Raw genomic sequence first — 1,153,433 nt, forward strand, 5'->3', positions numbered from 1 at the left:
TTGATAATGGTAAACAGTAATTTTATTGGTACGTAAAGTGGCAAAATAATGTATGTAAAACATCAGTTATATGTATGCACTCTAGTTCAAAAAAGTTACTGGGATAGAAAAGGCATCAATACATTAGTGCAGGCGGTGATGGATTGGGGGTCTCTGAATCTGTATACAAAATGCTACGATGCAGCGGCCATGGAGCCAAGTTATGTTGTACACAGACTCAGTTGCGCACAGATATACAAGTGTCACTTACCAAATTAATCCGCAAAGTCTCCTGGTGCATCCTAGGTCGCATCACATTGCGACTAAGGCGCAGTCTCCGCAAAAAAAGACATCCCAAAAACTAAAAGAGTCTTGCGGGACCTGGCGTGCTGAAAGTGTCCATTTGGTACGACTGCAGAGCAATGATTTATGAGGACACATCTGTACGTAGTTCAAATGAACTTCATTTAAAAGATTAACTATATAGTAGTATATTATGCAGTGTATTCAATTAGACTGCACAGTGTGCGCATTGCGACTAAGACACATTTTTGTCAAAAAAGACACCCAATGCTAACAGAGTCTCATAGATGATCTGGTGGCTCATCCACACCAGGACCTAGCGTGTGCGTGATGTAGATGTATGAATACACATCTGTGTTGCAAGCAAACAAATGTGAAAGCCACCTGCGCCTCTGGATTTCAGCTTAGTACACACTCAGGAGCACTACCCCTTCAGTACAGAACAATACGTATGAGTGGTCCAAAATTAAGCGCAATTTCCTCAAGAGAATCTCATTCCTGCTTTCTTCCATGATGAGATCTTCACCCTCTCAGGAAACCGATTCTTAGGTTGACCCTGTTAGTCGGCCATAGTCCACAATAACTCATCTAGTAAACAGTGCGATGCATGCCCATAAAGGTCAGGTCACATAAAGGTCACGTTCCCCTGCATTTTTATCTTTGGACAATTTTTACCTTTTTGGATTGTCTGTGATACATGTGGCATAAACTACTTTTAAAGTTAACGTGGATCTTGTGGACATTTGCTGATTTATCCATGACAATCCCCAGCTAGTATTGGAACTTAAGACCTGATGTAAAGATACCTTTTATATGAATGGCTATACCAGTTACCAGGTGAGTTGTCTCTAAATGGAAATACACAAGTCAAGTGTGATACCTACCTGAGGGGTTGATACTGATCAAAAACTGGAGGACCCAAAGAAACCTTTGTGCATGCATCTCACTGTTGCTAGGCGAGTCATTGTGGAATATGGCCGACTAACAGGGTCATCCTAGGAATCGATGTAACCAGTTGTTTTGTTTTCTCCTCTCTGTTCCCTGAGAGTGTGAAGATCTCGTCAGGGAAGAAAGTAGGAATAAGAGTCTTTTGAGGACATTGCGCTTAACTTTGGACCATTCATACGTACTGTTTTATGTGTGCTTTGCAGTCATTGCTTTATCAATCTCCAAAATGCTATGGCATAGGTTCTCGAACGCAATCCTCAAGGCACCCCAACGGTCCAGGTTTTTAAGTATATCCATGCTTGGCCACGGGTGACTAAATTAACACCTCAGTCAATTTGATTAACCATCTGTGCTGAGCCATGAATATACCTAAAACGTGGACTGTTGGGATGCCTTGAGGACTGTGTTTAAGAACCTCTGTGCTATGGGGATGATTATATGACCCAGGCACAAAGTAGCTGTATTTGTTTTATGGTGTAGAAGTCAGATTTACTACCTTATGATAATGCAAGGATCCATATGGCTACAAGCGGGAAGCTGTACTGCAAGCATCATCATTAGTAATGGCAGCTGCACCTGCCCTGTGCCAGAGTCGGCATTTACTGTATAGGCTTCCTTTCACAGTATTTGTGACTTTGTTCATCAATTGCTGGAGTAAGGGGCATCCTGCATATACACTCATCAGGAGAATAATGTGCTACCTAACTACTGGTGTGCTGAGAACCGACTGATGTTTCTTTGGAGTTCTTCAATTACCATTGTAACATTTGCACCCTATACTGTTGCTTTTAATATTTGTTAAAACCAACATCAACTTCAGAATAATCCATTGATTTAATATCCTCTTTAGATCAATTAGATTGACCTAGTGGCTTGACCTTATTAGCTATTTGTTACAGATTTGATCATCTAATTGCTATAGGTGTGAATTTTTACTGTATAGAATGTTTGGAGTCTGTTCCTTTTTATATATTCTGTGTGTATTTTAGAAGTGCATTTTTGAAGTTATAATCTTATTGCATGCTATGCTTCTAAATAAATAATGATATATTTCAATTGTGACAATTCCTGTGCTCTTTGGAGATGTACTAAGCCATGGAGAGTGATAAAGTGGAGAGAGATAAACTACCAGCCAATCGGCTCCTAACTCATTTTTTTAAACACTGCCTGTAACATGGCATTTAGGGGATGGTTGGCTGGTACTTTATCTCTCTCCGCTTTATCACTATGCAAGGCTTAGTATATCTCCCCATATATAAGGTCTTAACTACATTATATTGTTTTCTTGCCCCATAATAGTCCTTTGTAGGCTGTTTTATGGGATAAGAAACACAGAAGGTGTTGGAATGTGCACTGCTTATATTCTTTATATTGCACATACTCTGTGTTTATACTTTTGCTGCAAGAAATGTGTACACAGTTGATGCCTTATTAATAAACTGCTCAGGGCCTTGTCACTAAATGAAGACTAGCGCTCCTCCTCAGTTTGTTGTGGTTGTGTTAAAACTTCCCCTTTGCAATATTTAGTAGTTTCCAAGGGGATTTTCTTTGTGTCTCGGGATTCCTTTCAGTTTTGATTAGTTATATGGGTTTATGGAATGACTGGTGGTAAAGCTTTCAGTAGGTTTTGTTATTTTGAGCTGCATAAGGACTTAATTATTGAAGTTATGATTCTCCTCCAGATGACTGAAAAGCTGCTAGATTTGGAGAATGAGAACATGATGCGGGTGGCAGAACTTGAGAAAACCCTATTACAGCGAGAAAAGGAGCTGGAGATCATTAGGGTGAGATACATGGAGAATTATTGTGATGCCTCTTACTACAGAGATACATGCGGCCTAATGGGCCCTACTCACTTGGCGATGTGCCGCCGAGGTGCCCGACGGCCGATACGGCCGACGAGCGACCCGGCGGCGGGGGGGCAGTGACGGGGGGAGTGAAGTTTCTTCACTCCCCCCGTCACCCGGCTGCATTGAAGTGCAGGCAAATATGGACGAGATCGTCCATATTGGCCTGCATGCACAGCCGACGGGAGACCAGCGATGAACGAGCGCGGGGACGCGCATCGTTCATCGCTTAAGTCTCCACACTGAAAGATATGAACGAGTTCTCGTTCATTTATGAACGAGATCGTTCATATCTTTCAGAATATCGCCAAGTGTGTAGGGCCTATTAGAGATTCCTGGCTGTGTTCTGTCACACCTGATATCACTATACATTCACACAGAGATTCCTGGCTGTGTTCTGTCACACCTGATATCACTATACATTCACACAGAGAGTCCTGGCTGTGTTCTGTCACACCTGATATCACTATACATTCACACAGAGATTCCTGGCTGTGTTCTGTCACACCTGATATCACTATACATTCACACAGAGATTCCTGGCTGTGTTCTGTCACACCTGATATCACTATACATTCACACAGAGATTCCTGGCTGTGTTCTGTCACACCTGATATCACTATACATTCACACAGAGAGTCCTGGCTGTGTTCTGTCACACCTGATATCACTATACATTCACACAGAGATTCCTGGCTGTGTTCTGTCACACCTGATATCACTATACATTCACACAGAGATTCCTGGCTGTGTTCTGTCACACCTGATATCACTATACATTCACACAGAGATTCCTGGCTGTGTTCTGTCACACCTGATATCACTATACATTCACACAGAGAGTCCTGGCTGTGTTCTGTCACACCTGATAATCACTATACATTCACACAGAGATTCCTGGCTGTGTTCTGTCACACCTGATATCACTATACATTCACACAGAGATTCCTGGCTGTGTTCTGTCACACCTGATATCACTATACATTCACACAGAGATTCCTGGCTGTGTTCTGTCACACCTGATATCACTATACATTCACACAGAGAGTCCTGGCTGTGTTCTGTCACACCTGATATCACTATACATTCACACAGAGATTCCTGGCTGTGTTCTGTCACACCTGATATCACTATACATTCACACAGAGATTCCTGGCTGTGTTCTGTCACACCTGATATCACTATACATTCACACAGAGATTCCTGGCTGTGTTCTGTCACACCTGATATCACTATACATTCACACAGAGATTCCTGGCTGTGTTCTGTCACACCTGATATCACTATACATTCACACAGAGAGTCCTGGCTGTGTTCTGTCACACCTGATATCACTATACATTCACACAGAGATTCCTGGCTGTGTTCTGTCACACCTGATATCACTATACATTCACACAGACAGGGCCGGTGCAAGGTCTCTATGCACCCTAGGCAAATCTCCAGCCTAGCGCCCCCTAACCTGCAAACCCCCCCCCCCCCCACCACCTTTCAGACGGAAGATGCAGGTAGCCACTAGGTGGACTAAGCCTTAGGGTATGTTGCATTATTATACATATACAGAAAGAAGAAACAACACTCATGGACTTTTAAAGTGATAAAAAGTATATTTTTGTGAGTTTGTTCACAATATACAGTACTTTTACGTTCAAATCCTTGAGTGATGACCGTTCTCTCTGCCTATGTATACATGCTAGCTGGCATGTTGGCAATTGTATAGGATACTGAGGCCAATTTAATGTTTTTTGCTGAGTGCTGGAATAATCTGTCTGTCTGTCTGTCTGTCTGTCTTGTATACACTGCATCTGTATAAGGGGTCTGGTGGGAATGGTGGGAAATTTAATTGTATGTGTATACATACATACAGTATTATATACATATATACATATATTATATATATATATATGTATGCTCCTTATTGTGTTCCATCCCCCCTCTGTAAGTTAATTACTGCCCCCCCCCCTCCTCCATATGTACTGTATTGTACCCCAGTGCCTGTGTTTCCCAATTATGCTGTTTACAAGAGCAACCCACCCACCAGGCTGTAAGATGTGTACTGTCTGTGGTCCTGCAGAAAACCCCATGGGTTACTTACCTAATAGTGGGGGTAATTCCAAGTTGATCGCAGCAGGATTTTTGATAGCAATTGGGCAAAACCATGTGCACTGCAGGGGGGGCAGATATAACATGTGCAGAGAGAGTTAGATTTGGGTGGGTTATTTTATTCTGTGCAGGGTAAATACTGGCTGCTTTATTTTTACACTGCAAATTAGATTGCAGATTGAACACACCCCACCCAAATCTAACTCTCTCTGCACATGTTATATCTGCCTCCCCTGCAGTGCACATGGTTTTGCCCAATTGCTATAAAAAATCCTGCTGCGATCAACTTGGAATTACCCCCAGTGTTTTCTTGTTTTCCCTCATAATTGGTATGGCCCCTCTTACAGGCGGCAGCAGCATTACAGCGACGCTGCAGGTGCAGACATGTAGTCAGGTGCTGCTTGCTGCTGGAGAGTCGGGATCCAGGGTCCTGCATCAGGACTATGAGGAGTGGCCGTGGAGGTGCCCCTTGGGGAGCCATTGTTACATCCGCCTCCTATGTGCCTTCATATGACATGATGTTACACTTGTTAGCACGGAGGAAGCGCTGAAGCACTCTGTGGTACAGCCTGATAGCGACGGCTGCACCTGATTAGACCCACAGCAGCAGCCAGCGCAGTGTAAAGAGGAGGCCGCACACAGAGTCATCCTTCAGTTTTCTGCTAGATGAATTTAGTGGCGCCCTCCAGGAGCCGGTGCCCCTAGGCAGCCGCCTAAAGCTGCCTAATGGTAGAGCCGGCCCTGCACACAGAGATTCCTGGCTGTGTTCTGTCACACCTGATATCACTATACATTCACACAGAGAGTCCTGGCTGTGTTCTGTCACACCTGATATCACTATACATTCACACAGAGAGTCCTGGCTGTGTTCTGTCACACCTGATATCACTATACATTCACACAGAGATTCCTGGCTGTGTTCTGTCACACCTGATATCACTATACATTCACACAGAGATTCCTGGCTGTGTTCTGTCACACCTGATATCACTATACATTCACACAGAGAGTCCTGGCTGTGTTCCGTCACACCTGATATCACTATACATTCACACAGAGAGTCCTGGCTGTGTTCCGTCACACCTGATATCACTATACATTCACACAGAGATTCCTGGCTGTGTTCTGTCACACCTGATATCACTATACATTCACACAGAGAGTCCTGGCTGTGTTCCGTCACACCTGATATCACTATACATTCACACAGAGAGTCCTGGCTGTGTTCTGTCACACCTGATATCACTATACATTCACACAGAGAGTCCTGGCTGTGTTCTGTCACACCTGATATCACTATACATTCACACAGAGATTCCTGGCTGTGTTCTGTCACACCTGATATCACTATACATTCACACAGAGATTCCTGGCTGTGTTCTGTCACACCTGATATCACTATACATTCACACACAGATTCCTGGCTGTGTTCTGTCACACCTGATATCACTATACATTCACACACAGATTCCTGGCTGTGTTCTGTCACACCTGATATCACTATACATTCACACAGAGAGTCCTGGCTGTGTTCTGTCACACCTGATATCACTATACATTCACACAGAGAGTCCTGGCTGTGTTCTGTCACACCTGATATCACTATACATTCACACAGAGAGTCCTGGCTGTGTTCTGTCACACCTGATATCACTATACATTCACACAGAGAGTCCTGGCTGTATTCTGTCACACCTGATATCACTATACATTCACACAGAGAGTCCTGGCTGTGTTCTGTCACACCTGATATCACTATACATTCACACAGAGTGTCCTGGCTGTGTTCTGTCACACCTGATATCACTATACATTCACACAGAGATTCCTGGCTGTGTTCTGTCACACCTGATATCACTATACATTCACACAGAGATTCCTGGCTGTGTTCTGTCACACCTGATATCACTATACATTCACACAGAGATTCCTGGCTGTGTTCTGTCACACCTGATATCACTATACATTCACACAGAGATTCCTGGCTGTGTTCTGTCACACCTGATATCACTATACATTCACACAGAGATTCCTGGCTGTGTTCTGTCACACCTGATATCACTATACATTCACACAGAGATTCCTGGCTGTGTTCTGTCACACCTGATATCACTATACATTCACACAGAGATTCCTGGCTGTGTTCTGTCACACCTGATATCACTATACATTCACACAGAGATTCCTGGCTGTGTTCTGTCACACCTGATATCACTATACATTCACACAGAGATTCCTGGCTGTGTTCTGTCACACCTGATATCACTATACATTCACACAGAGATTCCTGGCTGTGTTCTGTCACACCTGATATCACTATACATTCACACAGAGATTCCTGGCTGTGTTCGGTCACACCTGATATCACTATACATTCACACAGAGATTCCTGGCTGTGTTCTGTCACACCTGATATCACTATACATTCACACAGAGATTCCTGGCTGTGTTCTGTCACACCTGATATCACTATACATTCACACAGAGAGTCCTGGCTGTGTTCTGTCACACCTGATATCACTATACATTCACACCTTGGCTGGGATGTGATGGGAGCTGATATCACTATACATTCACACCTTGGCTGGGATGTGATGGGAGCTGATATCACTACACCAGGCATGTCCAAACTGCGGCCGTCCAGCTGTTGTGAAACTACATATCCCAGCATGCCCTGACACAGTTTTGCTGTCAGAGAATGCTAAAGCTGTGTCAGGGCATGCTGGGAAATGTAGTTTCTCAACAGCTGGAGGGCCGCAGTTTGGACATACCTGCACTACACAGTCACACAGAGTCCTGGCTGTGTTCTGTCACACCTGATATCACTATACATTCACACAGGGGCTGGGATGTGATGGGACCTGATATCACTACACAGTCACAGAGTCCTGGCTGTGTTCTGTCACACCTGATATCACTATACATTCACACAGAGGCTGGGATGTGATGGGACCTGATATCACTACACAGTCACAGAGTCCTGGCTGTGTTCTGTCACACCTGATATCACTATACATTCACACAGGGGGGGGTAATTCTGAGTTGATCACAGCAGCATGTTTGTTAGCAGTTGGGCAAAACCATGTGCACTGCAGGGGGGGGCAGATATAACATGTGCAGAGAGAGTTAGATTTGGGTGTGGTGAGTTCAATCTGCAATCTAAATTGCAGTGTAAAAATAAAGCAGCCAGTATTCACCCTGCACAGAAACAAAATAACCCACCCAAATCTAACTCTCTTTACAAATGTTATATCTGCCCCCCTGCAGTGCACATGGTTTTGCCCAACTGCTAAAAATTTTTCCTGCTGCTATCAACTTGGAATTACCCCCAGGGGCTGGGATATGATGGGAGCTGATATCACTACACAGTCACACAGAGTCCTGGCTGTGTTCTGTCACACCTGATATCACTATGTAGTAACACAGAGGGGCTTATTCAGAGATGGACGCAAATTTGCTCCCGCAGCAAAATCTGCATCCATATACTAACATGCTGGGCGCTGCGAAGTACAGGACAAGGCCGCCCAGCATGGTGGCGCTGCCCCACAATGAGTTTGCAATTTAATTGTGACTGCATTGAGTAGAGGTCAACCCCTGCCTGCGCAAACTGGCTGCATAGGCAGGAATACCACCGCCATGTTTCCATACGCAAGAAACGCAGACGTTGTCATAGGCTTGCCCCAAACACGGCCATGACACGCTTGTGTTTCCTGGTCTCCTCCTAGCCAAACGACGTGTCACCGCCCATGAATGCCCGTCGCCTGTCAATCAACTTCCGAGATGCAATCTCATGGTGAATGGTCGTGCATGCGCGCTATGGCCGGTGTGTGCACAGGCCGTATGGCGCGGCATATGAACGTAATGGCTGCGTCCAACCCTGAATAAGGCGCAAAGTCCTGGCTGTTTGCTGTCACACATGAGATCACTATACAGTCACATTCAGATTATTGGCCGTAGGGAAACTCTTACTTCTGAGAACAGTCACATACTGTAGCTATTGGAGGGAGTTTCAGTATATCCAAGTTTATTTGTTATTTTACTGTCTTACTGTTATGTCATTAATTTAGTCATTGCAGAACTAGAAAGTTCCCATTTTCAGCAAAAGCTGTTTTGTTGGATTTTCCCAAAGGGCACAATACTGAATAGTTGTCATGTGCATGTTTATATTACACGTACACTCTGCATGTAGCAATGCTATGCTCTATAGTTAATACATTTTATTTAATGTGATATTTGACCAAAAAATAATGTTGGAATCTCACCCATGTAAATCTTGGTATTACCCTTGTAATTGATCCCATTTAACATACAAATCTACCTCTTAAACTAAGGCATTTCCCTCAGAGGGCCAGCCCCTGGAACGTCTGATTCTCCTTAGCTGGTAGGAAAACTGTGTGCCAGAAGGTTATACTGATATACAGTATTTTGTGTTAGATTGTATTTCTTTTCTTTATAACATATGCACCAAAGAACTTTCAGTTAGGTAAACTCTTCTTGTTGATGGTAACACTTTGCGTCTCTCTGCCTCTTCAGGAGACTTATGAGAACACAAGCCACCAGGTGAACACACTAAGAAAAATCATTAAAGAAAAGGAGGAAGCATTTCAGCATCTCCGTCAGCTTGAGCAAGCTAATGCCTTCCAGCAGCACAAACAGGGACCTCCTGGGACTGCTCTTCCATCTGTTGGAGTCCCCTGTGGAGATATTTCTTTGATCGCAGACTTCCCACCACCCCCGCCTCCACCTACTCCAGCTCCCGCACCTGCAGCACCGCCTCCACCTCCTCCTCCACCTCCGCCGCCACCCCCTCCACCCATGCCAAGTAAGGGTACTATATTAATAAAATGACAAAAAGTAGATTCTTCTTCTTCTTCTAATTGTGCCTATGATATTTATTTGTTTCCAGCATAATAGCTGTAAACGTTAACATAAACAATACCTCATTTATTAATTTCTTAGAATACGAGACGAACAGTTTTTAAGGATTGGAGCTGTATTTAATTAAAGTGTTGCAAGTGGCCAAGGGTTGCAAATTAGGAGGTAGAAGCCAACTGCTCAATCTGCACAAAGATCAAATAATGTAAAACAAAATAGCAAGTTATTTATGGTCTATCAGCAGAACAGTGCCATCTGCAGATATATCTGTTCTTGAGGGCATTGGCCAATATACTTTTCCTCCGTACACGCTGGCAGATCATTGACCCAAAATGTGTTGAATATTCATGTAATTAAGATAATTGGCTGGCCTTCTACAGAGCACACAGGAAAAGGAAGTAATCCCTCTAGTCTCCTGTGGTGCTCTGCAGCTGTAACCACATCTGTCTCTCACCACATACGCACTCTGCTCCTACATTCGCTCCCGGCGCCCTTCACTACATACGCTCCCGGCGCCCTTCACTACATACGCTCCCGGCGCCCATCACTACATACGCTCCCGGCGCCCTTCACTACATACGCTCCCGGCGCCCTTCACTACATACGCTCCCGGCGCCCTTCACTACATACGCTCCCGGCGCCCATCACTACATACACTCCCGGCGCCCTTCACTACATACGCTCCCGGCGCCCTTCACTACATACGCTCCCGGCGCCCTTCACTACATACGCTCCCGGCGCCCTTCACTACATACGCTCCCGGCGCCCTTCACTACATACGCTCCCGGCGCCCTTCACTACATACGCTCCCGGCGCCCTTCACTACATACGCTCCCGGCGCCCTTCACTACATACGCTCCCGGCGCCCTTCACTACATACGCTCCCGGCGCCCTTCACTACATACGCTCCCGGCGCCCTTCACTACATACGCTCCCGGCGCCCTTCACTACATACGCTCCCGGCGCCCTTCACTACATACGCTCCCGGCGCCCTTCACTACATACGCTCCCGGCGCCCTTCACTACATACGCTCCCGGCGCCCTTCACTACATACGCTCCCGGCGCCCTTCACTGCATACGCTCCCGGCGCCCTTCACTGCATACGCTCCCGGCGCCCTTCACTGCATACGCTCCCGGCGCCCTTCACTGCATACGCTCCCGGCGCCCTTCACTGCATACGCTCCCGGCGCCCATCACTGCATACCCACCCAGCGCCCATCACTATATAAGCACCCAGGGCCCATCAATATATAAACACCCAGTGCTATCACTACATACCCACCCAGCGCCCATCACTATATAAGCACCCAGTGCCCATCACTATATAAGCACCCAGTGCCCATCACTATATAAGCACCCAGTGCCCATCACTACATAAGCACCCAGTGCCCATCATTGCATAATAAATAAATAATGGGGCAGTATTTTATACTCTCCCGGCCCCCACCACACTTACTATAAGTTAAAAAGCACTGCCGCTTCCATCCGTGCTTTTCTCGCCATGAGTGAGGAGGATGCTGGCAGCTGGAGGCAGAGCCATGAGCCGTCACTCATGAGTGCCGCAAAGACCCATGGGAGGAGTCTGTGCAGCTGGACATGCGCAGCAGCCCTCCTGCGGCCATTTGGACTTCTGGACACTGTGCCCAGTTGCGCATGTGCAGAAGGTCCCGCTTCCTGCTGCGATTGCTATAACCGCGGCCCAGCCAGCAGTGAGAGTCAGCCGGGAGGGCCGGATAGTGGAGACACAGAACCCCCGACCGGGTCTGCCCCGGCATACCAATCTGCCGCAAACTGGGACAAACACTGGTTGACATCACCCGCACCACTACACAGTGTTGCAGCTCCTGCGGCTCCCCCTGGCTGTAGATCGCTATACTCACCATACCTCTGTCCCACGCAGAAGCCAGGCGGCTGCTGCTGCTGCTGCTCCCACGCGGACACCAGGGATAATCTACATAGCCCCGCCCATGCAAGGTGACACGTGTTGCGGTTGACCTATCGCGTACCAGCGGGTTTGTCCATACAAACACAACGATGTGCCAATATATGTAACGATATATTGGCCGTCGATATGTCTGTGAACGATGGAGTTCACAGACATATTGCTCGTACACACTGGCCGACGGAACCGCTATAATGTGCGTTCAATAGAACGGACGATCTATCGGCCAGTGTGTACGCACCTTAAGTCTATGGACAAATATATATGTTATTTATATAAAGTAATGTAACTTAGAGGTCTATTTACTAAGCCTTGTACAGAGATAAAGTGGATGGAGATAAAGTACTTAGTAAATAGACTCAATAGTTTTCACTCCTTTTTTGACATGTTTATTTTAATGTATTCTAATTCTGTGTTCCTATTCAACATATACGTATTGCATTTCTTTCCTTTTGACAGACAAATGTCCTCCCCCACCTCCTTTTCCATTCTCTTCTCCTTCGGTCATCCTCACCAGTGGTTTATCGGGTAAGCATCATGCTGTGAGTGCTGTACAGTGAGTAAGTAATACAGGCCTGACTGATACTTGCAGTCTTCAATTTCTGTCTTTTACCATTTATCTCCATTTTCAGCAATCCGAATCAAGAAGCCGATAAAAACAAAGTTCCGCTTGCCTGTGTTTAATTGGACGCCATTAAAGCCCAATCAGATTAGTGGCACCGTGTTTAGTGATCTAGATGATGAGCGGATCTTGCAGGTAAAAAGGGGTCATGATGTTACCGCAGTCTTGCAATTGCACCCACATTTTTTTTTCTTTGCTGCCACATGCTAGAACACCCCATCTCGGAGGCATTGTATTATCTCTTATTTTAGTACTACACAGAAAAAGCGGTCAGGCTTGCCTACATTTAAAGAATTGTCCGATTTTATGGAAAATTGATTGCTGCTGTTTGAAAATGTGTTAGGCAGTTTCGAATGAGACTTCTTTCAAAGCTGGGCTTAGTGTGTTGTCCCTGGTCTATTCTAACCTTTCCCCAAGGACTGAATGGTATTGGAAGTTGTATAAAGTCATTTCCTTTATTAAATATAGTTTGTTTTATTCCTATCATTGTCCTTCTAAAAAATTTGTGGCAAAAGATATGTAAGTCGTAGTTTGTAGAGCAGCAAATATGTTGGTTTGTTTGTTAACAGTGTTTTATTTTCATGTCTCCTGCAGGATCTGGAGATGGATAAATTTGAAGAACTGTTTAAAACCAAAGCCCAGGGAACTGCCATTGACCTGACCTGCCCTAAGACCAAATCTTCCCAAAAGTCTATCAGCAAAGTTACTCTTCTAGAGGCAAATCGAGCCAAGAACCTAGCCATCACTCTGAGAAAAGCCAGCAGGACCACAGAGGAGATCTGTAAAGCCATCCAAACGTAAGGCTCACTAATCAGCCATATTCCACTCTGTCTGTTCCCCAACATTTTAAGCTTCTAATTTCCTGAAACAGAGAGCAGCCTGGCGACTCTAAAGCTTATGGTGTCATCCACAGCATACAAATACTTGTTTTTCTTCAAGATAATTTTTACTAGGGTTAATTGGTTGCTATATCTGATTAGTATATTAATAAGTGATAATTCTAATAATGGTTGCTGAAAATTTCATTACATCTGGTCTCCAAGGCATGTGCTCTCTTGTGACCCATGAAACATTTGACTCTCTCTACAGCTTTGACTTGCGGACGTTACCAGTGGATTTTGTGGAGTGCCTGGTGCGTTTCCTTCCTACAGATGCAGAACTTAAGTTGCTGAGACAGTATGAGAAGGAGAGAAAGCCACTTGAAGACCTCTCTGATGAAGACAGATTTATGATGCACTTCAGTAAAGTGGAACGTCTCTCCCAGAGGATGTCCATCATGACGTTCATGGGCAACTTCAGTGAGAACCTACAGCTGCTAACGCCGGTATGCACTCACACAGTTTGTGGTCATGAGTACTACAGCGACAATGTCGCCAGTCTCTACAGTTGTGACTTCCCTCATCCTTGCCGCGATCCGTTCTCACGTGTGAACAGATTGTGGCAGCGACTATTCGCACCAGCTTGCAACTGGTTGCAGATGCGTACGCAGTACGCACCAATGCATTCCTAATGGAGCAGGTTTGTACGCATGTGCCTGTCACAGCCACGGACACACAGATCACGACAGATGACCTGTAATTGAGAATAATCGCAGGTCTGATGACCTCAAGCACATGTATATATCGGCCTCCGTATGCTGGCGCCAGTATCCTGACATGGCTGAAGGGCTACTTTTCAGTCGTGTTGGAATCCTGGTGCCAGTATACTGAAGTCGATATAGTGACTGGTGACATAGTCACTTTAGACCTCCCCTAAACAACCCTTCCACACCGCATACTATTGTGCTTCTGACCACTGGACCTCTCAGCACAGTTTTGGATCTCAGCAATTAATGGACCAAACCAAATCAGCCATGTTACTGTTTTATTACATTACCCCATAAGGTCCCTTTGGTTTCTCTGATTGGTTTTGTTTGTAAAGGATCTTAAAAAGAATCTTAAAACTGTGTCTGTATTATTCATTGTAATGTAGGTGTACAGTGTGTAAGTGTTCTAAGAACATGGATACAGAAGTAGAGATCCCATGGACCATTCCATGTAAGGTTTCTTTATATTAAAAGATGCTCTATTTATTCATCATCAAAGTGAGGGCAGTACTTTCCCTTAATTTCTGACTAATACAAATGATGCAAATAGCAACGATGGTTGTCAATCTAGTTCAATACCTTTTAAGTGAATTTGATTATTGTGCATTTAGGGTCTAATTAAGATTTGTAGGCAAACCCAATGGTTTACGTACAATCTGATGGTTGCGGAGCTGCGCAGGCTCAAGACCCGATCTGCTTATGTGCAGAGTGGGTCTTGCAATATCTCGTGCAGCCCCATGTCAGTTGCTGCATGATTGACTTGCCGCACCATTTGGGGCACGAAGTGGGAGCAGCTCCTGGCACTGTTCTTCAAAATGAGAGGGGTCTCCACCATTTTGAAGGTGCGACGGGTCCAGGGTCTGTGTTGTTGGACACAGACTTACTGGACCTGGGTGTCCGGAACCAATGACCAGCCTGAGTAAGCTGTAACCATCTTGGCGGTTACATCCTCAGACACAGTACTCAGATCTCTCAAATGCATGCAGGAGGCATCTGTCTCCTACAGACGCCTCCTGCTCTATCTGAATTTTAATTACCCAAAATTGCACAGCGGCTGTGCCGTTCCGTACAATCTTGAATTAGGCCCTTAGCGTCTAGTATCTCAAGTACTTGCGTAATACTGTATGCACATTTTTGCATTTATATTTGTGATGGCCTTTGGATACCTTATAGGAATAAGCTGTATTTTAGTTGTAATAAATCTTACATTAAAAGAAAGTGACAGATTCTCAATTGTTTCTTCCCAGCAACTGAATGCAGTCATTGCAGCCTCTGCTTCTGTCAAGTCCTCTCCGAAGCTGAAGCAAATGCTGGAGGTGAGTGCTAAGGGGAGAAATCTACTTCTATACATTGACATGTACTGGATGTTATACAAACTGCTATTCTGTATTTCTTTTTTATCAGATTATCCTTGCCTTAGGCAATTACATGAACAGCAGCAAAAGAGGGTCTGTGTATGGGTTCAAACTGCAGAGCTTGGACTTGGTAAGTTAAACGTTACAGCCAGAGAAAGGGACCTTTTTGTCCAGATGAGCATCATCACCTACAGTAAAACCAGAGAGTCCATCGCTGGGAGAAATTGTTATCCCACTAAATAATTTACCGTCTTTATTTAGCTCCAAGACACCAAGTCAACAGACAGGAAGCTGACCCTGTTAAACTACATTGCATTGATTGCCAAGGAAAAGTATCCCGAAGTGGCCAATTTTTACAACGAGCTACACTTTGTGGAGAAGGCAGCAGCAGGTGAGACCATCAGTCTGATCCTGTGTGTATAAGCTCTTCCTACATAATACTTTGACAAGTTGGTATAGATGGGGTAGGAAACCAGTAATGAACAATATTGTAGCCTCTCGTTGAAAAAAAAAAACATACTATAAATACACAAAGGGCATCAAAGGGCATGTCTACGTTGCTGCAGTTTTCTCCGCTTCCCAGCTGGACTCTGCTTTTGATGATTGTCACCAGTCACCAACTGTTGTCAGCGTGCCTAGCTTTCTTACTGTGCTCTGATTTGCTGTAGCAGCTGTTTGTCATGAGTTGACCGTAATCTGACACCTACACCATGGCAACATTTGTCAAGGTAATTTCGAGTAAAACAAACTTTATAACATTGTTTTACAAAGATTTTACATATTGTAAGGGAATTTAAATCATGTAAATAAAGTTTGTGCTTTAGTGTTTAATATTACTTAGGTGAAAGAATACAAAGAATACCCCCCTAGTACTGGGAATGGAAGTACTGTGTTGTGTTCTTTTTACTTGGTATTACTTGCCATTTTGGGTGAATGACAGGTTGGCAAGGCACTGTCATGTGAAATGTGACCGTTGTGTTTTATAATGAAATGATGTACTTTTCTGCACGAGAGTAATGTATACAAGCTGTACAATACAGATATCTGCTCATAGCAGGCTGAAGTGATGTTCTCTCACGTCACATGTCCCTTTCATCACGGTGGGAAGACCTGCCTGTATAGCACAGCAGTCGTAGCTGTAATCCTAGGATCATGTACTGAGACACCAATGCAGTTTTCATCACTTGGCCCCTCCACCCCTGTATGTGACCTGACCAGTCATTGTTTCTGCCGGCAGTGTCTTTAGAAAATGTTCTGTTGGATGTAAAGGAGTTGGGGAAGGGGATGGACCTGATTCGGAAGGAAAGCAGTCACCATGACAACAGCGTCCTGAGGAACTTTGTGAGCACAAATGAAGGGAAGCTAGACAAGCTTCAGAAGGATGCCAGGACCGCAGAGGTAAGTAAATCAGATAAGCAAAGGATTGTCTCCAAGTGTTGGCTGTGTAGGAGAGGAAACCTATCCAAATATGATGTTCTCCTACTTAACTGTGCACCTTGTATGTGTAATAAATAGAAAACTGGTACTATGGAGACCAATCCTATTTTGTCATTTCTTCTTGACCCTGTGGGTTACTAACTAGTGATTGACAGGCATTAGCTGGGCTTACACATCCCTAGTAAATTAAATTGTGAATGCTAGGAACCATAAAATGTGTTTTCTTACATCTTGTCATTTATACTTATGTGAGTGCTGTTTAATATCAAGGGCCAAATGTACTAGACTGTGATTTGCGGGAGCCGCTGAAATTCCAACAAAATAGTCACTAGATTTATAGCCAGGTTGGTTTTGACTTTAAACTAATCGCTGCTTTAAATCTACTGACTATCTGGCAATAAAATGTGCTGGCTCCTGCAAATTACAGGCTAGTACACTTGCCCCCAAATTACTAATACTGTTGGACTGCAAGCTGAAGATAACAGTATAAGTTATCTGCTTACACTATTATTCTGTGACTCTGATATTGGTGGTCATTCCGAGTTGTTCGCTCGCTAGCAGTTTTTAGCAGCTGTGCAAACGCTATGCCGCCTCCCACTGGGAGTGTATTTTAGCTTAGCAGAAGTGCGAACGAAAGAATCGCAGAGCGGCGGCAAAGTATTATTGTGCAGTTTTAGAGTAGGTCAATACCTACTCAGCGCTTGCGAACACTTCAGACTGTTCAGTTCCTCTCTTGACGTCACAAACACGCCCTGCGTTTGCCCAGCCACGCCTGCATTTTTCTTGGCACGCCTGCGTTTTTTCGAACACTCCCTGAAAACGGTCAGTTTACACCCAGAAACGCCCACTTCATGTCAATCACTCTGCGGCCACCATTGCGACTGAAAAGCTTTGCTAGATCTTGTGTGAAACTACATCGTTCGTTGTAATAGTACGTCGCATGTGCGCATTGCGCCGCATACTCATGCGCAGAAGTGAAGTTTTTTTGCCTCATCGCTGCACAGCGAGCGATCAACTCGGAATGACCACCATTGTGTAAAATGTTGTTAAATAAAATGAACACAAAAAATGAAAGGGATTGCATTTATTTTACCCCAGGAGAGTGCATGGGGTTGGTGTGCACAGTATGCTCGTAGCAGAACTGACATCTGTCAGCCTCTTCTGTAATCCCTTACTACATCACGTCATGGCATCAGCACTAGAAAATATATGCGAGTTGCAGATATAAATATTAGCTTATGGCAGTCGCTGCTGGTCAGTGCAGTGTCTGCCCATTGCTGATTCCATATGACAGCGGTGCCATGTAAGGCGAGAGGAGGTGCTGGATAGACAGTGAGTGACTCCGTTTTGCAGTTCTCTACTTTGGTGCCTTCTCCTGGGTCTGGGCTTAAGTCATTGATCACCTAATATATTATATAAAACAATGTCACACAGATCAGACTTCCTAAACTAGTCTGGCTCTACAAGTGAAGCTTTTTCCAGAGCTACAACTGAAAATGTTTCAGCCACAGAGTAGCCATATTGCCGGGGGGTTGTGGTATGGAAGGTCGACAGTAACTAGGTCAACCACTATTGGTTGACAGTAACTAGGTCAAAAGGTCGACATGAGTTTTTGATGTTTCTCTATCGTCCTAGTGGATGCTGGGGTTCCTGAAAGGACCATGGGGAATAGCGGCTCCGCAGGAGACAGGGCACAAAAAGTAAAGCTTTAGTATCAGGTGGTGTGCACTGGCTCCTCCCCCTATGACCCTCCTCCAAGCCAGTTAGATTTTTGTGCCCGGCCGAGAAGGGTGCAATCTAGGTGGCTCTCCTAAAGAGCTGCTTAGAAAAGTTTAGCTTAGGTTTTTTATTTTACAGTGAGTCCTGCTGGCAACAGGATCAATGCAACGAGGGACTTAGGGGAGAAGAAGTGAACTCACCTGCGTGCAGGATGGATTGGCTTCTTGGCTACTGGACATCAGCTCCAGAGGGACGATCACAGGTACAGCCTGGATGGTCACCGGAGCCTTGCCGCCGGCCCCCTTGCAGATGCTGAAGTAAGAAGAGGTCCAGAATCGGCGGCAGAAGACTCCTCAGTCTTCTAAAGGTAGCGCACAGCACTGCAGCTGTGCGCCATTTTCCTCTCAGCACACTTCACACGGCAGTCACTGAGGGTGCAGGGCGCTGGGAGGGGGGCGCCCTGGGAGGCAAATGAAAACCTATTTTGGCTAAAAATACCTCACATATAGCCTCCGGAGGCTATATGGAGATATTTAACCCCTGCCAGAATCCGTTAAAAGCGGGAGACGAGGCCGCCGAAAAAGGGGCGGGGCCTATCTCCTCAGCACACAGCGCCATTTTCCCTCACAGAAAGGCTGGAGGGAAGGCTCCCAGGCTCTCCCCTGCACTGCACTACAGAAACAGGGTTAAAACAGAGAGGGGGGGCACTAATTTGGCGTCAGAAATATATAAAACAGATGCTATAAGGGAAAACACTTATATAAGGTTGTCCCTATATAATTATAGCGTTTTTGGTGTGTGCTGGCAAACTCTCCCTCTGTCTCTCCAAAGGGCTAGTGGGTCCTGTCCTCTATCAGAGCATTCCCTGTGTGTGTGCTGTGTGTCGGTACGTGTGTGTCGACATGTATGAGGACGATGTTGGTGAGGAGGCGGAGCAATTGCCTGTAATGGTGATGTCACTCTCTAGGGAGTCGACACCGGAATGGATGGCTTATTTAGGGAATTACGTGATAATGTCAACACGCTGCAAGGTCGGTTGACGACATGAGACGGCCGACAAACAATTAGTACCGGTCCAGACGTCTCAAAAACACCGTCAGGGGTTTTAAAACGCCCGTTTACTTTAGTCGGTCGACACAGACACAGACAGGGACACTGAATCCAGTGTCGACGGTGAATAAACAAACGTATTCCTTATTAGGGCCACACGTTAAAGGCAATGAAGGAGGTGTTACATATTTCTGATACTACAAGTACCACAAAAGAGGGTATTATGTGGGATGTGAAAAAACTACAGTAGTTTTTCCTGAATCAGATAAATTAAATAAAGTGTGTGATGATGCGTGGGTTCCCCCCGATAGAAAATTATGGGCGGTATACCCTTTCCCGCCAGAAGTTATGGCGCGTTGGGAAACACCCCTTAGGGTGGATAAGGCGCTCACACGCTTATCAAAACAAGTGGCGGTACCGTCTATAGATAGGGCCGTCCTCAAGGACCAGCTGACAGGAGGCTGGAAAATATCATAAAAAGTATATACACACATACTGGTGTTATACTGCGACCAGCGATCGCCTCAGCCTGGATGTGCAGAGCTGGGTTGGCTTGGTCGGATTCCCTGACTAAAAATATTGATACCCTTGACAGGGACAGTATTTTATTGACTATAGAGCATTTAAAGGATGCATTTCTATATATGCGAGATGCACAGAGGGATATTTGCACTCTGGCATCAAGAGTAAATGCGATGTCCATATCTGCCAGAAGATGTTATGGACACGACAGTGGTCAGGTGATGCAGATTCCAAACGGCAAAAAGGTGTATTGCCGTATAAAGGAAGAGGAGTTTTTTGGGGTCGGTCCATCGGACCTGGTGGCCACGGCAACTGCTGGAAAATCCACCGTTTTTACCCTAAGTCACATCTCTGCAAAGGGAAGAAGACTGCAGCAGGCAGCCCATTCCCAGGAACAGAAGCGCTCCACCGCTTCTGACAAGTTCTCAGCATGGCGCTGAGACCGTACAGGACCCCTGGATCCTACAAGTAGTATCCCAGGGGTACAGATTGGAATGTAGAGACGTTTCCTCTTCGCAGGCTCCTGAAGTCTGCTTTACCAAGGTCTCCCTCCGACAAGGAGGCAGTATGGGAATAAATTCACAAGCTGTATTCCCAGCAGGTGATAATTAAATTACCCCTCCTACTACAAGGAAAAGGGGTATTATTCCACACTATATTGTGGTACTGAAGCCAGAAGGCTAGGTGAGACTTATTCTAAAAAATTTTTTGAACACTTACAAAGGTTCAAATCAAGATGGAGTCACTCAGAGCAGTGATAACGAACCAGGAAGAAGGGGACTATATAGTGTCCGGGGACATCAGGGATGCTTACCTCTATGTCCCAAATTTGCCCTTCTCACTAAGGGTACCTCAGGTTCGTGGTGCAGAACTGTCACTATCAGTTTTAGACGCTGCCGTTTGGATTGTCCACGGCACCCCGGGTCTTTACCAAGGTAATGGCCGAAATGATGATTCTTCTTCGAAGGAAAGGCGTCTTAATTATCCCTTACTTGGACGATCTCCTGATAAGGGCATAGTCCAGGGAACAGTTGGAGGTCGGAGTAGCACTATCTCGGATACTGCTACAACAGCACGGGTGGATTCTAAATATTCCAAAATCGCAGCTGATCCCGACGACACGTCTGCTGTGCCTAGGGATGATTCTGGACACAGTCCAGAAAAAGGTGTTTCTCCCGGAAGAGAAAGCCAGGGAGTTATCCGAGCTAGTCAGGAACCTCCTAAAAACAGTGCATCATTGCACAAGGGTCCTGGTAAAAATGGTGGCTTCCTACGAAGCAATTCCATTCGGCAGATTTCACGCAAGAACTTTTCAGTGGGATCTGCTGGAAAAATGGTCCGGATCGCATCTTCAGATGCATCAGCGGATAACCCTATATCCAAGGACAAGGGTGTCTCTCCTGTGGTGGTTATAGAGTGCCCATCTTCTAGAGGGCCGCAGATTTGGCATTCAGGATTGGATGCTGGTGACCACGGAGCCCAGCCCGAGAGGCTGGGGAGCAGTCACACAAGGAAAAAATTTCCAGGGAGTGTGATCAAGTCTGGAGACTTTTCTCCACATAAATATACTGGAGCTAAGGGTAAAATTATAATACTCTAAGCTTAGCAAGACCTCTGCTTCAAGGTCAGCCGGTATTGATCCAGTGGGAAAAACATCACGGCAGTCGCCCACGTAAACTGACAGGGCGACACAAGAAGCAGGAGGGCAATGGCAAAAACTGCAAGGACTTTTCGCTGGGCGGAAAATCATGTGATAGCACTGTCAGCAGTGTTTCATCCCGGGAATGGAAACTGGGAAGCAGACTTCCTCAGCAGGCACGACCTCCACCCGGGAGAGTGGAAACTTCATCGGGAAGTTTTTTCCACATGATTGTAAACCGTTGGGAAATACCAAAGGTGGACATGATGGCGTCCCGTCTGAACAAAAAACGGGACAGGTATTGCGCCAGGTCAAGAGACCCTCAGGCAATAGCTGTGGACGTTCTGGTAACACCGTGGGTGTACCAGTCGGTGTATGTGTTCCCTCCTCTGCTTCTCATACCTAAGGTGCTGAGAATTATAAGACGTAGAGGAGTAAGAACTATACTCATGGCTCCGGATTGGCCAAGAAGGACTTGGTACCCGGAACTTCAAGAGATGCTTACAGAGGTTTTATGGCCTCTGCCGCTAAGAAGGGACTTGCTTCAGCAAGTACCATGTCTGTTCCAAGACTTACCGCAGCTGCGTTTGTCGGCATGGCGGTGGAACGCCGGATCCTAAGGGAAAAAGGCATTCCGGAAGAGGTCATTCCTACCCTGGTCAAAGCCAGAAAGGAGGTGACCGCACAACATTATCACCACATGTGGCGAAAATATGTTGCGTGGTGTGAGGCCAGGAAGGCCCCACAAAGAAATTTCAACTCGGTCGTTTCCTGCATTTCCTGAAAACAGGAGTGTCTATGGGCCTCAAATTGGGGTCCATTAAGGTTCAAATTTCGGCCCTGTCGATTTTCTTCCAGAAAGAATTGGCTTCAGTTCCTGAAGTCCAGAATTTTGTCAAGGGAGTATTGCATATACAACCCCCTTTTGTGCCTCCAGTGGCACTGTGGGATCTCAACGTAGTTCTGGGATTCCTCAAATCACATTGGTTTAAAACCAGTCAAATCTGTGGATTTGAAGCATCTCACATGAAAAGTGACCATGATCTTGGCCCTGGCCTGGACCAGGCGAGTGTCAAATTGGTGGTTTTTTCTCAAAAAAGCCCATATCTGTTTGTCCATTCGGACAGGGCAGAGCTGCGGACTCGTCCCCAGTTCTCTCCCTAAGGTGGTGTCAGTGTTTCACCTGAACCAGCTTATTGTGGTGCCTTGCACCTACTAGGGACTTGGAGGACTCCAAGTTGCTAGATGTTGTCAGGGCCCTGAAAATATGTTCCAGGACGGCTGGAGTCAGGAAAACTGACTTGCTGTTATCCTGTATGCACCCAACAAACTGGGTGCTTTTGCTTCTAAGCAGACTATTGCTAGTTGGATGTGTAATACAATTCAGCTTGCACATTCTGTGGCAGGCCTGCCACAGCCAAAATATGTAAATGCCCATTCCACAAGGAAGGTGGGCTCATCTTGGGCGGCTGCCCGAGGGGTCTCGGCTTTTACAACTTTGCCGAGCGGTTATTTAGTCAGGGGCAAACACGTTTGTAAAATCCTACAAATTTGATACCCTGGCTAAGGAGGACCTGGAGTTCTCTCATTCCGTGCTGCAGAGTCATCCGCACTCTCCCGCCCGTTTGGGAGCTTTGGTATTATCCCCATGGTCCTTTCAGGAACCCCAGCATCCACTAGGACGATAGAGAAAATAAGAATTTACTTACCGATAATTCTATTTCTCGGAGTCCGTAGTGGATGCTGGGCGCCCATCCCAAGTGCGGATTATCTGCAATACTTGTACATAGTTACAAAAATCGGGTTATTATTGTTGTGAGCCATCTTTTCAGAGGCTCCGCTGTTATCATACTGTTAACTGGGTTCAGATCACAGGTTGTACAGTGTGATTGGTGTGGCTGGTATGAATCTTACCCGGGATTCAAAATCCTTCCTTATTATGTACGCTCGTCCGGGCACAGTATCTAACTGGCTTGGAGGAGGGTCATAGGGGGAGGAGCCAGTGCACACCACCTGATACTAAAGCTTTACTTTTTGTGCCCTGTCTCCTGCGGAGCCGCTATTCCCCATGGTCCTTTCAGGAACCCCAGCATCCACTACGGACTCCGAGAAATAGAATTATCGGTAAGTAAATTCTTATTTTTTTGATGTCGTTTTGTCTGTACAGTGACCGGGAACCCCAAATAGTGCATCTTGTCCCCTCGCATGGCGAGTGACTCGGCACAGGTTACTATTCCCAATCGTAGTCCTGTGGCAAGTGCAGCGAGCCACTTTTCCAAAAGTGTGGCGAGCGTAAATGTTACACTAATTGTGGTCACATATGGTGAAACATATAAAAATGACACCCCAAAAACGTAAGCTTGTGTCGACCTTTTGTACCTGTCCGCCTTAGACACAGTTGACCTTTTGACCCTGTCGACCATATATGGGGTCGATTTATTGACTTTCTTATTTTGTGTAGGTCTATTATACCACACCCTTATCAGCGTATATGAAAAATGTCTCTGTACGCTGTCGCTTATTTCAAATTAGAGGTCTCTGCAGTATCTACAGTGTATTCAAATTCTATGAAAAAGTTCAAAAAAGAAAAGAAAAAAAATTGTGAAAAACTCATGTCGACCCTTTGACCTGTCGATCTAGAGACCCTGTTGACCTAGTTACTGTCGACCAATAGTGGTCAACCTATTTACTGTCGACCTAGAGACCGGATCCCATTGCAGGGCTGCATGCGTGGCCAACTGTCATTTCTTTTGCTTTCTTCAATTCTGACAAAGTACTTTTTATTGAATGTATTGTTTGTCTCTTTATAACATAAAAATATATACACACAAATATCACAATAGGATACCGGCCAGTACCAATTAACTAAAATATACAACAATAAAACAATTCCACATTAAGAAATCTAAAAGGAGCACATAATACCTTATAGATAATTAATTCTACTTTCAATATCTCATATTTAGCATAATGCAATATTAGGTTGAAAGTAAATCCACAAGCAGACAACTCTAGATGTTAGTCCAGCAAATAGCAGGTAGGTATTTAGTATGTCCGCATGCAGAACAGCACAAGATATTAATCAAGCAGAATGAAGCCGGTATAGATGTTAACAGTCCAGCAGTTTTAAATAGGCTGATTTGTAGTGCAGTTAGTATATAATTAGCAATACAGCTGGCTATCTGGACTCAGCTGGTTTTCCAAATATCACTAGTAAAAGGCAATAGCAGTTACCACAGTCCAATAGTCCACCATACCCTATGGATGAGGCTGCCATGCCTACAGCCATTTAAGGAAAGGTAACAAATCTGGGTACATAGTATACTGTACTCTAGGTGGACTATTGGACTGTGGTAACTGCTATTGCCTTTTACTAGTGATATTTGGAAAACCAGCTGAGTCCAGATAGCCAGCTGTATTGCTAATTATATACTAACTGCACTACAAATCAGCCTATTTAAAACTGCTGGACTGTTAACATCTATACCGGCTTCATTCTGCTTGATTAATATCTTGTGCTGTTCTGCATGCGGACATACTAAATACCTACCTGCTATTTGCTGGACTAACATCTAGAGTTGTCTGCTTGTGGATTTACTAACAACCTAATATTGCATTATGCTAAATATGAGATATTGAAAGTATAATTAATTATCTATAAGGTATTATGTGCTCCTTTTAGATTTCTTAATATGGAATTGTTTTATTGTTGTATATTTTAGTTAATTGGTACTGGCCGGTATCCTATTGTGATATTTGTGTGTATATATTTTTATGTTATAAAGTGAAAATATTCTTATACAAAGTGAGAAGCGCTGTCTTATTCTTTGATTGATTTTTTTCTTTGTGGGGAAATTGGGATCAGTTCCCCAAGATCAGCTGCTCTCACTCTGTAGGTGACAGCGCTAAGTGTATACATCTGTATTACTTGGACAATTGTTTGTCTCTATCAGCTGTTTTTTCCTGCTTTATTTGAATGTTCTGTCTGGGTATTTATAGCAATACGCCCCACTGTGATTCCTCGCCTCCCACCCTTCCCCTCACTATGAATACAGGAAATGTAGGTTTGTGAAGTTCTGTGAGCTCTTAAAAGGGAGCAGTATCTCCAAATCTCCTCTCTCTCTCCTCCGCAGGAAGCATATGCAGCTGTGGTGCACTACTTTGGAGAAAGTCCAAAGACAACGCCGCCCTCTGTCTTCTTTCCAGTATTTGCCCGTTTCATCAAATCATATAAGGTATAGAAATGAACCCTGTGTCATAGACTGTTGTGTTGGAAGCTTGAGAAGCACCTGTGTGTTTAATCCATGTCCTCAGAGCCCAGAAGACGGGGTCTTTCCTGCGATTGTTCCAGCAGGAAAAGGTTCTTTGTAAGGGTGTGGTCACTTGCACAGTAACGTGTAGCTTGCCCAGTAAGTGGGAGAGCAGTGAGAATAAGCCAGTCCCTGTGCACAAGTAGGAACATAACAGTATACGCTGCTCTACTTTGATTTTGCACAAGAGAGGACTTAGCCTTGACAGCACGGAAACAGAGTAGGAGTGAGCGGCTGACTAGGCTACTTTTCTTGAACTGTACACAAGTTGCAGTGTACTTTCCAGTCTATATCTATCTTCCAAATGAAAGGACTGAGCTTTGTTGCACAGTTCTGACTGAATAAAGGATTTATTAAATGTAGTAATGTCTCTAGGTATATGCAATAGAACCTGCATGGGACAGCAACTCTGTGCTAGAATGTACTGTATCAGGACACCAACAATGTGATACAGATCCTTGCGTGCGATGATTTAGGTTTGTACCTTTATACTGTGAGAAACAGTCCTGTTTGAATGGATTTTGCTCCATCTTACACGTAACTATGTTTATTTAATTTGTAATATGTATTCTCTACTACCAGTGTGCAGGGGCGATGAACCTCTGCAGAACACTTAGTGATGTTCTGTATGCTATGTACTTACATTGTGCATGAACATCAAAGAGCAAACGGATGTGATATGACAAAGCAACACGACCTATACCCGTGGCTTTCAGTCAATGGATAGGCAGTGTCTAGACAGTCAACAGGTCAATGTCATATAGTCGACATGACAATGGTCGACGCAAGTTGTTGTTGTTTTGTTTTTTTAATTCAACCTTTTTCTTAATTTGCCATCCATGTGGACTAGCATTGGGAATAGTAACATGTGGCAAGTGCATCGAGCCACTTTGCCAAAAGTGTGTCGAGCGTAAACGTTACACTAATTGTGGTCACATATGGTGAAACATATAAAAACGACACCCCAAAAAAGTAAGCTTGTGTCGGCCTTTTGTACTTGTCCGCTTTAGACACAGTTGACCTTTTGACCCTGTCGTCCATATATGGGGTTGACTTATTGACTTTCTTATTTTGTGTAGATCTATTATACCACACCCTTATCAGCGTATATGAAAAATGTCTCTATACGCTGTCACTTATTTCCGCAGTATCTACAGTGTATTCAAATTCTGTTTCAGCTTTGTAGACGACAGCCTTTTTTATAATCAGCGTAAAATGGGGTGGGCTACTCTTATTGTGATGTCACGTGACTGACGTCCAATGTGCTCTTTTTCTGAATAGGAGGCCGATCAGCAAAATGAGATGCGGAAGAAGCAGGAGGAGGTTCTAAGAGAGAAGTTATTAGCTCAAGAGGCAAAGAAGATGGATCCAAAGGTACATCCTCTGTCAGCTAAAGAACTTCTTCAGCACATTGCAAGCTTGTGTCTGTATGGTGGAATGCCATCTACTCTAAGACTTTCTTGTTTGTATACAGTAGTTCTCTGCTGGGCCTTCTGGATATTCTTGAAGCCTTTCAAGTTGCCCAAAATCTGTGGCTTCCTTCTAATAGTTTGTCTCAAGTCCGATATCTTTAAGTTCTACTTTTTCTTCTAGTTTAGAAGTGTAGTCACTTATTTTATATAACCCTTCTTTGTGCAGTTACGTTTTAAGATCATTTGTAGTTGATGTTTCCCCCATCTTTTATTTTCTTACAATTCTTTTTTCTCTTACGTCCTAGAGGATGCTGGGGACTCCGTAAGGACCATGGGGAATAGACTGGCTCCACAGGAGACATGGGCACTAAAAAGAACTTTAGATATGGGTGTGCATTGGCTCCTCCCTCTATGCCCCTCCTCCAGACCTCAGTTTGATACTGTGCCCAGAGGAGACTGGGTGCATTACAGGGAGCTCTCCTGAGTTTCCTGAAAGAAATAATTTTTGTTAGGTTTTTTAATTTCAGGGAGCCTGCTGGCAACAGGCTCCCTGCATCGAGGGACTGAGGAGAGAGAAGCAGACCTTCTTAATTGCTAGGCTCTGCTTCTTAGGCTACTGGACACCATTAGCTCCAGAGGGAGTCGGAATGCAGGTCTCTCCTAGCTGTTCGTCCCGGAGCCGCGCCGCCGTCCTCCTCACAGAGCCGGAAGATAGAAGCCGGGTGAGTATGAGAAGATAAGAAGACTTCAGAGGCGGCAGAAGACTTCAAGATCTTCACTGAGGTAACGCTGCGCGCCATTGCTCCCACACAAAACACACACGGCAGGCACTGTTAGGGCGCAGGGGCGGGCGCCCTGGGCAGCAATTTAAACCTCTGGGACTGGCAAAAAAAGCTATATATATATATAGGCTCTGCACTGTATATTGGAGATCCCCCGCCAGTTTTTAAAAGGAATCAAGTGGGACCAAAGCCCGCCGCTGAGGGGGCGGAGCTTGATCCCTCAGCACTCACCAGCGCCATTTTCTCCACAGCACACCGCTGAGAAGTTGGCTCCCCGGACTCTCCCCTGCTGAACACGGTGACAGAGGGTTTTAAAGGAGGGGGGGCGCACATAATTTGGCGCAGTGAATATATATATAATAAAAGCGATATCTGGGTATTTTTTCCAGGGCCATTGGCGCTGGGTGTGTGCTGGCATACTCTCTCTCTCTCTCTGTCTCTCCAAAGGGCCTTGTGGGGGAACTGTCTCCAGATAGAGAATTCCCTGAGTGTGTGGGGTGTCGGTACGCGTGTGTCGGCATGTATGAAGCGGAAGGCTCTTCTAGGGAGGAGGTGGAGCAAATGAGTGTGGTGTCTCCGTCGGCAACGCCGACACCTGACTGGTTGGATATGTGGAATGTTTTAAATGCAAATGTGAATTTATTACACAAAAGGTTGGACAAAGCAGAGTCCAGGGAATGTACAGGGAGTCTAGCCCTGCCTTTCACTATGTCGCAGGGACCTTCTGGGTCTCAAAAGCGCCCACTATCCCAAGTAGTAGACACAGATACCGACATGGATTCTGACTCCAGTGTCGACTACGATGATGCAAAGTTGCAGCCAAAATTGGCTAAAAGTATTCATTATATGATTATTGCAATAAAAGATGTGTTGCATATCACAGATGACCCCTCTGTCCCTGACACGAGGGTGCGCATGTATAAGGAAAAGAAACCTGAGGTAACCTTTCCCCCATCTCATGAGCTGAACGAGTTATTTGAAAGGGCTTGGGAATCTCCAGACTAAAAACTGCAGATTCCCAAAAGGATTCTTATGGCGTATCCTTTCCCGGCTAAGGACAGGATACGGTGGGAATCCTCCCCAAGGGTGGACAAAGCGTTGACACGCTTATCCAAAAAGGTAGCGCTGCCATCTCAAGATACGGCAACCCTCAAGGATCCTGCTGATCGCAGGCAGGAGACTACCTTGAAGTCAATTTACACACATACTGGTACCTTACTCAGACCGGCAATAGCGTCGGCTTGGGGTTGTAGCGCTGTAGCAGCGTGGACAGATACCTTATTTGCTGATATAGATACGCTGGATAAGGAAACCATTTTATTGACCCTGGGTCATATTAAAGATGCTGTCCTATATATGAGAGATGCTCAGAGAGACGTTGGCCTACTTGGTTCCTGAGCCAACGCTATGGCGATTTCGGCTAGACGAGCCCTATGGACCCGACAATGGACGGGTGATGCCGACTCGAAGAGGCATATGGAGGTTTTACCTTACAAGGGTGAGGAATTGTTTGGGGAAGGTCTCACGGACCTAGTTTCCACAGCTACGGCAGGTAAATCAACTTTCTCTGACGTCCTAGTGGATGCTGGGAACTCCGTAAGGACCATGGGGAATAGACGGGCTCCGCAGGAGACTGGGCACTCTAAAAGAAAGATTAGGTACTATCTGGTGTGCACTGGCTCCTCCCTCTATGCCCCTCCTCCAGACCTCAGTTAGAATCTGTGCCCGGCCAGAGCTGGGTGCTCCTAGTGGGCTCTCCTGAGCTTGCTAGAAAGAAAGTATTTGTTAGGTTTTTTATTTTCAGTGAGATCTGCTGGCAACAGACTCACTGCTTCGTGGGACTGAGGGGGAGAAAAGCAAACCTACCTGCTTGCAGCTAGCTTGTGCTTCTTAGGCTACTGGACACCATTAGCTCCAGAGGGTTCGAACACAGGGCCTGACCTCGATCGTCCATTCCCGGAGCCGCGCCGCCGTCCCCCTTGCAGAGCCAGAAGATAGAAGAAGGAGATAAAATCGGCGGCAGAAGACTCCGGTCTTCATTAAGGTAGCGCACAGCACTGCAGCTGTGCGCCATTGCTCCCACTGCACACCACACACTCCTGTCACTGTAGGGGGCGCCTTGGGCAGCAATAAGAATACCTTTTGGCACATTATGCACATAATACAGTCTGGAAAACTGTATATGTGCAAAAACCCCCGCCATTAAGATATACAAAACGCGGGAGAAGCCCGCCGCTGAGGGGGCGGGGCCTTCTTCCTCAGCACACCAGCGTCATTTTCTCTTCACAGCTCCGCTGGAAGGACGCTCCCCAGGCTCTCCCCTGCAGTATCCTGTACAAGTAGGGTAAAAAAGAGAGGGGGGGCACATAAATTTAGGCGCAGATAAGATAATAAGCAGCTATTGGGAAAAATCACTCAGTATAGTGTAAATCCCTGTGTTATATAGCGCTGTGGTGTGTGCTGGCATACTCTCTCTCTGTCTCCCCAAAGGACTTTGTGGGGTCCTGTCCTCAGTCAGAGCATTCCCTGTGTGTGTGCGGTGTGTCGGTACGGCTGTGTCGACATGTTTGATGAGGAGGGTTACGTGGAGGCGGAGCAAGGGCAGATAAGTGTGGTGTCGCCCCCGACGGGGCCGACACCAGATTGGATGGATATGTGGAAGGTCTTAACTGACAGTGTCAACTCCTTACATAAAAGGTTCGATGACGCAGCAGCCTTGGGACAGCCGGGATCTCAGCCCGCGCCTGCCCAGGCGTCTCAGAGGCCATCAGGGGCTCATAAACGCCCGCTAGCTCAGATGGTAGACACAGATGTCGACACGGAGTCTGACTCCAGTGTAGATGAGGATGAGACAAATGCACAGTCTACAAAAGCCATCCGATGCATGACTACTGCAATGAAAAATGTATTGCACATTTCTGATATTAACCCGGTTACCACCAAAAAGGGTATTATGTTTGGGGAGAAAAAGCAGCCAGTGACTTTTCCCCCATCTGATGAATTAAATGAGTTGTGTGAGGAAGCGTGGAGTTCCCCCGATAAGAAACTAGTGATTTCTAAGAGGTTACTGATGGCGTACCCTTTCCCGCCAACAGACAGGTTACGTTGGGAAACATCCCCTAGGGTGGACAAGGCGCTCACACGCTTATCAAAAAAGGTGGCACTGCCGTCTCAAGATACGGCCGCCTTAAAGGAGCCTGCGGATAGAAAGCAGGAAGCTATCCTGAAGTCTGTGTATACACACTCAGGTACTATACTGAGACCTGCTATTGCTTCAGCATGGATGTGTAGTGCTGCAGCCGCATGGTCTGATTCCCTGTCAGACAACATTGATTCCCTCGACAGGGATACTATTTTGCTAACCATAGAACATATAAAAGACGTCGTCTTATATATGCGGGATGCACAGAGGGACATTTGCATGCTGGCATCTAGAATTAATGCAATGTCCATTTCTGCCAGGAGAGTATTATGTACTCGGCAGTGGACAGGTGATGCTGATTCTAAAAGGCACATGGAGGTTTTGCCTTATAAGGGTGAGGAATTGTTTGGGGACAGTCTCTCGGACCTCATATCCACGGCAACAGCCGGGAAGTCAACTTTTTTACCTCAGGTTCCCTCACAGCCTAAGAAAGCACCGTATTATCATGTACAGTCCTTTCGGCCTCAGAAAGGCAAGCGGATCAGAGGCGCATCCTTTCTGCCCAGAGGCAGGGGTAGAGGAAAGAAGCTGCACCAGGCAGCCAGTTCCCAGGAACAAAAATCCTCCCCCGCTTCCTCTAAGTCCACCGCATGACGCTGGGGCTCCACAGGCGGAGCCGGGTGCGGTGGGGGCGCGTCTCCGAAACTTCAGTAACCAGTGGATTCGCTCACAAGTGGATCTCTGGGCTGTACAAATTGTATCTCAGGGATACAAGCTGGAGTTCGAGGCGACTCCCCCTCGCCGTTACCTCAAATCAGCCTTGCCAGCTGCTCCCAGGGAAAGGGTTGTAGTACTGGCGGCAATTCACAAGCTGTACCTCCAGCAGGTGATAATCAAGGTTCCCCTCCTTCAACAGGGACGGGGTTACTATTCCACAATGTTTGTGGTACCGAAACCAGACGGTTCGGTGAGACCCATTCTGAATTTAAAATCCTTGAACACTTACATAAGGAAGTTCAAGTTCAAAATGGAATCGCTCAGGGCGGTTATTGCAAGCCTGGAAGAGGGGGATTTTATGGTGTCGCTGGACATCAAGGATGCTTACTTGCATGTCCCCGTTTACCCAACTCACCAGGAGTACCTCAGGTTTGTGGTACAGGATTGTCATTACCAATTCCAGACGTTGCCGTTTGGTCTGTCCACGGCACCGAGAGTATTTACCAAGGTAATGGCCGAAATGATGATACTCCTTCGAAAAAAGGGAGTTATAATTATCCCGTACTTGGACGATCTCCTTATAAAGGCGAGGTCCAGAGAGCAGTTGTTAGTCAGCGTAGCACTCTCTCGGGAGGTGTTGCAACAGCACGGCTGGATTCTGAATATCCCAAAGTCGCAGCTGATTCCTGCGACGCATCTGCTCTTCCTGGGCATGATTCTGGACACAGAACAGAAGAAGGTGTTTCTCCCGGTGGAGAAGGCCCAGGAATTGTCATCTCTGGTCAGGGACCTCCTGAAACCAAAACCGGTGTCGGTGCATCACTGCACGCGAGTCCTGGGAAAGATGGTGGCTTCTTACGAAGCAATTCCCTTCGGCAGGTTCCATGCAAGGATCTTTCAGTGGGATCTGTTAGACAAATGGTCCGGATCGCATCTTCAGATGCATCGGCTGATCACCCTGTCCCCAAGGGCCAGGGTGTCTCTGCTGTGGTGGCTGCAGAGTGCTCATCTTCTCGAGGGCCGCAGATTCGGCATACAGGACTGGGTCCTGGTGACCACGGACGCAAGCCTCCGAGGATGGGGGGCAGTCACTCAGGGAAGGAACTTCCAAGGACAGTGGTCAAGTCAGGAGACTTCACTACACATAAATATACTGGAACTAAGGGCCATTTACAACGCCCTGAGTCAAGCAGAGCCCCTGCTTCAAAACCAACCAGTGCTGATTCAATCAGACAACATCACGGCGGTCGCCCATGTAAACCGCCAGGGCGGCACAAGAAGCAGGATGGCGATGGCAGAAGCCACAAGGATTCTCAGATGGGCGGAAAATCACGTGCTAGCACTGTCAGCAGTGTTCATTCCGGGAGTGGAAAACTGGGAAGCAGACTTCCTCAGCAGGCACGATCTCCACCCGGGAGAGTGGGGACTTCATCCAGAAGTCTTCACGCAGATTGTAAACTGTTGGGAACGGCCACAGGTGGACATGATGGCGTCCCGCCTCAACAAAAAGCTAAAAAAATATTGCGCCAGGTCAAGGGACCCTCAGGCGATAGCTGTGGACGCACTAGTTACACCGTGGGTGTACCAGTCGGTTTATGTGTTCCCTCCTCTTCCTCTCATACCCAAGGTACTGAGGATAGTAAGAAAAAGAGGAGTAAGAACTATACTCATAGTTCCGGATTGGCCAAGAAGAACTTGGTACCCAGAACTTCAAGAAATGATCTCAGAGGACCCATGGCCTCTGCCTCTCAGACGGGACCTGTTACAGCAGGGGCCCTGTCTGTTCCAAGACTTACCGCGGCTGCGTTTGACGGCATGGCGGTTGAACGCCGGATCCTAACGGAAAAGGGCATTCCAGATGAAGTGATTCCTACGCTGATAAAGGCTAGGAAAGACGTGACAGCACAACATTATCACCGTATATGGCGAAAATATGTTGCTTGGTGTGAGGCCAGGAAGGCCCCTACAGAGGAATTCCAGCTGGGTCGATTCCTGCACTTCCTACAGTCAGGAGTGACTATGGGCCTAAAATTAGGATCCATAAAGGTCCAGATTTCGGCCCGATCTATTTTCTTTCAAAAAGAACTGGCTTCACTGCCTGAAGTTCAGACGTTTGTTAAGGGAGTGCTGCATATTTAGCCCCCTTTTGTGCCTCCAGTGGCACCTTGGGATCTTAACGTTGTGTTGGATTTCCTGAAATCCCACTGGTTTGAGCCACTTAAGACCGTAAAGCTAAAATATCTCACGTGGAAAGTGGTCATGCTATTGGCCTTAGCTTCGGCTAGGCATGTGTCAGAATTGGCGGCTTTGTCATGTAAAAGCCCTTATCTGATCTTCCATATGGACAGGGCAGAATTGAGGACTCGTCCCCAATTTCTCCCTAAGGTGGTATCAGCGTTTCATTTGAACCAACCTATTGTGGTGCCTGCGGCTACACGGGACTTGGAGGACTCCAAGTTACTAGATGTAGTCAGGGCTTTGAAAATCTATGTAGCCAGGACGGCTGGAGTCAGGAAAACTGACTCGCTGTTTATCCTGCATGCACCCAACAAGCTGGGTGCTCCTGCTTCAAAGCAAACTATTGCGCGCTGGACCTGTAACACGATTCAGCAAGCTCATTCTGCGGCAGGATTGCCGCATCCTAAATCGGTAAAAGCCCATTCCACAAGGAAGGTGGGCTCTTCTTGGGCGGCTGCCCGAGGGGTCTCGGCTTTACAGCTTTGCCGAGCTGCTACTTGGTCGGGTTCAAACACATTTGCTAAGTTCTACAAGTTTGATACCCTGGCTGAGGAGGACCTTGCCTTTGCTCATTCGGTGCTGCAGAGTCATCCGCACTCTCCCGCCCGTTTGGGAGCTTTGGTATAATCCCCATGGTCCTTACGGAGTTCCCAGCATCCACTAGGACGTCAGAGAAAATAAGAATTTACTCACCGGTAATTCTATTTCTCGTAGTCCGTAGTGGATGCTGGGCGCCCGTCCCAAGTGCGTACTCTCTGCAATACATGTATATAGTTATTGCTTAACTAAAGGGTTATTGTTATGAGCCATCTGTTACTGAGGCTCAGTTGTTGTTCATACTGTTAACTGGGTATGGTTATCACAAGTTGTACAGTGTGATTGGTGTGGCTGGTATGAGTCTTACCCTGGATTCCAAATCCTTTCCTTGTTGTGTCAGCTCTTCCGGGCACAGTTTCCTTAACTGAGGTCTGGAGGAGGGGCATAGAGGGAGGAGCCAGTGCACACCAGATAGTACCTAATCTTTCTTTTAGAGTGCCCAGTCTCCTGCGGAGCCCGTCTATTCCCCATGGTCCTTACGGAGTTAACAGCATCCACTACGGACTACGAGAAATAGAATTACCGGTTAGTAAATTCTTGTTTTTTTTGCCTTATGTTTCCTCACAGCCTAAGAAAAAGCCACATTATCAGATGCAGTCTTTTCGGTCGCATAAAACCAAGAGAGTACGGGGATCTTCCTTTCTTGCCAGAGGTAAGGGCAGGGGGAAAAAGCTGCCAACCACAGCTAGTTCCCAGGAGCAGAAGTCGTCCCCGGCCTCTACAAAATCCACCGCATGACGCTGGGGCTCCGCTGAGGGAGTCCGCCCCAGTGGGGGCACGTCTTCGACTTTTCAGCCACGTCTGGGTTCACTCACAGGTGGATCCCTGGGCAATAAAAATTGTTTCCCAGGGTTACAAGCTGGAATTCGTAGAGGTGCCTCCTCGCTGGTTTTTCAAATCGGCCCTACCGGCTTCTCCCCCAGAGAGGGAGATAGTTTTAAATGCAATTAAAAAATTGTGTCTTCAACAAGTGGTGGTAAAAGTTCCCCTGCTTCAGCAGGGGATGGGGTATTATTCAACCCTGTTTGTAGTCCCGAAACCGGACGGTTCGGTCAGACCCATTTAAAATTTAAAATCCTTAAACCTATACTTAAAAAGGTTCAAGTTCAAAATGGAATCGCTCAGAGCGGTCATCGCCAGCCTGGAAGAGGGGGATTATAAGGTGTCCCTGGACATAAAGGATGCATACCTTCATGTCCCCATATATCCGCCTCATCAGGCGTTCCTGAGATTTGCTGTACAGGATTGTCATTACCAATGTCAGTCGTTGCCGTTTGGGCTTTCCACGGCCCCGAGGATTTTCACCAAAGTAATGGCGGAAATGATGGTGCTCCTGCGCAAGCAGGGTGTCACAATTATCCCGTACTTGGACGATCTCCTAATAAAAGCGAGATCAAGAGAGCAGTTGCTGAACAGAGTATCCCTTTCCCTGAAGGTGTTGCAACAGCACGGCTGGATTCTCAATATCCCGAAGTCACAGCTGGTTCCAACGACTCGTTTGCCTTTCTTAGGCATGATTCTTGATACAGACCAGAAAAGGGTTTATCTTCCGATGAAAAAGGCCCAAGAACTCATGAATTTGGTCAGGGACCTATTGAAGCCAAAAAGGGTGTCTGTGCATCACTGCACTCGAGTTCTGGGAAAGATCGTGGCGTCTTACGAGGCCATTCCATTCAGCAGGTTCCATGTGAGGACTTTTCAATGGGACCTTCTGGACAAGTGGTCCGGGTCACATCTGCAGATTCATCAGATGATCACCCTGTCCCCCAGGGCCAGGGTATCTCTCCTGTGGTGGCTGCAGAGTGCTCACCTTCTAGAGGGTCGCAGGTTCGGCATTCAGGACTGGGTTCTGATAACCACGGACGCGAGCCTCCGAGGTTGGGGAGCAGTCACACAGGGAAGAAACTTCCAAGGTCTCTGGTCAAGCCAGGAGGCTTGTCTTCACATCAACGTACTGGAGTTGAGGGCCATATACAACGGCCTTCGTCAAGCGGAGAATTTGCTTCGTGACCTACCGGTTCTGATTCAGTCAGACAACATCACCGCAGTGGCTCATGTAAACCGCCAAGGCAGAACAAAGAGCAGAGTGGCAATGGCAGAAGCCACCAGGATTCTTCGCTGGGCGGAAAATCATGTAAGCGCTCTGACAGCAGTCTTGATTCCGGGAGTTGACAACTGGGAAGCAGACTTCCTCAGCAGACACGCTCTACATCCAGGAGAGTGGGGACTTCATCAGGAAGTCTTCGCAGAGATTGCAAGTCAGTGGGGACTGCCTCAGATAGACATGATGGCGTCACGCCTCAACAAGAAACTACCGAGGTATTGCGCCAGGTCAAGGGACCCTCAGGTGGTGGCAGTAGACGCCCTGGTGACACCTTGGTTGTTCCAGTCGGTCTATGTGTTTCCTCCTCTTCCTCTCATCTCCAAGATATTGAGAATCATAAGACGAAGAGGAGTACAGACAATTCTCATTGTTCCAGATTGGCCGCGAGGGCCTGGTATCCGGATCTGCAGGAAATGCTCACAGAAGATCCGTGGCCTCTTCCTCTCAGAGAGGACCTGTTACAACAGGGGCCCTGTCTGTTCCAAGACTTACCGCGGCTGCGTTTGACGGCATGGCGGTTGAACGCTGGATCCTAGCGGAAAAGGGCATTCCGGATGAGGTCATTCCTACTCTGATAAAGGCTAGGAAGGACGTGACAGCAAAACATCACCGTATATGGCGGAAGTATGTATCTTGGTGTGAGTCCAGGAATGCTCCTCCGGAAGAATTCCATCTGGGCCGTTTCCTTCACTTCCTAGACTGGAGTGAATTTGGGCCTAAAATTAGGCTCCATTAAGGTTCAGATTTCGGCTCTATCCATTTTCTTTCAGAAGGAATTGGCATCTCTCCCAGAAGTACAGACTTTTGTGAAGGGAGTGCTGCATATCCAGCCTCCTTTTGTACCTCCAGTGGCGCCTCACTGGTTTGAACCACTTAAAACGGTGGAATTAAAGTATCTCACTTGGAAAGTGGTCATGTTGTTGGCCTTGGCATCAGCAAGGCGAGTGTCGGAGTTGGCGGTTTTATCTCACAAAAGCCCCTATCTGATTTTCCATGTGGATAGAGCGGAGTTGCGGACTCGTCCTCAATTTTTGCCCAAGGTGGTTTCATCTTTTCATGTGAACCAACCTATTGTGGTGCCTGTGGCTACGCGGGACTTGGAGGATTCAGAGTCCCTTGATGTGGTCAGGGCATTATAAATTTATGTGGCCAGAACGGCTCGGGTTAGGAAAACAGAGGCACTGTTTGTCCTGTATGCAGCCGACAAGGTTGGCGCTCCTGCTTCGAAGCAGACTATTGCTCGCTGGATCTGTAACACGATTCAGCAGGCTCATTCTACGACTGGATTGCCGAGACCAAATTCTGTAAAGGCCCATTCCACTAGGAAGGTGGGCTCTTCTTGGGCGGCTGCCCGAGGTGTCTCGGCATTACAGCTGTGCCGAGCTGCTACTTGGGTTCAATCACCTTTGCAAAGTTCTACAAGTTTGATACCCTTGCTGATGAGGACCTCATGTTTGCTCAATCGGTGCTGCAGAGTCATCCGCACTCTCCTGCCCATTTTGGAGCTTTGGTATAATCCCCATGGTCCTTACGGAGTCCCCAGCATCCTCTAGGACGTAAGAGAAAATAAGATTTTAAACCTACTGGTAAATCTTTTTCTCCTAGTCCGTAGAGGATGCTGGGCGCCCGTCCTAGTGTGGACTACATCTGCAAGACTTGTATATAGTTTTTGCTTACTTAAGGGTTATGTTACAGTTTTGATCAGTCTAGGACTGATGCTGTTTTGTTTCATACTGTTAACTGGTTCGTATATTCCAGGTTATACGGTGTGGATGGTGTGGGCTGGTATGAATCTTGTCCTTAGATTAACAAAAATCCTTTCCTTGTACTGTCCGTCTCCTCTGGGCACAGTTTCTCTAACTGAGGTCTGGAGGAGGGGCATAGAGGGAGGAGCCAGTGCACACCCATATCTAAAGTTCTTTTTAGTGCCCATGTCTCCTGCGGAGCCCGTCTATTCCCCATGGTCCTTACGGAGTCCCCAGCATCCTCTACGGACTAGGAGAAAAAGATTTACCAGTAGGTTTAAAATCTTATTTTTCCCCCTCCACCTTCTCTGGGTCACTGCCAGGTACCAGGAAACAAAGTTTTAAAATCTGATTGTTATTTGGCTACTAGGGATAACTTTGTATTACTGTTTGTCAAGTCTGTCCATAGGAAATAACTGCTTTCATCTTTTATGACGTACAGTATGTACAGATTAATATACAGAATCTTTTTATTTGTCAGAAAAGTATTTTGTTTATAAGATAATAAATAATCATATACAATATCTAATTTCTTTAGTCCCCGATGCAGAAAAATAAGCGACAGCAACACGATTTGATAGCAGAGCTGCGGCGGCGGCAGGCCAAGGACCACCGACCGGTGTATGAAGGAAAGGATGGAACCATTGAGGACATAATCACAGGTGGGTTTCTTTACATTTTCTATGTGCTCTCTTACAACACTCTCTGCCAACATATGGAGTTATCCTCCCTTCTGCTCCAATTTGTAGAGTCCTATGTGCCAGGGCTTTCTTAATCTCCCTGTCTCAAGATGTTTTAAAGTTGCCTTATTTGACCAAGTATGTATTTCTCTGTTTCCCCAATTCACTTGATGGCTGCAGTCCTGAAGAGTGTCCCCTTCACAGCCAGAACAGCCAAGAGAGGCTCTCGGTTCTTCTGTGATACTTCCCTATTTGAGGATTCAAACTGTTAAGCCCTTTGCCTTTTAAACAGTATGTAAAGGTACCTCCATTCTCCTCATGCATGCATTGTGACCTTCCTTGTTCTACCATGGACTTACTCATGGAGAATGCTGGAATGCATGCACAGACCTTCCACTTTAACTTCACAGTTACTTACTAATAGCCTGCAATGCACCTGCCTGCATGTCCCTCTATCATACCTGAATGTCTTCACCTATGAAGATACATTCACTTGCATTTAGCTATTTAATGTAAATGTCATATTTAACGAATTTGGCATTTGTATAAATGTGTGCGTGTATATGTATGTATATATGTGTGTGTGTGTGTGTATGTATGTATATATGTGTGTGTGTGTGTGTGTGTGTGTGTATATATATATGTATATATATACTGCAACAATGGCTTGGCACTCTGGACAATATCGAAGTAAATGTGGTGCCCTCCCCAAATGCATAGATAGTTCCTCAGTTCTTATAAATAAGAATAAAGGGCGGCACTTCAATATTTTCAATATCAATGGATTCCTTTAGTGAAAATGCATATTAAATCGTCGTCAACGTTTCAAGGCCCTCCGGCCTTTTCGTCTGGACGCAATTACAAAAGTGCAAAATAGTGCTGTATATCCACTATTTTGCACTTTTGTAATTGCGTCCTGACGAAAAGGCCGGAGGGCCTTGAAACGTTGACGACGATTTAATATGCATTTTCACTAAAGGAATCCATTGATATTGAAAATATTGAAGTGCCGCCCTTTATTCTTATTTATAAGAACTGAGGAACTATCTGTGTGTATATATATATATATATATATATATATATATATACACTGCTCAAAAAAATAAAGGGAACACTAAAATAACACATCCTAGATCTGAATGAATGAAATATTCTAATTAAATACTTTGTTCTTTACATAGTTGAATGTGCTGACAACAAAATCACACAAAAATGATCAATGGAATTAAAATTGATTAACCCATGGAGGTCTGGATTTGGAGTCACCCTCAAAATTAAAGTGGAAAAACACACTACAGGCTGATCCAACTTTGATGTAATGTCTTTAAAACAAGTCAAAATGAGGCTCAGTAGTGTGTGTGGCCTCCATGTGCCTTTATGACCTCCCTACAACACCTGGGCATGCTCCTGATGAGGTGGCGGATTGTCTCCTGAGGGATTTCCTCCCAGACCTGGACTAAAGCATCCGCCAACTCCTGGACAGTCTGTGGTGCAACGTGGCATTGGTGGATGGAGCGAGACATGATGTCCCAGATGTGCTCAATTGGATTCAGGTCTGGGGAACGGGCTGGCCAGTCCATAGCATCAATGCCTTCGTCTTGCAGGAACTGCTGACACATTCCAGCCACATGAAATCTAGCATTGTCTTGCATTAGGAGGAACCCAGGGCCAACCGCACCAGCATATGGTCTCACAAGGGGTCTGAGGATCTCATCTCGGTACCTAATGGCAGTCAGGCTGCCTCTGGCGAGCACATGGAGGGCTGTGCGGCCCCCCAAAGAAATGCCACCCCACACCATTACTGACCCACTGCCAAACCGGTCATGCTGGAGGATGTTGCAGGCAGCAGAACGTTCTCCTTGGCGTCTCCAAACTCTGTCACGTCTGTCACATGTGCTCAGTGAAAACCTGCTTTCATCTGTGAAGAGCACAGGGCGCCAGTGGCGAATTTGAAATCTTGGTGTTCTCTGGCAAATTCCAAACGTCCTGCACGGTGTTGGGCTGTAAGAACAACCCCCACCTGTGGACGTCGGGCCCTCATACCACCCTCATGGAGTCTGTTTCTGATCGTTTGAGTAGACACATGCACATTTGTGGCTTGCTGGAGGTCATTTTGCAGGGCTCTGGCAGTGCTCCTCCTGTTCCTCCTTGTACAAAGGCGGAGGTAGCGGTCCTGCTGCTGGGTTGTTGCCCTCCTACGGCCTCCTCCACGTCTCCTGATGTACTGGCCTGTCTCCTGGTAGCGCCTCCATGCTCTGGACACTACGCTGACAGACACAGCAAACCTTCTTGCCACAGCTCGCATTGATGTGCCATCCTGGATGAGCTGCACTACCTGAGCCACTTGTGTGGGTTGTAGGGAGGTCATACAGGCACGTGGAGGCCAAACACACTACTGAGCCTCATTTTGACTTGTTTTAAGGACTATACATCAAAGTTGGATCAGCCTGTAGTGTGTTTTTCCACTTTAATTTTGAGGGTGACTCCAAATCCAGACCTCCATGGGTTAATAAATTTGATTTCCATTGATAATTTTTATGTGATTTTGTTGTCAGCACATTCAACTATGTAAAGAACAAAGTATTTAATAAGAATATTTCATTAATTCAGATCTAGGATGTGTTATTTTAGTGTTCCCTTTATTTTTTTGAGCAGTGTATATTCTTTACATGTCAAGCACAGGGGAGATGACTGTGGAAGTGTCATTCAATATTAATCTTATGACCTTCTAAGAACTGCCTAAACCACTCAAATTCTTAATTTCATACCAGGCAAAAATTATGATCTGATGTCTCCCAAACCATCTTACATTGGGCATAATTAGAAAGCACAAATATTGAGTATTATGATTACAACTAAAAACTTTTTGCATTGATTTGGGTGTTCAGTGGTTGGTGCTATGGCAGTAGCTACTAGTCATTCTTAAAAGACATCTCCCCTGTATAACTTGCTTCCATAAGACACTGCACGTCTTCTATTTAGACGAGGCATTGCCACTCCGTGATTTACAGCACTGTGACAAAGCTTGGCCACTCTCTGAGCTAGATTGGTGTGACTATGCATGGTAATTCTGAGCTAAAACTATGCATAGCCACTCACTGAGCTAGAGAGGTGTGATGGCACTTGGCAACTCTCTGAGCTACAGCAATGTGAGGACACATGACAACTCTCTGAGCTACAGTGGTGTGATGATGTATGGACACTCTTAGCTAGAGCGGTGTGATGACACGTGGCCACTCTTTGAGCTAGAACGGTGTGACGACGCATAGCCACTCTGTGATCTAGATCGGTGTGACTACGCATGGCAACTCTCTAAGCTAGTGCAGTGTGACAATGCGTGGTCACTCCCTGAGCTTAAGCGGTGTGACAATGCGTGACTGCTCTCTGAGCTAGAGCAGTTTGATAACACATTGTCATTCCCTGAGCTAGTGCAATATGACGATGCATGGCCACTCTTTGAGCTACTACTTACCTAACAAGCCCTGTGATATAACTGCGGTGAAAACTGTAATCATGGGGTCTTTCATTCTTCATGGTTAGACCAGGTTCAGGCTGTTCTTGAACGCTATAGTTTGATGATAATTGTATACATCAATTTTTCATTTTATCTCTCAGATTAGTCACCAGGAAGATTCATCCTTAGTTTCCTTTCTCTAGCAAAGGGTAAGAAACTGCCCAGAAACAGCTGCCCTCAGTAACGTGCCCATGCAGGCTATGCTGCTTCTGCAATAAGATAGGTCTGACTCTTATAACCAGCCTCTGCTTCCTGCATTTTATACATAGTGGATCCAGCTACAACTCAACAGCCAGTCACACACACAATAAGATCTCCATTTACTAAGCAACAAATGGAGCGTTTTGGTTAATGCAATTGTCATCGCCACCTGCTTTGGGTTTCATTTTAAGTATGTTGTTTTGTACCGTTACCCTAGAGTGGGCCTGTAACATACATTAAGGCAGCTGTTTGTGAGATTTTGTCAAGAAATAAAAATCTGCAGCTTGGACAACTTACAATAAAAATGTATTTTAACCCTGATTTGTTGGCTTTGTACAAAGTGTTACTAGAAAGCCACAATGTTCATACACAGTATAGATGCCCCTGGGTGATTACTGTTAGGGAATGAATGATGTAGTCACATGATCAGTTCAGTGTATTTCTCCCCATGCTCTGTAACTTCCTGCTTACTCTTAGCTTTGCCTTCACAGTAATCCACACTAGTGGACAGTAACTGCTTCTGCTTGCTTCTGCCACAGTACTGTCCTGCAACTCATGAATATACTTCATCTTACCTATGATTGCTTTTTCCCCTTACAGACCTCCGCAGTCAGCCCTATAGACGCGCAGATGCAGATCTCCGGAATGCCTGGCGACGGATCTAGTACTGCCCCTTTCAGAAGTTAGAATGGGCTGGCTGTGTATTGCTCCTTGGGGCAGTAGAATTATAAGACTTTGCAGATCATTCTGCACTTCTCCCTCCATTACACATTTTAAAGGAAATGAAGAAAGCCGGGATACTTTCCGAAAGAAAAAGTGCCTTATTGTTACAGTATTATAGAACTATTTTTTCTTTTACTATTTATATATTTTTTTAATATTTTATGTCAAAAGTGTAAATATTTTTGTAATTTTCTTTGCCGAACCAATGCTGGCTGCTGTAGCCGATATTTGTTGCAAATAAGTGCCTTGTAAGTGCCTTGGCCATTTGTCATGTTTTGGGATGTTATAAGGGAGGGGAAGAAAATAAGAAATGTGCCAAATTTTTCAGATTTCTGCAGAAAGTTGTAAGAAAGCCAAGTATTTGTTTAGAAAGATCCTGTTTAATGGTTTTTCTAGGAAGGGAAACAAAGCAGGTGTACAAACTAATTTAAAGGGAATGGTTATGATGTTAGTAGGACAGTCTGGTGAGGCTATGCACCAGGCATAGAGAGATGCTGCCCCTACTGGTGAGTAAGTGCACCAAGAGCAGAGAGACTATGCCCCATCTGGTGAGGATGTGCACCAGACAGAGAAATACCACCACTTCTGGATGTGCCCGGGGAACAAAGAGATACTGCCCCAATTGGTGAGGCTGTGCACCAGGCACAGAGAGATACTACCACTAATGGTGAGGATAAGCACCAAGCTTGCCGAGATGCTGCCTTACAGGTGAGGATAAGCACCTAGAGAGAGATGCTGCCCCTACTGGTGACTATGTGCACCACGCTTTGCAAGATACTGCCCCTACTGGTGAATATGTGCACAGAGTTAGGTGGCCCCTAGTGGTGAGGATAAGGACAAGTCTTGGCTAGATGCCTCCTTTACTGGTGAGGACGGTCACCAGGATTTGCGAGATGCCACTCCTACTGGTGAGGATGTTCACCAATTTCAGAGATATGCTGCCCCTAGTGGTGAGCATGAGCACCAGGCTTAGCTAGATGCATTACCTACTGGTGAGGATGATCACCAGGCTTAGCGAGATGCCACATCTATTGGTGAGGATGTGCACTAGGCGCAGAGAGATTTCATACTGAGTCAGGACACACACAGCTTCGCTCTTGCCTGCGAAGGATAGCCTAGTAGTGAATTAAGTAATAGCCTGCTCACACTGCCTTCCGTGTCATGCTATCTGTATGTTTAAAGTCTACCTTACAGCTTACTGTTAGCATTGCTTTTATTATGCTGCCATATACAGAAAAGTAAATGCAAGGACATGCCTACCTACTTGCTTTCAAGTTACAGCTAACTGTGGAGAACTGTAACAGTATATTTTCCTTTCACTTCGAGGAGGAAAGAGAACATTCATCAGGATTAGGCCAATGTCCTGTAACTGGAATCTCCCATAATCACCAGTATGACAGAGTGGTTACAGCTATGGAAGAGAAGTAGTTAGTATGCTGCTTGTGTATAGTAAGGTATAATAAAAGTAATGCTTTCAGTTTGTAATAAATTGGCCATCTATCTCCATGAATAACTATGACAGACCTTACATGGTTTTTGGTCTTAAGCAGTGATATTTCCAGGCTGCACGCAACATTTTTTTATTGTCCTATATCAAGATATGTATATGTCTTTTATCTATAGTTGAACTGAGGGTCTAACAGAGCCATCCCATTCCTACCTATACATACTTCACAGTGAAGTTTTTTCTTTATATTTCGGTAGGTTTGGGATTTGGATAATATTGTGACTTGATGTGATACCCCTACATTTCTGTCTATGAGGTGATGATGCCTCCTCCTTTTTTTTTTATTTTGCTGATAATTTATTTTTTAAATGTCCAAATGGGGAACTTAATATGTACAGTCTTATCACAGGTTACCCACCTGGTCTGTGGTTGCCTGGGCATTCTGTCTGGTAGTGGACAATCCGCTTTGTGACAGCAGTTGCCAACGTCCTATTGTCAGTTTGCTCCGTTCATAAGAAGAATTATTGTGTTCTATTGTAGAGCCAAATGAGGATTAGTTTAGTAATTGAGAAAAGAGAGTGACAATTTAATATAAATGACAGGTTTTGCATTTTTTAACAAGGAGAGTGACTGCGTTTTATCGTGGAGGACCTGTCGGTGTAATACAGTGGCCATAGCAAACTAGAAACAATGGTATTTTATGTATCGGAACCACGGCCTCTTTCTCAGACTCTCTGTGACATTCCATGTTTTCCTGATCTTGCAAAATATAACCTTGTGTCAGACGTTCCAGGGACCACGCTGCCATGTCTTTATATGGTTCTTCTCTGCCAGATTCTCAGTGCAGGAACTCTGCAGTCAGTCATGTGACATTTGGTATATCACCCAATAGAAGCAAGGCACTTATATCCTAGAGGTAGTGAGTACATGTAGTGAGGCTGGCATAAAGTGGAATGTTTCTGATAAGTGTTTTTGGAAGCGCTTGTATCCGTGAACTTGTCACTAGGTAATAACAGAAGTGAGCAAAGCTGAGCTGACTACATTTTATACTCCTTTTATGTATGCAGTGACAAGGCTGCCCCTTCACCTTTCCTGTGGCGGGCAGTAACTACATTCTGTAGACCTGCACCTTCACCTCCAGCTGGATAAAGTGCCAGCTCACAGGGTGACTTATCCAGAGCATACACTACAGCAGCAAACCCTCTCTGCTCATTCCATTGTTTTATGCAATTTGCAACCTGTTTTAAAATGTGTTTTACACACTTATAGTTTTATTTTGTGTATCAGAACATGGAAATGTCTGTGTTTGTCAGGTCTTTGTCCCAGAAATGACATTCTGTGACAATTTAACTTATTATAATTATTATTAAGCTAGCCAAGTCCAGAACAATATAAAGGCTGTAGTACATGGCCAGCATATACACAGAAGAGCATAGAGGCCAACTGCAACATATCTCTATTTTCTGGTATCACTCATGTATGAATCTGTATCTATTGTGCATGTAACATACATTCCCAGCCTCCTCCATGGCTAGAGGAAGCCCCCAGCTGCGTGGTGCATAGACTCTGGCCCTGGAGGGGGCCCCAGTGCCTATTCTCAGTGTATTACTCCTGTACAGTACATTATTTCTGATGTAAGAAGCCAGTACTTGTTTGTGACAGGTCCTTCCTTTGACTTATTGTCAGATTTCAGGAAATTGTTTAGTGCTCTCTGTAATTGTGTTTTATTTTGTCAACAATAAATGAGCAGAGCGCTATCATGCAGGCTTGGCGAGTCCTCTATCATCACCGGGAGTCTGCACCTTATCCATGAATATAGAAATCTGAACGCACTACTAAATCTATAGATGGAAGAGTTGGAGGGGCAGCATACCTAGAGATATAGGAATGTGATCAGCACTGCTGCATCCAGGTGGAAGACCTAGTCGAAGGGGCAGCTTGGTGAGTGGGGAAATGGGCAGTGGCATTGTGTGATGTAAGCCTTTGCCCTATTTCTCATTGTGGTCTTTCCTAATGCAGATATTGGTCACTGACTTTTCCCTCACTGTCATATCCTCTGTATCAGAGATTTTCAACCTTTTACAACTTGCGGCACACTGAACAAGATTTAAATATTGCCAAGGCACATTCAAATATAATGGTGATGTATGGTGCAGTTGTGTGTCCTAGGATGTCATGTCGCAGCTGCTCCATAGGTAACGCCTGAGCCACATCTGAGAAAGCCAGAAGAGCCCAACACTGCCCGGGCCCAAAATTAGAGCTGGCTCTGCAACCACTAAACCCACCAGTATTGATCGTTCCAGGGCCTCAGTTGCGGCAAAACACTGACGGGCCTGGCTCTGCTTCTATGGCGGCACACCTGGAGACTGCTCAGGGCACACTAGTGTGCCACGGAACAGTGGTTGAAAAACACTGCTCTATATACTAGTAACGTACAATATACACTGGGATTAGGGGGCTCATTGATGAAATCTCTCCCAGCTGGATACAAGTCTAATGAATATCACCCACTTATTTGGTAGTAAAAACAAATCAAATTCACCATAAACAATCTTGTTACTTAAATTTAATGTAATAAAAAAAAAAGGTTATTGTTAATACAGGTTGAGTATCCCATATCCAAATATTCCGAAATACGGAATATTCTGAAATACGGACTTTTTTGAGTGAGAGTGAGATAGTGAAACCTTTGTTTTTTGATGGCTCAATGTACACAAACTTTGTTTAATACACAAAGTTATTAAAAATATTGTATTAAATGACCTTCAGGCTGTGTGTATAAGGTGTATATGAAACATAAATTAATTGTGTGAATGTATACACACTTTGTTTAATGCACAAAGTTATAAAAAATATTGTCTAAAATAACCTTCAGGCTGTGTATATAAGGTGTATATGTCACATAAATGCATTCTGTGCTTATATTTAGGTCCCATCACCATGATATCTCATTATGGTATGCAATTATTCCAAAATCCGGAAAAATCCGATATCCAAAATACCTCTGGTCCCAAGCATTTTGGATAAGGGATACTCAACCTGTATAAAACATTTAGACCTCACAGACAGTGATCAGTTGTGTCTACAAGTAATGCAGGTCATATCTTTGTATTAGTGCATCTTGATCAGTGCTCAGGCCTCAGTAGGTGACTGTGTAATGTCTCATCAGTGTTCAAGCTAATGTACTTTAGTACCACTGCTTTCAATAAGATAAACTTTTATTACATTGCTTGGTGTGTGCATGGAACTGTGGCCCAGATTTATCAAGCCTTGGAGAGTGATAAATTGCACGGTGATAAAGTACCAGCCAATCAGCTCCCAACTGTCATTTTCAGACAGCCTGTAACATGACAGTTAGAAGCTGCTTGGCTGGTACTCTATCACCGTGCAATTTATCACTCTTCAAGGCTTGATAAATCTGGGCCTCTGCCCCTCTGCCAACGTGCAGCATGGAGTGACACAATGGATCTTCTTATATGACAAGAGTCAAACCCTGCCAACAGTAGGCAGGTGCAAAATCAAAGTCCTTTTGTGTGGAGTGCCGGACATCACCATACACCATAAAGACTAGCCCTCTCCGTCCTTTATCCCATACCAGTAATCTTGCTCTGTTAAACTAAAGGTGTGTACACACTGAGATATAGCCTTTCGATTTTAACTATATAGTCTAAATAGCAAAGAAAAGTTAGTGGTAATCGTAAGGTGTTTTACAGCTTGCGATACCGATTCGATCCCGATGCGCACTCCCAAGGGGTCGGTATCGTAAGGCTAGATAGTCCAGATTGACTTGCCTGCACAGTCTATCTAGTGTACCATCTAGTACAAAGTACAGTATAGTCAAAATTGGCACTTAGTCAAAATCGAAAGTACAGATAGTCAAAATCTGTGCTATCTGGGCTCTGGGGGAGTTCAAGGGAAATCGCATAGTGAAAATCAGGCATAGCAAGGATCTCACCGTGTGTACCCATCTTTACACATGTTTCTGCTCTGTTAGTTGCGCTTACTTCATACTTGACTAGGAACACATGCACTCTGCTCAGTGCTGCCTCCCTCCTGTGCAAGCTCCTACTTCTCGACCAATGCTGCCATCTTGTGTTGTAAACCCTTTCCCCTCACCAGAAATGTAGATAAAGAACAAACACACACATGCAGCAAGTTCAAGCAGATGAAGCGGCCTTTGCACTACCCAGCAGATGGCCTTGCCATCTCCACTGTGCATAAGTACACTTACACTAGGCGTTCCCTACTCTCCTGGAAGAGCTCCCTGAAATTTGTGAGTCTCCTGGAGTATCTGGATGATACATCTCCTGTACATTGTCTGGTTAGTTAGCTAATAGGTTGACACCATACGGTCAACAGGTAGAAAAGGTGTCCAGTTCAAAACACACACAAATGGTCGACACATTTTTGGGTTTTTCACGCTTTCCCAACATGTGCTTGATTTACTATCCACGTGGACTACAATTGGGAATAACTTCTCGCCACCTTGCCTGAAGCGTGGCGAGCGCAGCAAACCTGCGAGGGTCTAAGTTTCTAATGGTGGTTTCTAACGATAGAAGCGTGGCGAGCGAAGAAAGCTTGCGAGGGTCTACGTTTCTAATGGTGGTTTCTAACGATAGAAGTGTGGCGAGCGAAGAAAGCTTGCGAGGGTCTAAGTTTCTAATGGAGGTTTCTAACGATAGAAGCGTGGCGAGCGAAGAAAGCTTGCGAGGGTCTAAGTTTCTAATGGTGGTTTCTAACGATAGAAGTGTGGCGAGCGAAGAAAGCTTGCGAGGGTCTACGTTTCTAATGGTGGTTTCTAACGATAGAAGTGTGGCGAGCGAAGAAAGCTTGCGAGGGTCTACGTTTGTAATGATGAAATATACAATATGTGGGCAAAAAAAAAGTGTTGACCTTTTTACCTTGTCCACCATTTGTATCTGTCTACCTAATGCATGTCAACCATATGGTGTCTACATGTGACTGTAGGTCACACCTGTCTCCTGGACAATCTGGGAGAGTAAGCAAGTAAGGGAGGCAGAGGTAGTAGGGAGTGTAGAAGTGGAATTAAGCAAAGGGAGTTCCATTACAATAGAAGCATAATAATAATAATAATAATTTTATTTATATAGCGCTCTTTCTCCAAACATGACTCAAGGCGCTTTACAGACATCAAAACAATAAACAATACAGAAGATTAATACAGCAATACACAGGCCACACAGACATAAAAATAAAAACCTAGAATGCATAGAGTAATCATAATGCAGGATTGGTGTAGGCATTTTGGATAATAACTTCCCTGGGCTGTGTATTCCACCCTCAAACAGCTCCGACCAGGTCAGGGTGACGCAGAGGAGGAATCGCTGCTGGAATACACAGTGGGGTTCTCCAGTCATTATAATAACATTGGTACAGTTGTTGAGCATTATTATTCAGAAGTTATATGCAGTTTCTTGATCTCTGCAGATCTCACTGTAATCTGGTTTGAAGTAAATCTAAATAAATTTATACATGTTCATTTAGTTATACATCACTTTCATGGCTATATGGAATATCTGGATGTTCCAGTCATGTACAGGTTGCTGTAATTGGAAATAAGGGAAGAAATAAGTGGCAGAGCATCTCAGAATTGATAAAGAATAAAAATCTCCATGGGAGTATCTATATTATTACATAGTGTTCTCTCAGTCTAGCTACTGTTGCCGGGTCTTTTCCTCATTCTGTGGCATCCCCTTCATTATAGCTATATAAATGCCATCACCAAGATAACGTGTTGAGCCTTTCTGAGTCCTGGAAGTTCTACTGACCGGTATAAGCAGATCCTCCAATAATACTGTGGCCGGAGGGACCCCAGCCACGAGAAGAATGGGTGCAGAATGTACATTGTGGGACTCCACCCCCCGTCCAGTACCCAGGGGCACCGCACACCCTGCACCTATTACAGATTTGCCACTGGGTGGACTGCAGAATTAGTTAAAGAGGTGGTAAGCTAGTAAATAAAAATGAATAAAAGGAACACTTGAAGACTGGACAGCTGGATGAAAGAAAGTGTAATGGAGCAAGAGACAGCATTCATATGTTAGGAGAGGCCCATGATAAATCCTGAATGGGAAGTGGTGATTAGGGAGGTGAGGCAGCAATCAGCAGAGCAATAAATGCAGGAGGGTGGATGTGAGGGTGGAGATTTATGGAGGAGCAGAGAGGTAAAAGCTTTGTAGATGAGAGAGGCGATGCAATGTATTCTGAATGGTATAGGGAGCCAGAGGAGTGACTGACAAAGAGGAGCAGTAGACGTGGAATGAATGAGAAAAAGTTGGCGGGCAGCAGAGTTGAGGATAGACTAGAGGGGCGAGGCGGGAGTCTGGAAAGGCAGAGAGGAGCGGATTACAGTAATCAATGTGGGAATTGGTGAGGAAATTAAGTTTCCAGGATGGGGAAGGGTCTGATTCTGGAAATATTGTGGGGGGGGGAGGGGGTGTTAAGAGCAATGGAAAATTGCAGTATTGTGAAAGGGATTGTATGTGAGTAGATAAGTAAGGCGCAAAGTCAAGGATGATTTGGCCGTTTCCGACAGATCAGAAGTACAAATCGTTCATAATAGTGAAGATAGCTCAGTCTGTGAACGATAACGATCACAATGCACGGCCCCACTGGTCGTTGGTCGGAGCTTCTGATCTTCCCTGCCGCTAGGGTGCGTTTTTTGCATCCTTGTGATCAGGTAGTCACCGCCTACAGGAGGAGGAGGATTTCGCTGTGCTGGTGTGCAATTGCATGTGCAGGAGAGCTGCACAAATAGCAGTTTGTGCAGTCTCTGCACAGCCCAGGACTTACTCAGGCGCTGCGATAATCGGGGCTGGAGCTGACGTCACGAATCCTCCCACAAAATGCCGGGTCCCTCCTGCGTTTTTCTGGACACTCCCTAGAAACGGTCAGTTGCCACCCACAAACGCCTTCTTCCTGTCGCTCTCCTTGCGTTCGCCAGTGCGATCGGATATTTTGCACCATCCCGTCGCTGCCCAGCACTCCCCGTCGCTGCGGACATTGCGCCTGCGCATTGCGGTGCATGCGCAGTTCAGACCTGATCACCCGCTGTGCGAATAAGGTCTGAATTAGCTCCCTTATCCTTTAGGCCAGGGGTGGGGAACCTTTTTTCTACCAAGGGCCATTTGGATATTTATAAAATCCTTCGGGGGCCATACAAAATTATCAACTTAAAAATGACCCTGCCTCCAGTAGTTCTGCCCCTTAGAGGTACTGAGTGTGCGCGCCAAAAAATGGGTGTGGCTAATTAAAATGGGACGTGATACACATATGCCCCCAATAGTGCAGTGGCAGATACACATGCCAGTGCAGTGCCAGATCCACAAATGCCCCCCCACAGTGCCAGATCCACAAATGCCCCCACAGCGCCCCACCCCACTGTGCTGCTCACCACTGCTGCTGCTCCGTCCGGTGGCATGTCTCAGCTGTCAGGGGGTCAGGGCAGGGAGAAGCGCGCGGCTATGTCGGGTGGCGGCAGTGTGTAGGATCTCAAACCGGGTGGCGGTTGCGTGTAGGATCTCAAACCAGCTGCCGGTTCGTGAGCCAATCAGAGCTTGCGGACTGGCAGTGGCGACTCCTGATTGGCTGCCGGTCTGCGAACTCTGATTGGCTCATGAACCGGCGGCTGGTTTGAGATCTTACCCGCCGCTGCCGCCGGACATGTAGCTGCGCTCTCCTCCCTGCCCTGACAGCTGAGACACGCCGTCGCCGGACTGAGCGGCGGCGTGTCTCGCTGACACAAGTGGGTGGGCCGGAACTAACAGCTTTGCGGGCCTTTTACGGCCCGCGGGCCGGAGGTTCCCCAGCCCTGCTTTAGGCAGACGGTGGAAATATCCATGGGTGGGGATATGGAAGAGGGAGGAGTTAACACTTTAGTATATTTACTCTCTCTGTATGTCAAGGGTCCCAAAATGGAATAATACAGAAGCTTGCAGTAGTGAGATGCAGTGGAGGAAAAGGACAATGTCGCCATGTTACCTACAAATGGACAAGTGTACATATGGAAATAACCTAATGTATTGTATAGCCTTGAATGCTTGTTACCAGCAGTGATGGGTTTTGTAAGGTAAGCAAAATTTCCTGGCATAGTCTGGGCGCAGTCATTCCCCTAGCACAGAGGCTCCCAAACTTGGGGCCTAATTCAGACCTGATCGCAGCAGCAAATTCGTTAGCAAATGGGCAAAACCATGTGCAGTGCAGGTGTGGCAGATATAACATGCGCAGAGAGAGTTAGATTTGGGTGGGGTGTGTTCAAACTGAAATCTAAATTGCAGCGTAAAAAAATAAAGCAGCCAGTATTTACCCTGCACAGAAAAAATATAACCCACCCAAATCTAAATCTCTCTTCACGTGTTATATCTGCTTTCCCTGCAGTGCACATGGTTTTGCCAATCTGCTGCGATCAGGTCTGAATTAGGCCCTTGGTCCTCAAGGAGCACTAACATTCTATCCATGCTTGTGCACAGATCATATAATCAAACTGGCTGAGGTACTAATTAACTCACCTGTGCTTAAGCATGGATACTTAAAACCTGGACTGTTTGTGCACCTTGAGGACGGAGTTTGGGAACCACTGAATGAAAGGTATACTTGCCTATTTTTGAAAAAGCACATCATGGGGATTGGGTCTGGGAGTTTGACATTTAAATGTCAGCGCTTACAACGGGGACACTGTGAGGTCACGCCCAGCATACCAACATACTGATAAAGCGATTTACAATGTTGGCTTTACAACTTAAAACATGGTGGTAAATCATTATGTTTGAAGTAGTAAAGTCATAGTGAAAATGCTGTAAATCACATTATTAACATGTCAGCATCCTGGGCTCCACCCTCACAGTGTCCCTGTTGTCGGTGTCAACATTTTAACTGTCCCCTAGAGAGATGGAAATGGGGGAAGAGGGGGATGTTGTGAAGCCACGTCCATTTTTCTGACACAAGTGAGGTCCTGATTTTGAATTTAAGAATTTTAGGAGGTACGCCTTAGGGTGGAGATGAGGGTAGAACCATACTTGCCTACGCTCCTGTAACGCCCAGGAGACTCCAGAATCTCAAGGGGGCAAGCATCCTGGAATCTGCCACTGCCGTCCACTGACTGCCCACCCAGGCCTTCCAGTCAGCTTAATTACGCAATTTGCGCTGAGTTGCGTCATTAGGGCCAAGCTGAGAATTATAACTCTGAATAGTGGGCTCAGGCCACGATGATGCAATTGTAGTGCCACAATCACATATCGCCCACCTGACTTTCCACCACCTCTTGACCCTCCAGGCGATCCCTGCTAAGATATCAGTAAGTACCGACAGAGCACCTGTGGTTGCCAAATGGTTTGATGAGCATGATACTGATTATAAAGGCCTTCTCGGTTACCAGATCTCAATATAATGAAGCATTTTATTAGACAATGTTTTCCACTAGCATCAACCAGTTTATTTAGTGACTTTCTGTAGAGGAATGGCGCTGTCCTTCTGCACAGTTCCTGATCAAGGTAGTCACAGTAAGTGACTGTTTCCATTTTCCAAGTGCACAATGTATGTACTTCATAGTTCCAATGTTAAGAAAGTTGTAATAGACTAAATAAATGACTAACTAGAATAGATACATTATAGCTTGATAAGACCTGATTCTTGGTTATGAGTTCAGAATTGACCCATGTGTCTCTTCATCTACTAAAGTCTCTTAAACAACAAGTAAACTCACCGCAGTATATTAATGTACAGTATATGATAGACTGTGCGTAAGTGAGCGAACTCAAGTGTTTGTTATTGTCCCAATAAAATGCAAATAGCGGAGCTGACACAAAGTGTGTGGTACTCGTAGCGTATTCTTATTGATTTCACAATGTGCGCGAGCCTGCTGGGACCTGTAGTGTACTTGTAAGGGGAAAACTATCATGATGATGACAGGGGCGGATTGGCCCACCAGGACACCATGACAGATTCCAATGGGCCGGTCCCATACCCCCCTTAGCCAGGCTGATTCACACTCAGGCAGGGCTGGCTCACACTGCTTCCAGTACTTGTGGTTCACTGGAACGCAATCCGGGTGCCGCTGGCCGTGAAAAGTGGTGAAGCTGTTCTACCAATGGGGGACCTGGAGAAAGTTAACCAGCTCAGTAGCATCCTCTCCCTGGCCCCGGCCAAAGATCTCTTCCAGGAGCCCGGATTGGGAGCAGCAGCATAGTGAAGATCGGAGCCGGGGTCACTGCACCCACCGCTACCCTAGCTCCCGCACTCTCACTGAACTGGCCAGAGCGGCAACTAAGCACTGAAGGGGACCCGGCAGAGAGGTTATTTTTAATTACATTATTTGCATTATCATGATGGTGTAAGGGTTAGGGCGGCCCCGGTCACAGTGTATGGTATGGGGATTGGACAGGAGCAAGGATGTACCTTGTTCTCAGGATGCCAGCTGATCAGGCAGCACTCACAGCCAGCCCTGGGATAAGCTCCAATGCAAAGTCCTTCAGCCCTATAGCTGCCAATGTCTGTCCATGATTGGGTGTGGTATTGAAGGTCGACCACACTTATGTGCGATGCCCCCGCGATGAAATTGCACCTGAACTGCCAAAGGGATTACCATGCGATCATGCGATAGATCGCATGGTAATCACGTGATGGGCACGTCACCGCCGAGTGGGAGCGGCCTCAGGCTGCTCCTGGCGGGTGCCCATCGCACATCGCAGTGCGATATATTGCATGTGTATTAAAAAAACACGAGATCGTACTGTGATGCAATAACTATTAAGGGCAGCACATACTATCATGAGATGCGATATTCAAGCGGCGTGGCCGCGCATCGCACCCGCGCCGCATGGTACCTTAAATGTGCATACAATCCTTCGATTTCTCACAGATGCTGTCAAAATCGAAGGATTGTATGCCCTATCACACAAGTGTATGGGATACATTAGGTCGACAGTGTCTAGGTCGACCACTATTGGTCGACAGTAACTAGGTCGACAGGGATTCTAGGTTGACAGGTCAAAAGGTCATGAGTTTTTAAATCCTTTTTGGTGTCGTTTTCGCCCTACAGTGACCAGGAACCCCAATTAGTGCACCGCGTTCGCTCGCCATGCTTCGGGCAAGGTTACCGTTCCCAATCGTAGTCTACGTGGGTCATAAAGTATGAAAAAGTAAAAAAGAAAAGAAAAAATAGGATTTTAATTACCTACCGGTAAATCCTTTTCTCGTAGTCCGTAGAGGATGCTGGGGTCCACATTAGTACCATGGGGTATAGACTGGTCCAACAGGAGCCATTGGCACTTTAAGAGTTTGAGAGTGTGGGCTGGCTCCTCCCTCTATGCCCCTCCTACCAGACTCAGTCTAGAAACTGTGCCCGAGGAGACGGACATCTTTGAGTGAAGGATTATACACAGATATTGGCGAGATTCATACCGCTCACACATATAAGGCAAACCAAGATAACTAGCTTGAAACTCAGCAACAGCTGAAACATCACTTACCAAGTAACAAGGCAGTACGTAACTAAGAACAAAGTCGTACTGAACCAGATAACCATTGCAGGATAAACTAAGCGCTGGGCGGGCGCCCAGCATCCTCTACGGACTACGAGAAAAGGATTTACCGGTAGGTAATTAAAATCCTATTTTTTCTTACATCCTAGAGTATGCTGGGGTCCACATTAGTACCATGGGGATGTACCAAGGCTACCAGAATGGGAGGGAGAGCGCGAAGGTCCCGCAGAACTGACTGACAAAACTTTAGGTCCTCAGAGGCCAAAGTATTGAACTTGTAGAACTTAGCAAATGTGTTCGACCCTGACCAAGTAGCCGCTCGGCAAAGCTGTAAAGCCGAGACACCCCGGGCAGCCGCCCAGGAAGACCCCACCTTACGAGTAGAGTGGGCCTTAACCGATTTCAGACACGGCAATCCTGCCATAGAATATGCATGCTGGATAGTAAACCTGATCCAGCGAGAAATCGTCTGCTTAGAAGTAGGACACCCAATTTTCTTGGGATCATACAGTACAAACAGAGTCCGATTTTCTATGACGAGATTCTCAAAGCCCTCACAACATCCAAGTACTTCGATGTTGTGAGGGCTTTGCAACTGGCCCCACAATAGGTTGTCAGTAGCAACTGGCACCACAATAGGTTGGTTGATATGAAAAGCCGACACAACCTTTGGAAGGAACTGCTGACGCGTCCTGAGCTCAGCTCTATCCTCATGGAAAATTAAGTAGGGGCTTTTACAGGACAAAGCCCCCAATTCCGACACACGTCGAGCGGAAGCTAAGGCCAACAAAGTGACAGCCTTCCACGTGAGAAACTTAACCTCAGCCTCCTGTAAAGGCTCAAACCAATCTGATTGCAGAAACTGCAACACCATGTTAAGATCCCAGGGTGCCGTCGGTGCCACAAAGGGAGGCTGGATGTGCAGAACCCCTTTCAAAAAGGTCTGAACCTCAGGGAGGGCAGCCAATTGTTTCTGGAAGAAAATGGATAAGGCCGAAATCTGTACCTTTATGGATCCCAAACACAGACCCATATCCACACCTGCTTGCAGGAAGAGGAGAAAACGTCCAAGCTGAAACTCCACCGTAGGAAATTTCTTGGATTCACACCAAGACACATATTTTTTCCAAATGAGATGGTAATGTTTAGACGTTACCACTTTCCTAGCCTGTATCAGGGTAGGAATAACCTTGCTTGGAATACCCTTTCGGGCTAAGATCTGGCGTTCAATTGCCATGCCGTCAAATGTAGCCACGGTAAGTCCTGATAAGCGAACGGCCCCTGTTGCAGAAGGTCCTCGTGAAGAGGAAGAGGCCACTGTTCTTCTAGCAGTAGGTCCAGAAGATCCACGTACCAAGCTCGCCTTGGCCAGTCCAGAGCAATGAGAATTGCTTGAACCCTTGTTCTCTTTATGAGCTTCAGAATTCTTGGAATGAGTGGAAGTGGAGGGAACACGTACACTGACTTGAACACCCACGGAGTTACCAGGATATCCACCGCCACTGCTTGAGGGTCTCTCGACCTGGAACAGTACCTCCGAAGCTTCTTGTTGAGACATGAGACCATCACGTCTATTTGAGGCACGCCCCAACGACTGGTCACGTCTGCGAACACCTCCGTATGGAGGCCCCATTCTCCTGGATGGAGATCATGTCTGCTGAGGAAGTCTGCTTCCCAGTTGTACACTCCTGGGAGGAAGATCGCTGACAGCGCCAACGCGTGCCTTTCTGCCCAGAGGAAGAGTCTCGTCACCCCTGACATTGCAGATCGGCTCTTTGTACCTTCCTGTCGGTTTATGTAGGTCACAGTCGTTACATTGTCCGACTGTACTTGAATGGCCCGATCTTGTAGAAGATGAGCCGCTTCGAGAAGACCATAGTACACGGCTCTTAATTCCAGAATGTTTATTTCTCAGAATGGCTTCCTGATTTGACAATATTCCTTGGAAGGTTTCCCCCTGGGTGACCGCTCCCAAACCTCTGAGACTTGCATCTGTGGTCAGAAGGATCCAATTCTGAATTCCGAACCTGTGGCCCTCCAGAAGGTGAGGCATTTGCAGCCACCAGAGGAGCGAAATCCTTGCCCCGGTGAGAGACGTATCCTCTGGTGCATGTGAAGATGAGATCTCGACCATTTGTCTAGGAGATCCAGCTGGAAGGGTCGAGCATGGAATCTTCCGTACTGTAGAGCCTCGTAGGAGGCACCCATCTTCCCCAGAAGGTGAATGCACTGATGAACCGATACCCGGGCAGGCTTCAAGACATCCCGGACCATGGATTGTATCACTAATGCTTTCTCCAGTGGAAGGAACACCCTCTGCACTTCCGTGTCAAGGATCATCCCCAGGAAAGGTCCTTGTCGGCTCCACATGCGATTTTGGAAGGTTCAGATCCTACCGTGATTCCTGAGCAGTCGAGTCGTCAGAGCAATGGACAGCAACAACTTCTCCCTGGACACTGCCTTTATCATCAGATCGTCCAGATACGGAATTATGTTCACATCCTGCCTGCGCAAGAGTACCATCATCTCTGCCATCACCTTGGTGAACTCCCTCGGTGCCGTATAGAGACCGAATGGCAGTGCCTGGAACTGAAAGTGACTGTCTAACAGTGCGAATCGGAGATAAGCCTGATGGGGCTACCAAATTGGAATGTGGCGATACGCATCCTTGATATCCAGGGATACCATGAACTCTCCCTCCTCCAGACCTGAGATCACCGCTCTCAGAGATTCCATTTTGAATTTGAACTCCCTCAGATAGGGGTTTAACGATTTCAAATTCAAAATTGGCCTGACCGAACCATCCGGCTTCGGTACCACGAAAAGGTTCAAATAATAACCCTTGTTTTGCATATGAGGTGGAACTGGGACAATAACTTGTGACCCTACCAATTTTTGGATGGCTTCCTGTAGGATAGCCCTGTCTGCCAGCAAAGCTGGCAAGCCTGATTTGAAGAATCGGTGAGGCGGGAGGTCTTGAAACTCCAGCCTGTACCCCTGGGACACAATATCCTGCACCCAGGGGTCCAGGCCGGATGCCACCCAAACGTGGCTGAACCTTTTTAGCCTCGCCCCCACCGGTCCTTCCTCCAGGCCGTGCGGTCCACCGTCATGCAGAGGATTTTGATGTACTAGAAGTAGGCTTCTGATCATGGGAGCCTGCAGTAGCAGGTTTTTTGGATTTTGCCCGACATCCTCTAAAGAAGGTGTTGGGCTGCTTGCTCCTTTTTGTTTTAGGCGACCGAAAGGACTGTGACGTAGCTGAAGAAAAAGGTTTCTTCGTAGCAGGCGCAACTGAAGGAAGAAAAGGTTACTTACCCGCAGTTGCCGTGGAAATCCACACATCTAGCGCTTCCCCAAAAAGAGCCTGACCTGTGTAGGGTAGGTTCTCCACACCTCTCCTGGATTCCGTGTCAGCAGACAATTGGCGCAGCCACAGACCTCTACGAGCTGAGACAGACATGGAAGAAATCCCTGCAGCCATCGAACCCAAGTCTTTCATGGATTCCACTGTAAATCCCGCAGAATCCTGTATGTTACGTAAGAACAATTCAACGTCACTTTCATCCATTGTATCCCATTCCCCAAGTAACGTGCCAGACCACTTTACTATATTCTTAGAAATCCATGCACAGGCAATGGTAGGGCGTAATATCGCCCCCGAAGCCGTGTATATGGATTTGAGCGTAGTGTCAATCTTGCAATCAGCTGGTTCTTTTAACGCGGCAGAACCGGAACAGATAAAACCACCTTCTTTTGACAGTCTGGACACAGATGCGTCAACTATGGGTGGGTTTTTTCCATTTTTTCCTATCCTCCTCAGGGAAGGGGAATGCAACCAGACCCTTTCTTGGGATCTAGAATTTTTTGTCTGGATTTTCCCAAGATTTTTAAAATATAGCATTTAACTCTTTTGACGCAGGAAAGGTTAGCGAGGCTTTCTTATCCGTGGAGTAAGTCTCCTCAACCTGCTCCGGTATTGCTTCGGCAATATTTAACACATCTCTAATGGCTTCGATCATCAACTGCACCCCTTTTGCAAGAGATGCCGTCCCCATCACCGTCTACCGTGTCAGAGTCGGTATCCGTGTCATCCTGCATAATCTGGGCAAGAGCACGTTTTTGAGATTGAGTGCCAGAGGGCCCTGAAGGTGCCGACCCGGACCAAACAGCCATAGAGTTCTGCAAAACCTGAGTTGCAGTTTCATTTTGTGCTACCCTAGTAGAAATCTGAGAAATCATACTTTTAATAGAGGATAACCACTCCGGTTCTCTTACAGGAATCTGTGCTAAAACAGTGCAATCCTGATTAGATGGAATGGGATCATCGTGAGAGGACATATACTCTGCAGCATATGACACAGAGTCCCTAGATATGGTTCTTATGTGAGCAAATAAGCACTCACACACACACACAGGGAAATGCAGACAGTTTCCCCCCTAAATATGCCAAAAAAGACACAGAGTTTGGAGCCAACCCACACAGTGCTTCCAAAGATAAAGGACACCCTTTACCAGCGCCAACTGTGTACCTTAATAGGTTACACAGTCTATTACACCGCCTCCCCCCTTCTACAACCCCCTGGTACCGTACAGATAGCTGGAGTTGAAGTGGAGGGACAGCTCTCCCCTGTCAACGGCTCTGCATGCAGGAAAGATGGCGCTGAACGCTGCTGGGTCCACTCTGAGGAGAAGCTCCTCCCCCTTTTTGGCACTGGCTCCCGCTCGTTTGAAATTATACTGGTCTGAGGTATATTGCTGGCAGTGATCCAGGATCCCCGACAGGCTGTGTGACCAGTTTAGGGTGTAGGCGCTGGCTCAGGTTTCCTCACAGTGCTGCACCATGTACCGCTGAGCCCCAGAGCGCAGTTAGTACTACCCCTACCCTGTTGCCGCCATCTTCATACCAGCTCCCCGCTTGCCAGGGGGGCCAGTGACTAACTCACCACGGAAGTCTTCTGGCTCTGTAAGGGGGTTGGCGGCATGCTGCTGGGGTGACTGATCCCCTGTGGCGGCGATCGATCTGTCCCCTCAGGAGCTCAATGTCCTGTCAGCGGAGATAGTGGCTCAGACCCCTTAGGGCATACACTACTCCCCCCTTAGTCCCACAAAGCAGGGAGGCTGTTGCCAGCAGCCTCTCTCTGCCTAAACTCTTTTAAAATAAAAAAACGAAAGAAACTCCTATGGAGCTCCCCTAACTGTGACCGGCTCCTCTGGGCACATTTTCTAAACTGAGTCTGGTAGGAGGGACATAGAGGGAGGAGCCAGCCCACACTCTCAAACTCTTAAAGTGCCAATGGCTCCTGGTGGACCCGTCTATACCCCATGGTACTAATGTTGACCCCAGCATCCTCTAGGACATAAGAGAAAAAGGCATGTCGACCTTTTGACCTGTCGACCTAGTTACTGTCAACCAATAGTGGTCGACCTAGACACTGTCGACCTAAGTCTTGTTGACCTAGAGGCCGAATACCCATGATGATGGGCCTATTTATGTAATGCGGAGGCTACATATGTAATGTCGTGGCTACGTATATAATGCCGTGGCTATGTATGTAATCTAGTGGCTATGTATGTAACGTGTAGTGCTTTGCTATATATGTAATGCGGTGCGATTCGTGTAATAATGTGGTGGCTATGTATGTAATCAGGGGCAGGTTGGCCACTGGGACATTCCGCTGCGCTGGTCCCGTGTCTGTGTTTCACTACTTGTGTGTGCTCCCTCCCTGTGCTGTATGTAGTGTGTGCTCGCCCTCCCTGTACTGTGCTGTATGTAGTGTGTGCTCCATCCCTGTACTGTGCTGTATGTAGTGTGTCCTCCTTCCCTCTACTGTGCTGTATGTAGTGTGTGTTCCCTCCCTGTACTGTATGTAGTGTGTGCTTCCCCTCCCTGTACTGTATGTAGTGTGTGCTCCCTCCCTGTGCTGTATGTAGTGTGTGCTCCCTCCCTGTACTGTGCTGTATGTAGTGTGTGCTCGCCCTCCCTGTACTGTATGTAGTGTGTGCTCGCCCTCCCTGTACTGTGCTGTATGTAGTGTGTGCTCCCTGTACTGTGCTGTATGTAGTGTGTGCTCGCCCTCCCTGTACTGTGCTGTATGTAGTGTGTGCTCCATCCCTGTACTGTGCTGTATGTAGTGTGTCCTCCTTCCCTGTACTGTATGTAGTGTGTGCTCCCTCCCTGTACTGTGCTGTATGTAGTGTGTCCTCCTTCCCTGTACTGTATGTAGTGTGTGCTCCCCTCCCTGTACTGTGCTGTATGTAGTGTGTGCTCCCCTCCCTGTACTGTATGTAGTGTGTGCTCCCTCCCTGTACTGTGCTGTATGTAGTGTGTGCTCGCCCTCCCTGTACTGTGCTGTATGTAGTGTGTGCTCCCTGTACTGTATGTAGTGTGTGCTCCCCCTCCATGTACTGTGCTGTATGTAGTGTGTGCTCCATCCCTGTGCTGTATGTAGTGTGTCCTCCTTCCCTGTACTGTATGTAGTGTGTGCTCCTTCCCTGTACTGTGCTCTATGTAGTGTGTGCTCCCCTCCCTGTACTGTGCTGTATGTAGTGTGTGCTCCCCCTCCCTGTAGTGTGCTGTATGTAGTGTGTGCTCCCCCTCCCTGTAGTGTGCTGTATGTAGTGTGTGCTCCCTCCCTGTACTGTGCTGTATGTAGTGTGTGCTCCCTCCCTGTACTGTATGTACCCTCCCTGTACTGTATGTAGTGTGTGCTTCCCCTCCCTGTACTGTGCTGTATGTAGTGTGTGTGCTCCCTGTACTGTGCTGTATGTACTGTGTGCTCCCCCTCCGTGTACTGTGCTGTGTGTAGTGTGTGCTCCCTCCCTGTACTGTGTGTAGTGTGGGCTCCCCCTCCCTGTACTGTGTATAGTGTGTGCTCCCCCTCCCTGTACTGTGTGTAGTGTGTGCTCCCCCTCCCTGTACTGTGTATAGTGTGTGCTCCCTCCCTGTACTGTGCTGTATGTAGTGTGTGCTTCCCATCCCTGTACTGTGCTGTATGTAGTGTGTGCTCCCCTCCCTGTACTGTGCTGTATGTAGTGTGTGCTCCCCTCCCTGTACTGTATGTAGTGTGTGCTCCCCTCCCTGTACTGTATGTAGTGTGTGCTCCCCTCCCTGTACTGTGCTGTATGTAGTGTGTGCTCCCCTCCCTGTACTGTGCTGTATGTAGTGTGTGCTCCCCTCCCTGTACTGTATGTTGTGTTTACTCCTCTCCCTGTACTGTGTGTAGTGTGTGCTCCCCTCCCTGTACTGTATGTAGTGTGTGCTCCCCTCCCTGTACTGTGCTGTATGTAGTGTGTGCTCCCCTCCCTGTACTGTGCTGTATGTAGTGTGTGCTCCCCTCCCTGTACTGTGCTGTATGTAGTGTGTGCTCCCCTCCCTGTACTGTGCTGTATATAGTGTGTGCTCCCCTCCCTGTACTGTGCTGTATGTAGTGTGTGCTCCCCTCCCTGTACTGTATGTAGTGTGCTCCCCTCCCTGTACTGTGCTGTATGTAGTGTGTGCTCCCCTCCATGTACTGTGCTGTATGTAGTGTGTGCTCCCTCCCTGTACTGTGCTGTATGTAGTGTGTGCTCCCCTCCCTGTACTGTATGTAGCGTGTACTCCCCTCCCTGTACTGTATGTAGTGTGTGCTCCCCTCCCTGTACTGTGCTGTATGTAGTGTGTGCTCCCTCCCTGTACTGTATGTAGTGTGTGCTCCCTCCCTGTACTGTGCTGTATGTAGTGTGTGCTCGCCCTCCCTGTACTGTGCTGTATGTAGTGTGTGCTCGCCCTCCCTGTACTGTGCTGTATGTAGTGTGTGCTCCCTGTACTGTGCTGTATGTAGTGTGTGCTCGCCCTCCCTGTACTGTGCTGTATGTAGTGTGTGCTCCATCCCTGTACTGTGCTGTATGTAGTGTGTCCTCCTTCCCTGTACTGTATGTAATGTGTGCTCCCCTCCCTGTACTGTGCTGTATGTAGTGTGTGCTCCCCTCCATGTACTGTGCTGTATGTAGTGTGTGCTCCCTCCCTGTACTGTGCTGTATGTAGTGTGTGCTCGCCCTCCCTGTGCTGTATGTAGTGTGTGCTCCCTGTACTGTGCTGTATGTAGTGTGTGCTCCCCCTCCCTGTACTGTATGTAGTGTGTGCTCCATCCCTGTGCTGTATGTAGTGTGTCCTCCTTCCCTGTACTGTGCTGTATGTAGTGTGTGCTCCCCCTCCCTGTACTGTATGTAGTGTGTGCTCCATCCCTGTGCTGTATGTAGTGTGTCCTCCTTCCCTGTACTGTGCTCTATGTAGTGTGTGCTCCCCTCCCTGTAGTGTGCTGTATGTAGTGTGTGCTCCCTCCCTGTACTGTGCTGTATGTAGTGTGTGCTCCCTCCCTGTACTGTGCTGTATGTAGTGTGTCCTCCTTCCCTGTACTGTGCTGTATGTACTCTCCCTGTACTGTATGTAGTGTGTGCTCCCTCCCTGTACTGTGCTGTATGTAGTGTGTGCTCCCTGTACTGTGCTGTATGTACTGTGTGCTCCCCCTCCGTGTACTGTGCTGTGTGTAGTGTGTGCTCCCTCCCTGTACTGTGTGTAGTGTGGGCTCCCCCTCCCTGTACTGTGTATAGTGTGTGCTCCCCCTCCCTGTACTGTGTGTAGTGTGTGCTCCCCCTCCCTGTACTGTGTATAGTGTGTGCTCCCCCTCCCTGTACTGTGTGTAGTGTCTGCTCCTTCCCTGTACTGTATGTAGTGTGTGCTCCCTCCCTGTACTGTGCTGTATGTAGTGTGTGCTTCCCATCCCTGTCCTGTGCTGTATGTAGTGTGTGCTCCCCTCCCTGTACTGTGCTGTATGTAGTGTGTGCTCCCCTCCCTGTACTGTGCTGTATGTAGTGTGTGCTCCCCTCCCTGTACTGTGCTGTATGTAGTGTGTGCTCCCCTCCCTGTACTGTGCTGTATGTAGTGTGTGCTCCCCTCCCTGTACTGTATGTAGTGTGTGCTCCCTCCCTGTACTGTGCTGTATGTAGTGTGTGCTCCCCTCCCTGTACTGTGCTGTATGTAGTGTGTGCTCCCCTCCCTGTACTGTGCTGTATGTAGTGTGTGCTCCCCTCCCTGTACTGTATGTAGTGTGTGCTCCCCTCCCTGTACTGTGCTGTATGTAGTGTGTGCTCCCCTCCCTGTACTGTGCTGTATGTAGTGTGTGCTCCCCTCCCTGTACTGTATGTAGTGTGTGCTCCCCCTCCCTGTACTGTGCTGTATGTAGTGTGTGCTCGCCCTCCCTGTACTGTGCTGTATGTAGTGTGTGCTCCCCTCCCTGTACTGTGCTGTATGTAGTGTGTGCTCCCTCCCTGTACTGTGCTGTATGTAGTGTGTGCTCCCCTCCCTGTACTGTGCTGTATGTAGTGTGTGCTCCCCTCCCTGTACTGTATGTAGTGTGTGCTCCCCTCCCTGTACTGTGCTGTATGTAGTGTGTGCTCCCCTCCCTGTACTGTATGTAGTGTGTGCTCCCTCCCTGTACTGTGCTGTATGTAGTGTGTGCTCCCTCCCTGTACTGTGCTGTATGTAGTGTGTGCTCCCCTCCCTGTACTGTATGTAGTGTGTGCTCCCCTCCCTGTACTGTGCTGTATGTAGTGTGTGCTCCCCTCCCTGTACTGTGCTGTATGTAGTGTGTGCTCCCCTCCCTGTACTGTGCTGTATGTAGTGTGTGCTCCCCTCCCTGTACTGTATGTAGTGTGTGCTCCCCTCCCTGTACTGTGCTGTATGTAGTGTGTGCTCCCCTCCCTGTACTGTGCTGTATGTAGTGTGTGCTCCCCTCCCTGTACTGTATGTAGTGTGTGCTCCCCCTCCCTGTACTGTGCTGTATGTAGTGTGTGCTCCCTCCCTGTGCTGTATGTAGTGTGTGCTCCCTCCCTGTGCTGTATGTAGTGTGTGCTCCCTCCCTGTACTGTGCTGTATGTAGTGTGTGCTCCCCTCCCTGTACTGTGCTGTATGTAGTGTGTGCTCCCCTCCCTGTACTGTGCTGTATGTTTTGTCTGCTCCCTCCCTGTACTGTGCTGTATGTAATGTCTGCTCCCTCCCTGTACTGTATGTAGTGTCTGCTCCCTGTACTGTGCTGTATGTAGTATGTGCTCTCTCCCTGTAATTTGAAACATATAAGGTTAAAAAAAAGGGTTTTGTAGAATGAAAAATCAATAAAATCAGAAGTAGATTAAAGGCATGACGGCAGTGTCCGTAGACACTGAAAGTGGGCATATCAGTCCTTGTATAGTCAGACGTACAGATGTACATGAGGGAAGGGCATTGACGCAGCATATGCATAAAGTCGCAGGTAAACATTAGCATAATGTAAAGCAAAGGAGGCCCCAACTGTGCCTATCTCAGAATCAACCTCTGAGTGACCCCGCCCTCTTGACAGACCCCACCCCCATTTGGGCTAATTCCATAAATTTCCCGGGCTGGTGTTTGATCCCAATCCGCCATTGGATGAAGACAACAAGTATTTCAAAGCATGACATCTCTTACTATAACTCCCTCCAAGATGGACCAGTCTTCTCTCTCACTTAAATGTCTACTCACAGCTTTGGGTGCTAGCAACACATGAGACACTCTCAGTAATCACAGGGGAGCAATCTGTTGTCTTCTGGCATTGTTATTAAGTCGTTAATGATGTCCACAGCATTATGACGGGGCAACGCCAACACGGTTGTAATGTTATTCAAAGCATTTTAACCGTTAAAAATGCTTTCGTTAGAAGTGCCCCATCGACATAATGCTATCGACATTTTGACTCTTGACAGCATTACTGTCGACTCTGTATGTATCCCAACAGACTGCTATATTGAGATCAGTAGAATCACACATAGAGATATGCAGATCATTAAGGCAACCAGTTTGTGCTGTGGATCATAACCATGCATCTGGTATATGTGCAAATGATAATGTAACTCCACTAAACAACAAGCATCATTAAAGTTGCTGTTCAGCCGATGCTAGCAGGGCAGACTGCTGTGCTTTGCCTGTAGAAAATATCCTTACTACGATAACCCAGGGAGAGAGACCGTGTTGACTAGAAACGTCTTTTGATTTTTTTTTTTTAATAACCATTTTGCACATTACAACAAAGTGCCGGCCTGTCACTTCTCGGGTGCTGTACACTGACACTGATCGCTTCTCCAGCAGCCACACAATTGCTGGTGTGTAGGGTTACAGACTAAGCAAATAAAAAAAAAAGCACATTGAGTGCAGATTTATTAGATTTTAATTCTGATGATCATCACTTCACTCTAGTGTCATATGTCATCTCTATCTACTGATTATCATCCAGTTGCTGCAGTAAGGTACGTCGTCTCTTCTCCAGCTCTCCCTCGCTGAGCTCACTCTCTGACGTGTCCCAGCCTGTCTAAAACATAGGGAATAAAGAAAAGCAGAAAGATGGAGTTATATTAAACAGCTGAAAAATAAAAAAACAATGGATAGTAAGAATGTCAGGTAAGACACAAGTCCACAAAAATCTAATATTATATGTAGCAGCGTCATTGGCAGATCGAAACGTGGTCTTGTACTCCTGTAATTAGGAGTACTGGTTCTAATTCGGTAATCATGAGACACTGGAAGAAGTATAATTCTGTAAAAATGTTATTGATTGAAACAAGCATCTTATTAGAGCAGTGGTAAAAATATACGTTATGGTTAGAACTTACCGTTGATGACGGTATTTCTCCTAAGTCCACAGGATACATTGGGATATGGTGGAGCGACAGCGGATCTGCACCAAACGGTCAAAGCTTTCTGGCTTCCCAGCATGCAATGGGCCTGTCCATATATCCCCGCCTCCTGGCTCAGGCAAATCAGTTGTTTTCCAAAGTTCAAAGGCAGGAGCATCATATAGAGCGCTAATCAGGCGAGAAAAACACACATGAACACCCTTCCGTATAAGAAGGAAAAAGTTAGTGAGTGAAAGGATCCTCAAATCAGGTGCATCAGGGTGGGATCCCTGTGTACTTAGGAGAAATATCACTATCAACGGTAAGTTCTTACCATAACGTATATTTCTACTGCAGGGTCCACAGGATACATTGGGATGTCCCAAAGCAATTTAGTGGTGGGTATGCTCCTGATTGGACAGGAGATTCCTTCGCCCGAATTCAGCGTCCTGTAAGGCAAAGGTATCCATGGCATAATGTCTAATGAATGTGTTAATGGAAGACCATGTGGCTGCCTGACATATCTGTTCTGCTGAAGCACCACGTTGTGCTGCCCGTGATGGACCTACCTTACGAGTAGAGTGAGCAGAGACATTATCCAGAACAGGGAAATCAGCTTGAAAATGTGCTTCTGAAATCGTCATCCGAAGCCACTTCGCCAGTGTGTGCTTATCAGCAGGCCATCCTCTCTTGTGAAATCCGTAGGGAACAAAGAGAGAATCTGTCTTTCTGATGGCACTGGTACAATCTACATAGATCCTTAAGGCACGGACTACATCCAATGATGCATCTCCCGCAGAAAGTTCCGGCCCTTGGAAAGTCGGGACTACAATTTCTTTGTTAAGGTGAAATTTAGACACCACCTTAGGAAGATACCCAGATTTAGTTCTGAGAACTGCTCTATCTGGATAAAAAAAATCAGAAATGGAGGATGACATAACAATGCCCCTAAATCTGAAACTCTTATAGCTGAAGCCATGGCCAGCAGAAAAAGAACCATAGCTGTCAACCATTTAAGATCCACTTTCTTAAGTGGTTCAAATGGGGCAACTTGAAGGGCCTTTAGAACTAAACTTAAGTCCCAAGGCACTGTATGAGGAACAAAAGGAGGCTGAATGTGCAGCATTCCATGGAAAAAGGTACGCACATCCTGTAGGTTGTCAATTATCTTTTGGAACCATACAGTTAGTGCGGACACTTGCACTCTCAAGGAAGCCACCCTTAAACCCTTATCCATTCCTGTCTGAAGGAATGCTAGGATTCTGGAAACTCTGAAATATCTGGGGTCAAATTTCCGTTCACTACACCATTGAATATAGGCTTGCCATATTCTGTGATAAATGCGAGCTGAGGAGGGTTTCCTTGCTCTAAGCATTGTTTGAATAACCTGTTGTGAAAATCTTCTTGACTTCAGGATGGAGGTTTTAAGAGCCACGCTGTCATGACTGTGGTTTTTGTGAACCCGGTGTTAGTGAAGTCTGTGCAGGCGACTGGAGGACTATGTGAATATTAGGCTGGTCTGTAGGAATCAGTGAGAATAAGGAGCAATCCCTGACTGGGGATCGAACCCGGGCCTCGGCAGAGGAAGCCGTATCCTGACTACTGGATCACCAGGGACTTTGATAGCAGGATGATAAATGTATAGGTGAGACTGTACTGGATATAGTGTTACAGGAGTAGGTGCTTATGTACTCAACGTTACTGGTGAGATAGTAAGACGGACTGGTTACTGGTGAGACTGAGAACCGGGCTGTTTACCGGTGAGACTGGGATGCAACTGTAATCCGGGCTGGTACCAGATAAAACTGGAAACGCAACTGAAAGTAGAACGATGACTGTGACTTTAGGACGAGGCTGAAGAACACTGCGGCTGTGACTTTAAGATGAGACGGCAGAATACTGCAGCTGTGGTTTTAAGTTGAGACTGGAATACTGTGACTATGACTTTAAGATGAAACTATGGAATACTGCAACTGTGCCTTTAAGTTGAGACTGTGGAATACTGCGACTGTGACTTTAAGATGAAACTATGGAATACTTTAACTGTGCCTTTAAGATGAAACTGTAGAAATACTGGATATCAATGGTAACACAAATGTAATCCAAACCGGGTAGCAAAGAAACAAGAGTTTTTACAGGAACTAAAGTACAAGGGTTACCTTTAGGGAGCTCAGCTTCAAAGCTCACACAGAGCTGTGTGTGACCCAAGGAACTGGCAGAGTTTCCAACTCCAGTCTTCAGACTTGTACTTCCTGGTCCTTGGTGATTGGTGAGCAGTGTCAGGTGATTCAGAAAGTCTCAGGCTGGCACAGGATTGGACAGCTCTGGGACAGGTGAACAGTCACTGTCATGTGAGTACTCTAGACTAGGCTGTGAAGTGGAGTGAGGCCTAGCAGGCCGAAAGAACACTGAAGCCTGAACTTCTGCAAACAGAGGATGATGGCTTTTAGGCCTAAACTTCAGATTGCTGAATTCAGACTCAGACAGAAGATTAATCACCACAGGTGGAGCTCGTTAAATCTTACCTTCCAGGCAGAGAACTCAGGACTCAGGAAACTCATGGTGCTGACAAGCTGTTTATCTAAGTGAGCAAAAAGACACAGGATCCAGGACAGATGGCAGGGGTCAGTCACCAAATACGAGAACTACAGTCAGGATCATGACACACGCCGTCAAAGACAGCCAATCCAGATGTCTGTAATGACATGGCCCCCCAATCAGTAGATCTTGACGTTGAGGCAATAGGAATGGAGCATCTATCAACATCCTCTGCAGATCTGTGTACCAATGTCTTCTGGGCCAAGCCGGAGCTATCAATATCACTCCACTTTTTCCTTGTTTTACCTTTCTAACCACCCTGGGTAACAGGGCGATAGGAGGAAACACATAGGACAGATGGAAGTCTCATCTTACTGACAGGGCATCCACAAACATCGCTTTGGGATCCTTTGCTCTTGATCCGTATATGGCTAAACTTGTGGTTCTGATGAGATGTCATGAGATCTATCTCTGTCGACCAGGGTCTGGAAGACTTCCGGGTGTAGAGCCCATTCGTTTGCTTGAATGATGTGTCGACTGAGAACATCCACTTCCCAGTTTAGGACTCCTGGAATGAATACTGCGGACAAGGCTGGAAGATGAAGTTCTGCCCACTCTAAGGTGTGACTTACTTCTTCCATTGAGTTCTGGCTGCGAGTTCCTCCTTGATGGTTGGGGTACGCTACTGCCGTTGCATTGTCCGAGCGAATTTGGACTGGCTTTCCCTGAAAAATGTCCTTTGCTTGATTCAGCGCCATGTGTTTGACTCGGAGTTCCAATATATTTATTGGCAGACAGCTTTCTTCCTTGGTCCACTGCCCCTGGAAGCAATTTCTTCCTCACACCGCTCCCCAGCCCTGAAGGCTGGCATCCGTTGTCAGAATTTGCCAAAGTGATATCCAAAAGGGTCTGCCTTTGTCCAGATGAGCTGTCTGTAGCCACCAGGCTAATGACCTCCTTATTTTCTGAGTAAGGACCATAGTCTGTGTCTTTATCGTCTGATGAAAACCATTTCATTTGGTGAGGATCAGATGTTGCAGAGGCCTTGAATGGAATGGAGCATACTCTATCATGTTGAATGTTGACACCATCAACCCCATCACACGCATAGCTGTGTGAATGGATACCTTCCGACTGTGTAGAATTTCCTGAATCCTTGACTGAACCTTGGATATTTTGTTCAGAGGTAAAATTACTCTCTGAAGGCTTGAATCCAACACAGCCCCCAAGTGAGTCATCCGCTGTGTGTCACACTCGGCTTGAGTTGGGGATCTGACGACTTATCAATGACTGAGCACGAAACACTGAGGAAAGATTAGTTCAGTTTTAATGAGGCTTCAATCATACACAATGGCTAGGAGATAAGTCTGAGTGAATTCTGAAGGACGAAATGTTCGTGACTAGTAAACAATGATGAAGAACACGGAATGAAGAAGTGATTTATGATTTGTAAACGATGCTGAAGTTCACTGAATGAAGGGATGACTTGTGATTTGTAAATGATGCTGAAGAACACTAAATGGAGAGATGACTTGTGATTTGTAAACGATGCTGAAGAACACTGAATGGAGAGATGATCTGTGATTTGTAAACGATGCTGAAGAACACTGAATGGAGAGATGATCTGTGATTTGTAAACGATGCTGAAGAACACTGAATGGAGAGATGACTTGACTAGCTCTGGCCTCAGCCTCCCAGATGCTGCACTCTAGCAACAGGACACTGGGAAACAGACACCTCCGGCTGCCATGCTCCGCTCCCCAGGACCCAGATCCCAGCCTCCAGATGCCCGGCAGCCACTCCGGAGGACCTCGCTGCTGCAGCTCCTATCCGTCGCAGCCACACCAGCCACCCAACAGGAAGGCTGCAGGGACCAGAACCGGAGGTAAGACTCCGGATGCTGACAGTGCTCCCCCTTTTTAGGGTGGTCTCCAAATACCCACGCTGCTTAGTGGGATTCTTGGCATGAAAGGCACGAATCAGTCATGGAGTGTTAACATCCTCTGCAGCCACCTCCGGACCATATCCTCTCCAATCTATGAGATACTGGAGACGACCATACCTCTTGCGGAAGTCAAGAATCTTATGAACCTCAAATTCCTCATTCTGAACGGCTTGAACCTTGGGTGGTTTAGGGAAAGCTGCCCGAAAACGATTAGTACAAGAGGCTTTAGCAGAGAAATGTGAAAGGCATTGGGAATTTTCAAATAGGGAGGCAGTTTCACCTTGTAAGACACAGGATTCAACACTCTTTCAATAGGATACGGACCGATTGTAGGAACTTTGAGTCTGAGGTTTCTGGTGGATATCCAAACACGATCTCCCACTTTGAGACTAGGAACAGCCCTCCGTTTCCAATCGGCGTAGGTCTTATATTTGTGGGAAGTCTTAAGTAGCGCCTTATGAATTTCCAAATCTTAGTGAACTGACGAAGAGCGGATTCAGCAGCAGGAACCTCGAGAGCTGGGAGAGATTCGAAGGAAGGAACTCGTGGATGAAAACTAAAGTTAATGAAGAAAGGAGTGGAATTGGTGGAAGAATGATATAGGTTATTGTGTGCAAACTCCGCGAAAGGGAGGTAATCCATCCAGTCATCCTGAGCAGGGGACATGAACATCCGTAAGAAAGTTTCAAGATCTTGGTTGACTCTTTCAATCTTTCAGTCTGTCAGTCTGGGGATGATATGCTGAAGAGAAGTTCAACTTGATTCTTAGGACCGAGCTGAGAGCTTTCCAGAACTTGCCCATTAATTGAGGACCCCGATCAGAAACTATTTCCTGTGGGAGACCATGCAAACAGAAAATCTCTGAGAAAAACAATTTGGATAGCTGAAGAGCAGAGGGAAGACCATTGAGGGGTATGAAGTGAGCCATCTTCGAAAATTGGTCCACAATGACCCAAATGGTGTTGTGCCCTCTGGAGACTGGCAAATCGGTTATGAAAGCCATAGAGATGTGAGTCCAAGGCTTTTGAGGTGTTGGAAGTGGATGAAGAAGACCCGAGGGAGATGTTCGTGGACTTTTATGTTGAGCGCACTTGGAACAGGCTGCTACAAATTCAAAGACATCCATTTTAAGATGAGGCCACCAGTAGAATCGTTGAATGAACTCGAGAGTCTTAAGACCACCGGCATGACCCATGAAAGATGAAGAATGAGCCCACGTAAGCAATTTCCTGCGAAGTTTTGGTGCCACAAAAGTTCTTCCTGGAGAAGGCAGAGGAACAGTATGAGTTGAGGCAAATGAAGCTGGATTCAGAATAAATTGTTTCTCAGAGGAGTCGAGTGAATCATCCGTTTGAAAAGAACGAGAAAGTGCATCTGCTCTTCAATTCAAGGTTTCTGGGCGGTAAGAGAGTTTGAAGGAGAACCGAGAGAAGAAGAGGGTCCATCTGGCTTGCCGTGGATTCAAACAACGAGCTGTCTGAAGGTACAGAAGATTCTTGTGATCCGTGATAACAGAAATAGGGTGTTGAGCTCCCTCTAATAAATATCACCACTCTTCAAAAGCTAATTTTATGGCCAACAGTTCTTGTTCGCCAATTGGATAATTTTGTTCTGCTTGGGAGAATCTTTGAGAAAAATATGCACAAGGATGACTTTTCTTATCTTCAAAGAGCTGAAAAAGAACTGCCCCAACTCCCACCGAAGAAGCATCTACTTCCACCTGAAAGGGGCGACTGAGATCAGGTTGGCGAAGAATTGGAGTGGACATGAAGCCCTCTTTTAAGAACGTGAAGGCTTTCAGAGCCTCGGGTGGCCAAATCGAAGGATTGGCTCCTTTCCTGGTTAACATGGTAATTGGGGCGATGATAGTGGAGTAGTCTTTGATAAATTTTCTGTAGAAGTTGGCAAAGCCAAGAAATCGTTGGATCCCTTTTAGAGTGGTAGGAAGAGTCCAATCACGAATCACCTGGACCTTGGTTGAATCCATCTGTAGCTCCTGTCCAGAGATGACATAACCGAGAAAGGAGATGGATGGTACCTCACAGGTGCACTTTTCTAACTTGCAAAAGAGACGATTCTTCCTAAGACGGTTTAAGACCTCTTTGACTTGCTCACGATGGACTTTCAAATCTTTAGAGAAAATGAGAATATCGTCCAAATATACCACTAGGCAACTGTAAAGAAGATCTCTGAATATCTCGTTCACGAAGTTCTGGAAGACCACTGGAGCGTTGCAAAGACTGAAGGGCATCACTAGATACTCGTAATGCCCATCCCGGGTATTAAAGCGGTCTTCCATTCGTCTCCAGAGCGAATACGTATCAGGTTATAAGCCCCTCGAAGGTCCAACTTAGTGAAAACGGTGGCTCCTTTCACTCGATCGAATAACTCAGGAATCAGGGGCAGAGGATATCTGTTCTTCACAGTGATCTCATTCAATCCCCGGTACTCTATGCATTGCCACAAACCCCCATCCTTCTTTTTCACGAAAAAGAAACCTGCCCCGGCCGGGGAAGAAGAGGGGCGAATAAAACCCTTAGTGAGATTTTCCGAAATGTAGTCTGACATGGCCTGGGTCTCTGGAAGGGATAACGGATATATTCGACCTCTTGGAGGAGTCTTGCCAGGTATCAAATCAATAGGGCAGTCCCAACTAGATGGGGAGGCAAAGTGTCCGCTCCCTGTTTACTAAAGACATCTTGAAAGTCCTGATAGGCTACTGGGAGTTCAGAAAGATTCAAATTACGAAGAGGTTTCACAGACACCAAGCACTCATGGGAGCAAGACTCACCCCAAGCGAGCACATCCATAGTCTGCCAATTGATGCGGGGATTATGTCTTTGTAGCCAAGGGAATCTGAGAATTAATTCTTGAGAGGCTTTAGGAATTACTAGGAAAGAGATGTTTTCTGAATGAAGATCTCCAATCTTTAATTTGAGAGTAACAGTGCGGTGAGTAATGATTCCTCCAGGGATGTAACTTCCATCAACCGCCGCGATTGAAATGGGACGATCCAACCTCACCATCTGGATTCTGATTTGTTTGACTAGTGCCAAGGTGATAAAACTCTCAGCTGCTCCAGAGTCGAGTAGAGCAGAAACAAAAACTGAAGAAGAAGAGAGCTCTCGACAAGTGGTAAGCACAGATTATTTCCAAAGAGGTAATTCCGAGGAGACTCCTAACTTAACTTCTCCTGCATAAGGTAGGAGTGGGAGTTTCCTGGCCGATGACTGCAGGACTTGACAAAGTGATCAGCTGATCCACAATACATACAGAGGTTTCCTCGTCTCCGCCTTTGTCATTCTTGATCAGTGAGACGGGGCCGGTTAACTTGCATGGGAGAAGATGGTCTAGGAAGAGGAGCAACCCGAGGTCTCGGACAGTCGGAATTTGATCTTTCCAAGAAACGCTCTCTATACCTCAGATCCAACTTGTTGCATAGAGAGATTAGTTTGTTCAACTTGTCTGGAATGTCTAGGGTTGCTAGATCATCCTTAATCTTGTCTGAAAGACCATTCTAGAAAGCTGCTATGAGAGCCTCTTCGTTCCAACCAAGTTCAGAAGAGAGGGTATAAAACTGCATAATGTATTGACTGACGGTACGAGTTCCCTGTTGCAAACGCAGAATCTTCAAGTAAGCTGAGGAAGTCCTGTCTGGTTCGTCGAAAATCTTTCAGAAAGTTGATACAAATTCTGAGTAGTTTGAAAGAATGGAATCCGCTTTCTCCCACAGAGGAGATGCCCATTCCAACGCCTGACCAGTTAGCAGAGAAATAATATAAGCTATCCTGGTCCGGGCGGTTGGGAAATTCGCCAACTGTAGCTCAAACTGAATCTCACATTGGTTGAGGAATCTGCGGCATTGCTTTGGAGTACCATCAAATGTACTAGGTGAAGGTAATTGCAACAGTGGAATTGGAACAGGCACAGGAGCTGCTAGAACTGAAGTGGCAGGAACGGGAGCTGGCACTTGAGGTACGGATATAACTGCATGGATAGAGTCGAGACGAGTTGACATACTTTGCATAAAATGCATGATATGAGCTTGCGTAGCTTCCTGTTTGTTTAAACGTGACTGGATGTCTGAGGCTGCGTCACCCCCAGCCTGATCACCCGTCGGATCCATGGGGCCAGCGCTTACTGTCACGCTCAACTTGAGTTGGGGATCTGACGACTGATCAATGACTGAGAATGAAACACTGAGGAAAGATTAGTTCAGTTTTAATGAGACTTCAATCATACACAACGGCTAGGAGATAAGTCTGAGTGAATTCTGAAGGACAAAATGTTCGTGACTAGTAAGCAATGATGAATACTGAATGAAGAAGTGATTTATGATTTGTAAACAATGCTGAAGTTCACTGAATGAAGGGAGGACTTGTGATTTGTAAACGATGCTGAAGAACACTGAATGGAGAGATTACTTGTGATTTATAAACGATGCTGAAGAACACTGAATGGAGAGATGACTTATGATTTGTAAATGATACTGAAGAACACTGAATGGAGAGATGATTTGTGATTTGCAAATGATGCTGAAAAAAACTGAATGGAGAGAGGACTTGTGATTTGTAAATGATGCTGAAGAACACTGAATGGAGAGATGACTTGTGATCTGTTAACAATGCTGAAGAACACTGAATGGAGAGATGACTTGTGATTTGTAAATGATGCTGAAGAACACTGAAGGGAGAGATGACTTGTGATTTGTAAACGATGCTGAAGAGAGGATCGCTGTGAGAACTGTCAGCAAACGGAGACCCTCTACTGGATAGTGGACCCAGTGGTTAAACTGCAAGAGGCGGTGGACTTAGAGCAAAGAACTGCAATAATAGAACTGACCACCGGGCGGCCACAGCAGAACCAGGATTCCAGGGGTTAACCTGGGAGCACAGAGCTTGAGCACCTTAAGGCAGCAAGTAACTTGAAGCACTGTCACCATAGCTAAGCATCCACCCCTTTTTTTTTATTTTTTTTATCTGTTTATTGGTAAAGAGAAAATTAATACAAGTGTAACACACACATTGTACACAATTACTTTACAGCGACAGTAGTAGCTATGGCAATACAATTTTTAGGATGTAAAGGAATGTATAACATTATTTCTGCACAGAAGCAATCACATACATCGATAAAGGAAGTGATAATAATAGTAGGTTACGGATATTACTAAATACAATGCAAGGATCGGTCGTCTCTCTGTGTCATTAGCAGTGAGTATATGCCAGTCTAAGAGAGTGTTCCCGTAAACAGTAAAGTTGGGGTTAGAAGGGTGGTGATCCCCTCGTAAGTGTCTCTATATTGTACCATGTAGTATATTTAACTACTTTTCGCATGTTGTCACGAGTAGATTGTGGCAAGGTTATCACATAGGGTAGCCATATTGTAAAGAACTTGGAAGAATTGGATTCCGCTCTAAGAGAGCATTCAATCCAGTCCATTTGGTATAGATATGTCAGTCTAGGAAATAAAAGGGTTATGGGTATAGGGGTTCCGTGTATCCATTGGGATAGTATGGTCTTTTTCGAAGCTGCCGCTATCCGAGCTAATAGCAGTTTATTGCCTGTAGATAATGAGCAATGATCAGAATCATATTGATTCCAGAAAGCCCAGAGTAAAGTTGGTGTGAGAGGGATATTTAGAGTCGTTGTAATGTAGTTACATACGTCTTTCCAAAATAGTTGTATTATAGGACATGACCAAAGGCAGTGGATTATGTCAGCATCAGGTGTGGAGCACTTGAAGCAATTGGAGTTATCAGAGATGCCCGTGAGATATCTGAGACGAGGAGTATAATACGCCCTGTGTAATATTTTTAAATGCATTTCAGCATAGGAAGAGGATACTAAAGATTTATTAAGTAACAAGTGCCAGTGTATTATGGTCTGTAAGGGGATGTCTGGTAGAGTGGTCGTCCATTTAGCTAGGCCTGTGGTTTGACAATCTAAATCAATCTGGCGTCTAGTGTGTGCGTAAATAAAGGATGTTGGATAGGAAGACTGGGGGTTTAAACGTAGTTGGGTGTCCAGGGGAAAGTTATAATCTGCTGGCCTTAGGCGTGTTATCAATTGTGTTGCAAAGCTGCGTATTTGAAAATATGCGAATAGTGGTATATGTAAGTTCGGGAATTTAAGCTTTAATTGTGATAAGGTGAGCACTTCGGTACAGGTGATATTCAGGAATTGATACACTAGACGTAAGCCTTGGGAGTACCAAGTTTTGATAATTGCATCTGTGTCCCCGCCTTGAAAGTCTGGGTTATGCAGGAGTGGTTGGAATAGAGAGTGGGTAATTGTCAGTCCTTTGCGTTTTCGAAGATGTTGCCACGCTTTGCATGGAGCGAGTAGCAGCGGGTTCGAGCGGATGGACGTCAGTGTGAAGGGGTCTGGAAAATGTAACATGGTAGACAAAGTACCATGGGATAGCATACTCTGTTCCAGAGATATATTAGTGTAGCTAGAGGAACCTCTCACCCAGTCAAGGGCATATCTATAGTTAGCGGCTAAAGAATAGTCTTCCGGGCATGGTATATTCACGCCACCCAGCGTTGTCTGTTGTTTTAGTTTAAAGAGGGCTATACGTGGATGTTTGTTTGTCCATATGAAAGTATTGAGGGCCTTATTAATTGTTTGTACATCTCGTTTGGTCAGAAGAAATGGGTGCATTTGGATCGGGTATAGTAGACGAGGAAAGGAGATCATTTTATATAAGTGGCATCTACCTATATATGAGATTGGTAAGTTTTGCCAGCGTGTAAAATCTTCAATCATTTTGTTAATGACGCGAGAAAAGTTCAGTGGGTATAGCTCGGTTAGGGTGGGTGAAAAGCGTAAGCCCAGGTAGGTTATAAAACCAGTTGCCCATTTAAAGGGAAATCTGGAGCCCCAATTTCGTGTGGTCTTGGGTCCAAGAGCCAAAGCTTCTGTTTTATCGAAATTGATTAAGAAGCCCGAGATCAAGTGGAAATCATGGAACGTGGTTAGTAATGAAGGGAACGCTTTTATGGGATCACTAAAATATAATAATAGATCATCCGCAAAGGCCGAAACCTTCACTGGTTGTGTGCCAATTTTTATTCCTTCCCAGGCAACATTTTGCACGCAGGTGCGTATCAGTGGGTCTAGAGCTAGATTAAAAAGTAAGGGAGATAGGGGACATCCCTGGCGCGTACCTCTATGTAAAGAAAAGGCCGGTGTGTTCAATCCATTAATGGTTAGGTGAGCTTGTGGATTAGAGTAAAGCATACTGAAGATTTTAGTGAACCCCTCGCCGAATTGTTGAGTGTGGAAAATTCTAAGTAGGTGTGCCCATGATACACGGTCAAACGCTTTGTCGGCATCACAGCTGACCACGAGTGCCTTAGATGTTGTGGAGTCTTTGACACTATGTATTGCTGCTATCAGGGTTCGTACATTATGTACTGATGTTCTAGTTTTAACAAACCCTGTTTGGGCAGGATGTAAAATACGCATTAGTATCGGTTGGAGGCGAGTGGCCAGTAATTTGGTGAATAGTTTTAAATCTTGGTTAAGAAGGGATATGGGTCGGTAGGACTGGACATATGATGGGTCTTTTCCTGGTTTAGGGAATACTACTATTCTAGCTTCTGTGAATCTCGGGGGTGGAGGGGACCCGTTCAGCAGTGAATTAAACAACGTCAATAAATATGGTGTTATATGGGGAGCTAGCATTTTGTAATACACTGCTCCAAACCCATCTGGTCCTGGTGATTTCCCATTATGAAGTGACTTAATCAAGAACAGCAGCTCTGTGTCTGTTACAGGGCACGTCAGTGATTCTCGTTCTTCTTCCGTTAATGTAGGTAGGTTAGCTTCTTCCAAAAACTTCATACCTTCTATGGGGCTATCTAAAGGTGCCGTGTACAAATTCGAATAATATTGTAGGAAGGTGTTTGACATAATTTGTGTGTCCATAGTTGAGGAAGTTGGGTCGGTATGTAAGCTAGTTATACGGGAGGGGGCAGTAGATGATCTCACTAAGTTGGCCAATAGTTTACCCGACTTATTACCTCCTCGGAAGAATTTATTCCGCTGTACATCATAGGAGAAATTGGCTTTCTCGGTGTAAGGCGCGTCATAGAGGTGTTTCGCATCAGTGTAATTTTGTCTGCTGTCTGGGGAATCATTTAATATCATTGCATTATACGCTGCAGTTAAAGCCATGCTCAGGTCGCGCAACTGGGTATTCAGTTGTTTGCGTTTTCTAGAAACGTATTCTAATATTTGTCCTCGGACAACCGGTTTGGAAGCCGACCAAAACAGATTAATGTCACTCTCATGAATCTTATTATCTTCAATATAGTTAAGGAAGGCTCTGGTGAGAAATTGGTTAAAGTCCTCGGAGGTTTCCAGATAAGCGGGGAAACGCCAATTATAGGACCTAGGTAAGGGGGTATCTAGGGTGATTGATAACCAAATCGGAGCATGGTCCGATAATGAGATTGGTTCAATTTTAGTATCTACTATATGATGCAAGAGAGAATCAGTGATTAACCAATAATCTATTCTGGAGGAGGAGTGATGCGGGTGGGAGTAGAAGGTATATTCGCGAGCGTCTGGGTTGCGAATTCTCCAGGGGTCAGAGAGTCGTAGAGAAGAGGTGAGTAGTGCGAGTGAGGGTGGAGTGGTGATCGCAGGTGTACCGGATATAGATGTTTTATCAAGACCAGCTGACTGTACACAATTAAAGTCTCCTCCCATGATAATTTCTCCCTCTGCCCATTCTTGCAAATTTTTGTAGATATCAGAGAAGAAAGATGCGTTAGGGCCATTAGGGGCATATATGTTGGCTACCGTGTAGAGCGTATTTAGTATTTTTATTTTCAAGAACAGGAATCTACCCTCTTGGTCGACCAGACTATCTATGATAGTGGCAGGGAGTGATCTATTGAGAATAGTTAGGACGCCTCTACGTTTGGATGTGAAGGAGGCTGTTCTGTACTCTCCAACCCACACATCCCGCAGTACATTAGGATCCGAGATCCGCCAATGAGTTTCCTGCAATAATACTATATCGGGTTTCAGTCGTTTCAAATAGGTAAGGACCTTTTTCCTTTTAATGGGGGTATTAAGCCCATCTACGTTCCAGGACACTAACCGAAATCGTGACTGCACTATTGTGGGGGGATCATGGGTCGACGGCATTCAGCCGATACCAACCCTAGGCCATCCACGGGGAATTATATACCATAACTGTCGATCCCAGTCCGTCCCAGCAAGCGGACCGATGCGGATCGTTGATAAGAAATAATAAATGTAAAACAGCAGATACATTCCTATCATTATATGTAAACCATGTGTGTGTACAGTTTCAATATTATGAACCAAGTTATAGAACCATTTTAACTTTTTGCGAACCCATATGGGCGCCCAATTAAACAATGGCAATCTCCAAATGGAGAGCAGTAAAACATGTGAGGAGGATATTCTCCAACCTGGTGACCAGGGGCACCATATTCCAAAACAGTATGACAAGAGATGAGAAAAGAGGGTGAGGGGAAAGGAAGAAAACAAGCAGAAAAATGTCAGAGACAATTGTAAGGGGGAAAAGTTGTACAATGAGAAAATTAGAAGAACATAACCAATATGGCATTGTCGCACCGTAGCCCTCTTCAAGCTCCAGCTGCTACAGTAAGCCATCTCCATAGTATAGAGATATCTTCTATTCAGCTTATCAAACAAAGAGGTGTTATTTGACTTAAACATGAATGGGTCAAGCAATGGTGGCGATCAACCCATTTAAGAAGGCTATATCGAGTCAGTCAGCATCATCTGTACCCGATAGAAGAGCTGCATCTAAAGAGTTCACAAAATTTCTGGCTTCTTGTGCGGTTTCAAAAAAAATGGATTTTCCCACCATAGGAGATTCTCAATTTGGCCGGATACAGCAACGCAAACCTGTGGCCCATCTCGAAGAGGCGTTTGCAAATAGGTGAGAATTCTCGTCGTCTTGCAGCAACCAGATATGAGAAGTCTTGGAATAATAGAATTCTGGAGTCTTGGTATCGGAGATCTGTGTATTTTCTATAGGCCTCCAGCAACCGAAGTTTATCGGCATAGTTGAGAATTCTCATGATGACCGGCCTGGGTCTATCTCTGCCGGACTGACGATCAGGACCAATCCGATGGACACGTTCCACTAGGATGGAACCTGTGGCAGAGACGCATCCCAGCTTTCTGGGTAACCATTGGGAGACCAGGGCCATGAGTTCGGAGAATTTCACAGATTCTGGTAGGCCCACCAGACGTACATTATTTCTTCTATTCCGATTTTCCAAATCTTCTAATTTGTCTTGCAGAGATATCATCAGCTTGTCGTGTTCCACCTGGGTTGTTTTAGCTGCTGATAGATCATCCTCTAGATCCGAGATTCGTTGCTCTGCCTCTGAGATACGTTGATCATGGGCTGTGAGTTGTGCAAGCGCTGAATCCAGAGAGGTTTTTAGGGGTGCCAGTTTTTGATCTAGCAGAGATGATAGTATATTTGTAATTTCATTCGTGGTAAAGGATTTGGATGGATCCATAATTGGTGCGGGTTGCCCTCGAGGACTAGAGCCTTGACTATGCGTCGGGGAGACAGGGGCACTATTAGCGGAATTTTCACGATTTTTGCCTTTACCCGACTGAGCACCCCGTGGGTTACGTAATGATTTAGACATGAATTTGTCCATAGCAATAACAGACTCACTCCAATACGCACTTCTAGCCTGCAAACTGCAGGGGGCCTCAGGCTTATGTCTCCTCTGTGTGTTCCCGTTTTTCTCCTCTCCTTTTCTCTTTTCCCCCCCTTCTCCCCTTCCTTTTTGATGTTTGAAGGTACGTGGATGTATAATATCAGGGGGGGGAGGGGGTATCAGGTGATGGAGGATATATTTAATTGCTGGTGTTCCAGTATCTGGTTTTCAGCAGACAGACAAATAATGCCCCAATATGAAAGTCCCTCCGGTGGGTGAACTGCAGGTCTTGGCTGAGGGTCCAGTCACCACTGTATAGGCTAGTACACCCCTTTATTAGTAGTACACTGCACTGTGGCTTCCATGCCCCGCTGGGGTCTCTCAGATAAGTATAAAGACGTACTTACAGGGCCCAGCAGGAGAGGTGCAGTAGAGGTGCAGCAGCAGGGAGCCGTGGGCGTGTAGCTGGTGCCATCGCCGATCGTCCTGGGGCTCCGTCCCGCGTCTCTCTGCAGTGAAGGTAGGCGGCGGTTGGCGGGGTGGGTCCCGTAGCCGCGGCTAGCAGCAGCGCGGGTATCCGATGTCCTGGAGCCGTTCCCGGCATGGTCCGGAAGTCCCCGAAGCCACCACCGGTGTGAGGGGGAAATCGAGGCCCCTGCTTGTGGGTTTCTGCTAGGCCGCAATCCGCGGGAGTAGTGAAAACTACTCCCCGATTCCGCGGTTCGTATAGGAGTGTTGCAGGGGGGATAAGGGAGACAGGAGGGCCGCTAAGGGTTGATATTGAGCCCTGGAGTGGGCTATTTGATTATTTTAGAGCCCCGTTTTGCAGGAGCTCCTGTGATGCAGGTCTGTCTCCTTTTGCAGCCAGGCCACCTTCCCATCCACCCCTTTTTATAAGCAAAGACTGCACCGGATTGGCTGGACGCAAACTGGGATACCTATTGGCTAGGCTTGGTCTTCAACATGGCTGCTCCCTGCACAGAGGACACATGTGGAACCAGCACACAGCCACTACCTCTGGCCTCAGCCTCCCAGACGCCACACTCTAGCAACAGGACACCGGGAAACAGACACCTCCGGCTGCCATGCTGCCAGGACCCAGATCCCAGCCTTCAGATGCCCGTCAGCCGCACCAGAGGACCTCGCTGCCGCAGCTCCTATCCATCGCAGCCACACCAGCCAACCAACAGGAAGGCCGCAGGGACCAGAACCGGAGGTAAGACTCTGGATGCTGACACTGTGAACGATTTTGCCCAATTTATGAGCCATACATGCTTCTGCAGACACTCTATTGTCTGACACAGAAGCACTTCCTGAGACTGTGCCAGAATAAAAAGATCGTTGAGGTATGGAAAAATTCTTATCCCATGCTGGCGGAGAAAAGCTGCCATTATTACTGTAATCTTGGTGAATACTCTGGGAGCTGTGGCCAATCCGAAAGGTAGAGCCTGAAACTGAAAATGCTGTTGAAGGATAGCGAACCTGAGATAGCACTGATGGGACAGTGCTATAGAAACATGTAGGTAAGCATCCTGGATATCCAGAGACACCATAAAATCCCCTAGCTCCATTGCCAAAATAATGGAACGTAAAGTCTCCATATGAAATCGAAGTACCCAAGTGTCAGCATTTTTAGATTGAGTATGGACTAGAACGACCCATTTGGTTTCTGGATTAGAAACAGGTCGAAATAGAAACCCTGTTCTCGTTGTGTAGGAGGAACCGGAATGATTACTCCTGACTGAAGCAATTTCTGAACTGTCTCTTGCAAAGCCCTGGCCTTCGTCTCTACCAAAGACGGGCTGGTATAAAAAAAACTTTGAGGAGGGATTTTCCTGAAAGCAAACGAATAACTGCAAGATTCCGCTTTTTGCACCCAGGCATCTGTGGTGGACTGCTGACAAATCTGTGCAAAATGAAGAAGTCGGCCTCCCACCCTGGGGTCCCCCAGGTGGAGGCCCACACCATCAGGCTGATGACTTAAGACTAGGCATGTTTACACTGGAAAAGAGGAGATTAAGAGGGGACATGATCAACATTTACAAATATATAAGGGGACAATATACAGATCTTGCGCAGGACCTGTTTTTGGTTAGATCAACACAGAGAACTCGTGGACACTCGCTCAGGTTAGAGGAGAGGAGATTCTGCAAAATACGGCGTAAAGGCTTTTTTACGGTAAGGACGATACATGTTTGGAATTCCCTGCCTGAGGGAGTTGTAATGGCCGACTCAGTCAACACCTTTAAGAATGGGTTAGATAAATTCCTAATGGATAAGGATATCCAGGGTTACGGGGCATAGTCACGCACTATGGTTATTATAAAAAAGAGGGGTAAAACGTAATGGCAGTCATCAACTTCAGTCAAAATTTTATACAAAATAATCGTGCATAGGAGACCACAAATAGGTTGAACTAGATTGACAATTGTCTTTTTTCAACCTTAGATACTATGTTACTTATCTTCTGTTTTAGAAGCTGGCCCTCTGGTAGCCCAATGCTTTCTAGTCTTACCAGACTAGTTGCTTACCATCACCTTTTCCTTTTGCTTTTCCTTGAAACCGAAAAGGCAGAAAAGCTGAAATTTTAGGCTTACATTTGTAAGTAGAAGGAAACTTTACTTTCTTGGAGTCTGCTTCTGACTCCAAGATACTGGTTAGTTCTTTACCAAAGAGAATATCTCCAGTAAAAGGTAAAGACTCCAAAACCTTCTTGGATTCTGAATCACCTTTCCAAGTGCGTAGCCAAACTGCTCTGCGAGCGGCTACTGCTGAAGTTGATGACAGAGAGGCAATAGTACCCATATCCAAGGCTGCTACTTCCAAGAATATTGCAGCCTGTTTGATATGTGCTATATGGGATTTTTGCTCTCTAGAGTTTCCTCTTCCAATGCATCTGCCCAGGCAGCCACTGCTTTAGCTATCCAAGCTGAAGCCATGGCTGGTCTAATGATTGCCCCTGACGAAGAAAAAAATAAGAATTTACTTACCGATAATTCTATTTCTCATAGTCCGTAGTGGATGCTGGGGACTCCGTAAGGACCATGGGGAATAGCGGCTCCGCAGGAGACTGGGCACATCTAAAGAAAGCTTTAGGACTATGTGGTGTGCACTGGCTCCTCCCCCTATGACCCTCCTCCAAGCCTCAGTTAGGATACTGTGCCCGGACGAGCATACACAATAAGGAAGGATTTTGAATCCCGGGTAAGACTCATACCAGCCACACCAATCACACCGTATAACCTGTGATCTGAACCCAGTTAACAGCATGATAACAGAGGAGCCTCTGAAAGATGGCTCACCACAATAATAACCCGATTTTTGTAACAATAACTATGTACAAGTATTGCAGACAATCCACACTTGGGATGGGCGCCCAGCATCCACTACGGACTATGAGAAATAGAATTATCGGTAAGTAAATTCTTATTTTCTCTAACGTCCTAAGTGGATGCTGGGGACTCCGTAAGGACCATGGGGATTATACCAAAGCTCCCAAACGGGCGGGAGAGTGCGGATGACTCTGCAGCACCAAATGAGAGAACTCCAGGTCCTCCTCAGCCAAGGTATCAATTTTGTAGAATTTTACAAACGTATTTGCTCCTGACCAAGTAGCTGCTCGGCAAAGTTGTAAAGCCGAGACCCCTCGGGCAGCCGCCCAAGATGAGCCCACCTTCCTTGTGGAGTGGGCATTTACAGATTTTTGGCTGTGGCAGGCCTGCCACAGAATGTGCAAGCTGAATTGTACTACAAATCCAACGAGCAATAGTCTGCTTAGAAGCAGGAGCACCCTGCTTGTTGGGTGCATACAGGATAAACAGCGAGTCAGATTTCCTGACTCCAGCCCTCCTGGAAACATATATTTTCAGGGCCCTGACAACGTCTAGCAACTTGGAGTCCTCCAAGTCCCTATTAGCCGCAGGCACCACAAATAGGTTGGTTCAGGTGAAACGCTGAAACCACCTTAGGGAGAAACTGAGGACGAGTCCTCAATTCCGCCCTGTCCGAATGGAACATCAGATAAAGGCTATTTCAGGATAAAGCCGCCAATTCTGACACGCGCCTGGCCCAGGCCAGGGCCAACAGCATGACCACTTACCATGTGAGATATTTTAACTCCACAGATTTAAGTGGTTCAAACCAATGTGACTTTTGGAACCCAAAACTACATTGAGATCCCAAAGTGCCACTGGAGGCACAAAAGGAGGCTGTATATGCAGTACCCCTTTTACAAACGTCTGAACTTCAGGGACTGAAGCTAGTTCTTTTTGGAAGAAAATTGACAGGGCCGAAATTTGAACCTTAATGGACCCCAATTTCAGGCCCATAGACACTCCTGTTTGCAGGAAATGTAGGAATCGACCCAGTTGAATTTCCACCGTCGGGCCTTACTGGCCTCGCACCACGCAACATATTTTCGCCAATTGCGGTGATAATGTTTTTGCGGTTACATCCTTCCTGGCTTTGATCAGGATAGGGATGACTTCATCCGGAATGCCTTTTTTCCTTCAGGATCCGGCGTTCAACCGCCATGCCGTCAAACGCAGCTGCGGTAAGTCTTGGAACAGACAGGGTCCTTGCTGGAGCAGGTCCCTTCTTAGAGGTAGAGGCCACGGATCCTCCGTGAGCATCTCTTGAAGTTCCGGTTACCAAGTCCTTCTTGGCCAATCCGGAGCCACGAATATAGTGCTTACTCCTCTCCATCTTATCAATCTCAGTACCTTGGGTATGAGAGGCAGAGGAGGGAACACATACCCTGACTGGTACACCCACGGTGTTACCAGAGCGTCTACAGCTATTGCCTGAGGGTCCCTGGACCTGGCGCAATACCTGTCGAGTTTTTCCCAACGGTTTATAATCATGTGGAAGACTTCTGGGTGAAGTCCCCACTCTCCCGGGTGGAGATCGTGCTGAGGAAGTCTGCTTCCCAGATGTCCACTCCCGGAATGAATACTGCTGACAGTGCTATCACATGATTTTCCGCCCAGCGAAGAATCCTTGCAGCTTCTGCCATTGCCCTCCTGCTTCTTGTGCCACCCTGTCTGTTTACGTGGGTGACTGCCGTGATGTTGTCCGACTGGATCAACACCGGCTGACCTTGAAGCAGAGGTCTTGCTAAGCTTAGAGCATTGTAAATGTCCCTTAGCTTCAGGATATTTATGTGAAGTGATGTCTCCAGGCTTGACCATAAGTCCTGGATATTCCTTCCCTGTGTGACTGCTCCCCAGCCTCGCAGGCTGGCATCCGTGGTTACCAGGACCCAGTCCTGAATGCCGAATCTGCGGCCCTCTAGAAGATGAGCACTCTGCAACCACCACAGGAGGGACCCCTTGTCCTTGGTGACAGGGTTATCCGCTGATGCATCTGAAGATGCGACCCGGACCATTTGTCCAGCAGGTCCCACTGGAAAGTTCTTGCGTGGAATCTGCCAAATGGGATTGCTTCGTAGGAAGCCACCATTTTACCCAGAACCCTTGTGCATTGATGCACTGAGACTTGGCTCGGTTTTAGGAGGTTCCTGACTAGCTCGGATAACTCCCTGGCTTTCTCCTCCGGGAGAAACACCTTTTTCTGGACTGTGTCCAGGATCATCCCTAGGAACAGAAGACAAGTCGTCGGAACCAGCTGCGATTTTGGAATATTGAGAATCCAACCGTGCTGCAGCAACACTACCTGAGATAGTGCTACACCGACCTCCAACTGTTCCCTGGATCTTACCCTTATCAGGGAATTGTCCAAGTAAGGGATAACTAAAATTCCCTTCCTTTGAAGGAATATCATCATTTCGGCCATTACCTTGGTAAAGACCCGGGGTGCCGTGGACCATCCATACGGCAGCGTCTGAACTGATAGTGACAGTTCTGTACCATAAACCTGAGGTACCCTTGGTGAGAAGGGTAAATTTTGACATGAAGGTAAGCATCCTTGATGTCCCGAGACATCATGTAGTCCCCTTCTTCCAGGTTCGCAATCACTGCTCTGAGTGACTCAATCTTGAATTTGAACCTCTGTATGTAAGTGTTCAAAGATTTTAGATTTAGAATCGGTCTCACCGAGCCGTCCGGCTTCGGTACCACAACAGTGTGGAATAATACCCTGTTCCCTGTTGCAGGAGGGGTATCTTGATTATCACCTGCTGGGAATACAGCTTGTGAATGGCTTCCAAAACTGTCTCCCTGTCAGAAGGAGACATCGGTAAAGCCGACTTTAGGAAACGGCGAGGGGGAGACGTCTCGAATTCTAATTTGTACCCCTGAGATATCACCTGAAGGATCCAGGGGTCTACTTGCGAGTGAGCCCACTGCGCGCTGAAATTCATTGAGACGGGCCCCCCACCGTGCCTGATTCTGCTTGTAAAGCCCCAGCGTATACTGAGGGCTTGGCAGAGGCGGGAGAGGGTTTCTGTTCCTGGGAACTGGCTGATTTCTGCAGTCTTTTTCCTCTCCCTCTGTCACGGGGCAGAAATGAGGAACCTTTTGCCCGCTTATCCACGAAAAGACTGCGCCTGATAATACGGCGTCTTCTCATGTTGAGAGGCGACCTGGGGTACAAACGTGGATTTCCCAGCTGTTGCCGTGGCCACCAGGTCTGAAAGACCGACCCCAAATAACTCCTCCCCTTAATAAGGCAATACTTCCAAATGCCGTTTGGAATACGCATCACCTGACCACTGACGTGTCCATAACCCTCTAATGGTAGAAATGGACAACGCACTTAGACTTGATGCCAGTCGGCAAATATTCCGCTGTGCATCACGCATATATAGAAATGCATCTTTCAAATGCTCTATAGGCAAAAATATACTGTCCCTATCTAGGGTATCAATATTTTCAGTCAGGGAATCCTGACTGAATATACAGGGATAACCAACCCAGCACTGCACATCCAGGCTGAGGCGATTGCTGGTCGCAGTATAACACCAGTATGTGTGTAAATACATTTTAGGATACCCTCCTGCTTTTTATCAGCAGGATCCTTAAGGGCGGCCATCTCAGGAGAGGATAGAGCCCTTACAAGCGTGTGAGCGCTTTATCCACCCTAGGGGGTGTTTCCCAACGCACCCTAACCTCTGGCGGGAAAGGATATAATGCCAATAACATTTTAGAAATTATCAGTTGTTATCGGGGGAAACCCACGCATCATCACACACCTCATTTAATTTCTCAGATTCAGGAAAACTACAGGTAGTTTTTCCTCACCGAACATAATACCCCTTTTTGGTGGTACTCGTATTATCAGAAATGTGTAAAACATTTTTCATTGCCTCAATCATGTAACGTGTGGCCCTACTGGAAGTCACATTTGTCTCTTCACCGTCGACACTGGAGTCAGTATCCGTGTCGGCGTCTATATCAGCCATCTGAGGTAACGGGCGCTTTAGAGCCCCTGACGGCCTATGAGACGTCTGGACAGGCACAAGCTGAGTAGCCGGCTGTCTCATGTCAACCACTGTCTTTTATACAGAGCTGACACTGTCACGTAATTTCTTCCAACAGTTCATCCACTCAGATGTCGACCCCCTAGGGGGTGACATCACTATTACAGGCAATCTGCTCCGTCTCCACATCATTTTTCTCCTCATACATGTCGACACAAAAGTACCGACATACAGCACACACACAGGGAATGCTCTGATAGAGGACAGGACCCCACTAGCCCTTTGGGGAGACAGAGGGAGAGTTTGCCAGCACACACCAGAGCGCTATATATATACAGGGATAACCTTATATAAGTGTTTTTCCCCTTATAGCTGCTGTATAGTTAATACTGCGCCTAATTTGTGCCCCCCTCTCTTTTTTAACCCTTTCTGTAGTGTAGTGACTGCAGGGGAGAGCCAGGGAGCTTCCCTCCAACGGAGCTGTGAGGGAAAATTGCGCCAGTGTGCTGAGGAGATAGGCTCCGCCCCCTTTTCGGCGGCCTTATCTCCCGTTTTTTATGTATTTTGGCAGGGGTTAAATGCATCCATATAGCCCAGGAGCTATATGTGATGCATTTTTTTGCCATCCAAGGTGTTTATTATTGCGTCTCAGGGCGCCCCCCCCCCAGCGCCCTGCACCCTCAGTGACCGGAGTGTGAAGTGTGCTGAGAGCAATGGCGCACAGCTGCAGTGCTGTGCGCTACCTTGTTGAAGACAGGACGTCTTCTGCCGCCGATTTTCCGGACCTCTTCTGCCTTCTGGCTCTGTAAGGGGGCCGGCGGCGCGGCTCTGGGACCCATCCAAGCTGGGCCTGTGATCGTCCCTCTGGAGCTAATGTCCAGTAGCCTAAGAAGCCCAATCCACTCTGCACGCAGGTGAGTTCGCTTCTTCTCCCCTTAGTCCCTCGATGCAGTGAGCCTGTTGCCAGCAGGTCTCACTGAAAATAAAAAACCTAAACTAAAACTTTCACGAAGAAGCTCAGGAGAGCCCCTAGTGTGCACCCTTCTCGTTCGGGCACAGAGATCTAACTGAGGCTTGGAGGAGGGTCATAGGGGGAGGAGCCAGTGCACACCACATAGTCCTAAAGCTTTCTTTAGATGTGCCCAGTCTCCTGCGGAGCCGCTATTCCCCATGGTCCTTACGGAGTCCCCAGCATCCACTTAGGACGTTAGAGAAAATGGTTTGTAACAAACCATCTACTCTCCTATCAGTGACATCATTTAATGATGTTGAAGGCAGAGGTAATGTAGATTTTCGCACTAATCGAATAACATGCATATCCACTTTAGGGGCTACCTCCCTCTTTAAACAGTCCACAGCTGGAAGAGGATAACTAGAATTCCATTTCCTAGGAATTCTAAATTTCTTACTGGGCGTAACCCAAGCCTCTTCCCTAATTTCCGTCAGCTGTTCTGATCCAGGAAACTCAGTCTTAACTGTCTTGGTACGTTTAAATACAGGTGCCTTGAATTTTAACACAGGGTCTGCTGATTCCCCTAAGGACAGAATAGCCTTCATTGCATTGATCAACTCAGATATGTCCACTGAGCTGAGACCTTCTTCCTCATCTTCAAACGCAGAACCAGAGTGTAAGGAGTCTTCCTCCTCTGATGAATCCTCATCTGAAGCATGTGTAGACTCTGAAGATATAGTATTATGTCTATGTGATTTACTTACCACTGGCTTTTCAGCCTGCTTCTGTAGAGAGGCTACTGCTCCCCCTGCTGGAAATGATAAACCACAGGTGAAATGCTGCACATATGGGTTAATAGAGTAACCTATACCTGGTACAAAGGTTGGAATTATCCGCTCAGCTATACTGGATAATGTCTGTGCAAACATAGCCCATGGGGGATCAACTTGCACCTGCGTCTGCCTTGAATTTTTCAAGAGACCTTGGTGAAAGCTAAAACAATTTACACACAACCCATCCTGAACCAGATCCTGAAAGGTTAACCCGGCTTTGGAGGTCATTCCGAGTTGTTCGCTCGCAAGGCGATTTTAGCAGAGTTGCTCACGCTAAGCCGCCGCCTACTGGGAGTGAATCTTCGCATCTTAAAATTGCGAACGAAGTAATCGCAATATTGCGATTACACACCTCGTAGCAGTTTCTGAGTAGCTTCAGACTTACTCGGCATCTGCGATCAGTTCAGTGCTTGTCGTTCCTGGTTTGACGTCACAAACACACCCAGCGTTCGCCCAGACACTCCTCCGTTTCTCCGGCCACTCCTGCGTTTTTCCGGAAACGGTAGCGTTTTTTCCCACACGCCCATAAAACGGCCTGTTTCCGCCCAGTAACACCCATTTCCTGTCAATCACATTACGATCGCCAGAACGATGAAAAAGCCGTGAGTAAAATTACTAAGTGCATAGCAAATTTACTTGGCGCAGTCGCAGTGCGGACATTGCGCATGCGCATTAAGCGGAAAATCGCTGCGATGCGAAGATTTTTACCGAGCGAACAACTCGGAATGAGGGCCCTTGCACGACAAACAAGATATGAGTGTAGATGCTTCTATGAGTGTATTATCCTCACCCTTGCCGCTCTTAGACATGATAAATAATCAGACACTTCCACAGTGTACTACACAATTTGTGACTGAAACTTTAAATGTGATAGTGTTACACAATCTGACCCTACCCTGCTTAGCACCAGCATTGACGATCAGAATAGACAAAAAACTGACAAAATTTATAGCAAAGGGGCAAATTCAGTAAGGATTGCAAAAATTACAAATTAGCAAAAATTGCGAGCAAAAGCAAAATTGCAAAAGCACGTCCAAACGGAAAAACTGCAACACTAATTTAATTTAACAAAAAGAATGTGGCCTTGTGAAATGTGCAAATATTGTGAAAACCATCCTAATAATCACAATTTTTGCGTACATATTACAAATGTACCGCAATTTTTGCGTACATGTTTCTGATGTTGCATTTTTTGCTAACGACAGTGTTTTTCCCTTAAAAATTGCACAACCTACTTTCCTGCACCCAAATTAAAGAAACTACTCAACAATTATAAATCAATTCAATCATCACTTAATTGGTCAAATGATTGTGTGGTAATTTAGCAATTATTATCTTACAGACACCATAGTGTTTTTCTTCAAACAATGACTAATGCCCATAACTGTGTTGAAATATATTCAACTAGAGAGAGTGTGAATTCTAGCCGCTAAACCCTGCACAACAGCAATTATTGTTATATGTTTTAACAAATACACTTTTTTTGGAGTCAAAATATTTTAATTCGGAAACAAGAGTAACATTTTTATAAAAAAAAAATAGTGTGTTTTTGATTGTGAAGTGGTCAAACATTACATATTATTGTTTCTTTGCTTTTATTTACATACCTTACTTTAAGGAATTATGTGTCAATATTTGTTTCAATAATTATACAAATGGAGCAGAATTTGCGAAAATTGAAAATAAAAAGATGGTGTTGCTGTTCTACAACATATGTTTATGGGTGTAGTGCACAAATAAAATTTTAAAAATAAAAAAAATGTATGTGGGTATGTTTTGTTTAACAAAAAAATGTTGGTTGTTTAAAAAAAATACAAAAATGTTAGGAAGCTAAATGTCATTCAGCAGATACTACTAAGCAAAATGCTTGTAAAGGTTATTTTACATTTGCTTCTATCAAATAGTGTGGTTGTCAAACCTCGATTGTTAGTAAGTGTAAACACAAATCGGTTAGTAACATATATTTTCACAATCAACATGTGTTACAGAGTTAAACAATACCTTACATGTTTCTAAGTTCCAATACAGCTGATTGAAGTGATTTGTGTTCTGAGGTGTGAGCCTCTTCAGCTGGGTGTAATGTAGCAGTGATTGCAGTATACATGCAGTCTACAACTGAGGTCAGTTTGTGCAATGTTTAAGGTAGACCTGTAGTCACTCAGAAACTGCACATCAGAAATGTGCGATCTGTTGTAAAAATTGTGAATGCACCGACCATCGGCATACGCCCACAACACGCCCCTGATCGTAGTTTTTGCGAGTCCAGCCCTTTAATACGCCCCCTACACGCCTACTTTTCGTAGTGCATATGCAGTTTTTGCTAAGTCTCAGAAATTGTTTTTTTTTCTCCGTTTTTGCTATTTAAGTTGCAGAATTTGCGTTTTTACGCTTTTTTTTGCTAATTTTGCTGATTTGCGATCCTTGCTGAATTAGGCCCAAAGTCAGCAATAACACTAGCAGTCAGTCACAGGTTATACATTAGTATAATAAGCAATACGAGTACATATTCAACTACAGATACATTAGAAGCATGTAGGAGAAACATATTACTGCATTACTATTTAAAACAGTTTTAACCGTAGTCAGATGCATAGCGAAAGAAACCACAGTAAATATTATCAGACTCATGCATTATGCACTTATTCAACTATTCGTACTCAAAAGGTAGATAGAGACTTAAGGCCCATATAGACGGGCCGATGCGGGAGTGATGTGTGCTGAGCGAACCGCTCACCACACATCTCTCCCGCCGCTCAGCACAGAGCGATCTGTGCTGAGCGTGCGGGGGGGGGCGCTCATTTCACCCAGTGGGTGAAGTGAGCGACCCGCTAGATTGGCCTGCATGCAGGTCAATCTAGCACCAGCGATAGCGATGCTATCGCTGTAAGGGGTACACATGGAGCGATAATGCTCAAATTCTAAGCAATCTAGTCAGATTGCTTAGAATATCGCGCCGTGAGTACCCCCCATTAAGGGGACATTTACTAAGCAGTGATAAGAGTGGAGAAGTGCCCACGGCAACCAATCACCACTGAAGTAACATCTATAATTTGCATACCATAAAATTATACAGAGCTGCTGATTGGTTGATGGACCAACTTCTCCACTGGCTCACTTCTCCGCTCTTATCACTGCTTAGTAAATGTCCCCCTTAGTGCTGTATAACCCGTACTCAGTAGAGTGAGATACAGGGAGACTGACCCCGCTTCCAGGACCGATCATTACGTTTGCGTACGCTGAGTGGATCCAGGCGCTATTAGTGTACACCGCCGCTCTGCTAACCTATAGTGAACACAGATGCCCAAGTGAACACTGACGCACCAGTCAAACAGCCGCCTATACTGCGACTGGGTCCCCTTAGTACACAGCGACTCGGACGTAAGCGGGAAATCAGTTCATGGCGGGAGACTCGGTGGAAACTGGTCATGAACCAGGGGGAGGAGCAACCAGGGGAGCGTCTGACTCCCTACTGCTGACACCAACCCCTTAGGGATCGCGGCCTCATACTACCCCTGGAGCCCATGATCACTAAGGCCTAGCTCTGGTGTACTCTCGGTGGCAGCTGCGTCAGCGACTGTTTGGTAGTCTCCTCCCAAAACAGTGCGGCTGTGTCCGTGTTCCCCTTCTAAGCGGAACCGATGTCTAACCTTCACCCTGTGCTGATAACGTCTGTTGGACCTGCTAGTATATCCGACACAGACGCCCGCCGAAACAGCACTGTACTTATGGCTAAGTGTTGTCGCGACCCGGTGGAGAGTTGTTGGAGCGACTCTTTCTAAGGTACGTATAAGACGCTGTTTAGAAAGATTGCTCATAAAAAATAGTAAGACTATAAAAATAAAATAACAAAAGCTTATGGCTACTAAAACCAGCAGCCCCCTGACCATGGCCGCATCAAACAAAAAAACTGATTTGCCTGAGCCAGGAGGTGGGGATATATGGACGGGCCCATTGCATGCTGGGAGGCCAGAAAGCTTTGACTGTTTGGTGCAGATCCGCTGTCACTCCACCTTATCCCAATGTATCCTGTGGACCCTGCAGGAGAAAGGATATTTCTTCTGATGACCACATGGCCAGGTAGTTATACAGCACACACAGTATAGGGGGAAAAAATCAGTGCTTTCAAAAATGTTATACTACACCCACCATACAATTATACAAAATTCTACCAGTGTGATATACAGCACCTAGTATCAGTGTCACTGACATTCCTGCACATTGGCTCTTGTTAATACAAGCAGGATTTGCACCATCCCCTAAATAGTGCTGCGATTAGCAGAAATGCTGGCTGCCAATCCTTGATTTTCACCATCTAATCACTGGTAGGGGTAGGCCAATTGGTTCTTGGGGATCAATTGAAGAGAGGCAATCAAGTGCTGGCCACTCTCCATCACCAGTTGCCTGCTTCGGTTCATCAGTGTGGTCACCAGATTTTTCCCTGGGCTGCAGGTAATGTGGCTGCCGGTGATATTTTGTACATGTTCATCATCCTCATTCGCAGCTAGCCCTAGTTATTGTGTAGATGTGGCTGTGTGTACTTTGTCTTGTGTACAAACACTCACTTACTTTCTCCTTCTGTGTGGCTTGCTTTAGCGATCTGCGTCGACTGTCTGTAGAGTCCACGTTTTCATAATGGTCTCTGTCTTTCTCTCTCTCTTTCATCTGTTCACTGTCTTGCTCTCTCTCTCTCTTACTTTTCTCTTTTGCCCTCTCTGCTTCACTCTCAGGACTGTTCTAAAACAAGAAATGCAATTTCTTTTCTGACATCTTTCCTGGTATAGAACACTCCAAAGTACCTTAAGAAAAAGAGTGTTCTCTGCAGACTCACCGATTTGTGTCTCTTTTTCTTATTCTTCTTTTTCTGCCTCTTTGATTTCTTGGAGCTATGTTCTGGCCACAAATACAAATGGAGGAAATGATGGTCAGCTTTTATGCAGAACCTTAAGCTTTTATGCAGAACCTTAATCTTAAAAGTATTTTCTGGTACCCCGCACTAATTTTCACGTCTGGCCATGACGTAGTCACGGAAAAATGTTGTAAATGTTGTCAGATTATTCAGAATACCCACACAATACAGACTATTGGTAGATCGAGGCCAAGATTTTCTGTCTTGGCCAACCAATCAGATTATCGAAGGAGCATGTTTGTGGCTGTGATTTATCTGATTTATTGGCGACACTCTGAAACAATCGTTCATACACACTATACCTGATTATTGGCAAATTGGGCCAATAATTGTATAGTGTGTACCTAGCTTTACACATCTGTAGGACTCTAAGACACAACTTAAACAGGATCAGGACAAGCTCTACCTGAATCAACTGATGATGAAACATCAGATCCAGACTCGGAATGAGTTCTCTTTTTTCTCTTTGGTAAACGATGCTGGTTATTTTCCTCATCTGTTCCTGAAGCCTGCAAGAGCAAAGCACAGAAAGGAAACCAAAAGGAACAGCTGCTTGGTTGGAACTATCTTACTGCACACATTATATAAAGAAATAGGAAGGGACACCAAAAATCCCCTCGTAGCAGATGCTTGGGCTGGTGCTCAGAAACCTTTTACTGCATCCAAGATACTACGTACATATGAATAGAAGCATTTGTTATACACCCAGCTGTATTATTCTTGATCCCGTCATGAAACCGAGAGGTGACAGGTTCTTCCTGAGAGGTATTATCCTACTCGACTACTACTAGCGATAACTTTGGAAAACAAGTTGAGCCTTGAAATATAAGTGAAGGCTTCAGTAAATATCACATGCATTTGTGGGTAATATTGTTTTCTCTTTCATTCAAAATGTACATTTAGAGGTACAGTAGAGGTTGACATAGTATACATAGTTTCAAGCCACATAACTATAGTTTACAACAGGTTTTTACATTACAATATTTAATAAATATTAAATATTAATTTAATGTTCCATATACAGTTGTGCTCATAAGTTTACATACCCTAGCAGAATTTGTGATTTTCTGGCCATTTGTCAGAGAATATGAATGATAACTCACAAACTTTTCTTTCACTCATGGTTAGTGGTTGGGTGAAGGCCATTTATTGTCAAACAACTGTGTTTACTCTTTTTTTAAATCATAATGACAACAGAAACTATCCAAATGACCCTAATCAAAAGTTTACATACCCCAGTTCTTAATACCGTGTATTGCCCCCTTAAACATCAATGACAGCTTGAAGTCTTTTGTTGTAGTTGTGGATGAGGCTCTTTATTTTCTCAGATGGTAAAGCTGCCCATTCTTCTTGGCAAAAAGCCTCCAGTTCCTGTAAATTCTTGGGCTGTCTTGCACGAACTGCACGTTTGAGATCTTCCCAGAGTGGCTCAATGATATTGAGGTCAGGAGACTGAGATGGCCACTCCAGAACCTTCACTTTATTCTGCTGTAGCCAATGACAGGTCGACTTGGCCTTGTGTTTTGGATCATTGTCATGTTGGAACGTCCAAGTACGTACCATGCGCAACTTCCGGGCTGATGAGTGCAATTTTCCTCCAGTATTTTCTGATAACATGCTGCATTCATCTTGCCATCAATTTTGACCAAGTTTCCAGTGCCTTTGTAGCTCACACATCCCCAAAACATCAGCAATCCACCTCCGTGTTTCACAGTAGGAATGGTGTACCTTTCATCATAGGCCTTGTTGACTCCTCTCCAAATGTAACATTTATGGTTGTGGCCAAAAAGTTAAATTTTGGTCTCATCACTCCAAATGACTTTGTTCCAGAAGTTTTGAGGCTTGTCTCTGTGCTGATTGGAGTATTGTAAGCGGGATGCTTTGTGGCATTTGCGTAGTAATGGCTTTCTTCTGGCGACTCGACCATGCAGCCCATTTTTCTTCAAATGCCTCCTGATCGTGCATCTTGAAACAACCACACCACTTTTTTTCAGAGAGTCCTGTATTTCAGCTGAAGTTATTTGTGGATTTTTCTTTGCATCCCCAACAATTTTCCTGGAAGTTGTGGCTGAAATTTTTGCTGGTCTACCTGACCGTGATTTGGTTTCCAAAGAATCCCTCATTTTCCACTTCTTAATTAGAGTTTGAACACTGCTGATTGGCATTCTCAATTGCTTGGATATCTTTTTATATCCCTTTCCTGTTTTATACAGTTCAATTACCTTTTCCCGCAGATCCTTTGACAATTCTTTTGATTTCCCCATGACTCAGAATCCAGACACGTCAGGATGAAAGATGCAAGGGTCTTTCAGGAGTCCAGAAACTCACTGACCTTTTATACAAACACACTGATTACAAGCAAACAGATCACAGGTGAGGATGGCTACCTTTAGTAGCCATTCAAACCCGTTTGTGTCAACTTGTGTGCATGTTATCAGGCCAAAATCTCCAGGGTATGTAAACTTTTGATCAGGGTCATTTGGGTAGTTTCTGTTGTCATTATGATTTAAAAAGAGTAAACACAGTTGTTTGACAATAAATGGCTTCACCCAACCACTAACCATGACTGAAAGAAAAGTTTGTGAGTTATCATTCATATTCTCTGACAAATGGCCAGAAAATCACAAATTCTGCTAGGGTATGTAAACTTATGAGCACAACTGTGTATATATATAATGACATGAGACAATAGCAGCTTGATTACAAAGTTAATTGAATGTTCATTAATGTTGGTGTGATTCTGCTGGCCAGAGGGCTAATGGTCCTCAACTGGGACTAGTTGGACAATGGGATATCATATCATTTACTCAGTCACTACAGCACCACATTAGTTGTATGCCATTATATGATCAAGTTGTTCAGCCCAAGCATCAAGAGCCCAGTCTGTGACACACGTGTCTGGAAAAACGAGACATGGATCCAACCACTTAGGGGCTTTAAGTCTAACAGCCAGACCAGTAGCCTATCAGATTGCATGACAATTTTTTCATCCACCCTGGTGTTCCTGGAAATCTATTCCAGACATATAGTACTTACTGTAGCTGCACATAGTGATTGTTATGTATACATGACAATCTTTAGGCATGTAATAAATAAATTAACTGGCTGCATGTCAACTGTACATTTGTTTCATTACCAAGAGAAATGACTATGTATTGGTGTACATATATTTATCAAAATATAATACTCTAAATCCTCCATGTAAGACTAATAATTAGACAGGTACTATGTAAAGGGCATCCAGACAGAGATTATATAGATACTGTATGAAATAAAAAGGCATATGGCTGATGTGAGCTGAATGTAATCCCGTTTGTGGAGCGGTATCTTCTGAGAGATCACACAATGTGTATGCTCGGAGTCAGATAATTAGCCCACGCCGACATGAAAATGCTTGGGTTCGATGTTCATCATTACTGCTGTATCCTGGCTATAACATGGCTGGCTCATATGGTGGGAAATGAGCTGAATAAAGTTACTTATATTGTAGGATCTTTTCGGGAAGAACCCTAAGTATGTCTGTATTTGGATCCAAGAAGAATGGAATTGAAGAATTCTCTCAGTATTGGGATATGGGCTCCTGAGCATGTTGTATAGATAATAGTAAAGCACAGGCTTGGAAAAACTTTACAGTTCCTTATTTGTCAGTCTTTATATGTATAGGTTATAGATCATTTAGGAAATTGCAAAGTATAAGAAAATTCATTTCACTTAGTTTTTAACATAAGAGAATCTGGGGCTGATTCTGAGTCACATGGTTCTCTATTCAAGGACGCAAATGGCGAGTGTTTGCATACAGTGCATGCGCAGAAGGGAATTTGTACATCTTTGTGTACGTCCATCCTATTCTGAGTTGGACGCAACTTGGATAGATCTGTCATTCCATTAAATAGGGTGTTTTGGGGGTTGAACTTGGAGGTTACCATGTGATCCAACGTGTTGTGGGTGTGTATCTAGTGCTCCGTGCAGTTCTGAGTCGTGTACGGGGAGGTATATCTCCTGCATTGAGCATGGGGCTGGGGCAAGTGTAAATACTAATGATGACAGTTATGATTGCCACCGTAAAATCAATATACGGGACGTTTACGTTTACACACGCATAATCCCCCCGTTTTAGTTGATTGGATGCCTTAGTATAAATTAGTAAATCCAGCTACCGCAGCTTGCCCCAGCTACAGCCACTTTTTGCGTGTAACTGAGAAAAAGCCCCTCTGTGTTTGTGACACCACATTTTAGAGGGATGAATAGTAATTACTGAAACATTCAGTGGGTTGTTTTTTTTTTATGATTGTAAATTAAGTTGCCACCAATGTTTGTAATAAAGATTATGGGGAGAATTCATTTAGCCGTGGTAAATTCACCCCCCAGGGCTATTCAATTAGCCCTGTAGCATGGCCCTCGCCAGCACTTATCAGGGATTTTTTTTCTGAACCTCAGCAGACTCAAAAAAACAAAAACAAAAACAAAACCCAATAATGACGCAGTTTTCACGGTCACGGCCGCGATAACACATAGGTCCATGAACATGGATTCTATGAGTGAAATTCGATTGTTTTTCTGCCGACAGCAAGCAGATGCTGCCCAAACAGAGCTATTCAATTGTAGCTGCGTTCCGGCGTGATGGCGTCTGCATTTCAACTTGCACCCACCGGGGGTTGTGAGCTGATATGTGCGAAAAGTGACCTGATTGCGTTCCCTAATGTCACTTTTTGTGATTGCGCCCAGCTCATTGGTCAAGTTTAGCTGCTTTATAAAGGTAAACCCAACCTCTATGTGCGGGATAGCCAGGCTAAAAAGGATCAATTGAATATTGCCCTGTGATCTCCTGTCATTTTAGACGGGAGATTGGGAGTGATATAACAACTGAATTCTGCCCTAAGGGGGTCATTCCGAGTTGATCACTCGCTAGCAACTATTTGCAGCGCTGCGATCAGGTTAAATCGCGGCAAAACTGCGCATGCACCGCAGTGTGCAGGCGTGTCGTACGGGTACAAAGAGGATCGGTGCTGGGCGATGGATTTAACGAAGAATCCATTCGCACAGCCGATCGCAAGGTGATTGACAGAAAGAGGGCATTTGTGGGTATCAACTGACTCTTTTCTGGGAGTGTCCAAGCGTTTGCAGGGCTGGTGTCTGACATCAATTCCGGGACCAAAAAGACTGAAGTGATCCAGAACTACTCAGAAACTGCAAAAAACTTTTTGTGCCATTGGCTGCAACAGCGTACGCACACTTGCAAAGCGAAAATACACTCCCCCATAGGCGGCGACTATATGATCGCAGCGCTGCAAAAAGTTGCTAGCGAGCAATCAATTCGGAATGACCCCCTAAGTGTTTTTGCCTGAAAAAATATATTTTTTCAGGTGAAAAAAACAGGGGCTAATTGAATAGTCTGGAAAAAATGTAGCAAAAAATATCAGGGCTAATTGAATTCCCCCTTATGTGGTTATGTCTCTGTCCTCTTTTTCCATCAGATTTTATTTAGAGACATTGCAATGTCTTGTCTGTTTCCTTAGACAGAATTTGATTAATCTGACCCGAGAGTAGTCAACATGAAGTAAGTTTTGTGATGAGCGACAATTTGACCCTCCAACTTTTTCCAGGTTAACAAAAGTGTCCCGATGGTCACCTAATGAGTCTCCTATAAGATCAAAGAGGACATTTCAGAACTGCAGTGTGTGTAAAATTCTTAAATTGCTCTGCAACCTATGTGACATACAGTATTGTACTTGCCAACTCTCCCTGACTGTCAGGAAGAGTCCCTGAAATAGTAGCAATCTCCCTGACTACCTGACAAGTCTATAATCTCCCTGATTGCACCTTACCCCCATTATGTCACTGGTACGTACTTGGAAATAAAGAAATCAGAGATATATACATTCAGATGGGATAATCACACTGCCATTTCCCTGCATTGGTTTAAAAACACGGTGATATAAATGGTTACGTGTATTTTCAAATAATGGGTCTCATGGCCACTTATACCTTCCAACTGTCCTGATTTTGGCAGGACAGACCCATTTTTCATGGACTGTCCCTCTGTCCCACCCGCAGGCCACAGTGCCCCATGGTGAGGGGGCAGTTGGGAGACCTCTCTCACTTGGTTCTCTGCTTAGCCTGCACACAGTGTCTATGCACCGGAAGAGAGGCACAGGGGGCATGGCCAGCAGCTCACAGAGAGCTGTCCATGCCTCCATAGTGACGAAAACAGGGTCGTGGCTTGCGATCGGGGCACTTGCAGTTGTTGCCACACCCCTGAAAGGCAAGGCCACGCCCTCTAATTTTGCCTCTGGTGTGCGCAGATGTCCCTCTTCAACATATGAAGAAGTTGGGAGGTATGCTTAAATGGAATAACTTGTGAGCAAGACACAATACATGCACAAGTCTGAAAAGTATCCAGGCGTTTTCATAAACAAGTAGATATCACTGAGCAACTGTAACACTCATACACATAAAAGTGGGTGTGTACTGCTCCGCATGAGTGGCGTGTCATAAAGTCTACATACGTCCAAATGTAAACAAGGCACAAAGTAGTACATGTCCACTTTAAAGCCGGGTACGCACTACCCGATGTGCAAATGCCGGCGGTGACAGGAGCTGATTTGTTTGTATTTGTCCTCTCTACTTTATCTCTCTCCAAGCTTTGATAAATATCCCCCATTAACGGATAAACTCAATCAAGTTGTAGACTTAATGGTAGCATTTCTCGTAATTCTTTGTTCTTATATAGCACACACAGGTGGTATTGCAGGGGGTTTCGGTATGTTTTACCGGCGCACGGGATGCCGAATGTCAGTATACCAACATCAGCATCCCAAACGGTAGAATGCCGGCAGGGGGGTGAGCGCAATTAAACCCCTTGTGGGCTCGGTTGCGAGTCACCCTCTATGGGTGTCGTGGACACCCATAGAGGGAGAATCACCTACCTCGCTGGTATACCGGTGGCGGTATGTTAGCCCTGTCGGGACCCCGGCATCGGAATTGTGACAGCCTTGATCCCAACGAGCAGTATGCTAACCGCATACCTTGCAGGGAACGTGATGGGGATGTGTGTCATCTAACCCTTATCCCTGGCACAGTGCCTCCACCAGAGTCTTCTACTGTAACTTGTGAGGGATGTGGCTGATGAAGGCTCCCACCAGGGGATCACTAAGGCGAAGCCTTTTACACTGCACACCTGGGTAAGCTCAAGGACAGCACAAATGAACATACTGTTTACTTTAAAATCTACCTTGAATATTTATTTGTGGGCATATAGGATAAATGGCAAAGTAAATAGAAGGTAGCTGCACGTTATGGTATAAATCATATGGAAAAGGAACAACACAGTTTATAACAATAAACAATAAAATGGTATACAGATTACAAATGAACAATAAAGATAATAAAGAAGACATTCTGACAGTGTGAATCCAAGCACCTTCTCACCACATCACACTAAATCAAGCACACAAACTCACACCAGTATCCATGGCTAACTAATACAATATCAATTTTACTCAATTTATTGTTCTGTATGTGGAATGGTAACATTGGTGCTTGAAATGCATTGCTAACCCTGGTAACATTTAACTGTTTGGATGAAAAGAAGAACTTACAGTCATTAATATGACATCATAGATACTGTAGAGTTTTGGAACTTAAGCATCACTTCACAATGACAAAGTCTACAAAGCACAATTACAATTTAGTAGGCAAGTACAGTGGAGCTAAATACACCTTTTGAATGCAGTTGAATATATTAACTCAGTCTTTTGTAATTCAACTGGGCCCCACATTAAGTAGAGATACACATAACTGTCATGAAGAGGCTGCTAAGGGCCTTAGTCTAAGGCCTCCTTTTATTTGGAAACCTCTCAGCTCACTCCACATTCCCTAAGAACAAATATTTGCCTCTTTGGTCCTAGGCTAGCTTGAAAAGCCCACTGGACCAATAACTCGCAGGACTTTCCTGGAAGCCTCTTATGCTTGGCTGCAAGTAAAACACTCACCAATTCCAGAGCAAGCGTATAGTCTTCCTCTTCCAGCACGCCTATGCCTCTTTCTTCTCTCTGTGCCTGCTCTTCTATCACAGCAGTTATTCAACCCTCTATCTTTGACCTGCTTCTCTCTGCGGGCATTTCACTTCTTGCCACCCGCTCTCCACTTCAAATTCAAGACATCTCTTTACTACCACCTTCCTTCAACTTAGTGGAACCTGCGAGAGCAGTTGCATCAGACAGCACAATTTCTATATTATTTTGAAATGGGGCTACACTTATGTTATTACATCTGGAGAGATTTTCCATAACTTCCATTTGACCTTTACAGTTTACGATTTCAGAACTAATTTTCATAAACTTTTGTTCAGGGAATTCATGGAAACTGCATATTTCAACCATTCTCTTCTTCAGGGCATCCACGCGTGTTCTTAGAGCTGTGACCAGCTTTGATCTCCTTCCTCAGTGATAGATATGGCTTCTGTCTGGATGGTTGTTTGACCTGCTTAATGTCAGCCCATTTAAGTTGTGATTCCTCCAGATCTGAAGATTCTCAGCAGAGCTGCAACATTTAAGCATCTAAATGAGTTCCCCCCCCTGTTTTTGGGACATGGTGAATTGGAAAAGAAAAACACAAGGGTGGCATATAGGCTTGGTAAAATTGGTAATATGAGTGTGTAGACCCTCTCGTGAACGGTGGTAGCTAATAAAAAATGGGAATGCTGCAAAATCGCCCAGCTACAGTAGTTCATGATTAAATTGGAAATGCTTGGTTGTTTCTCTTAGTGAACCCAATAGTCTGTTGGTTACCAAAGAGATTCTACCAATGATTTAGTTAGAGCAGGCTCTAGAGGTAGATGGGAAATCTGTAGAGATTTTACCAATGATGTACTTAGAGCAGGCTCTAGAGATGACGGGAAATCTGTTGTTACTTGCTGCTCAGATTACTGGGTGGAAAGCTGCAATACAGAGTGTGGTTTCAGATAAGTGACTGTCAAAGGGTGTTTTATATGTGTTATTACTTAAACGGCTGTTATTGTATGTTTATAAGGTTGGAAGACTCTACCGTGATGGGGAGCCTACAGTATAGGCTATGTGGCTCAAGATGTGATGTGGCTCAACCCACTAGCTTTAGCTCCACATGCCAAAAGTCGATTTTTGTGGGCAAAGCTGGATGAATTCAGACTAATAGACAGATATAAAAAGACCATATAGATTATTTCTGAATACATCTATTATATCTCACATTCAAAGTCTTAATTAATATGTTTCACAAACCGCCTCAAACTCCCCAAGTATGCCGCTAAGATATTACCTGGTACTTGTCAACTTTGACGTTGTGCGTCTGTAGTCTGATCTGGCAGATGGCATTACCCCAGGATGTCAGAAGAATTTAGGATGAAATTATGAAACTCACTTTAGAGATGAAGCGAGGAGCCCAGATCAGCCACATCAGTCATCATCAGTCAAGCCATGCACCACTTTCATATGTTTTTATAAATACTATATACATGTGATTAAATGCTGAAATGTATACCTGATTTACAATTTTAACAAAAACCCCTTTCTGTTTTCAGTTTATCTGGTACTAAAGCACCTCAGGTCACTTTATTCCTAGACAGATATATTTATCAGTATAGCATCTACAGTTCAGAAAAAATTACACTGAGAAATCCAAAATTAACACAGTAAAAAACCAGGATGACCCATATATAATACAGACGGTTAGCGGCCAGTAGTCTCCTATAAAGTGTTATTAGATGCTATGAAAATACCTGATTTTTCATAATTCCAGAAAAGCAACTGCCTTTTGCATTGCACTGAGCAGTAGTACATTTCATAGAGGCCTTGATACAAGTATATTCAGTTAATTGTGACCACAATCATTTGGTTTATGGCATACGGAGATTACAAGCAGGAGAAAGGCTTGTTGGGCAAGAGCAGTCCATTCTTGTAGTAGGACCCAGATTTCAAGGACTATTCCATTTATGAATTAGCCAATGCAGACATTTAAGCACTGGCTTGTATACAGAGTGATAACAGATTCAATGTGCACTCCTCCAGTGTAACATATCTAAATGGCATGCCACCAGCCTAGGTACCTCACCTTCTCCCCTGCTCCAGCATTGTCCCATGTAGTAAATGTGTCTGGAGCTTTCTTCTTCCCCCTTTCTGCAGGGCTGGGAGACTGTGAATGAGAGTGCTTACGGTGGTGCTTCTTGGATTTCTTCGAGTGCTTCTTGCCTTTGAAGTGATGATGCTGACATTCATTCTACAAAAGGTATGAGTATGTGTTGGAGGTAATGTTTTAACTTGTAAACTGGAAATCAGCAACAGCAGATAATGAACTTTTTTCACACATCCAAATAGACATGTTAATATAAATTAGTGTACTATGGCTGAAAACAAATATAACAATATTAAGTGGAAACAATCTGCATCTCAGTAGACCTGGAGCATGTTTAGTGGTCATTATGTCTAAGCCCTTGGATAATTACTAGTGGCAGAGGACCTTGGTTGAGCTGGATTGCTTAAACCACCACGGCAGCACAGAAGAAAGGTCTCAATGTATTATCATTATATGACTTGAGTATTGCAATGTTCAGGATTTCAAGTTACAAATAGATTAAAAGAAAAACCAAAAAACATTTTCATATTGGGTAAAGTCTTAAACACCTAATAAGCTTAAATAGATGTCTAATTCTATAGTGAGGAGTGTCTGTCCTCCATTTATTGATCTATCTAAATAACAGTAAGATATGTGTTCATTACTCCATATGGGCAGCAATCAACCTGCTTTTATGTAAAATATCTGGAAGACCTACATTAGAACCAAAAGAAAACATTGCCAGCAATTACAGCACATGACACTCGTTCTATCATTCACACTAAACATGCCACCTGTGCTCTTTATCTTTTGTCACCAAGTCCAGTTCATTGACTCTGATACTGTATGCTCTATCTTATCTTGCGTACAGACTTATCAAGTGTCAAACTGCCTTCCCTCTCTGTGACTTGCCAATGCTAGCAATTACAATTATTATCACCATCTTTTATTTATATGGTGTGCGATAGAAGCACTGGTAAAGTGATAAATGGGAGATATGTTTGTCCCAGGTTTCTGGCCTATGTATGTTGAACCCCAAGAAATGTCTGTTTGGGCTTTTAGTAAAAGTCGGATAATGGGTCCTGGGAGTGTGGATGTGACAGAGAAGGGAAAGCTCCATCCACAAGGCCCATTTTGGGTCTTTAGGCTTTCGGCCTGATAGCAGGCTAATTAGTGCCTGCACCTGTAGGAGGCTGATACAAGCTGTGTCAGGGCTTCGCTCAGAGTCTCTCTACTTGGGGAAACAGGCAACTGGCCTGTTATGAGACACTGTGATTAACTGACTGTAAGTACTGTACATATGGCTGTGTTTATGGTAGGGAAATTAGGTCCTACCACCCTGAAAGGGGGAATCTATTATGTTTAGTTAGTGCCAAGACACTAGGATTTGTTTTTATGATTTATGTACTGCACAATAAAGCTAGCCATGGCTAGATTGCATGAAAACCCTGCACTGGTGTGCTGTTTTCCTGGCTGCTGTGTGTTTGGAGGTGCCCATTTACCCCACAGGTGTTACAAGGTGTTTGCAGCCCCGTACAAGGAGTCATAATACAATTGTACATCAATAAATATATGAATGGTAACAAAACTATACAAACTCAGGATGGATTTAGTAGTGGAAGTTATGAAAGGGTAGAGTAACTCATTATCGCAAATACAAGCAAGTATGGAAATTTGTGTGTGTGCATTTGTATGGAGGGGGGGCTCCAGATTAGGACCTATTTCAGCATTCAAAGATCCTGTATCTGGCAAGTGGGCGGACGCACAGAATCAGAGTTGCTGAGGGGCATGGGAGACAGGCGAAGAGGCGTGCACTGGTGACAGGGACAGTGCTAGTGGGTAAGAATGATAGACAAATACCCTGCCTGTGAGGGCTTATACTTTAAATAGGATTAAGTGTAACCAGGAGAGTGAATTGTGAAGGAGAATAGGTGGTAGGCCAGGGGTTAGAGTAATGAACTATGATGAAGTTTGATAGACTTTTATGAAGCGGTAATTCTTAAGGTCTTGTTTGAAGGTGTGGATAATGGAAAGAAGCCTGATAGGGTGATATGATGAGGTAGTGAGAAGAAATCTTGGAGTGAAAGGAGGGGCCAGAGTTTAGGTAGCAAAGCTGACAGTGGAGAGGGCAGTGGGGAGTGTTAACAGTAATTAAGTGGATTTGTTAAGTTAGGATGAGGCATTTGAATTGTGCTCTGATGTGGATGGTGAGCCACTGAAGAAGTTGACAGAGGGACTGATAGGTTAATGCAGTGGCCACCATCATTAAGGATAGACTAAAGTTATGACAAGTGGGTGAGAGGAATGCCAGAAAAGAGTAAGTTGCAGTAGTCCAGGCAGGAAATGACGAGTGCATGGCTAAGCTTTGGTGGCATGCATGGTGAGAAAGCGTCTTATAGTCTAAAGCTAATGTAAAGATGGAAGTGGCATGATAGTGAGATGAACTGGATATGAAGTAAAGGAGAAAATAGTGCTATCGACAGGTAGAGAGAGGAGTGGAGGTGAGTGGGTTCTAGATGGGGGGAGTACCATGAGTTTGGGTTTGGACATACAAGATTGGGATTTAGAAAAACCGCTGGAAGAGAGAGGACATAGAGAGAGGTCAGGGTACTAGAGGTAAATTAGGGTGTCATCAGTGTAGAGGTGGAATTGGAGGTAGAAGGAGTTGATGAGATCTCCAAGCAAAAAGCTGTAAGGGGAGAAGAGTAGGAAGCCAAAAACAGACCTTTGAGGAACACTCAAACACAGAGGGCGAGAGGTGGGAGTGGAGTTAGACGAAGAAAGAGAAATTGGAGGTGAAACATGAGAGTATAAAGTCATGGAGACTGAGAGTGAAGTCTGACAGGAGGAAATGGCAGTCCACAGTATCAAAGGCAGCAGTCAGGTAAAGGAATACAAGATATTGAGTTGCCCTACCCTTGCCCTCATCATTTGTTTCTGAAATGTAAGAGACTATTCTTATGTTACAATATGGTTGTTGTGCAATCACATCTAAACAATCAGTTTAGTGCTATATGTCTACTTGTGGTCAGATTGTTCCCTGATCTTGTTCTTAGGTCATGAAAGAGTGTTGGCAGCTTAAGCCCAAATAGTTTTGTAAGCCATGCCATATACTGTGGTAAGAAAACATTTGTAAACCCTTTGGGAATTATCTAGATTTCTGCATAAAGTAGGCATAAATGTGATCTGAACTTCATTTTAGTCACAAGAATAGACAAACATAGGGTGGTATCTTATTAGGTGCGGCGATTTAACACACGCTAATAATGGGCTTTTTAGCCCAGTAATGCTATTGGGCTATCCAATTCCAGCCCGTTTTTACCATGTGGTAAATCATCTGTTATTGGCCGATAACACATGGGATCCATGATAACATCGCGGACCCATGTATTTCCACCTAATAACGGATCTCCTGGGGCTGGTTTTCGGGGATTATGCTTCACGTGCTTGAGGCACGCAAAGCATAATCTCAGTTAACGGGGCTAATAGGATAGCCCCGTGGGAATCCGTTAGCCGCTGTAACTCACTGCAGCTAATAGGATACCGCCAATAGTCTGCTTATGCTAATAACACACAATTATACGTTTGATGTCTTTATTGAACGCACCTGTAAACATTCACATCGCAGGGTGGAAAAAGTATGTGAACCCTTGAATTTAATAACTCGTTGACTCTCCTTTTACAGCAATAATCTCAACTAGCTATCCTTAGCTGCGGATCAGATCTGCACGTCAGTCAGGAGGAGTGTTGAACCATTCCTCCTTACAAAACGTTCGGTTATGACATCTTGGGATGGCTGGTGTGAATTACTTTCTTTAGGTCATGCCCCAGTATTTCAAATAGGTTAAGACCAGAACTCTTACTGGGCCCCTCTGGAAGGCACATTTGATACCGTTAAAGCTATTTAGTTGTTGATGCACTTCTATGTTTTGGGTCTTTGTCCTGTTGCATCACCCAACTTCTATTGAGCTTCATTTGGCAGACACTTAGGAGAATATTTACTAAAGTGCAAGTTTTTACAAGTGGAGATGTTGCCCATGGAAACCAGATTATAGCTATTATCTTCTAGAAGGTGCTAGATATATGATAAGTAGAATCTGAATGGTTGCTATAGGCAACATTTTCACTTCTAAAAACCCCTACTTTCGTAACTATACCCCTTAGCCTTACATTACATAGAAACAGAGAATTTGAAAGCAGATAAAAACTACTTGGCCCATCTAGTCTGCCCCTTTTTTAACCATATTGTTACCTCAAACCCTATTTGATTCTTATTTCTTTGAAAGGATATCCTTATGTCTATCCAATGGATGTTTAAATTGCTCTACTGTCTTAGCCTCTACCACCTCTGATGGGAGGCTATTCCACTTGCCCACTACCCTTTCTGTGAAGTTATTTGTCCTCAAATTTTCCCTGAACCTACCTCCCTCCAGTTTTAGTGTATGTCTTTGTGTTCTAATACTTCTCTTCATTTGAAGAATGCTTCCCTCCAGGACCTTATTAATAACCCTTGATATATTTGAAAGTTTCTATCATGTAACCGTTTTCCTTCTCTGCACCAAACTATACATTTTGAGAATTTTTAGTCTTTCAGGGTAAGTTTTGTGCTGTAGACAATGCACCATTTTAGTTACCCTTCTTTGTACAGTCTCTGATGTATTACTATCCTTCTGAAGATATGGCCTCCAGAATTGAACACAGTATTCTAGATGAGGCCGTACCAATGATCTATACAGTGGCATTATTACTTCTTTCTTTCTGCTGCTAATTCCTCTCCCAATGCAGCCAAGCATCTGACTAGCCTTTCTCATTGCTTTGTTATATTGCTTACCTGCCTTTACCTGAAAGTTACCTGAAATAGTGACTCCTAGATCCCATTCCTCCTCAGAAGTTTCCAATATAGTGCCATTAATACTCTATTTAGCCTTTGGATTTTTGAGACCCAAGCGCATGATTTTGCATTTTTTGGCATTAAAATAAGATTTTACTTACCGGTAAATCTATTTCTCGTAGTCCGTAGAGGATGCTGGGACTCCGTAAGGACCATGGGGAATCGACGGGCTCTGCAGGAGATAGGGCACTTTAAGAAAGCTTTGGATTCTGGGTGTGCACTGGCTCCTCCCTCTATGCCCCTCCTCCAGACCTCAGTTAGGGAAACTGTGCCCAGAGGAGATGGACAGTACGAGGAAGGATTTTTGTAAATCTAAGGGCGAGATTCATACCAGCCACACCAATCACACCGTATAACTTATGATAAACTTACCCAGTTAACAGTATGAACAACAACATAGCCACGATATCAGCGAAAACTATAACATAACCCTTATGTAAGCAATAACTATATACAAGTCATGCAGAAGAAGTCCGCACTTGGGACGGGCGCCCAGCATCCTCTACGGACTACGAGAAATAGATTTACCGGTAAGTAAAATCTTATTTTCTCTAACGTCCTTGAGGATGCTGGGACTCCGTAAGGACCATGGGGATTATACCAAAGCTCCCAAACGGGCGGGAGAGTGCGGATGACTCTGCAGCACCGATTGAACAAACAGGAGGTCCTCCTCAGCCAGGGTATCAAACCTATAGAACTTTGCAAAGGTGTTTGTCCCCGACCAAGTAGCTGCTCGGCACAACTGTAATGCCGAGACCCCTCGGGCAGCCGCCCAAGAAGAGCCCACTTTCCTAGTGGAGTGGGCCTTAACCGATTTCGGTAACGGCAATCCTGCCGTAGAATGCGCCTGCTGAATCGTGTTACAGATCCAGCGAGCAATAGTCTGCTTTGAAGCCGGGGCGCCAACCTTGTTGGCCGCATACAGAACAAACAAAGCTTCAGTCTTCCTGATCCGAGCCGTTCTGGTCACAAATCTTCAAAGCCCTGACTACATCCAGGGACTCGGAATCCTCCAAGTCCCTTGTAGCCACAGGCACGACAATAGGTTGGTTCACATGAAAAGATGAGACCACTTTTGTCAGAAAGTGAGGACAAGTCCTCAACTCTGCCCTATCCACGTGAAAAACCAAGTATGGGCTTTTATGCGATAAAGCCGCCAATTCTGAAACACGTCTCGCCGAAGCTAACGCCAACAACATGACCACTTTCCACGTGAGGTATTTCAACTCCACAGTTTTAAGTGGTTCAAACCAAGGTGACTTGAGGAAACGTAACACCACGTTAAGATCCCAAGGCGCCACCGGAGGCACAAAGGGAGGCTGAATATGCAGCACCCCCTTCACAAAAGTCTGTACCTCAGGAAGAGAGGCTAATTCTCTTTGAAAGAAAATGGATAAGGCCAAAATCTGGACCTTTATGGACCCTAATTTTAGGCCCAAGGTCACTCCTGTTTGAAGGAAGTGAAGTAGACGGCCCAAATGGAACTCCTCCATAGGAGCAGCTCTGGCCTCACACCAAGAAACATATTTCCGCCATATACGGTGATAATGTTTCAACGTCACGTCTTTCCTAGCTTTGATCAGGGTAGGAATGACTTCCTCCGGAATTCCTTTTTCCGCTAGGATCCGGCGTTCAACCGCCATGCCGTCAAACGCAGCCGCGGTAAGTCTTGGAACAGACAGGGCCCCTGCTGCAGCAGGTCCTGCCTTAGAGGAAGAGGCCACGGATCTTCTGTGAGCAACTCTTGCAGATCCGGATACCAAGTCCTCCGTGGCCAATCTGGAACAATGAGGATTGTTCTGACCCTGCTTATTCTTACAATTCTCAACACCTTGGGTATGAGAGGAAGAGGAGGAAACACATAGACCGATCTGAACACCCAAGGTGTCACCAGAGCGTCTACCGCTACCGCCTGAGGGTCCCTTGACCTGGCGCAATACCGCTTTAGCTTTTTGTTGAGACGGGACGCCATCATGACGATTTTAGGCAGGCCCCACCGATCCGCGATCTGTGCAAAGACTTCTTGATGAAGTCCCCACTCCCCCGGATGCAGGTCGTGCCTGCTGAGGAAGTCCGCCTCCCAGTTGTCCACCCCCGGGATGAACACCGCTGACAGCGCGCTTACATGGCCTTCCGCCCAGCGTAGAATCCTGGTCGCTTCTGCCATGGCCACTCTGCTCCTTGTTCCGCCTTGGCGGTTTATATGAGCCACTGCCGTGACATTGTCTGACTGAATCAGAACCGGTCTTCTCCGAAGTAAGTTCTCCGCTTGACGCAGGGCGTTGTATATGGCCCTCAACTCCAGGACGTTGATGTGGAGACAAGTCTCCAGGCTTGACCAGAGACCTTGGAAATTTCTTCCCAGTGCCACTGCTCCCCAGCCTCGGAGGCTTGCGTCCGTGGTCACCAGGACCCAGTCCTGAATGCCGAACCTGCGACCCTCTAGAAGGTGAGCACTGTTCAGGCACCACAGGAGAGATACCCTGGTCCTGTGAGACAGGGTGATCCTTTGATGCATTTGTAAATGGGACCCGGACCACTTGTCCAAGAGGTCCCATTGAAAAGTCGTCGCATGGAATCTGCCGAAAGGGATGGCCTCGTATGAAGCCACCATCTTCCGCAGGACCCGCGTGCACTGATGCACTGAAACCTTCTTTGGTTTCAATAGGTTCCTGACCATGGTCATGAGTTCCTGAACCTTTTCGATCGGAAGAAAAAACTTTTTCTGGTCTGTGTCTAGGATCAGGCCCAGAAAGGTCAGACGTGTTGTAGGAACTAGCTGGGACTTCGGTATATTGAGAATCCAGCCGTGTAGCTGCAACGTCTTCATGGACAGAGACACGCTGTCCAGCAACTTCTCCCGAGATCTCGCCTTTATTAGGAGATCGTCCAAGTATGGGATAATTGTGACCCCCTGCCTGCGCAGGAGCACCATCATTTCCGCCATTACCTTGGTGAAAACCCTCGGGGCCGTGGAAAGCCCAAACGGCAACGTCTGAAATTGGTAGTGACAGTCCTGCACTGCAAATCTCAGGAACGCCTGATGGTGGGGGGGGGGGGGGGATTGGAACATGAAGGTATGCATCCTTTATGTCCAGGGACACCATCCAATCCCCCCCCATCCAGGCTGGCGATGACCGCCCGGAGTGATTCCATTTTGAACTTGAACCTTTTCAAGTACAAGTTCAGAGATTTCAGGTTTAAAATGGGCCTGACCGAACCGTCCGGTTTCGGGACCACAAACAGGGTTGAATAATATCCCTCTCCCTGCTGGAGATGAGGAACTGTGACAATCACCTGTTGAACATACAATTTTTGGATTGCTGTCAACACTGACTCCCTCTCTGACGGGGAAGTCGGCAGAGCCGATTTGAAAAACCGGCGAGGAGGCAAGTCTTCGAATTCTAGCCTGTATCCCTGAGCAACAATCTCTACTGCCCAGGGATCCACCTGCGATTAAACCCAGACGTGGCTGAAAAACCGAAGACGAGCCCCCACCAGATCTGCCTCCCCCCGGGAAGCCCCAGCGTCCTGCGGTGGACTTTGCAGACGCAGGGGAGGACTTCTGCTCTTGGGAACTAGCTGTGTGCAGCTTCTTTCCCCTGCCTTTTCCTCTGGTAACAAAGGACGATCCCCGCACCTTCTTGTTTTTATTGGAACGAAAGGACTGCATTTGATAATGAGGTGCCTTCTTAGTATGCTGCGGGGGGACATAAGGTAAGAAATTCGACTTACCAGCCGTAGCCGTAGAGACAAGGTCCGAGAGGCCGTCTCCAAACAACTCCTCCCCCTTGTACGGCAAGGACTCCATGTGCCGCTTAGAATCGGCATCTCCCGTCCACTGCCGGGTCCACAGGAGTCGCCTAGCAGAAATAGACATAGCATTTATTCTGGAGCTTAATAAACAAATGTCTCTCTGAGCATCTCTCATATACAAGGCAGCATCTCTGATATGCTCTATGGTCATTTGAATGGCATCCCTATCTAAGGTGTCAATCTCCGCAGATAAGGAATCTGCCCATGCCACAACCGCACTACAAACCCAGGCCGACGCCATAGCCGGTCTAGCAATAGTACCGGAGTGAGTGTAAATGTGCTTCAAGGTAATTTCCTGCCTGCGATCAGCCGGTTCCTTGAGGGAAGCCGTATCCTGAGAAGGCAGTGCCACCTTTTTGGACAAGCGTGTCAGCACCTTGTCCACTTTTGGTGAAGAATCCTTTTGGGAACTTGTGGTCTCCTATCTGGAGAGTCCCAAGCCTTTTCGCACAATTCACTTAATTCAAATGATGATGGAAAAGTGACTTCAGGCTTTTTCTCTTTATACATGTGTACCCTCGTGTCAGGGACAGGGGGTTCCTCAGTAATATGCAAAACCTCTTTAATGGCCATAATCATGTACCGAATACCTTTTGCCACCTTCGGCTGTAATTTTGCATCTTCATAGTCGACACTAGAGTCAGAATATGTGTCGGTATCTGTGTCATCGATCTAGGATATGGTGCGCTTCTGAGAGCCCGACGGGCCTGGCGCCACAGGGACAGGCATGGACTGGGTACCTGACTGATCCCTAGCTTCTGCCTTGTCTAACCTTTTATGCAATAGATTGACATTTGCATTCAAGACATTCAGCATATCCACCCATTCCGGTGTCGGCGTTGCCGACGGCGACCTGACATTCAAACACTCCCCCTCCACAGTAAGCGAGCCTTCCTCGTCAAACATGTCGACACACGCGTACCGACACACTTCACACACACACAGGGAACCCCTTTTCTGAAGACAGTATCCCTGTCAAGGCCCTTTGGAGAGACAGAGAGAGAGAGTATGCCAGCACACACCCCAGCGCAATAACCCTGGAGACCAACACAAAATGTTTTTCCCCAGCAGCGCTGTGTAATATGTAAACTGCCAATTATGTGCCCCCCCCCTCTCTTTTAAGCACCCCTCCACCGTGTGTAAGCAGGGGAGAGTCCGGGTAGCTTCCTCTCAGCAGTGCTGTGGAGAGAAAATGGCGCTGGTGAGTGCTGAGGGAGAAGCCCCGCCCCCTCGGCGGCGGGCTTCTGTCCCGCTCAAACTTAGTAAAATATGGTGGGGGCTCTTTTATATACATGTACAGAGCCCACCTGTACATGTATATAGTCTTTTTGCCATGCAGAGGTTTATATTGCTGCCCAGGGCGCCCCCCCCCCCCCCCCCTGTGCCCTGCACCCTTACAGTGACCGGAGTGTGTGAGGTGTATGGGAGCAATGACGCACAGCTGCAGTGCTGTGCGTTACCTCAGTGAAGCTGATGGCTTCTGCCACCTGAGACGTCTGCTGACTTCTGTACTTCTGGCTCTGTGAGGAGAACGTCGCCGCAGCTCCGGGGGTGGACGCCCAGTAAGAACCTGCGTTCACCCCCTCTGGAGCTAATGGTGTCCAGTAGCCGAGGAAGCAGAGCCTATCTTTGACAAGAAGGTCTGCTCCTCTCTCCCCAGTCCCTCGATGCAGGGAGCCTGTTGCCAGCAGTGCTCCCTGTGAAAAAGTAGTAAAAAGTAGAAAGAAAAATCCAAACAAAAATGCTTTCAGGCAGAGAACTCTGGAGAGCTCTCTGCAGTGCACCCATCTTGCTCTGGGCACAGTGTAAAACTGAGGTCTGGAGGAGGGGCATAGAGGGAGGAGCCAGTGCACACCCAGAATCCAAAGCTTTCTTAAAGTGCCCTATCTCCTGCGGAGCCCGTCTATTCCCCATGGTCCTTACGGAGTCCCAGCATCCTCAAGGACGTTAGAGAAACTGTAATTGCCACGCTCTTGACCATTCCTCTAGTCTACCTAGATCATCAATCATTTGTTTTAAACCTCCTGGTGTGTCTACCTTGTGTCCCAGTGACCTATATTCTAGCACCGGCCTTGTGACCCTATTTGGGATGCTGGTGTTGGCATTCCGAGTAGTGTTGGGATCCCGGCATCGGTACCTCGATTGCCGGGATCCCGACCGCTGGGATTTTGACCGAATCCCCACTCTGAAATATTGTTTTCCATTGAGAGCAAGCAACCTCAAACCATAATGCTCCGTCACCATTTTTTTTCTCAACACAGTGTTGTGTGTTCCTTCCAAACAACACAACTTTCATTTAATCCATACTCAGAACATTTGCCAGTAGCAAAGACAAACATTAAGATGCTATTTAGTGAAATTCAGATGTGCTGAAATATTTTTATGGACAACAGTGGCTTCTTCCGTGGTGTCCTCCGATGAACACCATTCTTGTTCAGTGTTTTACATATGGAATACATACGTGACAAGGGCGTTTCTAGAGAAGCGGAGGCCTGTGTGCCAGCTCCATCTAGGCCCCCTCCTCTCATGCCGGCGGCAGCGCTTAACTCTGGGCACTAGGGTACCTAGGGGACAATAGGGCTGTCCCAGAGTCTACAGCGCATGCGCAGATCGCTGGGAAAATGGTGCTGTGGCCATTTTCCCAGTGATTTTCCTACTGCGCATGCGCAAAATGCCATGCCATTTTCCTAGTGATTTCTGCACCGCTGCTGCTGCCCTGTGGGACTCCAGAGGGTGAGTATTAAAAATAATGGGTGCAAGATGTACGGTGTGGGCCCCCATGGTCCCCAGGGGCCCATGTGCACCGCACACACTGCATCCATTATAAATACGTCAGTGATATGGGATCCCGGCATTTGGGATGCCAGCTGTCAGAATACCGAAAGCAGCATCCTGGCGCTTAACATCCCGATAGCTGCTATCAAGTAATGTAAATCTGATCCCTTAACCCTAACCCACCTTTCCCACAGCCTAACCCTAACTCCCCCACACCACCACCTGCAACCTAACCCTAACCTTCCCCAGTGGTGCTAACCCTAAACTCCCCTACCTACAGCCTAAACCTAGCTATCCCTCCCCCGCAGCCTAACTCTGACCCTTCTTGGTGGTGTCCCCCTCCCCGAAGCCTAACCCTCCCCCTGCAGCCTAAACGTTACATATTGCACACTTGTGAACAGATGACATGTTTGCGAGATGCAGAGATTTCTGTAGTCTCTAGCTGACATTCTAAGATGATTTTTATCCTCTTTCAGCATTCCGTACTGTGCTCTTACAATCATCTTTGCAGGACAGTCACTCCTATGAGGTTGGCAATAGAGCTGGACTTTCTTAATTTACTTTGTCTTATTTACTGTTGAACATCAAGGCTTTTAGCGATGTCTTTGTAACCCTTCCAACTTTGTGTAAATCAACAATTCTTAATCTTAAATCTCCTGAAATCTCATTTGTTGAAGGCATAATTTACATCAGGCAATGTTTCCTGTGAAGGAAAAACCCAAACTTTGCCAGTGGATTTTATAGGACAGGACAACTCTAATCTGCACATACACTCTTGTCTCATTGAATGGACTTTAGATTAGCTAACTCCAGATGCCATGAATGTTAAAAAGAGATATGTAGTATGGATGAAAAAAATCCAATAATTTGTGTGTTGTTTAAGCAGACTGTGTTAGGTGAGATCAGATCACATTTTATGATCAGTTTATGCACAAATTCAGATAATTCCAAAGTGATAATTGAGGATCAGGGAAGTAAGTGATCACTTTACATAGATAGCATATGTGAATTGTACCTCACATACAGTATTTTTGAATAATGGACTAATTCTAGACCCTAACTAAAAAGTGGGACAAAGGCCATAGATTTGAAAGCACGATCAAACCTCAATAGAAAGAAGAAACTCCTTAAACAGACGGATCCTTTCCGATTCCACTGTGATCTGATCAAAAGCACTGTCACCCACAAAACGCTCCCGTACCTGCAGAAAAATAGGAATGGTCTCACATAATGAATAATCCCAGGAACACTGGAATGACAAGCATATGTTTTCTAATGTGATACAGGTTGAGTATCCCATATCCAAATATTCCGAAATACGGAATATTCCGAAATACAGAATTTTTTGAGTGAGACCGAGATAGTGAAACCTTTGTTTTCTGATGGCTCAATGTACTCAAACCTTGTTTAATACACAAAATAATTAAAAATATTGTATTAAATTACCTTCAGGCTGTGTGTATAAGGTATATGAAACATAAATGAATTGTGTGAATGTACACACACTTTGTTTAATGCACAAAGTTGTTAAAAATATTGGCTAAAATGACCTTCAGGCTGTGTGTATAAGGTGTTTATGAACCATAAATGCATTCTGTGCTTAGACTTGGGTCCCATCACCATGATATCCCATTATGGTATGCAATTATTCCAAAATACGGAATAATCCGATATCCAAAATACCTCTGGTCCCAAGCATTTTGGATAAGGGATACTCAACCTGTAGCAGCTTAAATAAAATTGATCTGAATAAAGGCTATGTAGGCCTCTAGAACGAGGGTGCTATTCAGGGTCTGATTCAGTGGACGCTAATGCTGCGCAGCTGCGACATTTGTTGCGGAGTCGCAGTGATGCTAATATGCAAATACTAGTTTCAGATTTCCCTTCTGTACTAGTCTGTGCCAACTGTGAAAGCCCTGAGACTCTCATACTGAATGCCTGGGGACAGCATGACTCCGCCAGTGGTTCTGGAAGCTTCACCATCGGCATCACCATCACGTGCACCATCGAGACTTGCACCAGCCAGTGGCAGGCACAGTGTCACCTTCTGAAACTCCTCTAAACATGGACTCTGTGGCTGCAAATCTGTGTTTTTGAACTTGGCTGCATAAACTGACACGTCCATGATGCAGTCTTTTTTTCGCTTACGTCCTAGGGGATACTGGGAATCCATTTAGTACCATGGGGTATAGACGGGTCCACTGGGAGCCATGGGCACTTTAAGAAATTGATAGTGTGCGCTGGCTCCTCCCTCTATGCCCCTCCTACCAGACTCAGTTTAGAAAATGTGCCCGGAGGAGCCGGTCACGTCTCTGGCAGCTCCTGAAGAGTTTTCTGCATTTATTTTCTCAGTTTGATATTTTCAGGCAGGATTGGATGGCACCAGCCTGCCGGCTTCGTGGGACTCTCAGTGTTAATGGTCCCATTCCCTGCTGACAGGACACTATCTCCTGAGGGAACTATTCGCAAGCCCCACCACAACGAGCGTACATTCTGCAGCACGCCGCCACCCCTAACAGAGCCGGAAGAATGAAGAGTGGTGAGTACTAAGCCGGCGTCCCGGTTAGTGGGTCGCCGGCCATTATGGCGGCATGAAGGTATGGAGACGCATGACTTCTAAATGAGGTGGACTGCATCTCCCGCTGTGTATGGGCACAGATGCTGAACAGTGGACACAGTTCCCAGACTGGCAACAAAGCCACAAAAGGAGTCTGTCTCCATTTTATGCACATAGACACATACAGCCAGTATAAAAAAGAGCGGGAAGACCGCGCGCCATTGAAGGGGGTTCACTATGAGCGGATCCAGCAGCTTACCAGCGCCATTTTCCCTCTGCAGCTGACACAGACACTGACTGGCAGGGACGCGCAGCTCCTCCGGAGAGACTACAGATTACCTCAGCGGTACCAGGGGGTCATAGCAGGGGGGGGGGGGGGGGGGGGAGCGATTATTAGTGTACTAAGTCCCTAATCTAGGTACTTAGTGTGCGACCCGGCTAAGCTTGGCATTAGCGTTAAGGGCGCCGTGTGCTGGTTCCATACTCCCTCTGTGTCTCCATGGAAGAGCTCTTTGTGGGTTAATTGTGCATTTAACCTTTTCCTGTGTGTGTGTGTGTGTGTGTGTGTGTGTGTGTGTGTGTGTGTGTGTGTGTGTGTGTGTGCTGTCACTGTTACAATATGTCAGGCAAAGAATGTGATTCATGTAAGGCACAGTGTTCCTGTTCTCCAGGGGGTTCACTAGTGTGTGCTCAGTGTAGTATCCCTTCCCAGGCTAGTGGGGCAGAACCAGCATGGCTGGACTCCATTAGGGGAATGATTTCTACAATCTCTACTAAGTTATCTCGGAATGAGAAAGAGACGCAATACTTAAGACAATCTATTACTGAGTTTATGAAAAGAGACTCAGTACCCAAACCAGCATCTCAGTCCCCTGCCATTTGTCCACAAAAACGTACTTTGGCCCATGTCCTGCAGTCTGACTCTGATGATGAGGGGTCAGACATGGAGGAGGGTGAGGTGGACTCAGAGGTGGGGGAGGGTACTCTGTCACAGGGAATAGAGGCGCTCATAGAGGCTATCAGAGTAGTTCTGAATATCCCTGATAAGGTGACAGAGGAGAGTGAGGAATCTTATTTTAATATAAAAAAAAGAAATCCTCAGCCACTTTTCCTATGTGAAAGGAACTATATACCCTATTTGAAGAACCGTGGGTTAATCCTGATAGGAAATTTCAAATCCCTAAACGGTTATCATCTTTTCCTTTTTCTCGTGGGGATAGGAAAAAATGGATGAATCCACCGATAGTGGATACATCAGTCTCCAGGCTCTCACGAAAAAATTGTATTGCCTGTCCAGGGTGGGGTGCAGCCTCCCTAAAAGACGCGGCTGATCGTAAAATTGAGACTACGCTCAAATCTTTGTATACAGCTGCTGGGGTGGCCCAGAGACCCACTACAGCATGTGGGTGGATTACAAGAGCCATTGCTAAATGGTCGGATAACCTGATTAAAGGGTTAGACACCTTGCCTCAGGAGGAGGTTATTTTATTCCTGCAACATATACAGGACTCTGCAAACTTTATGGTGGAAGCCATAAAAGAAATAGGCTTGCTTAATGCACGCACTACAGCTATGGTAGTGTCGGCACACAGGGGCTTATGGCTAAGCTAGTGGACTGCAGACACGAACTCCAGAAAAGGCGTGGAAAGCCTACCCTTCACAGGTGAGGCCTTATTTGGAGATGAACTAGACAAATGGATCACCAAAGCTACTGCGGGTGAGTCCACATACCTACCCTCTGCAGCTACCCCAGCTAGGAAGGCCTACTCAGGACCCAATTTACAGTCCTTTCGGACTGCCAAGTTTAGGGGCAAGGCCAGAGGTCCTTCTACCGCTACCAGAGGTGGTAGAGGTAAACCACGTAAACCAGCGACTGCTGGTACACAGGAACAGGGCTCAGGGTCTGCTTCCTCAAAACCTTCAGCATGACGGTGGACCGCGATGGAGGAGGTTATTTTGTTCCTGCAACATATACAGGACTCTCTTCAGTCACATCTGGCAAGATCGTGCCAGGATCCCTGGGTCATAGACATTATATCCCAGGGTTACAGACTGGAGTTCCAGGAGGTCCCACCTCACAGATTCTTCAAATCAGGCTTACCAATTTCACAAGAGGCAAGTATAACCTTACAGATGCCATTCAAAAACTGGTAGAGACCCAGGTCATTGTTCCAGTTCCACCTCACCTACTAAACAAGGGTTACTATTCCAGCTTGTATGTAGTACTTAAACCGGACGGTTCGGTAAGACCGATTTTGAACCTCAAGGTGTTAAACCCATACTTACGAGTGTTCAAATTAAAGATGGAGTCTCTGAGAGCGGTGATCTCAGGTCTGGAGGAGGGGGAAATCCTAATGTCCCTGGATATCAAGGATGCGTACCTTCACATCCCAATCTGGCTGCCTCATCAGACTTATCTACGGTTTGGTCTGCAGGACTGTTGCTACCAGTTCCAGGCCCTGCCATTTGGTCTCTCCACAGCACGAGGGTGTTCACCAAAGTGATGGCAGAGATTATGTTCCTTCTCCGCAAACGAAGAGTGAACATAATTCCGTACCTGGATGATCTTCTGATAAAGGCACAGTCCAGGGAGCAGTTGTTGGAGAGCATTGGTCTCTCAACCAGATTACTCCTGGATCACGGGTGGATTCTGAATCTACCAAAATCTCACCTAGAACCAACACAGAGGCTTCATTTCCTGTGAATGATACTGGACACAGAGTCTCAGAAAGTATTCCTTCCCTTGGAAAAGGCAGTGATAATCCAGTCGATGGTTCAGGTTGCCCTGAAGCCAACTCGGATCTCGGTGCATCTCTGCATACGCCTTCTGGAGAAAATGGTGGCCTCTTACGAGGCGATTCAGTACGGAAGGTTTCATGCGAGGCCCTTCCAATTGGATCTGTTGGACAAATGGTCCGGATCGCATTTCCACATGCACCAGAGGATTCGGCTGTCGCCAAAAGCCAGGATATCCCTCCTGTGGTGGCTACAAAATTCTCACCTACTCGAGGGTCGGAGGTTTGGAATTCAGAATTGGGTTCTACTAACCACAGACGCAAGTCTCAGAGGTTGGGGCACAGTCACCCAAGGGATACAGTTTCAGGGAATATGGTCAAATCTGGAGGTCGTCCTTCCGATAAACATCCTGGAACTCAGAGCCATCTACAATGCTCTTCTGCAGGCCTCGTATCTTCTTCAGAATCAGGCCATTCAGGTCCAGTCGGACAATGTGATGGTGGTGACGTACATAAACCGACAGGGCAGAACGAAAAGCAGAGCCACAATGTCAGAGGTGTCAAAAATTCTCCTCTAGGTGGAAAAACACGCTGTGGCGTTGTCGGCGGTCTTCATTCCGGGAGTGAACAACTGGGAAGCAGACTTCCTCAGCAGACACGACCTGCACCCAGGGAAGTGGGGCCTTCAAACGTAGGTGTTCCAGTGGCTGACGCATCGGTGGGGTTACCCACAGATCGACATGATGGCATCTCGACTCAACAAGAAGCTCAAGCGATATTGGGGGTCATTCCGAGTTGTTCGCTCATTATATTTTTCTCGCAACGGAGCGATTAGTCGCTAATGCGCATGCGCAATGTCCGCAGTGCGACTGCGCCTAGTAAATTTGCTATGCAGTTAGGTATTTTACTCACGGCATTACGAGGTTTTTTTCTTCGTTCTGGTGATCGTAATGTGATTGACAGGAAGTGGGTGTTTCTGGGCGGAAACTGGCCGTTTTATGGGTGTGTGCGAAAAAACGCTACCGTTTCTGGGAAAAACGCGGGAGTGGCTGGAGAAACGGAGGAGTGTCTGGCCGAACGCTGGGAGTGTTTGTGACGTCAAACCAGGAACGAAACTGACTGAACTGATCGCAGTTGCCGAGTAAGTGTGGAGCTACTCAGAAACTGCTAAGAAGTGTCTATTCGCAATTTTGCTGATCTTTCGTTCGCAATTTTGATAAGCTAAGATTCACTCCCAGTAGGCGGCGGCTTAGCGTGTGCAAAGCTGCTAAAAGCAGCTTGCGAGCGAACAACTCGGAATGAGGGCCATTGTTCCAGGTCAAGAGACCCTCAGGCAGTGGCGGTGGACGCCCTGATAACTCCGTGGGTTTACCAGCAGCTGTACGTGTTTCCTCCATTTCCTCTGATCCCAAGAATTCTAAAAAGAATCAAAAGGGAAAAGGTTCAAGCAATCCTCATTGCTCCGGACTGGCCACGAAGGGCCTGGTATGCGGATCTTCTCGAAATGCTGATCGAAGATCAGTGGCCTCTACCTCTTCGAGAGGATCTTCTGCAACAGGGCCCGTTCGTCTATCAAGACTTACCATGGCTACATTTAACGGCATGGAAGTTGAACGGCTGATCCTAGCCATAAGAGGGATTCCTGACAAGGTCATCCCAAGGTCATCCCTACTATGATCCAAGCCAGAAAGGAGCAACGTCTAAACATTACCATCGTATTTGGAAGAAATATGTCTCTGGGTGTGAAAGCAGACAATCTTCTGCGGGGGAATTTCATCTGGGACGTTTCCTGCCCTTTCTGCAGACGGGAGTTGATGTGGGCCTACGCCTAGGCTCCATAAAAGTCCAGATTTTGGCCTTGTCTGTTTTCTTTCGGAAACAATTGGCTTCTCTCCCTGAGGTCCAGATGTTTTTCAAAGGTGTTCTGCACATTCAACCTCCCTTTGTGCCCCCCACGGCACCTTGGGATCTCAATTTGTTGCTGCAGTTCCTCCAATTGGCTTGGTTTGAACTGATACAGGAGGTAGATGTAAAGTATCTTACATGGAAGACCGTCACACTGTTATCCTTGGCTTCAGCAAGGCGTGTGTCGGAACTGGGGGCATTGTCTCACAAGAGCCCCTACTTGATTTTCAATGAGGATAGAGCTGAATTTAGGACTCATCAGTAATTACTTCCTGGTGTCCACGTTTCACATTAACCAACCTATAGTGGTTCCGGTTGTTACGGATGCCTAGGCTACTTCCAAGTCTTTGGATGTTGTAAGGGTTTTGAAGGTATATGTGAAGCGGACTGCTCGTCTCAGGAAATCGGACTCATGGGCCCTCATTCCGAGTTGTTCGCTCGTTATTTTCCTTCGCATCGGTGCGATTTTCCGCTAACTGCGCATGCGCAATGTTCGCACTGTGGCTGCGTCAAGTAAATTTGCTAAGAAGTTTGGTATTTTACTCACGGCATTACAAGGTTTTTTCTTCGTTCTGGTGATCGGAGTGTGATTGACAGGAAGTGGGTGTTTCTGGGCGGAAACTGGCCGTTTTATGGGTGTGTGTGAAAAAACGCTGCCGTTTCTGGGGAAAACGCGGGAGTGGCTGGAGAAACGGGGGAGTGCCTGGGCGAACGCTGGGTGTGTTTGTGACGTCAAACCAGGAACGAAACTGACTGAACTGATCGCAGTGGCAGAGTAAGTCTCGAGCTACTCAGAAACTGCTAAGAAATTTCTATTCGCAATTTTGCGAATCTCTCGTTCGCAATTCTGCTAAGCTAAGATTCACTCCCAGAGGGCGGCGGCTTAGCGTGTGCACTGCTGCGAAAAGTGGCTAGCGAGCGAACAACTCGGAATGAGGGCCATTGTTCGTTCTTTATGATCCTAATAAGATTGGGTGTCCTGCTTCAAAACAGTACATTGCACACTGGATCAGGCTCACTATCCACACGCTTATTCCACGGCAGGTTTGCCGATTCCAAAATCTGTATAGGTCCACTCTACTAAGTTGGTGGGTACTTCCTGGGCAACTGCCCGGGGGGTGTCTCAGCTTTATATCTCTGCCAAGTAGCTACTTGGTCAGGTTCGAACACGTTTGCTAAGTTTTACAAGTTCAATACTTTGGCCTCTGAGGACCTTCAGTTTGGTCAGTCAGTTCTGCAGGAACCTCAGCACTCTCCCACCCGGTTTGGGAGCTTTGGTACTTCCCCATGGTACTAAATGGATTCCCAGTATCCCCTAGGACGTAAGAGAAAATAGGATTTTAATTACCTACCGGTAAATCCTTTTCTCGTAGTCCATAGGGGATACTGTGTGCCCGCCTGGTGCTTCGTTCTTCCTGCACGGTTACTAGTTAAGTATTCTGGTTGGTTCAGCTGTTGCTGTTCCTGTTTCAGGCTTGGTTAGCATGGCTTTCCTCTTGTTCTGTGTATGCTGGTTCGTAATCTCACCACTTTCCTTATCTATCCTTCTCTCAAAGTATGTCCCTCTATCCTTCTCTCAAAGTATGTCCATCTCCTTGGGCATAGTTTCCTAGACTCAGTCTGGTAGGAGGGGCATAGAGGGAGGAGCCAGCACACCTAATCACACTTCTATAGTGCCCATGGCTCCTAGTGGACCCGAGTATACCCCATGGTATTAAATGGATTATCAGTATCCCCTACGGACTACGAGAAAAGGATTTACTGGCAGGTAATTAAAATCCTATTTTTTGCAGTCAAATCAGGTCATCTCCCAGTCACTGCCCAGGAATGCCCATAATTTTGTGTTACCATCAACTCTGAACCTGATTAATATTTGTACGCAAACCCAATGGTTTGCATACAAATACAATGTTTGGGGGTCTGCGCATGTGCAATGTTGCCTGCAACCCACTGTTTCCGTTGTATGATTGACATGCTGCAGAGTTTAGGGGGGTGGAACGGGAGTGGCACTCAGCACCGTTCTTCAAAGCAGGGGTCCAGGGTCTGCGATGGTGATCCGAGGCTGCATCCTCAGACGGAGCACTCGTGTTCTCGCTACTGCTAACACAAGGCATCTATCTCCTACAGACGCCACATGCTGCATTAGAATTTTCATTAAATGTAATTGCACAGCGGCTTCCTTGCAAAATCTGCCTCCATGCAAAACACTGTCATAATGCGTGGCTCATCAGACTCAGTGGAATGAAGAATAAACAATATTGGCGAGTGATAGTCTTGCTATTAGTCATTACTAATCTTAAATGGTGCTACAGCCAATCAGTTCCTGTCATATGACAGTTAGGAGCTGATTGCTTGGACCACTATTTAAGATTAGTAATGAATAGAATATCACTCGTTGTTAAATCTGCCCCTATGTTTTTAAAATTATATTTTTAATGTAGTATATGGTTAATAAATGTGCACAAGGGCATGTGTTTAATATGACTTTTTTATGTTCTGTTTGATAGGTGAATAGCAGTCACATGGGTACTCATATAGAGATCATTGATATCTATGGAGACAGGTACACTCCACTGCTCTTCCGAAGTGACTGACGGAACAGCGAGGGAGACAAGCAGATCTTGTCCTTTTCACCTGTCCCTTTTCTGTCACCATCTTTCCTGTTTCCTTTGTCAAATAATGTAACAAGACAGAAATCATCTGCTTATTATAATACAGCAAGCAATGTAAATAGAGTAATTGTATGGCTGCTTATATCACTCATACTGTACATGATATGTACACTGCATCACTGGATAGCACTGTGCATAATGACAAGCACTGAAGAATGCAATGCAAGTTAAGCAAACAGTTCTAATTCTCCCTTGGGAACAGAACACTGTGGTACATACAGTAACATCCGTACACATGACACTAATCTACACGTGTCACATGAATTTATAAGCTGCTATAATAGTATTGGTGTGTGATGTGTAACTGTTCACAAAAGGTTAAATCAGTGGCGCAGTAATGTGCACAAATCGACCCCTTACATCCTCCCAGCTGCAGTCTGATTCCAGGGGAGGAGCTGCCTGCTTCAGCATGCTTTTAAATGCAGCTTCCTTCCTTCGAAACTTGCGAGCTTCCTCCTTTCCTCGCTCACGCTCCCGAGCCTCCGCTTTCTCCAACAACTAGGCCAAATGAAACAGGGTTATTGCTCTGTCCTGGCCCTTCTCACACTGTGCATCCTCCCTCCTCTAACACTTTCCACACATAGCAGCTGCATGGTATCACTTACGCTATTAAATGTTAACTTAATGTTTCCTGCATCGAGTGTAGCCGCCCGCTTGTCAAAGCTGATAATGTGAGCAAAGTCTTCAAAAGTAGTATTCACTTCCACACTGAAGTTACGATCCTGAGGGGGGCAAAAAGGAATGTAAAAGACAGGTAGCAGTACACTACAAAATAACAAGCGTTAAAAGAGTAGACCACACAAAATGTACCTCTAATTTAACCCTGCTTAATTCCCCCAGTAGGCTGCAAAATTTCCAAAGTCTTGTGTCCTCTGTAGTTTGGGAAATTCTAATCCCCCTCCCCCCTCAACCTAGTGCCTCCATAAAGGGTTATTCCCTCCTGGTGGATCACTAAATAATATGGCTGCTGAAGTTATTTTATCAGTGCTCAATGCGCGACGTGCTGGACAGCTCAAGGTCGTGTATATTAATGCTGAATAGAGTATTTTAATAGATGAAATAATACAAGAGGTCTATTTATCAAGGGTTTAATTTTCATAAAGTTATGTAGAAACTGCAGTTTCTGCATAATTGTATTCATTGTTACTATGGGGGTCATTCAGATCTGATCGTAGATGTGCTAAATTTAGCACATCTACGATCATTTACTCTGATATGATGGGGGGACGCCAGCACAGGGCTAGTCCGCCCCGCATGTCAGGCCCTGACACCCCCCTTCCCCCCCCTGTTCCCGCACAGGTGCAAAAGCATGGCACGGCGGCAATGCTTTTGCACCTGACGGTAGCTCCCTGCCAGCGCAGCTCCGGCTCGCTGGCAGGCCGCTACCCGCCGCGTCCCGGGTTGCATCGGCTGCGTGTGATGTCACGCAGCCGCCGCATCCCCCCCCCCCAACGGTCCGGACATGCCTGCGTTGTCCAGACCGCGCCCCTCCTACGGCGTTCTAATGCCGTTGGCACACCCCCTCCCGCCCCGGGACTGCCTCTGCCTGTCAATCATGCAGTGGTGATCGCAGGCCAGAGATGCTTTTAGCATCTGGCTAGGCTCCAAGGGTGCACGTGCGCACACCAAAAAAAAGTTCAGACTACGATCGTTGCCGCTGCAACGATCCAGTCTGAATTAGCCACTTTGTACTTATTGTTTAATGCAGAAATATACTGCAGAAGGCTTATTAGCACTGCAGATTGCGGTCCTCATTATTATTAATAGGGACTACAATCTGACCCCTATGTTCCAATTAGATGATGTACACCGCTTTAAGCCTATGGAGGAATATTGGCAGAGGAGAGATCTTCTGATCCCCCTCCTGCAGTCTACAGCCGTCTCCAGGTCCAATTCCGAAAACTGACAATGTGCGCAGGTACAGTGTCAGATTCCCTGGAGGATTCCCATACAAAATGGCGGGAAAGTAACTTGTAGGGACAGTGTTCATTGCTACTGCTGTCCCTGCGGGTTTCACATAGCGGTGATATAAAAATGACCACTGCATATCTGATTGTTAATAATTGCGGTAGTGTTGTGATTAATAATACAAAGGGTATATTTACAGTGCATTGGCTTACCTTTTCGGCAAATCTGACCTCAAAATTTAAAGTGTCACTAATATTAAGTGTAAAGCTCAACAGGTGTTGCAGTAAATATTAGCACTGCTTTAAATTTTAAGGGCAAAACTGCCGCTTTGTAAATATTCCCCTATATCAGGAATTTTTAGGCAGCTATTGTGTGCTTGAGTTCTTCCCTAGGACCCCAGGTTTTTTTTCTCTTCATTTTATTACTAACACAGGTCCCGATTCAGAGCTGATCGCTGCTGTGCATTTTCGCACAGCGGACGATTATCGATAGACTGCGCATGCATATGCACCGCAATGCGCACGCACATCGCCAAACAACAGACATCGCTGAACAGCGACAAGCTGGTGTGAAAATTTCAAGCACACAGCCATTCACATGCTGATTGACAGGAAGCGGACGTGTGTGGGTGGTAACTGACTGTTTTCAGGGAGTGTCAGGGAAAACGCAGGCGTTCACAAGCGTTTTCAGGGAGGGTGTGTGACGTCAGCTCTGGGTCTGATCAGCCTGTTCTCATCGCACTGTAGGAGTAAGTCCTGGGCCCGCACAGACTGCACACACTGGTAAAAACATTCGATGGTGAGTGTGGTGCGAACGGATTGGCAGCTGTCCGCTGGCTGAGGGATTTTTTTTAGCTCTGCGTACACATGTGATCACACACTTGCACGGCGAATATACACTCCCCTTGGGTGGCGACTATCTGAACGCAGGACAACAAATTTAGCAGCCCACCGATCAGGTCTGAATTTGGCCCACTTTGAGAAAGAAGATTGTAGTTTTATTTTTGTGATAAAATGGTATTCAGAAGTCTACTTTTATCTATATTTTCTATTTACATCTGCTATGACTGTATATATTAAATAAGAAGAGACCTCTCCCTCATATTTCCCAATTGATAATACAATTGCCAAATATTGCTGTTATTTGTTATGCTTGCTTCTGTTGGAAATAAAACTACAGAAAGATATATTATAGAAAATTCAGCTAACTTGCATTAAGTGATTTTAAAATGAAGCTAGTCTAGACCTCTATATGCTCTCCTTTCATCAATCACTGCAACAGACCTTCCAGGGATGCTGACCTACAGGTTCATTACTTTAGAAATAATGCCGTAACACTAGGGAAAACATTAACCCTTTAATTTGCAGAGCACTTAAATTGAGATTATCAACAATACAGTAGCAGAAATATGCATAAAATTATTTGCAGGTCACTATCATTATAAGCTAATGGATATATCTCAATGAATACAGCTTTGCAGTACATCAATGTGTTACCACTTTTTGCACATATATCAATATACTCAGTTGTTTGCTGGTTTGCTATCCTTACCTTCAAGATATCCTTAATAATTTTTTTCTCATCATGGAATCGAGCCTTCAGATCCTCCACATAGAACTTAAACAGATCAAGTGGTGTAGAGCCTGAGGAACACATGAGGACAAGGACAGACAGACTCTATGGAATATATGCAGTAATGCACAGGTTCTCAAACTCGGTCCTCAGGACCCCACACAGTGCATGTTTTGCAGGTCTCCTCACAGAATCACAAGTGAAATAATTAGCTCCACCTGTGGACCTTTTAAAATGTGTCAGTGAGTAATGAATACACCTGTGCACCTGTTGAGTTACCTGCAAAACATGCACTGTGTGGGGTCCTGAGGACCGAGTTTGAGAACCACTGCAGTAATGTATGTGCAGCAGCGCAGTAACTCAGAGTAACCAGCCAGCTTGGACTGGTCCAGTGCAAGTTAGGGCTCATTCAGACCATCACGTATTTGGTCACAGGTGCATTTTTTTGCATTTTTAAAATCTATTTTCATTCTCACACACTTGTGATGCCCTTATATTCACTATAGCAAATAAAGGCTGTAAGTGCACTCTAATACAAGCCATGCATTTTACTATTGACAAATGACAGGTTCTTATTAAAAGTGGGCAATGCAAAAATGTGAAACAAAACAAAAAGGGGCTGATCTGAATAAGCCCCTTAGACCAATGATGGGCAAACAATCATATGTGGGTCTTGGTCTCCAACCTCCAAAAGGCTGCATGTTGCCTTTAGTTTCACAAACAGAAAACAACAGTCCAAAACAGTTATGGCCCCCTCACATGCTGCATGATTCCGCCATCTGCCACCCCGAATCTGCCACTTGCTTCGAAACATATGCAAATTATCTCCGCCATATAACCCTCACGTCATTCAGACCACCCCACATGCCACTCAGATCTCCTCACATGCCAATAAGACTTCCTCACACGTCATTCAGACCTGCTCACATGCTCCTTGATTCCACCATCTGCCACCCCGCTCCGCCAATTGCTCCACATAAGACACTTAAAAGCTCCCCACATGGCCTCACTCAGACTACCCCACATGCCATTCAGACCTCCTCACCTGCCCCTAAACCTTGCCACGAGCCACACACACTTCCCCACATGCCTAGCCAGAGCACACTGAAGAAGGAGGGAGGGTAGAGCCATAATCAAGGGCGGCAGTCCCAGGCCCAGACCGAAAGGGGGCCCGGGTGGCAGCAGTGATGATTGGGACCACTGGCAGACAACCACGGAGGGACAGAATAGGCGTCGGTATTTTGAATTTAGCGTTTACAGCAAGCCAATCGGGGGCTCGTAGATCAGGAGTTGCCTAGTATCAGCAGCTCCTGACTGGTTACCGATCCACAAGCTCCGTTTGGCTCACGGTCAACAATAGGTTAAAAATTAACACAGCCAGCTCTGTCCCTTCCTCCATGGTTGTTCCTCCATGGTTGTCTGCCGGTGATCTTCACTGCTGTCCCCTCTTAATGCATGGACCTGCTCGATCTCCGCCTCCTGGTTGCGCAATGGTAAGCTGTGGGAGCTGCAGGGGGAGTGGAAGGTGAGGCTAGAGCTGCAAGGGGGTGGTGCAGGCAGTGTGTGTGTGGCTACAGAACAGTGAGTGTGACTATGGGGGCAGTATGTGTGTAACTATGGGGTCAGTGTGTGTGTGGCTATGGGGGCAGTGTGTGTGTGTACACCTGTGTGGTTATGCGGGCAGTGTGTGCGTGGCTATATGGCAGTGTGCGTGTGGTGGAGGGGGGCCCTGCCTATTTTGTCAGTCCTGGGCCCCAGAAATTTCTGATGGCAGGCCTGAGGGAGGGCATGTGGTATATGATGGGTTGTGCGGTGTGTGATACAGAGCAGTATTTGCACTTTTAAATCTCAATATTTCCTGGTCTCTACATATTTTTACTGATCAAAAGTCTCTTTCAAACTTTGCACTTAAAATGATGTGTTACATACATGATATGATAGCTTACAAAGTATAGAGGAAGAAAAAAAAATTGAAAAGGTAATTTTACCCAATTTGATCAAAATAGAATTTCAATGCAATCAGAATAAAACCCATTAAGTTGAAACACTATTCCTAATCATGGATCCATGTGTGCACTTAGTTTCTGACACTGTGCATGCGTACCAGTGTCATTAAGAAAAATCAAACGGAAATGGAGGCTGCGAGAGAGGGATCGCAAGATCCCTTTCCTGCAAAAAATGTCGATATAGTAGAGATGTGTGGGTTCAGTTTTTTGAAAACTGAACCCACCCAAACTTGACATTTCTGAATGAATCAGAGCCCCGGCTTGGATTTTGCTGCCAGGCTCGGATTTCAAAAGAGACAAAATATAATCTTCCCGATATCGGATCTCTCATGTTTTTAATCCTCTAAAAGTCCCTACCTCTGTGATTTGGGCGCCATTTCACACAGGGCACCTGAGGGTTAGGGTGTGGGGCTGTGGGCTGCAGCACTGTGACTGTGTCAGTGAGGGGCTGTGGGCTGCAGCGCTACTGTGACTGTGTCAGTGAGGGGCTGTGGGCTGCAGCGCTACTGTGACTGTGTCAGTGAGGGGCTGTGGGCTGCAGCGCTACTGTGACTGTGTCAGTGAGGGGCTGTGGGCTGCAGCGCTACTGTGACTGTGTCAGTGAGGGGCTGTGGGCTGCAGCGCTACTGTGACTGTGTCAGTGAGGGGCTGTGGGCTGTAGCGCTACTGTGACTGTGTCAGTGAGGGGCTGTGGGCTGCAGCACTGTGACTGTGTCAGTGAGGGGCTGTGGGCTGCAGCGCTACTGTGACTGTGTCAGTGAGGGGCTGTGGGCTGCAGCGCTACTGTGACTGTGTCAGTGAGGGGCTGTGGGCTGCAGCGCTACTGTGACTGTGTCAGTGAGGGGCTGTGGGCTGCAGCGCTACTGTGACTGTGTCAGTGAGGGGCTGTGGGCTGCAGCGCTACTGTGACTGTGTCAGTGAGGGGCTGTGGGCTGTAGCGCTACTGTGACTGTGTCAGTGAGGGGCTGTGGGCTGCAGCGCTACTGTGACTGTGTCAGTGAAGGGCTGTGGGCTGCAGCGCTACTGTGACTGTGTCAGTGAGGGGCTGTGGGCTGCAGCACTGTGACTGTGTCAGTGAAGGGCTGTGGGCTGCAGCGCTACTGTGACTGTGTCAGTGAGGGGCTGTGGGCTGCAGCACTGTGACTGTGTCAGTGAAGGGCTGTGGGCTGCAGCGCTACTGTGACTGTGTCAGTGAGGGGCTGTGGGCTGCAGCGCTACTGTGACTGTGTCAGTGAGGGGCTGTGGGCTGCAGCACTGTTGTGACGATGTCAGACTGTCAGTGAGGGGCTGTGGGGTGCAGAACTGCTGTGACTGTGTCAGTGAAGGGCTGTGGGCTGCAGTACTGCTGTGACTGTGTCAGTGAGGGGCTGTGGGGTGCAGAACTGCTGTGACTGTGTCAGTGAAGGGCGGTGGGCTGCAGTACTGCTGTGACTGTGTCAGTGAGGGGCTGTGGGGTGCAGAACTGCTGTGACTGTGTCAGTGAAGGGCGGTGGGCTGCAGTACTGCTGTGACTGTGTCAGTGAAGGGCTGTGGGCTGCAGCACTGTGACTGTGTCAGTGAAGGGCTGTGGGCTGCAGTACTACTGTGACTGTGTCAGTGAAGGGCTGTGGGCTGCAGTACTGCTGTGACTGTGTCAGTGAAGGGCTGTGGGCTGCAGTACTGCTGTGACTGTGTCAGTGAAGGGCGGTGGGCTGCAGTACTGCTGTGACTGTGTCAGTGAGGGGCTGTGGGGTGCAGTACTGCTGTGACTGTGTCAGTGAGGGGCTGTGGGCTGCAGTACTGCTGTGACTGTGTCAGTGAGGGGCTGTGGGGTGCAGTACTGCTGTGACTGTGTCAGTGAAGGGCGGTGGGCTGCAGTACTGCTGTGACTGTGTCAGTGAAGGGCGGTGGGCTGCAGTACTGCTGTGACTGTGTCAGTGAGGGGCTGTGGGGTGCAGTACTGCTGTGACTGTGTCAGTGAGGGGCTGTGGGCTGCAGTACTGCTGTGACTGTGTCAGTGAGGGGCTGTGGGGTGCAGTACTGCTGTGACTGTGTCAGTGAAGGGCGGTGGGCTGCAGTACTGCTGTGACTGTGTCAGTGAAGGGCGGTGGGCTGCAGTACTGCTGTGACTGTGTCAGTGAGGGGCTGTGGGCTGCAGAACTGCTGTGACTGTGTCAGTGAGGGGCTGTGGGCTGCAGTACTGCTGTGACTGTGTCAGTGAGGGGCTGTGGGCTGCAGAACTGCTGTGACTGTGTCAGTGAGGGGCTGTGGGCTGCAGAACTGCTGTGACTGTGTCAGTGAGGGGCTGTGGGGTGCAGTACTGCTGTGACTGTGTCAGTGAGGGGCTGTGGGCTGCAGAACTGCTGTGACTGTGTCAGTGAGGGGCTGTGGGCTGCAGTACTGCTGTGACTGTGTCAGTGAGGGGCTGTGGGCTGCAGAACTGCTGTGACTGTGTCAGTGAGGGGCTGTGGGCTGCAGAACTGCTGTGACTGTGTCAGTGAGGGGCTGTGGGCTGCAGTACTGCTGTGACTGTGTCAGTGAGGGGCTGTGGGCTGCAGAACTGCTGTGACTGTGTCAGTGAGGGTTATGGGCTAGAGTACAGCTGTGACTGTGTCAGTGAGGGTTATGGGCTAGAGTACAGCTGTGACTGTGTCAGTGAAGGGTTGTGGGCTGCAGTACTGCTGTGACTGTGTCAGTGAGGGGCTGTGGGCTGCAGAACTGCTGTGACTGTGTCAGTGAGGGGCTGTGGGCTGCAGTACTGCTGTGACTGTGTCAGTGAGGGGCTGTGGGCTGCAGAACTGCTGTGACTGTGTCAGTGAGGGTTATGGGCTAGAGTACAGCTGTGACTGTGTCAGTGAGGGTTATGGGCTAGAGTACAGCTGTGACTGTGTCAGTGAGGGTTATGGGCTAGAGTACAGCTGTGACTGTGTCAGTGAAGGGTTGTGGGCTGCAGTACTGCTGTGACTGTGTCAGTGAGGGGCTGTGGGGTGCAGAACTGCTGTGACTGTGTCAGTGAGGGGCTGTGGGCTGCAGCACTGTGACTGTGTCAGTGAAGGGCTGTGGGCTGCAGCGCTACTGTGACTGTGTCAGTGAGGGGTTGTGGGCTGCAGCGCTACTGTGACTGTGTCAGTGAGGGGCTGTGGGCTGCAGCACTGTGACTGTGTCAGTGAAGGGCTGTGGGCTGCAGCGCTACTGTGACTGTGTCAGTGAGGGGTTGTGGGCTGCAGCGCTACTGTGACTGTGTCAGTGAGGGGCTGTGGGCTGCAGTACTGCTGTGACTGTGTCAGTGAGGGGCTGTGGGGTGCAGAACTGCTGTGACTGTGTCAGAGAAGGGTTATGGGCTAGAGTACAGCTGTGACTGTGTCAGTGAAGGGTTGTGGGCTGCAGTACTGCTGTGACTGTGTCAGTGAGGGTTATGGGCTAGAGTACAGCTGTGACTGTGTCAGTGAAGGGTTGTGGGGTGCAGAACTGCTGTGACTGTGTCAGAGAAGGGTTATGGGCTAGAGTACTGCCGTGACTGTGTCAGTGAAGGGTTGTGGGCTGCAGTACTGCTGTGACTGTGTCAGTGAGGGGCTGTGGGGTGCAGAACTGCTGTGACTGTGTCAGAGAAGGGTTATGGGCTAGAGTACAGCTGTGACTGTGTCAGTGAAGGGTTGTGGGCTGCAGCACTGCTGTGACTGTGTCAATGAAGGGTTGTGGGCTGCAGCACTGTTGTGACTGTAAGTGAAGGGTTGTGGGCTGCAGTACTGCTGTGACTGTGTCAGTGAAGAGGATATATAATATAATAGCTCACTGTAATTTTATTCTATACATAGCAGCACAGAACACGGGAGGGGAGGCATCACCATATCAAAAAAAATGAGCACAGTAAAGGTGCAGTGTGTCAAAAATGTCAATCATTGTTAAAACAATAACCGATAGAGGAACTGTGGGCTGCAGCACTGTGAGGCACTGTGTTGTGTGATCAGGGCGAGCATTGTGTTAAAAAAAAAAAAATTGTCAAAAAATAATGTTCATTAGGTGCCACTAATACTAGAAGTGCTGTAAGCCGCAGTGTGTAAAAAAAATAAAAAATTACACTTGTGTGTGTTGTTCATGTTCAGGCACTGTGTTGTAATATAACATTCATTAGGTGCCAGTGTGCCACCATTACTAGATGCACTGTGAGTCGAGATGTATCAATCGATAGAAGAGCAGGAGCAGCAACCTAGCACTAGCGGTGTGGCTGCTGCCAGTCATGATAGTACAACATTTTCTAAAGGTGGTCCTGTCAGGGGGGCCTCCAGCTGGCACACACTGACATCACTAGCTCTCCATCTTGTGCGGCAGCAGAATAAGGCAGCCAGAATGTGAGCAGGATAGTATGCAGTACATGCAGAGACACAGGAGAATTAGGTTTCATAAGATACTGGCTGAGCTTCCCGACAATAGGAGAGATGGGGGGGGAAGGAACAGGGCTGAAAGTGACCCAAGGGGGGGAGAGAGAGAGCTGTAGGTGACCCAAGGATCCCAGCTTTTACTCGGGCGTCTGGGTCTTGTGTAAACTGCTATATAATGAGAACATTCAGGTCTGGAGAGAGACACACACAGAGAGTTCTCCTGAGTCCTGTCCCAGTGTGTAAGTAGCACAGAGGCTGCTGCTATTGCTTTCTTGCAAGATTAACTATAGATTGTCATTTTCTATGTGTGTTTTAAGGTTAAGTTGTCTTTGTTTCACTACAGGATATCTTTATAAAATTAGTTGTCTCTCAATTAGGTGGAGAAATGAACAGTATCCAGCCATTATTAAACTATCAGTTTAAATCTAAATACACCATTGGTGTAAATTTTATATATATAATCCATACCTCCAAACATGACCCATTCCAGGAGGGACAAAATGCTCTCTACCCGGACTTTCCTCTTAATTCCTGTTTGCAATCACCTATGTTGAAATACCTTTCTTATCAATTAAATAGTTCAACACAGGTAACGACAATCATATATTAAGAGGGAAGTCAAGGTAGAGAGCACTTTGTCCCTCCTGGAATGGGTAATGTTGGGTGCTATGCACAATATAATTTATACCCCACATTCCCCCGCCCCCCCCCCCCCCCCCCCTGTCTTAAGTGCCCTGGGTCCCCCCAATCCTTAATCCAGCCCTGGTTGCTCTCCTCTGATTTTGCTTTTGTGGAATATTATCAGATTTTATTTGTAGTCACTATTTTTTATAATTTTTAAAAATAACTTTTTATATCTGATTTTATTTTGCAGCATAACTGTTAATTAGTCCAATGAGTTTGATCAGCTGTAAAGGATGTGTGTGTGTGTGTGTATAGTGCAGGGACTGGCTTTATCAGTGACCAGCGACTGACAGAAGCTGTACGTACTGTATGCAGCTGCTCATGTGGTTCCGTACTCCAGGGAGGGTGATCGGCTGCTAAGGCTTAGCTTTGTCATTGCACAGCACTTATCTGACACCTGTCACAATCCCCAGGGTTGGGGGACCCTACTAATATCCTTCAATGTTTAGACTATTTGGCTCATATAAGAGCCACTGAGTCTGTGAGTTAATCTATGCTGTTATTTTTGGATTATGTATATATGTAAGAACAGTTTTACTCTTGGTTGGGTTCTTTTTTACTTTTCTTATCAGAGTCTGATAATATATAGCTGGAGGTATGTTCCAGCAAATGCTGTGGTTTATTTATTATTGTCATGCTTGGTTTTGTGTACTGAGGATGCACTGCTGTTATTACTTTCCTTACCACTCTCTGATATCTACTCTAAGTACTGATGATTTTAATTATTTTAATGATTTATTGGATTGCCTGTATAGAAAAATGACAATAACACTTATAAACAGATTTAAGTTCAAGAGCAAGCTTGATATTTACTGTGTTATAAATGAGAATCACCTGTCTGTCCCAGCATGTTAGCAAAGCGAGAGTCCGTGCTTACTGACGGATAAAGTTCCATCCATGTGGACATGGAGTGTAATTGACCGGTCTCATGTAGCTCATCCAGAAACACCTGAAAGATAGGCCACACAGACATTCACATTAGCTGACAGGATAACACAAGAGAATCCTAATGGGCAATGGGGGTCATTCCAAGTTGATCGCTCGCTAGCAGTTTTTGGCAGCCATGCAAATGCATAGTCGCTGCCCACGGGGGAGTGTATTTTCGCTTTGCAGGAGCGCTTGCATACACATTTTGTGCAAAACGAGACCAGCCCTGTAGTTACTTATCCTGTGTGTGATTGCTGCGACGAGTGACACGGTAATGACGTCAGATACCCGCCCAGCAAACGCCACGCCTGTGTTTTTCCAAACACTCCCATAAACGCCCTCTTTCTGTCAGTCTCCTTACGTTCGGCTGTGCGATTGGAATCGTCCCTAGGCAACTAGCGATCAACTCGGAATGACCCCCCCATGTCATTTAAGAAAGACTGTGGAGCACAGATGTTTAATAAGGTACAGACTGTGATTCCTATCCCCAAACATGTATACACTTCAAAAGTACAACAAAAAGCCATAAAATAAAGACCTAGAAATTGCACAATAATATAATATTTCTGGGGCAATGGCAATATGAGTGCGGTAAAACTCTGATAGGGTGAACTAGATCAGCATGGGGAATCAGAGGAGACCAGGAGAGGCCCAGATTATGTAGAGCAGACTATATTATCCAGGAAGGCAGCAATTCCTCCACCACAGTGTGACAAAGTGATACTGCACTCTAGGGGCGTAACCAGAACTTTGTTGGCTCCATAGCATATTATACTGCTTCAGCGGCAACCGACAGTGACATCATCGCCCAGCGCTGAGCAGCACAGGAACCAAGAGGTACAGTATGCAGCTCTAGGGACAGTCTAGCTAGCCATCCTCTCTACTAACCTGCACCGAATACCCGTCTGATACTGGAACCCCAAATATAATAACCGCTGACCGCAAAAAAAAAGAGCTTAAACATTAATTTGTCTTGTTTAACCCTTCATTTTCCATAGGTAATGCGTCTTTTATACATATTTATACATATATCTGCGCTCATTTTCATTTAACAAGCACACATTTATAAAAATTATCTTTTATTAACAGAGCAGCTAATTATATAATTAACCATAGCACAGTTTCTCCACCCTTTTCGCTTTAAGAAAATGTCAGAGTTCGGCCAGCAACCCGCACCTCCGGTCAACTCGGACGGCATTACATCCGGCATGTGTTTGGAGTTGCGATCGCTGCTACTTACAAAGAAGCAGCAGCAATAGCACTAATATGGTAATGCAGCAGGAGGCGTCTCGGATGGAAATCCTTGATCCGTCCCTCCCCTGCAACAGCAGCTACACGGATCCATTTTGAGATACAGAGGCTGTCGCCATCCCCTCTCCACCCCCAATAGGCATCATACTGTCTATCACTGATGCCGATATGCATGCTATATCGCAGACCTGTACTGCATATGCACAGTATGAATCCGGAGCATGCACAAACTACCGAACATGGGTACTTTGCGGCATGTGCTGCTACTGCAACAGAGCCTGAATCAGGCCCACCGTGTTTCCACTAGGAAATGGCATAGTAACTAGTATTGCTGCCTCACAAATCGTGAGTGGCATTTGTATGTTCTCCCCATGTCTGCCTTGCTTTCCTCCTGGAGCTCTGGGACTGGGACTGATGCTAATGATGTTATCTCTTTAAAATGCTGCGTTAATGCTAGTACCCCGTAAAGAAAAGATAATAAATAAGCGCAAGAATGCAATCCTGGGCTCACTTATTCTGTGAAGATTTTAATCAGGACAGGTTAAATTGCTTGTGAAACAAAAATTTGCCAGTGTGTTTATTCTAAGCTAGGCATACAATATGCACTTTTTTTTTGTTGAATCGACAATCGGCGAGATTTTTCAGCCAGTATATTGGTACACATCATGCAATTTTTTTCTATAAAAAAACTGCTGATTTTCTGGGAATTTCAATTTGTCTGCCCTCAGGAAAAATGTCATAGTCACAAAAAAGGTATGCGGTCAGAAAACGTGCTCATTGGGATCCCGGCTGTCGCAATACCAACACCAGGATCCTGACTGGGGTACCAAACCGACGCCGGTATACCGGTGAGGTAGGTGATTCCCCACTCTATAGGTGTCCACGACACCCATAGAGGTAGAATACAACATGTGGCGAGCATAGCTCGCCACCAAGACCGCAGCGAACCTGCAAGGGCCTTCGTTGCGCTCGCCCCCCCTGCCGGTATTCAACCGCTCGGGATGCCGATGTCGGTATACTGACATTCGGCATCCCGTGTGGTGGGATACCATACTGATCCCACAAAAAAGCTTCGGAAATATAGCCAGATTATCGAGAATGCCAAGACACTGCACCATAATGGGACCTTTTGGCCATTATCTTCTGGCAAGTCTGACCGATTCAATAATTGAAGCTGAGTATTTCTTGCCGTTTCTGGACCATTTTTTCTGCGCCATGTGTACACGCTACACCAAGAAACAGACCAATTACCCAATTATTGGCAAATCAGGGCGATAATTGTATAATGTGTACCTAATACCGAGGGGGATGATGTAAATATTAAAAAAAGTTTCTTTGTAAAGTGTTGTGTAATTAAGTTCTGCTACATAAATAAAAGATAATGAATAAATACAATAATCAGATTTAATTAATAATTTTCCATAATATAGTCTGTATTACTAGATTAATAGTTATAAAATGCATGTATGGTTGCACTTATTTATCCAAGTCATTTTGGAGTTTTAACTCAACACCTTTTCCCTGTCACCCTACCTCTTGCATGCTCTTCTGCAATAGAAGAATGCTCTATGACTGCCATCTGCTGGTAGCTATTAGTAATGTTTTCTAAATGCACAGCTCTTGTATTGATTCTACTATGCAATTACGAAATAAAAACTCTGGAATATATAAATCTATCCCCTCTACACATGTGGCCATGCAACACTACAGATGGCTCAGTACCTAAACACATGGCAGTCTACAGACAGCTTCATAAGCCATGATCTGTGAATGTAACATAATCGTACTAGGCACCAGTTGTTATATCATTGAGGCAGTTTAGGGCTTTATTGCACTTGAGTGGATTAGACAACTAATATGCTGCATTCTCATGGTTATTATTAGTATTGCCAGATAGACTTTACGTGTATGGCTAATGTTATGCAGACACTTTGGTAGAGGCTATAAGTGTGTCACACAATTCATATTAAAGCTTGTGTAATACTATAGAAAACTCATCATCTGTCCACAACCTAGCATCTCCTCCCATTCACTCTCAAGGCTGGTAACATCATGCTCTTCCCTGTTCCCCATGCCCGCTGCCTTATTGTCATCATCATTTTCACTCTACACATCCAGTGCCTTATGCAATTTTATTGACTACACCTTCATTGTTATTGCCAGAATATGCCTCTTTCTTACACAGGACATTACCAAAACCCTTAGGCCAGCCTTTCATTAACTCCTGTCTTGACTAGTACAACCTCCTCTTATCTGGAATTCCCTTGATCTATATGTCCCCTCTATAATCCCTACACTGGCTGGCCATTATCTTCTCAATGAAATTCTACAAAATCCTCAACAGGGTCTCCCTTCATGCCCCTGTGACACTGGGTTCTATTCATGGAGCAGTGAAAAGAGTGGAGAAGTGAGCCAGTGGAGAAGATGCCCATGGCAACCAATCAGTGTTGAGGTAACATTTACAAAGTGTATTCTATAACATTATATGTAGCAGCTTCATGAGGTACATTCTGGCTACTCTGCTCTCTTCTGCCAAGGAACGATGCCACTCCTACTCTCTGTTAACCACAATCGTAGCCACCCACCACCCTGCTTGACCGCACAATGCTCTGGAGTCTGCACTGAGACTGCTGCTGGACTGCTATAACTGAGGTTTGGGAGGGACTGGGAGCTCCTCTCTCTGACAGATCAGATAAGTCTTTATGTGGGGGGCAGGGGCAATTTAATGTTTTTTTTCTCTTCTTTTGTGCGGGACAATGTGTTTGTTAGTTTTTCCTGTGGGGGCCTATGTGTATGTGTTTTGTTTCCCATGGGGGCCAATCTGTTTGTGTTTTTTCCTATGGGGGCCAATGTATATGTGTTTTTTCCTGTAGTGCCAAAGTGTTTTATTATTTTGGAAGCCAATGTGTATTTTACCTTTGGAAGCCAATATTTGATTCAGCAAGACAGTGCCCACACCCTGTGAAGCTAGGCCATGCCCTTTTGACATGCCAAATTCCTTTTTTGCATGCAACACCTCCTTTTCATGACCTATGCCCACGGCGCACACAAAATTGCATGCTTTGTTGATCACAAAAGCTTTACAGCTTTTATAGTAGATCACTGAGTTACCGTACAGATGTGTCCTCTTACATCTTTGCTCCATGTGCTACACATAACGCTGCAGTGCCGTGTGACTCGGTAGTGCCAAGCATTTTTTTTGCATTCTTTTCAACAAAAATGTGTCTTAGACGCAAATCAATGTAATAGGATGCACAATTGCACAACCAGCTTCTGCTGATTAAAATGATATGCAGCATGCCTATATTCTGTGGGTGACTGCCACTGTATTTGCATACAAAATGCTATGCTACAGTGTTTTCATGGAAACACTGTAACAAGGCATTTCAAATGCAGATAGAGCTGCAATTACACACAGAATATACGCATATCATTTTAATCAGCAGAAGCTGCTTCTATGTCCTATTACATTACTTTGCATCTAAATAGCTTTTTCGCGGAAAAACATGCATAAAAGATGCCAAAGGCGTCAGACAATGAACAAAATACCCTGATCCTTGAGGATGAGAGTCATACAGATCCAAGATTCTATGGAGACAGATGGGCCCCAGCCCTAAAGGTCTCAAAAGACTGGCCTGAAACTCTCAGTCAATCCAGTTAAAAGCCTTTTCTGCATAGGTGGAAAAAAGGATCAAGTGTGAGGACAACAGAGAGGCATTATGAACCAGGTTGATAACTTTAGCAGTGTAGTATCTGGGGGTGGCAAATGATATACCGGCTGTCAGGATCCTGGCGCTCAGCATACCGGCGCCAGAATCTCGACCGCCGGTATACCTACAACTAATCTCCCTCTTGCGGTGTCCATGACACCCTTGGAGGGAGAATAAATAGCGCGGCGAGCGCAGCGATCCCTCAAGGTGCTCTTTTGTGCTCGCACCGTTGCCAGTATTCCAGCAGTCAGTATTCCAGCGGTCGGGATCCCGGCGCCGGTATACTGAGCGCCAGGATCCCAAGCGCCGGCAATTCATACTACACCCAGTATCTGGCTTCACGGCCAAGAACAAAGCCTACCTGGTCCCCATGGATCAACTTAGGTATCAATAGTTTCAAGCGATTTGCTGTAAGTTTAGCAAAGGGTCTTTGAGGCTACCCCTCTGTGCCTGCCTGACTGCGTGCAAAGGAAGCTTGGGGGGGGGGGGGGGGGGGGGGCCACCAACTAAAATCTTGCTTAGGGCACCAGATTGGTTTGTGCCAGCCCTGACCAGAGGTGCACCTTGTCTGGGGAGAAAATTAGCTGAAGGATGGAAACGTGAAGCTAGGTACACACTATACAATTATTGGACCAATTTGGTATTAATCTGGTGATCCACTTGTTTTACTGTGTGTGTACGCATATGCGTTTTGCCCATCGCAGATTAAACAGTAAAAAAAAAACTGCCAGAAATGCTCGGCTTCCATTATCTGATCTGTCTGACTTGAAAAAAAATATATTGTGCAGTGTGTTTGCATACTAGATAATGTGCCCATATTTCCTACAGTTTATTCTGATTACTTCATCCTTCTTGCGGGCAGACATATGCAAATTCACCCCAAAAAAATTCTTTATGTGTAGCGTAGAAATCGAGACATTTCAGTGGCAGAAAAAAACAGCTCTTATTTGGTTTAACAAACAAAACTGCATAGTGTGTACCTAATTTAAAACCTGGCATTACACCATAAGGGTTCTGTAATAGTCTTTGGTAAACTGGCTACATATGTTTCCATTATAATAAAGAACCACAAGAAATACTAACTACTAACAATTGTTACACTAGTCTAAGGGCTTTAACATGAAATTCAATCTCCAGTTAAGCCGGGGACACACTGGCCAATATATCGGCTGACCGATATATTACACACCCGTCGGCCAGTGTGCACCAACGATATATCTGTGAACACTGTCGCTGTCGGCCTTGCTCTCCACACGATGACCAATATATCTACAGATCTACAGATATATTGGTGCATCGTTGTGTGTGTACAGGCGGTTACACTTCCTGCAGCAGCTGGCGGTGATTAACGGTTCAACTGGGCGGGCGCATGTAAATGCCTGCCTAGTTCATGACGTTAGTCAAGACAGATCGGGCAGTGTGTATGCACAGCACACTGCCCGATCCACCTATAGATCTGCAGATATATCTACCAGTGTGTACCCAGCAGTACTCTCAGGCCTTCTACAGAATAAACACTGACTTCAATTTCCCAAACTGAGTCACCGGCTGTGGGCAGAGTTGAAATCCTGATCAGAGCCATTTCCAACCAGTGGTAACTTCTACTTACAACTGCGATAAGTATTCCACCAAAGACAAAAACAAATTGTTGAATTTCCATGCTCTATCTAAACACAATATTTCTAAGCATTATCAACAGTAATAAAATTGACTTATTGCCTCTATTAATACGTTCAAATAAAATGCATCAGAAAAAAAATCAGTATCCTGAAATAAATCTACAATATGTACAGATATAGTTACGCTCATCGTTGCTGTCATTTTGCCTTTTACACTTCCTAGTTGCGGCATAACATCAGTGCAGGTTGGTATAGTATGGCGTTGTAAGGCGTACTAAGGCGCAAGTATATCATCAGCTCAGCATGCAATATACAGTTTCAATACTGGGTGGTGATTTCTCCACTAATCAAAACTGCAGTGCTGAAAACAATAGCAGTGGATGGATACCATACTTTAGTATACTGTATAGTACAATACAATAGCAAGTCCTGACAAATAGTCTAATCACTTAGTATAAAGCTTTACACTGAATGATACTGTACGTACAGTACGCATGATGTGCGGGCGTCACACACGGTTCCGGTATGAAAGATAGATAGTGTCTAGTTAGACAGTCAATAGATAGACACCATATGTTAGATAGACATTAGGTCGACAGGGTCAAAAGGTCGACAGGGTCAAAAGGTCGACATGTCAAAAGGTTGACATGTCAAAAGGTCGACAGGGTCAAAAGGTCGACTGAAAATGGTCGACATGAAAAAGGTAGACACCATGTTTTTTGCATTTTTGTGGTTTGTGTGGATAGTTTTGTCATCTGGGACCCCCAATTGTAGAAAGGCATACCCTCGCGGGGCTCGCTTCGCTCGCCACGCTTCGGGCACGGTGGCTCGCTGCGCTCGCCACAAGGTTTATAACCAACTCTATGCCGACATGGATAGAGAAGGGGTTCACTACGATCTGCCGGCGGCCGGCCTCCCGGCGACCAGCATACCGGCGCCGAGGGAGAATAAGTGTCGGTATGCCGACTGTCGGGCTCCCGGCGCCGGTATGCTGGTCGCCGGGAGCCCGACCGCCGGCATACTGAAGACCACCCATAGAGAAGGTATGAAATAGTCCAAAAACATGTTACATAAAAAAAAACCATTTGTCTATCTTTTTCATGTCGACCTTTTGACCTGTCGGCCTTTTGACCCGTCGACCTTTTTCATGTCAACCTTTTGACCCGGTCGACCTTTTGACCCAGTCGACCTAATGTCTGTCTAATATATGGTGTCTATCTATTGACTGTCTAACTAGACACTGTCTATCTATCAAACGGATAGGGTCACACACGCATTGATACCATGCTTCACTAATGAACAGTGAAAAAGAAGATTTATGGTAAACGTACCATAGTTAAATCTCGTTCTGCGAGGTACACTGGGATCCACAGGGAATACATCGGGGTGTAGAGTTGGATCTTGATCCAGAGGCAAAAAAAAGGCTAAAGCTTTGACTGTTCCAGGATGCATTGCATAGCCTCCTCTATAACCCTGTCTCCGGACAATGGAGCTCAGTTTCGTTAACCAGACCAATGCAGTAGCAGGCAAAGAGAAGGCAGATGTTAGTCACATAGAACCACATTCTCACGACAGGAGAAGGGACCAGCGGCTAATGCCATACAAACCCAAAGAAGCTAAGTGCGTCAGGGTGGGCGCCCTGTGGAACCCAGTGTACCTCGCAGAAAGAGATTTAACTATGGTATATCTACCATAAATCTCCTTTTCTGCAGTGGGATACACTGTGTTCCACAGGGAATACATCGGGGATGTCCTAAAGCAGTTCCTCATGGGAGGGGACGCACCATAGCGGGCACAAGAACCCGGCGTCCAAAGGAAGCATCCTGGGAGGCGAAAGTATCAAAGGCATAAAACCTACTGAACGTGTTCACTGAGGACCACATAGCCGCCTTGCACAATTGTTCAGCGGACGCGCCTTGGCGGGCCACCAAAGAAGGTCCAACAGACCGAGTAGAATGGGCCTTGATAGCAGCAGGAGCTGGAAGACCAGCCTGTGCATAAGCTTGTGCAATCACCATTCTAATCCATCTGGCCAAGGTTTGCTTATTCGCAGGCCAGCCACGTTTGTGAAAACCAAAAAGTACAAAAAGGGTATCGGACCTCCTGAGAGAGGCAGTCCTCTCCATGTAAATACGGAGAGCCCTACCAGATCCAAAGACTGCTCTTTGGAGGACAAACCAGAAGAGATAAAAGCCGGAACCATGATCTCTTGGTTAGGGTGAAAAGATGACACCACCTTAGGCAAATAACCAGGGCGAGATCGAAGAACTGCCCGGTCACAGTGAAAAATCAGAAAGGGCGCACGACAGGACAAAGCTCCTAAGTCCGACACCCTCCTAGCAGAGGCAAATGCCAGTAGAAACACGACCTTAAGCGTAAGATATTTAAGGTCCACAGATTCAACAGGTTCAAATGGAGACTCTTGTAGGGCATGCAAGACAACCGACAGATCCCATGGAGCCACAGGAGGGACATATGGAGGCTGGATCCGTAAAACGCGTTGAGTGAAAGTATGAACGTCAGGAATAGACGCAATCTTACTCTGAAACCACACTGACAAGGCAGAAATATGAACCTTGAGGGAGGCTAAAGGAAGGCCTAAGTCCAGGCCTTGTTGCAGAAAAGCCAGAAGTCTGGAAATTCTAAAATTGTATGCATTGTAATTCTTAGCAGCACACCAGGTAAGAATTCCAGACCCTGTAATAAATCCGTGCAGAAGCCGATTTGCGGGCCTTCAGCATAGTTTGGATAACCACCTCAGAGAATCCTTTGGCCCTCAGGAGCGAAGCTTCAAGAACCACGCTGTCAAAGCCAGCCTGGCCAGGTCTGGATAGACACAAAGGCACTGAACGAGGAAGTCTGGGCATTGAGGAAGTAGAAGAGGACGCTCGATCGATAGGCCCTGCACGTCTGAGAACCAATGCCGCCTGGGCCACGCTGGAGCGACTAGAAGTAGTATTCCACCTTCTTGCTTGAACTTCCATAGTACCCTGGGCAGGAGTGACACTGGAGGGAACACGTATGGCAGCTGAAAGTTCCATGGAATTGCCAGTGCGTTAACGAATGCTGCTTGAGAATCCCTTGTCCTTGATCCTAAGACCGGAACCTTGTGATTGTGTCGAGACGCCATCAGGTCTACATCTGGTAGGCTCCACTTGTCCACTAGGAGAATCGAAAGACATACGGATGAAGACTCCACTCTTCAGTGTGCATGTTCTGACAACTGAGGAAATCCGCTTCCCAGTTGAGGACTCCGGGAATGAACACTGCCAATATTGCTGGCAGATGGCGTTCCGCCCAAAGAAGGATTTTTGACACTTCCATCACTGCCATGCGGCTTCGAGTGCCACCTTGATGATTTATGTATGCCACTGTGGTGGTGCTGTCTGATTGTACTTGAACAGGTCTGTTCTGTTCCAGAGGCAGGGCCAGATTCAAAGCATTGAACACTGCCCGCAATTCCAGAATGTTTATTGGGAGGAGAGATTCCTCCTTGGTCCACCGACCCTGGAGAGAGTGTTGCTCCTGCACCGCGCCCCAACCCCACAGACTGGCATCCATAGTCAGTAGGACCCAGTTGGGGATCCAGAAGGGTCGGCCCCTGCTCAACTGTTGGTCCTGTAGCCACCAGCTCAGTGACAGACGAACCTCCGGAGTCAAGGAGATCATTTGAGACCTGATCCGAAGAGGCAGGAGGTCCCATTTGGAAAGGATTAACCTCTGCAGAGGGCGGGTGTCATGTTTAAATGCAGAAGGAGGATCACAAATTATATGTCATGTAAGGTGTGGTGATTACCTGCAGAAATAATCACCAATAATGTTTTCAAGTGACTGTGTGTATATATATATATATATATATATATATATATATATATATATATATATATATAATTTTGTATTCTTTCAGCTTAGATGTGAACAAATGGCTGACAGGCAATGGTCTGCCTTTAACCTCCATGCATCTAGGTTGTGGGAGATCTACAGACCCTAATGTTAGGGATGAAAGCAATGCAATGTGCAATGACCAGACCAGAGGTTATAAACCCTGATAAGAGGGAGATGGCCGGATCAATTACCTGATGGAAAGTAAAAGAAGTCCATATGTTTAGATAACTAAGCCACTAAACTTACTGCGGATTTCCCGCCCTGTGTGGCAGACACTATAGGGATGTATCCTTTGAGCGTAACTGTACAATATAGCCAGATAAACACAACACCTGCAAATAACCCCCTGATTTATGTGACAGTAAATACAGGACACAAATAGAGGATTAAAGCGGTATGAGGTGACTGAAATACAGAGTAAAAACCACAAAACAGTATATACTGTGTAGCACTATATATATATATATATATATATATATATACAGGTTGAGTATCCCATATCCAAATATCCGAAATACGGAATATTCCGAAATACGGACTTTTTTGAGCGAGAGTGAGATAGTGAAACTTTTGTTTTTTGATGGCTCAATGTACACAAACTTTGTTTAATACACACAGTTATTAAAAATATTGTATTAAATGACCTTCAGACTGTATATAAGGTGTATATGAAACATAAATGAATTGTGTGAATGTAGACACAATTTGTTTAATGCACAAAGTTATAAAAAATATTGGCTAAAATTACCTTCAGGCTGTGTGTATAAGGTGTATATGTAACATAAATGCATTCTGTGCTTAGATTTAGCTCCCATCACCATAATATCTCATTGTGGTATGCAATTATTCCAAAATACGGAAAAATCCCATATCCAAAATACCTCTGGTCCCAAGCATTTTGGATAAGGGATACTCAACCTGTATATATATATATATATATATATATATATATATATATATATATATATATATGAGATCCTGATGCACCTAGCCCCCCAGGGTACAGAATATAGTGATAGCAATAAGTGTGATACACGAGAATGAAATCCACACAGCAGCTACAGGCACACTCAGTCACAGGTACAATGCAGAAGTTATTTTAGATAAACAATAAAACTGAACAGGACCAGTAAAACTAGATATAAATATGTATATATATATATATATATATATATATATATACAGATATAACAATGCACAGTAGATACTGGATGTATATCTCAGAATACTTGTACTAAATATTCAGGTAGAAGTACACTTGTTCTTAACTAACACTGTCTAAAACATAGGTCTGCAAACTCGGTCCTCATTACCCCACACAGTGCATGTTTTGCAGGTAACCCAGCAGGTGCACAGGTGTATTAATTACTCACAGACACATTTTAAAAGGTCCGCAGGTGGAGTTAACTATTTCACTTGTGATTCTGTGAGGAGACCTGCAAAACATGCACTGTGTGGGGTAATGAGGACCAAGTTTGCAGACCTATGGTCTAAAATGACATGTGGAGGTTCCGCCTCCACGTAACCCTCCTCATCAAACATGTCGACACAGCCGTACCGACACCCGCACACACACAGGGAATGCTCAGACTGAGGACAGGACCCCACAAAGTCCTTTGGGGAGACAGAGAGAGAGTATGCCAGCACACACCACAGCGCTATATAACACAGGGATTTTCACTGACAATAAGTGATTTACCCAATAGCTGCTTTATAAGTCTTATTTGCGCCTAAATTTATGTGCCCCCCCTCTCTTTTTAACCCGTCTTGTACCTGGATACTGCAGGGGAGAGCCTGGGGAGCTGCTTCCAGCGGAGCTGTGAAGAAAAAATGGCGCTGGTGTGCTGAGGAAGAAGGCCCCGCCCCCTCAGTGGCGGGCTTCTGTCCTGCTTTCTGTGTAAAAAAATTGGCGGGGGTTTGTACATATATACAGTGCCAGACTGTATATATGTATTTTTATGCCAAAAGGTACCACAATTACAGCCCAGGGCGCCCCCCCCCCCAGCGCCCTGCACCCTACAGTGACCGGAGTGTGTAAGTGTGCTGGGAGCAATGGCGCACAGCTGCGGTGCTGTGCGCTACCTTAATGAAGACAGGAGTCTTCAGCCGCCGATTTCGTCGTCTTCAAGCTTCTGTTCTTCTGGCTCTGCTCCGGGAACGGCGGCGCGGCTCCGGGAACGGACGATCGAGGACAGGTGCCTGTGTTCGAACCCTCTGGAGCTAATGGTGTCCAGTAGCCTAAGAAGCACAAGCTAGCTGCAAGCAGGTAGGTTTGCTTCTCTCCCCTTAGTCCCACGTAGCAGTGAGTCTGTTGCCAGCAGAAGCTCACTGAAAATAAAAAACCTAACAAATACTTTCTTTACTAGCAAGCTCAGGAGAGCCCACTAGGAGCATCCAGCTCTGGCCGGGCACAGATTCTAACTGAGGTCTGGAGGAGGGGCATAGAGGGAGGAGCCAGTGCACACCAGATAGTACCTACTCTTTTCTTTAGAGTGCCCAGTCTCCTGCGGAGCCCGTCTATTCCCCATGGTCCTTACGGAGTTCCCAGCATCCACTAGGATGTCAGAGAAATTTAAGCAACTGTAAATTCACAGCGCTGATGAAATAGGCGGATTTTACAGAAGAGACATTGCCCTGCAGTCCCGGAGATCAGCTGCAGCTACTTGTGTAAAGATGGCGCCATAATCTTTGTCAGGGAGTGAGGGAGAGTGAAATGCAGCTCCAGGGCAGGAACACCAGCAGTAGATGGCGCCTGGACCTGGGGGAGGGGCTACAGGTCAGCGCCTTATCCCCTATGCTGGTCCTCACCACCGGGTACTGTGGAGCCTATGTAAAACAGATTTTTTTAAATACGACCTCTGCTCCCTGCCCTTGTGGATATAGTGGGGTCCCTGTGCAGTACAGTGTCCACGCCAGCAGCGCGGTCCGTCTCCTGGAATCGCGACCGGACCGCGATTTACTGGCAGGTCCCACTTGGGGGACCCTCTTACCTCCACCCTGATGTGCAGCCACGCGATCCTGGAGAGCGGCAGCGGTGGTGTGCCTGTGAACCGGTGCGCCTCCGCTGCAAGTACCCGGGAACCCGGCCGCAGGAGTATGTAGCGCTGCTGGGGAGGTGAAGGAGCCGCAGCACAGCAGGTCAGACTGACATAGGAAGTGCTGCTACCTTGAAGTCTTCTAAAAAGCTCTTTTCAGGGCTGCCTAGTGCAGCACCCCCTATTAGGTGACCTGCTATGCAGGCACCAAGTTACAAACTGAGCTCCAGGCTGGGTTATAGAGGAGGCTATGCAATGCATCCTGGGAACAGTCAAAGCTTTAGCATGTTGTCATGACTAAAATTGACTAGACAAAAATGCTGTATCATTTTCGTCAGGACACCACATTTTTCAAGTGATTGATTTTTTGGATTCTTTAATTAATAATACTGTATTTTATATATGTTTTATCCATCCTCTCTGGCCCTAGATTTACTTACTTGCACTGTGGCTGTGCAACAGCTCTTTGTCATGAAAATCACTCAGTCAGTTTATGAAGCTAGCTAATTAGTTAACTTTAGCTAAATAGCTATATATTATAATATACATCCTTACAGCTTCATTTTATTTTGCAGTAGACTAGTACTGTACTACTTACTAGTATCAGGCAGGTTGTATTTTCTTTAATTATTTAAATTAAATGTTTTAATAAAAAAAACCAAAGACAATTGTATTCCTGAATTGATATTTGCAGAAAATAAATGACCTGCTGTGAAGGAAAATAAGAATTTACTTACCGATAATTCTATTTCTCGTAGTCCGTAGTGGATGCTGTGAACTCCGTAAGGACCATGGGGAATAGCGGCTCCGCAGGAGACTGGGCACAAAAGTAAAGCTTTAGGACTACCTGGTGTGCACTGGCTCCTCCCCCTATGACCCTCCTCCAAGCCTCAGTTAGGATACTGTGCCCGGACGAGCGTACACAATAAGGAAGGATTTTGAATCCCGGGTAAGACTCATACCAGCCACACCAATCACACTGTATAACCTGTGATCTGAACCCAGTTAACAGCATGATAACAGAGGAGCCTCTGGAAAGATGGCTCACAACAATAATAACCCGATTTTTGTAACAATAACTATGTACAAGTATTGCAGACAATCCGCACTTGGGATGGGCGCCCAGCATCCACTACGGACTACGAGAAATAGAATTATCGGTAAGTAAATTCTTATTTTCTCTGACGTCCTAGTGGATGCTGGGAACTCCGTAAGGACCATGGGGATTATACCAAAGCTCCCAAACGGGCGGGAGAGTGCGGATGACTCTGCAGCACCGAATGAGAGAACTCCAGGTCCTCCTCAGCTAGGGTATCAAATTTGTAGAATTTAGCAAACGTGTTTGCCCCTGACCAAGTAGCTGCTCGGCAAAGTTGTAACGCCGAGACCCCTCGGGCAGCCGCCCAAGATGAGCCCACCTTCCTTGTGGAATGGGCTTTCACAGATTTTGGCTGTGGCAGGCCTGCCACAGAATGTGCAAGCTGAATTGTACTACAAATCCAACGAGCAATAGTCTGCTTAGAAGCAGGAGCACCCAGCTTGTTGGGTGCATACAGGATAAACAGCGAGTCAGATTTCCTGACTCCAGCCGTCCTGGAAACATATATTTTCAGGGCCCTGACTACGTCCAGCAACTTGGAGTCCTCCAAGTCCCTAGTAGCCGCAGGTACCACAATAGGCTGGTTCAGGTGAAACGCTGAAACCACCTTAGGGAGAAATTGAGGACGAGTCCTCAATTCTGCCCTGTCCGTATGAAAAATTAGGTAAGGGCTTTTATAGGATAAAGCCGCCAATTCTGAGACACGCCTGGCTGAAGCCAGGGCCAACAGCATTACCACTTTCCATGTGAGATATTTTAAGTCCACAGTGGTGAGTGGTTCAAACCAATGTGATTTTAGGAACCCCAAAACTACATTGAGATCCCAAGGTGCCACTGGAGGCACAAAAGGAGGTTGTATATGCAGTACCCCCTTGACAAACGTCTGAACTTCAGGAACTGAAGCCAGTTCTTTCTGGAAGAAAATCGACAGGGCCGAAATTTGAACCTTAATGGACCCTAATTTTAGGCCCATAGACAGTCCTGTTTGCAGGAAATGCAGGAAACGACCCAGTTGAAATTCCTCTGTAGGGGCCTTCCTGGCCTCGCACCACGCAACATATTTACGCCAAATACGGTGATAATGTTGTGCGGTTACACCCTTCCTGGCTTTGATCAGGGTAGGGATGACTTCTTCCGGAATGCCTTTTTCCTTTAGGATCCGGCGTTCAACCGCCATGCCGTCAAACGCAGCCGCGGTAAGTCTTGGAACAGACAGGGTCCCTGCTGGAGCAGATCCCTTCTTAGAGGTAGAGGCCACGGTTCCTCTGTGAGCATCTCTTGAAGTTCCGGGTACCAAGTCCTTCTTGGCCAATCCGGAGCCACGAGTATAGTCCTTACTCCTCTCCTTCTTATGATTCTCAGTACCTTGGGTATGAGAGGCAGAGGAGGGAACACATACACTGACTGGTACACCCACGGTGTTACCAGAGCGTCCACAGCTATTGCCTGAGGGTCCCTTGACCTGGCGCAATACCTGTCTAGTTTTTTGTTGAGGCGGGACGCCATCATGTCCACCTTTGGATTTTTCCCAACGGTTCACAATCATGTGGAAGACTTCTGGGTGAAGTCCCCACTCTCCCGGGTGGAGGTCGTGTCTGCTGAGGAAGTCTGCTTCCCAGTTGTCCACTCCCGGAATGAACACTGCTGACAGTGCTATCACATGATTTTCCGCCCAGCGAAGAATCCTTGCAGCTTCTGCCATTGCCCTCCTGCTTCTTGTGCCGCCCTGTCTGTTTACGTGGGCGACTGCCGTGATGTTGTCTGACTGGATCAGCACCGGCTGACCTTGAAGCAGAGGTCTTGCTAGGCTTAGAGCATTGTAGATGGCCCTTAGCTCCAGGATATTTATGTGAAGTGATGTCTCCAGGCTTGACCACAAGCCCTGGAAATTTCTTCCCTGTGTGACTGCTCCCCAGCCTCTCAGGCTGGCATCCGTGGTCACCAGGACCCAGTCCTGAATGCCGAATCTGCGGCCCTCTAGAAGATGAGCACTCTGCAACCACCACAGGAGAGACACCCTTGTCCTTGGTGACAAGATTATCCGCTGATGCATCTGAAGATGCGACCCGGACCACTTGTCTAGCAGATCCCACTGGAAGGTTCTTGCGTGGAATCTGCCGAATGGGATTGCTTCGTAAGAAGCCACCATCTTTCCCAGGACCCTTGTACATTGATGCACTGAGACTTGGCCTGGTTTTAGGAGATTTCTGACTAGCTCGGATAACTCCCTGGCTTTCTCCTCCGGGAGAAATACCTTTTTCTGGACTGTGTCCAGGATCATCCCTAGGAATAGAAGGCGTGTCGTCGGGATCAGCTGCGATTTTGGAATATTGAGAATCCAACCGTGCTGCCGCAGCACTATCTGAGATAGTGCTACCCCGACTTCCAACTGTTCCCTGGATCTTGCCCTTATCAGGAGATCGTCCAAGTAAGGGATAACTAAAACTCCCTTCTTTCGAAGGAGTATCATCATTTCGGCCATTACCTTGGTAAAGACCCGGGGTGCCGTGGACAATCCAAACGGCAGCGTCTGAAACTGATAGTGACAGTTCTGTACCACAAACCTGAGGTACCCTTGGTGAGAAGGGTAAATTGGGACATGTAGGTAAGCATCTTTGATGTCCAGAGAGACCATATAGTCCCCTTCTTCCAGGTTTGCAATCACTGCTCTGAGTGACTCCATCTTGAATTTGAACCTTTGTATGTAAGTGTTCAAGGATTTTAGATTTAAAATTGGTCTCACCGAGCCGTCCGGCTTCGGTACCACAAATAGTGTGGAATAGTACCCCTTTCCCTGTTGCAGGAGGGGTACCTTGATTATCACCTGCTGGGAATACAGCTTGTGAATGGCTTGCAATACTGCCTCCCTGTCTGAGGGAGACGTCGGTAAAGCAGACTTTAGGAAACGGCGAGGGGGAGACGTCTCGAATTCCAATTTGTACCCCTGAGATACCACCTGAAGGATCCAGGGGTCCACTTGCGAGTGGGCCCACTGCGCACTGAACTTCTTGAGACGGGCCCCCACCGTGCCTGAGTCCGCTTGTGGATTTTCCAGCAGTTGCCGTGGCTACCAGGTCTGATAGACCTACCCCAAATAACTCCTCCCCCTTATAAGGCAATACTTCCATGTGCCTTTTAGAATCCGCATCACCTGACCACTGCCGCGTCCATAAACCTCTTCTTGCAGAAATGGACAGCGCGCTAACTCTTGATGCCAGTCGGCAAATATCCCTCTGTGCATCACGCATATATAAAAATGCATCTTTCAAATGCTCTATAGTCAGTAATATACTGTCCCTATCTAGGGTATCAATATTTTCAGTCAGGGAATCCGACCACGCCACGCCCGCACTGCACATCCAGGCTGAGGCGATTGCTGGTCGCAGTATAACACCCGTGTGAGTGTATATACATTTTAGGATATTCTCCTGCTTTCTATTGGCAGGTTCCTTTAGGGCGGCCCTATCAGGAGAGGGTAGTGCTACCTGTTTAGACAAGCGTGTGAGCGCTTTATCCACCCTAGGGGGTGTTTCCCAACGTGCCCTATCCTCTGGCGGGAAAGGGTATGATGCCAATAACCTTTTAGGAATTATCAGTTTTTTATCGGGGGAAACCCACGCCTCATCACACACTTCATTTAATTCCTCGGATACAGGAAAAACTACAGGCAGTTTTTTCTCACCAAACATAATACCCTTTTTAGTGGTACTTGTATTATCAGAGATATGCAATACATTTTTCATTGCTTCAATCATGTAACGTGTGGCCCTACTGGAAGTCACGTTTGTCTCCTCATCATCGACACTGGAGTCAGTATCCGTGTCTGTGTCTGCCATTTGAGGTAACGGGCGTATTAAAGCCCCTGATGGCGTTTGAGACCCCTGGACAGGCACAAGCTGAGTAGTCGGCTGTCTCATGTCGTCAACTGTCTTTCGTAAAGAACTGACACTGTCACGCAATTCCTTCCATAAGCTCAGCCACTCAGGTGTCGACTCCCTAGGGGGTGACAACTCTATAATAGGCAATTGCTCCGCCTCCATCTCATTTTCCTCCTCAAACATGACGACACAATCGTACCGACACACCGCACACACACAGGGAATGCTCTGATAGAGGACAGGACCCCACTAGCCCTTTGGGGAGACAGAGGGAGAGTATGCCAGCACACACCAGAGCGCTATATATAGACAGGAATACCACTATAAAACGTGCTTTTCCCTTTATAGCTGCTGTTATTATTAGAACTGCGCCAAATTAGTGCCCCCCTCTCTTTTTTACCCTTTTCTGTAGTGCAGGACTGCAGGGGAGAGTCAGGGAGACTTCCTTCCAGCGGAGCTGTGATGGAAAATGGCGCCCGTGTGCTGAGGAGATAGGCTCCGCCCCCTTCTCGGCGGCCTTTTCTCCCGCTTTTTGGTGAGTTCTGGCAGGGGTTAAAATACATCCATATAGCCCTGGGGGTTATATGTGGTGTATTTTCGCCAGCCAAGGTGTTTACATTGCTGCTCAGGGCGCCCCCCCCTAGCGCCCTGCACCCTCAGTGACCGAAGTGTGAAGTGTGCCTGAGTAACAATGGCGCACAGCTGCAGTGCTGTGCGCTACCTTGTTGAAGACAGATGTCTTCTGCCGCCGATTTTTCCGGACCTCTTCTTGCTTCTGGCTCTGTAAGGGGGCCGGCGGCGCGGCTCTGGGACCGGACTCCGAGGCTGGGCCTGTGTTCGGTCCCTCTGGAGCAAATGGTGTCCAGTAGCCTAAGAAGCCCAAGCTGGCTGCAAGCAGGCAGGTTCGCTTCTTCTCCCCTTAGTCCCTCGATGCAGTGAGCCTGTTGCCAGCAGGTCTCACTGAAAATAAAAAACCTAAAACTAAACTTTCACTAAGAAGTTCAGGAGAGCCCCTAGTGTGCACCCTTCTCGGCCGGGCACAAAAATCTAACTGAGGCTTGGAGGCGGGTCATAGGGGGAGGAGCCAGTGCACACCAGGTAGTCCTAAAGCTTTACTTTTGTGCCCAGTCTCCTGCGGAGCCGCTATTCCCCATGGTCCTTACGGAGTTCCCAGCATCCACTAGGACGTCAGAGAAATAGCATTTGTGTTGTACTTGTTTGATACCTACTGTAGATTGCTAAACACATAGTGAAAGTTATAGAGTATTAAAGGGAATGATAGAGACATGATCTTCAGCAAAATCCATTTCAGTATCATTAAAATGCAAAGCTATGACTAAATCAATGACTAAAATTAGACAAAAATGTTCATCAAGATCAACTAACTAAAACTTGACTAAGACGAAATAAAAAAATTTGACTAAAATGTGACATTTAATTTCGTCAAATTTTAGGAAAGTGACTAAGACTAAAACTAAATTGAAAATCCCTGACTAAATTAAAACTGATTTAGACTAAAGTAGCCCACTATCAACAATTGCACAATCATTAATTTCACTATGCATTGTCATTTTATTAATAGGGTAATAGACACACGTGATCATGAGCACGGCAAAATTTGCAGTGTGTTGAAAATTATGTTTCTCTTGATGTGTACGGTAGTTGTTTATTGTAATTTTCAGTGGGGTAATAGACGCACGCTATAAGCTATACGGTAAATTTGGAGTGTGTAATGAAACAACTGTTATCGTGGTAAGGCTTGTAAAACATACAGTACTGTTTATCCAACATAATATACCGTATACAGTGTAAATAAAAAAGACTAGGTACTCTTAAAATGGAAGCATTGTTTGACTTTACAATTGAGACTTCATGCATACGCAATGACTGTTTTCAAAAGTGACACCTGGTGGACAAATACATGTGCACCGTCTGGAAAAACAATTTATTACATTGCGACTGAATATGCTATCTCGCAGCTGATCACGCCTCACCGCGACAAGGAGCAGGAAAACGTAATGCAACTAGTTTTTCACACTACATACCACATGGAGGAAAGATGAGTATGGCTACATCTGTACAATGGGGGTCATTCCGACCCGTTCGCACGCAGCGGTTTGTTGCTGCGCTGCGAACGGGTCCGGAATGCGCATGCGCATTGTTGCCCGGTGACAGGGGTCGCCGGGTTACGATGCAGATTACGAAGAAAGCGGTTGCAGCGGTGGCCGCAAGAAGATTGACAGAAAGAAGGCGTTCCTGGGCGTCAGCAGACCGTTGGCGGCCGTTTTCGGGGAGTGGTGGAGAAAACGCAGGCGTGGTCAGAAGAACAGAGTGCGGATGTCTGACGTCAAAGCCGAGACCTGCATTGCTGGAGCCGTCGCACAGGGTAAATAGGTCTAGGGCTAGTCTTCTTTTACACAATACTTTTTCGCATCCCTGCTAAGCTAAAATACACTCCCCCATAGGCGTGGACTAGTTGATCGCACCAGCAGCAAAAAGTTGCTAGCTGCGATCAACTCGGAATGACCACCAATATGCAGGACTGGACAGGTGTACTGAGGGTCTACATTTGGCGGGAAATAGCTTTGCCTATGTGCTGTGTTGCAATACGTCTTTCTCATGTTATAAGCACTGCTCTATGTGACATAACCATATGAAGGGCCTAATTCATATCTGTACCTAAACCTGATGGTTTGCATACAAATACAATGTTAGGGGGTCTGCATAGCCCGCTGTTAGATGCAGCATGAATGACATGCTGCGGCGTTAGGGGGGCAAAGCAGAGGCGTCTATCTCCTACAGATGTTAATGACATGAAATTACACAGCCGCTTCCTTACCTATGGAGTTTTCCTTTTTATTATATAATGTTGAAATTGAAGGATATTTGTAGAATGAAATAATCTGACATCATTCTCCAGAGACAAGGTTATGAGATACCTGAAAGGATTCACGGTTTTTACGTTGCTGGCGCCTTTCCCGCAGCCTGGTTTTCTCCTTTTCTTCTGTTTCATCTTTTTCCAGAGCTCGGATGTGTTCCTCAAAGCAAATGAGAGCATCTTCCTTATCCATATCTAGGAGTGAATGCAATATAATGTGACAACAGCAACTAATAATTATACAGAATTTCTATCTTCGTAGCTTCTGTTGCAGTGTTATATTACTGGAGTGGTGTAAGTCACTCCGTGCACCAATAACTTGATTGCACATGATAGAAATAATCCTGCATACTTGCCTATAACATCATTGTCGACGTGTTTGGTTGAAATCTCTGCAGAATGATAAACAGGACTGAAGTAACAGCATACATTACAGATGTCTCGGTGTTGTGCACAGGGTCTTGCACTACACAGCATTACACAGTCTTATACGCAGGGAAACAGCACATCAGTTGCCACAGGTTGCTTAATGCTAAATTCACAGTGAAACAAGTGGCGCTGCTTTCAAACAATAAAAAAACTTAATGAAGTACAGTAGGTGTCATTTGTACCCCTGATAACCTCCTTTTTGTTCTTCTTCAATCTGACTTTACCATACTAAAATACCAAATACACTTTGAGTTATAAAAAATTAATTGGCTCCCATGCATTGGAGGTGCAGCCAGGAGATGCCTGCACAACATCTTGCCCTGGTATATTTCATCATTCATACAAATATAAAGACTCTATATGCACTGCAACTACTCCAAGGGCCTAATTCAGAATTGATAGAACACCTGTTTGTGGCATTTTGGTTATCTTACTGCACATGCTCCAGAACCAAGCATACACAAGTACAGGTGAGGCAGTCAAATGCATGCCGAAGTATATCATTTTCATCAGGCCTCAAGTGTTTAACAACTAGATAGATCTATAAATATCACACATCATAAAAAGTAATTAGTATGCATATTGTCATTCTATTGTATTTCCATTTTTTGCATAGTATTTGTTTTTATTGTATTGGTGAGAACAGACTCACTCTGCAGCTCTTCATCCTCTGCAAACATTGGATTATCCATGAGGTACTGCTGTGCCTCTGACCATGTGGTCTGGAAGCAGACATTGCTCATATTATCCAAAATATTTTTCAGTGCTTGAACATTGCGTTTCCTCAGCTGCTTTGCTTGTTCCTAAATAAACAGAAAAAAAATGTTGCTTCTAGTTTTCACCTTTACCTCACACACACTGCATTCTGTACTTTCCTTTTACTCAATGATGCTACAAGATCGAATATCAAGGCATAATGGTTGGCATAAATTAACTAGCATCACTAAATGCCACATCCCAACCACTCCGAAGTGTAAGAAGTGACCCCGCAGGAGGGGCTGCAGTATTCAGTAGCCCAGAGGTAATCATCGGATTTTACATGCTATGGCTAACCCCTATTGCACACTGTAACTGTAGCCGCTGCGGTTGCTGTAATAAATCCTTTACCTACGTACCCTGTCCCCAGTTAGCGTACACAGTCCCGTACTGTGCACGCACTTTGCGTACACACGCCGGAATAGCCCCGCAGCTTACACTCAGTGCATACACACAGACCGACACGCTGAGAGCACGAGGCAGCTCTAGGTGTGGCAATTACACTATACAAACGCTCAACAGAAACTGAATGCGACACCAGTATTTGATTGTAAGTTGTGGTCCAAAGCAGCAACAAGAAATAATATATTTGTAAATGGGGATTACAATAAGTTACAATATAAATGGTACAACACAATACAATTCAATCACAGAGAGAGAGTCACACCCAATAATACGTACGCTTTGTCGCTTGCGCCACCCGGATCCGGTCCCCAGTCGTCTGGCGAGACGACCTATGAGTCTTTAAAAAGCAGAGAGAGAGAGTGACCGGCCCAGGTGCAAGGTTTATATACCCTTGCCCAAAATACAATACAATGGGGTTGTATGCTCTCCACTGATTGGTTGGAGGGATGGTCGTTTACAGTACAGGAGAGGTCATTGGTCGGTTTGAAGAGATGGGCGATGCCTTGATCCAGGGGTGTGTACAGCTGGTCAGCTCTGGATTCCCACCGCATACCAAGTACATAATAAACACAAATATACCTTTAATCTGCCTTTGCGAATAACTATTCGCAACGACATGCAATCTTCTCCAAACCAACACCGGATTATTACTCATAATTATCCGAACACGTAGATACCATGCATGATGCTCTGATCAGTTACTGTCCCCTCGCATACTGTAAAGGTGTATAATTCCCTTGTTGTACCTTGTGAATAAGTAAAAGTTGCATGAGGGGAAAGGGGAGACTATGTGTAATGTGTGTACTAAGTTTGGGAAATATGTAATGTGTGACAGATATTTCCATGTTCATTAGGTTACTTTGTTATGTTATCTCCAGGCAACATGATCCTACACATGGAATGACCAACCATTCTCAAGATACACACACACACACACACACACACACACACACACACACACACACACACACACACACACACACATATATATAAGTGTTTCCCTGCTATTATATCAAAGGTTTTCTAGACTGCCAGCTGCCTGTAGTTAATAATTTGAAAACGCAGGCTTATGTGTATCTATTGGGATATTTGTCTCCCATTGTTCTGGCTCCCACCAAACGATGACTTGTTCGGTTTGTGTTTGTCTTTCTTCACAGACCAGGGGGTCTGTTCAAACATTGGAGTGAACAAGACATTGTGTTGGAAGGATGTGCATGTTTGGTTAGATTAGCGTGTGTGTGTGAACAGTGACTCGACACAGGCTGGGCACTGTGGCATGTGTCTAATCATTTCCATTGCAAGTAAGAATCTTTCTGTAATTGCTCATACCATGCCCATACGCGAACTCCCGTGGGAGGCGATTGTACGCAATTTGCGAGTATGCGCACGCACGGCAGACTGAGTACATACATGCATGGATACCATCTGTGTGGTGTTTGCATGTGGTGTGTGTATTGCAATATTTTTCGACTTCGACAATCCTCATACATCTAGCCTCAATACGCCATACAGCAGGAGATGCATGGCGGGAGTGGCTGACAGGTCCTGTGAAACTCCGCTAGGGCTGGGTGTCTTATTTTGCCAAAATGCTTTTAAGTGGCCACACCAGGAGACTGTGCTGATTTATTTGATATGTGACACTTTTATGTCTGTGTGCGAGTCTGTATATGAAGCACAACGTAACTTGGTATGAGAAAAAGCCACGGTCGCTGCATCTTAGCACATCATATGCAGATTCAGAGACTCAGGCACTACAGATATACAAGTGTCATATATCACATATATCACATTAATCAGCACAGTCTCCTGGTGCATCCTAGTCTAAGAAGCATTTTCAGCAAAAAAGATGCCCGGCGCTGCTTACCGCGACTGCAGCATAGATGTTTGAGGACACAATGTCCTGTCAATGTAATTCTGTTGACAACATTAATGACTAGCGGCGGCTGCTGCCCCTGGGCTGCAGCGCCGACCAAAGACTACAGGGGGGAGAACCAGCCAGCACATATATACAGTACATGTAAAGTTGTATGTAACATACGTGCTGGCAGTTGCAGCATGCACGGCAGGCACACAGTGCCCTGTATGTCTATCTTCGATAAGCCCACCCCAGACACCCATTGTCTGGCTTCACAGAAATCTGGAAGCGGGCCTATTGAATATAGACAGGCTGAGCACTGTGTGCCTGTGTCCTGTACGTACTGCGGCTGCTGATCCCCAGGTAATAAGGATAGTACATATGTTATATACAACTGTACACGTATGTTTATATGTGCTGGCTGGCTCCCCTCTGTAGTCTTTGGTCAGCAATGCAGCCCAGGGGCAGCAGCCGCCACTGGTAATGACAACAATTTGTATGTATCCCTTTTTTAAATTATAATATCTTTAGTTTTTATTATTATTATTATTATTATCCTTAATTTATATGGCACCGCAAGGGGTCTGCAGCACTTAGAGTACATAAACAGAACCATTATGAACAATAAAAGAAAAGATAACTTACAGTACAGAACACTGCAGCACACAGACATTGTTTACATTGCTGCATCAGCGGTCAAAGTACCCAAAGCAGCAGCAGGGCGGCAGAACCCAAAGGTTAGGTGACGGTATAAGTGAGGGATGGAAACGCACCTGAGGGAAGAGGGCCCTTCTTGTTGCAGATAATGGTGACTTAGGGCCTGACTCACAGTTGTATGCAAACCCAGTTCATTTATTTTTTTGCAGTTGAGCGATTTTAGGCTGCAGCGCATGTGTCTGAGTGGTAATGCGCATGCGTCTGAGTGGTGTTGCACATATGCCTGAGCGGTACTGCACATGAGAAGCGAAGGTCTTGTGACAGCGGTGGCTGCAGAGAGGATTTATTTGCAAAGTACCTGACAGTCAGGGAGCTTTTTGGGGAGGTAACGGGCAGTGGAGGCAAATACGCAGCTGTGTCCCATCCTGCATCTGTGATCCTGTACATAGTAAAAGTGGCTCCGGCGTGTCACTTCCTGTACCCATGCTGCACCACCAGAGGACTACTCTGGAGACCGATACCTGACTGATCTACCAGCGACATGGCGCCTCTGTATGCAACCGCTGAGACTCGCACAAGCTCCGGTGGGCATCTCAATACAAAACCAGGGGGTCAATCAGATCTGATCGTAGATGTGCTAAATGTAGCACATCTACGATCAGTTACTCTGACATGCGGGGGGATGCCCAGCACAGAGCTAGTCCGTTCAGCATGTCAGGCCCTACCCCCCACACAGGTACAAAAGCATCGCACGGCGGCGATGCTTTTGTACCTGGTGAGTAGCTCCCTGCCAGCGCAGCTCCTGCAGCTACCCCGCCGCGTCCCGGGTCGCAGCGGCTGCGTGTGACATTACGCAACCACTGCGGCCGGCCCCCACCCCCCAACGGTCCGGACATGCCTCCGTTGTCCGGGACACAGCCTGCCAACGGCGTTCTAACGGTGTTGGCACGCCCCCTCCGGCCCCACTACCGCCTCTGCCTGTCAATCAGGCAGAGGAGATCGCAGCCCAGAGATGCTTTTAGCTTTTCACTGGGCTCCCACAGTGCGCGTGCGCACTCCACAAAAGGATTCAGACTGCGATCGCTGCCACTGCTGCGATCCAGTGTGAATTAGGCTCCCAGGCAGCTGCAAAATGTGTACAGTGTCGCACAGTCGCTGCGTACGAATTCTCAGTTCGGTAACATTAGCGAACAGCTCTGAACAAGGCCCTCAGTAACCAATTTCCCCCCAAAACTGCTCTACTTATTCTATTCTGAAACTCCAAAGCTTGGTGACTTTCATTGTGGACGTCGCTATTTAATTGCTTTCCTTTTTATCTTTCCTTTTTTATACCAAATACGGCCCATGGGAGCCTCATATCATTATTAATAAGTCAGAAGAGATAGAGGACATTGGATCTGTATTGTGTTAAATATGTGATGTTTCGTTATTCTAATTACACTGCATACAATATGTGTGTATAAATGTGTTTTCTGTTAAGAATGTGCCTTGATACTAGTGCAAAATATATATCGGGTCATCTTGCACAGTTGGGTGAAGGTTTGGTGTAACAGAACCATCTCTCCCCCATGCTTACCAAGAAGGCACAAGTGTGTGGCATACTGCCCACAGATAAGAAACAGCTGTTACCTTTTCTTTCTTTGCAAGGAAGAATAGTACATCATCATATATTTCTTTTCGATCTCGCTCTGGTACAACTGACCAAACTTCTTGTTCCCCAAACATCTGCTCAGCTTTCCTACAGAGAACAAATAATTTGGTAGCATGTTACCAAGTACACAGATAGAATGAGTAACTTAGAATGAATATATCAATACAATACTCTGGGCCTGACTCCGATATGTACGGTATTGCAGAGCCATGGGGAAGCAGATGTGCATTACCATACGGGTTGGGATTGATATGCGGTCGGGATGCTGGCGGTCAGAATACAGACCGCGGCATCCCGATGGTGAGAATATCGACAGGGGCTAGGTAAGTATACTTACCTTTTCCCCATGCCCCCCTAACTCTAATCCTCACTTTCTGCAGCCTAAACCTAATCCTCCCCACCCGCCTCCCTGCAGCACAACCCTAACCCTCCCTGGTGGTGCCTAAACCTAATCCCCCCTTCCCGCAGCCCAAACTTACCACCCCCCTGCAACCGAACCCTCCATGGGGGTGTCTAAACCTAAACCGCCCTCCCCGCAGGATAAATGTAACTAACGCTCCCTCCCCGCAGCTTAACCCTCACCCTGCAGCGTAAACCTAATCCGCCCCACGTGGCTTACTGCTCTGGCAAACGCTTGTTCGAGATACCAGCAGTTGGGATTCCAGCGTCAGGATTGTGATCCTAGTGTGGATGCTGGCGCCAGCATTCTGAGCAGTGTCGGGATTCTGATATTGGTATTTTGATTGCTGGGATCCCGACCGACGGGATCCTGACTGGATCCATACCATACAACTATAAGCTGAATTCTGCAGAAGGCATCTGTAGGAAATACAGTAGCACTTGCATCACAGATGCTGGCAGGTGGCATCTATTTCCAAAGACTGCGTCAATCATGCTGCAGCTAAGGGGGTCTGCGAGCGATCATGCTGGACCCCAAACCTTCAGATTTGTTCATCACCCATCGGGTTTGCGTACAAATCCAAATCATGCCCACTATTCCTTAGGTCATGCTTTGTTTGGGATACTTCCAAATTTCAGTGAGCCCTCCCAGTATCCAGATATAGTAGTCAACCCTCCCACATTGATTCCACAACTGCAGTGAAGTGGTCAGGGTGTAGCTGTGATGATGTGATTCGCTATGAATAGTGTATTGTGGTCCCTCCTTCCACAACAAAATGCAGTAAAATGTGACATTTTGCAGCATGCTGAGGCTGTCATGATGCAATTCATGGTGACGCCACCAAGCAGTTGTCCCCCCCCCAACCCCCACCCATGGAGGCAGTCTAACACGTCGGCCTCTAGTCGTCTTTATATCCAAAAGTAAATATGAGCAAGCAGTACTTCCATATCTGAATTCCTTAGGTAGTTACATAAGTATACATCTAATGACATGATTCTTTATTGTGTAGTCACTGCTTTCAATCGTTCAGATATTGCCCCCTTAGCCAGCACCTCAATGTCAAAGACTGGCAGCCTAAGGAGCTCTGCATGAGTTATTTACAACACAAGGACTACTACCAACAGTCATATTAGTCATGTGTTTGTACATAAATCTCTACTTTTCATACCTTCCCCTTCCTAGTATTGTAATGCTTCAGTGATTAATGTACAGTATGTAACTAGAGGCAATCATGAGCTAATGTCTAAGTTCTCCAGGGACTGGGACTGTACAATACGTGTAATCCAGCAAAAGCAAGAGAATTGTAACACTTGAAAAAGTGGTTAATATCATAATGGATCCAAATTTGATAGAACACCGTCCTGTGGATGTCCCGCTGGCCCTCACTGGAAGCCAAAAACCTATATAAGTAATTTGTCTTGTACAACAGGACATATATAAGGAATATCCAAACAATATACAAATTATTCTGACCCTCAGAGTCTTTATATCATATTGATTTAATTTTTTTAGTGTTTTGTTAATTAACAAAATGTCAGACTATAATATTACTCCCATCTCATGGTCTGCTCATTCAGCCACCTAGGTCCATTTGGACCTAGTATTTGTTTTGTCCATTCATCCGATTTATAGCCTGGAAGACACATTGGGGCCGATTCAATTGTTTTACCCCACAGCTACCACTAGAGGGCGCAAAATGGAACAATTCAATTGCCGCTCCATTTAGACAGCTGGTAGTAGCGGGATGATATTTCTTCTTGCAGCCTCCTGAGTCGGCACTTTGGGCATCCGGATTGGAGTTTGGACACCCAAAGCAGGACTCTAGACAGGTTTAGTCATTTTACACAGCTAAAGCCTGACTGTCTGGGCGCGACATGTGCTATGTGCATGGGCGCCCAAACATTAATTGAATTGTGACAGTTGTTTGGTTATCTAAATAGTTCCGTTTAGATAGGAAAATAACACACCTAAAACAAAAGAATCGGCCCCACTGTTACTTAACATCACTTACGTCACAGAAAATTCCAGTGTTGTTTCTGCATTTTTTATTTTAATGTCGCTAGTAAAGTCTCATTGGCTACAACCTGGGAGGCCACTACTAGAAGCGGGACTTCGGCGCGGACCTCGTCTACTATGGCCGCTATATAGATGATTTATTTTTTATTTTTGATGGGGATTTTTCTCTTTTCACTGATTTCACTTCACTTCTTAATAAAAATGATTTTAATTTAGTTTTCACGAGCACTATTGATCAGACCTCTGCTTCTTTTCTCGACATCGCCCTTTCCATTGTTGACGGAAACATTGTTACCAAAACCTATAGAAAAAAGGTTGACAATTATAACTTTCTACACTATAATAGTATGCATTTAAAACCTTGGGTTAATAATATTCCGTACGGACAATTGCGTCGACTACGACGTAACTGTAGTGATTATACTGATTATGAACATCAATCTCAAGAACTCACTTCATCATTGCTCCAGAGAGGATATCCGAGACCTCTTATTGATCAAGCAATAGATAGGGTTAATAAATTAAATAGGGAGGATATTCTGGTGCATAAAACAAAAAACTCACCTTTTAAGAAAGATAACCCACATTTTATTTGCAAATTTAATAATGCAGCAAAAAAAGTAAAGAAAATATTATCTACTAATTTTCCTATCCTTCTCTCAGATAAAGTACTTAGCACTGAGATTGGACAAGTACCATCTGTGATTTTTAAGAAATCAGAGAGTCTACAACAATACATTTCGCCTAGTCTCTTTATTGACAGAAGAGCTGGTGAACTGGGAAATGAGAATCAGTCGACACAGTGGCTCCCATCTAAACCTATAGGTTGCTATAGATGTGGACAGGGGAAGTGCATTACATGCTCTTTTATTAAAAATAATACACATACTTTTGAATCTTCTACTCATGAGCAATTTGTTATTAAATCTTTTATTAATTGTAATAGCACCTATCTTGTTTACATTATGGTTTGCACCTGTGGTCTTACCTATGTTGGGAGGACCACGCGTAAATTAAGGGTAAGGTTTCTGGAACACAAGAGGAATATAGAAAAGGGTTTCCTGTTCCACAGTGTTTCCAGACACGTTTTAGAACATCATGCTAAAAATGCTAAGGACATTAAACTGATAGGTGTGGAATGTATCGGTCCCACGAAGAGGGGTGGGGATAGATATAGGAAATTGTGTATAAGGGAGAACTACTGGATACATAAGCTAAAGACTCTCGTCCCTGAAGGATTAAATGAGTCTATTGAAATAGACCTCTAGAACTCTGTACACTTAACCTTCCCTTTTGATTAAATCATTTACATCAATAACAAAATAATTAGATAATGTATATACTATGGGTTCTTTTATCAACATATAGTTTATTTTTACGTATTTTTATGTATTTTTATTCATATAATTATTATATTATTATGCTGCCTCCTGATTCTTGGAGCATATATGCTCCTTTCTTTTTTGTTCTTCTTTTTTGTTTTTTTTATGTATGTTGAGATATTATTAATTTTAGATTAATCGTCTAGTAATTTTTTTGTATTTACTTATTAAGTTAAACTTTCCTGCTAGTGAATCTATGTAAATCGAGATAGATTATTTTACAGAGCCGGTAAATCATGAACAAGTCTGTAAATCCGTTTTGAATGTTATATTCTTTGAGAGGTCCACAGCTGTAGGCACTAATTAAAGCCTTTAAAATGATCTCGCCGGGTGACGGGGCAATACTTTGAGAAAGTCACGTGGCATTCGTGACGAAACGCGCCAGTCTCCGCCCACTCTACCGTAGCTGCAGCAGTGATAGTAGCAAAGACGGGGAAACACGGCTCAGCCGAGGGGGAGTTCTATTGGACTGTGCCATCTGTCCATCCCGCCGTAAGCTGTTTTCATATATTGGACGAAGCATCGGCATCAAGTGTCCTGCTACACTTCCTCCGTGGATCAACTCACTACACACAGTTGGTGACAGAAAAGGCAACCCCCGTGGAAAGGTAATCCTATCCGAGGACGCTCGGCATTAGGGGTAAGACCACACCACTGTTTTGCTCCAGAAGGCAAACGGACACTTGTAATTAATACTCCGAGCCGCTACATTTCTACTTCAGTGCGCTACAGTTCATTCATTGACTGATACTAAGTTACCATCTGCCGTCTGAACACAGTACAGCCTAATCAGTGCACTGATTTTTTAGAAGAGATACTTTATTCAAAATACTCTTTGCCATTAAATACTGCTGGCCAGCAAGGAATTTTTTTAGCCTGATATACTTAGGATTTATTAACCGTTTATTGGCTATATTATATGGATGTGATTTGTAGTAGAATACTTATTAAATTGTTTTTATACTATTTACCGGCTCTGATTATATTATACTATTGAACATATGAGTAGCTCACTATGAGCCCATGAGCGCAATTCTCTTTCTTTTTGGTGTTTAATAATTTTCAGCTCAGGGGTGTATACAGCCCCTGGAGAGAAGCGAGCGTGGGCTCAGGTGTGTTTTGTTTTATTTTTTAAAGGAAAGTAAGATTTTTTGTATATATATATATATTTATATTTTTCATGCATATTTTTATTTATCTATTACTTATTTGCTGAAAACAGACACAGGCGCTTCATTTATTCTGTTGTCATAACTACTAGAAGCAGCTAACTCACTTCCAAGCAGTGTATCAAAGAAAATCTAATATGGCAGTCGAGAAGCTGGTGGTACAATTTTTTTGTCGCTTTGGTGAACCATAAAACACACAATTGGTGAAATGGTTAGCATTACTACGTCACACCTGAAGGGTTATTCCTGACCAAAGTACTATACGTGCGGAGTTGGTATGTTTTCCTGGTGTTTGCGTGGTTTTCTCCAGACACTTTAGTTTCCTCCCACAGTCCAAAAATATACTGATAGGTTAATTTGCTTTTAATTAAAAAAATAACATTAGTGTGTATGTGTGTTCATGTGCTACGGCTCCGCTGAGGCTGAGACTGGTGTAAATGACAATGTGCATGATGTTGTTAATAAATAAATAAAAAATGGATCATAAACCAATTTCGTCCAGAGAACAATTGAAAACTGCCAACTCTTATATGGCTCCAACTGCGGTTACAGCACAAGGGCCAATCATGTTGCGGCACGTGGGGCACTGTGAGCGACATTGCAGCCCCGGATCTGCACATGTGAGTGCGGCTTCTGCGTAGAGTCAAACCCATCAGTGATGTATGTAAACGTCAGGGTTACGTACATCTCCGAATTAGCCGCAGTGGTAATAAGGACAATTGATGCAATCCAAAATGATCCAATTGAAAGCTTCCGCCATTGAGCATTATTGCAGACACGCACCTTCTTCATTTACCAAATAGTTTTTGAATCAGACATCAACCCCCAAAAAGATATCCATTGCATTAAAGCTATGAAATCTTCGTCAGCACCTAGTACGGATGGATTTACTGCTGTTTATAGATTGTCTCAATATATTACTGGCATGGTTTATGTATTGTTTATGTGTAACTACAATGTCGTTTATATTGTTTATCAGTCACTAGAATGTTCTATGTACTGTAATTCAGTCACTACAACCTCTCCATGCTAAATGCTGCACTTGGATAACGTGGGCCCTCACTATAGTTCCTCTGATGGGTCCACAGAACCCCAGTCCAGTACCTGTAGCGAGTAGCTGAGGTCATCCTCTCGTGTTGCTCTAGGAAACGCTGCAGCTTCTCCTTAGCTTCCTTAGCCCTGAGTCTGGTTTCCTCCTTTTCCTCCTTCTCGCGCTGTGATTTGTAAGCATTGAACGCCTGCTTCTTCTCACTCAGCTTGGGTAGGGCACTACAGGGATATAAAGATGGGTTCATTGCCCATAAAGAGAGAGCAGCAGGCAGGAATAAAAGTCTGCCACATTTCCACAAGGTCATACATATCATGCGTACTGTTCTGGCAATCATGTGTAAGAGTGGACCTAGCCATTGAGTGATATCACCCTGCTGTGTTCATTCATTTCCACAGAATTAGGTTGGGAAAATAAATAAATCTACTACAATAACAACAACTATTGTAAATACATGTTTATACACCAGAGAGCGGAACAGCAGAGCGTGCGTTTTGCTTTGATTTCACCCTATACCCTGGCAGAATGTGGGTAAATAAGCTGACTGTAATATATGACGATATGACGGCATCATCAATTTGTAAACATATGTTCTTATGAGTCACCAAGCAAGCACCCTGGCACGAGCCGATCTTCCCCACCCATTATACTCTGTCATTTCACAGCTGCAGTACTTCAATTAGAAATAAAAAGGAGATTTCTGTACTTAACCTAACAAACCATGTTGTAATAAAATGATTTTTTTTACAAAATGATGCTTTTGCATGTAGCACATAAGGGGTGTAGTATGGCTGATCGGCGGTCAGGAGACCGCCGGTCAACTTACCGACGCCAGGATCCCGGCAGCATACCGACGCCGGGATCCCGGCGGGGAGGGGCGAGTGCAGCAAGCCCCTTGCGGGCTCGCTGCGCTCGCCACGCTGCGCTCGCCACGCTGCGGGTGCCACGGGTTCTATTCCCACTCTATGGGTGTCGTGGACACCCACGAGTGGGATTAGTCCCTGTTGGTCGGCATGCCGACCATCGGGATAGTGAGCGGTCGGGATGGTGGAGGAGGTCATTCCCGACCGCCGGTCACATGAATACCACCCCACACAAGGAGCTAGGATGCAACCCATCAACACTATATTGACCCACATATCTTGCTCTGACCACTTCTATGCCCCTAGTCCTGAACCAGTACTTAGGAAGACTTACCACTCTCACCATCCCTGTGGTTTTTACATTTAAAAGTCCAGAAGAGCTTTGGCTTCAATGAACCTGAGTAAACTTTGAGGAATGGTTCCATGAAATGAAAAAAAGATGAAATGGACTGTAAAACCTATTCAGTGTCAATTGTACCACCGCAATAAGGTTTCCACATTAGTCAAAGGGATTGCTTATAGCTCCTACAGTACCTCATTGTCATGCCTAATTTTACCATTTTTATCACTTCGGGAAATTGTCACCATTGAATTGGCAGAGAAGTGAAAAGTGCTTCAGGGAATGAGACACCTGCAGACTTTTAACTTTCCTTCAAAGGTTTGTAAAAAACTAAGGGGGACATTTTCTAAGCAGTGATAAGAGCGGAGAAGTGAGCCAGTGGAGAAGTTGCACATGGCAACCAATCAGTACTGAAGTAACATCTATAATTTGCATACTATAAAATTATACAGAGTTGCTGATTGGTTGATGGGGCCAATTCTCCACTGGCTCACTTCTCCGCTCTTATCACTGCTTAGTAAATGTCCCCCTAAGACCCAGATTTATTAAGCCTTGGAGAATGATAAATAGCACAGTGATAATGGGGCAGATGTATTAACCTGGAGAAGGCATAAGGAAGTGATAAACCAGTGATATGTGCAAGGTGATAAAAGCACCAGCCAAACAGATACTAACTATTAATATACACATTGGAGCTGATTGGCTGGTACCTTTATCACCTTCACATATCACTGGTTTATCACTTCCTTATGCCTTCTCCAGGTTAATACATCTGCCCCAAAGTACCAACCAACTAGCTCCTAACTGTCATTTTTCAAACACAGACAGTAACATGGCAGTTAGGAGCTGGTTGGTTGGTACTCTATCACCGTGCAATTTATCACTCTCCAAGGCTTGATAAATCTGGGCCTAAATAAGTTAACCTCATGGCCCTTACCAGGGTACTTTAGATAGATTATTAAAACAGTTTACACAATGTGCTACAGACTGGGTCAGCTCTGGCATCCCCTCCATCCCCTCAGATGTCTCAGACCCTGGAGTGCTGTTTGCAAGATAATGTAAAATTACCTGACCTGCAAATAATTATTTATTAAAACCTTATTATATAGCACAGCAAATTCCATTATGCTTTACAAATGGAAACAACAGTGATAAAACAAAACTGGTTAATGAATAATACATAATAAATAATACAGTCAGGTATACTGTAACTGTGGATCACCCTGTTTGGCAGCCCAGTAAACCTTTTTTTGGCCATGGATTTGAGATATGTGCACACTAGGAAGATAAAAAAGCAATTCCACGGCTGCTGTCAGGTCCCACAGTAGGTCGTTCCCTGATTTACAGAACCCTGCAAATGGTCCACAAGATCTTAAGGTAAGAAAATAAACCAGGGTTTCTAAAGTAGATTATATATATATATATATATATATATATATATATAAAAATCTGTACAGGTTGGCAGAGCTTGTTATCTTTTCTTTTGCTCTTTGTATTTTGTTTTTAACTTATTAAAATAAATGTCCAAAAAAAAAATGCAGAACAATGGCGAAAACTATAGGAATTGGGTAATGCAATGCCTCAAAAATACAAAAAATAGCAAAATGATTGTTCTAATCACATTAAAAAAAAGAAAATAAAGTATAAATAACGTCATCCTACTGTATATATAAGTACATTTATTTATAATATTAAAAATCTGAAATGAAAATATATAAAAAAAAAAAACCATGCATGTCAAGTGGATAAATTATAACCTAAATCTGATTGAAATGTCAAGACACAATAAATGTACAAAACTGTAACTAGCATAGTCAATTGGTGTCTACTTCTAGGTATAGACTAAAGTTCAATTTTGGGAAGCACTTTATGAATCTTCAAAATCTATTGAAATGTATTCCTTTTGGAGTTTTGAAACGTTTTGAAAAAATTCTTATTTACTAAAATCGATTTTGCATTCAATTTTCAAATCGATTTCAATGTGGTTTCATGTTTGGAAGGGATTTTGAGTTGAATTTATGAAATCTCTTCCTAAATCGAACCTCAAATCTCCATTAAAATCCCCAGCAAAACCGAATGTAAAATCGAATAGAACTTCCTCATTGCTTCCTATTGGTCCAAATGTATCACATGCACACTAATTAAAAGGAAAGCTTTCTCTTTACCCTGTTTTATACATGAAAACATAACTGATGACTTACATTTTTTTTTTATTTAAAAACAAACAAACAGATGATATAGTTGGGAATAAGCTTATTCCTTTATTCTGCCTTCTTGCCTGCATTCAACTTTATCTGCTTACATAGTCAGTTTTTAGTCAAAAAAACTCTGCCTGCTCCCTGTTTATTGCATAATTTGGGAGGGGAGTGTTTTTTTTTGTGTGTAATTATGCAATAGACAGCAGCAGAGCACAATGTTGAACATTTTTGTTAAATTATATAATAATATGCCTTTCGGAATTTAAAAAACAAACAAAACAAAAACAAAGATGCTAACTCTAAAGAATGGAAGATGGAGACTTCCCTTAGTTCCTATATAACGAGGCGATGTGCAGTCCTTCCAAGGTCCTACCCCGGACGGATCTTCTGCCGGATAAGACTCCGATGTTCCACGAATTTATATAGAAAGGAATAAAAAGAACCATATGGTGTAGTACGCAAAGGAAACAGATAATGAGTATGTAGTAGAATGCCTCGTGCCTCCTCCCAAAAGTGACACCCGAACAATGGTGTGAAGGACAGAACAAATGGCTCAATTACCAGATTGTGGACTCGAGATAACGTGTTGCTACTCTCCTTTCAATTATCCCAAGTGTTCACTCCACAAAGCCCACACCTGGTGGTTTTCAGTGCCTCATACCTCTTCCCCAAAGAATATCCATATATAAAGCACAATAGTGACAGGATTGGCTTAATTACCAGACTCAAGTGTTAATCAGCATGTGTCTATATCCTCTATGGTGGTCACGGGTAGAAGCTCTTCAAACAAATTGGCCCAGATGTATCATGGGTTTATGCAAAGAAATATATGAAAAACGCATAGCATAACACGTTTTTTATTTTTAAAACAAGGTTAAAAACCTATGGATTGATCCCTTGCTGGAATCTTAAATATATAGTATAAACAATTACCAGATAGCATGCATAAAAAACAACTTAAAAACTGAGTCCTTAACTCCTTAGACAAAACTCATTGGATGGCATGGGTGACAGCAGAATTAAATCAATTACCAGAGACCCAGAGTATATATGTATCAACACATCACCTTGAAAAAGACCCGAGTGCGGGTTGAAACGCGTTGGTGGAGGGACGGCTACGGCGACACGGTCTTTTTCTCAACTACCGGGACAGGTGAGGGGTCCAGGGAGCGATCCGGAGCGCAGACTGGGAATACACCTTTCTCCACACCCTCCAGAGTGTTGATACATATATACTCTGGGTCTCTGGTAATTGATTTAATTCTGCTGTCACCCATGCCATCCAATGAGTTTTGTCTAAGGAGTTAAGGACTCAGTTTTTAAGTTGTTTTTTTATGCATGCTATCTGGTAATTGTTTATACTATATATTTAAGATTCCAGCAAGGGATCAATCCATAGGTTTTTAACCTTGTTTTAAAAATAAAAAACGTATTATGCTATGCGTTTTTCATATATTTCTTTGCATAAACCCATGATACATCTGGGCCGATTTGTTTGAAGAGCTTCTACCCGTGACCACCATAGAGGATATAGACACATGCTGATTAACACGTGAGTCTGGTAATTAAGCCAATCCTGTCACTATTGTGCTTTATATATGGATATTCTTTGGGGAAGAGGTATGAGGCACTGAAAACCACCAGGTGTGGGCTTTGTGGAGTGAACACTTGGGATAATTGAAAGGAGAGTAGCAACACGTTATCTCGAGTCCACAATCTGGTAATTGAGCCATTTGTTCTGTCCTTTACACCATTGTTCGGGTGTCACTTTTGGGAGGAGGCACGAGGCATTCTACTACATACTCATTATCTGTTTCCTTTGCGTACTACACCATATGGTTCTTTTTATTCCTTTCTATATAAATTCGTGGAACATCGGAGTCTTATCCGGCAGAAGATCCGTCCGGGATAGGACCTTGGAAGGACTGCACATCGCCTCGTTATATAGGAACTAAGGGAAGTCTCCATCTTCCATTCTTTAGAGTTAGCGCCTGTACATTAATTGCTTACCACACACACAATTCTAGAATCAGGGGTTTTGGAGAAATTCCCCTATTAGCAAATATAGACGGGCTGTCAACAAAAAGCGCACATTAGGACACACCAACACCAGTACATACATCAAAAACAAAGATGCATTCTGGCATGGATTGGGTGTCTTTGTACTTATGCTCAGCAGGAGTTTGTGGATTTGACAATGGATTCAGAAACCAATAGCAACAGTCATAGCCTAAATAACCTTTTTTGGTGGAAGAGGAACAAATTAGAACAATATAGTGACATTTACTATTAGTTGCTTTATTAGCACATACTGGTATCTTACACAACAACCACCCCTCTGGCATTTGTTCCACAAGTTTTTTTTGCAGACAGGGATGAATTGCTGAGGATGTAGGCATCATGGGTTGAATCAGGATAGCCAGTTACTTCACTCATGATTTTAAATTTATAGATATTTTCCAACCAAATTGCCCAATATCATGGTGCTATCTATGCTATCTACTCTGTCTATCTATTCTGGTGCTATCTAGTCTTTCAATTCTGGTGCTATCTATGCACAATGGGGGTAATTCAGAGTTGATCGCAACAGAAAATTTGTTAGCAGTTGGGCAAAACCATGTGCACTGCAGGAGGGGCACATATAATATGTGCAGAGAGAGCTAGATTTGGGTGTGGTGTGTGCAAACTGAAATCTAAATTGCAGTGTAAAAATAAAGCAGACAGTATTTACCCGCACAGAAACAAAATAACCCACCCAAATCTAACTCTCTCTGCAAATGTTATATCTGCCACACCTGCAGTGCACATGGTTTTACCCAACTGCTAACAAATTTGCTGCTGCGATCAACTCAGAATTACCCCCAATATTGGAATAAGTTTGATGTCTGTAAGTATAAATATGTGCACTATTCAACTGATGTGCACTATTCAACTGATTTTTTCAAAAAGTTTCAAAACTCCAAAAGGAATCGATTTCAATCGATTTTGAAGATTCATAAAGTGCTTTTCCAAAAACGAACTTTAGTCAATATATCCCCAGAAGTAGACACCGATTGACTATGCTAGTTGCACAATATTGGAATAAGTTTTATGTCTATATGTATAAATATGTGCACTATTCAACTGATTACGCTTCTGATTGATCCTCCAGGGTTATCTCAGTCAGGTGGTGATGTGCAATGTGCAGGTAGGTGCACAACATACCATAACCTTGGGCATCCATTATTGCTACTTCCACATTGCCCTACATACTTTGGGGTACTTAAAAAGTAATCACTATCAATTTCCTACCATTAGAATGGGTTAAGAAGAAAAAAATCAAATGTCTAACATCATACTAAACATTTGGGGATTTGAGTTTCGATTTGGAGTTCGATTTAGAGTTCGATTTCAAATCGAACTTTAGTAAATGAGGGGATTTCATGTCTATGGGAAAACATCAATGTTTTTCAGAAACTCGATTTCTATTGGGATGTGAGTTGAATCTGCCTTTAGAATGGATTTGAAGCTCGATTTGGTCTTTAGTAAATCTGTTCAACCCAAATCGAATGGAAATCGAATTGAAACAGAATGCCAAATCCCATGAATCACGAAAATCGAACTTTAGTAAATTTACTTCTCCGGAATGTGATCTGGCAGCAGTAAAGATAATTACATTAGGACTGCCTCATAACAACAAAAATAAGATTTTACTTACCGATAAATCTATTTCTCATAGTCCGTAGTGGATGCTGGGGACTCCGTCAGGACCATGGGGAATAGCGGCTCCGCAGGAGACAGGGCACAAAAGCAAGCTTTTAGGATCACATGGTGTGTACTGGCTCCTCCCCCTATGACCCTCCTCCAAGCCTCAGTTAGGTACTGTGCCCGGACGAGCGTACACAATAAGGAAGGATCTTGAATCCCGGGTAAGACTCATACCAGCCACACCAATCACACCGTACAACTTGTGATTTGAACCCAGTTAACAGTATGATAACAATGAAGTAGCCTCTAAAAAAGATGGCTCACAACAATAATAACCCGATTTTTTTGTAACAATAACTATGTACAAGTAATGCAGACAATCCGCACTTGGGATGGGCGCCCAGCATCCACTACGGACTATGAGAAATAGATTTATCGGTAAGTAAAATCTTATTTTCTCTAACGTCCTAGTGGATGCTGGGGACTCCGTCAGGACCATGGGGATTATACCAAAGCTCCCAAACGGGCGGGAGAGTGCGGATGACTCTGCAGCACCGAATGAGAGAACTCCAGGTCCTCCTCAGCCAGGGTATCAAATTTGTAGAATTTAGCAAACGTGTTTGCCCCTGACCAAGTAGCTGCTCGGCAAAGTTGTAAAGCCGAGACCCCTCGGGCAGCCGCCCAAGATGAGCCCACCTTCCTTGTGGAATGGGCATTTACAGATTTTGGCTGTGGCAGGCCTGCCACAGAATGTGCAAGCTGAATTGTACTACAAATCCAACGAGCAATAGTCTGCTTAGAAGCAGGAGCACCCAGCTTTTTGGGTGCCTACAATATAAACAGCAAGTCAGACTTTCTGACTCCAGCCGTCCTGGAATTATATATATATATATATTTTCAGGGCCCTGACAACGTCTAGCAACTTGGAGTCCTCCAAGTCCCTAGTAGCCGCAGGCACCACAATAGGTTGTTTCAGGTGAAACGCTGACACCACCTTAGGAAGAAACTGGGGACGAGTCCGCAGTTCTGCCCTGTCCGAATGGAAAATCAAATATGGGCTTTTGTAAGACAAAGCCGCCAATTTTGACAATCGCCTGGCCGAGGCCAGGACCAACAGCATGGTCACTTTCCGTGTGAGATATTTCAAATCCACAGATTTGAGTGGTTCAAACCAATATGATTTGAGGAATCCCAACACTACGTTGAGATCCCACGGTGCCACTGGAGGCACACAAGGGCTGTATATGCAATACTCCCTTGACAAACGTCTGGACTTCAGGAACTGAAGCCAATTCTTTCTGGAAGAAAATCTATAGGGCCGAAACTTGAACCTTAATGGACCCCAATTTGAGGCTCATAGACACTCCTGTTTGCAGGAAGTGCAGAAATCGACCTAGTTGAAATTTTTTCGTGGGGCCTTCCTGGCCTCACCCACGCAACATATTTTTACCACATGTGGTGATAACGTTGTGCGGTCACCTCCTTCCTGGCTTTGACCAGGGTAGGTATGACCTCTTCCGGAATGCCTTTTCCCTTAGGATCCGGCTTTCAAACCGCCATGCCGTCAAACGCAGTCGCGGTAAGTCTTGGAACAGACAAGGTCCCTGCTGGAGCAGGTCCTTTCTTAAAGGCCGATGCCACGGTTCCTCTTGGAACAGACATGGTACTTGCTGAAAGCAAATCCCTTCTTAGCTCCCGAGGCCATTAGTCCTCTGTGAGCATCTCTTGAAGTTCCGGTTACCAAGTCCCTCTTGGCCAATCCGGAGCCACGAGTATAGTTCTTACTCCTCTATGTCTTATAATTCTCAATACCTTGGTTATGAGAAGCAGAGAAGGGAACACATACACCGACTGTTACACCCACGGTGTTACCAGGACGTCCACAGCTATCGCCTGAAGGTCTCGTGACCTGGCGCAATACCTGTCCCATTTTTTTGTTCGGGCGGGACGCCATCATGTCCACCTTTGGTCTTTCCCAACGGTTCACAATCATGCGGAAAACTTCCCGATGAAGTTCCCACTCTCCCGGGTGGAGGTCGTGCCTGCTGAGGAAGTCTGCTTCCCAGTCGTCCACTCCCGGAATGAACACTGCTGACAGTGCTATCACATGATTTTCCGCCTAGCGAAAAATCCTTGCAGTTTTGCCACTGCCCTCCTGCTTCTTGTGCCGCCCTTTCTGTTTACGTGGGCGACTGCCGTGATGTTATCCCACTGGATCAATACCGGCTGACCTTGAAGCAGAGGTCTTGCTAAGCTTAGAGCATTATAAATTTGCTCTTAGCTCCAGTATATTTATGTGGAGAGAATTCTCCAGACTTGATCACACTCCTTGTGTGACTGCTCCCCAGCCTCTCAGGCTGGCCTCCGTGGTCACGAGCATCCAATCCTGAATGCCGAATCTGCGGCCCTCTAGAAGATGAGCACTCTGTAATCACCACAGGAGAGACACCCTTGTCCTTGGATATAGGGTTATCCGCTGATGCATCTGAAGATGCGATCCGGACCATTTGTCCAGCAGATCCCACTGAAGAGTTCTTGCGTGAAATCTGCCGAATGGAAGCGCTTCGTAATAAGCCACCATTTTTACCAGGACTCTTGTGCAATGATGCACTGACACTTTTCCTGGTTTTAGGAGGATCCCGATTAGCTCGGATAACTCCCTGGCTTTCTCCTCTGGGAGAAACACCTTTTTCTGGACTGTGTCCAGAATCATCCCTAGGACCAGCAGACGTGTCGTCGGAACAACTGCGGTTTTGGAATATTTAGAATCCACCCGTGCTGTCGTAGAACTACTTGAGATAGTGCTACTCCGACCTCCAACTGTTCTCTGGACCTTGTTCTTATCAGGAGGTCGTCCATTTTCTTTGAAGACGAATCCTCCTTTCGGTCATTACCTTGGTAAGGACCCGGGGTGCCTTGGACAATCCAACGGCATCGTCTTGAAACTGATAGTGACAGTTCTGTACCACGAACCTGAGGTACCCTTGGTGAGAAAAGGCAAATTTTGGGACATGGAGGTAAGCATCCCTGATGTCCCGGGACACCATATAGTCCCCTTGTTCTTTGCTATCACTGCTCTGAGTGACTCCATCTGGATTTGAACCCTTGTAAGTGTTCAAATTTTTCAGATTTAGAATAGGTCTCACCTAGCCTTCAGTACCACCATATAGTGTGGAGTAATACCCCTTTCCTTGTTGTCGGAGGGGTAAATTTATTATCACCTGCTGGGAATACAGCTTGTGAATTGTTTTCAATACTGCCTCCCTGTCGGAGGGAGACATTGGTACAGCAGACTACAGGAACCTGCGAGGGGGGAAACCTCTCGACATTCCAATCTGTACCCCTTGGATACTACTTGTAGGATCCAGGGGTCCTGTACGGTTCCAGCGTCATGCTGAGAACTTGGTAGAAGCGGTGGAGGGCTTCTGTTCCTGGGAATGGGCTGCCTGCTGCAGTCTTCTTCCCTTTCCTCTATCCCTGGGCAGATATGACTCTTATAGGGACGAAAAGACTGAGGCTGAAAAGACGGTGTCTTTTTCTGCAGAGATGTGACTTAGGGTAAAAAACGGTGGATTTTCCAGCAGTTGCCCTGGCCACCAGGTCCCATGGACCGACCCCAAATAACTCCTCCCCTTTATACGGCAATACATCTTTGTGCCGTTTGGAATCTGCATCACCTGACCACTGTCGTGTCCATAAACATCTTCTTGCAGATATGGACATCGCATTTACTCTTGATGCCAGAGTGCAAATATCCCTCTGCGCATCTCGCATATATAGAAATGCATCCTTTAAATGCTCTATAGTCAATAAAATACTGTCCCTGTCAAAGGTATCAATATTTTTAGTCAGGGAATCCGACCAAGCCACCTCAGCTCTGCACATCCAGGCTGAGGCGATCGCTGGTCGCAGTATAACACCAGCATGTGTGTGTATACTTTTTAGGATATTTTTCAGCCTCCTATCAGCTGGCTCCTTAAGTACGGCCCTATCCGTAGATGGTACCGCCACTTGTTCTGATAAGCGTGTGAGCGCCTTATCCACCCTGAGGGGTGTTTCCCACCGCGCCTTAACTTCTGGCGGGAAAGGGTATACTGCCAATAATTTTCTATCGGGGGAAACCCACGCATCATCACACACTTCATTTAATTTATCTGATTCAGGAAAAACTACAGGTAGTTTTTTCACCTCACACATAATACCCTTTTTTGTGGTACTTGGAGTATCAGAAATATGTAACACCTCCTTCATTGCCCTTAACGTGTGGCCCTAAAAGAAAATACGTTTGTTTCTTCACCGTCGACACTGAAATCAGTGTCCGTGTCTGGGTCTGTGTCGACCGACTGAGGTAAATGGGCATTTTACAGCCCCTGACAGTGTTTGAGACGCCTGGACAGATACTAATTTGTTCGCCGGCCCTCTCATGTCGTCAACCGGCTTGCAGCGTGTTGACATTGTCACGTAATTTCCATAAATAAGCCATCCATTCCGGTGTCGACTCCCTAGAGAGTGACATCACCATTACAGGCAATTTGCTCCGCCTCCTCACCAATATTTTCCTCATACATGTCGACACACACGTACCGACATACAGCACACACATAGGGAATGCTCTGATAGAGGACAGGACCCACTAGCCCTTTGGGGAGACAGAGGGAGAGTTTGCCAGCACACACCAAAACGCTATAATTATCCAGGGACAACCTTTATATAAGTGTTCCTCCCTTATAGCATTTTAATATATATACATATCGCCAAATCAGTGCCCCCCCTCTCTGTTTTAACCCTGTTTCTGTAGTGCAGTGCAGGGGAGAGCATGGGAGCCTTCCCACCAGCCTTTCTGTGAGGGAAAATGGCGCTGTGTGCTGAGGAGAATAGGCCCCGCCCCCTTTTCGGCGGGCTTCTTCTCCGGAGTTTTAGATATCTGGCAGGGGTTAAATACATCCATATAGCCTCAAGGGCTATATGTGATGTATTTTTCGCCATACAGGTATTATACATTGCTGCCCAGGGCGCCCCCCCCCCAGCGCCCTGCACCCTCCGTGACCGCTGTGTGAAGTGTGCTGACAACAATGGCGCACAGCTGCAGTGCTGTGCGCTACTTGATGAAGACTGAGAGTCTTCTGCCGCCTGGTTCCGGACCTCTTCATCTTCAGCGTCTGCAAGGGGGGTCGGCGGCGCGGCTCCGGGACGAACCCCAGGGCGAGCCCTGTGTTCCGACTCCCTCTGGAGCTATGTCCAGTAGCCTAAGAATCCAATCCATCCTGCACGCAGGTGAGTTGAAAATCTCTCCCCTAAGTCCCTCGATGCAGTGAGCCTGTTGCCAGCAGGACTCACTGAAAATAAAGAACCTAAAAACTTTTTCTAAGTAACTCTTTAAGAGAGCCACCTAGATTGCACCCTTCTCGGCCGGGCACAAAAACCTAACTGAGGCTTGGAGGAGGGTCATAGGGGGAGGAGCCAGTACACACCATGTGATCCTAAAAGCTTGCTTTTGTGCCCTGTCTCCTGCGGAGCCGCTATTCCCCATGGTCCTGACGGAGTCCCCAGCATCCACTAGGACGTTAGAGAAATTAAGATTTTGCAAAGATCTATGTCCTACATGATTTATCCCATTGATATGCATCATATTTGCTCACTGGGGTCGCTGTTTAGGTTCATGTCTCTTTCACAGAATGGCTCCGACACAGTGTTTCTCATACCACGTGAACAGTTAGGCTCAGCTAATAACTTGCTGCTTTATTTTTATCCCACATGTGATTTTTTTTATCAGGGAATTTCCTAATGAACAGCTGCTAGTGATTAGCTGTGATCACCTGAGGCTTGTTTTAGAGCTAAATAAGCATTTTTCTGGGAATGACACAGTGTCATTTACTTGACCCATCACTCTGCATCCTACTGTTTGAAAGCTACCTTTCTGTGTTTCAAATTTACGAATACAAATTCTAGAAACCAAACAACTACCTTGCCAATTGCTAAACTGAGTAAGAACGACACTTGCTGCCCACAGGGCTACATAGAGAACAGAGTAGAAAGACCAAACACTTATTTAAAAAGGCGCAAGCCTGATGGTGCAGGAGACAGTCCTTGCTGGCCAGGTACCAATTGTTCCTCTAGGTAGGCAGGACCTGTTAGTGGTGGATATCTAAGCTGCTGTGGCAGATTGAAGTAAATCTGGATAGTGGAGCAATGGTAGATTGTACCAGAGGAAATTTCCAAGGGAGGCCTCCTGGACAATCACGCTTCTGCAGATTCCTTCTCTGTCACATGGGCAGAATCTTAGAAAACACAAACCAGCATTTTACTAGCCCCAAACATGGATGATGCTCTACTGGTGACAGCACCTACCCTGCAGCAAGCACTGTAGTCTCCCTGGAGGGAGCAAAGCCACCAAGCAGATGTTCCTGCCAAACACATGGAGGTGACCAGGACAGAGGACCCACAATGCTATGGGATATAGACCAAAGTGGTTAAGAATCCAGTTGACTGACCCATGTTGTAGACACAGAAGGGCTACCATACTCCATGAACTGCTGAGGCTGTCCCACAAAGAGTAAACCTAAGCCACCATCTGTATCCCTATAGTACTGACAAGGAAATCACTATTAATAACCAAATCTATGAAAGATTACCATTTTTGGAATATGAACACAAAGCTCTCACCTGTACCGTGGATCATTTATAATCATTTTCATTGCTTGCTCCCATGATGCATTAGAAGGAACACCCTGAAACAATTAACAAGTCATTTCATTTATTACATATTTCATAATACTGTAGCATGAATTCATAAATTTAAACAAATGTGACTGACAAGTAAGGATAGTGAGGCTCATTCAGGTGCGGTCACAAAGCGGCTATTGTACGCACCTTAGTCAATGTTTTCTTACTACACATGCATCTGATCCACAGTGTGGATGCGCAGATTACTCTCAAAGTGAGTGACAGGAAGACAGTGTCTGGGGTTTGGGAATGGGGAGTGGTAGGGTAAACGCAGGCAGTCATTTTGTGGAAGTGCACAAATTAGCAGTTATGCATAATGAAAATGGTCATGACACGCCTGTGTTTATCCGACCACTCCCCGTTACCACCCCCAAGAACTGTCACTCACTCTGTCACTAATTCCTAGTTGCGACCGCTATAGCAAATCAATCACTGCGCGTGCACACTGCGGCTCAAATGCATGCACAGTAAGAAAACACTGACCGATGTGCGTACAATAGCCGCTTTGTGACCACACCCGAAAGAGCCTCATTTTGCAGATTACAGTACTTTCTAATACTGTCACATGCACATCAATGCCATACTCCAGCTGAATTTTCTAGAGTATACAGCTTCATTTTATCCTGCAGCCGTATGTCTGTCATGTAGTGCATGCTACAGTCTAGCAGTCTATTGCTGTGCTTTAGTTACTGTGCTTGTTGTGCATCAGTGGCTTTCAATATGCCTTTTATGCATCTCCTCCCTTTGGTCTGTTTGGCCAAATGGTAAGCAAAATCTGGCTCCTATACATCCCACAATGACACCACTCTGGCACCATCATGATGAGTACGTAATGCAGTGGTTTTCAACCACTGTGCCCCGGCACACTGGTGTGCCGCCAGTGGCTTTCAGATGTGCCGCCAGAGATGCGCTGCATGTCATCAAGCCGGTGAACTTTAGCAACGCAGCGTGACACATCGCCTGCCCGACCAATGTGTGTTTTAATTCCCCATGTGGGCCAAAGTGTGTGGTTGTTGTCTTTTTTTTTGGGGGGGGGGATTAGAATTCTGTTCGGCGTGCGCCGAATTGAAAAAGGTTGAAAATCACTGACGTAATGTAATGGGATTTAATGAGGTGTACAATGTATTCTGTAGTAGTTTGAAAGTGGATTGACTTCATTACTGCCCATAATGTCATAGCTACCGTATCTCCTGTTTTCCTCAATGTCTAACAAAACACGACTGTGTGGTCAGTGAAGTGGCACAGACGATATATGCATATATGCATGCATGGGCTTCCAGATGCAGTATTACTTCAGTATACAGCCATCTTACACTGTGGCCATATTGGGGGTAATCAGGGTCGGACTGGCCCACAGGGGTACAGGGGAAACCACCGTTGGGTCTCACTGCCTGGGGGCCCTCCTCCTCCTCTAGGGATCAGGTTCCAGACTGCGTTCTTGAATTATACATTATACATATGTTACATTATACTGCACAAGACTATGATGTATTCTCTACAGTACATTGCCAATATTTATCTGGTACATTATCATGCACGCACTAGCAGTATTTATATATCTGTCAAGGGATCCAGCCCATGCACTCACTAATGGTTAGGCAAACCAATGTAACGGCTGGCCACACCCCCTCTGGAGACTGACCCTTAAACATGGGCCCCTACCACGGCATTCCCCGGTGGGCAAAACCATGTGCACTGCAGGTGCAGGTGTGGCAGATATAAACATTTGCAGAGAGTTAGATTTGGGTGGGTTATTTTGTTTCTGTGCAGGGTAAATACTGGCTGCTTTATTTTTACACTGCAATTTAGATTTCAGTTTGCACACACCCCACCCAACTCTAACTCTCTCTACACGTTATATCTGTCCCCCCTGCAGTGCACATGGTTTTGCCCAACTGCTAACAAATTTGCTGCTGCGATCAACTCTGAATTACCCCCATTGTCTGCAATATACCGCAATAAAAATATGGAAATGTTCTTTATTTGCGTTTCTCAGTTTTTGTAAGTATATATTAAATTACATATTGTTATTAATATCATTATTAATAATAATTGTTATTATTTTTATATGTGTATTATATATTATGTTGAATATAATTCTATATAATCATGAGTGTGTCTTCGTCGTCCCCTTCCACCTACACGCACACACACACACACCCCTCCATTTCTTTAATTGATGTTCATGTGACAATTGGACTAACAAAATTGGAAATCATATACAAGGATGCTTAATTGCTCTTGGATTATATATCTCCATGACTGTGTCGCCTGCGCACGTCTACCCAGATGAAATCTCACTACAATTCCTTGTATTTCTTTGTGACAGCAAAATCACCTTCTCAGAGCTATATTGATTGAATTAATGTAGTCATTGTTAGTTGTCTCTACTACCCATATCTAATCCTGAGTTATGGACACTCTGCTATCCCTGTGTTATACTGAGTTTCTGACCCTGCTACTATGGTGCAATCCTGATAACATCTTTTGCCTTAAAACTCCCAAACCATTGTCTATTATTGTATAGTTTCAGTGTAATGACCATTTCTGAAACTTTCATAAGTTCTCTGAGTCCACCTGTGACATTATTCTTGACAGATGTAATACATAGTGAATGTATACCTGGCATTGGGAGATAACCCGCCTTTTTATTACCCTTTGGAACAAGGCTATTCATCACCAATATCACATCAAAACAGAATTTCTGCAGCGGGGTACACTGTGTTCCACAGGGAATACATCGGGGTGTAGAGCGGGATCTTGGATCCAGAGGCACCATCAAGCAAAGCTTTGACTGTCCCAGGATGCATTGGGGCCTTCTCTATAACCACGCCTCCAGGTACTGAGAGCCCAGTTTCGAGTGGTAACTGCAAGACAGCAGGTCACCTAACAGGCGGGTTGCACTGAGCAGCCTTGAAAAAGCTGAAGACTTCAAGGGATGCAGCGCTGTTATGTCAGGGTGTGATTCAGCGCTACGTCTCCGTCACCTCCCAAGCGGCGTCGCATACTCCCGTGGCTCAGATCCCGGGTACTTGCGGCGGAGACGCTCCGGCTTAGGCACACAGTCGCAGACACTCTCCTGGTTCGCGTGGCTGCTATGAAGGGAGGAGGTAAGAGGGTCCCCCAGGCGGGACACACCACTAAATCGCGTTCCTGTTGCAGTCTAGGGAGACGGACTGCGAGGCTGGTGTGGACACTGTTACGAGGAGGGACCCCACTATATCCGCTAGGGCATAGGAGTACAGGTCGGGTGTACTAACGCCCCTATTGATAAGGCTCCATAGTACCAACGGTGAGGCCCAGCATAGGGGAGTCGGCACTTGACCTGTAGCCCTTCCCCCGGGCCAGGGTGCCATCTCCTCGCAGATTTCCTGCTCTGGAGCTGCCTCTCACTCTCCCTCAGTTCCTGACAGAGACGCTGGGTGCCATCTTCTGAGCATAGCTGCTACTGGTCTCTGGGATTGCAGGGCAAGGTCTCCGCTGTAAAGCTGCCTGTCCACAGCCCTGAGACTTTACAGACACTTCAGTATTCTACAGGTCTTATTACAGACAGTGTTAGTTAAGAAAGAGTGTACCTATTACAGAATATATTGTACGAGTATTCTAATATATACCTCCAGTCCAGGGCCGCATTGTGTTTTATATATACACTGCTCAAAAGAATAAAGGGAACACTAAAATAACACATCCTAGATCTGAATGAATGAAATATGCTTATTAAATACTTTGTTCTTTACATAGTTGAATGTGCTGACAACAAAATCACACAAAAATTATCAATGGAAATCAAATTTATTAACCCATGGAGGTCTGGATTTGGAGTCACCCTCAAAATTAAAGTGGAAAAACACACTACAGGCTGATCCAACTTTGATGTAATGTCCTTAAAACAAGTCAAAATGAGGCTCAGTAGTGTCTGTGGCCTCCTCGTGCCTGTATGACCTCCCTACAATGCCTGGGCATGCTCCTGATGGTCTCCTGAGGGATCTCCTCCCAGACCTGGACTAAAGCATCCACCAACTCCTGGACAGTCTGTGGTGCAACGTGGCATTGGTGGATGGAGTTAGACATGATGCCCCAGATGTGCTCAATTGGATTCAGGTCTGGGGAACGGGCGGGCCAGTCCATAGCATCAATTCCTTCGTCTTGCAGGAACTGCTGACACACTCCAGCTACATGAGGTCTAGCATTGTCTTGCATTAGGAGGAACCCAGGGCCAACCGCACCAGCATATGGTCTTACAAGGGGTCTGAGGATCTCATCTCGGTACCTAATGGCAATCAGGCTACCTCTGGCGAGCACATGGAGGGCTGTGCGGCCCTCCAAAGAAATGCCACCCCACACCATTACTGACCCACTGCCAAACCAGCCATGCTGGAGGATGTTGCAGGCAGCAGAACGTTCTCCTTGGCGTCTCCAGACTCTGTCACGTCTGTCACATGTGCTCAGTGAGAACCTGCTTTCATCTGTGAAGAGCACAGGGCGCCAGTGGCAAATTTGCCAATCTTGGTGTTCTCTGGCAAATGCCAAACGTCCTGCACGGTGTTGGGCTGTAAGCACAACCGCCACCTGTGGGCGTCGGGCCCTCATATCACCCTCATGGGGGTAAATTTACTAAGATTCGTATTTTCCCGTTTCAGGTCAAAGTTCAATCACGAATGACATCGAAAGTGTAAAACTGCAACTTTTTGAATTTGTTACGATGGATTTACTAAGCTGTCGTATTCGGGTTTTTCTTTTCTTCCGATGTCGATGTCATTCGTGTTTTTTTTGTGTTTTTTACGGCAGTGATTAGCAAAACACTGCCGACTTTTTTATAATTAATCTCGGCCGGATCTGTGTGATCCGTGCTGGGGTTCTATTTTTTTTTTTTTTTAAATTAAACACTGTAAAATTTAAAAAAAAAATTGCGTGGGGTCCCCCCTCCTAAGCATAACCAGCCTCGGGCTCTTTGAGCCGATCCTGGTTGCCGAAATATGGGAAAAAAAATGACAGGGGTTCCCCCATATTTAAGCAACCAGCATCGGGCTCTGCGCCTGGTCCTGGTTCCAAAAATACGGGGGACAAAAAGAGTAGGGGTCCCCCGTATTTTTAAAACCAGCACCGGGCTCCACTAGCTGGACAGATAATGCCACAGCCGGGGGTCACTTTTATATAGTGCCCTGCGGCCGTGGCATCAAAAATCCATCTAGTCACCCCTGGCCGGGGTACCCTGGGGGAGTGGGGACCCCTTCAATCAAGGGGTCCCCCCCCCCAGCCACCCAAGGGCCAGGGGTGAAGCCCGAGGCTGTCCCCCCCCATCCAATGGGCTGCGGATGGGGAGGCTGATAGCCTTTGTTGTAAAAGAAAAGATATTGTTTTTAGTAGCAGTACTACAAGGCCCAGCAAGCCTCCCCCGCATGCTGGTACTTGGAGAACCACAAGTACCAGCATGCGACGGAAAAACGGGCCCGCTGGTACCTGTAGTACTACTACTAAAAAAATACCCAAAAAAAGACAAGACACACACACCGTGAAAGTATAATTTTATTACATACATACACACATACATACATACTTACCTTAAGTTCCCACGCAGGTCGGTCCTCTTCTCCAGTAGAATCCAAGGGGTACCTGTTGAAGAAATTATACTCACGAGATCCAGGGGTCCAGGCTCCTCGGGAAATCCAGGGGTAATCCACGTACTTGAAAAAAATAACAAAACGGTGTCCCGACCACGAACTGAAAGGGGACCCATGTTTGCACATGGGTCACCTTTCCACGAATGCCAGAAACCCACTTTGACTTCTGTCTAAGTGGGTTTCTTCAGCCAATCAGGGAGCGCCACGTTGTAGCACTCTCCTGATCAGCTGTGTGCTCCTGTCCTCACTGACAGGCAGCACACGGCAGTGTTACAATGTAGCGCCTATGCGCTACATTGTAACCAATGATGGGAACTTTCTGCCCTGCGGTTGACCTAAAGTGACGTCACCGCTGAGCAGAAAGTTCCCAGCATTGGTTACAATGTAGCGCATAGGCGCTACATTGTAACACTGCCGTGTGCTGCCTGTCAGTGAGGACAGGAGCACACAGCTGATCAGGAGAGTGCTACAACGTGGCGCTCCCTGATTGGCTGAAGAAACCCACTTAGACAGAAGTCAAAGTGGGTTTCTGGCATTCGTGGAAAGGTGACCCATGTGCAAACATGGGTCCCCTTTCAGTTCGTGGTCGGGACACCGTTTTGTTATTTTTTTCAAGTACGTGGATTACCCCTGGATTTCCCGAGGAGCCTGGACCCCTGGATCTCGTGAGTATAATTTCTTCAACAGGTACCCCTTGGATTCTACTGGAGAAGAGGACCGACCTGCGTGGGAACTTAAGGTAAGTATGTATGTATGTGTGTATGTATGTAATAAAATTATACTTTCACGGTGTGTGTGTCTTGTCTTTTTTTGGGTATTTTTTTAGTAGTAGTACTACAGGTACCAGCGGGCCCGTTTTTCCGTCGCATGCTGGTACTTGTGGTTCTCCAAGTACCAGCATGCGGGGGAGGCTTGCTGGGCCTTGTAGTACTGCTACTAAAAACAATATCTTTTCTTTTACAACAAAGGCTATCAGCCTCCCCATCCGCAGCCCATTGGATGGGGGGGGACAGCCTCGGGCTTCACCCCTGGCCCTTGGGTGGCTGGGGGGGGGGGACCCCTTGATTGAAGGGGTCCCCACTCCCCCAGGGTACCCCGGCCAGGAGTGACTAGTTGGATTTTTGATGCCACGGCCGCAGGGCACTATATAAAAGTGACCCCCGGCTGTGGCATTATCTGTCCAGCTAGTGGAGCCCGGTGCTGGTTTTAAAAATACGGGGGACCCCTACTCTTTGTCCCCCGTATTTTTGGGACCAGGACCAGGCGCAGAGCCCGATGCTGGTTGCTTAAATATGGGGGAACCCCTGTCATTTTTTTCCCCATATTTCTGCAACCAGGATCGGCTCAAAGAGCCCGAGGCTGGTTATGCTTAGGAGGGGGGACCCCACGCAATTTTTTATGAAAAAATAAGCACTTTCCCACCCCTTCCCACTGATATACATGCACGGATCTCATGGATCCGTGCATGCCTATCCAATCACGAATAAAAAAAAAAAGGTCTGTTTTTTTTTAGCACTTTTTTACGAGTTGTAATTTTTCACGGCAGTGTTTGTTTTTTTTTTGCTTTGCACTTCTTAGTAAATGACCGAGATTCATACTTAAACAGCCGCGTTTTGACCGATGGTGTATTCATTCGTAATTTTTTACTTGGACTTGCAAAAAATTACGAATGCCCTCATCTCTGCCGTGATTAGTGTTTAGTAAATTACCGAGATGACACTTTGATGAAAAAACGGCATCTCGGTCAAAATCGGGAGCTTAGTAAATTTCCCCCATGGAGTCTGTTTCTGATCGTTTGAGTAGACACATGCACATTTGTGGCTTGCTGGAGGTCATTTTGCAGGGCTCTGGCAGTGCTCCTCCTGTTCCTCCTTGCACAAAGGCGGAGGTAGCGGTCCTGCTGCTGGGTTGTTGCCCTCCTACGGCCTCCTCCACGTCTCCTGATGTACTGGCCTGTCTCCTGGTAGCGCCTCCATGCTCTGGACACTACGCTGACAGACACAGCAAACCTTCTTGCCACAGCTCGCATTAATGTGCCATCCTGGATGAGCTGCACTACCTGAGCCCAGTGCCAGATTAAGGTCATGATGGGCCTGGAGCTGAAATTTATAAAAGGCCTATTGTGCGCTGCTGCAGGGGGTGTGACCAGCATGGTGGGGGGGGGGGTGTCGAGTGTTATGGGGGTGTGGTCTTTGCTATGGGGTGTGGCTAGTACCATGGAGGACATAGCTACCCACCTACCTTCAATCACATCAATCCCCCTCCACTCTGCCTATAAGAAGCGTACACCACGTGTTATATTATTGACCACTGAATAGGTTGACAACAAGTAGTTGACATGCATTAGTTCGACATTGTCAAAAGGTCGACAAGGTCATTAGGGGCCAAATTCAGACCTGATCGCTCCTCTGCAAATTTGCAGAGGGCTGCGATCAGATAGTCGCCGCACAGAGTGAAAACCTGCCCCGTGCAAGTGTGTGTATGCCGCGCGAAAATCTCTGCAAACGTCGGTCAGCTGCAAATCTGTTCGCATCACACTCACCATCCAATGATTTTTCCAGTCTGTGCGTAGCCCAGGACTTACTCCTACAGTGCGATACAAACAGGCTGATCGGGGCCAGAGCTGGCGTCACACACCCAGCCTGATAACGCTTGGGAACGCCTGTGTTTTCCTTGACACTTCCAGAAAACGGCCAGTTACCACCCCCAAACGGCAGCTTCCTCCTGTCAAACAACTTGTGTGCGCCTAGCAATCAAAAAAGTTGCTGGATTGTTTTGCAGTTTGGCCTCGTGCGTGCGCACTACGGTCCGTACACATGTGCAGGCGATCGATAATCGTCCGCCTTACGAATTTGCACAACACCGATCAGGTCTGAATTATCCCCTAGGTCGACGTGTAAATGGTCGACAGGTACATAAGGTTGACAGGTTCAAGTGGTTGACACACACATGGTTAATATGTTGTTGTTTTTTCCCCAACATATTCATACTTTACCATCCACGTGAACTACAATTGTGAATACTAACCTGCCTGAAGCAAGGGGGGGTGGGGGTGGGGGGGGGGGCGCGGTACACTAAATAGGGTTCCCTGTGCTCTGATGGCGAAAAAAACACCAAAGAAAAATAAAAAAAATGTGTTGTGCCTTTCATGTGTCGACCTTTTCACTGTCGACCTATTAAATGTAGAACATCCTACTGTAGATCCACTGAACTATATCTATATATATATATATATATATATATATATAAAAATGTCCAATGCTCGTTTCGGGGCACAGCCTGTCGTCAGGGAGAAACACAGTACATACAAAAACTATTGGCCACCAAATACTCCTGAACACACTCCAGAATGTACTCACCTGCAGGGAACATTCCTTCCGACCGCATCGTGGGACGACAAAGACCAGCCGCCCTGAGACGATGATGTCATCGGACTGCGCCACTGCAGAAAACCAATCACGGATACACTTCACGTTTCCATGGTGACTCGTATCACTAACAAATATATACAGATGTAGCCAGGCTCATCATTGCTGTGATGGGTACGTATGTGTATACACATTGCAGCAATGACTAGCTGCGCCTACTCACACCCGCAACTAGGCAATGCAATGCGTATGCATCACGGATGTGAATATTCGCACGCACACACCGACGAGAATAGGCACAGCCACAATGAGTGCAGCTACACAAACACACACATTTACTGTATATATAATATATCCTAGAGTTGTCCTTTAAAAAATAAAAATAATAATTATATATATATATATATGTTGAAAGAACGAGCGGCACTCACAGAGGACTAAAATGACGAGAATAATGACAGAGACTGCGCTCCGGATAACGGTAACGTTTCAGTAATATTATAGCTTTCGTCAGACAAAAGTTATAATATAACTGAAACGTTACCGTTATCTGGAGCGCAGTCTGTCGTTATTCTCGTCATTTTAGTCCTCTATGAGTGCCGCTCGTTCTTTCAACATATCTCTGCAAACAAGCAAGAAAGGGCACCGGGGCAGTTGTATTTGGTACCAGAGTGCCGATTATCTGGGAAACACACATATATATATATATATACACACACACACACACACACACACACACATACATACATACATACATACTACATATATATATATATATATATATATACACACAGTCACACACACTACATATATATATATATATATATTTTATCCATATATACAGTAAATCAGCAGCCACCAGCAGGTAACAGGTCTGATACCTCACCTCAGTCTGGAGGATATCAGACACCCTGCTGTTGCCGTCAGGCCGCATTCACGAGCTGCTGCTGGGCCGTCGGCTGGCGGTTTGTGTTGTGGAGTCCGGGACTCAGGGACTCCGGCTGCGGTAGCGGCAGCTTTTTGATGGCACGTGCTGTGACGTCACCCGGCGCGGAGGAGGTGCCGCTGAGTCACACTATATTTGCGGCACAGGGAATGGAGTTCCTCCATCTCAGCGGCACTGTTTAATCCACCGGCGCAGCGGCCGGAGGGGGGGATCTCGGGCATTGAGGGCGTAGCCCTCCTAGAACACCACAGGCTGCTGCGGCAGAAGGATATTTTTCCCCTGCCTACTGCAGCACAGAGATTTGTAATGCAGTGGGCCTATTTGGAGGGTGGGCCTGGAGCTGCAGCTCCATCAGCCCCATTGTTAATCCGGCCCTGCCTGAGCCACTTGTGTGGGTTGTAGGGAGGTCATACAGGCACGTGGAGGCCACACACACTACTGAGCCTCATTTTGACTTGTTTTAAGGACATTACATCAAAGTTGGATCAGCCTGTAGTGTGTTTTCCCACTTTAATTTTGAGGGTGACTCCAAATCCAGACCTCCATGGGTTAATAAATTTGATTTCCATTGATAATTTTTGTGTGATTTTGTTGTCAGCACATTCAACTATGTAAAGAACAAAGTATTTAATAAGAATATTTCATTCATTCAGATCTAGGATGTGTTATTTTAGTGTTCCCTTTATTTTTTTGAGCAGTGTATATATATATATATATATATATACTAGTCCAGTGCAGTTTTATTGTGATTATAATAATCTCTGCATTGCCATGTGACTGTGTGTGCCTGTACCTGCTGTATGGTTTCACTCTCATGTGTATCCCATCTAAGGTAGCTATCACTATATTCTATATACGAAGGGACTAGGTGCGTCAGGGTCCTCTAATATAGTGTACAGAGTACTTATCGCTATACGGATATTTTACTGTGTCTCAGTCACGTACACCGGGATTTAGTTCACAAGTGTGTGTATTCTGACGCTGTTTGTGTCCGTAAATTGTGTACTCTGTCTGGCTTCATCGTACTAATAACCTGGTTGTTGCTTTATTACGATGTCTAACAACAAGGGCAGTATAACTCTGGAAGCTCCTGTAATTTGCAAGGCATGCTCCAGAGGTTTACCTGAGGGGGAAGTATTGTGTGATGGTCTGTGTTCTAAACACATACACCTCTCAGACAGCCTGAAGCTCCTGTAACTACAATGGAGCAACCCTGGGCTATGTTCACTACCCTCCTGGGGATTCTGGTGGACCGTTTAGTCCCCACTATGGGACCTCCGGTGCCACTGCAACCACAAGTTGTCCGTATAGTAAATCCGCCTTGGGCGGAAAGTTTGTCTACACAGCTGCAACAGTTTAATCAGTCTTTGGTTAGACAGATATCTACCCCAGGACACTCTCATGTCTCTGGGTCCTCTAAGTGGGCTGCTTCCTCCTCACAATCCACTAACCTCTCTGATATTTCATCTGATGAGGAGGGGGAGCATACGGTCCTGTCAGATTCTGAATCATGTGTTACTGATGAGGACTCTGCCTTCCAGGTTGATGTCCCTGCCCTGGTGAATGCTATTAAGCAGATCCTACAACTCACTGAGGATGACGATTCCACTACAGTGGCCAAGAAAACTGATATGTTTAAGCAACAGAAGGTGGTTAAAACTGTATTACCCCATTCTGATCATCTCGTGGACATCGGGAAGGAACCCTGGTCTACCCCAGGTAAGAATTCCCACTCCCTAAACGGGCATTGGCTTGGTATCCTCTCCCTGCAGAGTTATGTAGTAAGTGGGAGAACCAACCGCCGGTGGATTCTTATATCACCCGTCTCGTGGTGTCATCTACTCTGCCTGTCACCACTGTCACCTCCCTGAAGGAACCGACAGATAAGCATGTGGAGCGATGCCTGAAATCTATATATTCCCTCGCAGGGGCCATTCATAGGCCCACTACAGCTGCCTCTTGGGCCGCAAAGGGTATTGAGGCATGGGTTCAGGCGTTAGAGGATTTCTGACAAGGCCAGACAATACCTGTCTCACATATGCACCGCCGCCTATTACATTCAGGAGGCGTCCTCTGAGGCAGGGGTAATGGAAGCCAAAGCGTCATCCACGTCTATCCTGGCTCGCTGAATATTGCGGTTACATTCGTGGAAAGTGGATCTGGACTCTAAGAAGACCTTGGAGGTACTTCCCTTCACTGTGGACATTTTATTTGGAGAGGACCTAAATAAAATAGTGTCTGAATTAGCAGCTGCTAAGACTGCTTTTCTTCGTCCTACTAATCCTTCTACACAGAAGGTGAAGACTACCACTTTTCGTGCCTTTCCGACCTCAAGGGAAAGCTAAGAGCCAGTCTTACCCCAGACAGTCTCATGCTCCCAAGACCACCAAGCAAGCCCAAGACAAAACAGTCCTGGGCAGTCCGTCATCCTGCTTCAAAACAAGACGGGCCTGTTGCATGACGGGGCGGGCCTCCCCTGGGGGATCACAGGGTGGAAGGCTGACTTCTACAGTTAGCCCAGGTCTGGTTAAAGACCACTTCATGTGCTTGGGTACTGGAAGTTGTCTCTCATGGGTACGCTGTCTCCTTCAAGAGACGTCCCCCATACCAGTTCTGCACTACGGTACTCCCTTCGGATCCGTTGAAGACGCAGGCTCTACAAATGGTGGTAGATTCCCTCCTGAGCACAGGAGTGGTTGTGCCGGTACCTCAGTCCCAGTGTGGCAGAGGCTATTACTTGACCCTGTTTCTTCTGCAGAAACCCAATCTGTCTTTTCGGCCTATTCTCAACCTCAAGTCACTGAACAAGTTTGTGAGAGTCATCAAGTTTCGTATGGAAACATTGCGCTCTATTGTGCTGGTGATGGAACCTGGAGATTACATGGTTTCCCTGGATATTCAGGAATATTCAGGCATATTCCTATTGCCCCATCGCATCAGCAGTTCCTGCTGTTTGCTATTGGCGACAGTGACTATCAATTCCAAGCTCTGCCGTTTGGACTGGCCACGGCTCCTCGGATCTTCACCAAGGTTACGGCCGTGATGACAGCACACCTCCGTCGTCAGGGAGTCAGAATCCTGTCGTACTTGGACGACTTGCTGATTCTGGCAAATTCCCACAATGTCCTCTTCAGTCATCTACAATTGACGGTGAGTTGCTTACCTAGGGACGCTCCTGGACACAGGCTGTTCCTGTCTCCAGACAAAGTCCTGAAAATCCAGGACAGGACAAGACACTTCATCCGTCACCCCAGAGTGTCGATTCACTCGGCGATGCAAGTACTTGGCCGCATAGTGTCGATGTTCGACATGGTATGCTCAATTTCATTCCCGCCCACTACACCATTAATTCTTGCCAAGTGGGACAGCCTGCCTCATCGGATCAGATACCAAAGGATTTTGCTGACTCCCGAGGTTCGTTTGTCACTGACTTGGTGATTCCAGGACCAGCACTTGAGCAGGGGCTGTCCCTTCTGGGTCCTCGACTGGGTCCTTCTGACGACGGATGCCAGTCTAAGGGGATGGGTAGCAGTGTTGGAGCAACACTTCTTTCAGGGTCGGTGGACCAAGGAAGAATCACTCCTCCCGATAAACATCCTAGGGCTGAGGGCGGTGTTCAATGCATTATGACTTGCCCTGCCTCTGCTACGGAACAGACCGGTTCAGGTACGGTCAGACAATGCCACGACAGTGGCATACATAAACTATCAAGGTGGCACTCGAAGCCGCATGGCTATGAAGGAAGTGTCAAAAATCCTTTGTTGGGCAGAAAGTCATCTGCCGAGTATATCGGCAGTGTTCATTCCGGGTGTCCTGAACTGGGAAGCAGACTACCTCAGTTGTCAGGACGTACATGCCGGAGAGTGGAGTCTTCATCCAGAAGACTTTCAACTCCTAGTGGACAGGTGTGGTCTACCGGACGTAGACCTAATGACATCTCGACAATATCACAAGGTTCCGGTCTTCGGATCAAGGAGAAGAGATCCTCAAGCAGCGTTCGTGGATGCACTGGCGATTCCATGGAACTTTCGACTGCCTTATGTGTTCCCTCCAGTGTCACTCCTGCCCAGAGTTCTATGGCCCAGAGTTCTACGGAAGTTCAAACAGGAGGGAGGAATGCTGCTTTTAGTCACTCCAGCGTGGCCCGAAAGGCATTGGTTCTCAGGGGTGGTATTCATGTGACCACCGGTCAGCTGACCGACAGTCACATGACCTCCTCCACCAGCCCGACGGGTCACTGTCCCGATGGTCGGCATGCCGACCAACAGGGACTATTTCCACTCGTGGGTGTCCACGACACCCATAGAGTGGGAATAGAACCCGTGGGCCACCGAGCCCGCAGCGTGGCGAGCGCAGCGAGCCCGCAAGGGGCTTGCTGCACTCGCCCCTCCCCGCCGGGATCCCGGCGTCGGTATGCTGCCGGGATCCCGGCGTTGGTAAGCTGACCGGCGGTCAGGAGACCGCCGGTCAGCCGTACTACACCCGGTTCTCAGACCTACAGGGTCTATCGACGGGGCATCCCCTTCTACTTCCTCAACGACCAGACCTCCTCGTACAGGGCCCTTGTCTCTACCCAGACCTGGCCAGACTGGCTTTGATGGCGCGGCTTTTGAAGCATCACTCCTGAGAGCCAAGGGATTTTCGGAGGCAGTTATTCAAATGATGTTGAAAGCCTGCAAACTGGCCTTTGCCCGGATTTACTACATGGTTTGGAATTCTTACTTTACTTGGTGTGCTGAGAAGAATTATGATGACCATGGATTCAGAACTGTCAGAATACTGGCTTTTCTGCAAAGAGGCCAGGACTTAGGTCTTCGTCTGGCCTCCCTCAAGGTTCATATATCTGCCTTGTCGGTTTGGTTTCAGAGAAAAATTGCCTCTATACCTGATGTTCAGACGTTTATTCAGGGCGTTCTTCGGATTCAGCCTCCCTATGTCCCTCCTGTGGCTCCATGGGATTTGTCTGTTGGGCTGAATGCTCTGTAAGAGTCTCCGTTTGAACCTCTTGAATCGGTGGACCTTAAATGGCTCACAACCAAGGTCCTGTTCTTGCTTGCTAATGCCTCTGCAAGACAGGTGTCGGACTTAGGCGCTTTGTCCTGTTGTCCACCCTTTCTCATATTCCACCAGGACTGGGCAGTTCTACGAACTTGCCCAGGTTATTTGCCTAAGGTTGTGTCATCTTTTCACCTTAACCAAGATATTATGGTTCCGGCCTTTGTCTCTTCGGATTTGTCTCCCAAAGAACGTTCTTTGGATGTGGATAGGGCTCTCCATATCTATGTGGAGAGGACTGCCTCTATCAGGAGGTCAGATTCCCTTTCTTGTTTTGTTTGGATTTCACAAACGTGGCTGGCCTGCGAATAAGCAAACTTTGGCAAGATGGATTAGAATGGTGATTGCACAAGCCAATTCGCAGGCTGGACTCCCAGCTCTTGCTGCAGTTAAAGTACATTCTACTCGGTCTGTTGGACCTTCTTGGGCGGCCTGCTGTGGCGCGTCCCCAGAACAATTGTGCAAGGCGGCTACGTGGTCCTCCGTGAACACGTTCATTAGGTTCTATGCCTTTGATACTTCCGCCTCTCAGGATGCTTCCTTTGGATGCCGAGTTCTCTTACCCACTAAGGCGTGTCCCCTCCCTTGAGGAACTGCTTTAGGACATCCCCAATGTATTCCCTGTGGAACACAGTGTATCCCACTGCAGAAAAGGAGAGTTATGATAGACTTACCATGGTTAACTCTCTTTCTGCGAGGTACACTGGGTTCCACAGGGCGCCCACCCTGACGCACCTAGCTTATTTGGGTTATATGGCATTAGCCGCTGGTACCCTCTCCTGTCGTGAGATTGTGGTTTTATGTGACTAACATCTGCCTTCTCTCTTACCTGCTTCTGCATTGGACTGGTTAACGAAACTGAGCTCTCAATGCCTGGAGGCGGGGTTATAGAGTAGGCCCCAATGCATCTTGGGAAGGTCAAAGCTTTGCCTGATGGTGCCTCTGGATCCAAGATCTACACCCCAATGTATTCCCTGTGTAACCTAGTGTACCGCGCAGAAAGAGAGTTAACCATGGTAAGTCTACCTTAACTCTTCTTTTTATCTATTTATTTCATCATTGAGCTTCCCTTATTTTTATTATTCACAGATGCAGAAACAAATCTAATACCCTTTAATGATGTCAATAGAGGGAAAAATAAGAATTTACTTACCGATAATTCTATTTCTCATAGTCCGTAGTGGATGCTGGGGACTCCGTAAGGACCATGGGGAATAGCGGCTCCGCAGGAGACTGGGCACATCTAAAGAAAGCTTTAGGACTAACTGGTGTGCACTGGCTCCTCCCCCTATGACCCTCCTCCAAGCCTCAGTTAGGATACTGTGCCCGGACGAGCGTACACAATAAGGAAGGATTTTGAATCCCGGGTAAGACTCATACCAGCCACACCAATCACACCGTATAACTTGTGATCTGAACCCAGTTAACAGTATGATAACAGAGGAGCCTCTGAAAAGATGGCTCCCAACAATAATAACCCGATTTTTGTAACAATAACTATGTACAAGTATTGCAGACAATCCGCACTTGGGATGGGCGCCCAGCATCCACTACGGACTATGAGAAATAGAATTATCGGTAAGTAAATTCTTATTTTCTCTAACGTCCTAAGTGGATGCTGGGGACTCCGTAAGGACCATGGGGATTATACCAAAGCTCCCAAATGGGCGGGAGAGTGCGGATGACTCTGCAGCACCGAATGAGAGAACTCCAGGTCCTCCTCAGCCAGGGTATCAAATTTGTAGAATTTAGCAAACATGTTTGCCCCTGACCAAGTAGCTGCTCGGCAAAGTTGTAAAGCCGAGACCCCTCGGGCAGCCGCCCAAGATGAGCCCACTTTCCTTGTGGAACGGGCTTTTACAGATTTTAGCTTTGGCAGGCCTGCCACAGAATGTGCAAGCTGAATTGTACTACAAATCCAACGAGCAATAGTCTGCTTAGAAGCAGGAGCACCCAGCATGTTGGGTGCATACAGGATAAACAGCGAGTCAGATTTCCTGACTCCAGCCGTCCTGGAAACATATTTTCAGGGCCCTGACAACATCCAGCAACTTGGATTCCTCCAAGTCCCTAGTAGCCGCAGGCACCACAATAGGTTGGTTCAGGTGAAAACGCTGGAACCACCTTAGGGAGAAACTGAAGACGAGTACTCAATTCCCCCTGTCCGAATGGAAAATCAGATAAGGGCTTTTACAGGATAAAGCCGCCAATTCTGACACGCGCCTGGCCCAGGCCAGGGCCAACAGCATGACCACTTTCCATGTGAGATATTTTAACTCCACAGATTTAAGTGGTTCAAACCAATGTGACTTTTGGAACCCAAACTACATTGAGATCCCAAATTGCCACTGGAGGCACAAAAGGAGGCTGTATATGCAGTACCCCTTTTACAAACGTCTAAACTTCAGGGACTGAAGCTAGTTCTTTTTTGGAAGAAAATTGACAGGGCCGAAATCTGAACCTTAATGGACCCCAATTTCAGGCCCATAGACTCTCCTGTTTGCAGGAAATGTAGGAATCGACCCAGTTGAATTTCCTCCGTCGGGCCTTACTGGCCTCGCACTATGCAACATATTTTCGCCAATTGCGGTGATAATGTTTTTGCGGTTACATCCTTCCTGGCTTTGATCAGGATAGGGATGACTTCATCCGGAATGCCTTTTTTCCTTCAGGATCCGGTGTTCAACCGCCATGCCGTCAAACGCAGCCGCGGTAAGTCCTGGAACAGACAGGGTCCTTGCTGGAGCAGGTCCCTTCTTAGAGGTAGAGGCCACGGATCCTCCGTGAGCCTCTCTTGAAGTTCCGGTTACCAAGTCCTTCTTGGCCAATCCGGAGCCACGAATATAGTGCTTTCTCCTCTCCATCTTATCAATCTCAGTACCTTGGGTATGAGAGGCAGAGGAGGGAACACATACACTGACTGGTACACCCACTGTGTTACCAGAGCGTCTACAACTATTGCCTGAGGGTCTCTTGACCTGGCGCAATACCTGTCGAGTTTTTTAATCATGTGGACGACTTCTGGGTGAAGTCCCCACTCTCCCGGGTGGAGGTCGTGCTGAGGAAGTCTGCTTCCCAGTTGTCCACTACCGGAATGAATACTGTTGACAGTGCTATCACATGATTTTCCGCCCAGCGAAGAATCCTTGCAGCTTCTGCCATTGCCCTCCTGCTTCTTGTGCCACCCTGTCTGTTTACGTGGGTGACTGCCATGATGTTGTCCGACTGGATCAACACCGGCTGACCTTGAAGCAGAGGTCTCGCTAAGCTTAGAGCATTGTAAATGGCCCTTAGCTTCAGGATATTTATGTGAAGTAATGTATCCAGGCTTGACCCTAAGCCCTGGATATTCCTTCCCTGTGTGACTGCTCCCCAGCCTCGCAGGCTGGCATCCGTGGTCACCAGGACCCAGTCCTGAATGCCGAATCTGCGGCCCTCTAGAAGATGAGCACTCTGCAACCACTACAGGATGGATACCCTTGTCCTTGGCGACAGTGTTATCCGCTGATGCATCTGAAAATGCGACCCGGACCATTTGTCCAGTAGGTTCCACTGGAAAGTTCTTGCGTGGAATCTAACGAATGGGATTGCTTCGTAGGAAGCCACCATTTTTACCCAGAACCCTTGTGCATTGATGCACTGAGACTTGGTTCGGTTTTAGGAGGTTCCTGATTAGCTCGGATAACTCCCTGGCTTTCTCTTCCGGGAAAAACACCTTTTTTCTGGACTGTGTCCAGGATCATCCCTAGGAAACAGAAGACAAGTCGTCGGAACCAGCTGCGATTTTGGAATATTGAGAATCCAATCGTGCTGCCGCAACACTACCTGAGATAGTGCTACACCGACCTCCAACTGTTCCCTGGATCTTACCCGAATCAGGGAATCGTCCAAGTAAGGGATAACTAAAATTCCCTTCCTTCGAAGGGATATCATTTCGTCCATTACCTTGGTAAAGACCCGGGGTGCCGTGGACCATCCCTACGGCAGCGTCTGAACTGATAGTGACAGTTCTGTACCATAACCTGAGGTACCCTTGGTGAGAAGGGTAAATTTTGACATGAAGGTAAGCATCCTTGATGTCCCGAGACATCATGTAGTCCCCTTCTTCCAGGTTCGCAATCACTGCTCTGAGTGACTCAATCTTGAATTTGAACCTCTGTATGTAAGTGTTCAAAGATTTTAGATTTTAGATTTAGAATCGGTCTCACCGAGCCGTCTGGCTTCGGTACCACAATAGTGTGGAATAATACCCCGTTCCCTGTTGCAGGAGGGGTACCTCGATTATCACCTGCTGGGAATACAGCTTGTGAATGGCTTCCAAAACTGCCTCCCTGTCAGAGGGAGACGTCGGTAAAGCCGACTTTTGGAAACGGCGAGGGGGAGACGTCTCGAATTCCAATATGTACCCCTGAGATATTACCTGAAGGATCCAGGGGTCTACTTGCGAGTGAGCCCACTGCGCACTGAAATTCATTGAGAACGGGCCCCCACCGTGCCTGAGCTTGTAAAGCCCTAGCGTCATACTGAGGGCTTGGCAGAGGCGGGAAAGGGTTTCTGTTCCTGGGAACTGGCTGATCTCTACAGCCTTTTTCCTCTCCCTCTGTCACGAGCAGAAAAGAGGAACCTTTTGTCCGTTTGCCAAAAAAGGACTGCGCCTGATAATACGGCGTCTTATTTTGAGAGGCGACCTGGGGTACAAACGTGGATTTCCCAGCTGTTGCCGTGGCCACCAGGTCTAAAAGACCGACCCCAAATGTCCCCTTTCAAAGGCAATACTTCCAAATGCCGTTTGGAATCCGCATCACCTGACCATTTTACTGGTAGACTTGGACAACGCACTTATACTTGATGCCAGTCGGCAATTATTCCGCTGTGCATCATGCATATATAGAAATGCATCTTTTAAATGCTCTATAGGCAATAATATACTATCCTTATCTAGGATATCAATATTTCCAGTCAGGGAATCCGACCATGCCAACCCAGCACTGCACCTCCAGGCTGAGGCGATAGCTGGTCGCAGTATAACACCAGTATGTGTGTAAATACCTTTTTGGATACCCTCCTGCTTTCTATCAGCAGGATCCTTAAGGGCGGCCATCTCATGAGAGGGTAGAGCCCTTGTTCTTACAAGCGTGTGAGCGCCTTATCCCCCCTAGGGGGTGTTTCCCAACGCACCCTAACCTCTGGCGGGAAAGGGTATGCAGCCAATACTTTTTAAGAAATTTGTTATCGGGGGGAAACCCACGCATCATCACACACCTCATTTTATTTCTCAGATTCAGGAAAACTACAGGTAGTTTTTCCCTCACCGAACATAATACCCCTTTCTGGTGGTACTCGTATTATCGGAAATGTATAAAAACATTTTCCATTGTCTCAATCATGTAACGTGTGGCCCTACTGGAAATCACGGTTGTCTCTTCACCGTCGACACAGGAGTCAGTATCCGTGTCGGCGTCTGTATCTGCCATCTGAGGTAACGGCCGCTTTAGAGCCCCTGACGGCCTATGAGACGTCTGGACAGGCACAAGCTGAGTAGCCGGCTGTCTTATGTCAACCACTGTTTTTTTATATAGAGCTGACACTGTCACGTAATTTTCAACAGTACATCCACTCCGGTGTCGACCCCCTAGGGGGTGACATCACTGTTACAGACACTCTGCTCCGTCTCCACATCATTTTTCTCCTCATACATGTCGACACAAACGTACCGACACACAGCACACACACAGGGAATGCTCTGATAGAGGACAGGACCCCACTAGCCCTTTGGGGAGACAGAGGGAGAGTATGCCAGCACACACCAGAGCGCTATATATATACAGGGATAACCTTATATAAGTGTTTTTCCCCTTATAGCTGCTGTATGTTTTAATACTGCGCCTAATTAGTGCCCCCCTCTCTTTTTTCTGTAGTGTAGTGACTGCAGGGAAGAGCAGGGAGCTTCCCTCCAACTGAGCTGTGAGGGAAAATGGCGCCAGTGTGCTGAGGAGATAGGCTCCGCCCCCTTTACGGCGGCCTTATCTCCCGGTTTTTTGTATATTCTGGCAGGGGTTAAATGCATCCATATAGCCCAGGAGCTATATGTGATGTATTTTTTGCCATGTAAGGTATTTCTGTCATGTTTTATTGCGTCTCAGGGCGCCCCCCCCAGCGCCCTGCACCCTCAGTGACCGGAGTGTGAAGTGTGCTGAGAGCAATGGCGCACAGCTGCAGTGCTGTGCGCTACCTTATGAAGACAGGAAAGTCTTCTGCCGCCGATTTATGGACCTCTTCTTGCTTCAGCATCTGTAAGGGGGCCGGCGGCGCGGCTCCGGGACCCATCCATGGCTGGGCCTGTGATCGTCCCTCTGGAGCTAATGTCCAGTAGCCAAGAAGCCCAATCCACTCTGCACGCAGGTGAGTTCGCTTCTTCTCCCCTTAGTCCCTCGATGCAGTGAGCCTGTTGCCAGCAGGTCTCACTGAAAATAACAAACCTAAACTAAAACTTTCACTAAGAAGCTCAGGAGAGCCCCTAGTGTGCACCCTTCTCGTCGGGCACAGAAATCTAACTGAGGCTTGGAGGAGGGTCATAGGGGGAGGAGCCAGTGCACACCAGTTAGTCCTAAAGCTTTCTTTAGATGTGCCCAGTCTCCTGCGGAGCCGCTATTCCCCATGGTCCTTACGGAGTCCCCAGCATCCACTTAGGACGTTAGAGAAATGTATTGTTAATACAAATTATTGTGTTTGTATTACAAAACATTGTATTTGTTGTCACCTTACATTATGTAAATTATTGTTCACAAAACTTTTTTGTTATATCACTTTAACTTGAAAATATTGAAAATAATCATTCTAATGCTAAGTACACACTAGGACAATGGATCGGCTGTCCGACTGATCTGCTGACCTACCTGACGATTGATGTGTGCATACACACTTACCAACCACCATCCCGACACTACAAATAGGCGGGCATTTACATGTGCCTGCCCAATTGGGATGCAGCCCCTGCAACAAATGTACGGGTGGCCGGCTGACCACCCGTACACACATCACGATGCGCCAATATATCGCCCATCACCTGTGCCGCAGGGCTGACACAATATTTCTATGAACTACGCCGTTTGCAGACATATGACTGGTACAAACCCGCCGACGGGCCCATGATATATCGGATAGTGTGCACCCAGCTTCACCCTTATATCTTACCTTTTCTTTCAGCAGGTCCTTAAATAACTGCTTTGCTTCTTCCTTTGTGCTCCAGTGATAAAATATTTTCTCTGGCTCCATTTTACCTTCATCCTCCATTTGGAGGCTATCACTGCAAAACATAAAATGTAATCACAAACTAGGGGACACTGAATACATTATTGAATAAGTTGCTACTGTACTACACAAATCAACATTCCAAAAATCACAGACATAAGGAAAAAACAAAAGCAAATATGTAGCTTAAGTAGGTTGTATAAAAGAAAGTTGTACAGTAAAAAAAAAAAATGTTTTTCTAAATCTTGCAATCATGTGCAGTGACAAACTAGGGGCCGGATGCAATGATGGCCGCGTAGGATGCTGGTTGAACTTGGACATTCTCTAAAGGGGCAATCACTTACAAGGCATGGTTTTGACTTGTAACTGATTGCCCCTTTAAAAGAACGTCCGAGTTGGGCTGGCTCCCCCGTACTGCCGCCGTACTCGACCGTCATTACATCGCGCCCCCTAAGTGTTTGCTTTCATTCTCTAAGACTAATAGAGCAGTAATGGTTACATATATCACTTTTTTCCAGCGCACCAGTATATATGAATGTCCCTAATGCATTGCCTTCCGTGCTTTTCAGTCATGTCATTATACTATGTTTCCGTAGGCCTGGGACATGATACAAAACTGCTGTCTGGATAGATGCAATGCAGATAACACAGTAGAGCTCAGGACAATGACAAATAAACAGCACTGCCTGACTACAAGCATCTGGTTACAAAGCACATAAGGATCTAGAATCTTCATAAAACTTGCATTAATAAGTAAATGTCATCTGAAGGTAGACAACCCCTCTAATTGACATTTATTGTAAACCTCCCTTAGTCAAAATAACACAAGAATATGCATTTCAGTCCTGAAGAAAATAATCATCTATAAATAGGACAGTAAATAAGTGTACTTATTTCTATGGAAACTTGTTGCAAACAAATGCTTGGCCAGACCTATTGATGATATCTTTCTGGTAAGCTGCAGCATCCTCCTGTGCAGCCTCTGTGTCAGCAGTGTCAATAGGCTCAGGTATGTGGGGCTGCACAACAGCTATCTCCTCACTGGGTGCCATTTCAGCATCAGAAGAAGCTGCTGTAGAATGAGGACTGGAAGCAGCAGACTGACTTTTATGGTCAATTCTGTAAAAGAAAACAGATTGTCTGGTGTAATCTCATAGTATTTTATTTACACATTTCACATATTTCTCAGTTCACATACTTCTCCAAAATTAACCCTTGAGATGTGTGTCCCGTGCATCATGGGAATTTAGATGCAGCATGTCATCAAAACATCACTTAGAAACAAATTCAATGTACCGAAATACTAACACTGATATCAGCGCTACTATGCTAAATCCATACTGACAAAAACACTGTAAATAGCTAAACCGCAAGGCTGGAAACAACCGATAACGGAAGTGCCCGTTCGCCTCAACAATGCTGTGGAATGCATCCGGCGTCACCGGAAGCGTCATGCGTTCCACAGCCTGCGTTCCACCTAGCGGGGGTAACCCGGAAGTCACGGGTAAAGCTGTACAATGTATATTTATTAACAAATCATTCTCAGCAAATAGCATAGTCATAATTGCAAAACAGCAATCATATATGACCAAAAATAGAACACATGGTTATAAGGCAGGGACACCGGGAAATGCATAAAGTACATAAAATATTAGAATCAAGTAATCCGTGACATAGACATAAGAAATCCAGCCATCGGTTACATATATGTATATATATATATATAGATTAGTGGTATAGCCTGCCGCACACAGTATTGTCCATGTTAGGAGTGCTGGATACATAATATGTTACAATAGTCCCAGAAAAAAAGAAACCAGCACCTCCAAATTACTGCATAATAAAATCTTTATCAAAAAATAAGATCTTAAAAGCACCAGAGGCAAGAAACATTAGTAGAAGCACATGGGGTGTCAAAAAACTGCATAATATCATATCACCATTTCAACGTGGTAAGTAGTGCAAGCCTCCAGCAACAAACAGGTAGGTCGACAGCTGTTTCGGTGCTCAGAGGCACCTTCCTCATGGACAGTCCAGTTAATTGAAATCTAGCAATATCGTGTCTAAATGAACTTGTCATATAGTTTATTTTCCTCTTTCTAATAACCACTCAGATCACGACCCCCTGATGAAGTCCTGTATGGACGAAACGCGTTGGGCATTCACGTGATTGTGAATTTGAACATACTTCTGAACGCATTTGTGGAAGAATTGGTATTCGATCCAATTGTGGTTACCATCAATACACAATTTGTCCAATAATTATCAGTCTGTATTGTTCATTTATGGTACAGAGTCATTTGCATGTTTTATTGATGCTTTTATATAATGTTACAGTATTTACTGTTAAATTTTAAGAATAAATACATCTGTATGTGACATCTGAGGTGGTTCAGCTCCCATGAGAATCTCTTTTTTTCTATATATATATATATATATATATATATATATATATATAAAACACTCAATACAACATCACATAAAATTACAGTACATATACTGTAATATATAAAAAATAAAGCTAATCAAAACTGGTCACCTCTGGAAGGAAAAAGATGGAATATGGCTATCTCAAAAAAATGTTATATGGATTATTTTCATTTAATCCACATGGAGAAATTGTATAGAGGACATAAATCCATCTCGCTTCCCTCTTCCTCAATTCATGGAGAGTAGTCACCCCCTCTAGCATTGGGTGGTAAGTGGTCAATTAACATACATTTAAGACTGGCAAAGGAATGACCAGCCATCGCAAAATGTTTTGCCACTGGCTTATCAGATTCACCAGTTTCAATAGCAGCTCTAATGGTAGACCTATGGTTGGTCATACGGTCTCTGACATAAACCAAGCCACAAGGGCATATCAGGATATACACGACATGGTCCATCTGACAGTGTAGCCAAAATTTAATGTGGATCTTCTTACCACTGTGTGGATGAGAGAATGAAGAGCCAATTTGCATAGACCTACAAATGGTACAATCGGCACATTTAAAACAACCCAATCTCTTACTCTGTAGCCATGTGCTTTGTTCCTTGCAAGGCTGTAAAAGAGGGCACATCAGCAGACCTTTTAGGTTAGGACCCCTCCGATAAGCACATAGAGGAGGTCCCTGCCTCATACTTGGTAAGGAGGTATCACTGGAAATAATCGACCAATGCTGGTCTATAGCTCTCTTTACCTGATGGGATGCATTGTCAAATCTACTAGTGAAGATCACCCGTTAAGAATCAATGGAACTATTTTGTACTTCACTGGTCTGGAGAAATCTGATATTGGCCTTGTCAAGACAATGTTTAATGGTGTGAGGGGAGTAACCACGCTCGAGGAAGCGAGAGGACATCTCAGCTATCTGTATGTCCGCCAATTCACTTGTTGAATTAATTCTTAATATACGAAGAAACTGTGAGATAGAAAGTCCTTCCTTGAGTTGACTCAGATGCTGGCTAGTAGAATATAATAATGTATTTCGATCCGTTTCCTTCCGGAACATGGTAGTAGATAACGTATCGCAGTCCGATATATTTTCACATCCAAAAAATTAATTTCCGAATTATGAATACAGCTGGAAAATCTTATTGGAGTGTCAAGGGAGTTGAGAAATGCCACAATTTCATTGAACTGTGTACTAGTGCCGCACCACAACAAAAACAAACCGTCAAAGTATCGCTTATAAAATAAGATCTGTGGACCAAATCAGGGGAGAATATGGGTTTGTTCATACTGGGCCATATATAAATTAGCGTAAGCAGGTGCTAAATTCGACCCCATAGCTGTGCCATTCAATTGCATGAAATAGCTACCGCCATAGAGAAAATGGTTCTTAGTTAAAAGCAAATGTATCAGCTGCAGTAGGAATTCAGAAGGGGGACCAGGTTGAGTAGATCGTGTCAAAGCTTCCGCAATAGCAGAAATACCCTCATCATGAGGGATGACAAAATTAACATCTAATGTGGCAAGCATAACATTGTGTGGAACCTTACCCACTGCTTTCAAACCGTCCAAAAAGTTTCCAGTGTCCCCCAGGTAGCTAGGTGTACTTAAAACAATGAGTTGTAAAAAGATGTCCAAAAATTGTGTTAATGGCTGCAGGAAAGAATTACGAGCCAAGATAATGGGCCTACCTGGAAGGTCCACCAGAGACTTGTGGATCTTGGGGAGTGTATATAAAATTGGGCAAACCACCTTCAAAAAACCAATAAGATCCATATCAATCCATCCTTGTGCAGGGGCCAGGTCCAACCACCTGTCCACAGAACGTTTGATCATAGGCATGGGATTGGACTGAATCTTACTGTAGATGTTACTATCAGATAGTTATCTCTGAATTTCAACATCCTACGACTCCCAATTTTGGACAACAATGGCACCGCCCTTGTCGGACTGTCTGATAACCAATTCATCATTTTTGATCAAAGACCTCAAAGCAAACTGTTGTGTCCTACTAAGGTTATAGTATCTAGGTTTTTCATCAATTTTAGTCAAATCGGCCTCTACCAACCTCAATTTTTTTTGATACTTGCACTAGAAGTCACGTAACCTTAGTTTCCTACCCAATTTGTAACAATCCACAGATGTCTCAAATTTATCATGTGCAAATGTAGGAACATAAGAAAATCCCAAAGATAAAACTTCAGTCTCAGGCTCAGTTAATACATGGTTAGATAGATTAAAAAGTGTCTAGGACCGTCCGCCTCTTCTTCTTCCCTTTGCGGGATACTTGTGCTGCGGCCTCTGCCGCGACCCGTGGCTGATCTGGTTGCGGTCCCTAAAAAAGAGGACCCGCTTGGTGGTCTAGAACCATCATGTGTAACAGAGCCAGAGCCCTAGGCTTCACCCTCAGATTGGGATATTGAAGAAGAGGAGTCAGTAGTATTAAAATTACACTGTCTAAAATGAGCCCGCCGTTGTCTATATGGCCCAGTATTACCTTTGAGCCAAGGATACACCTGATGGTTTGTGTAATCAAAATTAACTGTACCTAGTTTTTTCCGTTTGGATGTAGTTAATAAAATGAGGTAATGTGTTCAGTAATCTGTTCGCACCAGTTGTTAGTCTTATCAACAGACAATACAGGGAGAGATGAATCATTAAAGGTTAGTATCTCAGATCTAATTTTCTTAAGTTTCACGCCTACTTCTTCAATAACGAGGACCATCAGGTCAAATGAGCACTTATTAAGCACCCCGCACCATTTAGTGCAGAATGCCAAATTATTGCGACCAAAAGTCGGTATGTTCCTAACTCTGAAACCCCTAGGGATTTTTTTTGCTCTATAGTACTCGGACAAAAATTGTCCATGAAGCATTCACTCTATTTCCCTTTTACATAATCTAATGATCTTCTGAAATAAAACCCTAGGGGTTTCATCAGGTAGACGTGAAAACTCCAAGTGGTCAAACAACACTTTATTAGCATCGTCATCGGTCAAGGAAATTATATTAGACTCAATGGCATGTAATAACTCGTCATTCAACTATTCGTTTGTAACTGTGACAAGTTACAAGCTATGTTGTTAGTAATGTATGCTTGTCCTATGCGACCAACACCAGCATACTCAGTACTGTACAGTACAGTAATAATGTGCATGCACACCAATGATGAGTATGCATACTGTACATTTGAATCTAGTTATCTACTTCCACTTGCACCTCATTAAGAATTTAGGGGTAGAATGGGAAAAGGACAGGGGAGAGAAATGTAGGCAAAGAATATTAAGGACATGCTACAGTAAATGCAACATAATTAGAGGTGGACGGATCCGCAGATACGACTATTAGGATTCCTAACAGGCATATGCGCATGCTCCTGCTTTAATACAGTATGTTGCGATGATATATAAGGACATATCTGTATGTGTGAAACACCGTGCCATATACGAAAAATACTCATTTGAAATCCCTTTGTTAGAACATTCCTACTCCTAACATGACACTGAACAACAAAATAGTTTGACAGGTTTTCAGAAGTAAAACCTCTTCTGTCATTAAAATTTGCTTCAATGCAATAAAACTGCGCTCCACATCACATGAGGTAAGGGGGGCATATTTCATGGCTGCTATTTCCATAGGATTCCAGGGCAGTGTTTTTTGCACAGAGAACAAGACCCACTTTTTCAATCTTCCTGAAATTGTGATTGCTTGCCAGGACAACCTCCAACTTCTTGGCTATGGGTGCCCCAACTGGTCCAGGAGCCACTTTGTTCCTCACTTCCTACATGACCTGAAATGCATTGGGAGAGTTTCTTCTTCCAGCTTCTTGACAGTATAGTATGAGTCTGACCACACACATATACATATGTGACAGCGCCACCATGGTGGACAGCAGGTTCAATACACCTAAATCAGAAATCAAATCACACAGAGTGATGCTGGAACTACCTGCCTTCTGTTTTCACACATTTCCACAGTAACTTTATATAGTTTCAACTTAAGTAACAAAATTAGGTCTTTTTAAGTTCTAACAGTCGAAATAGGTCATTTTAGGTACTAACACCCTGATTAGGTCATTTTAGGTCCTAGAGAAATTGAGTATGTTACTCCCTGATACATAAAAAGAAACTGAAATTTTAAGTGTAATGGGAAAGGATTAGAATAGGTTAGAAGATAAGAATCCTGGGCTTAGTGATTACATATGGAGACAGAACCAGGCAGAGATGCAGGTAGGCCTGTCAGCAGGCATATCATGTGCAGTTATCACACTGATGATGATGATGATGATGGTGGTCACCAGGGGAAGCTAGCTGCTTTTCTTGCCACTGGTACAGAGCCGAGTACATCTTCAGATGTCCCAGACTCAGATAAGGGTGCAAAGTGCAGTAGTTTTGTGTGCAGCTCTTAAGAACTTATTGATTTGATGCTTCCAATTCCGCATGAGCACCAGGGGGTTTAAGGCATTATACCATACCTCCCAACTGTCAGGATTTTAGTGAGACAGTCCTGTTATTTTGGAATTGTCCCGCTGTCCCACCTGCGGGCCGCAGTGTCCCGCGGTGGGGAGGGGGGTGGGGATTTGGGTGGCTCCCTATCACTCGCTGCTCTGCTGTAGAGCATTGGTGAATAGACACTGTGTACGCATGGAGACAGAGGGACTGGGGGCAGTGACGGAGAATGGGGGCGTGGCTCGTGATCGCAGCAATACCGCCACCTTTTTCCAGCAGCCACGGCTTGGCCGCACAGGAGTCCCTCTTCATTCATCATCAAAGTTGGGAGGTATGATTATTCTAGGGGACAGCTGACAGGTAGAAACTATGTGGGGGAAGTAATATGAATCTACTCATAAAAATCATTCTATGACTGTTTGTCTTTAAGTGATCTCTTGTTCTGGGAGACCCAGTATTATGTATTATCAAGCGAGGTCTGCTACTAGTAGTGCTTTGGTATCTGGCTTGGCTCTCTTCCAGTTAACAATAATAGGCAGTACCAGGAGGGTGAAAGGATCACCTTGGGGTTAGTAAATGTGTGTCTTTAGTGCTGTATAATATGCTGCTACTACTCTTAGCTCCTGGTTACAAGTTAAAGTGTAACACTAGCCACATTTAGTTTCCCTGGTGACAGTCCGCGCTATGTGTTTCTACTTACTTGTGTGTGACAGCCAAACTGATTTGTGGCACAAAGGGGGTCATTCAGATCTGATCGCTGCTGTGCCTTTTTTGGCACAGCGGGCGATCAAATCCGAACTGTGCATGTGAATGCACCGCAATGTGCAGGCGCAACGGATGTCTGCAACGGGGATCGTCGGACAGCAAGAGGATTGTGCGAAGGATCCATTTGCACGGGCATTCGCAGGGAGATTGACAGGAAGACGCCGTTAGTGGGTGGCAACTTACTGTTTTCAGGGTGTGTCCGGGAAAACGCAGGCGGGATCAAGCGTTTTCAGGGAGGGTGTCTGACATCAAATCCGGTTGCGAACAGGCTGATGTGATTGCAGTGGCTGAGTAAGTCCTGGGCTGCATAGAGACTGCACAAAATCAGTTTGTGCAGCTCTGTTACACATGCGATCGCACACTTGGGTGGAGTTTTACCCAAAGGTTGGGATTTTGATTCGAATCGAGGTGGACATTATTTGGATTGGAGTGGGAGTCTATTTTTGCTGGATTTTGCATGTCTAATTGTTGGGAGGTATGCATAATGACGGTAATAGCCTTGTTCCTGTTTGGAATATTTGTTTATATGATTACTATGTGTAAGCTTTGCACCAGCTTCCATAGTCTCTGTATCTTGTCTCTCTGTGGTGCTTATCTACAAGCTACAAGAATCAGGGCTAGGAAGCACAATATGCACTTGGGTCAAAAACTGGTTAGATAATAGGGAGCAGCGCGTTGTGGTTAATGGATCTTTTTCAACTTGAACTGAAGTGTTAAGTGGTGTGCCGCAAGGCTCAGTATTAGGACCGCTATTGTTCAATATTTTCATTAACGACCTAACAGAAGGTCTAGAGAGCATGGTGTCAATTTTTGCAGATGATACCAAATTGTGTAAAGTTATAAATGCGGAGGGGGATGCTGAGTCGCTTTAGAACGACTTAGTTAAATTAGAAGCTTGGGCAGCGAAATGGAGAATGCGCTTCAATACAGACAAGTGTAAGGTAATGCACTGTGGTAACAAGAACAAAAATAACACCTACCTACTAAATGGGGTAAAATTAGGGGATTCTGTACTGGAAAAGGACTTAGGTGTCCTCATAGATAGCAAACTAAGCAGTAGTAGAAGGCTAATAAGATATTAGCATGCATAAAACGGGGAATTGATGCTAGGGACGAGAGTATTATACTCCCGTTATATAAATCACTTGTGAAGCCACACCTTGAATACTGTGTACAATTCTGGGCACCTTACTACAAAAAGGATATCCTGGAGCTAGAAAAGGTTCAAAGGCGGGCGACCAAACTAATTAAGGGTATGGAGACGCTGGAATACGAGGAAATGCTTGCAAGACAAGGCATGTTTACACTGGAAAAGAGGAGATTAAGAGGGGACATGATCAACATTTACAAATATATAAGGGGACATTATACAGATCTTGCGCAGGACCTCTTTTTGGTTAGATCAACACAGAGAACTCGTGGACACTCGCTCAGGTTAGAGGAGATTCCGCACAATACGGCGTAAAGGCTTTTTTACGGTAAGGACAATACGTGTTTGGAATTCCCTGCCTGAGGGAGTTGTAATGGCAGACTCAGTCAACACCTTTAAGAATGGGTTAGATAAATTCCTAATGGATAAGGATATCGGGGCATAGTCACGCACTATGGTTATTATAAAAAAGAGGGGTAAAACGTAACGGCAGTCATCAACTTCAGTCAAAATTTTCTACAAAATAATCGTGCATAGGAGACCACAAATAGGTTGAACTCGATAGACAATTGTCTTTTTTCAACCTTATATACTATGTTACTATGTTACTTTATCTGCCTGGTCCATCATTTTCTTTTTGTACTATTGCTTCTCACTCCTGGTCATGTCATCCTCACTTGTTTGGATGTAGTCCTTGCAGCATCTGAGTACCAAAGGCTCATCTTCAGGGAAAAGGTGGTAGGTTTGGGCACAAGGGCTCACATAGACTAGGAACCATAGGCATGCACAGGAGCAGACATTATGGACTACTCCCATCCCCTCTAGTACATAGACTGCTTACCCAGGTGAGCAGTCTATGTGTCAGAGCAAGGGGTGGAGGAGGCAGTCCATGACTCGGTGGAGGGGAAAGTTCCAGAGCGGTACACCTGTGTTGGCTTCTGCGCACGCCTATGCTAGGAACTCTGTGCTCCACCGGTGGTTTAGGAGTCATTAAATTCTTCACTTCATTACTAAAGATCGATTTAAACTAGATCTAAAATCAGTCAACATCAACAGCGTGTTGACTGACTAAATTCCATATTTACCGTTGATTTTAAAACTAATTGTAAAATCAATGTCAATGTTGGCTGATTTTTTAGTCTAAAGTTGGTTTTTTTTTGTTACTTGCATTCAAAATTGACCTACAATCGGACAAAAATCAACTACCACTTCCTACTGACATTCTATTGGACAAAACATACCACATGCAAGTAGCTGCTGTAGTTCCTCTAATTCTGGTCTCAGATAGAGAGTCGCCTGTGATGGTTTGCGTACATCTCCCACCGTGGAGCAACTGCGTAGGATCCATTCTGCACAAGAGCAGAACGGAATCTGAACGGTCACACTCAGTGCTCTGAGCCATTTGAGGGTGGGGAGTCCAAAGATGCAGCAGCGATGTGCACTGTGTCCATATCTGAATGAGGCCAATACTTCCTACAGCCACAGTGAACCACATGGTTAGGTCCTTTTTATTAGAGATGTGCACAGACCCTCTTTTCTTGATTTCTTTAAAAATGTATAAAAACCGCTAAAATCATGTCATTTGGACCTGTTTTATTCCTACAGTATTATTAATTTCTTGGCTGACTCATTGATGGATGCTATGGTGATTGCAGTTGCGATAGTGCAGACTGAGTATGCACAAAAATATGCAATAAACCCAGCAGCCCTGAAATGTAGAAACGCCCAATGGAGCCATCGCACAAGCACAGCAACTGCTTACACATTCCTGCGCACACACACATTCTTCAATAATCATCAGTTTGAGTAAATCAATGGCCTTGCAGCATGACAGCCTAAACAGAGATGCCGGAGACACGCTATTTGAGTACAAATTCGTAGGCACACCCAGTGACACGCCCCAAAAATGCCCATGGCATGCTAGCATTTGTGAAGCCACTTACTCGCCACCGCCCATAAACCGTGCCTATTAGGATGGGTACCCACTAGAACAAAATAGGGATAATTTGCTATATTGGAATGACAAATCGTCTACATCGTCTAGTATGTACGCATAATCGCAATATCGTCTGGTTGGCCGTGCTGTACGGTCACTCAGACGATATCGTATGCCTGGCTGATGAGTGTAAGGAAGGACGGAACATCAAGTAGTGTGTACGGCAAAGGTTGCATGGTCCAGGTCGAAGGAAACTCGGGGAAGACTGGCCGTCATATTGATGTGTAGCCAGCCTTAGATTTTGGCACATGCGTAGTGCAAAGCATATGCATTCGCAATTTACTGATAATTGCTCAATTGCAAAAACATCAGCATAGCGTCTATCATCTCATTTTTTAGGCATGATAAATGTTTAGACAAAAGAATGTGTTTTTGAAGTTAAAAACGCCTGTCATTTACTAGTCTATTGTTTGGTTGATTTTGTGTTGGATTTTTGGTTGATTGTACAAACCAAATGTTAGTAAATCTCCAATTTGCATTGAGTCTAATGAGAAAAACATAAATAGGTAGCTTTTTTCACATACAATATCCCCTTATTTTGATTCTTTTGTAAGCCCGTTTTATGTGTGCTGTTTTCCATACAGTCTATAACTGAATTCAGTGGTGCCTTAAAAGTCAGCAATACCTTTTATTGATTTTCTGGTTCTGAATTGTGATCTGTATGTCGGATACCGGCAAACTGTCAATTTCGGCAGAAGAATCCTTATTAGAGGGATATTTCCCACCATCCTGTCTGCAAATGTGCCTGTCCTGCTTTGGGAAAGATTAGAGCAATACTAGAAAGAAAAGGATTGTCTCTTTGTTGGCGCGCTTTTAGGAAAAGAGTAAGTGTATTTAAAATTTTACTTTTAATTTCATCAAATTAAAATACCTGAGAATGTGAAAAATCATGAGACAACAATCACAAACATTAAATAAAATAAAAATAATCACAAATCCTCCTATGTGTCTTGATTGTATTTATATAATTTATAGCTCTTTAAGTGTGTGCAGCAATAACTCAGACCTTGGGGTATATTTACAAAGATTCGTGTTTTGGCCGTTTTGAAGGGTGTTTGAACTCGAATGGTATCTGGTGCATTTTACTGCAACTTTTTGAATCCTGATACGATCATTCACTAAGCTGCCGAGTTTTGCGCAATCGTTTTTTCCGATGTCGATGTGATTCGTAATATCAGGCAGTGTTTTATGGGAGTGATGAGTAAAACACTGCCTGAAAAAACACAAGGAATCCCGTCCGGATCTGTGAGATCCGTGCAGGGCTTCATTGTGTACCTTAAAAAGTTGATTAAAGTCTTAAAAATTCTGGAAAAAATTGCGTGGGGTCCCACCTCCTAAGCACAACCAGCCTCGGGCTCTTTGAGCCGGTCCTGGTTGAAAAAATATGGGGGGGGAAATTACAGGGGTTCCCCCATATTTAATCAACCAGCACCGGGCTCTGCGCCTGGTCCTGGTTCCAAAAATACGGGGGGACAAAAAGCGTAGGGGTCCCCCATATTTCTGAAACCAGCACCGGGCTCCACTAGCTGGGGAGATAATGCCACAGCCGGGGGACACTTTGATATCGGTCCCTGCGGCCGTGCCATTAAAACCCCAACTAGTCACCCCTGGCCGGGGTACCCTGGAGGAGTGGGGACCCCTTCAATCAAGGGGTCCCCCCCCTCCAGCCACCCAAGGGCCAGGGGTGAAGCCCGAGGCTGTCCCCCCCATCTAAGGGCGGCGGATGGGGGGCTGATAGCCTTGTGTGAAATTGTGAATATTGTTTTTAGTAGCAGTACTACAAGTCCCAGCAAGCCTCCCCCGCAAGCTGGTACTTGGAGAACCACAAGTACCAGCATGCGGTGGAAAACCGGGCCCGCTGGTACCTGTAGTACTACTACTAAAAAAATACCCCAATAAAAACAGGACACACACACCGTGACAGTACAACTTTATTACATACATGCACACCAACATACACACATACTTACCTATGTTCCCACGAGGCTCGGTCCTCTTCTCCATGTAGAATCCTAGGGGTACCTGTGAAAAAAATTATACTCACATAATCCAGTGTAGAATCCGACCTTTGAATAATCCACGTACTTGGCAAAAAAATAAAACGGAAACCCGACCACGCACTTAAAGGGGTCCCATGTTTACACATGGGACCCCTTTCCCCGACTGCCAGGACCCCCCCTGACTCCTGTCAAAGAGGGTCCCTTCAGCCAATCAGGGAGCGCCACGTCGTGACACCCTCCTGATTGGCTGTGTGCTCCTGTAGTGTCTGTCAGGCAGCACACGGCAGTGATACAATGTAGCGCCTATGCGCTCCATTGTAGCCAATGGTGGGAACTTTGCGGTCAGCGGTGAGGTTACTTTCGGTCAACCGCTGACCGCAAAGTTCCCACCATTGGCTACAATAGAGCGCATAGGCGCTACATTGTATCACTGTGCCCGGACGAGCGTGCATAATAAGGAAGGATATTGAATCCCGGGTAAGACTCATACCAGCCACACCAATTACACCGTACAACCTGTGATCTGAACCCAGTTAACAGTATGATAACAACGAAGGAGCCTCTGACAAGATGGCTCACAACAAGAATAACCCGATTTTTGTAACAATAACTATGTACAAGTATTGCAGACAATCCGCACTTGGGATGGGCGCCCAGCATCCACTACGGACTACGAGAAATAGATTTATCGGTAAGTAAAATCTTATTTTCTCTGACGTCCTAGTGGATGCTGGGGACCCCTTTCAGTGCATGGTTGGGTTTCCGTTTTATTTTTTTGCCAAGTACGCGGATTATTCAAAGGTCGGATTCTTCACTGGATTATGTGCGTATAATTTTTTTCACAGGTACCCCTAGGATTCTACATGGAGAAGAGGACCGAGCCTCGTGGGAACATAGGTAAGTATGTGTGTATGTTGGTGTGCATGTATGTAATAAAGTTGTACTGTCACGGTGTGTGTGTCCTGTTTTTATTGGGGTATTTTTTTAGTAGTAGTACTACAGGTACCAGCGGTTTCCACCGCATGCTGGTATTAAAACACCTCTTTAAAAGCTGGCAGAGTGACATTGAAGTGGCACTAAATTCATACCCCCGCTGGCATTATTTGTTTGTAAAAGAGCGAGCTGAAGCGCGCCATGTTGGGGACGGGGCTTAGCCCTCACAGCTCTCATCAGCGCCATTTTCTCTCCAGGAGCTGCAGAGACGCTGGTCCTTCCTCACCACTGATATCACGGGGGGGGGGGGGGGGGGGGGGTTCTCTGACAGGCATTACTGTGGGTCTGTCCCTCTTTTGGCCCAGTGTGTCTGTGGGTGTCGGTACAGGTGTGTCGGCATGTCTAAGGCGGAGTGCTCTTCCCAGGAGGAGACTGCGTTGGGGGCAGAAACGGCTGTGCGAGTGACCCTGTCGGCACCGCCGACTCCTGACTGGGTAAATGTGTTGAATGCTTTGAATGCTAATGTGGCTCTTATTAATAAGAGATGTGTTATCACAGGTACAGACCCCCTCGGGGTCACATAAACGTTCGTTTGCACAGTTAGCAGACACAGATACCGACACAGACACTGACTCCAGTGTCGACTATAGTGATACCAGATTAGACCCAAAATTGGCAAAAAGCATTCAGTACATGATTGTGGAAAAAAAAGACGTGTTGCGTATCATCGAGGACCCTGCGGTTCCTGATACTAGGGTCTGTATGTTTAAGGGAAAGAAACCTGAGGTAACGTTTACTCCCTCTCATGAACTGAATGCCCTCTTTGAAAAGATGTGGGAAAATCCTGACAGAAAGTTTCTGATTCCCAAAAGGATTCAAATGGTGTATCCGTTCCCCGCTGGGGATAGAGAAAAGTGGGAGTCACCTCCCATTGTAGACAAGGCGCTGTCACGGTTGTCTAAAAAGGTGGCTTCACCGTCTCCTGACATGGCAGCCCTTAAGGATCCTGCGGATCGTAGACAGGAAAATACGCTAAAATCCATTTAGGTCACCACAGATACACTACTCAGACCAGCTATTGCATCTGCGTGGGTGAGTAGTGCTATAGAAAAGTGGGCAGATAACTTGTCATCTGATATAGATACGCTGGATAGGGAGGCCATCCTTTTAACGCTAGGTTATATCAGGGACGCTGCAGCCTACTTAAAGGAAGCGGCGAGAGATATTGGCCTCTTGGGATCGAGGGCAAATGCCATCAGCTAGGAGAGCATTGTGGATTCATCAATGGAATGCTGATGCTGACTCTAAGAAAGCTATGGAGTCTCTACCGTATAAAGGTGGTGTATTGTTTGGTGAAGGTCTCGCTGAGTTGGTATCTACGGCTACCGCGGGTAAGTCGTCTTTTTTGCCTTATGTTCCTCCACAACAAAAGAAAGCTCACCACTTGCAGATGCAGTCCTTTCGCCAAATAAATACAAAAAAGGCCGAGCTTGTTCCTTCCTTGCTAATAGAGGAAGAGGAAAAGGTAAAAGATCTCCGGCCGTGGCAGGTTCTCAGGAGCAGAAGTCCTCCCCGGCTTCCGCCAAATCCACCGCATGAAGCTGGGGCTCCTCTGCGGGAGTTCGCACCGGTGGGGGCACGTCTCAAACTTTTCAGTCATTTCTGGGCTTGTTCGGCCCTAGACCCGTGGATTCTAGAAATAGTGTCCCAGGGGTACAAACTGGAGTTTCAAGACGTGCCCCCTCGACATTTTTTCAAATCAGCCTTACCAGCTTCTCTTCCGAACAGGGAGGAGGTAGTATGTGAGGCAATACAAAAGTTATGTCGGAATCAAGTTATTGTCAGGGAGAAGGCTTTTAGTCAAGCCTGTTTGTGGTCCCGAAGCCAGACGGCTCGGTCAGACCAATTCTGAACCTAAAATCCCTCAATCTTTACCTAAGGAAATTCAAATTCAAGATGGAATCTCTCCGAGCTGTGATCTCCAGTCTTGAGGAAGGGGTTTCATGGTGTCAGTCGACATAAAGGATGCCTATTTACACATCCCCATATATCCTCCGCATCAGGCTTACCTGCGGTTTGCTACTCAGGATTGTCATTACCAATTTCAGATGCTGCCGTTTGGTCTATCCACGGCTCCGAGGATTTTCACCAAGGTAATGGCGGAAATGATGGTTCTCCTTCGCAAGCAAGGAGTCACAATTATTCCTTACCTGGACGATCTCCTGATAAAGGCGAGGTCCAAAAACAAGATGGAGCAGGACATTGCGCTCTCCCTGAAGGTTCTGCAACAACATGGTTGGCTCCTAAACCTGCTGAAGTCACAGTTGAATCCGACAAAGCGGCTGTTGTTTTTGGGAATGATTCTGGACATGGAATTACAGAGAATTTTTCTTCCAGAAGAGAAGGCTCTGGAAATTCAGAGTTTGGTCAAACAAATTCTGAAACCAGCGAGAGTTTCAATTCATCAATGCACTCGGCTGCTGGCGAAGATGGTGGCGGCCTACGAGGCCATTCAATTTGGCAGATTCCACGCCAGGGTGTTTCAGTGGGACCTGTTGGACAAGTAGTCCGGATCTCATCTGCAAATACACCGGAAAATAATCCTATCCTCCAAGACCAGAATCTCACTCCTGTGGTGGCTGCACAGCTCTCACCTCCTAGAGGGACGCAGGTTCACGATCCAGGACTGGATCCTAGTAACCACGGATGCGAGTCTCCGAGGCTGGGGAGGAGTCACTCAGGGGGAAAACTTCCAGGGAAAATGGTCAAGCCAGGAAGTTTGTCTACACATAAACGTTCTGGAGTTAAGGGCCATTTACAATGGCCTCCTTCAGGCGGAACGTCTTACTCGCAACAGGCCCGTCCTAATACAATCGGACAATATAACAGCAGTAGCGCACATAAACCGCCAGGACTGAACATAGAGCAGGGCAGCAATGGCAGAGGCCACAAAAATTCTCCGCTGGGCGGAGAGACATGCAAGCGCTCTGTCAGCAATCTTTATTCCAGGAGTGGACAACTGGGAAGAAGACTTCCTCAGCAGACACAATCTCCATCCAGGAGAGTGGGGTCTTCATCAAGAGGTTTTCACAGAAGTGACAAGTCTTTGGGGAATTCCTCAAATAGACATCATGGCGTCTCGCCTCAACAAGAAACTTCAGAGATATTTTTCCAGGTCGAGGGACACTCAAGCAATAGCGGTGGACGCGCTGGTAACACCATGGGTGTTTCAGTCGGTGTACGTGTTTCCTCCGCTGCCACTCATTCCAAAGGTGTTAAAGATCATAAGAAGAGCAAAGGTTCAGGTGATCCTCATTGCTCCGGACTGGCCAAGGAGGGTTTTATATCCAGATCTTCAGGAATTACTCATAAGAGATCCCTGGCCTCTTCCGGCTACGTTTGATGGCTTGGCGGTTGAACGCCGGATCCTAGCCCGAAAGGGTACTCCCAGTGAAGTTATTTTCACACTTCTTCAGGCTAGAAAAGGAGTAACGTCTAAACATTATCACCATATTTGGAGAAAATATGTGTCTTGGTGTGAATCCAAGAAGGCTCCTACGGAAGTTAGGGCGTTTTCTCCATTTTCTGCAAGCAAGTGTGGGTGCGGGTCTAAAGTTAGGCTTGATTAAAGTACAAATTTCGGCCTTATCTGTTTTCTTTCAGAAACAATTGGCCTCCTTCCCAGAAGTTCAGACATTCGTGAAAGGAGTTTTGCACATCCAACCTCCATTTGTGCCCCCAGTGGCACCATGGGATCTTAACGTGGTGTTGCATTTTCTTCATTCACATTGGTTTGAACCTTTAGAAAAGGTTGAATTGAAATTTCTCACTTGGAAAGTGGTCATGCTATTGGCCTTAGCATCCGCAAGGCGGGTGTCAGAGTTAGCGGCTTTGCCTCACAAGAGTCCTTATTTAATCTTCCATGAAGATAGAGCGGAGTTGAGGACTCGTCAACAATTTCTGCTGAATGTGGTTTCATCGTTCCACATGAACCAGCCTATTGTGGTACCGGTGGCTACTGACGCCTTCGAGGAGTCCAAATCTCTCGATGTGGTCAGGGCCTTGAAGATTTATGTCGCCAGAATGGCTCAACTTAGGAAAATGGAAGCTCTGTTTGTTCTGTATGCTGCCAACAAGATTGGGAACGGCTGCTTCAAAGCAGACTATTGCGCGCTGGATCTGCAATACAATTCAGCATGCTCATTCTACGGCTGGATTGCCGTTACCGAAATCAGTGAAGACCCACTCTACCAGGAAAGTGGGCTCATCCTGGGCGGCTGCCCGAGGAGTCTCTGCCGAGCAGCTACTTGGTCGGATTCAAACACTTTTGCTAAATTTTACAAGTTTGATACCTTGGCTGATGAGGACCTCATGTTTGGTCAATCGGTGCTGCAGAGATCCGCACTCTCCCGCCAATTCTAGAGCTTTGGTATAAACCCCATGGTTCTTAAAGCATCCCCAGCATCCTCTAGGACAGGCATTCCCAACCACGGTCCTCAAGGCACACCAACAGTGCAGGTTTTAGTGATATCCAGGCTGCAGCACAGATGGTTAAATCAAAATAACTGAGCAAGTAATTAAGTCACCTGTGCTGAAGCCTGGATATCACTAAAACCTGCACTGTTAGTGTGCCTTGAGGACCGTGGTTGGGAATGCCTGCTCTAGGACGTATGAGAAAATAGGATTTTAATACCTACCGGTAAATCCTTTTCTCTTAGTCCGTAGAGGATGCTGGGTGCCCGCCCAGTGCGGACTCTGTCTGCAGTTATTAGTTATTGGTTATGTTTACACACAAGGTGTATTATGTTGTAGTCAGCCTGTTGCTGACATTGTTCATGCCGTTGACTGGGTTTCTGTGAAATGCCATGTTGTACGGCGTGCTTGAGGTGTGAGCTGGTATGTATCTCACCTTAGTTAACAATAAATCCTTTCCTCGAAATGCCCGTCTCCCTGGGCACAGTTCCTATAACTGGAGTCTGGAGGAGGGGCATAGTGGGAGGAGCCAGTTCACACCCCTTTCAAAGTCTTAAAGTGCCCATGTCTCCTGCGGATCCCATCTATACCCCATGGTTCTTGAAGCGTCCCCAGCATCCTCTACGGACTAAGAGAAAGGATTTACCGGTAGGTATTAAAATCCTATTTTACCATCTCTGCTGAGCCATGGATATATCTAAAACCGGGATCATTGGGGTGCCTTGAGAACCTCTGGAATAGAGGTATCTCCCATACACTGCATAGCAACAGGAAACAGGTACCGTAAACACCTACCACTGATGCACACATGCCGCACAGCAATAAATGTGTGTTTGCAAAAATCTAAAAAAAAAACGTTTTTCACGTAATTATGGGGTATTGTGTGTAGAATTTTGAGGGGGGAAAAAATAAATGAATTCCATTTTGGAATAAGGCTGTAACATAATAAAATGTGGAAAAAGTGAAGCGCTGTGAATACTTTCCGGAAGCACTGTATATGGAAAACCAAATTTACAGATGGAATTTGATCAATGCAACAAAAAATTTATAATAACAATTTTAGGAAAAAATGTAAAGGTTACAGTTAATGAAGATGGTGTTCCTAAAGTGGCAAACTGGTAGGTGGATGAGATTTCCAGTTTTATTTTATTATTTATTAACAGTCTTCCACCATGTATATTATCAGAGTACTTTCAAAGCAAACAAAATAGGTGCAGAATTATATTTCCAAAAGCTAGGATGAGGGCCCGCACCAATGGATGCACATGGCAAATTTGTGCATTAACACAAATAGAAAATATTTGCATTACTGCATAATTTGAACTTTTAATTTGACTACTGCCTTCATCTAGTCAATATGTCTGTCTGCAAGAGTCCAATGGAATGGATAGTAAAGAGGTGTCAGAAATGGAAAGTAGATCTGCAATCAGCAGTTGATTGGTGACAGTTTGGCTTGACTATAGGCCCCCATAATTCAGCAATCAACTGGGGCAATTTGCTGATTTGCAGATGATTGTGCAAATAAATCTGTAATGTATTGGGGTTCACAGATCACAGATTCAGACCGAAAATCAATTGGGATTGTTAAAGCAGGTTGTCCAAAGGCCCTCGTACATCAGCAATCGCAAAAAGCAATCTGCAGATTTTTAGATTGTTCCCCAGATTGAAAGATTTCCCAATCCATCAATCTGCGCATACATTTCAAGTATTTTTTCAGTGATTTGCAGATGATTTTCAGTAATCTGCCAATCTTGAAAGGCTCATCAGTTTACTAGAAACTGTCTGCAAATCTGCCGATCGTTACCATACGCTAGCAATCTACAGCCCCAACTGATTTGTGTATGGAGGCCTTAAAACATAGCCGGTCAGTCAACAGCTGTATGCATTCAGGTGTGCTCATCTGTTGAAGATTAATGATTGCAATTGCAGCTTGGGAGCAAAGTGAATAAACTCTTTCCTGATTATGCATTTAACGATGTCACCAAAATATCACTATGTGAAATCAAACATGCAGGAAGCTCATCTCATTGCAGATTTATTTGCACAGTCATCTGCAAAATGCCAATTTGCCCCAATTGATTGCTGATGTATGGCGATCTTTACTTTGTGAGATGTAATCTAATTGTATTCAACTAATTAGTGAAAGTGATCCCCAGACATTGATACATCTTGGAAGTAAATCTCAAGCACGATGCTTAATAACTTATATAGGGCTCCCATGTGTCATGGTTTTCCCAGGACTGTTGATCTTTTCTTTCGGTCTAGAAACCATTAACTCACAATGCTCATTTTTTCCTTATTCAGACTCTTATAGCTGGGTACACACTATGCAATATATTGTCTTTAAGCCAATGAAGGATATATATTGCATAGTGTATCAGTGTACAGAAGATATGTCTGTGAATGATGTTGTTCACAGACATATCTGATCTGCCCTGCTGCACAGCCAATGATGATATATTGCTTCACATTCATGTGTATGCAGGCGGACCGCTGGCCCACCCATTAGATGGCAGCAGGAGCTGCAGGCAGTGACATTACAACTGGACGGACAAATGTGAATGCATGCTCACTTGTGATGTCAGCTCAGATATATCAAGAGTCCGATTGGTAATTGTGTATCGCTTACCTAATCATCTGCTGCCGGCGGGATGGGCTGTCGCAAAGATTTCAAGTGTGTACCCAGCCTTAAGTACACAGATAAATACTAGAATAATTTGGGATAAGCACCTACAGATAGGTCCTTGCCACGATGCATATGTACATGCATTGTGGCAGTGACTATTCACCCATATTTGCATCTAGTAGTGGGTGCAATTGCACCAAAGCGTTCCAATGGAAGTGGATGCATATGCATGTGTGCTAACAGCCACAGGCACACTGTTTGCCGCAAACGACCCGCGATAGGAAATAGTAGTAGGTCAAATGACTGTGGAAACATCTGTATTTTTTTTTATTGGGCACCTTAAAGGGAGTTTGGGTGTGTTTGGTGTGCGTTTTGTAGCACGAACAAACTTTAGGTTTCATTCCAAAATTATGGGAGCCCTACTTTTTTTTTATAGATTTCCAAATAGATGTGTGTTTGTAGTGCCAGGACCTAGGTCTTTTGAGAACTTGAGGATTACGATGACAATATGGTTATAGTAAGGATACTTTATATAAAGTTTTCAGTACACTCAAACACTGTACATAACAGACCACTGTACAGTATATATCTATTATATACTGTATCTGAGTAGGCCTACTGGGAAGACTTACCGGAAAAGGGCATGGTTTTAAATTAAAATTACATTTATAGTGGCTGTAAAAAAAAATGTTTCTTTTTTTACATCATGGAATAAAAATGGATTTAAAATAAGAATTTACTTACCGATAATTCTATTTCTCATAGTCCGTAGTGGATGCTGGGGACTCCGAAAGGACCATGGGGAATAGCGGCTCCGCAGGAGACTGGGCACAAAAGTAAAAGCTTTAGGACTACCTGGTGTGCACTGGCTCCTCCCCCTATGACCCTCCTCCAAGCCTCAGTTAGGATACTGTGCCCGGACGAGCGTACACAATAAGGAAGGATTTTGAATCCCGGGTAAGACTCATACCAGCCACACCAATCACACCGTATAACTTGTGATTTGAACCCAGTTAACAGCATGATAACAGAGGAGCCTCTGAAAAGATGGCTCACAACAATAATAACCCGATTTTTGTAACAATAACTATGTACAAGTATTGCAGACAATCCGCACTTGGGATGGGCGCCCAGCATCCACTACGGACTATGAGAAATAGAATTATCGATAAGTAAATTCTTATTTTCTCTAACGTCCTAGTGGATGCTGGGGACTCCGAAAGGACCATGGGGATTATACCAAAGCTCCCAAACGGGCGGGAGAGTGCGGATGACTCTGCAGCACCGAATGAGAGAACTCCAGGTCCTCCTCAGCCAGGGTATGAAATTTGTAGAATTTTGCAAACGTATTTGCCCCTGACCAAGTAGCTGCTCGGCAAAGTTGTAAAGCCGAGACCCCTCGGGCAGCCGCCCAAGATGAGCCCACTTTCCGTGTGGAATGGGCTTTTACAGATTTTGGCTGTGGCAGGCCTGCCACAGAATGTGCAAGCTGAATTGTACTACAAATCCAACGAGCAATCGTCTGCTTAGAAGCAGGGGCACCCAGCTTGTTGGGTGCATACAGGATAAACAGCGAGTCAGATTTTCTGACTCCAGCCGTCCTGGAAACATATATTTTCAGGGCCCTGACTACGTCCAGCAACTTGGAATCCTCCAAGTCCCTAGTAGCCGCAGGCACCACAATAGGCTGGTTTAAGTGAAATGCTGAAACCACCTTAGGGAGAAATTGAGGACGAGTCCTCAATTCTGCCCTGTCCGTATGAAAAATTAGGTAAGGGCTTTTATAGGATAAAGCCGCCAAGTCTGATACACGCCTGGCTGAAGCCAGGGCTAACAGCATTACCACTTTCCATGTGAGATATTTTAAGTCCACAGTGGTGAGTGGTTCAAACCAATGTGATTTTAGGAATCCCAAAACTACATTGAGATCCCAAGGTGCCACTGGAGGCACAAAAGGAGGCTGTATATGCAGTACCCCCTTGACAAACGTCTGAACTTCAGGAACTGAAGCTAGTTCTTTTTGGAAGAATATTGACAGGGCCGAAATTTGAACCTTAATGGACCCTAATTTGAGGCCCATAGACAGTCCTGTTTGCAGGAAATGCAGGAATCGACCCAGTTGAAATTCCTCTGTAGGGGCCTTCCTGGCCTCACACCACGCAACATATTTACGCCAAATACGGTGATAATGTTGCACAGTTACATCCTTCCTGGCTTTGATCAGGGTAGGGATAACTTCATCCGGAATGCCTTTTTCCTTTAGGATCCGGCGTTCAACCGCCATGCCGTCAAACGCAGCCGCGGTAAGTCTTGGAACAGACATGGTCCCTGCTGGAGCAGGTCCTTTCTTAGAGGTAGAGGCCACGGGTCTTCCGTGAGCATCTCTTGAATTTCCGGGTACCAAGTCCTTCTTGGCCAATCCGGAGCCACGAGTATAGTCTTTACACCTCTCCTTCTTATGATTCTCAGTACCTTGGGTATGAGAGGCAGAGGAGGGAACACATATACTGACTGGTACACCCACGGTGTTACCAGAGCGTCCACAGCTATTGCCTGAGGGTCCCTTGACCTGGCGCAATATCTGTCCAGTTTTTTGTTGAGGCGGGACGCCATCATGTCCACCTTTGGTTTTTCCCAACGGTTCACAATCATGTGGAAGACTTCTGGGTGAAGTCCCCACTCCCCCGGGTGAAGATCGTGTCTGCTGAGGAAGTCTGCTTCCCAGTTGTCCACTCCCGGAATGAACACTGCTGACAGTGCTATCACATGATTTTCCGCCCAGCGAAGAATCCTTGCAACTTCCGTCATTGCCCTCCTGCTTCTTGTGCCGCCCTGTCTGTTTACGTGGGCGACTGCCGTGATGTTGTCCGACTGGATCAACACCGGCTGACCCTGAAGCAGAGGCCTTGCCTGACTTAGGGCATTGTAAATGGCCCTTAGTTCCAGGATATTTATGTGAAGTGACGTTTCCATGCTTGACCACAAGCCCTGGAAATTTTTTCCCTGTGTGACTGCTCCCCAGCCTCTCAGGCTGGCATCCGTGGTCACCAGGACCCAATCCTGAATGCCGAATCTGCGGCCCTCTAGGAGATGAGCACTCTGTAACCACCACAGGAGAGACACCCTTGTCCTTGGAGACAGGGTTATCCGCTGATGCATTTGAAGATGCGATCCGGACCATTTGTCCAGCAGATCCCACTGAAAAGTTCTTGCGTGGAATCTGCCGAATGGAATCGCTTCGTAAGAAGCCACCATCTTTCCCAGGACCCTTGTGCATTGATGCACTGACACTTGGCCTGGTCTTAGGAGGTTCCTGACTAGGTCGGATAACTCCCTGGCTTTCTCCTCCGGGAGAAACACCTTTTTCTGTACTGTGTCCAGAATCATCCCTAGGAACAGCAGACGTGTCGTCGGAATCAGCTGCGATTTTGGAATATTTAGAATCCATCCGTGCTGTCGTAGTACTACTTGAGATAGTGCTACACCGACCTCTAACTGTTCTCTGGACCTTGCCCTTATCAGGAGATCGTCCAAGTAAGGGATAATTAAGACGCCTTTTCTTCGAAGAAGAATCATCATTTCGGCCATTACCTTGGTAAAGACCCGGGGTGCCGTGGACAATCCAAACGGCAGCGTCTGAAACTGATAGTGACAGTTCTGTACCACAAACCTGAGGTACCCTTGGTGAGAAGGGCAAATTGGGACATGGAGGTAAGCATCCTTGATGTCCAGAGACACCATATAGTCCCCTTCTTCCAGGTTCGCTATCACTGCTCTGAGTGACTCCATCTTGAACTTGAACCTTTTTATGTAAGTGTTCAAGGATTTCAGATTTAAAATGGGTCTCACCGAGCCGTCCGGCTTCGGTACCACAAACAGCGTGGAATAATACCCCTTTCCCTGTTGTAGGAGGGGTACCTTGATTATCACCTGCTGGGAATACAGCTTGTGAATGGCTTCCAATACCGCCTCCCTGTCGGGGGGAGACGTTGGTAAAGCAGACTTCAGGAACCGGCGAGGGGGAGACGTCTCGAATTCCAATTTGTACCCCTGAGACACTACCTGCAGGATCCAGGGGTCCACCTGCGAGTGAGCCCACTGCGCGCTGAAATTCTTGAGACGGGCCCCCACCGTGCCTGAGTCCGCTTGTAAGGCCCCAGCGTCATGCTGAGGACTTGGCAGAAGCGGGGGAGGGCTTCTGTTCGTGGGAAGAGGCTGTCTGCTGCAGTCTTTTTCCCCTTCCTCTGCCCCGGGGCAGATATGAGTGGCCTTTTGCCCGCTTGCCCTTATGGGGATGAAAGGACTGAGCCTGAAAAGACGGTATCTTTTTCTGCTGAGAGGTGACTTGGGGTAAAAAGGTGGATTTCCCAGCCGTTGCCGTGGCCACCAGGTCCGATAGACCGACCCCAAATAACTCCTCCCCTTTATACGGCAATACTTCCATATGCCGTTTGGAATCCGCATCACCTGACCACTGTCGCGTCCATAACCCTCTTCTGGCAGAAATGGACAGCGCACTTACTCTTGATGCCAGAGTGCAAATATCCCTCTGTGCATCTCGCATATATAGAAATGCATCCTTTAAATGCTCTATAGTCAATGTTTTCAGTCAGGGAATCCGACCAAGCCACCCCAGCACTGCACATCCAGGCTGAGGCGATTGCTGGTCGCAGTATAATACCAGTATGTGTGTATATACTTTTTAGGATATTTTCCAGCTTCCTATCAGCTGGTTCCTTGAGGGCGGCCGTATCAGGAGACGGTAACGCCACTTGTTTTGATAAGCGTGTGAGCGCCTTATCTACCCTAGGGGGTGTTTCCCAACGCGCCCTAACCTCTGGCGGGAAAGGGTATAATGCCAATAATTTTTTAGAAATTAGCAGTTTTTTTATCGGGGGAAACCCACGCTTCATCACACACCTCATTTAATTCATCTGATTCAGGAAAAACTACGGGTAGTTTTTTCACACCCCACATAATACCCTTTTTTGTGGTACTTGTAGTATCAGAAATGTTCAAAACCTCCTTCATTGCCGTGATCATGTAACGTGTGGCCCTACTGGAAAATACGTTTGTTTCCTCACCGTCGACACTGGAGTCAGTGTCCGTGTCTGTATCGACCTGAGGTAACGGGCGTTTTAGAGCCCCTGACGGTGTTTGAGACGCCTGTACAGGTATTAACTGATTTGCCGGCTGTCTCATGTCGTCAACAGTCTTTTGTAAAGTGCTGACACTATCACGTAATTCTTTCCATAAGACCATCCAGTCAGGTGTCGACTCCCTAGGGGGTGACATCACTAACACAGGCAATTGCTCCGCCTCCACACCATTTTCCTCCTCATACATGTCGACACAACGTACCGACACACAGCACACACACAGGGAATGCTCTGACAGAGGACAGGACCCCACTAGCCCTTTGGGGAGACAGAGGGAGAGTTTGCCAGCACACACCAGAGCGCTATATATATATAGGGATAACCTTATATAAGTGTTTTTCCCTGATATAGCTGCTGTATATATTTATCTGCCAATTAGTGCCCCCCCTCTCTTGTTTTACCCTGTTTCTGTAGTTCAGGACTGCAGGGGAGAGTCAGGGAGCCTTCCTCCAACGGAGCTGTGAGGAAAAAATGGCGCCAGTGTGCTGAGGAGATAGGCTCCGCCCCCTTCTCGGCGGCCTTTCTCCCGCTTTTTTATGGAAAAATTTGCAGGGGTTAAATGCATCCATATAGCCCAGGAGCTATATGTGATGTATTTTTTGCCAAAAAAGGTGTTTTTATTGCGTCTCAGGGCGCCCCCCCCCCCAGCGCCCTGCATCCTCAGTGACCGGAGTGTGAAGTGTGCTGAGAGCAATGGCGCACAGCTGCGGTGCTGTGCGCTACCTTATTGAAGACAGGACGTCTTCTGCCGCCGATTTTTCCGGACCTCTTCTGCTCTTCTGGCTCTGTAAGGGGGACGGCGGCGCGGCTCTGGGACCCATCCATGGCTGGGCCTGTGATCGTCCCTCTGGAGCTAATGTCCAGTAGCCTAAGAAGCCCAATCCACTCTGCACGCAGGTGAGTTCGCTTCTTCTCCCCTTAGTCCCTCGATGCAGTGAGCCTGTTGCCAGCAGGTCTCACTGAAAATAAAAAACCTAAAACTAAACTTTTTTCTAAGCAGCTCAGGAGAGCCACCTAGACTGCACCCTTCTCGTTCGGGCACAAAAATCTAACTGAGGCTTGGAGGAGGGTCATAGGGGGAGGAGCCAGTGCACACCAGGTAGTCCTAAAGCTTTTACTTTTGTGCCCAGTCTCCTGCGGAGCCGCTATTCCCCATGGTCCTTTCGGAGTCCCCAGCATCCACTAGGACGTTAGAGAAATAGGAATTAACTCAACATAAAATACACTTTAATGTCAAAATAAACAGCTGATTTACTCAAATTCCTAAAAAGGAAAATTGAAGGTGTTGTCCATAAAATCTCAGTCTATTTATCATTTATCTAGTACGCTGGTAACCCAGAAATCTAAATTAAAGAGCGCCTGACTGTGAAAACAAAAAGTACCTTTGTCTATTTCACATAGCCACCTCCTTCATGTAAGCCTTCATCATATCTGTCCACAAGCTTTAGAAGCCCCTTGTTTTACTTAGCAGCCTCCAGTTCATTGAACCAGTTGTTGACTGCAAGCTTCAACTCATCATAACTTCCAAAATGTTTTCCACCCAAGAACTCTGATCTTAGTGAAGAGGTGACAATCGCTACGAGCCAGGTCTGGACTACAGTATAGGGTGGATGACCGAGAAGCTCCCAGACAAAACTGTGGCAAGTGATGGGCATCCCGGTCAATCTTCATCATGCACGTTTCTTCATCCATTTTTGAACATTTACCACCACATCACCATACACTACCTTTTTCTCACTTTCTGTGCATTCAAGAACAAAATAACACTCACAGACAGTGGGATTTTGTATGGTAGAGTTCATTTTAACAATGCACAAAATCATCAAGAGAAACCATAAAAGCCCGCCACTCACAGAGCACTTGGAAAACATGATAGGGAGCCCACCTCACCATAAATTGGGGAGGGTAAATGACCTGCGCGGTGGGAATGTGCAAACATTCTTTACTTTATGGATTACCCTCATATAATCTAAACAATGATAGCTAGAATCTGACTGGTTGCTATGGCAACACCTCCATTTCAAATTTTTAGAAGTTTTAATAAATCTACCCCTTAATCTCTTTCATAATTACTTACAAATGAAATGTGATGTAATCAGTTCTCATCAAATGTCACAAATTATTTGTGTTCTCAAATAAAGTGTTTTAACTGATTTTCAAATAATACTCCTATCTGTGACAGATCACGCAGTTTGTTTGGTCCCATGAGGTAATACAAAATCTAAACAAATTCCAGGTAAATCATTTTTATAACCCCTGTAAATGCCTGACATTACTGCAGCGTAAGATGCTTGTGTACTCACATCTCACTTTTTATTTACTGTAAATTAGAGTGACCATACGGTCATGGATTACACAGGTTCTGTGGCTGACGGTCATGGATTACACAGGTTCTGTGGCTGACGGTCATGGATTACACAGGTTCTGTGGCTGATTAAAACCAGCTGAAATGTAGGCTTGAAGTCAGCCAGCCATAGAACCTGTGTAATCCATGAGCGTCCCAGGTAAAAGGGACAATATGGTCACTCTATGTAAATGATCATTACAATATGGATCTATTAATCCATAGTTATCCTCATAGCATTCTTTATGACTTTGGGAAAGATCAGAGCTGCAACAAGTGGTGTTTATCAGATCCAACCCTAGGCATAGGCAGTTAAGCAATTAGCAATTTCAGGCTATAGCTTTATTGCACTAGCGGTGCAATAATTTTTTATGTTGTTGTCGTTGTGGCATGAATGACATCATGCAGCACTGCTGAGACAGGCAAAGTAGAGGAGCTGTGGCGGCATGCAGCCTTAAGACATCAAAGAAGGTAAGTGTGGTGGCTGGAGAGACACGTGTGAAGACTGGGGCCAGAGTCTGCAGAGATTCATATATATTGTGTGCCCTATTTTATCAACATTCTGAAGCTGGAGAGACACTTGTGTGGGCAGAAGACACAATGGGTGGATGAGGCTGTATGGAATGGGTAACACAGCATAATGGGGCACAGCACCACGTGGCTAGGCCCTTCAATAAGGCCACCCCCTTCCTTCAGTGCACACATAAGCTCCCACATTAGAGGGTGATGGGGGCACACTAGACAAAAGCTTGCCTAGGGCAACAAATTGGTTAGGGCTGGCTCTGGTGTCTGTGGTCCATTCATTATCCATAAAAACTGCAGTGAGTATAACTCAAGTTATCAAGGTATCACTTTTTTAATGCTGCATGGACTTTCGGGGTAAAATACAGAATGTTATGTTGGGGAAAAAATACATTAAAGCTCTCGCTCGCCTCCCTCTCTCTCTTCCTCCTTCCCGTCCGCACTTTCTCTCTCTGACACCCTCTCTCTCTCCGAGGCCCTTTTTTTCTGCCTCCCCCCCTTATCTCTTTCTCCCTGACACCCTCTCTCTCACTCCTGTTTCTTTCTCTCAATCCCTCTTTTTCCATGAAACCCTTTTTCTGACCCCTCCTCTCTCACCCCAAGAGTGTCTCTCTCACTCCCCTCACTATCTCGCCCTCCTGCTCCCATAAGTGTCATTGCAGTGACAATGGGGGAGGGGCTTTCAAGATCTTGCTATGGGGCTTACAAGTTCTAGTTACGCCCCTGCACGGAACACAATAAGGCTCATTAACGACTATGCAAAGCAGTCCAAATGCAGTTTTGTGACATCATGCATGCATGTTTGCAAAATGCAAGGATATTACTGGTAGGCAGGCCATGCTGAAAAAGCTTGGACTATCTGATGAGAGGAGCTGGATGGATCATGCCATTACTTACCGAGTGATTCATGTGCATATGAGTGAATATGGATGTTTGGTCTGAGTTGCATTCATGGCTTGGGCATATAAACTTATCTGGCACGACAGAGTTCATTAAACTCCATGGGGAAAATGTGCAGTAATAGAGTCCGAATTTGCAGAGGTCCGGGTCTGCCCGTATTTTTAAAGCAGCAATCATGGGCAAAATCTCATACCTCAACAAACTCGGACCCTATAACATTTCCCCCCATATCTTAAGTACTGGCTATGGGGACCGGTGGTGAGGGGGCCTTTCGCTCTGGAGACCCCCACTCTATGTTTCTGAGGGGATGTAGTCAGGATCCCGGCTGTCAGAATACCGACGCCAGGATCCCAACCACCAGAATGCTAGCAGCGCCGTCATAGCTATTCCCACTCCTGGGTGTCCACGACACCCATGGAGTGGTAATAGAACCTGTGGCGAGCGCATCGATCCACCGAGCCCACAGCGTGGCGAGCCCGCAAGGAGCTTCGTTGTGCTTGCCCACCTGCTGGTATTCTGGTGGTCGGGATCCAGGTATCGGTATTCTGACCGGCAGGATCCCGACCACCGATATCCCATACCCAACCCTGTTCTGAGTATATGCAGGGCCAGTACATGTGCAGGGTAGCCCCATTCAGTTCCTGGATACACTAACATGCCAGTTAAGTGCCCCAATCAGGGAAGGCAGCTCAATCCAAACATAACAATGTGTGCAGGGAAACTTCACAAATGAAGAACCATTGCCAAGATAACAGGTCATACTGCATCTAACTACATCCAGCATTCACTATTAGTGCTTGTTCATAATGAGCTGATCAATAACACAAAGCTTACTAAATCGTAAGAAAGTGCTAACCTTATACACGTGTTCAGAGTGAATGCTGGGCAGAACATGGACATAAGACAAAGTATACATTAGGTGCATCTACAATTATTTTTGAGCACTCGTCCGTGAAGTCGGAATACAAGCTGACCAGCACCTCAGATAGTTATTAAACCTTATGAAGAAAGTTTGGACAACATGAGTGACATGTTGTAGTAACGTATACCCAGATTCACTCTGAAGACTCATGGACAGTCAGCAGCTTCTTATGGTTCAATAAACTCTTGCTGCAGCGCTGGATTAAGCTGGGTTTGGCACGTCATGAGTGCAGTGCATGTGCCCTGTGGTGCGTTCAGTCTATATGCCAATGCATAGAAGCAGTGAAATGGGTACTTTAAATGTAATAAAAGAATGACAATGCTGACAATGAGACAAGAGTCTAGTAATTAAATATGAAATACATTTTAATGATTCCTATAACAAAGAAATGACACCAGTTACAGCACAGATTAAATATTAGAAAAATGTACAAAAACAGCATTATCTTCTGAACTAAAAATGATGTAGTGTGTTTTAAAGTGTACATTATTTGATCTTATGAGGTTAATGTGCTGGCTGATTTCTGTCCCCATACATTTATAAATGTATGATTTCCTGCAATGTAGCCTAAGGTCCCGCTTAGGGCCCAGCGGGTCCCGAGGAAGGCCCTCACGAAATCCAGTCCAGATTAGCACCTTCGATGTTGAAAGTGGAGTCTTCCTTCCCAGAGGAGCACTGCGCTGTGTGTGCAGTGGACATCACGATGCGTCATGAAATCATGCGGGAGACCTGCCCAATGTCTGCACTGTGCGGGGAGGAACCACCGACCATTGGCGTTTCTATAATGGGTGCAATGTGTGCGGTGCACACAGGCCCCTGGGTCCAGGGGAGGCCCACATTGCACCCATATTCTAATACTCACCTTCCCAGAGTCCAGCGCCGGGTGCTGCTCTCGCGGCAAAAATTGCCACCAAAATGGCCGCTGTGCATGCACAGTAGCCAAATTGGTCTCTGGAACATGGCGGGGGCCATGTTTCCGGAGACCTGCACATGCGCAGCAGACTCCGGCATACTGCCGGAGACTACTGCGCCGTTCAGAGGAGGGGGCCCATATGGAGGTGCACACGTGCCCTCTTCTCTGTTAAGGCGCTCTGCATCTGATGTATTCCAGCCAGTTGCTGCCCGCCCCAACCCCACTGCACTGAGCGGGGAGGTGAAGTTAGAGGGTGCAAGCAAGTAGGGGTAAAATTAATGAAAGGGCTGAAGGGAAGGAAGCAAGTACATGGGGAGCAGCTAAAATAGTGATGCTGTTATAGAGGGGGAGAAAATGGATTAGAATGGAATGAGTGAGGTAAAGAAGATGGTGATGAGAAAAGGGGTGAGAGTTGTAGAGTCAGGTAAAATGGGACTAGATGGGGAATGAGGTAAAGAGGATAAAAGTAAAAATATAGAGGCTGGTATTGAGAGAGGAGAAAGTAATTTAGGCACATAATGGGAGTGGTGACGGAAAATAAGAATTTACTTACCGATAATTCTATTTCTCGTAGTCCGTAGTGGATGCTGGGAACTCCGTAAGGACCATGGGGAATAGCGGCTCCGCAGGAGACTGGGCACATCTAAAGAAAGCTTTAGGACTATCTGGTGTGCACTGGCTCCTCCCCCTATGACCCTCCTCCAAGCCTCAGTTAGGATACTGTGCCCGGACGAGCGTACACAATAAGGAAGGATTTTGAATCCCGGGTAAGACTCATACCAGCCACACCAATCACACCGTACAACTTGTGATATGAAACCCAGTTAACAGCATGATAACAGAGGAGCCTCTGAATAGATGGCTCACAACAAGAACCCGATTAGTTAACAATAACTATGTACAAGTATTGCAGACAATCCGCACTTGGGATGGGCGCCCAGCATCCACTACGGACTACGAGAAATAGAATTATCGGTAAGTAAATTCTTATTTTCTCTGACGTCCTAGTGGATGCTGGGAACTCCGTAAGGACCATGGGGATTATACCAAAGCTCCCAAACGGGCGGGAGAGTGCGGATGACTCTGCAGCACCGAATGAGAGAACTCCAGGTCCTCCTCAGCCAGGGTATCAATTCGTAGAATTTTGCAAACGTGTTTGCCCCTGACCAAGTAGCTGCTCGGCAAAGTTGTAAAGCCGAGACCCCTCGGGCAGCCGCCCAAGATGAGCCCACCATCCTTGTGGAATGGGCTTTTATTGATTTAGGCTGCGGTAATCCTACCGCAGAATGCGCCAGCTGAATAGTGCTACAAAACCAGCGCGCAATAGACTGCCTAGAAGCAGGAGCACCCAGCTTGTTGGGTGCCATCAGGATAAACAGCGAGTCAGTTTTCCTGACTCCAGCCGTCCTGGAAAAATAAAATTTACAGGGCTCTGACTACGTCCAGCAACTTGGAATCCTCCAAGTCCCCAGTAGCCGCAGGCACCACAATAGGTTGGTTCAAGTGAAAACCTGAGACCACCTTCGGGAGAAACTGAGGACGAGTCCTCAACTCTTCCCTATCCATACAGAAAATCAGATAAGGCCTTTTACATGACAAAGCCGCCAATTCTGCCACACGCCTGGCCAAGGCCAAGGCCAACAGCATGACCACTTTCCACGCGAGATACTTTAGCTCCATGGTTTTAAGTGGCTCAACCAATGCGACATTAGGAAATCCAACACCACGTTGAGATCCAAAAAGTGCCACAGGAGGCACAAAAGGAGGCTGAATATGTAGTACTCCTTTAACCAAAGTCTGAACTTCAGGCAGTGAAGTTTTTTCTGGAAGAAAATCGACAGAGCCGAAATCTGGACCTTGATGGACCCCAATTTGAGGCCCAAACGTCACCCCTGCTTGCAGGAAGTGCAGGAATCGACATAGTTGAAATTCCTCCGTCGGGGCCTTCATGGCCTCCCACCAAGCAACAAATTTTCGCCAAACGCGGCGATAATGTCTTGCGGTGACATCCTTCCTGGCTATGATCAGGGTAGGGATGACTTCCTTCGGAATACCCTTTTCCTTTAGGATCCGGTGTTCTACCGCCATGCCGTCAAACGCAGCTGCGGTAAGTCTTGGAACAGACAGGGTCCCTGCTGCAGCAGGTCTTGTCTGAGCGGCAGAGGCCAAGGGTCCTCTGCCAGCATCTCTTGAAGTTCCGGGTATCAAGCTCTTCATGGCCAATCCGGAACCCCGAGTATGGTTTTCACTCCTCGCCTTTTTATTATTCTCAGTACCTTGGGTCTGAGAGGTAGAGGAGGAGACACATAAACCGACTGGTACACCCACGGTGTCACTAGAGCGTCCCCAGTGATCGCCTGAGGGTCCCTTGACCTGGCGCAATATCTTTTCAACTTCTTGTTGAGGCGGGACGCCATCATGTCCACCCGTGGTCATTCCCAACGGTTTACCCGCATTTGGAAAACTTCTGGATGAAGTCCCCATTCTCCTGGGTGTAGGTCGCCCATCGGAGAATCCTTGTGGCTTCTGCCATCGCCATCCTGCTTCTTGTGCCGCCCTGTCTGTGTACATGGGCGACCGCCGTGATGTCGTCTGATTGGATCAGTACCGGCTGGTTCTGAAGCAGGGGCCTTGCTTGTCTTAGGGCATTGTAAATGGCCCTTAGCTGCAGAATATTTATGTGAAGCGAAATCTCCTTGGAAATTTCTTCCCTGTGTGACTGCACCCCAGCCCCGAAGGCTGGCATCCGTGGTCACCAGGACCCAGTCCTGTATTCCGAATCTGCGGCCCACTAGTAGATGAGCCCTCTGCAGCCACCACAGCAGCGACACCCTGTTTCTTGCTGACAGGGTTATCCGCTGTTGTATCTGTACATGGGACCCGGACCATTAGTCCCACAGGTCCCACTGGAACGTCCTTGCGTGGAGTCTTCCGAATGGAATTATGCTTCGTACGAAGCTACCATTTTTCCCAGGACTCGTGTGCATGGATGTACCGACACCTGTCCTGGTTTTAGGATGTCTCTGACTAGAGATGACAACTCCTCGGCTTTTTCCACTGGAAGAAACACTCTTTTCTGGTCTGCGTTCAGAAACATTCCCAGGAACAGAAGACGTGTCGTCTGGACCAGCTGTGACTTTGGAATATTGAGAATCCAGTCGTGCTGTTGTAGCACTTCCCGAGAGAGTGCTACCCCCACTACCAACTGTTCTTTGGACCTCGCCTTTATCAGGAGATCGTCCAAGTACGGGATAATAAAAACTTCCTTCTTGTGAAGGAGTATCATCACTTCGGCCATTACCTAGGTAAAGACCTTCGGTGCCGTGGACAACTCCAACGGCCGCGTCTGGAACTGATAGTGACAGTCCTGTACCACATATCTGAGGTACTCCTGGTGAGGGGGGGGGGGGACGGGGACATGCAGGTACGCATCCTTGATGTCCAGGGAGACCCTGTAATCCCCCTCGTCCAGGCTCGTAATAAGCGCTCTGAGCGATTCCATCTTGAACTTGAATCTTCTGATATAAAAGTTCAAGTATTTTAATTTCAAGATGGGTCTCACCGAACCGTTGCGGTACCACAACCACTGTGGAATAGTAACCCCTTCCTTGCTGAAGGAGGGGCACCTTGACAATCACTTGTTGTGATTATAGTGTTGAATATCCACCAACACCGTCTCCCTGGCAGAGGGAGGTGCCGGTAAGGCAGATTTTAGGAAACGGCGGGGGGAAGAACGTCTCGAACTCCAGCCTGTACCCCTGAGATACTACTTGAAGGACCCAGGGATCTATGTGAGAGAGCCCACTGTCCGCTGAAATATCTGAGACGGGCCCCCACCGTACCCGGGTCCGCCTGAGCAGCCCCAGCACCATGCTGTGGACCTACCGGACGCAGGGAGGACTTCTGCTCTTGGGAACTAGCTGTGTGTTGCAGCTTTTTTCCTCTACCTTTGCCTCTCGGCAGAAAGGATGAGCCTCTAGCCCACTTGTTTTTCTGGGGCCGAAAGGACTGTACTTGATGATACGGTGCTTTCTTTTGTTGTGGGGTAGCCTGTGGTAAAAAAAAATAATTTCCCAGCAGTAGCTGTGGAAACGAGGTCTGAAAAACTATCCCCAAACAGTTTTACCCCCTTATAGGGCAACTTCCATGTGCCGATTCGAGTCGGCATCGCCTGACCATTGCCAAGTCCATAACCCCCGTCTGGCGGCAATGGACCTAGCGCTTATTTTTGATGCCAGCCGGCAAATATCCCTCTGTGCATCACGCATGTATAAGACCACGTCTTTTATATGCTCTATTTTCAGCAAAATATTGTCCCTATCCATAGTTATTTTCCGACAGGGAATCTGACCACGCAGCGGGAGCACTGCCCATCCATGCCGAAGCAACATCTGGTCGCAATATAATGCCCTAGTGTGTGACCATATCTTATAGGGTAACCTCCTGCTTTCTATCAGCAGGTTCCTTCAGGGCGGCCGTACCCGAAGACGGTAGTGCCACCTTTTCTGATAAGCGTGTAAGCGCTGTATCTACCCTATGGGGTGTTTCCCCGCGTGACCTATCCTCTGGCGGGAAAGGGTACGCTGCCAATAACCGTTGTAGAAATTATCAATTTCTTACCGGGGGAAGACCACTCTTCCTCACACACCTCATTTAATTTCTCAGATGCAGGAAAAACTACTAATAGTTTTCTCTCACCAAACACAATACCCTTTTATGTGGTACCTGGGGTATAATCATAAATGTGTAATACATTTTTCATTGTCTCAATCCTGTAACGGGTGGACCTATTTGGAGGGTACACCAGTCTCATCGATGTCGACACTGGAGTCAGTATCCGTGTCGACATCTGTGTCTGTTATCTGAGGTAGCGGGCGATTTTAGAGCCCCCCATGACATTTGAGACGCTGGAACAGGCACAAGCTGAGTAGCCGGCTGTTCCGTGTCGTCGGCCTTTTATGTAAGGAGTTGACACTTTCACGTAATCCTTCCATAAGTTCAACCACACCGGTGTCGACCCCGCAGGGGGTGACAACATATTTACAGGCATTCGCTCCGCCTCCACCTCATTATCCTCCACATACCTGTCGACACAGCCGTACCGACACACAGCACACACACAGGGAATGCTCTGATAGAGGACAGGACCCCACAAAGCCCTTTGGGGAGAAAGAGGGAGAGCATGCCAGCACACACCAGGGCGCTATATATCACAGGGATAGCACCTATAAAAAAGTGTTTTCCCTTATAGCTGCCTATATGTTGTATACTGCGCCTAAATTGTGCCCCCTCCCCTCTCTTTTTAACCCTTTCTGTAGTGTATTAACTGCAGGGGAGAGCCAGGGAGCTTCCCTCCAACGGAGCTGTGAGGGAAAAATGGCGCCAGTGTGCTGAGGAGATAGGCTCCGCCCCTTTTTCGCGGACTTTTCTCCCGCATTTTTATGGAATCTGGCAGGGGTTAATATACATCCATATAGCCCTGGGGGTTATATGTGATGTATTTTTGCCAGCCAAGGTGTTTATATTGCTGCTCAGGGCGCCCCCCCCCAGCGCCCTGCACCCTCAGTGACCGGAGTGTGTGGTGTGCATGAGGAGCAATGGCGCACAGCTGCAGTGCTGTGCGCTACCTTGGTGAAGACTGATGTCTTCTGCCGCCGATTTTCCGGACCTCTTCTTGCTTCTGGCTCTGTAAGGGGGCCGGCGGCGCGGCTCTGGGACCGGACTCCGAGGCTGGGCCTGTGTTCGGTCCCTCTGGAGCTAATGGTGTCCAGTAGCCTAAGAAGCCCAAGCTGGCTGCAAGCAGGCAGGTTCGCTTCTTCTCCCCTTAGTCCCTCGATGCAGTGAGCCTGTTGCCAGCAGGTCTCACTGAAAATAAAAAACCTAAAACTAACTTTTTCTAAGAAGCTCAGGAGAGCTCCTAGATTGCACCCTGCTCGGTCGGGCACAAAAATCTAACTGAGGCTTGGAGGAGGGTCATAGGGGGAGGAGCCAGTGCACACCAGATAGTCCTAAAGCTTTCTTTAGATGTGCCCAGTCTCCTGCGGAGCCGCTATTCCCCATGGTCCTTACGGAGTTCCCAGCATCCACTAGGACGTCAGAGAAATTAGGTGGTTCTAGAGGGAGCAGTGAAAAGAATGAGTTGGGCATTAGGGAGTTATAAATATTGAGGTTAGTGAATAAGGAGGAGTAAAGGACATCAGGCAGGTAAAGAACATAAAACAAAGAGGCCCCCACAGCGGCTCCCTCTACTGGCAACTGCGACAGAAGAGTCATCCAATAAGAGGACAGGCGCAGCAGCTACAACAATAGCGGTATGTGCTGGGACTGTTTAACTAACACACACATATATATACAGGTTGAGTATCCCATATCCAAATATTCCGAAATACGGAATATTCCGAAATACGGACTTTTTTGAGTGAGAGTGAGATAGTGAAACCTTTGTTTTCTGATGGCTCAATGTACACAAACTTTGTTTAATACACAAAGTTATTAAAAATATTGTATTAAATGACCTTCAGGCTGTGTGTATAAGGTGTATGTAAAACATAAATGAATTGTGTGAATGTACACACACTTTGTTTAATGCACAAAGTTATAAAAAATATTGGCTAAAACTACCTTCAGGCTGTGTGTATAAGGTGTATATGTAACATAAATGCATTCTGTGCTTAGATTTAGGTCCCATCACCATGATATCTCATTATGGTATGCAATTATTCCAAAATACGGAAAAATCCCATATCCAAAATACCTCTGGTCCCAAGCATTTTGGATAAGGGATACTCAACCTGTGTATATATATATACACACACACACACACACACACACACACACACACACACACACACACACACACACACACACACAGTGTATCCGGAATTTGTTATGGTACAGCCTTATTCCAAAATGGAATAAATTCATTTTCCCCCTCAAAGTTCTACACAGAATACCCCATAACGATTTAGATTTTAGATTTTTGCAAATTTATTAAAAATAAAAAAGTAAGAAATCACATGTATATAAGTATTCACAGCCTGTGCTCAATGCTTTGTTGGTGCACCTTTGGCAGCAATTACAGCCTCACGTCTTTTTCAATATGATACCACAAGCTTGGCACATCTATCTTTGGGCAGTTTCGCCTATCCCTCTTTGCAGCACCTCTCAAGCTCCATCAGGTTGGGTGGAAAGCGTCGGTGCACAGCCATTTTCAGATCTCTCCAGAGATGTTCAATCAGATATAAGTCTGGCCTGTGGCTGGGACATTCAATGACATTCACACAGTTGTTCTGAAGCCACTACTTTGATATCTGGCAATGTGCTTAGGGTCTTTGTCCTGCTGAAAGAATAACTGTCGCCCCAGCCTGAGGTCAAGAGCGCTCTGGAGCAGGTTTTCATCCAGCATGTCTATGTACATTGCTGCATTCATCTTTCCCTCTATCCTGACTAGTCTCCCAGTTCCTGCAACTGAAAAACATCCCCATAGGATGATGCTACCACCACCATGCTTCACTGTAGGGATGGTATTGGCCTGGTGATGAGCGGTGCCTGGTTTATTCCAAACATGGCATATGGCATTCACGCCAAAGAGTTCAATCTTTGTCTTATCTGTCGAAGTCGAAAAATATTGCAGTACACACATCACGTACAAACTACACACAGATGGCCTCCGTGCGTGTACTTGTTCTGCCATGCGTGCGCATATTCGCAATTTGCGTATGGTCGCTCCCGCGGTCCTGCGCATTAGCGCGTGGTATGAGTATTTACGGTAGAGTTTGTGAATGCATGGAAAAGCCATCAAAACACATTACATATTTAATCCAAATAGTGCATAATGTACACATAGTCTCCCTGCACCACACCAGCAAGTTACAACAGTTTAAATGGTATCAGAACAAAGGGATTCACCTTTACAGGATAGGAGGGGACAGAACAAGGTTATAAGGTGGTGTTTGGTATCCAGCTGTAGGGTATTTTAAGGGCAATATTCCGGTGTTGGTTTGCAGAAGATCGCACGTTCTTGCGAATAGTTATGCGCAGGAGCAGAATATAGATATAAACTGTATTTACTGTACATTTGGTATGCGGCGGGAACCCAGAGGAGACCACCCACAAGTGCATCTGGAACAGACATCACCCACCTATTCAAACCAACCTATGACCTCTCCTGTACTGTAAATGACCATCCCTGTGTCCAATGGACAAAGAGATTACAGTATCCATGGTGTTAAGTTTGGAAGATTGTTTAAAAGAGCCAGCTGCAGGCCTGGTCACACACAGACTCAAAAGGTCATCTACCCAGATGACTGAGGACCAAACTGGGAAGCGCGGCGAAAACCAAACATGTATGTATCATTGACTGTAGCCATTATTCTTTTGTATTGTATTGCTTTGTTATTGTAACCCCCTTTCAGTAATAATATGTTGTGGTGTCGGAACCCGGCATTTTAAATACAAACTGGTGTCGTGTTTTCCTTTCCCTGCTAAGGTTATAAGTGTATTACTATCACATGTATAGCTGTTAAGGGTTCACGGAGTATATTTGGGTGTGTACGCACTGAGTGTACTTTGTACAGCCAGCGCAACGTTTGTACGCAAAGTACGTACACGGTACGGGGCTCTGTACGCTAATGGTGTAATAAGTACGTAGGTTGAGGATTAAGTATAGCGGCCGCAGCGGCTCCATTAAAAGTGTATGAAATGTCTTTTTAAAGTGTTGCTTTTAGTCCTGTATATAAATCAGCATTTACAATTGGGAGCATCGTCCGGTTTCCACATACTCACAGCCTAACAGGTCATAGCAGACTTAATCTATCAGCAAAGGGCGGACAAGTTATCCTACGTAACCTTTTCTTGGTCGATGGATACGCTGAAAACCCTACTTGTGTGCTGATTAGATGGCGTCTGCTCTGTATGGTCTGCAGAGGTGCTGGTAGAACCCGTAAAACACACAGGAAAAAAAAGCTATTTAAAAATCTGTGAATTTTTTTTGGCACCAAAAACGTACACAAAAGGGCACCGATACTTTGCATACCCTCTCACATTGTTGCAAAACAAAGTTCAAATAAGTCATATTGTGTTTGATTCAGATTGGATTGTTTATCTGTTAAGTAGATTTAAAAGTACATTTAAAAGATGCTGCATAGCCATGATATAGTTTTTTTTAAAAAACTCAGGCCTAAAATAACTTCTGGTGCTTGTATGATTTGGGATTTCTGTGTGACAAAGGAAGCCGCATGGTCTGTCCTCTATTTTAAACCACATGGCCTGTCCACCATCTTGTGTAAACCTCATGGATGTGGAAGGGGGAGGCGCAGTGGCCATTTTAGGAAGGTCATTTTCTAAATAGCTGATTTTCAGTCTGCTCAGAACAATCAGTTTCCTTTGTCCCATCAAGCACCATTTATGAGTTACCAATGCATTTATTTAACCCATGCCATAGTCAATTACAAATAGATTCAATTGGGCCTAGTGAGAGTAAATGGTGAGATAAATGCATGGCTTGGTGTAAGAAATTGCACACAGATAGAAAAAGGAAAGAAAGGGTTTTTTCTTTTTCTTTTTCCTTCCAAGACTTGTAGAATCTGCTTACTAGGGAGGATAGCCATTGAAATGCAAATTAACCTGTGTAACTGTTTTTTTTAGCAGTGAAAAGCAAATAGCTTTGATATACAAATAAGAGGTAAGGTGTCACATAGAAGGCTAGTGAATGATACATATACACTGCTCAAAAAAAATAAAGGGAACACTAAAATAACACATCCTAGATCTGAATGAATTAAATATTCTTATTAAATACTTTGTTCTTTACATAGTTGAATGTGCTGACAACAAAATCGCACAAAAATTATCAATGGAAATCAAATTTATTAACCCATGAAGGTCTGGATTTGGAGTCACCCTCAAAATTAAAGTGGAAAAACACACTACAGGCTGATCCAACTTTGATGTAATGTCCTTAAAACAAGTCAAAATGAGGCTCAGTAGTGTGTGTGGCCTCCATGTGCCTGTATGACCTCCCTACAACCCACACAAGTGGCTCAGGTAGTGCAGCTCATCCAGGATGGCACATCAATGCGAGCTGTGGCAAGAAGGTTTGCTGTGTCTGTCAGCGTAGTGTCCAGAGCATGGAGGCGCTACCAGGAGACAGGCCAGTACATCAGGAGACGTGGAGGAGGCCATAGGACGGCAACAACCCAGCAGCAGGACCGCTACCTCCGCCTTTGTGCAAGGAGGAACAGGAGGAGCACTGCCAGAGCCCTGCAAAATGACCTCCAGCAAGCCACAAATGTGCATGTGTCTACTCAAACGATCAGAAACAGACTCCATGAGGGTGGTATGAGGGCCCGACACCCACAGGTGGGGGTTGTGCTTACAGCCCAACACCGTGCAGGACGTTTGGCATTTGCCAGAGAACACCAAGATTGGCAAATTCGCCACTGGCGCCCTGTGCTCTTAACAGATGAAAGCAGGTTCTCACTGAGCACATGTGACAGAGTCTGGAGACGCCAAGGAGAACGTTCTGCTGCCTGCAACATTCTCCAGCATGACCGGTTTGGCAGTGGGTCAGTTATGGTGTGGGGTGGCATTTCTTTGGGGGGCCGCACAGCCCTCCATGTGCTCGCCAGAGGTAGCCTGACTGCCATTAGGTACCGAGATGAGATCCCCAGACCCCTTGTGAGACCATATGCTGGTGCGGTTGGTCCTGGGTTCCTCCTAATGCAAGACAATGCTAGACCTCATGTGGCTGGAATGTGTCAGCAGTTCCTGCAAGATGAAGGCATTGATGCTATGGAATGGCCCGCCCGTTCCCCAGACCTGATTCCAATTGAGCACATCTGGGACATCATGTCTCGCTCCATCCACCAATGCCACGCTGCACCACAGACTGTCCAGGAGTTGGCAGATGCTTTAGTCCAGGTCTGGGAGGTGATCCCTCAGGAGACCATCCGCCACCTCATCAGGAGCATGCCCAGGCATTGTAGGGAGGTCATACAGGCACATGGAGGCCACACACACTACTGAGCCTCATTTTGACTTGTTTTAAGGACATTACATCAAAGTTGAATCAGCCTGTAGTGTGTTTTTCCACTTTAATTTTGAGGGTGACTCCAAATCCAGACCTCCATGGGTTAATAAACTTGATTTCCATTGATAATTTTTGTGTGATTTTGTTGTCAGCACATTCAACTATGTAAAGAACAAAGGGGGTAATTCCAAGTTGATCGCAGCAGGAAATTTTTTAGCAGTTGGGCAAAACCATGTGCACTGCAGGGGGGGGCAGATTTAACATGTGCAGAGAGAGTTAGATTTGGGTGTGGTGTGTTCAATCTGCAATCTAATTTGCAGTGTAAAAATAAAGCAGCCAGTATTTACCCTGCACAGAAACAAAATAACTCACCCAAATCTAACTCTCTCTGCACATGTTATATCTGCCCCCCCCCTGCAGTGCACATGGTTTTGGCCAACTGCTAAAAATTTTCCTGCTGCGATCAACTTGGAATTACCCCCAAAGTATTTAATAAGAATATTTCAATCATTCAGATCTAGGATGTGTTATTTTAGTGTTCCCTTTATTTTTTTGAGCAGTGTATATAATATTATAATTATGTGTATATTTATATCAGTGTATGTTCTGCAAGATAGCTATCCAATCTGAATCATATCATTTAAATTATAGATTATTGCATTCATTTAGATCTGTGTGAAATCGGATACATTTGTTACTATATAGTTAAAACTAAAATAACAGTATTTTAAGGAAGTAAGTGTAAAGACACAAAAGCAGGTCTGCATAAAAGTTTATACAGAACAAGCTGTCTAGTGGGCAATAGTAATTAGTATTGTTCACATTTATAGAGCTGTGGGATTTGTTTTATTGTGGACGCACGGTTTTGTGCACGTGTCTCGGACAAAGTACAGGACTGCGCACGCAGCGTAAAAGACACGCACGGTCGCGTGTTTACGCAAAGTGCGTAAGAGTGCGGGCGCTAAGTACAAATTATACAATAGTGTCATTTAGTTAAAAGGTGGGACAGTAGCCATGCTACAATAGCACAAAACTACCCGATTTCTAAAGCAGATTAGTATAAAACTTTTGTTTAAACTGTATTGCCTCTGGGGCTAAAGCTGCCAATCAGAACGAGTGAAAATTTTCTGTACAGAAAAACAAAGTGTATTTGAGTGAGCGAACGTAGGAGTGAGTGGGTTGAACCCCGGAATTTGGGATCCCGTCGTTCGGTACACCAAGTGAGTGGAGGCTTGGCGGCGTGAGGCGGCTGACTCACGTTAGTATAGATTGAAATACGTAAGTCGTGAGGAGACTTACACAGGAGCATGGTAGGGAATTGTGAACTTTGTGACCCATATAGTTTTTTGATACGCTCCGGCTGAGGTTTCGCAGCTTGTGATTCGATTCCAGTGGTCGTACGGCAGATAGGTAACAAGTACCTATACGCTGTGCGATTGGACCGCGCGTTTGTGGGTGCGATATATAGCGCAACTTGATACCCCTTTACGAGCTTTTGCTTAAAATCGCGGTACCATTAGCGCTGTGTAGAGCATACGCAAGCGTGATTTGTGTATAAAAAGTGTAGAGGGAGTTTTCGCTGGTCTCTCTCAGTAAAATCTCCAACGACAGATATTTTACTGGAAAGGGTAAGTTACCTAAAAACTTCCAGTAAATATAGGTCAATTAGGGGCCCTAAGTTGGGTACATCGCCTTCGCTATCGACAGTGTATGGTAGTACCGGCCAATGTGGGTGGGAGTGGGTGAAAGCGCTCGGAGAACTTTCACCGTCGCCTTATATTGAGTATTATGGTGTTTGTGGGAAAAGGCCCACAATTATGGGAGCCAGTTGCTCAACTAAGGGACGTTTGGTAGCCAGGGTTCAGGTTGAAGAGCCGCGGCCCAAGGGGTCAGCGAGGTTTATTATGTGTGGAAAATATGGTCCACACGCTGAAGTTTATTGTGACGAATGGGTATGTATGACTGACAAAGATAGGGTACCATTCCCTAAGGTGGGCAGCTTTGAACCAGAGGTACTGCAGAATGTAAGCAGTAAAATATGTCTTCTTAAATCCAGAAAACAAAGGATTAGACAGAACGATTGTTTAAAATTATGGCAACAAGAGGGGGAAATGCAAAGGGAACAAACCCGCAAAGCAGGTTCCAAACCTAGCAGGAATGAGGACACAAACACACCATTATCGACACAGGTCAAGAGGGAACAGATGGCTAAAGTCAATGGTATATCTATGAATGATAGTACAATGCAAGAGAAATGTATTAACCCTAATTTTTGCAAGATGTATCCTGTTTTGGAGTCTTTTCAAGGTTATAGGTCACAGGAAGGATCCAGCCAAATCACAGCTCTCATTCAGGCAGTCGCCTTGCAGGAAACTCAGGTGGGGCCTATCCACCCAGTTAGAGCAGTAACAGTGTTCCCCACTGAAAGAACTGGCGAGGTCACAGCTACCGGTAAGTGTGAGACGGGTCATTGCACAGAGACAACAACACCCTACAGTAAACAGATTAGAAACGGAATGGTAGGATTACATCCTGTCTTGGAAATAGTAACTCCCAATGGGGGAACCGATAGTCAGGGAGTAATCCTTACCAGGAATAATGCAATGTATTGCCCGTGGTCCAGAGCTGAGCTGCGGTCAATCATTTCAGAATTCCCCGATCCCCGGAAGTCTTTAGCCAGATATCAGAAGTTTATCAGAGATCCGGGTAATGCTTATAAATCAGCTAATAAAGATTGGCGGATACTTTTAAAAGCGTGCCTACCCCCTAATATTGACACCCAAAAAATGTATCACTGATTGTAGGTTAGAGTCGGATAGTCCTATGACTGACGGAAACAATCAGGAGAATGTAGAACGAATTAATAGGCAACTAGAGTTGTGTTTCCCCATTACTGTTAAGTGGAGAAGAATTTTCTCCATAAAACAGAGGGAAAATGAAATGGCATCTGAATATTTTCATCGGGCACTGCAAATAATGGATAGATACATTGGGGTATCAGATACAGGGAATGATGCGAATCACAGGGAGGTGGCTATCTCTGTGCTAATGGACGGACTCAATAAGACAGTAAGGGACAGGGTACAAACATCTTTGCCTAATTGGAGAGGGGTCACAGTAGCTTGTCTTAGAGAGTGCGCAATTGAACATCATATGAATATTGCTAGGCACAGAAAACAACAGGAGGATAAGCTGATGACAATAAGTCTACAGGCTCTTACAGTAAAACCCCATCAGCCAAAATCCCAGACCCCTGCTGTTTGGAATAGACTTAGAATATATTACATTTGTAAAAAGGAAGGGCATTTTGCCAGAGACTGTAGGACTAGTAGAACACATAGTCAATATAGACCCCTAGACAGAGAACACAAGCCACAGTATTAAAACACATAGACGGGATCAAGGGACATATAGTAAGGAATCACGAGCCATATAGAAAACACAGATTCAGTTAATGGGAAGAACGGAATAAATGCAACTTTTGACAGAACTTGCTGGGGTTAAGAGGAGGCCTCTAAACTTTTGCTTCTTTCTCTAGAAGAAATGGCCCCTGATTAACTTAACAGGAGTTTTGTTAGAGATGGTATACACATAGTGTGCTCCCGCACAGGAAGCACAAAGTATGTTGGATACCCACGAAGACTAATGTTGCATTTCACTGTTCTAGATGCATGTCCATCACAGGTAGAGGAAATTATCTCACAGATACCGGGTTCCCTATGAACTTAGGATGGACAGGACACTGGATTGATGGCTGGGATAGTCCCAGTAGATATATGACACATAGAATTTTTTTAGGGGTATAGACAGTAGAGAATCACTTCCCCATAGTGCCCAATCCAGTTGTCAAATTTTATGAAATCCTCTTTGCCTCTATAAACGTACCTATTACAAACCTCTATGTGATTTTGCTTCAAAGGAGGGTACAACACATGGACCCGATTACAGTTCAAACGCCACAGGCCTACTCGGTCCTTCAGAGCTCTGCCCAAATCCAGTATATCTTACCAGCATAAGGACACCAGTATTAATGCAGTGTGCCTGGTCATGCACAAAGGGTGGAGAATGAGAATACTGGTGAAGGGAGACTGTGCACAGACCCCGATATGCATGATGGTGTGACAGCCTGTTGGTGAATGCCAAACCTGACATTTCCAAACCTGACATTTTCTTTTTTTTATTATTTACTATTTTTTCCCCTCTCTTCTCTCATCCAGAGACGGTTTACTTCACACAACTAATAACACACGATAGTAAATTAAAATGAAAAATTTGTGTTCCCTACAGGAAGAGGCAGTTTGGAGGACAAAGGGGTATGGCCAGGAGTCCTCAGGACTGTGGACAGGTGGACACGGTAAGCCAGTAGCCCCCAGAGCATATCTTCCAAGTCTAGCTGAGGTGGCACATGGTCTGACTCATCTAGGCAAAGAGGGTATGTGCAGGCTGATGAGAGCCTACTGGTGTGCGCCAGGATTCTATTCTCATGCAGATAAGAGAGTAATGACATGTTTTACTTGCTTGAGGAAGAATATTGGAAAGACAATACCAACAGAGCCATCCCATATCCCTCCTACAGACGGACCTTTTCAAATACATCCAACCGGAAAAGATGTCAGCCCTACCCAAAATGTTTATGTGAATGTATTTTTATATATGTGTCTTATCTTCATCTCTGCAACCTCCAGTTAATGGCACACATAGTCGACAGGTGATATCAACATATATTAGCACTCACATATGTTTCCCCCCTCTATGTATCATCAACTAAATGTGCACCCCATTTGTTGGAACAAGAAGCCGAAAAGAGCTCGGTAGTGTTTGTTGGCCCATTTACAGACCCTTAATACGGGATGAGAAGGATTTAATGTATAATTCGCAATACCTCAAAGCTTATTTAGAACATCTACGGCACGATGATACATGCCCCTCAGACATGGATTCATACATACATGCTTTTACTATCCCACTAGGTCATACATTTCCCACCTACAACTCTCCACCGACCATCGTCTGTAGATATTGTATAGATATTTTTCTGTTTATTGATTAGGTAGTGGCAGTTAGTGGTGACTGCCAAAGGGTGGACTGTCGAAGTCAAAAAATATTGCAGTACACACATCACGTACAAACTACACACAGATGGCCTCCGTGCGTGTACTTGTTCTGCCATGCGTGCGCATATTCGCAATTTGCGTATGGTCGCTCCCGTGGTCCTGCGCATTAGCGCGTGGTATGAGTATTTACGGTAGAGTTTGTGAACGCATGGAAAAGCCATCAAAACACATTACATATTTAATCCAAATAGTGCATAATGTACACATAGTCTCCCTGCACCACACCAGCAAGTTACAACAGTTTAAATGGTATTAGAACAAAAGGATTCACCTTTACAGGATAGGAGGGGACAGAACAAGGTTATAAGGTGGTGTTTGGTATCCAGCTGTAGGGTATTTTAAGGGCAATATTCCGGTGTTGGTTTGCAGAAGATTGCACGTTCCTGCGAATAGTTATGCGCAAGAGCAGAATATAGATATAAACTGTATTTACTGTACATTTGGTATGCGGCAGGAACCCAGAGGAGACCACCCACAAGTGCATCTGGAACAGACATCGCCCACCTATTCAAACCAACCTATGACCTCTCCTGTACTGTAAATGACCATCCCTGTGTCCAATGGACAAAGAGATTACAGTATCCATTGTGTTTAGTTTGGAAGATTGTTTAAAAGAGCCAGCTGCAGGCCTGGTCACACACAGACTCAAAAGGTCATCTACCCAGATGACTGAGGACCAGACTGGGAAGCGCGGCGAAAACCAAACATGTATGTACCATTGACTGTAGCCATTATTCTTTTGTATTGTATTGCTTTGTTATTGTAACCCCCTTTCAGTAATAATATGTTGTGGTGTCGGAACCCCGCATTTTAAATACAAACTGGTGTCGTGTTTTCCTTTCCCTGCTAAGGTTATAAGTGTATTACTATCACATGTATCGTTTTTAATTGTTCACAGAGTATATTTGGGTGTGTATGCACTGAGTGTACTTTGTACAGCCAGCGCGGCTTTTGTACGCAAAGTACGTACATGGTACGGGGCTCTGTACGCTAATGGTGTAATAAGTACGTAGGTTGAGGATTAAGTATAGCGGCCGCAGCAGCTCCATTAAAAGTGTATGAAATGTCTTTTTAAAGTGTTGCTTTTAGTCCTGTATGTAAATCAGCATTTACATATCAGACCAGAGAATTTTGTTTCCCATGGTCTGAGAGTCCTTCAGGTGCATTTTGGCAAACTCCAGGTGGGCTGCCATGTGCTTTTTTACTAAGGAGTGGCTTCCGTCTGACCACTCTACCATACAGGCCTGATTGGTGGATTGCTGCAGAGATAGTTGTCTTTCTGGAAGGTTCTCCTCTCTTCACAGAGGAATGCTGTAGCTCTGAAAGAGTGACCATCGTGTTCTTGGTCACATCCCTGACTAGAGCCGTTCTCCCCCGATCGCTCAGTTTAGACGGCCGGCCAGCTCTAGGAAGTGTCCTGGTGGTTATGAACTTCTTCCATTTATGGATGATGGAGGCCACTGTGCTCACTGGGACCTTCAAAACAGCAGATATTTTTCTGTACCCTTACCCAGACTTGTGCCTCGAGACAATCCTGTGTCGGAGGTCTACAGACAATTCCTTTGACTTCATGTTTGGTTTGTGCTCAGACATGTACTGTCAAGTGTGGGACCTTATATAGACAGGTGTGTGCCTTTCCAAATCATGTCAAATCAACTGAATTTACCATAGGTGGACTCCAATTAAACTGCAGGAACATCTCAAGGATGATCAGTGGAAACAGGATGCACCCGAGCTCAATTTTGAGCTTCATGACAAAGGCTGTGAATACTTATGTACATGTGATTTCTTAATTTTTTCATTTTTAATAAATGTGCAAAAGAAAAAAAAACTCTTCACGTTGTCATTATGGGATATTGGGGGTCATTCCGAGTTGATCGTAGCTGTGCTAAATTTAGCACAGCTACGATCATAAACATAGACATGCGGGGGGATGCCCAGCACAGGGCTAGTCCGCCCCGCATGTCAGTGCCGGTCCCCCTCCCCACCCCGCACAAATACAAAAGCATCGCACAGAGGCAATGCCTTTGTATTTGAGGAGTAACTCCTGGCCAGCGCAGCTCCTGCGGCTGGCCGGGAGTTGCCCGTCGCTCCCGCTGGCCGCAGCGGCTGCGTGAGAAATCATGCAGCCGCCGTGGCCCGCCCCCCCAACGAACTGGCCACGCCTGCGTTGGCCGGACCGCTCCCCCTAAACGGCGGCCTAATGCCGCCGTTCAGCCCCCTCCCGCCTAGCGACCGCCTCTGTCTCAGAGGCGATCGCTAGGTAACAAAAGCTGCCATGCGCCGGCGCATGCACAGTTCCGACCCGATCGCTGCGCGAGCGATCGGGTCGGAATGACCCCCATTGTGTGTAGAATTTTGAGGGGAAAAAAATAATTTATTCCATTTTGGAATAAGGCTGTAACATAACAAAATATGGAATAAGTGAAGCGCTGTTAATACTTTCCGGATGCACTGTATATAGGCCCTAAAACAACTATCTTGCCTAGGGCCCCATGGCTTTGACCTATTCACAGGAATAAATTAAAGGGGAAAAGCGGCCAGCGTCATCTCTCCAAATGTTTCCATATAGTGAATGGCTATCAACATTTTCATTGATGGATAGCTGCAGGCTGTTGATGCAGTTAGAGAATGCCTTACTCTGGTGGATAGCTCCATCCATACATCAATCAGCATGCTGACTACTATCCACTGTCTGCAGGCTGGGAGGCAGTTAGAGAATGCTGCCCGGCCACAATGATTGTGTGAAATTTACAATAAGAGTGGCTGGGGAGCATCTTTCTCTGCTTGCCCTATGCAATGAGCGAAAGGCTGCACACTATACTGTACATCCCCCAGCACTTTATTGTTATAGTGTTCCCTGTTTCCCCCCAGTTACACAGGGGCTTGGCTCTACATCAGCTGAGGTTGGAACAGGTATTTGGAGGAGCAGGGTATAATGAGGGGGCGAGGTTATCTTTCAGTGGTACTTCAGTACAAAGTGACCTGCAGGCATACAGTAACTTTCCTGCATACTACCAGGGGGATCTCTCTTCCGCTATCCTGCACAGCAAAGAGGAAGGCACCAGCTTTCACACAGGCACTTTCAATTCTCGAATGACCCTAGAATTATGGGGCCCTGGGCTCCTGCTCAGTGGCCCATACGTTAAGTCGGCCCTGTCAACAATACATTCAAAACTACCTACACTATAAATCATAGTAGCCATAATAAAGTAGTAATGTTATGCACTACCATCTACGACACCAGTTGTGATGCTGTGATGCTGAGATGGTAGGAGTCTGCTCCTCAATGTTCTTGGTGCCTGAAATCTATGGAGAGGAGGTGGAATAAAGGAAAGATGACAGAGACAACTTTGCCAGACCGACCAGATATTTATTATCTAAATTGTGGAGCAGAAGGTCACGCATTGGCGGGAAATATCTGAGCCCATTTCCACCATTTTGCTACCATCAGCATGGAGAATGAAATCAGACTAAAGTATGTTACCGGAGCTGCGAAGATACTATTGAAAGCAAAGCTGCCCCCACCTTGAAATTATTGAGGGGAGGGGGGAGTTTGGGGGGTGCTGCCATGCTGAGACTTGTAGTGCCACACAGGAAAAAAGGGAAAATGCAGGCGCACACCGTAACACTGCCACCTGTAACACATTTTGTACTTAAGATGCTACTTCTTACTGGTGTGATGCCTTGGGTCAGTTGGTTTGTGCTGGTCCGGGGGGCCCCATGTTCTGGACTTAAATCTTAGGAATGTTAGAGACCTACTTGATAAGGTCAACTGGCCATGGTAGGTGGGCCCATATTTTTGGGAAATTTGTTTACACCATGTTAAATTGCAGAGTTTATTACAATTGTTCTTATTACCAGTGTTCTTAGTGCTTAAAGTGTGCATCTGCATTTTCCCTTTTTCCTGTGTGACACCCACCTGGAAGGCAGCATAGTTTTAGGCTTCAACATATGTCTATAACTCTAAGTATTCTTATTTTCCACAAGAATTAATATTCAAATGAGTAAATGATCCATGGCTGAAATAACACCCTCTTTTACACTACAATTGTTCACTACAGAGAACACCTCTGGTAGAAGTCTTGTTCTCATGTTTTCTACTTAAATTCCTTCTCACCTGTTTTAATTCCAGCCATGCCCTTCCCAAGAAATAAACAACGATCACAAATTTCACCCTTGGCATCTGTTCTGGAGTTTGACTCTTCTTCCATCCGTCTATACCTCCTTACTGTCTCTTTAAGTCTTTGCAGATCACTTTATAGGTAATATAAATTGTATCCAGAGGAACGTTCCCTCTCTCTTTCTCCTGTTTGCTTCTTCTACCCAAACTTCACCAATTTTTACCTGTTTATTCAACCATAGTTTGTAACATTTCTTAAATTGTCTTATCTCTACTTGCCAAAGTGACGCAATTCTCTCTAATTTGATGTCTTCTTAACCTGCCCCGACCACAGTTCCCACTTTAGTCCCTATCCACCGCATTGCCTCGATAAGTAATAATCACACTTTTTTGTAATAAATCAAATTTCATTTGATGTCTTTTTTGGATTGCTCCCCCATTTTGTGTTTACCAGTCACTTTCAAATTATTAAAATAATGATTTTGTCGGGCATGGTTGGATTCCATTGGACTCCTTGATCCTTTGCATTTTGTACAGGACTGCCCCAGCTTAAGTAGTAAATATTGTTTAAGTTGTACATCTAAATGTTAATTTTGTAAGCTTATCCCACTGCATCTATTGGCTGTCATCAACACTGTTTACCAAACTCTTCTCACGCAAAATGTACAGTGTCTTGCCTAATCAGTGAAGAATCCTTGAACGACTGGTAGCCATATTTCCTGGGTAGCACTCAATTGGCTCAAACTTGGCACATCTAAAACTGAGCTCTTCATATTTCCTTCAACACTGGACCTGTCACTCCCCATTTCATCTGTTCTCAATGTTACACTATGGTTGTTTCTCTATTCCCTTTTTAAGTACGTAGGGGCAGATTTATCAAAGATTGGAGAGAGATAAAGTACCAACCAATCAACTCTTGTAATTTTTCAAATACAGCCTATAAAATGACAGTCAGAAGCTGATTGGTTGGTACTTTGGGGTAAATAATATGATACCGGTACATATCGTGATGGTATGGCTCTTATTGCTTTGCCTCTTTGCTGAGGCGAAGCAGGAAGTACTAGGAGAGGGAGAGGAGAGGGGAATGAAAACTCACCCCTCTGGTGATGCCTGTCCACAGGGCAACAGCCTAGTACTGATACGCTGTACATGTCCCCCCAGCTGTCTCATTGGGCATGCGCAAGATCTCGCTATTATTGCGAGATCTCCTATGCAGCCCAGAGCCAGCAGTCGCCAGAGCCATGGCTCTGGTGTATGGGTAACGACCATGCAGCTGACGAAATTGACAGCTGCAGGAGTCAGAGCAGTCAGTGCACTGCCCTGCAAATTGGCATCCTATCTTACAGATAGCAGCGCCGACATAGACAGGCAAACACCTCCAGAGTCATACATGGGGGAGAAGCGGTATAGCACACATAACGTGCGCCGATATCGCTTCTCAACCATAACGGAGGATAATACATTTACCCATTAGGGAGGCATGCATAAAATGCAGTTTTTTTGGCTAGCTGAAAAAAACCAGAACTAAGTCAACCCACCCTAGTCAATTGCAGGCATTTTCATCCATTTTTTTAATAAATTTTCACCATGCCGTTTTGCCTTTTTTTTGGGGGGGGGGGGGGTGCTGCCATGCTGAGACTTGTAGTGCCACACAGGAAAAAAGGGAAAATGCAGGCGCACACCGTAACACTGCCACCTGTAACACATTTTGTACTTAAGATGCTACTTCTTACTGGTGTGATGCCTTGGGTCAGTTGGTTTGTGCTGGTCCGGGGGGCCCCATGTTCTGGACTTAAATCTTAGGAATGTTAGAGACCTACTTGATAAGGTCAACTGGCCATGGTAGGTGGGCCCATATTTTTGGGAAATTTGTTTACACCATGTTAAATTGCAGAGTTTATTACAATTGTTCTTATTACCAGTGTTCTTAGTGCTTAAAGTGTGCATCTGCATTTTCCCTTTTTCCTGTGTGACACCCACCTGGAAGGCAGCATAGTTTTAGGCTTCAACATATGTCTATAACTCTAAGTATTCTTATTTTCCACAAGAATTAATATTCAAATGAGTAAATGATCCATGGCTGAAATAACACCCTCTTTTACACTACAATTGTTCACTACAGAGAACACCTCTGGTAGAAGTCTTGTTCTCATGTTTTCTACTTAAATTCCTTCTCACCTGTTTTAATTCCAGCCATGCCCTTCCCAAGAAATAAACAACGATCACAAATTTCACCCTTGGCATCTGTTCTGGAGTTTGACTCTTCTTCCATCCGTCTATACCTCCTTACTGTCTCTTTAAGTCTTTGCAGATCACTTTATAGGTAATATAAATTGTATCCAGAGGAACGTTCCCTCTCTCTTTCTCCTGTTTGCTTCTTCTACCCAAACTTCACCAATTTTTACCTGTTTATTCAACCATAGTTTGTAACATTTCTTAAATTGTCTTATCTCTACTTGCCAAAGTGACGCAATTCTCTCTAATTTGATGTCTTCTTAACCTGCCCCGACCACAGTTCCCACTTTAGTCCCTATCCACCGCATTGCCTCGATAAGTAATAATCACACTTTTTTGTAATAAATCAAATTTCATTTGATGTCTTTTTTGGATTGCTCCCCCATTTTGTGTTTACCAGTCACTTTCAAATTATTAAAATAATGATTTTGTCGGGCATGGTTGGATTCCATTGGACTCCTTGATCCTTTGCATTTTGTACAGGACTGCCCCAGCTTAAGTAGTAAATATTGTTTAAGTTGTACATCTAAATGTTAATTTTGTAAGCTTATCCCACTGCATCTATTGGCTGTCATCAACACTGTTTACCAAACTCTTCTCACGCAAAATGTACAGTGTCTTGCCTAATCAGTGAAGAATCCTTGAACGACTGGTAGCCATATTTCCTGGGTAGCACTCAATTGGCTCAAACTTGGCACATCTAAAACTGAGCTCTTCATATTTCCTTCAACACTGGACCTGTCACTCCCCATTTCATCTGTTCTCAATGTTACACTATGGTTGTTTCTCTATTCCCTTTTTAAGTACGTAGGGGCAGATTTATCAAAGATTGGAGAGAGATAAAGTACCAACCAATCAACTCTTGTAATTTTTCAAATACAGCCTATAAAATGACAGTCAGAAGCTGATTGGTTGGTACTTTGGGGTAAATAATATGATACCGGTACATATCGTGATGGTATGGCTCTTATTGCTTTGCCTCTTTGCTGAGGCGAAGCAGGAAGTACTAGGAGAGGGAGAGGAGAGGGGAATGAAAACTCACCCCTCTGGTGATGCCTGTCCACAGGGCAACAGCCTAGTACTGATACGCTGTACATGTCCCCCCAGCTGTCTCATTGGGCATGCGCAAGATCTCGCTATTATTGCGAGATCTCCTATGCAGCCCAGAGCCAGCAGTCGCCAGAGCCATGGCTCTGGTGTATGGGTAACGACCATGCAGCTGACGAAATTGACAGCTGCAGGAGTCAGAGCAGTCAGTGCACTGCCCTGCAAATTGGCATCCTATCTTACAGATAGCAGCGCCGACATAGACAGGCAAACACCTCCAGAGTCATACATGGGGGAGAAGCGGTATAGCACACATAACGTGCGCCGATATCGCTTCTCAACCATAACGGAGGATAATACATTTACCCATTAGGGAGGCATGCATAAAATGCAGTTTTTTTGGCTAGCTGAAAAAAACCAGAACTAAGTCAACCCACCCTAGTCAATTGCAGGCATTTTCATCCATTTTTTTAATAAATTTTCACCATGCCGTTTTGCCTTTTTTTGGGGGGGGGGGGGGGGTCGAATTGGCATGGGCGAAAACAGACCCAAAAAACGGTGAAAACCCCCTGTCAATTCGACAAAGCACGTGGATCGGCGGAGATTTCCAATCCACGTGTTTTTCCGCCAATGCCGGTATTTTCGACAAGTTGAAAAAGTGGCACTAGAATTGAATAGTGCGAATCCAAATTCGCCCTAAAAACGTTGAAAAGTGCAGTTTTTTCGACTTGCCGAAAAAAATCGGCACTAATTGCATACCCCCCTTAATCTCCTTCCAGTTTATCTCTCTCAAAGCTTTAATAAATCTGCCCCATAGTCAGTGGCGTAACTAGAAATTTTTCTCCCCCAAGCCAAAAAATTCTTCGGCGCCCCCCCCCCCCCCCCCTCATGCTCCATAATTGGGAGCAAGAAAGGGATAAATATGCGCGCGCGGAAGGCGCGCGCGACAAAAAGGGGTGTGGTTTCGTTGGAATGGGCGTGGTTTCGCATAAAGGGGCGTGGCATTGCAGGAAAAGACTACCTTATACCCCAGTTTTGCAACCTGCACGCCCATACGTTGGGCACCACAGGAAAGAAAAATAATCCTGATTCATGCCCCTTACATTATTTGTCATTTTTCCTCCTTATAGTAATGCCCAGTATACATTATGCCACATACTGCAATGGCCCTTAGACATTATGCCGCACACAATAATGCACATGACACAATATGCACACACTGTAATGCCCCCGACACATTATGCCACACACCGTAATGCCTGTGACACATTATGCCACACACCGTAATGCCTGTGACACATTATGACAGGAATCGCAATGCCCGTTATACATTATGCTACACACTGCAATGCCCCTGATACATTATAGCACATACAATGTCTGTGACACATTATGACACACACCGCAATGTCCGTGATACATTATGCCACACACTGCAATGCCCGATACATTATAGCACATACAATGCCTGTGACACATTATGCCACACACTGCAATGACCTTGAGACATTATACCACAATGCCCGTGATATAGTATACCATACACCGTAATGCCTGTGACACATACCGCAATGCCCTGCCTGTTATACCCTATGCCACACACCGCAATGCCAGTTATGTATTATGCCACACTGCAATGACCCTGAGACATTATACCACATACCACAATGCCCGTGATATAGTATACCACACACCGTAATGCCTGACACATTATGACACACACCGCAATGTCCGTGATACATTATGCCACACACTGCAATGACCCTGAGATATTATACCACATATCACAATGCCCGCGATATAGTATACCATACACCGTAATGCCTGTGACACATTATGACACACACCGCAATGTCCGTGATACATTATGCCACACACCGTAATTACACATTAAGTCCTACAGTAAGGCATCTAATTAATTTTCGATTACCTGCTCGTTGTCAGGGGTTTCATGCACTGGGTGTCATGCTCGTTGCCAGGGGTTTCATGCTCTTGGTTCCATGCACGGTGCCAGGGGTTTTCATGCTCAGGGTGTCATGCTCGTTGCCAGGGGTTTCATGCACTGGGTGTCATGCTCGTTGCCAGGTGTTTCATGCACTGGGTGTCATGCTCGTTGCCAGGTGTTTCATGAACTGGGTGTCATGCTCGTTGCTAGGAGGTAGTCCTTGTTGCTAGGGCTGTGCTCCCAGTGCCACATATGTCCCCAGTGCCAGATATTCCCCCACGGTGCCAGGTACTCACATGCCCCAGTGCCAAATATAGCCCCCCCCCATGTGCCAGGTACACATATACCCCCCCAGTGCCACATATGCCCCCAGTGCCATATATTCCCCCAGTGCCAGATATTCCCCCCAGTGCCATATATGCCCCCAGTGCCAGATATTCCCCCCCAGTGCCATATATGCCCCCAGTGCCAGATATTCCCCCCCCCAGTGCCATATATGCCCCAGTGCCAGATATTCCCCCCCAGTGCCATATATGCCCCCAGTGCCAGATATTCCCCCCCCAGTGCCATATATGCCCCAGTGCCAGATATTCCCCCAGTGCCAGATATCCCCCCCCCCCAGTGCCAGATATTCCCCCAGTGCCAGATATTCCCCCCCAGTGCCATATATGCCCCCAGTGCCAGATATTCCCCCCCCCCAGTGCCACATATGCCCCCAGTGCCATATATTCCCCCCCAGTGCCATATATGCCCCCAGTGCCATATATGCCCCAGTGCCAGATATTCCCCCCCAGTGCCATATATGCCCCCAGTGCCAGATATTCCCCCCCCCCAGTGCCAGATATTCCCCCAGTGCCAGATATTCCCCCCCCAGTGCCAGATATTCCCCCCCCAGTGCCATATATGCCCCAGTGCCAGATATTCCCCCCCCCCCCCCCCCGCGCCGCTGCTTTTTGGAGGGACACGGAGGGCACAGCTCGCCTCTCCTGTGTCCCTCCTGCTGCATCATCTCCGGCGGCCGCGGGTCTAATAGGGGGAAGTGCCGGTTCGTGAGCCAATTAGAGCTCACGGACGGCACTTCCCCCTATTAGACCCGCGGCCGCCGGAGATGATGCAGGAGGGACACAGGAGAGGCGAGCTGTGCCCTCCGTGTCCCTCCAACAAGCGGCGGAGGGAAGGAGACCGCAGACTGACATGCGGACGCTCGTCCGCATGTCAGTCTGCTGTAAATCAGTGGCGCCCCCGCAGCTTAGTTACGCCACTGCCCATAGTGAGGATCTGTCATACATGATAGCTACTGTTTATAACACTTACTTCTGTTTATAACACTTACTTCTTCATCTTCTGTCTCCAACCATAGGTGCAGGAAGTGCAGCGGCTATGGGGCCCAGAGCTGAAAGGGGCCCCCTTCCCTGTCACAGTTACATGTGTTATATACATTTTTCACCATTGGTAGATTCTCAACTTTTGCTGTGTGTAGCCTATATATAGTTATGTCCCTGGACCAGCTCATTCTAAAGTGTAGTATAATATGAACTTAAGGACCTTATAGAATTGGGGAAGTGTAATGTAGCACAATATGAAGTGAAAGCACTATAGTGTGGCATAATAAGAAATAGGGACACTAATGTGGCATAATATGAACTGGGGTCGACTGTGTTGCATAATGGGGCATTACGGATGGTGTAATGGTTAGCATTACTGCCTCACAGCACTGAGGTCATGGGTTTGATTTCCACCATGGCCCTGTGTGGAGTTTGTATATTCTCCCCATATTTGCGTGGGTTTCCTCCAGGTACTCTGGTTTCCTCCCACAATCCTAAAAAATACCAGTAGGTTAATTGGCTCCCAACAAAAATTAACCCCAGTGTGAATGTGGATGCGTGTACTTGTGGTAGGGAACATAGATTGTAAGCTCTACTGGGGCAGGGACTGATGTGAATGACCAAATATTCTCTGTAAAGCACTGCTGAATATGTTTGCGCTATATAAATAACTGGTAATAAATAAATAATGTGCACTGGCAGCCCTACAATGTGACATAACCTGAACTAGGGCACTACTATTGTTCATAAAATAAACTTGGGCATTACTAAGGGGCATAACATTAACAACTGCTGCAGACAGTGGCCCCTTCAAAATGTTGCTATGGGGCCCACAAAGTTCTGACTACGCCCCTGTCTGTCTCAATATATATCCCAAACTACCACTGGAATGTAAACTTTGTGGAGCAGATATCTTCTATCCTACTGTCTGCATCTGTTTTGTATGTATTGTATTGTACTATACTACTGTATATAGTGTCTCTTGCAAAGCGCATTGCAAAAAAAAACAACGGCCATAGTGCCTGATTGTATGTAATGCTTTGATTGAATAATACATTACTTTGCATCAGTCCGTGGAGTGCCCCCTTGTTTCTTCAACAGAGGGGACTGCTGTGTTCTACAGAAGATTCACCTTTACATATACATCTATCTCATATATTTATTGATGTATATTTATATATATATGGAAATTGGAGGGATAGGGTTCGGCGCCCAGTGTAGCTAGAAATGGTAAAAAGGCCAAAAAATATATATGTATAAAATTTATTTTTAATTTAAAAGAATTTTAATATATATGAGAGTTAAATAATTTTTACATAAAAAACATAAAAACATAAAAGTAGTAAAGTTTACAAGGATAAGGAGATCAACTTAACTTCAAGAAACAGCAGGGGATTGGTGCAGGAAACCCAACGCGTTTCGTCTCAAACAGACTTCTTCAAAGGGTAGGGACATAATGAGCTTCCCTGTCTATTTATAGCCAGAGTACCTGGTAAAGGGGTTGTGACATCACTGATGGTCACATGATGCAATTACATAATGCAGGCTTTTAAAACACTTTTTAGTACAAATGGATTGAATAGGCTAGTACTTCAGAGCAGAGTTAGTGATTTTTGGGAACAAAGAACGTATTTTTACAATGCTACAGTCCATAAAAACGTTAATTTCGATGTGTTAGGGGCATTTCCGCCACACTTCCGGTGACGGATGCCGGACCTTCGTCACTTCCGCCCCACTTCCGGTCCGTGATTGCGCATGCGCCGGCGGCGTCTCACAGCTTTCAGGGAGTTCTTTGTGTTGGTGTCCACGGCTCTCCTCGGCAGGTGTCAAAGTGTGCAGGACGGTTATGTCTCTATAAACCTCTGCGGCGGCGGCCATCTTTGCTGAGGTTTCTTCCATTGGATTTCTATAATGCGGCGGCCATCTTTTGGTAGTTCTTTTTTAGATCTAGATCGTTTTCAGCCATACCCATATCCATGGCAACGATAGCATAAATAAAAAGAGAATATATGGTAGTATCTTTGTAGCAGATATTAGCTAAACATTCAAAACGATCAAGACAATTAATTTGAATAAGGATAATAGATCATCAGCAGGAACTATGAGATAAATATATAACATTTTCACAATACATAAATTAAATAAATAAAATAAATAAAAAATAGATGAAGAATAAAAAAATAATAATAAAATATATATATATAAATATAATAAATAGTAAAGTGCTTGTGCAATGCTAATTGTGAGGTGTGTATCAGACCTCAGGGTGAAAGGTTAGTTGAAAATTGTGATAATGGTAAGATATATAAGTGTGCTTAGAGATAGTATATTATATTAGTACATTTATCTATTAATTATTTATTAATAGTGACAGTGCAAAGTATATATATTCGGATTTCAATGGTGATGAGCGCAAAATTCCGTGACTTTGAGGCGTTATTTTTAAATGGTGTTGGTATTACAAACATTATAAGTTGGTATTAGGCTGGTGTCATTTGTTAAAACACTACAGTACCCAATCTTCCCAGGTAGTCCCCTTCCCTGGTACTGATCAGGCCCAAACACTGCTTAGCTTCCAAGATCGGACGAGATTGGGCGTACCAGTGTGGTTTGACTGTACGCGAAAAAAATAGACATCATAATACCGCGTTATTTCATTTGCATTAATATTTAATGTGCAGTGGATATTTCAAATTGTGAAGTGAACACGGTATAGGGAGGAGAGAAGGGATACATGAGCTCATGGAATATTTCTATGATACTGCACCTCATAGAAATGGTGCAATTTCGTATCCCTCATTGAGGCCGACTGGGTGTAGAGTCTGCAACTGGAAAATCCAATACATTTCTCGTCTCGAAAGTTTGTTCCCTAGGTCTCCTCCTCTCTCGCCCAAGCAAACATGTTCAATTGCCTTAAACGTAAGGTCCTCTGGGTTGGAGTTATGTTCACATGCGAAGTGTCGGGAAACTGCGTGGCTAACAACCTTGTTCTTGATATTCCTTATGTGCTCTTGAATCCACTTATATATCTTACCATTATCACAATTTTCAACTAACCTTTCACCCTGAGGTCTGATACACACCTCACAATTAGCATTGCACAAGCACTTTACTATTTATTATATTTATATATATATATTTTATTATTATTTTTTTATTCTTCATCTATTTTTTATTTATTTTATTTATTTAATTTATGTATTGTGAAAATGTTATATATTTATCTCATAGTTCCTGCTGATGATCTATTATCCTTATTCAAATTAATTGTCTTGATCGTTTTGAATGTTTAGCTAATATCTGCTACAAAGATACTACCATATATTCTCTTTTTATTTATGCTATCGTTGCCATGGATATGGGTATGGCTGAAAACGATCTAGATCTAAAAAAGAACTACCAAAAGATGGCCGCCGCATTATAGAAATCCAATGGAAGAAACCTCAGCAAAGATGGCCGCCGCCGCAGAGGTTTATAGAGACATAACCGTCCTGCACACTTTGACACCTGCCGAGGAGAGCCGTGGACACCAACACAAAGAACTCCCTGAAAGCTGTGAGACGCCGCCGGCGCATGCGCAATCACGGACCGGAAGTGGGGCGGAAGTGACGAAGGTCCGGCATCCGTCACCGGAAGTGTGGCGGAAATGCCCCTAACACATCGAAATTAACGTTTTTATGGACTGTAGCATTGTAAAAATACGTTCTTTGTTCCCAAAAATCACTAACTCTGCTCTGAAGTACTAGCCTATTCAATCCATTTGTACTAAAAAGTGTTTTAAAAGCCTGCATTATGTAATTGCATCATGTGACCATCAGTGATGTCACAACCCCTTTACCAGGTACTCTGGCTATAAATAGACAGGGAAGCTCATTATGTCCCTACCCTTTGAAGAAGTCTGTTTGAGACGAAACGCGTTGGGTTTCCTGCACCAATCCCCTGCTGTTTCTTGAAGTTAAGTTGATCTCCTTATCCTTGTAAACTTTACTACTTTTATGTTTTTATGTTTTTTATGTAAAAATTATTTAACTCTCATATATATTAAAATTCTTTTAAATTAAAAATAAATTTTATACATATATATTTTTTGGCCTTTTTACCATTTCTAGCTACACTGGGCGCCGAACCCTATCCCTCCAATTTCCATAAATTCAGCAGTGCGGTACCGGCACTGCATCCTTAGGGCCCGGCAGACACCTTTTACTAAGGTTATGTGTGTTTTTTATGGTAATTTTTAGGTAATTTTAATCCTATATTTAGGTTAATTCTCTTTACTGAGATCATAGTTCGCAAGTGGCGCTGTACCTCCCCCCTTTTTATTTATATATATATATATATACATACACACACACACACACACACACACACACACACACACACACACACACACACTGTATACACAGCCGTGGCCAAAAGTTTTGAGAATGACACAAGTATTGGCTTTCACAAAGTTTGCTGTGTTACTGTGGTATACTGGAGTAAAATTACATTAAGTTTATGCAAAGAGTCAATTGCAGTGCTGACCCTTCTTTTTCAAGACCTCTGCAATTTGTCCTGGCATGCTGTCAATCAACTTCTGGGCCACATACTGACTGATGGTCGCCCATTCTTGCCTAATCAATGCTTGGAGTTTGTCAGAATTTGTGGGTTTTTGTTTGTCCACCTGCCTCTTGAGGACTGACCACAAGTTCTCAGTGGGATTAAGGTCTGGAGAGTTTCCTGGCCATGGACCCAAACTTTCCCAGAGCCATTTAGTTATTACTTTTGCCTTATGGCAAGGTACTCCATCATGCTGGAAAAGGCATTGTTCGTCACCAAACTGTTCTTGGATGGTTGGGAGAAGTTGCTCTTGGAGGATATTTTGGTACCATTTTTTATTCATGGCTGTGTTCTTAGGCAAAATTGTGAGTGAGCCCACTCTCTTGGCTGAGAAGCAATCCCCACACATGAATGGTCTCAGGATTTTTACTGTTGGCATGACACAGGACTGACGATAGCGCTCACCTCTCCGTTTCCGGACTAGGGCAGCAAAGAAGCCACTTTTCTCCAGGAAAAACATCAGGGACAGACTGATATTCTGCAATAGGCACAGGAATTGGACCGCTGAAGACTGTGGTAAAGTCATTTTCTCTGATTGCGTGGGGCATCTGAAAAAACGCTTGTCCAGAGAAGGAAAGGTGAGCGCTACCATCAGCATCTTGCATCTTTGAGTAAACAGATTTTACATAAATCTCTGTAGTACTCGGCGCTAGTGAACTTTTCTCCGCCACCTTATTCTGACCTCATTGCTTCTGTATAAATTAAAAACTACCACTAGGTTGCATACCTTAGAATTTTGGTAGAGGTCCTAAGAAGAGGATCTTTTTCAGAGAAGGAAGCCTAGGGTCTGCGTATGTGCAGCGGCCATAGTGTGCGTGCACGATCCTTCACCATTTGATCGCAATTGGCTCAAACTTGGCACATCTAAAACTGAGCTCTTCATATTTCCTTCAACACCGGATGCGATTGCATGGGGATTGACAGGTGATGGGGGTATGCGGGCAGCGCCATGACGTTGGGGGAGGAGGAGAGTGGGAAACCCAGGCATGTCATGGCCGTCTTTGGAGCTGGATTATGACGTTATCTACGTTTCCTGCATATGGAAACATGGTGGCGGTGCCCCTGCCTAGGCAGCCAGGCTGCGCAGGCAAAGGTCAACCTCTATTCAATGAGTTTGCAATTAAATTGCAAACACATTGCGGGACGGCGTCCCACATGCTGGGCGGCCCCCAGCATGTGAGTATATAGTCGCAGTTTTTACTGCGAGAGCAAAATCTGCGGCCAACTCTGAATATCCCCCACAATGCACTAGTGATATCAAAAGATAGATTCAATAGATTATTAATTAAAATTAGCTGTCCACTGTAATGACCTCTATGCATGAAAGGGTTGTTATTGATAGTATAGGTGGTTCTACAAGCTACTGAAATATTTTATACACACCTTTTACACATATATCATGTTTTTCCATAAAAATGAGAGAGAAAAATCACAAGATTACATTTACTACATTTGAACAGATGGTGAGAATTGGATTATTGTTAATTATGCTCTGTAAACATTAATTGTCCCATGACTATAACCTCTCCTCCTTCTTCAAGAAGGAGGCATTAGTCTTGGAGTGCGTTTTCAGTAAGTTCTGCTAATGACTCCGGTCAGTGGAGTTTTTTTTACAGTGAAAACTTTAGTAGCTATACTCAGTTAGGGCCAATTGATAATGATTAATTGGATAATTAGAGAACAATTTTGGTTAAATAAAACTAGCCTGCTGGAAAAGCTCAACTTGGGGAAGAATATTTGTCTATAGCCTACAATGTCTGGGAGTTATTTCTTCAATTATTAAGGAATTAAGGCATACCCTAGAAGACAGCACATGTAATAAAGTTTCTATGTATATAGATTACTATGGAACATAAAATGATAATATTACTAAAATCTTGTTTGAGGGAAAGAGCCCAATGGAGGGGGATATAACACCCAAGGAGCAGGGGTATAAATAGGCGCTGCTGTAACACCTACTGTATGCTAACACAGAGGTCCTCAAACGCGGTCCTCAAGGCACCCCAACAGTCCAGGATTTAGGTATATCCATGACTCAGCACAGATGGTTAAATCAAACTGACTTAGGTGCTAATTTAGTCACCTGTGGCCAAGCATGGATACATTTAAATCCTGGACAGTTGGGGTGCCTTGAGGACCACGTTTGGGAACCTCTGTGCTAACATATTATGTTACGAAAAAGTGTACAAGATTAAATTAAGGGGAGGAATTCAACGCATTGGCAAAGTTACAACGTGCCATTCCGGATAGCATATTGTGTCCACCGTCACCACTATAGTTAATGTCGCCTCCACTGTAAGTGGCTAATATGTGCGCAGATGGGCATTGCGCCACAGCATGTAATTTAATTCCACCAAATAAATTATGTTCTCAAGCAAGCAGTAGAGTCACAGGAAGAACGTAAAAACCCAAACCCAGCCGTCTCTCATCCTAAGCCCTCTGTGGCCCAGGCTCAATTTCTACCCCAACTGTGTCACCCCGGTCTGTGTGCCCCTCCCCTTTAGAATGTAAGCTTTCACAAGCAGGGCCCTCTTCCCTCATGTGCTTTTACGTCCCTTACCTATCCTCTTTTCATTACTCCCTTTGATGGCACCAAATACCTCGGTTTTCTGCCACCCTGATACTTATCACAGTCTTGTCTGCTGACGCAGCTATGTTTATATACCCTGTACTTGTCCTATATTGTCTTGAATTGTAATGTACTGTTTTCTTGTTTTGTTTATTTGTTTATCTACTCTGTACTTGGGGGGTCATTCAGACCCGATCGCACGCTAGCTTTTTTTGCAGTGGTGCGATCCGGTCTGAACTGCGCATGCGTATGCACCGCAATGCGCAGGCACGTTGGCCGCCGGCGACGGGCATCACCGGACAACAACGGATTTTACGTAGAAATCGATCGCACCAACGATCGCAAGAAGATTGCCAGGAAGAGGCCGTTTGTGGGCGTCAACCGACCGTGTACAGGGAGTGTCCGAAGGAACGAAGGCGTGTCCAGCTGTTTTAAGGGATGGTTCCTGATGCCAGCTCCAGGCCGGATCATCACAGCGGCTGAGTAAGTCCTGAGCTGTGCAGAGACTGCACAAACTTTTGTTTGCACAGCTCTCTGCACATCCGTTCGCACCCCTGCAAAGCGATTACCCCCTCCCCCTGTAGGCGGCAACTACCTGATTGCAGCACTGCAAAAAAACGCACCCTAGCGATCAGGTCTGAATCACTCCCTTGGGCGCTGCAGATACTATGTGGTACCATATAAATGAACTATAATAATAATAATAATAATAATAATAATAATAACAACCTAGAGGTTTGTGTTTAAATCCAAAAGAAAAAAATTATATAGATTTCAACTAAATAACCTATAAGCCTGCAATGCCTAAAACGTAGTATATTTTAAAACATAGAGGCTGAAGTAGACGTATTTCCAACTTGTCAGCACAAAAACAGGATTTTAATACCTACCGGTAAATCCTTTTCTCTTAGTCTGTAGAGGATGCTGGGGTCACCATTAGAACCATGGGGTATAGATGGGATCCGCAGGAGACATGGGCACTTTAAGACTTTGAATGGGTGTGAACTGGCTCCTCCCTCTATGCCCCTCCTCCAGACTCCAGTTATAGGAACTGTGCCCAGGGAGACGGACATTTCGAGGAAAGGATTTATTGTTAACTAAGGTGAGATTCATACCAGCTCACACCTCAAGCATGCCTCACAACGTGGCATTCAACAGAACACAAGCCAACGGCATGAACAATTTCAGCAACAGGCTGACAATAACCGTAACACAACATATGTGTAACCATAACTATTAACTGCAGATACAGTACGCACTGGGATGGGCGCCCAGCATCCTCTACAGACTAAGAGGAAAGGATTTACCGGTAGGTATTAAAATCCTATTTTCTCATACGTCCTACAGGATGCTGGGGTCACCATTAGAACCATGGGGTTATACCAAAGCTCTAGGAGATTGCGAATGACTCTGCAGCGCCGATTGACCGAACTTAAGGTCTTCATCGGCCAAAGTGTCCGAGCCCACCTTCCTAGTGGAATGGGCCTTCACTGATTCCGGTAACGGCAGTCCAGCCGTGGAATGGGCCTGCTGAATCGTGTTACAGATCCAGCGCGCAATGGTCTGCTTGGAAGCAGGACAGCCAACCTTGTTGGGAGCATACAGGACAAACAGAGCCTCTGTTTTCCTAATCTGAGCCGTTCTGGCGACATAAATCTTCAAAGCTCTGACGACATCCAGAGATTTTGATTCAACAAAGGTGTCAGTAGCCACAGGTACCAAGATAGGTTAGTTCACAGGTTCTCAAACTCGGTCCTCAGGACCCCACACGGTGCATGTTTTGCAGGTCTCCTCACAGAATCACAAGTGACATAATTAACTCCACCTGTGGACCTTTTAAAATGTGTCAGTGATTAATTAATACACCTGTGCACCTGCTGGGTTACCTGCAAAACATGCACTGTGTGGGGTCCCGAGGACCGAGTTTGAGAACCACTGGGTTAGTTTATATGGAAAGAGGAAACCAGCTTCGGTAAAAATTGCTGACGTGTCCTCAACTCAGCTTTATCTTCATGGAAGATCAAATAAGGGCTCTTGTGAGACAAGGCCGCTAACTCAGACACCCGCCTTGCAGATGCCAAGGCCAACAGGATGACCACTTTCCAAGTGAGGAATTTCAACTCCACCTTCCGCAAAGGTTCAAACCAATGTGATTGAAGAAACTGCAACACCACATTAAGGTCCCAAGGTGTCACCGGAGGCACAAATGGAGGTTGGATGTGTAATACTCCTTTCACGAAAGTCTGAACTTCTGGAAGGGAGGCCAATTGTTTCTGAAAGAAAACCGATAAGGCTGAAATCTGTACCTTAATTGAGCCTAATTTTAGGCCCGCATACACACCTGCTTGTAGAAAATGGAGAAAACGCCCCAAGCGAAACTCTTCCGTAGGAGCCCCTTTGCCTTCACACCAAGAGATAAATTTTCTCCAAATACGGTGGTAATGTTTAGCCGTTACCCCTTTTCTGGCCTGAATAAGTGTGGGAATGACTTCACTGGGAATACCCTTACGGGTTAGGATTCTGTGTTCAACCGACATGCCGTCAAACGCAGCTGCGGTAAGTCTTGATACATGCACGGCCCCTGTCGTAAACAGGTCCTCGCGCAGAGGAAGAGGCCAGGGATCTCCTATGAGTAATTCCTGAAGATCTGGATACCAAGCCCTCCTTGGCCAGTCTGCAGCAATGATGATCGCCCTGATCTTTGTTCTTCTTATGATCTTTAGAACTTTTGGAATTAGAGGAAGTGGAGGGAATACATACACAGACTGAAACACCCACGGTGTCACCAGTGCATCCACTGCTATTGCTTGAGGGTCCATTGACCTGGAACAATATCTCTGAAGCTTCTTGTTGAGACGAGATGCCATCATGTCTATTTGAGGAACTCCCCAACGACTTGTTATCTCTGCGAAGGCTTCTTGGTGGAGGATTATAAAACTCACACTAATTTTACTTAGAAAGAGGCAATCAGGCGCACTTATTACCAACTTTAAATAACCTGGATTAGGAAAATCTACAATGCTGCTCCCAATGAATAATCTGCAATTATTCAAACCGAACAAGAAATTACAATAATGTATACATACATGTGTACACAGGGAGCGCTAAGTATTCATAATTATCTAATTTATTTAGACAATAAAAAATAGAATGACAATGCACAATTTAATAATAATAAGATATATCAATTAAAAAATTAAAAACCATATCAAATGGACATCTCTCGTGGAAATAAACAACTGAGCAAGTCCAGAATCCTAGTGTATCGTTAATGTCACCAGCAAGTAGCTTTTAACTGTTAAAAGATGTACTGTAGCAGTCCAATGCCACTTAAATTTAAGCTCACCGCTGTTGGAAGTGTTTCCAAACTCCCATCTATTGCTGTTCAGCGGTGTCCCCGTCTCCCCTGCAGGCTTACCAGTGTGCGCTGATGAACCGTGGCCGCACAGCCGGATGTCTCCGGCAGTGATGTGGAGCCTGATTTTCAGACTAGGGGAGAGAGCTGGATGCAGGCAGCACGGAGCAAAGTGGTGACGGATAGATATAAGTTGATTTCCACAGAGAAATTGTAGGTTCCTTGACGCGTTTCTCCGCTATAGGTAGAGTAGCGGTTTCATCAGAAGGTATACTCAATGTCCACTTTGGAAGATATTTATACAGTGGCCATCCAATCAAAAGGCATTGTCCATTAAATAACAGGTGTAGAATAAACAGGTAATTACTTTGGTGCCTTATCCAGGATTTTGAAACACAATCAGTGTAAATAGAAATAAAACAACCTTTTTTATCATCAATCAAAAAGTCTCCTTATAAGGAGCTCCATTAAATTAAAAAAGAAAGACTATTTAAGATATTAAGAGCATAAAAATATATATTAATATTCTATATATGGCATCGATCCGGAACATTGCGCAATATACTTCAAAGGCAACCTAATATGGTCATTTTGATCCAAGAGCTCTGATAGTCTGGTGGGCTAATGCTGGAGAGCACCAATCTAGACAGATCAACCTCATAGGTTCGATTCCCATGACATTTTCTTAAAAATAAATGTGGGTAATTTTTTTTGTTTTTTTTGTTTTCTTATCTTATTATTTTGTTAACCCAAAAATTACTTCCGAGGAAAAAGAAAATATGAAAAGACTTTCTAATTGGCTACATTATTTATACCAGTTTGTGTTGTGAAGCAGACATAGCATAACTTAACATTGCACAATATAACCCAGTATATTTTCCTTATGACTAAGCATTCCAATAGCTTAATGGGCTAATTCAAGAGAGCACCAAAGTAGATGACTCAACCCCACAGGTTCGACTCGCATATATACATTTTCCCAAAAACCGATACATACAAAATTGATATTTTGTTAATACCATATATTACATAGGATATAAGGAAAAATGACAACAGGAAATTATGGGAGTAACCTCTAGTTAGATTTATTACACCATTCTAGGTTTTGATGCAGATATATCTTAAATTACATATATAGAGATATAATGAGGTAAAAAGGTTTCCCAGATTATCGGGAGCTTAAAAGACAGAGAAGGAGAAAGAGTTTACTACTACTCCAATTTTAAGGTGATGCAAGGATTATTTGTACTAAGGAGAACTAATTACATTGCATATGGTATATGAATACCATTTGTAGACATATGTACACACACACACACACACACACACATGACCATAACCAAACATGGAGGAGGAAGGTTGGCTAACTCTCGATGGAATCTAATGAAGCAAAAATAAAGGACTCTCGATTGCAAGGTGAAGATGTACGAATTAACAATTTTTCTAATGGGAGGGCCACAATGATTTGTCAATAACTGGATATATTTAAACCAGCTAAGTCGAGCCATGTAAGTGGCCAAACATCAGGGAACATTCAGATCTGATTAATTACGATACTTTCATTAGATTTAGTGGGAAGGCCACAATGATTCGGCACTAACTGGATATATTTAGACTAGCTAGGTCGAGCCATATAGGTTGCCCAACCATCAACAGGCACTCAAATCTGGTTAATTTCAATGTTTTCATTAAGACCTTGGGGGTAGAGAGTGCCCAAGGAAAATATCCAAAATGCCTCTCGTTTGCATAACATGGTAAATCTATCGCCACCCCTAGGGGTAATTTGTATATGTTCAATACCTTGGATTTTGAGAGCACTCACGTCACCCTGATGTTGATTCACTACATGTTTGGCTAAACTATGCAGACAAAGATGTTTCAAGACGTTTCTCCTATGTTCCAAAAAGCGGATATTCAGATTACGTGTGGTTCGACCCACATATTGTAGTCCGCATTTACAGGATATCAAATAAACTACATAATCCGATCTACAATTAATGTAGGAAGCAATGGTGTAAAATAATCCAGATGTAGTGGAAGTAAATTGTTTGTTTACATCAATAAACTGGGTTATACATTTAAGTCTCCCACATTTGTAGCAGCCTTTTTTATTTCGTTTCAGTTCACTCAGCCAGTCAGGCTCCTTAGTACAAATAATTTCATTCGTAGTGAAATGGCTTGGTGACAAGAGATTTTGTAAATTTCTAGCTTTTTTAAAAACTATTTTAGGTTGTCTTTCAAGGCAAGAAGATAGAATATTATCACCTTGTAATATAAAGTAGTTTTTCTTTATGATTGAGCTCAACTCACGAGAGTAATTATTGAATTTGGAAATAAAAATCGGTTTATTATTAAAGTTTCCCCTTATGTGATCAGTTTCTTTTGCTACTGGGTTTAGGAGGGTAGCACGATCATAGGTTAGGGTATCATCAAATGCATGTGCTAATATTGTTCTGGGGTAGCCTTGCTCGCTAAATGAACTCGCAAGTTCAGAGCTTTGTCGTAAAAAAGTCTCTTGATCTGAACAATTTCTACGGATTCTAAGAAATTGACTTTTCGGAATGTTGTTAATCCACGGTCTATGATGACAATGACAATCAACTTCTTTGGTAAATGTAGAGGTGTTTATCTTATTGTCTCTAATACAGAGTGCAATATCAAGAAAGGTGATGTTAGTAGAGTGAATGGTGCTAGTGAATTTTAAACCAAAAGTGTTATTGTTCAAGGAGGAAACAAACTGTGTAGCTGATGTGTAGTCCCCATCCCAAACAAAAAACATGTCATCAATATAGCGTCCATAGAACACCAGATTCGCCCCCACCGGGCTCCCCCAGACATGCATGTCCTCAAAGAGACCCATGTACAAGTTGGCATAACTGGGGGCGAACCTGGTGCCCATCGCTGTGCCGTGAATCTGTAAAAAGAATTCTCTATTAAAGGTGAAATAATTATGTTTAAGAATAAATTGAATGGCTTCAATCAAAAATTGTTGTTTAACGGCACTGAGATTGCTGTCAGATAATAAATATGTCTCAATTGACTGCAATCCTAATGTATGTGATATATTAGTGTAGAGTGACTCTACGTCACATGTCATAAACAAAAAGCTATCTTTCCATGTGATGTTGCCAATTAGATTCAAAAAATGTGTGGTGTCCTTAACATGTGATCTGAGTGATCTAACATGTGGCTGCAGAAAAAAGTCAACAAAAGCGGATAGATTCGTGGTGAGGGACCCAACACCAGAAATAATGGGACGCCCAGGAGGTGACTGAAGAGTTTTGTGAATTTTGGGTAAGTGGTAGTAAGTGGGGATAATAGGATGAGGGCAATTTAAATAATGAAATTCATTCTTGGATATTGCACCACTGTCGAGGGCGTTCTCTAACATATTCTTGAAAAGATCCTGATAATTCGACGTTGGATTACCACATAATTTGATGTAATATTTCTGATCACTGAGTGCAATGTTAAGTTATGCTATGTCTGCTTCACAACACAAACTGGTATAAATAATGTAGCCAATTAGAAAGTCTTTTCATATTTTCTTTTTCCTCGGAAGTAATTTTTTGGTTAACAAAATAATAAGATAAGAAAACAAACAAAAAAAAAATGGAAAAAAAAATTACCCACATTTATTTTTAAGAAAATGTCATGGGAATCGAACCTATGAGGTTGATCTGTCTAGATTGGTGCTCTCCAGAATTAGCCCACCAGACTATCAGAGCTCTTGGATCAAAATGATCATATTAGGTTGCCTTTGAAGTATATTGCGCAATGTTCCGGATCGATGCCATATATAGAATATTAATATATATTTTTATGCTCTTAATATCTTAAATAGTCTTTCTTTTTTAATTTAATGGAGCTCCTTATAAGGAGACTTTTGATTGATGATAAAAAAGGTTGTTTTATTTCTATTTACACTGATTGTGTTTCAAAATCCTGGATAAGGCACCAAAGTAATTACCTGTTTATTCTACACCTGTTATTTAATGGACAATGCCTTTTGATTGGATGGCCACTGTATAAATATCTTCCAAAGTGGACATTGAGTATACCTTCTGATGACACCGCTACTCTACCTATAGCGGAGAAACGCGTCAAGCAACCTACAATTTCTCTGTGGAAATCAACTTATATCTATCCGTCACCACTTTGCTCCGTGCTGCCTGCATCCAGCTCTCTCCCCTAGTCTGCAAATCAGGCTCCACATCACTGCCGGAGACGTCCGGCTGTGCGGCCACGGTTCATCAGCGCACACTGGTAAGCCTGCAGGGGAGACGGGGACACCGCTGAACAGCAATAGATGGGAGTTCTTGGTGGAGGCCCCACTCTACTGGATGGAGATCGTGTCTGCTGAGGAAGTCTGCTTCCCAGTTGTCCACTCCTGGAATGAATATCGCTGAAAGAGCGCTTGTATGTTTTTCCGCCCAGCGGAAAATCCTTGTGGCTTCTGCCATTGCCGCTCTGCTTTTTGTTCCGCCCTGACGGTTTATGTACGCTACTGCTGTTACATTGTCTGACTGGATCAGAACCGGCAGATCTCGAAGAAGATGTTCCGCTTGTAAATGGCCCTTAACTCCAGAACATTTATGTGGAGACAAGTTTCTTGACTTGACCATCTTCCTTGGAAGCTTTCTCCCAGTGTGACTGCCCTCCAACCTCAGAGGCTTGCATCCGTGGTCACCAGGATCCAATCCTGTATCCCGAACCTGCGCCCCTCTAGGAGGTGAGAGCTGTGCAGCCACCACAGGAGCGATATCCTGGCCTTGGACGACAGGATTATTCTCTGGTGCATGAGTAGATGGGACCCGGAGCACTTGCCCAACAGGTCCCACTGAAACACTCTGGCATGGAACCTGCCAAACTGAATGGCCTCGTAGGCCGCAACCATCTTCCACAGCAACCGAATGCATTGATGGATTGACACTCTAGCTGGTTTCAGAATTTGTTTGACCAGACTCTGAAGTTCCAGCGCCTTTTCCACAGGAAGAAAGACTCTCTGTAGTTCTGTGTCCAATATCATTCCCAAAAATGACAACCGCATCGTCGGAATCAACTGTGATTTTGGCAAGTTTAGGAGCCAACCATGTTGCTGGAGAACCGTCATGGAGAGTGCAACGTTTTGGACCAACTGGTCCCTGGATCTCGCTTTTATCAGGAGATCGTCCAAGTATGGGATAATCGCGACTCCTTGTTTGCGAAGGAGAACCATCATCTCCGCCATCACTTTGGTGAAAATCCTCGGAGCTGTGGAAAGACCAAACGGCAATGTTTGAAATTGGTAATGACAATCCTGAATTGCAAATCTCAGGTAAGCCTGATGCGGAGGATAAATGGGAACATGTAAGTAGGCATCTTTTATGTCCACCGACACCATATAATCCCCTTCCTCCAGACTGGAGATCACTGCTCGGAGAGACTCCATCTTGAATTTGAATCTCTTTAGGTAGAAATTCAGGGATCTCAGGTTTAGGATCGGTCTGACCGAGCCGTCCGGCTTCGGGACCACAAACAGGCTTGAATAAAACCCTTCTCCCTGTTGTGACTGGGGAACCCTGATGATAACCTGATTTAAACACAATTTTTGTATTGCGTCGCAAACTACCTCCCTGTCGGGAAGAGAAACTGGTAAGGCCGATTTGAAAAAACGGCGAGGAGGGGCGTCTTGAAACTCCAGCTTGTACCCTTGGGATACTATTTGTAATATTCAAGAATTTAGGTTCGAACGAACCCAAAACTGAGGTTCGATTCCCATGACATTTTCTTAAAAATAAATGTGGGTAATTTTTTTTGTTTTTTTTTGTTTTCTTATCTTATTATTTTGTTAACCCAAAAATTACTTCCGAGGAAAAAGAAAATATGAAAAGACTTTCTAATTGGCTACATTATTTATACCAGTTTGTGTTGTGAAGCAGACATAGCATAACTTAACATTGCACAATATAACCCAGTATATTTTCCTTATGACTAAGCATTCCAATAGCTTAATGGGCTAATTCAAGAGGGCACCAAAGTAGATGACTCAACCCCACAGGTTCGACTCGCATATATACATTTTCCCAAAAACCGATACATACAAAATTGATATTTTGTTAATACCATATATTACATAGGATATAAGGAAAAATGAAAACAGGAAATTATGGGAGTAACCTCTAGTTAGATTTATTACACCATTCTAGGTATTGATGCAGATATATCTTAAATTACATATATAGAGATATAATGAGGTAAAAAGGTTTCCCAGATTATCGGGATCTTAAAAGACAGAGAAGGAGAAAGAGCTTACTACTACTCCAATTTTAAGGTGATGCAAGGATTATTTGTACTAAGGAGAACTAATTACATTGCATATGGTATATGAATACCATTTGTAGACATATGTACACACACACACACACACACACACACACACACACACACACACACACACACACACACACATGACCATAACCAAACATGGAGGAGGAAGGTTGGCTAACTCTCGATGGAATCTAATGAAGCAAAAATAAAGGACTCTCGATTGCAAGGTGAAGATGTACGAATTAACAATTTTTCTAATGGGAGGGCCACAATGATTTGTCAATAACTGGATATATTTAAACCAGCTAAGTCGAGCCATGTAAGTGGCCAAACATCAGGGAACATTCAGATCTGATTAATTACGATACTTTCATTAGATTTAGTGGGAAGGCCACAATGATTCGGCACTAACTGGATATATTTAGACTAGCTAGGTCGAGCCATATAGGTTGCCCAACCATCAACAGGCACTCAAATCTGGTTAATTTCAATGTTTTCATTAAGACCTTGGGGGTAGAGAGTGCCCAAGGAAAATATCCAAAATGCCTCTCGTTTGCATAACATGGTAAATCTATCGCCACCCCTAGGGGTAATTTGTATATGTTCAATACCTTGGATTTTGAGAGCACTCACGTCACCCTGATGTTGATTCACTACATGTTTGGCTAAACTATGCAGACAAAGATGTTTCAAGACGTTTCTCCTATGTTCCAAAAAGCGGATATTCAGATTACGTGTGGTTCGACCCACATATTGTAGTCCGCATTTACAGGATATCAAATAAACTACATAATCCGATCTACAATTAATGTAGGAAGCAATGGTGTAAAATAATCCAGATGTAGTGGAAGTAAATTGTTTGTTTACATCAATAAACTGGGTTATACATTTAAGTCTCCCACATTTGTAGCAGCCTTTTTTATTTCGTTTCAGTTCACTCAGCCAGTCAGGCTCCTTAGTACAAATAATTTCATTCGTAGTGAAATGGCTTGGTGACAAGAGATTTTGTAAATTTCTAGCTTTTTTAAAAACTATTTTAGGTTGTCTTTCAAGGCAAGAAGATAGAATATTATCACCTTGTAATATAAAGTAGTTTTTCTTTATGATTGAGCTCAACTCACGAGAGTAATTATTGAATTTGGAAATAAAAATCGGTTTATTATTAAAGTTTCCCCTTATGTGATCAGTTTCTTTTGCTACTGGGTTTAGGAGGGTAGCACGATCATAGGTTAGGGTATCATCAAATGCATGTGCTAATATTGTTCTGGGGTAGCCTTGCTCGCTAAATGAACTCGCAAGTTCAGAGCTTTGTCGTAAAAAAGTCTCTTGATCTGAACAATTTCTACGGATTCTAAGAAATTGACTTTTCGGAATGTTGTTAATCCACGGTCTATGATGACAATGACAATCAACTTCTTTGGTAAATGTAGAGGTGTTTATCTTATTGTCTCTAATACAGAGTGCAATATCAAGAAAGGTGATGTTAGTAGAGTGAATGGTGCTAGTGAATTTTAAACCAAAAGTGTTATTGTTCAAGGAGGAAACAAACTGTGTAGCTGATGTGTAGTCCCCATCCCAAACAAAAAACATGTCATCAATATAGCGTCCATAGAACACCAGATTCGCCCCCACCGGGCTCCCCCAGACATGCATGTCCTCAAAGAGACCCATGTACAAGTTGGCATAACTGGGGGCGAACCTGGTGCCCATCGCTGTGCCGTGAATCTGTAAAAAGAATTCTCTATTAAAGGTGAAATAATTATGTTTAAGAATAAATTGAATGGCTTCAATCAAAAATTGTTGTTTAACGGCACTGAGATTGCTGTCAGATAATAAATATGTCTCAATTGACTGCAATCCTAATGTATGTGATATATTAGTGTAGAGTGACTCTACGTCACATGTCATAAACAAAAAGCTATCTTTCCATGTGATGTTGCCAATTAGATTCAAAAAATGTGTGGTGTCCTTAACATGTGATCTGAGTGATCTAACATGTGGCTGCAGAAAAAAGTCAACAAAAGCGGATAGATTCGTGGTGAGGGACCCAACACCAGAAATAATGGGACGCCCAGGAGGTGACTGAAGAGTTTTGTGAATTTTGGGTAAGTGGTAGTAAGTGGGGATAATAGGATGAGGGCAATTTAAATAATGAAATTCATTCTTGGATATTGCACCACTGTCGAGGGCGTTCTCTAACATATTCTTGAAAAGATCCTGATAATTCGACGTTGGATTACCACATAATTTGATGTAATATTTCTGATCACTGAGTGCAATGTTAAGTTATGCTATGTCTGCTTCACAACACAAACTGGTATAAATAATGTAGCCAATTAGAAAGTCTTTTCATATTTTCTTTTTCCTCGGAAGTAATTTTTTGGTTAACAAAATAATAAGATAAGAAAACAAAAACAAAAAAAAATGAAAAAAAAAAAATTACCCACATTTATTTTTAAGAAAATGTCATGGGAATCGAACCTATGAGGTTGATCTGTCTAGATTGGTGCTCTCCAGAATTAGCCCACCAGACTATCAGAGCTCTTGGATCAAAATGATCATATTAGGTTGCCTTTGAAGTATATTGCGCAATGTTCCGGATCGATGCCATATATAGAATATTAATATATATTTTTATGCTCTTAATATCTTAAATAGTCTTTCTTTTTTAATTTAATGGAGCTCCTTATAAGGAGACTTTTGATTGATGATAAAAAAGGTTGTTTTATTTCTATTTACACTGATTGTGTTTCAAAATCCTGGATAAGGCACCAAAGTAATTACCTGTTTATTCTACACCTGTTATTTAATGGACAATGCCTTTTGATTGGATGGCCACTGTATAAATATCTTCCAAAGTGGACATTGAGTATACCTTCTGATGACACCGCTACTCTACCTATAGCGGAGAAACGCGTCAAGCAACCTACAATTTCTCTGTGGAAATCAACTTATATCTATCCGTCACCACTTTGCTCCGTGCTGCCTGCATCCAGCTCTCTCCCCTAGTCTGCAAATCAGGCTCCACATCACTGCCGGAGACGTCCGGCTGTGCGGCCACGGTTCATCAGCGCACACTGGTAAGCCTGCAGGGGAGACGGGGACACCGCTGGACAGCAATAGATGGGAGTTCTTGGTGGAGGCCCCACTCTACTGGATGGAGATCGTGTCTGCTGAGGAAGTCTGCTTCCCAGTTGTCCACTCCTGGAATGAATATCGCTGAAAGAGCGCTTGTATGTTTTTCCGCCCAGCGGAAAATCCTTGTGGCTTCTGCCATTGCCGCTCTGCTTTTTGTTCTGCCCTGACGGTTTATGTACGCTACTGCTGTTACATTGTCTGACTGGATCAGAACCGGCAGATCTCGAAGAAGATGTTCCGCTTGTAAATGGCCCTTAACTCCAGAACATTTATGTGGAGACAAGTTTCTTGACTTGACCATCTTCCTTGGAAGCTTTCTCCAAGTGTGACTGCCCTCCAACCTCAGAGGCTTGCATCCGTGGTCACCAGGATCCAATCCTGTATCCCGAACCTGCGCCCCTCTAGGAGGTGAGAGCTGTGCAGCCACCACAGGAGCGATATCCTGGCCTTGGACGACAGGATTATTCTCTGGTGCATGAGTAGATGGGACCCGGAGCACTTGCCCAACAGGTCCCACTGAAACACTCTGGCATGGAACCTGCCAAACTGAATGGCCTCGTAGGCCGCAACCATCTTCCACAGCAACCGAATGCATTGATGGATTGACACTCTTGCTGGTTTCAGAATTTGTTTGACCAGACTCTGAAGTTCCAGCGCCTTTTCCACAGGAAGAAAGACTCTCTGTAGTTCTGTGTCCAATATCATTCCCAAAAATGACAACCGCATCGTCGGAATCAACTGTGATTTTGGCAAGTTTAGGAGCCAACCATGTTGCTGGAGAACCGTCATGGAGAGTGCAACGTTTTGGACCAACTGGTCCCTGGATCTCGCTTTTATCAGGAGATCGTCCAAGTATGGGATAATCGCGACTCCTTGTTTGCGAAGGAGAACCATCATCTCCGCCATCACTTTGGTGAAAATCCTCTGAGCTGTGGAAAGACCAAACGGCAATGTTTGAAATTGGTAATGACAATCCTGAATTGCAAATCTCAGGTAAGCCTGATGCGGAGGATAAATGGGAACATGTAAGTAGGCATCTTTTATGTCCACCGACACCATATAATCCCCTTCCTCCAGACTGGAGATCACTGCTCGGAGAGACTCCATCTTGAATTTGAATCTCTTTAGGTAGAAATTCAGGGATCTCAGGTTTAGGATCGGTCTGACCGAGCCGTCCGGCTTCGGGACCACAAACAGGCTTGAATAAAACCCTTCTCCCTGTTGTGACTGGGGAACCCTGATGATAACCTGATTTAAACACAATTTTTGTATTGCGTCGCAAACTACCTCCCTGTCGGGAAGAGAAACTGGTAAGGCCGATTTGAAAAAACGGCGAGGAGGGGCGTCTTGAAACTCCAGCTTGTACCCTTGGGATACTATTTGTAATATTCAAGAATTTAGGTTCGAACGAACCCAAAACTGACTGAAGAGTTTCAGACGGGCCCCCACCGGTGCGGACTCCCGCATAGGAGTCCAAACGTCATGCGGTGGAGGTGGCAGAAGCCTGGGAGGACTTCTGCTCCTTGGAGCCTGACAAGGCTGGAGATCTTTTACCTCTTCCCCTTCCTCTAGTAGCAAGGAAGGAAGAACCCCGGCCCTTTCTGAATTTATTGGGCCGAAAGGACTGCATCTGATAATGGTGCGTTTTCTTTTGTTGTGGAGGAACATAAGGTAAAAAGGATGACTTACCTGCGGTAGCCGTAGACACCAAATCATCAAGGCCGTCTCAAAATAAGGCCATACCTTTATATGGTAAAGCTTCCACACTTTTCTTGGAGACAGCATCAGCATTCCATTGGTGAATCCACAACTCACGCCTAGCTGAGACAGCCATGACATTGGCCTTTGATCCCAAAAGGCCAATATCCCTTGCAGCTTCCTTTAGATATGCTGCGGCGTCCCTGATATGACCTAGAGTCAAGAGAACGCTATCCCTATCTAGGGTATCTATATCAGATGACAAGCCATCTGCCCATTTTTCGATTGCACTACTCACCCACGCAGATGCAATGGCTGGCCTGAGCAGCGTACCTGTGGTGACATAAATGGATTTCAATGTATTTTCCTGCCTACGATCCACAGGATCCTTAAGGGCTGCTGTGTCCGGGGATGGAAGAGCCACTCTTTTGGGAATCTGAAACTTTTTGTCAGGACTTTCCCAAACCTTATCAAATAGAGCGTTCAGTTCATGAGATGGAGGAAACGTTATCTCAGGCTTCTTTCCCTTAAACATACAGACCCTTTTGTCAGGAACAGCAGGGTCCTCCGAGATCTGTAATACGTCTTTTATCGCCACAATCATGTACCGAATGCTCTTTGCCAATTTTGGATCTAATCTGGCATCACTATAGTCGACACTGGAGTCAGAGTCCGTGTCGGTATCCGTGTCTGACAACTGGGCAAACAATCTTTTTTGTAACCCCGAAGGGGTCTGGACTTGCAACAACGCATCCTCCACAGACTTCTTCCATGCCTGGTTCTGAGACTCAGATTTATCCAATCTCTTACTAATAAGAGCCACATTTGCATTCAAGGCATTCAACACATTAGCCCAATCAGGAGTCGGCGGTGCCGACAGGGTCACTCCCACAGCTGTGTGTGTCCCCAACACAGTCTCCTCCTGGGAAGAGCACTCCGCCTCAGACATGCCAACACACGTGTACCCAACACTCACAGACACACTGGGCATATAGGGGACAGACCCACAGTAAAGTCTGTCAGAGAGACACAGAGGGAGTTTGCTAGCTCACAACCCAGCGCTTCACCAACGGTTCTGAAACCCAAATTAATGCCTCAGACCTGCAGCGCTATTATAATAATAATAATATGCACCAAAATTACTGTGCCCCCCTCCCCCGTTTTGCACCGTTACTTGTACAGCAGTGTGAGGAAGGACCAGCGTCTCTGCAGCCTGTGTAGAGAAAATGGCGCTGAGCTGTGTGAGCTGAGAGGACTAAGCTCCGCCCCCGCAGTGGCGCGCTTCAGACCCGCCTTTTTTTCAGTAAATGTTTATACTGGCGGGGGTAGGACAGTGTCTCCGCACCTATGTCCCCTCTTGCCAGTCTGTTTTGAGGTATATATATATATATATATATGTCAAGAGAGAGAACAAACCGCGCCAGTATACGATTACCGATCGCCACTAGTAGTCAGACCAAAAAACAATAATAGGTGAAAACCAATCAATAAATAAATATATGTATACACCTATTTAGTCTCCCTTGGACCCCTTGATGAAGTCCAGATAGGACGAAACGCGTTGGGTGTTAAAAGACTTGACCCATCCTCTCAAGTTAAGCAAATCTATGGTTCTTTTTTATCTTGTTTTTTATCTTGTTTTTTATCTTGTTTTACCATTATTTTATGCAGACGTTGTTCCTCATATTATATATAACACACTTTTAGAGATGAATTCTCTGTATTTTTAGCCTGTTCTAAAGATTTGGATCAATTTTATCTGTGGTTTTTTAAATAAGTTTTACTGTCTTTTTCTGGTGTATTTAGTAATAAATTGTCAAAAATTTTTTTTACAAAAAAACTTTTTTGTTTAGTCTCCCAAATTTCATGTGACACCATTGGTCGCTTAAAAACACCTTATCCAACTTCCAATATATATATATATATATATATATATATATATATATATATGCTGCCCAGGGCGTCCCTCCCCGTACCCTGCACCCTGCAGTGTCTCTGTGTGTGGGAGCATGGCATGCAGCGCGATCGCTGTGCGGTACCTCAGAAGCCGTCACTGAAGTCTTCTTTACTTCTTCTACTCACCTGTCTTCTGACTTCTGGCTCTGCAAGGGGGGTGACGGCCGGCTCTGGGAACGAGCATCTAGGCGTACCTAGCGATCAGACCCTCAGGAGCTAACGGTGTCCTGTAGCCAAGAAGCAGATCCTTTAAACTCACCAGAAGTAGGTCTGGCTTCTCTCCCCTAAGTCCCACGAAGTAGGGAGACTGTTGCCAGCAGTCTCCCTGAAAATAAAAAACCTAACAAAAGTCTTTTCCCGAGAAACTCTTTAGAGCTCCTCAGTGTGCATCCAGTCTGCTGGGCACAATTCTAAAACTGGAGTCTGGAGGAGGGGCATAGAGGGAGGAGCCAGTTCACACCCATTCAAAGTCTTAAAGTGCCCATGTCTCCTGCGGATCCCATCTATATCCCATGGTTCTAATGGTGACCCCAGCTTCCTCTAGGACGTATGAGAAATACACTTTCCTGTACTGTGCATGCAAAGTAAACGTGAATATGCCATGTCTGTCTGCAAACACCTGTCTCTCGCAGACAGGTGGAATGAGGTAGCGGGAAGGTCTAGTGCAACCTGAGTACAGTAAGGATGTACCACACATCTTCTGAACTATGTAGGGCTGGACGGAAGCACAGATAAACTTTAGGAGGAGTCTCTGTTGAGGTCCCTCCCACGCATCCCAGGTGCAGGTTACATGCTTATTCTGTACATGTAGAAATAAATGAAACAAATACATTTAAAAATAAAAAAGAGCGTGTGTCACTACTCAAATACAGTTAAAGCGGCAAAACTGGGTGGGCATAAAGCATGTGGTCCCCCAAAGAATGCCATTACTAGGGTCTAATTCAGATCTGATCGCAGCAGCAAATATGTTAGCTAATGGGCAAAACCATGGGCCTAATTCAGATCTGATCGCTGCAGTGCGTTTTCGCACAGCGGGCGATCGATTCTGAACTGCGCATGTACAGGCACTGCAGTGCACAGGCGCCGCAGTGCGCCTGCGCATGCCAGAGATGCGGTCCGGGCAACGCAGGCGTGCCTGGACCGTGCGGGGGGTGGGCAGCGGCGGCTGCGTGACATCACACGCAGCCGCTGCGACCTGGAGAGCAATGGGTAGCTCCCTGCCAAAGCGCAGGAGCTGCGCTGGTAGGGAGCTACTCTTCAGGTACAAAAGCATCACCGCCGTGCGATGCTTTTGTACCTGTGCGGTGGGGGGAGGGCCAGACATGCGGGGCGGACTAGCCCTGTGTCGGGCCTCCCCCGCATGTCAGGGTGGCTGATCATTGCCGTGCTAAATTTTGCACGACTACGATCAGGTCAGAATTAGGCCACATGTGCACTGCAGGGGGGGGGGGGGGGGGGGGGGGCAGATACAACATGTGCAGAGAGAATTAGATTTGGGTGTGGTGTGTTCAAACTGAAATCTAAATTTCAGTGTAAAAATAAAGCAGCCAGTATTTACCCTGCACAGAAACAATATGACCCGCCCAAATCTAACTCTCTCTGCACATGTTATATCTGTCTTCCCTGCAGTGCACATGGTTTCGCCCATTAGCTAACAAATTTGCTGCTGAGATCAGATCTGAATTAGGGCCCTAGTGCCAGATCTTATGCCATTATAGCAATAAAACCTGCAGTCCCCTATGCCATAGTGCCCACTGGCCCCAGACTTGTCAGTATGAGGCTGTATTACTTAGAGATCAGGCCCACAAATAAAAAAAAATTCAGAGGGTCCAGCTATAAAAATAAAGCAGCAGTTGTTTAAAACACTACGGCCTCTACGCTCCTGGTGTGGGATAATATTTAAAATGTAAAGGCTTAGGGCCTATTTCAAGGTTGATTGCAAAAGCAACTCTATAACTCTCTCTCTGCACATGTTATATCTGCCCCACCTGCAGTGCACATGGTTTTGCCCATTACAGGAAGATTTTGATATCAACCTTGAATTAGGCCCTTACTGCAATAAAGTGTGGGTATGCTGGCACTTGCAGCAATACAAGCGGCAACATGCTCTGACATCGAGGCCCAGCAGAAGATGCAGTGACCATATTTCCGCTATCAGGCAAATACTCAAATCATGCCTACAATCAAAGAAAGAACTTTTTCTAGTTTTTGTTGACTTTTTCTAGTTGTATTTGACAGTGTGGACCGAGAATCTATTTGGTGTGCCCACAAGACAGAGAACTTCCCACATAACACCCTCGTGTTTAAGCTCTCTACAACGACGGATCAAACAAAGTTACATATGTTAGCCAAATGTCCCAACCATTCACAAACTCAACTGGCGTCAAGCAAGGTTGTATAATACCGCCCATGCTCTTCAACATAGCTATGGACTGGATTCTCAGAAAAACTTTTCTAAATGAAATGGACACCATTACTGGTCAACATACAGCCTTCACAGATTTAGTCTATGCCAGTGATATCGTCTTCCTAGCCGAATACACGTAGAGTGCCCAAAACCTCCTAAATAAGCAATGCACAAATACAGCAAAGCTTGGCTTACAAATAAATGCAGAAAAAAACAAGTACATTTTTACTGGAACTACGCCTGTGCAGCTAAACCTAGATGTAAACATCACTGAACAAATGGATCCTTTATATACCTGGGTTGAGCTATCACGCTCAGCCGATAGCCGCAATAAGTGACATCACAAGTCATATATGCTGTTCCACAGATGCTTTTGCAACTCTGAAAAAAGGCCTCTGGAACCAACAGGACATTTCCATTGCCACAAAAAACGAGTTTTATGGTAAAAACTTACCTTTGTTAAAACTCTTTCTGCGAGGTACACTGGGCTCCACAAGGATAGACATAGGGGTGTAGAGTAGGATCTTGATCTGAGGCACCAACAGGCTGAAAAGCTTTGACTGTTCCCAGAATGCATAGCGCCGCCTCCTCTATAACCCCGCCTCCCTGCACAGGAGCTCAGTTTTTAGTTAACCAGCCCAATGCAGTAGCAGGAAAAGAGAAGGCAACGGTTAGTAGCCACATACACCACACTCTCACGACAGGAGAAGTGTCAGCGGCTAATGCCATACCAACCCAAAGAAGCTAAGTGCGTCAGGGTGGGCGCCTTGTGGAGCCCAGTGTACCTCGCAGAAAGAGTTTTAACAAAGGTAAGTTCTTACCATAAAACTTGTTTTCTGCTGCGGGGTACACTGGGCTCCACAAGGATAGACATAGGGAATGTTCCAAAGCAGTTCCTTATGGGAGGGGACGCACTGTAGCGGGCAGAAGAACCCTGCATCCAAAGGAAGCATCCTGGGAAGTGGCAGTATCGAAGGCATAGAACCTTATGAATGTGTTCACAGATGACCACGTAGCCGCCTTGCACAATTGTTCAAGGGTCGCACCACGGCGGGCCGCCCAAGAAGGTCCCACAGACCGAGTAGAATGGGCCGTAATGTGAGCAGGAGCCGAGAGGCCAGCCCTCACATAAGCATGTGCAATCACCATTCTAATCCATCTGGCCAAAGTTTGCTTGTGAGCAGGCCAGCCCCGTTTGTGAAATCCAAACAGCACAAAGAGAGAATCAGATTTCCTAATAGAAGCAGTTCTCTTCACATAGATACGGAGAGCCCGTACCACATCCAAAGACCTCTCTTTGGAAGACAGATCAGGAGAAACAAGTGCCGGAACCACAATCTCCTGGTTAAGGTGGAACGTAGAAACCACCTTAGGTAAGTATCCGGGACGAGTCCTAAGAACCGCCCGGTCACGGTGAAATATCAGATATGGGGAACTACAGGACAAGGCACCCAAATCCGACACTCTTCTAGCTGAGGCAATAGCCAGCAGAAACACCACCTTAAGGGAAAGCCACTTAAGATCAGCTGAACCAAGAGGTTCAAACGGAGACTCTTGTAACGCCTCCAAAACCACCTACAAGTCCCAAGGAAACCACAGGTTGGATACGCAACACCCTGAGTAAAGGTATGCACATCAGGTAAGGTCGCAATTTTTCTCTGAAACCAGACCGACAAGGCAGATATTTGAACCTTGAGGGAGGCCAGACGCAGGCCTTAGTCCAGGCCCTGCTGAAGAAAAGCCAACAACTTGGCTATACTAAACTCGGAAGCGTCATAATCGTTAGATGCGCACCAAACAAAGTAAGAATGCCAGACCCTATAGTAAATCCGAGCCTAAGCCGGTTTCCGGGCCCGCAACATAGTTTGAATGACCTCCTCAGAAAATCATTTAGCCCTTAAGACGGAAGCTTCAAGAGCTACGCCGTCAAAGACAGCCGGGCTAGGTCCTGGTAGACACAGGGGCCCTGAACGAGGAGGTCTGGGCGTTGTGGAAGTAGAATTGGACGCTCTGACGATAGGCCTTGCAGGTCTGAGAACCAGTGCCGTCTGGGCCACGCTGGAGCTATGAGAAGCAGAAATCCGTTTTCTTGCTTGAACTTCCGAATTACCCTGGGCAGGAGTGACACCGGAGGGAACACGTACGGCAGCCGAAACCTTCACGGCACCGCCAGCGCATCCACGAATGCTGCTTGAGGATCCCTTGTTCTTGCTCCGAAGACCGGAACCTTGTGATTGTGTCGAGACGCCATCAGATCTACGTCTGGAAGGCCCCACTTTTCCACTAGGAGTTGAAACACTTCTGGATGGAGGTCCCACTCGCCGGCATGTACGTCCTGACGACTGAGAAAGTCCGCTTCCCATTTCAGGACTCCCGGAATGAATATTGCTGATATGGCCGGTAGATGGCGTTCCGCCCAATGTAGAATCCGTGAGACTTCCTTCATTGCCAAACGGCTTCGAGTGCCGCCTTGATGATTTATGTAAGCCACTGTGGTGGCGTTGTCCGACTGTACTTGAACAGGACGGTTCTGAATTAAATGCTGGGCCAGGTTCAATGCATTGAAGACCGCCCGCAATTCCAGAATGTTGATTGAGAGGATAGCGAGCCAGCATCTTCTTTTGAGGCACAAACTTCTTACCCGGGTTTTCCCAGGGTTCCTGACGTATATCCACTAGGTGGTCAGAGTGAGGTAAAACTTGTTTAGCCACCTTCTGATGCTTGAACCTATCTGAGGGACGGATGGCTCGGGATCATCCGTAATCTGCAAAATCAACTTAATAGCCTCCAGAAGATCAGGAACATCCACATGTGAACTACCCTCCCCATCAGCAGTATCTGTGTCAGAATCTGTGGGGTCAGTGTAAGTGCCGTCTTCATCAGACGAGGTGTCAGTGACAGCAGTGGATTGTGAGGAGATAAGAGCTCGCTTAGAGGACCCCTTGAGCTTGGCGAGCAAGGGTCAGACTTTTTAGTAGTCAGGGACTGGTTCAACTTCTTCAATTGAGCAGATAAATCGTACGCCCACGGCGGGTTAGCTGCAGGGACCACATACGGTTGTACCGGCATAGGGGGTCCCATAGGGGGTGTTAGTTTATTAACTAGCGTATGTAGAAGCGTGGAAAAAGCGGCCCACGGTGGGTCATTATGTACCTCCGTTGCCACAGTCCCACTGGGGGGCAAGGAGCCCCCAGAACCACCAGAGCCCACAACTGCTATATTCTCCTCATAGGGATCTGTGGCTTCAGCAACACCGGCAGTGTGTTCAGCCCCAGAACCGTTACCCTCAGAAGAAGACATGATATAACTTGCAGTATCAGGTAACACAGTACAATTGGCAGCAGCACAATACCTCTTACCCAAACCCCTGTGCAGTGTAGTCAGCACTAGCAGAGATAAAGGAGAGATATGGTGACTAAAATCACAGAGAAAAATACGTATTAAAGTATATCTTTGTGAAAATCCTATATAAATATAAAACCTGACGCACCAATCCCCCTCAGGTTATAGAATATAGGGATAGCAAGTTGAGTGAAAGACACGAAATGGACACCACTCAGCTATCTAATGCACACACAGATAGTCACAGTTTGTACAATGCAGAGGTTATTACTAACAATAATACTGCACTGGACTAGCTTATATATATAGCTATGTAGTCAATAGATATAACACTGCACAGTAAGAACTGGATGTATATCACAGGGTAATTGTACTAGAAAACCCTGACTAAATGCACTCTTTCTTAACTAACACTGTCTAAAAGGCAGGTAGAATACTTAAGTGTCATGTAAAATCACAGCACTGACAATCAGGCGGCTTTACACAGGAGGATTTGCCCAAGCAGTCCCAGGAACAGTGAAGCTGAGAGAGATGGCGCCCAGACACTGACAGGGAGTGAGGGAGAGACAGATATGCAGCTCCAGGGCGGGAACATTTGTGGGAAATGGCGCCCTGGGGCTGGGGCTTCAGGTCTAAGCCTTATCCCCCTGCTGGCAAAACCACAGGGTACTGTGGGCTCTTATTAAACTGGTTTAGAGAGAAAACCTGACATGCGCCCATGCCCTGGTGATTTAGTGGGATCGCCTGTACTGCCACAGTGTCCACCGCCAGCGCGCGCGGCCCGCCTCCCACGGATCGCGATAAAGTACGGGTCCCGCAAGCGGGACCCACTCACCACCTCCCGAAGCGCGGCCATGCGATCCCGGAGAGCCCCCGTCGTGTGTGCCTGACCATGAAGAAAACCGGAGCCTCCTGCTGTAGTTACCCGGCAACCAAAAAAGCTCTTCTTAGGGTAGCCTGGAGCAGCCCCTCTGTTATGTGTCTGCTATCTGCGGCACCAACTACAAAACTGAGCTCCTGTGCAGGGAGGCGGGTTTATAGAGGAGGCGGCGCTATGCATTCTGGGAACAGTCAAAGCTTGTCAGCCTGTTGGTGCCTCGGATCAAGATCCTACTCTACACCCCTATGTCTATCCTTGTGGAGCCCAGTGTACCCCGCAGCAGAAATGAAGGTATTCAACGCATCGGTTAGAACAATATTGTTTAATGGTTCAGAGTCATGAACAATACTTAAAAACGACCTAACAAGGCTGGAATGTTTCCAGTGGTGCCGGGAGGGGGGGAAGCAGGTACTCTTTACCTGGGCCCAGGCCTCTTAGAGGAATATGGGTTCTGCTGCCTCCCCTCTTCCCAGATGTAGAGAACTGTGAGAGAGGAGACACTGCTGCAGCAGCAGCCTCTCTCCTCATCGCAGCACACAAACTGCTGTGTGCTGCGCTGAGGAGAGAGGCAGCTGCAGCAGTATCCTCTCTCCCTGCGTGACGTGCGGGGGGTGCTGCCCGCTGCTGCTTATCCGGTACTCCCTCAACTCATGTGGCCGCGACGGACACCTTTTATTAAAATGTATCTAAAGGAAGGGGGCTGGCCACACCCCCTCTCCGATTACCCCTGAACGTTTCCAAATAAGATGCTTACAAAACATGCTACAAGTAAAACTGACGGAGCGCTGGAGAAATTAAAACATCCGAAAACTATGCCAAAACCAACCCACAATTGAATCTAATATTAAAACAGCGTTTAAAGTTATACATCTCTCTCCGTTTCTATGCCTTTGGAAACCAACTGACTTTTAGAGCTTTGTCTAAACCGCTTAACTGTTGCAAAATCTCTCTGCTACTACTGCTTAACAGCATGTCTCTATATTATTTTTTCTATGCTGAACTAATTCAATTTCTTGGCTCAATTTACATTTGTTTTTAAGCGTTCCTAATTAACAGGCAGGAATCTAGAACCATCTTAGCTGGATCTTATCCAGCACTGTTATTATTATTATTGTTGTTTTTTAATTGTGTTCATTTTGTGTATTTGTAATTGTCTGTAATGACAATCTGTAATATACTATGCCGGCTGGCTAATGCTTATATATAAATTCTGAATTTTCTTATTATGAAAAAAAAACTTTTTTACCTTATACCAGTGTTTTTCATATTATTTTGCTAAAATGTATTTTCTTTTTTGGGTTGAGTATACCCACTGAAAAGCAGCAGGTATTTTAGGTAACTAATAGGCGCATGGTCACTTTTTGTCTTTGTAGCGCTTAAAGTGGTTCGGACATGTCTGCAGAATGGAGCCTAAAAGAATCCCATACCAGTGCCTAAATAACACATGCCCGGATGGATGGAAAATAGCACATGAGGACCCAAAGAAAACATGGCTGTAGCAGGCTGCCTTCAACCATTGCACTTCCATACTGATGATGCCAAGCAAGCCGCCCTAAGCCGATCCCAGTGGCGTGTGGTTATTAGAGTTTCCCTGCTTTGGCTGTCACAGTGTCGGCAATGTTACCCTACCAGCACTAACGACAACTAAGTCTAAGGTCCACTGAGGGCCCGATGGGAAGTGTAGTGCTACTTAGAAAAAAGCAGTCATAAACATACTCAAGTAGACAGATTTTAAAATAATTTTATTAAAATTACAAACACAACTACACACAACCCTCGTTTACCTCTATTGCTAACCTTGTTCCTGTTGCCTAGTGTGGTTCTCCCCCTCGGTCATTGTAGGCAAGCCAATGGATAAAAATAAAGAAAACCCTCATTGAATGAGAAGATCTTGTTCCTTATGAGGATGCGACCCAATGAAGTAGTGATTTTTCTCCGGCATACTGGTCCCCACTCTGAACCCGGCATTTGTTGTTTCCACACTGGGAATCCTGCTGACTCACTGGCGGCTCCACACTCCAGCCGGGAACAGTTTGCTATCAGCACACTGTTAAACAGCGCATCCAAATTTACGGTGCTGCAGCTGGGCATCACCTACCTGCAGGGTGCATACAGTGGATAGCACTCTAGACACCTTAGAAGTGGTGTGGCTCAGACACCACTGACTTATATTATTCACGCTGCCAATAGTGTGATACAACATCCCTGAACAATCTCAGTGTGAGGCTCCCGGGAGCACTTGCAGGACTGAATTAGGGCAGCTGACTCCTGAAGCACGGGTGGGTGAGAGAGCGTTCAGTTCACTGTGCTTATTATTATATGCTAACCAAATGGGCAATTTCTTTTCTGCATGCAGTTTCTTTTAATTAGCAATATCAGCTGGCTTTCATCTGCAGCTTTTTGCCATCTGTGGCATTGGCATACTAACATTACCATCTTGATACTAATATAATGGTGTATGTGACCGCTAAGTGGAACTAAAGTGGTCCAGTTGATACTGTAGTGAAATACATTTGGCTAATGGGGCTAATAATTCAGGGGAGTTGTCCAGATGCCTGCTGCGATGGATCGGCGAAATCCAATATCTTGGAAAGCCTCTATTCGCTGATTCCAGCCAAAAAAATTATTGGTAGAGGTGAGTCTGAGATTTTTACCAATCAGTTTTTGCCAATTCCCCGGCCAATAATTGATCATCAATGTCCACTGATCTGAGTTTCCATCACTGATCTGCGTTGTCAGAACACAATTCACAAATCTTTATGCACATCTACATAACAGTGCACATCAAGGACGTGCAGTCAGGTTCATACTCCCTGTCAAACTCCTGAGATTTTATCTAAAAACGATTAGAATAATAATAAGACACTTATAACAAATATCTTCTTTGTGTATTGTAATCCTTTTCATAGTTAACACCCACCAGCTTTGTGGAGATCCCTGGAGCTTCAGGGAGACGAGAGATGAGGCAGCAACAGCTCTGCCTCGGTTCTACAGTCAGACATCGCTTCCCAGATCTGGGGGCTGGGCCACACCATGAGCAGTAAAGCTGCACCAAAATGGAGCTAATAGAGGCATGGCTCTGAGTGTGGGGGCAGGCCTTGTGCACTGATGGACACTTGGATGTGTCATGTGACCAGGAATTGCACTGTAGTCGGAGCTCAGTCAGCAGCAGCAGGAGAAGACTCAAGGATGCAGGTAGGAGACATAATGGACACTGTAGCTTAGTGTCTCTCTGCACATGTTAAATCTGCCTCCCCTGCAGTGCACATGGTTTTGCCCAACTGCTAACAAAATTCCTGCTGCGATCAACTTGGAATTACCCCCAATAAGCGAACACATCTAGGAACTATTTGCAAAGCTTGATGGAAGCCGTCCGGTTCTCTGGTTTCCGTGAAATGGCCATTTTGGGGTGGCAATTAGGCAGCTCCTGCTGATGCATGCAAGACAGCCACTTTGTGGGTATGTCACGGGAGTGTCCTGGGTATGTAGCCAGAGTTCCGTGCTATTCTGGGGCATGCGTATGGCGCAGGGACTCTTCTGTGAGATGGATGGCTTGTAAAAAGTATAGCAGGAGCAAGTGCCAATGCTACTGACGACAGTAGTAACTGCGCATAGAAAAACAGCTGGTCGAAGTGGCTGTACATATGAAGCCATGGAAATAACGGCATTAGCATATGGCACTAAATCTGGATGTCGCAGCCGCCTGGGCTTCCAGCTGCTATGTGTGCGACTCACAATCAGGCCATATATCAATAATGTTGCATGGTACTTGCAGGATTAAAAAAAATTCATTTGGATAATACCTTAATGAGAAAACCTTTCTACTCAAAGTAAAATAGAAGCAATTTATAAGAGAAGTAAAACTAGAATGTTAAGTAACGAATAGCAAATTACCGGATGAGATTATTTTGCCCTTGCACATACTATACAGCACACACTATTCATAGCATAAAACATTTGTCATTAGAATTCATTACTGCTAAACCCCAATAACGGTACTAAAGAGTTCCCCCGCCATGCACATGGAAATATTTGTTACTCACCCAGCTTCTTCCTCCTGCTTTATCAAACCTGCAGAGAAAACGCAGGCGTTAGTCCTATTGTTACATGTAAATGAAACTCTCAGTTTAAATAATTATAGTTTATCCTCTGAAAAAGTTTTAGGAAATTATAAATACAGTAATTTCCACAATATGCCTCGCAAACTGGATTATACTCTGAGCCAGATTCTAAATTGCATTTAAAGTAGCTGCAATTCAGACATTTCCAGCGCATAGAAAACCATTTGAACATCCAGCTGTATTTAGAATAGGCAGCATCACGTCTCATTGTGTGACCAACTAAAAATGCATAAAACCATAAGCAATGCTATCAATATGGAGAGATTTATTTCTATAAAAGTAATTGGCCACTATTCGTTGCAGCAGATCACTTACCCTCTAATTCGTCTAAGTCTTTGGGTTTGGTCCAGCGTGACTCCTTGGTCTGAGAGTTGTAATAATATGGTTTGCCTGTGTCGGATTTATATTCCTTCCAGCAACACTGTGACAGGAGCAGCTAAAAGGAACAATTCAAGAAAACCTTCTGTTGACTGCACATAATATCTAATCTTTCAGATACCTTGTAGCCTGGAGTGCCTCTTGTTTTACGCCCTACTACGGAACACTTTTTCCTTATACACTATTTTTTTTAATTTACAGCATAAACACAATAAAAACATAAATGAATTTGCACTTTTTTAACATTTTCCGTATGATAATCATTCTTAAAGCAGATACAATTTTTTATATTTAAATATGTAAAATAACCGAACACAAGTTGTATATCTGTATTTTAATGACGGCAGCAATTTGACATAAGAATGACACCAGTCTTGCTGGGACAACCTGCTCCTTGCACAGTGTAGCTCTTCTCATTCTGGCATGCCAGCATCCTCACATCGTTAAACTAATGATGGCCATAGACGGCGGAAATCTTATTGTTCTCCATCATCAATGGCATACAATATTATTTTTTTTCTCCAGGTGCGTACGGTGACTGGTGTAGTTTTGCCCTTGACACACCCACATCCTTATATCCAAATAGCCCGCCCATGTATACCGCATCCCACTGTGTTACAGCCTCTGCTTGCACTGTGATGGACATTGATGGGGCAATGGTTTCCTGCCATCAATGTAAAACACTGATAGCACCATCGATGGTGAACTCTTCAATAGCCATCCTTACATGACAGTTTCCCCGTCTACAACAAGATTAGCACATGAGTGTGGTATGATATACCAACATTCAGAATGTCGACATCCACTGTGTGAATATGGTCTGAACATCGACAATGAGGGTGTCGGTATTTTTTAAATGTCAACACTCACAACGTCAACACTGATATTGTAACCTAAATCTAACCCAAATCTAACCCTAATTTATTTATTAGCAGTTATTTATATAGCGCACACATATTCCGCAGCCCTTTACAGAGAATATTTGCCCATTCGCATCAGTCCCTGCCCCAGTGGAGCTTACAATCTATATTCCCTACCACATGTACACACATTCGTGCGAAGGTTAATTTTGTGGGAAGCCAATTAACTTATCAGTATATTTATGGATTGTGGGAGGAACCCGAAGTAAACGGAGGAAACCAACACAAGCAAGGGGGGAATATACAAACTCCACACAGTTAGGGCCATGGTGGAAATCAAACCCATGACCTCAGTGCTGTGAGGCAGTAATGCTAACCACTACACCATCCGTACTGCCTAATTCATCCTAACTGCAGCCTAACCATAATTGCAAACTGCAGCCTAACCCTAACTGCAAACTAATCCTAACCCTAACTGCAGCCAAACCCTAACTGCAGCCTTACACCAACTACGAGTGCTGACATTGTGACTGTCCCCATTCATAATATCAACATTTAAAAATTCTCAAAATTATGCTAGTGTCAACATTGAGAATGTCGACTTTTCATCATGATGATGACATTTTGAATGTCGGCATCCTGACTGCATCCCCTGTACATTTGTCTCCTGAAATACTATGTACTGCTTATAAACATTCTGCTGATTTCATTAGCTACAGGTTGCTGTAGCCCAGCCAATATCTCAGATTTCCACTACTTATTTTTAAGTTTAGCATACTTTAAGGAGAAATTAAATAAACACATATGACTTAGTAATGTTTACTAAAATTACTAATTCAACATCAAGGCGGTCAGGATACCGACGCCGGAATCCCGACCGCTGACAATACCGCCAGCCAGAATCCCAGCTAACATGGGCTATTCCCACTCGTGGGTGTCCATGACACCCATAGGGGTATATTCAATACAAGTCGAATTTCCCGATTTGTCGGATTAACGGGAGTTTCCGACAATTTATGGTCGAATCCAGGGTCGATTTATTCAATCAAGCTCCCGTTAATCTGAAAAGTCAGAAAATCCGACTTGTCGCAAAGCACGTGGATCGGCAGAATAGCCACATGCTTTTGTCGGAAACGTGGCCAAATCCGACAGGTTTTGGCCCCGTTTCCGACAATCTCAATCAGACTTTAAAAAAGTCAGATTGAGGAGATGAAACAGGAAGCGGGGACATGTGGACAGGAGAGGAGATGGAGCGGGGACGGCTGAGAGGAGGAGACGGGTTGTGAAGGAGCAGGTCATCGCAGCGGGGGAGAGCAGGGAACCCTGCGGCTGAGAGGAGGAGACGGGTTGTGACGGAGCACGTCATCGCAGCGAGGGAGAGCAGGGAACCCTGCGGCTGTAGCAGCGTAGCAGAAGGATGGGGCGCCACCGCTCACGGTGGACGCTGCCGTGAGGCCTGCCGGCGGTGCCCCATCCTCCTCCTACGCTAATGCAGCCGCGGGATCCCTGCTCTCCCCGCTGCGATGACCTGCTCTGGGAGGGGAGGGCGCCTGTGTTCTTTGCGGGGATCTGAGGCTCTGCTAGCGGGGAGCCTCGTCTTTACCAGGAGGGCGCCTGTGTCTGTCCTTTCCGACAATAATGTCAATCCGACATTAATTGGCATTATTGAATAGTGCATTGTCAGATAGGATCCGACTTGAATTGAATATACCTCAGTGAGTGGGATGGAACCTGTGGCCAGCGCAGCGAGCCCGCAAGGAGACTCTTTGTACTCACCCCGCTGCCAGCATACTTGCGGACGGGATACCATACCATGCCGGGATATCATACTAAACCCGTAATAAGATATCGTAGTATATTTAACCCAGACATGACCAGTAGAATTTCAGATATTCGTGACCAGAACATACACGGTCGAGTCACATTATTATGATCACCAGCTAATAGCCAGAGTAACCATCGTGTGCCACACGGGCAGCAGCTAGACAGGCTGAACTGTCATTTTAGACACACGTCTGGTAGCCCCCAGGTTCATTTTGACTGTGAGCTGCTCCACTGTAGTGTGTCGGCTGGCCCTCACGGACCGTTGTAGTCGCAGTTTCCACGCCGGTTATTCGCAATGGTGCCATTTGTCCAGTCAAGATACACCTTTTACCACAACAGCATGTGAACAGTTCACAAACTGCGCTGTTTCAGAAATACTGCCACCCTTGGCCCGAAAGCCGATAATCATACCTTTTTGCAACTCGGATAAATCTCCCCTTTTACCTATGACAGCAATGAGTAATATGTGTGCAGACGGCATATCACACACATTACATACCCACCAAGCCAGCGCACGATGCGTGACGTACTTCATGGGCTACGCACTGCCGACGTCAAATGTAGTAGATGGTCATAATAATGTGACTCGACGTGTAGTTTTACAATTTGTCCGTTAAAAGTTAAATTGTCCATTTTGGCCTGCACTGTATAGAACATTATCACTATACAGAGGTTCCATAAATTACTGGATCATTGCACAAAGACTGTCAGCTACCAACATAAAACTTTACTGGTGTTATGATTCCTGTACTCCAGACTGGAGGAGATCTTATGGCAGAGGTCTGAGTACAGGGAAAATAAGCTGGTTGTGGGAGCAGGAGAGCCTAGTAACCCCTGGCACCCTAACTCCGTTGTCTCGCCCGTGTTATCAGAAATCCCCTGCGAGACTATGGTTGCTTGAGCCCATGGCAGCCGCGTTCGAAGGGCGGATTATGTCTGCCCAACCCCGATGCCCCCGCAGGTCTTAAAGGGAGACAAGGGGAAGTCCGAGACAGGGTGATAACAAGGGGCCCTCTGACTAAGCAACCAGGCCAGGGGTTACAAGCTAACTAACTTAAACCAAAGGTATGTGCGGACTAGCCGCCAGGGAAAAGGACAACCAAAGATCCCCTGATCCGTTACTCCTATCCAGCACCGCTGGATACCAGAGTGGATCTGTGGGAGCGGAATCCTCCGCAAAAGCTCCAGAACACAAGTAAACTAAATAATAAACAGTAAGCGGACAAGCCGCAACACACGGCTGAGCCGCGACTCACGAACACCACAAGATGTTAAAGGTGCTCGGTCAGACTCCAGGAACAGATGACAAACTTCCGAGTACAGGATCTCTGAGGACAGGAACAACCGGATTGAGCAGGACTGGAAACTCTCTGTAGCAGACACAGGCAAACAGGAAGCTATCACCGGCGTCTGTAAGGAGTCCTGAGGGTGCCTTTATTCAGGAACCCTCCAATCAAAATCCAGACAGGGTAATCAACTGAAATGCCGTGCAGCTTGCATGCTGCACGGCCAGCACACCATGAGGTAATCAGGACAGACCCAGCAACGGGGAACGCGGCTGAACGTGGCGTCCCCGTTGCTAAGGTCAGAGCGGCTCCGTGCGCCCGGCGTCTAGCGTTGCCAGGGAGCCGGCGGCTGTACGCGCACGGCGTCCCTGGTTGCTAGGCGCCGGGCCGCACCGACGAGCGGACCCCGGCGCCTAACAACTGGAGGTAGTCAACAGGTATGGGACCACAGACTGCAGAACATGATTTCAAGGGTGCTGGGAATAAACAGGCCTTAGCACAAGGCACATCAGCTACAATACATAAGTTTATTAGTAGCAGTTATTAATAGGTTTCTTTCCAGCTATACAATACTGGCACGGATTATAGTTAAGAGGGAGAAACAAAGAAATCAGGTCATTTAGTGGTCTTAAAAGAAAGATTTCACTCTCGCCCCAGAGTAATGTAAGTGAGAGAAATTAATAGGTTTAAACACATAAGAGTTTTGTTACTAACAAAGTATACATGTACAGTAATTCATACTAATTGGATATTTGCTTCCAAGGTTTAACTTGCTCTAGATCTGGGATGGGGAACCTTCGGCCCTCAAGCTGTTGTTGAACTACACATCCCAGCACGTCCTGCAACAGTTTTAGCATGGTCAAATAGCAAAACTGTAACCATGCATACTGGTATGTGTAGTTCAACAACAGCTTGAGGGCCAAAGGTTCCCCATCCCTGTTCTAGATGAATGAAAGCTACAGTATTTGATGACTGGTTGGTATGGTTACTGCAAATTTACTATGTGGGTGTTATTACACAGGCCCACTGAGTGCAAGTCCTTATCCAGCTAGAAAATCACTAGTATTCGTCTATGGCAGGGGTGGGGAACTTTTGGCCCTCCAACTGTTGTTGAACTACACATACCAGCATGCCTTACAAAAGTTTTGCTTTTTGGCCATGCTAAAACTGTAAAAGTGGGAATGTTCTGCTGCTATCACACGGCAGTGACTAGGCTCAGAAAATGCTGCATGCAGTGTCTTCAGTGCTTAATTGCTCCTGTATTAAACCTGCCACATGTCAAATGATGACAGTCATATTATATTACAACCGTTGTTTATTAATAACCCAGTATGTCTATTCTATAAAGCTGTAATTGAAATTTAAAATTATATTCTGGATTAAAGTGAGAAAGACAAATACACTTTAGGTTAACGAATACTTTATTTGTAATTATAGAATAGCTATATATTTACCTAATGGTAAATACAATTATTTCTAAAACTACAGTCCACATGAATAGCCTGCAAGTTGCAGGAATTGAGATGATTTTGTTAATTTAGCCCGATTTAAAGCTGCAATATTTTTGCCTTTTAAATTATTAAATCACCAAGTATGATCGTTGCTTTATACCACGCACTGAAGCTCTCACTGTACTCTTACCTCTGTTTTAGACTTCATCTCATCTGGCTTCTCCCAGGTGGATTGTTTGGTATCTGTGTTATAGAAGTAGGTACGCCCATCTGGAGCTTTATGCTCAGTCCATAGAGACTTCTGTGGAACAAAAAAATTAAATGAACAAAATACATTTTTAACCTTGACAAGCACAGTAGCAAGAAATTGGTAGGTGTTGTCTCATGTGCTATTATCCCAGCATGCACAGGCTACACAAGATATCAGTGTTGCCCTAAAAATAGATGGATGCAAAGGAAATTGTCAGAATCAGGCATGTTGAAGTCTCTTACAACAGTACCTCTCTGCATTTGTTGCGAATACACTACGAAGGCCCACTGGAAGGAGTCTGAACATTAGGCTCCAGCACCAAATAGCCAAATTTTATCCAAATAGATCAGTGGTTCTCAAACTTGGTCAGTTTGCATTTTCCAGTACACCTAGCTGGGCATAGGTGTATGACCAACTGTCACATAAGAGCCACCTGTGACCCGGAAAACATGAACTGTTTGGGGTTCTGAAGACAGAGTATGAGAACCACTGAAATAGATCATTAATGTGTATAAACAAATTTGGCAGGTACCCTGTCACCTGACTCTTGGCTAAGTGGAAGAGTGACTACATACAGTGGGGCTGCTTCTGAGTTGGACACACTGCCGAGTAGGATGCAATGCAGCATGGTGAGTAACAGTTACAGTTGAGGCGACTGGGATAAACACAGCATTGAGCGTCAAAATAAGGAATGATGGTGATACCTCTGCGCTTCAACAAGGAAATCCTGTGGGTCATGACATTTGTGAAAACCTTGGAAGTAGTGGACAAGCTGAATGGTAGAGCCTGAAACTGAAAATGCAGGAGGAGTTTTACGATACAGATCCTTTAAATCGTCTGATGCAAGAAATGCATTGCCATTCGTCGTGGTGATGATGATCAAGCGCAAAGACTCCATCTTGAATCTTGCAAGAAAGAGATGGGGATTCAGCTACTTCAAATTCAGGATAGAATGGAAGGACCCGTCCAGCTTGCCTACCAGGAAGAGGTCTGAGTAAAACCCTTGCTGGCATAGAAGAACCGGAACAATAATTCCACAATCTAAAAGACAATGTACCACATCAAGAAGGGCCATTCTGTTTAAACGAATCCTGGGAAACATTGTAAAAATTCTCCAGGGCAGAGGCTGTATCATTTGGACATGCTGCTGCTCACCAAGATGTCTGGAATGGACTGGAGCCAGACATTCCGGAATCTGAGCAAGCAGGGCACTTTCCCCTGAGGATGGGACTGGGCCCCCTGAACGCCATATAGTATGTTTTTCTGCGGGATTTGGGGCTGTGTCGGTGAAAATTTGCTGAGCCACAGCCACTGAAGACTCCCCTGTGAGAGTAAGAGGACATGCCTCTAAAGTACTCTCTGACTCCGGGTCAGCATCCCGTGATCTGAGCCAAACAGATGTTTTTGCAGACACTGTAAAGGCGGAGACATTTGACTGTAAAGAATCATCTCCAATATAAATAGAAGCCTCACATATCTGACTGACCAAGGTAAGGAGTTCACAAGTAACTTCTTCCAGGGGCATAACTCCCAGAGGCAGTGGAGACACCTGTCTCCGGGCTCCAAGCCCTGAAGGGGCAACTGCATGTACGGCAGCACCTGTGCAGTTCACAGTGGGATCCAAGTGTGACCACTGCTCTTCCAACGGAGCTCTGTGGTACACCTGCTGCAGCAGAGTTAATCAGCTCTGTCCCAGGAGCCTATGCTGCAGCAAGTGATGGTGCACCAGCTGTTTTTGCTGGACTGTGAGATGGAACCCGCCGGTGAACGGCAATTCTGCATGCTGCAAATGACTGAATCACAGCACTCCTTCTGCCTGTAAACAAAACACCAGTTGTTCTGTCCAGGACTCTATTGCCTCATTAACCCAGCCAATAGCCAATATGGGATGGAGAGAAGCACTAGCAAAGGCAAACATAGACTTGAGTAGGGCCTCACTCTTCTGTCTGATCCTTTATGCTGACTGGCTGCACTGTAGGAATGCCTGTGGCTTTGGACAATATGACTACTGGAGCATCCACACGGAACGGTACTTCTCAAACCATGGTGTCCTCGTCCATGTAGGGATAAGAATGTCTGAACCGCCTGGGTACCTGATACTACTTAATCGGCTTAAGCCAACCCTCTTTCAAGATATCAGAAAAAATAGGATTTTAATTACCTACCGGTAAATCCTTTTCTCGTAGTCTGTAGGGGATACTGGGAATCCATTTAGTACAATGGGGTAAAGACAGGTCCACTAGGAGCCATGGGCACTTTAAGAAATTTATAGTGTGTGCTGGCTCCTCCCTCTATGCCCCTCCAGTCTAGGAAACTGTGCCTGGAGGAGATGGACATACTTTGAGAGAAGGAAACAGATAAGAACAGTGGTGAGATTTCGAACCAGCACACCCATAACAAGAGGATAGCCATGCTAACCAGAACGTGAAAACAAGAACAGCAACAGCTGAACCAAACAACAGTTAACAAGTAACTTAGCAGGAAGAACGAAGCACCGGGTGGGCACCCAGTATCCTCTACAAGAAAAGGATTTACCGGTATGTAATTAAAATCTTATTTTCTCTTACGTCCTAGGGGATACTGGGAATCTATTTAGTACCATGGGGAAGTACCAAAGCTCCCAAACCGGGTGGGAAGAGTGCTGAGGTTCCTGCAGAACTGACTGACCAAACCGAAGGTCCTCAGAGGCCAAAGTATCGGACTTGTAAAATTTTGCAAACTTGTTCGATCCCGACCAAGTAGCTGCTCGGCATAGCTGTAATCCCGAGGCCCTCCTGGGTAGCCACCCAGGAGGAACCCACTGACCTAGTAGAGTGGGCCTGAATAGATTTAGGAATCAGCAAACCTGCCGTAGAATAAGCATGTTGGATAGTAAGACTGATCCATCTTGCAGTTTGACTGCTCTGAAGCAGTACACCCAATCTTGTTGGCATCTTAGAGAACAAACAGTGAATCCGATTTCCTGGTACGAGCCGTTCTCTTCACATATATCTTCAAAGCCCGCACCACATCCAAGAACTTTGAAACAGTAGAGGTGTCAGAAACAACCGGAACCACAATCGGCTGGTTGATGCGAGTTCACCTCTGTCCTCGTGCAAAATGAAGTAGGGACTGTTCTGAGACGCGCCTTGCTGAGGCCAAGGCCAACAGCGTGACGGTTTTCAACGTACGATATTTTTCTTCCACCTCCAGTAACGGTTCGAACCAGTCCGATTGGAGGAACCGTAGAACCAACTGGAGATCCCAAGGTGCCGTGGGAGGCACAAAGGGAGGACGGATATGAAGGACGCCCTTCAAGAACGTCTGTACTTCCGGTAGAAAAGCCAATTGTTTCTGAAAGAAATTTGACAAGGCCGAAATCTGAACCTTTAAGGAGCCTAGGCGTAGGTCCACATCCACACCTGACTCAAGGAACAGCAGGAAACGTCCCAGATGAAATTCCACCATAGAATATCATCTTCTTTCACACCAAGAGACATATTTCTTCCAGATACACTGGTAATGTTTCAACGTTATCCCCTTCCTGACTTGGATCATAGTCGGGATGACCTTGTCGGGAATCCCTTTCTGGGCTGGAATCAGCCTCTGAACTTCCATGCCGTTAAACATAGCCGTGGTAAGTCTTGATAGACGAACGGGCCCTGTTGCAGAAGATCCTCTCGAAGAGGCTATGCCCACGGATCTTCGCTTAGCATCTCTAGGAGGTCCGCATACCAGGCCCTTCTCGGCCAGTCCGGAGCAATCAGGATTGCATGAACTCTTTCCCTTCTTATTCTTTTGAGAACCCTTGGGATCAGAGGAATCGGAGTAAACTAGTACACCAGTTGGTATACCCATGAAGTTGTCAGGGCGTCGACCGCTACAGCCTGTGGGTCCCTCGACCTGGATCAATACCACCTGAGCTTCTTGTTGAGACGAGAGGCTATCATGTCGATTTGTGGACAACCCCACCAATATGTTAGGTGCTGGAACACCTCCGGGTGGAGGCCCCATTCTCCCTGGTGCAGGTCGTTTCTGCTGAGGAAATCTGCTTCCCAGTTATCTACTCCCGGAATGAAGATTTCCGACAACGCCACCGCGTGTTTTTCCGCCCAGAGGAGAATTCTTGACCCCTCTGACATTGCGGCTCTACTTTTCGTTCCGCCTTGTCGGTTTATGTACGTCACCGCCGTCCCATTGTCCGACTGAACTTGAATGGCCTGATTCTGAAGAAGATAAGAGGCCTGCAGAAGGGCACTGTAGATTGCCCTGATCTCCAGGATGTTTATGGGAAGTGTGGATTCCAGACTTGACCATCTTCCTTGGAATTGTACCCCCTGGGTGACCGCTCCCCAACCTCTGAGGCTTGCGTCGTTGTTTAACAGAATTCAATTTTGAAACCCGAACCGTCGACCCTCTACCAGGTGAGAAGTTTGTAACCACCACAGGAGGGAAATCCTGGCCTGCGGCGACAGATGAATCATCTGATGCATGCATAGATGCGATCCGGACCATTTGTCCAACAGATCCAGCTGGAAGGGCCTTAAATGAAACCTTCCGTACTAAATTGCCTCATAAGAGGACACCATCTTTCCCAGAAGACAGATGCACTGATGTACTGAGATTCGGTTTGGCTTCAATACAGCACCCACCATCGACTGGATTACCGTTGCTTTTTTCAAGGGAAGGAACACTTTCAGAGATTCTGTGTCCAGGATCATTCCCAGGAAATGCAGCTTCTGCGTTGGTTCTAGGTGAGATTTTGGCAGGTTCAGAATCCACCCATGATCCAGGAGCCTTTATCAGAAGATCGTCCAGGTAAGGAATAATGTTCACTCCTTGTTTTCGGAGTAACATCATCATCTCTGCCATCACTTTGGTGAACACCCTCAGTACCGTTGAGAGACCAAAAGGAAGGGCCTGAAACTGGTAGTGACAGTCCTGCAGTGCAAACCGCAGGTAAGCCTGGTGAGGCGGCCAGATCAAAATGTGAAGGTAAGCATCCTTGATATCCAGAGACACAAGGAACTCCCCCTCTTCCAGACCTGAGATCACCGCTCTCAAAGACTCCATTTTGAACTTGAATACCCAAAAGTACGGGTTCGATGACTTGCGATTCAGAAACGGTCTGACCGAACCGTCAGGTTTCGGTACTAAAAACAAGCTGGAATAGTATCCCTTGTTTTGTAGATGAGGTGGAACTGGAACAATGACCTGAGTCAGTAACAGTTTTTGAATAACTTCTTGTAAGGTTATTCTTGCTTCCTGTGAAGCTGGAAAGCCTGATTTGAAGAATCTGTGAGGTGGGAGATCTTGGAACTCCAGCCTGTAGCAATGGGAAATAAGGTCTAGGATCCAGGGGTCCTGGCAAGACCTTGCCCTAGCGTGACTGAAGAATTTTAGCCGGGCTCCCACCCGCCTTTCTTCCAGGCATGTGGGCCCCCCGTCATGCGGAAGGCTTTGAGGCAACAGAGCTGATGCTCAGTTCCTGAGAACCAATAGTGGTTGGGTTGCGTGATTTCCATCTAGCACCTCTGGCGGCGGTAGAGGAACCTCTGGCTCTGCCCCGAAACTTCGCTGTCCGAAAGGACTGTAAGTTGGGTCCTGAGTAGGTCTTCCTAGCAGGAGGGGCTGCAGAAGGAAGATAGGTGAATTTACTTGCAGTAGCTTTTGAAATCCACCTATCCAGTTCATCGCCAAATAAGGCCTCATCTGAGAACGGCAGGCCTTCTACACCTTTCTTGGAGTCTGCGTTGGCAGTCCACTGACGTAACTATGAACCTCTGCATGCTGAAACTGCCATAGCTGTCGTGCATGCATTTAGCAAACCTATCTCCTTTATGGCTTCAACCATAAAGTTTGCAGAATCTTGTATATGTTGCAGAAGTAAAATAATTTCACCTCGAGGTAAGGTGTCAAAACCCTATATGACATTATCAGACCACTTTGCAATGGCTTTTGCAATCCATCCACATGCTATAGTGGGTCTCTGAGCCACCCCTGCAGCTGTATACAAAGATTTTAGGGTAGTCTCAATCTTATGATCAGCTGTGTCCTTTGGGGAGGCTGCACCAGGAACAGGTAAAACAATTTTACGTGAGAGCCTGGAGACTGATGTATCTACAATCGGTGTATTTTCCCATTTTTTACTATCTTCAGGGGGAAAGGGAAAAGTTGACAGTAACCGCTTAGGGATCTGAAACATTTTTTCTGGATTAACCCACAGTTGTTGAAACAGGGTATTTAGTTCTTTTGACACAGGAAAAGTAGCTGAGGATTTTTTCTGTACATTAAAGTAAGATTCCTCATTCTCCTCAGTCACCTTGTCAGTAATACTGAGGACTTCCCTGATAGCGTCTATGAGCACTTCAACTCCCTGCGACAGAGTACCCTCCCCTACCACCATGTCCACCTCACCTTCCTCCATTTCTGACCCTTCTTGATCAGAGTCAGAATGCATTATCTGGGCCAAAGTACGTTTTTGTGAGGACTGAGACGCTAGTCTGAGTACTTAGTCCTTTTGCATAAACTCAGCCATAGACTTTCGTAATGCGTCTCTTTCGCATTTCGAGATAATTTAGTAGAGATGGTGGAGATCATCCCCCTAATGGGAGTCCAGCCACGCTGGCTCTGCTTCCTTTGTCTGAGAAGGGACACCACACTGAGTACACACTAGTGAACCCCCAGGAGAGGAGGAACACTGTGTCTTACATGTAACACACTCCTTGCTTTCTGACATCCTTGCAGCAGAATGACAATGACATACACACAGGAAATAGTTAACAGCACAATTAACCCACAAAGAGTTCTTTAGGAGAGACACAAATGTAGAGAGACCAGCACACAACGCCCTTATCGCTAAAGTAAGCTTAGCCGGGTCGGAGACTAAGTACCCTAATTGGGGGGAGTCAGCGTATGTGATGATGCAGTCTGCAAAATGGCGCCTGTTAGCTGCTGGATCCGCTCATAGTGAAGCCCCGCCCCTGAAATGAAGTGTGTCTTCCAGCTCTTTTTTATACTGGCTGAGGTGATTTTTGTGCCTAAAATGGAGGCAGCCCCCTTTTAAGTCTGTAATGCCAGTCTGGGTACTGTGTACACATAAAGTGCACTGAGACTCAGTGCGCTCCATTAGAAGCCATGTATCCGCACTATGTTCTAAGTCTAGAGACCAAGCCGCCCCACGAAGAAGCCGTGCATCTCCGTACCCTCCTGCCGCCATAATGGCCGGCGACCCGCTAGTCAGAACGCCGGCTTAGTACTCACCACTCTTCTTTCTTCTGGCTCTGTTAGGGGTGGTGGCTTGCTGCGGAAATGTACGCTCGCTGTGGTGGGGCTTGCGAATAGTTCCCTCAGGAGCTATGTCCTGTCAGCGGGGAACGGGACCATTAACCCTTTGGGAGGTTGGGCCATTCCCTCCCCTAAGTCCCACGAAGCTGGCAGGCTGGTGCCATCCAGTCCTGCCTGAAAATAACAGAGAAAATAAAAGCAGAAAACTCTTCAGGAGCTTCCACAAACATGACCGGCTCCCCCGGGCACATTTTCTAAACTGAGTCAGGTGGGAGGGGCATAGAGGGAGGAGCCAGGACACACTATAAATTTCTTAAAGTGCCTATGGCTCCTAGTGGACCAGTCTATACTCCATAGTACTAAATGGATTCCCAGTATTCCATAGGACGTAAGAGATATGCACAATTGCTGGGAAAGTATATAACTGCATCTTCTTCTTCTTACACTTAAACGATGAAGAAGAGCAAGCCTCCAAAACCTCTGCTTCATGACTATTTAAAGTCTTGTGAACTTTATCAATTAATTCCTGGAAATAAATACTGGTAGGTGCATACTCCGCCCAGCCTGATGCATCCTCCCAATCAGGGTCCACAAGGATAAATAGCTGCAGTTTGCAACGACTGCACCCTAGCAGTTGCAGATCTGGAGCATGCCAGAATCCTATCCATAGATGCAGACACTTTTGAAAGGCCCTGACTGACGGTCTACCTGCTCTGTAGTTCTGCAATTGCCTCAGCCACTGACTTAACACACTTTGGGACCACAGACTCATAAGTCGAACTACCCGACGGCCAGTTTCACAGACTGCGCAGAGGGCTCCTGGTTCTGTGCGACCCATGGTTAATTTTATTCCACATCTGGAAAAAGTATAAAATAATGCAGGAGAAGAATTTTGCTTTGGAAGCCTTTTCTGCATTCCCTGTCATGTTGTTATGCAACTAACAGACACTGAAAATAACAATCAATAAGCCTTACCAGGCAGGAGTGTTCCTCACAGGTGGAGCCCCTGACACTGAGATTAGTAAAACAATGACCTCACTATAGTGGCTGAGAGCAGAGCGGTAGGAAGGCGCATACTCCACTCTGTTCTAACTAATCCCTGCTCTGACTGTAACAGGGACTGAGCCCCAGGAAACACAAATAAAAAGCCCCCAAAAAACCCAGATATCAGGTGGAGATAGAAGGGGTTATATCGGTTAGGGGGATGGAGCTTAACATATAACATTTAAGTGCCTTACTACTGTGCCAGCCCTCTATGCGCAAATCGGTATCCGTTCACATGGTCGACCATGTTATGGTCGACAGTCATTAGGTCGACATTGACATGGTCGACATGGACACATGAAAATGGTCGACACATGAAAGGTCGACGCATGAAAAGGTCGACATGATTTTTTTTTTACTTTTTTTTCTTTTGGGGAACTTTTCCATACTTTACGATCCACGTGGACTACGATTGGAACGGTAATCTGTGCCGAGCGAAGCGGTAGCGGAGCGAAGGCACCATGCCCGAAGCATGGCGAGCAAAGCGAGCCATGCGAGGGGATGCGGTGCACTAATTGGGGTTCCCAGTCACATTACGCAAAAAACGACACCAAAAAAAGTTAAACTCATGTCGACCTTTTCATGTGTCGACCTTACATGTGTCGACCATTTTCATGTGTCGATCATGTGTCCATGTCGACCATGTCAATGTCGACCAATAGTGGTCGACCTAATGGCTGTCGACCATAACATGGTCGACCATTCATACCGGAACCGCGCAAATCAGTGCTGCAGTGTCTCCCAGATTGGATACAAGAGGAATAGGACTATCACATGTGTTGTGTAAGGCGGCCATGCACTGTGCAATTATAGGTCCGTTTAGACAATTAAGGCAAAGTGTGTATGTCTGCCACCGAGCACCAATTATCTAACAGTGTATGGCAATGTCAGATAATTGGTATGTCTGTCTTTCTGATGGAACAAGCTAAATTCCTGGAGCAAATGATGCGCTGCAAAAATTGAAAAAAAAAACTATCTAGTCATGGTTGTATTACTTAGGGCATGAAGGGAATAATTAAAACTAAAGAAAACTTGAAAATTTGTCTTTGTAGAATGCTAGTCGGTATTTATAATTTTTTCAGTTTAGAAGCAAGGCTGAAAAATGTGCCTGGTATCAAGAAGGAACCTTTTTTGGAATGTCCTGAGAGGGAGAACTGTCATCCACAGTTATCTTCGGCATCTGCAATTACACAAGAAAAGAAAACCTGTGAGAGCACACAGACACATAAATTACTCTCTCTTACAAATAATGCAGATTTTGCATGCACCTATTCTTATATCAAACATAGGGGGTAATTCCAAGTTGATCGCAACAGGAAATTTTTTAGCAGTTGGGCAAAACCATGGGGGTCATTCCGAGTTGTTCGCTCTGTATTTTTTTCTCGCAACGGAGCGATTAGTCGCTAATGCGCATGCGCAATGTCCGCAGTGCGACTGCGCCAAGTAAATTTGCTATGCAGTTAGTTATTTTACTCACGGCATTACGAGGTTTTTTCTTCGTTCTGGTGATCGTAATGTGATTGACAGGAAGTGGGTGTTTCTGGGCGGAAACTGCCCGTTTTATGGGTGTGTGCGAAAAAACGCTACCGTTTCTGGGAAAAACGCGGGAGTGGCTGGAGAAACGGAGGAGTGTCTGGGCGAACGCTGGGTGTGTTTGTGACGTCAAACCAGGAACGAAACTGACTGAACTGATCGCAGATGCCGAGTAAGTCTGGAGCTACTCAGAAACTGCTAAGAAGTGTCTATTCGCAATTCTGCTAATCTTTCGTTCGCAATTTTGATAAGCTAAGATTCACTCCCAGAGGGCGGCGGCTTAGCGTGTGCAAAGCTGCTAAAAGCAGCTTGCGAGCGAACAACTCGGAATGACCCCCCATGTGCACTGCAGATGTGGCAGATATAACATTTGCAGAGAGAGTTAGGTTTGGGTGGGTTATTTTATTTCTGTGCAGGGTAATACTGGCTGCTTTATTTTTACACTGCAAATTAAATTGCAGATTGAACACACCACACCCAAATCTAACTGTCTCTGCACATGTTATATCTGCCTCCCCTGCAGTGCACATGGGTGGTCATTCCGAGTTGTTCGCTCGCAAGCTGCTTTTAGCAGCTTTGCACACGCTAAGCCGCCGCCTACTGGGAGTGAATCTTAGCTTCTCAAAATTGCGAACGATAGATTAGCAGAATTGCGAATAGACACTTCTTAGCAGTTTCTGAGTAGCTCGAAACTTACTCTGCCAGTGCGATCAGTTCAGTGCTTGTCGTTCCTGGTTTGACGTCACAAACACACCCAGTGTTCGCACAGACACTCCTCCGTTTCTCCAGCCACTCCCGCGTTTTTCCCAGAAACGGTAGCGTTTTTTCACACACTCCCATAAAACGGCCAGTTTCCGCCCAGAAACACCCACTTCCTGTCAATCACATTACGATCACCAGAACAAAGAAAAAACCTCGTAATGCCGTGAGTAAAAAACCTAACTGCATAGCAAATTTACTTGGCGCAGTCGCACTGCGGACATTGCGCATGCGCATTAGCGACTAATCGCTCCGTTGCGAGAAAAAAATAACGAGTGAACAACTCGGAATGACCCCCATGGTTTTGCCCAGTTGCTAACAGAATTCCTGCTGCGATCAACTTGGAATTACCCCCATAGTACATATTCTCACATACATGCTGCGTTACATACTGACAGGAAATGACAAACATTATTTTCAATACAGTTTAATTAGAATGTAAAGTGGGTGAGATTTGAGATTTATTACTAGTTATTTATATAGCACACACATACAGTGGGGCAAAAAAGTATTTGGACAGCCATCGATTGTGCAAGTTGACCCACTTAAAAAAACTAGGAAATCACATTGTATGATTTTTTTTTTTGAATAGTGTTTTTATTTGACAACATAATTAATGATACAGACATTTCAGTGTACACTGGGAAACACAATTGACATTGTACAGTACACACCATACACCTCCCCAAGGATGTACATATACAGAGGACGTTCCCAGTATTGCTGTTCCAGTGCATCCTTCCCACAGAATAAATTTTTTCTGAAGGCCGTAAACAAATCATAATCCACATACTTAACATTTTAAATGTTTTCTCCCCGAACCATTATTGTAAATACCCCATCTAGTAGGCCAGATATAGCCCACAACCCCCCTAACCCAAAACAAAACCCCCTTAAACAAACTCAAACCTAGCCAACCTAAAGTGTGTGAGGTGAGGTACAGTAGCAAAATAATTAAACAAAATACAACAAAGGAGAGAGAGAGGTCCGGCTCGGCGCCTCAGGGCCCAGAGAACGCACCACGGTTACGGCCAGTGCCCCCTAAATCCGAAGGGCAAGGGATGAGTATGTGGAATTGATCCAAGGAGACCATATTTTCTCATATTTGGTAAGGGCATTATTTTTCATATATACATAGCGGTCTTTCAATAGAGTATCGTTTACCAAAACCTTGAATGCATGTATCGTGGGAGGATGCGGAGCCATCCACGCCCGCGCAATACACACCTTAGCAAGGGCGCACACACTGCAGGCATACATGCCCTCCCACCGAGACCCAGAGTCAGGATTGCCTACCCCCAAAATACAAAATCTCGGAGTCAGCAAGCCTCTCGGTATCTCCGTATGTTCCAGAATCGACCCGACCCCAGCCCAGAACGCCTGCAGCAACGGACATTCCCATGTAAGGTGCCAGAAGGTACCTCCGGCAGCCCCGCACTTGGGACAAATATCAACACTATCAACCCTAAATCTGGCCAGCCTACTTGGCGTCATATATGATCTGTGCAAAATGAAGAGCTGTATCTGTTGGAACCGCAGTGATTTGGTGACCTGGCTCAAATTACCCAGAGCACCCTCCCAATCTTCCACGTCTATGGGGCCCAAGTCACACTCCCAGCGCTTCCGAAGATTCGAGAGCGGGTCTGCATGAATTGTTTTAAGAAGGTACGAGTAGGTGAAGGAGATCACCTTGACTCGACCCAGTGAGTGTAGAAAGGTCTTTATGGGGAAGGGGAGAAGCGCCGGGGGAGAATCTCCAAACTGTGCCTGCAAGGCGTGCCTGAGCTGTAAGAATCTGTAAAAGTGAGAGTTCGGAAGTCCAAACTCCTTCTTTAGTTGCTGAAACGATTTCAATGAACCATCGCTATATAGCTGAGACATTGAAATTATCGAATACGGAGCCCACACCTCCCCACCTTTGAGAGACCCCAGTTCACTGAGCGATGTGGAGTGCCAAAGGGGAGTATCTGGGTCCATGCCATCATACCCGAGCAGACCCTTCAAAGCTAGCCATATCTTCATGGCCTGAAAGATAATAGGAGGTGAAAATCTAGAAGGGCTCCCCCCCACCAGGACCTGCACCGGGGAGAGATCCGGGTAATAACACCTAAGGAACGCCCAGCATAAACCAGCCTCCTCCCCTCCTCGGAGCCAAATACCGATATGTGACAACTGAGCAGCGTAGTAATATAATTGGAAGTGAGGCAAGGCCAAGCCGCCATCCGCTTTTTGTCTGGTAAGGGTAGTTAATTTTATTCTAGGCCTTTTATTGGCCCAGATCAAGGACGTTATGACACTATTTAATTTCCTGAAGAAGGCTGGAAAGATGTACACAGGGGATTGCAAGAGAACATACAGTAGTTTGGGCAAAACTACCATTTTAATGAGGCTAACCCGTCACTGTCAGCGGAAGCTTACACCAAGCTCTCGACTTGCGCACAAATGACTGTACAAGAGGATCAAGATTCAAGGGCACAAAGTCTGACGGATCGTTAGTAACTAGGATCCCAAGGTACTTAAACTGTTCTGTCCAACATAGCGGCAGGGATAGCGTCGGAACCTGGGGGGGGAGAGCCCATAATGGGCATAATAAATGATTTGGACCAGTTTATGCGGAGACCAGAAAAACCACCAAAGGTCTCTATGACCTGCAACACCGTAGGCATATCCACCACGTAGTCTCGGAGGAATAACAGCAAGTCATCCGCATAAAGGGCTATTTTGTCAGTGCATGAACCCGTATCAATTCCCCCAATGTACGGGTGCGACCTAACTAAGCAAGCCAGGGGCTCGATGGCTATGGCAAACAAGGCAGGAGAGAGGGGGCAACCCTGTCTGGTGCCCCGTGACAAAGGAAAGGAGGAGGAGATGTAGCCGTTTACCAGGACCCTGGCGCGTGGATTTTGATATAACAATTTGATCCATTGTATAAAATTAGGGCCATAGCCCATGTTCCTCATGACTCCCCACAGGTAGGGCCACTCAACGCTGTCGAATGCCTTGGCCGCATCCAATGAGACCACAACCGCGTCCGAGGGGAAGTCATGAGGAGCCTGCAAAATAGTGTACAGCCTGTGCAAATTAATGGACGTGGATTTCCCGGGCATGAAGCCGGATTGATCCGGAAGTATTATAGATTCAATAACTAAGTTGAGCCGGACCGCGAGAATTTTCGCCAGGATCTTGGCATCGGTGGGGATGAGGGAGATCGGCCTGTAGGACTCCAAAAGTTTAGGGTCCTTACCAGGTTTTGGGAGCATTATAAGGACAGCCTCGGACATTGAGGGAGGAAGGCGGTTAGTGGTAAACATATCAACATACATGTCATGCAACTTAGGGCCAAAGAACTTTATGTACTGTTTATACAGTTCCGTGGGAATACAGTCACTACCCGGGGATTTGCCACTAGGAGACATCTCCACCGCCGCCGTCACCTCCTCCAGAGTCAAAGGCGCGTCTAAAGCATCCCTAGCCTCGGGGGAAAGTTTAGAAAGGGGTATATTTGTCAGGTACAGGTCTAAGTCCTCCATGGAGCATGTCAGCTGAGTATCATAAACCTCCCTAAAGTAAAGGAGGAACATCTGTGCAATGTTAGGGGTATTATCTACCGTGGAGCCGTCAGGGCCAAGCAGCTGCGCTATCGTAGTCCCAGGTTGGTCATAATGCACCAAATGGGCCAGCAAACTACCTGGTCTGTCCGCCTGCATATATATATTAGTAGCCCTAAACAAGAGGGAGCGTGCATTTTTGTCTGAAAGGTGAGCCAGCCAGGCCTCCTGAGCCATCAGCCAAAGGGCCTTTAGCGCAGAGGTACCCTCGGTCAGATAACGTGTCTCCAGGTCCCTACACTCAGACTGAAGCTGTCTCTCAGTCACCCTACGAGCTACCTTGCAGGCAGCAATTTTGCCAATCAATGTACCACGTAAATAAGCCTTGAATGCATCCCAAAAAACCGGGGCCGGGGCCGTGCCCACATTATCCGCAAAAAACCCATCCCACATGGACGCTAAATCCGGGCAGTCGCCCAGCTGTGCCAACCAAGACGGATGCAACCTCCAATACGACTGTCCCCTCTGGCAGTCCCCATCCAGCGACAGCATCAGGGGCGAGTGGTCAGACACCCCCCGTGCCTCGTAATGGACATCCGTTACACTAGGTAAGAGCTCAGGTGAGACCAGGGCCAGGTCGATTCTGGAGAAGGAGCCGTGCGTACTAGAGAAGCAGGAGTATTGCCGAAGCGTAGGACACCGAGTCCTCCAGACATCCACCCACTGCATACTATCTAGAAAATCCGCAAACTTAGATCTAGATGAATTCGGGTCGCCCCCCGCCCCTGAATCCCGAGGAGTCCTCCATCTGTCCAAAGAGACATCCAACACATTGTTGAAGTTCCCCAGACAGATGACAGGAGTGTGGGGGGAGGAAGCAACAAATGAGGCGGCCTTCTGCAGGACATCATACGAAAAGGGGGAGGAACATACACAGACAATAGGAAAAAATTACGGGAATACAATTTACATTCTAGAAACACGTATCTACCATATGGATCTGTATTTACCGTGATCAACTCAAACTGTACAGTCCTTTTTATCATTACCGACATCCCTCGGGAATAGGAGGAGTGCGAGGAATGATACGCCCAACCCACCCAAGGCCTGCGGAGCGACAACAGCCTATTACCCTCCAAATGGGTTTCGCTCAGGCAAATAATGTCCGGGCCATATTTCTTGATCATTTTAAATACTAAGGATCGCTTTACTTTGTTATTAATGCCCCGGACATTCCACGCCAAGAATTTTACGGGAGACATGTCAGCCAATGTACCAACAGGGACACAGCACTCCTAGGTACCAGAAGGCAAAGAGGAAATACCATCATCAATGCTATCCGGGCGTCTGCCCGCCCGTATGGTGCCCCACCCCCGCAGTCATATCGTCCGCAGGCCCCGGTCCCCAAGCCAAACCCCATAAAACAGTACAACCTCACCTCACTGTCTGATAGACAAATATATAGAAACCAAACATCTAAAAAACAGAACAAAAAAACTGCTGAGAAACCAACAGCGGCCCCAGAACAACCCCCCACCCCGTATACCTCCCCGAACTGTGGCATACACATATCCCTAACAGAACTCTAGCCCTGGAGATCCCAAAGCCTACGGCAACACTGTACTAGGCGTACAGATCAAAAACAACCCCAACACAGAAACCCTTATACGTTTATATCACTTTTCAGCAAAGTCCAGAACCACTAAACAAGAGGAAGCTCCCCGGACTTATACTTGCGGACTGTAGGCCCCTGGAGGAGGGCGACCTGGTGTCAGTCTGGAGCCAGCTGGCGGACCCCTGGAGCATATATGTCCCACATTGTATGATTTTTAAACAATTTATTTGTACAGGTTGAGTATCCCATATCCAAATATTCCGAAATACGGAATATTCCGAAATACGGACTTTTTTAAGTGAGAGTGAGATAGTGAAAACTTTGTTTTTTGATGGCTCAATGTACACAAACTTTGTTTAATACACAAAGTTATTAAAAATATTGTATTAAATGACCTTCAGGCTGTGTGTATAAGGTGTATATGGAACGTAAATGAATTGTGAGAATGTAGACACACTTTGTTTAATGCACAAAGTTATAAAAAATATTGGCTAAAATGACCTTCAGGCTGTGTGTATAAGGTGTATATGTAACATAAATGCATTCTGTGCTTAGACTAGGGTCCTATCGCCATGATATCTCATTATGGTATGCAATTATTCCAAACTACGGAAAAATCCCATATCCAAAATACCTCTGGTCCCAAGCATTTTGGATAAGGGATACTCAACCTGTATATTCTTGCGGAAAATAAATATTTGGACAATCAAAAAGTTTAACTCAATACTTTGTAATATAACCTCGGTTGGAAATTACAGAGGTCAAACGTTTCCTGTAGTTCTTGACCAGGTTTGCACACACTGTAGCAGCTATTTTGGCCCACTCTTCCATGCAGATCTTCTCTAGATCTGTCATGTTTTGGGGCTGTCACCGGGCAACCCGGACTTTCAACTCCCTCCACAGATTTTTTATTGGGTTGAGGTCTGGGGACTGGCTAGGCCACTCCACAACCTTGAAATGCTTCTTATGGAGCCAGTCCTTAGTTGCCCAGGCGGTGTGTTTGGGGTTATTGTCATCTCCTTAATACTTAATAATCTCCTTAATACGGATCAGTCGTCCTGTCCCCTTTGCAGAAAAGCAGCCCCAAAGCATGATGTTTCCACCCCCATGCTTCACAGTGGGTATGGTGTTCTTGTGATGCCATTCATCATTCTTCTCCCTCCAAACACGGCGAGTGGAGTTTATACCAAAAAGTTTGATTTTGCTCTCATCTGACCACATTACATTCTCCCAATCCTCCTCTGGATCATCGAGATGGTCACTGGCAAACTTTAGACGGGCCTGGACATGTGCTGGCTTAAGCAGGGGGACCTTTCGGGCGCTGCAGGATTTCAATCCATGACGACGTAGTGTGTTACTAATGGTAACCTTTGTGACTGTGGTCCCAGCTCTCTTGAGGTCATTGACCAGGTCCCCCCGTGTAGTTCTGGGCTGATTCCTCACTGTTCTCAAGATCATTGATACCCCACGAGGTGAGATCTTGCATGGAGCCCCAGGTCGAGGGAGATTGTCAGTGATCTTGTATTTCTTCCATTTTTTAATAATTGCGCCAACAGTTGATCTCTTCTCACCAAGCTGCTTACCTATTGTCGAGTAGCTCATCCCAGCCTTGTGCAGCTCTACAATTTTGTCCCTGCTGTCCTTAGACAGCTCTCTGGTCTTGGCCATGGTGGAGAGGTAGCAGTCTGACTGTTTGAGGGTGTGGACAGGTGTATTTTATACAGATAACCACTTCAAACAGGTGCCATTAATACAGGTAACGAGTAGAGGATAAAAGAGCTTCTTAAAGAAGAAGTAACAGGTCTGTGAGAGCCAGAAATCTTGCTGCTTGGTAGGTGTCCAAATATTTGTTTTCCACAAGAATATACAAGTAAATTGTTTAAAAATCATACAATGTGATTTCCTGTTTGTTTGTTTGTTTGTTTGTTTGTTTGTTTGTTTGTTTTTTCAGATTCTGTCTCTCACAGTTAAAGTATACCTATGATGGAAATTACAGACCTCTCTTATCTTTTTAAGTGGGTCAACTTGCACAATCGGTGGCTGTCCAAATACTTTTCTGCCCCACTGTATTCCGCAGCGCTTTAAAAATATCCAAAATGACAATAAAAAATATTAAACAACCGTGTTCATAATATACAAAGCATATTACATCCTGACACATGTATCTCATGTGAAAATTAATTATTTTACTCTTTTAAGTCTGTGGGGTTTATTTACGATGCATTGCAAAACCCAGCACTTCTGAGAGTGGTTATACCAAACATTTAAAAGGGCATTTACTATATATAACTAACAAGACACGGCTAGTAAAAGCATTGCCACTTTAAATATCAGGCATAAACACACTCACAAGCGCTGGGTTTTACAACCTGATGCTTCTTAAACAAACCTTTGTGTTTTTACACATCGGGAATCCTTTGACAGTCTAATAATCCTCAACATTTCCTAAAATGTGATGAATCTTATCTCATCTGACAACATGCCATAATAGATTTTACTTTGTAATTATTTATTCAACATAAAAGAAGCCAATATGAAGAAAAGTATGTTCTTACTACCTCCATATAAAGAAGGTAATTGGAGCCAGGTGCTACTAATGAACTGCACTTCATTATTTGATCTTCGGGAAACGCTATCAGCTCTGCTGAAAGAAGATACTTTGGCAGTGTGGTCTAGAGCATTCAGGTTTGTGTCAACAGCATGCCAAGGACATGAGACATATGCAGTGATCTCAGAGAAGCAAATGTCGTGCACAGTTCTGCTGTGGTCTAGATTTCTGTGCACCAGTTTCTTTCAGTTTCTGGTCTATCTGAGCAGGTACTGTGGTATTTCTCTTCATATATTTTATTGCGTTTATAGTCTCTTCCTTTTGGTCTGTCTAATTATTATCCCTAATCAGCTACACAAATTCCTAGCAATCTCTAGGACTGTTTAAGACCTGCTCAAAAGAGCTGAGGTCTAGGATCCAGGAGCAGACATTACAGATGATTGAATGAATCTGGAGGGCAGACTTGCCAGGGCCGATTCCTGCAGTTAATGTACACATAATACACATAATATGACACGGGCGCAATGAAAGCAGCTGAATTTCCCATAAAGTCTCCCCTCAGGTACGCCGATGCCACAAAACTTGGTATTGCACAAAGACCAAGCGTACTAAGCAATGGAACAGCAGCGGCAACAGGTCAAGTCAGACACAGTAACAGGAAGCCAAGATACGGAAGAAAACAGACAGTAGCATAACCAGAAGTCTCAAGGCCACAGGTTACAATAAGAATTGAGACAGGACCATGAGAAAGAAACACTTGCATGAATAGATATCTCCTTCTACACATCTAGGGCCCTCATTCCGAGTTGTTCGCTCGGTATTTTTCATCGCATCGCAGTGAAAATCCGCTTAGTACGCATGCGCAATGTTCGCACTGCGACTGCGCCAAGTAACTTTACTATGATGAAAGTATTTTTACTCACGGCTTTTTCTTCGCTCCGGCGATCGTAATGTGATTGACAGGAAATGGGTGTTACTGGGCGGAAACACGGCGTTTCAGGGGCGTGTGGCTGAAAACGCTACCGTTTCCGGAAAAAACGCAGGAGTGGCCGGAGAAACGGTGGGAGTGCCTGGGCGAACGCTGGGTGTGTTTGTGACGTCAACCAGGAACGACAAGCACTGAAATGATCGCACAGGCAGAGTAAGTCTGGAGCTACTCTGAAACTGCTAACTCGTTTGTAATCGCAATATTGCGCGTACGTCGGTCGCAATTTTAAGAAGCTAAGATTCACTCCCAGTAGGCGGCGGCTTAGCGTGTGTAACTCTGCTACATTCGCCTTGCGAGCGAACAACTCGGAATGAGGGCCTAGATACGCTTACCAGATCCTTTGGACTTCACTATCACTCTGCAGGGGATACCCAAATTTACCTATCATCCTCTGTCCTCTCCAATGTAACCTCCTGTTTCATCTTGAATGACACATCACTTCCTGAAGCTCAATATTTAAAAAACTGAACTTATCATCTTTCCCCTAGCCAAAGAGCCCTCTAGTTAGTGGATTCTGAATTGGGAATAAAGCAAAAAAAGCAAGGACTATAGCTTTGCACCTGGGTAAAAATAAGAATTTACTCACCGGTAATTCTATTTCTCGTAGTCCGTAGTGGATTGTGGGGACTCCGTAAGGACCATGGGGAATAGACGGGCTCCGCAGGAGACTGGGCACTCTAAAGAAAGATTAGGTACTTTCTGTTGTGCACTGGCTCCTCCCTCTATGCCCCTCCTCCAGACCTCAGTTAGGGAAACTGTGCCCGGAAGAGCTGACATTACAAGGAAAGGATTTTGGAATCCAGGGTAAGACTCATACCAGCCACACCAATCACACCGTACAACTCGTGATAACCTTACCCAGTTAACAGTATGAACAACAACTGAGCATCACTCAACGGATGGCTCATAACAATAACCCTTTATTAAGCAATAACTATATACACGTATTGCAGAAAGTCCGCACTTGGGACGGGCGCCCAGCATCCACTACGGACTACGAGAAATAGAATTACCGGTGAGTAAATTCTTATTTTCTCTAACGTCCTAGTGGATGCTGGGGACTCCGTAAGGACCATGGGGATTATACCAAAGCTCCCAAACGGGCGGGAGAGTGCGGATGACTCTGCAGCACCGAATGAGCAAACACAAGGTCCTCCTCAGCCAGGGTATCAAACTTGTAGAACTTTGCAAAAGTGTTTGAACCCGACCAAGTAGCCGCTCGGCAAAGCTGTAAAGCCGAGACCCCTCGGGCAGCCGCCCAAGAAGAGCCCACCTTCCCTGTGGAATGGGCTTTCACTGATTTTGGATGCGGCAATCCAGCCGCAGAATGAGCCAGCTGAATCGTGCTACAGATCCAGCGAGCAATAGTTTGCTTTGAAGCAGGAGCACCCAGCTTATTGGGTGCATACAGAATAAACATCGAGTCAGTCTTCCTGACTCCAGCCGTTCTGGAAACATATATTTTCAATGCCCGCACTACGTCCAGCAACTTGGAGTCCTCCAAGTCCCGAGTAGCCGCAGGCACCACAATAGGTTGGTTCAAATGAAACGATGATACCACCTTTGGGAGAAATTGGGGACGAGTCCGCAATTCTGCCCTGTCCATATGGAAGATCAAATAAGGGCTTTTACATGACAAAGCCGCCAATTCTGATACACGCCTCGCCGATGCTAAGGCCAACAGCATGACCACTTTCCACGTGAGATACTTTAGTTCCACGGTCTTAAGTGGTTCAAACCAGTGGGATTTCAGGAAATCTAACACAACGTTAAGATCCCAAGGTGCCACTGGTGGCACAAAAGGGGGCTGAATATGCAGTACTCCCTTTACAAACGTCTGAACCTCAGGCAGTGAAGCCAGTTCTTTTTGAAAGAAAATGGATAGGGCCGAAATCTGGACCTTTATGGACCCTAATTTCAGGCCCATAGTCACACCTGACTGTAGGAAGTGCAGAAATCGACCCAGCTGGAATTCTTCTGTAGGGGCCATCCTGGCCTCACACCAAGCAACATATCTTTGCCATATACGGTGATAATGCTTAGCTGTTACATCCTTCCTAGCTTTTATCAGCGTAGGAATCACTTCATCCGGGATGCCCTTTTCCGTTAGGATCCGGCGTTCAACCGCCATGCCGTCAAACGCAGCCGCGGTAAGTCTTGGAACAGACAGGGCCCCTGTTGCAACAGGTCCTGTCTGAGAGGCAGAGGCCATGGGTCCTCTGTGATCATCTCTTGTAGTTCTGGGTACCAAGTCCTTCTTGGCCAATCCGGAACGATGAGTATTGTTCTCACTCCTCTTTTTCTTACTATTCTCAGTACCTTGGGTATGAGAGGAAGAGGAGGGAACACATATACCGACTGGAACACCCAGGGTGTCACTAGCGCGTCCACAGCTATCGCCTGAGGGTCCCTTGACCTGGCGCAATATCTTTTTAGCTTTTTGTTGAGGCGGGACGCCATCATGTCCACCTGTGGCAGTTCCCATCGATTTGCAATCTGTGTGAAGACTTCTTGATGAAGTCCCCACTCTCCCGGGTGGAGGTCGTGTCTGCTGAGGAAGTCTGCTTCCCAGTTGTCCACTCCCGGAATGAACACTGCTGACAGTGCTTGTACGTGAATCTCCGCCCAACGAAGAATCTTTGTGGCTTCTGCCATCGCCACCCTGCTTCTTGTGCCGCCCTGGCGGTTTACATGGGCGACTGCCGTGATGTTGTCTGACTGAATCAGCACTGGTTGGTCTCGAAGCAGGGGCTCCGCTTGACTCAGGGCGTTGTATATGGCCCTTAGTTCCAGTATATTTATGTGCAGACAAGTCTCCTGACTTGACCACAGCCCTTGGAAGTTTCTTCCCTGAGTGACTGCCCCCCATCCGCGGAGGCTTGCATCCGTGGTCACCAGGACCCAGTCCTGTATGCCGAACCTGCGGCCCTCGAGAAGATGAGCACTCTGCAGCCACCACAGAAGAGACACCCTGGCCCTCGGGGACAGGGTGATCAGCCGATGCATCTGAAGATGCGATCCGGACCCCTTGTCCAACAGATCCCACTGAAAGATCCTCGCATGGAACCTGCCGAAGGGAATGGCTTCGTATGAGGCCACCATCTTTCCCAGGACCCGCGTGCAGTGATGCACCGACACCTGTTTTGGTTTTAGGAGGTCCCTGACCAGAGTCACTAACTCCTGGGCCTTCTCCTCCGGGAGAAACACCTTCTTCTGTTCTGTGTCCAGAATCATACCCAGGAACGGCAGACGCGTCGTAGGAATCAGCTGCGACTTTGGAATATTCAGAATCCAGCCGTGCTGTTGCAACACTTCCTGAGAGTGTGCTACGCTGATCAACAACTGTTCCCTGGACCTCGCCCTTATGAGGAGATCGTCCAAGTATGGGATAACCGTAACTCCTTGCTTCCGAAGGAGTACCATCATTTCGGCCATTACCTTGGTAAATACTCTTGGTGCCGTGGACAGACCAAATGGCAACGTCTGGAATTGGTAATGACAGTCCTGTACCACAAATCTGAGGTACTCCTGGTGAGGTGGATAAATGGGGACATGCAAGTAAGCATCCTTGATGTCCAGAGATTCCATAAAATCCCCCTCTTCCAGGCTTGCAATGACCGCTCTGAGCGATTCCATTTTGAACTTGAATTTTTTCATATAAATGTTCAAGGATTTTAAATTCAGAATGGGTCTTACCGAACCGGCGGGTTTCGGTACCACAAACAGTGTGGAATAGTAACCCCTTCCCTGTTGAAGGAGGGGGACCATTATTATCACTTGCTGGAGGTACAGCTTGTGAATTGCCGCCAGGACTACCTCCCTTTCCGTGGGGGAAGCTGGCAAGGCCGATTTTAGGTAACGGTGAGGGGGAGTCACTTCGAACTCCAGCTTGTATCCCTGAGATACAATTTGTATAGCCCAAGGATCCACCTGTGAGCGAACCCACTGGTTGCTGAATTTTCGGAGACGCGCCCCCACCGCTCCTGGCTCCGCCTGTGGAGCCCCAGCGTCATGCGGTGGACTTAGTCGAAGCCGGGGAGGACTTTTGTTCCTGGGAACTAGCTGCATGGTGCAGCTTCTTTCCTCTACCCCTGCCTCTGGCAAGAAAGGATGCACCTCTGACCTTCTTGCTTCTCTGAGAACGAAAGGACTGCATTTGATAATACGGTGCTTTCTTAGGCTGTGAGGAAACCTGAGGCAAGAAAGTCGACTTTCCAGCCGTCGCTGTGGACACAAGGTCCGAGAGGCCGTCCCCAAACAATTCCTCACCCTTATAAGGCAAAACCTCCATGTGTTTTTTAGAATCGGCATCCCCTGTCCATTGCCGAGTCCATAAGACCCTCCTGGCAGAAATGGACATTGTATTAATTCTAGAGCCCAGCAGGCAAATGTCCCTCTGGGCATCCCGCATATATAAGACGGCGTCTTTTATATGGCCCAGGGTTAGCAAGACAGTATCCCTGTCCAGGGCATCTATGTCCTCTGACAGAGTATCTGTCCATGCTGCTACAGCGCTACACATCCAGGCTGAAGCAATAGCTGGTCTCAGTAGAGTACCAGAGTGTGTATACACTGACTTCAAGATAGCTTCCTGCTTCCTATCCGCAGGATCCTTTAGGGCGGCCGTATCCTGAGACGGCAGGGCCACCTTCTTAGATAAGCGTGTCAGCGCCTTGTCTACCCTAGGGGAGGATTCCCAACGTAACCTGTCCGTTGGCGGGAAAGGGTACGCCAGCAGTAATTTTTTGGAAATCACCACTTTCTTATCAGGGGAACTCCACGCTTCTTCACATAACTCATTTAATTCATGTGACGGGGGAAAAGTCACTGCCTGCTTTTTCTCCCCAAACATATACACCCTCTTGTCAGGGACAGGGTTAACCTCTGAAATGTGCAATACATCTTTCATTGCAATAATCATGTAGCGGATGGCCTTGGTCATCTTAGGCTGTAATTGTGCCTCATCATCGTCGACACTGGAGTCGGACTCCGTGTCGGCATCTGTGTCAACCATCTGAGATAGTGGGCGTTTATGAGACCCTGACGGCCTCTGAGTCGCCTGGGCAGGCCCGGGTTGAGACCCCGGCTTTCCCAAGGCTGCAGCATCATCAAACCTTTTATGCAAGGAGCTTACATTATCATTTAAGACCTTCCACATATCCATCCAATCAGGTGTCGGCCCCGACGGCGGCGACACCACATTTATCCGCACTTGCTCCGCCTCCACGTAACCCTCATCAAACATGTCGACACAGCCGTACCGACACACAGCACACACACAGGGAATGCTCTGACTGAGGACAGGACCCCACAAAGGCCTTTGGGGAGACAGAGAGAGAGTATGCCAGCACACACCACAGCGCTATATAACCCAGGGATATTCACTATAATAAGTGATTACCCAATAGCTGCCGATTTTATGTCTTTTGCGCCTAAATTTATGTGCCCCCCCTCTCTTTTTTACCCTTCTTGTACCTGGATACTGCAGGGGAGAGCCTGGGGAGCGTCCTTCCAGCGGAGCTGTGAAGAGAAAATGGCGCTGGTGTGCTGAGGAAGAAGGCCCCGCCCCCTCAGCGGCGGGCTTCTGTCCCAAAAAAATGGCGGGGGTTTTTACATATATACAGTGCCTGACTGTATATATGTATGTTATGCCAAAAAGGTACTTCAATTGCTGCCCAGGGCGCCCCCCCCCCCCCCCAGCGACCTGCACCCTACAGTGACCGGAGTGTGAAAGTGTGCTGGGAGCAATGGCGCACAGCTGCGGTGCTGTGCGCTACCTTAAATGAAGACAGGAGTCTTCAGCCGCCGTTTTCGCCGTCTTCAAGCTTTTGTTCTTCTGGCTCTGCGAGGGGGACGTCGGCGCGGCTCCGGGAACGGACGATCGAGGACAGATGCCTGTGTTCGAACCCTCTGGAGCTAATGGTGTCCAGTAGCCTAAGAAGCGCAACCTAGCTGTAGACAGGTAGGTTTGCTTCTCTCCCCTCAGTCCCTCGTAGCAGTGAGTCTGTTGCCAGCAGAAGCTCACTGAAAATAAAAAACCTAACAAATACTTTCTTTTACTAGCAGGCTCAGGAGAGCCCACTAGGAGCACCCAGCTCTGGCCGGGCACAGATTCTAACTGAGGTCTGGAGGAGGGGCATAGAGGGAGGAGCCAGTGCACACCAGATAGTACCTAATCTTTCTTTAGAGTGCCCAGTCTCCTGCGGAACCCGTCTATTCCCCATGGTCCTTACGGAGTCCCCAGCATTCACTAGGACGTTAGAGAAACCATGTTGCAATAAAGGTGTGGCAGATTTAAATGTGCAGAGAGATTAAAATATCAGAGGAATGTTTCCAAATTCAAATATAAATGACATTGGACATAAAAAAATTGTGTCTACATGCAAAATTAGCCAGTATATACCCTGCATGATAACAAAATGTACTTGCAGCCCTTGCATTGCAGCATGGCTTGTCCAGCTGCGAAGTTACTTGCTATGTTTGCTTTGCTCTCCAATTTTGTAATCTCCTCGATTCCCCAAGTTCGATGTCAAGGTGTCACTCTTGACTCATTGCCCTTTTCCTTCTCTACCCACATCCACTCTCCTTCACAATCCTGCCATCTCCACAGTATTTCCAGAATCTGGCTGTTCCTCACCCTGGAAGCTATAAAAAAAAATTCTCAAGCATGCCCTCATCATTTCCCTCCTTCTTAACTCCCCCCTAACAACTAACCGGTACAATTCCCACTCGTGAGTGTCCACGACACCCATAGAGTGGGAATAGAACCTGTGGCAAGCGCAGCGAGCCCTCAAGAGGCTTCGTTGCGCTCGCCCCCTCCCCCACGGCAATCTGGAGACCGGGATCCCGGGGTCGGTATGGTGACCACCGGGATCCCAAATACCGGTCACCCAAACCCAACCTAATACAACATAGGGAGAGACATACCACAACACATACTCCAGTAGTCCACGGGCTAAGGAGAATTCACTAAGGCACTACATTTTGTTACTCATCAGTCTACAAATAGAGTTACAAGGCCATATACAAACAATTTGAAGTCAATTACTGTACAGTTACAAAGACTACTAAAATATCCAGAAAATTAACACAATTGCCTATGTACCTAAAACAATTCATAAGTTTACTATCAGAACAAGTATGGATTTCATGGAAGAATGGTCAGCAAAATTACCTTTTTAGTAAAGTATGGCAAGGGTTTGCACAATCAGAAAAGAAAATGGAACTGAGCACAGTGGAGCTCCCAAAGGAAAGGGCAGTCTTGCAATCGACTTTGTCCACTTTATCCATTTAGTTTCATACCTATGTATTTTAGAGGACAGTCAACTTCATGTCCGACAACTTAATGTTGGGTCATGCAATAGTACAATGATCCTAAGCACACCAGGAAATCTACAATTGAATGTTTGCCGAATAAAATAATAAAAGCTTTGGAATGGCCAAAATGTAGATCTGAAACACAAGGAGATGCTATGGCAGAACCTTAATAGTGGTTCTAAACACCACTAAACTGTAAGCATCAATATAACATCACATATCAGAAGACTGATTAACTCAACAAAATAATTATTACTGCGAGTTGAGGCTTATAAAGGTGATCCTAAAAGTTACTGAACTATGGGATCTACTTATTATTTCACACATAGCTTTTTCATATTGTCTTTTTCTTGTCCAATAAAATCTGACATCTAAAACCTGTCACATGCCATTTGCATCTGTTAGATTTTAGGACTCTGTGAGGACAGGAGATTGTCATTATGCCATTATATGTAAAAATGGTTTGTTTTCTTTTCACAAGACATTAGAAAGACCAGAATGTCAGGTGTGAAGGAATAGTAGTCACAGTGATTCCATTTGTCTTAAGGGCCCTACACACTGGGTGATATCTTGAAAGATATGAACGATATCGTTCATAAATGAACGAAAACTCGTTCATATCTTTCAGTGTGTATGCTACAACGATGAGCGTGCCCGCAATCGCTAATCGTTGAATAATCATCGTTAAAACATGCCAGTCAATTTGGACAATATCGATGTCTGTACTCTCATATCGTTCAAACTGGCCATCGATATCGTCTAGTGTGTAGGCTATAAATCGTTGGCGAAAATATCGACCATCGGTAATATCGATGGTCGATAATATCGCTACCATTGCACAGTGTGTAGGCTCCTTAAGAGACATTTATAGGCATGTCTGCCATCTGAATTTGAAGAATTTAACCATTTACATTAACTGATTATATTTTACGCTAGTCATTAATAAACGTCAGAGACCATTTGGATTGGGCAACATTTTATCATTCCGAATACAGGTTACAAAGCAGAAACAATTGGGGTATAGTAAATGTTGGAGCTACTCACGTTAGGAACTGGCTGAGTCACTGCTGCTGAAAATAATTAAAACACATAAGGAAAAAAAATAAAAAAATAAGCATTTCGGGGTTTATAATGCAAATCTTCCAAAGGAAGGGAAATCAAAGCAGTAAGGTATCTTAATATGTAAGTTGCAAAAGGTTAAACAGAATAACAAATAGTGAAATAATAACAGTGTACTACACTACAGGGATCCCTGTCTCCCCTATGGCCCTCCTTCCCTCTCACCACAACAGTATACTCACAGCTCACAGACTCTGCTCCTGGAGCAGTCGCCTGCTAAGAGAAAAATTGAAGCATTATTCGTGCACTCAGGACTTGTCAGTAAGAGAAGCCACAGACTACTTTAGACATACGGTTTGGGTGCTCAATGTATCACTCTGTTGAGATCACCTTCATTTAAATGAGAAACAAGTAATGGACAATCAAGCACTATATGCTTGCTCACATACAGATGGGTCCATGGATATCTTGACTAGTTTTCTGCGCCTAGGCACAACATGACTTATTAGCATAAACCCTTCATCTATTGTTCTCAGCTGCAATACAATACAGAGAACAACACAGCAGGGGATTAAGGCCGACTGGCCAGTCTCAGTTAATACTATTAAAGGTGAAGATAAAAGTGGACCCATCTGTAATTTGCAAAGTATAATACTACTCACAAACTTCATATAAAATGTTGGGGGAAGGGGGAAGTATACACGTTATCCAATATGAAGAGACAAAGTGAAGAATGTATAAGAAACACAGTGGAATCATTATCCAATAATAGGAGTCTTTCAGTCACATCAATCATTAAAAGAAAATACCCCAGCATATAAAGATAAAAGGATTATGAACAATATATATAATAGTGTATAACAGTTGTTATAAATTGTTTTCCTTAATAGAATACTGTAACTCTCACCTGAGTAAAATGGTAATCTAGCTGATTCTGCATATATGCCGATACAATACACTCTATTTAAAATTGTTCCTATCACATAATTTGAGTGAATTATATATCTCTACTGTTAAAATCAAACTCCACTTAAAATTAAAAGTAAGCTTTGGGTGGAATAAGGTGAAATAGAAATATTTGTTTATTGGTGCTTGGCAGATACAGCGATTCGGCAGACTCCCACCATGCATTTACCAGTCAGAACATAAAATAATCTCTCCTGCTCTGATAGTTTAAAACTAGGTACACACTATGCAATTATCTGGCAGATTAACTGCCAGATCTGGATGGTTGGAATGAAAATCTGGTAATGGATGAGAGCAAATGACAATCGACCATTTGCTCCCACACACTGGAAAACAAACAAAACCTGTCATTCAGACAAATTGGTTGAATGCAAATTTAACCAACTTGTATGAACAACTGTTTTTGTCCGTTATGCAGTGTTTGGGAGCAAATGGTTGATTGTAAGTAAAAGTAAAGCAACAATTAGCCACTGCAACTCAGGACCACTATGTGGCTTCTCCTCACCTCTGCCATGAGAACACCATGAACAATGCCTACTACTCCTCTGTACCCATCATGACTGCCCCCGGGCCTACCCCTCAAGCTGAGCAGGGAACTGAAGTGCGTGCGCCCCAGGACGAGACTATGCTGGGTCATTTGCATTGGACATTAGTGTGCTCCCCACATTCTCACACCCACCTGCACTGCTCTCATAAGACCAGGAAATTTATAATTTTCGCAAAATAATGTTCGTACAGTTTTCCCGCAAATGTGTTTTTCTCTTCTTTTTCTTCTTACAGCGTAGTGTGCTATTCTTGTAATGTTTACCTCCATTGGTTGCACACCCTGCCAGCAGCAACCTACACAGTGCACCCCAGATGGCTGCCTCGGATGGTTACTCCGTAGGTAGGGTGTGCTTCATTTGGATCTTTCCATGCAGGGTATAGCATACTCCTACACATGTGTCAGTTTTCCCATACAAGTATTTGGCCCTTGTATGGCTCGTCTCTCACTGTGTAACCTTCGTAGTGCGCCCAACATGGCTGCCTTATCTGGTGCGCTTGAGGATGGGGTGAAAAATAAATGGACCTGATGGTTTTGTTGGAAACCTAATCTGAACTTTAGGACTCTGCAATCTCCCCATTTTGTGTTATCTCTTCTAGGGGTGGACTATTCCACCTTGGGTAATCCTACGCAGTACGCCTAAGATGGCTGTCGCACCTGGTACCTTGTGAGGGTGGAATACACAACCCTTAGAGGTTATTACCCAAAATGCCTACACCAATCATGCAGTGCTTTCTGTGTGCTCTAGGTTTTTTATATGTCTGTGTGATTTATCTTTTGATGTATTACTTAAATCTTCTGTATTATGGGGGTAATTCCAAGTTGATCGCAGCAGGAAATTTTTTAGCAGTTGGGCAAAACCATGTGCACTGCAGGGGAGGCAGATATAACATGTGCAGAAAGAGTTAGATTTGGGTGGGTTATTTTATTTCTGTGCAGGGTAAATACTGGCTGCTTTATTTTTACACTGCAAATTAGATTGTAGATTGAACACACCATACCCAAATCTAACTCTCTCTGCACATGTTATATCTGCCTCCCCTGCAGTGCACATAGTTTTGCCCAACTGCTAAAAAAATTCCTGCTGCGATCAACTTGGAATTACCCCCTATGTGCACTGTTTGAGTTCAAGTTGGCACCGCGGATGGCTGCCTCATTTTTAGCTTTACATGTATAATATGTCGAGTCTATCATATAGTTGCAATGTGCAGTATGAACTCTTACGTATGTTGGTAATGTATGCTACATTTTTCCCTTTTTTATGCTATGTATTCCCCCATCATGTTGCTGCTTGGCAATGCATTGTACCACAAAAAATTCCTAGTGTACATGAGTCCACCTGGCCAATATAGCTGATTCTGATTCTGATTAGCCTTTAATGTTGAGTATGAAATAGATCAGTGGTTTCCAAACTTTTTTGAATCACGGCGCCCTAGAATATCAGAATTTTTTTCACGGCACCCTTAGGCCAAAAATTTCTTATTGAGAAATTTGGAAAGAAATATTACATTAAGTAGATTGCGTTTATATGTCATCCTTAGGGTCAGTTGTGTGGTGAGGGACAAGATTTGCTTCTGTTTGGCCACATATTTTATGAATGGCAGCCACCAGCACTGGTTTTGCCTATTATATTGACCATGAATAATTTGAATTGGTCCTGGACCACCAACCCAGGGCACCCCTGCAAGTGTCCCGAGGCACCCCAGGGAGCCACGGCACACAGTTTGGGAACCTCTGCAATAGATACTTGCTATGTAGACTATGGAGTAAAGAACAGGCGACTGCTGGTAATCCCAGCAAATCCTTCTGTTGTGCTTTGTGATAGACATCAGCAATTGAAAAAAGGGGGAACTTTTTAAATACAGAATGAATAAAACAAGTTGTGTAGATACGTGCAAGATAGGTTGTGTTATATATTCCAGTGTGGGCTAATAAACTAAAGTATGGTCTGCAAACTGGTGGGTAGAGTTTAATGGATGCAAAAATCCAGAAAGACAGATCAAACAAACGACAACAGTCCGCTTTTGCTTTTTAGCAAAGAAAACAAAAATAAGAATTAACTCACCGGTAATTCTATTTCTCCTAGTCCGTAGTAGATGCTGGGCACTCCGTAAGGACCATGGGGAATAGCGGGCTCCGCAGGGACTGGGCACTCTAAAAGAAAGATTAGGTACTATCTGGTGTGCACTGGCTCCTCCCTCTATGCCCCTCCTCCAGACCTCAGTTAGGGAAACTGTGCCCGGAAGAGCTGACACAATAAGGAAAGGATTTGGAATCCCGGGTAAGACTCATACCAGCCACACCAATCACACCGTACAACTCGTGATACTATACCCAGTTAACAGTATGAATAACAACTGAGCCTCACGAAAAGATGGCTCATAACAATAACCCTTTAGTTAGGCAATAACTATATACAAGTATTGCAGACAATCCGCACTTGGAATGGGCGCCCAGCATCCACTACGGACTACGAGAAATAGAATTACCGGTGAGTAAATTCTTATTTTCTCTGACGTCCTAGTGGATGCTGGGAACTCCGTAAGGACCATGGGGATTATACCAAAGCTCCCAAACGGGCGGGAGAGTGCGGATGACTCTGCAGCACCGAATGAGCAAACTCAAGGTCCTCCTCAGCCAGGGTATCAAACTTGTAGAATTTTGCAGAATGAGCTAGCTGAATCGTGCTACAGATCCAGCGCGCAATAGTTTGCTTTGAAGCAGGAGCACCCAGCTTGTTGGGTGCATGCAGGATAAACAGCGAGTCAGTCTTCCTGACTCCAGCCATTCTGGAAACATATATTTTCAGGGCCCTGACTACGTCCAGCAACTTGGAGTCCTCCAAGACCCGAGTAGCCGCAGGCACCACAATAGGTTTGTTCAAATGAAACGATGATACTACCTTTGGGAGAAATTGGGGACGAGTCCTCAATTCTGCCCTGTCCATATGGAAGATCAGATATGGGCTTTTACATGACAAAGCCGCCAATTCCGACACACGCCTAGCCGATGCTAAGGCCAACAGCATGACCACTTTCCGCGTGAAGTATTTTTGCTCCACGGTTTTAAGTGGCTCAACCAATGCGACTTTAGGAAATCCAACACCACGTTGAGATCCCAAGGTGCCACTGGAGGCACAAAAGGGGGCTGAATATGCAGCACTCCTTTAACAAAAGTCTGAACTTCAGGCAGTGAAGCCAGTTCGTTTTTGGAAGAAAATCGACAGAGCCAAAATCTGGACCTTAATGGAACCCAATTTGAGGCCCATAGTCACCCCTGACTGTAGGAAGTGCAGAAATCGACCCAGCTGAAATTCCTCCGTTGGGGCCTTCCAGGCCTCACACCAAGCAACATATTTCCGCCATATGCGGTGATAATGTTTTGCGGTCACATCCTTCCTAGCTTTAATCAGCGTAGGAATGACTTCCTCCGGAATGCCCTTTTCCTTTAGGATCCGGTGTTCAACCGCCATGCCGTCAAACGCAGCCGCGGTAAGTCTTGGAACAGACAGGGCCCCTGCAGTAGCAGGTCCTGTCTGAGCGGCAGAGGCCAAGGGTCCTCTGAGATCATTTCTTGAAGTTCTGGGTACCAAGCTCTTCTTGGCTATTCCGGAACAATGAGTATAGTTCTTACTCCTCTCCTTCTTATTATTCTCAGTACCTTGGGTATGAGAGGAAGAGGAGGGAACACATAAACCGACTGGTACACCCACGGTGTCACTAGAGCGTCCACAACTATCGCCTGAGGGTCCCTTGACCTGGCGCAATATCTTTTTAGCTTTTTGTTGAGGCGGGACGCCATCATGTCCACCTGTGGCCGTTCCCAACGGTTCACAATCAGCTGGAAGACTTCTGGATGAAGTCCCCACTCTCCCGGGTGGAGGTCGTGCCTGCTGAGGAAATCTGCTTCCCAGTTGTCCACTCCCGGAATGAACACTGCTGACAGTGCTATTACGTGATTCTCCGCCATCAAAGAATCCTTGTGGCTTCTGCCATTGCCACCCTGCTTCTTGTGCCGCCCTGGCGGTTTACATGGGCGACCGCTGTGATGTTGTCTGACTGAATCAGAACCGGTTGGTTTTTAAGCAGGGGTTCTGCTTGACTCAGGGCGTTGTAAATGTCCCTTAGTTCCAGAATATTTAAGTGTAGGGAAGTTTCCTGACTTGACCATTGTCCTTGGAAGTTTCTTCCCTGGGTGACTGCCCCCCAACCTCGGAGGCTTGCATCCGTGGTCACCAGGACCCAGTCCTGTATGCCGAATCTGCGGCCTTCGAGCAGATGAGCACTCTGCAGCCACCACAGCAGAGACACCCTGGCCCTCGGGGACAGGGTGATTAACCGATGCATCTGGAGATGCGATCCGGACCACTTGTCCAACAGATCCCACTGGAAGATCCTTGCATGGAATCTGCCGAAGGGACTTGCTTCGTAAGAAGCTACCATCTTTCCCAGGACTCGCGTGCAGTGATGCACCAACACCTGCTTTGGTTTCAGGAAGACCCTGACCAGAGATGATAATTCCTGGGCCTTCTCCTCCGGAAGAAATATCTTCTTCTGTTCTGTGTCCAGAATCATGCCCAAGAACAGCAGACGCGTCGCAGGAATCAGCTGCGACTTTGGGATATTCAGAATCCAGCCGTGCTGATGCAGCACTTCCTGAGATAGTGCCATGCCGACTAGCAACTGCTCTTTGGACCTCGCCTTTATAAGGAGATCGTCCAAGTACGGAATAATCATGACTCCCTTCTTTCGGAGGAGCATCATCATTTCGGCCATTACCTTGGTAAATACCCACGGTGCCGTGGACAGACCAGACGGCAACGTCTGGAATTGGTAATGACAGTCCTGTACCACACCCTTGAGGTACTTTGAACTTGAACATTTTTATATAACTGTTCAAGGATTTTAAATTTAGAATGGGTCTCACCGAACCGTCTGGTTTCGGTACCACAACATTGTGGAATAGTAACCCCGTCCCTGTTGAAGGAGGGGTACCTTGATTATCACCTGCTGAAGATACAGCTTGTGAATTGCCGCCAGTACTACCTCTCTTTCTCTGAGGGCAGCAGGCAAGGCTGATTTGAGGTAACGGCGAGGGGGAGTCGCCTCGAACTCCAGCTTGTATCCCTGTGATACTACTTGCAGAACCCAGGGATCCATCTGTGAGCGAGCCCACTGGTCGCTGAAGTTCCGGAGACGCGCCCCCACCGCACCTGGCTTAGCCTGTGGAGCCCCAGCGTCATGCGGTGGACTTAGAGGAAGCGGGGAAAGATTTTTGATCCTGGGAACTGGCTGTCTGGTGCAGCCTTTTTCCTTCTTCCCTTGCCTCTGGCAGAAAGAAAGCGCCTTTGACCCGCTTGCTTTTCTGAGGCCGAAAGGACTGTACCTGATAATACGGTGCTTTCTTAGGCTGTGAGGGAACCTGAGGTAAAAATTTTGACTTCCCAGCTGTTGCTGTGGATACGAGGTCCGAGAGACCATCCCCAAACAATTCCTCACCCTTATAAGGCAGAATCTCCATGTGCCTTTTAGAATCAGCATCACCTGTCCACTGCCCGGTCCATAATACCCTCCTGGCAGAAATGGACATTGCATTAATTCTGGATGCCAGCCGGCAAATATCCCTCTGTGCATCCCTCATATATAAGACGACGTCTTTAATATGCTCTATGGTTAGCAAAATAGTATCCCTGTCGAGGGTAACACTATTATCTGACAGGGTATCAGACCACGCTGCAGCAGTACTACACCTCCATGCTGAGGCAATTGCAGGTCTCAGTATAGTACCTGAGTGTGTATATACAGACTTCAGGATTTCCTCCTGCTTTCTATCAGCAGGCTCCTTCAAGGTGGCCGTATCCTGAGACGGCAGTGCCACCTTTTTTGACAAACGTGTGAGCGCCTTATCCACCCTGGGGGATATCTCCCAACGTGACCTATCCTCTGGCGGGAAAGGGTACGCCATCAGTAACTTTTTAGAAATTACCAGTTTCTTATCGGGGGAAACCCACGCTTCTTCACACACTTCATTCAATTCATCTGATGGGGGAACAAAACACTGGCTGCTTTTTCTCCCCAAACATAAAACCCCTTTTTAGTGGTACTTGGGTTAATGTCAGAAATGTGTAACACATTTTTCATTGCCGAAATCATGCAACGGATGCCCCTAGTGGATTGTGTATATGTCTCAACCTCGTCGACACTGGAGTCAGACTCCGTGTCGACATCTGTGTCTGCCATCTGAGGTAGCGGCTGTTTTTGAGCCCCTGATGGCCTTTGAGACGCCTGGGCAGGCGGGGGCTGAGAAGCCGGCTGTCCCATGGCTGTTACGTCATCCAGCCTTTTATGTAAGGAGTTGACACTGTCGGTTAATACCTTCCACATATCCACCCACTCTGGTGTCGGCCCCGCAGGGGGTGACATCACATTTATCGGCACCTGCTCTGCCTCCACATAAGCCTCCTCATCAAACAAGTCGACACAGCCGTACCGACACACCGCACACACACAGGGAGTGCTCTGACTGAGGACAGGACCCCACAAAGTCCTTTGGGGAGACAGAGAGAGAGTATGCCAGCACACACCACAGCGCTATTTAATCAGGGATTTACACTAATAGAAAGTGATTTATCCCTATAGCTGCTTTTTATATACAGTTTTCGCCTAAATTTAGTGCCCCCCCTCTCTTTTTAACCCTTTGAGCCTGGAAACTGCAGGGGAGAGCCTGGGAAGCTGTCTTCCAGCTGCACTGTGAAGAGAAAATGGCGCCAGTGTGCTGAGGGAGATAGCCCCGCCCCTTTTTCGGCGGACTTCTCCCGCTCTTATAATTGTATTATGGCAGGGGATTTTTACACATATATAGCTTATTAGGCTATATTATGTGTTGTTTGCCAAAGTTAAGGTACTCTAATTGCAGCCCAGGGCGCCCCCCCCCCAGCGTCCTGCACCCATCAGTGACCAGAGTATGTGGTGTGCATAGGGAGCAATGGCGCACAGCTGCAGTGCTGTGCGCTACCTTAATGAAGACCGAAGTCTTCAGCCGCCGATTTCCAGGACGTTCTTCTTGCTTCTGGCTCTGTAAGGGGGACGGCGGCGCGGCTCCGGGACCAGACGACTGAGGCTGGGCCTGTGTTCGATCCCTCTGGAGCTAATGGTGTCCAGTAGCCTAAGAAGCCCAAGCTAGCTGCAAGCAGGTAGGTTCGCTTCTTCTCCCCTTAGTCCCTCGTAGCAGTGAGTCTGTTGCCAGCAGATCTCACTGAAAATAAAAAACCTAACAAATACTTTCTTTTCTAGGAGCTCAGGAGAGCCCCTAGTGTGCAACCAGCTCGGGCCGGGCACAGATTCTAACTGAGGTCTGGAGGAGGGGCATAGAGGGAGGAGCCAGTGCACACCAGATAGTACCTAATCTTTCTTTTAGAGTGCCCAGTCTCCTGCGGAGCCCGCTATTCCCCATGGTCCTTACGGAGTTCCCAGCATCCACTAGGACGTCAGAGAAATAATAATAACAACAATTATAATAATATAATTTTTTTTTAAAATGGATGCGCCGCCACAATTGCATTTTAAGCTGACATATGGCAACACACAGCAAGCACACATTTTTGAACTCCGGCTCTCATTCAGCATGGCCTGCAACTGCAAAGCTGCTTGCAGCAGCTTTTCAAATGCAATCCATAACAATGCAAATGCAGTAGGAGGTGTTTACACACCTCCTTGCTGCATTTGCGATCGCAGCACTTCGACCACGTCATAGCCTGGGATTAAACATCACAACCATCGGTTGGCTTGCGAGACCAAGGAAACTGCATGTCACGACGCAGTACTTGGCCACGCCACTTTTGGAAAATGGAGGTCACATGCCCCCACCTTGAACACCTCTGCCTGTAAGTCAGGCAGAGGCGATCTCAATCGTGCACAGTTTCCCGATAATTGGGAAACTGCGCAGGGGTTCGCTTATGCAATCCATCCTAAATAACCCTCTCCACATGGCCATATTAGAAGGGACCCCACATAAAAGGCCCCTTGGAAGATAAATGACACATACAGATACCCATGTAACGCTGTAGAGCTCTTGGAGGCTCAGACACAGTGTACATCAGTGGAAAGCTAACTTAGTTGTAAAATCCATAAATAATCTTTGTAATGTAAGAAATGCAAGCAACATACCTTTACTAGCAGCTTAACTAACTATTATCTTTATGATTTATGAGTAAAATATAGGTCTCTGGACAATGGGGGTAATTCCAAGTTGATCGCAGCAGGAATTTTGTTAGCAGTTGGGCAAAACCATGGGGGTCATTCCGAGTTGTTCGCTCGCAAGCGGATTTTAGCAGATTTGCTCATGCTAAGCCGCCGCCTACTGGGAGTGAATCTTAGCATCTTAAAATTGCGAACGATGTATTCGCAATATTGCGATTACACACCTCGTAGCAGTTTCTGAGTAGCTTCTGACTTACTCGGCATCTGCGATCAGTTCAGTGCTTGTCGTTCCTGGTTTGACGTCACAAACACACCCAGCGTTCGCCCAGACACTCCCCCGTTTCTCCGGCCACTCCTGCGTTTTTTCCGGAAACGGTAGCGTTTTTTCCCACACGCCCATAAAACGGCCTGTTTCCGCCCAGTAACACTTATTTCCTGTCAATCACATTACGATCGCCAGAACGATGAAAAAGCCGTGAGTAAAAATCCTAACTGCATAGCAAATTTACTTGGCGCAGTCGCAGTGCGGACATTGCGCATGCGCACTAAGCGGAAAATCGCTGCGATGCGAAGATTTTTACCGAGCGAACAACTCGGAATGACCCCCCATGTGCACTGCAGGGGAGGCAGATATAACATGTGCAGAGAGAGTTAGATTTGGGTGTGGTGTGTTCAATCTGCAATCTAATTTGCAGTGTAAAAATAAAGCAGCCAGTATTTACCCTGAATAGAGACAAAATAACCCACCCAAATCTAACTCTCTCTGCACATGTTATATCTGCCTCCCCTGCACTGCACATGGTTTTGCCCAATTGCTAACAAACTTGCTGCTGCGATCAACTCAGAATAACCCCCAATGTGTCTACTCACCAATTGCTGGTCAATTTAGAATCTGTAAATCTCCTTTTTATTCATCATGCCATATCCAATATCTTAGTAGAAAGATAGGTATCTCTTAGGTGGAGGTGTGCCAGCAGAGTTACCATTAATGTGTTTCTGGATATAAATCCAACACGCTAATAGTTCAATTCTCATTTATTTCTCTGATATTGGAGTAGACAGTGTTTCATAAACGCAGTTAGATTTGCAAATAATATAAATAAATGCCGCATTCTGTGGGCTGTATCCTGCTTCATCAGATACGAACTTCAATATGTTGTTTCAGGAGTACAACTAAATGACCTAGAATGTTCTAAGTATAACTTTACATAGAATCTGTGTGGTAGTGCTGTGTGGTGAAGCAAGGTCTGTCCGTGAATGCTCTATTAATAAGAACGGCCAAACACGTCATTTATATATTTTATTAAAATCTTTTACTGCTTTTATAAAACCTGTCTATTCCAATATCGGAGAAATAAAGGAGAAAAAAATAAAAATTTACTCACCGGTAATTCTATTTCTCGTAGTCCGTAGGAGATGCTGGGAACTCCGTAAGGACCATGGGGAATAGACGGGCTCCGCAGGAGACTGGGCACTCTAAAGAAAAGATTAGGTACTATCTGGTGTGCACTGGCTCCTCCCTCTATGCCCCTCCTCCAGACCTCAGTTAGGGAAACTGTGCCCGGACGAGCTGACATTACAAGGAAAGGAAATTTGAATCCAGGGTAAGACTCATACCAGCCACACCAATCACACCGTACAACTTGTGATAACCTTACCCAGTTAACAGTATGAACAACAACTGAGCCTCACTCAACGGATGGCTCATAACAATAACCCTTATTTAAGCAATAACTATATACACGTATTGCAGAAAGTCCGCACTTGGGACGGGCGCCCAGCATCCACTACGGACTACGAGAAATAGAATTACCGGTGAGTAAATTCTTATTTTCTCTGACGTCCTAGTGGATGCTGGGAACTCCGTAAGGACCATGGGGATTATACCAAAGCTCCCAAACGGGCGGGAGAGTGTGGATGACTCTGCAGCACCGAATGAGCAAACACAAGGTCCTCCTCAGCCAGAGTATCAAACTTGTAGAACTTTGCAAATGTGTTTGAACCCGACCAAGTAGCCGCTCGGCAAAGCTGTAAAGCCGAGACCCCTCGGGCAGCCACCCAAGAAGAGCCCACCTTCCTTGTGGAATGGGCTTTTACTGAGTTTGGATGCGGCAATCCAGCCGCAGAATGAGCTAGCTGAATCGTGCTACAGATCCAGCGCGCAATAGTTTGCTTTGAAGCAGGAGCACCCAGCTTGTTGGGTGCATGCAGGATAAACAGCGAGTCAGTCTTCCTGACTCCAGCCGTTCTGGAAACATATATTTTCAAAGCCCTGACTACGTCCAGTAACTTGGAGTCCTCCAAGACCCGAGTAGCCGCAGGCACCACAATAGGTTGGTTCAAATGAAACGATGATACTACCTTTGGGAGAAATTGGGGACGAGTCCTCAATTCTGCCCTGTCCATATGGAAGATCAGATATGGGCTTTTACATGACAAAGCCGCCAATTCCGACACACGCCTAGCCGATGCTAAGGCCAACAGCATGACCACTTTCCACGTGAGATACTTTAGTTCCACGGTCCTAAGTGGCTCAAACCAGTGGGATTTCAGGAAACACAACGTTAAGATCCCAGGGTGCCACTGGTGGCACAAAAGGGGGCTGAATATGCAGCACTCCCTTAACAAACATCTGAACCTCAGGCAGTGAAGCCAGTTCTTTTTGAAAGAAAATGGATAGGGCCGAAATCTGGACCTTTATGGACCCCAATTTTAGGCCCATAGTCACCCCTGGCTGTAGGAAGTGCAGGAATCGACCCTGCTGGAATTCCTCTGTAGGGGCCTTCCTGGCCTCACACCAAGCAACATATTTTCGCCATATACAGTGATAATGCTTTGCTGTCACGTCTTTCCTAGCCTTTATCAGCGTAGGAATAACTTCATCCGGAATGCCTTTTTCAGCTAGGATCCGGCGTTCAACCGCCATGCCGTCAAACGCAGCCGCGGTAAGTCTTGGAACAGACAGGGCCCTTGTTGCAGCAGGTCCTGTCTGAGAGGCAGAGGCCATGGGTCCTCTGTGCGCATTTCTTGCAGTTCCGGGTACCAAGTCCTTCTTGGCCAATCCGGAACAATGAGTATTGTTCTTATTCCTCTCTTTCTTACTATTCTCAGTACCTTGGGTATGAGAGGAAGAGGAGGAAACACATATACCGACCGGTACACCCACGGTGTCACTAGGGCGTCCACAGCTATCGCCTGAGGGTCCCTTGACCTGGCGCAATATCTTTTTAGCTTTTTGTTGAGGCGGGACGCCATCATGTCCACCTGTGGCAGTTCCCATCGCTTTGCGATCTGTGTGAAGACTTTTTGATGAAGTCCCCGCTCTCCCGGGTGGAGGTCGTATCTGCTGAGGAAGTCTGCTTCCCAGTTGTCCACTCCCGGAATGAACACTGCTGACAGTGCTTGCACGTGATTCTCCGCCCACCGAAGAATCTTTGTGGCTTCCGCCATTGCCATCCTGCTTCTTGTGCCGCCCTGGCGGTTTACATGGGTGACCGCCGTGATGTTGTCTGACTGAATCAGTACTGGCCGGTTTCGAAGCAGGGGCTCTGCTTGACTTAGGGCGTTCGTTGTAAATGGCCCTTAGTTCCAGTATATTTATGTGTAGAGAAGTCTCCAGACTTGACCACAGCCCTTGGAAGTTTCTTCCCTGAGTGACTGCCCCCCACCCTCGGAGGCTTGCATCCGTGGTCACCAGGACCCAGTCCTGTATGCCGAACCTGCGGCCCTCGAGAAGGTGAGCACTCTGCAGCCACCACAGAAGAGACACCCTGGCCCTTGGGGACAGGGTGATCAGCCGATGCATCTGAAGATGCGATCCGGACCACTTGTCCAACAGATCCCACTGAAAGATCCTCGCATGGAACCTGCCGAAGGGAATGGCTTCGTATGAAGCCACCATCTTTCCCAGGACTCGCGTGCAGTGATGCACCGATACCTGTTTTGGTTTCAGGAGGTCCCTGACCAGAGATGCTAATTCCTGGGCCTTCTCCACCAGGAGAAACACCTTCTTCTGTTCTGTGTCCAGAATCATGCCCAGGAAAAGCAGACGCGTCGTAGGAATCAGCTGCGACTTTGGAACATTCAGAATCCAGCCGTGCTGTTGCAACACTTCCTGAGAGAGTGCTACGCTGATCAACAACTGCTCCCTGGACCTCGCCTTTATGAGGAGATCGTCCAAGTACGGGATAATTATAACTCCCTTCTGCCGAAGGAGTATCATCATTTCGGCCATTACCTTGGTAAATATTCTCGGTGCCGTGGACAGGCCAAACGGCAACGTCTGGAACTGGTAATGACAGTCCTGTACCACAAACCTGAGGTACTCCTGGTGAGGAGGGTAAATGGGGACATGCAAGTAAGCATCTTTGATGTCCAGCGACACCATAAAATCCTCCTCTTCCAGGCTTGCAATAACCGCTCTGAGCGATTCCATTTTGAACTTGAATTTCTTTATATAAGTGTTCAAGGATTTTAAATTCAGAATGGGTCTCACCGAACCGTCCGGTTTCGGTACCACAAACATTGTGGAATAGTAACCCCTTCCCTGTTGAAGGAGGGGGACCCTGACAATCACTTGCTGGAGGTACAGCTTGTGAATTGCCGCCAGTACTACCTCCCTTTCCATGGGGGAAGCTGGCAAGGCTGATTTGAGGTAACGGCGGGGGGGAGTCGCTTCGAATTCCAGCTTGTATCCCTGAGATACAATTTGTATAGCCCAGAGATCCACCTGTGAGCGAACCCACTGGTTGCTGAAGTTTCGGAGACGCGCCCCCACCGCACCTGGCTCCGCCTGTGGAGCCCCAACGTCATGCGGTGGACTTAGTGGAAGTAGGGGAGGACTTTTGTTCCTGGGAACTGGCTGCATGGTGCAGCTTCTTACCTCTACCCCTGCCTCTGGCAAGAAAGGATGCGCCCCTGACCCTCTTGCCTTTTTGGGAACGAAAGGACTGCATTTGATAATACGGTGCTTTCTTAGGCTGTGAGGAAACCTGAGGCAAGAAAGTCGACTTTCCAGCTGTCGCTGTAGACACGAGGTCCGACAGACCGTCCCCAAACAATTCCTCACCCTTATAAGGCAAAACCTCCATGTGTTTTTTAGAATCAGCATCTCCTGTCCATTGCCGAGTCCATAAGACCCTCCTGGCAGAAATGGACATAGCATTAATTCTAGAGCCCAGCAGGCAAATGTCCCTCTGAGCATCCTGCATATATAAGACGACGTCTTTGATATGGCTCAGGGTTAGCAAAACAGTATCTCTGTCGAGGGAATCTATGTCGTCTAACAGAGTATTTGTCCACGCTGCTACAGCACTACACATCCAGGCTGAAGCAATAGCAGGTCTCAGTAGAGTACCAGAGTGTGTATACACTGACTTCAGGATAGCTTCCTGCTTTCTATCCGCAGGCTCCTTTAGGGCGGCCGTATCCTGAGACGGCAGGTCCACCTTTTTAGATAAGCGTGTCAGTGCCTTGTCCACTCTAGGGGATGTTTCCCAACGTAACCTGTCTGTTAGCGGGAAAGGGTACGCCATCAGTAACCTCTTAGAAATCACTAATTTCTTATCAGGGGAACTCCACGCTTCTTCACACAATTCATTTAATTCATCAGATGGGGGAAAAGTCACTGGCTGCTTTTTCTCCCCAAACATATAAACCCTCTTGGTATTAACAGGGTTAATCTCAGAAATGTGTAATACATCTTTCATTGCAATAATCATGTATCGGATGGCCTTGGTCATTTTAGACTGTAAATGTGCCTCATCATCGTCGACACTGGAGTCGGACTCCGTGTCGACATCTGTGTCAACCATCTGAGATAGAGGGCGTTTATGAGCCCCTGACGGTTTTTGAGTCGCCTGGGCAGGCGCGGGCTGAGACCCCGGCTGTCCCAAGGCTGCAGCGTCATCAAACCTTTTATGTAAGGAGTTTACATTGTCATTTAAGACCTTCCACATATCCATCCAATCAGGTGTCGGCCCCAATGGGGGCGACACCACACTTATCTGCCCTTGCTCCGCCTCCACGTAACCTTTCTCATCAAACATGTCGACACAGCCGTACCGACACACCGCACACACACAGGGAATGCTCAGACTGAGGACAGGACCCCACAAAGTCCTTTGGGGAGACAGAGAGAGAGTATGCCAGCACACACCACAGCGCTATATAACATAGGGATTCTCACTGATAATAAGTGATTTACCCAATAGCTGCTTTATATGTCTTATTTGCGCCTAAATTTATGTGCCCCCCCCCCCCCCTCTCTTTTTAACCTGTCTTGTACCTGGATACTGCAGGGGTGGGGAGCTGCTTCCAGCGGAGCTGTGAAGAGAAAATGGCGCTGGTGTGCTGAGGAAGAACGCCCCGCCCCCTCAGTGGCGGGCTTCTGTCCCGCTTTCTGTGTGAAAAAATGGCGGGGGTTTTTACATATATACAGTGCCAGACTGTATATATGTATTTTTATGCCAAAAGGTACTTCAATTGCAGCCCAGGGCGCCCCCCCCCCCCCCCCCCCAGCGCCCTGCACCCTACAGTGACCGGAGTGTGTAAGTGTGCTGGGAGCAATGGCGCACAGCTGCGGTGCTGTGCGCTACCTTAATGAAGACAGGAGTCTTCAGCCGCCGATTTCGTCGTCTTCAAGCTTCTGTTCTTCTGGCTCTGCGAGGGGGACGGCGGCGCGGCTCCGGGAACGGACAATCGAGGACAGGTGCCTGTGTTCGAACCCTCTGGAGCTAATGGTGTCCAGTAGCCTAAGAAGCACAAGCTAGCTGCAAGCAGGTAGGTTTGCTTCTTCTCCCCTTAGTCCCACGTAGCAGTGAGTCTGTTGCCAGCAGAAGCTCACTGAAAATAAAAAACCTAATAAATACTTTCTTTACTAGTAAGCTCAGGAGAGCCCACTAGGAGCACCCAGCTCTGGCTGGGCACAGATTCTAACTTAGGTCTGGAGGAGGGGCATAGAGGGAGGAGCCAGTGCACACCAGATAGTACCTAATCTTTTCTTTAGAGTGCCCAGTCTCCTGCGGAGCCCGTCTATACCCCATGGTCCTTACGGAGTTCCCAGCATCCACTAGGACGTCAGAGAAATAAGATTTTAAACCTACCGGTAAATCTATTTCTCCTAGTCCGTAGAGGATGCTGGGGACTCCGTAAGGACCATGGGGTATAGAAGGGCTCTGCAGGAGATAGGGCACCTAAAAAGAACTTTGACTATGGGTGTGCACTTGCTCCTCCCTCTATGCCCCTCCTCCAGACCTCAGTTAGAAAACTGTGCCCAGAGGAGATGGACAATACAAGGCAGGATTTAGCAATCCAAGGGCTCGATTCATACCAGCCCACACCAATCATACCAGGTAACCTGGAACATACATAACCAGTTAACAGTATGAACAAAAACAACAGTAACGGTCCAAGACCGATGTCAACTGTAACATAACCCTTATGTAAGCAACAACTATATACAAGTCTTGCAGAGTTTCCGCACTGGGACGGGCGCCCAGCATCCTCTACGGACTAGGAGAAATAGATTTACCGGTAGGTTTAAAATCTTATTTTCTCTTACGTCCTAGAGGATGCTGGGGACTCCGTAAGGACCATGGGGTTTATACCAAAGCATCCAATCGGGCGGGAGAGTGCGTATGACTCTGCAGCACCGACTGAGCAAACGCTAGGTCCTCATCAGCCAGGGTATCAAACTTGTAGAATTTAGCAAAAGTGTTTGATCCCAACAAAGTCGCCGCTCGGCAAAGTTGTAAAGCGGAGACGCCTCGGGCAGCCGCCCAAGAAGAGCCCACCTTCCCAGTGGAATGGGCCTTAACCGAATTTGGTACAGGCAATCCAGCCGTAGAGTGAGCCTGCTGAATCGTATTACAGATCCAGCAAGCAATAGTCTGCTTTGAAGCAGGAGTGCCAATCTTATTGGCCGCATACAGGACAAACAGAGCCTCTGTTTTCCTAATTCTAGCCGTCCTGGCTACATAAATCTTTAAGGCCCTGACTACATCCAGGGATCTGGAATCCTCCAGGTCACCGGTAGCCACAGGCACCACAATAGGTTGATTCATATGGAACGACGAAACCACTTTAGGCAAAAATTGCGGACGTGTCCTCAATTCAGCTCGATCCACATGAAAAATTAAGTAGGGGCTCTTGTGTGAGAGAGCTGCCAATTCTGACACTCGCCTTGCTGATGCTAAGGCCAACAACATGACCACCTTCCAGGTAAGAAATTTCAACTCAACCTTGTTAAGCGGTTCAAACCAGTGTGATTTTAGGAACTGCACCACCACGTTCAGGTCCCATGGTGCCACTGGAGGCACAAAAGGGGGCTGGATGTGCAGCACTCCCTTTACAAACGTCTGGACTTCTGGAAGAGAAGCCAATTCCTTCTGAAAGAAAATCGAGAGGGACGAAATCTGTACCTTAACCGAGCCTTATTTCAGGCCCATATCCACTCCTGTCTGTAGGAAGTGGAGAAGACGACCCAGATGAAAATCTTCCGTAGGTGCTTTCTTGGTCTGATACCAAGCCACATACTTTCGCCAGATACGGTGATAATGTTTTATCATCACCTCCTTCCTAGCCTTTATTAAAGTAGGGATGACCTCTTCCGGAATCCCCTTTTTTGCTAGGATTCGGCGTTCAACCGCCATGCCGTCAAACGTAACCGCGGTAAGTCTTGAAATACACAGGGCCCCTGCTGCAACAGGTCTTCCCTCAGAGGAAGAGGCCAGGGGTCTCCTGTGAGCATCTCTTGTAGATCCGAGTACCAGGCCCTTCGAGGTCAGTCTGGGACAACGAGTATCGTCTGTACTCTTCTTCGTCTTATGATCCTCAACACTTTCGTGATGAGGAAGAGGAGGAAACACGTAGACCGATTCGAACACCCACGGTGTTACCAGTGCGTCTACTGCTACTGCCTGAGGGTTCCGAGACCTGGCGCAATACCTCCGAAGTTTTTTGTTGAGGCATGACGCCATCAAGTCTATTTGAGGAGTTCCCCAAAGACGTGTTATGTCTGTAAAGACTTCTTGATGAAGTCCCCACTCTCCTGGATGGAGATCGTGTCTGCTGAGGAAGTCTGCTTCCCAGTTGTCCACTCCCGGAATGAAGACAGCCGACAGAGCGCTTACATAATTTTCCGCCCAGCGAAGTATCCTTGTGGCTTCCGCCATCGCGACTCTGCTTCTTGTCCCGCCTTGGCGGTTCACATGAGCCACTGCTGTGACATTGTCTGATTGAATCAGAACCGGTAGGTTTCGAAGAAAACTCTCCGCTTGTCGAAGGCCGTTGTAAATGGCCCTGAGTTCCAATACATTGATGTGTAGACAGGACTCCTGGTCTGACCAAAGACCCTGAAAAGTCTTTCCCTGTGTGACCGCTCCCCATCCTCGGAGGCTCGCGTCCGTGGTAACCAGGATCCAGTCCTGAATCCCGAACCGGCGACCCTCCAGCAGGTGAGCACTTTGCAACCACCACAGGAGGGACACTCTGGTTCCTGGGGACAGAGTTATTTTCCGATGTAAGTGCAGATGGGACCCGGACCACTTGTCCAGAAGGTCCCATTGAAAAGTCCTTGCATGGAACCTTCCGAAGAGAATGGCCTCGTAGGCCGCCACCATTTTCCCCAGAACTCGAGTGCATTGGTGAACTGACACCCTTTTCGATTTTAGCAGGTCTCTGACCATGTTCTGGATGTCTTGGGCTTTCTCTATTGGGAGAAAGACCTTCATTTGTTCCGTATCCAGTATCATACCTAGGAACGGTAGTCGAGTTGTCGGAATCAACTGTGACTTCGGTAGATTTAGAATCCAACCGTGTTGCTGGAGCACTCACAGAGAGAGCGCCACACTGTTCAGCAATTTCTCCCTTGATCTCGCTTTTATCAGGAGATCGTCCAAGTATGGGATAATTGTGACTCCATGCTTGCGCAGGACCACCATCATTTCCGCCATTATCTTGATGAAAATCCTCGGGGCCGTGGAAAATCCAAACGGCAACGTCTGAAATTGGTAATGACAATCCTGTACAGCGAATCTCAGGTATTCCTGATGGGGGCATATATGGGGACATGAAGGTACGCATCCTTTATGTCCAGAGACACCATATACTCCCCCTCCTCCATGTTGGCTATTATTGCTCTGAGAGATTCCATTTTGAATTTGAATCTTTTTATGTACAGGTTTAGGGATTTCAGATTCAAAATCGGTCTGACCGTACCGTCCGGTTTCGGGACCACAAATAGGGTTGAATAGTAACCTCTTCCCTGCTGGTGCAGGGGAACCTTGATTATCACTTGCTGTATACACAGCGTTTGAATTGCAGCTAACACTACATCCCTTTCCGATGTGGAAGCTGGTAGGGCCGATTTGAAAAATCGGCTCGGGGGCACATCCTCGAATTCCAATTTGTAACCCTGGGAAACTATTTCCAACACCCAGGGATTCAGGTCCGAACTGACCCAGGCCTGACTTAAAAGTCGAAGACGTGCCCCCACCGGTGCGGACTCCCTCAGGAGAGTCCCAGCGTCATGCTGTGGTTTTTGGAGCAGTCGGGGAGGACTTTTGTTCCTGGGCACCTGCCGAAGCAGGTGCTCTCTTGCCTCTGCCCTTACCTCTGGCGAGGAAAGAGGATCCCTGACCTCTTTTGGACTTGTGCTTTCTTTTGCTGTTGGGGAATATATGGTAAAAAATTTGATTTACCTGCTGTAGCTGTGGAAACCAGGTCCGTCAGCCCATCCCCAAACAATACATCACCCTTATAGGGTAACACTTCCATATGTTTTTTGGAATCCGCATCACCCGTCCATTGGCGAGTCCATAAGGATCTTCTCACTGAGATATACATGGCATTGGCCCTAGAAACTAGCAATCCAATGTCCCTTTGAGCATCCCTCATAAATAAGACTGCGTCTTTTATATGGGCTAGAGTTAGGAATATAGTATCCTTATCCATAGATAAATTATAAATTATAAATAGATAAATTGATCTGTCAGCTCATCTGTCCAAGCTGCAATTGCGCTACACACCCATGCCGACGCAATCGTCGGTCTTAACACAGCACCCGTATGAGAATAAATACCCTTTAAGGTAGTTTCTTGCCTGCGATCTGCAGGGTCCTTAAGGGCCGCTGTGTCAGGAGACGGTAGCGCCACTTTCTTGGACAAGCGCGTCAGGGCCTTGTCCACAGTGGGGGGTGATTCCCAAATCTCCCTGTCCTGCTTAGGGAAAGGGTATGCCATATAAATTCTTTTGGGGATCTGCGGTCTCTTATCCGGAGTCTCCCAAGCTTTTCCAAAGAATTCATTTAATTCATGAGATGTGGGAAAGTTAATAATCTGTTTCTTTTCCTTAAACATGTGTACCCTTGTGTCGGGGACCGAGGGTTCATCCACAATATGCAACACATCCCTTATTGCCACAATCATACACTGAATGGTTTTAGTCACCCTAGGGTGCAATTTTACTTCGTCATAGTCGACACTGGAATCAGAATCCGTGTCGGTAGTAGTGTCTTGTGTTAAAGGACGCTTTTGAGACCCCGACGGGCCCTGTGAGTCGGTCCAATCCGAGGATTGACCCCCTGATGTCCCCCCTAAATCAGCCTTATCAAGCCTTTTATGTAAAGATGCCACACTTGCATTCAACATATGCCACATGTCCATCCAATCTGGAGTCGGCACAACCGACGGGGACACACCACTCATTTGCTCCACCTCCTCCTTGGAGAAGCCTTCCGCCTCAGACATGTCGACATACACGTACCGACACCCCCCCCACACACACACACACACAGGGATTAACCTATAAGGGGACAAAACCCCAACCAGGTCCTAAGGAGAGACAGAGAAAGAGTATGCCAGCACACACCAGCGCTTAACAACACTGGAAGAAAATATATATATATCCAGATAGCGCTTTTTTATATATATTATGTCAATTCCCACTCACTGCGTCGCCAAAGTGCCCCCCTCCTCTTTTTTCCAGCCTGTGTTCAGCAGGGGAGAGACCAGGGAGCCAGCGTTTTCTTTCTCATGTAGCTTCTGTGGAGAAAATGGCGCTGGTTAGTGCTGAGGATCAAGCACCGCCCACCCGACTGCGGGCTTCGGTCCCAGTGATTTTTCAATAAAATGGCGGGGGATCAGCGATTTACTGCCTCCGCAGTCTAATGCCACTGTTTTGTGCCAAAATGTGAGGTTTATTGCTGCCCAGGGCGCCCCCCCCCTGCGCCCTGCACCCTTCAGTGCTGCTGTGTGTGTGTGTGACTGGGAGCAATGGCGCGCAGCTTACCGCTGCGCGCCTTACCTCATGAAGATCTGATGTCTTCTGCCGCCTAAGATGTCTTCTGTCTTCTCTATCCACTTCTACCTTCGGCATCTGTGAGGAGGACGGTGGCGCGGCTCCGGGACGAAACCCAGGTGAGACCTGTGTTTCCGACTCCCTCTGGAGCTAATGGTGTCCAGTAGCCTTAGAAGCAGTGCCCAACTTGACAAGCCAGCTCTGCTTCTCTCTCCTCAGTCCCACGATGCAGGGAGCCTGTTGCCAACAGGACTCCCTGAAAATAAAAAACCTAACAAAATTCTTTTTCCACAGAAAACTCTAGAGAGCTCTCTGCAGTGCACCCATTCTCCTCTGGGCACAAGATCTAACTGAGGTCTGGAGGAGGGGCATAGAGGGAGGAGCCAGTGCACACCCATAGTCAAAGTTCTTTTTAGGTGCCCTATCTCCTGCGGAGCCCGTCTATACCCCATGGTCCTTACGGAGTCCCCAGCATCCTCTAGGACGTAAGAGAAATTAAGTTTTAAAGTGTTGGATTATTTATATCCATACAGACACTACTAGCACACTTGTCCTATGAGATACTGTACCTATCTTTGTACTATATATATATATATTGAGATTCTAGACTGCCGTTATATCTCAAGAAGGCAGCAAAGTTGACTGGTTACCTTATTTTAGAGGAGTGTTGTGGATTTTACATTTCTACTAATGTGGAATATCTTGCAAGCTATTTCAAGGCATTACTTATACAAGACTCCTAGAGTCACAGGTTCCTTTCTGATGTATTCATCATAGCACCAATAAAGCCATTAATAACACTGCACCAACATTCAACTCTTCACTTATTTCAGTATATACTTCCATGAATTATTTGCAACGTAACCTCATGTATCAAACTCATATTGTCCTACAGATTGTACACTTGTCGACAGGGCCTTGTTCTGTTTGTCTGTCTGTTAAGGGCCAGCCTTGTTTTACTACTGCGTTTGATATCAATTGTTAAGTACTGTGGCAGGTAGGCTATGGTGACATAAGTCAGAGGCAATACTCACCACATGACTACCTGGGTGTAGTCCAGGTTTTACCGTGTGCTGAGGTTCACAACCTGTGAGCTGGGATAAAGCTTTGCTGCAAACACAGCACAGTGCTCCTGACGCCGGATAAGATGGCCAGGCAATCGGCTGGGGTGGTGGTTAGCATTAGGGTGCCAGGGCCTGGATGGTCCACAGATCTTATGCATGTCAATTGTAAGTCAGAGTGACAAACCTGTTGCTGTAACTGCTTAATCTTGTATGGCATTTGTGACCTGCAGTAATTCCAGACTTGTTACCTGCTGTGTAGTAGCTGCTAAGCTGCAGTGAATAAACAGTCCACTGTTTTTACCATACCGCTGGTCGCTGGATGTGATTCCTCCCAAGTTGTCACAGTACTATGAAGTTTAGTGGCACTATATAAATATTTTTAACAACAACAATAAATAATAATAATAATAATAATAATGATGTCATTTTATTGGTCTTCAACAAGATCAGTTTTGCGTCTTCTGTGTGTTGCAGCAAAAGATACATGGATTCAGACTACAACAATGAATACAGCAGAAAGGACTCAATGAAATCAGACAAAAAGCCTGTGTATTACCACTTCTACATGCCTTTACATATATAATTATTACACAATTTTTTCGTGTTTCTTCTTTACAAGCCATGGCAACCAAAAATAAAAACTGACTAATGGATGATAGTAAATTAGTTGTTCAGAGGTATATCTTATTAGTACTTTGGCCAAGTGATAAAGTTAGTGGTTTGGTAAGTTGCTTGTGAGTATATTTGCATTGCAGTGGTTACAAATAAGTAGACTTTCTTGACTTTACAACGACCTAAAGCATCACATTTATTCTGTGTGTGCAATTTTCTGAAGTTCTGTAGGTAGCTCATTTATACCTGCCTTGAACTACAGCTTGTTAAAAACGGATAGCATCTCAAATAATATGCGTTGAAATTGTTTTGTTCTACAAAGTTCGGCAAGCTGGCAAACCAACTCATCCTGTGTCCCTAGTCTTAAAATCAACAGCACATTTACTGTAAGTTCCTGGCTGGTTAGCGTGGAGATAGCTATGTATTTGCATCAGCAGATTCAACAACTTATTTTAGCAATAAATAGAGCAATCACCCAAAAACTTAGGGGTCCAACTATTACTAGCTGATTTAAAGATAACCCTTCTTGCTCTTCACCTCCTGATATTATACATTATTTCAACTTTATGATGAAGCATTTGCGATCTGCTATGCTACAGGAGGTTCATCACAAAACTATGAACAGAGCATATGTATCCCAACAAATGTAACACATGATACAATATGAAACTGGTCAATTGCCCTATTAATTTCTGTTTTTAAATATCTGTCCAACCAAACCCCTTGGCACTTTTATTTACTAACTTCATTTATTGGGACTTGGGAGCTAGGAAAACATTGGCTATTCCTCTTCTCACTGTAATTATTGCAGTAGCTACCTTACAGAAAGGGACTTCTAAATATCTCATTAATTGGTTGTGTGAAGAGCTGGTTAATTAGGCTATTATAATTTGATAAGGAGATCCATGCTACCAGATACTGATTAAGGAGTGCTAAAATTCTACGACAAATGGGGTATATACAGATCAACTGGCATCCCGGATTCAAACGAATATTTATTAACTATTTAAAAATACTGAGTGTGACAGCTACTATATTCTAACTGATCCTACTTTCCATGGTTCATCTCTGCAACATTACGTCCTCTTTTACCTCATATACTCTATTTTGTCGATTTTAGGTTTGTATTGCACCCGCCTTCTAGATGTTTCCTCCCTATTTACTGTTTTTCCTCCCTATTTACCATATTTTATCACTGAATGTTTTCCTACCCCTATTTTTCCTTCCTACGCCGCACTTTTTTTGGAAACGGGCACCCTCGGTCTTCTTTTATTCTACTCCATGCTAATGTATATTTCTGATGTAACGTGTTATCACTGCTTTTTCTTTTCATCTTTTTTTGATAATACAATTTTGAATGCAAATTTTCAAAAATCTCAATAAAAAGATGTTTAAATAAGAAAAAAAGCAAAAAAAAAATTGAAATAGTAGGAACCAAATGTCTGTCAAATGTGTATTTCCTGCTGTCAGCTGCAAAGCGTCTGAGGTAAAATAACAGAGGGATATCAGTCTTTCAATAAAAGTCTTTTATATGCTTTACTTATCCTATTTATTGAACTTATCCAGAACTGGCAAATCAATCATCCAGAACTGGAATATCAATCAAGCTCAAGCTACCATTAAAACAACTTCCGAGGTATATAGGGTGTGAGCAGAAAAAAGTATTTAACTGAAAATACTGACCGTACTAGTACTGGTTGTTACCGTGGGTAGCATCACGGCTGGCATCAAAGGAGGTACCATATTTGGGATCTTTTGGAAAAATAAAATTAGATAACATTAAACAAACCCTGAATAAACAGATAAGGAAAACACCAGCGTCTAAACTATAGGAAAGCAAGAGATGAGGGTAAACACCAAGAAGATTAACCCATTAAAGTCACCTCATAAATGTTAATAAGTGTTGTTTTGTAAACTAATATTAATCACAAAAATACCTATCACAAAATGAAAAGAATATATCTAGATCACAAATGTGTTTAAGATAAAATAAATAAATAAAAGGTAAATAACTATGAGGACTTCTTATTCTTGCTCATAACAAAAATACTACACCTGAAACACACCCTGTAATTAGTGTGCTCCCTTCACCTACCAACAGTGGAGCAGCCAGTCAGTTGGTTGTACTAATGACCATGATAATGCAGCCTAACAATTCTCTAGGAGCCATTGACATCTTTGAAACACAAAACGCATCAGTAACATTACAGATTCCTAGTGAAATGATATGAGATACTGTAACAAGGCTTTATTTTTAGTTTATTTAGTAGAAATATTCCGTCAACATTCCTTCCTAATACTTTTAGGAAACATATCATGATTACAACAGTGTCATTCAGTCATCTAACATATAATGAACTCTTGCTTGTTATTATGAAATCAGAACTTTTGGACAATGCGTGAATTGCACAAGTAAGCATCTTCGTGTTACAGATGTATATGGATCATACGAATATGAAATATCCCAAAGTATCATCCTCCCAGACACTCATACACCTTGCCAAAAAGATACAAGTGACTTTTCAAATATGCAGCAGACGCTTGCATCCATTGGTGAGCATGTGGAGACTCTGCAAATTTTATACCTATATTCAATATACAGATCTGTCCTGATACATCTTTGCTGCAGCCCAGCCAAACAGCCCCTCTTGGCACGCCATGTCACGTGAGAATCTTCTCGCATCGGCCATCTTTTTTGCCAAAAATGTGTCTTAATCGCAATGCAATGCGACTAGGATGCACGCAGAGACTTTGCTGATTAATGTGATATATGACACTTGTATGGGTGTGATTCAGAAGAAAAGAGATATTAAAAAGGTCGACAGTCATTAAGTTGACAGTCAAAAGGTCGACAGGGTCAAAGGGTTGACATGAAAAATGGTCGACAGGTCCAAAAGATCACCATGTAAAAAGTCTTTGTCATTTTGTTTTTAAACATCTCTCACCCAAATTTGTGAAATGCGTCCCCTCGCGAGCTCGCTTAGCACACCACAAGGTTACTAAGGGTAATAGTTTGTGACATGGATAGTAAATGCAGCACCAGTTGTAATAACCCGAAGAGACGCATGTCGACCATATGTGACCTTTTTCATGTCGACCTGACTGTTGACCATGTAAATGTCTGTCTATCAACCATCTCCCAAATTGTATGGGATGCAGTTAAAATACTGTCTGTCGGGATCCCAGCTTTCAGGAGACCAACGCCGGAATCCAGAACAGCCGGTGAAAAAAAAACGCCGGCTGGGAATCAACCGCCACCAACCGAGTGGTAATATAACCTGTGGCGAGTAAAGCGACCCACCGTGCCCGAAGTGTGGCAAGCATAACGAACCCGCGATTGGACTCGGTGCCTTGCTGCCAGGAGTCCGATAGACGGGATGCCGCTGTCAGTTTACTGACAGTCGGCATCCCATCTGCCGGTAACACATACCGAGCCCAATTGTATATCTGTGCGCAAATGAGTCTCTGAATCAGTACACGAAGTGCTACAATGTACTGTAGCATCCGCAGCTATTTTCCAATACAAGTTCTGTACTGCTCCGTAAACAGACTCAGTCACCAACAATTTACAAATTGTCATATATCAAATTAATCAGCACAGTAAAGAAAAAAAACAAGATGCCTGATGTTAGCAAAGCTGCACGGGACCTGGTGGCTCACTCAAGCCAGGCATTTTGCACTGCATGGCATATTAAGGCTAGGTGTATGAGGACACATCTGTATATAAATATCAGATTTCAGGGAACATGTGAATTTAGATATGTATCGTTAGTGGTTGAAGTGGGAAGTGGCTGTAAGGTAAATGTAACTGAATCCTCATTGCCTCGGAAGCATGGGGATTTTGATAGGTTCAAATTAATTTTAATGCTCCTTTACATGCTTTTTAACACTATTTTATAAAACACAAAGGCATATTAAGTGATCTTAATATGTATTTGAATTTTATAGAATAGTGGTAAAAAGCATCTAAAAGAGAGGACTGGCTTCCGAGGGCAAGATGAGTGAAGCAGTTTTGCAGAGCTCTGTGGTGTTTGAGCCCCCGTTCAGCCGTTGCACCTGGCTCCGGACTGCTCCTACTATGGAAGTGGGGCACAGCTGCTCCTATAGATGCCGCTGGTACCATCTTATTGGCCAGGTCTTGAGAATTCTCAGTGGTATCCGTCTGAATTTCCCGACTTTCACTGACCACAGGGAATGGGGAGGCACACCACTCGGCTGACTTTCTACACATTTGACTGCGGCTGCTGCCAATATACCTCTGAGGACGCACTAACAATGTCCTGAAGCTTTGGCTCACATCCAGCCTACAGGAGCGTAACCACAGACCCCAGCGGCTTCTTCTATTAACTGGGTGAGCAACATTACCCTATATTCTGCCCTATATCATCCGTGAGAGGCCTTCTGAGTCAACAGGGTGGCAATTCACACCACTAATATTTCGAAGCTCCTCTCAAATAAATGTGTTCTGACATCTACCCCTGATATAGCATCTTCGTTTTTATACTACTTTAAAAATGTATATACTGCACCACCAGATAACCTGACCCTGGGTATGGATTTCCTCTGAACGGCTGGTTCTCCTGTGTTAACTGAGAAGGAAAGGGACTCCTTTACTGAACCGTCTTCTGAGCAGGAAATTCTGGCCGTTTTGGTTGGACGATTGGCTACAGGTAAGACTCTAGGACCAGATGGGCTTAGTGCGGAATATATTTCAAACTACTGTACCCACACCTGGTCCCTCAGCTATCGACTTTATTTAATTCTATTCTATCTGGTAAAGCTTTTACTCCTGCTTATAACCAAACTAGGATTATAATCTTACCTAAACCGGGCAAGGATCCTATGTCAGTACATTTATACTGCCATATATATTTACTAAATAAAGGTTTAAAAATCTTGTTGTCCATTATGGCACAAAGATTGCAATATTTACACCCTAAATTGCTTCTCCCTTCACAAATTGGTTTTGTGAAAGGAAGATCTTCGGTACATAACATCTGCCAAGTGATAGCAGCTTTGTCTTGCTCACTAAAATGCCATCCGGTACATACCTCTTAGTTAGTTGTGACGCTGATAAAGCGTTTGACCGGGTGTCTTGGTCACATATGCTTAGTGTTTTACATTTTCAAAAATTCTGGCTCCGGCTTTGTCAGATTCTTCCATATGTTATATAATACTCCTACAGTGTTTCTTACCATTAACATCTTCAGTGGTGGTGGTGGGGGGGGGGTTTAATAGGGGGAATGCAGGGGTGGAGTGCAGAGGGGAATCACCAGCATCAGCGCTGATTCCCGGCCGCCTTGCGATGCATGGGAATCAGCATAAACCATTAAACAGTTAAGCCCGTCCTCCCCGTCAATAGGAGTCCGGAGGGGCGGGTTTAACATTGTAATGGTTTATGCTGATTTTCCGGACGTCGTGTAATCAGTGCTGGCAGTCCCCAGGGAATTTAGAAGTGACGTTGCCCGGAAAGCTTCCGTGGTGGCCAGCGCTGGCCCCGGAAGATTTCCTAGCACACCACTTAAGGGGTTTATGGTTTGAACAGAGAGTTTTTGTTTTCATCGTGGAACTAGGCAGGGCTCTCCCCTCTCCTTTTTATTATAGCCTTAGATCCCCTTATTCATCATTTTTATTTACACACAGAATGGCGGGGGATTGAAATCGGTCAACATGTATTAAAAGTGTCAGTTTATACTGATGACTTATCATTGTATTTTGCTAACCCTCAGGTAGCTTTACCTGGTTATCTACAGCTCCTATATGACTTTGAACTTGTATCAGGTTTTGTAATTAATAAATCCAAAACGGAGGCACTAGCTTTACATGTGGATACTGTGTAGAGCAGGCCTGGCCAACCTGTGGCTCTCCAGCTGTTGTAAAACTACAATTCCCAGCATGCTTTGCCACAGTTTTGCTATTAGGGAATGCTAAAACTGTGGTAGAGCAAGCTGGGATGTGTAGTTTCACAACAGCTGGAGAGCCACAGGTTGGCCAGGCCTGGTGTAGAGGATTGGAACGGTTCATTCCCTTTCAGGTGGGCAAGTACCGTGTTGATTTATTTGTGACTTCACATACCTGTTAGTCCTTCAAATCTTTATGCAGCTAACTTTCCTGCAGTTATTAACCACACTCTAACCGATTTATAAGCTTGGAAACACTTACCGTTGTTCCACATTGGTAGATGCCATTTAATAAAGATGATCTCATTCCCTAGGTTATTATATCCTATTTAAATGTTACCCCTATTGTTAAAGGACTCTGAGTTAAAAACAGGATTTTAATTACCTACCGGTAAATCCTTTTCTCGTAGTCCATAAGGAATACTGGACACCCGCCTCAGTGCGTTGACTTTTTTTTTTTTTTTGTAAATACTGTTTATTGAAATTTTTTGTCAGAGTACAATAGACAATGAACAGTTGGATGGGGGAGGGGAAGACATAAGGAAAAAGGGAGGGAGGGGAGAGGGAGTGGGGTACAGCAATGCAAACATATGATATCAAATATGCGAGTTAGGATGGACACCAAGTAAGAGAGCGAAGAATATTAAAGTAATTATATCAAAAACCGTATGTCAACGGGGGGGGGGCATTTATAGTACGCCAACCATGGGGACCAGATATCAGTAAGGGCTGATGAACTGCTTTCAACCACACTAGAGAGGAATTCCATATGGTAAGTATCCCAGACGGCAGCAACCACAGCCGCGATGGATGGAATTGTGTGCGACTTCCAGTGGAAAGCTATTTTACATTTCAGTGCGGTCGTGATATGCCAGATGAGCTTTTGTGAAGATTTCGGTGTTCCGGGGATGGGTCTCGGGAAAAGAAAGAAAGACGGGGAAGAGGGCATGTCCACTCCAGTGATTCGCAAAATCAATCTCCGGATGGCCTTCCAGAGTGATGCTATCCTGGGACAGTCCCAAAATATATGGAGCAGGGTACCCTCCAACCCGCAACCCCTCCAACACCTATCCGAGGCGGAAGGGAATATTCTACTTAGTCATGTCGGAACCAAGTACCAACGGACATATAGTTTAAATTAATTTTCTCTATGTCTAATAGAGGTCGCAGAGGAAACTAAGTTCTGTTTAATCTGTTCCCAGGTGTCTGTCTCCATGTGGTCCTCAAGTCAGTTTCCTAAGCTATCTCGTGAGGGGCCAATGTGGGTAGGTTATGAGTAAGCATAAGGCGATATATTGATGACAGAAGGCCCTTAGAGGGAGAGCGAAGGAAGCATAATGATTCCAGAGGGGATCGGGACAAAGAGCTATGCGATTGGAGAAAGGCTAAGTGAAAGCTACGTAGTTGCAGGTACTGGAAGAAACATTGTGGGGGGAGGCCATATCGACTCTGTAGGTCTGAGAAAGCTGGAAAAGAGCGTGACAGTGCTATATCGTTAATAAACAGAAGATCATGAGCTAACCAATGCTGAAAGGCATGTGAGACCCTTCCTCCGGCAAACAGTGGGTTGTCCCAGAGAGGTGCAAGAGCGGGAGGGGAGGACAATAGATCAAAGATCTTAGTGAGCCTGTCCCATAGCGAGATGGTGAATGTTATAGATGGGAAATTAGTATATTCAGGGGGCCTGTGAGAGCGAGGGATCCATAGAAGAACAAGTTCGTATTCCAATTGGACCCATCTACGGGAAGATATGTGCGAATGCCAGAGAACGGCCTGGGAAAGATGGGCCGCATAATAATACAATTTAATATTGGGCACTCCAAGTCCACCCTCCCTGGCCCTGTTAAATAGAGTCTTGAGTCGAACCCGAGGTCTTTTGCCTAACCATAAAAAGTGTGAGAATTTCTTCTGCAAATCTAAAAACACATGCGAAGGGATCCTCACCGGGAGCGATTGAAAGAGGTATAAGAGGCGAGGTGAGGCGAGGTAAGACATTCATTTTCAGGGCATTGGCTCGGCCAGACCATGAGATGAACTGACCAGACCACCTCAGGAGATCACTAGTGACACTATGAATCAACCCAGGATAGTTAGCCGTATACAGTTGGGAATATTGTCTGGTGAGATATATGCCTAGGTATTTCAAGCGGGATTTTTTCCAATCAAATTTGAAGTTACTAAATAGGGAAGCTTTCAACGGGGCTTGCAGATGAAAATCCAATACCTCTGTCTTAGCAGCGTTGACTTTAAAATTGGAAATAACACCAAACTCCTGTATAATTTTGAAAAGGTTTGGGAGAGAGATAAGCGGGTTCGACAGAGTAAGTAAAATATCATCCGCATATAGAGAGATCTTAAACTGAGAGGAGCCTATTGTGATCCCCGAGATATCCTGGGCAGTTGCGGATTCGGGACGCCAGAGGTTCTATCATTAGAGCGAAAATTAAGGGTGATAAAGGACAGCCCTGTCTCGTGCCATTTGTAATCGAGAATGGAGGGGACAGTAGGCCATTCACTAGGACACAAGCTGACGGGGAAGCGTAAAGAGATTTTACGCCCGTGAGAAAACGGCCCGAAAGACCAAAGCGTCGAAGGGTGCAATCCATATATAACCAAGATATGCGGTCGAACGCTTTTTCAGCGTCCAACCCCATCGCCAGGGAGGGGATTTTAGATGAGTCAGCAAAGTGCAGAGTATCAATCGCCCGTCTAATGTTGTCAAAGGCCTGTCTGCCAGGGATAAAGCCGACCTGGTCCGGATGAACCAGGGAAGAGATCATCCCCGCAAGACGGTTTGCAAGTATTTTCGCAAATAGTTTCAGATCGGAATTTAACAGCGATATTGGGCGATAGCTGCCACATTCCGTGAGGTCGCGTCCAGATTTAGGTATGACCACTATTTCAGCTCTAGTAGTGGAGCCATCAAAGGGTGTACCGGCTAGAATCGCATTGAACAATACTGTCAGGGCCGGGGTCAGAATTCTACTAAACTTCTTATAATATAAAGCCGGCAGACCGTCTGGACCCGGAGCTGAGGCATTCCTCAATGATTTGATTGTAAGATCAATTTCCTCTGCAGTGATCTCTGCATTGAGCAAACCCATCTGTTGTTTAGAAAGTACCGGGAGGGGGCAGGAAGAAAGGAAGTTGTCTATGCGCTCTTGCAGACTAATGGAGTCGTCTGGAGTAGGCAGGTTATACAGGGATTGGTAATATTCCTTGAAACAGTGGGCTATTTTCTGAGGGTCATAAGTCAGCTTGTGATGTTGATCTTTTAGCGAGAGGATCCTGTTCCTCTGTTTGCGAGCGCGTAAGCGGGAAGCTAAGAGGGAGTCAGCTTTGTCACCCTTAGAGTAGAACTTATGTTGTAACCATCGCATGGTCTTAGCGGCTTTGGCAGATAAGATTTGGTATAATTGGCCTTTGAGAGCCAGGAGTTTGCTATATAAAGAGCGTCTGGGCGTCTGTTGATGTCGGATCGTTAGCTCTTTGATTTGGTGCTCAAGATCCGCAACTGCCCGGCGATCCTGCATTTTTTGGGCTTTAGCTAAAGATATAAAATGACCCCGAATGGAGGCCTTATGTGCCTCCCATACTATTGCGGAAGATATATCGTCCGTGGAATTCAAGGAGAAGAATTCCTCCAGGACTCCATCAGTCTGAATGAGATATTCCTTTTTCAGAAGGAGAGTAGAGTTCAATCTCCAACGGAAAGTTGTGGGAGGTGAAGGGGAGAAATTAACGGTCAATGAAACCGCTAAATGATCTGACCACACCACCGGGGAGACCGAGGCCTTAATCAGGCCTTGTACAGTGGAAGAGTCCACTAAAAAAAGGTCAAGTCTAGAGTGAAGGTCATGGGGAATAGAGTAATGAGTGTACGTACGTTCACACGGGTACAATACCCTCCAAGCATCGTAATATCCCAAGGACGTTATGTAGTCAGCTAATCGTCTGGATTCCCCAACTGTCGAAGGACTAGGGACATGAGACTGAGTACGGTCCCATACTAAATCTGGCACGGCATTGAAATCCCCACCAATGATTACCCGGCCCTTTGTTAGTTTATCAAGTTGGGAGCGGAAATCGCTGTGGAAGGCACCCTGCTCCATATTAGGGGAGTAAATCGAGGCGACAGTCAGAAAGGAGTTCCCAAGTTGTAAGACAACAATATTGAAGCGACCCTTGGGATCATAAAAAGAGTTCTCAATAGCGTAATGAAGTGAAGCATGTAGCAGGATAGCAGTACCCTTACGTTTTTGGGGAGTTGTAGAGTAGAAGGCCTGAGGGTAGGCTCTCGAGGCCAAGGAGGGATGTACAGTTTTAAAATGTGTTTCTTGTAAAAGAATTATGTCAGCTTTCTGTTTTTAAAAAAAATTGGACGGCCATGGTTCGCTTTTGGGGGGAGTTTAGTCCGTTGACATTCAACGATACAATATTAAGAGTCATGGAGGGTGCCAGTGAAAAATTCGGCTCAAGGGAGGTCTGACCACCCAGAGTGCAGTGCAAAGCTGAGTAGGGGGGGTATAAGTAGGACAGGGGAAGTTAGGGGTAAAAAACGAGGGGAACGGATGCCGTGTGGCCAACCGAGTATCTGGAAAAGGTCGCAGTCCTAAGGACACGACATACAACACCACCATAGGACCACATCTGTACAGGAGGGGGTCCGGGTGTTGTGGGGGTGAGGCCGAGATGAGAACAGAGGTATGCCAGCTGTCAGCCAGCCAAAACAGCAATAGAACGTGGGTCATTAACGTGGGCATGGGGGAGGGAGGCCTGCAAGGCAAAAGGGGGAAACCCCAATAACTTGTGGATAGGGTCTGAAAGAACTCAAACTAGGGAGGGTCCATTCCAGTAACGGAGTGACCCCAGCAGAGGGACGAACAATACCCTAGTGTGTCAGGATAAACTATCACAGTATAATATATGAACATAAAAGGACAAAGACATGTAGCAGTTAATAGAGATAGACAATTATCATCAACAAAGTCAATCGTAGTATCGCTGAACAGCGGCATGAGGCGACCCCGGAAAACTCGTACGATAGCGTCACAAGGCCAGTGAAACCATGAGCCGGGAAGGCAGGCTGTGAAAGTGTAAAAGGAGAACCCCATGCCGCTGCGCAGGGAGAAGGGGCAAAAGGCACAGATACAGTATAAACAAGAAAACAAACATCATCTCTATAACATTAAGCCAGAAAAAGAAATTCTACTAGTCCTTGTAACAAAAACCTGAAAGTCTTGAACGCGAGTAGTGTAATCAGCGGGCGGTCGACCATTCGGCACGTGGGGGCGATCTCGACTTCTGGCCCTCAGGGGAATCTGAGGATGATGCAGGAGGAGAAGTCGAGAAGAGCCCCAATCGTCTGAGAGCCGACAAGCCATCGTCAGGATTCTTCACAGAATGATTCCGACCGTTGAAGGAGAACTGTAGAGCAAACGGAAATCCCCATCTGTATAGGATCTGGCGGTTGCGTAAGGCCTTAGTGACGGGTAACATCTCCCTCCGTTTTTTGAGAGTGGAGGGGGCCAGATCTTGAAAAATGAGGAGGTGTGATCTTTTATATGGGATAGCAGGGGCGCCACGGCAAGCATTGAGCACTTTTGTTTAGACGTGGAAGAAGTGCATGCGGAGGACAATGTCTCTCGGGGGTTGGTCCGAGGGTGGTTTTGCACGGAGAGCTCTATGCGCTCTGTCCAGCAGGAATTGATCCTCCGAGAGGTCCGGGAGTAGTTGATGAAATAGGCCCAGGAGATACTCAGACAGCGCAGTTGTATCTATCGACTCTGGTACGTTGCGTATTCGCAAATTGTTTCTGCGCGAGCGATTCTCCAGGTCCTCGACTTCTTCGCGCATGAGGTCGACTTCCGACCGCAATTCCGAGACTTCCTGAGTAACAACATCCTGATAATTGCAGATATCATCAGTTTTACGTTCTAAAGCGTCAGTACGAGATCCCAGGGAGGATATCTCCGTTTTAAGTTCCTGGATGGCCGCACGTAGCTCAACTCTGAATGTGGTCGCAATCCTCCGTACTAGAGAGTCATAGGGATCAGCGTCAACAGTGAGAGCAGAGTCAGATCTGGACGGGGAGGACCCCGCATCCTGCAGAGTTCCAGGCGAAACCGGGTGCTGATTTACATTTTTGCCCATTTTAGGGCCAAAGAAAGATGAGGAGTCTCCAGGGGGAGCTTTACGGTTTCTGTTAGACATGACCACTATATTTCAGAGTGGCAATGTATAGATGTATAGAAAAAACTGTGAAGAAGATGGGGTAGGGCCCAGTGCCTTGCAGAGAAATAAAGGTGTTTCACATGGACATCACAGAGGAGCTACACAGGGAGAACTAGAGACCCGGCCAGCGGTGACTCCCATTCCCCGAGAGCTCAGGGTTAAGCAAAGCCCAGTAATCCCACGATGTGTGGAGGTATTGAAATAGGACAATCCACTGTATCCACAGGGGCAGAGGACGTAAGGCCAAGCACAAAGCCAGCAATCTTGTAAATGCACAGGGAGGGATATGTTCATGAGGGGCCAGGCAAAGTGTTAAGAGTCCCCACTACAGGCTTCTGTGATCAGCAACAGGGTGCCTTCCCATGTATGGGCATTCAAGATGGCCACCGCATACAGGGAGATCAAGGCAGCTCACCTCACAGTCAGCTCCGGACCGCCGCAGTACTGGATTCCGGGTGCGGAGGGGTCCCCCTTCCTGATGGGGGCAGCCACAGGTGAGTAGCAGGGTTGGATGGAGCTCCCCGGGCCGCGCTGCGTCCGTGAACGGAGGCGCGGGAGGGACGCGTCGGACGCCGTGAAAATCGAGTCCCCGGCTCTGGAGGGGAGACAAGGCCTCGGCCCGCGGGAGAGTCCAGGTCGTCCCGCGGCTCAGAGACAATGGCTCACGGTGGGGTCTCAGGTGCGGGGAGGCGCAGTACGGGTGCAGGAGCTTCCGGGGACCGGAGATTGAGCAGGGCAGTATGTTTAAAGCGTGCCCGGCCGGGAGCTCACGGGGCACACAGCAGAGAGAGACACTCTTTCTACCTGCTATTCCAGGCACAGGAGGGGAGCTTTTGGGCCTCTGCAGGTACCTGAGGGTCCGGGGAGGGTCTCCGCTGGTCAGAGGGTGTGTGGGACGCCCGCAGGAGGTCCGCCGGGTCCCGCCGCGGCCGCGAACGGGTCCCGGAGCTCGTCGCCGGGACGCTTCCAAACTCGAGGCCCCGGCTTCTGGAAGTCCAGTAGGCCGCGATCTCGTAGTGGCGGAAATGACCCCTCAGCGCTGCGGGACTCCTCTCCAGGTAGCCCACCGCTGTCAGCAGCTCACTAGGTCACAGCAGGGGCCGATGGAGGCTATATTGAGCGGTTTTCTAGGTGTTTTAGAGCCCTTAGTTGCAGGAGCTCCAGCCCAAGATGTCTGAGCAGGACAACGTCCAAGCCACGCCCCCCGTGCGTTGACTTTTTTTTGCAGGTTTTCTCTGATATGGTTACCTAGGTTAATTAAAATCCTATTTTCTCTAGCATCCATAAGGGATATTGGGGAATTAGTACGATGGGGACATCCCAAAGCTTCCAGTATGGGTGGGAATGTGCGGAGACGTCTGCAGTCCGCCTGCCCAAACTGGGTATCCTCTGTGGCCACGGTATCAAACCTGTAGAACCTTACAAAGGTGTTCTTCCCTGACCAGGTAGCAGCTCGGCATAGTTGCAAGGCCAAGACTACACGGGCAGCCGCCCTGGAAGACCCCACAGATCTCATAGAGTGGGCCTTCAGAGACGTGGAACGGGTAAAGCTGCTCACACATAGTCCTGTTGGATAGTAAGCAAACGCCAACGAGCAATGGACTGCTTAGAAGCAGGGTAACCCTTTTTCTATGCATCATAGAGCACCAACAAGGAATCCGTCTTTCTGATCCGAGCTGTTCTCTTGATATATATTGTCAAGGCTCGCACAGCATCCAGTGCCTCCGCAGGAGCAGAATTGGCAGAACCTGACGGAACCACGTCAGATACTTGTCTTCTACCGTCGTCAGAGGTTCAAACCAGGAGGATTGTAGAAATTCCAACACTACATTCAAATCCCAGGGTGCTGTGGGCGGCACAAAAGGAGATTATATGTGGAGTACCCCTTGCAAGAAGGTCTGAACTTCTGGCAACACTGCCAATTTCTTCTGGAAGAAAATGGAGAGAGCTGAAATCTGGACCTTAATGGAACCCAGACATAAGCCCTTATCCACACCAGCCTGCAGGAAACATAAAAAACGTCCCACGTGGAACTCTGCAGGTGGATACGTGCGTTCCTCGCACAAAGAGACATATCTTCTCCGGATATGATGATAGTGTTTTGATGTCACAGGCTTCCTAGCCTGACCCATGGTAGCAATAATCTTTTTGGAAAGGCCTTTGTGAGCTAGGATGGTCCGCTCAACCTCCGTACCGTCAAACGAAGTCGCCATAATTCCGGGTGGACGAACGGCCCTTGTTGAAGATCTCTTCTCATTGGCAGAGGCCAAGGGTCTTCGACGGACATGTCCAGAAGACCTGTGTACCACGCCCTCTGAGGCTAATCCGGGGCAATCAGAATTGCCTGGCTGGACTCTTTGATTCCTGATTCGCTATAGCACCTTTGGGACCAATGGAATCGGAGGAAACAGGTAGACCAGCAGGTAAGGCCGATGCAACATCAGTGCATCCACTGCCTTCGCCTGAGGGTCCCTGGTTCGTGAGCAATACCAGTGAAGCTTCTTGTTGAGTCGAGAAGCCATCATGTCTATACGTGGGCAGCCCCACCAGTTGATGATCTGCTGAAACACCTGATGGTGAAGCCCCCTCTCTCCCGGGTGGAGATCATGACGACTCGGGTAGTCCGCTTTCCAGTTGTCCACTCCCGGAATGAAGATTGCGGACACTGCTCTTGCATTTCTTCCTGCCCAGAGGAGTACCCTTGACACCTCTCGCATGCAGGCCCTGCTTTTTGTCCCTCCCTGTCGATTTATGTAAGCCACCGCCATGGCATTGTCCGACTGAAACTGGATCGCGTGATTCATAAGTAGAGGAGAGGCCTGAAGCAGAGCATTGTAGATCGCCGAAGTTCCAGAATGTTGATTGGAAACAGGACTTCGTGGGCTGACCATTTGCCCTGGCACTGAGCCCCTTTGGTGACAGCTCCCCATCCTCTCAGACTTGCATCTGTCGTGAGGATCCAATCCTGAAACTTCGACCTTCCAGTAGGTTTGAAGACTGTAGCCACCACAGGAAGGAAATCCTGGCCTGAGGCGACAGCCGTATTATTCAGTGCATCTGAAGATGTGAGCCGTACCACTTGCTCAGGAGATCCAATTGAAAAGTTCTGGCATGGAACCTTCCGTACTGAATTGCCTCGAATGAGGCTACCATTTTCCCCAACAATCTTATGCAAAGATGGATGGATATTAGAGTAGCCGTAGATCCATTCGGACCATCTCCTGGAATGTTTTCGCTTTGTCCTCTAGGAGGAACACTTGTTGAGCCACAGTAGTAACAATCCAAGGAACAGGAGCCGCTGAGTTGGCTCCAGGTGGGACTTCTGTAAATTGAGGATCCACCCCTGGTGTGACAGAAGCTGAATAGTGTGGTCTGTATGGAGCAAAAAAGCTCCATGGATCTCGCTTTTATCAAGAGATCATCCAGATAAGGGACAATATTGACCCCCTGGACCCGGAGGCGGAACATCATCTCCGCATCACCTTCGTGAAAACCCTCAGAGCTGTGGACAGGTAGTGATCGTTCAGCAGGGCAAACTGTAGGTAAGCCTGGTGAGGCGGCCAAATCAGGATATGAAGATAGGCGTTCTTTATATCCAACGTGACCATGAACTCCTGTTCTTCTAGACTGACAATCACTGCCCGCAAGGATTCCATCTTGAACTTGAAAACCTTTAGGAAAGGGTTCAAGGATTTTAGATTCAGAATGGGCCTTACCGAACCGTCCGGTTTCGGTACCACGAACAGGTTGGAGTAGTAACCCTTTCCCTGTTGTTGTAATCGCACTGGAACAATGACTTGGGACTGGGCCAACTTTAGGATGGCCTGTTGCAGCGTAACTTGTGTATCCTCCAAAGCTGGTAAGCTTGATTTGAAAAATCGTTGTGGAGGAGCACCATTGAACTCCAGCTTGTAGCCCTGAGAAATTAGATCCTTTACCCAGGTATCCTAGCAGGAGCTTTCCCAGATGCGGCTGAAGTGACGCAGCCGAGCTCCCACCTCGAAATCCCCTCGGGGTGGGTGGGCACCATTATGCTGAGGCCTTAGTGGAAGCTGAACTGGTGCTCTGATCCTGAGAACCTGCGGTTGCTGGTTTTCTTGTCTTACCTCTGGTGCCTCTAGCCGCATTGGAGGCGCCTCTGGCCCTAGATCTAAATCTGTTAGACCGAAAGGACTGGGCAGACGGCTCCGGGTAGGAACATCTAGCCGGTGGGGCCACAGAGGGGAGAAACATGAATTTCCCCGCAGTAACTTTAGAAATCCACGTATCCAATTCAACCCCGAAGAGCCAATCCCCTGAAAAAGGAAGAGACTCTACACTGAGCTTGGACTCTGCGTCCGCTATCCACTGACACAACCACAAAGCTCTGCGCGCCGACACTGCCATAGCAGTGGTCCTAGCATTAATATTGCCTATCTCCTTGAGAGAGTCACACAGAATGCGTGCAGTGTTTTGAATGTGTTTTAGGAGAGTCACCATAGTGATCAGGGACATAACCCCCGAGAGGCCCTCTTGAATTTGAGTAGCCCACGTATGAATGGCATGAGTCATCCAGCAACCCGCTATGACTGGTCTTTGTGATATACCAGCCGCTGTGTAGATAGACTTCAGTGTATCTCTATTTTTTTATCCCCAGGGTCCTTTATGGTAAAGGAGCCCGGAGCTGGCGAAACCGCCTTTTTAGATAGGCGAGAGACTGATACGTCTACAACCGGGTGTTCTTACCAGAGTTTCTTGCCTTCAGGAGCAAATGGAAAAGTGTGCAAAAACCGTCATCACTTGGTATTTCTAATCTGGATTTTTCCAGGCTAACTTAAACAGGTCATCCAGCTCTGCAGAATCAGGGATAGTGGCAGCTGTGCTGCAGCGTCCTCTAAAGGGAGTTTTAACACGTCCCGTATAGCAAGAATGAGGGGCTCAATACCCTGTGCAGAAGGGGAATCCCCAGTAACAAGATCCAAGTCCTCCCCCTCCTCCTGTATCTCCTCATCAGTCTGAGAGTAAAGCAGGTAACCCACGTTTTTGTGGTCCTGATATAGAGAGGGGGGCTGTTGAACATCTGCCCTTGCACCTAGGTCTGCAACAGCCTGCTGCAGTTGTTGAGTTTTTTGAGTATTAGCAGTGAGCTGAGATGACATATATGACATCATGGATTTTATGGCACCTAGCCAGGAGCCACTACTAAACAGCCCCAGCCCCCTCACTGAGTTGTGAGGACTGGCTGTATTGTTCACATGATATGGAACCAGATGTAGAGGGAGAGAATCTGGTGTGACATACACTGCATAAATGGGGTTTTACCATGTTTACAGTAAACAACACTTATACACACAGACAAGTAATATAATAGCAAGCCTGCCCTTACTGTATGTGAGTGGGAGACAGAGAGAAGGGAACAGCACACCCAAGCTAAACAGCCCCAGTGAGACTGCAAGCTGTTATATCATGATAACAACCGGAGTGTGTGTCCTCTTCAGGACACAGATTGTGTACAATAGCGGCTCTCCCCATTTGCCACACCCCTGTACCAGTTTTCCTGCATATCCTGAGTGTCTGGAGGAGCTGTGTGTGCCTGCTGCTGCAGCTGTAAGCATAGGAAGGCGCCAAAACGCCACTGGTCCCGCTCTGAGGAAGCTCCGCCCCCTGTAATGACGCCGGAGCTTTATAGATATTTATACTGACAAAGTCTCCATATAAGTGTAAAAACATCACAGAAATGTTAGTTTTCACTACCGCTGCCAGTGTACTCACAGGGGGGCTATAGCGGGTCCCCGTATGCCGTACCTGCATTTTGCTGCCCCAAGAAACTGGGGGACCCCCCTAGCGGGGCCCCAGTTTGTATTCACCACTCTTGTCACCTTCAGGCAATGTTAGGGGTGTGCGGCGTGGTGCGATTGTGACCACTAAGGCGCAGTGCCCCGCTGTACAACAATCTCTCAGGACAGTGGTACTGCAGGCAGCGGGGTAGTGGCTCTGATGCCTGAAGAGGCTGGTAACCGTCCCCACCCCCTAACTCCCACGGCGCAGGTATGCTGTTGCCCAAACAGCATACTGAAAATAATAAAGTTTTAAAGAAACTGAAGAAAACTCTCTGGTGCTCCACAATGTGCATCCTCTCCTGAGGGCACTTTATTCTAAACTGCCTGTGGGAGGGGGCATAGACGGGAGGAGCCAGCACACCCAGTTGAAGAAATTTATAGTGCACTGGCTCCTTTGGACCCCATCTGTACCCCCCATCATACTAATTCCCTAATATCCCTTATGGATGCTTGAGAAAATGACTTGATAAGGTCATTAGCAAATTCATCTGGGTGGACAAAAAGCCCAGAATATCTTTACTTAAACTGAGTGAATGGAGGTATTAATCTTCCTAGTAGAGATGAGCGGGTCTGGTTCTACAAAAACCAGATCCACCTGAACGTCACAAATTCCCAGTTTCCCGCCAGACTCGGATCCCAAAACTAGGCAAAGCATCGGATTCTGACAAGGTTTTGGATTCTATAAAGGTCCCGGTATTCTGTGCCATTTTCACTTCGGCTATGGAGAGTGTACTGAATGAACGTGTCCGTCTCAGTGCTGTGTTGTTTGGCATGGGGGGGTTGGTGTATCAATCCAGGGGTGCTCTGTCTGTCGTCTGTTGTATCTGTCCACCTAGGGGTTATGTATGTGTGTACATCCAGGAGCTGGTGTGTCCTGTCAGTATCAGCCAAGGGGTGCTCTCTCTGTCATCTGGTGTATCTGACAAGAGGTGCTCTGTCCACCTAGGGGTAATCTGTCTGTCCATCCAGGGGCTCCGCCCCAGTGTAAAATTAAAATAATAAAAGCTAAAAAACCCAAAATATAATTATAAAAAAAATATTTTTTTTGTTTGTTTGTGCTGTACCCCAGTGTACTATCCAATTTTTATTTTATTTTCATAAGTTCTGTGACACTGCCGGTCAGACCACAGTATATTATTATTTCGTACTCAAACGTACTGTGCGACACTGTGGGTGAAGGTGGTACAACAGTAATATATTTTTGTACTCATACACGTATTGTGCAACACTGTTGGTGAAATTAAACAGCAGTGTTTGATTACTATTTCTGACTCATACACGTATTGTGTGACACTGTGGGTGAAGGTGGTACCACAGTAATATATTTTCGTACCCATACATGTATTGTGCGACACTGTTGGTGAAATTAAACCACAGTGTTTGATTACTATTTGACTCATACACATATTGGGCGACACTGTGGGTGAAGGAGGTACCACAGTAATATATTTTCATACTAATACACATATTGTGTGACACTGTGGGTAAAGGTGGTACCACAGTAATATATATATATATATATATATATATTTTTTTTTTTTTTTTCGTACTCATACACGGATTGTGCGACACTGTTGGTGAAATTAAACCGTAGTGTTAGATTATTATCTCTGACTCATGCATGAATTGTGACACTGTAGGTGGTAATTTTTTTGTACAAATTGTGGTGTGTGCTGTACCTCACTTGGTTTGTGTTTGTGGATAGATATGGAGGACGAACAATTGAGAGGAGCAGGAAGCACATACTAGTGCTTCATGTACTGCCACCAGTCTACTAAGGCCGATGCCCAAGGGCATAGACGGCTTAAGTCAGGGCATGTAAGATCAGAGAAATAGAAGTAAAAGTTGTATTAGTAAAAGTCAGATTAGTGCAATAATAACCGATAAAAATTGTTGTATATGCAATAAAGACCGTCACCAATGCTCCCAATGAATAATTCACATTTTTAAAATCAAACAAATGAAATTAAATTACTAATCAATCGTTCCTTCCACTACATACATAGGGGTATATGCAATTGCGGTCGAATCCCGAAATTGTCGAATTTCGGGAATTTTTCGCCCAAAAAAAAAATCGTCAATGCAATTCAGTGCTTTCCGTCAAAAAAACGGACTTTCAAAATTCGACTTTTTGAAATTCGACTTTTGTCAAATTCGACTTTTCTGCAATGATACAAGTGCTGCAATTCGACCAAAGTGTATTCAATTCAAGTTTGGAAATTCGACAACAGTGCTTTTAGACAGTAAATTCGTCATTTTCAATCCGCCACACTTTGGAGGGTGAAACCAATAAAAAAAATTTAAAACATGTTTTTTTTGGTGTTTTTTTTTTTGGTAATAGCATATCTATTTATATTAGAAGGGATTAGGTACTTGGTTTGTCTTTTTTGGAGGCACAAGTATTATTTATATATTTTTTAAAATATATATATATTTTTTTTTTTATAGCTGTAACGGTAAAATCAAGGAAAAAAATGGCGTGGGGTCCCCCCTCCAAAGCATAACCAGCCTCGGGCTCTTCGAGCTGGTCCTGGTTCTAAAAATGCGGGGAAAAATTTGACAGGGGATCCCCCGTATTTTTAAAACCAGCACCGGGCTCTGCGCCTGGTGCTGGTGCAAAAAATACGGGGGACAAAAAGAGTAGGGGTCCCCCGTATTTTTTACACCAGCATCGGGCTCCACTAGCTGGACAGATAATGCCACAGCCGGGGGTCACTTTTATACAGTAGTACTACTGGAAAAAACAATATTCTGACATTTTTCTCAAGGCTATCAGCCTCCCATCCGCAGCCCTTGGATGGGGAGGACAGCCTCGGGCTTCACCCCTGGCCCTTGGGTGGCTGGGAAGGGGGGGGACCCCTTGATTGAAGGGGTCCCCACTCCCCCAGGGTACCCCGGCCAGGGGTGACTAGTTGGATATTTAATGCCACGGCCGCAGGGCACTGTATAAAAGTGACTCCCGGCTGTGGCATTATCTGTCCAGCTAGTGGAGCCCGATGCTGGTGTAAAAAATACGGGGGACCCCTACTCTTTTTGTCCCCCGTATTTTTTGCACCAGCACCAGGTGCAGAGCCCGGTGCTGGTTTTAAAAATACGGGGGATCCCCTGTCAATTTTCCCCCTGCATTTTTAGAACCAGGACCAGCTCGAAGAGCCCGAGGCTGGTTATGCTTTGGAGGGGGGACCCCACGCCATTTTTTCCCGGGTTTTTCCCGTTTTTTTAATTCGCGGCAAAATCCGGCAAATCGGCCGTTTTTCGCCCGCGGGAATGTCGAATCCGTTTTTCATTGAATATGGTGAATTCCGGCAGCCACCTGCCGGAATTCACCTGTCGAATTGTGTCGAATTAAAAAAACGGCGATAATTTGCCGCGATTCGACCACAATTGCATATACCCCATAATCTACCTCCCTTGGGCCCCTGATCTAGTTATTTTGGTTTCAGGTTTTCTTTTCTTTTTTCATTTACAAAACCAGCTAAAATCACATGATATGGCTTTTTTTTTGCTCTTAGAGCATTATTAACCCCAATAATATTCTACTTCCAATCAACCCAAACCTCCTGTGGGACAGCGTATTTTATTAGACAAAATTGCTGCAGCAGGGAAGAAAACCATTCTCTTCCACTGTGTCTCCTCCGATACCCTGACACTAACCTTGCTAATGCCACGTATTTCCTATTTGTTTCACATGTACTGGTTGGAAATGTCACTACATACGGAAAAAAGGGCTGAAAAATTCTTTGCAACATGGTTACCGTAGATATGTACTTTGCCTTCCTCTGTGAAAGACACTCTCCATCGAGTAGTGACACTAACCTCCTGGTACATCTTAGAGGTGATCTCAGTGGGTAATCCACCATTCTAAATCATTTCCTCTATATGTTCTATTACAGGTGTAATTTATATCCTCCTATATGTAAGAAGGTTGACGTGTGGTTCTCTCACTAAGATATTCTGTATGCCATTTATATTAATGTTATTATCAATATTTTTTCTCTTATGGACCTATTTCCACTGTACAGCATTTCTGCTTAATCTTTTGTGCAGTTCTCCAATAAAATAATTTGGAGAAAAAAAAGTTTTTCTATTGAAAACCTGGATAAATAATATCACATTAAGTAAATTGTACCTATCTGTTAGCCTTAGATTAAGTTATGTGGTGGTGTCCAGTTGTGCTTCTAATTGACCACGTTTAATGATTGGAAGCCACTAGCACTGGTTTTGCGTATTACTTTGACCATAAATAATTTGATTTGGTTCTGGACCACCAACCCGAGGCACCCCTGCAAGAGCCTCGCGGCACCCCAGGGTACCTAGGCGCACAGTTTGGGAACCACTGCTCTAGGGTATTTTGCGTTACAGAAAAATGTCTGTTATGTTATTTTTCATTGTTTTAAAGCAAGTTTAAAAAAATAAGTTCCATTTACAAGTTGAAATACTCATTACCCATCTATATAACACCGCAAAATACCTGTCCCATGTAATTCAAAGCATGAATGGATCCACGGCTAACTGAATTTTGGCCTAAGAGGGATATAATACACATTCTTGTGACCCTATATATTTTATGTGGCAGGTATACAGGTCAGTATGAAGACATTATTTCTAATACAAATTTAAACAAGCGTTTGAAGTTGGACCTGCAACATTATGATGAGTTTTATTCTGTAATCAACACTGACTGTATATAGTATGAAATCAACAGACTTGCAAATACTCTGCTGATCTGACATTCTGAAGGAGAGCTTTCTTCACACGACCTTCACCTACACAAACATATACAAGAACAACAAGTGACTCTCCGTACTGGAGTGGCTCTACTCTCCACAATATTGTATGATAGCAGGACTGAAGACAGGGTATAGGAGTGCAGCTGCCGGTGGGGACTATGGAAACAGTGCAACCAACTGTAAATGATGGTCAAGTCTTGCTCTCATACACAATTCTCTGGGCTGCTACAAATACATGGATTGTAGGCAGAAGAGAAAGGTGAGCATCTCACACAGCTCAACTAATGAAAGCCAGAATCTACACTGTTACCAAAGCATCAGCTTCATATGAAGAAAGTCAAAATGTAATGGGTCATTCAATATCAACTGATCCAATTTACTTTATTACATTAGTTTTACCAATTTTAACTGCACTATGTATTCTATATGGGACATTCAGAGCTGACTACAAATCGTGAATTTTTAGTTTTTAAGGATTTGAACAAAACCAGACATTTTGGCACTTGTGACATTCAGAAACCTAATTTTCTCAGGCCAGGATTAATATATTGTAAAAAACAAACAAACAAAAAAAAAACAGCATGCAGAGGCTTTAATTTGATATACACATGGCAAGCATGACATTTAATACAGTTAGTTTATGAAAAAGACAACACTGTCAACATTAAGAAAGTTACAAGCCCATGGAAAATTATATCATTTTATATACATATATATATATATATATATATATACACACACACACACACACAGTGCATTCGGAAAGTATTCACAGCGCTTCACTTTTTCCACATTTTCTTATGTTACAGCCTTATTTCAAACTGTAATAAATTCCTTTTTCCCTCAAAATTCTACACACAATACCCCATAATGACGACGTGAACATTTTTTTTTTGTGATTTTTGCAAATTTTGTAAAAAATAGGATTTTAATACCTACCGGTAAATCCTTTTCTCTTACTCCGTAGAGGATGCTGGGGACACTTCAAGAACCATGGGGTATAGACGGGATCCGCAGGAGACATGGGCACTTTAAGACTTTCAAAGGGGTGTGAACTGGCTTCTCCCTCTATGCCCCTCCTCCAGACTACAGTTATAGGAACTGTGCCCAGGGAGACGGACATTTCGAGGAAAAGGATTTATTGTTAAACTAAGGTGAGATACATACCAGCTCACACCTCAAGCACGCCGTACAACATGGCATTCAACAACGCAAGTCAACGGCATGAACAACATCAGCAACAGGCTGACCATAAACGTAACACAACATATGTGCAACCATAACTAATAGCTAATATCTGTAGATACAGCACGTACTGGGACGGGTGCCCAGCATCCTCTACGGACTAAGAGAAAAGGATTTACCGGTAGGTATTAAAATCCTATTTTCTCATACGTCCTAGAGGATGCTGGGGACACTTCAAGAACCATGGGGTTTATACCAAAGCTCTAGAACGGGCGGGAGAATGCGGATGACTCTGCAGCACCAATTGACCAAACATGAGGTCCTCATCAGCCAGGGTATCAAACTTGTAGAACTTCGCAAAGGTGTTTGAACCCGACCAAGTAGCCGCTCGGCAAAGTTGTAAAGCCGAGACCCCTCGGGCAGCCGTCCAGGATGAGCCCACCTTTCTGGTAGAATGGGCCTTCACCGATTTCGGTAACGGCAATCCAGCCGTAGAATGAGCCTGCTGAATCGTATGACAGATCCAGCGCGCAATAGTCTGCTTGGAAGCAGGAGCTCCAATTTTATTGTGAGCATACAGGACAAACAGAGCCTCTGTTTTCCTAAATTGAGCCGTTCTGATGACATAAATTTTCAAAGCTCTTACTACATCAAGAAGCTTCAATTCCAGCAAGGCGTCAGTAGCCACTGGCACCACAATAGGCTGGTTCAACTGGAACGATGAAACCACTTTCGGCAGAAACTGCTGACGAGTCCTCAATTCTGCTCTATCTTCAAGGAAGATCAAATAAGGGCTCTTGTGAGATAAGGCCGCCAATTCAGACACCCGCCTGGCGGATGCCAAGGCCAACAGCATGACCACTTTCCAAGTGAGGAATTTCAACTCCACCTTTTGTAAAGGTTCAAACCAATGAGATTGAAGAAATTGCAACACCACGTTAAGATCCCATGGTGCCACTGGGGGCACAAAGGGAGGTTGGATGTGCAACACGCCTTTCACAAAAGTCTGAGCTTCTGGAAGGGAGGCCAATTGTTTTTGGAAGAAAACTGATAATGCTGAAATTTGTACTTTAATGGAGCCCAACTTTAGGCCCGCATCCACACCTGCTTGTAGAAAATAGAGAAAACGTCCTAACTGAAATTCTTCTGTAGGAGCCTTCTTGGATTCACACCAAGACACATATTTTCTCCAAATACGTTGGTAATGTTTCGCCGTCACTCCTTTTCTAGACTGAAAAAGTGTGGGAATGACTTCACTGGGAATACCCTTTTCGGGCTAGGATCCGGCGTTCAACTGCCAAGCCGCCAAACGTAGCCGCGGTAAGTCTTGATATACGCACAGCCCCTGCTGTAACAGATCCTCTCGCAGAGGAAGAGGCCAGGGATCTCCTATGAGTAATTCCTGAAGATCTGGATACCAAGCTCTCCTTGGCCATTCCGGAACAATAAGGATCGCCTGAACCTTTGTTCTTCTTATGATCCGTAGCACCTTTGGAATGAGTGGAAGCGGAGGGAACACGTACACCGACTGAAACACCCATGGTGTCACTAGGGTGTCCACTGCTATTGCTTGAGGGTCCCTCGACCTGGAACAATATCTCTGAAGTATCTTGTTGAGGCGAGATGCCATCATGTCTATTTGAGGAATTCCCCAACGACTTGTCACTTCTGCAAAGACCTCTTGATGAAGACCCCACTCTCCTGGATGGAGATCGTGTCTGCTGAGGAAGTCTGCCTCCCAGTTGTCCACTCCTGAAATGAAGATAGCTGACAGAGCGCTTGTATGTCTTTCCGCCAAGTGGAGAACTTTTGTGGCCTCTGCCATTGCCGCTCTGCTCTTTGTTTCGCCCTGGCGGTTTATGTGCGCTACTGCTGTTATATTGTCCGACGGAATCAGGACGGCAGATTGCGAAGAAGATGTTCCGCTTGAAGAAGGCCGTTGTAAATGGCCCTTAGCTCCAGAACGTTTATGTGTAGACACATTTCCTGGCTTGACCATCTTCCCTGGAAGGTTTCCCCCTGTGTGACTGCTCCCCAGCCACGGAGACTCGCATCCGTGGTCACTAGGATCCAGTCCTGGATCCCGAATCTGCGTCCCACTAGGAGGTGAGAGCTGTGCAGCCACCACAGGAGTGAGATTCTGGTCTTGGAGGACAGGATTATTTTCCAGTGCATGTGCAGATGGGATCCGGACCACTTGTCCAACAGGTCCCACTGAAACACTCTGGCATGGAACCTGCCAAACTGAATAGCTTCGTAGGCCGCCACCATCTTCCCTAGCAATCGAGTGCATTGAAGGATTGACACTCTCGCTGGTTTCAGAATTTGTTTGACCAGACTCTGAATTTCTAGAGCCTTTTCCACTGGAAGAAAGACTCTCTGTAATTCTGTGTCCAGAATCATTCGCAAAAACGACAGTCGTTTTGTCGGAGTTAACTGTGACTTTGGCAAGTCTAGGAGCCAACCATGTTGTTTCAGAACTGTCAGGGAGAGCGTAATGTCCTGCACCAGTTTGTCCTTGGATCTCGCCTTTATCAGGAGATCGTCCAAGTACGGGATAATTGTGACTCCTTGCTTGCGCAGGAGAACCATCATTTCCGCCATTACCTTGGTGAAAATCCTCGGAGCCGTGGACAGACCAAACGGCAATGTCTGAAAATGGTAATGACAATCCTGAACGGCAAACCTCAGGTAAGCCTGATGCGGAGGATATATGGGGACGTGTAAGTAGGCATCCTTTATGTCGACCGACACCATAAAATCCCCTTCCTCCAGACTGGAGATCACTGCTCGGAGAGATTCCATCTTGAGTTTGAATTGTCTTAGGTAGAAATTGAGGGATTTTAGGTCCAGAATTGGTCTGACCGAGCCGTCCAGCTTCGGGACCACGAATAGACTCGAATAAAAGCCTTCTCCCTGTTGTGACGGGGGAACCCTGATAATGACTTGATTTTGACACAACTTTTGCATTGCATCGCATACTACCTTCCTGTCCGGAAGAGAAGCTGGTAAGGCCGATTTGAAAAATCGACGAGGGAGAACGTCTTGAAACTCTAGTTTGTACCCCTGGGACACTATTTCTAATACCCATGGGTCCAGGTCCGAACGAACCCAGAACTGACTGAAGAGTTTGAGACGTGCCCCCACCGGTGCGGACTCCCGCAGAGGAGACCCAGCGTCATGCGGTGGATTTGGCAGAAGCCGGGGAGGACTTCTGCTCCTGGGAACCCGCCACAGCTGAAGATCTTTTACCTTTTCCTCTTCCTCTATTAGCAAGGAAGGAATAACCTCTGCCTTTTTTGTATTTAATTGGCCGAAAGGACTGCATCTGATAGTAGTGAGTTTTCTTTTGTTGTGGAGGAACATAAGGCAGAAATGACGATTTACCCGCGGTAGCCGTAGGTACCAAATCAGCGAGGCCGTCACCAAACAATATACCACCTTTATACGGTAGAGACTCCATAGCTTTCTTAGAGTCAGCATCAGCATTCCATTGATGAATCCACAATGCCCTCCTAGCTGAAACTGCCTTTGATCCCAACAGGCCAATATCTCTCGCCGCTTCCTTTAGGTAGGCTGCAGCGTCCCTGATATAACCCAGCGTTAAAAGGATGCTATCCCTACCCAGGGTATCTATATCAGATGACAAGTTATATGCTCACTTCTCAATAGCACTACTCACCCACGCAGATGCAATGGTTGATCTGAGTAGTGCACCTGTGGTGACGTAAATGGATTTTAATGTATTTCCCTGTCTACGAGCCGCAGAATCCTTAAGGGCTGCCGCGTCAAGAGACGGTAGAGCCACCTTTTTAGACAACCGTGATAGAGCCTTGTCCACAATGGGGGGGGGGGTGACTCCCATTTTTCTCTATCCCCAGAGGGAAAGGGATACGCCACCGGAATCCTTTTGGGAATCTGAAGCTTTTTGTCAGGATTTTCCCACAGCTTTTCAAAAAGAGTATTCAGTTCATGAGAGGGAGGAAACGTTACCTCAGGTTTCTTTCCTTTATACATACAGACCCTTTTATCAGGAACAGTAGGGTCCTCAGTGATATGTAATACGTCTTTTATCACCACAATCATGTACTGAATGTTCTTTGCCAATTTTGGGTCTAATCTGGTATCACTATAGTCAACACTGGAGTCAGTGTCCGTGTCGGTATCTGTGTCTACCAACTGAGCAAACGAACGCTTATGTGACCCCGAGGGGGTCTGGACTTGTGATAACACAACCACCACAGATTTCTTCCATGCCTGGTTTTGAGACTCAGATTTATCTAATCTCTTACTAATAAGAGCCACATTAGCATTCAAAGCATTCAACACATTTACCCAATCAGGAGTCGGCGGTGCCGACAGGGTCACTCCCACAGCCGTTTCTGTCCCTAATACAGTCTCCTCCTGGGAAGAGCACTCAGCCTCAGACATGCCGACACACGTGTACCAACACCGATACCTACAGACACACTGGGCAAATAGGGGACAGACCCACAGTAAAGCCTGTCATAGAAACACAAAGGGAGTTTGCCAGCTCACAACCCAGCGCTTATCCCGGTTCTGAAACTCTTATATATTGCCTCAGACCTGTAGCGCTTATATAATTAACTTATTTAGCACCAAATTAACTGTGCCCCCCCCCCTTCCCCCGTTTTGCACCCTGTTACTTGTACAGCAGTGTTGAGGAAGGACCAGCGTCTCTGCAGCTCTGTGAAGAGAAAATGGCGCCGAGTAGAGCTGTGAGGGCTAAGCCCCGCCCCCTTAATGGCGCGCTTCAGCCCCGCTATTTTTTAACATATTTATAATGGCGGGGGTTAGGATTTAGTGCCTAGGCACTTATACCACTCTTTGCCAGTCTCATATGAGGTTTTATATGCTGCCCAGGGCGGACCCACCAGGACTCTTCCTAGAGCTGGCCGACTGTCTAAGCTGAGCGGGTGGGGGGGAAGGGCCCTAGCCATGGAGGTCACTCTGTCAGAGCTACAGCATTTCTATGTGGAGAGAGGAGAACCTTCCAGAAGGACAACCATCTCTGCAGCAATCCACCAATAAGGCCTGTTTGGTAGAGTGACCAGATGGAAGCCGCTCCTTAGTTAAAAAGCACATGGCAGGGGGGCGTGGCCTAGCGGGACATGGAGTAGCAGCTCCGCTCTCATCAATCCGTTTGAAACATCCTGTGGGGTCCCCCTGAGCCCAACTTACCCTATCTGGTGGGGGAAGAGGCCAGGCCGCTGTGGAGCTGTAGCGGGCCGCCGGACGAGTGCTGACCGCTGGGGATCTGGGCACCGCGTCTCCTCTCCCATGGCCTCCTAAGATGGCGCCGTGACTTACGGTCCCGCGCTCTCCAGCGCGCCCTTACGGTGTGCGCCGCGCGGGACCCGCTCTCACGGGGGACTGCTGCTTTGGCCTGCCGGACCACTCTCCTACACTAACCCAGCGCTACTGAGAGCTGTGACACCCGCAACCCCCCCTCTCCTCCCCTGTGCTGCCTGTGTGCAACAGGGCCTGGGGCTGCCTGGGTGAACTACATAACATAGGGGTCGTGCTCCATCTCTCTGGATCCCTGCTGTATGCTCTCCTGGATCTGCTCTGGACAGCTATATGATCCTATGAGGTGCTGCGATTGTGTCCTCCTGCTTCAAGTGTTTGCACACATTAATATTATCCTGGGCTTTACAATCTCTGTGCTGCTGCTGGATCTTCACTGAGCTACCGATCCTGATTTATTCTAATATATCTAAAAATGGTGAGGAATCACCACAAATCTGCTGCGGCCCGGCCTGCTCAGTACTCGCATACTCCTGGAAGGCATGCAGTGACGCCGGCTGGGGGTGGGGATACCCCTCCACCGGTATCCCCCAGTCAATCATCCTCCTCTGGAGATGCTTCTGATGATGTGCTGCAAAAAGTGTTGAAAGCCCTGGCGGCTAGTGAATCCCGTCTCTCTGACAAGATAGGCCAGGTACAGGCTGACCTGACCATAATCCATCATGATATCCAAAAAGTGAGAGAACGGGTCGGGGAAGTCGAGACCCGAACATCTACGCTGGAGGATAAGATCTCACCGCTTAGCTCCCGTGTTACTGCCATTGATGGTCAGCTGTCTGATATAAAAGTCAAGATGCTAGATATGGAAGGCAGACTGAGGAGGAATAATGTCCGCTTTGTGGGGCTCCCGGCGAAGGAGGAGGGTAATGCCCCGGAGCAATTCGTTGAATCTTGGTTGAAAAATTATTTTGGGGCTGACTCCTTTACGCCTTTCTTCACAGTTGTACGGGCTCACAGAATCCCTTTCAGGCCGCTGCCACCGGGTGCACTACCAAGATCAGGATGCTGTTCTATCTCTGGCGCGCACTAAGGGTCCCCTGTTGTGGAACGGCTCCAAAATCTCAGTGTTTCCTGACTTTGCGCTGGAGGTGCAAAAGGACCGTGCACAATTTGTTCCGATTAAAAGCCGCCTCAGGGAACTCAATCTACAGTATGCAATGCTTTTTCCTACTAGGCTAAGGGTGGTGGCGGACAGAGAAACAAAATTCTTTGCTACACCTCGGGACGCTGCCCTGTGGCTGGATCGCTGGGCCCCGGCCAGGCGGGCGCTTGCTCCTGATCCTTAATGTCTGATATATCCTTATGTTTCGGCTGGTGTTTCTTGCTGATATCCGCGTTGCAGTATGTTACCCGGATAATGCTACGTTGCCTCTGCTAATGTTTACTTTTTCATTTCACTGATGTTTATATCTAGGGCTCGGGGTGGGGTCCCCACACTTTTCTTAGGTGGAGGTGGGGGACCTACGCCCTTGTCTTTGGTCATTTCATTCATTGCCCTTTTATGTTGGTATAGTATGTTTTTTCTTTGTTAAGGGGAACAGTTTATTGGGATAAGGTATGCCTCAGTTCGGGTGGGTATACAGGGAGGGGGGGCAGGACGGGGGGGATTGTATTTTGTTATTTGTTTGTTTTTTTCTTTTCTTGTATGTGTTGCAGATGCTATGGGTTCTTTGATTTTTTTGACTTCATCTAGTGTTGGTGTTGCTGGCCTGTCGGGGATACGCGGGACCGATCATATATTTTGTTTTGTCTTGACTTATGGCCTCTAATAAACTTACATTTCTATCCTGGAATGTCCGGGGGCTGAACGATAAAGTCAAACGTTCACTAGTGCTTCGTCACTTTAAACAATATGGTGCGGATATTATTTGCCTCATGGAGACCCATCTGGTGGGGGCAAAAGTCCTGGCTCTTAAGAAACCATTGGTGAGCTGGGCATACCACTCCACCCATACGTCGCATTCGCGGGGTGTGTCAATTCTAGTCCGAAGGTCGGTCCCGTTTGTCCTTGATCAGGTCCAATTGGACCAGTGGGGCAGATATGTTTTTCTAAAATGTCAAGTTTATTCTATGTCTTTGCTTATCCTGGCTGTTTATATACCGCCCCCCTATTCCCCGGAGGTTCTCAGAAAGGCAGTCGAGTTTATTACGCTATATCCGAATGTTGCTATTGTTTGTCTTGGGGAATTCAATAACGTCATCGACCATGCTTTAGATAGAACTAGATGGTCTCCGGATGCTCAGGTGGTGTGCAGGAGGGACTTTGCACTGCTGGTGGACAGTCTGGGCCTGGTCGATGCGTGGAGAGTCCGCCATCCTGGCATACGACAGTATACATGCTTTTCTCCTACCTACTTATCCTTCTCCAGGATAGATTTGGCCCTCACCTCTAAAGGCCTGCTGCCAAGGTTGATTGATGTCCAGTATGCTGCCAGGGGCATATCAGATCATTCCCCGGTAATTCTCTGTTTAGACATGGGAGATGTTAGGGGGGCACGGTTTTGGAGGTTTAATTCCTTTTGGCTGGCTCAGATGGGCACCGGTGCGGAGCTGGTGGAGATGTGGGAGGCCTTCTTGCTGGAAAATCAGGGCTCGGTGCCTAACACAGTTTTATGGGATGCCTTTAAGGCATATGTCCGTAGCACCCTGATCAAGACAGTGGCTGTCTTAAAATCTGGTTACGCCCAGGGTGAACGTGAACTTGAGGCAGGATGTAGGAGGCTGGAGCTTCAGTATATGGCCAATGGTCTTGACACTACGAGGGAGAGGTGGTTGCTTGCGCAGGCTGAATGGCGTGACTGCTTGGCTGACAAGGCTAAGTACCGTCTACTTTATGCCCAACACACATACTATGCAACGGGTGACAGGCCTGGTAGCTTTATGGCAACGTTGGCGGGTGCGGACAGGGCATCTAATACTGTGCCTGTAATTTGTACCAGTGATAATGTGTCTCATTTTAATACTCCTGATATTGTGGGGGACTTCTTAGATTACTATAGACGACTGTATAGCTCTAGGCTCACCCACACCGTGACGGAAATAGAGATGTATTTAGCTGATATTCCATTACCCACGCTGTCCCAGGACGCTATAACGTTTTTGGACTCCCCCTTAACGCTGACTGAGGTGGAATCCGCTGTTAACTCTTTTCCTGGAGGGAAGACCCTTGATGGAATGCCCTTGGAACTTTATTAAAAACACCTACCTTTTTATGGCCCTAAACTCCTTGATATATATAATAAGATTTTACTTACCGATAAATCTATTTCTCGTAGTCCGCAGTGGATGCTGGGGACTCCGTCAGGACCATGGGGGATTAGCGGCTCCGCAGGAGACAGGGCACAAAAATAAAGCTTTAGGATCAGGTGGTGTGCACTGGCTCCTCCCCCTATGACCCTCCTCCAAGCCTCAGTTAGGATACTGTGCCCGGACGAGCGTACACAATAAGGAAGGATTTTGAATCCCGGGTAAGACTCATACCAGCCACACCAATCACACCGTACAACTTGTGATCTGAACCCAGTTAACAGTATGACAACGTAGGAGCCTCTGAACAGACGGCTCACAACAAGAACAACCCGATTTTTTTGTAACAATAACTATGTACAAGTATTGCAGACAATCCGCACTTGGGATGGGTGCCCAGCATCCACTACGGACTACGAGAAATAGATTTATCGGTAAGTAAAATCTTATTTTCTGTAACGTCCTAGTGGATGCTGGGGACTCCGTCAGGACCATGGGGATTATACCAAAGCTCCCAAACGGGCGGGAGAGTGCGGATGACTCTGCAGCACCGAATGAGAGAACTCCAGGTCCTCTTTAGCCAGGGTATCAAATTTGTAGAATTTTACAAACGTGTTCTCCCCCGACCACGTAGCTGCTCGGCAGAGTTGTAATGCCGAGACCCCTCGGGCAGCCGCCCAGGATGAGCCCACCTTCCTTGTGGAATGGGCCTTGACAGATTTAGGCTGTGGCAGGCCTGCCACAGAATGTGCAAGTTGAATTGTGCTACAAATCCAACGAGCAACCGTCTGCTTAGAAGCAGGAGCACCCAGCTTGTTGGGTGCATACAGTATAAACAGCGAGTCAGATTTTCTGACTCCAGCCGTCCTTGAAATATATATTTTCAATGCCCTGACAACGTCCAGCAACTTGGAATCCTCCAAATCGCTAGTAGCCGCAGGCACCACAATAGGCTGGTTCAGGTGAAATGCTGACACCACCTTAGGCAGAAAATGAGGACGCGTCCGCAGTTCTGCCCTGTCCGAATGGAAAATCAGATATGGGCTTTTATACGATAAAGCCGCCAATTCTGACACTCTCCTGGCTGAAGCCAGGGCCAGTAGCATGGTTACTTTCCATGTAAGATATTTCAAATCCGCCGATTTGAGTGGCTCAAACCAATGGGATTTGAGAAAATCCAAAACTACATTAAGGTCCCACGGAGCCACTGGGGGCACAACCGGGGGCTGTATATGTAGTACTCCTTTTACAAAAGTCTGGACTTCAGGAACTGAAGCCAATTCTTTCTGGAAGAAAATCGACAGGGCCGAAATTTGAACCTTAATGGACCCCAACTTGAGGCCCATAGACAATCCTGTTTGCAGGAAATGTAGGAATCGACCCAATTGAAATTCCTCCGTGGGGGCCTTCCTGGCCTCACACCACGCAACATATTTTCTCCAAATGCGGTGATAATGTTGTGCAGTCACCTCCTTCCTGGCTTTAACCAGTGTAGGAATGACCTCTTCTGGAATGCCTTTTTCCCTTAGAATTCGGCGTTTAACCGCCACGCCGTCAAACGCAGCCGCGGTAAGTCTTGGAATAGACACGGTCCCTGCTGAATCAGGTCCCGTCTTAGAGGTAGAGGCCACGGATTTTCCGTGAGCATCTCCTGAAGTTCCGGGTACCAAGTTCTTCTTGGCCAATCCGGAGCCACGAGTATCGTTCTTACTCCCCTTTGCCGTATAATTCTCAGTACTTTGGGTATGAGAGGCAGAGGAGGAAACACATACACTGACTGGAACACCCATGGTGTTACCAGAGCGTCCACAGCTATTGCCTGAGGGTCTCTTGACCTGGCGCAATACCTGTCCAGTTTTTTGTTGAGGCGAGACGCCATCATATCCACCTTTGGTTTTTCCCAACGGTTCACAATCATGTGGAAGACTTCTGGATGAAGTCCCCACTCTCCCGGGTGTAGATCGTGTCTGCTGAGGAAGTCTGCTTCCCAGTTGTCCACTCCCGGAATGAACACTGCTGACAGTGCTATCACATGATCTTCCGCCCAGCGAAGAATCCTTGCAGCTTCTGCCATTGCTCTCCTGCTTCTTGTGCCGCCCTGTCTGTTTACGTGGGCGACTGCCGTGATGTTGTCCGACTGGATCAACACCGGCTGACCCTGAAGCAGGGGTTTTGCCAGGCTTAGAGCATTGTAAATCGCTCTTAGCTCCAGTATATTTATGTGAAGAGACATCTCCAGGCTTGACCATACTCCCTGGAAGTTTCTTCCCTGTGTGACCGCTCCCCAGCCTCTCAGACTGGCATCCGTGGTCACCAGGACCCAGTCCTGTATGCCGAATCTGCGGTCTTCTAACAGATGAGCACTCTGCAACCACCACAGAAGAGACACCCTTGTCCGTGGCGATAAGGTTATCCGCTGATGCATCTGCAGATGCGATCCGGACCATTTGTCCAGCAGACCCCACTGAAAAGTTCGTGCGTGGAATCTGCCGAATGGGATTGCTTCGTAAGAAGCCACCATCTTTCCCAGGACTCTTGTGCATTGATGCACAGACACTTTTCCTGGTTTTAGGAGGTTCCTGACAAGTTCGGATAACTCCTTGGCTTTCTCCTCCGGAAGAAACACCTTTTTCTGAACCGTGTCCAGAATCATTCCCAGGAACAGCAGACGTGTTGTCGGGGTCAACTGAGATTTTGGAAAATTCAGAATCCACCCGTGTTGTTGCAGCACTACTTGGGTTAGTGCTACTCCGTCCTCCAGCTGTTCTCTGGACCTTGCCCTTATCAGGAGATCGTCCAAGTAAGGGATAATTAATACGCCTCTTCTTCGCAGAAGAATCATCATTTCGGCCATTACCTTGGTAAAGACCCGAGGTGCCGTGGACAATCCAAACGGCAGCGTCTGAAACTGATAATGACAGTTTTGCACCACGAACCTGAGGTACCCTTGATGTGAAGGGCAAATTGGGACATGCAGGTAAGCATCTTTTATGTCCAGGGACACCATAAAGTCCCCTTCTTCCAGATTCGCTATCACTGCTCTGAGTGATTCCATCTTGAACTTGAATTTTTGTACAGTATGTACAGGTTCAAAGATTTCAGATTTAGAATAGGTCTTACCGAGCCGTCCGGCTTCGGTACCACAAATAGCGTGGAGTAATACCCCTTTTCCTGTTGTAGGAGGGGTACCTTGACTATCACCTGCTGAGAAAACAGCTTGTGAATGGCTTCCAATACCGTCGCCCTGTCTGAGGGAGACGTTGGCAAAGCAGACTTTAGGAACCGGCGAGGGGGAGACTTCTCGAATTCCAACCTGTAACCCTGAGATACTACCTGCAGGATCCAGGGGTCCACCTGTGAGCAAGCCCACTGCGCGCTGAAATTCTTGAGTCGACCCCCCACCGTTCCTGAGTCCGCTTGTAAAGCCCCAGCGTCATGCTGAGGGCTTTGCAGAACCCGCGGAGGGCTTCTGTTCCTGGGAAGGAGCTGCTTGCTGCCCTCTCTTACCCTTTCCTCTGCCTCGGGGCAGATATGACTGTCCTTTTGCCCGCTTCTTATAGGACCGAAAGGACTGCGGCTGAAAAGACGGTGTCTTTTTCTGTTGGGAGGGGGTCTGAGGTAAAAAGGTGGATTTCCCGGCAGTTGCCGTGGCCACCAAATCCGATAGACCGACGCCAAATAATTCCTCCCCTTTATACGGCAATACTTCCATATGCCGTTTGGAATCCGCATCACCTGACCACTGTCGTGTCCATAAACTTCTTCTGGCAGATATGGACATCGCACTTACTCTCGATGCCAGAGTGCAAATATCCCTCTGAGCATCTCGCATATAAAGAAAAGCATCCTTTAATTGCTCTAAAGTCTGTAAAATACTGTCCCTATCCAGGGTATCAATATTTTCAGTCAGGGAATCCGACCAGACCACCCCAGCACTGCACATCCAGGCTGAGGCGATGGCTGGTCGCAGTATAACACCAGTATGTGTGTATATACTTTTTAGGGTAGTTTCCAGCCTCCTATCAGCTGGATCCTTGAGGGCGGCCGTATCAGGAGACGGTAACGCCACTTGTTTTGATAAGCGTGTGAGCGCCTTATCCACCTTAGGGGGTGTTTCCCAGCGCGCCCTAACCTCTGGCGGGAAAGGGTATAATGCCAATAACTTTTTTGAAATTAGCACTTTTCTATCTGGGTTAACCCACGCTTCATCACATACATCATTTAATTCCTCTGATTCAGGAAAAACTACAGGTAGTTTTTTCACCCCCCACATAATACCCCTTTTTGTGGTACTTGTAGTATCAGAGATATGCAAAGCCTCCTTCATTGCCGTGATCATATAACGTGTGGCCCTACTGGAAAATACGTTTGTTTCTTCACCGTCGACACTAGATTCAGTGTCCGTGTCTGGGTCTGTGTCGACCGACTGAGGTAAAGGGCGTTTTACAGCCCCTGACGGTGTCTGAGACGCCTGGGCAGGTACTAACTGGTTTTCCGGCCGTTTCATGTCGTCAACTGATTTTTGTAATGTGCTGACATTATCACGTAATTCCATAAACAAAGCCATCCATTCCGGTGTCGACTCCCTGGGGGGTGACATCACCATTACCGGCAATTGCTCTGCCTCCACACCAACATCGTCCTCATACATGTCGACACACACGTACCGACACACAGCAGACACACAGGGAATGCTCTATTGAAGACAGGACCCCACTAGCCCTTTGAGGAGACAGAGGGAGAGTTTGCCAGCACACACCCAAGCGCTATAATATATATGGGAACAACCCTATATAAGTGTTGTATCCTTATAGCAGCTTAAATATAGTAATATCGCCAAAAAAAGTGCCCCCCCTCTCTGTTTTACCCTGTTTCTGTAGTGCAGTGCAGGGGAGAGTCCTGGGAGCCTTCCTCACAGCGGAGCTGAGCAGGAAAATGGCGCTGTGTGCTGAGGAGAATAAGCCCCGCCCCCTATTTCGGCGGGCTCTTCTCCGGAGTTTGTGAGATCTGGCAGGGGTTAAATACATCCATATAGCCTCAAGGGCTATATGTGATGTATTTTTTAGCCATAAAAAGGTATTATACATTGCTGCCCAGGGCGCCCCCCCAGCGCCCTGCACCGTCCGTGACCGCTGTGTGAAGTGTGCTGACAACAATGGCGCACAGCTGCAGTGCTGTGCGCTACCTCAGGAAGACTGAAAAGTCTTCTGCCGCCTGCTTCTGGACCTCTTCCATCTTCGGCATCTGCAAGGGGGGTCGGCGGCGCGGCTCCGGGACCGGACTCCATGGCTGGGCCTGTGTTCGATCCCTCTGGAGCTAATGGTGTCCAGTAGCCTAAGAAGCCAATCCATCCTGCACGCAGGTGAGTTGACTTCTCTCCCCTAAGTCCCTCGATGCAGTGAGCCTGTTGCCAGCAGGACTCACTGAAAATAAAAAACCTAAAAACTTTTTCTAAGCAGCTCTTTAGGAGAGCCACCTAGATTGCACCCTGCTCGGACGGGCACAAAAACCTAACTGAGGCTTGGAGGAGGGTCATAGGGGGAGGAGCCAGTGCACACCACCTGATCCTAAAGCTTTATTTTTGTGCCCTGTCTCCTGCGGAGCCGCTAATCCCCCATGGTCCTGACGGAGTCCCCAGCATCCACTAGGACGTTAGAGAAAATAATTTACTTGTGCAGGGTAGGTTGCCTGACTCTATGGCAGAAGCCCTAATCATAGTACTTCTTAAACCGGACAAAGACCCAACAGGAGTCGAATCTTATCGTCCAATTTCCTTGTTAACAATTGACGTTAAGATCTTAGCTAAAATACTGGCGACAAGGCTCAACGCTGTGATTCTACAATTGATACATGAGGACCAATCAGGGTTCATGCCGAGCCGGTCCACTTTACCTAATCTACGTAGACTCTATACGCACCTCCAGGCCCCTAATGAGGGGTCCCGCTCCTCAGCTATTGTTTCTCTGGACGCTGCTAAGGCGTTTGATTCAGTGGAGTGGGGCTTCTTGTGGGGGACATTGGACCGATTTGGTATTGGACCTATTTGTAAAAAATGGGTTCAGCTGCTTTACTCTGCACCTAAGGCTAGGGTTTCTGTTAACGGTCACATATCCTCCTCTTTCTCTCTACAAAGAGGGACGAGACAGGGTTGTCCGTTGTCCCCGATCCTATGTGCTTTGGCCATAGAGCCTTTGGCCTGTATTGTTAGATCCTCCTCGCGGGTGGTGGGCTACCGGTTGGGTGGTAGGACAGACAAAATTGCTCTTTATGCAGATGATATTCTGTTGTTTGTATCTGATTACTTTACCACTATGCCTCATATCTTGGAAGTAATTGACACTTTTGGGGGATTCTCCGGTTTGTCCAATAACTGGGACAAGTCCTGTGTCCTTCCGCTTAGAGGCCCCTGTCTGCCCCCCCCCCGGGGACCTGCCGCTTCGCTGGGTTGACTCTTTTAAATACTTGGGGGTATGGATCACCAACCAGTCCTCGCAATTTATTGATCTGAATATACGTCCACAAATGGACTATCTACGGTCTCGTGTTAGGGTGTGTAGTAAACTGCCACTCACTGTCATGGGTGGGATAAACCTCATTAAAATGGATGTATTACCAAAAATGATGTATGTCCTCCAACATTCCCCTGTTTATCTCCCCCAGAGATTATTTGGTATCATAGATGGTCTGTTGTCATCACTGGTATGGTCCAACCGTAGAGCTCGGATTAAATTAGATACTCTAACTAGACCTCGGGACTCGGGTGGTCTGGCCCTTCCTAAAATTAGATTCTATTACTTAGCGGCTCAGTTATTCCACCTAATTCCTTGGGTCTACGACTCGTCTGGAGATTTACTAATCTCTACTGTATTACTAGCATCTGGACTCAATTTGTCACCCCTGCAGCTCCTACTTTGTGATAATGTTGCACTCCTAAAGATGCCGTTGGTTAAACAAGCGATCATGGTATGGAGGCAGGTACATTCTATGTTGGGGGGAGAGGGATGGGATCCCGACACCCCATTGATGCACACTCGTGCTCTTACTCATTTCAAGTCCCTACAAATGGGATCGGTGTGGGGACGTTGGGGTGTTTGCTCCCTCAATTATTTGTACTCCTCGGGCACATTTATTTCTTTTGGACAACTGCAGCTTGAGTTTAATATACCCACATCCTATTATTATAGATATATTCAGCTTCGCCACGCATGCGCGTCTCAGTTTAGTGCTGCTCCACCTCTCCTTCGAAAGTCACCGGTTCACCTGCTCCTGGCTGATACTCTAGGCTCCAGGACTGTTTCTGGTCTCTACTCCGCTCTGCTCGGTGCCCATCACTCGGACAGTCTCTCACACCTTAAATCTAAATGGGAAGCTGATTTGGGACCGGTTACCCTAGATATCTGGGAGGAGGCCTTGGGGACCTCACGTACTGCTACCACCTCGGCTCGTTTTCAGCAGATACATTTGTTTATATTACACCGAGTCTATATCACTCCCACCAGGCTTGTTAACATAGGGGGGCGGAGTGACTCTAGGTGCCCGAAGTGCGCCTCTCCGGACGGTACCTTCTGGCATCTTTTGTGGGCTTGCCCGGTGGTGCAGGACTTTTGGCGGGCGGCGACACGGTTGGTGGCCTCTACGGGAATCCCCCTTGACGTGTTTACCCCCCTAGTGTGTAGCCTTGGGGTTATAGATGAGGAGATATTGGATGCACATTCTAGAAGATATATTCTTAACTTATGCGCTTTGGCGTATTGATAGCACGCTCATGGATGGCGACTACGGGCCCTGATATTAATAAATGGATCCCGTTAGTGAACTCGGTTGTGTCCCATGAAGTTTGTTTATATTTCTAGGAAAGCCCCTGATAAATTTTACAAGATATGGGATAGGTGGTTATCATCTCCACTTTATCAGGGGACTCGTGTCTCTGCCCCGCATTGATATCTGGTCACTTAATGTAACAATATTGTATGAACAAATGAAAAGAAGTCACGACAACCGTTATGTATAACTTATGTACTGTATGTCTGTTGATGCATACAACATTCGCTGATTCTTATCTGTATACACATAGTGCATACTTATGTACTCAATGTTTTGGTTTGTTTGTTTGTCTGGAAAAATCAATAAAAACTTATTGAATTAAAAAAAAAAAGCACATGGCAGACCGCATGGAATTTGCCAAAATGCACCTGAAGGACTCTCAGACCATGAGAAACAAAATTCTGTGGTCTGATGAGTGAAAGATTGAACTCTTTGGCGTGAATGCCAGGCATCATGTTTGGAGGAAACCAGGCACCGCTCATCACCAGGCCAATATCATCCCTACAGTGAAGCATGGTGGTGGCAGCATCATGCTGTGGGGATGTTTTTCAGCGTCAGGAACTGGGAGACTAGTCGGGATAGAGGGAAAATGCAGCAATGTACACAGACATCCTGGATGAAAACCTGCTCCAGAGCGCTCTTGACCTCAGACTGGGGCGACGGTTATTCTTTCAGCAGGACAACGACCCTAAGCACATAGCCAGATATCAAAGGAGTGGGTACAGGACAAATCTGTGAATGTCCTGGAGTGGCCCAGCCAGTGCCCAGACTTTAATCCAATTGAACATCTCTGGACAGATCTAAAATGGCTGTGCACCGACACTTTTCATCCAACCTGATGGAGCTTGAGAGGTACTGAAAAGAGGAATGGGCAAAACTGGCCAAAGATAGGTGTGCCAAGCTTGTGGCAATCATATTCAAAAAGACGTGAGGCTGTAATTGCTGCCAAAGATGCATCGTATTGAGCAAAGGCTGTAAATACTTATGTAAATGTGATTTCTTAGTTTTTTGTTTTTTATAAATGTGCACAAATCTCAAAAACACTTTTTTCACGCTGTCATTATGGGGTATTGTGTGTAGAATTTTGAGGGGAAAAAAATAAGAATTTACTTACCGATAATTCTATTTCTCATAGTCCGTAGTGGATGCTGGGTACTCCGTAAGGACCATGGGGGATAGCGGCTCCGCAGGAGACTGGGCACATCTAAAGAAAGCTTTAGGACTATCTGGTGTGCACTGGCTCCTCCCCCTATGACCCTCCTCCAAGCCTCAGTTAGGATACTGTGCCCGGACGAGCGTACACAATAAGGAAGGATTTTGAATCCCGGGTAAGACTCATACCAGCCACACCAATCACACCGTATAACCTGTGATCTGAACCCAGTTAACAGCATGATAACAGAGGAGCCTCTGAAAGATGGCTCTCAACAATAATAACCCGATTTTTGTAACAATAACTATGTACAAGTATTGCAGACAATCCGCACTTGGGATGGGCGCCCAGCATCCACTACGGACTATGAGAAATAGAATTATCGGTAAGTAAATTCTTATTTTCTCTAACGTCCTAAGTGGATGCTGGGGACTCCGTAAGGACCATGGGGATTATACCAAAGCTCCCAAACGGGCGGGAGAGTGCGGATGACTCTGCAGCACCAAATGAGAGAACTCCCGGTCCTCCTCAGCCAGGATATCAATTTTGTAGAATTTTACAAACGTATTTGCTCCTGACCAAGTAGCTGCTCGGCAAAGTTGTAAAGCCGAGACCCCTCGGGCAGCCGCCCAAGATGAGCCCACCTTCCTTGTGGAGTGGGCATTTACAGATTTTTGGCTGTGGCAGGCCTGCCACAGAATGTGCAAGCTGAATTGTCCTACAAATCCAACGAGCAATAGTCTGCTTAGAAGCAGGAGCACCCAGCTATGTTGGGTGCATACAGGATAAACAGCGAGTCAGATTTCCTGACTCCAGCCGTCCTGGAAACATATATTTTCAGGGCCCTGACAATGTCTAGCAACTTGGAGTCCTCCAAGTCCCTAGTAGCCGCAGGCACCACAAATAGGTTGGTTCAGGTGAAACGCTGAAACCACCTTAGGGAGAAACTGATGACGAGTCCTCAATTCCGCCCTGTCCGAATGGAAAATCAGATAAGGGCTTTTTCAGGATAAAGCCGCCAATTCTGACACGCGCCTGGCCCAGGCCAGGGCCAACAGCATGACCACTTTCCATGTGAGATATTGTAACTCCACAGATTTAAGTGGTTCAAACCAATGTGACTTTTGGAACCCAAAACTACATTGAGATCCCAAAGTGCCACTGGAGGCACAAAAGGAGGCTGTATATGCAGTACCCCTTTTACAAACGTCTGAACTTCAGGGACTGAAGCTAGTTCTTTTTGGAAGAAAATTGACAGGGCCGAAATTTGAACCTTAATGGACCCCAATTTCAGGCCCATACACTCCTGTTTGCAGGAAATGTAGGAATCGACCCAGTTGAATTTTCTCCGTCGGGCCTTACTGGCCTCGCACCACGCAACATATTTTCGCCAATTGCGGTGATAATGTTTTTGCGGTTACATCCTTCCTGGCTTTGATCAGGATAGGGATGACTTCATCCGGAATGCTTTTTTTTCCTTCAGGATCCGGCGTTCAACCGCCATGCCGTCAAACGTAGCCGCGGTAAGTCTTGGAACAGACAGGGTCCTTGCTGGAGCAGGTCCCTTCTTAGAGGTAGAGGCCACGGATCCTCCGTGAGCATCTCTTGAAGTTCCGGTTACCAAGTCCTTCTTGGCCAATCCGGAACCACGAATATAGTGCTTACTCCTCTCCATCTTATCAATCTCAGTACCTTGGGTATGAGAGGCAGAGGAGGGAACACATACCCTGACTGGTACACCCACGGTGTTACCAGAGCGTCTACAGCTTATTGCCTGAGGGTCTCTGTACCTGGCGCAATACCTGTCGAGTTTTTAATCATGTGGAAGACTTCTGGGTGAAGTCCCCACTCTCCCGGGTGGAGGTCGTGCTGAGGAAGTCTGCTTCCCAGTTGTCCACTCCCGGAATGAATACTGCTGACAGTGCTATCACATGATTTTCCGCCCAGCGAAGAATCCTTGCAGCTTCTGCCATTGCCCTCCTGCTTCTTGTGCCACCCTGTCTGTTTACGTGGGTGACTGCCGTGATGTTGTCCGACTGGATCAACACCGGCTGACCTTGAAGCAGAGGTCTTGCTAAGCTTAGAGCATTGTAAATGTCCCTTAGCTTCAGGATGTTTATGTGAAGTGATGTCTCCAGGCTTGACCATAAGCCCTGGATATTCCTTCCCTGTGTGACTGCTCCCCAGCCTCGCAGGCTGGCATCCGTGGTCACCAGGACCCAGTCCTGAATGCCTAATCTGCGGCCCTCTAGAAGATGAGCACTCTGCAACCACCACAGGAGGGACACCCTTGTCCTTGGTGACAGGGTTATCCGCTGATGCATCTGAAGATGCGACCCGGACCATTTGTCCAGCAGGTCCCACTGGAAAGTTCTTGCGTGGAATCTGCCGAATGGGATTGCTTCGTAGGAAGCCACCATTTTACCCAGAACCCTTGTGCATTGATGCACTGAGACTTGGCTCGGTTTTAGGAGGTTCCTGACTAGCTCGGATAACTCCCTGGCTTTCTCCTCCGGGAGAAACACCTTTTTCTGGACTGTGTCCAGGATCGTCCCTAGGAACAGAAGACACGTCGTCGGAACCAGCTGCGATTTTGGAATATTGAGAATCCAATCGTGCTGCCGCAACACTACCTGAGATAGTGCTACACCGACCTCCAACTGTTCCCTGGATCTTACCCTTATCAGGGAATTGTCCAAGTAAGGGATAACTAAAATTCCCTTCCTTCGAAGGAATATCATCATTTCGGCCATTACCTTGGTAAAGACCCGGGGTGCCGTGGACCATCCATACGGCAGCGTCTGAACTGATAGTGACAGTTCTGTACCATAAACCTGAGGTACCCTTGGTGAGAAGGGTAAATTTTGACATGAAGGTAAGCATCCTTGATGTCCCGAGACATCATGTAGTCCCCTTCTTCCAGGTTCGCAATCACTGCTCTGAGTGACTCAATCTTGAATTTGAACCTCTGTATGTAAGTGTTCAAAGATTTTAGATTTAGAATCGGTCTCACCGAGCCGTCCGGCTTCGGTACCACAACAGTGTGGAAGAATACCCCGTTCCCTGTTGCAGGAGGGGTATCTTGATTATCACCTGCTGGGAATACAGCTTGTGAATGGCTTCCAAAACTGTCTCCCTGTCAGAAGGAGACATCGGTAAAGCCGACTTTAGGAAACGGCGAGGGGGAGACGTCTCGAATTCTAATTTGTACCCCTGAGATATCACCTGAAGGATCCAGGGGTCTACTTGCGAGTGAGCCCACTGCGCGCTGAAATTCATTGAGACGGGCCCCCCACCGTGCCTGATTCTGCTTGTAAAGCCCCAGCGTATACTGAGGGCTTGGCAGAGGCGGGAGAGGGTTTCTGTTCCTGGGAACTGGCTGATTTCTGCAGCCTTTTTCCTCTCCCTCTGTCACGGGGCAGAAATGAGGAACCTTTTGCCCGCTTGTCCACGAAAAGACTGCGCCTGATAATACGGCGTCTTCTCATGTTGAGAGGCGACCTGGGGTACAAACGTGGATTTCCCAGCTGTTGCCGTGGCCACCAGGTCTGAAAGACCGACCCCAAATAACTCCTCCCCTTAATAAAGCAAAACTTCCAAATGCCGTTTGGAATACGCATCACCTGACCACTGACGTGTCCATAACCCTATACTGGTAGAAATGGACAACGCACTTAGACTTGATGCCAGTCGGCAAATATTCCGCTGTGCATCACGCATATATAGAAATGCATCTTTTAAATGCTCTATAGGCAAAAATATACTGTCCCTATCTAGGGTATCAATATTTTCAGTCAGGGAATCCGACCACGCCAACCCAGCACTGCACATCCAGGCTGAGGCGATTGCTGGTCGCAGTATAACACCAGTATGTGTGTAAATACCTTTTAGGATACCCTCCTGCTTTCTATCAGCAGGATCCTTAAGGGCGGCCATCTCAGGCGAGGGTAGAGCCCTTACAAGCGTGTGAGCGCTTTATCCACCCTAGGGGGTGTTTCCCAACGCACCCTAACCTCTGGCGGGAAAGGATATAATGCCAATAACATTTTTATCGGGGGAAACCCACGCATCATCACACACCTCATTTAATTTCTCAGATTCAGGAAAACTACAGGTAGTTTTTCCTCACCGAACATAATACCCCTTTTTGGTGGTACTCGTATTATCAGAAATGTGTAAAACATTTTTCATTGCCTCAATCATGTAACGTGTGGCCCTACTGGAAGTCACATTTGTCTCTTCACCGTCGACACTGGAGTCAGTATCCGTGTCGGCGTCTATATCTGCCATCTGAGGTAACGGGCGCTTTAGAGCCCCTGACGGCCTATGAGACGTCTGGACAGGCACAAGCTGAGTAGCCGGCTGTCTCATGTCAACCACTGTCTTTTATACAGAGCTGACACTGTCACGTAATTTCTTCCAACAGTTCATCCACTCAGGTGTCGACCCCCTAGGGGGTGACATCACTATTACAGGCAATCTGCTCCGTCTCCACATTATTTTTCTCCTCATACATGTCGACACAAAAGTACCGACATACAGCACACACACAGGGAATGCTCTGACAGAGGACAGGACCCCACTAGCCCTTTGGGGAGACAGAGGGAGAGTTTGCCAGCACACACCAGAGCGCTATATATACAGGGATAACCTTATATAAGTGTTTTTCCCCTTATAGCTGCTGTATAGTTAATACTGCGCCTAATTAGTGCCCCCCTCTCTTTTTTAACCCTTTCTGTAGTGTAGTGACTGCAGGGGAGAGCCAGGGAGCTTCCCTCCAACGGAGCTGTGAGGGAAAATGGCGCCAGTGTGCTGAGGAGATAGGCTCCGCCCCCTTATCGGCGGCCTTATCTCCCGTTTTTCTATGTATTCTGGCAGGGGTTAAATGCATCCATATAGCCCAGGAGCTATATGTGATGCATTTTTTTGCCATCCAAGGTGTTTTTATTGCGTCTCAGGCCGCCCCCCCCCCCAGCGCCCTGCACCCTCAGTGACCGAAGTGTGAAGTGTGCTGAGAGCAATGGCGCACAGCTGCAGTGCTGTGCGCTACCTTGTTGAAGACAGGACGTCTTCTGCCGCCGATTTTCCGGACCTCTTCTGCCTTCTGGCTCTGTAAGGGGGCCGGCGGCGCGGCTCTGGGACCCATTTAAGCTGGGCCTGTGATCGTCCCTCTGGAGCTAATGTCCAGTAGCCTAAGAAGCCCAATCCACTCTGCACGCAGGTGAGTTCGCTTCTTCTCCCCTTAGTCCCTCGATGCAGTGAGCCTGTTGCCAGCAGGTCTCACTGAAAATAAAAAACCTAAACTAAAACTTTCACTAAGAAGCTCAGGAGAGCCCCTAGTGTGCACCCTTCTCGTTCGGGCACAGAGATCTAACTGAGGCTTGGAGGAGGGTCATAGGGGGAGGAGCCAGTGCACACCAGATAGTCCTAAAGCTTTCTTTAGATGTGCCCAGTCACCTGCGGAGCCGCTATCCCCCATGGTCCTTACGGAGTCCCCAGCATCCACTTAGGACGTTAGAGAAACCAATTTATTTCAGTTTGGAATAAGGCTGTAGCATATCAAAATGTGGAAAAAGTGAAGCGCTGTAAATACTTTCCGAACGCACTGTATGTATGTATATGTGTGTATATATATATATTTTTTACATTTTTTATTTTTATTTTTTTTATTTTATGTTATTTATTTAAACCAAAAATTGCAATATCACAATTTTTCACAATTTTGGTCTGGACAATCTTAAACCATCAAAGAATGTACACGCAGTATTATACAATTTGAAACCATATATTTTTTGGGGGGAAATCTATTTTTAAATAAGTGAGTCCATGCCACTGAAATGATTTTTGACATTTATTTTTTTTCAAAATATATATTATTCATTTAGAACACTTACTATATGCTAATATCCATTCATTTAATCCTGTATAGCAACTAAGCAGGCAGATAGTACAAACATTAGTTTATTTAGTCATACTGGATAAGTGGCAAAATCATTTGCATATATGCAAATAAGGTTGTATAATGGTTGTAGTCAAACTGACTGTATGGCTGGTCGCAGCTGTCCCCCTTTCCTGCTGCATGTTGTCATGACAGTGACTGTTTGTTAGATGGGGGGGGGGGGGGGGGGGTAAGGACGATCGCTGGTTCCGCCACTGGAGGAGGGAAAGACAGATACTGGATGGGTCTACCTAGGGCAAAATTGGAAACTGACCAAGACCTTGTGACAGAAGCTTCAAACTGGTATAATCCCAGTCAAAATGGGACGTACAGATCTGTCCTTTTTCATCCTTGCTGCAGTCACGCTGAACCGCCCTTGAAGTTGCGCCAAGCCGTGGCGGTACATGGTGGCACCAAGCGTCCTTATTTGCATTTTTTTCTGTGAAAATGCATCTTAGACACATAGAATAATTGCGGCTCTGTCTGCATTCGAAATGCCACGATACAGTGTAAACACTGTAGCATAGCATTTTGAATGAAAATAGAGTAGCAGTCACATACAGAATATAGCAGGGGTGGGCAATTATTTCAGCTGGGGGGCCGCTTAACACTTCCAGCGAATATTCGAGGGCCACACACAAAATACTCAAAAAGAGATCCCCTTTTACACATTACGGCAGACAGCGTCCCCTTTTTACACATTACAGCAGACAGCGCCCCCGTTTTTACACACTACAGCAGACAGCGCCCCCGTTTTTACACATTACAGCAGACAGCGTCCCCTTTTTACACATTACGGCAGACAGCGCCCCCATTTTTATACATTACGGCAGACAGCGCCCTCGTTTTTACACATTACGGCAGACAGCGTCCCCTTTTTACACATTACGGCAGACAGTGCCCCCGTTTTTACACATTACGGCAGACAGCGCCCCCATTTTTATACATTACGGCAGACAGCGCCCTCGTTTTTACACATTACGGCAGACAGCGTCCCCTTTTTACACATTACGGCAGACAGCGCCCCCGTTTTTATACATTACGGCAGACAGCGCCCCCGTTTTTACACATTACGGCATACAGCGCCCCCGTTTTTACACATTACGGCAGACAGCGCCCCCGTTTTTACACATTACGGCAGACAGTCCCTACCCCCCTTTCCTCCCCCCTCCCCTAAACCCATATTGCAGTTTTTAACTCCCCTCCCTCCCCACCCCTAAACCTATATGGCAGCTTAAGCAGTGATCCAGTGGTTGGCTGGACAGGGGGTTTACCTGTTTGTCACAGTGGCAGACGATCCCCGCTGTCCGATGATCCGCGCTGCTGCCGGCCGGAGTCACTGCTGATGTGGCCTCTCCTGCTCCCGCTCGCTGCCCGCCGCTTCTCCTCACTGGCCGCCGCTTCCTTTCCTCACTGGCCGCCGCTCCTGCTCACTGCAGTGCCCGCCCCCGTGCCGCCCAGCGCATAACAGAGGAAATCCCGGTCAGCTGAAACTGTGACGTGACCGGGATTTCCTCAGCGGCGCCGCGTCTGAGAGCAGTGCAATGACAAGCAGCATGTCGGGCCACTTGTCATTGCACTCTGGTGGGGCACAGCGGGCCAGGCAGGATCGGTTCGCGGGCCGCATACGGCCCGCGGGCCGCCTGTTGCCCACCCCTAGAATATAGGCATGCTGCATATCATTAGAAACAGCAGGGGCAGCTTGTGTGTACTATTACATTACTTTGCGTCTAAGGGGTATATTCAATTGAGGCCGGATCCATTCCGACATGCATTTGTCGGAATGGATCCGACAATGGCTATTCAATGCCCATCTCAATTCGACTTTAAAAAAGTCGAATTGAGATGAGGAACCGGAGAGCTGTAGCGCCGCTGTCCCCCGTCTGCCCGCGTCTCTCCCCTGTCTGCCCGCAGCTCTCCCCCCTCTCCTCCTCTCAGGTCCCTCATCTTTGTTCGACTTTTTTTTAAGTCGAACTGAGATGGTTGGAAACGGGCCCAAAACCTGTCAAATTTGGCCCCGTTTCCCTCAGAAGCACGTGAATCGGCAGCTATACCACTGATTTACGTACTATTCGACGAGTCGAATTCCCCAACTTGTAGAATGAAAAAGCTGGGGACTGAATAGGTCGGAACGCCTTCCGACCTGAAAACGTAAAAAACTACGGTCTTTTCAACATGACGGCAGTTTCGAACTTAACTGAATATACCCCTAAGATGCAAAAAAGACGCTCTGTAATACCAAGTCACATGGCACTCACGCGTTATGTGTAAGGTGACTTGTAGCACACAGAGCAAAAATGTAAGAGGACTCATCAGTATCGTAACTCTACTTATAGCTCAAAACAACATGAAATAATAAAAAAAAAAACATATATCATAGCATTACATGAGTGCAGAGAAAAAAGTTACAGAAAATGGTAAGGTAATTTGCATAGGATCACTTGACACAGAATAACCCTATATGTTTTATATACACAACATGTAAAAAGCAACCACTAAAGGTCACCTAGGCATAGGTTTCCTTAACCAATTAACTAACAATTTTTCCCTTTAAAACCATTCATAAGATTGTTTTAAAAAATTTTTTTATTTAACATAGATTAAAAGGTATTTTTTTTTAAATAATTACATATCATATTATGCACATTTGCAAAACAGATCTTATCATTAAAAACTGGGGGACACATTGGGGCGGTGCAGTCGCATGTGATCTGACCTCGCCAGTTAAGCAGTTAAGAAAAAAATTCAGAATTCATATTATACACAAGTTATGCGTTCACATATTTCACACTGGAAATGCCTTCCCCCATCACTAGAATCAGGGTCACAGAGTGGCGAGGGGGGGGGGGAGTTTGGGAATCAAATAGCTGCAGGACTTTTAGCAGCGGGTTAAGTGTCCAAAGATATTCAGTTATTGCCCATGGTAAGTGATTTAGGGGCGTCTTACAACGAGTGGTGATTGCATAGCTCCGGGCACTTACTGTGACACCAGAACTATGGGTTACTGCTCATCAGCCATGGGCTTACTGCAGGAATAATTCCATAGCTCCGGGCACTTACTGTAACACAGGAACTATGGCTTACTGCAGGAATAACAGCAGAGCTCCGGGCACTTACTGTAACACGGAACTACGGGTTACTGCAGGAATAATTCCATAGCTCCGGGCACTTACTGTAACACAGGAACTATGGGTTACTGCAGGAATAAGTCCATAGCTCCGGGCACCTACTGTAACACAGGAACTATGGCTTACTGCAGGAATACTAAGATTTTACTTACCGGTAAATCTATTTCTCGTAGTCCGTAGAGGATGCTGGGACTCCGTAAGGACCATGGGGAATAGATGGGCTCCGCAGGAGATAGGGCACTTTAAGAAAGCTTTGGATTCTGGGTGTGCACTGGCTCCTCCCTCTATGCCCCTCCTCCAGACCTCAGTTAGGGAAACTGTGCCCAGAGGAGATGGACAGTACGAGGAAGGATTTTTGTAAATCTAAGGGCGAGATTCATACCAGCCACACCAATCACACCGTATAACTTATGATAAACTTACCCAGTTAACAGTATGAACAACAACATAGCCACGGTATCACCGGAAACTATAACATAACCCTTATGTAAGCAATAACTATATACAAGTCATGCAGAAAGAAGTCCGCGCTTGGGACGGGCGCCCAGCATCCTCTACGGACTACGAGAAATAGATTTACCGGTAAGTAAAATCTTATTTTCTCTAACGTCCTTGAGGATGCTGGGATTCCGTAAGGACCATGGGGATTATACCAAAGCTCCCAAACGGGCGGGAGAGTGCGGATGACTCTGCAGCACCGATTGAGCAAACAGGAGGTCCTCCTCAGCCAGGGTATCAAACTTATAGAGCTTTGCAAAGGTGTTTGTCCCCGACCAAGTAGCTGCTCGGCACAACTGTAATGCCGAGACCCCTCGGGCAGCCGCCCAAGAAGAGCCCACTTTCCTAGTGGAGTTGGCCTTAACCGATTTCGGTAACGGCAATCCTGCCGTAGAATGCGCCTGCTGAATCGTGTTACAGATCCAGCGAGCAATAGTCTGCTTTGAAGCAGGGGCGCCAACCTTATTGGCCGCATACAGAACAAACAAAGCTTCAGTCTCCGTGATCCGAGCCGTTCTGGTCACATAAATCTTCAAAGCCCTGACTACATCCAGGGACTCGGAATCCTCCAAGTCCCTTGTAGCCACAGGCACGACAATAGGTTGGTTCACATGAAAAGATGAGACCACTTTTGGCAGAAAGTGAGGACGAGTCCTCAACTCTGCCCTATCCACGTGAAAAAACAAGTATGGGCTTTTATGCGATAAAGCCGCCAATTCTGAAACACGTCTCGCCGATGCTAACGCCAACAACATGACCACTTTCCACGTGAGGTATTTCAACTCCACAGTTTTAAGTGGTTCAAACCAAGGAGACTTGAGGAAACGTAACACCACGTTAAGATCCCAAGGCGCCACCGGAGGCACAAAGGGAGGCTGAATATGCAGCACCCCCTTCACAAAAGTCTGTACCTCAGGAAGAGAGGCTAATTCTCTTTGAAAGAAAATGGATAAGGCCGAAATCTGGACCTTTATGGACCCTAATTTTAGGCCCAAGGTCACTCCTGTTTGAAGGAAGTGAAGTAGACGGCCCAAATGGAACTCCTCCGTAGGAGCAGCTCTGGCCTCACACCAAGAAACATATTTTCGCCATATACAGTGATAATGTTTCAACGTCACGTCTTTTCTAGCCCTGAGCAGGGTAGGAATGACTTCCTCCGGAATTCCTTTTTCCGCTAGGATCCGGCGTTCAACCGCCATGCCGTCAAACGCAGCCGCGGTAAGTCTTGGAACAGACAGGGCCCCTGCTGCAGCAGGTCCTGCCTTAGAGAAAGAGGCCACGGATCTTCTGTGAGCAACTCTTGCAGTTCCGGATACCAAGTCCTCCGTGGCCAATCTGGAACAATGAGGATTGTTCTCACCCTGCTTATTCTTACAATTCTCAACACCTTGGGTATGAGAGGAAGAGGAGGAAACACATAGACCGATCTGAACACCCAAGGTGTCACCAGAGCGTCTACCGCTACCGCCTGAGGGTCCCTTGACCTGGCGTAATACCGCTTTAGCTTTTTGTTGAGACGGGACGCCATCATGTCTATTTGAGGCAGGCCCCACCGATCCACGATCTGTGCAAAGACTTCTTGATGAAGTCCCCACTCCCCCGGATGCAGGTCGTGCCTGCTGAGGAAGTCCGCCTCCCAGTTGTCCACCCCCGGGATGAACACCGCTGACAGCTCGCTTACATGGCCTTCCGCCCAGCGTAGAATCCTGGTCGCTTCTGCCATGGCCACTCTGCTCCTTGTTCCGCCTTGGCGGTTTATATGAGCCACTGCCGTGACATTGTCTGACTGAATCAGAACCGGTCTTCTCCGAAGTAAGTTCTCCGCTTGACGCAGGGCGTTGTATATGGCCCTAAACTCCAGGACGTTGATGTGGAGACAAGTCTCCAGGCTTGACCAGAGACCTTGGAAATTTCTTCCCAGTGCCACTGCTCCCCAGCCTCGGAGGCTTGCGTCCGTGGTCACCAGGACCCAGTCCTGAATGCCGAACCTGCGACCCTCTAGAAGGTGAGCACTGTTCAGCCACCACAAGAGAGATACCCTGGTCCTGGGAGACAGGGTGATCCTTTGATGCATTTGTAAATGGGACCCGGACCACTTGTCCAAGAGGTCCCATTGAAAAGTCCTCGCATGGAATCTGCCGAAAGGGATGGCCTCGTATGAAGCCACCATCTTCCCCAGGACCCGCGTGCACTGATGCACTGAAACCTTCTTTGGTTTCAATAGGTTCCTGACCATGGTCATGAGTTCCTGAACCTTTTCAATCGGAAGAAAAAATAAGATTTTACTCACCGGTAAATCTATTTCTCGTAGTCCGTAGTGGATGCTGGGGACTCCGTAAGGACCATGGGGATTAGCGGCTCCGCAGGAGACTGGACAAAACTATAAAGAAAGCTTTAAAATACTGGTGTGCACTGGCTCCTCCCACCAAGACCCTCCTCCAGACTTCAGTTAGGATACTGTGCCCGGAAGAGCTGACACAATAAGGAAGGATTTTGAATCCCGGGTAAGACTCATACCAGCCACACCAATCACACCGTATAACTCGTGATACAATACCCAGTTAACAGTATGATAACAACTGAGCCTCTCAACAGATGGCTCAACAATAACCCTTTAGTTAGGCAATAACTATATACAAGTATTGCAGACAATCCGCACTTGGGATGGGCGCCCAGCATCCACTACGGACTACGAGAAATAGATTTACCGGTGAGTAAAATCTTATTTTCTCTAACGTCCTAAGTGGATGCTGGGGACTCCGTAAGGACCATGGGGATTATACCAAAGCTCCCAAACGGGCGGGAGAGTGCGGATGACTCTGCAGCACCGAATGAGCAAACTCTAGGTCCTCCTCAGCCAGGGTAACAAACTTGTAGACTCTTGCAAAAGTGTTTGAACCCGACCAAGTAACAGCTCGGCAAATTTGTAAATCCGAGACCCCTCGGGCAGCCGCCCACGAAGAGCCCACTTTCCTCGTGGAATGGGCTTTTACAGATTTAGGGTGCGGCAGTCCAGCCGCAGAATGTGCAAGTTGAATCGTGCTATCAGATCCAGCGAGCAATAGTCTGCTTAGAAGCAGGAGCACCCAGCTTGTTGGGTGCATACAGGATAAATAGCGAGTCAGTTTTCCTGACTCCAGCCGTCCTGGAAACATATACTTTTCAGGGCCCTGACTACGTCTAGAAACTTGGAATCCTCTAAGTCCCAAGTAGCCACAGGCACCACAATAGGTTGGTTCACATGAAAAACTGATACCACCTTAGGAAGGAATTGGGAACGAGTCCTCAATTCCGCCTTATCCATATAAAATACAGATAAGGGCTTTTGCATGACAAAGCCGCCAATTCTGATACACGCCTGGCCGACGCCCAGGCCCACAGCATGACCACTTTCCACGTGAGGTATTGTAGCTCCACAGATTTAAGTGGCTCAACTCAATGCGACTTCAGGAAATCCAACACTACGTTGAGATCCCACGGTGCCACTGGAGGTACAAACGGGGGCTGACTATGCAGCACTCCCTTAACAAAAGTCTGAACTTCAGGCAGTGAAGCCAGTTCTATTTTGGAAGAAAATCGATAGAGCCGAAATCTGGACCTTAATGGAACCCAATTTTAGGCTCATAGTCACCTCTGACTCGTAGGAAGTGCAGAAATCGACCTAGCTGAAATTCCTCCTTTGGAGCCTTACTGGCCTCACAGCACGCAACATATTTCCGCCATATGCGGTGATAATGGTTTGCGTTCACTTCTTTCCTAGCTTTAAATAGCGTAGGGATAACTTCCTCCGGAATGCCCTTTTCCTTCAGGATCCGGCGTTCAACCGCCATGCCGTCAAACGCAGCCGCGGTACGTCTTGGAACAGACAGGCCCCCTGCTGCAGCAGGTCCTGCCTGAGCGGCAGAGGCCATGGGTCCTCTGAGATCATTTCTTGGAGTTCTGGGTACCAAGCTCTTCTTGGCCAACCCGGAACAATGAGTATAGTTCTTACTCCTCTCCTTCTTATTATTCTCATTACCCTGGGTATGAGAGGCAGAGAAGGGAACACATACACCGACTGGTACACCCACGGTGTTACCAGAGCGTCCACAGCTATTGCCTGAGGGTCCCTTGACCTGGCGCAATATCTTTGTAGCTTTTTGTTGAGGAGGGACGCCATCATGTCTACCTGTGGCCTTTCCCAACGGTGTACAATCATTTGGAAGACTTCTGGATGAAGTCCCCACTCTCCCGGGTGGAGGTCGTGTCTGCTGAGAAAATCTGCTTCTCAGTTGTCCACTCCGGGAATGAACACTGCTGACAGTGCTAACACATGATTTTCCGCCCATCGGAGAATCCTTGTGGCTTCTGCCATCGCCATCCTGCTTCTTGTGCCGCCCTGTCGGTTCACATGAGCGACCGCCGTGATGTTGTCTGACTGGATCAGCACCGGCCGGTGTGGAAGCAGGAGTCTAGCCTGACTTAGGGCATTGTAAATGGCCCATAGTTCCAGAACATTTATGTGTAGGGAAGTCTTGGAAGTTTCTTCCCTGTGTGACTGCCCCCCAGCCTTGAAGGCTGGCATCCGTGGTCACCAGGACCCAGTCCTGTATGCCGAATCTGCGGCCCCCTAGAAGATGAGCACTCTGCAGTCACCACCACAGCGACACCCTGGCCCTTGGAGACAGGGTTATCCGCCGATGCATCTGAAGATGCGACCCGGACCACTTGTCCAACAGATCCCACTGGAAGATCCTTGCATGGGACCTGGCAAATGGAATTTCTTCGTAAGAAGCTACCATCTTTCCCAAGGCTCGCGTGCATTGATGCACCGACACCTGTATTTGTATTAGGAGGTCTCTGTCTAGAGACGCCAACTCCTTGGACTTCTCCTCCGGGAGAAAACCTTTTTATCCTGTTCTGTGTCCAGAACCATACCCAGGAACAGTAGACGCGTCGTAGGAACCAGCTGCGACTTTGGAATATTTAGAATCCAGCCGTGCTGTTGTAGCACTTCCCGAGATAGTGCTACTCCGACGAACAACTGCTCCCTGGACCTCGCCTTTATAAGAAGATCGTCCAAGTACGGGATAAGTACTTCGGCCATTACCTTGGTAAATACCCTCGGTGCCGGGGACAGACCAACGGCAACGGCTGGAATTGGTAATGACAATCCTGTACCACAATTTTGAGGTACACCTGGTGAAGAGGGTAAATAGGGACATGCAGGTAAGCATCCTTGATGTCCAGTGAAACCATGAAATTCTCCAGGCTTGCAATAATCGCCCTGAGCGATTCCATTTTGAACTTGAACCTTCGTATATAAGTGTTCAAGGATTTCAATTTTAGAATGGGTCTCACCGAACCGTCTGGTTTCGGTACCACAAACATTTTGGAATAGTAACCCCGGCCTTGTTGAAGGAGGGGTACCTTGATTTTCACCTGCTGGAAGTACAGCTTGTGAATTGCCGCCAGTACTACCTCCCTTTCTCCGAGGGCAGCAGGCATGGCTGATGTGAGGTAACAGCGAGGGGGAGTCGCCTCGAACTCCAGCTTGTATCCCTGTGATACTACTTGCAGAACCTAGGGATCCACCTGTGGGCAAGCCCACTGGTCCCAGAAGTTCCCGAGACGCGCCCCCACCGCACCTGTCTCCACCTGTGGAGCCCCAGCGTCATGCGGTGGACTCAGAGGAAGCGGGGGAAGATTTTTGATCTTGGGAATTGGCTGTCTGGTGCAGCTTTTTTCCTTCTTCCCTTGTCTCTGTGCAGAAAGGAAGCGCCTTTGACCCGCTTGCTTTTCTGAAGCCGAAAGGACTGTACCTGAAAATACGGTGCTTTCTTAGGCTGTGAGGAAACCTGAGGTAAAAAATTTTCTTCCCAGCTGTTGCTGTGGATACAAGGTCCCAGAGACCATCCCCAAACAATTCCTCACCCTTATAAGGCAGAATCTCCATGTGCCTTTTAAGGCAGCATCACCTTTCCACTGCCGGGTCTCTAATACCCTCCTGGCAGAATGGACATTGCATTAATTCTGGATGCCAGCCGGCAAATATCCCTCTGTGCATCCTTCATATAAGACGACGTCTTTAATATGCTCTATGTTAGCAACATATTATCCCTGTCTAGGGTATTAATATTATCTGACAGGGTATCAGACCACGCTGCAGCAGCACTATTTATGCTGAGGCAATTTTAGGTCTCAGTATAGTACCTGAGTGTGTATATACAGACTTCAGGATAGCCTCCTGCTTTTTATCAGCAGGCTCCTTCAAGGTGGCCGTATCCTAAGACGGCAGTGCCACCTTTTTTGACAAACGTGTGAGCGCCTTATCCACCCTAGGGGATATCTCCCAACGTGACCTATCCTCTGGCGGGAAAGGGTACGCCATCAGTAACTTATTAGAAATCACCAGTTTCTTATCGGGGGAACTCACGCTTCTTTACACACTTCATTCACTCATCTGATGAGGGAACAAAACACTGGCTGCTTTTTCTCCCCAAAAATAAAACCCCTTTTATGTGGTACTTGGGTTCATGTCAGAAATGCGTAACACATTTATCATTGCCGAGATCATGTTCCTAGTGGATTGTGTATATATATCTCAACCTCGTCGACACTGGAGTCAGACTCCGTGTCGACATCTGTGTCTGCCATCTGAGGTAACGGGCGTTTTTTGAGCCCCTGATGGCCTTTGAGACGCCTGGGCAGGCGCGGGCTGAGAAGCCGGCTGTCCCACAGCTGTTACGTCATCCAGCTTTTTATGTAAGGAGTTGACATTGTCGGTTAATACCTTCCACCTATCCATCCACTCTGGTGTCGGCCCCACAGGGGACGACATCACATTTATCGGCCTCTGCTCCGCCTCCACGTAACCTTCCTCATCCAACATGTCGACACAGCCGTACCGACACACCGCACACACACAGGGAATGCTCTGACTGAGGACAGGACCCCACAAAGTCCTTTGGGGAGACAGAGAGAGAGTATGCCAGCACACACCAGAGCGCTATATAATGCAGGGATTAACACTATAACTGAGTGATTTTTCCCCAATAGCTGCTTGTATACATAATTTGCGCCTAAAATAAGAATTTACTCACCGGTAATTCTATTTCTCGTAGTCCGTAGTGGATGCTGGGAACTCCGTAAGGACCATGGGGAATAGCGGGCTCCGAAGGAGGCTGGGCACTCTAGAAAGATCTTAGACTACCTGGTGTGCACTGGCTCCTCCCACTATGACCCTCCTCCAAGCCTCAGTTAGGTACTGTGCCCGGACGAGCGTACACAATAAGGAAGGATTTTGAATCCCGGGTAAGACTCATACCAGCCACACCAATCACACCGTACAACTCGTGATATGAAACACAGTTAACAGTATGAAACAATAGAGCCTCTCAACAGATGGCTCAACAATAACCCGATTTAGTTAACAATAACTATGTACAAGTATTGCAGATAAACCGCACTTGGGATGGGCGCCCAGCATCCACTACGGACTACGAGAAATAGAATTACCGGTGAGTAAATTCTTATTTTCTCTAACGTCCTAGTGGATGCTGGGAACTCCGTAAGGACCATGGGGATTATACCAAAGCTCCCAAACGGGCGGGAGAGTGCGGATGACTCTGCAGCACTGAATGAGAGAACTCCAGGTCCTCCTCAGCCAGGGTATCAAATTTGTAGAATTTTGCAAACGTGTTTGCCCCTGACCAAGTAGCTGCTCGGCAAAGTTGTAAAGCCGAGACCTCTCGGGCAGCCGCCCAAGACGAGCCCACCTTCCTTGTGGAATGGGCATTGACAGATTTTGGCTGTGGCAGGCCTGCCACAGTATGTGCAAGCTGAATTGTACTACAAATCCAACGAGCAATAGTCTGCTTAGAAGCAGGAGCACCCAGCTTGTTAGGTGCATATAGGATAAACAGCGAGTCAGATTTTCTGACTCTAGCCGTTCTGGAAACATATATTTTCAGTGCCCTGACCACGTCTAGCAACTTGGAGTCCTCCAAGTCCCTAGTAGCCTAGGCACCACAATAGGCTGGTTCAGGTGAAACGCTGACACCACCTTTGGGAGAAACTGGGGACGAGTCCTCAATTCTGCCCTATCCATATGGAAATTCAAATAAGGGCTTTTACAAGACAAAGCCGCCAACTTTGATACTCGCCTGGCAGAAGCCAAGGCCAATAACATAACCACCTTCCACGTGAGATATTTCAGATCCACGGTTTTTAGTGGTTCAAACCAATGTGATTTTAAGAAACTCAACACCACGTTGAGATCCCAAGGTGCCACAGGAGGCACAAACGGGGGCTGACTCTGCAGCACTCCTTTTATAAATGTCTGAACTTCAGGTACTGAAGCTAGTTCTTTTTGAAAGAAAATCGACAGAGCCGAGATCTGTACCTTAATGGAACCCAATTTAAGGCCCATAGTCACTCCTGCTTGCAGGAAATGCAGAAATCGACCTAGTTGAAATTCCTCTGTTGGGGCCCTTTCGGCCTCACACCATGCAACATATTTTTGCCATATGTGGTGATAATGAGTTGCTGTAACCTCTTTCCTGGCTTTAGTAAGCGTAGGAATGACTTCCTCCGGAATGCCCTTTTCCTTCAGGATCCGGCGTTCAACCGCCATGCCGACAAACGCAGCCGCGGTAAGTCTTGGAACAGACAGGGCCCCTGCTGCCGCAGGTCCTGTCTGAGTGGCAGAGGCCATGGGTCCTCTGATATAAATTCTTGAAGTTCTGGGTACCAAGCTCTTCTTGGCCATCCACGAGTATCGTTCTTACTCCTCGCCTTCTTATTATTCTCAGTACCTTTGGTATGAGAGGCAGAGGGGAGAACACATAAACCGACTGGTACACCCACGGTGTTACCAGAGCGTCCATAGCTATCGCCTGAGGGTCCCTTGACCCGGTGCAATATCTTTTATAGCTTTTTGTTGAGGCGGGACGCCATCATGTCCACCTGTGGCCTTTCCCAATGGTGTACAATCCTATTGGAAGACTTCTGGAGGAAGTCCCCATTCTCCCGGGTGGAGGTCGTGTCTGTTGAGAAGATCTGCTTCCCAGTTGTCCACTCCGGGAATGAACACTGCTGACAGTGCTAACACATGATTTTCCGCCTATCGGAGAATCCTTGTGGCTTCTGCCATCGCCATCCTGCTTCTTGTGCCGCCCTGTTGGTTTACATGGGCGACTGCCGTGATGTTGTCTGATTGGATCAGTACCGGCTGGTTTTGAAGCAGAGGCCTTGCCGGCCTCAGGGCATTGTAAATGGCCCTCAGGTCCAGAATATTTATGTGTAGGGAAATAACCTGACTTGACCAAAGTCCCTGGAAATTTCTTCCCTGTGTGACTGCCTCCCAGTCTCAAAGGCTGGAATCCATGGTCACTAGGACCTAGTCCTGTATGCCGAACCTGCGGCCCTCTTGAAGATGGGCACTCTGCAGCCACCACAGTAGAGATACCCTGGTCCTTGGAGACAGGGTTATCAGCCTATGCATCGGAAGATGCGATCCGGACCACTTGTCCAACAGGTCCCTCTGAAAAGTTCTTGTATGGAACCTGCCTAATGGGATTGCTTCGTAGGAAGCTACCATTTTTCCCAGGACTCGCGTGCAATGATGCACCGCTACCTATTTTGGCTTCAGGAGGTCTCTGACTAGAGATGACAACTCCTTGGCTTTCTCCTCCGGGAGAAACACTATTTCTGGTTTATGTCCAGAACCATCCCCAGGAACAGTAGACGTGTCATAGGAACCAGCTGTGACTTTGGACTGTTTAGAATCCAACCATGCTGTTGTAGCACTTTCCAAAATAGTGCTACCCCGACTACCAACTGCTCCTTGGACCTCGCCCTTATAACGAGATTGTCCAAGTACGGGATAATTACAACTCCCTTTTTTTGAAGGAGTATCAACATTTCGGCCATTACCTTGATAAAACACCCTCGGTGCCATATACAGTCCAAACGGCAGTGTCTGGACTTGGTAATGGTAATCCTGTACCACAATCTGAGGTACTCCTGGCGAGGATGGTAAATGGGGACATGCAGGTAAGCATCCTTGATGTCCCAGGATACCATGTAATCCCCCTCGTCCAGGCTTGGAATAACCGCCCTGAGCGATTCCATCTTGAACTTGAATTTTTGTGTTCAAGGATTTTAAATATAAAATGGGTCACACCGAACCATGCGGTTTCGGTACCCCAACCCGTGTGGAATAGTAACCCCGTCCTTGTTGAAGTAGGGGCACCTTGAGTATTACCTGCTGGGAATACCGCTTATTAATTGCCTCTAGCACAGCCTCCCTGCCTGAGGGAGTTGTCAGCAAGGCATATTTTAGGAAACGGCTGGGGGGAGACATCTCGAATTCCAGCTTGTACCCCTGAAATACTACTTGAAAGAAACAGGGATCCACCTGTGAGCGAGCCCACTAATTGCTGAAAATTTTTGAGACGGCCCCCCACCGTACCTGGCTACACCTGTGGAGCACCCGCGTCATGGTGTGGCCTCACAGGAGGCGGGGGAAGAATCTTGATTCTGGGAACAGGCTGACTGGTGCAGCTTTTTTCCCTCTACCCTTGTCTCTGTACAGAAAGGAAGCGCCATTTGACCCGCTTGCTTTTCTGAAGCCGAAAGGACTGTACCTTTGTCTGTGAGGAAACCTGAGGTAAAATTATTTCTTCCCAGCAGTTGCTGTGGATACGAGGTCCCAGAGACCATCCCCAAATAATTCCTCACCCTTATAAGGCTCTCTATGCGCTTTTTAAGTCAGCATCACCTGTCCAGTGACAGGTCTCTAATATCCTCCTGACAGAATGGACATTACATTTATTTTGGATGCCAGTCGGCAAAATATCCCTCTGTGCATCCCCCATATATAAGACGACGTCTTTAATATGTTTTTATGTTTGCCAACTAGTATCCCTGTTTGACAGGGTCACCGACCACGCTGCAGCAGCACTATCTGCAGGTCTCAGTCTAGTACCTGAGTGTGTAAATACAGACTTCAGGATAGCCTCCTGTTTTTTATCAACAGGTACCTATTAAAGTGGCCGTATCCTAAGACGGCAGTGCCACCTTTTTTGACAAACGTGTGAGCGCCTTATCCACCCTAGGGGATATCTCCCAGCGTAACTTATCCACCTGGCGGGAAAGGGTACGCCATCAGTAACTTTTTATAAATTACCAGTTTCTTAACGGGGGAACCCACGCTTTCACACACTTCATTTATTCATCTGATGGGGGAACAAAACACTGCCTGTTTTTTCTCCCCAAACCTAAAACCCATTTTTAGAGGTGCTTGGGTTAAAGTCAGAAATGTATAACACATTTTTTATTGCCGGGATCACGTCACGGATGTTCCTAGTGGATTGTGTATATGTCTCCACCTTGTCGACACTGGAGTCAGACTCCGTGTCGACATCTGTGTCTGCCATCTGAGAGAGCGGGCGTTTTTGAGCCCCTGATGGCCTTTGAGACGCCTGGGCAGGCGCGGGCTGCGAAGCCGGCTGTCCCACAGCTGTTACGTCATCCACCCTTTTATGTAAGGAGTTGACACTGTCGGTTAATACCTTTCACCTATCCATCCACTCTGGTGTCGGCCCCACAGGGGGCGACATCACATTTATCGGCCTCTGTTCTGTCACCATATAAGCCTCCTCATTCAACATGTCGACACAGCCGTACCGACACACCGCAGACACACAGGGAATGCTCTAAACGAGGACAGGACCCACAATAGCCCTTTGGGGGGACAGAGTAAGAGTATGCCAGCACACACCAGAGCGCTATATATATACAGGGACTAACTGAGTTATGTCCCTAATAGCTTTTATATAATATACTGTATACAGTGCCAATTTTAATGCCCCCCCTCTCTTTTCCCTCTTACTGTACTGTAGAATTGCAGGGAAGAGCCAGGGAGCTTCCCTCCAGCCGAGCTGTGAGGGAAAAATGGCGCCAGTGTGCTGAGGAGATAGGCTCCGCCCCTTTTTCGCGGCCTATTCTCCCGTTTTTTATGGAATTCTGGCAGGGGTATTTACCTCATATATAGCCCCTGGGGCCATATATTGAGGTATTTTAGCCAGCCAAGGTGTTTTTATTGCTGCCTCAGGGCGCCCCCCCCCCGCGCCCTGCACCCTCAGTGACCGGAGTGTGAAGTGTGTGAGAGGAGCAATGGCGCACAGCTGCAGTGCTGTGCGCTACCTTGGTGAAGACAGAGTCTTCATGCCGCCGATTTTCCGGACCATCTTCTTGCTTCTGGCTCTGTAAGGGGGACGGCGGCGCGGCTCCGGGACCGAACATCAAGGCTGGGCCTGCGGTCGATCCCTCTGGAGCTAATGGTGTCCAGTAGCCTAAGAAGCCCAATCCGGCTGCAAGCAGGCGAGTTCGCTTCTTCTCCCCTTAGTCCCTCGCTGCAGTGAGCCTGTTGCCAGCAGGTCTCACTGAAAATAACAAATTCTAAGACTATAACTTTCTAAGAGCTCAGGAGAGCCCCTAGTGTGCATCCAACCTCGGCCGGGCACGAAATCTAACTGGGGCTTGGAGGAGGGTCATAGTGGGAGGAGCCAGTGCACACCAGGTAGTCTAAGATCTTTCTAGAGTGCCCAGCCTCCTTCGGAGCCCGCTATTCCCCATGGTCCTTACGGAGTTCCCAGCATCCACTAGGACGTTAGAGAAATTTAGTGCCCCCCCTCTCTTTTTAACCCTTTGAGCCTGAAAACTACAGGGGAGAGCCTGGGGAGCTATCTTCCAGCTGCACTGTGAAGATAAAATGGCGCCAGTGTGCTGAGGGAGATAGCCCTGCCCCTTTTTCGGCGGACTTCTCCCGCTTTTTCTGGAATACTGGCAGGGGTATTTTTACATCTATATAGCCTCTAGGACTATATATGATGTAGATTTGCCAGCCAAGGTGTCTTATATTGCCCTCAGGGCGCCCCCCCCCAGCGCCCTGCACCCGTCAGTGACCGGAGTGTGAGGTGTACATGAGGAGCAATGGCGCACAGCTGCAGTGCTGTGCGCTACCTTGGTGAAGACCGAAGTCTTCTGCCGCCGATTTTCCGGACCTCTTCACTCTTCTGGCTCTGTAAGGGGGACGGCGGCGCGGCTCCGGGAACGAACACCAAGGTCGGGTCCTGCGGTCGATCCCTCTGGAGCTAATGGTGTCCAGTAGCCTAAGAAGCCCAAACTACCACCTGTTAGGTAGGTTCGCTTCTTCTCCCCTTAGTCCCTCGCTGCAGTGAGTCTGTTGCCAGCAGATCTCACTGAAAATAAAAAACCTAAATATACTCTCTTTCTAGGAGCTCAGGAGAGCCCCTAGTGTGCATCCAGCTCAGCCGGGCACAAGAATCTAACTGGAGTCTGGAGGAGGGTCTTGGTGGGAGGAGCCAGTGCACACCAGTAGTCTAAAGCTTTCTTTATAGTTGTGCCCAGTCTCCTGCGGAGCCGCTAATCCCCATGGTCCTTACGGAGTCCCCAGCATCCACTTAGGACGTTAGAGAAACCTTTTTCTGGTCTGTGTCTAGAATCAGGCCCAGAAAGGTCAGACGCGTTGTAGGAACTAGCTGGGACTTCGGTAAATTGAGAATCCAGCCGTGTAGCTGCAACGTCTTCATGGACAGAGACACGCTGTCCAGCAACTTCTCCCGAGATCTCGCCTTTATTAGGAGATCGTCCAAGTATGGGATAATTGTGACCCCCTGTCTGCGCAGGAGTACCATCATTTCCGCCATTACATTGGTGAAAACCCTCGGGGCCGTGGAAAGCCCAAACGGCAACGTCTGAAATTGGTAGTGACAGTCCTACACTGCAAATCTCAGGAACGCCTGATGGGAGGGGGGGGATATTGGAACATGAAGGTATGCATCCTTTATGTCCAGGGACACCATCCAATGCCCCCCCTCCAGGCTGGCGATGACCGCCCGGAGTGATTCCATTTTGAACTTGAACCTTTTCAAGTACAGGTTCAGAGATTTTAGGTTTAAAATGGGCCTGACCGAACCGTCCGGTTTCGGGACCACAAACAGGGTTGAATAATATCCCTCTCCCTGCTGGAGATGAGGAACTGTGACAATCACCTGTTGAACATACAATTTTTGGATTGCTGTCAACACTGACTCCCTCTCTGACGGGGAAGTCGGCAGAGCCGATTTGAAAAACCGGCGAGGAGGCAAGTCTTCGAATTCTAGCCTGTATCCCTGAGCAACAATCTCTACCGCCCAGAGATCCACCTGCGATTGAACCCAGACGTGGCTGAAAAACCGAAGACGAGCCCCCACCAGATCTGCCCCCCCCCGGGAAGCCCCAGCGTCATGCGGTGGACTTTGCAGATGCAGGGGAGGACTTCTGCTCTTGGGAACTAGCTGTGTGCAGCTTCTTTCCCCTGCCTTTCCCTCTGGTAACAAAGGACGATCCCCGCACCTTCTTGTTTTTATTGGAACGAAAGGACTGCATTTGATAATGAGGTGCCTTCTTAGTATGCTGCGGGGGGACATAAGGTAAGAAATTCGACTTACCAGCCGTAGCCGTAGAGACAAGGTCCGAGAGGCCGTCTCCAAACAACTCCTCCCCCTTGTACGGCAAGGACTCCATGTGCCGCTTAGAATCGGCATCTCCCGTGCACTGCCGGGTCCACAGGAGTCGCCTAGCAGAAATAGACATAGCATTTATCCTGGAGCTTAATAAACAAATGTCTCTCTGAGCATCTCTCATATACAAGGCAGCATCTCTGATATGCTCTAAGGTCATTTGAATAGCATCCCTATCTAAGGTGTCAATCTCCGTAGATAAGGAATCTGCCCATGCCACAACCGCACTACAAACCCAGGCCGACGCCATGGCCGGTCTAGCAATAGTACCTGAGTGAATGTAAATGTGCTTCAAGGTAATTTCCTGCCTGCGATCAGCCGGTTCCTTGAGGGAAGCCATATCCTGAGAAGGTAGTGCCACCTTTTTGGACAAGCGTGTCAGCGCCTTGTCCACTTTTGGGGAAGATTCCCAGCGTATCCTATCAGTTTGTGGAAAGGGATACGCCATAAGAATCCTTTTGGGAACTTGTGGTCTCCTATCTGGAGAGTCCCAAGCCTTTTCGCACAATTCACTTAATTCAAATGATGATGGAAAAGTGACTTCAGGCTTTTTCTCTTTATACATGTGTACGCTCGTGTCAGGGACAGGGGGTTCCTCAGTAATATGCAAAACCTCTTTTATGGCCATAATCATGTACCGAATACCTTTTGCCACCTTCGGCTGTAATTTTGCATCTTCTTACTCGACACTAGAGTCAGAATCTGTGTCGGTTTCTGTGTCATCGATCTGGGATATGGTGGGCTTCTGAGACCCCGACGGGCCTGGCGCCACAGGGACAGGCATGGACTGGGTACCTGACTGATCCCTAGCTTCTGCCTTGTCTAACCTTTTATGCAATAGATTGACATTTGCATTCAAGACATTCAGCATATCCACCCATTCCGGTGTCGGAGTTGCCGACGGCGACCTGACATTCAAACACTCCCCCTCCACAGTAAGCGAGCCTTCCTCGTCAAACATGTTGACACACGCGTACCGACACACTTCACACACACACAGTGAACCCCTTTTCTGAAGACAGTATCCCTGTCAAGGCCCTTTGGAGAGACAGAGAGAGAGTATGCCAGCACACACCCCAGTGCAATAACCCTGGAGACCAACACAAAATGTTTTTCCCCAGCAGCGCTCTGTAATATGTAAACCGCCAATTATGTGCCCCCGCCCTTTCTTTTAAGCACCCTTTCACCGTGTGTAAGCAGGGGAGAATCCGGGGAGCTTCCTCTCAGCAGTGCTGTGGAGAGAAAATGGCGCTGGTGAGTGCTGAGGGAGAAGCCCCGCCCCCTCGGCGGCGGGCTTCTGTCCCTCTCAAACTTAGTAAATTATGGCGGGGGCTCTTTTATATACATGTACAGAGCCCACCTGTACATGTATATAGTCTTTTTGCCATGCAGAGGTTTATATTGCTGCCCAGGGCGCCCCCCCCTGCGCCCTGCACCCTTACAGTGACCGGAGTGTGTGAGGTGTATGGGAGCAATGACGCACAGCTGCAGTGCTGTGCATTACCTCAGTGAAGCTTAAGGCTTCTGCCGCCTGACGACTTCTGTCTTCTGTACTTCTGGCTCTGCGAGGAGAACGGCGGCGCGGCTCCGGGGGTGGACGCCCAGTAAGAACCTGCGTTCACCCCCTCTGGAGCTAATGGTGTCCAGTAGCCGAGGAAGTAGAGCCTATCTTTGACAAGAACGTCTGCTCCTCTCTCCTCAGTCCCTCGATGCAGGGAGCCTATTGCCAGCAGTGCTCCCTGTGAAAAAGTAGTAAAAAGTAGAAAGAAAAATCCAAACAAAAATGCTTTCAGGCAGAGAACTCTGGAGAGCTCTCTGCAGTGCACCCATCTTGCTCTGTAAAACTGAGGTCTGGAGGAGGGGCATAGAGGGAGGAGCTAGTGCACACCCAGAATCCAAAGCTTTCTTAAAGTGCCCTATCTCCTGCGGAGCCCGTCTATTCCCCATGGTCCTTACGGAGTCCCAGCATCCTCAAGGACGTTAGAGAAAATTCCATAGCTCCGGGTACTTACTGTAACACAGGAACTATGGGTTACTGTAGGAATAACTGCAGAGCTCCGGGCTCTTACTGTAACACAGGAACTATGGGTTACTGCAGAGCTCCGGGCACTTACTGTAACACAGGAACTATGGGTTACTGCAGGAATAACTGCAGAGCTCCGGGCACTTACTGTAACACGGAACTATGGGTTACTGCAGGAATAATTGCATAGCTCCAGCCACTTACTGTAACACCAGAACTGTGGGTTACTGCGTGTCAGTCATGGGCTTACTGCAGGAATAATTGCATAGCTCTGGGCACTTACTGTAACATGAGAACTATGGGTTACTGCACGCAAGCCGTGGGTTTACTGCAGGAATAATTGCACTGCTCCGGGCATTAATCTAGGAGTTTAAGCCCTGCAGTAAATTCCACAGTTAATTGAATTCCCTACAGAGAGATCAAATATGACTTACGAGAAGATGATTCACTATAATGCTGGAAAGAAAATCACACTGTGCAGCAATGTATACATAATATGATAGCAAAACAATGAAGAAATCCACCTGAGTTAGAGGGGGTGGTCCTGCCATAGGTGGAATCATAGGCGGCATCAATGCATGTGGAATTGGGGGCATTGCTGGAGGCCTCTGTCCAATTGGTGGCAGCCCAATAGGTGGAAATGGAGGTGGAAGCCCAGGAGGTGGCATCTATAAGGTGATACAATAGTACAATAAACTTATTCTCTGAAATGCTCAGATTAATAGCCTCCAGGTGCAGATTCATAACATTTATTAAAAAGAACAAGAAAATTCCAATCGCATCTACACTTAATTTAATTTATTAGCAGTTATTTATATAGCACACACATATTCCGTAATGCTCTACAGAGAATATATGGCCAATGTCCCTGTCAAAATGGATCTTATAGTGTATGTCCCCAACCAAATGTACACACATACACACAGGGTATTAAGAAGAGGGGGCCCGTGTGCAGTCTCTGTCTGCGCCCCCTCCGATCTATCTGACAGCATATAACTAAGCACTGGTAGACTATGGCACTACTGCTCAGGTCTCTAGGGTTCTGGTGCAATGGCTATTTTCCTGGCAATTCTTCTACTGCGCACACGCAAAATGCCAGGAAAGTGTCCATCGTGCCATTTTCTCTGTGATTTGTGTAGTACACCCATTGCTGACAAGAGGTAAGTATTGAGAAAATGGATGAAGGGTGCAGTGTGGGCCCCCTCTGAACCCAGAGACCCATGTGTACTGCACACCCTGCACCCATTATAGATAAATGAACAGGAAGTTGCATCTCCAGATGTTTACAACATTACAACAATTAAAACATTGGACCTCATTCAAGTCCGGTTGCTGCTGCGTCTCATGCAGCAAAGTACTCATTATCGGTAGTTTGCGCATGCGCAGGAACCATTCTGCGTGTGCACGAGTGGGTCCTGCGACACGGGATGCAAAGCGGCAGTACACTGTCAGTGATTAACAGTCTGCTGCCATCTGGGGTGTGGCAACGGCCTCCGTTTGTGAAAATGGAGGCGTGTTGCCACCGTTTAGGGGAAGAGAAGATGGAGATTTCCCGGCCACTGTGACGGGTGGCTTGCGCGGCACCATGGGTGGCGCAAGCCATCTTATGATGGGATAGAGATGCTGCTCCATAGGATGCAGGTCGGATCACTACTGCAGCAGGAGGCGTCTGCTTGTAATAGGCGCCTACTGCTACATCACCCTACAGCGCTATCACTGCTTCCAAGGAAGCAGCAGTGATAGCAACGCCAACCACATCTGAATAACCGCCATTATTATTAAACCATATAGGCATAGAAAGAGAATTGTGCAGATGGTTTAAGTGGTCCACATATTTGTTATCGTAACACAAAAGGCATGGCCTCCTCTACCTCATAACTTTGTTGAAAGTCAGTGAAAAATCAACCACACTTTTTACCAGCCTGCCTTAGGAATAATCATAAAATAAAAAATTCATTTTATTTACATGATAGTCTTTTAAGAATAACAACAACAGTTTAGACACCTTAGTAAAACACTTACAAAAGGTGGAGGCATCAGAGGAGGAGCAGTAGGAAAAGAGGCAGTCTGACCAGGTGGAGCTGTTCCTGAGTCTGGTGCTGACTGAAAATGGAGAGACAATTTGCTTGTGTCAGTCCCAAGATAAGACTAAGTGAAAAAAAAAGACCACGGAATGCTATAGATGTATTTACAGTCTTTTAAAATATGGAAAAAAAAAAAAATACATGTCAAATATATATAAAAAAAAAATTCCAGCAGATTGTACCAAATTACATTACAGATGATTTTACAAATCTACACAATTTTCTCATTTACATTGTTAAAAGGCAGTGGTTCCCAAACTTTTTTGTATCACGGTGCCCTAGAGTATCAGAATTTTTTTCAAGGCACCCCAAGGCTAAAAGTTTTTTATTGAGAAAAATAAGAATTTACTTACCGATAATTCTATTTCTCATAGTCCGTAGTGGATGCTGGGAACTCCGTAAGGACCATGGGGAATAGCGGCTCCGCAGGAGACTGGGCACAAAAGTAAAGCTTTAGGACTACCTGGTGTGCACTGGCTCCTCCCCATATGACCCTCCTCCAAGCCTCAGTTAGGATACTGTGCCCGGACGAGCGTACACAATAAGGAAGGATTTATGAATCCCGGGTAAGACTCATACCAGCCACACCGATCACACCGTACAACCTGTGATCTGAATCCAGTTAACAGCATGATAACAGAGGAGCCTCTAGAAAGATGGCTCACAACCCCAATAACCCGATTTTTGTAACAATAACTATGAACAAGTATTGCAGACAATCCGCACTTGGGATGGGCGCCCAGCATCCACTTCGGACTATGAGAAAATAAGAATTTACTTACCGATAATTCTATTTCTCGGAGTCCGTAGTGGATGCTGGGGTTCCTGAAAGGACCATGGGGAATAGCGGCTCCGCAGGAGACAGGGCACAAAAGTAAAGCCTTCCGATCAGGTGGTGTGCACTGGCTCCTCCCCCCATGACCCTCCTCCAGACTCCAGTTAGATACTGTGCCCGGACGAGCGTACACAATAAGGGAGGAATTTTGAATCCCGGGTAAGACTCATACCAGCCACACCAATCACACTGTACAACCTGTGATCTGAACCCAGTTAACAGTATGATAACAGGGGAGCCTCTGAAAAGATGGCTCACAATAACAATAACCCGATTTAGTTAGCAATAACTATGTACAAGTATTGCAGATAATCCGCACTTGGGATGGGCGCCCAGCATCCACTACGGACTCCGAGAAATAGAATTATCGGTAAGTAAATTCTTATTTTCTCTATCGTCCTAGTGGATGCTGGGGTTCCTGAAAGGACCATGGGGATTATACCAAAGCTCCCAAACGGGCGGGAGAGTGCGGATGACTCTGCAGCACCGAATGAGAGAACTCCAGGTCCTCTTTTGCCAGGGTATCAAATTTGTAGAATTTTACAAACGTGTTCTCCCCCGACCACGTAGCTGCTCGGCAGAGTTGTAATGCCGAGACCCCTCGGGCAGCCGCCCAAGATGAGCCCACCGTCCTTGTGGAATGGGCTTTAACAGATTTAGGCTGTGGCAGGCCTGCCACAGAATGTGCAAGTTGAATTGTGCTACCAATCCAACGAGCAATCGACTGCTTAAAAGCAGGAGCACCCAGCTTGTTGGGTGCATACAGGATAAACAGCAAGTCAGATTTCCTGACTCCAGCCGACCTGGAAACTATATTTTCAGGGCCCTGACAACATCCAGCAACTTGGAGTCCTCCAAGTCCCTAGTAGCCGCAGGTACCACAATAAGCTGGTTCAGGTGAAACGCTGACACCACCTTAAGGAGAAACTGGGGACGAGTCCGCAGCTTTGCTCTGTCCGAATGGACAATCAGATATGGCTATGTGAGTCAAAGCCGTCAAATCTGACACTCGCCTGGCCGCGGCCAGGACCAACAGCATGGCCACTTTCCATGTGAGATATATCAAATCCACAGATTTGATTTGTTTTAAACCAATGTGATTTTAGGAATCCCAAAACTACGTTGAGATCTCCCAGTGCCACTGGAGACATCAAAGGGGGGTTGTATATGCAGTACTCCCTTAACAAACTTCTGGACTTCAGGAACTGAAGCCAATTTCTTTTCTGGAAGAAAATCGACAAGTCGAAATTTGCACCTTAATGGACCCCAATTTGAGACCCATAGACACTCCTGTTTGCAGGAAATGTAGGAATTAACCTAGTTGAAATTCTTCCGTGGAGCCTTCCTGGCCTCACACCATGGAAAATATTTTCACCTAAGCGGTGATAATGTTGTGCGGTCACCTCCTTCCTGGCTCTGACCAGGGTAGGGATGACCTCTTCCGGAATGCCTTTTTCCCTTAGGATCCGGCGTTCACCCGCCCTGGCGTCAACGCAGCTGCGGTAAATCTTGGAACAGACATGATTCTTGCTGAATCAAGACCCTTCTTAGTATCTCTTGAAGTTCCGGGTACCAAGTCCTTCTTGGCCAAACCGGAGCCACGAGTATAGTTCTTACTCCTCTCCTTCCTATCATTCTCAATACACTGGGTATGAAAGGCAGAGGATGGAACACATACACCGACTGGTACACCCACGGTGTTACCAGAGCGTCCCAGCTATTGCCTGAGTGTCTCTTGACCTGGCGCTTCATGTGGGACGCCATCATGACCACCTTTGGTCTTTCCCAACGGTTTACAATCATGTGGAAACTTCCAGATTAAGTTCCCACTTTTCCGGGTGGAATTCATACATGCTGAGGAAATCTTCCCAGTTGTCCACTCCCGGAATGAACACTGCTGACAGTGTTATCACATGATTTTTCGCCCAGCGAAAAATCCTTGCTATCATTTCCCTCCTGCTTCTTGTGTCGCCCCGTCTGTTAACGTGGGCGACTGGTATGATGATGTCCTACTGGATCAGCACCGGTTGACTTTGAAGCAGAGGTCTTCCTAGGCTCAGAGCATTGTAAATTGCCCTTAGCTCCAGTATATTCATGTGGAGAGAAGTCTCCAGACTTTACCACACTTCCTTGGAAATTTCTTCCCTGTGTGACTGCTCCCCAGCCTCTCAGGCTGGCATCCGTGGTCACCAGAACACAGTCCTGAATGCTGAACGTGCTGCCCTCTAGAAGATGAGCACTCTGCAGCCCCCACAGAAGAGACACCCTTGTCCTTGGAGACAGGATTATCCGCTGATGCATCTGAAGATGCGATCCGGACCATTCGTCCCGCAAATCCCCCTGAAAAAATTTTTTTTGCGTGAGATCTGCCGAATGGAATCGCTTCGTAAGAAGCCACCATTTTTCCCAGGACTCCTGTGCATTGATGCACTGATACCTGGTCTGGTTTTAGGAGGTTTCTGACTAGTTCGGATAACTCCCTGGCTTTCTCCTCCAGGAGAAAACCTTTTTCTGGACTATGCCCAGAATCATTCCTAGGAACAGCAGACGTATCGTCGGAAAACGGCTGCGATATTTGGAATATTTAAAATCCACTCGTGCTGTCGTAGAACTACTTTAGATAGTGCTCTTCCGACGTCCATTCTCTTGAACTTGCCCTTTTCAGGATATCGTCCAAGTAAGGGATAATTAAGATGCCTTTTTTCTTTGAAGAATCATCTTTTCGGCCATTACCCTGGTAAAGGCCCGGGGTGCCGTGGATACTTCAACGGCAGCGTCTGAAACTGATATTGACAGTTCTGTACCACGAACCAGAGGTATCCTTGTTGAGAAGGACAAATTTGGACATGGAGGTAATCCTTGATGTCCAGGGACACCATATAGTCCCCTTTTTGGTTCGCTATCACTGCTCTGAGTGACTCCATCTTGATTTGAACCTTTTTATGTAAGTGTTCAAAGATTTCAGATTTAGACTACGTCTCACCAAGCCGTCTGGCTTCAGTACCACAATATAGTGTGGAAGACTAATACCCTTTTCCTTGTTGTAGGAGGGGTACTTTGATTATCACCTGCTGGAAATACAGCTTGTGAATCTTTTCCAATACTGCCTCCCTGTCGGAGGAAGCCGTTGGTAAAGCAGACTTCAGGAACCTGCGAGGAAAAGATGTCTCGACTCTCCAATCTGTACCCCTGGGATAATACTTGTACGATCTAGGGGTCAACTTGCGAGTGATCCCACTGCGCGCTGAGACTCTTGAGACTACCCCCCCACCTCACCTGAGTCCGCTTGCACGGCCCCAGCGTCATGCTGAGGACTTGGCAGACGTGGTGGAGGGCTTCCTTTCCTGGGAAGGGGCTGCCCGCTGCAGTCTACTTCCCTTACCTCTATGTCTGGGCAGATATGACTGGCCTTTTGCCCGTTTGCCTCATGGAAACGGAAGGATTGAGGCTGAAAAGACGGTGTCTTTTTCTGCTGAGATGTAACTTGGGGTAAAAAGGTTGGATTTCCCAGCTGTTGCCGTGGTCCCCAGGTCCGATGGACCGACCCCAACTAACTCCTTCCCTTTATACGGCAATACTTCCATGTGCCGTATGGGATCTGTATCACCTGACCACTGTCGTGTCCATGACATCTTCTGGGAGATATGGACAACGCACTTATCTTGATGCCAGAGTGCAAATATCCCTCTGTGCATCTTGCGTACATATATATAGAATGCATCCTATTAAATGCTCTATATCAATAATATATTTTCAGTCAGGGAATCCGACCAAACCAACCCAGCACTGCATCTCCAGGCTGATGGCGATCGCTGGTCGCAGTATAACCACCGTATGTGTGTATATACTTTTTAGGATATTTTTCCAGCTTCCTATCAGCTGGCTCCTTGAGGGCGGCCGTATCTGGAGACGGTAACGCCACTTGATAAGCGTGTGAGCGCCTTATCCACCCTAAGGGGTGTTTCCCAACGCGCCCTAACTTCTGGCGGGAAAGGGTATAACGCCAATATTTGCTATCGGGGTAACCCCACGCTTCATCACACACTTCATTTTGTTTTATCTGATTCAGGAAAAACTACAGGTAGTTTTTTCACTCCCACATAATACCCTTTTTTTTTGGTACTTGTAGTATCAGAAATATGTAACACCTCCTTCATTGCCCTTAACGTGTGGCCCTAATGAGAAATACGTTTGTTTATTCACCGTCGACACTGGATTCAGTGTCCGTGTCTGTGTCTGTGTCGACCGACTGAGGTAAATGGGCGTTTTTAAAGTCCCTGACGGTGTTTCTGAGACGCCTGGACCGGTACTAATTGTTTGTCGGCCGTCTCATGTCGTCAACCGACCTTGCAGCGTGTTGACCTTCTCACGTAATTCTCTCAATAAGCCACCCATTTCGGTGTCGACTCCCTAGAGAGTGACATCCCCATTACAGGCAATTGCTCCGCCTCCTCACCAACATCGTCCTCATACATGTCGACACACACGTACCGACACACAGCACACACACCGGGAATGCTCTGACAGAGGACAGGACCCCACTAGCCCTTTGGAGAGACAGAGGGAGAGTTTGCCAGCACACACCAAAAACGCTATAATATATATAGGGACAACCTTATATAAGTGTTTCTCCCTTATAGCATCTTTATATATATATTAATATCGCCAATTAATGCCCCCCCTCTCTGTTTTAACCCTGTTTCTGTAGTGCAGTGCAGGGGAGAGCCTGGGAGCCTTCTCTCCAGCCTTTCTGTGAGAGAAAATGGCGCTGTGTGCTGAGGAGATAGGCCCCGCCCCTTTTTCGGCGGCCTCGTCTCCCGCTCTTCAACGGATTATGGCAGGGGTTAAATATCTCCATATAGCCTCTGGGGGCTATATGTGAGGTATTTTTAGCCAATATATAGGTTTTCATTTGCCTCCCAGGGCGCCCCCCCCCAGCGCCCTGCACCCTCAGTGACTGCGTGTGAAGTGTGCTGAGAGGAAAATGGCGCACAGCTGCAGTGCTGTGCGCTACCTTTAGAAGACTGCAAGAGTCTTCTGCCGCCGATTCTGGACCTCTTCTTACTTCAGCATCTGCAAGGGGGCCGGCGGCGCGGCTCCGGTGACCATCCAGGCTGTACCTGTGATCGTCCCTCTGGAGCTGATGTCCAGTAGCCAAGAAGCCAATCCATCCTGCACGCAGGTGAGTTCACTTCTTCTCCCCTCAGTCCCTCGTTGCAGTGATCCTGTTGCCAGCAGGACTCACTGTAAAATAAAAAACCTAAGCTAAACTTTTTCTAAGCAGCTCTTTAGGAGAGCCACCTAGATTGCACCCTTCTCGGCCGGGCACAAAAATCTAACTGGAGTCTGGAGGAGGGTCATGGGGGGAGGAGCCAGTGCACACCACCTGATCGGAAGGCTTTACTTTTGTGCCCTGTCTCCTGCGGAGCCGCTATTCCCCATGGTCCTTTCAGGAACCCCAGCATCCACTAGGACGATAGAGAAATAGAATTATCGGTAAGTAAATTCTTATTTTCTCTGACGTCCTAGTGGATGCTGGGAACTCCGTAAGGACCATGGGGATTATACCAAAGCTCCCAAATGGGCGGGAGAGTGCGGATGACTCTGCAGCACCGAATGAGAGAACTCCAGGTCCTCCTCAGCCAGGGTATCAAATTTGTAGAATTTAGCAAACGTGTTTGCCCCTGACCAAGTAGCTGCTCGGCAAAGTTGTAAAGCCGAGACCCCTCGGGCAGCCGCCCAAGATGAGCCCCTTTCCGTGTGGAATGGGCTTTTACAGATTTTGGCTGTGGCAGGCCTGCCACAGAATGTGCAAGCTGAATTGTGCTACAAATCCAACGAGCAATAGTCTGCTTAGAAGCAGGAGCACCCAGCTTGTTGGGTGCATACAGGATAAACAGCGAGTCAGATTTTCTGACTCCAGCCGTCCTGGAAACATATATTTTCAGGGCCCTGACTACGTCCAGCAACTTGGAGTCCTCCAAGTCCCTAGTAGCCGCAGGTACCACAATAGGCTGGTTCACGTGAAACGCTGAAAACACCTTAGGGAGAAATTGAGGATGAGTCCTCAATTCCGCCCTGTCTGGAAGATCAGACAAGGGCCTTTACAGGATAAAGCCCCCAATTCTGACACGCGCCTGGCTGAGGCCAGGGCCAACAACATGACCACTTTCCATGTGAGATATTTTAACTCCACAGACTCAAGTGGTTCAAACCAATGTGACTTTAGGAACCCCAAAACTACATTGAGATCCCAAGGTGCCACTGGAGGCACAAAAGGAGGCTGTATATGCAGTACCCCTTTTACAAAACGTCTGAACTTCAGGAACTGAAGTTAGTTCTTTCTGGAAGAAAATTGACAGGGCCGAAATTTGAACCTTAATGGACCCCAATTTTAGGCACATAGACACTCCTGTTTACAGGAAATGCAGGAATCGACCTAGTTGAAAATTCCTCCATCGGGGCCTTACTGGCCTCGCACCCCGCAACATATTTTCGCCAAATGCGGTGATAATGCTTTGCGGTCACATCCTTCCTGACTTGATCAGGGTAGGGATGACTTCATCCGGAATGCCTTTTTCCTTCAGGATCCGGCGTTCAACCGACCTGCCGTTAAACGCAGCCGCTGTAAGTCTCGGAATAGACAGGGTCCTTGCTGGAGCAGGTCCCTTCTTAGAGGTAGAGGCCACGGGTCCTCCGTGAGCATCTCTTGAAGTTCCGGGTACCAAGTCCTTCTTGGCCAATCCGGAGCCACGAGTATAGTTCTTACTCCCCTCCGTCTTATAATTCTCAGTACTTTTGGTATGAGAGGAAGAGGAGGGAACACATACACTGACTGGTACACCCACGGTGTTACCAGAGCGTCCACAGCTATTGCCTGAGGGTCCCTTGACCTGGCGCAATACCTGTCCAATTTTTTGTTTAGGCGGGACGCCATCATGTCCACCTTTGGTTTTTCCCAATGGTTTACAATCATGTGGAAGACTTCTGGGTGAAGTCCCCACTCTCCCGGGTGGAGGCCGTGCCTGCTGAGGAAGTCTGCTTCCCAGTTGTCCACTCCCGGAATGAATACTGCTGACAGTGCTATCCCATGATTTTCTGCCCAGCGAAGAATCCTTGCAGCTTCTGCCATTGACTGCTTCTTGTGCCACCCTGTCTGTTTACATGGGTGACTGCCGTGATGTTGTCCGACTGGATCAACACCAGCTGACCTTGAAGCAGAGGTCTTGCTAAGCTGAGAGCATTGTAAATGGCCCTTAGCTCCAGGATATTTATGTGAAATGATGTCTCCAGGCTTGACCATAAGCCCTGGAAATTTCTTCCCTGTGTGACTGCTCCCCAGCCTCGCAGGCTGGCATCCGTGGTCACCAGGACCCAGTCCTGAATGCCGACTCTGCGGCCCTCTAGAAGATGAGCACTCTGCAACCACCACAGGAGGGACACCCTTGTCCTTGGTGACCGGGTTATCCGCTGATGCATCTTAAGATGCGACTCGGACCATTTGTCCAGCAGGTCCCACTGGAAAGTTCTTGCGTGGAATCTGCCGAATGGCTTTGCTTCGTAGGAAGCTACCATTTTTCCCTGAACCCTTGTGCATTGATGCACTGAGACTTGGCTCGGTTTTAGGAGGTTCCTGACTAGCTCGGATAACTCCCTGGCTCTCTCCTCCGGGAGAAACACCTTTTTCTGAACTGTGTCCAGAATCATCCCTAGGAACAGAAGACGAGTCGTCGGAACCAGCTGCGATTTTGGAATATTGAGAATCCAATCATGCTGTCGCAACACTACCTGAGATAGTGCTACACCGACCTCCAACTGTTCCCAGGATCTTACCCTTATCAGGAGATCGTCCAAGTAAGGGATAACTAAAACTCCCTTCCTTCGAAGGAGTATCATCATTTCGGCCATTACCTTGGTAAAGACCCGGGGTGCCGTGGACCATCCAAACGGCAGCGTCTGAAACTGATAGTGACAGTTCTGTACCACAAACCTGAGGTACCCTTGGTGAGAAGGGTAAATTTGGACATGAAGGTAAGCATCCTTGATGTCCAGAGACACCATGTAGTCCCCTTCTCTTGAATTTGAACCTCTGTATGTAAGTGTTCAAAGATTTTAGATTTAAAATCGGTCTCACCGAGCCGTCCGGCTTCGGTACCACAACAGTGTGGAGTAATACCCCTTTCCTTGTTGCAGGAGGGGTACCTTAATTATCACCTGCTGGGAATACAGCTTGTGAATGGCTTCCAACACTGCCTCCCTGTCTGCTTGTAAAGCCCCAGCGTCATGCTGAGGGCTTGGCAGAGGCGGGAGAGGGCTTCTGTTCCTGGGAACTGGCTAATTTCTGCAGCCGTTTCCCTCTCCCTCTGTCACGGGGCAGAAATGAGGAACCTTTTGCCCACGTGCCCTTATGGGAACGAAAGGACTGCGCCTGATAATACGGCGTCTTCTTATGTTGAGAGGCGACCTGGGGTAAAAACGTGGATTTCCCAGCTGTTGCCGTGGCCACCAGGTCTGAAAGACCGACCCCAAATAACTCCTCCCCTTTATAAGGCAATACTTCCATATGCCATTTGGAATCCACATCACCTGACCACTGTCGTGTCCATAACCCTCTTCTGGCAGAAATGGACAGCACACTTACTCTTGATGCCAGTCGCCAAATATCCCGCTGTGCATCACCCATATATAGAAATGCATCTTTTAAATGCTCTACAGGCAATAATATACTGTCCCTATCTAGGGTATCAATATTTTCAGTCAGGGAATCCGACCACGCCAACCCAGCACTGCACATCCAGGCTGAGGCGATTGCTGGTCGCAGTATAACACCAGTATGTGTGTAAATACATTTTAGGATACCCTCCTGCTTTCTATCAGCAGGATCCTTAAGGGCGGCCATCTCAGGAGAGGGTAGAGCCCTTGTTTTGACAAGCGTGTGAGCGCTTTATCCCCCCTAGGGGGTGTTTCCCAACGCACCCTAACCTCTGGCGGGAAAGGATATATGCCAATAACTTTTTAGAAATTATCAGTTTTTTTATCGGGGGAAACCCACGCTTCATCACACACCTCATTTAATTTCTCAGATTCAGGAAAACTACAGGTAGTTTTTCCTCACTGAACATAATACCCCTATTGGTGGTACTCGTATTATCAGAAATGTGTAAAACATTTTCCATTGCCTCAATCATGTAACGTGTGGCCCTACTGGAAGTCATATTTGTCTCTTCACCGTCGACACTGGAGTCAGTATCCGTGTCGGCGTCTGTATTTGCCATCTGAGGTAACGGGCGCTTTAGAGCCCCTGACGGCCTATGAGACGTCTGGACAGGCACAAGCTGAGTAGCCGGCTGTCTCATGTCAATCACTGTCTTTTGTAAAGAGCTGACACTGTCATGTAATTCCTTCCAGCAGTTCATCCACTCAGGTGTCGACCCCCAAGGGGGTGACATCCCTATTACAGGCAATTTGCTCCGCCTCCACATCATTTTCCTCCTCATACATGTCGACACAAACGTACCGACACACAGCACACACACAGGGAATGCTCTGATAGAGGACAGGACCCCACTAGCCCTTTGGGGAGACAGAGGGAGAGTTTGCCAGCACACACCAGAGCGCTATATATATACAGGGATAACCTTATATAAGTGTTTTTCCCCTTATAGCTGCTGTATTGTTTATACTGCGCCTAATTAGTGCCCCCCTCTCTTTTTTAACCCTTTCTGTAGTGTAGTGACTGCAGGGGAGAGCCAGGGAGCTTCCCTCCAACGGAGCTGTGAGGGAAAATGGCGCCAGTGTGCTGAGGAGATAGGCTCCGCCCCTTTCTCGGCGGCCTTTTCTCCCGTTTTTCAGTGTAATCTGGCAGGGGTTAAAATTCATCCATATAGCCCTGGGGGCTATATGTGATGTATTTTCGCCAGCCAAGGTGTTTTTATTGCTGCTCAGGGCGCCCCCCCCTAGCGCCCTGCACCCTCAGTGACCGAAGTGTGAAGTGTGCTGAGGAGCAATGGCGCACAGCTGCAGTGCTGTGCGCTACCTTGGTGAAGACAGGATGTCTTCTGCCGCCGATTTTCCGGACCTCTTCTTGCTTCTGGCTCTGTAAGGGGGCCGGCGGCGCGGCTCTGGGACCGGACTCCATGGCTGGGCCTGTGTTCGATCCCTCTGGAGCTAATGGTGTCCAGTAGCCTAAGAAGCCCAATCCACTCTGCACGCAGGTGAGTTCGCTTCTTCTCCCCTTAGTCCCTCGATGCAGTGAGCCTGTTGCCAGCAGGTCTCACTGAAAATAAAAAACCTAAAACTAAACTTTTCACTAAGCAGCTCAGGAGAGCCCCTAGTGTGCACCCTTCTCGTTCGGGCACAAAAATCTAACTGAGGCTTGGAGGAGGGTCATAGGGGGAGGAGCCAGTGCACACCAGGTAGTCCTAAAGCTTTACTTTTGTGCCCAGTCTCCTGTGGAGCCGCTATTCCCCATGGTCCTTACGGAGTTCCCAGCATCCACTAGGACGTCAGAGAAATTAGAAAGAAATATTTAATTAATTGTGTTTATATGTCATCCTTAGGTTTAAATGTGTGATAAGTGACAAGATTTGCTTCTGTTTGGCCATATATTTTATGATTGGAAGCCACAAGCACTGGTTTTGCCTATTATATTGAACTTAAATAATTTTAATTGGTCCTCGACCACCAATCCAAGGCACCCCTGCAAGTGTCCCGAGGCACCCCAGGGTGCCACAGTTTGAGAACCACTGGTTTAAGGCATAAGGCAGCAATTCTCAATCTGTAAGGCTTGCTTCATATTAGGTGAAGCCTACTTAACCCAACCGTACAATTTGTATTCTAGTTACATAGCTAGTAAAATACTGTATGAAAAAACAACTAATGGTCGATTAGTCAAAGCAGAAAGTGTCAGTTGACAATTTAGCCTCACAGCTAAATATAACATTCACATACACCTATAACCCCTCAACACCCCCCTCCCCTCCCCCAACTAGCCAACACAACACACATTTTGATAATACATTTTAAAATATTTCAGATAGACGGAGGGAAAGGATTTCATGTGGCTTTCCAGCCACTCCCTGGCATTATGTGCTGCTGCTCAGCTTTCTGTCAACTAATATTCCTAGGTAAGTTTCCACCTCAGTTTTCCCTAGTTGTATTTAAGGGATCGGTATGAATGACCATGGATGGAATGCCGGTGGTCAGCATACCGACAGTGGCATCCCGTCCATCAGAATCCTGACAGTCCTCCAGAAGCCCTCTAACCCTCACCCTTTTCCTACCTTAACCCTTTGTACGTTAGCAGGGAAAGGGATACCACTGCACTAGCATATTATAGAAAAGTTCCAAATTAGAACAAAGGAAACCCCTAGTTATATTATATATCAGATATTTGAATTATATAGGGGGTGCTGCCACTGAATATATTGTTGCCAATATATAGTTATACACAAAAAGAAACAGAGAAGGATTGGACTTGAAGTGGCGCCACTTCAAGTCCAATCCTTCTCTGTTTCTTTTTGTGCCTGCCTTAACCCTCCCTTGTAGGTGCCTAACCCTAACACTCCCTTCCTCGCTGCCTAAACCTAACCCTCCCTTCCCCGCTGCCTAAACCTAACCCTCAACACTTGATGCCTAACCCTAACCTCCCCTTCTATGTGTCTAACCCTCCCTACCTGGTACCTAACCCTAACCTTCCCTACGCTTTCCCCTAACCCTAAATCCCCTTCTTTAGCTTAAACCTAACCCCCATTCCAACGCGGCAGGACACCATTGCGTCCCGCTGTCAGGACATTCGGGATGCCGGCTGTAGGTATTGTGATGCCAGCATCCCGTTCTGCGTTATGTAGACGCTGGGATAGCGTCCTTCATCGGGATGCCGGTGTCGGTATAGCGACCACCAGTATCCCGGGCATCGGTTAGGTAACTACTCACCGTATCTAATGTGTAAAGTTTTATAGTTAATGTTGTGGTCTTCGTATATAACTAATTTAAGATACATTAAAAGTCATCTGACTTTGTAATGTTCTCTAAATCTCCTGCAGCATGTTACTATCCTGATCTGTGTTAGCAATCATTACTTAGTGCCATTAGCATACATGGACACCTTATAGTCTAGGACAGGTTAGGCCAACTTGTGGCTCTCCAGCTGTTGTGAAACTACACATCCCAGCATTGCCCTGCCACAGTTTTAGCATTTCCTAATAGCAAACCTGTGGCAAGTCATAATGGGACTTGTAGTTTTACAACAGCTGGAGAGCCACAGGTTGGCCAGGCCTGGTCTAGGAAAACTGGAAGGCTATTTATAAAAAAAGATGAAAAAATGTGCAGACACTAAGGGGTATATGGACTAAGGTGCGGGTTTCTAAAAGTGGAGCATGTTGCCCATAGCAACAAATCAGATTCTACTTGTCATTTATCTAGCACCTTCTAGAAGATAATAGCTATGATCTGATTGGTTGCTACTGGCAACATCTCCAATTCTATAAACCCCCACCTTAGTAAATATAACCCCTATACTGATCTCTGTCAAACTGAGCCATTCACAATAAACACTTGTTACACAATAAACAACGATTTACCATAATATCCATTTTCCAATGTAACCCGAGAAATTGCCAGTTCTATCAACCTGCCAATTTCCCAGGTCTCAGCTCCGTGATCCTGGTCGGAAGGAGAGACAGGGACCCGGGAGTTAGTCCCGCGTAGGTTGCATTTACACTGACCAAAATCCCAGGTAAACCTGGGATTCTGATGTCAGTGGAAAAGGGATATTAAGCAGGCATGCATATTATGACATTGCCATACACTAGAAATAAATACAGTACATATCCCACTCTAATTCTGAGAATGTATTTATAAATAATTGTTTTCATCTTAAAATAGTACATCAAATTAACCAATTACAGTATCAACTGAGATGACAGTGCAGGTAAAATATAGCTAGCTTCCAAATATTATGTAATGGTCCAACCATGTCAACCCTGTATCACTTAGCATGCCTCTGAAAGGGAACCCATATCATAAACACAAGTGTGGGAAGGATAATATTTCAGCATGCTTTATATTGGACAGCATGATCTAACAACTGCAACAATACCTTTTAATACATATTAGACTATTTTTAAAGTATTGCCAGGAGGTCGGTAAAGGATTATTTTTTAAAGAATTTAACTGCATTTAAAAAAAATTAAATCTTTGCTAAATTAGTAACCTTAAAATAAACACTAAAGCAAAAATAACAGTGAAAAGTTAGGGACTATAAATTATATAGGTTACACGTTTACTTGCATACCTCTGTGAAAAGGAATACAGTTTACACCACTGGTTTCCAAACTGGTTTCTCTAGGCACCGTAACAGTCCAGGTTTTAAGGATATCCATGCTTGAGCACAAGTGGCTTAATTAGTAACTCAAGTCAATTTGATATAATCATGTGTGCTCAAGCATGGATAGCCTTAAAACCTGAACTGTTACGGTGCCTTCAGTTGAGGACTGCGTTTTCTAAACCACTGCTATAGACGGGATCCGTTTAATTTGCCAGCTGTCGGGATCCCAGCGGTCAGGATACCGACACCAGAATCCAGACAGCCGGCAATGCCGCAAGCCGGAATACTGGAGCTACAGGATTTTTCCCACTTGTGGGTGTCCACGACACCCACAGAGTGGGAACAGATCCTGTGCCACTGAGTCCGCAGCATGGCGAGCCCGCAAGTGGACTCTTTGCGCTGGCCTCACTGCCGTCATACTGGGGGTCGGAATGCCGCTTCCAGTATATTGACAGCCAGCATCCCGAACGCTGGTAAATCATACTAAATCCCTATATAGACAATCTCCTATATAATAGCCTTGTGACTCTGTGCCTGGCGTTCTAACGCTGGGCGGAGTCACAGATCTGGGTGGCTGGATGCAGGCCAGGAAAAGTCCCCTCCCTCAGTCCGCCCATCCCCACCCAGTCCCCTCCCCTTCTCCGCCCAGTCCCCTCTTTCCCTCCTCCCTGTACACTCCCTGCACCCTGGTGACACTGCAGCCGGTGAGCCTTGCGGCTGCCGCACAGTCCGGAGAAGAATGCCGTGGACGACCTCTGACTGCCGCAACCGCCCCCCCTCCCACCCGTGACACCCACAGCATTCACAACATCCGCCCCCCACCCGCGACACACACCCCGCACCCTCCCACCCGCGGCACCCACACCTGCAGCCCCTCCCCCACCTGCGGCACTCCCGCCCCTTCCCCACCCGCGCCACTCCCACCCTCTCCCCCACCCATAGCACCCACATCTTCAGCACACCCCACCCCTCCCCCACCCACGACACTCCCGCCCCTCCCCCACCTGCGGCATTTCTGCCCCACCCGTTGCACCCACACCTGCTGCACCCCCCCGCCCCTCCCCCACCTGCGGCACTCCCGCCCCACCCCCACCCGCTGCACACACCCCTTCCCCACTCACGGCACTCCCGCCCCCTCCCCCACCCGTAGCACCCACAACTGCAGCACCCCCGCCCACCCGCGGCACTCCCCCACCCACAGCACCCTCCGCCCCTCCCCCACCCGCGGCACCCACCACATCTGTCCCCCACCCACAGTACACACCCCTCCCCCACCCACACCACTCCCGCCCCCTCCCTCACCCTTAGCACCCACAAATCGCGGCACCCCCCTCCCCCACCAGCGGCACCCCAGCCCCTTCCCCACCCCCATACCCACCTCTCCCCCCCCTACACCCCCGCACCCTACACCCCACCCGCCCCCACCCGCACCACCCACAGTATCCACCACATCCGCCCCCCACCCGTAGCACCCACACTAGCAGCACCCCCCACCCGCGGCACTCCCACCCGCACCAGAAGCACCCCGCGCCCCTCCCCCACCCGCCGCACCCACCACATCCATCCCCCACCCCGGCACACGCTCCTCCCCCACCCGCGGCACTCCCACCCCCTCCCATATCACCCACAACCCGCAAAACCCCCGCCCTCCCTCACCCTTAGCACCCACAAATCGCGGCACCCCCCTCCCCCACCAGCAGCACCCCAGCCCCTCCCCCATCCCCACCCATATCTCTCCCCCCCTACACCCCCGCACCCTACACTCCACCCGCCCTTCCCCCACCCACAGTATCCACCACATCCGCCCCCCACCCGTAGCACCCACACCCGCAGCACCCCCCGCCCCTCCCCCACCCGCGGCACTCCCACCCGCACCAGAAGCACCCCGCGCCCCTCCCCCACCCGCCGCACCCACCACATCCGTCCCCCACCCCGGCACACGCTCCTCCCCCACCCTTATCACCCACAACCCGCAAAACCCCCGCACCACCCCCATACCCAACTCTCCCACCCGTTTGCACCCTCCCCCACCCGCGGCACCCCTGCACCTCCCCCACCCCCATACCCACCTTTACCCCCGCACCCTCCACCCCACCCTCACCTCCCCCACCCGCGGTACCCACAGCATCCACCACACCTGCCCCCCACTCGCGGCTCTGCTACCTGTGGCCACTGTGTGTATAAGCGGCTCTGCTACCTGTGGGCACTGTGTGTATAAGCGGCTCTGCTACCTGTGGCCACTGTGTGTATAAGCGGCTCTGCTACCTGTGGGCACTGTGTGTATAAGCGGCTCTGTTACCTGTGGGTATTGTGTGTATAAGCTGCCCTGCTACCTCTGGCCACTGTGTGGATACGTGGCTCTGATACCTGTGGCCACTGTGTGTATAAGCTGCGCTGCTACCTGTGGGCACTGTGTGTATAAGTGGTGCTGCTACCTGTGGCCATTGTGTGTATATGCGGCTCAGCTACCTGTGACCACTGTGTGTATAAGCGCCTGTTACCTATGGGAATTGTGTGTAGAAGTGGCACCGCTACCGGGGGCCATTGTGTGTATAAGCACCACTGCTACCTGTGGTCATTGTGTGTATAAACTGCTTTGCTACCTGTGGGCACGTTGTGTATAAACGTCTCTGCTACCTGTGGCCGCTGTGTGTATAAGCGGCTCTTCTATCTGTGGGTATTGTGTGTATAAGCTGGCCTGCTTCCTCTGGCCACTGTGTGGATACGTGGCTCTGCTACCTGTGGCCACTGTGTGTATAAGCGGCTCTGCTACCTGTGGGCACTGTGTGTATAAGCGGCTCTGCTACCTGTGGGTATTGTGTGTATAAGCGGCTCTGCTACCTGTGGGTATTTTGTGTATAAGCGGCTCTGCTACCTGTGGGCACTGTGTGTATAAGCGGCTCTGCTACTTGTGGGTATTGTGTGTGTATAAGCGGCTCTGCTACCTGTGGGCACTGTGTATAAGCGGCTCTGCTACCTGTGAGTATTGTGTGTATAAGCTGCCCTGCTACCTCTGGCCACTGTGTGGATACGTGGCTCCGTTACCTGTGGCCATTGTGTGTATAAGCGGCTCAGCTACCTGTGTCCATTGTGTGTATACGCGGCTCTGATACCTGTGCTCACTGTGTGTATAAGTTGCGCTGCATACACTAGCAGTATATACTACACTATGTTATTCATTGTGCCCTGCGGCCACTCTTCACGCCCTCACAAAGGGCTACGCCCCCTTGACAATCGCACGCCCTTCCCCCTTGCAATATTTACCCACTAGCATAACATTTTTTGCAGGTAATACTCCATCTAATAACAATTATAGCACAGCTGCAGCCCGTGCAGGGGTTAACAGGTCGTAGTCTCTTGCAACGGTATTTTCTCTCTAACACCTTGCCTCTCTTTGGGGGTGATTCCGAGTTGTTCGCTCGCTAGGTGCTTTTAGCAGCATTGCACACGCTAAGCCGCCGCCCTCTGGGAGTGTATTTTAGCTTAGCAGAAGTGCGAACGAAAGATTAGCAGAATTGCGAATAGAAATTTCTTAGCAGTTTCTGAGTAGCTCCAGACTTACTCAGCCATTGCGACCAGCTCAGTCCTTTTCATTCCTGGTTTGCCGTCACAAACACACCCAGCGTTTGCCCAATCACTCCCCCGTTTCTCCAGCCACTCCTGCGTTTTGCAACTAGAACGCCTGCGTTTTTCGGCACACTCCCATAAAACGGGCAGTTTCCGCCCAGAAACACCCACTTCCTGTCAATCACACTACGATCAGCACAGCGATGAAAACGCTTTGTTATGCCACAAGTAAAATACCTAACTTTTGTGTAAAATAACTACACGCATGCGCTCTGCGAACCTTGCGCATGCGCAGTAAGTGACTAATCGCTGTATAGCGAAAATCGGCAACTAGCGAACAACTCAGAATGACCCCCTTAATCCTCTCCCTACCACCCTGCCTCTCCCTATCCTTTACCGATCGCACAGCGTTTCTGTACATTCCCCCCCCCCCCCCCCCCACGCCTCTCTATCTTTTCTCAACCGGACCCCATTTCTGTATGCCCTCTATACTGCCCTGCATTTCTGTTATTTAACGGCCTGCGTATGTTCAAAGACCTGCAGGGGTTAACGGAACGTAGCCCCTAGCGACGGTGTGAAGAGCGCCCGTAGGGCGCGATGAATCACCTAGTACCCTATATGCAGCATGCATATTGTATGTAACTTTTCACAATATACCATCTGTACACTGACTAGCTTCATATTAAATAATGTAATACCCAGCACTGTATGACACTTATAACCTGCTCATACTGCAGTCTGTGCTCTATAGCACTGTCCTAATGACCCCTACAAGGATGATAACCAGACACACAGAGCAGGTAATACCCCCAGTAACACTACAAACACCCCCAGGCTGCACTGAATATCCTGCCTGCTCCATATACCAGCAGCACTGTCTGCGGTGTTCCTGCGTACAGTATAAGAGGAAGGAACCCCCAGCACCATCAGGCTCATGCTATACCCGTCTACCCCATGTTACACTACAACCCATATGCCTTCCTACTGCACACCGTGTCCCACCCCATCACAGACGGAGCAGCCGGGGGGCGCCCGATATACACCCACCAGGGTTCCATTCCCCATCTGCAATGACCACACCAAACCCTCCCGGCCAGCAGACCCCAGTAACCGGGACCCAGATAAACAAAAATCGGTTACCATCCCTGCTTCTGCCGTAAGCCGCCACAGGCCCCACCCCCTCAACAAGCTACACGCCTATTGGCAAAGACGGGCACTAGGGGGCGTGTCCAGTGGTGTAACCTGTACTGTGCCAGGGACCATCTGTCTGCTCTCCTCATACTGATGGGAGAGCTAGGGCTGCTGCTGCTGCATACAGTATACTCAGTACACAAAACTCATTACACATGCACACAGGACCATGGACTCTACACACACTGTATACTCAGTTACTGTATCGTTCTGTTAGGCAGGAGAGTTTCCCTTAGTTGCCTTTTAGTGAGCTATATGTATGAGCCAGACCTGTACCTGTTACTGACATAACTTGTAGTTTTGACAGAAGTAGGCATGGTTTTGAAACCGTTTATTAACTTAAGGTATAATTGATTACAGGGTAATAAATTGTAGGTGAGCATTATTGTAAGAAATCTAGACAATGGAAAAAAGTATGAAACCCTTGGCAATGGAGTTGCATAATGGTTAGTTGTCTGACATTTCCATGTTTAACAAATATATTCTTAATTTAATAGTAGAGACAGTAGTTTCTCATTTTCTGTATGTTAACTATATACTTTTAGGGGTACATTTACTAAGGTGGGAGTTTTTTTTTAGAACTGGTGATGTTGCCCATAGCAACCAATCAAAATATATCTTTTATATTCTAGAGGCAGCTAGATAAATGTTAAGTAGAATCCAATTGGTTGCTATGAGCAACATCACCAGTTCTAAAAAAAAAACCTCCCACCTTAGTAAATTTACCCCTTAGGGGTAAGTTTACTAAGCTCCGTGTTTGGTTGGGATGACCAACACGGTTGCATTTTCAATCTCAGAAATTTACCAAACGCCTAACACAGGATGGTTAGATCAAACAAGTATAAAACAGAGGACAGGCAGTGGTGAATTTCCCTTTAGGTACGTGAGACACGTGTCTAGGGGCAGCACTTGTTTGGGGGCGACACTTGGATGCTTGTGTTGGTACTGTCAGACCGAAATGTGCCAGTAAATGCTAAATATTTCCACTATACTGTACCATATACCATCCTGAATGTAGTGTAAATGGTAAGTCATGCACATACTGCCCCTGTAAGCTGACCTACTTAGTAAATATGTATACATAAAAATACAAAAATGTCAGTCAATTTAATAGAAAAATAAAAAAAGCCACTATCATCAAATGAGGGCTCATAACCAATCAATAAAAATAATAAAATTAGGCAGACGAGGAGCGGCCATTACTGTTGTGCCCTGGTGCACCCTAAATCCGCCCCTGAGTACAGGGATATACGATCAAATACACCATCAGCCAAACTCAGGTGGATTTCACATAGACATCAATGAAACTCAGAAATTTGCCAAGAATCGTTTCTGCAAACACACCTGTGAATACAGGGGCGGAACTGAGTTAGTTGTCGCCGTGCTCCAGCGCTGAAGGGGGCACCTGCCTTCTCCATTGTCTCACTACGGTGCCTTCCTGCTTCAAAGGAACTAGAAGAGCTACACACCGAGCAGAGGCGGAGCGCCGATCAGTATCAGCGCTGCGCTCCCCGTCTGTGACTTACTCGGCTGTGCTGTGTGTTGTTGTGGATGTCACGTGACATCCACACGCTACCCTGGCAGCTGTCTGTACTTTGACTGAAGATGGGCTGGCCTGGAGACGTGCTGTCTGTGGAGAAGGGAGTCAGGAAAGCAGCAGTTGGCACTGGCAGTCCAGAATAAGAAGTACGACACAAAGGGGGTGGGGAGTCTCACACATGGGTGGGGAGGGGGGGGGGGCATGGCTCACACAGGGGAAGGGGAGACATGGCTCATACAGGGGAAGGGGGGGGGACACATGGCTCGCACAGAATAAGGGAGGGCATGGCTCACACAGGGATAGGGTGAGATGGCTCACACAGGGACCAGGGGAAGGAGGTACATGGCTCTCACAGGGGGTGATACAGAAGATAGACGTTAAAAAGATAGACAGTCAAAAGGTTGACAGTAAAAGGTCGACAATCAAAAAATTGACAGGGTCAAAAGGTCGACACAAAAAAAATTGGTTGTTTTGTGTTTTTAAACATTTTTTACCCCAATTTGTTGAAATGCGTTTGCTCGCCACGCTTCGAGCGAGATGGCTCGCTTTGCTTGCCATAAGGTTACTAAAGGTAATAGTTTGTGACATGGATAGTAAATGCAGCAAAGGTTGTACAAATGTAAAAAACATGTGTCAACCATACGTCGACCTTTTGACCCTGTTGACCTAATGCATGTCGACCATTAGTGGTCAACCTATTGACTGTAGACTTTATGGGGGAGATTCAAATGTTTGAAAAGTCAGTTGGGAGTCTGTTTTTTCCTATCTAATAGACAGGAAAAAAGACACCCAACCGACTTTTCAAACATTTGAATCTCCCCCTTTTAGTGTAGATCTATCAACCGGATACCATATAGTATAGAAAGGTCTGTAATGCAGTGTAGGGTACAATGGGGTCTGTAATGTATGGTAGGGTACAAAGGGGATAGTAATTTTGTGTTGGGTATAAATGGGTCAGTAGTTTAATATAGGGTATAGAGGTGTCAATGATATAGTATAGGGCAGGCATGTCCAAACTGCGGCCCTCCAGCTGTTTTGAAACTACATATCCCAGCATGCCCTGACACAGTTTTGCTGTCAGAGAATGCTAAAGCTGTGTCAGGGCATGCTGGGATATGTAGTTTCTCAACAGCTGGAGGGCCGCAGTTTGGACATGCCTGGTATAGAAGTGTCAGTGATTTAATGTAGGGTATAGAGGGGTCAGTGATGTGTGTGTGTAGGGGGGTATAGAGGAGTAAGTTAAAATAATACTTGCCTACTCTCCCAGAAGTTGCAGGAGGCTTTAGATTTTTGGAGTAGCCCTCCACACCCCCAGAAGAGCAGGCAGATCTCCCGCTGCTTGCCAGCACCCTAGGCAAGTGGGCAGGATGGAGAGATAATCTCTGGCATTTACGGGTCCGTGGATTGGGGGAGAGGATAAAATTATGCAAATCACGTCATTTTAGCCCCACCCCCTCCACATGTACTTGCAAAATGCGGTGTTTTCCCAAGGTGGGGTGAAGCTAGATAATGTCAGAACCCGTCCACCCCGGGGGTGTTGCCTAGGGTGTAGGGGTACCGTGCACAGGCCCTGCCGCTCCTAAGCATAACCAGCCCCAGGCTGAGTCAGTCCTGGTTCTGAAAAAAAGTGGTCCCCCTGTAATCTGAGCAGATCGCAAACTGAAGGAAAGGTTGGCGATTCTCCCAAATCGGGATGTATAGGTAGGCATACTTGAAATCCAGAGATACCAAAAAATTCTCCCAGTTCCAGTGCGTGAACAATGGAGTGGAAAAACTCCATCTTGAATTTGAGGGAGGTAGTGACAAATTAACGGAGTCACTATCTGCAAAAACGCATAATAAATAGGGAAAAGCGTCTCCCCTCTGGGCGACCTTCCAGGGCCCCTTGCCCCGTTATACCAAAGGCAGAGGTTAAAGTGAGCCGGAACGGGGAACGTTCCGTCAGTTCCATTTGGAGACAGAACCAGTTCCGCCTCCTCCTGCTCACCTAACCCAGGAGGGAGATGTCGGGTGCCCACTGATACTGTGTTACCAGCGGGCAACCAGCTCCTTCCCCCCCAGTGGCTGCCGGAGGCCAAAACTGAATCCTGAGCTCCGACTTCTGGCTCAGGCAGTGTGCGGCTGGGCGACGCTATGGGAGACACGTCATGACGTCTTTCCCATAGTTCCGAGGAGCGGGCGGCCAGGAGCGGGGCTGGTGAGTATAGTGTTTTGTTTTGTGTGTGTGTGTATACTATGGGGCACATCTACTGAGGTATAACTACAGGGGCATAACTAATGGGGGCACATCTGCTGGTGGCATAACTAATGGGGACACATCTAATGGGGGCACATATACTGGAGCAAAACTACAGGGTGTACATCTACTGGGGCATAACACATGGGGCACACCTACTGGGGCATAACTACGGGATGCACATCTATTGTGGCATAACTACAGGACACACATCTACAGGGGCACTTCTGACTGGGGGCATTACTACACGGGGGCATTAATGATGAGGGCATTGCATAGGGGGCACTCAATAAGGGGCATCACTCACGGGGACATAAGTGGCACTACTACTGGGGGCACTGTGTAAGGGGCACCAATACTATGGGCACTACCACTACAGTGGGCATTGCATAAGGGGCATTACTATTGAGGGCATAGTATAAAGGGCACTGCTGATGTGGGCATTATGTGTATTTGGGGTGCTACTACTGTGGGCTTTGTATATAAGTGGCACTAATGTGTGTCATAACAAGAATAAGGGACACTACTATGTGGTGTTATGTGAATAAGATTGTGCTACTGTGCGGTGTAATTTGAATTGGGGATACTATTGGGTGACCACGTCCCTTTTATTTGGAGACAATGCCCCTTTTTTCCAGCGCGCTCACTCCCTTTATTTCACAGGAGTGGGTCGTGGGGGGGTGAGTTCCACCACCTCTCTAGGACCACTTTAAGCATTGACCAAAGGGCCCCCTTATGGAGTTTCAAATGTCCCTAGTGGTCAAGTGAGAGAGCGGCAGACTCGGCCCTCACTGCCCACCCCATACCTCCCAACATGACCCTCTCCAGTAGGGACAGAATGCTCTGCTTCTGGACTTCCCTCTTAATGTATGATTGCCCGCACTTGTTTTGAACAAGTTAATGGATAAGAAAGGTGTTTCACCACAGGTGCCAGCAATCATGAATTAAGAGGGAAGTCCAGGTGCAGAGCATTCTGTCCCTCCTGGAAAAGGGTCATGTTGGGAGTTACGCCCCTGCCTGTGATTCCTAAACAGCGGGCGGTCTGCCGCACATAGCTGGCTCCCCGGCCTGCCTGTTTACCTGTGTTCCCGTGAACGGATGCGGCCGCAGGTGAATAGGCAGAGTTGCAGTCTTTGTTGACGGAGCATTTCCCAGCAGCGCCAGGACTCCCGGGATTTAGGCCCAAAATCAGCTGGGATTCAATCCCGGGATTGGAAGCTCCACTCCCAGGGGAGATTGAGGGATCAGCGTTGAGCGTCCTCAGTACGCTCAGACACTGCCCAGCTCCCGGCTCCCCCGCGCAGCGTGACGTGCAGTCACAGGTCACGCTGCACCATCACCCGCCGCTGAGAGAAGATGTGGCTTACCCGTCCGACCCCGGTGTATGATAAGTTATGTGTGCAGGGCGGGTGGGGCGGGGCGAGGGGGGCACATGTACACTGTGTATACAAAAGTGATTGGACACTGATAGAAAATAGATCAACAAGATTTTACTGACATCAGTACTTTGTAGGTCCACCACGTGCATTGATTTTTGCAGACACCCTTCTTCGCAAACAGTTCCCAAGTTCCTGGACAACAACAGGCGGTATTGTTTTGCCATTCCGCCAATAAGTATAGTGACCAACTGACACTGAAGAAGGACGAGTCAGCCTAGAATGCACCAGTCGCCCCAGAGGTTCGTAGTGGGGCTAAGATCTGCTCTCTGAGCTATCCAGTCCATACGGATTACTAAATTTTCTGTATATCAGTCCAATGTCACCCTGGAAACGTGACAGGTGGCATTGTCATCCTGATAAAAACATTTGTCGTTTCCGTAGAACTGTCGCAATGTAGGGAGCACAGAGTTTTCAAGAACATCTGTATACTTCTCAGAGTTAATGTGACCATACATTACAACTTGTGAACCCATGCCAAACCAGCCACCCAGCATAACACCACCACCTCCATGCTTTACTGTAGCTACTGTACACTCTGACATCAGAAGTTCTCTTGGAAATCGCCAAACCCAGGCATGTCCATCTGATCTTAAAAGCGTAAATCGTGATTTGTCATTAACACTCGCCGCCATTGTTCCACTTTACAGTTTTTTGCACTCTTTACACCATCGGAAGCGCTGGGTTGAATTCTTTGTGAATAGGGGTTTATGAGCAGCTGCTCACCCATAATAACCAAGTGCATGGGACTCCCCATGAAGTGTTCTTGTCGACACATTAGTGACCATTTGGAACTTGTGTGCAATAGTATGCATGGGACGACCCCTTTCCTTTCGCAGCTCCCTGGTTTGCACTCTCTGGTCCCTGGGTTTAAAGGCAACATGGCTCTGGGGCTAATAGGAGGGCGCGTACCAGAACAGAGGATAGCAACACCAACCCTTCAAGGATAGCGCAGCTATCCCAACAACATAAAGGGACCACAACGGCGGACCAACCAAATACTTACTCAATTAAGCAGGAATTGAAGCACGGAGGCAGGCGCCCAGTATCCACTACGGACTACAAGAAAAGGAATTACCGGTAGGTATTAAATTCCTATTTTCTGTAATGTCCTAGTGGATACTGGGGAACTGTACTTTAGTACCATGGGAAAGTCCCAAAGCTCCCAAACGGGTGGGAGAGTGCCGAGTCCCCTGTAAAACCGCCTGACCAAACTGAAGGTCATCCCTGGCCAAGGTGTCGAACCGATAGAATTTCACAAAAGTGTTCGAACCAGACCAAGTAGCAGCTCGGCACAACTGCAAGGCCGAGACACCCCAGGCAGCCGCCCCAGGAAGAGCCCACAGACCTCGTCGAGTGGGCCTGAATAGATGTCGGCAGAGGCGCCGAAGTATAGACCTGTTGAATGGTCAACCTGAGCCAACGAGCAATGGCTTGCTTGGAAGCCGGACGACCAATCTTGGTGGCATCATAAAGGACAAACAGCGAATCAGATTTCAGATGACGAGCCATCCTCTTGACATAAATCTTCAAAGCCCTCACTACATCTAAGGACCCTGGCCCAATGGAAGCATCAGACAACACCGGAACCACAATGGGTTGATTGACATGAAAAGTTAAAACCACTTTTGGCAAAAACTGAGGACGGGTCCTGAGTTCCGCCCTGTCCTCATGAAAAATCAAATAAGGGCTCTTACAGGATAAGGCCCCCAATTCAGAGACACGTCTTGCAGACGCCAATGCTAATAACATCACCGTTTTCCAGGTGAGAAATTTTAACTCCACCCTCCCTATGTGAGGGATCAAACCCGTACGACTGAAGAAAGGACAAAACCACATTAAGATCCCACAGAGCTGTGGGAGGTACAAAAGGCGGTTGCATATGAAGAACTCCTTTTAGGAAAGTTTGTACTTCCGGCAACGTGGCAAGTTGTTCCTGGAAGAAAATAGAGAGCGCCAAAATCTGGACTTTGATGGAGGCTAAACGTAGGCCCATATCCACTCGCACTTCCAGGAAAAGTAGAAAACGACCAATTCTAAATTCCATGGGAGACACCTTTCTACTTTCACACCAGGAAACATACTTCTTCCAGATACGATTATAATGTTTTGAGGTCACCATCTTCCTGGCTTGTACCATGGTGGAAATAACCCGGGAGGGACGACATTTTCTTGATAGATTCTCCCTCTCAACTTCCAAGCCGTCAAACGTAGCCGCTGTAAGTCTGGATACACAAACGGACCTTGTTGAAGAAGATCCTTTTTGAGCAGTAGAGGCCAGGGATCCTCCAGAGCCATGGTTAGGAGGTCCGAGTACCGTGCCCGTCGAGGCCAATCCGGGGCAATAAGAATTGCTTGAACACTTTCCCTTCTTAGTCTTTTTAGAACCCTTGGGATCAGCGGTAGAGGAGGGAACAGGTACACAAACTGATACGTCCATGGCGTTGTTAGCGCATCCACTGCTACAGCCTGCGGATCCCTTGTTCCAGAACAGTAACGGCATAGCTTTTTGTTGAGACGAGAAGCCATCAGATCTATCTGCGGACAGCCCCAACGGTGAATTAACTGTTGAAACACCTGGGTATGTAGGCACCATTCCCCCGGATGGAGGTCGTGTCTGCTGAGGAAGTCCGTTAGAATGAATATGGCTGAGATGGCCGTTGCGCTGGCCTCCGCCCAGAGGAGAATTTTGACAGTTCTCGCATCGCTGCTCTCCTTCTTGTTACTCCTTGTCTGTTTATGTACACCACCGCCGTGGCGTTGACAGATTAAACCTGGATCGCCTGATCCCTCAGGAGATGGGAAGCTTGCAGAAGAGCATTGTAAACTGCCCCGAGTTCCAGGACGCTTATCGGCAGAGTAGATTCCTGACTTGACCATATCCCCTGGAACTGGGCCCCTTGGGTCACAGCCCCCCAACCCCGGAGGCTGGCATCCGTTGTCAATAGAATCCTCAAGTGGATATTGAAATTCCTGCCTTCTACCAGGTGATGAACATGTAGCCACCATAATAGAGAAATCCGGGCTTTCGGAGTTAAGGTCACTTCCTGATGCATGTGAAGGTGAGACCCCGACCATTTGTCCACAGATCCAGCTGAAATGGCCGGGCATGAAATCTACCGTATTGGATTGCCTCATAAGCAGCAACCATCTTGCCCAGCAAACGTATGCAAAGATGTATGGACACCTTGCGAGGATGGAGCACTTAGCGAACCAAAGCCTGGATAGCCAAGGCCTTGTCCATCGGAAGAAACACCTTTTGAGACACTGTATCCAGCATCATTCCCTGGAATTGGAGACGTTGGGTCGGTTCCAGGTGAGATTTCTGAAAATGTAGGATCCACCATGAGTCGTCAGATCGATGCTGTGCAGTAGACGCTCCCTGGACATAGCCTTTATCAGGAGATCATCCAAGTAGGGGACTATGTTGACTCCCATCATGCGCAGTTGCAGCATCATCTCTGCCATGGCTTTTGGTGAAGACCCTTGGGGCTGTGGACAGGCCAAAGGGCAAGGCCCGAAACTGGAAATGGTCGTCCAAGATGGTGAACCTGAGGTAAGTCTGAAGAGGGGGCCACATGGGAATGTGTAGGTAAGCATCCTTGACATCAAAGGATACCAAGAATTCCCCCTCCTCCAGACCGGACACCACTGCCCACAGGGATTCCATATTGAATTTGAACACCCGCAGATATGGGTTTAGAGACTTCAGGTTTAAGATGGGTCGCACCGAACACTCCGGTTTTGGAATGACAAAAAGACTGGAGTAAAAACCCCTTTTGTGTAATGGAGGAGGTACCGGAACCTCCACCCCTGTCCGCAAAAGTTTTTTTAATTGCTTCTTGCAAGGTAACTTTTGATGCGGGCAAAACTGGTAAGCCCGATTTGAAAAATCTGTGAGGAAGTGCTTGAAATTCCAGCTGGTATCCCTGGAAAATGAGGTCCCTCACCCAAGGATCCCGGCAGGAATTTGCCCACACGTGGGCGAAGTGTTGAAGGCGAGCACCTACCTGAAAATAGTCTTGCTGCTAGGGCCAACCGTCACACGGAAGGCTTAGCAGCAGGGGATCTGGTGGTCTGGTCCTGGGATGCAGCAGTTGCAGGTTTAAGGGACTTACCACGAGATCCTTGCCACAAGGAGGATCCTGTGCAAGAGCGTGAAGCAGGTGGCGCAGCAGACAGCAGATAGGTAGACGTACCCGCCATTGCCTCGGAGATCCATTTATTTAATCCGTCCCCAAACAAGGCATCACCTCTAAAGGGAAGATTTTCTACATCCTTTTTGGAATCAGCGTCCGCTGACCAGTGACGCAACCAGAGAGCTCTGCATGCTGAAACTGCCATAGCAGTAGTGCGGCCATTTATTTTACACAATTCCTTTATAGCCTTGCTCATAAAATTTGCAGCATCCTGTATGTGTTGTAGCAGAGTAATGACCTCATCCTGGGGCAGATTGTCTAATCCATTAATAATATTATCGGACCACTTGACCACTGCCCTGGAAATCCACCCACAAACTATTGTGGGATGCTGTGCTACGCCCGCTGCCGTATAAATTGCCTTGAGAGTGGTCTCAACTTTACGGTAGGCCGGCTCTTTTAGGAATATAGCCTCTGGCACCCGCGGTACCAATTTCTTAGACAGTCTAGACACAGACGTATCAACTGATGGGGGGAGTTGGGGGGGGGGGGGGGTTGGGGGGGGTTCCCATATCTTCCTGTCCTCAGCTGGGAGGGGGAAGGTAACTAAAAACCTCTGAGGAATTTTAAATTTCTTAGAGGTTAACCATGCTTCCCTGGCCAGGGAGTTTAACTCTTTAGAGACAGGAAAAGTTGCTGAGGTCTTTGGTCTAACATTAAAGTACAACTCCTCATCTGGTTCTGCCTCCTGATACGGTATGTGAAGAACCTCTCTTACAGCAAAAATGAGGGCCTCCACTCCTGGGGACAGAGAGCTGTCCTCATCCATATCATCATCATCCACATTGGGCTGATCAGAATCAGAATAAGACTGAAGCACCTGTGGCAGTGAGAGTTTATGTGAAAACAACAGAGGGGGCTGAGAAGCCTTTCTGGTATCTGCTGCTTTTGCCATACAATCAATAGACTGCTTTAACACTTGTCTCTCCTTTTTAGCAGCAGCTAATTCTGAATTAACATTCTAAATCATTCTTTTAAAAGTATCTAGCCAGTCAGGTGCCTGTGAACTGTGTCCCTGAGGAGATAAGGAACATTTCTCACACATGAGGGACCCTGCTGATGAAGGGATAGAGTTACAAGCAGCACACATAACCATGTCAACAGACACCTTGACACAACTGTAATATAGCGCAGCTCACTGGAAACACCCCCACAAAGACCCTAGAGAGCCCCTAGAGTGACACTGAGGAGCGGAAACCAGCACACAGAACACAGCAGCGCAGTGGGTGAGATAATGTGTATAACCTGATAAAAGTGCAGCTGCGCTACCCTGCTATGACCCCCTGGTACCAGTACAGAGTCTGTAACAGCGTGTGTCCGTGGAGGAGCAGCGTGCATGCAGCCTTGATGATCCACAGCAACAGGGAAATGGCGCCTTCCCGCCTCTGGTCCCGCTCCGGGAAGCCCCGCCCGTTGCAATGGTGCGCGGTCCCTCACATTATTATACTGGCCATGTGTATATTTCATATAGATAACAGTACAGACAAGCCCTAAAGGGCAGTGAGCAATGCGGGGCATGAGCCCTGAGCCAGTTTTGTCCGTAGCGGGCACCACAGCTCGTGGCCTGTGACCACTGCGCAACATGCCGCCAAAACTGCACCGGGAACCCACTAACTGGGACCCCAGAGTAACACTCACTGCACCTCGATCTTCGGCATCTGTTAGAGGGTGGTGGCTAGCTGCTGGCGTGGGCACACATACTAACGATGTGTGATCAGCACCTCAGGAGCTCAGAATCCTGTCAGCTGGGATTACGAACCATTAACCCTCAGGAGGTTGGTTCAGAGTCCCCTCTAAGTCCCAAGAAGCAGGTAGCCTGGTTGGCAACCAGAACTACCTGAAAACAATAACTAAAACAAAAATTAAAGGAAACTCTCTGGAGCTCCAGAGAAATGCACCCGGCTTCTTGGGCACATTTTTCTAAACTGAGTCTGGTAGGAGGGGCATAGAGGGGAGGAGCCAACACACACATACACACACTAAAGGTTTTAAAGTGCCAGGCTCCAGTGGACCTAATCTATACCCCATGGTACTAAAGTACAGTTCCCCAGTATCCACTAGGACGTTAGAGAAAATAAAAATACATTTTAATACTGTGTATGATTTATGCCAACCGTGTGGCCAACTCGTGGCTGGCCATCATCATGATGGGCCTATTTTAGATGTAGGCCTGGTGCCGTAGTCCCATCTCTCCCATTATTAATCTAGCCCTGATTGTAGGGTACTCTTCATATTAAATAGGATTTTTGGTCACTTTCCGTTGAATCCATTTCTCTTAAGCAGACTGGGGGACACTGGGTTTGCAGGATGGGGTTGGAGCTGGCACTTAAACTAAAACTGTAGCTTTAAAACGAATGCTCCTCCTTAGTGCTACCCCATAATGCCAGTACAACTTAAGAAAGAGTCCGGTAAGGGGTAGCAGTAACCCTGTGAAATTGTTAGAGCAATAAAACAAACTAGTAGGGACAAGCTGGTCAAGAACCAAAGCCTTGCATGACTGAGCGTGAGGCAGGGAATGCAGTATCGCCCAGCCGTCTTAAGAAAAAAGCATTCAACAGTAAGTGACCAAAAATCCTATTTTCAAAGTGGGCATTGTGTGAGGCAAAACCATGAAACCGAGCATACGTGTTGACAGAGGACTAGGTGGCTGTAAGACAGACTTGTTCTGTCGAAGCCCTGTGTTCCACCGCCCTAGTGGAATGCACGGACACCCAATTTGGTGTTGGACACCCCGCACTAGAATAGGGTTGAGTGATCACTGAGTGGACCCAACTTGCAATGGTCTGCTTTGTAGCAGGCTAACCATGTTTAAGTGCTTATTACGAACAAGCTGAGAAGCAGTGCGGCGGACAGAAGAATCGCCCAAGTAAATTTTCAGAACTCAGCCAATGTCTAGCAGAGTCAGACCATCCTGGTCTCGGAAGTCACTGAAGGAGGAAAAACCAGAAAGACAATTTCCTGGTTTACAAGGAAAACCGAACCAATTTCAATTGAGATGTAGGAACATTATGGAGAACTGCTCTATCACCATAGTAGATGAGGCAAGAGCCATAATGCATGAACTCAAGATCCACTTAATGTAAACGTTCAAATGGAAACTGTGTCAGAGGACCAGGTTAAGATAACATGGTGCTATTGGCAGACTCATTGGGCTCTATGATCCCCAGCACCCAGGCGTCTGAAGAGGACTTCATCCCACTGGGATGCGATCACATGATGAAGGGTCGCGCACGCACACTATAGCTGCTGTGTGAGTGCAGACCCTCTGAATGCGACACAGCGGCTGCGTTCAGGCCTGAATAAGGCTCTATATCAGCATAACATCAGAATACAGTGAAAGCAGCACTACAAACTACCATAGGTGGTATATTTTTCAACTAATACATTCAATAACTACAGCTCATTGGGATTACAATTAGGACTACCATCAAGATAACAAAGGTTATTATATGTACTATTTCAAATTTTATCAATTTACAGCTCACAAAAATATCAGTAATTTGCCGGCAGAGAATCCTGACAGTAGTAAGTGCAGATTCAATTATCCGCAAAGTTCCATTTTAAATCAGATCATAAAACTAAACTGCAAAATAAAAAAAAAAATAAAAAAAAAAAAGAATGCACATCCCACATTAATGTGGATCTAATGGCAGGATCACCCGATTTTAAATGTACATTTAACTTCAGTCCTTTGGCCATTTGCATTTGATCACATAGGGTCAATTGTCAGAAAACACAAAAATATATAAAAAATGATCAGAATGAACCCAGTAACATGTTGGGGCATCTTAAGTCTTCCCCTAAATGTATTTATGATGTCTGTGTGTGCTCTAGGTTGTATCCTGGTACAGGAGAACATATGCATTATTGTTGCATTCATCTACAATAATGAGAACCAACCACAGCCATGACACAGGGCAACACATTTTTAACATAAATGTTTCTCCAAATCTGTGTACTGGATAAAAAGCACAAGAATAAAGGCAATAATCTGTACAGGATCAATTTTATTGTTTGTAAAGAATTAAAGTACTTTAGGCAAAATGGCTATATACAAATGATGCTGTTTTACAGCTATCTTTTCTGACAAATGATTTAATTAACGAGCATAAAATTAATTAGCTCAGTCCATGCTTTAAATATATGTTTGTGGGGTCATGTAGCCTTACAGAGCCAAAGTGTCTTTGATAAGTCTCCGCATTGTAGTGGTGACAGACGTACCAAGAGAATCAGTAATCTGATAGGAGATTTTATACAGATAGGGTTGCACCTCCTTTAGGCTGGTGTCAAACACATTATCCACCTCTGATTGGGTTGGCATTTTTGGTAGATATTCGTGTCTGTTCATCACCTCCACTATGTTAATGATCTTTTCCCCAAGCTTCTCTCCCACTTTTTCTCTGCAGATTTGCCGTTCCTGTTCAGTAGCCAGCGATACAATGTTAACTTTGATGGCCCAAACCTCCCATGGAATGCATTCATCTGAGAAAGGCCAGCGGGACTTCTTCTTCTGGTAGAATTCCAGAGACACTTGTCCAATGCCATCATTTCCAGAATTTCTCAGTGCATCCTGGAAAAGAAAGGATATTGGTCATGTGGAATATGGTGATGATTTTTAAAATTATAAACTGAACAGCAGTGCAACCAGCGGAGCATGCCCCTTAATTGTGATTGAGATATATATATATATATATATATATATATAAAATTCAATGTCATGTAAACTCTTACTAATCTTTAAATATAAGCGGCTGAGAATTGGTTCTCTTTTACTGCTAGTGAAAAATAAGATTTTACTTACCGGTAAATCTATTTCTCATAGTCCGTAGTGGATGCTGGGGACTCCGTAAGGACCATGGGGAATAGACGGGCTCCGCAGGAGACAGGGCACTTTAAGAAAGAATTTGGATTCTGGTGTGCTCTGGCTCCTCCCTCTATGTCCCTCCTCCAGACCTCAGTTAGAGAAACTGTGCCCGGAAGAGCTGACAGTACAAGGAAAGGATTTTGGAAATCCAGGGCAAGACTCATACCAGCCACACCGTATAACTTGTGATAAACTTACCCAGTCAACAGTATGAACAACAACAGAGCATCAGTTCAACCCTGATGCAACAATAACATAGCCCTTATTGCAGCAATAACTATATACAAGTATTGCAGAAGAAGGCCGCACTTGGGACGGGCGCCCAGCATCCACTACGGACTACGAGAAATAGATTTACCGGTAAGTATAATCTTATTTTCTCTAACGTCCTAGTGGATGCTGGGGACTCCGTAAGGACAATGGGGATTATACCAAAGCTCCCAAACGGGCGGGAGAGTGCAGATGACTCTGCAGCACCGAATGAGCAAACACAAGGTCCTCCTCAGCCAGGGTATCAAACTTGTAGAACTTTGCAAAAGTGTTTGAACCTGACCAAGTAGCCGCTCGGCACAGCTGTAATGCAGAGACCCCTCGGGCAGCCGCCCAAGAAGAGCCCACCTTCCTAGTGGAATGGGCCTTAACTGATTTTGGCAGCGGCAATCCAGCCACAGAATGAGCCTGCTGAATCGTATTACAGATCCAGCGAGCAATAGTTTGCTTTGAAGCAGGAGCACCAAGCTTGTTGGAAGCATACAGGATAAACAAAGATTCTGTTTTCCTGACCCTAGCCGTTCTGGCCACATAAACATTCAAAGCCCTGACTACATCAAGTAACTCGGAATCCTCCAAGTCAGTAGTAGCCACAGGCACCACAATAGGTTGGTTTATATGAAAGGATGAAACCACTTTTGGCAGAAATTGTGGACGGGTCCGCAATTCTGCTCTATCCGCATGGAATACCAGATAGGGGCTTTTATGTGACAAAGCCGCCAATTCCGACACACGCCTAGCCGAAGCCAATGCTAGTAGCATGACCACCTTCCACGTGAGATATTTCAATTCCAGCGTTTTGAGTGGTTCAAACCAGTGGGATTTCAGGAAACTCAACACCACGTTAAGATCCCAAGGTGCCACCGGGGGCACAAAAGGAGGCTGAATACGCAGCACTCCCTTCACAAACGTCTGAACTTCAGGTAGAGAAGCCAGCTCTTTTTGAAAGAAAATGGATAGGGCCGAAATCTGGACCTTAATGGAACCCAATTTCAGGCCCAAAGTCACTCCTGACTGTAGGAAGTGAAGGAAACGGCCCAGCTGGAATTCCTCCGTAGGGGCATTCCTGGCCTCACACCAAGCAACATATTTTCGCCATATACGGTGATAATGTTGAGCGGTCACGTCCTTCCTAGCCTTTATCAGCTTAGGAATGACCTCATCTGGAATGCCTTTTTCCGCTAGGATCCGGCGTTCAACCGCCATGCCGTCAAACGCAGCCGCGGTAAGTCTTGGAACAGACAGGGCCCTTGTTGCAACAAGTCCTGTCTTAGAGGAAGAGGCCACGGGTCCTCTGTGAGCCATTTCTTGCAGATCTGGATACCAAGTCCTTCTTGGCCAATCCGGAACAATGAGTATTGTTCTCACTCCTCTTTTTCTTATGATTCTCAACACCTTGGGTATGAGAGGAAGAGGAGGAAATACATAGACCGATTGGAACAGCCACGGTGTCACCAGGGCGTCTACAGCTATCGCCTGAGGGTCTCTTGACCTGGCGCAATACCTCTGTAGTTTCTTGTTGGGGCGGGATGCCATCATGTCCACCTGTGGCAGTTCCCACCGACTTGCAAGCTGTGCGAAGACTTCTTGATGAAGTCCCCACTCCCCCGGGTGGAGGTCATGCCTGCTGAGGAAGTCTGCTTCCCAGTTGTCTACCCCCGGGATGAACACTGCTGACAGTGCGCTTACATGATTCTCCGCCCAGCGAAGAATTCTGGTGGCTTCCGCCATCGCCACCCTGCTCCTTGTGCCGCCTTGTCGGTTTACATGAGCCACAGCGGTGATGTTGTCTGACTGAATCAGAACTGGTTGACCGCGAAGCAGGGCCTCTGCTTGACGTGGGGCGTTGTAAATGGCCCTTAGTTCCAGGATGTTGATGTGAAGGCAAGTCTCCTGACTTGACCACAGACCTTGGAAATTTCTTCCCTGTGTGACTGCTCCCCACCCTCGGAGGCTTGCATCCGTGGTCACCAGGACCCAGTCCTGAATGCCGAATCTGCGGCCCTCGAGAAGGTGAGCACTCTGCCGCCACCACAGGAGAGACACCCTGGCCCTGGGGGATAGGGTGATTAACCGATGCATCTGAAGATGTGATCCGGACCATTTGTCCAGTAAGTCCAATTGAAAGGTCCTCGCATGGAACCTGCCGAAGGGAATGGCCTCGTACGATGCCACCATCTTTCCCAGGACTCGAGTGCAGTGATGCACTGACACCTGTTTTGGTTTTAATAGGTCCCTGACCAGTGTCATGAGTTCCTGAACCTTCTCTATCGGGAGATAAACCCTTTTCTGGCCTGTGTCCAGAATCATGCCCAGGAAGGGCAGACGAGTCGTAGGAAAAAAAACTGCGACTTTGGAATATTCAGAATCCAGCCGTGTTGCCGTAACACTTCCAGAGAACGTGCTACGCTGATCAGCAACTGCTCTCTTGACCTCGCTTTTATGAGGAGATCGTCCAAGTATGGGATAATTGTGACCCCTTGCTTCCGCAGGAGTACCATCATTTCCGCCATTACCTTGGTAAATATTCTCTGAGCCGTGGAGAGACCAAACGGCAATGTCTGAAATTGGTAATGACAATCCTGTACCACAAATCTGAGGTACGCCTGATGAGGTGGATAAATGGGGACATGAAGGTACGCATCCTTTATGTCCAGAGACACCATAAAATCCCCCCCTTCCAGGCTTGCAATGACCGCTCTCAGCGATTCCATCTTGAACCGGAACCTTTTTAGGTACACGTTTAGGGATTTTAAATTCAATATGGGTCTGACCGAACCGTCCGGTTTCGGTACCACAAACATGGTCGAATAATAACCCTTTCCTTGTTGAAGGAGGGGAACCTTGACCACCACCTGTTGAAGATACAATTTGTGAATTGCAGTTAACACTATTTCCCTCTCTAAGGGGGAAGCTGGCAGGGCCGACTTGAGGTATCGGTGAGGGGGCATCTCGTCGAATTCCAGCTTGTATCCCTGAGACACAACATCTATTGCCCAGGGATCCAACTGTGAGTGAACCCACTTGTGGCTGAAATTTCAGAGACGCGCCCCCACCGGGCCTAGCTCCGCCTGTGGAGCCCCAGCGCCATGCGGTGGATTTAGTGGAAGCCGGGGAGGACTTCTGTTCCTGGGAACTAGCTGTGTTGTGCAGCTTCTTTCCTCTGCCCCTGCCTCTGGCAAGAAAGGACACACCTCGGACTTTCTTGTTTTTCTGTGATCGAAAGGACTGCATTTGGTAATACGGTGCTTTCTTAGGTTGTGAGGAAACATATGGCAAAAAATTTGACTTCCCAGCCGTAGCTGTGGAGACCAGGTCCGAGAGACCCTCCCCAAACAATTCCTCACCCTTGTAAGGTAAAATAAGATTTTACTCACCGGTAAATCTATTTCTCGTAGTCCGTAGTGGATGCTGGGAACTCCGAAAGGACCATGGGGAATAGCGGCTCCGCAGGAGACTGGGCACAACTAAAGAAAGCTTTTAGGTCACCTGGTGTGCACTGGCTCCTCCCACTATGACCCTCCTCCAAGCCTCAGTTAGGACACTGTGCCCGGACGAGCTGACATAATAAGGAAGGATTTTGAATCCCGGGTAAGACTCTTACCAGCCACACCAATCACACCGTATAACTCGTGATACCATACCCAGTTTAACAGTATGAAAACAACTGAGCCTCTCAACAGATGGCTCAACAATAACCCTTTAGTTAACAATAACTATGTACAAGTATTGCAGACAATCCGCACTTGGGACGGGCGCCCAGCATCCACTACGGACTACGAGAAATAGATTTACCGGTGAGTAAAATCTTATTTTCTCAGACGTCCTAGTGGATGCTGGGAACTCCGAAAGGACCATGGGGATTATACCAAAGCTCCCAAACGGGCGGGAGAGTGCGGATGACTCTGCAGCACCGAATGAGAGAACTCAAGGTCCTCCTCAGCCAGGGTATCAAATTTGTAGAATTTTGCAAACGTGTTTGCCCCTGACCAAGTAGCAGCTCGGCAAAGTTGTAAAGCCGAGACCCCTCGGGCAGCCGCCCAAGATGAGCCCACCTTCCTCGTGGAATGGGCTTTTACGGATTTAGGATGCGGCAGTCCAGCCGTAGAATGCGCCAGCTGAATTGTGCTACAAATCCAGCGAGCAATAGTCTGCTTAGAAGCAGGAGCACCCAGCTTGTTGGGTGCATACAGGATAAATAGAGAGTCAGTTTTCCTGACTCTAGCCGTCCTGGAAACATAAATTTTCAAGGCCCTGACTACGTCCAGCAACTTGGAATCCTCCAAGTCCCTAGTAGCCGCAGGCACCACAATAGGTTGGTTCAAGTGAAAAGCTGATACCACCTTAGGGAGAAACTGGGGACGAGTCCTCAATTCCGCCCTATCCATATGGAAAATCAGATAAGGGCTTTTACATGACAAAGCCGCCAATTCTGACACACGCCTGGCTGAAGCCAAGGCCAATAACATGACCACTTTCCACGTGAGATATTTTAGATCCACGGTTTTAAGTGGCTCAAACCAATGTGATTTTAAGAAACTCAACACCACGTTGAGATCTTAAGGTGCCACTGGAGGCACAAACGGGGGCTGAATATGCAGCACTCCTTTCACAAACGTCTGAACTTCAGGTAGTTCAGCTAGTTCTTTCTGGAAGAAAATCGACAGAGCCGAGATCTGTACCTTAATGGAGCCTAATTTCAGGCCCATAGTCACTCCTGCTTGTAGGAAATGCAGAAATCGACCCAGTTGAAATTCCTCTGTTGGGGCCTTTTTGGCCTCACACCAAGCAACATATTTCCGCCATATGCGGTGATAATGCTTTACAGTTACATCTTTCCTAGCTTTAATCAGCATAGGAATGATGCCCTTTTCCTTCAGGATCCGGTGTTCAACCGCCATGCCGTCAAACGCATCCGCGGTAAGTCTTGGAACAGACAGGGCCCCTGCTGCAGCAGGTCCTGTCTGAGCGGCAGAGGCCATGGGTCCTCTGAGATCATCTCTTGAAGTTCCGGGTACCACGCTCGTCTTGGCCAATCCGGAACCACGAGTATTGTTCTTACTCCTCGTTTTCTTATTATTCTCAGTACCCTTGGTATGAGAGGCAGAGGAGGGAACACAAACTGACTGGTACACCCACGGTGTCACTAGAGCGTCCACAGCTATCGCCTGAGGGTCCCTTGACCTGGCGCAATATCTCTCTAGTTTTTTGTTTAGGCGGGACGCCATCATGTCCACCTGTGGCCTTTCCCAACGGTTTACCAACAGTTGGAAGACTTCTGGATGAAGTCCCCACTCTCCCGGGTGTAGGTCGTGTCCGCTGAGGAAGTCTGCTTCCCAGTTGTCCACTCCCGGAATGAACACTGCTGACCGTGCTAAGACGTGATTTTCCGCCCATCGGAGAATCCTTGTGGCTTCTGCCATCGCCATCCTGCTTCTTGTGCCGCCCTGTCGGTTTACATGGGCGACTGCCGTGATGTTATCTGATTGGATCAGTACCGGCTGGTTTTGAAGCAGAGGCCTTGCCAGACTTAGGGCATTGTAAATGGCCCTCAGTTCCAGAATATTTATGTGTAGGGACGACTCCTGACTTGACCAAAGTCCTTGGAAATTTCTTCCCTGTGTGACTGCCCCCCAGCCTCGAAGGCTGGCATCCGTGGTTACCAGGACCCAGTCCTGTATGCCGAATCTGCGGCCCTCTTGAAGATGAGCACTCTGCAGCCACCACAGTAGAGATACCCTGGTCCTTGGAGACAGGGTTATCAGCCGATGCATCTGAAGATGCGATCCCGACCACTTGTCCAAGAGGTCCCACTGAAAGGTTCTTGCATGGAACCTGCCGAATGGAATTTAGCTTCGTAAGAAGCTACCATTTTTCCCAGGACTCGTGTGCAGTGATGCACCGATACCTGTTTTGGTTTCAGGAGGTCTCTGACTAGAGATGACAGCTCCTTGGCTTTCTCCTGCGGGAGAAACTTTTTTTTTTTCTGTTCTGTGTCCAGAACCATCTCCAGGAACAGTAGGCGTGTGGTAGGAACCAGCTGTGACTTTGGAATGTATAGAATCCATCCGTGCTGTTGTAGCACTTCCCGAGATAGTGCTACTCCGACCAACAACTGCTCCTTGGACCTCGCCTTTATAAGGAGATCGTCCAAGTACGGGATAATTAAAACTTCCTTTCTCGATGGAGTATAATCATTTCTGCCATTACCTTGGTAAAGACCCTCGGTGCCGTGGACAGTCCAAACGGCAGTGTTTGGAATTGGTAATGGCAATCCTGTACCACAAATCTGAGGTACTCTTGGTGAGGATGGTAAATGGGGACATGTAGGTAAGCCTCCTTGATGTCCAGGGATACCATGTAATCCCCCTCCTCCAGGCTTGCAATAATCGCCCTGAGCGATTCCATCTTGAACTTGAATTTTTTTATGTATGTGTTCAAGGATTTCAAATATAAAATGGGTCTCACCGAACCGTCAGGTTTCGGTACCACAAACAGTGTGGAATAGTAACCCCGTCCTTGTTGAAGTAGGGGCACCTTGACTATCACCTGCTGGGAATACAGCTTGTGAATTGCCTCTAGCACAGTCTCCCTGCCTGAGGGAGTTGTCGGCAAGGCAGATTTGGGGAAACGGCGGGGGGGAGACGCCTCGAATTCCAGCTTGTACCCCTGAGATACTACTTGAAGGATCTAGGGATCCACCTGTGAGCGAGCCCACTGATCGCTGAAATTTTTGAGGCGGCCCCCCACCGTACCTGGCTACGCCTGTGGAGCCCCCCGTCATGCGGTGGACTCAGAGGAAGCGGGGGAAGAATTTTGATTCTGGGAACTGGCTGACTGGTGCAGCTTTTTCCCTCTTCCCTCGTCTCTGTGCAGAAAGGAAGCGCCTTTTACCCGCTTGCATTTCTGAAGCCGAAAAGACTGTACCTGATAATACAGTGCTTTCTGAGGCTGTGAGGAAACCAGAGGTAAATTTTTTTCCTTCCCAGCTGTTGCTGTGGATACGAGGTCCCAGAGACCATCCCCAAACAATTCCTCACCCTTATAAGGCTCTATGTGCCTTTTAAAGTCAGCATCACCTGTCCAGTGTCGGGTCTCTAATAACCTCCTGACAGAATGGACATTGCATTAATTCTGGATGCCAGCCGGCAAAATATCCCTCTGTGCATCCCTCATATATAAGACGACGTCTTATGTTCGCAAAATAGTATCCCTGTTTGACAGGGTTACAGACCACGCTGCAGCAGCACTATCTGCAGGTCTCAGTCTAGTACCCGAGTGTGTAAATACAGACTTCAGGATAGCCTCCTGCTTTTTATCAGCAGGTACCTTCAAGTGGCCGTATCCTAAGACGGCAGTGCCACCTTTTTTGACAAACGTGTGAGCGCCTTATCCACCCTAGGGGATATCTCCCAGCGTAACTTATCCTCTGGCGGGAAAGGGTACGCCATCAGTAACTTTTTAGAAATTACCAGTTTCTTATCGGGGGAACCCACGCTTTTTCACACTTCATTCACTCATTTGATGGGGGAACAAAACACTGCCTGCTTTTTCTCCCCAAACATAAAACCTTTTTTTTTTTTTTTAGTGGTACTTGGGTTAATGTCAGAAATGTGTAACACCTTTTTTATTGCCGGGATCATGTAACGCAGGGGTGTCAAACACAAGGCCCGCGGGCCAAATCCGGCCCGCCAGACCTCGTCTGATGGCCCGCGGTGCCGCCGCCAGCCTTGCAGCCTCCCCTTTTTTTTTTCAATGAATTTACTCCGTGCCTTACCTTCCGGGACCTGGCCCGACTTCTTCCTGCCCCGCACTGCTCCCTGGGTGTCGGACGTGACGTCATCACGTGACGTCCGCCCGACATCTCCAGGGATCAGAGGAGCGCGCGGACGCCGCGGAAAGGAGCAAGAAGAAAGAAGTAAAAGAAAGAAAGAAGTAAAAGGTAAGTAAAGTAAATGGAGGGGGCAGATGGCTGGGCACTATAAAAGGGGGCAGATGGCTGGGCACTATAAAAGGGGGCACATGGCTGGGCACTATAAAAGGGGGCACATGGCTGGGCACTATAAAAGGGGGCAGATGGCTGGGCACTATAAAAGGGGGCAGATGGCTGGGCACTATAAAAGGGGGCAGATGGCTGGGCACTATAAAAAGGGGGCAGATGGCTGGGCACTATAAAAGGGGGCACATGGCCTTGTGTTTTCCATATGTTTAATAAACAGTGTTTGGCAATATTTGTATGTTTAAAAAAAAATTAATGTTTGTTACCAAAAAACATTTTTCAATACATTGTACAATAATTGTACATTTGAATATCTACTTGTCATTATTCTGACTATGTTTCTGCTTTCAGAGCTAGTTATTACTTACATTATTACAAAAAACAGTAATAATTGAATGCAGTGACATTAATTTATGATAATAAAGAGTGGACACATAGACCTACAGATACAACCGGCCCTTTGATGGGGACCAAACTGCTGATGCGGCCCCCGATGAATTTGAGTTTGACACCCCTGATGTAACGGATGTTCCTAGTGGATTGTGTATATGTCTCAACCTCGTCGACACTGGAGTCAGACTCCGTGTCGACATCTGTGTCTTCCATCTGAGGGAGCGGGCGTTTTTGAGCCCCTGATGGCCTTTGAGACGCCTGGGCAGGCGCGGGCTGAGAAGCCGGCTGTCCCATAGCTGTTACGTCATCCAGCCTTTTATGTAAGGAGTTGACACTGTCGGTTTATACCTTCCACCTATCCATCCATTCTGGTGTCGGCCCCACAGGGGGCGACATCACATTTATCGGCATCTGCTCTGCCATCACATAAGCCTCCTCATCAAACGTGTCGACACAGCCGTACCGACACACCGCACACACACAGGGAATGCTCTGACTGAGGACAGGACCCCACACAGCCCTTTGGGGAGACAGAGAGAGAGTATTCCAGCACACACCAGAGCGCTATATAATTTAGGGATTAACACTATATTGAGTGAATTGTTCCCAATAGCTGCTTGTATATACAATATTGCGCCTAAATTTAGTGCCCCCCCTCTCTTTTTAACCCTTTGAGCCTGAAAACTACAGGGGAGAGCCTGGGGAGCTGTCTTCCAGTTGCACTGTGAAGAGAAAATGGCGCCAGTGTGCTGAAGGAGATAGCTCCGCCCCTTTTTCGCGGACTATTCTCCCGCTTTTTTATGGATTCTGGCAGGGGTAATTACCACATATATAGCCTCTAGGGCTATATATTGTGGTATTTTTGCCAGCCAAGGTGTTTTTATTGCTGCTCAGGGCGCCCCCCCCTAGCGCCCTGCACCCTCAGTGACCAGAGTGTGAAGTGTGTATGAGGAGCAATGGCGCACAGCTGCAGTGCTGTGCGCTACCTTGGTGAAGACTGATGTCTTCTGCCGCCGATTTTCCGGACCTCTTCTTGCTTCTGGCTCTGTAAGGGGGACGGCGGCGCGGCTTCGGGACCGAACACCAAGGCCAGTTTCATGCGGTCGATCCCTCTGGAGCTAATGGTGTCCAGTAGCCTAAGAAGCCCAAGCTAGCTGCAAGCAGGTAGGTTCGCTTCTTCTCCCCTTAGTCCCTCGCTGCAGTGAGCCTGTTGCCAGCAGGTCTCACTGTAAAATAAAAAACCTAATTATATACTTTCTTTCTAGAAGCTCAGGAGAGCCCCTAGTGTGCATCCAACCTCGGCCGGGCACAAAATCTAACTGAGGCTTGGAGGAGGGTCATAGTGGGAGGAGCCAGTGCACACCAGGTGACCTAAAAGCTTTCTTTAGTTGTGCCCAGTCTCCTGCGGAGCAGCTATTCCCCATGGTCCTTTCGGAGTTCCCAGCATCCACTAGGACGTCAGAGAAAACCTCCATGTGCCTTTTTGAGTCGGCATCACCTGTCCATTGCCGAGTCCACAGGACCCTTCTGGCAGAAATCGACATAGCATTTATTCTAGAACCTAGTAGGCTAATGTCTCTGAGCATCTCTCATATAAAAGGACAGCGTCTTTAATATGCCCCAGGGTCATTAATATAGTATCCTTGTCTAAGGTATCAAGTTCCTCAGATAAGGTATCCGTCCATGCTGCTACAGCACTACACACCCAAGCCGACGCGATTGCCGGCCTCAGTAAGGTACCTGAATGTGTATAAATGGACTTCAGGGTAACCTCCTGTTTGCGATCCGCAGCATCTTTGAGGGTAGCCGTATCCTGTGACGGCAGGGCTACCTTCTTGGATAAGCGTGTCAAAGCTTTGTCCACCCTAGGGGAGGATTCCCAGCTAAACCTGTCCGCTGGCGGGAAAGGATACGCCATAAGAATCTTTTTGGAAATCTGCAGTTTTTTTATCTGGAGATTCCCAAGCCTTTTCACATAACTCATTGAGCTCGTGTGAGGGGAGAAAAGTTACCTGCGGCTTCTTTTCCTCATACATATGAACCCTCCTGTCAGGGACTGGGGTTTCCTCTGTGATGTGCAACACATCCTTAATAGCTATAATCATATAACGGATGGATTTAGCCAATTTTGGCTGTAACTTTGCATCATCGTAATCAACACTGGAGTCAGAATCCATGTCGGTATCCGTGTCAATAATTTGGGATAGTGGGCGCTTCTGAGACCCTGTCGGCCTCTGCGACATAGGATCAGGCATGGGTTGGGACCCTGACTGTCCTGAGGTTTCAGCTTTGTCTAACCTTTTATGCAAGGAATTATCATTTAAAACCTTCCACATATCCATCCAATCAGGTGTCGGCGCCGTTGGCGGAGACACCACATTCATTTGCTCCCGCTCTGCTTCTACATAGCCTTCCTCATCAGACATGTCGACACAAGCCTACCGACACACCACACACACAGGGAATACCCTTTTTGAAGACAGTTCCCCCACAAGGCCCTTTGGTGAGACAGAGAGAGAGTATGCCAGCACACACCCCAGCGCTATATAACCCAGAAATAACAGTAACTTAATGTTAACCCAGTAGCTGCTGTATTTGTGTTTTTAGCGCCTAATTATGTGCCCCCCCCCCTCTCTTTTTACCCTTTTTCTACCGTGATCTGCAGGGGAGAGCCTGGGGAGCTTCTCAGCGGAGCTGTGGAGAAAAAAAATGGCGCTGGTGAGTGCTGAGGGAGAAGCCCCGCCCCCTCGATGGCGGGCTTCTGTCCAGCTAAAATACATATCTTTTTGGCGGGGGCTCATACATATATACAGTGCCCAACTGTTATATGTTTACTTTTGCCAACAGAGGTCCATATGCTGCCCAGGGCGCCCCCTCCCTGCGCCCTGCACCCTTACAGTGACCGGAGTATGTGAGGTGTGTATGGAGCAATGGCGCACAAGCTGCAGTGCTGTGCGTTACCTCATGTGAAGAACGGAGTCTTCTGCCGCCGATTTCGAAGTCTTCTTTGCTTCTCATACTCACCCGGCTTCTGTCTTCCGGCTCTGCGAGGGGGACGGCGGCGTGGCTCTGGGATCGGACGACGAGGGTGAGATCCTGTGTACGATCCCTCTGGAGCTAATGGTGTCCAGTAGCCTAAGAAGCAGGACCTATCTTCAGAGAGTAGGGCTGCTTCTCTCCCCTCTGTCCCACGATGCAGGGAGTCTGTTGCCAGCAGAGCTCCTTGAAAATAAAAAACCTAACAAAAAATACTTTCTTACAGCAAGCTCAGGAGAGCTCACTGAACAGCACCCAGCTCGTCCGGGCACAGATTCAAACTGAGGTCTAGAGGGAGGAGCCAGAGCACACCAGAATCTAAATTCTTTCTTAAAGTGCCCATGTCTCCTGCGGAGCCCGTCTATTCCCCATGGTCCTTACGGAGTCCCCAGCATCCACTAGGACGTTAGAGAAAGTTGTAATTATCCTAATAATCTCTACGTCCAGTTTGTTTCTAGGCCTAATCTCCTTATTATATAGTCAGAAATACTGCATTCATAACTTGAATTCTAGACGTGATGGGTATAATTACTTGCTGCTTGTATACAATCCTGATTATGCATGGAGTTACGTAGTCCTGTTTATTTTCATATGCTAATAGTAACAGGCTGCCAACATCTGTGTAACAGAATGCAATTTTCAGATCCTTCTTTAATTACCTTACTTAATTTCACTGCCCAAAAAGAAATGTTATAGAATATATAAAGTCTTTATATAACTTATTACAAGGCAGTGAAGCACATAACGGATAATTGCTTTCCAAGCTGTTGAATGAGGGCACTTAGTTATCTGGTACATGTTATACAGTTTACTTTAAAGTTAGGTAGAAAATGGGTCCCATGTAGAGGTGCACATCAGTCCTTTTTATTCTGCACATACACCTAGGGCAGAGGTTTCCAAATGCGGTGCTCAAGGCACACCAATGGTCCAGGTTTTAAATGTATTCATGCTTTGCGATTTAATTAGCATTTAAGTCAATTTGATTTAACCATCTGTGCTGAGCCATGGATAAACCTAAATCCTGGACTGTTGGGGTGCCTTGAGGACCACGTTTGGGAACCTCTGACCTAGGGGTAAATGTAACAGAAAGCAAGTCACAGAAGTGTGCCAGAACTGCAGCTCCTACAGAGGAACCCACTGATTGGCTGGCGGCTCTCCTAATGACAGTTGTAACCCGGGCCCCGCTCATTTGCGAAGAGAAAGTGCATGTGTTAACACATACACTTCCTCAGTCTGTCTTCGTTCAGGTGTTCTATTATTATTATTTTTAACCCCTTGGATGCCTACTTGGACTAAAGAGGATGTTATCTACACTTGGAATAGATGAATTCTGTTTTTTTTTTATTTTTACAGGTTACATGGATGCTACTGGAGAAGAGGACAGAATGACTACAGGGAGTGTAGGCAATTATGTGTGAGCATGTGTTGTGAGTGTGCAAGGGTATTTATTAAAGTTTTACTTTCTAAGGTGTGCATGTCTTGTGTATTTTTGAAATATTTATTTTACAGGGGGCTATAGGTACCAGCGTGCCCTTCTATGCCCCACATGCTGCTACTTGTGGTTCTCCAAGTACCAGCATGCAGAGAAGGCTTGCTGGGACCTGTAGTCCCTGTAAAAGGCAATTTTATTTACCAAACTAATGGGACTATCAATGGCGGGTGGTATTCATGTGACCGACGGTCACATGACCTCCTCCAGCATCCCGCCCCCCACTATCCCGATGGTCGGCATGCCGACCAACAGGGACTATTTCCACTCGTGGGTGTCCACGACACCCATAGGTTGCCACCGAGCCTGCAGCGTGGCGAGCCCGCAAGGGGCTTGCTGCACTCGCCCCTCCCCGCCGGGAACCCGGCGTCGGTATGCTGCCGGGATCCCGCCGGGATCCCGGCGTCGGTAAGCTGACCGGCGGTCAGGAGACCGCCGGTCAGCCATACTACACCCTCAATGGCACCCATAGCCCAGGTTTTCAGCCCTGGCCTTAGGTGCCTGGAGGGGGGAACCCCTTTATTGGGAGGGGCTTCACTCCCCAAGGGCACCCCCAGCCTGGTCTGACTAGTCAGGAGGGTTAACGTTACGGCCAGGGGACCAATATAAGTTTCCCCCCCGAGTGTGGTATTATCTCCCTGGCTAGTGGAGCCCAGTGCTGGTGTTCAGAATATGGGGGACCCCTGCGGCATTTTCCCTCATTTTTGTTGAGCCAGGACTGGCTCAAAAAGAGTGAAGGGGGAAACACACATCATTATTTTATTTATTTATTTATTTAAAATGTTAACTATTTTGTAACTTTTACAGACCGAGGTACGCACAGATCCCGCTGATCTGTGTATGCTTCTGTCTAATAACTCACATCTTGTATTGGAACTCACATTACAAAAATGCGAGTTTACATATGAAAAAAACTTGCTTGACTCGCATAACTCGAAATCACAAATCTGCATGCTATAACATTTGCACAGTTGTGGGACAAACACACATCTTCAAAATTGAGACGGTGTGAGTTTTACTCGCACTAACATTTCGGACCCTATTACATTTACCCACTAGTGTCCCAGCACAACACCCTGAGAGGAATAGTGTACAGTATTATTATTTACATTTTGCACCTTATACGCATCGCAGACTCAGCGAAGAGCCGGTGACAGTGTAGAAGATGCTGGGCTTCATCATTAACTGCACAGAAAATAGGATTTTAGTACCTACCGGTAAATCCTTTTGTCCTAGTCCGTAGAGGATGCTGGGGACTCCAAAAGGACCATGGGGTATAGACGGGATCCGCAGGAGCTTGGGCACACTGAAAAGACTAACTGGGTGTGAACTGGCTCCTCCCTCTATGCCCCTCCTCCAGACCTCAGTTATAGGAACTGTGCCCAGGAAAGACGGACATTTCGAGGAAAAGATTTTAGTTCAAACTAAGGGCTAGAACATGCCAGCCCACACCACAACATACCGTACAGCCGGAGTAACAGTAAACCAGATAGCAGTATGAATTTAACTGCAGCAACAAGCTGAAACAACAAATACACAACCTGTGTGTAAACCAATGCAACTAATAAGAACACACTGCAAGTAACCGTCCGCACTGGGATGGGCGCCCAGCATCCTCTACGGACTAGGAGAAAAGGATTCACCAGTAGGTACTAAAATCCTATTTTCTCTTACGTCCTAGAGGATGCTGGGGACTCCAAAAGGACCATGGGGTCTATACCAAAGCTCCAACACGGGTGGGAGAGTGCGGACGACTCTGCAGCACCGATTGAGCAAACATGAGGTCCTCCTCAGCCAGGGTATCAAACTTGTAAAACTTAGCAAAGGTGTTTGAACCCGACCACGTAGCTGCTCGGCAAAGCTGAAGTGCCGAGACCCCTCGGGCAGCTGCCCGAGATGAGCCCACCTTCCTGGTAGAATGGGCCTTCACTGATTTCGGCACCGGTATCCCAGCCGAATAATGAGCTTGCTGAATCGTACTACAAATCCAGCGTGCAATAGTCTGCTTCGAAGCAGGATGACCAATCTTGTTGGAAGCATACAGGACAAACAGCGCCTCTGTTTTCCTGGCCACCGCCGTTCTGGCGACGTAGATCTTCAAAGCTCTCACAACATCAAGAGACTTTGGAACTGCCACAGCATCTGAAGCCACAGGTACCACAATAGGTTGGTTAATGTGAAATGAAGAAACCACCTTCGGCAGAAATTGTTGACGAGTCCTCAATTCCGCCCTATCCGATTGGAAGATCAAGTACTGACTCTTGTGTGACAAGGCCGCCAACTCAGACACCCGCCTGGCAGATGCCAGAGCCAACAGCACGACGACCTTCCAAGTGAGAAACTTTAACTCAACCTTACGCAAAGGTTCAAACCAGGAAGACATCAAACTGTAAGACCACGTCAAGATCCCATGGTGCCACCGGGGGCACAAACGGAGGATGGATATGCATCACTCCCTTCACAAAAGTCTGAACCTCAGGGAGAACAGCCAATTCCTTCTGAAAGAAGATAGATAAAGCCGAACTCTGCACCTTGATGGAACCCAAATTCAGGCCGGCATCGACGCCTGCCTGCAAAAAATGGAGAAACCGACCCAAGTGAAATTCTTCCGCAGGAGCAGCTTTAGTCTCGCACCACGAAACATACTTTCTCCAAATACGGTGATAATGTTTCGCCGTAACTTCCTTCCTCGCCTTAAGGAGAGTGGGAATGACCTCCCCGGGAATACCTTTCCGAGCTAAGATTTGACGCTCAACTTCCATGCCGTCAAACGCAGCCGAGGTAAGTCTGGAAACACGCATGGTCCCTGCAATAACAGGTCCTCTCTTAGAGGGAGAGGCCATGGATCTTCCACAAGTAATTCCTGAAGATCTGGATACCAGGCCATTCTTGGCCAATCTGGAACGACAAGAATTGCTTGCACTCTCTACCTCGGAAGCTTCTTGTTGAGGCGAGACGCCATCATGTCGATCAGCGGAGTTCCCCAACGCTTCGTCAGTTCTGCAAATACCCCTTAATGAAGAGCCCACTCTCCTGGATGGAGATCGCATCTGCTGAGGAAGTCTGCTTCCCAGTTGTCCACTCCCGGAAGGAAGACTGCCGACAGGGCGCTCACGTGCTGTTTCGCCCAGTGAAGGATTCTTATGGCCTCCGCCATAGCTGCCCTGCTCCTTGTTCCGCATTGACGGTTTATATGCGCCCCCGCAGTTATGTTGTCTGATTGTATCAGGACAGGCCGACCCTGAAGAAGGCTTCTTGCTTGTAGCAGGCCGTTGTAAATGGCTCTTAACTCGAGAACATTTATGTGGAGACAATATTCCTGGAGCGACCATTTCCCCTGGAAATTTCTTCCCTGGATGACTGCGCCCCAGCCTCGGAGACTTGCATCTGTTGTCAACAGGACCCAATCCAGGATACCGAATCGGCACCTCCTAGGAGGCGAGAACTTTGTAGCCACCACAGGAGAGAAATCCTGGCCCTGGGAGATAGACTTATCTTCCGGTGCATGTGCAGGTGAGACCCGGACCACTTGCTCAGCAGATCCCACTGAAACGCCCGGGCATGAAACCTGCCAAACGGAATGGCTTCGTACGCCGCAACCATCTTCCCCAGAACCCGAGTACATTGATGAACCGACACACTTTTTGGCCTCAGAAGCTCCCTGACCATCGTCTGGAGTTCCAGAGCTTTGTCTTCCGGAAGAATCACCTTCCGTAAGCCAGTGTCCAGAATCATGCCCAGAAAGGGCAACCGAGTGGTCGGAATCAACTGAGACTTTGGCAAATTTAGCAGCCAACCGTGTTGTCGCAGAACGGACAAAGACAAATCCACATTTCTTAGCAACCGTTCCCTGGTGGACCTCGCCTTTATCAGGAGATCGTCCAAGTACGGGATAATGGTAACCCCTTGCTTGCGAAGGAGAACCATCATTTCGGCCATGACTTTGGTGAAAATCCTCGGGCCGTGGAAAGCCCAAACGGCAACGTCTGAAATTGGTAATGAGAATCCTGTACCGCAAACCTTAGGAAAGCTTGATGCGGAGGATATGTCGGGACGTGTAAGTAGGCATCCTTTATGTCGACTGACGCCATAAAGTCCCCCCCTTCTAGGCTGGCAATCACAGCTCGAAGAGATTCCATCTTGAACTTGAAAACCTTCAAGTCTGGATTGAGGGACTTTAGGTTCAGAATCGGTCTGACCGAACCGTCCGTTTTCGGTACCACAAAGAGGCTCGAGTAGAACCCCTCCCCCCGTTGGGACGGGGGAACGGGAACAATGACCCTCTGTTGACACAACTTTTGTATTGCTGCCTTCACCACCTCCCTGTCCAGAAGAGACACTGGTAAGGCCGAAATGAAGAACCGGTGAGGGGGCACCTCCTGAAACTCCAGCTTGTATCCCTGAGATACTATATCTAGGACCCAAGGATCCAGGCCTGATTGAACCCAGACCTGACTGAAGATCCGCAGACGGCCCCCCACCGGTCCGGACTCCCACAGGGAAGCCCCAGCGTCATGCGGTGGACTTGGTAGAGGCAGGTGAGGACTTTTGGTCCTGGGTGCCTGATACTGGGCGACTTTCTTCCCCTTGCTCTACCCTTTGAAGCGAGGAAGGACAAACCTTTTCCATGCTTGTATTTATTGGGACGAAAGGACTGCATCTGCTGATGTGGTGTCTTTTTCTGTTGTGTGGAAACCTAAGGAAGAAAAGATGACTTACCCGCCGTCGCAGTAGACACCAGATCAGCCAAGCCGTCACCAAACAAGACATTACCTTTGAAGGGGAGAACTTCCATAGCTCTCTTGGAGTCGGCATCAGCATTCCATTGATGAATCCACAACGCTCTCCTGGCCGAGATCGCCATGGCATTGGCTCTTGATCCCAAGAGACCTACATCCCTCGCCGCATCCTTCAGGTAATCTGCAGCGTCCTTGATATGAGTTAAAAGAGCATTATCTTCATCAAGCTTATCCATATCAGCCGCTAAATTCTCAGCCCATTTAGCAATAGCACTACTCACCCATACCGACGCCACAGCAGGTCTGAGCAATGCACCCGTATTAGTGAAAATGGACTTGAGACGTCTCCAGCTTGCGATCCGCCGGATCCTTGAGAGCTGCCGTGTCAGGGGACGGAAGCGCCACCTTCTTAGACAACCGGGATAGAGCCTTGTCGACATTCGGAGACGACTCCCATTTTTCCCTGTCATCAGAGGGGAAAGGATACGCCATGTAAATTCTCTTGGGAATCTGCCACCTCTTATCCGGTGACTTCCAAGCCTTTTCACAAAGAGTATTCATTTCATGAGAGGGGGGAAACTTCACCTCAGGTTTTTTCCCTTTGAACAAGCAAATCCTCGTTTCCTGCACCGCAGGTTCGTCAGAAATATGTAAAACATCCTTTATAGCCACAATCATGTACTGAATACTCTTAACTAACCGCGGATGCAAAGTAGCCTCAGTGAAATCGACATCGGAATCGGAATCCGTGTCGGTATCCGTATCTACCAACTGAGTAAAAGGCCGCTTTTGCGACCCTGATGGGGTCTGCACCTGAGACAAAGCATCCTCCATGGATTTCCTCCAAACCCGAGTCTGAGACTCCGATTTATCCAACCTTTTAGACAAAGAGGCCACATTTGTATTAAGCGTACTTAACATTGTAAGTAAATCAGGTGTCGGCTGCGCAGACAGGGCCAACTCCAGACCCACATCTGCTCCCCCAGCAACCTCCTCCGGGGAATAACACTCAACCTCAGACATGCCGACACGGAATGTCGACACACCGCCTCAGCTAGGGGACAGACCCACAAGGAAGCCCAGATAGAAAAACACAGAGGGAGTATGCCAGCTCACACCCCAGCGCCCATATATCCCAAAACAAAATATATGTTGACAGCGCTGCTATGGATTATGCACCAACAACAACCCCCCCCCCCCCCCCCCCCCCCCCCCCGATCAGCTCCCTGTTACTTTTAGAGGAGCTTGGAGGTCCCGGGCCAGCGTTCTCTGCAGCGGCGTGGAGGAGAGAAAATGGCACTGACGAGCTGTGCGGCTAAGCCCCGCCCCTTCCCGGCGCGCTTCAGCCGGCTAAATTTGAAATTAAGAAAATGCGGGTGGGGGTTGAAAAACGGTGCCGAGACACCGAACTGCCTTCTGCCAGCTCCCAGACCCAGTAACATGCTGCCCAGGGCGCTCCCCCCCCAGCGCCCTGCGAGTGCCGTTGGTGAAGTGTGTGGGTGCATGGAGCGCAGCGGTACCTCGTTACTGGAGTCTTCTGCAGTCACTGAAGTCTTCTGTCTTCTGCATACTCACCCGACTTCTTTCTTCTGGCTTCTGTGAGGGGGGTGACGGCGCGGCTCCGGGAACAAGCAGTTAGGCGCACCAAGTGATCGAACCCTCTGGAGCTAATGGTCTCCAGTAGCCGAGAAGCAGAGCCCTTAAACTAAGAAGACGTAGGTCCTGCTTCTCTCCCCTCAGTCCCACGCTGCAGGGAGCCTGTAGCCAGCAGGTCTCCCTGAAAATAAAAAACCTAACAAAGTCTTTTCCAGAGAAACTCAGGAGAGCTCCCCTAGTGAGTGTCCAGTCAGTCCTGGGCATAAAGTCTAACTGAGGTCTGGAGGAGGGGCATAGAGGGAGGAGCCAGTTCACACTCAGTTAAAGTCTTTTCAGTGTGCCCAAGCTCCTGCAGATCCCGTCTATACCCCATGGTCCTTTTGGAGTCCCCAGCATCCTCTAGGACGTAAGAGAAAATAAGATTTTACTCACCGGTAAATCTATTTCTCGTAGTCCGTAGTGGATGCTGGGACTCCGTAAGGACCATGGGGAATAGCGGCTCCGCAGGAGACTGGGCACAACTAAAGAAAGCTTTAGGACTACCTGGTGTGCACTGGCTCCTCCCACTATGACCCTCCTCCAGACCTCAGTTAGGATACTGTGCCCGGAAGAGTTGACACAATAAGGAAGGATTTTGAATCCCGGGTAAGACTCATACCAGCCACACCAATCACACCGTATAACTCGTGATACTATACCCAGTTAACAGTATGAAATACAACTGAGCCTCTCAACAGATGGCTCACAATAATAACCCTTTAGTTAAACAATAACTATATACAAGTATTGCAGACAATCCGCACTTGGGATGGGCGCCCAGCATCCACTACGGACTACGAGAAATAGATTTACCGGTGAGTAAAATCTTATTTTCTCTGACGTCCTAAGTGGATGCTGGGACTCCGTAAGGACCATGGGGATTATACCAAAGCTCCCAAACGGGCGGGAGAGTGCGGATGACTCTGGAGCACCGAATGGGCAAACTCTAGGTCCTCCTCAGCCAGGGTGTCAAACTTGTAGAATTTAGCAAATGTGTTTGACCCCGACCAAGTAGCTGCTCGGCAAAGTTGTAGAGCCGAGACCCCTCGGGCAGCCGCCCAAGAAGAGCCCACCTTACTCATGGAATGGGCTTTCACTGATCTAGGATGCGGCAGTCCAGCCGCAGAATGTGCAAGCTGAATCGTACTACAGATCCAGCGAGCAATAGTCTACTTTGAAGCAGGAGCACCCAGCTTGTTGGGTGCCTACAGGATAAATAGCGAGTCAGTTTTCCTGACACTAGCTGTCCTGGAAACATAAATTTTCAGGGCCCAGACTACGTCCAACAACTTGGAATCTTCCAAGTCTTTAGTAGCCGCAGACACTACAATAGGTTGGTTCAAATGAAAAACTGATACCACCGTAGGGAGAAACTGGGGACGAGTCCTCAATTCTGCCCTATCCATATGGAAAATCAGATAAGGGCTTTTACATGACAAAGCCGCCAATTCTGACACACGCCTGGCCGAAGCCAAGGCCAACAGCATGACCACTTTCCACGTGAGATATTTCCAATCCACGGTTTTAAGTGGCTCAACCAATGCGACTTTAGGAATTCCAACACCACGTTGAGATCCCAAGGTGCCACTGGATGCACAAAAGGGGGCTGAATATGCAGCACTCCCTTAACAAATGTCTGAACTTCAGGCAATGAAGCCAGTTCTTTCTGGAAGAAAATCGACAGACGAAATCTGGATCTTAATGGAACCCATTTTAGGACCATAGTCACCCCTGACTGTAGGAAGTGCAGAAAACGGCCCAGCTGAAATTCCTCCGTCGGGGCCTTCCTGGCCTCACACCACGCAACATATTTTCGCCATATGCGGTGATAATGGTTTGCGGTCACTTCTTTCCTAGCTTTAATCAGCGTAGGGATGACTTCCTCCAGAATGCCCTTTTCCTTCAGGATCCGGCGTTCAACCGCCATGCCGTCAAACGCAGCCGCGGTAAGTCTTGGAACAGACAGGGCCCCTGCTGCAGCAGGTCCTGTCTGAGCGGCAGAGGCCATGGGTCCTCTGAGATCAGTTCTTGAAGTTCCGGGTACCAAGCTCTTCTTGGCCAATCCGGAACAATGAGTATAGTTCTTACTCCTCTTTTTCTTATTATCCTCAGTACCTTGGGTATGAGAGGAAGAGGAGGGAACACATAAACCGACTGGTACACCCACGGTGTCACCAGAGCGTCCACAGCTATCGCCTGAGGGTCCCTTGACCTGGCGCAATATCTTTTTAGCTTTTTGTTGAGGCGGGACGCCATCATGTCCACCTGTGGCCTTTCCCAATGGTGTACAATCATTTGGAAGACTTCTGGATGAAATCCCCACTCTCCCGGGTGGAAGAGGTGCCAGCTGAGAAGTCTGCTTCCCAGTTGTCCACTCCGGAAATGAACACTGCTGACAGTGCTAACACATGATTTTCCGCCCATCGGAAAATCCTTGTGGCTTCTGCCATCGCCATCCTGCTTCTTGTGCCGCCCTTTTGGTATACATGGGCGACCGCCGTGATGTTGTCTGACTGGATCAGCACCGGCTGGTGTTGAAGCAGGGGTCTAGCCTAACTTAGGGCATTGTAAATGGCCCTTAGTTCCAGAATATTTATGTGTAGGGAAGTCTCCTGACTCGACCATAGTCCTTGGAAGTTTCTTCCCTGTGTGACTGCACCCCAGCCTCGAAGGCTGGCATCCGTGGTCACCAGGCCCCAGTCCTGTATGCCGAATCTGCGGCCCTCTAGAAGATGAGCACTCTGCAGCCACCACAACAGCGACACCCTGGCCCTTGGAGACAAGGTTATCAGCCGATGCATCTGAAGATGCGACCCGGACCACTTGTCCAACAGATCCCACTGGAAGATCCTTGCATGGAACCTGCCGAATGGAATTTCTTCGTAAGAAGCTACCATCTTTCCCAGGACTCGCGTGCATTGATGCACCGACACCTGTATTTGTTTTAGGAGGTCTCTGACTAGAGATGACAACTCCTTAGCCTTCTCCTCCGGGAGAAACACTTTCCTGTTCTGTGTCCAGAACCATACCCAGGAACAGTAGACGCGTCGTAGGAACCAGCTGCGACTTTGGAATATTCAGAATCCAGCCGTGCTGTTGTAGCACTTCCCGAGATAGTGCTACTCCGACCAACAACTGCTCCCTGGACCTCGCCTTTATAAGGAGATCGTCCAAGTAGGGATAATTATAACTCCCTTTTTTTATTTTTTTGAAGGAGTATCATCATTTCGGCCATTGCCTTGGTAAATACCCTCGGTGCCGGGGACAGACCAACGGCAACGTCTGGAATTGGTAATGACAGTCCTGTACCACAATCCTGAGGTACTCCTGGTGAGGAGGGTAAATGGGGACATGCAGGTAAGCATCCTTGATGTCCAGTGATACCATGTAATCCCCTTCGTCCAGGCTTGCAATAACCGCCCTGAGCGATTCCATTTTGAACTTGAACCTTCGTATATAAGTGTTCAAGGATTTCAATTTTAGAATGGGTCTCACCGAATCGTCTGGTTTCGGTACCACAAACATTGTGGAATAGTAACCCCGGCCTTGTTGAAGGAGGGGTACCTTGATTATCACCAGCTGGAAGTACAGCTTGTGAATTGCCGCCAGTACTACCTCCCCTTTCTCCGAGGGCAGCAGGCAAGGCTGATTTGAGGTAACGGCGAGGGGGAGTCGCCTCGAACTCCAGCTTGTATCCCTGTGATACTACTTGCAGAACCCAGGGATCCACCTGTGAGCGAGCCCACTGGTCGCTGAAGTTCCCGAAACGCGCCCCCACCGCACCTGGCTCCACCTGTGGAGCCCCAGCGTCATGCGGTGGACTCAGAGGAAGCGGGGGAAGATTTTTGATCCTGGGAACTGGCTGTCTGGTGCAGCTTTTTTCCCTCTTCCCTTGACTCTGTGCAGAAAGGAAGCGCCTTTGACCCGCTTGCTTTTCTGAAGCCGAAAGGGCTGTACCTGATAATACAGTGCTTTCTTAGGCTGTGAGGAAACCCGAGGTAAAAAAATTTTCTTCCCAGCTGTTGCTGTGGATACGAGGTCCCAGAGACCATCCCCAACAATTCCTCACCCTTATAAGGCAGATGTGCCTTTTAAAGTCAGCATCACCTGTCCACTGCCGGGTCCCTAATACCCTCCTGGCAGAATGGACATTGCATTAATTCTGGATGCCAGCCGGCAAATATCCCTCTGTGCATCCCTCATATATAAGACTACGTCTTTAATATGCTCTATGGTTAGCCAAATAGTATCCCTGTCCTGATAGGGTAACAGACCCCGCTGCAGCAGCACTATCCATGCTGAGGCAATTGCAGGTCTCAGTATAGTGCCTGAGTGTGTATATACAGACTTCAGGATAGCCTCCTGTTTTTTATCAGCAGGCTCCTTCAAAGTGGCCGTATCCTAAGACGGCAGTGCCACCTTTTTTGACAAACGTGTGAGCGCCTTATCCACCCTAGGGGATATCTCCCAACGTGACCTATCCTCTGGCGGGAAAGGGTACGCCATCAGTAACTTTTTAGAAATTACCAGTTTTTTATCGTGGGAACCCACGCCTCTTCACACACTTCATTCACTCATCTGATGGGGGAACAAAACACTGGCTGCTTTTTCTCCCCAAACATAAAACCTCTTTTTTTTTTGGTACTCGGGTTAATGTCAGAAATGTGTAACACATTTTTCATTGCCGAGATCATGCAACGGATGTGCCTAGTGGATTGTGTATATGTCTCAACCTCGTCGATACTGGAGTCAGACTCCGTGTCGACATCTGTGTCTGCCATCTGAGGTAGCGGGCGTTTTTTGAGCCCCTGATGGCCTTTGAGACGCCTGGGCAGGCGCGGGCTGAGAAGCCGGCTGTCCCACAGCTGTTACGTCATCCAGCCTTTTATGTAAGGAGTTGACATTGTCGGTTAATACCTTCCACCTATCCATCCACTCTGGTGTCGGCCCCACAGGGGGCGACATCACATTTATCGGCATCTGCTCCGCCTTCCACGTAACCTTCCTCATCAAACATGTCGACACAGCCGTACCGACACACCGCACACACACAGGGAATGATCTGACTGAGGACAGGACCCCACAAAGTCCTTTGGGGAGACAGAGAGAGAGTATGCCAGCACACACCAAAGCGCTATATAATACAGGGATTCACACTTCCCACAGTGATTTTTCCCTTATAGCTGCTATAATACACAATTTTGCGCCTACATTTAGTGCCCCCCCTCTCTTTTTAACCCTTTGAGCCTGAAAACTACAGGGGAGAGCCTGGGGAGCTGTCTTCCAGCTGCACTGTGAAGAGAAAATGGCGCCAGTGTGCTGAGGGAGATAGCCCCGCCCCTTTTTTCGGCGGACTTTCTCCCGCTTTTTATGGATCTCTGGCAGGGGTATTTTTCACATATATAGCCTCTAGGACTATATATTGTGATTCATTTTCCAGCCAAGGTGTTAATATTGCTGCTCAGGGCGCCACCCCCCAGCGCCCTGCACCCATCAGTGACCGGAGTGTGAGGTGTGCATGAGGAGCAATGGCGCACAGCTGCAGTGCTGTGCGCTACCTTGTTGAAGACCGAAGTCTTCTGCCGCCGATTTTCAGGACCATCTTCTCGTAGCAGTGAGTCTGTTGCCAGCAGATCTCACTGAAAATAAAAAACCTAAAAATAGGATTTTGGTACTTACCAGGTAAATACTTTTCTTTGAATCCATAGGGGGCACTGGAGTACTCTTGGGATATGGACGGGCTTCCGTAGGAACAGCACTGAATTTTTAAATTTAGAACACTCCACCCCTCCATATCCCCGAGTACCTCTCAGTGTTTTTTACTGAGCCGAACAGGAACTATAGAGATGTTGACAATGGAGTATTACATATAACATAACTGACAATAACGAAGTTAACACATAACGTTACTGACAACTAAACAGTTGACACCCTAACCAGCACTTGTAATTTGAACCAGTCGGTGAAAGTGTGTTACCATAAGATCCTCAGAACTAACCACAACTAGGTAAAACTGCTCTGGGTGGGCGTCCAGTGCCCCCTATGGATTCAAAGAAAAGGATTTACCTGGTAAGTACCAAAATCCTATTTTCTTTATCATCCACTAGGGGTCACTGGAGTACTCTTGGGACGTACCAAAGCTTCCCCCGTGGGCGGGAGAGCTGTTTGGCACCTGTAACACTAGGCGGCCAAAGCTAGATGCTGATGCCGCAAACGTATCAAACTTGTAAAAGCGCACAAACGTGTGCACTGAAGACCATGTAGCCGCACGGCAAAGCTGCGTCGTAGAAGCCCCACGACCAGCTGCCCATGAAGTTCCCACAGAACGTGTGGAATGAGCGGTTACTGACGTAGGCGGTTGTAACCTAGCATGAAGGTAAGCCTGACGTATGGTCAGTTTTATCCATCTGGATAAAGTTTGTTTAGACGCTGGCCAACCTATCTTGGCAGCATCATAGAGAACAAACAACGTATCCGTCTTACGAACTGAAGACGTTCGGGATACATAAATGCGTAATGCGCGTACCACATCCAGAGTTCCAGAATGTGCTGTCAACACAGGAACTACTATTGGTTGATTGATGTGAAAAGATGACACTACCTTTGGTAAGAAAGCGGGATTCGTCCGAAGTTCCGCTCTGTCATCATGAAACACCAAATACGGTGCCTTACATGACAAGGCACCCAAATCCGAAACACGCCTTGCCGAAGCTAAGGCTAGGAGAAAAATTGTTTTCCAAGTGAGAAACTTTATATCCACTTGCTGTAAGGGTTCAAAATATGAAGACTGTAAGAACTCTAAAACCAGATTCAAGTCCCATGGCGCTGTAGGTGGAATGAATGGAGGCTGTACTCTGAGTACACCTTGGAGAAAAGTGCGTATAGACGGCAATAGAGCCAATCGTCTTTGAAAATAAATTGACAAAGCAGATACCTGCACCTTTAGTGTAGATAAACGCAGTCCTCCATCTAACCCCGTTTGTAGAAACAACAAAAGGCGGCATAACTTGAAAGATGATGTCGGAAATTTCCGAGCTTCACACCAACCTATATAGGCACGCCATATTCTGTAATAATGAGCTGCCGTAACCGGCTTCCTAGCTCGTAACATGGTTGGTATAACTGAATCTGGAATGCCCTCTCTTCTTAAGAGGGCGGTCTCAACAGCCACCCCGTCAAACGCAGCCGCGCTTAATCGGGGTAAAGGAACGGACCCTGTTGTAACAGGTCTGGACGTAGCGGGAGCGGCCAAGGATCGTCTGCGAGTAATCCTCGGAGATCCGAGAACCAAGCTCTCCGAGGCCAATGAGGCGCCACTAGTATGACTGTGACCGACTCCCTTTTGATTCGTTTTAGCACCAGAGGGAGCAACGGAAATGGTGGAAACAGATACACAAGACTGTACGGCCACGCGACAGTGAGAGCATCCATTGCCACTGCCTTTGGATCTCTTGTTCTGGACACATACTGGAACGTTTGGTGATTGTGTCGAGATGCCATCAGGTCCACCTGAGGATAACCCCATTTCTGAACCAACATGTGAAACACTTCTGGATTTAATGCCCATTCGCCTGGATGAAAATCCCGACGACTGAGATAATCCGCTTCCCAGTTGTCCACTCCCGGAATGAACACTGCCGACAATATCACCTGGTGGCATTCCGCCCAATTGAGGATACGAGCTACTTCCCGCATTGCCATGCGGCTTCTCGTTCCTCCTTGTTTGTTGATGTATGCGACCGCCGTCGCATTGTCCGACTGCACTTGGACAGGCTGAGAGCGAAGCATATGCACTGCTTGTCGTAGCGCATTGTAAATTGCGCGGAGTTCTAGGACATTTATAGACAGCAATTTCTCGTGATCCGCCCAGAGACCCTGGAGCTGACAATTTTGAATTACCGCTCCCCAACCTCTGAGACTGGCGTCCGTAGTTAGAATTATCCAATTCCAACCCCCGAACCGTCTTCCTGCGGTTAAATTGTGTTCCTTGAGCCACCAGAGCAGAGATACTCTTGCCCTTGGCGACAACCTCACCCTGTGGTGAATCTGCAGATGCGAGCCTGACCACTGGGCGAGCACATTCAGTTGAAATGGACGAGAGTGAAATCTTCCGAATTGAAGCGCCTCGAAAGCTGCCACCATTGTGCCTAAGAGGCGAATGCACAAGTGTACCGACACTGTGCGTGGTTTGAGCACTAATTGTACTAGATGGCGTAGAATTTGTACTTTCTGCTGTGGTAGGTAAATTCTTTGATTGACCGTATCTAGAATCATACCTAGGAATTGAAGGCGTTGAGACGGATTTAGATGTGATTTCTTGAAGTTGACAATCCACCCGTGGTGAACCAGTACATCGTATGTTAGCAGCGCATGTTGGAGAAGTATCTGTTGAGACGGATCTTTGATGAGCAGATCGTCTAAATACGGAACTATTGTCACTCCCAGGGATCTGAGATGAGCTATCATCACAGACATCACTTTGGTGAATACCCGAGGCGCTGATGACAGGCCAAACGGTAGAGCCTGAAACTGGTAATGGTTCTGGCGTATTGCAAACCGTAAGAATTTCTGATGAGGCTGCCAAATTGGAATGTGTAAGTACGCATCCTTGAGATCTAGCGCAATCATAAATTCCTTTGGCTCTAACCCCGCAATCACCGAACGCAGAGACTCCATTTTGAATCTGTAGTAAGTTACGTACTGATTGAGACCCTTTAAGTTCAATATTGGTCTGACTGAGCCATCCGGCTTTGGTACTACAAACAGACTTGAATAATAACCCTGACCCTGTTGGTGTACAGGGACTGGAATCAAAACTGCTGAATCCAGTAGGGACTGGATGGCAATTTGCAGAACCGTCCTCTTGTCGTCCGACAGAGGCAATCCTGTCTTGAAAAACCGCAGAGGCGGAAGACAGTCGAACTCTATCTTGTAACCTTTTAACACTAAATTGCGGATCCACCCATCCGCGGATGTGTGGAACCACGCCAAATGGAACGTCTGAAGGCGTGCTCCCACAATCGGAGAACCGAGATGGGCTGGTAGCCCGTCATGCCACTGGCTTGTCGGTAACCTTAGCGTCTTGGCGAGTTGTGTTGGTTTGTTGGAAACCACGTCCGCGACCACGTCTAGCAGGCGTGGCTGTTCCCCTGCCACGTCCTCGAAAGGGCTGAGGTCTAAAGGATTTGAACGAAGGTCCAGCGTACCTTCTTCTTGATACCGGTGGAGGCAATGGTAAGAAAACAGACTTACCTCCCGTAGCCTCAGCAATCCTGCGTCCAATTCAGGACCAAACAACTTCTTGCCATCGTAAGGCAACGCTTCTATACCTCGTTTGACCTCTGCCTCCGCATGATAAGCACGCAGCCAGAGTGCTCTTCGTGCCGTAACTAGCGACGATGAAATACGAGAAGTGAGCTGACAGACGTCAGTAGACGCTGTACAGAGATACTCGACAGCCTCAATCATTTGATTTACAAGAAGTATCAGGTTTTTGTCATGTAAAAGAGATTTCAGTTCTGTAAGCCATATTATGAGCGCCTTAGTGACCCAAATGCCAACCAATCCAGGTCTCAGCATCACACCTGCTGCTACATACATGGATTTTAGCATAGTTTCTATCTTGCGATCTGAAGGGTCTTTAAGCGTAGTAGCTGCTGGCACTGGTATGGTTAATTTCTTGGTAAGCTTGGACACTGAAGAATCAACTATTGGTGGATTCTCCCATGTACATGTTACCGAGTCTGGAAACGGGTAACTAGACTTAAATCTGCGAGGTATAGAAAACCGTTTATCTGGATTCTGTCGTGTTTCTACTAACATCTGATTAAGAGATTCCGACACAGGAAAACTTATTGGAGTTTTTTGTCGTTTAGTAAATACGACCTGATCATTTGTGAGGCTCCTCAGTTTCAGTAAACTTCAGAGACTGACGTACCGCTCTGATGAGATCATCAATGCCGGAACTGTTAAAATCCTCGCCATCTGACTCCACTTCGCCCTCCTCACCCTCATCTTGTTCCGGGAGGTCTGGCATGGAATCGTCAGAATGCAACATAGCAGACACTGGAAAATCATAAGACATATGAAATTTATCCCGTTTACCCAAAATGGATTTGGACCTTACGCAAGGCTGAGACGCCTCCGGTAGTTCTGGCGGTCTCACCCTAGACTCAGATCTTACCGTTTCCCGCTCCTGACGAGCGGCGGTCAATTCTGATTGTAACCTATCCAGTACATTTACTAACATACCCCACGAAGGGTCCGGTGAGGAAATTGGTTGTAAAACAGGAGCAGAAATGGTATTCTGTACCGAATTCACAAAACATACTGTACATGTGGTAGATCCATCCGGTAATACACTGTTACAGACTTTGCAATTATGCTTTTTAGTTTTTGCTGGTGCCTTACTCGTTATGGCGACAGACAATACAATACACAAAAACCAGACACCTGCACGACTCCGTAACATAGCAGTAAGGTGTCTCTGTATATAAATCTGGCCAAGTGCAGTACACGTGGCCAGTACTGTGAAATGTGATCCCAAATTCCCACTAACACCCCTGCGCCTCCGGTGGAGTAGAGATGTAGTACTGGAACGTTCTGGAATCACAGAGGAAGACACAGGAAGCATGGTTAAACATGGCTGCCATGCATGCTTACACATATAATCCTAGTGCTGGTTACAAACTTTCACTGATTATAACCCTGCAAATATCCCTGCAGCCTATCATCTGGTGCTGCAGTATTTGTTATGCCGCTTATTGCCCCCTTATTTATTTATTTATTGCCCCCCCCTGCCTCACCCTTGTGTAATGGCTGCCTGCTCTTTCCGAATCAGAGCAGCGGCAGCGCAGCGTGTGGGGCCCCAGCGGGTATCGCCGAGCGCTGTGTCTGAGCCCGGGTGAGCAGCGCGTCAACCAGCGGTGGGACCCGGAGCAGTAGCGGCGGCCGGCTCTGTGAGCGAGAGAGCTGCGGCGCCGGCACCCTCTGAGCGGCAGATCAGCGGCGGCCTGTGTGCGGAAGAACTACTGTGGCCGTCGCCATGTGGGGAGGGCGGCTGAGTGGGGAGAGCAGCGGCGGGACGGGCGGCTAAGTGGAGCGAGCAGCGGCGCTAACAATGTCCCCACACCTCGGGGCGACAGCGGGAGCTGACCGCCCCGTTCACATACCTTTATCCTGCAGCTTGTGAGGAGGCTCCGACGGGGCTTCTGAACAAGCGCCGGCCAGCCTGTGCAGGAGGATCTGTGTGTGGCTGTGAGGGAGCTCTTTCAGAGAGGCCCGACACGCCCCTGCTGCTATCAGCAGCTGTACTATCCCTGACCCTGCCTTTTGGAAGGGGGAAAGGGATGTAAAATAGAAAAAATAAAATCAAATAAAAATAAAAATTCTTCAAAGTAATCGTGACTTGTGTCACAGAGCTGTTGCTACGTCGAGCACAGAAAAAACACTGAGAGGTACTCGGGGATATGGAGGGGTGGAGTGTTCTAAATTTAAATATTCAGTGCTGTTCCTACGGAAGCCCGTCCATATCCCAAGAGTACTCCAGTGACCCCTAGTGGATGATAAAGAAATATACTTTCTTTTCTAGGAGCTCAGGAGAGCCCCTAGTGTGCATCCAGCTCAGCCGGGCACAAGATTCTAACGGAGGTCTGGAGGAGGGTCATAGTGGGAGGAGCCAGTGCACACCAGGTAGTCCTAAAGCTTTCTTTAGTGGTGCCCAGTCTCCTGCGGAGCCGCTATTCCCCATGGTCCTTACGGAGTCCCAGCATCCACTTAGGACGTCAGAGAAATTGGTATTACACGCAGATTAGCACAACAAAACATGGCATGAGGAAAAGCGAGGCCATTCACATCTAAGCCCTTTTTACAGATTCAGGCTCAGTTGCACACAGATATACATGTTGCACATCAAACTGATCGGTGTAATCTAGCAATGCAGTTTTGTTGCTCCAAGTTGTTTAATGTATGCAGATAAGATGCACTTTTTGAGAAAAAAAAATGCTTGGCACTGTTGAGTTGACCGGGACTTGGCGTGCCAAGGAAGACTATTTGGCGTATCTGAAGCCACAGAATAAAAGACCATGGGATACATGCAATTAGCGGCGAATCGCGGCAAATTATCGGCCGTTTTTCAACTCGACAGGCTAATTTCGGCAAGTGGGTGCCGAAACTTAACATATGCAATAAAAAACGTATTCGACAGTCCCGCGGCCGAAAAACGGCCGATTTGACGGATTTTGATCCGGTTTTTTAAAAACGGGAAAAAACCCGAAAAAAAATGGCGTGGGGTCCCCCCTCCAAAGCATAACCAGCCTCGGGCTCTTCGAGCTGGTCCTGGTTCTAAAAATCCGGGGGGAAAATTGACAGGGATCCCCCGTATTTTTAAAACCAGCACCGGGCTCTGCGCCTGGTGCAGGTGCAAAAAATACGGGGGACAAAAAGAGTAGGGGTCCCCCGTATTTTATACACCAGCATCGGGCTCCACTAGCTGGACAGTTAATGCCACAGCCGGGGGTCACTTTTATACAGCGCCCTGCGGCCGTGGCATTAAATATCCAACTAGTCACCCCTGGCCGGGGTACCCTGGGGGAGTGGGGACCCCTTCAATCAAGGGGTCCCCCCCCAGCCACCCAAGGGCCAGGGGTGAAGCCCGAGGCTGTCCCCCCCATCCAAGGGCTGCGGATGGGAGGCTGATAGCCTTGAGAAATGTGAAAGAATATTGTTTTTCCAGTAGTACTACAAGTCCCAGCAAGCCTCCCCCGCAAGCTGGTACTTGGAGAACCACAAGTACCAGCATGCGGGAGAAAAACGGGCCCGCTGGTACCTGTAGTTCTACTGGGGAAAAAATACCCAAATAAAAACAGGAGACACACACCTTGATAGTAAAAATAAGATTTTACTTACCGATAAATCTATTTCTCGGAGTCCGTAGTGGATGCTGGGGTTCCTGAAAGGACCATGGGGAATAGCGGCTCCGCAGGAGACAGGGCACAAAAAGTAAAGCTTTTTCCGATCAGGTGGTGTGCACTGGCTCCTCCCCCTATGACCCTCCTCCAGACTCCAGTTAGGTACCGTGCCCGGACGAGCGTACACAATAAGGGAGGATTTTGAATCCCGGGTAAGACTCATACCAGCCACACCAATCACACCGTACAACTTGTGATCTAAACCCAGTTAACAGTATGATAACAGCGGAGCCTCTGAAAGATGGCTTCCTTCAACAATAACCCGAATTAGTTAACAATAACTATGTACAATTTATGCAGATAATCCGCACTTGGGATGGGCGCCCAGCATCCACTACGGACTCCGAGAAATAGATTTATCGGTAAGTAAAATCTTATTTTCTCTATCGTCCTAGTGGATGCTGGGGTTCCTGAAAGGACCATGGGGATTATACCAAAGCTCCCAAACGGGCGGGAGAGTGCGGATGACTCTGCAGCACCGAATGAGAGAACTCCAGGTCCTCCTTAGCCAGAGTATCAAATTTGTAAAATTTTACAAACGTGTTCTCCCCTGACCACGTAGCTGCTCGGCAAAGTTGTAATGCCGAGACCCCTCGGGCAGCCGCCCAAGATGAGCCCACCTTCCTTGTGGAGTGGGCCTTTACAGATTTAGGCTGTGGCAGGCCTGCCACAGAATGTGCAAGTTGGATTGTGCTACAGATCCAACGAGCAATCGTCTGCTTAGACGCAGGAGCACCCATCTTGTTGGGTGCATACAATATAAACAACGAGTCAGATTTTCTGACTCCAGCTGTCCTTGCAATATATATTTTTAATGCTCTGACAACGTCCAGTAACTTGGAGTCCTCCAAGTCACTTGTAGCCGCAGGCACTACAATAGGCTGGTTCAGATGAAATGCTGACACCACCTTAGGGAGAAAATGCGGACGAGTCCGCAGTTCTGCCCTGTCCGAATGGAAAATCAGATATGGGCTTTTGTAAGATAAAGCTGCCAGTTCTGACACTCTCCTGGCCGAAGCCAGGGCTAGTAACATGGTCACTTTCCATGTGAGATATTTTAAATCCACCTTTTTTAGTGGTTCAAACCAATGAGATTTTAGAAATTCCAAAACCACATTGAGATCCCACGGTGCCACTGGAGGCACCACAGGAGGCTGTATATGCAGCACTCCCTTAACAAAGGTCTGGACTTCAGGGACTGAAGCCAATTCTTTTTGAAAGAAAATCGACAGGGCCGAAATTTGAACCTTAATAGATCCCAATTTGAGACCCATAGACAATCCTGATTGCAGGAAATGTAGGAATCGACCCAGTTGAAATTCCTCCGTCGGAGCACTCCGATCTTCGCACCACGCAACATATTTTCGCCAAATTCGGTGATAATGTTGCACGGTTACTTCCTTCCTTGCTTTAATCAAAGTAGGAATGACTTCTTCCGGCATGCCTTTTTCCTTTAGGATCCGGCGTTCAACCGCCATGCCGTCAAACGCAGCCGCGGTAAGTCTTGAAACAGACAGGGACCCTGCTGAAGCAAGTCCCTCCTTAGAGGTAGAGGCCACGGATCTTCCGTGATCATCTCTTGAAGTTCCGGGTACCAAGTCCTTCTTGGCCAATCCGGAACCACTAGTATCGTTCTTACGCCTCTTTGCCGTATAATTCTCAATACTTTTGGTATGAGAGGCAGAGGAGGAAACACATACACCGACTGGTACACCCAAGGCGTTACCAGCGCGTCCACAGCTATTGCCTGCGGATCTCTTGACCTGGCGCAATACCTGTCCAGTTTTTTGTTGAGGCGAGACGCCATCATGTCCACCATTGGTCTTTCCCAACGGGTTACCAGCATGTGGAAGACTTCTGGATGAAGTCCCCACTCTCCCGGGTGAAGATCGTGTCTGCTGAGGAAGTCTGCTTCCCAGTTGTCCACTCCCGGGATGAACACTGCTGACAGTGCTATCACATGATTCTCTGCCCAGCGAAGAATCCTTGCAGCTTCTGCCATTGCACTCCTGCTTCTTGTGCCGCCCTGTCTGTTCACATGGGCGACTGCCGTGATGTTGTCCGACTGGATCAACACCGGTTTTCCCTGAAGCAGAGGTTCTGCCTGGCTTAGAGCATTGTATATTGCTCTTAGTTCCAGAATGTTTATGTGAAGAGACGTTTCCAGGCTCGTCCATACTCCCTGGAAGTTTCTTCCTTGTGTGACTGCTCCCCAGCCTCTCAGGCTGGCGTCCGTGGTCACCAGGATCCAATCCTGTATGCCGAATCTGCGGCCCTCCAATAGATGAGCACTCTGCAACCACCACAGAAGAGACACCCTTGTCCTTGGAGACAGGGTTATCCGCAGGTGCATCTGAAGATGCGACCCTGACCATTTGTCCAACAGATCCCTTTGGAAAATTCTTGCGTGGAATCTGCCGAATGGAATTGCTTCGTAAGAAGCCACCATTTTTCCCAGGACTCTTGTGCATTGATGTACAGACACCTTTCCTGGTTTTAGGAGGTTCCTGACAAGCTCGGATAACTCCTTGGCTTTTTCCTCCGGGAGAAAAACCTTTTTCTGAACCGTGTCCAGAATCATCCCTAGGAACAGCAGACGAGTTGTCGGCATTAACTGGGATTTTGGAATATTCAGAATCCACCCGTGCTGTTTTAGCACTTCTTGAGACAGTGCTAATCCCATCTCTAGCTGTTCTCTGGACCTCGCCCTTATTAGGAGATCGTCCAAGTATGGGATAATTAATACGCCTTTTCTTCGAAGAAGAATCATCATCTCGGCCATTACCTTTGTAAAGATCCGAGGTGCCGTGGACAATCCGAACGGCAGCGTCTGAAACTGATAGTGACAGTTTTGTACAACGAACCTGAGGTACCCCTGGTGTGAGGGGTAAATTGGAACGTGGAGATACGCATCCTTGATGTCCAAGGATACCATAAAGTCCCCCTCTTCCAGGTTCGCTATCACTGCTCTGAGTGACTCCATTTTGAACTTGAACTTCTTTATGTACAGGTTCAAGGACTTCAGATTTAGAATAGGCCTTACCGAGCCATCCGGCTTCGGTACCACAAAAAGAGTGGAATAATACCCCTTCCCTTGTTGCAGAAGAGGTACCTTGACTATCACCTGCTGAGAGTACAGCTTGTGAATGGCTTCCAAAACCGTCTCCCTTTCGGAGGGGGACGTTGGTAAAGCAGACTTCAGGAAACGGCGAGGTGGATCTGTCTCTAATTCCAACCTGTATCCCTGAGATATTATCTGCAGGATCCAGGGATCTACTTGCGAGTGAGCCCACTGCGCGCTGTAATTTTTGAGACGACCCCCCACCGTCCCCGAGTCCGCTTGAGAAGCCCCAGCGTCATGCTGAGGCTTTTGTAGAAGCCGGGGAGGGCTTCTGATCCTGGGAAGGAGCTGCGTGTTGCTGTCTCTTCCCTCGACCTTTGCCTCGTGGCAGATATGAATAGCCCTTTGCTCTCTTATTTTTAAAGGAACGAAAGGGCTGCGGTTGAAAAGTCGGTGCCTTTTTCTGTTGGGGAGTGACTTGAGGTAGAAAGGTGGATTTCCCGGCTGTAGCCGTGGCCACCAAATCTGATAGACCGACTCCAAATAACTCCTCCCCTTTATACGGCAAAACTTCCATATGCCGTTTTGAATCCGCATCGCCTGTCCACTGTCGCGTCCATAAAGCTCTTCTGGCCGAAATGGACATAGCACTTACCCGTGATGCCAGTGTGCATATATCCCTCTGTGCATCACGCATATAAAGAAATGCATCCTTTATTTGTTCTAACGACAGTAAAATATTGTCCCTGTCCAGGGTATCAATATTTTCAATCAGGGACTCTGACCAAACTACCCCCGCACTGCCCATCCAGGCAGTCGCTACAGCTGGTCGTAGTATAACACCTGCATGTGTGTATATACTTTTTTGGATATTTTCCATCCTCCTATCTGATGGATCTTTAAGTGCGGCCGTCTCAGGAGAGGGTAACGCCACTTGTTTAGATAAGCGTGTTAGCGCCTTGTCCACCCTAGGAGGTGTTTCCCAGCGCTCCCTAACCTCTGGCGGGAAAGGGTATAATGCCAATAATTTCTTTGAAATTATCAGCTTTTTATCAGGGGCAACCCACGCTTCATTACACACGTCATTTAGTTCTTCTGATTCAGGAAAAACTATAGGTAGTTTTTTCATACCCCACATAATACCCTGTTTAGTGGTACCTGTAGTATCAGCTAAATGTAACGCCTCCTTCATTGCCAAAATCATATAACGTGTGGCCCTACTGGAAAATACGGTTGATTCGTCACCGTCACCACTGGAGTCATCGCCTGTGTCTGGGTCTGTGTCGACCGACTGAGGCAAAGGGCGTTTCACAGCCCCTGACGGTGTTTGAGTCGCCTGGACAGGCACTAATTGATTGTCCGGCCGTCTCATGTCGTCAAACGACTGCTTTAGCGTGTTGACACTATCCCGTAGTTCCATAAATAAAGGCATCCATTCTGGTGTCGACTCCCTAGGGGGTGACATCCTCATATTTGGCAATTGCTCCGCCTCCACACCAATATCGTCCTCATACATGTCGACACACACGTACAGACACACAGCAGACACACAGGGAATGCTCCTACGAAGACAGGACCCACTAGCCCTTTGGGGAGACAGAGGGAGAGTTTGCCAGCACACACCGAAAGCGCTATATATATATCAGGGATAGCCTTATAATAAGTGCTCCCTTATAGCTGCTTTGTTATATCAAAATATCGCCATAAATGTGCCCCCCCCTCTCTGTTTTACCCTGTTTCTGTAGTGCAGTGCAGGGGAGAGACTTGGGAGCCGTCCTGACCAGCGGAGCTGTGAGAGGAAATGGCGCCGTGTGCTGAGGAGATAGGCCCCGCCCCTTTTCTGGCGGGCTCGTCTCCCGCTATTTAGAAAAATTAGGCAGGGGTTAAATATCTCCATATAGCCTCTAGGGCTATATGTGAGGTATTTTTAGCCTTTATAGGTAATCATTTGCCTCCCAGGGCGCCCCCCTCCCAGCGCCCTGCACCCTCAGTGACTGCCGTGTGAAGTGTGCTGAGAGGAAAATGGCGCACAGCTGCAGTGCTGTGCGCTACCTTTAGAAGACTGCAGGAGTCTTCAGCCGCCGATTCTGGACCTCTTCTGATTTCAGCATCTGCAAGGGGGCCGGCGGCGTGGCTCCGGTGACCATCCAGGCTGTACCTGTGATCGTCCCTCTGGAGCTTGATGTCCAGTAGCCAAGAAACCAATCCATCCTGCACGCAGGTGAGTTGACTCCTTCTCCCCTCAGTCCCTCGCTGCAGTGATCCTGTTGCCAGCAGGAATCACTGTAAAATAAAAAACCTAGCTAAACTTTTTCTAAGCAGCTCTTTAGGAGAGCCACCTAGATTGCACCCTTCTCGGCCGGGCACAAAAATCTAACTGGAGTCTGGAGGAGGGTCATAGGGGGAGGAGCCAGTGCACACCACCTGATCGGAAAAAGCTTTACTTTTTGTGCCCTGTCTCCTGCGGAGCCGCTATTCCCCATGGTCCTTTCAGGAACCCCAGCATCCACTAGGACGATAGAGAAACTTTATTACACAACTGCCGACACACACATACTTACCTATGTTGACCCGCCGACTGCCACAGTCTCCGACGATCCGGGATACCTGTGAAAAAAATTAGCCTCACCTGATCCAGTGTCCGGGAGATAATCCACGTACTTGGTAAAAAAAGAAAACGCATACCCGACCATGCCGGACTGAAAGGGGTCCCATGTTGACACATGGGACCCCTTTCCCCGAATGTGCCGGGACCCCACGTGACTCCTGTCACTGAGGTCCCTTCAGCCAATCAGGAAGCGCTACTTCCGTGGCGCTCACCTGATTGGCTGTGCGCGTCTGAGGTCAGACAGCGCATCGCACAGCTCCCTCCATTACTTTCAATGGTGGGAACTTTGCCGTCAGCGGTGGGGTTACCCGCGGTCAGCCGCTGACCGCGGGTGACCTCACCGCTGACGCAAAGTTCCCACCATTGAGTATAATGGAGAGGCTTTGCGAGGCGCTGTCTGACAGCTCAGACGTCCAGCCAATCAGCAGAGTGCCAGGACGTTGCGCTCGCCGATTGGCTGAAGGGACCTCAGTGACAGCAGTCACGTGGTGTCCCGGCATTCGGGGAAAGGGGTCTGATGTGTAAACATGGGACCCCTTTCAGTCCGTGGTTCGGGTAAATGCGGTTTGTTTATTTGCCAAGTACGAGGATTTATATCTGGACACTGGATTGAGGTGAGTATAATTTGATTCACAGGTACCCCGGATCGTCGGATCAGGAGACGTGGCAGTCGGCGGGTCAACATAGGTAAGTATGTGTGTGTGTCGGCAGGTGTGTAATAAAGTTTTACTCTCAAGGTGCGTGTCTCCTGTTTTTATTTGGGTATTTTTTCCCCAGTAGTACTACAGGTACCAGCGGGCCCGGTTTTCCTCCGCATGCTGGTACTTGTGGTTCTCCAAGTACCAGCTTGCGGGGGAGGCTTGCTGGGACTTGTAGTACTACTGGAAAAAACAATATTCTTTACATTTTCTCAAGGCTATCAGCCTCCCATCCGCAGCCCTTGGATGGGGGGGGCAGCCTCGGGCTTCACCCCTGGCCCTTGGGTGGCTGGGGGGGGGACCCCTTGATTGAAGGGGTCCCCACTCCCCAGGGTACCCCGGCCAGGGGTGACTAGTTGGATATTTAATGCCACGGCCACAGGGCACTGTATAAAAGTGACCCCCGGCTGTGGCATTATCGGTCCAGCTAGTGGAGCCCGATGCTGGTGTATAAAATACGGGGGAACCCTACTCTTTTTGGCCCCCGTATTTTTTGCACCAGCACCAGGCGCAGAGCCCGGTGCTGGTTTTAAAAATACGGGGGATACCCTGTCATTTCCCCCCCCGGATTTTTAGAACCAGGACCGTCTCGAAGAGCCCGAGGCTGGTTATGCTTTGGAGGGGGGACCCCACGCCATTTTTTTCCGGGATTTTACTATTCCATCTTAAAAAATTTTTTATATATATATATATATATATATATATATATATATATATATATATATATATATATATATATATATATATATATATATATATATATATATATTTTTTTTTTTTTTTTTTTTTTTTTAAATATATAAAAAATACTTGTGCCTCCAAAAAAGACAAACCAAGTACCTAATCCCTTCTAATATAAATAGATATGCTATTACCAATAAAAAAAAACACCAAAAAAAACATGTTTTAAATTTTTTTTTATTAGTTTCACCCACCAAAGTGTGGCGGATTGAAAATGACGAATTTACTGTCTAAAAGCACTGTTGTCGAATTTCCAAACTTCAATTGAATATATTTTGGTCGAATTGCAGCACTTGTATCATTGCAGAAAAGTCGAATTTGACAAAAGTCGAATTTCAAAAAGTCAAATTTTGAAAGTCCGTTTTTTTGACAGAAAGTACTGAATTGCATTGACGATTTTTTTTTTTGGGCGAAAAAGTCCAGTTTTTCGCCAATTTCGGGAATTCGACCGCAATTGCATATACCCCCATATCTGTAAACACCCACCTGCCCCCCACGCTATTAGGTGCCAGGATGGGGAAAGAGAAACAACCTTCAGCCTGAAACAATCCACTACACCAGTGGTTTCCAAACTTTTTTGAATCACGGCGCCCTAGAATATCAGAATTTCAGAATTTTTTTTCACGGCACCCCTAGGCCAAAAATTTCTTATTGAGAAATTTAGAAAGAAATAATAAGAATTTACTCACCGGTAATTCTATTTCTCGTAGTCCGTAGTGGATGCTGGGAACTCCGTAAGGACCATGGGGAATAGACGGGCTCCGCAGGAGACTGGGCACTCTAAAAGAAAGATTAGGTACTATCTGGTGTGCACTGGCTCCTCCCTCTATGTCCCTCCTCCAGACCTCAGTTAGGGAAACTGTGCCTGGAAGAGCTGACACAATAAGGAAAGGATTTGGAATCCCGGGTAAGACTCATACCAGCCACACCAATCACTCCGTACAACTCGTGATACTATACCCAGTTAACAGTATGAATAACAACTGAGCCTCACGAACAGATGGCTCATAACAATAACCCTTTAGTTAGGCAATAACTATATACCAGTATTGCAGACAATCCGCACTTGGGATGGGCGCCCAGCATCCACTACGGACTACGAGAAATAGAATTACCGGTGAGTAAATTCTTATTTTCTCTGACGTCCTAGTGGATGCTGGGAACTCCGTAAGGACCATGGGGATTATACCAAAGCTCCCAAACGGGCGGGAGAGTGCAGATGACTCTGCAGCACCGAATGAGCAAGCTCAAGGTCCTCCTCAGCCAGGGTATCAAACTTGTAGAATTTTGCAAACGTGTTTGAACCCGAGACCCCTCGGGCAGCCGCCCAAGAAGAGCCCACCTTCCTCGTGGAATGGGCCTTTACTGATTTAGGATGCGGCAGTCCAGCCGCAGAATGTGCAAGTTGAATCGTGGAGCAGATCCAGCGAGCAATAGTCTACTTAGAAGCAGGAGCACCCAGCTTGTTGGGTGCATGCAGGATAAACAGCGAGTCAGTTTTTCTGACTCTAGCCGTCCTGGAAACATAGATTTTCAGGGCCCGGACTACGTCCAGCAACTTGGAGGCCTTCAAGTCCCGAGTAGCCGCAGGCACCACAATAGGTTGGTTCAAATGAAACGCTGATACCACCTTAGGGAGGAATTGGGGACGCGTCCTCAATTCTGCTCTGTCCATATGGAAGATCAGATAGGGGCTTTTACAGGACAAAGCCGCCAATTCTGACACCCGCCTAGCCGAAGCCAAGGCCAAAAGTATGACCACTTTCCACGTGAGATATTTTAACTCCACGGTCTGAAGTGGCTCAAACCAATGTGATTTTAGGAAATCCAACACAACGTTGAGATCCCAAGGTGCCACTGGGGGCACAAAAGGGGGCTGAATATGCAGCACTCTCTTAACAAACGTCTGAACTTCAGGCAGTGAAGCCAGTTCTTTTTAAAAGAAAATAGACAGGGCCGAAATCTGGACTTTAATGGAACCTAATTTTAGGCCCATAGTCACTCCTGACTGTAGGAAGTGCAGAAAACGACCCAGCTGAAATTCTTCTGTGGGGGCCTTCATAGCCTCACACCAAGCAACATATTTTCGCCATATGCGGTGATAATGCTTTGCTGTCACATCTTTCCTAGCGTAGGAATGACTTCAACCGGAATGCCCTTTTCCATCAGGATATGGCGTTCAACCGCCATGCCGTCAAACGCGGCCGCGGTAAGTCTTGGAACAGACAGGGCCCCTGCAGTAGCAGGTCCTGTCTGAGAGGCAGAGGCCAAGGGTCCTCTGAGATCATTTCTTGCAGTTCCGGGTACCAAGTCCTTCTTGGCCAATCCGGAACGATGAGTATAGTTCTTACTCCTCTCTTTCTTACTATCCTCAGCACCTTTGGTATGAGAGGAAGAGGAGGGAACACATAAACCGACTGGTACACCCACGGTGTCACTAGAGCGTCCACAGCTATCGCCTGAGGGTCCCTTGACCTGGCGCAATATCTTTTTAGCTTTGTGTTTAGGCGGGACGCCATCATGTCCACCTGTGGCCTTTCCCAACGGTTTACAATCAGTTGGAAGACTTTTGGATGAAGTCCCCACTCTCCCGGGTGGAGGTCGTGCCTGCTGAGGAAGTCTGCTTCCCAGTTGTCCACTTCCGGAATGAACACTGCTGACAGTGCTATCACGTGATTTTCCGCCCATCGGAGAATCCTTGTGGCTTCTGCCATCGCCATCCTGCTTCTTGTGCCGCCCTGTCGGTTTACATGGGCGACCGCCGTGATGTTGTCTGACTGAATCAGCACCGGCTGGTTTTAAAGCAGGGGTCTTGCCTGACTTAGGGCATTGTAAATGGCCCTTAGTTCCAGAATATTTTTGTGTAGGGAAGCCTCCTGACTCGACCATTGTCCTTAGAAGTTTCTTCCCTGAGTGACTGCCCCCCAACCTCGGAGGCTTGCATCCGTGGTCACCAGGACCCAGTCCTGTATGCCGAATCTGCGGCCCTCTAGAAGATAAGCACTCTGCAGCCACCACAGCAGAGACACCCTGGCCCTCGGGGACAGGGTGATCAGCCGATGCATCTGAAGATGCGATCCGGACCACTTGTCTAACAGATCCCACTGAAAGATCCTTGCATGGAACCTGCCGAATGGAATTGCCTCGTAAGAAGCTACCATCTTTCCCAGGACTCGCGTGCAGTGATGCACCGACACCTGTTTTGGTATCAGGAGGTCTCTGACCAGAGATGACAACTCCTTGGCCTTCTCCTCCGGGAGAAACACCTTCTTCTGTTCTGTGTCCAGAACCATACCCAGGAACAGCAGACGCGTCGTAGGAACCAGCTGCGACATTGGAATATTCAGAATCCAGCCATGCTGTTGAAGCACTTCCTGAGATAGTGCTACTCCGACCAACAACTGCTCCCTGGACCTCGCCTTTATAAGGAGATCGTCCAAGTATGGGATAATTATAACTCCCTTCTTTCGAAGGAGTATATCATTTCGGCCATTACCTTGGTAAATACCCTCGTGCCGTGGACAGACCAAACGGCAACGTCTGGAATTGGGAATGTCAATCTTGTACCACAAAACGGAGGTACACCTGGTGAGGAGGGTAAATGGGGACATGCAGGTACGCATCCTTGATCTCCAGTGATACCATGTAATCCCCTTCTTCCAGGCTTACAATAACCGCCCTGAGCGATTCCATTTTGAACTCGAACCTTCTTATATAAAAGTGTTCAAGGATTTTAAATTTAGAATGGGTCTCACCGAACCGTCTGGTTTCGGTACCACAAACATTGTGGAATAGTAACCCCGTCCCTGTTGAAGTAGTCTTCACTCTAGGAGTGAAAAGGGGCAGGGCGCCGGACTCCGGGGGCACACGAGCGCGCGGACGAAATGGGGGCGCGGCCACGCAAATTAGGGGCGTGGCCACGCCTCCGTCATTTTAGGGGGCGGTGCGGCCCACAGACGCTACTATAGAGAGCGTCTGTGGCCGGCGACGTCACTGTTGGGGGCGTGCCCAGCACCTCCGTCGGTGCTGGGCTTCCCCCAGCCCTCTCCCAATGCGTGAATGGATGCCGCGCGCATGCGCACGGCATCTATACACGCCGGGAGGGCAGGGAGCGGGCGGCTGTTCTAGCAGGGCGCCGCAAAAGGGGCAGGGCGGGTTTTGCCTGTTAAAAAACGGGCAGGGCGCGGCGCGGCGCCCTGCTAAAACAGCCTAGAGAGAACACTATTGAAGGAGGGGAACTTTTATTATCACCTGCTGGAGGAACAGCTTGTGAATTGCCGCCAGCACTACCTCCCCGTCCGGGAGAGTAGCTGGCAAGGCTGATTTGAGGTAACGGCGAGGGGGAGAAGTCACGAATTCCAGCTTGTATCCCTGAGATACCACTTGTAGAACCCAGGGATCCACGTGTGAGCGAACCCACCGGTCGCTGAAGTTCCGGAGACGGGCCCCCACCGCACCTGGCTCCACCAGTGGAGCCCCAGCGTCATGCGGTGGATTTAGTGGAAGCAGGGGAGGATTTCTGTTCTTGGGAACTGGCTGTATGGTGCAGCTTTTTCCCACTACCCCTGCCTCTGGGCAGAAAGGACGCGCCTTTAACCCGCTTGCCTTTCTGGGGCCGAAAGGACTGTACCTGATAATACGGTGCTTTCTTTGGCTGTGAGGGAACCTGGGGTAAAAATGTCGACTTCCCAGCTGTCGCTGTGGAAACAAGGTCCGAGAGACCATCCCCAAACAATTCCTCACCCTTGTAAGGCAAAACCTCCATGTGTCTTTTAGAATCCGCATCACCTGTCCACTGCAGAGTCCATAATACTCTCCTGGCAGAAATGGACATTGCATTTATTCTAGATGCCAGCCGGCAAATATCCCTCTGTGCATCTCTCATGTATAAGACGACGTCTTTAATATGCTCTATGGTTAGCAATATAGTGTCCCTGTCAAGGGAATCATATTATCAGACAGGGAATCAGACCACGCTGCTGCAGCACTGCACATCCATGCTGAAGCAATAGCAGGTCTCAGTATAGTACCAGAGTGTGTATATACAGACTTCAGGATAGCCTCCCGCTTTCTATCCGCAGGCTCATTTAAGGCGGCCGTATCCTGAGACGGTAGTGCCACCTTTTTTGACAAGCGCGTGAGCGCTTTATCCACCCTCGGGGATGTCTCCCAACGTACCCTGTCCTCTGGCGGGAAAGGGTACGCCATTAGTAACTTTTTAGAAATCACTAATTTTTTTACCATTTTCACACACTTCATTTAACTCATCTGAAGGGGGAAAACCACTGGTTGCTTTTTCTCCCCAAACATAATACCCTTTTCAGTGGTACCTGGGTTAATGTCAGAAATGTGCAACACATTTTTCATTGCCGTAATCATGCAACGGATAGCCTTAGTGGAATGTACATTTGTCTCCTCATCGTCGACACTGGAGTCAGACTCAGTGTCGACATCTGTGTCTGCCATCTGAGGTAGCGGGCGTTTTTGAGCCCCTGATGGCCTTCCAGACGCCTGGGCAGGCACAGGCTGAGAAGCCGGCTGTGCCACAGCTGTTATGTCATCAAACCTTTTATGTAAGGAGTTGACACTGTCTGTTAATACCTTCCACATATCCATCCACACTGGTGTCGACCCCGCAGGGGGTGACATCACATGTATCGGCACCTGCTCCGCCTCCACATAAGCCTCCTCGTCAAACATGTCGACACAGCCGTACCGACACACCGCGCACACACACAGGGAATGCTCTGACTGAGGACAGGACCCCACAAAGTCCTTTGGGGAGACAGAGTATGCCAGCGCACACCACAGCAGCGCTATATAATTAGGGATTTACACTATTACAGAAAGTGATTTTTCCCTATAGCTGCTTAACATGTATAGTTTGCGCCTAAATTTAGTGCCCCCCCCTCTCTTTTTAACCCTTTGAGCCTGGAAACTGCAGGGGAGAGCCTGGGGAGCTGTCTTCCAGCGGAACTGTGAAGAGAAAATGGCGCCAGTGTGCTGAGGGAGATAGCCCCGCCCCCTTCTCGGCGGGCTTATCCCGCTCTTTTATTAATATTATGGCAGGGGATTTTAACACATATATAGTTTATTAGACTATATTATGTTTTTTTTTTGCCATGTTAAGGTAATCTAATTGCAGCCCAGGGCGCCCCCCCCCCCCCCCCCCAGCGCCCTGCATCCATCAGTGACCGGAGTATGTGGTGTGCATGGGGAGCAATGGCGCACAGCTGCAGTGCTGTGCGCTACCTTAATGAAGACCGGAGTCTTCAGCCGCCGATTTTCTCCTCGGAATCTTCCGTCTTCTGGCTCTGCAAGGGGGACGGCGGCGCGGCTCCGGGACCGGACGACCGAGGCTGGGCCTGTGTTCGATCCCTCTGGAGCTAATGGTGTCCAGTAGCCTAGAAGCCCAAGCTAGCTGCAAGCAGGTAGGTTCGCTTCTCTCCCCTAAGTCCCTCGTAGCAGTGAGTCTGTTGCCAGCAGATCTCACTGAAAATAAAAAACCTAATAAATAATAAGATTTTACTCACCGGTAAATCTATTTCTCGTAGTCCGTAGTGGATGCTGGGGACTCCGTAAGGACCATGGGGAATAGCGGCTCCGCAGGAGACTGGGCACAGCTAAGAAAGAATTAGGACTACCTGGTGTGCACTGGCTCCTCCCACTATGACCCTCCTCCAGACTTCAGTAAGGATACTGTGCCCGGAAGAGCTGACACAATAAGGAAAGGATTTTGAATCCCGGGTAAGACTCATACCAGCCACACCAATCACACCGTATAACTCGTGATATTATACCCAGTTAACAGTATGAACATAACAGAGCCTCTCAACAGATGGCTCAACAATAACCCTTTTAGTTAACAATAACTATATACAAGTATTGCAGACAGTCCGCACTTGGGACGGGCGCCCAGCATCCACTACGGACTACGAGAAATAGATTTACCGGTGAGTAAAATCTTATTTTCTCTAACGTCCTAGTGGATGCTGGGGACTCCGTAAGGACCATGGGGATTATACCAAAGCTCCCAAACGGGCGGGAGAGTGCGGATGACTCTGCAGCACCGAATGAGAGAACTCAAGGTCCTCCTCAGCCAGGGTATCAAATTTGTAGAATTTTGCAAACGTGTTTGCCCCTGACCAAGTAGCAGCTCGGCAAAGTTATAAAGCCGAGACCCCTCGGGCAGCCGCCCAAGAAGAGCCCACTTTCCTCGTGGAATGGGCTTTTACAGATTTAGGCTGTGGCAGGCCAGCCACAGAATGCACAAGCTGAATTGTGCTACAAATCCAGCGAGCAATAGTCTGCTTTGAAGCAGGAGCACCCATCTTGTTTGGTGCATACAGGATAAATAGCGAGTCAGTCTTCCTGACTCCAGCCGTCCTGGAAACATAAATTTTCAAGGCCCTGACTACGTCCCGTAACTTGGAGTCCTCCAAGTCCCTAGTAGCCGCAGGCACCACGATAGGTTGGTTCAAGTGAAAAGCGGATACCACCTTAGGAAGAAATTGGGGACGAGTCCTCAATTCTGCCCTATCCATATGGAAAATTAAATAGGGGCTTTTACATGACAAAGCCGCCAATTCTGACACCCGCCTTGCCGAAGCCAAGGCCAAAAGCATGACCACTTTCCACGTGAGATATTTTAAATCCACGGTTTTGAGTGGCTCAAACCAATGTGACTTTAGGAAACCCAACACCACGTTGAGGTCCCACGGTGCCACTGGGGGCACAAAAGGAGGCTGAATATGCAGCACTCCCTTGACAAATGTCTGAACTTCAGGCAGTGAAGCCAGTTCTTTTTGGAAGAAAATCGACAGAGCCGAAATCTGGACCTTAATGGAACCCAATTTTAGGCCCATAGTCACCCCTGACTGTAGGAAGTGCAGAAATCGACCTAACTGGAATTCCTCCGTTGGGGCCTTCCTGGCCTCACAGCACGCAACATATTTTCGCCATATGCGGTGATAATGTTGTACGGTTACATCTTTCCTAGCTTTAATAAGCGTAGGAATGACTTCCTCCGGAATACCCTTTTCTTTTAGGATCCGGCGTTCAACCGCCATGCCGTCAAACGCAGCCGCGGTAAGTCTTGGAACAGACAGGGCCCCTGCAGCAGCAGGTCCTGTCTGAGCGGCAGAGGCCATGGGTCCTCTGAGATCATTTCTTGAAGTTCCGGGTACCAAGCTCTTCTTGGCCAATCCGGAACAATGAGTATAGTTCTTACGCCTCTTCTCCTTATTATCCTCAGTACCTTGGGTATGAGAGGAAGAGGAGGGAACACATAAACCAACCGGTACACCCACGGTGTCACTAGAGCGTCCACAGCTATCGCCTGAGGGTCTCTTGACCTGGCGCAATATTTTTCCAGCTTTTTGTTTAAGCGGGACGCCATCATGTCCACCTGTGGCCTTTCCCAACGGTTTACAATCAGTTGGAAGACTTCTGGATGAAGTCCCCACTCTCCCGGGTGGAGGTCGTGCCTGCTGAGGAAGTCTGCTTCCCAGTTGTCCACTCCCGGAATGAACACTGCTGACAGTGCTAACACGTGATTTTCCGCCCAACGGAGAATCCTTGTGGCTTCTGCCATCGCTGCCCTGCTTCTTGTGCCGCCCTGTCGATTTACATGGGCGACCGCCGTGATGTTGTCTGACTGGATCAGAACCGGCCGGTTTTGAAGCAGGGGCTTTGCTTGACTTAGGGCATTGTAAATGGCCCTCAGTTCCAGAACATTTATGTGTAGGGAAGTCTCCTGACTCGACCAAAGTCCTTGGAAGTTTCTTCCCTGAGTGACTGCCCCCCAGCCCCGAAGGCTGGCATCCGTGGTCACCAGGACCCAGTCCTGTATGCCGAATCTGCGGCCCTCTCTGAGATGAGCACTCTGCAGCCACCACAGCAGAGACACCCTGGTCCTTGGAGACAGGGTTATCAACCGATGCATTTGAAGATGCGATCCGGACCATTGGTCCAACAGGTCCCACTGAAAAGTTCTGGCATGGAACCTGCCGAACGGAATCGCTTCGTAGGAAGCTACCATCTTTCCCAGGACTCGCGTGCAATGATGCACCGACACCTGTTTTGGTTTCAGGAGGCCTCTCACTAGAGACGACAGCTCCTCGGCTTTCTCCTCTGGGAGAAACACTTTTTTCTGGACCGTGTCCAGAATCATCCCTAGGAACAGTATACGTGTCGCCGGAACCAACTGAGACTTTGGAATATTCAGAATCCAACCGTGCTGGTGTAGCATCTCCTGAGATAATGCTACGCCGACCAACAACTGCTCTCTGGACCTCGCCCTTATCAGGAGATCGTCCAAGTATGGGACAATTAAAACTCCCTTTTTCCGAAGGAGTATCATCATTTCGGCCATTACCTTGGTAAATACCCTCGGTGCCGTGGACAGGCCGAACGGCAACGTCTGGAATTGGTAATGACAATCCTGTACCACAAATCTGAGGTACTCCTGGTGAGGATGGTAAATGGGGACATGCAGGTAAGCATCCTTGATGTCCAGAGATACCATGTAATCTCCCTCTTCCAGGCTTGCAATAACCGCCCTGAGCGATTCCATCTTGAACTTGAATTTTTTCAAATATGTGTTCAAGGATTTCAAATTTAAAATGGGTCTCACCGAACCGTCCGGTTTCGGTACCACAAACATTGTGGAATAGTAACCCCGTCCTTGTTGAAGTAGGGGCACCTTGACTATCACCTGCTGGGAATACAGCTTGTGAATTGCCTCTAACACAGCCTCCCTTTCTGAAGGAGTCGTTGGTAAGGCAGATTTGAGGAAACGGCTGGGGGAGGATGTCTCGAATTCCAGCCTGTACCCCTGAGATACCACTTGAAGGATCCAGGGATCTACCTGTGAGCGAGCCCACTGATTGCTGAAGTTTTTGAGATGGCCCCCCACCGTACCTGGCTCCGCCTGCTGAGCCCCAGCGTCATGCGGCGGACTTAGCAGAAGAAGTGGGGGAGGACTTTTGTTCCTGGGAAGTGGCTGTATGCTGCAGCTTTTTTCCCCTACCTCTGCCTCTGGGCAGAAAGGACGCGCCTCTACCCCGTCTGCTCTTTTGGGGGCGAAAGGATTGCACCTGATAATACGGTGCTCTCTTTGGTTGTGAGGGGACATGTGGCAAAAATGCAGACTTCCCAGCTGTTGCTGTGGAAACTAAGTCTGAAAGACCATCCCCGAACAACTCCTCACCCTTATAAGGCAAAACTTCCATGTGCCTTTTGGAATCTGCATCCCCTGTCCACTGCCGGGTCCATAACCCTCTCCTGGCACAAATGGACAGTGCACTTATTTTTGATGCCAGCCGGCAAATATCCCTCTGTGCATCTCTTATGTAAAAGACAGCGTCTTTAATATGCTCTACGTTTAGCAATATAGTGTCCCTGTCTAGGGTGTCAATGTCCTCTGACAGGGAGTCTGACCATGCAGCTGCCGCACTGCACATCCATGCTGAGGCAATAGCTGGTCTCAGTATAATACCAGTGTGTGTATATATAGCTTTTTGGAGAGCCTCCTGCTTTCTGTCAGCAGTTTCCTTTAGGGCGGCCGTATCTTGGGACGGCAGTGCCACCTTTTTTGATAAGCGCGTAAGTGCTTTATCCACCTTAGGGGGTGTTTCCCAACATGACCTATCCTCTGGCGGGAAAGCGTACGCCATTAGTAATTTTTTTGAAATTACTAATTTTTTATCAGGGGAAGCCCACGCTAGTTCACACACATCATTTAATTCTTCAGAAGGGGGAAAAACTACTGGTAGTTTTTTCACCCCAAACATAATACCCTTTTTTGTGGTACCTGGGGTCACCTCAGAAATGTGTAAAACATTTTTCATTGCCTCAATCATATAACGAGTGGCCCTATTGGACATTACATTAGTCTCTTCGTCGTCGACACTGGTATCAGTATCCGTGTCGACATCTGTGTCTGTCACCTGAGGTAGCGGGCGTTTTAGAGCCCCTGATGACTTTTGAGACGTCTGGGCAGGCACGGGCTGAGAAGCCGGCTACCCCACATTTGGCATGTCGTCAAATTTTTTATGTAAGGAGTCGACACTTTCGCGTAATTCCTTCCACAAGTCCATCCACTCCGGTGTCTGCCCCGCAGGGGGTGACAACACATTTATAGGCACCTGCTCCTCCTCCACATAAGTCTCCTCATCAAACATGTCGACACAGCCGTACCGACACACCGCACACACACAGGGAATGCTCTGACAGAAGACAGGACCCCACAAAGCCCTTTGGGGAGACAGAGAGAGAGTATGCCAGCACACACCAGAGCGCTATATAATACAGGGATTAACTAAATTACCGTATATCCCCTTATAGCTGCTATATATGTATTTTGCGCCTAAATTTAGTGCCCCCCCTCTCTTTTTTACCCTTTTCTATAGTGTAGACTGCAGGGGAGAATCAGGGAGCTTCCTTCCAGCGGAACTGGGAGGGAAAAATGGCGCCAGTGTGCAGAGGGAGATAGCCCCGCCCCTTTTTTGCGGACTTTTCTCCCACTTTTTTATGGATTCTGGCAGGGGTATTTATCACATATATAGCCTCTGGGGCTATATATAGTGATATATTTGCCAGCCAAGGTGTATCTATTGCTTCTCAGGGCGCCCCCCCCCAGCGCCCTGCACCCTCAGTGACCGGAGTGTGAAGTGTGTAATGAGGAGCAATGGCGCACAGCTGCAGTGCTGTGCGCTACCTTCGTGAAGACCGATGTCTTCTGCCGCCGATTTTCCGGATTCTTCTTGCTTCTGGCTCTGTAAGGGGGCCGGCGGCGCGGCTCCGGGACCGAACACCAATGGCCGGTTCCATGCGGTCGATCCCTCTGGAGCTAATGGTGTCCAGTAGCCTAAGAAGCCCAAGCTACCACCAGTTAGGTAGGTTCGCTTCTTCTCCCCTTAGTCCCTCGCTGCAGTGAGCCTGTTGCCAGCAGATCTCACTGTAAAATAAAAAACCTAACATATACTTTCTTTCTAGGAGCTCAGGAGAGCCCCTAGTGTGCATCCAGCTCGGCCGGGCACAGGATTCTAACTGAAGTCTGGAGGAGGGTCATAGTGGGAGGAGCCAGTGCACACCAGGTAGTCCTAATTCTTTCTTAGCTGTGCCCAGTCTCCTGCGGAGCCGCTATTCCCCATGGTCCTTACGGAGTCCCCAGCATCCACTAGGACGTTAGAGAAACTTTCTTTACTAGGAGCTCAGGAGAGCCCCTAGTGTGCAACCAGCTCGAGCCGGGCACAGATTCTAACTGAGGTCTGAAGGAGGGGCATAGAGGGAGGAGCCAGTGCACACCAGATAGTACCTAATCTTTCTTTTAGAGTGCCCAGTCTCCTGCGGAGCCAGTCTATTCCCCATGGTCCTTACGGAGTCCCCAGCATCCACTTAGGACGTTAGAGAAATTACATTAAGTAGATCGCGTTTATATGTCATCCTTAGGGTCAGTTGTGTGGTGAGGGACAAGATTAACTCCTGTTTGGCCACATATTTTATGACTGGCACCCACCAGCACTGGTTTTGCCTATTATATTGAACATGAATAATTTGAATTGGTCCTGGACCACCAACCCAGGGCATCCCTGCAAGTGTCCCGAGGCACCCCAGGGAGCCACGACACACAGTTTTGGAACCTCTGCACTAGACCATAGGTTTTTCCTTCTGCCTCTTGTGTAGTCATTGTGCTGGCCTCTTCTAAGGTGCCCCACCATTATGGATTACTAGCAGGAGTACATTTAAATTTGGCTTCTGCACTTTCTATAATAAAAACACTCCAAGCGTTTCACACCAACCAGTCAGAGCAGTAGATTGCCATAAATGCTTTGCTATGGGTTCTCAGAGAATCTCCGCTATACCCATTGAGCCACAACCAATAGTAATTTAAACATTGGTGTTTATTATTCTTTGCAGCAGTCACAATGTAGAACACCATATCTGAAAGTATGACATGCCAGGAAACATCAGTACCCAGCATTTAGCCCTTACAGATGGAACACTGGCGATCCTAGAGATGTATGGAAACTGACCAGAGCATACCTGGCATATTGGACAATACTGAACTAGATGTACTTTGTTTAACTGTTGCGAAACTACAAGACCCAGCATGAGCTTTCACAGTTTTGGCATTAGGGAATGCTAAAACCGTGGCAGGGCATGCTGGGATATGTAGATTTACAACAGCTGGAGAGCCACAGGTTGGCCAGGTCTGGTTTAAAGTGATCAAAATTCTTCTTGAGCGACTCACAACATACATGTCAGAGTATAATGTTTATTGTTTTCCTTTGAATCTATTTTCAGATGTCTCACCTTAAATTCACTAACTGCTTTGCGTAGAGCTCTGTCCAGCTCATCTGAGGACACCCTGACGTATGTAAATTCTATGAAGTCACAGTCCATATCCTGAGTTCCTACAGTACCAATGGAATAGGTCCCTTCTTTCTTATAGTGGAACTTGCCAGTGCTGCGGTGAAGAAGTATAGAATGCAGGATGGCCAGCATTGCCTCCTCTACCTGACGGCCCTCCATAGACACTTCCAATACTTCTGAACGGCAATTCATCGTCACTTAATAAGCAGTACAAGTCCACAGCCGTGCCTGTAGTTAAACAAAATATAAAACAGTCAAGGCACTCAATCTCAAAACTTTGCAGCTTTTAGCATAGTTAGGGCCATATATATTTGGACACATACATAATTCTCATCATTCTGGCTCTGTACACAATTAATTTGAAATTAAACAATGGAGATGAAATTTACTTCAAGGAGTTTGATAAAAATATTGTATTAAAAAAGTTAGGAATTGCAACCACTTTTATGCACAGTACCCTGTAAGCTTTGCCCGACCTTAACTGAAGTGGACATTAGTTTTTGTTTGCTCCTGGGTCTTTCTACCTTTAGTTCTGCCTTCAACAAATTAAATAAATGTATTGCTGGATCAGGTGACTGGCTCGCCCATTGCAGAATATTCCGCTTGTTTGTCTTAAAACTCCTGGATTGCTTTTGAAATATGTTTTGGGTCATTATTTATCTGCACCATGAAGCACATTCAATCAACTGCTTTATTTGGCTGAATCGGAGCACAGTATGTACCTACAGTATACACTTCAGAATTCATCCAGCTGCTTCTACCACATCGTCAATAAACACTAGGGGCCCAGTGCAATTGGAAGTCATGCATGCCCATGACATCACACCGCCTCTGTGTTTTGCTGATGATGTGGTATGCTTCAGATCATGAGCCATTACAAGGCTTCTCCATATTTTTTCTCTCCCCCCTAATCATACTGGTACAGACTGATCAAAGTGTCCAAATATATACAGACCTGAAGGGCCCCAAACACTAGGACGATAATGCCCGATGTATCGGATGAAATCAGGCATTTTGGAGGCGTTTCCGATCCGATCTCCTGTGAGCATAGGATAGGATCCTACAGATTGAATGTGCAGCACATTCAATCTGGTCCGACCCCACAGGTATGGCTGGGATCGCCCAAGATACATTGTATGCAAAAGGACAGCATACAATGTATCTTGGGCGATCCTGCCCCCGGGAGGCTGTCGTGGGTGAATACCCGCTACATGTTGCAGTAGTGTATGGGGCCCTTAACTGTACATCTCTTAATATTTACATTGCCTACACACAAAGGGAAACCATGAAATAGATTTTGTGTGATTTTAATAATCATTCCCATCTTGTGAGTTTGTGAGTGTGCTACTGTTTGAATACGAGTTTTTTGGCATCAGTTGGGGAAACAGGTATTTTTGCATTCATGAATTATACAATTTTCCAACCATTCCATTTTAGATTGACAAAATAGTCAGTTAAAAGTTTGCTGGATAACAAAAAAAGAAAACAAGTGTAGAATTATCACAGGAATAGTTGCAATTCTGTGTTTAAAGAAAAAGTAAATCCTTAGTACTGTATATGTAGTGTTCATGATAGACTGTTGTAGCAGCCAATTTTTTAAGGGCAAAATCTTCCCTGCCCTTTCTGCGGCGTCCTGCTAAACCAGCCGCCCGCCTTGTGCCCTCCCAGCATGTAAAGATGCCATGCGCATCCATTCACGCCGTGGGAGAGAGTGTGGGGGAAGCCCAGCACCTCCGTAGGCGACTTTGGGGGTGTTCATACACCTGTATACATTACTTCTAATCATGTACAAATTAGATTGTACGGTACTATTTTTGTATGTATGTACATACGTACGTATATACATATTGATGTACGGTATATTACATCTATCATTTACTTTGTGAACTACAAGTCCCAGTGTATGTGAAGATCATACTGAGATTGTAGTCATGGTTGCCAACCAATAGAATATTTATTTAGAATTAGTTCATCATAAATTTGCCAGTCAGTAAAAAATAAGATTTTACTCACCGGTAAATCTATTTCTCGTAGTCCGTAGTGGATGCTGGGGACTCCGTAAGGACCATGGGGAATAGCGGCTCCGCAGGAGACTGGGCACAGCTAAGAAAGAATTAGGACTACCTGGTGTGCACTGGCCCCTCCCACTATGACCCTCCTCCAGACTTCAGTAAGGATACTGTGCCCGGAAGAGCTGACACAATAAGGAAAGGATTTTGAATCCCGGGTAAGACTCATACCAGCCACACCAATCACACCGTATAACTTGTGATATTATACCCAGTTAACAGTATGAACATAACAGAGCCTCTCAACAGATGGCTCAACCAAAACCCTTTTAGTTAACAATAACTATATACAAGTATTGCAGACAGTCCGCACTTGGGACGGGCGCCCAGCATCCACTACGGACTACGAGAAATAAGATTTTACTCACCGGTAAATCTATTTTCTCTAACGTCCTAGTGGATGCTGGGGACTCCGTAAGGACCATGGGGATTATACCAAAGCTCCCAAACGGGCGGGAGAGTGCGGATGACTCTGCAGCACCGAATGAGAGAACTCAAGGTCCTCCTCAGCCAGGGTATCAAATTTGTAGAATTTGTTTGCCCCTAACCAAGTAGCAGCTCGGCAAAGTTGTAAAGCCGAGACCCCTCGGGCAGCCGCCCAAGAAGAGCCCACTTTCCTCGTGGAATGGGCTTTTACAGATTTAGGCTGCGGCAGGCCAGCCACAGAATGCGCAAGCTGAATTGTGCTACAAATCCAGCGAGCAATAGTCTGCTTTGAAACAGGAGCACCCATCTTGTTTGGTGCATACAGGATAAACAGCGAGTCAGTCTTCCTGACTCCAGCCGTCCTGGAAAATAAGAATTTACTTACCGATAATTCTATTTCTCGTAGTCCGTAGTGGATGCTGGGAACTCCGTAAGGACCATAGGGAATAGCGGCTCCGCAGGAGACTGGGCACATCTAAAGAAAGCTTTAGGATCACCTGGTGTGCACTGGCTCCTCCCCTATGACCCTCCTCCAAGCCTCAGTTAGGATACTGTGCCCGGACGAGCGTACACAATAAGGAAGGATTTTGAATCCCGGGTAAGACTCATACCAGCCACACCAATCACACTGTACAACCTGTGATCTGAACCCAGTTAACAGCATGATAATAGAGGAGCCTCTAGAAAAGATGGCTCACTACAACAATAACCCGAATTTTTTGGTAACAATAATTATGTACCAGTATTGCAGACAATCCGCACTTGGGATGGGCGCCCAGCATCCACTACGGACTACGAGAAATAGAATTATCGGTAAGTAAATTCTTATTTTCTCTGACGTCCTAGTGGATGCTGGGAACTCCGTAAGGACCATGGGGATTATACCAAAGCTCCCAAACGGGCGGGAGAGTGCGGATGACTCTGCAGCACCGAATGAGAGAACTCCAGGTCCTCCTCAGTCAAGATATCAAATTTGTAGAATTTTACAAACGTATTTGCTCCTGACCAAGTAACTGCTCGGCAAAGTTGTAAAGCCGAGACCCCTCGGGCAGCTGCCCAAGATGAGCCCACCTTCCTTGTGGAGTGGGCATTTTAAGATTTTTGGCTGTGGCAGGCCTGCCACAGAATGTGCAAGCTGAATTGTACTACAAATCCAACGAGCAATCGTCTGCTTAGAAGCAGAAGCACCCAGTTTGTTGGGTGCATACAGGATAAACAGCGAGTCAGATTTTCTGACTCCAGCCGTCCTGGAAACATGTATTTTCAGGGTCCTGACCACGTCAAGCAACTTGGAATCCTCCAAGTCCTTAGTAGCCGCAGGTACCACAATAGGTTGGTTCATGTGAAATGCAGAAACCACCTTAGGTAGAAAATTTGAGGACGAGTCCTCAATTCTGTCCTTTCAGAATGAGCTATTAAGTAAGGGCTTTTATATGATAAAGCCGCCAATTCTGACACCCGCCTGGCTGAAACCAGGGCTAACTCGTCACTTCCATGTGAGATATTTTAAGTCCACAGTGGTGAGTGGTTCAAACCAATGTGACTTTAGGAAAACTCAACACAACATTGAGATCCCCAAGGTGCCACTGGAGGCACAAAAGGAGACTGTATATGCAGTACCCCTTTTACAAATGTCTGAACTTCAGGCACTGAAGCCAGTTCTTTTTGGAAGAAAATCGACAGGGCCGAAATTTGAACCTTAATGGACCCTAATTTTAGGCCCATAGACAGTCCTGTTTGCAGGAAATGGAGGAAACGACCCAGTTGAAATTCCTCTGTAGGGGCCTTCTTGGCCTCACCCCACGCAACATATTTTCGCCAAATGCGGTGATAATGTTTTGCGGTTACGTCTTTCCTGGCCTTGACCAGGGTAGGGATCTTCAGGATCCGGCGTTCAACCGCCATGCCGTCAAACGCAGCCGCGGTAAGTCTTGGAACAGACAAGGCCCTTGCTGGAGCAGGTCCTTTCTTAGAGGTAGAGGCCACGGTTCGTCCGTGAGCATCTCTTGAAGTTCCGGATACCAAGTCCTTCTTGGCCAATCCGGAACCACGAGTATAGTTCTTACTCCTCTCCTTCTTATGATTCTCAGTACTTTTGGTATGAGGGGCAGAGGAGGGAACCCATACACTGACTGGTACACCCACGGTGTTACCAGAGCGTCCACCGCTATTGCCTGAGGGTCCCTTGACCTGGCGCAATATCTGTCTAGTTTTTTTGTTTAGACGGGACGCCATTATGTCCACCTTTTGTTTTTCCCAACGGTTTACAATCAGGTGGAAGACTTCTGGGTGAAGTCCCCACTCTCCCGGGTGAAGGTCGTGTCTGCTGAGGAAGTCTGCTTCCCAGTTGTCCACTCCCGGAATGAACACTGCTGACAGTGCTATCACATGATTTTCCGCCCAGCGAAAATCCTTGCAGCTTCTGCCATTGCCCTCCTGCTTCTCGTGCCGCCCTGTCTGTTTACGTGGGCGACTGACGTGATGTTGTCCGATTGGATCAATACCGCCTGACCCTGAAGCAGGGGTTTCGCTTGACTTAGGGCATTGAAAATGGCCCTTAGTTCCAGAATGTTTTTATGAAGAGATGTCTCCAGGCTTGACCATAAGCCCTGGAAATTCCTTCCCTGTGTGACTGCTCCCCAGCCTCGCAGGCTGGCATCCGTGGCCACCAGGACCCAGTCCCGAATGCCGAATCTGCGGCCCTCTAGAAGATGAGCACTCTGCAACCACCACAGGAGGGATACCCTGGTGACAGGGTTATCCGCTGAAACATCTGAAGATGCGACCCGGACCATTTGTCCAGAAGGTTCCACTGTGCGTGGAATCTGCCGAATGGGATTGCTTCGTAGGAAGCCACCATTTTTACCCAGAACCCTTGTGCATTGATGCACTGAGACTTGGTTCGGATTTAGGAGGTTCCTGACTAGCTCGGATAACTCCCTGGCTTTCTCCTCCGGGAGAAGCACCTTCTTTCTGGACAATGTCCAGAATCCTCCCTAGGAACAGAAGACAAGTCGTCGGAACCAGCTGCGATTTTTGGAATATTGAAAATCCAATCGTGCTGCCGCAACACTACCTGATATAGTGCTACACCGATCTCCAACTGTTCCCTGGATCTTACCCTTATCAGGGAATCGTCCAAGTAAAGGATAACTAAAATTCCCTTCCTTCGAAGGAATATCATCATTTCGGTCATTACTTCAGTAAAGACCCGGGGTGCCGTGGACCATCCCTACGGCAGCGTCCGAACTGATACAGTTCTGTACCATAACCTGAAATACCCTTGGTGAGAAGGGTAAATTTTGACATGAAGGTAAGCCTCCTTTGCCACAACTGAGGGCCTGAGCTGACGGGAGGCAGCCTCAGTTGTAGGGGCTGAGATGTACCGGAACCTGGGAGGTTGTATCAGACCCCTGGACATGTAAGTAACATGAATAATAACTGCCCGAAGGCGTGACCACGACAACTTAGATAAAAGTCAATGATGTTTATTATGACAACTCCGCATCACAGCAGCAATAAAAGAAAACGTATAAGTCAGCAAAGAATAAATACAGTTCCTGAGTACTACAGCATGGCAGGAGCCACAGGGCACTGGTAGTGTGAGATAGTTCTTATGATCTTCTAGATGGAAAGTCCTTACCAGGCCCGGCTGTAGCAATGGAGATAACCCAGGATTATACCAGCTGGTGTTCCAGGAAGAGCTGGGTTGCTGAAGGTAAAACAGCTGCTGTGGTTACTGGCTGGAACCAGACTGTTGTTAGCACGGAGTGGATACTGGCTGGAACCAGTTAAATAATAAATGAACTTTGGGAGCGATGAAATGTGAACTGAAATGTAGAACTTGAGAGCGGAGAAATAATAATTCCGGTGGAGAGTGGTAAAGTGTAGAAAGGACACCGGCCCTTTAAGGGAAGCTGTACTCTGCTGGAAGCTGAGGCTGGAAGCAGGTAGTGTTGTAGCTGGAAACAGATGAATCCACAATGGATTGGAGAGTCAGGCTACACCGCAGGTGGAATGCTGGTGCGGGTCTCTATGGTGGAAGTCTTGAGACAGGAGCTGGAACCTGGAAGACAATCATAGAAGAGAGACAAACAGGAACTAGGTTTGACAACCAAAGCACTGACGTCTTCCTTGCTCAGGTACAGCTTACTTATACCTGCAGCAAGGAAGGGGTTGGCTAGGCAATTATGCAAATCAACAACACAGACAGCAGATTGGTGGAAATGATCAGATGACGGAATCCAAGATGGCTGCGCCCATGCAGACACTTGGAGGGAAGTTTGGTTTGTAATCCATGTGGTCTGGGAAACAGTAATGGCGGCGCCGGCCACCGGAGACAGGAGACGCCAGGCTGATAGATGCACATTTAACCACGCGGGCACAGCGGAGGCCGCGGCTGATGAAAAGACCACTCTGTATGTGGAAACTCAGGAACAGCGGAATCCGGTCCTGGAACGCTGAGCCCGCCTTAGGAGGCATCTGAAGGGTAAGTAATGGCGTCCAGATACCCGGATCGTGACATCCTTGATGTCCCGAGACATCATGTAGTCCCCTTCTTCCAGGTTTGCAATCACTGCTCTGAGTGACTCAATTTTGAATTTGAACCTCTGTATGCAAGTGTTCAAAGATTTTAGATTTTAAAATCGGTCTCACCGAGCCGTCTGGCTTCGGTACCACAATAGTGTGGAATACCCCGTTCCCTGTTGCAGGAGGGGTACCTTGATTATCACCTGCTGGGAATACAGCTTGTGAATGGCTTCCAAAACTGCCTCCCTGTCAGCGGGAGACGTCGGTAAAACAGACTTTTGGAAACGGCGAGGGGAATACGTCTCGAATTCCAATTTGTACCCCTGAAATATTATCTGAAGGATCCAGGGGTCTACTTGCGAGTGATCCCACTGCGCACTGAAATTCATTGAGAACGGGACCCCACCGTGCCTGAATTTGTAAAGCCCTAGCGTCATACTGAGGGCTTGGCAGCGGCGGAAAAGGGTTTTAAGCCTACAGCACCTGGTATTCCCAGGCGGTCTCCCATCCAAGTGCTAACCAGGCCTGACCCTGCTTAGCTTACGAGATCAGACGAGATCGGGCGTGTTCAGGGTGGTGTGGCCGTAGGCTGAGCGCTTTATCCACCCTAGGGGGTGTTTCCCAACGCACCCTAACCTCTGGCGGGAAAAGGTATACTGCCAATAACTTTTTAGAAAATATCAATTGTTATCGGGGGGAAACCCACGCATCATCACACACCTCATTTTATTTCTCAGATTCAGGAAAACTACAGGAAGTTTTTCCTCACCAAACATAATACCCCTTTTTTTGGTGGTATTCATATTATCAGAAAAGTGTAAACTTTTTCCATTGCCTCAATCATGCAATGTGTGGCCCTATTGGAAATCACGGTTGTCTCTTCACCGTCGACACAGGAGTCAGTACCCCTGTCGGCGTCTGTATCTGAGGTAACGGGCGCTTTAGGGCCCCTGTATGAGACGTCTGGACATGCACAAGCTGAGTAGCCGGCTGTCTCATGTCAACCACTGTCTTTTATACAAAGCTGACACTGTCACGCAATTTCAACAGTACATCCACTCAGGTGTCGACCCCCTAGGGGGTGACAACACAATTTCAGACACTCTACTCCGTCTCCTTATCATTTTTCTCCTCATACATGTCGACACCAACGTACCGACACACAGCACACACACAGGGAATGCTCTGATAGAGGACAGGACCCCACTAGCCCTTTGGGGAGACAGAGGGAGAGTTTGCCAGCACACACCAGAGCGCTATATATATACACAGGTATAACCTTATATAAGTGTTTTTCCCTTTATAGCTGTTGTATTGTTATATACTGCGCCTAATTTGTGCCCCCCTCTCTTTTTTAACCCCTTTCTGTAGTGTAGTGACTGCAGGGGAGAGCCAGGTAGCTTCCCTCCAACTGAGCTGTGAGGGAAAATGGCGCCAGTGTGCTGAGGAGATAAGGACGCCGAGAAAGGGGCGGAGCCTATCATCCTTTTTCTGTATGTTTTGGCAGGGGTTAAATGCATCCATATAGCCCAGGAGTTATATGTGATGCATTTATTTTAGCCATATAAGGTTTTTTTATCGATTTATTGCGTCTCAGGGCGCTGCCCCCCCCAGCGCCCTGCACCCTCAGTGACCGGAGTGTGAAGTGTGCTGAGAGCAATGGCGCACAGCTGCGGTGCTGTGCGCTACCTTATCTGAAGACAGGATCGTCTTCTGCCGCCGATTTTTCCGGACCTCTTCGCTCTTCTGGCTCTGTAAGGGGGACGGCGGCGCGGCTCCGGTGAACCATCCAGGCTGAACCTGTGATCGTCCCTCTGGAGCTAATGTCCAGTAGCCTAAGAAGCCCAATCCACTCTGCACGCAGGTGAGTTCGCTTCTTCTCCCCTTAGTCCCTCGATGCAGTGAGCCTGTTGCCAGCAGGTCTCACTGAAAATAATAAACCTAAACTAAAACTTTCACAAAGAGCTCAGGAGAGCCCCTAGTGTGCACCCTTCTCGTCGGGCACAGAAATCTAACTGAGGCTTGGAGGAGGGTCATAGGGGGAGGAGCCAGTGCACACCAGGTGATCCTAAAGCTTTCTTTAGATGTGCCCAGTCTCCTGCGGAGCCGCTATTCCCTATGGTCCTTACGGAGTTCCCAGCATCCACTAGGACGTCAGAGAAACATAAATTTTCAAGGCCCTGACTACGTCCAGTAACTTGGAGTCCTCCAAGTCCCTAGTAGCCGCAGGCACCACGATAGGTTGGTTCAAGTGAAAAGCTGATACCACCTTAGGAAGAAACTGGGGACTAGTCCTCAATTCTGCCCTATCCATATGGAAAATCCAATAGGGGCTTTTGCATGACAAAGCCGCCAATTTTGCCACCCGCCTTGCCGAAGCCAAGGCCAAAAGTATGACCACTTTCCACGTGAGATATTTTAAATTTACGGTTTTGAGTGGCTCAAACCAATGTGACTTTAGGAAACCCAACACCACGTTGAGGTCCCACGGTGCCACAGGAGGTACAAAAGGAGGCTGAATATGCAGCACTCCCTTGACAAATGTCTGAACTTCAGGCAGTGAAGCCAGTTCCATTTTGGAAGAAAATCGATAGAGCCGAAATCTGGACCTTAATGGAACCCAATTGTAGGCCCATAGTCACCTCTGACTGTAGGAAGTGCAGAAATCGACCTAGCTGAAATTTCTCCTTTGGGGCCTTCCTGGCCTCACAGTACGCAACATCTTTCCGCCATATGCGGTGATAATGGTTAGCGTTCACTTCTTTCCTAGCTTTAAATAGCGTAGGGATAACTTCCTCCGGAATTCCCTTTTCCTTCAGGATCCGGCGTTCAACCGCCATGCCGTCAACGCAGCCGCGGTACGTCTTTGAACAGACAGGCCCCCTGCTGCAGCAGGTCCTGTCTGAGCGGCAGAGGCCATAGGTCCTCTGAGATCATTTCTTGGAGTTCTGGTTACCAAGCTCTTCTTGGCCAACCCGGAACAATGAGTATAGTTCTTACTCCTCTCCTTCTTATTATTCTCATTACCCTGGGTAAGAGAGGCAGAGAAGGGAACACATACACCGACTGGTACACCCACGGTGTTACCAGAGCGTCCACAGCTATCGCCTGAGGGTCCTTGACCTGGCGCAATATCTTTGTAACTTTTAGTTGAGGCGGGACGCCATCATGTCCACCTGTGGCCTTTCCCAACGGTGTACAATCATTTGGAAGACTTCTGGATGAAGTCCCCACTCTCCCGGGTGGAGGTCGTGTTTTCTGAGAAAGTCTGCTTCTCAGTTGTCCACTCCGGGAATGAACACTGCTGACAGTGCTAACACATGATTTTCCGCCCATCGGAGAATCCTTGTGGCTTCTGCCATCGCCATCCTGCTTCTTGTGCCGCCCTGTCGTGTACATGAGCGACCGCCGTGATGTTGTCTGACTGGATCAGCACCGGCCGGTGTTGAAGCAGGGGTCTAGCCTGACTTAGGGCATTGTAAATGGCCCTTAGTTCCAGAATATTTATGTGTAGGGAAGTCTCCTGACTTTTCCATAGCCTTGGAAGTTTCTTCCCTGTGTGACTGCCCCCCAGCCTCGAAGGCTGGCATCCGTGGTCACCAGGACCCAGTCCTGTATGCCGAATCTGCGGCCCCCTAGAAGATGAGCACTCTGCAGCCACCACAACAACGACACCCTGGCCCTTGGAGACAGGGTTATCCGCCGATGCATCTGAAGATGCGACCCGGACCACATGTCCAACAGATCCCACTGGAAAATCCTTGAATGGGACCTGGCGAATGGAATTTCTTCGTAAGAAGCTACCATCCTTCCCAGGGCTCGCGTGCATTGATGCACCGACACCTGTATACGTATTAGGTCTCTGTCTAGAGACGACAACTCCTTGGACTTCTCCTCCGGGAGAAAACCTTTTTATCCTGTTCTGTGTCCAGAACCATACTCAGGAACAGTAGATGCGTCGTAGGAACCAGCTGCGACTTTGGAATATTCAGAATTCCGCCGTGCTGTTGTAGCACTTCCCGAGATAGTGCTACTCCGCCGAACAACTGCTCCCTGGACCTCGCCTTTATAAGGAGATCGTCCAAGTACGGGATAATTATTTCGGCCATTACCTTGGTAAATACCTCGGTGCCGAGGACAGACCAACGGCAACGTCTGGAATTGGTAATGACAATCCTGTACCACAATTTTGAGGTACTCCTGGTGAAAAGGGTAAATAGGGACATGCAGGTAAGCATCCTTGATGTCCAGTGATACCCTCCAGGCTTGCAATAATCGCCCTGAGCGATTCCATTTCGAACTTGAACCTTCGTATATAAGTGTTCAAGGCTTTCAATTTTAGAATGGGTCTCACCGAACCGTCTGGTTTCGGTACCACAACATTTTGGAATAGTAACCCCGGCCTTGTTGAAGGAGGGGTACCTAGATTTCACCTGCTGGAAGTGCAGCTTGTGAATTGCCGCCAGTACTGCCTTTCTCCAAGGGCAGCAGGCAAGGCTGAGGTGAGGTAACGGCGAGGGGGAGTCGCCTCGAACTCCAGCCTGTATCCCTGTGATACTATTTGCAGAACCTAGGGATCCACCTGTGGGCAAACCCACTGGTCCCTGAAGTTCCCGAGACGCGCCCCTACCGCACCTGTCTCCATGTGCCTTTTATAGGCAGCATCACCTGTCCACTGCCGGGTTTCTAATACCCTCCTGGCAGAATTGACATTGCATTAATTCTGGATGCCAGCCGGCAAATATCCCTCTGTGCATCCTTTATATATAAGACAACGTCTTTAATATGCTCTATGTTAGCAAACTATTTTCCCTGTCTTAGAGTATTAATATTATCTGACAGGGTATCAGACCACGCTGCAGCAGCACTATTTATGCTGAGGCGATTGCAGGTCTCAGTATATAACCGGAGTGTGTATATACAGACTTCAGGATAGTCTCCTGCTTTTTATCAGCAGGCTCCTTCAAGGTGGCCGTACCCTAAGACGGCAGTGCCACCTTTTTTGACAAACGTGTGAGCGCCTTATCCACCCTAAGGGATATCTCCCAACGTGACCTATCCTCTGGCGGGAAAGGGTACGCCATCAGTAACGTTTTAGAAATTACCAGTTTCTTATTGGGGGAACCCACGCTACTTTACACACTTCATTCATTCATCTGATGGGGGAACAAAACACTGGCTGCTTTTTCTCCCCAAAAATAAAACCCCTTTTATGTGGTACTTGGGTTCATGTCAGAAATGCGTAACACATTTTTTATTGCCGAGATCATGTAACGGATGTTCCTAGTGGATTGTGTATATGTCTCAACCTCGTCGACACTGGAGTCAGACTCCGTGTCAACATCTGTGTCTGCCATCTGAGGTAACGGGGGCTTTTTTGAGCCCCTGATAGCCTTTGAGACGCCCGGGCAGGCGCGGGCTGAGAAGCCGGCTGTCCCACAGCTGTTTTACGTCATCCAGCCTTGTAAGGAGTTGATATTGTCGTTTAATACCTTCCACCTATCCATCCACTCTGGTGTCGGCCCCACAGGGGACAACATCCCATTTATCTGCCTCTGCTCCACCTCCACGTAACCTTCCTCATCCCACATGTCGACACAGCCGTACCGACACACAGCGCACACACACAGGGAATGCTCTGACTGAGGACAGGACCCCACAAAGTCCTTTGGGGAGACAGAGAGAGAGTATGCCAGCACACACCAGAGCGCTATATAATGCAGGGAATAACACTATAACTGAGTGATTTTTCCCCCAATAGCTGCTTGTATAAACAATATTGCACCTAAATTTAGTGCCCCCCCTCTCTTTTTAACCCTTTGAGCCTGAAAACTACAGGGGAGAGCCTGGGGAGCTGTCTTCCAGCTGCACTGAGAAGAGAAAATGGTGCCAGTGTGCTGAGGGAGATAGCTCCGCCCCTTTTTCGCTGACTTTTCTCCCGCTTTTTTATGGATTCTGGCAGGGGTATTTATCACATATATAGCCTCTGGGGCTATATATTGTGATATATTTGCCAGCCAAGGTGTATTTATTGCTTCTCAGGGCGCCCCCCCCAGCGCCCTGCACCCTCAGTGACCGGAGTGTGAAGTGTGTATGAGGAGCAATGGCGCACAGCTGCAGTGCTGTGCGCTACCTTGGTGAAGACCGATGTCTTCTGCCGCCGATTTTCCGGATTTCTTCTTGCTTCTGGCTCTGTAAGGGGGCCGGCGGCGCGGCTCCGGGACCGAACACCAATGGCCGGTTCCATGTGGTCGATCCCTCTGGAGCTAATGGTGTCCAGTAGCCTAAGAAGCCCAAGCTACCACCAGTTAGGTAGGTTCGCTTCTTCTCCCCTTAGTCCCTCGCTGCAGTGAGTCTGTTGCCAGCAGATCTCACTGTAAAATAAAAAACCTAACATATACTTTCTTTCTAGGAGCTCAGGAGAGCCCCTAGTGTGCATCCAGCTCGGCCGGGCACAGGATTCTAACTGAAGTCTGGAGGAGGGTCATAGTGGGAGGGGCCAGTGCACACCAGGTAGTCCTAATTCTTTCTTAGCTGTGCCCAGTCTCCTGCGGAGCCGCTATTCCCCATGGTCCTTACGGAGTCCCCAGCATCCACTAGGACATTAGAGAGAAAAAAATAAAAAATAAAAAAAAAAAAAAAAAATGTACAAAAACCCCCAAATCAATCATCATACACTGGACACAATGGTGTCGATTCAATTCGGCAACTTATGAATAGCGCCGGGAATTAGCTCCCGCCGCTATTCAATTCAGTTCCAGTTAAGTCGGCGATGGCCCGTTCTCGCCGACTAAACAGGTTGAATTGTCGGGAGAACGGGCATTCTCAGACTTACCTCCCCGGCGCAAAGCTGATTCCCGACAGAATCAGCCTCGCGCCGGCCGTGGGGCAGCACTTTTGTCGGGTTTCTTCTCTCATCCCCCGGGGATGAGAGAATTCCCGACAATTGCGGGTAACTAGCAGCTGAATTGAATAGCGTCGGGAGCTAATTCCCGGCGCTATTCATAAGTTGCCGAATTGAATCGACCCCAATGGGTTCAAATAGCATACTACTAAAGTACAAATCGCATAGCACACATAGTGTAGCTCGAATCGCACCTAGCACAGATAGCACTGTGTGTGTGCACCATTAGAGTGTGCATCAGCATTTTTTTTTTTCATGCATGGCAATATATGTATTAGCATCGTAAAACCTCTATGTTTAAAATTAGGGTGTGCAGTCATAGCCTCACCCCAAAACCATAGGGGGTCACTCCAATTAAATGCAAAGGGTACGAAATGCCATTGTCGCAGAGTTTCAACGTCGACGCCGCATCTCACACCCCTCAGCGCGATTTCAGCCAGAATTTACTCAAAAGTACTCCCAGCCCTATGGGGCTGCAAGAAGTTTTGTGCGAGTTAGGGCTGCCGTAAATTGCAGCCGCTACCGCGATGATTTGCAGGTGTGACAAAGTATATTTGGACTGACCCCTTGGTATAAAGGATAATAATTCAGTCTGATATGAAAATGTCAAAACCATTTAGCTTTTTATTGATAGAAGACTTGCAATGATAATACACACATATGAAAGATGGTTGTGTCCAGATATAACAAAGGTAGACACATGAATGACATGTGACTTTAAACATATGGTCACATGCAGACGACAGAGAATGGCATGGTACCAGTCTATTTTATTACTACACTTTTTTTTTTTTTTTTTTTTATAAGGCACCACATATGGTCTGCTGTGCAGTACACAGGGGAAACGAGAGGACAAGGTATTAGTCAAATACAGAGTACAGTTAACAAATAGCACAAATGTCAACACAGCAACTGTGCGAGGGGCAGGAGGGAATAGTCAGTGCCAGCTGAAACCTGTAGCAAGACAAAAGAAAGCGGATAAGGGTCACACTAAAGTTGTGCTCGCAGACTGTACCAGGCTTGGGTGTAAACCACAGACAGAAGAAGCAGAGTTTGGGATCAGGGAGCCCAAGGAGGGGTGTGAAGAGTATAGATTGTCAGTAAGAATAGATGGAGATGAGACATGAGGGCCCTGCTCAAAGGAGTTTACATACTAAAGGGAAGGGGGAAACAAAAGAATGACACAGGGGAGCTGAGGCAGGAAGCAAGAGTGGGAGGGATGGAGGTTGAAAGAAGGTGACCTACATGGTGACAAAGTTAATCAGTGTACTGGAATGCTTCTATAAACAGTTTTCAGCACCCATTTGAAGCAATGCAGGTTATGGGATAGTCAGATAGGATTGGGTGACCGGCGGTCGGAATACAGTCAGTCAGCATGCCAACGCCAGGATCCTGGGCGCTAGTACGCCAGCAGGGAGGCGAGCGCAATGAAGCCCCTTGCGGGCTCGCTGTACCGCAATGCTGCGGGCACAGTGGCTTGCTGTGCTCGCCACAGCTTCTATTCCCACTCTATAAGTGTCGTCGACACCCAGGAGTGGGAATAGTCCTGGGCCTCCTGCCGGCACTCTACCAGGCTGCGGAGGCAGGGGGGCTTACCGTATTTAGTGATATGATCACAATTCAATTGTGATCACATCGCTGGCCACCATTAGCATGCTAGCCAGCCCTGCCCTGTACCACCAGCATGCAATCGCAGGCAGTTGCAGTTTTGCCAATTCAGCAAAACTGCAACTGATGCTGAATGAGGGCCTTTGTGAGCAGATGCCATAGATTTTGGAAGTGAAGGAGGTTAAGGCAGTAGCGGTAAGGGAGGGGCCGAAGGAATGTGTTGCTTGTAGCAAAAAAACAGTGGGGATTGGAGGATTGAGAAGAGATAAACGGCAGGACTGTAGGAAGAGAGGATAAATGAAGTGGAGGAAGTCCACCAATGAGCTGGAATTTCTCCAGTGGCATTTGGCAGTACATGAGCATTTAAGCAGGAATCAGGTAAATTTAGAGTGCCAAAGTTGGGGTATGGAACAGCGAAGAGGAACAGAAAAGTTGAGGGCAGCAAAGTCGAGAGCAGCAGGGAGAGTATGTTTGTAAAAGGAGGCCATCTTTTGGGGGCAGACCAGGGTGGATAAAGAGCAGAGGAGAGTGTCAAGGGAGGAGGACAGTATAAAGATGTTGATATCATCGAGACTGCATCTGGTGACGGTAGATCTGGGTGTGGGGAGGGATTGAGAAGAGACTGGAGAGGAGACGGTGGTAAGAAAGTGGAAAGGAGAGTTTGAGAAATCAGAGAGAAGACAGATAGGAGAAGACAAGGTTAAGGGAGTGGCGAAAGGTCACAAAAGGGCAAGAAGTTTGGTGGATGCTTAGTCATGTGGGATGTTAAAACCACGTAGGTCTAGGATGATGGAGGGGAGGACAGAGGAGAGATGGCGGTGAAGCTAGGCAGTGAAATTATTGAGCTATGGGAGCTAGGGCCATGGGGATGGTAGATGACAGTGACACAGCGCTAGACGGGGGTGGAAGCAGAGGCGTCAGTCACCTCTGTAACACCTGGTGCGGCAGCGCGGAAAAAGGGGGTGTGGCTTCGTGGGAGTGGGTGGGGCTTAAATAGAGGGGTGGGGCTTCATGGACAGCACCAGTTTTTAGCCAATTGAAGGCACAAAAGGGGGTGGGGCTTTACAAAAGGGGGTGGGGCTTCACGTCCCGACTCCCGTTTTTTTTTACACTGGGGGGTGTGGGAGGCGAGGGCTGACTCCCAGGGGTACTGTCCATGTAGTGCTGGCTCCTACACAGTGACAGGAGCTGAGTGCTGCACATAATATAGTGCAGCACTCGGCTCCTGTCACTGTGCAGAAGCTGGCATTTTGGTGTCACCCCTCGGCGGGTGACACCCGGGAGCGGCCCGCACCCACCGCAGCCCCCTTGTGACGCCACTGGGTGGAAGTGATGGTTAGAGTGGACTACGGAAGAGGATAAAGAAATGGAGGGCCTGGCAAGGATGGCACGAAAAGGTTTGGATTTAGGAAAATGCCCACATCACCACCACCTTAGTCCTGACAGAGAGGGTGAAGGAGAGGTCCCATAGGAGAGATCAGCATGGTAAGCAGAGTCAGTTGGAGAAAGCTGGATTTCAGTGATAGCAAAAAGTTTAACCAGGCCAGATGTACTAAGGCTTGAAAAGTGATAAATATCACAGTGATAAAGTACCAGCCAATCAACTCCTACCTGTCATTTTTCAAACACAGCCTGTAACATAGCAGTTAGGAGCTGATCGTCTGGTACTTTATCGCCATGAAATTTACCACTTTTCAGGCTTAGTACATCTCAAGAGAGTTAAACGGGCAGTTTATTGTAGATGGATTTGTCATTCCAGAGGGCACAGGAGAATGGGAGGGGAGATATGGATGAGATTGGCTGGATTGCTGGTGTGATGGAGTGGGGGGAAGATTATAGATATGATGAGAGTAGTGGGTGAGGGGAGGCATTTGATATGCCAGCTGTCGGGATCCCGGCGCCGCAATCCAGACAACTATTTTCCCTCTTTTGGTGTCCACGACACCCCTGGAGGGAGAATAAATAGCGTGGTGCGCGTAGCACGCCACCGTGCCCGCAGCGTGGCGAGCGCAGTGAGCCCGCAAGGGGCTCTTTTGCGCTCACCCTGCTGCAGGCATGCTGGCGGTTAGGATCCCAGCGCCGGTATGCTGGGCACCAGGATCCCAAGCACCGGAATATCGTAGTAGACCAGTGGGTGAGGATGGGTACAGGACAGAGTTAAGGAGACATTATTGCTGACCAAGGAACTGGGAGTATAGGAGTGGAGGGCTAGAAGGGGATCAGAGGGAGGGGAGAAGGCCAGTAGGGGTACACAGACACTGGTACGGTTGGTAGTGGGCAAAAAAAAAAAAAATGGCAGAAAATAATGGTAAAGAAATAGTAGGTAGTAGGGGTGGTATTCATGTGACCGCCGGTCAGCTGACCGACAGTCACATGAAATCCTCCACGACCGCAGGTCGCCACCGAGCCCGCAGCGTAGCGAGCGCAGCGAGCCCGCAAGGGGCTTGCTGCACTCGCCCCTCCCCGCCGGGATCCCAGCGTCTGTATGCTGCCGGGATACCGGCGTCGGTAAGCTGACCGCCGGTCAGGAGACCGCAGGTCAGCCATACTACACCCAGTAGGGGTGGTATTCATGTGACCGCCGGTCAGCTGACCGACAGTCACATGACCTCCTCCACGAGCCCGACGGCTCACTATCCCGATGGTCGGCATGCCGACCAATAGGGACTATTTCCACTCGTGGGTGTCCACGACACCCATAGAGTGGGAATAGAACCCGTGGTGACCGCAGGTCGCCACCGAGCCCGCAAGGGGCTTGCTGCACTCGCCCCTCCCCGCCGGCGTCGGGATGCTGCCGGGATCCCGGCGTCGGTAAGCTGACCGGCGGTCAGCCATACTACACCCGGTAGTAGGCCATAGGCAGTAATTAATGGTAAATTAAAAAGGTAGAAGGCAGTATACATATGGAGATTAGCAATGGGCAGTAAGTATGCAGTAAATAATACATTCTAAATCATTCAGGGGTAGAAATCAAGGTGAGCTGAGGGGGGAGCAGGGCACAGCAGTCGGGAATGAAGGGGGCTGGAGGTTAGTACCTACGAGATTTATCGGCCCTGAGAGAGGCGGCTCCGGGGCTCCCGGCAGCTGGGGCGAAGAATTCGTTGACGAATCGGCAGCGGAAACCACGGACAGGCTGCGAGAGGGAGAGCAGGAGCCGGGGCGGGGGCAGCGAGGGTCACAGGTGCGGAGAGCAGGGGCCGCGTCCAGCCGATGTCGGCGGTCCGAGGAGAAAAGCTGAGGCAGCAGGAACGTTAGAGAGCAGGACCGGAGCTGCCGTCTTCTCGGAAGCAGTGTGGCTGATAGCGGAGGGCAAGGAGGCCAAATACACGGCCGGACCCCAGGAGTCCCAAGATGGCGCCGGCAGTGAGCAGTACACCAGCGCGGACCTCACTTAGGCAGCGGGGGCTAGGTGGCCGGTGGAGCAGGGCCTCTCCGGGAACAGTGATGCGGAGACCAGGAGAACCCCGGCGCGCCTGCCCAGCTCAGCAGCGGAGATACAGCGCGGGAGGAGGGTAGGCCGGGGCTGACTTATGTAGACATGTACAGGGGTGAGAGAAGACGCGTACCGAGCACCAATACTGCTGCTGCTGCTGCTCCCGCTGACAGGACCAAAACAATGGACGTCACCGGCTCGTACCACGGCTACCGAGAGCAGCAGCCGCCGCCGCCGCACCCATCTCACCCTGCCCCTACAGCGGCCCGGTCACACGTCCCTATCCTTACATCATCACAGCATAAAATATACAGTTATATTTCCGCACCTTCCTCAGATCCCGATGCACTGTAATAATGCCCCCCTCTCCTCTCCAACACATTGGTACATTCCGGCTGCCAGCTCTGTCCCTTCTGCGCTGCTCGGTCACGGAGCGGGCGCCACCTGTTGACTGGCGAGATGAAGTGAGTGCAGGGGAGACTACGGTAAGGCAGTAGCTACTGTACCTGCATTGTACACAGTATTCGTTGGTAGAATATGTGTATATACTTGTGGTATGGCCATACTTGCCTACCTGACCCTCTCCATGAGGGAGAAAATGCTCTGTTCCTGGACTTTCCTGGTAATGTATGATTGCCATCACCTGTGGTGAGCTAGTTAATTGATAAGAAAGGTGTTTCACCACAGGTGATGGCAATCATACATTACCAGGAAAGTCCAGGAACAGAGCATTTTCACCCTCATGGAGAGGGTCAGGTAGGCAAGCATGGGTATGGCAGAGTAATGTACACCAGTGAAATTGTATTTGACCCAATCACAAGTCCAGTGGCCACAGCAGTAGTGTGATTTATTGCTAATACCCCTTTCCAGAGGCATAAGTTCATACCAGGTTCCCGGAGGCGAAATACACGGTGATGCCCCCGAAGAATATGGGAAATGCAGAAGTTTTGGGGGTTTTGGACGCATTTTCCCTTAAGTACATCCCGCCCATTAGGTGAATAGCCTTGGGAGTATTACTATAAACCCCCCCTTCTTACTTGATAATGTCAATATACCTCCCACTAACGATAGTATACACATATGGGCCCTACACATATGGCGATGTGCCGCCGAGGTGCCCGACGGGCGACCCGGCGGCGGGGGGGGGGGCAGTGACGGGGGGAGTGAAGTTTCTTCACTCCCCCCGTCACCCGGCTCCATAGACGTGCAGGCAAATATGGACGAGATCATCCATATTGGCCTGCATGCACAGCCGACGGGGGACCAGCGATGAACGAGTGCGGGGCCGCGCATCGTTCATCGCTGGAGCCTCCACACTGAAAGATATGAACGAGTTCTCGTTCATTTATGAACGAGATCGTTCATATCTTTCAAAAAATCGGCATGTGTGTAGGGCCTATTACATTCTCCCCATAAACAATAACATACATTTATGGGCCCTACACACTCGGCGATGCGCCGCCGAGGTGCCCGACGGCCGATACGGCCGACGAGCAACCCGGCGGCGGGGGGGCAGTGACGGGGGGAGTGAAGTTTCTTCACTCCCCCCGTCACCCGGCTGCATTGAAGTGCAGGCAAATATGGACGAGATCGTCCATATTGGCCTGCATGCACAGCCGACGGGAGATCAGCGATGAACGAGCGCGGGGCCGCGCATCGTTCATCGCTGGAGTCTCCACACTGAAAGATATGAACGAGTTCTCGTTCATTTATGAACGAGATCGTTCATATCTTTCAGAATATCGGCATGTGTGTAGGGGGCCTTAGATTCAAAAGTTCCAGTGCTGGTCAGGCAAGACACTCCTACCAAATACTGGGGGGTAACCCGCACTGAGATAAATTGATAACAGTTTTCACTACAGAGTTGGGGTGCATTTCACTATATCCATTCAAGCCCTGATTTTGGGAGTTCACATATGTATGTGGTAAACAAAAGAAATGAAGGCTCCAAAAGGTGCTACCCCCTGGTTTGAGTAAGGCTATGAAATATAAATCCCCAAGAGAGGGGAAGAACAAAAGAAACCAGGTATAATTTGTGGTGCACTCTACCCAACTGACGATTTTAAATAAAATTTAACAAGAATGTATATCTTCAATAATATTAGTAAGTATCGGTTTAAATGCCCATAACCAAAATGGTTGCCTGAAATTATTTCTCTATCGTCCTAGTGGATGCTGGGGTTCCTGAAAGGACCATGGGGAATAGCGGCTCCGCAGGAGACAGGGCACAAAAAGTAAAGCTTTAGGATCAGGTGGTGTGCACTGGCTCCTCCCCCTATGACCCTCCTCCAAGCCTCAGTTAGATTTTTGTGCCCGGCCGAGAAGGGTGCAATCTAGGTGTCTCTCCTAAAGAGCTGCTTAGAAAAGTTTAGCTTAGGTTTTTTATTTTACAGTGAGTCCTGCTGGCAACAGGATCACTGCAACGAGGGACTTAGGGGAGAAGAAGTGAACTCACCTGCGTGCAGGATGGATTGGCTTCTTTGGCTACTGGACATTAGCTCCAGAGGGACGATCACAGGTACAGCCTGGATGGTCACCGGAGCCTCGCCGCCGGCCCCCTTGCAGATGCTGAAACGAGAAGAGGTCCAGAATCGGCGGCAGAAGACTCCTCAGTCTTCTTAAGGTAGCGCACAGCACTGCAGCTGTGCGCCATTTCCTCTCAGCACACTTCACACGGCAGTCACTGAGGGTGCAGGGCGCTGGGAGGGGGGCGCCCTGGGAGGCAAATGAAAACCTTTTTTGGCTAAAAATACCTCACATATAGCCTCCGGGGGCTATATGGAGATATTTAACCCCTGCCAGAATCCATTAAAGAGCGGGAGACGAGCCCGCCGAAAAAGGGGCGGGGCCTATCTCCTCAGCACACAGCGCCATTTTCCCTCACAGAAAGGCTGGAGGGAAGGCTCCCAGGCTCTCCCCTGCACTGCACTACAGAAACAGGGTTAAAACAGAGAGGGGGGGGCACTAATTTGGCGTTAGAAATATATAAAAGATGCTATAAGGGAAAACACTTATATAAGGTTGTCCCTATATAATTATAGCGTTTTTGGTGTGTGCTGGCAAACTCTCCCTCTGTCTCTCCAAAGGGCTAGTGGGTCCTGTCCTCTATCAGAGCATTCCCTGTGTGTGTGCTGTGTGTCGGTACGTGTGTGTCGACATGTATGAGGACGATGTTGGTGAGGAGGCGGAGCAATTGCCTGTAATGGTGATGTCACTCTCTAGGGAGTCGACACCGGAATGGATGGCTTATTTAGGGAATTACGTGATAATGTCAACACGCTGCAAGGTCGGTTGACGACATGAGACGGCCGACAAACAATTAGTACCGGTCCAGAGGTCTCAGAAACACCGTCAGGGGTTTTAAAACGCCCGTTTACTTTAGTCGGTCGACACAGACACGGACACTGAATCCAGTGTCGACGGTGAATAAACAAACGTATTCCTTATTAGGGCCACACGTTAAGGGCAATGAAGGAGGTGTTACATATTTCTGATACTACAAGTACCACAAAAGAGGGTATTATGTGGGATGTGAAAAGACTACCGTAGTTTTTCCTGAATCAGATAAATTAAATGAAGTGTGTGATGATGCGTGGGTTCCCCCCGATAGAAAATTATGGGCGGTATACCCTTTCCCGCCAGAAGTTAGGGCGCGTTGGGAAACACCCCTTAGGGTGGATAAGGCGCTCACACGCTTATCAAAACAAGTGGCGGTACCGTCTATAGATAGGGCCGTCCTCAAGGAGCCAGCTGACAGGAGGCTGGAAAATATCATAAAAAGTATATACACACATACTGGTGTTATACTGCGACCAGCGATCGCCTCAGCCTGGATGTGCAGAGCTGGGGTGGCTTGGTCGGATTCCCTGACTAAAAATATTGATACCCTTGACAGGGACAGTATTTTATTGACTATAGAGCATTTAAAGGATGCATTTTCTATATATGCGAGATGCACAGAGGGATATTTGCACTCTGGCATCAAGAGTAAGTGCGATGTCCATATCTGCCAGAAGATGTTTATGGACACGACAGTGGTCAGGTGATGCAGATTCCAAACGGCACAAAGGTGTATTGCCGTATAAAGGAAGAGGAGTTATTTGGGGTCGGTCCATCGGACCTGGTGGCCACGGCAACTGCTGGAAAATCCACCATTTTTACCCTAAGTCACATCTCTGCAGAAAAAGACACCGTCTTTTCAGCCTCAGTCCTTTCGTCCCTATAAGAGTCATATCTGCCCAGGGATAGAGGAAAGGGAAGAAGACTGCAGCAGGCAGCCCATTCCCAGGAACAGAAGCGTTCCACCGCTTCTGCCAAGCTCTCAGCATGACGCTGGGACCGTACAGGACCCCTGGATCCTACATGTAGTATCCCAGGGGTACAGATTGGAATGTCGAGACGTTTCCCCTTCGCAGGCTCCTGAAGTCTGGTTTACCAAGGTCTCCCTCCGACAAGGAGGCAGTATGGGAAACAATTCACAAGCTGTATTCCCAGCAGGTGATAATCAAATTACCCCTCCTACAACAAGAAAAGGGGTATTATTCCACATTATATTGTGGTACTGAAGCCAGAAGGCTAGGTGAGACCTATTCTAAATCTAAAAAAATTTGAACACTTACAAAGGTTCAAATCAAGATGGAGTCACTCAGAGCAGTGATAACGAACCAGGAAGAAGGGGACTATATAGTGTCCCGAGACATCAGGGATGCTTACCTTCATGTCCAAAATTTGCCCTTCTCACTAAGGGTACCTCAGGTTCGTGGTACAGAACTGTCACTATCAGTTTCAGACGCTGCCGTTTGGATTGTCCACGGCACCCCGGGTCTTTACCAAGGTAATGGCCGAAATGATGATTCTTCTTCGAAGAAAAGGCGTCTTAATTATCCCTTACTTGGACGATCTCCTGATAAGGGCAAAGTCCAGGGAACAGTTGGAGGTCGGAGTAGCACTATCTCGGATACTGCTACAACAGCACGGGTGGATTCTAAATACTCCAAAATCGCAGCTGATCCCGACGACAAGTCTGCTGTGCCTAGGGATGATTCTGGACACAGTCCAGAAAAAGGTGTTTCTCCCGGAAGAGAAAGCCAGGGAGTTATCCGAGCTAGTCAGGAACCTCCTAAAATCAGTGCATCATTGCACAAGGGTCCTGGTAAAGATGGTGACTTCCTACGAAGCAATTCCATTCGGCAGATTTCACGCAAGAATTTTTCAGTGGGATCTGCTGGACAAATGGTCCGGATCGCATCTTCAGATGCATCAGCGGATAACCCTATATCCAAGGACAAGGGTGTCTCTCCTGTGGTGGTTACAGAGTGCTCATCTTCTAGAGGGCCGCAGATTCGGCATTCAGGATTGGATGCTGGTGACCACGGAGGCCAGCCCGAGAGGCTGGGGAGCAGTCACACAAGGAAAAAATTTCCAGGGAGTGTGATCAAGTCTGGAGACTTTTCTCCACATAAATATACTGGAGCTAAGGGTAAATTTATAATACTCTAAGCTTAGCAAGACCTCTGCTTCAAGGTCAGCCGGTATTGATCCAGTGGGACAAACATCACGGCAGTCGCCCACGTAAATAGACAGGGCGACACAAGAAGCAGGAGGGCAATGGCAAAAACTGCAAGGACTTTTCGCTGGGCGGAAAATCATGTGATAGCACTGTCAGCAGTGTTTCATTCCGGGAATGGAAACTGGGAAGCAGACTTCCTCAGCAGGCACGACCTCCACCCGGCAGAGTGGAAACTTCATCGGGAAGTTTTCCACATGATTGTAAACCGTTGGGAAATACCAAAGGTGGACATGATGGCGTCCCGTCTGAACAAAAAACGGGACAGGTATTGCGCCAGGTTAAGAGACCCTCAGGCAATAGCTGTGGACGTTCTGGTAACACCATGGATGTACCAGTCGGTGTATGTGTTCCATCCTCTGCTTCTCATACCTAAGGTACTGAGACTTATAAGACGTAGAGGAGTAAGAACTATACTCATGGCTCCGGATTGGCCAAGAAGGACTTGGTACCCGGAACTTCAAGAGATGCTCACAGAGGACTTATGGCCTCTGCCGCTAAGAAGGGACTTGTTTCAGCAAGTACCATGTCTGTTCCAAGACTTACCGCAGCTGCGTTTGACGGCATGGCGGTGGAACGCCGGATCCTAAGGGAAAAAGGCATTCCGGAAGAGGTCATTCCTACCCTGGTCAAAGCCAGAAAGGAGGTGACCGCACAACATTATCACCACATGTGGCAAAAATATGTTGCGTGGTGTGAGGCCAGAAAGGCCCCACGAAGAAATTTCAACTCGGTCGATTCCTGCATTTCCTGCAAACAGGAGTGTCTATGGGCCTCAAATTGGGGTCCATTAAGGTTCAAATTTCGGCCCTGTCGATTTTCTTCCAGAAAGAAGTGGCTTCAGTTCCTGAAGTCCAGAAGTTTGTCAAGGGAGTATTGCATATACAACCCCCTTTTGTGCCTCCAGTGGCACTGTGGGATCTCAACGTAGTTCTGGGATTCCTCAAATCACATTGGTTTAAAACCAGTCAAATCTGTGGATTTGAAGCATCTCACATGAAAAGTGACCATGCTCTTGGCCCTGGCCTGGACCAGGCGAGTGTCAAATTGGTGGTTTTTTTCTCAAAAAAGCCCATATCTGGTTGTCCATTTGGACAGGGCAGAGCTGCGGACTCGTCCCCAGTTCTCTCCCTAAGGTGGTGTCAGTGTTTCACCTGAACCAGCTTATTTTGGTGCCTTGCGCCTACTAGGGACTTGGAGGACTCCAGGTTGCTAGATGTTGTCAGGGCCCTGTAAATATAGGTTCCAGGACGGCTGGAGTCAGGAAAACTGACTTGCTGTTATCCTGTATGCACCCAACAAACTGGGTGCTCTTGCTTCTAAGCAGACTATTGCTAGTTGGATGTGTAATACAATTCAGCTTGCACATTCTGTGGCAGGCCTGCCACAGCCAAAATATGTAAATGCCCATTCCACAAGGAAGGTGGGCTTATCTTGGGCGGCTGCCCGAGGGGTCTCGGCTTTACAACTTTGCCGAGCGGCTATTTAGTCAGGGGCAAACACGTTGGTAAAATCCTACAAATTTGATACCCTGGCTAAGGAGGACCTGGAGTTCTCTCATTCGGTGCTGCAGAGTCATCCGCACTCTCCCGCCCGTTTGGGAGCTTTGGTATTATCCCCATGGTCCTTTCAGGAACCCCAGCATCCACTAGGACGATAGAGAAAATAAGAATTTACTTACCGATAATTCTATTTCTCGGAGTCCGTAGTGGATGCTGGGCGCCCATCCCAAGTGCGGATTATCTGCAATACTTGTACATAGTTACAAAAATCGGGTTATTATTGTCGTGAGCCATCTTTTCAGAGGCTCCGCTGTTATCATACTGTTAACTGGGTTCAGATCACAGGTTGTACAGTGTGATTGGTGTGGCTGGTATGAGTCTTACCCGGGATTCAAAATCCTTCCTTATTGTGTACGCTCGTCCGGGCACAGTATCCTAACTGAGGCTTGGAGGAGGGTCATAGGGGGAGGAGCCAGTGCACACCACCTGATCCTAAAGCTTTACTTTTTGTGCCCTGTCTCCTGCGGAGCCGCTATTCCCCATGGTCCTTTCAGGAACCCCAGCATCCACTACGGACTCCGAGAAATAGAATTATCGGTAAGTAAATTCTTATTTTTTCTAGTGGGACTAAATATGTCTTTTATTGATAGAGCGAAATATTAAAATCTAAAAAAAAAAGGAAAAAATTTTGTGTGATAGAAAAAGAAAAATATATGAATAAAGATTTAAAAACAAAGCTAATGTGTTTTTCCCTATGTGTACTTACTTATAATTGTTTCAAATGTGCATGACCATGCATATACTTGTACAGCACTATATCAGTGCAAAATTTTTTTGAAATTTATAATTTCCATATTCCATGGAGCTTGTACCATATATTGTAGAAGGAGATATATTTCCCTGCTATTGAGTCACAAACTTATATTCAAATATTGCAACAATTAGACTCTAATCTCCTCATGTATACAAAAAGTGTAGTGAGATATTTCTCAGTGTAACAGATTAGGATGAATGAAACACTGTTGCTTAAGTATGTGACTCATACGCTGAATCCTGAGGTACTGCACGGTGCAAAAGCCTTGCAGTGTAATATCTACCATCCACATGTAGAAGGAGCTGATTGGGGATATATCTTAGAATAATGATACATATAGAGTTATATGCAGACATATGAATTAATCTTCCATTGATAAGGTTAATTGACAGTACAGGTTGAGTATTCCTTATCCAAAATGCTTGGGACCAGAGGAATTTTGGATATGGGATTTTTCCGTATTTTGGAATAATTGCATACCATAATGAGATATCAAGGTGATGGGACCTAAATCTAAGCACAGAATGCATTTATGTTTCATATACACCTTATACACACAGCCTGAAGGTCATTTTAGCCAATATTTTTTATAACTTTGTGCATTAAACAAAGTGTGTCTACATTCACACAATTCATTTATGTTTCATATACACCTTATATACACAGCCTGAAGGTCATTTAATACAATATTTTTAATAACTTTGAGTATTAAACAAAGTTTGTGTACATTGAGCCATCAAAAAACAAAGGTTTCACTATCTCACTCTCATTCAAAAACGTCCGTATTTCGGAATATTCCGTATTTCGGAATATTTGGATATGGGATACTCAACCTGTATTATATTGCCTTCTTATACTGTGTTGTGTCTGCTCAGTAATTCACGGTAGTATTTACAGTCCAATGGTCATGTTTATGACGTATTGCAGAGAGATATTCAATAAGTATATAGAGAGAGTAAGTTGATATCTCCTATATACTATTAATGGTTAATAATAGACTGTCTTGCTGCACTGTATTTAATTAGAATCACAGTAGTACTGTATATCTGCTATTCGTGCTGGTGGTGCATCATTCTTAGTACGAACAGATACTGAATAGATATACAAGAATGAATATATCTTTTGTATGATATTAATACACAGTAATTAGCTATCTGCCTTGCTGTATTGAGTTATATCAATTTTGATGTCATTCGGTAGCACTTTATACCCGCTGTCCGTGCTTATAAATGATAGCAACTTTTAAATAGTATTATTCATGTTCAATTATATACATGCAGATATGTATGTGCAGTAATTGGCTATCTACATTACCATATTGAATGATGTCAATCTTGATAGCACGCGGAAGCGCTTTATATCCGCTGTCCGTGCTTATAGAGGATAGCATTAAACCATATTAAGTTATATATATGCAGGTGTATTACACCTTGCGTGAATCCATGGAGACTAACCCAGTATGTAATCAAATACAATGAGTCCGTGTATATATATGTACTACACTGTGAGTTAAATAAATACCCTGCTCTCTCTCGTGTTGTGTCTGAATGACAGCATGATCCACAACACTGAGATGGCGTTCTGCTAGATATAACAGGCAGCCGTGCAGACTTTATCTCTATAGTTAAGTACAATAGCTCCCAATTGTAGTATAAATTTCAAAGTATGCAGTGCACTATTGAAACATTTAATTATCCATAGTAGTTAGGGAACACATAGCATGAGCCTATGCGCATTTCACTCCTACTGAGCTTCCTCAGGGCACTATAGTGCCCTGAGGAAGCTCAATAGGAGTGAAATGCGCATAGGCTCATGCTGTGTGTTCCCTAACTACTATGGATAATTAAATGTTTCAATAGTGCACTGCATACTTTGAAATTTATACTACAATTGGGAGCTATTGTACTTAACTATAGAGATAAAGTCTGCACGGCTGCCTGTTATATCTAGCAGAACGCCATCTCAGTGTTGTGGATCATGCTGTCATTCAGACACAACACGAGAGAGAGCAGGGGATTTATGTAACTCACAGTGTAGTACATATATATACACGGACTCATTGTATTTGATTACATACTGGGTTACTGTCTCCATGGATTCACGCAAGGTGTAATACACCTGCATATATATAACTTAATATGGTTTAATGCTATCCTCTATAAGCACGGACAGCGGATATAAAGCGCTTCCGCGTGCTATCAAGATTGACATAATTCAATATGGTAATGTAGATAGCCAATTACTACACATACATATCTGCATGTATATAATTGAACATGAATAATACTATTTAAAAGTTGCTATCATTTATAAGCACGGACAGCGGGTATAAAGTGCTACCGAATGACATATCAAAATTGATATAACTCAATACAGCAAGGCAGATAGCTAATTACTGTGTATTAATATCATACAGAAGATATATTCATTCTTGTATATCTATTCAGTATCTGTTCGTACTAAGAATGATGCACCACCAGCACGAATAGCAGATATAAAGTACTACTGTGATTCTAATTAAATACAGTGGGGCAAGACAGTCTATTATTAACCATTAATAGTATATAGGAGATATCAACTTACTCTCTCTATATACTTATTGAATATCTCTCTGCAATACGTCATAAACATGACCATTGGACTGTAAATACTACCGTGAATTACTGAGCAGACACAACACAGTACAAGAAGGCAATATAATACTGTCAATTAACCTTATCAATGGAAGATTAATTCATATGTCTGCATATAACTCTATATGTATCATTATTCTAAGATATATCCCCAATCAGCTCCTTCTACATGTGGATGGTAGATATTACACTGCAAAGCTTTTGCACCGTGCAGTACCTCAGGATTCAGCGTATGAGTCACATACTTAAGCAACAGTGTTTCATTCATCCTAATCTGTTACATTGAGAAATATCTCACTACACTTTTTGTATACATGAGGAGATTAGAGTCTCATTGTTGCAATATTTGAATATAAGTTTGTGACTCAATAGCAGGGAAATATATCTCCTTCTACAATATATGGTACAAGCTCCATGGAATATGGAAATTATAAATTTCAAAAACATTTTGCACTGATATAGTGCTGTACAAGTATATGCATGGTCATGCACATTTGAAACAATTATAAGTAAGTACACATAGGGAAAAACACATTAGCTTTGTTTTTAAATCTTTATTCACATATTTTTCTTTTTCTATCACACAAAAAAATTTCCTTTTTTTTTGGATTTTAATATTTCGCTCTATTAATAAAGGACATATTTAGTCCCACTAGAAAAATAATTTCAGGCAACCATTTTGGTTATGGGCATTTAAACCGATACTTACTAATATTATTGAGGATATACATTCTTGTTAAATTTTATTTAAAATCATACATTTAGATTCCCCCGCATTCACAAATATACGTTATGGTAAGAACTTACTGTTGATAACGGTATTTCTCCTAAGTCCACATGTTCCACAGGATAACAATGGGATATGATGGAGCGACAGCGGATTGGCACCAATCGATCAAAGCTTTCTGGCCTCCCAGGATGCAACGGGCCCATCCATATATCCCCGCCCACTGGCTCAGGCAAATCGGTTGTATTCCAAAGCACAAGGAAGGAGCATCATGTAGAACTCTAATCAGGCAATAAGAACACACATGCACACCCTTCCATACAAGAAGGAAGAGGTTAGTGAGTAGAAGGATCCTCAAATCCGGTGCGTCAGGGTGGGATCCCTGTGGAACCTGTGGACTTAGGAGAAATACCGTTATCAACGGTAAGTTCTTACCATAACGTATATTTCTCTGGTAGGGTCCCCAGGTTATCCACAGGATAACAATGGGATGCTCCTGCTTGGACAGGAGAACCTTACGCCCAAATTCAGCGTCATTAGAAGCAAAAGTATCCAGTGCATAATGTCTAATGAATGTGTTAATGGAAGACCATGTGGTTACCTTACATATCTGTTCTGATGAAGCACCATGTTGTGCTGCCCATGAAGGACCTACCTTACGAGTAGAGTGAGCAGAGACATTAGCCGGAACAGGGAGATCAGCTTGCGAATATGCTTCTGATATCGTCATTCGAAGCCATCTTGCTAGCGTCTGTTTAGTAGCAGTCCATCCTCTCTTGTGAAATCTGTAGAGAATTAAGAGAGAATCTGTCTTTCTGATGGCATTGGTATGATCCACGTAGATCCTTAATGCACGGACCATGTCCAGCGATGCATCTCCCGCAGAAAGTCCCGATACCTGAAAAGCCAGGACTACAATTTCTTCATTAAGGTGGAATTTAGGCACCACCTTAGGAAGATACCTAGACCTAGTTCTGAGAACAGCTTTATCTGGATAAAAAATCAGAAATGGGGAACGACATAACAGGGCCCCTAAATCTGATACTCTTCTAGCTGATGCCATAGTCAGTAGAAAGAGCACTTTAGCTGTCAACCACTTAAGATCCGCTTTATTAAGTGGTTCAACTGGGGCATGTCAGGAATCTGCATTCTCCATCGCATCACTACTGTGGAACTACAGGTTCCAGCAGTTCAGTTCAGTTCCAGTTCCAGTTTTCAGTCTACTGCAGCCTGGAGTACACAGTGCTTCAGCTAACTCACAGCTGATCTGAACACCTAATCCAGCGTGGTGTGTTCTCACAGAGATGCAACATCCAATCATCACAGACCAAGGGGTATAAACTCCAGTTCCTGGCTCAGTCTCATCGCCTTGGACAATGCGTCACATACTTTGAACAGGCGTCTCCTGTCTTCAGTCCTCTGTCTGCAGAGATTCCCCAGTGTATTGGACCTGTGGAACTACAGGTTCCAGCAGTTCCATTCCAGTTCCGTTTCCAGTTCCAGTCTGCAATCCCCTGTTTCCAGCGATCTCCTATTTCTGGCATCTCCAAGTTGTTTCCCTGTTCCAGTGTTCCTGTGGAACTACAGGTACCAGCATCCATTCCAGCTTTCCTACGAGTCACATTTTGTGTACAAGTTCTTCTGGTTCCTGTGTTCCTGTTTCCAGTGGTTTCCTTGTTGTCATTCTTCAGTTTGCTATGAACTCCAGCCACAGTTTGCCACAACAACTTGCAGTAAGAGACTTTCTTCAGGTGTTCTTCCATTACTCAGCCTGTGCACCTGATTACCAGCATCTAGCATTGTGCATTGCATTCAGCACTTAACAACTTGCTGTGTTATGGGCCCTACACACTGGCCGATATTTTGAAAGATATGAACGATCTCGTTCATAAATGAACGAGATCTCGTTCATATCTTTCAGTGTGGAGACTTAAGCGATGAACGATGCGCGTCCCCGCGCTCGTTCATCGCTGGTCTCCTGTCGGCTGTGCATGCAGGCCAATATGGACGATCTCGTCCATATTTGCCTGCACGTCTATGGAGCCGGGTGACGGGGGGAGTGAAGAAGCTTCACTCCCCCCGTCACTGCCCCCCCCCGCCGCCGGGTCGCTCGTCGGCCGTATCGGCCGTCGGGCACCTCGGCCAGTGAGTAGGGCCCATTAGAACTGTCTCCTGCTAGTGCCTTGCTTGGCTTAAAGACGTGTGCTTCTACAGAGACTGTGTGCTTTGATTGCTATTTGTTATATATCGGAGTTTGGTTTGCTGCATCTGATTTCATTATTGCCGTATCATTTATATCAAGTTACAAGTTCATCTTCATTGCTCATTTGTTACCAGTGACTTATGAAATATTAATTTATCGGATTAAGTTATTATTCATTGTTCCTGTCATCCGTTATCCCTGTGTGATAATAAATATCAAGCGCACATGGGCGGAACTTTTCGTCATTCTCCCCGTTTCCTCTATCACTCCTACACTGACCCACTAGTGCCCCCTCCGGGGACAGACAAAGTTACAGAATCCTGACAGTTTGTCCAAGGCCCATGGACCCGGACGGTGGTCAGAGTGTGGGGTCAGGGTCACTCCAAAGTTCGGTGTTACGACTCAATGATCAAGAGTCAGGTATCAATGGACCTAATCCGGTTCTAGCCGTCGGTCCAAATACTCCACTGGTTCCAGCCAGCCCGAGTAGCTCCGTTGCCAATGCTGAGCTACCTCCTTCGGTTCCAGTCGATTCCAGCATCCTCTGATCAAATCCGGTCCTATACGTCAGTCCGAGGACTCCTCCGGTTCAAGCTCTTCCGGACCCAATCCGGTCCCATCTGTCTGTCCGGATCAGCCTCCTTCGGTTCCAGCCGATTCCAGTAAGCCTCCTTCGGTTCCAGCCAATTCCAGCATCCTCAGATCAAATCCGGTCCTATCCGTCAGTCCGAGGACTCCTCCGGTTCCAGCCGGTTCAAGCTCTTCCGGACCCAATCCGGTCCCATCCGTCTGTCCGGATCAGCCTCCTTCGGTTCCAGCCGATTCCAGTAAGCCTCCTTCGGTTCCAGCCGATTCCAGCATCCTCTGATCAAATCCGGTCCTATCCGTCAGTCCGAGGACTCCTCCGGTTCCAGCCGGTTCAAGCTCTTCCGGACCCAATCCGGTCCCATCCGTCTGTCCGGATCAGCCTCCGCCGATTCCAGTAAGACTCCACTGGTTCCAGCCAGCCTGAGTGGCTCCAATGATGGGCTACCTCCTACGGTTCCAGACGATTCCAGTAAATTCTGTCTCAAATGACCATGAATGGTCTAGTTGTTCTGATGACAAAAGTCTTTCTTCTGAAGATGAAAGTTGGGAAGACTTTTGAGGACCTCTGCTTTTGTGTATTCCTATGTTCTTTTTCAAGGATCCTCCAAGTTCCAGTGTGGGTGTTCGGTGCCCACCCATATAAGGGGGGGTACTGTCAGGAATCTGCATTCTCCATCGCATCACTACTGTGGAACTACAGGTTCCAGCAGTTCAGTTCAGTTCCAGTTTTCAGTCTACTGCAGCCTGGAATACACAGTGCTTCAGCTAACTCAAAGCTGATCTGAACACCTAATCCAGCGTGGTGTGTTCTCACAGATATGCAACAACCAATCATCACAGACCAAGGGGTATAAACTCCAGTTCCTGGCTCAGTCTCATCGCCTTGGACAACGCGTCACATACTTTGAACAGGCGTCTCCTGTCTTCAGTCCTCTGCCTGCAGAGATTCCCCAGTGTATTGGACCTGTGGAACTACAGGTTCCAGCAGTTCCATTCCAGTTCCGTTTCCAGTTCCAGTCTGCAATCCCCTGTTTCCAGCGATCTCCTATTTCTGGCATCTCCAAGTTGTTTCCCTGTTCCAGTGTCCCTGTGGAACTACAGGTACCAGCATCCATTCCAGCTTTTCTACGAGTCACATTTTGTGTACAAGTTCTCCTGGTTCCTGTGTTCCTGTTTCCAGTGGTTTCCTTGTTGTCATTCTTCAGTTTGCTATGAACTCCAGCCACAGTTTGCCACAACAACTTGCAGTAAGAGACTTTCTTCAGGTGTTCTTCCATTACTCAGCCTGTGCACCTGATTACCAGCATCTAGCATTGTGCATTGCATTCAGCACTTAACAGCTTGCTGTGTTAGAACTGTCTCCTGCTAGGGCCTTGCTTGGCTTAAAGACGTGTGCTTCTACAGAGACTGTGTGCTTTGATTGCTATTTGTTATATATCGGAGTTTGGTTTGCTGCATCTGATTTCATTATTGCCGTATCATTTATATCAAGTTACAAGTTCATCTTCATTGCTCATTTGTTACCAGTTACTTTTGAAATATTCATTTATCGGATTAAGTTATTATTCATTGTTCCTGTCATCCGTTATCCCTGTGTGATAATAAATATCAAGCGCACATGCGCGGAACTTTTCGTCTTTCTCCCCGTTTCCTCTATCACTCCTACACTGACCCACTAGTGCCCCGTCCGGGGACAGACAAAGTTACAGAATCCTGACAGGGCAACTTGAAGAGCTTTCAGGACTAAACATAAGTCCCACGGTACTGTAGGTGGAACAAAAGGAGGTTGAATGCGCAGCATTCCCTGGAAAAAAGTACGCGCATCCTGTAAGTTGGCAATTTTCTTTTGGAACCATACAGTCAATGCTGATACTTGCACTCTCAAGGAAGCTACCTTCAAACCTTTATCCATTCCTGCCTGAAGGAATGCTAAGACCTTGGAAACTCTGAAAGATTTTGGGTCCACATTTTTTTTACTGCACCAATGAATATAGGCTTGCCATATTCGGTGATAAATACGAGCTGAGGAGGGTTTCTTTGCTCTGAGCATTGTTTGAGGCATTGTACGAGCTGTTGTGAGAATCCTCTTGACTTCAGGATAGAGGTTTCAAGAGCCACGCCGTCAAAGACAGCCGATCCAGATGTCTGTGATAACAAGGACCCTGCGTCAGTAGATCTGTACGTTGAGGGAGCAGAAATGGAGCATCTATCGACATTCTCTGCAGATCTGTGTACCAATGTCTTGTGGGCCAAGCCGAAGCTATTAGAATCAGTCCTTTGCCTGAATCAGTGCCATGTATATGGCTCGAAGTTCCAACAGATTTATTAGCAGGCAACTTTCTTCTTTGGTCCATTGTCCCTGGAACCACAATTTTCCGTACACTGCTCCCCAGCCCTGAAGACTGGCATCTGTTTTCAGGATCTCCCAATCTGATATCCAAAAGGGTCTCCCCTTGTCTAGATGGTATGTTTGTAGCCACCAGGCTAATGACTTTCTTACTTTTACAGAAAGTACCATAGTCTGTTTCCTTATTGTCTGATGTACTCCATTCCATTTGGCAAGAATCAGACGCTACAGAAGTCTTGAGTGGAATTGTGCATACTCCACCATGTCGAATGTTGACACCATCAAACCCATCACTCTCATTGCTGTGTGAATGGATACCATTTGACTATGTAACAAGTCCTGAATCCTTGACTGTACCTTGGATATCTTGTTCCGAGGTAAAAATACTCTCTGCAGACCTGAATCCAGTACAGCCCCCAAGTGAGTTATCCGTTGTGACGGAACCAGAGATGATTTTGCCCAATTTATGAGCCACCCGTAACTCTGCAGACATGTTATTGTCGGAGATGACACAGGAGCAATTCCTGTGACTGTGCCAGTATTAAAAGGTCGTCGAGGTATGGAACATTTTTTATCCCCTGCTTGCAGAGATAAGCTGCCACAACCATCATAATCTTGGTAAATACTCTGGGGGCTGTGGCTAACCCAAAGGGTAGGGCCTGGAACTGAAAATGCTTTTGGAGAATAGCGAACCTGAGATAACACTGAATATCCAGGGATACCATATAATCCCCTGGTTCCATGGCCAAAACTATGGAACGTAAAGTCTCCATGTGAAACCGTGGTACCCAAATGTATTTGTTTAGCATTTTGAGATTGGTACCTTTGAAAAAGTCACGTGATCGTGACGAAACGCGTCAGGACTCCGCCTCCAAACTAACACACCTGGTCCAAGGTGTTACACTGCCGTGCAAATCCTCCTTGGTTTCCAATTTCAGCCTATTACCGGCTCGTCACCGTACAGGCTGCCGTCCATCTCACCACTGCAACTGGTGAGCATTACCGGACTTTGCCTCCATCCAGCCGCAAGCTTTCACCATCTCCTCACCGTGACGAGTGACTACTGACAGGCTGTCTACTAGATATCGTCCCTCCGCTGTGCAACAATTTGGGCAAAGCAGGACTGTTTTGGCCGGGGACGCTCGGCCGAAATTTATACCAGCCCAATCGGAGAGGTACTATATACATGCATCACCATCTGCCGGGTGACATATACGAGGTAACCATTTCTCTGGGACTGCACCGCATTGAGTTTCTTTTCTCTGAACTTTACATTGGACCTTTATTGCCATATACCATATATCATTTATCACTACTCCATATACCTTTGAGACAGATACAGGTGTGTTCTTATTTAAGTTTGTTTTATTAACCATATGTCATTTTTAATAAATTTAATACCTTTATAGTACACGTTTGCTCTTTTTGTACTTAACTACTGAAAGTCATGGCGGGCCTTATGACTGCTCCAGACAGAGAAAATATGTTTTTTAGGAAACCATCCACTCTCCTATCCGTGACATAATTTAATGATGTTGACGGCAAAGGCAAAATAGATTTTCGCACTAATCGAATCACATGCGTATCTACTTTAGGAGCCACCTCCCTTTTTAAAACAATCCCCAGCTGGAAAAGCATAATTGGAATCCATCCTATATTTTTTATTGTGTGTAGCCCAAGCCTCTTCCATGATTTCCGTCAGCTGATCTGACCCTGGAAACTCGGTCTTAACTGTTTTGGGACGTTTAAACACAGGTGCCTTAGTTTTTAACACAGGCTCTGCTGTATCTTCTAAGGATAGAATGGCTTTCATTGCTCTAATTAACTCAGCTATATCCACTGAGCTGAGACCTTCTTCCTCCTCTTTGTATGCCGAAGTAGAGTAAATTGAGCTCTGATCTTCCGATGAATCCTCGTGTAGCCTGTGAAGGCGAAGATTTACTTACCATCGGTTTATCAGCTTGTTTCATTTGAGAAGCTGCTGGGGGAAATAATATACTGTAGGTAGGGAGCTGCATGTAAGGGTTAATAGTGTACCCCATTCCTGGTACAGAAGCTGTAGGAATTATCCGCTCAGCTATACTGGACAAGGTCTGTGCAAACATAGCCCAAGGTGGATCCATCTGTTCCTGACGTTGTACAGGGATCTGCCTTGTATCTTGCTGAAAAGCAAAGCAATTTGCACATAAACCATTCTGAACCAGATCCTGAGAGGATAATACAGTTTTGCAAGACAAACATGATATGAGTGTTGGTGTTGCTGTAAGTGTACCTTCGACACCTTTACCTTTTAGACATGATAAATAATCAGCACTTTCACAGTGTACTACACAATTTGTGACTGTAATCACTTTAAACCTTCTAAAGTGATATACAATCTGACCCTACCCATGCACCAGCATTGAGGATCAGAAAAAAACAACTGACAACATATAGTAAAGTCAGCAATCACACTAGCAGTCGGTCACATGTTATATATTAGTCATATGAGCACATCATCAACTACAAACACATTTTTAAGTATGTAGGAGCACATATTACTGAATCCTGTTTAAACAGATCTAACGTATTCAGACGCAATGTGAAAGAAACCACAGTAAATGTACACAGACTTATATGTAATAGGCACTTATCTAACTATTCATACTCAAAAAAGTAGATAGAGATTTAATGCTGTATAGCCTGTACTCAGTAGAGTGGGATACAGGAAGACTCACTTCGCTTCCAGGATCGATCAATACGTTAGCGAACGCGGAGTGGATCCAGACGCTACTAGTGTACACTGCTGCTCCATGAACCTATAGTGAACACAGACGCTTAGTGAACACAGACGCACCGGTCACACAGCCGCCTACGCTGCGACAGGGTCCCCCCGTGGTAGCGCTCAGTGAGCACAGACGCACTGGTCACACAGCCGCCTATGCTGCGACCGGGTCCCCTCGTTGCAGCGTCTGGGACGGAAGCGAGGAAACAGTTCATGGCGGGAGACTCAGTGGAAACTGGTCATGAACCGGGGGGAGACGCGACCAGGAGAGCGTCTGACTCCCCCCTGCTGACATCAACGCTCGGGATCGCGGCCTCATGCTTTTCCTGGTGCCTAAGATTCCTAAGGCCTAGCGCTGGTGCACCCGCGGTGGCAGCCGCGTCAGCTACTGTTTAGTAGTCTCCTCCCAATACAGTGCGGCTGTGTCCATATTCCATCTACTAAACGGAACCGATGCCTTACCTTCTCCCTGTGCTCCGGCCACAGCCTGGTAACATCTGCTGGACCTGCTAGTATATCCGACACAGATGCCCGCCAAAACAGCACTGTACTCGTGGTAAGCGTTGTCGCGACCTGGTGGAGTGTTGTTGGAGCAACTCTTTCTAAACATGTAAGACGCTGTTTAGAAAGATCACTCAAAAAACTAGTAAGACTATAAAAATAACATAAGAAAGCTTAGTGCTGCTAAAAAAACCAGCAGCCCTCTGACCATGGTCTGGCTCCTGCCGCACCAAACAAAAAACTGATTTGCCTGAGCCAGTGGGCGGGGATATATGGACGGGCCCGTTGCATCCTGGGAGGCCAGAAAGCTTTGATCGATTGGTGCCAATCCGCTGTCGCTCCATCATATCCCATTGTTATCCTGTGGATAACCTGTGGACCCTGCTGGAGAAAAGACAATTAAATGCACCTACATCCTTCCTCCCCACCCGCAAATGACATTATACTCTTACATCCTCCCTCTCCACCAAGCGGAGCCGTAACTAGACATTTTGGTGCCCTTTGACAAAAAGAGAATTGATGTCCTCGCCCCGTGTTTAAAATAGGGACAGTGTGCGCAAAGGTGTTTGCCAAAAATATAGGGGCGTGGCCACAGAATATTACCAATTGACATTACACCACACAGTAAGGATCGCAAATTCAGTCAGGATCGCAAGTCGCGATTCGCACGGAATTTTTGCGGGGGTGGCGCGGGCGCATGCGCAGCGGGCCCTACTGCACAAGCATCTGCATTTTCTGCAGGGGGCCGCAGAAAATGCGATCGCAAATACAGTAAGGATCGCAAGTCGCGATTCGTACGGAATTTTTGCGGGGGTGGCGCGGGCGCATGCGCAACGGGCCCTACTGCGCATGCATCTGCATTTTCTGCAGGGGGCCGCAGAAAATGCGATCGCCTCTGCCTGTCAATCAGGCAGGGGCAGGAGGGGGACGGCAATGCTCTGTTTTCAGGGAGGAAATGGAGCATTGCGGGGGCATGGCAACCCGAACGGTGGGTTGTGCGGTGCGAATGGGGGCGTGTCAGGGGCGCGGTCACGGCAGCTGTGTGACATCACACGCAGCTGTCGCAACAGGGGAGAATGGCGCTGGGACTCCTGTGGCCGCAGCTGAGCTGCGCCGGCAGGAGTCAACCTCAGTTTCTGCTAACAAGCAGAAATTACGAGGCAAACGCAATTTCTGCTTGTAGAAGGGGGGAGGCGCTGGTCAGCATGCTGGGCGGCCCCGAGCATGCGTGCAAAAGGATAGCAAATTCTGCTGATTAGCAGAATTTGCTATCCTTACTGAATTGGCCCCATTATACACATTATGCCACGTAGAGCGCATTATACACGTTATGCCAGGTAGAGCGTGTTATACCCATTGTGCCAGGTAGAGCCCCTTACACACATTATGCCAGGTAGCACACCAAAGACTCATTGTGCTCTAGATGGCATGTTACTCCTCCTTGCTTGTACGGTATCTGGTAAGCATACTGGCATTCAGGATGCCGCCAGTTGGAATACCGACGCCGGGATCCTGACATGGATCAAAATGCCATGCCGGAATCGAGACTGCCGGCATCCCAAATGTAAGTATACCAGGGCTTCTTAGGGTTAGGCTGTGGGTAGGGGGAGGTTAGGCACCACCAAGGAGGGTTAGGGTTAGGCTGCGGGGATGGGGGGGGGGGGGTAGGTTTAGGCTGCGGGAAGGGGGGTTATGTTCATGCACCACCAGGGAGGGTTAGGATAAGGATGCGGGGAGAGGGTGGTTAGGGTCAGGCTGCGGGAAGGGAGGGGGGGAGAACAGGAGGATTAGCATACTTATCCTCTAGGTGTCGGGATGCCTCTGTTGGTATTCTGACCGCAGCATCCCAAGCACCGGGATCACAATACCATAATGCTTGCACAACAGAGTAATATTGGAAACTAAGGGTGATCGGTGCTGTGCGTTTTCGCGTGTGGGATTGATAATTGTTTTCTGTATAAAAACTTAAGCAAATTTAGGAATAATTCCTTGTGAGGAAAACCCACTTTGCCAGAACCAGAACTCAGAGCTTTATAATCATTTTAAAAGTCACACTGTGAAAGGCAATTTCTGTTCCCCTCCCCTTCTCTCGTTTTTCTTTTCTATCTATTTGGAAAAAAGTGAGGTCCAAGATGTCTGAGTACAAGCAAATGAGGAAGGATGTCCTTGTGGAGCTGTGCAAGGACAGAGGGATTACCAGCACCAACTAGTCCAAGGATCAGCTGGTCCAAGCATTCCAAGGAGCCGACCAGAGGCAGGATGGGGAAAGGGATCAGGCTGAGACAAATGCTGTTGGGGAAAATCCTCTGTCCCTGGATATTACAACAGATACTGGTACCATTGCTAGGCGGAGGTCGGATCCCTCTACTAGTTCCAGTAACGATAGTACCTTGGATCAATGTTTGCAAACTGCCCTCAAATTTAGGAGGGATACAGATGATGTGTCCCCTCTACAGCTGACACGGCAGTACCGAGAGGCTGCAGAGCGCAAAGCCGAATAAGAGGCTGAGGCTGCAGAGTGCAAAGCCGGGCGAGAAGCTGCAGAGCGCAAAGCCAAACGAGAGGCTGAGGCTGCAAAGCCTAATGTGAGTACCAGCTGGAGCTGGCGAGGCTCAGAGGCCAGAGTGCTGTTCCTTCCTGACCCGGGTAGGAAAAAGCCCCGGCATGATCAATTTCAGGTGTTGGAGAAAGATAGTGACCTGGATACTTTCTTCAGCTGTTTTGAAAAAACTTGCCAGCAGTTTGCACTGGACTCCAGTCAGTGGGCAAGCTATTTAACCCCTGGGCTGAGAGAAAATGCCTTGGAAGCGTTTGCAGACCTTCCCCAGACAGCTGGATGGTGATTATTCTGCAATAAAGAAAGCCTTGTTAAAGCATTTCAACATCACCCCTGAGGCTTACCGACAGAAGTTCAGAGACTCAAAGCGCAGTCCCTCTGATACCTATGCTGGACTGTTAGCTCAATTGTGAACCCTGTTACATCAATGGGTTGAGGGCTTGCAAGTGGACTATGAAAAGCTGAAAGATCTCATACTCCCGGAGCAGTTCACTGCACTCAGCCCAGCTGAGGCCAAAGAGTGGGTCCTGGAGCGGAAACCCAAGTCATCTGAGGAGGCTGCCACCCTGGCAGACCAATACACCAGCACCAGGGCTTCTGTGGTAAAGAAGAGCTTGAGAGCCACAGGGCAAGATGGGTGGAGAAGACTGAGACCCGCAGAATCACCCCCGCGGTCTTTTCCAACCAAACCAGCGGCCACTGCATCTGTTGGGGAGGTGGGGGAAAATACTATTTTGGCAACTGGACGCAGGTGTTTTAATTGTGGCGAAGTGGAGCACATCAGTTTTACTTACCCCAAAAAATTAGATTTATGGTAAGAACTTACCGTTGTTAAATCTCTCTCTGCGGTGTACACTGGGCTCCACAGGGAATAACATCGGGGGTGTAGAGTAGGATCTTGATCCAAAGCACCAACAGGCGCAAAGCTTTGCCTGTTCCCAAGGTGCATAGCGCCGCCTCCTCTTTAACCCCGCCTCCGTGCACAGGAGCTCAGTTTTTGTTAACCAGTACAATGCAGTAACAGGTAAAAGAGACGACAATCATTAGTAGCCACATATACCACACACTCACAACAGGAGAGGGTGTCAGCGGCTAATGCCATACCAACCCAAAGAAGCTAAGTGCATCAGGGTGGGCGCCCTGTGGAGCCCAGTGTACCTCACAGAAAGAGATCTAACAACGGTAAGTTCTTACCATAATGCTGAAATTTTTTTTTCTGATGGGAGTGTTTCCGGTTCTGTGTTTAAATACTATCGCTACATTGATGACATCCTTCTTCTTTGGACAGGGGAGGAAGGTAGGCTATGTGAGCTTATTGAAGTACACAACCAGACTAGTTGTCCAACCAAGATAAGAAACAACAACTCACTGTTAAAAAGCGCCCCACAATTTTAGTTTGTATGGATTCACAAATAATATAAATAGTGAATATACAGTTCTCCTGGAAGACTGCGCATCCGTAAACACTATGTGTGATAGTGATAATTGAAGAAAAGCAAGGAGGAAAAAACGGACAGCGCTGAGTTCCAGGGAATATATGAGACGATGAGAGCCGACATTCAAAATTAGTACATATTTATTAGTGTTATAGATCAGATAAAAATAAAGTATGAAGATAAAAACTGCAGATAGCCTAAAAACAAATATTATAAATCACCTCTGTATACTCCGTGTCTGGACATAAAATGAGCATAAGTTCGTATCATTAATGAATGAAGAAATTGTCCATAATTGATATGACCGGTATGTGCCTTGCAAATAGCCGGCAAATAAGGATGTGAAGGCAGTCCCGGATGGTGGCTAACCAGGGCCGGTGCAAGGTTTCTCAGCACCCTAGGCAAATTGTCAGCTGCCCCCCCCCCCACACACATATATGTGTGTGTATGTAGTCTCATATATATATATATATATATATATACACATATATATATACATATACATATATATATATATACATATACACACACACAGTGGTCGAAGTGGAAATTTTGAAGTGGGGGTATGCAAAAGTCAAGGAAAAGGGGGCATGGTCACCCAAAAGGGGGCGTGTCCCGTGTAGTAGAACCCCTTATACTATCTAGTACTGGTGCCCCTTTCACATTATAGCACACGGTACGAGCCGAAATTCACATTATAGCACACGGTACGAGCCGAAATTCACATTGTAGCACACTGAATGAGCCGAAATTCACATTGTAGCACACTGAATGAGCCGAAATTCACATTGTAGCACACTGAATGAGCCGGAATTCACATTGTAGCACACTGAATGAGCTGAAATTCACCTTGTAACACACTGAATGAGCCGAAATTCACATTGTAGCACACTGAATGAGCCGAAATTCACATTGTAGCACACTGAATGAGCCGAAATTCACATTGTAGCACACTGAATGAGCCGAAATTCACATTGTAGCACACTGAATGAGCCGAAATTCACATTGTAGCACACTGAATGAGCCGAAATTCACATTGTAGCACACTGAATGAGCCGAAATTCACCTTGTAGCACACTGAATGAACCGAAATTCACATTGTAGCACACTGAATGAGCCGAAATTCACATTGTAGCACACTGAATGAGCCGAAATTCACCTTGTAGCACACTGAATGAACCGAAATTCACATTGTAGCACACTGAATGAGACGAAATTCACATTATAGCACACTGAATGAGCCCAAATTCACATTATAGCACACTGGGAGGGAGACAGTGCAAGCCACAGCCGCTGGATAGAAGAGGGACGGGTGCCACAGGCCGCCTGATCACTGCCAGCGACAGTGATCGATTCGGGGGAAGAAAAGAAAAAAATCATATCTCTGCATAATTCGAGATATATATATATATATATAAAACCAGTAGAAACATGCATCGGCACTCAGAGACTCCTCCCAACACGTTAAAATGTAAACAGTGATTTATTGCATCCTGAAAGTGACCAACGTTTCGGGGCCGTGGCGCCCCTTTGTCAGGTGATCACCAAAGGGGCGCCACGGCCCCGAAACGTTGGTCACTTTCAGGATGCAATGTGTGTGTGTGTGTGTGTGTGTGTATATATATATATATATATATATATATATATATATATATATACAACCAACTGCGGCAGCACTCCCATCCAATCCAAAATCTCACTGGCCGGTGCCCTCCTAGACCCGTATGGCAGCGGGTCATCAATAGCGTATTGTCGGCGGCACTCCGGTGTCATAAACAAGACAACAGCAGGTTTGCAAAAATAACAACGTTTCGAAGTTTATTTACTCCGTCTTCAGGTTATAACCTGAAGACGGAGTAAATAAACTTCGAAACGTTGTTATTTTTGCAAACCTGCTGTTGTCTTGTTTATGACACCGGAGTGCCGCCGACAATACGCTATATATATATATATATATATACACACACAATGTATATCACTGTAGTAAAATAATACATTGAAAATATACATTGCCAGGATGCATGAGCAATTGTTTTATACAACAGAGACTTGACTCACCAAGCCCTGAGCACAGTAGAGATCCCCTGCAGTAGTATGTAGAGGGAGAAACAAGAGTGCAGGGAGAGAGACACTTTCCGTTTCACATTAGCATTTAGCAGAAGTCCGTGCCTTAGGAGGAATTTTTATGGCTGTTGGTGTATTAGCGTGGATTTCCATGACCCCTCGCCCCCTGCATGCACCTGTGAATACTGTGGCCGAGAAAGAGATCCACAGTGCGGCAGGGACATCACAGCTGTGCAGGGGACACCAACTGCTATTCACCTTTACCCCCCTCCCTACCCCTATCACTGCACCTAGTATTGCCTGCCCCAAACCCCCTCCTTTACCCCAGTATTGCCCAAACTTCTATCTATCCTTGCCCCCGGGCCCTCCATACCCTGGCACTGCCTCCAGTACTGCAGGTAGGTACTGATGAGATGCGGCCGCGGGATTGCGGGGAGGGGAAGGAGGGGACGGATAACAATGTGCTTGATGTCTCCCGGAGAGGCGGCGCCCGATGCGGCAGCGGAGCAGACCAGGGCAGCGGGTGACTCCTTCATGTGCTGCCCTGAGTCTGACCTGTGTCACTGCCAGTCAGTCACTGTGCTGTGCCGAAAAGCAGGGGTGAAGGGGGGGGGGACGCCTGCCGCGGGAGACGGAGACCATCGCGTGGGGCCCGGGGAGCGCCGGAGCGGCCACGGCGGGTAGTCAGGACTGTGTGACTGAGTGTCAGGTCATAATGTGGGACGCACCGGGATTGCATGGGGGGGCGCGGATAACAGTTTTCTCGATCTCCCGGAGAGGCGGCGCCTGATGCAGCAGCGGAGCGGACCAGCGACCAGGGCAGCGGGTGACAGCAGGACTCTCCTTCATGAACTAAAGTAGCTAGGGCGGCACACTCACGTTTGAAGGCAGTGGCACTGCAGACAGTCAGACGTGGTGGGCCAGGCGCCAACGAGCTGCTCCTCTTAAAGAATAGGAGCGGGAGCCTGAGGAGTGTGTGTGTTCTTTCACTTTGCGGTGCCGCCCTCCAGTGGGCGCCGCCCTAGGCAGCTGCCTAAAGCTGCCTAGTGGTAGCGCCGGCCCTGTGGCTAACTAAGTATGAACACAGAGCCGCTGGCGTAGTGTTTATTTCAAACCACCTGGTTCAAGGTGATTATTTTACCTCTCCTGTGGGCTGGCGATGGGCCGAGCGTCCTCGGCCTGATGTCCTGCGATGCCCACTTGCGCTATGCAGCGTGATGGAGGTTCAAATGATATCCCAGGTGTAAAGGATAATGCCAGCGTTGTGTTGTAGTGCCGCGGTCAGCGGTGGTGGGAGGCTTGGAGGCACTCGTACCGGAGCAAGGCAGACGGAGTATCAGTGGTAACACCGGAGTAGAGGTGAGCTGGAGGCGGAGTCCTATGCGTTTCGTCACGTTCCACGTGACTTTGTCAAAGGTATACTCCTGCCAGTGACTGGCCGATATTTAAAGCCAGTTCAGAGATTCTAACAGCTGATTGAAATCAGGTGCAGTTGTATTAACTAAAGTCGGCTCTCATCATTAAAAAAATATAAGCATCATGCTATGTTGAATATAACAAAGATAATGAAAAACAAAAAACTATAATATATAAAGCTCATCAGTCGGTGACATAAAAACATGGAACTCTGTTAAGAAGAGTTAACAGTTTATGATTTTTAATTACATATAGGCAATAAAAAATCAGTGATACAATTTATATAGTTAATAGCTCTAGTGTGCTATATGGGAAAAAAACTCGGGAGAGACAAATCTCCAAATACCCTTCCTCTTTTTAAAGGGTCATTTATGTGTTCTTAGAATATAGAGAAAAGAAAAAAGGAAAATGTTTGTAATAATGAGACAATAAATAATTTAATAATTTAATGCTAAAAACTGAAAATTCTGAGAGCACCCGCTAAGTTATGTTAGCTGGGTGCGAACTTGTGGTCCCTTAACTATAGCGGGTCTGTGGTTAAGCGGTCTACGCCACACGAGCTGCTGAACATTTATGTATAAAAATGTAACACTAATAAATAAAGGTAAAGCAAAGAACTATATTGTGCAAGACTTGTCAGTCAGTAACGTGAATAAATCACAAGATATTGGAGTGAAAGCGTACTAAGAGGATTTAACAATTCATAATATTGATTAAATTCATATATTAAATAACTAACCAGCGAAACAGTCTATATGATTGGTGTCAAGTAGCTAATAGCTACAATATTACTGCGGAGGAAGGGGTAAAGAAGGCAAAATAACTCGGTTACATTCCCTTTCCTAAAGGATCGTTTGTGCACTATTAACAAACAGAGAGACAGTACGGATGACCCGAGTAATAAGGCAGTGAATAATATTAAAAAGAAAAAAAGGAAAAGAATAGGGAAAGAAATATAATAAATAAATAAATAACAAATGAAGATTCTAAGGGACCCCGCTAGGTTATGTCAACTAGACTCAACCTAAAAATCCCTTCCGTGTAGCGAGTCTGTGGCTGGATGGTCTGCGTCACACAGACCGCTGTATATAAAATGTATGGATGTTAAACATATTCCAAGGTGAATAAAGGAAAACGGGACTTAACGAGTCAGACATTTGTGTGTATAATGCATGAGGGGAATACTTCCGATAGACAGGGAGGGAAGAAAGGAGGGGAAAGCACCAGCTATTGTCAATATTATGGTGTGCGTTTGATTTCACAACCCGTAGAGAGTTATATGCTATAATGGGAATATCTATATAAATATATAATGTCATGTCATACCAAAAATTAATAATTAATATAATCTAAGATAGTACACAGCACTCACCATTAACTGTAGCCATAGGGGTTCCATAAAACCATTTAAATGTAACCCAATATCTTGGATAAAATATATGATGAGACTCCCATATATATAATGGAGAAAGATAGACAGTAACGGACGGGGTGGGCAACTGGCCACTAAAGCATAACTTAAAGATCGAATCCAATAGATTCATTCAGCCCCTCTGGTACTAGGGTTCCAAGTCTATGGATCCAATAATTCTCGCGGAGACAAAGTTTTCTATAACGATCCCCCCCACGTACTGTTGGCATAATTTTTTCAATCCCAACTATTTTGATGTCTTCTGGATTTTTGTGGTGCTTATCTGAGAAATGTCTAGAAACGCTATGAAAAAGAAAGCCCTTTTGAATATTAGTTGTCCAACCAAGTTAACTATGAATTGTAGTACATATGAAATACAGTTTCTGGATGTTAATATCAGGATTGTGAACAATTGCATAGACAGAAGCCTTTATGTTAAATCAACAGACAGAAATACTATTTTAAGGTATAATAGCTGTCAGCCACAAGGTACCATCAAGAGTCTCCCTTTTTCACAGTTCATTCGAGCCTGTCGGATCATTAGTGATCCCCAGAAGAGAGAAACCCAATTAGAGGTTCTCATAGAGAAGTTTCTGGATAGGGGTTACCCTAGATCAGTATTACTGGAAGCGAAGAACAGGGCTTTAGCCATGAGGAGAGAGGATCTTTTTAAAGAAAAAATTAAGAAACCCCCAACAGATAAACAACCTTTCCCATGGGTTAATCGGTTCACGGTTAAAAGTAAAGTCATCAGTAAGGGAGCCAAACGATTATGGCCTATTATTAACACAGACCCGGAACTACCATCTTTAAAAAGTTCAAAGCACCTTCCCAGTTATACTATAGGCCCTAATCTGAAGGACCTTTTGGTTAAAACAGATGTTACAGGTATGGGCCTGGTTAAACAACACTTTTTGAGTAGAACAGGTGGTTGTTACCGCTGCACAGGATGCACAATGTGCAGTGCCCTTATCAGGGGTAATACATTCTCACACCCTTATACAGGAAAGATTTTTACCATCAATACGCCACTTACCTGTATGTCCAAATTTGTGGTGTACCTCCTGTCTTGCCCATGTGGCTTACACTACGTGGGCAAGACAGAGAGGCAATTTAAGGAGCGTGTTGCCCAACATAGAGCTGCTATTAGGGCCGCACTAATTTCGGGAACAAGTGACCAAGCTGTTGCACGTCATTTTGCATCGGCAAGGCATAGTATTTCCACCCTTCAGTATAGGATGATAGCACAGGTCCCTAAATCACTGCGAGGAGTGGACAGGTCAAAACATCTCCTTCAGTTAGAGGCAAGATGGATTTTCAAGTTGGATACAATTAACCCTAGGGGTTTAAATGAATCCCTGAGTCTTTCATGTTTTTTATAGAATAGTTTTTTATAAAGTGGTTCTATGTGGTACCATTTTGTATAGAACTGATGGTTCAGTATATTGGACCCGGGGTCATGACTAATTGTCTGGCTGCAGTGATTTATATCTGTATTTGTTGGTTTTTACAAAAAACTGGTGTTAGTGGCGTACACAGGGTTTAATCTATTATGTATAGATAGCAGCCGAATGTTATACCATTAATGTCTGGGTTAATATTGCTCATCTGGAAGAGTGTACATGCAGTGTGTGGATGTGCCCAGAGATCGTACTCTGTCTGGGCAGGTACACTCTGTAATATGTTTAGACATTGGAGTTTGTACTACAGTATTTATAAGATAGTATTTGGTATAAGTAGATCATGCATTATATCTGCCTATTTGATATATGACTGTAGCATGTCATGGGCAGTTACTTGAATATATTGTAGATTATGCCTTGTCAGGGTTCGTTTGTAGTAAGATATCTTATTTTCGTGTATATATATATATTTTTTATGATTTTTTATGTTTATTTAGTCACAATATGGACACTGTTCACGTATTTTTATATATATCATTGTATTTGTGTAAAGCGATTTCTTTGCACCTTATCACTCAATATTGTCTGACAATGTTGTCAGTTACCAAGGTAACTGTCTTGTGCTCCTGTCCCAGCCTCCCTTTCGGCGCCGGACCGGCGAGGACGTGACGTCACTTCTGGTGACGTCAGTGACCGGAAACTGGAAGTCGGGACGGAATCCCGGGACGCCACCGATGGGAGCGGGAGTGGAGTAGGGTTGATGTTTGATCACTAAAGATTTTTTACCACTTACTACCTGGGAGTGCCGCCTTGTCTGTTTGCAGAGTATCTATCTATCTATCTATCTATCTATCTATCTATCTATCTATCTATCTATCTATATATATATATATATGCATTACTGTATATAAGCCACACTATATATATATATATATATATATTTATTTGGAAAGGGAGGGATAGGGGTATCTGCGACTAGCAGTGTCTAATATATTAATAAAAAATGAAGAATATTATGATACGGTTTATATAAAAATAACACAATATTTATTTATACAATTTAAGACATGATGTTGGATAAAAAGTATATGGAGAGTAAAAGCCTAAAAAAAATTTTTTATAAAAATTACAAGGTACAAAAAAGAAAAAAATGACTGAAATGACTGAATGGCTATGTGCAATTTAGCTAGAACCCAGGATAAAAAAAAATTCATTAATCTAAAACCTGTAATATAAAACTGATATATATATTTTAGAGATAAGAGAGTAGTGCTTATCTTTAGAGATGGAGAGTCAGTAGAGGTACACCCAACGCGTTTCGTCCTTAAGACTTCACTATATTATTCTATCTGCTCACATCCACCTGTGGCGCCGTACCCCCACTGCTCAAAATCATATATATATATATATATAATTAGGAAATGGATGGGGGGTAGCGACCACTGGTGTCTAATATAATTACAAGATATTTAAAACAATTAATACATTTATTATAAATTTACAAAACTTTTTCTAAAAATAGGATAAAAAGTAATTACACATTTATGTAAAAAGATATAAAGTGCAAGATATTAAAGTGCTTATCTGAGTCAGAGGTCAATCTGATGACCAACGCGTTTCATCACACAGACTTCATCAAGAAGAAAGCCATTACTACGCAAATGTCACAAAGCATCCCACTTACAATACTCCAAACAGCACAGAGACAAGCCTCAAAACTTCTGGAACAAAGTCATTTGGAGTGATGAGACCAAAATTGAACTTTTTGGCCACAACCATTAACGTTACATTTGGAGAGGAGTCAACAAGGCCTATGATGAAAGGTACACCATTCCTACTGTGAAACACGGAGGTGGATCGCTGATGTTTTGGGGATGTGTGAGCTACAAAGGCACTGGAAACTTGGTCAAAATTAATGGCAAGATGAATGCAGCATGATTTTAGAAAATACTGGAGGAAAATTTGCACTCATCAGCCCGGAAGCTGCGCATGGGACGTACTTGGACGTTCCAACATGACAATGATCTAAAACACAAGGCCAAATCGACCTGTCATTGGCTACAGCAGAATAAAGTGAAGGTTCTGGAGTGGCCATCTCAGTCTCCTGACCTCAATATCATTGAGCCACCCTGGGGAGATCTCAAACGTGCAGTTCATGCAAGACAGCCCAAGAATTTACAGGAACTGGAGGCTTTTTGCCAAGAAGAATGGGCAGCTTTACCATCTGAGAAAATAAAGAGCCTCATCCACACCTACCACAAAAGACTTCAAGCTGTCATTTATGTTAAAGGGGGCAATACACGGTATTAAGAACTGGGGTATGTAAACTTTTGATCAGGGTCATTTGGGTAGTTTCTGTTGTCATTATGATTTAAAAAGAGTAAACACAGTTGTTTGACAATAAATAGCTTCACCCAACCACTAACCATGAGTGAAAGAAAAGTTTGTGAGTTAGCATTCATATTCTCTAACAAATGGCCAGAAAATCACAAATTCTGCTAGGGTATGTAAACTTATGAGCACAACTATATATATATATATATATATATATATATATATATATATATATGTATATGTGTGTATATATATATATATATATATATATGTGTGTATATATGTGTGTATATATATATATATGTGTGTATATATATATATATATATGTATATATGTATATATGTGTGTGTATGTATATATATATATATATATATATATATATATGTGTGTGTGTGTGTGTGTGTATATATATATATATATATATATATATATATATATATATAACCACAAAAGTATCTTTATCTTGCGCCAACACAGGAGCGACACACTGGGAGAGGTCTTTGTTGGGAGACCTCACAAACATACAGAGAAAAACACAGATTCCCAAGTGCGCTAATGATAAAATGTAATTACACAATTCTTCCAGCGTTTATTTCGTCGGAAAATGTGGACTGGAGGATGTTTAGATCTGGGGACCTGTAACAGACACCCCTCACCAAAAAGTCACCCAAACAAGAGGCCAACAGGCCAATTAATAAAAAGTTATTTTAATAACGTATGAATGAACATATGAATTCTAATACACAATGTAAAATTGTATCAATAAAACACAACCACAGCCAACATGTTTGTAAGATGGATCCTAGATACTCCCTCACCTTTTTCAAGGTGCGAGCTCGAAGGGAGTATCTTCACAAACTAAGGTGCGATTTCCTGACTGACAAATTCTGCTAGGGTATGTAAACTTATGAGCACAACTATATATATATATATATGTATGTATATATATATATATATATATATATATATAGATGTATGTATATATATATATATATATATATATATATACACATGATGACCATCAAAGGTCAAATGAGGGCACTCACCAATATACAAAGATGGGTTTTAACTGCTTATAGTCACCATCATAGAAGGTCACAGTCGACGTTTCGATCCATCAGGGTCATTCTCAAGACCACTGTCACATATATCCAACCAACACCACAGCAGGAAGTGATAATGTTTGCCTCATCAGGCCCATATAAATACCTCCAGTAAATTAATTAATTACAAGAAATTGGATTGCAAATATATACATACCAGCATGGAATGCATCACTTACAGTTCCGGAATACCAAATTCATCTAACTCAATAATGCTGTAGAGTGGTTGTAGTAACAGCAATAACACTTTGTGCTCAGCAGTGGCAGGTAACTCCGCCATCACTCTAAGCAGCGGCTGACAACAAAGTTGAAAGCAACTTAGCACGGACATTTCCACGGTGTCCAACCAGAAGTAAGTCACGTAATCTTAATGCACGTGTCAACAGAGTACTCCCTAAGTTGTGCATTCTATACACCGGATATCCGCTAGGTCAACACCACGTCTAAGCATCATAAACTGAACTCAAGCGGAAGTCGGTCATATGTTTTAAATGCATATGATCTGGGAAAGAGTTCCATGGCCATTCATGTCGCATATATATATATATATATATATATAGTACTGTATATAAGCCCCACACAATATATATACTGCATATACCAAGTTGTTTCCCACACCCTGACATCATGGATGAGTATTTACATGCTATTATGCTCTCTACGTTCTTTGCTCATTGATTGGTCTCCTGTTTTATTACGCACTCTTTTGCGCTTTATGAAATATTTGTCGTTTTGGATTTTGCAATATGGTGATAAATCATGAAATATTCAAGTGGATGTTGTTGGCTGTAGTTTCTTCCTGTTTAAACATTTCCATGAAGCCGCGCAATCCCTAACTATACGCTTTGAAAGTATGTGTGTATATATATATATATATATATATATACACACACAGGTTGAGTTTCCCATATCCAAAATGCTTGGGACCAGAAGTATTCTGGATATCGAATTTGTCGGTATTTTGGAATAATTGCATGCCATAATGAGATACAGTATCATGGCGATGGGACCTAAGTCTAAGCACAGAATGCATTTGTATTTCATATATACCTTATATACACAGTCTGAAGGTAATTTTAGCCAATAGTTTTAATAACTTTGTACATTAAACAAAAATTGTGTACATACACACAATTCATTTATGTTTCATATACACCTTATACACACACAGCCTGAAGGTCATTTAATACAATATTTTTAATAAGTGTATACATTTAGCCATCAGAAAACATAGGTTTCACTATCTCAGTCTCACTCAAAAAATTCCATATTTCAGAATATTCCATATTTCGGAATATCTGGATATGGGATACTCAAAATAAATAAATATATATATATATATATATATATATATATATGTGTTGTTCCTCAGCTGCTGCGTGCGGCCATATTCCCCAGGAAAAGGCGCCTTGCACCCCTACAGTGTTACAACTTGGTGGAGAATGCGAGCACACCGTTCTGCGCATAAGTGAAAGCAGCAGCTTTGTGAGGCCTGCAGAAAACGGTGGTTTATGCAGATACAGCCCAGTGTGAAGTTACTGAGACTCACCCCTGAGGGTTTGATATATGTCCTGGGTGAAAGCAGCTACAAAGCCGCCTGAAAAATCTGTCGACATGGAGGATCTGCTTAAAGCCTTGCTGCAAGCTACAGCGGCTCAGCAGGAGGCCAACCGACAGCAGCAGGTGGCAATGGAGGAAAATAGGAGACAACAGCAGGTGGCAATGGAGGAAAATTGGAGACTACAGCAGGAGGCCAACAGACAGCAGCAGGTGGCAATGGAGGAAAATAAGAGACAACAGCAGGCAGTTGTTGATGAACTTTACAGGCAACAGCGTCAGGATAGAGAGGCCTTAGCAGAAGTGGTGCAGAGACTTGCAGCTCGGGTTGGAGATGTGGCCGTCAGTGCTCCAACCAGCTCTAGTTCTATACGGGCCAGTCACTTCCTGCAGAAAATGACAGAGGCTGATGATGTGGAGGCCTATCTGACCACGTTTGAAAGGACTGCCGAGCGTGAGAACTGGCCGAAAGCACAGTGGGCCAGTCTGCTGGCACCTTTCCTGTCAGGTGAGCCCCAAAAAGCTTACTTTGATTTAAGCCCTGCTGAGGCTCGGGACTATGATAAACTAAAGACTGAGATCCTGACCCGCCTGGGAGTCACGCTGTCAGTACGAGCACAACGGGTGCACCGTTGGCTGTACGCCATGGAGAAGCCTCCGCGCTCCCAGATGCACGACCTTATTCAGCTAACAAAAAAATGGCTACAGCCAGAGACATTAACTGGTCCCCAGATGGTGGAAAGAGTCGTCATGGACTGCTACTTGAGATCTTTGCCCATGGTCCTGCGCAAGTGGGTGAGCCATGGAAACCCGGGTACTGCTGACCAATTAGTGGACATGGTAGAGAGGTATTTGGCAGCAGAGGAACTACTGATGACCACCCAGCAACCCATAGATCCTCGACAGCGCCCTTCAGTAAAGACTGGTAAGACTGTTCCGTGGGAAAACGTTGCTGGGCGGTTAAGAGAACGCAAGGCTGGAGAGACTGTAAACACTGGCCCTGGAAACAGGCCAATGGGGCTAGAACGGTCTATGCTGCCCAAACGGGTTGATAATCGTGTGATTAAATGTTTTAGGTGTGGTATGCCAGGTCATGTTATTGCCAATTGCCCAGTCACGCAAAAACCCATGCAATGTGATGCTGCCTTTGAATGTCGCAGAATGTCTTTCTTTGCTAGGTTAGCCTGTACTGTGGTACCTTCACCTGAGCTGGAAAAACAAATGTGTGATGTGTTCTTAGAGGGTAACCGGGTAGAGGCCTTGCTAGATTCAGGAAGTTTAGTTACCCTCGTGAAAGCTGGGTTAGTGAACCCCTTAAAGGTCCAGCAAATACCTATTGGGGTAACTTGCATACATGGGGATACCCAACATTATGCCACTGCTGAGGTGAATATAGAAACTTGTTGTGGGTCAGCAATAGTTAAAGTGGGACTGGTCCCTACCTTGGTGCATGAGGCCATAATAGGGAGGGATTTTCCTCATTTTTGGAAACTGTGGGAATCACGGTTATCTACAGATGTGAGAAGTAAAAAGCCAGTTGATAATACCGGTGATTTTATGGATGTACGTGGGTCTTCGGAACTTTCTGGCCCTTTGCCTTTTGCTAGTTTGGCTGGGGAAGTGACAGATGGGGAGTCCAGTGAGGACCCTCTTGCTGGGAACAGAGACATAGTAGTTAGAACTGAAAGCGTGCCTGACTTGGAGGTAAAGAAGGATCTGTTTGCGTCTGAACAGTTAAAGGATCCTACCTTAATAAAGGCTAGAGAGAATGTTAAGATTGTTAATGGGGAACCTGTGGTACCAGGTGACAGGGTTACGTATCCCCACATGGCCATCTGTAATGAGCTCTTGTACCACATTGTCAAAAGGGGTGAGGATGTGGTGGAACAGTTGGTAGTTCCCCAGCCTTATCGGAGAACGGTACTAGATTTAGCTCATAGTCACGTTACCGCAGGACATTTAGGGGCAGAAAAAACCACTGAAAGAGTTTTACAAAGGTTCTTTTGGCCAGGGGTTTATAAAGAAGTGTCTGAATATTGTTCTTCCTGTCCTGAATGCCAGTATCATGCCCCTAGACCCCATTTCAGGAGCCCACTAGTTCCCATGCCTATTATAGAGGTCCCGTTTGACAGAATAGCCATGGATCTCGTGGGGCCCTTGTTAAAGTCTGCTCGGGGCCATCAGTATATCCTGGTAATTATGGACTATGCCACTCGATATCCTGAGGCTGTCCCTTTACGCACTATCACAACCAAGGCGATAGCTAGGGAGCTGGTGCAGGTATTTAGTAGAGTGGGAAAGAAATTTTGACTGACCAAGGTACTCCATTTATGTCAAGGATCATGAAAGAATTGTGCAAGTTATTTAAGGTCACTCACCTCAGGACGTCCATCTACCATCCCCAAACTGACGGGTTGGTGGAAAGGTTTAATAAAACATTAAAAAGTATGTTAAAAAAGGTTGTTGAGAGAGATGGGAAAAACTGGGATTGTTTGTTGCCCTACTTGTTAATGGCCATCAGAGAAGTTCCTCAGTCCTCTACGGGGTTTTCTCCATTTGATTTGTTGTATGGTAGACACCCCAGAGGGCTGTTGGATATTGCCAAAGAGACGTGGGAAGGACAGCCCACTCCTTATAGAAGCGTTATTGAGCATGTAACACAAATGCAGGATAGGATTGCAGCCGTGGTACCTGTTGTCAGAGAGCACATGGAACAGGCCCAAAGTGCTCAACAGAGGGTCTATAACCGGAGTGCCAAGATACGGGAATTTGCTCCTGGAGATAGAGTTCTTGTTTTGGTACCCACTGTGGAAAAAGTGAATGAGGTTAATTACAAAGTATACCAGCCGGGAAAGAGAAAACCCGAACAGATCTACCATGTTAACTTAATCAAACCCTGGAAAGATAGGTTGTCTCTGTCAGCGGAGCCTTGCCCTTCGGTGTCTTCACCCCGGTTGCTTCCCGCAGTGAAGGTGTCAGAGACATTGTCAGCTGATCAGAACAATCAGGTTAAAGAATTTCTCATCCAAAATAGGGAGGTATTTTCAGAGCTGCCTGGCCGAACGACCATAATAAAACATGACATTGTCACAGAACCAGGGGTCAGGGTTCATTTAAAGCCATATAGTATTCCTGAAGCTCAGCGAGAAGCTATTTCTAAAGAAGTTAAAACATGTTAGAACTTGGAGTCATAGAGGAGTCAAACAGTGAGTGGTCCAGTCCCATAGTGCTCATCCCGAAGCCCGACGGTAGCATACGCTTCTGTAATGACTTTCGTAAGTTAAATGAGGTGTCCAAGTTTGACGCATACCCCATGCCCCGTGTGGATGAGCTTGTAGAAAGGCTGGGAACAGCCAGGTTTCTCACCACATTGGACCTGACCAAAGGTTACTGGCAAATACCTTTATCTGATAGCGCCAAAGAAAAAACAGCCTTTTCGGTTCCGGAGGGGCTGTACCAGTATAAGATGTTACCCTTTGGGTTGCATGGGGCTCCAGCAACCTTTCAACGGGCGATGGATAAAATTTTGAGGCCCCATAGAAAATATGCAGCTGCCTATTTGGATGATGTGGTAATTCACAGTAAAGACTGGGGGTCCCATTTGGTTAAAGTACAAGCAGTACTGGACTCAATCAGAGAGGCAGGGTTAACTGCTAACCCAAAGAAGTGCTGCCTCGCAATGGAGGAGGTCAAATACTTGGGCTTCACCATAGGCAGAGGTCTGATTAGGCCCCAATTGAATAAAGTTGATGCTATTCAAAACTGGCCTCGTCCAGTGAATAAAAAACAGGTAAGGGCTTTTTTGGGAATTACTGGGTACTATAGACGGTTTATTCCCAATTTTGCGACCACAGCGGTGCCGTTGTCAGACCTTACCAAAGGGAAGCAGTCAAATGTGGTGAAATGGAACCCTGATGCAGAAAAGGCGTTCCAAGCGTTAAAAGTGGCTTTGTGTTCACAACCGGTGTTGATAACACCAGATTTTTCAAAAGAATTTGTGGTACAGACAGATGCCTCAGAGGTAGGGATAGGTGCTGTGCTGTCCCAAACCAGAGATGGGGACGAACACCCTATCATTTATTTGAGTAGGAAACTCAATGAGCATGAAAAAAGGTATGCCATTGTGGAAAAGGAGGCTTTGGCCATTAAGTGGGCACTAGATACCTTGAGATATTACCTCTTGGGTAGACAATTCAGACTAGTGACGGATCATGCCCCTTTAAAATGGATGTATGTAAATAGAGGCAAGAATGCTCGGGTAACTAGATGGTTTCTAGCGTTGCAGGATTTTAAGTTTACTGTTGAACATAGACCGGGAACACAATTGGCCAACGCAGATGCATTGTCTCGCATCTTCTGTTTGGGGGCTACAAGTGTTCCGGCCCCTAGGTCGAAACAGGGGAGGGGGATATGTGACAAGAACACTGGGATAGTGTTTGAGGGCAGGTATATTTGTCCCAGGTTCTTGTCTTACATGTTTTAGAAAATGTTAACTTCTAGGAAAAATGCTTTTTGTTTTGTCTGAACCTTTTCAGTTTGCTGTAAAAGCTGGGTAAAGGCTCTGAGAGAGAGATAAGGCGAGTTCTAGACATTGGGCCCAGTTCGGGTCTTTGGCCTCACAGAGGGCTAATCAGGGTTTCAGCTGTGTAAGAGTGTTATAGTGCTTCTAACCTGATTAGTATGGGCAGACTGCCTGGGAAGGCTGCAGGATCTGTGTGTGAGAGACACGTTTTCTGATGCAAGTAAGCTATACAGTATGTACTGAAGAACTCTGTGTTTTGTTTAGTGACAGTTAGGAATATCTTATGTTTAGTTAGTGCCGGACAGGCAAGGTATTTTTATTTTGGGGTTTGTTTTATTTTCTGTTTCAATAAAACTGGCCGGGGTCAGTTGTACCAGAAACTGGACTTGTGTTGTTCCTCAGCTGCTGCGTGCGGCCATATTCCCCAGGAAAAGGCGCCTTGCACCCCTACAGTGTTACAATATATATATATATAGTACTATATATAAGCCACACACATACTTCCATTGCTTCTCAAAAGGATGGAAAATACAGGAAGTAATCACTCATCTGCTCTGTCTCACCTCGGTAAGCCACGCCCCCTTTCCCCCACACTCTAGCTTCTTGAGCATGGAAGAGGAAACCTTGCTCCCCATTGGTTAACGGCAGCCATTTTTTGGTAGCCAGAATACAAGCCTGTGGGGCAGCCATTTTCTGTAAGCCTCTGGTGCAGCTATATTTCTATAGCAGCGCTGCACTCGTGAACAGGTGCAGTGGTACCACAATTCTCAAACTGCAGCAGCAGACTGTGGACAGATGGGACCTTGAACACTATTTATCATCCGTAATAAGTGATAAGAAGAATATCACTCGTTAAATTTGCACCACAATTGTTATTTCAAAGCTTCAAAGCAAAATATATATATATACTGATATTATAAAATGTGAAAAATTGAAAGACAATAAGAAAATATAGACAATAAATTTGGTCAGGTAGTTAAGTTGTTCATAATCTTATTCAGACCATAAACTACTGATGTCATCAAGTTAATGTGTAATATAGTGGTGTCGAGTGGACTGTTCTTTCTTTTTTTATCTGATATGTAAAAACTATAAAAAAGCATATTTATTGATGGTTGCAACTGTGACCATAAATCCCAGCACACTTTTCCTGTAACTTGTGATAAGACATCTTTCAAAATATCATATGCAGGGTTTGGCAGAAAAATTAACATTCAGAAGCCAAAATAATGTGATTTTGACTGGACATAACCCATAGGAAATATATTCAGCAGCCTACACCAAACCTTGACTAGGGATGGCCTCAGGGCCGGATTGGCCACTACAACGACCGGGGAGATTACCGGTGGGCCGATGGGTGCGTGGGGCCGTCTGTCATCTGTTTCCCCGCCCCCTCAGCGCCTCACCCGGTCACATCTTTTGTGCATTACAGCCAGCCAGCGGGTGACGTACGAAGGGGGCGGGGAAACAGATGACAGGCGGCCCTGCACACCAATCAAAGCTACTAGTGCGGCCGCTGTCAGCAGAAGAGGCCACCGCCAACCTGAAAGGAGGTATGAGCGCCACAACGCCAGCGAGTGACGTCACGTACCTCGGAGGAAGAGAGGCTGCGATCAGTTCAGCAGCCTGCACTGTGCTCCCCGGGCCGCCATCAGCTGCAACTTTCCAGACTGTGCAGCGAGGAAGGGGGACACAATGGGGAAAGTCGGGGCTGACAGGGAGATGTCCTCTGATTGCGCTGTTAATGGCTCCTGCTGCAGTTTGTTTTGAAAAAACCAACAATATTCATGCAGCTTGCAGCACATTTTATTTTGAAAAGACTGTCAGGCTGCCTGCTGAGCTGTACTGGATGATAGGGAGAAATAGAGCTCAGCAGCAGTTCCAGGTGCAGGCAAGCTGGGTGCCGTCAAGGGCGCTGCGACCTGAATGAGCGGCCGCAGTCACCACACAGGCACTTGCCTGATCCCCAGCTGCAGCAGGCGCCATGGGCACCCACTGCAGCTGATACCATTGAGAGAAACACTACTTGACCTATAGCAACTGGAGGAGAGAAAGGAGATAGACACTAGAGGTTGAGTAGGATCTCTAGCATCTGAGTGTTTCTCTCAATGGTATCGGCTGCAGCGGGACCCCATGTAGCCCAGGGCACCTGCTGCAGAATTGCAGGGGAGCAGGTTGGTTGGGTGCATATAAACCCCTTGCCAATGAGCATGAATCCCGTGGCAGTGAGAATGAAACCCTTGGCAGCGAGCTTGAGACCCCCTGGGAATGAGCATGAGACCTGGGAACAAGCATGAGACCGCTGGCAGTGAACATGAGACCCTTGGCAGCAAGCATGAGACCCCCTGGGAACAAGCATGAGGTCCCTGTCAACAAGCGAGAGACCCTTGCCACTGAGCATGAGACCCTTGGCAATGAACATGAGACCCCTGGCAGCGAGCAGGTAATTCAAAAAGAATTAGAAGCTGTGGGACATAATTTATAAGAGACATTGTGTGTGGGGCGTAAAATGGAGTTGGGGGCATTACGGTGAGTGGCATAACGTGTAATGGGCATTACAGTGTATGACGTAATGTGAATGAACAGTATGGTGTGTGGCGCAACGTGTAATGGGCATTACAGTGTGTGGCGTAATGTGTAGTGGGCATTACGGTATGTGGCGTAACATGTAATGGGCATTATGGTGTGTGGCGTAATATGTAAAGGATATTACGGTGTGTTGCCTAATATGTAATAGACATCACTGTGTGTGGCATAAGTTGAAATAGGTGTTACGGTGTGTGGCATAATGTATAATAGGTATTATGGTGTGTGGCATAATATATAATGGGCATTACGGTGTGTGGCATAATGTGTCTATGGGGTACTACTGTGCGGTGTAATGTGACTGACGGACACTGCTGTGCGGTGTAATGTGACTGACGGACACTGCTGTGCGGTGTAATGTGACTGACGGACACTGCTGTGCGGTGTAATGTGACTGACGGACACTGCTGTGCGGTGTAATGTGACTGACGGACGCTGCTGTGCGGTGTAATGTGAACTGTTACTGTTCTGTGGTAACGCCCCTTCCCTATGAAGCCAAATTTTCACCCTGGGCGCCACAAGGTCTAGAACCGGCCCTGATGGATATCTGTCTCGGGGGTGGAAGGAGGATATTCTGTAGTAGGTGGGGGAAGGGTTTTTAGTGCTAAGGGAGTATGAGTTGTATCTGGGTGGGTTAATTCTATGGTAAGGGATATGATGATCAATCTGGAGGGGTATTCTGTGCTAGAAGAGATGATCTGTCTGAGGGTCGGGGGGTTATTCTATGCTTTGGGGACAGAGCCGGCCCTAACCAATATGATGCCCTAGGCAAGATTTTGGCTGGTGCCCCCTAGCACCGCCGCTAGTTCTGCAGGAGATGCCTGGCATGACTCAGCTAGCAGCTCTGCTAGCGTTGGGCGCCTTTTGTTTATGAAAATGCATCTTATTTGCATTACTATGTGGCTAGGATGCACTAGCAGCTTCTGCTGATTAAAATGATATGCAGCATGCTTATATTCTGTGTGTGACTGTGGCTGTATCTGCATACGAAATGCTACATTACAGTGATTTCCAGGAATACACTGCAACGTAGCATTTCGTATGTAGATACAGCCGCAGTCACACACAGAATATAGGCATGCCGCATATCATTTTAATCATCAGAAGCTGCTGGTGCCCCTAAGCATACCAAATGCCCTAGGCATTTGCCTAGTTTGCCTATGCCTAAGGCCGGCTCTGTTTGGGGAGATGATTTGGCTTAGGTGGAGGAAGAATCTACTAGGGAGAGATGATCTGTCTGAGGGGGAGGGGAGTTATTTATATCTAAAGTAAGATGACCTACAGTATGGGGGAGGGGGTAGTCCATGCTAGGGGGAAATGATCTATCTGAGCGGAAAGGGGCTATTCTATGCTAAGGGAGATGATGATCTATCTGGGGGGGCAGTAGTGGATTTACCACAAAGCTTCGAGAGGCAGAATAGGGGTGGGTAGAGGCCATGACCTGGTTTTTTTGCAGTCCTGCGTTCGCATAGTTGCCGCCCATAGGGGAGTGTATTTTAGCTGTGCAAGTCTGCGAACACTTGTGTAGCAGAGCTGTACAAACAGATATTGTGCAGTCTCTGCACAGCCCAGGACTTACTCAGCCGCTGCGAACACTTCAGCCTGTCCGGGAACGGAATTGACATCAGACACCCGCCCTGCAAACGCTTGGGCACGCGTACGTTTTTCCAACCACTCCCTAAAAACGGTCAGTTGACACCCACAAACGCCTTCTTCCTGTCAATCTGCTTGCGAGTGCCTGTGCGAATGGATTCTTCGCACAAACCCATCGCTGAGCAGTGATCCGCTTTGTACCTGTGCGATGCGCCTGTGCATTGCAGTGCATACACATGCGCAGTTTAGACCTGATCGCAGGTTGTATGAAAATGCAGCCTAGCAATCAGGTCTGAATTAGGCCCAATATGTTTTCGGTTAATACAGTAAGGGTGTGTTGAGGAAAATGCAACCAAGACAGGGCTGAAAAACAGAAGCATATTTGTCTCTTGCTCAACCTACAGTATGCGTTAACATATGATGATGATGATGTCTTAGGTCCGGTGGGGGTGGTAGTGGTAGGTCGGGGGAAGTGTTAGGGGTGATGGCATTCCTTGTTTTTTAATAGAGCATATTTTCTCAAACTCAGGACTCCAAACAGTGCATGTTTTCAGGTCTCCTCACAGAATGACAAGTGAAATAATTAGCTCCACCTTTTAAAATGTGTTAGTGAGTAATGAAGACAGCTGTGCATCTGCTAGGTGACCTGGATAACATGAGCTGTTTGGGGTCTTGAGGACCAAGTTTGCGAATCACTGTAATAGAGTATAGCATAAAGTAGCTATAATTGCTTTAAAATGTATTTAGGGAGTGTGCAGAGGATTAAATGTCACCTCAAGTTTAATTTCTTAACTACTTCTGCTACAATACAATACTTTCTAAATGTTTTAATGTGTTAGATCCAGCTAATATGCCATGCTCTGCCTTTTGTTGGTGTAACTCCGCCTATATTACATTTTAAAGTAGTAATCCTGCCTACATTGGTATTGGTTCCGCCTACAGTTGATTTGGTGCCGCCCACATGAGGCCACTTCTAGAAATTTTTCCAGGGCCACTTTTATTTCCCAATCCGGCCCTGGATGGCCTCAATGGTTAACAGTAATCAATGTTTTGCCACTGGTGGTCAATGGATTTGTCATCGATGGCAGGTGATCTGATGGTTTCCGGCCATCAATGCCCCTGGCGCTAAGGGGAATGGAGCTTAATATGTCGATCTGAATGTTCCCTCATAGTTATCCTTTCTGTTATACTATTGTTCTTTCCTAACCCCCTAGTGTTCACGTGTTTCCTTTTAAATTTGGACTTGCAAAATCTCAAATCGGGCGATTATCGGCACACTGTGCATGCACTGCGAATGCATTGTGCATGAAATGCAATCACAATTTGACTGACAGGTAGTAATCGTCTGTGGGAGTTAACATGGTGTTTGTGGGGAGTGGTTAGAAAAATGCAGGCGGATCATGGTCGTTTTCAGGGCGTGTATGTGACCTCAGTTGCAGTGGATTGCAACTAAAAACATGGCGCTGGTGTGACTGCATTCTCATTATTCTGAGTAGCCCTGGGTCAACCGCAATTGTCGATGGTGCTCGATTTCTGTGTATGCTTCACAATTATGTGAATGCATAAGCAATTTTACCTTTCTGGGCGTCTCTTCACGTGCCATTTTCAGCAGAAGCAGGATTGAGAAAATCGGAATTTCTGTCTTAATAGCGATCCAAGCTGAAATAGGTCCTTTGTTTGGGGGTAGCTGGCACTTAATTGAAGAGCAGAATTTGGAGATACTTGATTAGAGAGCGTTGTGGATAGTTGTGCACATATCCTGTAATTGCTACTGTTACAGAGCACATCAGTAATGTTGGAATTGAGAACTTGGTATTCATATGGAGGTTATTTTTCAGACAACCTCTTAGTTTGCAGACCCAGATAGTGTTATCCTCAGGACTATCAATGGCTTAGAATGAATGTCTCCTGATCGCTCCGTGGACACTGACACAGGATTGTACAGTGCGAGCTTCCTAGTATGAGGCATTAGGCATGTTTCTTGGCATTAAATAAAGAACTGGAAGCATGCCTAGACCAACGTGGCTTCTGTTGGCTGGATACACTTTTTACAAAACGCTTTGCTATTTCTGTCGGGATTTGGCTTGGAGGTTGTGCTGGCCCTGAGTCACAAACTGCTGACAGCTGCTATCAGAACCGATATACCTGCAATGTTAAATTTTAAAAAAAGTTAGAGAAATTCCACTTGAGGAGGAGCTTACAACATTGCAATTGAAATGTGCTCTTCCTTAGATGGAAATGAGTAAATTAATTGTATGCCATATCCAGGGTAGTAGGGGATTCACATGTAATATTATGATCAACAAGACAACTACAAAAACTGTCACGTAAGTAGAATGTCAGTGGCGTAAATCTCAGAATCCAAGTGAATTTCTCACATATAAGACCACCTACCACTCCTATCGTCAGGCCCTGGACACTGCCAAACAAACATATTTCCAATCTCTCATCTCTTCTCATGCCACCAACCCCAAGCGACGTTTTAATACAATTAAATCACTTCTTTACCCTCTCTCACCTCCTCCACTAGCTACGATCCTTGCACAAGAACTTGCTTCCTACTTCAAGGATAAGATTGATAAAATCCGAGATGAAATGGTATGCTCTAACTCAGCCAGTGACCTGCTCAATTCCCTACCTGAACCCTCTGGCACATTTTCTTTCTTTGATCCCACAAGTGAAGATGAAATATCAACACTCTTTTCATACTCCTACTCCACTACCGCTCCTCTTGATCCTAAACCTTCACAAGTCAGTAAAACTTTGTCTCCTGTGCTTATCCCAACCTTAACTAATATCTGTAATCTCTCTTTCTCTATTGGTATCTTTCTTTCTCTGTTTAAGCATGCAGTGATTACTCCCATTCTGAAAAAAAAACACAATTCTGACCCAAACACTCTCTCTAACTACCGTCAATTTCTCAGCTCCAATGTCTCTCCAAGCTACTTGAGAGACTTGCCTACACTCGCCTTACACACTTTCTTAACTCCCACAACTTATTGGACCCACTTCAGTAAGGCTTTAGTGCCCAACACTCCACAGAGATGGCATTGACCAAAGTAGTGAATGATCTGGTCACTGCTAGATCAAAAGGCCATTACATACTTCTTATTCTTCTAGATCTCTCTGCTGCTTTTGACACTGTTGACCACTCTCTTCTCATACAAACACTACAATCCCAAGGTCCTCAGGACACAGCCCTTGCTTGGTTCTCATCCTACCTATCTAATCGCTCTTTCAGTGTTCACTTTTCTGATTCTACCTCTTCTTCTTTACCTCTATCAGTTGGAGTACCGCAAGGCTCAGTCTTAGTTCATCTGCTTTTCTCAATCTTTACCTCATCTCTTGGTAAACTAATCAGCTCCTTCGGATTTCAGTATCATTTGTACGCTGATGATATTAAAATCTACCTATCCTTCCCAGATTTATCACCATCTGTACTGGTTCGTGTCACTGAATGCCTGTCTGCCATTTCATCTTGGATGACATCTCGCCACCTCAAACTCAACATTTCCAAAACAGAATTAATTATTTTCCCACCAGCCAAGAGTAGTTACCAACCTGATATATCTATAACTGTTGTCAATGCGACTATCCACCCTACCCCACAAGCTCGCTGCCTAGGTGTCATCCTTGACTCTGATCTGTCCTTTGTTCCACTCATTTAATCTGCCTCTAAATCATGTTACATGCACCTAAAAAAACATATCCAAAATACATCCTTATTTTACACAAGACACTGCAAAAACCCTAATCCATGCACTCATCACCTCCCGCACTGATTATTATAATAGTCTCCTTACTGGTCTTCCCAAACATAGGATCTCACCACTACAATCCATTTTAAATGCAGCTGCGAGGCTAATCTTACTCGCTAGACGTTCTTCGTCTGCTGATTCGCTCTGTCAATCCCTCTATTGGTTACCGGTATTCTACTGTGTTAAATATAAAATACTTTTACTTACATACAAGGCTATTAACCAACAGCACCATCATACATCTCTTCACTCATCTCAAAATATCTCCCTACCAGACCGCTCCGCTCTGCACAAGATCTGTGTCTCTCATCCACATGTATTACTTGTTCCCACTCAAAATGACAGGACTTTGGCCCTCATTCCGAGTTGTTCGCTCTCTGCTAATTTTAGCAGAATTGCTAATAGGCTAAAATCCAGCAGTTCTGCGCATGCGTATGCACAGCAGGGCGCACGCGCTAAGCAATTTTATACAAAACTATGCTATTTTACTCACGGGCGAACAAAGCTTTTCAATCGCTCTGCTGATCGTAGTGTGATTGACAGGAAGTGGGCGTTTCTGGGCGGAAACTGCCGTTTTCAGGGAGTGTGCTAAAAAACGCAGGCGTGCCAGGTAAAAACGCAGGAGTGGCTGGAGAAACAGAGGAGTGGCTGGCCGGATGCAGGGCGTGTTTGTGACGTCAAACCAGAAACTAAACGGACTTAGGTGATCGCAATCTAGGAGTAGGTCTGGAGCTACTCAGAAACTGCAAGGAAATACTTAATAGCAGAATTGCTAATCTTTCGTTAGCAGTTCTGCTATGCTAAGATACACTCCCAGAGGGAGGCGGCCTAGCGTGTGCAATGCTGCTAAAAGTAGCTAGCGAGCGAACAACTCGGAATGAGGGCCTTTATCCGGGCTTCCCCCACTCTGTGGAATGCCCTCCCACGGCCACACACAATAAGACTCACCTCTAGTCTCCAAACCTTCAAGGAAAACTCACCTCTTCAGACAAGCCTATCAAATTCCAGACCCACCCACATAACCTTCAATGCTTCCCTATCTAACTACATCCTCTCTGTACAGTCCACATAACCTCACATATTTTGTCTTTCAACATTGCTCTGTGATCATATCATACAACCCATTAAGAACCTAGCAATCTGGTGGACCATTATGCAATAGTTAGCATCTATCCTTGTGTATTAATGCCTATTTCTGTATAGATTGTAAGTTTGAGAGCAGGGCCTTCCTACCTCTACGTCCGTCTGTTTTTGCCCAGTTTTGTTCTATAACTGTTGTTCTAATTGTAAAGCACAACGGAATATGCTGTGCTATATAAGAAACTGCTAATAAATAAAATAAATAAATAATGATCTTCCCTTAGAAACAGATTCAGTATGGGATCCTGGCGGTCAGGAGACCGACAGCCGGAATCCGCAGCGAGTCCCATTACGGGCCCTTTGGCAAGCTTTGCTCGCCACACTATTTTATTCCCCCTCCGGTGGTGGCATGGACCACCACCCTTGGGGGAATACTGGGACTGTGTCGGGATTCCGTGTGCTGGCATGTCACCCGCTGTGGGGTTTCCGGCGTCTGTATCTTGACCACTCGGATCCCAAAGCTGGGAAACTAAACGCATCCCCTTAGAAACATAGGGGAAGATATATGAAGCAGCGAAAAGACTGGAGAAGTGAGCCAATGGAGAAGTTGCACATGGCAACCAATCAGCACTGAGGTAACATTTATCAAGTGCATTCTATAAAATTATAAGTAGCAACTGATTGGTTGTCATGGGCAACTTATCCACTGGATCACTTGTCCACTCTTTTTCCTGCTTCATACATCTCCCCCATAGACACAGAGAATTTGACGGCAGATAACCTCGTGGAACTTCTAGTCTGCCCCTTAAATTCTCTACGATATGGTTTTAAAACAAAGTACACTTTAGAAATACTGGGCTGATTTACCAATTTTCGGATTTCAATCTGTTTTAGTGTGTAGGCATGACCGACGACCGTTTGAACCAAATGCCGGTAAAACAGTCCACAATGCTCAAAAATGGTCGGCTTTGATTATCAGATTGTTTAAACTTTCCAAAAGAAGTCAACCAACAGCTCAATAAAGGTGAGGACTGGCTCAATAAGGGTGAGGGGAGAACCACACGTCATTATTTTATTTAATTTTTTTTACATTTTAACTATTTTGTAACTTTTACAGACAGAAGTATCGCTGATCTGTGTATGCTTCTGTCTAACTCGCACCTTTTTATTGGAACTCATACGAAAAAACTTGCATGGACTCGCATAACTCGTACTCACAAATTTGCAGGCTATTACATTTGCAGAGTTGTGGGACAAACTCGCACCTTCAAATGTGTGAGAAGGTGCGAGTTTGACCTGCACTAAAAATTCGGACCCTATCACATTGGGTTGGGTACGGGATCCCGGTGGTCAGAATCCCGGCGGTCAAAATACTGACCCCGGAATCCCGACTGTCAAAATGCCAGCAGGGGAGCGAGCGGAACAAAGCCCCTTGCGGGCTCGCTGCGCTTGTTACAGGTTCTATTCCCATGAGTGGGAATAGAGCCTGTTGGTCGGCATTCCATGTGGTGGCATTTCTAGCGTTTGGGATCCTGAAGTCGGCATGCTGACCACCGGGATCCTGAGCACTGGTCAGCTAACCGCATCCTGTTAAAAGGGATAGTATGGTAAACCTTCTATAAAGCATCTGAGGTATATTTACTAAAACATCTAAAATTGCTAAGTGGTGATGTTGCCCATAGTAACCAATCAGATTCTATAATTTTCTCTTATATTCACCCCTTTTTTTATTTTTAGAAGTTTTAGTAAATTTACCCCCTGGGCTGCTTTTATTTAGTCACCAAAATCTGTGTTCACTGAAATCTATTTTGAGTTTCCTGAGGGGATTATGTAGATTGATTGTTGCCCTTAATAGTGTCATTTACTCTTTGATGTTACTTTTGCTGTTCGCTGAAGTGATAGACACCATTAAATCAGACTGCAATCGTTTCTATAGTGTTTTGTGTGAAATGTTGTGGTTTCAGGATCAGATACATGCTGCACACTACATTAGGCAGTAGCCTATTCTTGGATGCCTCTTGTCTACCCTAAAAAGGCAGCACATAGTAGGTGGTAATAGAAGAGAGGCTTGCAGTGCTGGATCAGTGGCGTCTTTCACAGGACACACTCTGGGTTATGCCAGATTAGGCCTGGCCAACCTGCAGCTCTCCAGTTTTTGTGGAACTACAAGTCCCAGCATGCCTTTCTACACTTTTGCTATTAGGAAATGCTAAAACTGTGGCAGAGCATACTGGGATGTGTAGTTTCACAACAGCTGGAGAGCCACAGGTTGGCCAGGCCTGTGCCAGACCAAAGGCAAACTCTTATTGCCAGGACTTGGAGCCCTGGTGGACTTTATTGGTGCAGTTCAATACTCCTCTCCCACTAGGAGTGCTGCTCTGGGTTGGACTTACATCATTCCAGCAATAGAATAGTTCATCCTAGTAATAAGCTGCACCTGTGATTGGTCAATGAACCCCAGCTGTCTGGGCTGGTTCATTTTGTGAGCTAATGCTGCTACATGGCTGCAGTTCCTGCTGTTGTCCAGCATGCTGCGCATCTGTGTATTTATTTACCTTAGAGCTGTTTGAAACCCTTGTACTCGGCCCCTTACGTTGGTCTGTTCCTCACTATTTTCTCTGCTTGCACCTGAATCTGGTGTATTTATATTTTACACTTGCAGATTATCTGCTTAAAATAAGAGCCACCTTAATCCATTCTTGTGTTTGTTGCAAGTACAATAAACATTGTCCAATTTTCCACAATTTGACTTGTGATATCACCAGAGCATACCTCCCAACATGACCCTCTCCAGGAGGGACACAATGCTCCGCTTCTGGACTTTTCTCTTCATTTATTATTGCCAGTACCTGTGTTGAACAGATTAATGGATAAGAAAGGTGTTTCAGCACAGGTGATGGCAATCAAAAATTAATAAGGAAATCCAGGAGCAGAGCATTCTGTCCCTCCTGGAGAGGGTCATGTTGGGAGGTATGCCAGAGGTTAAAGTGAGCCGAAACGGGGCGGAACTGTGTTCCGTCAGTTCCATTTGGAGTCGGAACCAGTTCCGCCTTCTCTGGCTCACCTAACCCACGCTGTCAGCCGACGGTGCAGGTAGATGCTGGGTGCCCGCTGAGACTTTATTTCCAGCGGGCGCACGGCTTCCTCTTCACAGCGGCAGCCGGAGCTCACTCCTGAGCTCCGGCTTTTGCAGTGTGCGGTGTGCGCTATGGGAGAGACGTCATGACGTTTCTCCCATAGTTCCGAGGAGGAGCGGGCGTCAAGGAAGAAGGACGTCAGCGATCGGATGCGGGAGCGGGGCTTAAGGTGAGTATATTGTGTGTTTTTTTTTTGTGTGTAAGCGGCACTACTAAAGGGGGCATACCTACAAGGGGCACTAATAAAGGGGGCATACTTACAAGGGGCACTACTAAAGGGGGCATACCTACAAGGGGCATAACTAAAGGGGCCATAACTATTGGGGGCATATCTACAGGGGGGCAAAACTAAAGGGGGTATATCTACAGGGGTCTAAACTAAAGGGGCCATAACTACTGGGGGCATATCTACAGGGGAAAAATGAAAGGGGGCATATCTACAAGGGGTAAATCTAAAGGGGGTATATCTAAAGGGGACATAACTACTGGGGCATATTTACAGCGGCAAAACTAAAGGGGGCTTATCTACTGAGGGCATATCTACAGGGGCCAAAACTAAAGGGGCATACTGTACAGGGGCCAAAACTAAAGGTGCCATATCTGCTGGGGGCAAACTAAGGGGGGCATATCTACAAGGGGCATATCTACTGGGGGCATAACTAAAGGGGGCATATCTACTGGGGGCATAGCTACAAGGGGCATAACTAAGGGGGCATATCTACAAGGGGCATATCTACAGGGGCAAAACGTAAGGGGGCATATCTACAGGGGGCAAAACTAAAGGGGGCATATCTACTGGGGACATAACTAAAGAGGGCATATCTACAAGGGGCATAACTAAGGGGGCATATCTAGAAGGGGCAAAACTAAAGGGGGCATATCTAGTGGGAGCATAACTAAATGGGGCATATCTACTTGGGGCAATACTACATGGGAGCACTACTAATGAGGGCATTGCATAAGGTCCACTTCATAAGGGGCATCACTTCTGGGGACATAAAGGGCACTACTACTGGGGGGCATTGTATAAGGGGCACCAATACTATGGGCTCTACAAAAGGGGCACTACCACTGTGGGCACTACCATTACAGTGGGAATTGCATAAGGGGCACTACTACTGTGGGCATTATGTATATTTGGGGTGCTACTACTGTGGGCTTTCTGTATAAGGGGCACTAATGTGTGTCATAACATGAATAAGGGACACTACTATGTGGTGTAATGTGAATAGGATTGTGCTACCGTGTGGCGTAATTTGAATTGGGGAAACTACTGGGTGACCACGCCCCTTTCTTTTGGAGACCACGCCCCTTTGTGTGGTGCATGCCGCAGGCGCACGGGCGGTGGGGGGGATGTGAGTTCCACCACCTCCCTAGGACCACTTTAAGCACTGGACATCACCGTTATACTTCTGATGGAGCTTCACCCAAAACTAATTTTTCATTACTTGCTTCAGGAGAAGGGACAATTAGCAAGCACTGTCTGAATGTACTTTAGTCTCTTGAAGTATGCATTCTAATTATGTTTATTATAGTCTTTTTATTTATTTAGACGTTGAGTGCATCCAAGAGCAAATAGTCATTCCTGTGCATTAAATTGCAGGAATTGGGTTACTGTGCCCCACCTTACTGTTGCCTTTTGCCTTTCTTGCATGTGGGCACTGGACCTGATACAGATTAGTACGTAACCCAATGTTCGTGGGTCTGCGCATGTGTGGAACGGGTCTTGCGTGAACGCCGTTAGCCCCCCCTTAGCCGCATGTTTGATATTCTGCAGCATTTGGGGGGTAGAGCAGTGTGGTAACCAAGACTGTTCCACAAATAGGGGGCGTGTGGAGCCCAAGGTTTGCGTCGTCGGACGAGAACTTCCTGGACCCAGCTGACCGGTTCCGATGGTCACACTGAGTAAGCTTCGGTTTATGCAAGCTGGCAGTGACCATTGCAGCTGATGGCCACATTGGAGATATGATACTGCGTCTTTGGACGCAGCACTCAGAACTTAGTGGTGTCTTTTTTTCTACAGACTGCTGTCGCATTTGGGTTCACTACGGCTGGCCGGCGGTCGGGCTCCCGGCGACCAGCATCCCGGCGCCGGGAGCCCGACCGTCGGCTTACCGACAGCGTGGCGAGCGCAAATGAGCCCCTTGCGGGCTCGCTGCGCTCGCTGCGCCACGCTCGCCACGCTACGGGCACGGTGGCGCGCTACGCGCGCCACACTATTTTATTCTCCCTCTATGGGGGTCGTGGACCCCCACAAGGGAAAATAAGTGTCGGTATGCCGGTTGTCGGGCTCCCTGGCGCCGGTATACTGAGCGCCGGGAGCCCGACCGCCGGCATACAGAAGACCACCCGTCGCATTTGCATTGTATTTGTATGCTGCTTCCCCGCGGCTTTGCAATATGGTGCAAATTAGAATCAGACCCACTGTCCCTTAAAACAAAGTTTGGATTGTTTTATTTGGCAGTGGAAAGATTTAGGAAAAGTTATTTCCTAAAAGTATGTGACACCAGGGTATATTTAACATGTGCAAATGCAACACATACACAAACATGATTTTGCAGATTTTACGCAAACTATGGGGTATATGCAATTGCGGTCGAATTCCGGCTGGAATTCGACCGTTTTTAAATTCGACACAATTCGACAGTCAGACACCCTCCCGCCGGGACCCGAATTCGACATATTCAATAAAAAACAGATTCGACAGTCCCGCTGTTGAAAAACGGACCAATTGACGATAGTGTGCGTCCTGGATTCGACTTCATGGGCGGCACAAAAGTGTGTAAAAAATCCTGAAAAAAAATTTGTGGGGTCCCCCCTCCTAAGCATAACCAGCCTCGGGCTCTTTGAGCCGGTCCTGGTTGTAAAAATACGGGAAATAAAATATCAGGGGATCCCCCGTATTTTCACAACCAGCACCGGGCTCTGCATCCGGTCCTGGTGCCAAAAATACGGGGGACAAAAAACGTAGGGGTCCCCCGTATTTTTAACACCAGCACCGGGCTCCAGCCCTTGGGTGGCTGGAGGGGGGGACCCCTTGATTTAAGGGGTCCCCAATCCTCCAGGGTACCCCAGCCAGGGGTGACTAGTTAGTGATTTAATGGCACGGCCGCAGGGACCGATATAAAAGTGTCCCCCGGTTGTGGCATTATCTCGCTGACTAGTGGAGCCCGGAGCTGGTGTTAAAAATACGGGGGACCCCTACGTTTTTTGTCCCCCATATTTTTGGCACCAGGACCGGACGCAGAGCCCGGTGCTGGTTGTGAAAATACGGGGGATCCCCTGTAATTTCCCCCCTGTATTTTTACAACCAGGACCGGCTCAAAGAGCCCGAGGCTGGTTATGCTTAGGAGGGGGGACCCCACGCTTTTTTTTCAGGATTTTTTACACATTCCCACCTCTTCCCCCTGAAAAACATGCTCTGATCTCTCCATATTATTTTAGTCAGTAAAAAAAATAATATTCTTTTAAAAAATATGTAAATAATACTTGTGGCTCCTAATAGACAAACCAAGTACATAATCCCTTCTAATATAAATAGATATGCTATTAGCAATAAAAAAAAAACACAAAAAAACATCTTTTTACATTTTTTAATAGATCCCGCCAGCAAAATGAGGCAAACTGAAATTGACGAAATGACTGTCGAAAAGCACTGTTGTCGAATCAACATTCTTCAATTGAATATACTTTTGTCGAAAAGCCGCATTTTTACCATTGCAGACACGTCGAATTTGACAACTGTCGAATTGCAAAAAGTCGAATTTGAAACGGCTGTTTTTTTGTCAAAGTACTGTATTGCATTGTTGAATAATTTGTGTCGAAAATGCCCCGTTTTTCGACATTTGCGGCAATTCGACCGCAATTGCATATACCCCTATACCTCTCAGGCCCAACTTCAGGGATTCATGCGTGCATGGGGCAATCCACGCTAACTGATTTGTTTTGGCATGGCAATTAGCAATCGCAAATTGGGGCTAATTCAGACCTGATCGGTGCTGTGAATTTTCGCACAGTGGGCGATCAGGTCACCTCAATGCGCAGGCGTGACGGTCCGCAGCGCCGGGGAGCGCCGGACAGCGATGGGATGGTGCGAAAAATCCGATTGCACCAGCGATCGCAAGAAGATTGACAGGAAGAGGGCGTTTGTGGGTGGCATTGACCGTTTTCAGGGAGTGTCTGGAAAAACGCAGGAGGGACTCGGCATTTTGTGGTAGAATTTGTGACGTCAGCTCTGGCCCCGATCATCGCAGCGGCTGAGTAAGTCCTGGCCTTTGCAGAGACTGCACAAACTGCTGTTTGTGCAGCTCTCCTGCACATGCAATCGCACACCTGCAAAGCGAATTCCCCCTCCCCCTATAGGCAGCGTCTACCTGATCGCAGGGATGCAAAAAATGCACCCTAGCGATCAGGTCTGAATTACCCCCAGTGTCAGTTTGTGAAAATCCTCTGTGTCAGTCGTAGACTGCGGGAGAGGCATCATAAGATCCCTTTCCTCCAAAAAAGCCTCCATAGGCATAACATGGCTACTGACATCTGAAGATGCATGCACACGCGTGTGCCGATTGCGGCAAAGATGTGGTGGAACCTTTTGGTCATATAGGTGGAGGAAAGTTGTTTGGACAAATTGCCCTCTCCCTTCTACTCCATGTGCTCTTTCAATTTTGAGGGTTGCTAATATTTTCATATCTGTCCCATTCTCTAATTATATTTGTACAAAAATAAATAGATTGAGGCCCTTAAAACATAAATGTACACCAATCAATTTCAAGCTGTTTGGATGTGTCTGTTGTCTAGGTTGTTCACTTTCTCAGTTAGTTGCATGATAGATTTCATCTGGACTCTAATATTTTTCCTGTAGCAACCATACCATGATATTTTACATCTCTGGTTCATTGTTCCACTGTGATAATTCTTGAAGTGCTGTCTGTAATCTTGATCTGGGTGTAAAGGGCCCCATACACTACAACGATATGTCTGAGGCTGAAGTCGGCGGTGATTTACCTTGAACTCTCCCGGGAGCTTCCCTGGAGTGGTTCCATACGATTCCATGCGATTTGGTACATTTTGCATGTGATATCTAACCGACATATCACGATTGCAGCACTAACAATCTAGGGAAGCTGATCTGATCCTCACGGGAACATGCATCGGATTGGATCGGAAACACATCCAAAATGCCCGATTTCACCCGATATATCGGCCCGAATGCCCGAAATTGGATGAAATCGGGCATTATCGTTTTAGTGTATGGGGCCCTTAATCAAAGGACACCTGCAAGAATTTTTGTTTTGTTTAGTATTAATCAGAAGCATAATATTAGTCTCCGCAATGCTTGCCTACAACTTGCTTCAGCTTCCACCAGATTCTTCCCCTCCACCTTCAAATATGTTTATTGTCACGCCTAATGGTTTGGGTTGGCTTGGGTTAGCATGGGTGGCTGGAGTCGAAGCAGCTTAAGTGTGGGGGAAGCACGGAGGCTTAATCTAACTCCTACTCATGGACTGATGTGCACAATAGGGAGTGTAGGTTAGTGGTCTCTAGGAGAATCGGTGCTATAGCAGTGGCTTGACGGAAGGCGTGCAAAAGTAAAAGGATAACTTTATTATACAGCAAAGTCTTTAGACTTTGTTTCCCAGCTGGAAGCAGGTAGTAGTGACTGGATGCAGAAAACAGGCTGGAATGCCGGAACTGTACTAAAGCAATGACCAGATACAGGTACAGCTGTAATGCTGGAATAGAAGCTGGACTGGAACTGGATTGGTGCCTGGACTGGAAGCGGGTTAGTGACTGGACTGGAACCGGACAGGTGACTTGACTGTAACCGGTTAAGAGACTGGACTGGAACCAAGTTAGTGACCAGACTGGAACTGGATAGGTGACTTGATTGGAACCAGGTTAGTGACTGGACTGGAATCAGATAGGTGACTGAACTGGAACCAGGTTAGTGACTGGACTGCAACCAGGTTAGTGACCGTACTGGAACCAGGTTAGTGACCGGACTGGAACCGGATAGGAGACTAAGAAAAAAGTCTCTGTGTTCTCCTAGACTGGAACTGGAGAGCAGTGGTGAAACAGATACAGCATATAACCAGGCTGGAACTGTATTAACGGTCTGGACCCGTACTGATACCTTGGTATCAGGGAGTTCAGCATAGAGTTGCATTCACTGGAGAACCAACATTGTACTGGTGATTTGGAAGTGGCCAGGTTGCTCCCTTTATAGGTATCAGTCTCTTGTGATGGGCTGCTATGATCGGCTGACTGAGAGCAGTGACTAGAATGGCTAAGAATGATCAGTTGACTTCCTCTAACATGGCTGCACCCATGTCTGAGTTTGAGAGGGAACTTTGGCATGGAGGAAGCAGACCTGAACACTGGAGGAATGGAGGGAGAACGGAGTGCTGTGGAGACGATGTCTGGAGACAGCTTGACACTGAAGGGAGCGCTGAGCAGTGACAGTGTGGACAGATCTCAGCGTCCGCCAGGAGCAGTGCCTGAATACAGATGCCAGCGCTGCCCGCGAGCAGCGTGAGGGCCCAGTGAAAGCGCCTGCCTGGAGAGATACTGCAAGGGTAAATAAGTAGTTCTAGTACTCAGGATCCTGATACTTAATTATTCACCATCCTCAAAAACACAAATCTTGACCCTTCTTCTCCAGCTAATTTACTGCTCTCGTTTGGCACTTCTCTATGCTTGCAAGAATCGTGAACGACTTGTTTTCAACCATCTGACTGCCTCTCCTCCCATTCTCTCACTAGCCTTTTTCAACACTTTTCACTCTACATGAGCTGTCTTCACCAAAGGAACCAATTAATTACTCCTTGCTAACTCAAAGGGCTACTTCTTTCTTCTCCTACGCCTTGACCTCTTTGCTGCAATCCACACTCTCAGTCATGACAATGCTAAATTCCTTTGTCGTATAAACAACCCTTTATGAAGTCTAAGAACACTGTACGCTGTTTGCTTAAGAAGTACCGTAAGGGTACGCTATTTGCGTAACGATCGCTCCGCCGTAGGCGAGACGCTCAAGCGTCACGTTCGCTCACGGCCCAGTGATCACAGGACACGTTATTGGTTATGACTAGAGTAATGATTCGCTATGGCGTAGCATACGCTCGAGACCACGAGGAGGTCACCAGCGGCGCAGACGCTCACAACGCTATACCTTTATGTTTAAACCTTATACCAATGAAATACACAGAATAACTTAATGTGGATACAGGGTGTAAGTGCAACCTTGTGTAACCTGACTAACTACAAAGCTGCTTGAGCGTCACCGACGCTCAAGTGAACACTTAACACTATAGAAAATACACAGATACTGGTTTAGGGTCCAAAGCCTATTAACTGTATTATATCTAATATACTTGTAAAAGGGGATAACAGTACAAATGATACACTACAATATAACAGAGACTTCCTAACCAAAATACAATACTATCTAATACAATTCAATACTAGTCTAGGGGAGATGTGAGAGAAAGAGAAGGAAGAGAGAGAGAGAGAGAGAGAGAGACGGAGAGAGAGATTGGCTCACAGTAAGACAATGATTACGGAGAGAAAACTTACGCACAAGGGGAAACGATCGCATGCGCCTGGACATCCAGCACCCGATTTTCAGCAATGAGAACCGTTGAAGAGTGAGAGCTGGATGTGGTCGGCCTGCCTATTTATGCCCCACACACAATGCAATCCAATGGTCCCTACAATCTTGTCGTCCGTTGGACACAGGAATCCGGCTTCGCATCATAACAAAAGGTCATAGGTTGATTCATACAGGTGGGCTGTGACGATTTCCAACAGCTCAGGTGGGTGGGAAACTGGGTTTCCCGCCGCATACCTGAGTATGAGTAAATAATAGAAATGGACATAAACTTCTTATGTCCATAACTATTCGCACGAGCGATTAATACGCTCCAAACCAACACCGGAATATTGCTGATTAAATACTCTTCCGATGGGTACCAAACACTGCTGCATGACTCCTGTTAGACCCTTCCTACAATACAGAGAGGGATTCCTCAGCTCAGGGACATTCTATATTAACCAAACTTTCAGAATCTATCAAAGGGATCATGATCTACAAACTACATTAATTGTGAAAATATGTAACGAATGAGTCGCACGCTACGACTACATAAACTCTACCGTAAATACACATACCGTGCGCCCGCGGGTGCACGCTATTGCGGGTATGCACCTTCACGGGAGAGCGTACGCATGCGCAGCGCAGACCAGTGTGCGGTGCAAATATGGCAACGTGCATAGAGACATTTTTCTGACTTTGACAGTCCACCCTTTGGCAGTCAATAATAACTGCCACCTTCTAAAACATTTCAAAAAGGAGAAAAATGTAAGTCAGGGGTTAATTGATTTCCATGGTGGGGTAAGGAAGAAGAGTGGAGTAGGTGTGAAGAGGGTATGACCTAGTGAGAAAGCAGAAGCATGTGTGTATGAGTCCATGTTTGGAGGGTCATGTATCATCGTGCCGTACGTGTGGTAAATCAAGCTTCGAGGTATTGCGAAGTATACATTTGAATTCCTTCTTATCCCGTACTAAGGGTCTGTGGATGGGCTGTCAAACTCTACCGAGCTCATTTCGGCTGTGGTTGTAACAAAATGGGGGAGCACATTTTAGTTGATGATACATGAATGGGGGAGGTATGTGGTTGCTGATATCTGTGCCTGTATTCCCTATCGCCTATGTGTGTCATTACCTGAGGGTTGTAGAGATGAAGATAAAGAACACTTATGGAAAATGCAATGATATTCTATGTCAGGGAAATGTACATCTGTCGTTGAAGTTGTGTTCGGTATCTGTTGAGAGTCGTCTTCTTTGCGCTGTATTGCTCCTTGGGCATGAGCAAATAGCTTTGTCAGAGCCATCGGATTTACAGAAAATGTTGGGCTAGCGCGAGTTTAAAAGTACTAGGGAAACTGGGGATCCATGGCAAAGTTCATCAAGTGTCCATATCATAGGTTGTCAAAACTTCATCTTTGGTGCTTGTCTGTTGTCTGTATAGCGTCTCATCAACTTCCTCGTCCAAGGGGGTCTTTGTATCTTGGAGAAAAGCAGAAAAACAGGTGAAAGAAACGGACCGTATAATCGCATTTTCATCACATCCTGGTTTCTATCGTTGGGTCATAAATCAAATCCAGGTTAATTACGGTTTCCTCACTCCTCAAGCTCATCACTTTTGTACTTTGTTTGCACCTCATTAAAGCCTGCCCGCATCTAAATATCAATCCAAACGATATAACGACACCCAAGATACATAGTAGAAACTTTCCAACATCCATTATGATTCCTTGAGCCCAGTCTCCTAAACCGGAGAACCAATTTCGCGGGTTCAACCATGACACCCAACCAGTCAGCTCATTACCTACAGCAGCAAGGGTGAGATTGTGTTTTCGACGAAATTCCCACTTTAATTGCAGAATATCGTCCATCTTTTGGTCTATGACCTCTACCGGATCCTCGGTGCTATTTGTGATATACGTGCAACACTTTATGCCGTACTGTGTTGCCAATGTAACACAATATCCGCCTGTTACTGCTGTAAGATAATTAAGAACCATCCTATGCTGAACTAGTTTTGTTTTGTAAGCTTGAAGTTCTCTTCCAGTGTATCTAAACGTGTCATCATACATTTCAGTGATATTATCTAACAAATTGGCAAGTGCGGAAATGTATCTATAATTCATCACTCCTCGAGCGGTACGAGTGAAATCTAACGCTACCAGAACCTGAATCCCGGTGGATTCATGGATAAGATCAGAGGCCGGATGCTCTAACCTTTCTGACAGTTGTCTTTTAACTCGGTGCTCGTAATGAGTGTGAGTATAAGGAGCTTGGGCACCACGGTGTATGTCCTTCATTTTGTCATGTGTAACAGTCATCACTTCAGGCAATACTTTTCCAATATAACACAATCCTTCAGAGTTTGGGGCAAGCCACTTGTACGCCTTTCTCCCGCATATGAAATATGCATCATCGGGGAGAACATAAGGGACGGAGAAGGACATGACCATGTTACAAACCTTCCAGGTGAAATCTCCTGACCCTAATTCTTCCATCTGCTTAATGCACGTATCAGTTTGTACGATATGTGCACAGTATCCTGGTGATACCTCTCCAACTCTAGTAATCCTATTTCCTAAGGTATATCGATACCGGAAAGATTTTCCTCTACTGGCTATGTGGCGTACCAGCTCTGTATCTGTAGGCATTCTATCTGCTCTGTGTGAAAAGGTCATGGTAAGGTTGCTCCATGACACTTCCCAATTTCCCGGCTTACGGGGATTGGAGATATTAAAACATAAGAGGGACCTATCCACATGGTATTGGTGGAGCTTCAAACTAGGAGGGCTGGAGATGTTAAACCTCCGGTCCACCGGTCTCCCACCACTTAGCTCAAGTACCTCCCCTAACGTTAAAGGAAATGGTACTAGCCCTGATTTGCTGTGACCCTGAGGTACTTGAGAGCATACCCAACAATCTGTTTGGTTTAATACGTTACCCACTAAGGAGTGATAGTCACTCAATGGATGCCGGTCCATATGGATATTAAAACCGGATTGGCATTTCTTTATGCATCCATCTTCAACCATTGTCACAGAGCCTACAGATACAGTTTTTTTTCTTTTTGAACTAACAATCCTTCAAAGAAAATGTTTACAGATAACATGGTTGTTAGATCGTGCCCGGTACTCGCCTTTGCTTGGTGATTGGGTTGCTATTGGAAATTTACACCTCCGTCTCAGTCATCAGGACCTTTCTGGATCCTTTCTCGACCTCACTGGTACTCTCACCGAAACAGACTGCTCTGGTCAACATCATGGTTAACGGAAAAATCCATATCACAGTCTCTTGGGGCAAGTCCATCTTACAGGAGGAGAAAAGAAGAAATTTGTAAAGGGGGTATAAGAAAACAGTTTGAGGGGGAGAGAACTTGTTACGATAATAAGTTCTCTCGTCTTGTTGTTCTTCTTGTTCTGCTGTCCTCTCAAAGGTGCTGTCTCTCAGTCTTCCAAACGAACATTCTGGTGATGCAATATTCCTTCCTAACCGGCGATCTTTCTGTAAGGAGCAAAAATCTGGCATTACCATTGGTCCAACTGAGGGGTGACATACCATCTTTAAACCATAAACACATGAGTGAGAAGAGAGAGAAAAACAAAAAAAAACACAAGAGATAGAGAACAATTCATGTGTATATATACATTACATAACTCAACAATAACCATCAATAAGAAAAGAGAAATAAAATATTTTTAAACATTGTCAACATTAAGAAAACATTGTTAGCATTAGAAAAACATTGTCAGACTTATTAGGCTGTCATATCTATGTGTCTAATGGTCTCCTTGAGCAGTCCCTCCCCACCAGCACCTGCATTACTCCACTGTCTGCATCTGGCCAGAAATACATTGTGGCGGAGGTCATGCTGGGGTTTGGTAGACTTCTGCAAGGACCAAGTGGATATGCAATGTGTGAATTCTTACCACTACTCGTCAGAGATGGGGATAGAGAGAGAGAGAAAAAAAACATTTTTCACAAATACATTTACAACTTTTCACCTGGTCATTCCTGTGTCTCCAGTGAATGACCTCCCACTTTATTAACCGTTACCTCAGGCTTGCCTCCATTCCTAATAATCACCTTTCCTGCCTATGTGATCCCTGATTATAATGGTGTGTGTTGTAATTTTGCTCATTTCTCGGTCTAGGGGGTCTAACTTTATGTGGGTTATTACAGTTGTTGGCATAATGCCCTTCTCTTCTACAATGATAACAAATCCTGGGCTTCCTCCACGTGTCAATGACCTGAGGTTTTGGTTGATTTGATGCCTCCTCAAACGCTCGGATGCTCATCATCATCAATCGTTTCCCCTGTACTTCCCTGATTCCTTGGATTTTATGATTATGGTGTTGTCTTTCTCTTGATCTACAATCTCTTGCAAAATGTCCCTTTTTATGACAATTGTAACAGACTTCCATATCTGGATTTCTCGCAGGGGTGTGGGGCTTTTGTTGGGGTGGTCTTGTGGTTTGGGCCTGTATATTTGCTGCCATTAACTTATCTCTTTGTGACTCTCTGTATCTGGTGATATTCTGATCATGATTGATGACGGCCTCTCTTAGTGCGGTCACCGAGATATCTCTCCAGTTTGGGTTGGTGGTCTGTACCCTTGTTTTTAATTCATCTTTTAAACCATTCATTAATACCTTAACCGCTATTCCTTTATGTTGTGCATTTGTCTTGATGTCTGCGATCCCAGTGTTTCTAGCCATTATTTGCAGTGCTCGATTGAAATAATTAGAAACATTTTCCCTTTCGTTTTGCCTTATGGAGAAAATGTCATTCCACTTGACAGTAGCTGGGAAATATATTCCTAACTGTCGGTTAATCTGCCTAATACATTCCTGATTGTGTTCCTCCATACAAGGTACCTCCGTGTTTAATTTACAATCAGCAATGAATTTTTCAGGGTCAACCCTGGAGGGCAAACATGCCCTCAGCACTGTCCGCCACTCTTTGTTGGTGGGTTCTGTGGCGTTTCCTAGTTCTTTAATAAACCTTTGACATTTGGCTAGATTTTTCCTAGTATCAGGAAATTCAGACATAATTGATCTCAATTCGGTCCGGGACCAGAGACAGCGCATTGCACTGTCCTTGACGGGAATGATTCCCTGATCGTCAGTCTTCCCATTGGGGACTGAGATCACCCTGGCCAGATCGAGCTCAGTTACATCATCTTGTGTTGGTCTTACATTTTGGGGTATATTTGTTTGTGCGTGATATGAAACATTGTACGTACCTGTGGACACGACCTCACCTGACCCTCCGTTAGGGGGTTCGATTATTGCCTTTACCAATTTGGTCGCGTCCACCTGGATGGCTTTTGTGATGGTTGCTGGAAGAGGTGCTGACATCGTTCTGGGTTCATTTTCTTGTTTGTATTCCTTAGGGAAGTTTGACATGGGGTGCAACTTGCACAGGTTAATAGTTGTACATTCAACAGTATTACAATAATCATTGTTACAGTTATTACACTTATTCTTATAATCTATACTACAGTTGCTAAGAGCGTTTTTATTGTTCAACCTTGTGCTTTTCTCTCCGCAATCAACTCCTCCCCCGATGCCATTATCTCTCCTCTCAGAAAAGTCAATTGAATCTCTTTGTAATTCACCTTCCTGTTGCCCTAACTGCAAATAATCATAATGTTTACTTCGTCTCTTTGTTGGTTCAATGAGACATATCCTCCTCCTTAAATTTTGTAACACTTCTGGACTGGAGCTACCTATTCTTGGGAATTTCTCCCTGTCTTGTACAGTCATTCTCTCCCATTCATCACATAAAACTTCAGCGTGATTTCCATATTTCTCACACATCACATATCGTGCCGACCCGACTGGCCGGTTCCCTAAATCAACCCGAACCGAGGTTGATCGCCCCCTACCTGAACAAATGGCCCCCATAATCTGCAGGTGTTGCTTATTCCTCCTTGGATCTTTATATCAAGGTTTTCAGCGAACCCTTACAAACAAACCAAGATGTCCTGGGCAGGCCGGCGGTGGTGGTTTATCAAGTACCCCACTTACTTCTCGCCCACGTTGGCCAGTACTGCAATCACTGTAACCAGAGCTGCTGTACCCAACCCAGGGCCCCTGTGAACCTTTATTTTACTGGAACATGTGAGGGTTACCCGAAGGACACTTACTCTTTCCAGTAAAGTTGGGGTTGTTAGATAGTTCCTGAGTGACCAGCGAACTTCCCTTTAAAAATAAAAAATTACACAAATCACGTCAGAATGTACAAATAGCGTTTGTGACCACTTTACTCTAATGGTATTAGGTCAGATTACTAACTACTGCACACAATTACGTGCGGTCCAATCGTTCAGTACATAAGCACTACCTGTTATGTACTGAGAGATTAATGGAATCGATGTTTCCGGCCGCGATTCCTTCAGCAAGAGCTTATGGCCTATATGGGTTCTGCACCAACACCCCAGGCGTTGTGCCTCTTGTACCTTTATAGCGGACCTTTTAGTACCTTGTGACCTCCTGGTCTTGTTACCTTATGACCTCCTGGTCTTGTTACCTTATGACCTCCTGGTCTTGTTACCTTATGGTCCGCTATACTCTAATGCTCAAATATTATTTAACCAAGGATGCCTCCCTAGCCACCGTATATGTCACTTACACGTATGTCCCTTGACGAGTACCCGACTTTCCTTTTGGTTCAACCTCTAAGTTATATAAACTTATGTGATAAAAACACACTCACTCAACACATGTACACTTTGTTTCTATATCTATTTCTGCGCAGAAATTGTCTTCAGTCCAACTGTGTTACCAATTAGGAGCAGGATCTGTTAAACTAAATTTCAGATTTTTCCAAAAATAGATTTGCGTTATTTACCGCTGTGCGTTACCTATCGCCTTTGCGCTAATTATCGCTTTGCGCTAATTCAACTTTTCGTGACGAGCTACGTGGGCGTAACCAGACGCTACGTTGCGTAATGTACGCTGCGTGCGTCTGCCTTTGGATTGCGTACGCAAGTCTTTGTTAGTGACACGTGTACGCAAAACAAAGATCCACCGTAACACAATTTCTATTTTTATCAATGTAGATGATCCCTGATCATCTACCGCACACCACACTGACTGCCTTATCTCCCAGACAAGCCGTGTGTTGGTCTATATTTTAACTATTACCTCTACTATGAAATAACAGCAAATCTCTTTTAGCACTTTCTATCAACTATAAAAATTGGCAAACAGGAATAGTGATATACGAAATTAAAAAAGAAATGCAGATATATATGTATGCGTGCGTGTATACGCAAGACAGAAGAGAAATAAACAGTTTTTTTAAAAGACACAAGCGTTTTGTTCTTACTTCCGGTTCCCGGATTCCTTCAGCACTCTTTATCTAAGTGAAGCAGACGCTTATCCCGTCAGCACTGCGAGACAACCTCCCACCCTTTGCTGGAGGGATAATGTCTGCTGATCTACCTAGTGCAGATATGAGAAGGATCGGACGAGTCCCCAATTGACAATGCTAAATTCCTTTGTCGTATAAACAACCCTTTATGAAGTCTAAGAACACTGTACGCTGTTTGCTTAAGAAGTACCGTAAGGGTACGCTATTTGCGTAACGATCGCTCCGCCGTAGGCGAGACGCTCAAGCGTCACGTTCGCTCACGGCCCAGTGATCACAGGACACGTTATTGGTTATGACTAGAGTAATGATTCGCTATGGCGTAGCATACGCTCGAGACCACGAGGAGGTCACCAGCGGCGCAGACGCTCACAACGCTATACCTTTATGTTTAAACCTTATACCAATGAAATACACAGAATAACTTAATGTGGATACAGGGTGTAAGTGCAACCTTGTGTAACCTGACTAACTACAAAGCTGCTTGAGCGTCACCGACGCTCAAGTGAACACTTAACACTATAGAAAATACACAGATACTGGTTTAGGGTCCAAAGCCTATTAACTGTATTATATCTAATATACTTGTAAAAGGGGATAACAGTACAAATGATACACTACAATATAACAGAGACTTCCTAACCAAAATACAATACTATCTAATACAATTCAATACTAGTCTAGGGGAGATGTGAGAGAAAGAGAAGGAAGAGAGAGAGAGAGAGAGAGAGAGACGGAGAGAGAGATTGGCTCACAGTAAGACAATGATTACGGAGAGAAAACTTACGCACAAGGGGAAACGATCGCATGCGCCTGGACATCCAGCACCCGATTTTCAGCAATGAGAACCGTTGAAGAGTGAGAGCTGGATGTGGTCGGCCTGCCTATTTATGCCCCACACACAATGCAATCCAATGGTCCCTACAATCTTGTCGTCCGTTGGACACAGGAATCCGGCTTCGCATCATAACAAAAGGTCATAGGTTGATTCATACAGGTGGGCTGTGACGATTTCCAACAGCTCAGGTGGGTGGGAAACTGGGTTTCCCGCCGCATACCTGAGTATGAGTAAATAATAGAAATGGACATAAACTTCTTATGTCCATAACTATTCGCACGAGCGATTAATACGCTCCAAACCAACACCGGAATATTGCTGATTAAATACTCTTCCGATGGGTACCAAACACTGCTGCATGACTCCTGTTAGACCCTTCCTACAATACAGAGAGGGATTCCTCAGCTCAGGGACATTCTATATTAACCAAACTTTCAGAATCTATCAAAGGGATCATGATCTACAAACTACATTAATTGTGAAAATATGTAACGAATGAGTCGCACGCTACGACTACATAAACTCTACCGTAAATACACATACCGTGCGCCCGCGGGTGCACGCTATTGCGGGTATGCGCCTTCACGGGAGAGCGTACGCATGCGCAGCGCAGACCAGTGTGCGGTGCAAATATGGCAACGTGCATAGAGACATTTTTCTGACTTTGACGGTCACTCTTTGTTTCTAGCAACCCTCCCCTATTTTGGCCTTGGACTGCACACCCTAATGCCAACATAATAAGAGGTGCTACCATCTCAGACTTGTAGTGCCATTACAGACTTGCAGTTTATTTTAATTGCCCTGATTGCCAGTTTTGTTAGTGTTTAGAGTGTGCACCTGCATTTTCTCTTTTTCTTCTGTATGGCACTACACGTCTCAGCGTGGTAGCCCTCCCCCCCATATATTATATATTGTGTACATATGTGAAAACTTATTATTATTTATTAACAGTTTCTTATATAGCGCAGCAAATTCTATTGCGCTTTACAATTGGAAATAATGCTTACAATCTATAGGGTAATAGACATTGATAAACAGAGATAGGTGTTATCTATTGCATAATGGTCCATCAGATTGCAAAGGTTTTTGGTGGGCTGTATGATATGGTCACATAGCAATGTTGGCCTGGCGTCAGGATGATGGGAATGTGAGGAAAGAGAAAATATGTGAGGATATGTGTGGACTGTACATTGGGGATGTAATTGAATAGGAAAGTTTATGCAGCTTATGTGGGCAGTTTCGGAATGTGATAAGCTTGCCTGAAGAGGTGCGTTTTCAGGGAATACTTGAAGGTTTGGAGACTAGAGGAGAGTCTTATTATGCTTGGGAGGGCATTCCACAGAGTGGGTGCAGCCTGAGAAAAGTCCTGCAATTGTGAATGGGAGCAAATAATAAGTGTGGATGGAGACGTAGATCTTGTGAAGAGTGAAGAGCTTGCGTTGGGAAATATTTTGTTACACCACACAGTAGTGCCCCTTATTCATGTTACGCCACACAGTAGTGCCCTATATACACAATGCCAACAGTAGTGCCCCTTATACACAATGCCCACAGTAGTAGTGCCCCTTATACACATAATGGCCAGAGTAGTAGTGCCACTTATACACAATGCCCACAGTAGGGTGGCTTATACACAATACCCACAATAGCAGTGCCACTTACGCACATAGGCCCTTATTCCGAGTTGTTTGCTCGCTAGCTGATTTTCGCAGCAGTGCACACGCTAAGCCGCCGCCCTCTGGGAGTGAATCTTCGCTTAGCAGAATTGCGAACTAAAGATCCGCAAAATTGCGAATAGACATTTCTTAGCAGTTTCTGAGTAGCTCGAGACTTACTCTGCCACTGCGATCAGTTCAGTCAGTTTCGTTCCTGGTTTGACGTCACAAACACACCCAGCGTTCGCCCAGACACTCCCCCGTTTCTCCAGCCTCTCCCGCGTTTTTCCCAGAAACGGCGTTTTTTCACACACACCCATAAAACGGCCAGTTTCCGCCCAGAAACACCCACTTCCTGTCAATCACACTCCGATCACCAGAACGAAGAAAAAAACCTTGTAATGCCGTGAGTAAAATACCAAACTTCTTAGCAAATTTACTTGACGCAGCCGCAGTGCGAACATTGCGCATGCGCAGTTAGCGGAAACTCGCACCGATGCGAAGGAAAATAACGAGCGAACAACTCAGAGTGAGGGCCTTAGGGGGTCATTCCGACCCGTTCGGATGCTGTGCTTCTTCACAGCCATGCGATCGGGTCGGAACTGCACTTGCGCAGCAGACACATTGCGCAGGCGCGTCGTTGTCTGGCGATGGCCGTCGCCAGGCAAGCAATGCAGCTAACAAAGAAAGCAGTTGCAGCAGCGACCGCAAGCAGAGTGAAAGGAGGAAAGCGTTCTGGGGCATCATCTCATCGTTTTCTGGGCATGGAGATCCGAACGCAGGCGTGTCGAGGCATTTGGAGGGTGGATGTCTGACATCAATTCCGGGACCTGCAATGCTGGATTGATCACACTGGGTAAGTGACTCTTACCCTGGTCTTGTTTTACACAAAACTTCTTTTGCATAGCAGGGCTGCACAAGCGATCGCAGCCTTGCTATGCAAAAATCCACTCCCCCATAGGCGGCGTCTAGTTGATCGCACGGGCTGCAAAAAGTTGTAGCGTGCGATCAACTTGAAATGAACTCCATAATGCCCACAGTAGTAGTGTCAACTTACACATAATGCCCACAGTAGTGCTGCTTATGCACAAAATGCCCACAGTAGTAGTGCCTTTTATACACAGCGGGGTGTACAGTGGTTAAAGGGTGTTCACACATAAGGAGACAGTGGGAGCAGAGAAATCACATACAGAGGGGAAGGGGGGTACAGTGGAAGCAGGGTAATCATACACAGTGAAGAGGGTAGGAGAGCATAGGAAACAGGTGTTGAGCATGTTATGCTCAACACCTCATAATAAATCTCTCCCTGGCCTCAGTGTTTGCATGGGACCTCTCAGGGCAGTTCTTGCAACAGGAGACACAGATGTGCGATGACGTCAATGTGCTGTTTCTCTCCTGCTGCCAGGGCTGCCATCAGAAACCCACAATATGTTTGTTCCTTATAATCAGGACTGCCATCAGAAACTGTGGGGCCCGGGACTGACAAAATAGGCAGGCCTCCCCACCCCCCCCATAAAAAATGGTGGGTGGAGCTACAGCTGGCATAGGGCATCAGTTAGTGTGTAAAACTATATTTTCTTTTAATTTTTTAAAGTTTGGGATGTGGGTGTGGGGAATCCATAATAAATATATAGCGATGAGGCAGGATGAGGGGCAGGGCAAGAGGAAAAGTGGTTTGTGAAGGGCACAGGAAAAAGGTGAGTGGCGGGGGCAATATATGAGAGATCAGTGATGTATGGATATGGGAGGACTAAAACTGGAAGGTCACGGGACAGGGAAGACATGACCAAAGGGGTATGCAGGGACGGGAGGTCTGGACCTATTGGAAGCACAGGGATGGGTGACATGGTGGGGGGTGGCATAGGGCAGGGAAGGACAGACCTTAATAAGGTGTGCATGGCAGGTGAGGCTGTACCTTGGTTGGGGGGGGCCATAAGAATGGGAAGGCTGGACCTTAATGGGGGACACAGAATAGGGACGGATGGGCCTTAATGGAGGGGCACGGGTTGCTAGACCTTGCATGAGGGCACAGGGCAGAGAAGGCTGGCTCTTAATGGGGGGGGGCACAGGGCAGGAGAGGCTGGACCTTGGATGAGGGCACAGGACAGAAAAGTCTGACTCTTAATTGGGGGGGGCACAGGGCAGGGGAGGCTGGACCTTGGACGAGGGCACAGGACAGAGAAGGCTGGCTCTTAATGGGGGGGCTCAGGGCAGGGGAGGCTGGACCTTGGATGAGGGCACAGGGCAGAGAAAGCTGGCTCTTAATGGGGGGGGCACAGGGCAGTGGAGGCTGGACCTTGGATGAGGGCACAGGGCAGGGAAAGCTGGCTCTTAATGGGGGGGTGGCACATGGCAGGGGAGGCTGGACCTTGGATGAGGGCACAGGGCAGAGAAGGCTGGCTCTTAATGGGGGGGCGGGGGCACAGGGCAGGGGAGGATGGACCTTGGATGAGGGCACAGAGTGGAGAAAGCTGGCTCTTAATGGGGGGCGGGCACAGGGCAGGCCAGGCTGGACTTGGGGGGGGGGGAGGGCACATTAAATAGAAGGCTGGACTTTAGTGGGGAAGGCACATGGCAAAGAGTGCTGGCCTCATGGTGTACCTTAAATATAAAAATGGTATTGTTGATGGATGATGGTGGGAGGCGGCCACCACTGCTGCTGCTCCCACTGCCTCCTAGGGCTCCCTCCCGCAGACAGGTGGTCCCTGCAGCACATTGTGGTCCGGCAGCCTGCCAAGCATAAAAACAGCACTGCGGCATTTTAAAGTTCCTGCTTTCCGCGAGCCAATCACAACTCGCGGACCGGCAGCCAATCAGAAGCGGCCGCATCTGTCTTCAATGCTTGGCAGGCTGCCGGACCACAATGTGCTAGCGGAGATAGGGAAATTCAAAATTCTGCCGCAGCAGCGCTGTCTTCATGCTGCTGGTTCACAGTCTGCTCTCGGGCCCCCCTGCCTATACGGGCCCAGGACGCCAGTACCCACAGTACCCCCTTGATGGCGGCCCTGCCTGCTGCCACCAGAGGGACTGGAGGAAGCGGGGTGGGCCAAGTCAATTGTCTTTCTATTGAAAGACAGCGGGCAAGCCCGAAAGCACACTGAAAGAGTGTAACTTACAGTACATCCGCTCTAACCCTGGTGTAAATGTAAAGTTGATAGCCTCAAATCTCCTAATAATGGCTGCATTGGAAATGTGAAAAACACACCCATTCAGTGGCGGCTCATTACCTGTCTGGCCAGGGAGTCTGCAGCACTCTCCTCCCTGTTCTGGTGATTGATGGCTGACATTACTGGGAGGTGGAGCTTAGGGCTGCCAGAAGTGGGCGGGGCTTAGGTCTGGGGAGGGGCTTAACACCGGAACTGTTAATTAAGCTGGTCTCTAGGGTCGGCTTTAGCTGCAGCCAGTGTCACTGTCACATAGTGCAGGGGGAAACCGCTAAGCAAATATAAGCATACATGTTCATATGTATGTAATATATTTGCTGGCTGGTTCTAACACTGAGGAAGTCGCTGACACCAGTCTGGAGGCAAGGAAACGCATTTGTTATAGGACAGGACACCATTCTAACCATTGCAGCACTTATCTGCTTGTTCTAGCCGGCCGGCCAATTGTTTCACTGCTATACCCCAGTGCTAAGGGGAGGAGAGCAGGAGTCCATTCACGGTTGGTTCTATATCGGAGGGGCTGAAGGGACCTTGTGACGTATTGAGGGGAGGAGCTACATCACCAGGGGGAGGAGCTACGGGGGAACAGGGTACCCGAAAAGTACCCTCGCGGGCTCGCTTCGCTCGCCACGCTTCGGGCACGGTGGCTCGCTCCGCTTCGCTCACCACCTAATTACTAAAGGTAATAGTTGGTGGCGTGGATAGTAGAGGAACTATCCCGCTGGCCTAGATCCTCCCCCTTGCGTCGTAACTCCTCCCCCTTACGGAAAAGGTCCCTTAGCCCACTTGATTCTAGCATCTACCGTCCATTCACCAGCATACCCCAGTGCTAAGGGGAGGAGAACAGGAGTCCATTCACCAGCATACCCCAGTGCTAAGGGGAAGAGAGCAGGAGTCCATTCACCAGCATACGATCCCGGAAAAAGGCTGCTTGCTGCCACAGCCACGGTGAGTGGTATCAAATTGGGTGCATCGCATGGTGTACCCTAAATGGTTGCTGGATAATCTTTTTGCTGCTGGATCTCAATATAATCCTTATGCTGCATTGCATATGTACACATGAATTAATTACTAATCGCTTTTAAAGTGGTAATACTTTGGAGAAAGCTGCATGCCATATTAACTGAGCTACATGAATCCTTTACCAAGTATGGATTCAAAGTTGGAATCACTTTAAGTAGAGGTCTCACTGGGACTAAGATTTCAAGAAACATCTTGTTTGGAGACACATGATTTAATAAGAACTGTCTATGAGGAAATTTTGGTATATATGTGTTGCCAAGTTTTATGGGCTCATTTGTAATTATAATTAATGATTTTATGTGTATTTTTATGATACTGGCCGGTATCTGTATATCATTTATGTTTTAATTATTGATAAAGTTTGTCAAAGTCAGAAGAGCAGTCTCATTACTTTTGTATTGCTTTTTCTATTTGAGGTTATTGGGATCAATTCCTCGAGATTAGCTGCTCTCACTTTGATTAATGACGGTGCCAGGTGTATATTTGTTGTAAAGCTTTTAGTGGGAAAAAAACCTGCAGTGTGAAACTTTTATGTGATCCTTGTCACAGTACTTATTAGTTGCACAGTCCAACCAACCATAACTTCAATATATTTCCATTGTGTTCTGATATTTTTAGTATTTTCTGTGCCACACCTCCAGTCACAATCCAGCTACAACAAGAGAAGGCAGCGGTAGCTCAAGATTAAGGATGCGGATGATTGCATTTGCACTTGCGTCAGACTGACTCCAATTCCCAAAGGAAAGTTTCTTCTGACCCGGGGAGACATAGGGGCTCATTGATCCTTCCCCTTAATGGGGCCTTATGGCTCCAAAGGACGATGATCAAATGGAAGTGGTGGAGGCTCAGAAAACCCTAAGTCCCTTAGGATCTTTTGACTGTATGGCCCTCATTCCGAGTTGATCGCTAGCTGCTTTCGGTCGCAGCGCGGCGATTAGTTAAAAAAGCGGCACTTCTGCGCATGCGTATGGTGCACACGCGCGTCGTACTTTCACACACAACTATGCATTTTCACACAAGGTCTAGCGACGCTTTTCAGTCACACTGCTGATCGATGAGTGATTGACAGGAAGTGGGTGTTTCTGGGCGGAAACTGAGCGTTTTCGGGGAGTGTGTGTTAAAACGCAGGCGTGCCCGATAAAAACGCAGGAGTGGCTGGGGAAACGGGGGAGATACACTCCCAGAGGCCTAGCGTTTACATTGCTGCTAAAAGCAGCTAGCGAGCAATCAACTCTATGTTGGAGAAAAACAGGGCCATTCATTTAGGACACAGGTTCTCAAACTCGGTCCTCAGGACCCCACACGGTGCACGTTTTGCAGGTCTCCTCACAGAATCACCAGTGAAACAATTAGCTCCACCTGTGGACCTTTTAAAATGTGTCTGTGAGTAATGAATACACCTGTGCACTTGCTGGGTTACCTGCAAAACATGCGCTGTGTGGGGTCCTGAGGACCGAGTTTGAGAACCACTGATTTAGGAGATTGTTCAAAGACCCAAGACTCCTGTTCTGTTTTTGCACTGCACATGGGGCCTAATTCAGATGTGGTCACAAAGCATCTATTCTATGCAAATCAGTTGATAGTTTTCTTACTGTGCATGCATCTGAGCCAGGGACGTGCAGTCAGGGGAGGCAGTGCCTCCCCTGTCATAATGAGTAAATTAATACAAAGAAGATATTTATAGCACATATTCTGTGTCATAATTATCTTCTTTGCATTCTTCTAATAATTTTGCCCCTGAAAATGCAGTCCAATCTTGATGGGAGGCAGCGAGATCTCTGCCTCCCATTGATAATAGTAAACTGTCTGAAGCGGGGGGCGGGGCCAAACCACGGGCTGTAAAAGCCCATTTAAAAAACTGAGGAAAGAGGCAGCTATACAGCTGCCTCATTGACGGGGCTGTGCCTTTAGCACACATGAAAGCACGCCCCCTGTCAGTCATTGGGCAGAGGCTCCAGCACTGCTTTAGAGGAAATGGCTGCTAGAGCTTAGAAACGTGTTAAGCCACGCCCCCTACTATGACTCTGCAGCAAAGCAGTGCAAGGGCTCCCAGCATATTTGACTTTTCTCAACGTTAGCTGATTAATAGGTATCATTTGCCATGTGCATGACCCCTGCCTGGAGGAGACTGATAAAATCACGGGAGACAGCAGTGCAAAGGTCCAATGGTCAGCAGCCAGGGATCATCAATCATTTGACACTCTGCACTACAGTATATGACTGAGACATAGGAGACAGCAATGCAGGGTGAGTAACCCATAGCTCTTTAACTTTGCTCACAGACACAGGTTAGAGTTACTCCCTAGTCCTTTCTGCACTATGGGCCTTATTTAGACTTGGACACAGCTGCACATTTACACGCAGCGGCCACATCTATAGGTTGTGTGCACACACTCCGGCCGTGTGCACAGGCTGTCATGATGCGATCGCATCCCGGAATATGAGTTTGCATCGTGATTGACAGTTGCTGGCGTCGGGGGGGGGGGGGGGGGGGGGGGGGAGGGGGTGTATGGGCGTTTGATGGACATGGTCTTGTCAATGCAAGTGCAAATGCCGCTGCGGTACAAAAGATGGTGCCGATTCGCCTTCTTGTGCAGCCAGACTGCGCAGGTAGGAGACATCCTCTAATCGATGCATTTGCAATTCAATTGTGAACTCATCACAACACACATACTGGGTGGCTTTGCTCTGTGCTGCGCGGCCCCGAGCATGTGAGTAGACGGATGCAGATCTTGCTGCGGAAGCAAGATCTGCGTCCATCTTTGAATTGCCCCTTGTATACAGTATTGTGATCTTAAATCTGTGCTTCATCACCCATCAAAAAGGTCTGCACAGGCCCTTATTGTATGGCTGTCCATTATAAAGCAATGGGATCTATGGGAATGAAATTCTGCTTATATTCACTGCTTTGCAGCCTTGCATATTTATAACAAATTCTTTCTGTTCTAATGTGTGAGCTCTGCGTTATATGGTATTGGATAAAAGACTCTGGAATGTCGGACCGTACTGACGTCCTGCAACAAACTCAGCCATTCTGGAGCTTGTAGTGTCCCACCCAGGGGCATGTCTGTGACCGCTGTCGCCGGGGAGGGAGAGATTACAGCCTCCCTGTATAGTCCGGAGATGGCTAATCACAGGAACAGACCGTACCATACGGGGAGGCTGTAATCTCTCCCTCCCCGTCTCCCTGGTGACAGCAGTCACAGACACCCCCCCTCCGACCGGACACCCCACAGATGGGGAGGGACATGGATGAGCACTACAAGCTCCAGAATGGCAGAGTTTGTTGCAGGGAGGCAGTCCAGCATACCGGGGTCCAGACCGTTCTGTTTTTTTTAATCTACATCTGCACTATACTGTGGTTTTATTCACACAAACAAAACTGTAAAGATGCCCCCCCTTCCACCCCCAAGCGTGCCCAGTGTCGTGACGTCGGACTGGTGCATGAAGGGCCCACCAGAGGAATGCAGTGATAGGGGCCCATACTTACGGGTGTGGCCAGACTACAAAGGGAGTGTGGCCAGCCTCCACATAGGCTTGAAATACACAATAGTCTAATGCAGTGTAATGCAACATATCTATCATGTATAATACAAGTGCACAGTCTGGAACCTGACCCCTAGAGGAAGGAGTGGGCCCTCAGGCAGTGGGGCCTATCGGTGGTTTCCCTGGTACCCCTGTGGGCCAGTCCGACCCTGAGCGTGCCTCCCCAATCACTGACCTCACCGCACGCCACTGATCTGAGCTGCACTAAACATGCACAGTGATTGAATTGCGATGAAATTAGTTGCAAAGTGAGTGACAGGTAAACAGTGTTTGGGGGTGGGAACGAGGAGTAGTCGGAAAAATGCAGGAGTGTCATGGCCGTTCAGACTGTGTATTCTGGGCATGACAGATTAGCAGCTGCGATCTCACTTGCGACTGGAGAGCCCTCTGCATCCCTGGAGAGCAATCAGTCTGTGCATCTTCAGAATCTGTGATATTACCCAATTTGGAACAACGGTACCGATGTATCAGCACTTGTATGTCGTCAGACAGGAATGATGTGACAGCAGTGGTCGTCCTTAAGGGGGGTACACACGGAGAGATCCGTGCTTAAAATCTAAGCAATCTTGCTAGATTGCTTAGATTTTAAGCACGGATCTGCCGTGTGTATGCCCTCCAGCGATAGCGATGCGCGGCCCCGCGCATCGCTATCGCCGATGCTAGATTGAGCTGCATGCAGGCTCAACCTAGCGGGTCGCTCACTTCACAGTTGTGTGAAGTGAGCGGCCCCCCGTCGGCATTCCCCTTCGCTCAGCACATCGCGCTGTGCTGAGCGGGGTGAGAGATGTGTGCTGAGCGGTCTGTGTTAAGATCGCTCAGCACACATCTCTCCCGTGAGTACCTCCCTTTATGCTCAGGTTAGCTTTTGCCCATATTAGCATACAATCGCAATTGTGAACAGCAAAGGATAGCAACAGCAGCAAGAACAACCACATCTGAATCAGGCCCATGGTGATTTCACAGCACCGCACCTCAAGCTTCAATTTAAAAAATAAAGAAATAATTGATATTCAGTATTGTACATCTTGTGGTATAGTTTCATTAAATGTACTTGCAGTAGTTTCATTGGGTGCGATTTGATCCTGGCACAGCAGTGCTGCTGGAAGCTAATTTATTTTAAATGAACAGGACTATTTGCTTCTCTGACAGTTTTTTTTTTTATTGTTTTATATGACAATAATTGAATATACTGTAGGATGGAACGGTAATGCTGCATCAGTCCAGTAGATGTCATGTGAGCACAGCATTATACAGTAAATGTAGAGCAGATTATTGTAATTTCTAACAACGAAGCAAAATGAACGCTAAATCTGTGGAAACTATAAAAATATAAAATAATTTTATGTAACTCTTACACGCGAGTAGCATTTGACTTTGAAAGTTTGGTAGGTATTTTGAACTCTTATTTTTTTTTTAATTAAGATTTGCTGGACTTCCGGTGGGTGGCGCATCCAAGATGGCCACGTTTTAACTGAGCTCTGCTCACAGCGGCCCCATCCATCACCATCCACTCACTCCCCAGCCACCTATTGGGATATTTCGGATGAGATTTCCTTCCCCTAACACTGGGATACCTGTTGCTGCCTGGAGAAGATCCGTGGAGTGGAGGCCCTGTTCCCCGGAGTCGGGCCCACGTCCGGGCCGCCGCGTGGCGAGGATCCGCGCTACCCACCCTCCCGTTTGGATTGCCCTGCGATCACTGCCGGCCAGCTTGCCGCACCTTTACCCCGGATTTGAGGAAGCCCGCCGTGCTGTCCCCTCGGGCCGCCGCCTGCCTGCCATCGGGCTGAAGACTGAGCCCGGATATCCGTGGAGCCGCCTTTGGGGCGCCTAAGTTGCTGACGGGCCGGCGGAGCTCGAAGTTGAAGAAGGAGCCCACACTTACTTCCTCCCGCTCCTGGGACTCCTACGGCTGCTAGATTGGGGCCGCGCTGACAGCCTGCGGTCCGAGGTGTTCGGGGCTCCGTCACCTTGGCCGTCGCTCGGCTCACACGCGCGCCGCAGCTCCCCTGCAGGGCGGACTGCCGCTGGCCTAACCCCCTCCGGCGCTGACTCGCCGGTCTTGTCACCTGCTCGCCTGGCTGCACCCTGAATATTGCCCATATAATTGTACTGTCCCCTCATAACCTTGGGGAGCCCCTGATTGAGCCAACTGCTCACTTTACCCCACGGAGATATAGGGAGAGATTGCCCGCGCTCCCTGCATGCCTGCTTGTGCTTCCCCACGGAGGGCCACGGACTGCCTGTAACGTTCTGGCCCGACTGGAAATTGCTCCTCTACTCCACCCTCCCAGCACGCCATATATCCCCCGGCGTCCCGGGGCTACTTGTCGAGTGCCTGGGCTGAGGTCGTGCTGCGACTGGACCTCTTCGAGAGCTGGGCTTGACGGAGACGGGGGTGAGAGACTGAGACACCCGAAGCTGCAATACCCTGACGGCGCCTCACCTACCCTGGCGTTTTCCGAGGAGACTGGTCCTGTTTAACCTCCCAGCGGATGGTCCTGCTGCCGAGACCCTTGCTTGCGGTGGTGCCCGCGGCCAGAGACGTTCCCTGCTTGCCTGCCTGTGCTCCCCCACGACCTCCCCAACGCTGTACGCCCGCTGATGTCGGCTCTCTACCTCTGAAGACCCGCTGCCACGGCTGGGACACCTGGGCTTTGTTGGTCATAGACCGCATTATAGCGGCCGCCTCTCCCGTGCTTTGAAAGGGATCCTGGTACTCTAAGTGGGGACAGCTGCTTATTCCGACTCTGAGGGGTACTGCTGGCGCCTTCTGCCTCTACTGTGACAGTCCCTGGGCCTTGCTGGAGCTCCTGGACGCTACAGAACTACTGAATATTGGAGTGTGCCTGGTATCATTACCACCTCTGCCCCCATTTTCTTTTTATTGTACTTATTTTATATATTACACTCTCTTCTTATTTTTCTTCTGCCTCTCCTCTCACTTCCTTATTCCTCTGATGCTGCCCTTCTCTCCCTATTCCCCCTCTCATTTCCATTCAAAAGCTATTATATACCCCCTTTCCCCCCCCCCCCCCCCCTTATCTTTCTCCTTACACTGATCCTGTGCGAATTGTTGCAACTCTGCTCACTGGCCTGGTAGACACTGCCACCCTGTGGCCGATTACCATTATTGTGCATATTACATACCTCACTGGTACAATATTATTAACTTATACTCTGAACCTGTCCAAATCACTTGTTACTACTTCTGCCAATATATCTACCATTTAATTACCTCTTTTCTAATATCAGAGCTTGCTGTTAAGTTACAGGGTTGCTATATAGCTAGGAGGTGTAGGATTTATATTTAATTATGTGATATTTTACATACCCTCTTGGGGCGATATACTTTACGATTTCAGATGTTTCTCATCTGACACTTCTATTTACTGGTGAACAGTGTCCGATCCTCTTGGATCTTTCCTACTAAACATTTCATAATTAATGGAGAGGTTTCTGAACAGAACCGTATCAGAAACTATGGTCAGAAGAAAGTCACATAAGACAGGTGGCTCTTCCCCTTCTCAGTCACAGCCCGTAACAAATATGGATGGGAACTCCGACCTCACGTCCCAACCTGACATGACCCCCCCCCAGTGTCCCAAACTGCTAAAGAGATTCTCTCGGTGCTAATGCCCCATATTGATAGGAAATTAGACAAATTTAGAGATTCATTTCAGTCCGCCCTGAGAGACGTGGCTTCGAATACCTCGAGAATATCGGAGGTGGAGCAGAGAGTCAGTGATCTAGAGGACACGGTCCACAACGTGGAGTCCTCGGCTGACTCGTCCATTGGCATGATTCGGGAGCTCCAAGACAAGCTAGATGAACTAGAAAATCGAAATAGGAGAAATAATCTTCGCTTTATTGGTATCCCGGAACATGTCAAACCTTCCCTATTGGGTGACTTCCTGGCCTCTCAATTAGTTCCTGCTCTCCATATACCCGACAAGATGGAATTCCCCCAGGTTGAAAGGGTTCATAGGGTGGGGGCTGAGCGGGAAGGTCCTAATCCCCCTCCAAGGCCGGTAGTGGCCCGTTACTTTGATTATAGGACGAAGGAAATAATATTACGTGCATATAAGAAAATGGGCAAATTAGTCATTGAAGGTACCCGTATATTGATTTTCCAAGATTTTTCAGTGGCGGTCACCCAAAAACGCAGAGCATTCTCACCTGTTTGCAAATTCTTAGTAGAATCGCAAAAACGCTTTGCCTTGCTTTACCCGGCCAGACTGAGGGTCACCGATAATGGCCGCACTCTTTTCTTTGATGACCCAGAAGAGACCCGCAGGCATTTTCTGTCCCCCCTCTCCCTACAGAGTTCACCAGTAACACTATCCCAGAGATCTCCCAATCGCTGAATGGGTTTGCGAACACAAGTATGGTTTCTGTACTTTTACACTGTTCTCAATTTAGCGATGGGGGACAAGGTTCTGTTTTCTACTCGCCCCTCTACAGTTAACAGTTATTATGCTATTACGCAGGAGAATGGCTCTCCACATTCTGTTTACTGTTTGTTTTTTGTTGATTCTAAGAGTTGGTTGCAGTGTTGTCACTGTAATCCTCCAGGAAAATTTTTGGTATGAGAAAATTCAGAAAAGGTTATTGAAGCATGATTTCTCATTTCTTGACAATTGTGATATGTTTAATCTATTATATTTACAAATGTTTATGTTATATTATGGAGCGACGACGGCAGAGAGATGGGAACACCTAGCCGAGAATGGGTTTGATGGGCTATCCTCCGCTTGCTGGGACGGGGGACCCCAAAGTACATTGCTGGGACCGTGTGGTGAACCAACCGCAGTGCAATCTGGAATTGGATGATGGCAAGTAATATACATAATTTACCATACATGCCTCCCCATGACTCGATAAAATGCTTATCATGGAATGTAGGTGGGCTTAACACCCCCATTAAGCGCCAAAGGGTCCTATCCCATCTGAAGAAATTCAGTCCAGACATCATCTTCCTACAGGAAACCCACTGGAGGGAAGGGGATGGCTCCTCCCTCCACGCTGGCTGGCTAGGTGATTGTTTTTCGGCCTCATTTGTCAACAAGACAAGAGGGGTGGCCATTCTCTTTGCACGACACCTCCCATACACTATTTTGAATGTTGTCCCAGATCCTGATGGTCGATATATACTGATAGATGTTAAGATTGGAGACGCCACATATACTCTTGTGAACATATACGCCCCCAACACTCAGGTGTCTGAATTTTTAGCCAAGGTAACCTTTCAGATACAGCAGCGGGAGAATTTTCCATTAATACTTGGAGGGGACTTCAATACGGTGCGTGATCCGACCTTGGATAAAACTCCAATCCCGTCCAACCGCCATTCTCCTATTTGGTCTACACTTGTGAAATTTATACTGGGGCTCCAAGTGACTGATGTCTGGAGGCTCTTCAACCCATCAGATAAATCTTTCACTTTCCACTCGGGGGTCCATCGCACGGTCTCTCGTATAGACTACTTTTTAGTGGCGGACTCTCTAATATCCGAGGTGACCTCCGCAAACATCGCTGAGATTTTGGTTTCGGATCACGCACCGATTGAATTTTCATTTAGGATGCCACGCACAGGTCCCACACACCTTACTTGGAGATTTCCTGCATATCTATTCCAATCAGAAAAATTTAAAGAGTACTTGAAACGTAATTGGCTAGATTATGTAGACAACAATATCACACACTGGAATGACCCGGTTCTTTTCTGGGAAGCATCGAAGTCCGTGATGCGTGGTAGTATCATCTCATATGTATCTGGACGCAATAAGATTCAAAAAGACCAATATCGCTCCCTCTCCCACAAGGTACAGACTACGTTTGCTGAATATGTGACGGACCACTTGGAGGAGAAATTAATTATATATAATCAGGCTAAATCTGTATTGGAAAATTTTTTACTCTCTCAGGCCCAATCACGACTAGACTACACGAAAAATAAATATTATAGATGGGGAGCCAGGACGGGACGCTTATTGGCCTCATTAACCAAAGGCTATAAGCGAAGAAATCATATTGTTTCCATTAAAGACACTAGGACTTCTCTTTGTCTGACACGCACATCTGACATATCAAAGGCTTTTTATGACTACTATTGCAAACTATATTCTGCAAGACCATCGACCCCAGAATCGTTAGAAGACGTTATTAGGGAGGCCAACTTACCTAGTCTAGATCCAGAACAAACTGACCTATTAAACTCAGAAATTACTGAGGAGGAAATAAGACTGGCAATCTCATCCTTGCACACTGGCAAAGCTCCGGGACCAGATGGATTCTCGGGAGAATACTTTAAAATCCTATCCACAGACATTGTCCCGACGTTGTTAGAACTATATCGCACTATCCACAAACAACGCCCACACTATCCCTTCTTTAACGCTGCCTATACGACTCTCATCCCGAAGCCTGACCGTGACCCCACACAATTGAGTTCATATCGTCCTATTACTCTATTAAATGTGGACTTTAAAATTTTATCCAAAATAATGTCTTCTCGATTACAACTATTTTCCTCTTCCCTTTGTTCACCTCACCAATTAGGATTTACCCGAGGCAGACAACTAGTCAAGGGTATTCGAACAGCCATTGCTTCCATTGTTGCTTCCAACAATAACCCCACCGTCTCCAACATGCTTTTGAGCCTAGACGCCCAGAAAGCTTTCGATACGGTATCCTGGCCCTTCTTATTTAAAGTTCTGTCAACCAGAAATTTTGGCTCAGATTTTATTAATCTCATACAGTTCTTCTATAGTTCCCCCACAACTCTTCTCTTAGTAAACGGCACGAGAAGTGATCCTATTGTCATGTCTAGAGGCACCCGCCAGGGCTGTCCTTTATCCCCATTACTCTTTAATTTATCCCTCGACCCCTTACTCCGTATAATTGATTCCTGGCCCACATTGAAGGGTATTTCGATTGGCTCGGTGGAAGTAAAACTCACTGCATTTGCGGACGATGTTCTGATATACATGTCCAATCCTAAACACTCCCTCGGGCCATTGCTAGAACTGCTTGACAGGGTGGGATCCCTATCTGGTTTCTTTATTAACTTTGAAAAATCCAGTGCATTCTATCTTAAAAAGGGTTTTCATAGACCTTTATGGGCGAAGCAGTTACCTTTAAACTGGGCTAAAAAGAAACTCCCATACCTAGGAGTCATCCTCCCCAAGAACATTATGGACCTCTATGATGTAAATATTGGGAAAACACTTTCAAAACTTACAAGGGATATTGAGGCAATGGTACAATTGCCACTTTCCTTTTTAGGAAGGACGAATATAATAAAAATTATATACTTCCCGAAACTCCTCTACCCACTACAAGTCCTCCCCCTCATACATTCTAGACAAGATCTCCTACAAATTACGGCGACTTTTAGGAAATTCATTTGGAACAACAAGCGCGCGAGAATTGGCCTGTTTAAACTGGGTCAGCCTAAAACAAATGGGGGAATTAACTTTCCAGACATCCTGACGTATAGTTATGCATCCCATGTTCGTTATATCAAAGACTGGTTGTCTAACACCCACACATACGCTGACTCGTTTCTCGAACAAAATTTTATTCCGCAAGTGTCTTTGGTAGCTTTCTTACACTTGACTGATGCTGAGATTTCATCTGACTTAATGATCAATCCCCTCTTAATGACTACGAGGAAAGTTTGGCTGTCTCTGAGACATAAATACAAACTACACAAACATATATCCATTAATTTGCCTTTTCTAAATAACCCGGGTTTTCAAAATGGAGAAGCCGCCCCTTCTTTTAAGGAATGGAAATCCCTAGGAATATGCAATATAGGCCAGCTCCTTGATCCTAAATCCCATAAACCATTAACATATGCGGAGGCCTTATCTAAATACCCTTGTATTGGCCCACAGAACTTTGCTTTTTTTCAAGCCCAACATTATATAAGTAAAATTTCTAGATTAATACCTATAACTGATTGGGGAAACCAATTAGACCACATATTAATGCGACCAGAACAATCTAAAGGGGCTATCTCATTTTACTATAAACAGTTCCACACCACACTAGACCATTCTTTATATAAAACTGGAATAGCCCAATGGTTGGAACACTTTCCCAATTTGGATGTAGATGGGTTACTACACATGTTACATTTTTCAATGGCCACATTCCCAGCCGCTAAATACACAGAAATGTACCTAAACATTTTTCATAGATCTTATATTTCTCCCCACAGGGGTTTCTTGATAGGCCTACTAGCTGACTCCTCTTGTCCTAAATGTGGCCACCCCTCGGCCGATCTGTATCACTGCTTCTGGGCCTGCCCGCTTCTAAGAAGGTTCTGGTTAGCAGTATGGCGCTTTGCCTCTCAGCATTTAGTGAATTACACTCCCCTTACACCGGAATGGGCCATATTTGGTATTACACCCCCTGGTATTAGAGTTTCCAAACCCGTCAGGAGGTTGTTGTTGGCAATCTCCTCGGCAGCTAGGAAAGCTATCTTGCAAATGTGGGTCCATAGCTCTGCTCCGACATTGGAAATGTTTAAGGACAAACTATTTTTCATCTGCCATATGGATTGGCTGGAGGCCTCACTTCAAAAAGAATCTCGCACAGAATCTTTTTTCGCAACATGGGAAAGTTTTATTGAAACACTTCCTATTCATACCAAAGAGGCCATTAGTCAGTGTTTTCGCAACACACTTTGGTATGAAACCAGAATTTTTCTTGGAGACCCTCCCATCGAGTTTGATAGCGCTAATTAGGGGCTATGACGTGTTCCTATCTCTCTGTAAGCATATGGCATATTTATAGATGCTACCTGGTATTTTAGAATATTGTGCAAACCGCTTGTATCTAGGTTCCTCTTTGCGTCATGTATTACATTTTGTGACTACCAAGTTATATCTATTTGTTTTGCTACTATTTTCTTTGATTGTCACTGACAATGTCACTGTACTTATTATTACTTTATCTAAAGAAATGCTTCAATAAAGAAAGAAATTAAAATAAATAAATAAATTAAGATTTGCTAATAAAGGGTACAGAAATTACGGGGCAACTATGAATAGAGATGATTGTAAAGAAGAGCCATACAAAGCTGTATGAATAACATATGTCATATACAATGTATATATAATCTAATAATCCAGTGTAATCCAATAAAATGTAAATACATTCTCAATAATTGGCATATAACTTTTAACCCATAATACGTTTGTTCCATATAATCAGGGCTGCCATCAGAAACTGTGGGGCCCGGGACTGACAAAATAGGCAACCCCCCCATCCCCACCCCCCCATAAACAATGGTGGGTGGAGCTACAGCGGGCATACGGCATCAGTTAGTGTGTAAAACTATATTTTCTTTTAATTTTTTAAAGTTTGGGATGTGGGTGTGGGGAATCCATAATAAATATATAGCGATGAGGCAGGATGAGGGGCAGGGCAAGAGGAAAAGTGGTTTGTGAAGGGCACAGGGAAAAGGTGAGTGGCGGGGGCAATATATGAGAGATCAGTGATGTATGGATATGGGAGGACTAAAACTGGAAGGTCACGGGACAGGGAAGACATGACCAAAGGGGGATGCAGGGACGCGAGGTCTGGACCTATTGGAAGCACAGGGATGGGTGACATGGTGGGGGGTGGTATAGGGCAGGGAAGGACGGACGTTAAGAAGGTGTGCAGGGCGGGGAGCAGGGCCGGCGCTTCCATTAGGCAGCTTTAGGCAGCTGCCTATGAGCGCCAGGACCTGGGGGGCGGCACACTGAGGCTGTCAGGGGCCCTGATAATTTTGTCTGTTAGCCCCCTGCCCTGTAGCCCCCATGTGACAGCAGGGCACCCGGCAGCGGCATGGACACATTAGTAGCAGCGCTGCAAGCGGTCCTGCAGCGCTGCTGAACTTACTGACAGCAGCTGAAGCTTTTTGGCCAATCCAGGCCACTGTACACTACCTAGTGTCCCAGGATCCACCGTTGACTCTCCGGATTCACCACCTCTGGAGAAGTTATACAGTGGGAGCGGCGAGGTAGTCTCCCCCTCTGCTGGTCCTTTATATCCTCTGCCGGGCTGGTTCCGGAGCCTGGTGCTTGATGGTAAGTTTTGTGTTTGTTTTTTGTGGTTTTTTTTTATTTTATAAAGGGGGCGTGGTCACAGGTCCGTGATTAGGCCACGCCCCCGACTTTGCCAGGTCCCCGGCGGTCTGTCTGCTGCTCAGCTCTGCCCATTCTATGTGACGCTGGCTCCTGCAGTCTGAGCTGGAGGAGGTAACTGCTGTGGTACCGTAGTGTGTGTGTCTCACTATGAGTGTCAGTGTGTCTCTCAGTATGAGTGTTTCTCAGTACGAGTGTGTGTGTGCCTCAGTATGAGTGTGTGTGCTTGTCAGTGTGAGTGGATGTGTACCATAGAGCTTATTGGGAAACAACCAGTACCTGTATTGTATATGTACCTCACACTCTGTTAGTTACAGAAGTTCCCTGCATGAATACTATATCGCTAGTGGCCTGCAGTTGGTGAGGGCATAGGCAGATTCAGTAAAAGCACCGAATACCACATTCCTTCCCCACCCCCGCCGTTTAGGAGGATAATTATTATTTTTTTGTAATTTCTAATACAGTGACAGGTGGCCTGGACTGGGGAGCAGGGTGTCCTATATCCCCCCAGGCCGCTCCGTCTCTAACACTCCGGCATGAGGGTTGGGGGTAGGCTGCAGGAAGGGAGGGGAGGGTTAGGTTGCATCGGGGGGGGGGGGGGGGGGGTGTTAGGATTAGACTGCAAGAAGGGAGGGTTAGCATACTTTCCCACAAGATGTTGGGATACTGAGCGTCAGGATGCAGCTATCATTCTTCTGACCACCGGCATCCTAAGCGCCGGGATACCTTTCCCAACCCGCTATAGGGTGGAGGGGGTGTGTGTGTGAAGTTTTGCCTAGGGTGCCGAAAAACCTTGCACCGGCCCTGGCGGGGAGGCTTTAAAAACTATGACTGATTCAACACATGACACATTTTTCATATTGTAGTGTTGCTAAATATAAAAGACTGGTGATGATGTGGTGATCTGCTGGGCCTAGTGTGGAATCAGATCACTGTGGCCAATACTTCTAGACGGTAAAAAAGGGAATATCCCTCTGGACTGTAATAAAGCCCTGAAAACCACGTTTGGGACATACGAGCCTACTTTTGAAAAAGCATTTCAGGGAGATTGTGAAAGTAACACCTACTGTATCTGTGCAGACGTGCACTGCTACAGCTGAGAGGTGTGTCAAAAAAAAAATGACTTACATCCAAATATAAATGAGCCTCAAATAATAAGATCTACTTGTTGAAGAAAATACACTGACATTTTTTAGGATTTGTTTGTGTATTGTGTTTTACTAAAGATTCCATATACTGTAAGTGGCCCCGAGAAACCATATTTAAAATGCATGTAGCCATAGGAAATGAATCATTGTGCCGTTATAACCAATGCAGGGAAATAGTACTTATGATCCCATTTGAATGTATGTATCTCTGATTTCTTTTCTCCAACAATATAACAGCTGAATAATGGGGGTAAGGTGCAATCAGGGAGATTGATGGACTGTTCAGGGAGTCAGGGAGATTGCTGCTATGTCAGGGAGTCTCCTGCAGAATGCAGGAGGGTAGGCAACTATGGTTTGGGAAACAACTGGCATATAGTGTAGGTGGTCGGAGCTGGGCTAATTTAATATCATGTCCAAGGCACAAAATTATTTCATGCTCTTATTTCTGAGAATATTTGTGCATTCGTATCAGTATATTTTTAAACTCACTTCTTACATATTAGCTGAATTGTCCAGCAGATAATTTGATATGTTATAAACAGTTGCGTAGCCAGAACTTTGTGGGCCCCATAGCAGCAATTTAAAGGGTCCCCTGTCCCAATGCTTCTAGAGAGAAACTTATTTGCAGTAGTTGCTATTGTTATGCATTATAATAATGCCCTAGTTCATTTTCTGAACCATAGTAGTGTCCTACTTCACAATACACTATGTCACATTGTATGGCTGTCAGTAAACAGTACCCAGTACCCAGTACCAGATTAAGCGCAACATGGACCTGGAGCTGAAATTTAGGAAGGGCCTATCTTGTGCTGTGCAGGAGGTGTGACTATTGATGTGGTGCTGTGATCACGTTCTGGAAAGTGAACCAAAAAACATATTCCACCAGTGAAAGAAGATACACAGATAGATTAGAGTTCATGCCAGTGGCGTGACAAGGCGAGTGCGGGGGGTGTGGCTCGCACACGGGTGTGACACCTGGAGGGGGTGACACCAAATGTCAGCTCCTCCGCAGTGACAGGAGCCAGGTGCTGCAGTGTGAAATTCTGCTACAGCACCCGGCTCCTGTCATAGCAGAGCAGCTGACAGCGCACTGAGACCGTCTTTGGGGGAAGCCCAGCATCTCCGGAGATGATTCCAGGATCCCCGTGAAGCCACGCCCCTAACTGTAAGACCCCCCCCCCTTTTGCCGCGATCGCGGCAGGAGATCAGGGGTGCGCACCGGGTGTCACCACACCCGGTGATGCCTCTGGTTCATGCTAGGCTATTTTAGTACAGCGCCGCACCCTGCCCTGCCCGATTTTTAAAGGGTAAAATGTGCCCTGCCCCTTTAGCAGTTGCTCTGCTAAAACAGCCTGTCTGCTGCTGTCGCGTGAATATTCACATTAAATGGAGAGCTTGGGGGAAGCCCAGCACCTCTGTAAATTCTCAGCATGTCCCCATTTATGATGCCAGTGGCTGGGGCACGCCCTCATTAGTGACACCGCTATCACTCCCAAGCCGGCCGAGCCCCTTTCCGCATCCTAGGAGAAACACGATAGACAGACATATAGTATAGGTGATCACAGTGGCACTCGCTCATAGCAGTGTATGAAGACACGCACATTGATTGACAAAAAATGATGTGAGATAAGTGGTTATCTGAGTTTTACCATTGTCTATTAATGCTACTGTTATAGGCACTTTTTAAATATATGTATGGGGACGAGTAAATCGCTAAATTTTGTGTATCTACCCCTTTATACATTGCCCATTAGAGTATTTTGTGTCTGTATTGTCTAGTTGCGTATTATATGTAGTATACCGGTATTAGGCCATTTGAAATGTACTGAATATCGACTTCTGATTTTTTATCATATATTTTAATAAATATAATTTTATTTACCAAGTGTCATATGTTTAATATACTGGTAATATAGTACCCCTATACGATTATTCCCAATTTTGATCTAAAAATATCATATGTCTATAGCTAGATGGTAAGCGCAGTGTGACATACCTACATTTCTACTTTTTAAATATGTTTATAATATCAAAGTATTTTATATGGTGGAGTTTTTCTTATTCTGCCTTTTTCTGTGTTTCTAAAGGATCATTGTTTTCAGTACAAAATAGGCGCTGCACTAAGATATATATATATATATATGGAAACTAATAACAATTGTTTGGAGACGGTTGCTAGGCAACCCCTACACCCGGAAACAGAACACTGCCATTGAGAGATATAAACAAAATGTCCACTCCTTAGCAACTGGGCCCTCTCCGGAGATGACGTATTGGGACTTAGAAGGTAACCTGACAACAGTGTCCGACCGGATGTGAGGTATAAATAAGAAAACCAATCGGGTGCACTGTACGGAGTTTCAACAATAAACTCTGCGTGAACACGTGGGACAATTACATAGGATGATTGGTGTGGGTATGGCCGCACTGAGAGGAAGCCCTGTTTAGGCAGGTGTGCTGTGTATAGCAAAATTACCTATACTGACAGATGATTGGTTAGATTTGGTATTTAATTATGTGAAGAAGATGAGGATAGCACACTGGGCTAGATGCCTCATCGCATAGTGAGTGATAAATGGAGAGAGAAAAAGTACCAGCCAATCAGCAATCAGCTCCTCACTTCCATGTTACAGGCTGTGTTTGAAAAATGACAGGAGCTGACTGGCTGGTAACTTTTTCCTCTCCATTTTATCACTCTTCATGCAATGATGCATCTCGCCTACTATTTCTGGCTTTGAAAAACATCCCAGAAAGTAGAGATGTGCAGCGGGCACTTTTCGTGTTTTGGTTTTGATTCTTATTCCCCGCTCGTGTTTTGGTTTTGGTTTGGTTTTGCCAAAACCAGCCTTTCGTGTTTTGGTTTTGGATTTGGATGATTTTTATCACAGAAAATCACAGAATTTGGGGGTAATTTTGCTCCTACGGTATTATTAACCTCAATAACATTCATTTCCACTCATTTCCAGTCTATTCTGAACACCTCACACCTCACAATATTGTTTTTAGGTCAAAAGGTTGCACTGAGGTGGCTGTATGACTAAGCTAAGCGACACAAGTGTACGGCAAAAACATCTGGCCCATCTAGGAGTGGCACTGCAGTGGCAGGCAGGATGGCAGATTTAAAAAATAGGCCCCAAACAGCACATCATGCAAAGAAGAAAAAGAGGTGCAATGAGGTAGCTACTGTATATGACTAAGCTAAGCGACACAAGTGTGCGGCACAAACACCTGGCCCATCTAGGAGTGGCACTGCAGTTTCAGACAGGATGGCACTTAAAAAAACTAGGCCCCAATCAGTACATCATGCAAAGTAGTAAAAGAGATGCAATGAGGTAGCTGTATGACTAAGCTAAGCGACACAAGTGTGCGGCACAAACACCTGGCCCATCTAGGAGTGGCACTGCAGTGGCAGACAGGATGGCACTTAAAAAAACTAGGCCCCAAACAGCACATCATGCAAAGAAGAAAAAGAGGTGCAATGAGGTAGCTGTATGACTAAGCTAAGCGACACAAGTGTGCGGCACAAACAACATGGGATGTGCTGGAATTTGTCCAGATGTATTACATGCACAATATTGGTGGCACAGGAGAGCGTACCCCTAAACCACACAAACACAGATGGCAAAGCCTGTAAAATAATTTGGATAATAATAACCCTTTTATTTGAAGCTATTATAATAGTATACAGCACAGACGAGCGTACCCTTACACCACACAGGGCAAACCCTGTAAAAATGATTTGGATAATAATATAAGTAATGTATATAAGCCTTTTATTTGGAGTAAATATATAAGCCTTTTATTTGGAGTAAATATTTCAGCACCACTGAACTTATATGGCAGTACCACTGGACTGGACTTATAGGGCAGTACCACTGGACTTATACGGCAGTATCCCTGGACTTGACTTATACGCCAGTACCACTGGAATTATACGTCAGGATCACTGGACTTATATGCCAGTACCACTGGAATTATACGGCAGGATCACTGGAATTATACGGCAGTACCACTGGACTTATATGGCAGTACCACTGGACATATACGGCAGTATCACTGGACTGGACTTATACGCCAGTACCACTGGAATTATACGGCAGGATCACTGGATTTTTACACCAGTACCACTGGAATTATGCAGCAGGATCACTGGAATTATACGGCAGGATCACTGGAATTATACGGCAGTACCACTGAACTTATACGGCAGTACCACTGGACATATATACGGCAGTATCACTGGACTGGACTTATACGCCAGTACCACTGGAATTATATGGCAGGACCACTGGAATTATACAGCAGGATCACTGCAATTATACGGCAGGATCACTGGAATTATACGGCAGGATCTCTGGAATTATATGGCAGGATCACTGGATATATATACGCCAGTACCACTGAAATTATACGGCAGGATCACTGGAATTACACGCCAGGATCACTGGATTTATACGGCAGTACCGGTGGACATATACGGCAGTATCAATGGATATATACGACCGTATCACTGGACATATACGGCAGTACCAATGGACATATACAGCAGCACAGGGGCACCACCACTGAACTGATACAGCACAACACAGCACCACTGGACTGGACATATGGCAGCAGAGGACATCACTACTGTGACTGGACTGATGCAGCACAAGACACCACCACTGGACTGATGCAGCACAACACAGCACCGCAGGACTGGACTTATACAGCAGCACTGGACATATGGCAACTATGGACGTATGCTCACTGTATACTATCATCCCACACGAGGAAGGCCTGCAAACATTGAGAGAGGCCCTTACTGCCCATCCTCCAGCAAATCCTCCGATTGATTTTATCATTCAATTAGCCGAAGCAGTACTGAAGCTCAATCACTTTGCCTACCTGGATAAGCACTATGTACAACTATCTGGGACCGCTATGGGTTCAAATTTGGCGCCGACGTATGCTAATATCTATATGGCGGCCTACGAGACGACGCACATCCTGCCAACGTATGGGACCTACATATTGATGTACAAACGCTTCATCGATGATATTTTCATCCTCTGGACTGGGACGACGGAGATGTTTAACAAGATGGTCCAGACGCTAAATGGATTGGACAGTCCGGTAAGATTTACACACCAGATTGATGACCATCATATCAACTTCCTTGACATCACGGTCACCATAGAGGATCATGTGATCAGTACCATGCTTTACAGGAAACCCACTGATAGGAACACCCTCCTTCTATCCACCAGTCAACATCCACCAGCACTTAAAGAGAATCTGCCTATCTCACAATTCTTGAGAGTTATGCGGAACAACACAAATCCAATGATCATGGAACAACAGTTGCAGGACATGGTGCTGAGATTCCGGGAACGTGGATACTCTGGTGGATGTATACAACGGTGTCTGCACAAAGCCCGTGCGAAATTCTCAGCACCAGAAACCACAAATAAGAGTCCGAACATTGCCACCACGAGTCCGAACACCACCGCCGATAGGATGGTATTTACCATGACCTTTGACAATCAGTCCGGCAACATCAGTAAAGCCCTCCGTAAGAGGTGGCCCATCATCACATCAGACACCTCACTGAAGGCGAAAAACACATGACCCCCGATGATAGCGTACCGAAAAGCACCAAACCTGAAAAGACTCCTATTGAGACCAACAGCCACCCCGACTGTCTCCAGTAGGACAACATGGCTACAAGAACAGAAACCTGGATGTTTCAAATGCACTGGCTGCACCACATGCCGGAGTATGCTCACCGGCCCAACTTTTCCCCATCCTCATTCTGGACACCCCATCAAGATTAAATATAAACTACATTGCATTATGGACCACGTTATTTACATCCTCACATGTTCATGTGGACTCTATTATGTCGGGATGACTTCAAGACGCTTCCGTGACAGGATGGCAAATCACAGGACCACTATCCACCAGGCCATTGAGTCTAACAAGGCAGAACAACCTGTACCAAGACATTTTTTGACGCATCAGCACCAGGTATCCAACCTCAGATGCAAGCTGATAGATTGGGTACCACCACCAGCCCGAGGAGGGGACCGCACCTTGGCACTAAAAAGAAGGGAGAGCTACTGGATCCACCGATTAGATACCATTTCCCCCAGAGGGATGAACGAAAATAACCCTCTCTCGATATTTCTCAGGTAGCACCGTGGACACTTCATAATTCACCAACATCCCTCGTATTGGTGATACAATAAATGCTACTTAAGACTGGATTTATTTGACTCCGTCCAAGTGGGCACCCTTCTCCATGAACTATATCGGCGCGTGTTGTACAATAACAATAATAATAGATGTATATATCATTGGACCTTTGACAGCATTCCCTTTATTGTGTTTATCATACTTGTTTGGTGCATGAGAGTTCTCAGTGTTACTACTGTTTTTGCCATGACGGGACGCCCACAGCGCGTGCCACTATGTATCCAATGCTTATTACTGTATATGACTTATGCCGGTGTTTAGTGGTTGGCGAGATGATGGTTGAAGGGTGACTAGACAAACGTTATGTGGGTACACCCTTACTCGGCCTCAGTGGGCACACCCTTCCATTTGAGGGTTTTGGCCCCATGTATATATGTATATATATATATATGTATATATATGTATATATATGTATATGTGTGTGTGTATATATATATATATATATATATATATACATTAGTGCTGGGCAACGATTAAAATTTTTAATCGCAGGATTTCATGCGATTAATAGCGATTAATCATATTGTTAGCCGACTAAAGACAATAATGAATTCAAAAGTAGTGTATTGCGCACTTTTAGTACTTCTATATGAACTACACAGCAAAAACATTTGGTTTGCAGTTTTCCCTTAACACAGCAGCATTTAAAAAACTTTAAAAATTAAAATTAAAAAATAAAATATGTTTTCTGAGAATCTAAATCTGTTTTCTTACCCAGATTTTTGTTCCCACCAGATTAGACAGATATATTTTAGGTGTGTAACCTATTTACTGCTCTGCACCAAGCCAGTTGCTAAGACACACAAGGTTATTTACATTTTCAGATGATAAAGAAACTCTCTTCTTCTGTACAATATGACCAGCAAGAGAAAACAACCTTTCACAGGGTACTGATGTTGCAGGTGTGGCCAAGTACTTCTGTGCAATGGAGGCCAGCCTGCTGTGTGAGCCTGCATGTTTGGACCACCACTCTAATGGACAGGACTCTGTACTGATGGTGGGCTCCGCTCTGAATCGACGCACACTGTTCTCAACTGAATCTTCCTCCTGTTCAGAATCAGACTCTGATGAAGCAGCCAATAGGGCTAACTTTTTATTTGGTGGCTCTGATGTTGTTGCTTCCACAGGTTTCTCTGCAACAAACCTCTGTTCCTTTAGTAAGTTGGTGACTAAGGCCCACACCTCACCCCTCTCAGCTCTGGGTATACACTTGAGGTCCTTGAATCTAGGGTCCAATGCGGTAGCAATCTTCAGATATGCAATGTTGGCATTTTCTTTGCGTGTCTCCAGGTCTGTTCTGAATGTAGACTTAAATTTGACCACGTAGGCTGGGTCATCATCTGAACTCTCCATGACCCGAGAGAGATGGCAAAAAGCAGGCAGAACCACAGAGCATGAAACATACTTTTCTCCTCCCAGAAGTTCAGTCACATACCTGCAACAGTAAAAAAAAATCAAACCCATTTCTTTGGGTACGGGAGAATGCTGGTGGTCAGAAGACCGACAGCGGCATCCTGGAATCCAGATACCCAAAAGTCCCCGGTAAGTATACTAACCCTCCCTACCCTTAACCCTCCCTGCTCCCTACTAACCCTAACCATCCCTGCTCCCTACTAACCCTAACCCTCCCTGCTTCCTACCCACCACCAGTAAGTGCCTAAACCTACCTAACTACATCCCATTCATGCTATATTTTTTACAGACCGGACAGTGGAAAAATTAAATATATGAAGTATGTAAAATATACCTGCAGGGCTCCAGTAGCGTTTCCAACCTCTGCAGTTTGTCCATTTCAGCTGTAGTTGGCATGGCAATCTTGTTGTTGTGTGTGGTGAGGACATCCCTCAGTGCCTGTTCATTTCTACAGACACTTTTTATCATGTCCAGAGTCGAATTCCATCTGGTTGGAATATCTTGTATAAGCGACTCCTTATTTTGTCTATGTTGAAATTGTTGTTTTTGTAATTCTGCAGCACTTGCTGGACTGTGTTTAAAGTGGCCTACAACTTTTCTGCATTTGGCCAGGACATTGTCAAACGCACTGTTCTGCAGAGATACTGTGACAGAACGCTGGAGACTGTGCGCAGTGCAGGGGACATGTTCAAAAGGCAGGTGTCTTGCAGCAGCAATCATATTTCTTGCACTATCTGTGCTTAGTGTGCCGACTTTATCTGAAATGTTCCACTCCTGTGCAACATGAATAAAATGTTCAGCGCACGTTTCAGCAAAATGTCTCTCTTCTGTTTTCATTACAGTCAGAGCATGTGAATGTAGCTCCCAGTGTTCATCAATATAATGCACTGTAACTCCGAGGTAATTATGGTTACCCAGCGATGTCCAGTAATCTCCAGTGAGAGCAACATGTGGTACACATTGTAACGCCATCGCTTTTGTAGTACTCTCCTTTTCATACAAGTCATGTATTCTTCTTGTCTGCCTGAAAAACACTCCTGTGGTGGCTTTTTTTTATACTAGTTTAGCAGTCTGCTGACAGTGTCCACCAGGTCCATTATACTGTATATAGCAGTACGGTAGGCCACTGCTGTACCTACCTCTGTGTCGTCAGTCACTCGTCATCCATTAATAATAATAAGTATACTATCCATCCATCTACATTGTATACCTGTGGTGGCTTTTTTTCTTTATACTAGTTCAGCGGCACACCCAGGGGGGGTTTCCGAGTACCCAGAAACCCCCCTCCACTAAAGCCTGCTGTCTTCCTGGTGGCACTTGCAAGTGCAATAAAAGTTTACTTTATTTTAATTATAGTACATATATATCCATGTGCCTACATATATACACATGTATATACATACATACATACATACATACATATAAACACACACACACACACACATATGATATATATATATATATATATATATATATACATGTGTATATATATGTGTACTGTATGTGTGTGTATATATATATATATATATATATATGTATGCATGTTTAATATGCTATGTATATGGGTTCACTACGATCTCCCGGCGGCCGGCCTCCCGGCGACCAGCATACCGGCGCCGGGAGGCCGGCCGCCGGCTTACCAACAGTGTGGCGAGCGCAAATGAGCCCCTTGCGGGCTCGCTGCGCTCGCCACGCTACGCGCGCCACACTATTCTATTCTCCCTCCAGGGGGGTCGTGGACCCCCACGAGGGAGAATGTATGTATATATATATATATATATATATGTGTGTGTGTGTGTGTAGATATATGTATATATATATATATATATACACACACACACACACACACTAGTTTTACGGACCCAGCATATACTGGGTCACCTCAGTCTCCACCCCCGTGATTGGCTCCGCCCAGTTCTGGAAACCCCCCCATGCAAATCCTGCGTTTGCCACTGAGTTTAGCAGTTTGCTGACAGTGTCCACCAGGTCCATTTATTATTCTGTATATAGCAGTACGGTAGGCCACTGCTGTACCTACCTCTGTTTCGTCACTCGTCGTCCATAAGTATACTATCCATCCATCTACATTGTATACCTGTGATGGCTTTTTTTCTTTATACTAGTAGTACTAGTTTAGCAGTCTGCTGACAGTGTCCACCAGGTCCATTATACTGTATATAGCAGTACTTTAGGCCACTGCTGTACCTACCTCTGTGTCGTCAGTCACTCGTCATCCATTAATAATAATAAGTATACTATCCATCCATCTACATTGTATACCAGTGGTGGCTTTTTTTCTTTATACTAGTAGTACTAGTTTAGCAGTCTGCTGACAGTGTCCACCAGGTCCATTATACTGTATATAGCAGTACGGTAGGCCACTGCTGTACCTACCTCTGTGTCGTCACTCGTCGTCCATAAGTATACTACCATCCATCTACATTGTATACCTGTGGTGGCTTTTTTTTTTTATACTAGTAGTACTAGTTTAGCAGTCTGCTGACAGTGTCCACCAGGTCCATTATACTGTATATAGCAGTACGGTAGGCCACTGCTGTACCTACCTCTGTGTCGTCAGTCACTCGTCATCCATTAATAATAATAAATATACTATCCATCCATCTACATTGTATACCTGTGGTGGCTTTTTTTCTTTATACTAGTTTAGCAGTTTGCTGACAGTGTCCACCAGGTCCATTTATTATACTGTATATAGCAGTACGGTAGGCCACTGCTGTACCTACCTCTGTGTCGTCACTCGTTGTCCATAAGTATACTATCCATCCATCTGCATTGTATACCTGTGGTGGCTTTTTTTCTTTATACTAGTAGTACTAGTTTAGCAGTCTGCTGACAGTGTCCACCAGGTCCATTATACTGTATATAGCAGTACGGTAGGCCACTGCTGACCTACCTCTGTGTCGTCACTCGTCGTCCATAAGTATACTATCCATCCATCTACATTGTATACTTGTGGTGGCTTTTTTTCTTTATACTAGTAGTACTAGTTTAGCAGTCTGCTGACAGTGTCCACCAGGTCCATTATACTGTATATAGCAGTACGGTAGGCCACTGCTGTACCTACCTCTGTGTCGTCAGTCACTCGTCCATAAGTATACTATCCATCCATCTACATTGTATACCTGTGGTGCCTTTTAGTTGTGCGCATTAAAATATGGAGAACAAAAATGTGGAGGTTAAAAAATAGGGAAAGATCAAGATCCACTTCCACCTTGTGCTGAAGCTGCTGCCACTAGTCATGGCCGAGACGATGAAATGCCATCAACGTCGTCTGCCAAGGCCGATGCCCAATGTCATAGTACAGAGCATGTAAAATCCAAAACACAAAAGATCAGTAAAATGACCCAAAAATCAAAATTAAAAGCGTCTGAGGAGAAGCGTAAACTTGCCAATATGCCATTTACGACACGGAGTGGCAAGGAATGGCTGAGGCCCTGGCCTATGTTCATGGCTAGTGGTTCAGCTTCACATGAGGATGGAAGCACTCATCCTCTCGCTAGAAAAAAGAAAAGACTTAAGCTGGCAAAAGCACAGCAAAGAACTGTGCGTTCTTCGAAATCACAAATCCCCAAGGAGAGTCCAATTGTGTCGGTTGCGATGCCTGACCGTCCTCTTTTTTCTTTAATTTTTCTTTGCATCATGTGCTGTTTGGGGAGTATTTTTTTGAAGGGCCATCCTGCGTGACACTGCAGTGCCACTCCTAGATGGGCCAGGTGTTTGTGTCGGCCACTAGGGTCGCTTAGCTTAGTCACACAGCTACCTCATTGCGCCTCTTTTTTTCTTTGCGTCATGTGCTGTTTGGGGAGTATTTTTTTGAAGGGCCATCCTGCGTGACACTGCAGTGCCACTCCTAGATGGGCCAGGTGTTTGTGTCGGCCACTAGGGTCGCTTAGCTTAGTCACACAGCTACCTCATTGCGCCTCTTTTTTTCTTTGCGTCATGTGCTGTTTGGGGAGTATTTTTTTGAAGGGCCATCCTGCGTGACACTGCAGTGCCACTCCTAGATGGGCCAGATGTTTGTGTCGGCCACTTGGGTCGCTTATCTTAGTCACACAGCTACCTCATTGCGCCTCTTTTTTTCTTTGCATCATGTGCTGTTTGGGGAGTATTTTTTTGAAGGGCCATCCTGCGTGACACTGCAGTGCCACTCCTAGATGGGCGAGATGTTTGTGTCGGCCACTTGGGTCGCTTATCTTAGTCACACAGCTACCTCATTGCGCCTCTTTTTTTCTTTGCATCATGTGCTGTTTGGGGACAATTTTTTTGAAGGGCCATCCTGTCTGACACTGCAGTGCCACTCCTAGATGGGCCAGGTGTTTGTGTCGGCCACTAGGGTCGCTTAGCTTAGCTTAGCCATCCAGCGACCTCGGTGCAAATTTTAGGACTAAAAATAATATTGTGAGATGTGAGGTGTTCAGAATAGACTGAAAATGAGTGGAAATTATGGTTATTGAGGTTAATAATACTATGGGATCAAAATGACCCCCAAATTCTATGATTTAAGCTGTTTTTTAGGGATTTTTGAAAAAAACACCCGAATCCAAAACACACCCGAATCCGACAAAAAAATTTCGGTGAGGTTTTGCCAAAACGCGTCCGAACCCAAAACACAGCCGCGGAACCGAACCCAAAACCAAAACACAAAACCCGAAAAATTTCCGGTGCACATCACTACTTTTTACACGTTAAGGCAGATTTAATAGAAAGAAAGAAAGAGAAAATGTGGCCAGGTAGTTCTCAAGAGTTTATTCCGGATTATAGGGATACCCGCTAATACAGTATGTTTAAGGTCTGACAGAGTTATAGTGACTAGGAGTATATGAAAAACTGTAATATATAAATAAATAAATTAAATAAATAAATGACTTTTTCCCATAACTCACATCAAACAAATACCTCATGCAGAGATTAAAAATATATTTACTGAAGAATAAAAATGCACGCAGTAACCAAAGAAACAATGAGAATGGGCGCGCTAATGAAGAAGTTATATTCACATTCATAAAAGTAACCTTTACTTTGCTCAAACACAGTCTCAATCAGCGCAATATCCAGCCCGGCGGCCCCCCCTCTCTCACCTGCGTGTGTTACGATCCTGATGCTCAGGACAGGGGAGATCTTATGTAGTGAGTCCTGAGCACCAAGACGGAATGCTGGGATTGGGAGATGGGAAAGAAATAGCCCCTAGCACCCTACCTCCGTTGTCTTACCCGTGTTATCAATACACGCCTGAACGACTATGGTTTCTTTGGCCCATGGCAGCCGCGTTTGAAGGGCGGATTAGGTCTGCCCAACTCCGATGCCCACTCAGGTCTTAAAGAGAGACAAGGCGTGAACTGAGACAGGGTAATAACAAGGGGACCTCTAACTGAAACAACCACGCTAGGGGCTATAAACTACCTAAAAACTAAACGTATGTGCGGCACGCCGCCAAAGGAAAAGAACTACAAAGAAACCACTGTCCACTCCCCTACACGGCACCGCCGAGTTCCGGGGAGGACAGTGAAAGCGGAAACCTCCGCAAATGCACCAATTCACAGTAAAGTAAACACTAAGCGGCATAGGCCGCAACACACGGCAGAAGCCGCTACTCACGAAACCGGGCGAGAACCCCAGATGACAAACAGGTTCGCAAGGACTAAGAAGGATTCCCAGGACCGGCTTCGGACCACCAAAGTACCAAAGGGCTGGGAACAAGATCCACCAAACACGGCTGACAGGAACAGAGTTCTGCAAGGCAGGAACAGCATACAAGAAGCTATCACCGGCGGGGCTGCAGTGTGCTGGCTCACATAAAAAGGCCCTGCTGGCCAATAACAGGAGGGCCAGCAGGACCAGCCCCCAGACCCTAATTACTAGTTGCCGTGCAGCTGCCCTGCTGCACGAGCAACCATTTTAACTATTCTTAGCAACGGGGAACGCGGTCCACCTGTGGCGTGCCCGTTGCTATGCACCCGGCGGCCCTGCACTTACGGCGTCCTGCGTTGCCAGGGACCCGGCGGCTATCGTGCGCACGGCGTCCTGGCGTTGCTAGGCGCCGTGTGGGGGACAGGGAAGGAGAGAGGCGCGGCGGCCGTGACCGCTGCTCAGTCAGGGCACGGCCGAAGACCGCCGCGCCTAACAGTACCCCCCCCTTGAGGAGGGGTTAAAGAACCCCTAGAGCCAGGTTTCTGAGGAAACTCCTGAAAGAAAATCCTCTTCAGCTTGGGAGCATGTAAATCTTTATCCAACACCCAAGATCTTTCTTCAGGGCCATAACCTTTCCAGTGGACCAAAAAATAGAGCCGACCTCGAGAAAGCTTAGAATCTAAAACCTTCTCCACCAAGAACTCTTGTTGCCCCTGAACATCCACCGGAGATCTACCCTGGGAAGTCCTCCGAGGAAATCTCCTGGAAGAAAAATACTGTTTCAAAAGAGAACAGTGAAAAGTATTGCCAATTTTGAGAGATCTCGGCAAGCGTAGCCGAAAAGCAACTGGGTTGACCTTCTTAATGATAAGGAATGGTCCAATAAATTTGGGTCCCAATCTATCCGAAGGTTGTCGGAGCTTGATGTTGCGAGTTGACAACCATACCTTATCTCCCACCTTAAAAGTGCAAGGACGTCGGAGCCTATCAGAAAATGTCTTTTCTCGGAAGGCAGCTTTTCTCAAGGCAAGGTGCACCTTTCTCCAAATTGTTCTGAGATGGGAGGTTAAGGTCAACGAGGAGACTGGAGAATGAGGAAAAAAAGAGTTGGCTCTAGGATGAAAGCCAAAGACTGAAAAGAATGGGGACTCCTTGGTGGAAGAATGACAAGAGTTATTATAAGCAAATTCGGCTAACGGAAGAAATTCAGACCAATCATTCTGGAGTTTGGCCGAATACAACCGTAAATACTGTTTTAATGACTGGTTAACTCGTTCGGTTTGTCCGTTAGATTGTGGATGGTACCGAGATGTTAAAGAGAGTTTCATATTTAATGAGGCACAAAAACGTTTCCAGAAACGAGCAATGAATTGCGGACCCCGATCAGAGACAATATCCCTGGGCAACCCATGGAGCCTGAACACATGACGGAGAAACAAGACTGCCAACCCTTGAGCAGAGGGTAATCGGGGAAGAGCAATGAAATGAGCCATCTTACTAAAACGATCTACTACCACTCAAATGACTCGAAATCCGGCTGAAAGAGGAAGGTCCACCACGAAATCCATGGATATATGTGACCATGGCCTGAGAGGAACGGCTAAAGGTACGAGTTGCCCGATCGGCAATGAACGAGGAACCTTATGCCGTGCACAAACCTGACAGGAATGGACAAATTCCCTTACATCTTTAGAAAGACTAGGCCACCACACCGAGCGAGAGACTAACTCCAAGGTCTTAGTGATACCTGGATGACCAGAGACTTTGTTGTCATGAAACTCAGCTAAAACAGTGCCTCTCAGAAATTCAGGGACAAAGAGACGATCAGCAGGAGTCGGTTTAGGAGCCTGCTGTTGAAGCTGGACTAACTCAGTAAATAAATCCTGTGTGAGGCCTGCCCGGATGACAGATGATGGAACTATGGGGGTAGTAGCAGGATGGTTATTGTGAACCGGAAGAAAACAACGTGACAGGGCATCAGCTTTAGTATTTTTGGAACCGGGCCTGAAGGTGATAATAAACCTGAAACGAGTAAAAAACAATGCCCAACGTGCCTGCCGAGCATTAAGCCGTTTAGCTGACTCAATATACTGCAGGTTCTTATGATCAGTAAACACTGTAATAGTATGCCTAGCTCCCTCCAGCCAATGCCTCCACTCCTCGAAAGCCCATTTAACTGCCAGCAATTCTCGATTACCAACGTCATAGTTGGATTCTGCGGAGGAGAATTTCCTGGACATGAAGGCACAAGGGTGTAATTCCTGAGACTCCGGATCTTCCTGAGATAGGATAGCCCCCCAGGGCCGGCGCTTCCATTAGGCAGCTTTAGGCAGCTGCCTATGAGCGCCAGGACCTGGGGGGCGGCACACTGAGGCTGTCAGGGGCCCTGATAATTTTGTCTGTTAGCCCCCTGCCCTGTAGCCCCCATGTGACAGCAGGGCACCCGGCAGCGGCATGGACACATTAGTAGCAGCGCTGCAAGCGGTCCTGCAGCGCTGCTGAACTTACTGACAGCAGCTGAAGCTTTTTGGCCAATCCAGGCCACTGTACACTACCTAGTGTCCCAGGATCCACCGTTGACTCTCCGGATTCACCACCTCTGGAGAAGTTATACAGTGGGAGCGGCGAGGTAGTCTCCCCCTCTGCTGGTCCTTTATATCCTCTGCCGGGCTGGTTCCGGAGCCTGGTGCTTGATGGTAAGTTTTGTGTTTGTTTTTTGTGGGGTTTTTTTTATTTATAAAGGGGGCGTGGTCACAGGTCCGTGATTAGGCCACGCCCCCGACTTTGCCAGGTCCCCGGCGGTCTGTCTGCTGCTCAGCTCTGCCCATTCTATGTGACGCTGGCTCCTGCAGTCTGAGCTGGAGGAGGTAACTGCTGTGGTACCGTAGTGTGTGTGTCTCACTATGAGTGTCAGTGTGTCTCTCAGTATGAGTGTTTCTCAGTACGAGTGTGTGTGTGCCTCAGTATGAGTGTGTGTGCTTGTCAGTGTGAGTGGATGTGTACCATAGAGCTTATTGGGAAACAACCAGTACCTGTATTGTATATGTACCTCACACTCTGTTAGTTACAGAAGTTCCCTGCATGAATACTATATCGCTAGTGGCCTGCAGTTGGTGAGGGCATAGGCAGATTCAGTAAAAGCACCGAATACCACATTCCTTCCCCACCCCCACCGTTTAGGAGGATAATTATTATTTTTTTGTAATTTCTAATACAGTGACAGGTGGCCTGGACTGGGGAGCAGGGTGTCCTATATCCCCCCAGGCCGCTCCGTCTCTAACACTCCGGCATGAGGGTTGGGGGTAGGCTGCAGGAAGGGAGGGGAGGGTTAGGTTGCATCGGGGGGGGGGGGGGGGGAGGGGGGTGTTAGGATTAGACTGCAAGAAGGGAGGGTTAGCATACTTTCCCACAAGATGTTGGGATACTGAGCGTCAGGATGCAGCTATCATTCTTCTGACCACCGGCATCCTAAGCGCCGGGATACCTTTCCCAACCCGCTATAGGGTGGAGGGGGTGTGTGTGTGAAGTTTTGCCTAGGGTGCCGAAAAACCTTGCACCGGCCCTGTAGCCCCCACTCCAACCTCTGAGGCATCAACCTCGACTATAAAGGGGAGCTCCGGGTTAGGGTGCCTGAAAACAGGAGCCGAGACAAAGGCCTGCTTTAAGGCCCGAAAGGCAGACTCGGCTGCAGGCGACCAATTGGAAGGGTCCGCTCCTTTTTTAGTCAATGCTACTATAGGAGCGACCAAATCAGAAAAGGTATGAATGAACCGCCTATAATAGTTTGCAAACCCTAAAAAGCGCTGAATTGCTTTTAAATTTGTGGGTTGCGCCCAATTAAGGATGGCCTGGAGTTTTTTCGGTTCCATGAAAAATCCCTGGGGAGAAATAATATACCCCAAGAAGGACACTTCCGTGATGTGAAAATCACATTTCTCTAGTGTTGCGTATAAATGATTCTCCCGTAGTTTTTGAAGAACCAGACGCACATGGGTAATATGTTGTTCCATAGACTCAGAATAAATCAAAATGTCGTCTAAATAAACGACCACGAACTTTCCAAGAAAGTCACGAAGAACATCATTGATGAGGTCTTGAAATACAGCAGGAGCATTTGACAGCCCAAAGGGCATCACCAGGTATTCATAATGACCCGACTGTGTGCTGAAAGCCGTCTTCCACTCATCCCCAGATCTTATTCGGATGAGATTGTAAGCTCCTCTAAGATCGATTTTTTTAGAAAGATAACGGCAGAGCGTAACTGATCAAAAAGTACTGAATCAAAGGCAAAGGGTAGGTGTTTTTAACAGAAATTTTATTCAGAGCCCGAAAATCAATACATTGTCTGAGAGACCCATCTTTTTTCTCAACAAAAAAGAATCCTGCACTCAAAGGAGATTTCGAAGGCCTAATGAAGCCTTTTTTCAGGCTTTCCTGGATATAATTATCCATAGCCGTGGTTTCTGGCCCGGAGAGGGCATATAATCTCCCCTTAGGTAAAGTGGCCCCGGGAACTAAATCTATAGCGCAGTCATAGGACCGATGGGGAGGCAGAACGTCCGCATTACCCTTGGAGAACACATCAGAAAAATCCTGATATTCCAGAGGAATAAGTTCTGGGGTAACTGCCGCAACCCGGACCGGATGGGAAATACACTCCTTAACACAAAAAGGACCCCATTGGGAATCTCCCCAGACCGCCAATCTATGGTGGGATTATGAAAGGCAAGCCAGGAGTGACCCAAAACTACTGGAACTGCCGGACAATGTGTAAGGTAAAATTCTATTTCTTCTGAATGTAGGGCCCCCACTGTCAGCAATACTGGAGGTGTGCGGTGTGTAATAACCCCCATCCAAGCCGTGCATGGTGATACGTCTATCTAAGGGTATCAGTGGAACGCCTAAAGCCTTAGCCCAAGCTAAATCCATAAAATTTCCTGCAGCTCCACTGTCGACGAAGGCCGACACCAACGAACTGAGGCTGCCAAAGGAAATCTTTACCGGAACTAATAGAGAATTATTAGAGGAGATTAACTGCAGACCCAAGTGAACCCCCTCACAATTCACTTGGTCAGAGCGTTTCCAGGCTTGTTCGGGCAGTTACGTGCGATATGTCCCTTACCACCACAATACAAACAAAGACCAGAACTTAACCTTCTGGTTCTTTCCTCTGGGGACAGCCGGGAGAGACCCATTTGCATGGGCTCCTCGACGTCCTCAGGAAAAGTATATACACATGGATTAGGCCTAAAAGTTGTTCCTCTTTCAGCCCTCCGCTCTCGGAGACGACGATCAATTTTAATAGCGAGCTCCATGAGTTTGTCTAGAGTCTCAGGAGCGGGGTACTGAAGGAGACTGTCTTTAATCACTTCCGACAGACGGAGGCGAAACTGACTGCGCAGGGCGGGGTCATTCCAGCCACAGTCGTTCGACCAACGGCGAAATTCGGTACAATACACCTCTGCTGGATTTTTGCCTTGCTTAAGGGCACGCAGGTGACTCTCAGCTGATGCTTCCCTATCTGGGTCGTCATATAAGAGGCCTAAGGATTTAAAAAAGGCGTCTACTGATAACAAAGCAGCATCATCCGCTCTTAGCCCAAACGCCCAGGTCTGTGGATCACCCTGAAGTAGAGACATCACAATCCCGACCCGCTGAGACTCAGTACCAGAGGAACGGGGCCTTAAATGAAAATAAAGCTTACAAGCTTCCTTAAAATTAAAAAAATCCTTTCGGTTACCCGAAAAACGGTCAGGTAAATGCATCTTTGGTTCTGGAACCATACTCTGGGAGGCTCGCAAAAGATCTTCCTGCGATCTCACCCGAAGAGTAAGGTCCTGAACCATCTGAGTTAATTCCTGTATTTGGTTAACCAAAAGCTGACTGGGGTTTGGCCCTAAACCGGCCAGATTCATGAGGCCGAGTTTCTAGGCCTACCAATACAACGGGAAAAATTAAACCCCCTTCTTTTTTTATGTGGGCCGGTGATAATGTTACGATCCTGATGCTCAGGACAGGGGAGATCTTATGTAGTGAGTCCTGAGCACCAAGACGGAATGCTGGGATTGGGAGATGGGAAGGAAATAGCCCCTAGCACCCTACCTCCGTTGTCTTACCCGTGTTATCAATACACGCCTGAACGACTATGGTTTCTTGGGCCCATGGCAGCCGCGTTTGAAGGGCGGATTAGGTCTGCCCAACTCCGATGCCCCCTCAGGTCTTAAAGAGAGACAAGGCGTGAACTGAGACAGGGTAATAACAAGGGGACCTCTAACTGAAACAACCACGCTAGGGGCTATGAACTACCTAAAAACTAAACGTATGTGCGGCACGCCACCAAAGGAAAAGAACTACAAAGAAACCACTGTCCACTCCCCTACACGGCACCGCCGAGTTCCGGGGAGGACAGTGAAAGCGGAAACCTCCGCAAATGCACCAATTCACAGTAAAGTAAACACTAAGCGGCATAGGCCGCAACACACGGCAGAAGCCGCTACTCACGAAACCGGGCGAGAACCCCAGATGACAAACAGGTTCGCAAGGACTAAGAAGGATTCCCAGGACCGGCTTCGGACCACCAAAGTACCAAAGGGCAGGGAGCAAGATCCACCAAACACGGCTGACAGGAACAGAGTTCTGCAAGGCAGGAACAGCATACAAGAAGCTATCACCGGCGGGGCTGCAGTGTGCTGGCTCACATAAAAAGGCCCTGCTGGCCAATAACAGGAGGGCCAGCAGGACCAGCCCCCAGACCCTAATTACTAGTTGCCGTGCAGCTGCCCTGCTGCACGAGCAACCTAATTAACTATTCTTAGCAACGGGGAACGCGGTCCACCTGTGGCGTGCCCGTTGCTATGCACCCGGCGGCCCTGCACTTACGGCGTCCTGCGTTGCCAGGGACCCGGCGACTATCGTGCGCACGGCGTCCTGGCGTTGCTAGGCGCCGTGTGGGGGACAGGGAAGGAGAGAGGCGCGGCGGCCATGACCGCTGCTCAGTCAGGGCACGGCCGAAGACCGCCGCGCCTAACAGCGTGTCCGGTAGAGATGAGCGGGTTCGGTTCCTCGGAATCCGAACCCGCCCGAACTTCATTTTTTTTTACACGGGGCCGAGCGACTCGGATCTTCCCGCCTTGCTCGGTTAACCCGAGCGCGCCTGAACGTCATCATCCCGCTGTCGGATTCTCGCGAGGCTCGGATTCTATCGCGAGACTCGGATTCTATATAAGGAGCCGCGCGTCGCCGCCATTTTCACACGTGCATTGAGATTCATAGGGAGAGGACGTGGCTGGCGTCCTCTCCGTTTATAGAGAAGAGAGTGAGACTAGAGTAGAGAGAGACACAGTAGTAATTTTGGGGAGCATTAGGAGGAGTACTACTACTTGCTGAAGTGATAGATAGATAGTGTGACTGTATAATGTATATCTGACTTGTGGGGGAGACACTGACAGTGGGGAGCAGTTAGAGTCTGAGAGTAGGACTCAGGAGTACATATAACGTACAGTGCACACTTTTGCTGCCAGAGTGCCACACTGCCATTGTGACCACACTGACCACCAGTATAATATATATTGTGATTGTCTGCTTAGGAGTACTACTTGCAAGTTGCTGATAGTGTGACCAGTGACCTGACCACCAGTTTAATAATCACCACCAGTTTAATATATATAATATATATATATAATTGTATATAATATATATATATAATATTGTATACCACCTACCCGTTTTTTTTTTTCTTTCTTCTTCTTTATACATACTACTATAGTAGCTTACTGTAGCAGTCTGCGGTGCTGCTGAGCTGACAGTGTCCAGCAGGTCCGTCATCAGTCATTACATAATAAATATATATACCTGTCCGGCTGCAGTACTAGTGATATTATATATATATATATATATTGATTTCATCTCATTATCATCCAGTCTATATTAGCAGCAGACACAGTACGGTAGTCCACGGCTGTAGCTACCTCTGTGTCGGCAGTCGCTCGTCCATCCATAATTGTATACCACCTATCCGTGGTTTTTTTTCTTTTCTTTCTTCTTTATACATACTACTATAGTAGCTTACTGTAGCAGTCTGCGGTGCTGCTGAGCTGACAGTGTCCAGCAGGTCCGTCATCAGTCATTACATAATAAATATATCTACCTGTCCGGCTGCAGTACTAGTGTGATATTATATATATATTGATTTCATCTCATTATCATCCAGTCTATATTAGCAGCAGACACAGTACGGTAGTCCACGGCTGTAGCTACCTCTGTGTCGGCAGTCGCTCGTCCATCCATAATTGTATACCACCTCCCCGTGGTTTTTTTTTTCTTTCTTCTTTATACATACTACTATAGTAGCTTACTGTAGCAGTCTGCGGTGCTGCTGAGCTGACAGTGTCCAGCAGGTCCGTCATCAGTCATTACATAATAAATATATCTACCTGTCCGGCTGCAGTACTAGTGTGATATTATATATATATATATTGATTTCATCTCATTATCATCCAGTCTATATTAGCAGCAGACACAGTACGGTAGTCCATGGCTGTAGCTACCTCTGTGTCGGCAGTCGCTCGTCCATCCATAATTGTATACCACCTACCCGTGTTTTTTTTTTCTTTCTTCTTTATACTTACTACTATAGTAGCTTACTGTAGCAGTCTGCGGGTGCTGCTGAGCTGACAGTGTCCATCAGGTCCGTCATCAGTCATTACATAATAAATATATCTACCTGTCCGGCTGCAGTACTGGTGTGATATTATATATATATATATATATATATTGATTTCATCTCATTATCATCCAGTCTATATTAGCAGCAGACACAGTACGGTAGTCCACGGCTGTAGCTACCTCTGTGTCGGCAGTCGCTCGTCCATCCATAATTGTATACCACCTACCCGTGGTTTTTTTTTTCTTTCTTCTTTATACATACTACTATAGTAGCTTACTGTAGCAGTCTGCGGTGCTGCTGAGCTGACAGTGTCCAGCAGGTCCGTCATCAGTCATTACATAATAAATATATATACCTGTCCGGCTGCAGTACTAGTGTGATATTATATATATATTGATTTCATCTCATTATCATCCAGTCTATATTAGCAGCAGACACAGTACGGTAGTCCACGGCTGTAGCTACCTCTGTGTCGGCAGTCGCTCGTCCATCCATAATTGTATACCACCTACCCGTGGTTTTTTTTTTCCTTTCTTCTTTATACATACTACTATAGTAGCTTACTGTAGCAGTCTGCGGTGCTGCTGAGCTGACAGTGTCCAGCAGGTCCGTCATCAGTCATTACATAATAAATATATCTACCTGTCCGGCTGCAGTACTAGTGTGATATTATATATATATATATATTGATTTCATCTCATTATCATCCAGTCTATATTAGCAGCAGACACAGTACGGTAGTCCACGGCTGTAGCTACCTCTGTGTCGGCAGTCGCTCGTCCATCCATAATTGTATACCACCTACCCGTGGTTTTTTTTTTCTTTCTTCTTTATACATACTACTATAGTAGCTTACTGTAGCAGTCTGCGGTGCTGCTGAGCTGACAGTGTCCAGCAGGTCCGTCATCAGTCATTACATAATAAATATATATACCTGTCCGGCTGCAGTACTAGTGATATTATATATATATATATTGATTTCATCTCATTATCATCCAGTCTATATTAGCAGCAGACACAGTACGGTAGTCCACGGCTGTAGCTACCTCTGTGTCGGCAGTCGCTCGTCCATCCATAAGTATACTAGTATCCATCCATCTCCATTGTTTACCTGAGGTGCCTTTTAGTTGTGCCTATTAAAATATGGAGAACAAAAATGTTGAGGTTCCAAAATTAGGGAAAGATCAAGATCCACTTCCACCTCGTGCTGAAGCTGCTGCCACTAGTCATGGCCGAGACGATGAAATTAGAGATGTGCACTTGAAATTTTTCGGGTTTTGTGTTTTGGTTTTGGGTTTGGTTCCGCGGCCGTGTTTTGGGTTCGACCGCGTTTTGGCAAAACCTCACCGAATTTTTTTTGTCGGATTCGGGTGTGTTTTGGATTCGGGTGTTTTTTTCAAAAAACCCTAAAAAACAGCTTAAATCATAGAATTTGGGGGTCATTTTGATCCCAAAGTATTATTAACCTCAAAAACCATAATTTCCACTCATTTTCAGTCTATTCTGAATACCTCACACCTCACAATATTATTTTTAGTCCTAAAATTTGCACCGAGGTAGCCTAGTGGCCGACACAAACACCGGGCCCATCTAGGAGTGGCACTGCAGTGTCACGCAGGATGGCCCTTCCAAAAAACACTCCCCAAACAGCACATGACGCAAAGAAAAAAAGAGGCGCAATGAGGTAGCTGCGTGAGTAAGATAAGCGACCCTAGTGGCCGACACAAACACCTGGCCCATCTAGGAGTGGCACTGCAGTGTCACGCAGGATGGCCCTTCCAAAAAACACTCCCCAAACAGCACATGACGCAAAGAAAAAAAGAGGCGCAATGAGGTAGCTGTGTGAGTAAGATAAGCGACCCTAGTGGCCGACACAAACACCTGGCCCATCTAGGAGTGGCACTGCAGTGTCACGCAGGATGGCCCTTCCAAAAAACACTCCCCAAACAGCACATGACGCAAAGAAAAAAAGAGGCGCAATGAGGTAGCTGTGTGAGTAAGATAAGCGACCCTAGTGGCTGACACAAACACCGGGCCCATCTAGGAGTGGCACTGCAGTGTCACGCAGGATGGCCCTTCCAAAAAACACTCCCCAAACAGCACATGACGCAAAGAAAAAAAGAGGCGCAATGAGGTAGCTGTGTGAGTAAGATAAGCGACCCTAGTGGCCGACACAAACACCGGGCCCATCTAGGAGTGGCACTGCAGTGTCACGCAGGATGGCCCTTCCAAAAAACACTCCCCAAACAGCACATGACGCAAAGAAAAAAAGAGGCGCAATGAGGTAGCTGCGTGAGTAAGATAAGCGACCCTAGTGGCCGACACAAACACCTGGCCCATCTAGGAGTGGCACTGCAGTGTCACGCAGGATGGCCCTTCCAAAAAACACTCCCCAAACAGCACATGACGCAAAGAAAAAAAGAGGCGCAATGAGGTAGCTGTGTGAGTAAGATAAGCGACCCTAGTGGCCGACACAAACACCTGGCCCATCTAGGAGTGGCACTGCAGTGTCACGCAGGATGGCCCTTCCAAAAAACACTCCCCAAACAGCACATGACGCAAAGAAAAAAAGAGGCGCAATGAGGTAGCTGTGTGAGTAAGATAAGCGACCCTAGTGGCTGACACAAACACCGGGCCCATCTAGGAGTGGCACTGCAGTGTCACGCAGGATGGCCCTTCCAAAAAACACTCCCCAAACAGCACATGACGCAAAGAAAAAAAGAGGCGCAATGAGGTAGCTGTGTGAGTAAGATAAGCGACCCTAGTGGCCGACACAAACACCGGGCCCATCTAGGAGTGGCACTGCAGTGTCACGCAGGATGGCCCTTCCAAAAAACACTCCCCAAACAGCACATGACGCAAAGAAAAAAAGAGGCGCAATGAGGTAGCTGCGTGAGTAAGATAAGCGACCCTAGTGGCCGACACAAACACCTGGCCCATCTAGGAGTGGCACTGCAGTGTCACGCAGGATGGCCCTTCCAAAAAACACTCCCCAAACAGCACATGACGCAAAGAAAAAAAGAGGCGCAATGAGGTAGCTGTGTGAGTAAGATAAGCGACCCTAGTGGCCGACACAAACACCTGGCCCATCTAGGAGTGGCACTGCAGTGTCACGCAGGATGGCCCTTCCAAAAAACACTCCCCAAACAGCACATGACGCAAAGAAAAAAAGAGGCGCAATGAGGTAGCTGTGTGAGTAAGATAAGCGACCCTAGTGGCTGACACAAACACCGGGCCCATCTAGGAGTGGCACTGCAGTGTCACGCAGGATGGCCCTTCCAAAAAACACTCCCCAAACAGCACATGACGCAAAGAAAAAAAGAGGCGCAATGAGGTAGCTGTGTGAGTAAGATAAGCGACCCTAGTGGCCGACACAAACACCGGGCCCATCTAGGAGTGGCACTGCAGTGTCACGCAGGATGGCCCTTCCAAAAAACACTCCCCAAACAGCACATGACGCAAAGAAAAAAAGAGGCGCAATGAGGTAGCTGCGTGAGTAAGATAAGCGACCCTAGTGGCCGACACAAACACCTGGCCCATCTAGGAGTGGCACTGCAGTGTCACGCAGGATGGCCCTTCCAAAAAACACTCCCCAAACAGCACATGACGCAAAGAAAAAAAGAGGCGCAATGAGGTAGCTGTGTGAGTAAGATAAGCGACCCTAGTGGCCGACACAAACACCTGGCCCATCTAGGAGTGGCACTGCAGTGTCACGCAGGATGGCCCTTCCAAAAAACACTCCCCAAACAGCACATGACGCAAAGAAAAAAAGAGGCGCAATGAGGTAGCTGTGTGAGTAAGATAAGCGACCCTAGTGGCTGACACAAACACCGGGCCCATCTAGGAGTGGCACTGCAGTGTCACGCAGGATGGCCCTTCCAAAAAACACTCCCCAAACAGCACATGACGCAAAGAAAAAAAGAGGCGCAATGAGGTAGCTGTGTGAGTAAGATAAGCGACCCTAGTGGCCGACACAAACACCGGGCCCATCTAGGAGTGGCACTGCAGTGTCACGCAGGATGGCCCTTCCAAAAAACACTCCCCAAACAGCACATGACGCAAAGAAAAAAAGAGGCGCAATGAGGTAGCTGTGTGAGTAAGCTAAGCGACCCTAGTGGCCGACACAAACACCTGGCCCATCTAGGAGTGGCACTGCAGTGTCACGCAGGATGGCCCTTCCAAAAAACACTCCCCAAACAGCACATGACGCAAAGAAAAAAAGAGGCGCAATGAGGTAGCTGTGTGAGTAAGATAAGCGACCCTAGTGGCCGACACAAACACCGGGCCCATCTAGGAGTGGCACTGCAGTGTCACGCAGGATGGCCCTTCCAAAAAACACTCCCCAAACAGCACATGACGCAAAGAAAAATTAAAGAAAAAAGAGGTGCAAGATGGAATTGTCCTTGGGCCCTCCCACCCACCCTTATGTTGTATAAACAGGACATGCACACTTTAACCAACCCATCATTTCAGTGACAGGGTCTGCCACATGACTGTGACTGAAATGACGGGTTGGTTTGGACCCCCACCGAAAAAGAAGCAATTAATCTCTCCTTGCACAAACTGGCTCTACAGAGGCAAGATGTCCACCTCATCATCATCCTCCGGATATATCACCGTGTACATCCCCCTCCTCACAGATTATCAATTCGTCCCCACTGGAATCCACCATCTCAGCTCCCTGTGTACTTTGTGGAGGCAATTGCTGCTGGTCAATGTCTCCACGGAGGAATTGATTATAATTCATTTTAATGAACATCATCTTCTCCACATTTTCTGGAAGTAACCTTGTACGCCGATTGCTGACAAGGTGAGCGGCGGCACTAAACACTCTTTCGGAGTACACACTTGTGGGAGGGCAACTTAGGTAGAATAAAGCCAGTTTGTGCAAAGGCCTCCAAATTGCCTCTTTTTCCTGCCAGTATAAGTACGGACTGTGTGACGTGCCTACTTGGATGCGGTCACTCATATAATCCTCCACCATTCTTTCAATGGGGAGAGAATCATATGCAGTGACAGTAGACGACATGTCCGTAATCGTTGACAGGTCCTTCAGTCCGGACCAGATGTCAGCATCAGCAGTCGCTCCAGACTGCCCTGCATCACCGCCAGCGGGTGGGCTCGGAATTCTGAGCCTTTTCCTCGCACCCCCAGTTGCGGGAGAATGTGAAGGAGGAGATGTTGACAGGTCGCGTTCCGCTTGACTTGACAATTTTCTCACCAGCAGGTCTTTGAACCCCAGCAGACTTGTGTCTGCCGGAAAGAGAGATCCAAGGTAGGTTTTAAATCTAGGATCGAGCACGGTGGCCAAAATGTAGTGCTCTGATTTCAACAGATTGACCACCCGTGAATCCTTGTTAAGCGAATTAAGGGCTCCATCCACAAGTCCCACATGCCTAGCGGAATCGCTCCGTGTTAGCTCCTCCTTCAATGTCTCCAGCTTCTTCTGCAAAAGCCTGATGAGGGGAATGACCTGACTCAGGCTGGCAGTGTCTGAACTGACTTCACGTGTGGCAAGTTCAAAGGGCAGCAGAACCTTGCACAACGTTGAAATCATTCTCCACTGCGCTTGAGACAGGTGCATTCCACCTCCTATATCGTGCTGAATTGTATAGGCTTGAATGGCCTTTTGCTGCTCCTCCAACCTCTGAAGCATATATAGGGTTGAATTCCACCTCGTTACCACTTCTTGCTTCAGATGATGGCAGGGCAGGTTCAGGCGTTTTTGGTGTTGCTCCAGTCTTCTGTACGTGGTGCTTGTACGCCGAAAGTGTCCCGCAATTCTTCTGGCCACCGACAGCATCTCTTGCACGCCCCTGTCGTTTTTTAAAAAATTCTGCACCACCAAATTCAAGGTATGTGCAAAACATGGGACGTGCTGGAATTTGCCCAGATTTAATGCACACACAATATTGCTGGCGTTGTCCGATGCCACAAATCCACAGGAGAGTCCAATTGGGGTAAGCCATTCCGCGATGATCTTCCTCAGTTGCCGTAAGAGGTTTTCAGCTGTGTGCGTATTCTGGAAACCGGTGATACAAAGCGTAGCCTGCCTAGGAAAGAGTTGGCGTTTGCGAGATGCTGCTACTGGTGCCGCCGCCGCTGTTCTTGCGGCGGGAGTCCATACATCTACCCAGTGGGCTGTCACAGTCATATAGTCCTGACCCTGCCCTGCTCCACTTGTCCACATGTCCGTGGACACTGTCAGCTCAGCAGCACCGCAGACTGCTACAGTAAGCTACTATAGTAGTATGTATAAAGAAGAAAGAAAAAAAAAAAAACCACGGGTAGGTGGTATACAATTATGGATGGACGAGCGACTGCCGACACAGAGGTAGCTACAGCCGTGGACTACCGTACTGTGTCTGCTGCTAATATAGACTGGATGATAATGAGATGAAATCAATATATATATATATATAATATCACTAGTACTGCAGCCGGACAGGTATATATATTTATTATGTAATGACTGATGACGGACCTGCTGGACACTGTCAGCTCAGCAGCACCGCAGACTGCTACAGTAAGCTACTATAGTAGTATGTATAAAGAAGAAAGAAAAAAAAAAACCACGGGTAGGTGGTATACAATTATGGATGGACGAGCGACTGCCGACACAGAGGTAGCTACAGCCCGTGGACTACCGTACTGTGTCTGCTGCTAATATAGACTGGATGATAATGAGATGAAATCAATATATATATATATATATATAATATCACTAGTACTGCAGCCGGACAGGTATATATATTTATTATGTAATGACTGATGACGGACCTGCTGGACACTGTCAGCTCAGCAGCACCGCAGACTGCTACAGTAAGCTACTATAGTAGTATGTATAAAGAAGAAAGAAAAAAAAAAAAACACGGGTAGGTGGTATACAATTATGGATGGACGAGCGACTGCCGACACAGAGGTAGCTACAGCCATGGACTACCGTACTGTGTCTGCTGCTAATATAGACTGGATGATAATAAGATGAAATCAATATATATATATATATATATAATATCACTAGTACTGCAGCCGGACAGGTATATATATTTATTATGTAATGACTGATGACGGACCTGCTGGACACAGTCAGCTCAGCAGCACCGCAGACTGCTACAGTAAGCTACTATAGTAGTATGTATAAAGAAGAAAGAAAAAAAAAAAAACCACGGGTAGGTGGTATACAATATTATATATATATTATATACAATTATATATATATATATATATATATATATATTAAACTGGTGGTGACTGGTGGTCAGGTCACTGGTCACACTATCAGCAACTTGCAAGTAGTACTCCTAAGCAGACAATCACAATATATATTATACTGGTGGTCAGTGTGGTCACAATGGCAGTGTGGCACTCTGGCAGCAAAAGTGTGCACTGTACGTTATATGTACTCCTGAGTCCTGCTCTCAGACTCTAACTGCTCCCCACTGTCAGTGTCTCTACCACAAGTCAGATAATATACAGTCACACTATCTATCACTTCAGCAAGTAACTAGTACTCCTCCTAATGCTCCCCAAAATTACTACTGTGTCTCTCTCTACTGTCTCACTCTCTTCTCTATAAACGGAGAGGACGCCAGCCACGTCCTCTCCCTATGAATCTCAATGCACGTGTGAAAATGGCGGCGACGCGCGGCTCCTTATATAGAATCCGAGTCTCGCGATAGAATCCGAGCCTCGCGAGAATCCGACAGCGGGATGATGACGTTCGGGCGCGCTCGGGTTAACCGAGCAAGGCGGGAAGATCCGAGTCGCTCGGACCCGTGTAAAAAAACATGAAGTTCGGGCGGGTTCGGATTCCGGGGAACCGAACCCGCTCATCCCTAGATGAAATGCCAGCAACGTCGTCTGCCAAGGCCGATGCCCAATGTCATAGTACAGAGCATGTAAAATCCAAAACACCAAATATCAGTAAAAAAAGGACTCCAAAATCTAAAATAAAATTGTCGGAGGAGAAGCGTAAACTTGCCAATATGCCATTTACCACACGGAGTGGCAAGGAACGGCTGAGGCCCTGGCCTATGTTCATGGCTAGTGGTTCAGCTTCACATGAGGATGGAAGCACTCAGCCTCTCGCTAGAAAAATGAAAAGACTCAAGCTGGCAAAAGCACAGCAAAGAACTGTGCGTTCTTCGAAATCCCAAATCCACAAGGAGAGTCCAATTGTGTCGGTTGCGATGCCTGACCTTCCCAACACTGGACGTGAAGAGCATGCGCCTTCCACCATTTGCATGCCCCCTGCAAGTGCTGGAAGGAGCACCCGCAGTCCAGTTCCTGATAGTCAGATTGAAGATGTCAGTGTTGAAGTACACCAGGATGAGGAGGATATGGGTGTTGCTGGCGCTGGGGAGGAAATTGACAAGGAGGATTCTGATGGTGAGGTGGTTTGTTTAAGTCAGGCACCCGGGGAGACACCTGTTGTCCGTGGGAGGAATATGGCCGTTGACATGCCTTGTGAAAATACCAAAAAAATCAGCTCTTCGGTGTGGAAGTATTTCAACAGAAATGCGGACAACATTTGTCAAGCCGTGTGTTGCCTTTGTCAAGCTGTAATAAGTAGGGGTAAGGACGTTAACCACCTCGGAACATCCTCCCTTATACGTCACCTGCAGCGCATTCATAATAAGTCAGTGACAAGTTCAAAAACTTTGGGCGACAGCGGAAGCAGTCCACTGACCAGTAAATCCCTTCCTCTTGTAACCAAGCTCACGCAAACCACCCCACCAACTCCCTCAGTGTCAATTTCCTCCTTCCCCAGGAATGCCAATAGTCCTGCAGGCCATGTCACTGGCAATTCTGACGATTCCTCTCCTGCCTGGGATTCCTCCGATGCATCCTTGCGTGTAACGCCTACTGCTGCTGGCGCTGCTGTTGTTGCTGCTGGGAGTCGATGGTCATCCCAGAGGGGAAATCGTAAGACCACTTTTACTACTTCCACCAAGCAATTGACTGTCCAACAGTCCTTTGCGAGGAAGATGAAATATCACAGCAGTCATCCTGCTGCAAAGCGGATAACTGAGGCCTTGGCATCCTGGGTGGTGAGAAACGTGGTTCCGGTATCCATCATTACTGCAGAGCCAACTAGAGACTTGTTGGAGGTACTGTGTCCCCGGTACCAAATACCATCTAGGTTCCATTTCTCTAGGCAGGCGATACCGAAAATGTACACAGACCTCAGAAAAAGAGTCACCAGTGTCCTAAAAAATGCAGCTGTACCCAATGTCCACTTAACCACAGACATGTGGACAAGTGGAGCAGGGCAGGGTCAGGACTATATGACTGTGACAGCCCACTGGGTAGATGTATGGACTCCCGCCGCAAGAACAGCAGCGGCGGCACCAGTAGCAGCATCTCGCAAACGCCAACTCTTTCCTAGGCAGGCTACGCTTTGTATCACCGGTTTCCAGAATACGCACACAGCTGAAAACCTCTTACGGCAACTGGGGAAGATCATCGCGGAATGGCTTACCCCAATTGGACTCTCCTGTGGATTTGTGGCATCGGACAACGCCAGCAATATTGTGTGTGCATTAAATATGGGCAAATTCCAGCACGTCCCATGTTTTGCACATACCTTGAATTTGGTGGTGCAGAATTTTTTAAAAAACGACAGGGGCGTGCAAGAGATGCTGTCGGTGGCCAGAAGAATTGCGGGACACTTTCGGCGTACAGGCACCACGTACAGAAGACTGGAGCAACACCAAAAACGCCTGAACCTGCCCTGCCATCATCTGAAGCAAGAAGTGGTAACGAGGTGGAATTCAACCCTATATATGCTTCAGAGGTTGGAGGAGCAGCAAAAGGCCATTCAAGCCTATACAATTCAGCACGATATAGGAGGTGGAATGCACCTGTCTCAAGCGCAGTGGAGAATGATTTCAACGTTGTGCAAGGTTCTGCTGCCCTTTGAACTTGCCACACGTGAAGTCAGTTCAGACACTGCCAGCCTGAGTCAGGTCATTCCCCTCATCAGGCTTTTGCAGAAGAAGCTGGAGACATTGAAGGAGGAGCTAACACGGAGCGATTCCGCTAGGCATGTGGGACTTGTGGATGGAGCCCTTAATTCGCTTAACAAGGATTCACGGGTGGTCAATCTGTTGAAATCAGAGCACTACATTTTGGCCACCGTGCTCGATCCTAGATTTAAAACCTACCTTGGATCTCTCTTTCCGGCAGACACAAGTCTGCTGGGGTTCAAAGACCTGCTGGTGAGCAAATTGTCAAGTCAAGCGGAATGCGACCTGTCAACATTTCCTCCTTCACATTCTCCCGCAACTGGGGGTGCGAGGAAAAGGCTCAGAATTCCGAGCCCACCCGCTGGCGGTGATGCAGGGCAGTCTGGAGCGACTGCTGATGCTGACATCTGGTCCGGACTGAAGGACCTGTCAACGATTACGGACATGTCGTCTACTGTCACTGCATATGATTCTCTCCCCATTGAAAGAATGGAGGAGGATTATATGAGTGACCGCATCCAAGTAGGCACGTCACACAGTCCGTACTTATACTGGCAGGAAAAAGAGGCAATTTGGAGGCCCTTGCACAAACTGGCTTCATTCTACCTAAGTTGCCCTCCCACAAGTGTGTACTCCGAAAGAGTGTTTAGTGCCGCCGCTCACCTTGTCAGCAATCGGCGTACGAGGTTACTTCCAGAAAATGTGGAGAAGATGATGTTCATTAAAATGAATTATAATCAATTCCTCCGTGGAGACATTGACCAGCAGCAATTGCCTCCACAAAGTACACAGGGAGCTGAGATGGTGGATTCCAGTGGGGACGAATTGATAATCTGTGAGGAGGGTGATATATCGGAGGATGATGATGAGGTGGACATCTTGCCTCTGTAGAGCCAGTTTGTGCAAGGAGAGATTAATTGCTTCTTTTTTGGTGGGGGTCCAAACCAACCCGTCATTTCAGTCACAGTCGTGTGGCAGACCCTGTCACTGAAATGATGGGTTGGTTAAAGTGTGCATGTCCTGTTTATACAACATAAGGGTGGGTGGGAGGGCCCAAGGACAATTCCATCTTGCACCTCTTTTTTTCTTTAAGTTTTCTTTGCGTCATGTGCTGTTTGGGGAGTGTTTTTTGGAAGGGCCATCCTGCGTGACACTGCAGTGCCACTCCTAGATGGGCCAGGTGTTTGTGTCGGCCACTAGAGTCGCTTATCTTACTCACACAGCTACCTCATTGCGCCTCTTTTTTTCTTTGCGTCATGTGCTGTTTGGGGAGTGTTTTTTGGAAGGGCCATCCTGCGTGACACTGCAGTGCCACTCCTAGATGGGCCCGGTGTTTGTGTCGGCCACTAGGGTCGCTTATCTTACTCACACAGCTACCTCATTGCGCCTCTTTTTTTCTTTGCGTCATGTGCTGTTTGGGGAGTGTTTTTTGGAAGGGCCATCCTGCGTGACACTGCAGTGCCACTCCTAGATGGGCCCGGTGTTTGTGTCGGCCACTAGGGTCGCTTATCTTACTCACACAGCTACCTCATTGCGCCTCTTTTTTTCTTTGCGTCATGTGCTGTTTGGGGAGTGTTTTTTGGAAGGGCCATCCTGCGTGACACTGCAGTGCCACTCCTAGATGGGCCAGGTGTTTGTGTCGGCCACTAGGGTCGCTTATCTTACTCACACAGCTACCTCATTGCGCCTCTTTTTTTCTTTGCGTCATGTGCTGTTTGGGGAGTGTTTTTTGGAAGGGCCATCCTGCGTGACACTGCAGTGCCACTCCTAGATGGGCCCGGTGTTTGTGTCGGCCACTAGGGTCGCTTATCTTACTCACACAGCTACCTCATTGCGCCTCTTTTTTTCTTTGCGTCATGTGCTGTTTGGGGAGTGTTTTTTGGAAGGGCCATCCTGCGTGACACTGCAGTGCCACTCCTAGATGGGCCCGGTGTTTGTGTCGGCCACTAGGGTCGCTTATCTTACTCACACAGCTACCTCATTGCGCCTCTTTTTTTCTTTGCGTCATGTGCTGTTTGGGGATTGTTTTTTGGAAGGGCCATCCTGCGTGACACTGCAGTGCCACTCCTAGATGGGCCCGGTGTTTGTGTCGGCCACTAGGGTCGCTTATCTTACTCACACAGCTACCTCATTGCGCCTCTTTTTTTCTTTGCGTCATGTGCTGTTTGGGGAGTGTTTTTTGGAAGGGCCATCCTGCGTGACACTGCAGTGCCACTCCTAGATGGGCCCGGTGTTTGTGTCGGCCACTAGGGTCGCTTATCTTACTCACACAGCTACCTCATTGCGCCTCTTTTTTTCTTTGCGTCATGTGCTGTTTGGGGAGTGTTTTTTGGAAGGGCCATCCTGCGTGACACTGCAGTGCCACTCCTAGATGGGCCAGGTGTTTGTGTCGGCCACTAGGGTCGCTTAGCTTACTCACACAGCTACCTCATTGCGCCTCTTTTTTTCTTTGCGTCATGTGCTGTTTGGGGAGTGTTTTTTGGAAGGGCCATCCTGCGTGACACTGCAGTGCCACTCCTAGATGGGCCCGGTGTTTGTGTCGGCCACTAGGGTCGCTTATCTTACTCACACAGCTACCTCATTGCGCCTCTTTTTTTCTTTGCGTCATGTGCTGTTTGGGGAGTGTTTTTTGGAAGGGCCATCCTGCGTGACACTGCAGTGCCACTCCTAGATGGGCCAGGTGTTTGTGTCGGCCACTAGGGTCGCTTAGCTTACTCACACAGCTACCTCATTGCGCCTCTTTTTTTCTTTGCGTCATGTGCTGTTTGGGGAGTGTTTTTTGGAAGGGCCATCCTGCGTGACACTGCAGTGCCACTCCTAGATGGGCCCGGTGTTTGTGTCGGCCACTAGGGTCGCTTATCTTACTCACACAGCTACCTCATTGCACCTCTTTTTTTCTTTGCGTCATGTGCTGTTTGGGGAGTGTTTTTTGGAAGGGCCATCCTGCGTGACACTGCAGTGCCACTCCTAGATGGGCCCGGTGTTTGTGTCGGCCACTAGGGTCGCTTAGCTTAGTCATCCAGCGACCTCGGTGCAAATTTTAGGACTAAAAATAATATTGTGAGGTGAGAGGTATTCAGAATAGACTGAAACTGAGTGGAAATTATGGTTTTTGAGGTTAATAATACTTTGGGATCAAAATGATTTAAGCTGTTTTTTAGTGTTTTTTGAAAAAAACACCCGAATCCAAAACACACCCGAATCCGACAAAAAAAATTCGGTGAGGTTTTGCCAAAACGCGGTCGAACCCAAAACACGGCCGCGGAACCGAACCCAAAACCAAAACACAAAACCCGAAAAATTTCAAGTGCACATCTCTAGTGTCCGGACAGCTGAGTTAAGGCGCTACTGCTGGCTGGGAGGGCAGAGGAAGTAGAGGGATCCGCTGTCCAATCACAGCTGCCTCGCTGACATGGGGGTGGTGTCCCTGTCAGCGAGGCTCTTGTTTAAGTGCCTCACTCAGCATTTTTTTTAATGGGCTTTTAAAGCCCAGTGCTTGGCCCTGCCCCCCGCTCTATCCCGTTCCCATTGTCTATGGGAGGCACTGCTACCAGTGCCTCCCAAACTAATTTGAAGGGTTAAAATTATTAGAATAAAATAAAGAAAATACTTATGACACAGGATATGTGTCAAAAGTATCTTCTTTGCATTATTTTAATAATTACAGGGGAGGCACTGCTTCCCCTGCCTCCCCTGACTGCACGTCCCTGAGCTCTGCGATTACAATTGTATTGCGATCGCATTGCTGGCGGACAGTTGCATGTTGGGGGGCCGTGCCCTGTGCTGGGCGGACCCCAGCATGCGATCGCAAGCAGTTGCAGTTATGCTAATTTAGCAAAACTGCAAATGAAGCTGAATAAAGTCTAATATGTTTTATCACCTATTTTATGTATCTGACTATAACGTCTTGTGGAAGATTGTGAAGGAGAGATTAACAGGCTCCATATGCTCCATGACAAACCCCCAATTGCACTGTGGCTGGAGAAGAGGAGGCGTCCTGATACAATAAGGGATGTATCATTCTGCAGCTCCATCCGCCCCATTGTTAATCCGGCCCTGAGCCTGACAGTACCCCCAATTCATATGGTGACATACACTACAGTGTCCCTAGTTCATGTTATGTTCCATTACAGTGCATCCAGTTCATATTATGTAACATTGTTAAGCCCTCCAGTTCATTTTATACCACATTACAATGAGTAGGTCCAGGGGAATAACTAGATATATTATAGGCCCAAAAGCAAAAGTTTGTAAGGGCCCCTATGTACTATCCAATGGCGAAAAATGTATATAACACATGGAACTTTGACAGGGCAGGTGGACCCCTCTCAGCTCTGGGCCCCATAACAGCTGTACTCCCTGCACCTATGGTAGCTACGCCATTGGTTATAATTTTATCTTTGCTACATGGCACCAACAAAATAAATAATTATTTTAATTTAACCTTTTTTCGTGGAGTTCCACTAACTTAAGTTTTGCAAACTTTGGTAGCTTGTGTATGTGAGTACGGTAGGCATTCATAGGGGGTGATTCAATTGCCTTTTGAAGCTGACAGGGCAGTATTCAATTGTTTCAGCTATTCATGCTTGTTGCACCCAAAAGTACATGGTTTAGCAGCATAAAGCAGCTAAACTCTACTACTGGGCGCATCAAGGAAAATGCCATTTGGGGGCATAAAAGACTGACTTTTCAAAGTTTTCTGTTCACCACCTGAGGAGGGTGCGAGCAGAAATATTGGGCACCCGCAGCCAGAGCCGGCCCTAACCAATATGATGCCCTAGGCAAGATTTTGGACGGTGCCCCCTAGCACCACCGCTGGTTCCGCCTCTGACCTTGCACCTCTTTCCCAGCACCATCACCCCTCACCCATAGCAGTCCTTATTTTGGTGTTTGTACCCCCTATATTTTAAATAGGAACAGTTTGCACATTTGGCCAAAAAGGGGTGTGTTTTTGCTGGCATGGGGCATGGCCACACAATAGTAACCCCAATTCCAATTACGCCACACAGTACTGCAACTTCATTCACATTTGATCATGCGATAGCGTTTATAATTCATATTACATCCCACAGTAGTATCACTTTACCTTATAAACGTTACTGCTCACAGTAGAGCCCCTTATTCACATTACATCACACCCTATTGCTCTTTATTCACATTAGACGACACAGTAGTGCCCTTTCTTTATGCAACGCCACATAGTAGAGCACCTTATACACATAATGCCACACATTAGTAATGCATTTATACACATAATTCCACACAGTAATGCCCCTTACACATATGAGACACATTATTAATGTCCTTATAAACATAATGCGCCTTACACATTATGACAACCTTTATTAATGCCCTTTTACACATAATGTACCTTACACATAAGCCGCACATTATTAATGCCCTTATACACATAATGACACACATCCAGTAGTACCCTTTTACACATATGCTGCACATTATTAATGCCCTTATACACATAATGACACGCATAGTGCCCCTTACACATATGTTGCACATTATTAATGCATTTTTACATGACACACATAATGCTCCTTACACATATTCTGAACACTACTGCACAACCAACCCACTCACATGCACACAGCAATCAAACTGCCACAAACACTGTGACCTCTGCCTCTGCTTGGATACAGATTTGTCCTCATAAATATTGCCTCAATGCTAACATCTGGCACTTTTTTTATGAAAATGCATCTTATTTGCATTGCTATGAGGCTAGGATGCACAAGCTGCTTCTGCTGATTAAACTGATATGCAGCATGCCTATATACTGTGTGCGACTGTGGCTGTATCTGCATATGAAATGTTACACACAGAATATAGGCATGCCGCATATCATTTTAATCAGCAGAAGCTGCTGATGCCCCTAGGCATATCAAATGCCCTAGGCAATTGCCTAGTTTGCCTATGCCTATGGCCGGCTCTGCCCGCAGCACTCAAACGCGATCAGAGCAAAAATAAAATTTCTCCATTAGACACCCAAAAAACTGTTGAATTCCATCCGTAGTATTCAGTTAAGATTGGGGGGACTTTACAATGGCATCAGATTGCACAGGATCCACTATTGCAGGAATAGCAGGGTTTATCTACGACAGCTCCTGTGATTGAAATCCAGCAAGTTTTTGGATTTCCTGGTCACTTTTGTCAGTGGAATTGGTTAAATTCTCAGCACCCCAAAACAGGTCTTTGTATCTGGATTAGCACAACTAAAGAATGTATTTAAAATCACCACATCGGAAATGGTAAGTTTACATTTCCAGTCTTTCTACAGTCCTCAGCTATGAGCATTTTCCTGCATGATTGCTTAGTAAACATAGCCCACACGTCTTCCCTGAGTGTTCCACCAGCTTCAGTTCAATAATGCATTGTTTCAATGCTGAAATACCACAGGGGACATTTAAAAAAATAAAAATACTATGCTGACATTAATTTGTACTGTTTTGAAATCTGCTGCAATATTAACTGTTAATAACATATTGGGGGTAATTCGGAGTTGATCGCAGCAGGATTTTTGTTAGCAGTTGGGCAAAACCATGTGCACTGCAGGGGAGGCAGATATAACATGTGCAGAGAGAGTTAGATTTGGGTGGGTTATTTTGTTTCTGTGCAGGGTAAATACTGGCTGCTTTATTTTTACACTGCAATTTAGATTGCAGATTGAACACACCACACCCAAATTTAACTCTCTCTGCACATGTTAAATCTGCCTCCCCTACAGTGCACATGGTTTTGCCCAACTGCTAACAAAACTCCTGCTGCGATCAACTCAGAATTACCCCCATTGTTTTACACCAAAGCAATATCTCTTTATCATAGATTTCCCCTTACTATGCTAATGCATCCTCCTAAACTTGTCATCTTGTCCATTTATTCTGGCACAGGGGTAATTAACCCATTTTGGCCCAGGTGGGTAGTTTTCTACCCATTTTTGGAGATTTTTTTGCGGGATGGCTAATATTGACCCAATTAAGAAAAATCTGGTGGAATTTTTTTTGCAATATAATGATAAAATATTGAAGTGCTGGGTAGAAAACTGCCCACCTGGGCCGAAATGGGTTAATGAAAGAAGTTTGACTTAGCAAGGTTATGTTTGTGACAGTGACCAGCTGTGGCGCATGTCTCACTTGCTTCGCTGTGCCAGTCCCGCCCGTGAACCCATCAAGGTGGCCGTATCACCAGCAGTAGATAGAGCTGTGGACATTTCTACAGGCACCCTGCTAACCAGATTCAGGGTCTGTGGGGCAGCGACAGTGGCCACCTCAGGGCCCTGCACACTGGGCAACTGCACCGCTCACCCCCCTCCCTACGGCACTGGTAGTGAGACCCACAATACAGAGCACGGGGGGGGGGGTGTCATTCTGACCTGATCGCATGCTGCAGTTTATCGCAGCGGTGCGATCGGGTCAGAACTGCACATGCTTGCGTCGGCGCATGCCAGACGGCCGAACGCAGTCGGGACGCTACGATCGCATTGGCTTGATTGACAGGCAGAGACGGTCGCTGGGCGGGGGCAGAACGGCGGTGTTCGCCCGCCATTTCGTGGGCGTGGTCTGGCCGGATCGAACGGGGGCGGGCCGCAGTGGGCCGGGGAACGATGAGTAGCTCCCGGCCAACACGCTAAAGCTGCGCTGGTCGGGAGCTACTCTTGAAGTGCAAAGGCATCGCCGCTGTGCGATGCCTTTGCACTTCTGCAGGGTGTGTGTGGGGGGGGGGCGGCACTGACATGCGGGGAGTACTAGCCCTGTGCTGGGCGTCCCCACGCATGTCAGTGTGAATGATCGTAGCTGTGCTAAATTTAGCACAGCTACGATCATCTCGGAATGACCCCCAGAGTTCATTGAACTGATGAAATGGTGAGAGACAGAGTGGAAACTAAAATATGTTAAAGGTCCACTTGTGGTTTACATCGTTTATTCCTTTATTTACAACATTTTTAAAAAAAATAAATGTAATTGGGTGTGAGAAGCTGGAGGTGTGTAAGTTTGTGTGACAATGTCCGTATTTTAAAGCGGCAAACATTTACAAGGCAAAACTAGGTTGGTTTTGCCTTGTAAATGAATGCTACTTTAAAAATACGGGCATTCTCGAACAAACTCCCACACCTCCGGCTTCTCGCACCCAGGGGGTCATTCCGAGTTGATCACACGTGGCAACTTTTTGCTGCCCGTGCGATCAACTAGACCCCGCCTATGTGGGAGGTTTTTTTTGCATAGCAAGGCTGCGAACACTTGTGCAGCTGATCTTTGCAAAATCATTTTGTGCAGTTTCTGAGTAGCTCTGGAGTTACTTACCCGCTGCGATGTCTTCAGCCTGTCAGGTCCCGGAATTGACGTCAGACACCCGCCCTGCAAACGCCTGGACACGCCTGCGTTCGCTGCACCACTCCCAGAAAACAGTGAGTTGACGCGCCGGAACGCCTTCTTCCTGTCAATCTTCTTGCGATCGCGGCAGTGAACACTTTCTTAGTTCTTCTTGCCGTTGCCTCTTGCAACGACAAGAATTTTTTTTTAGCCTCTTGCTTAAATATGGTTCTCCCCCAGATTATACATAGAGATAAGTTGGTTTTATCCCAGGGAGGCAGACACAAGATAACACCAGCTGTGTGATTGATCTTGTCCATTCTGTTAATGCTGTTAAGACACCTGCTCTTCTGCTTTCTCTTGATGTACAGAAGGCATTTGACAGAATCAACTGGTCCTACATGTTTGAAACTCTTCCCTTCGGTTTTTATGGGGCCTTCCTAACTGGAGTTCCTGCACTCTTGTCTCTCCCTTTCTTTATGGGTTTCTGTGAATGAGGTTGTCTCTGAGCCTCTCTCTCTCTCTCTCCGGCAAGACGCGACAATATTTGCTTCAATGAAAAAACCTCTGGCTGCTCAGATCTGCCTCTCCCCCAACGTTTTGGCCATAACCATAGGGTACACACAGCTGAAAATGTCCTTCTTTCTGGAATAATGTCCTGCTTACTCTTTCCTCCCCATATGTCTCTCCTGAATCTCTCCAAAATGTTGTCTGCTTATGGGACAATTTTAGGGTATAATTAATTACTCTAAGGCTAGGTACACAGCAGAGTGTGTATTACAGCCAGCGACATGGCTGATGTACCGATACAGCACATTGGGCCCGATTCAGACCTGATCGTTATTGTGCGAAATTGCACATCGTCTGATTATCGAATGACTGCGCATGCGTATGCAGCACAATGCGCATGCTTGACGCCAAACAGCAACAGTATTGTGCGAAAATTTTGATCGCAAGGTGTTTGCAAGATGATTGACATGAAGAGGACGTTTGGTGGTGGTAATTGGCCATTTTCTTGGAGTGTCAGGAAAAATGCAGGCGTTCCCAAGTGTTTTCTGGGAGGGTGTGTGACGTCAGCTCCGGCTGCAATCAGCCTGTTTCTATCACACTATAGGAGTAAGTCCTGGGCTATGCACAGACTGTACAGTATGGAAAAATCATTTGATGGTGAGTGAATAGTTTTGAGGATGTCCGCTGCAAATTTTTTGTACGGCGTACATATGCATTCGCACACTTGCACAGGGCAGATTTTTACTCTCCCTGGGCGGTGACTATCTGATTGCAGGCCTCTGCAAATTTGCAGCACAGCAATAAGGTCTGAATTAGGCCCATTGTGCAGCCATACACACTGAATGATCAGGTGTACGACCGTGCTTTACATTGGTACATCCCTCATTCACCTGCATGCTGTCGTCAGTGGGGTCTGCCCATGTGACATGCAGCACATCGGTTGGGATGACCCTGCTGACGGCGCACGAGAACACGCAATTGAGTGAACACACTGAGCGATATGGATGATATATTTTTCCAATATTCTGACCCGTAACTATGGCTCTCTTTATAAAGGAAATTACCCTGCAGTCCTTTCTACTATCAAAAGCAGATCTACAATATTTTGATGGTATGATCATATCATTTTGTGGTTCAGACGGATTGCGGTTCTCAACATGAGTCTCCTGCCAAGACTCCTCTACCTGTTCTAGATGTTGCCTGTAAGGGTCCCCGATACTATCCTGGCCCAGACACATACCTGGTTTGGTCAGTTTGTCTGAAAGGGAAAAAAATGCCTAGAACTAGCTTCAATAACTTAAGTAGGACTACCAAGCTTCCAATAGCCATCCATGTTGGATAGATTTGGAAATTTTGACTTGTAAGTGGCTTCCTTGCCCATACTTTTAGGTATTTCCCCTCACCTCTGGCTGTTTACCTGTCACATTTGGGACCTCTGCACTAAGCGTTACAAATTGTTTTGCAAATCATCTACTCTTACTCTGTATTTTCCTCCTTCTCTCTCATGCTCTACTCCCTGATTCTCTAGAGGTGTCAGGTTTGTGGTGGACTTGTTGGAGGGTGCTGAATGCATTTCTCTAGGACGGTGATTTGCAGGTAAAATTCTCCTTTCCCGAGGTTAATATATTTCAGTTTCTCCAGCCCCGCAATTATTTTACTTCTCTCCTTCAGTCTGGTCTGTCTGGCTCACTGAATTCCTTTGAGTCCATCTGTTATTGTAGACCCCTAAAATCCGGCATGATTTCTCTCCTATACAGCTCCCTGCACCTCCCAGGAGAACTCCCCTTACCTGGTTGTGAATTCCAGAAGGAAGGGAGCTCGGGGTCTTGCAGTGGATGAGAACACTTGGTCCACAATTCAGGAATGGATTGCTAGGTCTTTCATTTCTATAAAAGAAAATTCATATAAAATCTACTACTGCTAGAACATGGTTCCCACTTGACTCCATAGAATTGATAGCTCTATCTCTCCCTTTTGTTGGAGGGGTTGTGGGAATCATGGTACCTTTATTCATATTTGGTGGACCTGCCCAAAATAGTTAGATTCTGGCATTTAATTGCAGACCTTTTGAGTGCCTTATAAAATTCTCACATAATCTTTAACCATGGTCCTTTCCGTTAGTTCTTTAGACAAATATGAGAACAAGTTGGCGACCCAAATTTTTAATGCTACCAGATGTCTTGAGGCTTCCCACTGGAAAAATCCTGATCCTCCTTCTCTTTCTGCAGTTTTCACTAGACTTTTGGCTGCAATGGAGAAAATCACAGCTTACCTGTACCCCTAATCACCACAATTCCTTCAGGTTTGGGGCCCTTGGTATTCTTAAGCTAGACCTTCATCCAACCACCACTTCACATGTGGCCTGTTACACCATTTGTTTTGACCTCTTTCTTTCTTTGGTCTCTGTGTTTCTAGTGTTATATGGTACTTTTGGGCAACTCTCCCTTCCATCCCTTATCATGTTCTACATTTCTAGGACTTTAGTCTTTTAGGTCTATTTTAGTCTCTTAGGACCTTTGTACTTTGGCAGATAGGGATTCCTCTATTATTTCATTAATTCTGACTACATGTTAATTCATGGAGTATATATAGTCTCCCTTTATAGCAGAGATAAACCCCTACCCCAATTAATATACTGCTTACTCTAATTAGTACTATACCTCCCTAGTTACAATAATGCCTCTGTCCTACTTGAATTAATGCTTCTCACATAAATATTCTCTGACTAGAAAAATAAATAAATTAAATTAATTGTTTTGCTTTCCTCATTTGTTCCTGTCCGCTTCCGTTTACTCCCACCTCAACCTTATTATACAAAATATCCATAATATAGGTTGGAAATCATTACTAGTCACATCTACTGAATCCTTGTTTTTTTTTTTTGCTTATGCTTCTTACATACCTGGACCATGGGTGTCATTCCGAGTTGTTCACTCGCTAGCAGATTTTAGCAGCATTGCACACGCTAGGCCGCCACCCTCTGGGAGTGTATCTTGGCTTAGCAGAATTGTGAACGAAAGATTAGCAGAATTGCGAATAGAAAATTCTTAGCAGTTTCTGAGTAGCTCGAGACTTACTCCTACACTGCGATCAGCTCAGCCCGTTTCGTTCCTGGTTTGACGTCACAAACACGCCCTGCGTTCGGCCAGCCACTCCCCCGTTTCTCCAGACACTCCCGCGTTTTATCCTGGCACGCCTGCGTTTTTCCCAGAAAACGGTCAGTTTCCGCCCAGAAACACCCACTTCCTGTCAATCACACTCCGATCACTTCAACGATGGAAATTCTTCGTTCGGACGTGAGTAAATCTACTAAGTTTTGTGCTAAAATACTTAGCACATGCGCACTGCGTACCATGCGCATGCGCATTTTCGCCTTAATCGCTCCGTTGCGAAAATCGGCAACGAGCGAACAACTCGGAATGACCCCCCATGTAAGAATATCTGTACTCGTTTTGCACTTTTTGTAAATTTGTTCGGTTTCAAATAAAAAGTTTTAAACAAAAAAAGTCACATTTACCATATTTAATTGAAAAATAAATCCATATACTGTACATTATTTATCCCTGCAAAAGATTATCTATCTATCTATCTATCTATCTATCTATCTATCTATCTATCTATCTATCTATCTATCTAATCTATCTATCTATCGGAATCATCCAAAATAAAATATACTGTGTTTTTATTTTTTCACACTAACAAAATTGTAATAATTTGAGTTAAAATATGAAGAATTATATATTTGTAGATGTTGATCAGTCTGTATACAATGCAACTATCCACTACAAAGCTCTGAAGAATGTGATCCCATTGCAGTTAAAAGCTGATGTGACCTTTAATAATCCCACTTTGTTACTCAGCAAAGGAACATTTTTTGTCCTCCAGGAATCCCTGTTCCACATTACACTATTCTAAAGCATAGAAAAGCTTCTGTGGTCCTGAAGTTGAACAAAAGACCTCAGTAAAGACCACTGCTAATATTCCATCAATGATGTTACATGCATTGCCCCCTAAAGCAGGTCAAACAGTGAGAGAAGCGGAACATTTTTGATTGCTGGAACTTGTGTTGCATTAACTTGGGTCACTAGGGTGACAGTTAATCAGTAGTTAGCCATGAAGCTAGTGGTGATGCATTTGTGATTTACAGTAGATCTTGGCAAATGCAGCTGGGTGCATTTGTTTTACTCAACAGATACAGAATTGTGTACAATTTTGTTAAAGCATACCAGTTGGGAAATGTATTAACAATCGTGTTTTGCCCATTTTGCTATATTTTGCAATAATGACGCACTTTTGCTGATTGTGAATTTACTAAGGGCCAATTCGCACGTAAATCGTACGTCAAACTTGACTCTGCAGAAAAAATCGCAGCAAATCACTATCGAAACAAACTCATCAAAATAACATTGGTACCAATGCAAATATACTAAGAATCGTTTTTGTGAAATTGCCCCAGCCTAGGGATTCCTTGGAAAGTGGGATCCCTCAATAAATGAGTCCCCCCTCCTAAGGATCCCCCAGGGCTAGGGTGAAGCCTGGGGCTATCCCCAGCAACCCTGAGCAGTGGGTGCCAAGTTGACAACATTTCATTTAAAGAATAATATTGTGGACATTAAGGTCTGCTGGTAGCTATAGTCCACCTTTAATGGAAATATTAAATAAAGACAGACACACACACACACACACACACACACACACACACACACACACACACACACACACACACACACTGTTAATAGTATAACTTTAATACACATACTCACCTTGTTCCTGGTGCTGCTTGGTACACTTGTGCAAAAACAATCACTACATGGGGGGAATCCATACTCACCTATCCTTGCGATGATTAGTACTCTTCTCCAGTAGCATCCACGACATAAAAAAATTAATAATAATAATTACCTGAACCAGGCCTGATTTAGATGAGTTATATGTGTATACGCGTATAGCTCCTCTCTGCAAATGATTGAACCCACGTAGTTTCCGTCATTTGCAGAGCCGCCAGCCAATCAGTGTCCATACCGTGGGAAAAAATGATTGCCCTGACTGTCAATCAATAGCCAGGCTGTCAATCAACAGTTAGGGCCTGCTGCTGGTTGTTGGAAATACAGAGGGGACCACTACGCACCCCCCACCATATTTCCAGAACCAGGACTGGCTCAAGAGCCCAATGCTGGTTTAGTGATATAAGAGGGACCCCCACGCCATTTCCCCCCCTGTATTTCTTGAACCAGGACTGGCTCACAGAGCCCATTGCTGGTATTGCTTTTGAGGGGGACCCCATGCCTTTTTTTTTTTTGTAATACAGGTTGAGTATCCCATATCCAAATATTCCGAAATACGGAATATTCCAAAATACGGACTTTTTTGAGTGAGAGTGAGATAGCGAAACCTTTGTTTTTTGATGGCTCAATGTACACAAACTTTGTTTAATACTCAAAGTTATTAAAAATATTGTATTAAATGACCTTCAGGCTGTGTGTATAAGGTGTATATGAAACATAAATGAATTGTGTGAATGTAGATACACTTTGTTCAATGCACAAAGTCACAAAAAATATTTGCTAAAATTACCTTCAGGCTGTGTGTATAAGGTGTATATGTAATATAATTGCACTCTGTGCTAAGATTTAGGTCCCATCACCATGATATCTCATTATGGTATGCAATTATTCCAAAATACGGAAAAATCCGATATCCAAAATACCTCTGGTCCGAAGCATTTTGGATAAGGGATACTCAACCTGTAATTTACTCATTTATTTCACTAAAAAACACATAAGCCTGAATGGATCTCACTGATCCATGCAAGCTTCACACCAAACACGCTGCTCTATTGCAGCTAAATTCGCACCTCACAACACTCCACAAGATACACCATCAAAAGACAAAATGGAAGACAACATGTTAATGTTGTTAATAAATTTGCTATTTCCATTCTAGGGACGATTAGGAATGATTTTTAGTAAGTTTCCCCATTGCAATCATTTTGCAATTTCCTAGTTAAGAATGACTTGCTTGAAAAACCAAGTTTACACATAATATTACTAGAGATGAGTGGATTTTGCTGTTGTAAAAAATTTTTGTAGTTGAAGTGCAAATTTGTTATTAAAAAGACTGTTGTTTGGAAAAAAGCAGTGTTGCAGTATATTCCATCTATTTTAATTTTCATGATGCTATGAAGGACTCCATTCATGAAGGTCTGATGTATGACTTGTTGACAATCTGTAGAACATAGTAAGGTTATTTAATCCACTAGAAGGTTGGATCTTTTACTACAGAAAAATATACAGGTTGAGTATCCCATATCCAAATATTCCGAAATACGGAATTTTCCAAAATACGGAATTTTTTAAAAGAGACTGAGATAGTGAAACCTTTGTTTTCTTTTTTTTTTCATCAATAATTTTTATTCAGATTTTTTGTTATGCAAAACAGGGGTACAGAAATAAGAAAAGGGGAGGGGGGGGGAAGGGGGAGCAGTAAATACATAAGAGAGACAATTTGTATACTTATACATACTTTTCAAAATCGATCAGACGTTTGTACATTGGACGTAATGCAGTAGGGCGTACAGAATGGAAAGAAACGATGATTCCACATTAATGCATATTGCAACCGAGATCGCCGGGCGGTCCCAGGCTCAGGGAGAGGAGGTGTCTCCATCTAGGGGAGGGGTGTGGGGGTGGATGTCCGGGGAGGGAGATCGCCGTACCAAGTTGGCACCCTCACCCTCCGTGGTAAAAAGCAGCCAAGGCTTCCAACGCATTAGAGGGGACTTGGTAGAGAGGGAGCAAGCCATATACTCAGTCTCCATCAGGAATTGTTTCTGAATTTTGTGTATGACTTTCATTAAGGGGGGGGGTATGGATTGTTTCCAATTCTGAGCCAGTGCCGCCCGGGCTGCAAGGCAAATGTGGCCTAAAACATATTGTAAATTGGCACCCACAGAACGCGGACAGACATTTAGTAAAGCGATGAGGGGGGTGGGGGACAGGGTGAGACCCAGTACTTTATTAATTAGCCCAAACACCTCGACCCAGTACGGCTTAATAAAAGGACAGGTCCAAAAGATATGGAAAAGGTGGCCCACCTCACCACATAGACGCCAGCAATACTTCGAGCATGTAGGCCAAATCGTGTGCAGCCTATCGGGTGTGAGGTATAGTCTATGCAATAACTTGACGTGCATCTCGGAATGGTTTAAGCATTTGGACATAGTAAATGATGACATAAAGATATGTTGCCATTGGGATTCGGTAAGGGTACAACCAATGTCTACCTCCCACCTGTTCTGGGCTCTAGTTTTAAGAACGGGAGCTAATGCAAGTAGTGTCTTGTACCAAAAGGAGATCTCACCAGCCGAAGCGTCCCTAGAGAGACGACCCAAGGCCTGAGACTTAGTAGGGTGCATTGGGGAAGGGGTAAGACGTAGACTGGTCCACCAATGTTGTATTTGATAGTATCTGAGCCTCTCAGATTCAGGTAAGGCAAAGCGTTCTTGGATGGTAGAGAAGGAGCTAAGCACGGGCCCGTTGAGCAGGTCTCCCAGTAGGCCGATCCCTCTAGAACGCCAGCCTGACAAATTAAGGTTAGGGATTAGGGCGGTTACTGTACGTAGGGAAATTCGTGGCAATGTATAGGGGGGAGATGATAAGCCGATGGTCAGTTTATCCCAGACCTGTAGAGTGGCTCGGGTTGAGGGGAGGAGGCGTAGGTCCGAGGGTCGCATGGGTTTAGGTAGCCAAAAGAGGTCCTTTAAGGGGAACCTGGGGCAGGTTAGTTCCTCTAGACACGTCCACTCCGAGTGTGTATCACTAGTGATAGCTTTAATCTGAGCCAAGAGGGAAGCTTCTTGGTATAGAGAAAGGTTAGGCATGTCGAGGCCACCAACTCTCCTAGGTAGTGACATCCTGGCGCGGGACAATTTAGGCGGTCGCAAAGCCCAGACATATTTGGTGAGGATATTGGTAGCCTTGTCTAAGTATTTCTTGGGGAATATAAAGGGAATTGTGCGGAACAGGAACATTAGTTTGGGAAGCAGCGACATTTTAAAGGCGGCCAGGCGACCCAGCCATGATATCTCATAATTGAGCCACGATTTGGTGGACAGTTGTAGCGCAGTCAGTAAAGGGGGGAGGTTAACGTCAAATACAGAAGAGGAGGACGGGGGGATGTGAATACCCAAATACTTTATCGAGGTTGTTTGCCAATTGTAAGGGTATTTGGTACGCAAAGAGGCCATGGAATGGGACAGGTTTATCGGCAGGGCGTCAGTTTTAGTTGTGTTTAATTTATAGTAGGACGCTGCAGAGTACCTATCTAAAATATCGTGTAAATGAGGGAGTGAGGTGCAGGGGTCAGTTACAAATAGCAGAACATCATCTGCAAATAAACATAGTTTATGGGGGACCGTGCCAAGGTGGAGTCCTGGAAATTGTGGGTTTGCCCGAATCTTAGCTGCCAGAGGCTCAATCGCCAGGACAAAGATGAGAGGGGAGAGGGGGCAGCCCTGACGCGTGCCATTGTAAATTGGGAAGGGGGAAGAGAGGAAGCCATTGCTAAAGACCCGGGCCGAGGGCGAACTATACAGGGCTAATATGGATGACAGGATGCGGTCGCGGAGGCCAAATTTCAATAATATTTCCCGTATGTAGGTCCAGTTTATGCAGTCGAAAGCCTTCTCCGCATCTAAGGACAGCAGGAGGAGGCCCTGTTCACGGGTTATAGAGTCTACGAGGTTGAATACTCTACGGGTATTATCAGACGCTTGCCGACCAGGGATAAATCCAACCTGGTCGGGGTGGATCAAGGAGGGGAGGAGGGCGTTCAGTCGGTGAGCTATTAATTTAGCATATATCTTAATGTCACCGTTTAACAGCGCAATAGGGCGGTAGTTCTGGCAAGAAGTCAAGTCCTTACCTGTTTTAGGGATCGTGACAATGCGAGCCTCCAGCATCTCCGTTGGGAGCATGCCCTGAGAAGTAATTTGATTATAAACTGTTACCAGGGATGGAGTCAGGAGGTCCTGGAGTGCCACATAAAAATCATTTATAAAGCCATCTGGGCCTGGCGCTTTACCTTTAGGGAGGGATTTGATCGCCCTTAACGTGTCTGCGGTGGACCAAGGGGCATTCAGCACTTCTAATTGGTCGTCGGTAATGGAAGGAAGTTTCAAATCAGCGAGGAAGGTGTTGATAGAGGGAAGAGTGGGCTGCGGAGTAGAAGGGTCAGTCGCGAGATTATAAAGTTGGGAATAGAAGTCAGCAAACGGATTCGATATCTCCAACGGGTTAGATATTTTGGTGCCCGTTGGGGACATAATAAGCTTAATTCTATTCCTAGCTTGTTGCGCTCTAAGCTTACGAGCAAGCAGTTTTCCCGGTCTATTCCCTGCAAGGTAAAATTTCTGCCGCATCCTATTTAATGAGGCCTGGGTGCGCACCATGAGCAATGTCTGAAGCTGGGACCTAATATCAGCTAATTCTTTCTGGAGAGATCTCGAAGGTCGAGCCTGATTTTTCTCCTCCAGTTCCTTTAATCTACGCTCCAAATCATTCAAGCGTTGTTGATGTAGTTTCTTAAGGTGGGCTCCTGCCTGTATCGCCGCGCCTCTAGCTACAGCTTTCAGTGCGCACCAGAAGTTCAGAGTGGACGTGTCCGAAGGAGAATTAAATTCCAAGTAGGACGTAATGCTGTCTACTATAATTTTTTTAGATACGGGGTTGGCCAGTAAGTGAGGAGAAAGTCTCCAAGGTCGGGGCGGGGCATGTTGACTATTAAGATCCCATTTGAGAAACAGCGGGGCATGGTCTGACCAGGTTATTGGGAGGATATCAGCAGATCTGGTGAATTGGAGGGTCCATTTATCAGAAAACAGAAAATCAATACGGGAATAGGAGTTGTGAACGGGAGAATAGTATGTGTACTCACGGCCCGTTGGGTTTTGCACTCGCCATATATCGTAGAGGTCAAATTCAGCCAAGAGGTTACGGAAGGCTAAGGATGGGGCGTTAGAGGAGGCTAATGGAGAGGGGGAAGGCCTGGGAGACCTGTCCAATCTAGGGTCAAGAACCAGATTAAAGTCCCCCATGAGAAGGAGCGAGCCTGTACGGTTCCTCTGGATAGCCAAACATAGCTTACGCAAAAAGGCCACTTGGTTTGAGTTAGGGGCATAGGCTGAGACCAAGATAACAGGTTTGTCATTTAAAAGGCCACTCAAGATGAGATAACGGCCATTTTTATCGGCAACTTGCGAGTGTAAAGTGAAGGAAACAGAGTTTTTAAACAATATAGCTACACCATTCCTCTTAAAGGGGCCGTTTGCAAAATAACCGATAGGGAACCTGTGGTCTTTTAAACGTAGGGGGCGCTAAGGACGAAAAGTGCGTCTCCTGCAGCGCAATAACATCTGCCTTGTGCCTAGCAAAATAGTCCAATGCTAGCCTTCGCTTATTAGGGGAGTTTAACCCCTTAACGTTCATGGACAGAACCTGGATCATCGAGGCGATCCAAAGCACGCCATGAGTAGTGAGATATTACTGTATACAGATATGAAATTATTTTGTCTCATACAATTAGTTAGAGTGTCGTGAGAGGGGGGGGGGAGGGAATAACGAGGGAAGAAAGGGTGAGAACAAACCAAAACGACCCAGTACATCGGGTCGGTGTAACTACTGCAAGGAAAACAAAAAAATGCAGTAGTACATTAACGAGGGGGAACATGTGGCCTAACGCCACCACCACCAATGAACCTAGATGAAGGGAAAGAGAAGAAGAAAAAAGAGACATGTACAGATACAAATATTCCTACCAACCATGTAAGGACCACAGATAACATATATGCACACACTAATGAACTAAACCATGGGCACGGAGCCGGGACTCCAGCATTGCAACTACTAACGTGGTGACTCACGTGTCCGCATCTAGACGAAAGGCCAAGACCTATCTGTTAGAACAGAACATCATAACGTCCACATACAAGGCCCAAGTTTACAATGACGACTTTAGGCGACGATCCACTCCGATTGGAGGGTTGACTGTTTCTTGGATCCAGGCGGCAGCTCGACAGCAATATCCCACTCCGATAGCAGCTTGACTCCAGTGTCCAGTGAGGCGACCGTGTAGGATTTGTTGTCATAGAAGATGATGAGCTTCACCGGAAAGCCCCATCTATAATTGATCTCTTGGTCACGAAGCGCCAGGGTAACAGGAAGAAACGAACGTCTTTTAGCCAAAGTCAAAGCCGAGAAATCCGTAAAGAGCTGTAATCCACCAAGCGCGGCAGAATCCGCATCCCTTGCCGCCTTTAGAATGCGTTCTTTCGTCGTGAAAAAGTGCACTCTCATGAGCGTATCTCGTGGAAGCGAGGGGGGAACAGAGCGTGGTTTAGGTAGTCTGTGAATCCTGTCTATAAGCAGCTCCCTGGGGTCAGCCCTGGGCAAGAGCTTCCTAAATAGCGCGGTGGCGTAGTCTTCTAGCTCGGAGTTTTGCACGGAGTCGGGAATGCCTCGGATCTTGATATTATTGCGCCGAGATCTGTCCTCGATATCCGCCATCTTGAGTTTGAATGCCTCCAGGTCATTCTGCTGTTGATCATGGGCCGCTATAAGGTCATTATGGGACGAGACCAATTCCTCGACTTTCCGTTCCAGATGGTCTGTGCGTTCCCCTATAGCATGCAGTTCTGTCTTGACCTCTCGGACGGCCGCTGTGAGATCCTGAGTCAGCTCTGTTTTAAACGCTGTTAGAGCCTGATACAGGGTTTTGACCGTGAGAGGGGCGTCAGAGTCTGGGTCGAACCCCGGAACAGAAGCAGGTCTGCAGGGAGGGTCTGACGCGGAGGTGGCTATTGGGGACTTCCGTGCAGTAGAGGGGGCAGAAGCTGCTTTCTGAGACGGCAAAGATACTCTAGGAGGAAGCACCGCTTTAACCTTTTTCGGCGCCATTCTGAAGCGATGGTCCCGGAGACTATATGATGGAGGTTAGGTAAGCAGAGGGTTCAAAGGTGGTGGTGTGTGAACGTTCTGGACTACATCAGAAGAACGGCATCAGCAGAGGTCCGGCGACCGGTCATAACCCTCCAGCAGTGACGAAGGGCAGGTCTCCAGCGAGCAAGGGAGAGGGGGGAGCCAGGTATACAGACAACAGCTGATAGCTCAATGTCATAGGTGTCAGGCAGGCAGTGCCCTCCTGGGCAAACACTCACCCCTCCTGGGATGCCCCCACGGTATTGCGCCTGGTCGGGGAGTATGAAGGGGGGGGCACAGAGAGGTAACCAGGCTATCCACAGCTGCTGGGGGAGATAGGTGGCTCCAACAGGCCTCCACACTGGCAGGGCTCCGCAGCGGGTGTATGCAGCTACTTTAGGCCCCGGATCCTGGTGCTGATGTAGGCCTCAACTCCCGGGGGCTTCAAAAGCGGCAGCAGACCCCTCTCTCTCCCTGCTGAGGGAGTATTTGTGTTAGAAGGGGTCTCAGGGGAGGCAGGGCTGGCTCGTAGGGGCAGGGGTGTGCAGGTGACCGGTGGGCCGGGTGTAGCAAGATGGCCGCCGCCGGAGTGGGTGCAGTCGGGAGGAGGCCGCAGCCGCGGCTCCGGAGGGCAGGGAGCGGGAGTCTGATCCCCGCCGCCGTCCCCGATGGTCTGGGGCAAGAGAGGGGCTTAGAATGAGCCGGCTTACTTGTGTGGGGGAGCCGCCAGAGGACCCGGCGCGGCCGCGTTCCGGTCCCGGAGCTCGCTCCCGGGTAGGCCCCAAACTCGAGGTCCCGGTCCCGGGACGGAGCGGAGGCCTCAACAATTAAATAGTGCCCGGGGGCACCTCTCCAGCCTCCTCGGGTGCTGGGCGCGGTGGGCACTCGCCAGGGGGTGCAAATCAGCGTGGGAGGTCTGGGGAATATGCACTTTGGATGCAGGGCCGGCAGGAGCTATTGCAGGCACGTCCACACAGGATGCAGGTCAGGCCACGCCCCCGAAACCTTTGTTTTCTGATTGCTAAAAGTACACAAACTTTGTTTAATACAAAAAAATATAAAAAACATTGTATTAAATGACCTTCAGGCTTTGTGTATAAGGTGTTTTTGAAACATAAATTAATTGTGTGTATGTACACACACTTTGTTTAATGCACAAAGTTATTAAAACTATTGGCTAGAATTACCTTCAGGCTGTGTGTATAAGGTGTATATGAAACATAAATGCATTTTGTGCTTAGACTTGGGTCCCATCGCCATGATATCTCATTATGGTATGCAACTATTCCAAAATACGGAATAATCCGATATCCAAAATACTTCTGGCCCCAAGTATTTTGGATATGGGATACTCAACCATGTATATCTTCTTTTACAAAGATTGAAATGTCATTTTCATTTCTCCACACTTTTCTGGTGTTACATTTTTTTTCTTTTTAACGTAATACACTTTTCTGTTTTATTCTTATTGTTTACAGTTTTTATGAAGTCAGTTAAAGGAAAAATAATTCACCGCTCTGGAAAAAGTAAACAATTCTTAATGCACGTTATATTATTAGGTAATAAGTAGAGATGTGAGGGTTCGGATTTACTCGGATCCCAAAACGGCATCTTATTGGCTATCTGGCTGCCACATGTTTTGGATAGCCAATAAGAAAAATACAGATAAATCCAAATTGTGCTTATTTGGCGTTAAGAATCGAGTACATCCGAACCCATACATCTCCTCTAGTAATAAGTAATACAGGTTGAGTATCCCTTAACCAAAATGCTTGGGACCAGAGGTATTTTGGATATCGGATTTTTCCATATTTTGGAATAATTAGATACCATAATGAGATCTTATGATGATGGGACCTAAATCTAAGCACAGAATGCATTTATGTTACATATACACCCTAAACACACAGCCTGAAGGTAATTTTAGCCAATATTTTTTATAACTTTGTGCATTAAACAAAGTGTGTGTACATTCACACATTTCATTTATGTTTCATATACACCTTATATACACAGTCTGAAGGTCATTTAATACAATATTATTAATAACTTTGTGTATTAAACAAAGTTTGTGTACGTTGAGCCATCAAACAACAAAGGTTTCACTTTCTCACTCTCACTCAAAAAAGTCCGTATTTCGGAATATTCCGTATTTCGGAATATTTGGATATGGGATACTCAACCTGTACCACATTTGCTTTGTTTCAGCAGCAGTGAAGGAGTGCCAATATTCATTTGTTATTTTGAGTATTAATTTGCTGAAATGTAGCTGTGGAGCTCTCAGTCTTGATAATGTAATTAATATATCACAAGATTGTTGCTACACACTTTTCCACTCACTGCTCTAGTTGTATTAGACAGACAGACAACAACGGCTTCTACCACAGGTAAGTATATATTTTTTAATGGACAATTGCACTTCATCATTACTAAACGTACTGTATGATACATTGCATTATTCAATATGTTCAGACCACTGACGTATTTATAATGGTGCAGTGTGTGCGGTGCACACGGGCCCTCGAGGTCCAGGGGGGGCCCACACCGCAAACCCTGTACCCATTATTTTTAATACTTACACACCGGAGTCCCACGGCACAGCAGCAGTGCTGCAAAAATCACAGGGAAAATGTTGCGGCGTCATTTTCCCAGTGTATTGCGCATGCGCAGTAGGAGATCACTAGGAAAATGGCCACTGCGCCATTATCCTGGAGATCTGCGCATGCGCTCTAGGCTCTGGGACAGTGCTAGGGACCCTAGTGCCCAGAGCTAAATTGCTGACGGCTAGAGAAGAGGGCTCCCAGACGGATCCTGCACACGGGCCTCCTCCTCTCTAGAAACGCCCCTGGTTCAGACTAGAGATGTGCACCGGAAATTTTTCGGGTTTTGTGTTTTGGTTTTGGATTCGGTTCCGCGGCCGTGTATTGGATTCGGACGCGTTTTGGCAAAACCTCCCTTAAATTTTTTTGTCAGATTCGGGTGTGTTTTGGATTCGGGTGTTTTTTTTCAAAAGGCTCTCAAAAACAGCTTAAATCATAGAATTTGGGAGTCATTTTGATCCCATAGTATTAGTAACCTCAATAACCATAATTTCCACTCATTTCCAGTCTATTCTGAACACCTCACACCTCACAATATTATTTTTAGTCCTAAAATTTGCACCAAGGTCGCTGGATGACTAAGCTAAGCGACCCAAGTGGCCGGCACAAACACCTGGCCCATCTAGGAGTGGCACTGCAGTGGCAGACAGGATGGCACTTATAAAAATTGGCCACAAACATCACATGATGCAAAGATAAATAAATTAAAAAAAGAGGTGCAAGATGGAATTGTCCTTGGGCCCTTCCACCCACCCTTATGTTGTATAAACAGGACATGCACACTTTAACAAACCCATCATTTCAGCAACAGGGTCTCCCACACGACTGTGGCTGAAATGACTGGTTGGTTTGGGCCCCCACCAAAAAAAGAAGCAATCAATCTCTCCTTGCTCAAACTGGCTTTGTAGAGGCAAGAAGTCAACATCATCATCCTCCGATTCCTCACCCCTTTCACTTTGTACATCCCCCTCCTCACAGAGTATTAATTCGTCCCCACTGGAATCCACCATCTCAGGTCCCTGTGTACTTTCTGGAGGCAATTGCTGGTGAATGTCTCCACGGAGGAATTGATTATAATTCATTTTGATGAACATCATCTTCTCCACATTTTGTGGAAGTAACCTCGTACGCCGATCGTTGACAAGGTGACCAGCTGCACTAAACACTCTTTCGGAGTACACACTGGAGGGGGGGTAACTTAGGTAAAATAAAGCCAGTTTGTGCAAGGGCCTCCAAATTGCCTCTTTTTCCTGCCAGTATACGTATGGACTGTCTGACGTGCCTACTTGGATGCTGTCACTCATATAATCCTCCACCATTCTTTCAATGGTGATAGAATCATATGCAGTGACAGTAGACGACATGTCAGTAATCGTTGGCAGGTCCTTCAGTCTGGACCAGATGTCAGTTTTCGCTCCTGACTGCCATGCATCAACGCCAGCAGGTGGTTTTGGAAATCTAATCCTTTTCCTGGCAGCTCCAGTGGCGGGAGAAAATGAAGGTGGAGCTGTTGGCGGGTCACGTTCCGCTTGACTTGACAAGTGTCTCACCAGCAGGTCTTTAAACATGTGCAGACTTGTGTCTGCCGGAAAGAGAGATACAACGTAGGCTTTAAACCTAGGATCGAGCACGGTGGCCAAAATGTAGTGCTCTGATTTCAACAGATTGACCACCCGTGAATCCTGGTTAAGCGAATGAAGGGCTCCATCCACAAGTCCCACATGCCTAGCGGAATTGCTCCATTTTAGCTCCTCCTTCAATCTCTCCAGCTGCTTCTGCAAAAGCCTGATGAGGGGAATGACCTGACTCAGGCTGGAAGTGTCTGAATTGACTTCACGTGTGGCAAGTTCAAAGGGTTGCAGAACCTTGCACAATGTTGAAATCATTCTCCACTGCGCTTGAGTCAGGTGCATTCCCCATCCTTTGCCTATATCGTAGGCAGATGTATAGGCTTGAATGGCCTTTTGCTGCTCCTCCATCCTCTGAAGCATATAGACTGTTGAATTCCACCCCGTTACCACCTCTTGCTTCAGATGATGGTGGGGCCTTCAGATGATGGTGGGGCAGGTTCAGGAGTGTTTGCTGGTGCTCCAGTCTTCGGCACGCAGTGGCTGAATGCTGAATGTGGCCCGCAGTTCTTCGGGCCACCGACAGCATCTCTTGCACGACCCTGTCATTTTTAAAAAAATTCTGCACCACCAAATTCAGTGTATGTGCAAAACATGGGACGTGCTGGAATTTGCCCACATGTAATGCACGCACAATATTGGTGGCGTTGTCCGATGTCACAAATCCCCAGGAGAGTCCAATTGAGGTAAGCCAATCTGCGATGATGTTCCTCAGTTTCCGTAAGAGGTTGTCAGCTGTGTGCCTCTTATGGAAAGAGGTGATACAAAGCGTAGCCTGCCTAGGAACGAGTTGGCGTTTGCGAGATGCTGCTACTGGTGCCGCCGCTGCTGTTCTTGCTGCGGGAGGCAATACATCTACCCAGTGGGCTGTCACAGTCATATAGTCCTGAGTCTGCCCTGCTCCACTTGTCTACATGTCCGTGGTTAAGTGGACATTGGGTACAACTGCATTTTTTAGGACACTGGTGACTCTTTTTCTGACGTCTGTGTACAGTCTCGGTATCGCCTGCCTAGAGAAGTGGAACGTAGATGGTATTTGGTACCGGGGACACACTACCTCAAGAAATTCTCTAGGTCCCTGTGAATTAACGCCGGATACCGGACGCACATCTAACACCAACACAGCTGCCAAGGCCTGAGTTATCCGCTTTGCAACAGGATGACTGCTGTGATATTTCATCTTCCTCGCAAAGGACTGTTGGACAGTCAATTGCTTACTGGAAGTAGTACAAGTGGTCTTCCGACTTCCCCTCTGGGATGATGATCGACTCCCAGCAGCAACAACAGCAGAGTCAGCAGCAGTAGACATTACACTCAAGGATCCCAGTCAGGAGAAGACTCGTCAGACCTGCCAGTGACATGGCCTGCAGGACTATTGGCTTTCCTGTCTAAGGAGGAAATTGACACTGAGGGAGTTGGTGGTGTGGTTTGCAGGAGCTTGGGTACAAGAGGAAGGGATTTAGTTGTCAGTGGACTGCTTCCGCTGTCACCCAAAGTTTTTGAACTTGTCAATAACTTCTGATGAATGCGCTTCAGGTGACGTATAAGGGAGGATGTTCCTAGGTGGTTAACGTGCTTACCCCTACTTATTACAGCTTGACAAAGGCAACACACGGCTTGACACCAGTTGTCCGCATTTCTGTTGAAATAATTCCACACCGAAGAGGTGATTTTTTTTGTATTTTGACCTGGCATGTCAATGGCCTTATACATCCCACGGACAACAGGTGTCTCCCCGGGTGCCTGACTTAAACAAACAACCTCACCATCAGAATCCTCCTTGTCAATTTCCTCCTCAGCGCCAGCAACACCCATATCCTCATCCTGGTGTACTTCAACTGCGACATCTTCAATTTGACTATCAGGAACTGCACTGTGGGTGCTCCTTCCAGCACTTGCAGGGGGCGTGCAAATGATGGAAGGAGCCACCTCTTCCCGTCCAGTGTTGAGAAGGTCAGGCATCGCAACCGACACAATTGGACTCTCCTTGGGGATTTGTGATTTAGAAGAACGCACAGTTCTTTGCTGTGCTTTTGCCAGCTTAACTCTTTTAATTTTTCTAGCGGGAGGATGAGTGCTTCCATCCTCATGTGAAGCTGAACCACTAGCCATGAACGCAGGCCAGGGCCTCAGCCGTTCCTTGCCACTCCGTGTCGTAAATGGCACATTGGCAAGTTTACGCTTCTCCTCAGACTCTTTTAATTTTGATTTTTGGGTCATCATTTTACTGAACTTTTGCTTTTTGGATTTTACACGCTCTCTACTATGACATTGGGCATCAGCCTTGGCAACGACGTTGATGGCATTTCATCGTTTCTGCCATGACTAGTGGCAGCAGCTTCAGCACTAGGTGAAAGTGGATCTTGATCTTTCCCTATTTTACCCTCCACATTTTTGTTCTCCATTTTTTAATGTGTGGAATTATATGCCAGTAATATTATTATATCAATAGCAATGGCCTACTGTATTATACCACTATATACTGCTCACAACAATGCAGCACAGATATGGATACTTGCAGTGACACGGAACTGCAAGATACAGCAATGGACTACTGTACTGTACAACTATATACTGTTGGTCACCAAAATGCTGCACTGTACTACTATATCCTGCTCACAACAATGCAGCACAGATATGGATACTTGAAGTGATACGAAGCTGCAAGATACAGCAATGGACTACTATACTGTACAACTATATACTGTTGGTCACTAAAATGCTGCAATGTACTACTATATATTCTGCTCACAACAATGCAGCACAGATATGGATACTTGCAGTGACACGGAGCTGCAAGATACAGCAATGGACTACTGTACTGTACAACTGTATACTTTTGTTCACCAAAATGCTGCACTGTACTACTATATATACTGCTCACAACAATGCAGCACAGATTTGGATACTTGCAGTGACACGGAGCTGCAAGATACAGCAATGGACTACTGTACTGTACAACTATATACTGTTGGTCACCAAAATGCTGCACTGTACTACTATATACGGCTCACAACAATGTAGCACAGATATGGATACTTGAAGTGACATGGAGATGCAAGATACAGCAATGGACTACTGTACTGTACAACTATATACTGTTGGTCACCAAAATGCTGCACTGTACTACTATATACTGCTCACAACAATGCAGCACAGATATGGATACTTGAAGTGATACGGAGCTGCAAGATACATTAATGGACTACTGTACTGTACTACTATAGTGGTGGTCACCAAAACGCTGCACTGTACTACTACATATAATATATATAGCAGGGATGTGCAGTCAGGGGAGGCAGTGCCTCCCCTGTCATTCTTCCCTGTCATTAATGATTACAATAATATAAAGAATATACTTATGACACATATTCTGTGACCTAAGTATATGCTTTATATTATTGTAATAATTTTAAAACAGGTTCAAATTTGTTTTGGAGGCACCGAAAGCGGTGCCTCCTGCGGATAATGACAAAAGGGCAGAAACGGGGGTGGGCAGGGGGCGGGGTCAAGGAGAGGGCTGTAAAAGCCCATTAAAAAAAGCTGGTCAAGCGGCACTAGTGTGAGTGCCTCAGTGACAGGGGCGTGCTTTCTGCCCATATGAAAGCACGCCCCTGTCACTGATGCAAATTTGATTGGGCACCAGAATGTGAACATCCCATCAGTTCCGCTGATGATCACCGTCCTGCAGCTGTTCTCCCGACTCGGGTCACGCTGCCATTCATCCGGGCAGCCAGACCCTCTAAGTTCTTGTGAGACCCTGGGCGCCTCTGCTCCCCCTGACTACGCGGTGGGCGCTGCTGAATTCACTCCCCGCTCACCGCCGCGCATCAGCCCCAGCCCGCCGCTCATCACCGCCGCTCATCAGCCCCCCCCCCCCCCAGCTCACCACCGCCGCTCGTCACCACCGCTCATCAGGGCCCCCCGCTCACCGTCGCGGCACATCACCCCCAGCCCCCCCCCCCCCGCTCACCGCCGCTGCCCTTAATCACTGCTCAGCGCTCATCACCCCCAGCCCCCCCCCCCCGGTCACCGCCGGCGCTGCTCATCAGCGCTGAGTGCTCATGACGCCCCCGATCACCCCCCGCCCGCCCCCCCTTCCTCATCACATCATCATATCATCACCCCAGCCCCCTCCCCCCCCCGCTCACCACAGCTTCTCATCCACCCTTGCTCACCCGTCATCACCCCCAGCTCCCCTCCCCCCCTCATCACATCAGCTCACGGCTCATCACCCCCAGCCCCCCCCCCCTCATCACTACAGCTCACGGCTCATCACCCCCAGCTTCTCCCCCTCATCCCAGCAGCTCACGGCTCATCACCCCCAGCCCCCCCCCCCCTCATCACTACAGCTCACGGCTCATCACCCCCAGCTTCCCCCCCCTCATCCCAGCAGCTCACGGCTCATCACCCCCAGCTTCCTCCCCCCTCATCACAGCAGCTCACGGCTCACCACCCCCAGCCCCCTTCCCCCTCATCACAGCAGCTCACGGCTTATCACCCCCCAGCTTCCCCCCCCCCTCATCACTGCAGCTCACGGCTCATCACCCCCAGCTTCCCACCCCTCATCCCAGCAGCTCACGGCTCATCACCCCCAGCTCCCCCCCCCTCATCACAGCAGCTCACGGCTCATCACCCCCCCCCCCCTCATCACAGCAGCTCACGGCTCATCACCCCCCCCCCCCCTTCATCCCAGCAGCTCACGGCTCATCACCCCCAGCTTGCCACCTCTCATCCCAGCAGCTCACGGCTCATCACCTCCAGCTCCCCCCCCCTCATCACAGCAGCTCACGGCTCATCACCCCCAGCCCCCCCCCATCACAGCAGCTCACGGCTCATCACCCCCAGCTCCCCCCCCCCTCATCCCAGCAGCTCACGGCTCATCACCCCCAGCTCCCCCCCCCTCATCACAGCAGCTCACGGCTCATCACCCCCAGCTTCCCACCCCTCATCCCAGCAGCTCACGGCTCATCACCCCCAGCCCCCCCCCCCCTCATCACAGCAGCTCACGGCTCATCACCCCCAGCCCCCCCCCATCACAGCAGCTCACGGCTCATCACCCCCAGCTCCCCCCCCCTCATCCAGCAGCTCACGGCTCATCACCCCCAGCTCCCCCCCCCTCATCACAGCAGCTCACGGCTCATCACCCCCAGCTTCCCACCCCTCATCCCAGCAGCTCACGGCTCATCACCCCCAGCTCCCCCCCCCCCTCATCACAGCAGCTCACGGCTCATCACCCCCAGCCCCCCCCATCACAGCAGCTCACGGCTCATCACCCCCAGCTTCCCCCCCCCCTCATCCCAGCAGCTCACGGCTCATCACCCCCAGCTTCCCCCCATCACAGCAGCTCACGGCTCATCACCCCCAGCTTCCCCCCCCTTCATCACAGCAGCTCACGGCTCATCACCCCCAGCTTCCCCCCCTCATCACAGCAGCTCACGGCTCATCACCCCCAGCCCCCCCCTCATCACAGCAGCTCACGGCTCATCACCACCAGCTTCCCCCCCCCCCTCATCCCAGCAGCTCACGGCTCATCACCCCCAGCTTCCCCCCCTCATCACAGCAGCTCACGGCTCATCACCCCCAGCCCCCCCCCCCTCATCACAGCAGCTCACGGCTCATCACCCCCAGCTCCCCCCCCCCCCCTCATCCCAGCAGCTCATGGCTCATCACCCTCAGCAACCCCCCCTTATCACAGCTGCTCTCGGTTCATCACCCCCTACACCCCCCCCCCTCATCACAGCAGCTCACCGCTCATCACCCCCAGCACCCCCCGCTCATCACATCATCACCCACCCCGCTTACCGCCGCATATCACAGCAGCTCACTGCTCATCAACACCAGCCCGCTCACCGCCGCTCATCACAGCTGCTCACTGCCCATCACCCCCCCGCTCAGCGCCGCTCCTCACCCCCAGCTCACTGCCGCTCACTGCTCATCAACTCCCCCCCACTCAGCGTTGCTCATCACCCCCTGCTCATAGCTGCTCATCACCCTCCCCCCAGCTCATCGCCGTTCACTGCTCATCACCCTCCCCCCAGCTCATCGCCGCTCACTGCTCATCACCCTCCCCCCAGCTCATCACCCTCTCCCCAGCTCAGCGCCGCTGACTGCTCATCACCCTTCCTCCAGCTCATCACCCTCCCCCCAGCTCATCACCCCCAGCTCACCGCCGCTCAATGCTCATCACCCTCCCCCCAGCTCAGCGTTGCTCACTGCTCATCACCCTCCCAGCAGCTCATCACCCTCCCCCCAGCTCAGCGCTGCTCACTGCTCATCACCCTCCCAGCAGCTCATCACCCTCCCCCCAGCTCAGCGCTGCTCACTGCTCATCACTCTCCCAGCAGCTCATCACCCTCCCCCCAGCTCATCACCCCAGCTCAGCACTGCCCACTGCTCATCTCCCCTCCCCCCTCACTGCCGCCCGCCGTTCACCTGCCAGCTGAGCTGGGCTGTCAGCTGGAGGGAGTGCAAGAGAAGTTGCAGAGGCTGTCCGCAGCATCTGGCAATATGTGAGAGACCACAGCCGCTATGACAGATACTGGTGACTGGTGAGTAGCTTGCAAACTCCGAAACTCCCCCACCCATGTGGCGCTGGTCTCTCTTTTTGCCGGTGGGTGCTGTGACGTAATTACGTCTCAGCGGCTGCCCACGCAACAGACCAGGAGGCTGACTGTAAGCTAGGGGTGGAGCCGCGGGCCGAGGAATTTACGGCTCGTGGCTCCACCCCCAGCTCACAGTCAGCCTCCTGGTCTCTGGGGTATTGGGCGGCTGGGGGAAGCTGTAGTGTCGGGCCGTGCCCGGGGCTTCACTGACACTATCCTGCGCTGACCCCCACTGGCGGCTCATGTGATGTATGTATACACCACATGAACCACCAACGGGGGTGAGCGTAGCATAGTCATACACCAGATGAACCGCCAGAGGGGGTGAGCGGGTGACTATAAGGACCTGCACAAAGCCGGGTGGCCCCGTGGGTGCTCGGGCTCGGCGCCTGTGCCTCCACCCCCATCCCATCGGCAGCACCCTCCATACTGCTACTTTGCCTTCTCTCCCCTCAGCTCCATCCCTCCCCCCAAGCGGCTCTTCCGTAGTGTAAGGTGTATAAGCAGCTCTCCTGTGGTGTGACGTGTATAAGCGGCTCTCCTGTGGTGTGACGTGTATAAGTGGCTCTCCTGTGGTGTAACGTGTATAAGCGGCTCTACTCTGGTGTAACGTGTATAAGCGGATCTTCTGTGGTGTGACGTGTATAAGCGGCTCTCCTGTGGTGTGACGTGTATAAGCGGATCTTCTGTGGTGTGACGTGTATAAGCGGCTCTCCTGTGGTGTGACGTGTATAAGCGGATCTTCTGTGGTGTGACGTGTATAAGCGGCTCTCCTGTGGTGTGACGTGTATAAGCGGATCTTCTGTGGTGTGACGTGTATAAGCGGATCTTCTGGGGTGTATCGCTCCTGATAGGCTGCCGGTCCACAGCAGATTTGAAATAGTAGTGCTGCAGTCATAGGAGCCGCAGTGCCACCACCCTCTGCCTCCTCCTCGCTACACCTCCACCACCCTCCGTCTTTCTCTGCACCTCTACCTCCTCTGCACCAATGCCGACCACAGCCTCCTCATCCACCGCAGACCACAGCATCCTTAGCACCTACGCTGCTAAATAGGTAATCTTACCCTGCTGCATTTCTCTCCCTAGTCCCTACAGTATGCCCTTGCTGTCCCTCTCTCTGTCACTCTCCCGGTCCCAATGTCCCTGCTGTCACTTTCCCTGTCCCTCTTTCACTCTCCCTGTCCCTATGTCCCTGCTGTCACTCTCCCTGAATTTTTTTCTCATTCCATGTGGCATAATATGAATTTTGGCTCATACCGTGTGCTATAATGTGACATTTGGCTCATTCTGTGTGCTATAATGTGAATTTTGGCTCATTCTGTGTGGTATAATGTGAATTTCGGTTCATAACGTGTGGTATAATGTGAATTTCGGCTCATAACGTGTGGTATAATGTGAATTTTGGCTCATTCTGTGTGCTATAATGTGAATTTCGGCTCATACCGTGCGCTATAACGTGAACTTCCGCACATACTGTGTGGTATAAAGTGACTATTGTGGTGTATAAGGAGTATATGGTATGGTAAACTACACTGAAGGACATGCCCCCTTATCCAGAGCACACGCGCCTTCGGCTCGCACATAATTGCAACCTTCACTTTCCCATATCCCCACTTCAACCACTGTGAGGGATGGTATTAGAATCCTGGCGCTTGAGATGACGATGGTCAGAATACCGAAAACTGTTAGGTCCCTCCCTGCTGCAGCTTGTTCCTAAACTGAGCTAGGTAGAGCCCATTCCTAAACTGGTACTGCTGGCCAGGGATGACTCTGCTTGTCTCTAGCCTACACCACAAGCAGCAGCGCAGCTGTTTGGAGACCTGCTGCTGCTGTCGGAGAATGGAGGTGAGCAGAGTCTGTCCCCATACTGCCCAAAAGGAGGCTCCAGAATCTGCCCCATACTGCTGTAGTGCAGGTAGAAGGAGACACAAGCACAGCAGGCACAGCCAGGGGCGGTGAGGACAGGATACAGGGGGTCATTTCGAGTTGATCGCTCGCTGGCTACTTTTAGCAGCCGTGCAAATGCATTGTCGCCGCCCACGGGGGAGTGTATTTTCGCTTTGCAGAAGTGCGAACGCTTGTGCAGCAGAGCGCCTGCTAAATAATTTTGTGCAAAACAAGACCAGCCCTGTAGTGTGTGACGGCTTTTGACGTCACACACCCGCCCAGCGTTCGCCCAGACACGCCTGCGTTTTTCTAAGCACTCCCTGAAAACGGTCCGTTGACACCCAGAAACGCCCACTTCATGTCAATCTTCCTGCGTTCGGCCGTGCAATAGGAATGTTCGTTAGATTCTGTGCAAACCCACGATGCTCATTGTACCCGTACGATGCGCCTGCACATTGCGGTGCATACGCATGCGTAGAAATGCCGATTTTTAGCCTGATCGCTGCGCTGCAAACAATGGCAGCTAGCGATCAACTTGGAATGACCCCCATAATGCTATGGATTGTATGAGGAAGGGGGCCCCAAATCGGTGCGTTGCTTAGGGCCCCATGAGGTCTAAACTCGCCTCTGACAGCGGCCATAGCGGCGACTTTAGTGGGCATGCCTCACCAGCCACTGACCTCTCTGCACGCCACTGATATATAGTATATACTGGTCACACAACAATGCAGCAGATATTGAGCACTGATGATCAGGATACTGTCTAGAACTGAGTCTGACATGGAGTTGCAAGATACAGCAATGGCCTACTGTACTGTACTACTATAATTATATACTGGTGGTCCCCACAATGCAGCACACTCAGCACAGATATTTGCAGCACACTGAGCACAGATATGGAGCTTTTCAGGCAGAGAACGTAGATATTTGCAGCACACTGAGCACAGATATGGAGCTTTTCAGGCAGAGAACGTAGATATTTTCAGCACACTGAGCACAGATATTTGCAGCACACTGAGCACAGATATTTGCAGCACACTGAGCACAGATTACAGAGCTTTTCAGGCAGAGAACGTAGCCACGTCCTCTCCGTTCAATCTCCAATGCACGAGTTAAAATGGCGGCGACGCGCGGCTCTTTATATGGAATACGAATCTCGCGAGAATCCGACAGCGGGATGATGACGTTCGTCCTCGTTCGGGTTAACCGAGCAAGGCGGGAACATCCGAGGCTGCCTCGGACCCGTGTAAAATAGGGGAAGTTCGGGGGGGTTTGGATCTCGACGAACCGAACCTGCTCGTCTCTAGTTCAGACAATGGGCTGATTTATCAACGAGTTTTATCATATGCAACGAGTTTTATAACTCTGCTGCTCCAGCCAATAAGCTCCCAACTGTCATTTTCAAACATATGACAGGAGCTGATTGGCTGGAGCACCATTTATCATACGCAACAAGTTTTAAAACTCATTGCGTATGATAAAACTCATTGATAAATCAGCCCCAATGAATCTAGCAATTAGAGAGAAAGTTATTTAATAGCCTGCCAGTGGCGCACCCAGGGGGGGTTTCCGAGCACCCAGACACCCCCCTCCACTAAAAAAAAAAAAAAAAAAAAAATGTTTTTTTTTTTTTTTTTTTGTAATAGCTGCATGAGTATTATTAATGGCTGTCTAGCGTCCTCTGCAGCCTGCTGTCTTCCTGGTGGCACTTGTAAGTGCAATAAAAGTTTACTTTATTTTAATTATAGTACATATATATCCATGTGCATACATATATACACATGTATATACATACATACATACATACATACATACATATAAACACACACACACACACACACACACACACACACACACACACACACACACACACGATATATATATACACATGTGTGTATATATATATGTGTACTGTATGTGTGTGTACATATATATATATATATATATATCTATGCATGTTTAATATGCTATGTATATGTGTATATGTATGTGTGTGTATGTATATATATATATATATATGTATGTATATATATATGTGTAGATATATATATACACATACACACACACACACACACACACACACACACACACACCACACACACAGACACACAGACACACTAGTTTTACGGACCCAGCATATACTGGGTCACCTCAGTCCCCACACCCGTGATTGGCTCCGCCCAGTTCTGGAAACCCCCCCATGCAAATCCTGCGTTTGCCACTGCCTGCAAACAACCATTAACTGGTATCTGCTGATTTTTTGGAATTTTGTCTAATTTATTTTCATTCCCATTGATAAAACCTCACTGGGACTTTAAAACAAACTTTTGCCTACAAAGCTTACAAACCCACATTTATTTATATGTCTGAAGCAAAAAAATAAAATAATTAAAAATCTTCCTACACCAAGGGCCGGGTTCAAATGTCCCCCCCTGCTCCCTCCTGCGATTATGCCCGGCCACAGCTATTCTAATGTTGCTGCGGACAGGAGCATCAAGTTCATTTCAGCTCGCTACTTCCGGTGGTAGCGAGCTGAAATGTGCGTAGAGACCAGTTTGGGCGCCCCAAACGGGTCTTTTCACAATCGCGCCCATCAGTTTAGTCTGGTTTAGGTGCTTTATGCGCCTAAACCCAACTGTACTGGGCACCATAGGGGCAATAATGGGGGCCATTTGAATATCGCCCCTCTATCTCCCATCACTTTAGACGGGATATATGGGGAGTGTCATGATTTTAATTCCCACCCTAATGTCAGAGGGAGAGTAAATATTCTCTAAGAGAAACATTAAATACATTTTTATAAATGTTACTCTTGTTCAGCACTGTGTAATAATAATATTCTTATGTACTGTAATACTTCCTTGAACTAAAAAAAAAATCACAAAAATACTGACATAGTGTAAAACCTTAATTATAAAATACACCTGAAAAAAAAAATCAGCAGGTAGAGAAGACTCCAGGGAGGGAGGGTTCCATGCTGCCAGGGGAGGAGTGCTATACATTATGTCCCATACCACATTCGGCTTTGCATGACTTCCACCCCTCTCCTCTCGGGCATCACGCTCGGGGACTGATTCAGGCAATCTCCAGCCTCCGCTGCTGCCAGGAGAGCTGCTGCTGCTGACGGCAGAGGCTGGAGAGTGGATACAGCAGCACCAGATGCGATGCAGATGCTCCGGCCGGGGGGCTCCTTAATACAGGGGAGCCCAGGGTACTGCCCCCCTGCCCCCCACCCCCTTAATCTGGCCCTGATAGAGATGCTTAATTGGAATTCAAGGCTCTTACTTCCAGAAGTAATTGTTGTAGCACTTCTCATAGATGGATATACTTTCTCCCGATCAGATTAGTCCAGTATCTACAATATGATTACATAGAGTCAAAGGGCGGTATCGTATTAGGGGGTCTATTCATGAAGCAGTGAAAACTGTGGAGAAGTGAGCCAGTGGAGAAGAACCAATCAGCATTGAAGTAACATCTATAATTTGCATACTATAAAATCATACAACGCAGCTGATTGGTTGTCATGGGCAACTTCTCCACTGGCTCACTTCCCCACTCTTTTCACTGCTTCATGAATAGACCCCTATGTGCAGTGAGTTACCGCACAGTAATAACAGGCTTATTAGCATGATAACGCTATCGGGCTATCAAATTACAGCCTGTTTCTACCGTTTTAACTCACCCGTTATCGGCTGATAACACATGGCATCTGTGATAACATTGCGGACCCATGTGTTTGCGTTCGATAATGGGTCTCCTGGGGCTGCTTATCGGTGGATTTTGCTTTGTGTGCCCTGTGTCCCCACGCCTCCCCCCCCCCCCCCCCACACTTAATCTGTCTATGACTATGGTGCGGCACCAAAAATATTTTTTTACATTATATTTTTTTAGGAAGAAAGCAAGTTAACGCCCCCTTCCATTAGGACACACTCCCCATTACCTGGGCCCGGCCACGCTGTCTACTGTCTTGCCCCTACATAGTGCACATTAGATGCCAACTGCTCTCCAAAAATTTTGCTTCAATTCTCCTCTACGCAATGTAACATAACCCATAGATGATGCAGCAACCGCAACCACACACACACACACACACACACACACACACACACACACACACACACACTTACCCATCTCATATAAACCCCACACTCTAACACATTGACTCTATAATACCATGACTAAGACACTTCATCATTCCATTACAAATACTATACAGTAACACATAACCAAGCTTATGTCACATTTACATGCACACAGAGATCCAAATCCTGTACATGCTCCAAATTGCTATAATCTTACTTACATAAATATGCCTGTAATTCAGACATTCTAGCAGTGGAGTCGCCTATACATTGTGTAGTGCTTGTGTATGTCTAATATTACATATATGTACAGCATCCAGTTGGGTATTAGCTAATCACTGTGTATGATGAGGTTTTCTCCCAGTGTTTCTTCTCAGTGACTGCTGACAGTGAATTATTTCAGTTTGGAATGATCTGTATAACAAGGGTTCCAAGATAAGTGATTTCAGTTTTGTGTATTCGCTATGCTAGTTGTTGTATTCATCTGTGCCAGCTTTTATAATGTTGTCGTTATTATTGTTTTATTTGTTACATGGGTCAAATACTTATAATATTATATAACCAACTACAGTTTTTGTAATGTTACCATATCTTTGTTTAGTATTCATTCTTAGCACTCAAGAGTAAATGGGGCAGATGTAATAAGCCTCGAAAAGTGATAAAGCAGTGATAAGTGCAAGGTGATAACGCACTAGCCAATCAGCTCCTAACTGTAAATTTACATATTGGAGCTGATTGGCTGGTATGTTTTTCACCTTGCACTTATCACTGCTTTATCGCTTCTCCAGGCTTAATACATCTGCCCCAATAAGAGAGAAGTCACCAAAGCTTGAACCAATTTTACGTTATTAAAGTGCATTAAGCAATCCACAAGTAGATGACCATTTTCACAAAACTGAGACATGAATTGGCTTATGCCAGTCAATTTACAGCTTGGTTTATTGTGAAAATATCCTCTTTGTGAACTACTGCAATTTTCCCTTGCACCCTTTACAACCTGCTAGCGGGATCCTCTCCAGCCAGGGTTTTTTTTTTTGCTAAAGTTATCCATTATCCGCTTGGATAATGCTCTGGGTGAACAACATGATGGGAAGGTTACATGTTTGCCAATAACAAGTGTGGAATCTGTCTTAGCTCCCTATTGTCTGGCGGGGTGGAAAGATTTTATGGTTCTGATGGGCGTCATGAGGTGGAATAGAAGTCCTACTGTGTTTTTCTGCTGTTCTACTGCTGGCAGCGATGCAGACACTGGATTCTATCACAGGCCCCCGTACAAAGGGAATGAAAAGTGTCTATGCAATGAGGACTCTGAGAGGCAGCAGTAAGAAGCAAGGCCCTCTGTTCCCAGTGAATAAGGATTTCCTTAACCCACACAGTGAAAAACGGCCTGCATTCAGCTCTGGAAAAAACAGGCTGGGATTCCATTTCTGCTGTTACGTCAATTTCTCTTTGACCATTGTACAGTTTAAGAAATTAATGATCAATATAGAACAGAAAGCTCATTGTTTTCCAGCTGCTGTGATGCTGTCTGTTGGTTTCTAGCCTTTCAAAGACACTGTTGTTCAGACTGTTTCTAATATATTAATCAACTTTTTTTTCTGTACTTTTTTTTATGCCTTTAAAAATATATGCATCCTTTTTTTTTTGTTTTAAATGAAATGAGCAATTCGTCTCATTAACAACATATAGTATCTTCAATCCAGAAGCTGTATGTTATTGGACAGATGAGCGGGTGTCGTCATGCCATCTATGTCAATTGTATCCTGTAATAAGGTTTTATCATTTTTTTCTATTCCTCATTCCTGTAAATGTGTAAAAGTAAAATGTAACTGTACTGTAGTATGGAAGACATTTTAAGAAACATTGGTGTTCCATTTACAATGTGGGTGCTAGCAGTGGCGCATGGTCAACATTGCATATGCATACAGTGTCACAGTTCTTAAAAGAAATGTGTATATATATATATATATATATATATATAAAATGTTGTTATGGATTGTTTATGAAGGGGGGGGGGGGGGATTTGTGTCTTGCTTAGGACACCATGTGGTCTAAATCCACCTCTGGTTCACATTCATACAGTGGTAAAGTTATTGTGCAGTTCTAAAACTGTTCCAGGTCATTTTATGTGAGCATTATTATTTATTTATTTATTGTTACTAATATACAGTTTAAATATTTGCCCATAAACGTCTACAGTTTATTGTTAACAATAAATATTACTTAGCTCAAGCTTACTTGCTAAGGTTTAATGTACAGTATGAGCACTATATTCACACGTGGAGTTAATTATTAAGTAGCATATATAGACTATACTTTAGAACATAATAGGCATTATTGTTAACTCAATTATGTTATCAGATGTCTTCAATGTAAGGTTTTCTCCTGGACAAGTAAATTAGCTATTATAGCTATATTATAATTTTTCCTCATGTGCTTTTCCCATCCATACTTATACATTTTCTTCCCCACATCCCACAATGGAACCAAACCATTGGATTCAACAGCTTATTATTGCATATGCAACAATGTTTATTTCTCTAACGTCCTAGTGGATGCTGGGGACTCCGTCAGGACCATGGGGAATAGCGGCTCCGCAGGAGACAGGGCACAAAAGCAAGCTTTTAGGATCACATGGTGTGTACTGGCTCCTCCCCCTATGACCCTCCTCCAAGCCTCAGTTAGGTTTTTGTGCCCGTCCGAGAGGGTGCAATCTAGGTGGCTCTCCTAAAGAGCTGTTTAGAAAAGTTTTTTTTTAGGTTTCAATCTCAGTGATTCCTGCTGGCAACAGGATCACTGCATCGAGGGACTTAGGGGAGAGATTTCCAACTCACCTGCGTGCAGGATGGATTGGAGTCTTAGGCTACTGGACACTTAGCTCCAGAGGGAGTCGGAACACAGGTCAGCCTGGGGTTCGTCCCGGAGCCGCGCCGCCGATCCCCCTTACAGACGCTGAAGAGACGGCAGAACGGAGGTCCGGAAAACAGGCGGCAGAAGACTCCACAGTCTTCATGAAGGTAGCGCACAGCACTGCAGCTGTGCGCCATTGTTGTCACACGGCTCACTGACTCAGTCACGGAGGGTGCAGGGCGCTGCTGGGGGCGCCCTGGGCAGCAATATAATTACCTTTAGTGGCAAAATAAATACATCACATATAGCCATTAAGGCTATATGTATGTATTTTAACCCAGGCCAGTTTATTAAAAACCGGGAGAAGAAGCCCACCGGAAAAGGGGCGGAGCTTATTCTCCTCAGCACTCAGCGCCATTTTCCTGCTCAGCTCCGCTGGTGAGGAAGGCTCCCAGGACTCTCCCCTGCACTGCACTACAGAAACAGGGTAACAAAGAGAAGGGGGGCATAAATTGTAGAGATGAGCGCCGGAAATTTTTCGGGTTTTGTGTTTTGGTTTTGGGTTCGGTTCCGCGGCCGTGTTTTGGGTTCGACCGCGTTTTGGCAAAACCTCACCGAATTTTTTTTGTCGGATTCGGGTGTGTTTTGGATTCGGGTGTTTTTTTCAAAAAACCCTAAAAAACAGCTTAAATCATAGAATTTGGGGGTAATTTTGATCCCAAAGTATTATTAACCTCAAAAAACATAATTTACACTCATTTTCAGCCTATTCTGAACACATCACACCTCACAATATTATTTTTAGTCCTAAAATTTGCACCGAGGTCGCTGTGTGAGTAAGATAAGCGACCCTAGTGGCCGACACAAACACCGGGCCCATCTAGGAGTGGCACTGCAGTGTCACGCAGGATGGCCCTTCCAAAAAACCCTCCCCAAACAGCACATGACGCAAAGAAAAAAAGAGGCGCAATGAGGTAGCTGACTGTGTGAGTAAGATTAGCGACCCTAGTGGCCGACACAAACACCGGGCACATCTAGGAGTGGCACTGCAGTGTCACGCAGGATGTCCCTTCCAAAAAACCCTCCCCAATCAGCACATGATGCAAAGAAAAAGAAAAGAAAAAAGAGGTGCAAGATGGAATTGTCCTTGGGCCCTCCCACCCACCCTTATGTTGTATAAACAAAACAGGACATGCACACTTTAACCAACCCATCATTTCAGTGACAGGGTCTGCCACACGACTGTGACTGATATGACGGGTTGGTTTGGACCCCCCCCAAAAAAGAAGCAATTAATCTCTCCTTGCACAAACTGGCTCTACAGAGGCAAGATGTCCACCTCATCTTCACCCTCCGATATATCACCGTGTACATCCCCCTCCTCACAGATTATCAATTCGTCCCCACTGGAATCCACCATCTCAGCTCCCTGTGTACTTTGTGGAGGCAATTGCTGCTGGTCAATGTCTCCGCGGAGGAATTGATTATAATTCATTTTAATGAACATCATCTTCTCCACATTTTCTGGATGTAACCTCGTACGCCGATTGCTGACAAGGTGAGCGGCGGCACTAAACACTCTTTCGGAGTACACACTTGTGGGAGGGCAACTTAGGTAGAATAAAGCCAGTTTGTGCAAGGGCCTCCAAATTGCCTCTTTTTCCTGCCAGTATAAGTACGGACTGTGTGACGTGCCTACTTGGATGCGGTCACTCATATAATCCTCCACCATTCTATCAATGTTGAGAGAATCATATGCAGTGACAGTAGACGACATGTCCGTAATCGTTGTCAGGTCCTTCAGTCCGGACCAGATGTCAGCATCAGCAGTCGCTCCAGACTGCCCTGCATCACCGCCAGCGGGTGGGCTCGGAATTCTGAGCCTTTTCCTCGCACCCCCAGTTGCGGGAGAATGTGAAGGAGGAGATGTTGACAGGTCGCGTTCCGCTTGACTTGACAATTTTGTCACCAGCAGGTCTTTCAACCCCAGCAGACCTGTGTCTGCCGGAAAGAGAGATCCAAGGTAGGCTTTAAATCTAGGATCGAGCACGGTGGCCAAAATGTAGTGCTCTGATTTCAACAGATTGACCACCCGTGAATCCTTGTTAAGCGAATTAAGGGCTGCATCCACAAGTCCCACATGCCTAGCGGAATCGCTCCGTGTTAGCTCCTTCTTCAATGCCTCCAGCTTCTTCTGCAAAAGCCTGATGAGGGGAATGACCTGACTCAGGCTGGCAGTGTCTGAACTGACTTCACGTGTGGCAAGTTCAAAGGGCATCAGAACCTTGCACAACGTTGAAATCATTCTCCACTGCACTTGAGACAGGTGCATTCCATCTCCTATATCGTGCTCAATTGTATAGGCTTGAATGGCCTTTTGCTGCTCCTCCAACCTCTGAAGCATATAGAGGGTTGAATTCCACCTCGTTACCACTTCTTGCTTCAGATGATGGCAGGGCAGGTTCAGTAGTTTTTGGTGGTGCTCCAGTCTTCTGTACGTGGTGCCTGTACGCCGAAAGTGTCCCGCAATTTTTCTGGCCACCGACAGCATCTCTTGCACGCCCCTGTCGTTTTTTAAAAAATTCTGCACCACCAAATTCAAGGTATGTGCAAAACATGGGACGTGCTGGAATTTGCCCATATTTAATGCACACACAATATTGCTGGCGTTGTCCGATGCCACAAATCCACAGGAGAGTCCAATTGGGGTAAGCCATTCCGCGATGATCTTCCTCAGTTGCCGTAAGAGGTTTTCAGCTGTGTGCGTATTCTGGAAAGCGGTGATACAAAGCGTAGCCTGCCTAGGAAAGAGTTGGCGTTTGCGAGATGCTGCTACTGGTGCCGCCGCTGCTGTTCTTGCGGCGGGAGTCCATACATCTACCCAGTGGGCTGTCACAGTCATATAGTCCTGACCCTGCCCTGCTCCACTTGTCCACATGTCCGTGGTTAAGTGGACATTGGGTACAACTGCATTTTTTAGGACACTGGTGAGTCTTTTTCTGACGTCCGTGTACATTCTCGGTATCGCCTGCCTAGAGAAGTGGAACCTAGATGGTATTTGGTAACGGGGGCACACTGCCTCAATAAATTGTCTAGTTCCCTGTGAACTAACGGCGGATACCGGACGCACGTCTAACACCAACATAGTTGTCAAGGACTCAGTTATCCGCTTTGCAGTAGGATGACTGCTGTGATATTTCATCTTCCTCGCAAAGGACTGTTGAACAGTCAATTGCTTACTGGAAGTAGTACAAGTGGGCTTACGACTTCCCCTCTGGGATGACCATCGACTCCCAGCGGCAACAACAGCAGCGCCAGCAGCAGTAGGCGTTACACGCATGGATGCATCGGAGGAATCCCAGGCAGGAAAGGACTCGTCAGACTTGCCAGTGACATGGCCTGCAGGACTATTGGCATTCCTGGGGAAGGAGGAAATTGACACTGAGGGAGTTGGTGGGGTGGTTTGCGTGAGCTTGGTTACAAGAGGAAGGGATTTACTGGTCAGTGGACTGCTTCCGCTGTCACCCAAAGTTTTTGAACTTGTCACTGACTTATTATGAATGCGCTGCAGGTGACGTATAAGGGAGGATGTTCCGAGGTGGTTAACGTCCTTACCCCTACTTATTACAGCTTGACAAAGGGAACACACGGCTTGACACCTGTTGTCCGCATTTCTGGTGAAATACCTCCACACCGAAGAGCTGATTTTTTTGGTATTTTCACCTGGCATGTCAACGGCCATATTCCTCCCACGGACAACAGGTGTCTCCCCGGGTGCCTGACTTAAACAAACCACCTCACCATCAGAATCCTCCTGGTCAATTTCCTCCCCAGCGCCAGCAACACCCATATCCTCCTCATCCTGGTGTACTTCAACACTGACATCTTCAATCTGACTATCAGGAACTGGACTGCGGGTGCTCCTTCCAGCACTTGCAGGGGGCATGCAAATAGTGGAAGGCGCATGCTCTTCACGTCCAGTGTTGGGAAGGTCAGGCATCGCAAACGACACAATTGGACTCTCCTTGTGGATTTGGGATTTCAAAGAACGCACAGTTCTTTGCGGTGCTTTTGCCAGCTTGAGTCTTTTCAGTTTTCTAGCGAGAGGCTGAGTGCTTCCATCCTCATGTGAAGCTGAACCACTAGCCATGAACATAGGCCAGGGCCTCAGCCGTTCCTTGCCACTCCGTGTGGTAAATGGCATATTGGCAAGTTTACGCTTCTCCTCCGACAATTTTATTTTAGGTTTTGGAGTCCTTTTTTTTCTGATATTTGGTGTTTTGGATTTGACATGCTCTGTACTATGACATTGGGCATCGGCCTTGGCAGACGACGTTGCTGGCATTTCATCGTCTCGGCCATGACTAGTGGCAGCAGCTTCAGCACGAGGTGGAAGTGGATCTTGATCTTTCCCTAATTTTGGAACCTCAACTTTTTTGTTCTCCATATTTTATAGGCAGAACTAAAAGGCACCTCAGGTAAACAATGGAGATGGATGGATTGGATACTAGTATACAATTATGGACGGACTGCCACGGTTAGGTGGTATAAAAAAACCACGGTTAGGTGGTATATATTATAATAATAATACAATTATGGATGGACGGACTGCCTGCCGACTGCCGACACAGAGGTAGCCACAGCCGTGAACTACCGCACTGTACACTGGTTGATAAAGAGATAGTAGTATACTCGTAACAACTAGTATGACACTATGACGACGGTATAAAGAATGGAAAAAAAACCACGGTTAGGTGGTATATATTATAATAATAATACAATTATGGATGGACGGACTGCCTGCCGACTGCCGACACAGAGGTAGCCACAGCCGTGAACTACCGCACTGTACACTGGTTGATAAAGAGATAGTAGTATACTCGTAACAACTAGTATGACACTATGACGACGGTATAAAGAATGAAAAAAAAACCACGGTTAGGTGGTATATATTATAATAATAATACAATTATGGATGGACGGACTGCCTGCCGACTGCCGACACAGAGGTAGCCACAGCCGTGAACTACCGCACTGTACACTGGTTGATAAAGAGATAGTAGTATACTCGTAACAATTAGGATGACACTATGACGGTATAAAGAATGAAAAAAAAACCACGGTTAGGTGGTAGGTATATAATAATAAATAATACAATTCTGGTCGGACGGACTGCCTGCCGTGTGCCGACACAGAGGTAGCCACAGCCGTGAACTACCGCACTGTACACTGGTTGATAAAGAGATAGTAGTATACTCGTAACAATTAGGATGACACTATGACGGTATAAAGAATGAAAAAAAAAACCACGGTTAGGTGGTAGGTATATAATAATAAATAATACAATTCTGGTCGGACGGACTGCCTGCCGTGTGCCGACACAGAGGTAGCCACAGCCGTGAACTACCGCACTGTACACTGGTTGATAAAGAGATAGTAGTATACTCGTAACAATTAGGATGACACTATGACGGTATAAAGAATGAAAAAAAAAAACACGGTTAGGTGGTAGGTATATAATAATAAATAATACAATTCTGGTCGGACGGACTGCCTGCCGTGTGCCGACACAGAGGTAGCCACAGCCGTGAACTACCGCACTGTACACTGGTTGATAAAGAGATAGTAGTATACTCGTAACAATTAGGATGACACTATGACGGTATAAAGAATGAAAAAAAAAACCACGGTTAGGTGGTAGGTATATAATAATAAATAATACAATTCTGGTCGGACGGACTGCCTGCCGTGTGCCGACACAGAGGTAGCCACAGCCGTGAACTACCGCACTGTACACTGGTTGATAAAGAGATAGTAGTATACTCGTAACAATTAGGATGACACTATGACGGTATAAAGAATGAAAAAAAAAACCACGGTTAGGTGGTAGGTATATAATAATAAATAATACAATTCTGGTCGGACGGACTGCCTGCCGTGTGCCGACACAGAGGTAGCCACAGCCGTGAACTACCGCACTGTACACTGGTTGATAAAGAGATAGTAGTATACTCGTAACAATTAGGATGACACTATGACGGTATAAAGAATGAAAAAAAAAACCACGGTTAGGTGGTAGGTATATAATAATAAATAATACAATTCTGGTCGGACGGACTGCCTGCCGTGTGCCGACACAGAGGTAGCCACAGCCGTGAACTACCGCACTGTACACTGGTTGATAAAGAGATAGTAGTATACTCGTAACAATTAGGATGACACTATGACGGTATAAAGAATGAAAAAAAAACCACGGTTAGGTGGTAGGTATATAATAATAAATAATACAATTCTGGTCGGACGGACTGCCTGCCGTGTGCCGACACAGAGGTAGCCACAGCCGTGAACTACCGCACTGTACTGTGTCTGCTGCTAATATAGACTGGTTGATATTTAAAGAGATATTAGTAGTATACAACAATACTATACTGGTGGTCAGGCACTGGTCACCACTCCTGCAGCAAAAGTGTGCACTGTTAATTAATATAATTGTACTCCTGGCTCCTGCTAACAACCTGCAGTGCTCCCCAGTCTCCCCCACAATTAATTATAAGCTTTTAATTTATACATTGATGACTGTGCAGCACACTGGGCTGAGCTGAGTGCACACAGACTGAGTCACACTGTGTGACTGACTGTGCTGTGTATCGTTTTTTTTTTCAGGCAGAGAACGGATATAGCAGAGAGAAGTGAACGGATATATTATATTAAATAAAAGTTAACTAGCAACTGCACTGGTCACTGACTGTGGTAAACTAACTCTGTCTGCGACTCTGCACAATCTCTCTCTCTCTATCTAATCTATCTCTATTCTAATGGAGAGGACGCCAGACACGTCCTCTCCCTATCAATCTCAATGCACGAGTGAAAATGGCGGCGACGCGCGGCTCCTTATATAGAATCCGAGTCTCGCGATAGAATCCGAGCCTCGCGAGAATCCGACAGCGTCATGATGACGTTCGGGCGCGCTCGGGTTAACCGAGCAAGGCGGGAAGATCCGAGTCGCTCGGACCCGTGAAAAAAAACATGAAGTTCGGGCGGGTTCGGATTCCGAGGAACCGAACCCGCTCATCTCTAATAAATTGGCGATATTTATATATTAAGAGCGCATATATAGTAAACAACACCTTCTAGGGTTGTTTATATACATTTATAGCGCTTTTGGTGTGTGCTGGCAAACTCTCCCTCTGTCTCCCCAAAGGGCTAGTGGGTCCTGTCCTCTATCAGAGCATTCCCTATGTGTGTGCTGTATGTCGGTACGTGTGTGTCGACATGTATGAGGAATATATTGGTGAGGAGGCGGAGCAAATTGCCTGTAATGGTGATGTCACTCTCTAGGGAGTCGACACCGGAATGGATGGCTTATTTATGGAAATTACGTGACAATGTCAACACGCTGCAAGCCGGTTGACGACATGAGAGGGCCGGCGAACAAATTAGTATCTGTCCAGGCGTCTCAAACACCGTCAGGGGCTGTAAAATGCCCATTTACCTCAGTCGGTCGACACAGACCCAGACACGGACACTGATTTCAGTGTCGACGGTGAAGAAACAAACGTATTTTCTTTTAGGGCCACACGTTAAGGGCAATGAAGGAGGTGTTACATATTTCTGATACTCCAAGTACCACAAAAAAGGGTATTATGTGTGAGGTGAAAAAACTACCTGTAGTTTTTCCTGAATCAGATAAATTAAATGAAGTGTGTGATGATGCGTGGGTTTCCCCCGATAGAAAATTATTGGCGGTATACCCTTTCCCGCCAGAAGTTAAGGCGCGGTGGGAAACACCCCTCAGGGTGGATAAGGCGCTCACACGCTTATCAGAACAAGTGGCGGTACCATCTACGGATAGGGCCGTACTTAAGGAGCCAGCTGATAGGAGGCTGAAAAATATCCTAAAAAGTATACACACACATGCTGGTGTTATACTGCGACCAGCGATCGCCTCAGCCTGGATGTGCAGAGCTGAGGTGGCTTGGTCGGATTCCCTGACTAAAAATATTGATACCTTTGACAGGGACAGTATTTTATTGACTATAGAGCATTTAAAGGATGCATTTCTATATATGCGAGATGCGCAGAGGGATATTTGCACTCTGGCATCAAGAGTAAATGCGATGTCCATATCTGCAAGAAGATGTTTATGGACACGACAGTGGTCAGGTGATGCAGATTCCAAACGGCACAAAGATGTATTGCCGTATAAAGGGGAGGAGTTATTTGGGGTCGGTCCATGGGACCTGGTGGCCAGGGCAACTGCTGGAAAATCCACCGTTTTTTACCCTAAGTCACATCTCTGCAGAAAAAGACACCGTCTTTTCAGCCTCAGTCCTTTCGTCCCTATAAGAGTCATATCTGCCCAGGGATAGAGGAAAGGGAAGAAGACTGCAGCAGGCAGCCCATTCCCAGGAACAGAAGCCCTCCACCGCTTCTACCAAGTTCTCAGCATGACGCTGGGACCGTACAGGACCCCTGGATCCTACAAGTAGTATCCAAGGGATACAGATTGGAATGTCGAGAGGTTTCCCCCCTCGCAGGTTCCTGTAGTCTGCTGTACCAATGTCTCCCTCCGACAGGGAGGCAGTATTGAAAACAATTCACAAGCTGTATTCCCAGCAGGTGATAATAAAATTACCCCTCCGACAACAAGGAAAGGGGTATTACTCCACACTATATGGTGGTACTGAAGGCTAGGTGAGACCTATTCTAAATCTGAAAAATTTGAACACTTACAAGGGTTCAAATCCAGATAGAGTCACTCAGAGCAGTGATAGCAAAGAACAAGGGGACTATATGGTGTCCCGGGACATCAGGGATGCTTACCTCCATGTCCCAAAATTTGCCTTTTCTCACCAAGGGTACCTCAAGTTCGTGGTACAGAACTGTCACTATCAGTTTCAAGACGATGCCGTTGGATTGTCCAAGGCACCCCGGGGTCCTTACCAAGGTAATGACCGAAAGGAGGATTCGTCTTCAAAGAAAATGGACGACCTCCTGATAAGAACAAGGTCCAGAGAACAGTTGGAGGTCGGAGTAGCACTATCTCAAGTAGTTCTACGACAGCACGGGTGGATTCTAAATATTCCAAAACCGCAGTTGTTCCGACGACACGTCTGCTGGTCCTAGGGATGATTTTGGACACAGTCCAGGAAAAGGTGTTTCTCCCAGAGGAGAAAGCCAGGGAGTTATCCGAGCTAATCGGGATCCTCCTAAAACCAGGAAAAGTGTCAGTGCATCATTGCACAAGAGTCCTGGTAAAAAATGGTGGCTTATTACGAAGCGCTTCCATTCGGCAGATTTCACGCAAGAACTCTTCAGTGGGATCTGCTGGACAAATGGTCCGGATCGCATCTTCAGATGCATCAGCGGATAACCCTATATCCAAGGACAAGGGTGTCTCTCCTGTGGTGATTACAGAGTGCTCATCTTCTAGAGGGCCGCAGATTCGGCATTCAGGATTGGATGCTCGTGACCACGGAGGCCAGCCTGAGAGGCTGGGGAGCAGTCACACAAGGAGTGTGATCAAGTCTGGAGAATTCTCTCCACATAAATATACTGGAGCTAAGAGCAAATTTATAAGGCTCTAAGCTTAGCAAGACCTCTGCTTCAAGGTCAGCCGGTATTGATCCAGTGGGATAACATCACGGCAGTCGCCCACGTAAACAGAAAGGGCGGCACAAGAAGCAGGAGGGCAGTGGCAAAACTGCAAGGATTTTTCGCTAGGCGGAAAATCATGTGATAGCACTGTCAGCAGTGTTCATTCCGGGAGTGGACGAATGGGAAGCAGACTTCCTCAGCAGGCACGACCTCCACCCGGGAGAGTGGGAACTTCATCGGGAAGTTTTCCGCATGATTGGGAACCGTTGGGAAAGACCAAAGGTGGACATGATGGCGTCCCGCCCGAACAAAAAATGGGACAGGTATTGCGCCAGGTCACGAGACCTTCAGGCAATAGCTGTGGACGTCCTGGTAACACCGTGGGTGTAACAGTCGGTGTATGTGTTCCCTCCTCTGCTTCTCATAACCAAGGTATTGAGAATTAAAAGACATAGAGGAGTAAGAACTATACTCGTGGCTCCGGATTGGCCAAGAGGGACTTGGTAACCGGAACTTCAAGAGATGCTCACAGAGGACTAATGGCCTCGGGAGCTAAGAAGGGATTTGCTTTCAGCAAGTACCATGTCTGTTTCAAGAGGAACCGTGGCATCGGCCTTTAAGAAAGGACCTGCTCCAGCAGGGACCTTGTCTGTTCCAAGACTTACCGCGACTGCGTTTGACGGCATGGCGGTTTGAACGCCGGATCCTAAGGGAAAAGGCATTCCGGAAGAGGTCATACCTACCCTGGTCAAAGCCAGGAAGGAGGTGACCGCACAACGTTATCACCACATGTGGTAAAAATATGTTGCGTGGGTGAGGCCAGGAAGGCCCCACGAAAAAATTTCAACTAGGTCGATTTCTGCACTTCCTGCAAACAGGAGTGTCTATGAGCCTCAAATTGGGGTCCATTAAGGTTCAAGTTTCGGCCCTATAGATTTTCTTCCAAAAAAAAAATTGGCTTCAGTTCCTGAAGTCCAGACGTTTGTCAAGGGAGTATTGCATATACAGCCCTTGAGTGCCTCCAGTGGCACCGTGGGATCTCAACGTAGTGTTGGGATTCCTCAAATCATATTGGTTTGAACCACTCAAATCTGTGGATTTGAAATATCTCACATGGAAAGTGACCATGCTGTTGGCCCTGGCCTCGGCCAGGCGATTGTCAAAATTGGCGGCTTTGTCTTACAAAAGCCCATATTTGATTTTCCATTCGGACAGGGCAGAACTGCGGACTCGTCCCCAGTTTCTTCCTAAGGTGGTGTCAGCGTTTCACCTGAAACAACCTATTGTGGTGCCTGCGGCTACTAGGGACTTGGAGGACTCCAAGTTGCTAGACGTTGTCAGGGCCCTGAAAATATATATATATATATATATATATATATATATATATATATATATAATTCCAGGACGGCTGGAGTCAGAAAGTCTGACTTGCTGTTTATATTGTAGGCACCCAAAAAGCTGGGTGCTCCTGCTTCTAAGCAGACTATTGCTCGTTGGATTTGTAGTACAATTCAGCTTGCACATTCTGTGGCAGGCCTGCCACAGCCAAAATATGTAAATGCCCATTCCACAAGGAAGGTGGGCTCATCTTGGGCGGCTGCCCGAGGGGTCTCGGCTTTACAACTTTGCCGAGCAGCTACTTGGTCAGGGGCAAACACGGTTGCTAAATTCTACAAATTTGATACCCTGGCTGAGGAGGACCTGGAGTTCTCTCATTCGGTGCTGCAGAGTCATCCGCACTCTCCCGCCCGTTTGGGAGCTTTGGTATAATCCCCATGGTCCTGACGGAGTCCCCAGCATCCACTAGGACGTTAGAGAAAATAAGATTTTACTTACCGATAAATCTATTTCTCATAGTCCGTAGTGGATGCTGGGCGCCCATCCCAAGTGCGGATTGTCTGCATTACTTGTACATAGTTATTGTAACAAAAAAAAAAAAAAAAAAAATCGGGTTATTATTGTTGTGAGCCATCTTTTTTAGAGGCTACTTCATTGTTATCATACTGTTAACTGGGTTCAAATCACAAGTTGTACGGTGTGATTGGTGTGGCTGGTATGAGTCTTACCCGGGATTCAAGACCCTTCCTTATTGTGTACGCTCGTCCGGGCACAGTACCTAACTGAGGCTTGGAGGAGGGTCATAGGGGGAGGAGCCAGTACACACCATGTGATCCTAAAAGCTTGCTTTTGTGCCCTGTCTCCTGCGGAGCCGCTATTCCCCATGGTCCTGACGGAGTCCCCAGCATCCACTACGGACTATGAGAAATAGATTTATCGGTAAGTAAAATCTTATTATAACTTGTAACACATGTTTTGCAATGTTTTCTATTGTAAATCTTTCTGATTTTCTATTTTCATTGCACTATTGTATATTTGTAAGATGCTGCAAAACAGTGTTAATTTCGTCGATAAAAATTTAGTCTAAAACTATTCGTCGACTAAGTTTTTTTCTGTGACTAAAATGTAACGATAACGAAAATAGGAATTTCTTAATAACGAAAATGTTGACTAAATATTCCTCCAAGTTGTCATGACCAAAATAGACTAGACGAAAATACTGTGTTATTTTTCGAGTGATTGATTTTTTGGATTCTTTAATTAATAATACTGTATTTTATACAGTTTTATCCATCCTCTCTGGCCCTAGATTTACTTACTTGCACTGCGGCTGTGCAACAGCTCTTTGTCATGAGAATCACTCAGTCAGTTTATGAAACTAGCTAATTAGTTAACTTTAGCTAAATAGCTATATATTATAATATGCATCCTTGAAAAAATCAAGAAGGGAAAAGAAAGACTATGCTGGGGCACTCTTATTGAGAAAACGAGACAGTAAAATTTACCCTTTATTATGGATCATTTAAAATATAGTGTGACAGACAAGATAAGGTATTCCAAACACAAATATAAATACCAAGGTAATTTCAAATTAATAAACAGTAAATACCGCAAAAGATGAACATTTATTATATAATCGCAGGAGTAGCTTAACATATGTCCACTGTCAACAGGTGGATAGCTGGAGTCTCCTGTGATGATATCCCATGAGTTAATCTAAGCAACATTGAATTGAAAGGTTTGTTGCCTAGTATGGTGTTGAACCACCTTCTGTATCAATGTCTGACGGTAGTGTCACCATAGGCATTTTAATGCAGCAGGTTAGACAGGAGTGTATAATCTGCAGAGTTAACGAAAAATTAATTAATGATAACCAACAGATAGTGGATTGAATCATAAAGAAGCGATTTTAAAGACACAGCAGATTTGTGAAAAGATATGGACATTCATATATGAAGCATATAATAATAAATCTGTTCTTTCTATTGAAAGAAGAGAAAAAGAATATTAGAGGAATGTTCCTGCTGCTTTCCAACCAAGTTTACTGCACCTGGTGTTCCTTGGCAGTCTCCCAAACAAGTACTGACCAGGCCTTCCAGAGCTTTGCTTCCAAGATCTGACGAGATTAGGCGTCTCCTGTGGAGTATGGCCGTAAACGGTTGGATGAGTGAGTACTTATTCCTGGTAAACAGAAATGTGCTTCTGCTGTCCAGAATGGGGGCTTCCACAAACATTAATCACCACCACCGTGGTGAAAGGAACTGGATGAGAGAGCACATTGGTACAGAGGTGCAAGAGTGCAAGGAAAGAAAAAATGATAGCAATAAATGCCAATAAGGCATGAATTGGGTATAGGAGAAAAGAAAAGGGAGAAGACAATAACTTGTAAATATATGTACAGCGACCAGGTGCGGCTAATTGAAATCAATCAAATACAATTAATTATGAGGAGGATTGTAGTTAGTTTTTAAGCTGAGTCAGGTTAGTAGATTGGTCCTAAAAGCAGATTCTCTATGTAATTATAGACATAATTTAGCATCATCAATATTGAAAAATATAGCAAAATAACCTTTTTAGTGTCAGCTGTTTCAATTTGTATTAAATGCTGTTCAAACTACGTAAAGTGTATAAATTTGTCCTGAAAATAAATCAGCTGTGCAATCACAGTATAGGTATAGCTTGCAGAGAAAACATTAGAAGGCAATCTCTTGAACCAAGAGAAAGGAACATATGTGTCAAAACAAACACATTATGAGCCTAATTTGCAGCATGAGCATAGAAGACAGTCTCTTAGAAGAAAGTAACAAGTATGTCAGAGTAATCTCTTAAAAAGTTTAAAGCGAGTGGTGCACAAAAAGATTGTCAAAGTGGGCAGTTAATACTAACAGCAACCAGGTGCGGCTGATTAAAATCAATCAAATACAATTGATTATGGAGAGGATTGTAGTTGGTTTTAAAGCTGAATCAGGTTAGTAAATTAGTACTAAAAGCAGATTCTCTATTATTATTATTATTATTATTATTATTATTATAGACATAATTTAGCACCATCAGTATTTAGAAATATTCTCTTCAAACAGAAGGGAAAGACAAATATAGTAAAACAACCCTTTTGGTGTCAGTTGTTTCAATTTGTATTAATGCTGTTCAAAGCAAACTATGTAAAGTGTATAAATTTGTCCTAAAAACAAATCAGCTGTGCAATCACAGTATAGGTATAGCTTGCAGAAAAAACATTAGAAGGCAATCTCTTGAACCAAGAGAAAGGAACATATGTGTCAAAATAAACACATTATGAGCCTAATTTGCAGCATAAGCATAAAAAGAAAGTCTCTTGAAAAAAAGTAACAAGTATGTCAGAGTAATCTCTTAAAAAGTTTAAAGTGAGTGGTACACAAAAAGATTATCAAAGTGAGCAGTTAGTACTGGTGTAATTTTGCCCAAGTGGGCGCTTACATGACCGGGATATCACCAAAGAGATATATATATGCCCTATATCTCCACTGACCAAACGGACCGTTTCACCTTTTACAGGCTTGTTCACTGGTATAGTTCACTTATATTGATCAGTATATAAAGGAAGTAGAGGGGAGGGGTATACTAACCACCCCCATTGGATACATCCCTATTGGGGCATGGGTAACCTGATAATAGGCTGAATATGCCTGGTAACAACCTTAATCAGTACTGTCCCCTTAGTGACATATATGAGAGGGAGAAAATGTGCACATAAACTTGAGGAAGGCTCGATATAAAAGGTATAGTAACCTCAATTAAAAAGAACCTAAATGTAGAATTAGTTGTGCATTGTCGCCATGGCGACGCACAGCCCCCAGCAACGCATCACTCCCGGCGACGCGCAACCACGAAGCTGTGCCGCCATGGCAACGTGCAGGACCCGGCGACACGTCACTTCCGGCGGCCCGTCACCACAGCAACGCGCCACGACGACGCGCGGCACATGGTGACGCGTCATGTCTAGCGACCTTCTACCAGGCAAGGCTCATCCCTCTCACAGGGCGCGTAACGTCAGTTCCGGGAATCCATAGACCACAATGGGTTATAGTGACAGCGCGCCGCCATGGCAACGCACCATTGTAGGCATAACGTCCCCATGGCAACGTGCTCCACTGGGGGGCGCACCGCCCGTTATGAGCTCAGAAAACAATTTTTGGTGTTAGGACGACGTGTCCAATATGATTGATCTTTATGTCAGTGCTCATATTACTATCAGGCATATCAGGAGGCATATATGTGGGTTGTTATACTTTATTAAAATGGGGCCAGTCCTTAACAGTTGGCAGAAGTACATAACGGGCAGAGGCTGTCAGAATTAAAGATTAATAATTCTGAGTGATATAAACTGAGGATTTAAGACAGAGTGGAACACCTTTAACTTATTGATTAGTAGGAATGAGTGCCAACATAAACCCAGACAGAATTGTTCTAAAGATTGAACCCAGGGTTTTACAGGCCAACCTGATAATTGTTTAAAAGTATATATTGTTGATGCAGAATCAGCATCTCTGGTTGTAGAGAGAAAATATATATAGTATCTTAGGATATCCAAAAAGTAAGTGATATTATAGGGGTGCACTACAATTATTTATGGAAGGTGTCAACAGTCCATATGGGTGATAGTGTATAGGTAACATGAAGGATTAATAAAACTGATATGCAAATGTGAAAATGTATAGATGAGAAAAAGGTAACATATAATGAAAAGGTATAACCATATGGACGTGAGAAGATGTGCCTTGCGGGAAAAATAAGTATGATATAATTAGAAAAGGGACACAATCAGTGTAAAGAAATATGAGTGAATATGTGACAATGATTGTGCTAGGTATGTGTAAATGTGTATAAAAAGTGGTAACATAAAATAAAATAACTTGCAAATATAAGTGCCGAAGATCTCAGTGAAAAAGTGAATGTGGTGTATGCAAGTATTTAACGGGGTTAGGGTGAAAAGCTCTGTACCTGATACTACTGATCTACCATTAGTATAAGGTAGGAAGGATCAAAGGAAAACCCCATAGTTTATGAATTCATTCATTCCAAAGGGGGTAACTGTATTTAGTTTGTAGGTCCATTCAGATTCCTTCTTAAGCAATTCCTGAGTAAGGTTGCCACCCCGAATGCCCAACTTAATCTGAAGTATTCCAAAGGCTTTTAGGTCTTTTGCATTGTTGCCATGATGTCTCAGAAAATGCCTGGCCACAGAAGTGGGCTTTCTCATCCTTGCAAGGTCACTTGAAATGTTCCTAATGGACCCAATATGCATCCTTACAGCTCCATTTTATTTTGCAGTAGACTAGTACTGTACTACTTACTTGTATCAGGCAGGTTGTATTTTTCTTTAATTATTTAAATTAAAAATTGTAATTAAAAATAATAATAATAATAATTGTATTCTTGAATTGATATTTGCAGAAAATAAATGACCTGCTGTGAAGGAAATAGCATTTGTGTTGTACTTGTTTGATACCTACTGTAAATTACTAAATACATAGTGAAAGGTATACAAAGTATTCAAGGGAATGATAGAGAAATGATCTTCAGCAAAATCCATTCCAGTATCATTAAGATGCAAAGCTATGACTAAATCAATGACTAAAATTAGACAAAAATGTTCAACAAGATCCACTGACTAAAACTTGACTAAGACGAAATAAAAAAATGTGACTAATATGTGACATTTATTTCCGTCAAATTTTAGTAAAGTGACTAAGACTAAAACTAAATTGAAAATCCCTGACAAAATTAACACTGCTGCAAAACCCTTGTTGCGCCATATAAATAAAGGATGATGATGATGGTATTATTATTATTATTATTATTATCTGTATGAGGAGACCTGGCATTCCCACAGTCACCTACTGTCAAGGATATTGGATAAGACAAATCCTAAACTGATAGACCATGTTTGAGGTCTACAAAAATACATTAATTGTCTGCATTTAAACATTCTGACAATGCTCTATATTAGGGTGACCATATTATCCCTTTTACCTGGGATGCTCATGGATTACGCAGGTTCTGTGGCTGATTAAAACCAGCTGAAATGTAGGCTTGAAGTCAGCCAGCCACAGAACCTGCGTAATCCCTGAGCGTCCCAGGTAACAGGGATAATATGGTCACCCTATCTATATCAAGGGTCAACAAACCTATGGCATGTATAACACGGGGTTTCACACAAGGCTGTTTTGGGTGGCACCCAGCAGGACCTTCTTGGCTGGCACCCTGCAGTGCGTCCTCCCGGGGCCAGTCAGTTACGTAGTGGATACCACAGATGACAGCACTCTGAGTCTGAGTGTGTTACCCATCTCTACAACAATTAGCTGGACATTTCCTGATCTGACACCACCAGACCAGACCCACCACCTAACTCCTAGCGTAAGGTCTCCTGGGAGCAAGAGCGGCAGATAGAAGAGTCTGCATCTCCAATGCAGCAAGGAAAGAAGGTAAGTGTAAAAGGGAATGGCTCATATGGAATTACTATGTGTGTGTGTGTGTGTGGGGGGGGGGGGGGGGGGGGGGGCAGGGACATGTACTGTAGGTATAACAATAATATAATTGTGTGAGTGCTAATTTTTGAATTGGTGGGACATTATTTTAATGGTGTGGGATAATTTTACTTAATAGTGAGGTGATGGTGGCGCCTGTTACTTTAAAGTGGGTGGATAGGACATTCTATGTATTTATGGGAACTTTTGAGGGCAATTGATTGATGCAGGCAGAATTGGAGAAGCAGAGAGGACTTAAATACTTAATGCTTCCACTTTTTAATGTCAAGGCAGTTTGGCTTGAAATAGGTTTCTGTGTTAACTCTTTGAGTACATGTTATTTAATGTCAAGGGTTTATTTATTTATTGTTTTATTTATTTTGGGGGGGGGGCAGTTTTTTTAAATGTAAGCTCTAGGGCTCATTGCTGGTAGGGAGAACTAAGTCTTAAACATCGGTACTATTGATTGAACTCTGGGGCTTGTTGAGTACCTATCCAATTTTTCCAAGTAGGGCCCAAACAATCACCAGCTGAACATAAAACAAAAGGAGTCGCAGGCTGGTTATAGGTGAAAAGTCGGAAAACATCATGAAAACTGCCATTTTTCCCCTCAAACTTCTACACACAATACCCCGTAATGACAATGTAAAGAAAAGTTTTTTTGAGATTTTTGCAAATTTATTACAAATAAAAAACTAAGAAATCACTTGTACATAAGTATTCACAACCTTTACCAGGAAGCTCAAAATTGAGCTCAGGTGCATCCTGTTTCCACTGATCATCCTTGAGATGTTCCTACAGCTTAATTGGAGTCCACCTGTGGTAGTTTCAGTTGATTGGACATGATTTGGAAAGGCACACATCTGTCTATATAAGGTCCCACACATGACAGTGCATGTCTGAGAACAAACCAAGCATGAAGTCAAAGGTATTATCTGTAGTCATCCGAGACAGAATTGTCTCAAAGCACAAATTTGGGGAAGGGTACAGAAAAATAACTGCTGCTTTGAAGGTCCCAATGAGCACAATAGCCTTCATCATCCGTAAATGGGAGAAGTTCGGAACCACCGTGACTCTTCCTAGAGTTGGCCATCCGTCTAAACTGAGCGATCGGGGGAGAATGGCCTTAGTCAGGGAGTTGACCAAGAACCCGATGGTCACTCTGTTAGAGCCGCTCCTTAGTAAAAAGCACATGGCAGCCCACCAGGAGTTTGCCAAAATGCACCTGAAGGACTCTCAGACCATGAGAAACAAAATTCTATGGTCTGATGAGACAAAGATTGAACTCTTTGACATGAATGCCAGGCGTCATGTTTGGAGGAAACCAGGCACCGCTCATCACCATGCCAATACCATCCCTACAGTGAAGCATGGTGGTGGCAGCATCATGCTGTGCAGAGCCGGCCCTAACCAATATGATGCCCTAGGCAAGATTTTGGCTGGTGCCCCCTACCACCGCCGCTAGTTCTGCCTCTGACACTGCACCCCTTATCCAGCACCATCACCCCTCGCCCATAGCAGTCCTCATTTTTGTGCTCCTACCCCCTATATTTTAAATAGAAACAGTGTGCACATTCGGCAGGCAGCCCAAAAAGGGGCGTGTTCTTGCTGGGAAGGGGCATGGCCACACAATAGTACCCCCAATTCAAATTACGCCACACAGTAGTGCAACTTTAGTCACATTATATCATGCAATAGTGTCCCTTTATCACGTTACCTCACTGAATTGCTCCTTATTCATATTATACCACACCATATAGCTCTTTATTCACATTAGACCACACACTAGTGCCCTTTCTATTTGTTACGCCACACAGTAGAGCACCTTGTACATATAATGCCACACATTAGTAATGCAATTCTATGGGATTACCCAATACGCCAGGTTTGTAATGTAGAGATTTGGAAGTTTTGAGGTGACCGTTCCGGATTATTTTCCCCTATAGAGCTACAGTCCAGCATGAACAACAGTCTCAGAGATAAGCAATATCCAATGGATAAGCAATTTACCGTTAGAGGGTGGTATGCTCCAGAATCTTTTTGGTGGAGAGCTCCTCATGCATTACGGTTGATGCAGTCCTTTTGTGCGGTTATTGCTATTTGTAGTCTCAGAATTTGGATGGGTCGTCTGGACGAAGTTTAGGGGATGGTCCGGTCCTCCTTCAAAGCAATTCCTGGCGGGGGTCCCTGGTACAACTGACGCGTTTCGCTGCAGTCAGCTTGCAGACCATAGACCATATACTCGCTGTTTCTGACATGTATTTGTCCTTCATGTAATTAATTTTTAACTGTAACCTATTGCATTGATTTTAGGAATAAATTGTGTTTTATTAATTACACTATCATTGTTGCATTGATCAAATTTAGCGCAGTCTCACCCCCCCTTTCTTTTTTGCATTGTAAACGGGAGTGACTTCCCTCTTCTTAGAGACTGCCGCTTGGTGAATCATCTCCTACCTAAAGCGCCCGAGCACCCCTGGGTAACCTATTTTTCTACACACATTAGTAATGCCTTTATACAAATATTACCACAAAGTAAGTCCCCTTACACATATGACACACATTATTAATGTTCTTATAAACATAGGGGGTCATTCCGAGTTGTTCGCTCGTTGCCGATTTTCGCTATACTGCGATTAGTCACTTACTGCGCATGCGCAAGGTTCGCAGAGCGCATTCGCTTAGTTATTTTACACAAAAGTTAGATATTTTACTCACGGCATAACAAAGCTTTTTCATCGCGGTGCTGATCGTAGTGTGATTGACAGGAAGTGGGTGTTTCTGGGCGGAAACTGGCCGTTTTATGGGAGTGTGCGGAAAAACGCAGGCGTTCGAGTTGCAAAACGCAGGAGTGGCTGGAGAAACGGGGGAGTGGTTGGGCAAACACTGGGTGTGTTTGTGACGTCAAACCAGGAACGAAAAGGACTGAGCTGGTCGCAATGGCTGAGTAAGTCTGGAGCTACTCAGAAACTGCTAAGAAATTTCTATTCGCAATTCTGCTAATCTTTCGTTCGCACTTCTGCTAAGCTAAGATACACTCCCAGAGGGCGGCGGCTTAGCGTGTGCAATGCTGCTAAAAGCAGCTAGCGAGCGAACAACTCGGAATCACCCCCATAATGCGCCTCACACATTATGCCAACCTTTATTAATGCACTTATACACATAATGCCCCTTACACATATGCCGCACATTATTAATGCCCTTATACACATAATGACACACATAGGGGGGAATTCAAATGTTTGAAAAGTCGGTTGGGTGTCTATTTTTTCCTGTCTATTAGATAGGAAAAAACAGACACCCAAGTGACTTTTCAAACATTTGAATTCCCCTCATAATGTCCCGTACACATATGCTGCACATTATTAAGGCATTTATACAGATGAGACACATAATGCCCCTTACACATGTCACACATTATGAATGCCCTTATACACATAATGACACACATAATGCCCCTTACACATATGCCAAACACTACTGCACAACCAACCCACCGGCACACAGCACTTACAAGGCCGCTACCACTATGACCTCTGCCTCTGGTTGAATACAGATGTGTCCTCATACATCTTGCCTCAATACGCCATGCAACATGAGATGCCTGGCGTGAGTCAGCTGGCAGCTCTGCTAACGTCGGGTTCCTTTTTTTGCTGAAAATGCGTGTTATTTGCATTGCTATGTGATTAGGACTATGTGACTAGGACACTGTGGCCGTATCTGCATACGAAATGCTATGTTATAGTAAATTCCAGTAATACACTGTAACATAACATTTCATATGCAGACAGATACAGCAGTAGTCACACACAGAATATAGGCATGCTGCATATAATTTTAATTAGCAGAAGCTCCTCATGCCCCTAGGCATTCCAAATGCCCTAGGCATTTGCCTAGTTTGCCTATGCCTAGGGCCGACTCTGATGCTGTGGAGATGTTTTTCAGCGGCAGGAACTGGGAGACTAGTCAGGATAGAGGGAAAGATGAATGCAGCAATCTACAGAGACATACTGGCTGAAAACCTGCTCCAGAGTGCTCTTGACCTCAAACTGGGGTGACGGTTCATCTTTTAGCAGGACAAAGACCCTAAGCACACAGCCAAGATAGCAAAGGAGTGGCTTCAGGACAACTCTGTTAATGTCCTTGAGTGGCCCACCTATAGCCCAGACTTGAATCCGATTGAACATCTCTGGAGAGATCTGAAAATGGCTGTGCACCGACGCTTCCCATCCAACCTGATGGAGCTTGAGAGGTGCTGCAAAGAGGAATGGGTGAAACTGCATAAAGATAGGTGTGCCAAGCTTGTGGCATCATATTCAAAAAGACTTGAGGCTGTAACTGCTGCCAATGGTGCATCAACAAAGTATTGAGCAAAGGCTGTGAATATTTATTTACATGTGATTTCTTAGTTTTTTATTTTTAAAAAATCTCAAAAAAACTTTTTTCATGTTATCATTATGGGGTATTGTGTGTAGAATTTTGAGGGAAAAAATGAATTTATTCCATTTTGGAATAAGGCTGTGACATAACAAAATGTGGAAAAAGTGAAGCAATGTGAATACTTTCCGGATGCACTGACTGTACATATATATATATATATATATATAATCTGTTTATTTTCACTGTATGTAGTGCTTGTATGTACATTTACGTGGAATGTATTCAGTGGCCCACTGGTCACTTCCTAGTGCTCTAATAACATCCTCATTGTGATGAATAAACCAGAATATACACTGTCTCTAGAGCTTTCCCACATAACACCCCACTCCTACACCGTGTCAGGCTAGAAAGGAGGAAGCTTTCTGGATGCACAGCTTCATCAGCCAATGAAATATGGAAACTAAAAATTATTTTTTTAACAAAACACACACAAACACATACTCCCTGTATTAATGGTTGTATAGTAAATATAACATTACAGTATACAGACTTTTTTATAACATCGTACAGGTAGTGCGCTTGCTGAAAATTAAGTACAGTATGATAGTTGGCTACTTGTTATCGTCCTCTACTGATAACTGCATTAACCAGGGTTAAGATAATGCAAATGCCCACTTCTTGAGAAATGCAGCTGAGTGTTCCCTCAGTGGGAAGTGGGAATGTCCCACTCACAGGCAAGGAATGTGGCAGGGTGATTACTGTTGCACGCAATAATTGCATAGCTTCATATTGGCGTCTTTTTGCAACTCCACAAAGGACAATCTCCCCTACTAAATTTTGGGTTCATCCACTGAGACCAAATGCACTGTGTTAACCCTTTGTTTGGAATATTCTTTCTTGGAAACCTTACTGAATTAAATGGGTCACTTGCAAACCTGCATCTTAAGTTTTGCAACAGTTTTTCAGTTTTTCTCCAAGAATTGCTAGTAGTACCACTGAGATTGTGCTCCCCACAGTTATCACCTTCATGAAGCACAAATCTAGGATTTTTTTTGTTCACTGTAATCCAAATGAGAATCTCTGTTGTTTGACAGAATAAATAGAAGATTTCTAAAAAGACTGTTTAGGGAAAAAGGCTGTAAACTGAAGGTGCGGCCTATCAACGGTGTGTTCATTCTATGTATAACACCGTACACACGGGGGAGATGTGTGCTGAGCGATCTAGCACAGACCGCTCATCACACATCTCCTCCCCCGCTCAGCACAAAGCGATGTGTGCTGAGTGAGGGGGATGGGGGTGGGGGGTCCGCTCACTTCACAGAGCAGTGAGGTGAGCGATCTGCATGCATGCCAAATCTAGAGTCAGCGATAGCGATGTGCGGCCCCTATCGCTATGGGCATACACACGGAGAGATCCATGCTTCATTTCTAAGAAATCTAGTCAGACTGCTTTGAATGTAAGCACGGATCTCTCCGTGTGTACCCCCTTTAACACCGTACACAGACAATCCAGCAGGAACTTAGGGAACTGATTGCATGCTAGAAAGAGAGGGGTTATCTATAAAAAGAAAAGCACAAAACATTCTGCCAGCCAGGGGAATAAGGAGGAGAGTTAAGGACGGTGTAGAGATAAAGAAAGGGGTGGGAATGGAGAAAAGGGAGGCGGTTGCCTCTCAAAGCATGTTGCAAAATGAAGATAAATAAAGATATATTACTTTCCAGGCATTCTTCCCCTGATGTGGTTTTGGGCTTTAACTTATAAGAGACGTGGTGGCGAATTATTAAATTGAGCTCACATGGTCCTAATTTTGTATAAAGAGCATAGGAGTTTCTCAGTATGCTTGTCATGAGCTCCATCTTGTATACATTCCAAATTATTTTGCTAAAGGTTGCTATGTTTGGCAGGTGGTTCTTCCAGGATATTACTCTCAGACTGATAGCTGCAGTTAATATATGTTGGATACATTTGTTGAAATGTTAGAGAGGTCAGAAAAGTCATGGCAGTGAAACGTGTTTCAGTTGGCATGGGGCATGCGTGGCTATTATGCTTTCAGCATACTGTAGATTGTACTTCCATCCGCAATGTTTATATTGCCATGCATGACCACCATATACGGGGAAAAGAGCCTGGTTCTTGATAACCTCTCCAACGAAGAGGAAAAACACTCAGATATATCTCATGCAATCTTGTTGGGACTATGAGCCTGATTCTGATTTGTACGCAATGCCGATGTACACACAACTGAGCGATCTAGGTACCTTGGCCATGCCGCCCACAGTGAGGATTTAATTTACAGAGTGATTGACAGGAAGGGTCCGTCTGAGGGAGGTAATGGGGAGTGGCAGCACAAATGCAGGCGTGTCATTGCTGTTTTCAGAGCGTGTTTCTGCCTTCAGCTGTGATCATGTACGTAGAGAAACATGGCGCCAGTGTTGCTACTGCCACGGCCAGTCTGCATGGCCAAAAACTCACTCGTGGAGTCGATGTTCCTCGTTTCTGCATCAATGCTGCGTATGTGTACACAGTTGCTGAGGACCTTGTGATGACTCCGGTGTGTGTCTGTAATCTTTTCTGCGCAGCTTTCATTTGTGATGGTTAGCAAGTCCACAGGCTGAATAATCGTGGATGTGTAGGCTTTTGCGTACAAATCAGAATCAGGACCTATGTACCAAAGATCTAACATTTTCTTTGCATTTTCTTTTACAGGCATACTAATACCAAGTTTTGCAGCTCTCCTCCTCATGGAATCCTGTCAGGATCTCAGTGGTTGGGATCCCGGAAGTCGAAACGCTGACTCTGGAATCCTGACACAACTCTGAATGCCAGCGCTAGGATTCCAACATTTATCACTATCCTGGTGCAGGGATCTTTACCGATGCTTCTTGGTTCATGGGCCACCAGAGAGTTAAGTCGCACTTGGGGGTGGGGTGGGGGTGGGGGGTGGGGGTTTAGGTTTAGGCTGCGGGGAGAGGGTTAGGCACCCCCGGGGAGGGTTAGGGGTAGGCTGTGGGGGAGGGAGGTTTAGGTTTAGGCTGCATGGAGGGAAGGTTAGGGTTTGGCACTACTGGGGAGGGTTAGACTGCGGGAAAGATGTGTTATGGTTAGGGTGGCTTGGGATCAGGGTTGCCTTTCAAAATTGGTCTATGTCGGGATTTTAATCACCAGGATGCCGCTGTCAGTATTATCACAGCTGGAAACCAACTACCTGGATATCGATACCAACCCCTCCATATGTCTTCCTAATTTTCTGCTTTTAGACCATCATTTAAATATTTAACACAGTTGGATTTAGGGAGGCCAATCCCGGGATCGGGATCGGCGGGATCCCGGGACTTAAGCCCAAAAATGTCCGGGATTCAATCCCGGGATTGGAAGCTCCAATCCTGGGGATTGAGGGATCAGCGTTGAGCGTCCTCAGAATGCTCAGACGCTGCCCGGCTTCCTCCTCCGGCTCCCCAGCGCTGCGTGACGTGCAGTGAGAGGTCACTCTGTGCAGTAACACGCCACCGGGAGAGAGCATCTGATGTTCTCCACCCGCCCACCCCCCGGTGTATTGTGAGTTATGTGTGCGGGGCAAGGGGGGCAGCCACACCGGGAAACACTAATCCCAGGTATCCCGGGAATCCTGGGATTGACCATTTTTCAATCCCAATATCCGGGATTGAAAAAATGCCCTTGCATTGGCCTCCCTAGTTGAACTTCTTGGTTTGTATCAGGTATCAGCACTAAATGATAAAGGCAAGACATGAGGCCCCTGGGTGAGTAATCACTCAAGCAGTGAAATTCAAAGGGTGTTCAAGGGCAAGCAGAAATTTTGGCAGTAGACGTCTGAAAAATGTTTTACTTATTTGTAGATATTAATGAAAAGCTGAAGAAGGTAGAATTTACATTTATTGGAGATTTGGAAATGTTGGAAGTCTTCATGCCTTAGTCATTTAAGAAACTTAGGGGTATATTTACTATGATGGGAGTTCTATTTGAGATGGGATGTTGCCCATAGCAACCAATCAGATTCTACTTCTCATTTATCTAGCACCTTCTAGAAGATAATACTTGGAATCTGATTGGTTGCTATGGGCAACATCCCATCTTAAATAGAACTCCCCTCTTAGTTAATTTACCCCTTATTCTGGCCTTTAGCTAGCGTGAGAACACATTAGGTGTAAAGTTTGGAGTAAAATCTAGTTCATGCTAGAGCAGTGTAAAGGTAGATGGTAAGGGAGTGAGTACATAAAGGGCCTAATTCAGATGCGGTCGTAAATCGGTTATTGTATGCAAATCAGTCACTGTTTTCTTACTGTGCATGCAACTGAGCCTCAGTGCACATGCACAGCGATTAATTGCAATGGCGGTTGCACCAAGAAATTAGATGCAGGATGAGTGACAGGTAGAAAGCGTTTGGGGGTGGGAATGGGAGCGATCGTAAAAAAAGTGTAATGGCTGCTCAGAAGCCATTTTCTGGGCATGAATAAATTAGCAGTTGCGAATGCTTGCTACTGGGGAGCCCTCTGCGTCCTGGGAGAGCAGCTCAGCCTGCAATTCTCAGGAGGCACTCAGACTCTGCAACATGACCTTATTTGTGTCAATGGTACCGATGTATCAGCACTTGTATGTCATCGGACAGAAATGATGCACAGGTTAGCGTCTGCCCATAATAGCATATAATCACAATTGTGAGTGGCAAAACATAGTAACAGCAATTGCAAGAACAACCACATCTGAATAAGTCCCAAAGTCATATTGGAAAAGGAATGTTTATCACTAGGTGGAGGCCACATGATAAATGTTGAAAATGAGTAAAGTATTGCAATGGCTACCAGCACCCTTATAGTGCAGACAGTGGTGTCACTTATTGCCTGTTATAGTGTTACTAGGTGATTCATCGTGCCCTACAGGCGCTCTTCACAACGTTGCAAGGGGCTATGCATTCTTAACCACTGCACGTCCTTTGGGCAGGCAATATTTGTATTATATGGAGTATTACCTTCAAGCATAATGTTGTTAGTGGTTAAATATTTTACGGCCAAAGGGCGTGAAATGGTCAAGGGGGTGTAGGCCCTTGCGACGGTGTGAAGAGCGGACGCAGGGCACGATGAATGACCTAGTGTGTTAATAATATGTTATGTGTACATAATGTAGGTATAAAGACAGTGTTTGGTAAATACCACATACACAGTGTGTGTGTTGGGAGATTATTTCTCTTATATATAAATATATATATAGTTACATAGGCGTTCATTCTGAGTTGATCGCTCGCTAGCTACTTTTTGCAGCCGTGCAAACGCACAGTCGCCTCCCACAGGGGAATGTATTTTTGCTTTGCAAGTGTGCGAAGGCATGTGCAGCCGAGCGGGATTAAAACGTTTTTTGCAGTCTCTGAGTAGCTCTTCTGTCTTTTGGGGGCCGGAATTGACGTCAGACACCCGCCCTGCAAACGCTTGGACACGCCTGCGTTATTCCTACCACTCCCAGAAAACGGTCGGTTGCCACCCACAAACGCCCTCTTCCTGTCAATTTCCTTGCGATCGGCTATGCAAATGCATTCTTTGTTAAATCCATCTCCCAGCAATGATCCGCTTTGTACCCGTACGACATGCCTGCGCATTGCGGTGCATATGCATGCGCAGTAGTAACCTGTTCGCTGCGCTGCGAAAAATGGCAGCGAGCGATCAACTCAGAATGACCCCCATAGTTACATAGTTACTGATTTTGAAAAGAGGCAAAATGGCCATCGGGTTCAACCTATATTCTGTGGTAAGCTGTTCATATTATAATGCACCTGCTGAAGTAATGGTTAAGTTTCAATTGACAACTATGATTCTTACCACTCCCGGATATTAATGTCACTATGTTAAATGCTATACCCTGGATACTTTTTCCAGTTAGAAATTTGTCCAATCTGTTTTTAAATGCATTTACAGAGTCTGCCATTATTACCTTCTCCGGCAGGGAGTTCCAAATCTTTATTGCCCTTACCGTGAAGAACCCTTTCCTATGTTGTGTATGGAATTTTCTCTCCTCTAGCCTCAGCAAGTGCCCACGTGTCCTATACAGAGTTCTTTTAATAAACAGATCCCCTGCTAACTCCTTGTAATGACCGTTTACATATTTGAAGATATTAATAATGTCTCCTCTTAGACGCCTTTTGTCTAGTGTATACATATTTAACCTAGTAAGCCTTTCCTCGTACTCCAGTGTCTCTAACCCTTTAATCAATTTAGTAGCTCCCCTTTGAACTCTTTCTAGTTCCCCGATATCTTTTTTATAATATGGTGCCCAAAATTGAACACAATCTTCCAGGTGCGGACGTACCAATGATTTGTACAGTGGCAGGAATACATCCTCGTCCCTTGTCTCAATGCCCCGTTTTATGCACGCTAGCACTTTACTTGCCTTTTTTGCTGCATTTTGACATTGTGTACTGTTATTAAGCCTATTATCTATGAGCACCCCCAAATCTTTTCCCACCACAGTTACCCCTATATTTTCTCCATTTACAGTGTAGGATGCATGTGTGTTTTTTGTCCCTAAATGCATAACTTTGCATTTTTCTATATTGAACCTCATTCCCCATTTAGACGCCCAGGTTTCAGGTTTAAATAAGTCATTCTGTAGAGACTCCACATCGCTTTCTGAATTAATTACCTTACACAGTTTAGTATCATCTGCAAAGATTGACACTGTGCTTTCAAGGCCTATTCCTAGATCATTGATAAATATATTGAACAGTAGCGGGCCAAGGTGGTCATTTCGAGTTGATCGCAGCCAGCAACTTTTTGCTGCTGTTGCGATCAACTAATCCACGCCTATGGGGGAGTGTATTTTAGCTTAGCAGGGCTGTGTTCGCTTGTGCAGCCCTGCTTAGCTAAAAAAGTTTTGCGCAGTGAGAGTAAGGCTGGATCTATTTACCCTGTGCGATGGATCCAGCAACGTTCCTCTTGGCTTTGACGTCAGACATACGCCCTCCGTTTGCCTGGACACGCCTGCGTTTGGACGACCACTCCTCAAAAACGGCATCCAACGGTGAGTATCCGCCCGGAACGCCTCTCTGCTGTCAATCTTCTTGCGATCGGCGCTGCGTCTTCTTTTTTTGCTGTGCGCGCCGTTCCCGGTGCAATGACGCACATGCGCAATGTGCATGCTGTGCATGCGCAGTTACGAACCGTTCACACCACAGCGAAGAACCGCTGCGTGCCAATGGGTCGGAATGACCCCCAAAGTACGGACCCTTGTGGTGTTCCACTGACTACTGGTGCCCAGCTGCAGAACATCCCGTTGACCGCTACTCGTACTCTGTTATCCGGCCAATTACCTATCCATGTACAAATAGTACTGTATATCCTAAGCCAAGTTCCCTTAATATGATGATTACTCTCCTGTGAGGCACTGTATCGAAGGCATTTGCAAAATCTAAATACACCACATCCACTGCTTTTCCCTGGTCAAGATTCTCGCTCACGTCCTCGTAGAAGCTAATTAAGTTAGTTGACATGATCTGTCCCTTACAAACCCATGCTGACTTTTGCTAATAATCTTATTAACCTGCAGATCATCCTCTATGCCAGGCCTGGCCAACCTGTGGCTCTCCAGCTGTTGTAACACTACAAGTACCATCATGCTTTGCCACAGTTTTGCTATTAAGGAATGCTAGAACAGTGGCAGGGCATGCTGGGATGTGTAGTTTCACAACATCTGGAGAGCCACAGGTTGGCCAGGCCTGCTCTATGCTATCCCTCAAAATACCTTCCAATATTTTACCCACTATAGAGGTTAAACTAACTGGTCTATAGTTCCCAGGATTATTTTTAGTTCCCTTTTTAAATAATGACACTACCTTAGCTATGCGCCAATCCTTTGGTACCATGCCTGATGTAATTGAATTATGGAAAATCAAGTATAGGTGTTTTGCTAGCTGCGACCTAAGCTCCATAATAACTCTCGGATGAAAACTATCTGGGCCTGGTGATTTGTTAATCTTTATGTTGCTTAGTCTCTCCAGGACTACTTCCTCACTCAAACAAGCATCATGCCAAGAGTCATTACCTTCACTATCATTATGCACTACTCTCACCGTCTGATCCTCCCTGGTGAATACTGAGGGAAAAAAATAGTTCAGTATTTCAGCTTTTATTTTATCATAGTTTATCAAAGCTCCCAATTCATCTTTTAATGGGCCTACATTCTCCTTCTTTAACCTTTTACTGTTTATGTATTTATAAAACTTTTTAGGATTGGTTTTACTCTCTATAGCAATTTGCTTTTCGTTTACAATTTTAGCAGCCCTTATTACTTTTTTGCATTTTTTATTGCATTCCTTATGATACTGGAATGACTCCTCCCCTTCATTAGATTTAAATGTTTTGAAAGCACGCCTCTTTTTAGCCATTGCTTTTTTGACCTCCTTATTAAGCCACATTGGCTTGTGTTTAGTACTCCTGCGTTTAGTGCTCATGGGAATGAATTTATGAATATTGCTATAAAGCAACCCTTTTAAAGCAACCCACATTTCCATTGTGTCTTTACCATGAAACAAAACCTCCCAGTTAATGTCATTTAGTGCCTGTCTCAGCGTATTGAAGTTAGCTTTTCTAAAGTTAAATGTTTTAGTTGTTCCCTTATAGCTGTGTTTCTTGAAACTGATGTCGAATGTGATCATATAGTGGTCACTGTTTCCCAAGGTCTCCCCAACTTTAGTGTTTGATATAATGTCTACATTATTGGTAATAACTAAGTCCAGAATAGTTTTACCTGTAGTTTGGTCCTCAACTAATTGAGTTAAGTATTGATCCTTTAATGTATTTTAGAACCTGCTGCTCCTAGTTTTTACACTTGAATCATGACTCCAATTTATGTCCGGATAGTTAAAATCCCCTAACACTAGGATGTCCCCCATTCCCGCAGCTTTTTCAATTTGCTGTAAGAGTTGTCCCTCGTCATGTATGCTAATATCCGGTTGCTTGTAGCATGTGCCAATGACTAGTTTCTTTGCTTCTGTGCCCCCACTTGTGATCTCAACCCACAGTGACTCCACGTTATCTCCAGTACCTTCGTAAATACCATCTATTAAGTTTGGTTTTAGAGATGGTTTAACAAAGAGACATAACCCTCCTCCCCTTTTGGTAGCCCTATACCTCCTGAAAAGAGAATATCCCTCCAAATTCACAACCCAGTTGTGAGAGTCGTTCCGCCATGTTTCCGTAATACCTATAATATCATATTGAGATTTTGATACAAGCCATACCAAGTCCCCCATTTTACCTAATAGGCTTCTTGCATTCGCAAGCATACAGTTTACCTTAGCATCTCCCTTGCTCATTTCTTTTAATGGTATCTTATCTATATTTACAAGTGCCTTTCTAGACTTGCCCTTACCGTCAGTCTCCTCCCTCCCTTTCCACCCCATCATACTTAATACAGACTTCCTCACTACTATGTCTATTTGACCTATTAAGACTTTCTAACCCCCCCCCCCCTTCCCCCTGATGTTAGTATCCTCCCTTATACTATGGACATAATTTTCTATTCATCATTAGGTGATAAATTGGGAATATCTTGGGCAATACCTGTGTCAGTATTTCGGTGTCAATATTCATGCAAATACCCTTGCCCTTTCTGGCTGATCTTTCGAACCCCCCTACTCCACCCCCAAATTGTTTACTATCCTCATCCTTACTGTTCTCACTGTTTGACCCGTAGCTTCTAGCTAAACCCTCCCCCCAGGCTCCCAGTTTAAAAGCTCCTCCAACCTTCTAACCATCCTGCCCCCCAGCACCGCAGCCCCCTACTCATTCAGGTGCAAACCATCGCAACAAAAAAGATGGCGCCTGACTGAGAAGTCCGCTTAGTGTTCCAAGAACACAAACTCTTCCTTCCTAAACCAGTATCTAAGCTACACATTTACCTCCCTGATCTCCCTCTGCCTCCCTGGGCTAGCGCATGGCCCTGGTAATATTTTGGAGAATAGTACCCTACATGTCCTTGCCTTAAGTTTCTTGCCTAATTCCCTATAGTCTTTCTTAATGACAACCCATCTACCGCTAACTTTGTCATTGGTGCCGACATGCACCAAGACCGCCGGGTCTTTACCAGCCCCTCCCAACAATCTATCTACCTGGTCCGCGATATGCCATACCCGAGCACCCGAAAGACAACAGACTGTACAGCGATCATGATCCCAGTAGCAGATTGCCCTGTCTGTCGTCCTGATAATAGAATCCCCTACCACCACAATCTGACTAGGTACTTCACTAAATTTTTCAGTTAGTGAGGTACCTAGTTCAGTTAGTGATATATATCACTATACAGCCCCTTCCCCTATATAACATCACATACACAGTGTGTGCGCTGGGGACTTATCCCTCATAATAGTATATGGTATTAGCAGCTCACCAGCTTCACTGTCCCCACGCACTGCATACTACAGACTCTCACTCTGCACCAGAAACAGCAACCACCATGCGCAGGGCATGCCGAGAGTTGTAGTCTCCCCACAGCACTGCCGTGACGTCACGGTGACGCACACCCTCCGCAGTCTATTGTGCCAGATACACATATGCTCCACAGGGCCAGATATGCCCCACAGTGCCAGTTATACATATGCCCCACAGTGCCAGATATGCCCCACAATGCCAGATATACATATGCCCCACAATGTCAGATAAATATATGCCCCACAGTGCCAAATAGGCAATTTCAGATAAATATATGCCCCACAGTGCCAAATATACCCCACAATGCCAGTTATACATATGCCCCACCCACCCCACACCTCCCACCTCCCTCCCGCTGCTCACCAGCTGCTGCTGTGTCAGGGTTTGGGGGACAGAGAGGAGAGTGGAGTGCGGGCCCATCCCTCAGTGCTGCTCAGTCAGACTCTGGTGGTCAACTGAGCACTGGTTCATTAGCCAATCAGAGCTCGCGGACCGGCAGCCGCGGCTCCTGATTGGCTGCCGGTCCGTGAGTTATGATTGTCTAATGAACCTGTGCTCAGTTGAGAAGATACACGCCGTGGCCGGAGACCAAAGTCTTACTGAGCAGCACTGAGGGACCGAACCGCGACTATGGTGTATGTGAGTGGCAGGCATACGGGTGGTTAAATTCTTAATGGTATGCCGTACCCGAGCATACTGCCACACTTGCAGGCCTGGAGTCTCTCCTATCCAAATCTGTGACTCTATGACTCAGAGCTCCTAGCCACGCCCAGCGCCACGCCCAGTGTTAGCAAATGAGTCATAGAGTCACAGATCTGGACAAATATATATGAGATTAGGGTTGGCTATGCGTGACCGGTGATCAGGAGACTGCCAGTCAGCATACAGATGGAGCCATGCCAATCGTGGCTCCATCTGTGCCTAGTCGCGCATGATGAGGCGAACCGCCGGGAGCGAACGAGGCATGCGTGCATCGTAGACGTGCACGCACGCCATTCAAAGTGAATAGGAGCGTCTCTGTACGAGCTTATCGGCTGGTACTTTATCTCTGTCCACTTTATAACTCTCCAAGGCTTAGTACATCTCCCCCATAGTAAGAAGGTGTATTACTTTTAAACATACAGTGGAGCTTTCCCACAGGCAAAGTCATACCATGGGATTGTGGTATCCCCACTGTAATATACTGGAGAGATACATTGTTAAACTGGGTACACAATAGAAAGACATTCTGGGGGAGATTCAAATGTTGAAAAGTCAGTTGGGAGTCTGTTTTTTCCTATCTAATAGACAGAAAAAAACAGTCACCAAACCGACTTTTCAAACATTTGAATTCCACCCACAGTATCACTCGTTCTATCGACTAGTGCTATATCTTTAGTTCATTTGCGGATGTGTACAGCCAATATGTCTGTGAACGATGTTGCTCACAAACATATCAGGTCAGCCCTGCAGCACAGCCCATGCTGATATTTCTGAAAGATATATTGGTGCATCTGCATGTGTGTATGGACAACCTGCCGACTGCTCGTACACTGGCTGCTGGAACTGCTGACACTGACATCACAGCTGGGTGGGCAAATTTGCTAGGTGGGCAAATTTAAATGAAGTTGTGATGTCTGGCCCAACATATCCAGCTGACGATTGGTAAGTATGCATAGCTTACCTCATAGGTTCTCAGACTTGGTCCTCTGGACCCCGTACAGTGCATATCTTCCATGTCTCCTCACAGAATTGCAAGTGAAATAATTAACTTCACCTGTGAATCTTTTAAAAAGTGTCAGTGAGTAATAAATACTCCTGAGCTCCTGCTAGGTGACCTGGAAAATGTGAGCTGTTTGGGGTCCTGAGGACCGAGTTTGAGAACCTATGGCTTATCTAATTACCCGCTCGATCGCCCCCTTTGCCTTTGTGTGAGAGGTGCGGGGGCCTGCGGGTGCGTGTGGTGATGCCTGCTGCCATGCAGGTGTAGACTCGGTACTCACCAGGCGCCGCTCTCTCTCACCTTCAGGTACCGGAACCTTCAACGGACCTGGAATTCTTCAGTCGGATCCGGACACGGCGATTCCCTCTTGGAGCTGACCGTCGACCGAGCTGAGGAGAGAATGGTCTACATTAAAGGCGGTATCGACCCTGCTTCCGGTGGAACAGGGGATACCCCAGGGGTGGCTGCGACCTTCACCGGCTGGGTGAATGGTCATCACCGGCACAAAGCCTCAGCTACCCAGCTTTCACACACTCGCGCTTTCGCACGTAGTGTGATGAAAGGGATTCTAACGTCCGTGTGCAATCCTAACTCCGGCGCTCGGGGACAAACAAGGGACAGACGTACACGGATGCTACTCACCGTCACAAGTCTTGCACTCCGATCTTCTCCACTTACAGGTCCCTGTAAGGAGGCAAAGAGAAACAGCCGTGCAGGGCCTAACTCTGACCTAGTGTCACACCCTATACTATCTACAACAGCAGAGCCCTCAAACTAGCTCTGTGGGTGTGGTGCAACACAACTATGCACAACTTACACAACACATACACTTTGCCCTGCACGGTAACAACATATATCACACTATCGGAGTTACAACATAAAACGGTGCTGTCCCTTTATCTACCCGACTCAGAACACCCAGCAGTGGGGACCGCACAGCTCACCCACCTACCGTACTCTCAGGGTGGCCTGAGCCTAACGCCCAGTGTCACCTTTACTCACCTCGGGGAAAACACTGCTTCGATGGGCCTAGCGCCCCCTAACTGTCCACAGGCCGGAGGCCTGACTTTGCCCACGGGCCTAGCGCCCGCCTACCTTGCTGCCCGTTGGGTGACCTGGGCCTTGTGCCCAAGGTCACCTTATCGTACCTATTTGGCCAAAATCCACTAGGGCCTAATGCCCTCTAATGCTCCCACAGGCCTAGTGCCTGACCGTGCCCCTCGGGCCTAATGCCCGCCTAACTGCGCCCACAGGCCGGTGGCCTGGCTATACTTATGGGCCTAGTGCCCAACCTGCGCCCAGGCCTAGTGCCTGCCTATGTGCCCCCACGGGCCGAGAGGCCCGACCAAATGCCCACGGGCCGCGAGGGCCCGACTACATGCCCACAGGCCGGGAGGGCCTGACTGTGCCCACGGGCCTATTGCCCGAACACCCGGTGGTCTAGGGAGGGGCGGGTACAGGGGCGCCTGATAAGGGCCTACCTGACCCGCTGGGAGAGGCACCAGGGGGGAGCTTCGGCAGCCCTTTGCTTCCCACCCCTGGTGACCCCTCCGGCGCTGTTCTTTAATCTTCGGCCGCTGGCCCGTCCTGGCCAGCGGCGCCGCCGTCGTCGCGCCGCGTCCAGCCGCCGCTGGACATCTTCTTCTCCGAGCCCGTCTTCTTTCTTCTTGCCGCCGGGATCTTCTTTCCTCTTCGCGCTCTTCTGCGCGCGCGCCCTCTTCGGCTCCCGCCCGGCGTCTCTCCTGCCTTCGCCGCTCTTCGGCGCGGCCTCCTGCTCCCCGTCACGCCCGGCGTCTGACGTCAGACGCCGGGGGCGGGGCCTATGACGCGGCGAGCGCCGATTGGCTCGCCGCGTCTCTCTACGATTGGCTGCCGCTCCGGGAGCCGCGATTGGCTCCCGGAGGGCGCCAAGATTCAAACGCTGCGGGCGGCGCTTCTGATTGGCGGCCCGAGCGGCGCCAAGTTCAAAGCGCCGCCGCGCCGCTCCCCGCCGCCGCACACTCCGCGCTGGGGACAGACAAGCTGCCCCAGCGCGGCCCCCAGTTAGGGACAGCAGCATGGATGTGCCCACAGGGCACATCCTTACATTTCCCCCCCCTTTTTCCTTTGTAGTCCCTACAAAGTTCCTCACGACGTCCATCGTCCGCGGGTCAGGGAATTCCAAGGTCCTTCCGGCGAGGGTGCATTCGGGGGCCCAGCCTGGACCAGCTGTGACCCCACATCCTTCCTCCTCCAGCTCCGGGTTCCTCTTACGGCCTGACCTCCATCGGCGGATCCTCTGGGGGAGTGGCATCTCCTCACGGTCGCTTGACGCTGGCCACCAAGGGGAATCTTCCTCCACGGGGACAACAGTCACCCACTCTTGGCCTCTGATATTGTCTGTGGCTTCGTCCCTGTCTTCCGGGTGTGGTATCGACCACCACCCAACAGCGGAATCCTCCGGGGCATCCGTTTCCTCCCGGGTAACAGCCACCACATGTCGAATTTCCTCGTGGGGCATCTCCAAAGGTCCTGTGTCTTCCTCTGGAACGGGTCCTCCCACGGCATCACAGTCCTGTCCCCGTACGTCGGTCCATCTCGACACTCCTGGCAGGTACTCTTGCTCCAGGACTATCTCCTCCTCTTCACGGAGGGCATTCAACTGGGAGCATGACTCCACCCGATCCTGCCAGTCACTCTCGTCGGCGCTTCCGATGCCAGAGTCGTCCTCCATCTGTTCTTGGAGGGATTCGTCGGCGGACAGCTCACCGTAGTCCGAGTCTTCTTCCGATATCTGGACTGGGGTATTTCCCTCCTCAGCGTACTTAGTCTTTTCCGCTGGCACCTCTGTTTCCTCAGCGTACTCCTTCGCTTCCGCTGGATCCTTTTCTTCCTCAGCGTACTCCTGCGCTTCTGCTGGCATCTCTTGGTACCCAGGACACTCCTGTTCCGCACGTCCTGGTCGGGGACGGGTCCATCGTGGGGAGATTCCGGACGTCTCAGTCACTGGGTCTTCACGCTTTTCTTGACAGCGTGGCCTTTTCACCTCCCAGTCGTCCACCTCCGCCTCATGCGGGAAAGGATCCTGCCTTACTGGGGTCACTTTCTTGGGACAAAGTAGGTCCGCGGCATCTTCCCAAGGGCACTCACTGGCCGCATGTCCTGGTCGCCGACACTTCCAACAAGGGAGGGCCACTGCCACCTTCTCCAAGACGGGTTCCTGGTCCACCTCCTTCACTGGGGAATCTTCCCCCGTTGGTTCCGGCTCAGAGGAAATGGGCACCTGCGAATTAACTTCAAGCAAGGCCTTCCGCTCCATTTCCCTGGTTTCCTCCTCCCATCTCTGGGCGCGACCATCCGCAATCATCCGGTCTTCATTCCACGGACAATCGGGAAGCGCATGTCCTCTCGCCTCGCAGAGCGCACACACAGGCTCTGCAGCCACCCGGTCCCAAAGCTGCTGACGAGATTCCGTCAGCTGCTTCACCGTGGCCTCGTAGTCCGTCCTGTCTTCCGTCCATGGACATTCCAGGAGCCGATGTCGGGGATCTCCACAGCTTTCACACCGGGAATCAACCTCGTCTTCGCTCAACTCTTCGTCCCAAGGACAACTGTTGTGCTCATGCCCGTAGTTTCCGCAGAGCAAACACCAGGACTCGTTCTTCGCTTGGCCCTTCTGACGTCTTCGGTCCGCTTCCTGGACCACCTTCTTTGGGGACGTCTCTCGCCAAGTACACTCGTCGGCAAAGTGACCTGTTTGCCGACATTTCTTGCAGGGCGTCACAGCGGCCTTCTTGCGCCCCTTCTCCCGGCGCTCTTCTTTTTCCCGCTGGACCGACCGCTGCACCATCTTCAGGATGTCTGCCCCAGACACCGTCACCCAGTCGCTCTGGTCCGCACACGTCCGGGGGTGAGTCTTCTCCGGATCCGTCCGCAGGGAGGTCTTCTTGGTGGCGTTCCACATCGTGTCCGTGATCCGGTCTCTTTTATCCTGCCGACTACGCCAAGTGTGAGAGGTGCGGGGGCCTGCGGGTGCGTGTGGTGGTGCCTGCTGCCGTGCAGGTGTAGACTCGGTACTCACCAGGCGCCGCTCTCTCTCACCTTCAGGTACCGGAACCTTCAACGGACCTGGAATTCTTCAGTCGGATCCGGACACGGCGATTCCCTCTTGGAGCTGACCGTCGACCGAGCTGAGGAGAGAATGGTCTACATTAAAGGGGGTATCGACCCTGCTTCCGGTGGAACAGGGGATACCCCAGGGGTGGCTGCGACCTTCACCGGCTGGGTGAATGGTCATCACCGGCACAAAGCCTCAGCTACCCAGCTTTCACACACTCGCGCTTTCGCACGTAGTGTGATGAAAGGGATTCTCACGTCCGTGAGCAATCCTAACTCCGGCGCTCGGGGACAAACAAGGGACAGACGTACACGGATGCTACTCACCGTCACAAGTCTTGCACTCCGATCTTCTCCACTTACAGGTCCCTGTAAGGAGGCAAAGAGAAACAGCCGTGCAGGGCCTAACTCTGACCTAGTGTCACACCCTATACTATCTACAACAGCAGAGCCCTCAAACTAGCTCTGTGGGTGTGGTGCAACACAACTATGCACAACTTACACAACACATACACTTTGCCCTGCACGGTAACAACATATATCACACTATCGGAGTTACAACATAAAACGGTGCTGTCCCTTTATCTACCCGACTCAGAACACCCAGCAGTGGGGACCGCACAGCTCACCCACCTACCGTACTCTCAGGGTGGCCTGAGCCTAACGCCCAGTGTCACCTTTACTCACCTCGGGGAAAACACTGCTTCGATGGGCCTAGCGCCCCCTAACTGTCCACAGGCCGGAGGCCTGACTTTGCCCACGGGCCTAGCGCCCGCCTACCTTGCTGCCCGTTGGGTGACCTGGGCCTTGTGCCCAAGGTCACCTTATCGTACCTATTTGGCCAAAATCCACTAGGGCCTAATGCCCTCTAATGCTCCCACAGGCCTAGTGCCTGACCGTGCCCCTCGGGCCTAATGCCCGCCTAACTGCGCCCACAGGCCGGTGGCCTGGCTATACTTATGGGCCTAGTGCCCAACCTGCGCCCAGGCCTAGTGCCTGCCTATGTGCCCCCACGGGCCGAGAGGCCCGACCAAATGCCCACGGGCCGCGAGGGCCCGACTACATGCCCACAGGCCGGGAGGGCCTGACTGTGCCCACGGGCCTATTGCCCGAACACCCGGTGGTCTAGGGAGGGGCGGGTACAGGGGCGCCTGATAAGGGCCTACCTGACCCGCTGGGAGAGGCACCAGGGGGGAGCTTCGGCAGCCCTTTGCTTCCCACCCCTGGTGACCCCTCCGGCGCTGTTCTTTAATCTTCGGCCGCTGGCCCGTCCTGGCCAGCGGCGCCGCCGTCGTCGCGCCGCGTCCAGCCGCCGCTGGACATCTTCTTCTCCGAGCCCGTCTTCTTTCTTCTTGCCGCCGAGATCTTCTTTCCTCTTCGCGCTCTTCTGCGCGCGCGCCCTCTTCGGCTCCCGCCCGGCGTCTCTCCTGCCTTCGCCGCTCTTCGGCGCGGCCTCCTGCTCCCCGTCACGCCCGGCGTCTGACGTCAGACGCCGGGGGCGGGGCCTATGACGCGGCGAGCGCCGATTGGCTCGCCGAGTCTCTCTACGATTGGCTGCCGCTCCGGGAGCCGCGATTGGCTCCCGGAGGGCGCCAAGATTCAAACGCTGCGGGCGGCGCTTCTGATTGGCGGCCCGAGCGGCGCCAAGTTCAAAGCGCCGCCGCGCCGCTCCCCGCCGCCGCACACTCCGCGCTGGGGACAGACAAGCTGCCCCAGCGCGGCCCCCAGTTAGGGACAGCAGCATGGATGTGCCCACAGGGCACATCCTTACATTTGTAGTGTGTAATAGTGTATTTTATGTTGTGTATTTTATGATAATTGAAGTAACTTTTTTGTGTATCTTATGCTTTTTGCGTACTAACAAAAAAACATGTACAGTTTATTACATGTAAAATGCACAGGCTCTGCATATTACAAAACTTGTGTATTTGTATAGACACTGGGGGTGATTCAGACCTGATCGCTGGGTTGCTAACTTTGTTGTCCTGCGTTCAGATAATCGCCGCCCAAGGGGTAGTGTAAATTCGCCGCGCAAGTGTGTAATCGTATGTGTACGCCGACCTGCAAAAATCCAGTGTGTGCTGTCTGTGCGCAGCCCAGGACTTACTCCCACAGTGCGATGAGAACAGGCTGATCGGGTCTGGAGCTGACATCAGACACCCTCCCTGAAAACGCTTGGGAACGCCCACGTTTTTCTAGACACTCCCAGTAAACAGTCAGTTACCACCCACAAAGGCCTCTTCCTGTCAATCAGCTTGCGAATGCCCGTGCAAATTCAATTTTCGCACCATCCTGTTGCTGACCTGCAAAGCCCGTTGTTGTTTACTGATGCACGTGCACATTGCGGTGCATACGCATGTGCAGTCTATTGCTGATCGTCCGCTATGCGAAAATGCACAGCAGCGATCAGGTCTGAATCACCCCCACATTTTAAGTCTACATGTTTGGTTCAAAGTTCCATCTGAATTAAAAATTATTTTATCAGCTGCCGAAAAACGTTCAGAGAATGTGGATAAGGCAGACCTCATGCAAAATTGCAAATAATTGATTAGTCAGTTAGGAATGGTTTCCAGACGCTAGAATGGATGCAGTTCAAGGTGGACGCTGGAGATTGTGTTGCTTTGTTTATTTTTGTTAAGCACTCTTCATTTGTGCTTTGTTTTTATTTTGCTTTGCTGTTCTTTCTTTTTTGATCAGAGATGAGGAGATGACTGGTGAATGTATCCATTTTAAACATATAATTCCCCCCTTAGATTACCCCCTTAAGACATCATCTACTACAGTGGTTCTCAAACTGTGTGCCGTGCCACCCTGGGGTGCCTCAGAACACATGCAGAGGTGCCTTGGATTGGTGTTCCAGGACCAATTCAAATTATTTATGGTCAATGTAATAGTCAAAACCAGGCTGTCAGTCATAAACTATAATGTCAAACAGAAGCAAATCTCATCCCTCACTACACAATTGAACTGAAGGATGATATATAAACACAATTTACTTAATTTAATGCATCTTTATACATTTCTCAATAAGGAACTTTTGTCCTAGGGGTGCCATGAAATAAAGTTTGATATTCTAGGGCTCCATGATTCAAAAAAGTTTGGGAACCACTGGTTTAGTGTGTACTCATGATAAGTGCGCTCCCGTGGGTCACTAGTGAAAGAGCCGGATTAAGGGGTGGGGGGGGGGGCCCCTGGGGGTAAGTTCCCCAGGCCCCTCTTTTTAAAAGAGCCACCCACCACCCGCCGTTCTGATCTGTGCTGCGTTCTCAGCTCCCGGGCCCCTACTGCACTGCCTGGCTGCTGTAGCGCTGGCGACGCATATTATTTGCTGCCCAATAGCATGTGAAGTAGGCAGCCTGCTCAGCAATTGGATGGGCACACAGGCTGTAGGAAGGAGGAGGAGGGATCCCTGGCGGTATGTGGAGTCAGCAGAGATCCGAGCGAGGTTGTGTCAGCAAAAAGTAAGGATGGCTGTGGCGTCCTGCTGCTATCAATTTAATTCGAATTTTAGTCCCTGGGTTATGTATGTGTGTGTGTGTGAATATATTTATATATATATATATATATATATATATATATATATATACAGACGGATGTGTGGCGGCACTCACGCAGGCTGACTCAAATAGAAAAGTTTCTCTTTATTGCCGACATGTTTCGGGGAATCTCGCCGTCCTCAGGGCTTGACAAACAAGGTGTGAGACAAACTAAACATTTATACAATACACAGACAAAAAGCATCAGTGTTCAAACTGTTCTCACCTGACCGCACGGCTCGACCGCCCGCCAGCCTCCGCAACTCACCTCCGTGTCGCTGGGCCATGACGTCACGACGCTCGGTGCGGCAGGGAGATTTCCATGGAAACCGGCAAACAATGCCTGCAGGCGCTGTAGTAACTACGGAGCCTGCACAGGTACAAGGTTAAAACAAAGTGAAACATTAAAACACATATATACCTTAGTGAACATCAAGATAGTAAATCTACCTTTTGCACCTACAAATGATATTATTCGTAAATCTACCTATAAAGGTTATACAATTTAACATCAATTAACTATTGAGATTTTATGGAAAACTGTATAGATAAAGGACCTATTACTTTCTATTTACATATGAACTCAATCCCCACCCATAAGGATATGACTTAATCAAATATTCATAAAAAGCATTGCAGTCCCAAATTTTCATTGAGACCGCCAGGGTATTGGGTGCCCAAATTGAATATCCACCGGGACTCCTTTTGAAGGAGCAACCGATCCCTATTTCCACCCCTCAGAGTCGGAGGGGTATGGTCAATAAGGATGGCCCTAATGCTAGCCACCCCATGTTTAGCCCCTAAGCAATGGCGGGCAAACGGTTGGTCACTAGACCCTTTCTCAAACGCTTTTTTTATGGCGCTTCTATGGAGTGCCATCCTCTCTCTAAATTGTCGTATGGTCTTGCCCACATAGGCAAGACCACACGGGCAAGTAAGCATGTAGACAACATAAGTTGACGTACACGTAAGACGATGCTTAATAGGTAGCTTCCTGCCAGTTTGCGGATGGTTGAATGTTGTGCCTGTCAATAAGGTGTTGCACGTGGCGCAACCCAAACATCTATAACATCCTGTTTTTGGTCTAAGGAAATGTGTGGAATTAGACCTAGTCATATTAGTAACATCAAGTTTTACTACATAATTACCTATATTATTACCTCGAGTGTGACTGGGTAATAAACTAGTATCAGATAAACATTTTAAAGCTGGCTCAGATTGGATAATCGGCCATAATTGTTTAGCTTTCTTAACTGCACGTCTAGAGCTAGTGGAGAACTTACTAACCCACGGAAGTTTGTTCACTATGGATGTTGTTTTATTGTCCATAGACAAAATCTCTTCTCTAGATTTATTCAAAACAGCCTCCTTAGATTGCTGCAACTCCCTAACAGGATACCCTCTTTGTGCAAATTTCTTAAGCATGTCATCCAAAGCCAAGCCAGCTTCAACAGGGTCCGAGGTAATACGCCTAACACGCATAAACTGGGAATACGGTAATCCCCTGCGTAATGCGAGTGGGTGGAAACTTTGATAGTTTAATAAAGTATTTCTGTCCGTAGATTTAACAAAGAGGGACGTACTCAACTGACAGTCCCTAATGCGAATACAGACATCCAAATAATTAATTTGGTTCTCATCAATAATAAAGGTAAACTTTACTGGGTGTGACGTAGCATTGTGTTTACTCCATACCAATGACAAATCTGCCCTGGAGCCTTTCCAAAACACAATGAGATCGTCAATAAAACATCTGTAGTACAACACTTGAGGACTAATAATAGGATCTAAATAGAACATATCCTTCTCTACTTGATACATGAATGCGTTAGCGTATGATGGGGCCACCGCAGACCCCATCGCACAGCCCGCTATTTGCAAATAAAAATTACCATTAAACATAAAATAATTTCTTTGTAACACCAGATCTAATAGGTGTAAGAAGAACAATATCTCGGGGCCCTGGTACGTCACATCATCCTCTATGAGTCTTCTCACTGCCTCCACACCTGCATCATGTGGGATGCAGGTGTAGAGGCTAGTGACATCAGCAGTACATAACAATGTATGTTCGGGCAATCTGCCCAGATGTTGTAATTGTAACAATAACGATGATGTATCTTTAAGAAAAGATGGCAAAGCCTGAATACAGGGATTAAGGAATGCGTCTAGAAAAACTGAGATTGGTTGATACAGGGAGCCCCTGGCCGACACAATTGGGCGACCAGGGGGTTTCTCCAACGTCTTATGCACCTTAGGCAAGGTATAAAACAGGGGTGCTAAAGGGAATTCAACCATAAGGGATGAGTAAATATCTTGTGTTATAATACCATGATTCTTAGAATCTAACAAAAAGGAATCTAATTCAAGTTTAAACTCCCTAGTCGGATCCTTGTGAAGACGTCTATATACTGTAAGATCATTCAGCTGTCGTTCACATTCGATGACATAGTCCCCAATGTCTTGAACCACTATGGATCCCCCCTTATCCGCCTTGCGGATTACTATATCTGTTCTATTAGACAATTCTTTAAGCGTTGATCTTTCTTCTTTGCTTAAATTAAAGTATACCGGATCTTTCATGGCTTGTTGACCCTCCCTTTCCAGCATGCGGACAAAAGTCCTGATGGAGGAGTTCTGACTTGGGGGGTCAAAGTTTGATCTCGGAGCTATCTTCCGTAGTTGTGGGGGTATCTCAACTGATGACGTCTCCAAAGGTGCTGGTGCAGGTGGTCGGTTGTTAAAATATTCCTTACGTTTTAGTGTCCTATTCAGACGATACACTTCGGTTTTCCATTCTAAAGGATCAGTAATTGTCGTGGGGACAAAAGAAAGTCCTTTGGCTAAAAGTCCATATTCGTGGTCAGTAAGCGGTGTAGACGAGAGGTTAAAGACCAATTCTTTTAGGGACGTTGTGGTCTCGGCACGTAGGATCCTTTGATTCTGCCGCGACCTCCGCGTCCTCTGCCTCTTCCGTTTATTGGAGTACGGTTGGAACGGGTACGTACTCCCGCTTGGTGTGGCCCTAAAGGGACAGCTCCTTCAGTTGATGTTGAGGGGGCCGAAGTAGTGTCAGAATCACTAGCTGAGGAGGTCATCCCTGGCTGCTCCCTACGACGCCACATCTGTTGTTGACGTCTGTACGCCTGTTGTGTTTGATTAGGCCTGGAGCTGCCCAACCAGGGATATACTTGTCTCTGTTCGTAGTCCCTTTTAACTTTATTTAATTTATCCTTTTTAAATCTTATTAAATCTTGCCGATATTGCTCGATTTGGACATTGAGCTTATTAATCCAATCATTTGGCGTATCAGCAATGAGGTTTGCCTTATGTTGTTGCTCAAAGGCCTGGATCTGCTCCTTCACAAGACCCAACTCTCTGGTAGACTCCTCCACCACCAGTAAGATTAAGTCCATGGAGCACTTATTTAAGATTGCTACCCACCGATGACAGAATTGGGCGTTATAGCGGCCAATCGTCGGCGAGTTAGCAATCCTAAAACCCCTCGGTATCAGATTACTACGATAGTAATCCGACAATGTGATTCCATGATATGTGTAATCACATTCCCTTTGTTTTAGTTTAGACCACATCCGAAATAATTCTTCATTAGTATTGATTACAGGTTCATCAATTAATCTTCTTTCCACCAAGATAGCTTTAGCCTCCACATCTGAAAAACGTAGCCGTTCACGAGCATCCTGATGCACCAATTCCAAGGTCATATCCATATCAGTATTGACTTCCATAATTGGTATAAAGCTTTAGTGCTTGGTAATATAATAGGTACTCCTGGTGCACTAATCAGATGAAAGAAATAATTTAAAAAGCAGCATGGAACATAGCTGCACTGAATGTCCCAGTCCTGAGTATTGTTTAGTAATCGGGTGCCATGATAAGGATAGTCACAGCATAGTGGCCACCTGATATAACAAAAAGAAATTTCCGGCACTCCAATGATAACAATAAACTGTGCTGCGGTGCCCTCCTAGTTAGCTTAGCATAATCCAACAATATACAGACGGATGTGTGGCGGCACTCACGCAGGCTGACTCAAATAGAAAAGTTTCTCTTTATTGCCGACATGTTTCGGGGAATCTCCCCGTCCTCAGGGCTTGACAAACAAGGTGTGAGACAAACTAAACATTTATACAATACACAGACAAAAAACATCAGTGTTCAAACTGTTCTCACCTGACCGCACGGCTCGACCGCCCGCCAGCCTCCGCAACTCACCTCCGTGTCGCTGGGCCATGACGTCACGACGCTTGGTGCGGCAGGGAGATTTCCATGGAAACCGGCAAACAATGCCTGCAGGCGCTGTAGTAACTACGAAGCCTGCACAGGTACAAGGTTAAAACAAAGTGAAACATTAAAACACATATATATACCTTAGTGAACATCAAGATAGTAAATCTACCTTTTGCACCTACAACTGATATTATTCGTAAATCTACCTATAAAGGTTATACAATTTAACATCAATTAACTATTGAGATTTTATGGAAAACTGTATAGATAAAGGACCTATTACTTTCTATTTACATATGAACTCAATCCCCACCCATAAGGATATGACTTAATCAAATATTCATAAAAAGCATTGCAGTCCCAAATTTTCATTGAGACCGCCAGGGTATTGGGTGCCCAAATACCCTGGCGGTCTCAATGAAAATTTGGGACTACGAATAATATCATTTGTAGGTGCAAAAGGTAGATTTACTATCTTGATGTTCACTAAGGTATATATGTGTTTTAATGTTTCACTTTGTTTTAACCTTGTACCTGTGCAGGCTCCGTAGTTACTACAGCGCCTGCAGGCATTGTTTGCCGGTTTCCATGGAAATCTCCCTGCCGCACCGAGCGTCGTGACGTCATGGCCCAGCGACACGGAGGTGAGTTGCGGAGGCTGGCGGGCGGTCGAGCCGTGCGGTCAGGTGAGAACAGTTTGAACACTAATGTTTTTTGTCTGTGTATTGTATAAATGTTTAGTTTGTCTCACACCTTGTTTGTCAAGCCCTGAGGACGGGGAGATTCCCCGAAACATGTCGGCAATAAAGAGAAACTTTTCTATTTGAGTCAGCCTGCGTGAGTGCCGCCACACATCCGTCTGTATATTGTTGGCTTATGCTAAGCTAACTAGGAGGGCACCGCAGCACAGTTTATTGTTATCATTGGAGTGCCGGAAATTTCTTTTTGTTATATCAGGTGGCCACTATGCTGTGACTATCCTTATCATGGCACCCGATTACTAAACAATACTCAGGACTGGGACATTCAGTGGAGCTATGTTCCATGCTGCTTTTTAAATTATTTCTTTCATCTGATTAGTGCACCAGGAGTACCTATTATATTACCAAGCACTAGAGCTTTATACCAATTATGGAAGTCAATACTGATATGGATATGACCTTGGAATTGGTGCATCAGGATGCTCGTGAACGGCTACGTTTTTCAGATGTGGAGGCTAAAGCTATCTTGGTGGAAAGAAGATTAATTGATGAACCTGTAATCAATACTAATGAAGAATTATTTCGGATGTGGTCTAAACTAAAACAAAGGGAATGTGATTACACATATCATGGAATCACATTGTCGGATTACTATCGTAGTAATCTGATACCGAGGGGTTTTAGGATTGCTAACTCGCCGACGATTGGCCGCTATAACGCCCAATTCTGTCGTCGGTGGGTAGCAATCTTAAATAAGTGCTCCATGGACTTAATCTTACTGGTGGTGGAGGAGTCTACCAGAGAGTTGGGTCTTGTGAAGGAGCAGATCCAGGCCTTTGAGCAACAACATAAGGCAAACCTCATTGCTGATACGCCAAATGATTGGATTAATAAGCTCAATGTCCAAATCGAGCAATATCGGCAAGATTTAATAAGATTTAAAAAGGATAAATTAAATAAAGTTAAAAGGGACTACGAACAGAGACAAGTATATCCGTGGTTGGGCAGCTCCAGGCCTAATCAAACACAACAGGCGTACAGACGTCAACAACAGATGTGGCGTCGTAGGGAGCAGCCAGGGATGACCTCCTCAGCTAGTGATTCTGACACTACTTCGGCCCCCTCAACATCAACTGAAGGAGCTGTCCCTTTAGGGCCACACCAAGCGGGAGTACGTACCCGTTCCAACCGTACTCCAATAAGCGGAAGAGGCAGAGGACGCGGAGGACGCGGCAGAATCAAAGGATCCTACGTGCCGAGACCACAACGTCCGTAAAAGAATTGGTCTTTAACCTCTCGTCTACACCGCTTACTGACCACGAATATGGACTTTTAGCCAAAGGACTTTCTTTCGTCCCCACGACAATTACTGATCCTTTAGAATGGAAAACCGAAGTGTATCGTCTGAATAGGACACTAAAACGTAAGGAATATTTTAACAACCGACCACCTGCACCAGCACCTTTGGAGACGTCATCAGTTGAGATACCCCCACAACTACGGAAGATAGCTCCGAGATCAAACTTTGACCCCCCAAGTCAGAACTCCTCCATCAGGACTTTTGTCCGCATGCTGGAAAGGGAGGGTCAACAAGCCATGAAAGATCCGGTATACTTTAATTTAAGCAAAGAAGAAAGATCAACGCTTAAAGAATTGTCTAATAGAACAGATATAGTAATCCGCAAGGCGGATAAGGGGGGATCCATAGTGGTTCAAGACATTGGGGACTATGTCATCGAATGTGAACGACAGCTGAATGATCTTACAGTATATAGACGTCTTCACAAGGATCCGACTAGGGAGTTTAAACTTGAATTAGATTCCTTTTTGTTAGATTCTAAGAATCATGGTATTATAACACAAGATATTTACTCATCCCATATGGTTGAATTCCCTTAAGCACCCCTGTTTTATACCTTGCCTAAGGTGCATAAGACGTTGGAGAAACCCCCTGGTCGCCCAATTGTGTCGGCCAGGGGCTCTCTGTATCAACCAATCTCAGTTTTTCTAGACGCATTCCTTAATCCCTGTATTCAGGCTTTGCCATCTTTTCTTAAAGATACATCATCGTTATTGTTACAATTACAACATCTGGGCAGATTGCCCGAACATACATTGTTATGTACTGCTGATGTCACTAGCCTCTACACCTGCATCCCACATGATGCAGGTGTGGAGGCAGTGAGAAGACTCATAGAGGATAATGTGACGTACCAGGGCCCCGAGATATCGTTCTTCTTACACCTATTAGATCTGGTGTTACAAAGAAACTATTTTATGTTTAATGGTAATTTTTATTTGCAAATAGCGAGCTGTGCGATGGGGTCTGCGGTGGCCCCATCGTACGCTAACGCATTCATGTATCAAGTAGAGAAGGATATGTTCTATTTAGATCCTATTATTAGTCCTCAAGTGTTGTACTACAGACGTTTTATTGACGATCTCATTGTGTTTTGGAAAGGCTCCAGGGCAGATTTGTCATTGGTATGGAGTAAACACAATGCTACGTCACACCCAGTAAAGTTTACCTTTATTATTGATGAGAACCAAATTAATTATTTGGATGTCTGTATTCGCGTTAGGGACTGTCAGTTGAGTACGTCCCTCTTTGTTAAATCTACGGACAGAAATACTTTATTAAACTATCAAAGTTTCCACCCACTCGCATTACGCAAGGGATTACCGTATTCCCAGTTTATGCGTGTTAGGCGTATTACCTCGGACCCTGTTGAAGCTGGCTTGGCTTTGGATGACATGCTTAAGAAATTTGCACAAAGAGGGTATCCTGTTAGGGAGCTGCAGCAATCTAAGGAGGCTGTTTTGAATAAATCTAGAGAAGAGATTTTGTCTATGGACAATAAAACAACATCCATAGCGAACAAACTTCCGTGGGTTAGTAAGTTCTCCACTAGCTCTAGACGTGCAGTTAAGAAAGCTAAACAATTATGGCCGATTATCCAATCTGAGCCAGCTTTAAAATGTTTATCTGATACTAGTTTATTACCCAGTCACACTCGAGGTAATAATATAGGTAATTATGTAGTAAAACTTGATGTTACTAATATGACTAGGTCTAATTCCACACATTTCCTTAGACCAAAAACAGGATGTTATAGATGTTTGGGTTGCGCCACGTGCAACACCTTATTGACAGGCACAACATTCAACCATCCGCAAACTGGCAGGAAGCTACCTATTAAGCATCGTCTTACGTGTACGTCAACTTATGTTGTCTACATGCTTACTTGCCCGTGTGGTCTTGCCTATGTGGGCAAGACCATACGACAATTTAGAGAGAGGATGGCACTCCATAGAAGCGCCATAAAAAAAGCGTTTGAGAAAGGGTCTAGTGACCAACCGTTTGCCCGCCATTGCTTAGGGGCTAAACATGGGGTGGCTAGCATTAGGGCCATCCTTATTGACCATACCCCTCCGACTCTGAGGGGTGGAAATAGGGATCGGTTGCTCCTTCAAAAGGAGTCCCGGTGGATATTCAATTTGGGCACCCAATACCCTGGCGGTCTCAATGAAAATTTGGGACTGCAATGCTTTTTATGAATATTTGATTAAGTCATATCCTTATGGGTGGGGATTGAGTTCATATGTAAATAGAAAGTAATAGGTCCTTTATCTATACAGTTTTCCATAAAATCTCAATAGTTAATTGATGTTAAATTGTATAACCTTTATAGGTAGATTTACGAATAATATCATTTGTAGGTGCAAAAGGTAGATTTACTATCTTGATGTTCACTAAGGTATATATGTGTTTTAATGTTTCACTTTGTTTTAACCTTGTACCTGTGCAGGCTCTGTAGTTACTACAGCGCCTGCAGGCATTGTTTGCCGGTTTCCATGGAAATCTCCCTGCCGCACCGAGCGTCGTGACGTCATGGCCCAGCGACACGGAGGTGAGTTGCGGAGGCTGGCGGGCGGTCGAGCCGTGCGGTCAGGTGAGAACAGTTTGAACACTGATGTTTTTTGTCTGTGTATTGTATAAATGTTTAGTTTGTCTCACACCTTGTTTGTCAAGCCCTGAGGACGGGGAGATTCCCCGAAACATGTCGGCAATAAAGAGAAACTTTTCTATTTGAGTCAGCCTGCGTGAGTGCCGCCACACATCCGTCTGTATATTGTTGGCTTATGCTAAGCTAACTAGGAGGGCACCGCAGCACAGTTTATTGTTATCATTGGAGTGCCGGAAATTTCTTTTTGTTATATATATATATATATATATATATATATATATATATAAAAACAATAGGCTAGAACTCACAGCACTCATACATCTGCGGTGCCAATGGTATTTGTGACCTCACCATTTAAATAATAATCCAAAGGAAGCCTGAGAGCAATGCTCAGAAATTTGGAAGTCAGTGTAGAGACTGACCAAATTGGAATGGCCGTGAAGTGGCTGGTCATCTTAACAAACTATTGCAATATTTTGGAACTAACATTCCCTGAATTCAGATGAATAACAGTTTGAAGTGTTACTATTAGGTGAGTGCTGAATTTGTATGATTTTATATATATATATATAGAGAGAGAGAGAGAGAGAGAGAGAAAGAGAGAGAGAAAAAACTTGAGGAATCCGCACACGTCCTTGAAGCAATTTGTGGGTGCCGGTAATGTAGTAGATAAAAGGTAAATGCTAACACCCGCAAGGATATTGCACAAGAACCAGCACTCCAATATCCATCCAGAAATATAGGGGGTACTTCCAAGTTGATCGCAGCAGGAAATTTTTTAGCAGTTGGGCAAAACCATGGTGGTCATTCCGAGTTGTTCGCTCGCAAGCTGCTTTTAGCAGCTTTGCACACGCTAAGCCGCCGGCTACTGGGAGTGAATCTTAGCTTCTCAAAATTGCGAACGAAAGATTAGCAGAATTGCGAATAGACACTTCTTAGCAGTTTCTGAGTAGCTCGAAACTTACTCTGCCAGTGCGATCAGTTCAGTGCTTGTCGTTCCTGGTTTGACGTCACAAACACACCCAGCGTTCGCCCAGACACTCCTCCATTTCTCCAGCCACTCCCGCGTTTTTCCCAGAAACGGTAGCGTTTTTTCACACACTCCCATAAAACGGCCAGTTTCCGCCCAGAAACACCCACTTCCTGTCAATCACATTACGATCACCAGAACGAAGAAAAAACCTCGTAATGCCGTGAGTAAAAAACCTAACGGCATAGTAAATTTACTTGGCGCAGTCGCACTGCGGACATTGCGCATGCGCATTAGCGACTAATCGCTCCGTTGCGAGAAAAAAATAACAAGCGAACAACTCGGAATGACCCCCCATGTGCACTGCAGGGGAGGCAGATATAACATGTGCAGAGAGAGTTAGATTTGGGTGGGGTGAGTTCAATCTGCAATCTAAATTGCAGTGTAAAAATAAAGCAGCCAGTATTTACCCTGCACAGAAACAAAATAACCCACCCAAATCTAACTCTCTCTGCACATGTTATATCTGCCCCCCCCCCCCCCCCCCCCCCCCCCCTGCAGTGCACATGGTTTTGCCCAACTGCTAAAAAATTTCCTGCTGCGATCAACTCAGAATTACCCCCATAGTCTCTTTAATCCAATATAAAGTGCATAGCAAAAAAGTTAGAGCATAGCATTGGCATATTTACATGTAGGAAAATAGTAAAAATTAGTGGGGCATCTCATAGTCACCCATACTAGAGATTGCAGTATTCAGCGTCATCATATCAATTGACGATATTGTTTCGGTGTAACAAACACCTTCATCCTGGACTGCCACTGTGCTATATATCTATATGTGTGTATATAGTGTATTTGTGTGTGTGTGTGTGTGTGTGTATATGTAATTATATACTATATAGATGTGTGTGCTTTTATATATAATGTACAGGTCCGGCACTCGATAAATTGTTAATACTCTGGTGTCCAAGTCCAATACGGTAAAATTGCAGCCACGTATCCAAAAATAGGGACAGCACTCAAAGAAAAATAGTATATATATTCAAAAATCACATAGTATCCACCAACGTTTCGTTGTGTCATACACCGTCTTCAGGATGACAGACAAATATTACAAATACATAATGACACCTAATCACAAAAATCCTATGAGTGCTGTCCCTATTTTTGGCTATATATATATATATATATATATATATATATACACGTATATATGATTTATCTGCCTGCCTCTTTATTAGGGGCCCCACTGTCAGAAGTGCCCCGGGCCCCCATACCCTTAATCCTGCTCTAGCTGGCGACATCCCCCATCAGCCCTGCTAGCGATTACATGCGGTAGAATGTGTGTTCAGCCTGTCTGACCAAGCATTGGCAAGTGTGTGTGCACTTGCCACATGCCTGGTCCTGTTGGCAGTGATGTCAGGCTGGGTGCACATCGTCTAGTGTCGTGTGTACCCAGCCTTACCGTGACGTACAGGGCTTTTACCTTTTTTTCTGTGCATACCTCTCTTGTTGTTATGCTTAAAAACGGTAACTGAGCTAAAGACATATGACCTGAGACATTTGACCTGAGTGGCTGTTCTGTTCCTCTGAACATACCGTTTGTAATATAAGTCATACGATAAATACTAGGCAGCTGTACATAGAAGTGCCCACGATACCTAGATCTGCCTATAGTGTGACCAGGAATGTACAATGTCAGCAGGCGGAAAGCAAGCTATCAAAAGAGATTTCAAAGCACCAAATGAGTTATGACTTCTGTGCGTACTTCCATGTTAATTGCTGTAATACAACCTGTCAGTCAAGTCTCCTGTTGCAATCTACAGATGTGTCCTCATACACTATTGTTGCAGTTGCGCTAAATAGCCTAGGTGCCGTGCAACTTGGCTTGCACCGAGCGTCTTTTTTGCTCAAATGTGCGTCTTAGTTACACAAATTAAACAATTGGATGCGACAAAACCTCTTAGCGAGACTGATTGATTTGATATGCAACACTTGTATATCTGTGTGCGAATGAGTCTGAATCTGTATATGAAGTGCTACAACAGCTGCAGCTTTTATTCACACCCAGTTCCATTGTGCTTCATCTTTGTACACATTTAAAACTAATTCTTGTGATGTTAAAGTTGCAGTCCGGCGTCTCTGGTACAGATTAAGTGGTGTTTTGCTGTGCAAATTTAAAGAAAAATCACTTCACTACACTGCATGGCACAGTTCAATCTCACTGCGATTTCTTACAGAGCATTTCATCCTTCATCCAGGTGACTTTTTGTTTGTACATTGGGGGTCATTCCGACCCGTTCGCACGCAGCGGTTCTTCGCTGCGGTGCGAACAGGTCAGAAATGTGCATGCGCGGCGGACGCATTGCACACGCACGTTGTTGCCTGGTGACGATAGTCACCGGGCAACAACGCCGCCAGCGAGAAATGTGATCGCAGCGACGATCGCAAGAAGACGGACAGGCGAGTGGCGTTACGGGGCGGATAATCACTGTTTTCCAGGCGCCCCCACACCCGCAGCAGCATCAGCGCCAACCGAGCCAGCGGAAGATGGCAGCAACAAGGGGGAGCATCTTCATTGTGGTAAGATGCCCTTTATTGTGTTAGTTGGTGACAGTGTGCCCTGGCTAGGATGGAGGAGAGGGATGCATACATTTATGGGAGACACTGTACGCATGTATATATGAGAAATGCAGTGTCTCTATGTATGAATGTATGATAGAAGCAGTGTATGTATGTGTATATATATATATATATATATTTTTTATATATATATATATATATATATATAAAAAATTATGTATGTATGAGAGAGGTAGTGTATAGCTGGGTACACACTGGGACAATGGCCATTCATTCCGACATTGGAACAAATGCCCGTCAGCCCAGATTGCCCGTACACACGACATCAATGTTAATGAAGGACGGAAAAACCATGGCCCTCATTCCGAGTTGTTCGCTCGTTAGCTGCTTTTAGCAGCATTACACACGCTAAGCCGCCGCCTACTGGGAGTGAATCTTAGCATAGCAGAATTGCGAACGCAAGATTAGCAGAATTGCGATTAGAAATTTCTTTGCAGTTTCTGAGTAGCTCGAGACTTACTCTGCCACTGCGATCAGTTCAGTCAGTTTCGTTCCTGGTTTGACGTCACAAACACACCCAGCGTTCGCCCAGACACTCCCCCGTTTCTCCAGACACTCCCGCGTTTTTCCCAGAAACGGCTGCGTTTTTTTGCACACACCCATAAAACGGCCAGTTTCCGCCCAGAAACACCCACTTCCTGTCAATCACACTCCGATCACCAGAACGAAAAAATTTCTTCGTTAAGCCGTGAGTAAAATACCAAACTTTTTAGCAAATTTACTTGGCGCAGGCGCACTGCGAACGTTGCGCATGTGCAGTTTGCGACTAATCGCACCGATGCGAAGAAAAATAACGAGCGAACAACTCGGAATGAGGGCCCATGTTCCGTCCATCATTAGCATAAGCAAGGACGCTAGCGATATCACTAGGTTTGATGTGTCATGAATATATAGTGGTATGGGGATCTCTATCATGTACAATAAGCTACTGTATGTATTAAGGCCACCAGAGCCGGTCTTAGGCATAGGCAAACTAGGCAACTGCCTAGGGCATTTGGTATCCTTAGGGGCACCAGCAGCTTCTGCTGATTAAAATGATATGCGGCATGCCTATATTCTATGTGTATTCCTGGTAATCACTGTAATGTAGCATTTCGTATGCAGATACAGCCACAGTCGCACACTGAATATAGGCATGCTGTATATCATTTTAATCAGCAGAAGCTGCTTGTGCATCCTAGCCACATAGTAATGTAAATAAGATGCATTTTCATAAACAAAAGGCGCCCAACGTTAGCAGAGCTGTCAGCTGACTCATGCCAGGCATCTCTTGCAGAACTAGCGGCGGTGCTAGGGGGCACCAGCCAAAATCTTGCCTAGGGCATCATATTGGTTAGGGCCGGCTCTGAGGGTCACTACAGATATATTTATTAAAAATATACAGGATCAACCAGTATTTTCAGTAGTAATGTCTCCAGAGGACTTTGGGCCTAATTCAAACCTGATCGCTCGCTAGGGGTTTTTTGCACTGCTGTGAGTCGCTGCCTATAGGGGAGTGTATTTTTGCTTTGCAAGTGTGCAGTTTCTGAGTAGCCCAGGACTTACTCACCTGCTGTGATCACCCTACCTCCCAACTGTCCCGATTTTGGCGGGACAGTCCCATTTTTCACGGTCTGTCCCACCCGCGGGTCGCAGTATCCCGCGGGTGGGGGGGCAGTTGGCGGATCCCCCCTGTCACTCGCTGCTCTGAACAGAGCAGCGGTGAATAGATGCTGTGCGCATGCACCAGCAGAGAGGGACAGGGAGCATGGACAGCAGCTCAGTGAGAACTGTCCATGCCCCCAAAGTGACAAAAACGGGGGTGTGGTTTGCGATTGCGGCATTTGCAGTGAGGCCACACCCCTTACAGTGAGGCCATGCCCCTTTAACACGCCCCCCAAATTCGGATGCGCACCTCTGGCGCACGTTGCTGTCCCTCCTGCCGTGGATCAAAAGTTGGGAGGTATGGCGATCACTTCAGCCTGTCCGGGGGCCGGAATTGACGTCAGACACCCGCCCTGCAAACGCTTGAACACGCCTGCGTTTTTCCAAACACTCCCAGAAAACGGTTAGTTGACACCCACAAACACCCTCTTCCTGTCAATCTCCTTGCGATCGGATGTGCGAATGGATTCTTCATACAATCCATCGCACAGCAACAATCAGCTTTGTACCCGTGCAACGCGCCTGCCCTTTGTCACTAAAACCCTTCCACTTGTATTTGGCTTTTTCACCCAAACCTTTTACCCTTCACAAACTGCCATTTTCCAGCTTTGTCCTACACATTAATCAGCTATAAATGCTGTTTATTTGCAATGCACAAATCATATTGCGCAGTGCTGTACAGGGAATATGTAATCATTCACACATAAGTCCATAACTGGAGCAATGCTAAACGGGTGTGGTTCATCAAATCGACAGTGTCTAGGTCGACAATGTCACTAGGTCGACATGGATGGAAGGTTGACAGGGTTTCTAGGTCGACATGTGCTAGGTCGACAGGTCTAAAGGTCGACATGAGGATTTTTTTTTTTGTGTCGTTTTCTTCGTAGAGTGACCGGGATCCCAAATTAGTGCACCGCGTCCCCTTGCATGGCTCGCCTCGCTCGCCATGCTTCGGGCATGGTGCCTTCGCTCCGCTACCGCTTCGCTCGGCACACTTTACCGTTCCAATCGTAGTCCACGTGGATCGTTAAGTATGAAAAAAATCAAAAAAAGAAAAAAAATGTGAAAAACTCATGTCGACATTTAGACCTGTCGACCTAGCACATGTCGACCTAGAAACCCTGTCGACCTTCCATCCATGTCGACCTAGTGACTGTCGACCTATAGTGGTCGACCTAAACATTGTCGACCTAGACACTGTCGATCTTCAGACCGGATCCCATGCTAAACATCCATACAAACACAGGGGATAAGAGGAAATACAATATCTGTGCTGAGAGATAGAAATGCTGACATCTTTGCCTCTGTGCTGGCCAATGCTAACCACTGTTCCACCATGCCTTAAATAACTGTTACATACAAATATGAATGGGAGCAAACAGTGCAGAACAAGTTGTTTTGATATGGAGAAGTTCCTCCATACAGAAGATTTGTGTGACTGTTTATAGAACTGCATGCTGGGGTGGGAATGCACGTGTCGCAAAAGTAGAAAGCAACTGTTAAGTGCAAAGCAAAGGATACATCAGCTGCTGGAGTGATCTGAATTTGATTAGGGGCAGCACAGACTGCTGTGAGTTCAAAATTTAATATAAATGCTTGATGAAGCAAAAGTAACACTATGGCAGTTGTAGTACCAGGGTGGGAAGTATTAGGTTGCCTAATGTCTCAGGTAGGACGTGACTTAAGGTTTGATAAAGTATAGTTGAGATTGACAGTTCATCAGACAGCTGCAGATGATGACAGACTTTTGGCAGCCCCTTTGGCAGTATTATACGGAGAAACAAGTCAGCTTATTTAGCATCCAGCTATCCGCATATAATGGGGTATTCAGATAATAGATCTATACTGTCTAGATCAGGGATGGGGAACCTTTGGCCCTCCAGCTGTTGCTAGTCTACACATACCAGCATGCCTTGCAACAGTTTTGCAATTTGGCCATGCTAAAACTGTTGCAGGGCATGCTGGGATGTTAGTTCAACAACAGCTGGAGGGCCAAAGGTTCCCCATCCCTGGTCTAGATAGTCAGTAGGTCAACATCATATGGTCAACATGCCGGTCGAAATGGTCAAAAGTTTAACAGGGTCAAAAGGTTGACAGGAAAAAGGTAGACAGTGTTTAAGGTCAAGAGTCACAAAAGGTCGGTATGATGATGGTCGACACACACATGTTCGACACAAGATTTTTGGGGGGTTTTGCATATTTTTAAACTTTTGTTTGATTTACCATCTGCATTGACTACAGTTGGGAATAAGTAACCTGTACCAAGCGCAGCAGTAGCGCAACGATGCATCTTGCCTGAAGCATGCCAAGCGAAGCAAGCCCGTAAGGGTCTACATTTGCTATAACTTAGGTCACTTATCATATAAGATAGAACATCACACAAAGATAGAACATTACAACAAAAATACTTAAAGTTGTGTTGACCATATCTTTGTCGACTATTTCAATGTCAGCCTTTTGACCCTGTTGTCCTTTTATGCCTGTTGACCTTTTATACTGTCTACCTTCTCCATGTCAACCTTTTGACACTGTGGACCTAATGCATGTGTCAAAGTCGAAAAATATTGCAGTACATACATCACGTACAAACTACACACAGATGGCCTCCACGCGTGTACTTGTTCTGCCGTGCGTGCGCATATCCGCAATTTGCGTATGGTCGCTCCCGCGGTCCTGCGCATTAGCGCGTGGTATGAGTATTTACGGTAGAGTTTGTGAACGCATGGAAAGCTATCAAAACACATTACATATTTAATCCAAATAGTGCACAATGTACACATAGTCTCCCTGCACCACATCAGAAAGTAACAGCAGTTTAAATGGTAACAGAACAAAGGGATTCACCTTTACAGGATAGGAGGGGACAGAACAAGGTTATAAGGTGGTGTTTGGTATCCAGCTGTAGGGTATTTTAAGGGTAACATTCCAGTGTTGGTTTGAGGAAGATCGCATGTTTCTGAGGATAGTTATGTGCAGGAGCAGAATATAGATATAAACTGTATTTACTGTACATTATGAATGCGGCGGGAATCCAAAGGAGACCATCCACAAGAGCAGTTGGAACAGACATCGCCCACCTATTCAAACTGACCTATGACCTCTCCTGTACTGTAAATGACCATCCCTGTGTCCAATGGACAAAGAGATTAAAGTATCCATTGTGTTATGTTTTGGACGAATTGTATAAAGAGAGCCTGCAGCAGGCCTGGTCAGACACAAGACTCACAAAGTTATCTATTAGATGACCGAGGACCGGACCGGGTAGCGCGGCGAATCCAATCACGTATGTACCATTGAATGTAGCCATTATTCTGTTGTATTGTATTGTTTATATTGTAACCCCCTTTCAGCAATAATACGCTGTGGTGTTGGAACCCAGTGGTTTAACTACAGACTGGTGTCGTGTCTTCCTTTCCCTGCTAAGGTTTAAAGTGTAATAGCATCGCACTGCATTGCTGCATAAGGTTTAAAGTGTATTCATTGGGTGTGTACGCGCTGTGTGTACTTTGTACCATCAGCGCGGCGTTTGTACGCAAAGTCCGTACACGGTACGGGACTCTGTACGCTAACAGCGTAAAAGGTGCGTAGAGTGTGTATTAAGTTTAGTGGCCGCAGTGGCTCCATGGTAAAGTGTATTTAAAGTGTGTATAAGGTATAGCTTTTCATTCCTGTATATAAATCAGCATTCTCAATTAGGGGCTCCGTCCGGTTTTCCAAATACTCACAGCCTAAATGGTCCCAGCAGACTTAATCTATCAGCAAAAGGGTGGACAGAAAGTATCCTACGTATCCTTTTCCTGGTCGATGGATACACTGAAAACCCTACTTATTTGCTGATGGGATGGCGTCTGCTCTATATGGTTTGTAGAGATGCTGGTAGAACCCGTAAGGTAAACAGGAAAAAAGCTGTTTAAAAATCTGTGACATTTTTTTTTTTGGCGCCAAAAGCGTACACAGCACCCATACTTTGCATACTATCTCACATAGTTGCCATAAGACTCATATTGTTAGATTCATTTAGATCTGTGTGAAACCGGTTACATTTTGTTGCTATATAGTTAAAACTAAAATAAATATTTAAGGAAGTAAGCGTAAAGCACAAACACAGTCTGGCCTAGTTGTAAAGGTTTATACAGAAAGAAACTGTGTTGTGTTTAGTGGGCAATAGTAGTTTTATTGCTCACATTTATAGAGTTGTATGATTTGTGCTATTGCGGACGTACTATTTTGTACACGTGTCTCGGACAAAGTACGGAACTGCACACGCGGCATAAGAGACATGCACGGTCGTGTGTTTACGCAAACTGCGTAAGAGTACGGGCGCTAAGTACAAATTACACAATAGTTCGTTTAGTTTAAAGGTGGGACAGTAGCCATGCTACAATAGCACAAAACTATCCGGTTACTAAAGCAGATTAGCATACAACTTTTTTTTTGTTTAAACTGTATTGCCTCTGGGGTAAAGCTGACTATCTGACTGAATTGACATTTTCTGTACAGAAAAACCAAAGTATATTTGAGTGAGTGAGTGAGTGAGCGAACGAACGTAGGAGTGAGTGGATTTGAACTCTGGAAATCGGGTCCCGTGGTACACCAAGTAGGAGGAGGCTTGGTAGCGTGAGGCGGCTGACTCACGTTAATATAGATTGGAATACGCAAATCGTGAGGAGATTTGCAGAGGAGCGTAATAGGGAATTGTGCATTGTGTAGTATTGAAGGAAAAAGGTTTATTGAAAATGTTTTTTGTTACGCTCCGGCTGAGGGTCACAGTTTGTACATTGACCCGTGGTCGTACGCAGATAGGTAACAAGTACCTATACGCTGTACGATTGGACCGCGCATTTGTGGGTGCGATATATATAGCGCAACTTGATACCCCTTTACGAGCTTTTGTGTAAAATCGCGGTATCAGTAGTGCTGTATAGAGCATACGCAAGTGTGATTTGTGTATAAGAATAGGGAGTTTTCGCTGGTCTCTCTCAGGAAAATCTCAGACGGCGGATATTTACTGGAAAGGGTAAGTCACTCCCAACACTTCCAGTAAATAGAAACTAGATAGGGCCTCACTGGGTACGCAGTGTTCATTATTGTAGTGAGTTGTGGTATTTAGCGGAGAAGGAGCGAGTGAAAGCGCTAGGTGTCTTTCACCGTCTATTGTATTGTGCATTTGGGGATTGCGTTTATTGGCAAAAAGTCCGCGATGGGATCCAATTGCACAAGCAGTGGGCGTTTGGTAGCTAGAGTTCAGGCTGAAGAGGTGCAACCAAAAGCGTCAGCAAGGTTTATTATGTGTGAAAAATATGGATCACACACGGAGGCTTTTTGTAATGAATGGGTATGTATGACTGATAAAGATAGGGTACCATTCCCTCGGGTGGGCAGTTTTGAACCAGAGGTACTGCAGAACTTAAGGATAAGGATATGTCTGATAAAATCCAGAAAACAAAGGATTAGACATACTGATTGTTTAAATTTATGGCAACAGTAGGGGGATATGCAAAGGGAATTAGCTCGCGCAGCAGGTTCCAAACCTAGCGGGAAAACAATGGCGACCGCACCACCACCACCATATATTGTGGGGGAGAAAGTGGCTACAGACAATGGTACATTGGTACAGGATAGGAGAGTAATTGATAAATGTACTAACGCTAACCCTTGCCAGTTGTATCCTGTTTTAAATTTTCCCCAGGACTGCGAGCAGGAAGATGAGCCCAGCACGATATCGGCACTCTCTCTAGCAGCCACCATACAAGACACTCAGGTGGGCACGGCCCAACCAACAAGAGCAGTAGTTAGGCCCCCTAGCGGAGGGATAAGTGAGGTCGTGTCCACAGGTAAGTACGGTACCGTACATTATGCAGAAACAATAGCACCACACATTGTAGAATCAAACCAGAATGATGTAATTGAATTAAATCCTGTCAGGGTGCTTGCAGTCCCCAATGGGAAGACTGACGCTCAGGGAGTCACTCCCATCAGGAACATTGGCATGCACTGTCCCTGGTCCCGAGCAGAGTTAAGGTCAATTATGTCAGAATTTCCCGATCCCAGAAAAGATCTAGTCGCATGCCAGAGGTTCATTAAAGAGTTAGGTAATGGCAACGAACCCACGAACAAAGATTGGCGAACAGTGGTACGGGTATGTTTACCCTCAAATATTGACCCCGCAAAATTCATAACTGATTGTAAGTTAGACGTACCACTCACTGATGAATACAATCACGAGAATGTTTGGCAAATCAATCTGCAATTAGGAGTATAATTCCCTACTGTTGTCAAATGGAATAAAATCTTTTCCATAAGACAAAAGAAAGGTGAAACGGCATCCGAATATTTCCATCGAGCACTGCAGGAAATGTCTAGATACACTGGGATCGAAAACATAAAAGATAATGTGTATCACAGGGAGGTAGCTGTTACTGTATTAATGGACGGGTTAAAAGAGGCATTAAGAACAAGGGTACAGACCTCTCTACCAAACTGGAGAGGTATCTCAGTGGCTGCATTGAGAGAGTCCGCTGTCGAGCAATATAGGAACATCATTAAGCACAGGGAGTTACAGGGGGAAAGGCTGATGACAGTAAGTATAGACGCACTTACAAAAAAGCCATATCAGCCGAAACCCCAGACCCCTGATGGTAAGTCACGTGTAGTAACATGCTATACTTGTCACAAGGTAGGACATTTTGCAAGGGACTGTAGGAATAAAGGTACACATAATGTATACCGACCCCCTAGACCAGGATATGAACCACACTACAATGCACATAATTGGGATCAGGGACCACCTAGGAGAAATTATGAGCCACATACAGGGGAAACAAGGAGGTACCCACCAAGGAGAGACTGGCAGGCCTCCGAAAATTCTCAGCTATCCCCCTCACATATTGTAGCTGCCAATGCGCTGCGGGAGGGTCTCACCACACAATAGGGGTTGGGCCACACCTGTAGTCTGCAGCCAGTGAAGTTGATTGCTAGCCTTGGTAGTGAACCTGAGGTCACGGTTGATGTAGCTGGTGTACCATTACCTTTTCTTGTAGATACAGGGGCGGCCAGGTCAGTGTTAAATATGACAGTAGGCATAAAAACCACGGGTAAAACAATTTTGGCAATAGGCAGTAACAGGAACTGTGCAACAATACCCTTTGAGTAGACCTGCAGAGATTACGATAGGGCCCTTGCAAACCAAACATTCTTTCCTGTTGGCTGCATCGGCTCCGACTAATCTACTCGGCAGAGATTTATTGTGTAAAATGCGGTGTGTCATATACTGTACTCCTGAGGGTGTCTTCTTGGATATACCTGGGAACCACGCTCTAGAAGTAAAAGATATATTAGACACCCCTCAAAGGCTAATGTTGCATTCTACTGTTATAGACAAGTGTCCATCAAAGGTAGAGGAAATGATCTCACAAATACCGGGTTCCCTTTGGACCAAAGATGGACAAGACACTGGATTGATGGCGAATGTAGCTCCAGTAGTAGTGCAAGTAAAAGATGGTAGGATAGTTCCAAAAATCCCTCAGTATCCTCTGAAGCCATAGGTAGAATTAGGAGTGTACCCCGTCATAGAGCGGTTGCTACAACAGGGCATCCTAGTCAGGACGTCCAGCCCTGCCAATAGTCCCATCTTCCCTGTGAAAAAGAGTGGGGGGAGGGGTTACAGGCTAGTGCAGGACCTAAGGGGATAAACAAGATAGTTGAGAGCCAATTCCCCGTAGTGCCCAATCCAGCAGTCATCCTCATGCAAATCCCCTCTACTGCAAAATTCTTCACTGTCATCGACCTCTGTTCTGAATTCTTTTCTGTCCCTCTGCACCCTGACAGCCAATACTTCTTCGCTTTTACATACAGGGGAGTAGAGTACACCTGGACTCGACTTCCCCAAGGTTTTATTGACAGCCCAAGTATTTTCTCCCAGGCCTTGCATGACTGTTTACAATCCTTTCAACCTGAGAGTGGATCAGTGCTAATACAGTATGTCGATGACTTATTGTTGTGTTCTGACTCACTCGAATCGTCCTTGAAAGACACAAAACAGCTTCTGTTTCATCTTTCCCAAACGGTACACATGGTTTCAAAGGATAAGTTGCAGTTGTGCCAGACCAGGGTAAAATATTTGGGACATTGCTTGACCCAAGGACTTAGACACCTCACCGCTGATAGAATACAGGCGATTTGCGACATGACTCTGCCACATACGCAGCAACAGATCCGCACTTTCCTTGGAATGTGTGGGTACTGTCGAAACTGGATTCCAGGGTTCTCTATACTGGCTTTACCTTTGCAAGTAATGGTCTCTTCGAACAAACCAGAACGGGTCTCACACACAGATGAGTCCGAACTGGCATTTGAGAGACTCAAACAGTGCCTATCACAGGCATCTGCATTAGGTGTGACAGATTATGAGAAGCCCTTTGAATTATACGGTACAGAAAGTGCAGGGTGCGCGGCAGGAGTTTTAACCCAGAGACATGGTGATGCCAGCAGGCCGGTAGCTTACTACAGTGCACAGTTGGACACCGTAGCAGGTCTCTCCCCACATGCTTGCGAAGTGTTGCAGCGATAGCTTTGCTAGTAAGTAAAAGCGAGGACGTAGTGTTAGGACACAACCTGACCATCCATACACCTCATGCAGTATCAGCCTTACTGAACTCCGCCCAAACCAGACATGGACATGTCCCATCTGCTTGGTTTACAAAGTGGGAATTATCACTGATGGCCCCTGTAAACATCACCATTAAGAGATGCAGCTCACTAAATCCTGCAACTTACTTGCCAAGTGTGCCTGGACAGGCACAAAGGATGGAAGATGAGAATGATGGTGAAGGAGGATTTAGTGCAGACACTGATATGCATGATTGTATGGAATACCTGAATCAGACTTTCACTGCGAGACCTGACATCAGTGACAACCCACTGGTAGGAGTAGACTTTACCTTCTACACTGACGGTAGTTGCCATAGACAGACGGAATCGGGAGACTTGTGTACTGGATATACAGTTTTAGACGACAGAGGTATCATAGTAGCTGAACCCCTGGGCCCACCACACTCAGCACAAGTTGCTGAGTTGGTTGCCCTAACCAGAGCGTGTGAATTGGCCAAGGGTAAGTCTGCTAATATATACACAGATTCTAGGTACGCCTTTGGAGTGGTGCATGATTTCGGGGCCCTATGGCGCCTCAGAAATTTCAGCCGAAACCCCAGACCCCTGATGGTAAGTCACGTGTAGTTACATGCTATACTTGTCACAAGGTAGGACATTTTGCAAGGGACTGTAGGAATAAAGGTACACATAATGTATACCGACCCCCTAGACCAGGATATGAACCACACTACAATGCACATAATTGGGATCAGGGACCACCTAGGAGAAATTATGAGCCACATACAGGGGAAACAAGGAGGTACCCACCAAGGAGAGACTGGCAGGCCTCCGAAAATTCTCAGCTATCCCCCTCACATATTGTAGCTGCCAATGCGCTGCGGGAGGGTCTCACCACACAATAGGGGTTGGGCCACACCTGTAGTCTGCAGCCAGTGAAGTTGATTGCTAGCCTTGTTAGTGAACCTGAGGTCACGGTTGATGTAGCTGGTGTACCATTACCTTTTCTTGTAGATACAGGGGCGGCCAGGTCAGTGTTAAATATGACAGTAGGCATAAAAACCCTGGGTAAAACAATTTCGGCAATGGGCAGTAACAGGAACTGTGCAACAATACCCTTTGAGTAGACCTGCAGAGATTACGATAGGGCCCTTGCAAACCAAACATTCTTTCCTGTTGGCTGCATCGGCTCCGACTAATCTACTCGGCAGAGATTTATTGTGTAAAATGCGGTGTGTCATATACTGTACTCCTGAGGGTGTCTTCTTGGATATACCTGGGAACCACGCTCTAGAAGTAAAAGATATATTAGACACCCCTCAAAGGCTAATGTTGCATTCTACTGTTATAGACAAGTGTCCATCAAAGGTAGAGGAAATGATCTCACAAATACCGGGTTCCCTTTGGACCAAAGATGGACAAGACACTGGATTGATGGCGAATGTAGCTCCAGTAGTAGTGCAAGTAAAAGATGGTAGGATAGTTCCAAAAATCCCTCAGTATCCTCTGAAGCCATAGGTAGAATTAGGAGTGTACCCCATCATAGAGCGGTTGCTACAACAGGGCATCCTAGTCAGGACGTCCAGCACTGCCAATAGTCCCATCTTTCCTGTAAAAAAGAGTGGGGGGAGGGGTTACAGGCTAGTGCAGGACCTAAGGGGATAAACAAGATAGTTGAGAGCCAATTCCCCGTAGTGCCCAATCCAGCAGTCATCCTCATGCAAATCCCCTCTACTGCAAAATTCTTCACTGTCATCGACCTCTGTTCTGCCTTCTTTTCTGTCCCTCTGCACCCTGACAGCCAATACTTCTTCGCTTTTACATACAGGGGAGTAGAGTACACCTGGACTCGACTTCCCCAAGGTTTCATTGACAGCCCGAGTATTTTTTCCCAGGCCTTGCATGACTGTTTACAATCCTTTCAACCTGAGAGTGGATCAGTGCTAATACAGTATGTCGATGACTTATTGTTGTGTTCTGACTCACTCGAATCGTCCTTGAAAGACACAAAACAGCTTCTGTTTCATCTTTCCCAAATGGTACACATGGTTTCAAAGGATAAGTTGCAGTTGTGCCAGACCAGGGTAAAATATTTGGGACATTGCTTGACCCAAGGACTTAGACACCTCACCGCTGATAGAATACAGGCGATTCGCGACATGACTCTGCCACATACGCAGCAACAGATCCGCACTTTCCTTGGAATGTGTGGGTACTGTCGAAACTGGATTCCAGGGTTCTCTATACTGGCTTTACCTTTGCAAGTAATGGTCTCTTCGAACAAACCAGAACGGGTCTCACACACAGATGAGTCCGAACTGGCATTTGAGAGACTCAAACAGTGCCTATCACAGGCATCTGCATTAGGTGTGACAGATTATGAGAAGCCCTTTGAATTATACGGTACAGAAAGTGCAGGGTGCGCGGCAGGAGTTTTAACCCAGAGACATGGTGATGCCAGCAGGCCAGTAGCTTACTACAGTGCACAGTTGGACACCGTAGCAGGTCTCTCCCCACATGCTTGCGAAGTGTTGCAGCGATAGCTTTACTAGTAAGTAAAAGCGAGGACGTAGTGTTAGGACACAACCTGACCATCCATACACTGTCACAACTGAGGGCCTGAGCTGACGGGAGGCAGACTCAGTTGTAGGGGCTGAGATGTATCGAAACCTGGGAGGTTGTATCAGACCCCTGGACATGTAAGTAACATGAAGAAGAACCGCCCGAAGGCGTGACCACGACAACTTGAATAAAAGTCAATGATGTTTATTTATGACAAACTCCATGCATCACAGTAGCAGTAAAAGAAACATAAAATCAGCAGAGAAATAATACAGTTCCTGGGTACTACAGGGTGGCAGGGGCCACAGAGCTCTGGTAGTATGAGACAGTTCTTATTATCTGCGAGTTGGAAAGTCCTTACCAGGCCTGACTGTAGCAATGAAGAAAGCCCAGGATCGTACCAGCTGGTGTTCCAGGGAAAGCTGGACTGCTGTAAATAAAATAGCTGCTGTGGGTTCTGGTTGGAACCAGACAGATGTTGGCACGGAGTGGATACTGGCTGGAACCAGTTAAATAATAAATGAAGCTTGAGAGCGATGCAATATGAATGAAATGTAGAGTTTGAGAGCGGAGAAATAATAATACCGGTGGAGAGTGGTAAACTGTAGAAAGGACACCGGCCCTTTAAGAGAAGCTGTACTCTGCTGGAAGCTGGGCTGGAAGCAGGTAATGTTGTAGCTGGAAACAGATGAATCCACAATGGATCGGAGAGTCAGGCTACACCGCAGGTGGAATGCTGGTGCGGATCTCTATGGTGGAAGTCTTGAGACAGGAGCTGGAACCTGGAAGACAATCACTGGAGAGAGACAAACAGGAACTAGGTTTGACAACCAAAGCACTGACGCCTTCCTTGCTCAAGCACAGTGTATTTATACCTGCAGCAAGGAAGGGATTGGCTAGGCAATTATGCAGATTATCAATACTGAGAACAGATTGGTGGAAATGATCAGCTGACAGAATCCAAGATGGCTGCGCCCATGCAGACACTTGGAGGGAAGTTTGGTTTGTAATCCATGTGGTAATGAAAACAGTAATGGCGGCGCCGGCCACCGGAGACAGGAGGCGCCAAGCTGACAAGTGCACATCCAACCACGCGGACACAGCGGAGGCCGCGGCTGGCGTAATCGCCACTCAGACACTCTGCATGCAGAAGCTCAGGGACGGCGGCGGAGGCCGCGGGAGACGCCATGCCAGGTGTAATATGGTGTTTACTGTGACAGCGTCTCAGAGTGACAGGAGAGGATACAGGAATGTAAACATCAGGATAACAGATGGGATCCGGTCCTGGAGCGCTGAGCCAGCCTTAGGAGGCATCTGATGGGTAAGAAATGGCGTCCAGATACCCGGATCGTGACAGCACCCTACCCTTTAGGAGTGGCCCCAGGACACTTCTTTGGCTTTTGAGGAAACTTGGAATGGAATCTCCGGACCAAGGCAGGAGCATGGACATCAGAAGCATTGGTCCATGAACGTTCCTCAGGGCCATAACCCTTCCAGTCAATAAGATATTGTAGTTGACCGTAACGGTGACGTGAGTCCAGGATGTCACGATCCGGGTATCTGGACGCCATTTCTTACCCATCAGATGCCTCCTAAGGCTGGCTCAGCGCTCCAGGACCGGATCCCATCTGTTATCCTGATGTGTACATTCCTGTATCCTCTCCTGTCACTCTGGGACGCTGTCACAGTAAACGCCATATTACACCTGGCATGGCGTCTCCCGCGGCCTCCGCCGCCGTCCCTGAACTTCTGCATGCAGAGTGTCTGAGTGGCGATTACGTCAGCCGCGGCCTCCGCTGTGTCCGCGTGGTTGGATGTGCATCTGTCAGCCTGGCGCCTCCTGTCTCCGGTGGCCGGCGCCGCCATTACTGTTTTCATTACCACATGGATTACAAACCAAACTTCCCTCCAAGTGTCTGCATGGGCGCAGCCATCTTGGATTCTGTCAGCTGATCATTTCCACCAATCTGTTCTCAGTATTGATAATCTGCATAATTGCCTAGCCAATCCCTTCCTTGCTGCAGGTATAAATACACTGTGCCTGAGCAAGGAAGGCGTCAGTGCTTTGATTGTCAAACCTAGTTCCTGTTTGTCTCTCTCCTGTGATTGTCTTCCAGGTTCCAGTTCCTGTCTCAAGACTTCCACCATAGAGACCCGCACCAGCATTCCACCTGCGGTGTAGCCTGACTCTCCAATCCATTGTGGATTCATCTGTTTCCAGCTACAACATTACCTGCTTCCAGCTCAGCTTCCAGCAGAGTACAGCTTCCCTTAAAGGGCCGGTGTCCTTTCTACACTTTACCACTCTCCACCGGTATTATTATTTCTCCGCTCTCAAGTTCTACATTTCAGTTCATATTTCATCGCTCCCAAGTTCATTTATTATTTAACTGGTTCCAGCCAGTATCCACTCCGTGCTAACAACAGTCTGGTTCCAGCCAGTATCCACAGCAGCTGTTTTATCTTCAGCAACCCAGCTTTTCCTGGAACACCAGCTGGCACAATCCTGGGTTATCTCCATTGCTACAGTCGGGCCTGGTAAGGACTTTCCATCTAGAAGATCATAAGAACTATCTCACACTACCAGTGCCCTGTGGCTCCTGCCATCCTGTAGTACCCAGGAACTGTATTTATTCTTTGCTGACTTTTACGTTTTCTTTTACTGCTGCTGTGTTGCGGAGTTGTCATAATAAACATCATTGACTTTTATCCAAGTTGTCGTGGTCACGCCTTCGGGCAGTTATTATTCATGTTACTTACATGTCCAGGGGTCTGATACAACCTCCCAGGTTCCGGTACATCTCAGCCCCTACAACTGAGGCTGCCTCCCGTCAGCTCAGGCCCTCAGTTGTGACAGTAAGCACTGACCTAATGAATCCAGCCGGAGACCAGGATCAAGCGGCCAGGCCGATGCAAGAACTGGCAGCCCGACTAGAACATCAGGAGGCTGCACAGGGCCACATCATCCGCTGTCTCCAGGATCTCTCTACTCGGCTGGATGGGATTCAGACAACTCTCCGTGGATCAGGCGCGTCTGGTGCGTCAACCACAGTGACTCCAGCTATAACCCCACCCACCTTACCCATTTCTGCTCCACGTCTTCATCTTCCAACGCCAGCAAATTTGACGGATCTCCAAGATTCTGCAGGGGATTTCCCAACCAGTGTGAGATTCAGTTTGAGCTACAACCTGGCAATTTTCCCAGTGACCGTACAAAAATTGCCTACATTATTTCTCTTCTCAGTGGCTCAGCCCTTGATTGGGCATCACCGTTATGGGAGAGGTCCGACACCCTGCTATCTTCCTACACTGCCTTCGTGTCAACATTCAGGCGCATCTTCGACGAGCCAGGCCGGGTAACCTCAGCTTCATCCGAGATTCTCCGTTTACGCCAGGGGTCACGTACTGTAGGACAATATCTGATACAGTTCCAGATCCTGGCATCCGAACTGGCATGGAACGACGAGGCCCTGTATGCTGCATTCTGGCATGGCTTATCTGAGCGTATTAAAGATGAGTTAGCTACCAGAGACTTACCTTCTAAGTTAGATGAGCTAATCTCACTCTGCACGAAAGTTGATTTACGTTTCAGAGAGAGAGCAACTGAGCGTGGAAGATCATCTGCTCCAAAATCTTCTGCTCCTCCTCCTCGTCAACTGTCACCATCTAAAGATGAGCCCATGCAACTTGGCCGTTCCCGTTTAACTCCTGCTGAGCGCCGAAGACGTCTCTCCGAGTTTCTCTGTCTCTATTGTGCAGCTCCGTCTCACACCATTAATGCCTGTCCCAAACGTCCGGGAAACTCCAAATCCTAGCTCGCCAAGGAGAGGGCCGGCTAGGAGTAATGATCTCCTCTCCATCTCCTCAAGATTGTAATCTCCCAGTCTCGCTTCAAGTTGCTCAACGTTATCGGAACGTCATTGCCCTCCTTGATTCCGGAGCAGCTGGGAACTTTATTACCGAAGCCTATGTTAAACGGTGGTCCCTACCCACCGAGAGACTTCCTTCGTCCATTTCTTTAACTGCCGTGGATGGCAGCAAAATTTTTGATGCAGTTATTTCTTTAAGGACTCTACCAGTTCGTCTGAGAGTGGGAGTTCTTCATTCCGAACTTATTTCTTTTTTAGTGATTCCAAGAGCCACACATCCTGTGGTCCTGGGCCTTCCATGGCTCCGTCTTCACAATCCTACAATTGATTGGACGACTACGCAAATCCTGGCATGGGGTTCCTCCTGTGCTGAGACATGTTTGTTTAAAGTATTGCCTGTCTGTTCTTCCTCCCCCAGGTCGTCTGATGTTCCACCTCCTCCATATCAAGATTTCACGGATGTGTTCAGTAAAGGTTCTGCTGATATCCTTCCTCCTCATAGAGAATGGGACTGTCCGATTGATCTCGTTCCAGGGAAGGTTCCACCTCGAGGCCGAACTTATCCGTTGTCTCTGCCTGAGACGCATTCTATGGAGGAATATATTAAAGAGAACCTAGCAAAGGGGTTCATTCGACCTTCTTCTTCTCCAGCCGGCGCAGGCTTCTTTTTTGTAAAAAAGAAAGATGGTGGTCTGCGGCCGTGCATCGACTACAGAGGTTTGAACGACATTACCATCAAGAACCGTTATCCTTTACCCCTGATTACTGAGCTCTTTGACAGAGTTAGCGGAGCTACCATCTTTACAAAGCTGGACTTGCGAGGTGCATACAATCTCATCCGGATCCGTGAGGGTGACGAGTGGAAGACCGCCTTTAACACCCGTGACGGACATTATGAGTACCTCGTCATGCCCTTCGGATTGAGCAATGCTCCAGCTGTCTTCCAGCATTTTGTCAATGAGATCTTCAGAGACATTCTATACCGTCATGTCGTGGTCTATCTAGACGATATCCTCATTTTTGCCAACGATTTAGAGGAACATCGTTTTTGGGTTAAAGAGGTTCTGTCCCGTCTCCGTGTCAATCATCTCTATTGCAAATTAGAAAAATGCGTCTTTGAAGTCAAGTCCATTCCGTTTCTAGGGTACATTGTGTCCGGTTCCGGACTAGAGATGGATCCTGAGAAACTACAAGCAATCCAAAATTGGCCGGTACCCTTAACCCTCAAAGGGGTCCAGAGGTTCTTAGGGTTCGCCAACTATTACCGAAAGTTTATACGAGACTTTTCCACCATTGTGGCGCCTATTACTGCTTTCACTAAGAAGGGTGCTAACCCGTCCAAGTGGTCTGAAGAAGCCATGCAAGCATTTCATCTTTTAAAACAAAGGTTCATCTCTGCGCCTGTTCTGAAACAGCCTGACATCGACTCTCCTTTCATCTTAGAGGTGGATGCCTCCTCCGTTGGAGTAGGAGCGGTGTTATCTCAGAGGGCTAAAGATGGCCATTTACACCCTTGCAGTTTCTTCTCCCGGAAGTTCTCCCCAGCTGAGCGCAACTATGCCATTGGCGACCAGGAGTTGCTAGCCATCAAGCTCGCTCTAGAAGAGTGGAGGTATCTGTTGGAGGGAGCTTCTCATTCAATCACCATACTTACAGACCACAAGAACCTTTTATACCTGAAGGGCGCACAATGTCTCAACCCTCGTCAGGCCAGATGGGCACTTTTCTTTTCCAGGTTCGACTTTAAACTCCAGTTCTGTCCGGGCTCTCAGAATCGCAAGGCCGATGCCCTTTCCCGCTCATGGGAGCAAGAAAATGAGTCAGAGTCTTCAGACAAGCATCCTATTATAAATCCGTTGGCATTCTCCACGGTAGGGATGGACTCTACGCCCCCATCAGGGAAAAGTTTTGTGAAGCCGATGCTAAGGAAGAAGCTCATGCATTGGGCCCATGCTTCCCGTTTTGCCGGACATACAGGTATCCAAAAAACCCTGGAGTTTATCTCTAGGTCCTATTGGTGGCCAACTCTGAAAAAGGACGTCTTGGAGTTTATTGCATCTTGCCCAAAGTGTGCCCAACATAAAGTATCCCGCCAGTCGCCTGCGGGGCAACTGGTTCCACTATCCGTTCCCCGTCGACCATGGACCCACTTGTCGATGGATTTCATTACAGACTTACCCATGTGCAACAAGTTCAATACCATCTGGGTGGTAGTTGACCGGTTCACCAAGATGGCACACTTCATTCCTCTCACCGGTCTTCCGTCAGCTTCCAAGTTGGCTCAAGTATTCATACAAGAGATCTTCCGACTCCACGGTCTTCCTGAAGAAATTATCTCAGATCGAGGAGTTCAATTCACAGCCAAATTCTGGCGAAGTTTATGTCAAGTCCTCCAAGTCAAGCTAAAGTTTTCCACGGCTTACCATCCTCAGACCAATGGTCAAACCGAGAGGGTGAATCAGGACTTGGAGGCCTTCCTCCGCATCTATGTGTCCTCCTCTCAAGATGACTGGGTTCAATTACTTCCCTGGGCCGAGTTCTGTCATAACAACCAGTATCATTCTTCATCTGCTTCAACACCATTCTTCACTAACTTTGGATTCCACCCTAAAGTCCCTGAGTTCCAACCGCTTCCAGCAACTTCTGTTCCCGCAGTGGATATCACCTTGCATCAGTTTGCCAATATCTGGAAGAGCGTACGATCAGCTCTGCTCAAGGCATCGTTCAGGTACAAGAAGTTTGCGGATAAGAAGCGTCGAGCAGTTCCTGCTCTCAAGGTGGGTGATCGGGTATGGTTATCCACGAAGAATTTGAGGTTAAGAGTTCCCAGTATGAAGTTTGCACCTCGCTATATCGGTCCTTTCAAGATTGAACAAGTCATCAATCCTGTTGCTTACAGACTCCAGTTGCCTCCCTTCTTAAAAATACCCAGGACATTCCATGTTTCCCTGTTGAAACCGCTGATCTTGAATCGGTTTCATTCCTCACTTCCTCCAACTCCGAAAGTCCAAACTCAACGAGGCGTTGAGTATGAAGTGGCCAAGATCCTGGACTCACGTCACCGTTACGGTCAACTACAATATCTTATTGACTGGAAGGGTTATGGTCCTGAGGAACGTTCATGGACCAATGCTTCTGATGTCCATGCTCCTGCCTTGGTCCGGAGATTCCATTCCAAGTTTCCTCAAAAGCCAAAGAAGTGTCCTGGGGCCACTCCTAAAGGGGGGGGTGCTGTCACGATCCGGGTATCTGGACGCCATTTCTTACCCATCAGATGCCTCCTAAGGCTGGCTCAGCGCTCCAGGACCGGATCCCATCTGTTATCCTGATGTGTACATTCCTGTATCCTCTCCTGTCACTCTGGGACGCTGTCACAGTAAACGCCATATTACACCTGGCATGGCGTCTCCCGCGGCCTCCGCCGCCGTCCCTGAACTTCTGCATGCAGAGTGTCTGAGTGGCGATTACGTCAGCCGCGGCCTCCGCTGTGTCCGCGTGGTTGGATGTGCATCTGTCAGCCTGGCGCCTCCTGTCTCCGGTGGCCGGCGCCGCCATTACTGTTTTCATTACCACATGGATTACAAACCAAACTTCCCTCCAAGTGTCTGCATGGGCGCAGCCATCTTGGATTCTGTCAGCTGATCATTTCCACCAATCTGTTCTCAGTATTGATAATCTGCATAATTGCCTAGCCAATCCCTTCCTTGCTGCAGGTATAAATACACTGTGCCTGAGCAAGGAAGGCGTCAGTGCTTTGATTGTCAAACCTAGTTCCTGTTTGTCTCTCTCCTGTGATTGTCTTCCAGGTTCCAGTTCCTGTCTCAAGACTTCCACCATAGAGACCCGCACCAGCATTCCACCTGCGGTGTAGCCTGACTCTCCAATCCATTGTGGATTCATCTGTTTCCAGCTACAACATTACCTGCTTCCAGCTCAGCTTCCAGCAGAGTACAGCTTCCCTTAAAGGGCCGGTGTCCTTTCTACACTTTACCACTCTCCACCGGTATTATTATTTCTCCGCTCTCAAGTTCTACATTTCAGTTCATATTTCATCGCTCCCAAGTTCATTTATTATTTAACTGGTTCCAGCCAGTATCCACTCCATGCTAACAACAGTCTGGTTCCAGCCAGTATCCACAGCAGCTGTTTTATCTTCAGCAACCCAGCTTTTCCTGGAACACCAGCTGGCACAATCCTGGGTTATCTCCATTGCTACAGTCGGGCCTGGTAAGGACTTTCCATCTAGAAGATCATAAGAACTATCTCACACTACCAGTGCCCTGTGGCTCCTGCCATCCTGTAGTACCCAGGAACTGTATTTATTCTTTGCTGACTTTTACGTTTTCTTTTACTGCTGCTGTGTTGCGGAGTTGTCATAATAAACATCATTGACTTTTATCCAAGTTGTCGTGGTCACGCCTTCGGGCAGTTATTATTCATGTTACTTACATGTCCAGGGGTCTGATACAACCTCCCAGGTTCCGGTACATCTCAGCCCCTACAACTGAGGCTGCCTCCCGTCAGCTCAGGCCCTCAGTTGTGACAGTAAGCACTGACCTAATGAATCCAGCCGGAGACCAGGATCAAGCGGCCAGGCCGATGCAAGAACTGGCAGCCCGACTAGAACATCAGGAGGCTGCACAGGGCCACATCATCCGCTGTCTCCAGGATCTCTCTACTCGGCTGGATGGGATTCAGACAACTCTCCGTGGATCAGGCGCGTCTGGTGCGTCAACCACAGTGACTCCAGCTATAACCCCACCCACCTTACCCATTTCTGCTCCACGTCTTCATCTTCCAACGCCAGCAAATTTGACGGATCTCCAAGATTCTGCAGGGGATTTCTCAACCAGTGTGAGATTCAGTTTGAGCTACAACCTGGCAATTTTCCCAGTGACCGTACAAAAATTGCCTAAATTATTTCTCTTCTCAGTGGCTCAGCCCTTGATTGGGCATCACCGTTATGGGAGAGGTCCGACACCCTGCTATCTTCCTACACTGCCTTCGTGTCAACATTCAGGCGCATCTTCGACGAGCCAGGCCGGGTAACCTCAGCTTCATCCGAGATTCTCCGTTTACGCCAGGGGTCACGTACTGTAGGACAATATCTGATACAGTTCCAGATCCTGGCATCCGAACTGGCATGGAACGACGAGGCCCTGTATGCTGCATTCTGGCATGGCTTATCTGAGCGTATTAAAGATGAGTTAGCTACCAGAGACTTACCTTCTAAGTTAGATGAGCTAATCTCACTCTGCACGAAAGTTGATTTACGTTTCAGAGAGAGAGCAACTGAGCGTGGAAGATCATCTGCTCCAAAATCTTCTGCTCCTCCTCCTCGTCAACTGTCACCATCTAAAGATGAGCCCATGCAACTTGGCCGTTCCCGTTTAACTCCTGCTGAGCGCCGAAGACGTCTCTCCGAGTTTCTCTGTCTCTATTGTGCAGCTCCTTCTCACACCATTAATGCCTGTCCCAAACGTCCGGGAAACTCCAAATCCTAGCTCGCCAAGGAGAGGGCCGGCTAGGAGTAATGATCTCCTCTCCATCTCCTCAAGATTGTAATCTCCCAGTCTCGCTTCAAGTTGCTCAACGTTATCGGAACGTCACTGCCCTCCTTGATTCCGGAGCAGCTGGGAACTTTATTACCGAAGCCTATGTTAAACGGTGGTCCCTACCCACCGAGAGACTTCCTTCGTCCATTTCTTTAACTGCCGTGGATGGCAGCAAAATTTTTGATGCAGTTATTTCTTTAAGGACTCTACCAGTTCGTCTGAGAGTGGGAGTTCTTCATTCCGAACTTATTTCTTTTTTAGTGATTCCAAGAGCCACACATCCTGTGGTCCTGGGCCTTCCATGGCTCCGTCTTCACAATCCTACAATTGATTGGACGACTACGCAAATCCTGGCATGGGGTTCCTCCTGTGCTGAGACATGTTTGTTTAAAGTATTGCCTGTCTGTTCTTCCTCCCCCAGGTCGTCTGATGTTCCACCTCCTCCATATCAAGATTTCACGGATGTGTTCAGTAAAGCTTCTGCTGATATCCTTCCTCCTCATAGAGAATGGGACTGTCCGATTGATCTCGTTCCAGGGAAGGTTCCACCTCGAGGCCGAACTTATCCGTTGTCTCTGCCTGAGACGCATTCTATGGAGGAATATATTAAAGAGAACCTAGCAAAGGGGTTCATTCGACCTTCTTCTTCTCCAGCCGGCGCAGGCTTCTTTTTTGTAAAAAAGAAAGATGGTGGTCTGCGGCCGTGCATCGACTACAGAGGTTTGAACGACATTACCATCAAGAACCGTTATCCTTTACCCCTGATTACTGAGCTCTTTGACAGAGTTAGCGGAGCTACCATCTTTACAAAGCTGGACTTGCGAGGTGCATACAATCTCATCCGGATCCGTGAGGGTGACGAGTGGAAGACCGCCTTTAACACCCGTGACGGACATTATGAGTACCTCGTCATGCCCTTCGGATTGAGCAATGCTCCAGCTGTCTTCCAGCATTTTGTCAATGAGATCTTCAGAGACATTCTATACCGTCATGTCGTGGTCTATCTAGACGATATCCTCATTTTTGCCAACGATTTAGAGGAACATCGTTTTTGGGTTAAAGAGGTTCTGTCCCGTCTCCGTGTCAATCATCTCTATTGCAAATTAGAAAAATGCGTCTTTGAAGTCAAGTCCGTTCCGTTTCTAGGGTACATTGTGTCCGGTTCCGGACTAGAGATGGATCCTGAGAAACTACAAGCAATCCAAAATTGGCCGGTACCCTTAACCCTCAAAGGGGTCCAGAGGTTCTTAGGGTTCGCCAACTATTACCGAAAGTTTATACGAGACTTTTCCACCATTGTGGCGCCTATTACTGCTTTCACTAAGAAGGGTGCTAACCCGTCCAAGTGGTCTGAAGAAGCCATGCAAGCATTTCATCTTTTAAAACAAAGGTTCATCTCTGCGCCTGTTCTGAAACAGCCTGACATCGACTCTCCTTTCATCTTAGAGGTGGATGCCTCCTCCGTTGGAGTAGGAGCGGTGTTATCTCAGAGGGCTAAAGATGGCCATTTACACCCTTGCAGTTTCTTCTCCCGGAAGTTCTCCCCAGCTGAGCGCAACTATGCCATTGGCGACCAGGAGTTGCTAGCCATCAAGCTCGCTCTAGAAGAGTGGAGGTATCTGTTGGAGGGAGCTTCTCATTCAATCACCATACTTACAGACCACAAGAACCTTTTATACCTGAAGGGCGCACAATGTCTCAACCCTCGTCAGGCCAGATGGGCACTTTTCTTTTCCAGGTTCGACTTTAAACTCCAGTTCTGTCCGGGCTCTCAGAATCGCAAGGCCGATGCCCTTTCCCGCTCATGGGAGCAAGAAAATGAGTCAGAGTCTTCAGACAAGCATCCTATTATAAATCCGTTGGCATTCTCCACGGTAGGGATGGACTCTACGCCCCCATCAGGGAAAAGTTTTGTGAAGCCGATGCTAAGGAAGAAGCTCATGCATTGGGCCCATGCTTCCCGTTTTGCCGGACATACAGGTATCCAAAAAACCCTGGAGTTTATCTCTAGGTCCTATTGGTGGCCAACTCTGAAAAAGGACGTCTTGGAGTTTATTGCATCTTGCCCAAAGTGTGCCCAACATAAAGTATCCTGCCAGTCGCCTGCGGGGCAACTGGTTCCACTATCCGTTCCCCGTCGACCATGGACCCACTTGTCGATGGATTTCATTACAGACTTACCCATGTGCAACAAGTTCAATACCATCTGGGTGGTAGTTGACCGGTTCACCAAGATGGCACACTTCATTCCTCTCACCGGTCTTCCGTCAGCTTCCAAGTTGGCTCAAGTATTCATACAAGAGATCTTCCGACTCCACGGTCTTCCTGAAGAAATTATCTCAGATCGAGGAGTTCAATTCACAGCCAAATTCTGGCGAAGTTTATGTCAAGTCCTCCAAGTCAAGCTAAAGTTTTCCACGGCTTACCATCCTCAGACCAATGGTCAAACCGAGAGGGTGAATCAGGACTTGGAGGCCTTCCTCCGCATCTATGTGTCCTCCTCTCAAGATGACTGGGTTCAATTACTTCCCTGGGCCGAGTTCTGTCATAACAACCAGTATCATTCTTCATCTGCTTCAACACCATTCTTCACTAACTTTGGATTCCACCCTAAAGTCCCTGAGTTCCAACCGCTTCCAGCAACTTCTGTTCCCGCAGTGGATATCACCTTGCATCAGTTTGCCAATATCTGGAAGAGCGTACGATCAGCTCTGCTCAAGGCATCGTTCAGGTACAAGAAGTTTGCGGATAAGAAGCGTCGAGCAGTTCCTGCTCTCAAGGTGGGTGATCGGGTATGGTTATCCACGAAGAATTTGAGGTTAAGAGTTCCCAGTATGAAGTTTGCACCTCGCTATATCGGTCCTTTCAAGATTGAACAAGTCATCAATCCTGTTGCTTACAGACTCCAGTTGCCTCCCTTCTTAAAAATACCCAGGACATTCCATGTTTCCCTGTTGAAACCGCTGATCTTGAATCGGTTTCATTCCTCACTTCCTCCAACTCCGAAAGTCCAAACTCAACGAGGCGTTGAGTATGAAGTGGCCAAGATCCTGGACTCACGTCACCGTTACGGTCAACTACAATATCTTATTGACTGGAAGGGTTATGGTCCTGAGGAACGTTCATGGACCAATGCTTCTGATGTCCATGCTCCTGCCTTGGTCCGGAGATTCCATTCCAAGTTTCCTCAAAAGCCAAAGAAGTGTCCTGGGGCCACTCCTAAAGGGGGGGGGTGCTGTCACGATCCGGGTATCTGGACGCCATTTCTTACCCATCAGATGCCTCCTAAGGCTGGCTCAGCGCTCCAGGACCGGATCCCATCTGTTATCCTGATGTGTACATTCCTGTATCCTCTCCTGTCACTCTGGGACGCTGTCACAGTAAACGCCATATTACACCTGGCATGGCGTCTCCCGCGGCCTCCGCCGCCGTCCCTGAACTTCTGCATGCAGAGTGTCTGAGTGGCGATTACGTCAGCCGCGGCCTCCGCTGTGTCCGCGTGGTTGGATGTGCATCTGTCAGCCTGGCGCCTCCTGTCTCCGGTGGCCGGCGCCGCCATTACTGTTTTCATTACCACATGGATTACAAACCAAACTTCCCTCCAAGTGTCTGCATGGGCGCAGCCATCTTGGATTCTGTCAGCTGATCATTTCCACCAATCTGTTCTCAGTATTGATAATCTGCATAATTGCCTAGCCAATCCCTTCCTTGCTGCAGGTATAAATACACTGTGCCTGAGCAAGGAAGGCGTCAGTGCTTTGATTGTCAAACCTAGTTCCTGTTTGTCTCTCTCCTGTGATTGTCTTCCAGGTTCCAGTTCCTGTCTCAAGACTTCCACCATAGAGACCCGCACCAGCATTCCACCTGCGGTGTAGCCTGACTCTCCAATCCATTGTGGATTCATCTGTTTCCAGCTACAACATTACCTGCTTCCAGCTCAGCTTCCAGCAGAGTACAGCTTCCCTTAAAGGGCCGGTGTCCTTTCTACACTTTACCACTCTCCACCGGTATTATTATTTCTCCGCTCTCAAGTTCTACATTTCAGTTCATATTTCATCGCTCCCAAGTTCATTTATTATTTAACTGGTTCCAGCCAGTATCCACTCCATGCTAACAACAGTCTGGTTCCAGCCAGTATCCACAGCAGCTGTTTTATCTTCAGCAACCCAGCTTTTCCTGGAACACCAGCTGGCACAATCCTGGGTTATCTCCATTGCTACAGTCGGGCCTGGTAAGGACTTTCCATCTAGAAGATCATAAGAACTATCTCACACTACCAGTGCCCTGTGGCTCCTGCCATCCTGTAGTACCCAGGAACTGTATTTATTCTTTGCTGACTTTTACGTTTTCTTTTACTGCTGCTGTGTTGCGGAGTTGTCATAATAAACATCATTGACTTTTATCCAAGTTGTCGTGGTCACGCCTTCGGGCAGTTATTATTCATGTTACTTACATGTCCAGGGGTCTGATACAACCTCCCAGGTTCCGGTACATCTCAGCCCCTACAACTGAGGCTGCCTCCCGTCAGCTCAGGCCCTCAGTTGTGACACAGGATCTTCGCTACTTCATACTCAACGCCTCGTTGAGTTTGGACTTTCGGAGTTGGAGGAAGTGAGGAATGAAACCGATTTAAGATCAGCGGTTTCAACAGGGAAACATGGAATGTCCTGGGTATCTTTAAGAAGGGAGGCAACTGAAGTCTGTAAGCAACAGGATTGATGACTTGTTCAATCTTGAAAGGACCGATATAGCGAGGTGCAAACTTCATACTGGGAACTCTTAATCTCAAATTCTTCGTGGATAACCATACCCGATCACCCACCTTGAGAGCAGGAACTGCTCGACGCTTCTTATCCGCAAACTTCTTGTACCTGAACGATGCCTTGAGCAGAGCTGATCGTACGCTCTTCCAGATATTGGCAAACTGACGCAAGGTGATATCCACTGCGGGAACAGAAGTTGCTGGAAGCGGTTGGAACTCAGGGACTTTAGGGTGGAATCCAAAGTTAGTGAAGAATGGTGTTGAAGCAGATGAAGAATGATACTGGTTGTTATGACAAAACTCGGCCCAGGGAAGTAATTGAACCCAGTCATCTTGAGAGGAGGACACATAGATGCGGAGGAAGGCCTCCAAGTCCTGATTCACCCTCTCGGTTTGACCATTGGTCTGAGGATGGTAAGCCGTGGAAAACTTTAGCTTGACTTGGAGGACTTGACATAAACTTCGCCAGAATTTGGCTGTGAATTGAACTCCTCGATCTGAGATAATTTCTTCAGGAAGACCGTGGAGTCGGAAGATCTCTTGTATGAATACTTGAGCCAACTTGGAAGCTGACGGAAGACCGGTGAGAGGAATGAAGTGTGCCATCTTGGTGAACCGGTCAACTACCACCCAGATGGTATTGAACTTGTTGCACATGGGTAAATCTGTAATAAAATCCATCGACAAATGGGTCCAAGGTTGACGGGGAACAGATAGTGGAACCAGTTGCCCCGCAGGCGACTGGCGGGATACCTTATGTTGAGCACACTTTGGACAAGATGCAATAAACTCCAAGACGTCCTTTTTCAGAGTTGGCCACCAATAGGACCTAGAGATAAACTCCAGGGTTTTTTGGATACCTGTATGTCCGGCAAAACGGGAAGCATGGGCCCAATGCATGAGCTTCTTCCTTAGCATCGGTTTCACAAAACTTTTCCCTGATGGGGGCGTAGAGTCCATCCCTACCGTGGAGAATGCCAACGGATTTATAATAGGATGCTTGTCTGAAGACTCTGACTCATTTTCTTGCTCCCATGAGCGGGAAAGGGCATCGGCCTTGCGATTCTGAGAGCCCGGACAGAACTGGAGTTTAAAGTCGAACCTGGAAAAGAAAAGTGCCCATCTGGCCTGACGAGGGTTGAGACATTGTGCGCCTTTCAGATATAACAGGTTCTTGTGGTCTGTAAGTATGGTGATTGAATGAGAAGCTCCCTCCAACAGATACCTCCACTCTTCTAGAGCGAGCTTGATGGCTAGCAACTCCTGGTCGCCAATGGCATAGTTGCGCTCAGCTGGGGAGAACTTCCGGGAGAAGAAACTGCAAGGGTGTAAATGGCCATCTTTAGCCCTCTGAGATAACACCGCTCCTACTCCAACGGAGGAGGCATCCACCTCTAAGATGAAAGGAGAGTCGATGTCAGGCTGTTTCAGAACAGGCGCAGAGATGAACCTTTGTTTTAAAAGATGAAATGCTTGCATGGCTTCTTCAGACCACTTGGACGGGTTAGCACCCTTCTTAGTGAAAGCAGTAATAGGCGCCACAATGGTGGAAAAGTCTCGTATAAACTTTCGGTAATAGTTGGCGAACCCTAAGAACCTCTGGACCCCTTTGAGGGTTAAGGGTACCGGCCAATTTTGGATTGCTTGTAGTTTCTCAGGATCCATCTCTAGTCCGGAACCGGACACAATGTACCCTAGAAACGGAATGGACTTGACTTCAAAGACGCATTTCTCTAATTTGCAATAGAGATGATTGACACGGAGACGGGACAGAACCTCTTTAACCCAAAAACGATGTTCCTCTAAATCGTTGGCAAAAATGAGGATATCGTCTAGATAGACCACGACATGACGGTATAGAATGTCTCTGAAGATCTCATTGACAAAATGCTGGAAGACAGCTGGAGCATTGCTCAATCCGAAGGGCATGACGAGGTACTCCTAATGTCCGTCACGGGTGTTAAAGGCGGTCTTCCACTCGTCACCCTCACGGATCCGGATGAGATTGTATGCACCTCTCAAGTCCAGCTTTGTAAAGATGGTAGCTCCGCTAACTCTGTCAAAGAGCTCAGTAATCAGGGGTAAAGGATAACGGTTCTTGATGGTAATGTCGTTCAAACCTCTGTAGTCGATGCACGGCCGCAGACCACCATCTTTCTTTTTTACAAAAAAGAAGCCTGCGCCGGCTGGGGAAGAAGAAGGTCGAATGAACCCCTTTGCTAGGTTCTCTTTAATGTATTCCTCCATAGAATGCGTCTCAGGCAGAGACAACGGATAAGTTCGGCCTCGAGGTGGAACCTTCCCTGGAACGAGATCAATCGGGCAGTCCCATTCTCTATGAGGAGGAAGGATATCAGCAGAAGCTTTACTGAACACATCCGTGAAATCTTGATATGGAGGAGGTGGAACATCAGACGACCTGGGGGAGGAAGAACAGACAGGCAATACTTTAAACAAACATGTCTCAGCACAGGAGGAACCCCATGCCAGGATTTGCGTAGTCATCCAATCAATTGTAGGATTGTGAAGACGGAGCCATGGAAGGCCCAGGACCACAGGATGTGTGGCTCTTGGAATCACTAAAAAAGAAATAAGTTCGGAATGAAGAACTCCCACTCTCAGACGAACTGGTAGAGTCCTTAAAGAAATAACTGCATCAAAAATTTTGCTGCCATCCACGGCAGTTAAAGAAATGGACGAAGGAAGTCTCTCGGTGGGTAGGGACCACCGTTTAACATAGGCTTCGGTAATAAAGTTCCCAGCTGCTCCGGAATCAAGGAGGGCAATGACGTTCCGATAACGTTGAGCAACTTGAAGCGAGACTGGGAGATTACAATCTTGAGGAGATGGAGAGGAGATCATTACTCCTAGCCGGCCCTCTCCTTGGCGAGCTAGGATTTGGAGTTTCCCGGACGTTTGGGACAGGCATTAATGGTGTGAGACAGAGCTGCACAATAAAGACAGAGAGACTCGGAGAGACGTCTTCGGCGCTCAGCAGGAGTTAAACGGGAACGGCCAATTTGCATGGGCTTATCTTTAGTTGGTGACAGTTGGCGAGGAGGAGGAGCAGAAGATTTTGGAGCAGATGATCTTCCACGCTCAGTTGCTCTCTCTCTGAAACGTAAATCAACTTTCGTGCAGAGTGAGATTAGCACGTCTAACTTAGAGGGTAAGTCTCTGGTAGCTAACTCATCTTTAATACGCTCAGATAAGCCATGCCAGAATGCAGCATACAGGGCCTCGTCGTTCCATGCCAGTTCGGATGCCAGGATCTGGAACTGTATCAGATATTGTCCTACAGTACATGACCCCTGGCATAAACGGAGAATCTCGGATGAAGCTGAGGTTACCCGGCCTGGCTCGTCGAAGATGCGACTGAATGTTGACACGAATGTAGTGTAAGAAGATAGCAGGGTGTCGGACCTCTCCCATAACGGTGATGCCCAATCAAGGGCTGAGCCACTGAGAAGAGAAATAATGTAGGCAATTTTTGTACGGTCACTGGGAAAATTGCCAGGTTGTAGCTCAAACTGAATCTCACACTGGTTGAGAAATCCCCTGCAGAATCTTGGAGATCCGTCAAATTTTGCTGGCGTTGGAAGATGAAGACGTGGAGCAGAAATGGGTAAGGTGGGTGGGGTTATAGCTGGAGTCACTGTGGTTGACGCACCAGACGCGCCTGATCCACGGAGAGTTGTCTGAATCCCATCCAGCCGAGTAGAGAGATCCTGGAGACAGCGGATGATGTGGCCCTGTGCAGCCTCCTGATGTTCTAGTCGGGCTGCCAGTTCTTGCATCGGCCTGGCCGCTTGATCCTGGTCTCCGGCTGGATTCATTAGGTCAGTGCTTACTGTCACAACTGAGGGCCTGAGCTGACGGGAGGCAGCCTCAGTTGTAGGGGCTGAGATGTACCGAAACCTGGGAGGTTGTATCAGACCCCTGGACATGTAAGTAACATGAAGAAGAACCGCCCGAAGGCGTGACCACGACAACTTGAATAAAAGTCAATGATGTTTATTTATGACAAACTCCATGCATCACAGTAGCAGTAAAAGAAACATAAAATCAGCAGAGAAATAATACAGTTCCTGGGTACTACAGGGTGGCAGGGGCCACAGAGCTCTGGTAGTATGAGACAGTTCTTATTATCTGCGAGTTGGAAAGTCCTTACCAGGCCTGACTGTAGCAATGAAGAAAGCCCAGGATCGTACCAGCTGGTGTTCCAGGGAAAGCTGGACTGCTGTAAATAAAATAGCTGCTGTGGGTTCTGGTTGGAACCAGACAGATGTTGGCACGGAGTGGATACTGGCTGGAACCAGTTAAATAATAAATGAAGCTTGAGAGCGATGCAATATGAATGAAATGTAGAGTTTGAGAGCGGAGAAATAATAATACCGGTGGAGAGTGGTAAACTGTAGAAAGGACACCGGCCCTTTAAGAGAAGCTGTACTCTGCTGGAAGCTGGGCTGGAAGCAGGTAATGTTGTAGCTGGAAACAGATGAATCCACAATGGATCAGAGAGTCAGGCTACACCGCAGGTGGAATGCTGGTGCGGATCTCTATGGTGGAAGTCTTGAGACAGGAGCTGGAACCTGGAAGACAATCACTGGAGAGAGACAAACAGGAACTAGGTTTGACAACCAAAGCACTGACGCCTTCCTTGCTCAAGCACAGTGTATTTATACCTGCAGCAAGGAAGGGATTGGCTAGGCAATTATGCAGATTATCAATACTGAGAACAGATTGGTGGAAATGATCAGCTGACAGAATCCAAGATGGCTGCGCCCATGCAGACACTTGGAGGGAAGTTTGGTTTGTAATCCATGTGGTAATGAAAACAGTAATGGCGGCGCCGGCCACCGGAGACAGGAGGCGCCAAGCTGACAAGTGCACATCCAACCACGCGGACACAGCGGAGGCCGCGGCTGGCGTAATCGCCACTCAGACACTCTGCATGCAGAAGCTCAGGGACGGCGGCGGAGGCCGCGGGAGACGCCATGCCAGGTGTAATATGGTGTTTACTGTGACAGCGTCTCAGAGTGACAGGAGAGGATACAGGAATGTAAACATCAGGATAACAGATGGGATCCGGTCCTGGAGCGCTGAGCCAGCCTTAGGAGGCATCTGATGGGTAAGAAATGGCGTCCAGATACCCGGATCGTGACATACACCTCATGCAGTATCAGCCTTACTGAACTCTGCCCAAACCAGACATGGACATGTCCCATCTGCTTGGTTTACAAAGTGGGAATTATCACTGATGGCCCCTGTAAACATCACCATTAAGAGATGCAGCTCACTAAATCCTGCAACTTACTTGCCAAGTGTGCCTGGACAGGCACAAAGGGTGGAAGATGAGAATGATGGTGAAGGAGGATTTAGTGCAGACACTGATATGCATGATTGTATGGAATACCTGATTCAGACTTTCACTGCGAGACCTGACATCAGTGACAACCCACTGGTAGGAGTAGACTTTACCTTCTACACTGACGGTAGTTGCCATAGACAGACGGAATCGGGGGACTTGTGTACTGGATATACAGTTTTAGACGACAGAGGTATCATAGTAGCTGAACCCCTGGGCCCACCACACTCAGCACAAGTTGCTGAGTTGGTTGCCCTAACCAGAGCGTGTGAATTGGCCAAGGGTAAGTCTGTTAATATATACACAGATTCTAGGTACGCCTTTGGAGCGGTGCATGATTTCGGGGCCCTATGGCGCCTCAGAAATTTCATGACGGCAGCTGGCACACCTGTAGCGCATGCATCCCACATAAAAAGGCTTCTAACAGCGATACAGGAACCAGACAGAGTGGCTGTAATCAAGTGCAAAGCACATACAACCAAGGCCCAATTTCACTTGGTAACAGCCGGGCAGACGAAGCTGCTAAATCAGCAGCCAGCACCCCCATACAAATGAACATCACATCACTGATGACATTTAACACGATCAACACACAACAATTAATTGAAATGCAAGATTTGTGTTCTTTACAGGAAAAGGCAGTCTGGAGGTCAAAGATATATGGCCAGGAATCCTCAGGACTATGGACAGGTGGACATGGTAAGCCAGTAGCCCCCAGAGCATATCTTCCAAGCTTAGCTGAGGCGGCACATGGTCTGACTCATCTGGGTAAAGAGGGTATGTGTAAGCTGATGAGAGCCTACTGGTGTGCGCCAGGATTCTCTTCTCATGCAGGTAAGAGAGAAATGACATGTTTTACTTGCTTGAGGAAGAATATTGTAAAGTCAATACCAACAGAGCCATCCCATCTCCCTCCGACAGACGGACTTTTTCAGGTAATACAAATCGATTTCATACAGTTACCACCCTGTAGGAATTTAAAATATGTGTTAGGTTGTATTGACGTATTTTCCAACTGGGTAGAAGCGTTCCCTGCTGCCACAAATACTGCTACGTTCACTGCAAAGAAAATTGTGCAGGAATTTGTGTGTAGATATGGTATCCCTAGAATAATTGAAAGTGATAGGGGTACCCATTTTACAGGTGAAGTCTTTCAGGTCATGTGCAAGCTGATGGGAATTAATAGCAAGCTGCATACTCCGTACCGTCCACAGGCAAGTGCAAAGGTGGAGAGAGTGAATAGCACTATTAAGAACAAGCTGAGCAAATTAATGGCTGAAACTGGATTGTCGTGGCCAGAAGCTTTGCCACTAGTGTTGTACAGCATCAGAACCACTCCCAAGTCTCCCCTTAACCTATCACCCTTTGAAATTCTTTTTGGTCGACAACCTTATGTAATGATAGACCCCCAGGATGATTTGAAATGTAATAATGAAGTGACTGTGAAATTTTTGGTTGGGATGAGCCAGCAGCTGAGAAATCAACAAAGAAATTTAAAGCTGGTGATTCCTGACCTACCGAACAGTAATTGTCATGACATTGAACCTGGGGATTATGTGATGATTCGAAATTTCTTATGCTCAGGTTGCCTCATAGACAGGTGGGAAGGACCATATCAAGTCTTGTTAACCAGCACAACAGCATTGAAGGTCGCCGAAAGAGAGACTTGGATCCACTCGTCCCACTGCAAGAAGGTCGCTGACCTGGAGAGAACTCGTGCAGTTTCATCAAGGTTTTGTGGTTTGGTAACTGTGTGTTCAAAGAGCAAAGTGAACTGTGTGTCCAAAGAGCAAAGCAAAGAGACACTAGAGTGTCTGTTCCGGGAAAGTTGAGAGGCAGGACTGTTGAAAGGCATCTGAGCACAGAACGGTTGTCGTACCACTTTCTTTTTTCACCTCCCCCTGCATTTTTCCTTTCTTTTCTCCTTCTTATTTTCCTCCTTTCCCCTAACGAAATGGATCGATCACAAGAGACTGCATTTCGGGTTCTGTTAGTAATTATGGTTTTGATAAGAACAGTTTGTTTTGGTGAGGGTCCCAGAGAGGTCGAGCAGGGATCTGGAATGGGTTCTGATGGCAAGTATGAATTTGTAGGATCTCAGGATCAGCACATCATTTTGGTAAAGGCTGGCATCAGTAAGCGCTCTGGTAGTCAAGGAGCTCGGAGGCACTGTGAGGGGTTATTGTCTGATGAATATTGTATTTGTAAGAATTGTGAGAATATAGTTGAGGATGGGTGCATCCAGAGATGTCAGTCCAACCTTAATATCGACATGGACCGGCATCCGTTGAGTGATTACCACTCACTAGTGGGTAAGGTCTTAAACCAGACAGAATGTTGGGTGTGCTCACAGGTACCTCAAGGTCAGAGCAAGTCAGGATTAGTACCATACCCTTTAGCAATAGATGAGGTACTCGAATTACGGGGTGGGAGACCGGTGGACAAGAAATTCAATATTTCTAGGCCCCCTAGTTTGAAGCTCCACCAGTATCATGTAGACAGATCCTTATTATGTTTTAATATTTCCAATTACCGAAAACCGGGAAATTGGGAAGTGACATGGAATAACCAGACAATGACCTTTTCACACAGAGCTGATAGGATACCCATAGACTCTGAACTTGTACGCCAAATAGCCAACAGTGGGAGGTATTTCCGGTATAGGTATACTCGTGGAAGCAAGACCATGTGGGTTGGAAAAGTATCGCCAGGGTATTGTGCTCATATCATCCAGCCCGATACTTGTACTGAGCAGATGGGAGAACTAGGGATGGGTTTCTTTACTTGGAAAGTTTGTAATATGGTGATGTTATATTTTGTCCCCTATGTTCTCCCAGATGATGCCTATTTCATATGTGGAAGGAAGGCGTACAAGTGGCTTGCCCCGAGCTCAGAGGGATTGTGTTATATTGGGAGAGTACTGCCAGAGGTCATGACCATAACCCATGATAAGATGAAAGACGTTCACCGCAGTGCTCAGGCTCCTTATACTCATACTCACTATGAACACATTATCAAGAGACACCTCATAGATAGGACAGAGCACGCACCCTCTGATTTGATCCACGAATCCACCGGGATTCAATTCCTTCTCGCATTAGACATCACCCGTACTGCCAGAGGAATTATAAATTATAGGTATATCCATGCGCTAGTGAACTTGATAGATAATATCACTGAGATGTATGACGACACCTTCAGGTATATGGGAAGGGAGTTACAAGCTTACAAGAAGGAACTGATTCAGCACAGGATGGTCCTAAATTATGTCACAGCCGTGACAGGTGGGTACTGTGTTACTCTGGCAACTCAATATGGGGTGAAGTGCTGTACGTATAATACAAACAGCACTGATGACCCAACGGAGATTATCGATCAAAAGATGGATGATATCTTGCAGTTGAAGTGGGAGTTCAGGAGGAAACACAACCTTACCTTGGCGACTGTGAGTAATGCACTGACCGGCTGGGTCTCATGGTTGAACCCACGAAACTGGTTCTCAGGTTTAGGAGAGTGGACTCAAAATGTTATTATGAGTGTAGGGAAGTTTCTCCTTTGTATCCTGGTAGTCGTCATAATTATTGGTTTGATATTTAGGTGTGTTCGAATTCTGACGCGGCGCAAGCACGGCACAAAGTTGATGAGTCTAAGGAGCGAGGGCGCTGTTATAGCAGCAGATTTAATTTATGACCCATCCATAGGGACAGTGTTATGATAAGGATTGCAAATTAATTTCATGACCTGTTTCTTTCACCCGTTTTTCTTTTGTTTCCCCCTCTGCCCAGATACATCCAACCGGAAAAAGGCATCTGCCCTACCCAAAATGTTTATGTGAATGTATTTTAGATATGTGTCTTATCTTAATCTCTGCAACCTCCAGTTAATAGCACACATAGTCGACAGGTGATATCCACATATACTAGCACTCACTTATGTTTCCCCCTCCATGTATCATCAACTAAATGTGCACCCCATTTGTTTTAACAAGAAGCCGAAAAGAGCTCGGTAGTGTTTGTTGGCCCAATTACAGACCCTTAATACGGGATGAGAAGGATTTAATGTGTACTTCGCAATACCTCAAAGCTTATTTAGAACATATACGGCACGATGATACATGCCCCTCAGACATGGATTCATACATACATGCTTTTTACTATCCCACTAGGTCATACATTTCCCACCTACCACTCTCCCCCGACCATCCAAAACTTCTGTAGATATTGTGTAGATATTTTTCTGTTTAGTGATTAGATAGTGGCAGTTATTGGTGACTGCCAAAGGGTGGACTGTCAAAGTCGAAAAATATTGCAGTACACATATCACGTACAAACTACACACAGATGGCCTCCGCGCGTGTACTTGTTCTGCTGTGCGTGCACATATTTGCAATTTGCGTATGGTCGCTCCCGCGGTCGTGCGCATCAGCGCATGGTATGGGTATTTACGGTAGTTTGTGGACGCATGGAGAGCTATCAAAACACATTACATATTTAATCCAAATAGTGCACAATGTACACATAGTCCCCCTGCACCACATCAGGAAGTAACAGCAGTTTAAAGGTTTCAGAACAAAGGGATTCACCTTTTCAGAATAGGAGGGGACAGAACAAGGTTATAAGGGGGTGTTTGGTATCCAGCTGAAGGGTATTTTAAGGGTAACATTCCGGTGTTGGTTTGAGGAAGATCGCATGTTCCTGCGGATAGTTATGTGCAGGAGCAGAATATAGATATAAACTGTATTTACTGTACATTATGTATGCGGCGGGAATCCAGAGGAGACCACCCACATGAGCAGTTGGATCAGACATCGCCCACCTATTCAAACCGACCTATGACCTCTCCTGTACTGTAAATGTGCATCACTGTGTCCAATGGACAAAGAGATTACAGTATCTATTGTATTGCTTTTTGGAAGAAGTGTATACAGAGAGCCTGTTGCTGGCCTGGTCAGACACAAGACTCACAACGTTATCTATCAGATAACGGAGGACCGGACCGGGAAGCGCAAGCGAATTCACTCACGTATGTACCATTGAATGTAGCCATTTACTCTGTTATATTGTATTGTATTATTTGTATTGTAACCCCCTTTCAGCAATAATATGCTGTGGTTTCGGAACCCAGCGGTTTAATTACAATCTGGTGTCGTGTCTTCATTGCCCTGCTAAGGTTTAAAGTGTATTATCATTGCATTGCATTGCTGTATAAGGTTTAAAGTGTATCTCTGGGTGTGTACGCAAAGTCCGTACACAGTATGAGACTTTGTACGCTATTAGCGGACAAAGTACGTAGAGTGTGTATTAAGTACAGCGGCCGCAGCGGCTCCATGGTAAAGTGTATTTAAGGGGTGTTTAAGGTATAGCTTTCATTCCTAAGGATAAATCAGTATTATCAATCGGTAGATATATTGGCCGTTGGCTGTGCTGCGGGGCCGACGCAAAATGTCTGTGAACGATTGAGTTCAGACATATCGGCCGTACACACTGGCCGACGGATCCGCGATATACCGGCCGTTCTATAGAACGGCTGATATATCGGCCAGTGTGTACCCACCTTTACACACATAGGGGGTGATCCGAGTTGTGCGCTATTTTTTTCGTTCGCACAACATATTCGCAATATTGCGAACACGTTGCACAATAGCGAATAACCGCCTCCAAAGTATTTTTGCTATTTCGTACGCAGTAGTACACAAAGCAGACGTATGCCAAATGACATTGCACTAATGCGAACCCATCGCATTCCCACAAACCTCATCATAAAAATCCTAACTTCTCGTAGATTTACACATTCCTCTAAAATCCGCACAGCAATGTTTTTTTTTTAAGTTAAATTACAGCTTTCAGTTCAAACTACACAAGCCATCCTCAATTACGATTACAATTAGTGTAATGAATGATAATGGTCATGACCAATTAAGTCTTCAAATAATACCTGAAGAACACTTTGTAGGCATAATTGGCCCTCAACATTTAAATGTTTTAAATAAAAATATAGATGTGGTAAATGTGCCTGGTCTAATGCATTTGTTTTGATTTTTTTTGTGTAGAGGTGTAGTTTGTGAATAAAGGTGTTTACATGTTTTTGGAAACAACCTCTTAACTCATTTTTTTTTTGTTTTTTTTTGTTTTAATTTTAAAATAACATTCTTAAATTAGATGTGTGAAATGTTTAAGGTAACCAATTTCTGCTAGCCAATCTGCTGTTCCTTTATTGCATTAATAAAGACAACACCCGCTTAACTTGAAAAATGAAGTTTTATTTTTTGTGTAATTTTTTTCTTCAATAAACTTTTTATAATTTTTAAAAAATAAAATAAAAGATTAACCAAATTTTTGCAACTGTGCAACATTATTTAGCAATGCTTCTAGGTGCTGGCGCATGCTGGCCAGAATGCCCGCAAAACTTGTGGGATCTCCAACCGCAACATCTGAAATTAAGAGGCAAAATAAACATTACTAACTTCCTCACATTACCTATTATACAAACAAGGTACAAAGCACACTTTAATGCAGGCCTGTCCAAACTGCGGCCCTCCAGCTGTTGTGAAACTACATATACCAGCATGCCTTGACCCAGTTTTGCTGTCAGAGAATGCTAAAGCTGTGTCAGGGCATGCTGGGATGTGTAGTTTCTCAACAGCTGGAGGGCCGCAGTTTGGACAGGCCTGCTTTAATGGCAAAGTGACTACATCATGGATGTTTTAATGAGAAAACAGTAGCAGAACAACACAAGCCTGCTCAGCAATTTTTTTTTTTTTTTAACAAAGTGTACAACACCATGGGGTACATTTACTAATATGAGAGTTATATTTTAGATGGGATGTTGCCCATAGCAACCAATCAAATTCCACATATTATCTTATAGAAGGTGCTAAATAAATGAAAAGTATAATCTGATTGGTTGCTATGGGCAACATCCCAACTTAAATATAAATACCATCTTAGTAAATGTAACCTCATGCAGGGATTCATTCACATCTGGAGTGAAGCAGATTTTTTTTTTTTTTTGGTTGGCCCTGCATCATCACACTGCATATCAACATCTTCAGAAGGACCACATATCCTAGCAGGCCCACACTCCCTGAAAGCCTGCCTTACTACATAAGGTCAAACAGGTTTTTAAAACTGTATTTCAAATTTTTTGGAGTGTAACTTTCACAACACTAATCACTGTGTCCTTAGCCTGGCTAACAAAGTGAAGCATGCGAGTTCAATGTGCAAATATTGGAATACCCAGGCACAAGAGAAAAAGTCAAACAACATACTAAACTCTACTCAGGTCTAACTGTTTTGCTGATAATGTTGCACATATAAACCCTGTTGTCCAGGCAACCCTGTCGACATAATGAATGTGGACCTAGAGTGGTCATCCTAAACATTACAGACGTAGACACTGTACATCTAATGATCCTCACACAAATGTAAATCCAACATCCATACCATGATGAAGAAGACAAAAATTGGACCTTGGGAAAAGATTGGCCCCACTACAACACTGCATTTATTAGAATGTGAAGTTAAATTAGGTAACAAATGAAATGTAAATGTGTGTGAACTTACTCTCCTCTGCCACTTGTTCACCTCCCTCAAGTTGCTCCGGGGCCTCTGCTGCCCATTCTGATTGTGGGAAAGGAGGCTGGATGGGGGAAGGAGTCTGGATGGGGGAAGGAGTCTGGATTGTGGAAAGAGGATGGAAGGGGGATCTGGTTACAGAGGGTGGGTCAGATTGAGAGGGGGAGGGTGGCATAGAGGTGGTTTGGGCCACAGAGGGGTGCGGAGAGGTGGGTTGGGCCACAGAGGGGGAGGGGGACAGAGAGGGGGATTGGGAAAGAGAGGGGGAGTGGGGCAGAGAAGGGGATTGGGAAAGAGAGGGGGAGGGTGGCGGAGAGGGGGATTGGGCCACAGAAGGGGAGGGGGGCAGAGAGGGGGATTGGGCCACAGAAGGGGAGGGGGCTGAGAAGGGGATTGTGAAAGAGAGGGGGAGTGGGGTGGAGAAGGGGATTGGGAAAGAGAGGGGGAGAGTGGCGGAGAGGGGGATTGGGCCACAGAAGGGGAGGGGGGCGGAGAGGGGGATTGGGCCACAGAAGGGGAGGGGGGCTGAGAAGGGGATTGGGAAAGAGAGGGGGAGTGGGGCGGAGAAGGGGATTGGGAAAGAGAGGTGGAGGGTGGCGGAGAGAGGGATTGGGCCACAGAAGGGGAGGGGGGTGGAGAAGGGGATTGGTCTGGTCTTGACCTTTGCGGCCTTCCATCCGCTGCTTGCCGTTGTGCTTGCCCTAGAATGACATATGTAATATTTAGGTTGTGGCTTAAAAAAAAAAATCCATCAGCTCTTAAAAATTACATTGTTCTGTCCCATGTTAAAGACACAGAGCAAGTTATTGTGTTCAGCCGACAGCCTGTGTAGCAACTCAGTACAACAACATTAACTTTTTCACAAGCACTTTGCTACACAGTCAGTACTGCTTGCCATAACCACACACACTGTGTAAACTTGTCATGTTTGTTCTACAATAGTGTAATTACAGTCTGCTAATTTTCTCACTATATAACTTCTTAGTGAAAATGTGCAGTCTTTACATTTAAAGTTTCTGCTAATAATCTCAGTGTAATACACATATTTAATGTAATATGTTAAACTTACTGCGTCTACGTCTATAGCGGATTTGTTGGTGCAATTCCGCCAACAGGTCCGGCGTGCGACGGCGGAGGTCGCTCCAGCGCCTTTCCAGCTGGATTATTGTTCTTCTGGTACGGGTGCGTGTCCGCAGTATGCGGCGGACCTCCGCGTAGGCCTCGCACTTTACCCTATTGGGTATAAAGGGCCCTGCGCGGCCTACGCTTCGGTCCATAAACGCGACCAACACGTGCAGCTCCCGTCGTGTGAATGCAGCTGCTCGCATGGTGCCAATGGCGTTTTCCATACATGGGCATATATTTATAGTGTGTGATGGCATTTGATTGGTTGTAATTTTATGGTGTCATCTGTATTAAACTTTATTGATATGTGTGCATTAATGTGCAGGACAGTGGGTACAGTTCGCATTAGCGGAAATTCGCACCCGCGGAAAACAAAAAAAACACACACACACACACACACTCACAATCACACTCACACACACACTCACACACACACACACACACACACACTCACATACACACACACACACACACACACACACACACACACACACACACTCACAATCACACTCACTCTCACATACACTCACATACACACACACACACACACACACACACACACACACACACTTATTGTTGCAAATTTGTCTTCCAAATACATGCTTAGAAATGAGTAGCATTGTAGGTTTGTAGGATAAAAAAACAAACAAAAACAAATGACAATGTTTTGATATATGTCTCTAGATAGTTATAGAGATACATACACACACATATACCAGTAATATTTTTCCAGAATACCTAAACATATCCGTCTCTCTCTCTCTCTCTCTATATATATATATATATATATATATATATAGATATATATATTTTTTTATTTAAAAAATATATATATAGATATTTTTATATATGTATTATAAAAAAAAAATATATATATATATATATATATATAGAGAGAGAGAGTGAGAGAGAGAGCACAAAAAGCATTTTTTTTAAAAAAACACAAGTAATTGTTACAATCTGTGTACTCACCACAATTTGCAGGAACAATCAGCTACACAAAGTCACAAAGTTTAAGAATTTTTGGATCAGATGTTGTGTCATTTTTATTGTAAACAGAGGCACAAGCCAAACATAAAAAAAACAACAAAAAAAAAAGTTAATAACACAATTCACCCAAATTTCATTATTGTTTTAAAATCCAAAAAAAAACAACTATTCTGTACAACAATCTTACACAACAAACATGATAAGGAGAACATTACAGATTAATTATGTACTGAAACAATAATAAAGACTCACAAAACAAAAGCAACACACTCTGAACTTTACCAAGCTACCTAAATGCCATCAGTCCAAAAATAATGAACAAATACAGACAGTTTTTGGAGACAAAACTAAATAATAAAAAAAAACCAATACCTGAAATAATCCCGGACAATTCTAGCCCTTACTGCATTCCCCCGGCGGTACACACTCCCCCCATGCAATGTCTGGCCAACCCCTGGCTCCTCATCTGGCAATTCCTCCGTGTGTGGAAGCTCTACGCGACTCCTTACAGCGATGTAGGATAGCGCACAGGACCACAATTTTACTTACCATCTCCGGCGAATACATGATGTCGCCACCAGTGCGGTGGAGCACACGAAAATGCCCTTTAAGAACACCAAACGTGCGCTCCACCAGCTGTCTAGTGGCAGTAAGCGCGGAGATAAATGCCGTCTGTGGTCCTGGCCTGGGTTTACTGTAAGGAGTCATGAGCCAGGGGGTGCAAGCGTATCCACGGTCTCCTGTTTGATAAGATTAGAAGAGAAAAAGTTTTAAAAAAACATAACAGAATGTAATTCCAAAAATATGACTGCTCAAATAATGAAAATTACAAAACTCACCCAATAGCCACATGTCTTGGCCTTCCATCGTTCTTAATCTTTGCCATATCCCTGATTGTCTAATGACATGGGCATCATGGGAGTTCCCAGGGAACTTAGCATTCAGTGACAGGATCTGGAGGGATGGGCCACAAACAACCATTACATTCAGAGAATGAAACAGTTTCCTGTTTCTAAATATTTCTTCATTATGTCTGGGCGCAACAATCGCAACATGTGTCCCATCCACAACCCCAATAACATGTGGGAAGCGACTACCCCCTTCCTGAAATTGCTGCTTCACCACAGCCAGGGCACCAACATCCAAAGGCATTGAGATAAATTGCTTCACTCGTGTTAGGAAAGCTTGGCTGACACGGCGCAGGACCTTACTGAACTGGCCCTGCGACATGCCAACCAGATCTCCTACGACATGCTGGTGCGAACCAGTGGCCAAAAAATGTAACACAGCAAGGAATTGTGTCAATGCTGGTATTGCTGTAGGATACCTAATGGATTGTTCTAGATCACTCTCTTTTATGGAGAGAGTGTCTAGGATTAGATGAGGTGGCGGTCTGTATCTGCGCAACACTACATCATCAGGCATCCCAAAAATTAGGACACGGGTACGGAAAATTGGTGGCCTTGCACGCCTCTGTTGCCTTGGAGGATGAGGAGCCGGTTGGGGTTGGAGGGCTTGCGCCAGTTGGGGTGGGAGTGGTTCCGTGGGTTGTGGTGGGAGGGCTTCCACTGCCACATGAGCGTACTCCATATCTTCATGATGAAAATACGGAACAAAAAAACAAAAAAAAAACAAAACATTAATCCACAGTTAGCTAAGTACCTACAACATAGGTTACCATCACAAATAACAAAGTTTTTGAGTTTAAAAACATACCCATATAATTACTGCAACAATATATGAAAAAACTACTAAGTATGTTTTGTTTCTAACACAAAAAAAAAAAGGCACCTTACCTGCTCAGAAAATAACAGACGACTTGTTTGGAACAAGAAACTGAAAATTGGCCTACTTTTGGCACTCCAAATATATAGGAAAAAATAACAATAGAGACACCTACAAGAGAGAGAAATGGCCAATCAGAAACAAGATAGACACTCTCACCAAACTGTCAAAGTCAAAAATATTACATAGAGAGACCATATAAACTGCACACATATAAGTCGCTATACTTGCAAATATGCGCAGCGAGCACAGCAATATATGGAAACACACGCATTTGCTCGGACATGGCACAGAGATGGATTCGGCACTTGTTTCATACAGTACATGGTTATAATAATGAACAGCACCAGACATCATGGAGATTTAGAATTGGCTAATGAATTAATGTCATGGATGTGTATCATTCGAACCGAACCAGATAAACACATCATGTTTGGTATTGAAGCAAGCAGAATGAGGTGTGGGTTAGTTTGAGGCCTGTTGTGTTGTTGTGGGACATTGCAGCGGATAGATATGATTATATGTATAAAAGCTAAGATCATATTGTTAGAACAATGGATGCTCAAGACAACCTTTTACTAAGTTTTCAGGGCTGAACCTGATTAGCATATACAAAGGAGAAAGAAAGACCCCTCCCCCAGGTACTGGTCAAACAGGAAGGTAGTGGTCGGCTGTGGCCTCAGAGAACAGATGTAATGTAGCTACACTCACAGACACACACACAGCTACCTGGCACCAAGCAGCATGGCAGCTAAATCCCCAGGACATCTTCCAAACTAAAGGCTAAGTATTGAACTTCACATGGCTAGATAAGGAAACAGACAGATTGCTTTCTGGTTTAAATAGGATATTGTAACTTGGTTGTGTGATTGTTGGGTGTTTGTGGATACTCTGTGAAGTCTGTGATAAATTGGAACAGTATACAATCTGTAGCATAGTATTTGTGGTATTTGTTTGCCTATGGAGATTTAAAATAGATTGTGCTGGTTAGTTATAATATATATCCTGTTAATCATAAATACCACCATGCAGTTACGTTTGTGTTAATTACATTGTGATCTGGTCTTGTGATGAATATGCTCTGGTTATTGAGATACTGAAGTTGTTTGGGATGTGAAATTATGAGATGGTTCTAGGAAGTTGGATTACATTGTGAAAGGTGATTTAGATGGTTTGGAATTGTAAAATCAGAACATATGCATTGTTTTGAGGCTTGGACATTTTGGAATAAAGTGCCATGTGTTTGGACCTGCAAATCTAAAATGGCTGCTGCTGGATGTCTTCCCCTCCCCCTTTCAGCCATGTGGTGTGGTCTTTGGAATCAAGTGGAGTTTTCTCAAAATGGAGTCTAGCTTCCATCCCATGCTGTATTCAGCATTGACTAACTGCGCAGCGATTGTCTCTCACATGTGTAGTTTTATCTGCAACCATGTTGTCTCTTATTTAATGTTATCATGAGCCATTTCTCTCTATCTCTCTCTTCTTCTCTTCCCCTTCCATTTTCCCATAAATAGTAATTGTATTGTATTGTATTTCTTGTGTAGTTATCTGGTTAGGTAGTCTCTGTTATATTGTAGTGTATCATTTGTACTGTGATTCTCTTTTACAAGTATATTAGATATAATACAGTTAATAGGCTTTGGACCCTAAACCAGTATCTGTGTATTTCCTATAGTGTTAAGTGTTCACTTGAGCGTCGGTGACGCACAAGCAGCTTTGTAGTTAGTCAGGTTACACAAGGTTGCACTTACACCCTGTATTCACATTAAGGTATTCTGTGTATTTCACTGTTAAAAGGTTTAGACATAAAGGTATAGCGTTGTGAGCGTCTGCGCCGCTGGTGATCTCCTCGTGGTCTCGAGCGTCTGCTACGCCATAGCGAATCATTACGTTAGTCAAAAGCCATTTAACGTGCTGTCCTGTGATAGCTGGGCCGTGAGCGAACGTGACGCTTGAGCGTCTCGCCTACGGCTGAGCGATCGTTACGCAACCAGCGTACCCGTACGGTACTTCTTAAGTAAACAGCGTACAGTGTTCTTAGACTTCATAAAGGGTTGTTTATACGACAAGGGAATTTAGCATTGTCAATTGGGGGCCGTCCAGTCCTTCACATATCTCTGCTAGGTAATATCAGCAGACATTATCCATCAGCAAAGGGCGGGATCATATTCCTTGCAGTGCTGATTGGATAAGCGTCTGTTTCGCTTAGTAAAGGGTGCTGAGGGAATCCGGGACCGGAGGTAAGAACAGTACGCTATTGTCTTTGAAAATCTGGTTTTTATTTCAATTTGGTGCCAACTACACACTCAGGCCTAGAATAACTTTAGGAGTTTTGAATGATGACTTTCTTTGTGACAAGAGGCCGCATGGTCTGTCCACCATTTTGTGTGACCCTCATGGAGGTGGAAGGGGGAGGAGCAGCGGCCATTTTGGGAAGGTCAAATTTTTTTTTTTTCTGAGCGGCTGGTTTTCAGTTGACTCAGGAAACAATCAGCCATCCACTGTCAAAAAGAAATCATCATTTAATGAGTTTTTTTTATGCATTTATTTAATCTATATCATAGTCAATCATAAGTAATAGTGATTGGTACTTATATGTAATATCTATATGCGTGTGCTTACATCAATGTATGTTATTAGATTAAATTTAGAATTGCATTTTCATCTGTGTAAGTTTCACATCTCACCTTCCTGTTTGCCATTTGCATTGATAACGTGCTGAGAAAAAAAACAAGCACACAGCATAGAAGATACTGTGTGGTGTTTGGTAAGCGTTTATATAGTGAAATATCGCTTATAGTAAGGCGATACAGAAGCCACAAGACAATAGCACACATTTGTTCAGTTTCCAAAATTTAGTTTAAATACCTTACTTTACTGTAACGCCTCTGGGGAGAGCTATCAGACTACGGGAAATGATTTTTCTGATCAGAAAACTATAAGAATGATAGTGGGTTGAAAACGGTATGGGTGTATTGAATCCCGCTTTGTGGACTTTGTGATCTATGTGATAAAACGGTATTGAATTCCGCTTTGTGGACTTTGTGATCTGTGTGATCTATGTGGAACGTGATGAGCACGATCTGAGTGAAAACGTGCAACAGAGTGTGATAAAGTTTTCGTTGTATTACGCTCTGGCTGTTTTGGAGCACAGTAGGGAGACTCCAATGATCCTACCATTTATGGGCAACAAGTGTCTATAAGTGGTACGATTGGACCGCACGGTTGTATGTGTGACCAATAACGCAACGTGATATGAGGTCGTATATCCATGCGTAAATCTTGCCCTCATACGTGTTGTAGGGAGCACATGCAAGCGTGATTTGTGTAAAGAAAAAGGAAGGGAATTTTCTCAGGAAAATCTCTAGAGATAGGGCCTGCAACGGCTACACGTGTCTGCTAGAAGGCGGAACGGGGATACCCGGAGCAGAAGAAGTTCAGTGGAAGAGCTTTAAGGATTTCCAACGAAGTTCTGTGTTTGGTGCATTTTAGGAAGTTTTTCTGTGTTAAAAAGGTCCACAATGGCAGCCAAGTGCACAACACAGAGACGGTCGGAGGTCAGGATTCAGACTCCAGAGGCTTGCAGACCCCGAGGGTCTGCTCGGTTAGTAATGTGGGGGAAATATGGTCCCCACTCTGAGACCTTTTGTGATGAATGGACACGAATGACTGCGGGGGATAAGGCACCATTTCCCGGGATAGGTAGTTTTGACTTAGAGGTGTTGCATAATTTAAGGCAAAGGATCAGTCTCATAAAATCCTGGAAACAACGAGTTAAACATGATGATTGTTTGCAGTTATGGCAACAGGAAAGTGAAATGCAAAGAAATGTAACTTACATATCTAACTTTCATCTTGAGAGGAGAGACATGGCATTGAAGAGGATTATGGTTGCAGAGAAATGGCACAATGTTGTACGATAAAAATGCACTTAGTAACTGTATTAAGAATGAAAGTGTTAAATGTAATAATGTTTATGAAAATGAAAGTGTAAAAATTACAAATGTTAACCTGTGCAAGTCGCACCCCATGTTAAACTTCCCTCAGGATTACCAACAAGAAAGTGAGCCCAGAACGATGTCGGCACCTCTTCCAGAAGCCATCCTACAAGACATCCAGGTGGACGCGACCAAATTGGTAAAGGCAATAATCAAACCCCCTAACGGAGGGTCAGGTGAGGTCGTGTCCACAGGTACGTACAATGTTTTATATCACGCACAAACAAATGTACCCCATATTATAAGACCAAAACAAGGTGATGTGATTGAGTTTAGTCCTGTCAGGGTGATCACAGTCCCCAATGGGAAGACTGATGATCAGGGAACCATTCCCGTCAAGGACAGTGCAATGCGCCATCCCTGGTCCCGGACAGAATTGAGATCAATCATGTCTGATTACCCAGATCCTAGGAAAGATCTAACTGTATGATCAAAGATTCACAGAAGGTATATCAACTCCCTAGACAACGACATAATCATGGTATCCAAGGAATCAGGTAGGTACAGGGAAAGCGGTTGATGGTGATGAGCATCCAAGCGTTTGAGGAGGCATCAAATCAACCAAAACCCCAGGCCATTGGCACATGGAGGAACTTAAGGATTTGTGATCTGTGCAAAAGAGAAGGGCATTATGCCAGTAACTGCAACAGCCCACATAAAATCAGACCCCCTAGACATGAAAATGAGCAAAAGTTATGACACACCAAATTACAAGCAGGGATCACATAGGAAGAATTTTGAGCCACACCCATGATAGGTAGTCAAGAAAGGTGATCATACGACTGATGGTAAGCCTGAGGTAACGGTTAATAAATTGGGAGGTCATTCACTGAAAGACACAGGAATGACCAGGTGAAACGTTGTAAATGTATCAGTGAAATGTTTTTTTTTCTCTCTCTCTCTCTATCCCCATCTCTGACGAGTATTGGTAAGAATTCACACATTGCATACCCACTTGGTCCTTGCAGAAGTCTACCAAACCCCAGCATGACCTCCGCCACAATGTATTTCTGGCCAGATACAGACAGTGGAGTAATGCAGGTGCTGGTGGGGAGGGACTGCTCAAGGAGACCATTAGACACGTAGATATGACAGCCTGATAATCTGACAATGTTTTTCTAATGCTAACAATGTTTTCTTAATGTTGACAATGTTTTAAAAATGCTTTGTTTCTCTTTTCCTATTGATGGTTAATGTCGAGTTATGTAATATATATATGCATATGAATTGTTCTCTATCTCTTGTTTTTTTTTTTTTTTTCTCTCTCTCTTCTCACTCATGTTTTCATGGTTTAAAGATGGTATGTCACCCCTCAGTTGGACCAATGGTAATGCCAGATTGTTTCTCCTTACAGAAAGATCGCCGGTTAGGAAGGAATATTGCATCACCAGAATGTTCGTTTGGAAGACTGAGAGATAGCACCTTTGAGAGGACAGCAGAACAAGAAGAACAACAAGACGAGAGAACTTATTATCGTAACAAGTTCTCTCCCCCTCAAACTGATTTCTTATACCCCCTTTACAAATTTCTTCTTTTCTCCTCCTGTAAGATGGACTTGCCCCAAGAGACTGTGATATGGATTTTCCCGTTAACCATGATGTTGACCAGAGCAGTCTGTTTCGGTGAGAGTACCAGTGAGGTCGAGAAAGGATCCAGAAAGGTCCTGATGACTGAGACGGAGGTGTAAATTTCCAATAGCAACCCAATCACCAAGCAAAGGCGAGTACCGGGCACGATCTAACAACCATGTTATTTGTAAACAATTGTGAAGGATTGTTAGTTCAAAAAGAAAACTGTATCTGTAGGCTCTGTGACAATGGTTGAGGATGGATGCATAAAGAAATGCCAATCCAGTTTTAATATCCATATGGACCGGCATCCATTGAGTGACTATCACTCCTTAGTGGGTAGTGTGTTAAATAAAACAGATTGTTGGGTATGCTCTCAAGTACCTCAGGGTCATAGTAAATCAGGGCTAGTACCATTTCCTTTAACGGTAGGGGAGGTACTTGAGCTAAAGGGTGGGAGACCGGTGGACAGGAGGTTTAATATCTCCAGCCCTCCTAGTTTGAAGCTCCACCAATACCATGTGGATAGGTCCCTATTATGTTTTAACATCTCCAATCCCCGAAAGCCGGGAAATTGGGAAGTGTCATGGAGCAACCTAACCATGACCTTTTCGCATAGAGCAGATAGGATGCCTACAGATACAGAGCTTGTACGCCACATAGCCAGTAGAGGAAAATCTTTCCGGTATAGGTATACCTTAGGAAATAGGATTACGAGAGTTGGAGAAGTATCACCAGGATACTGTGCACATATCGTACAAACTGATACGTGTACTAAACAGATGGGAGAATTAGGGTTAGGAGAGTTCACATGGAAAATGTGTAACATGGTAATGACATATTCCGTCCCATATGTTCTCCCCGATGATGCATATTTCATATGCGGGAGAAAGGCGTATGAGCGGCTCGCCCCAAACTCTGAAGGATTGTGTTGTATTGGAAAAGTACTACCTGAGGTAATGAGTCTAAGGAGTGAGGAAACTGTAATTAACCTGGATTTGGTATATGACCCAATGATAGAAACCATGATGTGATGAAAATGCGATTATACGGTCCGTTTCTTTCACCTGTTTTTCTGCTTTTCTCCAAGATACAAAGACCCCTTGGACGAGGAAGTTAACGAGACGCTATACAGACAACAGACAAGAACCAAAGATGAAGTTTTGACGACCTATGATATGGACACTTGATGAACTTTGCCATGGATCCCCAGTTTCCCTAGTATTTTAAACTCACGCTAGCCCAACATTTTTTGTAAATCTGATGGCACTGACAAAGCTATTTGCTCATGCCCAAAGAGCAATACAGCGCAAAGAAGACGACTCTCAACAGATACCGAACAAAACTTCAACAACAGATGTACATTTCCCTGACATAGAATATCATTGCATTTTCCATAAGTGTTCTTTATCTTCATCTCTACAACCCTCAGGTAATGACACACATAGTCGATAGGGAATACAGGCACAGATATCAGCAACCACATACCTCCCCCATTCATGTATCATCAACTAAAATGTGCTCCCCCATTTTGTTACAACCACAGCCGAAATGAGCTCGGTAAAGTTTGACAGCCCATCCACAGACCCTTAGTACGGGATAAGAAGGAATTCAAATGTATACTTCGCAATACCTCGAAGCTTGATGTACAACACGTACGGCACGATGATACATGACCCCCCAAACATGGATTCATACACACATGCTTCTGCTATCTCACTAGGTCATACCCTCTTCACACCTTCTCCTCTCTCCTCCCTTACCCAACCATGGAAATGTATTAACCCCTGACATATATTTTTCTCTTTTTGAAATGTTTTAGGAAGTGGCAGTTATTGGTGACTGCCAAAGGGTGGACTGTCAAAGTCAAAAATATTACATAGAGAGACCATATAAACTGCACACATATAAGTCGCTATACTTGCAAATATGCGCAGCGAGCACAGCAATATATGGAAACACACGCATTTGCTCGGACATGGCACAGAGATGGATTCGGCACTTGTTTCATACAGTACATGGTTATAATAATGAACAGCACCAGACATCATGGAGATTTAGAATTGGCTAATGAATTAATGTCATGGATGTGTATCATTCGAACCGAACCAGATAAACACATCATGTTTGGTATTGAAGCAAGCAGAATGAGGTGTGGGTTAGTTTGAGGCCTGTTGTGTTGTTGTGGGACATTGCAGCGGATAGATATGATTATATGTATAAAAGCTAAGATCATATTGTTAGAACAATGGATGCTCAAGACAACCTTTTACTAAGTTTTCAGGGCTGAACCTGATTAGCATATACAAAGGAGAAAGAAAGACCCCTCCCCCAGGTACTGGTCAAACAGGAAGGTAGTGGTCGGCTGTGGCCTCAGAGAACAGATGTAATGTAGCTACACTCACAGACACACACACAGCTACCTGGCACCAAGCAGCATGGCAGCTAAATCCCCAGGACATCTTCCAAACTAAAGGCTAAGTATTGAACTTCACATGGCTAGATAAGGAAACAGACAGATTGCTTTCTGGTTTAAATAGGATATTGTAACTTGGTTGTGTGATTGTTGGGTGTTTGTGGATACTCTGTGAAGTCTGTGATAAATTGGAACAGTATACAATCTGTAGCATAGTATTTGTGGTATTTGTTTGCCTATGGAGATTTAAAATAGATTGTGCTGGTTAGTTATAATATATATCCTGTTAATCATAAATACCACCATGCAGTTACGTTTGTGTTAATTACATTGTGATCTGGTCTTGTGATGAATATGCTCTGGTTATTGAGATACTGAAGTTGTTTGGGATGTGAAATTATGAGATGGTTCTAGGAAGTTGGATTACATTGTGAAAGGTGATTTAGATGGTTTGGAATTGTAAAATCAGAACATATGCATTGTTTTGAGGCTTGGACATTTTGGAATAAAGTGCCATGTGTTTGGACCTGCAAATCTAAAATGGCTGCTGCTGGATGTCTTCCCCTCCCCCTTTCAGCCATGTGGTGTGGTCTTTGGAATCAAGTGGAGTTTTCTCAAAATGGAGTCTAGCTTCCATCCCATGCTGTATTCAGCATTGACTAACTGCGCAGCGATTGTCTCTCACATGTGTAGTTTTATCTGCAACCATGTTGTCTCTTATTTAATGTTATCATGAGCCATTTCTCTCTATCTCTCTCTTCTTCTCTTCCCCTTCCATTTTCCCATAAATAGTAATTGTATTGTATTGTATTTCTTGTGTAGTTATCTGGTTAGGTAGTCTCTGTTATATTGTAGTGTATCATTTGTACTGTGATTCTCTTTTACAAGTATATTAGATATAATACAGTTAATAGGCTTTGGACCCTAAACCAGTATCTGTGTATTTCCTATAGTGTTAAGTGTTCACTTGAGCGTCGGTGACGCACAAGCAGCTTTGTAGTTAGTCAGGTTACACAAGGTTGCACTTACACCCTGTATTCACATTAAGGTATTCTGTGTATTTCACTGTTAAAAGGTTTAGACATAAAGGTATAGCGTTGTGAGCGTCTGCGCCGCTGGTGATCTCCTCGTGGTCTCGAGCGTCTGCTACGCCATAGCGAATCATTACGTTAGTCAAAAGCCATTTAACGTGCTGTCCTGTGATCGCTGGGCCGTGAGCGAACGTGACGCTTGAGCGTCTCGCCTACGGCTGAGCGATCGTTACGCAACCAGCGTACCCGTACGGTACTTCTTAAGTAAACAGCGTACAGTGTTCTTAGACTTCATAAAGGGTTGTTTATACGACAAGGGAATTTAGCATTGTCAAAACACACACCAGGCCACCCAGGGACAGGCAACTTACCTGCTCAGAAAATAAAGGACGACTTGTTTGGAACAAGAAACTGAAAATTGGCCTACTTTGGCACTCCAAATATAATAGGAAAAAATAACAATAGAGACACCTACAAGAGAGAGAAATGGCCAATCAGAAATAAGATAGACACTCTCACCAAACACACATCAGGCCACCCAGGGACAGGCAACTTACCTGCTCAGAAAATAAAGGATGACTTGTTTGGAACAAGAAACTGAAAATTGGCCTACTTTGGCACTCCAAATATAATAGGAAAAAATAACAATAGAGACACCTACAAGAGAGAGAAATGGCCAATCAGAAATAAGATAGACACTCTCACCAAACACACACCAGGCCACCCAGGGACAGGCAACTTACCTGCTCAGAAAATAAAGGACGACTTGTTTGGAACAAGAAACTGAAAATTGGCCTACTTTGGCACTCCAAATATAATAGGAAAAAATAACAATAGAGACACCTACAAGAGAGAGAAATGGCCAATCAGAAATAAGATAGACACTCTCAACAAACACACACCAGGCCACCCAGGGACAGGCAACTTACCTGCTCAGAAAATAAAGGACGACTTGTTTGGAACAAGAAACTGAAAATTGGCCTACTTTGGCACTCCAAATATAATAGGAAAAAATAACAATAGAGACACCTACAAGAGAGAGAAATGGCCAATCAGACATAAGATAGACACTCTCATCAAACACACACCAGGCCACCCAGGGATAGGCACCTACAAGAGAGAGAAATGGCCAATAAGAACCAAAAAAAAACAACCTCAGCACTAGAACGGCAACACTGCAAATTACATGTAATATAACTATTAGATACTACATGTTAACAAAGATAAGAAAAAAACCCTGAAACAACATACAAAATGACTTAATTAAAAAACACTACAAAGGACCCTTGCACACACATACATACTTGGTTTGGTAATATACTAACTCATTTTTTTTTTTTATAAAACTTTGTGCTAAATACGCCATCCGCAACACAACAGTAAGAAATGTGCAAGCTAACAAGCGCAAATTTTTATGCTATATACTGCAATAAAAACTCACTCTGAAATGAGCTTGGCACCATCCACCTTGCTTGTCTTGCTTCAAGAATTCTCATCATACACCCACTCACACAGGCTGCAGTCAAGGCGTTTAAATAGCCAAGACAATTACTGGAAGTATTTGCATAATTTTTACACCAGTGCGTATTCCTGCACTAGAAATCACACGCAGCTATAAATCGCAAGTCAGCTGTGCAAACACACATGCCACCAGCAACATGGCTCCACGTAAGCAGATGGCAGCAGAGATGGACATGGTGCAACAGCAGATGAGCGCTTTGACAGCTAGGCGCTTAGCACTGCGGAGGCAGATGCTACAGGCTGCCAGTGAGGATGTTGAAAGAGCAGGACCCAGTACTGTTCAAACACCATCTTCTGAGACCCAGGAGTTAGTTGTGAATCCCCTGCCAGACATAGATACTGGGGAAACTGAGGACAATTCTGGACTCCCATATCAAACCCAAAGTACACAAGCAGCTAGTGAAGAGGAAGATGGTGAGGAGGGTCAGGATGATAGCTCACAGGCTACATCCAAAAAACGTAAAAGACAGCCCGCCTTCACTAAGAGGGAGTTACGTGTTTTGGTCACACAGGCCATGGAAAAAATTCATAGAGGCAGAAAAAACATGGGTGCTGCAACCAAAGATCGAATCTGGAGGGACATCACTGATTCTGTTAATGAAGTCGGCTCAATAGTCCGCACCTCACAGGAAGTTTGAAGACGGTAAGTGTATATTGACACACCATTTCTGCTCTAATTATTGTTACCAACTTAGGTAGATGTGATGTTGCCTATAGCAACCAAATACATAACATGTGTACTATCAATATAAACAGGTATTCTTAACTTTTCTCTGACGTCCTAGTGGATGCTGGGTACTCCGTAAGGACCATGGGGTATAGACGGGCTCCGCAGGAGACTGGGCACTCTTAAAAGAAAGATTAGGTACTATATCTGGTGTGCACTGGCTCCTCCCTCTATGCCCCTCCTCCAGACCTCAGTTAGTATCTGTGCCCGGCCAGAGCTGGATGCACCCTAGGGGCTCTCCTGAGCTTCCTAGAAAAGAAAGTATTTGTTAGGTTTTTTATTTTCAGTGAGATCTGCTGGCAACAGACTCACTGCTACGTGGGACTGAGGGGAGAGAAGCGAACCTACCTGCTTGCAGCTAGCTTGGGCTTCTAAGGCTACTGGACACCATTAGCTCCAGAGGGATTGAACACAGGCCCAGTCCTCGGTCGTCCGGTCCCGGAGCCGCGCCGCCGTCCCCCTTGCAGAGCCAGAAGAACGAAGAGAAGTTGAAAATCGGCGGCTGAAGACTCCGGTCTTCATTAAGGTAGCGCACAGCACTGCAGCTGTGCGCCATTGCTCCCTTAGCACACCACACACTCCGGTCACTGATGGGTGCAGGGCGCTGGGGGGGGGGGGGGCGCCCTGGGCAGCAATTAGATTACCTTACTTGGCGAAAAGCACATAATACAGTCTGATAAACTGTATATGTGCATTAACCCCCGCCATTAAAGTACATAAAAGGACAGATGCCCGCCGCTGAGGGGGCCGGGCCTTCTTCCTCAGCACACCGGCGCCATTTTCTCTTCACAGCTCAGCTGGAAGGAAGCTCCCCAGGCTCTCCCCTGCAGTATCCTGGTACACAAACGGTAAAAAAGAGAGGGGGGGCACATAAATTTAGGCGCAAAACTGTGTATATAAGCTGCTATAGGGGAAAAATCACTCAGTATAGTGTACATCCCTGTATTATATAGCGCTGTGGTGTGTGCTGGCATACTCTCTCTCTGTCTCTCCAAAGGGCCTGGTGGGGGAACTGTCTTCAAATAGAGCATCCCCTGTGTGTGTGGTGTGTCGGTACGCGTGTGTCGACATGTCTGAGGTAAAAGGCTCCTCTAAGGAGGTGATAGAGCGGATATGTGTGTGGGAGGGTGTCCCCGTCGACAACGCCGACACCTGTTTGGATATGTGTAAGTGCTGAGGTAAAATTATTGCACAAAAGGTTAGGGAACAGAAAGGAAATCTACCCTGCTCTGTCCCTATGTCACAGAGTCCTTCAGAGTCTCTCTATGTTCACTATCCAAAATAACAAAGTATTGACACGGAGTTTAACTCCACTGTCGACTACGATAATGCAAAGTTACAGCCAAGAGGGCTAAAAGATATTCAATATATGATTATTGGAATAAAAGATGATTTGCATATCACTGATGACTCATCTGTCCCTGACACGAGAGTACACATGTTAAGGGGAAGAATGCTGAGGTAAATTTCCCTCCTCTCATGAGGAAAAAGAGCGGGAATCTCCAAACAAGAGACTGCAGCTTCCCACAAAGAATTCTCAGGCTGTATCCTTTCCCCACTAGGCCCAGGATGTGTTGAGAATCTTCCCCTTGGGTGTCCTGTTTGCACTAGCTATTCTCAGGGATCCTGCAGATAGTGTGCACATTCTAGTATACTACCCAGACCGGCGATTGTGTCGGCATGGGTTTATAGCGCTGTGGCAGCGTGGACAGGTACCTTATCAGCAGAGATTGAGACCCTAGTATGCATATAAATATTTTAAGATGCTGTCTTACAGTAAGTGATAGATATATAATTATAAAGCATGCCCAAAGGGACATGAGTATACTGGGTCCTAGAGACAAAAGCTATGTCGATTTCTGCTTGATGTGTCCTGTAAAATATACATTGGACAGATGATGCCGACTTAAGAGGCATATGGAAGGCTGAGGATTGTGTGGAGAAAGGTTCTCGGGCCTGGTCTCCACAGCTATAGCTGGTAATTCTGATATTTTGCCTTATATTCCTGCACAGCCTAGGAAAGCACGACATTATTAAATGCAGCTTTTCGAATAAAGAAACAAGAAAGTCTGAGGTGCGTCCTTTCTTGTCAGAGCCGGGGGCAGAGGAAAGAAGCTGTACAACACAGCTAGTCCCCAGGAACAGAAGTCCTCCCCGGCCTCTACAAAAATCCACCGCATGTCGCTGGGGCTCCACAGACGGAGCTAGGCCCGGTGGGGACACGCCTTCGTAAGTTCTTCCACAAGTGGGTTCACTCCCTGTTAGATCCCTGGGCAATAGAAATTGTATCGCAGGGATACAGGCTGGACTGTGAGAAGATGCCCCCTCACCGAGGACCCGGCGGGCTTCCCCCCAAGAGAGTGAGCCAGTGTTAACTGCAATTCGTAAATTGTATCTTCAACAGGTGGTGGTCAAGGGACCCCTCCTTCAACAAGAGGGTGTTATTATTCGACCATGTTATAATCCCGAAACCAGACGGTTCGGTTAGACCCATATTGTATTAAAATCCCTGAACATATACCTGAAAAGGTTCAGGTTTAAGATGGAATCGCTAAGAGCGGTCATTGCAAGCCTGAAATTAATCGGGACATAAGGGATGCATACCTTCGTGTCCCCATTTATCCACCTCATCAGGCGTACCTCAGAATTGCGGTACGGGATTGTCATTACCAATTTCACCAAGGTAATGGCGGATATGATGGTGCTCCTGCGGAAGCAAGGTGTCACTATTATCACATACTTGGATGATCTCCTCATAAAAGCGAGATCAAGAGAGCAGTTGCTGGACAGCGTATCACCTTCTCTGGAAGTGAAACGGCAACACGACTGGATTCTATATATTCCGAAGTCGCAGGTGGTTCCTACAGCTCGTCTGCCTCGCCTAGGCATGATCCTAGACATAGACCAGAAGAGGGTTTATCTCCCGATAGAGAGAGCTCAGGAGCTCATGACACTGGTCAGGAATTCATTGAAAACCAAAACAGGTGTCAGTGCATTACTGCACTCGAGTCCTGGGAAGGATGATGGCATCATACAAGGCCATCCCCTTCGGCTGGTTCCATGCAAGGACAATGGAACTTACTGGACAAGTGGTCCGGATCACATCTTCAGATGCATCGGCTAATCACCCTATCCCCCAGGGCCAGGGTGTCTCTCCTGTGGTGGCTGCGGAGTGCTCACCTTCTCGAGGGCCGCAGATTCGGCATTCAGGACTGGGTCCTGGTGACCACGGATGCAAGCCTCCGAGGGTGGGGGGCAGTTACACAGGGAAGAAAATTCCAAGGTTTGTGGTCAAGCCAACAGACTTGCCTTCACATCAATATCCTGGAACTAAGGGCCATATACAACGCCCTAAGTCAAGCGGAGTTCCTGCTTCGCGACCAACCGGTTCTGATCCAGTCAGACTGCAGAGGCTCATGTAAACCGCCAGGGCGGCACAAGGAGCAGGGTGGCGAGGGTAGAAGCCACCTGAATTCTTCGCTGGGCGGAGAATCAAGTAAGCGCACTGTCAGCAGTGTTCATTCCGGGAGTGGACACGACCTCCACCCGGGAAAGTGGTGACTTCATCAGGAAGTCTTCACGCAGTTTTGCAAATTGATGGAAACTGCCTCAGGTGGACTACATGGCGTCCCACCTCAATAAAAAGATAAAAAAGGTTTTACGCTGGGTCAAGGGACTCTCAGGCGATAGCTGTGATCGCACTAGTAACACCGTGGGTGTTCCAGTCGGTCTATATATTCCCTCCTCTTCCTCTCAGACCCAAGGGCTGAGAATTGTAATAAACGGAGGAGTGTGAACAATATTCTTTGCTCCGGATTGGCCAAGAAGGACTCGGTACCCAGAACTGCAAGAAATGCTCTCAGAGGACCCATGGCCTCTGCCTCTCAGTCAGGACATGTTGCAACAGGGACCCTGTCTGATCCAAGACTTACCGCGGCTGCGTTGGACGGCATGGCGGTTGAACGCCGGATCCTAGCGGAAAAGGGCATTCCGGATGCAGTTATTCCTACGCTGATAAAGGCTAGGAAAGACGTGACAGCAAGACTTTTTCACTGTATATGGCGAAAATAGGTTGCTTGGTGTGTGGCCGGGAAGGCCCTACAGAGTAATTCCAGGGGGGTCGATTCCTGCACTTCCTACAGTCAGGAGTGACTATGGGCCTAAAATTAGGATCCATAAAGGCCAAGATTTCGGCCCTATCCCTTTTTCTCTCAAAAAGAACTGGCTTCACTGCCTGAAGTTCGGACGTTGTTACAGGGGTGCTGCATATTCAGCCCCTTTTGTGCCTCCAGTGGCACCTTGGGATCTTAACGTGTGTTGGATTCCTAAAATCCCACTGGTTTGAGCCACTTAAGACCGTGGAGCTAAAATATCTCACGTGGAAAGTGGTCATGCTTTTGGCCTTAGCTTGGACTAGGCGTGTGTCAGAATTGGCGGCTTTGTCATGTAAAAGCCCATATCTGATCTTCCATATGGAAAGGGCAGAATGGAGGACTCGTCCCCAATTTCTCCCTAAGGTGGTATCATCGTTTCATTTGAACCAACCTATTGTGGTGCCTGCGGCTACTAGGGACTTGGAGGATTCCAAGTTGCTGGACGTAGTCCGGGCCCTGAAACTTTATGTTTCCAGGACGGCTAGAGTCAGAAAAACTGACTCGCTATTTATCCTGCATGCACCCAACAAGCTGGGTGCTCCTGCTTCAAAGCAGACTATTGCTCGCTGGATCTGTAGCACGATTCAGCTTGCACATTCTGCGGCTGGACTGCCGCATCCTAAATTAGTAAAAGCCCATTCCACGAGGAAGGTGGGCTCTTCTTGGGCGGCTGCCCGAGGGGTCTCGGCTTTACAACTTTGCCGAGCTGCTACTTGGTCGGGTTCAAACACTTTTGCAAAATTCTACAAGTTTGATACCCTGGCTGAGGAGGACCTTGAGTTTGCTCATTTGGTGCTGCAGAGTCATCCGCACTCTCCCGCCCGTTTGGGAGCTTTGGTATAATCCCCATGGTCCTTACGGAGTACCCAGCATCCACTAGGACGTCAGAGAAAATAAGAATTTACTCACCGGTAATTCTATTTCTCGTAGTCCGTAGTGGATGCTGGGAGCCCGTCCCAAGTGCGGACTCTCTGCAATACATGTATATAGTTATTGCTTAACTAAAGGGTTATTGTATGAGCCATCTGTTGAGAGAGGCTCAGTTATTGTTCATACTGTTAACTGGGTATAGTTATCACGAGTTGTACGGTGTGATTGGTGTGGCTGGTATGAGTCTTACCCTGGATTCCAAATCCTTTCCTAGTAATGTCAGCTCTTCCGGGCACAGTTTCCCTAACTGAGGTCTGGAGGAGGGGCATAGAGGGAGGAGCCAGTGCACACCAGATATAGTACCTAATCTTTCTTTTAAGAGTGCCCAGTCTCCTGCGGAGCCCGTCTATACCCCATGGTCCTTACGGAGTACCCAGCATACACTACGGACTACGAGAAATAGAATTACCGGTGAATAAATTCTTATTATATGTCCTTTACCCCTAATTCTACTCACATATGTAGTTGGGCCGACTTCAAATCCCGCCTGAAGGGCAAGAGGTCTGCGGAGTGGAATGCCTCGAGGGCAACAGGGGGAGGTCCAGCTGCCACTGTGGAATACACAGATCTTGAGGAGCTGGCGATGGACTGTGTGAGCTACGAGGAGGCGGGTGGGGTGTCTCATATGGACACGGACCTGCCTGAAATACTGTAGTTCACCTACATGACTTGCCAGGTAATTTACACACATATTCCTAAAAATCTAATTTAGTGGTTCAAAAAGTCTAATGTTGTTTTTTTTTACATTTTTCCACTCATTCTTCTATTTGCTTTTAACATAACACAGCACAGGTGGGTGAGCAGGTAGAGTCAGAGGAGGGTTATGTGGCTGAGGCTGAGGTGGGGGGACCCAGTGTCTCTGGCAGTGCTGGACCACATATTCCATCTATCCAGATTCCAACTGGCCCCCCCACCCAACCCTCTGCTATCCCGGACATCCTGTCTCAAATAGCAAGGTATGGTGAAAGCCTAAATGCTTTTCAGGACAGGATGATCCAGGAGGTAAGCCAGATACCTGTCCGGCTCACTGAGCACAGAACCAGTGTGGAGCAAGGTGTAGCTCAACTCTGCCAAGGTCTGCCAAGAGCAACTCGCCTCCTCGTTCAAAGAAATAGCCAATTCCATTCTGCAAGGGCTCCAGGACATCGCCAGCTGCCTTGCCCACAGTGGCAGAGAGCCAGCCACATCTGCTCCCTCCCCTCCCTCTGCCCAGGAAGAACATCCCACTGGGCAGGGCCCTCGAAGGTCACTTCGCAGACCGAGCCGTGAAGAACATCAGGCGGGAAAAAAGAAGAGAAAGTGATGTCTCTCCAGATGGGCAGCACCCATGTTTGACATGTTGCCTCTATGTTTTTTTTTTTGGCTTGTGTGGCCAGAATGTACAACTCCCTCAAGGTGAAAGGGGGTTGTGTTCTTTTTTGATTTGTAGCCTGTGAGTTATTTTCCTGGACACTTGAGCCATCTTCCTCTTCCTAGCATGCTGTGTATGTTAGGGTTGGTGTTTTGGGGCCAGAATCGACCTCAGTTCCCCTAAAAGTATCGTCTGGCTGGGGGTTCACAACATATACTTTGGAAATAGTATACTTAATATTTTGCCAGTAGATGGGGTTACCATAGTACTGGGTTATGCTATGTCAAATTTCCCACTGGCAGCTGCTTGTTGCCATGTCCATCTTTGTATGTGATGCTCATTTGTAGCCATGTTGTGTTGCTGCTTTAATGTATTTATTGGAGTAAAAAAAAATAAGCAAACACTTGTTTGTGTGTTTTATTAAAGGTTATGCACTCTTGAAAACTGTGCCCTGTAAAATGTAACATGGCATATTTACATTTGTGGAACAATGAAACAAACAGAATATTCTTACAAACACTGAATATTATAATGTTAAAAATGTATGCCTTGCACAACACTTAACTGGGCATATTAATTTTCCAAAAACTTGGATTTGAACTTGGGTTACTAGGGGCAACATGGCATAGTATTAGATATGGACACATTCTCCAAAATAAAAAAATAAAAAATGTTAGTAAGTAACATTAAGTGTAGGCTGCATTATGTTGCTCATGTTATTTGGTATGTACAAAGGAATATGTCTATGGCGAGAACATTTAGCTGATGTAGTTTATTAGTTGGTTTAGTCACACTTGATTAAATTGCAAAGTATTCAGCAAATAATTTAAACATGCAGTTAACATCAAAGTATTTTACCACATAATTAATAAACTTTATTTGTGAGTATGTCAGATTTAGACTTGGTAAATGTACATTTATTATGTGGGCATACAATTGCTGTTTGCAGTCATTTGTAACTGCAGTGTTTGGCAAGTAATTGCTGAACAGGTGAATTCATTTGCTAATTAATTGCAAAATAGGGCAGACACACTTGTAACAATACTTCGCAAGTACTGAGTAGCTGCAGACTTACTCCTCGGCTGCGTGTAGATAGCGAACATTTGTTATGTACTTTTTACCATCGGCTACGCATTTCTGCTACTAACACACCTACTGCCGGTTGCATACTCCCACACTAGCCGCCCACTTTCATGCCCATTTCGTAAGATAGCGAAGCCGTGCCTCTGCCACGCCTCCGTCACTCCCTGATTTCGGTGATGTAGTACGAGCTGAATTTCAGTTAGTAATTTTGCACAAGCGTCGTATCGCTCCCTTTGCGCACGCGCATTACTGCATTCGCGCATGTGCTGTGTGCGATTTTTCGCCGTTTGCGATGCGATGAACTGCTGCGATCAACTCGGAATGAGGGCCATAAGGCGCAGTCATACATACACACACACCACATACACACACATACATACTGTACATACATTACACACATACACAGTCACACATACATATACAGTACACAGGGCCGAAACTAGGGTTTCTGTCACCCAGGGCAAGACAGTCATTTGGCGCCCCCCCTCCCCCGTCTCCCAATATACAGAAATACATCCTCCCATACATGTATACACCATCAATAATACACAGTACGTTACATATCTACACAGCCCCTGAATATACACATACTACCAAAATAAAAATATATACGTGCCCCTGTATATACACATACCCAGAGCCGGCCACAGGCATAGGCAAACTAGGCAATTGCCTAGGGCATTTGATATGCCTAGGGGCATCAGCAGCTTCTGCTGATTAAAATGATATGCGGCATGCCTATATTCTGTGTGTAGCATTTCATATGCAGAAACAGCCACATTCTCACACAGTGGGGTTTATTTACTAAGATTCGTATATTTCAGAATCATGTTCAAGTTCAATCGCGACTGACATCGACAGTGTAAACTTGCAACTTTTTGAATTGATTACGACTCATTTACTAAGCGTTCGTATTCGTATTTTTTCAATCTTCCGATGTCGATGTCATTCGTGCTTTTCTGCTGTTGATTGCGGCCGCGTTTGCTATTTCGCGGCCGCGTTGGGGGTGTTTTTTTACGACTGCGTCACAAGTCTGTTACGGCAGTGATTTGGAATTTGCTGCCGCGTTTTGACTTCTAAGTTTCGTTTACGTCACGCGGCCGTGATTGGTTGTATTCGTAAAGGAGGAGTGTCTGTGCATGTTACTATAAAAACGCCCCAAACACTCCGCACCTCGTGGGTTTAGCTAGTGGAGAGGAGAGAGGAAGGTGTATTTGGAGTTGGTGAGTTTGGTGGAGTTTTTGGTGGATTTGGAGAGGAGTTTGGTGATTGTTGAGTGCTGTACTGTGTGTGTTAGGAGTCTTGTGAACTTTGTAGTATTGTTTTTTCCCAGTTTGTAAACTTTTTTGTCCTTGTTTTATTATTTCAGTCTTTTGTCATTGTTTGTGAGTGAGTGAGTGAGCGTGTGTTGGCTGTGTGGTGTGTAGTAGGAGTAGTGGAGGAGTGTGTTTTGTGTTTTCATTTTTCAGTGTTTTATGTTGTTTGTCATGTCCGACTCAGAGGTCAGTGTGGTGGCGGAGGTTAGTGAGGTGGAGGCTGGTAGTGAGGTGGAGGCTGGTAGTGAGGTGGAGGCTGGTAGTGAGGTGGAGGCTGGTAGTGAGGTGGAGGGGGGTAGTGAGAGGGAGGAGGTTAGTGAGGAGGAGGAGGAGGGGGTGCCTGTTGCTGGATTTTCCAGTGATAGTGATGGTGTTGTGGCTCCGCAGCCACGCACCACTACCAAGACTGGCAGGAATATAAAGTTCAGCTATGCTGAAAACATGGCGTTGGTACGTGAGCTGATGAAGCACCATCGCCAATTGTTTGGTCAGGATGCTGCCAGGGTGTCCTCCCGCAGGAAGTCTGCCCTGTGGGGGCAAGTTATACTTGCTGTAAATAGTGAGGGTGTGGTGAGGCGGACAGAGGACACGTGCCGCAAGCGATTTTACGATATTAAGCGGCGTGTCAAGGCCAAGATGGCCAAAGAGTCCAAATCTGCACGTAGAACCGGAGGTGGGCCACCTTTACGTGTAAGCTATCGGGACTGGGAGGAGCCTGTGCGGGCATTGATTCCTGGCGAGGTGGTGTCTGCTACTCATGTCCGGGATTCGGACCGACCCACGCAGGATGGTAAGTTTGTTTTGTATTATTGTTCTTAAAATGTGTGTTCAATTTCTTTAATGTAATTTTTAAAGTTTTAAGGATGTTTTTTTTGGCAAAAAACAGATTGCATGCCTATGCTCTTAAGGTGTGTTTGTTTTTTGAATGTGTTTTTTTGCTCCTTTTTTTTTTTTTTTTTTTTTGGTGCAATTTTTTGCGATAATGCTTGAACATGTGTGTTTGTTTTAAATCCTCAAAATGTATTTGTTTTAAGTAAAAACTTAAAAGCGGGGCAATTTTTAAAACATTAAATTTTTTTAAAATTGACAAGTACTGAATCTCTGCAATATCTGAGTCCAAAATCTTTTAGGTATAAACTTTATTGTGTGCCACATCAAGTACATTTTGATATTCAACTAAAAATCATGAATATAGAAGCTCTTAAGCTTATTTTTTTTTTGGAAACCAAACCAAATAGATGCTTACAGTACATTAATGGTTTTCACTGGTTCATTTGACAAAAAACATGGTAATAATGTTGGGGTCACTTTTTCCACAGTCACACAGACCAGCCGCCCAGACAGGCCTCAGACCAGTCAGGATGATGGTGGTATTGCAGGTAAGTCTTCACTGTAGTCACATATTCTGAAAACACATAGAAGTACAAAATATTAATGCTAATTTTTGCACCTAGGTTCTGCTTCTGGAAGCCGACCTCCTGTAAGGCGCCCATCACAGGGCTTGGGCCACTTACCCAGGAGGCCAACTAAGACACGGCGTCTTGGCTCTGATTCTGCACCTCCATCATCCCCACCCAGGCGAAGACTATCGGCAGTGTCACCCCAGCCACCACTGGCACTATTGGCGAGTTCGCAGAGTGATGAGCCCAGATCACCTCAGTTATCTGGTGAGTAAAAACATAAATTAAACACATAAGCAATAATATACACAGTACACTTAAGATGTTGTTAGTTGGTTTGGAGTTTACATGTTTTCCTCAACAAGCAATGTGATGTAACGTCTTCAATTGCTCAAGGTGCTTTATTAAAAATAGATAAGGTCTTAGTGGATGGTCTAGACAACCTATTTGTATGAAAAGAACAGATTTGAGTATACATTAAGCACACACACGTTCACATTTTTAAAAAATATGAAGACAAATAAATTTTGGCCAAAAAAAAAAAACCTATTACAGTGTTCACACATCGCCCCTGTCCAGTATGTAGATGGCTTACTTGCTCAGCTCCTCTGGACTATACAGGTAAGTAGTCTATATCGTGGTGAGGGGAGGGAATCTAACAGTGTAATGTTGTGGAGGGAAGTTAGTTAGGTGAGGAATATGCTAATTTGCCAATGTTTGCGCCTGTGTTGTTTTTTTTACCAAAAAATGTTATCAATTTTTTAAGTTGCAAAAAACAAGAGCTACTAATGCAAAAATGTAGTTTTAGGAATGTAATAATGTGTTGCATTAGCCTTGACAAATTCTAAAAATTACAACATTGCATGTTGCCTACCCCATACAGAGCACAACTTGATGTCCGCCGAGGACCAGCAGGGACCAGAACAACAGCCATCCTTCACACTGCAATTAACAGCTGTGGATCCAAGCATGCCAATCCAGTTGCAGGATATACCCCAACCATCCAGCAGTCCACAACTGGCACAAGCTCCGCCCCCAAGCCAAATTCCGGACGATTTTTGGGCAAGTTGGACAAGCCAACAGGCCCAAAGCAATGCCACCCTGACCCAACATACACAACACCTTGCCAGACTGCCCCATCATCTACCGCGTCTTAGTCGCAACTCGGGCAGACTAATAGTACAAGTAGGGAGAATGGCTACCTCTATGGAGCAAATTAGGGCAGAAAACAGCCAAATGAATGCTAATTTATCCCGCATTATAGATGAACAACAGCGACATCAGCAGGCACTAGTTCAGATAATTCAACACAATCAAGTGGTGAATGAGGCCTTATCCAGGATTGTAGCCAGCCACACTGCTACAAACACTCAGCTGATTGCCAGTTTAAATAATCTGAGCAGCAATATTGCTATGATGGGTGCTCAGCAAGTTACCTCCAGCTCGGGAACCACGACCCCTGTTCAAACGCCAGTAACCTCCCCTGTCCGGCGTTCATCAAGAGCACGTGCCAGTGAGCCAGCACCCAGCACACACAAAAGAAAAAAATAACATAAAACTTTTTGTGCAAATAAATTAAAGAATTTGTTAAAAAAACACATTCCTGTGTCCGTCTCCAAAATTTAAGAAGCTGGTCTGTATGTATGTAGTTATGTTTTTCAAGGGTAATGACTGTAAATGTTTTGTTAGCATCAACTAAGCACAATGGACACACCACTATAAACAACAAACAGTAAGTAACAGAACACACAATAGAAAGTAGAGCAAAGTGTTTAGTGAAGGATAATTACAGCATAATAAAACTTACCTGTAAAATATCGCAGGATCACTTCTTGACGTACCTGCCTCCCTACAATTGTACTCACACTGTCACCAGATGTATCTAACTCCTCTGCTTGCTGACTGCTTTCTCCCTCACCATGTGCCAGATGTTGCCTTAAACACAGATTATGGAGAAAACAGCAGCAGAACACAATTCGAGTCACCTTTGAGGGACTATACAACAAAAGGCCACCAGATTTATCAAGACACCGAAAACGTGACTTCAGCACCCCAAAACATCTTTCTATCACATTCCGCGTAGCCTTATGTGCATGATTATAACTGTGTTCAGCAGGAGAATCAGGTACGGACAATGGAGTAAGGAGCCAAGAGTAGCAGCCGTAACCCCCATCACCTGAAAAACATATATAGTCAACATTAGGACATATGTTAGATTATTCTCTCACCTCCTCCAAAATCTAGGCTGTGGTTAAAAGACATACACACATAACATTTTCAACATACCCAACAGCCAGCCATCAGGCATTTGTCCCTCCTCAAATTTATCGAAGAGCGATGACTGACTGAGGATGAAGGAGTCATGGCAGGCACCAGGGTAACCTGCAACAACACTCATAATTTTTAAGTTTGCATCACAGACCACCTGGACATTAGTTGATTGATCCATATGCCTATTAGTATATATATACTGGCGGCCCTTAGGTGATCTCAGCTGAACGTGTGTGCAATCTATGGCCCCCAGCACATTGGGCATGCCAGCAAGCTCATAGAAAGCTACCCTGACAGCACTCCACTCCGACTCCTCAGTAGGGAAGCAGATTGAGGCTTTAATGTGTGGCTCCAACACATCCAAAACCTGAGTGGACATTAAATAAGCTAAGGTGAGTGTCATGTTAGGTATTCTCTACAATACTGTGGTGTTTCAACTTACACAAGCAACACTTAGCCATAACCGCATATGTATTTTTAGACTCACCTGCATCAAAGATTTTGAAAAGGTGGGCTGTGAGATCCCAATGACGTCGCCTGCCACAGCCTGGAAGCTCCCAGTAGCCATAAAGTGTAACACAGCCAGGAGTTTGTGTAGGCCTGAGACAGAGCGAGAGCGTGCTGTCTCAGGGTCTATGCCCAGTTTGACAAGGTCATACAGGTGAAAAATGTTGTTTCTATTTAGGCGGAACATCTGTATGACCCTATCATCGGACAATGCATTTAGGTTTAAACGACCTCTAAAAAAACGAGGCTGGCGCAGCCTCCGCGGTACCTGGACAACCTGTTGGCCATGTTCACTTACCTGGTCCTGATTCCTGGAATTCTCATGGAGCAGTCTAACGTATCCCACAGCCAACAAAAATCCATTGCCACACACCACAGCCGCCATTTCAGAGTGAGAGAAGTTCAGAATGTGCCTGAAACACTTTTATAGGGCCAAAAAAACAGGTGTGAGTAATGGATAATTCAGTTCACATGTAAACGCGGTTTTCAAAGGCTGGCGCGTTTTTTTTTAGGAAAAAAATGCGATTCGTAATTTTTCGCGGCCGCGAAACCATTTTCGCGGCAGCAAATACAATTACGAATGGTTAGTAAATGACCGAGATTCACATCTAAACAGGCGTAATTTGACCGATGGTGTATTCATTCGTAATTTTTCACTTGGACAAGAAAAAAAATACGAATGGCCTCATCACTGCCGTGATTACTGTTTAGTAAATGACCGAGATGCCACTTAGAACAAAAAACGCCATCACGGTCAAAATCGGGAGCTTAGTAAATATACCCCAGTATATCATTTTAATTAGTAGAAGCTGCTTGTGCATCCTAGCCACATAACAATGCAAATAAGATGCATTTTCATTAAAAAAAGGTGCCAGATGTTAGCATTGAGGCAATATTTATGAGGATACATCTGTATCCAAGCAGAGGCAGAGGTCACAGTGTTAGTGGCAGTGTGAGTGCTGTGTGTGGGTGAATTGGTTGTGCAGTAGTGTTCGGAATATGTGTAAGGAGCATTATGTGTGTCATGTTAAAATGCATTAATAATGTGCAACATATGTGTAAGGGGCACTATGCGTGTCATTATGTATATAAGGGCATTAATAATGTGCAGCATATGTGTATAAGGTTACTACTGTATGTGTGTCATTATGTGTATAGGGGCACTAATAATGTGCAGCAAATGTGTAGGGGGCACTATGTGTGTCATTATGTGTATAAGGGCATTAATAATGTGCGGCTTATTTGTAAGGGACATGTAAAAGGGCATTAATAAAGGTTGTCATAATGTGTAAGATGCATTATGTTTATAAGGACATTAATGTGTCTCATATGTGTAAGGGGCATTACTGTGTGGAATTATGTGTATAAATGCATTACTAATGTGTGGCATTATGTGTATAAGGTGCTTTACTATGTGGCATTGCGTATAGAAAGGGCACTACTGTGTCGTCTAATGTGAATAAAGAGCAATAGAGTGTGGTGTAATGTGAATAAGGGGCTCTACTGTGAGTAGTAACGTTTCTAAGGTAAAGTGATACTACTGTGGGATGTAACATGAATTAGGGACACTATCGCATGATCAAATGTGAATGAAGTTGCAGTATTGTGTGGCGTAATTGGAATTGGGGTTACTATTGTGTGGCCATGCCCCTTGCCAGCAAAAACACACTCCTTTTTGGGCTGTGCGCCAAATGTGCAAACTGTTCCCTTTTAAAATATAGGGGGTACAAACACCAAAATAAGGACTGCTATGGGTGAGGGGTGATGATTCTGGGAAAGAGGTGCAAGGTCAGAGGCGGAACCAGCGGTGGTGCTAGGGGGCACCAGCCAAAATCTTGCCTAGGGCATCATATTGGTTAGGGTCGGCTCTGCACATACCCCAGTATACTGTGATTAAATACACCCCTCCTATAAATACAAATGAAGTACCCACCCTGGGTACTCCAGCATACACACACAACACCAGGTTACGCTGCACTGCTCCAGTACACACACACAGGGTTACACTGCACTGCTCCAGTACACACACAGGGTTTCACTGTATTGCTCCAGCAGACACACACTCGGTAACACTGAATTGCTGCTGGGGAGACGGGCACTAGAGGTCAAATGTGACCTCTAGCGTCTGTCTCTTCATTGACGGCGGCCATTTTTGGTGGGGTTTTTCACACTGCACTGTACGGAAGCGCTTCCGCAGCCCCCAGCGCGTCTCAATGCACTGCGGGGGCTGTGACAGCTAGCGGTAACTACTGGGGCAGCAGTTTGTTCCGTGGGTGCTTCCCGTTGTCCATTGGTGCTCGGGCCTGAGAGCACCACGAAATCAGGGCCTATGCACCATATTACATTTGAATTTTCAAAGGAATACATATTTGAAAATACGTTTTATTTGTCACATTATCCTCTTGCAAACGTTTGCCATCTAGTATGTTCACTGAGCTGTTTCTTAACATTCTCCATCCCACCTCTCACCAAGGAGATACTAATGTTCCCATAGCAAGGCAGGTCTTTTCCCGGTATGCAGTCAATTTACGGAAAATGAAAATCCCGACGATCGAAATCCTGACAGCAATTGACTGACGGTCAAAATACCGACATGTAAAATGTCGACAGGTCAAAATGCCAACATGAGTTTTTCAGGATTTTTTCATTGAAACCGACTTGTTCATACTTCACCATCCCAGTGGACCTGGAGGGGGAATATAATAGCCTGCCGAGTGCAGCGAGGCACTGTGCTCGAAGCATGGGGAGTGCAGCGAGTACACTTATATGGTGTCCATGTCGACCTATGTCGACATACACACAAAACTCAATGAAAAAGCTTGTCAGCATTTTGACCTGTCGACATTTTACATGTCTGCATTTTGACCTTGTCTGTATTTTAAATGTCGGTATTTTGTCCATGTCGGGATTTTGACCTTGTCGGGATTTTGACCGTCGGTCAATTGCTATCGGGTTTTCGACCGTCGGGATTTTGATTGTAGGTATTTCATACCGATCCCCTTTTCCCTTGTCTATGGGAGTGTCCTATAAATAGACACTTTTGGTTATTGCTAAACCTCACCTGGTGAATTATGTTCCTTTTACTCCAGACTGGGCCGTCTTGGGGCTTTTATCCAATAATCAAAGGTTTACTAGAGGAAGCAAGAAACATTATCAGTGCAGCTGGCAGAAAATAGGATTTTAATTACCTACCAGTAAATCCTTTTCTCGTAGTCCGTAGAGGATGCTGGGGTCCACATTAGTATCATGATGTATAGACGGGTCCGCTAGGAGCCATTGGCAGTTTAAGAGTTTGAGAGTGTGGACTGGCTCCTCCCTCTATGCCCCTCCTACCAGACTCAGTCTAGAAACTGTGCCCAAGGAGACGGACAACTTTGAGAGAAGGATTTTACACAGATAGTAGTGAGATTTACACCAGCTCACACACAAGGCAAACCAAGCTAAATAGCTTGTAACAACAGCAACGGCTGAACAAATTTACTTACCAATTAACAGAACAGTACGTAACTAAGAACTAAGCAGTACTGAACTAGGTAACCACTGCAGGATAACGAAGCACTGGGCGGGCGCCCAGCATCCTCTACGGACTATGAGAAAAGTATTTACCGGTAGATAATTAAAATCCTATTTACTCTTACATCCTAGAGGATGCCAGGGGTCCACATTAGTACCATGGGGATGTACCAAGCTCCCAGAACGAGAGGGAGAGCGCGGAGGCTCCTGCAGGACTGATTGACCAAACTTTAGGTCCTCAGAGGCCAAAGTATCGAACTTGTAGAACTTTGCAAACGTGTTCAACCCAGACCAAGTAGCCGCTCGGCAAAGCTGTAAAGCCGAGACACCCCGGGCAGCTGTCCAGGAAGAATCCACCTTACGAGTAGAGTGGGCCTTAACAGACGTAGGACATGGCAATCCTGCCATAGAATACACATGCTGGATAGTGAACTTGATCCAGCGAGAGATAGTCTGCTTAGAAGCAGGACACCCAAGTTTCTTGGGATCATACAGTACAGAGTCCGATTTTCTGTGACGAGCAGTCCTCTACACATAGATTTTCAGAGCCCTTACAACATCCAAGGACTTTGATGACATTGAGGAGTCAGTTGCAACTGGCACCACAATAGGTTGGTTGATATGATATGCCGACACAACCTTCGGAAGGAATTGCTGAAGTGTCCGGAGCTCATTTCTATCTTCATGGAAGATCAAATAGGGGCTTTTACAAGACAAAGCCCCCAACTCCGACACACGTCTAGCAGAAGCTAAGGCCAACAAAGTGACAGCCTTCCACGTGAGAAACTTGACCTCAACCTCCTGTAGAGGCTCAAACCAATCCGATTGGAGAAACTGCAACACCACGTTAAGTTCCCAGGGTGCCGTAGGTGGCACAAAGGGTGGCTGGATGTGCAGAACCCCTTTTAGAAAAGTCCGAACCTCAGGAAGGGAAGCCAACTGTTTCTGGAAGAAAATGGATAGGGCCGAAATCTGGACTTTTACGGACCCCAACCACAGGCCCATATCCACACCTGCTTGCAGGAAGAGCAGAAACCATCCCAGTTGAAACTCCACCGTAGGAAACTTCTTGGACTCACACCAAGATACATATTTTTTCCAAATACGATGGTAATGTTTAGACGTTACTCCTTCCTAGCCTTTATTAGGGTAGGAATAACCTTGTTCAGAATGCCCTTCCGAGCTAATATCTGGTGTTCAACCTCTATGCCGTCAAGCGTAGCTGCAGTAAGTCTTGATAGGCGAATGGCCCCTGCTGTAGCAGGTCCTCCCGAAAAGGAAGAGGCCTCGGCTCTTCTGGCAGTAGATCCAAGCACGTCTTGGCCAGTCCGGAGCAATGAGGATTGCCAGAACTCTTGTTTTCCTTATAAGTTTGAGAACTCTTGGAATGAGTGGAAGTAGAGGAAACACGTACACCGACTGGAACACCCATGGAGTCACTAGGGCATCCACCGCCACAGCTTGCGGGTCCCTTGACCTGTATCAATACTGCCGAAGCTTCTTTTTGAGAGGCCATCATGTCTATTTGAGGTACACCCCAAAGATCTGTTACCTACCTGAACACCTCCAGATTGAGTCCCCACTCTCCTGGATGGAGATCGTGTCTGCTGAGGAAGTCCGCTTCCCAGTTGTCCACTCCCAGAATAAAGATTGCTGATAGTGCCAACGCGTGTTTTTCTGCCCAGAGGAAGATTATTGTTACCTCTGACATTGCAGCTCTGCTCTTCGTTACACCCTATCGGTTTATGTAAGCTACTGTCGTTATATTGTCCGACTGCACTTGAATGGCCCGATCTCGCAGAAGATGGGCCACTTGGAGAAGTCCGTTATAGACAGCTTTTACTTCCAGAATGTTTATTGGTAGTCCGGCTTACAGACTTGACCACCTTCCTTGGAAGGACTCCCCTTTAGTGAATGCGCCCCAGCCCCAGAGACTTGCATCCGTGGTTAGAAGGATCCAGTTCTGAATCCCGAACCTGCGGCCCTCCAGAAGGTGAGGTAATTGTAGCCACCAGAGGTGGGAAATCCTGGCCTTTGGCGACAGACGTACTCTCTGGTGCATGTTTAGATGAGATCCGGACCACTTGCCCAGGAGATCCAGTTGGAAGGGTCGAGCATGAAACCTCCCATACTACAGAGCCTCGTAAGAGGCCACCATCTTCCCCAGAAGGCGAATGCACTGATGAACCGACACCGGGCTGGCTTCAGAACATCCTGGACCATTGTTTGTATCACCAACGCTTTCTCCTCTTGGAGAAACACCCTCTGCACTTCCTTGTCGAGGATCATTCCCAGAAAGGACAACCTCCAGGTCAGCTCCAAATGTGATTTTGGAAGGTTCAAGATCCAACCGTGTCCTCTGAGCAGATGGGTCGTGAGAACAATGGACGGTAACAGCTTCTCCTTGGACAATGCCTTTATCAGCAGATCGTCCAGATATGGAATTATTTTCACCCCCTGTCTGCGGAGGAGAACCATCATTTCCGCCATCACCTTGGTGAATATCCTCGGCGCTATGGAGAGGCCAAAAGGCAGGGCCTGGAATTGAAAATGACTGTCCAACAGTGCGAATCGGAGATAAGCTTGATGCGGCGGCCAAATTGGAATCTGGAGGTATGCAGGGATACCAGGAATTCCCCCTCTTCCAGTCCTGATATCACCACCCTCAGAGACTCCATTTTGAACTTCAGAAAGGGATTTAGCGATTTTAAGTTCAAAATGGGCCTGACCGAACCATCCGGTTTCAGTACCACGAAAAGGTTTGAATAGTAACCTTTGTTTTGCAAATGGGGTGGAACTGGTACAATGACCTGTGCCTCCACCAACTTCTGGATGGCTTCCTGTAGGATATCCCTGTCTGCCAGCAAAACTGGCAAGCCTGACTTGAAGAACTGGTGGGGAGGGTGATTTTGTAACTCCAGCCTGTACCACTGGAACACAATATCCAGCACCCAGGGTTCCAGGCCAGACGACACCCAGACAAGACTGAAATGCCTGAGTCTCACCCCCACCGGTCCCACCTCCAGGCAGCGCGGTCCACCGTCATGCTGAGGACTTTGGCGTACCTGAAGCAGGCTTCTGTTCCTGGGAACCTGCAGCAGCAGGTTTCTTGGATTTTGGCCGACCTCCTCTAAAGAAGGTGTTGGACGGCTTGGCCTTTCTTGTTTTAGCAACCCGAAAGGACTGTGATGCAGCTGAAGAAAAAGGCTTCTTTATAGCAGGTGTAGCTGAGGGAAGAAAAGGAGACTTACCCACTGTAGCCGTGGAAATCCACACATCCAACCTTCCCCAAAAAGAGCCTGACCTGTGTAGGGTAGGGTCTCCACAAATCTCCTGGATTCTGCGTCGGCAGACCACTGTCGCAGCCAAAGTCCCTTGCGTGCTGAGACAGACATGGAAGATATCTCTGTAGCCATGGAACCCAGGTCTTTCATGGATACCACCATAAATCCTGCAGAATCCTGAATGTTACGTAAAAACAATTCAACATCACTCTTATCCATTGTATCCAAATCCTCAAGTAACGTGCCTGACCACTTTACTATATACTTTGGAAATCCATGCACAGGCAATAGTAGTATGCAGTATCGCTCCTTAAGCCATGTATATGGATTTGAGCGTAGTGTCAATTTTGCGATCAACTGGTTCTTTTAACGCAGTAGATCCTGGAACAGGTAAAACCACCTTTTTGGAGAGTCTGGAGACAGACGCGTCCACTATGGGTGGGTTTTCCCATTTTTTCCTATCATCCTCAGGGAAGGGAAATGCAACCAGGACCATTCTTGGGATCTGGAATTTTTTCTCTGGGTTTTCCCAGGCTTTCTCAAATATATATGTAAAAAATGGAGAATATAACTTAACCAGCGCTTGTGTTTAGACGTCCAAAATCTGACGTATTCCTTATCTATTCGTCCATAAATCATATGGAAGAAAAAAGATGTATATAGCATAACACCATTTATTATCACACAAAAGTAAAACAAATAAAATAGCAGCACAAATCCTGGAGTGTTAACAGGTGCAGTGGGTAATTACCAGATGTTCCAGAACTGTGGTTAAACAGTTCTAAATAGGCATGAAGATATAGCTGCAGGGATTCCGGATTTCCCCCAGTAGTCAATCACCTAAAGTTCCGTGGTCCTCTGCTGGACCCGTGCGTCACTTCCCCCGTTGCCCTGGCAACCCGTCCCTCTCTGTAATCCCTGCCAGGGCAACGGGGGAAGTGACGCACGGGTCCAGCAGAGGACCACGGAACTTTAGGTGATTGATGTATAGGGTCCAGCTGGACCTGTTGAACTATGATTGGTGCCCTGTTTAGTTAAATATCGGGATTTGTAAAGAGAGCTACATTGCACATTTTGCACCTTGAAAAAGACCCCAGCCCGGGGTGGAAACGCGTTGGTGAGATCCAGGGAGGTGACAACGGGTTTGCAGTGGAGTGGAGATACGGTTATAACAACATTTGACCGACTACTGGGGGAAATCCAGAATCCCTGCAGCTATATCTTCATGCCTATTTAGAACTGTTTAACCACAGTTCTGGAACATCTGGTAATTACCCACTGCACCTGTTAACACTCCAGGATTTGTGCTGCTATTTTATTTGTTTTACTTTTGTGTGATAATAAATGGTGTTATGCTATATACATCTTTTTTCTTCCATATGATTTACTACGAGGACGAATAGATAAGGAATACGTCAGATTTTGGACGTCTAAACACAAGCGCTGGTTAAGTTTTATTCTCCATTTTTTATATATATTCTGTGCACTTGTGGTGAGGGGTTGGAAGAAACCTCACAGGAGTTTAAGCATTACTAGCTGCTGTTGCGCACGGAACACTTCCTCATTGTTTGCCGTTTCTCAAATATAGCATTTAATTCTTTAGACGCAGGGAAGGCGAGGCTTTCTTTTTTTTCCAAATATATTTTATTGAGGTACAAAAATAAACCAAGATGAACAGTACAAGTAATAAGTACAGAGCCTAACATACAGTATTGAGAGTATATGAAAAAAAAACAAAAAAAAAAAACAGGGAGCGGCACCTGTATATTCTCAGGTATACCTCACATTTTCCATTTTCAAGTAGATAACATATGGACTAGAGAGGGGTGACCATAACACAATGCAATAGGATGAAACGGATAGAAATGGAAGTGAAAACACACCTCCATAAAATCACAACAGGTCTAATGTATGACTAAACAGTAATTGCATCCAGGTGTCCTTCAATATAGAGGACACGTATCCAAAAAAAAAAAAAAAAAAAAAGAAAAGAGGCAAAGAAAACTAGAAACAAAAACATATAACCAAAATAAACTCAACTAAAGCACTGTCCGCCAAAGCCAGGGGGCCCGCAACCCATCCATGGAGAGAATATCAGGGCAGGGAAGAAAGAAAAGGATAGGGGTACTGGAGGTCGAAGAGAGGTTGAGAAGAGGGTGGGGGTGAGGTTGGGGGGGGGGGGGTGAAAGTAAGGAGGAAGAAGAAAGAGTTGTCGCAGAGAGCAAAGGGAGGATTTCTATCATACCGAGTCATGGAAGAGAAATAGGAGGTCTAAGGTCTATAAGTTGGTGACAGTACCAAGTGGTATGGTGAAAGCTTTGCTGGATGGCTCTTTTGGTGGATGTAGGCAATGTATGAATGTATTTACCCCAGCAGAGGAATAATGCAGGGGTGAGAGCCTCCTTATCGAGAGACGTCTCCAACCAGTCCATGGTAAAGAGAAAAAGCAATCTGGAGGTGGCCATGTGAAGGGAGGGGGGAGTAGTGTGTATCCACTGTTGGAGAATAGCTTTCCTCCCCACTGCTGATAGAAGAGTCACTAATTTCTTATCTGTAGAGGGAATGGTCGGCTGGTGAAGGAGGTGGCCAAAAAGAGCCCAGGAGGCCATACATCGAAAGGTAATACCTAAGGAGGAGGAGCTGTATGCTTGCAGTTCGTTCCAAAATGTTTATATGTGGGGGCAGTACCAAAAGCAGTGCATAATGTCGGCTACCGGTGCGGAGCATTTAACACACGCTGCAGACTCAGAGAGGCCCATCAAGTGACCCCGCTTTGGAGAAATGTAAGCCCTATGCAGGATTTTATATGACATTTCCTGATAGACACTCGCTGGAATAAGCTTCAAAGACGTGTTAAAGCAGTCTAAGACTGCTTCCGGGGATAAAGAAGGGATTTGGGACGACCATTTTGTGAGTTGCAGCAGTTCGGAAGAAGGGATAATGTCCGTACGTATTCGAGCGTATATAGTCGATATGGAGTATGTACCGGAGTGAAGGAGCGTGTCAAGGGGGTTAAGGAAATCCCTAATATCAAGCCGCGTCAGGATTGAACGTATATAGTGGGAGTATGGGGTGAACTGACAGCGCCAGAAAAATTTGTAGAAAAAGTTTTTCACAGTATGTCTATTATATTCCCTTGTAAAATATTAGTTCTCTACGATACCACTCCCCTTTCTTTATGGGGCGTCTGCTCAATCTTAAATAAAACCTACACTTGTACGTGTGTAGGATAAAAGGAATTTAGAAAAAGCGGATAAGATCAGAGCGACCGCCGGTGGTAAAAAAGTATAAAACTAAAGATATATATTTAAAAGCAAAGGCGGGATTTATTTAAAACGAACGTAATCAGTTAAAAAAATTTTAGACACACATGTCAGCAATAAAAAAAGGGGTAATTTTCTAAAAAAGTTTTCTGTATAAAAGTAAACAATAAAAATATATATATTCAGAAAAAAGGCATACAAAAAGACACAAATGTGTACTAAAAGCAGGTCCTCATGGTCATAATATAGGTACCATGCAAGGTATCTAAAATTAGTTAAGAAAGAGAAGTGATGAATAGAATAAACAGCTTATCTTTGGATTTTCAGTAATGGCAGGAATCACCCAACGCGTTTCGTCTTGTTTGACTTCATCAAGGGGTAGTGAGCACAGTGGGACATGTCATCTATTTATACCCCTATGGGTCTGGAAGTAATTAGTGACATCACTTCCTGTGACAGGATGTGCAGAATATAAAATACGTTATTATGTTCAGAAATACAATATAGATATTGTCTGCATAGAGGGATATTGGCATCATATAAAGCGCCTTAATTGCGCTAAGAAAATGTGTCCAGAATCAATGTATATACAGAAGTACTTTTCGTTTGTTGATGTCCGGTTTTTGACGCGAATCGCGTCATTTCCGCCCCACTTCCGGTGTCAGTGAATCCTTTCCGCGCATGCGCCGGTTGCTGTGAGAGGAAATGCGGCGGCCATTTTCTTGGAGTCTGTGTGAGAAGACCGCTATCCAGGCTGGAAGCAGATGCCGGCGGCCATGTTTTCATAGTTTGTATGTATAAACTTCTGCAGTTTAGATGCGCTGACTCCGTCTCCACACAGGAATTCAAACATAAAAGTGGGAGAAACGAGAGTCAGTGAAACTGCAGATATTTCTAAAAACGTATCATTTTACTGTCTTATTTACAAAGAACACTGATTTAGTACAAGTTGTATTTGGACTGTGCATCACAACACTGGTCACTGGATATTAAAGTGTTTTAGTTCAACTATTAAAATGACGTATATTTTGCGGCGTCAGATAATTTCTATGGGTTCGCATAGATTAGTATCATACAGATTTAAGTTGAATGAATGGAAATTATGCGGTGAGAGTGGCATTACGATAGGATTCATGGATAATATGCATGATTTGGAGAGCCATATGAATATTGACTGGGTTTAATTGAATGGATGAAAGAATAAACAAATATAAGGTATGAATTGAAATTAGGTAGGGGAGAAGGGGGAGGGGGAAAGGGGAGGAGGCGGAGAGACAATATGAAGGAGATTGAAGAAAGAACACTAGCCCATGTTCCAACTGTTATTACAGTACCCGGTCTTCTTGGGATGTTCCCATACCCAGTACTGGCCGGGCCAACACTGCTTGGCTTCCAAGATCGGACGAATTTGGGCATAACCAGTGTGGTATGACTGTAATCTGAGGTCAGGGTAGTGGAAGAAGTGGTCCAAAGGTTGGGGTGCCCAATGCCCCGTGTTCCAACCCGGACTGAGCTAGAGAAAAGGGATGCGGATAAAATCAAGAATTTAAGGAGGCAATGCAGGCTTACGTTTATAGAAAGTAGAGATGAGCGCCTGAAATTTTTCGGGTTTTGTGTTTTGGTTTTGGGTTCGGTTCCGCGGCCGTGTTTTGGGTTCGAACGCGTTTTGGCAAAACCTCACCAAATTATTTTTGTCGGATTCGGGTGTGTTTTGGATTCGGGTGTTTTTTTCCAAAAACACTAAAAAACAGCTTAAATCATAGAATTTGGGGGTCATTTTGATCCCAAAGTATTATTAACCTCAAAAACCATAATTTACACTCATTTTCAGTCTATTCTGAATACCTCACACCTCACAATATTATTTTTAGTCCTAAAATTTGCACCGAGGTCGCTGTGTGAGTAAGATAAGCGACCCTAGTGGCCGACACAAACACCGGGCCCATCTAGGAGTGGCACTGCAGTGTCACGCAGGATGTCCCTTCCAAAAAACCCTCCCCAAACAGCACATGACGCAAAGAAAAAAAGAGGCGCAATGAGGTAGCTGTGTGAGTAAGATTAGCGACCCTAGTGGCCGACACAAACACCGGGCCCATCTAGGAGTGGCACTGCAGTGTCACGCAGGATGGCCCTTCCAAAAAACCCTCCCCAAACAGCACATGACGCAAAGAAAAAAAGAGGCGCAATGAGGTAGCTGTGTGAGTAAGATTAGCGACCCTAGTGGCCGACACAAACACCGGGCCCATCTAGGAGTGGCACTGCAGTGTCACGCAGGATGGCCCTTCCAAAAAACCCTCCCCAAACAGCACATGACGCAAAGAAAAAAAGAGGCTTTTTACTGATATTTGGTGTTTTGGATTTGACATGCTCTGTACTATGACATTGGGCATCGGCCTTGGCAGACGACGTTGCTGGCATTTCATCGTCTCGGCCATGACTAGTGGCAGCAGCTTCAGCACGAGGTGGAAGTGGATCTTGATCTTTCCCTAATTTTGGAACCTCAACATTTTTGTTCTCCATATTTTAATAGGCACAACTAAAAGGCACCTCAGGTAAACAATGGAGATGGATGGATTGGATACTAGTATACAATTATGGACGGGCTGCCGAGTGCCGACACAGAGGTAGCCACAGCCGTGAACTACCGCACTGTACTGTGTCTGCTGCTAATATATAGACTGGTTGATAAAGAGATAGTATACTCGTAACTAGTATGTATGTATAAAGAAAGAAAAAAAAACCACGGTTAGGTGGTATATACAATTATGGACGGGCTGCCGAGTGCCGACACAGAGGTAGCCACAGCCGTGAACTACCGCACTGTACTGTGTCTGCTGCTAATATATAGACTGGTTGATAAAGAGATAGTATACTCGTAACTAGTATGTATGTATAAAGAAAGAAAAAAAAACCACGGTTAGGTGGTATATACAATTATGGACGGGCTGCCGAGTGCCGACACAGAGGTAGCCACAGCCGTGAACTACCGCACTGTACTGTGTCTGCTGCTAATATATAGACTGGTTGATAAAGAGATAGTATACTCGTAACTAGTATGTATGTATAAAGAAAGAAAAAAAAACCACGGTTAGGTGGTATATACAATTATGGACGGGCTGCCGAGTGCCGACACAGAGGTAGCCACAGCCGTGAACTACCGCACTGTACTGTGTCTGCTGCTAATATATAGACTGGTTGATAAAGAGATAGTATACTCGTAACTAGTATGTATGTATAAAGAAAGAAAAAAAAACCACGGTTAGGTCACTGGTATATACAATTATGGACGGGCTGCCGAGTGCCGACACAGAGGTAGCCACAGCCGTGAACTACCGCACTGTACTGTGTCTGCTGCTAATATATAGACTGGTTGATAAAGAGATAGTATACTCGTAACTAGTATGTATGTATAAAGAAAGAAAAAAAAACCACGGTTAGGTCACTGGTATATACAATTATGGACGGGCTGCCGAGTGCCGACACAGAGGTAGCCACAGCCGTGAACTACCGCACTGTACTGTGTCTGCTGCTAATATATAGACTGGTTGATAAAGAGATAGTATACTCGTAACTAGTATGTATGTATAAAGAAAGAAAAAAAAACCACGGTTAGGTCACTGGTATATACAATTATGGACGGGCTGCCGAGTGCCGACACAGAGGTAGCCACAGCCGTGAACTACCGCACTGTACTGTGTCTGCTGCTAATATATAGACTGGTTGATAAAGAGATAGTATACTCGTAACTAGTATGTATGTATAAAGAAAGAAAAAAAAACCACGGTTAGGTCACTGGTATATACAATTATGGACGGGCTGCCGAGTGCCGACACAGAGGTAGCCACAGCCGTGAACTACCGCACTGTACTGTGTCTGCTGCTAATATATAGACTGGTTGATAAAGATATAGTATACTCGTAACTAGTATGTATGTATAAAGAAAGAAAAAAAAAACCACGGTTAGGTAACTGGTATATACAATTATGGACGGGCTGCCGAGTGCCGACACAGAGGTAGCCACAGCCGTGAACTACTGCACTGTACTGTGTCTGCTGCTAATATATAGACTGGTTGATAAAGAGATAGTATACTCGTAACTAGTATGTATGTATAAAGAAAGAAAAAAAAACCACGGTTAGGTCACTGGTATATACAATTATGGACGGGCTGCGGAGTGCCGACACAGAGGTAGCCACAGCCGTGAACTACCGCACTGTACTGTGTCTGCTGCTAATATATAGACTGGTTGATAAAGAGATAGTATACTCGTAACTAGTATGTATGTATAAAGAAAGAAAAAAAAACCACGGTTAGGTGGTATATACAATTATGGACGGGCTGCCGAGTGCCGACACAGAGGTAGCCACAGCCATGAACTACCGCACTGTACTGTGTCTGCTGCTAATATATAGACTGGTTGATAAAGAGATAGTATACTCGTAACTAGTATGTATGTATAAAGAAAGAAAAAAAAAACACGGTTAGGTCACTGGTATATACAATTATGGACGGGCTGCCGAGTGCCGACACAGAGGTAGCCACAGCCGTGAACTACCGCACTGTACTGTGTCTGCTGCTAATATATAGACTGGTTGATAAAGAGATAGTATACTCGTAACTAGTATGTATGTATAAAGAAAGAAAAAAAAACCACGGTTAGGTCACTGGTATATACAATTATGGACGGGCTGCCGAGTGCCGACACAGAGGTAGCCACAGCCGTGAACTACCGCACTGTACTGTGTCTGCTGCTAATATAGACTGGTTGATAAAGAGATAGTATACTACTAATATTATATACTGGTGGTCAGGTCACTGGTCACTAGTCACACTGGCAGTGGCACTCCTGCAGCAAAAGTGTGCACTGTTTAATTTTAATATAATATTATGTACTCCTGGCTCCTGCTATAACCTATAACTGGCACTGCAGTAGTGCTCCCCAGTCTCCCCCACAATTATAAGCTGTGTGAGCTGAGCAGTCAGACAGATATATAATATGTATAGATGATGCAGCACACTGGCCTGAGCCTGAGCAGTGCACACAGATATGGTATGTATGTGACTGAGTCACTGTGTGCTGTGTATCGCTTTTTTCAGGCAGAGAACGGATTATAAATAAAAGTGGTGGTCACTGGTCACTATCAGCAAAACTCTGCACTGTACACTACTGAGTACTCCTAATGCTCCCCAAAATTAGTAAATCAAGTGTCTAAACGGAGAGGACGCCAGCCACGTCCTCTCCTATCAATCTCAATGCACGTGTGAAAATGGCGGCGACGCGCGGCTCCTTATATAGAATCCGAGTCTCGCGATAGAATCCGAGCCTCGCGAGAATCCGACAGCATCATGATGACGTTCGGGCGCGCTCGGGTTAACCGAGCAAGGCGGGAAGATCCGAGTCGCTCGGACTCGTGAAAAAAAACATGAAGTTCTGGCGGGTTCGGATTCAGAGAAACCGAACCCGCTCATCTCTAATAGAAAGGGGGCTATTTCATAGCCTTCATTCAGTCCATTCGGATGAAGGGATTTCAATTCATGTATCCAGAACATTTCTCTCCTTGACAGGAGGTTAGAGAGGTCCCCTCCTCTTTCTCCTAGTGCCACTAGTTCCAGGCCTTTGAACGTGAGTTCTTCTGGGTTGGAACCGTGATGTTGTAGGAAGTGTCTGGAAACTGCGTGAGTTTGGACCCGGTTCTTTATATTCCTTATATGTTCCTGTATGCGGATTTTCAGTGGTCTTTTAGTCTTTCCAATGTATTTCATCTTACACGAGCATTCCAGAAGGTAAATGACGGAGCATGTATTGCAATTAATAAAGTGCTTGATTTTGTACTCCTTGGTTTCACCTGTGTTTTTGAAGGTTTTCCTATTGGGGTTCACAAATTTACAGATATTGCAGTGACCACATTTAAAACATCCCACACATCTCGGTAGTGTGTTTCTTGGAGTGTCGTGGTTCCTTAGCATGCTCGGTGCGAGGAGGTCCTTTAAATTTTGTGATTTCTTGAAAACCACTTGTGGTTCGGTTGGTAGGTAGTCTTTGAGGATGGGGTCCATTAGTAATATGTTCCAGTGTGATTTGAGTGTTTGTTTGATCAGGTTGTCATGTTTACTGTAGGTGGTAATGAATCTAACCGTGTCTTTAGCACTTTCCTTGGGTTTGTATTCCAGGAGTTTATTTCTTTCCAGGGTTTTTGCTTTTGCATTTGCAGCTGCTGTGATATGTTCAGGATATCCTTTCGCTTTGAATCTCTCTGTGTAGACTGTCAGTTGGGCATCACGATCATCCGTCTTCGTACAGTTCCGTGCAATCCTTGTGAACTGAGAAAGGGGAATGTTATTCTTCCATCGTTTAAGGTGGTTGCTATGGTAGTGGACATAGCTGTTTGTGTCCACCTTCTTAATGAAATTCTTCGAGATGATTTCCTTCCCTTGGTGAGTCAATATTAGGTCTAGGAACTCTATCTGTTCCGTGCTATTGTTGGAGGTGAATTTCAAGTTCCTGGTATTGTCGGATATATATACGAGGAAGTCATTGAATGAGGTTTCATCTCCGTCCCATATAATTAGGATGTCATCAATAAATCTTTTATAAAATATTAGTTTTGTGTTGAAGGGATGATCCGTGTAAATATAATAATTTTCCCAGTGGCCCATAAAGAGATTGGCGAAACTGGGCGCGAAAATTGTTCCCATCGCTGTCCCGCAGGTCTGGAGATAAAATTGGTCCTGAAATTTAAAATAATTGTGTTTTAAAATAAAGTCCATAATATCACAAATAAAAATCCGGTGGTCGTCCTTAATAAAAGGGTCCTTCCTCATAAAAAAGTTGCATGCTTGAATTCCTTGGTCATGTTTGATGCACGTATATAAAGACTGTACATCTACGGTAGCCCACCTGTAAGTATCTTTCCATATTTGTGATTCCATTAGATTCAAAACTGATGTGGTGTCTTTAAGATACGCAGGTAAGTCCATGACATATTTTCTGAGGAAAATATCCACGTATTCCGACAGGTGGGATGTTAGAGAGTCAATTCCTGCCACGATTGGCCTCCCTGGTGGGTTGGTCATTGATTTGTGCACTTTTGGGAGAAAGTAAAAGATGGGGGTGACGGGGTTGGTGCTAAGGAGATATTGGTATTCCTCCTTAGTGAGTGTCTCATTCCTGAGACCTTTAAGGAGGATAGCTCTAAGTTCCTCCACGAATGATTCCTTTGGATCTGCTGCTAGTGGTTTATAAGATGATTCATCTCCCAATAGTCTTTCAGCTTCCATGATGTATGCCGTACGGTCCATAATCACCAGCCCCCCCCCCCTTTGTCAGCTGGTTTTAAAATAATGTCTTTATTTCCCTGGATTTGTTTGATTGCTTGTCTTTCTTTATTGGTTAAATTCTTCTCTTTAATAGGTTGGATCTCAGCCTCACATAGGTCTTTTACCACTAAGTCGTAAAACATGCCTATGTTATTTCCCTTGGATTCCAGGGGATAGAATTTAGAGATCGGTCTTAATCCTGATTTTGATTGGTCATAGTTCCTTATGACCGCGTCTTCCTTCTTTAAAAAATGGCGTTTCAGAGTGAGTTTCCTCACGAATTTGTTCAGGTCTACAAACGTATCAAATTTATTCATCCCTTTTGTGGGTGCAAATGACAGCCCTTTGTTCAAAAGGGAGATTTCGTGCGTGGTTAGGTCATGTTTTGATATGTTAAAGATGCCTTTGGGTGTGGAGTCTTCTACTGCAGATATCTCCGTTTGAAACGGCTTTTTTCTGCCACCCCCACGGCATCCTCTTCTTCTAGGTGCCTTTTTCGTGGTGATGCGTAGCTCGCTCCCTCCTTGGTGGTTGTGGTCGTGTCCCTGACCTTTGTACTTGGTCCTTGGGATAAAAAAACCTCTCCTGTTGAGTCTAACTTGCGTAGTGCTGTGAATCTGTTGGAAGTTTGTATATGTCTCCTTTCTTGTAGTGCTTGGCTTGGTGGTCTCCTTTTTCCTTTTTGTGATACTGATTGCCAGTAATCCTTTCTCACCTTCTGTTCTTGTGGTCCCTCATGGTTAAACCTGTTACAGTTTTTCACTTTGTTATTTTCGTAATCCTGTTTGTCCCTGCTGAACTTTTTTTCTTTATTCCTGATTACTGTGTCCTCAATGTGTTCAAGTTTCTTATTCAGAACCTTCTCGTTAATTTTGAAGTCCTCCTTATCCTTGAAGGTCTCAAAACCTTTTTCAGTTTCTTTAATTTCTGTTTCTAGGTTGACTAAAATGCGTTTTTTCTCCGATATGAGCAGTCTCATTAAATTGATGGAGCAATTGTGTAGGGTAGTGTCCCATTCTTTCATAAAGGCTTGGTTTTCAGTACCAAAGGTGGGTTGCTTAAGAATCCTAAGGCCTCTGGGGACTCTATCCACATTTACATAATGTTCTAGACCTTTGATATCCCACCATGCTTTTATTTCCTTGACAAGAAGTCTCTCAATGTCCCAGAACATATTGTCAAGGTTATCTGATGTGGGTATTTCCTCTGGTTTGTTAGTTTCATTGAAGATTTTATTGCACAAATTGCTCCTTTTATCTGTGCGTTCGTTTATTCTGAACATGCTGTGTAAATCTACTGACCCAATTTGAGGCGGCTGTAAGAAATAGTACAGAGATATGTGTGTATGCGGTGAACTGACAGCGCCAGAAAAATTTGTAGAAAAAGTTTTTCACAGTATGTCTATTATATTCCCTTGTAAAATATTAGTTCTCTACGATACCACTCCCCTTTCTTTATGGGGCGTCTGCTCAATCTTAAATAAAACCTACACTTGTACGTGTGTAGGATAAAATGAATTTAGAAAAAGCGGATAAGATCAGAGCGACCGCCGGTGGTAAAAAAGTATAAAACTAAAGATATATATTTAAAAGCAAAGGCGGGATTTATTTAAAACGAACGTAATCAGTTAAAAAATTTTTAGACACACATGTCAGCAATAAAAAAAGGGGTAATTTTCTAAAAAAGTTTTCTGTATAAAAGTAAACAATAAAAATATATATATTCAGAAAAAAGGCATACAAAAAGACACAAATGTGTACTAAAAGCAGGTCCTCATGGTCATAATATAGGTACCATGCAAGGTATCTAAAATTAGTTAAGAAAGAGAAGTGATGAATAGAATAAACAGCTTATCTTTGGATTTTCAGTAATGGCAGGAATCACCCAACGCGTTTCGTCTTGTTTGACTTCATCAAGGGGTAGTGAGCACAGTGGGACATGTCATCTATTTATACCCCTATGGGTCTGGAAGTAATTAGTGACATCACTTCCTGTGACAGGATGTGCAGAATATAAAATACGTTATTATGTTCAGAAATACAATATAGATATTGTCTGCATAGTGGGAGGCCTGGAAATAATAAAATTCGTGGTTGGGGTCGATGTTGTATTTATCTATGGCTTCGGTGAAAGTGAGTAGTTCATGAGAGGAGTTAAGGAGATTGCGAATTTGTGTGATACCTGCCGCATGCCAGCTGTTGAAAGGAAAAGAGGCGCGTCCGTTGTGAAAGTCTAAATTCCCCAGGAAAGGGAGGAATGGTGAGTGAAGATGATGTATGTCCAGCGATTTCCTAGATCTTCTCCATGCTAAGGCGGTAGAGGTTAAAAGGGCATTGTCGAGGTGAGGTGCCTTTAGAGTGGCATTACTGGGGTGTAGAATGTAACTAAGGGACAGAGGGGCGCATAATTGAGAGTCCAGCGTTAAGTCCGTAAATACACTTGTGGCGCTGAGCCAATCCATGGCTATGCGGAGAAGGCAGGCCCTGTTATATTGCTCTATATCGGGCAGGTTCACCCCTCCATTCTGTACTGATTGGGACAACTTGAGAAAGCTTATCCGAGGCTGTTTATTAGCCCATATAAACTTAGAGATATGAGCGTTAAGGAGGGAGAGGTCTGATTTTGTGAGCAATACGGGGACCATCTGCAATACATAGAGCAATTTGGGAAAGCTAGCCATTTTGACAAGGTTGCATCGTCCCAGGAGGTTGAGAGGGAGGTTACGCTAGAGGTCTAGCTCAGTTTGGATTTTGGTAAGAATAGGTTGGACATTGTAGGAGTAGAGAAGAGAAGGGTCTGCAGGTAGTTGAATTCCTAGATAAGTGAGATGGGTGGAGGCCCACCGGAACGGAAAAGGAGGGTCTCATCCTACAGTAGCTTGTCGGAATATGGCCAGGGCTTCTGATTTATCGTAATTTATCGAGAAGCCGGCAAAAGAGGAGAAGCAGGTTATAGCTGCCTGTAGTGCCGGGATTTATTGTTTGGGATTCGAAGTGAGAAGGAGGATATCATCCGCAAACGCTATGATTTTCAGTTCTTGAGTACCAATCAATATGCCTCTAAAACTAGTTAAATTAATAATGTGGCGTATAAAGGGTTTTAAAGCCAGATTAAAAAGGAGGGGAGATAGGGGGCATCCTTGTCTAGTTCCTCTCTCGAGGATGAAAGGAGGAGAGGAGATATTATTGACTATCACGTGCGCCGTAGGGGCAGTATACAGGGAGTTGACAAGACCACAAAATTTCTCTCCAAAATGTTGGTGGCGAAGGACCCGATCTAGGTGAGGCCAGGCGATTTTGTCAAAGGCCTTTTCCGCATCAAGGTTAATCAGAATGTTGTCTACTAAGTTATGGGAGCGAGAGTGGGTAATAGCAGCGAGAGCTGCCCTGACGCCTTTTACAGATTGCCTGTGTCTGAGGAAGCCTAACTGAGCTGGTGAGATGATGCGGGATAGACAGGATTGTAGACGAGTGGCCATGAGTTTGGTTAAGATTTTAAAATCCTGATTTAAGAGGGATATCGGCCTGTAGGAGCTGGGTAGGGAGGGGTCTTTGCCAGGTTTTGCTATGACAATTATTTTAGCCTCATTGAACCGAATAGGGGTCAGTTTGGAAGAGAGAATGTGATTGTAAAGGGACGTGAGGGTGGGGGCCAATTCATCACGCATCATTTTGTAAAATTCTGCGCTGAAGCCGTCGGGACCGGGGCTTTTGTTATTGGGTAAGCTTTTAATAGTGTCCACCACCTCCTTGGCGGTGATTGGGCTGTCTAGCAGGTCTCTTTCCTCCTGAGAGAGGGTCGGGAGATCAGCGGATTCTAGAAAAGAATGGTTAGCAGCGGGGTCGTCAGGGCCCTTGGTGTACAAGGAGCGGTAAAAGCGCATAAACTCGGTGCAAATAGAGTCGGGATTGGAAACTAAGTTACCGGAAATGTTGATGACGTTAATCCAAGTGCGGGATTTGGGGCCTTTGATCAAATTGGCTAATAGCCTGCCCGACTTATTGCCCCATCTGTGAAACTTATTCCTTTGATAGTCATAGGAGAGTTGAGCCTGTTCAGTAAGGAAAGTGTCATATATGAGTTTTGCTGAGAGGTATGCCTCTCTACAGGCTGGGGTATCAAGTTGTTTGTATCTCCGAAATGAGGAGGTAAGTGACGCACTCAGAGTCTGCAGCTGCGAAGAGAATTTCTTCCTTTTAGCGTGAGTATAGGACATCACATGTCCTCGAAGGACCGCCTTAGCAGCACCCCAAAATATAGGGGAGTCTTACGTTTGGTCACTATTGTCTAGAGCAGTGGTTCTCAAACTCGGTCCTCAGGACCCCACACAGTGCATGTTTTGCAGGTAACCCAGCAGGTGCACAGGTGTATTAATTACTCACTGACACATTTTAAAAGGTCCACAGGTGGATTTAATTATGTCACTTGTGATTCTGTGAGGAGACCTGCAAAACATGCACTGTGTGGGGTCCTGAGGACCGAGTTTGAGAACCTGTGGTCTAGAGTGTAATTAAGCCAGGATTGCTTGAGGTGTAAGAGAAAGTCGGCTGAGTGGCGGAGATATGTTGGGAAATGCCAGCATGGAGGGCTACGAGTAGATAGGGTCATACAGATATCTATGTATATAGGGGCATGATCGGAGATAATGATATCTGTAATAATAAGAATTTACTCACCGGTAATTCTATTTCTCGTAGTCCGTAGTGGATGCTGGGAACTCCGTAAGGACCATGGGGAAATAGACGGGCTCCGCAGGAGACTGGGCACTCTAAAAAAAGATTAGGTACTATCTGGTGTGCACTGGCTCCTCCCTCTATGCCCCTCCTCCAGACCTCAGTTAGGGAAACTGTGCCCGGAAGAGCTGACATCACAAGGAAAGGAAATTTTGAATCCAGGGTAAGACCCATACCAGCCACACCAATCACACCGTACAACTTGTGATAACCTTACCCAGTTAACAGTATGAACAACAACTGAGCCTCACTCAATGGATGGCTCATAACAATAACCCTTATTTAAGCAATAACTATATACACGTATTGCAGAGAGTCCGCACTTGGGACGGGCGCCCAGCATCCACTACGGACTACGAGAAATAGAATTACCGGTGAGTAAATTCTTATTTTCTCTGACGTCCTAGTGGATGCTGGGAACTCCGTAAGGACCATGGGGATTATACCAAAGCTCCCAAACGGGCGGGAGAGTGCGGATGACTCTGCAGCACCGAATGAGCAAACACAAGGTCCTCCTCAGCCAGGGTATCAAACTTGTAGAACTTTGCAAATGTGTTTGAACCCGACCAAGTAGCAGCTCGGCAAAGCTGTAATGCCGAGACCCCTCGGGCAGCCGCCCAAGAAGAGCCCACCTTCCTTGTGGAATGGGCTTTTACCGATTTTGGATGCGGAAATCCAGCCGCAGAATGAGCCTGCTGAATCGTGCTACAGATCCAGCGAGCAATAGTTTGCTTTGAAGCAGGAGCACCCAGCTTGTTGGGTGCATGCAAGATAAACAGCGAATCAGTCTTCCTGACTCCAGCCGTTCTGGAAACATATATTTTCAAAGCCCTGACTACGTCCAGCAACTTGGAGTCCTCCAAGTCCCGAGTAGCCGCAGGCACCACAATAGGTTGGTTCAAATGAAACAATGACACCACCTTTTGGAGAAATTGGGGACGAGTCCTCAATTCTGCCCTGTCCATATGGAAGATCAGATAAGGGCTTTTACATGACAATTCCGACACACGCCTAGCCGATGCTAAGGCCAACAGCATGACCACTTTCCACGTGAGATACTTTAGTTCCACGGTCTTAAGTGGCTCAAACCAGTGGGATTTCAGGAAATCCAACACAACGTTAAGATCCCAGGGTGCCACTGGTGGCACAAAAGGGGGCTGAATATGCAGCACTCCCTTACCAAATGTCTGAACCTCAGGCAGTGAAGCCAGTTCTTTTTGAAAGAAAATGGATAGGGCCGAAATCTGGACCTTTATGGACCCCAATTTTAGGCCCATAGTCACCCCTGACTGTAGAAAGTGCAGTAATCGACCCAGCTAGAATTCCTCTGTAGGGGCCTTCCTGGCCTCACACCAAGCAACATACTTCCGCCATATACGGTGATAATGTTTTGCTGTCACGTCTTTCCTAGCTTTTATCAGCGTAGGAATAACTTCATCCGGAATGCCTATTTCCGCTAGGATCCGGCGTTCAACTGCCATGCCGTCAAACGCAGCCGCGGTAAGTCTTGGAACAGACAGGGACCTTGTTGCAGCAAGTCCTGTCTGAGAGGCAGAGGCCATGGGTCCTCTGAGAGCATTTCTTGCAGTTCCGGGTACCAAGTCCTTCTTGGCCAGTCCGGAACAATGAGTATTGTTCTTATTCCTCTCTTTCTTACTATTCTCAGTACTTTTGGTATGAGAGGAAGAGGAAGAGGACATATACCGACTGGTACACCCACGGTGTCTATAGGGCGTCCACAGCTATCGCCTGAGGGTCCCTTGACCTGGCGCAATATCTTTTTAGCTTTTTGTTGAGGCGGGACACCATCATGTCCACCTGTGGCAGTTCCCATCGGTTTGCAATCAGTTGGAAGACTTCCTGATGAAGTCCCCACTCTCCCGGGTGGAGGTCGTGTCTGCTGAGGAAGTCTGCTTCCCAGTTGTCCACTCCCGGAATGAACACTGCCGAAAGTGCTTGCACGTGATTCTCCGCCCAACGAAGAATCTTTGTGGCTTCCGCCATTGCCATCCTGCTTCTTGTGCCGCCCTGGCGGTTTACATGGGCGACCGCCGTGATGTTGTCTGACTGAATCAGCACTGGCCGGTTTCGAAGCAGGGGCTCTGCTTGACTCAGGGCGTTGTAAATGGCCCTTGATTCCAGTATATTTATGTGTAGAGAAGTCTCCAGACTTGACCACAGCCCTTGGAAGATTCTACCCTGAGTGACTGCCCCCCACCCTCGGAGGCTTGCATCCGTGGTCACCAGGACCCAGTCCTGTATGCCGAACCTGCGGCCCTCGAGAAGGTGAGCACTCTGCAGCCACCACAGAAGAGACACCCTGGCCCTGGGGGACAGGGTGATCAGCCGATGCATCTGAAGATGCGATCCGGACCACTTGTCCAACAGATCCCACTGAAAGATCCTTGCATGGAACCTGCCGAAGGGAATGGCTTCGTATGAAGCCACCATCTTTCCCAGGACTCGCGTGCAGTGATGCACCGATACCTGTTTTGGTTTCAGGAGGTCCCTGACCAGAGATGCTAAGTCCTGGGCCTTCTCCACCGGGAGAAACACCTTCTTCTGTTCTGTGTCCAGAATCATGCCCAGGAAAAGCAGACGCGTCGTAGGAATCAGCTGCGACTTTGGAACATTCAGAATCCAGCCGTGCTGTAGTAACACTTCCTGAGAGAGTGTTACGCTGATCAACAACTGCTCCCTGGACCTCGCCTTTATGAGGAGATCGTCCAAGTACGGGATAATTATAACTAGAGATGAGCGGGTTCGGTTCCTCTGAATCCGAACCCGCCCGAACTTCAGGTTTTTTACACGGGTCCGAGCAGGCTCGGATCTTCCCGCCTTGCTCGGCTAACCCGAGCGCGCCTGAACGTCATCATCAAGCTGTCGGATTCTCGCGAGGCTCGGATTCTATCGCGAGACTCGGATTCTATATAAGGAGCCGCGCGTCGCCGCCATTTTCACACGTGCATTGAGAGTCATAGGGAGAGGACGTGGCTGGCGTCCTCTCCGTTTAGAGAAGAGAGAGACACAGTATTTTGGGGAGCATTATTGGGAGGAGTACTACTATACTGTATACTACTATACTACTTGCTGAAGTGATATTTATAGATTAGATAATAGATAGTGTGACTGTAAGTGTATTATCTGACTTGTGGGGGAGACACTGACAGTGGGGAGCAGTTAGAGTCTGAGAGCAGGACTCAGGAGTACATATAACGTACAGTGCACACTTTTGCTGCCAGAGTCAGTGCCACACTGCCATTGTTGTGACCACACTGACCACCAGTATAATAATATATTTTGTGATTGTCTGCTTAGGCCTCGGAGTACTAGTTGCAAGTTGCAACGTGACCTGAAGTGACCACCAGTTTAATAATCAATCACCACCAGTTTAGTATATATATATATATATATAATTGTATATAATATATATATATATATAATATTGTATACCACCTACCCGTGGTTTTTTTTTTTTTCATTCTTCTTTATACATACTACTATAGTAGCTTACTGTAGCAGTCTGCGGTGCTGTGCTGACCTGACAGTGTCCAGCAGGTCCGTCATCAGTCATTACATAATAAATATATATAGTACCTGTCCGGCTGCAGTACTAGTGATATTATATTGATTTCATCTCATTATCAATAATTTATCATCCAGTCTAGACTCTATATTAGCAGCAGACACAGTACGTTAGTCCACGGCTGTAGCTACCTCTGTGTCGGCACTCGGCAGTCCATCCATAATTGTATACCACCTACCCGTGGTTTTTTTTTTCTTTCTTCTTTGTACATACTACTATAGAGTATATTAGCTTACTGTAGCAGTCTGCGGTGCTGCTGAGCTGACAGTGTCCAGCAGGTCCGTCATCAGTCATCATTACCTAATAAATATATTATCTACCTGTCCGGCTGCAGTACTAGTGATATTATATATACATACATATATATATTGATTTCATCTCATTATTAATCATCCAGTCTATATTAGCAGCAGACACAGTACGTTAGTCCATGGCTGTAGCTACCTCTGTGTCGGCACTCGGCAGTCCATCCATAATTGTATACCACCTACCCGTGGTTTTTTTTTTTTCTTTCTTCTTTGTACATACTACTATAGTATAGTAGCTTACTGTAGCAGTCTGTGGTGCTGCTGAGCTGACAGTGTCCAGCAGGTCCGTCATCAGTCATCATTACCTAATAAATATATTATCTACCTGTCCGGCTGCAGTACTAGTGATATTATATATACATACATATATATATTGATTTCATCTCATTATCAATCATCCAGTCTATATTAGCAGCAGACACAGTACGTTAGTCCACGGCTGTAGCTACCTCTGTGTCGGCACTCGGCAGTCCATCCATAATTGTATACCACCTACCCGTGGTTTTTTTTTTTCTTTCTTCTTTGTACATACTACTATAGTATAGTAGCTTACTGTAGCAGTCTGCGGTGCTGCTGAGCTGACAGTGTCCAGCAGGTCCGTCATCAGTCATCATTACCTAATACAGGTTGAGTATCCCTTATCCAAAATGCTTGGGACCAGAGGTATTTTGGATATCGGATTTTTCCGTATTTTGGAATAATTGCATACCATAATGAGATATCATGGCAATGGGATCTAAATCTAAGCACAGAATGCATTTATGTTTTATATGCACCTTATACACACAGCCTGAAGGTAATTTTAGCCAATATTTTTATTATAACTTTGTGCATTAAACAAAGTGTGTCTACATTCACACAATTCATTTATGTTTCATATACACCTTATATACACAGTCTGAAGGTCATTCAATACAATATTTTTAATAACTGTGTGTATTAAACAAAGTTTGTGTACATTGAGCCATCAAAAAACAAAAGTTTCACTATCTCACTCTCGCTCAAAAATGTACGTATTTCGGAATATTCCGTATTTCGGATATTTGGATATGGGATACTCAACCTGTAAATATATTATCTACCTGTCCGGCTGCAGTACTAGTGATATTATATATACATACATATATATATTGATTTCATCTCATTATCAATCATCCAGTCTATATTAGCAGCAGACACAGTACGTTAGTCCACGGCTGTAGCTACCTCTGTGTCGGCACTCGGCAGTCCATCCATAATTGTATATCACCTACCCGTGGTTTTTTTTTTCTTTCTTCTTTGTACATGCTACTATAGTATAGTAGCTTACTGTAGCAGTCTGCGGTGCTGCTGAGCTGACAGTGTCCAGCAGGTCCGTCATCAGTCATCATTACCTAATAAATATATTATCTACCTGTCCGGCTGCAGTACTAGTGATATTATATATACATACATATATATTGATTTCATCTCATTATCAATCATCCAGTCTATATTAGCAGCAGACACAGTACGGTAGTCCACGGCTGTAGCTACCTCTGTGTCGGCACTCGGCAGTCCATCCATAAGTATACTAGTATCCATCCATCTCCATTGTTTACCTGAGGTGCCTTTTAGTTGTGCCTATTAAAATATGGAGAACAAAAATGTTGAGGTTCCAAAATTAGGGAAAGATCAAGATCCACTTCCACCTCGTGCTGAAGCTGCTGCCACTAGTCATGGCCGAGACGATGAAATGCCAGCAACGTCGTCTGCCAAGGCCGATGCCCAATGTCATAGTACAGAGCATGTCAAATCCAAAACACCAAATATCAGTAAAAAAAGGACTCCAAAACCTAAAATAAAATTGTCGGAGGAGAAGCGTAAACTTGCCAATATGCCATTTACCACACGGAGTGGCAAGGAACGGCTGAGGCCCTGGCCTATGTTCATGGCTAGTGGTTCAGCTTCACATGAGGATGGAAGCACTCAGCCTCTCGCTAGAAAACTGAAAAGACTCAAGCTGGCAAAAGCACCGCAAAGAACTGTGCGTTCTTCGAAATCCCAAATCCACAAGGAGAGTCCAATTGTGTCGGTTGCAATGCCTGACCTTCCCAACACTGGACATGAAGAGCATGCGCCTTCCACCATTTGCATGCCCCCTGCAAGTGCTGGAAGGAGCACCCGCAGTCCAGTTCCTGATAGTCAGATTGAAGATGTCAGTGTTGAAGTACACCAGGATGAGGAGGATATGGGTGTTGCTGGCGCTGGGGAGGAAATTGACCAGGAGGATTCTGATGGTGAGGTGGTTTGTTTAAGTCAGGCACCCGGGGAGACACCTGTTGTCCGTGGGAGGAATATGGCCGTTGACATGCCTGGTGAAAATACCAAAAAAATCAGCTCTTCAGTGTGGAGGTATTTCAACAGAAAAGCGGACAACAGGTGTCAAGCCGTGTGTTGCCTTTGTCAAGCTGTAATAAGTAGGGGTAAGGACGTTAACCACCTCGGAACATCCTCCCTTATACGTCACCTGCAGCGCATTCATAATAAGTCAGTGACAAGTTCAAAAACTTTGGGTGACAGCGGAAGCAGTCCACTGACCAGTAAATCCCTTCCTCTTGTAACCAAGCTCACGCAAACCACCCCACCAACTCCCTTAGTGTCAATTTCCTCCTTCCCCAGGAATGCCAATAGTCCTGCAGGCCATGTCACTGGCAATTCTGACGATTCCTCTCCTGCCTGGGATTCCTCCGATGCATCCTTGCGTGTAACGCCTACTGCTGCTGGCGCTGCTGTTGTTGCTGCTGGGAGTCGATGGTCATCCCAGAGGGGAAGTCGGAAGACCACTTGTACTACTTCCAGTAAGCAATTGACTGTCCAACAGTCCTTTGCGAGGAAGATGAAATATCACAGCAGTCATCCTGCTGCAAAGCGGATAACTGAGGCCTTGACAACTATGTTGGTGTTAGACGTGCGTCCGGTATCCGCCGTTAGTTCACAGGGAACTACACAATTTCTTGAGGTAGTGTGCCCCCGTTACCAAATACCATCTAGGTTCCACTTCTGTAGGCAGGCGATACCGAAAATGTACACAGACCTCAGAAAAAGACTCACCAGTGTCCTAAAAAATGCAGCTGTACCCAATGTCCACTTAACCACGGACATGTGGACAAGTGGAGCAGGGCAGGGTCAGGACTATATGACTGTGACAGCCCACTGGGTAGATGTATGGACTCCCGCCGCAAGAACAGCAGCGGCGGCACCAGTAGCAGCATCTCGCAAACGCCAACTCTTTCCTAGGCAGGCTACGCTTTGTATCACCGCTTTCCAGAATACGCACACAGCTGAAAACCTCTTACGGCAACTGAGGAAGATCATCGCGGAATGGCTTACCCCAATTGGACTCTCCTGTGGATTTGTGGCATCGGACAACGCCAGCAATATTGTGTGTGCATTAAATATGGGCAAATTCCAGCACGTCCCATGTTTTGCACATACCTTGAATTTGGTGGTGCAGAATTTTTTAAAAAACGACAGGGGCGTGCAAGAGATGCTGTCGGTGGCCAGAAGAATTGCGGGACACTTTCGGCGTACAGGCACCACGTACAGAAGACTGGAGCACCACCAAAAACTACTGAACCTGCCCTGCCATCATCTGAAGCAAGAAGTGGTAACGTGGTGGAATTCAACCCTCTATATGCTTCAGAGGTTGGAGGAGCAGCAAAAGGCCATTCAAGCCTATACAATTGAGCACGATATAGGAGGTGGAATGCACCTGTCTCAAGCGCAGTGGAGAATGATTTCAACGTTGTGCAAGGTTCTGATGCCCTTTGAACTTGCCACACGTGAAGTCAGTTCAGACACTGCCAGCCTGAGTCAGGTCATTCCCCTCATCAGGCTTTTGCAGAAGAAGCTGGAGACATTGAAGGAGGAGCTAACACGGAGCGATTCCGCTAGGCATGTGGGACTTGTGGATGGAGCCCTTAATTCGCTTAACAAGGATTCACGGGTGGTCAATCTGTTGAAATCAGAGCACTACATTTTGGCCACCGTGCTCGATCCTAGATTTAAAGCCTACCTTGGATCTCTCTTTCCGGCAGACACAAGTCTGCTGGGGTTGAAAGACCTGCTGGTGAGAAAATTGTCAAGTCAAGCGGAACGCGACCTGTCAACATCTCCTCCTTCACATTCTCCCGCAACTGGGGGTGCGAGGAAAAGGCTCAGAATTCCGAGCCCACCCGCTGGCGGTGATGCAGGGCAGTCTGGAGCGACTGCTGATGCTGACATCTGGTCCGGACTGAAGGACCTGACAACGATTACGGACATGTCGTCTACTGTCACTGCATATGATTCTCTCACCATTGAAAGAATGGTGGAGGGTTATATGAGTGACCGCATCCAAGTAGGCACGTCACACAGTCCGTACTTATACTGGCAGGAAAAAGAGGCAATTTGGAGGCCCTTGCACAAACTGGCTTTATTCTACCTAAGTTGCCCTCCCACAAGTGTGTACTCCGAAAGAGTGTTTAGTGCCGCCGCTCACCTTGTCAGCAATCGGCGTACGAGGTTACATCCAGAAAATGTGGAGAAGATGATGTTCATTAAAATGAATAATAATCAATTCCTCCGTGGAGACATTGACCAGCAGCAATTGCCTCCACAAAGTACACAGGGAGCTGAGATGGTGGATTCCAGTGGGGACGAATTGATAATCTGTGAGGAGGGGGATGTACTAGAGATGAGCGCCTGAAATTTTTCGGGTTTTGTGTTTTGGTTTTGGGTTCGGTTCCGCGGCCGTGTTTTGGGTTCGACCGCGTTTTGGCAAAACCTCACCGAATTTTTTTTGTCGGATTCGGGTGTGTTTTGGATTCGGGTGTTTTTTTAAAAAAACACTAAAAAACAGCTTAAATCATAGAATTTGGGGGTCATTTTGATCCCATATTATTATTAACCTCAAAAACCATAATTTCCACTCATTTTCAGTCTATTCTGAATACCTCACACCTCACAATATTATTTTTAGTCCTAAAATTTGCACCAAGGTCGCTGGATGACTAAGCTAAGCGACACTAGTGGCCGACACAAACACCTGGCCCATCTAGGAGTGGCACTGCAGTGTCACGCAGGATGTCCCTTCCAAAAAACCCTCCCCAATCAGCACATGACGCAAAGAAAAAAAGAGGCGCAATGAGGTAGCTGACTGTGTGAGTAAGATAAGCGACCCTAGTGGCCGACACAAACACCGGGCCCATTTAGGAGTGGCACTGCAGTGTCACGCAGGATGTCCCTTCCAAAAAACCCTCCCCAATCAGCACATGACGCAAAGAAAAAAAGAGGCGCAATGAGGTAGCTGACTGTGTGAGTAAGATTAGCGACCCTAGTGGCCGACACAAACACCGGGCCCATTTAGGAGTGGCACTGCAGTGTCACGCAGGATGTCCCTTCCAAAAAACCCTCCCCAATCAGCACATGACGCAAAGAAAAAAAGAGGCGCAATGAGGTAGCTGACTGTGTGAGTAAGATTAGCGACCCTAGTGGCCGACACAAACACCGGGCCCATTTAGGAGTGGCACTGCAGTGTCACGCAGGATGTCCCTTCCAAAAAACCCTCCCCAATCAGCACATGACGCAAAGAAAAAAAGAGGCGCAATGAGGTAGCTGACTGTGTGAGTAAGATTAGCGACCCTAGTGGCCGACACAAACACCGGGCCCATTTAGGAGTGTCACTGCAGTGTCACGCAGGATGTCCCTTCCAAAAAACCCTCCCCAATCAGCACATGACGCAAAGAAAAAAAGAGGCGCAATGAGGTAGCTGACTGTGTGAGTAAGATTAGCGACCCTAGTGGCCGACACAAACACCGGGCCCATTTAGGAGTGGCACTGCAGTGTCACGCAGGATGTCCCTTCCAAAAAACCCTCCCCAATCAGCACATGACGCAAAGAAAAAAAGAGGCGCAATGAGGTAGCTGACTGTGTGAGTAAGATTAGCGACCCTAGTGGCCGACACAAACACCGGGCCCATTTAGGAGTGGCACTGCAGTGTCACGCAGGATGTCCCTTCCAAAAAACCCTCCCCAATCAGCACATGACGCAAAGAAAAAAAGAGGCGCAATGAGGTAGCTGACTGTGTGAGTAAGATTAGCGACCCTAGTGGCCGACACAAACACCGGGCCCATTTAGGAGTGGTACTGCAGTGTCACGCAGGATGTCCCTTCCAAAAAACCCTCCCCAAACAGCACATGACGCAAAGAAAAATAAAAGAAAAAAGAGGTGCAAGATGGAATTGTCCTTGGGCCCTCCCACCCACCCTTATGTTGTATAAACAAAACAGGACATGCACACTTTAACCAACCCATCATTTCAGTGACAGGGTCTGCCACACGACTGTGACTGATATGACGGGTTGGTTTGGACCCCCCCCAAAAAAGAAGCAATTAATCTCTCCTTGCACAAACTGGCTCTACAGAGGCAAGATGTCCACCTCATCATCACCCTCCGATATATCACCGTGTACATCCCCCTCCTCACAGATTATCAATTCGTCCCCACTGGAATCAACCATCTCAGCTCCCTGTGTACTTTGTGGAGGCAATTGCTGCTGGTCAATGTCTCCGCGGAGGAATTGATTATAATTCATTTTAATGAACATCATCTTCTCCACATTTTCTGGATGTAACCTCGTACGCCGATTGCTGACAAGGTGAGCGGCGGCACTAAACACTCTTTCGGAGTACACACTTGTGGGAGGGCAACTTAGGTAGAATAAAGCCAGTTTGTGCAATGGCCTCCAAATTGCCTCTTTTTCCTGCCAGTATAAGTATGGACTGTGTGACGTGCCTACTTGGATGCGGTCACTCATATAATCCTCCACCATTCTTTCAATGGTGAGAGAATCATATGCAGTGACAGTAGACGACATGTCCGTAATCGTTGTCAGGTCCTTCAGTCCGGACCAGATGTCAGCATCAGCAGTCGCTCCAGACTGCCCTGCATCACCGCCAGCGGGTGGGCTCGGAATTCTGAGCCTTTTCCTTGCACCCCCAGTTGCGGGAGAATGTGAAGGAGGAGATGTTGACAGGTCGCGTTCCGCTTGACTTGACAATTTTCTCACCAGCAGGTCTTTCAACCCCAGCAGACTTGTGTCTGCCGGAAAGAGAGATCCAAGGTAGGCTTTAAATCTAGGATCGAGCACGGTGGCCAAAATGTAGTGCTCTGATTTCAACAGATTGACCACCCGTGAATCCTTGTTAAGCGAATTAAGGGCTCCATCCACAAGTCCCACATGCCTAGCGGAATCGCTCCGTGTTAGCTCCTCCTTCAATGTCTCCAGCTTCTTCTGCAAAAGCCTGATGAGGGGAATGACCTGACTCAGGCTGGCAGTGTCTGAACTGACTTCACGTGTGGCAAGTTCAAAGGGCATCAGAACCTTGCACAATGTTGAAATCATTCTCCACTGCGCTTGAGACAGGTGCATTCCACCTCCTATATCGTGCTCAATTGTATAGGCTTGAATGGCCTTTTGCTGCTCCTCCAACCTCTGAAGCATATAGAGGGTTGAATTCCACCTCGTTACCACTTCTTGCTTCAGATGATGGCAGGGCAGGTTCAGTAGTTTTTGGTGGTGCTCCAGTCTTCTGTACGTGGTGCCTGTACGCCGAAAGTGTCCCGCAATTTTTCTGGCCACCGACAGCATCTCTTGCACGCCCCTGTCGTTTTTTAAATAATTCTGCACCACCAAATTCAAGGTATGTGCAAAACATGGGACGTGCTGGAATTTGCCCATATTTAATGCACACACAATATTGCTGGCGTTGTCCGATGCCACAAATCCACAGGAGAGTCCAATTGGGGTAAGCCATTCCGCGATGATCTTCCTCAGTTGCCGTAAGAGGTTTTCAGCTGTGTGCGTATTCTGGAAACCGGTGATACAAAGCGTAGCCTGCCTAGGAAAGAGTTGGCGTTTGCGAGATGCTGCTACTGGTGCCGCCGCTGCTGTTCTTGCGGCGGGAGTCCATACATCTACCCAGTGGGCTGTCACAGTCATATAGTCCTGACCCTGCCCTGCTCCACTTGTCCACATGTCCGTGGTTAAGTGGACATTGGGTACAACTGCATTTTTTAGGACACTGGTGAGTCTTTTTCTGAGGTCCGTGTACATTCTCGGTATCGCCTGCCTAGAGAAGTGGAACCTAGATGGTATTTGGTAACGGGGGCACACTGCCTCAATAAATTGTCTAGTTCCCTGTGAACTAACGGCGGATACCGGACGCACGTCTAACACCAACATAGTTGTCAAGGCCTCAGTTATCCGCTTTGCAGCAGGATGACTGCTGTGATATTTCATCTTCCTCGCAAAGGACTGTTGAACAGTCAATTGCTTACTGGAAGTAGTACAAGTGGGCTTACGACTTCCCCTCTGGGATGACCATCGACTCCCAGCAGCAACAACAGCAGCGCCAGCAGCAGTAGGCGTTACACGCAAGGATGCATCGGAGGAATCCCAGGCAGGAGAGGACTCGTCAGAATTGCCAGTGACATTGCCTGCAGGACTATTGGCATTCCTGGGGAAGGAGGAAATTGACACTGAGGGAGTTGGTGGGGTGGTTTGCGTGAGCTTGGTTACAAGAGGAAGGGATTTACTGGTCAGTGGACTGCTTCCGCTGTCACCCAAAGTTTTTGAACTTGTCACTGACTTATTATGAATGCGCTGCAGGTGACGTATAAGGGAGGATGTTCCGAGGTGGTTAACGTCCTTACCCCTACTTATTACAGCTTGACAAAGGGAACACACGGCTTGACACCTGTTGTCCGCATTTCTGTTGAAATAGTTCCACACCGAAGAGCTGATTTTTTTGGTATTTTCACCAGGCATGTCAACGGCCATATTCCTCCCACGGACAACAGGTGTCTCCCCGGGTGCCTGACTTAAACAAACCACCTCACCATCAGAATCCTCCTGGTCAATTTCCTCCCCAGCGCCAGCAACACCCATATCCTCCTCATCCTGGTGTACTTCAACACTGACATCTTCAATCTGACTATCAGGAACTGGACTGCGGGTGCTCCTTCCAGCACTTGCAGGGGGCGTGCAAATGGTGGAAGGCGCATGCTCTTCACGTCCAGTGTTGGGAAGGTCAGGCATCGCAACCGACACAATTGGACTCTCCTTGTGGATTTGGGATTTCGAAGAACGCACAGTTCTTTGCGGTGCTACTGCTTTTGCCAGCTTGAGTCTTTTCATTTTTCTAGCGAGAGGCTGAGTGCCTCCATCCTCATGTGAAGCTGAACCACTAGCCATGAACATAGGCCAGGGCCTCAGCCGTTCCTTGCCACTCCGTGTGGTAAATGGCATATTGGCAAGTTTACGCTTCTCCTCCGACAATTTTATTTTAGGTTTTGGAGTCCTTTTTTTACTGATATTTGGTGTTTTGGATTTGACATGCTCTGTACTATGACATTGGGCATCGGCCTTGGCAGACGACGTTGCTGGCATTTCATCGTCTCGGCCATGACTAGTGGCAGCAGCTTCAGCACGAGGTGGAAGTGGATCTTGATCTTTCCCTAATTTTGGAACCTCAACATTTTTGTTCTCCATATTTTAATAGGCACAACTAAAAGGCACCTCAGGTAAACAATGGAGATGGATGGATACTAGTATACAATTATGGACGGACTGCCGAGTGCCGACACAGAGGTAGCTACAGCCGTGAACTACCGTACTGTGTCTGCTGCTAATATAGACTGGTTGATAAAGAGATGTCGTAGTATGTATGTATGAAGAAGAAAGAAAAAAAAACCACGGTTAGGTGGTATACAATTATGGACGGACTGCCGAGTGCCGACACAGAGGTAGCCACAGCCGTGAACTACCGTACTGTACTGTGTCTGCTGCTAATATAGACTGGTTGATAAAGAGATGTCGTAGTATGTATGTATGAAGAAGAAAGAAAAAAAAACCACGGGTAGGTGGTATACAATTATGGACGGACTGCCGAGTGCCGACACAGAGGTAGCCACAGCCGTGAACTACCGTACTGTACTGTGTCTGCTGCTAATATAGACTGGTTGATAAAGAGATGTAGTAGTATGTATGTATGAAGAAGAAAGAAAAAAAAACCACGGGTAGGTGGTATACAATTATGGACGGACTGCCGAGTGCCGACACAGAGGTAGCCACAGCCGTGAACTACCGTACTGTACTGTGTCTGCTGCTAATATAGACTGGTTGATAAAGAGATGTCGTAGTATGTATGTATGAAGAAGAAAGAAAAAAAAACCACGGTTAGGTGGTATACAATTATGGACGGACTGCCGAGTGCCGACACAGAGGTAGCCACAGCCGTGAACTACCGTACTGTACTGTGTCTGCTGCTAATATAGACTGGTTGATAAAGAGATGTCGTAGTATGTATGTATAAAGAAGAAAGAAAAAAAAAACCACGGTTAGGTGGTATACAATTATGGACGGACTGCCGAGTGCCGACACAGAGGTAGCCACAGCCGTGAACTACCGTACTGTACTGTGTCTGCTGCTAATATAGACTGGTTGATAAAGAGATGTCGTAGTATGTATGTATGAAGAAGAAAGAAAAAAAAACCACGGTTAGGTGGTATACAATTATGGACGGACTGCCGAGTGCCGACACAGAGGTAGCCACAGCCGTGAACTACCGTACTGTACTGTGTCTGCTGCTAATATAGACTGGTTGATAAAGAGATGTCGTAGTATGTATGTATAAAGAAGAAAGAAAAAAAAACCACGGTTAGGTGGTATACAATTATGGACGGACTGCCGAGTGCCGACACAGAGGTAGCCACAGCCGTGAACTACCGTACTGTACTGTGTCTGCTGCTAATATAGACTGGTTGATAAAGAGATGTAGTAGTATGTATGTATAAAGAAGAAAGAAAAAAAAACCACGGGTAGGTGGTATACAATTATGGATGGACTGCCGAGTGCCGACACAGAGGTAGCTACAGCCGTGAACTACCGTACTGTGTCTGCTGCGACTGGATGATAAATAATGATATAAAAAATATATATATATCACTACTGCAGCCGGACAGGTATATATATTATATAATGACGGACCTGCTGGACACTGTCTCTCAGCAGAATAAGTTTTTTATAGAATAAAAAAAAAAACACCACACAAGTGAAGTCACACGACGAGTGTTTAACTTTTTCAGGCAATCACAATATAGTATACTACTAACTATACTGGTGGTCAGTGTGGTCAGGTCACTGGTCAGTCACACTGGCAGTGGCACTCCTGCAGCAAAAGTGTGCACTGTTTAATTTTAATATAATATGTACTCCTGGCTCCTGCTATAACCTATAACTGGCACTGCAGTGCTCCCCAGTCTCCCCCACAATTATAAGCTGTGTGAGCTGAGCACAGTCAGATATATAATATATACATAGATGATGCAGCACACTGGGCTGAGCAGTGCACACAGATATGGTATGTGACTGTCTTGTACTCCTGGCTCCTGCTATAACCTATAACTGGCACTGCAGTGCTCCCCAGTCTCCCCCACAATTATAAGCTGTGTGAGCTGAGCACAGTCAGATATATAATATATACATAGATGATGCAGGCATGCAGCACACTGGGCTGAGCAGTGCACACAGATATGGTATGTGACTGAGTCACTGTGTGTACCGTTTTTTTCAGGCAGAGAACGGATATATTAAATAAAACAACTGCACTGCTGGTGGTCACTGTGGTCAGTCACTAAACTCTGCACTCTCTTCTACAGTATCAGCCTCAGGTCAATCTCTCTCTCTCTCTCCTAATCTAAATGGAGAGGACGCCAGCCACGTCCTCTCCCTATCAATCTCAATGCACGTGTGAAAATGGCGGCGACGCGCGGCTCCTTATATAGAATCCGAGTCTCGCGAGAATCCGACAGCGTCATGATGACGTTCGGGCGCGCTCGGGTTAACCGAGCAAGGCGGGAAGATCCGAGTCGCTCGGACCCGTGAAAAAAAACATGAAGTTCGTGCGGGTTCGGATTCAGAGAAACCGAACCCGCTCATCTCTAGGATGTACACGGTGATATATCGGAGGATGATGATGAGGTGGACATCTTGCCTCTGTAGAGCCAGTTTGTGCAAGGAGAGATTAATTGCTTCTTTTTTGGTGGGGGTCCAAACCAACCCGTCATTTCAGTCACAGTCGTGTGGCAGACCCTGTCACTGAAATGATGGGTTGGTTAAAGTGTGCATGTCCTGTTTATACAACATAAGGGTGGGTGGGAGGGCCCAAGGACAATTCCATCTTGTACCTCTTTTTTCTTTAATTTTTCTTTGCGTCATGTGCTGTTTGTGGAATGTTTTTTGGAAGGGCCATCCTGCGTGACACTGCAGTGCCACTCCTAGATGGGCCCGGTGTTTGTGTCGGCCACTAGGGTCGCTTATCTTACTCACACAGCTACCTCATTGCGCCTCTTTTTTTCTTTGCGTCATGTGCTGTTTGGGGAGGGTTTTTTGGAAGGGCCATCCTGCGTGACACTGCAGTGCCACTCCTAGATGGGCCCGGTGTTTGTGTCGGCCACTAGGGTCGCTTATCTTACTCACACAGCTACCTCATTGCGCCTCTTTTTTTCTTTGCGTCATGTGCTGTTTGGGGAGGGTTTTTTGGAAGGGCCATCCTGCGTGACACTGCAGTGCCACTCCTAGATGGGCCCGGTGTTTGTGTCGGCCACTAGGGTCGCTTATCTTACTCACACAGCTACCTCATTGCGCCTCTTTTTTTCTTTGCGTCATGTGCTGTTTGGGGAGGGTTTTTTGGAAGGGCCATCCTGCGTGACACTGCAGTGCCACTCCTAGATGGGCCCGGTGTTTGTGTCGGCCACTAGGGTCGCTTATCTTACTCACACAGCTACCTCATTGCGCCTCTTTTTTTCTTTGCGTCATGTGCTGTTTGGGGAGGGTTTTTTGGAAGGGCCATCCTGCGTGACACTGCAGTGCCACTCCTAGATGGGCCCGGTGTTTGTGTCGGCCACTAGGGTCGCTTATCTTACTCACACAGCTACCTCATTGCGCCTCTTTTTTTCTTTGCGTCATGTGCTGTTTGGGGAGGGTTTTTTGGAAGGGCCATCCTGCGTGACACTGCAGTGCCACTCCTAGATGGGCACGATGTTTGTGTCGGCACTAGGGTCGCTTATCTTACTCACACAGCTACCTCATTGCGCCTCTTTTTTTCTTTGCGTCATGTGCTGTTTGGGGAGTGTTTTTTGGAAGGGCCATCCTGCGTGACACTGCAGTGCCACTCCTAGATGGGCACGGTGTTTGTGTCGGCCACTAGGGTTGCTTAGCTTAGTCATCCAGCGACCTAGGTGCAAATTTTAGGACTAAAAATAATATTGTGAGGTGTGAGGTATTCAGAATAGACTGAAAATGAGTGGAAATTATGGTTTTTGAGGTTAATAATACTTTGGGATCAAAATGACCCCCAAATTCTATGATTTAAGCTGTTTTTTAGTGTTTTTTAAAAAAAACACCCGAATCCAAAACACACCCGAATCCGACAAAAAAAATTCGGTGAGGTTTTGCCAAAACGCGGTCGAACCCAAAACACGGCCGCGGAACCAAACCCAAAACCAAAACACAAAACCCGAAAAATTTCAAGTGCACATCTCTAATTATAACTCCCTTCTGCCGAAGGAGTATCATCATTTCGGCCATTACCTTGGTAAATATTCTCGGTGCCGTGGACAGGCCAAACAGCAACGTCTGGAACTTCTAATGACAGTCCTGTACCACAAATCTGAGGTACTCCTGGTGAGGTGGGTAAATGGGGACATGCAAGTAAGCATCTTTGATGTCCAGCGACACCATAAAATCCCCCTCTTCCAGGCTTGCAATAACCGCTCTGAGCGATTCCATTTTGAACTTGAATTTCTTTATATAAGTGTTCAAGGACTTTAAATTCAGAATGGGTCTCACCGAACCGTCCGGTTTCGGTACCACAAACATTGTGGAATAGTAACCCCTTCCCTGTTGAAGGAGGGGGACCCTGACAATCACTTGCTGGAGGTACAGCTTGTGAATTGCCGCCAGCACTACCTCCCTTTCCATGGGGGAAGCTGGCAAGGCTGATTTGAGGTAACGGCGGGGGGGGAGTCGCTTCGAATTCCAGCTTGTATCCCTGAGATACCATTTGTATAGCCCAGAGATCCACCTGTGAACAAATCCACTGGCTGCTGAAGTTTCGGAGACGCGCCCCCACCGCACCTGGCTCCGCCTGTGGAGCCCCAACGTCATGCGGTGGACTTAGTGGAAGCAGGGGAGGACTTTTGTTCCTGGGAACTTGCTGCATGGTGCAGCTTCTTACCTCTACCCTTGCCTTTGGGAAGAAAGGATGCACACCTGACCCTCTTGCCTTTTTGGGAACGAAAGGACTGCATTTGATAATACGGTGCTTTCTTAGGCTGTGAGGAAACCTGAGGCAAGAAAGTGGACTTTCCAGTTGTCGCTGTAGACAGGGGCGGATCCAGAAGAAAATGATAGGGGGGGCACCATGGAAGGGGCAAGTACATTTGCGTGCGGCTTCGGTGCATGTGAGGTGGCTTTTCTTATACAATGCCCACAGTTGTAGCGCTCATTATGCAATGTCCACTGTACTGGTAGTGCCCCTTATATAGACCCCATAGTAGTGGTGCCCCTTATGCAATGCCCGTATTGCCCCCAGTAGTAATGTTGCCTGTAGTAATGCCCCCAGTCATTATGCCCCCAGTGGTAATGCCCCTGCAGTTATGACCCCAGTAGTTTACCCCCCCCCCTTTAGTTTAGGCTTCCAGTGGTAATGCCCCCACTAGTTTAGCCACCAGTAGTAATGCCCCCCTGTAGTTTGCCTCATTGTAGTTTAGCCCATGTAGTTATGCCCTCCTTATAGTTTAGCCTCCAGTAGTAATGCCCCCAATAGTTTGGCCCCTGTAGTTATCCCCCAGTAGTTTGGCCCCTGTAGTTATGCCCCCTGTAGTTTGGCCCCCCTGTAGTTTAGCCCCCAAGTAGTAATGCCCCTGTAGTTAAGCCGCCAGTAGTAATGCACTCCTGTAGTATGCCCCCAGTAGTTAGCACCTTTGTAGTTGGCCCCCAGTAATAATGTCCCCCAGCAGTTTGCCCCAGTAGGTGCCTCCCAGTAATAATGTCCCCCAGTAGTTTGCCCCCAGTAGATGCCCCCCAGTAATAATGTCCCCCAGCAGTTTGCCCCCAGTAGATGCCCCCCAGTAATGATGTCCTCCAGTAGTTTGCCCCCAGTAGTAATGCCCCCTAGGACGTTGCCCCCAATAGATGACCCCCCAGTAGTAATGCCCCCAGTAGCTGCCCCCCAGTAATAATGCCCCCAGTAGCTGCCCCCAATAGATGACCCCCCAGTAGTAATGCCCCCAGTAGATGCCCCCCAGTAATAATGCCCCCAGTAGATGGCCCCCAGTAAAAGTGTCCCCTAGTAGCTGCCCCCAATAGATGACCCCCCAGTAGTAATGCCCCCAGTAGATGCCCCCCAGTAATAATGCCCCCAGTAGATGGCCCCCAGTAAAAATGTCCCTCATTAGGTGTCCCCAATAATAATGCCCCCAGTAGGTGCCTCCCAGTAATAATGCCCCCAGTAGATGGCCCACAGTAAAAATGTCCCTCATTAGGTGCCCCCAATAGATGACCCCCCAGTAGTAATGCCCCCAGTAGATTGCCCCCAGTAATAATGCCCCCAGTAATAATGCCCCCAGTAGATGGCCCCCAGTAAAAATGTCCCTCATTAGGTGCCCCCAATAGATGACCCCCCCCAGTAGTGATGCCCCCAGTAGTAATGCCCCCAGTAGATTGCCCCCAGTAATAATGCCCCCAGTAGATGGCCCCCAGTAAAAATGTCCCTCATTAGGTGCCTCCAATAGATGACCCCCCAGTAGTAATGCCCCCAGTAGGTGCCCCCAGTAATAATGCCCCCAGTAGATGGCCCCCAGTAAACATGTCCCCCAGTAGCTGCCCCCAATAGATGACCCCCCCAGTACTGATGCCCCCAGATATAATGCCCCCAGATATAATGCCCCCAGTAGTAATGCCCCCCCCCAGTAGTAATGCCCCTTGTTGATGCCCCCCCCCAGTAGTAATGTCCCCCCGTAGTTTGCCCCCAGTAGATGCCCCCGCTGCATTAAGGAAGAAAAAAAACATACTTACCGAGCCCCGTTCCCGCGCCGCTGCAATCCTCCTCCTCCCTGGGCGTCCGCTCCTCAGTCAGCACTATGAGAGAGACGTCATGACTGACGTCTCTCCCATAGCGCACGCCGCACAGTGACAGCGCCGGAAGCCGGAGCTCAGTACTGAGCTCCTGCCTCCGGCTGCCGCTGTGCAGGGAGACGGGCGCCCGCTGGTAACACAATCTCAGCGGGCGCCCGTCATCTCCCTGTGCGGCGCCGGCGCCGGGGGGGACGGAACGGGGTGGAGGCCGCAAATGACAGGGGGGGCACGGGCCCGAGTGCCCCCCCCCCCCTGGATCCGCCACTGGCTGTAGACACGGGGTCCGACAGACCGTCCCCAAACAACTCCTCACCCTTATAAGGCAAAACCTCCATGTGTTTTTTAGAATCAGCATCTCCTGTCCATTGCCGAGTCCATAAGACCCTCCTGGCAGAAATGGACATAGCAATAATTCTAGAGCCCAGCAGGCAAATGTCCCTCTGAGCATCTCGCATATATAAGACGACGTCTTTGATATGGCCCAGGGTTAGCAAAACAGTATCTCTGTCATCCAACAGAGTATCTGTCCACGCTGCTACAGCACTACACATCCAGGCTGAAGCAATAGCAGGTCTCAGTAGAGTACCAGAGTGTGTATACACTTACTTCAGGATAGCTTCCTGCTTTCTATCCGCAGGCTCCTTTAAGGCGGCCGTATCCTGAGATGGCAGGGCCACCTTTTTAGATAAGCGTGTCAGCGCCTTGTCCACCCTAGGGGATGTTTCCCAACGTAACCTGTCCGTTGGCAGGAAAGGGTACGCCATCAGTAACCTCTTAGAAATCACTAATTTCTTATCAGGGGAACTCCACGCTTCTTCACACAATTCATTTAATTCATCAGATGGGGGAAAAGTCACTGGCTGCTTTTTCTCCCCAAACATATAAACCCTCTTGGTATTAACCGGGTTACTCTCAGAAATGTGTAATACATCTTTCATTGCAATAATCATGTATCGGATGGCCTTGGTCATTTTAGACTGTAAATGTGCCTCATCATCGTCGATACTGGAGTCGGACTCCGTGTCGGCATCTGTGTCAACCATCTGAGATAGAGGGCGTTTATGAGCCCCTGACGGCTTCTGAGACGCCTGGGCAGGCGCGGGCTGAGACCCCGGCTGTCCCAAGGCTGCAGCGTCATCAAACCTTTTATGTAAGGAGTTTACATTGTCATTTAAGACCTTCCACATATCCATCCAATCAGGTGTCGGCCCCGACGGGGGCGATACCACACTTATCTGTCCTTGCTCCGCCTCCACGTAACCTTCCTCATCAAACGTGTCGACACAGCCGTACCGACACACCGCACACACACAGGGAATGCTCAGACTGAGGACAGGACCCCACAAAGTCCTTTGGGGAGACAGAGAGAGAGTATGCCAGCACACACCACAGCGCTATATAACACAGGGATTTTCACTGCTAATAAGTGATTTTCCCAATAGCTGCTTGTTTGTAATGATTTGCGCCTAAATTTATGTGCCCCCCCTCTCTTTTTAACCCGTCTTGTACCTGGATACTGCAGGGGAGAGCCTGGGGAGCTGCTTCCAGCGGAGCTGTGAAGGGAAAATGGCGCTGGTGTGCTGAGGAAGAAGGCCCCGCCCCCTCAGTGGCGGGCTTCTGTCCCGAATTTCATGTAAAAAATGGCGGGGGGTTTTACATATATACAGTGCTAGACTGTATATATGTATGTTTTTGTGCCAAAGGTACCTCAATTGCAGCCCAGGGCGCCCCCCAGCGCCCTGCACCCTACAGTGACCGGAGTGTGTAAGTGTGCTGGGAGCAATGGCGCACAGCTGCGGTGCTGTGCGCTACCTTAATGAAGACAGGAGTCTTCAGCTGCCGATTTCGTCGTCTTCCAGCTTCTGTTCTTCTGGCTCTGCAAGGGGGACGGCGGCGAGGCTCCGGGAACGGACGATCGAGGACAGATGCCTGTGTTCGAACCCTCTGGAGCTAATGGTGTCCAGTAGCCTAAGAAGCACAAGCTAGCTGCAAGCAGGTAGGTTTGCTTCTCTCCCCTTAGTCCCACGTAGCAGTGAGTCTGTTGCCAGCAGAAGCTCACTGAAAATAAAAAACCTAATAAATATTTACTTTCTTTTCTAGTAAGCTCAGGAGAGCCCACTAGGAGCACCCAGCTCTGGCCGGGCACAGATTCTAACTGAGGTGTGGAGGAGGGGCATAGAGGGAGGAGCCAGTGCACACCAGATAGTACTAAATCTTTTTTTAGAGTGCCCAGTCTCCTGCGGAGCCCGTCTATTTCCCCATGGTCCTTACGGAGTTCCCAGCATCCACTAGGACGTCAGAGAAATACGTATGTGTAACCTTGGAGGCGAGGCTTTCTTATTGTCAGTGAAGTAAGCCTCCTCAACCTGCTCAGGTGTTGTATCATCAATATTCAACACATCTCTAATAGCCTCTATCATCAACTGCACCCCTTTTGCAAGAGATGCCGCCCCCCACAGCACATCCCCCTCACTGTCTGCCGTGTCAGAGTCGGTATCCGTGTCATCTTGTATAATCTGGGCAAGAGCAACGTTTGTGGGAACATACAGTAGGGGGTCCTGAGGTAACAGAACCAGACCAAACTGCCATAGAGTTCTGTAAAACCTGAATTGCAGATTCATTCTGTGCAACCCTAGTAGAAATCTGAGAAATCATAGTTTTAATAGAGGATAAACACTCAGGCTCCCTTGTTGGCATCTGCACTAACACAGTGCAATCCTAATTACATGGAATGGGATCATCCTTAGAGGACATGTCCTCTGCAGCATATGACACAGAGTCCCTGGATATAGCTTAATGGAGACCACAGACACTCCACACACACACAGGGAAGGGCAGATAGAGTTTCCCCCCAAGAATGGCAAGAGAGACACAGAGATTGGAGCCAACCCACACACAGCGCTAACAGATAGGGAGACCCCTAACCAGCGTTGACTGTGCACCTTAATAGGTTACACAGTCTGGACACAGCCTTCCCCCCTTCTGCAACCCCCTGGTACCGTAACAGATAGCTGGAGTTAATGTGGGGGGACAGCTCTCATTGACAGCGCTTCTGCAGGCAGGAAAATGGCGCTGAACGCTGCTTGGTCCGCTCTGAGAAGCTCCATCCCCTTACATGGCGCTGTCTTCCCTCTCTTCAGAAGATTATACTGGCCTGAGGAATTGTGCTGGCAGCGATCCTGGGACCCTGACAGGCTTGGAGGTCAGTGTAGGGTGTAGGCACTGACTCTGGGCACCCCTCACAGCGCCTCACTAAGTACCGCTGATCCCCTGTTGCCACCATCTTCACACCGGCTCCCCGTTTGCTAGGGGGGCCGGTGACTATCTCGCCACTGATCTTCTGGCTCTGTAAGGGGGTGGCAGCATGCTGCTGGGGTGAGCGATCCCCTGTGGTGAGGAACGTTCGATCCCCTCAGGAGCTCAGTGTCCTGTCAGCGGAGATAGTGGCTCAGACCCTGCAGGGCGGACACTACTCTCCTCCTTAGTCCCACGAAGCAGGGAGGATGTTGCCAGCAGCCTCCCTGTAAAATAATAAACTAAAAAAAAAACTTTCACCAGAGAAACTCTGGAGAGCTCCCCTAGCTGTGACCGGCTCCTCCGGGCACATTTTCTAAACTGAGTCTGGTAGGAGGGGCATAGAGGGAGGAGCCAGCCCACACTCTTAAACTCTTAAAGTGACAATGGTTCCTAGTGGACCCGTCTATACCCCGTGGTACTAATGTGGACCCCAGCAACCTCTAGGATGTAAGAGAAAAAACATTCTCCAAAACTTTAAAGAGAATCTCCCTCTTTTGCTCTCTTTAAGAAAAAGTTAGCACATGTGTATAGAATGTACATACTTGTTCTTTGAAGTTTGAGAGAGCTACATTCAGGGCAGCCATCAGGAGGGGACTGTGCACTGTGGGCAGAGGCGTAACTAGGGTTTTCGGAGCCCAGGGCAAGATGGAAAATGGCGCCCCCCTCAAAAAAAAAAAAAAAACCACAAAAAGAAGCATGCGCGGCAAAAATGGGGGCGTGGCCACACACCAGAAGGGGTGTGGCTACGCTCCAGAAGGGGTGTGGCCACTGAAAATGGCCCACAGTGCCAGATACATTGCCCCACAGTTCCGGATACATGCCCCACAGTGCCAGTTACATTGCCCCACAGTGTCGGATACATGCCCCACGGTGCCGGATACATTGCCCCACAGTGCCGGAAACATTGCCCCACAGTGCCAGATACATGCCCCACAGTGCCAGATACATGCCCCACTCAGTGCCAGTTACATTGCCCCACAGTGCCAGTTACATTGCCCCACAGTGCCAGTTACATTGCCCCACAGTGCCCGATACATGCCCCACAGTGCCGGATACATTGCCCCACAGTGCCAGATACATGCCCCACTCAGTGCCAGATACATGCCCCACAGTGCCAGTTACATTGCCCCACAGTGCCGGATACAATGCCCCACAGTGCCGGATACATGCCCCACAGTGCCAGATACATTGCCCCACAGTGCCAGATACATGCCCCACTCAGTGCCAGTTACATTGCCCCACAGTGCCGGATACAATGCCCCACAGTGCCGGATACATGCCCCACAGTGCCAGATACATTGCCCCACAGTGCCAGTTACATGCCCCACTCAGTGCCAGTTACATTGCCCCACAGTGCCAGATACAATGCCCCACAGTCCAGTTACATTGCCCCACAGTGCCAGATACATGCCCCACAGTGCCAGGCCCCACTTGGTGCCAGATACTTGCCCCACTGTGCCGCCGGACCCCCCCCCCCGTGCCGCCGGACCCCCCCGTCACTCACCGGCCGCTGGCTTGTTGTTATGTGAGGGGAGGAGAGCGCAGCGCCTCTCCTTCCCCTCACCGCTCCAGGTCTCCGGCGGCTGTCTGGCGCCGGTTCGCTAGCCAATCAGAGCTCGCGGACCGGCAGCCAATCAGGAGCCGGTCCGCAAGCTCTGATTGGCTAGCGTCGGAGACCGGAAACAGCAGCGCTGCTGGCATCGCTGCTAGTGCTGGCAGCGGCGGTGAGGGAGAGATGCTGCGCTCTCCTCCCCTCACATTTAGGGTTGACGGGGGCGAGTGGGGCATGATGCCCTGGACGCAGGCGGCGCCTCCCTCTCCTGGGCCTGCCAAGACGCCCAGGGCACGTGCCCCACTTGCCCTACCCTAGATACGCCTCTGACTGTGGGGACTGGTGTCCCGGGCCCTTACAGATAGGGGGGCCCACCCCTGACTACTACCGCCAATACTTGAAGAGCTGCACAACAACGGGCTGATGCGCAGGGAGGACTTCTTACTACAAGCCCTCCCTGTGCATCAGCTCTCTGTGAATAGTTCCTGCAGATGCGGAATGCTCCACCTATATGTAACATCACAATGCGTGGCATCACATAAAGGTGGAACAGTGTTGGAGAATCTTTTTTTTGGGGGTATGGGGGAGGGGGAGTGTCTATTTTGTCAGTCCTGGGTCCCACAATTTCTGATGGCAGCCCTGGCTACATTGAAACACTTTCCATCCAACACCACTAAACATCAAATCCTCAAGAGCCTACAACACACCTCCTGTTCAGTGGTGCAAGTAGAAAAAATGTCCTACAGGTACTGTGTGTGCGCGCGCGCGCGCCAAAAATGGGTGTGGCCAAATGCCATATGGGGCGTGGCCAATGAAAATGTGGGCGTGATACACATATGGGGGAGGGGCAGATACACATATGACCCCCACAGTGCCAGATACACGTTGCCCCACAGTGCCAGAAACACGGATGCCCCACAGTGCCAGATACACGAAGCCCCACAGTGCCAGATACACGTTGCCCCACAGTGCCAGATACACGAATGCCCCACAGTGCCAGATACACGAATGCCCCACAGTGCCAGATACACGAATGCCCCATAGTGCCAGATACACGTTGCCCCACAGTGCCAGATAGACGAATGCCCCACAGTGCCAGATATACATTGCCCCCTACAGTGGCAGATATACATTGCCCCCCACAGTGCCAGATATACATTGCCCACAACAGTGCCAGATATACATTGCCCCCCACAGTGCCAGATATGCATTGCCCCCTACAGTGCCAGATATACATTGCCCCCCACAATGCCAGGTATTCATGAAGCAGCAGCCCCCCCCCCCTTCCCCTGCTCACCGCTGCTGCTGTCTTGTCTCCCGTGTGTGAGGGGAGGAGAGCGCAGCCTGCGCCTCTCCTTCCCCTCAGTCTCCGGCGGGTGAGTTCAATTCAGCGCAGATCCGTGAGCCAATCAAAGCTCCGCGAGCTCTGATTGGCTCACGGGCGGCGCTGATTTGAAAGAAGACATTGAGGGGCAGGAGAGGCACAGGCTGCGCTCTCCTCCCCTCACATCAGCGGTAGCGAGCGGCGGCCCATCGGTGTGGGTACGTCGTACCCACGGCAAAATTCTTAAGGGTACGCCGTACCCACCCGTATCCGCATACTTGCACCGCTGCTCCTGTTATTAGCTAAGAATTGTTGATAATGATCCTCCGATATCTTTCAGTTACAGTTATTTTGAATGTAATACAGTATTCCTAGTCATTCCACCTTGCTCATACTTGGCACGTATCCCCTGTATATTATCATGTTTCTTACATATTGGTGGTCATTCCGAGTTGTTCGCTCGCTGCTATTTTTAGCAGAATTGCTAATAGGCTAAAATCCGGCAGTTCTGCGCATGCGTATGCACAGCAGGGCACACGCGCTAAGCAATTTCACACAAAACTATGCTATTTTACTCACGGGCGAACTAACCTTTTCAATCGCTCTGCTGATTGTAGTGTGATTGACAGGAAGTGGGTGTTTCCGGGCGGAAACTGGCCGTTTTCAGGGAGTGTGCTAAAAAACGCAGGCGTGCCAGGTAAAAACGCAGGAGTGGCTGGCCGGACGCTGGGCGTGTTTGTGACATCAAACCAGGAACTAAACGGACTGAGGTGATCGCAATCTAGGAGTAGGTCTGGAGCTACTCAGAAACTGCAAGGAAATACTTAATAGCAGAAATGCTAATCTTTCATTAGCAATTCTGCTATGCTAAGATACACTCCCAGAGGGTGGCGGCTGTTAGGGTCTCCTGCCCTGTGCTGCCACGTCGTCATGGCAACCGGGAGACAAGTGCTAGTGGAGTAACCTGAGCGCAGCTGATACTCCGGTTCGGGTCTTTTGCTGTGCAGTGGTTATAGGCTCTGTGCACGGCAGGGGATCCGGTGCTGGTTTTTGTGCTCACAGTCTGTGAGGTCTGAGTGGGGCGTGGACAGCACCTGCTTTATAAGGCCTCTTTTCAGGGTAAGCAGATGCTGCTGAATCTTTGTTGGTTAGTCAGTTCATGAACGTTAGCCAGTACTGTGTAGCTTTGTATTTGTTTGTTGCTTACTGCAAATAGGCCTGGGAATTTGGTATTACACTCTGCCAATCCAGACCTAGCAGTAAGACTGGAGTCAGTCGTTTAGCTTGCTGGGGTTCTGTTACTACTCTGTGAACTTAGCAAGTTTGCGGCTGTATTCTAAGACTTGCCTGTCTAATCCTGTCTCACTGTGCTAGGTGTCAGGGGTCAGTTTAGTGGCAGTAAGCTAAAACCTGTGCACTGCAAGTGAGAATTTGGATTGTGGAGATTCTCCTTGTGTCTATCATTCCATCTCTGACCAAGGAGTTTACTGCCACACCCGTTGGTAACCCTTTAGGGTTTTGCTGTTGCCCTTAGCAACAGCATTTCGGGTACTCTACGTATTAAAACACAACATCTTGCTTTTTCCATCTTAGCAGTTCTAATACAAGGGAGATACCCAGTTCCTTAGCCTCTGGGCTTCTCTGTTCACTTTGTGTGTATTTTGTTACCCTATCACCTTCTGTGTACGTTATGTCATATCCCCCAGTTTGTCTGTGAGTCCATCTGTTTTGCATAACAGTTCAAACACCAGTACATTCCTGCAGACACTGGAGTGCATAACAGTTCTGACACCAGTACTTTCCTGCTGGCACTGGTGTGCATAACATATTCAGCAGCCTAATACTCCTGTTGAAATTTTGTGGGAATATGGAGCATACCCCTCAAAATACGTTGCAACAGGTGGTCGATCAGGTGCAGGTCCTGACTCGACAATTTAATGATTTGTCCATTAAAATGCACACCTCCCAGGCTGCTGGCGGAGCTCCCGCAGCAGCAGCACCTGCAGGGGTTAAGGAGCCGAAAGTAAATCTCCCGGATCGTTTTTCTGGAGATCGCTCGCAGTTCTTTTGTTTCAAGGAGAGCTGCAAGCTATACTTCCGGCTTAGGCCTCAGTCTTCTGGGTCGGAGATTCAGCGGGTGGGCATAGTGATTTCCTTGCTACAAGGAGACCCACAGGTCTGGGCATATGGGTTGCAGCCTGACTGTCCGTCGCTTAAAAGTGTTGATGCTTTTTTTACGGCACTGGGCATGTTGTATGATGACCCTGACAAGACGGCCTCAGCCGAGGCTCAGATTTCGATCCTTAAGCAAGGGCGCAGGCCAGTTGAGGTTTACTGTACGGAGTTTCGGAGGTTGGCCCATGATACCCAGTGGAATGACCCAGCCCTGAGACACCAGTACCGAAGAGGTCTTTCTAACCAGATAAAGGACCAACTGGTACAATATCCCTTGCCTGATAGCTTGGATCAGCTCATGCAGTTATCCATCCGGGTGGATAGACGGCTGAGAGAGCGTAGGCTTGAAAGGGAGACTGAGATTTCCTTCCTTCCCAAGGGAACCTCAGACTCTGAGGAATTTTCTGAGGAGCCTATGCAGATTGGGGCTACCCGCCTCTCCTCGCGTGAGAAGACGCGGAGGAGACAGCAGGGGTTGTGTTTGTACTGTGGGAATAAAGGTCATGTGGTAGTATCATGCCCAGAAAAGCCGGAAAACTTCAGGGCCTGAGGGTGATGGGAAATATCCTGTCAGGCCAGAAGTCAGAATTTCCCAAGAAGACTTTTATCATTCCGGTGACCTTGAAGATCCTCGGTCAAACTGTCAAGACTGAGGCCTTTGTGGACAGTGGGGCCGACGGGGTTTTTATGGACCGCCAATTCGCCCTGAAACACTCTGTTCCCTTAGTACCCTTGGCATCGGAAATTGAGATTTGTGGGTTAAACGGGGAACCATTATCCCAAGGTAAAATTACCTCTTGCACTAGCCAGATTTCTTTGTTTATTGGAGCCACACACTCTGAAAAATTGTCCTTTTATGTGACTGTCTGTACTTTTGCCCCATTGGTGTTGGGGTTACCCTGGTTAAGGGCCCACAATCCTCAATTTGACTGGGTCTCTGGGGAGATTCTTAGTTGGGGTACTGATTGTTTCAGGAGTTGCTTGAGCCTTCCAGTCAGGCTCTCGCAGCTAAGTTTGCCAGGATTGCCAGGGTGTTATGCAGATTTTGCGGACGTGTTCTCCAAAAAAGTTGCAGAGGTACTACCTCCCCATCGCCCCTATGACTGTGCCATTGATTTGTTGCCAAATGCTAAGCTTCCCAAGAGCAGGTTGTACTCCCTGTCACGTCCTGAGACTCAGGCTATGGCAGAGTACATTCAGGAGAACTTGGCTAAGGGATTTATCAGACCTTCACAGTCTCCAGTTGGGTCGGGGTTCTTCTTCGTGGGTAAAAAGGACGGTTCGTTGCGACCCTGCATCGACTTCAGGGAATTGAACCGTATCACGATTAAAAACTCATACCCACTGCCTCTCATTTCGGTCTTGTTTGACCAGCTTCGTACTGCCACCATTTTTTCTAAGATTGACCTACGCGGTGCGTACAATCTAATCCGAATAAGAGAGGGGGATGAATGGAAGACTGCCTTTAATACCCACTCAGGGCATTATGAATATTTGGTGATGCCTTTTGGGCTCTGTAATGCCCCGGCAGTCTTCCAGGATTTCATGAATGATGGGCTCAGGGAATATTTGGATAGATTCTTAGTTGTATACTTAAATGACATCCTAATCTTCTCCCATTCCCTGGAGGAACATCGGAAGCATGTACGCTTAGTCCTCCAGAAACTCAGAGACCACCGGCTTGGGGCAAAGCTGGAGAAGTGCGAATTTGAAGTTCAGCAAATCGCATTTCTAGGATATATTATCTCCCCAGAAGGTTTCCAAATGGAGGGTTCCAAGGTACAGGCAGTCCTGGATTGGGTGCAGCCCACTAGTTTGAAGGCGCTTCAGCGTTTCCTGGGCTTTGCGAATTTTTATAGACGATTTATCGCTGGATTTTCGTCTATAGTGGCGCCCTTGGTGGCACTCACTAAGAAAGGGGCGGATGTTGCTCACTGGTCTTGTGAGGCTAAAGCGGCTTTTGCCCGTCTCAAAAGGGCATTTGTTTCGGCCAAGGTGCTGCGACACCCAGATCCAGAGCGTCCTTTTGTGGTGGAGGTGGATGCCTCTGAGATGGGTATTGGGGCAGTGCTTTCTCAGATGGGAGTGTCTGATAATCGCCTTCATCCCTGTGCTTACTTTTCCCGTAAATTTTCGCCTGCCGAGATAAATTATGACGTGGGTAACCGGGAATTGTTGGCTATTAAGGATGCACTCGAGGAGTGGAGACACTGGCTTGAGGGGGCTAAGTTTGTGGTCTCAATTCTCACTGACCATAAGAATCTGGCATATTTAGAGTCAGCGAAGCGTCTCAATGCCAGGCAGGCACGATGGGCTTTGTTTTTTGCTCGCTTTAATTTTTTGATAACATATCGCCCTGGGTCAAAAAACATCAAGGCTGATGCGCTCTCGCGGAGTTTTGCTCCAATCCAGGAGACCACCGAGGAGCCGTTGCCCATTGTTTCCCCATCATGTATTAAAGTGGGCATTACCCAGGACCTCTTATCATTAGTCCTTAGAGCACAGGAGCAGGCTCCTCCAGACCTTCCGGTAGGTCTTTTGTTTGTGCCTCCTAGGTTAAGACAGCGAGTGTTCCTGGAATTCCATGCCAAGAAGTCGGCAGGTCACCCGGGTATTGCCAGAACTCGGGAGTTGCTATCTAGGGCGGTGTGGTGGCCCTCGGTGGCTAAGGATGTGGATCAGTGGGTTCGGGCATGTGACATCTGTGCCCGAAATAAGACTCCTAGAGGGGTTCCTGTTGGCCCATTACATCCACTCTCTATCCCATCTAAGCCATGGACCCACATTTCAATGGATTTTGTGGTGGACTTGCCCAAATCCTCGGGGATGACAGCCATCTGGGTTGTCGTTGACAGGTTTTCGAAGATGGCGCACTTCGTTCCACTGGTTGGGCTGCCATCAGCCAGACGCCTGTCTGAATTATTTATGCTGCATGTTGTGCGTCTCCACGGGTTGCCACTTGATGTGGTCTCTGACCGCGGATCCCAGTTTGTGGCCAAATTCTGGAGGGCATTTTGTTCCGATCTCCAGATTTCTGTCAGCTTGTCGTCAGGCTACCATCCGCAGTCTAATGGGCAGACTGAAAGGGTGAACCAGTCCTTGGAGCAGTTCCTCAGGTGTTATGTCTCCAAGTGTCAGACTGACTGGGTTGCTCATCTGTCCATGGCGGAGTTTGCCTATAACAACGCGGCTCACTCTGCTACAGGGATCTCTCCCTTCCTTTGTGTGTATGGGCATCATCCTAAGGCCAATTCTTTTGACCCCGTGGACTCCACGCCTGGTGGTTCCTCTGTGGTTTCGGTCCTTAGAGGTATTTGGCGGAAAGTGAAGAAAGCCCTTGTGTCTGTGTCATTAGTGACCAAAAGGGTTTTTGATAAGCGGAAAAGACCCTGCAGCTTCAAATTAGGAGACTTCGTCTGGTTGTCTACCAAGAATTTGAAGTTGAGACAGCCATCTCATAAGTTAGGGCCCCGGTTCATCGGCCCTTATAAGATCACCAGGGTTATCAATCCGGTGGCATTTCAGTTAGATCTGCCCCATTCTTTGGGTATCAATAAAACATTTCATTGTTCCCTTTTAAAACGGGCGATTAGTAATCCTTCTACCAGTGGAAGACCTTCCCCTCTTCTGATACGTGGCCAGAGGGAGTTTGTTGTTGAAAGGATTCTTGACTCCAAGGTGGTTCGGGGTCGGCTGTCATTTTTGGTGCACTGGAAGGGGTATGGCCCGGAGGAGCGGTCGTGGGTGCGCAGTTGTGATCTTCATGTCCCCAGACTGATACGCTCTTTCTTCTCGCAGTTCCCCGATAAACCCGGTGGTAGGGGTTCTTTGACCCCTCGTCAGAGGGGGGGGTACTGTTAGGGTCTCCTGCCCTGTGCTGCCACGTCGTCATGGCAACCGGGAGACAAGTGCTAGTGGAGTAACCTGAGCGCAGCTGATACTCCGGTTCGGGTCTTTTGCTGTGCAGTGGTTATAGGCTCTGTGCACGGCAGGGGATCCGGTGCTGGTTTTTGTGCTCACAGTCTGTGAGGTCTGAGTGGGGCGTGGACAGCACCTGCTTTATAAGGCCTCTTTTCAGGGTAAGCAGATGCTGCTGAATCTTTGTTGGTTAGTCAGTTCATGAACGTTAGCCAGTACTGTGTAGCTTTGTATTTGTTTGTTGCTTACTGCAAATAGGCCTGGGAATTTGGTATTACACTCTGCCAATCCAGACCTAGCAGTAAGACTGGAGTCAGTCGTTTAGCTTGCTGGGGTTCTGTTACTACTCTGTGAACTTAGCAAGTTTGCGGCTGTATTCTAAGACTTGCCTGTCTAATCCTGTCTCACTGTGCTAGGTGTCAGGGGTCAGTTTAGTGGCAGTAAGCTAAAACCTGTGCACTGCAAGTGAGAATTTGGATTGTGGAGATTCTCCTTGTGTCTATCATTCCATCTCTGACCAAGGAGTTTACTGCCACACCCGTTGGTAACCCTTTAGGGTTTTGCTGTTGCCCTTAGCAACAGCATTTCGGGTACTCTACGTATTAAAACACAACATCTTGCTTTTTCCATCTTAGCAGTTCTAATACAAGGGAGATACCCAGTTCCTTAGCCTCTGGGCTTCTCTGTTCACTTTGTGTGTATTTTGTTACCCTATCACCTTCTGTGTACGTTATGTCATATCCCCCAGTTTGTCTGTGAGTCCATCTGTTTTGCATAACAGTTCAAACATCAGTACATTCCTGCAGACACTGGAGTGCATAACAGTTCTGACACCAGTACTTTCCTGCTGGCACTGGTGTGCATAACAGCGGCTTTGCATTTGCATTTCTGCTAAAAGTAGCTAGCGAGCGAACAACTCGGAATGAGGGCTATTGGTGGCAGCTTTTCTGCTTATTGGGCCTTATTTAGTATGCATCACATACTCCCAAATATCGGCCCAGTGTGCACGTGCAGGGCCTGCACTGCGGGTGTGCGGACAGGGAGATGCGATCGCATCTCAGTAATGTGAACGCCTCTGCCTGACTGACAGGCAGGGGCGTTTGCGGGCGGTGATGCAGCGTTGTGGGGGCATGGCAACGGGAATGGGGGCAGGTACAGGTCATTTTCGGTGTGGCCACAAGATGTAATACGTGACCACTGCGAAGCAAAACATGGCCGCGCTGCACCTGCCTTCGCAGCCAGGCTGTGCAGGCAAGGAAACATTTTCTACTACCTTAATGCGCTATCCAACACAATACATTACATACAACAAGACTACAATATCACAAATAGTAGATCAAGAGGTGTTCCCAAAATGGTATTTCTACAGTCCTGGTATGTGTATAGTTCAATATGATGAAATGTCAAGTAGAATATTCTTGAGAGCAACTCACGGAAAATTCACCGCAGAATTTATCAAACGAGGAAAAGAAGAGAAAAACGAAATAGAATAAATCTACAAAAAGAAACCATCAATTCTCAGTTTCCAGTGGAGGAAGATCAGATGGAATATACAAAAATCTTCAATCTAAGTCATCATGTATTGACATATGATGAAGAAAGTGTGCTAAAGAAAGGATTAAAATATGCACCTTCCAGCCAGATGGACCGCTTTGGAGCATATGTGGACCTCCAAAAGTTTATCAGGAAGCTCACTCTGAAATTTTTTTCCATGAACAACCGATAACCACTGAACCAGAGAATAACACTATCACTCAATTCAAACCCAAGTCAGTGTTCTATCCAGCACATAAAAAAGGTTGCTTTATTGAAACCTTCGAAAAAATCGTTAAGGATGAGATTGAAAATACTTCGTTCAGAAATATCCAGAAATATAACCTCAATCGTAAAGAAAGGGAAGCCCTAAAAAAATTACGGAATAATAACCTTATCGTCATAAAACCGGCGGATAAAGGAGGATCTGTGGTAATACAAAATGTAGAGGATTATAAAATCGAAATTGAGAGACAACTGAATGACTGTAAGACATATAAAAAAACTGCGAGGGAACCCCACAGAGGGGGTGAGAAAGAAACTCACCCATTTACTTGAAAAATTTGAAAGGAAAAAAGTCATAACAGGAAACGAACGGAAATATATGGAAATTGTACATCCATCGATCCCAGTTATGTATACCCTCCCAAAAATTCACAAAGATCAGGAACACCCACCAGGGAGACCCATAATTGCGGGTACAGAGTCCATCACCTCTAACCTGTTTCAATACATCGACCATCTGTTACAACCTCTCGTTCAAAAAACAAAATCTTATCTCAAAGATTCCACTTCAGTAATACAAAAACTCAATATGGTACAATGGGAGACAGACTTCATCTTAGTAACCGCTGATGTTACTTCATTATACACAGTCATTGATCACAAACATGGTGTTGAATCAACTTCTTTTTTCTTGAACCAAGAGAACATTAATGAAGATTTAAAAACATTCATCACTGATGGTATTGAATTAATACTTACTAACAACTTTTTCAATTTTGATGATACGTTCTATCTACAACTACATGGGACGGCCATGGGCACCAGGTTTGCCCCCAGTTATGCCAACTTGTTCATGGCCCATTGGGAGGAGAACTCCGTATATAGGGGCCATGACATGGGGGCAAGCCTGGTGCTATGGGTCAGATATATTGATGACGTCTTCTTTATCTGGAGAGGGGATTCCAACTCGCTGGATGATTTTTGTGAACATCTTAACGCAAATGACAGAAACATCCAACTTACCTTTGTCCGGAGTCAAGAACAGATTAACTTCTTGGACTTGACCATTTTTGTTAAGGAAGGAAAAATGGAGACCAAGACATATGTAAAACCGACTGACTGTAACTCGTTTATACCGTTTTCCAGTAACCATCACCCTAATTGGTTAACTTCGGTCCCAAAAAGTCAGTTTTACAGAATAAGAAAAAATTGTTCCAGAATGGAAGACTACCAAACACAAGGATCAAAACTCAAGAGACAATTTCTTAATAAAGGTTATAAAGAGGATAAGATAGAAGAACCTTTTGCACATTATGAAAAGACCAACAGGGAAGAAATGATTATCACAAATCCCGATATGACCATTACAAATAATAACACGGAAGTACCAATAAATAAGAAGACAAAATCTGGAAAAGAGAAACCTGGAATCACCTTTATCACAAAATATAACAGTCAGTACAAATATCGTGAACATATTATAAAGAAACATTGGGATGTGTTACTGCAAGATTCTATCCTGCGAGAATACATCACGGAGAAACCAAGATTCGTCTACCGAAAAGCTGACAACATTCGATCTAAGGTAGTCGCTAGTATGTTGGACACTGGGAAGAAGAGAAACCCCGTTGAATCAAAAGGCTTCTACCGATGTGGCTCTTGCCAAATGTGCAGGAATTGCAAGGGAACCAACTCAGCAATTACCAAATATAAATCCACCTCTAATCACAAAGAATTCCCTATTAGAGACTTTATAACCTGCGACAGCAAGAATGTGGTCTACTTACTGGAGTGCATATGTAAGAAACAGTATGTAGGTCGGACAACTCATAAATTAAAAGAAAGAACTAGCGAGCATTTGAGGAACATCAGGAAAGGATTAATCACACATGGGGTGTCAGCCCATTTTAAAAATGACCATGAATGTAACATCACCCATCTGGTTTCTTTTTGTGGGATTCATGTTATTCAAAATAACTGGAGGAAAAATGATTCGGAGGAAAGACTAGCACGGAAAGAAATGCAAACCATTTTTAATTTGGGGACATTGGTCCCAAAAGGTCTTAATTTAGACTTTGAAACCAAATGGTTCCTTTAAAAAATGTGTCCACACTTCGAATGGACCACTATGTCTTCCCCCTAAATCTCTCCAGAAATCCAGCACATGTCTAATAAATATTTATTTTATAAAAGGAAATAGAATATAATACCTTCACCATCAACACTCTGAGCTTTCAGATTTTATTTTATTAAATTTTCTCACAGCATGCAACTTTTCTTTAAAAACTGGGAACATTACTCCTTTTCTAACAGATCTGTAACCATTCATAATTATTATCCACCTACAAAAGATCCCCAAGGGAGCTTCACGCGGCTCCCCTTCATTAACAGGTGTGGAACGCAAAACTCCCGTTGTTCCGGGGTCGTGGAACGCACACGTCACCCCGCTCCGCCGCGCACCTACGTCATCATGACGGGACGCGCGAGAGGGAACACGGAACGTGTCCCTCGCACGTCTCCGTCCACCGAGCACGTCACGCGGATATGACGTGAATAAAGGATTCCCATGTGGAACGCAGGTTTTTTCCTGCTCATAGTTTATATAATTTACTCACTCCCTTTATATCCGGCCACTTCCGGGACCTTATAAGGTCAGGACCGGACATCTGCCGGAATTGGTTTGCGTTCCAAAGGGTTGGAACGCAAACCACTAATTTTATGTTTTTTATCTTTCTGGCACAAACCTCCACTACCAGTTTACATACAATTACACAATATTATTTATACTGCTCATGTATTATAATTTTTAGAGGTGTTTCTCAATATAAGGGACATTTTCACCCTTTATTGAAACGGACCTCCCCCTCCCACCCCCTAAGGGGATGGATTAAGGTTTTTAGGTATATATGGACAATCTATATTATGGACACTTACCTTGATAAAGACTTTATGTCGAAACGCGTTGGTTTTAACTGAAGGACACTTGTTTTCTTGGGGGTTCAGTTCCTGGGAGTGTGTAAGTCCGGACCTCACCACCACCCAGGTTCTGGTCTGCTTGATTCCATCCGCCCCCCCAGTTTACTTGTATCTTTCTTACACATATGAAACCGTGTATTGTTTTTAATAAGAAATACCCATCAACATTTTTTTTGAAGTCCCCCTTTTTTTGACCATTTACTTTGGGCTTGGCCCCTGGTTTTATCTTTTGGGAGGATGCCACAAATTAATCAGGAGGGTGACCACCAGTGAAAGACAACCCACCGGCTTGGGACTACCAACCATCCACTAAGGAGAAACAACTGAAAGATACCTTTATGAGCATCATTCATTCTTCCCAAACGTGAGTCAGGTACGCTTTATTAAGAGATATACTTCATGCTCTTTCTGTCGGCCTTATTGACCTGTTAAAAGATACCTTTATGTGGGGATTCATATACGCACCTATGTAAGTTAGGTACGTTCAAGAACCCTCCATTTGCCCTCATAGTCTCCAGTTATTACCATAACTGATTTTCATGACATTGGCTGAAACCTACTACACTATCAGTATTTCTACTGTTTATATTTCCGGTCCATATGGGAAATCGAACACTGATATGAAGAGGTCCCATCTCAAGGACATCCAATAAAAATCTCAACTGGAGAAAGAAACTTTTATGAGCCTTAAACAGCCTGCATATACGTGAGTACGGTGTGTACCCCGTGAAAACCTCCCCTTTTCTGCTCTCAAGAATATTCTACTTGACATTTCATCATATTGAACTATACACATACCAGGACTGTAGAAATACAATTTTGGGAACACCTCTTGATCTACTATTTGTGATATTGTAGTCTTGTTGTATGTAATGTATTGTGTTGGATAGCGCATTAAAGTAGTAGAAAATCTTTTCTTGCTTCTATTCCATTGGAAAACCAAAACAAAAAGAACACACCCAGACGCGCTGTCACAGCTGCCAGTAGGGATTGTCAATCCCAATGAAAACTATAAAAAGCGGATAAAAAACTGGCGCTTGATGTTTCCCCAATAATGAAGACTGTGGATGAAATCTAATAAAATAACATAGATTTATTAATTAATTAACTAGACATCACAAGCTAAAAACAGGAAATAATTCCAGTATAAACATACAATGAAGGGCATTGATGGAGCTCAGAAATAGTTAGAAATAGCTGCTGACATGTGTCCACAAAGGATCCCGGACTGAGAATGTACAAAGTTCCCTGGGGACAGGAAATATATACAGCTGGTGTTACCCTTAGCGATGGAGACTTCCAGAGAAATGTAATTGCCAGCAGGCAAGCTGTGCTGTTCGTGTGAGCACTGGGTCTCTCCAATCGGTGCTGTTTGGTTTGAAAATCCCACAGGAAAAGTTCCAAAATAGTTGGTTCAAAAGTCCATATCTGGATCCGTTTGAAATGCAGGACACTGGAGTAATGGCAGCATGAACACTTAACGCGTTTCCCTAGGCTCGGTCACCTAGCTTCATCAGCTTCAGATATTTTAGATGAAGATTTAGAGGACATTATGTCTAAATTAGAAAATGCCCTGCTAAAAGAGGGTAGGATATGGTGGGAGATTCTGTCATTAGAGAGATATATTGCAGAAGATATCATCCCACGAGGTTTAAGAATAGATAAATTACCTTCCTTTACGAATAAATCCCAGACCTTTGAAAAAGAATGGCTACGTATTATCGATTCATGCTCCATTTCTCTTATGAGGCTCATTGTGAGGGAAAGGGGAAAGGAGCTCAAAGATTTGGAAACAGAAATAGAGTCCTTGAGGGTCACGGTAGAACCCTTTAAAGACTCACAGGATTTTAAAGACATAGAAAGGGGGATAATAGAGAAAGTGGCACAAAACAAAAAAGAGCTCATGCAAAAAAAGAAGAGAAAATATACACGGGATTTGATGGACTTTAAGGATGGTAAGCAGCACCTCATTACAAGAAAAGAAAGGAATTTCTTCAAGCCTAGAACCCAAGATATGGATGTAAACCACACCAGATTTCGAGATTTAAGAAGGAGAACTTACCATCAGAGGACCGAAAATTCATGGAGGAGTCCACCCCGAGGAAATGAGTATGAATATAGCACCAACAGAGAACGAAGAATTCCGTATTGGAGGGATTCAAGGAAACAAAACAATGGAAGAATTAGATACACCGAAAGGAATTATTCCCCAGTTCGAAGGAGGGATACTTATCGAAGACAATCACCTAGGATTATAACCCCTAGTAAACGAAGAAACTATAGACCACTAAATAAGAATAAAACTCCTACCCGGAAACCCGAAAGATCAGCAACACGGAAAGAACAACAGGATAACGAGGAAGTTTTTTTTAGATCAGGACAGACCACGACGGGGAAGAAGGTAAAGAAGAAGAAAGACCAGCATAAACGGGGAACACAGGGATCCAACTCACGGAAAATTCACCGCAGAATTTATCAAACGAGGAAAAGAAGAGAAAAACGAAATAGAATAAATCTACAAAAAGAAACCATCAATTCTCAGTTTCCAGTGGAGGAAGATCAGATGGAATATACAAAAATCTTCACTCTAAGTCATCATGTATTGACATATGATGAAGAAAGTGTGCTAAAGAAAGGATTAAAATATGCACCTTCCAGCCAGATGGACCGCTTTGGAGCATATGTGGACCTCCAAAAGTTTATCAGGAAGCTCACTCTGATTTTTTTTTTCCATGAACAACCAATAACCACTGAACCAGAGAATAACACTATCACTCAATTCAAACCCAAGTCAGTGTTCTATCCAGCACATAAAAAAGGTTGCTTTATTGAAACCTTCGAAAAAATCGTTAAGGATGAGATTGAAAATACTTCGTTCAGAAATATCCAGAAATATAACCTCAATCGTAAAGAAAGGGAAGCCTTAAAAAATTTACGGAATAATAACCTTATCGTCATAAAACCGGCGGATAAAGGAGGATCTGTGGTAATACAAAATGTAGAGGATTATAAAATCGAAATTGAGAGACAACTGAATGACTGTAAGACATATAAAAAAACTGCGAGGGAACCCCACAGAGGGGGTGAGAAAGAAACTCACCCATTTACTTGAGAAATTTGAAAGGAAAAAAGTCATAACAGGAAACGAACGGAAATATATGGAAATTGTACATCCATCGATCCCAGTTATGTATACCCTCCCAAAAATTCACAAAGATCAGGAACACCCACCAGGGAGACCCATAATTGCGGGTACAGAGTCCATCACCTCTAACCTGTCTCAATACATCGACCATCTGTTACAACCTCTCGTTCAAAAAACAAAATCTTATCTCAAAGATTCCACTTCAGTAATACAAAAACTCAATATGGTACAATGGGAGACAGACTTCATCTTAGTAACCGCTGATGTTACTTCATTATACACAGTCATTGATCACAAACATGGTGTTGAATCAACTTCTTTTTTCTTGAACCAAGAGAACATTAATGAAGATTTAAAAACATTCATCACTGATGGTATTGAATTAATACTTACTAACAACTTTTTCAATTTTGATTATACGTTCTATCTACAACTACATGGGACGGCCATGGGCACCAGGTTTGCCCCCAGTTATGCCAACTTGTTCATGGCCCATTGGGAGGAGAACTCCGTATATAGGGGCCATGACATGGGGGCAAGCCTGGTGCTATGGGTCAGATATATTGATGACGTCTTCTTTATCTGGAGAGGGGATTCCAACTCGCTGGATGATTTTTGTGAACATCTTAATGCAAATGACAGAAATATCCAACTTACCTTTGTCCGGAGTCAAGAACAGATTAACTTCTTGGACTTGACCATTTTTGTTAAGGAAGGAAAAATGGAGACCAAGACATATGTAAAACCGACTGACTGTAACTCGTTTATACCGTTTTCCAGTAACCATCACCCTAATTGGTTAACTTCGGTCCCAAAAAGTCAGTTTTACAGAATAAGAAAAAATTGTTCCAGAATGGAAGACTACCAAACACAAGGATCAAAACTCAAGAGACAATTTCTTAATAAAGGTTATAAAGAGGATAAGATAGAAGAACCTTTTGCACATTATGAAAAGACCAACAGGGAAGAAATGATTATCACAAATCCCGATACGACCATTACAAATAATAACACGGAAGTACCAATAAATAAGAAGACAAAATCTGGAAAAGAGAAACCTGGAATCACCTTTATCACGAAATATAACAGTCAGTACAAAGATCTTGAACATATTATAAAGAAACATTGGAATGTGTTACTGCAAGATTCTATCCTGCGAGAATACATCACGGAGAAACCAAGATTCGTCTACCGAAAAGCTGACAACATTCGATCTAAGGTAGTCGCTAGTATGTTGGACACTGGGAAGAAGAGAAACCCTATTAAATCAAAAGGCTTCTACCGATGTGGCTCTTGCCAAATGTGCAGGAATTGCAAGGGAACCAACTCAGCAATTACCAAATATAAATCCACCTCTAATCACAAAGAATTCCCTATTAGAGACTTTGGGGCAGATGTATTAACCTGGAGAAGGCATAAGGAAGTGATAAACCAGTGATATGTGCAAGGTGATAAAGGCACCAGCCAATCAGCTCCAATATGTAAATTAACAGTTAGGATCTGATTGGCTGATGCCTTTATCACCTTGCACATATCACTGGTTTATCACTTCCTTATGCCTTCTCCAGGTTAATACATCTGCCCCTTTATACCCTGCGACAGCAAGAATGTGGTCTACTTACTGGAGTGCATATGTAAGAAACAGTATGTAGGTCGGACAACTCGTAAATTAAAAGAAAGAACTAGCGAGCATTTGAGGAACATCAGGAAAGGATTAATCACACATGGGGTGTCAGCCCATTTTAAAAATGACCATGAATGTAACATCACCCACCTGGTTTCTTTTTGTGGGATTCATGTTATTCAAAATAACTGGAGGAAAAATGATTCGGAGGAAAGACTAGCACGGAAAGAAATGCAAACCATTTTTAATTTGGGGACATTGGTCCCAAAAGGTCTTAATTTAGACTTTGAAACCAAATGGTTTCTTTAAAAAATGTGTCCACACTTCGAATGGACCAGTATGTCTTCCCCCTAAATCTCTCCAGAAATCCAGCACATGTCTAATAAATATTTATTTTATAAAAGGAAATAGAATATAATACCTTCACCATCAACACTCTGAGCTTTCAGATTTTATTTTATTTTATTCAATTTTCTCACAGCATGCAACTTTTCTTTAAAAACTGGGAACATTACTCCTTTTCTAACAGATCTGTAACCATTCATAATTATTATCCACCTACAAAAGATCCCCAAGGGAGCTTCACGCGGCTCCCCTTCATTAACAGGTGTGGAACACAAAACTCCCGTTGTTCCGGGGTCGTGGAACGCACACGTCACCCCGCTCCGCCGCGCACCTACGTCATCATGATGGGACGCGCGAGAGGGAACACGGAATGTGTCCCTCGCACGTCTCCGTCCACCGAGCACGTCACGCGGATATGACGTGAATAAAGGATTCCCATGTGGAACGCAGGTTTTTTCCTGCTCATAGTTTATATAATTTACTCACTCCCTTTATATCCGGCCACTTCCGGGACCTTATAAGGTCAGGACCGGACATCCGCCGGAAATTGGTTTGCGTTCCAAAGGGTTGGAACGCAAACCACTAATTTTATGTTTTTTATCTTTCTGGCACAAACCTCCACTACCAGTTTACATACAATTACACAATATTATTTATACTGCTCATGTATTATAGTTTTTAGAGGTGTTTCTCAGTATAAGGGACATTTTCTCCCTTTATTGAAACGGACCTCCCCCTCCCACCCCCTAAGGGGATGGATTAAGGTTTTTAGGTATATATGGACAATCTGTATTATGGACACTTACCTTGATAAAGACTTTATGTCGAAACGCGTTGGTTTTAACTGAAGGACACTTGTTTTCTTGGGGGTTCAGTTCCTGGGAGTGTGTAAGTCCGGACCTCACCACCACCCAGGTTCTGGTCTGCTTGATTCCATCCGCCCCCCCCAGTTTACTTGTATCTTTCTTACACATATGAAACTGTGTATTGTTTTTAATAATAAATACCCATCAACATTTTTTTTTTGAAGTCCCCCTTTTTTTGACCATTTACTTTGGGCTTGGCCCCTGGTTTTATCTTTTGGGAGGACGCCACGAATTAATCAGGAGGGTGACCACCAGTGAAAGACAACCCACCGGCTTGGGACTACCAACCATCCACTAAGGAGAAACAACTGAAAGATCCCTTTATGAGCATCATTCATTCTTCCCAAACGTGAGTCGGGTACGCTTTATTAAGAGATATCCTTCATGCTCTTTCTGTCGGCCTTATTGACCTGTTAAAAGATACCTTTATGTGGGGATTCATATACGCACCTATGTAAGTTAGGTACGTTCAAGAACCCTCCATTTGCCCTCATAGTCTCCAGTTATTACCATAACTGATTTTCATGACATTGGCTGAAACCTACTACACTATCAGTATTTCTACTGTTTATATTTCCGGGTCCATATGGGAAATCGAACACTGATATGAAGAGGTCCCATCTCAAGGACATCCAATAAAAATCTCAACTGGAGAAAGAAACCTTTATGAGCCTTGAACAGCCTGCATCTACGTGAGTACGGTGTGTACCCCGTGAAAACCTCCCCTTTTCTGCTCTCAAGAATATTCTACTTGACATTTCATCATATTGAACTATACACATACCAGGACTGTAGAAATACCATTTTGGGAACACCTCTTGATCTACTATTTGTGATATTGTAGTCTTGTTGTATGTAATGTATTGTGTTGGATAGCGCATTAAGGTAGTAGAAAATCTTTTCTTGCTTCTATTCCATTGGAGATTGTGTGACATCTCCTTCTACAGACCCATTGCAGCAATCCAGCGGTAGGATTTCTTCCACTTTTGTTTGTATCATGTGCAGGCAAGGGGATACCCTTGTTTTGCAGGGACAGCAATGTGATTGCAATTGAATTGCATTGCTGGTGGTCATTAGCATGCTCTGCACCCTTGCCCTGTGCTGGTAGGCCACCAGCATGCGATCGCATGCAGCTGCAGTTTTGCTAATTTAGCAAAGCTGCAACTAAGGCTAAATAGGTCCATTGTGTAACCCATAATTCTTAACGTCAATTCAACTTAGGGCCCGACTTAGACCTGATTGCTGCTATGCGTTTTTGCACAATGGCCGATTATTGAATGACTGCGCATGTGTATGCACCGCAATGCGCATGCGCGATTGGCAGCAGCGACAGGATAGTGCGAAAATTTCGAACACACGGACTTTCGCAAGATGATTGACAGGAAGAGGCCATTTGTGGGTGGTAACTAACCGTTTTCTTGGAGTGTCCAGAAAAATGCAGGCGTTCCCAAGCGTTTTAAGGGAGGGTGTGTGACATCAGCTCTGGCCCCAATCAGCCTGATTCTTCCGCACTGTAGGAGTAAGTCCTGGGCTACGCACAGGCTTCACAGACTGAAAAAAACATTTGTTGGTGAGTGAGTTGCGAACGGATTTGCAGCTGTTCACTGCCTGGCAAAGTTTTTGCACGGCGTACACATGCATTCGCACACTTGCACGGGGCGTATTTTGACTCCCCATGTGCGACAACTATCTGATCGCAGACATCTGCAAATTTGCAGCACAGCGATCAGGTCTGAATTAGGCCCTGCTATTTACTAAGCCTTGGATAGAGATAAAGTACCAGCCAATCAGCTCTTATCTGTCATGTCACAGGCTGGGTTTGAAAAATGACAGTTAGGAGCTGGTTGGCTGGTACTTTATCTCCATCCACTTTATCTCCTTCCAAGACTTAGTGAATAGACCCCACAGTCTCTTAATGACATTGGTTCTCTGGTCATTGGATTTATTGTGATTTCCTATTTTTCTATGGAAATGATGTATCGTATGTGTTGTTGGGATGCAATATGCTTCGATAAAATTATTTTGAAAAAAAATTAAGGGTGTCTTTACATTGCGCTAATACCGGCCACGGGTTTTACTGACTACAGCTGCCACTGTCACTCAGTAATCTCACCTCATTGGCACTGCCAGTACAAGGTCTCTGCCACGTCCGCACAGGCTGTCAGTACCGCAGAGCTGATGTGCACTGTTTACAAATGTGGGCACCCACCTCCTGGCCTGCTTTATAGTTCCCATAATTCCCCCTCTTCCTTTGTAGAAGACAAGTAGGCTGCCGGACTGGCTGGGGCAGAGCTGAGAACGAAGACAGGTGTCTGCTGGTGCCCAAGTGTATGGCAAGGAGAAAGGATTAATTGATGGTTGCATGTGTAGAGGGTGAGTTTTGTGTGTGTGTGTGTGTGTGTGTGTGTGTGTGTGTGTGTGCGCACTGCGCATGTGTGTATGTATGTATGTATGTGAAGAGGGTTGCTGACATTTATTGGGCATAGATGTGTGGCATAAATATGTATTGGGGCACTTATGTGTGACAAAATTTATGTTGGACACAGCTATAAGACATAGAAATAATTTGGAGCACATGTGTGGCATATGTATTGGGGCATTATTGTCATAATGAAATTGGAGGCACATCTATGTGGCATATGATAAATTTGGGGCACAGCTGTGTGGAATATTATGTATTGGGTGCACTGATGCATTGTATAGTATGTATTGGGGACACTGATGCATGGCATATTGTGTGGTATATTATTTGTTAAAGCAGGGAGAGTGCGAGATGTTGCCCAGAAACTTTGCACTGGCCCTGTGTAGAGGGGTGTATTCAGATAGAATAGCCTAGGGGCAGAAACATAAATAGACATTTGCGGCCCGCATGGAAAAACACTGTAAGAGGTTCCATGGGAGAAAATAGAAAACAAATGTAAAATCTGGAGAATAAAAAACATACATGAGTCTTTGACAGGAGAGACCATCCCCCTTCGCCTCCCCCCACCTCTTCCCTTATGTGCATACCCAAAGCGGATACACTCCATGCTACTATGGTAGATATCCTTTTTTCCTCAGGAGGGAAGTTCGGAATTTGGGAAGCTTGCCTGAAGAGGCGAGTTTTGAGTATTGATTTTTCATGTTCTCCAAGTTGCCAAGAAACAGTCCTGGTCTCATACTTTCAGTAGGACAGTCTCTATTTGGTCCTAATACATGCAAATGTTTACCCTTTTAAATCGTTCAAATAATTCTGTCCACAAATCAAAATGTTCGTTTTGCACTTGTGTGTGACATCACAACAGCCCTGATCCGTTCAACTTTTGCTAACAGACAATGATACATTTTGTCCTAAAAATCATCATACAGACAGATACTGTACATTTGTGCAAAATAAGTGCATGACATCACAAAATATGATTTAATTCCAAATGTTAATAATTTATTAATGATTGTCCAGCAACAGACTATTTACACTTGTACTCTCTGGATAAATACTACAGCTAGCTGTGCTTGTGCAGGTCAGTACTCAGCCATATGGGAGAAACATGGTTGCTAAGCGCTGAGGTAGACCAACTAGTTATAGGGGGTGTATTGGAGTGACGAAAGCCAAATACATTTAGCAGCAGTTGCTAGGAGGTGTTTGCGTTTATGCACACAGTGGTTTTTTGCCACGTTGTTCTGAAAGCTTTTTTTAAATATGAACATCAGTGCAGTGCGATGGCAAGTGCTTCAGTATTATCATAATGGCAAGAAATGACAAAATGAAGCCAGATAAAATGGGATTAGGAATTGATGAGATCCTATAGGAGACAGATGGGTATATAATGCCATAACGTCTAGTGCAACTGCAAATGAAACAAGTAAAACTGAACACACATACTGTCTTGTAAACTAGCTAGTGACTGTTACCTCGGTTCACTACTCAAGTCCTCACTTATATATGAAGAGTTATTATAAGCAAAATATAGTAATGTTTATGGAGTGTCTCATTCTCCTGGAGGAGTAGTGTTACTCTCTACATCTTAATGCATATAATATTTTGCTAGTTCATGTTCTGTATTAGCTGAGGACGTTATTGCGCTTGTGTATGTGTATCTGATGTGCTTCACTCGCATATTCAGTAGCTATATCAAACTTGTCTACTCTCCCGGAATATCCCGGAGACTTCTAGATTTAGGGAAGTGCCCACAGACTCAGGGGAGAGCAGGTCGCCCTCTTGTCTTCCATCTGCTTCCTAGTGAGATGGCCTTGGTGTTGGAAGGCGTGATGACATGGCAAATCGCATCATGGTCCTGCCCCTTTTGCATGATGTTGCATCCCGGCGGTGGGGACATGATTATGTCATTTGTCCACTTCCTGCCCCAGATAATTGAGAAAAGAGAGAAGTCACAAAGGCGCTCCCTCCAATTACAGGTTATCACTAGGTTGGTTGAAATTCATATATGAAACAAAAAATATATAACAGTATATAGTGTAATAAAGTTTGGTGTAAGAATTAATAATAATAATAATAATAATAATTTTATTTATATAACGCTCTTTCTCCAATAGGACTCAAGGCGCTTAACAGATACATAACATAATATAGTACAGAAAATAATGAAGTACAGAACAGATTTTCATAAAATACAGAAGCATGGAGATACTAAAGGGACAATTATGGGAATGCTTGAGTAAAAAGGAAAGTCTTGAGTCTACTTTTGAAGGATTCTATAGTTGGGGCCTCTCGCACTGTGCGGGGAAGTGAGTTCCATAGAGTCGGAGCCGCATGACTAAAAGCTCGACCCCCAGATGAATTACGGGAGATTCTAGGTATTGCTAAAAGTCCTTCATCTACAGATCGCAGTAATCGAGTGGGGAAGTATGGGGTCAGTAGCTGCTTCAGGTACCTTGGGCCCTGGTCATGTAGTGCTTTGAAACTCAGTAAGCCAATCTTGAGGATGATTCGCCATCTTACAGGCAGCCAGTAAAGAGAGTAGAGTATGGGTGTTATGTGGCTAGAACGGGGCTGGTTGGTTAACAGCCTGGCAGCTGTGTTTTGCACCAGCTGTAAGCGGTGCAATTCTTTTGCTGGTAGACCAAGGTAGAGGGCATTACAGTAGTCTAATCGAGATGATACAAATGCGTGGATGACTTTTGGCAGATCATCTGAGGGAATTAAGTGCTTGATTCTGGCTATGTTCCTCAGGTGAAAGAATGAGGATTTGATTGTGGCTGATATCTGATGTTTAAGTGTCAAGCCACCATCCAGGACAATGCCAAGATTCCGCACACGATCAGTGGTTTGTAATTCCGAATCCCCGAGTGTAAGTCCAGTTGGTTGGCTATGCTGCAGTCTTGTCCTTTGATGTTGCGGTCCTATCATAAGGACCTCTGTTTTATCCGGGTTCAGTCGCAGCCAACTAGCACTCATCCACTCCTGGAGTTCAGCTAGACAGCCATTTAGGGTTGCTATTGGGTTATCAGTGCCCGGAGCAAAGGACAAGTACAGTTGTGTATCATCTGCATAGCAGTGGTAGACTAGCCCATGGAGCCTGATTATTTCACCCAGCGGGAGCATGTATACTGCAAAATGTATGGGGGATAGTATAGAACCTTGGCACTGGTGGTGATGAGTATAATCCAGACGATACTCTCTGTGACCTGCCTATGAGAAATGATTTGAACCAATTTAGGACTGTGCCATCCAGTCCACAAAAATGTATCAGACGCTCAATCAGAAGCCCATGGTCCACGGTATCAAATGCTGCAGAGAGATCCAGAAGGATTAGTATTGAATAGTCGCCTCTGTCTCTTGCTGTCAGAAGATCATTTAACACACACACCAGGGCTGTTTCAGTGCTATGTCTTCTCCTGAATCCTGATTGGAATGGATCATAGATATCACGGGTTGTCAGGCGGGTTTCCAGTTGATTTGCAACCACTTTCTCAATAACCTTTCCTAGAAAAGGAAGGTTTGATACCGGTCTATAGTTGGTCATGCAGTCGGGATCTAAATTAGATTTTTTAAGAAGAGGTCTAACAATTGCTTCCTTTAGGGGTCCAGGAAATATGCCTGTCTGCAAAGAGCATTGAACAATTTTTGCAAAGACAGGACCAATTATATCCATACAACCTATTAGAAGCTGGTTGAGGCAGGGTCCAGATCACAGATGGTGGGACGCAAAATTGAACCCTTGAATTGAACCCTTGCTTGCAGGAAAGCAGGAATATATGTGCTCTAGATCCAAAACACAATCCAGACAGAATATAGGCGGGTATATCTAACCCTTCCCCTATAGATGTTCCTTACTGGCAATCATGAATTAGCAGGCATATCATATTGTCTTTCTTTTTCCTTCCACCGATTTTCTCAAAAAGAAGACTATCCCTTTAATGAAGCTCCACATTGAAATACATTTAGGGAAAAGGAAGGGATAATAGTGTAGCACTTCTAAAACGGTTTTAATAATTATAAAGAAATGTATGCACTCACAATTAAAAACAAATGTTGCAGCAATGTACAATAAAATAGGAATCACAGTGGAGATAATCAGATCACAGTGGATTGCCTAGTGAATGTTGGATGTAATAATTGCAAATCAGAAGAGGAATGTCCAAAAAGGTGGTCCCAGCTCCTCCGATTTTGCTTCTACAGTCAGGCCCGCCATCAAGGGGGAATGGTGGGGACACGCCATGCCAGCTGCCTGCCTGCGCACCGGCAGGCAGCCTTGGAGGGACAGAGCCGCAGTGTTATTCTACAGAGCCATTCGGCAGCTATTGATTGGCTGCCGGTCCGTGAGCTCCGATTGGGTCACGGCTGACTCTGTAGTAAGAATACTACTGCGGCTCTGTCCCTCCGTGTCGTGGCTGCCTGCCGCTGTGCAGACAGCTGTCCCTGTGCTCGACCTTCGCTGCTGTCTCCCAGGCTCCCTCAAAACACTGGCACCCAGTCACCTCAAAATGTAAGTTTGGGGAATGCAGGGGGTAGAGCAATGGGTTCATCTTTGTGGTGGTGGTGTATGGCAGCCCTGCCTACAGGAGATGATGTACAGTAAGGATAACCATAACTGTAGATATCCAAGAGACCACTTGATGCATTTCGAGTTTTATCACCTAGCCAGCAGAACCTGATCAGTAAAGGCCTTATTACTACTGCTTTACTGAACCGGTTCGTCTGGCTAGGTAGGAAGTACAGCAGTTTGCAGGTTACTTCCAGCAAAAACAGCCTGTCAATGGGACCCAGCAGCTACTATATGACCAAGAACATCCTTATTGCTGAACTCTGGAGGGAGGGAACACCGGAAATACCATACTGAGATGCAAGTATTATCTGTTATCTGGTATGCAATATATGATTGCACATTTATGAGTCCCAGACTATTTGCAGTACTACTCTATATTGCTCGCAACAGGACCTAAATCCGACCCATTTTTTGGAAACCTTCATCAACAAGTAGATGACAGATAAGCGTAATAGATTTTTTTATTTGGTATGCACAAACATCACCTATAATATAAATCCAGTGTTAATAGTATTTACTACACTATCAGATGCATGTTTTTTTTAATACCCCTACAGAATTCTTTCATTTGGTCGCCAATCAGATTTTCTAAGAGACTGCTACCACCTTATATTTCATTGTTCATCATTGTATATTTTTCAAGCATTTTTTAAGACTTTATTGTCTTTTGACATTTTGTGTATATTTGTTTACAGTGGTTATACTGCTTTGGTCAAGCACACCATGTATGAATAATAATTTTCACTTTGTTATATTCAAGCACAGAAGTTTTAAGTTGAGCGCTGCCTATACTCTAAACTGCCTAATAACCATCTAAACCAGTGGTCTCCAACCTTATTTGGGGTGTGAGCTACTTTTGGAAAATGAAACCTCTGAAAGAGCTACCCCCAATGCGCGTGTTCCTGCAAAAGTGGGTGTGACCTCAAAAAGTGGGTGTGGCCTCACAACTACAAGTATTGCCCTCTTGCGTAGTGCCAGATACACAAATAATGCCCCCCCAGCAGTGCCAGATACACAAATAATGCCCCCCAGCAGTGCCAAATACACAAATAATGCCTCCCAGCAGTGCCAGATACAATGCCCCTACCAGTGCCAGATACAATGCCCCCCACAGTGCCAGATACAATGCCCCCTGCAGTGCCAGATACAGTGCCCCCCTGCAGTGCCAGATACAGTGCCTCCACAGTGCCAGATTCAGTGCCTCCACAGTGCCAGATACAATGCCCCCTTGCAGTGCTCGATACAATGCCCCCACAGTGCCAGATTCAGTGCCCACACAGTGCCAGATACAGTGCCCCCACAGTGCCAGATACAATGCCCTCCTGCAGTGCCAGATACAATGCCCCCCTGCAGTGCCAGATACAGTGCCCCCACAGTGTCAGATACAGTGCCTCCACAGTGCCAGATACAATGCCCCCCTGCAGTGCCAGATACAATCCCCTCACAGTGCCAGATTCAGTGCCCCAGTGCCAGATACAGTGCCCCCACAGTGCCAGATACAGTGCCCCCCCCCCCCCCCCCCCCAAATGCTCACCGCTGCTGGCTTCCTCTCTATGAGGGATGGGATGGGAGGGGAGGAGAGCGAAGTGCAGCGCGCGCATCTCCTGTCTGTGACATCCGGGGGACGGTGAGGGTGATAGTCTCTGGCGGCGGGCATTTGAAATATGGCGCCGGTAAGTGAGCCAATCAAAGCTCGTGGTCCGGCAGCCAATCAGGTTCCACCGCTGCCGGTCCGCAAGCTCCGATTGGCTGACGGTCGGCACCATATTAAAAATTAAGGGAGTGCCGTGCCAGTGATTGTCCGATCCCATGCGCTCTGCGAGCTACCGAAATTACAGCGGGGAGCTACCAGTAGCTTGCGAGCGATGGGTTGGCGATCACTGATCTAAACAAAGTATATATACAGTCGCAAAACAGTGACAAAGAAGCTCCAGAAATACATAATGGCCCTCATTCCGAGTTGTTCGCTCGTTAGCTGCTTTTAGCAGCATTGCACACGCTAAGCCGCCGCCTACTGGGAGTGAATCTTAGCATAGCAGAATTGCGAACGCAAGATTAGCAGAATTGCGAATAGAAATTTATTTGCAGTTTCTGAGTAGCTCGGGACTTACTCTGCCACTGCGATCAGTTCAGTCAGTTTCGTTCCTGGTTTGACGTCACAAACACACCCAGCGTTCGCCCAGACACTCCCCCGTTTCTCCAGACACTCCCGCGTTTTTCCCAGAAACGGCTGCGTTATTTCACACACACCCATAAAACGGCTAGTTTCCGCCCAGAAACACCCACTTCCTGTCAATCACACTCCGATCACCAGAACAAAGAAATTTCTTCATTAAGCCGTGAGTAAAATACCAAACTTTTTAGCAAATTTACTTGGCGCAGGCGCACTGCGAACATTGCGCACGCACAGTTTGCGACTAATCGCACCGATGCAAAGAAAAATAACGAGCGAACAACTCGGAATGAGGGCCAATGTCCAATGTGCAGTATCAGCCATGTAATGATGACAACAGTACACCGACCAAGTGTTTGGATACAGGCAGGGCCGGTGCAAGGTTTTTCGGCACCCTAGGCAAAACTTCACACACACACCCCCTCCACCCTATAGCGGGTTGGGAAAGGTATCCCGGCGCTTAGGATGCCGGTGGTCAGAAGAATGATAGCTGCATCCTGACGCTCAGTATCCCAACATCTTGTGGGAAAGTATGCTAACCCTCCCTTCTTGCAGTCTAATCCTAACACCCCCCTCCCCCCCCCCCCCCGATGCAACCTAACCCTCCCCTCCCTTCCTGCAGCCTACCCCCAACCCTCATGCCGGAGTGTTAGAGACGGAGCGGCCTGGGGGGATATAGGACACCCTGCTCCCCAGTCCAGGCCACCTGTCACTGTATTAGAAATTACAAAAAAATAATAATTATCCTCCTAAACGGCGGGGGTGGGGAAGGAATGTGGTATTCGGTGCTTTTACTGAATCTGCCTATGCCCTCACCAACTGCAGGCCACTAGCGATATAGTATTCATGCAGGGAACTTCTGTAACTAACAGAGTGTGAGGTACATATACAATACAGGTACTGGTTGTTTCCCAATAAGCTCTATGGTACACATCCACTCACACTGACAAGCACACACACTCATACTGAGGCACACACACACTCGTACTGAGAAACACTCATACTGAGAGACACACTGACACTCATAGTGAGACACACACACTACGGTACCACAGCAGTTACCTCCTCCAGCTCAGACTGCAGGAGCCAGCGTCACATAGAATGGGCAGAGCTGAGCAGCAGACAGACCGCCGGGGACCTGGCAAAGTCGGGGGCGTGGCCTAATCACGGACCTGTGACCACGCCCCCTTTATAAAAAAAACAAAAAAAAAACCCCACAAAAAACAAACACAAAACTTACCATCAAGCACCAGGCTCCGGAACCAGCCCGGCAGAGGATATAAAGGACCAGCAGAGGGGGAGACTACCTCGCCGCTCCCACTGTATAACTTCTCCAGAGGTGGTGAATCCGGAGAGTCAACGGTGGATCCTGGGACACTAGGTAGTGTACAGTGGCCTGGATTGGCCAAAAAGCTTCAGCTGCTGTCAGTAAGTTCAGCAGCGCTGCAGGACCGCTTGCAGCGCTGCTACTAATGTGTCCATGCCGCTGCCGGGTGCCCTGCTGTCACATGGGGGCTACAGGGCAGGGGGCTAACAGACAAAATTATCAGGGCCCCTGACAGCCTCAGTGTGCCGCCCCCCAGGTCCTGGCGCTCATAGGCAGCTGCCTAAAGCTGCCTAATGGAAGCGCCGGCCCTGGATACAGGGAGTAATAGTATCCACACAGAGAGCAAGCTTGAACTTAGAAGACCACTATGTACCACATGTATCAAACAGCAATGGAGTCATGAACATGAATTGTCAACAATGGAAGATAGCTTTATTATCACAGGGCACCCTCCGGTATTTTTTTACAATTAGATTTTAGTAAATCTGCAGATCACATTTCCATTACAAGTATGGGAGAAGGAGGTGTGTGCCTGGTGGTGTGTTCTTGACTCTGTGGCTCTGGAGGAGTTAATTGGTTGCTGGACCTGCAACTAATTAGCACCTCTGTGCCCATGAGAGATGTTCTCTGTTCTGGTTTACCCTTATTGTCCTGACGGCTGTTTGGTGTTTGTGTTAACCCCTTTGTGGTGTAATTTGCAGCAGATGTCACTTCTATTGACCTATCTTGTTGTTGCAGAAGTAAGGGCCCAGGCTGGGGGTTCCCTTGAGCTAGGCCAACATCTCCGTGGCAGAGGTTTCACCCCTCTAACCCATGTGTCCCCCAGTGTGGTCATAACAGTTATGGAGGTGTTAATCAGAGGTGGACAACTGGGGGCGGATTATAAAATGCTGGAAAGCAATGTTTGCAAAGGTGTGCTGAGGAGGAGCTGACATTGAGGTGCTAAAGCAGCTCCATGTTACCGGGGGGAAAAGCAAACTGGAGGGACAAACAGTACTAACAGATCAGGGGGGTAATTCCAAGTTGATCGCAGCAGGATTTTTGTTAGCAGTTGGGCAAAACCATGTGCACTGCAGGGAGGCAGATATAACGTGCAGAGAGAGTTAGATTTGGGTGGGTTATTTTATTTCTGTGCAGGGTAAATACTGGCTGCTTTATTTTTACACTGCAAATTAGATTGCAGATTGAACACACCCCACCCAAATCTAACTCTCTCTGCACATGTTATATCTGCCTCCCCTGCAGTGCACATGGTTTTGCCCAACTGCTAACAAAAATCCTGCTGCGATCAACTTAGAATTACCCCCCAGATCCTAACTGCCATGTAACAGGCTGTGCTTGAAAAATGACATGAGCTAGTTGGTTGGTTTATCTCTCTCCATGGCTTAGTACACAGACCCCTATGTCCATGATCTGCGTCTGTGATCTGTGAGTTTCCTGTAATATGATTGGAAGCCTATGAAACAGCACTTGCTTTAGAATAGCATGCAATAATTGCTGCATGACTTATATATTCATTGAACACAGTGGACCTCAAAGCCAATAGCCCCAGACACCTCCCCCCCCAGAGCCGGATTAAGGGGGGAGCCCAGGGGACACTTTACCCTGGGCCCCCCAAATCTAAGGGCCCCCCGTGCCTGCGTCAAGCACTGGCAGTTTTGCATGGTTTTTTTTTTATGAAGTTCAGCAAACTTCCCCTTCCCCCGCAGACGAATTGTGTTTCAGAGATGGAGACAGCCTGGTCTCCGTCTCTGCACCTGGCGGGGCCACCCACAGGCACTAACGAGCTGCTGTGAACGCTCCTCACTCACACAGAGCTCTGATCAGCAGAGCTCTCTGTACTGAAGACATAACTCACCGTGGAAGGAGCTGCTGAGCATGTGCGTAGAGATGAGCGGGTTCGGTTCCTCTGAATCCGAACCCGCCCGAACTTCAGGTTTTTTACACGGGTCCGAGCAGGCTCGGATCTTCCCGCCTTGCTCGGCTAACCCGAGCGCGCCCGAACGTCATCATCACGCTGTCGGATTCTCGCGAGGCTCGGATTGTATCGCGAGACTCGGATTCTATATAAGGAGCCGCGCGTCGCCGCCATTTTCACACGTGCATTTAGAGTCATAGGGAGAGGACGTGGCTGGCGTCCTCTCCGTTTAGAGAAGAGAGAGACACAGTATTTTGGGGAGCATTATTAGGAGGAGTACTACTATACTGTATACTACTATACTACTTGCTGAAGTGATATTTATAGATTAGATAATAGTGTGACTGTAAGTGTATTATCTGACTTGTGGGGGAGACACTGACAGTGGGGAGCAGTTAGAGTCTGAGAGCAGGACTCAGGAGTACATATAACGTACAGTGCACACTTTTGCTGCCAGAGTCAGTGCCACACTGCCATTGTTGTGACCACACTGACCACCAGTATAATAATATATTTTGTGATTGTCTGCTTAGGCCTCGGAGTACTAGTTGCAAGTTGCAACGTGACCTGAAGTGACCACCAGTTTAATAATCAATCACCACCAGTTTAATATATATATATATATATATATATATATATATATATATATATATATATTTGTATATAATATATATATATAATATTGTATACCACCTACCCGTGTTTTTTTTTTTTTCATTCTTCTTTATACATACTACTATAGTAGCTTACTGTAGCAGTCTGCGGTGCTGTGCTGACCTGACAGTGTCCAGCAGGTCCGTCATCAGTCATTACATAATAAATATATATAGTACCTGTCCGGCTGCAGTACTAGTGATATTATATTGATTTCATCTCATTATCAATAATTTATCATCCAGTCTAGACTCTATATTAGCAGCAGACACAGTACGTTAGTCCACGGCTGTAGCTACCTCTGTGTCGGCACTCGGCAGTCCATCCATAATTGTATACCACCTACCCGTGGTTTTTTTTTTTTTCTTTCTTCTTTGTACATACTACTATAGAGTATAGTAGCTTACTGTAGCAGTCTGCGGTGCTGCTGAGCTGACAGTGTCCAGCAGGTCCGTCATCAGTCATCATTACCTAATAAATATATTATCTACCTGTCCGGCTGCAGTACTAGTGATATTATATATACATACATATATATATTGATTTCATCTCATTATCAATCATCCAGTCTATATTAGCAGCAGACACAGTACGTTAGTCCACGGCTGTAGCTACCTCTGTGTTGGCACTCGGCAGTCCATCCATAATTGTATACCACCTACCCGTGGTTTATTTTTTTTCTTTCTTCTTTGTACATACTACTATAGTATAGTAGCTTACTGTAGCAGTCTGCGGTGCTGCTGAGCTGACAGTGTCCAGCAGGTCCGTCATCAGTCATCATTACCTAATAAATATATTATCTACCTGTCCGGCTGCAGTACTAGTGATATTATATATACATACATATATATATATATATTGATTTCATCTCATTATCAATCATCCAGTCTATATTAGCAGCAGACACAGTACGTTAGTCCACGGCTGTAGCTACCTCTGTGTCGGCACTCGGCAGTCCATCCATAATTGTATACCACCTACCCGTGGTTTTTTTTTTCTTTCTTCTTTGTACATACTACTATAGTATAGTAGCTTACTGTAGCAGTCTGCGGTGCTGCTGAGCTGACAGTGTCCAGCAGGTCCGTCATCAGTCATCATTACCTAATAAATATATTATCTACCTGTCCGGCTGCAGTACTAGTGATATTATATATACATATATATATATATTGATTTCATCTCATTATCATCCAGTCTATATTAGCAGCAGACACAGTACGTTAGTCCACGGCTGTAGCTACCTCTGTGTCGGCACTCGGCAGTCCATCCATAATTGTATACCACCTACCCGTGGTTTTTTTTTTTCTTTCTTCTTTGTACATACTACTATAGTATAGTAGCTTACTGTAGCAGTCTGCGGTGCTGCTGAGCTGACAGTGTCCAGCAGGTCCGTCATCAGTCATCATTACCTAATAAATATATTATCTACCTGTCCGGCTGCAGTACTAGTGATATTATATATACATACATATATATATATTGATTTCATCTCATTATCATCCAGTCTATATTAGCAGCAGACACAGTACGGTAGTCCACGGCTGTAGCTACCTCTGTGTCGGCACTCGGCAGTCCATCCATAAGTATACTAGTATCCATCCATCTCCATTGTTTACCTGAGGTGCCTTTTAGTTGTGCCTATTAAAATATGGAGAACAAAAATGTTGAGGTTCCAAAATTAGGGAAAGATCAAGATCCACTTCCACCTCGTGCTGAAGCTGCTGCCACTAGTCATGGCCGAGACGATGAAATGCCAGCAACGTCGTCTGCCAAGGCCGATGCCCAATGTCATAGTACAGAGCATGTCAAATCCAAAACACCAAATATCAGTAAAAAAAGGACTCCAAAACCTAAAATAAAATTGTCGGAGGAGAAGCGTAAACTTGCCAATATGCCATTTACCACACGGAGTGGCAAGGAACGGCTGAGGCCCTGGCCTATGTTCATGGCTAGTGGTTCAGCTTCACATGAGGATGGAAGCACTCAGCCTCTCGCTAGAAAACTGAAAAGACTCAAGCTGGCAAAAGCACCGCAAAGAACTGTGCGTTCTTCGAAATCCCAAATCCACAAGGAGAGTCCAATTGTGTCGGTTGCGATGCCTGACCTTCCCAACACTGGACGTGAAGAGCATGCACCTTCCACCATTTGCACGCCCCCTGCAAGTGCTGGAAGGAGCACCCGCAGTCCAGTTCCTGATAGTCAGATTGAAGATGTCAGTGTTGAAGTACACCAGGATGAGGAGGATATGGGTGTTGCTGGCGCTGGGGAGGAAATTGACCAGGAGGATTCTGATGGTGAGGTGGTTTGTTTAAGTCAGGCACCCGGGGAGACACCTGTTGTCCGTGGGAGGAATAGGGCCATTGACATGCCTGGTCAAAATACAAAAAAAATCAGCTCTTCGGTGTGGAAGTATTTCACCAGAAATGCGGACAACATTTGTCAAGCCGTGTGTTGCCTTTGTCAAGCTGTAATAAGTAGGGGTAAGGACGTTAACCACCTCGGAACATCCTCCCTTATACGTCACCTGCAGCGCATTCATAATAAGTCAGTGACAAGTTCAAAAACTTTGGGTGACAGCGGAAGCAGTCCACTGACCAGTAAATCCCTTCCTCTTGTAACCAAGCTCACGCAAACCACCCCACCAACTCCCTCAGTGTCAATTTCCTCCTTACCCAGGAATGCCAATAGTCCTGCAGGCCATGTCACTGGCAATTCTGACGAGTCCTCTCCTGCCTGGGATTCCTCCGATGCATCCTTGAGTGTAATGCCTACTGCTGCTGGCGCTGCTGTTGTTGCTGCTGGGAGTCGATCGTCATCCCAGAGGGGAAGTCGTAAGCCCACTTGTACTACTTCCAGTAAGCAATTGACTGTCCAACAGTCCTTTGCGAGGAAGATGAAATATCACAGCAGTCATCCTGCTGCAAAGCGGATAACTGAGGCCTTGACAACTATGTTGGTGTTAGACGTGCGTCCGGTATCCGCCGTTAGTTCACAGGGAACTAGACAATTTATTGAGGCAGTGTGCCCCCGTTACCAAATATCATCTAGGTTCCACTTCTCTAGGCAGGCGATACCGAGAATGTACACGGACGTCAGAAAAAGACTCACCAGTGTCCTAAAAAATGCAGTTGTACCCAATGTCCACTTAACCACGGACATGTGGACAAGTGGAGCAGGGCAGGGTCAGGACTATATGACTGTGACAGCCCACTGGGTAGATGTATGGACTCCCGCCGCAAGAACAGCAGCGGCGGCACCAGTAGCAGCATCTCGCAAACGCCAACTCTTTCCTAGGCAGGCTACGCTTTGTATCACCGCTTTCCAGAATACGCACACAGCTGAAAACCTCTTACGGCAACTGAGGAAGATCATCGCGGAATGGCTTACCCCAATTGGACTCTCCTGTGGATTTGTGGCATCGGACAACGCCAGCAATATTGTGTGTGCATTAAATATGTGCAAATTCCAGCACGTCCCATGTTTTGCACATACCTTGAATTTGGTGGTGCAGAATTTTTTAAAAAACGACAGGGGCGTGCAAGAGATGCTGTCGGTGGCCAGAAGAATTGCGGGACACTTTCGGCGTACAGGCACCACGTACAGAAGACTGGAGCACCACCAAAAACTACTGAACCTGCCCTGCCATCATCTGAAGCAAGAAGTGGTAACGAGGTGGAATTCAACCCTCTATATGCTTCAGAGGTTGGAGGAGCAGCAAAAGGCCATTCAAGCCTATACAATTGAGCACGATATAGGAGGTGGAATGCACCTGTCTCAAGCGCAGTGGAGAATGATTTCAACGTTGTGCAAGGTTCTGATGCCCTTTGAACTTGCCACACGTGAAGTCAGTTCAGACACTGCCAGCCTGAGTCAGATCATTCCCCTCATCAGGCTTTTGCAGAAGAAGCTGGAGACATTGAAGGAGGAGCTAACACGGAGCGATTCCGCTAGGCATGTGGGACTTGTGGATGGAGCCCTTAATTCGCTTAACAAGGATTCACGGGTGGTCAATCTGTTGAAATCAGAGCACTACATTTTGGCCACCGTGCTCGATCCTAGATTTAAAGCCTACCTTGGATCTCTCTTTCCGGCAGACACAAGTCTGCTGGGGTTCAAAGACCTGCTGGTGACAAAATTGTCAAGTCAAGCGGAACGAGACCTGTCAACATCTCCTCCTTCACATTCTCCCGCAACTGGGGGTGCGAGGAAAAGGCTCAGAATTCCGAGCCCACCCGCTGACGGTGATGCAGGGCAGTCTGGAGCGACTGCTGATGCTGACATCTGGTCCGGACTGAAGGACCTGACAACGATTACGGACATGTCGTCTACTGTCACTGCATATGATTCTCTCACCATTGAAAGAATGGTGGAGGATTATATGAGTGACCGCATCCAAGTAGGCACGTCACACAGTCCGTACTTATACTGGCAGGAAAAAGAGGCAATTTGGAGGCCCTTGCACAAACTGGCTTTATTCTACCTAAGTTGCCCTCCCACAAGTGTGTACTCCGAAAGAGTGTTTAGTGCCGCCGCTCACCTTGTCAGCAATCGGCGTACGAGGTTACATCCAGAAAATGTGGAGAAGATGATGTTCATTAAAATGAATTATAATCAATTCCTCCGTGGAGACATTGACCAGCAGCAATTGCCTCCACAAAGTACACAGGGAGCTGAGATGGTGGATTCCAGTGGGGACGAATTGATAATCTGTGAGGAGGGGGATGTACACGGTGATATATCGGAGGATGATGATGAGGTGGACATCTTGCCTCTGTAGAGCCAGTTTGTGCAAGGAGAGATTAATTGCTTCTTTTTTGGTGGGGGTCCAAACCAACCCGTCATTTCAGTCACAGTCGTGTGGCAGACCCTGTCACTGAAATGATGGGTTGGTTAAAGTGTGCATGTCCTGTTTATACAACATAAGGGTGGGTGGGAGGGCCCAAGGACAATTCCATCTTGCACCTCTTTTTTTCTTTCATTTTTCTTTGCGTCATGTGCTGTTTGTGGAATGTTTTTTGGAAGGGCCATCCTGCGTGACACTGCAGTGCCACTCCTAGATGGGCCCGGTGTTTGTGTCGGCCACTAGGGTCGCTTATCTTACTCACACAGCTACCTCATTGCGCCTCTTTTTTTCTTTGCGTCATGTGCTGTTTGGGGAGGGTTTTTTGGAAGGGCCATCCTGCGTGACACTGCAGTGCCACTCCTAGATGGGCCCGGTGTTTGTGTCGGCCACTAGGGTCGCTTATCTTACTCACACAGCTACCTCATTGCGCCTCTTTTTTTCTTTGCGTCATTGCTGTTTGGGGAGGGTTTTTTGGAAGGGCCATCCTGCGTGACACTGCAGTGCCACTCCTAGATGGGCCCGGTGTTTGTGTCGGCCACTAGGGTCGCTTATCTTACTCACACAGCTACCTCATTGCGCCTCTTTTTTTCTTTGCGTCATGTGCTGTTTGGGGAGGGTTTTTTGGAAGGGCCATCCTGCGTGACACTGCAGTGCCACTCCTAGATGGGCCCGGTGTTTGTGTCGGCCACTAGGGTCGCTTATCTTACTCACACAGCTACCTCATTGCGCCTCTTTTTTTCTTTGCGTCATGTGCTGTTTGGGGAGGGTTTTTTGGAAGGGCCATCCTGCGTGACACTGCAGTGCCACTCCTAGATGGGCACGGTGTTTGTGTCGGCCACTAGGGTCGCTTATCTTACTCACACAGCTACCTCATTGCGCCTCTTTTTTTCTTTGCGTCATGTGCTGTTTGGGGAGGGTTTTTTGGAAGGGCCATCCTGCGTGACACTGCAGTGCCACTCCTAGATGGGCACGGTGTTTGTGTCGGCCACTAGGGTCGCTTAGCTTAGTCATCCAGCGACCTAGGTGCAAATTTTAGGACTAAAAATAATATTGTGAGGTGTGAGGTATTCAGAATAGACTGAAAATGAGTGGAAATTATGGTTTTTGAGGTTAATAATACTTTGGGATCAAAATGACCCCTAAATTCTATGATTTAAGCTGTTTTTTTAGTGTTTTTTAAAAAAAACACCCGAATCCAAAACACACCCGAATCCGACAAAAAAAATTCGGTGAGGTTTTGCCAAAACGCGGTCGAACCCAAAACACGGCCGCGGAACCGAACCCAAAACCAAAACACAAAACCCGAAAAATTTCAAGTGCACATCTCTAATGTGCAGTAGCAGCAGCTGCTCCTGTGCTCAACTCACATGGACTCCGGCAGAATCTCATCCTCTTTTCTTAAATTGGTTAGTGGTGTGTGTGTGTGTGTTAGCTATCATACCTTCCAACTGTACCTGCCAAAAAGGCTTTGTACCAGTTTTTGACTCTACTTTACAATGAAAGTATTGGAATGGAAACTGGGCGTGACCACGCCCCCTTTACGCGTGACCACGCCCACTTTGCCTAATTTGTACCGGGTTTTGTGTGTAAAATGTTGGAAGGTATATGTATGTGTGTGTGTGTGTATGTATGTGTGTGTATGTATGCTGTGTGGATGTAGGTATGCTGTACAGGGTCAAACGCATGTTTTGTAAAGGGGGGGGGGTTCCAAAGAGGGGGTGGAGGCAAGCATAAGGGAGCAGATATATATATATATATGGTAAAAGTCTGGGGAGTCGATAGATAGATAGCCAGCAGCAGTATCCGGTGGCGGTGGTAAGAGGGGGACGATTGGGACTCGGGAGGATGACAGTGTCACCCAGCCAGCTATCCAGCCCCATAGAAACTACATTACCTGGCGGATGATCTGTGCACTACCGCTGCAGCTACCCCCCTACCTAGCCCCAGCCAGCAGCCAGCTCTCCTCGTCGGAAGGGGGGCGATCGCATTGGATCCTAGCATATAATAAATGCCTACACTCGTATTCACCTGAATACCTACCCATGGCCTGAGACAGTTACCTGATTGTATTTATTCTTTATTGTACAACTTTGAAGAAGCTGTTATTATTAATAACAATAATAATAATAATAATAAAAAATTATTATTATTATTATAAAGGGGCAAACGTAATTAAATACAAGAGCTCCTGTTATTATAATCCTGCCAACACAGTGCAGTAGGGATGTGTGTAATTTTTGCATCTATAGATAACCAGACACATCCAATATATGTAGAGCCTACACATCTGCTGACTGCTGTAGGCAACGGGCTGCTGCTGACTGTGAAACTACAAGTGTCAGAATGCTGAGACTTGCAGTTCCACTCCGTTTGCCAGGTATCGGCACCAAGGGGTGAGACTCACTGATGTGGTGCCCCCCTCCCGGGCCATATGCATCCTCTACATCGTCCTGATCAGCAGCTCCTGCTCCCTCCCTCCCACCCTCTGCCGCAAAGCTCTCAAGCAGCTCAAGAACCCGCGCCTACTTGTGGGACCACCCTGGACACCGACTCCGTGCCGCACTGCTTGGTCAGGTCCTGTAGCTCGGAGCCCGGGTTCTTTGCTATGCTGAACACATCGTCCAGGGACAGGAAGGCCGGGATCAGCAGCCACACCATCTCCTGCTGCTCCTCCATCACCGAGACAGTGTGTCTCATCACACTGAAAAGCAGCAGTGTGCTAGGGTAGGCGAGCGCCCCGATCGTTCCTCTCTTAAATCTGTGCCTGTCACCTACGGCGATGTATCGGCAGCAGGGGGGGTTTCTACAGTGTGATATTGTTTTTCTACAGTGTATACATATGCTAATTTTCTATTCAATAATATGTGCTATATTTTGTTACTGCCTCCAACAGCTTTCTGCTTATACTTTTATCTATCTTAGTTAGATAGATAGATAGATAGACAGACACATGTAAGGAACCTTCCCTTCCTATATACACTATATTTAGTCCTCCGGGGCCCCCCTTGTCTAAAGTACCCCAGGCCCCCTGGAGCCTTAATCCGGCCCTGCTCCCCCCCACATTAGGGGTCTCCATCAAAAACACACAGTTACTGTACCTAGTTAATGCATGTTGCCAGAGTATCAGGGCTGAAACTAGGGTTTTCGGGACCCAGGGCAAGGCAGTCATTTGTCACACACCCTCCTCCCCCCAAAAAAAATCAAACTACGCCACACAATACTGCAACCTTATTCTCATTATACTGCACAGTAGTACCGTTCTAACATTACACCGCCCCACAGGGGAGAGAGTGTGAGAGAGCGAGAGTGGGAGACACGCGGCCAGCGCACTCAGTTTGCACATCACATGTAGAAACCGCAGCCCACAACTGTGGGAACGGAGCCTCGTGGGTTAAAAGCCAATTTTTGTGGGGCCCTGCTCGGCGCCCCCTCAAATCCAGCGCCCGGGCATGTGACCCCTTAGCCCCCCCCCCCCTCCTCCCCCAGTTGCGACCCTGATAGTATAAGCATCCAGCATTGTAGTGGCAGGGAGGGTCAGCATGTTGATTAGAGAGGGTGGAGCAATGTTGAAGCAGTTGTTTCATTTAGCGACATGCAGTGGTCGAAGTAGAAATTTTGAAGTGGGGGTATGCAAAAGTCAAGGAAGGAATTATGTGCGCACCGAAGGAGCACGTGCACCAGAAAAGGGGGCGTGGTCAACCAAATGGGGGCATGGTCACCCAAAAGGGGGCGTGTCCAGTGTAGTAGAACCCTTTATACTATCTAGTACTGGTGCCCCTTTCACCTTATAGCACACGGTTCGAGCCGCAATTCACATTGTAGCACACTGAATGAGCCAAAATTCACATTGTAGCACACTGAATGAGCCGAAATTCACATTATAGCTAGAGATGAGCAGGTTCGGTTCTCTGAGATCCGAACCCCCCCGAACTTCACCTATTTTACACAGTTCCGAGGCAGCCTCGGATCTTCCCGCCTTGCTCGGTTAACCCGAACGCGCCTGAACGTCATCATCCCACTGTCGGATTCTCGCGAGATTCGTATTCTATATAAAGAGCCGTGCGCCGCCGCCCTTTTCACTCGTGCATTGGAGATTGAACGGAGAGGACGTGGCTGTGTTCTCTCCCTGAAAAGCTCCGTAATCTGTGCTCAGTGTGCTGCAAATATCTGTGCTCAGTGTGCTGCAAATATCTGTGCTCAGTGTGCTGAAAATATCTACGTTCTCTGCCTGAAAACGCTCCATATCTGTGCTCAGTGTGCTGCAAATATCTGTGCTCAGTGTGCTTTATTGTGGGGAATGGGGACCACCAGTATATAATTATAGTAGTACAGTACAGTAGGCCATTGCTGCATCTTGCAGCTCTGTGTCACTGCAAGTATCCATTCCATATCTGTGCTGCATTTTTGTGAGCAGTATATATAGTATTACAGTGCAGCATTTTGGTGACCAACAGTATATAGTTGTACAGTAGGCCATTGCTGTATCTTGCAGCTCTGTGTCATTGCAAGTATCCATTCCATATCTGTGCTGCATTATTGTGAGCAGTATATAGTAGGACAGTGCAGCATTTTGGTGACCAGCAGTATACATATAGTACAGTACAGTAGGCCATTGCTGTATCTTGCAGCTCTGTGTCACTTCTAGCGTCCTGATCAGTGCTCAATATCTGCTGCATTGTTGTGACCAGTATGTATACTGTACTGTGCGACGTGGGTTATACACCTGGTGATTACTGATTATACATCCTGTAATCTGTACTGAGCGATGTGTGAGATACACCTGGGGATTATACACCCTATATACTGTACTGTGCGATGTGTGTTATACACCTGGTGATTATACATGGTGTAATCTGTACTGAGCGATGTGTGAGATACACCTGGGGATTATACACCCTGTATACTGTACTGAGCGCTGTGTGAGATACACCTGGTGATTATACACCCTATATTATTATTATTATTATTATCCTTTATTTCTCTGACTTCCTAGTGGATGCTGGGTACTCATTTTCTTTTTCCTCTGGGAAGGGATTGTGGATTCGCACGAATATCTGAGAATTTCTGTAATCAGAAAGCAGCGACTTTCTACAAATGTTTACGAATAATTCCAGTGATTTTGTCATTTTCTTCCAGTGATTTGGACCAATAATACCATTGATTAGAACAAATAATTCCAGTGATTTTGTCATTTTCTCTAACGTCCTAGTGGATGCTGGGAACTCCGTAAGGACCATGGGGAATAGCGGGCTCCGAAGGAGGCTGGGCACTCTAGAAAGATCTCAGACTACCTGGTGTGCACTGGCTCCTCCCACTATGACCCTCCTCCAAGCCTCAGTTAGATTTCGTGCCCGGCCGAGGTTGGATGCACACTAGGGGCTCTCCTGAGCTCTTAGAAAGTTATAGTCTTAGAATTTGTTTTTTTCAGTGAGACCTGCTGGCAACAGGCTCACTGCAGCGAGGGACTAAGGGGAGAAGAAGCGAACTCGCCTGCTTGCAGCCGGATTGGGCTTCTTAGGCTACTGGACACCATTAGCTCCAGAGGGATCGACCGCAGGCCCAGCCTTGATGTTCGGTCCCGGAGCCGCGCCGCCGTCCCCCTTACAGAGCCAGAAGCAGGAAGATGGTCCGGAAAATCGGCGGCATGAAGACATCCTGTCTTCACCAAGGTAGCGCACAGCACTGCAGCTGTGCGCCATTGCTCCTCATACACACTTCACACTCCGGTCACTGAGGGTGCAGGGCGCTGGGGGGGGGCGCCCTGAGGCTGCAATAAAAACACCTTGGCTGGCTAAAATACCTCAATATATAGCCCCTGGGGCTATATATGAGGTAAATACCCCTGCCAGAATCCCAAAATAAGCGGGAGAATAGGCCGCGAAAAAGGGGCGGAGCCTATCTCCTCAGCACACTGGCGCCATTTTTCCCTCACAGCTCGGCTGGAAGGAAGCTCCCTGGCTCTTCCCTGCATTTCTACAGTACAGTAAGAGGGAAAAGAGAGGGGGGGGGGGGCCACTAAATTGGCACTGTATACAGTATAAGCAGCTATTAGGGACATAACTCAGTTAGTCCCTGTATATATATAGCGCTCTGGTGTGTGCTGGCATACTCTTACTCTGTCCCCCCAAAGGGCTTTTGTGGGTCCTGTCCTCTATTTGAGCATTCCCTGTGTGTGTGGAGTGTGTCGGTACGGCTGTGTCGACATGTTTGAGGAGGATAATGATGTGGAGGGGGAGCAGATGCCTTTAGCAGAGATGTCACCCCCTGCGGGGCAGACACCTGAGTGGATGGTATTATGGCAAGAAATGAGTGCACGTATAGACTCCTTACATAAAAAATTTGACGACATGCCGACTGTGGGACAGCCGAGTCTTCAGCTCGTGCCTGTCCAAGGGTCTCAAAAGTCATCAGGGGCTCTAAAACGCCCGTTATCTCAGGTGGCACAAGTGGATGTCGACACGGATACTGACGCCAGTGTCGACGACGATGAGTCAAATTTAATGCCCGTTAAGGCCATTCGCTGCATGATTGAGGCAATGAAAGAGGTGTTAAATATTTCTGATTTACATCCAGGTACCACAAAAAAGGGTATTATGTTTGGGGAGAAAAAACTACCTGTAGTTTTTCCCCCGTCAGATGAATTCAATGAAATGTGTGAAGAAGCGTGGGCTTCCCCTGATAAGAAATTGGTGATTCCTAAGAAATTACTAATGGCGTTCCCTTTCCCGCCAGAGGATAGGTTACGTTGGGAAACACCCCCGAGGGTGGATAAAGCGCTCACACGTTTGTCAAAAAAGGTGGCACTACCGTCCCAGGATACGGCCGCCCTTAAGGAACCTGCTGATAGAAGGCAGGAGGCGATCCTGAAGTCTGTATATACACACTCAGGCATTATACTCAGACCAGCAATTGCGTCAGCTTGGATGTGCAGTGCTGCCGCTGCATGGTCAGATAACCTGTCAGAAAATATTGACACACTAGACAGAGACACGATCCTGTTAACAATTGACCATATAAAAGACTCAGTCTTATACATGAGAGATGCACAGAGGGAAATCTGCCGGCTGGCATCTAAAGTAAGTGCACTATCTATCTCTGCTAGGAGATGCTTATGGACTCGCCAATGGACTGGAGATGCAGATTCCAAAAGGCACATGGAAGTTTTGCCTTATAAAGGGGAGGAATTATTTGGGGATGGTCTCTCCGACCTAGTTTCCACAGCAACGTCTGGGAAGTCAGCATTTTTACCCCATGTCCCCTCACAGCCTAAGAAGGCGCCATTTTATCAGGTTCAGTCCTTTCGATCCCAGAAAAATAAGCGGGGAAAAGGAGGGTCTTTTCTGTCAAGAGGCAGAGGCAGGGGAAAAAGGCTGCAGCAAACAGCAGGTTCCCAGGAACAAAAGTCCTCCCCCGCTTCCTCTTCCAAGTCCGCCGCATGACGGTGGGGCTTCACAAGCGGAGCCAGGTACGGTGGGGGCCCGCCTCAGGAATTTCAGCGATCAGTGGGTTCGCTCACAGGTGGATCCCTGGATCCTTCAAATAGTATCTCAGGGATACAGGCTGGAATTCGAGGCGATTCCACCCCGCCGTTTCCTAAAATCCGCTTTGCCGATTGCTCCCTCAGACAGGGAGGCAGTGCTAGCGGCAATTCACAAGCTGTATTCCCAGCAGGTGATAATCAAGGTACCCCTACTTCAACAAGGCCGGGGTTACTATTCCACACTATTTGTGGTACCGAAACCGGACGGTTCGGTGAGACCCATTCTAAATTTGAAGTCCTTGAACACATACATAAAAAAATTCAAGTTCAAGATGGAATCGCTCAGGGCGGTTATTGCTAGCCTGGACGAGGGGGATTACATGGTATCCCTGGACATCAAGGATGCTTACCTGCATGTCCCCATTTACAATTCTCACCAGGAGTACCTCAGATTTGTGGTACAGGATTGCCATTACCAATTCCAGACGCTGCCGTTTGGACTCTCCACGGCACCGAGGGTATTTACCAAGGTTATGGCGGAAATGATGATACTCCTTCGAAAAAAGGGAGTTTTAATTATCCCATACTTGGACGATCTCCTAATAAAGGCATGATCCAAGGAACAGTTGTTAGTGGGAGTAGCACTATCTCAGGAAGTGCTGAGCCAGCACGGTTGGATTCTGAATATCCCAAAGTCACAGCTGGTCCCCACGACACGTCTAATGTTCCTGGGAATGATTCTGGACACGGCCCAGAAAAAAGTGTTTCTCCCGGAGGAGAAAGCCAGGGAGTTGTCTTCTCTAGTCAGAGACCTCCTAAAACCAAAACAGGTATCGGTGCATCACTGCACGCGGGTCCTGGGAAAGATGGTAGCTTCTTACGAAGCAATTCCATTCGGCAGGTTCCATGCCAGAATCTTTCAGTGGAACCTGTTGGACAAGTGGTCCGGATCGCATCTTCAGATGCATCGTTTAATAACCCTGTCTCCACGAACCAGGGTGTCTCTTCTGTGGTGGCTGAACAGTGCTCATCTTCTGGAGGGCCGCAGATTCGGCATACAGGACTGGGTCCTGGTGACCACGGATGCCAGCCTACGAGGCTGGGGGGCAGTCACAAAGGGAAGAAATTTCCAGGGACTATGGTCAAGTCAGGAGACTGCCCTTCACATAAATATTCTGGAACTAAGGGCCATTTACAATGCCCTAAGTCAAGCAAAATCCCTGCTCCTACACCAGCCGGTGCTGATCCAGTCAGACAACATCACGGCAGTCGCCCATGTGAATCGACAGGGCGGCACAAGAAGCAGGACGGCGATGGCAGAAGCCACAAAGATTCTCCGATGGGCGGAGAATCATGTACTAGCACTGTCAGCAGTGTTCATCCCGGGAGTGGACAACTGGGAAGCAGACTTTCTCAGCAGGCACGACCTCCACCCGGGAGAGTGGGGACTTCATCCAGAAGTCTTCCAAATGATTGTAAATCAATGGGGTCGTCCACAGGTGGACATGATGGCGTCCCGCATAAACAAAAAACTAGAGAAGTATTGCGCCAGGTCAAGAGACCCTCAGGCGATAGCGGTGGACGCCCTAGTGACACCGTGGGTGTACCGGTCAGTGTATGTGTTCCCTCCTCTACCTCTCATACCAAAGGTACTGAGAATAATAAGAAAGCGAGGAGTAAACACAATTCTCGTGGTTCCGGATTGGCCAAGAAGAGCGTGGTACCCGGAACTTCAAGAGATGATCTCAGAGGACCCTTGGTCCCTGCCGCTCAGACAGGACCTGCTACAGCAGGGCCCCTGTCTGTTCCAAGACTTACCGCGGCTGCGTTTGACGGCATGGCGGTTGAACGCCGGATCCTGAAGGAAAAGGGCATTCCGGAGGAAGTCATTCCTACGCTTATTAAAGCCAGGAAAGATGTTACGGCAAAACATTATCACCGCATATGGCGGAAATATGTTGCATGGTGCGAGGCCAAAAAGGCCCCAACAGAGGAATTTCAACTAGGTCGATTTCTGCATTTCCTGCAAGCAGGAGTGAATATGGGCCTAAAACTAGGCTCCATTAAAGTACAGATCTCGGCTCTGTCGATTTTCTTTCAAAAGGAACTAGCTTCAGTACCTGAAGTTCAGACATTTGTGAAAGGAGTGCTGCATATTCAGCCCCCATTTGTGCCTCCTGTGGCACCGTGGGATCTCAACGTGATGTTGAATTTCTTGAAATCACATTGGTTTGAGCCACTAAAAACCGTGGATCTGAAATATCTCACGTGGAAAGTGGTCATGTTGTTGGCCCTGGCATCAGCCAGGCGAGTGTCAGAATTGGCGGCTTTATCATGTAAAAGCCCTTATCTGGTTTTTCATATGGATAGGGCAGAATTGAGGACTCGTCCCCAGTTTCTCCCTAAGGTGGTGTCAGCGTTTCACCTGAACCAGCCTATTGTGGTGCCTGCGGCTACTAAGGATTTGGAGGACTCCAAGTTGCTAGACGTTGTCAGGGCCCTGAAAATATATGTTTCCAGGACGGCTGGAGTCAGAAAATCTGACTCGCTGTTTATCCTATATGCACCCAACAAGCTGGGTGCTCCTGCTTCTAAGCAGACTATTGCTCGTTGGATTTGTAGTACAATTCAGCTTGCACATACTGTGGCAGGCCTGCCACAGCCTAAATCTGTCAATGCCCATTCCACAAGGAAGGTGGGCTCATCTTGGGCGGCTGCCCGAGGGGTCTCGGCTTTACAACTTTGCCGAGCAGCTACTTGGTCAGGGGCAAACACGTTTGCAAAATTCTATAAATTTGATACCCTGGCTGAGGAGGACCTGGAGTTCTCTCATTCGGTGCTGCAGAGTCATCCGCACTCTCCCGCCCGTTTGGGAGCTTTGGTATAATCCCCATGGTCCTTACGGAGTTCCCAGCATCCACTAGGACGTTAGAGAAAATAAGAATTTACTTACCGGTAATTCTGTTTCTCGTAGTCCGTAGTGGATGCTGGGCGCCCATCCCAAGTGCGGTCTATCTGCAATACTTGTACATAGTTATTGTTAACTAAATCGGGTTATTGTTGAGCCATCTGTTGAGAGGCTCTATCGTTTCATACTGTTAACTGTGTTTCATATCACGAGTTGTTCGGTGTGATTGGTGTGGCTGGTATGAGTCTTACCCGGGATTCAAAATCCTTCCTTATTGTGTACGCTCGTCCGGGCACAGTACCTAACTGAGGCTTGGAGGAGGGTCATAGTGGGAGGAGCCAGTGCACACCAGGTAGTCTAAGATCTTTCTAGAGTGCCCAGCCTCCTTCGGAGCCCGCTATTCCCCATGGTCCTTACGGAGTTCCCAGCATCCACTACGGACTACGAGAAACAGAATTACCGGTAAGTAAATTCTTATTTTCTTCCAGTGATTTGGACCAATAATACCATTGATTAGAACAAATAATTCCAGTGATTTTGTCATTTTCTTCCAGTGATTTGGACCAATAATACCATTGATTAGAACGAATAATTCCAGTGATATTGAGGTGTTTGTGTCGCTTAGCTAAGCCGTCCAGCGACCACAGTGCACCTCTTTTTCTCTTTTCTTTGCATCATGTGCTGTTTGGGGCCAATTTTTTTAAGTGCCATCCTGTCTGACACTGCAGTGCCACTCCTAGATGGGCCAGGTGTTTGTGCCGCCCTCTTGGTTCGCTTTGCTTAGTCATCCAGCGACCTCGGTGCAAATTTTAGGACTAAAAATAGTATTGTGAGGTGTGAGGTGTTCAGAATAGACTGGAAATGAGTGGAAATTGTGGTTATTGAGGTTAATAATACTATAGGATCAAAATTACCCCCAAATTCTATGATTTAAGCAGTTTTTGAGGGGTTTTTGAAAAAAAACACCCGAATCCGACAAAAAAATTTCAGGGAGGTTTTGCCAAAACGCGTCTGAATCCAAAACACGGCCGCAGAACCGAATCCAAAACCAAGACACAAAACCAGAAAAATTTGCGGTGCACATCTCTAATTATAGCACACTAAATGAGCCGAAATTCACATTGTAGCACACTGAATGAGCCGAAATTCACCTTATAGCACACTGAATGAGCCAAAATTAACATTATAGCACACTGTACGAGCCAAAATTCACATTATAGCACACGGTACGAGCCGAAATTCACATTATAGCACACTGAATGAGCCGAAATTCACATTGTAGCACACTGAATGAGCCAAAATTCACATTGTAGCACACTGTATGAGCCAAAATTCACATTATAGCACACTGAATGAGCCAAAATTCACATTATAGCACACTAAATGAGCCAAAATTCACATTATAGCACAATGAATGAGCTGTAATTGTGACAGCAGGGACAGCCAGAGTGACGACAGGGAGAGAGAAAGAGAGAGAGAGAGTGACGACAGGTAGAGAGAGAGAGACGACAGGGAGAAAGAGAGAGAGTGACGACAGGGAGAAAGAGAGAGAGTAACGACAGGGAGAGAGAGTGACGACAGGGAGAGAGAGAGTGATGACAGGGAGAGAGACAGTGACGACAGGGAGAGAGAGAGAGTGATGACAGGGAGAGAGAGAGTGATGACAGGGAGAAAGACAGTGACGACAGGGAGAGAGAGAGAGAGAGAGAGAGAGATGACAGGGAGAGAGAGTAACAACAGTGTCAGGTATACAAATGCCCCCGCAGTGCCAGGTATACAAATGCCCCCACAGTGTCAGGTATACAAATGCCCCCACAGTGCCAGGTATACATATGCCCCCACAGTGCCAGCCTGCCAGGTAAACACATGCCCCCACAGTGCCAGCCTGCCAGGTATACAAATGCCCCCACAGTGCCAGGTATACAAATGCCCCCACAGTGCCAGCCTGCCAGGTATACAAATGCCCCCACAGTGCCAGCCTGCCAGGTATACAAATGCCCCCACAGTGCCAGGTATACAAATGCCCCCACAGTGCCAGCCTGCCAGGTATACAAATGCCCCCACAGTGCCAGCCTGCCAGGTATACAAATGCCCCCACAGCATGGCAGCAGAAAACCACTTACTGTAGGTTTAATTTAATGAAAGTAGTGAGGATGGCGGGCGGGCTTCAGCGTTGATGTGGCTGACGGTCTTCAGCGGCGGTGTGGGGTGCGGGCAGGCTCCAGCGGCGGTGTGGGGTGCGGGCAGGCTCCAGTGGCGGTGTGGGGTGCGGGCGTGCTCCAGCGGCGGAGTGGGGTGTGGGCGGGCTACAGCGGCGGTGCAGGCGGGCTTTAGTGGAGGTCTGGCTGGTGGGCTCCAGCGGCAGTGTGGGGTGCGGGCGGGCTCCAGCTATGGTGTGGGGTGTGGGCGGGCTTCAGCGTTGGTGTTGCGGGCAGGAGGGAGAGCGGGAGGGAGGGCGGCTATACGTGGACGCTGTGACTTAGTAGTGCTGCTGATACTAGGCTGGCCACTCCTCTCTGTCCCTGCTGCTTCTCTGTGCTGGCTCGAGTCTGCACGCAGTACACTGCAGTGCAAATAAAAACAAACAAAAAACTTCCGGGTCTGTGGAGAAGTGGTGGTATACCATACCGCCGTATACCGCCCCACTTCGACCACTGGCGACATGTAAACGGGTGAGTGTTATTACACATGGAGGGTGCCTATAACACAATATTTGAAAATGAGTGGCACTATACGGAACAGCCGACATTTGGACAACCAATCTAATCACTTTACACTAGACCATTTACCACCCTGATGATTATTTAAGTGTCCTGTCCGCTGATGCAGAAATGTTTATATGCCATGCACTTGTCCTATATTGTCTTGTACTTTTAGTCATTGTTTTCTTGTTTTGCACATTTGTTTATATTCTTTGTTAGGTACTGCGGAACCCTTGTGGCGCCCCTTTCAGCCTAACCCTCACCCTAACCTAACATAGTAACTTTTTTTATTTTATTAAACTACTAGCTGAATACCCGCCCTTCGCTACAGGATGAGGATGGAAAATTAGAATTATAGTTGTTTGTTAATTTACGTTGGTTGGAGATCTTGTTTTATAGGCATATCTTGCTTCCCTGACCCACTTTGTGCAGTGGCCAGACACCTTTTTGGTCCCCCAAGGGACTCTGTTCTTCCCACTATACAACTCTCAGTCTGTGGCTTCTTGCTGCCTCCATTCCCCTCCTCACATCATGTCAGTGCCCCTATGAAATGATCGATTTATTTTAAGTTTATTATAAAGCGCAGCACATTATGCATCTCCTGATATACGCTGTGCTGCTGGGGGACCCTGCTACTTCCACTATATAACTCTCAGTGATTGAGTTTGTGCTACCTCCATTCCCCTCCTGACATCATATCACTGCCCCTGTCACATGCAGCCCTGTTCTGCCTGACATATACATCTCCTAATATACTCTGTGCTGCTGGGGACCCTGCTCCTCCCACTATATGACTCTCAGTGTGTGGCTTCCTGCTACCTCCATTCCGCTCCTCACATCATGTCACTGCCACTGTCATATGAAGCCCTGTCGTCACTGACATATCATGCATGTCCTGATATAGTCTGAGCTGCTCGCCCACCCCTAGGGATGCTAGGGGTGTGTTACTCCCACAGTGTTTGTTCCCAGATTGTAAGTCATATGTGTACCATGTTTGGTGTAAATTGCACCAGGCATTCCAGAGTTATGCTGTCTGCTGAAATACTCTGTGCCGCTGCCTCACCCCTAGGGGTGCTAGGGGTGTCTTACCCGCACAGTGTTTGTTCCCAGATTGTAAGCCATATGTGTAGCAAGTTTGGTGTAAATAGGTCCAGGCATTCCGGAGTTATGCTGTCTACTGAAATATTCTGTGCAGCTGCCACACCCCTAGTGGTGGTGGGGATGCCTTATCCCCACAGTGTTTGTTCCTGGATTGTAATTCATATATGTACCAAGTGTTGTGTAAATTGGTCCAGGCATTCCGGAGTTATGCTGTCTCCTGATATACTCTGTGCTGCTGTCCCACCCCTAGGGGTACTAGGGGTGTCTTACCCCCCCAGTGTTTGTTCCCAGATTGTAAATCATATGTGTACCACGTTTGGTGTAAATTGCTCCAGGCATTCCAAAGTTACAGTATGCTGTCTGCAGAAATACTCTGTGTTGCTGCCTTACCCCTTGGGGTGGAAGGGGTGTGTTACCCCCACAGTGTTTGTTCCTAGATTTTAAATCTTATATGTACCAAGATTGGTGTAAATTGCTGCAGGCATTCCAGAGTTGTACATATACACATACATACATGCATACACACATCTATTTTTGGCGATTTTCGTGGATAGGCAGTGGCATTTGTAAAACCGGTCCTTAGCAAGCACGTGGGACCTAAGGAGAAGCTACCTGCGAAGTTTCAAGATTGTAGGGCTTGTGGTTTAAGAGATCTCATGATGAGTAAATCAGTGAGTCAATCTCCTTTTTTGCCTTTTATATATATACAATAAAAAAATAAATTTAAATAGTCCACAAAATAGTAGTTTTTCTTTTAATGATCAAGTTTAATTGCCTCTGTCCTCTTAAGGACACGCCTCTTTTAAATGGCTATGCCCCTTTTCTGGCTCAAGCGCGCCTTCACACATATAACAATACACCCCTAACTGAACACTCAGAGGCATATTCATCATCCTTTAATTGTCACAATTTCAATCAGACACTTAGCTCAGGTGCTATCTGTAACAATATACATGATTGCACCTTGTTAATAATAACATTTTGTGTTTGTTTATTATAGTTCAAGTCTGTCATGTTAGACATAAAGGGGGAATTAAATTTGCCAACATCGGAAAGATGTGCACAGCAAGTTTTCCCTCACACCCAAACACCCCATAGAAGTGTGAGGAAAAATTTGCAATGTCAGCAGTACCATAAGTGCTTGATATGTGCACAGCCAGCCAAAAATGTTTTTCCGATGTAATATGTGCCACAAGGGCAAATAAGTACATATAGTACATAATGGCTAGTACATGTTAGGTTAAAAGTTATTTTATATTTAAACCCTGATGTTCAATGTAGTCAACTGTAAGCAAATACCCAGATCTATAGGCAAACAACCCAGACATTTTTCAAAAAACTTTATTTTGTACTAAGGAAATGTGTACTCGTAGATTTATTTCAGTCAGTGACGTCTGGTCTTACTACCCAATCATGGATATACTTTGCTCTGGAATGGAATCATGATTATTTTATGCTTGAGAGCAGGTAAATCATTGTCAGATTTAATAATAGCCCCAAATCTTTTAACAGCTGTTCTTTAGAACTAGAAGTGCTACATACTGTAGGCCATACTTGGAGAGGAGGTTGCTTAGCAACTCCTTACTCTGTGTTGCTGTTTTTTTGCTGTTGCAATTGGCCGAGCACTACCATATGACTGTTTGTTGTGATACAGTGCTGCTGGGTACAGCGGTTGAGCTGGACTATACACATCATGGCCCTAACTGTGCGGAGTTTGTATATTCTACCCAAACTTGCCTGGGTTTCCTCTGAGTACTCCGGTTTCCTCCCACAATCCAAAAATATACTGGTAGGATAATTGGCTCCCAACTAAAAATGAACCCTAGTGGGAATGTGTCTGTGTGTACACGCGATAGGGAACATAGATTGTAAGCTCCACTGGAACAGGGACTGATGTGAATGGGCAAAATATTCTCTGTAAAGCGCTATATAAAATAACTGGTAACTGGTAATAATACACACGACAGTCAGTGCTCAAAGTGGGAATTTTGAAAGTGTGAGTATGGAATTTCAATGGAACAACCAGGGATCGGGGGCCACCTCAGGCTCCCAGTAGCTTTCAGGATATTGATAATCATAGCCAGATTAAGGGGGGATGCAGGGCATTCTGTACCCGGGACCCCCTTTGTCAGGGTCCCCCGGTCAGAGCACACTGACATCACTAGTTTTCCCTCTTAAGCAGCAGCAGAACCAGCAGCCAGAATGCGAGCAGGACAGTATGCAGTGCAGACAGAGGAATTTTACGGCATTAACTGACAAGGAAATAAAGTGTGGGGAGAACACTGCCCATGTTATGTCCCTGCAGACACCTGGGGTTTGCACAGGGATAAGGGACACACACAGGATGGCAAGGTCCCCCACCCCCATGTGCACAAGCAGTATAGGTGATGTCAGATTTATGTGAAGCAGTCATCCAAAATACACATGTGGTATCATAAGGAGCCATCCAGTAATAACCTTATATAGTCAGTGAAAATGTCACAGGTCCAGGAATTGCAGTTACAAGGCTTCTGGTGTCTGAGCTCTCACAAGTCAGGGGCATTCAAGCATGTCAGTGTGAGTTTAAGGGACAGTGTGCATTCTATTTGACAAATGTAAACATCAGTGTATACAAGTACTGATTGAATACATTTGGAAAGTAACAGTTTGTAGACTGTCCCTCCCAGCATGAGATACTGCAGGGAATGCTTGGATGCCCCTAGATATGCTTGGATGCCCTAGGCAAATGCCTAGCCTGTCTATAGCTAAGGCCAGCTCTGTGTCGCTGCAGACATAAATCAATTGGAAAATGGGTAGGCACAGTCTCTGAGGGCATCCCAGCATCTCCAGGCTGATGATGAAGGGGGAGTGATGAAAATAGGGGAATGTTATTAGGACATGCCCCTTCCCTGCTAGGCCATGCAGAAGGTGCATGTGGGGCGGCTCTGTTTACAATTCACTTCACAGTTTTTGTATTAGTAATTGACAATGTCAAAAACAACGGAACAGCAAACTGAATAAAATATTATGTACAGCACTCGGCTCTTGTCACAGCGTAGGAGCTAACACTGTCTCTGGAGTGATGAAAGTGCTGGTTGGGCCATGAGGCCATGCCCATTCCTGTGAGACCATGCTCCCTTTGTCAGTGCATGCACAGGATGTATTTGCACCGTGCCAGGTGTCAAAGAGAATAGTGATGCCCCTGCACTGTAATACACGGTTTGGTACCCAATTAGCAGGACTGTCCCACTAAATTCAAGACAGTTGGGAGGTATGCATATGTACAGTCATCATTTGCTCATTATATCATCTTGTCTCATTTACAAGATTACATTGAATATGTTATAGATTATAAGAATTACTGTGATTATAGGAAGCACAGAAAAATACATTCTTTGCCACGTTTGTCCACAGAAATCACTGATCATAATTTAATTTTCCTTTCCCCTTCATTTCAAAATATATCTCATCTGCCAGTTTTAAGCTATTTTCATGAACATCCACTATAATGATCACCATGTCCACCTGCTGACTTGAAGAAGTGCATGCTGACTCATTACCTACACAACAATACAAGAATGTTGATTCCATGCCATAACCTCCAGCATTAGTGCAGCTCGTCTGTTTGCTGTGGTTCTAGCAAGTATGGGTGAGCTGGAATATTGTGCTGAATGTTTCTGTGTTTTCTCACTATACTTTTTAAAATTCAGTATTTTAGCAATAGTAAAAGAGTGTTATAAAGACCTGCAGGCTGCAGCAGGACCCAGATGAAAACTTCAGGGCCAGTCTTTATATTGTTTTTTTTTAGAAAGCAGATGCCTCCGCAGGATATGTACTATTTGCCGGCAGCAGGGCGAGCGCTAGAAAGCTCTTTGCGGGCTCGCTGCACTTGCCATGCTGCAGGCACAGTGGCTCGCTGCGCTCACCACAGGTTATATTCTCCCTCTATGGGTGTCATGGACACCCACAGAGAGAGAATAGCCTGTGTCGCCAGTATTCCGGCGGCGGCATTTCACCCCGTCGGGATTCCATTATCGGTATTGTGACCGCCGGGACCCCGACTGCCAGTATTTTAACCACTTCCCGCCTCTGCAGCTAGCCAGGATGTAGGCTACTGTATCAGGTTGGTATTTACTGCATTGCAGAGTGAGGTGAGGAAGGTCACTATGTTTCGTTAAGAATTTAAACTGTAATGTGGCATTTACAATTTTGGAATAAAACTAGTGTTTGCCTTAGGCTTCGCTCGCATGGATGTCTGTTATTGCTCAGCGGAACTTGTACAAAGACAGTAGTGCCAATCTGTTGCTACTTAATCTAACACCGAAAGGTTGCAAGTAACATGACTAGCGACTCTATGATATATATCAGCTCGCATCGTGCGTAACCATAGTGTGTAGTATTTGTCTTGGTGTGCTATCTACTAGATTGACGTGTGAACTGAAACTTCATGAGTCAAGATAACCTGCCTGATTAGTGATTGATGTATAGTTGGATTTTCATGTGAAATTGATCTTGTAATTATATATATATATATATATATATATATATGCATAAATATATAACTTTGCATTTGGGGTGTGCAATATATGTATATATTTTATATATATATATATATATACATATATACATACATACATACACAGTACAAATCAGAGGGTGCTACTGGTTATAGAATAATCCTAAAATTCACATACAATTGCATAAAAATGATTTAAAAAATTGGTTTAAAAATGTATTCACAAGGTCAATAAAACCAATTCATTTCATGGAATTACAGAAACATAGCAACTTATTCAGATATACATTCCTCAGACTGACACCCAGTCCGGGTACATTTTTCTTGTTGTTGTAAATTCAGTAAACACTAATTAGATGGATCAGAAGAAGAACCCAACACGTTTCGTCCCGTAGGAATTCCTCAGGGGTACTAGATCAGTTGGTTAGATACAGCATGATTAAAGTAGCTTGAAAGAGTGAGAACATCACTGATAATAATGATTCTGATGAATCGACGTACGTCTGAGTCAGCCAACTCTAGACCAAATCTTTAGTGAAAAAAGGGTCTTATATATGTAGACCTGTGATTTAAAACAGACCAGAAGCAAGAAGAAGCAACACTGGACATTATATAAAAAATTAAAGCGCAAAGATACATATGCTCCTCACACAGTCCAATGAATGACCATATATATATATATATATACATACATATATATATATATATATAGAGAGAGAGAGAGAGAGAGAGAGAGAGAGAGAGAGATATTAGACATATTAATTTTTGACTAGAGGAGTCTGCACGCTTCATGAGTGTCACACATCTGTTTTTTGCTTTATTGCTCCTTTCCCAGAGATCATACACATACCTCAGTTTCTTTCTAGGTCACTAAGCTATTCAATAGTAAAAATTCATCTAGTAGTTTTTGCGTGATGCTGGAACGAAAAGACAGACAGACAAAAAAAACAACAGTCCCTTGATGTATGTTTCAAAAAAAAAAAAAAAATTCTACGTAAATGAACCTGTCACCTGCACACAAGTACACTTCAACAGATGGGAGAAAAGCACGCTTTTCTACTCTGTGGGCTTCTCCTCCAGGAGATGCTAAAGGGGTGCTCCCAGTCAGATTTACATGCAATATATGAGCCAAAGCGTACATCTGGGCATTATACACAGGTACAGCAGTACAAACTCCTGGAAATTTGGTTAGTGTTAATCAGAGATGTGCAGAAAAGATAAGCAGGTGAGGCTCTGCCTCCCCTGCCATAGACTTTTCTCTCCAGAGTTTTGGCTATAAAAATTATTAGAATAATGCAAAGAAGATATTTCAAACAAATTCTTTGTTTTTTTCCATATACTTTATTCAGTCAAAATGTTGGCACAAACGTTAGTATGACAGGAAAGGCTCTGCCTCACCTGCCTCACCCCACCGCACGTCACTGGCACCCAGTGACAAGTGTGGGGCATATGCTGATGCAATTTGTTTCATTTGGGCTGCTTCCCGATTGGGCAAAGCCACAAATTGCATAAAAAGGTCCCCTTTGATCACTTCTCTAGGGTGGTATGCAGAAGAGCAACCTGCTCGCCCAGGTAAAGTGGGCAAGTATGGTGAAAAGACAATATCTGCATAGCCCTTGGGGCCTACACACTCTTAGATTGGCTATGTATGCCTGTAGATGTGTCTGTGACTGAAGTTTCACCTCAATATCTGGAATACTATAGTGCCTCCACCACAATCTTGCCCAGAGTACACAGAGATCTTTGGATCTTAGAAGAGCGTAACTTGGGAAACTCCTGCACAACATGTAGTGGCTAAGACACACATAACTGGAGAAAAGCCATCTAGCCTATTTATAGAAACATACAAAAGTCTAATCCTGAGGACTCAGTTAGGCCTCTTAGTCTGTGTACACACTAGCATGATGTGCGCACCATGCGATATTGTATACAATTTCCCGACATACGATACACTAATCAATAAAACAATAAGATGAAATTATATCTTAAGGAACTGGAGTTGTTTTTAAGGGAGCACAAGCAGAAGAAGGAGGAGGAATGTCCAGGCTGACTTCAATGCCCTAAAATCGTATGTTGTATGTATGTGCACACTACAAAAGCTCATGATATTGCATCATCAAGACTGCATGCAGGTCAAATGCTGGATGTCCACGATAGTGCGCATTATATGATAAATCGTGTGTACACACTATGGGATATTGTATGCAATCTTACAATATCAGCAATATTGTATGCAATATCTCATAGTGTGTATGCAGCTTTACAGGAGTTTGGCACTGTGTCAGGCTTCTCGGTTAATTATGAAAAATCAAGAGCCTTTAATCTTGGGCACATAGTATTACTCTCAAATGGGTAGTGAGGTCTAAACAATATCTAGGCTTCTTATGCCAAAAAACATTCACCAACTTATTAACCTCACACTTCAATCACTAATATTAAATTATTAGTAAAGTGATGAAGCTGCCTGTATCTCTCTTATGTGAGTAGAGTTTGTCTCCTTAAAATCATCATATTCAGGAAATTGTACTCCCTCCAAACATTGCCTATCTTATACCCCATTCAGACAGAGAAAAGAACCCAGTAATTTCCCGGCTCGGGAAGGGTCGACCCGGGATTTTTTTCTGTCTAAAAGGGTCAACCCGGGACTGAATTCCCGGGACTTCGACCCAGGTTTCTACACGGGTTGCCAGCTGTCTGAAAGGGTCCGACCCGGTATTTTAGAAACGGGTCTCGGTTAACGGCCCTTGTTGGCTGAGCTGGCGGGGCACTGGCGATTGGCTGAGCAACAGGGTCTCTCTGGCTGATTGGGCGGGCACTGGCGCTGGCATCTGAGGTTACAATTGTGCTGCATGGGAGATGGAGAGAGACAGCATGGAGCACTGGAAGGGGGAAGAGATAAGAGAGCTGCTAGCTATTAGAGGGGAGGAGGAGATCCGGAAGCAGATCACTGGGACAGTGAAGGACGCTACAGTGTACACCAACATTGCCAAGATACTTACCTCAAGGGCCATTGAATGGCCATGGTTAATGTAATGCAGTGAGCAGTCACCACCCACTTTTCATGACCTCATCTCTGTGTGCCATAAAAACAGTCCATTTCTTATGACACACAAGTCTATTGCAGGGCTGACACGGGTTCTATCTGAAAAGAGTCGACCCGGGAATAATCCGGGTTAAATGTGCTGTGTGAAAGGGGGTTAGGAACTGTAACCCGGGTTTTTCCCGGTTTCACAAAACCAGGAAAAAAACTGGATTTTGAGATTTTTCTGTCTGAAAGTGGTATAATACCCTTTTCAGACATACAGCAAAAACCTGGGATTTTGCCCGTGAACATGCATCGACCTGGGTTTTTGTTATGTGTGAACAGAAATGACCTGGGTCGAAATCCCAAATCCACAAATACCCCTTTCACACCGCACAAATTACCCGGCATAGTGCCGGGTCGACACGGGTTGGCGTGCGGTGTGAGAGCGCCATAGTCGAAATCCCGGGTCGTCTGACCCGGTAATTCAACCCAGGAATAAAGCAGTGTTATTCCCGGGTTGAATACCGGGTCAGTGGCAGCGTAAACGGGCTCCCGGGTCAATGCGACCTGGGACCCATTCACTACAACAGGGAGAGGCAGCGCGGAGATGATCTCATCTCCCAGTGCCGCCCCCGCTGCCAGTTCTGCTCCCAGCCACTATGGCTATCTGCCTGTCATATTACCGGGTTGGGATAGCCAGCAGTAGCGTCCAATGCCGGATCCCACCCAGGAAGGACCTGTTTCCAATTCCTGGGTGGGATCTGGCATTGGCGGTGTGAAAGGGGTAAAACCTACTCTCTACCAGGGTTATTTCCAGGTGTCGCCTCTAGCGTGAACGCATCCAACCCTGGGTTTTTAGACCCAGGTTGGAAGAAAAGTGTCTAATTGGCTGTTCAGCTAATGGCTATAACATAACCGATCCCTATTATGTGTGTGTGTTGTTTAAATGTAACTCATTTCCCATCTTCACTTCTCACTACTTTACCTCTCACTACTTTATCTCTTACCAAATTACCTCTCACTATTTTACCACTGCTGTTTTTCAACAGCCTCTCTCACTAATACCCCTTTTCCACCTCAAGCACGGGTCGCAGCCGAGAGCCTGACACGTGTGCTACCCGGCTGCGGCCCGTGCTCAGCCCCTTTCCCACTGTGCTCACCAACCCGGCATATTGCCAGGTTGGTGGTGCTGCTGGCGAAGCGGCAGGGGCGGCGCTGGGAGATAACATGATCTCCCAGCGCCGCCCTTCCATACACTGTTAACGGGAGCCGCGTCGCATCGACACAGCTTCCGTTTACACTGCACAGCTTACCGGGTTGAACTTGTGTTCAACCCGGTAAGCTACCCAGGTAGGATTCCCGGATCACTTGATCCGGGTTGTTGCAGGGGGACCCTTTTCCACTAGCAAAAAACATGGGTAAATGCGTGCCCCCGTGCATTTACCCGTGTTTTTTGAGCTAGTGGAAAAGGAGCATAACCTATCTTCACTTTTTTCACTATATATATTTTGTCAGTAGAGTGTTGCCCTGGGGTCGCTCGGCTGCTTAGGTTTGCGGTGTCCCGCGCCCAGGACTTGTACCACCAATATGTTAGGGACTTGCCCGATTAATGAGGTCACCTGGATGTTGGTGGGCAAGCTGTTATTTATGGCCATAACTATGCGAAGAACCTTGCTCAAAAATGCTAAATTGTATTGCAATAATTATTATTAATCAATAGGCAGGGGTTAAAGTGGGGGGGAACGAGGTGGAACTGAGTTCCCCCACCTGTATTGGTAGGGGGAACTAGTTCCACCACCTCCATTTCCTTGCATGGTAATTCCAATAGAAAAACCTGCCCCATCACCTACATCAATAGATAATGCAAGCGGCGCTAGTATTACCGATGAGCTGCAGCCATCTACCCCTTTCTCAGGTCCTGGTGGCTCCATGGTCCTCCTCCATTTACAGCCCCCCCCCCCTCCTGGTTCTCACACACGCTGTGTCTGTTGGACAGCACTCATCCCCTCCTCAGGGCCCAGTGGCTTCCTTTTGCGTCACTATGTGTAAGCGGCACTACTACTGCGGGAATTGTGTATAAGGGGCACCACTGTGTGGCATAACATGTATAGAGGGTACCATTGTGTAATGCAATGTGCAGAAAGGGCACTACTGAGTGATGTAACCTAAATACGTGGCATTACAGGAGGTCATTCCGAGTTGTTCGCTCGTTGCCGATTTTTGCAACGGAGCGATTAAGGCAAGCATGCGCATGGTACGCAGTGCGCATGCGCATGGTACGCAGTGCGCATGCGCTAAGTATTTTAACACAAAACTTAGTAGATTTGCTCACGTCCGAACAAAGAATTTTCATCGTTGAAGTGATCGGAGTGTGATTGACAGGAAGTGGGTGTTTCTGGGCGGAAACTGACCGTTTTCTGGGAGTGTGCGGAAAAACGCAGGCGTATCAGGGAAAAACGCGGGAATGTCTGGAGAAACGGGGGAGTGGCTGGCCGAACGCTGGGCGTGTGTGTGACGTCAAACCAGGAACGAAACGGCCTGAGCTCATCGCAATCTGTGAGTAGGTCTGGAGCTACTCAGAAACTGCTAAGAAATTTCTATTCGCAATTCTGCTAATCTTTCGTTAGCAATTCTGCTAAGCTAAGATACACTCCCAGAGGGCGGCGGCCTAGCGTGTGCAATGCTGCTAAATTCTGCTAGCGAGCGAACAACTCGGAATGACCCCCACTATGCGGTGTCATGTGAATATGATTGTTCTACTGTGTTGTGCAATTTGAATTGGGGGTACTATTGTGTGACCACGCTGCTTCTTTGTGAGATCAATGTCCCTTTACGAAGTATTGGAAGTGGGGCACTAATCTGTTGTGCACAGGGGAGTGCCGAATCACTAGCACTGGCCCTGGCATCGCTTAATGTGGGGGGGGGGGGGGGGGGGCAGGGGGGCTGGGTAAATGAGTTCCACCACCTCTCCAAGACCACTTTAAGCCCTGTCAATAGGTAATGTTTGAATTGTGCACCTGCAACCTTGTCTTTGTGTGCCATACTGAAAGGTCTCCGCAGGGTTGCACCTCTCATAACCGGTGTGCACCCCAGGATCCCTCTCCTGTATACTATAATATAACCCAGCAAAGTTTAGACTATTACACACCCAGACTATGCAAATGCTGTATACTTATGGGAAGTTCACACACAAGAAGGGCAGATCTGAAACTGAGGAAGGTAATACTGGCTGATAGCTGGGTGTGGGAGGGGGAATGTGAGTGGGAGTACCTTAGTAAGAAAAAAGAAAAAAATAGTTACCTGGTACATAGCACAGCTTTAAAGCAAAATGTATTTAAATAGGAAATAAACCTACAAATATGCCAGAGGCTGGATAATATACATGAAAGCGTCCCCTTTAAGTAACACCAAATTCCAGGGCAGACCCGGGTTCAGTGTGAGCAGGGCCTTAACTAGGTGTGTGCCGATGGTGCCTTGCCGACAGCGCAACTGCACTGTAGTCGCATCATCTGACAGCACACACCCATGTACGGCCGTTTGATTTAGTGAGGGAGTAGTGCAGTTTCCGCTGTCCGCCAGAGCCTGTCTCCAGCCGCCGCCTCTGTTAGGGACGGGGAGCAGTGCCACAGGTGGCATTTGGTGTCACACAGTCCCCACTGCGGAAATTCCGCCTGTGAGCACCGCCGCCGCCACTAAATGGAGAGTGAGTGGGAGCGCACCGTCAGCCACGTGCTTCCGTCGCAGCCTCTATTGATGCCGCCTATGAGCCCCACCGCTGAAATTGAGAGGGAGTGAGAGTGCTCGTTCAGCTGAGTGTTTTTGTCTATGAGCCGTCGTCGCCTGTACTGATGCCGCCAGTGAGACCCGCCGCCGCCTCAGCAGGGTGCCCCTGTACATCAGTGTCTGCTCCTGTTACTTCTGGATGCCGCATCGCCCACACAGGTGAAAAACACACACACACACACACTCTCTCACACACACACACACACACACACACACACACACACACACACACTCTCTCTCACACTCTCTCTCTCTCGCTGTAATATGTATTATGGGACTCTGCTGCCTAATGTGTAAAAAAGGAGGACTCTGCCTGCCTTATGTGTAAAAAAGTGGGATTCTGCCTGCCACAATGTGTAAAATGGGACTCTACCTGCTGTACTGTGTAAAAGGGGGACTCTACCTGCCGTACTGTGTAAAAGGGGAACTCTACCTGCTGTACTGTGTAAAAGGGGGACTCTATGTGGCGTACTGTGTAAAAGAAGACTCTACCTGCCGTATTGTGTAAAAGGGAACTATGTGGCCACACTTCTTTCCCATGAAGACACACCCCTATATTTTTGGCGTGCACCTACGGCGCTCATTTGCCCAGTTTTATATTTGGTGTGTGTGGGGGGGGGGGCGCCGATGCTGTTTCTTGCACACAGCGCTAAAATGTCTAGTTACGGCACTGAGTGTGAGCGCATCCAACCCGGGATTTTCTCAGGTCTTTGGTGTCATGTGAACGGGGGAAGCAGACTGAGACCTGAGAAATTTCTGGGTTGATAGACCTGGGTCGTTCCCATGTATTTCCCGGGTGTTATGTCTGAAAGGGGTATGATATACTTGTTGTTTCAATCTTTTGTAAGTTTATCTACAGCAGGCATTCTCAACCTCAATCCTCAAGATGCACTAACAGTCCAGGTTTTAGTGATATTCATGCTTGAGCACAGGTGATTTAGGGGCAGATGTATGAAGCGTCGCTGTGTGCCTTTGTGCTAAGTCTTGCATTCCTCGCTTCACAGCAATGTATGAAGCTGCTCTCAGCTGGGTTTTTACAAATGCACACAGCGAATAGAGCAATAACGTATGCCGCGCTGTGTGCATGGGAAGGCGAACCATACCTAATGTATTAACGGTGAGGTGGCTCTTCACCTCACGATCCTCCCCTTCTGTCACTTCGCCTGCCCGGGGCTGGTGCTGCAACACTGTTGTACTTCGTTGTGGTTTTTTAAAAATATATAACTTTATTGACAGCCAACGGCGTCCTTAGGGCTTCTCCGCGCATGCGCCAGGTCACGTTGCTGGGAGCTGGGGAGATGGCGCATGCGCAGGTCCTAAACGAACTTCACTAGGAAGCAGTGAGCTTGCTCAAACAGATAGCGGTGGCGAGCGCCCAGCCTTTTGCGCATGCACCGGAGGCCGCCAGCGGCGCAAGCAGGGCGTAGGGCAAAAGGGCGCATGCGCAGAAAGCCAGCTGCAGCTATACCAGCCTAGCCGATGTGGAAGAGGCGCTATCGTGAGACAGGTGAGATAACGCCCTCCCACATAGGCAGGCACACATATAATACATTGTGGTGGAGGGTCTGGCCAATTCACCACGATAATGTGGTGATATGCCCCCAGGCACATAACGTCCGTTAGGACGTTTTTCATACATCTCCCCCTTCATTAGTAGCTCAGTTATTTTGATTTAGCCATGTGTGTTGAAGCCTGGATATCACTAAAACCTGCACTGTTAGTGTGCCTTAAGTCCGAGGTTGGGAATGCCTGATCTAGAGTAAAGCAAAAAAACCTCAAACTGAATTGATTAGTTTGCAGCAACATGAGAAGAATACACATACCCTCAAACTGTACCTTTTTAGCAGGTACAGTACCTTTTTTTTATGGTCTGTACCGATTTTTGGATCTCCAAACTTCCATTGAAAGTATAGAAAAAGGGGCGTACCCATGGCCACGCCCCCTTTTCTAATTCGTACCGATTTTTATGTGTAAAATGTTGGCGGGTATGGAATACATTATACATTATAAAAATGGTGAGAAAGCGGGCATGGGTGGTCCCTGCAGCTCTGACACTATTCTGCGTGCGATCGGGAAGCACTGTTCATGCTGCTCACATGCTGCTCATTCTTTATATAAGGGCCATAGCTCTTCTAAGGCAGTGACGGTGCTCTCGGGCCCACTGATCGTGACACAGGTTACTTCATGCATGTAGCAGACGTACCAGTGATCATTACAAGACTCACTCAAGCAGAACTTTTCCTTCCTCACCCCTTCCCTTTATTCCAGTCCTCCACAGCTCTGCAAGAGGAGAGAGACCAACTGAGATACCCGCTTCAAGAAATCGATGTGGAAAAAGGCGTGGACTGTACAGTATCATACCTCCCAACATGACCCTCTCCAGGAGGGACAAAATGCTTTGTTCCTGGACTTTCCTCATAATTTATGATTGCTGGCATCTGTTTTCAACAGGTTAAGTTGCGGCATATTCCCACTGTTGGTACTACACTCGTCTAGCTGCAGACTTTCTTGCATACGTTCACTATACCTGGCAGAAGCCACAACTTGAACAACTGTTCCGTACAGAGAAGGTCCAATAACTGTGAGTCTCTTTTTATACCATCACAAAAGCTACACAGACACGGTGACAGCCTCAGTGGGAGTGTATGACCGTTCTTCTAGGTGTGTTAATTGGCCGTTTAAAATAAAGGGGCTGAATGGTGACGAGTCTCATGAAGATTTCCCTTAGAACAAAGGGGGTGATTCCGACTTGATCGTAGCTGTGCTAAATTTAGCACAGCTACGATCAGGAACACAGACATGCGGGGGGACGCCCAGCACAGGGCTAGCCCGCCCCGCATGTCAGTCCCTGCCCCGTCGCAGAAGTGCAAAAGCATTGCACAGCGGCGATGCTTTTGCACTTCAGGAGTAGCTTCCCAGCCAGCGTCCCAGCCAGCGCAGCTTTTTCGTGCTGGCCGGGAGCTATTCGTCGATGCCCAGGTCGCAGCAGCTGCGTGTGACGTCACGCAGCCACTGCGGCCTGCCCCCCCTACCCACAAAACGGTGGCCAAACACCGCCGGTCCGCCCTGCGACCACCTCTGCCTGTGAATCAGGCAGAGGCGATCGCTAGGCAATGACAGCCGTCGGCTGTCAGCCATGCGCCGGCGCACTGCGGTTCTGACCTGCAGTTCTGCGGTTCTGACCTGTGCTCTGCAGTTCTGACCTGATCGCTGCGCTGCGAAGAAATGCAGCGAGCGATCAGGTCAGAATGACCTCCAAAGAACAATCCATCATGTGGATTAAAGGGCTAGGTTTTGCACCAGGGATGAACCTTCCACAGGACACTCTCTTTACAAGCAACCCCCTCTGGACACAGGAGCATACTCCGGAGGTGACTGAACCACTATCTTTCCTCCTGCTGTCTCCATGCTGTATTTTCACCTCTCCCATTTTTTCCTTCCTTCTTATGATTCTCATGCTCTATGCAGCCTTTTGGGTCCATGATAGTATTTCTTCCCCAAGTATCAGGTGTGCTCAGCGATTGTGTATTTTGTCATAATGGGTTGGGTACGGCATCCTGGCACTCAGCATGCTATCAGAACCCGGCAACAGCATGCCGACGTTTGAAATCCTGATGGATTATGGTAAATATTGTAACCCTAACCCTAAAGCTAGATACAGACTATACAATTATCTGTCCAATCTGACTGGTAGCAATGAAAATCTGGTAATGTATGGGAGTAAGTGACAATTGATCATTTTCTCCCAAACACTAGAAACCAAACAAAAACTACAGTTTTTGTCCATTTTTCAGTATTTGCGAGCAAATGGTCGATTGTCATTTGCTCCCATACATTTCCATATTTTCATTGTATAGTGTGTACCTACCTAAACTCTAACCCACCCTTCCCGCAGCCTAACTCTAACCATCCCCTACCGCAGCCTAACCCTCCCTCTAGTGCCTTACCCTAAACCTAACTCCAATGCTTATCGTCGGGATCTTCCGGGATTTTGAGTGTTAGGATTTTGCTGCCGAGCTTCTGACCATCTGCATGTTGAGCAATGGAATATTGACTACATTCTGTCATAATAGCTAACGGTCAGCCAGTGCTGTCTCGGGGTTTGGACGCTCCTCCTGCACTCAGCCCTTGCACCTTGCAACATTTGAAGCAGTTTTGTCTATTAATTATTAGATTAGATCGATGGCAGATAAGAACCACTTCTCTGCAGGAAGTTCTTAGAGGCAAGTAGTTTGGCTAAGAGTGAAACGTTCATTAATTGGGAAGTTGTAGAGTATAAAAAAAATTCCTGATTGTTTCTAACTAATTTCACAAGATTTTAGGGGAAATGTAATAGGGTCGAGTTTGCCAAGGTCTGTGATGTTGGCCGAGATTGCCCATATTTTTAAAGCGGCAATCATTCACAAGCCAAAACCAACCTAGTTTTGCCTTGTAAATGATTGCTGCTTTAAAAATACAAACAATCGTGGCCGATATCCCGCACCTCAGCAAACTCAATCCTATTACATTTCACCCCTGATGTTACATCCACAGGACAGACCACACCACTAGGTACATAAAAAAGCATTATAGCAGGAAGCTACGATTAGGATTTTATAGCCTGCACTACTACTAATAGCATTTTTAAAACTGTTTGACATGCAATTGATATTTGTCAAACTTTGGTGATAAATCATTTTTTTTTGTACAGTTAACTTTGGGGTAGCACATGGAAATGATGGGCAGAAGTTATTACGTACATGGTCACATATGTGTGAGCTAATCCAAAATAAATATTGCAGAACAAATGCAACCAATCTCAAAGATTATCCAATCATAACACTATATATGAGCTGTAATTAGCTGCAGTCTGTTGTCAGCTACCTTAATCAAAGCTGTTCTCTCTAGCATGTTGACAGCCTGGCTTAGATTGGACCAGAGGTCACTGACAACACTACACATATACCATTTCATGGACACTAATGCGGACACTGAAATATACAGAGATACAAATTTAGTCACAGTGGTACTGAGACATTAACACTCCGATGGACAGATGGTTCACGTGTATTCCATAGTGTGTCACTTTATAATATTATTATTATATTTAAAGATTTAAACTGTAACACTGATCCTTCTTTTCACATAACACGCAGCGATTTAGCTATTTTCCATAATGACTGGACCCTGTATGTGGAAGACCTTTTAGCTGCAGTTTGCAGCAGACTCCTCACATTTGTTGCCTAAAATGGATTTAGGACCTTATTTAGAACCAACGTTCACCCCTCACCACAGTGGCACGTGGTCAGGGCCATCTTAAAGTATAGGCACCCTGGGCAGCTGCCCAGGGCCCTATGATTCAGGAGCCCTTGAGCAGGGGTGGTCTGGGCAGAGCTTCATGGGAGTCCAATAGAGAATGTTACAATCCTGCAGCCGGACAGTGAATGGCTATCAGCACTGATTGGTGGATGGCTGGAGCTATCCACCAATCAAAGGCCCTCATTCCGAGTTGTTCGCTCGTTCTTTTTCATCGCATCGCAGTGAAAATCCGCTTAGTACGCATGCGCAATGTTCGCACTGCGACTGCGCCAAGTAACTTTACTATGAAGATAGTATTTTTACTCACGGCTTTTTCTTCGCTCCGGCGATCGTAATGTGATTGACAGGAAATGGGTGTTACTGGGCGGAAACACGGCGTTTCAGGGGCGTGTGGCTGAAAACGCTACCGTTTCCGGAAAAAACGCAGGAGTGGCCGGGGAAACGGTGGGAGTGCCTGGGCGAACGCTGGGTGTGTTTGTGACGTCAACCAGGAACGACAAGCACTGAACTGATCGCACAGGCAGAGTAAGTCTGGAGCTACTCTGAAACTGCTAAGTAGTTAGTAATCGCAATATTGCGAATACATCGGTCGCAATTTTAAGAAGCTAAGATTCACTCCCAGTAGGCGGCGGCTTAGCGTGTGTAACTCTGCTAAATTCGCCTTGCGACCGATCAACTCGGAATGAGGGCCAAAGTGCTGACAGCCATTCACTGTTTGGAAAAATGTGGAGAGGCAGTGCGGGACCCCAGGAAGGCAATTTATAATTTTTTCCATTTATTTCCGTGGGTGGTTAGGGGCCCCAGTGCATTGCTTTACTCAGGGCCTACTGTCAGGCTTCGGGGCCTTACCTCCGGCGGGTGCTCCCGAGGGTTACTATCCCGCTGGTTGGCACTGCTGCGGTGGCAGGGAGCTGCTGGCGGCGGGTCCTTCTGGACGGATGTGCGGCTGCCAAGGGCCGAGGGTCTGGAGAGCCGGGCGCTGCAGCAGGGACCGCTGCGGTAAGGTCCTCTAGTGGTGACACAGTATAATGTGTCAGAGACAGAAGCTGGTTAAAGCTGTGTGCTAACAGCTAAGTATGTCTCCTGTGCTGGGGGCAGCCATGTTGGAGACCAGAGTATTACCAATGAAGTTCCCAATCTGTGTCCAGGCAATCCTGCGTGTTCTCCCCTTACAAAAGGGGTCTGGCTCAGAGGGAGAGTGCCAGTGCTTCAAGTTACCTCCTTGTGAAAGGTTCTCCAGCTCTGTGCTCCCAGGTTACTTCTGGTTCCCTGGTCCTGGTTGCTCTCATCTATCGGTTACCTAAATGCTGCTGCAGTCCTGCTGTCTAAGTCTGTTGCCACTCATGGAGGCACTCACGGGGTCCCAGGTCGTAGAGGAGCACCAGGTGCTAACGGCGGTTCCCGCAGACGTCTTCATTTCTTCAAAGTCCAAGTTCTTCAGCCTCGTCTTTCAATCACAAACCACAGTCTTCATTTCTTCAAAGTTCAAGTTCTTCAGCCTCATCTTTCAATCACAAACCACGTCTTCATTTCTTCAAAGTCCAAGTACTTCAGCCTCGTCTTTTAATCATAAAACACAGTCTTCAGCTCTACTTTACCGGAGTTCTTCAGCTTCACTCTTTAAGTCATTTATCCATAGACTCTAATTCTTCCAGTGTCTTCTATTTCTCCAATATTCGTGTACAGCCTGATTATTCATTAAAACTACAGTTATCTTCCTACGAAGTCCTCCTTTTCTTTACGCCCTCCGGCCAACATTAACACTTAGTTTGGCTTCCACCCCATAAGGAGGAATTACATTCAGCCACCTCGTTTACTCTCCTCACAGGTAGCTGTCACTTCAGCCAAAATTCGGTTGTCGGAACCCAAACGTACGCCGAGCGTGACACCTACAATGCTATCAAGAGGGCCTGCGTGTACCAGGTGGTGTGTCTCAAACACTGATAAGTTTTGGCAGGTAAACCTATGGGGAAAATAGTAATGTATCTCTCCTGCTTTTCATAAAATTCCATATCCTTCTCCTTTTGAAACATATGCCCTTATTTATCAGTGAGTGATAAATTTCACTGTGAGTGGTAAATTGCACCAGCCAGTCAACTGCCATGTTACAGACTGTGTTTTAAGAATAACAGTTAGGAGCGGATTCAGGGCCGGTTCTACACTTTGTGGCACCCAGTGCGAAAGTTTCCACTGGCGCCCCCCCGCAGACAAAAATTAGTGCGCGCCGGCGGCTCGTGCAAAAAAATAGGGGCGTGGCTTCATAGGTGAGGGGCGTGGCCACAGTTATGCCCCAAGTAGTTGTGCCCCCAGTTGATTTCCCCCCAGTAGATTTGCCCCCAGTAGCTGTGCCCCCAGTAGTTGTGCCCCCTGTTGCTTTGCCCCCAGTAGTTGTGCCCCCTGTTGCTTTGCCCCAGTAGTTGTGCCCTCTGCTGCTGTGCCCCCTGTTGCTTTGCCCCAGTAGTTGTGCCCCCTGTTGCTTTGCCCCAATAGTTGTGCCCTCTGCTGCTGTGCCCCCTGTTGTGCCCTCTGCTTCTGTGCCCCCTGTCGCTGTGCCCCCAATAGTTGTGCCCTCTGCTGCTGTGCCCCCAATAGTTGTGCCCTCTGCTGCTGTGCCTCCTGTTGTGACCTCTGCTGCTGTGCCTCCTGTTGATGTGCCCCCTGCTGCTGTGCCTCCTGTTGATGTGCCCCCTGCTGCTGTGCCTCCTGTTGATGTGCCCCCTGCTGCTGTGCCAGTCAAACACACACAAAAATTTAAAAAAATAATACTTACCACTGCCCCGTTCCCGACCGCTGCTGCTCCGTCTGGCCGCCGGCTCTTCTCTATGGGAGAGACGTCATGACGTCTCTCCCATAGCAGCGCCACACTGACACTAGAGGTCAATACTGACCTCTAGTGTCTGTCCCTGGAGCCGGCTGCAGCAGACGCCCACACAGCCCACGGCGTCTGCTGCAGCCGGGGGAGCGGGGTGCGGGCAGGCGGCGGTGCCTGCGGGGTGACTGCGGCCGCGCCCCCAGGCCGCAGCGCCCTGGGCGCAGGCACTGCTTGCCCGCACCAAGGACCGCTCCCGAGCGGATTGTATAGTGAAATTTATCATTCACAGTGAAATTGATCACTCATTGGTAAATAAGGGTAATTGTGGCCTCCCAGTCCATACAGATCATGTGAAACAGTTTTCCATATACAATTTAAAAATTGAGGACAGTCTCGGTTCTCCGCGCCATTTTCAGAATCAAAAACGAGGGAGAACGTTATTGTCACTGCAAAATACAAATAACTGTTTACAACTTGCGCTAAGAACCGCCGCCCAGTCCTATTCCAGGGCTACACCTCTGCTCCAACACAATATTTGATACAAAAAAATGAAATAGAGCCAAAGCGCGGTCTGTCAAGGTCTAAGAATTGCACTAATATCACACTAGATGGAAACCTCAATGGCACTGACCTTGTGTACTTAAAGTTTTCTTTATGTTCATATGCAGAACCCACAAAATTTGTCAAACAGCCACAAGGACATCACCCAGAACTCAGGACTCTTACCAAACTGACCTTAAAAGAGTTCCCTGTGTTCATATAAAGGCTTCTTTATAACAGTATTGTTGGTTCCAATGATTAGTATCTGCCCTGGTTTCCCTGATAGTAAAGGATTTGACTCTAAGACACTGACAGACCGCACTTTGGTTCAATTTCATTTTTTGTTTCAAGTCATCCTCCCTGCGTCAGATTCTTGCGGGACTTGGTATCCTTAAAAGGCGCCATGGGTGGGACTCGGTGCATTTATGTGAAATGCCCGCTTAGCTGCACTGTACTTTGCTGTAGGGACTGTGTAGGCAAGAAAGCAATAGTACATGTTACTGGGGCATACTGTTATTACTTGGGCATACTGTTACTGGGGTATACTATGCTACTGTGGCATACTGTTACTGGGGCATACTGTTACCTGGGCATTCTGTACTACTGTGCTACAGGGGCAAACTGTAACTGGGCATACTGTACTACTGTGCTACTGGGGCATACTGTGCTACTGGGGCTATACTGTATTAATGTGCTACTGGGGCATACTGTGCTACTGGGGCATTCTGTACTACTATACTACTGGGGCATACTGTTACTGGGGCATACTGTACTACTGTGCTACTGGGGCATACTGTTACTGGGGCATACTGTACTACTGTGCTACTGGGGCATGCTGTACTAATGTGCTACTGGGGCATACTGTGCTACTGGGGCTATACTGTATTAATGTGCTACTGGGGTATACTGTGCTACTGGGGCATTCTGTACTACTATACTACTGGGGCATACTGTTACTGGGGCATACTGTACTACTGTGCTACTGGGGCATACTGTTACTGGGGCATACTGTACTACTGTGCTACTGGGGCATACTGTTACTGGAGCAAACTTTACTACTGTTCTACTGGGGCATACTGTACTACTGAAGCATACTGTACTACTGGGCTACTGGGGCATACTGTACTACTGTGCTATTGGGGCATACTGTTACTGGGGCATACTATACTACTGTACTATGGGGGTTATCCAGAGATGAACGCAGATGTCTGCATACGCAGCCAGATCTGCGTTTATCTCTGTACATGCTGGGGGCCAGGCTGCCCAGCATGTGTGAGGCCGCCTCCTGTTCTGCCTGCAATTTAATTTGGACACATTAAAACTATGGTTGACAACTGGCAGTGCAGCCTGGCTGCGCTGTCAGGCGGTCAGTGGCCATTATTTATTAGAGAAGCTGCATGGCGGTCCTAGCCCACATCCGTTTGCCCCACCCCATTGCCCCAAAGCTGCGTTCCACCCCGTAAGCGCCCGCCGATGTCAATCACATTGTGGTTGCATCCATCGTCGGGGATGCATCCGCAATGTGTGAGTCCGTGCAGCCACTGTGCGGCTGCTGCGCATACGCAGTTTGCCACCATCTGTAAACTGCGCTGCAGGCTGCATCAGCAGCTGGGTCTGAATGACCCTCTGTGTCCGACTCCACACTGACAAGCCTAGTAGTTCATAGCTGTGCACTTATTACTTGAGCATACTGATTATTAATCATACATGCACTGTGACACTGTAGGTGGTCCGTGCTTTGTTGTACATAAAACAGGTCCTCTGTCAATACAGGGGTGCTCTGTACTAGTTATAAAAAAGGTAAATATATCATTTCAAATAATTACTATTTATTTTTCTGTGACACTGTTGGTCAAACCGCAGTGTACAATCTCACACATATTGTGCAACACTGTTGGTGAAATTAAACTGCAGTGTTCAATTACTATTTCTGACTCATACACATATTGTGTGATACTATGGGTGAAGCTGGTACCACAGTAATACAGTTTATTTTGTACTCATACAAGTATTGTGTGACACTGTTGGTGAAATAAAACCGCAGTGTTTGATTACTATTTCTGACTCATACATGTATTGTGTGTAACATGTGCAGAGAGGTTTAGATTTGAGTGGGGTGTGTTCAAACTGAAATCTAAATTGTAGTGTAGAAATTAAGCAGCTAGTATTTACCATGCACAGAAACAATATAACCCACCCAAATCTAACTCTCAGTACATGTTACATTTGCCCCACCTGCAGTGAAACATGGTTTTGCCCAATTGCTATTTTTTGGGGTTTGATAACAAACCTGAATAACCCTCATTGTGTGACACTGTTGGTGAAATTAAACTGCAGTGTTTGATTACTATTTCTGACTCATACACATATTTTGTGACACGGTGGGTGAAGGTGGTTTCACAATAACACATTTAATTCCATACTCATACACATATTGGCCCTCATTCCGAGTTGTTCGCTCGTTGCCGATATTCTCTATAATGCGATTAATCGCTTACTGCGCATGCGCAATGTTCGCAGAGCGCATGCGCTTAGTTATTTTACTCAACAGTTAGGTATTTTACTCACGGCATTACGAGGATTTTTCTTCGTTCTGGTGATCGGAGTGTGATTGACAGGAAGTGGGTGTTTCTGGGTGGAAACTGGCCGTTTTATGGGTGTGTGTGAAAAAACGCTGCCGTTTCTGGGAAAAACGCGGGAGTGGCTGGAGAAACGGGGGAGTGCCTGGGCGAACGCTGGGTGTGTTTGTGACGTCAAACCAGGAACGAAACTGACTGAACTGATCGCAGTGGCAGAGTAAGTGTTGAGCTACTCAGAAACTGCTAAGAAATTTCTATTCGCAATTTTGAGAATCTTTCGTTCGCAATTCTGCTAAGCTAAGATTCACTCCCAGTAGGCGGCGGCTTAGCGTGTGCAATGCTGCTAAAAGCAGCTGGCGAGCGAACAACTCGGAATGAGGGCCATTGTGCAATACTGTTGGTGAAATTAAACCGAGTGTTCGAGTACTATTTCTGACTCATACACGTATTGTGTGACATTATAGGTGAAAGTAAACCATAGCGCTAGATTGTTATCTCTGACTCGTATACATATTGTGACATTGTAGGTGGTACATTTTTTGTACCATTTGTGATGTGTGCTGTACCCCCCTTGGTTCGTGTTTGTTGATAGATATGGAGTACAAACAATTGAGAGGAGAGCAGGAAGCACATACTAGTGCTGCAGGTGCTGCCACCAGTCATGATGAAACAAGTCCTTCAACGTCATCCACTAAGGCTGATGCCAAAGGGCATAGATGGCTTAAGTCTGGGCATGTAAAATCAAAGAAGTAAAGGCAAATTAGTCAAAGTTGGATTAGTGCAATAACCAATAAAAGCAATACAAACCATCACCAATGCCGCCAATGATTAAATTTTTTAGAATAAAACAAATTAAATTAAATTAAATTACTAATCAATCCTTCCTTCCACTACATACATACTCTACCTTCCTTGGGTCCCTGATCTAGTTTTTGATAAAGATCTGTGTCAGACCATTTTTGCTGATTTTGGTTTCATGTTTTTTGTTGTTTTTTTTATAAAAAAAACAACAACCCTCAAATCACCTAATTTGGCATTTTTTTTTTTTTTTAAATTGTTTATTTTAATTTTTAGGTTATGAATAACACCACAGCTCCCCACCACACGTGGGGTGAGCTGTCGTCATGTAACAAATACAATCAAAAACAGAGATATAGCTCTAGAACATAAATCATGCGATTCCCAACTTGTGACAGGAAAGAAAGGAGGTAAATAAGAGGAATAGGGTACCATGTGAGTCGTTAATCATACATTTGTTGAGATGAAAAACAGTTGTGGATTATACCTCTGGGTGAGAGTAAAGAGAAGACCCTACTGCCGGGTGGGAACCGGATATTACGCACTTAGCATATAGCATTAGAAAGATGAATTCTAGGGAAAGAAAGAGAGAGCAAGAAGAGAGAGAAGAGGGAGCGGGACAAGACGGGAAGGGAATAGGATAGGGGGGGGGGGGGAAGACCCAGGTTTGGGGGGGCCGCTAGTGCGCCTCCTCTGTCCGCTGATCACGGGTAGGGCGTTAGTATAAGAAGGGAAGAATGCTACCTGAGGGACACGAAGAGGTCACATTTGGGGGCGGGTTTGTAACTACTTGTCAGGATAGGTGGACACCGAACTCAAAGCAGGAGAGCCAACGAGCTTCCGGGGGAACGCAATCCACTTGCGGGAGCCTGTGAATCGAACCAAAGTTCCCAGCTCAGAAGAAACTGGAAAGATCTATTATGGAGATATGCAGTGATTTTTTCCATGCTTGCGAGATACCATATCTTGTTGATGACCTGTCTAATAGGGGGGGGCTCCCTCTGTTTCCATTGAAGGGCAATTGAGCATCTAGCTGCGTTTAGGATCTGTGTCAGTAGTTTACCAGAGTTTGGGGGTGCGTTAGCAATGGGGAGTCCTAGTAGGAAGGACCAAGGGGCTTTTTGTATTTGAGTCTGGAGTACTGTACTCAACAGGTGTGCGATTGCATCCCAGAATTTTGTGATTTTAGGGCACGTCCACCAAATATGGAGGAAAGAGCCGTGTTCCCCGCATTCTCTCCAGCACATGGGTGATGAGGATGGAAACATTTTGTGGAGTCTTGAGGGGACAAGATACCACCTGTATAAGATTTTGTATGCGTTTTCCTTTACCAGGGTTGAGATAGAGGACTTCGCTACCGCAGCGAAGATGTCCGACCAATCGTAGTCATCAGGTACCGGCCCTAAATCCCGTTCCCACTGGAGCACGAAGGCCGGGGACTTCTTCTGATCCCGATTCTGGAGAAGGGAATATAGCAGAGAGATGATTCCTCGCTCGAGTGGTTTGTGATAACAGTAGGACTCCAGCGTGGTGAGAGGTTGGAACGGGGACGTGTTTGATAAAGAGGTGATGAAATGTCTCAGCTGGAAATAGGTGAAGGGGTTTGCCTCCGGGAAGTCAAATTTCGTCATGATGTCCGATAGAGGAGCGCAATTTCCATCGGTGAGCATGTCCAGAGCAAAGCGTATGTTCCGTTCCGCCCATGGACCCGAGCGGGAAAATGACTGACCTGGTGCAAATGAGGGGTTGTCCCATAAGGGGGTAAGCGCCGAGGGAGATGTCAGTAAGTGAAAGCGACGTGTGCCATAGTCCCATATCTGACAAGTGAACTCTAGCACCGGGTGCAATTGTAGGTGGGGAGATCTGGATCTAGGGGGGGATAGGAGTAGGGATGACAAAGATGGGATGGGGCTAAGTGCCGACTCCAGCTGGAGCCAGCGTAGGGTCTGTGTAGGGGCGAACCAGGTTACCGCCTGGCTAAGGTGGGAGGCCAAATAATATAGGCGGATGTCTGGGAAACCTCTACCTCCTTCCTGCACTGGTTTGCGCAGGGTTGAGAAGCCTATTCTGGGCACCTTGTTTCTCCACACAAATCGAAGCAACCATGAGTGGACTTGTGCTAAAACAGATTCCGGAACCTTCACCGGTAGAGTCTGAAACAGGTAAAGTAGACGGGGAATAATGTTCATTTTCAGAGCTACAATGCGCCCCAGCCAGGAGATAATTAGTGATTGCCATTTATGGAGGTCGGCTTTGAGGTTTTTGAACAGTGGCGAAAAGTTTTCCTTATATAGGTCTCCGTGGCAGCGTGTAATAAAGATCCCCAGATAACGTATTTTAGAAGCGCATCAGGTGAATTTAAAGTTGCTTTGCATGTGGGATAATCGGGGACGGGGGATGTGGAAGGGGAGAGCCTCCGTTTTGGACCAGTTTACTTTGTACCCCGAGACTTGGCCATATTCAAGGAGGAGGTCAAAGAGGTTCGGTAAAGAAGTGTGTGGCGAGGAAAGCGAAAGGAGGACATCGTCTGCAAACAGAGAAATTTTGTAAGTGGAGCCCCCTACCTTCAGTCCCCCGATGTCAGGCGAGGCTCGGATGCGGGCTGCTAGGGGCTCTATAACTAGGGCAAAGATCAGAGGCGAGAGTGGGCAGCCCTGTCTGGTGCCGTTGGAGATAACTAGAGGGTCCGACTGCACTCCGTTCACAGATACTCTGGCGGAGGGGCACGAGTACAAGGCCTGAATTCCTGTGAGAAACTCCCCCTGAAAACCGAAGTGGGCAAGTGTTTCGAATAGAAAGGGCCACCCTATCCTGTCAAACGCCTTCTCTGCGTCCAGAGAAAGCAAAAGAGCAGGAGTGTGCGTGAGGTTGATGTGGTGAGCAAGGCTAATAATGCGTCTTGTGTTGTCTCGGGCTTGGCGACCGGGAATAAATCCTACCTGATCATTATGGACGAGGTGTGGTAATACACTATTTAATCGTAGGGCTAAAATTTTTGCGTAGATCTTGATATCCGAATTAAGTAGCGAAATAGGTCTATAGTTAGCGCAATTAGAAGCGTCTTTGCCGTCCTTGTGGATAACTATAATTTTAGCCTCCAGAGCCGATTTGGAGAAAGAAGCACCCTGTAAAACTGCGTTGAAGAGGGATGAAAGGTGGGGTGCAAGTTGGGGAAGAAAAGTCTTGTAATAGGCGGCCGTGAAGCCGTCTGGGCCCGGCGCCTTGGTAAGTTTTAGGGCTTTAACCACGGTGGCTATTTCTTCATTGGAGATCTTTGAGTTTAATCCTGCGGCGTCCGATGGGCTCAGACAAGGCAGCCGGCATTGGGACAGGAAGGCGCGAATGGCCTCATGAAAGTCCGGTTTCGATTGAGTGGGCCCATGGGCGTTGTATAGTTTTTCGTAGAAGCGAGAGAAAGCTTCAGTAATACCTTTAGGGTCAGCTGTTTTCTTGCCTGAGGAGGACTGGATAGATAGGACATTGTTCCTAGCAAGTTTAGCCCGAAGTCTAGAAGCTAGTAGTCGGTCAGCTTTATCCCCTTTTTCGTAAAAGGACTGATTAAGCCATTTCAGGCTAGCCTCTGCCTTCGCCGTCAGGAGCATATTTAATTCTCCCCTGGCCGCGGACAAGGACGAACGATCTGCTTCGGAACCAGTTTTTTTGTGTTTTTGTGAGAGGGACGTCACCAAGTCCGAGAGCTCCCGTATGCGTTTGGATCTGGTCCTCTTATTATGAGATGAGGCACTAATCAGGTTTCCGCGTATTACTGCTTTGTGGGCGTCCCATAATAACATAGGGGAAATAGATGGGGATATATTTGTATCAAAGTAGTGTGAAATTTCGGCGGCTATGCGAGTTTTTGTTTGAGGGTTCAGGAGGAGTCTGTCATTCAGCCTCCAAACAGGGTGCCGAACGGGGGGGTGCGGGCCAGGGACGTCCACAGAAACCGGGCCGTGGTCTGACCACGTGCTCGGGTGGATGGAGGCGTCAAGAATGCATTGGGCTGGTTCCGCACTTAAAAATATCATGTCCAGTCTTGTGTAGACATCGAAAATGGGGGAATAATATGTGTAATCCCTAGCATTTGACTCTAATTTGGCATTTTTTTGTTTGTTCCTAGAGTATTATTAACCCCAATAACATAAATTTTCAGACATTTCCAGACAATTTTGACCACAGTACAATGAAAAATATATATTGTACAATATATATTTTTAGATTCTGTAATCATCTGTACAGATTATTTTGAGCTTCAATGTAGGATCAGTTCCAGAAAGGCATCTTTGACCTGGAAAAGGATCCTGTGGCTACCCTCGGAGCCGGCTCCAGGCCTACTAGCACCCTGAGCGAGAAAATGTAAAAGCGCCCCCCCCCCCCCCAACCCCTATGCGCGCTCCAGGATAAGTGGGTATGGCCTCCTGGAAAAGTGGGCGTGGTCTCCTGGAAAAGTGGGAGTGGCCTCGTAACTTCATGTTATCAGACTATAAATAAATATATTTTCACACCCCCTCTACGCACACAATTAGCAGCCTTACACATAACAGCCACAGTAGTATTCCTTACACACAATGTCTCCAGTATAGTGTCAGATACATATAATGTCTCCAGTATAGTGCCAGATACACATAATGTGCAGTGCCAGCTACACATGATATGCCCCCCAGCAGTGCCAGCTACACATGACATGCCCCGCAGCCGTACCAGCTACACATGACATGCCCCCCAGCAGTGCCAGCTACACATGACATGCCCCGCAGCAGTGCCAGCTACACATGACATGCCCCTCAGCAGTGCCAGCTACACATGACATGCCCCTCAGCAGTGCCAGCTACACATGACATGCCCCCCAGCAGTGCCAGCTACACCTGACATGCCCCCCAGCAGTGCCAGCTACACATGACATGCCCCCCAGCAGTGCCAGCAACACATGACATGCCCCGCAGCAGTGCCAGCTACACATGACATGCCCCTCAGCAGTGCCAGCTACACATGACATGCCCCGCAGCCGTGCCAGCTACACATGACATGCCCCGCAGCCGTGCCAGCTACACATGACATGCCCCCCAGCAGTGCCAGCTACACACAATATGACCCCCAGCAGTGCCAGCTACACATGATAGTGTTCACTTTTTAGGGCAGGGTGCTGATCACAGGGAGGGCACACTTTTAAGTTAGGAGGGCAAAATGATGTACATACTGTAATGCTTGGTGCTCCCCTACCTACATGCCAAAGCATGGACAGTGCGCGCTGAAGGTGCGCTGGAAAAATTTAGGGGCGTTGCTTCGTGGGGAAGGTGCGATTCGCATTACACCACACAGTAGTGCAGTTAATACACTTTAAGCCAGGCAGAGCACCGAGACACATTGCGCCAGGCAGAGCACCGAGACACATTGCGCCAGGCAGAGCACCGAGACACATTGCGCCAGGCAGAGCACCGAGACACATCGAGAGCACTGAGACACATTGCCTAGCCACAGACGCCTAGCGGGAACACTACATGATATGCTCCCCGGCAGTGCCAGCTACACGTGACATGCCCCGCAGCAGTGCCAGCTACACGTGACATGCCCCCCAGCAGCAGCTACACGTGACATGCCCCCCAGCAGTGCCAGCTACACGTGACATGCCCCCCAGCAGTGCCAGCTACACGTGACATGCCCCCCAGCAGTGCCAGCTACACGTGACATGCCCCCCAGCAGTGTCAGCTGCACGTGACATGCCCCCAGCAGTGCCAGCTACACATGACATGCCCCGCAGCAGTGCCAGCTACACATGACATGCCCCTCAGCAGTGCCAGCTACACATGACATGCCCCCCAGCAGTGCCAGCTACACATGACATGCCCCCCAGCAGTGCCAGCTACACGTGACATGCCCCCCAGCAGTGCCAGCTACACGTGACATGCCCCCCAGCAGTGCCAGCTACACGTGACATGCCCCCCAGCAGTGCCAGCTACACATGACATGCCCCTCAGCAGTGCCAGCTACACATGACATGCCCCGCAGCCGTGCCAGCTACACATGACATGCCCTGCAGCCGTGCCAGCTACACATGACATGCCCCCCAGCAGTGCCAGCTACACACAATATGCCCCCCAGCAGTGCCAGCTACACATGATAGTGTTCATTTTTTAGGGCAGGGTGCTGATCACAGGGAGGGCACATTTTTAAGTTAGGAGGGCAAAATGATGTACATACTGTAATGCTTGGTGCTCCCCTACCTACATGACAAAGCATGGACAGTGCGCGCTGAAGGTGCGCTGCAAAAATTTAGGGGCGTTGCTTCGTGGGGAAGGTGCATGGCCACATAATAGTGGCAATTCGCATTACACCACACAGTAGTGCAGTTAATACACTTTAAGCCAGGCAGAGCACCGAGACACATTGCGCCAGGCAGAGCACCGAGACACATTGCGCCAGGCAGAGCACCGAGACACATTGCGCCAGGCAGAGCACGAGACACATTGAGAGCACTGAGAAACATTGCCTAGCCACAGACGCCTAGCGGGAACACTACATGATATGCTCCCCGGCAGTGCCAGCTACACGTGACATGCCCCGCAGCAGTGCCAGCTACACGTGACATGCCCCCCAGCAGCAGCTACACCTGACATGCCCCCCAGCAGTGCCAGCTACACGTGACATGCCCCCCAGCAGTGCCAGCTACACGTGACATGCCCCCCAGCAGTGCCAGCTACACGTGACATGCCCCGGAGCAGTGTCAGCTGCACGTGACATGCCCCCAGCAGTGCCAGCTACACATGACATGCCCCGCAGCCGTGCCAGCTACACATGACATGCCCCTCAGCAGTGCCAGCTACACATGACATGCTCCCCAGCAGTGCCAGCTACACATGACATGCCCCCCAGCAGTGCCAGCTACACTTGACATGCCCCCCAGCAGTGCCAGCTACACGTGACTTGCCCCCCAGCAGTGTCAGCTGCACGTGACATGCCCCCAGCAGTGCCAGCTACACGTGACATGCCCACCAGCAGTGCCAGATATATAAATGGCCACACAGTGCCAGATATGTCCCCACAGTGCCAGATACATAAATGCCCTACAGTGCCAGATACATAAATGCCCCCACAGTGCCAGATATGCCCCACAGTTCCAGATACATAAATGCCCCCAGTGCCAGATACATAAATGCCCCCACAGTGCCAGATACATAAATGTCCCCACAGTGCAGATATGCCCCCACAGTGCCAGATACATAAATGCCCCCAGTGCCAGATACATAAATGCCCCCACAGTGCCAGATAAATAAATGCCCTCACAGTGCCAGATACATAAATGCCCTACAGTGCCAGATACATAAATGCCCCCACAGTGCCAGATATGCCCCACAGTTCCAGATACATAAATGCCCCCAGTGCCAGATACATAAATGCCCCCACAGTGCCAGATACATAAATGTCCCCACAGTGCAGATATGCCCCCACAGTGCCAGATACATAAATGCCCCCAGTGCCAGATACATAAATGCCCCCACAGTGCCAGATAAATAAATGCCCCCACAGTGCCAGATACATAAATGCCCCCACAGTGCAGATTTGCCCCCACAGTGCCAGATATGGCCCCCACAGTGCCAGATACATAAATGCCCCCACAGTGCCAGATACATAAATGCCCCCACAGTGCAGATATGCCCCCACAGTTCCAGATACATAAATGCCCCCAGTGCCAGATACATAAATGCCCCCACAGTGCCAGATAAATAAATGCCCCCACAGTGCCAGATACATAAATGCCCCCATAGTGCAGATTTGCCCCCACAGTGCCAGATATGCCCCCACAGTGCCAGATACATAAATGCCCCCACAGTTCCAGATACATAAATGCCCCCACAGTGCAGATATGCCCCCACAGTGCCAGATACATAAATGCCCCCAGTGCCAGATACATAAATGCCCCCACAGTGCCAGATACATAAATGCCCCCACAGTGCAGATATGCCCCCACAGTGCCAGATACATAAATACCCCCAGTGCCAGATACATAAATGCCCCCGCAGTGCCAGATAAATAAATGCCTCCACAGTGCCAGATACATAAATGCCCCCACAGTGCAGATTTGCCCCCACAGTGCCAGATACATAAATGCCCCCACAGTTCCAGATACATAAATGCCCCCACAGTGCAGATATGCCCCCACAGTGCCAGATACATCGGTGCAGATATGGCCCCCACAGTGCAGATATGGCCCCCACGGTGCAGATATGACCCCCACAGTGCCAGATACATAAATACCCCCACGGTGCAGATATCCCCCACAGTGCAGATATGGCCCCCACAGTGCAGATACATAAATACCTCCACGGTGCAGATATGCCCCCACGGTGCCAGATACATAAATACCCCCACGGTGCAGATATGGCCCCACAGTGCAGATACATAAATACCCCCACGGTGCAGATATGCCCCCACAGTGCAGATACATAAATACCCCCACGGTGCAAATATGCCCCCACAGTGCAGATATGCCCCCACAGTGCCAGATACATCGGTGCAGATATGGCCCCCACAGTGCAGATATGGCCCCCACGGTGCAGATATGACCCCCACAGTTCCAGATACATAAATACCCCCACGGTGCAGATATCCCCCACAGTGCAGATATGGCCCCCACAGTGCAGATACATAAATACCTCCACGGTGCAGATATGCCCCCACGGTGCCAGATACATAAATACCCCAACGGTGCAGATATGGCCCCACAGTGCAGATACATAAATACCCCCACGGTGCAGATATGCCCCCACAGTGCAGATACATAAATACCCCCACGGTGCAAATATGCCCCCACGGTGCAGATATGACCCCACAGTGCAGATACATAAATACCCCCACGGTGCAGATATGGCCCCACAGTGCTTATATGGCCCCCACAGTGCAGATACATAAATACCCCCACGGTGCAGATATGCCCCCACAGTGCAGATGCATAAATACCCCCACAGTGCAGATATGCCCCCACAGTGCAGTTACATAAATACCCCCACGGTGCAAATATGCCCCCACGGTGCAGATATGGACCCCACAGTGCCAGATACATAAATACCCCCACGGTGCAGATATCCCCCACAGTGCAGATATGGCCCCCACAGTGCAGATACATAAATACCCCCATGGTGCAGATATACCCCTACGGTGCCAGATACATAAATACCCCCACGGTGCAGATATGGCCCCACAGTGCAGATACATAAATACCCCCACGGTGCAGATATGCCCCACAGTGCAGATACATAAATACCCCCATGGTGCAAATATGCCCCCACGGTGCAGATATGACCCCACAGTGCAGATATGGCCCCCACAGTGCAGATACATAAATACCCCCATGGTGCAGATATGCCCCCACAGTGCAGATACATAAATACCCCCACAGTGCAGATATGCCCCCACAGTGCAGATACATAAATACCCCCACGGTGCAAATATGCCCCCACGGTGCAGATATGCCCCCACAGTGCAGATACATAAATACCCCCACAGTGCAGATATGGCCCCACAGTGCAGATATAGCCCCCACAGTGCAGATGTGGCCCCCACAGTGCAAATACATAAATACCCCCACGGTGAAGATATGCCCCCACAGTGCAGATACATAAATACCCCCACGGTGCTGATACATAAATACCCCCACGGTGCAAATATGCCCCCACAGTGCAGATACATAAATACCCCCACAGTGCAGATATGGCCCCACAGTGCAGATATAGGCCCCCCCATACCTGCGGTGCTGGGAGGGGGAGTGCTGCAGAGGGCGCGTACGCCGTGTGGACTCTTCTGAAACGGTTGTGTGCGCTGTGCGGCGCCGGTGTCTGACGTCAGACGCCGGCGCCGCACAGCGCGCATAGCGCGCACAGACACAACAGAAGTTTAAAGGCCAGGTATCGCTGCAGGCTCGGCTGGCTCCAGGCAAAAATATGGCGGCACCAGCACGCGGTGCCCATTAAGGGTGGCGCCCCGCGCGGCCTCTCTATTCAAACATGCCTGGAGCCGGCCCTGGCTACCCTGCTTGGATTAGTTTGGCAATAACAGCTGGAGTGCCTCAGGTTGCCTCAGCCAGCTTTACGCAAGGTATGTGTTATGATTCCAGCACTCTGGTCAGAGGAGATCTTATGGCAAGGACCGGAGCACTGGAACGGAATGCTGGGGAAGGGAGCAGGACAGGAAAATAGCCCCTGGCGCCCTAACTCTGTTGTCTCACCCGTGTTGTCAGAAAGCCCCTGCGAGACTATGGTTTCTTGAGCCCTTGGCAGCCGCGTTTGAAGGGCGGATTATGTCTGCCCAACTTCGATGCCCCCAGGTCTTAATGAGAGACAAAGGGAAACCCGAGACAGGGTGATAACAAGAGGCCCTCTAACTAAACAACCAGGCCAGGGGCTAAGTAAACTCAAAACTATAATATGTGCGGAGAAACCGCCAGGGAAAAGGACAACCAAAATATCCACTTGTCCAATTCTCCTACCCGGCACCGCCGAGTACCAGAGAGGACTTGTGGAAGCGGAACCCTCCGCAAATGCTCCAAACACAAAATATAAAAGGTAAAGCGGCTGAGCCGCAACACACGGCAGAGCCGCAACTCACGAACACCACTGGAAATAAAACGGTGATCAGTCAGGACTCCAGGGAACCAAACGACCTCTTGGGATGAGATGACAACTCCCGAATACCGGACTTCTGAGGACTGGAATGACCGGATACAGCAGGACTGGAAACAGACTCTCAGCAAACAAAGGCAGCATGCAGGAAGCTATTACCGGCGTCTGTGAGAAGCCCTGGGAGTGTATTTAACAAGGAGTCCTCCAATCAGCTGCTAAAGGCTGATTAGAATAAATGCCGTGCAGCTGCCTTGCTGCACGGCCAGAGAGCAGGTGAATACCTTAACTTCCTAAATCCTAGCAACGGGGAACGCGGTCCGCCAGTGGCGTCCCCGTTGCTAGGGTCCGTGCGGCTCAGCGCGCCTGGCGTCTAGCGTTGCTAGGGAGCCGGCGGCTGTACGCGCACGGCGTCTCTAGTTGCTAGGCGCCGGGCCGCGCAGACAAGCGGACCCCGGCGCCTAACAGTACCCCCCCCTTGAGGAGGGGTCAAGGAACCCCTAAAGCCAGGTTTCTGAGGAAATTCCCGAAAAAATGCCCTCTTGAGCCTCGGGGCATGAAGATCCTTATCCAGGACCCAAGACCTTTCCTCCGGACCATAGCCTTTCCAGTGAACTAGAAAATACAGCCGACCACGGGACAATTTGGAATCGAGAACCTTCTCTACCAAGAACTCCTGTTGTCCCTGTACATCCACTGGAGATCTACCCTGAGAGATCTTCCGAGGAAATCTACTGGAAGAAACGTATTGTTTCAACAGGGAACAATGAAACGTATTTCCAATCCTGGGAGATCTTGGTAAACGTAACCGAAAGGCAACTGGGTTGACTCTTTTAATAATAAGAAATGGCCCAATAAATTTGGGTCCCAGTCTAGCCGAGGATTGTCGAAGCCTGATGTTGCGAGTCGACAACCACACCCTATCTCCCACCTTAAAAGTGCAAGGACGTCGGAGCCTGTCAGAAAATGTCTTCTCTCGAAAGGCCGCTTTTCTGAGAGCAAGGTGCACCTTTTTCCAAATGGCTCTGAGATGGGAGGTTAAGGTTAGCGAGGAGACTGAGGAATGATGAAAAAAAGAATATGCTCTGGGGTGAAAACCAAAAACTGAAAAGAATGGAGACTCTTTAGTGGAGGAATGACAAGAATTATTGTAAGCAAATTCAGCCAACGGAAGAAACTCGGACCAATCATTCTGGAGTTTGGCTGAATACAAGCGCAAATATTGTTTCAATGATTGGTTAACTCGTTCGGTTTGCCCGTTGGATTGTGGGTGGTAACCGGATGTTAACGACAATTTCATCTTCAATGAGGCACAAAAACATTTCCAGAATTGTGCGATGAATTGTGGACCCCGATCAGAAACAATATCAGTAGGCAACCCATGAAGCCTGAATACATGGTGGAGAAACAAAACTGCCAACCCTTGGGCAGAAGGCAATCGGGGAAGAGCAATAAAATGAGCCATTTTACTAAAACGGTCCACTACCACCCATATGACTCGGAATCCGGCTGAAAGGGGAAGGTCAACCACAAAATCCATGGAAATATGAGACCACGGCCTGAGAGGAACATTTAAGGGCATAAGTTGCCCGATGGGCAAGGAACGGGGAACCTTATGCTGTGCACAAACCTGACATGAATAAACAAATTCCTTGACGTCTTTAGAAAGACCAGGCCACCATACTGAGCGAGAGACTAACTCCAATGTCTTAGAGACTCCTGGATGCCCTGAAACTTTGTTATCATGGAATTCCGTTAAAACAGTAGCTCTCAAAAACTCAGGGACGTAAAGACGACCAGCAGGAGTAATTCTAGGAGCTTGGTGTTGAAGCTGTTTTAACTGGGTAAATAAATCTTGTGTGAGGCCCGCCCAGATGACCGAAGATGGAAGTATGGGGGTAACAGGATTGTTATTGTGAACCGGAAGAAAGCTACGTGACAGGGCATCAGCCTTAGTATTCTTGGAACCAGGCCTGAAAGTGATTATAAATTTGAAACGTGTAAAAAATAATGCCCAACGTGCCTGCCGGGCATTAAGCCGCTTAGCCGATTCAATGTATTGCAGGTTCTTATGGTCAGTCAATACCGAAATAGTATGTTTTGCTCCCTCCAGCCAATGCCTCCACTCCTCGAAAGCCCACTTTACCGCCAGTAACTCCCGATTACCAACGTCATAGTTGGATTCAGCGGATGAGAATTTCCTGGACATAAAGGCACAAAGATGTAACTCCAGAGACTCCGGATCCTTTTGAGAAAGGATAGCCCCCACTCCAACCTCCGAGGCATCAACCTCCACCACAAAGGGCAATTCCGGATTAGGATGTCTGAGGACTGGAGCCGAGACAAAGGCTTGTTTCAAGGACCGGAAGGACAACTCAGCTTCACGCGACCAGTTGGTAGGATCCGCTCCTTTCTTTGTCAGAGCTACAATGGGAGCAACCAGGTCAGAAAAAGAATGAATGAACCTCCTATAATAATTCGCAAACCCTAAAAAGCGCTGAATTGCTTTTAAATTGGTGGGTTGCGCCCAACTAAGGATGGCCTGGAGTTTCTTTGGTTCCATGGAAAATCCCTGAGGGGAAATTATGTACCCTAAAAAAGATACTTCCGTGACATGAAACTCACACTTCTCCAACTTGGCATATAAATGATTCTCACGTAACTTTTGAAGAACCAGACGCACCTGGGTAACATGTTGTTCCATTGATTCAGAAAAAATCAGGATGTCGTCTAAGTAAACGACCACGAATTTCCCTAGGAAGTCACGGAGCACATCGTTAATGAGGTCTTGAAAAACTGCCGGAGCATTGGACAGGCCGAACGGCATCACCAGGTATTCGTAGTGACCCGACTGAGTACTGAAGGCCGTTTTCCACTCATCTCCAGATTTAATTCGGATGAGGTTGTACGCTCCTCTAAGGTCAATTTTAGAAAAAATCACAGCAGAACGTAACTGATCAAAGAGTACAGAAATCAACGGCAAAGGATAGGTGTTTTAACTGAGATCTTATTCAGGGCTCTAAAATCAATGCAAGGTCTAAGCGAGCCATCCTTTTTCTCCACAAAGAAGAAGCCTGCACTTAAAGGAGATTTTGATGGTCTAATAAATCCTTTCTCAAGGCTCTCCTTTACATAATCATTCATAGCCGCAGTTTCTGGCCCGGATAATGCATATAATCTTCCCTTTGGCAATGCGGCACCAGGAATTAACTCAATAGCACAATCATAAGGCCGATGGGGAGGCAGAATGTCCGCATTGCCTTTGGAGAAAACATCAGCAAACTCCTGGTATTCCACCGGAATAAGTTCTGGAATGATAGCTGCTACTCTGACTGGAAACGTGATACATTCCTTATCACAAAAAGTACCCCAATGTGAAATCTCCCCCGACCGCCAATCAATGGTGGGATTATGAAAGGCCAGCCAAGGGTGACCCAGAACAACTGGAACTGCTGGGCAATGTGTAAGAAAGAACTCGATTTTCTCGGAATGTAGAGCTCCTACTGTAAGTAGTACAGGGGGTGTACGGAGAGAAATAATCCCATTAGACAGCGGACTCCCATCTAAGCCATGCATGGTGACACACCTACCCAAAGGTAACTGAGGAATGCCTAAGGCCTTAGCCCAAGTTAAATCCATAAAGTTTCCTGCAGCTCCACTATCAACAAAAGCCGACACCGAAGAACTGAGGCTGCCAAAGGAAACTTTAACTGGGACTAAAAGGGAGTTATTCGAGGAGATAAGCTGCAGACCTAGGTGAACCCCCTCACAATTCACCTGGTCAAAGCGTTTCCCGACTTGTTCGGACAATTACGAGCAAAATGTCCCTTATCCCCACAGTACAGACAAAGACCAGAATTTTGCCTTCTGGCTCTTTCTTCAGGAGACAGCCGGGAGAGACCCATCTGCATGGGCTCCTCTACGTCTTCAGGAATGGAATATACACACGGACTTGACCTTACAGGTGCTCCTTTTTCAGCCCTCCGCTCTCTGAGACGACGATCAATCTTAATAGAAAGCTCCATGAGTTTATCGAGAGTCTCAGGAGCGGGGTACTGAAGGAGACTGTCTTTTATAGACTCTGATAAGCCGAGGCGAAACTGACTGCGCAGGGCTGGGTCATTCCAGCCACAGTCGTTCGACCAACGGCGAAACTCCGTACAATAAACCTCCGCAGGATTTCTACCCAGTCTGAGAGCGCGCAACTGACTTTCAGCGGACACCTCTCTATCAGGGTCATCATACAAGAGCCCTAAAGACTCAAAAAAAGCGTCAACTGACAACAATTCTTTAAAATTAAAAAACTCTTTTCTATCACCAGAAAAACGGTCAGGCAAATGCATCTTTGGTTCAGGGACTACCCTTGGGGAAGCTCGCAAAAGATCTTCCTGCGACTTCACCCGAAGAGAAAGATCCTGAACCATCTGAGTAAGTTCTTGAATCTGGCTGACTAAGAGCTGACCAGGATTTGGCCCTAAACCTGTTGGATTCATGAGGCCGATAAACTCTCACAAAACTGAATGAGAAAAAATTAAACCCCGTTTAATTTTAAGTTTTGGTATGGCCGGTAATAATGTTATGATTCCAGCACTCTGGTCAGAGGAGATCTTATGGCAAGGACCGGAGCACTGGAACGGAATGCTGGGGAAGGGAGCAGGACAGGAAAATAGCCCCTGGCGCCCTAACTCTGTTGTCTCACCCGTGTTGTCAGAAAGCCCCTGCGAGACTATGGTTTCTTGAGCCCTTGGCAGCCGCGTTTGAAGGGCGGATTATGTCTGCCCAACTTCGATGCCCCCCGGTCTTAATGAGAGACAAAGGGAAACCCGAGACAGGGTGATAACAAGAGGCCCTCTAACTAAACAACCAGGCCAGGGAAAAGGACAACCAAAATATCCACTTGTCCAATTCTCCTACCCGGCACCGCCGAGTACCAGAGAGGACTTGTGGAAGCGGAACCCTCCGCAAATGCTCCAAACACAAAATATAAAAGGTAAAGCGGCTGAGCCGCAACACACGGCAGAGCCGCAACTCACGAACACCACTGGATATAAAACGGTGATCAGTCAGGACTCCAGGGAACCAAACGACCTCTTGGGATGAGATGACAACTCCCGAATACCGGACTTCTGAGGACTGGAATGACCGGATACAGCAGGACTGGAAACAGACTCTCAGCAAACAAAGGCAGCATGCAGGAAGCTATTACCGGCGTCTGTGAGAAGCCCTGGGAGTGTATTTAACAAGGAGTCCTCCAATCAGCTGCTAAAGGCTGATTAGAATAAATGCCGTGCAGCTGCCTTGCTGCACGGCCAGAGAGCAGGTGAATACCTTAACTTCCTAAAGCCTAGCAACGGGGAACGCGGTCCGCCAGTGGCGTCCCCGTTGCTAGGGTCCGTGCGGCTCAGCGCGCCCGGCGTCTAGCGTTGCTAGGGAGCCGGCGGCTGTACGCGCACGGCGTCTCTAGTTGCTAGGCGCCGGGCCGCGCAGACAAGCGGACCCCGGCGCCTAACAGTATGTGCCATGTAAATAAATGTGTATGTTTTTGACCAATATATACAACTCATTTTTGTATTAATGAAATATATTTCCACTTTATTGCAGACCCCTCCAGTGAAACGCGTCAGGCCAGCTGCACCCCAGGATACAATTGGATTCTCCACCTGATATACCCTCCTGCTTCCACAGCAGTGCCATCTGCCAATTACAGGACCCCACTTTCCAAGCCTGGACAACAACATACAGTCAGGACCCATCATCCCAAGCTAGTGACTGAACTCATATCACAAGGTCGCAGTGGCGTGCGGTGAGGTCAGTAGCTGGTGAGGCACTGCAGTCATAATATTCGGCGAGTCCCGCCATTGACCCATAGCGCTGCTATGCTGATGCCCGCTACCACCCCCAAGCAGTTACCAGTTTCTGTTGCTGTCCCTGATGCGGCAGCTTGTGCAGGTGAGGGATCTTTTCAGATCCCTCCCCGCTATTTCCCCGCAAGGTCCCTGTCAGTTGGGCAGACTCAGCAGGGGTCACAGTGCCTGCAGACCTGCCTATCTCACGCTGCCAAGCAGACCTAGCAGCAGCGTACTGCATTTACAGCAATTCCTCTCTGCCCGCGGGACTCCCAGTGACTGTACTGATCCCCGCTGCCAGAAAGTCCTTTCATGGATCCATGATCCTCCCCTCCATGGCACTCCCTGCTCACCTGGACCCCTGACCAGCTCTCACCTGGACACCCGGCGATGATGCAGTGTAACGAGAGGATCTGAGTAGAGTGCAGGGACACTGGGGACCTATAGACAAGTAGCAAACAACTCTGTAACCCACTGTTGACAGTGCCGGCAGACACCATGTGACCTGACCCATCTAGCTGTGGGGACATTAGGAGACACACACAGAGGAAGTGGGAACACGGGGCAGTGCTGCCTGTAACTAGACCTTTTAGCACTGTGTGCAAGAAATGGCAGTGGCGCCCCCACCTTATGTAAAAGGGGGACAGAGCGCGCCATAGGCGCGCGCAAAAAATATAGGGGTGTGGCTTCATGGGGAAGGGATGTGGCTACAAAATAATTCCAATTCATATAACGGTGCACAGTAGTCTCCATTATTCAAATTACGCCACACAGTAGCGCCACTACACCAGGTAAAGCCCCTTTTACACATTACGGCAGACAGCATCCCCCTTTTACACATTACGACAGCCAGTCCCCCTTTTTACACATTATGGCAGACAGCGTCCCCTTTTTACACATTACGGTAGACCACGTCCCCTTTTTACACAGTATGGCAGCCAGTGTCCCCCTTTTTACACAGTACGGCAGACAGTGTCCTCTTTTTACACATTACAGCAGACAGTGTCCTCTTTTTACACATTACGGCAGCCAGCGTTCCCCTTTTTACACATTACAGCAGACAGTGTCCTCTTTTTACACATTACGGCAGCCAGCGTCCCCCTTTTTACACAATACGGCAGACAGCGTCCCTTTTTTACACATTACGGCAGACAGCGTCCCCTTTTTTACACATTACAGCAGACAGCGTCCCCCTTTTTACACAGTACGGCAGACAGCGTCCCCTTTTTACACATTACGGCAGACAGCGTCCCCCTTTTTACACAGTACGGCACACAGCGTCCCCCTTTTATATATATATATATATATATATATATATATGTAATACCCTGAAGCTATTGCACCATGGAGATCCCCTTGTGATTTTTTTTTTTTTGTTTACATTGTGGAACTACAAGTCCCAGAGTAGATCGTGGGCTGAACTTTATGTGACCCTGTCAGATTGGGACAGGGATTTTGCCGCCAATTCTCTGGTCCTGTCACTTCTTACCCAGCAACATAAAAAGTCTGGGAAACATGTCCCTAGCTGATTGGGTCCCCTGGGTTGTAGGGCAGAGTGACCAGGGGGTAGTCTGTTGCTGGGGCCCCGGGAGCCAGTCATCATAGAGGAGAGGGGAGGTGGAGGAGCACCAGGACCCTTAAAAGAAGCCTCACAGCACAGGAGAAGAGAGCCCCTGGAGGAATGGGAATATGTACCTGGGGAAGTGGAGCCATGTAGTGTCCAGAGCCTGAAGACTGGAGTATGCAGCGCTGGGAGGATCGCTGCCAGAGGAGCCCTGGAGGAATGGGAAGATTACCTGGGGAAGGTGTCGCCATGTAGCCCCAGGAGCCGCCTGCCAGTGTGTGAGGACCGTCTGCGCAGAGAAGAAGCTGAGGGGAGAACCAGCGACCGGAGCACCAGTGCCAGAAGAATGCCGGAGACCCTGCCTGAGGAGAAGAGCTGGCCGCGTCAGTGCCAGCGGGGATGGAGTGCGGAGAAGAGCCGCCGCTGCTGAGAGACTGGAGCGCTGGGCCGGAGGAACCGCAGCCCGTCCAGCAGAGCAGTGATGACATCCGTCCCCTGGATTCCAAGGAGCGGCAGATGAGAAGCGCGCAGGCACCGCGAAGGACGATCACGGGAAGAAGACCCCAGCGAGGACCCCTGGCGGCTGGAGTACGGCGAGGACCCGAGAAGACCCCAGCGTAGAGATGACGGCGCGGACCGGAGCCTGCTGCACAGGAGCAGAGCGAGATTAGTGAGAGGACAGTGGGGACCGGAGCAGAAGAGGACAGCGCCGGCAGAAGTAGTGAAGAAGATATGGGAGCCGATCGGAGGTGGCAGAAGCGCCGCAGCAGGTGGTGAGACCCTGATCGCCCTTCCGCTGCCATACTCTGCCCCTGTTGTGCCCTCCGCTGCAAAAACTCTGCTAATAGGGGACATAGTATTTGAAAAAGGGTGTAGACACCCCTAAGATCCCCTGTGTCCGATATTTAACCCCTTCCGCTGCATAAACTCTGCAATTGGGAACATCTTATGTAATAAAAGGGGTGTGCTCCCCTCATGATAGCACCCCCGCAAAGTTTAGATAATTAGGGGTTGCGCTCCCCTCATTTGTATGTGCACCGCATATTTGTTTCGGGAATGTTGTAAAAGGGGGTAGACTGCCCTTATATATTGGTACCCACATCTGGGATTGTTTGGTAGGGGGTAGGAGTGTAGACACCCCTTGGTAAATGCTGGTACTGATAGTTCTTTTTATGCAAGCTCCGTCCAGCAGTGTGAAAGCTAATGTTAATGCATTTATCTGCTATTAAGGAATGCTGGTACTGATAGTTCTTTTTATGCAAGCTCCGCCCAGCAGTGTGAAAGTTAATGTTAAAGCATTTATCCGCTATTAAGGATTGCTGATACTGATAGTTTTTTTTTGCAAGCTCCGCCCAGCAGTGTAAAAGCTAATGTTAATGCATTTGTCTGCTATTAAGGAATGCTGGTACTGATAGTTCTTTTTATGCAAGCTCCGCCCAGCAGTGTAAAAGCTAATGTTAATGCATTTGTCTGCTATTAAGGAATGCTGGTACTGATAGTTCTTTTTATGCAAGCTCCGCCCAGCAGTGTGAAAGCTAATGTTAATGCATTTATCTGCTATTAAGGAATGCTGGTACTGATAGTTCTTTTTATGCAAGCTCCGCCCAGCAGTGTAAAAGCTAATGTTAATGCATTTGTCTGCTATTAAGGAATGCTGGTACTGATAGTTCTTTTTATGCAAGCTCCGCCCAGCAGTGTGAAAGCTAATGTTAATGCATTTATCTGCTATTAAGGAATGCTGGTACTGATAGTTATTTTTATGCAAGCTCCGCCCAGCAGTGTGAAAGCTAATGTTAATGCATTTATCTGCTATTAAGGAATGCTGGTACTGATAGTTCTTTTTATGCAAGCTCCGCCCAGCAGTGTGAAAGCTAATGTTAATGCATTTATCTGCTATTAAGGAATGCTGGTACTGATAGTTCTTTTTTATGCAAGCTCCGCCCAGCAGTGTGAAAGCTAATGTTAATGCATTTATCTGCTATTAAGGAATGCTGGTACTGATAGTTCTTTTATTGCAAGCTCCGCCCAGCAGTGTGAAAGCTAATGTTAATGCATTTATCCGCTATTAAGGAATGCTGGTACTGATAGTTCTTTTTATGCAAGCTCCGCCCAGCATTGTGAAAGCTAATGTTAATGCATTTGTCTGCTATTAAGGAATGCTGGTACTGATAGTTCTTTTTTTTATGCAAGCTCCGCCCAGCAGTGTGAAAGCTAATGTTAATGCATTTATCTGCTATTAAGGAATGCTGGTACTGATAGTTCTTTTATTGCAAGTTCCGCCCAGCAGTGTGAAAGCTAATGTTAATGCATTTATCTGCTATTAAGGAATGCTGGTACTGATAGTTCTTTTTATGCAAGCTCCGCCCAGCAGTGTGAAAGCTAATGTTAATGCATTTATCTGCTATTAAGGAATGCTGGTACTGATAGTTCTTTTTTATGCAAGCTCCGCCCAGCAGTGTGAAAGCTAATGTTAATGCATTTATCCGCTACTAAGGAACGCTGGTTACCTGAGACTGTTGTTTACAAGCCATAACCAGCCTGCTTTAATTGTGCACAAGTTACCTGCTTACCTGCTACTTGTATTGATAACGCTGGTTACCTGAGACTGTCGTTTAATAGCCATAACCAGCCTGCTTTAATCGTGCACAAGTTCCTGCTTACCTGCTACCTGTATTGCTGACGCTGGTTACCTGAGACTGTCGTTTAATAGCCATAACCAGCCTGCTTTAATCGTGCACAAGTTCCTGCTTACCTGCTACTTGTATTGCTAACGCTGGTTACCTGAGACTGTCGTTTAATAGCCATAACCAGCCTGCTTTAATCGTGCACAAGTTCCTGCTTACCTGCTACCTGTATTGCTGACGCTGGTTACCTGAGACTGTTGTTTAGTAGCCATAACCAGCCTGCTTTAATTGTGCACAAGTTACCTGCTTACCTGCTACTTGTATTGCTAACGCTGGTTACCTGAGACTGTCGTTTAATAGCCATAACCAGCCTGCTTTAATCGTGCACAAGTTCCTGCTTACCTGCTACCTGTATTGCTGACGCTGGTTACCTGAGACTGTTGTTTAGTAGCCATAACCAGCCTGCTTTAATTGTGCACAAGTTACCTGCTTACCTGCTACTTGTATTGCTAACGCTGGTTACCTGAGACTGTCGTTTAATAGCCATAACCAGCCTGCTTTAATCGTGCACAAGTTACTGCTTACCTGCTACCTGTATTGCTGACGCTGGTTACCTGAGACTATTATTTAGAAGCCATAACCAGCCTGCTTCAATTGTGCACCAGTTACTTGCTTACCTGCTACCTGTATTGCTAACGCTGGTTACTTGAGACTGTTATTTAGAAGCCATAACCAGCCTGCTTCAATTGTGCGCCAGTTTCCTGTTTACCTGCCACTTGTAAATTTTGTTAGGATAATAAAATGGAGTTGGATACTATATTATGTTTGTGTTGTCATTGTGTCTGAGAGGTAAAGCAGGTCTGCCGCTCTGATCACCCGAACCTGACTCACACTAGCACCCCACAATTTAGTTCAAGTTTTCGGCACCGTAAATGTCATGTGTTTGTTTGTGGGTGGACATTACATAAATTTTGGCGTCACGAACAGGATCAGAGAATCGCAGGCGGGCCTGTGCTCCAGACACAATGACTTGTTTGCCAACAGAGCTGTACCCAGTTCAAGGCTTATGTTAACCGATGTATAATGTTAAAGTGTATACGTGAGGACACGTATAATTTTAGGGGGGAAGAATGTAATACCCTGAAGCTATTGCACCATGGAGATCCCCTTGTGATTTTTTTTGTTTTGTTTACATTGTGGAACTACAAGTCCCAGAGTAGATCGTGGGCTGAACTTTATGTGACCCTGTCAGATTGGGACAGGGATTTTGCCGCCAATTCTCTGGTCCTGTCACTTCTTACCCAGCAACATAAAAAGTCTGGGAAACATGTCCCCAGCTGATTGAGTCCCCTGGGTTGTAGGGCAGAGTGACCAGGGGGTAGTCTGTTGCTGGGGCCCCGGGAGCCAGTCATCATAGAGGAGAGGGGAGGTGGAGGAGCACCAGGACCCTTAAAAGAAGCCTCACAGCACAGGAGAAGAGAGCCCCTGGAGGAATGGGAATATGTACCTGGGGAAGTGGAGCCATGTAGTGTCCAGAGCCTGAAGACTGGAGTATGCAGCGCTGGGAGGATCGCTGCCAGAGGAGCCCTGGAGGAATGGGAAGATTACCTGGGGAAGGTGTCGCCATGTAGCCCCAGGAGCCGCCTGCCAGTGTGTGAGGACCGTCTGCGCAGAGAAGAAGCTGAGGGGAGAACCAGCGACCGGAGCACCAGTGCCAGAAGAATGCCGGAGACCCTGCCTGAGGAGAAGAGCTGGCCGCGTCAGTGCCAGCGGGGATGGAGTGCGGAGAAGAGCCGCCGCTGCTGAGAGACTGGAGCGCTGGGCCGGAGGAACCGCAGCCCGTCCAGCAGAGCAGTGATGACATCCGTCCCCTGGATTCCAAGGAGCGGCAGATGAGAAGCGCGCAGGCACCGCGAAGGACGATCCCGGGAAGAAGACCCCAGCGAGGACCCCTGGCGGCTGGAGTACGGCGAGGACCCGAGAAGACCCCAGCGTAGAGATGACGGCGCGGACCGGAGCCTGCTGCACAGGAGCAGAGCGAGATTAGTGAGAGGACAGTGGGGACCGGAGCAGAAGAGGACAGCGCCGGCAGAAGTAGTGAAGAAGATATGGGAGCCGATCGGAGGTGGCAGAAGCGCCGCAGCAGGTGGTGAGACCCTGATCGCCCTTCCGCTGCCATACTCTGCCCCTGTTGTGCCCTCCGCTGCAAAAACTCTGCTAATAGGGGACATAGTATTTGAAAAAGGGTGTAGACACCCCTAAGATCCCCTGTGTCCGATATTTAACCCCTTCCGCTGCATAAACTCTGCAATTGGGAACATCTTATGTAATAAAAGGGGTGTGCTCCCCTCATGATAGTACCCCCGCAAAGTTTAGATAATTAGGGGTTGCGCTCCCCTCATTTGTATGTGCACCGCATATTTGTTTTGGGAATGTTGTAAAAGGGGGTAGACTGCCCTTATATATTGGTACCCACATCTGGGATTGTTTGGTAGGGGGTAGGAGTGTAGACACCCCTTGGTAAATGCTGGTACTGATAGTTCTTTTTATGCAAGCTCCGTCCAGCAGTGTGAAAGCTAATGTTAATGCATTTATCTGCTATTAAGGAATGCTGGTACTGATAGTTCTTTTTATGCAAGCTCCGCCCAGCAGTGTGAAAGTTAATGTTAAAGCATTTATCCGCTATTAAGGATTGCTGATACTGATAGTTTTTTTTTGCAAGCTCCGCCCAGCAGTGTAAAAGCTAATGTTAATGCATTTGTCTGCTATTAAGGAATGCTGGTACTGATAGTTCTTTTTATGCAAGCTCCGCCCAGCAGTGTAAAAGCTAATGTTAATGCATTTGTCTGCTATTAAGGAATGCTGGTACTGATAGTTCTTTTTATGCAAGCTCCGCCCAGCAGTGTGAAAGCTAATGTTAATGCATTTATCTGCTATTAAGGAATGCTGGTACTGATAGTTCTTTTTATGCAAGCTCCGCCCAGCAGTGTAAAAGCTAATGTTAATGCATTTGTCTGCTATTAAGGAATGCTGGTACTGATAGTTCTTTTTATGCAAGCTCCGCCCAGCAGTGTAAAAGCTAATGTTAATGCATTTATCTGCTATTAAGGAATGCTGGTACTGATAGTTATTTTTATGCAAGCTCCGCCCAGCAGTGTGAAAGCTAATGTGAATGCATTTATCTGCTATTAAGGAATGCTGGTACTGATAGTTCTTTTTATGCAAGCTCCGCCCAGCAGTGTGAAAGCTAATGTTAATGCATTTATCTGCTATTAAGGAATGCTGGTACTGATAGTTCTTTTTTATGCAAGCTCCGCCCAGCAGTGTGAAAGCTAATGTTAATGCATTTATCTGCTATTAAGGAATGCTGGTACTGATAGTTCTTTTATTGCAAGCTCCGCCCAGCAGTGTGAAAGCTAATGTTAATGCATTTATCTGCTATTAAGGAATGCTGGTACTGATAGTTCTTTTTATGCAAGCTCCGCCCAGCAGTGTGAAAGCTAATGTTAATGCATTTGTCTGCTATTAAGGAATGCTGGTACTGATAGTTCTTTTTTTTATGCAAGCTCCGCCCAGCAGTGTGAAAGCTAATGTTAATGCATTTATCTGCTATTAAGGAATGCTGGTACTGATAGTTCTTTTATTGCAAGTTCCGCCCAGCAGTGTGAAAGCTAATGTTAATGCATTTATCTGCTATTAAGGAATGCTGGTACTGATAGTTCTTTTTATGCAAGCTCCGCCCAGCAGTGTGAAAGCTAATGTTAATGCATTTATCTGCTATTAAGGAATGCTGGTACTGATAGTTCTTTTTTATGCAAGCTTCGCCCAGCAGTGTGAAAGCTAATGTTAATGCATTTATCCGCTACTAAGGAACGCTGGTTACCTGAGACTGTTGTTTACAAGCCATAACCAGCCTGCTTTAATTGTGCACAAGTTACCTGCTTACCTGCTACTTGTATTGATAACGCTGGTTACCTGAGACTGTCGTTTAATAGCCATAACCAGCCTGCTTTAATCGTGCACAAGTTCCTGCTTACCTGCTACCTGTATTGCTGACGCTGGTTACCTGAGACTGTCGTTTAATAGCCATAACCAGCCTGCTTTAATCGTGCACAAGTTCCTGCTTACCTGCTACTTGTATTGCTAACGCTGGTTACCTGAGACTGTCGTTTAATAGCCATAACCAGCCTGCTTTAATCGTGCACAAGTTCCTGCTTACCTGCTACCTGTATTGCTGACGCTGGTTACCTGAGACTGTTGTTTAGTAGCCATAACCAGCCTGCTTTAATTGTGCACAAGTTACCTGCTTACCTGCTACTTGTATTGCTAACGCTGGTTACCTGAGACTGTCGTTTAATAGCCATAACCAGCCTGCTTTAATCGTGCACAAGTTCCTGCTTACCTGCTACCTGTATTGCTGACGCTGGTTACCTGAGACTGTTGTTTAGTAGCCATAACCAGCCTGCTTTAATTGTGCACAAGTTACCTGCTTACCTGCTACTTGTATTGCTAACGCTGGTTACCTGAGACTGTCGTTTAATAGCCATAACCAGCCTGCTTTAATCGTGCACAAGTTCCTGCTTACCTGCTACCTGTATTGCTGACGCTGGTTACCTGAGACTATTATTTAGAAGCCATAACCAGCCTGCTTCAATTGTGCACCAGTTACTTGCTTACCTGCTACCTGTATTGCTAACGCTGGTTACTTGAGACTGTTATTTAGAAGCCATAACCAGCCTGCTTCAATTGTGCGCCAGTTTCCTGTTTACCTGCCACTTGTAAATTTTGTTAGGATAATAAAATGGAGTTGGATACTATATTATGTTTGTGTTGTCATTGTGTCTGAGAGGTAAAGCAGGTCTGCCGCTCTGATCACCCGAACCTGACTCACACTAGCACCCCACAATTTAGTTCAAGTTTTCGGCACCGTAAATGTCATGTGTTTGTTTGTGGGTGGACATTACATATATATATATATAATATACAGATGAGGTCCCTGCACTTGCCCTTTGAAATCCACGTGATAATGCTCAGGTGCCATCGGAAGAATGAATCCGATATAACAAACGAAATGGCGGCACTCCGAGACTGCTTAGTGTGAAGAAATGCTACTTTATTAATGAAGTACCATTTCTTTACACTCAGCAGTCTCGGAGTGCAGCCATTTTGTTTGTAATATAGCTCTGGTAAAATACACATTGAGAATATACAGTGACAGGACACATGAGCAATTGCTTTGTATAATAATATGGGTTTCATAGAGTTAACTCACCAAGCCCTGACCACAGGAGAACTCCCGTGCTGTATAGGGGGAGGGAGAAACTTGAGTACAGGGAGAGAGTTTTACTTTCTGTTTCTGCTATCCCTCCCTGATAACAGAAGTCCGTGCATGCAGGGAGAGGAACTTTTCTGCCTGATGGTAATGAGAGCACAGGACTCCCCTGCATGCTGTGGCTGACAGAGACCCACTATGTGAGTATTATGGCAAGGACATCACTGCTGGGGGGACAGTGACACAGTCACTATAAAGCAAACTGCCGGCCGGCTCCCTCTCCCTTCTACCTGCTCACTGCTCAGTTCTGACCAGCAGCAGCATGACAGCTCGCTAGGAGGGAGGGAGGGAGGAGAGAGAGAGATCTCGATCTCTACTTAGACGCTGGCTGCTGCAGACGCTGCAGCTCCTTCTTCCCCCGTCCAGCACTGACAGTGACAGCCGGATGCAGTCACTGTCAGTGCTCTATATCATACCCAATCACAGGGACAGGGGCGCTGCGGCACTTACACTGGTGCCGCTTCCAGGACATTTTTCAATGGTCTTTTCGGCCACTTTCCTTGGCCCCGCCCCCTGCCCGGCCCCTGCTACCGCTGGATTACAGTGCACAGTGGGAGGCACCGTTCTCGGTGCCGCACAAGTGCGTTTAAATACCCATTTAATATCTAAAAACATTAACATAATATAAAGAAGATTCTTATGACACAGATTATGTGTCATAAGTATCTTCTTTGTATTATTTTAATCAGGAATGACAGGGGAGGCACTGCCTCCCCTGCCTCCCCTGACTGCACGTCCCTGCAAGGTCGTATTTAAGGAACAGGACACACTAACCAAACATCACCATTCCAATATGGATATGGAATCCACAATATAAAGGGTTGACTATTCGATTACATTGTTTCATGCTATTTCAATCTTTGGCTGCTTCAATTTAGATGTTTTTATATGTTTGAATTTTAAACAGATTGTACATTGAGACAATTTCACAGAAAATATTTTATTTTATTTTCACTATTATATTAAATTTATAGAATTCAATTTCACTTCACCTGTTTCGGATTTCTTTCCTCAAAGAAGCGCAGTGTCTTTTCTATGTTTTAATATTTCACCTTGGGATCGTCTATCCCTGCGTTTGACACAGCAGCTTGGTGAATATTGCCCATTCTAGCGCCGGTCTTTGGAATATTGTATTATTTCCTTTCTTTTGCATCCTAGCAGAAAGGGAGTGAAATTGTGCTAAGTCCCGACTCCGTCTCCCTTATATGGAATCCAAAACCTGGAAGATCTGATGCTGGATAAAAACAATTTTGTAAGGTGGTCAAAATTGTCTGGAAATGAGTGGAAATGAATGTTATTGAAGTTAATAATACTGTAGGAACAAATACAGGCCAACATTCTGTAATATTAGCTGTTTGTATGATATAAAAAAAAATTGAGATCCAAAACCAAACCCATAAGGGTGGTTTTGGCAAAACCAAATACAGATCCAAAACACGAAGGAGATAGAGATCCAAAACAAAAACCCAAGGTTTGCGCCAGCACACATCCCTACTAAAATTACGGATTTAAAGGCATTAAAAAAATGTTTATGGTGAAGGAGGTGCCAAACTTTCCCAATGCTCCAAAGAAAGGTATTTTTACTTTATCTCATCCGATACATACTTGTGCTGGTGGAGAAAGCAGTTCAGAGTCAAATCAGCTAAGAAAGAATGCCGTAAGAAAGCGTTGGCATAATTATCTTCGTTATGGAGCCAGTCACAAAGATACCTCAGAAGTGTTGATGTTGAGAATATTATAAAAATTGTTGCCTCCTTTATGTTTAGGCTGGTACAGTTTCTGTATGGCTGTCCGAGGCCTGCCTCCACCACACAGGAACCCACGGAAGATAGATGTAATCAGATGAGCATATTTTTGGGTCACAATAATTGGTAAAAATTGGAACATATAAGGGAAACATTGAAAAGAGACCATTTTAAGTAAGTTGGTCCAACCCAAGTATAATAGAGGAAGATGATTCCAGCTACTAACTTTCTCAGTTTAATGGCTGGGGTCACATTACAGCAATATAAATTTGGGGGTTGAGCTTTGTGGCTCCAACTCTATGGACCTTGCTTCCCTGCACAGTTCAAGAAGCTTTAACTCTAGAATCTTTAAAAAATAAACTCAAAACTTACCTGTTCATCCAAGCATTTCACTAATGTCTCTTGTAAAGCTTGTTTCGTATATTGTGCTGTAAAGGCAAATGTAAAGCACTTTGGGGCAGATGTATTAAGCCTCAATGACTGTCATTTTTCAAACCCGTAATGATTGGCTGGTCCGTTATCACCTTCCACTTATCACTTCTTTATCACTGCTTTATCACTTCTCCAGGCTACATCTGCCCCTTTGAGTCCTATTAGGAGAAAAGTGCTATTATTATTATTATTACTTAGGGAGTTGAACACCAGGGACGTGCGGTGAGCTAAATGGCTCAGGTGGCACTGGCTAGCACCAGAGGCAGATTTACATGCAACATATGAGCCAAAAGGTACATCTGGGCATTACACACAGGTGTAGCAGTATATACTGAAATTTGGTGAGTTTTGATCAGAGATGTGCAGAAAAGATACACAGGTGAGGCACTGCCTCCCCTGCCATAGACTTTTTACTCCACGGTTTTGGCTATAAAAATGATTAGAATAATGCAAATAAGATATTTCAAACATATTCTTTATATTTTTCATTTCTCTAACGTCCTAGTGGATGCTGGGGACTCCGTCAGGACCATGGGGATTAGCGGCTCCGCAGGAGACAGGGCACAAAAATAAAGCTTTAGGATCAGGTGGTGTGCACTGGCTCCTCCCCCTATGACCCTCCTCCAAGCCTCAGTTAGGTTTTTGTGCCCGTCCGAGCAGGGTGCAATCTAGGTGGCTCTCCTAAAGAGCTGCTTAGAAAAAGTTTTTAGGTTTTTTATTTTCAGTGAGTCCTGCTGGCAACAGGCTCACTGCATCGAGGGACTTAGGGGAGAGAAGTGAACTCACCTGCGTGCAGGATGGATTGGCTTCTTAGGCTACTGGACACCATTAGCTCCAGAGGGAGTCGGAACACAGGTCTCACCCTGGGGTTCGTCCCGGAGCCGCGCCGCCGACCCCCCTTGCAGATGCCGAAGATGGAAGAGGTCCAGAAGCAGGCGGCAGAAGACTTTTCAGTCTTCCTGAGGTAGCGCACAGCACTGCAGCTGTGCGCCATTGTTGTCAGCACACTTCACACAGCGGTCACGGAGGGTGCAGGGCGCTGGGGGGGCGCCCTGGGCAGCAATGTATAATACCTTTTTTATGGCTAAAAATACATCACATATAGCCCCTGGGGGCTATATGGATGTATTTAACCCCTGCCAGGTCTCAGAAAAACGGGAGAAGAAGCCCGCCGAAAAGGGGGCGGGGCCTTTTCTCCTCAGCACACAGCGCCATTTTCCCTCACAAAAATGCTGGTGGGAAGGCTCCCAGGCTCTCCCCTGCACTGCACTACAGAAACAGGGTTAAAACAGAGAGGGGGGGCACTGATTTGGCGATATGACTACATATATTAAAATGCTATAAGGGAAAAGCACTTATATAAAGGTTGTCCCTGTATAATTATAGCGTTTTTGGTGTGTGCTGGCAAACTCTCCCTCTGTCTCCCCAAAGGGCTAGTGGGTCCTGTCCTCTATCAGAGCATTCCCTGTGTGTGTGCTGTGTGTCGGTACGTGTGTGTCGACATGTATGAGGACGATGTTGGGAGGCGGAGCAAATTGCCTGTAATGGTGATGTCACTCTCTAGGGAGTCGACACCGGAATAGATGGCTTATTTAAGGAATTACGTGATAATGTCAACACGCTGCAAGTCGATTGACGACATGAGACGGCCGGCAAACATATTAGTATCTGTCCAGGCGTCTAAAACACCGTCAGGGATGTTATAATGCCCATTTTACCTCAGTCGGTCGACACAGACACAGACACGGACACTGACTCCAGTGTCGACGGTGAAGAAACAAACGTATTTTCCTTTAGGGCCACACGTTACTTGTTAAGGGCAATGAAGGAGGTGTTACATATTTCTGATACTACAAGTACCACAAAAAAGGGTATTATGTGGGGTGTGGAAAAACTACCTATAGTTTTTCCTGAATCAGATAAATTAAATGAAGTGTGTGATGAGGCGCGGGGTTCCCCCGATAGAAAATTATTGGCGGTATACCCTTTCCCGCCAGAAGTTAGGGCGCGTTGGGAAACACCCCTTAGGGTGGATAAGGCGCTCACACGCTTATCAAAACAAGTGGCGGTACCGTCTCCAGATACGGCCGCCCTCAAGGAGCCAGCTGATAGGAGGCTGGAAAATATCCTAAAAAGTATATACACACATACTGGTGTTATACTGCGACCAGCGATCGCCTCAGCCTGGATGTGCAGCGCGGGGGTGGCTTGGTCGGATTCCCTGACTGAAAATATTGATACCCTTGACAGGGACAGTATTTTATTTACTATAGAGCATTTAAAGAATGCATTTCTATATATGCGAGATGCACAGAGGGATATTTGCACTCTGGCATCAAGAGTAAGTGCGATGTCCATATCTGCCAAAAGATGTTTATGGACACGACAGTGGTCAGGTGATGCAGATTCCAAACGGCACAAAGATGTATTGCCGTATAAAGGGGAGGAGTTATTTGGGGTCGGTCCATCGGACCTGGTGGCCACGACAACTGCTGGGAAATCCACCGTTTTTACCCTAAGTCACATCTATGCAGAAAAAGACACCGTCTTTTCAGCCTCAGTCCTTTCGTCCCCATAAGCATATCTGCCCAGGGATAGAGGAAAGGGAAGAAGACTGCAGCAGGCAGCCCATTCCCAGGAACAGAAGCCTTCCACCGCTTCTGCCAAGTTCTCAGCATGACGCTGGAGCCGTACAGGACCCCTGGATCCTACAAGTAGTATCCCAGGGGTACAGATTGGAAAGTCGAGACGTTTCCCCTCGCAGGTTCCTGAAGTCTGCTTTACCAACGTCTCCCTCCGACAGGGAGCCAGTATTGGAAACAATTCACAAGCTGTATTCCCAGCAGGTGATAATCAAAGTACCCCTCCTACAACAAGGAAAGGGGTATTATTCCACACTATATTGTGGTACTGAAACCAGAAGGCTCGGTGAGACCTATTCTAAATCTGAAATATTTGAACACTTACAAAGGTTCAAATCAAGATGGAGTCACTCAGAGCAGTGATAGCGAACCAGGAAGAAGAGGACTATATGGTGTCCCGGGACATCAGGGATGCTTACCTCCATGTCCCAATTTGCCCTTCTCACCAAGGGTATCTCAGGTTCGTGGTACAGAACTGTCACTATCAGTTTCAGACGCTGCCGTTTGGATTGTCCACGGCACTCCGGGTCTTTACCAAGGTAATGCCTGAAATGATGATTCTTCTTCGAAGAAAATGGACGACCTCCTGATAAGAGCAAGGTCCAGAGAACAGTTGGAGGTCGGAGTAGCACTATCTCAAGTAGTTCTACGACAGCACGGGTGGATTCTAAATATTCCAAAACCGCAGTTGTTTCCGACGACACGTCTGCTGTTCCTAGGGATGATTCTGGACACAGTCCAGAAAAAGGTGTTTCTCCCGGAGGAGAAAGCCAGGGAGTTATCCGAGCTAGTCAGGAACCTCCTAAAACCAGGAAAAGTGTCAGTGCATCATTGCACAAGAGTCCTGGGAAAAATGGTGGCTTATTACGAAGCGATTCCATTCGGCAGATTCCACGCAAGAACTTTTCAGTGGTATCTGCTGGACAAATGGTCCGGATCGCATCTTCAGATGCATCGGCGGATAACCCTATCTCCAAGGACAAGGGTGTCTCTCCTGTGGTGGTTACAGAGTGCTCATCTTCTAGAGGGCCGCAGATTCGACATTCAGGATTGGATGCTGGTGACCACGGAGGCCAGCCTGAGAGGCTGGGGAGCAGTCACACAGGGAAAAAATTTCCAGGGAGTGTGATCAAGTCTGGAGACTTTTCTCCACATAAATATACTGGAGCTAAGGGCAATTTATGATGCTCTAAGCTTAGCAAGACCTCTGCTTCAAGGTCAGCCGGTATTGATCCAGTGGGACAACATCACGGCAGTCGCCCACGTAAACAGACAGGGCGGCACAAGAAGCAGGAGGGCAATGGCAAAAACTGCAAGGATTTTTCGCTGGGCGGAAAATCATGTGATAGCACTGTCAGCAGTGTTCATTCCGGGAGTGGACAACTGGGAAGCAGACTTCCTCAGCAGGCACGACCTCCACCCGGGAGAGTGGGGACTTCATCGGGAAGTTTTCCACATGATTGTGAACCGTTGGGAAAGACCAAAGGTGTACATGATGGCGTCCAGCCTGAACAAAAAACTGGACAGGTATTGCGCCAGGTCAAGAGACTTTCAGGCAATAGCTGTGGACGTTCTGGTAACACCGTGGGCGTACCAGTCGGTGTATGTGTTTCCTCCTCTGCTTCTCATACCCAATGTATTGAGAATTATAAGACGTAGAGGAGTAAGAACTGTACTCGTGGCTCCGGATTGGCCAAGAAGGACTTGGTACCCGGAACTTCAAGAGATACTCACAGAGGACTCATGACCTCTGCCGCTAAGAAGGGACTTGCTTCAGCACGTACCATGTCTGTTCCAAGACTTACCGCGGCTGCGTTTGACGGCATGGCGGTTGAACGCCGGATCCTAAGGGAAAAAGGCATTCCGGAAGAGGTCTTTCCTACCATGGTCAAAGCCAGGAAGGACGTGACCGCACAACATTATCACCACATGTGGCGAAAATATGTTGCGTGGTGTGAGGCCAGGAAGGCTCCACGAAGAAATTTCAACTCGGTCGATTCCTGCATTTCCTGAAAACAGGAGTGTCTATGGGCCTCAGATTGGGGTCCATTAAGGTTCAAATTTCGGCCCTGTCGATTTTCTTCCAGAAAGAATTGGCTTCAGTTCCTGAAGTCCAGAAGTTTGTCAAGGGAGTACTGCATATACAACCCCCTTTTGTGCCTCCAGTGGCACTGTGGGATCTCAACGTAGTGCTGGGATTCCTCAAATCACATTGGTTTAAACCGCTCAAATCTGTGGATTTGAAATATCTCACATGGAAAGTGACCATGATGTTGGCCCTGGCCTCGGCCAGGCGAGTGTCAGAATTGGCGGCTTTGTCTCACAAAAGCCCATATCTGATTGTCCATTCGGACAGGGCAGAGCTGCGGACTCTTCCCCAGTTTCTCCCTAAGGTGGTGTCAGCGTTTCACCTGAACCAGCTTATTGTGGTACCTGCGGCTACTAGGGACTTGGAGGACTCCAAGTTGCTAGATGTTGTCAGGGCCCTGAAAATATCGGTTTCCAGGACGGCTGGAGTCAGGAAAACTGACTTGCTGTTGTCCTGTATGCACCCAACAAGCTGGGTGCTCTTGCTTCTAAGCAGACGATTGCTAGTTGGATGTGTAGTACAATTCAGCTTGCACATTATGTGGCAGGCCTGCCACAGCCAAAATATGTAAATGCCCATTCCACAAGGAAGGTGGGCTCATCCTGGGCGGCTGCCCGAGGGGTCTCGGCATTACAACTCTGCCGAGCAATTACGTGGTCGGGGGGAGAACACGTTTGTAAAATTCTACAAATTTGATACCCTGGCTAAAGAGGACCTGGAGTTCTCTCATTCGGTGCTGCAGAGTCATCCGCACTCTCCCGCCCGTTTGGGAGCTTTGGTATAATCCCCATGGTCCTGACGGAGTCCCCAGCATCCACTAGGACGTTAGAGAAAATAAGATTTTACTTACCGATAAATCTATTTCTCGTAGTCCGTAGTGGATGCTGGGCGCCCATCCCAAGTGCGGATTGTCTGCAATACTTGTACATAGTTATTGTTACAAAAAAATCGGGTTGTTATTGTTGTGAGCCGTCTGTTCAGAGGCTCCTACGTTGTCATACTGTTAACTGGGTTCAGATCACAAGTTGTACGGTGTGATTGGTGTGGCTGGTATGAGTCTTACCCGGGATTCAAAATCCTTCCTTATTGTGTACGCTCGTCCGGGCACAGTATCCTAACTGAGGCTTGGAGGAGGGTCATAGGGGGAGGAGCCAGTGCACACCACCTGATCCTAAAGCTTTATTTTTGTGCCCTGTCTCCTGCGGAGCCGCTAATTCCCATGGTCCTGACGGAGTCCCCAGCATCCACTACGGACTACGAGAAATAGATTTATCGGTAAGTAAAATCTTATTATACTTTATACAGTCAAAACTCTGGCACAAATGTTGGTATGCCAGGAAAGGCTCTGCCTCACCTGCCTCACCCCACCGCACATCACTGTAATGAACACTCAGATAAGAAAAGCTGGACCAAACCACTGCACCTGGACCATGAGCCTGGAGCCGGCCCTGGCTACCCTGCTTGGATTAGTTTGGCAATAACAGCTGGAGTGCCTCAGGTTGCCTCAGCCAGCTTTACGCAAGGTATGTGCCATGTAAATAAATGTGTATGTTTTTGACCAATATATACAACTCATTTTTGTATTAATGAAATATATTTCCACTTTATTGCAGACCCCTCCAGCGAAACGCGTCAGGACAGCTGCACCCCAGGATACAATTGGATTCTCCACCTGATATACCCTTTCTTTTGGACTTTTGTCTCTGCCTCACCTGCCTCACCCAACCGCACGTCACTATTGAACACCCAGATTAGAAAAGCTGGACCAAACCACTGCACCTGGACCAAATGGCGCCACCTAGGTCAGGCTAACTGGGAATTAAGAAGCATAGCAGTAGATTTGCTGGGATTTATGTGGAAACCTGATATCTGGCCAAATTCACTAAATTTATTTAAAATTTTGTTTGAGAGATTATTTATTAACATTTACTTATACAGCATATTCCATCATGAGGATTGGTAACATAAAGAAGATCACTTCTGTCTCAAACTAATACTCTGAAACCAGGGCCGTTTCTACCGGTGGGCAAGCCATGCATTTGCATGGGGCACCCGCTGCGACCCCTGTTGGCAGATGTTATCCGCAGCTGCCTTCACTCCCAATACTTGCCCCACTCCTCCATGTTACTATAATGACACGGATGCATTGTGACATCATGACGTCACAAGCCGCGGTGCGCACTTCACTGAGGGGGCTGCAGGTGATAGTAGGCACCAGCGCTGTAACTACCTGTGTGCCAGGTGTGCCTGGCACGCAGCGCAGTTGCCCTGAGGGCGCACGGCCAGCGGCTTGTAATAAGTCAAACTGACTCATTACAAGCCGCCTGTTCTATGCCGTGCGCTGCGCTGGAGGAGAGCAGCAGCGTCGGAGGCAGGGAAGGAGGAGGAGGGAGGGGGACTGGAGCCGCAGCAGCGCTATGTCATTGGTAGTAGCGCCGCTGCAGCAGTCCTCTCTCCTTACGTATTGGCTGTCCGGCGCTGCTGTGAACGCTGGGATGCGCTTCCCTCATCCCAGCATTCACAGCGGCGGGCAGCCAATGCAGAAGGAGAGGGGGCTGCTGCAGCGGCGCCTCCACCAATTACATAGTGCTGCTGCGGCTCCAGTCCCTCTCCCTCCTCCTCCTTCTCCGCTGTCCGTGAATGGATCTTCCTGCACGAGGAGCCTGACTGCCAGCGGGGAGAGATGGTAAGTATCTCTCTCTTTCTCTCTCTTCTGTCTGCTACAATGTGCAAAAAGGGGGACGCTGTCTGCCGTAATGTGCAAAAAGGGGGACGCTGTTTGCCGTAATGTGTAAAAAGGGGGACGCTGTCTACCGTAATGTGTAAAAAGGGGGACGCTGTCTGCCGTAATGTGTAATAAGGGGGACACTGTCTGCCGTAATTTGTAAAAAGGGGGACACTGTCTGCCGTAATGTGTAAAAAGGGGGACACTGCCGTAATGTGTAAAAAAGGGGACGCTGTCTGCCGTAATGTGTAAAAAGGTTATATTGTGGCTACGCCCCTTCCCCATGAAGCCACGCCCCTATGTATATTTTTGCGCGCCTGCGGCGCACTCTGCCCCTATCTTCCAGGTGTGGGGGGGCACCAATGCCGTTTCTTGCTCACAGCGCTAAAATGCCTAGTTACGGCACTACCGTGATAGTATACACTGGGGGGAGAACAGGTGATAGCATACACTGGGGGGGAGCAGGTGATAGCATACACTGGGGGGGGCAGGTGATAGCATACACTGGGGGGGGGGGGAGCAGGTGATAGCATACACTGGGCGGGAGCAGGTGATAGCATACACTGGGGGGGCAGGTGATAGCATACACTGGGGGGTAGAACAGGTGATAGCATACAGTGGGAAGGTGGAGCAGGTGATAAAATACACTGGGGGGGAGCAGTTGATAACATATAATGGGGGTGGGAGCAGATGACAGCATACACTGGGGAAGTGGAGCATGTGATAACATACACTGGGGGGGAGCAGGTGATAACATACACTGGGGGGGAGCAGGTGATAGCATATATTGGGGGTGGGAGCAGGTGATAGCATACACTGGGGGTGGGAGCAGGTAATAGCATACACTGGGGGGAGCAGGTAATAGCAAACACTGGGGGACGGACGGACAGGAGCCTGCAATTTTAGTTTGGCTTTTTTTTTAATTTAAGGGGGGGGGGGGGGGCGTTTGGGAGTCCGCAACGAGCATGACACCCAGTGCAAGAAACCCCTGGCAATGAGCAAGACACTGGCATGATAGTATACACTGAGGGGATGGGGGGGGGGGGGGCAGGTGATAGCATACACTGGAGGGATGGAGCAGGTGATAAGCATACACTGGGGGGGAGCAGGTGATAGCATACACTGGGGAGGACCAGGTGATAGCATACACTAGGGGGGTGGAGCAGGTGTTAGCATACACTGGGGGGGAGCAGGTAATAGTATACACTGGGGAGGAGCAGGTAACAGCATACACTGGGGGGGGGAGCAGGAGCCTGCAATCTTAGTTTCCCTTTTTTTTTTTTTTTAAGGGGGCGGCGCATGGGAGTCTGCAATGAGCATGACACCCAGCGCACAAAGTCCCTGGCAATGAGCAAAAGCATATTATACACTGGGGGGGGGGGTGGAGCAGGTGATAGCATACACTGGGGGGGAGCAGGTGATAGCATACACTGGGGGGGCAAGTAGTAGCATACACTGGGGTGAGCAGGTAATAGCATACTCTGGAGGGGGGAGCAGGAGCATGCAATTTCTTTTTGTTGTGTTTTTAATTTAAGGGGGAAGGGCGCATGGGAGCCCCAATGAGCATGACACCCAGCGCACGAAATTCCTGGCAGTGAGCAAGACACCCAGCACATGAAACCCCTGACAATGACCATGACACCCAGCGCATGAAACCGCTGGCAACAAGCATGACACCCAGTACATGAAACCCCTGGCAATGAGCATGACACCCAACGCGTGAAACCCTTGGCAACGAACAGGTCATTTAAAAGTAACTAGAAGCTTTACTGTAGGGTGTAATGTATCACGGGTTTTGCGGTGTGTGGCATAATATGGCGCATGGGGAATTACTGTGTGGGGCTTAATATGGTGGAATTTATTTTTTTCCCTGTGGTGGCCGAGGTCTGTTGATACAGGGTCAAAAAGTGGGGTATATGGTAGTCTTTTCCTGTGAGGCCACGCCCACTGTTGCGAGACCACACCCATTGTAGTGAGACCACGCCTACTCGTCTGGAGCGCAAAATTGTGTTTTTTTATATCTATCGGGAGAGGGGAGCGCATTTTGGAATGTCAAGTCTGGTGTGTGTGTGTGTGTGTGTGTGGGGGGGGGGGCACATTTTTAAATCTCGCACTGGGAGCCAAATTGTCTAGAAAGGAGGATTCTAAGAAGGGTATCTAATGCCAAGTTCAACAGCAACAGTGAGAGCAGGCAAGCTTTGCAGGTGCTACGACCCAGCTGCAGCTGTTCATCCCAAAGGTGACTCCAGATTGTTTCATGTTTCTGTACCTATGTTGCTGGCTGTAACTCTGGACTGTATATTACCATGAGTTAGGGGCATCTTCAGAGAGTAGGAGGCCCGTGTACAGTCTCCTTCTGGACCCCCTCCTCTTCAGCTGGCAGCGCTCCTGTCTCTGGGCACTAGGGGACCCTAGTGCTGTCCCAGAGTCAAGTGCGTATGCGCAGGTCTCCGCGAAAATGGTGCAGCGGAGTATTGAAAAAAAATGGGTGCAGGGTGTGCGGTGTGGGCCCCCTTGGACCCCAGGGGCTTTTGTGCGCTGCACACACTGCACCCATTATAAATACTCCAGTGCCATGAGTTATGTCTTGGTTCTCTGTATAAGCAGTTGCTGTCTAATGTGGCTAGCTCTGTGATCATGACCAGTATGTCCCGACAGCAGAGGCGTCACTTACATCCTGGACACTCGTTGCGGTGCCAGCAAAAGTGGTGGGGCTTCATTGGAAGGGGCACGGCGTAGCATCCCAGCACCCGTTTTTCATCACTTGGGGGTTCGAAAAGGGTCGTGGCTTCCCTGGAGGGGCGGGGCTTCACGACACCCGTTTTTTATCAGTTGAGAGGTTCAGGAGGTGCGGGCTCCCTCCCAGGTAGTGCTATGTTTGCAGTGCCGGCTCCAACACAGGAGCCGAGTGCTGCACATAATGAAACTGTCCTGTCACTGAGCAGTGTCCTGGGGCGGGTGACACCCGGAATCAGGCCGCATCCCCCTTGTGACGCCACTGCCTGACAGTAAAGTCCACTACTCCCTAGTGCAAGGGTATTCAACATGGCCCTCCAGCTGTTGTAGAACTACACATCCCAGCATGCCCTACAACCGTTTTTTTTATTAGGGTATGCTAAAACTGTGGCATGGAATGCTGAGATGTGCAGTTCCACAATAGCTGGAGGGCCACATGTTGAATACATCTGCCTAGAGGGGTGGTATTCAGTATGCCGGCTGTTGGGATCCTGGCGCTCAGTATATCGTGCCGGAATCCCGACACCCGGCATACCGACAACTAATCTCCCTCTTGAGGGTCCAAGACCCCCCAGGAGGGAGAATAAATAGCGCTGCGCGTGTAGTGCGCCACCGTGCCTGCAAGGGGCTCATTTGCGCTCACCCAGCTGCCGTCATGCCGGCGGTCGGTATCCCGGCACGAGTATGCTGGGCATACTACACCCGCCTAGAGGGATCCCTAGTAAAACTGGAGACTGCTAGTACACTCCACTACATAATTTTAGAGATGAGCGGGTTGGGTTCTCAGAGAACCGAACCGTACCGAACTTCACGCTCTGAACCCGGTTCCGAGCCCGGCTCGAGTTTTCCCGCCTGACTCGGAAACCCGAACGAGGCAAAACATCATCATCCCGCTGTCGGATTCTCGCGGGATTTGGATTCCATATAAGGAGCCGTGCGGCGCGGCCATTTTCACTCCAGTCTCGGAGAATGTAGTGAGAGGACGTGTCTCCGTCCTCAGTGTCTGTGTGGGGGTGGGAAAGTGGGGTGGCGAATCTTGGGCTGTGTTGTGCTGCTCAGTCCAGTCCAGTGTAGTCAGTGTATTGTGCTGCATCAATCCAGCCAGTTACAGTCTTGGTGTCCTCTGCTGCTATATGTCCCCAGTGCTGCTGGCTGCTGTATAATCCCTTGCAGTTTTGCTGTGTTGTCTTGCATCAGACCAGGGGTAGTGTCTCAGTTGTGCAGCATCAGTCCAGCGACCAGTCACAATGGTGGTGTCTTCTGCTGCCATATACCCAGTGTAGCTGTATAAGTCCCTTTCAGTGGTGCTGTGTTGTCTTGCATCAGACCAGGGGTAGTGTCTTGTGCAGCATCAGTCCAGCGACCAGTCACAATGGTGGTGTCTTCTGCTGCCATATACCCAGTGTAGCTGTATAAGTCCCTTTCAGTGGTGCTGTGTTGTCCTGCATTAGACCAGGGGAAGTGTCTTGTGCATCAGTCCAGTGATCAGTCACAGTGGTGGTGTCCTCTGCTGCCATATATCTAGTGTTACTGTCGTATAATTCCCGTGATACTGGCGTACAATTCCCGTGATATTGCCGTATAATTATCTGAATACTGGCGTATAATTCCTGTGACATTATCGTATAATTCTCGGAATACTGGTATATAATTCCTATGATATTGCCGTATAATTCCTGTGATATTGCCTTATAATTCTCAGAATACTGTCGTATAATTCCTATGACATTGCCGTCCAATTGTCGGAGTACTGGCATATAATTCCTGTGATATTGCCGTATAATTCTCGGAATACTGGCGTATAATTCATGTGACACTGCCGTATAATTCTTGGAATACTGGTGTATAATTTACATGATATTGCCGTATAATTCCTGTGACATTGCCGTATAATTCTCGGAATACTGGCATATAAATCCTGTGACATTGCCGTATAATTCTCGGAATACTGGTGTATAATTTTGCCGTATAATTCTCGGAATACTGGCGTATAATTCCTATGATATTGCCGTATAATTCCTCTGACATTGCCTTATAATTCTCGGAATACTGGCGTATAATTCCTATGATATTGCTGTATAATTCCTGTGACATTGCCGTATAATTCTCGGAAGACTGGCGTATAATTCCTATGATATTGTTGTATAATTCCTGTGACATTGCCGTATAATTCTCGGAATACTGGCGTATAATTCCTGTGACATTGCCGTATAATTCTCGGAATACTGGTGTATAATTCCTATGATATTGCTGTATAATTCCTGTGACATTGCCGTATAATTCTCGGAATACTGGTGTATAAATCCTATGATATTGCCGTATAATTCCTGTGACATTGCCATATAATTCTCGGAATACTGGCGTATAATTCCTGTGACACTGGCTTATAATTCTCGGAATATTGCCGTATAATTCCTGTGACATTGCCATATAATTCTCGGAATACTGGCGTATAATACCTGTGACATTGCCTTATAATTCTCGGAATACTGGCGTATAATTCCTATGATATTGCTGTATAATTCCTGTGACATTGCCATATAATTCTCGGAATACTGGCGTATAATTCCTATGATATTGCTGTATAATTCCTGTGACATTGCCGTATAATTCTCGGAATACTGGCGTATAATTCCTGTGACATTGCCGTATAATTCTCGGAATACTGGCATATAATTCCTATGATACTAGAGTATAATTCCTGTGACATTGCCGTATAATTCTCGGAATACTGCCGTATAATTTCTGTGACATTGCCGTATAATTTTCGGAATACTGGCGTATAATTCCTATGACATTGCCGTATAATTCCTGTGATATTGCCGTATAATTCTCGGTATACTGGCGTATAATTCCTGTGACATTGCCGTATAATTCTCAGGATACTGTCGTATAATTCCTGTGACATTGTCGTATAATTCTCGGAATACTGGTGTATAATTCCTATGATATTGCCGAATAATTCCTGTGATATTGCCGTATAATTCTCAGAATACTGGCGCATAATTCCTATGATATTGCCGTATAATTCCTGTGATATTGCTGTATAATTCTCGGAATACTGGCGTATAATTCCTGTGACATTGCCATATAATGCTCGGAATACTGGCGTATAATTCCTATGATATTGCTGTGTAATTCCTGTGACATTGCCGCATAATTCTCGGAATACTGGCATATAATTCCTGTGATATTGCTGTATAATTCCTGTGACATTGCCGTATAATTCTCGGAATACTGGCGTATAATTCCTATGATATTGCTGTATAATTCCTGTGACATTGCTGTATAATTCTCGGAATACTGGCGTATAATTCCTGTGACATTGCCATATAATGCTCGGAATACTGGTGTATAAATCCTATGATATTGCCGTATAATTCCTGTGACATTGCCATATAATTCTCGGAATACTGGCGTATAATTCCTGTGACATTGGCGTATAATTCTCGGAATACTGGCGTATAATACCTGTGACATTGCCTTATAATTCTCGGAATACTGGCGTATAATTCCTATGATATTGCTGTATAATTCCTGTGACATTGCCATATAATTCTCGGAATACTGGCGTATAATTCCTATGATATTGCTGTATAATTCCTGTGACATTGCAGTATAATTCTCGGTATACTGGCGTATAATTCCTGTGACATTGCCGTATAATTCTCGGAATACTGGCGTATAATTCCTGTGACATTGTCGTATAATTCTCGGAATACTGGTGTATAATTCCTATGATATTGCCGAATAATTCCTGTGATATTGCCGTATAATTCTCAGAATACTGGCGCATAATTCCTATGATATTGCCGTATAATTCCTGTGATATTGCTGTATAATTCTCGGAATACTGGCGTATAATTCCTGTGACATTGCCATATAATGCTCGGAATACTGGCGTATAATTCCTATGATATTGCTGTGTAATTCCTGTGACATTGCCGCATAATTCTCGGAATACTGGCATATAATTCCTGTGACATTGCCGTATAATTCTCGGAATACTGGCGTATAATTCCTGTGATATTGCCACATAATTCCCATGATACTGGCATATAATTCCAGTTTTCCTGCCGTATAATTTGTAAATGCTGATTTACTTACAGGACTAAAAGCAATACTTTAATACACTCAATACACTTTAAAATCGAGCCGCTGTGGCCGCTGTATTCAATCCTTAACCTACGTACTTTTTACTCAGCATACAAAGCCCCGTACCGTGTATGCACTTTGCGTACACACGCCGCGACGGACGTGCAAAGTACACACGGTGCATACACACACACCGACACGCTGAGAGCACAATGCAGCTTCACGTGTGGCTGAAATACATTTAATACCTCAGCAGGAAAAGAGACAAGACACCAAGAAGTTGGGATCCGACCCGCCAACATATAATTGATAAAAGGGGGTTCTTCCTCCTCTGCGCCAGCAACACCCATATACTCATCCTGTTGTACGGCAGACATAAGTGTGCAGAGGTGCAAGGACCTGCTGGTGAGTAAATTGTCAACTCAAGCGGAACGTGACCCGTCAACAGCTCCTCCTTCAATTTCTCCTGCCACTGGGGCTGCAAGGAAAAGGATAAGATTTCCTAGCCCACCCGCTGGTGGTGATGCAGGGCAATCAGAAGCGAGTGCTGACATCTGGTCCGGACTGAAGGACCTGCCAACGATTACTGACATGTCTACTGTCACTGCATATGATTCTGTCACCATTGAAAGAATGGTTGAGGATTATATGATTGACAGCATCCAAGTAGGCATGTCAGACAGTCCGTATGTACACTGGCAGGAAAAAGAGGCAATTTGGATGCCCTTTCACAAACTGTCTTTATTTTACCTAAGTTGCCCCCCCCCCCCCCCCTCTCCAGTGTGTACTCCAAAAGAGTGTTTAGTGCAGCCGGTCACCCTGTCAGTGATGTGGAGAAGATGATGTTCATCAAAATGAATTATAAATTCCTCCGGGAAGACCTTGACCAGCAATTGCCTCCAGAAAGTACACAGGGACCTGTGATGGTGGATTCCAGTGGGGACGAATTAATACTCTGTGAGGAGGAGGATGTACACCGTGAAAGGGGTGAGGAATCGGAGGATGAGGATGAGGTCGACATCTTGCCCCTGCAGAGCCAGTTTGTGCAAGGAGAGATTGATTGCTTCTTTTTTGGTGGTGGCCCTAACAAACCAGTCATTTCAGCCACAGTCGTGTGGCAGACCCTGTCGCTGAAATGATTGGTTTGTTAAAGTGTGCATGTCCTGTTTATAACATAAGGGTGGGTGGGAGGGCCCAAGGACAATTCCATCTTGCACCTCTTTTTTTTCTTTGCATCATGTGCTGTTTGGGGACTCGTTTTTTTAAGTGCCATCCTGTCTCAGTGGCGTGCGGTGAGGTCAGTGGCTGGTGAGGCATGCCCACTACTGCCGCTGCCAGTGCCTGCTACTGTACCGTCACCCCCACCAACTGCCAATGCCTGCTAATGTTGCTGCCAGGTACTGCCCCTAATGCTAATTACCAATCCGATGCTGACGCCAATGCCCGCAAAGTCTGAGGAGCTGCGGCAGCTAAGGTATGGGCATCAGAGGTGGCCAGGGATAAGGAGAACAGCCGAGGGTCTGTCTGGAGGCATGGAAGCAGGATTAGAGCTGCAGGGCGGTTGATTGAGATGGCGGCATTAATTACTCCCCCTTCCCTTATACCCCAGCACACACACAGTAATCACCCCCCCCTTCCCTTACACCCATACACTAATCACTCCCCTTATACCCCAGCACATATGCACTATTCACTCCCCCCTCCCCTTATACCCCTGCACACATGCAGTAATAACCCCACCACCACCACCACCACCACCACCACCACACACACACACACACACACACACACACACACACACACACACACACACACACATATTTCCCAGCACACATGTAATAATCACACCCCGGCACACATGTAGTAATCACACACACTCTACCCTTATACCCTGCACAAACGCACTAATCACCCCCCACTACCCTTTTATGCTGGCACAGTGTGTACAAATCGCTGGCAGAGCCCACATGGCTGCCAGGAAACTATGAAAGCCCGTGTTCAGTAGACAGCAGCGCTCAGCATGGAGACCGGGAGATGGCGGGATATACACACCGCACACACACACCAGCCGGCTCTCCGCGCTGCCGACCAGAGTGGCGGGGTCCGGGACACTGACCTGTGCAGGCCGCAGAGCACTTCAATCACAAGTATGAGGATCCTGGAGGGAAGCTGGCGGGTGGCTGTGCGCCAGTCTCTGATAGTGTCCGAGGCAGGTGGGGACCGGGTGACAGCTGAAGACTATGCCGGGCTGCGGTGCAAGATGATGCCTAACCTGGAGTACTGATACGGCCAGCCCTAGCGGCAGAGTGTGCAGCTACTCCCGGCTTACAGTGACTACGGATGAAGGAGAGGAGTGGTGCCCAATCATATCTCCCTCAGAGACAGGGGCGTGCTTTCATATGGGCTGAAAGCACGCCCCTGTCACTGAGGCACGTCTACTATTGCCGCTTATCCTGCTTTTTTAAATGGGCTTTTTACTGCCCATAGCTTGGCCCCGCCCCTCACTTCCAGCCCTTTATCATTGGCCGCAGGAGGCACCGTTCTCGGTGCCTCCGAAACGAATTGAAACCTATTTTTACAAGGTACGAATAATTACAATAATATAAAGCATATACTTATGACACATAATGTGTGTCATAAGTATCTTCTTTGCATTATTGTAATAATTAATGACAGGGGAGGCACTGCCTCCCCTGCCTCCCCTGACTGCACGTCCCTGTCCTGTCTGTAACTGTAGTGCCACTCCTAGATGGGCCAGGTGTTTGTGCCGCACACTTATGTCGCTTAGCTTAGTCATCCAGCTACCTCATTGCACCTCTTTTTCTTGTTTGCATCATGTGCTGTTTGGGGCCTTTTTTTGAAATCTGCCATCCTGTCTGCCAGTGCAGTGCCCCTCCTAGATGGGCCAGGTGTTTGTGCCGCACACTTGTGTCGCTTAGATTAGTCATCCAGCTACTTAATTTAACCTCTTTTTCTTCTTTACCTCATGTGCTGTTTGGGGCGTATTTTTTAAATCTGCCATCCTGTCTGCCACTGCAGTGCCACACCTGGATGGGCCAGGTGTTTGTGCCGCACACTTGTATCACAATGCTTAGTCATAAAGCCACCACGGTGCAACCTTTTGGCCAAAAAACAATATTGTGAGGTGTTCAGAATAGACTGGAAATGAGTGGAAATTAATGTTATTGAGGTTAATAATACCGTAGGATAAAAATTACCCCCAAATTCTGTGATTTTAGCTGTTTTTATGTTTTTTTCAAAAATCATCCAGATCCAAAACCAAAACACGAAAGGGTGGTTTTGGCAAAACCAAGCCAAAACCAAAACACGGAAGTGGAATTAGAACCAAAACACAAAACACGAAAAGTGCCAGCCGCACATCTCTAATTTTTATCCAGTGCCAAATAGAAGCAGCACTGTGGGTTCTCATCCCGGAATATTTGTTATACAAGTCATATAAGGTATGCTGCATACTTCCTTCTATAAAACATCTGCAGATTTGAATTTTTTTGGTCAGCAAAGGAGCCAACTTAAATTAAATGTGTATGTGTAAAATTATAGATATTGGGTATAACAGGACTCCTACGTGTCACAGTACGTCATCAGTCTTGGTGTTGCTGCCAAAACTGGTCTGAAATTGTACAGATTGGAAATGTTTAGTTGTAGTTTGAGTTTCAAAATGAAAATTACAAAATTCACCATTAAGTAATAATAAAAATAACATATTTCCAAAAAGTTGAAAATAACTTTCTATGGAAAAAAACCAGCGCAATCATTTTGTTTATAATAGTTTACCTGCTACCAGTGTTATATGTGTTTCTATGTACCCAATCTCTTTGTGTGTTTAGCAGACGTAAATATGATCCATGGCACACCACATAAGTGAGTCACAAGCACAAGTAATGTGACTTTTTTTTAACACTGTTAGTGCATGACCTTTACGAGCTTCCAAGGGCTGTAGGTCATCATTCACCTTGTTAGTTAGAAAAGAGATCTGTACTGCACACTTGCCTGTTCGTTAACCTTTAAGTGGGTTCACATCCAGCTCCTCCTCCAAAGCTATGCTGTGTGATCCATCTGCTAACAGATCACATTATTTAGTTTTGAATCAGGTTACACAGAACTGAGATCAGTAGGGAATCTTCTTTTAGAGATGTGCCTGGCGTAGATTTACAGAGCATAGTGGATCACAGACAGTTCGTAGTTTTATTAATAGTAAATGGGCAAAATACAAAGAATATGGTGAAAAGACCCTTAGCTTATAGTTAATGGTTATAGTTCAGAAGAGTGATGTATTTTAGATAAAAATATAGCTTCTGGTGTGTGATTTCATCCTGTCTTCTGAGGGAGATACAAAGGCCACAGTGCTAATGTTGTATATGACAAAATGACAGCATAGTTTGTACATGAACATCAGATAAAACTACTTTAAATCTAGTATATGTGGACAGATTGCTGAGAAATTGAGCCATACTCATGATGTTTTTTACATACTACAGTGCCGTAATTAGACATTTTAGCGCTGTGTGCAAGAAACGGCATCAGCGCCCCCCTCCTTAACGCAAAACGGCGGTAGTGCGCGCCGCAGGCGCGCGCAATAAATATAGGGGAGTGGCTTCACGGGAAAGGGGTGTGGCCACAAAATAATACCAATTCATATAATGGTGCACAGTAGTCTCCATTATTCAAAGTACGCCGCACAGTAGCGCCACTACACCAGGTAGAGCCCCTTTTACACATTACGGCAGACAGCGTCCCCTTTTTTACACATTACGGCAGACAGCGTCACCTTTTTTACACATTACGGCAGACAGAGTCCCCTTTTTACACATTACGGCAGACAGCGTCCCCCTTTTACACGTTACGGCAGACAGTGTCTCCTTTTTTACACATTACGGCAGAGAGCGTCCTCCTATTACACATTATGACAGGCAGAGTACCCCTGTACTGTAGCGAAGTGTAGTGTAATATAGTGTAGTGTAGTGTAGTCACTTACGTGTTGTTGCGGGCGGGCGGCAGCGGCTTCACGGGGACACAGGCGGGTGGCGGCTTCAGCAGCAGGAGTCTGGTGGGCAGCAGCGACTTCCGTATTGCAGGGGATGGGGGCTGGGTTGCCGCTGCACCATTGAGAAGGCTGTACAGACGCCGCAGTGGCTTGAAAACTTCCTCTGAACTTGAAGCCACCCGCCTGCCTGTCTGGCGGGCGGGCGGCTTCAAGTTCAGAGGAAGTAGCGGAACACAGGTGGGCGGGTGGCGGCGGCTTCAGCGGGACACAGGCGGGCGGGCGGCTTCAGAGGGACACGGGTTGTGTCCAGGCGGGCGGGCGGCGGCGGCTTCAGAGTCACACGGGCGGGCGGTGCCGCCGTCAGCGGGACACAGGCGGCGCTGCCTTCAGCAGTCTGGGCTCAGAGCTAGCAGGTGTGATGCCCGATGGTGCGCCCTCAGTGCATTTGCGCTGTTGCCAAGGCACCATCGGCGCACACCTAGTTACGGCTCTGACATACTATTACATATGTTTTTAAAATACAAATTCATTGTCCAAATATTCCTAATCTTTATATTCTTTCCTAGGTTTACAGCAACCCTGTTACAGCCTTCAACCCCATCACTGAGGTAACATTTTTAAATCCGCTGTCACTTGCTTTTTATCTGTTTTAATGTTCCTCTGTGGTCCCCACTCCCCACTCCACAGTTTGTGTCACAGTTGCCTACCCTCCCTCATTCTGCAGGAGACTCCCTGATTGCACCTTATCCCCATTATGCAGCTGTTACATCAGGGGCGTGAAGGCAGGGGAGGTAGTGCCTCCCCTGTCATTAATGATTAAAATAAATACAAAGAAGATACATAAGACACATATTCTGTGTCATATGTATCTTCTTTATATTATTTTAATAATTTCAATCCATTTAATTAGTTCGGGAGGCACTGATAGCTAGTGCCTCCCGTAGACAGTGGGAACGGTGACAAAGCGGGAGAGGGGGGGGGGCAAGCACTGGGCTGTAAAAGCCCATTAGAAAATAAGGGGAATGCGGCACTTATACAAGTGCCTCGCTGGCAGGGAGAGCACGCCCCTGCCAGCGAGGCACATGTGATTGGACAGCGGATCCGCTGGTCCAATCACACATACGCGGTGGGGAGAAGTGGCGGTGGGACCCGGCACTTCCTGTTGGAGCGGCAGCGGCGTGGAGACGCAGGAGGACAAGCGCTCTCTCCAGATCGCCCTGGACCAGCTCTCCCTGCTAAAGGTAAGAGCCAGAAGAGCAGTGATGGTGGGGATGTGCCCAGGCAGCGGGAGTGCGGATCCCCTGCACCAGCCCTGCTACTGCCCGTGTGACGTAGGCGCTTCTGCTGCTGTGGCGAGAGTGCTGCTGCTGTGGCTCCCTGGGGACTCTGTGTGTATAGCCTGCTGCCCTCATCTAGCTGCTGCTTTGTCCCATGTACTGTGTGTGGGTGCTGCTGTACAATGTGTGTGTGTATATACCATGCTGTGTAGTGTGTGTGTGTGTGTGTGTGTGTGTGTGTGTACATATAGTGGTGATGATGCTGCTGTGCAGTATGTATATATGGTGGTGATGCTGCTGCTGCGTAGTGTGTATATATGGTGCGGCTGTGCAATGTGTATATTTGAGATGTGCGGCTGCCACTTTTCGTGTTTTGGTTTTGGCTCTAATTACACTTCCGTGTTTTGGCTTGTTTTTACCAAAACCACCCTTTTGTGTTTTGGTTTTGGATCTGGATGATTTTTGAAAAAAACATAAAAACAGCTAAAATCACAGAATTTGGGGGTAATTTTTAACCTCAATATACGGTATTATTACCCTCAATAACATTTATTTCCACTCATTTCCAGTCTATTCTGAACACCTTACACCTCACAATATTGTTTTTAGGCCTAAAAGTTGCACCGAGGTGGCTGTATGACTAAGCTAAGCGACACAAGTGTGCGACACAAACACCTGGCCCATCTAGGAGTGGCACTGCAGTTGCAGACAAGATGACACTATTCAAAAACTAGTCTCCAAACAGCACATGATGCAAAGAAGAAAAAGAGGTGAAATTAGGTATCTGGATGGCCAAGCTAAGCGACACAAGTGTGCGGCACAAACACCTCTCCCATCTAGGAGGGGCACTGCAGTGTCAAACAGGATGGCAGATATCAAAAAAGGCCCCAAACAGCACAAGAAGAAAAAAAGGTGCACAGAGGTTGCTGTATGACTAAGCTAAGCGACACAACCACCTGGCCCATCTAGTAGTGTCACGCAGTGGCTGAATGTCGAGAGTGGGCCGCAATTGTTCGGTCCACTGACAGCATCTCCAGCATGCCCCTGTCATTTTTTAAAAATTCTGCAATTGGTGGACATATACAGCAGTACCCCAGGACTAATACAGCAGTACCTCTAGACTCATACGGCAGTGTCAGACAGGATGGCACTTTTGAAAAACTAGGCTCCAAACAGCACCTCATGCAAAGATGTCGAAGAGGTGCAATGAGGTAGCTGTATGACTAAGCCAAGCGACACAAACAATTCCATCTGGAATTATACATCCAAATCACTGGGATTATACGTCCAAATCACTGGAATTAAATGGCAAAATCACTGGAATTATATGTCCAAATCACTGGAATTAAATGGCAGTACCACTGGACATATACGGAATTGTCAGACAGGATGGCACTTTAAAAAAATAGTCACCAAACAGCACATGATGATAAGAAGAAAAAAAGGTCCAAGATGGAATTGTCATTGGACCCTCCCACCCACCCTTATGTTGTATAAACAGGACATGCACACTTTAACAAACCAATCATTTCAGCGACAGGGTCTGCCACACGACTGTGGCTGAAATGACTGGTTTGTTTGGGTCCCCACCAAAAAAAGAAGCAATTTAACTCTCCTTGCACAAACTGGCTCTACAGAGGCAAGATGTCGACCTCATCCTCATCCTCCGATTCCTCACCCCTTTCACTGTGTACATTCTCCTCCTCACAGAGTATTCATTCGTCCCCTCTGGAATCCACCATCACAGGTCCCTGTGTACTTTCTGGAGGCAATTGCTGGTACAGGTCTTCCCGCAGGAATTTATAATTCATTTTGATGAACATCATCTTCTCCACATTTAATGGAAGTAACCTCCTGCGCCGATCGCTGACAAGGTTACCAGCTGCACTAAACACTCTTTCGAAGTACACACTTAGGTAAAATAAAGCCAGTTTGTGCAAGGGCATCCAAATTGCCTCTTTTTCCTGCCAGTATACGTACGGACTGTCTGACATGCCTACTTGGATGCTGTCACTCATATAATCCTCAACCATTCTTTCAATGGTGACAGAATCATATGCAGTGACAGTAGACATGTCAGTAATCGTTGGCAGGTCCTTCAGTCCAGACCAGATGTCAGCACTCGCTCCTGACTGCCCTGCATCACCGCCAGCGAGTGAGCTAGGAAATCTTATCCTTTTCCCTGCAGCCCCAGTGGCGGGAGAAATTGAAGGAGGAGCTGTGTCATGTTCCGCTTGAATTGACAATTTACTCACCAGCAGGTCTTTGCACCGCTGCAGACTTGTGTCTGCTGGAAAGAGAGATACAACGTAGGCTTTAATCCTAGGATCGAGCACGGTGGCCAAAATGTAGTGCTCTGATTTCAACAGATTGACCACCCTTGAATCCTGGCAAAGCGAATGAAGGGCTCCATCCACAAGTTCCACATACTTTGCGGAATCGCTCTGTCTTAGCTCCTCCTTTAATTTCTCTATCTGCTTCTGCAAAAGCCTAATGAGGGGAATGACCTGACTCAAGCTGGCAGTGTCTGAACTGACTTCACGTGTGGCAATTTCGAAGGGTTGGAGAACCTTGCACAAGACAGAAATCATTCTCCACTGCACTTGAGTCAGGTGCATTCCCCCTCCTTTGCCTATATCGTAGGTGGATGTATAGGCTTTAATGGCCTTTTGCTGCTTCTCCATCCTCTGAAGCATATAGAGTGTTGAATTCCACCTCAAACATAGTAACATAGTATCTGAGGTTGAAAAAAGACAATTGTCCATCGAGTTCAACCTATTTGTGGTCTCCTATGCATGATGATTTGACTAAAATTTCTGACTGATGCTGCTGTCAGCCGTTGCATTTTATCCCTATTTATAGTAACTATAATGCATGACTATGCACCATACCCCTGGATATCCTTATCCATTAGGAATTTATCTAACCCATTCTTAAAGGTGTTGACAGATTCCGCCATTACAACTCCCTCGGGCAGGGAATTCCAAACACGTATTGTCCTTACCGTGCTTCAGTTGATGGCAGGGCAGGTTCAGGAGTGTTTGCTGGCGCTCCAGTCTTCGGTACGCGGTGGCAGAATATCGAAAGTGGCCCGCAACTTTTCGGGCCAATGACAGCATCTCCTGTACACCCCTGTCATTTTTAAAAAAATTCTGCACCACCAAATTAATTGTATGTGCAAAAAATGGGACGTGCTGGAATTTGCCCAGATGTAATGCACGCACAATATTGATGGCGTTGTCCGATATCACAAATCCCCAGGAGAGTCTAATTGGGGTAAGCCATTCTGCGATGATGTCCCTCAGTTTCCGTAAGACTTTAGTATGCTGTGTGCCTCTTACGGAAAGCTGTGATACATAGTGTAGCCTGCCTAGGAACGAGTTGGCGTTTGCGAGATGCTGCTACTGTTGCCACTGCTGTTGTTGCGGGAGGCCATACATCTATCCAGTGGGATGTCACAGTCATATAGTCCTTAGTCTGCCCTGTTCCACTTGTCTACATGTCCGTGGTTAAGTGGACACTGGCTACAACCGCATTTTGTAGGACACTGGTGACTCTTTTTCTGACAACTTTGTACATTCTCGGTATCGCCTGCCTAGTGAAGTGGAACCTAGATGGGATTTGATACCGGGGACACAATACCTCCATCAATTGTCTAAATCCCACTGCACTAATGGCGGATACAGGACGCATGTCTAACACCAACATAAGTGTCAAGGCCTCAGTTATCCGCTTTGCAACAGGATGACTGCTGTCATATTTCATCTTCCTCACAAAGGACTGTTGGACAGTCAATTGCTTAGTTGAAGTAGTACAAGTGGTCTTCCGACTTCCCCTCTGGGATGACGATTGACTCCCAGCAGCAACAACAGCATTGGCAGCAACAGCAGGCGTACCACTCAAGGATCCTCCGGAGGAATCCCGGTTAGGAGAGGACTCCTCAGTCTTGACAGTGACATGGCCTGCAGGACTACTGACATTCCTGACTGAAGAGGAAGTTGACTTTGAGGGAGTTGGTGGTGTGGCTTGCAGGAGCTTGGGTACAGGAGGAAGAAGGGAGTTAGGTGTCAGTGGACTGCTTACGCTCTTACCCAAAGTTTCACAACTTGACACTCACTTATGATGAATGCGCTGCAGGTGACGTATAAGGGAGGATGTTCCTAGGTGGTTAACATCCTTACCCCTACTTATTACAGATTGACAGAGGCAACGGATGGCTTCACACCTGTTGTCCGGATTTGTGGAGAAATAATTCCACGTCGAAGAGGTGGCTTTTTTGGTAGTTTGCCCAGGCATCACAATGGGCTTCTTCATCCCACGGACAACAGGTGTCTTCCCCCGGTGCCTGACTTAAACAAACCACATCACCATCAGAATCCTCATCGTCAACTTCCTCCTCAGCGCCAGCAACACCCATATCCTCAGCCTGGTGTACTTCAACAGTGACATCTTAAATTTCAATATCAGGAACTGGACTGTGGGTGCGCCTTCGAGCACTTGCAGGGGGCGTGCAAATGGTGGAAGGAGCCACCTCTTCCCGTCCAGTGTTGGGAAGGTCAGGCATCGCACCCACTGACACACTTGGACTCTCCTTGGGGATTTGTGATACCATCTCAGAACGCACAGATCTTAGCTGTGCTCTTTCCAGCTTAACTCTTTTCATTTTTCTAGCGGGAGGATGAGGGCTTCCATCGTCATGTGAAGCTGAACCACTAGTCATGAACATAGGCCAGGGCCTCAGCCGTTCCTTGCCACTCCGTTTCGTAAATGGCATATTGGCAAGTTTACGCTTCTCCTCAGACCATTTAAATTTCTTTTTTTGTTTTTTCTTACTGAACTTTGGCTTTTTGGATTTTACATGCCCTCTATTATCACATTGGGCATCGGCCTTGGCAGACGACGTTTATGGCATTTCATTGTTTTCATGTCATGGCTAGTGGCAGCAGCTTCAGCACTAGGAGGAAGTGGTTCTTGATATTTCCCTATTTTATCCTCCAAATTTTTTTTCTCCATTATTTTTTGGGAGTTAGATAACACAATATGTGGCACAGGAATGACTGATGGCTGATGGCCAGGACACTACCACTGGTCTGATGTAGCACAACACAGGGGTTGTTGTTGTTGTTATTATTATAATACTGTAGCAGTGGACATATAGCAGCAGCGTATACCACTGTGACTGCCTGGTCACTGGAATGACTGATGGCCAGGACACTACCACAGGTCTGATGCAGCACAACACAGCAACACTGTAAGGGACTTGTTGTTGTTACTATTATTATAATACTGTAGCAGTGGACATATTGCAGCAGCGTATACCACTCTGATTGCATCGGTCACTGGAATGACTGATGGCCAGGACACTACCACTGGTCTGATGCAGCACAACCCAACAACACTGTAAGGGACTTATTATACAGCAGCACTGGACATATGGCAGCAGAGGACACCACCACTTTGAATGGTCACTGGACTGACTGATGCACAGGACACTAGCACTGGTCTGATGCAGGACAACACAGATCATTTTTACAGCAGCACTGGGCATATGGCAGCAGATGACACCACCACTGTGAATGGTCACTGGACTGACTGATGCCCAGGACACTACCACTGGTCTGTTACAGAACAACACAGCAACACGGTAAGGGACTTATTATACAGCAGCACTGGACATATGGCAGCAAAGGACACCACCACTGAGACTGATGCAGCACAACACAGCACCACTGGATATATGGCAGCAGAGGACACCACCACTGAGACTGATGCAGCACAACACACCACTACTGAACTGATGCAGCACAACACAGCACCACTGGACAGCACTGGACATATGGTAGCAGAGGACACAAGGACTGTGACTGGACAGATTCAGCACAAGCCACGGACACTGAGGACACTGAGAGAACGGAGGCACGTCCTCTCTGTACACTCTCCAATGCCGGAGTGAAAATGGCGGGGACGCGCGGCTCCTTATATGGAATCCAAACCCCGCGAGAATCCGACAGCGGGATGATAGCGTTTTGCCTCGTTCTGGTTTCTGAGTCAGGTGGGAAAACCGAGCCTGGCTCGGAACCGGACTCGAATGGTGAAGTTCGGTACGGTTCGTTTCTCTGAGAACCGAACCCGCTCATCCCTAGTGTGTATATTATGTAGTATATGCTATGCCAGCCGTAGTAGTCGCCCAGTGCATGTCATGTGTGATGGGCACAATGCTGCCGCCGCTGTGTATAATGTAACACGCTGCTGTGTCTCGCACCCGGACTGATCGCCTCTGTGTCCCCGTTTGCTCCCCAGGGCCGCTCCTAATTGGCTGCTGGTCCACGGCAGATTTGAAATAGTAGTGCCACGGCCATAGGAGCCGCCCGCAGTGCTGCCGACCACAGCCTCCTCCTCCACTACACCTCAGCCACGCTGCCACCCTCAGACGCCCTGCCGCCGCCCTCAGTCCTTCTCTGCACCTCCGCATCCTCAACACCATGCCGACCACAGCCTCCTCATCCACCGCAGACCTCAGCATCCTCAGCATCTCCACTGCTAAATAGGTAATCTTACCCTGCTGCCTTTCTCTCTCCCTATTCCCTACTGTATGTCCTTGCTGTCCCTCTCTCTGTCACTCTCCCTATCCCTATGTCCCTGCTGTCACTTTCCCTGTCCCTCTGTCACTCTCCCTGTCCCTATGTCCCTACTGTCACTTTTTCTGTCCCTCTGTCACTCTCCCTATGTCCCTGCTGAACACTTTCCCTGTCCCTCTGTCATTCTCCCTGTCCCTGTGTCCCTGTGTTCACTCTCCCTGAATTTTGTCTCATTCTATGTGGCATAATGTGAATTTTGGCTCATTCTGTGTGCTATAATGTGAATTTCGGCTCAATCTGTGTGCTATAATGTGAATTTCGGCTCATACTGTGTGGTATAATGTGAGTTTCAGTTCATACTGTGTGGCATAATGTGAAAGGGGCACCAGTACTAACAGTGCTGAATTAAGCCTTGTGGGGGCCCAGGACGGCTCATACCGTATGCTATAATATGAATTTCGGCTCATACCGTATGCTAAAATATGAATTTCGGCTCATACCGTGTGCTATAATGTGAATTTTGGCTCATACCGTATGCTATAATATGAATTTCGGCTCATACTGTGTGCAATAATGTGAATTTTGGCTCATACCGTGTGCTATAATGTGAATTTTGGCTCATTCTGTGTGCTATGTGAATTTCAGCTCATTCTGTGTGCTATAATGTGAATTACTGCTCATACCATGTGCTATAATGTGAATTTCGGCTGACACCATGTGCTATAATGTGAATTTTGGCTCATACCGTGTAGTATAATGTGAAAGGGGCACCAGTACTAGATAGTATAAGGGGTCCTACTAATGTGGTGCATAATGTGTATAAGGGGTATATGGTGTGGTAAACTACACTGAAGGACACGCACCCTTTTGAGTGGCCACACACCCTTTTCCCTTTTTCACGCGCGCATACTTGCAACCTTCACTTTTCCATACCCCCACTTCAAAATGTCCACTTCGAACACTGTGTACATATATATATATATATATATATATATATGTGTGTGTGTGCCTCCCCAGCCAAAGACCTCACCGCACGTCACTGTGTTACATTCTTGGGGAAAGAGAGAAATCAGAGATACATACATTCAAATGGGATCATCAGTGCCATTTCCCAGCATTGGTTATAAGGCACAATGATCCCTATGGCTACATGCATTTTAAATAAGGTTTCTCATGGCCACTTATAGTATATGGAAACTCTTGTAAAACACAATACACAAACAAATCCTGCAAACTATCACTGTATTTTCTTCAACAAGTAGATCTTACTAACTTTGGGGCTCATTTACATTTGGATGTAAGTCATGTTTATGACACGCCTCTCAGATGTAGCAGTACACGTCCGCACAGGTACAGTAGGTGTTACTTTCACATCTCCCTGAAATGCTTTTTCAAAAGTAGACATGTACTGTATGTTTATAGGTCATTTGCTTCAGTGCTGGGGGAAAACCTGTTTTGTGGACAAGTGATGGAAGAACTAGAGAATTGATTAACAGCCAGGGCCGGCTCCAGGCCTACTAGCACCCTGAGCGAGAAAATTTAAAAGTGCCCCCCCCCCCCCCCACCTTCTTATGCGCGCGTTCACTCCTGGAAAAGTGGGCGTGGCCTCCTGGAAAAGTGGGCTTGGCCTCCTAACTTAATATTATCAGACTATAAATAAATATATTTTCACACCCCCTCTACGCACACAATTAGCAGCCTTACACACAGTAGTGTTCCTTACACACAATGTCTAGTGTATAGTGTCAGATACACATAATGTCTCCAGTATAGTGCCAGATACACATAATGTGCAGTGCCAGATAGACATAATATGCCCCCCAGCAGTGCTAGCTACACGTGACATGCCCCGCAGCAGTGCCAGCTACACGTGACATTCCCCGCAGCAGTGCCAGCTACACGTGACATGCTCTCCAGCAGTGCCAGATATACATAAATGCCCCCACAGTGCCAGATATATAAATTAGAGATGAGCGCCGGAAATTTTTCGGGTTTTGTGTTTTGGTTTTGGGTTCGGTTCCGCGGCCGTGTTTTGGGTTCGACCGCGTTTTGGCAAAACCTCACCGAATTTTTTTTGTCGGATTCGGGTGTTTTTAAAAAAAAAAACTAAAAAACAGCTTAAATCATAGAATTTGGGGGTCATTTTGATCCCAAAGTATTATTAACCTCAAAAACCATAATTTCCACTCATTTTCAGTCTATTCTGAATACCTCACACCTCACAATATTATTTTTAGTCCTAAAATTTGCACCGAGGTCGATGGATGACTAAGCTAAGCGACCCTAGTGGCCGACACAAAAACCTGGCCCATCTAGGAGTGGCACTGCAGTGTCACGCAGGATGGCCCTTCCAAAAAACACTCCCCAAACAGCACATGACGCAAAGAAAAAAAGAGGCGCAATGAGGTAGCTGTGTGAGTAAGATAAGCGACCCTAGTGGCCGACACAAACACCGGGCCCATCTAGGAGTGGCACTGCAGTGTCACGCAGGATGGCCCTTCCAAAAAACACTCCCCAAACAGCACATGACGCAAAGAAAAAAAGAGGCGCAATGAGGTAGCTGTGTGAGTAAGATAAGCGACCCTAGTGGCCGACACAAACACCGGGCCCATCTAGGAGTGGCACTGCAGTGTCACGCAGGATGGCCCTTCCAAAAAACACTCCCCAAACAGCACATGACGCAAAGAAAAATTAAAGAAAAAAGAGGTGCAAGATGGAATTGTCCTTGGGCCCTCCCACCCACCCTTATGTTGTATAAACAGGACATGCACACTTTAACCAACCCATCATTTCAGTGACAGGGTCTGCCACACGACTGTGACTGAAATGACGGGATGGTTTGGACCCCCACCAAAAAAGAAGCAATTAATCTCTTCTTGCACAAACTGGCTCTACAGAGGCAAGATGTCCACCTCATCATCATCCTCCGATATATCACCATGTACATCCCCCTCCTCACAGATTATCAATTCGTCCCCACTGGAATCCACCATCTCAGCTCCCTGTGTACTTTGTGGAGGCAATTGCTGCTGGTCAATGTCTCCACGGAGGAATTGATTATAATTCATTTTAATGAACATCATCTTCTCCACATTTTCTGGATGTAACCTCGTACGCCGATTGCTGACAAGGTGAGCGGCGGCACTAAACACTCTTTCGGAGTACACACTTGTGGGAGGGCAACTTAGGTAGAATAAAGCCAGTTTGTGCAAGGGCCTCCAAATTGCCTCTTTTTCCTGCCAGTATAAGTACGGACTGTGTGACGTGCCTACTTGGATGCGGTCACTCATATAATCCTCCACCATTCTTTCAATGGAGAGAGAATCATATGCAGTGACAGTAGACGACATGTCCGTAATCGTTGTCAGGTCCTTCAGTCCGGACCAGATGTCAGCATCAGCAGTCGCTCCAGACTGCCCTGCATCACCGCCAGCGGGTGGGCTCGGAATTCTGAGCCTTTTCCTCGCACCCCCAGTTGCGGGAGAATGTGAAGGAGGAGATGTTGACAGGTCGCGTTCCGCTTCACTTGACAATTTTCTCACCAGCAGGTCTTTCAACCCCAGCAGACTTGTGTCTGCCGGAAAGAGAGATCCAAGGTAGGCTTTAAATCTAGGATCGAGCACGGTGGCCAAAATGTAGTGCTCTGATTTCAACAGATTGACCACCCGTGAATCCTTGTTAAGCGAATTAAGGGCTCCATCCACAAGTCCCACATGCCTAGCGGAATCGCTCCGTGTTAGCTCCTCCTTCAATGTCTCCAGCTTCTTCTGCAAAAGCCTGATGAGGGGAATGACCTGACTCAGGCTGGCAGTGTCTGAACTGACTTCACGTGTGGCAAGTTCAAAGGGCAGCAGAACCTTGCACAACGTTGAAATCATTCTCCACTGCGCTTGAGACAGGTGCATTCCACCTCCTATATCGTGCTCAATTGTATAGGCTTGAATGGCCTTTTGCTGCTCCTCCAACCTCTGAAGCATATAGAGGGTTGAATTCCACCTCGTTACCACTTCTTGCTTCAGATGATGGCAGGGCAGGTTCAGTTGTTTTTGGTGGTGCTCCAGTCTTCTGTACGTGGTGCCTGTACGCCGAAAGTGTCCCGCAATTCTTCTGGCCACCGACAGCATCTCTTGCACGCCCCTGTCGTTTTTTAAAAAATTCTGCACCACCAAATTCAAGGTATGTGCAAAACATGGGACGTGCTGGAATTTGCCCATATTTAATGCACACACAATATTGCTGGCGTTGTCCGATGCCACAAATCCACAGGAGAGTCCAATTGGGGTAAGCCATTCCGCGATGATCTTCCTCAGTTGCCGTAAGAGGTTTTCAGCTGTGTGCGTATTCTGGAAACCGGTGATACAAAGCGTAGCCTGCCTAGGAAAGAGTTGGCGTTTGCGAGATGCTGCTACTGGTGCCGCCGCTGCTGTTCTTGCGGCGGGAGTCCATACATCTACCCAGTGGGCTGTCACAGTCATATAGTCCTGACCCTGCCCTGCTCCACTTGTCCACATGTCCGTGGTTAAGTGGACATTGGGTACAGCTGCATTTTTTAGGACACTGGTGACTCTTTTTCTGAGGTCTGTGTACATTTTCGGTATCGCCTGCCTAGAGAAATGGAACCTAGATGGTATTTGGTACCGGGGACACAGTACCTCAAACAAGTCTCTAGTTGGCTCTGCAGTAATGATGGATACCGGAACCACGTTTCTCACCACCCAGGATGCCAAGGCCTCAGTTATCTGCTTTGCAGTAGGATGACTGCTGTGATATTTCATCTTCCTCGCAAAGGACTGTTGGACAGTCAATTGCTTGGTGGAAGTAGTAAAAGTGGTCTTGCGACTTCCCCTCTGGGATGACCATCGACTCCCAGCAGCAACAACAGCAGCGCCAGCAGCAGTAGGCGTTACACGCAAGGATGCATCGGAGGAATCCCAGGCAGGAGAGGAATCGTCAGAATTGCCAGTGACATGGCCTGCAGGACTATTGGCATTCCTGGGGAAGGAGGAAATTGACACTGAGGGAGTTGGTGGGGTGGTTTGCGTGAGCTTGGTTACAAGAGGAAGGTATTTACTGGTCAGTGGACTGCTTCCGCTGTCACCCAAAGTTTTTGAACTTGTCACTGACTTATTATGAATGCGCTGCAGGTGACGTATAAGGGAGGATGTTCCGAGGTGGTTAACGTCCTTACCCCTACTTATTACAGCTTGACAAAGGCAACACACGGCTTGACACCTGTTGTCCGCATTTCTGGTGAAATACTTCCACACCGAAGAGCTGATTTTTTTGGTATTTTCACCAGGCATGTCAGTGGCCATATTCCTCCCACGGACAACAGGTGTCTCCCCGGGTGCCTGACTTAAACAAACCACCTCACCATCAGAATCCTCCTGGTCAATTTTCTCCCCAGCGCCAGCAACACCCATATCCTCCTCATCCTGGTGTACTTCAACACTGACATCTTCAATCTGACTATCAGGAACTGGACTGCGGGTGCTCCTTCCAGCACTTGCAGGGGGCGTGCAAATGGTGGAAGGCGCATGCTCTTCACGTCCAGTGTTGGGAAGGTCAGGCATCGCAACCGACACAATTGGAGTCGGACTCTCCTTGTGGATTTGGGATTTCGAAGAACGCACAGTTCTTTGCGGTGCTACTGCTTTTGCCAGCTTGAGTCTTTTCATTTTTCTAGCGAGAGGCTGAGTGCTTCCATCCTCATGTGAAGCTGAACCACTAGCCATGAACATAGGCCAGGGCCTCAGCCGTTCCTTGCCACTCCGTGTGGTAAATGGCATATTGGCAAGTTTACGCTTCTCCTCCGACAATTTTATTTTAGGTTTTGGAGTCCTTTTTTTACTGATATTTGGTGTTTTGGATTTGACATGCTCTGTACTATGACATTGGGCATCGGCCTTGGCAGACGACGTTGCTGGCATTTCATCGTCTCGGCCATGACTAGTGGCAGCAGCTTCAGCACGAGGTGGAAGTGGATCTTGATCTTTCCCTAATTTTGGAACCTCAACATTTTTGTTCTCCATATTTTAATAGGCACAACTAAAAGGCACCTCAGGTAAACAATGGAGATGGATGGATACTAGTATACTTATGGATGGACTGCCGAGTGCCGACACAGAGGTAGCTACAGCCGTGGACTACCGTACTGTGTCTGCTGCTAATATAGACTGGATGATAATGATATGAAATCAATATATATATGTATATATAATATCACTAGTACTGCAGCCGGACAGGTAGATATATATTTATTAGGTAATGATGACTGATGACGGACCTGCTGGACACTGTCAGCTCAGCAGCACCGCAGACTGCTACAGTAAGCTACTATAGTAGTATGTATCAAGAAGAAAAAAAAAAAAAAAACCACGGGTAGGTGGTATACAATTATGGATGGACTGCCGAGTGCCGACACAGAGGTAGCTACAGCCGTGGACTAACGTACTGTGTCTGCTGCTAATATAGACTGGATGATAATGATATGAAATCAATATATATATGTATATATAATATCACTAGTACTGCAGCCGGACAGGTAGATATATATTTATTAGGTAATGATGACTGATGACGGACCTGCTGGACACTGTCAGCTCAGCAGCACCGCAGACTGCTACAGTAAGCTACTATAGTAGTATGTATCAAGAAGAAAAAAAAAAAAAAAACCACGGGTAGGTGGTATACAATTATGGATGGACTGCCGAGTGCCGACACAGAGGTAGCTACAGCCGTGGACTAACGTACTGTGTCTGCTGCTAATATAGACTGGATGATAATGATATGAAATCAATATATATATGTATATATAATATCACTAGTACTGCAGCCGGACAGGTAGATATATATTTATTAGGTAATGATGACTGATGACGGACCTGCTGGACACTGTCAGCTCAGCAGCACCGCAGACTGCTACAGTAAGCTACTATAGTAGTATGTATCAAGAAGAAAGAAAAAAAAAAACCACGGGTAGGTGGTATACAATTATGGATGGACTGCCGAGTGCCGACACAGAGGTAGCTACAGCCGTGGACTAACGTACTGTGTCTGCTGCTAATATAGACTGGATGATAATGATATGAAATCAATATATATATGTATATATAATATCACTAGTACTGCAGCCGGACAGGTAGATATATATTTATTAGGTAATGATGACTGATGACGGACCTGCTGGACACTGTCAGCTCAGCAGCACCGCAGACTGCTACAGTAAGCTACTATAGTAGTATGTATCAAGAAGAAAGAAAAAAAAAAAACCACGGGTAGGTGGTATACAATTATGGATGGACTGCCGAGTGCCGACACAGAGGTAGCTACAGCCGTGGACTAACGTACTGTGTCTGCTGCTAATATAGACTGGATGATAATGATATGAAATCAATATATATATGTATATATAATATCACTAGTACTGCAGCCGGACAGGTAGATATATATTTATTAGGTAATGATGACTGATGACGGACCTGCTGGACACTGTCAGCTCAGCAGCACCGCAGACTGCTACAGTAAGCTACTATAGTAGTATGTATCAAGAAGAAAGAAAAAAAAAAACCACGGGTAGGTGGTATACAATTATGGATGGACTGCCGAGTGCCGACATAGAGGTAGCTAAAGCCGTGGACTAACGTACTGTGTCTGCTGCTAATATAGACTGGATGATAATGATATGAAATCAATATATATATGTATATATAATATCACTAGTACTGCAGCCGGACAGGTAGATATATATTTATTAGGTAATGATGACTGATGACGGACCTGCTGGACACTGTCAGCTCAGCAGCACCGCAGAATGCTACAGTAAGCTACTATAGTAGTATGTATCAAGAAGAAAGAAAAAAAAAAAACCACGGGTAGGTGGTATACAATTATGGATGGACTGCCGAGTGCCGACACAGAGGTAGCTACAGCCGTGGACTAACGTACTGTGTCTGCTGCTAATATAGACTGGATGATAATGATATGAAATCAATATATATATGTATATATAATATCACTAGTACTGCAGCCGGACAGGTAGATATATATTTATTAGGTAATGATGACTGATGACGGACCTGCTGGACACTGTCAGCTCAGCAGCACCGCAGACTGCTACAGTAAGCTACTATAGTAGTATGTATCAAGAAGAAAGAAAAAAAAAACCACGGGTAGGTGGTATACAATTATGGATGGACTGCCGAGTGCCGACACAGAGGTAGCTACAGCCGTGGACTAACGTACTGTGTCTGCTGCTAATATAGACTGGATGATAATGATATGAAATCAATATATATATGTATATATAATATCACTAGTACTGCAGCCGGACAGGTAGATATATATTTATTAGGTAATGATGACTGATGACGGACCTGCTGGACACTGTCAGCTCAGCAGCACCGCAGACTGCTACAGTAAGCTACTATAGTAGTATGCATCAAGAAGAAAGAAAAGAAAAAAACCATGGGTAGGTGGTATACAATTATGGATGGACTGCCGAGTGCTGACACAGAGGTAGCTACAGCCGTGGACTAACGTACTGTGTCTGCTGCTAATATAGACTGGATGATAATGATATGAAATCAATATATATATGTATATATAATATCACTAGTACTGCAGCCGGACAGGTAGATATATATTTATTAGGTAATGATGACTGATGACGGACCTGCTGGACACTGTCAGCTCAGCAGCACCGCAGACTGCTACAGTAAGCTACTATAGTAGTATGTATCAAGAAGAAAGAAAAAAAAAAAACCACGGGTAGGTGGTATACAATTATGGATGGACTGCCGAGTGCCGACACAGAGGTAGCTACAGCCGTGGACTAACGTACTGTGTCTGCTGCTAATATAGACTGGATGATAATGATATGAAATCAATATATATATGTATATATAATATCACTAGTACTGCAGCCGGACAGGTATATATATTTATTATGTAATGACTGATGACGGACCTGCTGGACACTGTCAGCTCAGCAGCACCGCAGACTGCTACAGTAAGCTACTATAGTAGTATGTATAAAGAAGAAAGAAAAAAAAAAAAAACACGGGTAGGTGGTATACAATTATAATATTATATATATATTAATTATATACAATTATATATATATATATATATATATTAATTAAACTGGTGGTGATTATTAAACTGGTGGTCAGGTCACTGGTCACACTATCAGCAACTTGCAAGTAGTACTCCTAAGCATACAATCACAATATATATTATACTGGTGTGGCACTCTTGCAGCAAAAGTGTGCACTGTACGTTATATGTACTATGTACTCCTGAGTCCTGAGTCCTGCTCTCAGACTCTAACTGCTCCCCACTGTCAGTGTCTCCCCCACAAGTCAGATAATACAATACAGTCACACTATCTATCACTTCACTTCAGCAAGTACTAGTAGTAGTAGTACTCCTCCTAATGCTCCCCAAAATTACTACTGTGTCTCTCTCTAGTGAGACTGTCTCACTCTCTTCTCGAATCTCTATATATAAACGGAGAGGACGCCAGCCACGTCCTCTCCCTATGAATCTCAATGCACGTGTGAAAAATGGCGGCGACGCGCGGCTCCTTATATAGAATCCGAGCCTCGCGAGAATCCGACAGCGTGATGATGACGTTCGGGCGCGCTCGGGTTAACCGAGCAAGGCAGGAGGATCCGAGCCTGCTCGGCCCCGTGTAAAAAACCCTGAAGTTCGGGCGGGTTCGGATTCCAAGGAACCGAACCCGCTCATCTCTAATATAAATGCCCCCACAGTGCCAGTTACATAAATGCCCCCACAGTGCCAGATACATAAATGCCCCCACAGTGCAGATATGCACCCACAGTGCCAGATATATAAATGCCCCCACAGTGCCAGATACATAAATGCCCCCACAGTGCCAGATATATAAATGCCCCCACAGTGCCAGATACATAAATGCCCCCATAGTGCCAGATACATAAATGCCCCCACAGTGCCAGATACATAAATGCCCTCATAGTGCCAGATACATAAATGCCCCCACAGTGCCAGATACATAAATGCCCCCACAGTGCAGATATGCCTCCACAGTGCCAGATACATAAATGCCCCCACAGTGCCAGATACATAAATGCCCCCACAGTGCCAGATACATAAATGCCCCCACAGTGCCAGATACATAAATGCCCCCATAGTGCAGATATGCCCCCACAGTGCCAGATACATAAATGCCCCCACAGTGCCAGATACATAAATGCCCCACAGTGCCAGATACATAAATGCCCCCACAGTGCCAGATACATAAATGCCCCCCACAGTGCAGATATGCCTCCACAGTGCCAGATACATAAATGTCCCCACAGTGCCAGATACATAAATGCCCCCACAGTGCAGATATGCCTTCACAGTGCCAGATACATAAATGCCCCCACAGTGCCAGATACATAAATCCCCCACAGTGCCATACATAAATGCCCCCACAGTGCCAGATACATAAATGTCTCCACAGTTCCAGATTCATATATGCCCCACACAGTGCCAGATATGCCCCTAATGCCAGATACACTTGTCCCCACAGTGCCAAATATGCCGCCAATGCCAGACATGACCCCACAGTGCCAGACATGACCCCACAGTGCCAGACATGACCCCCAGTGCCAGACATGAGCTCCAGTGCCAGACAAGACCCCCAGTGCCAGACATGACCCCACAGTGCCAGACATGACCCCACAGTGCCAGACATGACCCCCAGTGCCAGACATGAGCCCCAGTGCCAGACATGTCCCCCAGTGCCAGACATGAGCCCTAGTGCCAGACAAGACCCCCAGTGCAGACATGTCCCCCAGTACCAGACATGACCCCCAGTGCCAGACATGTCCCCCAGTGCCAGACATGAGCCCCAGTGCCAGACATGAGCCCCAGTGCCAGACATGTCCCCCAGTGCCAGACATGACCCCCAGTGCCAGACATGACCCCCAGTGCCAGACATGAGCCCCAGTGCCAGACATGTCCCCCAGTGCCAGACATGAGCCCCAGTGCCAGACATGAGCCCCAGTGACAGACATGAGCCCCAGTGCCAGACATGAGCCCTAGTGCCAGACAAGACCCCCAGTGCCAGACATGACCCCCAGTGCCAGACATGTCCCCAGTGCCAGACATGACCCCCAGTGCCAGACATGAGCCCCAGTGCCAGACATGTCCTCCAGTGCCAGGCATGAGCTCCAGTGCCAGACATGAGCTCCAGTGCCAGACAAGACCCCCAGTGCCAGACATGACCCCACAGTGCCAGACATGACCCCACAGTGCCAGACATGACCCCCAGTGCCAGACATGAGCCCCAGTGCCAGACATGTCCCCCAGTGCCAGACATGAGCCCTAGTGCCAGACAAGACCCCCAGTGCAGACATGTCCCCCAGTACCAGACATGACCCCCAGTGCCAGACATGTCCCCCAGTGCCAGACATGAGCCCCAGTGCCAGACATGTCCCCCAGTGCCAGACATGAGCCCCAGTGCCAGACATGAGCCCCAGTGCCAGACATGAGCCCTAGTGCCAGACAAGACCCCCAGTGCCAGACAAGACCCCCAGTGCCAGACATGTCCCCCAGTGCCAGACATGTCCCCCAGTGCCAGACATGAGCCCCAGTGCCAGACATGAGCCCCAGTGCCAGACATGTCCTCCAGTGCCAGACATGAGCTCCAGTGCCAGACAAGACCCCCAGTGCCAGACACGACCCCCAGTGCCAGACATGAGCTCCAGTGCCAGACAAGACCCCCAGTGCCAGACAAGACCCCCAGTGCCAGACAAGAGCCCCAGTGCCAGACATGACCCCCAGTGCCAGATATCCTCTCACCCAGTGGCGTAACTACTGCCCCCGCAGCCCTCGCGGTGGCTTGGGGGCGAGGGGCTGCGGGGGCGCCGCCACTGATTTAGAGCAGATTGACATGCGGACGAGCGTCCGCATGTCAATCTGCTGTCTCCTCTCCCTCCCTGCTGTAACGGGACACGGAGGGCACAGCGCGCGCCTCTCCAGTGTCCATCCTGCGTCTCCGTCCGTCTGGTCTAATAATGGAAGTGCCGTTCGTGAGCTCTGATTGGCTCACGAACCGGCACTTCCTTTATTAGACCAGAGAGACGGAGATGCAGGAGGGACTTGAGAGAGGCACGCGCTGTGCCCTCTGTGTCCCTCCTTCACAGCAGCGAGGGGGGGGGGGGACACTGAGGGGGCATGTATGGCACAGGGGACACTGAGGGGGCATGTATGGCACAGGGGGCATATATGGCACTGAGGGGGCATGTATGGCACAGGGGGCACTGAGGGGGCATATATGGCACTGAGGGGCATGTATGGCACAGGGGACACTGAGGGGGCATATATGGCACTGAGGGGGCATGTATGGCACAGGGGGCACTGAGGGAGCATATATGGCACTGAGGGGGCATGTATGGCACGGAGCACTGAGGGGGCATATATGGCACTGGGGGGGCACTGAGGGGGGTATATATGGCACTGGGGGGGAAGTGTGGGGGCATATATGGCACTAAGGGGGCATGTATGGCACTGGGGGGGTACTGAGGGGGATATATGGCACTGCATGTGTACCTGGCACATGGGGGGGGGCTATATCTGGCACTGGGGGCACGTGAGCACCTGGCACTGTGGGGGAATATCTGGCACTGGGGGCATATGTGGCACTGGGGGCATGTGAGTACCTGGCACCGTGGGGGAATATGTGGCACTGGGGACATATGTGGCACTGGGAGCACAGCCCTAGCAACAAGCACTACCCCCTAGCAACGAGCATGACACCCAGTGCATGAAACTCCTGGCAACGAGCATGACACCCAGTGCATGAAACACCTGGCAACGAGCATGACACCCTGAGCATGAAAACCCCTGGCACCGTGCATGGAACCAAGAGCATGAAACCCCTGGCAACGAGTATGACACCCAGTGCATGAAACCCCTGGCAACGAGCAGGTAATTTAAAAGTAATTAGAAGCCTTACTGTAGGACTTAATGTGTAATAGGCATTACGGTGTGTGGCATAATGTATCACGGACATTGCGGTGTGTGTCATAATGTGTCACAGACATTACGGTGTGTGGCATACTATATCACGTGCATTGTGGTATGTGGTATAATGTCTCAGGGGCATTGCAGTGTGGCATAATGTATAACGGGCATTGCGGTATGTGTCACAGGTATTATTGGTGTATGGTATACTATATCACGGGCATTGTGATATGTGGTATAATGTCTCAGGGTCATTGCAGTGTGTGGCATAATGTATCACGGACATTGCGGTATGTGTCATAATGTGTCGGGCCTTACTGTGTGTTGTATACTATATCACGGGCATTGTGGTATGTGGTATAATGTCTCAGGGTCATTGCAGTGTGTGTCATAATGTGTCACAGGCATTGTATGTGCTATAATCTATCAGGGGCATTGCAGTGTGTAGCATAATGTATAATGGGCATTGCGATTCCTGTCGTCATGTGTCACAGGCATTACGGTGTGTGGCATAATGTGTCACAGGCATTACGGTGTGTGGCATAATGTGTCACAGGCATTACGGTGTGTGGCATAATGTGTCGGGGGCATTATGGTGTGTGCATATTGTGTCATGTGCATTATTGTGCGTGGAATAATGTCTAAGGGCCATTGCAGTATGTGGCATAATGTATACTGGGCATTACTATAAGGAGGAAAAATGACAAATAATGTAAGGGGCATGAATCAGGATTATTTTTCTTTCCAGTGGTGGCTAACGTCTGGGCGTGCAGGTTGCAAAACTGGGGTATAAGGAAGTCTTTTCCTGCAATACCACGCCCCTTTATGCAAAGCCACGCCCATTCCAACGAAGCCACACACCCTTTTTGGCGGCTTTTTGTCCCTTTCATAGTGCCAATTATGGGGGATGGGGGATTGGGGGGGGGGGGGGAGGCGCCGAAGAATTTTTTGGCTTGGGGGAGAAAAACTTCTAGTTACGCCACTGCTCTCGCCCCCCCTTCCCCGTGCTGCTCACCGTGCTTTTGTTGTCCAGCTGAGGGCGGGGAGGAGAGTGCAGCGTGCGCCTCTCCTAGCTCTCAATCTCCGGCGGCCGCAGCGATGTCAGCTTCAACTTGGCACTGGTCCGCAAGCCAATCAAAGATCGCGGTCCGGCAGCCAATCATGAGCCTCAGCTGCCGGACCGCGAGCTCTGGTTGGCTCACGGGCGGCGCTGGTTAGCGGGGAGGGAGCATGCAGTGCGCGTCTCTGCTAGGAGACGGTCACTGCTGTAGGGATGGCTCCAGGCTCCAATATGGCGGCCAGAGCTAGCGGCGCCCTGTTCGGCCGCTCTATTGGAACATGCCTGGAGCCGGCCCTGTTAACAACCAATACTTGAGGGATGCTAACTTGTATTGGTTCACTAGGGGCGGGGTCATATTAACAACGAAAAGAAAAGAATGGGACTACAGCCCCAGCCTCCACATAAAAATAGGACCATCATTATGATGACCAGTCACCCAGCTGGCCACACGGTCAGGCATAAGCATTAAGATTGTATTTCTGTTTTCCTCACAAAATTAAGCAATTTTTCTACTTTTACATATTTAGGGAGACATTGGAACTGATAGTGTAAGGGTGTACATGCCCACATTTCCTGGCCACACCCACATACTGTAGCACTGGTCACAGCTCCTCCGCAAGCAGACAGTAAGAGAAAGATACGTAATGTCTGGTAGAAAAAAATAAGAAATGTAAAAGGGACAAGCTGCATGTAAAAGACAGTGTGCCTGACTCAGATGCGGTCACAATGCCAATGCAGCAGCAATTTTTTTTAGTGACGGAACTGCGTAGCATCGCAAGTGTAGCAGCATCCCACAAGTGAACAGAGATGCCCACCAAAGCCATTGCAACATGCTCAGCAACTGCACACTAAGGGGGTCATTCAGACCCAGCCGCTGTTGCAGAGTGCAGGGCAGTTTGCCAGTGGCGGCAAACTGTGCATGCACTGCGGCCGCACGTCGGCTGCATGGACTCACACATTGCAGTCACATCCTCGATGGATGTGACCGCAATGTGATTGAAAGTGGCTAGCATTTTTGGGGTGGCGACGCGGCATTGGGGGGGCAAATATGGACAGGCAAGAAGATCACACGCAGCCGCTCCAATAAAAAAATGACTGCTGACCACCTAACAGTGCAGCCAGGGGTCAACCTTAGATCTGATGCGTTCGCAAGTTGATTGTGGACGCATCAGGAGGTGGCCTTACCCTTTGTTGGGCGGCCCCCAGCATGTGAAGAGATGAACGCAGATCTGGCTGCGTATAACTCTGAATAACCCCCTAAGTCGAGCCACAACCGTGCACTCAATGATCCCCCTGTGCAACTGCTGCCGCCTCCTGTGTGAAGTTCTTCTATTTCTTTTTAGGGGCATGGCCACGGGATAAGTACTAAATGCCGCCGGCCGGAATCCCGGTGGTCGAAATACCGACGCCGGAATCCCGACCACACAATCCCGACAGGGGTGGCAAGCGGAACGTAGCCCCTTGCGGGCACGGTGCCTCGCTACGCTCGGCACACTATTATATTCTCCCTCTATGGGTGTCGTGGACACCCACGGAGGGAGAATATGTCGGGATTGTGGCGGTCGGGATTCCGGCGTCTGTATTTTGACCGCCGGGATTCCGGCCGGCGGCATCTTGACCGCATCCCATGGCCACAACCTCTTCAGTACCTGGGCTAGTAGTCACCACTCTCAGCGGCCTTGATGGTTAAAACTGCTTTATTAACTCTGTTACATTGCATTGTATCCTGGACATTACCCCCCAACAGAAAACCATTCATTTATTTAAGGAGCACTTTCATTGAACCAAACAGTACTAAGAGCATATACATATCCATGTGCCTGTATTATTGCATGCTTAGGCTACAAGGTATTATTGTGAAGCATTAAGTAGGTATTATTGTGAAATGTTAAGTAGGACTGGTACATAATATGTATCTGTGAAGAGCTAATGACTTTGTATTTGTCCTATAGGTAGTGAAGGAATATTCAGTAGGAAACGTCAGTTACGTATATTTGATATGGCGATAGTAAATCCTGTATTTTATGTGAGTTATGCTTGCCATCTGTTCCTTTGACTGATTGACCCATTCTAGCCTTTTTGGGGGGGTCAATAGATACAAAGTAAAAAATCCTTTTGTGTACATTCTGTTTGTCATTTTGTAAGTGTCTGGGTAATGGTAAGTTTTCCTTGCCTCTCTGCTGTGGTGTGAGAGAAGCAGCAACAGTGCTATCAAATTTGCAGAGGTTTGCGACCAGATTGTCACCACCCAGACAGAGTGAATACTTGCCTTGTGCAAGTATGCGTATGCCGTGTGAAAAGCTTTGCAAACGCTGGTCAACTGCAAATCCGTTCGCAACTCGCTCAACATTGAATGTTTTTCCAGTCTGTGCAGTGCGTAGCCCAGGACCTACTCCTACAGTGCGATAGAAACAGGCTGTTCGCGGTTGACGTCGCAAACCCTCCCTGAAAACAGTTGGGAACACCTGCGTTTTTACTGACACTCCAAGAAAACAGCCAGTTACCAACCCCAAATGCCCGCTTTTTAGCGATAAAAAAGACAGGCTTTTTTCTCAGTTTGGCCTCGCGCGTGTGCACTACGATCCGTACGCATGCGCAGTCAATCAATAATTGGCCGCCTTGTGAATTCACACAACAGCGATCAGGTCTGAATTATCCCCAGAGTGCTGAAGCAATTGCAGATTCCTGCAACGGGAACAGGAACAGAAGCCGAGCAGCAGCAGGGTGGCCAGGGAAGGCACACCGGGGATAGGAAAGGAGGCAGCTGGGCTGTAGTGACAGGAGAGCCGGGTAAGACAGGCAGGAGCAGCGGGGGCCTACACAGACACTATGTCACTGTATTCTTTCCAAAGAATACAGTGATAATTAAGCTGAGAGGATTCGCAGGGACAGGGCTTTCTCGCAACATCTGTCCCTGCATGCGATAATTAGTGATGTGCACCGGACATTTTTCGGGTTTTGTGTTTTGGTTTTGGATTCGGTTCCGCGGCCGTGTTTTGGATTCGGACGCGTTTTGGCAAAACCTCCCTGAAATTTTTTTGTCGGATTTGGGTGTGTTTTGGATTCGGGTGTTTTTTTTTACAAAAAACCCTAAAAAACAGCTTAAATCATAGAATTTAGGGGTCATTTTGATCCCATAGTATTATTAACCTCAATAACCATAATTTACACTCATTTTCAGTCTATTCTGAACACCTCACACCTCACAATATTATTTTTAGTCTTATAATTTGCACCAAGGTCGTTGGATGGCTAAGCTAAGCGACCCAAGTGGCCGACACAAACACCTGGCCCATCTAGGAGTGGCACTGCAGTGTCAGGCAGGATGGCACTTCAAAAAAATTGTCCCCAAACAGCACATGATGCAAAGAAAAAAAGAGGCGCACCAAGGTCGCTGTGTGACTAAGCTAAGCGACACAAGTGGCCGACACAAACACCTGGCCCATCTAGGAGTGGCACTGCAGTGTCAGGCAGGATGGCACTTCAAAAAAATTGTCCCCAAACAGCACATGATGCAAAGAAAAAAAGAGGCGCACCAAGGTCGCTGTGTGACTAAGCTAAGCGACACAAGTGGCCGACACAAACACCTGGCCCATCTAGGAGTGGCACTGCAGTGTCAGGCAGGATGGCACTTCAAAAAAATTGTCCCAAACAGCACATGATGCAAAGAAAAAAAGAGGCGCACCAAGGTCGCTGTGTGACTAAGCTAAGCGAGCCAAGTGGCCGACACAAACACCTGGCCCATCTAGGAGTGGCACAGCAGTGTCAGGCAGGATGGCACTTCAAAAAAATTGTCCCCAAACAGCACATGATGCAAAGAAAAAAAGAGGCGCACCAAGGTCGCTGTGTGACTAAGCTAAGCGACACAAGTGGCCGACACAAACACCTGGCCCATCCAGGAGTGGCACAGCAGTGTCAGGCAGGATGGCACTTCAAAAAAATTGTCCCCAAACAGCACATGATGCAAAGAAAAATTAAAGAAAAAAGAGGTGCAAGATGGAATTGTCCTTGGGCCCTCCCACCCACCCTTATGTTGTATAAACAGGACATGCACACTTTAACGAACCCATCATTTCAGTGACAGGGTCTGCCACACGACTGTGACTGAAATGACTGGTTGGTTTGGGCCCCCACCAAAAAAGAAGCAATCAATCTCTCCTTGCACAAACTAGCTCTACACAGGCAAGATGTCCACCTCATCATCATCCTCCGATTCCTCACCCCTTTCACTGTGTACATCCCCCTCCTCACAGATTATTAATTCGTCCCCACTGGAATCCACCATCTCAGGTCCCTGTGTACTTTCTGGAGGCAATTGCTGCTGGTGAATGTCTCCACGGAGGAATTGATTATAATTCATTTTGATGAACATCATCTTCTCCACATTTTCTGGAAGTAACCTCGTACGCCGATTGCTGACAAGGTGAGCGGCTGCACTAAACACTCTTTCGGAGTACACACTGGAGGGAGGGCAACTTAGGTAGAATAAAGCCAGTTTGTGCAAGGGCCTCCAAATTGCCTCTTTTTCCTGCCAGTATACATACGGAGTGTCTGACGTGCTTACTTGGATGCGGTCACTCATATAATCCTCCACCATTCTTTCAATGGTGAGAGAATCATATGCAGTGACAGTAGACGACATGTCAGTAATCGTTGGCAGGTCCTTCAGTCCGGACCAGATGTCAGCACTCGCTCCAGACTGCCCTGCATCACCGCCAGCGGGTGGGCTCGGAATTCTTAGCCTTTTCCTTGCACCCCCAGTTGCGGGAGAATGTGAAGGATAATGATAACTACTTAGTCCAACTAATTGAGGAACCAACTAGGTACAATGCAATCTTAGACCTGGTATTAACAAACAATGGGGATTTGGTATCAGGTATTATAGTAGGGGAACCCATAGGAAACAGCGACCACAATATGGTCACATTCAATATCAGTTTCTATAAACAGCCCTATACTGGCTCAACTAGGACTTTAAACTTTAGCAAAGCAAATTTTGAAAAGATGAGGGTATTTTTCAGGGATATTGAATGGGAAGGTTTGTTTTTAGGAAAAAATACTACGGAGAAATGGGAGGTACTAAAATTCCTGCTAGCTAAAAATACACTCAAATGTATTCCTATGAGTAGCAAAAAAAGGAATAAAAATCATAAACCGATGTGGCTTAACAAAAAGATTAAGGAACTTATGGGCAAGAAAAGGCGAGCATTTAAAAAATACAAATCTGACGGGGAAGTAGAGTCATTTCAGCACTATAAGGAATGTAACAAAATTTGCAAAAAGGAAATAAGAGCGGCTAAAGTAGAAACTGAAAAACTAGTAGCAAAGCGAATCCCAAAAAATTCTTTAAATACATTAATAGCAAGAGATTAAAGAAGGAGAGTATAGGCCCTTTAAAAGACAAGTTGGGAGTCTTAAGCAAAAATGATAATGACATAGCGGACACACTAAATGAGTTTTTTTTTCAACAGTATTCACTCGTGAGGACCCAATTCAGGGACTAACGCACAATCTCAATAATGAGAATATCACACTGATAGGTACTTATTTAAGCGAGGAAGTAGTCTGTGACCGATTAAAACATTTAAAGATTAATAAATCACCAGGGCCCGATGGTATTCATCCAAGGGTTCTAATGGAGCTTCACTCTGAACTGGCAAAACCGCTATCTTTGATCTTTAAGGATTCAGTTATATCAGGTATGGTTCCCAAAGACTGGCGTATAGCGAAAGTAGTGCCTATATTCAAAAAGGGAAGTAAAGCTGAACCAGGTAATTATAGACCAGTTAGTCTTACATCTATAGTGGGGAAGGTATTGGAAGGCATTCTAAGAGATAGTATTCAGAAGTTCCTTGAAACCAATAAGGTCATTAAAAGGAATCAACATGGGTTTATGAAGGACAGACCCTGTCAAACCAACTTATTTGGCTTTTATGAAACAGTAAGCGCAAACCTAGATCAGGGTAAAGACGTGGATGTAATCTTTTTAGACTTTGCCAAAGCGTTCGATACTGTACCACACATGAGACTTATCTACAAGCTACAAGAATCAGGGCTAGGAAGCACAATATGCACTTAGGTCAAAAACTGGTTAGATAATAGGAAGCAGCGCGTTGTGGTTAATGGATCTTTTTCAACTTGGACTGAAGTGCTAAGTGGTGTGCCGCAAGGCTCAGTATTAGGACCGCTATTGTTCAATATTTTCATTAACAACCTAACAGAAGGTCTAGAGAGCATGGTGTCAATTTTTGCAGATGATACCAAATTGTGTAAGGCTATAAATACAGAGGAGGATGCCGAGTCTCTTCAGAACGACTTAGTTAAATTAGAAGCATGGGCAGCCAAATGGAGAATGCGCTTCAACACAGACAAGTGTAAGGTAATGCACTGTGGTAACAAGAACATAAATTACACCTACCTACTAAATGGGGTAAAATTAGGGGATTCTGTACTGGAAAAGGACTTAGGTGTCCTCATAGATAGCAAGCTAAGCAGTAGTACCCAAAGTAGGACTGCAGCAAAGAAGGCTAATAAGATATTAGCATGCATAAAACGGGGTATTGATGCTAGGGACGAGAGTATTATACTCCCGTTATATAAATCACTAGTGAGGCCACACCTTGAATACTGTGTACAATTCTGGGCACCGTACTACAAAAAGGATATCCTGGAGCTTGAAAAGGTACAGAGGAGGGCGACCAAACTAATTAAGGGCATGGAGATGATGGAATACAAGGAAAGGCTTGAAAGACTAGGCATGTTTACATTGGAAAAGCGGAGACTAAGAGGGGATATGATCAACATCTACAAATATATAAGGGGACAATACACAGAGCTTGCGCGGGACCTGTTTTTGGTTAGATCAACACAGAGGACTCGTGGACACTCGCTCAGGTTAGAGGAGAGGAGATTCCGCACAATACGGCGTAAAGGCTTTTTCACGGTAAGGACAATACATGTTTGGAATTCCCTGCCCGAGGGAGTTGTAATGGCGGAATCTGTCAACACCTTTAAGAATGGGTTAGATAAATTCCTAATGGATAAGGATATCCAGGGGTATGGTGCATAGTCATGCATTATAGTTACTATAAATAGGGATAAAATGTAACGGCTGACAGCAGCATCAGTCAGAAATTTTAGTCAAATCATCATGCATAGGAGACCACAAATAGGTTGAACTCGATGGACAATTGTCTTTTTTCAACCTCAGATACTATGTTACTATGTTACTATGTAAGGAGGAGATGTTGACGGGTCACGTTCCGCTTGACTTGACAATTTTCTCACCAGCAGGTCTTTGAACCTCTGCAGACTTGTGTCTGCCAGAAAGAGAGATACAAAGTAGGTTTTAAATCTAGGATCGAGCATGGTGGCCAAAATGTAGTGCTCTGATTTCAACAGATTAACCACCCGTGAATCCTGGTTAAGCGAATTAAGGGTTCCATCCACAAGTCCCACATGCCTAGCGGAATCGCTCTGTTTTAGCTCCTCCTTCAATGTCTCCAGCTTCTTCTGCAAAAGCCTGATGAGGGGAATGATCATACTCAGGCTGGCAGTTCCTGAACTGACTTTACGTGTGGCAAGTTCAAAGGGTTGCAGGGTTGAAATCATTCTCCACTGCGCTTGATTCAGGTGCATTCCCCCTCCTTTGCCTATATCGTGGGCAGATGTATAGGCTTGAATGGCCTTTTGCTGCTCCTCCATCCTCTGAAGCATATAGAGGGTTGAATTCCACCTCGTTACCACCTCTTGCTTCAGATGATGGCAGGGCAGGTTCAGGAATGTTTGGTGGTGCTCCAGTCTTCGGCACGCGGTGGCTGAATGCCGAAAGTGGCCCGCAATTCTTCGGGCCACCGACAGCATCTCTTGCATGCCCCTGTCATTTTTTAAATAATTCTGAACCACCAAATTCAATGTATGTGCAAAACATGGGACGTGCTGGAATTTGCCCAGATGTAATGCACGCACAATATTGGTGGCGTTGTCCGATGTCACAAATCCCCAGGAGAGTCCAATTGGGGTAAGCCATTCTGTGATGATGTTCCTCAGTTTCCGTAAGAGGTTGTCAGCTGTGTGCCTCTTCTGGAAAGCGGTGATACAAAGTGTAGCCTGCCTAGGAACGAGTTGGCGTTTGCGAGATGCTGCTACTGGTGCTGCCGCTGCTGTTCTTGCTGCGGGAGGCAATACATCTACCCAGTGGGCTGTCACAGTCATATAGTCCTGAGTCTGCCCTGCTCCACTTGTCCACATGTCCGTGGTTAAGTGGACATTAAGTACAACTGCATTTTTTAGGACTCTTTCTGAGGTCTGTGTACATTTTCGGTATCGCCTGCCTAGAGAAATGGAACCTGGATGGTATTTGGTAACGGGGACACAGTACCTCAATCAAGTCTCTAGTTGCCTCTGAATTAACGGTGGATACCAGAACCACGTTTTTCACCGCCCAGGCTGCCAAGGCCTCAGTTATCCGCTTTGCAGCAGGATGACTGCTGTGATATTTCATCTTCCTCGCAAAGGACTGTTGGACAGTCAATTGCTTACTGGAAGTAGTACAAGTGGTCTTCCGACTACCCCTCTGGGATGATGATCGACTCCCAGCAGCAACAACAGCAGCGCCAGCAGCAGTAGGCATTCACTCAAGGATGCATCGGAGGAATCCCAGGCAGGAGAGGACTCGTCATACTTGCCAGTGACATGGCCTGCAGGACTATTGGCTTTCCTGTGTAAGGAGGAAATTGACACTGAGGGAGTTGGTGGTGTGGTTTGCAGGAGCTTGGTTACAAGAGGAAGGGATTTAGTTGTCAGTGGACTGCTTCCGCTGTCACCCAAAGTTTTTGAACTTGTCACTGACTTCTGATGAATGCGGTCCAGGTGACGTATAAGGGAGGATGTTCCTAGGTGGTTAACGTCCTTACCCCTACTTATTACAGCTTGACATAGGCAACACACGGCTTGACACCTGTTGTCCGCATTTGTGTTGAAATAATTCCACATCGAAGAGCTGATTTTTTTTGTATTTTGACTAGGCATGTCAATGGCCATATTCGTCCCACGGACAACAGGTGTCTCGCCGGGTGCCTGACTTAAACAAACCACCTCACCATCAGAATCCTCCTTGTCAATTTCCTCCCCAGCACCAGCAACACCGATATCCTCATCCTGGTGTACTTCAACAGTGACATCTTCAATTTGACTATCAGGAACTGGACTGCGGGTGCTCCTTCCAGCACTTGCAGGGGGCGTGCAAATGGTGGAAGGCGCAAGCTCTTCACGTCCAGTGTTGGGAAGGTCAGGCATCGCAACCGACACAATTGGACTCTCCTTGGGGATTTGTGATTTAGAAGAACGCACAGTTCTTTGCTGTGCTTTTGCCAGCTTAAGTCTTTTCATTTTTCTAGCGAGAGGATGAGTGCTTCCATCCTCATGTGAAGCTGAACCACTAGCCATGAACATAGGCCAGGGCCTCAGCCGTTCCTTGCCACTCCGTGTCGTAAATGGCATATTGGCAAGTTTACGCTTCTCCTCAGACGCTTTCAATTTAGATTTTGGGTCATTTTACTGAGCTTTTGTTTTTTGGCTTTTACATGCTCTCTACTATGACATTGGGCATCGGCCTTGGCAGACGACGTTGATGGCATTTCATCGTCTCGGCCATGACTAGTGGCAGCAGCTTCAACACGAGGTGGAAGTGGATCTTGATCTTTCCCTATTTTAACCTCCACATTTTTGTTCTCCATTTTTTAATGTGTGGAATTATATGCCAGTATCAATAGCAATGGCCTACTACTATATATACTGCGCACAACTGAAATGCACCACAGGTATGGATGGATAGTATACTTGACGACACAGAGGTAGGTACAGCAGTGGCCTACTGTACCGTAATGCTATATATTGTATACTGGTGGTCAGCAAACTGTGCAAAACTGAAATGCACCACAGGTATGGATGGATAGTATACTTGACAACACAGAGGTAGCTACAGCAGTGGCCTACTGTACCGTAATGCTATATATTATATACTGGTGGTCAGCAAATTGTGCAAAACTGAAATGCACCACAGGTATGGATGGATAGTATACTTGACGACACAGAGGTAGGTACAGCAGTGGCCTACTGTACCGTAATGCTATATATTATATACTGGTGATCAGCAAACTGTGCAAAACTGAAATGCACCACAGGTATGGATGGATAGTATACTTGACGACACAGAGGTAGGTACAGCAGTGGCCTACTGTACCGTAATGCTATATATTATATACTGGTGGTCAGCAAAATTATGCACTGTACTCCTACTATATACTACAATGCAGCACAGATATGGAATGTTTTTCAGGCAGACAACGTATACTGGTGGTCAGTGTCAGCAAAACTCTGCACTGTACTCCTCCTACATAATACTGCTGCTCCCCAGTCCCCACAATTAAGCAGTGTGAGCACAGATATATGCAGCACACTGAGCACAGATATGGAGTGTTTTTCAGGCAGACAACGTATACTGGTGGTCAGAGCCGGCGCTAGCCGCTCAGCAAAGGGATGCAGTGCAGGGAGGCGCACAGCTGAAGAGGTGCGCTCCCTGCTCTACATCCCTGCTGCTGCCAGCTGTCGCTGCGCCTGTCACAGTGGATGACAGGTAGCGGCGCTGGCAGCTTACTGTGGGGCTCCCTCCCCTGACCCCCTCGTCCTCCCCGGAGAGCAGAGTGTGTGCGGCCTCAGGCCACACACAGAGCCGCTGTCACATCCCGTGCTGCCCAAAAGTCTGGGGGCGTGGCCTAAGTGCCGAGCAGGGTGGGTGGGGGTGCAGTCTGCAGTGCCTGATTCCTGAGCCCCCAGCCCTCAGCCAAGGTCAAGGGGGGAGTGTGATCAGTGTGATCACTCCCCCCTCCCCCTCCCACCGCCCCCACCCATATAGGAACAGACAGAGAAGCTCAGCAGCAGCAGCCTCTCTGCCCCACTGCAGCACAGCAAACTGCATGTGCTGCCAAGATGAGAGTTGCTGCTGCTGCCCAGTAAGGTAGGATGGAGGGTGGGAGTGCAGCGGACCAGGGCCCTCGCCACGTCCCACCATCAGTCCCAGGCCCGGGTAATCAGTACCCGCTCCCTCTCCCCCCTCTCGGGGGCACTGACAACATCCTAGACAGCCACTGGAGTAATGGAGCCAACAAGAAACTGAAGGAGAAGGGAAAGGAAGAGCAGCGCCCATGCCGGGAACATCTGCAGGTACTGGAGCCGCCCTCGCATCGCCTTAACCCTGCTGCTCGGTTGCCTGTCAATCACATTGGGGTTGCATCCATCGGGATGCAACCGCAATGTATATGCCCACTGTGCATGCACTGTTTGCTGCCACTGGCAAACTGCACTGCTGGCCACTAATGTGGCGGGGTCTTAATGACCCCCATAATGTGTATAATGGGCTGTACCTGGCATAATGTACGTAAGGTGCTCTACTGTGGCGTAACGTGTATTAGAGGCTTTTACTCTGGCATAACATGTATAAGCAGCTGTCCTGTGCGGTGTAATATGTATAACGTACACTACTGTGCAGTGTAATATGTATAACGGACACTACTGTGCAGTGTAATATGTATAACGGACACTACTGTGCAGTGTAATATGTATAACGGACACTACTGTGCAGTGTAATATGTATAACGGACACTACTGTGCGGTGTAATATGTAAAACGGACACTACTGTGCGGTGTAATATGTATAACGGACACTACTGTGCGGTGTAATATGTATAACGGACACTACTGTGCAGTGTAATATGTATAACGGACACTACTGTGCAGTGTAATATGTATAACGGACACTACTGTGCAGTGTAATATGTATAACGGACACTACTGTGCAGTGTAATATGTATAACGAACACTACTGTGCAGTGTAATATGTATAACGGACACTACTGTGCAGTGTAATATGTATAACGGACACTGTGCGGTGCAATATGTAAAACGGACACTACTGTGCGGTGTAATATGTATAACGGACACTACTGTGCGGTGTAATATGTAAAACGGACACTACTGTGCGGTGTAATATGTATAACGGACACTACTGTGCGGTGTAATATGTATAACGGACACTACTGTGCGGTGTAATGTGAATAACGGACACTACTGTGCGGTGTAATATGTATAACGGACACTACTGTGCGGTGTAATGTGAATAACGGACACTACTGTGCGGTGTAATATGTATAACGGACACTACTATGCAGTGTAATGTGACTAACGGACACTACTATGCAGTGTAATGTGACTAGCGAACACTACTGTGCTGTGTAATATGACTAACGGACACTACTATGCAGTGTAATGTGACTAACGGACACTACTGTGCAGTGTAATGTGACTAGCGAACACTACTGTGCGGTGTAATGTGACTAACGGACACTACTGTGCGGTGTAATGTGACTAACGGACCTACTGTGCGGTGTAATGTGACTAGCGAACACTACTGTGCAGTGTAATGTGACTAACGGACACTACTGTGCGGTGTAATGTGACTAACGGACACTACTGTGCTGTGTAATGTGACTAACGGACACTACTGTGCAGTGTAATGTGACTAACAGATACTACTATGCGTGTAATGTGACTAACGGACACTACTGTGCAGTGTAATGTGACTAGCGAACACTACTGTGCGGTGTAATGTGACTAACGGACACTACTGTGCGGTGTAATGTGACTAACGGACACTACTGTGCGGTGTAATGTGACTAGCGAACACTACTGTGCAGTGTAATGTGACTAACGGACACTACTGTGCGGTGTAATGTGACTAACGGACACTACTGTGCGGTGTAATGTGACTAACGGACACTACTGTGCAGTGTAATGTGACTAACGGACACTACTGTGCAGTGTAATGTGACTAACAGATACTACTATGCGTGTAATGTGACTAACGGACACTACTGTGCAGTGTAATGTGACTAGCGAACACTACTGTGCGGTGTAATGTGACTAACGGACACTACTGTGCGGTGTAATATGTATAACGGACACTACTGTGCGGTGTGATATGTAAAATGGACACTACTGTGCGGTGTAATATGTATAACGGACACTACTGTGCGGTGTAATATGTAAAACGGACACTACTGTGCGGTGTAATATGTATAACGGACATAACTGTGCGGTGTAATATGTATAACGGACACTACTGTGCGGTGTAATGTGAATAACGGACACTACTGTGCGGTGTAATATGTATAACGGACACTACTATGCAGTGTAATGTGACTAACGGACACTACTATGCAGTGTAATGTGACTAGCGAACACTACTGTGCTGTGTAAGATGACTAACGGACACTACTATGCAGTGTAATGTGACTAACGGACACTACTGTGCAGTGTAATGTGACTAGCGAACACTACTGTGCGGTGTAATGTGACTAACGGACACTACTGTGCAGTGTAATGTGACTAACAGATACTACTATGCGTGTAATGTGACTAACGGACACTACTGTGCAGTGTAATGTGACTAGCGAACACTACTGTGCGGTGTAATGTGACTAACGGACACTACTGTGCGGTGTAATGTGACTAACGGACCTACTGTGCGGTGTAATGTGACTAGCGAACACTACTGTGCAGTGTAATGTGACTAACGGACACTACTGTGCGGTGTAATAAGTATAACGGACACTACTGTGCGGTGTAATATGTATAACGGACACTACTGTGCAGTGTAATATGTATAACGGACACTACTGTGCAGTGTAATATGTATAACGGACACTACTGTGCAGTGTAATATGTATAACGGACACTACTGTGCAGTGTAATATGTATAACGAACACTACTGTGCAGTGTAATATGTATAACGGACACTACTGTGCAGTGTAATATGTATAACGGACACTGTGCGGTGTAATATGTAAAACGGACACTACTGTGCGGTGTAATATGTATAACGGACACTACTGTGCGGTGTAATATGTAAAACGGACACTACTGTGCGGTGTAATATGTATAACGGACACTACTGTGCGGTGTAATATGTATAACGGACACTACTGTGCGGTGTAATGTGAATAACGGACACTACTGTGCGGTGTAATATGTATAACGGGCACTACTGTGCGGTGTAATGTGAATAACGGACACTACTGTGCGGTGTAATATGTATAACGGACACTACTATGCAGTGTAATGTGACTAACGGACACTACTATGCAGTGTAATGTGACTAGCGAACACTACTGTGCTGTGTAATATGACTAACGGACACTACTATGCAGTGTAATGTGACTAGCGAACACTACTGTGCGGTGTAATGTGACTAACGGACACTACTGTGTGGTGTAATGTGACTAACGGACACTACTGTGCGGTGTAATGTGACTAGCGAACACTACTGTGCAGTGTAATGTGACTAACGGACACTACTGTGCGGTGTAATGTGACTAACGGACACTACTGTGCGGTGTAATGTGACTAACGGACACTACTGTGCAGTGTAATGTGACTAACGGACACTACTGTGCAGTGTAATGTGACTAACAGATACTACTATGCGTGTAATGTGACTAACGGACACTACTGTGCAGTGTAATGTGACTAGCGAACACTACTGTGCGGTGTAATGTGACTAACGGACACTACTGTGCGGTGTAATATGTATAACGGACACTACTGTGCGGTGTAATATGTAAAATGGACACTACTGTGCGGTGTAATATGTATAACGGACACTACTGTGCGGTGTAATATGTATAACGGACACTACTGTGCGGTGTAATGTGAATAACGGACACTACTGTGCGGTGTAATATGTATAACGGACACTACTATGCAGTGTAATGTGACTAACGGACACTACTATGCAGTGTAATGTGACTAGCGAACACTACTGTGCTGTGTAAGATGACTAACGGACACTACTATGCAGTGTAATGTGACTAACGGACACTACTGTGCAGTGTAATGTGACTAGCGAACACTACTGTGCGGTGTAATGTGACTAACGGACACTACTGTGCAGTGTAATGTGACTAACAGATACTACTATGCGTGTAATGTGACTAACGGACACTACTGTGCAGTGTAATGTGACTAGGGAACACTACTGTGCGGTGTAATGTGACTAACGGACACTACTGTGCGGTGTAATGTGACTAACGGACCTACTGTGCGGTGTAATGTGACTAGCGAACACTACTGTGCAGTGTAATGTGACTAACGGACACTACTGTGCGGTGTAATGTGACTAACGGACACTACTGTGCGGTGTAATGTGACTAACGGACACTACTGTGCGGTGTAATGTGACTAACGGACGCTACTGTGCAGTGTAATGTGACTAACAGATACTACTATGCGTGTAACGTGACTAACGGACACTACTGTGCAGTGTAATGTGACTAGCGAACACTACTGTGCGGTGTAATGTGACTAACGGACACTACTGTGCGGTGTAATGTGACTAATGGACCTACTGTGCGGTGTAATGTGACTAACGGACACTACTGTGCGGTGTAATGTGACTAACGGACACTACTGTGCGGTGTAATGTGACTAACGGACACTACTGTGCAGTGTAATGTGACTAACAGATACTACTATGCGTGTAATGTGACTAACGGACACTACTGTGCAGTGTAATGTGACTAGCGAACACTACTGTGCGGTGTAATGTGACTAACGGACACTACTGTGTGGTGTAATGTGACTAACGGACACTACTGTGCGGTGTAATGTGACTAGCGAACACTACTGTGCAGTGTAATGTGACTAACGGACACTACTGTGCGGTGTAATGTGACTAACGGACACTACTGTGCAGTGTAATGTGACTAACGGACACTACTGTGCGGTGTAATGTGACTGACGGACACTACTGTGCAGTGTAATGTGACTAACAGACACTACTATGCGGTGTAATGTGACTAGCGAACACTACTGTGCGGTGTAATGTGACCAGCGAACACTACTGTGCGGTGTAATGTGAGTAATGGACATTACTGTGCGGTGTAATGTAACTAGCGAACACTACTATGCGTGTAATGTGACTAACGGACACTACTGTGCGGTTTAATGTGACTAACGGACACTACTGTGCTGGGGAGGTGGAGTCATACTAATATTTGCTGATGAAGGGTGGTTCATAGTAATGTGTGCTGGGGGAAGCGGCATGTGTAAAAGGGTGCCCTACCTGGCGCAAAGTGTAAAAGGGAACTCTACCTTTCTCAGTGTGTAAAAGAGGACTCTACGTGGCGCATTGTGTAAAAGGGTGCTCTATCTGGAATAATGTGTGACTAGTTCTACCTGGCATTGTAAAAGGGGCTCTACCTAGCATTGTAAATGGAGACTATACCTTGCGCAATGTGTAAAAGGGTGCTCTACCTGGAATAGTGTGCGACTGGCTCTACCTGGTGCAATATGTAAAAGGGGGCTCTATCTGGCTAATGTATATAAGGGACACTACCTGCCGTAATGTATATAACTGGTACTGCTGTGTTGCGTCATTTTGAATAATGGAGACTACTGTGCATCGTAATTATTTTACGCCGCTATACTTTACGTAATTTTTTTATGCCTCCATATTTTTGCGGCGTGCCTTTGGCACGCACTGTCCATGTTGTGGATCTTGAGGGGGAGGGGGGAACCAAAATATCTAGTTACAGCCTTGAGGATGAGTTTGGTCACATTTGTATTTGTAGAAAGGCGCAAAATTGATAGTTTGCAGGAGGGCGCCGAACACCCTAGCACCGGCCCTGCTGGTGGTCACTGTCAGCAGTGTCAGCAAAACTCTGCACTGTACTCCGCCTATATAATACTGCTGCTCCCCAGTCCCCACAATTAAGCAGTGTGAGCACAGATATATGCAGCACACTGAGCACAGATAACGGATAAGGAGCGTTTTTTTCAGGCAGAGAACGGATAAAACTGGTGGTCACTGATCAGCAAAACTCTGCTCTGTACTCCTCCTATATTAATAATACAAAGCAAGCACAAATATTTGCATCAACAATGAATAAAAACGGAGAGGACGCCAGCCACGTCCTCTCCCTAACATTTCCAATGCACGAGTGAAAATGGCTGCGACGCGCGGCTGCTTATATAGAATCCGAATCTCGCGAGAATCCGACTGCGGGATGATGACGTTCGGGTGCGCTCGGGTTAACCGAGCCATACGGGAGAATCCAAGTATGCCTCGGACCCGTGTAAAATGGGTGAAGTTCGGGGGGGGGGTCGGTTTCCCAGGAACCGAACCCGCTCATCACTAGCGATAATTGATACATCTTTGTGATGTATCCAATTATGGGGCGAATTTATCACATCCCATCAGCATCTGCGAATTGTGATAAATATGCCCCTAAACAGGGGTGCCACAATGTTATATGGTTAGGAAGGGGGTGGGGAAAAAATTGTCACTCCCACAACGATTACCACCCCCCCAAGCGGGAAACGCTTACTGCCGGATCACTGCGAACAGTATGCCACCGCTGCGTGCTGCCCATGTCCATTGTCATGGCTGTCTCTTCACACAGATGCATTACTGGAAGAAGGCGGGGATGTCCCAGCAGGCTCAGCATGGGCACGCCTCCTCCCAGTAATTCATCTGTGTGAAGTGCCTGCCAGGACATAGGACATGGGCAGCAGGGGCAGACTTTTTGCGGTGATCCGGCGGTAAGCGCTCCCCCTCCCCAGCGCCTGCTCCTCTGTTATGTTTGGGAGGGGCATGCTGCCCCTTTGCACCCCCCATTCCGACGTCCCTGCCCCTAAGTAAGAAATTGGTTGTTCAGTATTGTCAAGTTTTAAATGAACCATTTATATTTTAAAAAGCATTTCTGGGAACAACATTGCTGAATCTTTTTTTTTTTTTTTTACTTGTTTTTTTATAGCATTTTTTCAAGCATTTATAATGTGTGAAAAGTGAAAAAATATGCATAGGTTTAAAAGAGTCCTCAATAGAAGCCCATGAGCGCGTCATGCATGATACACTTAATGGACCTTGGAGGACCTTCCTATAATATTTTCACATACTGTATTTACTACCCTTCATTGCTAAATCCATTTTTACACTTTAAATATTTCTACTAAATAATATTATTTTAGGGAAAAAACAGAGAAAGTGAGTAAACTATAAGAATTGTATCTAACATGCAGAAAAAGTAATTCTTTTTTTTTTTATTATTATTTTTATTATTTGGTCAGCACTGAAAAATAGGGCCATTTTCCGGGACAGTGTTCACAACCTGGCACTGTCCCTGGAAATTTGGGACACATGATAACTATGTGACTGCCTTGCCTTGGTGCACAAGGAAGCAAACACAAACCACAAGGTCTGCACCTGCATTAATTCAGGCATTGATGCAGGGAAGCTGTTCTGTCCCTTTGCCACTCTGTCAGCCCCAGTCTCTCTTATCCATCTTTTCCTCTTTGTATTATTTTGTGAGAGATCCATTGTTAATTGTTTAAGCCCAACCCTTTCGCAAATCAGCCCCCATTAGAAAGTTTAGGTTTCCTAATGCACTGACTTGATGATATTCAGCCAGTGTGATCTGAGCCTGGCCACATTATATACTGTATCTGTGGCCTGGTTATTAAAGGCTGCAGAGGGGTTAAACAACACAAAGTGAGATGATGAGAGCTTAGCTGGTGTCCCTATGAAGTGTTTGACTGCAGGCCAGACAGAGGCTCAGTTCTCCCTGGGAGAGGGCATTTCGATGGTTCGCGATTCCCCTTCTATTTTTGGGGACTACAAATCAACAAGTAACAGGTGCTGCCTTTAAAAGCAGCCGTCAGGGTAGTATTGGTTACCCCTTCCAAGGGCATCAGAGTTTCCGCGTGTGTCACACAAACCTAATGTGTGAATCCCAAGGCCCTACAGGCTTTTGACAACTATGATCTGCTACAGAAACCTTATCCCTGGCTTGACAGGTCTTGGGTTACTAGGCAACATAAACCCTTTTGCTGTTGTAGTCTGCAGTCCATTGCTCTGACAATAGAGTATAGCAGATGCAAAGTGTATATCATAAGACATTTCTTACACTATAAAAGCACTTGATCACAACAAGCCTGTAAGATGTGAATGGCATATTCTGATTGTTCACTTGATCACAGAAAGGTGGTTAAAAGTTTTTCTGATTATATTATTATTATTATTATTATTATTTATCAATCAATCAATCAATCAATCAATCAATCAGTCAACATCTACTGTAATTGCAGTAGACACAGACCACAGATTAACTAAGGCACAACATTTTTTTTAAATGCATTTGTATAATAAATACTTATCTTAATATTTTTATTGTTGGAATATACTGTAGGAAAAAAATCTGAAAACTTGTAAAGAATACAGACTATGGGCCTAATTCAGACCTGATCGCAGCAGCAAAATCTTTCTCTAATGGGCAAAACCATGTGCACTGCAGGGGGGGCAGATATAACATGTGCAAAGAGAGTAAGATATGGGTGGGGTGTGTTCAAACTGAAATCTAAACTGCAGTGTAAAAAATATACTTGCCTACTCTCCCGGAATGGCCGGGAGGCTCCCGAAAATCGGGTGACCCTCCCGGCCACCCGGAAGAGCAGGCAAGTCTCCCGATTCGCGGGGTCCCCCCTGCCCGTCCGCCCAGTTAGTATGAAAGTGGGCTGTCCGGGCAGTCGATGACGCGATTCTTGCTGAATCGCGTCATCATAGCCACGCCCCCTGCAGTGTAATGCCGGTGATCGCGGCTTTACAGAGCAGGGGCGGGGCTTAAAGGAGGTGTCATCGTGACCCCGCCCTTGCCCCCCGCCCTGCCCTTGCTCCGCCCCCGTCCCACCTCCAGCCCACCCCCTCCTCTTCGTCACAGCCTCCCCTGCCCGCCCTCTGAGCCGACCTGGCTGCTCTCTCCCGCAGAGAGCAGCCAGAATGTCGGTAGCTATGGTGTAAAAATAAAGCAACTAGTATTTACCCTGCACAGAAACAATAACTCACCCAAATCTAACTCTCTCTGCACATGTTATATCTGCCCCCCCTGCAGTGCACATGGTATTGCCCATTAGAGAAAGATTTTGCTGCTGCAATCAAGTCTGAATTAGGCCCTCTGATAGATGTCTAGTGAAAATCACTAGAGTATAGTGCAGACTTCAGTTTTGGTTGTAAGTTTAATAAACAGAGGCTCATGCAATGGTGTGGATACTCTGGCTACAGCAGCTGAACTGCTTCCCCACAGGAATCATTTGGCAGAAATCGCACAGCGGCCGATTATCGAATTACCGCACATGCGTATGGATCGCAATGTGCACGCGTGAGGCCAAACTGCGAAAGAATCGTGTGAAAATTTCCATCGCTAGGCGTACGCAAGGTGATTGACAGGAAGCGGACGTTTGGGGTGGTAACTGCCATTTTCTGGGAGTGTCAGGAAAAACGCAGGCGTTCCCAAGCATTTTCAGGGCGGGTGTGTGACGTCAGCTCCGGCCCCGATCAGCCTGTTTCTATCACACTGTAGGAGTAAGTCCTGGGCTGCGCACAGACTGGAAAAATCATTCAATGGTGAGTGTGGTGCGAATGGATTTGCAGATGTCCGCTGTCTGGCAAAGTTTTCGCACGGCATACACATGCATTCGCACACTTGCACGGGGCGGCTTTTCACACTCCATGGGTGGCGGATATGTGATCGCACCCCCCTGCGAAATCGTAGAGGAGCGATCAGATCTGAATTAGGCCCAAAGTCGGAACCCAAAGTGCCAGTAGCATTTACTATAAAAGGGGGTTAGCAGTTCATAAATATCCATTAATGTCTCTACCCCACACAAACTGTTACGATTGATTGGATTCCAGGAATCATTTGGCAGTACAGAGCTTGAGAGTGGACCAAACAGGGATAATGCATCATAACTTTGCTTCCTACATACACCTTGTTCACAACTGCCAAGATAGAGCTTGTCTGCTATGTGCTATTGCACCATAGGGAGGTTATAGTAATTAGAGATGAGCGGGTTCGGTTTCTCTGAATCCGAACCCGCCAGAACTTCATGTTTTTTTTCACGGGTCCGAGCGACTCGGATCTTCCCGCCTTGCTCGGTTAACCCGAGCGCGCCCGAACGTCATCATGACGCTGTCGGATTCTCGCGAGGCTCGGATTCTATCGCGAGACTCGGATTCTATATAAGGAGCCGCGCGTCGCCGCCATTTTCACACGTGCATTGAGATTGATAGGGAGAGGACGTGGCTGGCGTCCTCTCCATTTAGATTATAAGAGACTGAGAGAGATTTACTGGAGCTGACTAGGAGGAGTACTGTTACTGTAGAAGTGTAGAGACTGAGTGGAGAGAGTTTACTAGTGAGGACAGTGCAGTTTACTTTATAATCCGTTCTCTGCCTGAAAAAAGCGATACACAGCACACAGTGACTCAGTCACATACCATATCTGTGTGCACTGCTCAGGCTCAGGCCAGTGTGCTGCATCATCTATTATCTATATATAATATTATATATATCTGTCTGACTGCTCAGCTCACACAGCTTATAATTGTGGGGGAGACTGGGGAGCACTACTGCAGTGCTAGTTATAGGTTATAGCAGGAGCCAGGAGTACATAATATATTATATAGTGAGTGACCACCAGACACACAGTGCAGTTTATTTAATATATCCGTTCTCTGCCTGAAAAAAGCGATACACACAGTGACTCAGTCAGTCACATACCATATCTGTGTGCACTGCTCAGGCTCAGGCCAGTGTGCTGCATCATCTATATATATTATATATCTGTCTGACTGCTCAGCTCACACAGCTTATAATTGTGGGGGAGACTGGGGAGCACTACTGCAGTGCCAGTTATAGGTTATAGCAGGAGCCAGGAGTACATAATATTATATTAAAATTAAACAGTGCACACTTTTGCTGCAGGAGTGCCACTGCCAGTGTGACTAGTGACCAGTGACCTGACCACCAGTATATATAATATTAGTAGTATACTATCTCTTTATCAACCAGTCTATATTAGCAGCAGACACAGTACAGTGCGGTAGTTCACGGCTGTGGCTACCTCTGTGTCAGCACTCGGCAGCCCGTCCATAATTGTATATACCACCTAACCGTGGTTTTTTTTTCTTTCTTTATACATACATACTAGTTACGAGTATACTATCTCTTTATCAACCAGTCTATATATTAGCAGCAGACACAGTACAGTGCGGTAGTTCACGGCTGTGGCTACCTCTGTGTCGGCACTCGGCAGCCCGTCCATAATTGTATATACCACCTAACCGTGGTTTTTTTTTCTTTCTTTATACATACATACTAGTTACGAGTATACTATCTCTTTATCAACCAGTCTATATATTAGCAGCAGACACAGTACAGTGCGGTAGTTCACGGCTGTGGCTACCTCTGTGTCGGCACTCGGCAGCCCGTCCATAATTGTATATACCACCTAACCGTGGTTTTTTTTTTCTTTCTTTATACATACATACTAGTTACGAGTATACTATCTCTTTATCAACCAGTCTATATATTAGCAGCAGACAAAGTACAGTGCGGTAGTTCATGGCTGTGGCTACCTCTGTGTCGGCACTCGGCAGCCCGTCCATAATTGTATATACCACCTAACCGTGGTTTTTTTTTTTTTCTTTATACATACATACTAGTTACGAGTATACTATCTCTTTATCAACCAGTCTATATATTAGCAGCAGACACAGTACAGTGCAGTAGTTCACGGCTGTGGCTACCTCTGTGTCGGCACTCGGCAGCCCGTCCATAATTGTATACTAGTATCCAATCCATCCATCTCCATTGTTTACCTGAGGTGCCTTTTAGTTGTGCCTATTAAAATATGGAGAACAAAAATGTTGAGGTTCCAAAATTAGGGAAAGATCAAGATCCACTTCCACCTCGTGCTGAAGCTGCTGCCACTAGTCATGGCCGAGACGATGAAATGCCAGCAACGTCGTCTGCCAAGGCCGATGCCCAATGTCATAGTACAGAGCATGTCAAATCCAAAACACCAAATATCAGTAAAAAGCCTCTTTTTTTCTTTGCGTCATGTGCTGTTTGGGGAGGGTTTTTTGGAAGGGACATCCTGCGTGACACTGCAGTGCCACTCCTAGATGGGCCCGGTGTTTGTGTCGGCCACTAGGGTCGCTAATCTTACTCACACAGCTACTTCATTGCGCCTCTTTTTTTCTTTGCGTCATGTGCTGTTTGGGGAGGGTTTTTTGGAAGGGCCATCCTGCGTGACACTGCAGTGCCACTCCTAGATGGGCCCGGTGTTTGTGTCGGCCACTAGGGTCGCTAATCTTACTCACACAGCTACCTCATTGCGCCTCTTTTTTTCTTTGCGTCATGTGCTGTTTGGGGAGGGTTTTTTGGAAGGGACATCCTGCGTGACACTGCAGTGCCACTCCTAGATGGGCCCGGTGTTTGTGTCGGCCACTAGGGTCGCTAATCTTACTCACACAGCTACCTCATTGCGCCTCTTTTTTTCTTTGCGTCATGTGCTGTTTGGGGAGGGTTTTTTGGAAGGGCCATCCTGCGTGACACTGCAGTGCCACTCCTAGATGGGCCCGGTGTTTGTGTCGGCCACTAGGGTCGCTAATCTTACTCACACAGCTACCTCATTGCGCCTCTTTTTTTCTTTGCGTCATGTGCTGTTTGGGGAGGGTTTTTTGGAAGGGACATCCTGCGTGACACTGCAGTGCCACTCCTAGATGGGCCCGGTGTTTGTGTCGGCCACTAGGGTCGCTAATCTTACTCACACAGCTACCTCATTGCGCCTCTTTTTTTCTTTGCGTCATGTGCTGTTTGGGGAGGGTTTTTTGGAAGGGCCATCCTGCGTGACACTGCAGTGCCACTCCTAGATGGGCCCGGTGTTTGTGTCGGCCACTAGGGTCGCTAATCTTACTCACACAGCTACCTCATTGCGCCTCTTTTTTTCTTTGCGTCATGTGCTGTTTGGGGAGGGTTTTTTGGAAGGGACATCCTGCGTGACACTGCAGTGCCACTCCTAGATGGGCCCGGTGTTTGTGTCGGCCACTAGGGTCGCTTATCTTACTCACACAGCGACCTCGGTGCAAATTTTAGGACTAAAAATAATATTGTGAGGTGTGAGGTATTCAGAATAGACTGAAAATGAGTGTAAATTATGGTTTTTGAGGTTAATAATACTTTGGGATCAAAATGACCCCCAAATTCTATGATTTAAGCTGTTTTTTAGTGTTTTTTGAAAAAAACACCCGAATCCAAAACACACCCGAATCCGACAAAAAAAATTCGGTGAGGTTTTGCCAAAACGCGTTCGAACCCAAAACACGGCCGCGGAACCGAACCCAAAACCAAAACACAAAACCCGAAAAATTTCAGGCGCTCATCTCTAATAGTAATGTGTCGTCTGTAAGAGCTAGGATTTCCTGCTTTCTTTATTGGATGTTTGCTGATGATTAAATCCATTTGCTATTTACTCCTAGAGAGTGTGATTTGGTAATATGACAGGGTGACCATGAGACAGAGCACAAAGCCAGGTTTCAGATAATGTGACATAGAAGGTATGTTTACTGAAGGATTCAGGCAAGGTTAAAGCCCTGTTGCATGATTTATTCACTATAACACCAACCGCATTACTGGATTAAAAGTCTCTAAATTCACAAGGTTATATGCCCAATAAGCATCATTTCTTATCACCAGTGCCTGACTAAGGTCTAAATGGGTCTGGAGCTGAAATTTATTAAGGGCCTATTGTGCGCCGCCACAGGGGGTGTGGTCAGTGCTGCGACTAATGGTATGGGTGGAGTTATACATTTTTTTTAATGTTTTTTTTTTTGGGGGGGGGGGGGGGGGTCTGCACAGGGGGTGTGGCCTGTGCCAGGGGGTTTGGTTAGCATCTTCCTTCAAAAAACTAAATTTACCACAAACCGTTAAACCAACCCTAATATTCTATCCCTAATGCCCTGACCCCTAACCAAAACCCCACAACTAATCCTAATACCTGTCCCTAACCCACTCTAATACCCCAACTCAGTCCCCTAAGCTAACACCAGTACCTTAACCCCCTAACCCAAACCATTCAATTGACCTTAATACCTTAGCTAATACGTTAACCCTAAAGGGCAGACAACTTAATGGTAGAGATGAGCGGGTTCGGTTCCCCTGAATCCGAACCCGCCCGAACTTCAGGTTTTTTACACGGGTCCGAGCAGGCTCGGATCTTCCCGCCTTGCTCGGCTAACCCGAGCGCGCCCGAACGTCATCATCACGCTGTCGGATTCTCGCGAGGCTCGGATTCTATCGCGAGACTCGGATTCTATATAAGGAGCCGCGCGTCGCCGCCATTTTCACACGTGCATTGAGAGTCATAGGGAGAGGACGTGGCTGGCGTCCTCTCCGTTTAGAGAAGAGAGAGACACAGTATTTTGGGGAGCATTATTAGGAGGAGTACTACTATACTGTATACTACTATACTACTTGCTGAAGTGATATTTATAGATTAGATAATAGATAGTGTGACTGTAAGTGTATTATCTGACTTGTGGGGGAGACACTGACAGTGGGGAGCAGTTAGAGTCTGAGAGCAGGACTCAGGAGTACATATAACGTACAGTGCACACTTTTGCTGCCAGAGTCAGTGCCACACTGCCATTGTTGTGACCACACTGACCACCAGTATAATAATATATTTTGTGATTGTCTGCTTAGGCCTCGGAGTACTAGTTGCAAGTTGCAACGTGACCTGAAGTGACCACCAGTTTAATAATCAATCACCACCAGTTTAATATATATATATATATATATATATATATATAATTCTATATAATATATATATATATATAATATTGTATACCACCTACCCGTGGTTTTTTTTTTTCATTCTTCTTTATACATACTACTATAGTAGCTTACTGTAGCAGTCTGCGGTGCTGTGCTGACCTGACAGTGTCCAGCAGGTCCGTCATCAGTCATTACATAATAAATATATATAGTACCTGTCCGGCTGCAGTACTAGTGATATTATATTGATTTCATCTCATTATCAATAATTTATCATCCAGTCTAGACTCTATATTAGCAGCAGACACAGTACGTTAGTCCACGGCTGTAGCTACCTCTGTGTCGGCACTCGGCAGTCCATCCATAATTGTATACCACCTACCCGTGGTTTTTTTTTTTCTTTCTTCTTTGTACATACTACTATAGAGTATAGTAGCTTACTGTAGCAGTCTGCGGTGCTGCTGAGCTGACAGTGTCCAGCAGGTCCGTCATCAGTCATCATTACCTAATAAATATATTATCTACCTGTCCGGCTGCAGTACTAGTGATATTATATATACATACATATATATATTGATTTCATCTCATTATCAATCATCCAGTCTATATTAGCAGCATACACAATACGTTAGTCCACGGCTGTAGCTACCTCTGTGTCGGCACTCGGCAGTCCATCCATAATTGTATACCACCTACCCGTGTTTTTTTTTTTTCTTTCTTCTTTGTACATACTACTATAGTATAGTAGCTTACTGTAGCAGTCTGCGGTGCTGCTGAGCTGACAATGTCCAGCAGGTCCGTCATCAGTCATCATTACCTAATAAATATATTATCTACCTGTCCGGCTGCAGTACTAGTGATATTATATATACATACATATATATATTGATTTCATCTCATTATCAATCATCCAGTCTATATTAGCAGCATACACAGTACGTTAGTCCACGGCTGTAGCTACCTCTGTGTCGGCACTCGGCAGTCCATCCATAATTGTATACCGCCTACCCGTGGTTTTTTTTTTCTTTCTTCTTTGTACATACTACTATAGAGTATAGTAGCTTACTGTAGCAGTCTGCGGTGCTGCTGAGCTGACAGTGTCCAGCAGGTCCGTCATCAGTCATCATTACCTAATAAATATATTATCTACCTGTCCGGCTGCAGTACTAGTGATATTATATATACATACATATATATATTGATTTCATCTCATTATCAATCATCCAGTCTATATTAGCAGCATACACAGTACGTTAGTCCACGGCTGTAGCTACCTCTGTGTCGGCACTCGGCAGTCCATCCATAATTGTATACCACCTACCCGTGTTTTTTTTCTTTCTTTCTTCTTTGTACATACTACTATAGTATAGTAGCTTACTGTAGCAGTCTGCGGTGCTGCTGAGCTGACAATGTCCAGCAGGTCCGTCATCAGTCATCATTACCTAATAAATATATTATCTACCTGTCCGGCTGCAGTACTAGTGATATTATATATACATACATATATATATTGATTTCATCTCATTATCAATCATCCAGTCTATATTAGCAGCAGACACAGATCGTTAGTCCACGGCTGTAGCTACCTCTGTGTCGGCACTCGGCAGTCCATCCATAATTGTATACCACCTACCCGTGGTTTTTTTTTTTCTTTCTTCTTTGTACATACTACTATAGAGTATAGTAGCTTACTGTAGCAGTCTGCGGTGCTGCTGAGCTGACAGTGTCCAGCAGGTCCGTCATCAGTCATCATTACCTAATAAATATATTATCTACCTGTCCGGCTGCAGTACTAGTGATATTATATATACATACATATATATATTGATTTCATCTCATTATCAATCATCCAGTCTATATTAGCAGCAGACACAGTACGTTAGTCCACGGCTGTAGCTACCTCTGTGTCGGCACTCGGCAGTCCATCCATAATTGTATACCACCTACCCGTGTTTTTTTTTTTCTTTCTTCTTTGTACATACTACTATAGAGAATAGTAGCTTACTGTAGCAGTCTGCGGTGCTGCTGAGCTGACAGTGTCCAGCAGGTCCGTCATCAGTCATCATTACCTAATAAATATATCATCTACCTGTCCGGCTGCAGTACTAGTGATATTATATATACATACATATATATATTGATTTCATCTCATTATCAATCATCCAGTCTATATTAGCAGCAGACACAGTACGGTAGTCCACGGCTGTAGCTACCTCTGTGTCGGCACTCGGCAGTCCATCCATAATTGTATACCACCTACCCGTGGTTTTTTTTTTCTTTCTTCTTTGTACATACTACTATAGAGTATAGTAGCTTACTGTAGCAGTCTGCGGTGCTGCTGAGCTGACAGTGTCCAGCAGGTCCGTCATCAGTCATCATTACCTAATAAATATATTATCTACCTGTCCGGCTGCAGTACTAGTGATATTATATATACATACATATATATATTGATTTCATCTCATTATCAATCATCCAGTCTATATTAGCAGCAGACACAGTACGTTAGTCCACGGCTGTAGCTACCTCTGTGTCGGCACTCGGCAGTCCATCCATAATTGTATACCACCTACCCGTGTTTTTTTTTTTCTTTCTTCTTTGTACATACTACTATAGAGTATAGTAGCTTACTGTAGCAGTCTGCGGTGCTGCTGGGCTGACAGTGTCCAGCAGGTCCGTCATCAGTCATCATTACCTAATAAATATATTATCTACCTGTCCGGCTGCAGTACTAGTGATATTATATATACATACATATATATATTGATTTCATCTCATTATCAATCATCCAGTCTATATTAGCAGCAGACACAGTACGGTAGTCCACGGCTGTAGCTACCTCTGTGTCGGCACTCGGCAGTCCATCCATAAGTATACTAGTATCCATCCATCTCCATTGTTTACCTGAGGTGCCTTTTAGTTGTGCCTATTAAAATATGGAGAACAAAAATGTTGAGGTTCCAAAATTAGGGAAAGATCGAGATCCACTTCCACCTCGTGCTGAAGCTGCTGCCACTAGTCATGGCCGAGACGATGAAATGCCAGCAACGTCGTCTGCCAAGGCCGATGCCCAATGTCATAGTACAGAGCATGTCAAATCCAAAACACCAAATATCAGTAAAAAAAAGGACTCCAAAACCTAAAATAAAATTGTCGGAGGAGAAGCGTAAACTTGCCAATATGCCATTTACCACACGGAGTGGCAAGGAACGGCTGAGGCCCTGGCCTATGTTCATGGCTAGTGGTTCAGCTTCACATGAGGATGGAAGCACTCAGCCTCTCGCTAGAAAACTGAAAAGACTCAAGCTGGCAAAAGCACCGCAAAGAACTGTGCGTTCTTCGAAATCCCAAATCCACAAGGAGAGTCCAATTGTGTCGGTTGCGATGCCTGACCTTCCCAACACTGGACATGAAGAGCATGCGCCTTCCACCGTTTGCACGCCCCCTGCAAGTGCTGGAAGGAGCACCCGCAGTCCAGTTCCTGATAGTCAGATTGAAGATGTCAGTGTTGAAGTACACCAGGATGAGGAGGATATGGGTGTTGCTGGCGCTGGGGAGGAAATTGACCAGGAGGATTCTGATGGTGAGGTGGTTTGTTTAAGTCAGGCACCCGGGGAGACACCTGTTGTCCGTGGGAGGAATATGGCCGTTGACATGCCTGGTGAAAATACCAAAAAAATCAGCTCTTCAGTGTGGAGGTATTTCAACAGAAAAGCGGACAACAGGTGTCAAGCCGTGTGTTGCCTTTGTCAAGCTGTAATAAGTAGGGGTAAGGACGTTAACCACCTCGGAACATCCTCCCTTATACGTCACCTGCAGCGCATTCATAATAAGTCAGTGACAAGTTCAAAAACTTTGGGTGACAGCGGAAGCAGTCCACTGACCAGTAAATCCCTTCCTCTTGTAACCAAGCTCACGCAAACCACCCCACCAACTCCCTCAGTGTCAATTTCCTCCTTCCCCAGGAATGCCAATAGTCCTGCAGGCCATGTCACTGGCAATTCTGACGATTCCTCTCCTGCCTGGGATTCCTCCGATGCATCCTTGCGTGTAACGCCTACTGCTGCTGGCGCTGCTGTTGTTGCTGCTGGGAGTCGATGGTCATCCCAGAGGGGAAGTCGGAAGACCACTTGTACTACTTCCAGTAAGCAATTGACTGTCCAACAGTCCTTTGCGAGGAAGATGAAATATCACAGCAGTCATCCTGCTGCAAAGCGGATAACTGAGGCCTTGACAACTATGTTGGTGTTAGACGTGCGTCCGGTATCCGCCGTTAGTTCACAGGGAACTACACAATTTCTTGAGGTAGTGTGCCCCCGTTACCAAATACCATCTAGGTTCCACTTCTCTAGGCAGGCGATACCGAAAATGTACACAGACCTCAGAAAAAGACTCACCAGTGTCCTAAAAAATGCAGCTGTACCCAATGTCCACTTAACCACGGACATGTGGTCAAGTGGAGCAGGGCAGGGTCAGGACTATATGACTGTGACAGCCCACTGGGTAGATGTATGGACTCCCGCCGCAAGAACAGCAGCGGCGGCACCAGTAGCAGCATCTCGCAAACGCCAACTCTTTCCTAGGCAGGCTACGCTTTGTATCACCGCTTTCCAGAATACGCACACAGCTGAAAACCTCTTACGGCAACTGAGGAAGATCATCGCGGAATGGCTTACCCCAATTGGACTCTCCTGTGGATTTGTGGCATCGGACAACGCCAGCAATATTGTGTGTGCATTAAATATGGGCAAATTCCAGCACGTCCCATGTTTTGCACATACCTTGAATTTGGTGGTGCAGAATTTTTTAAAAAACGACAGGGGCGTGCAAGAGATGCTGTCGGTGGCCAGAAGAATTGCGGGACACTTTCGGCGTACAGGCACCACGTACAGAAGACTGGAGCACCACCAAAAACTACTGAACCTGCCCTGCCATCATCTGAAGCAAGAAGTGGTAACGAGGTGGAATTCAACCCTCTATATGCTTCAGAGGTTGGAGGAGCAGCAAAAGGCCATTCAAGCCTATACAATTGAGCACGATATAGGAGGTGGAATGCACCTGTCTCAAGCGCAGTGGAGAATGATTTCAACGTTGTGCAAGGTTCTGCTGCCCTTTGAACTTGCCACACGTGAAGTCAGTTCAGACACTGCCAGCCTGAGTCAGGTCATTCCCCTCATCAGGCTTTTGCAGAAGAAGACATTGAAGGAGGAGCTAACACGGAGCGATTCCGCTAGGCATGTGGGACTTGTGGATGGAGCCCTTAATTCGCTTAACAAGGATTCACGGGTGGTCAATCTGTTGAAATCAGAGCACTACATTTTGGCCACCGTGCTCGATCCTAGATTTAAAGCCTACCTTGGATCTCTCTTTCCGGCAGACACAAGTCTGCTGGGGTTGAAAGACCTGCTGGTGAGAAAATTGTCAAGTCAAGCGGAACGCGACCTGTCAACATCTCCTCCTTCACATTCTCCCGCAACTGGGGGTGCGAGGAAAAGGCTCAGAATTCCGAGCCCACCCGCTGGCAGTGATGCAGGGCAGTCTGGAGCGACTGCTGATGCTGACATCTGGTCCGGACTGAAGGACCTGACAACGATTACGGACATGTCGTCTACTGTCACTGCATATGATTCTCTCACCATTGAAAGAATGGTGGAGGATTATATGAGTGACCGCATCCAAGTAGGCACGTCACACAGTCCGTACTTATACTGGCAGGAAAAAGAGGCAATTTGGAGGCCCTTACACAAACTGGCTTTATTCTACCTAAGTTGCCCTCCCACAAGTGTGTACTCCGAAAGAGTGTTTAGTGCCGCCGCTCACCTTGTCAGCAATCGGCGTACGAGGTTACATCCAGAAAATGTGGAGAAGATGATGTTCATTAAAATGAATTATAATCAATTCCCCCGTGGAGACACTGACCAGCAGCAATTGCCTCCACAAAGTACACAGGGAGCTGAGATGGTGGATTCCAGTGGGGACGAATTGATAATCTGTGAGGAGGGGGATGTACACGGTGATATATCGGAGGATGATGATGAGGTTGACATCTTGCCTCTGTAGAGCCAGTTTGTGCAAGGAGAGATTAATTGCTTCTTTTTTGGTGGGGGTCCAAACCAACCCGTCATTTCAGTCACAGTCGTGTGGCAGACCCTGTCACTGAAATGATGGGTTGGTTAAAGTGTGCATGTCCTGTTTATACAACATAAGGGTGGGTGGGAGGGCCCAAGGACAATTCCATCTTGCACCTCTTTTTTCTTTAATTTTTCTTTGCGTCATGTGCTGTTTGTGGAATGTTTTTTGGAAGGGCCATCCTGCGTGACACTGCAGTGACACTCCTAGATGGGCCCGGTGTTTGTGTCGGCCACTAGGGTCGCTTATCTTACTCACACAGCTACCTCATTGCGCCTCTTTTTTTCTTTGCGTCATGTGCTGTTTGGGGAGGGTTTTTTGGAAGGGCCATCCTGCGTGACACTGCAGTGCCACTCCTAGATGGGCCCGGTGTTTGTGTCGGCCACTAGGGTCGCTTATCTTACTCACACAGCTACCTCATTGCGCCTCTTTTTTTCTTTGCGTCATGTGCTGTTTGGGGAGGGTTTTTTGGAAGGGCCATCCTGCGTGACACTGCAGTGCCACTCCTAGATGGGCACGGTGTTTGTGTCGGCCACTAGGGTCGCTTATCTTACTCACACAGCTACCTCATTGCGCCTCTTTTTTTCTTTGCGTCATGTGCTGTTTGGGGAGGTTTTTTTGGAAGGGCCATCCTGCGTGACACTGCAGTGCCACTCCTAGAAGGGCCCGGTGTTTGTGTCGGCCACTAGGGTCGCTTATCTTACTCACACAGCTACCTCATTGCGCCTCTTTTTTTCTTTGCGTCATGTGCTGTTTGGGGAGGGTTTTTTGGAAGGGCCATCCTGCGTGACACTGCAGTGCCACTCCTAGATGGGCCCGGTGTTTGTGTCGGCCACTAGGGTCGCTTATCTTACTCACACAGCTACCTCATTGCGCCTCTTTTTTTCTTTGCGTCATGTGCTGTTTGGGGAGGGTTTTTTGGAAGTGCCATCCTGCGTGACACTGCAGTGCCACTCCTAGATGGGCCCGGTGTTTGTGTCGGCCACTAGGGTCGCTTATCTTACTCACACAGCTACCTCATTGCGCCTCTTTTTTTCTTTGCGTCATGTGCTGTTTGGGGAGTGTTTTTTGGAAGGGCCATCCTGCGTGACACTGCAGTGCCACTCCTAGATGGGCACGGTGTTTGTGTCGGCCACTAGGGTCGCTTAGCTTAGTCATCCAGCGACCTAGGTGCAAATTTTAGGACTAAAAATAATATTGTGAGGTGTGAGGTATTCAGAATAGACTGAAAATGAGTGGAAATTATGGTTTTTGAGGTTAATAATACTTTGGGATCAAAATGACCCCCAAATTCTATGATTTAAGCTGTTTTTTAGTGTTTTTAAAAAAAAAACACCCGAATCCAAAACACACCCGAATCCGACAAAAAAAATTTGGTGAGGTTTTGCCAAAACGCGGTCGAACCCAAAACACGGCCGCGGAACCGAACCCAAAACCAAAACACAAAACCCGAAAAATTTCAAGTGCACATCTCTACTTAATAATGGGCCATTTGGTTCTTATCTGCCATCAAACTTTGTGTTTCTAAACTTTCTATGTAACCTTTTTTGCTTATATCAATAGTGTAATGTGGGAGTCTACAAATGATCAAAGAGAAACACCCAAATACATATACAGGGTGGCCATAATTAAACGTTACCTATTCGGAGATGTATGTAGCTTGACCTAGCAACCAGAAAGTCACCAAATTTTGTAGGGAGACTAATTAGGGAGTAGAAAGCAGGATTCAGGGGGGGGAAAAAAACAAAAAAAAAAACATTTTAGTGGAAATATAACTTGCAGACACATAGAAAACAAATAAAGGAATATAATCATTAAAATCTTCGGTCAGTGGCAGTGCTCTTTCAGAGGTAAAATGCTTTATTTAGCTGCACTGCATGACATACCTTCTTGAAAGGCTCACGCTATAGGACAATGTACTACACATAAAGAGGAACAACATTTAAGCATCCACTAGGGGACACTGGAGATACGTTACACTGGGGTATAGATTGTGGTCAGTGGGAGCCTGTCACATTAATAAAATTAGAAGTGTGAAGCTCCTCACCCTCTATGCCCCACCCTCAGTCTTAGAAATGTGCCGAGGGAGCTGGTCGGAGCTAGTCACGACTAGGCTGAGCTCCAGCCTTCTATAGATTTTTTATTTTCTACAAATATTAGTCTCTACACCTCAAGAAAGTCCCTTCCCCACTTATCATAGAAGTGGGGTCCAGGTCTCTGCGACCTGGCTAAGGGTCTATTTACAAAGCCTTGAATGGAAATAAAGTACCAGCCAATCGGCTCCTAACTGCTATGCCACAGGCTGTGTATGAAAAATGACAGTTAGGAGCCGATTGGCTGGTACTTTATCTCCAGCGACTTTATCTCCATCCAAAGCTTAGTAAATAGACCCCCAAGTCAGGGGAAGGATTGTCAGGGCTTCTTTACAAAAGCGTCTGCCACTGTTCCCACTGCCTACCATACCTGAGGTCCCAAGGATCAGGAAAGAGCAGTGAAGAAGTGGGTTCGGGTCTCTCACATCTTGCACATGAAGGACCAGACTGCCAGGGCTTAGTCCTATTTGCCGGCTGTACACTAAGAAAATGGCGAGTACAGCCTCCACAAACCCATGCGCACTCCCCCTGGGTTCACCCCGTGTGCTGGGCGGTGCATCATACTTGCCTACCTGACCCTCTCCATGAGGGAAAAAATGCTCTGTTCCTGGACTTTCCTGGTAATGTATGATTGCCATCACCTGTGGTGAAACACCTTTCTTATCAATTAACTAGCTCACCACAGGTGATGGCAATCATACATTACCAGGAAAGTCCAGGAACAGAGCATTTTCTCCCTCATGGAGAGGGTCAGGTAGGCAAGTATGCGGTGCAGGCGGGGAGAGGTTGCTGCATGCGGCTGCGATCAGAGGCACCCTCCCGCCACAGCTGCAGCCGGCACATGAATGAGCTACAGTGTTTGCCTCTTGGTGCTGCGGCTGCCTACATTGCACTAGCAGTGCTGGCTTAGCCCCCTATGCCCTCCCCATGTGCCAACAAGAGAGTCGCTATAGAGGTAAGACAGGGGGAGGATGCTCTACACAACAGCGGTAAACTGGTCGCCTCTCCCCCCCCGACGCTGGGGTAGAGAGTCATTGCAGTTGTGGTGCTGAGCGGCTCCTGGGCAGCGGGGAAGAGGGGGCGGACCATTATTGCAGCGCGGGCTGCTGGCTAGGGTTGGCCATTGACCATCAATGAATCAAAATCATCGATGGTCTATGACCGATGTCGAATACTTTCACTATCAATGGGGGTGAACCAGATTGTTTCAGTGCTAACAAATTTTTTTTTCCCTCCTCAAAGTGTCAGGGTACGGAGCTTAACCACGCCCCTGACACCTGTGAAGCCACGCCCCTGGGCTCTGATTGGCCCGCATTTCATTGTAGTGTAATGCAGGGTTGACCATCGATGGGTAAAACCATTGATGGTTCACTTACAGATGGTTTTACACCATCAAGGTGATAAATCGATGGTACCATCAATGGTGACCATCGACGGATGACACACTGATGGCCATCCCTACTCCTGGCTGTCAATCACCAGAGGAGGCCTTGCATGCTATGCACTGCATGTGTAAATTGTACTGTTTCTGTTTGATTGCATGCTTGCAGCAGGTGCAATCTTGACACTCTCAGCGCAGGACGAACACCGCTGTGTCTACAAGGGATCCCTACCACACCTTACCAGCCCTGTTTCAGACCCTGGGTGGTTGTGAGTACACTGGGGTGTAATCTGGTGTAAGGGGATTTTGACTGGAAAGCATAAATCCATCTCCCTCTATCCTACATTGTTCTACCTGTCTTTCCTCTGTGAGCCAGGCTGTGTGATTCTGTGTGATGTCTGTCTAATCAGGATGACTGGCAGGGAAGCCACAAAGGTTTTGTTTTCAAAGCACCAATTTATGGCACTACCTTATGTGAGAGTCTTATGGGAGTCTTATGCAGCGTGGGGTTATTTGGCTGCTTTTTGTAAGGAGAGGGGGTTGGCCAGAAGGGAGGATCCGTTTATAGAGCCCTTCTCTTCTTCTTCCACAGTGCCAAGTTAGTGGACGGCATAGCAAAGATTATGGTTTCCTCTGTCAGGACTACTGCTGAAGTGTCCCGCCGTTCTCCTACAAAGCGTCCCATGCAGTCAATACTTTATTCGGATGCAGATTTCTTATCACAGGAGAATGGTCAGAGAGTGACAATCCTCCATATCAGGCTCACTAGCGGTCCATCAGGTTTCAAGATGCCTGAAACCCCGAACACTTAGTTGTTCGGTAAGACAACAGTCTTCGGTGGTTTCTTCCTTATCACAACAGGTGAATGTCCAGCTGCTAGTGGCATGGAAGCACCCGGACAAGCGTTTCCAGGTACCGAGACGTTTTCTGTCCAATTACCCTTTTCCTGCTTCTATGATGGAGAAATGGAAGACTCCCCCTCTTGAGGGACTTTCTGTTTCTTGTTAGTCCAAGAAGAACATGTTACCTGTGACGGGAGCTATGTTTCTTAAGAATCCATCAGAACGCAAGTACAATACTGCTGCGGAAGTGTTGCTCAGAACGGCACTTGTCGGTTCTTGGGTCATCAAGGCGGAGCAGAAGAGTTGGTTTTGGGTCTTGAATCGTGAGGTCCTTGGGCTGACATGAGGATCCTGGCAGAGCACATTCAAGAACAGGTATGTTTTAGGATTCTGCATTGACCGTTGTGGCTCGCAGCGCTCTTTTCCCTTGCGTTCCTGGTGAGCAAAGGATTGATTTAAAATGGGCTGTGGAAGCCTTACCATTTTAGTGAGAGATTCTCTGTGGCCCAGAGCTGGCCAAGTGGATCTCCCAGGCCAAAGGAGATAAATCCATTTTTCTACCTTCAACTACTCCTCCGCTCAGAAAGTTCTATACAGGGCTTTCTTCTCACTATGATGAGTGGGTTCACAATCTAGTATCCAGGATCGACTTTGCTGTTTCTCCTCTGGCTCGATATTCTCCACCGGTCTGCCTGTGCCTGCAGAAAGGAGGCAGGGCCTTTAGAGGGCAATTCAGTCCTTGCTGGATTGAGCTATGCTGATGCTGGGTCCAGTGCATCAGAGGGGTCAAGGGTTCTACTCCAACCTCTTTGTAGTGCCAAAGCCGGATGGTTTGGTCAGACCCATATTAAATCTTGCATAATTTAATTAATATCTATTCTATCGATTCAAGAGGGAATAGCCACACTCAGTAGCGGATCTTGCCACGGGCAAGCAGGACTTTTGCCCGGGGCGCCGCCTTCCGGAGGGCGCTGGCGCCATCCGGAGGGCGCCGCACCGTGGCAAGATCCGCCACTGCTGCCCGCTGTGTCCCCCGTCCGCCTCCGCTGCCCGCTGTGTCCCCGCCTCCTGTGAAGGGAACTAGACGCTACGCGTCTAGTTTCCCTTCGTGGAGAGGACCTTTTGCTGTGCGGTGCGCGTAATGTACAGGGGGGCGTAACTGACCACGCCCCCTGTATTAGGCCACGCCCCGTTTCCCGCCCGGGGCGCCGAGCGGGCTTGAACCGGCCCTGGCCACACTCAGTAATTGCAGGCCCGGAGACCTGCATATCTTTATTTGCGAACCTCACCAGATTTTCCTATGGGTCGCAGTCCAGCAAGACCATTTGTGGAATCAGAGAAACGGATTTATCAGTGAGTACCAAAATCCTATTTTTTTTTTTTTTTGGTGTGAAGTATTTAACCCTTTTGTTGCCCCTGTGGCCAGTGGTGTTGGGACCAGGATAATTTATTATTTTGACAAGTGATGGATACTTGTAGGGGGGGGGGGGGGGTTCATCTAATACTGGGAGCTCTGTGCATCTATCTGCAACAACCATAACAGTGCATCTCATTAGCAATTAACAAGTCACCAAAACATACTGTAAACCATTGCGTTGCATACCATGAAAAGATCTCTAAGCAAAGAGTATAATGAATCACAACAGCTCCTGTCTGATGCAGACACACATTTCCTGCACACAGATACTAAATAGTTCAAATCACACTACATACAGGGGCTGATTCATATTAGTACGTAAACACGATGGTTTACTTACTGTGCAGGACCCATTCTGCGCTTATCCGGTCTATAGATCTACACTAAAAAGGTCTACAGTCAAAAGGTCGACTGGGTCAAAAGGTCGGCATGTAAAAGGTAGACTGCTAAATAGGTCACATAGTCAGAAAGTCGTCAGGGTCAAAAGGTCGATGTGACAATGGTCGACACACATATGGTTGACACAAGTTTGTTTTTTCTTTCAACTTTTTCATACTTTACCATACACGTGGACTACGATTAGGAATAGTAACCTGTGCCAAACTCAGCGGTATCGGACTGAGGCACCTTGCCCGAAACATGATGAGCGAAGAGAGCCATGTGATGGGACGCAGTACACTAATGTGGCTTGTTAGGGGCAGAAAAGTAGAACCGCCCCTGGACAAAACAATTTGCAATGCATGGAGTGCAAATACATTATTTTTTGGGGGGGATGTATGCGGTCGTTGGACGGGAGGGGGCGGGCCGCCGTTTTAGGGGCACGGTACGAGCAGCCACTGCGACCCGGACAGCGGCGGGTAGCTCCCTGACAGCGCACAGGAGCTGCACAGGTAGGGAGCTACTTGTCAAGTACAAATGCATCGCCGCCGTGCAATGCTTTTGTACTTGTGCGGGACGGGGAAGGGGGGAGGGCTAGGGCCTGACATGCGGGGCAGACTAGCCCTTTGCTGGGCATCTCCCCGCATGTCTGTGAAACTGATCGTAGCCAAAATTACGATCAGGTCTGAATTAGCCCCACAATCCACCCAAATCTAATTCTCTCTGCACATGTTACATTTGCCCCACTTGTAATGCAACATGGGCCCTCATTCCGAGTTGTTCGCTCGGTACATTTTTTCGCATCGCAGCGATTTTCCGCTTAGTGCGCATGCGCAATGTCCGCAGTGCGACTGCGCCAAGTAAATTTGCTATGCAGTTAGGAATTTTACTCACGGTTTTTTCTTCGTTCTGGTGATCGTAATGTGATTGACAGGAAGTGGGTGTTTCTGGGCGGAAACTGGACGTTTTATGGGTGTGGCTGGAGAAACGGAGGAGTGTCTGGGCGAACGCTGGGTGTGTTTGTGACGTCAAACCAGGAACGACAAGCACTGAACTGCTCGCAGATGCCGAGTAAGTTTGAAGCTACTCAGAAACTGCTAAGAGGTGTGTAATCGCAATTTTGAGAATCTTTCGTTCGCAATTTTAAGAAGCTAAGATTCACTCCCAGTAGGCGGCGGCTTAGCGTGTGTAAAGCTGCTAAAAGCAGCTTGCGAGCGAACAACTCGGAATGAGGGCCATGGTTTTGCCAATTGCTAACTTCTTTGGTTTGCTTACAAAACTGAATAAGGCCCTATAGCAGTTATCACCATGAGAAAATTAGATGTGGGTTTTTTTTTTTTTTAACATAAATGTCTGTGGCAGGCTGTAAGATATAAGTATTTTAAAAATGTTCTTTTTATATTTATTAGGACTGCTATTAATGATTTGTAATTTAATTTTATAGCATCATGAACTTCAGTGGTAACTACATTCAAATGACATATGATTTAGTGCTCTTTTTAAGAATGAGCCATAATCTCTTTAGCACTCACAAAAGGGGTTATTTAGCACAGTGCCGTAACTAGGTGTGTGCAGAAGGGACATTGCCCACAGCGCACACCTAGTTAGAGCGCATTTTCCCCCTGCACTCCCGCGCCCTCTCTTGACCCGCTCTGAAGCCGCTGCCTCCGGGTTACCCGCTGCGGCCGAAGAAGAGCCGATTCCGCCGGGGGGGAGAGCCGCTGCCTCTGGGTTACCCGCTGCGGCCGGAGAAGAGCCGCTTCCGCTTGGGGGGAGAGCCGCTGCTTCCGCCGTGGGGGGGAATCACTGCCACCTGGAGAGAGCCGCTGACTCCGTTATCCACTGCTGACAGGGAAGAGCCGCTGCCTCCAGGAGAGAAGCGCTGCAGCGGGGGAAGAGCTGCTGCCGCCGGGAGGGAGTCACTGCTGCGGGGGGGAGAGCCACTTGCACCGGGTGAGAGAGCTCAGCCACTCAGCTACAGATGTGGTTGAAAATAAAAAGTGGTCGCTGTCTGCCATAATGTGTAATAAGGGGACGCTGTCTGCCATAATGTGTAATAAGGGGACGCTGTCTGCTGTAATGTGTAATAAGGGGACGCTGTCTGCAGTAATGTGTAAGAAGGGGACGCTGTCTGCCGTAATGTGTAATAAGGGGACGCTGTCTGCTGTAATGTGTAAGAAGGGGACACTGTCTGCCATAATGTGTAATAAGGGGACGCTGTCTGCCGTAATGTTTAATAAGGGGACGCTGTCCGCCGTAATGTGTAAAAAAGGGGAATTTGCCCGCCATAATGTGTAAAAGGGTCTCTACTAGAGATGTGCACTTGAAATTTTTCGGGTTTTGTGTTTTGGTTTTGGGTTCGGTTCCGCGGCCGTGTTTTGGGTTCGACCGCGTTTTGGCAAAACCTCACCGAATTTTTTTTGTCGGATTCGGGTGTGTTTTGGATTCGGGTGTTTTTTTCAAAAAAACACTAAAAAACAGCTTAAATCATAGAATTTGGGGGTCATTTTGATCCCAAAGTATTATTAACCTCAAAAACCATAATTTCCACTCATTTTCAGTCTATTCTGAACACCTCACACCTCACAATATTATTTTTAGTCCTAAAATTTGCACCGAGGTCGCTGGATGACTAAGCTAAGCGACCCTAGTGGCCGACACAAACACCTGGCCCATCTAGGAGTGGCACTGCAGTGTCACGCAGGATGGTCCTTCCAAAAAACACTCCCCAAACAGCACATGACGCAAAGAAAAAAAGAGGCGCAATGAGGTAGCTGTGTGAGTAAGATAAGCGACCCTAGTGGCCGACACAAACACCTGGCCCATCTAGGAGTGGCACTGCAGTGTCACGCAGGATGGCCCTTCCAAAAAACACTCCCCAAACAGCACATGACGCAAAGAAAAAAAGAGGCGCAATGAGGTAGCTGTGTGAGTAAGCTAAGCGACCCTAGTGGCCGACACAAACACCTGGCCCATCTAGGAGTGGCACTGCAGTGTCACGCAGGATGGCCCTTCCAAAAAACACTCCCCAAACAGCACATGACGCAAAGAAAAAAAGAGGCGCAATGAGGTAGCTGTGTGAGTAAGATAAGCGACCCTAGTGGCCGACACAAACACCTGGCCCATCTAGGAGTGGCACTGCAGTGTCACGCAGGATGGCCCTTCCAAAAAACACTCCCCAAACAGCACATGACGCAAAGAAAAAAAGAGGCGCAATGAGGTAGCTGTGTGAGTAAGCTAAGCGACCCTAGTGGCCGACACAAACACCTGGCCCATCTAGGAGTGGCACTGCAGTGTCACGCAGGATGGCCCTTCCAAAAAACACTCCCCAAACAGCACATGACGCAAAGAAAAAAAGAGGCGCAATGAGGTAGCTGTGTAAGTAAGATAAGCGACCCTAGTGGCCGACACAAACACCTGGCCCATCTAGGAGTGGCACTGCAGTGTCACGCAGGATGACCCTTCCAAAAAACACTCCCCAAACAGCACATGACGCAAAGAAAAAAAGAGGCGCAATGAGGTAGCTGTGTGAGTAAGCTAAGCGACCCTAGTGGCCGACACAAACACCTGGCCCATCTAGGAGTGGCACTGCAGTGTCACGCAGGATGGCCCTTCCAAAAAACACTCCCCAAACAGCACATGACGCAAAGAAAAAAAGAGGCGCAATGAGGTAGCTGTGTGAGTAAGCTAAGCGACCCTAGTGGCCGACACAAACACCTGGCCCATCTAGGAGTGTCACTGCAGTGTCACGCAGGATGGCCCTTCCAAAAAACACTCCCCAAACAGCACATGACGCAAAGAAAAATTAAAGAAAAAAGAGGTGCAAGATGGAATTGTCCTTGGGCCCTCCCACCCACCCTTATGTTGTATAAACAGGACATGCACACTTTAACCAACCCATCATTTCAGTGACAGGGTCTGCCACACGACTGTGACTGAAATGACGGGTTGGTTTGGACCCCCACCAAAAAAGAAGCAATTAATCTCTCCTTGCACAAACTGGCTCTACAGAGGCAAGATGTCCACCTCATCATCATCCTCCGATATATCACTGTGTACATCCCCCTCCTCACAGATTATCAATTCGTCCTCACTGGAATCCACCATCTCAGCTCCCTGTGTACTTTGTGGAGGCAATTGCTGCTGGTCAATGTCTCCACGGAGGAATTGATTATAATTCATTTTAATGAACATCATCTTCTCCACATTTTCTGGATGTAACCTCGTACGCCGATTGCTGACAAGGTGAGCGGCGGCACTAAACACTCTTTCGGAGTACACACTTGTGGGAGGGCAACTTAGGTAGAATAAAGCCAGTTTGTGCAAGGGCCTCCAAATTGCCTCTTTTTCCTGCCAGTATAAGTACGGACTGTCTGACGTGCCTACTTGGATGCGGTCACTCATATAATCCTCCACCATTCTTTCAATGGGGAGAGAATCATATGCAGTGACAGTAGACGACATGTCCGTAATCGTTGTCAGGTCCTTCAGTCCGGACCAGATGTCAGCATCAGCAGTCGCTCCAGACTGCCCTGCATCACCGCCAGCGGGTGGGCTCGGAATTCTGAGCCTTTTCCTCGCACCCCCAGTTGCGGGAGAATGTGAAGGAGGAGATGTTGACAGGTCGCGTTCCGCTTGACTTGACAATTTTCTCACCAGCAGGTCTTTGAACCCCAGCAGACTTGTGTCTGCCGGAAAGAGAGATCCAAGGTAGGTTTTAAATCTAGGATCGAGCACGGTGGCCAAAATGTAGTGATCTGATTTCAACAGATTGACCACCCGTGAATCCTTGTTAAGCGAATTAAGGGCTCCATCCACAAGTCCCACATGCCTAGCGGAATCGCTCCGTGTTAGCTCCTCCTTCAATGTCTCCAGCTTCTTCTGCAAAAGCCTGATGAGGGGAATGACCTGACTCAGGCTGGCAGTGTCTGAACTGACTTCACGTGTGGCAAGTTCAAAGGGCAGCAGAACCTTGCACAACGTTGAAATCAATCTCCACTGCGCTTGAGACAGGTGCATTCCACCTCCTATATCGTGCTCAATTGTATAGGCTTGAATGGCCTTTTGCTGCTCCTCCAACCTCTGAAGCATATATAGGGTTGAATTCCACCTCGTTACCACTTCTTGCTTCAGATGATGGCAGGGCAGGTTCAGGCGTTTTTGGTGTTGCTCCAGTCTTCTGTACGTGGTGCCTGTACGCCGAAAGTGTCCCGCAATTCTTCTGGCCACCGACAGCATCTCTTGCACGCCCCTGTCGTTTTTTAAAAAATTCTGCACCACCAAATTCAAGGTATGTGCAAAACATGGGACGTGCTGGAATTTGCCTATATTTAATGCACACACAATATTGCTGGCGTTGTCCGATGCCACAAATCCACAGGAGAGTACAATTGGGGTAAGCCATTCCGCGATGATCTTCCTCAGTTGCCGTAAGAGGTTTTCAGCTGTGTGCGTATTCTGGAAAGCGGTGATACAAAGCGTAGCCTGCCTAGGAAAGAGTTGGCGTTTGCGAGATGCTGCTACTGGTGCCGCCGCTGCTGTTCTTGCGGCGGGAGTCCATACATCTACCCAGTGGGCTGTCACAGTCATATAGTCCTGACCCTGCCCTGCTCCACTTGTCCACATGTCCGTGGTTAAGTGGACATTGGGTACAACTGCAATTTTTAGGACACTGGTGAGTCTTTTTCTGACGTCCGTGTACATTCTCGGTATCGCCTGCCTAGAGAAGTGGAACCTAGATGGTATTTGGTAACGGGGGCACACTACCTCAAGAAATTGTCTAGTTCCCTGTGAACTAACGGCGGATACCGGACGCACGTCTAACACCAACATAGTTGTCAAGGCCTCAGTTATCCGCTTTGCAACAGGATGACTGCTGTGATATTTCATCTTCCTCGCAAAGGACTGTTGGACAGTCAATTGCTTGGTGGAAGTAGTAAAAGTGGGCTTACGACTTCCCCTCTGGGATGACCATCGACTCCCAGCAGCAACAACAGCAGCGCCAGCAGCAGTAGGCGTTACACGCAAGGATGCATCGGAGGAATCCCAGGCAGGAGAGGACTCGTCAGAATTGCCAGTGACATGGCCTGCAGGACTATTGGCATTCCTGGGGAAGGAGGAAATTGACACTGAGGGAGTTGGTGGGGTGGTTTGCGTGAGCTTGGTTACAAGAGGAAGGGATTTACTGGTCAGTGGACTGCTTCCGCTGTCGCCCAAAGTTTTTGAACTTGTCACTGACTTATGATGAATGCGCTGCAGGTGACGTATAAGGGAGGATGTTCCGAGGTGGTTAACGTCCTTACCCCTACTTATTACAGCTTGACAAAGGCAACACATGGCTTGACAAATGTTGTCCGCATTTCTGTTGAAATACTTCCACACCGAAGAGCTGATTTTTTGGGTATTTTCACCAGGCATGTCAATGGCCATATTCCTCCCACGGACAACAGGTGTCTCCCCGGGTGCCTGACTTAAACAAACTACCTCACCATCAGAATCCTCCTTGTCAATTTCCTCCCCAGCGCCAGCAACACCCATATCCTCCTCATCCTGGTGTACTTCAACACTGACATCTTCAATCTGACTATCAGGAACTGGACTGCGGGTGCTCCTTCCAGCACTTGCAGGGGGCGTGCAAATGGTGGAAGGCGCATGCTCTTCACGTCCAGTGTTGGGAAGGTCAGGCATCGCAACCGACACAATTGGACTCTCCTTGTGGATTTGGGATTTCGAAGAACGCACAGTTCTTTGCGGTGATTTTGCCAGCTTGAGTCTTTTCATTTTTCTAGCGAGAGGCTGAGTGCTTCCATGCTCATGTGAAGCTGAACCACTAGCCATGAACATAGGCCAGGGCCTCAGCCGTTCCTTGCCACTCCGTGTGATAAATGGCATATTGGCAAGTTTACGCTTCTCCTCCGACAATTTTATTTTAGATTTTTGAGTCCTTTTTTTACTGATATTTGGTGTTTTGGATTTTACATGCTCTGTACTATGACATTGGGCATCGGCCTTGGCAGACGACGTTGCTGGCATTTCATCGTCTCGGCCATGACTAGTGGCAGCAGCTTCAGCACGAGGTGGAAGTCGATCTTGATCTTTCCCTAATTTTGGAACCTCAACATTTTTGTTCTCCATATTTTAATAGGCACAACTAAAAGGCACCTCAGGTAAACAATGGAGATGGATGGATACTAGTATACTTATGGATGGACGAGCGACTGCCGACACAGAGGTAGCTACAGCCGTGGACTACCGTACTGTGTCTGCTGCTAATATAGACTGGATGATAATGAGATAAAATTAAAATATATATATATATATCACACTAATACTGCAGCCGGACAGGTATATATATTATGTAATGACGGACCTGCTGGACACTGTCTGTCAGACTCAGCAATGCAGACTCCTAAAGTAAGCTACTAGTATCAAGAAGATAGAAAAAAAAAACCACGGGTAGGTGGTATACAATTATGGATGGACGAGCGACTGCCGACACAGAGGTAGCTACAGCCGTGGACTACCGTACTGTGTCTGCTGCTAATATAGACTGAATGATAATGAGATAAAATTAAAATATATATATATATCACACTAGTACTGCAGCTGGACAGGTATATATATTATGTAATGACGGACCTGCTGGACACTGTCTGTCAGACTCAGCACTGCAGACTCCTAAAGTAAGCTACTAGTATCAAGAAGATAGAAAAAAAAACCCACGGGTAGGTGGTATACAATTATGGATGGACGAGCGACTGCCGACACAGAGGTAGCTACAGCCGTGGACTACCGTACTGTGTCTGCTGCTAATATAGACTGGATGATAATGAGATAAAATTAAAATATATATATATATCACACTAGTACTGCAGCCGGACAGGTATATATATTATGTAATGACGGACCTGCTGGACACTGTCTGTCAGACTCAGCAATGCAGACTCCTAAAGTAAGCTACTAGTATCAAGAAGATAGAAAAAAAAAAACCACGGGAAGGTGGTATACAATTATGGATGGACGAGCGACTGCCGACACAGAGGTAGCTACAGCCGTGGACTACCGTACTGTGTCTGCTGCTAATATAGACTGAATGATAATGAGATAAAATTAAAATATATATATATATATATCACACTAGTACTGCAGCTGGACAGGTATATATATTATGTAATGACGGACCTGCTGGACACTGTCTGTCAGACTCAGCACTGCAGACTCCTAAAGTAAGCTACTAGTATCAAGAAGATAGAAAAAAAAAACCCCACGGGTAGGTGGTATACAATTATGGATGGACGAGCGACTGCCGACACAGAGGTAGCTACAGCCGTGGACTACCGTACTGTGTCTGCTGCTAATATAGACTGGATGATAATGAGATAAAATTAAAATATATATATATATCACACTAGTACTGCAGCCGGACAGGTATATATATTATGTAATGACGGACCTGCTGGACACTGTCTGTCAGACTCAGCACTGCAGACTCCTAAAGTAAGCTACTAGTATCAAGAAGATATAAAAAAAAAAAAACCACGGGTAGGTGGTATACAATTATGGATGGACGAGCGACTGCCGACACAGAGGTAGCTACAGCCGTGGACTACCGTACTGTGTCTGCTGCTAATATAGACTGGATGATAATGAGATAAAATTAAAATATATATATATATCACACTAGTACTGCAGCCGGACAGGTATATATTATGTAATGACGGACCTGCTGGACACTGTCTGTCAGCACTGCAGACTCCTAAAGTAAGCTACTAGTATCAAGAAGATAGAAGAAAAAAAAAACACGGGTAGGTGGTATACAATTATGGATGGACGAGCGACTGCCGACACAGAGGTAGCTACAGCCGTGGACTACTGTACTGTGTCTGCTGCTAATATAGACTGGATGATAATGAGATAAAATTAAAATATATATATATATCACACTAGTACTGCAGCCGGACAGGTATATATTATGTAATGACGGACCTGCTGGACACTGTCTGTCAGCACTGCAGACTCCTAAAGTAAGCTACTAGTATCAAGAAGATAGAAAAAAAAAAAACCACAGGTAGGTGGTATACAATTATGGATGGACGAGCGACTGCCGACACAGAGGTAGCTACAGCCGTGGACTACCGTACTGTGTCTGCTGCTAATATAGACTGGATGATAATGAGATAAAATTAAAATATATATATATATCACACTAGTACTGCAGCCGGACAGGTATATATTATGTAATGACGGACCTGCTGGACACTGTCTGCAGAATGCGTTTATAAAAACACCACACGACGAGTGTTTAACTTTTTCAGGCAGACAATCACAATATACTGGTGGTCAGCAGACAATCACAATACTGGTGGTCAGTGGTCACTGGTCAGTCACACTGGCAGTGGCACTCTGGCAGCAAAAGTGTGCACTGTACTTAAGTGCAGTCAGATAATGATATACAGTATATGATGCAGCACACTGGGCTGAGCACAGATATGGTATGTGTGACTGTGTCACACTGTGTATCGTTTTTTTTCAGGCAGAGAACGGATTAATTAAACTGGTGGCACTGGTCACTGGTCACACTATCAGCAGCAAGTAGTACTCCTCCTATATGCTCCCCAAAATTTGTGTCTCTCTCTAGTACTCTAGTCACTCTAAACGGAGAGGACGCCAGCCACGTCCTCTCCCTATCAATCTCAATGCACGTGTGAAAATGGCGGCGACGCGCGGCTCCTTATATAGAATCCGAGTCTCGCGATAGAATCCGAGCCTCGCGAGAATCCGACAGCGGGATGATGACGTTCGGGCGCGCTCGGATTAACCGAGCAAGGCGGGAAGATCCGAGTCGCTGGGCCCCGTGTAAAAAAAACTGAAGTTCGGGCGGGTTCGGATTCCGAGGAACCGAACCCGCTCATCTCTAGTCTCTACCTGGTGTAGTGGCGCTACTGTACGGCATAATAATGGAGACTACTGTGCACCGTTATATGAATTGGTATTATTTTGTGGCCACACCCCTTCCCCATGAAGCCACACCTCTATATATTTTTGCGCACGCCTACGGCGCGCACTGCCCCTGTTTTGCATGGGGGGGCGGGCGCCGATGCCATTTCTTGCACACATCGCTAAAATGTAGTTACGGCACTGATTTAGCAAACAAGCTTACCGCTGTTTGTGACTGTGGGGCAGATTTATTAAGCTCGGTGAAGTGATAAATTGGAAGGTGATAACGCACCAGCCAGTCATCGCCTAACTGTCATTTTTCAAATCCAGCCTGTGACATGGTAGTTGGGATCTGATTGGCTGGTACTTTATCACCTTCCACTTTATCACTTCACCGAGCTTAATAAATCTGCCCCTGTGTACTGCTTTCGCCAGCTATAGATTGTGTTAACTGCAGAGTCCCAGTTGCCAGCACACTAGCAGCATATTCATGATTATCACTGTGATACTAAACTAAATATGCCGCTGGTATTTGGTATCATTGATAAGTAGAGCCTTAGTGAGCAGAAAGACTTTGGAACTCCCTTTTGAGCTCTGTTTTCATCTCTGTGATATCCTTTACCAACTTCTCCCCCATCTGCAGTCAGATGACATGCTGACAACATATGGCCAGAATGTAATGGGAGCCAGTAATGCTGCCTGGGAAACTATCGCACCACATCGGACATTACAAATGTGTATCTATTTCCCGGTACTCGGCCAGTGTAATGCTGTGCGTCTATTTCCTGGCTTCTGCATATTGGATCTGAGGTGTCACAGTAATTAGACTTGAAAAAATCCAATATTTTCGGACCAACTTTCAGTATTAGTGCACCACAGTGTCAGAGAAAGTCAGCAATTGTCCCCCAAAAGTCCCGTGATTAAAGCAACACACACCCTAAATAACACCCAGTCCTCTAAGACGCACAAGCATCTTTTGCTGATTTAAATGATTTGTGACATGGCTATATTCTGTGTGTAATTGCGACTGTATCAGCATACCTAATTACAGTATGTTACAGTGTTTGGCTGGAATACATTTCGTATGCAGATACAGTTGCTATTACACAAAGAATATAGGCATGTTTCATGTCATGCTGCATATCACGTCCTATTCGCATAGTTTTGCTTCTAAAACAAAATTATGTGAATAGGACACACAAGCAGCTTCTGTTTAAAGTAATATGCAGCATGCCTGTATTCTGCGTGTAATAGCAACTGTATCTGCATACAAAATGTTATGCTACAATGTATTCCAGCCAAACTCTGTAACATAATTAGTTATGCTGATACAGTCGCAATTACACACTGAATACAGCCCTGCCGCATATCATTTAAATCAGTATAAGCTGCTTGTGCATCCTAATACATCCATTTTGTTTTAGACTAATTTTCCTGTGCAAAATGTGCAAAAATTACATTTACACTACACAGACTATTTTTACAGATCAAAAAAAAAATGTTTGTGTCAAAATGTATTGAAAAGTGTTTATTTACTGCAAATGTGCTTGAAAAGTGTACTTATAATTGTTTCCCAATATTTTCACAACCAACTCAACAAAAAAATACCTCTAAATTCTTTGAGAGGTTTAGAGCTGTTTTGTGTCCGACTTGCAAAATCGGACTCCATTACATCGGCTAAGTTGTATACTTAACATGGGCAAAACATCTGTATGCGACTTTTTATCGGGCGCTCTACTTTAGAACCGGAAGCGTCTGAAAAATCCGGTTTGCGGAGGCTAATACATTAGCCCACTTTGCCAAATGCCCTATGTTTGCAGCTAACATCTGACATTTTGCTGTTATCAGTTACCCGACCTATGTGTCTGTTTAATAGACTGTGTCTAGCAGCCATATTTGGTTTTCCCCTAGAAAGATTTTGAAGAGCAGATAATACTTTGTATTAGGAACAGCTAAAATATACTATCACATAATTGCTTAGAAGGGGAAAAAAATGGAATGTAGTGAAAAGGTTGCCAATGTCAGCATTAGGGTTAAGTAGTGGGCTTTAGGGTTAGGGATAGTGGAGAAATACTGGCACGCTTGAGGATCAGAAGTCTGGCCTGGAGTGGAGCAATACCGACACACTGGAGAATCAGAAGTCTAGCTGTTATGAAGACTACACAGTTATCTGAGTTATCAGGTGGTACCAGGTGACACTCACGCAATTACCCCTTGCCCAGCAGTCTTTTAGTCTTCTACGATGCTAGCAGGGCCGGTGCAAGGTTTCTCAGCACCCTAGGCAAATTGTCAGCTGCCGCCCCCCGCCCAGAGTACCCAGCCCCTCAGGTGAAAAAGTGTGAAGTCAGCGTTTTATAAGTGCCACTTATAATATATATTTATATTCACATCTTAATGTTTTGCCATGTTAGTTTGGCTATCCACAGAACTAGAAAGGCGCTACCGCTGAAATGAATAGTAGATAGCTCAGGTGTGAGGCACTGACCGTGGTTGTCCTCCTGTTTAATGCTGTGGCTCTGGATGAGGGTGGACAGCCTCAAAGTGCCCTTTAAAATGCACTTGTGCACGGGGTAGAGACTGCCGGGCTTGGACTCCCCGTCAGGGACGGCTGGGAGGGGAGGGCAGATCATCTGGTGTTTCACAAAGCCCTTGCCATCCCAGGTGATATATGCCTTATATCACCCCCCCAGGGGCAAATACAGGATTTGTTCCTTATAAACGGGATACATATGCACACACATGTATAGATATGCTGTGTATATATATATAGAGAGAAAACATACACACACACAATGCATATATTAGTCAGTACACAAAGACGGCGGCATTCTGGTCTATCAATAAATTCACAACCTCCTGTGTTAGTCAACATTTCGGCTTTTTAATTAGCTTTTTTCAAGACATATTTATCAAACAGATTTTGCAGCTATGTCCCCAAAACGGGTGTTTTCAGGGACATAGCCGCAAATACGATGTGTCCCTGCAGTGTATGAAGGAGGAATTGTAGCAGGTATGTCCGATACCTGCTGCGATCTCTTCAATGCTGCCCTAAGCCACATCCCCCATAGGTTGGGATGGGGGGATGCAATGCTGCCACTGATATTGGCCCACGCAGCTACTGCAGTCTCCTGATTGCAGTAGCCCATTGTAGCCTACACAAGAGCAACTTGAGTGCCAGATGTAAGACTTTACCATACACTGGCGCTTATGTGTATTAAGTGAAAAACATGCAAGTGAGAGCACAGCAAGTAAAGTATAGCAGCATTTGCCCACATATAGCTGTATATAGGCAACCCCCCCCCCCCCCATCATTTAATGATTTTTAATGTACTGTGCTGAACAAGCAACCACACACATCACCTTGTGTACGGAGCAGAGCTGAGGAGACAAGTGCAGTCAGTCAGCAGCTGCGCTGTAAGAAGCTACTGTTTGCACTGCAGCAGCTTCCTGGAGCCTCTGTCTACCCCCTGCCAAGAGCTCCTAGGGCAGGGCTGCGCTTCATCGAAAGAAAGTAACCATAGGCGCTGCAGCAGCACAGATCGGCTTTGCAGGGAATAGGTAGTCAGAAAACCCACTGCCGCCACCCTCCCGCTGTCCCGCCACTTACCGCTGGAATCTTCCCCCGCACACAGTCTAAAAAGTTACCGATGCAGTGGTGCGCTACGGGGGTATGGTGCGGGGGGAGTCAACATGAGAGAGTCGTGGCAGGATGGGGGGAGTATGTCGCTGGGGGGCTGGCTGGAAGTCACATGCGGGCGCCGGGAACCGAACCTACACTCGCGGCAACAGGGGGAGGGGGACAGCCAAACTGCAGGAGTCTGCAATCACCTCTGAGCCTGTGGAGGGAGGAGGGGGGGGGGCTAGGAGTAATATGTGGGCGGCAGGAGCCTGCACCCCCAACTCGTCCGGGGGGGGAGGGAGAGGAGGAGGAGGACACACACATGCCCGTGCCGGCAATTTGCGGAGGGGTGGGGGATGGGTGCGGCCATCATGCTCGAGACCGAGGTGGGTCCAGGGATCAATTCCAGAGTGTTGTAATGGAGCAGGGGCAAGGTGCTATAACTGGGGTGGGGTGGCAGGATTGCCTGCAGGGAGAGGAACTTCCAGTCTTGCAACGCATTAAAAACTCTACACATAAAAAGGGCTGGCTTATCACCCGAAGGGTTACCCTCACCAGTGATCACAATTGAGCGGCTACAACATCCCTGCTCCTCATCTCTTAAGGAAGAGCAGGAGCTCGGGCTAGCTGAGGCAGAGGGAATAAAGAAAGCATTTTCTAATCATCGTGTAGTGCCGCCCTCCAGTGGCCGGCGCTCATAGGCAGCTGCCTAAAGCTGCCTAATGGTAGCGCCGGCCCTGGATGCTAGGCTTCACCTATAGCAGCCACCTTTCCAGGGTGAATTAGGTCCACCCTGTACTCAGATGCCCCCATGTCTTATGAAAGGACAATGCGACTCTTGGAGGCTGGGCAAGAGTAAATGCAATACAGTGAGACGTCACTGGACACAACCTTGATAACCATGCCAAATACTTAGACAGGGATAATAAACAAATAATACAAAGGTGCAACAATGCACAGGGTGATATAATAACAAACACTCAAAGAATACGGAATGCAACAATGCACAGGGTGGTACAATAATGAACGCTAATGATATGTAAATGCAACAATGCACAGGATGATATAAGCAACTTAGCTAAATATAAATGCAACTATGCACAAGGTGGTATCAATAATGAAATGTAAAGGCAAGAGCCTGTGTGGAATTTCCACACAAAACCTGAACTCAAGGGTAGCTGGATCCAATCAGGAAATTATCTTGAGAGGGTATCAGAATCTCAGGAGCTCACAGGGCTGACAGGTTTCTCACATGTAGCAGGAAGGATCACCAGCAGATTGGGAGCGCCCAGGAAGAGGATTTATATAATGCAGCACCAATCAGGAACCTGCTAGGGATGATTATTAATTCAGTGCAGCTGTCTACCTGCACGTAGTGAGTGAGCCAGGCAACGGGGAACGCTATCTGCCTCCGGCGGCCCCGTTGCTAGAAAACCGACGGCCCCTACGGCCCAGTGTCAGTCTGTTGCTAGGCACTGGGCGGGTACCAGGGAGCATTACGCACGGCGTCTGCCTGTTGCTAGGTGCCGGGTGGGGACCAGCAGCCTCTGCTGCAGGGAGAGACATAACATCCCGGCTCCCAGGCAATGGCTGGGACGCGCGTCCCCCTGCAGCCAGAGGGGTTAAGAAACTCCTAGATCCTGGTTTCCCAGGAAACTCTCTAAAGAAAAGTCTTGTTAGTCTAGCTAGGAGCATGGAGACCTCTCTCAGGAATCCATGCCCTCTCCTCAGGACCATAGCCCTTCCAATGGACCAGAAAGTGAACCTGACCATGCACAAACTTGGAATCTAAGATCTTCTCCACCACATACTCCTGATATCCATGGACCGGAACTGGAGCAGGTCTCCTCTTCCTTCTGGCCCTAAACCTTCTAGAGATAATTGCAGGTTTAAGAAAGGAACAATGAAAAGTGTTATTAATTTTCATGGACCTGGGTAACTGCAAACGGATTGCCACAGGATTGACTTGCTGAATGATTTGATATGGACTAATATAATGGGGCCCCAACTTCTGGGAAGGCTTTTGAAGCTTAATGTTCCGAGTAGACAGCCACACCATGTCTCCCGTTTTTAACGTACGCGGTCTCCGGAATTTATCAGCAAACCTTTTAGACCGAACCACAGAATTCTCCAATACGTGATGTACCTTCTTCCAAATCTTCCTAAAATGCGAGACAGTAGAAGAAGATGAATCTACTTGCTGAGAAGGAATGAAGGTATTTGATTTGGGATGCAGACCAAAAACACAAAAGAATGGAGACATGGAAGTAGAGGAGTGTCCAGAATTGTTGTAAGCGAATTCTGCAAAAGTTAGGTAATTAACCCAATCATTCTGACACTTGGAGACATAACATCGTAGATATTGTTCAAGGGACTTATTTACATGTTCAGTTTGCCCATTGGACTGTGGGTGGTAACCTGACAAAAGAATGAGGTTAATTCCTAACTCGGAACAAAAAGGCCTCCAAAACTGAGCAATTAATTGAGTCCCCCTATCAGAGACAATGTCCTGCAGTAAACCATGAATTCCAAAGATATGAAGGATGAATAAGGTGGCAAGATCCTTGGCACTAGGCAGTTTAGTCAAAGGGACGAAATTAGCTATTTTACTAAAACGGTCAACAACCACCCAGATGACCGAACATTTTGAGGATTTTGGCAGATCCACAATAGAATCCATGGATTAGTGAGTCCATGGTTTTGACGGCACAGATAAAGGTAACAACTGCCCTGCAGGAAGAACACGGGTTTTGTTTTTGGCACAGATAGCGCATCCTTTTACATATTCTTGTATATCCGAGTTGATGGTTGGTCACCAAACGGAGCGTGAGAGAATATCCAAAGTCTTACAAATTCCTGGATGTCCAGAAGTCTTACTGGAGTGGAATTTGGACAAAACAGCAGCTCTGAGATTTTCTGGTACAAACAGAAATCCAGGGGGAGTTCCAGATGGAGCTTGAGTTTGAGCTAATTAAATGCGTGACTCCAAATTCCTCAAAAGATCGACAACAATACGTTCAGGAGAAATAACAGTCAGAGGTAACTTGACACCCCCTTGATTAGGACCAAAGCTACGAGACAAGGCATCTGCTATCAAATTCTTGGACCCAGGCCTATAGGAAATAACAAAATTGAACCTAGCAAAAAACAGTGCCCATCTAGCCTGCCGAGAATTTAATTTTTTTGCTGACTCGATGTAAGCTAAGTTTTTGTAATCAGTGAAAACAGTTATCACATGTCTGGCCCCCTCCAACCAGTGTCTTCACTCCTCCTAGGCCCATTTGACTGCCAAGAGTTCCCGATTTACCACATCATAGTTGACCTCAGCTAAGAAAAACTTCCTAGAGAAAAAGGCACAAGGGTGGAGTTTGCAGTCACCTGGATCCTCCTGCGAAAGGATGGCTCCTAATCCAACCTCAGAGGCATCAAATTCAATGATGAAGGCTAGATCCAGATCAGGATGACGAAGAACAGGAGCTGAAATAAATGCATTCTTAAAATCTTCAAATGCCTTTATGGCCTGTGGGGACCAATGGGCGGTACCTGCACCTTCTCAGGTCAAGTTCACAGTAGGAGCCACTATAGATGAGAAAGGGTGAATAAATCTCCCATAATAATTTGCGAAGCCAAGAAAGCGTTGTATGGCCTTTAAATTAGTGGGACAAACCCAATTAAGAATTGCCTGGAGTTTTTTAGGATCCATGGAAAACCCCTTGGGAGAGATTATATATCCCAAGAGAGCAATCTTCTTCATTTCGAACTCACACTTTTCTAATATAGCATATAAAAGATTCTCTCTGATTTTCTGAAGAATGGCCTAATGCGCCCGATGTTCCTGAAGGGATCGTGAATAAATCAGGATGTCGTCCAGGTACACCACCACAAAGATTCCTAAAAATTCACATCATTAATCAGTTCCTGAAATGCGGCTGAAGCATTTGAGAGACCGGATGGCATTACCAGGTATTCATAATGACCGGAGTGGGTATTAAAATCGGTCTTCCATTCGTCTTCCTGTCTAATCTGTATTAGATTATATGCTCCTCAGAAATCATTCTTGGGAAATAATGACATCCTCCCTCAACTGATCGAACAGGACCGAAATAAGCAGCAAAGGATACAAAGTTTTGACCGTGATTTTATTCAGTCCCCAGTAGGCAATACATGGACAAAGAGAACCATCCTTCTCGGCCGCAAAGAAGAACCTGGTCCCTACAGGTAACTTTGAGGGGTGGATGAACCCCTTTTCGAGACTTTCCTGAATATACTCCTCCATAGTCTTGGTTTCCAGTAAAGATAAAGCATAGAGTTGGCCTTTAGAGTTTTGGATTGGGCATCAGGTTGATTGTACATTCATAGGTTCGGTGAGGTGGCAAAGCTTCAGCCTGACTTTTGGAAAATAAATTGGCAAAGGCTTGGTGTTGGGTTGGCAACCCTTCAAGTAGCGGTATTGATGTCCTTACAGGAACCGTCAAACATTTTGGGGAACACTCTGGACTCCAGGAAACCAGATCTCCAGTTGAATACCGGGTTGTGTGTTTTGAGCCAGGGCAACCCCAGGACCATGGGAGTTAAAGGACAATGGACGAGGAAAAAAGATATCTCCTCAGAATGCATGATTCCGACAGAAAATGGAAGGACTGATGCCTGAATTTTCACCTGACCATTAAAAAGTTGATTCCCATCTAAACCACAGACAAACAAGGGTGACTCTAGAACAGGGGTGGCCAAAAGGTAGATCGCGATCTACCGGTAGACCACAGAGCATCTGCCAGTAGATCGCGACCAACTTAACTAAACGTAACCGGCTCCCATTAGAGCAGCGGACCGTTGACGTCATGATGTCACCCGCGTGCTGTGAGGAGCCCACCGCCTCTGTTTCTCTTCCATTGACTTCCTGTCGTGGCGTGCTGTCATGAGGAGCTGCTGTTCTACCTGGCTGCCTGCTCGGTAGGTGGTATTTGTTATTGAAGTGATATATGGAGAAAGGGGAGGGAGGAGGAGCGGGGGCTGAGACAATTTAATATATATATTTTTTTGGAAGACACAACAGTATCCTTATCTTGCGCTAAACTGGGGGTTTGTCAGTCAGAAGTCTCCAACCTAGTTTGTGAAGATACTCCCTCTCAAGCTCACACCTTGTAAAAGGTGAAGGAGTATCTAGAGTTAATACTACACAACAAACGTACTGGTTGTATTTTCTGACATTATCATTTTTAAAAGAATACATTTTTGTGAACATTACATGATGAACTTTATGTAAAAATTCCATTTGTTCAAATGTATGCTATTAAAATAATTTATTACTAATTGGCCTTGGGCCTCTTGTTTGGGTGACTATCTGGTGAGGGGTGTCTGTTACAGGTCCCCAGATACAAACTTTCTCCAGTATACAATTCACACCTACGGAAATAACACTGGAATAACCATCGTAAATACGTTTTACTTAAACGTACTTGGGAAATTGTTTTACATATACTTTTTTGTTTGTTGGGGGGACAATTTTTTTTTACTTGTATGGAGCAATGTATTTTTACTACTGTATGGGGGGCTAATTTGTTTTTACTACTGTGTAGGGGCCAATTTTTTACACCTGTGTGGGGGTCAATGTGTTTTTACTTCTGTGAGAGGGCCTGTGTGTTTGAGGTTTTTACCTGTGAGGGGCCAATTTTTGATTTCTCTAAACCCTGTGCAGTGAGGAGGTCACACTCCCCTTTTGTTATGCTACACCCCCTTTTTGAGCACACATCTGTGTCGCGTGCTATTGTCCCACCTAGGTAGATCGCGAAAGCTGTTCAGCTTTCAAAGTAGATCGTCAACGCCAAAAGTCTGGCCACCCCTGCTCTAGAACATCAAAAAGAATCTCCCGGGATAAAGCAAACCCTAAATCCACGAAACTGCCGACGGCACCAGAATCCACAAAAGCCTGAATTTTGAACTGGGTGGTCGGTGTAAAGATTTATTTATTTTTTAATTCAAAGTTTTTTTTATTGAGGTTTTTGCATTTATAATGTACAACTTAACTGTAAAACCACCCAAAAGACAATAATTATCACTGCATGTAACAATGAAAATGCAAATAAAATTTCTAATAAAAGCGTCAAACATCAAAGTATCGTCCATGGTCATTACCTTTTGCGAGTGTATACAGTAGAATTGCGTAGTAGAACACTTAACAGAGTCAATAGAATACACTTCATTATAATAGACAGCACATTACTAACAGCAGACCAAATTCAAATTCTCTCATTATTGCATAAACGGCGAGTCCAACTATCTCTCCCAAATTTTGTAGTATTTAGCTTCCGCTTGTCTAGACAGATACACATATTTCTCATGTTTGACTACCTCATTTGTGAGAGACAGCCAAGCCCCGGTCCTAGGGCAGCTAGAGGACAGCCATTGCCTAGCTATACAAAGAGTACATGCGTCCAGCGGAACCCCAGTGGAAGCTATAATCCGAATTGTTTCAGTCCAAAACAAGGTAATCACAGAACAAGACCAAAGCAGGTGCCAAAACGTACCATCTAAGTGTGGCATACTGGAATGTTAGGAGACAACAGATTTGGGAAAGTTCCAAAAGCCTTTTGATTCTTATCAGTGAGTGGGGGAGTTTATGTCACCAAAACCAGTTCTGGTAGACCCTGTGACATGTAAGAGGTTAGGACAGGAAGTGTAGGGGGTTTTAGGACAAGGAACAAAGCACAGGACAGTGCAGGGTGAGTTGAGGACTGAGATGGAGGGCACAGGCTAGTGTCCAGGAGAAACGCAGTCTGGGGACTGTGGAGCAAGCATGGTACTCCACAGTCCCTGGCATTATGGAACAGCATGTAGGTGCTGCTAGGAAGAGCAAGAGATATCCAGATTTGCAGTGTGAGAGCAGCTACAGCATGAACAATCAGTGGAAGAAATAAAGGGGATCCTCACCTTCAGGGGTACCCAAGAAGCAGGACGGGAGGTGTGAGTCTGCGGGAGAGGACGAGCTGGGTGAGTGGTAGGAAACCATGTTTGGCGGAAGGCCCCCAGTAACGTGTCCATGAGAGATCCCGTTTAGATAGAGCCCCTAGCGAATGGGGGAGAGCACACTGAAATGAATCTCAGTTTGCAGATGCCGCACTACTGATTCCCAGAGACTGCGCTGGTATGTACTGTACTGTAATGCTGTCACATCATTGTTTATGCTGTTATTGCCAGTGAAGCAAATAAAAGGAGATGTAACCTGATGTAACCCATATGAATATTACGCTGGAGAGAAGATCAAGGTGTTAAATGTTATTGTCATGATAACTCTGACTGAACTGTGAATAAACTGCTTGCTTATGTGATGAAACGGCCTGGCGTGCAATGCTTGTAAAATCAGCTGATGGACCTGGCGCTGCCCGGCTATCACAACTTGGCGTCCGCGAACAGGATCGGTACCAAAGATTTATTTCACAATTTGGGGAAAGCTTTATTGGGAGGGGCCCATGAAAGCCACCTACCTCTTCTGACCCAGTGAACTGGGGAAGAAAGGGCCGGCATGGGCAGGTTCTAAGTGTTTGGTACAATTGCCAGAAGATGTTGGAACATTCATGATCATCTGTGACCCAGGACTGTAATTCACAGGAAAAATGCAGCAGTATATGTGATTTGTATTTCATGTGATGTTTTGCATGCCATGTTTTTCTGCTCATGTGATTGTTATACTGTGTGATGTATACTGCAATTATGCTTGTTTATTGTGTGTTATGTTTTGACCTTGCTGTAGAGTATAAGAGACTGTTCCTTGCTAGACTTTTTGCAAGCTCATAGGTATATTGCGTGGGGACACGCAAGATTTTAGCAGGGGTGTATGTGGCATACTGGAATGTTAGGAGACAACAGATTTTGGAAAGTTCCAAAAGCCTTTTGATTCTTATCAGTGAGTGGGGGAGTTTATGGCACCAAAACCAGTTCTGGCAGACCCTGTGACATGTAAGAGGTTAGGACAGGAAGTGTAGGGGGTTTTAGGACAAGGAACAAAGCACAGGACAGTGCAGGGTGAGCTGAGGACTGAGATGGAGGGCACAGGCTAGTGTCCAGGAGAAATGCAGTCTGGGGACTGTGGAACAAGCATCGTACTCCACAGTCCCTGGCATTATGGAACAGCATGTAGGTAATGCTAGGAAGAGCAAGAGATATCCAGATTTGCAGTGTGAGAGCAGCTACAGCATGAACAATCAGTGGAAGAAATAAAGGGGATCCTCACCTTCAGGGGTACCCAAGAAGCAGGACCGGAGGTGTGAGTCTGCGGGAGAGGATGAGCTGGGTGAGTGGTAGGAAACCACGTTTGGCGGAAGGCCCCCAGTAACGTGTCCATGAGAGATCCCGTTTAGATAGAGCCCCTAGCGAATGGGGGAGAGCACACTGAAATGAATCTCAGTTTGCGGATGCCGCACTACTGATTCCCAGAGACTGCGCTGGTATGTACTGTACTGTAATGCTGTCACATCATTGTTTATGCTGTTATTGCCAGTGAAGCAAATAAAAGGAGATGTAACCTGATGTAACCCATATGAATATTACGCTGGAGCAGAGCCGGCCCTAACCAATATGATGCCCTAGGCAAGATTTTGGCTGGTGCCCCCTAGCACCACCGCTGGTTCCGCCTCTGACCTTGCACCTCTTTCCCAGAATCATCACCCCTCACCCATAGCAGTCCTTATTTTGGTGTTTGTACCCCCTATATTTTAAAAGGGAACAGTTTGCACATTTGGCCCACAGCCCAAAAAGGGGTGTGTTTTTGCTGGCAAGGGGCATGGCCACACAATAGTAACCCCAATTCCAATTACGCCACACAATACTGCAACTTCATTCACATTTGATCATGCGATAGTGTCCCTAATTCATGTTACATCCCACAGTAGTATCACTTTACCTTAGAAACGTTACTACTCACAGTAGAGCCCCTTATTCACATTACACCACACTCTATTGCTCTTTATTCACATTAGACGACACAGTAGTGCCCTTTCTATACGCAATGCCACATAGTAAAGCACCTTATACACATAATGCCACACATTAGTAATGCATTTATACACATAATTCCACACAGTAATGCCCCTTACACATATGAGACACATTAATGTCCTTATAAACATAATGCATCTTACACATTATGACAACCTTTATTAATGCCCTTTTACATGTCCCTTACAAATAAGCCGCACATTATCAATGCCCTTATACACATAATGACACACATAGTGCCCCCTACACATTTGCTGCACATTATTAGTGCCCCTATACACATAATGACACACATACAGTAGTAACCTTATACACATATGCTGCACATTATTAATGCCCTTATATACATAATGACACGCATAGTGCCCCTTACACATATGTTGCACATTATTAATGCATTTTAACATGACACACATAATGCTCCTTACACATATTCCGAACACTACTGCACAACCAATTCACCCACACACAGCACTCACACTGCCACTAACACTGTGACCTCTGCCTCTGCTTGGATACAGATGTATCCTCATAAATATTGCCTCAATGCTAACATCTGGCACCTTTTTTTTAATGAAAATGCATCTTATTTGCATTGTTATGTGGCTAGGATGCACAAGCAGCTTCTACTAATTAAAATGATATGCTGTATGCCTATATACTGTGTGAGAATGTGGCTGTTTCTGCATATGAAATGCTACACACAGAATATAGGCATGCCACATATCATTTTAATCAGCAGAAGCTGCTGATGCCCCTAGGCATATCAAATGCCCTAGGCAATTGCCTAGTTTGCCTATGCCTGTGGCCGGCTCTGCGCTGGAGAGAAGATCAAGGTGTTAAATGTTATTGTTGTGATAACTCTGACTGAACTGTGAATAAACTGCTTGCTTATGTGATGAAACGGCCTGGCGTGCAATGCTTTTAAAAACACTGATGGACCGGCCGCTGCCCGGCTATCAAATAAGGAGTTACACTTAGGTCATCTAGAATCTTCCCTTGCACCTATCTTAAGTAGATGCTCAGGTGTCATGTATACTCTATGAACTATAAATAGTTGGATTTGCTGAAATTTTGCGGAAGTAGAGGAGATACATGGGTTTGTTAGGCCCGCATCCCAGGTATCTTGGGACATGGGACCCAGGTCAACTTCCCATTGCGCACGAAGGTGCAGCAAGTCATCCCCATGCTGTGCAGCGAGCAGAGTAGAATATATCTGAGAAACAAGGTGGGAGCTACCCAGAGATAACAACATTTGTTTGACAGGTGATTGTTGTAGGCGGATAGAGTTATCCGGAAATTGAGCAGACCAGGCATGTCTTAATTGTAGGTAATGATAAAAATAAGTATGGGGAATCGGATAATCCGTTTGTAACTGAGAGAATGTTTTAAATATGGTTCCCAAATAAATTTGCCCAATAGAGGTGATCCCCCATCTGCCCCATATTACACGTAGTTGCAGTCCTACCAGCTCTTTAAGACCACTAGTGCCATCCAGCGGAGTATCTGGGTCCCATCTCTCCATCTACATAAGAGCATTAGTCTGTTTCCAGACCAATATCACTTGTTTAAACAGCGGGAGCTTTATCAAACCAACATTACCAGATAGCAAATAATTCAAAGGTGTAAGCCCGGGAATCAAATCGGAAACCACCAAGGTAGGCAGAGCTAGCACGGTCTCGTCCGTAAGCCATTTGGAAATATGGGTCAGTTGCGCTGCATAATAATAAAGTCTAAAGAAGGGCAGTGTCATAGCCCTAAATCCCTCATGTGGGTCAAGGTGTCCAATTTAATTTGCACCCTTTTGCTGGACCAAATAATCGAGGAGAGCACACTATTCACCCGTTTAAATACTGCTTGAGAAATATAAATAGGAGAGTTGTAGTACATACAGCAATTTGGGTTGTGCCGTCATTTTAATAAGGCTAATCCGCCCCTTGACCGTAAGCGGAAGTTTACCCCAGACCGCTATCCTAGATTTTAGGGCTGAATGTTAAGAACCACATAACGAGTCAGGTTGTTGGATATGCATATACCTGGATACTTAAATACATCAACCCACTGAAGTGGAAGAGGTATTAAAGGAGTTCTAGGACACGACCCCTTAAAGGGCAGTATACAAGATTTTTCCCAGTCAATCAGTAAGCCGGAATATTTCCCAAATTCATTAATAATATTAGGGATCAGAGGCATGGTGACTGCATAATTTGACACAAATAACAATATATCATCTGCGTACAGTGCAATCTTGTCCACTCTTGGACCCATGTCAAACCCTGATATGGCATCAGTGTGATGAATAAGGCAAGCCAACGGCTCTACCACCAGTGCAAACAAAGTGGGGGAAAGGAGGCACCCCTGCGGTGTAGAGATTTAAGCAGGAAGCATCATCAAATTATTCTGGGAGATGGAAGAGAGACCTGAGAAAATCCCCCCTTTTTTACTCAGATCTACTTGCTTTCCACCTTTTATGGGCAGGTGTTCACCAAGTGCCCTTTACGCCCGCAATACAAGCACAAGCAAAGGTTGCAACACCTGGTCTTCTCCTGTGGGGTCAGACGGAAAGCCCTGATTTGCATGGGCCCCACTGTATCTTCTGATAACTCAGGAACTGGCCATCAAGACAACGGGTCAGAAACTCCTTCTCTAACCTCCGTTCATGGATCCTCTGATCCACTTTAATGGCTAGCTCCATGAGGGCGTGCAAAGTTTCTGGAGTCGGGTACTGAACCAAGTAATCCTGTATTTGTGCATTAAGACCCAGATGAAACTGGCTCCGAAGGGCCAGGTCATTGCAACCACAATCGTTGGTCCAACAGCAGAACTCCATGCAATAGACCTCAGCATAGTTCCTATCCTGTTTAAGACGTGCTTCTGCAGATACTGTACGATCAGGGTTATCATAGAGCACCCCCAGGGCTTTGAAGAAAAATCCACAAAATTAAGATTTGGATGGTCTGTAGGGAGACCAAAAGCCCATGTTTGAGGATCGCCTTGCAAAAGAGAAATCACAATTCCCACTCACTGAGCCTCCGATCCAGAAGAATGAGGCCTAAGCTGGAAATAGAGCTTACAGCTCTCTCGGAAATTCACAAAATGCTTGCGATCCCCAGTGAACCTATTAGGGAGGTTAAGTTTAGGTTTCCTCGGAGCAGGTGACGAAACGGCCAGGGTCCTATGATTTTCCTCCTGGGTGTCCACACGAAGGGTAAGGTCCTATAGCTGCTGGGTCAAACCCTGGATCTGGCCCGCCAGAATCTGCCCGTAGTTTGCGGATCCATCCAGAAACAAATGACCTGTGGAGCTATGGTTTGTTAGGCTGGTGATACTGTTACGATGACAACCCAGATAACTGGGTTATCAGGTGGTACCAGGTGACGCTCATGCAATTACCCCTTGCCCAGCAGTCTTTATGTCTCCTGCGATGCTGGGCTTCACCTATAGAAGCTGCCTTTCCAGTGTGAATTAGATCCACCCCATACTCATTTGCCCCCAGGTCTTATGTTAGGACAAGGTGACTCTTGGAGGCTGAGCAAGAGTAAATGCAGTACAGTGAGATGTCACTGGACACAACCTTTACAACCATGCCCAATTCTCAGACAGGGATAATAAACAAATGACATGCAAGTGCAACAATGCACAGGGTGATATAATAACAAACACTCAAAGAATACGAAATGGAACAATGCACAGGGTGGTACAATAATGAACACTAATGATATGTAAATGCAACAATGAACAGGATGATATAAGCAACTTAGCCAAATATAAATGCAACAATGCACAAGGTGGTAACAGTAATGAAATGTAAAGGCAGGAGCCTGTGAGGAAATTTCCACACAAAACCTGAACTCAAGGGTAGCTGGATCCAATCAGGAAAATGATCTTGACAGGGTATCAGAATCTCAGGAGTTCACAAGGCTGACAGGTTCTCACATGTAGCATGAACTATCACCGGCAGATTAGGAGTGCCCAGGAAGAGGATTTATATAATGCAGCACCAATCAGGAACCTGCTAGGGATGATGATTAACTCAGTGCAGCTGTCTACCTGCACGTAGTGAGTGAGCCAGGCAACGGGGAATGCCATCTGACTCCAGCGGGCCTAATTCTAGGAGACCGGCGGCCCCTAGCGCCCTGCGTCAGCCTGTTGCTAGGTGCCGGGCGAGGACCAGCAGCCTCTGCTGCAGGAAGAGACGTAGCATCCCGGCTCCCAGGTAACGGCCGGGAAACGCGCGTCCCCTTGCAGCCAGACCACGGCTGCTGACACTGGCCTGGAGTGGAGAAACACTGGCAAGCTGCAGGATCAGAAGTCTGTCCCAGAGGTGGCAGTCACCGGTAGGACCCAGAAGATGCCACTGCAGTCTTCAGGCTGCATTTCATCACCTTCTACATGATGATGTCGACATAGCAATGTGGACATTACACATTACAACCATGTCAATGTTATGACTGTCAACATATTATATCATATCCCAACCCGCCCTCCCCCCCAAAGTATATATTATCACATGTATAAGATGTAACAAAACTGATTAGGATGACCAGTACTAATGGTTGGTAACCCTATTGCTAAGTTTATGTCAGTGGTGGAACTATTCACAGAACAGTGGCCTTTAGTTTTTCTCTACACTCCAGATTTGTGTAGCAGGGATTAGACTGCAGTATACAATTACTTAGTTGCAGGCTTTACATCCTGCTGAGGAATCCAGGGATTCTTACATAAGCATTAAAAACTTTGATGTAGTTACTGACACATGAAGCCGCTTCACACTTAGTACATTGCTGCAACTGTAAGTCATAGGACACTTTGTTCATTGATGGGCACTTACCTATTTAAGCAAAAGTAAATATAATGTTATCTAGAAAGAATTCTCACTTCATAATTACTCTGGATTAGAGGCAGTGATCGGCTTGGTGTGGTACTGGGGAGTAAGCCAACTAACTAACAAGTCAATAGTGCAATTATGAGCCAGTCCTAGTCTTGAATTCCCATTTGTTGATGTGTTTGCAACTTTGGTATAGCTCAGTAATAGCTACAGAAATGTGACCCATGTTGTTTTTAACCCTTCGTTTTAAGATAGTTGTTCAAATTTTAATAAACAAAATTGCAACTACAGGTTGAGTATCCCATATCCAAAATGCTTGGGACCAGAAGTATTTTGAATATTGGATTTTTCCGTATTTTGGAATAATTGCATACCATAATGAGATATCATGGCGATGGGACCCAAGTCTAAGCACATAATGCATTAATATTTTATATATACCTTATATACACAGCCTGAAGGTCATTTTAGCCAATATTTTTAATAACTTTGTGCATTAAACAAAGTTTGTTTGTGTACATACATACAAACAATTCATTTATGTTTCATATACACCTTATACACACAGCCTGAATGTCATTAAATACAATAGTTTTAATAACGTTGTGTATTAAACAAAGTTTGTGTACATTGAGCCATCAGAAAGCAAAGGTTTCAGTATCTCTGTCTCGCTCAAAAAAATCTGTATTTCGGAATATTTGGATATGGGATACTCAACCTGTATTCATTTTATTGCATTAAAATGTAGAAACTTCAACACAGAAGGGAGACTATAGCCAAGTAACACTTTATGTGTGTTTGTGTGGGTTTTATCAAAGTACTGTATTCTGGTTTCTTCCAACAGTACTAACGCATTCTGGTAAGTTCATTAGCTTGTCGAGTTTTGATGAATAAACCCAATTCACGGTTGTGCAAGGGATGGAGTTTTGAACAAAAGAGGAGCTTTCTGGGAGATTGGGGCAGGGTTTCAGTGGATGAAGGTAGAGTTTGGGCAGGTCAGGGTGGGGCAGGTTTTATAACACTTTTGCATGTTTAATTGTATGCTAACTCACATATGTACGTTTAGTATGCCATATCAGATCATCTCCATCACCATCAGCCGGCTGTGTGACCCATGGGTTCGCACAAGCCAGATGTCGCAGGAGCTACCAAGAGACCAGGAACTGTCAGTCCTCTGACGGAGATCCTGGCCTCGTTCCTCTCCTGCTATGGCGGTGACATGCCTCCGTTTGGAGAAATGGAGGCTGTCGCTTCTCCCTCCCTGCCCCCAAACGGCATCGGACTGTCAATCACGGACAGTCTGATGCCGATCTGCGTCCGTTGTTGACGGACCCACTTGCGCATGCTCAAAACGGGTCCTACACATGTGCAAAGTATCGATAATCTGTACTTTGCAATGCATGCAACACCTCCAACCACATCTGGATGAGGGCCATAGTCAGAATCCAATCTCATATAGGGCGGGATGCATTAATCATAGCGGTGATAAAGCTAAATATTTATCGTATATAAAACACTTTAAGAGGTCTAAGAACACTGTACGCTATCTACGTAGGAAGTACCGTAAGGGTACGCAAGTTGCGTAGCGATCACTCAGCCGTAGTCGAGACGCTCAAGCGTCACGTTCGCTTATGGCCCAGTGATCACAGGCAGGCACGCTATCGGCTGCCGACTAACGTAATGATTCGCTATAGCGTAGCGGACGCTCGGGACCACGAGGAGATCACCAGCGATGCAGACGCTCACAACGTTAAACCTTTATATCTATACCTTTAACAATGAGATACACAGTATACCTTAGTGTAGAGACAGAGTGTAAGTGCAACCTGGTGTAACCTGATTAACTACAAAGCTGCTTGAGCGTCTCCGACGCTCAGGGAATACTAAACATTATAAAGAATACACAGATACCTGGGCTTAGGGTCCGAAACCTATTATATGTATTATGACTATTATACTTGCAAAAGAATCACAGTACAAAGCATACACTACAATATAACATAAACCAACTAACCAGATAACTATACAGAAAATACAATACAATACTATTAAGGGAAAATACGAGAGAAAGAGAAAGGAGAGAGAGAGAGATGGCTCACAATAACATCAAGACAATATGATTGCGGAGAAAACTTACGCACAAGGGGAAACGATCGCATGCGCCTCGATATCCAGCTCCCGATTATCAGCAATGAGAACCGTTGAAGAGAGTGAGCTGGATACGGTCGGCCTGCCTATTTATGCCCCACACACAATACAATTCAATGGTCCCTACAATCTCATTGTTCATTGGACACAGGAATTCGGCTTCGCATTATAACAAAAGGTCATAGGTTGATTCATACAGGTGGGCTGTGACTATTTCCAACTGCTCAGGTGGGAGGGAAACTGGGTTTCCCGCCGCATGGGTAATAAAGTGCAAATAAAGTAAATGTTCATAAACTTCTTATGTCCATAACTATTCGCACGAGCGATTGATCTGCTTCAAACCAACACCGGAATATTTCTAATTAAATATTCTTCCGATGGATACTAAAGTAAACACCACTGTATTACTCCTGTCTGACCCTTCGTATCAAACAAAGAGGGATTCCTCTGTTCATAAACATTCTATATTAACCAAACTTTCAGAATCTATCAAAGGGACCATGATCTACAAAATACATTATTACTGAAAATATGTTACGATTGAGTCGCACGCTACAACCACATAAACTCTACCGTAAATACGCATACCATGCGCCTGCGGGTGCCCGCGACTGTGAGTATGCGCACGTACGGGAGAGCGTACGCATGCGCAGCACGGACCTGTGTGAGGTGCAAATATGGTAGTGTGCATAGAGATATTTTTCTGACTTTGACAGTCCACCCTTTGGCAGTCAATAATAACTGCCACCTTCTAAAACATTTCAAAAGGAGAAAAATATATGTCAGGGGTTAATTCATTTCCATGGTTGGGTAAGGGAGGAGAGAGGAGTAGGTGGGAAGAGGGTATGACCTAGTGAGATAGCAGAAGCATGTGTGTATGAGTCCATGTTTGGGGGGTCATGTATCATCGTGCCGTACGTGTTGTAAATCAAGCTTCGAGGTATTGCGAAGTATACATTTGAATTCCTTCTTATCCCGTGGTACGGGTCTGTGGATGGGCTGTCAAACTTTACCGAGCTCTTTTCGGATTTTGAACAAAATGGGGAGCACATTTTAGTTGATGATACATGAATGGGGGAATATGTGATTGCTGATATCTGTGCCTGTATTCCCTATACTGTGTGTGTCATTACCTGAGGGTTGTAGAAATGAAGAAAAGACATAATTACGGTAAATGCGGTGGTATTCTATGTCAGGTTAATGTACATCTGTCGGTTGAAGTTTTGTTCGGTATCAGTTGAAAGTCGTCTTCTTTGCGCTGTGTTGCCCATTAGGTGTGAGCAAAAAGCTTTGTCAATGCCATTAGATTTACAAAAAATGTTGGGCTAGCGTAAGTTTAAGAATTCTAGGGAAACTGGGGATCCATGGCAAAGTTCATCAAATGTCCATATCTCAAGTGGTCAAAACTTCTTCTTTGGTCTATCCGTTGTCTGTATAGCGTCTCGTCAACTTCCTCGTCCAAGTGGGTCTTTTTATCTTGGAGAAAAACCAGAAAAACAGGTGAAAGAAACGGACCGTAGAAATCGCATTTTCATCACATCATTGTTTCTATCATTGGGTCATAAATCAAATCCAGGTTAATTACAGTTTCCTCACTCCTCAAACTCATTACCTTAGTACGACGATTGCACCTCATTAAAGCCTGACCGCATCTAAATATCAAACCGATCGTTATGATAACACCTAAGATACATAGGAGAAACTTCCCAACATCCATTATGACTCCTTGAGCCCAGTCTCCCAAACCGGAGAACCAATTTCGCGGGTTCAACCATGACACCCAACCAGTCAGCTCATTACCTACAGCAGCAAGAGTGAGATTGTGTTTTCGGCGAAATTCCCACTTCAATTGGAGAATATCGTCCATCTTTTGGTCTATGACCTCGACCGGATCCTCGGTGCTATTCGTGATATACGTGCAACATTTCACGCCGTACTGTGTTGCCAATGTAACACAATATCCACCTGTCACTGCTGTGAGGTAATTAAGAACCATTCTATGCTGCACCAGTTCTGTTTTATAAGCTTGAAGTTCCCTTCCCGTATATCTAAACGTGTCATCATACATTTCCGTGATATTATCTAACAAATTTGCGAGCGCCGATATGTATTTATAATTTAGCACTCCTCTAGCGGTGCGGGTGAAATCTAACGCGATTAAGAATTGAATCCCGGTGGATTCACTTATCAGATCAGAGGCCGGATGCTCTGTCTTCTCTATCAGGTGCCTTTTAACGACGTGCTCGTAGTGGGTGTGAGTATAAGGAGCTTGGGCACCACGATGTATGTCTTTCATTTTGTCATGTGTTACAGTCATCACTTCAGGCAATACTTTTCCAATATAACACAATCCTTCAGAGTTTGGGGCAAGCCACTTGTACGCCTTTCTCCCGCATATGAAATATGCATCATCGGGGAGAACATATGGGACGGAGAAGGACATAACCATATTACACACCTTCCAGGTGAAATCTCCTAACCCTAATTCTTCCATCTGCTTAATACACGTATCAGGTTGTACGATATGTGCACAGTATCCTGGTGATACTTCTCCAACTCTCGTAATCCTATTTCCTAAGGTGTACCTATACCGGAAAGATTTTCCTCTACTGGCTATGTGGCGTACAAGCTCTGTATCTGTAGGCATTCTATCTGCTCTATGCGAAAAGGTCATGGTGTGGTTACTCCATGACACTTCCCAATTTCCCGGCTTTCTGGGATTGGAGATGTTAAAACATAATAGGGACCTATCCACATGGTATTGGTGGAGCTTCAAACTAGGAGGGCTGGAGATATTAAACCTCCTGTCCACCGGTCTCCCACCCTTTAGCTCAAGTACCTCCCCTATCGTTAAAGGAAATGGTACTAGCCCTGATTTGCTATGACCCTGAGGTACTTGAGAGCATACCCAACAATCTGTTTTGTTTAACACACTACCCACTAAGGAGTGATAGTCACTCAATGGATGCCGGTCCATATGGATATTAAAACTGGATTGGCATTTCTTAATGCACCCATCCTTGATGATATTGTTACAGAGCCTACAGATACAGTTTTCTTCTTAAACTAACAATCCTTCAAAACGTTTGCAAATAACAAGGTTGTTAGATCGTGCCCGGTACTCGCCTTTGCTTGGTGATTGGGTTGCTATTGGAAATTTACACCTCCGTCTCAGTCATTAGAACCTTTCTGGATCCTTTCTCGACCTCACTGGTACTTTCACCGAAACAGACTGCTCTGGTCAACATCATGGTCGACAGGAAAAATCCATATCACAGTCTCTTGGGGCAAGTCCATCTTACAGGAGGAGAAAAGAAGAAATTTGTAATGGGGGTATAAGGAAACAGTTTGTGGGGGAGAGAACTTGTTACGATAATAAGTTCTCTCGTCTTGTTGTTCTTCTTGTTCTGCTGTCCTCTCAAAGGTGCTGTCTCTCAGTCTTCCAAACGAACATTCTGGTGATGCAATATTCCTTCCTAATCAGCGATCTTTCTGTAAGGAGCAAAAATCTGGCATTACCATTGGTCCAACTGAGGGGTGACATACCATCTTTAAACCATGAAAACATGAGTGAGAAGAGAGAGAGAAAAAAAAAAAAAAAAAAGAGATAGAGAACAATTCATGTGCATATATACATATTACATAACTCAACAATAAACACCAATAGGAAAAGAGAAATTAAACATTTTTTTTTTCCCAAACATTTTCAGCATTTAAGAAAACATTGGTAGCATTATCAAGCTGTCATATCTACGTGTCTAATGGTCTCCTTGAACAGTCCCTCCCCACCAGCACCTGCATTACTCCACTGTTTGTATCTGGCCAGAAATACATTGTGGCGGATAGGTCATGCTGGGGTTTGGTAGACTTCTGCAAGGACCAAGTGGATATGCAAAGTGTGAATTCCTACCACTAATTGTCAGAGATGGGGATAGAGAGAGAGAGAAAAAACATTTTTCTTCACAAATACATTTACAACGTTTCACCTGGTCATTCCTGTGTCTTCAGTGAATGACCTCCCAATTTATTAACCGTTACCTCAGGCTTACCATCAGTCCTAATGATCACCTTTCCTGCCTATGTGATCCCTGATTATAATCGTGTGTGTTATAATTTCGCTCATTTCTTGGTCTAGGGGGTCTGACTTTATGTGGGTTATTACAGTTGCTGGCATAATGCCCTTCTCTTCTACAATGGTAACAAATCCTTGGCTTTCTCCATATGCTAGAGGCCTGGGGTTCCGGTCGACTTGATGCATCCTCTAGTGCTTGGATGTTCAGTGTCATCAACCGCTCTCCCTGCGCTTCCCTGGTTCTTTGGATATTTCGGTCATGCTCGATAGCGGACTCTCTTAATGCCGCAACCGAGATTCCTCTCCAATGAGGTATTGAGGTTTGTACCCTAATTTTTAGTGTGTCTTTTAAGTTGTTCATTAATACGGACACAGCTACCTCTCTGTGGTGTACGTTAGTTTCAATGTCATCTATACCAGTGTACCTAGCCATATCCTGCAGAGCCCGGTGAAAATACTCTTCTGCGGATTCATCTTCTTTTTGTTTTATTGTATAGATTTTATTCCACTTTACTACTGTAGGAAAATATTCTTTCAACTGTAGATTGATTCTTTTTACATTATCTTGGTTATACTCGTTTGTTAGTGGCACTTCCTCATCTAGCTTACAATTAGAGATGAGCGCCTGAAATTTTTCGGGTTTTGTGTTTTGGTTTTGGGTTCGGTTCCGCGGCCGTGTTTTGGGTTCGAACGCGTTTTGGCAAAACCTCACCGAATTTTTTTTGTCGGATTCGGGTGTGTTTTGGATTCGGGTGTTTTTTTCAAAAAACACTAAAAAACAGCTTAAATCATAGAATTTGGGGGTCATTTTGATCCCAAAGTATTATTAACCTCAAAAACCATAATTTACACTCATTTTCAGTCTATTCTGAATACCTCACACCTCACAATATTATTTTTAGTCCTAAAATTTGCACCGAGGTCGCTGTGTGAGTAAGATAAGCGACCCTAGTGGCCGACACAAACACCGGGCCCATCTAGGAGTGGCACTGCAGTGTCACGCAGGATGTCCCTTCCAAAAAACCCTCCCCAAACAGCACATGACGCAAAGAAAAAAAGAGGCGCAATGAGGTAGCTGTGTGAGTAAGATTAGCGACCCTAGTGGCCGACACAAACACCGGGCCCATCTAGGAGTGGCACTGCAGTGTCACGCAGGATGTCCCTTCCAAAAAACCCTCCCCAAACAGCACATGACGCAAAGAAAAAAAGAGGCGCAATGAGGTAGCTGACTGTGTGAGTAAGATTAGCGACCCTAGTGGCCGACACAAACACCGGGCCCATCTAGGAGTGGCACTGCAGTGTCACGCAGGATGTCCCTTCCAAAAAACCCTCCCCAATCAGCACATGATGCAAAGAAAAAGAAAAGAAAAAAGAGGTGCAAGATGGAATTGTCCTTGGGCCCTCCCACCCACCCTTATGTTGTATAAACAAAACAGGACATGCACACTTTAACCAACCCATCATTTCAGTGACAGGGTCTGCCACACGACTGTGACTGATATGACGGGTTGGTTTGGACCCCCCCCAAAAAAGAAGCAATTAATCTCTCCTTGCACAAACTGGCTCTACAGAGGCAAGATGTCCACCTCATCTTCACCCTCCGATATATCACCGTGTACATCCCCCTCCTCACAGATTATCAATTCGTCCCCACTGGAATCCACCATCTCAGCTCCCTGTGTACTTTGTGGAGGCAATTGCTGCTGGTCAATGTCTCCGCGGAGGAATTGATTATAATTCATTTTAATGAACATCATCTTCTCCACATTTTCTGGATGTAACCTCGTACGCCGATTGCTGACAAGGTGAGCGGCGGCACTAAACACTCTTTCGGAGTACACACTTGTGGGAGGGCAACTTAGGTAAAATAAAGCCAGTTTGTGCAAGGGCCTCCAAATTGCCTCTTTTTCCTGCCAGTATAAGTACGGACTGTGTGACGTGCCTACTTGGATGCGGTCACTCATATAATCCTCCACCATTCTATCAATGTTGAGAGAATCATATGCAGTGACAGTAGACGACATGTCCGTAATCGTTGTCAGGTCCTTCAGTCCGGACCAGATGTCAGCATCAGCAGTCGCTCCAGACTGCCCTGCATCACCGCCAGCGGGTGGGCTCGGAATTCTGAGCCTTTTCCTCGCACCCCCAGTTGCGGGAGAATGTGAAGGAGGAGATGTTGACAGGTCGCGTTCCGCTTGACTTGACAATTTTGTCACCAGCAGGTCTTTCAACCCCAGCAGACTTGTGTCTGCCGGAAAGAGAGATCCAAGGTAGGCTTTAAATCTAGGATCGAGCACGGTGGCCAAAATGTAGTGCTCTGATTTCAACAGATTGACCACCCGTGAATCCTTGTTAAGCGAATTAAGGGCTGCATCCACAAGTCCCACATGCCTAGCGGAATCGCTCCCTTTTAGCTCCTTCTTCAATGCCTCCAGCTTCTTCTGCAAAAGCCTGATGAGGGGAATGACCTGACTCAGGCTGGCAGTGTCTGAACTGACTTCACGTGTGGCAAGTTCAAAGGGCATCAGAACCTTGCACAACGTTGAAATCATTCTCCACTGCACTTGAGACAGGTGCATTCCACCTCCTATATCGTGCTCAATTGTATAGGCTTGAATGGCCTTTTGCTGCTCCTCCAACCTCTGAAGCATATAGAGGGTTGAATTCCACCTCGTTACCACTTCTTGCTTCAGATGATGGCAGGGCAGGTTCAGTAGTTTTTGGTGGTGCTCCAGTCTTCTGTACGTGGTGCCTGTACGCCGAAAGTGTCCCGCAATTCTTCTGGCCACCGACAGCATCTCTTGCACGCCCCTGTCGTTTTTTAAAAAATTCTGCACCACCAAATTCAAGGTATGTGCAAAACATGGGACGTGCTGGAATTTGCCCATATTTAATGCACACACAATATTGCTGGCGTTGTCCGATGCCACAAATCCACAGGAGAGTCCAATTGGGGTAAGCCATTCCGCGATGATCTTCCTCAGTTGCCGTAAGAGGTTTTCAGCTGTGTGCGTATTCTGGAAAGCGGTGATACAAAGCGTAGCCTGCCTAGGAAAGAGTTGGCGTTTGCGAGATGCTGCTACTGGTGCCGCCGCTGCTGTTCTTGCGGCGGGAGTCCATACATCTACCCAGTGGGCTGTCACAGTCATATAGTCCTGACCCTGCCCTGCTCCACTTGTCCACATGTCCGTGGTTAAGTGGACATTGGGTACAACTGCATTTTTTAGGACACTGGTGAGTCTTTTTCTGACGTCCGTGTACATTCTCGGTATCGCCTGCCTAGAGAAGTGGAACCTAGATGGTATTTGGTAACGGGGGCACACTGCCTCAATAAATTGTCTAGTTCCCTGTGAACTAACGGCGGATACCGGACGCACGTCTAACACCAACATAGTTGTCAAGGCCTCAGTTATCTGCTTTGCAGTAGGATGACTGCTGTGATATTTCATCTTCCTCGCAAAGGACTGTTGAACAGTCAATTGCTTACTGGAAGTAGTACAAGTGGGCTTACGACTTCCCCTCTGGGATGACCATCGACTCCCAGCGGCAACAACAGCAGCGCCAGCAGCAGTAGGCGTTACACGCAAGGATGCATCGGAGGAATCCCAGGCAGGAGAGGACTCGTCAGAATTGCCAGTGACATGGCCTGCAGGACTATTGGCATTCCTGGGGAAGGAGGAAATTGACACTGAGGGAGTTGGTGGGGTGGTTTGCGTGAGCTTGGTTACAAGAGGAAGGGATTTACTGGTCAGTGGACTGCTTCCGCTGTCACCCAAAGTTTTTGAACTTGTCACTGACTTATTATGAATGCGCTGCAGGTGACGTATAAGGGAGGATGTTCCGAGGTGGTTAACGTCCTTACCCCTACTTATTACAGCTTGACAAAGGGAACACACGGCTTGACACCTGTTGTCCGCATTTCTGGTGAAATACCTCCACACCGAAGAGCTGATTTTTTTTGTATTTTCACCTGGCATGTCAACGGCCATATTCCTCCCACGGACAACAGGTGTCTCCCCGGGTGCCTGACTTAAACAAACCACCTCACCATCAGAATCCTCCTGGTCAATTTCCTCCCCAGCGCCAGCAACACCCATATCCTCCTCATCCTGGTGTACTTCAACACTGACATCTTCAATCTGACTATCAGGAACTGGACTGCGGGTGCTCCTTCCAGCACTTGCAGGGGGCGTGCAAATGGTGGAAGGCGCATGCTCTTCACGTCCAGTGTTGGGAAGGTCAGGCATCGCAACCGACACAATTGGACTCTCCTTGTGGATTTGGGATTTCGAAGAATGCACAGTTCTTTGCTGTGCTGCTTTTGCCAGCTTGAGTCTTTTCATTTTTCTAGCGAGAGGCTGAGTGCTTCCATCCTCATGTGAAGCTGAACCACTAGCCATGAACATAGGCCAGGGCTTCAGCCATTCCTTGCCACTCCGTGTGGTAAATGGCATATTGGCAAGTTTACGCTTCTCCTCCGACAATTTTATTTTAGGTTTTGGAGTCCTTTTTTTTCTGATATTTGGTGTTTTGGATTTGACATGCTCTGTACTATGACATTGGGCATCGGCCTTGGCAGACGACGTTGCTGGCATTTCATCGTCTCGGCCATGACTAGTGGCAGCAGCTTCAGCACGAGGTGGAAGTGGATCTTGATCTTTCCCTAATTTTGGAACCTCAACATTTTTGTTCTCCATATTTTAATAGGCACAACTAAAAGGCACCTCAGGTAAACAATGGAGATGGATACTAGTATACAATTATGGACTGCCTGCCGACTGCAGACACAGAGGTAGCTACAGCCGTGAACTACCGTACTGTACTGTGTCTGCAGCTAATATAGACTGGTTGATAAAGAGAAGATGTCTATGTAACTATGTATGTATAAAGAAGACTGAAAAAAATCCACGGTTAGGTGGTATACAATTATGGACGGACTGCCTGCCGAGTGCAGACACAGAGGTAGCCACAGCCGTGAACTACCGTACTGTACTGTGTCTGCAGCTAATATAGACTGGTTGATAAAGAGAAGATGTCTATGTAACTATGTATGTATAAAGAAGAATGAAAAAAATCCACGGTTAGGTGGTATTACAATTATGGACGGACTGCCTGCCGAGTGCAGAGACACAGAGGTAGCCACAGCCGTGAACTACTGTACTGTGTCTGCTGCGACTGGATGATAAATGATATAAAAAATATATATATATCACTACTGCAGCCGGACAGGTATATATTATATATTATATAATGACGGACCTGCTGGACACTGTCTGTCAGCAGAATGAGTTTTATTTTTATAGAATAAAAAAAAAAAAAACACACAAGTGAAGTCACACGACGAGTGTTTAACTTTTTCAGGCAATCACAATATAAGTATACTACTATCTATACTGGTGGTCAGTGTGGTCAGGTCACTGGTCAGTCACACTGGCAGTGGCACTCCTGCAGCAAAAGTGTGCACTGTTTAATTTTAATATAATATGTACTCCTGGCTCCTGCTATAACCTATAACTGGCACTGCAGTAGTGCTCCCCAGTCTCCCCCACAATTATAAGCTGTGTGAGCTGAGCAGTCAGACAGATATATAATATATATAGATGATGCAGCACACTGGCCTGAGCCTGAGCAGTGCACACAGATATGGTATGTGACTGACTGAGTCACTGTGTGTATCGCTTTTTTCAGGCAGAGAACGGATATATTAAATAAACTGCACTGTGTGTCTGGTGGTCACTCACTATATAATATATTATGTACTCCTGGCTCCTGCTATAACCTATAACTGGCACTGCAGTAGTGCTCCCCAGTCTCCCCCACAATTATAAGCTGTGTGAGCTGAGCAGTCAGACAGATATATATAATATTATATATAGATAATAGATGATGCAGCACACTGGCCTGAGCCTGAGCAGTGCACACAGATATGGTATGTGACTGACTGAGTCACTGTGTGTATCGCTTTTTTCAGGCAGAGAACGGATATATTAAATAAACTGCACTGTGTGTCTGGTGGTCACTCACTATATAATATATTATGTACTCCTGGCTCCTGCTATAACCTATAACTGGCACTGCAGTAGTGCTCCCCAGTCTCCCCCACAATTATAAGCTGTGTGAGCTGAGCAGTCAGACAGATATATATAATATTATATATAGATAATAGATGATGCAGCACACTGGCCTGAGCCTGAGCAGTGCACACAGATATGGTATGTGACTGAGTCACTGTGTGCTGTGTATCGCTTTTTTCAGGCAGAGAACGGATTATAAAGTAAACTGCACTGTCCTCACTAGTAAACTCTCTCCACTCAGTCTCTACACTTCTACAGTAACAGTACTCCTCCTAGTCAGCTCCAGTAAATCTCTCTCAGTCTCTTATAATCTAAATGGAGAGGACGCCAGCCACGTCCTCTCCCTATCAATCTCAATGCACGTGTGAAAATGGCGGCGACGCGCGGCTCCTTATATAGAATCCGAGTCTCGCGATAGAATCCGAGCCTCGCGAGAATCCGACAGCGTCATGATGACGTTCGGGCGCGCTCGGGTTAACCGAGCAAGGCGGGAAGATCCGAGTCGCTCGGACCCGTGAAAAAAAACATGAAGTTCTGGCGGGTTCGGATTCAGAGAAACCGAACCCGCTCATCTCTACTTACAATCAGCGATAAATTTCAATGAATCAACATCGGGGGGTAAACATGCCCTCAAAACTGTCCTCCAATCTTTGTTATTCGGCTCTGCAGTATGTCCTAGCACTCTAATGTATCTTTGACAAGCAACTAAGTCTTTCCTGGGATCAGGAAATTCAGACAGAATTGTTCTTAATTCTGTTCGGGAAAAGGGGCAGTACATGGCGATGTTCCTGACAGGAGTGATTCCTGAAGAGTCAGTTTCCCCATTTGGTACTGCAATTACCCTAACAGGATTAAGTCCAGTAATGTCATTCTGAATTGATTCTACGATATAAGGTACATTTGTTTGTGCGTGATGTATAATACCATACGTACCTGTGGACACGACCTCACCTGACCCTCCATTAGGGGGTTTGATTACAGTTTTTACCGATTGGGTCGCGTCCACCTGGATGTCTTGTGTGATGGCTTCTGGAAGAGGTGCCGACATCGTTCTGGGCTCACTTTCTTGTTGGTGTTCCTGAGGAAAGTTTAACATGGGGTGCGACTTGCATGGGTTAATAGTTGTACATTCAACAGTATTACAATTATCTTTGTTACATTTATTACACTTATTCTTATTATCTATACTACTGTTGCTAAGAGCGTTTTTATTGTTCACCCTTGTGCTTTTCTCCGCAACCACAATCCCCTCCATTGCCATGTCTCTCCTCTCAAGATGAAAGTTAGGTAAGTAAGTTACATTTCTTTGCATTTCACCCTCCTGTTGCCATAACTGTAAACAATCATAATGCTTGATTCGTCTCTTTGCTGATTTAATGAGACATATCCTTCGCCTTAAATTATGCAACACCTCTGAGTTAAAACTACCTATCCCGGGAAATGGTACCTTATCCCCCGCAGTCATTCGTGTCCATTCATCACAAAAGGTCTCAGTGTGGGGACCATATTTCCCCCACATTACTAACCGAGCAGACCCTCGGGGTCTGCAAGCCTCTGGAGTCTGAATCCTGACCTCCGACCGTCTCTGTGTTGTGCACTTGGCTGCCATTGTGGACCTTTTTAACACAGAAAAATTTCCTAAAATGCACCAAACACAGAACTTCGTTGGAAATCCTTAAAGCTCTTCCACTGAACTTCTTCTGCTCCGGGTATCTCCGTTCCGCCTTCTAGCAGACACGTGTAGCCGTTGCAGGCCCTATCTTTAGAGATTTTCCTGAGAAAATTCCCTTCCTTTTTCTTTACACAAATCACGCTTGCATGTGCTCCCTACAACACGTATGAGGGCAAGATTTACGCATGGATATACGACCTCATATCACGTTGCGTTATTGGTCACACATACAACCGTGCGGTCCAATCGTACCACTTATAGACACTTGTTGTCCATAAATGGTAGGATCATTGGAGTCTCCCTACTGTGCTCCAAAACAGCCAGAGCGTAATTTTATCACACTCTGTTGCACGTTTTCACTCAGATCGTGCTCATCATGTTCCACACAGATCACAAAGTTCACAAAGCTGGATTATCACACAGATCACAAAGTCCACAAAGCGGGATTCAATACACTCATACCGTTTTCAACCCAATATCATTCTTATAGTTTTCTGATCAGAAAAATAATTTCCCGTAGTCTGATAGCTCTCCCCAGAGGTATTACAGTAAAGTAAGGTATTTAAACTAAGTTTTGGGAAAGCTGAAATCAATTTGTGCTATTTATCGCCTTGCGCTATTTACCGCGTTGCGCTATTTATCGCCTGTTGTTTGAGTTACGTGGGCGTACCCAGACGCTCCGTTGCGTAATATACGCTGCGTGCGTCGGCCTTTGGATTGCGTACGCAAGTCTTTGTTAGAGACACGTGTACGCAAAGCAAAGATCCACCGTAACACAATTTATACTTTTATCAATGTAGATGATCCTTGATCATCTACCACACACCACACTGACTTCGCCTTATCTCCCAGGCAAAAACTGTGTGTTTGTCTACACTTTAACTATATTACCTTTACTCAAACTATTGAAATAGCGGCAAATTTCTCTCAGCACTTTTATCAACTATAAAACTAGCAGACAGGAGAGTGATATACGAAAATACACAGATGAAAAAGAAATGCAGATATATATATGTGCGTGTCCGCAAGACAGAAAAATAAACAGTTTTAAAAGACACTAGCGTTTTGCTCTTACCTCCGGTTCCCGGGTTCCTTCAGCACTCTTTACCTAAGCGAAGCAGACGCTTATCCCGTCAGCACTACGAGAGATACAACCTCCCGCCCTTTGCTGAGGGATAATGTCTGCTGATCTACCTAGTGCGGATATGTGAAGGACTGGACGGCCCCCAATTGATAAAGCTAAATATTTATCGTATATAAAACACTTTAAGAGGTCTAAGAACACTGTACGCTATCTACGTAGGAAGTACCGTAAGGGTACGCAAGTTGCGTAGCGATCGCTCAGCCGTAGTCGAGACGCTCAAGCGTCACGTTCGCTTATGGCCCAGTGATCACAGGCAGGCACGCTATCGGCTGCCGACTAACGTAATGATTCGCTATAGCGTAGCGGACGCTCGGGACCACGAGGAGATCACCAGCGATGCAGATGCTCACAACGTTAAACCTTTATATCTATACCTTTAACAATGAGATACACAGTATACCTTAGTGTAGAGACAGAGTGTAAGTGCAACCTGGTGTAACCTGATTAACTACAAAGCTGCTTGAGCGTCTCCGACGCTCAGGGAATACTAAACACTATAAAGAATACACAGATACCTGGGCTTAGGGTCCGAAACCTATTATATGTATTATGACTATTATACTTGCAAAAGAATCACAGTACAAAGCATACACTACAATATAACATAAACCAACTAACCAGATAACTATACAGAAAATACAATACAATACTATTAAGGGAAAATACGAGAGAAAGAGAAAGGAGAGAGAGAGAGAGATGGCTCACAATAACATCAAGACAATATGATTGCGGAGAAAACTTACGCACAAGGGGAAACGATCGCATGCGCCTCGATATCCAGCTCCCGATTATCAGCAATGAGAACCGTTGAAGAGAGTGAGCTGGATACGGTCGGCCTGCCTATTTATGCCCCACACACAATACAATTCAATGGTCCCTACAATCTCATTGTTCATTGGACACAGGAATTCGGCTTCGCATTATAACAAAAGGTCATAGGTTGATTCATACAGGTGGGCTGTGACTATTTCCAACTGCTCAGGTGGGAGGGAAACTGGGTTTCCCGCCGCATGGGTAATAAAGTGCAAATAAAGTAAATGTTCATAAACTTCTTATGTCCATAACTATTCGCACGAGCGATTGATCTGCTTCAAACCAACACCGGAATATTTCTAATTAAATATTCTTCCGATGGATACTAAACACCACTGTATTACTCCTGTCTGACCCTTCGTATCAAACAAAGAGGGATTCCTCTGTTCATAAACATTCTATATTAACCAAACTTTCAGAATCTATCAAAGGGACCATGATCTACAAAATACATTATTACTGAAAATATGTTACGATTGAGTCGCACGCTACAACCACATAAACTCTACCGTAAATACGCATACCATGCGCCTGCGGGTGCCCGCGACTGTGAGTATGCGCACGTACGGGAGAGCGTACGCATGCGCAGCACGGACCTGTGTGAGGTGCAAATATGGTAGTGTGCATAGAGATATTTTTCTGACTTTGACAGCGGTCACTCACCGCCCTCATATCGACATTTACTAACGATCCCTCTCAGAGGAGCAGTGTGATAGAAGCCCATAGGCTTCGACTGGGCAACGCCCTCTGGCGTTGCCCACTGCATCCAAGCCCTGGAAACTGGTGCATTCCGGGTCTTGGTGCATACGAGGAAAGCGGCCAAACCTCTGGTAGTGGCATTTTCAGAGTATTGACCACATTTTTAGGTTTGCTGCATCCCGCCCTTAGACTGAACAGTAACTAAAAATATTTTGTATGTAGAAGCAAAAGATAAAGGTGAAACTCAGAAAATTAGAATATCGTGCAAAAGTTCATTTATTTCAGTAATTCAACTTAAAAGGTGAAACTAATATATTATATAGATTCATTACATGCAAAGGGAGATATTTCAAGCCTTTATTTGTTATAATTTTGATGATTGTGGCTTACAGCTTAAGAAAACCCCAAATATAAACTCTCAGAAAATTTGAATATTGTGAAAATGTTATGTTATTGTAGGCTCAAAGTGTCACACCCTAATCAGCTAATTAATCCAAACCACCTGCAAAGGGTTCCTGAGCCTTTAAATGGTCTCTCAGTCTGGTTCAGTACAATTCACAATCATGGGTAAGACTGCTGACCTGACAGTTGTGCAGAAAACCATCATTGACACCCTTCACAAGGAGGGAAAGCCTCAAAAGGAAATTGCAAAAGAAGTTGGATGTTCTCAAAGTGCTATATCAAAGCATATTAATAGAAAGTTAAGTGGAAAGTCAGGAAAAGGCCATTCAAATGTGTGGAGGAGCTTCACAAGGAGTGGACTGAGACTGGAGTTAGTGCATCAAGAGCCACCACACACAGACGGATCCTGTACATGGGCTTCAAATGTTGTATTCCTCTAGTCAAGCCGCTTCTGAACAACAAACAACGTCAGAAGCGTCTTAACTGAGCCAAAGCAAAAAAGAACTGGTCTGTTGCTCAGTGGTCCAAAGTCCTCTTTTCTGATTAGAGCAAATTTTGCATCTCATTTGGAAACCAAGGTCCCAGAGTATGAAGGAAGAATGGAGAGGCACACAATCCCAGATGCTTGAAGTCCAGTGTGAAGTTTCCACAGTTTGTGTTGATTTGGGGAGCCATGTCATCTGCTGGTGTTGGTCCACTGTGCTTTATTAAGTCCAGAGTCAACGCAGCCGTCTACCAGGACATTTTAGAGCACTTCATGCTTCCTTCAGCAGACAAGCTTTATGGAGATGCTGACTTCATTTTCCAGCAGTACTTGGCACCTGCCCACACTGCCAAAAGTACCAAAACCTGGTTCAATGACCGTGGGATTACTGTGCTGGATTGGCCAGCAAACTTGCCTGACCTGAACCCCATAGAGAATCTATGGGGCATTGCCAAGAGAAAGATGAGAGACATGAGACCGGACAATGCAGAAGAGCTGAAGGCCGCTATTGAAGCATCCTCGTCTTCCATAACACCTCAGCAGTGCCACAGGCTGATAGAATCCATGCCACGCCGCATTGAGGCAGTAATTCATGCAAAAGGGGCCCAAACCAAGTATTGAGTACAAATGCATGATTATACTTTTCAGAGGGCCGACATTTCTGTATTTAAAATCCTTTTTTTATTGATTTTATATAATATTCTAATTTTCTGAGATTTTGGAATTGGAGGTTTCTTAAGCTGTAAGCCACAATCACCAAAAGTCTAACAAATAAAGGTTTGAAATATCTCACTTTGCATGTAATGAGTCTATATAATGTATGAGTTTCACCTTTTAAGTTTACTGAAATAAATGAACTATTGCACGATATGCTAATTTTCTGAGTTTCACCTGTAGTTTACTAAAGGTGATGGGGAATGCATGGGAGTGGTGTCTATATTTCTCCCAATGAAATGTGCAGGGTATTTTGCAGCCAGGGCAAACTGCTGGTAGAATGCTAGTTGTCGAGATAGAGTGACTATAGTAAAACCAGATCTTATGTTATTAATATCTGGGCAGCCCAATTTTTCCAGTGTCACAGAATCTCTTGGCAAAAAATATTGTGGTGTCAGTGTCCTGTCCTGTGACTACTGTAGCGTTCCCTAATCATCAGTGAAGACCTTATTTAGATAAATACCTTGATCAGAAAGTGTGGAAATGATGGCATGACCGCTCCTGCAGCAGCCGGTCGGCATACAGAGAGATATGTTGCTTTTCTTTCCCAAAGGTAGAGGGACATTAAAGGTAAAGCACCCATAAAAAAAAATGATTGTTTGCAGCAGGAGCTTAGCTACTCTTCTCTGTTCTGTTACTATGGAAGGCATTGCACATAATATCCATATATTTTTATATGAATATTGCAGACGCTTCAGAACTTAATAATTGGTGACGCTGTTTGTCCTATAAAAGGCTTCCTGCATATAAGTCCACTGCACTGCACTGGGAATTTCCAAAAAGTGCCAGTGAGCTACCTTATTGTGCCATCATGCGGAATGTATCTTGCATGTTTGTATACTGCGCCTATGAGCATATGCAACTGTGTGCGGTGCAGGGCTGCATGCTTTTCAGCCACATCTCCATTTGCCATTGAGAGGGCTTAACTGCACTTTAACAAGGCATTCTCATGTACGTAATGTTCAGAGTTGCCAAGTTCTGTAAATGCACGTTTCTAGTAGAGATGAGCGGGTTCGGTTCCTCGGAATCCGAACTCGCCCGAACTTCATGTTTTTTTTCACGGGTCTGAGCGACTCGGATCTTCCCGCCTTGCTCGGTTAACCCGAGCGCGCCCGAACGTCATCATGACGCTGTCGGATTCTCGCGAGACTCGGATTCTATATAAGGAGCCGCGCGTCGCCGCCATTTTCACACGTGCATTGAGATTGATAGGGAGAGGACGTGGCTGGCGTCCTCTCCATTTAGATTAGAAGAGAGAGAGTGAGATTGATTTGAGACAGAGACACTTGATTTACTGGAGCTTAGGAGTACTGTAGAGAGGGCAGAGTTTAGTAGTGACTGACCACAGTGACCACCAGACAGTGCAGTTTTATTTAATATAATCCGTTCTCTGCCTGAAAAAAACGATACACAGTGACTCAGTCACATACCATATCTGTGTGCACTGCTCAGCCCAGTGTGCTGCATCATCTATGTATATATCTGACTGTGCTCACACAGCTTATAATTGTGGGGGAGACTGGGGAGCAGTGCCAGTTATAGGTTATAGCAGGAGCCAGGAGTACATATTATTAAAATTAAACAGTGCACACTTTTGCTGCAGGAGTGCCACTGCCAGTGTGACTGACCAGTGACCTGACCACACTGACCACCAGTATAGTTAGTAGTATACTATATTGTGATTGCCTGAAAAAGTTAAACACTCGTCGTGTGACTTGTGTGGTGTTTTTTTTTTTATTCTATAAAAAACTCATTCTGCTGACAGACAGTGTCCAGCAGGTCCGTCATTATATAATATATACCTGTCCGGCTGCAGTAGTGATATATATATATATTTTTTATATCATTATTTATCATCCAGTCGCAGCAGACACAGTACGGTAGTTCACGGCTGTAGCTACCTCTGTGTCGGCACTCGGCAGTCCATCCATAATTGTATACCACCTACCCGTGGTTTTTTTTTCTTTCTTCTTTATACATACATACTACATCTCTTTATCAACCAGTCTATATTAGCAGCAGACACAGTACAGTAGTCCACGGCTGTAGCTACCTCTGTGTCGGCACTCGGCAGTCCATCCATAATTGTATACCACCTACCCGTGGTTTTTTTTTTCTTTCTTCTTTATACATACATACTACATCTCTTTATCAACCAGTCTATATTAGCAGCAGACACAGTACAGTACGGTAGTCCACGGCTGTAGCTACCTCTGTGTCGGCACTCGGCAGTCCGTCCATAATTGTATACCACCTACCCGTGGTTTTTTTTTCTTTCTTCTTTATACATACATACTACATCTCTTTATCAACCAGTCTATATTAGCAGCAGACACAGTACAGTAGTCCACGGCTGTAGCTACCTCTGTGTCGGCACTCGGCAGTCCATCCATAATTGTATACCACCTACCCGTGTTTTTTTTTTCTTTCTTCTTTATACATACATACTACATCTCTTTATCAACCAGTCTATATTAGCAGCAGACACAGTACAGTACGGTAGTCCACGGCTGTAGCTACCTCTGTGTCGGCACTCGGCAGTCCGTCCATAATTGTATACCACCTACCCGTGGTTTTTTTTTCTTTCTTCTTTATACATACATACTACATCTCTTTATCAACCAGTCTATATTAGCAGCAGACACAGTACAGTAGTCCACGGCTGTAGCTACCTCTGTGTCGGCACTCGGCAGTCCATCCATAATTGTATACCACCTACCCGTGGTTTTTTTTTCTTTCTTCTTTATACATACATACTACATCTCTTTATCAACCAGTCTATATTAGCAGCAGACACAGTACAGTACGGTAGTCCACGGCTGTAGCTACCTCTGTGTCGGCACTCGGCAGTCCGTCCATAATTGTATACCACCTACCCGTGGTTTTTTTTTCTTTCTTCTTTATACATACATACTACATCTCTTTATCAACCAGTCTATATTAGCAGCAGACACAGTGCAGTAGTCCACGGCTGTAGCTACCTCTGTGTCGGCACTCGGCAGTCCATCCATAATTGTATACCACCTACCCGTGGTTTTTTTCTTCTTTCTTCTTTATACATACTACATCTCATTATCAGCCAGTCTATATTAGCAGCAGACACAGTACAGTAGTCCACGGCTGTAGCTACCTCTGTGTCGGCACTCGGCATTCCATCCATAATTGTATACCACCTACCCGTGGTTTTTTTTTCTTTCTTCTTTATACATACATACTACATCTCATTATCATCCAGTCTATATTAGCAGCAGACACAGTACAGTACAATAGTCCACGGCTGTAGCTACCTCTGTGTCGGCACTCGGCAGTCCATCCATAATTGTATACTAGTATCCATCCATCTCCATTGTTTACCTGAGGTGCCTTTTAGTTGTGCCTATTAAAATATGGAGAACAAAAATGTTGAGGTTCCAAAATTAGGGAAAGATCAAGATCCACTTCCACCTCGTGCTGAAGCTGCTGCCACTAGTCATGGCCGAGACGATGAAATGCCAGCAACGTCGTCTGCCAAGGCCGATGCCCAATGTCATAGTACAGAGCATGTCAAATCCAAAACACCAAATATCAGAAAAAAAAGGACTCCAAAACCTAAAATAAAATTGTCGGAGGAGAAGCGTAAACTTGCCAATATGCCATTTACCACACGGAGTGGCAAGGAATGGCTGAGGCCCTGGCCTATGTTCATGGCTAGTGGTTCAGCTTCACATGAGGATGGAAGCACTCAGCCTCTCGCTAGAAAACTGAAAAGACTCAAGCTGGCAAAAGCACCGCAAAGAACTGTGCGTTCTTCGAAATCCCAAATCCACAAGGAGAGTCCAATTATGTCGGTTGCGATGCCTGACCTTCCCAACACTGGACGTGAAGAGCATGCGCCTTCCACCATTTGCACGCCCCCTGCAAGTGCTGGAAGGAGCACCCGCAGTCCAGTTCCTGATAGTCAGATTGAAGATGTCAGTGTTGAAGTACACCAGGATGAGGAGGATATGGGTGTTGCTGGCGCTGGGGAGGAAATTGACCAGGAGGATTCTGATGGTGAGGTGGTTTGTTTAAGTCAGGCACCCGGGGAGACACCTGTTGTCCGTGGGAGGAATATGGCCGTTGACATGCCTGGTGAAAATACCAAAAAAATCAGCTCTTCGGTGTGGAAGTATTTCACCAGAAATGCGGACAACATTTGTCAAGCCGTGTGTTCCCTTTGTCAAGCTGTAATAAGTAGGGGTAAGGACGTTAACCACCTCGGAACATCCTCCCTTATACGTCACCTGCAGCGCATTCATAATAATTCAGTGACAAGTTCAAAAACTTTGGGCGACAGCGGAAGCAGTCCACTGACCAGTAAATCCCTTCCTCTTGTAACCAAGCTCACGCAAACCACCCCACCAACTCCCTCAGTGTCAATTTCCTCCTTCCCCAGGAATGCCAATAGTCCTGCAGGCCATGTCACTGGCAATTCTGACGAGTCCTCTCCTGCCTGGGATTCCTCCGATGTATCCTTGCGTGTAACGCCTACTGCTGCTGGCGCTGCTGTTGTTGCTGCTGGGAGTCGATGGTCATCCCAGAGGGGAAGTCGGAAGACCACTTGTACTACTTCCAGTAAGCAATTGACTGTCCAACAGTCCTTTGCGAGGAAGATGAAATATCACAGCAGTCATCCTGCTGCAAAGCGGATAACTGAGGCCTTGACAACTATGTTGGTGTTAGACGTGCGTCCGGTATCCGCCGTTAGTTCACAGGGAACTAGACAATTTATTGAGGCAGTGTGCCCCCGTTACCAAATACCATCTAGGTTCCACTTCTGTAGGCAGGCGATACCGAGAATGTACACGGACGTCAGAAAAAGACTCACCAGTGTCCTAAAAAATGCAGTTGTACCCAATGTCCACTTAACCACGGACATGTGGACAAGTGGAGCAGGGCAGGGTCAGGACTATATGACTGTGACAGCCCACTGGGTAGATGTATGGACTCCCGCCGCAAGAACAGCAGCGGCGGCACCAGTAGCAGCATCTCGCAAACGCCAACTCTTTCCTAGGCAGGCTACGCTTTGTATCACCGCTTTCCAGAATACGCACACAGCTAAAAACCTCTTACGGCAACTGAGGAAGATCATCGCAGAATGGCTTACCCCAATTGGACTCTCCTGTGGATTTGTGGCATCGGACAACGCCAGCAATATTGTGTGTGCATTAAATATGGGCAAATTCCAGCACGTCCCATGTTTTGCACATACCTTGAATTTGGTGGTGCAGAATTTTTTTAAAAACGACAGGGGCGTGCAAGAGATGCTGTCGGTGGCCAGAAGAATTGCGGGACACTTTCGGCGTACAGGCACCACGTACAGAAGACTGGAGCACCACCAAAAACTACTGAACCTGCCCTGCCATCATCTGAAGCAAGAAGTGGTAACGAGGTGGAATTCAACCCTCTATATGCTTCAGAGGTTGGAGGAGCAGCAAAAGGCCATTCAAGCCTATACAATTGAGCACGATATAGGAGGTGGAATGCACCTGTCTCAAGTGCAGTGGAGAATGATTTCAACGTTGTGCAAGGTTCTGATGCCCTTTGAACTTGCCACACGTGAAGTCAGTTCAGACACTGCCAGCCTGAGTCAGGTCATTCCCCTCATCAGGCTTTTGCAAAAGAAGCTGGAGACATTGAAGGAGGAGCTAACACGGAGCGATTCCGCTAGGCATGTGGGACTTGTGGATGGACCCCCTAATTCGCTTAACAAGGATTCACGGGTGGTCAATCTGTTGAAATCAGAGCACTACATTTTGGCCACCGTGCTCGATCCTAGATTTAAAACCTACCTTGGATCTCTCTTTCCGGCAGACACAAGTCTGCTGGGGTTGAAAGACCTGCTGGTGAGAAAATTGTCAAGTCAAGCGGAACGCGACCTGTCAACATCTCCTCCTTCACATTCTCCCGCAACTGGGGGTGCGAGGAAAAGGCTCAGAATTCCGAGCCCACCCGCTGGCGGTGATGCAGGGCAGTCTGGAGCGACTGCTGATGCTGACATCTGGTCCGGACTGAAGGACCTGACAACGATTACGGACATGTCGTCTACTGTCACTGCATATGATTCTCTCAACATTGAAAGAATGGTGGAGGATTATATGAGTGACCGCATCCAAGTAGGCACGTCACACAGTCCGTACTTATACTGGCAGGAAAAAGAGGCAATTTGGAGGCCCTTGCACAAACTGGCTTTATTCTACCTAAGTTGCCCTCCCACAAGTGTGTACTCCGAAAGAGTGTTTAGTGCCGCCGCTCACCTTGTCAGCAATCGGCGTACGAGGTTACATCCAGAAAATGTGGAGAAGATGATGTTCATTAAAATGAATTATAATCAATTCCTCCGCGGAGACATTGACCAGCAGCAATTGCCTCCACAAAGTACACAGGGAGCTAAGATGGTGGATTCCAGTGGGGACGAATTGATAATCTGTGAGGAGGGGGATGTACACGGTGATATATCGGAGGATGATGATGAGGTGGACATCTTGCCTCTGTAGAGCCAGTTTGTGCAAGGAGAGATTAATTGCTTCTTTTTTGGGGGGGGTCCACTCCAAACCAACCCGTCATATCAGTCACAGTCGTGTGGCAGACCCTGTCACTGAAATGATGGGTTGGTTAAAGTGTGCATGTCCTGTTTATACAACATAAGGGTGGGTGGGAGGGCCCAAGGACAATTCCATCTAGCACCTCTTTTTTCTTTTCTTTTTCTTTGCGTCATGTGCTGTTTGGGGAGGGTTTTTTGGAAGGGCCATCCTGCGTGACACTGCAGTGCCACTCCTAGATGGGCCCGGTGTTTGTGTCGGCCACTAGGGTCGCTTATCTTACTCACACAGTCAGCTACCTCATTGCGCCTCTTTTTTTCTTTGCGTCATGTGCTGTTTGGGGAGGGTTTTTTGGAAGGGCCATCCTGCGTGACACTGCAGTGCCACTCCTAGATGGGCCCGGTGTTTGTGTCGGCCACTAGGGTCGCTTATCTTACTCACACAGTCAGCTACCTCATTGCACCTCTTTTTTTCTTTGCGTCATGTGCTGTTTGGGGAGGGTTTTTTGGAAGGGCCATCCTGCGTGACACTGCAGTGCCACTCCTAGATGGGCCCGGTGTTTGTGTCGCCACTAGGGTCGCTTATCTTACTCACACAGTCAGCTACCTCATTGCGCCTCTTTTTTTCTTTGCGTCATGTGCTGTTTGGGGAGGGTTTTTTGGAAGGGCCATCCTGCGTGACACTGCAGTGCCACTCCTAGATGGGCCCGGTGTTTGTGTCGGCCACTAGGGTCGCTTATCTTACTCACACAGTCAGCTACCTCATTGCGCCTCTTTTTTTCTTTGCGTCATGTGCTGTTTGGGGAGGGTTTTTTGGAAGGGACATCCTGCGTGACACTGCAGTGCCACTCCTAGATGGGCCCGGTGTTTGTGTCGGCCACTAGGGTCGCTTATCTTACTCACACAGCTACCTCATTGCGCCTCTTTTTTTCTTTGCGTCATGTGCTGTTTGGGGAGGGTTTTTTGGAAGGGACATCCTGCGTGACACTGCAGTGCCACTCCTAGATGGGCCCGGTGTTTGTGTCGGCCACTAGGGTCGCTTATCTTACTCACACAGCGACCTCGGTGCAAATTTTAGGACTAAAAATAATATTGTGAGGTGTGAGGTATTCAGAATAGACTGAAAATGAGTGTAAATTATGGTTTTTGAGGTTAATAATACTTTGGGATCAAAATGACCCCCAAATTCTATGATTTAAGCTGTTTTTTAGGGTTTTTGAAAAAAACACCCGAATCCAAAACACACCCGAATCCGACAAAAAAAATTCGGTGAGGTTTTGCCAAAACGCGGTCGAACCCAAAACACGGCCGCGGAACCGAACCCAAAACCAAAACACAAAACCCGAAAAATTTCCGGCGCTCATCTCTAGTTTCTAGGCATCTTTCTTGCACCAAGCATAGTACTGGGGCAAGTGCACACCAATGATGATGGTTATCAAAGCATGGTCCACTCTCAAAGATTCATACAGTTCTGCATATGGACGAAAATACGCATTTTGGGGGTCATTCCGAGTTGATCGCTCGCTAGCAGTTTTTAGCAGCCGTGCAAACGCTATGCCGCCGCCCACTGGGAGTGCAAACGGTTCTATCGCAGAGCGGCTACAAATGTATTTTTTGCAGTTTCAGAGTAGCTCAAAACCTACTCAGCGCTTGCGATAACTTCAGACCATTCTATTCTGGATTTGACGTCACAATCACGCCCTGCGTTCGCCCAGCCACGCCTGCGTTTTTCCTGCCACGCTTGCGTTTTCCGAGCACTCCCTGAAAACGGTAAGTTGCCACCCAGAAACGCCCACTTCATGTCAATCACTCTGCGGCAGCCAGTGCGACTGAAATGCATCGCTAGACCCTGTGTAAAACTACATCGGTTGTTGTACTCGTACGTCGCGCGTGCGCATTGCGCCGCATGCGCAGAACTGACTTTATTTGTATGATCGCTGCACAGCGAACAAATGCAGCTAGCTATCAACTCGGAATGACCCCCTTTGTTCCATGCACGCAGTGCAGGAGCAAGTATGACTAATATACATTCAAGTCGGCATCAGGCCACTTTGTGCAATACCAAGGTGGTGGTGTCTCTGTAGGAGTAGACAAGTTTGCATCTTCTGATGCAAGATTTGTAGCATTGTTTGTGAAGTGGAAACACAAGATTTCATTTTACGGGTGTCTCCTGACCTATAGATGGGGTGAAGAGAGGTTGTAGTGGAGAAGGTTGTTTCCTGATTTACAGTATAGGCACATTCTTATAATCACAGCAAGTGGACAAAATTTTCAATTGTTCAGAGTTCCTGTGATTTTAAGGCTCATTTTGTACCTTTTAGAATATGCATCTTTGTACATCTTTGTATCAACACAGAGGGAAGATTGTGGTATACAGGGCTTAAAGTGGTACTGGAGAGGTGGGGGAACTCATCTCCCCCACGACCCCTCCCCCTATGCGCGCCGAAGGCGCGCAACGCAAAAGGGGTGTGGCCTCACAAGGAAGGGGCGTGGCCACTCAAAGTACCCCTAATTAAAAATAATGCCTCACAGTAGCACACTCTTATTCACATTGCCCGCCCAACATACTAGTGCCCTATACACACACAATGCCCACAGCAGTGCCCTCCCCCTCCTAATTTTAGATTCGATTCACAATATAGCAGTATATGTTGAACAACCTTTGCTCACCTCTCTCTTGTTTCCTTTGTCTGTCACTCTCCTCATGTGTCCATATCTTCATCCTAGGTATCCCATACTCCCTATATGCTCTCCTTTGTGTCTAATAATCTGAATCTTTCTCTCCTTTTCTTACCCCCTACACCTCTCACTCCCTGTGCCTCACTCCCCCATCTCACCCCCTGCACCTCTCTCTCCCTGCTCCTCTCACTCCCCCAACAAACTCCCTGCTCCTCTCACTCCCCCATCTCACCCCCTGCTCCTCTCACTCCCCCATCTCACCCCCTGCTCCTCTCACTCCCCCATCTCACCCCCTGCTCCTCTCACTCCCCCATCTCACCCCCTGCTCCTCTCACTCCCCCATCTCACCCCCTGCTCCTCTCACTCCCCCATCTCACCCCCTGCTCCTCTCACTCCCCCATCTCACCCCCTGCTCCTCTCACTCCCCCATCTCACCCCCTGCTCCTCTCACTCCCCCAACTCACTCCCTGCTCCTCTCACTCCCCCATCTCACTCCCTGCTCCTCTCACTCCCCCATCTCACCCCCTACTCCTCTCACTCCCCCATCTCACCCCCTGCACCTCTCTCTCCCTGCTCCTCTCACTCCCCCATCTCACCCCCTGCTCCTCTCACTCCCCCATCTCACCCCCTGCTCCTCTCACTCCCCCATCTCACCCCCTGCTCCTCTCACTCCCCCATCTCACCCCCTGCTCCTCTCACTCCCCCATCTCACCCCCTGCTTCTCTCACTCCCCCATCTCACCACCTGCTCCTCTCACTCCCCCAACTCACCACCTGCTCCTCTCACTCCCCCAACTCACCACCTGCTCCTCTCACTCCCCCAACTCACTCCCTGCTCCTCTCACTCCCCCATCTCACCACCTGCTCTTCTCACTCCCCTAACTCACCACCTGCTCCTCTCACTCCCCCAACTCACCACCTGCTTCTTTCACCCCCTCCCTGTCTCACCCCCTGCTTCTTCCACGCCCTCCCCCAACTCACCCCCTGCTACTTTCTCACCCCCTGCATCCTGAAAGCCTGGACTCTGGAGCATTGGGTCTCCTGCATCAGTGGCTGTGGCCTGAATCATCAGGTCCTGGCTGTGGTGTAAAGCTGGCAGCGGCTGCCAGATAGTCCTGGCTCACAGACCGGCTGCTATTCAAAAGAAGCAAGGCTGCACTTTGAATCTGGCACCAATTGTGCGCCATTCATAGCTCCCGGACCGCCAGCTAATGAGAAGCTGCCAGTCCCCGAGCCGTGATTGGCTCATGCCAGATTTTGAAATAGCTGCCCCTTCTTTTGATTGCCACTGGTCCAGAGGCACGGTACACAGTTGAGAACCACTGCCCTAGTCACTGCTGCCCCCAACACACACTTTATATTAGTTTTGTTTCATTTGTCAGCTAAGCAGATCCATAACCTGACCTAATACACCCCAATCCACCATTCCTTTATTAATACATCAGCAGCACCCACACTCCTCATTCATTAAAAACACCCAAAGCACCCACACCCTCATTCATTAATAAAATCCCCAGAGCACCCACACCCTCATTCATTAATAACACCCCAAAGTACCCACACCCTCATTCATTAATAAAATCCTCAGAGCATCCACACCCTCATTCATTAATAACACCCCAAAGCACCCACACCCTCATTCATTAAAAACACCCCAGAGCACCCACACCCTCATTCATTAAAAACACCCAAAGCACCCACACCCTCATTCATTAATAAAATCCCCAGAGCACCCACACCCTCATTCATTAATAACACCCCAAAGTACCCACACCCTCATTCATTAATAACACCCCAAAGCACCCACACCCTCATTCATTAAAAACACCCCAGAGCACCCACACCCTCATTCATTAAAAACACCCCAGAGCACCCACACCCTCATTCATTAATAAAATCCCCAGAGCACCCAGACCCTCATTCATTAATAACACCCCAAAGCACCCATACCCTTATTCACTAATAACAACCCCAGAAATCCTCAATGAGTACTAACAACACCCCCCAAACCCCGCCCCCCCCCCAAAAAAAACAACGATTTGAAAAAAAAAAAAACACCCTAAACCTCAGAATACTATTTAGAGACATGTGATATAAGTAGAACCCCCCCCCCCCCCCATACCTCCCTTCAGCATTCACTCACTGTACCCTGTGGGCTGCTGTGTGCACCTCCCACATCCAGAACAGAGTAGGTGCAGCTGCGTGTAAGGTAGGAGCTGTCTGGGTGCTCTTATGTCTGTGCCCGCTCCAAATCTGCACTGCGACGGCATTCTTTCCGCCTTGCAAGTCCAGCAGCAGCTCCTCTGCTGCTCCCTGTGCGGTGTGTGCGGCGCGCTGATGGGAATGAGGCAGACGTCGCTCCATGACGTCACCGCGTTTCATTCCCAGCTTGTCATAGGAGGAGGGAGGCGAGCCATGTCACTGTAGTGCCGGCCGCCTCCCTCATCTATTTAGACATGCAGCGCGGCTCATCTGCAGAATCTGTTCGGGTATAACCAGGGGAAGGTGGGCTGGCGGAGGCGGAACGGTTCCGCCTCCAGAAGGAGGTGACGGAACGCAGTTCCGCCCCGTTCCGGCCCACTTTAACCCCTGGTGGTATACACTTTACTGCAACTAGAACAGGTGTGAACTTCATAATATAACATAGAGGATTAACAGGAAGAATGTATAAGAAAGTACACTATTACTATAAAGTAGAGATGTGCACCGGAAATTTTTCGGGTTTTGGGGTTTGGTATTGGATTCGGTTCCGCGGCCGTGTTTTGCATTCGGACGCGTTTTGGCAAAACCTCCCTGAAAATTTTTTGTCGGATTCGGCAGTGTTTTGGATTCGGGTTTTTTTTTTTCAAAAACCCCTCAAAAACAGCTTAAATCATAGAATTTGGGGGTCATTTTGATCTCATAGTATTATTAACCTCAATAACCATAATTTCCACTCATTTCCAGTCTATTCTGAACACCTCACACCTCACAATATTATTTTTAGTCCTAAAATTTGCACCGAGGTCGCTGGATGACTAAGCTAAGCGACCCAAGTGGCCGACACAAACACCTGGCCCATCTAGGAGTGGCACTGCAGTGTCAGACAGGATGGCAGATTTAAAAAAATAGTCCCCAAACAGCACATGATGCAAAGAAAAAAAAGAGGTGCACCAAGGTCGCTGGATGGCTAAGCTAAGCGACCCAAGTGGCCGACACAAACACCTGGCCCATCTAGGAGTGACACTGCAGTGTCAGACAGGATGGAACTTAAAAAAATTAGCCCCAAACATCACATGATGCAAAGATAAATAAAAAAAAAGAGGTGCAAGATGGAATTGTCCTTGGGCCCTCCCACCCACGCTTATGTTGTATAAACAGGACATGCACACTTTAACAAACCCATCATTTCAGCGACAGGGTCTGCCACACGACTGTGACTGAAATGACTGGTTGGTTTGGGCCCCCACCAAAAAAAGAAGCAATCAATCTCTCCTTGCACAAACTGGCTCTACAGAGGCAAGATGTCCACCTCATCATCATCCTCCGATTCCTCACCCCTTTCACTGTGTACATCCCCCTCCTCACAGATTATTATTTCGTCCCCACTGGAATCCACCATCTCAGGTCCCTGTGTACGCAGCCACGTCCTCTCGCTATCCTCTCCAATGCACGAGTGAAAATGGTGGCGACGCGCGGCTCTTTATATGCAATACGAATCTCGCGAAAATCCGACAGCGGGATGATGACGTTCGGGCGCGTTCGGGTTAACCGAGCAAGGCGGGAAGATCCGAGGCTGCCTCAGAACCGTGTAAAATAGGTGAAGTTCGGGGGGGTTCGGATCTCGGAGAACCGAAACCGCTCATCTCTACTATAAAGGGGGTATTCATTGTAGTCGGAACTTCTGTCTTGTCGGAAAGATGCAGTCTCCTGACGTTTTTCTGACAACTCGGCTATTCCAATCGCTGCAGCGATCCAGTCTGAATTAGGCCCACAGACTCCTCCTGCACTCAGCAACGGCATAAAGCAAATGAAACAGCGGGATGGGCACGACTCGGGCAGCTGCTTAACAACTGAAATAGGATCGATCTGCAATGCTTGCCATATAAATAAAAGATAATAATTAAAAAACCATCCGTTGCCCACTTACACCTTTCTATACTTGGTGCAAAACATATACACATGAGAATGCTCCATTTACAACTCAATTCTGCCCCCAGTTGTAAATGTACATACAACTGCGATGTGTACAACCCTGCTTAGCCTGTACTCCTTATTTACAGAGCATGCGCAGTGCAAAAATACGCAACATATGCTCTGTAAACAGGCATATGTATTACTAGGTGCAATTATATCACTTGCTGTAGTTTTAATAAGACTCCCAACTTAAATAAAATATTTATTTGAATGTGCTATGCAGATTGTTGCAAAATTACTTTTCCATCAATTTTATATTCTGGCGTTCCTACCTGCCAGTAGTTTTCTATGCAGAGAAGCAGGTGGAGATGATTCAGCAGGCATTCTAGTGCGTTCTAAATTGCCGGCTGTCGGGATCCTGGCGTTCAGAATACGGACTCCGGAATCCCGACAGCTGGCAATGCCGCCAGCCAGAATACTGGCTAAACAGGGCTATTCCCACTCGTGGGTGCTCTTTGTGCTCACCCCGCTGCTGGCATACTGGCAGCCGGGATTCCCTTGTCGGTATACTGACATCCGGCATCCCGGCCGCTGGTAAATAAGACTGAACCCATTCTGGTATCTCACAAGGAAAGATAATTCTGTTTATGTAGTTCTGTCTGCAATAAGGGCTTGTTTTGTGTCTCAGGCTGTCCTACAGTATATGATTTCCTTTTAAAACAAAATGAGAGGAAAACAATCATAGGTTAACTTAACGGGGGTACTCACGGAGCGATCCCAGCCTAAAATCTAAGCAATCTGACTAAATTGCTTAGATTTTAAGCATGATCTCTCCGTGTGTACCCTCACAGCGATAGCGGTGTGCAGCCCCGTGCATCGCTATCGCCAGTGCTAGATTGGCCTGCATGCAGACTCAATCTAGCAGGTCGCTCATTTCACCCGCTGGGTGAAATAAGCGCCCCCCTTCGTCCCCGCACACTCAGCACACATCGCGCTGTGCTGAGTGGGGGGGAGAGATGTGTGCTGAGCGGTTCGCTCAGCACACATCTCTCCCCACATCCGCCCGTGAATACGGGCCTTAAAGGCCTAATATTGAAGAGCCTGTCGCATTTCATATGATGAAATAACTAATTTAACTTTTAGCATAGATGTATAAATGTGTTTTTTTTGCCAATGACTGCAAATGTATCCGTTCTGGAAATGTTGTATTAACATGTGACATGATCTATTATTAGTAATAATGATTTAATACCTATTCTTTTACGCATGGATTTCCATCACCTACAGTTCATTGATGAAGGATAATGGCTTCTTATAATTCTGATAACGTGAAATCTCCAAGTGTAAAGCAAGAAAATTAAATATGTTTCCAGCTGTGTTGGGTCCAGGTACTCTGAGAGGGGATGTGGCCAATGCAGGGTGGTGTGGCCAGGCTCCTCCTTAGGGATTATTTCAAAAAAGTTGCACAGGGGAGCTGGTGCGGCGGGTGAGGAGCAGAGGTTGGCCGAGCGGCTGCAGGGAGAGTAGCAGGTGCGATCGCTCACCGTAACCCCCCTTCCCACACACACACCATACCTCCCAACTTTGCATCTTCATAAAGAGGGACACACGTGCGGCGAAGCAGCGCACACTCCCGAAAAGGGACGCGGCCTAAGCAAAGGGGGTGTGGCTTCGTGTGAGGACCCGCGATCAGGAGCCACGCCCCATTTTCATCACTGAGGGGGCATGCCCAGCGCTCTGTGAGCCGCTGGCATACCCCCTCTACCTCTGACTCTAGTGAATAGACGATGTGCGCATGCGCACAGCGTCTATTCACCGCTGCCCAGGGCAGCGCGTGCATGAGCCTCCCAACTGCCCCCCCCCCCCACCGCAGGACACTGCGGCCCGCGGGTGGGACAGCGGGACAGTCCCCAAAAAACGTGACTGTCCCGCGAAAATCGGGACAGTTGGGAGGTTTGTACACACACACATATCATGGGAGGAGAGAGAGGACACTGCTTCTGTAGCTGCCTCTCTCTCCAGCACAGCTTACAGCAGCGTGTGTGCTGGGCTGGGGAGAGAGGTTTCTGCTGCAGCAGTGTCCTCTCTCCCTGCTGCCGCTGTCTACAACAGGGGATGGGGATGGGAGGGGGGCAGTGGGACCCAAGCCACTGCAACAGGCCTGGGCTCGGGTAGAGAGTACCAGCTCCCACCCGCCTCTCGGTGCCACTGCTTTTCAGCAACACTTTGTTGACAGTTTAAGATTTTATCACATAGCAAGTTACCCCAGGGGGTTTATTTATACCCCTATCACACCAAAATCCCAGGTTTACCCCTTGATTAAACTACTTTAGTAGTGTAGGTAAACAAAGTCTCACTATATGTAAACTAAAACAGATAAAACTCCACATAGTGTTGCTACATGAAATACACTGGAAGAAAGTGAGGGGTCCACATATTTTGGATTTAAGAATAGTTTTGTTGTGGTTACTCTTGTAAATTCTCTGTAATGGTGAAGAAGAGACACTAGGGGTGCTATATAATCCTAGCAACCCACAGTAATTCTCAAGCACCTATGATATGGTCATAGTAAGTGCTGGAAGTGGGCCAGTACACCGGTATAGCATACTGGCACTTATTCGAGCACTGAGTCTAAAGACCGCCGCCGCCACATCGAGCTCTCGCTTCTATGACCGCAGCGCTATTCCTTCAAAGCTGCCACGGGCTAGCAGCCAATCAGGAGCGGATGCACGGCTCCTGATTGGCTGCCGATCCGCAGCAGATTTTAAAAGTAACGCCATAGTCATTGGAGCCGCAGTGCCGCACCAAAGGCCGCCGACCACAGCCTCCTCCTCTGTTGCACCGCCACCGACCTTAGCCTCCTTCTCTGCCACCCCGCCGCTGACCTCAGTCCTTCTCTGCACCTCCGCCAACTCCCACAGCCTCCTCCTCCGCACCATCTCCGAGGCCCAGAGCCTCCTCCGTCCGCGCCAACCACAGCCTCGTCATCCACCGCACTGCAGACCACAGCATCCACAGCACCGCCGCTGCTAAATAGGTAATCTTACCCTGCTGCCTTTCTCTCTCTCTAGTCCCTACTGTATGTCCTTGCTGTCCCTCTCTCTGTCACTTTCCCTGTCCCTCTGTCACTCTCCATGTCCCTGCTGTCACTTTCCCTGTCCCTCTGTCACTCTCCCTGTCCGTATGTCCCTGCTGTCACTTTCCCTGAATTTTGTCTCATTCCATGTGGCATAATGTGAATTTTCGGCTCATACTGTGTGCTACAGGTATAATGTGAATTTCAGCTCATACTGTGTGCTATAATGTGAATTTTGGCTCATTCTGTGTGCTATAATGTGATTTTCAGTTCATACTGTGTGGCATAATGTGAAAGGGGCACCAGTACTAACATTGCCGAATTAAGCCTTGTGGGGGCCCAGGACGACGAAGTTGTGGGGGCCCCCACTAATAACATTGACACCACATCCCCCCTCCCGCCCAGGGCCGCCTTAACGGCAGTATAGGCCCCTGGGCACAGCAATGCACTGGGCCCCCTACTCATCCTCCAGCAATAGGGGTAGGGGGTGCCATCAGTGGCAGCGTTGATGTCCCGTGGGCGGTAGGGTGTGTTCTATCTTCCACTCAGCATGTAGGACCTGGAGCAGTAATTTCTGCTAATTACTTCTTTACTGCACAGATGGGGCAGGAGGGAGAACACTAAACTGTAGTAGGGGGCATTGGGCTGAACGAAGGGCCATGGTACATGACTTCCAGGGTGGTAGGGGGTGTTTAATACATAGTTCCTGAAAATAGATTTCTTAGCTTTCTATGGGATAAAAACTTTCAGGAGGTACTGGAGACTTGGGGATCAGAGTTCAGGAGCCAGAGCAATCCACCAACGAAAATATAAAACTGCATACCAGGCGTGTGGATCTGGAGCAGGGACTGGCTGCTGGAAAGCTGATATCTCTGGTTCTGGGCACAGTAGGGACAAGCAGCCAGTGTCTCCCAAAAGGGGAGAGTCCCAGCTTTTGGAAAAACTCTAGGTCAGACAGAACCCAAGATATCTAGCTGGGAAGTGCAATTAACAGGCTTGGATGGGGACCACTGCTTTGAAGTCAGATATCTCCGGTTCCCCAGGGCCGATTTTCAAAAATCTGGTACCCCTGGAAAGAGGGGACCCACAGCTATCAGCCTAGGACCCTTATACTCCTGGGGCCCTTGGGCAAGTGCCCATTGAGCCCATATGAAAAGACGGCCCTGCACCCGCCCCTGTCATGCGCACAGCATACTGACGCACACCGCTGCACAGTCGCACACCAAACATACCCACACACCGCTGCACACAGAACACCACTGCAGACCGCACACAGCCAGACACAGCACAACGCACCACAGCTGCAAGCCACACACATACATGTATCCTAGCTTCAGCCAGAGACAGAGCAGGGAGCCGCTGGGACAGCGCACTGAATCCACTTCCTTATGACAGTGGCCACGGGCAGCTCTGGGACAGTTTATCGTGGGATTTGAGTTCCCGCGGGACTGACTTTTGTAGCGTGAGGAGCTCCTCAGTGGCAGAAGGGGGAGATTTCTCTTACGTCCTAGAGGATGCTGGGGTCCACATTAGTACCATGGGGTATAGACGGGTCCTCCAGGAGCCATTGGTACTTTAAGAGTTTGAAAGTGTGGGCTGGCTCCTCCCTCTATGCCCCTCCTACCAGACTCAGTTTAGAAAATGTGCCCTGGGGAGCCGGTCACAGCTAGGGGAGCTCTACAGAGCTTTTCTAGAAAAGTTTAACTTAGAGTTTTTATTTTACAGGGAGGCTGCTGGCAACAGCCTCCCTGCAGCGAGGGACTAAGGGGGGAGCAGTGTCCGCCCTGCGGGGTCTGAGCCACTGTCTCCGCTGACTGGACACTGATCTCCAGAGGGGTCTGATCGTTCTCCGCCACAGGGAACCGCTCACCCCAGCACCATGCCGCCAACCCTTACAGAGCTGAAGAAGTGGTGAGTGAGACCCTAGCAAGCGGGGTGCCGGTGTGAAGGGCACCCTCGGCCAGCGCTTACCCCTACACTGGTCCAGAAGCCTGTCGGGATCCTCGGATCTCAGCCAGCACTAATTCCTCAGGCCAGTATAATCCATGAAGAGCGGAAAGACAGCGCCATTAAGGGGGCGGAGCTTCTCCTCAGAGCGGACCCAGCAGCATTTCAGCGCCATTTTCCTGCCTGCACAGCGTTGAGAGGAAGAACAGGTCCCTCCAAAGCCACTCCAGCTATCTGTACACGGTACCAGGGGGTTGTAGAAGGGAGGGGAGGCTGTAGTACGTCTGTGTGTCTTATTAAGGTGCACAGTCAGCGCTGTGTGTGGGTTGGCTCCAATCTGTCTCTCTCTTGCCATTCTTGGGGGGGAAACTCTGTCTGCCCTCACCTGTGTATGTGTGGAGTGTTTGGTGGTCTCCTTTAGCTATGTCCAGGGACACTGTGTCATATGCTGCAGAGGATTTATCCTCCCAGGATAATCCCATTCCATGTAATCAGGATAGCACTGGTTTAGCACAGAAACCAGCAAGGGAACCGGAGTGGTTTTCCTCTATCAAATCTTGGATTTCTCAGATTTCTGACAGGGTTGCAAGTAATGAATCTGCAACCCTGGTATTACAGAGCTCTATGGCAGTATGGCCGGTTTCTGGTACCTCAGGACGCCCCACTATATACTCCCACAAACGTGCGCTTGTGCAGGTCACACAAGATGACACGGATACCGATTCTGACACCACAGACGATGATGGGGATGTGTTGCGGGGGTCCGCATCTCTTTCAAAGGGGGTGCAATTATTGATAGAGGCTATCAGGGATGTGTTGAATGTTAATGATACCACACCTGAGCAGGTTGAGGCCTTTTTCACTGAAAATAAAAAAGCCTCGTTAACCTTCCCTGCGTCAAAGGAATTGAATGCTATATTTGAAAAAGCATGGTTAAACCCTGAGAAAAAAATCCAGGTCCCTAAAAGGGTCCAGGTGGCGTTTCCTTTCCCTGAGGAGGATAGGAAAAAATGGGAAAACCAGCCGATTGTTGACGCATCTGTGTCCAGACTCTCAAAGAAGGTGGTTTTGCCTGTTCCAGGATCTACCGCCTTAAAGGAGCCGGCCGATAGAAAAATTGATATCACGCTTAAATCAATGTACACTGCTTCAGGGGCTATATTACGTCCCACTATTGCTACTGTATGAATTGCAAAGGCAATAGTAAAGTGGTCGTCTACCTTACTTGAGGATTTGGATACGAAGGATAGGGAAGACGTTGAATTATATTTACGCAACATACATGATTCTGCAGGTTTTATGGTAAAATCCATGAAAGACCTGGGTTCTGTGGCTGCAGGAATATCTTCCATGTCTGTTTCAGCTCGTCGGGGACTGTGGCTGCACCAGTGGTCAGCCAACGCGGAATTCAGAAAAAGTGTGGAATCCCTACCCTATGCAGGTCAGGCTCTCTTTGGGGAAGCACTAGACGTGTGGATATCCACCGCTACAGCGGGTAAGTCTCCGTTTCTTCCCTCAGCAGCACCTGCTCCGAAGAAATCCTTCTCTTCATCTGCTCCGCAGTCCTTTCAGCCTAACAGGTCTAGAAAGGCCAGCTGAAGCTGCAGGTTCCCAGGAACAAAAGCCTGCTTCAGGTACGCCAAAGTCCTCTGCATGACGGTGGACCGCGCGGCCTGGAGGTGGGGCCCGTGGGAGCGAGACTCAGACACTTCAGTCACATCTGGGTATCGTCCGGCCTGGATCCCTGGGTGATAGATATTGTATCCCAGGGATACAGGCTGGAATTTCAAAGTCTCCCTCCTCATCGTTTTTTCAAATCAGGCTTACCAACTCTGTTGGCAGACAGCACTGTACTACAAGTAGCAGTCCAAAAACTGGTGGAGGCACAGGTCATTGTGCCAGTACCACCTCATATGCAGAACAAAGGTTACTATTCAAACCTTTTTGTGGTACCGAAACCGGATGGTTCGGTCAGGCCCATTCTGAACCTGAAATCATTGAACCCCTTGCTACAGGAGTTCAAGTTCTAGATGGAGTCTCTCGGGGCGGTGATATCAGGTCTGGAAGAGGGAGAATTCCTGGTTTCACTGGATATCAAGGATGCGTACCTCCACATTACGATCTGTCTGCCACATCAGGCTTATCTCCGTTTCGCATTGCTGGACTGTCTTTTCCAGTTCCAGACCCTGCCATTTGGCCTCTCCCCAGCACCAAGGGTGTTTACCAAGGTGATGGCAGAAATAATGGTTCTCCTCCGTAAACAGGGTGTGAACATCATTCCATTTCTGGACGATCTGCTGATAAAGGCATCGTCCAAGGAGAAGCTGCTGTAATCCATTGTTCTCACAACATGCCTCCTCAAGAGTCATGGTTGGATTCTGAACCTTCCAAAGTCACATTTGGAACCAACCCAGAGGATGTCCTTTCTGGGAATGATCCTGGATACGGAAGTGCAAAAGGTGTTTCTTCTGCAGGAAAAGGCGTTGGTGATACAAGCTATGGTCCGGGATGTCCTGAAGCCTGCCCGGGTGTTGGTTCATCAGTGCATTCGCCTATTGGGAAAGATGGTGGCCTCTTACGAGGCTCTCCAGTACAGGAGGTTCCACGCACCGACCTACCAACTGGATCTCCTGTACAAGTGGTCGGGATCTCATCTCCACATGCACCAGAGAACTTGTCTGTCGCCTAAGGCCAGGATTTCACTCGTCTGGTGGCTCCAATTACCTCACCTTCTGGAGCGCCGCAGGTTTGGGATTCAGGACTGGGTCCTTCTAACCACGGATGCGAGCCTTCGGGGCTGGGGAGCAGTCACTCAAGGAGTAACCTTCCAAGGACGGTGGTCAAGCCTGCAAGCCGGCTTGCCCATCAACATCCTGGAACTGAGATCCGTCTACAACGGTCTTCTTCAGGCGGCCCCTCTTCTAAGAAATCGGGCCATACAAGTGCAGTCGGACAACGTAACAACAGTGGCTTACATAAACCGTCAAGGCGGAACGGAGAGCAGGGTGGCAATGTCAGAGGTGACAAGAATACTCCTCTGGACAGAAAAGCACGCGTTGGCGCTGTCAGCCATCTTCATTCTGGGAGTAGACAACTGGGAAGCAGGCTTCCTCAGCAGACACGATCTCCATCCAGGGGAGTGGGGTCTCCATCCGGAGGTGTTCAAGGAAATAACAGACCTTTGGGGATTACCCCAAATAGACGTGATGGCCTCTCGTCTCCACAAGAAGCTTCAGCGTTATTGTTCCAGGTCGAGGGACCCACAGGCAGTAAGTAGACGCCCTGGTGTCTCCGTGGGTGTTCCAGTCAGTGTACATGTTTCCTCCACTCCCACTCATCCCAAGAATCCTAAAGCTCATAAGGAGAACAAGGGTTCAAGCGATCCACATTGCCCCAGACTGGCCAAGAAGGGCTTGGTACGCGGACTTTCTGAATCTACTGCAAGAAGAACCGAGGCCTCTTCCTCTTCGGGAGGACCTGCTGCAGCAGGGGCCGTTCACCTATCAAGACTTACCGCGGCTACGTTTGACGGCATGGAAGTTGAGCGCCTGATACTTGCTCGGAAGGGCATTCCGAAGAAGGTCATTCCTACCCTGATACAGGCTAGGAAAGGGGTAACGTCTAAACATTACCATCGTATTTATTTGGAAGAAATATGTCTCTTGGTGTGAATCTAAGAAGTTTCCTGCGGTGGAGTTTCAACTCGGACGTTTTCTCCTCTTCCTGCAAGCAGGTGTGGATATGGGCCTGAGGTTGGGATCTGTGAAGGTCCAGATTTCGGCCCTATCCATTTTCTTTCAGAAATAATTGGCTGCCCTCCCTGAGGTTCAGACTTTTTTGAAGGGAGTTCTGCACATTTACGCCCCCTGTACAGACTACTGTAGCACTCTGAAATGTGCCCCCCACTGCCCGCTGCCCCCCGCTGCCACTAGCCGCTGTGAAGCACTTCGTGGAGAGGTCCTTTAATGTGCGGTGTGCGATGATGTCATCGTGCACCGCACAGCAAAGGTCCTCTCCTTTCGTGGAGGGGACCTTTGCTGTGCGGTGCGCGATGACGTCATCACACACCGCACAGTAAAGGACCTCTCCACGAAGGGAAACTCTAGTTTCCCTTCACAGCGGCCAGCGGCAGCGGGGGGCAGCGGGCAGCTGGGGACACAGCAGCAGTGGATCTTGCCCTGGTGCGGCGCCCTCCGGATGGCGCCGGCACCCTCCGGATGGCGCCGGCACCCTCCGGAAGGTGGCGCCCCGGGCAAAAGTCCTGCTTGCCTGTGGCAAGATCCGCTACTGGTACTATACCCCATCGGACTACGAGAAAAGGATTTACCGGTAGGTTCCAAAATCCTATTTTTATTAGTAATGCCAGTTTGCTGACTCAGGGGACAGTGTGTGTGGGGGCCTGTCCCAATCCATCACATGATCGGATCCCAGAATATGATATGTGATATAAAATGTTATTCCCTGTGACCTGCCTTTGGACATAACCCCAGGGAGGCTAAGAGGTCTGCTAGGTTGTAAATATTGTGGACATAACCCCAGGGGGGCAAGGAGGTTATCACTGATTGCATTTCACTAGGCCACTAGGTCCTGAGGCCACAAATGTGTTTAGTATTGACCAAATCGAAACCCAGCAATACAGTGGGAGAAGAAATTTATGTTCGAGGTTCTGGTTTCTCATCCTGTCATAAATGTTTTTTTTTTTTTGGGGGGGGGGGGGGGGGGTGGAAGACTGCATCAGTCAGTTCCCATTTTTCAAAAAACCTGATCAGATAACAAAGAGGAGAATGGAATGTCTGTGTGTGTCTGCCCTTTCCCGTTGTGTTTTCAGGGAAGCTACATGGAAAGCATATGATCCCCTTCCCTGTCCAACATTGAGCTGGTTAAAAATCCCAAGGATGAGGGAAGTGAGCGCAGCCTGCATTTTAAATAGGAGAAACACTGTCTGGAAAGTGTTCTTTCTTCACGGGATGTAGTGATTGCTAGAAGTGGACCGATCAACTCATCTGTGTCATCCCCACGGCAGTCCTAGAACTGTGTGTAAGTCTAGGCTTCTGAATTATTATCTCCTTTTATTTTCTTATTTGAGAATGTACTGTAGTCTGTGTGTATTTTTAAAATATTCTTAATAATCTTTGTAACACTTTTTGTAACTAAAGATCTGAAGTATTCTTGGATTTAGATTTACAAATTCTAGTCCTGATTCTGTGATTCTTGGAACCTAAAGCCTTGTGTGGCCCACATCTACCTATTTTTCCTAAGTATTGCAGTGTGTGTGACAGGTAGAAGCAAAGGATACCTTGCGTTTAGATGCTAAATCCCTCTTGCTGGTAGCAGTGAATGTGTTTGTATAACCCTGTGTGTCCAAAGTGACCCCCACGTCACAGACGGTGCTTCTCAGATTGGCATATCTGGAGAAGCAACCAGCAGGGCCCCTAATGTGTGTGGGCCCCTGGACGACTGACCCTGTCAACCCCTCCTATAATCCGGTCCTGAGTACTAGATAGTATAAGGAGTCCTACTATTGGGTACATAATGTGTACAAGGGGTATATGGTGTGGTAAACTATACTGAAGGACATGCCCCCTTTTGCATGACCACACCCCCTTTTCCGTAGCTGCGCGCGCATAATCACAACCTTCACTTTTTCATACCCCCGCTTCAAAATTTCCACTTCGACCACTGGTCATAGTTAGATGCAGTAACATCTCTGTTTTACCAGTTACTTCAGATTGCTGAAGCATTAAGAGCTGGAAGGTAGCTGTAGGAAAGAGCATAGGCCTGAAAGCATAATAACTACAACAAACTAATTGGCAATAAGGTTCAGATACCCTGTAACCCTCGAAAATTATATGCTTGTATCAAGTGACTTAAAAAACACTTCCCTTACCATTACATCATTACCTCCACCCTGCTTTTGTAACAGCTGGCCCGATAAATTAATTGGACTACAGGGAAAATGCAGTATTTATATATACAGTGCATCCGGAAAGTATTCACGGCGCTTCACTTTTTCCACATTTTGTTATGTTACAGCCTTATTTCAAACTGGAATAAATTTGTTTTTTCCCTCAAAATTCTACACACAATACCCCATAATGACAACGTGAAAAAAGTGTTTTTGAGATTTTTGCAATTTATTAAAAATAAAAAACTAAGAAATCACATGTACATAAGTATTCACAGCCTTTGCTCATTACTTTGTTGCTGCACCTTTGGCAGCAACTACAGCCTCAAGTCTTTTTGAATATGATGCCACAAGCTTGGCACACCTATCTTTGGCCAGTTTTGCCCATTCCTTTTTGCAGCACCTCTCAAGCTCCATCAGGTTGGATGGGAAGCGTTGGTGCACAGCCATTTTCAGATCTCTCCAGAGATGTTTAATCGGATTCAAGTCTGGGCTCTGGCTGTGCCACACAATGACATTGACAAAGTTGTCCTGAAGCCACTCCTTTGATATCTTGGCTGTGTGCTTAGGGTCATTGTCCTGCTGAAAGATGAAGCGTCGCCTCAGTCTGAGGTCTGGAGCAGGTTTTCATCCAAGATGTCTCTGTACATTGCTGCATTCATCTTTCCCTCTGTCCTGACTCGTCTCCCAGTTCCTGCCGCTGAAAACATCCCCACATCATGATGCTGCCACCACCATGCTTCACTGTAGGAATGTCATTGGCCTGGTGATGAGCGGTGCCTGGTTTCCTCCAAACATGATGCCTGGCATTCATGCCAAAGAGTTCAATCTTTGTCTCATCAGATCATAGAATTTTATTTCTCATGGTCTGAGAGTCCTTAAGATGCATTTTGGCAAACTCCAGGCGGCTGCCATGTGCTTTTAGTAAGGAGTGGCTTCCGTCTGGTCACTATACCATACAGACCTGATTGGTGGATTGCTGCAGAGATGGTTGTCTTTCTGGAAGGTTCTCCTCTCTCCACAGAGGAATGATGTAGCTCTGACAGAGTTACCATCGGGTTCTTGGTCACCTCCCTGACTAGGACCCCTCTCCCTCGATCTCTCAGTTTAGACAGCCGGCCAGCTCTAGGAAGAGTCCTGGTGGTTCAGAACTTCTTCCATTTACGGATGATGGAGGCCACTGTGCTCATTGGGACCTTCAAAGCAGCAGATATTTTTCTGTACCCTGCCCCAGATTTGTGCCTCAAGACAATCGTGTCTCAGAGGTCTACAGACAATTCCTTTGACTTCATGCTTGGTTTGTGCTCAGACATGTACTGTCAATTGTGGGACCTTGACAGGTGTGTGCCTTTCCAAATCATGTCCAATCAACTGAATTTACCACAGGTGGATTCCAGTTAAGCTATAGGAACATCTCAAGGATGATCAGTGGAAACAGGATGCACCTGAGCTCAATTTTGAGCTTCATGGCAAAGGCTGTGAATACTTATGTACATGTGATTTCTTAGTTTTTTATTTTTAATACAATTTGCAAAAATCTAAAAAAACTACTTTTTTCACGTTGTCATTATGGAGTATTGTGTGTAGAATGTTGAGGGAAAAATTAATTTATTCCAGTTTGGAATAAGGCTGTAACACAACAAAATATGGAAAAGTGAAGTGCTGTGAATACTTTCCAGATGCACTATATATATATATATATATATATATATATATATATCCTGTATGCTTTCAAATATAGGGGTGCTGATGTCTTAATAACATTGCACTGGCCCTGTCTGCTATAAAATTTCAGGGGTGCAGTTCTTACAAATTAAAAGCACACTGCTCCTCTATGCTGTCAAATATAGGGGTGCTGCTGGCCCTGTATGTTGTAAAAATTCAGGGGTGCAGTTGTTAAAAATTAAAAGCACACTGCTGTATTCTGTCAAATATAGGGGTGCTGCTGTTCAAATAACATTACACTGACCCTGTATGCTATAAAAATTCAGGGGTGCAGTGGGTATCAATGTACACTGGCCCTGTCTTGTATGATGTCATAATTCTAGGGTGTGGTGAAAATCAATGTACACTGGCCCTCTCTTGTATGCTGTAATAATTCTAGGGTGCTGTGAAAATCAATGTACACTGGCACTGTCTTGTATGCTGTAATAATTCTAGGGTGCAGTGAAAATCAATGTACACTGGCCCTGTCTTGTATGCTGTAATAATTCTAGGGTGCAGTGAAAATCAATGTACACTGGGCCTGTCTTGTATACTGAAAGAATTACAGGGGTGTTGTGAAAATACAGGGGTGCTGGCACTGTCTGCAGTTGCGATGTCTAGGCCTGACCTTCACAGCACTGTATGGGAAGAGGAGGTGTCTACCACCATTTACACGCGCCCTGCAAGTGCTGGGAGGAGCACCACTAGTCCAGTTGCTGATATTGAGATTGAGGATGTCCCTGTAGAAATACACCAGGATGAGGAGGATATGGGTATAGCTGGCGTTGATTATGAAGATTCTGATCGTGATGTGGTTTGTTTGAATAAAGCACCAGTGGAGACAGTTGTTGTCCGTGGGATGAGAAAGCCCATTGTCATGCCTGGGCAAAATACCAAAAAAGCCACCTCTTCGGTGTGGAATTATTTCTCCACAAATCCAGACAACAGGTGTCAAGCTGTGTTTTGCCTTTGTCAATCTGTAGTAAGTAGGGGTAAGGACGTTAACTACCTAGGAACATTCTCCCTTATACTGTACGTCACTTGCAGCGCATTCATCAGAAGTCATTGTTAAGTGACAATTAAATTGGTTTTGGATGATTTTTGAAAAAAAAACATAAAAACAGCTAAAATCACAGAATTTGGGGGTAATTTTGCTCCTACGGTATTATTAACCTCAATAACAATAATTTCCACTCATTTCCAGTCTATTCTGAACACCTCAGACCTCACAATATTGTTTTTAGGCCAAAAAGTTGCACCGAGGTTGCATGATGACTAAGCTAAGCAACAAAAGTGGACAACACAAACACCTGGCCCATCTAGGAGTGGCACTGAGGTGTCAGACAGGATGGCAGATATAAAAAAAAAGGCCCCAAACAGCACATCATGCAAAGAAGAAAAATAATTGCACTGAGGTAGTTGTATGACTAAGCCAAGCGACACAAACAATTGGCCCATCTAGGCGTGACACTGCAGTGGCAGACAGGAGGGCAGATATAAAAAAAAGGCCCCTAACAGCACATGATGCAAAGAAGAAAAAAAGGTGCACCGAGGTTGCTGTATGACTAAGCTAAGCGACACAACCACCTGGCCCATCTAGTACTATCACGCAGTGGCTGAATGTCGAGAGTGGGCCGCAATTGTTCAGTCCACTGACAGCATCTCCAGCACGCTCCAGTAACTCTTAAAAAATTCTGCAATTGGTGGACTTATACAGCAGTATCCCAGGACTAATACAGCAGTACCCCTGGGCTCATACAGCAGTGTCACACAGGATGGCACTTTTCAAAAACTAGGCCCCAAACAGCACCTCATGCAAAGATGTCGAAGAGGTGCAATAAGGTAAACTGGAATTATACGTCCAAATCATTGGAATTATACATCCAAATCACTGGAATTTAATTGTCAAGATCACTGTAATTAATAATTAAAAAATCACCAGAATTAATTGGCAAAATCACTGTAATTATACATCCAAATCACTGGAATTTATTGGCAAGATCACTGTAATTAATAATTATACGTCCAAATCACTAAAATTAATTGGCAAGATCACTGTAATTATACATCCAAATCACTGGAATTAAATGGCAAAATCTCGCTATCGCCTGGCTAGTGAAGTGGAATCTAGATGGGATTTGGTACCGGGGACACAATACCTCCATCAATTGTCTAAATCCCACTGCACTAATGGCGGATACCGGGCGCACGTCTAACACCAACATAAGTGTCAAGGCCTCAGTTATGAGGGCTTCCATCATCATGTGAAGTTGAATCACTAGTCATGAACATAGGCCAGGGCCTCAGTCGTTCCTTGCCACTCCGTGTCGTAAATGGCATATTGGCAAGTTTACGTTTCTCCTCAGACCATTTCAATTTCTTTTTTTGGGTCTTTTTACTGAACTTTGGCTTTTTGGATTTTACATGCCCTCTACTATCACATTAGGCATCGGCCTTGGCAGACGACGTTGATGGCATTTCATCGTCTATGTCATGGCTAGTGGCAGCAGCTTCAGCACTAGGAGGAAGTGGTTCTTGATCTTTCCCTATTTTATCCTCCAAATTTTTGTTCTCCATTATTTTTTGGAGTTATATAGCACAATATGCGACACAGGAATGACTGATGGCTGATGGCCAAGACACTACCACTGGTCTGATGCAGCACAACACAACAACACTGTAAGGGACTTTTGGCTGTTGTAATTATTATTATAATACTGTAGCAGTGGACATATAGCAGCAGCGTATACCCCTGTGACTGCCTTGTCACTGGAATGAGTGGTGGACAGGACACTACCACTGGTCTGATGCAGGACAACACAGCACCACTGAAAGGGACTTATACAGCTACACTGGATATATGGCAGCAGAGGACACCACCACTGTGTCTGGTCACTGAACTGATGCACAAGAGACTTTCCCTGGTCTAATGCAGGACAACACAGCAAAAATGCAAGCCAGCAGCACTGGGGACATATAACAGCAGAGGACACCAACACTGTGACTGGCTGGACTGATGCAGCACAATACACTGACTACACTGGACAGCACAACACAGCACAAGACTCGCCACCCCACTTTCCCGCCCCCACACAAACACTGAACACTGAGGACACATCCTCTCAATACACTCTCCTTATATGGAATCCAAATCCCGCGAGAATCCGACAGCGGGATGATGACATTTTACCTCGTTCGGGTTTCCGAGTCAGGTGGGAAAACCCGAGCCAAGCTCGGAACCGGGCTCAGAGTGTGAGGTTCGGAACGGTTCGGTTCTCTGAGAACCGAACCCGTTCATCTCTACTTAGTACATCTAGTCCTGGCCAAAACAAACGATCCTCCAAAACACCAGCTGGTGACAGTCACATAATAAAAAAAACACAGCTACAGTCACAGATTGGATATCTCATGGAATGTTTGCTCAGGTGAACGGGGAGAGATGGGAGGAAAGAGGAAAGAATGAGGGTGTGTTGGGGGGGGGGGGGGGCTGGAGGAGCATGGGCTGCAGGGGAAGGCAGGAGGAATAGAATGGTAAGAAGGGAAGAACAGAGGAAGACAGGATGAAAAACAGGAGACTGGAGGAAGACAGGGGAAGAACAGAAGGAGCCAGGAGGGAGATAGGGACAGAAAAGAAGGCACAAGTAGGAAGAACAGGGAGAGACTATGGGAAGTTTCGGGGAAGAACAGGGGGAAACGAGAGGGAGATGGGGAAGACGAGGTGAACAGAGGGGGGAAGAATAGGGGGCGATAAGATGATGATAGGGAAGACGGGAGGATCCTCCACAACATTGGACCCCACATGATATGTTTGCTCAGGTGAACAGGACGAGCTAGGAGGAACTGGAAAGAATAGGAGGAGATGGAAGGCACATGGGGGGTGATTCCGAGTTGTTCGCTCACTAGCTGCTTTTAGCAGCATTGCACACGCTAAGCCGCCGCCCTCTGGGAGTGTATCTTAGCTTAGCAGAAGTGCGAACGAAAGATTAGCAGAATTGCGAATAGAAATTTCAGTTTCTGAGTAGCTCCAGACTTACTCAGCCATTGCGACCAGCTCAGTCCTTTTCGTTCCTGGTTTGACGTCACAAACACACCCAGCGTTTGCCCAACCACTCCCCCATTTCTCCAGCCACTCCTGCGTTTTGCAACTCGAACGCCTGCGTTTTTCCGCACACTCCCATAAAACGGCCAGTTTCCGCCCAGAAACACCCACTTCCTGTCAATCACACTCCGATCAGCACAGCGATGAAAAAGCTTTGTTATGCCGTGAGTAAAATACCTAACTTTTGTGTAAAATAACTAAGCGCATGCGCTCTGCGAACCTTGCGCATGCGCAGTAAGCGACTAATCGCAGTATAGCGAAAATCATCAACGAGCGAACTCAGAATGACCCCCATGGGACGAACATAGAAGGGGATAGAAGGAACACAGGGAATAATGAGGAGATGAAAGGGAAGGGAATGAAAAAAGTCCAAACTACATACAGTATACACATGCTCCCATTCATGGATATAGGACTTTTCTCGGGCTGCACCCACTCTGTGGAATGCCCCCAGCACAAAGTAAGACTAGAGTCCCCAAACCTTCAAGATTTCACTAAAAACTCTTCAGCAGGCTTATCAAATTCCAGAACCACCCAAATAACCTCCATAAGCTATCCTACTTGATTACATTCCCTCTATACAGTCCACACATAACGTTACATATTTTCTCTTTCTTCACATTCATACCCCACTGACTCCAGTCCAACATTCATGTGTAACTGGCGGATACAACCCACTAAGAACCTCTGCAATCTGGCTGGAGCAATATGCAATAAGTAGCATGTATACTTCTGTAGCCACGAGAGTGGAGATGTGTGTAGGCGCTGGGAGCTCCCGGCAGAGTGCAGGGGATCTGAGTCCCCTGCAGTTACGGGCTGTAGACAGCGCTGGGGCATCTTGGTTGTCCCCAGCGTTGGTTGTGCAGCAGCGGTGGGTGTCCGGTGCAGGGACTGTGTTCCCTGCACCAGACCAGAAGCAGCGGCAGTGGCGCTTTAAACTTGGCGCCAATTTAGCAGCCAATGAAAAGCGCTGGCCACGGCATTTCAAGTCCGGCGCCCTCCGTGAGCCAATCATGGCTCGTGGAGCGCCAACAAATCACGGGCAACCGCGTCGAGCCAATCAGCGCTTGGCGCGTCATAGGCCCTGCCCCTGGCGAGTGACGTCAAACGCTGCCGGAACAGAGAGATAGAAGGAGGCCACACGGAAGAACGCTGAAGAGCTCCTAAGGCCGTGGAAGAGGCCAGAAGATGCCGGGAACAAGGAAGAAGATGTCCAGCGGCGGCTGAACGCACAGAAGAGGCAGAAGACTGAAATGGCAGACCGGAGAGGCCACCAGGAGTGGAAAGGGAAAGAGCTCACAAAGCTCCCCCTGGTGCCTCTCCCACTGGGACTGGTAGGCCCTCAGTGAGGGCACCTGTCACCCCCCCCCCTTCCCTCCCTAGACCACAGGGGATCAGGCATAAGGCCCATGGGGACAGTCAGGCCTGTGGGCACAGTAGGCAGGCACTAGGCCCATGGGCATCATTTCATGCATTAGTCCTGTGCGGTATTAGAGGGCATTAGGCCCTAGTTTAAATGTGGCCTATTAGGGGAATAAGGTGACCCTGGGCATTAGGCCAAGGTCACCCATCTGCTCCACGTTAGGAAGGCACTAGGCCCATAGGTAATTGCAAGCCTCAGGCCTGGGATGAGAGCTACGGGGCACTAGGCCCTGCATAAAAAGAGTGCCCCTCAGGTGAATAAGGTGACAGTAGGCCCAAGTCACTCTTACTGGCCCCAACTAGGCAGGCCAAAAAGGGGCCTGAGCCATATATTTAAATAAGGTGATCTGGTTATCAGACCAAGATCATTTGTGAGCCCCGTAACATTCTGGGTAGTAGGCCCAATTAAGCAGCAAGGGGAAGTGGGCAGGTTGTGCGGCGCCCATTCCCCAGTAATCTAAAGTCAGTTTTTCCCTGTGTGGAGGAGCGGTCCAGCTCCACACACGTAGTCACATCAGCTCTGGGAGTTAGGGATTTAAAGGGACAAGACGTTGTTGATGCTTGTACCGTGATATTGTGAATTGTGATGTGTGCTGTTTTCCGTGCAGGGCAAACATTGTTTGTGCATAGTTTGTGTTGCACCACATACACCTGAGCTAGTTTGAGGGCTTTGTTAATGAAGCTAGTGTAGTGGACGCACACTAGGTTAGCTTTTGGCCCTGCACGGCTGTTGTTTCTTTTTGCCTCCTTACAGGGACCTGTAACTGGAGAAGATCAGGGTACAAGTTTGGCAATGGCGAGCATCATCTTCTAGTGTCTATTTGTCCCTTTGTCCGTCTGTCCCCTGAGCACTGGTTCAGTGGACCTTGCTCAGCCGTTCAAGGTCAAGGGTACACCTGTGAAAATTGAGTGGCCGAGGCTTTATGCTGATGATAATTTTCACCTAACCGGTGAAGGTCGCCGCCACCCATGGAGTATCCTCTTTTCCTTTGGAAAAGAGTTGATACTCCATTGATTTCCTTTCCTTCCTAGCTCGTCTGCTTCTGGAAGGGGATCGCCGTGTCAAGGTTCCAGTGAAGATTCGAGGTCCGTTGAGGATTCCGTGACCTGAAGGTGAAAGTGCGACGCGAGGTAAGCAGTGAGACTACAGCTGCATGGCAGCAGGGCCTGTACCCGCACCCCTCTCACACTAGCAATACCTATTTCCCTATAGACTGTAAGTTTAAGAGCAGGGCCCTCTTACCTCATTGTCTATCTGTTTTATCACTGTTTGCTACCAATTGTATAGCGCAATGGAATTTCCTGGTGCTATGTAAGTAACTGTTAATAATAATAATAATAATAATAATAATAATAAAGAACTTCAGACTGCATTTATGGAGCCATTTTCTGGATAGCAGACAACCCAAGACCCTTTGTTTTAGGCAAATAACATTATACAGCAGAATACCTGTGGTATTCAATATTACAGTGGACATTGATTGACATTAAAGAGCCATAACATAGACCCAAACAAAAATACTACTGTACAGTAATACAACAATTGTACCAAAAATTACCTAAATAACTATAAGAAGAGAGGAAGTAGTAGATAAAGAAATTAAGTAGAGAAGAAGGGAGGAAGAGACACAGCAGGAGATCTACAATGGACACGGACTGGAGCGATAAAGACAAACAAAGGATACACCTGAACTGTAACATGTACTTTGAAAGCACAAAATGGGCTTTAATTAGAGACGCTTGGAAAGTTAAGGGTGGCAGAAAATCAGAGAGTGGAATCAAGTTGTCTGTATAAGTACCAAGTAGTAGACTCAAATAGCTTATATATATATACACGTGTGTGTGTGTGTGTCATCATCCAAAGTAGAGATGTAGCCAGGGCCGGTGCCAGGGTGTCTGGTTTGCGCCTTGCCATGGGGGTGACACAATGGCTGGGGCAGAGCACACAGGGGCGATTAGTGAAACAGCGGCAGAACACCGGGGTGGGGGTGAACCAGTGACAGATCCAGACTACATGGGGGGGGCTGAAATTGTGACAGAACACGGGGGGGGGGGGGGTTGGAAAGGTGGTACAGTGGCTGGGACAGAACACAAATGGGGGTATGGAACCGTAATAGAACACAAGGGAAGGGGGGGGGTGACACAATCGCTCGGGTAGAACACAAGTGGGGGGGCTGAAAGAGTGACAGATCGCAGGGGGGGGGGGGTGAAATAGTGACAGCACAGAGGGGGGGTTTGAAACCGTAATGGGACACGAGGAGGGAGGGAGGGGAGACACAATGGCTTGGACAGAACACAAGGGGGGGGGGGGGCTGACACAGTGACAGAACATGGGGGGCAGCAAAATAGTGACAGAACAGAGGGGGGGGGGGGGAAATAGTGACAGAACACCGAGGGGGGTATGAAACCGTAATAGAAAACAGGGGGTGGGGGAAGGTGACACAATGGCTGGGACAGAACACAGAGGGGAGTATGAAACAGTGACAGAACACAGAGGGGGGGATGGCACAATGGCTGGGACAGAACACAAAGGGGGGGGTGAAATAGTGACAGAACACGGGGGGGGAATAGTGACAGAACACAGGGGGAGGGGTTTAGTGACAGAACATGGTGGGGGTGGAACTATCACAGAACACGGTGGGGACGGCACACAGTGGCTGGGACAGAACATGGGGAGTGGAGCTGTTTGAAACAGTGATAGAACACAGAGACTGAACATTGATTTTGTGCAAAATTCTGGAAAAAGTATGAATTGCTACTTACAGTATGGCAGAGCATCTTGCTTCAAGTGATGCATAAAGGATAAGTGTGTGTGGACACAAAAAATTGAAAACTGAAGCCTGCTAAAAAGAAATTATGTTACCATGTTTATGTGCAGGTGCACGTTACACTTAAAGGGGGTAACAGGGAGGGGCGTGATGTGTGCATGTATGATAAGATAAGCACAATTGTAGACAACAACCCCAACACCAAGAACATGGGGGGGGGGGAGGGGTTTGAAACAGTGACAGAACACAGAGACCGAACACTTATCACTAAGTCTCAGTGCACCCCTGTGCCATCCCCCAGCCCAGTGACCTGAAGTAATGCACTGCTCAATGCTGCCTCTGCCAACTCAGGAATGCCAAGTTTCTGGCTCTGCCTGTCTGTCCCCACAGCAGCCATGATGCTGCCTTGTAATACTGGTTGACTTGACAGAAGAAGAGCACGCTTCCTCTTAAGCGTTGTCCAGCACGGCTGTGTGACTCTAGGCCAGGCAGGTCATGACCACCTGCCAGGGCCGGACTGGGACTAAAAATAGGCCCTGGCATTTTTTAAGCAGACAGGCCCACCTCGGTGTCAGCATCTGACTCCTCCCCTTACTATTCCTGACTCCTCCTACTTAGTCTATGCTCTTACAAATATAATCAATATAACAACATACAAGCGTACATCATTCTCTATTAAAATACACAGAACAAAGCTCATCTTGCAGGGGATTCCATCATGTGCCAAAGTCAGACATTTGGTTTGTTCTGTTAGGTAAAGCGGAAACTTCATTGGTGTAGATCACACAAAAAGAAAAGGGAATGCATTCCCCCCCAACACAAGTGCTATTAGAAAAGGGGTGTGTCCTTGCTGAAATGGGTGTGGCTTTGCATAAAGGGGTGTGGTATTGCAGGGAAAGACTACCTTAAACCCCAGTTTTGAAACCTGCACGCCCAGACGTTGGCCACCACAGGGAAAAAATAATAATCCTGATTCATGCCCCTTATATTATTTGTCATTTTTCCTCCTTATAGTAATGCCCAGTATACATTATGCCACATACTACAATGGACCTTAGACATTATGCCACACACCATAATACCCCCGACACAATATGCCACACACCATAATGCCCCCGACACAATATGCCACACACCATAATGCCCCCGACACATTATGCCTCACACCATAATATTATGCCATGATTACGCCACGCATCGCAATGCTTGTTATACATTATGCAACACACTGCAATGCCCATGATACATTATACCACTATGCCTGTGACACAGTATACCATACAACGTCATGCCTGTGACACATTATGCCACACACCGCAATGCCCGTTATACATTATGTTACACACCGTAATGCCTGTGACACATGATGCCACACACCGCAATGCCCGTTATACATTATGCCACACACCATAATGCCTGTGACACATTATGTCACACACCGCAATGCCCGTTATACATTATGCCTCACACTGCAATGACCCTGAGACATTATACCACATACCACAATGCCCGTGATATAGTATACCACACACCGTAATGCCTGTGACACATTATGACACACACCGCAATGTCCGTGATACATTATGCCACACCGCAATCCCCATTACACGCCACGGCGGGGTCTGCGGGGGCAGTAGTTATGCCAGTGGGGTTGACCACAGAGGAGGACACATCTGTGCATACCAAAGCAGAGCTGTAAGTATACATTTTTGTGCCCTGAGTAGTGATAAAGCTAAATATTTATCGTATATAAATCACTTTAAGAGGTCTAAGAACACTGTACGCTATCTACGTAAGAAGTACCGTAAGGGTACGCAAGTTGCGTAGTGATCGCTCAGCCGTAGTCGAGACGCTCAAGCGTCACGTTCGCTTACGGCCCAGTGATCACAGGCAGGCACGCTATAGGCTGCCGACTAACGTGATGATTCGCTATAGCGTAGCGTACGCTCGGGACCACGAGGAGATCACCAGCGGTGCAGACGCTTACAACGTTAAACCTTTATATCTATACCTTTAACAGTGAGTTACACAGTATACCTTAGTGTAGAGACAGAGTGTAAGTGCAACCTGGTGTAACCTGATTAACTACAAAGCTGCTTGAGCGTCACCGACGCTCAGAGAATACTTAACCCTTATAAAGAATACACAGATACCTGGGCTTAGGGTCCGAAACCTATTATATGTATTATAACTATTATACTTGCAAAAGGAATCACAGTACAAATGATACACTACAATATAACATAAACCAACTAACCAGATAAACTACACAGGAAATACAATACAATACAATTAAAGGAAAATACGAGAGAAAGAGTAGAGAGAGAGAGAGAGAGAGATGGCTCACAGTAAGACAATATGATTACGGAGAAAACTTACGCACAAGGGGAACGATCGCATGCGCCTCGATATCCAGCTCCCGATTATCAGCAATGAGAACCGTTGAAGAGAGTGAACTGGATACGGTCGGCCTGCCTATTTATGCCCCACACACAATACAATTCAATGGTCCCTACAATCTCATTGTTCATTGGACATAGGAATTCGGCTTCGCATTATAACAAAAGGTCATAGGTTGATTCATACAGGTGGGCTGTGACTATTTCCAACTGCTCAGGTGGGAGGGAAACTGGGTTTCCCGCCGCATGGGTAATAAAGTGCAAATAAAGTAAATGTTCATAAACTTCTTATGTCCATAACTATTCGCACGAGCGATTGATCTGCTTCAAACCAACACCGGAATATTTCTAATTAAATATTCTTCCGATGGATACTAAACACCACTGTATTACTCCTGTCTGACCCTTCGTATCAAACAAAGAGGGATTCCTCTGTTCATAAACATTCTATATTAACCAAACTTTCAGAATCTATCAAAGGGACCATGATCTACAAAATACATTATTACTGAAAATATGTTACGATTGAGTCGCACGCTACAATCGCATAAACTCTACCGTAAATACGCATACCATGCGCCTGCGGGTGCCCGCGACTGTGAGTATGCGCACGTACGGGAGAGCGTACGCATGCGCAGCACGGACCTGTGTGAGGTGCAAATATGGCAGTGTGTATAGAGATATTTTTCTGACTTTGACAGTCCACCCTTTGGCAGTCAATAATAACTGCCACTTCCTGAAAACATTTCAAAAGGAGAAAAATATATGTTAGGGGTTAATTCATTTCCATGGTTGGGTAAGGGAGGAGAGAGGAGTAGGTGTGAAGAGGGTATGACCTAGTGAGATAGCAGAAGCATGTGTGTATGAATCCGTGTTTGGGGGGTCATGTATCATCGTGCCGTACGTGTTGTAAATCAAGCTTCGAGGTATTGCGAAGTATACATTTGAATTCCTTCTTATCCCGTGGTACGGGTCTGTGGATGGGCTGTCAAACTTTACCGAGCTCTTTTCGGATTTTGAACAAAATGGGGAGCACATTTTAGTTGATGATACATGAATGGGGGAATATGTGATTGCTGATATCTGTGCCTGTATTCCCTATACTATGTGTGTCATTACCTGAGGGTTGTAGAAATGAAGAAAAGACATAATTACGGTAAATGCGGTGGTATTCTATGTCAGGTATGTACATCTGTCGGTTGAAGTTTTGTTCGGTATCAGTTGAAAGTCGTCTTCTTTGCGCTGTGTTGCCCATTAGGTGTGAGCAAAAGCTTTGTCAATGCCATTAGATTTACAAAAAATGTTGGGCTAGCGTAAGTTTAAGAATTCTAGGGAAACTGGGGATCCATGGCAAAGTTCATCAAGTGTCCATATCTCAAGTGGTCAAAACTTCTTCTTTGGTCTATCCGTTGTCTGTATAGCGTCTCGTCAACTTCCTCGTCCAAGGGGGTCTTTTTATCTTGGAGAAAAGCAGAAAAACAGGTGAAAGAAACGGACCGTAGAAATCGCATTTTCATCACATCATTGTTTCTATCATTGGGTCATAAATCAAATCCAGGTTAATTACAGTTTCCTCACTCCTTAAACTCATTACCTTAGTACGACGATTGCACCTCATTAAAGCCTGACCGCATCTAAATATCAAACCGATCGTTATGATAACACCTAAGATACATAGGAGAAACTTCCCAACATCCATTATGACTCCTTGAGCCCAGTCTCCCAAACCGGAGAACCAATTTCGCGGGTTCAACCATGACACCCAACCAGTCAGCTCATTACCTACAGCAGCAAGAGTGAGATTGTGTTTTCGGCGAAATTCCCACTTCAATTGGAGAATATCGTCCATCTTTTGGTCTATGACCTCGACCGGATCCTCTGTGCTATTCGTGATATACGTGCAACATTTCACGCCGTACTGTGTTGCCAATGTAACACAATATCCACCTGTCACTGCTGTGAGGTAATTAAGAACCATTCTATGCTGCACCAGTTCTGTTTTATAAGCTTGAAGTTCCCTTCCCATATATCTAAACGTGTCATCATACATTTCAGTGATATTATCTAACAAATTTGCGAGCGCCGATATGTATTTATAATTTAGCACTCCTCTAGCGGTGCGGGTGAAATCTAACGCGATTAAGAATTGAATCCCGGTGGATTCACTTATCAGATCAGAGGCCGGATGCTCTGTCTTCTCTATCAGGTGCCTTTTAACAACGTGCTCGTAGTGGGTGTGAGTATAAGGAGCTTGGGCACCACGGTGTATGTCTTTCATTTTGTCATGTGTTACAGTCATTACTTCAGGCAATACTTTTCCAATATAACACAATCCTTCAGAGTTTGGGGCAAGCCACTTGTACGCCTTTCTCCCGCATATGAAATATGCATCATCGGGGAGAACATATGGGACGGAGAAGGACATAACCATATTACACACCTTCCAGGTGAAATCTCCTAACCCTAATTCTTCCATCTGCTTAATACACGTATCAGGTTGTACGATATGTGCACAGTATCCTGGTGATACTTCTCCAACTCTCGTAATCCTATTTCCTAAGGTGTACCTATACCGGAAAGATTTTCCTCTACTGGCTATGTGGCGTACAAGCTCTGTATCTGTAGGCATTCTATCTGCTCTATGCGAAAAGGTCATGGTGTGGTTACTCCATGACACTTCCCAATTTCCCGGCCTTCTGGGATTGGAGATGTTGAAACATAATAGGGACCTATCCACATGGTATTGGTGGAGCTTCAAACTAGGAGGGCTGGAGATATTAAACCTCCTGTCCACCGGTCTCCCACCATTTAACTCAAGTACCTCCCCTATCGTTAAAGGAAATGGCACTAGCCCTGATTTGCTATGACCTTGAGGTACTTGAGAGCATACCCAACAATCTGTTTTGTTTAACACATTACCCACTAAGGAGTGATAGTCACTCAATGGATGCCGGTCCATATGGATATTAAAACTGGATTGGCATTTCTTAATGCACCCATCTTCAATGACATTGTTACAGAGCCTACAGATACAGTTTTCTTCAGCTAACAATCCGTCACAATTTCTTCTATGGTCAATGCTATCGGATCGTTTTCTGATACTCGCCTTTGCTTGTTGGTTAGGTTGATCTTGGAAAACTACGCCTCCATCTTTATCATCAGAACCCATTCCAGAACCTCTATCGACCTCCATGGCACTCTCGCCGGAACAGACTGCTCTGGTCAACATCATGGTCAACAGGAAAATCCGGATCACAGTCTCCTGGGGCAAGTCCATCTTATAGGAGGAAACGGAGAAGAATGAGAAGGAGGAAAAATAAATTTGAGGGAGAGGGGATGGGAAGTGGAGAAAAACAATAAAAGGGAGTGGGGAGTCGACAACAGCTCTCGGTCTTCAAGGCTCAGGTGCCGCCTCAGTCCTCCTGGAACAGACACTCCAGTGATACAACCTCTACCGTCTGTTCCTTATCACGGGACTTCTCTGGATCAGCAACCTTCTTGCAGTGGGATGAATGGACCCAAGTCTCTCTCTCAGCAACCCTCAATGCTGTAGTGCTAGTCAATAAGACCTGGTATGGTCCTTCCCATCTGTCAATAAGGCAACCTGAGCGTAGAAAATTCCGTATCATTACATAATCCCCAGGTTCAATGTCATGACAATTACTATCTGGTAGATCAGGAATCACCAACTTCAGACTATCATTTTGATTCCTTAACTGTTTACTCATGTTAATCAAGTACTTTACAGTTACTTCATTGTTACATTTCAAATCATCCTGAGGGTTAATCATGACATGCGGTTGTCGACCAAACAAGATTTCAAAGGGAGACAGATTAAGAGGGGACCTGGGAGTGGTTCTGATACTGTACAATACAATGGGTAAAGCTTCTGGCCATGCCAATCCTGTCTCTGCCATCACTTTACTCAATTTATTTTTAATAGTGCTGTTCACTCTTTCGACCTTCGCACTCGCCTGTGGACGGTACGGAGTGTGCAGCTTGCTATCAATTCCCATCAACTTACACATTCCTTGAAAGACATCACCTGTAAAATGGGTACCCCTATCACTTTCGATTATTCTAGGGATACCATATCTACATACAAATTCCTGCACAATTTTCTTAGCAGTAAACATAGCGGTATTTGTAGCTGCAGGAAATGCTTCGACCCAATTTGAGAAAACATCTATACAAACAAGTACATATTTCAAATTCCGACAAGGGGGTAATTGTATAAAGTCAATTTGTATTACCTGGAAAGGGCCGCCGGCAGGTGGGATATGGGATGGTTCTGTAGGTATTGCCTTTCCAATATTCTTTCTCAAACAGGTAAGGCATGACATTGCTCTTTTACTCGCATGAGAGGAGAATCCTGGGGCGCACCAATATGCTCTCACCAATTTGCACATTCCTTCCTTGCCTAGATGAGTCAGCCCGTGAGCTGCTTCAGCCAGACATGGAAGATATGCTCTGGGGGCCACTGGTTTACCATGTCCATCCGTCCAGAGTCCTGAGGACTCCTGGCCACATCCCTTTGCCTTCCAGACTGCCTTTTCCTGTGTGGAACACAAATTTTGCATTTCACACAACTTCTGTGTGTTAATGGTATTAAATACCATCAATTGTGTGGTGTCTGTCTGTATGGGGGTAGCAGCTGCTAACTTAGCAGCTTCGTCTGCTCGGCTGTTACCAAGTGATACCGGGTCTTGGCTATATGTGTGTGCTTTACATTTGATAACAGCCACTCTGTCGGGTTCCTGTATCGCTGTTAGAAGCCTTTTTATGTGAGCTGCATGCGCTACCGGTGTACCAGCTGCCGTCATGAAATTTCTGAGGCGCCATAGGGCTCCGAAATCATGGACTACCCCGAATGCGTATCTAGAATCGGTGTAGATATTGGCTGACTTACCCTTAGCCAATTCACATGCTCTGGTTAGGGCGACCAGTTCAGCAACCTGGGCTGAGTGAGGTGGGCCTAGCGGTTCCGCTTCTATGGTGTCTTGGTCATCTGCGACTGCGTATCCAGTACACAAGTCTCCCGAGTCTGACTGTCTATGGCAACTACCGTCCGTGTAGAACGTGAGTTCTGCATCTTCCAGTGGGTTGTCACTGATGTCAGGCCTTGCGGTAAAATTTTGGGTCAAATATTCCATACAATCATGTGTATCTTCCTTTGTATTAAATCCTCCTTCCCCATCACTCTCACCTTCCACCCTTTGTGCCTGACCAGGCACACCTGGGAGATACGTTGCAGGATTTAATGCACTGCATCTCCTTATGGTGATGTTTACGGGTGCCATTAGTGCTAATTCCCATCTTGTAAATCTCGCTGATGAGACGTGTCTGGTTTGGGCAGAATTCAATAAGGCTGATACTGCATGTGGCGTATGGATTGTGAGGTTGTGGCCTAACACGACATCTTCGCTTTTTGTCACTAGCAATGCTATCGCAGCAACGCTTCGCAAGCATGTGGGGAGGGATCGCGCTACCGTGTCTAGCTGAGCGCTGTAGTATGCAACTGGCCTGCTGGCATCACCATGTTTTTGGGTTAGTACTCCTGCCGCACAACCAGCATTTTCTGTTCCGTATAGTTCAAAGGGTTTCCCATAGTCTGGCATACCTAGTGCTGGTGCCTGCGTTAGGCACTGTTTGAGTCTCTCAAATGCTGTTTCGGACTCGTCTGTATGCGAAATCCTATCAGGTTTGTTTGAGGAGACCATTTCCTGCAAAGGTAACGCCAAAATGGAAAACCCTGGGATCCAATTACGGCAATACCCACACATTCCTAAAAACGTTCTGATCTGTTGCTGGGTTTGTGGCAGAGTCATGTCTCTAATTGCTTGGATTCTATCAGCGGTCAGGTGTCTCAGTCCTTGTGTTAGACAGTGTCCCAAATATTTTACCCTAGTTTGGCATAATTGTAACTTGTCTTTGGACACCTTGTGTCCTGTGTCTGAAAGATGAAACAGGAGCTGTTTCGTATCCTTCAGAGATGCTTCCAGTGAATCTGAACACAGTAATAAATCGTCCACATACTGTATCAATACTGATCCACTGTCTGGTTGGAAAGACTGTAAACAATCATGCAAAGCCTGAGAAAATATACTTGGACTATCTATGAAACCTTGGGGTAATCGAGTCCACGTGTATTGGACTCCTCTGTATGTAAATGCAAACAAATATTGGCTGTCAGGGTGCAGAGGTACCGAAAAGAAAGCGGAGCAGAGGTCAATAACAGTGAAAAATTTGGCAGTGGGAGGGATTTGCATAAGGATGACAGCTGGATTTGGCACTACGGGGAACTGACTCTCAACTATTTTGTTAATCCCCCTTAGATCCTGCACTAGTCTGTAACCCCTCCCCCCACTCTTTTTCACAGGGAAGATGGGACTATTAGCAGTGCTGGACGTTCTTACCAGAATGCCCTGTTGTAGCAAGCGCTCTATTACTGGGTAAACTCCTAACTCCACCTCTGGCTTCAGAGGGTACTGTGGGATTTTTGGAGCTATCCTACCATCTTTTACTTGTACAACTACTGGAGCTACGTTTGCCATTAATCCAGTGTCTTGTCCGTCTTTTGTCCAAAGTGACTCTGGTATCTGAGATGTCATCTCTTCTATTTGGGATGGATTCCTATTTGTCATAATGGTATGTGACATTAATTTTGATGGGGAGTCTAACATGTCTCGCACTTCCTGAGCGTGTTTCTCAGGTATGTCCAAGAATACACCTTCAGGAGTACAATAAATGACGCACCCCATTTTACACAGTAAGTCTCTTCCCAGGAGATTAGTTGGTGCCGATGCAGCCAGCAAAAAGGAATGTTTGGTATGCAAAGGCCCTATTGTAATCTCGGCTGGTTTGCTAACAGGGTAGTGCTGGACTACTCCTGTTACTCCCATGGCTGGAATTGTCCTACCAGTGGTTCTCATGCCCACTGTCGAATTTATCACTGACTTGGCCGCCCCTGTGTCTACAAGAAAGTTTAAAGTTTTACCAGCTACATTAATTGCGATCTCGGGTTCACTTCCAAGATTGGCAATTAATTTTACTGGCTGCAGATTACAGGTATGGCCACACCCCTATTGGGTATGGTGACCTCCCTGAATCCCGCTGGCAGCAACTACTTGTGAGGGAGATAGTTGGGAACTACCAGAGGCATGCCAGTCTCTGTTTGGGGGATATCTTTTTGTTTCCCCTGTATGTGGCTCATAACTCCGTTTCTGCGGACCTTGCTCCCAATGTCGTGTGTCGTGTCGTTGTCTAGGGGTTTGGTATGAGTTTCGTGGATTCTTTACTCTACAATCTCGTGCCATGTGTCCCTGTTTGTGACAAGAATAACAAGTAACCATACTTGACTTACCCACAGGATTTGGTGATACAAACAAAGGCTGCCTTGTGGTCAGGGCCTGTATACTTACTGACATTAATTTGTCACCTTGTTGTTCCCTGTGTCTGGTGATGTTTCTGTCGTGATCAATAGCAGCCTCTCTCAAAGTAGCCACAGACAGACCTCGCCAACATGGTTGCGTGGTCTGTACCCTAGTCTTCAATGACTCTTTTAAACCATCCATCAGTACCGATACTGCTACTTCCCGATGGTTTGTGTCTGTTTTAATGTCCTCTATGCCTGTGTATTTTGCCATTTCTAATAATGCTCTGTGAAAATACTCTGCAGCTGTCTCTGACTCCTTCTGTTTAATGGAGAATATCTTATTCCATTTAGCTACTGCTGGGAAATACTCTTTTAGCTGCAAGTTTATTCTTTTCACATTATCTTGGTTGTACACATCTGTAAGAGGTACATCATGACCTAGTCCGCAATCAGCTAAAAATTGAGTTGCGTCGACATTTGAGGGTAAACATGCTCTCAGCAATATCTGCCAGTCTTTATTGTTGGGCTCTACAGTGTTACCTAAGTCTCTGATGTATTTTTGACTGGCAACTAAGTCTTTTCTAGGGTCAGGAAATTCAGACACTATGGTCCTTAATTCCATTCGGGAAAATGGAGTGTACATGGCAATGTTCCTAATGGGAGTGGCTCCTGATGCGTCTGTTTTCCCATTTGGCACTGCTATTACTCTAACAGGTGTAATTCTAACAACCTCATTCTGTGTAGATTCTACAGGCTGTGGTGAAATAGTTTCAGCATAATGCATGGTGCCGTACTTACCAGTTGATACGACCTCACCTATCCCTCCGCTAGGGGCCTTTACTAATCTCGTGGGTGGAGCTGTGCCTACTGTGGTCTCTGCTATGGTGGCTGCTAGAGAGAGCGCTGAAATCGTTGCCGATTCGTCCTCTTGATCACACTCCTGAGGAAAGTTCAAAACAGGGTACAACTTGCACGGGTTAATACTTGCATGGGTTAATGGGTTAACATTATCATTAACATTTACACAGTTACTAAGTGATTTTGTGTTACACCTTAGTGCGTCTTTCTCCGCAATCAACTTCTCTCCTGATATGTATGGTGGCGGCGGGGCCGTGGCAATCAGTTTTCTGTTAGAGCCAGATCCCGCCGCCTGAGCCAAACCTCTCTGTATCTCACCTTCCTGTTGCCACAACTGTAAATAATCATAATGCTGGATTCGTCTCTTTGTTGATTTTATGAGACATATCCTCCTCCTTAAATTTTGTAACACTTCTGAGCTGAAGCTCCCTACTCTTGGGAATTTCTCCCCGTCATGTACAGTCATTCTCTCCCATTCATCACATAAAGTTTCTGTGTGACTTCCATATTTCTCACACATTATATACCTGGCCGACCCAATTGGCCGGACCACTGAATCAACCCGAACCGAGGTTGATCGCCCCCTACCTGAACAAGTGGCCCCCATAGTTCGAAAGTGTTGCTTTATTTAGCCAACCCTTTACGCAAAACCAAATGCCAACAATAGGCTGACGGTGGCGGTTTACCGAGTACCCCACTCACTCGCCCACGCCGACCAATACGACCTGATCACACCGATATGGTGCTGGCGTACTCGACCTAGGGCCCCTGCGACCTGAACCTCTATTTACTGGAACCTGCGAGGGTTATCCGAAGAACACTTACTCTTTCCAGTAACTATTGGTTGCTGGATAGTTCCTGAGTGAGCAGCGAACTTCCCTTAAAATAAAAAAATTACACAAATCACGTTAGAGTGTACAGATAGCGTTTGTGACCCCTTTACTCTAATGGTATTAGGTCAGATTACTAACTACTGCACACACTTACGTGCGGTCCAGTCGTTCAGTACACAAACAACTAAGCTTATGTACGGAAAGACCAATGGAATCGAAACTTACGACTGCGAATTCCTTCAGCCAGAGCTTATATGGCCTATATGGGTGTTGCACCAACCCTTTTCGGTGTTGTGCCTGTGAACTGTATAGCGGACTTCCTTGTCGGCTGTACCTGGACCTCCTGGTCTGTTATGACCTCCTGGTCTTGTTACAGTATGACCTCCTGGTCTTGTTACAGTATGACCTCCTGGTCTTGCTATACTCTAATGCTCAAAATTGTATATTTAACCAGAGATGCCTCCCTAGCCACCGTGCACGTCACTTACACGCATGTACCTCACGAGTACTCGACTTTTCTTGTGGTTCAACCTTTAAAAATTGTAAAAACACTCACTCATCACATGTACACTTTTGTTTCTATTTCTATTTCTGCGCAGAAATTTTTCTTCAGATCAGGTGTGTTACCAATTAGGAGCAGGATCTGTTAACTAAATTTCGGACACCCAAAAATAGACTTGCGTTATTTCTCGCCTCGCGTTATTTATCGCTTTGCGTTATTTATCGCTTTGCGTTAAAAATCAACTTATCGTGACTTGAGCTACGTGGGCGTAACCGGACGCTCCGTTGCGTAACGTACGCTGCGTGCGTCGGCCTTTGGATTGCGTACGCAAGTCTTTGTTAGAGACACGCATACGCAAAGCAAAGATCCACCGTAACACAATTTATACTTTTATCAATGTAGATGATCCTTGATCATCTACCACACAAACACACTGACTTCGCCTTATCTCCCAGGCGAAACTGTGTGTTTGTCTATCTTTTAACTATATTACTCTTAAACTATGAAATAACGGCAACTCTCTTTTAGCACTTCTATCAACTATAAAAACTGTCAGACAGGAGAGTGATATACGAAAATGAAAAAGAAAAAGAAATGCAGATATATATATGTGTGCGTGCGTGTGTACGCAAGACAGAAAAATAAACAGTTTTAAAAGACACTAGCGTTTTGTTCTTACCTCCGGTTCCCGGATTCCTTCAGCACTCTTTACCTAAGCGAAGCAGACGCTTATCCTGTCAGCACTACGAGGGATACAACCTCCCGCCCTTTGCTGAGGGATAATGTCTGCTGATCTACCTAGTGCAGATATGTGAAGGACGGGCGAGCCGCCAATTGATAAAGCTAAATATTTATCGTATATAAATCACTTTAAGAGGTCTAAGAACACTGTACGCTATCTACGTAAGAAGTACCGTAAGGGTACGCAAGTTGCGTAGTGATCGCTCAGCCGTAGTCGAGACGCTCAAGCGTCACGTTCGCTTACGGCCCAGTGATCACAGGCAGGCACGCTATAGGCTGCCGACTAACGTGATGATTCGCTATAGCGTAGCGTACGCTCGGGACCACGAGGAGATCACCAGCGGTGCAGACGCTTACAACGTTAAACCTTTATATCTATACCTTTAACAGTGAGATACACAGTATACCTTAGTGTAGAGACAGAGTGTAAGTGCAACCTGGTGTAACCTGATTAACTACAAAGCTGCTTGAGCGTCACCGACGCTCAGAGAATACTTAACCCTTATAAAGAATACACAGATACCTGGGCTTAGGGTCCGAAACCTATTATATGTATTATAACTATTATACTTGCAAAAGGAATCACAGTACAAATGATACACTACAATATAACATAAACCAACTAACCAGATAAACTACACAGGAAATACAATACAATACAATTAAAGGAAAATACGAGAGAAAGAGTAGAGAGAGAGAGAGAGAGAGATGGCTCACAGTAAGACAATATGATTACGGAGAAAACTTACGCACAAGGGGAACGATCGCATGCGCCTCGATATCCAGCTCCCGATTATCAGCAATGAGAACCGTTGAAGAGAGTGAACTGGATACGGTCGGCCTGCCTATTTATGCCCCACACACAATACAATTCAATGGTCCCTACAATCTCATTGTTCATTGGACATAGGAATTCGGCTTCGCATTATAACAAAAGGTCATAGGTTGATTCATACAGGTGGGCTGTGACTATTTCCAACTGCTCAGGTGGGAGGGAAACTGGGTTTCCCGCCGCATGGGTAATAAAGTGCAAATAAAGTAAATGTTCATAAACTTCTTATGTCCATAACTATTCGCACGAGCGATTGATCTGCTTCAAACCAACACCGGAATATTTCTAATTAAATATTCTTCCGATGGATACTAAACACCACTGTATTACTCCTGTCTGACCCTTCGTATCAAACAAAGAGGGATTCCTCTGTTCATAAACATTCTATATTAACCAAACTTTCAGAATCTATCAAAGGGACCATGATCTACAAAATACATTATTACTGAAAATATGTTACGATTGAGTCGCACGCTACAATCGCATAAACTCTACCGTAAATACGCATACCATGCGCCTGCGGGTGCCCGCGACTGTGAGTATGCGCACGTACGGGAGAGCGTACGCATGCGCAGCACGGACCTGTGTGAGGTGCAAATATGGCAGTGTGTATAGAGATATTTTTCTGACTTTGACAGTAGATAAAGAGCATTGGTGTCCCTGTCCATACACTAGGTGGGGAGAGTGCGCGCGGTAGGAGCGCATCGAAAAATAGGGTTTGGTCTCACTTGGTAGGGGCATGACCACACAATAGTACCCTAATTCAAATTATGCCACAGTAGTGAAGGGGGGGGGGGGGAGAGAAAGAACAGAGAGAGGAAGAGAGAGGGGGGTGAGGGTATAGAGAGAGAGAGAGAGCGCAGAGAGGACAGACAGAGAGAGAGTGAGAGTCAACAAGGATATGTCTACACCTGCACTCACCCTAGCTGGGGGGCAGCACTCTCCCTGCAGTGCTGATGCTGCAGATGTCTGTCTGCTGTGCTGCTGCCGGGATCCAGGAACAGGGGCTCAGGCAGGCAGACTGGATGCTTGTGGCAGGTGAGTGGAGGAGGCAGGAGCCGGTGCACATGGTGATCAGGATGCACGAGCACAGGCAGGCAGACACTTTCATCTGAGCATTGCACCTGCTGCTCAGCTCCCTGCCCGCGCGCGCCTTTCAGTTCATACCCAGCGCGACTTAACATGGAACTCTGCCCACTCAACTCCCCCGCCCCCTGCCCGCATGTCTCATACTCTGGCCGGCTCGGTCGCGTCATGACCACACATGAAACTCCGCCCGCTCCGTCCCGCCCAGGACGTGGTGCTGCAGGACTCACATATGGGGTCTCACTGTGCCCTCAGCTCCCCCTGCTCGCACCACTTGTACTTGCCGCTCGGTCGCGTCATGACGCAGCCGCGTCATGACGTCACTATGCAAATGACGCGTCCGCTCAGCACAGCGCCGCCAAGGAGGCGGTGCTGCAGATGGACTCCAAATGGATGAATAAATCGGCATGTGCCAGAAGTGCCAGATGGCCAGTCCGGCCCTCCCACCTACAGCTGCAATATGAGGCGTAAGGGGGCACAGCTTACCGCACTCTCCCGGGGGGAGTTTGCTGCACTGTAAGTGCCGGAGAGGAGCGCAATTAAGTGTTGCTGCACTTTATAGCCACACAGCTGTCTGCGGCAGCAATGGTCATGCACAGCAGCAGGGATGCAGAGCAGGGAGAGCGCCTCACCAGCCTGGCGCCTCCGTACTTTGCATCCCTTTGCTAAGCAGTTAGCGCTGCGCCTGGATGTAGCAGCCCCATTTTTAATCAAAGTGGAGAACTCCCTTCTCAATATCAGGGAGGGTGGCTCTCCTCTCCACATAGAGAAAATAAAGAATCATGTTTTTAGCTTCTGTCAAGGAAGGGGAGGTGTGCTGTATCCAGTATTTTAAAATTAATTTATTTGCCACTGCTAGTATTACATTCAGAACTGGGATCAAAACGTTTTTATTCAGACCCAGGCACCACGGGGTAAAATCATGCAGTAAACAAGCCAAAGGGTGCCTTTGTAACGACAATGAGAATATCTGGTTGATAAATCCCATAATCTTATGCCAAGATATAGCCACTTTACCACATTGCCAGAAGCTATGGAAAAGGGAGGCACCAGCTGTAGTACATTTCGGACATCGTCCGGACTCATCAGGTAACATATGTTTCCTCTGAGCAGGCGAGACACAGGCCCTATGTAGTATTTTAAAATAAACCTCTTTGGAGGTGTTTGTATATCTTTGTGATATGTGTTAGTATATTGTCTAAATCAGGGAAATTCAAAACATCTGTCTTCCAGCGATTTAAAGAACGTTGCCAAATCTTGTCTCTATCATTAACTCTAAGATCAGAATAATAGAATTTCAAGCGATATAAATTTTTACTAGTAAATGACAGAAGCGAACATTATTGGATCAGGTGACTCCCTAGTGGACATAGCCTCTGGCAATGTTTGAACAAAGTGGCGAGCCGGGAGATACATATAGAATTGCTTATTATGTACATCATATTTATCTTTCAATTTCGAGAAGGACATTAAAGTGCCTCCTGGGTCAAACACATCACGAATGGAAGATATTCCCAGTTCCCTCCATGCCCTAAAACCAATGTTATCTAGACCAGGCGTAAAGGCTGGGTTGCCCCAGAGGGTAGTAAATGAAGAGGAACGTAGGTCTCTCTTCATTTTTTTGTTTGTAAACCACCAAGCATTATATGTTTCCTCAAACAAAATATTTGACAGACTGGCATCAGGAATATCTTTTTGGGGGGAATGTAGCAGTGCGCTGGGAGAAAAAGGAGCCATCAATTCTACTTCCAAATCAAGATTCACAAACGTTGAACGACCCCAGAACCAGTCAATAATGTACCTGAAAGAGACGGATCTGCTAAAAGCTGCCATGTCCGGGATATTAAGGCCACCTTCGGAGCGAGGCAATTGTAACTAGGGATAGATTATCTTGTTTTTTTTGCCAGCCCAAAGAAATTTAGAGAACAAGGCGTTAACTATATGACTGTCCCTCTTCAGAAGACCGAAAAGGCAGCATTTGTAGGAGATATGAAAGCTTAGGAAAAATTATACTTTTGATGACAGCTGCTCTCCCAGTCAACGAAAGAGGCAGACCCATCCAGCCTATTAATAATTTAGAGATGGAGCTAATGACAGGATAAAAATTTACTTTATAGAGAGTGTGAAGTGTTCTAGGTATTCTGATACCTAGATATTTGAGAGAGGACGAAACAGAGGAAATTGTGATAGAATAGGAAGGTCAGTATATTGGGAGACATTACCAGCAAGAGGCAGGAGTTCCGACAAAGGAACCAAATTGTTCAATCAAATCTATTATGGCTGGAATAGAAACTCTAGGATTTGATATAAATAGTAGCATATCATCCGCGAACAACGCGAGTTTAGCCTCCACTGTACCAACCCTAATTACAGAAAATACAGGGGATGTTCTTAGGGCAATCGCCAGGGGTTCCAAGGCAATCGCAAAAAGTAGTGGGGACAGAGGACACCCCTGGCGAGTTGCCCTTCTTAATATGAAAAGGAGGGGATAAATAACCGTTGCCTATAATCTGAGTAGCCAGAGTTAAATAAAGATTAGACAATAATTGAACAAAACCTTCCGGGTTCCAAATCTGTGTAGTGTTTCAAATAAATGGTTCCACGATATAAGGTCAAAGGCCTTCTCAGCATCTAGTGATAATATTGCCCTATCAGCGGAACTACCCGAATCCTTTACATGTTGCATTATAGAGAGGACTTTCCTAATATTGACTACTGATTGTCGGCCATAAATAAAACCCAGTTGGTTAGGATGTATGATGTGCGGCAAAGGTAACTTTAATCTGTTGTACAAAATTTTAGTGAATATTTTGTAGTCTGAATTCAATAACGACATAGGACAGTAGGAGCTAGGTAGGGTAGGGTCATTCGAAAAGCTATCCGGGCCTGGGGCTTTATTATTATTATTATTATTATTATTATTATAATGATCCTTTATTTATATGGCGCCACAAGGGTTCCGCAGCCCCCAATTACAGAGTACATATGCACATAATCAAAACAGGAAAACAGTGACTTACAGTTGAAGACAATAAAGGACAAGTACAGGGTAACGAAGCATAACTACACCAGTAAATGACATAGAGATAAGTTCCAATGTGGCCGAAAAACTGCGGGATTTGGGCAGTTGAGGAATATTAAAGTAAGAAAAGGATAAGCACATGAGGGAAGAGGGCCCTACTCGTCAGAGCTTACATTCTAAGGGACTTAATAGACTTAAGTTTGGAAATTACAGCACTCGTTTCTTCATTTGTGATAGGGAACATCAAGGAGGCAGCCTGAACCTCCGATAGTTGTGGCAATTGAAGTGTAGACCAGAAGGCCACCTCCTTCTCCACATTAATGACCAGTTTTGAGTACAACTGAGAATAAAAGGACCTAAAAGTATCAGTAATACATTTATTAGATCTAGACAAGTTGCCATCATTAGTACAAATAGCTTTAATAGCAATAGGAAGCCGACGGCCTCTTAATAAACTGGAAAGAAGTTTACTGGATTTGTTACCATGTTTATGAAACATAGCTTCCTTATAATAAGTATATTTCGCTTCCATGGTGGACATTACATTGTCAAACAAACTTTTTTGGTGGTAATAAGCCGTCTTGGAAGCACGGGTGCGTCTGCATTTAAATGCCCGAAAAGTCTCTGTAAGGTCTTTTTGGCACTGCCCCATCCGTCTATCATTATGCTTATAGTACGAAATGATGTGGCCCCTTACAACTGGTTTAGCTGCCTGCCGGAATAACAGTGGCTGAGTATCAACACAATCTGAATTATTATTTTTACCTGGAGGTGATTTTTAATGGGATACTATGTGAATCTTCTTTCCTGTATCTACCTTGGATAATGCTGTTGAAAATTTGAGCATTACAGATTGCCCACATAGCTACAATAGAGCTCTATCCGAAACACTTTTCCTTGGTGTGTGTGTATTCTAGAAGTGTGTGCTGTGTGGATACCTATCAGAAACATCTTCTGGTTTAAAGTACTCCACAATCTATGTTACATTACAGTTTGGGATGGATTTCAGTATTGGACACTTGCCTGGAACACCCTTGGCACAGTGTAGTGCCAACAGCCAGTCCGAAATTTATGGTTGGAAACCGGCGCAATATGATCTCAGTTCATGCTTCACCTTAGAGTCTCAAACTCAGCCTGTCCAGCAGTCTTGCAGGACTCGGTTTTCTTGCTGGAACAGACTTGCTCTTCTCTGCTTTACTACTTATTTAAAGCCTGTCTTACTGTGAGCTCAGAGGCATGTTTTCAGAATGAGCAGACTCATGTTCTTCAGTTTTGCAAGAAATGGTAACTATTTTCTTTATGAGATTTAGGGCCTGATTCAGAGGTGGATGCTGATGTGGCATTGGACACGAGCAGACGCTGTTTAATCTGTGCATGCGCCAAACCACACTGCACGTGTCCTTATGGTTACTGCAGAAAGGAGTACAGTAGATCAAATTGCACGCAGATCAATGCTATTCTATGGTTGTTTCTGGGGGATGGCTAGCCAGACAGGATGATGAACATTCTGCGCCTCCATAGAGCTGGTGCAATGTACGATGGTGCATCTTTGTACGTACAGCAGCCTATTAGCATTGCAGCCAGTGGGCGTCTTTGTAGGAAGCCCATTTGCTGTGTCATTAGCAGAAAGACGCATTCGCACTGCGCAGAAAGTCATGGCTGCAGTAGTAAAAATTAGAGATGTGCGGCTGGCACTTTTCGTGTTTTGGTTTTGGGTCTAATTCCACTTTTGTGTTTTGGTTTTGGTTTTGGCTAGAGAAGTGCACCGGAAATTTTTCGTGTTTCGTGTTTTGGTTTTGGATTCGGTTCCGCGGCCATGTTTTGGATTCGGACGCGTTTTGGCAAAACCTCCCTGAAACTTTTTTGTCGGATTCGGGTGTTGTTGTTTTTTCAAAAACCCCTCAAAAACAGCTTAAATCAGAGAATTTTGGGGTAATTTTGATCCTATAGTATTATTAACCTCAATAACCACAATTTCCACTCATTTCCAGTCTATTCTGAACACCTCACACCTCACAATACTATTTTTAGTCCTAAAATTTACACTGAGGTCACTGGATGACTAAGCTAAGCGACCCAAGAGGGCGGCACAAACACCTGGCCCATCTAGGAGTGGCACTTAAAAAAATTGGCCCCAAACAGCACATGGGCCCTCATTCCGAGTTGTTTGCTCGCAAGCTGCTTTTAGCAGCATTGCACACGCTAAGCCGCCGCCTACTGGGAGTGAATCTTAGCTTAGCAGAATTGCGAACGAAAGATTCTCAAAATTGCGAATAGAAATTTCTTAGCAGTTTGTGAGTAGCTCCAGACTTACTCTGCCACTGCGATCAGTTCAGTCAGTTTCGTTCCTGGTTTGACGTCACAAACACACCCAGCGTTCGCCCAGACACTCCCCCGTTTCTCCAGCCACTCCCGCGTTTTTCCCAGAAACGGCAGCGTTTTTTCACACACACCCATAAAATGGTCAGTTTCCGCCCAGAAACACCCACTTCCTGTCAATCACACTCCGATCACCAGTACGAAGAAAAAACCTTGTAATGCCGTGAGTAAAATACCAAACTTCTTAGCAAATTTACTTGACGCAGCCGCAGTGCGAACATTGCGCATGCGCAGTTAGCGGAAAATCGCACCGATGCGAAGAAAAATAATGAGCGAACAACTCGGAATGAGGGCCATGATGCAAAGAAAAGAGAAAAAGAGGCGCACTGTGGTCGCTGGACGGCTAAGCTAAGCGACACAAACACCTCAATATCACAGGAATTATTCGTTCTAATCAATGGTATTATTGGTCCAAATCACTGGAAGAAAATGACAAAATCACTGGAATTATTTGTTCTAATCAATGGTATTATTGGTCCAAATCACTGGAAGAAAATGACAAAATCACTGGAATTATTTGGCAAGATCACTGTAATTAATAATTATAAATCACTGATATTAATTGGTAAAATCTCGCTATCGCCTGCCTAGTGAAGTGGAATCTAGATGGGATTTTGTACCGGGACACAATAACTTCATCAATTGTCTAAATCCCACTGCACTAATGGCAGAAAACAGGCACACGTCTAACAGCGCACTGATTATTCTGAGAACTGATTATACTGATCACTGATGATACTACGGAGAACTGACACTGAGCAGCGAGAATAGCACTGGACTATTGTACTGTAGTATACTGGTCACCACAATGCAGCACTGACACTGAGCACAGATATTAAGCACTGATCAGGATACTAGAAGTGACACAGAGCTGCAAGATACAGCAATGGCCTACTGTACTGTACTACTATAATTATATACTGGTGGTCCCCACAATGCAGCACACTGAGCACAGATATTACCAGGTGTATCTCACACATCGCTCAGTACAGATTACAGGATGTATAATCACCAGGTGTATAACACACGTCGCACAGTACAGTATACAGTATGCAGCTCTGGGGGGATCAGTATTTGGCAGAAAGGCGAGGCCTGGTCCTGGCAGCAGAGTGACAGGCGGCCGTATAGTAGCAGCCAGCTCCAAATCTGGCAGTGTGTGGAGAGGGAGGGGGTGAGGGAAGGGAACGAGCGCTGGAGTGTCTGAGCGGAGGGCTTGGAAGTTCAGGGGGAGTGAGGCGGGAGCTGCTCTTCCATAGCAGCGCACAGTGGTGGTGACGGAGTCTGACAAAGGAGGGAGGAGGAGGATTGGGACAACTGGCCGCAGGGGAGCACTGTGCCGCAGCCATCACCTGCAGGGGGAGTGGAGGGAAACACATCCTATCTGCCCCAGATAAGTGACTTCTGATCAGAGCAATTGAGGGTTTTTCTGAAAGGTGGAAAGGAAGGGGTTCTTTTTCATGTAGACTGGAAGGACTACAACAAACTTGGAGTGACTACACTTTTCACCCTAGTTCTGCTGCCCTTTAATACACAGATGAATGAAGACTCCATTTGGAAAGGCGGCCGCTCAGCGATCAAGAGCTGATGCAGCACATGCAGGTGTTTCTGCAAATATGATGAAGAAAAGAACATCTCATAAGAAACATCGAAACAATATGGGACCAAGTAAACCAATCTCCCAGCCAAGGCGAAATATTGTAGGCTGCTGAATACAGCATGGGTGGAAAGAGGGCAGTGGGCCAATAACCCAGTGGAAAGGAACAGTTCTGGATCAAGTACCAGTGAATCCCTCCCTCTATCTTTTAAAGTATGATGGATTTGATTGTGTCTATGGACTTGAGCTTCACAAGGATGAAAGGGTGTCTGCTCTTGAAGTTCTACCAGACAGAGTTGCCTCATCCCGAATCAGCGATGCCCATTTGGCTGACACAATGATTGGTAAAGCAGTGGAGCATATGTTTGAAACAGAGAATGGTTCCAAGGATGAGTGGCGAGGGATGGTATTAGCATGAGCACCTATTATGAACACATGGTTTTATTATTATATATCCTATGAAAAGGACCCAGTCTTATATATGTATCAACTTTTAGATGACTATAAAGAAGGAGATCTTCGGATCATGCCAGACTCAGATGATTCCCCTCGAAAGAGAACCAGGGGAGGTTGTGGACAGCCTGGTGGGCAAGCAAGTGGAATATGCCAAAGAAGATGGCTCAAAAAGGTCTGGCATGGTTATTCATCAAGTTGAAGCTAAACCATCTGTGTACTTCATTAAGTTTGATGACGATTTCCATATTTATGTCTACGATTTGGTGAACCTAAATGGGATTCTGTACTTTTTTTTTTTTTGCCAAACGTAATCTAATGTAATCGCTGCTTTCTGATTACAGAAATGCTCAGATATTCCTGCGAATCCACAATCCCTTCCCAGAGGAAAAAGAAATTGAGAAACCGTTGTTTGAGAACATTTGTTCTCTTTCCCTTACAAAGGAACAAACCACTTTCCAAGAAGACTGACGTTTTTGGGATTATGGAGACATAATGTTTTTGAATATAAATCCTAGAGCAGGTGGTGTATTAGAGCAAAAGAGTGCAAGAGACCAGCCATGCAGTTTCTGAAATATTATGACAAAATGTTACTGTATTTCATAAGCATTCATTCCTAACTCTGCTAAGTACTGTATGGTATACTGTATCTGGCTTCCATGAGGTAGTTGTCCATTATTTCAGCTTCCATTGACCTTTTTGAAAGCGGTAGAAGTTATCGATTCTTTTTTTTAAATTTTCCCCTATTTTTAATTTTCTCCTGCATAGCCCAGTAAAATGTTGCAATGTTAAGTATTGACTTGTGCCTTCTGGGGGTCCACTTCTTCACCAAACCCAGCCAAATCTCATCCTAACCCTCTGTTCCACGTTCTCTATGTACCCCATCTGTGTCACCCATGTCTGTCTACCCCTCCCCTTTAAATTGTAAACTCTCACGAGCAGGGCCCTCTTCCTTCATGTGCTTATCCTTTGTCTTACTTTAATAATCTTCAACTGTACTGTAATAGGTGGTAAAGCGTACCTGCAGTCTCACGCCTGTCCAGTTGCGGCCCCTCTGGTCGTTCACTTCTTGCTTGTCGCGACGTCGGGCGGAATCTGCGTGGAAAGGCAGCGGAGGACCTGGGCAGAAGGGACGAGGATACCCCGGTATAGACAACACCCCCCTTAAAGGTGAAAGGACCACTACGGTGGGGTACAGTAACACAGATTTATTATAGTAAGCTGGGATATATGACACTATCAACATAAGCGCCCATCAGCATGTCATTACACAGATTATCGTCAGAAAAGTTGATGCAATAATATTCAAACAATATTATTATTAGTAAGTCACTAGATGGTGCTGTGGATCCAGCAAAAGAGAGCCTCAGTCCCTATACACAATCCGGGGTAGTTCAAACGCGCGTTTGTACGGTAATGTCACTGCAGTGATATCTGTTCTTGCATCAAAGGGGAGGCAGGTTAGTGGCTCTTACTCCGTTAAAGTCAGTGTGTCCCTGTAGTCGGGTAGCTGCTGTGCAAGTGGTAGCTCAGGCTTAGTGTTATAGTGACTGAGGCACAGAGATGGGTCAGAGTCTTGCCTTCACACGGTCCTTGTGGCTGCAAAGGACCTACTCATTAAGGGGATTCAACTTCCAGTCATAACAGTGGCATATAAAAGTATCTGAGGGTCTCCGGGGAGAGTATTCTCTGGCCAGCAGTGGACAAACGGGGTGGAATACTGTAAGTGTTTGCTCTACCTGTGAGGTGGCGATGTCTGGTCCCTCCAGCTCTTCCCCTCCAGTACAGCTATCCCGTGCTGTGGCTCTTGTCCCCTCTCTGTGCGGTGTGAGCCTACTTGCAGGCAGCGGCAGAGCGTCTCGGCGCTAACGGCACTGGCGGTGGGGTTCACGCCGTCTTCCAGGTCCCGTCCACGGCTCTCCTTACACGCTGGCCGGCGGCTCTCCCTCTCTCTGCGGGGCACCGTAGCGCGCTGCTGCTCTCGCGTCACTCCCCTTCAGTCCTGCTCTTCAGTGCAGCTGCAGGGCGTGTTCCGTCTCCTCCGTTCGGCGGTGAGCTCTCTGTCTCCTCCGTTCGTCCGCCTCTCTCCTTTCTTTGGCGCCAGTCCCGCCTCCTATTCTCCCGCTTTTTCCGGCTGCCAATCCCCTTGAGCCTCCAGACTCTTTCCTCCTGGGTCCTAGTGTCCTCCAAGTATTTGGGACCCCGTTTGTTGCCTAGCAACCGGATAGTAGCTGCAATGGCGATAACGAGGAACCGGGGCAAATGCCAGGCATCACAGTACCACATCCAGCAGTCTTCTGCCACCTGATACTTATTCCAGTGTCATCTGCTGATGTAACTATGTCCTCTGTGTGGCTGGTCTCTTCCTCTGTGTGGCTGGTCTCTTCCAAGTGCTGCTGGGATTTCTAAGTGTGAGTTGGAAACAGCAAAAAGGTGAGTTAGAATACAGAAAAAGGTGAGTTTTATAATACACAATCAGGAACACACATTTACAGTACCATTAAACTTCTGGTGAGGCTGCAAGGGGCTGACCAAGTGAGTGAGAGGGTCTCTTACTTGGAGTAGCAGAGGGGCTGTGATTGTGTGGGTGTGAGGGGCATTTTTTTTTTTTTTTTTCTTTTTTTTTTTTCTTAGCAGGAGCTGGAAGCCGAGTGAAAAGGAGGAGCAGTGAGCTGGAACAACTGCAACTGCTAAGTGGAGTATAGGTGCCGCAGGAGAGAGTACTACGGCTGCATGAAAGTGAAGGACCAAGAACCGCACAAAGATAGATAAGTATAAGCCAGCTTAATTATTGTATAAGTGATATTGCTTGTCTTCTATTTTTTATTTTTTCAGCTTTTTCTTTGAGTGTAACAGGGAGTTAGACCTTGCAAACAATATGGGAGGGGCTGTGATTGAGGACCTCACTCAGTGCATGTCGTGCAAGATGTATGCACACCTGGAGCTACCGGCCCAGTGTGAATACATCTGCACGAGGTGTGTGCGAACGGTTGCCCTGGAAGCCCAGGTAACTGATCTAGAGCAAACCGTTACGCGACTGAGGGAGATTCACAATCTCGAGCGTAGTTTAGACAGAACGGTGGAGGAGTTGCGGGAGGGGTCACTGGTAGAAGAGGATGATGATCAGGTAGCCAGTTGGGTCACAGTTAGAAGGAAGAAAAAGAGGGGGAGGCACGACATCTCCGAACTATCAAACCCGAACAAATTTGCCCGATTGGACGAGGAATCGGAGGATGATAGTGAAGAAATGACGGTGCCGGAGGAGACTGCTCCCTCTAGCATCCAGAGGTGCGGTCCCTCTGGCGCGGTTGGGATAAAAGATAGAGAGGTACCTAGTCAAATGGTGGTGGTAGGGGATTCTATCATCAGGAAGGCAGATAGGGCAATCTGCTACCGGGACCGTGATCGCCGTACAGTCTGTTGTCTCCCGGGTGCTCGGGTACGGCACATCGCGGACCGGGTAGATAGATTGTTGGGAGGGGCTGGCAAAGACCCGGCGGTCTTGGTGCACGTTGGCACCAATGACAAAGTTAGCGGAAGGTGGGATGTCCTTAAGAAAGACTATAGGGACTTAGGAAAGAAACTGAAGGCAAGGACATCTAAGGTAATATTCTCAGAATTATTACCCGTGCCACGCGCTAGTCCAGGGAGGCAGAGGGAGATTAGGGAGGTAAATGTGTGGCTTAGGGATTGGTGCAGGAAAGAGGGGTTTGTGTTCCTGGAACACTGGGCGGACTTCTCAGTCAGGCGCCATCTCTTTTGTCGTGACGGATTGCACCTGACTGAGGAGGGGGCAGCGGTGCTGGGGGGAAGGATGGTTAGAAGGTTGGAGGAGATTTTAAACTAGGAGCCTGGGGGGTGGGTTTAGCTAGAAACTACGGGTCATGCAGTGAGAATAGTGGGGATGGCGGTAGTAAACGAAATGGGGGAGAAGTTGGGGGGAGGGTAAGAGCAGGCAGTAAGGTTACTAACATGGGTACTAAAAGGGATTTTACCAAAGCACTAACCAATGACGATTACAGGTCATCCTTGCCACATAAGGTGAAAGATGTCCCTAACGCAAGAGAAAATACTTATCTTAGTTGTATGTATGTAAATGCCTGAAGCATTACTGGTAAAAAGGGTGAACTAGAAATACTTGCAGCAAGCAAACAGTATGATACTATAGGCATTACTGAAACTTGGTGGGATGAATCTCATGATTGGACAGTCAATCTAGAGGGCTATACACTGTTTAGGAGAGACAGACTAAATAAAAAGGGTGGAGGGGTGTGTCTGTACGTAAAGCCGTTTTTAAAACCTAATATATGGGAAGATATTCAGGAGGGGACTGTAGACACTGAGACATTATGGGTAGAAATTGCATGCGGGGAAAAAGGAACAAAAAAGTTAGTATTGGGTGTATGCTATAGGCCGCCTGGTATCAACGCATCTGATGATGAATTGTTACTAAAGCAAATTGAAAAAGCAGCAGGAGTAGGAGACATAGTAGTGATGGGAGATTTTAACTATCCAGAGATAAACTGGAAAAACGATTCATGTGATACTGCTAGGGGCAGTATGTTTTTAAACACACTAAATGATAACTACCTAGTCCAACTAATTGAGGAATCAACTAGGTACAATGCAATCTTAGACCTGGTATTAACAAACAATCAGGATTTGGTATCAGGTATTATAGTAGGGGAACCCATAGGAAACAGCGACCACAATATGGTCACATTCAATATCAGTTTCTACAAACAGCCCTATACTGGCTCAACTAGGACTTTAAACTTTAGCAAAGCAAATTTTGAAAAGATGAGGGTATTTTTCAGGGATATTGAATGGGAAGGTTTGTTTTTAGGAAAAAATACTACGGAGAAATGGGAGGTACTAAAATTCCTGCTAGCTAAAAATACACTCAAATATATTCCTATGAGTAGCAAAAAAGGGAATAAAAATCATAAACCGATGTGGCTTAACAAAAAGATTAGGGAACTTATGGGCAAGAAAAGGCGAGCATTTAAAAAATACAAATCTGACGGGGAAGCAGAGTCATTTCAGCACTATAAGGAATGTAACAAAAATTGCAAAAAGGAAATAAGAGCGGCTAAAGTAGAAACTGAAAAACTAGTAGCAAAGGAAAGCAAAGCGAATCCCAAAAAATTCTTTAAATACATTAATAGCAAGAGATTAAAAAAGGAGAGTATAGGCCCTTTGAAAGACAAGTTGGGAGTCTTAAGCAAAAATGATAATGACATAGCGGACACACTAAATGAGTTTTTTTCAACAGTATTCACTAGAGAGGACCCAATTCAGGGACTGACACACAATCTCAATAATGAGAATATCACACTGATAGGTACTTATTTAAGCAAGGAAGTAGTCTGTGACCGATTAAAACATTTAAAGATTAATAAATCACCAGGGCCCGATGGTATTCATCCAAGGGTTCTAATGGAGCTTCACTCTGAACTGGCAAAACCGCTATCTTTGATCTTTGAGGATTCAGTTATATCAGGTATGGTTCCCAAAGACTGGCGTATAGCGGAAGTAGTGCCTATATTCAAAAAGGGAAGTAAAGCTGAACCAGGTAATTATAGACCAGTTAGTCTTACATCTATAGTGGGGAAAGTATTGGAAGGTATTCTAAGAGATAGTATTCAGAAGTTCCTTGAAACCAATAAGGTCATTAAAAGGAATCAACATGGGTTTATGAAGGACAGATCCTGTCAAACCAACTTACTTGGCTTTTATGAAACAGTAAGCGCAAACCTAGATCAGGGTAAAGACGTGGATGTAATCTTTTTAGACTTTGCCAAAGCGTTCGATACTGTACCACACA

General features: G+C 46.5%; 4 protein-coding genes, 3 long non-coding RNA genes, 1 other non-coding gene and 2 pseudogenes across 31 annotated transcripts in view; 3 read left to right on the forward strand and 7 right to left on the reverse strand.

The window, feature by feature from the left end:
* FMNL3 (formin like 3) overlaps window positions 1–47,299 on the forward strand; it is a 218,091-nt gene extending 170,792 nt beyond the window's left edge. For 4 of the 8 annotated variants that reach the window (XM_063952755.1, XM_063952761.1, XM_063952760.1 and 1 more), the window contains 15 exons: window positions 2,913–3,014; window positions 9,714–10,002; window positions 12,458–12,526; window positions 12,631–12,755; window positions 13,215–13,417; window positions 13,710–13,944; window positions 15,453–15,521; window positions 15,610–15,690; window positions 15,822–15,951; window positions 16,798–16,958; window positions 26,061–26,162; window positions 27,519–27,611; window positions 39,513–39,636; window positions 39,835–39,955; window positions 43,970–47,299. In XM_063952755.1, the coding sequence (XP_063808825.1) occupies window positions 2,913–3,014; window positions 9,714–10,002; window positions 12,458–12,526; window positions 12,631–12,755; window positions 13,215–13,417; window positions 13,710–13,944; window positions 15,453–15,521; window positions 15,610–15,690; window positions 15,822–15,951; window positions 16,798–16,958; window positions 26,061–26,162; window positions 27,519–27,611; window positions 39,513–39,636; window positions 39,835–39,926 (1,875 nt within the window). In that variant the 3' untranslated portion in view covers window positions 39,927–39,955; window positions 43,970–47,299. Of the gene's footprint in view, window positions 1–2,912; window positions 3,015–9,713; window positions 10,003–12,457; window positions 12,527–12,630; window positions 12,756–13,214; window positions 13,418–13,709; window positions 13,945–15,452; window positions 15,522–15,609; window positions 15,691–15,821; window positions 15,952–16,797; window positions 16,959–26,060; window positions 26,163–27,518; window positions 27,612–39,512; window positions 39,637–39,834; window positions 39,956–43,269; window positions 43,318–43,969 lie in introns of all 8 variants that reach the window. The other 4 variants (XR_010213200.1, XR_010213197.1, XM_063952757.1 and 1 more) reach the window with 4 other exon arrangements.
* A 20,939-nt stretch (window positions 47,300–68,238) lies between these two features.
* On the reverse strand, window positions 68,239–448,802 carry PRPF40B (pre-mRNA processing factor 40 homolog B). 13 transcript variants are annotated; one of them, XM_063952768.1, is made up of 28 exons: window positions 448,726–448,802; window positions 429,795–429,875; window positions 428,297–428,440; window positions 361,880–361,948; window positions 336,758–336,791; window positions 336,501–336,526; window positions 318,275–318,328; window positions 308,779–308,889; window positions 303,105–303,225; window positions 302,712–302,739; window positions 210,947–211,132; window positions 209,957–210,068; window positions 187,713–187,777; window positions 174,018–174,182; window positions 167,925–168,033; window positions 163,275–163,425; window positions 162,550–162,585; window positions 162,255–162,388; window positions 140,746–140,860; window positions 132,843–132,934; window positions 129,989–130,105; window positions 129,744–129,881; window positions 120,620–120,715; window positions 108,033–108,197; window positions 98,353–98,455; window positions 97,869–97,930; window positions 97,607–97,774; window positions 68,239–68,397 (listed from the first exon to the last, which is right to left on the reverse strand). In XM_063952768.1, the coding sequence occupies exons 1-28, from the start codon at window positions 448,726–448,728 to the stop codon at window positions 68,305–68,307; spliced, it is 2,778 nt and encodes a 925-aa protein (XP_063808838.1). In that variant the 5' UTR covers window positions 448,729–448,802; the 3' UTR covers window positions 68,239–68,304. The 13 variants fall into 13 exon arrangements, with proteins under 13 accessions (XP_063808838.1, XP_063808837.1, XP_063808835.1 ...); XM_063952767.1 differs by lacking the exon at window positions 448,726–448,802 and adding an exon at window positions 448,633–448,665 and having other exon boundaries at window positions 336,501–336,523; window positions 336,758–336,788; XM_063952765.1 differs by lacking the exon at window positions 448,726–448,802 and adding an exon at window positions 448,633–448,665 and having other exon boundaries at window positions 336,758–336,788.
* On the reverse strand, window positions 270,919–271,037 carry LOC135052346 (5S ribosomal RNA; annotated as a pseudogene).
* A 13,374-nt stretch (window positions 448,803–462,176) lies between the features above and the next one.
* Window positions 462,177–535,451, reverse strand: ATG101 (autophagy related 101). 4 transcript variants are annotated; one of them, XM_063952778.1, is made up of 3 exons: window positions 535,364–535,451; window positions 516,006–516,293; window positions 462,177–462,757 (listed from the first exon to the last, which is right to left on the reverse strand). In XM_063952778.1, exons 2-3 carry the CDS (start codon window positions 516,255–516,257, stop codon window positions 462,353–462,355), a joined length of 657 nt encoding a protein of 218 aa, XP_063808848.1. In that variant the 5' UTR covers window positions 516,258–516,293; window positions 535,364–535,451; the 3' UTR covers window positions 462,177–462,352. The 4 variants fall into 4 exon arrangements, with proteins under 4 accessions (XP_063808848.1, XP_063808849.1, XP_063808847.1 ...); XM_063952779.1 differs by lacking the exon at window positions 535,364–535,451 and adding an exon at window positions 535,169–535,252; XM_063952777.1 differs by lacking the exon at window positions 535,364–535,451 and adding an exon at window positions 534,638–535,148.
* Window positions 523,562–523,680, reverse strand: LOC135053952 (5S ribosomal RNA). Its single transcript, XR_010243238.1, has one exon. It is a non-coding gene; the product is annotated as a 5S ribosomal RNA (ribosomal RNA).
* LOC135015073 (uncharacterized) lies at window positions 535,444–558,502 on the forward strand. Its single transcript, XR_010213427.1, has 2 exons — window positions 535,444–535,520; window positions 556,802–558,502. It is a non-coding gene; the product is annotated as an uncharacterized LOC135015073 (long non-coding RNA).
* Window positions 558,503–708,473: 149,971 nt separating this feature from the next.
* LOC135052050 (5S ribosomal RNA) lies at window positions 708,474–708,592 on the reverse strand (annotated as a pseudogene).
* A 79,631-nt stretch (window positions 708,593–788,223) lies between these two features.
* Window positions 788,224–791,749, reverse strand: LOC135050713 (uncharacterized). The gene is made up of 3 exons (XR_010241758.1): window positions 791,657–791,749; window positions 789,548–790,260; window positions 788,224–788,415 (listed from the first exon to the last, which is right to left on the reverse strand). It is a non-coding gene; the product is annotated as an uncharacterized LOC135050713 (long non-coding RNA).
* Window positions 791,750–791,857: 108 nt separating this feature from the next.
* On the reverse strand, window positions 791,858–793,566 carry LOC135050712 (putative nuclease HARBI1). 2 transcript variants are annotated; one of them, XM_063957108.1, is made up of 3 exons: window positions 793,471–793,566; window positions 792,514–793,266; window positions 791,858–792,414 (listed from the first exon to the last, which is right to left on the reverse strand). In XM_063957108.1, the coding sequence occupies exons 2-3, from the start codon at window positions 793,262–793,264 to the stop codon at window positions 792,137–792,139; spliced, it is 1,029 nt and encodes a 342-aa protein (XP_063813178.1). In that variant the 5' UTR covers window positions 793,265–793,266; window positions 793,471–793,566; the 3' UTR covers window positions 791,858–792,136. The 2 variants fall into 2 exon arrangements, with proteins under 2 accessions (XP_063813178.1, XP_063813179.1); XM_063957109.1 differs by having other exon boundaries at window positions 792,514–793,566.
* A 170,793-nt stretch (window positions 793,567–964,359) lies between these two features.
* Window positions 964,360–973,091, forward strand: LOC135050714 (uncharacterized). Its single transcript, XR_010241759.1, has 3 exons — window positions 964,360–964,455; window positions 972,529–972,746; window positions 972,837–973,091. It is a non-coding gene; the product is annotated as an uncharacterized LOC135050714 (long non-coding RNA).
* Window positions 973,092–1,153,433: the final 180,342 nt, after the last annotated feature.

The sequence above is a fragment of the Pseudophryne corroboree genome, chromosome 2 (assembly GCF_028390025.1).
Source record: "Pseudophryne corroboree isolate aPseCor3 chromosome 2, aPseCor3.hap2, whole genome shotgun sequence".
NCBI lineage: Eukaryota > Metazoa > Chordata > Amphibia > Anura > Myobatrachidae > Pseudophryne > Pseudophryne corroboree.

Coding starts and splice junctions, on each gene's coding strand:
- PRPF40B (XM_063952764.1), bottom strand. Junction 174,183..187,712: donor ATAAATGATCCACGGTACAG/GTGAGAGCTTTG, acceptor ATATCCCTGTAG/TGCCCTACCCAAGCTGAGTG. Junction 163,426..167,924: donor TCCTTGCAAAGAAAGAAAAG/GTAACAGCTGTT, acceptor CTGTTTATTTAG/GAACAAGCAAAGCAGCTGAG.
- ATG101 (XM_063952778.1), bottom strand. CDS start 516,257: ATGAATTGCCGTTCAGAAGTATTGGAAGTGTCTATGGAGGGCCGTCAG. Junction 462,758..516,005: donor AAGCAGTTAGTGAATTTAAG/GTGAGACATCTG, acceptor TTTCTTTTCCAG/GATGCACTGAGAAATTCTGG.
- LOC135050712 (XM_063957108.1), bottom strand. CDS start 793,264: ATGGAGTACGCTCATGTGGCAGTGGAAGCCCTCCCACCACAACCCACG. Junction 792,415..792,513: donor CCAAGACATGTGGCTATTGG/GTGAGTTTTGTA, acceptor CTTATCAAACAG/GAGACCGTGGATACGCTTGC.